The 1,153,433-nt window shown below is 47.1% G+C and overlaps 1 protein-coding gene across 2 annotated transcripts; it reads right to left on the reverse strand.

The window, feature by feature from the left end:
* Positions 1-400,727: 400,727 nt before the first annotated feature.
* On the reverse strand, positions 400,728-869,740 carry ERCC4 (ERCC excision repair 4, endonuclease catalytic subunit). Of its 2 annotated transcripts, none has more exons than XM_069647829.1 (11): positions 869,520-869,740; positions 803,517-803,697; positions 772,867-773,062; positions 711,567-711,774; positions 711,128-711,308; positions 679,277-679,405; positions 642,708-642,818; positions 614,963-615,518; positions 567,571-567,663; positions 477,940-478,052; positions 400,728-406,644 (listed from the first exon to the last, which is right to left on the reverse strand). In XM_069647829.1, the coding sequence occupies exons 1-11, from the start codon at positions 869,691-869,693 to the stop codon at positions 405,911-405,913; spliced, it is 2,676 nt and encodes an 891-aa protein (XP_069503930.1). In that variant the 5' UTR covers positions 869,694-869,740; the 3' UTR covers positions 400,728-405,910. The 2 variants fall into 2 exon arrangements, with proteins under 2 accessions (XP_069503930.1, XP_069503931.1); XM_069647830.1 differs by having other exon boundaries at positions 869,389-869,663.
* Between the last annotated feature and the right edge of the window lie 283,693 nt (positions 869,741-1,153,433).

A 1,153,433-nucleotide genomic window follows, 5' to 3' on the forward strand; every position in this document is an offset into this window, starting at 1 on the left:
AGTGCAGGTCTGGTGTCATGTGAAACCATCTCCACGTAACGGCTCTCCAAACTGATCCACGATTTCAGCGTCCACATTCACCCACACCAGTACCCAGCACCACCAACTGCACTTACCAGTATTTTTTTTTCCTTCCAACACTCCACCAACTCCAAAGATACAATACTTCAAAGTGCAGTACGGTATTTAGTAATCTATGCAATGCACACTACTCAAGCACATACACTATACAGTTCAACCATATGCACTACTACACACACACTTTCTCAACACAACACTGAGTGGACACACTGCATAACTGTACACTCCATAAGCTCCTGCCATGAACTGCTAAATGTACCATGTGTGAACAATGAGCACACCCATGGAATCAACAATGCATGCACAACTCACAAACCGCACACAAAAGGCAACATATTGAGGAGTACTCACAGGCAACCCACATACGTCTTTGTGCAAGGCTTCCAGCCATGCATCCAAGATGCTTTGCCATCACCACACAAAGAGCACCCTAGTACACCTTACGTTGTACTCCTCATGTCATGTTTAATGCATTCCCCATCAGCAAATGCGCCTGCCACCTTTCACCCTGGGCACATCTTTGCATGCATCCCACCATAACGTTCCGTTGGCTCTGCTAAGCGGTGTGTCAGTAGCTCTGTACATGGTCCATAATGCAACTTTGTGATGCTAATCACTTCCTTTTATAGTGCAATATGTTAAAACACTTCCTCAATCAATGGTCATGTAAAGGGAATCCCATATCAAAAGCACATGCTGACATAGGCCTCCCTAAAATGCAACACGTGCAATTACCTGCACCATGTGCTTGTAAACACATAGCACCTCACTTCGGGTGCTCCACCAAGTGTCAAATGCTCTCCGCACACATTATTTAAAGGTCACCATCCTCCGAGAGATACCAAGGCAACTCAGCAGGGCTGTATTATGGTGTGCTAGCTGCCATCAAGGGATACGCTCTTGGGTGCATGGCTAACGGCCTATGGCCTTTGCCCATGTACCCAATAGTCTATTCCTTACCCACACCCAGAACAACATAATTCTCTCATGAAGGGGAACATTTGCTACATACCACAATCCACAAACGTAACATACAATGGGTGCTTCAAAAGGCAACTCATGACAAACTCAAATAGTGCCATGTGGCTCCCTAATGTCAACAGTTCTGCAATAATGTATACCATATTTAAAAGTTGGTAAGGCAGGTGCTCTGTTGCCAGTCAAGTTTAGCTTCTCCTCCAAACGCACGTTTTCATGACTCCATCAATCTTCAGGGAGGCTGTGTTACTTTGCTTTTTCAGGCGTGTCTTCATTTCCTTTTCAGGTGTAGCAGGTTAATTGACTCTAAGGATTCTGGTACTTGTATTTTTCGCTCTTTATTTTTCTTGCAGGTGACTGGAAACAACTCCCTCCATAGCACAAATCTTCCCCTTGATGGGGGGAGGGGAAAAGCCATGGTTGTGGCTCTCCATTGTAAGGCATGATGGCCCAGCTGCTGCTGTCTTTTGAGCCCGGGCTCCTGGAACAATGTTTAAAAGTTGATAAGGCAGGCGCTCTATTGCCAGTCAAGTTTAGCTTCTCCTCCAAACGCACGTTTTCATGAATCCATCAATCTTCAGGGAGGCTGTGTTACTTTGCTTTTTCAGGCGTGTCTTCATTTCCTTTTCAGGTGTGGCAGGTTAATTGACTCTAAGGATTCTGGTACTTGTATTTTTTGCTCTTTATTTTTCTTGCAGGTGACTGGAAACAACCCCCTCCATAGCACAAATCTTCCCCTTGATGGGGAGGGGAAAAGCCATGGTTGTGGCTCTCCATTGTAAGGCATGATGGCCCTGCTGCTGCTGCCTTTTGAGCCCGAGCTCCTGGAACAATGTTTAAAAGTTGGTAAGGCAGGCGCTCCGTTGCCAGTCAAGTTTAGCTTCTCCTACAAACGCACATTTTCATGACTCCATCAATCTTCAGGGAGGCTGTGTTACTTTGCATTTGAGGTCACTTGTGCTGTTCTACCACGTCTACAAGCTCCTGCACAACCATTTATTGAACGTCACCACCATTGGACACATGCATAGTTAAAACTGGAATGTATGCATTATGGTGGCGTACTATAGTGCATGCCTAGCCTCTTTGCGTCCTCACCTACACCCTGTGGCCTTTTGCCATACACCTAACGGTATACACCTGGGCCACACCCAACACTACATAACAGAGTCATGCTAGTGAATAAGTGGCCAGGTACATGCAGGTCACCCCTAGCCACTTCTAATCATCCAGTACTTAACCACTGCACACACAGGACACACTACATGAGTTGTCACTCCATGAGGTCCAGGCATCCAGTATAGAGTGTACAAATTGCAACCAATCCCCATACCCATGAATCCAACATGTTATGCAATAATCACAAACCGCCCATCGAAGGCAACAATGTCAAACCTAATTCACCCCAGGGCAAGTATTTTGCGGTGCATGGTGCCCACCCATTCATCAAAGCGGCTACGGGCGTAGCACACGCAACACACTGTACTATAGTGTAAGTTTCAATGTTCATGTCGTCTTCATTGTACTCCCCTTCTACCATTGCTGTACCGGCACTGACCGCTTGGCCCTCACCACACACAGCACACTCTAGTACAACCCATCTTCTACTCCTCATGTCATGTGTAATGCACTCCCCATCTCCAATTGCGCATGCCAACTTCCACCCTGTCCACATCTTTACATGCATGCCTCCATGACATTGTGTTGCCTGTGCTGAACGGTATGTAAGTAGCTGTATACATTATCCATATTGCACATTTGTGATCCTGAATCCTTCCTTCCACAGCACAATTTGTTAAAACACTTCCTCAAGCAATGGTCGTACTAGGGCCTAACCAAAGCAAACTCAAAAGGTGACATGTGCCTCCCTGCTGTGCAACAGGGCCACTAATAAACACCATATGCTAATGTACGCATAGCAGCTCACTTCTGCTGTTCTATCAAGTGTACAATATCCTCCACAACTATTGTGTGCTACTCACCAACTTCAAACGCATGCAGAGTGAGAATTGCATCGCTGCATTATGTTGTGGTGCCTGTCATGAAAGTGTACCCTGTTGGGTGTATGGCCTACAGCCTACGGCCTTCGGCTATGCACGCAACAATGCAGGCCTAGGCCACACCAAGCACAACATCACAGAGCCACTCAGGTGAACACGTACATATAGCATACATCAAAAAGGCAGCATACGCACCAGCACTTCCACCCAACCGCCACACCACAAAGCAGGGAGGCAAGCACATGTGTTCCACTTACCGAAATGCAGAAACATATCGCTCTGCTTGGCATCGCTACCAACATCCTATCACAAAGCATTATAAGCATACCAACCAAAGAATGCAATCTTCACACCATTGGGCCTGCACCCAACACTATACTGCGTGCACAACATAACAGAGCCATGCAGGCTAACATGTAGGCACACATCACACATCAAAAAAGGCAACATACGCACCAGCACTTCCACCCAACCGCCACACTATAAACCAGGGAGGCAGGCACATGTGTTGCACTTACCGTAATGCAGAAACATGTCACTGTGTTTGCCACCGCTACCCACTTCCTATCACAAAGCATTATAAGCCTACCAACCAAAGAATACAATCTTCACAACATTGGGCCTACTCCCAACACTCTACTACGTGCATACCATAACAGAGCCATGCAGGCTAACACGTAGGCATATACCGGACATCAGAAAGGCAACATACGCACGATCACTTCCACCCAACCGCCACACCATAAACCAGGGAGGCAGGCACACGTGTTGCACTTACCGTAATGCAGAAGCATATCACTGTGTTTGCCATAGATACCCACTTCCTATGACAAAGCATTATAAGCCTGCAGAGTGACAACTGCAGCACTCCATTATTTTGTGGTGGCTGTGATGCAGGCCTAGCCTGTTTGGAGCATGGTCTACGGCCTACGGCCTTCTGCCATGTACCCAACAGTGTAGGCCTAGGCCACACCCACCACAACCTAACAGAGCCATACAGGTGACAATGTAGGCATATACCAGACATCAGAAAGGCAACATACGCACCAGCACTTCCATCCAACCGCCACACCATAAAGCAGGGACGCAGGCACACATGTTCCACTTACCTAAATGCGGACACATATTGCTGTGTTTGGTACCGTGTCGCACTTCCTATCACAAAGCATTATAAGCATACCAACCAAAGGATACAATCTTCACAACATTGGGCCTACTCCCAACAATCTACTACGTGCAAAAGATAACAGAGCCATGCAGGCGAACACGTAGGCCTATACCAGACATCAGAAAGGCAACATACGCACCAGCACTTCCACCCAACCACCACACCATAAATCAGGGAGGCATGCACACGTGTTGCACTTACCGTAATGCAGCAACATATCACTCTGTTTGACACTGAGACCCACTTCCTATCACAGCGCATTATAGCATACCAACCAAACAATACACTCTTCACAACATTTAGCCTGCTCCCAACCCTCTACTAGGTGCATACAACCAATGCTGTGTAGGGCACTGCAACACTCACTACTCTCTGCAATACACACGGCACAAGCACATTCAAGAACCAGGTGCACCGTCACCTCATACGGCTCAAAACCGTTGTGTTGCCTGTGCTGAATGGTATGTTAGTGGCTGTGTAGATTGTCCATATAGCTAATTTCTGATGCTGAAGACTTCCTTGCATGGTGCAATGTGTTACAACACTTCCCAGAGAAAGGGTCTTACAAGGGCCTAACCAAAGGAAACACAAATGGTCACATTTCCCACCTATTGTGCAACAGGGCCCATGATTAACACCAAACGCTAAAGTGCACATACCAACTAACTTCTACTGTTCTATCAATTGTACAATGTCCTCCACACCCGTTGTGTGATACTCACCAACTTGAAGCGCATGCAGAGTAACAACTACATCACTGCATCATTTTCTGGTGGCTGTCAAAAAAGGCCTAGCCTATTGGGTGCATGGCCCACACCTACCACAATGTAACAGAGCCATGCAGTTGAACATGTAGTCATATACCAGACATCACAAAGGCAACATACGCACCAGCACTTCCACCCACGCCGCACCATAAAACAGGGAGGCAGGCACACGTGTTCCACTTACCGTAATGCCAAAACATATCACTGAGTTTGGCACTGCTACTCACTTCCTATCACAAAGCACTATAAGCATACCAACCAAAGTATACAATCTTCACAACATTTCACAACACTCTATTACGTGCTTATAACCGATGGTATGTAGTGCACTGCTACACTTACTAATCTCGGCAGTACCCACTAGGCGAGCAAATATAAGAACCAGGTGCATCGCAACCTCTTCCATATGTACAGTATTCCGTTAGTGCAGCCATGCAACACACTGCACGACTCGTCACTGCTGCATGTCCACCCATACACCGACAACTGTGCACTGCTCTACCAATCACCACACCCATGTTACCAACATTGTGTGCACTGCAGCCAAAGCACACACACATAGGCACAATGTGGCACTTACTTTCAATCAGTGGACACACTTTTCTGTGCTAGGGCTGCAGCCATGCATCAAAAGGGCTACAGACTAACCTCACACGCCACACCATACTACGTGCTATTTTACATCCTCAAGTATCCCGCAATGCATACCCCTTCTGCAAATGTGCCTGCCACCACCCATCTCAGAAAGACATTTACGCCGCAACTGCCATGCCATTACGAACGTTGCCTGCAATGACCACGCAAAAGTGTTGTCTGTTCACGTAACCGCACATTGGCAGAGTATGCACGAATACCGCTGGCAAAGCACCGTCTTCTTCTAATAAGATTTATCATATGAAGCATTTCTCAATCCCGTACCTTTTCCATCCCTTCTTCCCACCACCAAATAACGTACATTATGTTTCTCAGTCCCTTTCTCCGTTGCATTGTCCTCCCATAGAACATGCCGCCGTCATTGAACACTTTTAACACACATTTCATCAGTGCACACTACAGTGCACTCAAACTTTTCACTGTGCAGCAAACAGGGACAAGGGATGCCGAAGCAGAGCCTCATAAGACCACTTTGAGTGCGCCCACTAATACTTACAACACTCTCAGCCATGCACACAATGCCTTACAGCTTTGCCACACAACCCACAACACTATCCTCCGATACACCATGGCGGCGCTTCCAAAAAACATTGACGCACAGCACGCTTCCCTCCAGCCAACCAACGGCCGCATCCAATTTTCGCCGACATCACGGCGTGCCGCAGGCCAATGAGACTTCGGTCTGCAGAGCGAACAGGGAAATGGGTCAACGCAGCAAACCCAGATATCACAAATTTTTTGGGACGTACATTTCAGTCACGCTTTCTGGCCCAAGCCCCCGATCCTGCAGCAAATTTGGTAAGAATCCGTCCAGCCGTTTGGGCTGTGGGCGTGCGCAAAGTGTTTCCCCATTCAGTCTATAGGAAAAAATATTTTTGGGACCCCCCCTATAACTTTGCCCCCCCCATTTCCCCCCTGCACAAAATACAGAGCCAGCCATATACTCTTTTTGCAAAGTTTGGTGAGGATTCCTCCAGGGGGAGCGAAGTTATAAGCCGCCAAAAAAGGGCTCTTCCTATGAGTTTAGCAACTTAACCAAACTACACAGCTGCTACCGGGGGCCGTGTAATATATATATAGCAGACGCTTGGGAACACATTGATGAGATACTGAGAGAGGAGACAGGAGGTAACCAAAGCACTGTGAATGATTTAACCAAATAGTACTTGACTGGCACACAACGTAGGCTCTATGATTTTGGCAATAAATCCAGAAACATGTTGGCCTGACTGGCCAAAAAGGATGGGCAAGCAATTTGGGGTGAATGTGATTGTAGAGACTCATTAAACTGATCCAACCAGTGTGGTGGGCATCTCTGGAGTGTCCATAGGCTGTACGAGCAACTGTACCAGAATGAGGGGGTGGCTGAAGGGCAGGGAAAGAAAGGCTTCACAGTGAAGTGCTTGCAAAGCACAGTTGGTGTTTTACACATGAGGAGAGAGGCAGCATTTTGCCAGTGTATTTCTGCTTTGGACATTTACTGGAGGTGATTGGCTCGATTTGAATGTGGGGCGGATCCATCAAAACCTCCAGCAATGCAAGCGCCAGTGAAGCGCTTGCAAAGTTGGAGGTTCAGTTGGGTGTCAGGAGGCGGATGGAGTGTAGTGGCACAGAACCCTTGAGCTTGTGAGTACTTTAGTGTTGTTTTAGCACCTCTGAAATGCATCCATCTGAGCTACCTTTATAGTGTTTGGCAACATCATAACTATTGGGATGTCCCGTGTGGCCAAGGTGAAACCACTGAAGCTCCTGCTTCCTGGTTCCTATGCTCTCAGTAGCCGCTCATCATTGTGACCCGCTCGGGCCTTACTGTTTGTTAAACACGGACGCCCCCATGTTAAAGTCAGCCAAAAAAGAATGGTTACTCAAGTTGTCTCAGAGACGGCGGGAAAAGTTTAAAATCACAGGTTTTCTTCTTGTGTCTACTGTGGCTACTACATCTGGTACGGGGAAAATATGTATATTCCCAGCTGCAAGTTCACCTTCCATCGCTGCAAGGTTGGACAATGATAATTCACTTTTAAACCTCTGTCTAAACTTACAGTGAGAGTCGCAGGGGGATACTGAGCTTGTACCCAGCTCTCTAAGTTACCCTGTTCAATGAAAGCACAGGTCACCCTGCATTCCTCTCTTGCTCTCAGTGCTCTCTCCACCCTATTTTCTCTCTTCACTGCAAGTTCAAAGGGGCAAATGGGGGGCGAAAGAGTGCAGTAGTAATCATCTCCTCAACTCTTAAATACCAAAGGCCTGGATGGGAGTGATAGGCAATTGTTTTTTTCTTCCAAATAATTGAAAACCAGAGGTAATCAGGATTATACTTTTTATCAAGCTAACTATATCCTTTCTGGCAAAGACCAGTAGGTGTTGACTTTATTTTTTTTAAAAGACAGTCATGCAATTCAATTTATAAAAATGTAAGTAGTTATATAATTATATTACTGCTAATGTAAAATACTGCATTATCTCAATACTTTACAGTAAAGTTCAGGTTTGTGTATCTAAATCTAATAACTATATTTCATTTTGTTCGGGAAGATGCATCAAATTGACGAGTGAACACCTTTGAAAATGTACATGATCACACAGCCAAATGCTTTTGATGGCAAGCATAGGTCTGTGACCTGCTGGTTGAATCCATCTGTGCGACTGGTTCTCAACCCATGAGCGGATCCCATACTCCTTGATATTCTATCTAATCACCCTGTTGCTTTATTCCAGCTACCAAAAAGTGAAATGACAGCAAACTACAATATTGCAACTAGTTAACCCAGTACTCTGCCTGCACCGCCATCCACTCTTATTCTCTTACTTTCTATCCTATTACATAGTGAATATACAAAGCTAACTAGTGTTTATGCAAAGTAGTAATCAATTGTTCCATCCAGTCTGTACATCTACTGTGCTACTGCAATACTACACACTGTAGTTAGCTTCCAGAGCTTGCTTTGCTCTAAGATTATGATTGCATTATATGTTAGCACCTGCGGGAGAGAGCAGACCAGACTGTTTTCAGAACCTTTTGATCATATTTATTTTTTAGTGTCCTTTAATGTGGCTAACCTTTTACATTTTACAGACACTTATCCAGGGCTCGTGAAGTCTACCTGCCCACTCGCATAGTCAAGTAGATTTAATGAAGGGCGAGTAGGATTTGCAGAAGATGTTTGAAACTTTTATGTAACATTAATTTTGCAGTAAATGTCAAATAAAGATTTCACTGTTCATAGGTGGCCTCTGGGTGGCAGCAGTGTGCCAAACACAAAGTGCGTTTTGGCGACATGCACCATTTTACACAAAGAAGCTTTACAAATTGTTGTCATCCATTTTTTTGTGTCAAGTGCATTTCTTTTTGGTAGAGAAGGTAAACTAAGTTTCTTGACCAGCAGATTTAGCAGAATGTTAAAGAATTTGTAAGGACTGACTCTTCTCACTAATGTTTTACTTCCACGGTACACAAAAATGCTGTATTGATGCTCATTTTATGTCTTAGGTACAAATAGCTTGTGGTGAAATTAAAAATATTAGTATAATATTGCTGATCAAATGGGTTTGTTTGCTAATCAAGACCATTTTAATTGGCAAACTCTGCTAATCAATTTCTGTAGACTAATTTATGCCTTGCTCTATGAGGGCAAGTGCAAGGGGGATGGGGTTCCAGAAAGTGGGTGCAAGGACAGAGAAACAGGCACCTCCTAATCTGGAGAACTTGAAAGGAGGGACTACCAGGAGGTGTGCAGAGCCTGATCTGAGGATTCTGGTGGGGCGGTAGCGAGTGAGCTTGTATTGGAGGAAGTCCATGCCTTTCTTGTGCATAGCACAGTAGGTAATGCAAAAACTGTATGGGGGTAGAAGAGATAAGGAAAGATCTGCTTGCGGTTGCAGAGGGTGAAGGTGCACAAATCTGGAGACTGCATTGTTGTGGTAGGAGAGGTTTAGGTCTGAGCTAAAAGTGCATCCTAGGTTTTTGACTGAGGGGGATGCAGTGAGCGTGGGTCCTAATGAATGCAGCCAAGTGATAGGTTGGGGAAGGAGAGCTGTTTGGCTGCAGATTAGGAGTTCATTTTTCTGGGGTTGAGGAGCAGGTGATTGTTCATCATACAGAGGTCAATGTCTGAGAGGCAGGATGCAAGGTCTGGGTGGGGTGAAGAGGGGGAGGTGGAAATGTTGAGAATTATCTTGGTGTCGTCAGCATAATTGTAACAGGTGAAATTGTGGGAACAGGTGAGCTTAGGGAGGGGAGAAAGGTAGTGGTTGAAGAGAAGGGGGGAGAGGGAGGCACCCTGTGGATCTCCGTGGAGGACTGGGTGGGGGGCTGTGAGAATGTTGGATGTTGCTAGGGTTACATCTTCGTGTATGATTCCAGAATGTTGACGGAATCATACACGAAGATGTGGCTGTGTTGAAAGGGCCCACTCGGGGGCTCCTCCAAACGTTTATACTTAATTAAAAGTAATATCACTTAAATCTAAATCGTATCACATATATTTTACTACAATTGGCGACGAGGACGCGGATAGGTGGAGGGAGCCCCCGGACGCTACTAATGAGGATGGTAGTGTTGTGCAAGGTTGGATTTGTCGACGAAGAGCCGCTGGTTCACGGGAGAGTACGGTGAGCGGCATGACATTTTGAGCGTTGGTGTACAAGGAAATAATAAGGAAAGGAAGAGATATATTTAATAACCGACTACAGCTGCAGTGGGATGCGCGCGTGGAGAGATTGTGCTTCAACCGTCGGTCTGTTTAGAGGAAAGGACGTTCGTACGTGAGAAACGTGCCGCCATCTTTGGGAAGAGTTACAAGCTTAGTTCGTACGACGATCAGCTGTTTTTTTTTTTTTTTTCCCGGCAACGAAGCATTTAAAAAAAAAATTAACAAAGAAGCGCAAGAGCCACGTGGAGGAACTGATGGTGTGATTTTTGAGTGATTTTACTGGATTCATAAAGTTGAGAGACATTGAAAGAATATTTTAAAAAAAATAAAAAAAATAAAAAAATTTTGTTTGAAAAGTGCAAATAATTACTATACAAGAAGCGTACAGTAATCCCACTGGGACATACCCCATATGAGCAGAGCATTACATACAAATCATCATCATTCTTTAGCCATGCAGAACACGACTGCCCCAATAAAATTTTTACCGGCTCCTGGGAATCCGACATGTGGCAAGATAATTTTCAAGTATACTTGAGAGCGATTGGAGGGGCAAAATTTAATGATGATCAGAAAGAAGCAACTCTGTTGCACTGTATTGGTACAGAAGCATTGAGGATTTTCAGGTCATTGCCTGAATTGGAGCAGGATGAAGAAACTTGGGGAGAAGCTTCAAGTGGGTCAAGGAAGTATGATATAGCGGTAGCTAAATTGAATAAACATTTTGGTAATAAATCCAACGTTGTATTGGAAAGATATAGGTTTTTCACAAGGAAACAGGGCAAAGAGGAAAGTATTGATTCTTATTTGGCTGCTTTGAGAGGATTAATGGCCACATGTGCATTTACAGGAGTTTCAGATGAATATCTGCGTGATCAGATAGTATTGCATGTGGCTGACCCGCGTATTCAGCAACGATTATGGCAGGCAAAGAACCCTACGTTGGAAAAAACTGTGGAGATAGCCAGGTCAATTGAATTGGGTGAAAAATGTATGAGAGAGATTCAAAGTAAACCGGAGTATTCTGGAATTAAGTCAGTTCAAGAGATAAGTGGTGATCAGCAAAACGACCAAGAGGAGAAAATAATTGCCTTGGTCAAGAGAATGGTCAAGTCAGATGCGTCTGGTGTTTACAGACAAGATGGAGGAGGTGCGTTCAAGCAGAGTAATAGATGCACAGGTTGTGGATGGAATAAACATGAAAGCATGGAAAAAGAGTGTCCAGCATTCTCGGCTGAGTGTTTTAGGTGTGGACATATAGGACATTTTGGAAAGATGTGTCGCAGCAACAGAGGAAGAGGAAGGTATAATGGCAGGTTTGGTAGGAATACTGGATGATTTTATAGAACCAGAGGTGCCAATACTATGGGTGTGAGAGCTGTGGAGGAAATTGCTGGTCCAAGTAATTTGGTGGCGATAACAGATATGGAAGAAGATAGAGTTCAGATACTTACTGTCACACCAAGAAATGATGGAGTAGGATCTTGGGTTCCCATGGATATTGATGGTGTAATCTTACAAGTGATGGTGGATACAGGTTCCCCATATACTATGGTTGATGTGCAGACATATGTCAATGTCTTAAAGAAGAAGATGGAAGATTTACAGGTGACCAACACCAGAGCAACAGGATATGGAAAAACACCCATTAATATCATAGGGTGTGTCTGGGTGAAACTTAAATTTGAAGGACGCAAGACTTACTGCAGATTGTATGTGGCGGAGAATGGTTTTTCAATAGTAGGATGGTGGGAACAAGCTGCATTGAAGATCAAGATTCATCCTGGAGAGAGTGTACCCATTCTGTGCATTGCTGAAAATGTGTGTGACAATGCAGAGAGTTTAGCAAAATCTTTTCCAAACGTTTTCAATGACAAGATTGGTTTGCTTAAAGGATTCGAACATCGCATCATCCTAAAAAGAGGCGTAACACCAGTTGTACATAAAGTGAGAAATATACCCATTGGCACCAAGGATGCATTGGAAGCGGAATTAAAAAAACTGTGCAAACAAGATGTGATTGAACCAATTGAGAGTTCGGAGTGGTTATCGCCTATTGTATTGGTTAAAAAAACTGATGGATCTATTAGGATGTGTGTTGATTTAAGAGATTTAAATGCCAACATATGGATAGATCGACATCCGTTACCGAACATTGGAGAAATGTTGTCCACCATGTGCCCGGCGAAATATTTCACGACTTTAGATTTGTCATCAGCCTACCACCAAGTGATTCTTGAGGAAGGATCGAGACATTTGACATCATTTGTGACGCCGTTGGGAGCTTTTAGGTACAAGAGAATGCCGTTTGGATTAGCTTCGGCTGCGGCAGTGTTCCAGAGATTAATGCATCATCTATTTGATGGTCTACAAGGAGTGTATTACTTCCAAGACGATATTCTGGTGTCAGGGATGTCTCAAGAGGAGCATGATGCAAAATTGCTAGCTGTTCTACAAGTGTTACAGCAGAAAGGAATGACACTCAAAATGGAAAAATGTAAGATAAAGAAAAATGAAGTCACATATTTAGGACATCGAATAAATGACAAAGGCATCATGCCTAAAGAGTCTTTGGTAGACACCATTCTTAAAATTCCAGAACCAAATAACAAAGACCAGTTGAGAAGTTTTTTAGGTCTAACAGAATACTATTCCAAATTTATAGATCATTACTCGGATAATACCGAAAATATGAGGAATTTGATGTGTAAAGGAATGAGATATGATTGGTCAAAAGAATGCAAAAAGGAATTTGAGCAGATAAAGACTATGATTAACAGAGCACCAGCTTTGAAAATGTTTGATTCAAGGTCCAAAACAAGGATAGCAGTTGATGCTAGCAATGTGGGCTTAGGGGGTGTGTTAGAACAAGTGCAAAATGGTGAAGTTGTTACCATAGCGTTTGCATCAAGGACATTAAGAGGAGCTGAGCGAAGTTATTCGACCATAGAAAAAGAAGCTCTGGGAGTGAAGTGGATTTTAGAACATTTCAAGAGTCTTATCTGGGGTATTCCTGTAGATGTCAGGACGGACCATAAGCCTCTTGTTCATGTTTTGAATGCGAAAAATTCGCACATGATGTCTCCACGCATAAGTAGATGGATTCTGATTATTATGCAATTTAATGTTACCATAAAGTACACTCCGGGAAGAAACAATGTGGTTGCGGATTGTTTCTCCAGATTGCCCTGTGAAGTAGTTGCAAACGACTGTGGTGATGAACAATTGTTCAGAGAGGAACAGCACATGGATTGTATTATAGCTCAAGTGCATCCCAGTTTCTCACAAAAAGAATGGATAGATGCGAAGGACAGTGACATCGAACAAGAAATGTTGAGAAAGGCTATTGAAACTGGTTGGAGAGATACCGATGACAAGTTAAGACACTGGGAAAGATTTAAGGATGAAATGTCCAGTGATGAAATATGTGTTTACAGAGGAGATCGGATAATACCACCAACAGTTTTAAGAAAGAGGATTATGGATATTGCACATGAAGGCCATGTGGGTAGAATGTTAACTAAAAGAAGAGTAAGAGAAAGTTACTGGTGGCCCAACATGTGGAGTGATATGGAGACTTTAGTAAGGGATTGTACAGCATGTGCAGTAAGTGATAAGAGCAAATCCATACGAACGACTCCATTACAACCTGTGGACATTCCTGGTACTGTTTGGACTAAATTGGCTATTGATATAGCTGGCCCATACGAATCTTTGGAGTCTCAGAAGATTTATCTGATTGTTTTGGTTGATTATACCTCAAAATGGGTGGAATGTGGTATAGTAGAAGAATCAGTTTCGGCTATCAAGGTTGTGAAGTTCCTGGATGAAATATTCAGTAGAGAGGGAGAACCGCAAGAAATTGTGTCAGATAATGGAGCCCAGTTCATGTCATCAGAGGTTCAAGGATTTTTAAAGGATAGATCTATTAAGCACAGCACTACTGCGTTGTACCATCCAATGGGTAACGGGCTTGTAGAAAGAATGAATCGTTTCATTAAAGGGATTATACAGTTGGCTTGTGTTAATGGGTTACCATGGAAGGAGACACTTAAAGAAGCTCTCACTACTTATAAAGTGACGCCACATTCCATAACGGAAGAAGTACCATTTACGTTGATGAGAGGAAGACTGTGTAACAATAGATTGAGACCTGCTTGGTTGATGAGTAATGAAAAAAAAAAAATCAACATGGATGACATTGTGGTCAGAGTAAAAAGGAAACAAGAGAAGTATAAAAGTTATTATGACCAGCAGAAGAATGTTCAAGAGAGTAAAATAAAAGTAGGTGATATGGTGAGAGTAAAAGAACCAAAACGTGTGATGAAAGGTGAATCCAAGTTTCGCTCTCCTCAGAGAGTAAAAGAATGTTCTAGGAAGTCTGTGGTACTTGAAGACGGCAAAAAATGGTCATGTGATGATGTTGTGTTGGCAAAGGAGAAAGAAGTGATGAAATATAGAGGAAATGGATTGAAGGAAGTTGAAAATTCCAAGAATGGATGTGATGAACTCAGAGAATTGGTCAACGAGAGATCACAAGGAAGGAATGTACAGGAATATTCAAGGGAAGGAAGAAATGACAATATTCAGTCAGGATCTAAATGTAGGAAAAGAGTATGGAATCACAAGCAGGACTATGTGTATTATTGAAGAGTTCAACACAGTTATACGTTCCAAGACTGGCTGTTGATTGCACGACACATGGAGAAAGATGTATCCTTTATTGGTTGTAAAATACAGCGTTATGTCATTTCATAGATTAAGTGTTATTAGTTAAGTTTAAAAAAAAAAAAGGTTTTTTTTTGTGTGTTTGAATATACAAATTGTATTTTATTGTTAAGGTGGGGAGATGTGAGAATGTTGGATGTTGCTAGGGTTACATCTTCGTGTATGATTCCAGAATGTTGACGGAATCATACACGAAGATGTGGCTGTGTTGAAAGGGCCCACTCGGGGGCTCCTCCAAACGTTTATACTTAATTAAAAGTAATATCACTTAAATCTAAATTGTATCACATATATTTTACTATAACCCTTCATGTTAGTTTTTCGTTCTCGAGTCCCAGACCCCGTCACATTGGTTTTCCATTCTCGGGTCCCAGACCACTTCACATTGGCTTTTCATGCTCAGGTCCCAGACCAATTCACATTTGCTTGCCGTGCCCCCTTGAGGTTCCCGCGCCACCCCTGTACCTTTCCGTATGGGCTCCCGTTCACTCACCTCGACCTTGGGCTTCTATGTGTCTTCAGAGTTGGTTCCTGTTTGTGCACTGCCATACGCATTTCATCAGCACTTTGTGGGAGCCAGGCTCTGTGTACCTCCTGCATCGCTTCCTGCGGTTCTTTTCTATGCTGAGGGTCAGAGCCTCTTCCAGTTTCGGTTCCGCTCCCTCCTCAATAGCAGGTAGGGCTGCCATAACCTCTCCAGCAACATCCCGATCAGCAGCTGCAAGATCAAATGCACTGTCTGTGGTATTTGAAATTCGCTCGCGGTGGTTCCAGGGAGGGATTGACCATTTGGTTAGTCTCTCTTCCATTTTTAAGTTTCTTTCCATAAAAGAACTACACTGTTCTTTCAAGTTGTATTGAGGGTTCATCTGGGCTCCAAGCCTCTTCCTCGTCGCAGTATATCAAGATGACAGGTCAGGGGAGTCAATCTTACTCTTCTTCGTCCCAGTACTTTGTTTACTATTGGCCTGGCATAAGTACGTAGGGAAGTCAGTAGGAGCAGAGGGAGACAAGGAAAGAGGTTTGGCTGAAGATAAAACTAAAATACATCATTATGTACAAAGAAAATGATCTATCTCTTTAAGGAGAAATGTTCATATTGCTACGCCATAAAGACCACATATGGAAACTAAGGCACAATAACCATATATCCAAGTGACACGTCAGACACGAGGTTCGTTTTCCAAACAAGTCTAGTTTATTTCAAGTCGGCCGACTGGGTCTCAATGCCTCACGACGTGTGTTCCCAGACCTCGTGAGATGAGATGCTAGAGAGAATGAGAGAAACACTCAAGTAGTAATATATATGTATATTACATGTAATCTTTATGAAAGCTATTTGATCCGCCCACAAACATGTCATTCATGCTAGGGTTCGGTGATTGACAATCATGACAATTATGACACGTTATGACAAGTCTTCATTCTGTCTAAACATAGCAATTCTAGCAAAGGCAGCAGAGAAAACTTTCTGTTATGGGGAACATGGAGCGTCTGGTTCAGCAAGGATGTCGTGTTCTCAGCAGGGAAAACATTCCTTATTATGTTATGTGTATGACTTGGGTCATGAGCTAAAAGGTCAGATATTTCTGAAGCAGAATACCACTCTCGGCGAAGGAGCACAGCTAAAAGAATATAATTCATGTTTTAACTGCCTTTTACTACAGCGTTTGCAAGACAGGACGGCACCTGGACTACTGATTAGATGCGGCTTCTGCTCGGTTTCAAGGACTTAGTGAGAGAGAAAAACAATGTATTTCTGCATAGTTTGACATTCCTGTCTGTGTTAGTATTTCAGCATTCAGGCCGTGGCCTCGCACTGTATGCGAGTTCGAAGCATAGAATACATTTGCAAAGCATTTTGACAGAAAGGAAAAAAGCAAATGGCCGACATTTCACAAAATGGACGCCCTATGGTTACATTGACGATTCTCTGACCACGATGTTTGTCACATGATGTGATTGGTTTCAGGCCAACATACTATACATACTATAGGGTAGTTTCTGGTCTAACAATATAACTGAGGCGAGTAGACGGAGAGCATGCTGGGAAGAGGCGGAGCATAGAGAGAGAGAGAGAGAGAGGGAGAGAGAGAGAGAGAGAGAGAGAGAGAGAGAATAAAGCGTAAGCAGGGGAAGCTCCTAAAGAGCGTAGCACCTAGAGGAGGCAGAGTCAAGGAGAGCGCAAACCTGTAACTCAGAGAAGTCCTAAACACCAGAGGGAAATGTTGGAGACCCCTGTTTTTGGACAGAGATAGGCAGAGGAGAAGGGAGTCCTAATCCAGGTGGTGGCATGACCACAATGACTTTGTGGTAGGCCATGTGCCCGAACAGCACAGTAACCACCAAGCTGAGGCTTCAATGAGACACCCTGCTACCCACACAAATAGTAGGCCACAACGAGAGAGCAGACCGAGGGCGGGACACCGACAACATTGAGAAGCACGAGATTCAAAGTGGAGGAAGAGTACCCGAGCTAGCACCAAGCTCGATAGTGTTCCTCTGCAAATACAGCGGTAACGGGGTAAATGGGAGAATCGGGAGGCCACCAGGGATTCGCTATGGAATGGGAGAAACTTGTCCCAATGAAATTAACGAGAGACTGAATATAAAGCCATTTAAATGAAACTGTGTTAAGGTGAGAAAGAGAATCACAAATAAGCCTGAAAGAGAAGTCAGAGAACTGGGCACAAGTATCCTGGTAAGAGGGGAAGTACCCCATGGTTTACGAAGTAAAGAGTGTAGCAAACCAAAGAGAGAATTATATAAATATGAATGTGAAGTGAAATTAAGTGTACTAGATAAGAGGAGAGATAGTGCCGCTGAGCAACCCCTTGTTAAGCTCACCTGGTCTCTGCAGAGGCGTTGGGGCACGGTTGCAGCCCTCCCTGAACTTGAACCACCGCTTTCAGGCCTCTCCCGCAGTAGAAAAGCTGTGAGCGGTGGTACGTGGTGATACTGCTGCTGTGAATTATGGACGATAAGCTCTCTGTCCTGCTACTTCAGGCAGGGGCGCGTCGAATGGGATCTAGTTCCTTTACTGATCCCTGATAAGGATTAGTCAAGTCCAGCTGTGACTATGCTTCTCCTTATGATTGGTAAATCTTTCTTGAGCTCCTGTGATGCTGTTCGTTCTGTTTAATGTCTTTATATGTTGCTCCCATTTATGCCCGCAATAATGTCTCTCTTCTGTTTTCTTCCCTTATATGGAAATGCGGCCTCAATGCAGCTGTGAGATGCGAGACGCGACCGAATGGAAGATGGATGCTACTGCAATGTTCGACAGCAGGTAAGTAATAGTTTAAGGAAATGTGCGAAGCATGGCGAAGCGCAACCTTAAACTGACAGTTTTTCGATGTCTAACTGTAACGCTCACCTGACTCCCACGGAGGCGCTGGCCTGGTTCGCGCTGCTGTGACCTCTTCTAAGGTGATGCGCAGGGTTCGGAAGACGGACTGGACCGGGCCCCCAAATCTGGCTTGTCTGGCTCGCAGAAGTATCCTTCTGTAGGCGAAAATAGGGGATTAACTGTCTGCGGGGTAATGCAATCAGCCTCCCACTTTCCCCTCTCACCCTCCTCGAAACCCTTCTGTGATTCCTTGTAGCGTCTCACCTTAGGGTCTGGAAGGACGAGCTCTCCATCCTGCTTCTGATGCAGGGGCGCGTTGGTATCCAGTTACTTCACTGGATTTTTGGATTGGTGAGAACCAAACTTGCTTGGCTTCCAGGTAAGTTTTTTGATAAGAGGTTCCCCTTGTGTCCATGCATTAATGTACTAATGCTAGTGTCTTTTTCCCCATAGGGGCCGGGGTACGGAATGCCGGGGAACAGGCACCGACCCGAGATGAGAGGTGAAATCCTTGTAGAAATCAGGTAAGTCTTTAATGAGCGTTTTTTTGGTAATGTCTTTTCATTCGCTCATTAACGCTGATGTCTCTTTTTCCCCTTAGGGGCCGGGGTCCGGAAATGCCAGGATGCGGCGCGGACCCGAAATGAAGAGGGAATTAATCAACAGGTAAGTCTTAACATGGAGATTTAGCTTTCCTTATTCCCTTCTCTCTCTCACGTTTGTTCTGGTCTTTTTCTCCCTAGGCGCTGGGGCGTGACTGCGAATCCGGATGATCGCTGCTGAACATGGAGGCGCCCTGTAAAGGTGAGTGGAATGCGGCGCTGCAGCGATCGACGCGATGAGCTTTTAAATAAAAGTCTTCCTTTTCAGGATTGTCGGCGAGATGTCTCCGGGATGCGGATTTAGCAGGTAAGGACTTTTCCTTCTTCTGTTCTCTTCTTCTCTTCCTTTGCAGGTGATCCAGGATGCTGGCAGGCGTGGCAGAAGTCAGGATGCAGGAGCAGACACAGTGAGCGTCCAGCTGCTAGATGCAGAACAACGCGAAGCACGTGTGGCTGTTCGGGTGGGGTTTAAATAGCCTTGGAAGAAGTTCCAGGTATGTATCCTTCCCCGACCACGCCCGGATGGTAAATTAGTCCCACAGGTAAAGTAGTTCCTTTCAGGCCTCAAGGAGGCCGGGATCCTGCAGCATGGTCTGCATCAGGTAAGTGCACCCAAGCACTTCCATAATGAGCCTGGCGCCTATGGCGCCAGGACTGATGTCTTTTATGAGTCTGGCGCCATAGGCACCAGGACACTGTCCAAAGGGCCCCTATATGGGGTTGCTGGGTCCTTCCTTGGGGACTGGATGTCCGCTTTCGGGGACGCAGGGCTTGAACCGGCTCCCCGGGAGCGGGCATCATGACACTAACCTTGTCTTCTGTTTTTCCTTGTAGGGGCTGCTGTCGACGATGGAGCGTGTCATGCTGCGGTGCCAAGATGAAGATTTCGACGTTCCGGAAAGTGTAAAGATGAATACTTGGTTCGCCGAAGAGATGTACAGGTAAGAACAGCTTCCCCCAGTTGGTACGTATGCTAGTAGAAAGCAGGATGTCCAGGAAGCAGGATCTTCAAAGGTAAGTCTGACCTCTGGCGACGGTGAGCGTAACGCTGCTTGCAAGTGCAGAATAACACAAAGCGTCTATCTTGAGGATCGGGACAGCTTATATAGCTGAGATCGTGGGCACGCCCATTAGGGCCGGTTTACCAGCCACACCCTGCCACTCCTAGAGCGTGAGCATGTGCAAAGGCAATCCATTAGCAGCCACACCCAAGAATGCACTTGGGGCTGCTTAATGGATGGAATGTTCACGGTTAATGCATCTGAAGTGCTATGTCTAATAATAAAAGCTTTTTGGTGTTAAATGGATGTTCTTGTTTACTTTTGTTCATGGGCTTGGAGCCAAAGGTGCCAAGACAGTGTCCACCCAGGTCTCCTGTGCATGCGACCCCTGCATGGCTGTGCCCCTGACTTCATGACCATGACAGCACTCCCCCTCAAGGCCCCTCTCAAGGGTGGTTCTCCTTCCAGTCCTGGTTTGGTGGGATTATTGCAATGGAACTGTCTGATTAAACGCAGAGCATGGACGTGTTCACTGGGTTCCCAAGTTCGGTCTTGAGGTCCGTATCCTTTCCAGTCAACTAGGTAAAACAGTTTTGATCAAACCACCTTGAGTCAAGGATGGATTTGACTTCATATTCTAGTTCTCCATCTATTACTTCGGGCTCTGGCGGAGAACTAAGCCGTGTATTGGATTTCATTGGTTTGAGGAGAGAGACATGAAATACGGGGTGAATTTTCATGTGAGATGGTAACTCCAATTTCATGGCAACAGGATTGATTATGGACTTTATAGTATAGGGGCCAGGTAGCTTGGGCAGAAAGCTCTTGGCCCCTTCAGGGGAATATATTTGGATGCTAACCACACCTTTTCTCCAATCTGGTAGGCAGGAGCTCCCTTCCGATGTCGATCAGCAAACAGTTTTTGTCTTTCCTTAGCCTTGGTCAGATGCCCTGTCGCCTCCTTAAGAACCTGAGTGATGCTTTTATGCAAGTTTTTTTTATGGCTGGCATTTCCAGGGTATCGGGTGGATCAAATACTGATGTCCTCGGATGTATTCCGTGCACAGTGTAGAATGGAGTTTGCCCTGTGCTTGTGTGAACTGAGTTGTTGTATGCATACTCAACTATCCAGAGTATATTTTTTCAAGAATCCTCAGACTGTTGCAACATACACCTGAGATATTGCTTTAAAGTTTGGTTGGTTTGTTCAGTTTGCCCATCAGTTTGAGGGTGATGGCTTGTGGAAAACCGGAGATTGATTTTGGCAATCGTACAACACTTTCTCTAAAAGGCAGAAAAAAATTGAGTTCCGCGATCAGATACTAATATTGATGGAAATCCATGCAATTGAACTATTTGCTCTGGGAAGACAGAAGCGAGAGTTGACGCAGTTGGGAGTCCCTTCAGAGGGATGAAATGGGCCATTTTGGAGAATAAATCCACAACGACTAATATGGTGTTGTATGCATTGCAGGGTGGAAGATCTGTGATGAAATCCACCGACAGGGTATGCCAAGGCGCTGGCGGTACTGTTAGGGGATGTAGTAAGCCAGAAGGGTTCTGTTTCTGAGACTTGTGTTGTGCACAGACACCACAGGTTTCAATAAATTGGGTGATGTCTTTTTGCCAGGTTGGCCACCGGTAGTTTGTTTTACCTTAGCCTGAGTTTTGGCTATTCCTGGCAGTCCTTACACTAATGAATTGTGGTAATTTGTGATGATTTGCTTTTGCAGTTCTTGGTCTTGGACATATAATCGTCCTTGGAAATACAGTAGATTGTCTTTTATGGTGTACTGGTCACCTTTTAACATCCATTCCTGTAGTGCTGATTGATCCATCGGGAATTGCAAACTGGTTCTTTGGTCAGCCACACACGTGGTGGCAGCTATTCTGGTTTGAATCCTTTCCTCAGGAATTATGGCCACGGGGTTGGATGCTGTAAAAGCCTCTTTTTCTTCACTCATGCGTGATAGAGCGTCTGCTTTCCCATTGCGTACTCCAGGTCTGTAAGTGATAATAAAATCGTATTCTGTGAAAAACAGAGCCCAACAAAGTTGGCGCGAAGATTATGCTTTGTCGGTTTTCAAGTATTGCAAGTTACGGTGGTCCATGATGACTGTGACCGTATGTCTCACCCCCAGAAGGTAATGTCTCCAGGCCTTGAATTCTGCTTTAATCGGCAGTAATTCCTTATCTGTGATTGCGTAGTTCAACTCGGGGGCTGAAAATTTGTAGGACCAGAATGCGACGGGTGCAGTTGTCGTGTTTCGGGGTCTCATTGTGACAATACTGCTCCCATGGCTATTTTTGAAGCATCTGTCTCAACTATGTAAGGTAGGTCTGGTCGTGGGTGTCGAAGGACTGGTGCTGTAGTGAATACTAGTTTCAACTTCTGGAAGGCTTCTTCAGCTTCTGTCGACCAATGGAACTTTTGATTTTTCTTTAACAAGGAGGTAATTGGATGTTCAATTTGTGAAAACCCAGGCATAAACCGACGGTTAAAGTTGGCAAATCCAAGCACGCTTTGCATTCCTTTCGTGGATGTTGGTCAGGGCCATTGGAGGATTGCATCCACCTTTTGTGTACCCATACGTACGCCTTGTGGTGTGAGCATGAAACTGAGAAACTCGACCTCGGTTACATGGAAAAAACGTTTTTCCAACTTGGCATACAATTGGCGTTGTTGAAGCTTCTCTAAGACTGCCCGGACATGGCCTACATGTTCTTCCATTGAATTTGAGTAGATAAGAATGTCGTCAATGTAAACAAGAGCGCAAACAGTTCACGGAGTACATCATTCATAAAGAATTGGAACGCTGCGGGGGCATTGCATAGCCTGAAGGGCATGACGTGGTATTCAAAGAGGCCGTACTTCGTGCAGAAGGCCTTTTTCCACTTGTCTCCCTCTTTTACTCTTACAAGATGGTATGCTCCTCTTAAATCCAGTTTTGTGTAGATTTGAGCATGTTTCACTTGGTCAGGGAACTCTGGTATAAGTGGTAAAGGATATCGATTTTTTACTGTGATCTGATTGATGGCTCTATAGTCAATGCAAGTTCTTAGGTCCCCCTCCTTTTTAAGCACGAAGAATAAGGAAAAGGAGGCAGGTGACATGGACGGGCGAATGAAACCGTTCGCCAGGTACTGATCCAGGTAAGTTCTAAAATGCTGATTTTCCTGTTCTGTCAGAGCGTAAATTTGGCTGAAAGAGATCTGGGCTCCGGGTGCAAGATCTATTTGACAATCATAGGGTCTGTGCGGGGGCAGAACGTTGGCTTGCTCTTTTTTGAAGACATCCTGGTAATCTTGATATTCAAGCGGTAAGAAGCTGATGAGGCCCAACACAATTCCTTTCTTCGGTTTCAGATTGGTGTCATCTTTTTTGTAACATGTGTCGGCACAATCATGAGGAAATGTCAGAACTCATTTTCGCCAGTCGATCCTAGGATTGTGGGTCTCCAGCCAGGGCATTCCCAATATCATCTGCAACTGAGCAGCACCGATGAGATCGAAAGTAATGTCCTCTTGATGCCCATCCTGACACATAAGCTTGACTTTCTCGGTGTATTGTGTCACCAGACCCGATTAAACTGAGAACCATCCACAGCTGTGATGTTTTCCGATTTCTGCTTCTTTCGGAGAGGAAAGCCTATTCGGAGAGCCAAAGCTTGGTCAATGTAGTTACCCACAGCTCCACAATCAATATATGCCAAAAGCACTGGAAGGACTAGATGTGAGGTCTGTACGGATTCCTTTTTCATGCTCGACAAGCCGACCCCTACACTTGCAGAGCATTGACGTTTCCCGAGTTCTGTTCTTCGTCTTCATCAGTTTTGTCTGTTGCCCCAACCGTTTTCTAGGGTGGTTTTACCAGGCAGTCACGGAGGAAGCGACCTGCTTGTCCACAATATAAGCAAAGCTGTTGTTGTCTTCTTTTTTCTCTTTCTGCTTTGGTAAGGGGACTTCGTAATCCACCAATTTGCATTGGCTCAGACTGTTCATGTGGTTTAGTCTGATTCTCACGAGGTTGTACGTAAACTGACCATCCCTCTAATCTAGCTCAATCCATTTTCCAATTCTAAAACCTATGATCGAGTTGCACCGTCAGGTCTATGTAGTCTGGATTCACCACTTGCGCCAACACATCCTTAAGTTCTCCACGTAACCCTCGGTAGAAGAATGTAGTCCTCTTCTCTTCTGGCCAGTTGGTCTGGGCTATGAGACAATTGAAGTTTGCAATATAGGTTAATAGATCTTGACTCCCTTGTCTGAGTGACAACAACTCGCTGTCCAGAGCTTGTCCTTGAGTATGACGGGCAAACAATTTCTCCGTCTCATGTTGGAAATTCCCAAAGTCCCGGAGTAAAGGGTCATCTTGATTTACCAAAGGTATAGACCAGTCTGCCGCACTACCTCCTAAATACGAGAGTACAAACGCCACTTTGGCTTGGTCATTAGGAAAGGCTCCTGGTCTGCACAAGAAATGAAGGCGACATTGGTTGATGAATACAGCGAACATGTTTGGGTCGCCGATGAAGCGTTCGGGAGGGGTTAGAGGCACTGCTGATGGAAGACCCACCTGAACCGGTATTGATTGTTGTGGTGTGAAAAAATGAGAAGAGTCGGTCACTCCAGGCAGTGGAACCTGTCCTGCTTGTGCTTGTAGCATTTGTCTGGCCATTCGTCAGTTCTTTCCTCGAATTACAATAAGATCCCTCTGTAATGCATTGCTTTTGTGTCTTAAAGCATGTACTTCAGCCCGTAATTCCCCTAGTAAGAGGGCTAACTGATCTGTTTCTGAAGTTTCCATAATGCCCAGGCAGAGATTATTAGAGGCTTTGCGTTCTGTTAAGCTCACCTGGTCTTTGCAGAGGTGTTGGGGCACAGTTGCAGCCCTCCCTGAACTTGAATCACCCCCTTCAGGCCTCTTCCTCAGTAGAAAAGCTGTGAACGATGCTACGTGGTGATACTGCTACTGTGAATTATGGAAGATAAGCTCTCCGTCCTGCTACTTCAGGCAGGAGCGCGTCAAATGGATCTAGTTCCTTCACTGATCCCTGATAAGGATTAGTCCAGTCCAGCTGCGACTATGCTTCTCCGTATGATTGGTAAGTCTTTCTTGAGCTCTTGTGATGCTCTTCGTTCCATTTAATGTCTTTATATGTTGCTCCTATTTATGCCCGCAATAATGTCTCTCTTCTGTTTTCTTCCCTTAGATGGTGTTAGGCGATCCTCAGCACATCAGGCCTCTCCACATCAGAACACTGCTCACATTCCCCAAACACCTCCACCCCAGCTTCGAGGCTCAAGGGATTCGGTGAACCCACAGAACCGAAAACACCGTTCCTTCTTTGGTGTACGGGCTCGCTTACAACCTTTCCTGCATTGGCAACTGCCTTGGAGGATGTATCGCAGAAGGGACGGCGATACGTCATCACGTCGGTCACGTGATACAGTGTGGCGTTCCTCACGTGATCTTGGTAGACGTCACATGACCCAGGGACACACAGTATAAAGAACTGAGAGGCAGGACGTTCATTGCTTCTCAGCTGGCTTCGGACCCTGTTTGGCGTTTATACTTGCTCCTTGCTACCTCGACCACGGAACTCTATCTTGGACTCTCTTGGACACCCCTTTGTACCTTTGCTCGGAACTGTTTACCTGTTGCCGGATTTTTTGGACTGCATATCGACTTGTCTTTGGATCATCCCTGAATTTCTTGCTGTACTTCTACGCCCAAGTCAAGCCCTATCTTACAGGTGGCCTACCTGTATCCACGCTTACCTGCGGTTCTACCACTCCAGGGACCGCTGTATCTTTTTGAGCCTCGAACCTCCCTACTAGGTTACCTGGGTCTTCCTTACACCAGATAGGTAAGACACTTTAGATTCTTTTGTTTACCTGCCTGTATTGTGATTGCCTGGTGCTTAACCTCATTCCTTCTTGACAGCAGCATCGGTGTTCCAGAGGCTCCGTGGATCTGGGAAGACATCTCTCACCTGTGGCCTCAAGGGTCGCACAGCGGGTTTCTATTTTGTTCCCCTGTGCGTCACTTGGGGACGGAGGTCTCATCGGTCTACACGACACTCAAGTCAGAACAGATGGAAATGCAGCCTCAATGCAGCTGCGAGATGCGAGGCGCGGCCCGATGGAAGATGGCTGCTACCGCAATGTTCGACAGCAAGTAAGTTATGGTTTAAGGAAAATCATGAAGTATTGCGAAGCGCAACCTTAAACTGACTGTTTTTTCGATGTCTAACCTTGTTTTCTGTTTTTCCTTGCAGGCGCTGCTGTCGACGATGGAGCGTGTCGTGCTGCGGTGCCAAGATGAAGATTTCAGCGTTCCGGAAAGTGTAAAGATGAATACTTGGTTCGCCGAAGAGATGTACAGGTAAGAACAGCTTCCCTCAGTTGGTAAGTATGCCAGCAGGAAGCAGGATGTCCAGGAAGCAGGATATTCAAAGGTAAACCTGACCTCAGGTGACGGTGAGCGTTACGCTGCTTGCAAGGGCAGAATAACACGAAGCGTCCGTCTTGAGGATCGGGACAGCTTATATAGCTGAGATCGTGGGCCCGCCCATTAGGGCTGGCTTACCAGCCACACCCTGCCAATCCTAGAGAGTGAGCACGTGCGAAGGCAATTCATTAGCAGCCACACACAAGAATGCCCTTGGGGCTGCTTAATGGATGGAATGTTCAAGGTTAATGCACCCTGCTTAATGGATGGAATGTTCAAGGTTAATGCATCTGAAGTGCTATGTCCATAATAAAAGCTTTTTGGTGTTAAATAGATGTTCTTGTTTACTTTTGTTCATGAGCCTGGCGCTAAAGGCCACCCAGGCCTCCTGTGCATGCGACCCCTGCATGCCTGTGCCCCTGACTTCATGACCATGACACCCCTGAGGAGAAGGAAGGTCAAATCACAAGAAAATATACCCAACTCAAGAAAGCTGGGTCAAAATAGTCAGAAAGGCATATATGCGTAGATCAAAGTATAACAAAGAGTGCTAAAAAGGAGCGAAAAAAAACTGTCCCTGAAGAGGGGACAAAACCTAAGTGTATTGTGAAAGAGTTACATGAACTTATCAAGAAGGTGGTAACAGACTATTTAAATATATCATACTAAAGAGAACTTTGGTGTAAAGAAGAGACATTGCCATAAGCGACAACCAGAAGAAGGAACATATTCTGCTGGTCTAATTACGTTAGTGAAGATATTGGTAGGGTCAGTTAGAGCTAGTTTTGGACCGTGAACATATTCCTTTAGGAATTCCTAACTACTGACGAGCACCCTTAGTTATTTACATTGGGAGGGATACCCCTTTAGCAATAGGGAAGGGTAGGCCTTATCCTTATTTTAATAAACACTAGTAAAAATGAGTCCTCAAGTGTCCGCCTCCTTCTTCAGACCTGCCACAATAGACACAAACAAACCTAGGGCTCCCAACAACCCAAGATCAGTAAATGCAACGTCAACATGTCTAAGTGTGCAGCTTGCACCCCAGTATATATCAGAGGTAGACTAAACTGTGCCCATCACCAGCACCCCAAAATATAAGGAACTTCACTTTGAAGGGTGAATAATTGCACATTAAAAGAGATTATCCATTGAGCAAGAGCTATGAAAAGAAACTGGAGTCATCTCAAACCTGGAAATTCACAAAGAGTTGGCAGTGGTGAGATCATACCCCCCAGCCAGAGGAGGAGCCGGAAACAGGGTCAGCAGTATCTTTCCTTGTCAGAAGGCAGCTGCGTTCTTGTTGATGACAACGGTAAGGGAAAGCACTTCTAGTGATCTCTCCTCTCCCCCCCCCTATATTGCCCTGCTCTGGGTGTCCGCTTGGCAGGGGGGCAAAGTCCACATCCACACAGTGATGAGTGTGGTGTCCCAGGCTACAGTGGCTGCCCATGAGCCTTCTCCATCATTGACACATAATAGGGCACAGCCTGAGAAGGGCAAAGGGAAAAGAAGAAATATCTGTATATCAGCTGCTCTTCCACCTGTATCGACATCTAAGCAGAACTTTGCGGTTTGTGTGGACGCGCCCCTTGTTGAAGTTAACTGTGATCCTTTGGACAATCGACACGCTCTCACTACATCCACTGGCTACTACTCAAGTCCTACTCGTGGTACATTGGACAAATGACTGCAGGTACCCGAGAATGCCTTGGATGATAGTCAGCTTCTCACTGCTCCTCCACCATGGCCAGACCATCGGAGTGATCAGTGTAGGCAACTGCCAGCGGCTACTAAATGTTGTGCTGGAACATAGTGTGATATAATTCCTTGCCTCCCGCTAACAACTCTACAATTTCTGGCTCGGCTACGAATGGACCTGCTGCTCCAGCTTGAGTTCTAGTTCGTGCTCATATGCGGCATCTCACCCGACGGATTGTGTTGGCAAGCCTGGGGGTTCTATGAGCAAGCGACTTAAGATAACAGAGTGCAGCCCACAGATGCCAGCCCCTTCCTTAATTGTGGAAATGTGTTTGTGATTACACTACTGATGGTCATCCACAAGCTCACTCACCCAGGCAAATGTGAGTGCATGCCATAGGCTTAAAATGAGCTGGCTGCTTATGATCAGAATCGGCTAACACGCTGGGAGGGCTATCTTTGGTACACCCTCTGGAAGTCTATAAAGGCTTTGCCACCAAGCACTTGGGAGGATAGTTCAGGGGCAACGTGCTCGCCTTGGAAGCAAGACGACACAGAGCACCACAGGTTCGATCCCCGGGCCCTCGCTTAGAAACCTCTTGGTATGAAGCACATTATAAATAACCTATCATATCATATCATGCAGTAGGGTTCAACAGACCAGGTGACTTAGAAAAAGGACACTGGTTCAGATATCCAGGTGCAGCATATGCTACTGTATGACAAAATGATTGCCCGGATCATAGTGAAGAGTCACACATCATGGGAATGTCTACTATGAATGGAAGCCCATCAAGTGTGACTGCTATCAACATTCATTTTTTGGCAAGGCTATTGAAGCATTATATGAATGGATTAGGATGGATCACATATGCCGGGGCCTTCACTGCAAAGTAGAGTTTAGAAGACCACGTGTCCTTATATGCTGATGTGCTAATTTAGTTAAGGAATCTGCAGTTTTGAGGTATTGAGAACAGGATATGAATGTATAGCTCCTATTAAAGATATGATACGTCCCAAGTGCAGCAAATAGGTTACACACTGGAATGATTCACTGATCAATATGTTAGTGTTAGACTCACCAAAGGTACACATGTAGTACGGAATTAAATATATAAGAAGCCATCAAAAATATTTCAGAAACGATAACCGCAGATGCTGAATTCGATTTGAAATAACAAGCAACCGACAATAGCAATACAGACACAATATGAATTGCTCGATGAGGAAGCGATGGGACCACCAAATGTTCTAAAGTACTACCGTGGCATACAGATTGCAGTGATAAATTAATGGTTCTTCGATGGCATTGAAAATTATTCAGCAAGAAAAGTCAGGAGTACAAGCAGAATAAAGAGGTAGGGTGGAAGAATGACTCTATGGGACTACGCTAGTAAGCAATATCAATTAGAACAAATGGGAACTCTGTTTGAATATTCATTGCACCCTTCTTGTAATAGAAAACCCATTCCAATCTATCTTTTCAAATTTCAACAGTAAAAGAAAAAAATCATTAAGTATGATATTGTTTAACCTATTCAAAAAACATTGTTAAAAAATATGTGATCACCCCCATTCCTATAACGGATATTTATTACAAATGTTAGAACACATAATATCAGGCAAAACATTATTTCACTATTTAGAACAAAAAGAAAATAATAACAAAACGATGCTTATACAATCAAAACATTCTTTATCAGTTTCTTGTTCCTTGCCAGTCTGAACTTGGCAGTGACCATCTCTATTCTTGAAACACCTTTACTCAAAATGTTTCGGGTTACTGTGCACCTTTACTCAAAATGTTTCGGGTTACTGTGCACTTCATCGGGATATTTCCTAACCTGTCTTACTAGAAATGTATAAAGCATTCAATACAAGTTTACACAGCAAATTTAACCATATAGCTCAATACATATTCAAACGCTCATTACAGTATCTACAAGAATACGATCAACCTTACTGAATTCTACTTAATAACACAGGTACCAACTCATATTTTATCTAATATTAAGAATTATTCTTGTTATTCAATTAAAAATTATATAGGAGCTTACCTAATATAAGTGATCATTCAAATTGCCACCAACTCAAATGACGGTATTTAGAGAGAAGGAATGATATTTCCCAATGTGCATTCAGAAAAATCCCCAATACAGTTTTTAAGATTGTATAGAAACAAATGAGTGATAATGTTTGTGATATTAGCATGTTTTATATGTAAAGACATTCTTAGTCGTTCTAAGAAATACACAGCATCCTTCTGCTTGTATCATGTATTTGTGCAACAGTCAATCAAAGGTACCCCCTTCGATAAATAACTGTTTTACAGTACAGAAAATGTGTTTGTGCCTCTATGAACTTATTATAGTATTTGGAATACTGTTGGGCGCAGGAACAGCATAACATGGGAAAAGACATCAAAAGTAAATACCTTAATGATGTCAGACAAATATTTGCTCCGACACAGTTTTTCCACTAAGTTTGTCAAAAAACTAATGCCATCGTGTAGATGTATTCATATTAACCTACTCATATATGTAAAGGTATATAAACTCATTAAACAAACTTTAACAAAAGAGGAATAATGACCTGCTTTAGAAATGATGTGCAGATAGCATTCATCTTTTAAATACAGAATTAAAAATATCCATTATATTATTTTGATCGTATTTCTCCAGGACCGAAATCTCTGCACTGGCTCCCAGTGGCTGTGAGGATTAAGTTCAAACCCCTCTGCATTTTCCACAAAGCCTTCTGGGGTCTGGGGACTCAATACCTTCAACTCTCTCTTCCTAAATATCTTCCTTCTCGAGCTCTTCGCTCATCCGCCTCCAACTCCCTCAGGCTTAGTCGCTTCTCCAAGCAGTGAGTTGGTGGTAGATCTCTTTCTTCTGCTGGGGCCTCCCTGCCACTCTGAAACTTGAGGAGAACCATCTCCGGTTCCGGAAGCACCTCAAGGCCTTCCTCTTTGCCTCTGCCTTTGCTCCTCCTCTCCCTTGCTGATCTCCTGGCTGAATCTGAAACTGCACTGGTTACCTGGCCACCCTCTGATCTCAGGCCCAGGTCCCCTCCCCGTCAGTTGCACACCCGCACTGCCCCCGTGGCAACCCTTGCACTCAAGGACTTTGTATCCCTATAGCCCCTACTAGCACTTGACAGCTGATGTCTGCACTTACCTATGCACTTGCCACCAGCTGGCCTCACTTTTATTTATTATTTATTGTCTCTATTTATTTAACTGTTATCCTATGTTCTGCACTGCCCCGTCCTCCTTTCCCCCACACGTCCCTCCTCCCCCTCCCCTGCACTTGCACAATCTCAATGTCACCTGGCCTAGTAAGATCGTTGTCTCGTCTTCCTTCTTTTTCCCCTCCCTTGCCTCGTCGCGCCTTGAAACACTTGTTTATAGGCGCGTTATAAATGTCCTATCATATCATATCATAAAACTTCAATCTTGAACATCCCATTATGATTTTCACAAAAGTTAGTTGAGATGCTATTAAGCATTATAGGTTCAGATAATTCATCATTGTATAGCCCCACAGTCTTATAGAATACAAGTCAAATACGACTCGACACTAATGCCCTTTATTTAAGGGAATCGCGTCTCTTACACCAAAATATGTCTCTTCTGGTCAGTATCTGATTTAAAATTCCACCTCTAGTTGGCACTTTTACTCTCTCCAAAATTACAAATTGAATATATTCTTTCCCCGAACAAAGCCAGTAGAATGAGATGCGTCATGAGCCGTGCATAGCAGTGACCAAGAATGGTGCCGTTAAGAGGGCATTCACTGAGTCATGGTGCCTTTAGGAACCATAAATGTTGTATTTGTGGCAAGTTATTCGTTTGTGCTGCAAACCATTTCATTTTTTTTAACGTTGAGAGAGAGAGAGAGATAGAGAGGGGGCGGGTGTGTGTGTGTGCCCGCGCGCGCGTGCCCCCACTAGCATAAGCTCACCCCGCTTTCAACTAGCCTCTGCTGTCTCCGTTTTTTTTCTTGAAGACAGTGTTTTTTCTTCTTCCGCCCTGTGCACTGCACCAGTCTCCCCGTCCCTAGAGATCTGCAGATAGTGCCCTGCAAGATTCACTCTTTCAAATCTTCCCTGCCCCCATGTTCCTCTCTACTCACCGCCCCCTTCCCTTGCTCCTTGCTTTATAAGCGCGTCAACCTGCTGCTAATTTGGGGGATCACACGAAGCACTCTGTGGCATTGTAAACATGCATGAATGTAAACTATGACAGCATGAAATACACACACAATGCAGCCGGCAGGTTGGGGAATGGTAAAATGTGTTTCGTCTTCTGGCATAGTGGGGTAAAATATTTCGCTTTATAAAAAAAAATAAGATTTAAAACTGATTTATAATGTGACTGTCTTCATAGGTTGTAGTCAAGATACTGCCAGGTGAAAAGCAAACAGCAGAATATCTGCTAAAAGCGCATTTGTGTGGCTCGCAACTTGACTAAAAAGTATTTATATCTTTGGAAGTTGTATATAGCACGTTACAGGGGCATTTTAGACTGTAACTGGCATAATAATTGTAAATGACAGTATTATTATTATATTTATACATGTGGAGTTACTGCATGCATACACTCATACATTAGGGGTTTGGAGAATGAAGAATGAAAGGAAGGACTGAGTGTTGGAGACAGAGGATAGGGAGGGGGATAAAGCAAAAATAAAGACAGGGAACCTTTACAGCTGACACTTTAGTTGTCTCCATATTATAACCCAAGAAGGACACGATTTATCAGTGAGGAACAATCAAGTTTGAGGGTTCTTGATTTCAGCGATGGACGGCCTCAATCGTTTTTTCATTGCCTACCTGAATTTGAGATTATACTGTTTGAATCTGGGAACTTTGGGAAACCTGTTCCACAATTCTGGGCCTCTAATGGATAGCACCTTATCCCAAAATAGTTTCTTATGGTATCTGGGTTGGCTGACTCCGCTTGTAGGTGAGCAGAGTGGTCCTGATGAGTCATAACAACCAAATCAGGTCAATTGTATGATGCATATGATATCATGGCTTATATACCCATAGATATCAACGAGGGGTATCAAAGGGTGCCAGCTGCTACTCCTGGCAATCTCCTTGGTACCTGTGGCACTGCCTCTAGGACCCCTCCAATACAGGCCTTCACACTTAGATGTCAGAGGGGTGCATTTTCTAAGACCGCATACATTGCACAGAGAGGGGGTTCACCCACGCTCGCACGTATGCGCTAACTGGTCCCCTCCAAGCAATTTTTGTCGTTTGCATTATGGAAGTGCAAAGGCAAGGTGTAAAAAGCAGGTACAATCTCTATGAATCCTTATTTGTGAACTCTGTAGTGGAAATGGAATACATGTGGCCCCCTAGTTACTCAAGGCAGGCAAAATGTACAACAGATTTCTATGGAATCTGTCTACTTTAAGCTGGTGCAAAAAAGCAGGTGTATTTCACAGGAATCCAGTGCATTTGCGCCAGTATGAAAATGTCATGCTGATGTAAATGCATGCAGATTTGTATGGTAGCGTGGAGGGGCATAACAGAAGTGGCAATACCTTTCCGGGCCCCAGCTCTGCCAAACAAATCCACGAAACCAGAGTAGATTAAAAGGATGCATGCATTTGTACCTAGGCCCTTTAAGCATGTGATTAAAGCACATTGAGGCCTCATAACTGCTGAACCCATATGCATGCATTAGTAATGGCCGAACCCCTCACCCTCACCCATAATGATAGGCTCACAACTTGTTTCAAGTGTTGGCAATAAAAAGGCCGTTGGATTTTATTGTACAGATATGGGTTATGACAATAACAATATCACATATCATGATGGTATCATACTTTTGGGCACCGGGTCCTGAGGTTACCCCCTCGGACCCGTGCTGCCACACACGGGCAGGTTCCTGGCTGACCGTGTTCTCCCAAGAGTATGCCCTAGAGACAGCCCCTGTGTGCAAGCGTTGTATTGATTTCCCGAAAGAAATGCTCCATGCCCTGGCTAGACAGATGGGTGCCGTCATGGAAGCAAAGGTCTGGGTTGCCTAGTGTAATGGCTGGGTGTTTTATGAAACCCAGTCCTCTTGTCATATAAAATCTCTCTATCATCCTGTTCAGTTTTCTTCTAGATATGTCTATAGATTTGTAGCAGTTGGCCCCTAGCCATTTCTTTCTTGGTAAGATGGCTGAGCAGTATATTTCTGTCCCCCTCCAATTGTGTGAAATGCCTGCTGGGGAGGAGCAGATTTCTTCGCATAGGATGCGTCTAGCTGTGTTAACTAGATCGTTGCCCCCTAGATAGATGATCAGGAATTCTGGGGGATCCCTGTATGCCACCAGTTCTGCTAGTGTTTCGTGGACGTCAGCCTAGCGTAGGCCTCTGTATCCCCACCATGAAGTAATGGTGTTTCTGAACGGTGGCCCTTCTTTGGTCTCTTCAGCCCATCTGCCTGTCCTGAAAACGAATGAGTGGCCAACGATCCATGCTGATCATAGTGTGGTCCTCGATTCACCTGTTGTTTCTGTGGTGGTGGGAGGTGGGGAAAAGAAAGAAAATTTTAGGGCGGAGGCTATATCAATTTTGGTCTGATATATTTTTTTTTAACAGTCTGACTTCCATCCCCCTATGTTTTTTAGTAGTTGCGGTGCTAAACCTCCTTGCCATGCTGCGGTGGCGGCACCTATCCTGAAGGAGTGAGTGCCGAATTGTTTGGGATCCCACCCTGCTCTGCTGATTGCTTTTATCAGCACTCCTTTAAATTGGTAGCGGCTTAGGGCCGATGGATCCTTGTGGATTAAAAAACTCCCCCCTACTTTGGGTCGTTGCACATAATAGATGTTGGTGATGCAAACTGGGCAGTTTATTGCCTCATCGATGCAACAAATATTGATGGTTCTTTTTGCACCCGTTTTCAACTGTTGCATTTCTATGTTAACACTCTCTTGCCTCACCCTGATTTCCATGACGCCCAGGCCGTTTGTGGCCTTGGTGCTGGAAGCGATGAGTTCTCCCACCCGAAAAGCCCCGAAGTAGGCTAGGAAAAAAGCTGTTTTAAATAACGTTATCTCGTATGGGTGCCAGCATATGGCTTCCAAATGGCTTGCTATCTGCACCAGTTTGCTGAAATTAAGGGGTCGGCGGGTGTCCACTTGTGGACCCTCTATTCTGCCCCATCCCTTCATTGCGTACGAGATGAGGGTGTTCTGGGTGGGTTCTGAATCGGCCCGAACTTTTGTAAAGTATGAAATTGCCACCAGGTGTCTTTTTGCCCAATCCCTTTTAAAACCTTGTTCCCGGGCCCATTTTAAAAATACCTCTATATCTTTAATCGTTATAAGTTCTATGTGGTTTACACCTGTGGCCTTAAATACTGTTTGCAAACACTTACTGTACTGCGTTGCAGTGGTGCTTGTCACCGCCCTCTCTGCCATCTCTGTTAGGAAGCCTGTGAGGTTGTTGGCACCCGTTGTTGATGTGCCTGATTCTCGTTGGGCATCCCGGCCTGGGCTCTCTGGCGCTGGCGTTGATGCCAATGTGTTGCTGGAACCCTTCTTAGAGGTGCCTGCTTTGTATTGGTCCTCCCGGCCTGCACTCTCTGGTGCTGGCGTTGATGCCAATGTGTTGTTGGCACCCGTTTTAGTGGTGCCTGGTTTTCGTTGGGCATCCCGGCCTGTGCTCTCTGGCGTTGGCGTTGATGCTGTTATTCTTGTCTTCCCATTATTGTCCAGCATTCTGCTGATATTGGCGTCATCTGTTCTTGGGCGTGCGGCGCTAGCTCTCGGAATCTTGTCCACTGGAAACGAGATAAGGCATCAGCAATGTTATTGTCTGCCCCTGAAATGTGCTTCGCTTTGAGTACAACGTTTACTTGTAGTGTGACTGTTGTAATAGCTCGTAATACTTTTAGTACTAGAGGGCATTTCGTAGACCTTCTATTTATGGAGCCCACTACAGCCATGTTATCGCACCAAATCAAAAGTTCCGTATTCGCTAGTCGCCTGCCCCAGATGTGTAATGTTAGCCAGATGGGGAATATTTCTAGTAGGGTGATGTTTCTTGTCCACCCTGCTGTTTGCCATGAATTGGGCCAGTGTCCTGCCACCCATTTGGAGACTAGTATGGCTCCAAACCCCTTGCTCCCAGCTGCGTCGGTGTATAGGACCCTGTTTGACCGGGTATTTAAAGGCGTTCCCCAAAGTAAAACCCCGTTGAAATCTCTGAGGAATTTTCCCCATGTTTCCAGGTCTTGTTTCACCTCTCTGCCTAGCCGGATATGCAAGTGTGGTTTGGTGAGTGATTTGATTTTGAACTCCAGGCTTCTGGCAAATATCCTTCCTTGAGGTATTATTTTGGATGCGAAATTGAGGCTGCCTGCCAAGGATTGTATTTCCTTTACGGTCCCCTTTTCTCTCATTATCAGGTTTTGTATTTTTGCCAGGAGTTCTGCTATTTTCATTTTGGGGATTCTGCATAGTCCCTTTGCTGAGTCTATTTCGATGCCCAGAAAAATTATATTTGTGTCTGGTTTGGTGGTTTTTCCCTTCGCTAGGGGAACTCCCCACTGTGCTGCCATGTGCTCGAGATTTGCTAAAGCCTGGCCGGCTTCCTCGGTGTTTGGTGGTCCTATGACCATGAAATCATCTAGGTAGTGCACTATTTTTGTCCCTGGTCTCTGTTTTAGGAAAGCCCATTGGAAAAAGGAACTGAATTGTTCAAATAGTGCACAGGATACTGCGCACCCCATGGGGAGGCATCTATCTACGTAGAATTTGTTGTTAAAAGTGAAACCTAGCCACTGCTGTGACTCTGGGTGGACTAGCAAGAGTCTGAAAGCAGATTCGATGTCCATCAAAGCATTTCTGCCGCACTCTTGTATGAGCCTTACCGCCTCTTGAAAATGCATGTAAGATACCGCGGATTCTGTGTGTGGGATGCCGTCGTTTAAGGACTGGCCTTTAGGGTAGGAGAGGTGATGAATTAGTCTCATTTTTCCGGGTTCTTTTTTGGGGACCAGGCCTAGTGGAGATATTAAATAGTCTTTTAAAGGCATGAAGTCCCAGGGACCTGCTACCCTTCCCAGTTGCAGTTCTTTCTTGATTTTGGTTTCTACTATCTGGGGGTTGTCCCTGGATGACTTTAGGTTCATCGGGATGTGTTGTGACCCGGTGCCCTTAAATGGGATGAAAAACCCTTTGGTGAAACCTTGCGATATTATCCTGCTGGTTTCCTTGTCAGGGTAGCTGTTTAGGGCGTCCCTAAAATTGCCCGGGTTGATGGGGGTTAGTCCTGGTTTTAAAACTGGGATATCATTCTTTCTTGGCTGGTAGTCTGGTGCAGTTGGTTGCCGCATGGTCGCCGTTGCAGTTTGTGCAGGCGTGTTTGTACCAGCATTCTTTGCCCCATGTACACTGGTTTTTCCCAAAATTTCTGCATGGGATGTTGGATTTGACAGCCTGCTGTTTGTTCTGTCTGTGGGCATTATTTTTAGCCGCCCAAGGCTGGTTCCTCCGAAAGGGCTGCTCCCCTTTTTTGGATTTATCATTGTCATGGGATTTGCTTACTTGTGGATTTTTGCTATTTTTGGAAGAAGACTGCGTGGTATCTTCTTCCTGGGGAGGTTCGGCGTTGAGGGTGTATAAATCGTTCTGGACTTCATCCCACTCAATGGCCGGCCTTTCAGACATGCTCCTCTTAAATCTAATGTCGTATACAAGCCATGTCTTCCCCCTCTGTGTTACTTTTACTTCCCTTATTTTATCAACGTATGCCCAGATCTTCCTGCCATCCAAAGGGAATTTTTCTTCGTATATTGTTGCTAAAATGGCAAAGGCCTGTAACCACTTGTCCCAGTTTTGTTCGACCTGGGCGTTTCTGGCAATTGCTTTTTCTTCTATTTTTTTGAGGTCTCTGAAAGCGTCTTTCCCTTTGCGCTGGGCTTCTATTAAGGAAAAGATTTCTATAAATTATTTTGCCCATATGGCTTCTTTGATTGTGGTATCAATGTTCCATGCCAGGCATCTTTTGTATCTATTTAATATCTCTGTTTGGAAGGATTTCATTTTCTGGTCTAATTGTGCATTACAGATTGTTACAATGTCAGTTGTATTGCTGCCGGGTGTCCCTGACGCGCCCGTGTTGTCTGTGCCTGGGGTTGTCCATGCTTTTAGGGCACCTGTTGGATCAGTTGCTGGAGTTGTGGAGGCTGTTGTATTTATAACTGTGGGGACTATTCGCAACTGCTGTGCTTGTTGTGGCGGGATTGCTATAGGTGGTGTTACGAGTGGGTTGACAACCGTTATTGTAGGTTCTATTGCGATGGTGGGGTTTGAGGCCCCAGGTTCCCTTGTGGGCGGTGTCTGTTTCCCCCTTATTTCTACCATTAGATGCTGTAATTCCGCTACATTCTCGCATAGTTCTGACAATTTTTTGGTACCTTTTCTGGCGCCTTTGGATATTTTTCTCCTTTTTAATGGTGCAGAAACCTCCTCCTGGCTGGGTGGGCTGGTAATTCCTTCCCTGGGTAGGCCGTACATGTTTTCTCTAACCCATGCCCATCCGTAGTGCTCTGCCGCTTCAATGGCTGCTAGCAATTGTGGTGATTTGGGCTTCAGCGCCGGTGTTGGGGGTGCCCGTGTTTTTCGTTTGGGCCCCATGCTTTTCTATGCCTGCTATAGGAAAAAGAAAAAGGGGTTTTATCAAGGAGTTAAACCGTTGTTATCGCTGAGTTCTTTGCACCTGTTCTATTTGTTGCCCGTGCTGGATAACTGTTGACTGGTGCCTTCTTGCCCAGGTTCAGGAAATTGGGCAGCCCCCAGTTTGGTTTACTGGATTTACATTGGTTTCGCTGTGAGGTTGCCCTGCAATATTACAGAAATTATTTTAAATCTGCAGTCTTTGGGCCCGCCGCGCTTGGAACTGTGTTCGCTAGCTCTGCGTGGTTGAAAAGCAAAGACGAGCTCCCAAGCTGGCTTGTGAGTCTGCCCGAGTTTAAAACTGCCTTGTGTTATCTTGCCCCGTGCCTTATAAACGCGGGGGTTCCGGTCCACTGTAATCAAAAACTTCCAGACATAAATGTCTATTTATCCTCCCTCATAGCCCCAGCGCGGTGGCTCACCTTAAAAGTGTTGAATCGAAAGCCGTGCTTGTTCGTGTGAAGTTTCTCCCTCGTTCGCACTGGTTTTGGGGATGATTCCGCGGCACGCGTCTTTGTTTGTTTTGTTTTTGACACGCTCGCCGCTCGCTTTTCGTTCTATGCCGAAAATGTTGAAGTTGACCACATCCGCACTGGCCGTTCGGTTGCGGCTTCTTCCTTCGTTAAAGCTGTATTGCAAATGCTTTGAACAGTACAATGTTCGGGAAGGAAAAAGACACTGCGATGTACAGTGAGCTTCAAGAATTGCTAAAGAAGCAAGAAGATTTGGAAGACACTGAGTAAACAGTGAACCTCCTGTTTGCTTGGGTCCCCGTTCAGGGTCCACAAACAAATTGTGTTTACTCTGAGCATGCTGCTCTCATTTATAGGACCCAGGGAGGCCCTGGTCTTTGTTGTGTATGCGGTGGGGGCCGCTGTTGTCCCAGCCCCCGGCCGGATAGCCGACTGTCTGACCCCCTGGTGGGGGCAGATCTTTGAACCTGGGCCCTGCCTGATGGTTGTTTCCTTGTGGCGCTTTAGCACCTTGCTGTTTGGAGGAAGGGTGTGATGACTGTTCGCACCTTACCCTTCTGTGGCTTTCGTGCTGCCGAGACTGCGTGTCTCCGTAGCTGGGGGGAGAGGAGAAGAGCAGGCGCGGGGGGTTGGGGCTGACCCTCTCCCAGCTGCCAATGGTAACAGCAGTTACCCTGCCTCGCTTGTGGGATGCCCATGCAGCATTGTCCACAAGTGGGAAAAGAGCGCTATATAAATAACCCAATACAATACAATACTATAGGCCATGATGAACGTGAACCCCAAAGTGACTTATTCAGGGAAAGAGCAATGATGTCCTCAAATAAATCAGGTTGGTTTTTGGCTCTCTAAGTGTGTTCAGTCCCATTGACCCGTCACCGACTGAAGTCATTCCTAGTTGAAGGTCATATGTTTCCCTTCCTGGGATGTCATCGGCTATCACTACCCCCCTGGCATTTTGGTGAAATAGCATGCCTGGTTAGACCGCTGCATATGGCTGCTATGCCATGCACGTGATGGTATTATTTGGCATCTGGGGCTGAACTTTACATATTATTACGGCATTTTGGATGTTATGATTAGTTTTATGTTCTGCTTCTCTTACAATTAAAACATATTTGTTACCACGCTCTTGAACCTCCCTTTGTGGGCCAGGCTTATCACTCAGTTGAACCAGAGGTCGAAGTGGGCGGGAACCAACATTGTTCCCTTACTTTTTGCTGTGGCTGAGAACCATTCCAGGCTGTCAGGTAAAGGGCACATTTGCTTTTTCCTTTTCCCTACTGGAGATTAGCACCTGGGCCCTGCTGGATTAGCTCTAATGTCACATCCCGCTGAGCTATCTTGCAGCCAATAGCTTGCTGTTATTTCAATAGCCTGCAAGGACATAAACCCATTCACAAGCCCACTCAGAGCCCTGCTCCCACAGTATTCAGTGTTTTTCTTATGCATTTAAGCAAGCAACCAATGAATGTGAAATTGCTGCAGGCACAGCTGTGTGAGGAGGTAAACAGTGAAATTATATATATGATTGGTTATTTATAACTCGCTTAACACCCAGAGGTTTCTAAGTGCGGACCGGGGAGCGGACCTGTGTTGCTCCTCGTCGTCTTGCATCCTAGGCGTGCAGGTGGGAGGGGTCACCATGCAGTCTTGGGCATGCCTCCCTTAAGAGGTGTGAATGCTGGGTGATTAGAAAGGGGAGGCTGTATGATGCTGTGTGCTGTGGGGGACAATGACTGAAAGTAATGGTGGTCGTTTACTGTGCATTATCTTTAACTGTGTTTCTTTCAGTCTTTGTAGTACAGATGTAAAACCCGGTGATGGAGTGGAGGAAAGGCAGGATCCAGGTATGGTGTTTGTATTGGGGGGAGTGGTCGAGGACGGATATGGGGCACTGGCATAGTGGTGCAGGGGGCCCCGATGCCACATGTCCTCGGAGGGGGCCCCCTGAGATTTTAAAAAGAAATAGTTTCTTTTTGAAGTCACTCTGCCTTTATAAAGAAATTACTTCTGTAACGGAAATAATTAAACTCTTTCGATTAATGGAAATAATTTCTTTATGAAGGCAGAGTGACTACAAAAGGAAACTCTTTCTTTTAGAAGTGGTAGGGGTGCCACACCACATGAGATGGAGGCCTCCAGATCCTCTGCAAATGACGGGAACAAGCGTTCCTGGCTGCTGCAGGGAGCTGGAGGCCTAGTTCCCTGGACCAATGGATTCAAAAAGGTAAGAAAATGTATTTTGTTTAAATGTGCGTGTGTGCGTGCATATAAGTGTGTGTGTGTGTGTGTGTGTGTGTGTGTGCGTGCATGTAAGTGTGTGTGTGTGTGTGTGCGTGTGTGTGGGTGGGTGGGTGTGTGTGCGTGTATATATGATGTAATGTGTGTCAATGCATGATGTATGGGTGACTGCCTGAGTGTGCGCGTGAGTGTATGGTGAAAGGGTGCACATGTAAATGTGTAGATGGCTGTGTGTGTGTATGAGTGTATGGTGAATGGTGTGTATGCTTGTGTTTAATGCCTGGTTTACTTGTTGTTCATCTTCATTACTCCTAGCCCTACTCTTCCTCGTGCCAGTACTTGTGTATGAGGCAGTTTGGCACAAGGTGGAGGGAAATGGAGGTAATGGCTGGTTTAGTTACCTGTAATCTTCATTGCTCCTAGTGCCACTCTTCCTCGTTCCAGTACTTACCTATGAGGCAAGGTGCCTCATACGCAATCACTAGGAAGAGGGATATGGAGGTAATTCTGGGCATGGTAGTTTAGGTCGGCCCCAAGTGTGGCGTGACCCTTGATTTGTTGCTGAGCTTGGGGGTGGGGAACCCTCGGCATGGCTCGCAGGGGGGCTTCCAAATTCTGTGCTACGCCACTGGCATGGGGTCGGTGCGGAGCGGCCGAAGGAGGAAGGGGGCAGCAGGGAACGTAGTTCAACCACTTTTTGACCCTGATCTGAACACCATTGGTTCTAGCATATTACACCATCAGCACATAGCTTGGCAGACAAGCGTGATGTTCCTCTGAGTAAAGAATTCGTAAAAAAAAGTATTTTATTTTGCCCAAAGTTGCGGACTCAATAGACTAGGTGATTTAATTCGCCATGGTTTGGCGCTTTGCTTTGTCTCGTGAGACTATCCCTGGTGCAGCTGCGCTTCGCCTGTGCAGTAATCGGTTAGATTCCCATTGGCTCGCTCTGACTTCTTCCTGGAATGTGCACCCAGTCTCTGCCGTGTGGTTTTCTTTCCTGTAAAGAGACGATGGTAATCCAAAAGCTCAAACAACCCCCACAACTTGAAAATGCTAAAAAGTGGGTTTGTATGTCAATGGCACGTGGTCACACTGCAACCTCCCGGCCTTTTTTTCTACTTTTAAGATAACATTGAAGTTCTGTGGTCTGCGCTGAAAAAAGAAGTGATTTCCAGTCAGATGTGAACAAATAAAGAACAACTCTCACACGCAGCAAAAATGTGTGATCTGGCAAACAGATTACCAGAATGTGCTCATATCAAGAGCCTCTAACACATCAATCACACTGATGGGGCACAACAGGGCAAACTCCGACTGCGATTGTTGGACAGCATTGAGGGGGGAAGGTGTCTTGAGCTGACAAAATCACATTTAAAAATCTGCCGGTAGGTTTTCATAAAGAGGGAACGTGTGGTGGCACAGTGAGAATCAGCCATTCTCCTGCCGTGAGTGCTGGTGCAAAGTGGAGGCATGCAGGCAAAGGACCTAAACAGAGCGGGTTAAAAGACGATATTTCAGTGATAAGGAGGGGCTAAGAGCAGTGTGCAAAGCTCTGGGTTGCCAGTGATGACCCTGGCATCTGGTGATGTTCTAGTTGTTCCTTTATTGAAGTTCCAGTACATCTTTTAAGTTTATCTTGTCAAGTTTATCTGAGCTCAAGGCAACATACACCGTATCCTCTCAGGTAGGCTACATAACTCCAACTGACTCACTCAGAACTCTCAACCATACAACAACATTCTCACAGGCAGCATTCCATGTCACTCATCCAACATTCCACTCATACTTACAAAAGCAGCAAGGAAACCAAATCACTACATATCTCCTTCCTTAAGGAACACAAACTACACCTACCAAAACCAGGTCACACTCACAACACACACACTCCATACCCTGCGTGTGCATCACAACCAAAAACTACAATCACCACACTTGTACACCCTGAAGACGTCACCATCACAAATGGTGCCAAAGCACATATCAACAGTAACCTTCCCATTTTCTACACAGTGGAGAAAGGACACCAACCACTGACAATTGCACCACTACAAATCCCCACGACCTCAAGCATCTCACTACTCTCCACTTCAACACAGCTTGCACTGCCTAGCCAATTAATCATACATTACTCTCCTCACAGCCACACCCCACACACAACTCCGAGCTGTGCACCCACACAAATCCAAAGAACCAGGCTGGAAGTTCCAAACACAAGAGTGAAACGACACAAAACAACATGACACCTAAAGTGCAATAGCCGCCACCCCCATCCGTCACCTGTGTCCTCATGAACCAAAATACAGGCCAACCACTGCTATTAGGAAGCATCAGCACACACCACATCACCAAACGCTTTACATTCACCAGAAACCACTGCACACTACTTGCACAACACATACACTGCTCTCCTCACAGCCTCAGTAAACACACAACACCATGCTGTGCACCCAACCTTACACAGAACCAGGCTGGACGTTCTAAACGCCTGAGTGAAACAACACACAACAACAAAAACACCCAAGGTGCAGTGTTGCCACCCCCTTTCCGTCACCTGTGTTCTCTAAGACCACACTAGCTAACTCACTTGCTGTGAAGAAACATCACCATATAACACACCACTCATCAAAAGCCTCTAGCACACAGGCAAACATCACACATCAAATCCACACTTTGCAATAACATAACTACAGCAAAATACTTAACATTTCTAGAACACTCCAAAAATACGAACAAAAGTCCCACCTGCAAAGAAAATCATTATTGTGGCAAAGATCAAATGCACATGCATGTCTGACTCCTTTTAGTACAACCTTGAACAGTCCACCATATTAATTGCTTTTGTTTAAAAAAAAAGTCCATCTGAGGGAAAAAAACTTGTTAGACACCAGAACAAAACATGTATGCAACTAATGAACTACCATCATTATGCCTATAATCATGTGCTAAACTCACAAAGGCCACGTCATCCATACTCATTCAGAGCACACCCTTCCAGTAACAACCTCACACAATGTCCCATACAGCAGGCCTCACATGACAATAACTACTGAAAATACCATTGCTCTAACACCATGTGCAAAATCACAACTATGTTGTCTAACAGAATCTTGGTACACAAAACACTGTACCCAGAAAAAGACAAATCATCTTCTTTTTCTGCTTCACCTGGCATCTCAATTTAGACTCAAAAAGTACCTTTGGGGACACGGCCCCTCTCCCCTGCTCGCTTGGATATCTTCGGGGGCACGGCCCCTCTTACCCTGCTCGCTTTGACCTTCCAACTTTCATTTTTTTTTCCGGACCTCCCCTTAGAAAGATCGCATATTTTCCTTCCTGAGCAGAGTACATGTAACAAGTCCATCCTCGTGTGACTCCTGACGCTTCCTCTAATGGCAGCCCCCTTCGAGCGCTTCTTCTTCGGCAGCCCCTTTCGACGCAACGCAGTTCCTTTGAAGGAGCTTCCGTAACGTTGTCTTGTTCCTATTAACCTTGTGACGCTCACTTCCTGGCCCTCAAATCCACGTAACAGGGTGCTTTCTTCTAGCTCTGCAACTAAGAACACGCTGTGTCTTCTGAGTTGCTCCCGAACACACTGACAGTGACGACATCAACAACGAGCTCTACAGCTGACGCCTTACTTCGCAGGGACAATCGCTAACTCCCCTGGCGTTCTGAACAACGTCACCATTAGCCACAAGCCGTCGGGGAGGAAAGAGCTCTGCATTCAAACGGTCACAGACTCCTCTGACACCGGATCTCCTGGGCTGAGCCCGTACCTGCAACGGAGCCCCCGTGCCTGCACCGGAACCCACATCTTCCTCTTGCCTCGCCTCAACACTGCCTGTGCCTCCTGCAATCACCGCTCAGCAACTGAAGGCCGCCCGGCACCCAGTCTCATAAATCAGCACCAAAGCTGCTCCATCCACAGAACACCAGCTGCCTCTACAGACAGGTAATTCTCACTATAGACTCTTCTGCAACTTTGCTCCAAAATATGTGATGAGCCACTTTCTCCGCAGCCAGCAAGAAAGTGCTTTATATGCTTTATAGCATACACAGGCCCACAGTCACTACACTGCTTCCACACATAAAGGACTCCAAGCCTCTCCATAGCTCATTTGATGGGCCCCAAGCGCCTCAGCAGCACAGCCTGGCTCAAAAGTCTCTAAGGCGCAGCTCAGGCTCCAAGCCTCTTCAAATGCTGCTGCCATGGGCTACAAACCCCTCCATGTTTCACTCAATGGCTCCAAGTCCCCAGCTGCACAGCATGGCTTCAAAGTTTCTGAGGCGCAGCTTAGACTCCAAGCCTCTTCAAATGCTGCTGCCATGGGCTCCCAGCCCCTCCATGCGGCAGCTTTGGGTTCCCAGACCCCTTCAAAACAGTCAATGGGCCCTCAGCCCTGCCGCTGCTCACTATCTCCTGCGCATGTGCCCTTTGCGCTGGGCCCTTCTGCGCCTACTACAAAAAGTGCTTGCGCTACCTGAGAGGATCTTCTTTGGTTGGGGGGCGGTGCATGTGCCCCCCTTAGTGCTGTCCCCCCAGCACAGCCAGCATCCTCGTCGCCATTGTAAAGCTCTGAGTTCCCAGTGACGACTCTGAGATCTGGTGATGTTCTAGTTGTTCCTTTATTGAAGTTCCAGTACATCTTTTAAGTTTATCGTCTCAAGTTCATCTGAGCTCCAGGCAACATAGACTGGCATCCTCTCAGGTAGGCTACATAACTCCAACTGACTCACTCAGAACTCTCAACCATGCAACAACATTCTCACAGGCAGCATTCCATGTCACTCATCCAACATTCCACTCATACTTCCAAAAGCAACAAGGAAACCAAATCACAACACATTGCATGACAGTCTATTCGCTCCTGACAGACCCAAGATGACCAATGAGGCACTGGTTATTTATAAAAAATAGATGGGATGCAATAGACATTTCTCTGTCGGTGCTCTCACATCCGGTATGGGATAGCCCCTCTTAGCTATGACATCAGAAATAGGACAAAGTGTCAGCAAGGATCAGGGAGCAGAAGAGGGAAGGCAATGCACATTTACAGGTAATGAGAACGTCATTTCATTTTGTTCCTGTAAGAAAGAAAAATGCAACAATTCAAAATAGACAAATATATGGCACAGGCAGGTGTAGCGTTGCGTGCCACAGGTGTCAAGTGATGCCAGCATGGTTGGCAGAGATGGTCATGTGACCAGAGTGGGCGAAACAGGGACATTTATAAAATAAATGCAGAGCATGTTAATGACCACACGAGTGTGGACGTCTCTCGTTTAGAGGTCTGAGTGCGGCCTTTAAGCCAAAACCCGACATTGGCGATGGAGGCGGATGCCAGACACTCACACGTTGTCCTCTCCTTCTGCTGCCGTCCAACGTAAAGCGCCCGCTACAGGGATCTGCAGCCACAAAGACACTACAAGATGGTGTGCACCCGAGAGGCACTCCAGCACCAGACGTCCCACTAACGGGACCACCAAATACAGGTGGCGAACCTGGAGGCGAACGCCCCTTGAGGCCACAGGCTGTTGATCAGCAACCGACATGGCAGAACACTGCGTCGTGTTCCTGACAGACACACCTGGCCTGGGAGAAGCCGCACCAGCTGCACACATACACCAGCATGACCCCACCCGCCGCAGAGGAACCCACCAGCTAATCCAACACGCTGCCGCTCTAGGAAGGTAGACTCCGAATAAGAAGGTGAGGAGCATGCAGATACATGGGAAAACTTGCATTTCCAGTTCACAGGGTAGCAGGATAAGAAAAAGATAAAGAAAGGAGAAAATAAATGAGGAAGCAAACATATGAGAACAATTTCATACTTGCATTGGAATCAGATATAAGAACGCATACAAGACTGAACCAATACATCTACACAGCGACAAGGTCCCAAAGAGACCAATCAGGCACTACCAAAACCTCACACCCTAGACAACTGCTACACAGTGCACATAGTGCAGAAGATGGGCGACCAAGCACCTGAACCAGCCCCTGTTGCACTGACACAAGAAGTGAGGGACTCCTTCCCCATACCCACGTTACTCCCTTTCGATATGACAGACACCACCAATCTGGCCCCAGATGGTCCAGATGGGTCAAATATTTCGATATATACCTGAATGCCCTTGGTCCGCAAGAACCCAAGCGCATAATGGCACTACTGACGCTGACAGTAGGCCCAGAAGTAAGATACATCATTTTCGAGCTGCCAGATGACATCGACTATACTTACCTAGACCTAAAAACGCATACTAAACAGACACTTTGCTATCCATAAAAACATGGACTATGAATGTTACGTCTTACACACCACAATGCATCTTCCAGGTGAAACCATGGACACATTTTTAACACGTCTCAGTGAAGCACTGTGAGTTCCACCTGTACACAAACGAGAAGGCTATAAAGTGACAATCCATTGCAGACTGTGTGTCGAGAGAGCTCAAAAAGAGGCTGCTGCCGAAGCCCCACACCCTGGCTGAAATCGTACTCTTAGGAAGTACAACTACTGCGGGAGAGCTCTGAGTCTCCACCATGAGCAACCTCCACATTACACCGGGAGTCAAAGTCAAAGAAGAGTCCCTGCATAAAGTCGTGACTTAGTCAACCATGATAAAAGATGATAAAACAGAAACAACGACAATGCTTCTGTTGCAGCTACGAGTTCTCGCATGAGGGCACGTGCCCAGCAATAAGCCAAGAAGAATCGGTGAGTGGTGGTGAAGACCATTTCAGGTCAATGTGTCGCACTTCCAAAGCTCCCCGGCCGAACCAGACAGAATTCAGGACTCACAAATACAAGGTACCCCCTCACCAATCCAGAGGAGAAACATTGTCAATCCGAGAGAAGATACTACACTCATAAGAGACGCAGCACCAGAGCAAAGCGTTCAGCATACCCAGATCCACGCTGAAAAGGGAGGAGGCACGTACACTATCTACGCACAGCCACACAATCCACAGGTGAGTCGGAGACCCCATCAAGCTCAGAGAGAAGAAGAGGGTATCTGTACGCCCTACATAACCTGACAGCCACAGCGCGCAGCCCAACGCTGCCACTTACCTTTCAAGGGAAAGAATCAATGTTCTAATAGACTCAGGGGCGACAGTGAACGTGATGCCAGAATGCGAATACAGGAAGCTGGCACAAGCCCCGTGCCTGAAAAGAGCCCTGGTGGACATATATGCATATGGCACCAAACAACGACTTTCCTGCATACGGGGCTTCACCACCACCTGCAGACATAAAGACAAATCAGGCTACATAACCAGCCACGTCAATGATGCAGAGGCTTCCTGTAGGTGCATACTAAGCTTCCAATCTGCGATCCAAATGGGGCTCATACTCATTCTTTACCACATCATGGCTGACAAATACATCACGCATGCCATGAAGATCTAAGCGTCATTCCCCTTCCTGTTCAAAGGGATAGTAAAATTAAAAGGATGAAAAAGTCAGTCAAACCAATGGCACGGCACTACATAGGGATGCCATTTAATATCCAACATCAGGTTGAAAACGAACTGCCAGCCCTCATCGGGGCCAGTGTGATCGAACTTGCTACCAGCCCCACCCCATGGGTCTCGCCGGGGGTCCCTGTGCCCAAGAAAGGCCTGGAAGGCGAAATACGACTTTGGGTTGACATGCGCGGCTCTAACCAAGCCATACTGAGGGAACTCCACCAATCCCCATGCATCACCGGCATGATGCGTCTATTGAACAGCACCAAGGTCTTTTCTAGAGTAGACCTGAACAAAGGGTACCACCAGGTCAAACTAAGTGAAGAATCGCGATATATCACAACATTTATCACACACCTAGGGCTGTTCCGCTGCAAGAGATTGAACTTCGCGATCTCTTTGGTGGCAGACATTTTCCAGGAGGAAATCAGGAAGGTCATATGCCATGTACCACACTAGATCAACTTCAGCGACAACATCCTCATCTTTGCAAAATCACAGGAGCCCCACGATGCCACTCTCCTGAGAGTGTGCAAAGCTCATTGTGATGCCAACCTGATGCTCAATAAAGTAAATGTGCATTTAACAAATCCACGCTACAGTTCTTCGGCCACATATTCGAGGAAAAGGGCATAGAGCCAGACGCGACAAGATCAAGGCCCTAACCGAAACCCCTCATCCATCAAACGAACGTTGCAAAGGTGAGATCATTCCTAGGTCTAGCAAGCTATTGTAGATGCTACACCCAGACTTTGCCTCCAACAGCGCCCCTGTGCAAACACTGACAAAGAAGGACCGTAAGTTCCCATTGGAGTCGGCGCAGCAAGAAGCCTTAAACAAAATTAGGAGAGACATTGCAGCGGCAGTATGCATGTCATACTTAGATCCCAACCTGCACACGAAATGACCGTAGCCGCAAACCAGGTAGGATTTGGTGCCATCCTGGCACAGCATTCTGGAAGCGAGCATGCCCCAAGAAGGATCGTGTCATATGCCAGTGTTGGCATGGGCGTCCAGTTTCCATGCTCTCCCAAACGTGGAAATAACAAATATGGTGTTTTGTAGCAGCTATGGAAACATAGTTAGGTCCCGGTATAGGGCACGAGTGATATCGAAGTACAGTAGTTGAAATATAGTCTACAAGGATGTAAACGTATGCCCTGGTTCTCGATTCGAGAAATACTGAAGTACTGCCATATTTGAAGTGAGGCCTAGTATGTTGCAGGCCCTGTTGAAAGTAGCAGCATAGTGTGGTAACAAGTTTTCGAATCACCTGCCCATCCCAAGCCCCAGCAGTGAAACCGACCACAGAGGCCTTCAAACGTGTAATTGTATCAAGCAAGGGCCTGCAAAACCAGAAAGGAATGTGAATGGCCAAGCACAGGCAGAGCTGTGCCCATCCCGAAGGACAAACTCATAGAAGCCGGGTTAAAGGTCTTGAGTTGGGGGATGAACATTGTATACTAGGTGCGTCATTTGTGACGATGTCTCCCCTTATAATGCCATGTTTGCTTTGAACTAACTGAGAGCTCTGTGGCAGTTGGGTTCTATGGGACTCTCTGTCACCTTTTTCCCTTTTGTATACAAAATAAAACTTGTTTTCCTTGCAAAGATGTGCACTGAGCTTTTTTCCATAGATGAGTTTTTTTTCCTTTGACTGGAGGTCTGCCTTACACTAGTAAGAGCATAACCAAAGCCAAACATCGATACTCACAGGCTGAAAAGGAAAGCCTCGCTGTCATATGGGCATGCAAGCACTTCCACCTATTCCTGTACGGCAAACTGTTTACCATCATTACAGACCATCAGGACCTTGTCACAATATATGGCAAACCAACAGCCCAAATGCCACCCTGCACTGCCCGGTGGGGCCTTCGCTTACAAGAATACTGGTTTAACATCCTACACAAACCTGAGAAGGAAGCAAACCCAGAAAACGTTTTATCCCGCCACGCCCACAATCATCCAGCGGTAGTGCCGAAGGGTATGTTAACTACATGGTACACCACACCAAACCACATGCCATTCTGATAGAAGACCTGTCACGGTGTACGCCGGAAGACGCAACTCTGGAACTGGTGGAATCCTGCATCCAGAGCAGGAGGTGGCGATCAACTGAACACTCAGCACTGCTTAACCCAGCAATTAACGTCAAACTTTAAGATGCTTGCATGTGTAAAAGAAGAGCTGTCTATCTCACCATCCAATTTGATCCTTGAGGGTGACAGAATTGTGTTACCGACTCCCCTGTATCAACAAGTGGTGGAAATAACACATGAAGGCCACAGAGGGATGGTTTTGACCAAAAGGCAACATAGGAGGAAAGTGTTGTTCCCTGGAATGGACTATACCATCGAGAGCACTCTCTGTGCATCACACATATGTCTCAGTCTACCGCCACACTCTCCCCCTGAGCCCATGTAGATGACTCCACTCTCTGACCAGATTTGGGAGGAGGTAGCCATTGACTTCTTTGGCCCCCTTAGATCCAGCAACTATATACTTGTGGTCCTAGATGAGTACTCCAGGTACCCCAAGATTGAGATTCTGCAATCCACTGCAGCCACGGCAGTAATACCAGCACTAGGCCCAAATCTTCTCATCCTGCAGCATCCCAAATGCGGTAAAGTCAGACAACGATCCTCCATTCACAAGCTACAACTTTTGAGATTTCGCACTACATGGGCTTCCACCACATGATGGTCACCCCACGGTGGCCTCAGGCGAATGGGACATTCAAATGTTTTATGGACAACATCAAAAGGGGTGTAAGAATATCCAACATAACACACCGACCCTTAGAACAGACAATGTACCAGCACCTGTGGCACTACCGGAACACACCACATGACTCCATGGGGGCATGCCCCGCACAGCAAATGTTTTGCTGCTCCTTGCGCAAATGAATGCCCCACGATCGACATAGAGGGTAGTTGATCAGGAGGGACAGTGAGATTAGGAGGAGAGATGAAGAGGCGAAAGGTAAAATTAAAGACTACACTGATCGCAAGAGCAAAACACGAGGGCACACCTTTAGCTGGGCGACCGAGTCCTCGTGAAACAAACCATCTCCCACAAAGGAGTGCCACCATTTGACCCCCAGACGAAGGTTGTGATAGACAAGAAGGGCTCTGTAGTACCTGCCACAAGGTATGACACACGTGTGACTCGCAATGCCTCGTTCTTTAAGAAAGGAAGACAGAGAATGGAGCAAACATGAAAGGCAGGAGGAGTCTGGTTACACCAGAGACTTAGAGGAGTAGGAGGTTGAGAGGATTGTTGACCAAGGGAGTGAACAGAGAGAAGAACATCAGTGTCGGAGAATGAACGGACAACCTCATTGGATCATAAAACGGCAGAGCAGGCGGATAGAAGGAACGGACATTGTTATTTTAGGGGGAGATGTAGCATCGCGTGTTACAGGTGTCATGCAATGCCATCTCAGGCGGCAGAGACTGTCATGTGACATGAGCGGGCGAAACAGGGAAATGTATAAAGTAAAGGCAGAGCATGTTAATGACCCCACGAGTGTGGCCGTCTCTCTTTGTGTGGATGCTTGAGTGTGGCCTTGAAGCCAAAACCTGACCGCAGGCATGCCCCACATACTCGTACAGAAACATGGCAACGAGATGTCCGGAAGAGTACAAGAACACGCATCCTACGACTGTGCCATTCACACCTGTGACCCCTCTTAACACATTGAGGTATTAAGTAAAGCTGTACTGTCCATGAGTTCCTTCTTTCAATACTTAATGCCAGTGTAATGTGTGAGGTGTCTGAGTGATAGGGTGGTTCTTGAATGCCCTTTGTATTGTGTGGGTCACTGCATTCGTGGGGTTGCTCTTGTTTTGCTGAAGAAACTTAACAAAGGCTGTGAGGCAACGGGGAGACTTGTGCGGTGCCATTCACAAATTCAATCACATCAAAGCACTTTCAGGCTAAGAACAGCAGTGTTCATTCTATTCCTTGGTACTCCCACTTTTAGTAAATAGAGGACAAGGGTTACAAGAGAGAAAAGTAACTAGCCCAACATAACACCGTTGTAAGGCAAAGGGGAAGCTAGGATTCGAACCTACGACTCGTAGTGGCAGAATTGGCGATATATGAGTACCAGATCATATCTTCACCCTATTTGTAAAGCTCTCTTTAAGCAGCTATTTTGTTACAGTAAGTAGGGATTTAAATGTATTATCTCTGCACAAAAACTCTCGTGTATTTCTATTTAGCTTACTTTTATGCACACTTCTTTGAGCCCTACCTAGACTCCATTCTCTGTTTACCTTTTTGGCTTAGAGGCAGTGCTTTAAGTAGGATGTGAAATCGAGAGGTGCCCTCCAAGAAGGTGTGTGGCCTAGGGGTTCAGTTATAGACAGTACAGCATGAGGCCCAGCAAACATGTATTTTGGGCCACTTTTTTGGTTTGTAAATAAATCACTGTCTATAAACAGTTAATTCAGCAAGTAAATCACCCATATTCAGTCAATAAGTCACCAATGAGAATAGGAAGGGGCCAAATGGGCCAATGTGGGTTCCTGGCTGCTTTGTAAAAAAAATCTAAGAGCATTTTGGGAACATAATAATGATGATAGATTTTAATGTTTACTAAATATTCTGGGGCAGAATAGGGATCGGGAGGCCGGCCATACCGGCACCCGCGAATGGGCAATTACCGGCCCATTCATCTCGTAATAGGCCAGTAATGGCCCATTTGCGGGTGCCAGGGCGGTAGCGAGTTTGGCGGTAGCCGTGCCCTTAATAAGGGCAGGGCTACCGCCAAACTCGTAATGAGGCCCATTGTCTTGGAGGTAAATTACTGGTGTCATAGCTCTCTGAGCTATCTTGCTGACACAGCCATTCTTCCATTCATTTCAATATCCTGCTTGAGAGGTCCTGTAAATCCCATCCCTGAGCCGTAGTGACCAGGTGTTCCCAGGCTGGAAGACAAACTTCCCAGATGAGAAGAGCTCTGCTCCCGTTTCACAATTGGTAAGGATGTGCGACCGAGGGGGTGTTTGTGATCTTTTGCATGTCTCTTAAGAGATGATAATGGTGGGTGGTCAGAAAGGGGGAGGGGTGAATAAAACGCCATGCTCTGGGGTGCAAGATGCATTTTCTTTGGGTTTTGATAATACAGTTGTAAAAAGATAAATGTGATTCCTGACGACGACACTGGCTAGCTGTACCCAGAATGTGTGTACTAAAGTGCACCTGCAATCAGGGCTGGCGCTAAGCGTGTGCAGCATGTGCAGCTGCACTTGGCCACGCGCCTGCTAGGGCCCCGCTGCGAGGGTGCCCTTGACTCACTCTTTTTACAGGCTGCACCGTGGGCCATGGTCTCAGAGTAGCTAAGCGTGCTACAGTGTGCTCTGAGCACACTGGCGGGCGGTCCATGCTTCAGCATGCATGATGGGGAAGCTTGCCCGTGTTGTGGAATATCTTTTTCAAATGCGGCTGTTCTACCTCGAGGCTGAGCACCTTTATTGTTTGTCCTGTGAGGCAATGTGTCACATTTCAACTGCTGTGACTCTGGAGAGACAAATCCCCCCTCCCAGTGGCCCGATAGGCGCTGCTGGCCTTGTAAGGGTATCTAGTCAATTCATCTAAACCCATTCCATCTAATATCATTCCATCTAATTTTTTCCATCTAAAAATGTCCATCTAATGCATTTTGTTGGGGTGTAAAGGGTTAATTTTTGTTCAGGTGTATTTTAAAATGTAAAAAACAGGGGTTTGGGGGGAGGACCCCCCCCCTGAAAAAAAAGAAAAAGAAAAAGAAAGAAAAAGAAATGCATTAGATGGACATTTTTTAGATGGAACCATTTCGATGGAATGGCATTAGATGCAATGGTTTTAGATGAAATTACCATAAACCCTTGTAAGCACTGCTGATCACTGTTACCTAAAGCAGAACATTTAAAGGGGGTGATGGTCTGTTTAAGAGACCATTGTTTTGGACAACGCGTTCTTAACGTGTCTAAGAAGTGCAAAGGGGCATTTTTGTTTTGAAAGCACATGTAAAGTACCTGTTGGCTGCCTAAAATATATGCCCTCCTGCAGCATATGTTACATTCTGAGTTTTTTTTTATCGGATTGCGGACCAAATGCACAGAATGATTTAAGAACACCAAATGTCTACAAAATAGGGACTGTAATGTAGTTTTCATTGTTAGCACTTGCATTCATATGCATACATTTTAAGCAATTGAAATTGTGATATGGGGTTCATACTTGCATGTCAGGGAGTGATTGGAAGGGTAGCGGGGACAGGCGGCAGCTCATTCTCAGAGCAGTCCTTAAATGTGTGGTTTCAGATGTGAAGAAGAGTTAACTGCCTGTAACCTTGAAGCTTCACTAGAATATGATTGAATATAAATAGACTGTACCAGCACCCCAACTAGCCCCAGCACATGTTGGGATGATCATCGGCTCCAACCAACAGTGCAGGCCTGTCCCCCTTCCAACCCATTATTGACAATAGGTGATATATATATATAATATGCAGTTTTTCGCTGCTGCCTTCATACATAGTGGTCATTATGCTGTGATTTCACTTCCTGTGATGTCACTTCATGCAAATTAAGGGGCCCCACACTTTATGTACCGCACTTGGTCCCACAAATCATAGGGCCGGCCCTGTCTACCATACTGTGGTGTGCCTTGCCTTTTCCCATATCATGCAGTGGTTGCATGGGTGCTGGGGCCGGTGGGTCCCCTCTGTCCACCCATGTCTTTTTGGAACCTGGGGTTTTGACCTCATTTACACGGTAAACTGAAAAGATGACAAAAGGTAAGTTAATAAGCTCCTTTATTGAAGCCCACAGAGCCACAGCCTGTGCTGCCCACTCCAACACAACAACAGTCAACGTTTTAAAACCAAACGCTCTAAAGTGACCTAATGCACTCTATTGTGGGATGTGGTACAGGGAACACCGAATACTTAGGCATTCTATTGTGAGGCATGATTGCAGGATAGTCATAACAGAGTTACCAGAACATAGCATATCCTCCACTCCACAGAATCCTAATAATTTTATTTGTAACTTAAAGATTGGCTAGTGCATAATGATGAAACATCCTATGATACAGTATAGAAAATGTTAATATTTGAGAAGTTGTAAACAACATAAACACTTGTAGTTTTTCACCAAGCTGTACAAAACAGAGACAGTGAGATATTGAACGAAATATTTCAAGTCGTTCAGTATTTTTATTTCTCTACAACTCAACCTGGTTCCAACTGGAACTCTAACACCAGATCCTATCCTTGAGCATTATCAATGTCCAAGCATAGAGAATTATTATTATCAATTTCCAAGCCTGGAGTATTATTCATTTCCAAGCCTATCACTTCATTCCTTCCCCTCACTACTCCCTTCCACCTCCTTATACGGGGCCAGCCTGCCTTTGGACCATACTTTACCTCCCTCAACTATTACCACCCCTTCATTTACAGCAGAAACTTTCTTCGGCCCTAGAAATGTGCTCTCTAGACTTTCCGCTCCAATACGAGGATTTTTGATCCAAACCATGTCTCCAACTGACCATTTGTGATCTTTCACCCCATGCAAGTTATCAAACACTCTTTTATAATGTTCTTGTCCTCTTTGGATTACTTTCATTACCTCCTCACGATCCACCCACACAAGTGTTCCCACCACCCTTCCAACCAGGACACACTTTGGTCCCTGGCTCACGTCCTTTCAATGAAACAAACAGAGACATTTTCGTTACTGAAAGTGGTATGGTGCAATAACCCCAAATACATTGTCTCAGTACTACCTTCCATGGTAAAACTGCTCTCAATGCCAATTGAATCCCTCCTTTGATAAATCTATTCACCCTCTCGACTAAGCAATTTGCCCTGGGGTGATATAGAGCCGTCTTCACATGTTTGATACTGTACTGACACAAAAATGTCCTCATCATTTCAGATGTAAATTGCTCACCATTATCTGTCACTACCGTACTTGGGAACCCTTCCCTAAAGAATACATTTTCTTAGAATATGATTAGTTCACTTGTGGTGGCCTCTCTCACACCTGTCCACTCCACCCATTTGGAGTGGTAATCTACCATCATAAACAAAAATATATCTTCCCCAAAACCCTGAATGGGACCCATAAGTACTTCTACTGGGATTAAAGGGGTCTGTCACTTAAGGCACACTCTACACAGTCACTTAACTTCCCCTTCAATTAATCTGTGCATGGCTAGCCACCAATAACGCTGACATAACCTTCTTTATGTGTCATTTATTTCTAAATGACCTTCATGTACCAGTTCAATCAACCTTTTCCTTATATTTTCCGGAGGCACATATTTCACTCCCCTCCTTATTTTGGTTCCTACCAACGAAAGTTCATCTTTCACTTCGAAGAAGGCTTCAAACATCCTATCTAGCACCTTCCTGCCAGGCCATCCAACGGCCGTCCACTCCATAACGGATTTCAACACAATGTCATCTTCAGTTGCATTTTCCCATTCATCTTCACATATTGCGCCTTCTTCAATGCTCCCCACTACTGACTCATCCACATTATGACATTCTTCCTGCATCATTGACTCTACAGGCATTCTCGAGAGACAATCTGCTACTGAATTTCTCTTACCTGGGATATAACAGACACAGAAATCATACTCTTGCAGGTTGAACAACCATTTGGATATCCTTGGAGACCCTTTACTCCATCCCATGTTGGCCATCATCTGTGCTAATGGTTTGTGGTCAGACCTTATCACACGTTTTTGACCCCAAAGGAAAAATGTAAAGTGTAGTATTGCCCAGAATTCCTCTAGTTTTTCCCTCTCCACAACTGAGTAATTAGCTTCTGAACCTCTCAAAGGCCGAGAGGCAAATGCTATCACTCGTTCCTCCCCACTTCCATCCCTGTGGGTCAATGAGGCACATAATCCTAAAATGCCAGCATCAACATTCAGGAATGTTTTACATCTAGCTGAAAACTTTCCCAACGAAGGAGCATTAGATCTACTTTCTTTGATTTTTTCAAATGCTTCTCCAAACTCTTTAGGCCATGTGAACTTCACACCTTTTTTAAGTAAAAACCTGAGGGGCGTGGCCAAAATTGCAAAGTTTTCAACAAATGTGTGTTAGTACTCTGATAATCCCAAGAACAAACGCAATTGTTCCTTGTCCTTGGGTTCTGGAGCCGACCTGATCACCTCAACCAGACTGTGCTTGTGGATAATCCCTTCCGCCGAAATGTTATGTCCCAAATATTCCACAGTTTGCACTCCTATTTTGCATTTGCTTCTCTGAACAGTTATCCCTGCCTCTTTACGTTCATGTAGTACTTCTCTTACCCTCTTGTCATGTTCCTCCACTGACGGCGTGTATACCAAAATGTCATTCTGGAATATTATGATGTTCTTTACACCCTCAAGGACCTTTTCCATTACCCTCTAGAAGACAGTGGCTGCCGAAGCCAAACCAAAAGGCATCCTGCAGAACTTGAAAGTTCCTTCGGGTGTAATAAACGATGTAATACATATCTGGTGCACACACACACCCTACAACACTATCTCTCTCTACTGACCAGAACTACGGTTCCCGAGGGCGTTCAACCTACCAGCGCTTTGAGGTCATACCAATGATATATAGAGCGCTATATAAATGCCAAGTAACGTAACATAACATAACATTACGTAAGTTCTTGGCAAGATTGTGCTAATGGTACCTGGTGACATGCTGCAGAAAGATAAATCACTGTAAATTCCTTAGCATCTTTTAGAAGTGGAAAGGCTTCTGAAATCACTGGCAGGGGATGTCGATCCACTAGAATGTTTTTGTTCAAGTTCCTGAGATCTACTCAGAGTCTCAAATTCCCATTTTTCTTGGCTACTAGTACCACTGGGAACAACCACTCTGCCGCTTCTACTCTTTCAATAACGCTCTTTTGTAGTAGCATGTCCAATTCTTCTTTCAGTTTCTCTCACAAGTGTTTAGGTACAGGATGTACTTTGTGTGTTACTGGATTGGCGTCAGCCTTCAGTCTTATGTAGCGTTCAGAGTCTTTGAGTTCTCCCAACTCCTCCGAGAAAACTTCTGGGAACTTGCTTTCCCATTTGTCTTGAACTTCTGTGATTGCTATTTGTTCTTGTGAATTTGCTTGAATGCGAATACCCAGGGTCACTTCCTGGTCCCATCCTAACAGGGATGATCCTTTTTCTGCTACAAACACTTCTGCTGCGCAACTATGGCCTTTATATTCAATTTCAGCATTACATTTCCCCAACATTTCTATTTCAACTCCTCCATAACCACACGTCTTGTAGTCTTCTGCCAATGACATTCGTGAAGGTTTCAACAGAAATAATTGTGCAAGGTGAGGCACTGTCCACCTTCATAATTAAGATTTCCCATTGATGTGAAACTCATCTGAAGGACCCTTTTTTCCTCCACCCAGAGCTGATATTTCAAATACATATCGGACATTTGTGTTCTTATTTTCTCTGAAGGACAGTTGTGCCACTTCTTGTTCTGGCTTGGCTGGTGTCTGTTCAATAGTATTTACTGTTCCTTCCATGCATACGTTGGCTAAGTGCCCCTTGCGTTTACATTTTATGCAAGATGCATTCCTCGCTGGGCAGAATAGGCTTGTGTCCAGTGCAGTCACATTTGAAACAATATAATTCTTTCCTTCCTTCTTTGATTCTTCTGTTCCTCAGAGCACCAATCTCATTCCCTCCTTGCTCAACTTTCATATCTCTCATGTAGTGTGCGGTCTGTTTGATGCTGCGAGTAAGCTTCACTGCTTGCTCAAGTGATAGATCTTTTGCCAATAATTTTTCTTGAATTTTTATATTGTTTGTGCACCTCACTAGCTGATCTCTGAATAGAGAATGTGTCAATTATCCAAACTCACAAGTGTGACTAAGGGTGCGTAAGGCAGCCACATAACCCTTCACTAGCTGGTTCTGCAAACTCTTGTCGTCTCTGGAAAAATGTATACCTCTTGAATGTAATATTCAGTTTAGGCTCATAGTGCTTTTCTAACATCCTGACTGCTTTTGTGAAGTTGTCCAGATCACATGAACCTTCAGTTGTGGGTTCTGACAGGCCTTCAAATACACAGCGTCCTTCAATTTCCAAGTTGTGTAGTAGTAAAGCATGTTTCCTTGCACAGGCAAGTTTGTCCCCCCTATTGCAAACCGCTAAGTGTCAAACATTCTTTTCCTCCTTTCCCACCTTAATGGGGGATTTCCTGGTTCTGCTAGGAAAGGTGGTGGTGGGGGAATACTTGCTGTGGCCATGGCCGCTATATTTATTTATTGTACAGTACTGCAAAAAGGTGTTCCTTTTTTTGTGTGTGTGTGTGTTTACTTTAATATTTGTTTTCACTTTGAAGTGATTCAGTGGTATTCTGCTGCCTACTGATCACTGTGCTGCACCATTCTCATCTTTTGGCTTCCAGCTCTTGTGTGTGTCCATCCAGGACTCTCTGTTGCCTTTGCAACATTTTTTTGTTCTTTTTTCTTGCTTGCATGCACACACACGGCATGCGCTAAGGTCCTTTACTCTGTGCCAGTTGAGTCGCGTGCTCCATCTCCTTGCGCTTAACCAATTTCTGCTTTCTTGCAGTGCACGTCCCCTCTGAGGAAAGGCTCACTGGCGCTTGTTGCTTTGCCAGGAACCTCCCCCTTCCACTTACCTTGTTTTCATCTACGCCATCTTCTAACCATTTCTTTTGCTTTCTGTGCGACTGGCAGCTGCAGCCCCTGTGCTTCCTGGGCTTCAAGACCTCTGATCCTTGTGGCCATTGAAAAGATGACACTAGGTAAGTTAATAAGCTCCTTTATTGAAGCCCACAGAGCCACAGCATGTGCTGCCAACTCCAACACAACAACAGTCAATGTTTTAAAACCAAACACTCTAAAGTGACCTAACACACTCTATGTGGAATGTGGTACAGGGATCACAGAACACGGATGCATTCTATTGTGAGGTATGATTGCAGGGTACTCAGAACTCAGAACATAACATAAACATAAATGTGGCCTTTGTTGCTTATAGGCTTGTCTCCAATATGGTTTCGGATATGAAGTGTTCAGTCGTTAACATGTGTCCAGAAAAGTGCTCAACGATTTGGTGCGCCCAGGACACGGGGCACCCCACTACTCCAGTATTGCCATATTGGTGGAAGACCTGTGGTTGTCATGAATCTTATGGGGCACTGACCACATTTTGCAAAGGGCCTTCTACCCCCGTCATTTTGGTACATTCTATGTCAGTCCCATTTTCTACCTGGTTTCCGGTGGCAAAGGCTTGTTTTCCATCATGTTAGTGGGTGTAGGATTCCTTCTCGTTTCGGCAAACAATAGATTCTTTTATGAAGTTTGCATTTCAGGGGGCAAGATGTATGCAGAAATTGGTATCCTCCTGACTTGTTTAGGTGCCACAAACAGCTTTCCTGCCTCCCTGAAATTTGAGGAGAACCATCTCCGGTTCCGGAAGCACCTCAAAACCTTCCTCTTTGCTTATGCTTTCTCTGTCCCTCTCCCCTGCTAAATTCTTCATTGAAATTGCACTGAATCTGCAACTGGCCCACTCTCACCGACCTGGGTCCTGGGCCCAGCCACTCTCCACTTGCACTGCCTCCCTGGCAACCCCTGCACTGCGGGACTGTCTCTGTATCCCTACAGCCCCCCCCTTCCCAGCACTTGTCTGCACTTACCTTGCACTTGCCACCAGCTGGCCCTATTTATTTATTTATTTTATATTTTTTTTATTTTTTTATTCTACTTACTTGTACTGCACTTCCCCCCTCCCCCTCCCCTTCCCCTTGCACTTTTCCCTTCACCTACCCCTGCACTTGCGCGGTCTGAATGATACCTGGCCTAGTAGGATCGTTGTCTGTCTTCCCCTTGTTCCCCCCTCCCTGCCTCGTCGCGCCTTGAAACACCTGTGTATAGGTGCGTTACAAATGCCATATCATATCATATCATACCCTGCCACGCCCACCCGGTTTATGTTTAAACCAACCATAGCTGCGGCTTGTTCTTGCTTTGTATTTACAAACCTTGATTTGCAGACTATCACGAATGCCAATTCAAGTATTTTATGAAGCACGCATTCCTCTTTTTGGTACATATCCCCTGAATTCCTGGCACCAGGAGAGCACCTGGCCATTGGGACAATCTGTGCTTTTTTAATTGATCTTGGAAACCGTGAGCAGCAATTTCTTCATTACTTTGAACAGACAGCACCAGTCCTTTGAAGTCGGGATGCTGGCAGAATACAGTGAAGACATACTTTTGGCATCGGCCTGTGTGAAATCAGGACTTGATGTCGAAAATGGACGAGAACAATAAATATCTCTGTGTTGCAGCCACGGTTTAAAGTTACATCAGCTTTACGCTGTCACTTGGCGGTATAAATGCTTCCCCTGGCTTGTTGTTTTCAGCCATCTCAAGTGTACCCTCGACAAAAGCCATTGTGCGATCCTTAAGCTATAGGATCGGGCTGGAACAGAGAAGAGCATTGTTTAATGTGCAGTAAACTGCACACAACAATGCGCTATTATGGCTGTCAGATTCGAGGCACTGAACTTAGGAAACGATTCATACTTCGGAAAGCAGAGCTTGTTCTTTTGGAGAAATTAATACACTGTGCATAGTTAGAATGCAAGCACAGTAATCATTATTTGTTTGCATGACTTCTTTTTTTGCTTTTAATAAAGCACTATCTGCTACTCTGGCATCACAAAACAAGGTGCTATTCACTGGTTAGATACTCTGCTGGGCACCTGCTTGTGTGCTGAACCAAGGAGGCCCCATCAGTTACCTCCTGCGGTTTCCAAGCCTTCCTTAAAGTGCCAAAACCAATCCATACTTTCAGAATAACCACACAAAATACACCTGAACACTGTGAATCTAAATGGGTGTCATTTGCATGGCCAGGGGGTTGTTCTCAAAATCTGGTGTGGTTGCGGCTCTGGAGGACCCAGCTTGGGGTGGAGGATCACACAATCTTCCTCTCAATGCAAGAGCTAGGGAGACTCCAGCATCCTGGCTGCCAATATGCCTAAATTGGAAGGATATCATTATGCGGTATCACCTACCCTTAGAATAATTCAAACCAATATCCTAGAGAAGTATAAAGGCAAAACACCCACCCTCTGTTATTTCATTAAAGCTCTTGTTGATTGCCTCAAATGTTCAAAAGTCTGATTGGTTTAAAAATAAATCAGAAATTGGCTTAGAGGATGGGCAGCATATCAATTGGAGGCATGCCACGTTCATTTGCATCAGGGCACTATGGCCGATTTATTTAGCAACAATTGGCAAACGATCTTGGACCTTAACTTGCAGATGGTCGGTGGGGTGAGCTTGCAGGAGTGTAATGGTTGCACATTGTTGAAGAGAAGAAAGAGTCCTCTGATAGGGGCTTGTCAGAGGACAGTTACAGATACTAGAGAAAAGGTATAGCTGGGTAAAGCTGGAAAAGGAGGGGGAAGAGCTCAGTATCACCAGCAAATAGATGTAGGAGGCGCCCAGTGAGGTAGTGTAGAAAGTGAGGAATGGTGGGTCAATGACATACCTTTTGGAACTCCCTTTGCAAGGCGGCTGGTATCAGAGGGATGGGTGTGCCAGGAGATGCAGAAGGAGCAGTATCCAAGCAAGTGCAGTATCTTGGGTGCAGGGGTTATATATGGTAAGAATGAAAGGGGGGTCAGCAATGGTATCAAGAACTGCTGAGAGGTCCAGGCATATAAAGACGGAGGAGAGTTTTGAGTGATTGGCCATGGTAAGAAAGTTGGAGAGATGGGTCAGTGCAATATGAGTAGAGTGACAGCTATGGAAACCAGATTGTAGGGAGGTTCGAGAGATGGTAAGATTTGATGAAGGTGATTGTGCAGTTAACGACAACCCTTCAATGACCTTGGAGTAGTGAGGGAGAAGAGAGACTGGGCAATAGTTGTCTGGATTGTCTACGTTAGCAGAGTGTAGCCCCTGATTTACGGTGCTGGTCCGGGGCAAGGGCGTACACCTCCCTTACCCCAAATCGAGGGCAGTCACCATGGAAACCACCACCACCCACTGGGCCAGCTGGATAGGGAAGGGCACTGCACCTGTAAAATAAAATTGCTGTTAACATGAGATGGGCTATGCCCTGGGTTTTTGTCTTATGCATTCTTAGGACACAGGCACCACAATGGATTTTTCAGGGATCCCAATGGTGATCACTTTCAAATAAACCCTCCTAACCCCTAACACTTAATGATTTCCCCTGCATGAGCTTGTCCTAAAAAAGGAATCTGCTTCCCCAGCCCACCCTTCCTTCGGGGGGGTCACAGGAGACCCATAGGATGAGGCTGACAAAGCAGGCCCCATGGGTGTCACCTGGTACCATCCACCAGAGGATGGTCTCCTTGGGAAGTCTCACCTCCAGACGGCCTCAGACAGTTTGCCACTTTCCTCCTTACCTCACGCTAGGGTACACAACCCCTCTAAATCCTCATACATAACGCTATATTCTAATCCTCCCTACAATTCCCCATAATAGCATACATAATGCCCAATCCCAACAATAGACATGCATTACATATAAACACAAATATACAAATGACAAACAAAACATAGAAAACATATATTACGTGATGTCACAACAGGGGTGACTGCTGCAACCAGCCACTCCTTTACAGTGCTCTCATTGGACTGTCCATATGGTGGATTTCATGTCTCCTGATGATCTGGGAGATGAAATGAGGCCTGGCCCCACCCTTCTTTTCTTTCTTCTGAGTGGCCCTGTCCAGGAGTATTTTCCTTCCTTCTTTTTTCTCCTTCCTTTCTTTCTCTCCTTGTCTAACGGTCTTTTTCTTCTTTTTAACAATGTCTTTTTTTTTCTTCTACAATTCTCACCCGCCCATCCAACTCTTGAGGCAAGGGAGTGCTTTTTGTTTTCTTTCTTTATCCAAACATTCCATTCAGCCCCATGGTGGGCTGGATGGATTAGTCCAGGTAAGTAACCCCTACAAACACTATACAAACATTACATTTAATAAAGCATTATATCTAAACCGTGGTGCCTGTGTCTTTATTTCTAGGTTTCCATTAGCGGACAAGCATGTAGCCTATCTACCCGAGCCCTTTTTGGGCCACGGGCATCTTGAGGATGGGTAGTACCTTGAAAGTCGGAAATTAGGCTGTGAAGATCCCAAATTTGTGGAAGAGCTTGAAAGGGGCAAGTGGTAGAAGGAGATGGTGAGTGTCAGGGCCTTAATCGTTTGTGGAACAAAAGAGTCTAAGGGTGCCGAGGATAGAATATCTTTCAGGATAATACGTGGAAGGAGCTGAGGGAAGAGAACTTTCAGGTAGTGGTGAGTTGCAAAGGACGTGAGAGTTAGAGAAGGGAAATCAGGCTGACTCAAATCCTGGAGCTCTTGGATGAAAGGGGAGGATACAGTCTTTGGCAGAGAAAGAGGAGCAGATAGCGTGGAGTTTGGGGGTCATCATTGCCTGGAAGCTAGTAGAGAGTTTGGCGGGTGAGATTGGAGTGAGAAGGTAAGATTGGGGTAGCACTTGGATTTACCTGAATCCTAGACAGTGCAGAGAGTGCATCCGTAAGAAAATAGGTGTGATGGTGACTCATTTTGGTCATAAAACCTCAAACATCAGGGGAGTTCCAGGGCAGGGTATGGGGGCTACCAGAGATACCAATGTGGGAGTCCGGTAATAGTGTCCCAACTGTGAGATAAAGGTTGATGGATGTTGTGAAAGGCTTCATTGATAAAGGAAACCTGGGGTGGGGACACGGCGAGGAGAGAGAACTTGACATTCATGAGGTAGGGAGCCACGTTGTTAGGTTTGAACCTCTGTCTAGTTAAAAGGGATTTGGAGGTACAAGGGAAAACCACAACATTCAAATGTAAAAGTGAGTCATCAGAAGGAGAAGATGTTCATGTTTGGAAGTTTGACTGTAGTGAAACAATTGGATGAAGGTTAAAAGTTGGAACTAAGGAAGCACGAGGAGCAGATCAATAACAAATGGTACATTTAATCAAATCCAATTCACTGTGGGCATGTTTCAGTGCTGTCTATGAATTGACATTACATGCTTTTGTTTCCAGCATAAACAGTGCAATGGAAGTACATTTCAATACTGAAATCATGTTTAAGAGCACAACAAAAACTATCCTGAACAAGCTGATGGCCTGATGCCCAGATGTTAAGACAGTTTATTGTGCACTGACCAGATATGCTGGTGAAGCAACTGTGTGTCGCTAAGACTGACCCAGTGCACAGAATAGATGGAAATGGCCAAGTAGTTGAAAGTTATTTTTGTTTTAACTATTAATCATTTGAAAGGCTAGAATGCAAACACAATTGGCAAAACTTTCATCAATATAGTATTGATATTGATATTGATATTTAATTTGTATCGCGCTCATACACAAATGTTTCAGAGCGCAAAAACTGTGTCTTCCCAGAGCACTCTAAAGAGAAAATAATAATGGCACAAAGCTACAATGGCATTGGGGAACTACCTGGAGCATCTGGCGGTGTCGAGAAAAAAGGCTGGGATTTGTGCAAAAAGGTGAATTAGATCTATTGCAGTGGCCAACAACTATGTAAGACAATGCTGCATCAGAAATAACAGACATCTGTGGCGGGTCTATTGATTCTCCAGTGGAATTGATACTATTTCTGTTTCACATATGTGTATATGGTGTCTGTTGTCAAGTTATTAAGTTTGCTACTTCTAAATTGCATTCAGTGCCAATCTATTGAAAATTATGCTACTGTGTATTTCTTCTTGTATGGTCTATGTATATTGAAACAATAATTAGAGATTAAAAATAAATGTGCACCTGAGAGGGTGCTGAAGCCAATCAGTTTGCTCTGATTGTTGGATGATCCAATCGTAGCCAACGTTCTGAGCAAACTCGGAGCTGGGAGCACCCGCTGCACCATTTTCTCCCATCTTTTGCTCCTCCTCCCTTTCCATGGCGGCCATCTTAGCTGAGTATTTGTTTAAATGAAAGGAACACCGCAAGCACGTCCTGTTCATTCAAGCAAATAGATTTCTAACATCACCCCGGTTTTCAGATTAAAACCTGAGGTGCTAACGGCAATACCACCTGATCGGTGCCTTTTTTGGAAATTATGGTTGCCTAGATGGCCCGCCCCACTGAGTAGTATCTGGGCAACCTCTCTTAGAGATGATATAGCAGACTCCAATAGATTCCAGAAACGGTGTAATTTAGGTTTGGACATGCAATTTTGGGACAGATGAGTATACAGACATATATCAGAGCTTCAGGAACTTCAGACTATAGGACCTCTCCCAGTGTTTCCATACCTCCATTTCAAGCGTGCCTTCAACAACAGCAAATGGGGAGAGAATGTGAGAAGAAAACTCACCCCTTTTGAAAAGGGTGTTCTGACAGGCAATGAAAGTAAAGGGTTTTATTATGTCCTGTACAATACCTCACCACGAGTTTGGCAGCGGTAACGGTATTTACGCCACATTTACGGGCGGGCCACATCACGACTTGGGGCATAAAATGGCATTTTTACCTCCAGCTTTTTGCTAGAGGTAAAAATTTCAATTTTTGGGCCGTTTTCAGCTGTTTTCAGCATTATTACAGAGGATTTGACCCCCCACCCACGCAACTCATGAACCGCAAATTGCGCTGGACCAAATTGCGGTACAGCTATTAGCGTTGGGCGGTATTCCAGCAGTATTACCGCCAGCATACCGCCAAACTCGTGATGAGGCCCTGTGGGGATCCATAAACAATGGGAAAGGAACACAAAGAGTAATATAGGGGATGAGTTTGGTCTAAGCAAAGTAAATCGGTCTCACAAACTTGGACTGCCATGCAATATAAATGACATGCGCTGAAGATACTGCACTAATGGCACTACGCTCCCCTAAAGATGTTGCGGATGTACTCTAAAAATACTGCCCAATATTGGCGAGGCTGTGGCAATACAGGAACTTACTGGCATATGTGATGGTCTTGGCCATTGGTAAAAGCATACTGGTGGGAAGTCATTGAGTGAATACACGAGGTGAAAGGGCAGTAAAGGAAAATGTAACCCTTTTTACTACTTTTTTGGTATACAATAAAGGAACGAAAAATATGTGCTTCTCAGCCAATGTTACATGATTTACGATTAGCAGCCGAGTCAACCTGGTGAGAGTATGTTATGTTATGTTATGTTATGTTGATGGTACATATAGCACACCGTCACCAACAGAATTGGTCCTCAGGTGCTCTGGCGGATCTGTAAACTGGAAGGACGGGTAGGGTTAGTCGGTAGGAGGGGAGCAGGAGAGTGGGAGAAGTGATGTGCTGTTGGCAGCTTCAGCTCGGTATACACCGAGGGCTGGGCTTTGGTGCTAGTATCAGATCGGGCGAGACCTCAAGTGCTGTAGGTGATGTTTATGTGCTGTTGATGCGGTGTGGCAAAGTGCGTGTGGATTACTGGGAGAGAGATGGTTGTGTGGCTTTATGTGGTTTTGTGAGGTTTAAGTATGCAGAAGATTGAGGGTTGGGTTAGTGGGGTCTGTGTCCTGATTCAGGTACTTCTGATTATGTTAGAGTTGTATCCCTGTGGGTTGGGTTGATGCTAGTTCCTCATGGGCCAACTCGCTTTGTTGGTGCTTCGCTGATCCCGCTCTATCATAGTGAGTATTGTTTGGATTGATAGGTGCGTCTGAACCTTTTTTCGGGTGTGGGACTGGGTTGGTAATATCTGTATTCTCTTGTTATCTAGTGTGACACTGGTCAGTTGAGGTTTTGAATGGTTCAGGGTCAGAGTGGTGTTGATATGGCGTTCTAATTCTTCCATCTTGGTGAGCCTGTGTAGTCAGTCGTTCCTTTTTCTCCTGTCATGACTGTCTTTCCATTGGTTCTTTGGTTTCTGTGGGGTGAACATCCTTGGGGATGTTGTTTAGTTGTAGTTTTTGTGTGATAGGGCAACGTGCTTCCTGCTGTGTAGTAGGTGGACAGTGTGTAATCATGAAACATTCTGTTTCTCACCCACTGGATTGGGGCTCTTGGTGTAGTGCTTCCTTTCCCTCTCTGTCTGTTGGGAATGGCTATAGTTTAAGGTCATGGTCCTCTTGATGATTTGTCCTAGTGTTTTTGTCTTTGTCTTGCTATGTATACAGTCTTTGGTCGTATTGCGGCTTTCTCCCGGTTAGTCGTTTATTATGTCGTGGGATATTTTCCTGAGGGTTTTTCCCATTGATTGCTTGGTGTGGATCTGGGTCTCTCTCTACGTTCATAGATGTTTTAGTTGTGTGTGTGCCCCTGTGGCTGGTCTTTCTAGTTACGATGTGAAAAGCCAGGTTTTGAGTAGTTTCCTGAAAAGTAGTTGGTTTCTTGTGTTACGTATGTACTTTGGAAGGTCGTTCCAGGTATTCAGGGCGTGGTGAGAGAAGAAGGATCCTCCAAGTTTTCTTTTGTTGTAGGGTTTCGGTTCCAGGTGGATGTCAATGCTTGATCTGAGCGTTCTTGTTGGTTGATGTAGACGCAGTTTGTCTCTCAGGAATGCAGCGCAGCGCCTTCGTTGTGTACCGCTCTGTGCGTGATGCACATTGTTTTGAATTTTATTCATTGTTTTATTGGTAGCCAATGTAGTCTTTTCAGTGCTGGTGTGGTGTGTTCTCTTCGGGGTAGTTTCAGAAGCCGTCTGGCTCTGCGTTTTGAATACGTTGTAGTTTTTTTAAAAGTCGTTCCGGCATGCCTAAGTACAGGCTGTTGGCGTAGTCTACTCATGACATGACTAGGGCGATGATGGTGGTTGTTTTGTTGGCGAACGATAGGAATGGTAGGATCCTCTTTGCTGCTCGCAGGAGGAAGAAGCTTTTCTTGAGAAGGGCGTTTACTTGTGGCTCTAGCGTGAGGTTATTGTCCATTATGACCCCCAGGTTTTTTACAATCGGCGAGGGTGCTGGGGTTGTACCGAGTTCCCATAGCCAAGGAATGAAGTGGTTTTCTACTCCATTTTTTGTGACAATCATTATTTATGTTTTGCCTGGGTTGGTTTTGGGGCAGTTGGACTTCATTCAGAGGAATGCATCGCAGAGGCAGTTTTCTAGCGTTGAGTTTATTTCCGGGTTGTCTTGTATTTTGAAGATTATTTGTATATCGTTGGCGTAGTTGTAGCAGGTGAGGCCGTGGCTTTTGATGATTCTGATAAGTAGATACTGGTAGGTATTGAACAGTAGCAGGGAGAAGGAGGATCCTTGTGGTATTCCACAGGTGGAATCTCTCGGGCTAGATTTGAAGGGTTTCATCCATACAGTTTCCGTTCTGTTTGTTAGGAAAGATTTGATCCATACTAAGGCAGTGTCTGTTATTCCCAGTCCTTCTAATCTTGTTAGAACTGTGGTTAACTGTGTCGAATGCTGCTGATAGTTCTAGAAGTATCAAGGCAGTGATGTTGTCCGAGTCTGTGTTCATTTTTAGATCGTCCCATATTGAGAGTAGAGCTAATTCCGTTCCTCTCATTGGTCTGCAGCCAACTTGTGCTTGGTCTAGTAGGCCGTGCTCTTCTATGAAGTCTTGGGTCGTTTTATGTATGTAAGTTTCGAGCAGTTTGGCTGTGTAGGGGATGTTGGAGATGGGTCTGTAGTTGGAGAGGTCCTCTACGTTTCCCGCTGTATCTTTGAGTAGTGGCGTGATGTATGCAGTTTTGAAGGCTAGTGGCACTTTCCCAGTTGCGATTGAAAGGTTGAGGATGTTCCTGTGATATTCCAGGGGCGTTACTTGTTTAAGAATCGATTTGTATATATCTGGTGGGCATGGGTCTTCGGGAGACCATGAGTTATTGCTTTCATTCACCAGTTTGACGAATGTCTTTCTGGAAAGCCTTGTCGTTTGTTTGGGTGTTCCTCATGGGTGTAGGTGGGGGTCGTGGTCAGATCAGGCAGTCTGCTTTGTATGGTTTGTTGGATGCTGGTGATTTTGTTTTTGAAGTTGTCAGCAAGGTCATTGCATAGTTTTGCGGAAGGTGTTGGTGTGTTGTTACATCCTGGAGGGTTTTTGATTGCGTTTATGATTTTTAAGAGTTCTTTTTGGGTCTTTGGTGCTTCGAAAATTTGTTTGTCGTAGTGTTTCCTCTTTGTTTTTGGTACGTCCTTTTTGTATGCGTGGTTGTGTTGTAGGAATTTTAGTTTTTTCGCATCGTCGTTTTGTTTTCTCCAATCAAGTTCTAGTCTTCAGTTTTTCCTTTTCATTGTGCTAAGTAGTGGGGTGAACCATTTTGCCATTGCCCGTTTATGAGAAGGAGTGAAGGGTTTTTCTTTGGCGATGTTGTCTATAGTAGTTATAATCCAGGAATGCAGCAGGGCTACTTTTTTGTCCAGGTCATCTTCTTCCATTAATGTTTGGTGTGGTTTGCTAAGCTCCAGGAGTTCAATTAAGTTGGAGTTTTTGATGGTTCTCCATTTTCTTTTCATGGTGTTCGGTGTTTTGTCGGGTTGATTGTTTGTTGGGGTGATCATTTTGATTGCGAAGGGGATGATGAGATGGTCGTTCCAGGGTATTTGAATTGGGGGTGCTGTGGTGAAGAGTAGTTTGTTCGCAAAGATTGCGCCAATTGTGTGCCCTGACGAGTGGGTTGCTCCTTTGACTAGTTGTTGCAGATTCATTGCTACTAGTTGGCTGGTTAGCGATTTTTGTATGGTGTGGTTTCTTCTTCAAACCAGATGTTGGAAATTTCCGAAGACTATCAGGTGATTATGGAGAAGTGTAAACTCTAGTCAAAGCAGGAGTGGGTGAGATGATCATAAAATGATCATAAGATCGTAGTGTAAAAAAACGTACCTATATGGCCAATGAATCACTAAGGTGTTTTGAAGAAGAATGTTTCATTTGTATATAGAAATATTTGGGCATGGACTAATCAATTAATATCGGATAAAACGATGTTGCTTCCCGCACGAGAATCTAACGCAACCTTGGGATTTCTTAAATGGATTTCAGTTATTCTTTTGGTGGGTGAGGAGGAGGGAAAGCTGTTTTCCTCAAAAATGGTTTGTGTAGAGGGCGCAGCCAGCAGCGCCACCGACGTGGCTGCTCTGCGGATGGCCTCCATACGAAGCTCAACAGATTGTGAATAATTTTGCGATTCCCGTTGATGCTAGAGAACAACATGCCAGCGACGAGGTCCTGAAGGTGAGGGGCACACTTTGGTCGCATTGGTCGCACAAAGCGGCACAAAGAACGGAAAAAGGCTGGAATTCGTGGCAGCGTATTAACCGCTGTGCGCTCCCAAAATGGCGCTGTGGCACTCTTCTTGAACCTGGTGGCGGAGTTACAAGCCCTGGGAGGCAGTCCGTCTAGCGTCCGGAGGATGCTGACATAGGAGGGATGAGCACAGTTTAACCCTCCCACGCCTCACTGCACCGCGCTGCCCTGCTGCAACCTGAGCCCCCCGGGGCGAGGAACGAGTATTACCCGGTGAGGAATGCGACTGGCCCTGAGAGGGACAAAAGGTGCTGCAGAAACTCTGGAACTCCCTAGGGGCACGGAAACACTGGGAGGCAGCGCCAGCTCTTTTTCATCGGTCTCTCCACCAGCGGCAGGGGGGCTCAGGAACGCGCAAGCCCGCTCCTCCTGACCCCAGCGCAACGGACCTTTTTTACATGTGCCAGCAGCCCCGGTGCCCTGATCGTGAAGCATAGCACCCACCCATTCTTGGGGGAACGGCCTGCATTCTTGGAGCACGGGGGCGCGGGCCATAGGTTGCGGCCTCCCTTCTCATCTACTTCTCACCAGCGGAATCCCATTTGCCCACGTGCCTTCTCCTCCAACACTGTCGCTGCAGCAATACAGCACTCCAGCTTCTTCAGCCTTCCACATCCATAGGAAGGAGTTTGCAGCACCTCGTGGACCCCAGGTGGGAGGTGAATTGGCGCCCCTGAGTGGATCCCCCTCCCCTACAGATGAGAGTCAGGCAACATAAAAGGGGAGAGAGGGCTCCTGCAACGTGGGAAGGAGGAATAACAAGCCTGGTTAACCCGCTTCACCCCCCCATCAGCGGACCAGCACATAGGCCCTCTTCGGCCCATGGCAGTCTAACCTGCAGTACCACAACAACGCCGGGGAAGAGGCAGGGAGCCCCTCTGGAGCACTACAGCCCTTCCTGGAGCGACAAGCAGGGCATGGAAGACAGAAAGTGAAAGAGGCCCTTGCATCGAGGGACACAAATAAACATAATAACTGTAGCCTCAGAATCCCAGTTCCCTCTGGCGCTGGAGTCTCCCAGGGAGTCTTGACAAAGGACTTCCTTGAATCTTGCGGTATTCAGCAGATATCGCCTAGTGCGGTGTCTGACAGCCACTAAATTGGGGACTTGGCATTTCGGGGGGCCCTCTACCCCCTTTAACACCCTCTGAGAGGGAGCAAGCCACTGGGTGAACCCTGACAATTAGGAGACGAGAAGAATTATAACAAAAAATGGGCTAGTGCTCCCCAAGCCTTAGAAGAGCGCCATGTCGAAACACCCTAAACCACAGAAGAATGTGGACATCTCCACCATGCTACTCACAACGGAGAAGGGGAAAGAATCAGAGGCAATGAAGTCCCCCGCACCTCCCAGCCCCCATCTGGGCATACAGGGGAATTAGCCACCAAGGAGGACATTCAGTAATTTATGCTGGACATTAAAGCAGAATTTTGCAGCTGCATGATGGAACTGTCTACCACATTGGACCATACGGACCAAAAAGTGGTAGAACTGGAACAAAGACTGGAGGAAGTGGAGGAACAAACTTGAGATTCACACAGCCACCCTACTGGAGGTCCAGCAGAAGATCTGTACTCTGGCGGACAGGAATGAGATACTAGAGTATAAACAAGAGGAAATGGAGAATAGGGCCAGAAGAAATAATCTCCAGATCAGAGGGGTACCACCGTCTGTCCAAGATCGTAACTTAGCAGAGTATATAGGGGACCTATTCCAATCTCTCCTGCCACACATTAAAAAACACCAACTTCTCCCGGATCGCACTCATAGGTTACTTACTAGCAGGCGAATGGAGTCGGAATACCCCCCAGATGTGATCACTCAAGTGAACTTTTCGACAACAAAGCAGGAGATCCTGGCGGCGGGTCGCACTCAAGATGAATTGACATTCCAGTGCTCTCCTTTACAGATTTTCCAAGATCTGGCGTCGGCCACGATACAGAAGCATAGAGCGTTTGGCCCTTGATTCTCTTTTTGCGCAATCAGTAGATCAGATATCGCTGGCTGTTTCCCACCTCTGTACAGTTTACGTTCAAAGGGGTTTCCTGGTCGATCTCATGCCTGGAAGATGCAAAGGGAATCTTAAACTCTTCTCCAGCAGACAAAGGGGACAGCTCCCCATTGGGTTCGCTCAGGTGGGGGTGGAAAGCCTCCAGCCAAAATCCCAATGCTCTGCCTGGTCCAGGGTCCAGAGGGGCCGCAACTCAGATAAACAGGTCTCACACACCTGACTGGGAGAGAATTGCCTGCTGTAAAAATCCACTTGTCCTTTCCCGACACCCATAAGCTTGTCAACTGGCATCATGGGAATGCAGAATGCTATAAGGTTTAAGACAGGCTTCCTGCGGTCCAAGCCCGACCTCAAGGAGGATGTCACCTGTAAACCCATGGGGTGTTTTGCCAATGGTTTTTGGCAATCGGAAAGTTCACTGTTTTGGTTTTCTGTTTTGGGTTGGTTTTGGTTTCTTTAGTTGAAACTACAGTTGGAGCACAATATCAGAATTTTCCGCACTTCGGATGGCGGCTTCTACTCTTCTAACTGGTTTATAGACATAATTTCGAATACAAAAATCTCGAAAGTCAAAAAGTCGAAAAAAAAAGTCAAAAAAATAAATGTCGCATTTTTATTTTATGACTTTTTTTTCGAAATTGGGGGGTTCCCCCCAACCCCCCTTTTTTTTTTTTTACCTATTTTTTAATATAAACTAGAGCCAAAAAAAAATTTGCCGGGGTGAAGGAAGAAAACCTGACGATACCACACCAGAATCTGAATTTTGTCTCACTGAATGTAAAAGGTTTGAACTCTTTAGTGAAACCAAAATCAATTCTGAAGCGCCTAAAGGATTTGGAGGATTCATAACTTTCCGGCAAGAAACCCATCTTCTCCCAGAAGATTTCACCCACCTTTGGATCAGAGATTTCCCAAAGCAATTCATGGCCTCAGAGGGGTCCAAAAAGGGGGGAACAGCAATCCTGATGGCTAGAGGTATCCAGTTTGAAGAAGTGGACATCATTAAAGACCATGGTGGCCGATACATTGGAGTGAAAGATATGCTTTTGGGCCAGCTATATTCACTAATTTCAAATTACGCCACGAATGAAGGCCAGGAACTCTTTTTTAGAGGGCTGGAGGCATCCCTCCTCCCCTTTCTGGTGGGCCAGATCGTTATTGCAGGGGACTTCAATTGAGTTCCTGACCCTGATAAAGACAAATCGCACTCCCCCTCCTCTAAGGATATTAAGATCGCTTTAAGTATCCTTAATTTGTTCAGGTCTTTGGGTGTGGTGGACACCTGGAGAGTACTGCGTCCGGAAGACAAGGACTTCACCTTCTTTTCACAGGTTCACCGCTCCTCATCCCATATAGATTTAATCCTGGCCTCACCCCAGCTCATGCCATTTACAAGCAAAGTGATCATCACCCCAAAAGTTCTCTGTGACCATGCCCCAGTTCTGCTAAAAGTTAGGGCCTGGAACCCAGCCCTGCGAACTAGACCACAATGGCATCTATATGATCCAATTTTGAATGATATGTCCTTAAGAGATGGAGTAGCGAAAGCAATCAGGGACTATTTTCGGGATAACCCCACTGAACTAACGTCCCCTGCCACGACATAGGACGCCATGAAGGCAGTTATCAGGGATGTCTTAATAGCACACATGGTGGCCTATCATAAACGAAAAAATCAATCCCGACCCCTACTAGAGCAGGAAATCCTAGAAATTGAAAGCAAATATAAGAAGGGAGGGTCCCTGAAATTACACCTAGCCCTCTGCATCGCCCAAAATAATTTGGAATCCCTATACGCTGAAGAGACAGCTTAGACCCTGATGTCAGTTAAACAGGGATATTATGCAAAAGGCAAACCAACTCTTAGCGAGGAAGCTGGCTCAGCCCAGAAAGCACAATTTCATTATAGGTCTTAAAGATCGACAAGGGGTATCCCAAAATGGGGAACAGGATAAATTAAACTTAGCAAGGGCCCATCTATTGGAGACAATGTCAGCCCTGGTCAGATCACCCTTGGCCCAGAGAAGGTATATTGCGGAAGCTAACCTGTCCCGCTTAGCCCGGGAGGAGAGGGAGACACTGGAAGCCCCATTCTGACAGGAAGAGGTGGAGGTGGTAATAAGATCACTGAAACCTAGAGCCCCGGGCCCTGATGAATTCTCACCAAAATGTTATAAGCTCTCAGGACCCAAATTCTCTCTCCCCTAACAGCCCTCTTTAATTCCTTTCAAGAAGCGGGTAGTGTGACCCCCTCCATGCAAGCCTCCACTACAATACTATCACTGAAACCCGGTAAGGATCCAAAAGAATGTGCCTCTTATAGGCCGATTTCTCTCCTGAGTATCGATGCGTATATTTACTCAAAGGTATTAGCAAACCATTTAGCCCCATTTCTCCCTACACTGATTAATGCAGACCAAACGGGCTTTGTACAGGGTAGAAAGACAGGAGACAACATTAGGTTGGGCATTAAATCTAATAGAGACTACCACGAGGGATAAAGGGAAAATAGCCCTACTAGCCTTGGACACGTCCAGGGCGTTTGATAAGGTTGATTGGGCCTTTATGCATTTAACCCTAGATGCCTTCGGTTTTGGACCCCGATTCAGGACCATGATAGCCACGAATTATAGTTCCCTGAACACTTTACTCCAGATTAATCGGGAGCGCTCATCCCCAATTTCCCTCACCTGTGGCACACGACAGGGCTCCCCCAACTCCCCCCTTTTGTTTGCCCTCATTATGGAACTGCTGGTGCAACACATACGTAGGAATGTCTCCATTCAGGGAGTTGGGTCCCCAGAATCACCTCACAAGGTATCTTTGTATGCTGATCTTGTACTACTTTCCATTACTAACATTCAAACCTCCCTTCAAGCGGCTCTCCAGAAACTCCGAGCTTTCGACCAAGTAGCAGGGTTCAAGATAAATTATGGGTAAACAGTGGCATTAAGGGTGGGACTATCATCAAAGTCCATCACTTCCCTTCAGTCACTATGTCCAGTTCATTGGGATACCACATCTATTGAATACTTGGGGGTCCAGCTCACGACCTCTCCGATAGATCTCTTTACGACTAACTTTTCCCCCCTTATTAAATAACTGGAAAGGGACTTATAAAGATAGGCAGGCCAGGAGATTTCCTTAATAGGCGAGTCACAGCGGTGAAAATTAACGTACTCCCTTGCCTGCTTTACTTTTGTTTTTCTCTCCCGGTGGAAATTCCCAAAATAATATTGGACCGTCTGCAACGGAAACTTCTGGGATTTATATTGCGGGGGCAAGAAATCTAGGATCCCTAAGAGGGTGATGATGGGTGGTTCCCGGTATAAATATGCAGAGGCGGCACAGCTCTCGCATTTGTCCACATGGATGTCCACCTCTCCCCTGCCGAAATGGATGGAAATCCAGCAGTCCAAATCCACTCTTCTCTTACGATTCCTACCCTTTATCCCCCATACAATACGAAAACAATGGCAGAAGCTGCTTTTGTCAACGAAGGATACTATGAAGGCATGGGACGAAACGCTAAGAGGGAAAAAGATCCCCAGGGCTATAGGCCCACTGTCTCCAGTCTTCGGCAACCCAGCCTTCACGCCGGGCGTGCAGACAGGAGCCTTTGGGAACTGGAGGAAAGGGGGATTACAAATTTTAAGACAGCTATTTGAAGGGGGACGACCCCGCTCATTTGAGGAATGCAAAAACGAGTTCCATCTTTTGGAAACTGACAGGTTTCCATACACCCGGTTATGCCACTGGATCACACACCCAGAAGTTAGACGGGAGGATACTCGAATGCTGAGCCCTCTGGAACTGACAATTTGGGAAGGTTTGGGTACAGTGATGTCTCAAAATTGTATAAACGTCAGAGAGAGGACTTATTGATCTGCCGTCGTTCAAACTACATGGCCCGATGGGAAGCGGATTTAGGCCTCCAATTGGAAAACGAAAAATGGCTAGATATCTGGGCCAAGGGTCATTCCTCATCCAGATGCATAACCAACAATGAGTGCGCCCCTGAAACTCCTTTTGGGCTGGTACTATCCCCCAGCACAAATACATAATTTTCAGGCTCCGATTTCCCCCTCTTGCTGGCGGAACTGTGGAGCGTGAGGTTCTTATTTCCATATGTGGTGGGAGTGTCCCCTGATTCACTCCTTTTGGGAAACCATTGTGGCGACCATAGACGTTATTACGGGCAGCAAACTTCTGATGTGTCTAAAAACTCTGCTCTTGGGGGCTCCAATTGAAGAGGTATACCCTAAACCTGGGGTCCGGGCAAGGCTGCTGACACATCTGTTTCTTGCGGCCCGCATCTCTGTTGCTCATTGTTGGAAGTCCGTAGAGGGCCCAAACTTGGTCTCATTGTGGATTCAAGTTTGGGATGTGCTGGTGGCAGAGAAGGTTACGTCTGCAAAGGAGGGAAAGATCCACCAATTTCTGTTGATCTGGACTCCACTGTTGGACTACGACCTTAAATGCCCAGCCTTAACCTATAAACCCTGCCTGGCGCAACTCTATGTGGATCCAGGTGGGAGCAGGAGAATTCTGAAGTAAATAAACCTGAGGGACAATATGGGGCACGGAGGGGGGGGGCGGTGGGCTTTCTTTGGTGTATTTTCCATCCAATGAAGATTACTGTAACTCTTGTGTTATGGCCTTGATATTTGGCCAGTTGTGGTTTCGTTTTATGCTCAACCGTTTTACCAATAAAAATATATTTAAACAAACAAAAATGGTTTGTGTAATTGGGAGCAGGATTTCTCCTTTGTGATCGTTGATGAATGCTTCAGAGGCTATGTGGAACCGGAAACTTAACGTTGTGAAATATCTGAATAAAATTCAATTGGGAAAAACATGTTAGGAAGTTTGCTCATATTAAAGGGTGCCATGAGAAATGTCTGTAGAAAACGAAGTGCAGGGTTCTGCAACGTGCAGCTCTCCAGATGTTTTGGACTACAACTGCCATGGTCCCACGGTCCCTCACCACTGAATATGCTGGTATGGGCTGATGGGGTATGTAGTCCAAAACATCTGGAGAGGCAAAGGTTGCAGACCCCTGATGTAGTCCATGTGATAATCAATTTTGAACAAGTTTCTTGAGATACATTAGGTTTTTGTAGTTGTTATGGAATAATACCACTTGCAGAAAAATATGTATTCTTGTAACAAAGGTTTAGTTTTTTGGCAATATATCATCATTATGTCTTTGACCTGTGCAGCCCACTAATCTGCATCAATGCTGGCCATCGAATGTACATCAAAGAGGCAGAGACGGGTTAGAACTAGTGGCGGAGTGCAATGCAGCCATCTGGGGTCACTAGGATTTAAACAGGGAGAGAACTGAGCCGCATCTGGCCACTGAGAGTGGTATGGTGCAGGGGAAGCTTTATCGGGCAGGATTTGGGCAGGGAGAGAGTTGCATGACATGGGAGAAATACTGGAACAACATGTAGTGTGAAAACGTGTCTCACAGTGGGACACCCTGCATAACCAGCATGAACATGTGCAGCAAAATGCTCCTTTGCGCTGTTGGTGACCCGGTGGCATGTAGCTAAATTTGTGATGCGCTCCCGTAATTGTTCTCAATTGTGTGCAGTGAAAAGAGTAACTTAATCCGATTACTTTAAAATACTCTTGGGACCAACCCGGAGCCACCTGGCAGATTTAGGGCTCACCTACTAAATTGCCTAAGCGTGCCAATTTGGGGACCACATTTACGCCCTTTCACCAGCCACCACTGGCCAGAGTCCATGTTTTTCATGAACCTAAGTGCCTCGGGAGGTCATGCTGAGTTGCATTGTGCTGCCCATTAAAAGGTGTGAATCTGGTTAGTATTAGCAAATCATGAATCTGGTGTAGCCTCTGATATCAAAGCATATGAACATTTAGCTGACCACATCATTCCCACACTCTTTTCACAACCTGGATCAAGGATTGGCTGCAAACCTGTGAATCTAATATGGCAGATCTTCAAAATGTTTGCAGAGAACTCCAGCCAGACAGGTACAGAGGTTGGGATTTGAATTGTAAATCAACAAATCACAGGTACACATCTGCAGGTTTGCTTAGCTTTCTTTTGAAGGATATGAGAAATACATCATTTCAAATCGCATGCACTTGGTAGTAACCTCTGACAGCACACTGAAATTGGTAATGGTCATGACTTGTCTTGTAGGATGGCCTTGCCCAATCAGTGCCAATGGGAGGGCAAATTAGAAAAAAACTCTCATGAAAATCCTGTCTCATTCCATGGATGCTTCAACATTCTTAAATGATCAAACAATGTTTTGAATGTTTCTTGCAATTCAGGCTGTAGATGGGTAGCGAATGTAACAAAAGCTGGCCAGATAGCTCAGCAAGTGAAGAACCTGCTGCTAATATTCACCGGTACAGCTTTTCTTCAGGAGGCCGACGTGCTGGGTGCAATTAAATGAAAGAATAATATCTATATTGGAGTGCTTAGAGGCAGGACTAATGATTTTATTAAAATGTGATATTATAGCAAATCAAAAATGTGTATCGCTAAAAAAAAAGTCAAGCTTGAGCCTTAACTTGACTGCTGATATTTCGAACTCTTCATTGTCCAGGTATACTGAGGTATGTCTAAGTGCATCTACATAGTTATGTTTAAACGCATCATTAGGGGTAGATAGGTGTAATTCATAAAGGTTAACCATGTTTTATGGTCCTATAATGCCACATATGTTGTTCTCATAACATGATGATAACAAAAACGAAGCCGAAAGTGGCTCGGGTTTGTGAATGTCACCAAAACTGCAGATTTAAAAAGAAGCTAAGAAGCGTGCTGTTTCGGCTGCGGATTAATAACAGGATGTCGCCTGAATGGGTGGAAAGCTGCTGCTGAAAGGTCCAGATAACGATGTGAAGCAATGAAGCTAGTCGCATAGCGGGCTCTTGTGCATTCATGGTGTGTTTTGATTATTCAAAGAGTTAGATATTCCAAGTGAATATCAAGCCTTACTGGCCAGGCTTAGGGTCGAAGCCTGCCATTGGTTGGAATCCTTACATGATGGGAATGATCACAGGCAACTCACAGGCATGACATCTTTCCCGTGAATGATCAGTTTTGAAAAAAAAATGCTATTGGCGCAATAAACACAACCAAAGGTGTTGCTTATCTTATCGTCTTCATAATGTAACGGGGACACTTTCCAATTCTCCAGAGCACGCCCATTATGTCAGCAGTAAGGTAGGGGGGCATGGAAAGGGATACATTCTCGCTCCACCTGCCTAAACGGAATGGTTTTCTGGCAGGATGTAATGTTCATGCTGGGGGAAAACTAATGGATTTCTCAATAATACACTGTAAAGGCTCCATGTCATATTGTCCCCGAAAAAACGTCGCCATCCAACAACGGTGCCGTTTTTTTGCGGCAACATTATCAAATGGAACCTGCAGTGGGCACCCCTGCAACCCCCACATTTTTTTTAAAGGGAGCAGGGGACACCCCAGCACCCCCCCACACCCATTTACCCCATATATGACCCCATAAATAATATCACCATGTGGCCTATGCCGGTTCCCGGCGACTAAATGTATGGTGACATTATTTATGGGGACAATATTACCCGATACAACTGTAAATACCTTTCTGCCCAGCGTAAATGGCAGGAGGCATTTACACTGTTTTGCCCAAGAAAGGGCAAAAAATGCCTGTACAACCTGAATCCGCCAGGTTTACCACCCATATGGGCCTCCTTACGAGTTGGGCAGTGCAGGAAAAATGTGGCAGCAATACCATTACCGCCGCGTTACTGCACCACCCAACAACTATGAGTTTGGTGGAAAGTTGGGAGGATTCACCTCCAGCTTAGAGCTGGAGGTAAATTCGCCACCATTCCGTCAAATTGTGGCGAAATTACTGCTGTGGTGATTGTGCCAAAATCCTCCATGGAGTCCTATGGACTCCAATTAAATGGGGGCTAACACCACCGCCACCACTTGTAATCCGGCTGTAATACCGCCAGACCAAGTGGCGGTTACGGTATTACAGTTTGGTGGTATTTCAGCGGATTTACCACCGAGATACCACCAAACTCGTAATAAGCCCCAAGGAAATTGCCCCCTGAAAGTGTCAGATCGCAATTAAGGACCTATCAATAAACCAGTGCAGGGATTTCATTTTCGGCGCCGTTATCCACATAAGATGCTTTGTAATACGCCTTTGTGGTGTTTGTATAACACCGAGAGAGATCACCGTAGCAACTGCCAGTGAAAGCGGGTTCAGCTCAGGCGAAACGCAACTATCTGTCACGATCAAGGCACGGCTGGCGCGCTCGTGCACACCTCTTGCCTGTTTCCACATGTTCTTTTCTGAGCTCACGCAACACCTCATATATGTGTGCCATAAATATTGCAAGCTGGTCAGATGGTATATCAAAGAGCATCTGGCAGGACAGCTCTTTTCACTACTACGTTTGAACTTTCCCTGCAAGCGCGTGCGACAGAAAAGCACGTGACAGCCCCGGCGCTTTAAATGCCTTTTTTTACGTCCTGCAATACACCTTGAATTGTGCGCTGTCTTACAAGCTGTGCCAGGCGCCAACCTTTTAAAACACAACTAACCTGATGAATGGTCGCTCCGTCAAAACAAAAAGAGGCCCTTATGTGCTGGACAGTGTCTGACTGATTGCAGTCTTTGTTACAGGTACAGCCTCTAATTGTCAACTGTTGTTACCAGAGCCGGCTTTAGTGGGGCAGTGCCACAGTCAGGGGAAAAAAATGGGCACAAGCCTCAGTGCAATTGGAAAGCCCGACGCCAGCACAAGAGCAGGGCGCATTTAACTTCAATATGGCGCCTGCAGTGCCTTCCTCCGACGCCAGAGACCTTGAAAGACTCCCGCGAGCTTGGGGAACGGGGGGCTAATGGCGCCCTGGGCAGTTGCCAGGGCGACCCTGCCCTAAGGCCAGCCCCGATTCTTATGTACATGGTGGCAGACTCAGGGGATGTACGGAACCAAGTACTGCTACCCTGGGCTATTCTCTGTATATCCTTCTGCATCCAAAGTAGTGCGCCACAAAGAGATACACACACCACCGAGGCCTGTGCTGCGCATGCTCCAGGAGGAACTAGGGGAGCAGGGCCGACTCTGCTGTCCTCCGGAATGAAGTAAGAGAGGGACATGATATCCCTGCTCTGCATCTAGTAAAAGTGCATGGGCGTTTGATGGTCATTCCTGGCTGTGCTGCGAGTATATACACACGTGATGGCAATAACTGGTAGGCTTGTGATAGGATGTGATTACCAGAGCATATCATAGCAATACCTGGAAAATGAGGACACTACCTGGGCATATGATCGCAACATCTGGCAAATAGATCACATCTGGCAAATGCCTATACATATGCAAACGCTGAAACTATTGGCTATGCCAATGCTTCCTCTATTTGCTTCTGTCCTTGGTAGAGGGCATCTAAGTTGGGGGCACTTGCTCCTGGTGACACCAGAAGTGCCTAGCGACACAGTTAAGTGTGGCCTACCTCCAATGCACGATCAAGTATGGACGAACAGAAGGTAAAGTCATCAATAGCCAGTACTTCAGAGAGCTGGGTGTGTCAAGGCGACCTCATAGCTGTCCCCAACAGTGGGCACTGGCAATTTTAAAACAACGTGTTTCCTGCTAAGGAGCACATATATATATATATATATTTTCTTTTTTTTAATTCTGGAAGGGTGCTAGATGCATTGAGAATGTGCATTTTTGTTATGTTTTATTGTGGTCCGTTTCCATTTTAAATGTGTTGTTTTACTTCAGGGGGCTGGAAGGTGAGGGTTCAGCTTTAAAATGATTGCAAGTGTGTTTTTAAAGCGCTTACCACTGGTGCATTAACAACTTGAAAGTCTTTAACCTCTCTAAGTCAGTGCATTATATCTCAATTCAAAAGAACTTCCATTGTGTGGAGGATTTCCTCAGCCAGATGCAAGCTAAATCCAGCATTGGCAAAGCCAATAGTTTGGGTTTTTGTATTTTGAACATGTCCGTGTTTACTCAAACACACAGGAAGGTGTAGGTAGGAGATAATGAAGAAAGGGCAGCCCGAGAGGTGTAGGGAGCGGTGCAAGAGCAGATGGGCAATGACACTACAGCCCAGCACTGACAGGTGGAGGTAGGAGAGTGGGGATGACCACAGTTAAGGGGCATTTTGGCATAAAATGGGTACGTGGCGATTTCGGAACAGGCTAGTATTGTTAAAAGACTGAGCATGGCGGCAGATGCAATGCACGCCACGTACGCCGGGTTCAGCCATTTATCATTCTGAGGGGAGTAACATGAAAACAATTGAAGTGTGGGAAAATGTAATATTGCCTGCATGTATTTCAGAGATTCTTGTAGAGCTGGTGCAGAATAACATTTCTCGTGTGCTTACTCATCCTTTCATCCACCCTATGAAAATAAATCAGTTCAGATGAAATGGATAATAAAGTAAAGGTGGGGCTTCTTATCAGATTAGTACATTTAAAAGGCTCATAAGCGTGTGTCAATGTAAGACTAAGCCTTTCATTAGATCTTTCTCAAGAGTATCACAAGTACCACAAATGTGAAATTCCCACATCATACTGGAACCTAAAAAAGGACAATATGGATGTGACATGCATGACAGGTATGCTCGACACCACCACCCGTTCTCATGGTGGCCCTGAATCATGCTGTTCCCATCTTCATCTTGCATCCTGGCTTGCAACATTATGTGTTACTACTGACTTCTGCAATTATATTTGCTCTCCCCCGTTGCTTCTCCACTCTTTTTGACTGCTTACTATCTGTTCTCTCCTCCTCTCCCTTTCTCCCTTTTCCTATCTCCTCCCCTCCTCCCCTTACTTTCTTCTATGCACTTACTCTATCCGAATGGTCCCTGGACCTAGTATGATAGCAACCGTGTCTGTCTCCTTCACCCTCCTCCCCTCCCCCAGCAGCACTATCTGAAATGTCGTCAGGCCTAGTACGATAGTCGCTTGTTTTGTTAATGATAATGATGTGTTATTTATATAGAGCCTTAATCCAAAGCGCTTTACAGAGCACATATTTACATACAATATCACCCAACCGAAATTGGTACTCATTTATCGACCTCAAAAGGATGAAAGGCTGAGTTGGCCTTGCAGAGATTCGAACCTGCGACCTGCAGATCACGCTCAGATCGCAGCAGCGAGTGCTCAACCACCTCCCTTTCAGCACCCCTCTCCCTCACCTTTTGTTTTCTCCGGATCTACAAGAAATGTCGGCAGGCCTAGTACGGTAGTCGCCTGTCTGTTTCCATTTCCTTCCCCCTCTCCACCTTACCCCTTATCTATATCTTAGCTGTTGCTGAAATGTTATCAGGCCGAGCACAATAGTTAATTTCACATCCTTACTGTTCTTGGCCTGTAAGAATGTCATTGTATTTTCCCGTGTTCCCTCACTTGCCTGGAAGCACTTTCAACACATTATGTATATGTGCTATATAAATAAACGATCAAGAAACAACAAAGTGCGCAAACAAGACATTTCTACAACGCACACCTTTACATAGATGTTGTGTTTGAATTATTCAACAATTCAATATAAATCTTCAATACTACAGAATGAGATTGAAGGTGCATTGGAGAAAAAACCTGGCGCGTGGACTGTTCAAACACGTAGCAAAAAAGAGGAAGTTCCCAAAGAGTCGGGCACTCCCGTCCCCTGCACACTGTCATGGGCCAATCATTTCGCCAAAGTATTCCTATGTGTTTTTAAACATGGTATTCAAAGAGATGTTACAAATGTTTAAATAAGGTCAAATTACCTAGCTTTGTTTCCTGTTAAATTGCAGCAAACTTCGCAGTAAAGTTCCCCTGATGAAGAGAACACATATTCTCTTAAAGGCGTTGGGTTTCACATTAAATCATAAATCATAATCTGTGAAGACAAGAACGTGTTGGGAATCGTATTCAAGGACATCACTTGATTTAAACAGTCCTAAAAGTAACATTGAGTTGAATAACATTAGGTGGTGATGAAACTTTGAAATCTCCGAAGGGCCAGTTGTCTTGGTGAAGGGTCTGAGGCATAGCAGGTCTACCTGATTCAACCATGTAGCTTCCTCCAGGCAATTCAATGAGTACCAAGGAAATAGATAATATTAAAATAGGGATAGTTCTTATAAGGCAGTACTTCTAAAAAGCTGACCGAGCTGGAGTAGACTCAGCCAAATGAGAAGTGGGCCTGGGTCCTTGGCCATCCTCCTCAGGCAAGTAGCTTGAGCAGCACTGCGGGGGATGGGGGGGGGGCAATATTGCATTGTGAGCAGGAGTATGCTGAGCCAGCCCCCCCCCCCACCTAGACTCCTGTTGGTTGGGCAAAAGCACAATCAGTCACGTGTCAGGTGTCAGCTGTGTTTAACTCATCCTTTCGGCCTTTCGAGGGCAACATATGAGTACAGCTGTGTTAGATAGTTAGAAACAAAGCGCGTTCATGAAATCCCGTCACCCCTGGTATGCTTGCAATGCCGCGCAGAGTTGGTCGCCGGTGAATACTCCTGAAGAAAAGCACAGCATTATTAAAATGTGCATCCCGGCACCTCTGAAAGGCAGCAGAGCTGGGACCAGTATGCCTTCGGGCTGTTGCGCGCTTTATAAATGTTAATGAATAAATAAATAATATTTCAGGTGCACCACACTAAGCATTTTATCATCCGAGGGAGATAGAGGCAGAGGGTATGTTTTCATGGTAGGCTTTATGGAAAGCTACTACCTCGGTATAGTTGGGAAAGAGTCAGACACAATGTCGGGATGCCTTACTCAGCATTTCAACTTTCCATGACTGATAAAATGTAATTTGCGATACTCTCCCTTAGCTGTGTGCTTTTTTACTAAACTGCTTTAATTAATTAATCTTTTATAATGCGCTTAATACCAGAGACCAGTCTCTAAGCAGGAGACGAGGATTTGAACCTGGGTTGCTCTGTGTTGATGTGCTTCCAAGACAAACGTATTGCCCCTGAGCTATCCTCCCCACCTGGCTTTACACAAAGTTCGAAATGACCGAAAGGGTCAATACATAATGTCAGTCTTTTAGTTTGCTTTAAGTCCAATACACGTGAAGCCTCATTTTCAATGGGGTAGAGCGGAGAATGAAGACCTAAAGGTGTGGTGGAATGCATTTATGCCTCCATTTCCTGCTTTGTCCCATTTTCTTTCTGACACACAAAGCTGAGGAGATGCACAGAGAGGAGAAAAGAGTTCCGACATGATCACCTCCGCCGTCCTGTGTGAGCACTTCGTTTTACCCCAGCGTAGGATTTTCATGCAGGCGTAAAACAAATGGATTCTTATGAGATCTGCCTGGGTTTTACACCTGGTGAAAACGAGGTGGTTCCATAGGAGTCCATTAGTAAGCGCGTTTGCAGGTGGCGTGTACTTTTTCACTCGTTTTTACTCTTTCCTTGTCCGCTCGCCCTTGTGCGCTCGCCCTTGTGCGCCTTTAACATTTTATGCAGGAGACCCCATAGTAACGTTGGTGGGCCACTGCATGCAATAGTACTTCCTTTTGTAAAATGAGGCTGATATAAAGTACATCAGTCTCCCAACTTCTCCCTGTAGCTTTCTTCTAGTAAGACAGCTGCCTCTCTAATGTGTTAACATGCATCCTGCAGAGACCTATGTGTCACCTGCAGGTCACGGTTTGGTACCTCGGTAGGTGGATAGGCGTAGTAAACGTTCAGATTTCTAAAAGCAAGGGGTGTTACTAGTTCTGGAAAAGATCCGGGGCTACGCTAATGTCGTGACTGTCGGGACTCGGGTCTAGCTAGCATTTTGGTTGTAGCCCCTGAGCTTCTATCCGGGGCTATAACCAAAAGAACTGGGGATAAATCTCAGGATCGTAACCAAATACGGCGTCCTTACCTTGTCGGCAGCAGCAGGAGATTCCTGGGTAGCTTCGAACTCGTAGTCGGATGTTGCACTCTCTCCTGGTGGTGTTCCTGGTGAAGATTCCATTGACTTCTTCTTTCCAGGCTTCTACTTCTTCTTGGTAAAGGAACCTTCCTTGATGAGAAAGGGACGGTTCCTTCCCGAAGCCACTGTGTCTAGCTGGAATAACAAGAAGGGCACAGGGACCGCAGTAAGGTAGGTCATTGGACTGGGGAAAAAGACAAAGGCCAGAAAAAAAACAGGTTGCTTCACATGACTTCCATGGATGACTGAGTGGCACTGAATCCAGCAAAATGGAGCCCAAGGCTATCCAGACGGAAGGTGAGCACCATGCGCAAAGCGCAGAGACAGAGTAGCAACAATGAACTGGGAGAAAGGAAAGGAGCAGGGGAAGCAGTAACGGGTAAAAGAAAAAAGAGAAGGGGCCGAAGGCAAGGCAGGAAGAGGTGATAGAAGAAAACAGCATCTTACCCTAAAGGAAGCTAGAGGGTTGCAGCACCGGGAGCATTGAGAAGTTAATAGAGGAATACAATAGCGGCGGCCATCTAGCCAAAGCCTAGACTGCTACTCTCATTTTGGAAAATGCGTTATGGAACCTGAGTGTGCAGCCACTTCCAACACTACCAATGGGAAAAGGGTGGCGCTTTGACAGTATGCCTCTTCTTTCTCCGGACTGTAGGACCGGACTTCCATAGGTTCCTGAGATGGAATCGTTGAAGCAGTCTGGGAGCTGACAAGTGCGAAGAGGGTTCCCAGGAGCGTTCTGCAGAAGAGTAACCTTTCCAATGAATGAAATATTGAAATATTGAAGAGTACCATGATGTTATCTAGAGTCGTAGATTCTGAAGACTTCATATTCTTCAGGAGATTTAGGCTGAAGTTAAGTGTTGTCGTCGAGAATGTCTCTAGAAAGGATGAGAAATGTAGCGCTTGAGTAGAGATGTATGAAAAACAGGGTGTATCTGCTTCAAAGTGGTAGGCAACTTGAAGGCTACAGGATTAAGGATCTTCTCAATGATATATGGTCCGATGTAACAGGGGAAAGCTTGGAAGGGTAGTTCTACTTTGGTAGATATCTGGTGGATGACCCAAAATCATGAGGTATACTGAGAGTCTCTATCAGACACAATGGTCTCTGGAAGGCTGTGAAGCCGAAAGTTCTCAAACAGAAAACCGGTAGCCAACTTGGGTGAAGAAGGTACACCAGAGAGGGGAGTACAATGAGCCATCTTACTAAATGAGTCTACTGTTACCATTATCAGAGTTCAGTCATTAGAAGGTGGAATTCAACGATAAAGTCACTTGATATGTGTAACCAAGGAGCAAATGGAGTGGGCCCCCTTTGAAATAATCTCAGTGGTTTGCTGGTAACATACTTGCTTTGATTGCATACTGGACACGTGTATATGTAAATTCAAATTACCTTCTTTAACGTAGGCCAACAGAAGTTCTGTGAGATCAATTTGGTTGTAGCTGTGATGCCCTTGTGTCCAGCCATCTTGGTTTCATGGAGCCACAACATTATTTTTCATTGTAACAAACTCTCTGGAACAAATATCCTCCTGCCATAAAACATCAGACCATCAACTTCTCGAATAGTAACGTTGCAGTCTGTGAAGTCACTGGGTTGACAGCCTACAGAGTCCTTCTTAACATCTTGTAGGAAAGTGTTAAGATTTTACAGTAATAGCCAGAGGCGTAGCCAGGATTGGCTAACAAGTGGGTCTTGAAGCTTATGTAGTTGGGCCCACCACAGTGACATTAACATCTGTAAATGCCTACACAGTGCTGCTGAGTGGGCATATACAGATTTTGGGTGGGCCTTGCCTGCTCAGTCCCTACCCTGCCTACGCCTCTGGTAATAGCTTGTCCAAAAGAATCTTCTCAGCACTTCTTGGTTCTTCAGCACTTTCAGCCCAACTTCTTGAGAGGCAATCAGCAATCACATTTTGTTTGCCCGGTAGGTAAGTAAGAAAAAAGTCATACTGGGAAAAGAAATAAGCCCATCAGGCTTGTCTGCTGTTAAGACATTCCTTTTGTTGGAGAACCCTTAAGTTCTTGTGTTCAGTTCACACCTCAAAGGGTTCTTTGGCTCCTAACAAAACATGTCGCCATTCGGTACAGGCTTGACGGATGGCAAGGAGTTCCTTCTCTAATACATAGTAATTGATCTCACTGGCACTTAATGTTCTGGAATAGTAGGCAACCAGATGTTCTTGCTCATCTATACCCTAATATTTGAGAACCGCTCCAATGGCGTTATGAGCTGCATCTGTCTCCACAATGAAGGGTAACGATTAATTGGGTTGTATTACAATTGGAGATGAACAGAATCTGGATTTTAAGAGCTGAAAGGCTTGTTCTGTTTTAGAGTTTCAAAGATAAGGAGTATTTTTTTGGGACAATTGTGGTTAGAGGTAAGACCAATTCAGAAAATTGGGAATGAAATGCCGATAAAAATTGTCCAGACCCAGGAATCTTTGTACTTCCTTAACAGATGAAGGAGCAGACCATTTGTGAATAACAGTCGTCTTCCGTGAATCCATCTCAATTCCTTCAGCAGTGAGAACGAAACCTAAATATGCCACAGAAGTTGCCTCAAAAGTACACTTTTCTGGTTTAACCAATAAGTTGTTTATGCGTAACCTGTGCAACACTTCCCTAGATGAAGTTGATGCTCTTCCTTTGTTATGGAATAAACAAGTATATCATCAATGTATACTATCATGTTGTGGTAGATAAGGTCAGCAAATATGCGATCAATTAACCTTTGAAAGATTGCTGCAGCATTGACTAGATCGAAGGGCATATCTCTGTACTCATAGTGCCCAAAAGGGGTCCTAAACTCAGTCTTCCATTTGTCCCCTTTCCTGACCCTTAACTACTGATAGGCTTCCCTAAGACGTAGGATGGAAAAGATCTTGGCTCCTTGGACTGCTTCAAGTATGTCATTTATGAGAGGCATTGGGTACCTAACACAGATGGTAATCCTGTTAAGGCCTCAGAAGTCTATGCAAGGTCTGAGCTCCTTAGTATCCTCTTTAGGCACGAAAAAGAGGGACACCCCTGCAGGAGAATGGGATTTCGTAAACAGACCGTTCTCTAGATTTGTGTCATGATAAGTTCTTAAGGGCTCCTTTTCAGGCAGAGAAAGGACGTACATGTAACCAAATGGAACAACTTCATTGGGAACAAGGTCGATAGAGCAGTCCTCAGGACGGTGAGGAGGGAGTTGTCTGGGCATAGTGTCCTCAAATGCATTGTGGAATTCCTGATATGCAGGTGGAATACAGTTCACTTCTATGCATGTTATAGGTTCTTGCGTCAAAGTAGCCATACAAGGTTCCTTCTGAGCATTGTCAAGAAAATAAGTGGTACAATACTGAGACAGGAAACATACAGTATTAAAGACCAATCTATCTGAGTGTTATGTCTGCAGAGCCATGTAATTCCCAAAATAATGGGAAAATGAGCGGCTCGTATAACATCAAAAGATAGTGGGCCTCATTACACGGTAGGCGGTAAGGGTTTACCAGTAACGGTATTTTACTGGTACCGGTAAATCCTTACCGCCTTACTACGAGGTCCCTTTGCGGGTTGGGGAATTTAACGGCTGCTTTTTGCAGGCGTTAAAAACCAACCCGCAAAGGGACCCAGGGAGCTAATTACGGTACCGCAATTTGCGGTGCCGTAATTAGCGCCTTCCCCATTCCCATTATACCCTATGGGGCAAAAATGGGAATGGGGAAGGGCAATGGTGGAAGGGGGAATTACCGCCCCGCCAACCTTGGAATGGGGCGGTAATTCCCCCTTCCTCCAAGGCGGCGCCAGTATTTTACCGGCATGAACCATGGCGCTAATAGCGCCATGGTTCTCTGCCTACCTTGTAATGAGGCCCAGTGTCTCTATATGTTGTTTGTGGTCATCAACAGAGGAATAGATGGGTGATCTACAGGTCCTGAACATAAAGATCTCCCGTCAACCCCCTGAACGGGTTGGGACTCAGGTTTAGGAATGCGAGGTATTTTATGTTTCTCAGCCCAGATAGTGTGTCCATGAAATTGCCTGCTGTGCCACAATCTAATAAAGCCAGAACTTCAATGGAAAGGTTATTGCGAAGAGATAAGCAGACACAAAGAACCATCAATCTGGAGTCGAAGTCTTTGGAAGGAATCAGACAAACAACTGTGGGACTATGGATGGCACCCCGATTCCTTGTCCCCTGCATGGGGGGACCTACTACACAGGTTGTTCAAGGAAATTTCCATCAGCAGTGTGTTGCCCTTGTCCTAGCGTGATTATATTCCATGGACACAAAAAGGGACCAAGGCAGGACCCTAAAAGTGATTGATGTATAGAGATGATAGATGTGCCCTCTCCAATATTTCTAGGGTCTGTACTCAGGAACTTATTTCTTGAGCCACTACCAACCACATTATACCTACATTTTTAAACTGGTTTCTCATAGGGAGCAGGAACCTTGACCAACCAGTTGACGCTATTGAATGTTGTTCAATACTCTTGCAACATATGAAAAAGCTGTGTTTATGCTGTATATGTTGATTTTTCAGCAGTATTTGGCACAGTATCACAGGAATAATTACGGAACAAACTTAACACGTGGGGCATTCCTTCCAGACTATTAAAAATGCAGATTTTTCTATATTCTAATACCTCTTTTGGGTGAGATTATATAACAGAGGGAAACATTGAGCGATCATATTGAGACTTAAACAGGAGTGCGTGTTGGGTGATCTACCGTCCACCATAGCTAATTCCCAGTCTATCCTCCCAGGGATGAACGCAGTGAAAGTACCTTGGCTTGTACATGCAAACAAATTGATCTTGCTTGATTTAACCCCTTAGGGTCTCCAGGGGTCGTTTAATTGTGTAATACACTGATGTGTAAATTGCTTAATTATCAACCTGGCTAAGACCAAATCCATGCTATTTGGCCCAACAAAATAGAAATCAAGTTATCGCCTTATGCTTAAAAAGAAGTAGCTGTTGGTAGAGCAAGTTCAACAATATGAATACTTAGGGCTTATGTTTGATCAGTATATGACTTGAGATTTGCATATGGAACGTATACAAGGGAAGGGTAACTCTGCATTAACTGGTCCCAAGAGATTTGTGGAGAGGCATGTTGGCTACTCTCTGAATAGCCTGATTAGTCTCCATAAGGTCATGGTACTCCCACTATTACTGTACGGTGTGGAAATCTGGGGTTCTGAAATGTATTGGAAGGTTAAGTTACTTGATAGAACCAGTATTTGTTTGCTGCTTAAGTTACCCTCCCATGCCCAATTGAGTTGATTCTGCTGGAATTTAGACTAAATTCCTTGGACAGTGCTAGGAAGCTTTCTGGCATAAACCTTTTTCAAAACATTATAAACGCAGCAGCTGGATCCTTGCTTCATGATAATTGTTTGATTACCAAAAGTGCTATCCCAGATGCTGAGAGTGTCGAATTCTTCTGAAAGAAAATATAATTAACATAAAAGCATAGATTGTCGCAGTACCACTTGGCAACAAACACCAACCGATATTTATTAATTGCTAACATCCAAGGTGATACTGCTGACATGACGACATATAGCTTGAATAGGGATGAGAACACGAACGCCCTCTTCACACCAAGAGGTGACATATCCAACCCCTTCAGAAAAAGGGCTAGTGACAAAACACTAAGGGAAAAATTCATGAAATTAGAAAGACTTTCCCTTAAAGATGTGAACAATTATTATGAGAAAGCAACCATGCTGAAGTACTTAGATAAAGGACTAATTCCAAGAGGACTGAGGATCCTGACGTTTCCAAATGTCAACAACACAGAAGACACGGATCTAGCCGAGCATTGGGAAACGAATCTCAACATGAGTTCCAAGAAAATAACTCCTAGCGGAACATGCAAAAAGGGAACACAAGAGAGTGGAGCACGAGATTCGAGTAGTGGAACAAGAGATCCAAGACATTGAAGCCCCGGAGAGTACCAAACTTAAGAATTTCAAAACCATGGACCAAATTATCAGTAGACACCATGATGAGGTCAAACTCTGGAAAGCCTGGAAAGTATCACTGGATGCTAAAGACTATCGGCTAGACAGGCTATACACCTTCCAGCCAAAATATGTTGAAAAAATCCAATAACCAATCAAGGGAGAGCACGCCAGGAACCTCGCCTGCAAGCTCGGACGGTGAAAGTGACAGTGAGAGAAATCTAGGTACAGCATCAATAAGAAACGTGGGAACAGGAGCCGGTGGCAAGAGAGTTTTTTAGAACAGATAAGACGATACCGCAAAGGGAACTGACCATACGCAAAACAAGTACATTTCCAAGATCTGGTAGAAACAGATATGATAAACACCAAGAAACATCCCAGAGGCAAGAGAGGCAGGAGCAACAGCAATAGGAGAAGATCTAAGGACAGGGATGTCATCATACACGGTCCAAACTCTAAGGCTACTATTACTTACTGTGGCCCTCATTACGACCCTGGCGGAAAGTGACTGACCGGACCGCCACAGCGTAAATAGCGTTTCCGCCATTGCACGATGGAGCAAAGTGCGGCCCATTCCGACCCATCGGGCACGAGCACCACGGCATGGCGGAAGTGCAAAGTCCGCGATGGCGGAAATGACCCCAAAACGGCCCACACCGCCGCCGTACGGCGCCCTAGGTGCAATACCGCCACCCATCATAGCGGACACCGCAGTGAGCGCCAACCGGAAAGTACGGTGACCGTAAATATACGGAAACGGAAGTAAAAACATGGGCCCGGAACGGGAAACAACACGCCGTACACCTATAAAACCACAAAATACACACAACCACTAAAAACACCACCCTGAGACACATCCCAACCCGTCATCCACCCTAGTGAAACCAAGAAAAATGGGAAAAGTAGCGAAGAAAGCGTGCGACCGCAAGCGGCAGGTCCACTTCTCCCGTGAGGAACTCACCGTGCTTACAGAGACCCTCCAGGAGAATGCCGCCGCCGTCTTCTCCACGCAAATGACCAGGACGGCACTTGCGAACAAGAAGGCCATATGGGCCCTGGTGGCACAGCGGGTAAGTGCGGTGGGGACCGCACCCCGCAACCCACAGCAATGCAGGAAGCGGTGGGACGACCTGCGGATACGCGTCCGTAGCATACTTTCTGCCAACCGCAACATTGCCACAGCCACCGGGGGAGGATCGGAATCACCCATCAAGTTGACCCCCTGGGAAGAAATCTGTGCCTCCACCATTGGAATGGAGAGCATAGAGGGAGTCGGAGGGATGGAGAAAGGAGTGCAGACATCCGGAGAATCAGGTAGGTGGCCCAAATAAAACCATGCCAAATCCACAATGTCCAATCATGTGATTCACATGTGTCCACATAGCGCAACAGCAACACATGGCCAGGAGAACGTCCACACACATTGGCCTGATAGCGCACTTTAAAACTCACAATAAATACATAAATAAGTAAAAACCCCAAAAACACCCACTACACGTGCAGCAGGCACACCCTAACTGCAGGCTGCCAAACAACTGCACCCTCACTCCACACACAAATGAAAGCACCTCCAAGGCCCCGACCCAAATCACCCTCAGGTACCACCCCAATGCATGTGATACATTGCCATTCCAATTCCCACAGACCCATTAATAACGCTCGCCCTCCTTTACTCCACCAAAGGGTCCGATCCAAACGACGAGCTCCAGGACACCCCTACCAGCACACCTGCAAAGAGGGCCAAGACCGACGGCCAAAGACCCTCCACCTCAGCTGCACGCATCAAGACACGGCAGCAGCACATATCAAGTGGCAGCACACAGGAGGGAACATCAACAGGCACCCCAGCAGCCAGCATGCCCACAACAGCACCACCACAGGTCCCCCCAATGGATGCCACAGAAGGTACTGCCTCTGGTGGCAGCAGCACCATAGGTGACACCCCATTAATGGCAGCATGCTCCGACACAGAAGACGGGGATGTCGAAGTCAGATCCATCCATGACCTGTCCCAATCCCCCTGTCTGTTCCATCCCGTACACCATGAGGATACCACGCAGGGGCACCCACAAGACGACGACTGGCCATCCCCCACAAGCCCTGTGGCAGGGCAACATGAGGCGAACAGCCCCTCTGTGACACCACCGCAAATGGCCATGGCACAGCACAGGCAACAGTCCCTCGACCAGTTAATCGTGCAACAGCAGCAACTGGCCACGCTCCTCAAGGACCATGCCGATGGATGTGGGGGCACTAAGGCAGACATAGAAACATCAACTGAGACACTTAGGGCACAAATGGAGAGTAGCACCGAGAGCCTGAGAGTCCAAATGGAGAGTAGCACCGAGAGCCTGAGAGTCCAAATGGAGAGAAGCACCGAGAGCCTCAGGGGGAACTGCATGCGACGTCCAAAGACGTATGTGCCGAACTTGCCGCAGTGCGCCGTGTGCTCACTGAGCTCTCACAAACCCTTAGGGACATGCATGGACGTGAGCAGGCAGAGACATCATCCGTTGCAAGTTCCGTCCAGGGCAGCCCCCAACGTAGATCTGGGAGGAACCTGCGCTCCACAGGCAGGGGTGCCCCTGATACCCGCAGAGGGGGCTTGCAATAGCGACTGCCCACTGACAATGAGCATCTTTGGACACTGGCGTTCGGGGGGGAGGTAGGAGGGTGGAGGGGGTGTGTTGGGCTCACTTGGGTGGCGGGTCGATAGGGTGTTCAACATGATATCACATATGCCATAAACAATGCACGATCAACCAATGAGATGTGTGGACAATGATCTTTGTGTACTAGGCCATCATAGGCGTACAGTCCATATTGTGCATGTACCAGACACACACAGTGCCACGAGTCCCGTGTCCATGTATCAGCCACCAGGCGTGAGTGCTAGAAGCATGCATCTATGAGATGCTGACGAATTTCACGGCCCTCCTGTGCCTCGCAGACTCCTTGAGGTGCTGCCACATCCCCACCCTCATCATGACCATCTTCAGGTGCTTGCAGTCCTGCGTCAGGGGGCATGGGCACATTTCTACGTACGCACATGTTGCGTAGCATGACACATGCCATCACCATCTTTGCAACCTTCTCATGGCGGTACAGGAGTGCCCCGCCAGACCTGCTGAGGCACCGGAAACGGGTCTTCAGTAGGCCGAATGCCTGTTCAATGACTACACGGGTACGTGAGTGGGCATGGTTGTAGTCCTCCTCATGCTGGTCCCGTGGGTTCCGGACTGGTGTGAGGAGCCATCTCTTCAGTGGATATCCGGCATCACCTGTATGTGGACGATAAACGAATTATGTGGAATGCCATTGCTACGTACGCACCCCCCCCCCCTTCCTGCCAGGTCATTGCCGCATCACATACCCCACATCATCATGCATGAAATGAGACTCACCGAGTAGCCAGGATCTGTTCCCTGCGTGTCGCTCCATGTAGCGTGGCATTGTTGAGTTCCTCAAGACCATAGAATCATGGGTTGATCCAGGGAATCGGGCACAACAATGTGTAATGATCCTGTTGGAGTCACACACCATTTGTACATTCAGAGAATTAAATTGTTTTCGGTTGCGGTACTGGGCCTCCATGGCATGTGGGACGACCAATTCCACATGGGTGCAGTCGATGGCACCAAGGCAACCCGGTATGCCGCCAAGTGCATGGAATCCCACTTTTGTGTTGGTAATTTCCTGCTCCGAGCGTGGTAGAGAGATGTAGTCGTCTGCGTGCTGCAGGAGGGCATCGAGCACTTGCAATAGTGTCCGTGAGAACAGTGGCTGAGAAATGCCATGCAACTGTCCGACTGTGTGCTGGTAGGTGCCTGTGGCCAGGAAGCGGAGTGCAGACACCACCTTCAGTAGGGGTGGGATGGCGGTTGGGCTATCTATCATGCTGACAAGGTCAGCCTGTGTCATGTCCACAATGGCGGCTATGGTGTCCCGGTCCAAACGGTAGAGGGTGTGGATCTGCTCATCAGTGAGGTTGAACGGATGTGCTCGGAGGCGTGGGATTGCGGGCTGCCTGCGTGGTGGTAGTGGCTGTGCTGGCAGCCCTTGCTGGCCCTGCCTTGCCCTCCTCCTCCTCCTGCGTCTCCTCCGTGCAGCCGGTTGTAGTTGGTGTTCGTCTTCTTCTTGGAGTTGGAGTACTTGCAGTGCTATCAGGTCCCCCAGGGCCAACATCGCGAGTCCTGCCGGTAGCATTTCGGAGTGGGTGTGGGAGGAGACTGGGCGTGCAATTTATGTGTTTTCAGGCTGTATGGCCTCCACCTGTGGTGATTCATTCCACCTGTGCAAGCTGCTCTCCCCTTTGGGCGAGCACGTCCCGCACACAACGCTGCAATTCGAGGAATGGCATCTTGCTATTACAATAATGTATTAGTACCCGATGGCCGTGTAACATTGGTTGATATGTTCATTCGGCTATGGTCCCATTGTTTCACATGCATTCTTTGCAGTCGCGAACAGACTTGTGAAGGGTCAGTGGAACGTAGTACTCGAGTAACGGTGGACCCTCATGCATCACTGTACCGAGGTTCAACGACGGGCGGGGCGTCCCATTTGTGAGTGAAGGCAGTTGCCATTTTCACACACAGCCGCACTAGATGGATTAATTTGTGATTTCAAGCGGCCACAGATGCCTTTTCGACGTGATGTTGCAAATGAGGAATTCGAAGGGCGGCGCTTTCGGTCTTCAGCTAGCGGCGAGGAGATGCCCACAGGTCTGACTGCAAATATAACGTTCTATTGTTCAGTGTCCTTGGGACAGGGGCCATGGCGAGGATGCAATGATTGATATGAATAGTTTGGGATGCGCAATAGCGAAGTGGATGATGAGGCCGGACGTTCCCAAATACATGTTACTTCACAACACTGGAATTACGGGCTGGGGCACAGTGGATTTTGCAGGCTGCATAACGCACAGACTCAATGGAATTCTCACATGTTATGTGAGTATGGAAACAGGCGTTATCATTACGGGATGAGGGAATGATGAATGGATGCATGGACAGATGATTTGATACAGTGTTTGCCATGTACAGTGCTTCTTGGAATCTGTCCGCCTCCCCTGCGCTATGTGATGCAGGGCTGCCATAGTGGGACCATCGTCTATCTGGCCTTGTTGAGCCCTCCCTGTCTCGACGCGCCTTCAGACACTTGTGTCCATGCATGTTACCAATCCCATCTGATGGAGTCTGTTTTCACAGACGCATGCACAGGTACACTCGTTTGTGATGGTGTTTTCACCTCGATATGGATAGTTATGAGTCGCAAGTGGTTTTGGGGTGGTGATGATCCTTTGGAGTGGGCTAGCATGCATATGGCTTTGGATTTAGTGTGATCATTGAAGTGAGTTGTTCGAATGTAGTTCTGATGGCCATTCTATTCTTTTTCTTTTCTTTTGGTTGACAGGTATCTCCTCCCCTTTTGCCACTGCCATCTGTATGCCACTCCTGCAGATGGGTTTTACTCCCGACACCTGCTGCTTCGTGTTAATCAGTGGAGCAGCATTACGATCTTATGGGACGATCGCCAATGGGCCACATGCCCTTACGCAGTACTAGTGGCTCGGAGCAACATTTCGGCCTTTCAGCTGGACTAGTGCCTCCCTATTGGGACGGCCCTGCGGTTCTAGGCGCTTCCATGTTGCCTTTTCGTACGAGAATGTAGCCCCTGTGTACCATGAAGGAACAGGGCGTCACACAAGAAGTAGCTGGTCATTTATTGCGGATGCAGCCCACAATGGTGAAATGTGTTTTGGAGTTCATGGCCTAATGGCTGTATGGGCTTGGTGAATTTGTTGTGCATTAAATTTCTATTCTGATATGGGCCGTGTAGCGTTCTTCTTTGCAAGTGATGTGGCATATTCCTATTTGGGGAGCGATGTATTGTGAGGAGATCTGCATTGGGTTCCAGCTTCGGAGTATAGTTGCGTGGTACTGTGCTGGGCGCGTTTGCCTACGAAGCCCAGTGAGGTCAGGGGTGAGGGCTGCCAATATGACTGTTTGAATGATGTCATGCTCAGGGGCGGGGGATTAGGTTTTGTGTAACAGATGCCGGTCAGCCAGGTGGATTGGTGGAATGATGTGATTATCGGTATATTGCTGGTCACAGGTGCCTGTGTTTGCGTGCGTTTCTTGGTGGGAGACTGAGGTCATGTCCATTGGTATAGCTTCTGTATTCGTGCCATCTGTGCCCTGCAGCTCCCATTGGCCCCTCTTGTGATTCTTTTGTTCGTTGGCATGCATGGGTGACTTGTACATTTCACTGGTTGCATTGTGACTTCGTTGCACCTACGGGGAGTTGTACTATGTGGCCAGGGAGCGGTGTACAGGCACTCAGTGGGGCCGTTTACGGTTGATTCGCGATGCCGTACTTCTCACCATGGCGGAATGGTACTTTCCGCCGTGCTTGATGGCGTTAAGTACATGTCCGCTAGGGTCGGAATTCGCGTACCCTTGCGCCATGGTGGTAATTACGGTTTGGCATGGCGCGCGCGCGCGTACTTGGTGCAGTTAGCGTTGGCGTTCACTACGGTGTCGCTAATGGCATCATACTTTACGGTGACGGGTCATAATCGCACCGAGCGCTATTCGATGGCGGTATTGCATTTCCGCCATCGTTTTTCGATTTCCGCCAGGGTCGTAATGAGGGCCAGTGTCTTATCCATTTTCTTATATTAGACTGTACAATGTAAGCCTACCTTGAAGCACTACTGCTAGAAGACACCAGAAGCAGACGATTCGACAGACACGCATGGTTTTCTTCCACCCGAGGGTTTCCCTGGAATCTCTCTCCGTCTCCGGGGCTTTGCCACGGGGGAGGTGGGGGAGTTCAGTGGAATTCATATCAGCTTCATTTCACCTGAAATCCGGTCACAAGTGGGTCCAAGTACATGGCTCTGTTGGTGAGTACACTCTAAGGTTTCTTTCCTAGTCATTGCCACTGAAAAAAGAGTGTTTAAACACATTTAATATAGCATTGTTAACAGTGAACGTAACACCTTACAGAATAGAGAAGTATGACGACATCATAATAAAAGAGGCAGACAAGGGTGCCAATATAGTGATCTTGAACAAAACTTACTATATCACTATGGCAGACAAACATCCGACAACACCAGGATGCTATGAAAAAATCAACCCGAACTGTATCAACAACATCGGTAAGGCCGGACAGAACTAATTGCCAAATGGCATGAAACCACACTACTAACAGATAAGGAAATTAGATCTCTTAACACTGATCCCCCAAGCTTCCAACCATACACTTTCTACCTAAAGTACATAAACGGTTTGATGACTTACCAGAAGTTCGCCCTCTAGTCAGTGGAAAAGGCTGGCTCACAGAGAATATGTCTATATTTATAGACACAATATTCATACCTGCATACCATCCTATTAATTACTGTATGTTATAACAAAACTGTAACCAAACATAGGATAACACAACCAAATGTTATCTATTATCTTTGCAAATTGCCAGATATTGTCTAACTAGCCGAGAGTAAGCCATAGATAGGGCGAAACAAGAGGTATATGCACCAAGAGGTTATTGTTGGCTGTTGACCACTACATCTGAATGGAATGGCTGAATAAGATTGCACATGAATGCCCCCAAAATAAATGATGTAACCTTCACATAGTTATTCACCTAATTAAAGCACCAATAGTTAAAACCAACAGGGAATAGAACTATTATTTGAATGACTGATCGCAGGCATTGAGCGCTCAAGTGTGCAGAATTCAGAATGCAAAAAGTTGACGTTTTGTGCAAATTATTTCGAGGCCCATAAGTGGATAGCCAGCTATGGGAGTGAATTTGCTACAACATATTTGGGTAAACTGAGCGACTCTGGGAAAGAAATATCTCTTGCCTACTGATTTTGAACAATTATTGTTTGGTTTATTTACAAAGAATTCTGTAGCCGATTATGTTTCGCATCAGTTGCTATATACAGGAAGCAATAATTATCTGACTGCTTACCTTCATAATCACATCGTTGCAGCATATCTACACATTAAATTCAACCTGCGGAATACACTTTTTAACACTAAGGCCATTATCTCTGTCTGCAGTCTCTTTGGGGAGACGTATGATGATATTCTAAGACACTATTTGATTGTGAAGCGCTGGGCACGTTGTGAAATAGATTATGTATAGCTGCAGGAGTTAACCTGCAGAATGCCGACTCTTAACACCTTATGGCGAACTTATATGAATAGTGACAATGTCTGTCTCATTTATTATGTGACTACATTTTGGGGAATGGTTTCTGAGATTCTCAGTTTGCTGTAATAATTTTTCTACTAATAATTATGACTCATTTAATTATGTCTTAAAGATTGGGTATTTGGTAACTGTGAATTTTTCTTCTTCCAATAATTATTTTTATCTTAATTTATGTGGCATTCGGCTTCTTTTTAACTCTGTCATTGTTTTACTTTGATATTGTTTTAATTTGACTTGATGATTTGTATTGTGTTTTCATATGTATATAAAGCTTAACAGCTGTTTTATATGAAATAAAGTAGAGTAAAACAAAAGAATAATTTCTGTAATGAGGAGCCCACAATATATGTCAACATTAACTCTTGAGTCACTTTGATTATGTTGCACAAACAATACGTGCCAGAAATGCAATTTTAAATCACTACCATGGTGCTACACCCACAATATATGCCAGAATGCACTGCAAATCACTCATGAGGTGCTCACAATATGTGCCAGCACTACAACTGTAACTTGCTTTCATGAAGTTGCATCCATTATATATGCCAGCATTTTTACTGTAAATCACTTTTGTGATACTTTAACCACACTATATGCCAGCATTGATTCTATATGTCACTTTCATTGTGTTGTGCCAGAAATGTATGGCACCATTGCCACTGTAAATCACTTTCATAAAACTGCACTTGCAATACATGGCAGCATTGCCACTGTTAATCACTTGCATGATGATGTGCCCACAATGCATGCCTGCAATGTCACTGTAAATCACTTTCATGAAGCTGTGACCACTTTATATCACATTCAGCCAAGCAACGGCCCAGAGGGACTCAGACATGGGGGCCGACCCGAGACATGGATGAAGGCCCTGATGTTATAGGCATTCCCTTCTTTCCTATCCCACACCTTTATTTTACCATGGTTCTGATTGTACCGAGAAACGGATTATGCCTCTGCTTTTATTATGTAACTGTTCTAATTATATCAGTTTTATTTTCATATTAGGGCCCAGATTATGCCAGGATTACAATTACAGCTGATATTGACTTTACAAGTACATTATAACAAGGTTAATTTTCTGTAAGTACTCCATTCATACTAGCACTTCGATAGTGCCAAAGCCCTAATAACACCAGGAGTCTGATACAGCCATGGCTCTGGTTATGCAAAGATTCTGTTCACACATGATCTCTGTTGATTCAGGGGCTATGTTCATTCAGAGGCCAGGTTGATGCAGGGTTCCTGAATTTTACAGGGTCTAGATTATGAAGGCTTTGATTCTGTAGGCCATCTGATTGAACCATGGCTTGGAAGGCGCAGGGGCATGGAATAAGGGAGAGGTTTGACTGTGCATACACTCAGATTGTATGGGGATCTGATTATACTAGATGTTTTGTTTCTTGTCTTACTTTCAGAGAAAGGACTTTAATTTTTGGACATCTACAATTATTTGACAGAGAAACACTTTCACAGTAGAGCAGTGTCTTGTCTGTACATAATGTTACTGTTAATAAACTTCTAACCGTTGTAAAGCAGTCAAGCTGCCATGTTTAGATACAAGACACATGGGTTCCAGTACCAGTTTCTTCACTTGTCTACTCACTTGAAGTCTGATCCTGGACAAAGCGCTCATATTCCAGTGTGTCCATACCATATCTGTCAAAATGTCAAGCACTTAAAAACGGACCAGTCACAGGCATTGAACCCTTTATCAATAACTAGACATTTACATATTATGGAAAGATAAAGATTCCAGATCTTTTCAGTGATTTTAGGATTGTTAGACAATGTTCTTATTCAGTTTGTTTGTTTGTTTCTTTATTTGTAGCGCACGCCAGACCCGAAGGAATCAGGGCGCAGAGACAAGAATGCTTTAGGCTTACATGTTACAGAGTTACATAGACATCAAGTACAAATAAATGCAAATACAACAGGTAGTACATATGCATTACAAAATGGCGTTAGTATAGCATTCATGTAGTACAGGTGAGGAGTCACAATGGAAGGTGAGGGTCCAGTTAAATTGCTAGGCCAAATCGCTAGTGCAGCTAGGCTATGTCATTTTCTTTAAGCCAATTGATCCTATTTAATCTAAAGAGTGGGTATGATTGGTCAGTCCTCAGAGTAGGTGGGAGGGAGATCCACAGTTGGGCAGCTTTGATGGGGAAACTACTTCCACCGGTTGTCGTCATTTTGAAAGGGGGAACTGATAGGCAATTTGTATAGACTGCTCTAGTACGGCTAGAAGAGACTCTTCTTTTGAATCTCTCTGTTAGGTAGCTTGGTACAGCGTTATTAAGGCATTTGAATGTTAGAGAAGCAGTTTTAAGTTTAATTTTGTCAGCTGTGGAGAGCCAGCTGGATTGTCTTCTAACCGTTGTAATATGTTCTCTTTTGGAGATTCCTAGTGCCGCTCAAAGGGCATTGTTTTGCAGTATTTGAATTTTCTGCACGATATATTTATTGGATCCCAGGTAGAGAGCATTACAATAATCCAGTTTGGACAACACGAGTGCTCTTGCCAGTGTGGTGCAACTATTTGAAGAGAGGTATGGTCTAGCTGCTCTAATCAGCTTACAAGTGTAGGGTGTGGAGGAAGACATAGTGTTTACTTGTTTTGCCAGGTTGAGGCTAGAGTCGAGGTAAAAACCTAGTTCTGTTTCAGCATAATTTTCAATTCAAGCATAGACCATGACGTGCCATCCATGCCTGGATGATGTGGTATATCTTATTCACCAAGGCCAAATCCTGTTTGTAATCCCCCGAAAGTGGGATGAGAATCTGGGTGTCATCTGCGTAATTGGTGTAGGTGACACCTAGAGAATCCAGATCATCAAACAGGGGCTTAGTAAAAATTGTATACATGGTAGGGGAGACGCATGATCCCTGGGGTACACCACATGTAATAGGGGCAGGGTCTGCAGCTGCTGAAGTAGTGAAGACCCTCATGGTTCTCTCACTTAGAAAAGATTTGATCCATGCTATGGCTTGGGGCGAGAAGTGTGCTGCTGACTCTAGGTGGTTGCAAAGCACTTTGTGATCCACCAGGTCAAACGCTGCTGAAAAGTCCACTAGGAGACGCATGGCAGTTTTTCCTTGGTCTCTCAGCTTGTCGACCTGGGTCTTAAGATCAATGAGTGCTGTTTCAGTCCAGTGCTGTCGACTGAAACCTGATTGCCGCGAGCCTAGGAGTTGGTGCAGCTCCAGGAATATTTGTATCTGTAGATAGGCAACTCTATCTAAGATCTTTAGTAAGAATGGTACCGTGCTGATGGGCCTATAATTTGTGGGTATAGCCGTGTCTAGTGATTGCTTCTTTAGGAGGGGGAGGACCCAAGATTCTTTAAGATTACTCAGTATGGTACCTGAGGAGAATGAGGAGTTGATGAGTTTAGAGATGAATGGTGATAAATCTCTAGCAGCATCTTTTATTATTTGAGCTGGGCTGTTGTTGCCTCGGCAGTTTGATGGTTTAAGCGATAAGATTATTTTTTCAACCTCCAGTGTGGAGACTTTGGTGAAGTTAAATCTTTGTTTTGGTCCGGTAGTGGTACATGGTTTGTCAGTTTGGGTAGTTGTAGGAGGTAAGTTAAATTCTTTCTTATCAATTTTAATTTGGAAGGTGGCAGTTTTGTCGCTAAGGGCCTTCTGGATGTCAGAGCACCATGTCTTATTTTTGATACAGTTATCAGGTACCGGGATAGGGTTCTCCAGTTCTTTTAGTATTGTGAAGAGCTCATTGGTTCCTGATTTTGCTTGCATTATTGTAGTGTCATAGCTTTCTTTTTTTGCTCGCTTTATTTCAGTTATGTATTTTGTAGAGATGATAGTAAGGGTAGCTTTATTTGCCTCTGAAGGTGCTAGTCTCCACGAGGATTCACACTTAGGTTTTTCTTTCCTTAGTGCTTTTAGGTAGGGGGTAAACCAGGCATTTAGGTGTGCTATGGTTTTGCTGTTTCTCATTTTTAATGGGGCGATAGTATCAAAGGCATTGGTCATGACTGTGTTCAATTCGTTGACTAGTGAAGAGGGATCTAGTGTTTCAGGAACTGAGTTTAAAGTAGGTAAAATTTGCGGCGATAACGTGTCTGTGGTTATGTTTTTTATTATTCCTTGTTAGCATAGGGGGTGCTCGAGTATTATTTTGGGGTTGGAAGGTTTTAACGCCTATAGAGAAGGCTATAAGAGCGTGATCAGTCCATACTTGAGGACTGATAGAGGTAATAGTTGTGTTGCAATTGTGGTCCACCACCCAGTCTAGAGTTCGGCCTTTCTCGTGGGTAGGCTGTGTCACTCTTTGGGTGAAGCCGAGCTCTGAGAGGACATTAGCAATGTTTATGACTTGTGCGTCTTTGTGATCATTAAAGCCTAGGTTCAGGTCTCCTAGATGTCCTCTTCGAAGGAGCCAATGGGTTCTGGTGGCCTGTAGATAAGGTGTATGTTAATAGTTTGTGAGTTAGAAATTAGGAGCTTGACGGTTAAGGACTCAAAATGATTTGGTATGTAGTGGTGTTTCTATTCTTATTGACAAATTGGTTTTGGCAATGAGTGCTAAGCCTCCTCCACGGGAGTTGGTTCTGTCTTCTTTGAAGATGGTATAGTCAGTAGGCACAGCGAGCATCAAGCTTGGCCCAGGGCTTGAAGGTGCCCGGTATTCTGGTGTTGAAAAAGTACAGCTACACCTCCCCGCATTCCTGCTGGACCTGAACCAAGCGTTTACCTTCCCCCATGTCTCCAACGCCAGATGCCACCATAAAATCACTATGTGCCACCCTGGCCAGGCCAAGAAGAATTACAACCCACACAACCTCAAGTCCCACCACCTTTTGAGGTATTAGCTATGTGCCCCCTCCGACCCTACGGTATTTTAGTTCACCCTAAGTTTAATGGGCCAGAGAAACAGTTATTCACCCTTGTACTAACATACCGTAAAACTATCATTCACTACATCTAACAGAATAGAATGATGAAGATGGCCTAAACTTGTGCCCCCTGATAAAACACCTGGGCCCATGAGGTTGGATCCCTCATTAATGCCAACTTTATGATTTTGTATAAAGGAAGCCTCATATTGCATACTGTTTTCCTGTGTCCCCTCCCTGGTACTAGATTGATGTGTTGAGGGTTCTACATATTAAATTGATATAGACGGGTGTGATGAATGTGTATGAGTGGCCACAAGGGCAAGTTTTAGTACTGAAGTAGTGAATCTCCTTAGAAAGCCTGCGACCTGCCACCTCACCCCGATGAGCCCGACTGACCCAAGCACTCTGTGATGCCACCACGTGGATCCCCGAAATCATGGAGCACCGTGCCTGCAGCCATCATAATAGCTAGTCGTCCCCATACAATCCCAAAGACTATGTGGCCCCTATAGTTTAGTTCATGCATGACATATATTTGTAATATAAATGACTGGCTTTGCTATTGTCAGACAGAGGGCTCTCGGAGTTTGTAGAGTTCTTTGCATGCCCTATTCGATTTAGATAAAAAGACTTTTAATCCCAACCACGCTTAGTCTTGGTCTCATTCCCTCCAGGGGTGTGTCCATCATTGACTCTCATTGGGGAGTGTTATATGCCTTTTGGAGGATGCTTACCTTCAAGTGGTGACTCCTTAGATGTGATTCGTCTTTTTGTCCCCTTTTGGCACGAGACATCCCCGGCCACATCGGAGACGCATGGTGCGCCCCCTCAGAGAGCTGCCCGCCTACGGCAACTGGTACGCTTAGACGTGCGCACGCAGTAGGGCGAGAGGGTACGGGTCCCACTTCAAAAAACCCTTAGTACCACTCGCCGGGGGAGGCCATTGAGTGTGAGGCAGCGCCACCTGGACGGACCGAGTCCGGAGAGTCTCCGATCAAGACGGGCACGTGAGTATTAAGTGCGGGTGACATTAAAAGGAGTCGGATATTGATAGACGTGTACGAGGTTAGGATAAGCTAAAGGGGGTTCTCTTAGGGGTAAATTAACTGTTGATTTCATACTCTTTTCTTTCTGTTGCATATGGCCATTAGGATAAGTTAAAAGGATTACGAGGTAAAGGAAGACGGGAACTTAGCTCTGCAAGGGGGTAGAAGGCGGCACCGCATAGTGCTATCTTGACTAGTACTGGGAATAAGTGAAATAAGGGAAAATATAAGTAAGAGTCTTAGAAGAGTAAGACTCGGTGTAAAAATTAGAAAAACGCTTTTTTCTTTCTCATTCTTTCTAAACCTGCAAGGGGAAAAAGGGGTCCGACATTCCAGAGGGAAGAGGGTCTAACAGGTCAGCGGGAAAGAGATCGTTAGAATAACAAATAGGGGAGGAAGGAAAGGGGGTGCATGTTGTGTGTTGTAAGTAAACGTTTGTTAAAGTGACGTCATGTATTGAATATGTTATGGTCTCATCTTACTACAACGAAGGTGACAAAATGATAAATTGATTGTATCAGTAGTTGATGAAAAGTGGGCATGGTAAGTGTGACCTTTTGAAATTAAGTACCAGGGTGTGACAGAGATATAGAAGTATCTCGGAGCTGCTAGGAGTGCAAGTGTGCGCACCAGGTACCCCGATTAACGTAAGGTGACACAAGTGGGTGGAAGACAGGGGAACAACATGGGGGCCGAAACACCCCTGGCCCATATTTGTAAAAATGTACCAGGTTACGCAGAACCCATAACCAAGTACCATGACCAGTGGGTCACGGAACTAAAGGGGGAAGGGCTGCCCCAGGTATGGCCTCAAGGAGGGTCATTCGATAAAAGTGTACTGGATATGGTGGCCACATGTTTGTTTATAAAATACAAGGGAAAACAGTTCCACAACAGGAGAGAGATATTAGACCTTTGGAGACTGTTTGAAGAAGTGCCCCCAATGAAAAGGAAGGAATTGGCGCAGGAACAGGTCACCTCTCCCCTGGCAATAGAAGTGAAAGGGAAGGCAAAGGGAAGGAAGGGCCAATAGAGGTAACACAATTGTATCCCCTCCTGAATAAGCCAGTGCCCGCTGAAAGATACAGTGACCCCGTATATGTGTCCACACCTACTCCCGCAGTTGTCCACAAAGGGCACAAACACTTGGCAGGTCCTCTGAGGAAGGGAGGAAAAAGGGGGGAAATACTGTTCCAAATACAGGAAGAGCCAACTGGGATAATAGAATTGGAATCACACACGCCCGGAGGAAACATAGGGGAGAGGGGAACGGCCCCTGAAGGAGTGGAGGAGTTATGGTGTGACCTAGAGAAAGATGAGTTGGAAGCGGGAAGACTAGGGTAGCAACAGGGGGAATATCAGAAAGGTTGGATGAAACACCTCTGGGAAGGGCCATGGTAGAAGAGTGGACAGGGAGATTGAGGAATAGAATGGGAAGAATGGCAATGTTGGGGAGAAAAGGGCAAAAGGTGAGTAATGGAAAAGGAACAAAAAGTAGGTTACAGCTACCCCTAATACATAGAGGAGGTGGGAGGCCAAACTACATTCCCTGGGCTCAGATGGATAAAGCCAACTTATTGAAATCATTGCCCCCGCTGTCGAGGGGAGCAAGTAAATGGATATATGCATTACAGAAGAACACAGCGGGAGTCCCATTAGCTGTTGGTGATGTTAAAAGCTTGTTAGTGTCTGCAGTGGGTGAACAAGCCGACAGGGTTTGGGCAAAGGCCGGTTTCCCAGGGATAACATTAGACTGTGACCGCCATGATGGTGCATCTTTTAATACAGAACGCGCCAGGATCTGGGACGCATTGAGAGAGACGTTCCCAGATACACCAGATTTGCAATCAGTCATGCAATGTACAATGAATGACGGGGAAGATGCTATGGAATTCATCTTGAGGATGCAGGAGATGTGGAGAGCGGAAACGGGTACGGCCTGGGATCAGTCAACATCTTTGTTTTACTTCATAATAAAAAGAGGGCTCCCAAAAGAAGTTCAGAAAGCACTCGACAAAATAGCAGGGATTGAAGCAAAAGGCTGGCCTGAAATCCAAAGCATAATAGTACACCACTGCAAGAGAATAAAAGAAAGGGAAAAGGAGATAGCACAGAGGAGGTTGGCAGACGAGGCAAAATTAATACAAACGAAATTGGTGAAGGTCGCAGCAGCTGTAGCGGCACTCCCTTTAGATAGGGACGTGGAGGAGGAGGAGGGGGTGGTAGCAATACAAGGGAGAATGGCAGCAAACTAGGCAGGGAAAGGACAGCCACAGTGAAATGGACAGGAACAGTACGGAGGATAGCAGTGGCAAGTACGGAGCACCCGGGGAGGAAGAGGTGGGTACAGAGGGAACAGAGGGCGTGGCCCAGGATATGGAGGGAATGGCGGGTACGGAGGACCACAGGGGCCCCGGGGAGGACAAGGAAATTGCTGGAATTGTGCGAGGTGGGGGCATTTCTTACGCGAATGTAGAAGCAGGCCAATGTACAATTACCAAAACGATCAGCAGTATGGACACCCCCACCCGGGAAGCCCATACGGCCTACCGATGGGCAATGGAGGGGGACAAGAACAGCAAGATCAAAGGTACCCAGAAGAAAGTAGGGAGCAAACAGACAGTGTCTAGCAACACCCTCAAAGCCGCGAGCACATGCCATACACCCAGGGTAACCCCTTCACCACAGCCGCAAATGGTGCACCCGCACCCGTTGTGTGGTGGCCGTGGTATCAGGAAATGTTTTCAGCCAAGGGTGTACCACGAAGCACCCAGCATAGGACAGCCCACAGAGAGCACTTGCGTGTCCAGTACTATCGACGCCCACAATGCAGCAGAGGAACCATTGATAGGGGCGGAGATAGGGAACAAACAATTCATATTTATGGTAGATTCGCGAGCTGAAAAATCATGCCTACGTGAAGGAAGGTTTCCGTTATCTAATCGTAAATTGGAGACACAGGGGTTCTCTGGGCCGGTGGTCGAAGTTCCTTACACAGAAGATTTGGATGTATCAGTGGGGGGCAAAACAGTAAGAGCACCACTGTTGTATTATGAACAATCCCCAATCAACTTGCTGGGGAGGGACCTCCTCAGCAAACTCAACATGACCATTTCTTTTACAAAAAGGGGGACAGTGTGCTCGACCCCCGTGATCTGCCCATTACGAGTGATGTTAGTAGTACACACACGAGCAACAGCGCCAGAAGAACGCGGGATACCAGTGGATCCAGACATGTTCATCCAGGGGTTGAAAACACTGGCACGGGTGGTCCCAGAATTGAAGCGCCTAGAGTGGAGGGTGCCTGCAGAATTTGTTTTCCGCCTCATAGCACGCCCAGAGATAGTACCAGGAACAGTGATGTCATTAGACTTACATGCCGTACAGATCTCAGCACAAAGAATAGCGGTCATTGTAATGGACATACATGACAATGTTGTGCATCAATGCCGGCATTGCACTGCGAGATTTATCAGATGAAGACCTGTTCACAGACTCAGATAGTGATGGTGAAATAATAATGGAAATAGCAATCCCATGTGACATTATGATACAGACAACACAGGTACCAGTGCAGCTGATGGCAGTGGGAGGAGCACCACCTTCATTCTTTGACAATGACATACAATCAGTGCCGGGTAACCTGTGGACCACCGGCCCACATTATGTGGGACTGTTGCATGAGGTGACACCAGTAAAGATAAAACTCAAACATGAAGCATTATTACCCAGAGTAAAACAGTACCCCCTGTCTCGGGAAGCAGAAGAAGGGATAAAAGAAACAATCACTGCGTTGTTAGCACAGGGAATAATCGTGCCATCAAATTCAACATGCAATACCTGTATCTACCCCATTAAAAAAGCAAAAGGCGGGGCTTGGAGGATGATCCAAGATCTACGCCCACTTAATGACGTCATCCAAAAGGAGTTCCTATTGGTCCCCAATCCTGCATCAATTCTATGTAGCATCCCTAACGATGCGTCTCACTTCACAGTGGTCGATTTGAAGAGCGCATTCTTCTCAATACCACTCGCGGAAGAGTCTCGATATCTAACAGCATTTACACTGGGAGGAAAAAGGTACAAGCATTGTAGACTCCCCCAGGGATACTGTGAAAGCCCAAGTATATTCAACAGGATTCTACACGAAGATCTAGGAAATGTGGCCACAGACAGCACAATTATTCAGTACGTGGATGATTTGCTGATTTGCGGAAAAAATGAGGAAGCGTGCAGGAAAGATTGTATTACACTCTTGACATTGTTGGCCCACAAAGGTTATAAGGTGGACAAAGGAAAGTTACAATATTGTCAACAAGAAGTGTTGTACCTGCGACAACTAATCTCAAAAGACGGTAAGAGAATCATACCAGACAGAGTGGCTACCATTACAGCAATAAGCAGGCCAAAAACAGTGAAGGACATGCAGAAATTTCTCGACATGTGTAATTACTGCCGAGCATGGATATAAGATTATGCAGCATACCCAAGGCCATTACTGCAGGGACTCAAAGAAGCTCAAAGAGAAAACACAGAAATACAATGGTCAGTAGAACTAGATGATGCCTTTACATCACTTAAAGAGCTAATTGCGAGCGCGCCAGTACTCGCAAACCCAATTATGAGCGTGAGTTTTATCTGTTCTCTCATTGCAAAGGGGCACTTATGACAGCAGTACTGATACAAAAAACATCGTTGGGACACAAGCCACTGGCCTATTACAGTGGAACACTGGATGCAGTAATGCAAGGACAACTCACTTGCAAGCAATCTCTCGCAGCCGCGGCATTCGCTATTGAGAAAAGGGCAACAATAGTGATGGGATGTTCCGTGACACTGTTCATGGAACATTCCCTATTCGCTATATTGGAAAAGTCAAAAAGCACACTCACAACGCAGAGAGCCACAGCGTATGAAATATTTCTATCCAGTACAAACATACACATAGTGAGATGCAAAACAGTGAACCCTGCAAGAATCATCACACAACCATGCACAATGGAAGACATGCAAGTGCACGACTGTGCAACTTACAGAGGTGAAGAGGGAGACACACACATAGTAAGTGAAAACGCACTAGCTGAAGGTGAAATATATTTCATAGATGGATCAGCATCAATAAACTCAGAGACAGGAGAGAAATACGTGGGAATAGCTGTTGTAAGACTGTAGGAAGAGGAATATGAAGTGCTAGTACAGCAGTGACTACCAGCCCATTACTCAGCGCAGGCTGCTGAACTGGTAGCACTTATTGAAGCCTTACATGCTGCCAAAGGGTGTGCTGTCACAATCTACACAGACTCAGCATACAAGACTACCACAGTGCACGGGCGACTGGCTCGATGGGGGAGAAGGGGATTTCACATGGCAGATGGGTCACCAGTGCAACATGCGGAATTGCTCAAGGAGTTGATAGAAGCTTTAAAAGACCCCACAATTGTGGCCATCGTGAAATGCCAGGCCCACACAAACAACACCGATTTTATCTCTTTAGGGAACGCGACAGCGGATGCTGCCGCCAAGGAGGCATCTTACCTAACGAAAGAAAGAACAGGTGAGTACCTGATACAGAAAAACATAGAGGAAGATCTCCCAGACAGGTATAACACAATGCCCATCTCATAAATACTAGAACTCTAAGATGGGACAGCAAATGAGGAAAAGGTGGTGTGGGAGAAAAGAGGGTGTAGCCAGTCGCCCACAGACCTCCTATGGCATCAAAACAACACAGGAAAGGTGGCCATGCCCTGCAAGCTACTAGAAATAGCATTCCAACAACTCCACTTTCCAGCCCACAATGCAAAACAGCACATTGTGACAGTGGAGATACCAGAGAATTGGTTTGTCCCAGGTTTACAGGACCAAATTTCCAAACTTACAATGGAATGTACAACATGCCAAATATATAATTCAGGAATGACATTGAGGACACTGCGAGGGACATTACACAAACCATCAGGCCCCTTCAAAGAACTGCATATTGATTATGCAGACATGGGAGAGAGGTGAAATGGGTTGCGCTACATGATCATAGTGCTATGCCCATTTTCAAGGTGGATTGAAGCAGGACCGTATGCCCACCCGGATGCCAAGTGTGCTGCAAAGTTCTTAGTACGGGACATATTCCCATGCTGGGGAATTTGTGACACGATTTGCTCGGACAATGGCACACACTTTGTAAACAATCTCTTCAAGGAAGTAACGGCCCTGCTAGGTATAAAAGTTATGTTCTATTTATCACCCAGAAAGCAACGGCGTAGTTGAAAAGATCAGCGGCCTCCTAAAGGGAAGATTGTCCAAATTATGTTTTACTCTGAAACACAATTGGGTGCATTGTTTGCCCTTGGCTTTGTTTGAGCTGAGAAATCAGCCCAGCAAGGACCACCACCTGTCACCCCATGAAATCGTAACAGGAAGGCGCATGCACAGAGCAAATTCCCTGCTCTGTAGGCACTCAGACGCCCACAGAAGTGCTACAGTATTAGGTGAAGAATTCAATGACTGGCTGACAAAGCTCACAAAAACAGCCCATATGATAGCAAGGCAGCTTGCGCCCCCGTTCACAAGTAAAGAAGGAAATGAGACAACAAACCCTACCACAGAAAATTCTACAGGCCAGCTACTGCCAGGGGAGATGGTCTATGTAAGAAGTTTTGTACGTAGGTGGAATGCTCCATGGTTTCATGGCCCATATGAAGTAGTGTATTGCACACTGACAGCGGTTAAAGTGAAGGGCCTGAGGTATTGGACGCATTTAACAGACGTTCGAAAAGCCTATGATAATGTTACACAGGGACAAGATGAGGGAGTAGAGACGAATGAAAAATAGACATGATAAGTACAGAAAAGAGAGACACAACTCCCTCCTACCGGTACTGATTGATGTAATATAAAAGGGATTCAATGAGTGATTCTTATAATGTACATACGGTTAATAAAGCACTACAACATCTCTCTCTCTCTATTTCTCTCTCTCTCTCTCTCTTTCTCTCTCACTCTTTTGCTTACAGTTAGACAGTGGTGTAAACTTAAACGAAATATCTGAGTAAGATAATTGAGTAACTCCCTTTAAGTGCCAAGGACGAGTATACTCGTCCTTTTTACATAGACTTCAATAATAGCCTGGCACTTAAGTGTATATATTTTTAATACAATACATAGCTCTCTCTCTCTCTCTCAGACGAAAATGACAAATAATATATATTTTGTGGAGATACTTAATGCACTTTTATGTTTCAATGTATAGGAGAAACCATGGCAACGGACGGGCCGCCTGCAACGAATAGTATTAGGGCAGACAGGAATGGGAACATTAATTTTGATTTGCTGAGATATTCATTTGAGTGCGGTCTGTTTGTATGTGCTGTCATATTTTTTAAACTAATGTTTGGACTAGTTCTATAGTGGGCGGTCACATTCATATCTATCGATATGAATGAGGCGGGAGGGAATGGTACCAACATGGGGAATGGAACCAAGATGGTCAAAGAAGGAGACTATCTAATATGGGATGGTGTTCAGCTGATATGGGGATATGACACTCACCCTGATCATGAACAGCACCCAAATCACACCAGTAATAAGCTGACCCCACGTCCCACTTCTCCGTACAATGCCTCTGAATATAGTGTTTATGGTTTAGATGACCGTAATCCCTCTGTATTATCATGGTTATATGACCCCACCGCCACCCCTGTCACGCCAACAGCCCATCCGTTGGTAGAATATGTATCTCCCACAAGTATACAGGAAGAAAATGCAGAATTGAATGAAGGGTTCTTGGCCCTATATAATGAGTGGGAAAAGGGGGGGGCAGGTGAACAGAACACAACACCACAAGCAGCAAGGAATGCGAGAGGGTACCTCAAGAACAACAGATGGAAGAGGGAAGTAGGGAGGAGGAAGTATGATGGGTATTCCGGCCTGGGGCTGGACACAATAGAAGACCCTAGACACCCACATCAGTCAAATAAGTGGTATGCGGATATGAGCTCCACCGCCAAGCAAACAACAAACGAGAGCTGTTATGTGTGCTCTCTGATACCCCACGCCTCAGGCACACCTAAGGTACTATTGCCACAAGAATTGGCCCTTGCAGATGCCCAGGGTCTCCTTCATCTCACCCTATGTAGAATCAAGAACACCTTCCAGGCACACACAGTGGGCCTCATTCCGAGTTTGGAGGTAGCCATGGTGCTGTTAGCGCCATGGCTGACTCCGAAATCAGTCCGACTCCAGTTTGGTGAAAGGAGTAATTACCGGTCCAGTCCGAGGTTGGCAGGACCGGAAATTCCCCATTCACGAGAGCCATTCCCCATTCCATTTGAGCCCCCATTTGGCTCAATGGGAAGGCAGCAATAACGGTACCGCAAATTGCGGTACCGTTATTGACCCCGGTATCCCTTTGCGGGTCCCGTCCATAAAGCCTGGTAAAACCAGGCGTTAATGGAGGGACCCGCAAAGGGACCCCGGAATAGTGCGCAAAAGGAATAACCGGCACCGGTGTCATTACCGATGCCCGGTATACCTTTGCACCCAGGTCGTAATGAACCCCCGAATCTTTTGAAATGCTGCAGAACGAGAAGACATGCTATTCGAGATCCAAAGGAGTGATATGTTTAAAATACCTTTTTTTGTGATTAAAGGAACATTATTTTTGGAAAATAAGTGGAAAGAGGAAGTAATAACATGCAAAGCAGAAGCGCTACGAGGATTACCAGCAGAGAGATTACAATGGGTCAAGAAAATGTGCACGCCAGTATGGACTGACCACATCACAAAACTAACCTGGGTGACAGCCATAGAAAAACCCTTCAAATTGTAAAAAGAAATCACAAATGAACTATGCTTCCTGTGGGGAGGGAAAAAAACAACATGGGCACAAATAAGAACTGTAACAAAACGCTCATCATCCCCGACATGAAGAAAGGGACAGCTGCCCTTATGGACACCTACTGGGTCTGCGGTAAACAGGCATACCTGCACCTCCCACAATCCTGGAGGGGCACATGTTCTTTGGCAACCCTGCATTCCGCCCTGATGGTGGTCCCGGAGAGTCATATGGAAGGGGGAAATGGACTGCAAGCCATCCAAGTTCCAGAGCACATGCAACCAACGGAAGAAACTCCAATGTATGCCCTATCTGCGGATAACATGCAAAGCCTGATTTCAAGAAAGCGGAGATCATCCAACTACATATCCAAAGCTTCCACAGAACTGTTGGCACAAATCCCTGACAGGTTCCGGCTATTTAACTCTGCTGAAACATTCTTTGCCTCCCTCCTCCCTAGTATCCAAGCACGAGCCAATGCAAAATGGCTGCAAATAACACGCTGGGAGCTGATCCAACTGGCCAATGACACTGAAGAAGGATTCAACGTAATCAAGGTGCAGCTAAGGGCCCTCCGGCTAATGACAATGCAGAACAGGTACGTTCTAAACCTGTTAACGGCGATGGATGGAGGTGTAAAATTGGGAGCACGTGCTGCACATTCGTACCTTCTGCGGACGCAGACAATGGAACCCTGTGACACGTTATTGCGGCCGTGCACAATTTGGGGGAGCGGATGAAGAAAGAAGGTGGAGTTGACCCGAGCTCTTGGTTCGACAACATTTTTTTATGGGTGCCGTCCTGACTTGGAATGACTGTCAAAATGCTGATACCCATTATCGTGGTTTTGCTCCTGATTTTTTGTGTGTGCCAGCTAGGTCTTCGGTGCTGTGCAAACGCAGTTCCTAATGGTACAATGATGATGGTGACAATGGGCAACCCTAGAGGAGCCGAGCAAATTATGCAGGCGGCACAAGTACAAACAGGTGAGGACCCCGAACCCAAATATAGAATGGTGGCTTTATATTATGACAGGGACATAGTGGACAGGTTATACCACACAACAATAAAAGAACCCCTGGAAAGAGAATGGTATAAAGAAGTATGGGTAGGCTCGGAGGGGGATGGGGGATGTATATACATGACCTAACCCCGGATGAGTATGCTAGGGTGGGAGAGAGCCTCCGAGGGGTGTGTAGGGCATGGATGCCCTTTAAGGGGACACCAGCATGGGATGAAGCAGTAACAAATGAAAAAGAACACAAAAGGTTGGGTGAGATACAATATTCGTTACTTAAGTAACGAAAGGGGGGAAATGTATGGGAGGAAAGGCCTTTAGGATCCCCCTCCCCCACATTGCACCCTTACGTGAGGCTCATGACTCGTCAGAAGCCCCCATGCACCTGGGCCCGGGAGGCATGGTGGCTGCGGATCAACACGTTGAGCTGCACGGCTCACAGTGTAGCATAACATAGACTTAATTTTGTAATACACTTAGACTCCATTTTGAGCATACTGAACCCAGGCCTCTGTGGACCAAGCTGCCTGCAGAAGCTGCTGCTCACCCCCCACTTGTCCGCGCACAGCGAGCCCTGCACTTCTCACCAGCCTCCTCCCCATGGTAGATCCGTTGAAGGCCCGTTCTCACAAGCAACTAGATGCGAACAAGTAACAAAACAAACACTGTATCATTTACCTTCCACAGTAAATCATTGCCCTGGCGGTGAACTGACTTTTAGTTGGGGTCTGGGAAAGGACAGAGTCGTACCTATCAAGTATACCTCGACCCTGCGCAGACCCCCCACACCCTTGATATATGGTGCTCATGACCCCCAACCCTGTTCCCCCAGCCGAAGTGTGCTCATGACCCCCCAAACCCGTTCCCCCAGCTGAAGTGTCAAACACAAATGTCAAACCCCTGGATCTCCCAGCCTTATCCGATGCTGCTAAGTCTTTTGCTAAAAGGCTCAAAACCCATAGTGCCAGTTGCTCGCGTTAATATGGTACGACCCCTGCCTACCCCAGGACATTTCCATGTAAGAGTGGCAAGCGTGTGGACACTCGAATGCTCTTTTCATGGACCAATGTTTGCTGCTAGTGTAAAATAATTCATAGAGCAATATATAAAATGCTTGTGTATAGTATGATTGAGAGGGTTATGATATCTGTGAGTCATTTGAAGTTCCGGTGTGGTTGAAATGAAAAGATGAACTTGTTGTATCTCCGATCCTCGAGTCACAAATCCTAATCACGTTTAAAGTTGTGATATGTCACTGAGGCCCATACATCCACCAACCAGGTTCTACCCCACGTTTTGTGTACATTTTTCCCCCCGTGGGACCAAAGCAACAGAGTAATACATGTTATATGATGTGATATTAATGAAAACCTTTTCACAGTATTGATTCAGTAAGCACGAGTATATGTGAATTATAAATGTGCCCATTACATAATGCCCCCAGGCCCCCCCCAGCCACTCTGCCCTGTAAGAGCATTCATGCTGTTCCGTGAACAGAGACCCGCGAAAAGCTACAAGGCCATCTCCCCCTCCTTCGCGAGAGCTGCACATCTAACCCCCCCTCCTCCCCTCAAGGCTCGCTGGGGCTTGAAGGTCCCCGGTATTCTGGTGTTGAAACAGTACAGCTACACTTCCCCGCATTCCTGCTGGACCTGAACCAAGCGCTTACCTTCCCCCATGCCTCCGATGCCAGATGCCACCATAAAATCACTATGTGCCGCCCTGGCCAGGCCAAGAAGAATTACGACCCACACAACCTCAAATCCCACCACCTTTTGAGGTATTAGCTATGTGCCCCTCCGACCCTACAGTATTTTAGTTCACCCTAAGTTTAATGGGCCAGAGAAACAGTTATTCACCCTCGTACTAACATACCGTAAAACTATCATTCACTACATCTAAAAGAATAGAATGATGAAGATGGCCTAAACTCTTGCCCCCTGATAAAACGCCTGGGCCCATGAGGTTGGATCCCTAGTTAATGCCAACTTTATGATGATGTATAAAGGAAGCCTCGTATTGCATACTGTTTTCCTGTGTCCCCTCCCTGGTACTAGATTGATGTGTTGAGGATTCTACATATTAAATTGACATAGACGGGTGTGATGAATGTGTATGAGTGGCCACAAGGACAAGTTTTAGTACTGAAGTAGTGAATCTCCTTGGAAAGCCTGCACCCTGGCACCTCACCCCGATAAGCCCGGCTGACGAAAGCACTCCGTGATGCCACCACGTGGATCCCCGCCGATCATGGAGCACCGTACCTGCAGCCAACATAATAGCTAGTAGTCGCCACCTAATCCCAAAGACTATGTGGCCCCTATAACTTAGCTCATGCATGACGTGTATTTATATTATTAATGAATGTCTTTGCTATTGTCAGACAGAGCGCTTTCAGAGTTTGCAGAGTTCTTTGCATGCCCTATATCGATTTAGATAAAAAGACTTTTAATCCCAACCGCACTTGGTTTTGGTCTCATTCCCTCCAAGGGTGTGTCCATCATTGACTCTCTACCTTCATTCATTAGGACGTGCACCTGATTCCAGCTTAATGCACATGTGTATCATAGCAATTGACATTCAATGGGGATGTAGGCAATAGCTCATTAGGATGTGCACCTGTGTCCAGGTGTATGCACATATGTATCGTGGGCATTGACATTCAATGGGGACGTAGGCAATAGCTCAGTAGGGCATGCACCTGATTACAGCTCCATGCACAGGTGTATCATGTGCATTGACATTCAATTGGGACGTATGCAATAGCAGATTAGGGCATGCACCTGAGTCCAGCTCTATGCAAATGTGTATAATGTGCATTGACAGTCAATAGGGATGTAGGCAATAGCTCACTAGGACATGCACCTGAGTCCAGCTCTATGCACATGTGTATCATGCGCATTGTCATGCAAAGGGGACGTATTCAATAGCTCATTAGGACATGGACCTTAGTTCGACTCAATGCACATGTGTATCATGCACATTGACATTCAATGGGGACATAGGAAATAGCTCATTAGGGCATGCACCTGAGTCCAGCTCAAGGCACATGTGTATCATACGCATTGACATTGAATGGGGACGTAGGAAATAGCTCATAAGGACATGCACCAGAGTCTAGCTCTATGCACATGTCTGTCATGTGTGTTGACATTCAATGGGGACGTAAGCAATAGCTCATTAGGGCATGCACCTGAGTCCAGCTCAAGGCACATGTGTATCATACGCATTGACATTCAATGGGGACATAGGCAATAGCTCATTAGGGCATGCACCTGAGTCCAGCTCAATGCACATGTATATCATGTGCATTGCCATTCAATGGGGATATAGGCAATATCTCATTAGGGTATGCAAATACGTCCAGCTCAATGCACAATACCATGTGCATTGACATTCAATGGGGACGTAGGCAATAGCTCATTAGGGCATGCACCTGATTCCAGCTCAATGCACCTGTGTATCATGTGCATTGACATTCAATGGGGACGTAGGCAATTGCTCATTAGGACTTGCACCGGAGTCCAGCTCAATACACATGTTTATAGTGTGCATTGACATTCAATGGGGAAGTAGGCAATAGCTCAGTAGGGCATGCACCTGATTACTGCTCCATGCACAGGTGTATCATGTACATTGGCATTCAATTGGGATGTAGGCAATAGCAGATTAGGGCATGCATCTGAGTCCAGCTCTATGCACATGTGTATCATGCGCATTGACATTCAATAGGGATGTAGGCAATAGCTCAGTAGGGCATGCACCTGATTACTGCTCCATGCACAGGTGTATCATGTACATTGGCATTCAATTGGGATGTAGGCAATAGCAGATTAGGGCATGCATCTGAGTCCAGCTCTATGCACATGTGTATCATGCGCATTGTCATGCAAAGGGGATGTATTCAATAGCTCATTAGGCCATGCACCCGAGTCCAGCTCAATGCACATGTGAATCATGCACATTGACATTCAATGGGGACATAGGCAATTGCTCATTAGGGCATGCACCTGAGTCCAGCTCTATGCACATGTGTCTCATGCGCATTGTCATGCAAAGGGGACGTATTCAATAGCTCATTAGGACATGCACCTTAGTCCGACTCAATGCACATGTGTATCATGCACATTGACATTCAATGGGGACATAGGAAATAGCTCATTAGGGCATGCACCTGCGTCCAGCTCAACGCACATGTGTATCATACGCATTGACATTCAATGGGGACATAGGCAATAGCTCATTAGGGCATGCACCTGAGTCCAGCTCAATGCACATGTGTATCATGTGCATTGGCATTCAATGGGGATGTAGGCAATAGCTCCTTAGGGCATGCAAATGAGTCCAGCTCAATGAACAATACCATGAGCATTGACATTCAATTGGGACGTAGGAAATAGTTCATTAGGGCATGTACCTGATTACAGCTCAATGCACATGTCTGTCATGTGTGTTGACAGTCAATGGGGACGTAAGCAATAGCTCATTAGGGCATGCACCTGAGTCCAGCTCAAGGCACATGTGTATCATACGCATTGACATTCAATGGGGACATAGGCAATAGCTCATTAGGGCATGCACCTGAGTCCAGCTCAATGCACATGTATATCATGTGCATTGCCATTCAATGGGTATATAGGCAATAGCTCATTAGGGCATGCAAATGAGTCCAGCTCAATGCACAATACCATGTGCATTGACATTCAATGGGGACGTAGGCAATAGCTCATTAGGACGTGCACCGGAGTCCAGCTGTATGCACATATGTATCATGGGCATTGACATTCAATGGGGACAGAGGCAATAGCTCATTAGGGCATGCACCTTATTGCTGCTCCATGCACAGGTGTATCATGTGCATTGGCATTCAATTGGGACGTAGGCAATAGCAGATTGGGGCATGCACCTGAGTCCAGCTCTATGCACATGTGTATCATGCACATTGACATTCAATAGGGATGTAGGCAATAGCTCACTAGGGCATGCACCTGAGTCCAGCTCTATGCACATGTGTATCATGGGCATTGTCATGCAACAGGGACGTATTCAATAGCTCATTAGGCCATGCACCTGGGTCCAGCTCAATGCACATGTGTCATGCCTGCGCCATGGGCGCATATATTTACGATCAATATGGACTTTATTTTCCATTCGCGATACTTTGGTGCTTTTGTATTTTTCCCAACAAACTACACTTACCACAATGCACTTGGCTATAACCATCTATTCCTGGTCATTCCTATTCGTCATCTTCGGAACTGCAATCCCCAGAGGCCCTAGGGATCTGCTCTGCTTCCACCAACTCAGGAACAGAGAGGGAGGTGGCTGATTGTCTGCAGGTGTGCTGATCCAGGTGCGACCAATTAGCCTGCCTCTGTGCTGGGCAGGGCAGTATAAAAGCTGCTGCCTGCAGGGGCTCAGTCTCTTGCATTAAGAGTCCTTCCAGCACCTTTTTGCTTCGAGCTACGGAGCTTTGTATGCGGTTCCTCCTTACTCCTGCTTTGGATCCAGTGCCTTGCTGGGCTCTCTGCATTGCAGCCGATCACGCTCTGCTGCTTTCCACCCTCCGCCTTTGCCCTTCTGGGCTCCTTCCTTACAGCCGATCACGCTCCGCTGCTACCTTCCGCCCTTGTCTTCCAGGCTCCTGCCTTGCAGCCGAACACGCTCAGCTGCTACCTTCCGCCCTTGTCTTCCAGGCTCCTGCCTTGCAGCCGATCACGCTCCGCTGCCTTCAATCTACAGCCTTCGTCCGCTGGGCTTTCAGCCTAGCAGCCCTCTACAGTCCTCTGCAGCCTTCTACAGTCAGCAGCCCTGCTCCTCTGGGCTTACTCCTTGCTGCCCGGCTCTTCTGGCTCCTTGCCGTGCAACCTGCTTCACTCCGCTGTCAACAGCCCTTGTCCTCGGGACTTCCTGCCTTGCAGCCGATCACGGTCCGCTGCTTTCTACCTACAGCCTTGGTCCGCTGGGCTTCCAGCCTAGCAGCCCACTACAGTCCTCTGCAGCCTTCTACAGTCAGCGGCCCTGCTCCTCTAGGCTCACTCCTTGCTGCCCGGCCCTTCTTGGCTCCTTGCCGTGCAGCCTGCTTCACTCCGCTGCCCTAAGCCCTTTCCCTCTGGGCTCCCTTCCTTACAGCCCTGCTCCTTTGGGCTTGCTCATTACTTTCCTGCTCCTCTGAGCTCTCAACCTTGTACCCTACCGTCCTCTGCTATCCACAACAGTTTTCCTACATTATTTACTTTCAGTTATTGCAGTCCCCCTGTTCCTGACTGCTGCTCCCTTGCTTTCTGCCTTGTTTTCAACCCTCTGTTCTTTATCCATATCCAATCCTGTTATACGGCTTTCCCTTCATTTCCTTCTGCTAGTTTGCTCACCGACTTCCCTTTTCCTGGATTTGTCTGTTAGTGTCTTCTCTTGTACTGTTTGCAGACCCCTTGGTACAGAACTTGTCTGTTGGTTTCCGTCAGGCAACCTCTGCCCCTTCCCTTGTCTCGTTTCTGCGTTACAGACAACCATAGCTGTTGTTCCAAGCCATGAGCAAACAGCGTGGGCCTCTGTTATAGCAAACTGTGCAAAAGGCTAGAGTTTTTCCTAAGGTCCATGGAATACTCTTTTCCTATATCTGCATACACCCCAAGAGGGAATCCATTCTGTGGTACCTTATTTCCTTGCTACACTTGCCTACTCTTCGTTCTCTTACTTTCAGCTGTGTGTGTACTTATCTGTCCACCTTACTTCGGCACAACCACCTAAACCCTACCTGGGTGCCCTGTGCCACTCTTAACAGAGTGCCATCCATGACAACATGTGAATCATGCACATTGACATTCAATGGGGGCATAGGCAATAGCTCATTAGGGCATGCACCTGAGTCCAGCTCAATGCACATGTGCATCATGTGCATTGTCATTCAATGGGGATGTAGGCAATAGCTTCTTAGGACATGCAAATGAGTCCAGCTCAATGCACAATACCATGAGCGTTGACATTCAATGGGGCCGTAGGAAATAGCTCATTAGGGCATATAACTGATTACAGCTCAAGGCAAAAGTGTATCATGTGCACTGACATTGAATGGGGACGTAGGTAATAGCTCATTAGGACATGCACCGGAGTCCAGCTCCATGCACATGTCTATCGTGTGTGTTGACATTCAATGGGGACATAGGCAATAGCTCATTGGGGCATGCACCTGAGTCCAGCTCAAGGCACATGTGTATCATACGCATTGACATTCATTGGTGACATCGGCAATAGCTCATTAGGGCATGCACCTGAATCCAGCTCAATGCACAATACCATGTGCATTGAGTTTCAATGGGAACATAGGAAATAGCTCATTAGGGCATGCACCTGATTCAATCTCAATGCACCTGTGTATCATGTGCATTGAGATTCAATGGGGACGTAGGCAATAGCTCATTAGGACGTGCACCTGCACCTGATTCCAGCTCAATGCACATGTGTTTAATGGCAATTGACATTCAATGGGGATGTAGGCAATAGCTCATTAGGACGTGCACCTGAGTCCAGCTGTATGCACATATGTATCATGGGCATTGACATTCAATGGGGACGGAGGCAATAGCTCATTAGGACATGCACCTGATTCCAGCTCAATACACATGTTTATCGTGTGCATTGACATTCAATGGGGATGTAGGCAATAGCTCAGTAGGGCATGCACCTGATTATAGCTCCATGCACAGGTGTATCATGCACATTGACATTCAATGGGGACATAGGCAATAGCTCATTAGGGCATGCACCCGAGTCCAGCTCAATGCACATGTGTATCATGCACATTAACTTTCAATGGGGACGTAGGCAATAGCTCCTTAGGGCATGCACCGGATTCCAGCTCAATACGCATGTTTATAGTGTGCATTGACATTCAATGGGGAAGTAGGCAATAGCTCAGTAGGGCATGCACCTGATTACTGCTCCATGCACAGGTGTATCTAGTGCATTGGCATTCAATTGGGACGTAGGCAATAGCAGATTAGGGCATGCACCTGAGTCCAGCTCTATGCACATGTGTATCATGCGCTTTGACATTCAATAGGGATGTAGGCAATAGCTCACTAGGGCATGCACCTGATTCCAGCTCTATGCACATGTGTATCATGCGCATTGTCATGCAACAGGGACGTATTCAATAGCTCATTAGGCCATGCACCTGAGTCCAGCTCAATGCACATGTGAATCATGCACATTGACATTCAATGGGGACATAGGCAATTGCTCATTAGGGCATGCACCTGAGTCCAGCTCAATGCACATGTGTATCATGTGCATTTACATTCAATGGGGACAAAGGCAATAGTGCATTAAGGCATGCACCCGAGTCCAGCTCAATGCACATGTGTATCATACGCATTGACATTCAATGGCGACATAGGCAATAGCTCATTAGGGCATGCACCTGAGTCCAGCTCAATGCACATGTGTATCATGTGCATTGCCATTCAATGGGGATGTAGGCAATAGCTTCTTAGGGCATGCAAATGAGTCCAGCTCAATATCATGAGCGTTGACATTCAATGGGGACGTAGGAAATAGCTCATTAGGGCATATACCTGATTACAGCTCAAGGCAAAAGTGTATCATGTGCACTGACATTGAACGTAGGAAGTAGCTCATTAGGACATGCACTGGAATCTAGCTCTATGCACATGTCTATCGTGTGTGTTGACATTCAATGGGGATGTAGGCAATAGCTCATTGGGGCATGCACCTGAGTCCAGCTCAAGGCACATGTGTATCATACGCATTGACATTCAATGGGGACATAGGCAATAGCTCATTAGGACGTGCACCTGATTCCAGCTCAATGCACATGTGTTTAGTGGCAATTGACATTCAATGGGGATGTAGGCAATAGCTCATTAGGACGTGCACCTAAGTCCAGCTCAAGGCACATATGTATCATGGGCATTGACATTCAATGGGGACGGAGGCAATACCTCATTAAGAAATGCACCTGATTCCAACACAATACACATGTTTATCGTGTGCATTAACATTCAATGGGGATGTAGGCAATAGCTCAGTAGGGCATGCACCTGATTACAGCTCCATGCACAGGTGTATTGTGTGCATTGAGATTCAATTGGGGCGTAGGCAATAGCTCACTAGGGCATGCACCTGAGTCCAGCTCTATGCACATGTGTATCATGCGCATTGTCATGCAACACGGACGTATTCAATAGATCATTAGGACATGCACCTGAGTCCAGCTCAATGCACATGTGTATCATGCACATTGACATTCAATGGAGGCATAAGCAATAGCTCATTAGGGCATGCACCCGAGTTCAGCTCAATGCACATGTGTATCATGCGCATTAACATTCAATTGGGGACGCAGGCAATACCTCATTAGGGCATTCACCTGAGACCAGCTCTATGCACATGTGTATCATGTGCATTGACATTCAATGGGGACGTAGGCAATAGCTCATTAGGACATGCACCTTAGTTCAGGTCTATGCACATGTGATAATGTGCATTGACATTCAATGGATGTAGGCAATCGCTCATTAGGACATGCACCTGATGACCTCTGGCTCAGAGAGGTGGCCGAGCAGACACGTGTGTTACACTGAGCCTTGCTTGGTGCAGAGCCATGTCAGAGGTTAGCCCCTTATGCCAGATGCCAGCCACTGATGATGGCATCACCCCAGAGACCGGGGCACCTGACAGTTTCACCATCTGGAGCCAAATAATAAGGTTGGTTGATAATAAAGGTGTTCACACCGGTTGGTTATTTAAAAACAAGCATGAATGGGTTTTGTGACTGAAAAATGTTTGTGTTCACTTTTTATTCACAGAGTGTCCTATTCAGTCTTGCCCTGAAGGTGGCAGTTAGTAAATAACAGCAGTCTGACAAAGCTTTCCCAGGACCATCCATCATACCCATTAATACACCTGATTCCAGCTCAATGCACATGTCTGTCATGTGCATTGACATTCAATGGGGATAAAGGCAATAGCTCATTAGGGCATGCACCTGAGTCCAGCTCTATGCACATGTGTATCATGCACATTGACATTCAATGGGGACAGAGGCACTAGCTCATTAGGTCACATACCTGATTACAGATCAAAGCACATGTGTATCATGTGCACTGACATTGAATGGGGACGTAGGCAATAGCTTATTAGGAAATGCACCGGAGTCCAGCTCTACACACATTTCTATCATGTGCATTGACATTCAATGGGGACATAGGCAATAGCTCATTAGGGCATGCACCCAAGTAAAGCTCAATGCACATGTGTATCATGCGCATTAACATTCAATGGGGACGTAGGCCATTGCTCATTAGGGCAGGCACCTTAGTCCAGCTCAAGACATTCAATGGAGACGTAGGCAATAGCTCATTAGGACATGCACCCGAGACCAGCTCTATGCACATCTGTATCATGCGCATTGAAATTGAATGGTTTTATATTCAATAGCTCATTAAGACATGCACCTGAGTCCATCTCTATGCACATAGGCAATAGTTAATTAGGGCATGCACCTAAGTCCAGCTCTATCCACATGTATATCATGTGCATTGACATTCAATGGATGTAGGCAATAGCTCATTAGGACATGAACCTGATTCCAGCTCAATACACATGTGTATCATGCACATTAACATTCAATGAGGACGTAGGCAATAGCTCATTAAGACATGCACCTGAGTCCAGCTGTATGCACATGTGTATCATGTGTATTGATATTCAATGGGGACGTAAGCAATAGCTCAGTAGGACAGGCACATGATTCCAGCTCAATACACATGTGTATCATGTGTATTGACATTCAATTGGGACGAACACAATAGCTCATTAGGGCATGTACCTGATTCCAGCTCTATGCACATGTGTATCATGCACATTGACATTCAATAGGGACGTAGGCAATTGCTCACTAGGACATGCACCTGAGTCCAGCTCAATGCACATGTGTATCATGCAAATTGATATTCAATGAGGACATAGGAAATAGCTCATTAGGGCATGCACCCAAGTCCAGCTCTATGCACTTGTGTATCATGCGCATTGACATTCAATGGGGATGTAGGCAATAGCTCATTATGGCATGCACCTAAGTCCAGCTCAATGCACATGTGTATCATGCGCATTGACATTCAATGGGGATGTAGGCAATAGCTCATTAGGACATGCACCCAAGACCAGCTCTATGCACATGTGTATCATGCGGATTGACATTCAATAGGGATATATACGCAATAGCTCATTAAGTCATACACCTGAGTCCAGCTCTATGCACATGTGTATCATGCGCATTAACATTCAATGGATGTAGGGAATAGCTCATTAGGACATGCACCTGAGTCCAGCTCAATACACATGTGTATCATGCACATTGACATTCAATGGGGACATATGCAATAGCTCATTAGGACATGCACCTGAGACCAGCTCTATGCACATGTGTATCATGTGCATTGTCATGCAACGCGGACGTATTCAATAGCTCATTAGGACATGCACCTGAGTCCAGCTCAATGCACATGTGTATCATGCACATTGACATTCAATGGGGACATAGGCAATTGCTCATTAGGGCATGCACCCGAGTCCAGCTCAATGCACATGTGTATCATGCGCATTAACATTCAATGGGAACGTAGGCAATAGCTCATTAGGGCATGCACCTGATTCCAGCTCAATGCACCTGTGTATCATGTGCATTGACATTCAATGGGGACGTAGGCAATGGCTCATTTGGACGTGCACCGGAGTCCAGCTGTATGCACATATGTATCATACGCATTGACATTCAATGGGGACATAGGCAATAGCTCATTAGGGCATGTACCTGAGTCCAGCACAATGCACATGTGTATCATGCACATTGACATTCAATGGGGACATAGGCAATTGCTCATTAGGGCATGCACCCGAGTCCAGCTCAATGCACATGTGTATCATGCGCATTAACATTCAATGGGAACGTAGGCAATAGCTCATTAGGGCATGCACCTGTTTCCAGCTCAATGCACCTGTGTATCATGTGCATTGACATTCAATGGGGATGTAGGCAATAGCTCATTAGGACATGCACCCAAGACCAGCTCTAGGGACATGTGTATCATGCGGAATGACATTCAATGGGGATATATACGCAATAGCTCATTAAGTCATACACCTGAGTCCAGCTCTATGCACATGTGTATCATGCGCATTAACATTCAATGGATGTAGGGAATAGCTCATTAGGACATGCACCTGAGCCCAGCTCAATACACATGTGTATCATGCGCATTGACATTCAATGGGGACATATGCAATAGCTCATTAGGACATGCACCTGAGACCAGCTCTATGCACATGTGTATCATGTGCATTGTCATGCAACGTGGACGTATTCAATAGCTCATTAGGACATGCACCTGAGTCCAGCATAATGCACATGTGTATCATGCACATTGACATTCAATGGGGACATAGGCAATTGCTCATTAGGGCATGCACCCGAGTCCAGCTCAATGCACATGTGTATCATGCGCATTAACATTCAATGGGAACGTAGACAATAGCTCATTAGGGCATGCACCTGATTCCAGCTCAATGCACCTGTGTATCATGTGCATTGACATTCAATGGGACGTAGGCAATGGCTCATTTGGACGTGCACCGGAGTCCAGCTGTATGCACATATGTATCATACGCATTGACATTCAATGGGGACATAGGCAATAGCTCATTAGGGCATGTACCTGAGTCCAGCTCAATGCACATGTGTATCATGCACATTGACATTCAATGGGGACATAGGCAATTGCTCATTAGGGCATGCACCCGAGTCCAGCTCAATGCACATCTGTATCATGCGCATTGAAATTGAATGGGTTTATATTCAATAGCTCATTAAGACATGCACCTGAGTCCATCTCTATGCACATAGGCAATAGTTAATTAGGGCATGCACCTAAGTCCAGCTCTATCCACATGTATATCATGTGCATTGACATTCAATGGATGTAGGCAATAGCTCATTAGGACATGAACCTGATTCCAGCTCAATGCACATGTGTATCATGCACATTAACATTCAATGAGGACGTAGGCAATAGCTCATTAAGACATGCACCTGAGTCCAGCTGTATGCACATGTGTATCATGTGTATTGATATTCAATGGGGACGTAAGCAATAGCTCAGTAGGACAGGCACATGATTCCAGCTCAATACACATGTGTATCATGTGTATTGACATTCAATTGGGACGAACACAATAGCTCATTAGGGCATGTACCTGATTCCAGCTCTATGCACATGTGTATCATGCACATTGACATTCAATAGGGACGTAGGCAATTGCTCACTAGGACATGCACCTGAGTCCAGCTCAATGCACATGTGTATCATGCAAATTGATATTCAATGAGGACATAGGAAATAGCTCATTAGGGCATGCACCCAAGTCCAGCTCTATGCACTTGTGTATCATGCGCATTGACATTCAATGGGGATGTAGGCAATAGCTCATTATGGCATGCACCTAAGTCCAGCTCAATGCACATGTGTATCATGCGCATTGACATTCAATGGGGATGTAGGCAATAGCTCGTTAGGACATGCACCCAAGACCAGCTCTATGCACATGTGTATCATGCGGATTGACATTCAATGGGGATATATACGCAATAGCTCATTAAGTCATACACCTGAGTCCAGCTCTATGCACATGTGTATCATGCGCATTAACATTCAATGGATGTAGGGAATAGCTCATTAGGACATGCACCTGAGTCCAGCTCAATACACATGTGTATCATGCACATTGACATTCAATGGGGACATATGCAGTAGCTCATTAGGACATGCACCTGAGACCAGCTCTATGCACATGTGTATCATGTGCATTGTCATGCAACGCGGACGTATTCAATAGCTCATTAGGACATGCACCTGAGTCCAGCTCAATGCACATGTGTATCATGCACATTGACATTCAATGGGGACATAGGCAATTGCTCATTAGGGCATGCACCCGAGTCCAGCTCAATGCACATGTGTATCATGCGCATTAACATTCAATGGGAACGTAGGCAATAGCTCATTAGGGCATGCACCTGATTCCAGCTCAATGCACCTGTGTATCATGTGCATTGACATTCAATGGGGACATAGGCAATGGCTCATTTGGACGTGCACCGGAGTCCAGCTGTATGCACATATGTATCATACGCATTGACATTCAATGGGGACATAGGCAATAGCTCATTAGGGCATGTACCTGAGTCCAGCTCAATGCACATGTGTATCATGCACATTGACATTCAATGGGGACATAGGCAATTTCTCATTAGGGCATGCACCCGAGTCCAGCTCAATGCACATGTGTATCATGCGCATTAACATTCAATGGGAACGTAGGCAATAGCTCATTAGGGCATGCACCTGTTTCCAGCTCAATGCACCTGTGTATCATGTGCATTGACATTCAATGGGGATGTAGGCAATAGCTCATTAGGACATGCACCCAAGACCAGCTCTATGCACATGTGTATCATGCGGATTGACATTCAATGGGGATATATACGCAATAGCTCATTAAGTCATACACCTGAGTCCAGCTCTATGCACATGTGTATCATGCGCATTAACATTCAATGGATGTAGGGAATAGCTCATTAGGACATGCACCTGAGCCCAGCTCAATACACATGTGTATCATGCGCATTGACATTCAATGGGGACATATGCAATAGCTCATTAGGACATGCACCTGAGACCAGCTCTATGCACATGTGTATCATGTGCATTGTCATGCAACGCGGACGTATTCAATAGCTCATTAGGACATGCACCTGAGTCCAGCATAATGCACATGTGTATCATGCACATTGACATTCAATGGGGACATAGGCAATTGCTCATTAGGGCATGCACCCGAGTCCAGCTCAATGCACATGTGTATCATGCGCATTAACATTCAATGGGAACGTAGACAATAGCTCATTAGGGCATGCACCTGATTCCAGCTCAATGCACCTGTGTATCATGTGCATTGACATTCAATGGGACGTAGGCAATGGCTCATTTGGACGTGCACCGGAGTCCAGCTGTATGCACATATGTATCATACGCATTGACATTCAATGGGGACATAGGCAATAGCTCATTAGGGCATGTACCTGAGTCCAGCTCAATGCACATGTGTATCATGCACATTGACATTCAATGGGGACATAGGCAATTGCTCATTAGGGCATGCACCCGAGTCCAGCTCAATGCACATCTGTATCATGCGCATTGAAATTGAATGGGTTTATATTCAATAGCTCATTAAGACATGCACCTGAGTCCATCTCTATGCACATAGGCAATAGTTAATTAGGGCATGCACCTAAGTCCAGCTCTATCCACATGTATATCATGTGCATTGACATTCAATGGATGTAGGCAATAGCTCATTAGGACATGAACCTGATTCCAGCTCAATACACATGTGTATCATGCACATTAACATTCAATGAGGACGTAGGCAATAGCTCATTAAGACATGCACCTGAGTCCAGCTGTATGCACATGTGTATCATGTGTATTGATATTCAATGGGGACGTAAGCAATAGCTCAGTAGGACAGGCACATGATTCCAGCTCAATACACATGTGTATCATGTGTATTGACATTCAATTGGGACGAACACAATAGCTCATTAGGGCATGTACCTGATTCCAGCTCTATGCACATGTGTATCATGCACATTGACATTCAATAGGGACGTAGGCAATTGCTCACTAGGACATGCACCTGAGTCCAGCTCAATGCACATGTGTATCATGCAAATTGATATTCAATGAGGACATAGGAAATAGCTCATTAGGGCATGCACCCAAGTCCAGCTCTATGCACTTGTGTATCATGCGCATTGACATTCAATGGGGATGTAGGCAATAGCTCATTATGGCATGCACCTAAGTCCAGCTCAATACACATGTGTATCATGTGTATTGACATTCAATTGGGACGAACACAATAGCTCATTAGGGCATGTACCTGATTCCAGCTCTATGCACATGTGTATCATGCACATTGACATTCAATAGGGACGTAGGCAATTGCTCACTAGGACATGCACCTGAGTCCAGCTCAATGCACATGTGTATCATGCAAATTGATATTCAATGAGGACATAGGAAATAGCTCATTAGGGCATGCACCCAAGTCCAGCTCTATGCACTTGTGTATCATGCGCATTGACATTCAATAGGGACGTAGGCAATTGCTCACTAGGACATGCACCTGAGTCCAGCTCAATGCACATGTGTATCATGCAAATTGATATTCAATGAGGACATAGGAAATAGCTCATTAGGGCATGCACCCAAGTCCAGCTCTATGCACTTGTGTATCATGCGCATTGACATTCAATGGGGATGTAGGCAATAGCTCATTAGGACATGCACCCAAGACCAGCTCTATGCACATGTGTATCATGCGGATTGACATTCAATAGGGATATATACGCAATAGCTCATTAAGTCATACACCTGAGTCCAGCTCTATGCACATGTGTATCATGCGCATTAACATTCAATGGATGTAGGGAATAGCTCATTAGGACATGCACCTGAGTCCAGCTCAATACACATGTGTATCATGCACATTGACATTCAATGGGGACATATGCAATAGCTCATTAGGACATGCACCTGAGACCAGCTCTATGCACATGTGTATCATGTGCATTGTCATGCAACGCGGACGTATTCAATAGCTCATTAGGACATGCACCTGAGTCCAGCTCAATGCACATGTGTATCATGCACATTGACATTCAATGGGGACATAGGCAATTGCTCATTAGGGCATGCACCCGAGTCCAGCTCAATGCACATGTGTATCATGCGCATTAACATTCAATGGGAACGTAGGCAATAGCTCATTAGGGCATGCACCTGATTCCAGCTCAATGCACCTGTGTATCATGTGCATTGACATTCAATGGGGACGTAGGCAATGGCTCATTTGGACGTGCACCGGAGTCCAGCTGTATGCACATATGTATCATACGCATTGACATTCAATGGGGACATAGGCAATAGCTCATTAGGGCATGTACCTGAGTCCAGCACAATGCACATGTGTATCATGCACATTGACATTCAATGGGGACATAGGCAATTGCTCATTAGGGCATGCACCCGAGTCCAGCTCAATGCACATGTGTATCATGCGCATTAACATTCAATGGGAACGTAGGCAATAGCTCATTAGGGCATGCACCTGTTTCCAGCTCAATGCACCTGTGTATCATGTGCATTGACATTCAATGGGGATGTAGGCAATAGCTCATTAGGACATGCACCCAAGACCAGCTCTAGGGACATGTGTATCATGCGGAATGACATTCAATGGGGATATATACGCAATAGCTCATTAAGTCATACACCTGAGTCCAGCTCTATGCACATGTGTATCATGCGCATTAACATTCAATGGATGTAGGGAATAGCTCTTTAGGACATGCACCTGAGCCCAGCTCAATACACATGTGTATCATGCGCATTGACATTCAATGGGGACATATGCAATAGCTCATTAGGACATGCACCTGAGACCAGCTCTATGCACATGTGTATCATGTGCATTGTCATGCAACGTGGACGTATTCAATAGCTCATTAGGACATGCACCTGAGTCCAGCATAATGCACATGTGTATCATGCACATTGACATTCAATGGGGACATAGGCAATTGCTCATTAGGGCATGCACCCGAGTCCAGCTCAATGCACATGTGTATCATGCGCATTAACATTCAATGGGAACGTAGACAATAGCTCATTAGGGCATGCACCTGATTCCAGCTCAATGCACCTGTGTATCATGTGCATTGACATTCAATGGGACGTAGGCAATGGCTCATTTGGACGTGCACCGGAGTCCAGCTGTATGCACATATGTATCATACGAATTGACATTCAATGGGGACATAGGCAATAGCTCATTAGGGCATGTACCTGAGTCCAGCTCAATGCACATGTGTATCATGCACATTGACATTCAATGGGGACATAGGCAATTGCTCATTAGGGCATGCACCCGAGTCCAGCTCAATGCACATCTGTATCATGCGCATTGAAATTGAATGGGTTTATATTCAATAGCTCATTAAGACATGCACCTGAGTCCATCTCTATGCACATAGGCAATAGTTAATTAGGGCATGCACCTAAGTCCAGCTCTATCCACATGTATATCATGTGCATTGACATTCAATGGATGTAGGCAATAGCTCATTAGGACATGAACCTGATTCCAGCTCAATGCACATGTGTATCATGCACATTAACATTCAATGAGGACGTAGGCAATAGCTCATTAAGACATGCACCTGAGTCCAGCTGTATGCACATGTGTATCATGTGTATTGATATTCAATGGGGACGTAAGCAATAGCTCAGTAGGACAGGCACATGATTCCAGCTCAATACACATGTGTATCATGTGTATTGACATTCAATTGGGACGAACACAATAGCTCATTAGGGCATGTACCTGATTCCAGCTCTATGCACATGTGTATCATGCACATTGACATTCAATAGGGACGTAGGCAATTGCTCACTAGGACATGCACCTGAGTCCAGCTCAATGCACATGTGTATCATGCAAATTGATATTCAATGAGGACATAGGAAATAGCTCATTAGGGCATGCACCCAAGTCCAGCTCTATGCACTTGTGTATCATGCGCATTGACATTCAATGGGGATGTAGGCAATAGCTCATTATGGCATGCACCTAAGTCCAGCTCAATGCACATGTGTATCATGCGCATTGACATTCAATGGGGATGTAGGCAATAGCTCATTAGGACATGCACCCAAGACCAGCTCTATGCACATGTGTATCATGCGGATTGACATTCAATGGGGATATATACGCAATAGCTCATTAAGTCATACACCTGAGTCCAGCTCTATGCACATGTGTATCATGCGCATTAACATTCAATGGATGTAGGGAATAGCTCATTAGGACATGCACCTGAGTCCAGCTCAATACACATGTGTATCATGCACATTGACATTCAATGGGGACATATGCAATAGCTCATTAGGACATGCACCTGAGACCAGCTCTATGCACATGTGTATCATGTGCATTGTCATGCAACGCGGACGTATTCAATAGCTCATTAGGACATGCACCTGAGTCCAGCTCAATGCACATGTGTATCATGCACATTGACATTCAATGGGGACATAGGCAATTGCTCATTAGGGCATGCACCCGAGTCCAGCTCAATGCACATGTGTATCATGCGCATTAACATTCAATGGGAACGTAGGCAATAGCTCATTAGGGCATGCACCTGATTCCAGCTCAATGCACCTGTGTATCATGTGCATTGACATTCAATGGGGACATAGGCAATGGCTCATTTGGACGTGCACCGGAGTCCAGCTGTATGCACATATGTATCATACGCATTGACATTCAATGGGGACATAGGCAATAGCTCATTAGGGCATGTACCTGAGTCCAGCTCAATGCACATGTGTATCATGCACATTGACATTCAATGGGGACATAGGCAATTGCTCATTAGGGCATGCACCCGAGTCCAGCTCAATGCACATGTGTATCATGCGCATTAACATTCAATGGGAACGTAGGCAATAGCTCATTAGGGCATGCACCTGTTTCCAGCTCAATGCACCTGTGTATCATGTGCATTGACATTCAATGGGGATGTAGGCAATAGCTCATTAGGACATGCACCCAAGACCAGCTCTATGCACATGTGTATCATGCGGATTGACATTCAATGGATGTAGGGAATAGCTCATTAGGACATGCACCTGAGCCCAGCTCAATACACATGTGTATCATGCGCATTGACATTCAATGGGGACATATGCAATAGCTCATTAGGACATGCACCTGAGACCAGCTCTATGCACATGTGTATCATGTGCATTGTCATGCAACGCGGACGTATTCAATAGCTCATTAGGACATGCACCTGAGTCCAGCATAATGCACATGTGTATCATGCACATTGACATTCAATGGGGACATAGGCAATTGCTCATTAGGGCATGCACCCGAGTCCAGCTCAATGCACATGTGTATCATGCGCATTAACATTCAATGGGAACGTAGACAATAGCTCATTAGAGCATGCACCTGATTCCAGCTCAATGCACCTGTGTATCATGTGCATTGACATTCAATGGGACGTAGGCAATGGCTCATTTGGACGTGCACCGGAGTCCAGCTGTATGCACATATGTATCATACGCATTGACATTCAATGGGGACATAGGCAATAGCTCATTAGGGCATGTACCTGAGTCCAGCTCAATGCACATGTGTATCATGCACATTGACATTCAATGGGGACATAGGCAATTGCTCATTAGGGCATGCACCCGAGTCCAGCTCAATGCACATCTGTATCATGCGCATTGAAATTGAATGGGTTTATATTCAATAGCTCATTAAGACATGCACCTGAGTCCATCTCTATGCACATAGGCAATAGTTAATTAGGGCATGCACCTAAGTCCAGCTCTATCCACATGTATATCATGTGCATTGACATTCAATGGATGTAGGCAATAGCTAATTAGGACATGAACCTGATTCCAGCTCAATGCACATGTGTATCATGCACATTAACATTCAATGAGGACGTAGGCAATAGCTCATTAAGACATGCACCTGAGTCCAGCTGTATGCACATGTGTATCATGTGTATTGATATTCAATGGGGACGTAAGCAATAGCTCAGTAGGACAGGCACATGATTCCAGCTCAATACACATGTTTATCGTGGGCATTGCGATTCAATTGGGGCTTAGGCAATAGCTCATTAGGGCATGTACCTGATTCCAGCTCTATGCACATGTGTATCGTGCACATTGACATTCAATAGGGACGTAGGCAATTGCTCACTAGGACATGCACCTGAGTCCAGCTCAATGCACATGTGTATCATGCAAATTGATATTCAATGAGGACATAGGAAATAGCTCATTAGGGCATGCACCCAAGTCCAGCTCTATGCACTTGTGTATCATGCGCATTGACATTCAATGGGGATGTAGGCAATAGCTCATTATGGCATGCACCTAAGTCCAGCTCAATGCACATGTGTATCATGCGCATTGACATTCAATGGGGATGTAGGCAATAGCTCATTAGGACATGCACCCAAGACCAGCTCTATGCACATGTGTATCATGCGGATTGACATTCAATGGGGATATATACGCAATAGCTCATTAAGTCATACACCTGAGTCCAGCTCTATGCACATGTGTATCATGCGCATTAACATTCAATGGATGTAGGGAATAGCTCATTAGGACATGCACCTGAGTCCAGCTCAATACACATGTGTATCATGCACATTGACATTCAATGGGGACATATGCAATAGCTCATTAGGACATGCACCTGAGACCAGCTCTATGCACATGTGTATCATGTGCATTGTCATGCAACGCGGACGTATTCAATAGCTCATTAGGACATGCACCTGAGTCCAGCTCAATGCACATGTGTATCATGCACATTGACATTCAATGGGGACATAGGCAATTGCTCATTAGGGCATGCACCTGAGTCCAGCTCAATGCACATGTGTATCATGCGCATTAACATTCAATGGGAACGTAGGCAATAGCTCATTAGGGCATGCACCTGATTCCAGCTCAATGCACCTGTGTATCATGTGCATTGACATTCAATGGGGACATAGGCAATGGCTCATTTGGACGTGCACCGGAGTCCAGCTGTATGCACATATGTATCATACGCATTGACATTCAATGGGGACATAGGCAATAGCTCATTAGGGCATGTACCTGAGTCCAGCTCAATGCACATGTGTATCATGCACATTGACATTCAATGGGGACATAGGCAATTGCTCATTAGGGCATGCACCCGAGTCCAGCTCAATGCACATGTGTATCATGCGCATTAACATTCAATGGGAACGTAGGCAATAGCTCATTAGGGCATGCACCTGTTTCCAGCTCAATGCACCTGTGTATCATGTGCATTGACATTCAATGGGGATGTAGGCAATAGCTCATTAGGACATGCACCCAAGACCAGCTCTATGCACATGTGTATCATGCGGATTGACATTCAATGGGGATATATACGCAATAGCTCATTAAGTCATACACCTGAGTCCAGCTCTATGCACATGTGTATCATGCGCATTAACATTCAATGGATGTAGGGAATAGCTCATTAGGACATGCACCTGAGCCCAGCTCAATACACATGTGTATCATGCGCATTGACATTCAATGGGGACATATGCAATAGCTCATTAGGACATGCACCTGAGACCAGCTCTATGCACATGTGTATCATGTGCATTGTCATGCAACGCGGACGTATTCAATAGCTCATTAGGACATGCACCTGAGTCCAGCATAATGCACATGTGTATCATGCACATTGACATTCAATGGGGACATAGGCAATTGCTCATTAGGGCATGCACCCGAGTCCAGCTCAATGCACATGTGTATCATGCGCATTAACATTCAATGGGAACGTAGACAATAGCTCATTAGGGCATGCACCTGATTCCAGCTCAATGCACCTGTGTATCATGTGCATTGACATTCAATGGGGACGTAGGCAATGGCTCATTTGGACGTGCACCGGAGTCCAGCTGTATGCACATATGTATCATACGCATTGACATTCAATGGGGACATAGGCAATAGCTCATTAGGGCATGTACCTGAGTCCAGCTCAATGCACATGTGTATCATGCACATTGACATTCAATGGGGACATAGGCAATTGCTCATTAGGGCATGCACCCGAGTCCAGCTCAATGCACATGTGTATCATGCGCATTAACATTCAATGGGAACGTAGGCAATAGCTCATTAGGGCATGCACCTGATTCCAGCTCAATGCACATGTGTATCATGTGCATTGACATTCAATGGGGACGTAGGCAATAGCTCATTTGGACGTGCCCCGGTGTCCAGCTCTATGCACATGTCTATCGTGTGTGTTGACATTCAATGGGGATGTAGGCAATAGCTCATTGGGGCATGCACCTGAGTCCAGCTCAAGGCACATGTGTATCATACGCATTGACATTCAATGGGGACATAGGCAATAGCTCATTAGGACATGCACCTGAGTCCAGCTCTATGCACATGTGATTCATGTGCATTGTCATGCAACGCGGACGTATTCAATAGCTCATTAGGACATGGACCTGAGTCCAGCTCAAAGCACATGTGTATCATGTGCATTGACATTCAATGGGGATGTAGGTACTAGCTTCTTAGGGCATGCAAATGAGTCCAGCTCAATGCACAATACCATGAGCGTTGACATTCAATGGGGACGTAGGAAATAGCTCATTAGGGCACATACCTGATTACAACTCAAGGCAAAAGTGTATCATGTGCACTGACATTGAATGGGGACGTAGGAAATAGCTCATTAGGGCATGCACCGGTGTCCAGCTCTATGCACATGTGTATCATACGCATTGACATTCAATGGGGACATAGGCAATAGCTCATTAGGGCATGCACCTGATTCCAGCTGAATGCACATGTATATCATGTGCACTGACATTTAATGGGGAGATAGGCAATAGCTCATTAGGGCATGCAAATGAGTCCAGCTCAATGCACAATACCATGTGCATTGAGTTTCAATGGGGACGTAGGCAATAGCTCATTAGGGCATGCACCTGATTCCAGCTCAATGCACCTGTGTATCATGTGCATTGACATTCAATGGGGACGTAGGCAATAGCTCATTAGGACGTGCACCTGATTCCAGCTCAATGCACATGTGTTCAATGGCAATTGACATTCAATAGGGATGTAGGCAATAGCTCATTAGGACATGCAACTGATTCCAGCTCAATACACATGTTTATCGTGGGCATTGCGATTCAATTGGGGCTTAGGCAATAGCTCACTAGGGCATGCACCTGAGTCCAGCTCTATGCACATGTGTATCATGCACATTGACATTCAATGGGGACATAGGCAATAACTCATTAGGGCATGCACCCGAGTCCAGCTCAATGCAAATGTGTATCATGCACATTAACATTCAATGGGGACGTAGGAAATAGCTCCTTAGGGCATGCAAATGAGTCCCGCTCAATGCACAATGCCATGGGCATTGACATTCAATGGGGGCGGAGGAAATAGCTCATTAGGACATGCACCTGATTCCAGCTCAATGCAAATGTTTATTGTGTGCATTGACATTCAATTGGGACATAGGCAATTGCTCATTAGGGCATGCACCCGCGTCCAGCTCAATGCACATGTGTATCATGCGCATTAACATTCAATTGGAACGTAGGCAATAGCTCATTAGGGCATGCACCTGAGACCAGCTCCATGCACAGGTGTATCATGTGCATTGGCATTCAATTGGGACGTATGCAATAGCAGATTAGGGCATGCACCTGAGTCCAGCTCTATGCACATGTGTATCATGCGCTTTGACATTCAATAGGGATGTAGGCAATAGCTCACTAGGGCATGCACCTGAGTCCAGCTCTATGCACATGTGTATCATGCGCATTGTCATGCAACGGGGACGTATTCAATAGCTCATTAGGCATTCACCTGAGTCCAGCTCAATGCACATGTGAATCATCCACATTGACATTCAATGGGGACATAGGCAATTGCTCATTAGGGCATGCACCTGATTCCAGCTCAATGCACAATACCATGTGCATTGACATTCAATGGGGAGATAGGCAATAGCTCATTAGGGCATGCAAATGAGTCAGCTCAATGCACAATACCATGTGCATTGGCATTCAATGGGGAGGTAGGCAATAGCTCATTAGGACGTGCACCTGGTTCCAGCTCAATGCACATGTGTTAAATGGCAATTGACATTCAATGGGGATGTATGCAATAGCTCATTAGGACGTGCAAATGAGTCCAGCTCAATGCACAATGCCATGGGCACTGACATTCAATGGGGGCGGAGGCAATAGCTCATTAGGACATGCACCTGATTACAGCTCCATGCACAGGTTTATCGTGTGCATTGACATTCAATTGGGATGTAGGCAATAGCTCATTATGGCATGCACCTAAGTCCAGCTCAATGCACATGTGTATGATGTGCATTAACATTCAATGGGGACGTAGGCAATAGCTCATTAGGACATGCACCCGAGGCCAGCTCTATGCACATGTGTATCATGTGGATTAACATTTAATGGATGTAGGCAATAGCTCATTAGGACATGCACCTGATTCCAGCTCAATGCACATGTGTATCATGCGCATTGACATTCAATGGGGACATAGGCAATAGCTCATTAGGACATGCACCTGAGTCCAGATCTATGCACATGTGTATCATGGGCATTGTCATGCAACGCGGACGTATTCAATAGCTCATTAGGACATGCACCTGAGTCCAGCTCAATGCACATGTGTATCATGCACATTGAAATTCAATGGGGACATAGGCAATTGCTCATTAGGGCATGCACCCGAGTCCAGCTCAATGCACATGTGTATCATGTGCATTAACATTCAATTGGGGATGCAGGCAATAGCTCATTAGGGCATTCACCTGAGACCAGCTCTATGCACATGTGCATCATGTGCATTGACATTCAATGGGGACGTAGGCAATAGCTCATTAGGACATGCACCTTAGTTTAGGTCTATGCACATGTGTATAATGTGCATTGACATTCAATGGATGTAGGCAATAGCTCATTAGGACATGCACCTGATGACCTCTGGCTCAGAGAGGTGGCCGAGCAGACACGTGTGTTACACTGAGCGTGGCTTGGTGCAGAGCCATGTCAGAGGTTAGCCCCTTATGCCAGATGCCAGCCACTGATGATGGCATCACCCCAGAGACCAGGGCACCTGGCCGTTTCACCATCTGGAGCCAAATAATAAGGTTAGTTGATAATAAAGTTGTTCACACCGGTTGGTTATTTAAAATCAAGCATGAATTGGTTTTGTGACTGAAAAATGTTTGTGTTCACTTTTTATTCACAGAGTGTCCTATTCAGTCTTGCCCTGAATTTGGCAGTTAGTATATCACAGCAGTCTGACAAAGCTTTCCAGGGACCATCCATCATACCCGTTAATACACCTGATTCCAGCTCAATGCACATGTCTGTCATGTGCATTGACATTCAATGGGGATATAGGCAAAAGCTCATTAGGGCATGCACCTGAGTCCAGCTCTATGCACATGTGTATCATGCACATTGACATTCAATGGGGACAGAGGCAATAGCTCATTAGGACATATACCTGATTACAGCTCAATGCACATGTGTATCATGTGCACTGACATTGAATGGGGACGTAGGCAATAGCTCATTAGGAAATGCACCACAGTCCAGCTCTATGCACATGTCTATCATATGCATTGACATGCAATCGGGACATAGGCAATAGCTCATTAGGGCATGCACCCAAGTAAAGCTCAATGCACATGTGTATCATGCGCATTAACATTCAATGGGGGCGTAGGCCATTGCTCATTAGGGCATTCATCTTAGTCCAGCTCAAGACATTCAATGGGGACGTAGGCAATAGCTCATTAGGACATGCACCTGAGACCAGCTCTATGCACATCTGTATCATGCGCATTGACATTTAATGGGTTTATATTCAATAGCTCAGTAAGACATGCACCTGAGTCCATCTCTATGCACATAGGCAATAGTTCATTAGGGCATGCACCTGAGTCCAGCTCTATGCACATGTGTATAATGTGCATTGACATTAAATGGATGTGGGCAATAGTTCATTAGGGCATGCACCTGAGTCCAGCTCTATGCACATGTGTATCATGCACATTAACATTCAATGAGGACATAGGCAATAAAAACGTGCACCTGAGTCCAGCTATATGCACATGTGTATCATGTGTATTGATATTCAATGGGGACGTAAGCAATAGCTCAGTAGTACAGGCACCTGATTCCAGCTCAATGCACATGTGTATCATGTGCATTGACATTCAATTGGGACATGCACAATAGCTCATTAGGGCATGTACCTGATTCCAGCTCTATGCACGTGTGTATCATGCGCATTGACATTCAATAGGGATGTAGGGAATTCCTCACTAGGGCATGCACCTGAGTCCAGCTCAATGCACATGTGTATCATGCAAATTGATATTCAATGAGGACATAGGAAATAGCTCATTAGGGCATGCACCCAAGTCCAGCTCTATGCACTTGTGTATCATGGGCATTGACATTCAATGGGGATGTAGGCAATAGCTCATTACGGCATGCACCTAAGTCCAGCTCAATGCACATGTGTATCATGTGCATTGACATTCAATGGGGACATAGGCAATAGCTCATTAGGACATGCACCTGAGACAAGCTCTATCCACATGTATATCATGTGGATTGACATTCAATGGGGATATAGGCAATAGCTCATTAAGACATACACCTGAGTCCAGCTCTATGCACATGTGTATCATGCGCATTAACATTCAATGGATGTAGGCAATAGCTCATTAAGACATGCACCTGATTTCAGCTCAATGCACATTTTTATCATGCGCATTGACATTCAATGCGGACATAGGCAATAGCTCATTAGGTCATGCACCTGATTCCAGCTCAATGCACATGTGTATCATACGCATTGAAATTCAATAGGGACGTAGGCAATAGCTCATTAAGGCATGCACCTGAGTCCAGCTCTACGAACATGTGTATCATGCACATTGATATTCAATGGGGACATAGGCAATAGCTCATTAGGGCATGCACCCAAGTCCAGCTCAATGCACATGTTTATTTTGTGCATTGAAATTCAATGAGGACATAGGCAATATCTCATTAGGACTTGCACCTGATTCCAGCTCTATGCACATGTGTATCGTGTGCATTGACATTCAATAGGGACGTAGGCAATAGCTCACTAAGGCATGTACCTGAGTCCAGCTGTATGCACATGTGTATCAAGCGCATTGTCATGCAATGGGGACGTATTCAATAGCTCATTAGGACATGCACCTGAGTCCAGCTCAATTCACATGTGTATCATGTGCATTAACATTCAATGGGGACGTAGGCAATAGCTCATTAGGGCATGCACCTGAGACCAGCTCTATGCACATGTGTATCATGCACATTGACATTCAACAGGGACGTAGGCAATTGCGCACTAGGGCATGCACCTGAGTCCAGCTCAATGTACATGGGTATCATGCAAAGTGATATTCAATGAGGACATAGGTAATAGCTCATTAGGGCATGCACCCAAGTCCAGCTCAATGCACTTGTGTGTCATGCACATTGACATTCAATGGGGACGTAGGCAATAGCTCATTACAGCATGCACCCAAGTCCAGCTCAATGCACATGTGCATCATGTGCATTGACATTCAATGGGGACGTGCACAATAGCTCATTAGGGCATGTACCTGAGTCCAGCTCAATGCACATGTGTATCATGCAAATTGATATTCAATGAGGACATAGGAAATAGCTCATTAGGGCATGCACCCAAGTCCAGCTTTATGCACTTGTGTATCATGTGCATTAACATTCAATGGGGACATAGGCAATAGCTCATTAGGACATGCACCTGAGACCAGCTCTATCCACATGTGTATCATGTGGATTGACATTCAATGGGGATATAGGCAATAGCTCATTAAGACATGCACCTTAGTCCAGTTCAATGCACATGTGTATCATGCGCATTGACATTCATTGGATGTAGGCAATAGCGTATTAGATCATGCACCTGATTCCAGCTCAATGCACATGTGTATCATACGCATTGATATTCAATGGGGACATAGGCAATAGCTCATTAGGGCATGCACCCAAGTCCAGCTCAATGCACATGTTTATCTTGTGCATTGAAATTCAATGAGGACATAGGCAATATCTCATTAGGACTTGCACCTGATTCCAGCTCTATGCACATGTGTATCGTGTGCATTAACATTCAATAGGGACGTAGGCAATAGCTCACTAAGGCATGTACCTGAGTCCAGCTTTATGCACATGTGTAACAAGCGCATTGTCATGCAATGGGGACGTATTCAATAGCTCATTAGGACATGCACCTGAGACCAGCTCAATGAACATGTGTATCATGCGCATTAACATTCAATGGGGACGTAGGCAATAGCTCATTAGGGCATGCACCTGAGTCCAGCTCAATGTACATGTGTATCATGCAAAGTGATATTCAATGAGGACATAGATAATAGCTCATTAGGGCATGTACCCAAGTCCAGCTCAATGCACTTGTGTGTCATGCACATTGACATTCAATGGGGACGTAGGAAATAGCTCATTACAGCATGCACCCAAGTCCAGCTCAATGCACATGTGCATCATGTGCATTCACATTCAATGGGGACGTAGGCAATAGCTCATTAGGACATGCACCTGAGACCAACTCTGTGCACATGTGTATCATGCGGATTGACATTCAATGGGGATATAGGCAATAGCTCATTAGGGCATGCACCCAAGTCCAGCTCAATGCACTTGTGTGTCATGCACATTGACATTCAATGGGGACGTAGGCAATAGCTCATTACAGCATGCACCCAAGTCCAGCTCAATGCACATGTGCATCATGTGCATTGACATTCAAAGGGGACGTAGGCAATAGCTCATGAGGACATGCACCTGAGACCAGCTCTGTGCACATGTGTATCATGCGTTTTGACATTCAATGGGGATATCGGCAATAGCTCATTAAGACATGCACCTGAGTCCAGCTCTATGCACATGTGTATCATGCACAATTGACATTCAATGGGGACATAGGCAATAGCTCATTAGGGCATGCACCTGATTCCACACAATCCACATGTGTATCATGTGCATTGACATTCAATGGGTATGTAGGCAAGAGCTCATTAGGACGTGCCCAGGTGTCCAGCTCTATGCACATGTCTATCGTGTGTGTTGACATTCAATGGGGATGTAGGCAATAGCTCACTAGGGCATGCACCTTAGTCCATCTCTATGCACATGTGTATCATGTGCATTGACATTCAATAGATGTAGGCAATAGCTCATTAGGACATGCACCTGATTCCAGCTCAATGCACATGTGTATAATGTGGATTGACATTCAATGAGGACGTAGGCAATAGCTCATTAGGAAGTGCACCTGAGTCCAGCTGTTTGCACATGTGTATCATGAGCATTGACATTCAATTGGGACATAGGCAATAGTTCATTAGGGCATGCACCCGAGTCCAGCTCTGTGCACATGTGTAACATGTGCATTGTCATGCAATGGGGACATAGGCAATAGCTCATTAGGACATGCACCTGAGTCCAGCACTATGCACATTTGTATCATGGGCATTGTTATTCAATGGGGACATAGGCAATAGCTCATTAGGACATTCACCTGAGTCCAGCTCTGCGCACATGTGTATCATGCGCATTGACATTCAATGAGGATGTAGGCAATAGCCCATTAGCATATTCACCTGATTCCAGCTCTATGCACATGTGTATCATGTGCATTGACATTCAATGGGGATGTAGGCAATAGGTCACTAGGGCATGCACCTGAGTCCAGCTCTGAGTCCAGCTCTTTTTCTCGACCTGTGGTGTCCTCCAGGGGTCTAGCCATTCTCCCTGGCTGTTCAAGCAATACCTGGCACTCCTTGCCCACCGCATTGCCACTCGCTGCTCCAACTTTCAGTGCTATTCGGATGACACTCAGCTCATTTTCAGGCTACATTCGGCCACCTCTTCCCCATCCCTCATCTCCGACTGTCTGTCTGCTATCCAGGAGTGGTGTTCCGCCAATGACCTCTGCCTTAATGCCAGTAAGACTGAGATTCTCCTCATCGGCACACCCACTCCCTCTTTTCCTGTAGCTCTCTGGTCGGCCTCTCTTGGCCCTCTTCCTCTCCCACCTGCAAGGCAAAAACCCTGGGGTCATCTTCGACTCCACACTCTCTTTCTCACCTCACATCTCTGACATCTCTAAGACGTCACACTACCAGCTGCACCTCCTAAGAGGTATTCTTCCTTTCCTCTCCTTCCCCCAGAAGCTCACTGTCTCCAGAGCCCCGGTTCTCTCCAGGCTGGACTATTGCAACAGCCTCTTTCTAAATCTGCCTGCTTCTACTCTACGCCCTCTGCAACTCATCCAGAACAGAACTGAAATTTTTGTCCTTGGCCTCAAGCCTAGGGATCGTATCTCTCCAGGACTGAAATCTCTGCACTGGTTCCCAGTGGCTGCGCGGATTAAGTTCAAAACCCTCTGCATCGTCCACAAGGCCTTCTGGGCCCTGAGGCCACAATACCTTCAACTCTCGCTCCCTAAATATCTTCCCTCTCGAGCTCTTCGCTCATCTGCCTCCAACTCCCTCAGGGTCAGTCGCTTCTCCAAGCAACGAGTTGATGGTAGATCTCTCTCTTTGGCAGGGGACTCCCTCTGAAACTCGAGGAGGACCACCTTCAGTTCCGGAAGCTCCTAAAAACCTTTCTCTTTGCGTCTGCTTTCTCTCCTCCTCTCCCCTGCTCAAGTCCTGGCTGATAATGAAACTGCATGGGTTACCGGCCACCCATCTGATCTCGGGCCCAAGCCCGGCCAGTTGCACGCTTGCGCTACCTCCCTGGCAACCCCTACAGCTGGGGACTGTTTTCTGTATCCCTACAGTCCCCAAACCAGCACTTATGTCTGCACTCGCCCTGCACTTGCCACCAGCTGGCCGTTCTCATTTATTTTTATGTTATTATTTGATTATCCCATTTACTGCACTTTTCCCCCTTTCCCCCCGCACTTTTCTTTCCCCCTTCCCTTGCACTTCACGATCTGAATGACACCTAGCCTAGTAAGATCGTTGTCTGTCTTCCCTCTGGTCCCCCTCCCTTGCTTCGTCGCTCCTTGAAACACTTGTTTATAGGCGCGTTATAAATGTCATATCATATCATATCCTATGAGTCCAGCTCTATGCACATGTGTATCATGCACACTGACATTCAATGGGGGCGTAGGCAATAGCTCATTAGGACATGAACCTGAGTCCAGCTTTATGCACATGTGTATCATGCGCATTGACATTCAATGGGGACATAGGCAATAGCTCATTAGGACATGCACCGAGTCCAGCTCTATGCACATGTGTATCATGCGCATTGACATTCAATAGGGACGTAGGCAATAGGTCATTGGACATGCACCCGAGTCCAGGTCTATGCACATGTGTATCATGCGCATTGACATTCAATGGGCATGTAGGCAATAGCTCATTAGGGCATGCACCTGAGTCCAGCACTATGCACATGTGTATCATGTGCATTGACATTCAATGGGGGCCTAGTTAATAGCTCATTAGGGCATCAACGTGAGTCCAGCTCTATGCACATGTTTATCATGAGCAATGCCATTCAATGGGGACGTAGGCAATAGCTCATTAGGGCATGCACCCAAGTCCAGCTCTATGACCATGTGTATCATGTGCATTCACATTCAATGGGGATGTAGGTAATAGCTCATTAGGACATTCACCTGAGTCCAGCTCTATGCACATGTGTAGCATGCGCATTGACATTCAATGGGGGCGTAGGCAATAGCTCATTAGGGCACGCGCCTGAGTCCAGCTCAATGCACATGTGTATCATGTGCATTGGCATTCAATGGGGACGTATGCAATAGCTCATTAGGACATGCACCTGATTCCAGCCAGCTCTATGTACATGTATATCATGTGCATTGACATTCAATGGGGACATAGTCAATAGCAATTAGGAGGCTGGCATATTGGGTTCACTCCAATTGGTTAAGGTTCAGCCAGACTGCATGTGGTGTTCCATCCTCCTAAATGACCGAAATTGTCATGCTCTCAACAAAATCAATTACATCCACATTTTTTCTGCCTGCAGGGATAGTCCTGAAAATGTCACACAACCAACACCAACTGAACGGAATTACTGTCAGAATCTGCCACTCCAGTACCAGAAATTTCATGCAGCCCTAGACAAGATCCCACAGTTAATATGCTTCAGCAGAATTGTCTTGCTTACCAAAAACAAGCCTTTTGCTCAGCACATTTTGAAAAAAGAAAGAAACTAGACATTATCCTGGTTTAAACGTGTCTTACTGATGATATTTTGCCACTGTAGGTAAGTTTATGACCAGCGCTCTCCCAGTGCACCCATTGTCAACCTTTCTTTATTCAACATAAACTGATTAACCAGTGTGATAAAATGGAAATCATACAGTGCTTTTTTAGTACAGTGCTTCAGTAGAGACTGTGATAAATCTGGGGAATTCATACCTACGTCCAATGGGAGAGCCACCCCCTTTGAGGCTAGGGAGGTGATGCCGCTCAGCAAAACCCTCCCTGCGTGTTTGGGAAAGTGGGACCTCATTGGGAGTGACTCCCCTGTGGGGGACAAGGACTCCCATTCCTTACCCTCTCTGCCTATATGGCAATAGAAATGGTTGATGTTGTTTTAGTTAATCTGTATTCAAAACACATGAACGGTACTTCCCCAATGTTGGCTCAAGGTCATGCCGGACTCTTCACAAACTCAACAGCTGATGGAGAACAACACACCCCTTTTAAGTACAGCAGCGAGAATAAAGAGATGAGGAACCTTGAATGCTGAGAGAAGAATCCTTAACAGAGGTGCCTTTGAAATGAGAATGTCCTGGAGGGGCAGAGCCATGCTACACCGCCGAGCTAGCGGTGGTGTGGGGGAACCAAGAGACAAAAGAGAGATGCCGGAATGCCGGCACTGGAAAGGCATTGGAAAGGGCGATATTGCTGAGACCGTTTTACCTGGTGGCGTGAGCACGCTGCAGCCATGATGGACCTGAGGCCCGTGAACATACATTGAAACCAGCAGGCAACGATGGGACGAATCCTCCGCTCTCAGGGCAAGGACCGCTGAGTGTGTAACAATGGGCAGGATACTGGAAGCAAATGCTTACGAGATGGCAACGACAAAGAGCGGGGTGCTCAGCCATGTCCTCCCTGAGACGCCACTCCACTGGAGCACACCCGATGGCATTAAAGGTACCAGGGTTGCCCAGGGTGGAGGAAGACGAGCGGAACAAAACGAGTAGAGAGAGAATGACAAAGAGGATTACTGGAGACCTAGAATTCGGAATCATGAAGATTGGCACAGGCCAAAGATACAACCCAAAAAGTTAAACAAACCAGAGAGCCATAGGTGTCTGGAGAGCCCTAGAGAATTAAGTGACATTCATCCACCTGTGAGAAAAAGGGAACCTGCAGGGTGCAATCAGTCTGTCCACGACATAAAACTAGTGGAAAGGGAACAACCAAGTTAGGACTAAGGGAATTATCCCTCTATTTAAAGAACTTTGAGACATTTAATGTATATTTTAAAGTCGAGAAGAAATGAGCAAGGGATTGAATCCTGGTAACAATTAATTAACAATTCTAATTTTAGACCAAGCAAAAGTACCAGGAGAAGTAGGAAGAAAGATCATATAAGAAAAGGGAATCTATAAGCCTGCAGCATTTAGTACTACATTTTGTCAAAATTTGTATTGACTGACTCCCTCACAGTATGTTTTACAAAAGTGTTTATTTTCTTTCAAAGTATTCTAATACATTAATCCAAGAAGAGATTGACCTTTTCAAATTATATTGTAAAATTAATTTGAAAGTATTTTTTGATCAAATGGAGGATGATCAAGTTAGAAATAGAAGAACCAGAGTATAAGGCATGTTCCCCTAAAAGTACTTTTTAACCCTGAGATTCACAATTCGTATTTGACATTTTCCAGAATCACATTGAATGGCACATGTAACAACATATATAACATAGCCCCACCCATGGCAGTGATGAAGAAACTCCATGCACAATATACAACATTCAACATTGACGGCACCACGATCCGCAGTGAAGACACTGGGAGTGTACCTGGATGCCACACTCTCCTCGGCCTGACAAGTAAATGCCATTGCCTCCTCTGCCATCTATACCACAAACTAATTAATGCATGCAGACCTTTCCTGTCACAGGATAGCTGCCTGACAATTGCCTGTGCAACTATAGGATCAAGGCTGGACTAATGTAATGCACTGTTTGTGGGCACCTTGACCTCCAACATCCAAAAATTGAATGTGATCCAAACATAATGTCCTACGTGCAGCACTCAACATACCCAAAAGAGAACACTGTCCTGCGGGAGGGGCTGGGGGTGAGATGGGGGTGGTCAGGGAGGAACAATGGTATTATATTTAAAAACGTATTTTAAAGGTCTCACGAGAAAAAGACCTTTACAATGTTGTTTTTACAATCACAAGAAAATCGGGCATTGTAAATCAACTTTTTTCTCTTAAGACCTTTAAATTGAGGTCTTTTCACATAGATCCTAAATACGACGCTATCCTACTGAATTAATTTATGTTTCCCCCCCACCCAAAGTGGCAGGGCAAGATAGTAAATAGGATTTTTAGACTGGGGACTCATTTTGTTTTGACATACAACGAGGATCTCTCAGTTTAGTTTATTGCCAGGGAAATCCCTCTTAGTGATGGGGAAATATAGGCATTTTTCCATTTAATTTAAATTAACAAGATTGAAATGAAGTTGTCAGTCGGAATCCTTCAGACCCTTTGCAGAGGCAGAAGCAAGAACACTTTGGAGTGGCTGAATAGGTGAGAAAGTTTAGAGTTGCTACATCTCAAAATATAGGGGAGTGAGGATTCTGGGGAACAAAAATATTGAGGCTCTTTTTTTGTATACTACAGGAGATCCAGAAAGGAGATGTTCTTTGTGCAAGGCAAAGACAGGGGCTTCACACCCACTGCTATGGTGTACATTCCTCTATAGTGCAAATCCAGCACTGAGAGGGCAGTGGTTTCATCGCCAATAAATGGTATCCAGTGATAAAGTCGCCATCGGGCGGCATTTCCCGAAATGTGCACTCCTAAGGAAATCAAGCACTTTCCCCAAATATTGTAGGACTTGAGTTATAATATCCACATAAACAAGTTACTCAAGAACAGACTATCTACTACCAAATGAAGATGTGGCAAATATGGAAATTGGAGGCTCAAGTAGCTCCTTACACTATGTGCCCAACCCCCATTTGATCTATTTCTTTGCTTGATATCATCCCATGAACAAATAATTGGAAAACGAATCATCTGATGCTCAAAAATAAGGTTTGTGGAGAAACTCAAGAACGAAATTCATAAGTTCCTTGTCATCATCAGAGTGTGCATGCCCAAACCATCATTGTATGGGAGAGAATCAAAGACTTGTTGTAGGTCAGACCCAGGAGGCGGACAACTGGACATTCGTCAAAGGGTTTCACTTTTATTAAAGTAAAGAGAAAATACCTCACATAGCCGTACTTCTAAAGTAAAGGTCCGCAAGTCTAGAAAATAACAAAAAGGGAGCATGTCACAATGTCTTACAGAAATCAACCTTATCCTCTGCCCAAACCTGTGCTACCCTGCTGGTTGCCCCTACCACTAACAAAGTAAACAAAAAGACTAAGCCTAGAAAAGTGTTCTCCCTTTCCTGGCTTGTGCTGGCTGGTGCATGCCCCCACCCCCTAAATGTCTCTCTCGAATCTGTTTTCTTGGATTTTCAGACTCTTGCCTGTTCAGACAGTTCAAAAACCAAATTCAAATGTCTCTGTATTTCTAGCCTGGTTTTCATGCCTTGGCCTATTCATACAGTCAACAACAAAGCTACTTACTTTTCTTCAAATAAGGGACTCCTGACCCATCCTAGCAAAACCTTGTTAAAAAAAAAGTTTGTTCTTCAATTGTATCATTTGACTAAACAGACCCTTCAACTGAGGTTCTCCCCCTTTTGGATTTTCACGCATTCTCTGGTTTCTGGGCCCCGTTGCAAGTTATTGTATTCCAGTTCACACCCCTGGAGTGTCTCTCGTTCTGTGGAATCTGGTAACCCCTCGCGGGTTATTAACTCCAGGTTCACCCTCTCTGAGTGTTTCTCTTGCTTTCTCGTCTCTGATAACCCGTTGTGGTTTATTGAGTTCAGGTTCATGCTCTACAGGTGTTTTTCTTCTTGTCTGGGTTCTGACAACACCTCACAAGTTATTGGGTTTGGGCCCAACCCTTTGGGGTATTTCTCTTGCTCTTTGGTATCTGGTAACCCTCGAAGGTTATTGGGTTGTGGCACGCCCTCTCTGGGTAATTCTCCTACTCGCTGCTATTTGATAAGCCCTCGTGGGTTTTGGGTTCAGACTCACCCATTCTGGTTGTTTCTCGTGTTCATGGGTAGCTGTTAACCACTTTGGGGGTTTCTTCGCCTCTTTGGTGTTTTACACTCCCACAGGGGCACTTGGATACTTTATCCAATTCCTTGTTATTCGTACTCCTTTCTGGTGTACTTCGGGACCTCGGCCGACTCACCTCCTTCTGCATACCTGCTTGTCTGCAGTGCTATTCTGTGGGTGAGGTGGCAACCCCTGTAGCACCTCACCCACAACCTTGCGTCTTGGGTCATCGGTTCCCTGGTTTCATATCTTCATACCCGCACCATCGTTCAGGCACAATGGTATGCTGCGTTGGTGCTGGTTGGTCTCACAGTGTTGGAGAGGCCAGAGTCTGGGGCTCCCGGTTCTCCTGGGCTCTGTGGTGTTCATGGCCCCACCTCTAGGATGTGCTGGCTTGGCACCGTAGCATAGGCTCCAGCTAAGCGTGGCGTTCCCCCTTGGGGAGAATGGACAAACTACCTGGATTCATCACATACCTTATAAAGGTCCTAATATCCAAAACAAAAAATTGGACACATAAACATTGGGCAAACCGGACCCACCAACTGTATCCTCACTTCACGTTGACTAAACTGTGTTGAACATTAGCACTTTATGCTGATCATGTGACTATATTTACACAAAACCCTGCAATCTTGCTTCTAGAAATAAAAAATATAGATCAGGACTTTCACATGGTTTCTAGTGCATAAACTGAGCAAGCAGAAAGCAATTGTCATCCTGCGGGTTAGGCTCTTCTGGTGCTTGGAATTAGTTGCTCCGCAAGCATACCAATTGGGTGTTTAAAACCCCAAGCACGTGAATCGTATTCTATCATAAATATGGTCCATTACCATCAGAATGTATAAGTTATCTTTACTTGGGTAATGCCACTTACTCTATATTATTCCCTTATTATAGACTTTTAATCCCATTTCTCTACATATGCATCTCATGGCATTTTTAAAAAAATGTAATTTTCTGAGAAGGAGATAAGACGGTGCATGCGTAACACCTTCCCTTGTCAGCTCCGCCACTCTGTCACTGTGACAGTATTGCTTGAACTTGTTATCCATAAGCAGCTCAGGTGGATGACTCAAGCACACTCACAGGGGAGCATGGAGAATCAGCAGTTGTGCTTGAAGTTCCTGGTGGGCGACAGGAGGCGGAGCACTGCTTTGCCAATGGAGAAAAGTGCCAAGGCATGAGGACCGCCAGCCCTCACATCGGGTGTGACCCATGGTCCTGCACTGCAGACTACAATGGGGATTGAATGGTCTCCTCTTCTCTGCTGCCCACTCTGGCTGGAGGTCGTGTGCACTGGTGTCAGCACCAATTCTCAGCAGACACCCTCATTTTAGCGGGATCTGGCCCCAGACATGACAGATTGACTCGTGAGCTAGTTGGCATGGCCATTTGGCGTATTCCAGCTCCCTGGTGGCCATTTTACATTACGCCGCCTGCCAAGGGAAACGTGCAAGCTCACCTGTGGAAGTTCCCATAGCAGTGACCGTAGCATATATAAGAGAATGTCATACACTGGAATATAAGGAAAACAGAGCACAGCGGCAAACACAAACACCATCTGACAATCCAGCTACCATAACTTGTATCAAAATGGCAAATAAGAGGAAAACTGAAGTCAGAAGTTCGATGGACAGAAGGACTCAATCACAGAAAGCTTTGCAAAGGGGACTCAGATATTGCCTGATTCAGCCATGAACGAGCCAGACATTGGCAAAACGCACAGTTAATACTGGAGAGAAACAACAGGATTGAGGGCAAGATTGATACACTGGCGATCTCAGCATCACAAATAAGAAGAGATATGGAGAAATTCAGAAAGCATATAGGAGAAGTTGTACGTCGCCCCTCCTCACTGGAAGACATCATGTAAGGTTATTCCTGAGCCATAGCAATGCTATAATCTACCAAGAAGCAACATGATACCAAACTGGGAGACCTGGAGGACCGCTCGAGATGTAACAACATACTCATGTTGGAGCTCCCAGAAGAGACTGAGCAATTTCCTGGAGAGCTTTATACCTAAAATATTTCAAGATGCAGAGACCCTTTGCGTCATTAAACTAGGCACAGCACACAGAAATGCTTCACGGCGACAGATTCCTGGAGCAATGCCTAGAATTGTGATGATATGGTTATTGAGGTACCAGGACAAACTCAAGAACTTATCCACCGTCAGGAAACAAGGTCAGATCACTTACAATGATATCAGGATTCCCTTTTGCACAGATTTAGGGGTCAAGAATCAGAGACACAGAAAACATTTGACAAAGACAACAAACTTCTGAAAACAAATGGGATTCCATACTCCCTTTTACCCCTCTGCACAGCTCAGCATAGATTTCAAGGGCAAACAGCAATTCTTTGAAGATCCAATGGCCACGATTCATTACACTGAAGCAATGCCCTAGGCATGCGACATACACAGATAAACCTAACTGCAGAAGCAACACACAAACTCTTGACAATATAATGGCAGCGACACAGAACATAGTCACTTGAGAATATCTCACAAAAGCAGATGACAAAACAAGAAAAAGCAAAATATATATGGAAAATCATGGTGACAAGTAATATGTACTGTACTGTGCTGAAAAGGAGATGTTTTAGTAATTTTTAGTTCTTGTGACTCCAGACTTCTCCAGTCATTAAAGAGCTGAGTCAGAAGCTGCCAACCTTCTCGGATGCCCTCGTGGAGGTCTCTTGCTCCTTCTTTAATATCGAGTGCAATGCAGGAGCAGCTGCTGTGCAGACCTACTCAGGCTCATCAGGTGTCACTGAAGTACGGTGGGAGGAATTTTCTTTTTTGCTACTGTTTATTCCTTTGGTGTATACATGAAGGGGTAGGGTAATGTGGGGGATAACAGCTTGACAGTTAGGGCTGAGGCCCACAATATGTTGCAGTCAAAGTTGTGGGTTAGGCTACTGTATGGGTGGAGGGAGAGAATTTAACAGGATCCAATCCTACAAGTCCAGGAAACACACATTTATATGCTGCAAAAGACACATTTAACTGCCCCAGAGCATAACAAATTAGCACAGTAATGGAAAGGGCAACTCTACCACTCTTCTTTCACGTCCTCAGTGAGGGGGGTGTTTATATTGATTAGCCACAAATTTCCATTTCTAATTTACAGGATGTTCTCTGACAAAGTAGGCAGGTACATTGTGGTTGAAGGTATACTCTATGGTAAGCCGACATTGCTACTCTATGCATAACGCCTCCAATTTAGAGGATGGATCGTGTGTTGGAAATCTGACTACATTGTTAGGGGACTACTTACATCATGTCTGGATGTGGGCATGGGATTTCAACTGCATACTCGATAGTGAACTGGACAGGTCTAGCCGGGACCCAGACCATAGAGGCATCATCTAAGGCACTAAACAGTGTAATCAGGGAATTTGCTTTAATGGTGATATGGTGTCATTTTCACGAGAAGAAGAAGGGCTATTCCGTCTATCCTGCAACACACATCTCACACACTCACATAGACTTTGGGCCCCCTCACGAGTTGGGCTGTAGTCCTTAAATGCAGCGATAATGGTATTATCGCATCATTTAAGGGCTGGCCCTATCACAAGTTGGGCGCTAAATGGGCTGTTTTACCTCCAGCTTTTATCAGGTGATGAAAATCCCATTTAGCACCCAGTATTACGGCCGGCTGTATTAGCGTGCAGTATTAGCGCCGAAAATGCCCCATTGGATGCAATGGACCCAATGGGGATTTACTGTTAATTTTTTTTTTTTTTTTTTTTTTTATTGGTTTGTTACAAACCTTTAAAAAGTAAAAAAAGGGAAAAAGAAAAAGGAAAGTCTCAAAAAACATTAGAAGTATTCATTCTTGAAGAAAAGAGATTTACAGTAGGAGCTCCAATCGAAGTATAAGGGCAAAGATAGACAGATAGGCTGGAGGAAGGCAAAAGGGAGAGGCATAAGACTAAGTAAGGAGCGTTTGGAGTCCAAAGCACTCTTAGATTGCCAATGTTCGAGCAGAGATTACGGTGACTTTGATGTCGTTTTCATATTTTTCTAGCTTTTCGATCATCTTTTCAAGAAGGAAAGTCAGTTCGATTGTTAGACTGCGTTCCACGTCTTGATGCATCATATCCCACCAGTCCTCAGCAGACAGGGTTGGTCTTGCCACAATATATTTTCTCAAATGAATAGATCGTTCTTGTCGCAATTGTGTGCAATACAAAATAAGATGTTTCAGTGTTTCATTTTCCTCCCCGCATAAGCGACAGGTCAATATTGGAGCTCCATCTTTTTGACGAATTGCCAACATTTCTCTTGTTGGGAATTGGTTCAAGCGAAATTTCATGTAAAGAAGTCTACGGGCAGTGTCTGGGAACTTAAGCAAGTAGGATTGAGTGTCATTTAATTTTCTTGCTTCAGCTGGGCATATTTTCATGATTCTATGAGTTCCTCTTATGTCCCCTGTGTCAATCCAATCTTGCTGCCATAATAGTGATTTTACTTTGACAGGATTCGTATGGAGTAACTCTCTGTTGTTGCATAGATCACTGAGGATGGTGTCACAGCGTGTTATCCATTGGGACAGAATACAGTTTGTAGGTCCTGTGTCTGCACTTGTTAGAATCTGGTATTGAGGAGCAGTTGACTCAGAGGTTATTGTTCTAAATTCATTTAGAGTGGTCCACGTTACAATTGCATTGATTGACAAGAGACTTAGCTCGTATCTTATGCAAGCTGTTGGTACACCCATTGGAAGGCGCAAAACTTTGGACCAGAAGTGATGTTCAAGCGATGACCATCCCAGAGCGCTATTGGCTCCATGTGTAATTGCCGGAAAGAATTTCATTTTATAGAAGTCCATGACAGGTTTTAATGAATGTTTACCAAACTTCTTATTAAGTATACAGGCCTGTGCTGTTAGTTGTTTACATTTATCCTTTGTTTTCGCAACCCAAGGAAACTCATTGATGCTTGAGCTAATGCACATGCCAAGATACATAGTCTGGTCAACGCATTGTAAGACCTCCTTCCCAATTCTCCATTTAAATTTTTCAGGCCCTCTCTCTTTTTGTTTTTTTGAAGATCTTGCAGAGTTAGGATTACAGATTTTTTCGAGTTCACGACTAATCCGTTTTGCGTAACATATTGATCAAGAATCTGCAATTTCCGTTGCAGTCCTATTGGTGTTAAATCCAATAGGACTAGGTCGTCCGCATACAGGAGCCAATTTACTTCGTTTCCGTTTATTTTTGGTGCAAAGGCATTGATATTTGCAAAGGCAGCCCCCAGGTCTCAGATGAACAGATTGAATATTATGGCAGCAAGTGGGCAGCCCTGTTTAACTCCTCTATAGGTATTTATTGGCTCGGAGAGGAGTCCTTGTTGATTCAGTCTCACCCTTATCACTGTGTCGGTATGAAGTGCTTTAATAGCCAAGAGGAGGGGGGCGTGGCCAGCGCGCATGCCGTAAAGACAGACCTCCACGGAGCTCCGTCCGCGATCCTGAAACTATCGCACAACTTACGCTGAAACCGGGTCTACGAGACTTACTAAGGCCAGAATAGTGTGGGGGAACCGATCGCCAGCACCCGACAACAACTTTGGGTGGAATCGGAGACCGAACGGCGGAGAACGGGAAGCCCGAACTCGAGTCCCCCCGGGATTCCAAGATGGCGGCGCCCGCCGCAGAGTAGGAAAAGGCCAGCCTCGGCCCCCTGGGTCCCACCACGAACTGTTGCAGAAGGGGGCGGCAGCTGCGGAGGAGCCTGTCGCCGGCGGACATCTGAGAGCGGGAGGCCGGCGCCAGCGATTGCCAGTGTCGGCTGCGGAGGTGGATGAAATCGCGGCGCGGGCACGGCCGGGAGGAGGTCGCATTTGCCGCGGACGCTGGAGCGGGGAACACGGAGCAGTTCCGGCGGTGAGAAAACGCTTGAAGTGAGATTGGGTCCCCTTTACAACACTCCCCAGCGGGACCACCCGCAGTTTACCTCACGCAGTCCCAGCAGCCTGGGGGAGCGAGGCCTGGGGCCCAATACTGACTCCTGTGAAGAGGACTGGCCCGTTTGCTCTAGAGGCTGCCTGATACGCGGGTAAACCCGCGAGACGAAGACCCCAGCGGGCAGAACCCACTCACACCACGGGTGGCCAATAGCCTGACACCTACAGGCCGGTATCCCGTTGGAGAAACCGGCAGGAAGCCGAAAATACCGGACGCAACCTGTGGCCCTGGGCCTAACCACTCCCTGAGCAGGGCCCTCCATACTCTCTGAACCAAACGGCGGGAAACACCGGCAACCAGAAGCAACCGAGTACCCGAGGTAGGATCCTTTGGACCAAGTTCCCTAGTATCCCAACACAGGGATCGCCGACGGATCTTCACCCTGCCGGGGGCAGCACTTACAGATCATTAATCAGAGGATGTCTCCCCCCAGGTCCAAGCCGAAACTAGTCACGATGGATTCCTTCACGACAGTCAGGCCCCAACGACAGTCAACACAACAAGACCAAGAAACCCCTGAGGACCCGCCTCAACAAGAGGAAGACCTTAAACACACGCAAGTCCTCCAGGCGATAGCGGCCCTCCGCTCATCACTCGAGGGACGGCTTGAAGAAGTGAAATCTGACATGCAACTGATGCGGCAGGACGCCCGCAATCTAACGGAAAGAGTCACGGTGACTGAGACAGCCCTGCAGGAAAATGTTGAGAACACCCGAGATTTGGAGATGACGGTTAGAGACTTGGAACAGAAGGTAGCAAGGCTAGAAGCCCGCTCTGAGGACGCTGAAGGTCGGGCGCGCCGTAATAACATTCGTATACTGGGGGTCCCTGAAGATTTGGAAGGCCCGGACCCGACAACCTTCATCGAAACGCTCCTACAGCAGGAAATAGGGGCGGCAAAACTCTCCCAGGGGTTCTCCGTTGAAAGGGCTCACAGGTCTCTCCAGAGACGTCCCCCACCCGGATCACATCCACGCCCAATCATAGCTAAGATCCTAAACTTCAGAGACCGCGAAATCATACTCCGGTTCTCCAGAGAAGGCGGGGAGATTAAAAGAAATGGCTCCACAATAGTCATATACCCAGATTACACCCCTGCAGTACAGCGAGCCAGGAACTCTTACATTCCGATAAAAGCCCGGCTGAGAAAGCTCAACTTAAAATATATGCTCTTATACCCGTCACGACTCAAGGTTCTATATAAAGGAAAAGCAACGTTCCTGGAGACCCCAGCCGCAGCCAATATGTGGCTTGAGCATAACAACCTGGCGGACGACAAGGAAGACCCACCGAACTCAGATCGGGGATGACCACCCACCCCCGGATGAATGTGAGCGACGGCAATCCCTGCAGCAATTGAAAGGGAAGCAACACGAATCGTAGTTAAACGAACCATCAGGAAAGTTCTATCATTAAACCCGCTACATCGGACGCGAGACCCAAGGAGCACACAAGCGGCGGACAAACAACCCACCCCACCAACAAAGGTGTAAGCAGTTTGCTCACACACAACCTGATCCGGAAGGCCAGGAGTGGCCTGGAAGGCTCAGGAGCCCCTGAGCGCTGCAAGTTAAAAGCGGCTGCTAGGGTCAGTTTGGAAAGTTTAGTTTAGTTTTCCTCCCGTTCACCAAAATGGGATTTACACAAGTTAAAAAATCTCCAACCAGCGAAAGACCTGGGGCCGGAGCGAGAGGGCGGGCGAGGAGAAGACCAGGACGGTGTGGCAGGACATATGAAGGTAACAGGGGTCTGACAACTGTGAGTGTGACTCAATTACTCTGTAATGGCGGCTAAGATGAATATAAAGATATTGACCTGGAATGTGAGAGGTTTGGGATCATACCTACGCCGGAATAGGGTCAAGTCCTATTTAAATAGAAAGAAAGTACAGATAGCGTTACTCCAAGAGACACATTGCACGGCTGAATCCTTAGCGAAACTAAGTGAACACTGGGGAGGCCAGGGGGCCGGATCTTCGTACTCCAAGTATGCAAGAGGGGTATATACTTGGATTCACCCACAACTCCCTTTCCGGATAACTAAGACCGAGTCCGACCCAGAGGGAAGATTTGTAATAATCTGGGGCAGGCTAGAACAATCGGATATTTGCATAGTGAACTCTTATCTCCCCAATACTAACATCCCATCACACTTAAACTCCATGTACACTAAGATTGCACTAAACAGGCATGAAATCCTGTTTTGGGGGGGAGATTTTAACTGTGTCCATGATCCGATACTAGATAGGTCCCTCCCACACCCGAAAGGGCCCTCAGCAGCTACCACAGCCCTCTCCCTACTAGTCAATAGGTTACACTTGGCAGATACCTGGAGGGAGTGCCATCCCGACGCTCGGGAGTATTCATATTTCTCCACTCCACATGGCCTCCACACCAGACTGGACTATGTTTTTATAAGCGATGAGCACCTTCCACAGATAGAAGAAGCCCAATATCTGGGCAGAACCATTTCGGACCACTCACCCCTCCTGGTGGGCTGGAATCACACTGGCCCCAGACCTCCTATCCCAATGTGGAGAATGCCGATAGATGCCCTGGGAGACCCGGCATTTAGGGAGGACCTACACGAATTCATAGAAAACTTCATAGAAAGAAACACTGGGAGCGTAGACCGCCTAAGCACAATGTGGGACGCCCTGAAAGTAGTGACGAGAGGAGAAATAATAGCAAAAGCAGGGGGCATCAGGAGACAACTTAGGGGTGAACTGGCCCACTGGGAGCGGGAAATAGAACAACTGGAAGCAGCCCCGGTCGACACGGAACACAGGGAAGACAACCTCAGAGCACTTAGAACTAATTCCACCTCGGCATGGAATAGGCTCGCCAAATTTGATTATGCCACCAAAACCAATCGTATACACACGGAGGCTGACAAACCAGGCAGAATGCTTGCCTGGCTCTGCAAAAAAGAACACCCCAGGCACACTATTACAGGATTACACACCGAAGAGGGGGAGGTGGTACAAACACAACAAGCTATTAACGAAACGTTTAAGGGCTTCTATGAACACCTTTACTCACATGATGACCAGGTCCCCCTAGGAAAAATCACGGACACCCTTGAAGAGATAGGACTCCCCAGGATGCCCCCAGAGCAGTCAGAGGCCCTAGACACAGAAATCACAACTGAGGAAATCACGGACGCTATTAGATCACTAGCCACTTGCAAGACCCCTGGGAGCGATGGCCTACCCACAGAGTTTTACAAGACGTATGAGCCCACACTAACGCCCCTGCTACATGAGGTCTTTCTCGAAGCATATGAGACAGGGATACTACCCGATAGCATGAGAGAGACCCTCCTGATCCCGATTATCAAGCCTAATAAACCCCCCGATAGATGCGACTCTTATCGCCCGATAGCAATGCTTAATTACGACGCGAAAATTCTGACAACAGTATTAGCAAATAGACTGGCCAGAATTATAGGGGAATTAGTACATGAGGACCAATGCGGATTCATACCTGCCCGAAACACAACCATGAATTTGCGCCGAGTGCAACATGTCATCGCCCAAACTGGGGATGGCACAGAAGCGTTCGCATTGTTATCCCTAGACGCCATCAAGGCGTTCGATTCGATCTTTTGGGAATGGCTATTGGCGGTTCTGGAGGGGTTTGGTTTTGGCCCTAGGTTCATAAGGTGGATCAAGATACTCTACACGAAGCCTAGAGCCAGAGTAAAAACTGGGAAGCATGTATCGGAGGTCTGGAACATATGCAGAGGGACCAGACAGGGCTGCCCCCTTTCCCCCATGCTCTACGTACTGGGCCTGGAACCCATTGCAATCTATTTTCGAAAGCAATTTTTTGATGCTGGGATCCGACTGGGAGACACTGACCACATCATTTCTCTCTATGCGGATGATGTCCTATTATTTGTCAAGGACCCATATTATAATGTGCCCACGATGCTGGAGGTCCTAGATAATTTTGCGAAGGTCTCTGGAATAAAATTCAGCAGAGCCAAATCCTGCCTCTTCCCCCTGGCAAGTCTTAAGGGAAAAGAACCATCGGAGCTTCCTTTGGTGGGAATAAGGTGGGAACACACCTCGTTCAAATACTTGGGCATACACATAGTGCATTCCCCGGAACAAATGCATGAGCGCAACACTAAAGCTGCTCTCCCGGCCCTGAGGAAATCCATGGCCTTCTGGGCGAAACTCCCCCTATCCATGATGGGCAGGGCCTCCATAACTAAAATGATTGTCCTTCCCAGATTCCTGTACGGATTTCAAAACGTACACTTCTACATCAAAGCGCCCTTCTTTCGCCTATTGGAAACTATCCTGAGAGACTTCCTGTGGGGGAAGGGAAGACGAAAGATAGCGCTTGCCACGTTGTCACTACCGTACACTCAAGGGGGAATCCAACTTCCAAACTTCGAAAAGTACTTCCTAGCAGCGCAGCTTGGCTTTGTCACCAAGTGGCTAGCAGACGATGCCACATCGGAGACGCCACTCCTGCAGCCGCTGGTCTCCCCGTTATACTTGAAAGAACTTCCCTGGGCCCCCACCCATTTGATAAGAAATTCCCCCCTATTGGTCTCGCTTGGACGCAAAATCTGGCATAGGGCAGAATCCCTCGCACACGTCAGACACCAGTACTCCCCAAACATACCGCTTATCTCAGACCTATGCAATTCTCCTGCAGATCTGCAACACCTCAGGCACTGGGAACAGAAGGGGATTTACTCATGGGGGGACTTGTACATGGAGGGGGAATTCATGGAATTCGAAACACTTCAAGAACAAAATGATGTCCACACTGGCCAGTTTCTATGGTACCAGAAACTTAGATCCACGGCACGCGCCAGATGGTCGACATGGCCGGAGGAACCGGACACGAACCCCCTGATCACATTGCTATACGAACTAGGAGAGGGAGGGAGACCAGTGTCACAGATCTACAGCCACTTAAACGACACCCCCAATCCACGCAGTGCTGGGCTAAAATCCAAATGGGAAGCAGACATAGGTCGAGAGTTAACAGACTGTGAATGGGAAAGGGCCCTCATATTTCCTAAAACAGTATCCAGAAACCATAGATTTAGGCAAATACAATTGAACCTTCTACATCGTACATACCTAACCCCATTCAGGCTTGCCAAGCTCCATAATACTCAGAGCTCCAGATGCCCCTGGTGCGAAATGGACAATGCGGACCTGTTCCACATGTTCTGGCGGTGTGCCAAGACACACTCACTGTGGTCCTTCATACAGCAGACAAGCGAAACTCTGGGGCTGACCAGATATGAATGGACTCCTAAGGAGTGCCTACTCGGCACATACCCCAGACCAGCAAAACTAAAACACCTCATTAGATTAATGGACATTATGAGCATTCTGGCTAAGAGGACAATTGCAATGTCCTGGAAGAAACCATCGGGACCACAACCAAAAATCTGGCACAGAGAACTGAAACGATGGGTGCGAGCTGAAACGAAAGCTTGGGAAGAAAGTGTAGCCAGATCCACGGATGCATCGAGTATGACCCTAGATGCCTGGAGAGGGCTTACAGACCCCCTGTTTTACCCCTCTGATGATAAGCCCCCATGAATCACCACAAGCATGCAGTAGAAGGCCCCGAGGACAGGAGCAGAGTCCTCGAGAAAGTCCAGCCATACCTTCATGTGAACCCTCCTAAAGGAAGTCCCCTCACCTCCTGTAAATCCTGACCCTCCCTGAGCCCCACTTGGTACCGACCCCTCAAGAAGCAGACACCTGGAGATAGTTAAAGTTTCTATGTTAAGTTGTTAAGTTATAAATGTTAATAACCTGAGCCGCAATCTGATTTACTGCTTGATAACAGATTTGACAATTTTTCTGTGCTTGTAACAAATAACAAATGCCAATAAACAGATTTAAAAATAAATTAATAGCCAAGAGTAGACTGAGAGGACAGTTCCAGGTCGCCATTTTCTTCCATAATAATTCCCGGTCAATACTGTCAAATGCCTGGGATAAGTCCACGAATGCAAGATAGATTTTTTTGTTTGCTCTTATAGTTTCCATTTTCAAAATGTTCAACAGTAGCAGATTTAGGCCGCAGCCAACACCTCGGACAAAACCAGTTTGCCGGAGGTCTAGATGTTTTGTAGATTCAATCCATTTCATTAATTGATTTTGTAGTTGGGTAGCAAAGATTTTTCCTAGGACATCTAGTAATGCTATGGGCCTATAGTTTTTCGGATCTGCTCTGTTTCCATTCTTGAAAATGGGAACTATAATTGCTGATTTCCAGCTAGATGGTATAGTGGCTTCTTCCATGATCTGTGTGAACAATAGCATGAGGAACTCAGACCAATCCTCTGGGTTTTGTTTTATTAGATGGTTGGTAAGTCCATAGGGACCCGGTGCTCTTGAGGAGGAAGCTCGTAGGATGCTCTGTGCTATGCTCTCCTTGTCGAACCTTAGGTCCCACTTGGTGAGCTTCGGAAATTTAGGTTCAGTTGTTGAGCTGTTTTTTCTATAGACCGAATCGAAATGAGTAACCCATTCCACTTGTGGGACCATGTTTGTCTGAATTGCGCTTTGTTGACAGTTCATGTTGTTGTCAGGTTCCAAAAGTCGGCTGACTTCTTATTGCTAAGCACCGCTAACATGGCTTCGCTATCCTGTTGGTATTGGATGGTTTTGTGCGAGATTAGCCAGTTTTTGTATTTCTGCATTGAGGCTTTTTTTGCAAGCTGTCGCTGATCAGTATCAAGTTGTGCGTGATGTCTTAGCTCTTTTCTTAATTGCCTCTTTCTTACTGCAATTTCGTGATTGTAACAGTGTTTAGGAGCAAAGTCCGGTCTTTTTGAACCATTATGAATGGTCATAAACTGTTCTAATACAACAGTGTATTCAGGGTTGACGTCTGTTGAGTTTGTTATGAGGTTATAGTATAAATCTGAAATCCGCTTCACCTCAGATGGCTTTATTTTCAGGCGAATTCTGTTAGATTCTACTTCAACCTGGTTCCTCCAGATGTTTGGCTTCACTACTATCGGAGAAAGCAGAGTGAGTGCTAACTTACTGTGGTCACTGTTTGGATCTTCTAGTATCGTTAGTTCCACAGCTCGTTGGCTCAGATTGTCAGAAATAAAGAAATAGTCTGTAGTGGAGGTTTCCTTTTCACTTTTCCATGTTGTTTGTGCTGGAATGTCTCCACAAGTGTTCCCATTTGCCATTATTATGTTTCTTTCTTGTAGGGCCGAGCACCACTTTTCTGCCAACTTTTGCGTTGTGGTTGATGCTGCAGAATCTTGCACGTTCCTCAAGCATGATAGGTTGAAATCACCACAGCAAATTACGTTGGGTACTTGTTGCTCGCTATTAATCGCATCAATTAGATCCAATACTGTATTCATAAATTTGTATGTACCGGCTTCTTTATGATGCAAGTATAAATTAATTATGTTGAGCTGGATTTTTTTCCCGGGATTCATTGAAGTAGCCTCTGCAATTGTATGTTGGATGTAAGGAGTATAATTACAGACACTTTTTACTGTCCAACCCGAGTTTTTTTTCACCATTGTTATTAAACCAGCAGATGGACGACCTTTTTTTCTCACTATGGCTGGGTTCATAACTATTTCATACTCATCTGATAATGGGCACAGAGTCAGCCACGTTTCCTGCAGACAAATCACTGTTGGATTCAATGGATTTATTTTTGATTCATTAAATAAATGCATGAATCCTCGGGTGTTCCATGAGAGGACATTCATGTGGGGACTACAGTGTCCCTGGTGGCATTAGCTAGATTGCCCTCCCAGAACGCCAGCTAACCAATTCCAGTTTTTTGTCGTGTTATTATCATCCAAAATGTGTGATTCGATGTTTTGCTCGCTTACAACTGCAGAATTTGTTCCAAGAATTTTAATTTTGATGTTTTCTCCCAAGTTACAAAATTTTCCTTCTTGTGGGAGGCTGTTTAATTCTTTATTGATTTGTGGCTTATTGTTCGATGTCTTAATGGCAGCTTTAGTGGGAGGATTTAGATTAGCATTGTTTCCAAAGGTAACCTTGTGGGTTGAGGACGAATTGTTATCTAATGCTACCGTTGCCTTTGTGGAGCTAGAGTCTGAAGTATTATTTTGGAAGACCTCATGAATGTCAAAGCCTAAAGATAGCAGGAACGAGACTGCATTTAGGAGTGAATCACAGACAAGTCTGGAATTTATATGCAGTACAACTTTGTCATTCTGATGATCGTTGATAAAGGCCACTGTTTGAATGTCATTGGACTCAATTGACCGGAGTCCAGGAACATGATGTAAAAGTCTAAGGACATTGTTTCGGTTCAAAGTTAGACCATCTTTAGTGTCCAATATTCTTTCCAGTATTAGCATATACTTCGCAGTTTTTGCCAGTTTGTCTTTGTTTTCGAAAAGGTTTTGTTGCGAGCTTCGTTGGTTTTTATAAGCCACATTTGATGTTGTGGTTATTTTGGAATCCTGCAGGATGGCCTGAATTGTACTAAACATATCTGTCGTGTTAAGTTTTGGTTTGTCAAGTTCTTCAGCCTGCGTTTTGCTATGAACATTCCCGCAGGCTGAGCTATTTTCAGTTTCAGATTTTAGGGCTTCTTTCCGAGCTCCCAGGCGTCTTCTTTTTTCTGCCATAGTTTCTAATTTGTTGGAGTTTTCAGTGGGGGACAACACGATCACTTCTGTTGGCGGGAGTATTAGTTCGCAAACTCGCCCGTTGCTGGCTCGGGGAGCCCTATTCGAAGAATTTGACCAGTCAATTTTTGCCAAGGCCTCAGGACTTGTGGTTTTGTGTGCCGACTCCTCATCGTCTATTTCAGCATTTGTCACATCATCATAGACTGATAAGTTTAAGAGCTCTTGCTCAACAGTTTCGACACTTTCATCTATCACAATTGTCGGTTCAGAATCGTCCGCGCACTTTTGCTGGACCTCTATATTGGTCTTTTTAGATGATTCATTTGCTTTTTCTGTATTAACAAATACATTGACTGATTTTAGATTTCTTAGAAATTTCCTTGATCCCATGTTATTGCCTTTTCGTTTGCATTTTTGATTCTTTGTTTTTTTTTCCTGCAGTTTGCTTACATCGGCAATATGTGCTTTCTGGAATATTTCATAGGTTTTATCTTTTGTTTCAGAACAGCGATCTGCTTCATGTTCTGAAAGTCCAGTAATTCCTTCAGTATTAGCAGACGTAGATGGCACAGGGATACTTACATCCAAGAGGTTGTTTTCAGGTTGAGTAGATGGAATACCTGAGGGGGATTTCATTGGGGTTTCTGATTGCTCGATATGAGATGATATGATGTTTACATCTGGCAGACGAATAACAACATCTGCAACCCGAATAGTCCGTGGTAGCTTCTGTGACGAGTCTGAGTGAGACACATCCGAGAGATTGTCTCCCTCGCTCGTAGATCTTTCATCACCCAGGGGAACCCTCTGGGGAATACTCCCATTCAGCTGCATTATTTGAGGCCTAGAGGTATTTGGCTCCTCTCGTCCATTCATTGTTGAGAATGGAACAATTGTCCTCAATGACTGTCCTGGATCATTTTTGCGAAGGACACAGCCTTCCCGCTCAGTTGATAAGGTGTCTGCCATTAGTGGAGCCGTCTCAGACTCCCAAGAAGCTGGTTGGGACTCGTCGTAGATTCTCCTTGGTGGTTGGGCCTGTTTCAATAGGCTTAACGCTTCCAATGTTATTTCAGACATTAGGCGTTTCTCATCAACGTTTGAGCGTTTCTGATCCGCAAGATCCTTGGTTAAGGTTTCAAATCTTTGAATATAATCCTGTATTTTGGAATTTCCTCCATTATGCGATAATTCTGCTGTTGCCAGTTTAGAGTTTGTCAATGCTGCTAGCGTAGTTAGATCTTTGACATTGTCATTCAATTGTTCGTACAGTTTGAGCATTGGAGCCATAGCTATGGTCAGTGAGGATAAAACAAACGGTCTAAGATCATTTAAGGCTTCTTTCACCATGTTTTGCAGCTTGAGGTCTTTCAATGTTTGGGAGGCAGATTTTCTGTAGTTGGTTGATTTCCCTTTGGGAAGCTGATGTCTAACAGGAAAGGCATTCAGCGATTCGTCCAAAGATGAAAAGTCGGACAGCTCCTCATTACATGAAGATATAGGTAGCCTTGTAATGGTTTTTGTGTAACCTCTAGGTGTCGCTGGGGAGGTTTGAGACAGAGAAATTTGGTTCCGTTGGTTTCTATTTTGGGAGCATGGTATGGGGGAAGATGCACTGGAAGCCATTTGTCTTCTTTTTCTAGGACCCCTTGGCCATTCGCTACTTGATCGTACGTTAACCTCCAGCTCATTTGCCATGGAACGGGTTTCAATGGTGGTCAGTCCACTATTCGGATCACTATCATTTGATGCTGATTTGGCATTCAATGAGCTGTTCATTTTTGTCAGATCTAAGAGGAGTTTGTTCGCTATGGCCAAGGAATTGGTTTTTTAATCGTATTGAGATTTCGAGACATTATGGTTGATACAGTTAGAAGAGGGATAATTGCATTTAGCTTCTCTAACGCCTCGTTCCTCTACTTCTGTCATAATTTCAGCCAAGTTACTTGACGGTGCTTCATTGACGCGGACTCTTTTCTCCACATTGGAGGAAGTTTTATTGGAAGACGAGGGGCTGGTAGCGTCTGGCAGTGGTTGAGTGGCACAAGATTTGAGGGACAGTGAAGGACTCCCGGCATGGGAGGTCATGGTTATCGGGGAAGTGGTATCAGAAGTACATTCAAGCCATGATCCAGTAGCTTCCGAGGTTAGCCGTTGCGATTTGCGGTTCATTGAACCCCGCATATCAACAGCCAGTTCTACATCTCCCGGTAAGCATACAGTCCCTGCCCAGTCAACGGACCTTACGCATGGGAGTTGGACTCCATCAGAGCTGGGAACATCGTCCACACATGGGGACTCTCCCAGCGCTTGTGCACCACTCCCAGGAAGACAACCTGCACTCACATTCATGTCGCTCAGTGGGACACCATCACCCTCTCTCCACACTTCACCGTCACAGGGCCCCCCTTCAATCATTCTGCAAGCAGAACTAGCAGAAACATTTCCCGTTTTCCTCATGCTCAACAGGCTATCGGCGGAAAGGCTGCAGTCTGGCTCACTGCACGATCGATCCACACAAGAGACAACAGCATGCGTGGTTCGCATGTCACCAGCACAAACGCTCGTGTCCTCCATTGACACGCGCGGCAATGATATTGTGCGTGCGGCTGGAGAGGAATGGGATTTGGATTTCCTTACTTGATTGCACCCCGCTGTTGTAGTAGACACGGCAAAGCGGTTCCAAGACGCAGGTAAAGTTCCTTCCGATCCTTCTTCAGCACGCTTCAGCTGCATACGAGTAAGGGGGTGATGTACGATTCTTGTCGGCACTTTGGATATTTTTCCTCGATCCATGAGGGTTGTGCCCCTTGAGTCCCTTGAGCCTCGGGAGCCTCCAGAGACTCACGAGACTCTGCACCGACACCGCGCCGCTCCGCGGAGTATAGGGGGTTATAAGCACACCTCTATCAGTTGATAGAAATAGAAAGAGGACTGTAAAGTTCCAACAGCAGTCCAACAGTCCAGCAGGCAAAGCAGACTCACAAGACTCTTTTACTGTTAATGCCCAATCCGTGATCCGGTGGTAATACTGCTGGACCGGTGGGCGCTAACGCTATAACAGGTGGGCGGTATCACAGGCGGGATACCGCCCAACTCATGATGCGGCCCTTTATCTTTATCCATAGTAAAAATGTGGCCATGTTTACCTCACTATAATATTTGCCAGATCGCTATCGGATCATGCACCTCTCAGGGCTGGTCTAGGTTAAATGGGGAATGTTGGCATTAACAGAAGGTTATCCACTCACATATTATGAGACACCATGTTCATGCAATCCATTGCCCATGAAATCATGCATTACATTGCATTCAATGAACAAATCGCAAGCTCACGGACATTCCTCCAGGAAGCATTTAAGGTGACATTCTGGGGTAAATGCATGTCAATGTGATGTGGGGTGCTAAGACAACTGTTAGGGGAGGTATCAGACAGGGGAAAACAACTAGAGGAAATGGGTAAGAAGGAGATTGTTAACTCACTTAATTGTGCATTTCATCAAACAGGAGGAGGGAGTTCATGGAATTATACAGTAGATTAGAAAAATACAACTACAAGACATACATTGCTAGCAGCAAGATGAAGGGGACAAAGTTGGGCACACACTTGCATGGTTAGTGGACAAAGAGAAGGGGGAGAGTGTGATACACAGGAACAGAAAAACCAATGGGGGGATTAAATAGGGGCAGATGGAAATAAAGTATTCAAAGAATATGACCAAAACGTATATACCCAACGGCCCACCCAAACCCAATAATTCCGGAATTAATAAAAAAAAAGCTCAGATAACCACGCTGACACCAAAGGAAAGAGAGACGTTGGGTGCGCCTTTCAATGTGACAGTAATTAAATGGGCCATTGACAATCTGAAAACAGGGAAAACACCTGGGGGTGAAAGATTACCAGTAAAATGCTATATAAACAGTTAAAAGAGTTATTATCTCCCAGATTAATAGCCATGTACAACGAGGCAATTAGAACTATCATGCAACTGAATCCTTGCGAGACTGGGGCTCTTATAGACCACTGAATATGATCAATGTAGAAAACAAGATGCTTAGCCAAACAATTATTAACTGTCTTAACCAGGCTGGTCCATCAGGATCAAGCCGGATTCATGCCAGGCAGGAGCATGATGGCAAATTTACTGAAGCCTTTTTTTTTTTTTTACTGCTGGAACACCTAAACAAGGGAGAACAAAACTAAAACATATTCAGTCTGGGTGCCCACAAGCCCTCAATATAGCTGGTATTTTATGTGTGAGACTATGACCATATTTGGGTTAGGTCCAGAATGTATTAAATGGATCTCAATACGTCATACCCATCCCATGGCCAGGATCAAGACGAACAGGGCAAAATCAGGGACCCAAAAAATAGGGGGACAAGACAAGGCTGCCACTTTCATCACTAGTTTTTGTGTTGCTCCGAGAACCTCTGGCATGTGCAATGTGAATCAAACTCGCAGATAATGGGGTTACAGTGGCAGACCAGCGCCATGTGAGCTTGTTATGTGCTGACGACATACTGCTGTATGTGCACAGACCAAATGTTGTATTGAAGGGGATGCTCAATTTAGTGGAAGGATTCGGTGCAGTCTCTAGATCAAATTATCAAAATCAGTCATATATCCGCTACCTGTTGTGGACACTGAATGGTTAGCTGGTTCACCTTTATAAATCCAGAATGAGACCTTCAAATATCTTGGAATAAAAGTGAGAGGACATTCAAGTGAGAGGACATTCAAAGAGACTATGGCACAATTATTTCCCAACTTTCGAGAAATCCATTAATTTCTCTCTGAAGTTCTCAATGTCCCTCATGGGAGGGCAGCATGACCCAAAATTATTCTCCTCCGCAGAGCCCTATATTTATTGAACTGCATGGGAGTGCACATCTCCTACTCTGCTTTCACCAAACTGTATTCCTTATTGCTCAGACTTTATTGGGAGGGGAAATCGGACAAGATCGGGCTGAAAACTCTGCAACTTCACTATGATCAGGGGGGAATAAGAGCACCAAACATCTTGGCATACTACAGAGATGCCCAACTACAATAGTTAACCCCTTTATTTCAACAAGACTAAATCTACCAAATCACTGACCTCTCCAAAGCCCAAGTTGCCCCAATTCACTTACAAAACATTCCCGTTTTAGGACAAACTATTAAATTAACCGATTCCTTCAATTTACTGTGACTAACGTGGATCAACGTAGCACAGGCCCAGCAACATAGAGCCATGTATATCCCAAGTACTCTCATCTAAGGTAATATGATTATTCTTGGTTGGGTCTCTTTGACCTAAAACATTTGACCTAATCACATTTGATCAAATTTATTTGACCTTTTTTGGGTCTACAATGCGAGGGGAGATCAGGGGTGTCATTTCATCAAAATGCCAGGGGTAGAGGAAGTGACATCACAATGCCACGCCCACAATGGTAACATCACAGGAAGTGATGTCATTTGACCACGCCCCATGTGCCATCACAGGAAGTGGTGCCATTTTGCCATGCCACCACGTGACATCACAGGAAGTGGCCTCATGAAGCATTATCCCTCAGCACACTAAGAAAAATATGGTTATGATATCACTGTATTGTGACAATTCCAAGAATGGATCATCATATGTAGCAGTGTGTCAAGGCCCATGTTGCCGTGGGAAAGTGTATGAACCCAAATCCCCTGTTTATGTGGATCTGCCCTTTTATTTCAACAGGACTACAGAGCGAAATCACATTCTGTAGAGACAGGGCCGGATAGGCGGGTATGGGGATAGGGGAAAGCCAGGATGAAAGGGGAGAGGGAGATTATTTCATCATCATCTTCCTGTATCTCTTCAAAGTGCTTGCATAACTCAAGAGGAAAAAACTTTTCAAGTTCTTGTTTCTTTACATTACTACCATCACACTTTCAAAACAAGTATAATTTGTTTGTTTCAGGTACACGTCCTACCATACAAGGTCTGCAGAAGCTTGGTGTGTCACAAAACCCGATTACCAACATTGAAACCTGTTATTCCACTTAAACAATACTTCTGTGGGGAATTGCGAGCTGGCAATGGGACATACCTGCCTAACCTCTGGGTTTTCCCCAGAGACTCCAGGTTTTTAGCCTCTTTCTGGGTCTCCAGGGAATACCCTGAAGTCTCTGGGTTTTCGGGTCCCATACAATCCTCCATCCGATTGGCTACAAAACGCTGCTGCCGGTAGCCAAATCGGCTGGAGGTGTGGCTGGGACCCGGGCGGGACCAAGAAGAATGCAGACTGGAGCAAAATAAACGCAGTAGTACTGCTGGATTGAAAACAGTATTACCGCGTTTATTTTGCTTAAGCTTTCATTATTTTTGCCCAGTTTGACTTATGTTTTAGTCGCAACATAAGGCAAACTGGCCAAAAAGAATGAAAGCTTAAGCAAAACAAACGCAGTAATACTGCTTTCAATCCAGTGTCATTGCTTTCAATCTGGTGTCATTAATGACACCGGATTAAAGCAGTATTTAGCGTTTCTTATTTTTTCAGCTTTCATTCTTTTTGGACAGTTTGCATGGGCTTAAATCGAGGGTACGCACTGATGGACTGAGTCCACCGACTCCGCCTTCACCCCCCCCTTAAAGTGAGAAACACTGAAGGTCCGCTTTGAATTCATGAATTAAATCCTACCTAAGGGATTGAACCACGGCCTTCAGGTTTGCAGGCTGGTCACCTCACCACTGCACAATATAACCTAATGAAATATAACAAACACCTAAGGTGAAATGTTAAATTTCGGTACTGCAAGTTCCAGGGAAAACCTTTGTATTGGTTCTTGGAGTTTAAAACATGCACACAAACACTATTTGAAAAAAATATCCTCTCTTGGTTTTGTGTCTGTATTGATTTTATGGCAGGCGTATGCTATTAGTCCTATGCAACTTGGGTGCCTATGAATAGCCAATTTAATTAAATGTATTACATTCCACTGTAAAGTGCAAACTGCAAACGTGTTTCTAATTAGAGCTACAACAACAGAGTGTAGCTTTTTGGTGTGTTTGGTCGTAGCGGTGTGCATAAATCTCAGGGTTTTCTCTTTTTAAATGTAGACAGGTATGCACTGGGGTTGAAAATACAGCACAGACCTGGTATACTTGGAAAACTCCGGGCCTGATTCACGTTTTTCATTGGGACTGTGCCACAATGAAAGGCTTCTTTGAATCAGGCCCTCATACTTACGAAAAGGCAAACGATAGATACTGGTGGCCCTTAACTACCGCATATTTTCCATTGCTGCACGCTGAAGTTACACAAGTACGTGTTCTCTACTGCATTGTGTGCCTGCCTATCGCCTAGAAAACATTAATAGCGCTCTTTGTTTTGTTTTCTTTCATTCTGTCAAATGCTTTTGGAAAGTTTGATTTTCTCCACCGCTTTGGAAAGGATTCTTAAAAAAAGCTGAAGCCGATCTGCCTTTCTCGTAAAAAATGGCTGGACTGCCACCAGGGGAGAATGCGATCAGGGCGACCTGCTGGGATAAGAACAGGCAGGAGACGCTCAGGTGACGGTCTGAAGTGGTCCTGCTTGGAACTCACAGGCATGCATGCAATCAGCGCACCAAAGCACGACGACTACTGGGCAGATTGGACTTTTTTTGGTTATGTTGACTTGGCCTGTCCTACAGAGCTGTAACAGGACAGGACACGGGTGATAAACGGTGTCCATTCAGCACACAGGCGAAGTTCAGCAAACAGGCGAGTTCTGTTGTGTTTGAATCAGTGAGAGCCTTGAAAGCGAAGCACACACACACACCCAACCTCAGCCTGGACATGTGGCGGCGCTACGGCCATAGGCGTGGGCACCGTGACTGACCACACATGCTTCAGAAACCCACCCAGCAGCGCACACAAGCACCCCCCCACCTCAGAAGACACACAGCCACCCCAACTTACCTTGTTAAGAAGCGGTTGGCCTTTCACAGGACGCACGCAAGTCCTCCTTGCAAGAGAAGAGAAACATACACAACACGTGCAAAATGGAGGACCACAAGCATGTAACAGCACAGCTCCATAATAGCTGTGGCCACGCCCCCTGCTCTGATTGGACGATAACAGAGGTCGCAAGAGATTGACAGAGGTCGCTGGCCAATCACCAGCGGTCGCTCTTGCAACCTCTGGTGACCCCTAAATGACATCCCTGGGGGAGACCTCCCACTTCCCCTCAACCTAATCTATACCCTTACCTACCCCATATATATATATTTAACAAAATTTTACTGAAAAAAGATCAAATAAATTCGATCAAATGTCTGCGGTCAAATGTTTTTAGGTCAATTATGCTAATACCATTCTTCGTACCTGACCTAGATTTCTGAGAGCAGGACCTCGAACCGTTGAGTTGGCAGAAAACATTGGACAGCTACATGAAGATGGACGGTTTATAGGTTTTGTAGATTTGTGACAGAAATGCCACATCGAAAGTGGCCATTTTCTGGCATATGCCCAACATGCAGCCCGTTTTGGAACAATAAGGCCAAATTGTCCACAAAAACCAGAGGCACATGAAATTAACCGAACAATGGTTGAATTGGGTAACAGTGGGCAACATGTATACATATTAAATAAAATATTTGCAAAATGTAAAATAAAACATAACAATGGCAATAAAAACCAAATATTAGAGGGAATTGACAAAGGCCGAATGAGGTAGAGCATGTGGACACAAAGGAAGTATCCCAAAATGCTGAATTCCAACGTATACACGACAAATTACTTCAGAGGGCTTACTTGGCAGATGAAGGAGGGGAATGCCCCAGTTGCAGGTGAGCAATAGACCATTTAATACAAATGTGGTGGAGCTGCCCAATGTTAGGGAAATTCTGGATGGTGTGATAGAATTGGGCAAAGTATGTGAGGTGCTCTTGGAGAAACCGCTATAAGTTTACTGGGTGTGTTTTCACCCCTACGAAAAGATAAACATTTGTCAAAATTCATTCTGCTCAGATTGCTATTAGCCAAGAGGCTAAGAGACACACCGAGTTGTGTTTCTGCACCCCCGTCCCTGTATAAACTGGAAAGTTTGAAACGTGACTTCCGGAAATAGGGAGAAGCAGGGCGCGATCTCAGAGTACAAAAACATGAATATGACAGTGATCCATAGTACTGTATATGGGATACGTTCTTAAATATGACTGATTACCCTTTGGATTTGCATCCACCCTGAACCTTATCATGAAACGTCGAAACAGTGTCTACAACATTAAGAACTGGCAATGATTCAAGTGCATGACCTCCACCAAGGCAGAATATTATATGGCTGTTGGGAAGTTGACACAACTGCAATCATATAAGATGAATCCTTTGATGATAGAACACTTAGCATGCAATGTTTGCAGGTAGATAGGGCAGGTACCATGTGTCGAAACAGGTCCATTCAATGTCATGATGAAATATTTGCAAGATGGCGTTTAGTAGTTGTATTTGGTTTCTCTATTTGTTACTAGAACTAATTGATGAATAATTAACTTAAAAAAAAAAAACAAATGCATAAATATAATTTGTTATTGTTTTATGTCGGTATATAAAAAACTGCATAACAACTACTTTTCTACAAATCCCCCTGTCAGAGTTTGTCTGGGCAGTCCCAGATTTCAGATATTTTTTTTGACACACTTGGCCTTAAAATAATGCTAAATAAATAGTGAGGCTTTGGGTGCATCAACTTGTATCTCTTGTTTACAGGCTTATCAGGATTTGATGCAATTTAATCCTCCTCACAGAAACATGTAACATACCAAAACCCATTGCCCACAGGAACAGCCAGTTAACCCCAAACTCAAAACCCTATGTTCCTCCAAATGAGCAGCTTCATTGCCTCACTTATCAATACCTCATTCTCCACTGGCACTGTACTGTCCAACCTTAAGGACACGTGGGTCTTACTGCCACTCAAGAAGCCAACGCTCGGACCCTAGCATCCCCACCAACTATCGTACCATCACAACGGCCCCCTTCCTTCTTAAATTCCGAGACAGATCGGCATACCTACAGATCCAGAAGCACCAGGAAACACACAATCTTCTTGGCTTGCACCAATCGGGCTTCCATCCAGGAAACTGAACGGAAAATGCCCTCCTAGACCTAAAAGTACAAATGGATGAACTTAAAGACATTGGCAAACACGCCCTCCTCCTCCTACTGAATCTCTCTGAATCTCTCAGCCACCTTTGACCTGGTGGACCACAAAATCCTCCACCTTGCCTAAGCAGCCCACTTCTCTCCCATGGCAGTTACATGGATTGAATCCTTCCTGGCCAACAGAACAATGAGAGTCTTCTCGACGTCAGCATCAGCCTCCCCTGCCCTAGTCTCATGTGGGATACCCCAAGGTTCTTGCATCTCACCTACAGTCTACAATATCTTTACAAAACCCCTCTTCGACCTCCCCGACTCCCTAGCTATCGCTGACACTAACTATGCTGACGACACACAAGTCCTTCTTCCCATCTCGGGCAACTACGAAGCTGATTCCAGCTCTCTGAATTCAATTTACCAAAGCATCCAAGCATGGATGGCCCTCCATTCTCTCTGCCTTAACGATGATAAAACCTCCTGCTCTGGTCACAAAATCTTCTTAACAAACTTGACAAAGCCTGCAAAACATTTACCATTGACAGCAACATCGTCCCAGTCTCCAAAGAAATTAAAACCCTTGGGGTTTACCTTGATTCTTCCCTATCGCTCACCAGACAGGTCAACGCCATAGCCTCCTCCTCGGCATACAAATCCAAACTCATTAATGCTGGGAGACCTTTCCTCTCAACAGACAGTTGCATGACACTAGCCAGAGCCCTCATTGTGTCCAGGCTTGATTACTGTAATGCCCTGTTTGCAGGAACCATGACGAACAAAATCAGAGCTCTGGTTCTCACTAGGCTTGACTACTGCGATAGCCTCTTTCTAAATATGCCTGCTTCTACTCTCCGCCCTGTGCAACTCATCCAGAACAGGACTGTGAGACTTGTCCATGGCCTCAAGCCCAGGGATCGTATCTCTCCAGCACTGAAATCTCTTCATTGGCTCCCAGTGGCTGCGAGCATTAAGTTCAAGACCCTCAGCATTGTCCAAAGGCCTTTTGGGGCCTGGGTCCTCACTACCTCCAACTCTCTCTTCGTAAATACCTTCCCACTCGAGCTCTTTGCTCCTCCACCTCCAACTCCCTCAGGGTCAGTCACTTCTCCAAGCAACGAGTTGGTGGTAGATCTCTTTCTTTGGCTGGGGTTTCCCTCTGGAACAGCCTCCTTGCCTCTCTGAAACTTGAGGAGAACCATCTTCGGTTCCGGAAGCACCTCAAGACATTCCGCTTTGCTTCTGCCTTCTCTCTTCCTCTCCCCTGCTGATCTTTCTGTTTCTGCATTGGGTATCTGGCTACCCTCTGATTTCGGGCCCAGCTCCCTTGCCACACTGCAACTCACACGCACTGCCTCTGACAACCTCTGCACTTGGGTCTGGATCTGCAACCCTACAGTATGCTCACTTGCACTTATTGACACCGCTGTCTGCGATTAAGTCATGCACCGCTACCCTATGGCCGCACTACCTATTGATTTTTTGTTCCTGTGTTGTGCACTTCTCACTCCTCCCCTACCCCTCGCACATTCCCCTTCCCTCTCCCCTGCACTTGCACATCCTCAATGGGCCTAGTAAGAACGTTGTTTTTGTCTTCTCTTGTACCCCTCCCTTGCCTCGTCGTGCCCTGAAACACTTGTGCGGGCACGATATAAACAAAATATCATAACATATATCATATCAAAATAACTACAGTTAATACAAAACAATGTCCTAAGAGCAGCGTTAAATATATCCAAAAGGGACCACATCTCGGCAGTGAGAAGGTGTGCCATTGGCTCTCCGTTAGCGAGAGAATCCACTTCAAACGGCTAACCCTAACTTACAAATGTCTGGCACTCACCACCCCCAAATATCTATCTAATACATTCAAGAAATCTCAAACCAATAGACCAACTAGGGCCTCACATACCCACTTACTAGCCACACCCAGATTCAAACTGCACAAAGCAGGGGGGCATAGCTTCCCGATGGTGGCAGAAAAACATTGGAATGCCCTACCTTCTCACCTAAGATCAGAAACATCCATATGGTCCTTCCGCAAAGGCTTCACACAAAATGGATAAGCAATGCATGCCCAAATCCCTATCACTACGGAAACCTATGTAACTTAAACCTATGTAACCACATTTGGGTGCACCTTATGTCTGCATATCTAATCTAAACAGTTGACTGCTAACATGCCTTCTGTTTACCAGCGCCTTCTGTAACCAGTGCCTTCTGTAACTAGCACCTTGATGCCCACGTGTTTGGTGCGGTATACAAATGGGAAAATAAATAAATAAATAAATATGGAGTGCTTGTTGCAGGTTTGGCTGGAGATGCTGCAAATAACTTAAGTCCACTTTGGGACTTCACTGTGGGAAAATGATAATCTTCCCCCAATATCTCAGTATGCTGTATTCAGCATGTATGAATTGGAAGACATTTTAGTTTCTATATGTGCGGGATTTCCATCAAGATGTAATTATGTGGACTATTTATACATTTTCTAAAGAATATTAGAAGTATCAACAAAGTAAAGATTTTCTGTGCAACCGGAGCTCGGCTCAAGTGATGGATAAATTTAGCTGCCAAGCATTATTTAAAAATGTTTTGGATTAAGGCATTCGAGTTAGTATTAAGGAATGATATGAAAATATTCGAGAACACAAAACCATATTAACTGATCTGATGATTTATGGCAGTCAGAGTATACCCCAAGATCTATCAAAAGTTTGTTTTGGAATCAATCAGTTAATGGATTGTAATGTGAATGCCCTAATCAAACTTCAAGATTTAAACAGATTTTTATTTATATTGCACAACCAAAAAATTGGCTAAATAGGGACTATTTACTCCCCATCCTTCTGAGAGAAAGAGGTCGAGCCACAGGGGACGGGGTTGGTCCAGCCGCTACCCAATGTGCCTCCGAAAGGTTGGCTGTAGTGGTATTCCCTGGGCTCACCCTCCCATCAGAGGCGCTGTATTAACTTTATGCAAAGGATCCATCTTTGTCTAAAAAGATTATCCAGGACTACAAATTCCAGCACTCCTTGGAGGAGTCACACTTTAAGAATAGGGTGCATTGCAATTGTTAATGTTTTTCAAAGTTGAACCCAGAATATAGTAAGTGGGTATCGAGAAATGAAATGTGACTGTAGCAATTCTAACAAACTTGGATAACGAAGAAGGGGCAAACCGTGGGATTTTAAGGCAGACAAACTATTGAGAGTGGAATCCAAACACGCACTGTACCATCAGAGCAAGAGGCCGCGCACTGGCAGTCAACAGAAGTAGCAGGCTCTGGCCACAGCAAGGATGCTGGAAACTGCGGAACACCTCGGTGGCACCTAAGGGCCTAATTGCAAATCCAAAAGGGCGCTTAGAGCCTAACCCTTCTTTAAAGGCTTAGGAAGACCGTTAAACCATTTAGCTAACAATTAAGACCCAACCATTGTCAGAATCACAGTAATAAAAAAGTTTCAAATTCAAACGAAACATCATGAGGGAATTTACCAATCAGAGCACCAAAACAAACCACATCTTGGCGGATGCAATCCCGGACCAGTTTAGGAAATTAACCACTGGCCCAGCCCTATAAAAGAAAGTGAAGTCGTTGAAGCATGGAGATTGGGAGGAAGCAGACGTGCTATTATCTTCTCCCTGTATACACAGGGAGGCTGCTGCCTGGGAAGAGGTCATGCATTTATCAGGTGTGTCACAGTTGCCCTAGGGAGGTATACCAAAGGTGGTACAAGAAGAGCTGGTGCTGTATTGGACTGGACACCGGACAGATACCTGATGGTAGGGTGCTTCCCAAAAGAAGCATGAGAATAGGAACCCCCGGCAGGCCGGTGAGGCCGGGTCCAACTTCCACAAGTCAGTTCAATGACACACAGGAGTCAGATGGAGTCAGATGTTGAGTGTGGTAACTGGTGAGCGGGTAGCAACTCAATTTTTTTTTAGGGTCACCCCTGTGACCAAACACATGACGGCACGTGTCGCCTTCGGTGACGCACTGCTGTCACAACATCCCATGCCAAGTGTAACAACAAGATAATATTAGCATAACTTTACAACAACACATAAGCAGTGGGCTCCATTTTCCCCGCTTGCCTTATTCACTCGCATTCTTGCTCTGGCCCGGCCTTTTGCGCTTTCTTCTTCAGCCTCTTCCATGCTGCAGCCTCTGCACTGGTCACCAGTGGGCCTTGCACCTCCTCTGCCAGGAGGAACACATCTTCATCCTCGTACTCTGGCATGGCCGCTTGGTTGGCATTGTTACTGTACTCGCCTCCTCCAGCCTCTTCGAGCCAAGCAGCGTGTTCTGCAATGGTAGCTATGTGGGCAGCGACTTCCGCACGCCTGTTTTTCCATGGCTCGTCTGAGGGCGAGATTGACAGCCATGATGCCTTGCAGAAGTTGGCGTAATGTCCTGCCTTGTTGTACCGGCCACACTGCCGTCCCACCGGTGGGCATAGTCCGGCATGCGGCATATCGCCTCCACTGAACTCGCACATTCTTTGGGGCGCCTGCTCTTTTCTCCCATTAGGTGCAGCGCTGCTCTCTACCCCCTTAGTCTGAGAGATACTCTTGCTCTGTGATCGGGGTGCGTGTACTTCCCCCACTTGCATCCCCTTCATGGCTTTCTCCATATGGGTCGATCAGAGTCTGCAAGCTCGTGGACTCTCACTAGTTCTAAGATTCTCACAAAGGGAATTCCTGGCTTTTTCACCATCTGGTTGGGTAGTTTGCTCAATCAGCACTTTTGAATCAGTTGACTGTGCAGCACCTCCTCTTCATCGATGAATGCGCGGTATCACATAATATTATCCCCACCAAAAATATTGCCATATATATGGTCGTCAGGAACGGCCATAGGCAATATTTTTAGTGGGGATAATATTAGGGTTTTTGGGAGCGGGGGTTGCAGGGGTGCCCCCCGCTCCTTTTAAAATAATACAGGGGTTGCGAGGTGTCCCCCGCAGGTTCTATGCCTTACGATGGCCGCAAAAATGGCGATATTTTTGCGGGGATATTAACACATGCAGGGGTCAAGTCCTAAAAATTAAAGTGGGGTGTCTCATCAACAAACGTAATGGGATGTGACGTTGCTAGAAATTGGCATATCAAGGTGAAATATGAACATTTAATTAAATTGGCTTTGCATAACCACCCACATTGAACAGGACAAATGGCATTTGCCTTTCATAAAATCAAAAGAGGATATTTTCTTCTAATAGCGTTTTTGAAAACGTTAAATGGTATGCATGATTTAGGGGGTAATTCATAGAATTTGGCGCACAAGTGGCGCACGCGGCTTGTGCAAAGCAGCCGGGTGCGCCAAAATCCATTTCAGCGCACAGCGTATTCATGGATTTTAACATCCATAACCAGCCGTGGTGCAGAGTGGCGCAGCGACCCTGCAGCAGCGCCAGTTACGCCCCCAACCCTGCCCCGTGCGCCAAAAACATTGCACAAATCCAGTACATGGCGCAAAGGCCAGTGGACCAGCATACAGCCCCCCAACCACAATAACGCATGTAAAACTCCCCGCACACCCCTCAGAATACACATACACCTCTGCGTCTGGTAAAATGCATGGGAAAAGTCCCCCCTGTGGTGTGGGCTGCCTGTGGGGTATGCACTGGGGTGATAGGCTGCCTGTGGGGCATGGGGAGGGTGTATGGGCTGCATGTGTGTATTCTGAGGGGTGCGCGGGGAGTTTCACACCCCTTTTCGCTAGCACGAGAGGGGTACGTGTATTCTGAGGGGTGCGTGGGGAGCTTCACATGCGTTTTCAGTAGGGCGAGAGGGGTACGTGTATTCTGAGGGGTGCGCGGGGAGTTTTACACGCGTGTTTGCTAGCGCGAGAGGGGTACATGTATTCTGAGGGGTGCGCGGGGAGTTTCACACCCATTTTCGCTAGCGCGAGAGGGGTACGTGTATTCTGAGGGGTGCGTGGGGAGCTTCACATGCGTTTTCGGTAGGGCGAGAGGGGTACGTGTATTCTGAGGGGTGCGCGGGGAGTTTTACACACGTTTTTGCTAGTGCCAGAGGGGTGCGTGTATTCTGAGGGGTGCGTGGGGAGTTTTACACATGATTTGACAGTGTCAGCCCTCCCTGGTGTGTACCTACCCCCCTCCCCATGCCCCACAGGCAGCCACACCACAGGGAAGCACCCTACACCCCTGGGCATGCCCCCGGAGGCAGCCCATCACCCATGGGCATGCCACGCAGGCAGCCCGCATGGCACCATGCACCTGGGAGCCCTGACACGTGTCCCCCACCCCACCCCCAGTGACGGGCACATGCCAGCAGGCCCCGACTCATGTCCCCCCAACCCCAGTGACGGGCACCTGCCAGCAGGCCCCGACTCATGTCCCCCAACCCAACACGTCATCACGATCCAGACTCATGGCCCTTATGGCCACCCAAATCCCACTGCACGCCACCCCAGTCCAAACACCCAACCAAGCATTCCATCCTATCCACATTGAAATCCCCATGTCATGATAGATCCCAAATGACAAGTATGCCCATTAATACATGTCCGTCAGACACACACAATGGCGACACATGAATGAGAAAACCCACATCGTGACATGCATGAAACCAATGAGAGAAGACCGCACAAATGAAGTATGAAATAAAAATGTATCATATACAAAATTGAAGGAATGAAAGAAAATCACATAAGAAAAGAAATTATAAATAAAAGCCTGGATGCACCAAATAAAAAAAAATGTCAATGCTGATTTCAATAAAATGGCTCCAAAGTGTCCGTCCATTAAACCAAATCCAAAGTTCAAAATATAAGAAAACCATTTCTCCATGGAAAAAAAAAAAATGAAGTGAAATCCAGTCCAGAACTATATACAATTTAATAATCCAGGGTCCATTAGCCCAACAATCCAGAGGAAACCTACCAAAAAACCTACCTAATAAATAACTATATACAAAAAGGCGGGTAATAGTCCATGCGCCCCAACAGAAAGACAAATGGAAAACAAACTTACACCTATATAACTATTTACAAAGGCGGCGGGCCAGTCCCACGGCTCATTTAGTGATGCTCCGGGCCAGGGCATCATCGAACTCCACGTCGATGTTCCGGAGGCGGCCTGTTCCCTGGTCTCGAGGTCTCGCAGGGATGCAGCCATGGAATCCCTCAACTCCCTGCGAGTTTCCTCGAGGCCCTCCGCCCGCCTCAAAGCCCCGAGCATGGAGTTCTCCGCCCTGACCATCCTGAGCCGTGCACTCTCCGCCCGCCGCCTCTCTGCATCTATATCCCGGCCCAACCGCTGCCACGCGGAAGACACTTGCAGTCCGGGGTCCTCCTGCCCCTCGGCCAATGCCTGCCCCTGGGGTGTCGATGGCCCCGAGCCATGATGCCTCCCACGCTGAGCCTGTTGCTGCCTCAGACGCAACTGCCTCTGCCACCACGATGGCCTCCGGGCTGATGGAATCCCCCGCCGCCGTCGTTCACATGCCCTGCCCAATGATGCCGGCACATCCTCCATCTGCTGGGGTCCAGTTGGTGGGGTGGCCACCCCTGCTGGACCTCCGACTCCCGATTGTGGCAGGGATGGGATCTACACCAGGCTGGCTGCGTTGGTTGGGGCAGGTCCACAGGGGGCCCTGGTGGCATCTGGCCCAGAAGACGACATGGAGAACGACTGGCATATAGTCTGCACAGAGGAGGAGAGGGCCGCAAGACTGCCCGACACATAGAGGAAACCCCCGACCATGGCCCCTCCCAACTGGGCCACGTTAGCACGCAGCTCTTCGTGATGATGTGCATGGTCCCCTCAGGAAGCACGCACGTCATCACGAATGTCACGTGTGCGCAATGCAACACCAATCAGGACGGACTCCATCTGGTCACGGGTCCCCTCGTCCGGAGGTAGAGGAGTGCCAGATGATGTGGACCTCCCCCCTATCTGCGGACGGGCCTGGGACGGGGCATCCCTGCTTGTGCATGGTGATGCAGTCACAGTGTCAGGGACAGTGACATGCACAGGCCCCTCCGCGGTGACCTGTGCGGCCTCCTGCCCCTGGGCTGCACCACTTGCACCAGTGGTACCCCCCACACCAGGCCCCATGTGCGGCACAGTTGCAGCCGCCTCCTCCTCCTCTGTGCACACCACCGACCTGGATGGCTCCGCACCGTCTTCCGCTGTCGCAAGCCCCTGTGGGGGCTCACCCGCCCCTTCCGCTGCAGCCGTAGTGGCAGACACGGCACCAGTCCCCGCGCTCCCGGATGATGGTAATTCCTGGGAGGGTGACTGGGCCTTGCGTCGCCGGGGTTGCGTTGCATCCCCGCCGCTTTGCTCCACAGAGCTGTCTCCGCCCTCTTCTTCAGTCGCCGCTGTGTAAAGGGAGACATTGAACACAAGCATCAGGGTTCTGAACTATAGTCCCCTAGACACAAAGCAATAGCACATGAGTGGCACTGTCAAACGCCACTTCCATCATTTCCCTCCACAGCACATGGGTCAGTGCAGGCAACACACATGCAGAAACAGGCACAGCGCATGCAACACACATTTTCATCCATGTCCAAAGCACTGTATAAACTGACAATGGTGGGTTGAAACTCACATGCATCATGGGTCATACTGATCACATGCACACACATCACCGGAGGTTCATGCATCTGGCCTTGTATACCCCAGACACAGTGGATACAAGGATGACTGACCTGCATCAGTGAATGAACGCATCGTCATAAACATGTGTCACGCATCCATGGTGTTTACAAGTCACACACACGCTACTCAGACACACAGACATGTACACCATACATGTCCATGACAGCAGCAGCCATCTCTCACACCCCAAACATGTCCAAGAACAGAGACAGGCATGCATTCATGTGTGCATTCCGCATGCTGCTCCGCATGTTGCATTGTAACACATACACCATCCATGTGGTTCACGCCTGACTGGACTCACATGCAGCGCCATCATGTCCCTGCACACACACATCCATACATGACCCATGTCACACATGCAGCCAAGTAGCTAACTACCAGCACACTGCCATATGCCCTTTTTTTTAACCATGAATGCATGGCCACTTACCGCTCGACTCCAGACAGGCCTGCATTCTGAGGATCTGGTGGTGAAGCACTGCGCGAATGTGCTCCAGGACCCTCATCTGCTGGGTGGTAAGCTGGCCCCGGCACCCCACTGCATCCTCTGTTTCCAAGAGGCACCAGGCCTTCTTGAGAGTCCTGGACTTGTAGTCCTCCCAGCGCTTCTGGACGTGTTTGATGTCGCGGGGTGCCACCCCCTCTGTGTTGATGGCACCCACTATGTCCATCCAGATCCTCCTCCTTCCTTCCTTGTCGGCGCGCGATGGTGAGAAGAGGGCATCATAATGCCCCAGGACTTGCTCCACCAGGATGCCAACTTCATTGGCAGTGAAGCTGGCAGCCCTCTGCCTCTCTGCTGGGGGGTTGCCACTGGTGCCAGATGGTGTTGTGTCGGACATGGCAACCCCCGAGGCAGGTGTGGGTGGGCAACTGGGTCCTGGAGCTGGGCTGTGGAGCGATGGAATACCAGTCTGGAGTCTTCTGTTCCAGCAGGGGTGGTCATATGAACTGGACCCCTGCAGATGGCAGATGTGCAGGTACCAAATGGCAGGGCACGGTGGCAGCAGGCAGGCAGGAAGCAGCAAATGGCTTGTGGGAGGCTGCTCGGGGCTCTGAAGGGCAGGAAAATGGCCTTCTGGGCAGGAGCGTTGTCTTCCGTGTGTTGTCGTGTGGCCAGCTTGATACGGAGTGATTTGGCAGGTGAAAAATCTGCACGTCAGCATGTAATTTGAGGAAAGGTCTTTAGTGCGTAAGTGCGTATGTGACGTGATACACGTGGGCGTTTCCCTCAGCACGGCTGCATCCACACATGCAAAAAAATCACGTCTGCGTGTGAATGCGTGTAATTTGAGGAAAGGCCTAAGCGCGTTTACGCATGTGACGTTATGCGCGCGGGTGTTGCTCTCTGCATGGGTTAAAGGTGAGCGCGGGCCAGCAAAACACTGTACGTGCTGTTCGTGGAGACCGACGCGTGTGTTTACTCTGCTGGAATCACACGTGATTACTTCACAGCGTATGAAATCCGTACCTCTACTTTTGGTGGGGTGTTGTCTACGCGCACAAGCGCGTGTGTTTTTGTTTTTTTTGTTTTCTACGCAAGGCAGACGGTGACTCACATACGCTTTTTTCCCACTGTGGTTCCCCCTGTGCATGCGTACCGTTTAGAGGTCATAGTAGCCTGCGTGTTCCACACGTATGTGTTTTTGTGTTCCTGGGTGCCACACCATACTGCTGGAAGTAATATTCACGCACGTTGGGTACCGGGGTCGCGTGCACGTATTCTTCTTTTGTTTTTTTTTCCTATTTCATGTGCTTGAATGTTTTTTTTGTTTTTATTTTTTTTATTTTTTTATTTTCTTTTTGGGGGTGCCTGAGCGTTGCGTGACCCGTCATTTTTCCACAGGGGTCACAGACAGCCTTGCAGGGGCACTTGGGTACCTATAAAATCAAGTACCCTGCCCCCTTCTACTCAATTGCCCAGGACAATTGTTGAGTGAACCTCCCATAGCCCATTTTCCATCGGTGCCATGGTTGGGAGGCCACCAAAGGCTAAGGGCGGCAAAGCTGGGTGTTCTCCAAGGGCTGGACATGGTCGGGCACTTGGGCACGGAGACCAGGGAGGACGGGAGTCCAGGGTGGCCAGGGTGGCTACAGGTGCTGGTGCAGACATGCCGCCACCCCCTGTGGTTCCTGGTGATGCAGCCGTTGCATCACAACCTGGCGCCCATATCACCCAACAGCAGTTTAGATCTGCTGTCACAGGCCCACCGGTGGTGGTAGCTGCAGGTGCAACTGTGGACACCTCCACCCAGGCTCTGGGTCGGGCAGCGCATGTTTTGTTGTGTGAGGAGGACTCCCAGGACGATTTACATCGGTGTCCAGACATTTGGTCGACCTAAAACTGGTCGAATGACATTTGGTCGATGCAATTTGGTCGAAAACCAAATGGTCGAATTTTTTTTTTAATTATATATTTATTTTTCGGGTTTTCGTTTTTTACAAAAATGGGTTATTAGGAAAGAAAAGGGGGTTGGGGGGGGGACCCCCCAAAAAAAAAAAAAAAAAGGTGAAAATAAAAAAAAAAAAAAATTCGACCATTTGGTTTTCGACCAAATTGGTTCGACCATTTGTCTGGTCGACCAATTTTTTTCGACCAAATGTCTGGTAACCTTTACATCTTGTCCGGAAGGTGGACTCATGTGCGTCCACTGTGGCTGTGACACACATATCTGGGGCAGTTCTGACATCTGCTGCCCCAAGCAGCCGGGTGGTTTAACTGCATGTGCAGATGCAGCCAACACTACCCCGGCATTGACTCAGACCCAAGCAAGACCTTCTGTCCTCATACCAACACCCACTGCCTTAGTCCAATCCACCAGCGCCACTACCCCCACTGATCAGGGCCACATTGCCCCCTCAGGGTCAGTACCACCGTCCAAAAGGAGGACGCTCCTGCACAAGAGGCTGGGACCCCAGACACGGCTCTGGCCTCCGGCACGTCAAGGAAGAAGCCTTTCTGCAATCAGGAACTGGACTTCCTTGTGGACTACGTGTCGGAACACCAACGCGATATGCTTGTAGGCCCACAGTGCCATACAACGCATCACCAGCGTTGGGCCCACTGGCAGCATGTTGCGGATGGTGTGACATCCATGGGATTCCAGGTGCACACAGCTCAGGATCTGCTACAAGTGCTGGAATTACCTCAGACGAAGTGCTAAGCAAAAGCGTGCCTCCAATTACACCATGTCTCTGGTGACTGGTGGTGGGCCACCACCAGAGGAGGATGAACTCACGGAGCATGAGGAGATTGCTTCAGAGTTCATCCCGGAAGAACAAATCCGTGGAGTGGGAGAGGGGATGGATCATCTGGTTAGTATTGATGTGTGTAAATCAATGACATGTGTGTTTGGCATGTGTGACCCGCCCAGCTACAAGTAGGCTCTTTCCTATCTTCAATCTGCCTCACCACCTGTGTTGTTCACCAGGGGTCTGACCTCTCGGCCCCAATTCATGGAGAGCAAGTAGCAGCTCTTGTCTACTGCATTATCATTTTTTTTCAAGTTCCGGTGCTATGCTGATGGCAACCAACTCATTTCCTGGCTGACCCTGGCCACTTCTTATCCCTCCCTTATTTCCGATAGCCTCATGGCCATTTGCTTTTGGTGTACTACCAACGGTCTCTGTCTGAATGCCAGCAAGACTGGCATCCTCCTCATCGATGCACCTTTGCCATCTTTTGCCATCAATCTCTGGCCAGTCCCACTTGGCCCTCCTCCTGCCTCCACCTGCAAGGCCAAGAACCTCAGGGTCACCTTTGACTCAACACATCCCTTTTACACACAGGTGGGACGTATCTTGTAATGGATTAACTTCTTGCTCCGCCTCCTCAAGGGTACTGTGCCTTCCCTCACATTCGCCTACATGCTCACAGTCTGTCAAGCTCTGGTTCATTCAACTTTGGGGTACTGTGACAGTCTCTTTCAATGTTCGACCTGCCTTCACCCCACGCCACTAATCCAGTACAGGATTGCAAGACTTGTCCTTGGCCTCAAGCCCTGGGATCCTATCTTTCCAGCTCTGTGACCCCTTCATTGGCTACCAGTGGATGCAAGGATGTTACTGCAGACCCTCTGCATTGTGCAAAAGGTTTTTTGGGACTGGGTAGGAAGTACCTTCAATAATCCCTCTACCAATTCCACCCCTCTTGAGTCCTTTGCTCCTCTACCCCACACTCCCTCCAGCTCAGTCCTTACTTGAATAAATAAGGTAGGAGCAGATATGCGTGTACTGCTGGGAGCTCACTTTTGAACAGCCAACTGGCCACATTGAATCTTGAGGAGGAAGCACCCCAACGCCTTCCTACTTGCTCCTGCATTAGCCCCACTTCTACCCAGCTGAACAGTTTCCTATGTTGGCACTGTGCCCCTGCACACACTCTGTCCATTGAATCAGGTACCTGCTCACCCTGCCTCCTTGCTGCGCTGCCTACAAGCCTCCCACATCAATGGGCCCAGTGCATGTCCCCATACAGTCTTGCACTCTTTGTCTGCACTCATCAGATTCGCCATGTCCAAAACATCTTGCACTTGCCACTTGCTGGCTGCACTCCCACTTTTTGAATGGACATTCTCTCAATGGACTTCATTTTCCTTCTTTGGTCTCCTCTGTTTGGCATGTTTCCCTTCTCCTCCTTCCTGGGTCTTCAACCCTTTATCCCTTCGCCATGCACTAGCGTGTTCGGTATGTCTCTGTGCCCAGTATGATAGTTGTTTTGAATTCCTTTTCACCCTTGTTCCCCTCCCTTTGATTTTTTTAGCTCTAAGCCACTTTTGTATGAGTGCAATCTTGATGGTGCAGTGTGATGTTGACCTGACATGTATGTACCCTTGTCCCTCCCATCACAGTATGGAAATGCACTAGCCTAGGTGCCTCCTATGACACATGTATTGTGGATAGTTGATTGTAGTTGAGTGCTGCACATGAACATGCATGTTACATGTATCATGGTGTTTTCAGTCACATTTCTAGCTGTGTCCATTTGTGTGGTAACACATGCATATGCTAGGTGCTGACTATTTGTTACCATCTGTCATTTTGGCATTGGATGTATGCCATCTAGAGGTTGTGTGTGATGCAGGTGATGTGCAACATGCAATACATGTGTTGCATTCACATTTTGCACACATCCTTTACTGCTTTTGGGATGGCCCTGCATTGCAATACTACTGGGTGCATGCTGGGGTTTGATTTGCCTGTGACATGGCTATTTCATTATTTGTCTGTCAATGTTGTGAACTGTATGTGTGTGGTTTGTGCTATTGACATGTGTGTTCTTGTTTCTCTTTTTTATGTTGCAGGTGATGACGCACTGGCGGCAGAGGATGAAGATGTCATCCCAGACACGGTGGTCAGCCCACGAGAACCCACAGGTGCTCCAGGCCATCGTGTCCAGAGCTGATTCTGAGTCAGGCTCTGATGTATCCTCTGACCACTATGTTGACCCGGATCTGCATCATGACGTGTCGTCGCCAGTAGGGGATCCTGTGTCCGATGGTCTTCTGTCTGCAACACCTGCAGTAGGGGGCCAGGCAGGGTTGGAATGTCTGCCTGTGGTGGTTACGGGTGCACGGTCACACTCAACACCAGTTGGCCATGTTCCTGGGGCATCAGGTCGACGGAGGGATGCAGTCCTGCAGCCACGGGCGGCACCAACCCAGCAAGGACCACGCCTCCTTGGGCCCAGCAGGTGTGGTGTCCGGCAACACGGTGGCCGTGTGCCACCGGGGTCAACTGAGTGGGAGCGTTCCATGATTGCCATAGCACAGCAACAGGGGGGAGCAGTTGAGATGATTGTTAAAGGTATGGAAAGTGTGGCCCCTTCCATCCTCCCCTCTGTAAGGCAAATGGTGCTCCATCAGCGAACTACACAGTCCACGTGCCACTCACTCAGGCTGGGCATGACGGCGTATGACAGGGCACGCCGGGCTGAAATGGTGGCGCTGCGTGAAACAGTTAATGCTCAAGCAGAGGCACACCGTGAGGCCCTGAGGGTGGAACAACAAGCCCTCCGATCTACTCTAGCTGACCTCATGATGGATCAGAGTAGGCAGACAGAAGACAGGTTTGAACAGCTTGAAAGAACCATCTCGGCAGAATTCTGTGCAAGCCAGGAGTCACTCCGTTTGTCATGTGAGGCCATGCAAGCTGAACTCTGTCTCACCCGTCAGTCCCTGCAGGAGGAAGCACGTGTGACACGTGAGGTAATGCATGCTGACCGCAGTCTCATTGCCTGCCAGAACCTGACTTACCAGACCCCCATACTTGCTGCCATTAAGGGGCAAGGCGTGGCTAGGCATGGTGAGTCAACTGCACGACGTCCACCTTCTGATTCAGATCCATGGGGTGACGATGACAACCTATCTCCCACATAGGCTGGGCTGTGCAGGCGCTGAGCCCAGTGAGTTTTTTTTTGTTACGTCAACATCTACACATGTGGGTATAGAGGTGCACCCTGTACCTCCCCCCTCCTCTGTGTCCCCCCAACCCCCGGGTCATATAGGGCAATTTCTTTTTGCCTTTTCCTGCTAATTTTTTTTTTTTCCAGCAGTTTTAATTCTGATAATATTTTTGATTTTTCATCCAAATTGTATGGTTTTTGGTAAGTAAGTTATCTTTTTATTTTCATTTTTCATTTTATTTAATTTTTCCATTGTTTTGTTGTTCTTTTTCAATGATTTCACTTTGTTTTTTTATTTGTTATGTTTTTTTTTGGTTTTCTTCTATTTTATTGAATTTAATTTTGTTTCTTTCATTACCCTTTTCATTTTTTATTTCAATTGATTATTTGATTTAATTGATATTTTCTTTAGAATTCTTTTTTTTTTCAATTTTCTTTTGTCTATGTGCATACATGTGACAGTGTGGTGCTTTGTGGCATCGGAAGCCATCCACTGTGTGTTCCTGCTGGGCCCATTCAGGCTTGTCTTGTGTATGTGTTTTGCTTGGGGTCCTGACACATATCCTACTCCTGCTTCCCTTTTCCATGGGCTCGCAAGGATGGCTCGGTGTAACAGCATATCACACATGGGCATTGGGCTTCCGTCATATCTGTGGCCAGCCTGCAGTTCTACTTGTGTGTACACCCCTAGTGGGTATTCCAGATGGGTTCTCCAATGCATGTCTGCACTTAACTTTGGTGAGTATTAAGCTGATTGTGCATTTCATCATGTTGCTTGAGATGTTTGTTATGTATTGACTGTCTATGTTGATGCACTTCCTGCTGTAGCTGGTACCATGCACCCTTTGGCTGCATACAACACACTGATTGTGGGAGGGGTCCATGTGCTGAGAATGTTGAATTGGGATATTTTTCCCACAGTGATTTTGACATGCCACATGAAGGCTGCACGCTGAGTTACCCCTGTCACCACGCATTTCAACAAACACCCATTCCTTGCTAGCACCACTTTGGACATTTCCCAGCCCTGACTGGTGTTTGGATGTGACATCTGAGTTATGACTACATTGTTTGTCATTTAAATGTTCAGTTTGTGTCCTGGACCTGCTCCCCCCTCCCACTGTTTGCACTTGGCCCGTGTGACAATCCGGACAACCAGGATGCTTGAGCCTGCCACCACTATCAAAAGCCCACTAAGGTGGCCCTGTCTAGACCTGTCCACATGCCTTCTCAGTCACTTGAATACCCCCTGTCTCCCCTCCCCCTGTCAGTGTCCCTCTGCCCCCCCCATTCATCATCACATCCCCTACTCTCCTGCACTGTCAGGTTTCCCTCTGCCACCTGTGTGTGCTTTCTTTCACCATCTTCCTCATTGGTCATTTTGAGCTTGGCCCCCTCCTCCCTTCTCTCCTCCCTCTCCCTCTCCACCATCCTTTGGCCTCCTCCATTTACTCTGGCTGTCATTTTCATCCACTACCGCAATTGCCATTGACCATGGTGATACGTAGGCGCTTGTTCTTTGCAGACATTTGCCCTTCTGCCTCCGTCCTTCCACACCCCCTACCTTCACCTTTTTAAGTATTATTTTGACAGCTAATTTGATCATTAGTCCCTCCACCACTGATTACAGGTAATCTCTTCCCCCTTTCCCTTCTGTCTTTCTTCTCCGCCTCCCCAGCACTATGTTGATTCTTTGTAGCCCTACCACAGTTTGTCACTTGTTTTGTTACTCTCCTCACCTCTTCCCTCCTCTTCCATCACTCCCCTCCTTATGTGACTCCTGCACCGTGACTATTCCTGTCAGGCATAGGAATGTTGATGCTAGTTATTTCATCCTACGCTGCCTCCCTAGACTCTCCCTTATTGGTCCAGGCAATTGTAATATGTACTTTGCTTTTCCAGTTCATTATCACACTGTGGACTATTTGAAGGACATGTAGAAATCTACTGTTCTTCTCCCTTATTCACTCCCTCATTGATGGCATTTGATGAAGTTTATGTGTAGTTGATTTTATGGATTTCTAAGAATCAGTGATGGGTCACTGTCTGCCATTGCCGATGTGGTTTACTCTGTACATGATATGTTCTGCTGGTCAATGGCTGATACAATGTAGTGATTTCTTTTGAGGTGTCAGGGGATGGGTGTGGTTTGAGACACAGGGGGGTCCTTGGTGCTATGTTCATATGTGCTGTGTACGGGACACTGGTATTTACTTCATTTCACATGTATGTATTCTAGGCATGTCCATATGGACAAATACACTTAGGCAACACCCCCCCCAACTACATTGCACACAGATTGCCTTCTCATGCATGCTGTGTCACGACACTCCATGTTCACTTCCGAGTCATTTATCATGTACATGCATGACAGGGTAATACTTGGTTGTATGACATTTTGTTTAAATGATGCAGAAGGGTTTTCACCAATGCAATGCACACTCACTGTGCTGTGCAGTGTGCGGTGTTTGATATGGCAATTTGCTATTGTCCAATGTGCATGGCAAAAGGTATTCAGACTTTTTTTGCTTGAACCGCTGGTGGCATGCATTTGTGGCACCTTTTTCAGGGTGTGAGGTTTTGGTCACTCCTTTCTTCCAATTCCATGTGAGGTATAATTGTCTGGTGCCTATTTACATTTCTCACATGGCACTTCATGACTATTGTGTCATGTGTTGTGCATATGGTTGGATGTTTTGACGTTGCATGCCATAGTATGGTGTGGCAGTCAGGGTTGAAGAGTGTTGGGAGGTTTTGGGTGGCATACCAGTCCTTTCATGCCCTGTTTAGCAAGGGGGGGGGGGTGCCTTGAATGTGTTCCCTTTGGTCACATGGGATTGGTTGTGTTTAAGTAGCTAGGGATGCACACAATGTGGCACTTCCGTGGACACATTCTCAAGGTGGTAAGGTAGTGACAGTTGACTGTCCCTTTCTCATCATCGAATGTGACCTGGTATGTGCCAGGCCTGTGTGCACTCCGCAGGGGTTGGAATTTAGATGAAAAATGTGGCCACAAGCTGGGTACGGGCTTCCTCGCCACATGTCCTTTCCCCTCCCATGCACAGCGGTCATGCATGTGGTTGGGGATGTGGGGGCACCACCATGTCCACCGGTACGCCATGCTGTGTTGCAACGTTGTGCAGGCCACATGCTGCCACAATGATCCTGCACACTACTGGGGGTGCATATAGTAGCTGTCCACCAGAGCGGTCAAGGGAGCGAAAGCGTGACTTGAGCACTCCGAATGTGCGCTCCACTATGGCCCTGGTTGCAATATGAGCTGCATTGTATCTTACCTGGGGTGGTGTGGTGGGGTTCCGTATGGGCATCATCATGTAGGTGCTCAGAGGGTAGGCACTGTCCCCTGGAAATGGGATAATAGTTGTCATTAGTGGGGCTTGTGTATTTGTCTGTGTGTGACATGTATGCATGTGCACAGGCATTTGTACTCATCTAGGAGCCATGTGCCGCCATGCTTCCCAGCTTCCAGGGCCCGGCTCAGGGCGGACATTCTGAATATGAAACTATCATGGGTGGACCCAGGGAAGTTTGCATATGCAGAGGTGATGATTCCCTTGGCATTGCATACCACCTGCACATTGATGGAATGCCAGTGCTTGCGGTTTCGATAGATGTGCTCAGTGGCCCTAGGTGGACGTAGGGCCACATGAGTGCAATCTATGGCACTGAGTAATTTGGGGAAGTGTGCCACCCTGTAGAAGTCCAGGACCACGGCCTGCCTTTCTGCGGGTGTTCTGGGCATTTATATGTGCCTGCGGACTGAGTGGCGCGCAGTGATGATTGCGAACACCTGGTGTAGGCAGCGTGACTGCATGGCCTGTGAGATACCCCCCCACTATGGCAGTTGTCCGCTGAAATGACCCAGTGGCCAAAAAATGCAGTACATTGAGCACCTTCTCCAAGGGGCTCAATGCTTGGGAGCACAGGGTGAGCGATGTAAGTTCATCCTCCCACTCCCTGACCAGCTCTAGGATGATATGAGGTGGAAACCTATGCCTACCATAGACCTGGTCATCAGGCATCCCAAAAAGGCTGGTCCTGGGCAAAAAGATTCGGGGCCTGGCTATCCTCCTCCTCCTGTGGTGTCCCACGATCACTGCTGCGAGGAACGGGACATTCATCGTAGCTGTATATGCTTGTTTGTTGTTTGCGCGCACTTTTATGCTGCACAAGGGTGCTTCCGCCTGCTTTCGTGTGGCAGACGTAATTGTGCGTGTGCGTGTGTTTTGACGTGCGCGGATTTTCCCTATTCTATTGCATGAATACGTGTAGTTCGCGCGTGTGTGGGCGTTCCATGTACTTCCCAGCGCTACTTCCCCAGTTATGCCCTTGTTTTCACCCGTTGTTCCCCATTCCGTGTTTTCCGCCCCTTGTTCCGCCCCCTTTTTGATGTGTGCGCTGACGTTGTGCGCTTTCTGGCCTACAAACCTGGCCACTGAGGTTTGATCCCTTAGGTTGGCTTTAATTTATAAATTCAAAGTGGAAATTTAATGTTTCCCATTTTAGCAGGGGGGGACTGAGTCCACCATCTGAATAAAGTGGGTGGACTCCGTCCCCCCGCATGTGCCCTCGACTTGAGCCCTGAACACATGGAACCGAATGCACACATCGCTGCTATAGCTCAGCGGCAGCGTGCTCGACTTGGAAACAAGACGGCACGAAGCAACACAGGTTCGATCCCTGGGTCCGCGCTTAGAAACCTCTGGGTATTAAGCGCGTTATAAATAATCTATCATATCATAACTGGCACAGCCCTGTATAGAGTGCATTGATAGACTCATCAGGCCCATGAGCCGCCTGCCGGAGTTCAAACCTTTCATAATCAATGTCTACCATTAGTGCAAAATGGTCAGTGCCCTGCATGCATCTAGGTATGATCCATTTCCTGGGGGCAGTACCTTGTATAAGTTATGCACGTCACTCCCTGCATAAAATAGTAGGAGCATTTTCTTCTTTGCGTCATCTACCACTTCAGTGGCCTCAATACCCAATGATGTTGAAATCAAGCACTGGGCGACTATGAAATAGAGTACCCTGTGACAGTGCTGCACCTCCCAGCCCCAGGCTGGCTGCCTGAAAAGGATACGGCCCTGGAGTTTGCACCTCCCCCATATCCACAGAATCTGGGGTCCTTGTGCAGGATGTCTTCCAGCTACTGCTACTGTGGCATGGAGCACCTTTGCCCTAGAAAACTAGGAACACCCTGGTATCCTTGATGGCGTAGCCACACGAGCAACCTCTTGACTGAAGGTCGCGGAAGATGGGGCAAATGTGTTCAGGGCAGTTAGTCTTGTGGGCCGCACCTACTTGTGATGTCATGCCTTGCCCCTCTCCTTTCTTAATTTTTCTTGGCAGCTCAGAGCCGCCAGGCCCAACTTCCACATGCCAGTGCAATAATGGGCAATGCCGCAGGGCCACCCAAGGCGAGGCAGGGTAACTGCTGTTACCATCTGGCAGGCCATACACCAAACCCCACCTGCACATCCGGCTAAGGCAAAGAGGTGAAACAAGATCTGGAAATTTGGGGGAAATTCCTAAAAAATTTCAACGGGACCTCACTTTGGTGCACGCCATTGAATACATGGTCGAAAAGGGTCCTTTTCACTGATGCAGCCGGGAGCAGGGGTTTTGGAGCCACCCTAGACACAGAATGGGTGGCAGGGCACTGGCCCAAAGCATTGCAATCTGCAGGGTGGACAAAAAACATCACCCTCCTAGAAATATTCCCCATTTGGCTAACTGTACACATCTGGGGCAGACAGCTAGCTAACAGAGAACTCTTGGTCTGGTGCGATAACATGGCTGTGGTAGGCTCCATAAATAGAAGATCTACCAAATGCCATCTAGTGCTGAAAGTACTACGAGCCATTACAGCAGTCACACTACAAGAAAACATTGTGGTCAAGGCAAAACACATTGCGAGAGGGGACAATAATATTGCTGATGCTTTATCTCACTTTCAGTGGCCACGATTTCCGGGAGCATGCACCCCACGCATGCAAACAGATGACGGCAATACCAGCGGAATGCTGGTCAATAATGGGAAGCAAAGAATAACGGCATCAACGCCAGCACCAGAGAGCCCAGGCGGGATGCCCAGCATGAACCAGGCACCTCAAATACGGGTGCCAACAACACGCTGCCCACAGAGAGCACGAACCCTGGCTCGGGGTTCCTAACAGAGATGGCGGAAAAAGCACTGGCACGCACCACCGCAGCTCAGTAAAGTAAGTGCTTACAAACAGTATTTAAAGCCACAGGTTTAAACCATGTAGAATTAATAACGATCAGAGACATAGAAATATTTTTAAAATGGGCACATGTACAGGGTTTTAAGAGAGACTGGGCAAAAAGACACCTACTAGCAATTTCATATTTTTCAAAGATACGGGGAGACGCAGACCCCACCGAGAACGCCCTTATCTCCTATGCCATAAAAGGTTGGGGCAGAATAGAGGGACCTCAGGTAGACATCCGTCGCCCCTTAGACTTCAACAAGCTAGTAAAGTTAGCAGACCAGCTAGAGGTCATATGCTGGCATCCATATCATGCTATTTAAAACAGCATTTTTCCTGGTATATTTCGGGGCCTTCAGGATAGGAGAACTCATCGCCTCCAGCACCAAAGCCAGCAACGGACTAGGCATCATGGAGGCCAGGGTCAGACAGGACAGCGTCAGCATAGACAACCAACAATTCAAAACGGGGGCCAAAAGAACCATCAACATTTGCTGCATTGATGATGCGGCAAACTGCCCGGTGTGCATCACCAACCTTTACTACGCACAAAGACCCAGAGTAGGGGGGAGGTTTTTAATCCACAAGGATGCCTCGGCACTAAGCCGCGACCAATTTAAAGGGATATTGATGAAAGCAATCAGCAAAGCTGGATGGGATCCAAAGGAGATTGGCACCAACTCCTTCAGAATCGGGGCCGCCACCTCAGCATGGCAAGGATGCCTGGCACCTGAACAGCTTAAAAAACATAGGGGGATGGAAGTCAGACTGCTACAAAAGATACGTCGGACCACAGCTAATATAGTCCTCCCCCCCTTTTTCTTTTTTCTCCCCACCCCCCCAGAACCAACCGACGGGGAGAAGCCTGCATCCGATCAGCATGGATAGTCGGTCACTCATTCGTCTTCAGGACAGGTCGATGGGCAGAAGAAACCAAAGAGGGCCCACCCTTCAGGAATACCATAGCTTCCTGGTGGGGATACAGAGGCCTCCTCTGGGCCGACATCCACGATACACTAGCAGAGCTGGTCGCATACAGAGATCCCCCATAATTCCTGATAGTACACCTAGGGGGCAACGACCTGGTGACCACAGGAAGAAGGAACCTATTTGAAGAAATTTGCTCATCCTTAGCTGGCATTTCACACCTGGAGGGACACAGAAATCTACTTTTCGTCCATCCTGCCCAGAAAGAAATGGCAGGGGGCCAACTGTTACAAATCAATAGACATTTCCAGAAGGAAACTGAACACGGGGTTGGAAAAATTCTGTATAACAAGAGGCCTAGGTTTCATAAAACACCCAGCCATCACTTTGGGTGACCCAGATCTTTTCCTTAGGGACGGCACCCACCTATCAAACCAGGGCATGGAACCTTTCTTTCGAGAAATCACAGCAACTCTAGCCACCAGGGGTTGCCAATAAGAGATACTTTCGGAGGAACACGGTCAGCCGGCAACCTGCCCGTGTGTGGCGGCTCGGGCCAGAGGGGGTAACCTCAGGACCCGGTGCCCAAAAGTATGATATTATTATAATATGTGATTATTGTTATTCCATAACCATATCTGTGCAATAAAATCCTACGGCCTTTTGTTGCCAACACTTGACAAACGTTTGTGCCCTAATTTATTTACTGGTGAGGATAAGGGTTCAGCCAATACAAATTGCATGCATATGGGTTCAGCAGTTATGGGCAGTGATGCAGGGCCGCCCAAGGCGAGGCAGGGTAACTGCTGTTACCATCTGGCAGGCCAGGGAGAGGGGCTGCCCCCACACCCATGCCTGCCCCACCCCCATGCCTGCTCCACTCCCCGCACGGTCACGGAGACACGCAGTCTCTGACAAACAAAGCAAAGGAAGGGTGAAGTGTGAACAATCACCTCACCCTTCCACGAAGCAACAAGGTGCTAAGCACCAGGAGAAGTAACAGGCAGGGCGCAGGTTCAAAGGCCTGCCCCCCCCTCAGGGGGCCCAGACAGTCAGCTACACTGGCCAGGGGGCTGGTCTACAGCTCCCCCACTATGCACATCAAAGACCCAGGGCTCCCCTGGGTCCTATAAATGAGAGCAGCACGCTCCAGGAAAACACAATCTGTTTGTGGACCCTGAACTGGGACCCAAACAAACAGGAGGTTCGCTGTTCACTCAGCGTCCTCCAATCTTTGCTTCTTTTAGCACAAAACCCTCCCACCCTACAAAGAAGGAAGAAGAACAAAGAAAAAAAGAAGAAGGACACTGTGCGGTGACCACTACAAGTCGTGAGACAATAAGGCGGCTCGGGCCAGAGGGGGTAATCTCAGGACCCGGTGCCCAAAAGTATGATATTATTATGATATGTGATTATTGTTATTCCATAACCATATCTGTACAATAAAATCCTACGGCCTTTTATTGCCAACACTTGACAAGCGTTTGTGCCCTCATTTATTTACTGGTGAGGGTAAGGGTTCGGCCAATACAAATTGCATGCATATGGGTTCAGCAGTTACAAACATAGGTTGGTTGGCGTGTGTGGTAACTGGCGTGCAGGAAGCTGCTCGCCCCCTTTTATTAGGGCCAAAGCGTGACCTGAAACATGACGGCATGCACACCCTCGCTGCCGTCACAACAATAGTGTGTGCCTGAAACGGGCCATGGATGAGCGGGAGAGAAATACCCACTCTTGGGCGAAGCCTGAGCACACCATAGGTTGTGGAGAGATCTGAGGGAAAACTGAGAGAATCCAAGGTTGTGGTGAGCCCTGACGAAAGTGTGAGCAAATCCAAGTTTGTGCAAGAGAGCAGAGAAGGTTGATATATTAAAGAAGCCAAAGACTGTGGGAAGGTCTAATTATTTCTTTTTTTGGTGCTGATTATAGATCCTGCAGAAGGCAGAATTTTGAGTAACCCCCAGAGGAGACTGCCTAGGAAAGCTTCTGAAGTATGTTTGTTTTCTAGCGTAGGGGATGGACATAGATTACTTTATAGAAGGGCAAAGGGGGCGTGTTCCCCGGGCTCCCAACTGGACGGAGAGAGAGAGGGGCACACGGCTGACAGCTTCAAAAAAGTCAGTGCCATTATTTACAAAGCATGCCGTGATGTGTTATGGTGCTCTGCTAAAAGTCTAAAACTGCTGCCTGAATATTGTTCACAACTACCTTCTTTTCTGACCAATCAACCATTTAAAGCTTTCAAAATTCACTGCAGAAAACACGGTGGGCCAGATTTCTAAAAACATTGTTGGCGCAGGTGTTGAAATGCACTAACGCATCTCATCACTTGTACAAAAAAGTGCATCCAAATCCACATCTTAGATGCTCACATTCATACGCCCTTTTTCATTTCCTTTGCTCATATAAAGGGGCATTTTAACACATTTCGATGCGCATCCCGAAACCACAAATGTGATGTGCTTTCAAATGTGCAAAAATAAAAGCTCTTCCATTGCACCTGTTTGTACTACGCCCAGGGGAACGCCCAGTGCACAATCGGTTCCTTTTTTAACCTTTCATGCATTTTCTTTGAAGTGGGAGAGTAGCAGTATTAACCACTGCTTTACCACTTGTATTTCTATCAGTGACAGGAGGGACTGTCACTCTGAAATATGCTCCAAGCAACCAGGTGAATGCTGGGAACCTGTAAGACATTAGTGTCAGGAGCAAACTCCTGACACAAAAGCATTTAAGGAGCCAGGCAGCACATCTTTTCGCTACTGTTCAGCCTACCCCACACCCCCCAGCCTCAGCCTAATGTGGTCGGATGCTCTTTTTACCGCTTCCCGTGGTATTAAAGTTGTTGGCCCCATATGGGTTTCAGGCCCACTCAACCCAATCTGGTTGGTGGTTTCCATCACCTCTTCCTGGGGTATTTGGTTTGTTAGTGCCATGCAGGCTTTGGCATGCTCAGCCCTGTGTGGTCAGTCACTTGCTCCACCCCTTTCTGGGTTATGCAAATGTTTAGCCCCGTCTGGGCTCTGGGCCTGCTCAGCCCTGTTTGGTCGGTCGCTGCTTCCACCCGCTTCTGGGATATTCAGATCATTAGCCCTGTGTGGGATTCTGTGCAGTCACTCCACCCTTCAACTGCTCCTTGGATACTGCCGCAGACCTGTGTGACAGCGGTGCTGCTTTGAGCTGGAGGTGGTCGTTATGGCCCCAGAGGGTCAGTTTTCCTGCCCGTTCATACGATGCGGTCTGCTATCCTTCCGTACCGCTTCCGTTGCTGGGCTTTGGCGTTAGTGGAGGATGATGGCAGCGTGTCTTGTTTCTCTTGGTTTTCTTTGGTTCTGCCGTGGCTCCCTGCTTTTCAGGAGTCTCAGCTTCAGTGGAGCAGCAGTGCTCCATAGGCTGTTGTGGAGCTCTATCTGCCACATCCACTGCATGGATGTCAGCTTCTCTGACTCATAGCATCACCAGATTCTCTGTGTTGCTTGATGTTCCGCTTTATTTGTGTCCCTCCTGGAATGGAAGGGAGGACTCCACTGGCCCCTGTTTACGTAAAGAGGCTGAGACAAATACAGGGCAGAAACCAAGCCATCCACTTTAAAGGGCCCTGTATGTGTTTGCCCTGCTCAACTCCTATATAAGCAACAAGCATGGTTGATTTTGACATAAGGAAAGGTGGGGTAGTATCCCTGCTTGGGCATTCCTTGTCCCTCTTGTCCTGTCCTCTAGGGAAGGTATTGCGTAGCAGCCTAACCTCCTTAATCTCAAAGGGGCTGGATCCCCATAGGGGGAAGGGATGAGTTCCCTGGATTCATCACAAAACCAATACAGTTGCTTTGCAGTACAGAAAGAAGGGAGATGGGATGTGAGGAGGGATACACAGCCCATGTGTGTGGGTTTCCTTTTTGACCACCCTATGACTGCACTTGGCCATGCTAATGTCTATGACCATTCCCAACCTCTACTGGCCCCCTCCCCACCAAAAACACATCCTCCCAGGATCTCTTTGAGCTAGATTTGTCAAGTTCTAACATCAAACTTTAGCCTGCATGTGTTCTTTCTAAACACTCTTCTGAGAGTTCATTGCTTAATTTCAGCTGTAAATGTGTTACTGTTGCAATAAACACGTCTTTACAAAGTGTGCCGTCTGCCACTTGATTTAGACGCAGTACACGTGTGCTTGCGCTGAGGGCCTGTAAAAAACAAGCATTGGCAAAGGCAAATGTTTTGGCCTGTGTATAGTTAGGTATTTTTCCAGGAACAGCTGTCGTATGCCCAGATACTCACCCCATTACCATCTGGTGGTACCAAATGCAGCAGTGTGTGGAAAATGTTGGCCTTGAAATGCTACTGGTTTATTATTCTGTTCCCTGCAAGTCTGAAGAGGGTAAGGGCTCTGCAAGGTAGCACCCATGCATATTTTGATTGCTGCGGTGCAGCATATCAAGCTATAGGTTGTGATTACATTGGGGGTGGGGGGCGCAACCAGCGATTCGGGATATCTTCATTTTTTGGTTTGGGGGTACCCAATGGTGTCTGGACCCCAGGCGCCAACATTCCTTAAGATGGCCCTGGGAATGGACTTTAAACAGATAGGCTTAGGAATGCTTTTGTGGCCGGATTTGGTGAACTCTTGTTGAGTTTAGGATTAGCCGGGAGGCTTAAAGGGTACAAAGAAAACATATCAATTTTCTGTGCCTATTGTCTTTGAACTTGATAGTTAGAACGTAGCATTCCGGGAAGGTCAAACACTTCAAAGAATGGGTTCAAGACTTTTTATGTTAAACGACCTGATCACCCTCAGCAAGGAGCAGCTGGAGTAGATCACTTTGAGTTATGCCACCCATGGCACTGACTTATTAAAGAGATCCTTATTTTGTGTAGAATCCTTCTCAAACACCTAGAGGTGTTTTTTTTACCTAAGGCCTTACATTGTGAATCATAATAAAATATTGTTCAATGAAAATGATGCTGTACGTTGTGTCATTGCTTGAAACCCCAAAAGGGCAGATAGATCAGAAGGCTTGGCTGCAATGTCTGGAGGTGGAAGATGTCCACATGTGTGTGGACTACCTTACTCTAAATCAAAATGTATCTTTGTTTACAGCGCATAATATTCGCAATTACTATAAGGTTGGGCCTCACTAATGTTGCTGTAAGTCATTTAACGGTTGTGTTGATCTTTTTTTTGATTGCCAGGTTCATGACTGCAAAGTTTCGTCAGCCTCCCACCTCTATGCATTGAAGAGACTAAATGCTTGCTGTTCTCATGTAGTGGGAACAGCAGGCGTCGGTGTATTATGCAGATAGTTGGACCCCCAGCGGACTAGCTCTTCAGGAGTCTCTTCTCTGAAGGGGCCTAGGCTTGGGCTTTTTATTTTCCTATTTATGATCTTACTCTGGCCCCTTCTGTACTAGCTGGAGATGGCCCCTGACAACCAGGTGGCAAAGACCTTTTCAGACTCGGCTCTTCCTTCCTGAGATTCCATTCCACTGGCTCTCTCTCTCGGTCTAGGATCATCTATTCAATATATATGTGTTCCCGCCCTCTCTCTCTCTGCTCGTTTCTTGCCCTCTCTCTCTCTGCTCGTTTCTTGCCCTCTCTCTCTCTGCTCGTTTCTTGCCCTCTCTCTCTCTGCTCGTTTCTTGCCCTCTTATCTCTCTGCTCGTTTCTTGCCCTCTTATCTCTCTGCTTTCTCCTGGTGACGCACCTACTCCCCTTTCATCTATTTGTTTCACCGTTCATCTCTTTCTCCTTCACTTCCTCCCTCAATTCCGAGTTCTTCTTATGTTCTTTCTGCTCTACCTCTGTTCCCTTTTCTCAGTTGTCTAGTCTATGGTCTTTTCTTCTCTCTTGCTCCAAACTTACTCCCTCCCCTCTACTCCTCGCTCTCATTTCTTCTTCTCCTTCTCACTCTCTCTTTTTCCTCACCCCACTCTGTTCTTCTCCTCTCAGTATGGACGTCTCTGTTCTCCCCTCCTCCACACTTTCTCTTCTCAACCACTTCCTTGTGCTCTCTCTTCTCTCCACCTCCTCCTATCCCCTCTCTCTCTCCTCCCCAATCCCTTGCCAGTCCAGCACAGTCTACTCTGCAGTCAACTCTCCTGCTCCCCTCCACTCTGCGTTCTCACACTCATACTTAGGGCAATATCGGAAATGTGTATTGTGGGGCCGGCGGCGGCCACGCTCACGGCCTCACAGGTGCTGGGGTGCCCAGCACCATGTTGGTTTGCTGGGGTCACTCGAACTTACAGGTGGATGCAGGGCGGGACCCTGATAGGCCGTAATGACACAGGCCTTGGCACAAGGGCCACCATGGATCCTGGGAGAATCTAGATGGAGGGTGCCTGGGCAGGACCGTGATCACCCAGTGTGGGCCTGCAGTCCAGGGCTGCAGGGCCGTGATCACATGGTGTAGGCCTGCAGGCCCAAAGTGAGAGACACAGACAACAGGACTTCCATTTTTGGAGTGTGCAGCCGTTCTGTCGCACATGCATGCAGAGTCAAGAGAATGTCAGCCAGAGGCTCCTTTTATTAGCTCGGACCACGACACAGTCATGGCCCATCTTAAAAGGGCAACACACTGGGGAGGGTCACACAACACTGTGCAAGCATATTTGACAATTGAGTTTGCCCAGGCGACTTGTATTGCATACCCAACCGCCAAGCGTCTCCAATCGGTGAGGTTGAAAAGTTGCTATTTGCTATTTTGACAGCTGCCCTCAATTAGACAACTCTGTCAGAACACTAACAGACTCTCGCTTTGGGATTCATTCACAAAGGAATAGGCCCGGACTGAAGGCCTTCTCTGTGAGCAATGCCTACTGACAACTCCTTTTCTCCGGACCAACAGAATTCCCTCTTCCTTTTTCACAACTGGCAGACTCCTGCAGAGGTGACCTTGTGAGTCACTTCCTTTCTGCCCCCTCTATATTTACTTTCAGGCTCATGCATTTGATTTCCAAACAATATAGTGTTCCCAGAAGAGGGTTAGATGGGTAGAGGTTGTACCACAGAAAAACCATGAATGAGATGGGGCGCCTGGGCATCCCCCATATTCCACCATAATGGGCCTGCACCAGGTAACAGATGGTGGTCCCTGGCCTCCAGTGTCACCTCGCTCTCACCCCCTAGGCTCTCGCCCATGACATTGGCAATGGAAGTTCAAATTCCAAGACTATAGGAAGTAAACATGTTTTTCTGCAACGAACTGAGTTTCAGCCAAATACATACAAGCATAACCACCAAACTCACCTTTCTTTTCTGGCTATAAGGCACACTGGGTGGCCTGGGGGTTGGCCTTGTCGTGTCCCCGAGAAGCCTCTACTGTTTTAAGAGGGCGTGGTGGAGAAACTGAGAAGCCCATGCAGAGGGCTGGACTTTGGGGGGGGGGGGGATAGTAAAGGGAGTTGGGGCTTGGCAGTTAATAAAGAAGGTTGACCAACCGCAGCGTCTCGTCTCCTTTATTGTGCCTGTATTTACTAGCAGGCCGACTGTGAGCCGCAGCCGCTAGGGGGTTGCTGGGAGGGCCCCGCCCATCCTCTGAAATCCTGGGCCCCGCCTTGTGCCCCCATACCTCAGCTGGGCTACTTTCTCTGCACTGTCTGCAGTGCTGTGTCTGCCAGTACAGCACATATACAGGGCCGCAATCAATGCTGCACAGCAATGAAGATCTGTTGAGTTACCCTGCAGCCAAGAGCAACCCCTCCAATCAGAATGTAGCGCACGAAACCGCTAATGATGGGTCATTAGTGACTTAATGGTTTAGTGCCTATAAACCAAAAGGAGGGGAGGTGCACAAAAGCGGTGTGATTCTCTACAGGAGTGCTTCTGACATCACACATTGCCCTTTTATAGGTGCCCCCCTACTTTTGTCTGAGGCCCCCCTACTTTTGTCTGAGGCCCCCTCTGTGCCCCTCCTAAATTTGATTCCTGGCGACGCCACTGGTCACAGCCCCGATTGCCGGGTGCAGGATAGAACAGGCCTGTGTCTTTTGTGCCATCTCCTTGGCCACAGGAAGGCATTTCCCATTGTGAAAAAATGGGCTCATTCAAAGCAGCGCAGAGGGGGAGGGCAACTTCCATTCCAGTGTCCCACTCAAGACAATCCACACCTGCACTTTTTCTTTTCTCATAAAAAAAAGAGTGCAGCCAAAACATGTGTGTCAGCATCTCCAGCCATGATCATGGCGTGAGGGATGGACTGTCATTGGACTGCGCCTTCTGCTATTTCAGAAGTTATGTAATCTGTGGGAGTAAGGCATTCATTAGAAGAAGAAAAAAGTGCTGCTGCTTTGCTTCCAAAGAGACGACTTTAACCTAATGTGTTGGAAAGACAGGGTGCAATTGTTAGCCCCCACCAGTTTATATTAGGTTCATAAATTGCCTATTTAGATTTTGAAAAACAGCCATGTTCTCGAGACAGTATGCTACTATAGACATCCTGTTCATGTACATGTTGTTCTTGGTGTCAGTCACACCGCGACTAAACAAACATAAATACTGTTTATAGAGCAAAACAAAGCGCAACTTGCTTTATTTTTTTTTATTCATGAAAAGAGTTTTTTTCGGAAATTGTACAAGGGTTTTCTGAGCTGTGTATATGGAAAGATTTGATAGAACAGCTCTGCCCACACACATGCTACTAAGCTGATTTTCAAACTAGTTCAAGATGCGCAGTGTGGCATCCGGCACAGTAAGTCTTGCCATTCAGTGCCCGATTCGGGCACAGTGATTCCCAGGTGGTCTTGGGCATCAGCGCACAGCATGACTCTGTGGTGTCGCAAACCGCCTGTTTTTCTTAATTAACGGGTGGTTTGCAAGGTTTCGCCCGCACTTTGGTAGAAATGCATGCGATTCGCAATTTAATGAAAGTGCACCCGAAAACAGCACCTCTTGCTGGGAGTTTCACGGGCCAGATGAAAGGAGAAGAAAGGTGCAAGGGGCATGAAATGTCACAGAATTTTATTTTAAAAAGGGAAATTTATGAAAAACAAGGGTGAAAAGGAGCACCATTAGAAGGTGGAGGATTGCAAGGCGAAATAAAGAGGAGACATGTTGTGCAAAAGGAGAAAAAAAGGGGCAGTGTACTGTTTGAAACAGCAGTAAAACGCTGAAAGTGTTGAAGACTGGAAGTGTTAAAGTAATTGTCCAAAAGTGAAAGGACTGAGGAGTATGTAAGGTAGAGAGGAGGAGAAAGGGAAGAAAAGAGCAACGTTGGAGAAGATTTCCAAAGTTGAAAACGGAGTAAGGAGGAAGTCAGAGGCGTTAAAGGAGTAAGAAAGTGAAAAGGGAGGTCATCAGGAGTAGGAAGGAATACTGAGAACAGGAGCAAAGTGAGACATTTGACTGATTGGCGGAATGCAGAAGAGAAAAGGGAGAAAAGTGGAGGTAAGCATAGATTGAAGGTGTAAAAAAGTGAAAAAGATCTCAGACGTTGCAAGAGATTTAAAGGGAAATATATTTCGAGTGTGATGAAGGCCAAGTTCAGCTAAATGGCCCTGGGCATCCTTGTAGGAGAGGTCGTAGCCCATCTGGATTTCTTATTTGGCGATTAGGCTCACCTGACCCCTCTCTCCACCAACAATGATCTATGGGAGAAACTGCCCAAAGGGTGAATTCTGTATCCAACACCCGACGTACAGTTGAAGACTAAAAAAAACATTGGTATATCAGACGCAGGTTTTGAGAAATATTCCTACAAAGTAAGGAACCCAGCAAGGGTGCTGGCGGTGGAACACCATATGATCCCAGTTACTCAGCAACAGAGTTGAAAGTCCTGGCTACCATGGACTCAGCGAGCCTTGAAGGGTACAGAGGCATGGAAACGCTGCATGACGGTAATCGCTTAACCCACCACCACTCTTATTCCCTTAGAAGCTGGTAAAATAGCTCAGCCAGTTGAGCACTCGCTGCTGCAATCTGAGTGTGACCTTCAGGTCAGGGGGTTGAATCACGGCAAACCACTGAGCCTTTCATCCTTCGATAAATGAGTATCAACTTTGGTTGATAATTGTGTGTAAATATGTTGTCTGTACAGCACTTTGGTGAAAGTGCTATATGAATAGGACCTCATTATCATCCCTATATTTCTTTTTTAAACCCTCTTTGAGAATGCAAGTGTTTTGCATATGGTGGGGTGCAACAGGTGAGCAGAGGCAGTCTTGATCGTCTATTTTTTTTTGTAGGTGCCCGAATGTCAGGAGATGTCTCAATGGAGGCTGCAGCAGACAAGTAGAAAAACATCCCTCAACAGAACACCAGTCTGTAGTCCACAGACGTAAATATGGAGGATGCTGTACGCGTATGTTGAAGATGGAAACACCTACATTAGCATGGACGATGTACTGGGGCACCCACCATAATCAAGTCTACACTCACCAAGGAAGAGTTGCTCTACACCAACAACCGCTGGTCTTGAATGACCCCAGTAGCACCACATCTGTGCAGTCAACCGATGATGACTGTTCACTGTGCGTAGCAAACACACAAACCTTTGTCCTAAAACAAATAAGGGGGCATGGAAAAGGGCAAGTGGCTGTTGCAAAGAAGGGGAACTCTTTGAGGGATGCTGACATGAGTGTAGTGGGGGGGGCTTCAGTGCCATCTAGACAGACATGGACACACTTCACATGTCTGTTGATCACCTGACCACTGCTGCTACCAAGAGCACAGAACTACAAGTAGAAATACACAAGGAAAATGTTAAGACATGCCAGGGATTAAAGGGTGCTACGTAAATGACCTCGGCTGCTCTGCAGGCCAATTTCTTGCCCCTGAAAGCTCTTACCGAGTTACTGCAAAAAGCATACACATAATTTACTGCCAGTATGGCAGTGCCTGCTGACATGGTCACCCATGAAGAAAGTTCTGCAGTACTTGCCAACATTGCTCCAAGTACCTCTGTTGAAACTGAGGCCCCAGAGCAACTGACAGCAGTGCGGAGACCTCAGCGAGGCTGTAGGAAAGAGCAGGGACTAAGTAAGCTCACTGTGTGAAAGGAACGAATGCTAGCTGTGTTTTTTCGGTGGCTTAACTGTTGGTTCTTTCAAGGAGCTACATAAGCAGTTGGTCTTTATTGTTTGGTTTGGGAGGTTAGGGGTAATCTGCGTGTTGTGAATATATTTCCATACCAGCCCTATATTGGGCTCCGTGTGCTAGAAATCCCATCCCATTCTTGACCTCTTCTTTTGCCCCAACGTACTCTTTGGGCCTCATTCCGAGATTGGAGGTAGCCAAAGCGCTAATAGCGCCATAGCTGCCTCCAATAACGGTACCGAGTCCGCCCTCATTCAATGGGGACTTACCGGTCTATTCTGACCTTTGCGGGACCGGTAAGTCCCCATTGAAAATACCATTCCCCATTCCCATTTGAGCCCCCGTAGGGCTCAATGGGAATGGGGAAGGTGCAAATAGCGGTACCGCAATTTGCGGTACCGTTATTTGCTCCTGGACCCGCAAAAGGACCTCGGAATAGGGCACAAAGGGATTATCGGCACCAGTGTCCTTACTGGTGCCCATAATCCCTTTGCGCCAGCCTCGGAATGAGGCCCTTTCTTTGTCTCACGGAGACCTGGATCACCCCTGACAATACACTTTCTTTCTCCCCTCCGCTCCACTGGTCGCAGGGGCGATACTGGAATTCCCTTTCACGCTTCTTGGACTCGTACACCCCCTCCTTCTGGTCTACCTTTCCTCTCGTCTTTGGATTACTACTTCCCATCCTCTCCAAGCATTTTACTATATCTTTTATTACCATTTATAGGCCCCCAGACCCTGCCGCTGATTTACTCGATCAATGTAATTCTTTGCTATGTTTCCTTCCCCACCCCCGTTCTTTCTCCCTGGTGATTTTAACCGTCCACTTCTCCCCATCCATCTCTTATTGATTCCCATCACGTAAACCTTCTTCCTTCGCCCCCTTCTCACCAGTTAGGCTCCTGCTTTGACCTTACCCTCTCTTCCCTCCCCTCTGCTGGGACCATCATTGCCTATCCTGTTCATTCCTCAGGTCATTTGATCCTTTCCCTTCCTTCGTCCTCTCCCACCTCTCTCAACTTCCTCTTTCTACCGTCTATCAGATCGTTCAACCCTTCCTCTTTACTTTCCTCCCTTTATTCCTCTGTCCCACCAATTTGATCATTTTCTCTCCTCTCTCCAGACGACTCTTCAAATTCCCTTGAGTCTTCTCTTTTGGCTACCCTTGACAGCATCAACCCCTTCCATTTCCTTTATCCCCTTCTGAAGGCCCGCCAACCGTGGCTCACTTCTGCCCTTTCTAAGCACCACTCTACTCTTCGGAATTCTGAACGCCGCTGGAAAAAGTCCCAGTCCCGCTCTGACCTATCCTCAATACATTCTTTTTATGATCTAGCTTTACTCTCTTCTAAAAACACTAATCTCACATTATCTACTACCATCCCCATGTTGACTCTTTCAGTTTCTGCACACAATTCTCCTTATCCTTCTCTTCTTTCAACTCTCTCTTCCTCCGACTAGGCTAATTACTTCGCATCTAAAGTCGCAAAATCTTCACTCCTCCTTTCCTCTTGCCACTACCCTTTCCATATTCCCGCCACTGACTCTGCCCCCCTATTGTCGCTCTTCTTTTTTTCCTCTTTCTAACTTCAACACCTCTTCTTACTCATGCACATCCCACCTCCTCTCCTGCGGACACACTCCCTTCTTCCCTCATTCCTCAAAGCTACCATCACCGTATTCCTGATCTCACTTCTCTTATTAACTCTTCTCTTACCCACTCTTGTTTTCCTTCTTCTTTCAAACATGCACATGCTCTCCCTATCCTGAAAAAGTTCTCTCTTGATCCTTCTGTCCCTGCTAACCTTCGTCCTATATCACTCCTGCCTTTTCTCTTGAAGCTCTTGGAGCGTACTGTCTTCTCCCCGGTTTTTCCCCATCTTCATTCTCTTCTTCCTCCTCTTCAATCTGGTTTCCGTCACTCTCATTCCATTGAGACTGCCCTTCTGCATGTCTCCAATTCTGTTCTCATACGTCTTGATCTTTTCGCTGCTTTCGACACGTTTGACCACTCAGTGATGCTTTCTACCCTTACCTACGAAAAAAAAGGTATATCACACCATATGTGATGAATGGTTAGTACATCAGTTCATACATTTAGAGCCAAAAATTAGCTCTTCCTGTGTTCATATATAGACAGGGTGTGGGGGAGAACAGCTGACTCTGGTATCAGAAGTCAGTAGCATATATGTAAAACAAACAATGTGTCCATCTTTCATGGACACTCCAGTCCCCTGCACACCTATGGGGACTGAAAGAAATATTAAAGTCAGAATTTCAAAAGTACTTTCAATCTGATAATTCAAATATTTTTACTAGCTAAGTAATTAACCAATTTCATACATCTTTAGATTACCTCCATTGGTAATTTATTCAAAACATAACAAAGTATAGCTTTTTTCAATCACATAAATCATATCAATTCATCAACTAAATGTCAAAAATAACATTACTAATTTTTCCAATCATTCTATTCAAGATTGTATGATATAAGGTTAAAACATACATTTGTATCAAAGGAAACAAAGCTCTACGCGTTTTGAGAGAATACTCTCTTCTTCAGGAGCAAAATAAATTTGAGGTTCTGAATCTTTGGTAGTCACATCAGATTCACATATCTCTTGTGTTTATTACAATAGTTCATTGATTGTCTCAGTCACTCTGTGTCTATTCAGTTGGCTAATGCTACAGATCTCTGTTAATCGGTGCTGCTTTTTGAGGTCTTATATCCATTGCATCGCTGGTATAATATCACAATGTCAAGATTCACCTATGGGATATATATTAATCTTGTGTTAATGATCTTAGATATGCTCTGGCGTTTTGTTAAGTAGCAAAAATATTCAATGCTAATCACCCCGTTACCTGGCAATAATGTGGGTATGTTTTGTATATCTTGTGTAGACCTCCATACTATAGAAGTGTTCACAATCCTTCTTGGATTAGTTGTAAGTGCATGTGATAGCCTAAAGTGCAAATATTCTGGTTTAGGCAACATTATTTGCTATTTCAATGATAGTCATTAGAAAAGTAAAGAAGCTAGTTATCATACTCACCAATGTGAGAAATAGTAAGCGTGTGAGGCATATAGATCAGTTAACAATGTTGGCTGGATCTCTCTAGTGTGAGTGAACACCAAACCTGTAGGTAGAGTGCATGGATTGTGAATGTTTAGTGTGTATTCTAATCAATCTCAACATTACATGTCAAGTTTTTAACATTCTTATACTTTGCGGTGTGAGAGTACTCACCCTCTGCGTTATCACTGCAATCATGCTGCTGTCATACTAACAGTTTGGCTTCTCAGGATACTGCCGGTCTGCCAGTGCCACGTGGGTATCTGGAGGCAAGTATCAGTTTTAATGTCAAATTAACTGTCAGTGCATAATTTGGTCTAAATGCAACAGTTTTTTCTAAATTATCTAAATGATCTATTATCTGCAAGTAGAATAACATCTATGGGTAATAAGGTATTCATGGATGTATGTTTAAATATATAGATGAGGTAAGTGACATTGTAAGGGTAAGATGAGTGTTTTTCGAAAATACACCATGAGGGGGTATCTGAGATTTCAGGATCTGCAAACCAGTGGCAGGATTGTTTTAGGAGAAATGCAGAGTGGTATAGCTTGAAGTCTGGATATCTTACCACGCCCATTTCATAAGGTGCTTTTAGTTTAGATAAGGCAATTCTCTTGCTTTTTCTTATGCCCAATAGAACGTTTAGTAAAATATAATATATAGATTTGAAAAAGGAAAGAGCTAGAGGAACAGAAAGAAGCTGTAGGTAGTATAGTACAATAGGGGAAATCATCATTTTAATTGCATCTAGACACCCCCACCAAGAGAGGTAGAGGGGGGACCATTTGGATGTTAGATCATTAAGGGTGTGTAATAAGATCTTACTGTTAAGTTTGATAGTATCTTGGATTGTAGGGGCAAATTGAATACCTAAGTATTTAATAGAGCTACTACACCATTTAAGACCAAAGGTGTCAATACCATGTTTATAGCAATAGGAGTTTAGGGGCATCATTTCTGATTTCTCTCTATTTAATTTGTATCCTGATACTTGACCAAATTGAGATACAGTCTCAAGTAGATTGGGTAGGTGAAGTTTAGGATTCTTGATTAGAATAAGGATATCATCAGCATACGCCGCTATTTTAGTACATGATGCACCTGCAGGAATGCCTGTTTTTTTTGCTGGATCATATTAGTTCCAGTAATGGTTCAAGTGACAGAATATATAATATAGGTGAAAAGGGGCATCCCTGCCGAGTGCCTCTTAGTAGAGGAAAGAAGGAGGATGTTTGGCCATTTAAATAGATAGAGGATTTGGGGTATGAGTATAGAAGTTTGACCAGGGAGATGAAATTGTCGCCACATCCATGCCAGTGTAGGGCTTGAAACATAAAGTTCCAATCAACATGGTCAAACGCTTTTTCCGCATCTTATGCTATGGCTGCGTAGCCTTGTTTATCTTTTTTGTCCTTAGCCGCTAAGTTGATGGCATTAAGTAATAGCCTAGCATTTGAGGATATGTTACGTCCTTTCACATAGCCAGTTTGGCCTGATTTAACGAGAGCATGAAGTGAGGATTCAATCCTATTAGCTAGTATCTTTGCAAAAATGTTACTTTCAATGTTAAGAGGGAAATGGGTCGATAATTACTAGGAATTGTAGGGTCTTTATTTGGATTGGGGAACATAACGAGTAGTGCTTCCGAAAATGAACCAGATGATGACTTTTGCGATATAAAATATGAGAATAGTGTTTTAAGTTTTGGGGCTAAAAATGTAGATAAGTTAAAATAGAATTCAGTAGATAATCCATCAGGAGCTGGTGCTTTCCCTTTGCCCAAGCCGTTAATAGCTTTAATAATCTCTGTAGATTTAATGTCATTATCAAGGTGGTAAAGGTCTGTTTGAGGGTATGAAGTTCGGCTGATATTATTAAGAAAGGATTTGATATTTTCACTAGGAATAGGACCTTCGGGGGTGTATAAATCACCATGAAACTTCCTAAAGCAATTCAGTATGTCCTTTGAACTGTGAAGAGAAATGCCATGGGTATCCTTGATGTGGGAAATGTAGAACGTTTCCTTTTTAGTTTTTCAACAAGAGGCAAGCATTTTGCCAGCTTTATTTGGTGTTTGATATATTTTAGTTTCATATTTAAGTATTGTCCCAGCAGCAAGATCTGTAATTTCTTTATTGATTTCGAAGTGCAACACTATGACCTGCTGAAGGTTGGCCGAGCTAGAGTCTAGATAGTAACATTGGTCAGCTTGGGTAAATTGGGAATATAGGTCTTCTAAATGAATGTTTCTTAGTTTCTTTTTTTGCCTGAAAAGGCCTTAATATTACCTCTTAAAGCTGCTTTAAACGCATCCCAATTATTTACAACTGAAGTGTCACAGTCTTGATTGTTAATGAAATATTGTTGGATAAATGATTGAATGGATTGAGTGAACTGTGGGTCCTGTAGAAGGAAATTATTAAGTTTCCATCTACTAGAGGTTTTGTTCACATCAGAAAGACAGAAGGCTGTAATTACAGGAGCGTGGTCTGAGATAATGATATTAGAGATTTTAGAATCTACAATGGAGCCAGAAAGGGTATTAATTGCACATATATTTAATCCAGGCGTGATATTGGATTGTGTGGGGGTGAATGGAAGGTATAATCTAATTGTGTGGGATGGGATAGTCTCCAAGTGTCAATTAATCCTGTTTCGGTTAGACAATTAACAAAGGATTTATGGGTTTTGTTTGTTTTAAATGTACAGCTGGATTTTCGATCCAGAAATGGATCAAGGACCTGATTAACATCCCCACACATAATCAAATTAGTAAAGTTGTTTTTGAGTATCATTTGTTTGATAGATGTGCAGAAGGTGGGATCTGGCAGATAGAAACTTGTAATGTATCAATTAAATGTTTTACCCAAACCCATCTTCCATTGGTGTCAGCATCTTGGTCTAGAATTTTAAAGGGTCGTTTTTTAGTTATTAATATGGCAACTCCATTTTTGTAGGATACTGCTGGACTGGAGATAATCTCCTTAACCCATAGGGACTTAAGCTTCATTGTCTCTCTATTTGATAAATGAGTTTCTTGTATACATGCAACCGATTGCTTACATTTATTTAGGTGAGCTTTAATTTTACATCTCTTAATGGGATTCTTACATCCTTTAATATTCCATGTAATACACGTAAAGATCATTTAAACATATAGGTAATGGTAAGCATGCATTTTATATTTGTAGCACATTATTAGAATCTTAGTTATAGTAATGTGATTTGAAACATATATACCCAAACATTGATACAAAAGGATACTACATTGGGGTTCAGGGAAGGCAGTATGGGGTTTGATCATAGACAGAGAGAATACGAGCAAGAACACAAGAATGACCTCAGAGAACAAAAAGGACATGTGAGAAAGAATAGGGAATAAGGATGTAGCAGGGGTAGGTAACACCAACTGGGTCATCAAAAAGGAAAAAGAACAACCACAGTGGAAGAAGGACGCTGCCAGAGCACCCATCTCAATTTATTATAGTAATTGAGTACTGATTGCACTAAGTAATTAGTAAAGAGGAAAAGATAAAAATAAACCTGAGTATGGTATGAAGTCAAGTTCTCAAGTGGTAGACGAGGATGAGGCGCTTGTAGGTGAGGAAATGTCCATGCCATCACTTTTAATGGATTGAATGAAGGACATAAGGTCTGCTGGATCATCAAACACGGCTGTACGACCTTCATGTGTTACTTTAAAAAAACATGGGTGACATAATCTGTATCGGATGTTTAGCTGCTTCAGGGCAGGACGAAAGGATAGGAAAATATTCCTGCTTTGGGCTGTACTTCTGGCCACATCTTGGGAAATTAATAGATTGTGCCAAATGAGGGATTTGCGTTCCTTGGCTGTAGATATGATGAGTTGAAGCTGAGAGTATTCGAAGAGGTAAAATATGAGTGTTCTGGGTAGGGGGAGAGAGTTGGTTGAGACTGTATGTTGACCAATTCTATGGGCTCACTATATGTTACAGACTGTTTCCGAGGGCAGATGTAGAATGGCTGGTAGGAATTTTTGTGGAAAAGCAATGGGGTCAGTGCATTCAGAACCTTCTTGCAGGCCTGAGGTACATAGATGGTTGCGCCTGCTGCAATTTTCTAAGTCTTCATTGTGTCTTTGGAGCTCTTTAATGGATTTTTCTAATTGTACAACTCTAGGGGATAAATCTTCTACAACCCCAACTCTCCTTTCCACTTCCTCTATTCTGTTGTCTACTGCCAACCATCTGTCATGTAACTGCTGTAGTTTGATATTTGAAGTCTCAATAAAAGGTTCAAGTGCTCTAATTTCAGCAAGAATGGTTTTAATGGCAGGGTCAGAAATTCCAAGTGGAGGTGGTGAGTCACTTTTAGGTCTCTTAAGATTTGTTGAAGAGGAGGTGGATTCTTTTGTAGTTGATGCATTTTTTTTATTTGCTTTATTAGCGGCCATTTTGACACTTATTATAAGAGCTTTTAAGTGCAGAGCAGTTTTCTGAGGCCGATGCATGGAATTAGGTATAGATCAATACAATATTCGACTTGCAGACCGTCGCATGGGCACTTTTTTGTAATAGAATAGAGTGATTTTTCAACTTGAAGAGGTTTGGTTGTACCTTTTTTTATGTTCTATAACATCCCATAGTATGCAATTATTACATCCATATTATGGATACTATCTTACTCTTGCAATAAGAGTTCAAATGAACAGACAGAAAATATTAAGGCGCATACTATAGATAGTAAAGAGTATAGTTAAATCACCAAATCAAGTGTCGTATTGTAGAACCATTCTTGTGCGCTCCAGCTGCAAACCAAGGTTTAGTCGAGGACCTAGCAGGTATTGATAAGAGGTGTATGGAATCCAGATGTTATCTGCCAATGCTGTATATTATAAGGAAAGGTGAAAGCAGATAAAGCAATGAAGCTGTGGCACTGAGATAAAAGCCACTAATATTATCTGTGATGAGGTGAAGAGGTGAGGAGCAAATGTTCAAGGCTGTATAAATTGTGCATGTGCACAATAACAGAGAGTAAATCAGTGGATATATTGGGGTTATTTAAGTAGCAAACAGCTATAATTCTTGGCGGAAAGAAGTATTAAGCTCAGAGTCCTTTGATTGCTTTGAGAAATGCTGAAAGGAGGTGATATTTATGCAGCTTCATTGTGTTAGTATTTATGAGTATGTCCCAACTTTATCACATATTCTTACTTGTCTTCTTGTAACTATCTTCTCCTTCCCTCTCCTCTGCCAATTCTCCTTGTAATTCTCTCCTATTTCTGTTTCCACTTCCTTTCCCCCCTTTATTTATTTTTAATGTATTTATTTTTTTAAAAAATTTCCTTTTTCTCCTTTGCTTTACTCCCCCTCCTCCTCTCACCTTGTTCTCTGTATTTCACATCAATCCTCTTTGCTCTTCTTTTCCCCTTTCATGTATGTCCTTTGCTAAATGCTTCTTTCTTCTTTCTGCAGTTGGCTTGTTACGCCACAGGTGGCGTTTTATGATAGAAGACGTCTGTGATGCTAGGCCCAAAGCCGGCGCGTCACTTGAAGCACGACGCCGCCCCTCTCCACATGAGGGGTGGTACGCTTCAGAGCAGATGTCGGAGCTCCGAGTCGGAACGCGACGCGGCTCCCAGCAATACTATAAAGCCTCAAAGCCACCGCAATACTGCGCGGACCAGCAATGCGGCAAGAAATGTTGATTAAAAGGTAAGTAATATGCAAAAAATAAAGGCTCAATGCATATTTATATTTTCATGAGGTGGAGCGACCACTTTAAGCGGCCATCTTCTCCGGCGTCCAAGCCACGCCCCTTGTGAACACTTCTACGGTATGGAGGTCTACACAAAACATCCCCACATCATTGCCAGGAAACGGGGTGATTAGCATTGAGTATTTTTGCTACTTAACAAAATGCCAGAGTATATCTAATATCATTAACATGAAGATTAATATATATACCCTAGGTGAATCTTGACATTGTGATATTATACCAGCGATGCAATTGATATAAGACCTCAAGAAGAAGCACCCATTAACTTACATCGGTAGCAGCAGCCACGTGAATAGACACAGAGGGGGTAATTCGTAGATTTCAGCGCAGAGGCAGCGCATGCGAGCAGCACAGAGAGGGAGCGTGCCCCAGCATGCGCCATCCGTGTGTGCTAAACAGCATTCTGGCGCACCGCATATTCATGGAATTTGCAAGCCATTTTGAGCGCTAGCGCAGAGAACATCCCGCAGTGCCAGTTACACCTCCAAGAATGCCCCTTGCGCAAGGAAAAGGCATTGAAATCCCCAATGCAGCGCAAAGGGCCGTGCTAACCCTGCACCAGTTTACAGGGCTGGCACACTGTAATTGCGTGAAAATACAACGCGTACCCCGCTCAAGGCAGCCAAAAGTGTGAAAATGTAGTGGCACACCCCTCGGAATACGCGTACCCCGCTCGCGCCAGGTAAATTGCATAGAAAAAGCACCCCCCTCTGGCGTGGGCTGCCTGTGGGGCATGCCCAGGGTGGATGGCCTGCCTGTGGGGCATGGGGAGGGTAAATGGGCTGCATGTGGGGCATGCCCAGGGTGGATGGGGTGCCAGCGTGTAATTCAGGGGAGCGCGGGAAGTTTCACACGCAATAGGCCTTGGCCGAGCGGGGAACGTGTATTTTGGGGATTTGCGGGAAGTTTAACACGCGATAGGCCTCGGCCGAGCGGGGTACGTGTATTTGGGGGGTGCGCGGGAAGTTTCACATGCGATACTCCAGGCAACAGTGGGGTACGTGTATTGCGGGGGTGCGTGGCAAGTTTCACACGCGATACGCCAGGCGAGAGCGGGGTATGTGTATTTTGGGGGTGCGCGGGAAGTTTAACACGCGATAGGCCTCGGGCGAGCGGGGTATGTGTATTTCGGGGGTGCATGGGAAGTTTAACACGCGATAGGCCTCGGGCGAGTGGGTTATGTGTATTTCGGGGGTGCGCAGGAAGTTATACACATGATAGGCCTTGGGCGAGCGGGGTATGTGTATTTCGGGGGTGCGCGGTAAGTTTCACACGCGATACTCCAGGTGACAGTGGGGTACATGTATTTGGGGGGTACACAGGGAGTGTCACACACAATAGACCTTGTGCGAGCGGGGTGCGTGTATTTTGAGGGGTGCACGGGAAGTTTCACACGCGATACTCCAGGCGAGAGCGGGGTACGTGTATTTCGAGGGGTGTGCGGGAAGTATTAAATGTGATTTGGCATTGTGGGCCCTCCTGGGTGTGCCGTTTCCCCCCTCTCTATGCCCTGCAGGCAGCCCACACCACAGGGGACTACCCTACAACCCTCACCATGCCCTGCAGGCAGGACACATGGCACCATGCCCTTGGGAGCGCACTTGGGAGCCCCCACTCATGTCCCCCCGCCCACCCACCCAGCAGTGACGGGCACCTGCCAGCAGGCCCCGACTCATGTCCCCCTGCACCCCCACCCACCCAGCAGTGACGGGTACCTGCCAGCAGGCCCCGACTCATGTCCACCTGACCCCCACCCACCCAGCAGTGACCGGTACCTGCCAGCAGGCCCCGACTCATGTCCCCCTGCGCCCCCACCCACCCAGCAGTGACGGGCACCTGCCAGCAGGCCACGACTCATGTCCCCCTGCACCCCCACCCACCCAGCAGTGACGGGCACCTGCCAGCAGGCCCCGACACATGTCCCCCTGCACCCCCACCCACCCAGCAGTGATGGGCACCTGCCAGCAGGCCCCGACTCATGTCCCCCCACCCGACACGTCATCACACTCCAGACCCATGGGCCTAATGGCCACCCAAATCCCACCCCAGGCCACCCCAGTCCAAATACCCCTCATTGAATTCCCAATGTCATGATAGAAAATACATAACCAGCATGTCCATGAATACATGTCCCTCAGACCCACACAATGGTGACACATGACTGTGAAAAATCAACATTGTGACATGCACAAAACAAATGATAAAAGACCACACAAGTAAAGTATAGAAAAAAAGTGTATTGAAGAATCAATGAAATGAATAAAACAAAATCACACAATAATGAAAAGAAAGAATCCAAGTCCGGAACTCCAGAAATGAAAAAATAAATAAATGCTGCAACCAATAAAATCCAAAGTAAAATGGCTCCTATGGGTCTGTCCATAAAAAAAAACTCAGAGTAAAAAAAAAGCAAAGTATTCCACCATGGGTCCAAGAAAATGAAATCCACATCGAAAACTATTTACAAAAGAACATCCAAGGGTCCATGAGCCCAACAATCCAAAGGAAACCTACAAAAAACACCTACCTAATAAATAACTTTATACAAAAAGGTGGGGCATAGTTCATGCGCCCCAAATGAAAAAAAATAGAAAGGAAACGTACACTAATTAACTATATACAATGGCGGCAGGCAAGTCCAACGGCTCACTTGTTGATGTCCCGGGCCAGGGCATCATCGAACTCCACTTCAACGTCCAGGAGGCGGGCCTCTTCCCTGGCTCCGAGGTCTCGCAGGGATAAAGCCATGTCCACCTCCAACTCCCTGCGAATTTCCTCGAGCCACTCAGTCCGCCTCAACGCCCTGCGCATGGAGTTCTCCGCACTGACCATAGTGAGCTGTGCCTCTTCCGCCCGCCGCCGCTCTGCATCTATTTGCTGGCCCAACCGCTGCCACATGGAAGACAGTCCCAATCCAGGGTCCTCCTGCCCTCTGGCCGATGCCTGCCCCTCTGATGTTGATGGCCCCGAGCCATCATCGCTCCCACCTTGAGCCTGCTGCTGCCGTGCATGTGCCCTGCCTGATGATGCCTGCACGTCCTCCTCCTGCTGGGGTCCAGTTGTTGTGGTGGCCACCCCTGCTGAACCTCCAACTCCCAACTGTGGCAGGGATGTGTCCTCCATCAGCCTGGCCGCTGGGTCAGAGGCCGCTCCACACGGTACCCAGGTGATACTTGGGCAGGAAGATTGCACGGAGGACGACTGGCGCATAGGGGGTTCAGTTGAGGAGGGGGTCAGTAGAAGGTCCAGCACACAGAGGAACCCAGCACTGGTGACCCGTCCTAGTAGGTCAACGCGGTCAATGAGGCATCCAAAATAATGTGCAGAGTCCTCACGAGAACCCTGCACGTCATCCCGGATGCCACGTTGACGCAACACCACCCCAGCCAGGACAGGCTCAACACGGTCCCGGATTGCCATGTCCGCAGGGAGAGGAAAGCCAGTTGTTGTTTGCGCATCCCCTCTCTGAAAACGGGTGTGGACGAAGGCATCCCTGCTGGTGCAAGATGATGCAGTCACAGGATCAGGGACAGGATTACACACAGGCACCTCCGCGGCCGCCTGTGCTGCCTCCTGTCCCTGCCCCTGGACTTCACCACTAGCACCAGTGGAATCCCCCCTCCAGACCCCGTGTGTGGCCCTTCCACGGCCTCCTCCTCAACCAAACCCTCCTCCAACCTGGATGACTCGGTGTCACCTTCCTCCATAGGCCCCTGTGGGGTCTCAGCTGCCCCTTCTGCTGCCAAGGAGTCCACCTCCGACCTCCGCCTCTTGGACCTTCCCTCAGCAGCTGCGGCCGCGGATGAGGCACCAGACCCCTCACTCCCGACGAGATGACAACATGGGAGGGAAGCTGGGCCTTGCATCTCCGGCTGGCGGTGGGATCCCTGCCGCTGTGCTCCACAGCACCGTCTCCACCCTCTTCATCAGTTGACGCTGCAGACAGGGAGAGACAGAACACATGCATCAGGGCACTGTACAATGGTCTGATACACACATGACAGTTGCACATGAGTGGCAGTGTCAAACTTCACACATGGCATCACAATCCCCAACACACCTATCATTTGAACCCACACACATGCACAAATTAACAGGAATGTTGCAGCAGGCAGCCCCATCCATACACATACAACATCATGAGCATCCAAAGGTTAGCCTGACGTCACATGCAACACGGGGAGTGCCAAACATATGCGCACACGCCACCAGACATACCTGCATCTGTACATCTCCACCACCTGTCGCAGTGAAATCAACGGCATTCATGTCACATCTGCCAAGTAGCCTCCTACATGTCAGTGTCACATGCATCCATGGTGTATCACAGTGGCACACATGTCAAATACACACACACGCACAGTTACATTGTGCACATACATGAAGGTGGAACCAGCATCCATGTGTCACACCACAACCATGCCACAGTACATACACATAATTTCAAACATGTGTGTACTGACACATGCATTTGGGCACCATGCATTCAAACACATACACCATTGATGTGCCTGACTCATGACTGGACTCACATGCGGCAGGCTCATGTCCCTGTACATAAACATCCATACATGGCCCTTCCAAGACATATGTGCAACCTGCACACTCCTGCCACACCTCGACATGCACAGCGTCCAATCAGTACGCATGGTCACTTACCGCTCAACCCCGGACGGGTCTGCCTCTGAAGCATCTGGAGGTGGAGCGCTGGGTTTATGTGTTCCAGGACGCTCAATTGGATGTTGGTAAGGCAGACCCGGCACCCCTCTGAATGCTTTGCCTTCAAGAGGCACTCGGCCTTGCTGAGGGTCCTGGACCTGAAGTCCTCCCAGCGCTTCCGGACGTGTTGCATGTCACAGGCTGCCACCCCCTCCATGTCGATGGCAGCCACGATGTCCTCCAATATCCTCTTCCGTCCTTCATTATCGTCATGTGAACTTTCAAAGAGGGCATCATAATGCCCCAGGACTTGATCCACCAGCATGCCAACTTCATTGGCACTGAAGCTAGCAGCCCTCTGCCTCTCTGCTGGGGGGTTGGCACTGGTGCCAGATGGTGTTGTGTCAGACATGGCAACCCCCAAGGCGGGTGTGGGTGGGCAACTGGGTCCTGGGGCTGGGCTGTGGAGCGATGGAATACTAGTCGGGAGTCTTCTGTTCCAGCAGCGGTGGTCACAGCAACTGGACCCCTGCAGATGGCTGACGTGCAGGCACCAAATAGCAGGGCACGTGACCAGCAGGCAGGCAGGCAACAGCAGATGGCAGGTCGGAGCGTGCTCGGGGGACTGGGGGACAGGAAAATGGCCTTCTGGGCAGGAGCGTGGTCTTCCGGGTGTTGTTGCATGGCCAGCTTGATACGGAGTGATTTGGTACGTGGAAAACCCCGAAGCGTGTAACTGCGTGTAATTGGAGGAAAGGCCCTTAGCGCATACATGCGTAAGTGACGTTGCATGTGTGGACTGGGTTAAAAGGTACGCGTAGGATGCCATTTTCTTGTACGTGCTTTTTGTGGAGAGTGAGCAGGTGATTCTTGTAATTCTTGTCGGTTCACACGCGATTACTTCACAACGGTTCCAGTTCGTACTCCTTGTATACTCAGACAGCGTTCAATTCTTCTTTTGGCGGGGATGTTGCCAGCGCGCACACGCACGTCTTTTTCACATTCTTTTTCCAGGCAGACGGTGAGTCGCGCATTTATTTTTCAACTGTGGTTGCCCCGTGTGTCGCGTACCCATTCAGAGGTCATTGTAGCCTGCGTGTACCACGGGTACGCTTATTTTAGTGTTTCCGGGTTCTTTATTCCATGCACATGGGCTACGAGGGGTCGCATGCACGTAACATTTTGTTTTCGGGGTGCCTGAGCATTGCGTGACCCGTCATCTTCCCCCAGGGGTCACAGACAGCCTTGCTAGAGCACTAGGGTACGTATTCCACCTAGTACCCTGCCCCTTTCACCCCAATTACCCAGGACAATTGTTTACTGCACCTCCCATTCTCACAAGAACATCAGTGCCATGGTTGGGAGGCGACCAAGCGGTAAGGGAGGCAAAGGTGGCCGACCTCCAAGAGGTGGGTGCGGTAGGGGACGTGGCCAGGATGTGCAGGGTGGCCCAAGAGGCCAGTATGTGGAGGACCAATCATGGACACCTATGCCCCCCTTAATGGGTCGGGGAGGTGCAGCTGACACCATCCCAGCTCAGGCCTTGTTAACCCAGCCCATATTGTCAACCGAACCGGCACAGGATGACTCCCAGGCTGACTTCCGTGTCACCAAGTCAAAGCCACGTGTGGCGGTGAAAGTTGCTGTCATAAGGCCACGTGGATCTGGGGCAGCAATGTCATCTGCTGCCCCAAGTAGCCAGGGTGAGGAGGCTGCAGGGGCAGCTGCAGCTCTATCCACCCCAGCTCAGAGTCTCCCAGCTGGGACAGTGTTGGTCCAAGTCCATCACACCGAGGTTGGTCTTGCCAACATCACCCAGCAGCCAATGCCTGCAGTGAGACCTTTGGTCATCGTGCCTTTGGCTACTTCCAGTGCCAAGTCCACCTGCACTTCAGCCCTTACCAACCAGAGCGGCATAAGCCACTCAGGGTCCGCACCACCTCCCAAGAGGAAGAAGGGTGCTCTTGCGGTACAGGCTGGGACCCCAGACAGGGCTCCACCCTCCGGCACATCAAGGAAGCGTAGTTTCAATGATGTGGAACTAGACGCACTTTTGGGTTACGTGTCGACACATGGCCGCGAAATGCTGGTGACTGCAGGGTGCAAGACTACGACTGCTCAATGTAGGGCCCACTGGCAGTGCATCGCGGACCAGATTAGTGCCCTTGGATTTGTCAGGCGCACAGCTGATGATTGCTCTAAGCGGTGGAATGACCTCAAACACAGAGCAAAGAACAAGATGGCTTCCAATCATGCCTCTACTTTGGTGACTGGCAGTGGGTCTCCACCAGAGGAGGAAGTACTCACAGAACATGAGTCTATCTCTGGAGGCTTCATCACAAAGGATCAGATCGAAGGCGTGGGAGACCTACCAGATCTTGAGGCAATGTCCGGTGAGCGGCCATGTATGTGTGTGCAAACTATGTGTATGTTGCTTGGGTGATGTGTTCTGATTGCGTGCCAGGTGAGGCTGTGTAGTCATGACTGCTATGGGTCACCCATGTGGTGCCTCCAAATCATACCCCGGCCTTGGGTTTGGGTTTTCAAGTATCCCCTCTGACCGCAGTTCACAATTTGCACCTGATTACTGCACTTGCCCTTCAACTGCCATCTTGCCACAACATTGTTCATACTGTTTTCCTGTTCATTCTGCCTGATTGATGAAATACTTTGCATGTTTACCAAACATTTTTGTGCCGTTCTGCCCCAAATGTAACATATTTCAGACATAGATTACATCCCACAATGGCCCACATATGTTTACTTATTATGGGAATGATTTCATCAATCAGGCTGATTGAGTAATGTGCACCTACACATGGCCTGCACACAATCACTTCGGGGCCCTGTCTGAATGTTCAACATGACAATTGTCTTCTGTCATGTCGAAGTGACCAACCATTGATGTATCCATGTGCCTGCCATCACTGCATTAGTGAACACTGGCTTTGTTGCAGCGTGTGGCACATGCGTGTTTTGTCACACTATTTTGCATGTTCTATTTCATGATGTCCATCTCACATGGATGGGTGACAGTACTGATTTGCTACCATCTGGGTCAAATCTGCCATGGCTATGCTACGTGCCATCTGTGTGCTGGCATGTGTCATGTATGTGGATTGTCAATGCCACTCACAGGCTAATGTGTGATGCCAGTGCTATCCAGCATGCAGCACATGTGTTGCTTTCCCATCTTGGAGTCCTCAGTGGGTGCTTGTAGGATCCCCTTCCACTTCATTGCCAGTGAATGCATGCCAGAGCTATTGTCATGTGTGACATGTGGAATTTATGTATTCGATGTGTACCTCGTGATGCCTATGTGTGTGGGCTATGCTGCTCATGCCTGTCTTCATTAGTTTTCTTTTATGTTTTTGCAGGTAATGAGGCACTAGATGCTGTTGAGGAGGAGGAGATGGCGCAGAGGCAGGACTACTCACAGACACAACCAGGCACCAGTGGAGGACGTGGGGTGGTGGTGGGTGAAAATCCATTACTCCTACAGACCATCCTGTCCACGGGTGTCACTGGGCATACCTCCGCAGACCTCTGCAGCTCAGGTCCGGAATCTGACATTGAGACAAATGCCCCGTCGCAGGTGAGTGTTTCTGGCAGGGATGCTGTTCTGTCCAACCCACCTGCACTGGGGGTAGACCCCGCTATGGGCCATTCAGTGTTGGAAAATCCGCCTGTGGTGGTTACGGATGCAGGGTCCCACTCCACTATATTTGTTCCTGTTCCTGGGCAAGCAGATCAAAGGAGGAATGCAGTCCTGCAGCCTCAGGCAGTGCCAGCACAGCAAGGTGCACATCACCTTGGCCCAAACAGGTGTGGTGCCCGCCAACGCGGTGGCCGTGCGCCACCAGGCAATACTGTGTGGGAGAACTCCACATATACTATTGCAGCACAACAGGGGGCATCATGTGAGATGATGGCTCAGGCCATGGATAGGGTGGCCACTTCCATTCTCCCCCCTGAAAGGCAGGTGGACCTCCAGCAGCAGGCAACAGAGTCCATGTGCCGCTCACACAGGGAGGACATGTTGGCATCCAACAGGGACCGACGGGCTGGACTGGAGACTCTGCGCATAGCCATAACCCAATAATTCATAGAAGAGCATTGCCTACTAGACCAGGCACAAGTTGGTTTCAGACCTATGAGAGGAACAGAATCAGCTCTCCTCTCAATATGGGACGACCTAAAAACAAACACAGACTCAGACAACAGTACCGCCCTGATCCTTCTTGATCTATCTGCAGCTTTCGACACTGTCAACCACGACATCCTCATAAAGAGATTAGAAGGACTAGGGATAACAGACACTGCCCTACTATGGATCAAATCCTTCTTAACAAACAGAACAGAAACAGTATGGATGAAACTTTTTAACTCCAAACGCAGAGACTCCACCTGCGGAGTACCACAAGGTTCATCCTTCTCCCCACTTCTATTCAACATCTACATGTACCTACTAATCAAACTCATCAAAAAACACGGCCTCACATGCTACAACTACGCCGACGATACTCAAATAATCTTCAACATACAAGATATCCGAGAAGAAAACACCACACTAGAGAATTGCCTTCGTGACATATTCAACTGGATGAACCTCAACCATCTCAAAATCAACCCAGGCAAAACAGAGATAATGATTGTTTCAAAAAAGGGAGGAGACATCAACTAGATCGCCTGCCCAAGAGAGCTCGGCAACACACCAGAACCATCATCAACTGTAAAAAACCTAGGGGTTCTGATGGATAACAACCTTACTCTAGAGCCACAAGTAAACTCGGTAATCAAGAAATGTTTCTTCCTCCTGCGAGCAGCAAAAAGGATCTTACCGTTCCTGTCGTTCGCCAACAAAACACTTATCATCATCGCTCTGATCATGTCCAGAGTAGTCTATGTCCATAGCCTATGCCTGGGCATGCCCGAACGACTTCTAAAAAAACTACAACGCATACAAAATGCAGCAGCCAGACTCCTCCTCAAGCTACCCCGAAGAGAACACATCACACCTGCGCTAAAAATACTACACTGGCTACCACTAAAACAGCGAATAAAGTTCAAGTCCATGTGCATCACGCACAGAGCAATGCACAAACAAGGCGCATAATTCCTGCGACAAACTACGCCTACATCAACCGACAAGAACACTAAGATCAAGCACCGACATACGCATGGAACCAAAACCCTACAACAGGAAAAAACTCAGAGGATCCTCTTTCTCCCACCAGGCACCCAAAACCTGGAATGACCTACCTAAGAATATACGGAACACAACAAACCACCTAGCATTCAGGAAACTCCTCAAATCATGGCTCTTCACAGGGTAACCACAACGGAGACGCATTAGAATGCGCAGACATTAAAACAACGATGAAAATAACTCCAATCCCGGCCACTCCCAATTTGGACAAACACTCAAACCAAAGAACTAACCACTCGACAGAGCATAATATATCATGGAAACAGCCACAAAAGGAAGTCTCCAGAGACTGATCACATACTTAGACCCAGACGAAAGCCCTCAAGTGACTCACGCACTCGTACGTACCGGACGGACCATATCCAGACCGGCAGACACATTTAGATAGAAATGTGAATATTAGCATGGCCACACTTGGATGGAACTGTGGACATTGGCCTGTGTCGCATCTAGAGGGGACTTTGAATGCCAGCATGCACGCCCTTAGATAGAATTGTGAATATTAGCATGTCTACACTTAGATAGAATTGAGAGTACTAGCCTGCATCGCATCTAGATAGGACCATGAATGTTAGTATGCCCGCACTTAGGTCAAACCTGAATGCCAACATGCCCACACCTAGATAGATTTGTGAATATTAGCCTGCGTCGCATCTAGATAGGACTTTGAATGTTAGCATGCCCGCACCTATGTGGAACCTGAAGATAGCACAAGCCACACTTAGAATTGTGGACATTGGCCTGCATCGCATCTAGATGGGATTAATTGAAGGATAGCATTCCCGCGCCTAGATGGAAATTGAATGTTGGCATGTGCCACACTTGGAATTGTGAACACCGGCCTGCGTAGCATCCGGATGGGGTTTTGAATGATGGCATGCCCACACCTGGACAGATTTCTAGACGCTGGCCTGCACCGCATCTGGATGGGACTGTGGATGTTGGTTTGCCCACACCCAGATAGAGTTCTGAGCATTGGCCTGCGCCACGTCCGGATGGAGTTGTGGGGGACGGCAGGTGCCACACTTGGACTGAACTGTGAATGTTAGCATTCTAAAGGTCAGGTAACCCACTAACCAATATAAGCTCAAACTCTGCATATTTATCTCACTCAAAAAAACTCACACAACAAGCCACACGCACTTCACAACACTGCAACAACACATAAGCCGGACCAACAGCACACGCGGCCTGACACCGATCCAATACCCGCACCAAAGCTCAGCATCTGGTGTATACCGAGTTGAAGCTGCCAACAGGACACCACTCCTCTCACTGTCCTACTCCCTCTTCACCTTACTAACCCATCCCACCTTATCATTTACAGATCAGCCAGAGCGCCTGGGGACCAATTCCGTTGGTGACGGTGCGCGGTACAAATACCTTTAACATTTAACATTTAACATATCTGCAGAGTCACAGGCCCACAGGGATGCCCTGAGGTTAGAACACACGTCCCTCAGAGATACTCTGGGTGCACTTGAGGTGTCCCAGAGTACAATGTCAGAACAGCAGCTGGAGCAGCTGACACGCACACTCTCAGCTGAGCTCCAGGAAACCTGTGAGGAGATCTGGGCATCACGCGAGGCCTTGCAGGCAGAAATGCGCGCTACCCGTGAGGTGCTGCATGGGGATCTACGTACCATGATCCTGCAGAACCAAACCTTTCAGAGCCGCATACTTGCTGCCATGGAGGAGCATGCCAGGGCTTTGCGTAGTCTGCCTCCCATACCACGCATACCTTCTAATGTACCACAGGAGGGTGATGACAGCAATGGCAGTTCTCCCACTGTAGGGTAGCCGTGCAGGCTATGAGTCCATGGAGTTTTTTTTTTCTCAACATCCACGCATGTGGGTGTTGGGGTGCACCCTGTACCTCCTCCCTCCTTGGTGCCCCACCCCCCCCGGTCGACACATGGCCATTTTTGTTTTTTTTTTACTTTTTTTTCTTTTGCTTTTTTCAAATTTCATTAAAAATTGCAAAATAAAATTACTATTTAAATCATTTATTATGTTTTTTTCATCTTCTTTTTTCTGTTTATTATTTTCATTTTATTTTCTTTTGTAATTTATTTTAATTTTCAGGATTTTTTTTTGTTAAATTGTATTCTGATTTTTAGTTTATTATTTTATTTATTTGGTTTACTTTACATTTACTTTTTCTTTTCCTTTATTTAATTTGCTTTCACTTTTTTGTTCATAACCATTTTATTTCAGATTGTGAATTAATGTTACACTGTGTTGCTTTGTGTGGCTCCCGTAGGCATCCACTGTGTGTTCCAGCTAGGCACATGCAGGCTAGTCCTGTCTTTCGGTTAGAAACTTGGGTTCCTGACACACACGCCCCTCCTGCTTCCCCTTTCCATGGGCTTGCAAAGGGTGTGACCAAGTGACAGGAACCTACACAGAGGCATTGGGCTCCCATAAATTGTGTGGGCAGTCTGTAGTCCAAACAATTTATCCCTAGTGGGGATTGGTGTTAATTTCTCCACTGCATGGTGGATTTGTATATGGTTTTACATACAGGACTTTTTGCATATATACATGTGACTTCTTCATATCTTAACAAGCCTGTCTCTATTGCAGATGCAGTTCATGTTGTATGCAGTACACTGCCACATTTGGCTACCAGTAACACACTGCAGTTGGAAGGGGTCGATGTGTTGCCTTTGTCAGGTTGTGATACTTGCACTACTTTCATTTTTTACTGTCATATGTTGGCACTGTTGGATCCTGTACTGATGTTTTCTCTTGCTGGTAACTATTTGTTCATATGTGTTTTTTTTTTCATTAGTGAGAGGAAATTGTCTCTGGCCTGTTTCCATTTGGGACGGTGCACTTTGTGACACTTGTGTCATGTGTTGTGCATTCATTTGGTTGCTTTCACATTGCATGCCATGGTGTGTTGGGTAGCTGAGATGGTGTTAAGGAGGGGTTGGGTGACATGCCACTATTTGGATGTAGTATTTTGCAAGGGGGTAGTCCTTCATGCTGCATTAATGTGTGCCTTTCACTGACACAGCATTGGGTGTCTTTAAGTAGCTAGGGATACACACAATGTAGCACTTCCGGGTGAACAATCTCAGGGTGGTATGGTTTTGACAGTTGACTGTCCCTTTTGTCATCATCATTAATTGTCAGCTGGTATGTGCCAGGCCTGTGTGCACTCCGCAGGGGTGGGATTTTAGGTGAAGAAATTTGCCACAAGCTGGTTACGGGCTGCCTCACCACGTGCCCTTTCACCTCCCATTTGCAGTGGCCGTGCATGTGGTTGAGGATGTGGGGGCACCACCATGTCCACCGGCACACCCAGCCGGGTTGCAACGTTGTGCAGGACACATGCTGCCACTATGATCCTGCACACTACTGGGGACGCATATAGCAGCTGCCCACCAGAGCAGTTAAGGGAGCGAAAGAGTGACTTGAGCACTCCGAATGTGCGCTCCACTATGCCCCGGGTTGCAATATGGGCTGTGTTGTATCTTACCTCGGGTGGTGTGGTGGGGTTCAGTATTGGCGTCATCATGTAGGTACTCAGAGGGTAGGCACTGTCCCCTGAGGAGGTGATAATGGTTGTCATTAGTTGGGTTTTCCCATTTCTCAGTGTCTGACATGCATGCATGTGCAGAAGCATTTGCACGCACCAATTAGCCATGTGTCGCCATGCCTCCCAGCTTCCAGGTCCCGGTTTAGGGGTGACATTCGGAATATGAAACTATCATGGCTGGACCCCGGATAGTTGGCATATACTGAGGTAATGATTCCCTTGGCATCACATACAACCTGCACGTTGATGGAATGCCAGTGCTTGCAGTTTCGATAGATGTGCTCAGTGGTCTTGGGAGGACGTAGAGCCACATGGGTGCAATCAATGGCACCTAGCACTTTGGGGAAGTGTGCCACCCCGTAAAAGTCCTGGACGACAGCCTGCCTTTCTGCAGGTGTTCTGGGCATGCATATGTGCCTGCGGACTGAGGGGTGTGCAGTCATGATCGCCAACACCTGGTGTAGGCAGCGTGACTGCGTGGCCTGTGAGACAACCCATATGTCACTTGTCCTCTGAAATTACCCAGTAGCCAAGAAGTGAAGTACATTGAGCACCTTTTCCAAGGAGCTCAGTGCTTGGGAGCACAGGGTGGGTGATGTGAGGTCATCCTCCCACTCCCTGACCAGTTGTAGGATTATTAGTGGTGGAAACCTGTACCTCCCATACACCTGGTCATCAGGCATCCCAAAAAGGCTGGTCCTGGGTGAAAAAATGCGGGGCCTGGCTATCCTCCTCCTCCTATCCTGAGCTTGTTTGTTGTTTGCGCGCACTTTTATGTTGCACGGGGCCGCTTACGCCTGCTTCCTGCTGGCGTATGTGTTTCCAGATTAGCGCGTCTTTTTTGGCGTACAGGTTTCCCCTGTTCGATTCCATGAATACGTGTTGTTAGCACGCGTGTGGGCGTTGCGAGCATTTACTTCCCGTACTTCCCCTGTAACGCCCACATTTTCAAGCATTGTTCCCCATTCTGCTCGTTACGCCCCGTGTTCCGTCAACTTTTCTTGTGTGCGCTACAAGTTGTGCACTTTCCCTGTGCGTGTCACATACGGCGTTTGGGGACGTGTGCGCCCGCGTGCGCCACCCACAGATTTGGCGCACATCCCAGGGTTTACACGCACAGTGTATTCCATGAATCAACGAATGGCTGCGTGCGTGCCTTTAGCAGGCGTGCGCTGCGATTTTCACGCTTGCGCTCCCCTTTTCGGCGCACATTTATTCCATGAATTACCCTGAGAGTGATTGAGACAATCAATGAACTATTGTAATAAACGCAAGAGATATGTGAATCTGATGTGACTACCAAAGATTCAGAACCTCACGTTTTTTTGCTCCTGAATAAGAGAGTATTCTCTTGAAACGCCTACAGCTTTGTTTCCTTTGATACAAATGTATGTTTTAACCTTCTATCATACAATCTTGAATAGAATGATTGGGAAAATTAGTAATGTTATTTTTGACGTTTACTTGATGAATTGATATTATTTATTATTTATTTATGTGATTGAAAAAAGTTACACTTTGTTATGTTTTGAATAAATTACCAATGGAGGAAATTTAAAGATTTATGAAATTACTTCATTACTTAGCTAGTAAAAATTCTGACTGAAATATTTCTTTCAGTACCCATAGGTGTGCAGGGGACGGGAGTGTCCATGAAAGATTGACACTTTGTTTTCCACCCTCACCTCCCTTGGGTTCTCTGGCTCCGTTCCTAAGTGGTTCCACTCCTACCTATCAAATCGCTCCTACTCTGTCACTTGGGCTGGAAAAACCTTTTCTCCCTGCTCTCTTCACTACGGGGATCCCCCCCAAGGGTCAGTATTGGGTCCCTTCCTTCTCTCACTCTACACCCTACCACTCTCTGCACTTATTTCTTCCTTTAACCTCTCAATCCACTTGTATGCCGACGAGACCCACATTTTCTTCACCTTATCCTCCTTTTCGGACTCTTTACACTCTATTGTCTCTAGCTATCTCTCAACCATTCAACTATGGATATCTTCCAACTTCGTTCACCTTAACCCCTCTAAGAATGAGGTCCTTTTCTTTCCTGCTACTACTATCCTTTGCCCCCTTTTCCCTCCTTCCCTTCTTTGCTTCTCCCCTTTTCTTCATCAGCTTGTGATCTCTGTGTCATCTTCGACCCCTCTCTTTCCTTCTCCTTGCATATTTCTCACACTGCCCGCTCCTGTCACTTTACTTTATTCAACATACGGTGTGCCTGTGCCGATCTTTCCTTTCATGCCACTAAGCTCCTCATCTTTTCTTTGCTCTTTTCTCGCATCAACCACTGCTCTGCCCTCCTCTGTGGTCTGAATTCCTTCCACCTTGCCCCTCTCTGCTCTATTTTCAATTCTCCTGTCTGTCTCCTCTTTTCTTTCCCCTTGCTCCTCTTTTACCTTTGCTCTTCTTTTACCTTTTCTCTGTTATCTATGTCTCTTCTTCGCTTTGAGGCCTGCCTTCTCTTTAAAATCATGTCTATTGTCTAAGTGTATCCATGGTCTTGCCCCTCTCTAGCTCTATTTTATGGTCTTACTCTACTCCCCCTCATGGGTACTTGGCTTCCAGAATCAGTTCTTGCTTTCAGTCACCAAACCCCCTTGTGCGTCCTCCTGTTGCTGCTCTTTCGCACTACTCCCCGCCAAGCACAGGAATTGCCTCACTCTCTCTACCCATTCTTCGGCCTCCTTACACATTTTTCAAACCAACCTCAAAACTCATCTCCTATTTGCTCTTTCTAAAAATGATTTCTCCCCTTTACACTGCTTATTTGTTACTTGGATTGTTTAACCATTTTGAATGTACCACCCATTTTGGCTCCCGTTAAGCACTTTGGCGAAATCGCTCTATAAATGAAATAAATACAAATGTTGCGCTTAAAAGTTTACATCTTCTCAACCAACGTTGCTTGCAATGTTGAACCATGTTTACATTTCCTGCTGTCAAATAACTGCTTTTGACCTATGTGACAGTGTAAGTAATAAAAGTGGCGTGTACACTATTGCCATCCCTGAGAAAAAGAAATAATGTACAAATTAGACAACTTGACTTTCTTGATTCGTCTTGCAATCATGTGCCATTCACAATAAACAATGTTTAATAACTACAACATTGTTTACACAGTTTTTTTAACAGTGCCCATACATGGGTAATGTCAATACAAATATCCTGCTGGTATCGTATACTCTCATACTACACCACCAACATCCTGTCCTCGGGAAAGTTCATTAAAAATAAATGTGTGGATTTATAATCACGTATTGTCCATCCTTCCTGCAGTTCCACCTCATTTTGAATGCGGTCATGCACCTCCTCAAATAAACCATCCCCAGGTTCTGGTAGTCTCCGACAAATGGCTAAATTGTGTATTATACAGCCCAACACTATAATATTGCATACTTTATCTGGAGAAGACATAAGGTGCCCGCCCGTACACATGTAGAAAGAGACTTTTCAACAGTCCAGAGTAAGTTGTACATTGTATTTCTGTTCTGCCACAGTGAGTGGATTCCGGAATGGTACAAGAAGCCATGATTTCAGTAGTTATGCCCCATCTCCAAGCAGCCAACTTCTGTCTTGTACTATGCTACCTATCACCACTGGTATGTTGCTGCTACAAATGAAGGATGCAACATGTGCAGAACCATGGAAATTTGCATAACAATGTGTGATTTGCAAATCTGCACTGCAAGTCACCTAGATGTTAAGTGAGTAGTGCATTTTATGATTTCTGAACATTTGAGAACATTTGCCAAATTGCCCTGGGTAGTATGATACATGCATAGTACAGTCATTAGCACCTACAACATTCAGGAAACCGGCTATTCCAAAGAACCCAGTCTTCACAGTGGCCTAATAGCCAGCATTATGCAGGAGCATGATGAATTTGGGCATGTGTTTGAGCATTGTTGGCAGCACCACATTCATCATCTTGCAAAATGCTGGCTGCTACAGTCATGCTGTCATGATTACCGTACCCTGGTATTATCCAGTAGCACAAAAATGTACTGCTAGCACCTTCACCAAAGATGGAATGGCTGTTGAGTTATTAGTATCTAGCTCCAAGTCCTCTTGGATCAGCCCTACCAAGTATAGAATGGAGTCAGCATCCACTAGGTATAGCAAAGACTGTACTGGTGACATGTTAAACAAATTCACCCTACTACAGTAAATGCATTCCTTGATTGGGCATCTTCTTGTGTGTATGGTCTTTAGCATTTGCACTTGTGAATTGATTGCAGGTGATGTTGACATTCATTGTTAGCATGCTTACGCTGACTCAATATACATGCTGCACCTAGAGTAGACTTCAGTACTGTGCAAGCACTCCTTATTTAAACCTGTAGATAGTTCTCACAGAGACTGGTGTCTCTTCTTTTCTTGAGGGTGTGTTATCTTCCATCTAGAGCCTAGAGAGTGGGACATAAAGCAAATGACTAGGACCAGCAATCGCAATGACTGCTGGTCAACAAAACCACATATCTATGCCTTTTTGTCATATCAGGATTCTAGAATTGGATAACCCTCAAATATGGGTGTCTGTCCACGTGAAAAATAGTGCTACTATGTTGTAAGTCCTGTAGAAAAACAAGCTGCATACCACTTTCAAAGAATGAATAATGGAAGGTGCAATTATAATACGCCTATGGAGATCCTCTTTAAGCCTTTGAAATATGGTTTTAAAAATGGGAATCCCAGTACACGTTCTGCATTTACGGAAAAGCGAGCATTACATGGAGAAGAATATTAAAGAGACACTTTTCCTCACCCTTGCTAGGCCTGGGCACAATAGTGATACTAAAGGAGTAGAGTGCTCTTGAAAGGCATGTCTCTTGGTTTTTTAATTAGTAGCTTAATTCAATTTTAATGACCACAGTTTTGACAGAATAAGTAATTCACAAAGAAGTAAAGTGGGACTGTGAAGTTAAAGCGAGAAATTTAGTGAAGTGGACGCAAGTCAGATTGAAGAAGATATTAGACATTTAAAAATAGTGTCAAGAGGAAGTAGGATAGTTTGAAAAAGCAAAATAAATATCAAATGAGTAAAGTTGATGGAAGAAGTAATGAGTAAAAGCTGAACAACAAGTGAAGGTGCCTTACAATGCATTCCATATGATGTTCGAGAGTGAAAAATGAAGAAAAAAGTGGAAAATATTAAGAGATAGCAACCGGAATAAAGCAGAAGATGTTTAAGGTAGCGAAAACAGAGTTACGTTGGAGTAAGAAGTATGATGAAAACGACATAAAAGATGTAAGACAGATACAAAAATATATACAAAAAGGTTAGAGAGGAAGTGGAACATATCAGTAAAAAGGGAACAATGGATTAAAGCTGGGTAAACAAGCAAAAAGTAAAAATTGCAAACACGTTAAAGAGGAATTATGACAAATTAAAGGGGTAAAAATTAAGTAAAATGTAAAATCAAATAAAGGAGTCAGATTGAGTAAGGTGTGAGAAAGTTAAAAAAAAGGAATAGTGTAGAAGTAGGAAATGTAACTTAAAAACAATAAAAAAGGAGATGCACATTTTTAAGCAATAAATATTTGGAGAACGAGAAAAGCATGCATAATAAGTATGAAGAAAACGTAGTAACGCAAGGTGGATGCAAGTCTGATAGAAGAAGTTGTAAGAATTTTCAAAACAAGGGTGAAGAGGAAGTAGGACACATTTAAGAAGCAAATGGATGAAAAAGAAGTAAAACGGTGGAAAGAATTAACGAGCTAAAGAAAAAAAATAAGTGAATGAGATATAATTTACTTGAAGAAGGTGCTGGATACTTGAATAGGAATAAGAAATATTAGGTAATTGGAAAAAAGTAAAGGAGAAGAGATGCTGTGTGAAAACGGAGTGAAAAGTGAAGTAAACAAGGGAAAACTAGGGGGTTGCCAAAATAACTTCTAGGATAAGATGTGGAAGGTTGTGGCTATTAAAGGAGGTGGGTGACCTTACCTCTGTTCTCCAGACACACTTCTTCACAATAACAAAAGTGCAATAGGCGGGCCGCCACCTGAGGAGGTATTACGTATTTGTCTGACAATTTAGCAATGTCGCTCATGTGGAGGAGTGACACCAGAATCCACATGCATACTACCAGTTTGCAGAATTGGTGTTTGACAGGTTGGTTTTCTTCCAATGCTGGAAACAGGAGCACAGATTATGATTCTGGCACATTGTGTGCTCCCTCAGAAAAATCCGAGAGCATCAGAATAGGTGTTAATTACCGGAATTTCGGTTAATCTTAACCGACTTTTTCACTAGTTAACACTTGCCCGCGAATCGGGCACTCAGTGCTTTATCGATGGTCCGAATAAATTCAACATCATTTAAAAAGGATGAAATTATCTACCTACAAAATGAAATCACTTTTGTATTATATTCTCGGTCGGGTGCAAGTCAATTGCAAGAACACACTTTTATACCTATGAATTTATAGAAAGAAGAACAACCTCATTAAAGGAAACTCTGTGAATCCCTGAAGGAGCTAGAGATGGAAGCAAGCAGCAAAAACTAGATATCTATTGCTGTAGACACAGTAATTGGTCAATCAAGTCTGAAATGTATACATTTTACTCCCAAAAGGCAGAATGGCTTGTCTACATACCTGACATCAATAATGAAGAGTAGCCAGGCTTACAGCGCAGCGTCTTGATTATATTAAAGACACAGAGGAGAGCATACTGCTTCAACATCTTTATTGCTACTCTTGAGCAGCCTTTAAACCTCTGTTCTTTTTCTTAAACAAACTTAACAAACATAACTGAAACATCAGAAGAGATTGAACTATGAGTTCCCACAAGTCAATTCTGTTGAGTAGTTTCTTGCATATTTTATGTCCACCAATCAGGGCTCTTCCACTTTCTTATGCCACATCTTGCCTAAGCCCTTTCCCTCTTCTTTTGTTGGTCTGCCAAACTGGGAGCTCTCCTGTCCATCTGAACTTTTCTGAAGCAACGAATAACATCCACAATAAAGTAGAACCAACGATAACCGAAACCATCTGCAAATCGCCACTCCGCAGCAGTAGATTGATGAATTCCGAGGGTGTCGAGGAGAGACCGAACGGGAAGCTCTTCAACTGCCAGTGCAGCCCTTACAAAGGAACTGCAAGTAGTGACGATTTACGCAAGCTATGGAATTATAAGGTACGCGTCTTTAAAGTCGATCCTCATGAGCCAATCCCCTTTTATTAGGAGTTTTCTGAGGAGGTGTATGCCTTCCGTCTTGAAGTGCCTGTACCGTAACCAGCCGTTGAGCTCTGTCAAATTGGGCTTCTCTATGGCTCTCTATGACTTCCTTGATTTTTAATTGTTGCAACTCTACTTCTCGTCGTCCTCAGACAACATTATGCATGTCGTCCCTCTACTTTGTATCAGAGCGCTTGAGAATTCAAGTATAATTCCTAAAATGGTTTGCAACACCCAAGCATCACTTGATACTTCTCACCAATTTGCCATAAACAATGCCATCCTGCCCCCTATTGGTGTGTAGCTCACCTTTTGTGCACTTACCTGTTGGAGCGTTCTGGTGTCTGAAGTATCCTCTACCCTTACGACCTCAGTTGCTTCTTCTGTGGACTGGGAAGAGTGCATACGTTGCCTGCTTTCCCAGCACTGTGCCCTGGTATTCGGAGGCTTCCTCTGTGCACCATATCGGCTGACTGAACGACCTCTGCTTTGGCCGGTCCCTGCAAAAACCCTACAGGGGAAGATCTTCTGTATGGATGATTGGGCTTTTTTCCAGAATGGTGTATGTACCTACAAATGTGTTCATTACTTTCCTGAATACTTCGCTCAACAGAAGACTGTGTGCCGCTTCTCCTGCCTCATAAGAGTCCAAATCGCCCAGTTTGCTGTCGATCTCCAGTAACAGGCTTTTCCTCCTCTTTGAGGACAGCACACAATTCTCATTGCCTAACAGGCATGCTGCTCTTTTCACCCAGTTGGCAAAGGTTGGTGTAGCTACTGGCTCATCCCGTGTCCTATGCCCTCTCATCCAAATCCATGATCTTCATTATAGGACAGGCTAGGTTTAGGAGCTTGTACTAACAGCCTCTCCAGGCTCTGTCCATTACCATCTTTACCTCCCTAGATGACTTTGTAACTAATGTAATCATCCAGGGGTTTAGTTCTTGCGTGTCGCCACGTTCTCGGGTAGCTCGTCCCTTGGAAATTCTGATCTCATCCGAACTCTCGCCTCCCTCTCCAGTGGTTTGTGCAATCTTTGAGCCATATAGAGCGTCACTCTAGGTGATGGTAGCAAATATGCAGGTCTTTTATCCCCAGATTCTCTATTTTCTGGCTCTCATCATTATCATCACACAAGTTATCTGTATCCCCTAAATTCTTCACCATTGTGGTGGGTAAGAGGCTGGGCACTACCAAGCTCAGCAAAAAAGCCTTCTTAAGCTTATCAGAGGCATTGGCTACCTCGAGGACTGTTGTCCCGCTCGTGTCTATCTCTTTTAGTGCCCCTGCCCTGCTCTTTATTGCCCATCAGGGCTGCCAGCGCCTCTAATCTTTCCTGTAAGGGTCTCATGCCCTGAGAGACTGCGTCTGTGAGAGTCACCCAGTACTCGTTTAAAGCTCAGGGTAAGGTCCCTGTCTTCCTCAGCCACATATGCATCTTGGCTGCCTTTGCAGTCGCTGTCCTGTTTCATATCTGTTTCCTGTATCATTCCCAGACTATCGTGAATTGCCCGTGGCCTGACTCTAGCAGGCTGATTAAGGTATTCTTTCCACCAAGAGAGAGGTCAACTTTATGAAACGAAAAGGACATCTGCATGCTCGATTTACTCTTTTAATGTAGGCTCTCGCTTACTACTGGCACCTCGACTGCTTCTTCAGATGTTATGGGGCTTCCGCCAATGCATACGGAGCCACCTTGCTGCACCTGCGATGATTGTAACGTGTCATTGAGGCCAGCGCGTAGCACAAACAAATGCAAATGCCTTGTGAAAATCATTGCAGGAGCCCGTGACCCAAGGTGAGGGGATATTGCCCATAGACCTGACTTGCGCGTGCTCTAATATTCCTACCGCTCGCTGTGTCGGCATCTCGCGGCTGACACACCCGCTCTAGGCAAGGTATGGGCAATGCTGCATGGGCATCCCACAAGCGAGGCAGGGTAATTGCTGTTACCATCAGCAGCTGGGAGAGGGGCAGACCTAACCCCCCGCGCCTGCTCCTCTCCTTCCCCCCAGTTACGGCGACACGCAGTCTCGGCAGCAGAAAAGCCACGGAAGGGTAAGGTGTGAACAGTCTTCGCACCCTTCCTCCAAGCAGCAAGGCGCTAAGCGCCATAAGAGAAACAACCATCAGGCTGGGCCCAGGTTCAAAGATCTGCCCCCATCAGGGGGTCAGACAGTCGGCTATCCGGCCGGGGGCTGCGACAACAGCAGCCCCCACCACATACACAACAAAGACCCAGGGCCTCCCTGGGTCCTATAAATGAGAGCAGCATGCTCAGAGTAATCACAATCTGTTTGTGGACCCTGAACGGGGACCCAAGCAAACAGGAGGTTAACTGTTTACTCAGTGTCTTCCAAATCTTCTTGCTTCTTTAGCAATTCTTGAAGTTTGCTGTACATCGCAGTGTCTTTTTCCTTCCTGAATATTGTACTGTTCAAAGCATTTGCAATGCAGCTTTAACGAAGGAAGAAGCGGCAACCGAACGGCCAGCGCGGACGCTGTCAACTTCAACATTTTCAGCATAGAACGAAAAGCGAGCGGCGAGCGTGTCCAAAACACAACAAAGACGCGTGCTGCGGAACCATCCCCAAAACCAGTGTGAACGAAGGAGAAGCGGCACTCGAACAGCACGGCGCGGACGGTTTCCGATTCAACACTTTACAGGTGACCCACCGCACTCACTGGGGCTACGAGGGAGGAAAAATAGACATTTATGTCCAGAAGAGATACATTTTATTACAGTGGACCGAAACCCCTGCGTTATAAGGCAGACGGGGCAGGATAACACAAGCCAATTTTAATCTGGGCAATGTCCCAAACCAGCTTGGGAGCGCGTCTTTGCCTGACAGCTACGCAGATCTGGCGAACACAGTTCCAAGCTCGCCGGGCCAAAAGAATGCAGATTTAAAGTAGTTTCTGTAATATTGCAGGGCGACCTCACAGCGAAACCAATTTTTTAAATCCAGTAAATCAAGCCAGGGGGCTGCCCAAAAATCACGCCTGGGGGCTGCCCAATTTTCTGAAACCAGGGCAAAAAGGCACCAGTTAACAGTTGCCCAGCACGGGCAACAAATACAACAGGCGCAAAGAACTCGCCGATAACAAACGGTCTAACCCCGTGACAAAACCCCCTTTTTCTTTTTCATATAACAGGCATAGAAAAACATGGGGCCCAAACAGAAAACACGGGCACCCCCAACACCGGCGCAGAAGCCCAAAACACCACAATCGCTAGCAGCCATTGAAGCGGCACAGCACTACGGATGGGCATGGGTTAGAGGAAATATGTACGGCCTACCCAGGGAAGGAATTACCAGCCCACCCAGCCAGGAGGAGGTTTCTGCACCATTAAAAAGGAGAAAAATATCCGAAGACGCCAGAAAAGGTACCAAAAAATTGTCAAAAATATGCGAGAATATAGTGGAATTGCAGCAACTAATGGTAGAAATAAGGGGGAAACAGACGCTGCCCACAAGGGAACCTGGGGCCTCAAACACCTCCATCGCAATAGAACCCACTATAACGGTTGTCAACCCACCAGTAACACTACCGATAGCAATCCCGCCACAACAAGTACAGCAGTTGCCAATAGCGTCCACAGCTATAAATACAACAGCTTCCACAACTCCGGCAACTGATCCAACGGGTGCCCTAAAAGCATGGATAACGCCAGGCACAGGCAACACGGGCACGACAGGGGCACCCGGCAGCAATACAACTGACATTGTAACAATCTGTAATGCACAATTAGAACAAAAAATGAAATCTTTCCAAAAAGAGATATTAAATAGATACGAAAGATGCCTGGCATGGAACATTGATACCACAATCAAAGAAGCCATATGGGCCAAAGCATTTATAGAAATCTTTTCCCTTACAGAAGCACAGCGCAAAAGGAAAGACGCTTTCAGAGACCCCAAAAAAATAGAAGGAAAAGCTATTGCCAGAAACGCCCAGGTCGAACAAAACTGGGACAACTGGTTACAGGCTTTTGCCATGTTAGCAACAATATATGAAGAAAAATTCCCCATGGATGGTAGGAAGATCTGGGCATGCGTTGATAAAATAAAGGAAGTAAAAGTAACACAGAGGAGGAAGACATGGCTTGCATATGACATCAGATTTAGGAGGAGCATGTCAAAAAGGCCGGCAATTGAGTGGATGAAGTCCAGAACGATTTATACACCCTCAACGCTGAACCCCCCCAGGAAGAAGATACCATGCATTCTTCTTCCAAAAATAGCAAAAATTCGCAAGTAAGCAAATCCCATGACAATAATAAACCCAAAAAAGGGGAGCAGCCCTTTCGGAGGAACCAGCCCTGGGCGGCGAAAAATAATGCCCACAGACACAACAAACAGCAGGCTGTCAAATCCAACATCCCATGCAGAAATTTTGGGAAAAACCAGTGTACATGGGGCAAATAATGCTGGTACAAACACGCCTGCACAAACTGCAACAGCGACCACGCACCAAGCAACTGCACCAGACTACCAGCCAAGAAAGAATGATATCCCAGTTGTAGAACCAGGACTAACGCCCATCTCCCGGGCAAGTTTAGGGACGCCCTAAACAGCTAGCCCAACAAGAAAACCAGCAGGATAATATCGCAAGTTTTCATCAAAGGGTTTTTCATCCCATTTAAGGGCACTGGGTCACAACACATCCCGATGAACCTAAAGTCAGCCAGGGACAACCCCCAGATAGTAGAAACCAAAATCAAGAGAGAACTGCAACTGGGCAGGGTAGCAGGTCCCCGGGACACCATGCCCCTAAAGGACTATTTAATATCTCCACTAGGCCTGGTCCCCAAAAAAGAACCCGGGAAAATGAGACTAATCCACCACCTATCCTACCCAAAAGGCCAGTCTTTAAACGACGGTGTCCCACACACAGAATCCGCTGTACCTTACACGCATTTCCAAGAAGCGGTAAGGCTAATACAAGAGTGCGGCAGAAACGCATTGATGGCTAAGCTAGACATCGAATCTGCTCTCAGACTCTTGCCAGTCCACCCGAGTCCCAGCAGTGGCCAGGTTTCACTTTTAACAATCAATTCTACGTAGATAGATGCCTTCCCATGGGGTGCGCAGTATCCTGTGCACTATTTGAGCAATTCAGTTCCTTTTTTGCAAGGGGTTTTCCTAAAGCAGAGACCAGGGACAAAAATAGTGCATTACCTAGACGATTTCATGGTCATAGGGCCACCAAACTCCAAAGAATGCGGCCAGGCTTTAACAAAACTGGAGCACATGGCCGCTCAATGGGGAATTCCACTAGCGGGGGAAAAACCCACCAAACCAGACACAAACATAATCTTTCTGGGCATCGAAATAGACTCGGCAAAGGCGCTCTGCAGAATCCCCAGAACAAAAATATCAGAACTCCTGGCTAAAATACAAAACCTGATAATGAGAGAAAAGGGGACTGTAAAGGAAATACAATCCTTAGCAGGCAGCCTCAATTTCGCATCCAAAATAATACCTCAAGGGAGGATATTTTCCAGAAGCCTGGAGTTCATAAATCAAATCACTCACCAAACCACACTTGCATATCCGGCTAGGCAGAGAGGTGAAACAGGACCTGAAAACATGGGGAAAATTCCTCAGAGATTTCAACGGGTCTTTACTTTGGCTAACACCTTTGAATACCCGGTCAAACAGGGTCCTATACACCGACGCAGCTGGGCGTAAGGGGTTTGAAGCTATACTAGAGTCCGAATGGGTGGCAGGACACTGGCCCAATTCACGGCAAACAGCAGGGTGGACAAGAAACATCACCTTACTAGAAATATTCCCCATCTGGCTAACATTACACATCTGGGGCAGGCAACTAGGGAATACGGAACTTTTGATTTGGTGCGACAACATGGCTGTAGTGGGCTCCATAAACAGAAGGTCTACGAAATGCCCTTTAGTACTAAAAATATTATGAGCCATTACAACAGTCACACTACAAGTAAACATTGTACTCAAAGCGAAGCACATTCCAGGGGCAGATAATAACATTGCCGATGCCTTATCTCGCTTCCAGTGGACAAGATTCCGAGAGCTAGCGCCGCATGCCCAAGAACAGATGACGCCAATACCAGCAGAATTCTGGGCAATAATGGGAAGACAAGAATAACAGCATCAACGCCAACGCCAGAGAGCACAGGCCGGGATGCCCAACGAAAACCAGGCACCTCTAAAATGGGTGCCAACAACACATCGGCATCAACGCCAGCACCAGAGAGTGCAGGCCGGGATGACCAATACAAAGCAGGCACCTCTAAAAGGGGTGCCAGCAACACATTGGCGTCAACGCCAGCGCCAGAGAGCCCAGGCCGGGATGCCCAACAAGAATCAGGCACAACAACGGGTGCCAACAACCCCACAGGCTTCCTAACAGAGATGGCAGAGAGGGCGGTGGCAAGCACCACAGCAACACAGTACAGTAAGTGTTTGCAAACAGTATTCAAAGCCACAGGTGTAAACCACGTAGAACTAATAACGATTAAAGATATAGAAGTATTTTAAAATGGGCCCGGGAACAAGGTTTCAAAAGGGATTGGGCCAAAAGACACCTGGTGGCAATCTCATACTTTACGAAAATACGGGGCGATTCAGACCCCACCCAGAACTCCCTCATTTCTTATGCAATGAAGGGATGGGGCAGATTAGAGGGGCCGCAAGTGGACACCCGCCGACCCTTGATTTCACCAAACTGGTACAGATAGCAATCCATTTGGAAGCCACATGTTGGCACCCTTACGAGATACTGTTATTTAAAACAGCCTTTTTCCTAGCCACTTCGGGGCTTTCCGGGTAGGAGAACACATCGCTTCCAGCAACAAGGCCACAAACGGCCTGGGCGCCATGGAAATCAGGGTGAGACAGGAGAGTGTTAATATAGAAATGCAAGACCATAGACTGCGCATGCGCGCGCGACGCATGCGGGACTAAACTTAACGGCTCCCGGCGGCCGCTACCATTATCCTGTTTTTTCTCCACTCCACGAGCACCGATCGCGCCTCAGCCGCCCACCAACGGCGGCGGACCAGCTGGAGCTGCTGTCGGCGCACTCCGAAGGGAAATCGGAGCGGGAGACGCCGGAACCAGCCCGCGGGCCGCCGGCGGTTGAATCGCGGCCATCGCGGCGCGGGCGGGAGTAGAGGATCGCCCCTCCCCCCCGGAGACGCTGAGTTTGCTGCGGCTCCCAGGTGGGGCCGACGCTCGGATTAAGGCCCCGCCGACTGCCCACACACCCCCCGATCCACTTGTGACGCCGCATCGCCAACCTTCCCAGTGGGGCCCCCTCATCGGCAGGACTACAATACCCGGGGTCGAGCGGCAGCACGAGCCCAAAGCTGCGCTCCCCCGTTGAAGGAGGACAGGCAGCAACCAGAGGCACCCGCGGCAAGGTACACGGGTGTGGGGGGTGGATGTTTGTTTTGCTCTCCCCCCCCCCACAACCCCCTTTTGGCAACCAGCCTGCTACAGGAGGACACAGAGCACAGCTGCACCACAGTCCCACGAGCCACAAACGCAGCCACACTGAGAGGGTGGGGGACCTCTCCCCCGGTCCATGGTGGACCCCAAGACCTGCCCTACCCCCCTCTTGGGACCGCCCCGAGTGGCTTAAACCAACGCCCGAAACGCAGCGCTCACGGAGGGCCACCCTACACAGTGGAAACAGGCCCATAACGACGATAGAAAAGGGGTACAGTCCTCCCCACGTCATCCCTACTATACACCGAGCAACTAAGCGAGGCTGAGCGACGACACTGCGGCCATACCCAAAAAATAGCTTTGGCGGCGGCTCGTAGTGCGCACCGAAGGAGGGCAGCCAGATCCCAACGACATAGAGCCCGTCCGAAGCATGGGAAAGGAGAAAACCAAGAGGCAAACACTACAGAGCAAGATGGACCTCTTCACCGTAGGGGCCCCGCCCCCGCGCGAACCTCAACCCCCAGAAGAAGAGAGTAACCCTGGAGTACTCAGAGACCCTTCCATCTCTTTGTCAGATCTTATGAAAGCGATTGGGGACTCGAGGACGTCCTTGGAACAAAAAATAGGTGGCCTATCCTCTGAGGTGTCCCTTATACGCCAGGACCTCCGCAACTTGTCGACCAGGGTGGGGGAAGCGGAACAGAGGGTGTCTAACACTGAAGATGCAGTCCATCGCATGGAACAACAGCTCACCGCGATTACCCAAAAAGTGACCCAACTGGAAAACCGCGCCGAAGACAGTGAGGGGAGAGCGCGACGCAATAACCTCAGGATCCTTGGTATACCAGAGAAAGAGGAAGGCCCCAGCGCAGAACTCTTCCTAGAAGATTGGCTCACTCATATCTTTGCCCCGAAGAAGCTATCTAAATTCTTTTCGGTGGAAAGGGCACACAGGGTCCCCACCGGCAGACCAACACCGGGTGCCTCGCCCAGAACAATGATTGCACGCCTACTGAATTATCGCGACCGCGATGCGATCCTACAAATGGCAAGGGCCATGGGCCCGATCACGTACAACGGCTACAAGGTCGGCTTCTATCCTGACTACACGAAAGAAGTCCAAAAAGCCCGCCAGTCCTTTGACTCCATCAAGAGGAAGCTCCAGTCACTATCCATCAAATATGCCCTCTTCTTCCCGGCATTGCTAAAAGTCCAGTATGAGGGCGCCACTCACTTATTTTACAACCCCAAAGATGCATGGGACTGGCTTGAAACTCATGTCCTCACGGACCCCAGTGGGAGACGCGTGCTACCGGGCCCACCCGCGCAGCGACCCCGACCTGGGAGACCTTCGCCTCCTCACCCCCCGTCCGATGCGGAAGACGACGCGTCAAGAACTCCTACGGGAAAAGGCTGAGTACCCGGTACTGAAGGGACCAAACTGCAGATTGGTAGAATGGAAATGAGCACCTAGCGGCCGCCGCCCCCTAAGGCTGAGCGCGCGTTATCACAGCCGGGTTATCCCGAAGAAGTTTATAAAGTTATAAGTTCAATGTTTGGGCGACAGGTGCTCCCAGTTGGGGGGGAAGTACAGGGTGGGGGGGAATTCAAGGACTGTAAAGAAACCGAATCAAGAAATATGAAGGCGAGTCATATCGTAGCACTGGCAAGGGAATCGAACTCAATCTGTGGACAGGATCACAGACATAATCATCATCCGGGCAGCAGATATACCAACCTGAGACGACCCCTGGCCGTCTCCCCCGGAAACACAACGCCATACATCTCTCGAGCGCACAAGACTACCACTGATCCTCGATGCCCAGATATGCGCCCCACGCAGATAGAATGGACTCCAACAAGATAACTGTGCTCTCCTGGAACGTTAACGGCCTTGGCTCCAGCATAAAGCGAAGACTAGTGCTCCAGTATCTTAATCGCCACTCGCCCGATATAGCCCTCTTAAACGAAACACATCTGCTCGGTACGAGCACACACTTCTTCAAAAGATCCAACTACTCCCACGCCTACCAGGCTGGATTCACAACGGGAGCCAGGGGCACGATGATCCTGGTTCACAAGCGAGTCCCCCTGCAGGTCAAGAAGGTCAAGACCGACCCCCGGGGCCGCTATGTCATGATACTGGCCGATATCTGGGGCGAGAAATGGGGCCTCGCTGCAATCTACGCACCTCCCTCACAAACGAAAGAATTACTCTCCGAGCTACAGAGCCGATTACTAGAAGATGAGGCCGATGTATGGGTGATTGGCGGAGACTTTAATGAAGTAATGAACATTGCAATCGATAGGTCTCACAGGAGGTCAGGCACCTGCCCCACCCCCACACCACTCGCCACGTTCGCCGAAACCCTGGGTATGACGGACGCATGGCGCTCGCTCCACAACAACGAGGCTGGGTTCTCCTTCTTCTCAGGCGTCCATAAGTCATTTTCCAGAATCGATTATGCCTTCATCCCCCGCAATATACAGCACAGGCTCCTCGATGCGGAATTCCTCGCAAGAGGTATCTCTGACCACTCTCCGCTCCTATTGTCCATGAAGAACTCCGGCCGTGGTCCGGATCGTAATTGGCGCCTGAACACGTATCACCTACGTCTCCCCGAAATTGCGGAGGAACTGGAAAAGAGGACAACAGAATATTTTGAAAACAACGAAGGATCAGTGGACTGCCCGATCTCACTCTGGGGGGCATATAAGACTGTCCTCCGCGGGGAGGCTATCTCGGAAGTTTCGGCCTACCGAAGACGACAAACCCAAAAGATCAAAGAGGCAGAAGCACGTGTCCTGGAGTGCGAACGGCAAACCCTAAAACACGGCACCCAAGAAGCGAAGGAGGAGCTGATCACAACACAAGAGGCCCTTCGCAACCTGGCTCTAGACAATGCACGAATAGCCCATCAGTTAGTCCGGAGCCAAATCTACGATCGAGGCGACAAGGCGAATAAGACACTGGCCTGGTTGGAAAGGCGCGAACAGGCCAGGGGACATGTGCGGGCAATAACATCTCCAGACGGAACGCTCCTCACAGACGACGCGGACATTGTTGCGGCATTCGCCGCCTACTATGAGAAACTCTACACTCCATCGGCCGAGAGACAGTCTTCCGAACCCGCATGTTACCTTGACCAGATCGAGATCCCGAAGCTCTCCCAGCGCCAAACAGACCTCCTGAATGCCGAAATCACTGTCACCGAGGTACAAGAGGCGCTCTCGCACAGCTCCAACCTGGGAAGACCCCGGGTCCTAATGGGTTCCCTACAGAAACCTGGAAATGCCTTGGCGGGTCATTGCCCTCCCACATGCACCGCATGTTTCTACGCAGCAGAGAGCTGGGGGCACTCCCCCCGGACCTTAGGAAGGCATGCATAATAGTCATACATAAGCCCGGGAAACCCCCCGAGGAATGTGCCTCCTATCGCCCAATATCCTTGATCAACGGCGAAGCCAAGGTCCTCGCCAAAATACTAGCCAACAGAATGCTGCAAGTTATAGAGGCCCTGGTCCACCCCGACCAATGCGGTTTCATGCCCAACAAATCCACCCGCATGAACCTGCGCAGAGTCCAGTTGGCGCTGAGCAGAGCTAAGGAAATACCAGCCCCATTGGCCCTCCTGGCAGTGGACTTCGAAAAAGCATTTGACTCTGTAGATTGGGAGGCCTTGTGGGCAATCATGGCTCGGATGAACTTGGGGCAGACGTTTATATCGTGGGTTAAACTCCTGTATGCACAACCGGAGACCACGGTAAGGGTGAACGGCAGATATTCCCGATCATTTCCCCTAGGCCGTGGTACGAGACAGGGATGCCCCCTCTCCCCGCTGCTTTTTCTCTTGGCCATAGAACCCCTCGCAATTGAGCTTAGGAATAACACTAATTGGTCAGGGTTCGCCTGGCCGGGAGGGGGGGGAAGACCGACTTTCCCTGTACGCGGACGACCTCCTCATATACCTCAGCAACCCACGCACATCCTGCCCGATTGTCTCCCGCATCCTTAGTGAATATCAGCGCTTTGCAGGTCTTAAGGTTAACGAAACCAAAACCATTTACTTCCCGGTCAAGGGAAACGAGTCTGCGATCCCTGAATCCTGCCCATATCACGTCTCCATTAGAGAACTCAAATACCTGGGCATAAGACTCGACCCGACACTGGGTGGGTTCCTGCAACTCAACTTACAACCAATAATTGACCGGTTCAATAGGGACACCTCCCACTGGCAATCACTCCCACTATCACTAATGGGCAGAGCGGCGCTATTCAAAATGTTGACCCTCCCCAGACTGCTGTATGTACTCCAAAACGTCCCCCTTCCCATCCCCCGAGACACCTTCGCACTCATAGACAGACGCCTTCGCACCCTGCTGTGGGGAGGGAAACAACCCAGGATCGCCCTTGAAACGCTTCAGCGATCAGTGTGGGAGGGAGGCATCGGTCTGCCATGCATACGCACGTATTACCTTGCAGCCCAGATTGGGGTGGTAAACGACTGGATACACGCAGAGCCCACACTCCCCCACATCCGTCTTGAAATAGAAAGCATGACCCCACTAACCCCATTACAGATTCTGTACGCCACCCACGACCAACCTCCGTTGTTGCCCAAAATGACACGCCACATTAGCCGGGCCTGGCGGGACGCGCATAAACTAATAGGCTGGAAAGGTAAACCGACACTATCCCAACCCCTATGGCACAACGCACTCCTCCCGGAAATTGTTAAGATGGGCCCCTTCGGCCACTGGTGCGCGAAAGGGATACATACACTAGCGCATGTGATACAGGACGGCCACTTCCTTGACTTTGAGACCATGCAGGAGCGATTCGACCTTGCTCCCATGGACCGGTTTCGACATGCGCAACTGGCCCACGCTATCCGCACACAATTCCCTGATACGACAACTATACCCCCCTATACTCCCATTGAGACCAACATCCTTTCGCAACACATTGTCACCAAGGTCACTTCCACGCTCTATCAAGCTCTCAACTCCTTTGGGGCGACGCAGCTGGATGGGCTCAAAGAAAAATGGGAAAAAGACATAGGTCTAATGGAACCAGAAGACTGGGTAGAGGCATTGATGTCCCCTAGAGAAATAGGCATAGACTCCAAGCTCAGGCTTATACAACTGAGGATCCTCCACCGCACATACTATTCACGCACTGACATGGCCAAATGGGGGGGACTGGAAGACGGGACATGCCTCAGGTGCAAAACAGAACCTGCCACATTTTACCACATGTTATGGGACTGCCGAGTATTACAGGTCTTCTGGGAGAGCTGTATCAACAAGATCGCAGACACCCTGGCGACAACAATCCCCAGGGACCCCAAAATGATACTGCTGGGAATCCGAGGTGAGGTGGACCTGTCGAAATATGAGAAAATATTTCTGACACTGGCATTGGGGGCAAGCAAAAGACTGATCGCGGCTAGCTGGGGCTCTGCCGACCCGCTATCCGTGAACCGCTGGAGCAATGAGCTGGACAGATGCGCGGCCGTGGAGCGCCGGATTTATAATGCACGAGGCTGCCCCCGCAAATTCGGGAAAATATGGGATAAGTGGTTGGACGCTAACTGAAATCTATCACTGAAAACAGACATGTACAGATGTTAACATTGGTTACCTGACCTATCCCACACATGCCTGCTGGTTCCTGACCCGACTGGGTTCCTTTTGCCTTTTGAAAACTGCCTTGCTACCACGATCTGGTGTATACCATTGATTCATGTTTGTCTTGTTGTTTATGTTCCTAAAACGTAATAAACAGAATTATTAAAAAAAAAATATAGAAATGCAACAGTCAAAAATGGGTGCAAAAAGAACCATCAATATTTGTTGCATCGATGAGGCAACAAACTGCCCGGTGTGCATCACCAACCTCTATTACGCACAACGACCCAAAGTGGGGGGGAGTTTTTTTAATCCACAAGGATGCATCGGCCCTAAACTGCTACCAATTTAAAGGAGTGCTGATGAAGCAATCAGCAGAGCAGGGTGGGATCCCAAACATTTCGGCACTCATTCCTTCATGACGGGTGCCGCCACCGCAGCATGGCAAGAGGTTTTAGCACTGCAACTACTAAAAAACATAGGGGGATGGATGTCAGACTGTTATAGAAGATATATCAGACCGCAATCGATATAGCCATCCGCCCTAATAATTCGTCTTGCTTTTCCCTCCCTCCCACCACCACAGAAACAACAGGCGAATTGAGGACCACACTCCGATCAGCATGGAGAGTTGGCCACTCATTCGTTTTCAGGACAGGCAGATGGGCAGAAGAGACTAAAGAAGGGCCACCTTTCAGAAACACCATTACTTCATGGTGGGGATACAGAGGCCTACGTTGGGCGGACGTCCACGAAACATTAGCGGAACTGGTGGCATACAGGGACCCACCTGAATTCCTGATCATACATCTAGGGGGCAACGACCTAGTCAACACAGCTAGACGCACCATATGCGAAGAAATGTGCTCCTCCCTAGCAAGCATTTCGCACAACTGGAGGGGTACCGAAATATATTTCTCAGCCATCTTACCGAGAAAGAAATGGCTAGGGGTCAACTGCTACAAATCTATAGACATATCCAGAAGAAAACTGGACAGGACTATAGAGAGATTCTGTATGATTAGAGGACTGGGTTTCATAAAACACCCAGCCATTACACTAGGCAACCCAGACCTTTTTCTCGACGACTGCACCCATCTGTCTAGCCAGGGCATGGAGCATTTCTTTCGGGAAATCAATACAACACTTGCTCACAGGGGCTGTCTCTAGGGCATACTCTTGGGGGAACACGGTCAGCCAGCAACCTGCCCGTGTGTGGCGGCACGGGTCCGAGGGGGTAACCTCAGGACCCAGTGCCCAAAAGTAGGATACCATCATGATATGTGATATAGTTATTGTCATAACCCATATCTGTACAATAAAATCCTACGGCCTTTTTATTGCCAACACTTGAAACAAGTTGTGAGCCTATCATTATGGGCGAGGGTTGGGGTTCGGCCATTACTAATGCATGCATATGGGTTCAGCAGTTATGGGCAATGCTGCATGGGCATCCCACAAGCGAGGCAGGGTAACTGCTGTTACCATCAGCAGCTGGGAGAGGGGCAGACCCAACCCCCTGCACCTGCTCCTCTCCTTCGCCCCAGCTACAGAGACACGCAGTCTCAGCAGCACAAAAGCCACAGAAGGGTAAGGTGCAAACAGTCCTCGCACCCTTCCTCCAAACAGCAAGGCGCTAAGCGCCATAAGGGAAACAACCATCAGGCTGGGCCCAGGTTCAAAGATCTGCCCCCACCAGGGGGTCAGACAGTCGGCTATCCGGCCGGGGCCTGCGACAACAGCAGCCCCCACCACATACACAACAAAGACCCAGGGCCTCCCTGGGTCCTATAAATGAGAGGAACATGCTCAGAGTAATCACAATCTGTTTGTGGACCCTGAACGGGGACCCAAGCAAACAGGAGGTTCACTGTTTACTCAGTGTCGTCCAAATCTTCTTGCTTCTTTACCACAGAACCCACCCACCCTACAAAAAGGAGAGAAGAGCAAAAAGAAGTACAAGGCACTGTACGGTGCCCACAACAAGTCGTGGGACACAAGAAGGCGGCACGGGTCCGAGGGGGTAACCTCAGGACCCGGTGCCCAAAAGTATGATACCATCCTGATATGTGATATTGTTATTGTCATAACCCATATCTGTACAATAAAATCCTACGGCCTTTTTATTGCCAACACTTGAAACAAGTTGTGAGCCTATCATTGTGGGTGAGGGTTGGGGTTCGGCCATTACTAATGCATGCATATGGGTTCAGCAGTTATGTTTGGCGGCGCTTGCTCTCCCGAATGTCACCCTAGTGCCCTCACGGAAACAGTCTCCCCCTGTTCTGTAAGTCATAACTGCACTACGGTATAATTGTACACTTCTCTGGGCTCTGATACTCATATTATAATGCATTTCTAAACGCACATCTTTCACACACTACTTATCTGCTTAAAGAGCAGCAAAATAAGAGGAAAGGGCTTATGTGACATAGAGTGGAAGCCCTTATTGGTGGACATGAAAAATGAAAGAAACTACTCAAGAGAATTGACATGTGGGAATCAGTAGTCTCTTGTGACGTTGAAGCATAATGCTTGCCTCCGGTCTAGCCATAGAATGTGAAGTTAATGGTATGCTGAACAAAGTTAAGACTTCATTTCCTAATGGAAGGGAATGCGAGCGGGTTCACGTCAAGATTCTTAGAAGAATATTCCACAGTGTTGCTGACCAGATGTAAACCAGCCTTCCACCAACACTTTTCAATGTGTAGGCATAGTTGGATAGAAGAATGGCCTAGGAGGCCTGAAGACTCCGGTACCCTCCTGACCCCTCGGCCCAGGGACTGTGTCAAGCGCAACAGCGTTCTTCTATGTAAGGCCACTGAAGGTATTTTTTAGTTTACAAAAATCTTCAAGGCCCAACCAGTAAAACACGTGTGGAGAGCCTATAAAGCTAAGGTTACATCTTTGGCCCTCGGGGTATGGTCAAGATGGTTCCATGAGTGGTCTCATAGGGCGAGAGCTTCAGACCCTGATCTCCGACCAGCAGTGAGCATATAGAGCGGAGACTGAGACCAGTTCAAGCAGTGCGGGGGCTAGATTAAGCAAGAGTCATGAATTTAGGCGGCATAGGGGTTATTAAAATACACAGAAAGAGTACCCTGCCAGGAAAGACTTAAAAAAACAGACACATTCTTATTGTTTTTGGGGTTTGGTGGAGGCTGGTGCATTTAATGCACCCTGCTGTGGGATACCCCAAACAGTGTAGGGGGTAGACTGACTCCAAAATGTAACTGATTTGTTCACAAAATAGTATACAACTCACAAATATGCCTGCTTTTTTATAGAAAGCCTGTAATTAATCAGGTATCGTATTTTATTTTACAAAAGGTAAAAACTCATCTTATCACTAATTCAATAATCAGCAGACATATCAATGCAAAAAAGTTAATACATGCATTCAATATAACATCAAATATATACATTCGCTCATGATTGGTTCTTTGTACTTGATTCAAAAAGAAGGAAAGAGAAAGAAAAATTAAATACTGAGGGCAAAAAAGTTTAGATAGACTCAATTGCTGCCAAGTTTACAAATTGGGTCTTGGTATCATAGTCCTTATTCTCTGACCAGTTTCAAATGAAACCTAAAGTTTATTCTTGTAACACCTAATCATGAACCAGAAGTTATTGACACATTGTAGTGGAGTACAGACATGCAGTTCTAAAGTTGTGCATCTCGGCTCTCCATACATGGCGGTCACAACAGTGGTCTGAGAAAGCAATAGCTAACAAACCGCAAAGAGCAACCGCAGAGAAGAGCTCAAGAAACATTTAGTGGGGAACCTTAGCCAGGAAATGGGCATCACGTGAGAAAAGAGGTCTGAAAGCAACAACCGAGGCAAAGCATTTTCAGACACTTGTGTGCGGCCCGACCGTCATGGCCAAGCCCTGTGTGATCGAGTGACAGGTTGGAGGTTTGAGCAGTGAGTCGGGGTAGAGCAGCCTGGTAGTGAGTATGGGAGGGAAGCAGCCTTGCATTCTGAAATCACCTTCAAAGCAACCATGGAGGGGGTTTTCAACCTCTGAGCTAACTTTAAAAAAGGGTGGCAATGAAAATAAGAAAATGGACGAATTGTATGAGTGACTCTAATGGATGCAGCATGTGGAAAATATCAGAGTATCTGCATCAAATACTGTTGGCAGAACGGTGTGACTTAGTGACTGCTGGCTTACTGCTGGAAGACCAAAGAGGGCTTGCCCCAATTCAGCCCCTATATTAACTTGGGTAGCTGCAGAGGGGGCATCCCTGTGCGAGGCTGATAAAAGGCAGACAGAATCAGTAGAAGCCACTGATCTGTAGTAATGGGGGGGGGGGGGTCTAAGGCAATAGGCTTGCATAGGAAAGCAGCGATTGGGAAGAGCTGCCTCTCCCACTGAAAAGTGGGAAAGGGACTACATTGTTAGAGCACTCAATGGTAGGCGCACAGAAAATCTAGGTAGGAGAGCTCAACAAGAAAACATTTAAAAATAATTTCTCGATACACCAAATCAATATCTGAAACTCCAAGTCAGCTGCACCAGAGGAAGAATTCATTCACAATGGAGGAGACTGGTTCTGTCATACCACTGACTAAAGAAGTGCTGGTGCGAACCTTACAATCTTTGAAGAAAGTACAGGTGATGACTCTGAAGTCTGAATTATCGACAACACAAATAGAGTTAATAGTGGCAATAGGCAATACCAAGAAGGTTGTTACTCAATTAGGAGAAAAGTTGGATTTGAATGAATTCTCCCTAAGCTTATGGCAACGGAAGGTTCAGTGAATTGCTCAAGAACTGAAGGAATTGTAAAACTGCAAAAAGGCACCTTCTAACACAATGTAAAAACTTGGCAATGCACATGTGACCTTTGAACCCTCCTTGTGCCACTGAAGAGTAGGCACTGGCTGCACTTGTCAGAGAATGGTGCAGCTAAGGCACATGTATGCACTATGCTTTTGACCTGGAGCTTAATGAAAGGAGGATCTGATTAGCAGACTCCCCTTTCAGAAACAGAATGACATGCATCATTCTATATTAATACAAATTAAAATACGAGGGCTTTCACACCCTTGCCAGATGGCATTCTGTTGTGGGTACACATGGTGTGCCATATAAAACTCCCATCTCCCCATATCCTCGCTATTCCTTCCCCAACCACAGCTTCCCTATTAGCCCTATGCCAAGTGACATCTGAAGGGCACCCCACCATCAAAGCCCTGAAGCACTCCAGGTCAACCAGGCTCCCAGAAGGCCACATCTAAACACACACAACAAATATCACAATGAATTTCAGGAAAGGAACACCACATGCCATACATTTACAAGCAAATACATCTTTTTCCTGAGATTGCCAGTACCACAAAAAATGTGACATTCAGCAGCTCTACATGCTCTTTTATGGGCACTGTGCGATTTGCTACTTCAGTGAATATGTTGCTGTTTACATTGGCCGCATTTTGCTAGGGACTCAACCAACTAATGTGGGGGACACTGCACTAAAAGGTGGAGAGAGCAATGTGTATATACACACAACTATCTAACCCTAGAGCAACTGATTGTAGTTGAATGCTCTGCAGGAAAAGGACTTACATGCACATGACATTTTTCCCAGATATGACCAGCACCTGAAAACAACCAGCAATTCCACGTTTCAGGTGTGTTGCACCACACGGCCCACCAAGATAATAAACACAAGGTCGGTCCAAATTTGGCCAAACCAACCAACATGGGGATGCAATACCTTAGGTGCACATTTGGTAAAAGTACAAATTAAACAGGTACTTTATTGTGTTGCATGCAGACTTCACAGACAGAAGTTTGGCCACAAAGGTGCAGGAAAAACTATCTGTCAAACATAGAGCATATGTCAAACTGTGCCACTGCGCACACGTTTGGCTGACCACGGCATCGTAACGACAGGGTGAGAAGGAAGTGCATGACCGCAGCTCGACCAAACACGAAAAAAGCAGACTATGCATTGAAGAAGATGGACACATGAGGTTGAAGGCCTTGCAATAGTTTACATTAGGCTCACATGTAAGTGATTGTTTAATCTAGAGAAAAAGAATTCAAGGAAGCAACAGTCTGGACACTTGGCACGGAATAAAACAATTTTAGTAGTCAAAAGAAAAGCTCGCCTGAACTTTTCTTTAAACTACTTTTTGCATGTGTATTTAAATTAGAGAGAACAGCAATCATGGCTTACGGTCAATAAGAAAGGATTCCTTACACAATTCATAGCGGACAGTAGCATCAAGAGAGAGCATTAGCCTTTCAGGATCACATTCACAAGACAAACTGGGGAAGACACCAGTGTAGTAGTATGAACGCGATATTGTCAATGTACCAGCAAACTATGCAAACTGGAATCAGCAATATTACCTAGTATTTAAAGTAGGACCATTTTCATTGGTTGCATGTATTTCCCCAGCAGCAGCGGGTCTTTTGTTAGCTGGTCCATAATATCGGAACCCAAAAAAAAGGAAAATCGAACAATGAAGATCAGGTTTATGGGATGAGCTAGTACCCCCTTAAAAAGGATTACCCCCGTAAATATGATCTTTACAGGGCGTAACCGCAGGAGCCATCCAAGCGGCTTACTTTTCTGATCTTCTCAGGCTGTACCTTGAACTTGCACAGAGCAAAGCTTCTGTTCATACTGGTTCCAGGTTGGGAAATCTGATCAGCAACTTCATTCCCACCACTTCTTCTGTCGTCGTCTTGCATTTTGCCATACATATCTTTATCCCGCACAGTGATGCTACTCTGATTATCAAGCCTCTGGTGATTACCTTCACACCGTCAGCTAGCCAGGAGGGCATCCATGACCAGAGGTAAGAGAAGCAACTCTGATTCTTCTTCCATTTTAGAGTGCATCTGGGCCAATTGTGCTACTGCTTCTGACAGTGTCCCGTTGTCCTCATCGTTGGCTGGAGTGAACGTGCAGCAGGTACTTCCTATCTTTGCGTACACTCCTCCTTCCATCGCAGTGAGGAGGTCTAGAACGTATCTGTTCTGTAGGGCCACTAATCTTATTGCTCTTTTTTCTTCTTTTATTGCGTTAAATCCATTAACCGTGGAATTTGTCATCATGAGCTCCCATCGAGTAATCTGGAGCCATTTTGCATTTTCACATGTCTGTAATCCCGGATGCAGTAGTGATGTAAAGAACATTTGTGTCCTGCTAAATAGTCTGTGTGATGCCGGTACTCCATCCAGCGTGACTTCTGATCGTCCCCATAAGTAGTTCCCTTCTCTCTTCACCCTTTTCAGTCCCTCTTTCTTGTCAGTGTTGTTGTGTCGAGGGCATGTTGTCGGCTGCAGTGACCTCTTCTTTCTCTTATTTCTTTCTTCCATTTTGGGGAACTCGTCAATCTTCACATCTTTTCTCGGTACGACCAATGAGGGTAAATTGACGTGCGCTAGGGAGCATATACCTCTCCAGTTCAGCAGGAGATTGTCATATGCCTTTGATCCACAGGCCCAATAGTGGTCCATGAGCACTGCAGTTCCTGTTTTCATTTCAGAGATCTTCTCTATTCGTCTGCAGCCTTCATTTTCTCCTACTTCGTCATCGCCGTCATGTTGGTAGCACAAGGCCAGTATTGTTAGGGGAATGATGAGTGGTCCTTCTTCCTTATCCACCCCAGTTAATAGACTTTCACTTTTGTCCCATTCCTTAAGGCACTTATTGTTCTCTTCTTGCACCTTGTTCACTGCCGCTTTCGATAAAGTCAGTGATTTACTTCCCACTACTCCATCCTCCCATCCATCCTTCATATACACCTTTCCATATATGAATATCTGTGGCCGTTCCCAGCAACCGGGTTCTCCTCCTGTCTCCTTCACTCTCCAATTATATGGCAAGTAGTCTAACGTGATACTCTTCGTTTCTCCCTTTTCTGGACCCTCAGTAATGTATTGTAGAGCTTCTGTGTGCTGCCAGTAGTTGTTCATCATCAGTAATATTTTAATGTAATCATCTTCATAAGGGAAGGTTGCCCTAGACATCCATCTTAATGTCACCTTCCTCATGTCTGGAACATCGTGAGGTACAGGAGGCATTGTGCTGTTGCTACTGGCATTTCCGTTGCTACAAATGTTCTGGAGGTACTCATGGCATAGGGGATCAGCGAGCAGACATAGCAGCTCTCCCCTGTAGTGTCCCTACCAATTTTAGACATATGCTTATACCACATGTTGTTTGTTACGTGTGCAGTATCAGTGAGGTATGTGTCAATGCCCTTAATGTCCGTGCCAACAATGCACTTACCTCTGCTTACCTTGTCAGCAGTGTCTTCTGTACCACCTGACACAGTAGTTCTTGCAGCTTGGGTGGGGGACGTGTTAGTATTGTATACAGCGGAAACATGCAAAGAGAGGTATAACTGCCAGAGGGCAGTAGCTAAGAGGCCAGTAGATAGCAGTAACCACACAGTTGTTGCAAGACATTTTATTAACAATGCCATTCTTATTGTACTTACGCTGCCTGTTGAGCAGCAGATGAGATGATAAAGTTGCCTGCCTCAAAATCACGATAAGAGAGCGTTATTGTGTTAGTATTTGTAAGTACTCTTAAGCTCCGCGTACTAAATAATCACTTAATGCCCATGCAAATATCTCTTCCTAAATCGTCTTTATAGAGGAATTTCAGAGTGTGGGCAGAACAGAATATGCACTTTGCTCAAGTTGTGTGTACGTTTGGGCCAAATACTCTATGAATACTTGGTAGTATATCTCGGGTGATCGTTTTCTAAAATGTCTGGGTCTCCTGATGGCATGGACAAATTGGTTGGAAAATACTTTGCGATGGTGAACAGGGGGCAACATTGAGCACCTTAAGCAACTTCAGGCAATGACAAATATCCCTGACTATTTATATAACAGTCGCGGGAACCCTGCATGTGTGAATAAGAAGAATGTTAAGACAGTGTTAACAGTGTAGTGAAGAATAAGAACTGTGCATGCAGAGTGGTCAAGTCAACTCAGAGTGCTACAACATATTTACGATACTTTGTTGTGAGGCAGTGGAAGAGATGTTGGACAGAATGATATATTGCTTTTTAGGTATTGACCGTTGTGGGGGTGGGTGCCTCGTTCCTTTACGGGTTAAGTTGCGCCAGTATTGCAGTGGGAATACCAGGGACTTGGGAGTGTCTGACCATTGGGTGGCCAGTAGTCTCTTGTTCATTTGTACTTGGGATATTATCAAGTTCAGGAATGATTGGGGCACTAGCACTTTCTTGTACGTTACTTGTTGCTGTAGCGTTGGCCCTGTCAATTTCTGTAGTGGCGCATTGGGGTGAGCCCAATGCTTTGTAGGGCTTGATGTCTTGGGAGTGGTACCAAACGGGCTTCCCTTGTAGTTTGACTGCTCTCTCTGTGACCGCCTCAACAGTGTGGGGACCTGTGAAGCGAGGCACGTTCCAGCGTCTCGTAAAGCTTTTTAGGAGAACTTGGTCCCCTATTGTAATGGGCGGTTCCTTATGTATCTCTGGGATATTGTCGTCTACTTGTATGCTGTCTTCCGACCTCCCCTGTGTCCGTTGTATCTGGCGAGAGATAAAAGAAGCGCTAGAAACAAATGAATTCACATTTTCATGCATTTAATTTCCAAAAACATCAGATACCAATTCACAATCTTTGATGGCCCTTGTGTGTGGAGCCAAAGGGAGATGCATACGGCATACTGTTACCACCTCGTAGGGCGTTAAATGGTGGATGGACCCCGGTTTGTTTCATAATTCGAATAGGGCCAAGGGCAGGCAGTAGAGCCAATTATTTTTGGTGGTCTGCTGAGTTTTGGCTATGCTTTCTTTCAGGAGGCCGTTGGTGTTTGCACACCCCGTTGGCTTGTGGGTGATATGCACAGGAAAATTTGTGTTTTATTCCTAACAGGGCTTTTATGTGTTGGAACAGTTCATTGGCGAAGTGAGGACCGTTGTCAGACCGCAGGACCTCGCATACTCCCCATCTTGGAAATACTTCTCGGACCAGGAATTTAGCAGCTCTAAGGGCATCGGCATGGGAACATTGTCCCACCTCTACCCATCTTGAAAAGGGGCAGACCACCACAATCATGCATCAGTAACCTTGACATACGTTGATCATATCTACGTTGTCAATGTGTAGATGTAAAAACGGGCCTTCGGGTCAGGGTATTGCTCCTCTTATTACTCTTAGTGTGTGTCCAGCAGTGAACTGTTGGCACATTAGGCAATTGCTGATGAAGTTAGCAACATGTGCATTTAGGTCGAGACAGAACCATGATTCTTCAATGCGTGTTGCAATGAGCTCTTTCCCTGTGTGCGTGGCATGATGCAGTTGTGTTAGTGCTGTTTTCAATAGTGCGGGTGGATTCACTACCTTCCCTGTTTTATTTTGTCACAATAAGGCATCAGTAGGAGACATTGAACATCTTCTTTTTACCCAGAGTTCTTTTTCATCCATTGGTGCAGCTGCCTGTAATTCCATTATCTGAGTTTCTGGTAAATGATTGTATCCCTCTTTCATCAACATTTGTTTCAGCTCTCCCCTTTCTTTTTGTTTTTCTTTTAAAGCCCACATTTCTCCAAAATATGAGGCACACTTCGCGTGATAGTTTGCTGCTTCATTCCCCTTTGAGATCGGGTCCTCCCCATTAGTATGTGCTTGGCACTTGACTAATGCTAATTCCATTGGATATGTTACAACCTGTATTAGTTTTCCTAACAGTAATGCATGCTGTACCAGTGTCCCATCTGCTCTCCTGAACCCTCTTCTCAGCCATCTTGCTAGTCTTAAATGTACTGCTGACGTCACGTAGGCGCTGTCTGTTCCCTTCACACTCCCATAGGGCTAGTATTAGTGTCACTAATTCTGCTGCCTGTGCTGAATACTGTGGAGGTAATCGGACTCTCTTCACTACTTCACTTGTCCAGTCCTCCTTCAATTTGACCACCACTGCCCCTGTTCTCCTGATGCCATCACCTTGATCAGTTGTTGAAGACCCATCAATATACAGCACCTCCCCCCCTCAAACATGTGTTCATCTACCTTCCGTGTTTCAGTGTGGAACACTATGCTTTCATTGCAGTCGTGAGCCCATTCTCCAGGTTGGTGGATATCTGCCAAAAAATGTGCTGGATTTAAATTTTTGCACCTTACTATCTTTAATTCTTGATAGGATGATTTCATATCCAGTTGCTCTTTGTGTTGTCAGTGTGCTTTTAGGCTTGTGCAGGATAGCAAAGAGGGCATGTTCAACATAAAGGGTGGTTGTGCACCCCATAGTTATTGATGAAGCCTTCTCTACAGCGAACGCTGCTGCAGTCAGGTATTGTCCGCACGGGAAGTGTCCTTTCATTACTGGATCTAATTGCCCACTGTAATAGGCAATTGGCTTGTGGCCCATGCTCGTTTTTTGTGTCAGTACTGCTTTCATGACCACATCGTCGGAGTGTGAAAACAGGAAGAATTCCTTTTTATAGTCTGGGGTCCCTAGAACTGGGGCTGTAGATATCGCTTCCTTCAGCTCGTTGAATACTTCTGTCATTTCCCTATTCCAAACTAGTGGCTTTCTTTCTCTCTGTGCTTCCTTCAGTGCTGTAAAAAGAGGACATGTGTAGGTGCTGTAGTCAAAGACTCATGCTCTGCAATAATTGCATAACCCTAGGAACCGCTGTAACTCCCTTACTGTTTTAGTTTGTGGCATGTTAAGTGTAGTCTGTGCTCTTTTTGGTGCTATGTGTCTGTCATTTTGGGATATCAACTGTCCAATGTACAGTACTTCCTTTTGGCAGTACTGTAGTTTGGTCTTGTCTACCTTGTACCCTTTTTCTGTTAGCACAGTGAGCATGTGTACCAAGTCTTTCCTGCATTCTTCCTCAGTGGTGTTGCGGATTGAGGATATCATCTACATACTGTAAAACTGTGCTTTCTGTCTGGACATTACCCAAGTCCATCTATATTACTCTGCTAAAAATGCATGGTGATTCGCAGTACCTTTGTGGGAGTCTAGTGTGTTTCCATTTCATGTTGCGATACATGAAACTTGTCAAATCTTGCGAATCTGGGTACAAGGGAATTGAGAAGAATGCGTTCTTGAGATCAATAACAGTGAAATTTGTTGCTTCAGCTGGGATGCCACATAGGATCGTGGCGGTGTTTGCTACAACGAGGTACTCTGCTTCTACTATGGGATTAAGGGGGTGTAAATCTTGAATGAAACGCCACGACCCCTCGTTCACCTTGCGGACAGGGTACACTGCATTGTTGCATGGTGACTCTGATGGTACTAGGATGCCTCTGTTACTTCTTTTAACCTGCATCTCTCTGCCACTGCAATGACCGCTCTCCATGCCTTGCCATTGTCATTAATTGAGTGGACAGCAACCCAATCCTCTCTTGCCACAGTTCCCTCTATGTCTATCGACACGTGTTCCCCCTCCTTCTCATCTGCTGGTGTCTATGGTCGGAATAAGTACTCACCTGGCCTCCACCATACCTTTCCTGCGATGCCGGGCAGCCATGAAAGGGCCATGTCTCTCCTGTACTGGAACATTTCTGGGTCAACTGGCTCCCCCCTCTGTACTGTTTTCCCACAATATACCTGAAGAATTTGTCTAGCAGTGAGCATGTGTATTCCTGGTGTGGAACATATTATGCCTTTGTCTTTGAATGAGATTGTCCCGTTTAGTCTGCTCATTATGTCGCGTCCCAATATGTTTACAGGTGCTTGTTTGGAGTAAAGTAGAGGTAAGTATAAGTCGTGATCTCCTATAGATAAGGAGATGTTATCAGTAAAGGGAACCACTTCTTGAGCCCCAGAGAATCCTTGAGTGTTCATGGCATCGCTTGACAACGCAAATGTCCCCTCCCATATGCATTACCTAGTTGCCCCAGTGTCATCAAGAAAGGAAATCGTTTTGTCACCTATCGCCACCCTCATGCGAGGTTCCACCGCAGGATTGGGTGTGACTGACAGGATGGGACACAACAAGTTTGTTTGTGGGCTGTCCTATTGTGGGTACAGTGACTGTCCATTCCCTGTGTATGGGTTGTGCCCCACTATGGTTACCGCTCCCATCCTTGTTACAGGTACTGTTGCCATCATGTCCATGGGTTCTGGTGAATGGTCCTGTATCTGAGTTAGCTGTTGTGCTGCTTGCAACTGCTGTGGTAGTGGTGCTGCCATCTGTGGCGTAATTTGCTGGGGTATTGTCATTTGTGTGCGCTGAGGTTGTATCTGTGCCGGTGCCGCCATTTGCTGTTATATGCTCTGTGTCTGTCCTTGCTGCTGCATATCTTGGGGATAGTACCATTGATGCCCTTGCTCCTCCCATCCTTGTTGCATCCCCCTTTGTCTGCATGTACGAGAAACGTGACCTAGCTGCCTGCAGGTCCAGCACTGATGTGGCTCCCTTGCTTGCCATGGGTAACCTCCTCTTCCCTCACCTGGGCCCTGTGGCATTTGCTGCACGTATCCCCCAAATCCCCCATGGGTTGATGTGATTGTGGTCAAAAACCCTGTCCTCGTTGGAACCCTCCTCTGCCACGATAGTTCTGTTGGTATCCGCCCCTTCCCATGTATCCTCCTGCCTTGGACGGTGCATATTGTTGCATGGTGCTGTACTGTGGTTGCTGTTGAACCTGAGGCTAGGGAGATCACTTTGCGTTTGTGGGCCGGGGCTCATCAGCAATGCTCCTTCTAGTGCATATTTTGACAATTTCCTTCGGACCAGTTTTGCCTCATATGCCTTCCTTTCTTCTGCCTTTTGCTTTACCTTTTCTTGCCATAGCCTACAATGGTGCACTATGGTGAGCTGTATTTCTGGCCACGCCTTTGCCTCCATCCCCACCTATTTTTTTCTAATTTTTCTATACTGGTTCTGGTAGTCCTTGCATCAAGATATGATAAAAGTTTGCTATGTTTTATACCACGGCTCTCGAGTTTCAAGGTGCCAAAGCTCTGGAATCTCTTGAATATAATTAACGGGATACTTATCATCACGCATCTTATATGACGTAATTGCCCCTATATTGGATGTGTTGGGGTACTGTGTCTCAAGTGCCTACCATACTGCTGCCCTATAGTTCGCAAATGGTGACACGTCATGTTCAGTGTTTTGGGTAGTCACTCCTGGGAACCTCACCCTCTTCCAGATGTCGTCTGCTGCGTCACCCAATATTGACACCAGTAATCCCTTTACATCGCCAACCTGTGTCCTGACGTAATTTTTTCCATTTCATAAATCCATTTCCCAGCTACTCCACTTAATGAGGGTAGCCTGCACTTAATGCTTTACTTATCTGTGTGCTTCCACGGTACGTACTGTGGTCATGCCCCCCCTCGCTCTAGTAGCGGCATCTGCGAGTATGCAGCCCATTCTTCAGGTGTCCATCTGTACTGTCTTATCTGAATGGGGCCCCTCTCGTCCCCAAGTTCCGTAGCTATGTCTATAGGTTCTATTGCGTGTGTCTGCTATGGTACGTATTGTGCCCTTGTCAGCCCCACCCACTGTGGGCACGAGAGTCCTCTGTTTTGTACGATCGTGGCCCAGTCTCTCCTGCACCCTGGGAGGTCCCTAAGCCTGTTGTTGTATGGCGTCTGTGGGGCTACCCCTTCTATTATGTTTTGAGTTTGTTTGCCTGTGTCCTTTCCTCCACCCCTCTGTCCTTGGGACCTGCACTCCCACAATGTCCCTTCCCTTGCTAGTGTTAGATAGAGTTTACTGGGCCCCTCCCTCTCTCTGTCACTATTGCTATCGTCCTCGTCCAACTCCCCATCCATATTGCTACAGAATCCATTAGAAAAACTCAATTTGCGTGTAGTTGTGTAGCATACTGTGACTGTGTTAAGGTCAATGTCCATTAATTTACACGTATTTTCCTCCTCCCATACTGCCATGTGTGCAATGCCACTTCTTGCTGTACTTACCTTAAGTGTATTCGCACTTCCCTTAGACGTGTTTGCATGGTCTTGTACTCCCCGTTCTTCTTCATCTCTCCTTTTCCTTTCTAACTCTGGTTTTATTGCTTCAGTAGCCCTTTTAATTGCCCGCTCATCCTTGTTTTCCTCCTACCATCCTTGCCAACCTTAACTCCTTCAGCCTCTTCTCCTCATTCTCTCATACCTACGTATTGCTTGTAATAGTATATTCTTTTTCCATAACGCCATCTCCCTCTCCCTCTCTTCTTCTCCCATGCTCTCTATTGCCTCGCTCTCCTTCTCCATCTCTCTCCTTTGCCTCGACTCCCTCGTGTTTCCCTCCATTAAGTCTCTCACCTCCCTCTCCAGCAGTTTCACCCACTCCTTTCGACCCTTGTCCTGTAATTCCAATTTGTCCGCTATCTCTCTCCTCCACTCCCGTTCTTAAGCCTCTAGTTTTTCTTCCTCATCTCCATGTAATTGCTCCTCCTCTTCTACATGTGTTGCCCTTCCTCTGCAACCATGTGCCAGCTCCAGTCCTTCTATTGCCCTTGTTGCGCCTTCCGCCTCCCCTGCGGTGACCCCTTTTAACTTCAAGAGTATCTGTGCCACTACCCACTCTTCTGGGCCTATTCCTGCAAATTCTGTCTTTGCGCGCCTCAGCCCTGCCTCATCGAGGTCGGGGCTGTCGGCCACCTGATTTGTGCCTCGCTGTCGCTCGCTTTGGGCATATGGGGTGGTTTATATGTCGGGTTTGAGTATCCTTCTGCTGCTTTTAATTCTCTTAGCGGATATATACCCTGCTCCTCCTCTGTGTCATCTGATGTTATGCCAGGCAGTGCGGGAGGCGGAGCGGGAGTGTCCGTTCCCTCCTCCTTCACCATCTGTAAACTCATCATACATGGCCTCTCCTCCTGGAACATACGCCACAGTTCGAATATCTCCATATGGTTAGATAATTTCTTTCCTTTGTATGTGCTCTGTAAGTGGGTCAGTAGTGATTGCAGCACGTCCTTGGACAAACTGCCGTTAGGCGGCCATGATCTTGCTACTTTCCCTTCCATGCTTTTGGACCACTGTATACTATATTTAACTATCTTGTGTTTATAAGGAGGCAGTGTCTTGCAAAGGTGCTGGATGGGAGTCACCGCCCCAATATACATGACCCCCACACCTCTGTGTGAAGACATAACAATGTCGTGTTTTACCTGACCTCTAATTGAGGATTTCGATGCTCAGCTGTTAAGGGGGAAATAATGCGATTACAGTTGAATATTTCAGTGCATTTCTGTGCAATATTTAATGCTTTTCTCTACTTTCGAGCCTCTGCACCTTACGCTGCGTACTCTGTGTACAGCCCCGCCTTCACCAGAGCTGTCATTGTCCGGCACACCACAAATCCAAATGCCGTACTGCTAATCCTTCACCATTTGCACCACACCATCCTATGCACCAACCTGTAACGCTCACCTGGTTCCCACGGGGGCGCTGGTCTAGTCTGGATTGCTGTGGCCTCTTCTAGCGTGATGCGCAGGACCCGGAACACCGATTGGACAGGACCTCCAATTCGTGCTTGCCTGGCCCATAGGAATATCCTTCTGCAGATGAGAAAGGGGATTAACAGTCTGCAGAATAGTGTGCTAGCTCCCCCCTTTCCCCCTTCGTTCCTCTCTAACTTCCTCTAAACCCCGGTTTAAGCTCACCTTATGGTTTGGAAGGATGAACTCTCCATCCTGCTTCTGGTGCAGGGGCGCGCGTTCGTCCAGTTACTTCTCTGGTTTTCAGAATGGCGCTGGCAAAATCCACTTGACTTTCCTGAGCGATGCGCCGTAAGTATGAAAGTTCAAAGTTCAAGTGAGGCCCCCTTTATGTTGTCTTTCTAACCTGTGATCTGTCCTTTATTTCAGGTGCAGAATGAAGGCGATACGTCGAGGGGTTAAACTGCCGAGGTGAGTAGTGATGAGGGCGATCCCTCTAAATGTCCTTATCATTCCCCAGAAATGTCTCTTGTCCTTTCCCCATAGGGGCCGGGGTACGGTACCTGCCAACGGGGCGGCGCCGACCCGAAATGTGGAAGAAAAGCCAGTAAGTATTATGGCTGTTAATCAGGCTTTCCTTCTGTGTTCCTTCTGCTCACTTTTTGTTTCTTCCTCTCTCCCCTAGGTGCAGAGATGTGGCGTCCGATGCTGACAGCCGCGATGGAGCCGGGAGATGTCTCGAGGACAGGTGAGTGAAGCGTGGCGCTGCAGCGAGCAACGCAATGCTTTTAAATGGAAGTCTTTCTTCAGGGATGCTGGCGAGAAGATTCCGGATGCAGGTAAGAAGTTTGAAATAGTCCTTGGTTTTCACCTTTCTCTTCTCTTCCTTCCTTGCAGGTCTTCCAGGTTCGAGGCGGGCGTGGCTGGAGTCCAGGAGCAGACACGGTGAGCGTTAAGCTGCAGGAAGCAGAACAACGCGAAGCATGAGCTGCTGTCTGGGCGTGGCTTAAATAGCCTCCAAAGAAGTCCCAGGTATGTATCCTTCCCCAACTAGGTATGTATCCTTCCCTGGCCACGCCCGAGTGAAAAAATAGTCCCTATGAAAAAATAGTCCCTTTCAGGTCTCAGGGAGGCCTGAAGCGTGCAGCATGGTCTGCATCAGGTAAGTGCACAAAACACCTCCCTTTATGAGCCTGGCGCCTATGGCGCCAGGATTGATGTCCAACATGAGCCTGGCGCCAAGGGCGCCAGGACTGAGTCCAAAGAGCCCCTATAAGGGGCCGCTGGGCTTTTACCCGAGGGCATGATGCCTGCTTCCGGGGGTGCTGGGCCTGGCCTGGTGCTCCGGGGGTAGGCATCATGACACAACCTATGGGTGACGTCACCAAGCTAAAATTCTACACATGAGAGACACTTTGCACGCACAGAACAATGACCCGTTGCTTCAACCCCACTTCAATAACCCACAAAGACCTCAAAACCCCACAGTGGCTTCCCACCTACCAGGAGTGGAGTATGCTCGTCAACTCTATTGTGATGAAACTGAACCCGTCGCATCGCCTGACGTGCGATACGTCGCTCACCAGGGAGACTTAACCAGTTAATGCACCTTCCGCAATCTAGGATAACTCCAGCTAACCCTCACAGGGATACGTCATCGATACACCTAAAAAGTCGAACTCATAGGAATACCACACCCCTACATATACATTCACTGTCCGCATCTATCAAGTGAACTATCTCTACTTAACACAGGAACCTGTTGCCTTACAACCCGAATGCTCAAGAAACATAGAAAAGGGACTTCTACCTCCGCTCTGGTCTCTAACCCATGCACGTGCTACCAGAATTTCAATACCAACAGTTATCATAGTTTACATCCCTCTCATCCTATGTACACAACCCCCCCACCCAAGCAAAAATGCGTTGCTGATTGTGTTGTACACAGCGTTGGTTCAGCGTCTGCTGGAGCCGCTCAGCCGCTGGCTCCCTGTTATCCACTCGTCTCGCCCCCTCTGGACTGCGTGGATACTTCGCCGACTGTGGGCGGGATCATTTTGAAGTTGGCTCCCGACAACCAATCTCTCGTTGCGCTGTCTGGTTGTCTCACAATTCCCACGAGGGGCCTTCAGTCCTCCCAGGTCCTACGGCTAAGGAGGCAGCACCTGGCCGGGCTGATGTCACAAACAATCTGAGCAGTGCCTCTAACTTGTTAGGGGGACCCCCAGGCAGGCAGAGCTGTGCTTGGAGTCCACGGACACCCAGCTCAGGGAAGGCCTTAACTCCTTCCATGGTCCCAAAGTCGTCGAGATCCACACAACTAGCAAAATGTCACTGCAGTTTTATTACAGACAACAAAACACACAGGGGTCATATGCATGGAGTGAAGTCTGGCACATCTCGCTGCATTCAGCCTCGCTGGCCAGTTTTCTTACATTGTGACATCACAATTGGCATCACTAGTTGGGTGCATCCCTAAAATCTATTGCCACTCAGGATAGGTCGCTGAGTGATAGTCCCCGTATGGGACCCTATACAGAAGTGATGTGAGTGAATGAGGCTGTGTCAGGTGTTACGCTTGGATCATCCCTAAAAACGGTTACATGGAATTAGTTACAGTAAGCGAACCCTGTGATTGGTCAGTGACCCCCGCCATCTGCCCCTAGACCCAAGGGTTCTGATTGGCCAGGTGAGACACCTGTTTGGAATACATGTATACTATGTGTCAACAAGGTACAACTATGTGTCAGCATTTACAATAAGGTGTATAAGACTAATGCCATGAGAGCGTTCCATTCCCATTGTACAAGAGTATCTGGAGAGTTGCAAGTTTGTTGCAACCCGCTGTCTGGTCGTGGGGAGGTTGCTCTTTCCCAGCCTCCGAGTCCTTGCCCAGTATCAGCTCGGCCAGGTCACGTGTTTGGAGACCACTCTTGCGAGCTCATTTGCTTCGAATTAGTCTGTATTTTGCACAGAATATTCCTTGCTGCAGCCGGTGTCACCTTTGCTCTCCGTGTGGAATTTCATTCGCAACATTGTGGCCTTGGTAGTGCCGTTGCTCCTGCCGTGGCTGTTCTGCTTGCACAGCATCTTGCAAGGCTTGAGATTTCTCCGAGACTATCATGGCCTGCTGGATTTCCTAAGGCCTAGTCTGGCTTCTAATACGTGTTATCCATAGTGTCCATAGGTTAGCGCATCATGGTTGCCAGGTCCCAGATCCCTTGAGTGCTTGTGTCACGCCACAGAGTTAGTTGCATGTAAGCATCTGCAAGCGTGTACACAAGCTCTTCTGGCGTCTTGCGTTGCTGCTATAAGCCTAAGTGGCAAAATAATAAACGTGCAGACACTATGTATATGTTACTGTCCTCTACCTCATAGAACTGTACATGTGTGTTCTTCGTGTAGGTTGGGTGTGTGAGTGTCCCGAATGTACGGATTGCACGTGTCCTTCCTGTCTAACGTGGCTGTGCCGTTGTGATGTCTCTAACGACTTGAGGCATGGCTTCTTGGTGCTTTTAGTCAAATCTGTCCACGTAGCCATTCCCAGCTCTGTCTTGTGTGTCCTCGTCACTCTGGGTAGAAGTCGTATTGCTGCAGGGTTGTAAGGTCTGCTGACAGGGTATCTTTCGTGGTAGTTGTCCATCGTGGGACCAGTGGGAATTGCTGTGAGCTCGTATGATCAACGGTCCTGTTGTCATTGGTGCTTCTTCCGGTTGGGGTGTCTTTTGGGACTGAAGGCATACTCTGATTTTCCCTCTTCAACTAGGTTATAAGGCCTTAAATGAGTAGACTAAGTAATGGTACATCTGAAAAAATGGCCTCTCAAAAAATGTGCAAGACAAAAGCTGAATTTGTAATATATGCAAACGGAGAATCACCTCCTCTAGGTTGAGCCAAATAAAAACATATTTACCCACCTTTCATAACATTACCTCTGATAGATACTAGTCCCTCTGAACTGTTCCATCTTGCAAAATGCAAATTGCAAACAAATGATGACACTGATGTCTAGGAGTGCACAGTGGCACTGAAGAATGTTATTGGAAAGGCCAGCATCTAGGGCAGGGGGTTGCAACATGCGGCTCTCCAGATGTTTCAGACTACGACTCCCATGATCTCCACCATTGACTACGCTGCCTAGGGCTAATGGTAATTGTAGGGCTGATGGTAATTGTAGGGCTAATGGTAATTGTAGTCCAAAACATTTGGAGAGCCAAAGGTTGAAGACACCTGATATAGGTGGTGCTGTTTGGGCATAGGGCATCAGTTTGTGAAAACTATTTCACGAGACAGACTACTTGAGGTAACTCAGAATGCTGGGTCTTAGTATGAAAAATCTGCAATAAAGTGGCCATGTATTTGCCTGAGTAAATAATACCAGATATTTTAAAAACACCACTCCCAGAAATTTTTCGGCTCTGCTTGTGACCAGGCTACAGTCTATTGACCACTTTCTTAGCTCGTCTATCTTGGTGACCCATTTTACGGCTTCGATACAACTTATTGAAACCCTTGCTCCCCTGAAAACCAAAAGGATTAAAACTGAGTCTCTCAGGAACTCGTGGTACAATGATAGTATTATTACACTCAGACATACTAAAAGATCCTTGGAAAGAAGCTGGCGTAAGAATCCATCTCCTCTCTCTCTCAGCCAATATAAACAGGCAGTGAAAGATTTTCAAACCGCTATCATCGAAGCCAAATCTGTCTACTTTAACACAAGAATCGCTGATGCTCATTCTCGGTCTAGCAAACTATTTAAAATCCTGACTGAATTTGAGGACCAACCAAGTGTCAATCAGGCTCTTACTAAAGACTCTTCATGGTGCCAGGCCATTCACAATGCCTTTACTGCCAAAATCCTTGGACGTAGGCAGAGCATTTGAGACCTTCAGAGCTGCTCCATTGGGAACCAAATGCCTCCTCCTCCTTCTCAGGAGGTGCCCAGCTTTCACACTTCCAATTTTGCGCCCTGCTCTGAAGCCGAAATCCATAACATTATTCTTGACTTGAAATCCTCTGCCTGGAATATAGCTGTCCTGTCAACATTCTCAGAGACGCTCTTGAGTTACTCGTTCCCTGGATAACCAAACTGATCAACCTTTCTTTTAGCAAAGGCACAGTTCCTTTTTCTCTTAAAGATGCTTGGATTACGCCTTGCTTAAGAAAAATAATCTAGACCCAGCACTGGCCAAAAATGTTCGACCCATCACAAATGTGCTATTCTTCCTTAAAATAATGTACAAAGTAGCATACCTACAATTTCAGGGCCACACTGAAGAACATGGCTTCCTTGAGGATCGACAGTCAAGCTTTAGAGTTAAGCATTGGACTGAAACTGCTATGCCGGATCTTAAATCCACCTTGGCCTGCATAGTTGACAGAGGACATCTTGCCCTGCTGATGCTTTTGGATCTCTCAGTGGCCTTTGATCTGGTCTATCACTCTCTGTTGGTGACCATATTAAAAGGACCAGGTACAGTGCTCCAATCTGGTGGCCCAGTGGCTCTCATCTTTTTTGGGCCTGAGCACTGATAGAGTGGCTGTTGGTGGAACTAGCTCTGTTCCCATCACACAAACGTGTGGCATCCCACAGGGATCATGCATTGCCCCTACTCTCTTCAATGTTTATATCAGGCCTCTTCTCAGTCTCTTGGACCACCTGGGTGTGCAGTACACCAACTACGCTGATGACACACAGGTCCTCCTCGAGTTTATGATATGATAGGTTATTTATAACGTGCTTAATACCCAGGTATTTCTAAGCGCAGACCCGGGGATCGATCCAGTGTTGCTCTGTGTCGTCTTGCTTCCAAGGGAAGCACGTTGCCCCTGAGCTATCCTCCCGAGACTATACCAGTGACTATGCTCAGGACTCAGTAGTTATCAAGGGGTGTATGGTGCAATTCATAGGTGGATGGCCGATAACTCCCTGGCCCTTAATAGGGACAAAACAGAGCTTCTGGCCTGTGCCGTAAGAAGCTCGATCCAGTTTACGCAGCTTCAGCATTGCAGGCAACTCTATCATTGTGTCGAAGAAAGTTAAGAGTCTTGTTTTCCTAGATGCCCAATTTACCATGAAACCCATGTCTCTCACACCCGTTCCTCATGCTCGACATAAAACTTCTTAGCCATATATGGCATTTCATTTCAGCCAGTAACTGCTCTTTACTAGCCTCTGGCTTATAAACTCTAGGCTGGATTATTGCAATAGTCTTTTGGCTGGCACCTCGGAAGCTAATCTTCATTCTCTCCAGGTCTCCCAAAATGGAGCAGTTTGCGCCACCCTTGGTCTTTCGAGACAGAACCTTGTATTAGATGCCAGAAGGGATCTTCATTGGCTCCCCATAGGACACCAAATCAGTCACAAGATCTTAACTCTGTCATATAAATGCTGGACTGATTCCAGTCCCAAATACTTGAAGGATTGGTTAAAGGTGAACAAACCTGGTCACCTTCTGCGCTCCCAGGACAATTTCAAACTGTTCCAACCCAGATACAAGCTGGTTAGGTTTGGTGGGACTACCTTTGATGTCCAGGCTGTTCTGTCATGGAATTCTCTAGCATTCTCAATTAGATCAGCAAGCACAATCAATCTCTTTTAAAAGAGTGAAACACCATCTCTATAATCTTAACCTGGTTGAACCAACGTCCTTTTCTCTTGCTGCCTTTGGTTATGAATGTATGTTGCACTATTATTCCAGAGAGCTCCACCCTAAATAATCTAAATTGTAACCTTCACTAATAAGACGTTTGCGTCTTCCTTGCTACGTGCTGCTTAAAGGAGAGAGGTCTGTTGATGTGGAACTCAAGGGACTTGGCACAGGTGGTCACCTGGGGTGTGAAGTCCTCAAGGTTCATAGTGGAAAGCCATGTCTCAGCAATAGAAATTCAGGCTTGAAGGTGATCAGCTTCAGGTAAGCATTGGACATCCAGTACCACACCAATATGAGGCACGCTTTGAGCCTGTGGATGCCTTTGATGGAAGAGCTCTTTAGGTAGAGATGAGTGTCATCTATGTATTGGTGGGTGTTGATATTGTGTGGAGGAAAGAGGGTTCCCTAACGGATCCATGTAAAGGTTTACGATGGTTGGGAAGAGGATGGGTCCTTGTGTGACTCCACATGTGAAGTGTAGAGTTGGTGATTTGGAGGAATCGAAAATTGGTTGTGGTTATCGAATGTAGAATTTGAACCAGTTGATGATGGTCTCAGTGATCCCCCATACAGCAATGTAGCATGTCGTAAGTGTCTGGTGGCCTACTATGCTGTACACAGCGGCAAGGAGGGTCATTGTCGAGGATTTTAGGGCATAGTTGATCACCTTGATGGCAACCTTTTCTGTGCCGCATCTGTGTCTGAAGCCAGATTGGTAGGACTGAAGTTGGTTGTAGGCTTTGATGCATTGGAGGAGTTGAATTGCTACTAGATTCTCAAGGATCTTACATACAAAGGGAAGATGGGTGGTGGGGCAGTAGTTGTGAAGGTGGTCCAGGTCCAATGTTGGTTTCTTGAGAAGCAGGGTCCTGAGGGTCAGGTGAAGGTGCCTTTTTTAGAGAGCCGTTGATGATTGCCAGTTAAGGAAGGAGTGCTTTAGTTAGGAGTGTCTTGAGTATGGAGGGATGGAGGATGTCGTCTGCCTATGAGGTGGCTTTGAGGGGTGCTATGGTGGGTGACTTGAAAGTTGCCCCAGAAGTGGTGGTTTTGCAAGATGGTGTGTGGTGTTTGCTGTTGTGGTGTTGGTGTTTTTGTGCTGGCGGATCATGCTGATCTTACTTTTGAAGAAAGAGTTAACGAGAAAGGATTTTCTGATGGAGTGCATTACGGGTGGGTCGGGGGGAGGGTTGATGCAATCCTTGATGGCTTTGAAGAGGAATCCCCTCTCATTGTTGGCCTTGGCTATGAAGTTCTGGTAGTTGGCCTTGGCAGTGGTAATCAGTCTTCTGCATGTAGCATGGAGTTCGTTGATCATTGCAAGGTTGGATGCGCTCGGATGGGATTGCCGCCAAGTCTTTTTTTGTTTTCTGATGGTTCTTTTGTTCGGGTTGAGTTTTTGAATCTACCAGGGTGAGGACGTTTTAGGCTTGAGGGTGCATTTTCACTGGGGCTTGGTGGTTGATGTTGGTTGCAACGGTGGTGTTGAGTTCTTGGAGAAGTTAGTAGCATTCCCGGTTCATTTGAGATGGATCGGTCCATGTGTGCCAGGGTTTAGCGAGGTCTTCCATAAGAGCTTTGACTGGGAAGTTCTTGAATGATCTAAAGGCCTGTTTCCAATGGGTGTGCTTGACTAGGGTAGTGTGACTATTAATTTCATCTTCATGGTTCTCTTACATCCTAAATACAGCAATAAAGCTATCTTGCATTACCCCAGTTTCTCCACTAACCTAAGCACTTCCCATTAAGATACACCAAAAAGCCTGCAGACTATGCACATAACCGTGGTGCACAGTAGAAATTCCCAGTAACATAACATCAACTCCTGCCTATACAGAGGGCCATAGCACCGAGATGGGGCGATTAACCTTTCCATAATCAAATGCATGTATTCCTGAATAAACAACAAACAATCCAAAATGTATAGAAAAACAGGTTCTCTTTTAACAGGTTCTCAGCATGGTAGACTTGGCAGATATCTAACTTCTTACAGAAATTTAGGTAGGACTGCCATGGTAATGAATCAAAGGCTTGTGGGCCAAGCTACAGCCTGTAGAAGGGTAACTCCAAAATCCAATATGAAAAAAAACAGTTCCAAAGGAGAGTGAATGCACTCTGTCAGAAAAGCATGTTTAATTACATGCAAGACGGCCAGAAGGGGTTAGTCAGCTTTGTGAATCTGAAAACGAATGAATCCTTGCTAGACTCAAAAGACATACAGCTTTTATACACTGAATTACATGATTTACATAATTACACATGCTAGTTACGTCATCTCATGATCTCCATTGGCTAACCCTATACATTAAAACAAATTATCCCTTACATTATCTAATCCCATTGAATACATGTTGTTAAGCATACTTCACTTTTCATGTGGTCTCTGACATCCTAAAACGTAATACATTTATTAACTCGGAACAGTTTCAGCTGAGCGCCGGTAAGTGAATATCCTTATTATTTGCATCCGTGTGCCCTTTGTGAGCACTTGCCCCGTGTGTCCTGCAGCCCCAGGCCCCTTTCCCAGTCGGTCTCCCCTGCCTCCCCTCCCCGCTCCCAAGTCCTGATTCCCATCCCTCCCGCCTCCCAGCCCGCCCACCACCCCCGTGATTGGCTGACCCTCCAACTCACTGCAGGCCTAGTGAGCCGCTTCACCGTCTGCTCGCTTCTTTGCAGCTGAGCGCCGGTGAGTGAATATCCTTACTATTTGCATCCGTGTGCCCTTTGTGAGCACTTGCCCCGTGTGTCCTGCAGCCCCAGACCCCTTTCCCAGTCGGTCTCCCCTGCCTCCCCTCCCCGCTCCCATGTCCTGATTCCCAGCCCTCCCACCTTCAGCCCGCCCACCACCCCCATGATTGGCTGATCCTCCAACTCGCTGCAGGCCGTGCCCTGATTGGCTAGCAGGCCCTGAGTCACCAGCCATTACAGACCTTCCCAGGGAAGCCCTCTGCCCGGCAGCCCCCTGCGACTAAGGACCCTGGGACAAAGAACAGCTCATACACAGACAGCTCCTGACCGTATCTGCAGGTATCCGCAGGAGAAGCAAGAAGCCATCAATAAGTAAGTGTGGGAAGGGCAGGGCCTGAGGCAATAACTTCACACCATTCTACCCACCCACGCATCTAACAAAGCATCACCACTGTAAACTAGTCATAGCTGTAGCATATTTGGACTTGGAAACTCTAATCTATGTAGACTAGATCTAAATGTGTGCCCAATACCCTCACTGTGAAAGTTGCGTTTAAAAGTGTGCCCAATAGCTATCATTGAAAGTGCATTTAGAAGTGAGTGCTGTGTGTTTTATGGAACCTCCAGGCCTCTATACTGCCTAATTTCATGGCGACCGATGGTGGCCAAGGCCCGCTCGAGCACGTACAGTCCCTCGCCCTCAGCCCGCCTCCCTTCCGTGTTTCCACCCCCTCCCACCTCCCTCACTCCCGATTGGTGGGATCCGCTTCACTGCACCGGCCCTGATTGGTGCTTGCATCTAAGTCATAAGCGACCCCCCCAGGGCAGCCCTCTGCCCGGCAGCCCCACGGTTAAGGACCACAAGACAAAGGGCGGCTCCAACAGTGGCAGCTCCAAGAAGTGTCAGCAGGTGTCCGCAGAGGGACGCAAAGGAAGCCAACAGACACCAACAAAACTGTGAGTGTGGCATGGGTGGGATGTAGAGCAATTACTCTACTACAGAAAGCCCTCGCTACTCTCCCTTACCTCTCAATAACACAGACTGCCATATATATTTACAACACGCATACTCAGAGAGATTTCTGACCATCAGCCTAAATCCATTCTTGGTTGGACTGTAAATGTAATTGTTACATTGCATGACGCACTAACATACTAGCCTATGTTAACATCTACCACACTTAGTTGGAATTCCCACCCTTAGCCTGCATCGTATCTAGATGTGAATGTTAGCATGTGCCGCACTTAGATGGAATTCTTAACTTGGCTTGCGTCGGATTATAATTGTTAACATGTGCCACATGGAGGGTACTCTTTAGCCTAGCACGCGAAACATCTAGAGGGAATTGTGAATGTTAGCATGTGCCACACTTAGATGGAATACTTAACTTGGCTTGCATCAGATTATAAATGTTAGCATGTGCACATGACTTTAGAAGCCTTGCCTGATTTTAGAAGTGCGCCAAATAACGCGCCCCGGTAGACTTTAGAAGTGTGCCTTTTTACGTGACCTGGTTGACTTTGGAAGCCTTGCCTGATTTTAGTAGTGTGCCTAATATCCTCCCTGTGCAAAGTTGAATTTATAAATGTACATATTAACATGCCCTGTGCAAAGTTGAATCTAGAAGTGTGCCTAATATCCTCTCTATGCAAAGTTAAATTTAGAAGTATGCATATTAACATGCCCTGTGCAAAGTTGAATTTAGAAGTGTGTATATTAACATGCCCTGTGCAAAGTTGAATCTAGAAGTGTGCCTATTAGCGTGCCTTGGTTGAATTTAGAAGTGCGCCTAATTTCCTCTCTGTGCAAAGTTGAATTTAGAAGTGTGCATATTAACATGCCCTGGTTGACTTTAGAAGTGTACCTATTAAAGTGCCCTCGTCAACTTTAGATGCCTTGCCTGATTTTAGAAGTGCGCCAAATAACGCGCCCGGTTGTCTTTAGAAGTGTGCCTATTAACGTGCCCTGGTTGACTCTAGAAGCCTTGCCTGATTTTAGTAGTGTGCCTAATACCCTCTCTGTGCAAAGTTGAATTTAGAAGTGTGCATATTAACACGCCCTGGTTGACTTTAGAAGTGTGCCTATTAACGTGCCCTGGTTGACTTTAGAAGCCTTGCCTGATTTTAGAAGTGTGCCTAATATCCTCCCTGTGCAAAGTTGAATCGAGAAGTGCGCCCAATATCCTCTCTGTGCAAAGTTGAATTTAGAAATGTGCATATTAACATGCCCTGGTTGACTTTAGAAGCCTTGCCTGATGTTAGTAGTGTGCCTAATATCCTCCCTGTGCAAAGTCGAATTTAGGAATGTGCCTATTAGCGTGCCTTGATTGAATTTAGAAGGTATGCATAATAGCCTCTCTGTACAAAGTTGAATTTAGAAGTGTGCCTAATAATGTGCCTTGACTGATTTTGAAGTGTGCCAAATAACACGCCCCGGTTGACTTTGAAAGTTGAAAGTAGAAGTGCATTTGAAGCCGAATTTAAAGTGTGCCCAATAGCCTCTCTGTGAAAGTTGAATTCAGAAGTGTGCCCAATAGCCTCTCTGTGAAAGTTGAATTAAGAAGTGCATTTATAAGTTGAATTTAGAAGTGTGCCCAATAGCCTCTCTGTGAAAAGTGCATTTAGAAGTGCGCCCAATAGCCTCTCTGTGAAAGTTGAATTTAGAAGTGCATTTAGAAGTTGAATTTAGAAGTGTACCCAATAGCCTCTCTATGAAAAGTGCATTCAGAAATGTGTCCAATAGCATCTCTGTAAAAAGTGCATTTAGAAGTGTGCCCAGTAGCTTCTCTATGTGGAGGGGACGAGTGCGTGGAGGGGGTGAGCGCATGGAGGGGGTGAGTGCGTGGAGGGGGTGAGTGCGTGGAGGGGGTGAGTGCATAGAGGGGGTGAGTGCGTAGAGAGGGTGAGTGCGTAGAGGGGGTGAGGGACCAGAGGGGGTGAATGCATAGTGCGTGTGAGGACATAAAACGGACGAGTGCGTAGAGCGGGTGAGTGAGCAAAACAGATGAATGCATGGTGCGTGACGTACATAGTATGGTTTGGAATGCAGAGAACGTTTGAAAGAGCAAATAACCCATCATATCTCACCACCACGCTTACTCTCTTCTTTACACCACCACTGAACTAGAACACAGAGATACTATGACACCATTCGGTATAACTGTTCTCATACCAACTTCCGCCGCTCATTCCACATCATTCTAAGTAAACACTGCTGGTTACACACCCCCCAGCCAGGCGTTCTCCTCAGGCATAAGGCAGCCACATTCGGTCTGGATAAATCCTGCCAGAACGAACACATACTACTGATCTCTCAACCACCACACCTACCGCTAAAAAGCAGCTACTACACGAATACCGCACCAGCTGCACACATACCCGGTGTTCACATGCACCTTGACTCTCTCTACTGACCTGAACTTCGGTTCCCAAGGGCGTTCAACCTACCAGCGCCTTCAGACCATACCAATGGTATATAAGGCGCTATATAAATGCAAAATAACAATAACAATAACAATGACTTAACACATTACAATACAATTGTTGTGTTTAATATGTAGCCAACACGTGTTTCAACCTGTAAACCTCATGTCTTCTTCAGGGCTAACAGATTAAAATTATAATAAAAACATCATACAATGACACAATTCCATTACACACAAAAAATAAAGTCAATACATTACACACATTTTAAATGTTCGCATATCGCATATGTGTTACCACCGAGCTGGCTGGGGCGTTGGTTAGAAGACCTTGAGTCAAACGAATGGGACATAGTGAGATGACACCCCTGGATCACCACTCGCCAGCCAGAATTCACAAAGAACTCAGGCCTCCACAACTAGAGGGAACTCTTCTTTATGATACACTCCTTTGCTGTTTTAGCGTTAGACAGACAGAGGTGTTGATCACACAAAAGAGCGGGGAACACACACTGCCAAACCATTGCTGTAAGAACATACAAGAAACAGGTAGAGCAGGTAGAGCAGTACAGAGAGTGCAGAGAATGCCTTGAATGTATCCTGAAATACCTGGAACAGTTGGCGTCTAAGGCGTGTGGGGTCTGACCCTATAGAAAACCAAGAAGCACTATTAACCCACTTAAACCTGGGAGCTAGCTTCAAGAAGAGCACAAGATATGGCGTAAAGAGACAAGCTTACCACCATGGGGAATGAACTGGGTTTGAATAGATGTCTCTACTCCAGAAAAGAACGATGGGAGAAAATAACAAAAAGGTATGTTAGTACAGGATGTCTTCCCGGGCGTCACGTGGGACACGCTAGTTACGGGCTGGTGCACTAATCCGCAAAGCGTTCGTGAGTGCACATGATGGAATCCTGAAGAGCTTGTTATGAGTGTCTCTTTGTGCAATGTTATTTGGAGAGAAGGAACAATGATTGTTCAGACTGATACAAAAGAGCGTATGAATGTAGTCAATAGTAAGTGAACCCTTGAACGGTAAACACGTTATGATGTGGTTAATTCTGTCTAATGTATTGAAGCGTAACACCCAAACAGACAGAAGCGATAACAAAGTTTACTGAGCGTTTATGCAGCAGTTGCGAGTAGCGGGATACTGACAGGAAGTAAAATGAAGAAAGAAATCCGAATTGCAGGCTAGGGTAGGCAGCAGCTGGTCAGATCGAGGCAAAACGTGAGACAAAAAGAAGTCTGGGAGGCGTTCCAAGTTGTCAACAGATGGTCCGTAGTTATCCAAAGGAATAGGTGGGTGGATGTTCGTTTAACGTAGCCGTAGTAAGGAGCCAAAGCAAGGTTCAAAAAAAGACAGAGTAATGCTACAAACAGAAGTACTGCAGCACCGCTGAACACCACTTTTAAACAGAAGAAAGAAGGGGCAGTATGCGAGGCGAGGCGAGAGCAGTTGATGTGTCACGTGAAGAGGGTTACGCGTCTTCTCCATAGACACCGGAGTGTACGTCTCCAAGGTGTTAAGATGGATTTCTGAACTCTGACCTGGTGGGCAGAGGTTCAGAAGGCCAGCCTAGTTTCTTGGAACAGGGTAACCTTAGGGACAAGCCAGACCAATCAAGGTAGCTATGGCGGCGGCCCGGTCACGTGTTTGGAGACCACTCTTGCGAGCTCATTTGCTTCGAATTAGTCTGTATTTTGCAGGGAAAATTCCTTGCTGCAGCCGGTGTCACCTTTGCTCTGCGTGTGGAATTTCATTCGCAACATTGTGGCCTTGGCAGTGCTGTCGCTCCTGCCGTGGCTGTTCTGCTTGCACAGCATCTTGCGAGGCTTGAGATTTCTCTGAGACTATCATGGCCTGCTGGATTTCCTAAGGCCTAGTCTGGCTTCTAATACGTGTTATCCATAGTGTCCATAGGTTAGCACATCATGGTTGCCAGGTCCCAGATCCCTTGGATGCTTGTGTCACGCCACAGGGTTAGTTCACGAGACAGACTACTCGAGGTAACTCAGAATGCTGGGTCTTAGTATGAAAAATCTGCAATAAAGTAGCCATGTATTTGCCTGAGTACATAATACCAGATATTTTAAAAACACCACTCCCAGCAGTTTTTCGGCTCTCCTTGTGACCAGGCTACAGTCTATTGACCACTTTCTTAGCTCGTCTAACTTGGTGACCCATCTTACGGCTTCGATACAACTTATTGAAACCCTTGCTCCCCTGAAAACCAAAAGGATTAAAACTGAGACTCGCAGGAACTCCTGGTACAATGATAGTATTATTACACTCAGACATACTAAAAGATCCTTGGAAAGAAGTTAGCGTAAGACTCCATCTCCTCTCTCTCTCAGCCAATATAAACAGGCAGTGAAAGATTTTCAAACCGCTATCATCGAAGCCAAATCTGCCTACTTTAACACAAGAATCGCTAATGCTCGTTCTAGCTCTAGCAAAGTATTTAAAATCCTAACTGAATTTGAGGACCAACCAAGTGTCAATCAGGCTCTTACTAAAGACTCTTCATGGTGCCAGGCCATTCACAATGCCTTTACTGCCAAAATCCTTGGATGTAGGCAGAGCATTTGAGACCTTCAGAGCTGCTCCATTGGGAACCAAATGCCTCCTCCTGCTTCTCAGGAGGTGCCCAGCTTTCACACTCCCAATTTTGCACCCTGCTCTGAAGCCGAAATCCATAACATTATTCTTGACTTGAAATCCTCTGCCTGGAATATAGCTGTCCTGTCAAGATTCTCATAGACTCTCTTGAGTTACTCGTTCCCTGGATAACCAAACTGAACAACCTTTCTTTTAGCAACGGCACAGGTCCTTTTTCTCTTAAAGAGGCTTGGATTACGCCTTGCTTAAAAAAAATAATCTAGACCCAGCACTGGCCAAAAATGTTCGACCCATCACAAATGTGCTATTCTTCCTTAAAATAATGGACAAAGTAGCGTACCTACAATTTCAGGGCCACATTGAAGAACATGGCTTCCTTGAGGATCGACAGTCAGGCTTTAGAGCTAAGCATTGGACTGAAACTGCTATGCCGGATCTTAAATCCACCTTGGACAGCATAGTTGACAGGGGACATCTTGCCCTGCTGATGCTTTTGGATCTCTCAGTGGCCTTTGATCTGGTCTATCACTCTCTGTTGGTGACCATATTAAAGGAGCAGGTACAGTGCCCCAATCTGGTGGTCCAGTTGATCTCATCTTTTTTGGGCCTGAGCACCGCTAGAGTGGCTGTTGGTGGAACTAGCTCTGTTCCCATCACACAAACGTGTGGCATCCCACAGGGATCATGCATTGCCCCTACTCTCGTCAATGTTTATATCAGGCCTCTTCTCAGTCTCTTGGACCACCTGGGTGTGCAGTACACCAACTACGCTGACGACACACAGGTCCTCCTCGAGCTTATGATATGATAGGTTATTTATAACGTGCTTAATACCCAGGTATTTCTAAGCGCAGACCCTGGGATCGATCCAGTGTTGCTCTGTGTCGTCTTGCTTCCAAGGGAAGCACGTTGCCCCTGAGCTATCCTCCCGAGACTATACCAGTGACTATGCTCAGGACTCAGTAGTTATCAAGGGGTGTATGGTGCAATTCATAGGTGGATGGCCGATAACTCCCTGTCCCTTAATAGGGACAAAACAGAGCTTCTGGCCCATGCCCTAAGACGCTCGATCCAGTTTACGGCAGCTTCAGCATTGCAGGCAACTCTATCATTGGCCCTCATTACGACCCTGGCGGAAAGTGACTGACCGGACCGCCACAGCGTAAATAGCGTTTCCGCCATTGCACGAAGGAGCAAAGTGCGGCCCATTCCGACCCATCGGGCACGAGCACCACGCCATGGCGGAAGTGCAAAGTCCGCGATGGCGGAAATGACCCCAAAACGGCCCACACCGCCGCCGTACGGCGCCCTAGGTGCAATACCGCCACCCCTCTTAGCGGTCACCGCAGTGTGCGCCTACCGGAAAGTACGGTGACCGGAAATATACGGAAACGGAAGTTAAAACATGGCCCCGGAACGGGAAACATCCCGCCGTACACCTATAAAACCACTAAAACCACACAACCACTAAAATCACTACCCTGAAACACACCCCAACCCGTCATCCACCCTAGCGAAACCAAGAAAAATGGGAAAAGTAGCGAAGAAAGCGTGCGACCGCAAGCGGCAGGTCCACTTCTCCCGTGAGGAACTCACCGTGCTAACAGAGACCCTCCAGGAGAATGCTGCCGTCGTCTTCTCCACGCAAATGACCAGAACGGCACTTGCAAACAAGAAGGCCATATGGGCTCTGGTGGCACAGCGGGTAAGTGCGGTGGGGACCGCACCCCGCACCCCACAGCAATGCCGCAAGCGATGGGACGACCTGCGGATACGCGTCCGCAGCATACTCTCTGCCAACCGCAACATTGCCACAGCCACCGGGGGAGGTCCAGAATCACCCATCAAGTTGACCCCCTGGGAAGAAATCTGTGCGTCCACCATCGGAATGGAGAGCATAGAGGGAGTCGGAGGGATGGAGAAAGGAGTGCAGACATCCGAAGATTCAGGTAGGGGGGCCAAATAAAAAAATGCCAAATCCACACAGTCCATCCATGTGAAGTACCATGCGTCCACATAGTGCTACAGAAACACATGTCCAGGAGAACGTCCACACACATAGGCCTGATAGCGCACGTTAAAACCCACAATAAATACATAAATAATTAAAAACCCCTAAAACACGCACTACACGTGCAGCAGGCACACCCTAACTGCAGGCTGCCAAACAACTGCACCCTCACTCCACACACAAATGAAAGCACCTCCAAGGCCCCGACCCAAATCACCCTCAGGTACCACTCCAATGCATGTGATACAATGCCATTCCAATTCCCACAGACCCATCAATAACCCTCGCCCTCCTTTACTCCACCACAGGGTCCGATCCAAACGACGAGCTTCAGGACACCCCTACCAGCACACCTGCAAAGAGGGCCAAGACCAACGGCCAGAGACCCTCCACCTCAGCTGCACGCATCAAGACACGGCAGCAGCACAAATCAGGTGGCAGCACAGAGGAGGGAACATCAACAGGCACCCCAGCAGCCAGCATGGGCACACCACCACCACCACAGGTCCCCCCAATGGATGCCACAGAAGGCACTGCCTCTGGTGGCAGCAGCACCATAGGTGACACCCCATTGATGCCAGCATGCTCTGACACCGAAGACGGGGATGTCGAAGTCAGATCCATCCATGACCTGTCCCAATCCCCCTGTCTGTCCCATCCCGTACAACATGAGGATACCACGCAGGGGCACCCACAAGACGACGACTGGCCATCCCCCACAAGCCCTGTGGCAAGGCAACATGAGGACAACAGCCCCTCTGTGACACCCCCGCAAATGGCCATGGCCCAGCAGAGGCAACAGTCCCTCGACCAGTTAATCGTGCAACAGCAGCAAATGGCCACGCTCCTCAAGGACCATGCCGATGAATGTGGGGGCACTAAGGCAGACATAGAAACATCAACTGAGACACTTAGGGCAGAAATGGAGAGAGGTACAGAGACGCTAAGGGCACAAATGGAGAGAAGCACCGAGAGCCTGAGGGGGGAACTGCATGCGACGTCCAAAGACGTATGTGCCGAACTTGCCGCAGTGCGCCGTGTGCTCACTGAGCTCTCGCAAACCCTTAGGGACATGCATGGACGTGAGCAGGCAGAGACATCATCCGTTGCAAGTTCCGTCCAGGGCAGCCCCCAACGTAGATCTGGGAGGAACCTGCGCTCCACAGGCAGGGGTGCCCCTGATACCCGCAGAGGGGGCTTGCAATAGCGACAGCCCACTGACAATGAGCATCTTTGGACACTGGTGTTCGGGGGGGAGGTAGGAGGGTGGAGGGGGTGTGTTGGGCTCACTTGGGTGGCGGGTCGATAGGGTGTTCAACATGATATCACATATGCCATAAACAGTGCACGATCAACCAATGAGATGTGTGGACATTGATCTTTGTGTACTAGGCCATCATAGGCGTACAGTCCATATTGTGCATGTCCCAGACACACACAGTGCCACGAGTCCCATGTCCATGTATCAGCCACCAGGCGTGAGTGCTAGAAGCATGCATCAATGAGATGCTGACGAATGTCACGGGCCTCCGGTGCCTCGCAGACTCCATGAGGTGCTGCCACATCCCCACCCTCATCATGACCATCATCAGGTGCTTGCAGTTCTGCGTCAGGGGGCATGGGCACATTTCTACGTACACACATGTTGTGGAGCATGACACATGCCATCACCATCTTTGCAACCTTCTCATGGCGGTACAGGAGTGCCCCGCCAGACCTGCTGAGGCAGCGGAAACGAGTCTTCAGTAGGCCGAATGCCTGTTCAATGACTACACGGGTACGTGAGTGGGCATGGTTGTAGTCCTCCTCATGCTGGTCCCGTGGGTTCCGGACTGGTGTGAGGAGCCATCTCTTCAGTGGATACCCAGCATCACCTGTATGTGGACGAGAAACGCATGATGTGGAATGCCATTGCTACGTACGCACACCCCCCCCCCCTTCCTGCCAGGTCATTGCCAAATCACATACCACACATATTCATGCATGTAATGAGACTGACCGAGTAGCCAGGATCTGTTCCCTGCGTGTCGCTCCATGTAGCGTGGTATTGTAGAGTTGCTCAAGACCATAGAATCATGGGTTGATCCAGGGAATCGGGCACAACAATGTGTAATGATCCTGTTGGAGTCACACACCATTTGTACATTCAGGGAATGAAATTGTTTTCGGTTGCGGTACTGGGCCTCCATGGCATGTGGGACGACCAATTCAACATGGGTGCAGTCGATGGCACCAATGCAACCCGGTATGCCGGCAAGTGCATGGAATCCCACTTTTGTGTTGGTAATTTCCTGCTCCGAGCGTGGTAGAGAGATGTAGTCGTCTGCGTGCTGCAGGAGGGCATCGAGCACTTGCAATAGTGTCCGTGAGAACAGTGGCTGAGAAATGCCATGCAACTGTCCGACTGTGTGCTGGTAGGTGCCTGTGGCCAGGAAGTGTAGTACAGACACCACCTTCAGTAGGGGTGGGATGGCGGTTGGGCTATCTATCATGCTGACAAGGTCAGCCTGTGTCATGTCCACAATGGCGGCTATGGTGTCCCGGTCCAGACGGTAGAGGGTGTGGATCTGCTCATCAGTGAGGTTGAACGGATGTGCTCGGAGGCGTGGGATTGCGGGCTGCCTGCGTGGTGGTAGTGGCTGTGCTGGCGGCCCTTGCTGGCCCTGCCTTGCCCTCCTCCTCCTTCTGCGTCTCCTCCGTGCGGCCGGTTGTAGTTGGTGTTCGTCTTCTTCTTGGAGTTGGAGTACTTGCAGTGCTATCAGGTCCCCCAGGGCCAACATCGCGAGTCCTGTCGGTAGCATTTCGGTGTGGTTGTGGGAGGAGACTGGCTGTGCAATTTATGTGTTTTCAGGCTGTATGGCCTCCACCTGTGGTGATTAATTCCACCTGTGCAAACTGCTCTCCCCTTTGGCCGGGCACGTCCCGCGCACAACGCTGCAATTCGGGGAATGGCATCTTGCTATTGCAATCATGTATTTGTACCCGATGGCCGTGTAAGATTGGTTGATATGTTCATTCTGCTGTGGTCCCATTGTTTCACATACTATCTGTGCAGTCGCGAACAGACTTGTGAAGGGTCAGTGGAACGTAGTACTCGAGTAACGGTGGGCCCTCATGCATCACTGTACCGAGTTGCAACGACGGGCGGGGCGTCCCATTTGTGGGTGAAGGCAGTTGCCATTTTCACACACAGCCGCACTCGATGGAATAATTAGTGATTTCAAACGGCCACAGATGCCTTTTCGACGTGATGTTGCAAATGAGGAATTCGAAGGGCGGCGCTTTCGGTTTCCAGCTAGCGGCGAGGAGATGCCCACAGGTCTGAGTGCAAATATAACGTTCTATTGTTCAATGTCCTTGAGACAGGGGCCATGGCGAGGAAGCAATGATTGATATGAATAGTTTGGGATGCGCAATAGCTACGTGGCCGATGAGGCCGGCCGTTCCCAAATACATGTTACTTCACGACACTGGAATTACGGGCTGGGGCACTGTGGATTTTGCAGGCTGCATAACGCACAGACTCAATGGATGTTTCTAATGTCATGTGAGTAATTATTCAGGCGTTTTGATCCCGGGATGAGGGAATGATGGATGGATGCATGGGCAGGTGATTTGATACAGAGTTTGCCATGTACAGGGCTTCTTGGGATCTATCCGCCTCCCCTACGCTATGTGATGCAGGGCTGCCATAGTGGGACCATCGTCTATCTGGCCTTATTGAGCCCTCCCTGTCTCGACGCGCCCTCAGACACTTGTGTCCATGCACGTTAAGATTCCCATCTGATGGATTCTGTTTTGACAGACGCATGCACAGGTACACTCGTTTGTGATGGTGTTTGCACCTCGATATAGATGGTTATGAGTCGCAAGTGGTTTTGGGGTGGTGATGATCCTTTGGAGTGGGCTAGCATGCATATGGCTGTGGATTTAGTGTGATCATTGAAGTGAGTTGTTGGAATGTAGTTCTGATGGCCATTCTGTTCTTTTTCTTTTCTTTTGGTTGACAGGTATCTCCTCCCCTTTTGCCACTGCCATCTGTATGCCACTCCTGCAGATGGGTTTTACTCCCGACACCTGCTGCTTCGTGTTAATCAGTGGAGCAGCATTACGATCTTATGGGACGATCGCCAATGGCCCACATGCCCTTACGCAGTACTGGTGGCTCGGAGCAACATTTCGGCCTTTCAGCTGGACTAGTGCCTCCCCATTGGGACGGCCCTGCGGTTGTGTGCGCTTCCATGTTGCCTTTTCGTACGTGAATGTGGCTCTGTGTACCATGAGGGAATAGGGCAACACACAAGTAGTGGCTGGTCATTTCTTGCGGATGCAGCACACAATGGTGAAAAGTGTTTTGGAGTTCATGGCCTGATGGCTGTATGGGCTTGGTGATTTTGATGTGCATTAAATTTCAATTCTGATTTGGCCCGTGTAGCGTTTTTCTTTGCAAGTGATGTGGCATATGCCTATTTGGGGGGCGATGTATTGTGGGGAGATCTGCATTGGGTTCCAGCTTCGGAGTTTAGTTGCGTGGTACTGTACTGGGCGCGTTTGCCTACGAAGCCCGTGAGGTCAGGGATGGGGGCTGCCAATATGACAGTTTGAATGTTGTCATGCTCAGGGGCGGGGGATTGGGTTTTGTGTAACAGATGCCGGTCAGCCAGGTGGACTGGTGGAATGATGTGATTCTCGGAATATTGCTGGTCACAGGTGCCTGTGTTTGCGTGCGTTTCTTGGTGGGGGACTGTGGTCATGTCCATTGGGATGGCTTCTGTATTCGTGCCATCTGTGCCCTGCAGCTCCCATTGGCCCCTGTTGTGTTTCTTTTGTTCGTTGGCATGCATGGGTGACTTGTACATTTCAATGGTTGCATTGTGACTTCATTGCACCTACGGGGAGTTGTACTTTGTGGGCAGGGAGCGGTGTACAGGCACTCAGTGGGGCCGTTTACGGTTGATTCGCGATGCCGTACTTCTCACCATGGCGGAATGGTACATTCCGCCATGCTTCATGGCGTTAGGTACATGTCCGCTAGGGTCGGAATTGGCGTACCCTTGCGCCATGGTGGTGTTTGCGGTTTGGCATGGCGCGCGCGCGCGTGCTTGGTGCAGTTAGCGTTGGCGTTCACTACGGTGTCGCTAATGGCTTCGTACTTTGCGGTGACGGGTCATAGTCGCACCGAGCGCTATTCGATGGCGGTATTGCATTTCCGCCATCGTTTTCCGAATTCCGCCAGGGTCGTAATGAGGGCCATTGTGTCGAAGAAAGTTAAGAGTCTTGTTTTCCTAGACGCCCAATTTACCATGAAAACGCATGTCTCTCACACCCGTTCCTCATGCGCCGAAATAAAACTTCTCAGCCATATATGGCATTTCATTTCAGCCAGTAACTGCTCTTTACTAGCCACTTGCTTATCAACTCTAGGCTGGATTATTGCAATAGTCTTTTGGCTGGCACCTCGGAAGCTAATCTTCATTCTCTCCAGGTCTCCCAAAATGGAGCAGTTTGCGCCACCCTTGGTCTTTCGAGACCGAACCATGTATCAGATGCCAGAAGGGATCTTCATTGGCTCCCCATAGGACACCAAATCAGTCACAAGATCTTAACTCTGTCATATAAATGCTGGACTGATTCCAGTCCCAAATACCTGAAGGATTGGTTAAAGGTGAACAAACCATGTCACCTTCTGCGCTCCCAGGACAATTTCAAACTGTTCCAACCCAGATACAAGCTGGTTAGGTTTGGTGGGACTACCTGTGATGTCCAGGCTGCTCTGGCATGGAATTCTCTAGCATTCTCAATTAGATCAGCAAGCACAATCAATCTCTTTTAAAAGAGTGAAAAACCATCTCTATAATCTTAACCTGGTTGAACCAACGTCCTTTTCTCTTGCTGCCTTTGGTTATGAATGTATGTTGCACTATTAATCCAGAGAGCTACACCGTAAATAATCTAAATTGTAACCTTCACTAATAACAATGACTTAAAACATTACAATACAATTGTTGTGTTTAATATGTAGCCAACACGTGTTTCAACCTGTAAACCTCATGTCTTCTTCAGGGCTAACAGATTAAAATTGTAATCAAAACATCATACAATGACACAATTCCATTACACACAAAACATAAAGTCAATACATTACACACATTTTAAATGTTCGCATATCGCATATGTGTTACCACCGAGATGGCTGGGGCGTTGTTTAGAAGACCTTGAGTCAAACGAATGGAACAGTGAGATGACACCCCTGGATCACCATTCGTCAGCCGGAATTCACCAAGAACTCAGGCCTCCACAACTAGAGGGAACTCTTCTTTATGATACACTCCTTTGCTGTTTTAGCGTTAGACAGACAGAGGTGTTGATCACACAAAAGGGCGGGGAACACACACTGCCAAACCAATGCTGTAAGAAAAAACAAGAAACAGGTAGAGCAGGTAGAGCAGTAGAGACAGTGCAGACAATGACCTGAATGTATCCTGAAATACCTGGAACAGTTGGCGTCTAAGGCGTTTGGGGTCTGACCCTATGGAAAACCAAGAAGCACTATTAACCCACTTAAACCTGGGAGCTAGCGTCAAGAAGAGCACAAGATATGGCATAAAGAGAGAAGTTTACCACCATGGGGAATGAACTGGGTTTGAATAGATGTCTCCAGTCCAGAAAAGAACGATGGGAGAAAATAATAAAAAGGTATGTTAGTACAGGATGTCTTCCCGGGCGTCACGTGGGACACGCTTGTTACGGGCTGGTGCACTAATCAGCAAAGCGTTTGTGAGTGCACATGATGGAATCCTGAAGAGCTTGTTATGAGTGTCTCTTTGTGCAATGTTATTTGGAGAGAAGGAACAATGATTGTTCAGACTGATACAAAAGAGCGTATGAATGTAGTCAATAGTAAGTGAACCCTTGAACGGTAAGCACGTTATGATGTGGTTAATTCTGTCTAATGTATTGAAGCGTAACACCCAAACAGACAGAAGCGATAACAAAGTTTACCAAGCGTTTATGCAGCAGTTGCGAGTAGCGGGATACTGATAGGAAGTAAAATGAAGAAAGAAATCCGAATTGCAGGCTAGGGTAGGCAGTAGCTGGTCAGATCGAGGCAAAACGCGAGACAAAAAGAAGTCTGGGAGGCGTTTCAAGTTGTCAACAGATGGTCCGTAGTTATCCAAAGGAATAGGTGGGTGGATGTTCGTTTAACGTAGCCGTAGTAAGGAGCCAAAGCAAGGTTCGAAAAAGACAGAGTAATGCTACAAACAGAAGTACTGCAGCACCGCTGAACACCACTTTTAAACAGAAGAAAGAAGGGGCAGTCTGCGAGGCGAGAGCAGTTGATGTGTCACGTGAAGAGGGTTACGCGTCTTCTCCATAGACACCGGAGTGTATGTCTCCAAGGTGTTAAGATGGATTTCTGAACTCTGACCTGGTGGGCAGAGGTTCAGAAGTCCAGCCTAGTTTCTTGGAACAGGGTAACCTTATGGACAAGCCAGACCAATCAAGGTAGCTATGGCGGCGGTCAAGACTAGGTCTCAGGAGGGGTGAGGTTGACTGAAAAACCTCAATGATCACACAGAGCAAAGGACACTTACAAATCACTCCCAGTCAGGTGTAGATATAGTAAAAATACAAATACATTTATTACAAGGCCTATGACTTTCAACACACAAATCAATCACAGTAATCCTTTTAAGCCAACACAATCCTATCTGAATACATATATACAAGACCAATGGGGTCTAAAGGGTTAATGCAAGAAATGGGTCCACAACCTAAAAGGGGTAGGAAACAGGCAGTGCAAATAGTCTTTAGTCCCTTCTGCATCCAACACACTCCTAACTAAGAGGCAGTCCAATCCCTAAGAAAAGTGCAGCCTATTGCTCAAATGTACTTGCACTGCTGGCGCACACGGTAGTTCAAATGGGCAAAATGGAGTCTCTTCAAGGCTCTGTAGCAGCTCAGGAAGGTGGGTGAGGTGATGACGAATAGGTTCCCACTATTTGAGGAGGGCCTCCACTTGAGGGCAGATTCGATTCCAAGAGTTGTGAATAGTTTGCTAGTTTGCACTAGCAGTGGAAAGGAGAGGGACCCTCAGGGGCCACTCATGCTTAAAAATTGATGGATGCGCTAGGGGCCGCTGGTTAGAGTTGCGATTACTCACCGAGCCCTAGCACACTCCTGACCAAACTTCGGCAGTCTAGTCTACTTCGGTTGCAGGTTCAAAGGCAGCAATCTCACAGCTCTATGGCTTTCAGCGACGGAGTTACAGCGTTGATTCCCCTACGGGACAGTGACACTTTCTCCACTCCTGGTGGATGGATCAGGCCAGTTCTGCTGCAGCAGGCTTCAGGGCACAGAGGACCACAGCTGCAATGAAATTGCAAAGTTCGTCACCACGGCTGGGCAACACAGCAACCATGTAAAATCCGATTCGGGCGCACTCACTTTACTCCAGACCTGGGAATGCCAAGTGTACGAAATTCATTGGGAAAGTGCTGTGAACACATAGCTTGCGATGTGGCAAGTTTCAAGGGCTTCCTCAAAATGGAGGCGGCATCAGAGCGCAACATCTGCGCAAGCTGGTCAGTCCACTGGATGGCCCAGGGACACTTCCGAAAAGGCTTACTTGCAGGTTAAGATGAAGGTGCTGAGAATAGTTGGTTCCACTAGTCCAATGGGTTGAAGCACCTTCGCAGACCTTCTAGGACGATCAGATGCAGAGGGGACGACAGCAGGCTCAGGGTGCCAAACCTTCCAGCAGTTCCTCGACTCGGCTTCTTAGTTTCAGGATACTTGGATCCTATCCTTCGTTCAGTGAGAACTCCAGAGATCGACATGGTATGGGTGTTCGGGGCCTTCTCTTATCCAGAATCTCCTTCGCGCCAAAATGAAGAGGACCCAATGGGAGATCTGCTCACATAGAGGCATACCATACGAGGACCAATCATGGACCATGGTGGTCCCAGGCATTCACAGCACTCCAGACTCTCTGGCACTCAGGATGTGTATTGGAACCAGACGTTCCAGCCCACATCCTGGAGGCACACACACAAGGCATGCAGAAGCCCGCGAAAGCTTGGCGCGTCGCGGGAAAATGCATGCCCGAATAAGGACTGACCCGGGTCGGCTCAACCTGGGGAAGGTGAAGGGGCAAGATGGCAAAGGACAGGACAAAAAACCTTGTGGCATGGCCATTTTGAAGCCAGGCCACCTAACCGTGCCAAACACAGTAATCACAGATTTCCTGGCAAGAAAGGGTTAAAAATATGCTAAATGATAAGCCGCCACCAGCCCTGTCCAAGGCACATCTGCACTTCTCCAAAAAAATCCTTCGAGAGTATCTCGGGCCTTGGGAAATGGCTAGACGCAAGTGTACTGTACTGTAAGGTACTTTGCACACTTGGTACATGTTGCAGAAAAGTTGCAACAAGGACTAAGGGAAACAAAGTCTCCTTTAAGGGCATGTCAGTTTCCCCATAAAAAGTGAGCGAAAAGCCCAGGGGAGTGCAGCAGAAGGCTTTGCTCCTCTGGTAAAGTCAGGCTATTTAATTTATTTATTTTATTTATTTGCATTTATCAAGCGCGCTTGCAGCCCATAAGGCATCGAGGCGCTGTTACAGATGATAAGCAGACTTGAGTTACAGGCGGGTGCCCAATGGGCTCATGGTTACACGGTAGCGAACAAATAAGCAGACTTGAGTTACAGGCGGGTGCCCAATGGGCTCATGGTTACACGGTAGAGAACAAATATGCAGGGAATTGTTCAAACCAACTCGTGATAGATATTCTGTTTAGACAAAGAGTCTAGTTTTAATAGCCTTGCGGAAGGCTAGGTGTGATTCAATCAGTCTTAGGTGAGGTGGCAGTGCGTTCCAGTGCGTGGCTGCTTGGGTGGGGAAGCTGGAGCCTCCAGCGCACACCTTTCGTGAAGTGGGTGTGACAATCGTGTTGGCATAGCGTGATTTTAGGGGTCTGGTGGCTGTGTGCCTGATGATTCTGTCGGTCAGGTAAGGCGGGGCGAGCTCGTGGAGGCATTTGTGGGTGAGGACAAGCGTTTTAAAGACAATTCTCTCTTTGACAGGGAGCCAGTGGGCTTGCCTTCTGATTTCAGAGATGTGGTCTCTTCTGGCTGTACCTGTGGCTGCCCTGAGCGCATTGTTTTGAGCTAGCTGCAATTTGGCCACGTTTTTGCTGGAGGTCCCAGCGAGGAGGGCATTGCATTAGTCTAGCCTTGACCCGATAATTGCCCTGGCAATGGTGATGCAATTGTGGCGGGCCAGGAAGGGCCTAGCAGCGTTGAGGATTTTAGAGTAATAGGCTGAAGAGGTGGCGATAGCATTGACCTGTCTGTCCATGGAGAGGTCGGAGTCAAGGTAGACTCTGAGGGTCTTAACATGGTTTGAGACCTTGATAGGAATGTTATCGATGGCGAAGGAAGAGTACTGGTCTCCAAGGTTGCCCAATGTGAACGGTGATCCTATCAGGAGGAGTTCCGTTTTTTCACTATTGAGGCAGAGCCAGTTTTCTGCCATCCAGGATTGGATGGTGGAGTAGATAGTGGTGAGGGTGTTAGTGTCTGCTTGGTAGTCGCCCGAGAGTGGGATGAGTACCTATGTGTCATCCGCGTAATTGGTGTAGGATATGCCAAGGGAATCCAAGATGCTGAACAGGGGCCTTGTGAAAAGGTTGTAGAGCGTAGGTGCTATACAGGACCCCTGGGGAACACCGCAGGTGAGCAGGCTCGGGATGGCGGATGCAGACTCTGAGAAGACTTTCATGGCCCTTTCTTGGAGGAAGGAGGTGATCCATTGACAGGCTTTCGAGGAGAAGTTGGCTTGGGTGGCTAGATGGCGGCACAAGGTGTTGTGGTCCACGAGATCAAAGGCTGCGGATAGATCAAGGAGCAGTAGGAGAGCAGGTTTGCCTGCATCTCTAAGATCGTCCATTTGATTCTTAAGGTCTAGGAGGGCCGTCTCGGTGCCGTGCCCTGGGCGGAATCCAGATTGCCGCAGGCCTAGGAGCCGGTTATCCTCTAAGAACTTCTGGACTTGCAGGTAAGCTGCTTTGTCCAAGATTCTGAGCAGGAAGGGTACAGTGGTAATAGGTCTGCAATTACCAGGGACTGTGGGGTCAAGTGAGGGTTTTTTAAGGAGTGGGCGCACCCAAGCTTCCTTGAGTCCAGACGGGACATGGCCTGACTGGAAGGAGGAGTTGATAAAAGCTGTAAGGAAGGGGGCTAGGATAGGTTGTTGGTGTTCAGACATCAGCAAAAAGTTGGGGGCTATACAACTGGAGGGAAAATGACACATAAATGGGAATCTTTCCTAACACTCGCCCCTCCCAGACCAAGGACAGGGGGAATTAATCCACCCCTGGATGAGTCTCATGCTCAGGTTGGTTAAACATTCTGGACAACACATCAGCATTGCTATGTTGGACACCTGGCCTATGCTCAATAGGGAAGTGAAAGCCTTGCAGACTTATGGACCACCTGAGCAACTTTGAATTCTCTCCCTTCATGTTCATTAGCCACTTTAAGGGCATATGGTCATTTTGCACAGTGAAGTGGGTCCCATAGGGGTAGGGCCTCAGCTTCCCTAGGGCCCACACAACAGAGAAACATTCTTTTTCTACTGTGGACCATCTGAGCTCTCTGTCCTTAAGGTGGCGACTAATGAAGCCAATAGGGTGTTCCTTACCCTTCTCATCTACTTGTGATAGTACAGCTCCTATCCCAGTGTCAGAGGCATCTGTCTGCACAATAAAAGGTCTTTGGTAATCAGGGGCCCTGAGAACAGGGGCCTGGCACAAGGAGTCTTTTAAGCCATTGAAGGCCTTCCCATACTCTTCAGACCAAGTTACCTTCTTGGGATTCTTAGGAGTTTCGAGAGCAGTCAGAGGGGCAGATATGGTGCCATTGTCTGCCATGAAATTTCTGTAGTACCCAGTGAGTCCTGAAAAGGCCCTTACTTGGATCTGAGTAGTGGGGGTAGGCCAGTCTTGTACTGCTTGTACTTTACTGGGTAGAGGCTGCATCCTCCCTCCACCTACTTCATGTCCAAGGTAGACCACTGATCCTTATCCAATCTGGCACTTACCTGCCTTTATGGTCAAGTGGGCCTTCTGAAGAGCCTGCAGCACAATCTTGAGGTGCTTCACATGATCCCCCCAGGTGGCACTGAAGACTGCTATATCATCCAGATATGCTAGACAGAATTCATCCAACCCATTAAGGACATGATTCACAAGCCTCTGGAAGGTGGAAGGGGCATTCTTGAACCCAAAAGGCATTACCCTGAACTGGTAAAGGCCCTCTGGTATTGAGAAAGCTGTCTTCTCCTTGGCATGTTCTGCAAGGGCTATTTGCCAATAGCCTGCAGTGAGGTCGAATGTGCTGAGGTATTTGGAGGCACCCAAAGTATCCACCAGCTCATCTGTTCGAGGCAAGGGGTGTGCATCTGTCCTGGTGACAGCATTCAGAGCCCTGTAATCCACACAGAACCTCAGTTCAGAGGTGTCTGCCTTTGGAACCAAAACCACAGGGCTGGACCAAGGACTACTAGAGGGTTCAATCACCCCAAGATCCAACATTTTGTTGACCTCAGTCTTAATGTAAGGCCTTACTTTGTCTTACATACTGTATCCCCTACTTTTGGTAGGTACACTGCCTCCTTTGTCAATGTCATGTTTGCACCAAGGTGTCAAACCAGGAGACTGTGAGAACAAGGGGGAAAATTGCCTCAGCAAACATGTTACCTCTGTGCTTGTTGATTAGCAGCCAGGTGAGGGGCCCCTTGGACACCCTCAATGGAGCTGTCTGAAGGACTGCCCTGGAACAGGTCAGGGAGAGGTTCTGATGACTCTTCCTCAACATGTTAAGCCAGCACCAGTGCAGAGATTTCAACTCTTGGGATGAAAGCCTTCAGTCTATTTACATGGAACACTTTTGGAGCCTGTCCAGCCCTTCCAAGGTCAACTAAATAGTTGAGCTCACCCAGTGACTCCACCACTGTGTAAGGGCCTGCACATCTGTCCTGTAAAGCTCTAGTCCTTATATTATTCATGATCAGGACTTGATGACCTGGTGTGAAATTGATGAGGGAAGCCTTCTGGTCATACCAATGTTTCACCAGTGCTTGCCCTGCCTTCAGTTTCTCACTAGCCAGACCCATCAGGAGTGCCAATCCCTTTCTGAGCCCTAGCACATAGTCTACTATGTTGGTAGTAATGGGGGGAGTGGGCATCTCCCATCCCTCCTTGACTATGGCTAAGGGTCCCCTCACTGCGTGACCATACAGAAGCTCAAAGGGGCTGAAGCCAACACCCTCCTGAGGTACCTCTCTGTTGGCAAACAGTAAGCATGGTAATAGAAGATCCCATTTTCTTCTTTGGGGTTCTTCCAGAGCCCCAATCATGCTTTTGAAGGTTCTGTTAAACCTTTCAACTAGACCATTGGTTTGTGAGTGATATGCGGATAAGCACTCATAGGCGACACCACATTCCTTCCACATGGCCTGCATATACTTTGACATAAAGTTGCTGCCCCTATCAGAAACAACTTCTTTAGGGAATCCAACCCTAGTAAATATGCCAAGTAAAGCTTTTGCAACTAACTTGGCAGTCACAGTCTTCAATGGGATGGCCTCAGGATACCTGGTTGCATGGTCGACTAGCACCAGGATAAACCTATTGCCTGAGGATGTTTAGGGGTCAAGGGGACCAACAATGTCGATCCCTACCCTCTGAAATGGTACCCCAATAACTGGGAGTGGTACCAGTGGTGCTTGGATTGTTTTGCCACTCTTACCAGATAACTGGCAGGTGGCACAACTCCTGCAGTGACTTTCTACTTGCACCCCCATCTTGGGCCAGTAGGAATGCATGGATAACCTTTGCTTGGTTCTCTTAATACCAAGGTGAACGGCAAGGGGCACTTCATGCACCAGCTGCAGGAGCAAGGGTTTTACAGCAAGGGGAACCACCAACCTCATACAGTCTCCTTCTGTAGACTCTGTAGGCTCACTGTAGAGGAGCCCACCTTCCCAATAAATCTTATGCTTCCCAGGAGGCTCACCCTCAAGATGGGAGCAGGCCTGTCTCCTTAGGCCTTCCAGAGATGGGAACTCACGCTGGCCCCTACTGAATTCATCCCCATCAGGACCACCTTCTACTAACAAGTCTTTTAGTTCAGGATAGTCATTTGGATCAAATACTTCAGGTAACACCTCTACCTCGTCAGTTCCAAGTGTTTGACCAACTACCTCCACCTCAGTGGTAGGTGAGTTAGGGGGAATGTTCTCTTTCCCTCTTTTGTCTTTTTTGACTCCTTTAGCCTTGGGTTTCCCCTTTGGCCTGGGCATGGCAGTGGTCTTGGCCAGAGCTGCCCTTGTTTGTGACCTTCTGCAGGGTCTTTCTGCTGTATCTCCCACAAGCCCTAATGCTCTGAGATCATTTCACAGCAAGACCTTTCTTGGGACATGTTATGACCAGCCCTTGGTCATAGGGTTCACTCCAAAGGACACTCAGGATACTCAGGCCAGGTACTCTTAGTGGTTACTTTATTAGCTTCTTAGTTACAGGATCAGATGTCATCAGATAATTGAGAGATCAAGAGGATCAGGGATAATGAGCTCACTGGCTCCCACCACCCAGACTCACATATTGTAACTGCCTGGGTTAGAACCCATTCAACTCTAAACATTCTAACCTCACACTCACAGCCTACATTCTGATGATGACATCAATCCTGGCACAGCATACATTCAAACACAGGAGCCAACTCTAACACCTCCTTTCCTACAACAAACAAACTAGTCAAACTCACCAGAAGGAAGCTAACCCTAACATCCTCCTGTTGCAGAAAGGAAAATCTGCTACGACACACTGAACATGACTTCCTCACTCCAACCATGTTCCACTTACCACCGGGAGATTGAGCCAGCATGCTTAACTAACATCCCACGACAGAGCCAGCCGCCATAACTAACACTCCTAACCAATCAAAGTAACACAATTCACCTTCTGTTCCCACCTGCCACGAGGAACCTTGAACTGCCACTTTCGAGCACTAACCGGCCACCTTGGCAACTACAACAAACACTACCAAAGCCAACCAAACACAAAACTCCTTCCGTTCCTCCCTGCCACAAAGAAACCTCGAGCTGCCACTTCTGAGCACTAACTCCCAAAACCGGGAAAGACCAGGTACTGTCGTAACAACACGAGACACTTACTAACAACCCAACAATGTACCCGGGTCAACAGAGAACTTCACTTACAACTCATTCCGCTGTTAGACCCATTCAGAAATTCAAGTAAACACAGCCACACCAAATCGTCACTCACTCACCCAATCACACCATAATTAAAGGCAACTAGCTGTCACTAAAACAAACACAACAAGACCCAGCTGCAAATGTTGGCCTGACATTTGAGCCCTTCTGAACAATTCAAAACACCCCCATAGTGAACAGAGCCGAAGATGAATCGTTGCCAAGGTTCTGAGATTGACAAGAGGAACTCAATAGCAATCCCAGAAACCACCTAAAAATTCATAACGAAAAAACACCAGATACAATATCACCTGCATCTTCAGAATTTCAAGCAAAATCCCTGGACCCTAACAACGCCATAAGGTCACCAAAACAACATATAAGCTTCACATAGCTTCAGGCACTAATCCCCTGCTAGGTGCCTCTGGGCTCCGCAGAACCACACCCAAAACACATTAAAGCTACACTAAGCTTCAAATGAACTCTGCAGAGCCACAATTTACCAAAACATCAAAGCTCCGCAAAGCTTCTGGTACTAGTCTCCTACTAGATACCTCTGAACTCCGCAGAGTCACTAACCAATTCACCCATCAGAACTCCAACAAGTTCCTTGACCACTTCTTGGTCATGCATTTATAAATAAAATCTCTTACAAACACCGCAGGGTTCCTTGACCAACTACAGGTCATGTACCACACTCCCACTCAAGTCAAAACATACACCACGACATCAAATACAGTCAAACCCGTACATAGAATGTAAAACTACTAGTAAGCGCTGCAGTCGCTCTAGCAGAAATCTTGGGTTGAACATCAATAACACAACACACATAACAATATATACCACTGCAATGCCTCAAAATTGTTATACTACGCATTGCATTGACAAATACTTTCACATTGTAAATTGCAGGTCGCATTGGAGATAACATTTCCTAAAAGTCCATGTTGCCAAAGCACAGGCAACTCTAATGCTGAAATGCCTCAAAACGTTATGCTAAAACCAAAATAAATGTCATCACTCTGATCATGCACCCAGAACACATACATGTTCATGCAAACCACTAACCACGACACTTCCTGACATGCCAATGTGGCTATCAACTTTAGCCCAAACCTAAAAGTCCATGTTGCCTATATGTTAACTTATTGCCGAAATGCCTCCAAATTTGTTATGCTGAGCATGAACTGGATAACATCACTGTATAACATCATTCTGATTATGTACTACATCTCTCACACCAGTCATTCAAGCAAAATCCAATAAGTTACAACTAAACATACGACAGTATGGATGATATTCCCTTTAAATATGCTACCAGCTAAAAGTATTAATCCTTGTCACCAAACCAAAAGATGTACATTCTTACATTTCAAACCCTCCATGTTATATACAAAAAAGATCAGCATGTAGTGCCAACACCTTGTTGCAACTCCTGCAACTACATGTCCCAATTTGCAATGATTAGGCATAACATGTGACAAGCTCGCTGCCAATAATAACAGTGGCATTCTAAATTGCCCCCATGCGCCACGCTCTGCTCTTACTTAATGGGTAGACCGACTGCCTCACCCAAGCACTGCACTCAATTACTCTCCACTTGGCAGGCTTGCTCCATCAGCCCCCATGAAACAACTGAAAGCGCCTCCGGTCCACTTAGGTTGTTCCGTTTGAAAACGTTGAACACGCTGAGCAGACTTCCTCCCCATGTCGTCACGTTGCTTTTTCCAAGGCAGATTAACATGCAGAGCACTTCCTCTATACAAATGCGAACCTCACTTCCTGGTCACGCTGCACGTTCTGATAGGTGCTTTACTCAGAGATCGGATAATGTCCAGATCGACTTCGTTCTCGTTGCTGCGCGTCCCGAACATCAGCAGCTCCAACAGCTGACGCAGCTGCATTCGAAACTATCACCATCACCCACTGACACTCGAGTGACGTCATCAGTCGCCCTCGATCCAGGGAGCCCATCGGAGCTCTGCAACACCAACGGCCAAACGGTACCATACCGTCTGCCAAGCGGAGCATACAGGAATCCACCTCCTCTCACTCCAGCCCAATCCGCCAGACGATCACCGCCCGAGAAAGATGACCAGACACAAACCCGCAGGTACATGCGACTGATACAGCATGCCGGTAGGAACATTTCTTTTAATGGAAAGTGTCTGTCTTCCCTCCAATGACGGATACACGCTCACTTTGCTGCTTAGTTGACAGCAACACAGCCTGTTTTAATCAACTTTTGGGAACCCTGCCTGGGCGCTCATGCCCCCTCATGCGCCAGGGTGACTTTCCTGTCAGCCGCTCCTGATCCCGCCTGGCACTGGCAGGAAACTCACGTCCCAGCGAACCCTTGGGACAAGCTGGCTTATTCAGCCCTGGGTGGCTGCCTCAAACAGCCCTGGGTACTTCCATTCTCCTGTATATTGGGCAGCCTCTAATGACTCCTGGGCTCCAGCAGGTCACTCTCCCCTCTCCCCAGGGGTCTCCTCGGACAGGCTGTCCCTTCCAGCCCTGGGTGGTGGGCGCTAAACAGTCCATGGAGGCAGTGGGCTCGCCCTCTCTCCTTGCATTCACTTGTCCTCTTGCCTGCACCCCCCGCAGCAGAGTCTCTTCTCCTCTCTCACATGACATCACACAGGTACCTGCTTCTCTTTTGCTTCACTTGATGTCCACTCCAAGGTCAAGGTCCTCCCTCACATACCTTGGACATCCTCGTCGCCAATTGTTATGACCAGCCCTTGGTCATAGGGTTCACTCCAAAGGACACTCAGGATACTCAGGCCAGGTACTCTTAGTGGTTACTTTATTAGCTTCTTAGTTACAAGATCAGATGTCATCAGATAATAGAGAGATCAAGAGGATCAGGGATAATGAGCCCACTGGCTCCCACCACCCAGGCTCACATATTGTAACTGCCTGGGTTAGAACCAATTCAACTCTAAACATTCTAACCTCACACTCACAGCCTACATTCTGATGATGACATAAATCCTGGCACAGCATACATTCAAACACAGGAGCCAACCCTAACAGGACATCTCTCCGAATGCTCACTGGAATCCTGACCACTGAACCATTTATAGTAAGATTTACAGGTATAACTGGGAACTTGAGAGGTGATACATCAGCCAACTTAGTGAGTAACAGAGGAGCTCTGGCAAGTACCTCTGGGTCTAGCAAGGTAGAATCCACTATAGTTCTGCTGCACCTACGATCCCTAAGGGCAGGAGTATCTACTCCATTTATCAGCACACTGTCCTTAAAGTAGTGCTTGGTATTATCAGGAATCCTAGCATAGGCCTCTGAGACTTTAGGCTCCCAGGAACCCAGGGAAACTAAAACTACCTCAGAATCTATCCCACTGGGGAAGGAGTCTGAGGAGACAGGATGCCCCTGTAATCTCTTCTTCCTCATAGTAGGAGAAGGCCAGATTAGCAGAGTGGACCCCTAAGCAGGGCTATAGATAAGGAGAGTACCAGGCCTTTTTACGCATGAAAATCTTGTAAATACGCCAGCTTTATTATTTTCCTGGGTACATTTACACACAGGTTTAAAGCAGAGGGCAGTGCAAAGGTCAGGTTACTTGTCAGAAACCAGAAGGCTTCTTGTGATTTTTATTGCAAGCCACCTCTGAAACAGAATGTATTTCTCTGAAGCCTTTCAAAAAAATAAACTGCACACTGATAAAAGGAATGGTTTCTTTCCATTCAGCTTCAGAAGCACTGTGCATGTTTTCCTAGAATTTTAGGATTGTAGAATTAATAAGATGGAAAACTAAGTTGCAATTGAGAATATTTATGCTTTTTTTCCAGTGAAAGCAAACCAGTATTGCACAATTATATTTTTCAGAGTTCCGGTGCTGTGTGCATAATCATGCAGTGGCAGATAATTTTTACACTTCTAATTTAATTTACAGTCTAATTATAAAAACAGTAAAATGATGACTAGGCACAGTCTAGTTTACATTCATTCAACCTTGAAGTCAATGGGGTACATTACTATAAATGGTCAGTGGCAGCAGAGTCTTTGCTCAAGAGTAATTGTCATTACACTGATCATTACACTGATCACAGGTGGTCTAGCCTCTCAAATCTTCAAGACTACAAATAAAACATCCAAAACCTGACTCTAAAGAAAGTGCAAGCGCTGTTCAAAAACAAACAAATGAAAGTTACATTGGTAATTGAAATAGAAACTCAGCAAAACCTGTCCCTGTGATAATCCAGAAAGGTATTTAACTTTATGTAGCGCTTCATAAATGGTTCGTCATACATCTAGGTACTGTGATCATTATACCTCAGTCGATACTCAGTTAACCAACCTCTGAAGGATGCTAGCCAATATGATAGCTCAGCCGGTTGAGCACTCGTTGCTGCAATTTCTGTGTGATCTGTGGATTGCGGGTTCGAATCCCGGCAAGTCCAACTCAGCCTTTCATCCTTTCAAGGTCGATAAAGGAGTACCGACTTTGGTTTGGTGGTAATTGTGATAAATATGTTCTATGTACAGCGCTTTGTCAAAAGAGTTATATAAATAACCATTTGACCACTAGATTAGATATAGGGCCTCATTCCGAGTCATGCCGGTAAGTAACTGTATTTTCCGGCATGGCGTAAAGTACGACACCGTGCTGGTTGAAGTCCGAAAATTACGGCCCATTCCGAGCTCACGGACATGCGCTTTCCGCCATGCCGGAAAAGGACCGCGCGGCCTGCCGCAAAATCCCCCGAAAAACCCCTACCGGCATGCAACCGACACGTAAAGTACTACACCGCCCTGTAAGCATTAGCGACAGTGCATAACGGTGACCGTAAATTACGGTGACCGTAATTTACAGAAACCGTAAATTACGGTCTCCGCAGAAAAACGGATCCGGAAATTACGACATCGCACAGGAACGGGAAGGAGAGCGGCGGCCATCTTTAAAAACACAATCCATTGCCATCCGCAGCTGCCAGCAGCCCTGTGAGGAAAGTAAAGTCGTGAACCAGACCAGGCACCGCAGGACATGCCGAAAGCACCAAAAAGGGCGGCAGATCGCGTCCGCAAGGTGAAATTCTCCACCGATGAACTGCAGGTCATGGTAGACCACCTTGCAGAGCATGCTGATGTAGTTTTCAGCTGCGACATGCGCAGGGAATCAACCCTCCGCAAGAAGACCATCTGGGCGGAACTGGCACAGAGGGTGAGCGCTGTTGGAAGCACCCCCCGCACCGCAAGGGACTGCCGCAAGCGGTGGGACGACCTGCGGGTGCGGGTGCGGGGCCTCCTCTCCACCAACCGCAGCCAGGCCCTGCAGACGGGAGGTGGGCCAAGTACACAGGTCCAACTAGAGCCGTGGGAGGAGACCTGCGCGCAGCTTATTGGCACGGAATCCATAGAGGGCGTGGGGACCATGGAGTGCGGCGGAACGACTTCTGCAGAAGGAGGTGAGTGTTGACAGTGCACACTGGCAATGTCCATTGCATCATGTAAACTGACCCAGGGCCCATCGAAGGCACCCTCTCGTGTTGCCCTCACCCCATCTAACGCATCCCCCCATCCAACAAATGCTGAGGCAAGTGCCGCCTAATGCTGGCCCAAGTGCGAGTACATAACGCACATCAACCATACTGGACTGACTTGCACAGCCCATCATGCACCCCGTCCAGCGTGGTAGGCATAGTACCTGCCGAAATGTACACGAACAGGGCACAACGAATCACTCCCAAACATGTGTATATGTCTTCACCATGCACATGTACCACTGCCATAGCTACCCCCCAAACTGAACAACCCGTGAATGACTGAAATGTCCATGCAACCATGTATGCAAATAGGACATAGCACATACACTAATGTTGTCCCTCTCTCCTACCCCCACAGGCACAGACCATGGCAGCACAGAGCCCCAAGGAAGCCGGCCAAGCACCTCCGCGGGTACTGGCAGGGCCAGGCCAAAGCCAGCAGCCAAGAAAACCACCCCTCAGCCTACGGAAAGGCCACTTGAAGCTGGCAGACCAGCAAGCCACACAACATCCGTGGCAGCAGCCGAGCAGACCCCTACCTCAGCATAATCTAGCATTTCAGGGGAGGCTGCCGCTACCGCACCAGATGAGTGGGAGCCCAGCCCGCCACCCATCCAGGGGCCCATGTCGGAGGACGACCAGGAGAGCATGCAAATGCTGGAACCATGCCCCCTTGACACTGGCGTCATGCAGCGACTCCGGGGATGCACCATCACCAGTGCACAGCCTTGAACTTGACCCGCTGGGGTGTGACGTCGTTCCCCCCAGTCCACCCATACAACCCCCTGCACAGCATGCTGGTGCAAGTAGATCATCCGATGGCCCCCCTTCACCTGACCAGTTCAGAGTCCAGCAATTGAGCGATCTCATAGGGAACTACATTGAGGATAATCGCCAGACCAGGGCTGGACTGCATGAGGAACTCGATCAAATGCGCCAGTCCCTCAACGACTGCACCACCAGATTGTGCGACTCCCTGACGGACAATACAACCCGGCTATGCCATGTCCTGAACCGCATTGCTAATGCCCTTGAGGCAGGGAGTCAAAATACGGAGCCGCAGCAGGAGGGCACGTCCGAGACAAGTGAGGCCACGCAAGGCAGCCCGTAGAGATGCCTCTGGCGTTCCTTGCGCAAACGGGATTTGCCTCCCCCAGACAAGGGCTCCAAGGGACATTAGCCATTCCTGCCACATGTGGTCCCAAGATCCTACATGGGACGACTGCTCGGGAGTTGGGGGGAGGCGGGAGGGGGGTGGCGTTGTGTTCTGGAGTTTGGGGGAGGGGGGTGATGTGTTCTGGGGTTGGGGGAGGGGGGTGGCGTTGTGTTCTGGAGTTGGGGGGAGGGGGCATGGGCATTTGCTGAAGTAAGCACTTTTTTTTCATTTCTTGTTATCACAATACACAATTGGTGTTGCAAAGTTGAACCATTGTGGACATTCTTCATTGCACTTTATGTCCATCTGCACATATGGCATGGGCCCATTCGACACCAGATATCAGTGGAGGGGTCAGCCACCAGTCCTGGTTCGCGGGCAAATATGTGCATCACGCAAACCTGGTGACTGCTGCATCTACACGCATGCACGGGTATGGCCATGGTCTGGTTGCCCCATGGGTCTGTTCAGGGGGTTCATGACAGGGGTCATGTGGCTTGCTGTTAGGGTACATCCACCAACAGCTGCATGTGTCGCAAAATGAGGTGGGTGTGTGGACTGTCATGGTGGTGAACAGCACTTGGCTGTCCTGGCAGGCTTTCAATGATGGCCATATGTACATGTACATAGATATATTCGGCACGATCAGGGACACAAATATGTGTCCGATGCAATGTAATGCTGTGGGGCGTCGTGTCTACATGATGGTCCGTGAACAGTGGTGTGGACATCTTGGGGTACATGTTCCTTTGTCGCATGCTGCCGTTCTGATGTCGGATCATTCTGCTGCTGTGTACTGTGTACATTCTCATTTGGCTGTGGATCATGTCCATCATCCAGCTCTGATCCATTCTATGGTGATTCCCAACACTCCTATGGGGGTGCCATGCCGGTGACGTGATATCGTACCCCTACTGTCCTCCGTGAATTCCACTTCCAGGTGTGGGTCTCCAATGTGGTGCCAGGCTGGGGGATGCCGCAATGTGAATGTGCAGTGTGCCCTCTGACATGCACTTGCGGTTGTGGTGTCCGCCAATGAGTGGTGCTGGTGTAGTGTGCCTATCCCTTGTCAGTAGGTGTGGATGTAGTGTGATGTGGGTGCCTTATTCTGGCAAAGTGAAAATATGTTCATATGTGCCGTTGCCCTGGTTCTTTGGCAGGTTTGTTGTCAGGGTGAACAACGTACAATGGCTCCATCTTTTCTACGCAGTTGGTTCATGCAGGCACCCACCCTGTGGCACCAGTGCACTTGCATGACACAGTCAGACGACTCAACAGCCAGCCAGATAGGTCATCCTGCATGTTGGGCCATGTGGCGCAGTAGCGTGCTGACCTCTTTCCTTTTCAATCGACCCTCCCAGGTCCAACTTGGGGCCCTCCTCTCTGACATCTTTTCCTCCACCTGTGGTGTTCCCCTGGGATCTAATCTCCCTCCCTGGCTGTCCAAACAGTATTTGGCCCTCCTTGGCCACCGCATCGCCACCCTCTGCCCAAACTTTCAGCGCTATGCGGACGATACCCGGCAAATTTTCGGCCTACCCTCGGCATCCTCCTCTCCTTCCCTCATCTCTGACTGTCTGTCTGATATCCAGGAATGGTGTGCAGCCAATGAACACTGCCTTAATGCTAGTAAGACTGAGATTCTCCTCATCAGCACACCCACTCCCTCCTTCCCTTAAGTTCAAAACACTATGCATTGTCCACAAGGCCTTCTGGGGCCTGGGGCATGAATACCTTCTACTCTCTCTTCCTGAATGTCTTCCTTCCCAAGACCTTTGCTCATCCGTCTCCGACTCACTCAGGGTCAGCCGCTTCTCAGAGCAACGAGCTGGGGGTAGATCTCTCTCCGCGGCAGGGGCCTCCCTCTGGAACAGCCTTCCTGCATCCCTGATATTTGAGGAGAACCATCTCTGGTTCCGGAAGCACCTCATGACCTTCCTCTTTGCTTCTGCTTTCTCTCTCCCTCTCCCCTGCTGCATTCTTCGCTGAAACTGCACAGGATCTGGATCTGGGCCACTCTCGCCGACCTCGGTCCTGGGCCCAGCCACTTTCCACTTGCACTGCCTCCCTGGCAACCCCTGCACTGCGGGTCTGTCTCTCTATCCCTGCAGCCCCCCCTTCCCAGCACTTGTCTGCACTTACCTTGCACTTGCCACCAGCTGGCCCTATTAATTTATTTTTGGATATTCGACTTACTTTGTACTGCACTTCCCCCGTCCCCTTGCACTTTTTCCATTCTCACTACCCCTGCACTTGCGCGGTCTGTGTGACACCTGGCCTGGTGGGATCGTTGTCTGTCTTCCCCTTGTTCCCCCCTCCCTGCCTCGTCGCGCCTTGAGACACTTGTGTATGGGCACGTTCCAAATATCATTTCATATCATATCATGTCATTTCAGCAGGCCCTTTGAGTCATGTGTAGTTGTTTGGTGTCGGGCCCACCCATGTGTGCGGTTCTTGGTAGTGTTGCATTCCATCTGCACGTAGGGGGAGTGGTATTGTTTGCAGTTGATGTCCGCAACGTGCATGCCAAGCTGGTCCACATACGACCGGTGGGTGCTGTCAGGGGCAACATTGTCATTTGCCATGCCTCCATTTGCTTTTGGTCCAGCTTTACTGTTGTGTGTCTCATGGGTGATCCATGTTGGGGATCGGTGGACCCTTGTGTGTTTGGGGATGTGTTTGGGGGGGTGTAAGGGCACTTGGATATGTGGCCGCATAATGGACGGTTGTGACATGCCACTGTGTGCTGGTGGGTGCCTTTGGCATGGGTGTGGGGCACAGGCAACACCATCACTTGTGCCGGGTTGGCACTGTACATTTGTATGGTGCTCGCTTGTCTTGTGTCTGTGCCGCAATATGGTGGTGACGGTGTCACAGTCTAGGTGGTCAGGGGTGTCTGTCTGGTAGGCCTTCTCCTAGAGCGCCAAGTCATGCTACGTGTGCATGGGGGCTGCAGGGGTGGTAACGGAGGATGCACTGGTGCTGCATGCAGGGCCTGTCTCCCCCCTCCTTCTACCCCTGTGTCTCCTCAGTGGGGGGTGCCTGGTGTTGTTGCAGGGGTTTGTGTGGTTGTGGACTTGATTGTTCAATTGGTGTCATCTTGGTGTGGGAGGGTGGTGGTGTGTGGGTGTGTTCCTTTTCTACTATGCCAGACTCCTGGCCTCCGTCTGTGTTGCATGTGTGCACCTGTGGCTCTGGGTCCCACTGCTCAGGGTTCTTTACTCCTTCTCTGAGATGCCTGTATGTACTCCATGCCGGTAAGGTACTTTACGGCCTTGAGGAGGACGTAATTTACGTGTGGTCCTTACTTGGAATCAGCTCCGGTTTACGCCATGGCGTTAATTTCGCCATGGTGGTGCGCGCGCGCGACCCAAGACCGTAAATTACGGCATTGTAGTTTACGGTGCCGTAATTTACGGTCTGAGGGCTCGGAATGGCATGGAGCGGAAAACCATGCTGGTAAATCAATACCGGCATGGTTTGTACCTTACCTCCATACTCGGAATGACCCCCATAGAATTTAACATGGAGTCCTTGCCTCTCTGCACTGTTGTATCATAGCATTGGCATACCATCAGGTAGTAATAGCTCCAGGAAATTAGGACTTTTATTAAACATCAAAAGACAATCCTGCTATCGAATCTCAAAACACACAATACAAATTCATGTATGCTTTACTATATAATTGGCTAGGTTCCTGTGATTTCAACATTTAAATATATATATATACAGGAGAGATTAAAGGGCCAGAAATAATGAAAGGTGTATTCTGTCACAATGCAGAAAGCTGCCGCATAATAATGATTTCCATACAGTTTTTTCACACGTCAGCTGGATGTCCCATACATATTACTCTTGCGAAGGAGAAAAGTCATTTTCACTCTCTAAAAATCACATTTACTCTCAAAGTTTAAAAATAGAGAGTAAAATACTCCCACCTCAAAATATTATCTGGAGCACAGCCCCCAAGGGTTTGACCTTACATCTGGGGTCCCCCTTCACATGGTCAATCGCTCCACAAGCCACACAAGATCCACTGGCTCTTGTGACATAGGAAGGCTTATTGTAACCAGAGTTCTGTTTTTGAGGATAACCTCCACTACCCTGTGCGTTCTCTTGTGACTTACTCTTATTTTTCTTTTTGTGGCTCTTTTGGGAGGAAGTTTTATCAGATCCCCCACCCTCTTTATCTTTGGACTTTTTCCCATCCTCCTGCTTACTAGGATGAGTCTTGTCCTTATGGGACACTCTATGTGACACCCACAAATCTGCTGCAATGGCCAGCTTCTTAGGATCTAACTCTTTTGAATCTGCCAAATGCTGCTTGAGGCTCAGGGGAACAAGATGCAAAAATCTTTTCAAGCATGAAGACATATCATGCCCTCAAAGGTGGAGACCTTATATCCTTCAACCCAACCAGTCAAGTTTTTTTAAAGAATCAGTCACATATTACACCCACGTACTTCCTTCTTTCCTTTTGTACTCTCTACACCTCTTCAAGTATTGGGCAGGAGTCTCCCCAAACTTTAAGATGAGAGTTTGCTTCAACATTGCAAAATCTACTCTTTCAGCTTTTGACATTTCCATAATAGCACTGCAGCAAAAATGGGGTAGTCTGCTGAGCAACCATTCAATCTTATCAGCATTTACAACCTCTTGAACTTCACATGCATACTCAAATGCATTCAACCAGTCCATAATGTAATTCTTCTCATCATACACACTGAGCAGATCTTTAGGAAATCTTGGATGAGAGGAGGACCAAGACCCATGTCCAGATCCATTGGAAACTTGAAGTTTGGCCAGTTCCAACTGGTGATCCCGATCTTTCTGCCTGCTCTATCTTCAGCTTAGCCATGTGAAATGCAGGCTCCTTCTGCCTAAACAGCAGCTCTTGCTTCTTGAATTCCAGCATGGCCTCAGCATCAGAGCTTGCAGAGGAAACATTAGACATTACATCATCCACAACCTCATGGGTACCATGAATGAGGGCAGCGACAGAACTGTCAGTTTTGTCAGTGGGAGCAGCCCCACCTCCATCTGCACCTTCATCAGAAGCTATGGCACTGAGTTGCAACTCTTGCCATTCAATGATTCTCTGGATCATTTCCAATTTTGTACCTTGAGCAGGTAAACCCCTCTCAGTACAAATCTTTCAATGTTTCTGATCTAGAAGCATTTAAGGTCATAAAGGTACTTGCTTCCATTATATTAGATATGGCCTTTACAGTTATCACTACAAAGTCACTATGAGTTCTGGGTAGGAATAACTTGAAATGCCTTCACTAGTGTGCAACACTGGATACCTTCAGTCCTATCCCACCGCTGCCACCAATTTGTTAAGATGGATTTCTGAACTCTGACCTGGTGGGCAGAGTTTCAGAAGGCCAGCCTAGTTTCTTGGAACAGGGTAACTTTCTGGACAAGCCAGACCTATCAAGGTAGCTATGGCGGCAGTCGAGACTAGGTCTCAGGAGGGGTGAGGGTGACTGAAAGACCTCAATGAGCACACAGAGCAAAGGACACTTATAAATCACTCCCAGTCCGGTGTAGATATATTAAAAATACAAATACATTTATTTCAAGGCCTTTGAGTTTCAACACACAGATCAATCACAGTAATACTTTTAAGCCAATACAATCCTATCTGAATACATATATACAAGACCAATGGGGTCTAAAGGGTTAATGTACGAAATGGGTCCATAACCTAAAAAGGGAAGGAAACAGGCAGTGCAAATAGTCTTTAGTCCCTTCTGAATCCAACACACTCCGAACTAAGGGTCAGTCCAATCCCTAAGAAGAGTGCAGCCTATTGCTCAAATGTACTTGCACTGCTGGCGCACGCGGTAGTTCAAATGGGCAAAACAGGGTCTCTTCAAGGGTCTGTAGCAGCTCAGGAAGCTGGGTGAGGTGATGAAGAATAGGTTCCCACTATTCGAGGAGGGCCTCCACTTGAGGGCAGAGTCGATTCCAAGAGTTGGGAATAGTTCTCTAGTTCGCACTAGCAGTGGAAAAGAGAGGGGCCCTCAGGGGCCACTCATGCGTAAAAATGGTTAGATGCGCTAGGGCCCACTGGTTAGGGTTGTGATTACTCACCAAGCCCCGGGGCACTCTGGACCAAACTTCGGCAGTCGAGTCCACTTCGGTTGCAGGTTCAAATGCAGCAATCTCGCAGCTCTGTGGCTTTCAACAACAAAGTTACAGCGTTGATTCCCCTATGGGACAGTGGCGATTTCTCTGCTCCTGGTGGATGGATAAGGCCAGTTCCACTGCAGCTGGCTTCAGGGCACAGAGGACCACAGCTGCAATGAACTTGCAAAGTTCGTCACCATGGCTGGGCGACACAGCAACCGTGTAAACTCCAGTTCGGGCCCACTCACTTTACTCCAGACCTGGGAACGCCAAGTGTACGACATTCAGTGAGCGAGTGTCGTGAACACATAGCTTATGATGTGCCAAGTTTCAAGGGCCTCCTCAAAACGCCGACGGTATCAGAGCCCAACGTCTGCGGAAGCTGGTCAGTCCACTGGATGGCCCAGGGACACTTCCGAAAAGGCTTACTTGCAGGTTAAGATGAAGCTGCCGAGAATAGTTGGTCACACTATTACAATGGGTCAAAGCGCCTTTGCAGACCTTCTAGGACGATCAGATGCAGAGGGGTACAGTGGGACGACAGCAGGCTCAGGGTGCCAAACCTTCCAACGGGCCACCAGCAGTTCCTCGACTCGGCTTCTTAGTTTCAGGATTCTTGGATCCTATCCTTTGTTCAGTGAGTACTCCAGAGATCGACATGGTATGGATGTTTGGGGCCCTCTCTTATCTAGAATCTCCTTTGCGCCAAAACAGAGAAGACCCAATGGGAGATCTGCTCACATACAGGCATACAATACATGGAGCAATCATGGACCACGGTGGTCCCAGGCATTCACAGCACTCCAGACTCTCTGGCACCCAGGATGTGTATTGGAACCAGACGTTCCAGCCTACATCCTGGAGGCACACACACAAGGCATGAAGAAGCCTGCAAAAGCTTGGCGCTTCACGGGAAAATGCATGCCCAAATAAGGACTGACCCAGGTCGGCTCGACCTGGGGAAGGTGAAGGGGAAAGATGGTCAAATGACAGGACAAAGAACATCGTGGCCTAGCCATTTTAGAGCCAGGCCACCTAACCATGCCAAACACGGTAATCGCGGTTTACCTGGCAAGAAAGGGTTAAAAATATGTGAAATGATAAGCTGCCACCCGCCCTGTCCAAGGCACTTCTGCCCTTCTCCTAAAAAAATCCTTCGAGAGTATCTAGGGTCTTTGGAAATGACTAGACCCAAGTATCAGACCTTTCAGGATTTTGTGGCATGAAATGGCAAATTTTGTGGCACAAACCTTTATTTATTGCAGCATTTTTGCGGAACATTTTGTATTATCTGGACGGTGTTAGATTGCCACATTGTAGGAAAGAGGCAGAATGCAAGGCTAAGAGAGTCAGGGGGTCATTATTATGTATCTTTTGCATTAATTTAATAGGAACAATCCCGGATGTCTCTGGCTTGGCAGAACAGTTTTACAATTTTGCCGCAAATATTTTCACTTTAGCCAAACAACCCAAAATGTACCTTTCACCACCAACCCACCCCCTCCCCTAGTTAACTGCTTGGTCGCTGCCGATTCCCCTGAACCCTGCGGTGTCAGATCAGTCCCTCTAACACAGGACGGATCCGACGCTGCAGGGGCCCTTTTTAGTTTTTTGTTTGTTTTTGTTTTCAGTCCCCCACCTCCAATTTTGAGAAAGCGGGGGACACCCCGGCAACCCCAAAGGCCGAAATACTGAACATAAGGAGCGGGCAGGGCTTTAAGTGGGCCGGGCCCGGCAGTCTCCAAAAAGTGGGACTGAGCCGGGGCCCTGCCGGGGCCCCCGTCCCACTGCACGCAACATTGGCGGGATGCATTATCCCGTCGCGGCGGCAGCCGCGACGGGAGATGCGCCTGCCATGAAGTCAGGCGATCTGACAGAAGTGGCAGCCAACCACAGTGATGCTGTGCCTGGCTGCCACTTCTGTAAGTCATAATAACTGCATCTGGTGACCTCTCGCGCAAGGGGTCACCAGAGGCAGTTACTGTCCCTTTGTTTCCCCAGGTCGCCGAGGCGTCTTTAACCCTCGGCGAACCTGGGGATTCTTGACATTTTTCGAGGTTTATGAAAGATGGCTTGAAAAGTACACAATTCAAGCCATCTTTTATAAAGCTTTGCCGACGGACAATTTTGTCCGTAGTCAAAGCTTTATAAAAGATGGCTTGAATTGTGTACTTTCAAAGCCATCTTTTATAAAACCGAAATGTTTAAAAAAAAAAAAATGGCCTGAAAACTAGGCAAACCGTAAGGTATGCACACACACATATATATGCATGTTATATATCTGTGTGCGTACCTTACTATGGTTTGTGTACTTTGCAAGCCATCTTTTCTAAACATAGAAATACATATTTCTATGTTTATAAAAGATAGCTTGCAAAGTACACAAACCATAGTAAGGTACGCACACAGATATATAACATACATATATATATGTGTGCATACCTTACGATTTGCGTATGTTTTAGGCCACGCCCCCCACAAGCCACGCCCCCAAATGAGGGCCCCCCTCGATTTCTTACCCCACTTAAAGCCCTGGAAGCGGGTGACACCCCCGCTCCACATGTTCGGTATTTATAAAAATCGATCGAATGATACTAGCAAAATAGGTCAAATTGTACCATTAAATCGATTTTTGGCCGTCAAAATGGGTAGTACCTTGAATAGAAGCACTCTCCCAGCGTGTCCACTGTAAAATGTGACCCAAAAAACGCATTTCTGTCCTGTTTGAGAGTCAGAAATGCAAGCGACATAGCAGATGTTCATATACCTTAAAAAAATGCATGACCGGGTCAAGAAAGACCCTGGGGGTCATTATGAGGTTGCCAGTCCGGAAACAACGGTACCGGTAAACTTGCTGCTACCGTTGTTTCTGGACCGGAAAACTACGAGTTCTGCGAGCGGGTGCCTTTCAGCCCGCCAGGTCTGGCCTGGCGGGCGGAACGGCACCCGCTCGCAGACCTTGATGGATGCACCAGCACTGTTGCCGGTGCATCCGTCCTCCCCATTCCCATTGAGTCCAATGGGACTCGATGGGAATGGGATTTTCTTTTTTCCAGCATCTGGCCGGAGGGACTGCCAGAAAAAAAATTACTCCGGCGCCAGCCGTGCTGTTTTTACCAGCACGGCTACCACAAGACTTGTAATGAGGGCCCCTGTCATGCAGTGGCACCTCAAGCTCCCTAGCGCGTAGGGTTGCCCACAATTAATGCACATTTAAAAGTGCATCTTGCATGGAAATTTAGGATGCACTTTTAAATTGGCAGAAACGCCCCCTGATTTACTCAGAGGTGAAAAAGGCGATCTGAATGGGCACGCATATAAAATGCACAAGGGACACCTGGATGGGCACATTTTAATAAAACGTGCCCATTCAAGTGTCCCTTGTGGATTGGGCTGCTCTTTTTTTGAGCGCAAGTGATTTGAGAATCTGGAGTTCTGAGGATTTTTTTGTTTTTATTGTAGTTTTTGCAGGTTTTTTTGCAAAAACTGCTGTTTTTGCGCAAAACGGGCATTTTCGCAGCATTTTGTGGGATTGCAAAATCGCTATAAGCTGGAGGGTCTGAAGTGTACTGTACTGTAAGGTACTTTGCACACTTGTTACATGTTGCAGAAAGGTTGCAACATGGACAAGGACTAAGGGAAACAAAGTCCCCCAGTACTGACTGTCTTTAAGGGCATGTCAGTTTCCCCATAAAAAGTGAGTGAAAAGCCCAGGGGAGTGCAGCAGAAGGATGTGCTCCTCTGGTAAAGTCAGACTATGGTGTTCAGACATCAGCAAAAAGGTGGGGGGTACACAACTGGAGGAAAAAGTACACATAAATGGGAATCTTTCCTAACACAAGGCAACTTCCAGCATTGCCAAACATGAGCAGTGACACAACGGGCCAAATGAAACACATGCCTGCCGGCGCACGGAGCTCGCTACTTCTTAGGTGTAACAATATGATAATAAATCCAAATTTGAGTGAAATAGCAACCAAACCCAGTAGTCAAGGCGAGTTGGGAGGTTGGAGAAAGAGAAAGGATGCGATGGATAATACAAATACGTATTCATTAGTTATCCACATGACAATACTTCGTTCAAAGGTTAGATAACACTGTCCATACCAGTGACCCTCACCCAATCCTAATGATCTATATGTTACTCTCAAGATTCATTTGTGAATATGGGTGCAACCACACTGCAGATAAACACCAATCAGTGTACCTAGACCCAACAGTTTAATATACCTGCTAGTGCTCTAGAAAACACCATAATAAAATGCACGCCCAAATAGCATGCACCAATTACTTTCATCAAATATTTGATATGGGGCCACTATCCAATCCACAGATCCTGTTCAGCTCCTCAAAATGCTGCTAGAATGATATATATAAATATATATATATATATATATATATATCTCAATGAAAAAACATTGTTAAGGGGACGCTATGGTTACAAGTAAAACCAAAAAACCTGAGAAATTCATCAGTTATGGTAAGCTAAGCAACCATAACTCGCGCCACTACCGTGCACTGCTAAGACTAACACCCAGGACATCAAAGATGACATCACAAATGTCATTGATGGGATAAAGGCCATTAGCACCCCTGGTTCCCAAAGTGAGAACCTAGGGTGCTAAAAAATAGATTTTTATTCCTATTACATATTACCGCAAGCAGATTTGTTTTCCCTTTCAAACATATCCTACATTCAAATAACTTAACCACATAACCGGTCCCAGGTGGACATGGCGCCTTTAACACCATTTTCCGTCCCTCGCAGTCATAGCCAGTAGCCAGATTGTCCGGGTCATGACCTTATACCATGGCCCGGACAATCTGGCCACTGCCCATGGCCACAGGCTATACCTCAGTCACCAAAGGTATATCACTATTTTTTGACACTTGTGAAAAAATAAAACACAGGCACATTTGCAAAACCATGCTTTAAGCTCCTTGCCAATGCTCCTTACACGAGTTTCCTTGAAATCCATCCCGGTTTTATTTTTTCAAAAGTGTCAAAATGTATGTACATACAATAGTCATATAATTTAGCCCCCAACTTGACAAAATCCATTGTCTTTACACAAACATTGAAGGTTGGGTCTATAATCTTTCAGAAAACTTTTGTCCACATTCGTCAAATGGCAACAAAGTTATAAGCCATCTAAAATTGTTGAGACCCCCCTCTAATTTAGCCCCCTCTTGAGAAAATCCCACCAAACTTTACAAAAACATTTATATCCAGATTTAAAATTGTTTCCAAACTTTTGTGCAGATTTGTCAAATGGCACCACATTTATAAGCCTTCACAATATTTTGGGACCCCCCCCTCTAAATGTGTTCCATCTTGAGATAACAGCTCCACACTTTCCAAAACCATTCAGAATCAAATCTAGAATAGAATTCCAAAATGTCATGCAGTTTCATTGAGTGGCGCCAAAGTTATAAGCCATCCAAGAACTGCTTTTCACCAACCATGTAATGCAGAAATAGGCATAGATGTCCCCGAACATCTGACGTGTTCGCGAACGTAACAGGACTGTCCCCGAAACATCCGGACTGTTTGCAGACTTCGGGGATGAAAAACACCCATTTTTGGCTGCTTATGGCCATATCTCATCCCATCCTCATCACCCCTCACCTCCCCAGATATTGTATGATAAGTTTGGCAAGTGCAATGTTGTGTTTTTAATATGTTTTTACTGCGATGTCCGTGGACACTGGCCGCTGGCCGCGAATCCAACATGATGAGCGTTTCCATGGACATCACGTTACCCTCTAGGCCAATCGACTGCCCATCCGCGGACTGAACAGGGAAGGGGGTCTGCGGACCGGATCAAGATATCACTAATGTTTTTTAACCTACTTTTTGGTCGTTTTAAAATAAACTACTGGATGGATACACACCAAATTTACAAAAGCACGCTTTCAGGACCAAGGTGCCGCTCCTGCCGCTCCTACCGCAAATTTGGTGAACAACCGTCCAGCGGTTTGGTCTGTAGGTGTGAGCAAAATCTTTTTCCATTGGGTCTATGGAAAAAAAAGACATTTTGGGACTCCCCCTATAACTTTGCCCCCCTTTGACTAAACCTCACCAAACTTACCAAAAGAATTCAGAGCGGGTCATATACTTTTTTTGCAAAGTTTGGTAAGGATTCGTCAAGGGGTAGCAAAGTTATAAGCCACCCAAAAAGTGCTCTTACTATGAATTGAGTAACTTAACCATAACTACACGGACGCTATGGCAGGCTGAGTAATATATATATATTTAAGGAAAAAAACTTTACTTGCAAGGACGTTAAGGCGAGAACTTAATGCAACAAAACCCTGGAAATCCAGCTAAAGCCACCCTAACTTCGCGCCCCCGGTTGCACAGCCTATGACCACAGTGATGACATCACAGATCACATCACTGATGACATCACTAATTACATGTTATATGAGAACAATGATGATATTACAAATCACATCACTGATGCCATCACTGGTGACAAATTGCATTGTATATAACGGATTACAACAATAATGGAATTAGACATAACATCATTTATAAGTTCTCATGAAAACTTTGATTACCTTAATTATAATTTAGGCCGTGGACTTGGCCATGACAAAGACTGGGGTCACTGGCCAGTACCAAAGGCCACAGCTAGTGGGCGATTAGTGTTAAAAAACACCAATGTGCATGGTTAAAAGCCATGCCTAGTAGGCCATCACTGTTTTAAAATATACAGTGGGTAACGTTGAAAGCTGTAGTCAGTGGCCATGGCTAAAGGCCATAACTAGTGCCCATTAATATGTCAGAATCTACAGTCAGCAAAGCCAAAGGAGCTGGCCACTGGCTAGTATTGTAGTGAAGACCATGGCCAGTGGTTGGTTAGTGTATATAATATACAGTGGGCATAGCTGAAGGTCATCGCTTATTGCATTTTATTATTTTAAAATATACAGTGGACATGGCCAAAAGATATACAAACTGCTTGAGGTCAAAGGCCATGGCTAATGGCCTATTTACATGTTAGAATATATAGTGGACACAGCCAAAGATTGTGGCCAGTATTGTGCTAAAGTCCATGGCTAGTGCCTAATCCGGCTCAAAGCTGTATCCACTGGTAAAGGCCAAAATCTATGGTTGGTAGCCTGTTAATGCACGTGGTTGAAGGTTGTGACCACTGTCCATAGCTTTAGGCCATGACAGGTACCCATTCATGTGTTCAAATATATTTGTCCATGCACACTGACCATGTCTGAAGGCCATGCTTAATGCCAGTTACTGTTGTAATGTAATTAGTGAAGTCATCAGTGTGTGATCTGTGATGTCATCACTGTGGTCATCGGCTGAGAAACAGGGGGTGCGAAGTTAAGGTGGTTTTAGCTGAATTTACAGGGTTTTGTTGCATTAAGTTCTCACCTAAACGTCCTTGCAACTAAAGTTTTTTCCTTGAATTTCAAGGGTCTTGTTACAATGAACTGCTCACCTTAACGTCCCTGCAACTAAAGTTTTTTCCTTGAATTTCAAGGGTTTTGTTATTCCATACATAATTAACATTAATAATACAGACAATTCGGCTAAACAAAACAATGTATTATGTCTAGAAAGTAAAATAAAAAGCAATTGTGCAACCACATTCCCCCCAAATAAACCTGTTGTTACAAAAAATGTGTTTGCATATGTACTTAACTTTTTAAAAGTATTTACATGTATATGTACTGTTCATGAACAGTTATTAAAGTGTTACAATAACTGTGTAGAAATACTAAACTCAATATATTTTAAAATAAATATGTAAAAGACTACTGCCCATATATATGTATATATATATATATATATATATATTTAAAAAAAATGTTTTATAGCTGCGTCTACTAAGGATGCATGCGCAGCTACATGCAACAAAGACTGCCCCCCCTCTACTCCTCATAGCCACTCCACCCACAATTTCAGATAGCCGCGGCTTCCACACGTCCACAAACGTAAAATGTGTAATTTGCCCGAATATAGCTGCGGCTGCAGGGAGTGGGTGGGGGCGTTGGTATGTACCTACGAATAGCAATGCCGCACGCGGTTGCTGTATAGCTGTGAATAATATCAACAGCACCATCAACCAATGAGAAACTACAACACACACACATCATACATACCCTTCTCATACAAACTACTAGAAAATCCAAATAGGAATAATTTTCCTGGAAACAGAGAAATACTACAGATATAATGGCTGGTTTGAAAATTGTGTGGCTGATTGGAGACAGTTGGCTGTTTTGGTTACTGGCTTTTTGTAAGAAACTAAATGTTAACATGGACCTACGTTTGAGAGACTTTACAATTAAATGGTTTGGATTGCGGGGAATGTGTTGGTTCCAAGTCTTTCCAAAATTGTTAAGTCTAAGAAGTAGAGGGCACGCAGACGTCAGTCATATTAATTCATTGTGGAGGCAATGATTTGGGGAATGTATGAGTGGTGTCCCTTACTTTAATGATAAAACAAGACATGGGAAAACTAATGGAACTATTTCCTCACACCATCTTTATCTTTTCCAATCTCACTCAAAGGCAAAAATGGAGATGGACCACCAGATTTATGGGTAAAATTGAGAAATCCCAGAGAAATGTTAATAAAGCAGATTCAGCATGTAGACCACAACCAATTAAGGATTTCAAACAACATCATACAGTTCAACACGGCCAATTTCTATAGACATTACTGAGTACACCTAACCGATGAAGGAAATGCAGTGTTCCTTCATAACGTCAAAACAGTACTCCTGATGTGCTAAAGTTCTACACTCCGTGTACCCCAAAACAGTACTCTTAAGGACTACTCATCATATATAAATACACAAATACAATACATAATAACAAAAAAACATTGTTTATAATACCTGCGGCTACAGTTCATTGACTTTTACCATAACCGCGGCTACAAAATGTCAGTTAAAAGGGGGACTGACTTCAAGTTTTATACTACAATCCAACTTAAATGATCAATACAGTATGTCACTACTCATGTACTTATGTAAAGTAACTGAATAATAAGACAGCATAGAAAAATACATAACAATAAACTAGACAGGCAAACATTTCACAGTCACACAACATAATACCATAAGTGACAATACACAACCTAAAATACATTGTATAGCACATCTAAACTAGACTACAATTGCTACTTTTTATATTCATTTTGTTTAACTATTTTCTTCTATTTTCCACCAAAGTCTCACCTGCTCAAAAGTCTGAAAACACACATCCAAAATAAAAAAAAAGACTCTCTAAAACCTACCAGGTCACTAGTGATTTTTTACCCAACGACGTCACTATAACTATACAAATAACTTTTGAAAATAAATTAAACACAGACATTCCCAAAAATATAGCCGTGCCTACAGAACTACTCGTCATTTGTAGCCTCATATATAGCGGCGAATATCAGCAAACCGACTGAAAAAAACAATGCTTCCCTGCCCCCCAGGCCATCACCATTTGCCCCCTCATCTGTGCCAGCTCGCCCCACTCTCCAGATGGTCTCCTTGCCTCCCCTGCCCTCTCCCTTTCACCCCAGAACACACGCTGCTTCTGTAACGCAGTTTGCTTTCAGATGTCGGCTATTTGCAGCTATAGCTGAGGCTACAGAAAGCTTTGTGTTGCAAACTCTGTCCCTGGATCCCCTCCAACTCCAAAGTTTCACTCAGTGCCCTCTAGCCATCCCCCACCTCTACCCTGATGGCATTTGAATATTTTTTGACCTGCTTGTAGCATTTTCCTGCATTTCATTTTCCCATAATCTCGGTTATAGCCGCGAATATCTCTTGCAAAGAGAGAAAAACAAGATGGCGGATGTTACATAACATACTAGACCACCCCACCAAGGCCTTAACTCACGAATAACCTAGAGCGAGAATGCCACCACAACTACTACTACTCTTAAGCTTCATCACCACACTTAAGTCAGTGGACTACCCTACCATTGCCATCCTTGCCAACATGGCTAGCCCATATCATTATAATACACCATTCATTAAGCTAAGAATGACAACTAACCTACCACCCTCAACAGACATCCCTCCAACTATGTTCCTTAAACCGTGCATTGACACAGCATCCCAAGCCCTTTCTATTCACCCTCGACTAAATACCTACAGCAAATATCGCAATACTGCCCATCAGACAACATCATTTCATTTGACTCACCTCAGCGCAGACATTACCAACGTTAACCACATAACACTGAATTGCCCGACCTCGAAGATAACCACTAGGCATACACCTCCAAGGAACTGGAGAATAGGATCTAGAACCTCACGGCACTCCTCACCTAAAATCCATGCTTCCAACAAAATAGGCCTTGTGCACAATGATATATTAGATCTACCCACAGTTAAAACGATGAATACAAGTAATACATCTACCTTAACTAACAACAACCTCCCTAATATTATCAAAATAGGACTTATAAATGCTAGGTCTATCCAAGCCCATCCCTTGGACCTATTTGACACTCTAACTGACAATGACCTTGATATTACGGCTGTAACTGAAACCTGGCTGAACCCCACATCTGGGCCAGCCTTAGCTCTAACTCTACCAGCCAACTACTCTATTCTTCGAGCTAATAGAGACTCAAACTCAAATCAAACCAAAGGAGGCGGCGTAGCTGTCATCTTTAAAACTATGCTAGAATTGAGAATAACCAATAAAGACCACGTTCCTTCAGCAGAACTATTTACTGTTAAATTATCCACCTCTACCATCACTACTATCACCATGCACTTGATCTATTGACCACCAGGAGGCATTTGCTCCTTTGAAAATGATATATCACAATTGCTATCCGTTAACACCAAATGCAAATCTCAAGTCATAATCTTAGGTGATTTCAACCTTGGGCTCGACGATCCCAAAGACAGCAAAGCCTCATCCCTCAAAGATACAATGTCAGAATTAGGATTTACACCTCGTATAAACAGTCCTACACATAACAAGGGTCGTACCCTAGACTGGCTAGCAGATCTCAACTGCTCCATCAAGATGTTAGGGAATACCCCCTGTGCATGGACAGACCATCACCTAATTACTTTCGCCATTGATAAATCAGTAACTCGTTCCATTCCCACTATGGCACCAGCGTCAATTAAGAGAAGCAAACGGAACCTTACCTTAGAGAACTTAATCCCATTACTACAGCCTTTAATCCAGACTAATACTAAACAATCTGACCCTTCGGATCTAGTGAATCTGTATAACGAGACCATGACTAAAGCTATCAATACGTTAGCCCCACTAAAACTACAGAAGTCTAAGCCACTTGCCCATTTAAACAAATGGTACACACCTAACCTAAAGATCCTTAGGAAAGAGAAACGAGCAGCAGAGACTAACTGGAAAAAATACCCAACCGCACAGAATAAAGAGATATTCAGTGCAGTGTCATTCAACTATAAAACAGCCATTATCCAAGCTAAGAAAGATAACTACAATGACCGTATAGTTAAAGCTAACTCTAACACGAAGGAATTGTTCAATATACTAAAAGAACCTGAATCACCTCCTCCCATACCTGACCCATGTATCAAAGACACTCAATGGTGTACGAATATTCAAAATGCACTCCAAGATAAAATCACAATGCTACTTAAAATCAACGCAAAAAAAAACATCATAAACAATAACATACCACTAAACCTTCCAACGCCTCCTCTGGCAGAACTGCCTCAATTCAACTTTCAAGCTTTATCCACTAAATAAGTTGAACAGATCATACTTAAACTCAAACCATCCAATTGTAAAGGTGATATCTGTCCTGCTACACTAATTAAAGAAGCGGCCCCCATCCTAGCGCCGTTCATTACTAAGTTTATCAATGCCTCGTTTACCACAAGCTCAGTACCCACTAGCCTTAAGGATGCATGGGTACTCCCATTGCTAAAAAAAACTACGCTCGACCCCACTATCCCTTCCAACTACCGACCAATCACCACGGTCCCCTTCCTGTGGAAAATATTAGACCGGCAGCTTATCTCCAAATCCAACAATACTTGGAACGAAACAGCTTACTAAGCATAAGACAATCCGGAATCAGACCCAGACATGGGACAGAGACAGCACTTGTTGATCTAAAGAACCAGATTCAGACTTTAAAAGACAAAGGCAAATCTGCCTTGCTACTACTATTAGATTTATCTGCGGCATTCGTTCTAGTGAACCATGACATATTATGCAAGCATCTGTCAACTGCTGCACATTTCTCAGACCAAGCAACATGTGGATTAAATGATTCCTTAATAATAGATCCATGCAAGTCTTTGCCCCATCCGCCTCTGCCTTACCATCACCGGTACCTTGTGGAGTCCCTCAAGGATCCTGTGTATCACCAACACTCTATAATGTTTTCACCAAACCTTTATTTGATATTCTTGACCATCTGGGTGTCACATACACCAATTGTGCTGATGACACCCAGATCCTCATACCTATTACTGGTGACTACACTGTAGACAGTAAGACACTGAACGATATCTACAGTATTATACAAATCTGGATGGCGAACCACGGTTTATGTCTAAACGATAACAAAATCGAACTTCTCTTACTTGGGTCCCCAACTAAACTGAACAAATTAAATACTGCCTTCAAATCTTTCAACATCGATGGAAATACCATCAGTGTAGCACACAATGTGAAAACATTTGGCATCCATATCGATGCTTCACTCTCCTTAAATAAACAAACGAATGTACTGGCATCTGCCACAGCTTACACGTGTAAGCTTATCACAGCCTGTCGACCCTACCTTTCCACAAACAACTGCATAGCAGTAGCAAGAGCACTAGTGCTATCTAAACTTGACTACTGCAATGCACTCTACTTAGGCACCTTACAACAAAACTTAAATAAAATGCAAGTAATGCAGAACAATGCAGTTAGATCAGCATGCACAATCCCAAGGAAACAACACATTTCCACAATTAGGCAAAATCTCAACTGGCTAAATATCAACCAAAGAATGGACCTTAAAGTACTATCCTTAGCACATAAATCTTTACACAACCAGGCCCCATCCTACCTCTGCAATACATTTACACGGCATACCTCAGTAAAACCAACCAGAACAGCCCGAACTCACTGTAAAAAATGGAATGCACTCCCCCTATCCACAAGAACTGAGACCTCATTTACGATCTTTAGAAATAAGGTCAAATCAGGTCTCTGGAACCAAAACCGCATCTAAGTTATCCTACCGTTTGTACCATACTATTGTATATTTGACCGTGTATATATATGTAACTGTGATCTGCTGAATCGTCCGATGTACAATGTGAACCTATACTATGTAAGATATGCGCACAGCTTCCTCAGGGCTACACTCGCAATACAAATAAATAAAATACAAATACAAATGTTTGCTGCTGTGCCAATGTTCCGTATGAAACCCGTTTGAAAGGGATCAAACCAGCCGCTGATGGTAATCCAGCTGGTTAGTTTGGCGAGTAGGAAGGATACAAAAATGTTGCCTATGACGTCCAGTAACGCAATTGGGCAGAAATGTTGAGGTTCGTCTTTTTTCCCCTTTTTGAAGATGGGCACGATCGTGGCTGTCTTCCATGAACAGGGGATTTGCTGTGTTCTGCAGATTTTGTCAAAGACGACTTTTATAAAAATCGCCCAGTCTTCCAAGTTTTCTTTTAACATTGCGTTACTTAGACCGTCGGGCCCTGGTGCTCTTGATGTAGTGAGCTTTTTGATTTTCAGTTGGATCTCTTCTAGGCTTATGCCCAGATACCAATGTTCAGAACTAGATGCTGTCACAGCAGTTAAAGGTGTTCCTCCGTCTTTAAATAGAGTCAGGACGTGTTATTCCCACTGAGACTCACTAACGTAATTCTGTTGAGTGTCGTGGGTGGTTGAGTGATCTTCTTTTATTAGCTGCCAAAAGTCTCTTGAATTTTTCTTGGTCAAAGCTTTGAGCATATTCTCTGCGTGGTTCTGGCGAACGATTCTCTTACGTCCGGCTAGCCAGTTTTTATATTCTTGGGTTGCGTTCTTAGCTTCCGTTTTTGGTCTACTTGAGATGGACCTAGCTTCAGCTTTTTTGAGACGTCTCACGATTTTACATTTTTTTCTACTAGCATCTCGTCATAGCAGTGCCACGACACTTGATCCGAGATTTTCCCATTTGATTTTTTGAGTTTAAAGTGGTCGAGTAAGGCCACAAAATCCACCTGGTTCATGCCTTTAGTAGCATTCCCTCTGCTTGGTGGTGTAACATATTTCCCGTAGAGAAAACAGAAAATTCAGTAGAGACAAACACGTGGTTAATGTCGGCTGCTTGATCTCCTCGCAGGGTTTTGTCACTGGACAGTTCGACTCTGTAGAGACTAAACTCCTTGGTCTCATAGCTGCTGACCAGAGTTTCCATCTTTGTTCTCGAAGTGGATTTGATTTGTATGTAGTTGTAGTAGGGTTGGTCAGACCGCAGGCAGCGTTTAAGTCTCCAGATATTAAAAAATTGTGGGATGTTGTATTTTAGTAGAGCCATGTCAATTGTTGAATTTATCAGTTCCATGAAGTCTCCATTTGAGGTCAGCGTAGGGTTCCAATAACAGTTGAAGATAATCAGCAAAAACAGTAGTTGGCAGACGCCCTTCCCATTAGCGGGCTTAATGCCGCAAGGGCAAGTCTGTGTTGCTTTTGGCTCAGCTTCCTGAAATGGGCGGAGTCTAATCCTTAAGGGTACAGGATGCAGGAGTGGAGCCAACAAGGGGGTCCTCACGGTGTGCGGCGTGGCTCGTAGCTCGCAGCAGATAACCAACAGCAAAAACAGTATTTGGCAGACGCCCTTCACACGCAGCAGGCTTAACCGAAATTATATCAAGCAAGTTTCTATTAAAATCCTTGAAAAAACAGCTCAAATCATGGAACAACTGAGTACACTTTCACCCCAATAGCATAAGGTAAAATGCCTGTCATTACAAACTTTGCATGAACTTGCATTAAACGCTCAGAGACATCCTGTAGTGCAATTGCTGCCTGTCTATGTTTCTCCTACCATCATGCCATTCAAAAGACCGACTATTCATGATTTCTCACACTCCCCAAAGGTTTTAGAGCGCTTACAACCCAACAAACTCAGTGCGCATGAAGCAACCTGCAAATGACACCTAACCTCACCTTCATGCTGTCGTTGCATGGGAGGTTTGAAAGCGCTCCTACGTTATGATAGCTCCATAGCCTAGTAATCCTGGGTCCATAAACAGCAGTGTTGGTAACCCCATTTTACAATTAATCTAAATCTGAGTGAACCTGCCATGTGCAGTATATGATATATGGGAATACATTGTATCAATCAAGGCTGTTTGTAAAATGTGATAGGCAGCTCCCATTGTGTAAAATATCACATATCCAATGTTACGAGAATATTTTTCAAACACTCATTATTTTTGCAAGGCAAACCCATATAGATGTCTCATACCAATTATGCATGTTGAGGAAATATGTTTCTATCACTTGTTACTTTTAGAGGGCAAACTCAAATACATGTCAGTGACAAGCCTAAACAACCCCCAAACGGGTCTCCCCTAGTGTCCCATTTCATGTTCTGAATTCAAACCCTTATTGACAGTCGCGTATTTGCAAATGGCTTTAGCTCTCTGCCCCCCCCCCCTGCCCCCTGGGGTCCTTCTCTACAGTTTTGAGACCAAAGAACCAGATCTGTGCCTTATTATCCATTTGATGACATTCCTGCCAATGGATAGAGCGAGGCAGTCTGGGATCTTCTTTATTGAAGGCACTTAAATGTTCCCTAATTTGAATTTGCAACTCCCATATTGTGCTGCCAAAATAACACAAGCCACATACACACACTATAGTATACACAACATATTTAGTTCTACAGTTAACAAACTTTGTTATTATCAACTCGTCATTGATATTTATTCGAGCAGTCTTGCATTCTAAGGTGTATTTGCACATATTGCACGTGCCCCACCTGTGGAATCCATTAAGGTTTTGATGTAACCAGGTCTTGGGTGATTTCTGTGGTTCGAAGTATGAGGGACTCAACTTATTTCTAAGTGTTGGAGCATTAGTATATACAAAAATAGGTATCTCCTTGATATACAGTTTCAGGTCAGGATCCAACATAAGTATGTGCCTATGTTTCCGAAATATTTTATATAGTTTACTTTTCTCAGCTGAACATTGTGTAACCATTCTCACATTCTGTAACGCTGTCGTTTTCTTGGGTTTGGATTGCAGAAGATGAGTCCTATTGAGTCCCATACATTTTTAGCTTGTGTGAGTATCTCCTGGGGATATCCACGTTGTCTAAATCGATCATTCAAGATCTTACATTCTTTCTCAAATTGAGCATTCTCATTACAATTCCTTTTGGCCCTGATATATTCTCCTAGTGGAATGTTCTTGATCACACTTGGTTTGTGGCAGCTACTCGCCAACAGTAACAAGTTTACCTCTGTGGGCTTCCTATATGTAGTAGACACATATCTTATCATCTTTAACATAAAAGGTATATATCCAAGAAATCAATTTCAGTAGAGCGCACCATAATTTTAATTTGTATACCAAAATCATTATCATTTAAATGTCCTACAAATTCCATCAGATTGGTTAATTCCCTTGCCAGATAAGGAAAACATCAATGCACCTGACCCAAATCTTTATACACATTGAGAAAGTGTGTTCAGCATATACATAAGTGTCTTCAAAGTAACCCATAAAGAGATCCGCCAATGATGGCACATAATCGGCACCCATGGCCACCTCTCTTGTTTGTCTATACATATATTTATTAAATGAAAAACATTATTGCATAATGTGAATTCCACGAGGTCTTTCAACATAATATGAAGAAAATATGATGCTGAACTTTCAGCAAATATATGATCAATTGTCTAGTGTGCTAATTTGTAATCGATCGATGTGTATAGCACCTTAACAACAAGTGTAACAATACAAAAATCATCAGCCCATACAAATTGTTCCAACAATTGTAAAAGGTGCATTGTATCTCTTAAATAAGCTTGCAATTTCTCAACCTCTTTGTTGATTATAGCATCAATATATTTAGAATATTTTTCAGTGAGCAGCCCATGCCATTGACTATGGGTCAGCCCTCTGGTATATTCTCAAAATATTGATGAATCTTAGGAAGAAAATAAATAGAAGGTAATTTGTGATGGCTATTGTCAAGAACTGCTTGTCCTCATCAGTCAAAAGTCCTGTCCCAAACCATTTGTCAAGAAGTTTGATAATCACCATGCACACCTATATTTTGAGTGTATATAGTAATGATTCAAAGTAGTTAAATCAGGAATAATAAGTAATTTGAGGTGCAGGGGAGAGGTGCTCAGCCTTGGTATCTAGGCTGGAATACATACATGGAACAATAGTTTCCTATTTAAGGAAACCCGCGTCCCCTGCACACTATCAACAAGAGGCTAAAAGCCTGTATAGAAGTTTTAATAGGTACAGTCAGTAGCCTAGTAGTTTTGACAGTTTTTAAATAAATTTCATTGCTTTGTTTAGCTCACAAAGTTATTCTTAAATCATCCAATTATTTCTTAACAACTTTTCTGTTTATCCAACAAACAGTAGTTTATTCATTTTATAACAACAAATCATAAATCACAATTTAATGTGGCCCAACGCGTTTCGAGTATCAATTTTCACTCTTCATCAGGGGCAATGTGTTCTGTATTCTTAACATTCAATACAATTTCTGTAGAAAAAAGTAATAAATTAATTATCTAATGATATGTATTCATGTTTATACTTTTGAACCAAAACAAGGTACTTCATTAGTTAGATAGGAGTACAAAAAATGGCATCATCGCATGTTTTCAACCAATAACATTAGTTTAAGAGATTTAGTCTTGTAACAAAGGATGAACTTATTCACCAAATGCTTGGGAGCCTATTGAGTTTGTAGACAATACCATCAATAGAATCGGAGTGTGATTGGTAACCTATTAAGAAAAAAAGTGGGGAATGGTGTAACAAGATCCTGTTCCTGTGCTATTTAGACATGTAAGAACTACAATGGTGACAAATGCCAAGTACCCGTGGTGATTTATGAAGTGTAGAATAAAACCTAGACTCACTTCACGATGTCATGTAGGACACCCCCAGTAGTCTTTTAAAGGCATCAGTGTGAACTGGTTGTAGTATTCTAAAAAAGAGAAATAGCATGGCTATATTATAAAGAAAAGGTCAAGCCGCCTAAGAAAAGGTAGCCTTAAAGGATACTTACAGTACAAGAAGGTGACTGCTGGTAAGAGGTAGAGTATGGGCATTCTCCATCCGCACCCGAATGCCGGATAAGAGTGGTATGTATATTTATAGTCGCGAGTGACGTCCCCCGCGCATGCGCGTGATGACGTCACGTTGCGAGCTCCAATTCTGATTGGATTTAAGTGTAAACATGGTCGCGAGTGACGTCACCCGCGCGTGTTGCGTGATGACGTCGACGCGACCAACCTCACACGAAATAATCGTGTGGAGGGAATCATGGGAATTGAAGTTTGTTTTCCCATCGTACTGTATGTCAGACGGCAGCATCTGCTAGAACATCTGCTAGAACGCAGAATATGTTTTCCTACTGTACATATTCCATGAGAATTAAAATAAATAAATAAATATGGTCAGATGGCTTTGAGTTCCTACACACTCCTTCCTCTGATGGTGGCCACTGAGTGCAAAGACCAAAAAGATACAAAGGTGGGCAGTTGAGAAATTCAATTTTGCTTGCATTGTAATTAGGCTTTCTGGTTTTCAGTTCAATCCGATAAACCTGGAAAAACACCACTAGGAGGAAAAAGTGCCTCCTTGGTTTAAACCTAAAAACACTCCCTACTGGGAGGAGGTGGGGGGGGGGTGAAGTGGCTGCAGAGGGATCTTGCCATACCACAGTAGAGGAACCCAACTCCACCCCCTGATTTTGCATGTATGCTTTCTCCCATTGCTTCCTCTCCTTTCACCTTTCATCAAAAACACTGCACATTCGATGTTACATTGTTATTTTTACCAAACAAAAGGGATGTAACAGATTTGATTGATTTATTTTACAACTAAAATACTGGTCAGTGGACAGGGATTGTTTTGAACAATTGTAGCCAACCTTTAGCCATTTTTGCGACCACGCATTCATTTGGCCCCAAAAATAAAAATCGCCCTGACATTTGCCACACTTTCTGTAAACATCCCAGGCCACTGACAATACTTTGTCGCCCTTACACAAGCACTGCTTTGTAAGTGCTACCGGCTTTTATCTATGGTTACCAAGACTTTGCCGCGCTCGCTTCGAGGAACCAGCAGCAATCCGCAGCTCTCTGCTTCGGTCCTCTGCTAACCTGCCTGCCGCTCTGAAGCTACGAGGCCCACACCTGACAATAATTAGCCCGGACACGCATGGAGTGTGCGGGCAAGTGCGGGGCTAAGTGCAGTCAGCACTAGGAGCCAACCTCACCCTTGTACACGGAATGTTTTGAAGCACTACTGACATTTTATCTACAGTTACCAAGACTTTGCTGTGCTAGTTTCGAGGAACCAGCAGCAATGCGCAGCACCCTGCTTCTGTCTTCTGTTAACCGGCCTCCCACTATGAAACTACAAGGCCCACACCTGACTATGATTAGCCCTGACACGCAAAGAGCGCACAGGCAAGTGTGGGGTTAAGTGCTGTCTGCAGTCAGCTGTTTTGGGCAGTTTTGTGCAGACCTTGTACTTTGCACTTAACTTAGCCTGACATTTGACTAACATTTGGATTTATTCATGACACATGTCACTTGCTTGGCAAAACAACACAAGCCCAGATTCGTAGCATAAGGGCATGTCATGTTCGGCAAAACATTGTGAGTCTGGCAAAATGGCTTTGCGCCAAACCACCAGGCTAAAGGCGCGAAAGTCTGTATCTGTAAATTCTGGCGAACCGGTGGCTGCTGCTAAACCGGCTGGAAAGATTACTTCTTTTTTCCCAGTGAGTGGAACTGAAGAGTGCAGTGTAGTGGCTTCTGTAGTCTTTAATCCACTTAGTCATACCAAGGAGACCGCAGTTCAAACTGAAGGCTCACTGAATTTTGACAACAATAGTATAGATCTGCCCCATTAGGTAACAATAATTCAATGTTAAATCTCTGCTATAGTCTTCAGAAGGAAAGTTCAGAAAAACCTGTGGATGCGGCATAGAAGTCTGGGTTAGTTTTCTCCCTAATCCCGCCTGGCGAAAGAATGTCACAGTAACCGGATCTCGATAGATTGGCCCCGGCCAGCCTTCCTGTCTTTTTAGATTCAACTATGTGCCTGGACTTGGTGACCAGAATGAGACACGAGATTAAAGACTCCCTAGCCGCATTAAACACACTTGTGAACATGCTGTTGGTGCTATGTACGGATATCATGAAGGAACAGAAAAATTGTCAATCTAGATTAACCTTCATTGAAATTGCTACAGCCTTGCCTACCACTCCTCAATCTACTCTGCTTGATTGTCATCTATTGGAGTCCATCCTGACATGTGATAAGTCTTTGTCTGCTCATGAAGAAGAGTCTAATGCAGATAATGAGATATTGAGTCTGCTTTGATCGCTCCCCTTAGCAATGTATCTTTGTGCTATACTTCGGCTGTGCATGACGTGGAGACCACTACTCCTCTAACCACAGAGGGGAACATGCCAGGAAGCCTAGAATTAGAAAGAGGCTATGGAAACGGAAGAACTCATCAGTACTGGCTCAAAAAAGAGGTGTGGAAAAAACCCACAAATTCCATTTAACGATAAACCAGCCTCTACCGCTGGGCCAGCCTTGGTAACGTTCAGACCTGTTGTTTTGACATATGCAGTGAAGGAGGTGCACTGCTCCCCTCATATGGGGAAAAAGGAAGTCGCTTAAGCAGGACTCACGTCAAGTGAATGCCCCAGAAAAGCCGGCTTTCTTCCTGGTGTCAAAAGAAATCTGACTAGAGGCTTTAAAAGCTCTGGGGGTATTGATAAAGGGACATTTGATACCTGGCTGGAGAAGACTAGCTCAGCTAAGGCTAGCACTAAACAGACTATTCAATTTGGTGACGTACAACACACACCTTTCAGTGCTTCAGACTGCACAAGACAGAACTTGGACAACTCTGTCAAGCTATTAGAGGATAATAGCATGTCTTTGAAAGAGCAGAGCTCTGTAGATATTGACGAGCAACCTCTCACTTGTAACCAGCTGCGCCAGTGAGATTGCCAAGATTTAAACAAAAATCTCCCTAAGGGGAAGATAATTGTCAACAGAGAGTTACACGCAACTGCCATGAGCCCGTTTTTTAATCGATATGACTGCCGGAACCTCTTTCACAAGGTTCTTTCACTGAGAGTTTTGTTATCAACTGGCATAATAAGAGTTGCCTTATCTGAATCCAAAAAAGGACTGGAACTGGCCCCGCTTACATTTCAGTGGTCCTCAAATTGTGGACTTGATTACGTTACATGCTCCCGAGCTATTGAAGCTGGGTTTTTCTGTTAAAAAAGGTAGACCTTTGGAGGAGCACAAGCCTATGCTTGAGGGTATTGGAAGAATTGGTTGGAAAAGGAGAATGATGCAGGACACAGGGCCATTACAACAGAAGGCCAATGCACCATCCATTCCACCTGATGTTTTGACAGGAGGTATTTGGGCTTGGATTCCTCAAAGCACCAGGCTTACACACCAATAAGGGCCAACTTTCCAACAAAAATCACTTATTATGCTCTGTTGGAACACACATGGATTTAAGCATTCGTTGCAGGGAGGAGCTGGCAAAAACGATCTGAAGTCTGTAGATGTGTTTGTGTTACAGGAAACTCGAATAACCTCCCAGTTCTATGTTGATGGCTATAAGATCTTGTGTAGAGTTTCTGGCAGGGGTCTTAGGGGACGCCCTTATGGTGTCCTAGTTATTGGGGTCAAAGGTCACATGGCTGTGAAAGGTTTCCAATTCAGGGTTAAGGATCCTAACGTATTATGTGCCCATCTCACTCTGAAGCCTCCTAATCATCTAGACCACTTGCTAATCATTAACATTTAGGACCCTCCTGGAGAAACCATGACTAGCTGGATTATTTTTCTGAATACTCGGTATCCGGGGGGACAATTAATACTGGTGGGTGATTCGAATGAGAGTTGTGCTAGGGCTAAAGACGCTCTGGGTAGCGGTATAGGCCTGGCCAAGAACAATTACTCTGTAAAGCAGGGCATGCTTTGGCATGCCTTTCTGCAGGCATTTGGATCTGATCCAGCCACTTGGTCTAATGGACAGGCTAGTAGTAGGAATGACTACATGTATACTCGTAAACATGCAAGGTGGGATAATGTAGTCTTAGAAATGATACCGACTAAGAGCAGTGACCACAAGATCCTCATTACCCACTTAACTATGTGGAATATTCCGCTTCCTAATGTATTACCTGGTCATTATGTCCCTTCTGTCCAGGGCAACAGAATTTGCTGGTCGACACATCAGATTAATATGATAAACAAGTTTGTATGTTCTGACCCAGTCTTTCTGGTTGCACTGTGGGATGGGGATGCAGAGGAACTAACTATTGTGGTCACTTTTGGCGCCCTTAAGATTGGCCAAAATAGAAAGAAAATTGTCCTTCAACTGACTGCCTAAATAACAATCTCTACGAGGATCCTCAGATACCAGGGAAGAGGAAAGTATTGCAAAGAAACATTTGTTCTGTCCGTACTCAGATCAAGAGAGGGGACACAGATGTAAATAGTGGGCAACAGGCAACCTCGTCTTTCCATTCTGCATATAAGAATTGGTTGCATGTGTATAAGAGCTCATGGAACACGGCCAGATGGTTGGCTTTATATAAATCGTTTGGCATGCATAAAGGGAGTTCATGGGTGCGCGCAATAATAATGATATCAGCATCATCAGTGAGGATGACTGGATTGGTTATGTTAAGTCCCTATTAGGTTCTCCTACTACTTGCTGTACTTCCCTTACTTCCTTTGACCAACCTGTTTCTAATGACAACCCGGCTTTCTCCTTCTCCCCTGAAGAAATCCTAACGAACATTAAAAGGCTCAAGCCTTCCCGAGCCCCTGGCCGGACTGCTTGTCCAATGTAATACTCAAAAGTGACCCCAAACTGTGTGCAGAGATCCTTGCCAGTTGGTTCTGCCAAGTATTTAAGGAAGGGCAAGTTCCTTCCTCCTGGAAAAAAATTGATGATACCAGTTCACACAGGATTCCAGGAGCGAACCTTCTAACTACCGATTGCTTGCCATGCTGGACGCTTCTGAAAAATTATTTATATTATATATCTAGAGGCTGACGTCAGTCAGACTCTAGGGGGCGCTGCACCAGCTGTCCACAGTGCCAGAATACACGTGTAACACGTTAGTTTCCTAACATTATAAAAACGAATGTGCCTGTTCATTTTTACAATGTTAGGAAACGAACGTGTTACACGTGTATTCTACCACTGGCACTGCTGCAGGTTGTGGCCTCGGCCAGCGCAGTTTCTAGTCCATTTAGTGCCCAAGGCGAAACATTAGGAAGGCGTCCCCCGCACCCTATCACATGCGCCACTCCCACTGCACCCCACGCTCCACTCCCACCACACCCCGCGCACCACTCCCACCGCACCCCGCGCACCATTCCCAAACTACACAGTTGAGGAACTCCTACCCAGAGTCAAACAGTCCGTCACACAAGGAATGAATTGCCATTTGCAACGGTGGGCCACTTTTTCACTGGTGCCCAAGACAATTTTATGCCCCAGTCCCACTTAGACTGCAGATAATGGGGACTGGGCACACCAAGAGACCATGGTTATGGCATAGGATGCAGTTTATACAACCAACAAAGAACACAAAATGCTGAAGGGGGGTTGGAGGCAACCTAAGCCAAAAGGGCAATGACAAGGAGACACCTGAACCCAATAAACAATCACTTTAACATGCTTTGAATGGGAATCAAGTGTATGCTTTGATACAGTAAAGTCTTGACTGTTGTAAGGATACATGGAGACGGATAATTTATTTATTCATGCAATGTCGTCGGGTACCTGCATATTTATTTATTTATGCAATGTGTGTCGGATACAGGTATCCGACAAACATTGCATAAATAAATAAATTATCCGTCTCCATGTATCCGGCAAACATTGCATAAATAAATAAACCGGTTCGTGGCTTAAAGAATATTTACTCAGAAACACTGGTCAAAACTATTATCCGCATAGTGAAGTAACTCATCACCATTGCCATGGAAGTGGTTTAAAGCGTAATTGATATATAGTTTGGAAAAGAAGCGGCATGAAAGAAATAGCGCTGCTTTAAACTATTATTTCGACCATTTTCTGGGCTTGCAGGGACGCACCATGGGCCCAAACGGGTCTCCGTTAATACCGTGTCGGGGCCCACGGTGCGTCCCTGCAAGGCACACCCACTCCCAACAGCCCACTGCACCTCCCCTCCCATCTCAATGCCAGCACAAAACCATTTAGTGACTAATGGGCCACCATTAGCAGTTTCCTGCCGGCATTATGATGGAAGGGGCTGGTCTTAGCTGCAGGGGGACCTAAAGTGTTTTTTTGGTGTGCTTATGCCCCCCACCCCAAGTGGCGCGAAAGTGGTCAGAGGGAGACTCTGACTTCTGTAATGTCACGTAGTATGTCTGTACTACGTGACATTACAGTCGGAAGGGGCAGCGCCAGCACCTGACCTGCAGAACTTTCCCCACGTCAATGTGCCGCCCCACAAACTGGGGAATTCCATCCCCTCCAGAGGCTCCAGGGACCAGGGCAATTGCACCCCCCGGGGCTATTGCGCCCCGGGCAGTTGCCCGCCTCGCCTGGGCCAAGAAACAGGCCTGGCCTCGCCCCTCAGGCAGGGCAGGGCAATTGGTAAATAAATTAGCAACATTTGTTGCTTTATTACCTTCCCTCGGCTCCGGGTGGCGCCGGCACCACTGGCGCCAGCCAGGCCCATGGGCACACGTGCGGTGTGCCCTCCTCCAGGCTATGGGCGCGCACTGACACTGAAGTGTGGATGGATTGGGGCTGGCTGGTGTTGTCGGCCCCGGCCATTACAGAAAAGAGGAGCGATTGGGTCACTAAATCCTGAAGTTGTTCCCATCACAAGCACACACTGCCAAGCAGTAGCAGAATCTGCAAATACAAACAGTTGCCGCATCCTGCCCTCGCTGATTGGGAAATCCAGCAGTAACTACAGTCTGCCGAGGCAAGCACACTTCTTTCCTCCTGCTCCCGTCCTCGCAGGTGAGGCCTATTGCTGCATAGGTGTTTTATTTATTTTAAAATGGTATTGCAGAGATGACTGGGCCAACCAAGAACAGTCTCTGGAGGCCACAAAGCTAGACACTTTTGTCAAGGCTCAAGTAGTCATGAAAAAGGAAGCGAGCACTGGTGGTGGACTCTCCTCAGGAGATCAAAAGGCTGGTTCTCGGAAGACTTGGGCAGAGTGTCACCGTTGCAAGTTCCAGCGCGGTTGGATTGGTCCGTCCGTCGGCCATTCGGCCCGTGGCCATGCCAAAATCACTTTGAGGGCAAGGCCCTGGGGGCCGGTACCACGCTTGGGTCGGTTTGGGGATTACTACGCCCCCATAGTTCCTGCTCCCGAGCATATTGTTCATCGTTCCCTCTTTCCTGGGCATGCACTGCTGACTTTATTTTAGTTCAAGAGTTTCATACATTTCACTGTTCGCTGAGACTTGTCTTATACTCTTCTTTGTCGCTGTGCTTCTTTTGTTTGGAGTAGCAATCACGCTAGTCTAACGAGATAAACAAACACCTACACGAACACGCCTTGTGAATGATGGTGTGAAGGATGGATGCAGGCGCTGCACCAAAAGCTGTGCGAAGTCTGCACAGCAGCTGGCTTGGGAAAGCGACTCAGCAACTATAGTAGAAACCGTCTCCGTGGACGGTTGGCCCGTCTTCCGTATATAATGCAAATACCCAGACTTGCAGGATGCATGGTTCACTTTCTTTGGTCCATTGGGGGTGACATGCTGTAGCATCAATTAATGGCCTTTAAAATACCCCGCACGGTGCAGCTTCCGATCTCCTTTAACACAAACGCTGGGAAATGGCCATGACTAGCTAATGCCACATTAATCAAAGCCAGGTATCTAAATAATGGTTCAAGTGTTGGGGAATCACCTGCTCACACTTTCTGTCGTGTGACCAACCAGTGTGCAAAAGGTGTTTCAGAGCGTGGGGCTCTTGATGCCACCCATTTCTGCATTTGATACACCAGCAGCTAAACACACCGCGGGGAGGCAGCTCCTTCTGCATAGTCCATTTCTCTCCCAAGCTCGGGACAATGTTCTTTACCATAATGGAGAATGTGAAAAAGCACAGGGCTGCAAGGCTTGGGTGTGAGGGTGGAGGGCAAAGCGCACTACGCTTGGGGTACACTGGAGATGCTTCCCTTGATACCCGCAGTATTCCAAGTCCCTTGAAATGAAATTCGTCTATATACTGCACAACGTGCACAGGCCGCCGTTATTCAAGCAGCACGCGATTAGTAATTTGCAAAAAGTAAACTTAACGAGTCCCAAGAAAAGGTTGCCTTCCACCCTTTAAGAATTTGATTGTTTTCGTTTTTATGTTGGGATGGTAGACATCGTTTTTCTTTACGATCTTACAGTTTCATGGTGCTGTCGGGAGCTAAAATGAGTGATCACAAAGGAAAAATGTAAGAATTTTGAGAGTTCACGAGCATGAGCGAAACAAACCCCAATACTCAAACTGCCATTTCTCTGCCACGGTAATGCACTGCAGTGTGTTTCAATGTAAAGTCCACATTGTAATGTCATAATTTTAGAACGCCGCCTCTCCAACATTAACGTTGGGAGCTATGTTGAATTGTACATGCATGTCAACTCTCTGCATATGTTTAAAGTAGACTTTACCACTCACATGGAGCAGTGCTATTGTTTACGTGTCCCTCCTAAATAATATATTTAACTTCCCGTGAAATATTTGATGCAATACATATTGCATAAATACATGTATTTTAATGCTGAGATAGACGGGCTTGTTATCGTTGGGTATGTTGCTGGTGCTTGTTCTTGGAGGTTCGAGTAACACTGTTCAAGACCAGTTCATCACCTTTTAAGAGTGGCTAAATGTTTGAGGTCATACTAATGACATTAGTGTAGATCTGACATTGTCGATTCTCTGACCTGAGTCACAGCAGCAAACTGGTCATTGTTACTAAAAATGAAGAGCAAAAGCAGACTAACATAACCAGCCCTGTTCGGGTTTGACCTTCTTATTGCTGTTTTCTGAGGTTCATGAAATTCAGCTGATGCCAGCATTGACAATTTTGTTAACTCATAGTCCCCACTCCCGCTGCTCTGCCCATGACACATGCATGAGATCACAGGTCGGGTGAGGGGGGGCGCCAACGATGCTTCCCGCCTGGGGTGCAATCTTTTGTAAAACCAGCCCTGACTACTTGAGTAGAAAGCCATCATTTACTGAATACTTTATACAAGCCTTTCTTATTCTTAAACCGGCAGATTACTACTCTAATGATCAGGGTTTAAGACGTTTTATTATGATTTCGCATTTTAACCTACTGCCTACTTTTATGCCGCTGGGAGCAAGAAAGTGCATCCCTAGGGATGAGTGCAGATACCACTGCTGTCATAATTCTCTGGAGATGAGATATTTACTGACACAATGTTACTGCTTGTGTGACTTATACAAGACCCATTATTCTAATTTTAAAACTCATATTGAGGACATCAGATTGTACCAGTTTTGGTCCACCATTCTGGGAGCTCATTCAAGAGTTATGACAAACGTGGCCTTCTTGGTCTGGAAAGAGATACTAACGAAATTGGAATTGTGTTACTGACTGTATGGCTCGTTATTACTTGAAGGCCTGTCTACTTTACTGTATTAGTTCTGTTTTTAATGTATGTATTTGCATTTGTATTTGTTTATGTATATGTAAAAGGCTCCTTCTGAATTGATCCTTGTGTCATGTCCTGTCCACTGAAGTGAACTGGTGTTGATGTGCGCCCTCATGCCCACTGGTTTTGCAGTGCAACAAATACTTAATATAAATAAATAAATGTAGTGTAAACGTTTAAAATATAAACAAATACACTCAATATAAAATAAAACAGAAAATACTTTTTTTTCATTTACAAAGAAAAACAATGTAACCTTGTATTTGCAGTACATTGTTGCACAGAATGGTCACACTTTTAAGGCCCTTCCTACTCGAGCACATTATAGCCTTGGCAACCCTCCCTATTCTCCACCTGAATGCCTGTGAAAAACTACGACGAAACCAGGTGACCTCATCAACATATTTGTGTAGTAGTCTTGAAAGTACATTTACAAAACTCAAAAGTCATTATTTAGTCTCATGCTGCTCTGCATTCTGATACATTCAGGCTTCAGTTCAAGAGGGGGAAACGGATCTACAATGATCCTTTTTTTGCTTAATATAGTCCTACCAGGCTGTGTATGTTTGTCTAAGTGGTTTATTACGATTTGTGTATAGAGTGTTGTTGAAAGACAAAAACGCATCTTTCAACCAACTAGATCATGGAAGATATATGTGGTCAAAATTCTAAGTTTCAGACAGGGCCCAAATCCCTGTATCAGCGCTTCACTGAAGTGTGTGATTTTAGGAAAATCATTTTATCTTACTGTGACATCTGTGAAAAGAAGAAGTCCTTAGAACTGACTGCTATCATGGTACTCTAGAAACAAAATGCTCCACTCCTCCTATTCCAGGTGTTCGAAATTGAGGGTATCTGGGAGCTATTTAGCCTAGGAGAGCCCGGTTAGCGTGTAAGTAACATCTACCAGGAGCTACTTTTGGCTCCCCAGGCAACTGGTGCATTACAAACATGAGTGGCATTAACTTTGAGCATTTAAGAAAGCTAATAAAGAAGACTTGGATATATCTAGTACACATTTAAACATAGCAAATCATACATAATGGGGAAAACGTTAGTGTGCATCACATGTGAAAGTTACATTTGCGGTGCGCTGGGTACTTGCTACTGATGCCTGACACCCAGGAGCTGATTTTAGCTCCTGCTAATCGGATCTTCACTTCAAACCCTGGAATTTCTCCATAAATAATAACCGTGGCCATTCCTCGAGTGCCTGGGGGTGATACAAATGGCAGTAGTGCGCAGTATAAATCAACATAACATATATTGCACATCACACATATATTTTGTTTTCGATTACTCTTGACAATTTCTTGCAATGTTGCTTTCCACGATACGATCAAGTATCAAAGCCTCATGTCACTTCCTGTAATATAATTTTCTGTGATTTCACACTGATGTCAATGAACAATATCACACAGGCTCTCACACATCATAAAACCTGCTCTGCATATTGATAAAGCACATCATTCTTTTCACAAAATTGCCTAGAACGTTTCCAGGAGCAGCATCTCACTGACATCGGTTACCAGCGTTCTCAGCAGAAGCGTGCTGGCTCCCCTTTTGAGAGACGGTTGCCTCAATACTCTGTCCATTGAGAACGCTAGATATCCCATGATATTTCTATTCCCAGAAATAGGTATGTTAATAAATGCATGTTTTTCATATAAATTGCAAAAACACTGTTGTGCTCAATTATTTCTTGCAAAAAATGTACAAACACTGATATACACAGATTTTTTAATTTTGGGAAAACACTGGAAAAAAATCACTGAAAGTGACAAAACAAACACTGAAAAACAGAAACCCTAACCGCAATATAGCCGTATAAACCGAGGGAGGGGTCATCATCGTGGGAGAATGACCCACCATAATTTCAGGAACGGACATTATTCCAAGTGCCAAGTGCTAATGACCCCTCCCAAGTTCTATGAGGCTACCTGCACATTATAGTGGTAGCAATACATGTTTTGGAGAATTGGCGGTGAAGAAAAATGATTAACTTTAATACTGGGTAAACCGAGTTAGTAAATTAAATGTTGTTTTATTTTGTAATATTAAAATTGTTGTCCTCATAAATGAAGCACTTTCATTACAAACTTGGTTGAACTGAAACTGGTTTAACATGAGCATGCATTCAGTGTAATGTACAATGCAACGGATTCTCTATAAGAAAGAGAAAGTGTTTTCCCCTGTGTTATCTTTCTCTTTCATGTGTTAAATATGATATTGCAGCAACAACATAAAAAAAGGATCTCACTGAGAGGAAGTGTCTTGTTGAAAGAACTCTTGCCTGGAAATTGCATTGTTGTTTCCCAGTCTGCTTCAGAAGACAGAATGTTCAGAGCGCAGTCATTACCAGTAGTTTTTGACTGCGCTCTAAAGATTCTGATTGGCAGAGAGGAGGTCAATAATGATCTCCATGTGTTAACACACCCTCATCAGTTTACTTATGTACATATTCCTTTACTGCAAATGTCAGCAAATAGTCCAAGAAACACAGAAAATTACCTTTAACTCAATTGGTTACAAGATATAAGCATTGAAGAGTAGGAGTGGAATGCAATCCTGAGAAAGCGCCTTAGCTTCTGAGCAACAGAACAAGAGCCTGCACACAGCATACATTCTTAAATATATTTGACACATAGCAACGTTGGCAATGGCATGCCACCAAGGCGCACGTACTCCACAGTTCAAACGTATGCGCTTCCTCGAACGTTTCTCGCACATTACACGGCGGAATGCAGGTCCTAGTGTGCTCACAAACGCAAGGGAAACGTGTCTTAAAATAGAAAGCTTGACAAAACGCAGCACTATTGATGTAGTGCACAGTACACTTGACATCCAAGGCCCCCAAAAATCTATTTGGGAGCAAAATTCCAAAGCTGCAACTAACCACCTGTATTTTCAAACAATCTATTCCTTGGCAGACTGTTTTGATGCAGAGCAAAATATTTGAAAGAGGAGGGTGTTTTCTCCGTCGGTCAATATGTATGCAAGTCACCAAGCATAGGACTGTGGCCAATGTTAAGTCCTAACACCCCCATCCATTTTCCCACCTGCTCACCCCAACAATGCACAAGGGTTGCACAGCACAACCCCTTATGAGGACTCCAGAAAGAATTACCATGGACCCTGCGTTAAGTCGTTTGATTTGTAGATACAGCACCAATGTCTGGGCATCTATGCCCTCCTCCCCCGCTCTGTGGGCAACATGCACTACACTCCGTGGGCAGGTTGAACTTTTCACATCTGTTTGGTACTGTCCTGGTCACTTGCCCCCGAGGGCTGGATCGAGGCTGGGGTGCCCAGGGCTGAGCCAACGTCCAAACACAGAAGTTGTATCACTACAGAAAGGCTCAGACGTGTCCGGCCTTTCTCATTGTACCCACAACACACACTGCACTGCCCCGAGGCTAATTGATCGGCAGGAGCACAGAAGAAGATTGAGCAACAGACACTCCTGATCCCACACAACAGAACTAAGCAGGGAGCATGAGCGAAAGACCAACATGGGCATCAGTGCCACTCTCGCTACCACAGGAGGCAGTGAGTATGATGTCCTACACATGCTTTTCTTTTTTGGTTGCCATGACTTCAGTGCATAGGTTGGGATAGCTAGACTTGCTACACTCCATGTCACCCTATCTAAAGGTTTGTACCTCTTCAAGCCAAAGACCATAACTGATTATCATTTACATGAGGATCTAGTCCTCCTGATCCTCAAAGAGAGCAATGAAGATCTGGAGGCTTCCATCCCCACCCACTAGTTGGTACTAGGGCCCTTAGAAGCTAGCCTGACAATGTCTCATGAATTGTAAGCTGTCACTGCTAGGCCATTCTGTTGTTCGGCAGTTCTGTCATGCAATAATGAGTGAGACTGCCAGAAATCTGATCTTTGATAGCACTGCATTAGGTTTCCATGTATTTTTTATTTCTACTTCAATATCCTTGCAACTTCTTTTCATGTCCTCATTGTGCCAGGATTGGGATGAGGAGGTAATCTATTACTTATCAGCAGATTCCTACTCTTCATTGTAGCAATTTGACTTCCTCTGCCTCCCACTGCCCCTCACCCCCAGTATATATTGTGAATGAAATACTGCTGGGATTTGGACAGTTATATTGAGGATGTATTGTCTTCTTATGCTGTCCCCTGAACAGAGGGGGATCAAGGGTCACACCAAAAATAGGCAGTGTCTGCCTCTCTAAGGAGGTGGGACACCTCAATGTGCAAGCTCTAGCCAGGTCGAGGAGGAGTAGGACTCCAGAGTAATAGGATTACCACTAACCTCCTCATTAGGCATTGACATCACTGCATGAATGAAGGATTTTACCATGCAAAGTCATGTCAGTGTACATAAAGCATTCCACTTTATGTCAAAAATATAAATCTATTGATAAATAGCTGGTTTGGAAATACAGAAACTTGGTTAATGCGATGGATGGAATTTTAGGAATAATTCCAAGTTGTTAAATGAATGCAAAATTATACAGGTTTCTTACAAATTGTGCGAGTTTGTGTTTTGTATTTCAACATTGATATTCAGTGTCATGGACAGCCGATGTTTTTTCAAGCTTACTGGGTCCTGTTTGAGAACTCCTCGTCTTGGCTTAGTGAGCACAACAGGACGTGAATGCAATTGTGTTATGCACGGTGTGGGGACACACATTCTGGGTGGAGCACGCAGCGGATTTCATCAAGCATGAGTCTTCTTGACATGCCATTTCCAGCGCTTCTAAAAGTGCGAATTGTGTTTAAGAATTAGCATTGTGACATTGAACAAACCAGGGCCTGGTGTATTGTTCACAAGATAAGGCGGCTGTCCAAGGACTACATTCCATGCACACACTGCATTCCATTTTCTCTTGTAACCAGTGGAGTTCAAATGGAGCTCCCTTTTCATGAGTAGCAAGTGTCTGCAATGCTCCTTTGGTGATCACCTGCAACTAGCATCCAATGAAGTCTGTGGGTCATTGAAGGCAAATGCGCTTTAACTTCTCAGCATATTTTCAGTTAGTCCAATGCAATGCATAAACATTTGAAATGTTTGGTCTTCGAAGAGTGACGGATTGGCTCCCTCAAAACATAGAGGGGGGAGACTATATGGATCTGAGAACATCATATCTAAAAATGTGATGCTACACAGAAAACCAGGAATGGCCTCCACTCTAGTATTGGAGTAGACACAGCTGTGGCTAGTAAGCTATAAGGAGCAGACTTTAATAGGTCTTGCACAGTAAACACGCCCACCCCCAACTAAGCACAAGTAACAATTCTGCACCGACTAGTGTGGCCAAGCAGGCTCGACGGAGGTGGCCCATTTGGTTATTTTCATACAAAGCATGGCTCGAAGTAACTTTGGGTAGACTCTATTATTTTTTTTTAGCAATGTAAAAATAAAAGGTGATACAACACAGTAATGGAAGTATCATGGCTTGAGATAATGTCACATTCAGATCCCTTTGGGTAGGTGTACAAGGCAGTAGAAGTAATTCCTGCACCCTTTGAGGCACATCGACCCCCTAAGAATGGTCTATCAGAGATAACTCGCCTTTAAGACCCATCAAAAGGCAAGAGGCAGTCAAGGAAAGAAGCATTTGCCAAGGCCGCCCCTTTCATTAACAACAATGAGCAAAACAGATGATCCTTCTGTGCCTAGTACACATACAGGTAACCTGGGAAGACGCTCACACTGAAACACTTCCAACAAGAAAACATGGCCCATCTCCCCCTCGCAGGGCTGGGCCCATTCTTTCATGCATGTTTTCACTAGTAGTAAAGTGTGCCATGATGGCAATCGGTTTAGGGAAAGGTAATAGATCAATGTGTCTGCACAATCATGAAGATCTTCTCTTGTTGAAGTTACACATAGTCAGTGTCGCAGTCAGAAAAAAGTGCACTCTTCACCAAAGGCGGGACTGGGGAACCAGGGAGACTACCTGTTCCTCCCTAAGAAAAACAATTTGCTAGCCATTTGAGATCAATTAGCACTTCTGTTTGATAACATGGCCCTTATCGTGTGCACCTCAATCCTGAAAGGCTGCCCCACTAAGGAATGATTCCCTCAATCTCAACACTAAAAACCGTGGGAAAGATGTGGGAACAATGAAAGGAGGTCGTTCACACTGTTGAAGCCCTGCAACTGGATCCATTCAATGGAGCAAGTCTAGATCGGACAACAATGAAGATAAGGTGCAAGTGTGATGGAGACAATAGTGCATAAAGCGGATTCTCGGGCAGAATGGATGTGCAAATCTGTAAAATGTTCAGGACTATGGGAACATTAGTTGCAGGAAGCAAAAAGGCAGGATATTCAAATATTAATATACAGAACAAGACTATGAACAACATGTCATGTCTATAATATTGCGTTCACAGTCCTGAGTCAAAGAAATCCATAAATCAGATGCCATCTATATGCATGATCCTACACCAGGAGGGTGAGAATGGAAGACAATAAGCCTGGAATCTGCAGCTCAAAGACATGTACATTGGGCCTTATTATGAGTTTGGCAGAGCGATAAAAAGTGGAAGTAAAAGATCTACCCTGCCACCGAATTCCAACTGTGCAGGTAAAGGAATGGAGAAAACCTCTGGCATTTGCGGGGTCGGGGGAGGAGGTTCTTCCACTTTACCAAACAAATAAAGGGAGGATTTATCCACAGGTGAAATTAGTGGCCATGATAAATGCTCCATATAACCAATGGAGTGCCACACACTGCATGAATAGGGATTAACTCCATCAATCTGCTACTTTCAATCTGGTGGATTTAACACCCGAGCGATCTGCCGTAACAGTAGGGAAGTAATTCTGTGGCAAATACAGTCAAACTTGCAATGAGGCCCAACATACTGAAGGATGGGAAAATACATTAAAATGTGCTACTGGATGGCAGAAATGACGGCTTCAGCTGCAGAAAGGCTGTTAAAGACACGTTTGAGACATTTAGTTGATGGGTATCTGCAGTCCTTTTGGGTTATCCAAAGTATGAGAAAGACAGACCCCTCCGCTCTCAGCTCAGCAACCAGAGATAAGGGAAGGAAAAGGAAATGTATGGGACAGCACAGACTCCTCTTCTTCAGCTCTCAGGGTACAGCCATAATGTTTATCACATGTCTACCACCAATAGGCCCTAACTGTATGCATGCCCTTATCCAACTGAAGGGAGGCCTGAGTAATAAGGAAAAAGAAAGAAAAAAGTGGCCACAGCCTGCCTTTTGCCACAATCCCATAGCAGAGCAACAGAGCAGGGAGCTAGCCCCCCCTCAACTGTTCCACCATACATAGGGAAGGAAGAGATGGCACCACCGACAGAAATACCTCACTAAGGTAGAGATCACCAGCAGGAAGCAGTCATAGGCCCACTGGCCACCACAACCATCAACCACAGAAGCATCCCCCCACACAAACAACCTTGTCCCAACCCATCTAGCTTCTTTGCGACTGCCATATCCAAGGCCCAGGAATAAATCTACTCTATCTCAGCCCTGGACTCACCCAAGTTACAGAAAGAAAAGGGCCCTGCATTCACCAAGTCCTCTCAGGGCCTACCTCTAGGAGTAAACCAGTCTCTGACAGTGACAGTGGGATAAAAAGCTTCTCACAGGAAACTGTTCCATCTCTTGTTCTCTTACCTGCCACAGCTACCCAGGCCTTCAGCCACATGCAAGGACGAAGATTCACCAGAGGAATCTGTCCTAGTCAACAGCTTGTCAAAGCACTCAGTGGGCCTCTTTAAGGCCAGGACCCTGGACGTAGGCATTGCAAAGTACATATAAGCCAATTTAGACTCTTTCATTTTTGGGCAGCCCTAGTGTTTGTTTTTTCATGTGCTTTCATTTTTATCTATGACAGGCAACAGTTGCTTTTAGCCCGATGCACTTCATGAATAGTGTTGTGTATACTATGGCAAGGGGCAAACTGCACTTTGTTTTCTAAGACAAGTGGCATGCAAAGTAAAACATTGAACAGCTGCAACATAAGGCACTGAACATTTCTTGATTCTCTGGAAGGAGATCAATAGGAACAGACCAAACATATTGTTGGGGGATTGTCCAATTTGACCTACTCCCATTTGACAGCATCTTTTTGACCTAATTCGGTATGTCAAATTATACACTTCAATAAAAAAATAGTTGTGGGGTAAGGGACTAGGTTCAGGTGCAGGGAAGTCCGTGGTATAGGGGTCCCCCCCCCGCATTAGCAGGAGGTTGCGGGGGGTGTCCCTCTGCAGTAGGTCAAAAAATATTAGGTCAAATGGGCAGTAGGTCAAGGTTTTTAGGTCAAACAACCCATATCCATATTGTATGCAACACCCTAGTTTTAATTACATTTTGTATTGCATATATTGCCTGCTAGGGAATCTAGTCAAGGTTATGTGTTGGTTCAGGCCTATTTAAATTTGCATGTACTGTATTTATTATTTCATATTACACAAACTGATGTATACAATTGAGAAGGATTTTACATAGGAGCAGAGCCTTTATATTATACTGTTTTGTGTTAGAGAAACAAAGGAATTGTGGGTTGTTGTCTTACCCACTGCCCTGTTTGCAAAAACTAAAAAAACACAAGTCTACCTTCTAAGGGATTTTGAGTCACAACAATTATAGTGGTTTCATTGCTAAAATTGACATTTTTATTAATCTTTATGATTGCATGGCATAAAATAAGTAGTGTCACATAGCAATTTGTTATGCAATGTATGTTTGCTAATCAAATGAACACTTGTATAGCAAACCTAGATATTTAAGTTGCCCTTTTCGATGAAAGCACAGCTCACCCTGAATTCGTCTCTTGTCCTCAGTTCTCCCTTTGCCCTCTTTTCTCGGTTCACTTCAAGTACTCGTGGAGGAAAAGTGCAGCAGTAATCATCTCCTCCACTCTTAAGTGACATATGCATGTGTAGGAGTGCTAAGCAAGAATTTATTTTTCAAATAATTGCAAACCAGAAGTAATTGGGATGATACCTTTAATAAGCTTTCAATAGTATGTGGCAACGTTATGTATTTTAAAAAGACAGTCATGAAATTCCGTTCCTAAAATGTAAGTTGTTACATCATGCATAATTACAGTATTGATACTGTGAAACAATGCATCATCTCCATGCTTTACAGTAAAGTTTAGCTTAGTGTATCTGAATTTCATGGTGTCAACTATATTTCATTTTGTTTGGTAAAATGCATCATGTTGACTAGTGAACTTTTGAAAATGTACATGATCACGATTGAATGCTTTTGATGGCAAACCAGTTCTGGAATTTGCAGGTTGCATGCATCTTGCAATTGGTGCTCAACCCATGACCGAGACCTACTCCTTGACATTCTATATTATCACCCTGTTGCTTTATACCAGGTATCCTGAAAGTGAGATGACCACAAACATACAATATTCCACCTAGTTTTGCCAGTTCTCTGCCTGCTACTCAATCCACTCTGCTTAGTCTTTCTTTCCTCTTGCATAATGAATACACAAAGGGAACGAAATGCTTATGCAAAGTAGTGATCAATAGTTCTATCCAGTATGTACATCTACAGATCTACAGCAATACCAAACACTGTGGTTAGCCTTTAGAGCTCGCTTTGCTTCATGATTGTATTATATATTACTACCTGCAGGAGACAGCTGGCCAAACTGTTTTCAGAGCCTTTTTATCATATCTATTTATTTGTGTCCATTCATTCAGCAAACTTTTTACATTTTACAGACACTTGTCTATGGCTCGCAAAGTCTTTCGCACTGTCCAGTAGATTTTATGAAGCGGTGTGTAGCATTTACAAGAGATGTTTGAAACCTTTAACATTTACTTTGTTTGCAGTAAATGTCAAATAAAAGTATCACTGTGCAAGGCTTGCCTCTGGATGACAGCAGTGTGTCAAACATAAAGCCTGTTTGCAGCAACATGCACCATTTTACAGAAATAACATATTTAATTTGTTGTCGCCCATTGCTATGGGCCAAGTGCATTTCTCTTAGGTTGAATAGGTAAACTAAGTTAACTGACATGCAGGTCTATCTGAAGTTTAAAGAATTTACAAGGCCCGACTCCTCTCACTAATGTCTTATTTCAGCGATAATCAAAACTGCTGTATTGTTGGTCATTTCATGTCTTTGTTACAAATAACCTCTGGTGACATTAACAATATTAGTACAAAATTGCTAATCAAATGGGTCTGTTTGCTAATAAAAACATTTTCATTAGCAAACTCTGCTAATCAATTTTTGAAAACGAATGTATGCCTTGTATTGTAGTCTGGTTTGTTAGGGGTCAACAGCATAGCTGTTGTACGTAATGTTATGATCTTCACTCTTTGCATCCTGTGGATGTGGCAAACCTCCTTTGTATTTGATACAATGGTAAAATCACAGATACCCTTGAAATCAAAGGCCGAAGGGATTTCAATTCATTAAAGTGGCAAATACTGACATTTTGGGGCAAAGCCATCACACGCAAGGTCTTACAGTGGTACATGCTAGCATTTTTGTGTAGCCATGAGAGGTGTGGTCTTATAGGTGTAAATACTGGCATGCAGAGTCAAATCCATCACATGTGTTTTACAAGCGTAAATACTGGTATATTGGGGAATCCCATCAAAGGGATGTTCATACACTGGCAAATAGGGGCACTGATGGGGCAAAGCCATCACTTGTGTGTTCTTATAGGGGCAATGCTGGCATTTTTTTTGTTCCTACCGTCCCTACAGTAGGTCTACAAAGCATTGCAACTAACAGCAGGCATCTTTTTGTTCTTCTGGAAAACACTGGCCCAATCAATGCCCCGATATAATAAATTACAAATGTTACTAATCAAGTAATAGTCTTTTGGTTCTTGTATCTATTCAGTCACATCTTCTGCATATTTATGATCCATGGAATGGTTTGGAGTATTACAGCTGTTTTCTTCTAAACAAAAAATGGGTCTCAACAGGAACATAACTGCCATAAATAGGGTGTTGTCTTCTCTGGTTAAAACTTGACTTTGTAATTTATTGAAAATCCTAGGGCATGGAGTAATAAAACTGCCCCATGTGTGTGTGTCGATAAGCACTGTTTGGTTTTCTTCACCACCATGAAGTGGCGCGGGAGGATAGCTCAGGGGCAACGCACTTGCCTTGGAAACAAGATGACGTTGAGCAACACAGGACCGCGCTTAGAAACCTCTGGGTATTAAGCGTGTTATAAATAACCAATTCTCATTATATAATTAGAATATGAGCCAGCCATCTAAACAGAGCAATGGATGAACACCCAGCCTTTGCAAGTGGTCGCTCAATACAATCAGAATCTTGGTGAATACACATAGTGCAGGAAAGGCAAGTACTTTGCACTGGCAGCATTTCTCTCCTACTTTCAACCAAAGATATTTTCTGTGTCCCTGGAATACAGAAAAATGAAAGTATACCTCGTTCATGCCCAGGGTTGTCATGTCATCTTTGTTTGGTAGAAGAATAACGTCCTGCAGAGTTGTATTTCTAAGATTCAGAGCCTTGACATAGTGATTTGTTTGTCTTTGGTCTGGGAGTGGCCACATCTTGAGTCCTTTTTGGAGACCAGAAAATGAGTCTAGTAAATTCATTGGTTTCAGTTTCCCATGACACTTCTATTGCTCTCTTTTTTAACAGAGTCTTTATCTCTACTGGTTACACTTTTTGAGTCCTGATTTTCTTGGTGAAAATTGTCTTTTTTTGCAACGTGAACTCTTATGCATTATTCCCTTTTCACGGTTTGTAGGACTTGTATAGTCACCCATCCGATGATCCCTGCAGGAAAGGAATCAAACGACTTGCAGAAAAAGCAAAATGATATGCTGCAAAGTCCAGAACTCCTAGACCACCACTTCCACAAGGAAGTTGCAGCTTCCACAATTTACTTCATGGTTGTTTATGGTCCGACTAAAAGGACTGCATCAGACTGCCAATTTCCCTCAGAATACCATTTCTAGCTGGTAGCGGAATCCACCCTAAATTATAGTTGATGCGGATGTAATTTTTTTAATTGCATTCACCTTTCCCCAAAGTGACTTGAATTCAGACCATCTATACAAGTTCATCTTCAAGTTCATAGACAGATATTTCAGATTTTCACCCATCATTTGATCTACATCCTTTATCAGCCAGATTCCCAAATTTTGTATTCTCTCCTCACACCATCGAAATCCATATTTGCTTGCATGTTTAATGTCGCATGTATTCGAAGTGGGCATTGCCTCGGACTTCGTCCAATTTATTTTGTTCCTGGAAAAAGCATTGAAAGTCTCAATTTGTGCAATAATTGCCAGGATCGAAGCATCTGGATTCTGCACCAACAACAACATATCATCGGCATAAAGCCATAATTTTTGAAATGTTTCTCCATATTTAACTCCCTGTATCCTCTGAACACACCATATCCTTTTTGCTAGTGGTTCCATCGCAAACACAATACACAATGGTGAAAGAGGGCTACCCTGCCTTGTGTCCCTCCTCAGTTTGAAATTCTCACAGGACGGATCATTTGTGTTCCCAGAAGTTAATGGCATGGAGTACAACAACTTTATCCACTTCATAAATGCATCAGCCAAGCCCAATCCTTTCAAGGCTGTCAAACTCTGTTCGGTCAAATGTTTTTTGTGCATCTAAGAATAAGACTGCCACCTCCGAATTCAACTTCGGACTCTCAAAGTCAAAATCAAACTCTGCATGTTTACAGAGGCATGTCTCCCTTTAACAAAACCAGATTGATTGGGGTTCACAATCTGCAGCAGAATGTTCTCTAGACGTGGTGCCAAAGCTTTTGCAAATATCTTGTTGTCTGTGTTGATCAAACATATTGGTCTGTAGCTGCCCAAGACATATTGGGATCTGCCTTTAAGAGAAAGAGATATTGATGCATGTTTGGTGGTGGGTGGAAGTGCACCCTTGTCTCCTGAATTTGTATTTTATTTGTGTTTGTATTTGAATGATGTAGCCTTGCAAGTATTAGTTTGAATACAATATCTGGCATACTTTTGTAAAACAAAGCAGGTAGATGATCCGGGCCAAGGCATTTCCCACCATTCAACCGAAAGGCTGCTGTTTTCAATTCATCCACACTCAGATCCAATCCTAAGGCCTACATTTCTGATTCTGAGATTTTCTGCAGGTTATATGCCTCCATATAACTCTTTAGGTGAACACACCTCGCCTTCTGTAAAGTATAACCGGATGTTCCTTATTGATCTTCAATGGTTAATATGTTAAACCTCAAGTGGTGTTGGTAATCGCACAGAAAGATCTCTCGTTCTCCAGAACCCTCAAGCAGTTTGCTAGCATCCAGACACTCTTCTTCCCACCTTCATAGTACTTACATCTAGTCCTGAATAGAAGTGCCTCTGCCTTCTCTGAAAGGAATGTAATGAATAGGTACTTATTACGCATCAGCTAATCTTTTAACTCTATCATTTGGTTTGACATATATGCTCTCTCCAGTGTTTGCACATCTTCTGTCAATGTTTTCACCCTCTCCTCCCACATTTGGTTTCTTTTTCCAGAAAGACCTATTAATAACCCTCTCATGTAACACTTAAACGCTTTCCAAGTGGCCTCTACAGACACTTCACCTGTCCAGTTTGCATCAATAAAAACTCAGCCTCCTTCACAATTGTATCTGTTTCCACATCGTCCAGTAGTGTGGTATTAATTTTCCCAAAATTAGACTTTGGTATTGGGAAAGACGATGACACCTTGATATAGGGCATAGTCGGAATCAAGATGGACCCTATATCCCCCTCAAGAAAATCATGTGTACACTGACTAGTAGTTAGAAGAAGGTTAATGCAGGAATATACATCATGACGACCAGAGTGCAGAATGTATTTTCTTTCTTGCGGGTGAGTAAGTCTCCAAACATCTACAAATTGAAATTCATCCACAGGAGCGGTCAAAGATCTGTGGTTCCTACTTCTGATATTACATGCAGATGCAACACTTCTAACAGTGGGTCCAACACTTCTAAGTTCCCACCCATAAATATATTGCTCTGCCCAGTGTTAAAAAGAGCCATCCCCCAGTCGGAGCATAAGCATTGCAAAACAAACACAGAATGCTGAACTTTAACAGTCGCACATCATATCCTTCCTTCCCTATCTTTGTTACAAGAGACCAAGGATATTGTTAAGTTCTTTAATATTAAGGAATAAGACCCCGCCTTGAACTGTAGGTCAATGGCGAGCAAAATAAAACATTCCCACCCATCTTTTCTTTAGTCTACATCAGGTTCCACTGTATGAGTCTCCTGCAAAAGTGCCACATCACCCCCCCAAATCATCAAGACGGTCCAAAATCTGTCTCCTTTTGTTGGGGCAATTAGCTCCGTTGACATTCCAGAAAATCACCCAAAGTTCCTTTTGGAGAAATCCAACATGTTCTAAACATCTATGACCCAGGCCTTGCTTTGTCATATGTGAAGCCTGGTCTCTGGATAAGGTTCTTCTGTGTCCGAGAATTAGTCCCCACCTTGGTTGTACAGATGTTAAGCCTGACTTGACATCAAAGCGCTTGATATCAGTGCTTGTGTTAGCAAGTAGGATTGCCTTGCCCTTAATAAACAGCATTTCAATGGTCTGTGTCACAGTCAGTATTTCTTTTACACCTACTGTTGATTTGTGTTTCAGGAAAGTTATTTATATTGATGTCGTTGACTTGCGCTTTTTCTCTCCAAAGGCCTTTGCTGTGGTCAACCTTTGTGCACCTACCTACCTCTCTCCGAATTAATAGTTCAGCACCAGGTTTGTGTGTTTCTGCAATGCAAATATGGTGGCCATGGCATGGTGCTTTACGGCAAACAACATTTTCTGTTTTGGGCAGCTAACTTCAGCAGTGCCTTTTTTATTGGCTTAGTTTCCATTTCTTTGGAAAGGCTATGTTGTCGTCACTCTCTTGGGTGTTGAATGTCTTTGAGGGTTATTTCCCTCAGCCTTTTAGCCAACATGTGGAGGCTTCATGGTGACCTTTTCGGGGTGCCTTGTGGAGAGGTCAGAGTGGGCTGTTTTGCAGCCTTGGAGACTTCCTTTATGATATTTTATTTGTATCTCACTCGTACACAAGTGTTTCAGAGCACGACCAGGCAAAGGGAGGGGAACAAGGGAGAAACAAAAACAACAATCTTACTAGGCCCAGTGACATTGAGAACACGCAAGTGCATGGAAAAGGGAAGAAGGGGGAAGTGCATGGAAAGGGGGGAGAAGTGGAAAGTGCAGAACAGAGGAGATAAACATAATAAATAAAATAAAGGCGATGAAAAGTGGAAGTGGCAAGTGCTAGATTAGTCAGATAGGGTATATCTGATACGTGCAGAAGAAGAGTGGGATGGGGACTGTATGGGTACAGATACAGGCCCCAGTGCAGGGGTGGCCCGGAGGCAGTGCAAGGAGGCGGCAGAGTGAGAGGTTAATTGGCCCCGAAGGTCAGAGGGTGACCAGGTGCACAGTGCCGAGAGAGAAGACAGATCAGCAGGGGAGGGGTAAAAGCGGAAGCGAAGAGGAAGGTCTTGAGGTGCTTCTGGAACCAGAGATGGTTCTCCTCAAGTTTCAAGGTGGCCAGGAGGCTGTTCCAAAGGGAGGCACCCCCCGAAGACAGAGATCTACCTCCAGCTCGTTTCTTTGAAAAACGACTGACCCTGAGGGAGTTAGAAGTAGAGGAGCACAGGGATCAAGAGGGGAGGTATTTACAGAGGGATAGTTGAAGGTAATTTGGACCCAGACCACAGAAAGCCTTGTGGACTATGCAGAGGGTTTTAATTTTGACATCCTTGCATCCACAGGGAGCCAGTGAAGAGATTTAAGAGCCAGAGAGATACGATCCCAGGGCTTGAGGCCGAGGATCAGTCTTGCAGTCCTGGTCTGGATTAGTTGTGAAGGGCAGAGAGTGGAGGCAGGTAGATTTAGAAAGAGGCTGTTAAAGTAGTCCAACCTAGAGAGAACCAGAGCTTGGGAGACAGTGAGCTTCTGAAGGAAGGAGAGGAAAGGCAGGGTACCTCTAAGGAGATGCAGTAAGAAGTTTGACTTTTTAGAGACGTCGGAGATGTGTGCGGAGAAGGAAAGTGTGGAGTCAAAGATGACCCTGAGGTTCTTAGCCTCACAGGTAGGGGTGGGAGGAGGGACAAGGGAGGCTGGCCAGAGACTGAGGGGAAAGGATGGAGAAGGTGTACCAATGAGGAGGATCTCGGTCGTATTGGCATTTAGACAGAGATCGTTGGCAGCACACCAATTCTGAATGGCGGTTAGGCAATCAGAGATGAGGGAAGGAGAGGAGGTGGCTGAAGGAAGCCTGAAAATGAGTTGGGTGTCATCAGCATAGCACTGGAAGTGTGAGCAGAAAATGGAAATGCAGTAGGCAAGAGTTGCCAGGTATTAGTTGAAAAGCCAGGGTGAGAGGTTAGACCCCTGAGGTACACCACAGGTAGAGAGGGAGATTGAAGATAGGAAGGACCCAAGTTGTACCTGGGAGGGTCGATCAGAAAGAAAAGAGGTCAGCCAGGCCAGAGCCTGATCCGTGATATCCAGGTTGTCACAGAGACGATTGAACAGGGTGGTGTGGTTGACGGTGTCGAAAGCAGAGGAGAGATCAAGCAGGATGAGGACAGAGGGAATGTTAAGAGGCAAGGTTGGAGAGCAAGAGGAACAGGGATGGACCTGTTTTGATGAGGCCTTCATAGATCGGACTTGTCTAGCGACCTCATCAGGGGAGAAAAGGAGGAGAAAGAGGGCAGGGGTAGCTGAGAGAAGGGGGGGGGGTCAGCATGCCAAGAAGGAAAGGGAAGAGGGGGGGGAGCGGAGGAGAGGGGGGACAGGATGTCCTGAGTTTTAGAAATAAAGTTAGAGGCAAGGGCACTGCAAAGAGCCTGGGAGGTCAGAGGAGGGATGGAGACTGCAGCAGGGTTGGCCAGCTCCTTGCAGACTTTAGAGTTTGGCCGAGTAGTTAGATGCCACAGAGATTCAGGCTTGAATGTGGACCCTCTTCTTGTTGGGGATAACGAGTCGGTATTGTCTTTGGAGCAGGTGGCAGGCCAGTTTGTCAGAGGATGAACAAGAAGACCTCCATTTCCTCTCAGCTGCCCAACACCTACGTGTAAGTGTAGCAACCAAGAGTTGCACTTGGCTTTGGACTTCAAGCGTATCCTCATGACAGGGGCAAGAGCATCAAGAGTAGCAGAAATAGAGGAGTAGAGAAGTGTCAGGGTGTGGGTCAGCCTGAGGAGGGGGGGGAGAAGGTGGCAGCGAAATCCTCGACTGACACACGCTTAATGGGCCGGATGTCCGAGAAGGTGGGTGGCAATCTTGGGGTAGGCATGGCTTGAGGTGAAGAGACGGAAAGAGGAGAGGAGGCAGTGTTCACTCCAGGAGAGAGGAATGGTTTGGGGAGTAGGGAGGGGGAGGCCAGAGGGGATCAAGACATCAAGTGAGTGACCATCAGAGTGAGTCGGGCCAGATCGGAGGATAGAGAGGGATAGGGAGTCGCAGAGGTTGCAAAAGCAAGCAGATGAGGAACAGGTTGATACAAGATGGATATTGAGGTCACCGAGGAGAAGTTGAGTGGTAGAGGCCAGGAGGGAGGAGGAGAGGTGTGCCCACTGAGAGAGAAAAGAGGTGATTTGACCAGGGGGGCGGTAGAGAGTAGCAACAGTAAGAGAGTGGCTAAGAGAGAGAGCCTGCAGACAAGGCATTCACTATGATGCCTTCAATGGCTCCATCTCCTTGTGTTTGGAGTCTGACTCCTCTCTCTCCCTCCCCGCGCACCTCAACATCGAGATCCTAGAGTTGTTATCTTGGCTCTTCTCAACCTGCATGGCATGGGTCGTCCACCTCTATTGCCTCAGTATTTAGTTTCAACTTCTTGCCACCTGTGCACTTCTCACTGTGGTCTTTTGGGCATCAGTGGTTACACACTGAGTGGGTGTCTGCCCACGCAAACTTTGTATTGTATTTGGGGCAAAATATAAATGGAGTTTTCTCCATGGAGGCTCCAGGCAACAGGGGGGCTGTGTGGATATAATTAAAGTGTACATGCATTCCCAGTGAACTATTCATTCTTTGTCCCTACCAACAACCAAAGACACTTAGGTAGTCACTCCAATGCCCAGTCTTGACTGACTTCCGCAACAATGTCGGTTAGTGATTTTCTTCCTTCTGGTGATGCCGAAAGTCGCAAAACTACAGCACCATACTCCTGCGACCATCCATTCAATCTGAAGGCATAGTCACACTTGGATATCGTGGGTACTGTGGCTCTTCAGGTATTGTAGGGAATTATTAGTAGCTAAGAAACAGATCTTGAAATGCTAAAAGAGTGAAGATAAGCCATCATTTGTATCACTTCTTTTCTCTTTTAACTTTTTCTTTTCTCTTCTCCAATTCCTTCCTTCTCCTTGTCTCTGCTCACTTTCTCTCTTTCTGCTCTTTAGCTTTTCTGCCTTTTAATATTTTTGTTAAAACTGTATAAATATATACAGTTATGTTGTCTAAATGATTTTTTTGGCATGTTATAAAAGTTCAATAAAGAAAGTTCAACAAAAAAAAGAAAAGAAAATGCCTATCTTTCCCTGTACTACAATGGTTTCCTTACCCAACCTAACTATAACTGGGGCAGTCAGGATGTCCGTCAAGTCCACTTAAACAGTCCTGGTCAAAACCTTCCTACTTTCCCAATCACTACGATGAAATCAACTAAATGTACTAGCTCTATCCGAGCCCAGGATAATTACACCCTTCTCCTGCTAACTAAAAGTTCCTTTGTGTCAAGAAACAGTTCACCAAAGTTCCAGTAGTGCTAGGAGACGGCCTGCCTTCTAAGCGTATTCCTTATGGATGAAACAAAGTCATTTTGAAGTTCAAAACAGTTAAAGGAAAATAAATGTCCGTTGGTCTCCATTGGGACGAAGAAGACCACCAATGGTATACTTCTAGTATTCAAGGCAAACCCCATCGGTAAGGCTGGGGTGTCGTCTTTCTCCTGACAGCATGTGCACTGCTGGAGCTTTACAAAACAGAGACAGGGTTCCCTATGGCAATCCACAGGGTTGGTTGATGGCACCTTATTGGTTTTGTTTGCCCTTTGATTGGCTGAACCCTGGGGTCTCTTGACTTTCTACCTCAAGTCCTCTTGGAGTGTCTGTATGTTTGGATACAGAAGGAGACAATAGTCAGGTCGCACCCCGCAGTTTCTCCACCTTTTTTGGTCTGTTTACACTCTAAGATGATAACTCCACTTTTGACTTAAAAAAAGAGGGGCTACTGGATTTGTTTGTTGCCGGCTTCAAATATGGACAGGTACGTGTTACTTTTCTATGCCGTATCCTGTCTTGTCTCCCAGGTTCGGGTCCCTGGTTGACCCAACCCAGACTTGCTAGTTTCTTTCCCCCTTTTTACCTGTATGTGGCCTGTGGATGCTTTCCCTAGTTATGTTGGGAAATCGAACCACTGGTCGGCCGAACAACAGCTTGGTTGGGACCTTCGATATTCATCTTCCAGGCCCCCTACGATTTCCTTACCGTTCTTCAGCTACAGGACAGGGAACCCTGGTATTCAATGTCTGGTTTGTCTCCAGTCTCGTAGAAAAGAGAGTGTCTGCCTTAGTGTGGAGTATATCAGGCGAGTAACTGGATATTTGTGAATTATTTCTTGGTTGTCCTTAATTTTGTTGGTGCTGCCTACATGGGTGTTTGATTGGTCTCAAGGCTGAAGAGAGCTTTAGCAAAACTTCAATGAAAAAAGGTTCAAACACTGTTTGACAGGCGCTCCAAAAAAAGATATTTATTGGATTTCAATTATTAGAAAGTCTGTTCTTTTCACAGATGAAATTCAACAAATAAGTAATTGTCAATGTTTAGACCCTCGACACGTGTTTCCCCACTTTTAATGCAGTGGTTCTTCAGGAGGTAAGCTGTGATTGAAACAATATTATCTGCAAAGAAATATATAAATATACATAGCATTGTGAACAAAATTGAAAAAATAATGAATATAGTTTTCAAAACATGATTATGGTTGGTTTTTGATCAACAACATAGTTTAGGTATGCAAATCTATGCTTCAAATGATCAAATTTGTGTTTCAGTCAAATGTGTAACCAATCTATTAATTGTCATGTGCATTCTTCTAAATATAACCAACAAAAGTATGAAAAATTCAAAATTAAGGAAAAGGTGGTTCTTACTGGTCAATTCTTGTTGGTTGTTTCTGCAAATAGATCAACTTGGTTTCTGTGCAAATGGATTTCTGATCTTTTTGAAGAGTATCCTTCATATATGTATAGTACTGACCAGTCCCTGTTGGTAGCAAGAGAGAACCTGCAGTTTACAATGGATTTCTGGCTGTTAGTGGTCAGAAATTTGACTAATGTTGCCAGGGCTCTTTGTTAGTTGTAACTTAGAGTCCTAGCATCATTGTAACTAGAAAAATAAAGGTTCTAGGGGTTAGATTGTGAGATCTAATGTTACAAAAGTTGCAAATGCAATTACCTGGATTTCTCCTTTCGTCAGATGGCACTGAATTCTAGTTTAGAAGGCTGGAACTGCTCAATTAGTGAGCTAAAATGGTGCTATTTATTTGCTTGCCGCTGCATGATGACGTCATCCGCACGTTTGCGTAATGAACGTCTCCACGCAGCGGACGCCATTTTGAAATTTTCGATCCGTGCAATATAATAAAATGCGCATTGTACCTGCCCCACTTATCTTTTATAAAAGACTACATTGAGGACGATTTCCTGATGATACTAGTAGAGGGATTACCCCGGATAAATGAAAATATCATTGGATTTAATTGGGCAATTAATTAATGCGTGCCGTATCGTGATGACATCATCCGCAAAGTTGCGTGATGAACGTCATTCCGCTACTGGCACCATTTTGGATGTTTGATTTTATCTGATATGTTTAGACTGACTGGAGAGGTTAATTGATCTTTAAACTAATATCTAAAAAACTTTTTTTTTCCTTTATGCAGTTTGGTTATCCTGTGTCTTCCCTAAAGGTATTTAGAGCTTTAATTTCACTGAATTGTAGCTGGTTGACAAATGTCTATACTTAGCTGGTTGCATGTCAAAAATGAAGCCAATTTTAAAGAATTTAAAAAAGGAAATAAGTGATTAGATCTATAAAGTTTATAACCATTTTTTGAGAGCAGGTTAACATTCTGACATATTAAATCTAGATATTGAATGACAGGATAGTCACATGGGGTGACTTATGTTTAATGTATGCCAACTTTGGATTCATGCAAAAACAGAGAGACTAATAACGCATTGATTGTATAGCAATGCGGATCATAAAAAGTGACAAAGTTCATGGTCTGCATTTAGACCTGTATTTGTGCTGTCCATGCAAAATATCCAATTTGCTTCTACTTTGCGAAGTTGCTTTTCTCTGTTGCCTCCTCGGTTTGAGATGGTTACTTGTTAAATGCCAAAAAATCTGATTTGGGTGATGTCCTCATTTCTGTGATTTTGTCATGATTCCTGCCCCTCATGTCCCCAGCCCTCCAAGATGTCAGGCTGGAGCCAGGGCACAATCACCTACATGGCCCTCAAGGCCTCTCCAACCCTCCAAAGACCCACTTGGAGTCAGACTTGGCGCTTGTGGCACCAGACTCACTCACTCCCATAGGATAACATTGGGGATTGGACTTGTAATGCATTGATGGGGACAAGATGGATGCCCCCACATATTTCGGTTCCCAGAACTGCATGTGCAGTCTAGTCTTTTGGATGTGGTTCAGCCCAGAGACACCTGAGATACCCAGAGACTATTTAAGACACGCCCAGGCTGAGAAACATGCTTTGTGTTTTCTGCACCTGCAGCGTGACACTCACCGTGTTCGGATCGGTCTCCAGTAGGCCTGCATCTTTCTTCTGCGCTCAGCTCCTGCAATAACAAGAACACCGTTAGGAACAGCCTTACCTTTTCACTTTCTCAATCACCGTCCAGCGGAGATCCTTAGGGAGGTGATTGTGTCGAGAGAAATGTTCCACCATAGGAGCCTTTTCACGCCTAGTACGTAAGCATGACATATGCTCCTGGATGCGTTTCTTAATTGGGCGGGCGGTCATACCAATATACTTCTTTTCGCATTGGCACGTAATCAGACAGATGACGTTAGAGTTGCAATTGGTAAAAGAATTTTGTCTCCACGGGGTGTGAAGACCAAGGTCAAGAGTTTTTGTTCTTTTAGTCAAAGGACAGACATTGCATTGTCCACATGGGGTATGTCCAAGGGGCTGGGTAGTATCCCAGAGGGTTGATTGGTCTCGGACTTCTGGGGCAGGTGCATATGAATGCACTAGAGTGTCTCGGACATTCCTCCTCCTTTTCATGGCAAAGCGCGGGACAGGTAAGCTTACGGGGCCAACATTAAGTATAGGCCACAGTTTCACAATTTCCTTCTTAATCTGGTTGATTTTATTAGAATATCTAAAAACTGCTGTAATGGTTTGTACACCTGTCGGATGCACCTTTTGTTGCAAAGTGATTTCGTGAGGGATATTCCTCGCACGCTTCCTAGCATTTTTGATAAGTCTCTTAGGATACCCTCGGTCCGAGAGGCGAGCAGTAAGCACCCTAGCCTGTGTGTCATATTCCTGAGTGCTAGAGCAGTTACGTCTGCAGCGCAGGAATTGGCCGAAGGGCAGGTTTTCTCGGAGGCTCCTGGGGTGGAAGCTAGAGAAGTCTAACAGTGAGTTGTGGTCCGTGGGTTTCCTGAACATGGTGGTGGCAAGCTTCCCTTCACTTGCAGATATCTCAACATCCAGAAAATGAATGATATCTTTTGATATGGAGTGAGTGAACTTATGATACCGGTTTCTTGTATTTAAGCAAGTCATAAAATCCAGAAACTCTGGTGCTGTGCCTGTGAATATGGCCAGCACATCATCGATGTACCTGCTCCATAGAGAAACCTTAGATCGAAAAGGGTTCTCGGTCACGTAAACGTGTGTCTCTTCAAAGTCAGCCACGTACAGGTTGGCCAACGACAGAGTAAATGTAGCCCCCATGGCGGTACCAGAGCATTGTTGGTAGAATGTTTCATTGACCAAAAAGAAATATTTAGTTAATGCCAATTCTGCCAGTTGGACAATGAAATCTACAGGGATCTCAGATGGAGGAGTCAGGTTACATATATGGGCATCTGCTCACAACCTGTAATAGGATGGTGATGAACTATGTGTCCCTTCTTCCTAAATGGATAGTAATACTAGTACTAGCAGTGTTGCTTAGTTGGATGACAACTAATCGTGTTTCATTCACATTCAATTGAATTGATATTAGCTCTGAGGTGAATATGGCTACATACTTCCTTTTTTTTCCCATAGGTTCCCTCTCCATGGGATCCAGCCGCACGGCACTTATAACTTGGGGGTAAAGTATTGACAATACCTATATGTTGAACCCTTCCTCCCTCAATATGGTCAGTCTTTTAATTACCCATACCAGACTGTACCAATTAAATGTGCAGAAGACTGTCCCGATAATAGTGGCTTTATCCGCACACATGCCACAGAAACCGGACAGTGGTTGCTACTTACAAGAGGCACAAATCACGCCTACCTTGTAGTTCGAGCATTCCTTTTTACCAACTACCCATGACCCGTCATATCTCCATCACTTCACGACGGACTATGGGACTTGGTGTCTTCTTCGTCGTTTGTTATGTGGAACATTGTATGTCAATGTATCTGTGTCGTATTTAGACCCGAGTCCACCATGGCCAGAAAGACAATCTAGTGGCTAATAAACTGACAGATACCCCACTAGATGCCTCTCCAATTGACCATATATGTACCCTTTTAAGTGACCATTTAGCACTTCTCTTCCTTTTTCCACTTACACATAGTGGAAGAGAGTGGCATAGGTCCAACAAGGCTGACAGCATTACTTACCCAGAAGTGTTTAGTTTGTCTCTTTTTCTATCCACAGTTTGTAAGCGGTACAGCACCGTTACCTAGAGGAGGTTTTGTACTTGGGCAGGAATAGTTAGATATTCACTCTATCCCTTTCTGTCCTTCCTTCACAGCCTTGTTTGTACATGTACCCTCTCTTTGGGTGCTAGTACATTGGTCCTGGTCCACATAGGCCTCTGGATTTCCTGATGAGCTATAACCCATTTTTCCATACAGTGGTTTTAGCCCTATGTTTGTGTTCAAACTATTTTAGAGTAAGGGCCATACCCAGTTTACTCTCCCTTCCACCCTCACGGTTTTTTAACCCATATTGGTACCCACTTGCAGGCCATTGTGGGCTAAAGAAAGCAAAAAAGATAACCAAAAGAATGGAACATTGGAAAGGATCCATATTCTGTACCCTGCACCAGTCACAGAACTTTCTCCAACGGCAACGTTACAGGGATTTCGTTGCGGGCCTTCTAGCAGAAAGCAACACCTCCATTACGTCTTCAGGGAGGTCCCAATCCTTATACCTCAACCTTTCAGATACCAAGCATGAAGGCTGAGAGACTTGACCTCTGGATGGAGAACCCGACCACCCTCCCGTGAGAGATCGTCTCGGTAGGGGAAGATGGCGTGGAGGGCAGATGGACATGTCTAGAAGGTCCTGGTACCATGCTCTCCTGGCCCATGCCGGAGCAATGAGGATAATTCGGGAACCGAACCTCCGCAACACTTGCAGAATGACGGGGACTGGAGGAAACGCATACAGCAGTGGGAAGGACCACTCCACTATGAATGCGTCCCTTAAGGCTCCTCTTGGGGGAAATTCCCACGAGCAGAATCTCTCACACTTCCGGTTGACACTGGTGATGAAGAGATCCACTTGTGGGGTCCCCCAAAGGGCGCAGATCTCCAAAAGAACTTCCTGAGCCAGCTCCCACTCATGAGGGACTGTCCTCTGCCTGCACAGAGCATCCACCGCCGCGTTTTCGTCTCCGGCCAGATGAACCGCTGAGATTGAAATTTCCTGCTGGATGGCCCAGAACCAGAGCTGCATCGCCTCCCTGGACAACAGAAGTGACCGTGACCGTGCCCCCCCTTTTTTGTTGAGGTAGAGTATGGCCACTGTATTGTCCGTCTTAATCAGGACATTCTTCCCCCGCACAGATGGCAGAAAAGCCTTCAGGGCTAGCCTGATGGCCCTCAGCTCTAACAGATTGGTGTGGAGTCTGGATTCCGACAGAGACCAAAGTCTGCTAGCTGTCAACTCGTTGGCATGAGCGCCCCAACCTGTGAGGGATGCGTCCATCACGATAGTCACCTCTGGCCATGGTTGCCAGAATGGTCCTCCCTTCATCAGATTGCCTTTGTCGGCCACCATAGAAGATCCTTGGCGTCCGAGGTCAGAATCTGAATGGGATCCGACATCTCATCTGCAGCCTGGCCTCTGGCACCAGGAAAATGCAGGATGCCATGAGGCCGAGCAACCTCAAGAATTAAAACGCCGGGAGACTCTGGGCATGTTGAAATTTGTCCACCATCTGCAGAATGTGATGAGCCCTCACCTGGGGAGGTGAACACTGCCCCAGGGATGTGTCGGGCACTGCTCCGATGTATTGGAGCCGCTGGGAAGGTGTCAAATGTGACTTCTTTAAATTGAGGGAGAAGTCCATCTTGTGAAGGGAGTGGCAGGTGACAGACAGATGATCCAAGGCTTGCTCGAGAGAGCGCGTCCTGATCAACTAATCGTCCAGGTAGGGATAGATGTGAATCCCCCCCTTTACTGAGCTATGCTGCCACCACCACCATTATCTTGGTGTAGACCCTCGGGGCGGAGGTCAATCTGAACGGCAGGACCCAAAACTGAAAATGCGAGTCGCCAACCGCGAACCTCAGGTACTTCCTGTGCTTGCCATGAATCGGCACATGAAAGTAAGCATCTTTGAGGTCTAGAGACACCAACCAATCCTGAAGTTGAAGGGCCTGGAGGACTTCAGAAAGAGTTACCATCTTGAACTTGTCCTTCCTGAGGAGCTTGTTCAACCAACTCAAGTCCATGATGGTTCTCAATCCCCCGTCTTTTTTCAGGATAAAAAAATAAGGGGAATACCATTCCTTGTTCCTCTCTGCTACAGTCACCAGTTCTATGGCACCTTTCTCCAGCAGGGATAGGATTTCCTGCGCAAGGAACGGATCCAGCCGCTTCAAAGAGAGCTTCCCCGGTGCATTGTCGTGAGGCCTCTGCCGGAAGGGAAGACAGTAGTCGTGGGCTATGATCTCCAGAACCCACACATCTGAAGTAATGGCCCACCATTCTCCAAGATGCTGCGCAAGTCTGCCCCCAACCGGCGAATCATGGGACATGGCCTCATGACTGAGCAGATGCGGATGCGGCAGTGCCTGAGGGCAAAGAGGCAAATAACCGAGTGGCTTTGGCACCCTGAGTATATTGCTTTCCACCCTGGGTACTCCTACGGTGGCCCCTTTGACTGGCAGCTCCTCTCGATCTACCAAAGGAAGAGTAGTACCGAAATGAACCTCCCCTCCATTGCTGTCCCCTAGGACAAAAAGGCAGATGTTGACGTACTGCAGCGTTCAAAGACTTTGCTGCAGCTTTGGAGGTCTGGAACCTCTCAAGGCTCTTGTTAGCCTTGCTGCCAAACAGATGAACACCATCAAAGGGCATGTTCAGAAGACGGGATTGCACATCAGGAGCAAACCACGACTTCCGCAACCACGAAAACCTGCGTATCACGATGCTCGCAGCCATGGACCGGCTGACACAGTCTGCCGTGTCCAAACCCAACTGAAGGGATTCGCACATGGCATCCTTGCCGTCTTGCACGAGGGCTAGAAAACCATCCCTGTCTTCCCCTTTGGGAATATGCTCAGCCGCCAAAGACGCTCAGTTCCACAGAGTGTGTGTAAATCTCGGTAAGGCACAGGTGGAGTTGGCCGACTCCAATGCCATACACCCAGCCGAAAATACCTTCGCCCAACCATCAAAGCGCTTATCGTCCCTATAAGGAGGGATGGTAGGGTACGCAGCCTGCTTCGAGGTGGCCGTAGTAGCCTGCACCACCAAACTCTCCGGAGTAGGGTGCATCGATTAGTAGCAGGGGGTCACTATGGGTGGGTGGTATTTCTTCGGAAGCGACTTATTAACTGCCGGTAGACTCTACGGAGCAGTCCAAGCCACTGCCACCCTTCTTTGCAAAACCATGTGAAACGGCAACACTGGGTTAGTGGGCAGACCTTGATCCAGGATGTCTGTCAAATCATCCTGAGCAAACCCAACAGGTGGGGCAGACCACCCCAAGTATTCTGTCACCCTTGACATGAGACGCCGATAGGAGGAATCTGCATGCGCCCCAGGCTCAGGACGTCCAAACTCCACCTCTGGAGAGGTGTCAAGGCCACCACTAGCGTCATGCAATGACTGACTGAGTTCTTCCATCTGACTATGCCCAGACAAAAGGTCATCAGGGACATCAGGAGGCACAGGCAATGCCATCTCCTCATCAGACAGTTCCTCAACCTCTGAAATATCCTGTAAAGGTTGGAAAAGCTCCAATCTAGGAGAAGGAACAGAATAGGGCTCAAAAACAGGCCTCATAGACTTACTGGTAGCCTTCTTCGGAGGTTCCACAGCCCTCAGGGGCACCTCTGTCAAATCCTCCACAAACGGCCTCGAGGGTGCCAAAGGAATCGGCGTCGACTGAGGCGCTGACGGCATCGAAGACTTCTTCGAGGACGGAGCCCCGAGAGTGTCCGTCGACGGACACCGCGCCGATGGCGTCGACGACTTCTTCGAGGCCGGAGCCTCGAGAGAGCCCCTCGACGGACACGGCGCTGATGGCGTTGACGCTTTCTTGGAAAGCTTCACAGGTTTCCGACGGTCTCGATGGTGTCGAGGACCGGGACCTGGATCTGGCACAGCTATGGCGATCTTCCTTGTCGGAGCCGGACCTCGACGGCTCCCGATGATCGCGGCGACCGCCCGAGCCGAAAGCGTGCGAGTGGTGGACCGAGCCCGTTCCCTGCCAGCTCATTTCGAAGGCACGGCTGGAACTGTGCCTTGCGACTCGAAAATCGCTATCATCTGCTGGCCGAATGCATCCCATTCGGCCAGCGACAAAGACTTGGTCGGACAAGTCAACTGTCTGGCAGAGACCTCCTCTGACGAGGACAGGGAAGGCGACGAGTGACAGCGCTGCCTAGAATGCCTCAACGAGGCAGAGGAATGGCAGGAACCTCTCCTAGACCGAGACCCCCTGGATTTTCACCGACATAGAGAGTCATCGGTCGAAAGCCCAGCGGACTTCGATTTACAGGGCTTAGACATCCTAACTACCTTCAACTTCCCCTTACATGCCCACAAGGCCTTAGACGTCAGGGACTGGCAATCCTCGCAGTCGTCAGTGGCGTGGCTTTTGCCGAGGCACCAGAGGCTGATGTCTTGCGGGCCCATGATGGACATCTTCGAACCACAGTCCCGACATTTTTTAAAGCCCAACTTCGGGGTAGTAGAAGAAGATGTAGACATCGTACGCGAAGAAAGAATCGAGCGCGCTGAGATTCTGAAGCAAACACGTTTGCGGAAAAAACAGAACTGAGGCTACGGGCACCATGCATCCTATATAACATCCGGTGACGTCGACCCTCGACGGAATCCCTCGACGGACAACGGATCAACGTCATCGACGCAGGATGCCCTCTGCCGAAAATGTTCCGAAGCAGCACAGCTGTGGACATTACCGTCATAGATGTGGAATACGTCGGAAGACACAATCCCCTCGAACACAGTCTTACTAGGCCTTGTATCATTCAGATCGTGCAAGGGGGAAGGGAAGAGGACAAGTGCCAGGGGTGAGGGGAACAGAACAGTGGCAAAATGCAGTAAGTGCTACCAGCATGGTGGCTCAAGTAAGTGCAGGGAGGCAGGGGACTGTAGGGTTGCCGATATAGTCCCTATGTGGATGTGGGGTCTCAGAGGCAGTGCAGGGGTCTACTGGTTGTGTAGGAGCCTGGTGCACAGGAGGTTCAGTGGGTGGACAAGAAACCAGTTAGTGCAGCAGATAGGAGCATCATCAGGAGAGAGAGAGACAGCAGAAGCAAAGAGGAAGATCTTGAGTTGCTTCCGAAACCTTAGGTTGCCCTGCTCAAGTTTGAGAGAGGCAGGGAGGTTGTTGCAGAGGGAGGTCCCAGCCGAGGATAGAGATCTACCCCCCTCACTCTACCTGGAGGAGCGTTTGACCCTCAGAGTTAGAGGTGGCTGAGCAGAGAGCTTGTGAAGTAAGATGCTTAGGAAGAGAGAATTGGATGTAGTGTGGTCCCGGTCCCAGAAAGCCTTGTGGATGATGCAGAGGGTCTTCAACCTGATCCTTGCAGCCACCGGGAGCCAGTGGAGAGATTTCAGGGCTCAGAGATACGATCTCTGGGCTTGACGCCAAGGACAAGTCTTGCAGGCTTGTTCTGGATTAGTTGCGAAGAGTAGAGACAGGCAGATTTAGAAAGAGGCTGTTGCAGTAGTCCAGCCTAGAGAGAACCAGGGCTCTGGAGACAGTGAGCTTCTGGGGGAAAGTGAGAAAAGGAAGAATACCTCAGAGGAGATGCAGCTGGTAGTGTGACTTCTTAGAGATGTCAGAGATGTGAGGAGAGGGTGGAGTCCAAGACGCCCCCAGCGATCTTTGCAAAACAGGAATGTGAGGGTAGAGGGCCCAGTGTGGGCAGCCAGAGTGAAAGAGGGAAAGCGGGAGCAAGGGTGCCAATGAGAAGGGTCTCAGTCTTACTGGCATTAAGGCAGAGAGCGCAGGAAGCACACCATTCCTAAATCACAGAGACAGTCTGGTATGAGCGAGAGAGCAGAGGCGGCTGAGAGGAGCCTTAAGGAGAGCCAAGTGCCATCTGCATAACACTGAAGGTTAGAACAGAAGATAGTGATGAGGTCGGCCAGAGATGCCAAGGAAGAGCCAGGGTGAGAGCTTAGAATCTCTCGAAGAGGGGTGTACAAAGGAGTGCTTGGGGGGGGGGGGGGGGGGGTTTCCAGGGCAAAAGAGTGATTGCCAAAATCGGCAAAGGCTGGACCGAGGGTGTCGATATGGTCCTTAATGGTTCTGGAGGAGCAGGGGAGCACTTGCTTTGATGAGACTTTCATAGATTGGACTTGTCTAAAAACATTGTCAGGAGTGAACACTGGGAAGGAGGGGGAAGGAGTAGGGGAGATGAAGGGTAGGGGCCGTAGTGGTAGAGGGAGAGGAGATTGTGGACAGGATGTCCTGAGTTTTAGTGGTGAAGTGAGAAGTCAGTGCAATGGAAAGGGTCTGGGAGGGGACAGGAGAGGTGGAGACTGCAGCAGAATTGGCCAGCTCCTTGCAGATTTTGAAAAGTTTGGGCAAGTTGTTAGATGCCATAGAGACGTGGGCTTGGATGTAAGCTCTCTTCTTGGACAGGACAGAAAGTCTATATTGCCTTTGGAGCAGGCGGCAGGCCAGTTTGTCGGAGGATGAGCTTGATGCTCTCCACTTCCTCTCAGCCACACAACACTTGTGTTTAAGGGTGGCAAGGTCCGTATCATACCAATAGTTGCACTTGGATGTGGGCTTCAGACAGATCCTCATGACAGTGGCAAGGACATCAATAGTGTTTGAGATTGAGAAATGCAGGTTGGAGCGGGCTGTGTCAGAGTGTGAGTCACCCTCAGGAGTAGGAGAGAAAGTAGCAGCAAAAGCCTCCACTGACGCACACTTCTTGAGTTGGATGACCGAGAAGGTGGGTAGCAGTGCTGGAGTCGGCTTAACCTGGAATGGGAAGGAAAAGACAGGAAAAGGATCCAAGGAGCGTGGATAAGTGGAGCCTAAATTACAGGGTGGGGGGGAAGTGCATGTGGAGCCGGGTAGAGAGGGGAAGGACACTCAGGGCCAGGATAAGCAGAGCCTAAATTGCAGGGAGGAAGTGCATGTGGAGCAGGTAGAGAGGGGAAGGATGCGCAAGGTCGGGGAGTTGCGTGGAGTGTAGCAGCACTACTCTCCCTCCCCGAACTTTCTTACCTTACGGACGCTGATAGACAGAGATATCCTCTCTCATAATCAACGCCGCTACCCCTTCGCCGCCAAACACCTGCGTCACACAACACAGCGGCCTTCTCCTGTAGGGCTTTACTGCAGAGGGTCTGATCCTTGTAAGCGTTGAAGTTGCGCTGCGTGCTACGTGTCATGGGGGAACAAGTAAGGGGAGGGGGAGGAGACAGACAAGGTCGCCATCATCCTAGGTCCAGGGAGAATTCTGATAGAGTAAGTGCATAGAACAAAAGTAGGAGGAGGGGAGGAGATAAGAAAAGGGAGAAGAGGAGAGAACAGAGAGTAAGCCGTCAAAAAGAGTGAACAAGCAAGAGGGGAGAGCGAAGACAATTGCAGAAGTCAGTAGTAACACATAACGTTGCAAGCCAGGATACAAGTTGAAGATGGGAACAGCATGATTCAGGGCCACCATAAGATGCAAAGGAAGTCCAGCATGAGAGTTGAGAAAGGGTGACGCACCGTGAAACAATGAAGTCCATAAAAGTCAAGTCCAGCATTGGCCACAAGACGGTGATGGTCAAACCAGAATGCATCAGGACAGACTCCTGCAGAAGTAGGATGCGGGGGAGGGATGGGGAGCAGGGTAGAAGAATCAAGAAAAACAGGCAACCCCTGTGTGCGAGAAGGGTGGGGGGCACACAGGAACATCATGGAGGAGCCAGAGGGGGTGGGGATGGCCTGTGGGCACAGAGGGGGTAAACACATGTTGGTGCATGCTGACCTGCTGTCTGAGCAGGGATTCAGGCCCTGGGTCCTTCTGGTCCAAACAGGTCCAACACAGGTCCACCACAGGAATTGTCCCTTTCTTCATCTGCCCTCCACTTCGGACGCCCTTGATCTAAGAGTTAAAAGCAGGAAGGAAGAGGCAGGGCTAAGAAGGTGGGTGGTGCTTAGGCCAGGTGACCTAGATCCACTTGCACCTGCTCCCCATCTGCAAAGGAAAAGAGGTTGGAGGGCTCCTTAAGTAGGGAAAAAGAGCGGCAACCAGGAACGCACCAGGTGGGCGGGGCTTGCTAAGTGGGGAAAGAGAGCAGCAACCTTGAAGGCACAAGGTGGGCGGGGCTTAGGCCAGGTGACCTAAATCCACTTGCAGCTGCTCCCCATCTGCAAAGGAAGAGAGGTTGGAGGGCTCTTAAGTAGGGGAAAAAAGTGGCAACCTAGTTGAAAGGCTGTTGGGTGTTCCACTCTTCTGTTTCAGCTGGTTCTCTTTTCTGAGCCATTCTTCTGCTGGCTCGTGTCTCTTCTTCTCTATGCCGATCGCCGTCTGGACCGTCTTCATCTACTCTTAGTGGTGGGTTGCTGATTCGAGCCAGTCACCTCTTGTGGGCTCATGCTTTGCCTCGTCGTCGGCATTGAATGGATTTGATCACCTCGACTACAGCCTTCTGTTCCACTCCACACTTCGCATTGTGTCTCTACTGCTCCATGTACTCCGACCTCTATTCTCTTTTCCGGTCTCTCACTGCATCTTCTTTGTCTGGTCGATTTTTATACTAAGCCCCACCCTAGCATAGGGTCACACACCTGGTTTGCAAATGATGGCACACGTTCTTTAGGGAATAGCCACCCTGTCCAATTCTTCTGGTTTCGAACGTGATCGAGTTATCAGGAAAATCACAAATTTACGTGGTTGCACCACCTCCAGGGGGATTCTTGGTTGTGGCTGCACTGCCCTGGCCCCACGGGAAGGTTAGTTCCCACCTGAAGCAGTGAACTCATACATAGGATCATCAAAGTACATGTATGAGAGGGATAGTGTGACAGGAACACCCCTATCCACAAATGTAATACTCCAGACGAAGCAGCTAGATTGTTGAATATAAATACCATGTAAATTCATCACATGTCCCAGAAAATTAAGGTATGCATAGTAACTGACTTACTCTTCTCCTACCCTTAAAAGGAGAACTAACTGGGGAGTATGAGTTAAAACAAATAACTCCTTTACAAATCAAATTAATGATTGCAAGTTTGTTGGGACTGCATGAGACATAATACTGACAATGTGAAACAAAAACCATTCTTAGAAATATGTGGCGTCTTATACTTAGGATAGATGTATTTCCCCACTTCTCTTAAAGGTCTTCACCAGAGCTGCCCAGAAAGTACACCTTACAGAGCCATAACACCAGGTACCCACCTAGCACTACACACTGGATTACCAATACTAGAGTTTAGCTCCTGATAGATTAACATAGCGAGGTATCTGATAGAATCTCCACACATATTGGTTATCAATAATTATAATCAACCTAATGGAATATATGATCAAATAAACATAGCCACAGTGTCAAAAATATTGCATCAATATCGTAATGAAATCCCCATAATTGTGGTAGGAGATTTTAATGCTAAAATTGTGCTCCCGGATAACCCATTTACGATAGGAAATTGATCTGGACCTATTGAATATGGCTTCTCCAATCGCAGTGGTAGAATATGGGCTACTATGCTTTTAAAACAACATATGAGGATGCTAAATGGAAACACTATATGTGATACTGCGAGAGATGTTACTCGGGTGGGACAAGGTAGTGTTTCAACTATCGACTACATGTTTGTGAATGAGCAAGCCAGCAATCTGGTAATAGATATGGCTGGAGGTATAAGAGAAGAAACCGACCATCTTCCACTTTATTTACTGACAAAATTCCCAAAAATTGAAAAGGAGTACCAACTGAATGGTAATATACAAATTAATGCAGCAGCAAATAGAATAATCTGGAATCCTACAAAATTGACCAAGGCAGATGAGATTGCTCAAATTGAGTTACAAATGTTCATAGAGCAACAAATAGTAGAAGCTAAAAAGTACCATCAAGAAACAATTAGAGACTTTGAGCAAATTGTGAACAAAATTAAAACAGTCACTGCAAATAAACGGAAATACGTCAGTATCGGAGAAAGATGGAACCTTTCACATAAGAATAATAAGAAATTTGACTGTGAAATACACAAGGCAAAACAAAAACTATGGCACACCATAAAAGAAATAATACATTCTGGACCGAGTGAAACTGCTAAGGTAATAAAGCATTTGAAAAAAGAATGTGGGATATGGCTTCGAACATACCGTAAATATAAAGAACATGAAATATGGCGATCTATTGCTGTAAGTGCACAGTCGAATACCCATTGTGGAATGTTGGCAGCAATGAACGATGCTAAGAGGAGATGCCTACCAATAAATAGTGTACCTGAAAATAAATGGGTTCAGCATGCACAATCAACCTTGGGGTTGACCAGAAGAGATGGAAAAGCAAATGAAGCCATAAAAATTGAATGGAAAGGTACATATACAATAAATAGCCTACAGAAAATAATTGAACTACATACCTCCAGGGCAACAGGGCCCGACGGTACATGCAATGCCCTTTTGAAGTTATCACCTGAGCTATGGGCTAAGGTACTCTTCTGTTTATATCGTTACATAGGAAAATCTGGCGTCATCCCCAATACTTGGCATGAAAGCATCATCCTTCCTATATATAAAAAAGGTTTGTGGAGTGATCCAAAAAATTACAGAATGCTAGCCATGTTAGATATCTCTGCGAAAATATTTGCGAAGGTTTTGCTCACAGAACTAAATGAGTGGATTATACTGAACAACATACTTCCAAAAAACCAAGCTGGCTTTAGGGCAAAATCATCGACCATACATAATATTATTAATTTAGTATCCGCATTTGAATACTCCTGGGAAGTGAGGAAACTACCGGTATATGCAGTTTTTATAGATTTTACTGCGGCCTTTGATACCATTATAAGAGAAAAACTGTGGAGTAAGCTTAAGAAATGGGGGATACCGGGTGGCTTGTTATTTATGATACAACAGCTCTATCAAGATACATCGGTATGTATAAGACTTGATGCCGAGGTAAGACTATCAGAATCCATACTAACGCATCGTGGAGTTAAACAGGGATGCACACTTGCGGTGACGCCGTTTAATTTATATCTGGCAGACTCTTTAAATGAAATAAGTGAAGAGCAGACAGATATGATAAAAATTGCTATACTACAGTTGTGCTGGCTGGGATACGCAGACGATTTAGTCTTATTAGACTACACCCCTATGGTCTACAAAATAGGCTCAATAGCCTGGTTAAGTTTGCGAAAGAAAATGGGTTAGAGATAAGTGTAAGTAAAACTAAGGTGATGGCCTTCCTAGATAAAAGAAAACAAACCAAATCCACTAGATATAAATAGTATATTGAAAATACACAAATTGAATATGTAAATTACTATAAATACTTAGGAGTGATTATTGATGACAAATTAAGTTGGAAACATCACTGGCAAGATACCAAAATGAAATGCTTAAAAACAACCAGAGCCATTAGTGATTTTATAGGCAGAGAAGGTGGTCTATCCGTCAATACAGTTTTATTACTATATTCTTCTAAAATGATCTCAAGTCTACTGTACGGTGCAGAGATATGGGGTAAAAAGTTCAGCAAAGAAATATGTATGCTTGAAAGGAAAATTTCAAGATGGCTTTTTAGAATCCCTAAAACTGTTTCATGTGAATTCATTTTTCTTGAAGGTGATTTTAAATATGCTAGTGATATTTTAGAGTATAAGGGAGCTATTTTATATGTGAAATTATGCACTTTAAATAATAACACCTATGTAGTAGCCTTGATGAAGATGTTTAACGAAGGGAACAATCAGAAAAGTTTTAAAAGTATCTACTTCCTATACATGATGTACTTGAAATGGGCGAAACAAAATGTAAATAGTTGGTTACTCTATTCTCATGCAAAAGTCAAACACCTATTGAAATAGTCTATATACACTGTGGCAAAAGAAAGAGATACAAGTCTAGCAGCGAAAGCAAAATAGCTACATGTTTTTTGAATACTGGACTATGAATACTAGAAAACCTAAATATTTCTATGCATACCCCTGTGCTGATCGTAAAATCCTACATGTTAATTAAATATAACAAATGCAAAACTATGGAAATCATAGGCGCCAGACTGAGCATAGTAAGAACCTCAAGACTGTGCAGACTCTGTGGGTGTGAAATTGTAGAAAGTGCAAAACATTTAATATGTGACTGCGAAAGTCTAGAGAAGTTGAGACACATATACCTGAAATGTTATAATAATGCCTGTGCAATAGCAGAAATAGGAAAAATCGGCAAGGTCTTCTTCAAGGTGATGACTCCAATTTGATATATCACATGATGAAAGTTTTTTGTCTAGTTTTAATGTTTCTAAAAAATCTGTTTTAGGAAATTTTATATGGTTGATTGTTTTAACTTTCTCTTTTAAGCAGTTTTTAAATGATTATTGGATGTATTGATGTATGTATTGTATGTAATATGTAAAGCCAAATGTGCTAAATGCGTATTTAAATAAATAAATAGCGAGGTATCCTTGACAGTTAACACCTTAGGTGTACTGTATTGGGCATGAAAGCCTCATCACTAGAAGAGCGGATGTTGCCTTTAGATGAGCCAGGAGTCCAGCTGGCAAACCGCACTTCATCTTCATACTTGTGGGAAAAGTTAGGGGATTTGTACCATTCTGGGGGACAAAGAAAATCTGCAAAGGAAACAATGCCCTATGCATTGGGTGTTGAGCCTAGCTCCTGAGACAAAAATGTGGCAACAAGGAGCACCATCACAAAATGAGGGTCTGGCATCCAATCACTAATGAAAGAAGAAAAAAACCCTCCACTCAAAGTGATTTTCACTGGCAACGCCAAATATTGAGAAATACGTGTTGTAAAACACTGAATTCAAGAAGCGACTTCAGGAACAGGAGAGATGCAAATTAGCATGGTGGGAGTCCAATGGGAGGTTGCAATGAGGCAGACCGAGTCATCATTCCAGTCTTTTTGCGGTTCTGTCCAAGCAGATGCAAAGAATCTTGGGCCACAGCAAAGGAGTTTTCATATTCTTTTTTTTTTTTAATAAGGCATTAACATCAGAAACATTAAGAGTCAGACGAAACAGCAGAACACAGGGGTGATGTTCCTTTCCTTTTTTATGGCCATGCAATTTGGAAGAATAGGGGCCAATTTGTTTAGATTACTTTCTTTAGTCTGCAGCACCCGAGTAGGACTCTGGAGAGGGGATTCCCACAGGATGAATTAGGAAAACCCCTCCTACCTACCCCTTTCACCCTCCGACATTTTGAGGACTGTGCATGGCACAAGAGGTAGGCCATTCTCACATGCTCAATGCCAAGGCATTATATGTTGTTGTGGGGAGAAAAAACACATTTTAGTAAGACCTTTCGGGATATTCTCAAGGTAGCCTTATCAGCAACATTGGGAAAGCCAATAGATTGTAGCTATGCCATGTAAAGCGTAGCTATGAATGGCTAAAAAATGTCATTCAATGTCGAAACAAATTACTAGTTAGTCACCGCAGAGACTAACGTCCTCTTAGTCCATAGTCCCCTTTCCTCCATACTGCATGGGCGTCCCTCACTACGAACGGGAGATGGAACCTTTTTCACCAGAAAAACATTCTTCCCCTTTAAATTTAGAGGCACGCGGTGGTGCGGTCCTGGGAGCATGGGCTCGCCTGACTCCGCCCACCGGCGCCACTCCTCATTCCCCATTGACGCGTCAATATTTAACATTGCCCAACGACACTAGTATTATTAGGTGGCAAAATGGTGGGATGTATGGAGGAAATGTGACTATGGACTAAGAGTACGTTAGTCACTACGGTGAGTAACTAGTAATTAATCTTACATCCCATCCCCTTTCCTCCATTCTGCATGGGCAATTACAACTGAATGTAGTCCCAGGGTGGAGAGGAAACCCTCCTTAAGCAAATAGGTTCCTTAGAGCAGCCTGTCCGAAGGCTACGTCTGATTTAGAGCAGGCGTCCAAACAGTAATGCTTACAGAAAACTAAAGGGGTGGCCCAGGTGGCCGGCCTGCTGATGAACTGCCACAGAACCTGGCATTGGAATGCAATGGCTGTGGCATTGGCTCTCACAGCGTGGGCATGTATGTTAGCTGGCAGCAGCTTGTGCTGCCCCTCGTAGGCCCCCTTGATGGCTGCAACCATCCACCATGCAATAGAGGCGTTGGATGCTTGATACACGGGCCTAGATCCCCCAAAAGGTGACAAACAGTGCGTCCGACTTGCGGAAGCCCTTGGTCCTGTCCAGATAGAATGTCAGAGCGTGCCCAACATCCAGACAGTGCAAGACTCTGAGTCTCGTCCTTCGGGTCAGCAAAAAACATAGGTAAAACTATTTCCCTGTTTATATGTAAAGCAGAGGGTACCGTAGATAGGAACGCGGGTGAGTCCGCAGGACCACCTTAACCCGGTGGAAAGTGGTATAGGGTTCCGAGGCCACCAGAGCCTGGATCTTACTGACTCTGCAAGCAGAGGTGAAGCCCACTAACAAAGCTGTTTTAATGGTGACCATCCTGATGTCTGCGGATGTCATTGGCTCAAAGGGTTTGTTAGGTCCCACACGGGGTGTGGCTTCTTGATGGGAGGGTAGAGCCTTGACAGGCCCGCCAAATGTTTCTCGAATATCGGATTGGAAGAGGAGAAGACCCCCTCCTCCGAATTTCTGTAGGCTCGTATGGCTGCCAGATAGGTGTGACTTGATTCCACTTGTACGCCTGAGTGCGCAAGGTGTGCCGAGAAGGAGAGCACATCAACCAGCGTGCACGTAAAGGGGTCGATCTCCTTAGAGTCTGCCCAATGACAGAACCTAGTCCATTTACTCTTGTATTGCCTCCTGGTAGCCTTGATCCTGGCACCCTGAATGATCTCCAGGTTAGCCTGTGATAGGCTCAGGTGCTTGAGGGTGAACAGCTCAGGAACCATGCTGCAAGGGCTAACTTCTGTGGGGCGGGGTGGAAGTCCCTGCCCCCCCTGCTAGGACAGGAGATGGGTTGGCCCCATCGGTAAGTGAATGGGTGGTCTGTCCATGAGGCTGAGCAGTTCAGAGAACCATGGTATCGCCAGCCACCATGGAGCTATCAGAATGATAATGAGGTGACAAGATTCCTTTATCTTGCGGATTATCGTGTGGCCCAGGGGTGTGGGAGGAAAGACATAGGCTGTCATGCCACCCCATCATATCTGTAATGTATCCCCAAGGGAGCCAGGGCCCTGCCAGGACACAAACTGATGGCACTTCCTGTTCTTCCAAGAGGCATACAGATCCACCTGAGGATGCCCCCATCTGCTGAAGACGTCCAGCAGCACCTGGTTGTTCATTGCCATCCGTAATTGTCTTCTCCTAGTCTGCTGAGCCTGTCCTCTTCCAAGTTGGCCTCCCCCGGGAGGTGGATGGTTGTGAGGTAGGTGGTGTTCTCCAGGGCCCATTCCCACATGCTGACAGCTAGGCTGCACAGCAGAATGGACCTGGTATCCCCCCTGCTTGTTGACATAGTACATGCTGGTGGAGTTGTCTGTCTGGATAAGGACGGTCTTGCCCCCAATGAGCGGAATGAAAGCTTTGAGAGCTAGCCAGATGGCCCTGAGCTCCAGCCAGTTGATATGTGCCTCCTGCTGGGTCCAAACTCCATGGATGCTGTGGATGTCCAGAGTGACACCCCCTCCCCGCAAGCCTTCCAGGGAGGAGTCCGTAGTGATGGTGACCTGCGGGGCCGGCTGCCCAAGGGCTTGCCCGTCCACTGGTTGCAGTCCTTGGACCACCATGTGTGGACCGAGTGGAGAGAAGGAGGTATGCTGACCAGCTCCGCTCGGGAGCCCTTCTCCTGATTCCATGAGGCTGCAAAGTACAGCTGTAACCTCCTTATCCTGAGTCTTGTGTGTGGCACGGTCAGTAGGACCTCTGCCATGATCCCCAATAAGTGTTGGTACCACCAGGCCAAGGTCACTGCTCTGGTAAGGAAGTGAGTAGTGGCACTCTTGATGTCCGTAATCTTGTCCGAGGGAAAGACCCTCTCGGAGCTCGTATCCCAGATGAGGCCCAGGAAGGTGAGGCTCTGTGTGGGCTGCAGCTGAGGCTTCTTGAGGTTGATAGTAAAACCCAGGTCGTGGAGTGTGTTCATAAGTGCGGAGGAAGTGTGGCTAACTCCCTCTGGAGATCTCACCCTGACAAGCCAGTCGTCCAGGTACGGATAGACGTGGTGACCTTGGGCCCTGAGGAGAGCTGCCACTGCATTCATGAGTCTGGTAAATACCCTGGGGCTGAGTTGAAGCCAAAGGGTAGCACCATGTATTGGAAATGGCAGCCCATAATCCTGAAGCGCAGGAAGTGTCGATGTGGCTGCCAAATCGGGACGTGTAGGTAAGTGTCCTTCAGATCCAAGGAGCACATCCAGTCTCCCTGGTCTAGTGTCTCCACAATGAGTGCTGGCGTATCCATCTTGAATTTCTTAAGAGGGAGAGGTTGATTGTGGAGAGGTCCAACAACTCTCAGGCCCGCCTGTTTCTTCTTTTGTATGCGAAAATCCTGGAATAGAAGTCCAATCCTCTCTGGGAGGCTGGGACTTCTTCCACTGCCTGGCTCTCGACGAGTGACCAATTCTCTGCCAGAGTTGCCATCCCAATCTGTGGGATTGGAGGGGAGGAAGGAGTAGAGGGACGGACCGATAAGCGGTACCCCAAGGATACTACAGAGAGGATCAAGGGGTCCGAAAGGTTCTGGTGCCGAAATTGCACGTGAAAGGTAAGCCTGCCCCCCACCAGAGACACGTGGACCCGAAGGAATGTGTCATGCTTTCTTTCCTTCTGAGGCTGCTGCTGAGTATAGATGCGATGGGCGTACGCATTGGGTGTGGCCTTCGTTAGGATAAAGACTTTGCGAACTGTTCTTTTTATCTAACTCATTGTCGGTGGTAGAGTGAAAGAGGTCACTGCCCTTGAACGGAAAGTCCAATATGCGTTCCTGGATATCAGGGTTAAACTTAGTAGCCCAAAGTCAGGCAGTCCTTCTCATGTCTGTGGTAATGTATATGGCCAGGCCAAAGGTATTGATATGGGCCACGGTGGACTGCGCTATCAGCTTGGCTTCTCCTAGACCTGCCTTAAAGTGTGCTTGGCTCCATGCCGGAAGTTCTGGAAGGAAGTCTGCTATTTCCCGCCAAAGCCTCTGGTTAACGGCTGCCAGTATGGCATCCATGTTGGATTGACACAGGTGCAGTGAGGCATTGGAGTACAGCTTCTTCCCATACACCTCCAAGATCTTCTCCTCCTTGCCTAACAGCGCTGAGGACGAGGTGGCTGATTACGATCGCAGCTTAGAGTAGAGTGACGCTGCAGCGATCACCGCAGGGTGCAGTTAGGGTGCACCGACAGCAAGAATGGATCCCCCTTCATCTGTCTATACTTTGCATCAAGGCGCTTATTTACAGGTTGGGCCGAGCGTGGCTTGAGGCACCCCTTCTTGGCCAAGGCAGCAATGTCCTTCTGCATCAGGATACCAGTTTTGGTAGGGGGGTTGTAGGGTGAGGACTTCTGCCAAGACCCCCCCTCCTCTGGCTGTTCGACCTCAGGTTGAGGAGGGCCCAAATATTCAGCCAAACCTGCAAGCCGGTCGTGGAAGACCTTTGCTGACAACGGCGCGTCAGGGTCCTCCTCCTCCTCGTCTGTGTCCACCAGAGTGTCCAGCTGGTCCGGGGTGGGTGGAGGAGTGCTGGGCGCTGTGGGCTGCGGTGTGAAGACCGGAGCCCGAGGCTGGTGTAGAACCGCCTGTAACGTGGAAGGCAGGGGAGCCAGAATCCAAGGAGCCGGCAGAGGCAGCAGGGGCTGTGCTGGGGCCTGTTGTGCCGGAGCCATGGGAGGAATGACTATGGGTGCCGGTAGTGTGACCAAAGGCAGCAAGTCCCTGACTGCATCCCGCAGGATGTCCCCATCTGGGGTGTTCGCATCAGCGCCAGGAACCTTTCGAAGAACCTGTCTTTGCAGGCTTAAAAGGTGGGAGGTGATGCTGACGAAGTGGCTGGGGGTTTGGGGCCGGAGCGCACTCTGTCTAGGTTGCACCACCAATATGGGCGACAGTATCCTGCGCCGTGCTTCCATACTGAACTGCATGCATATTTTCTCAGGGAATACTTGAAGGTAAATATAATCCCAAGTGGTCTCATAGTAAGGAATGCACCGTGCCTCTTACTTGAGGACAAAGAATACTCCACTAACTTTGGTTATATAGCGACTAAATGTAGTCTCAGATAATCAGATTCCAAGTGAACTCACATTTGAAAAAATCATCTACAGGATCTTGACAAATTAAAAACCAAGAAAACAAAAATCCAACATAACCTAACTCTAGCTGAGAAACAAGCCCTCACATCATTACAAAATAAGAAAATAGAAATCAAACCTTCCGACAAAAGGTGTGGTGTAGTGATAATGTCAGTCGCACAATACAAAGACATGGTACTGACGTTGTTAGACGTAAAGACCCCACCAAAGAACTTTGTCAAGAAATCTCAGAATCAGTTTATTATGCATTGCAACACGATTGGATTTCCAAAAAAGTTGTTCTTGAGTAGACCTCTCGGTAGAACACCGTGCTTTTACGCGTTACCAAAGATCCATAAGGATCCCTGCAACCCACCAGGAAGACCTATTGTGTCAGGTTGCGCGCCTATCCTTGAACCACTTTGCAAGTTTGTGGACATTTACTTCCAACTGATCAGTACAAAAACACTGATTTACCTACAGGACACAATTCATACAATCAGGATCATTGAGGGGATGGAATTCAATCCAGCAGAACAGGTACTGGTAACTATGGACATCAAGTCCTTATATATCAGTATACCTCAGGAAGCTGTAATTGAATGTGTCCGAGAATGGCTCAAAATGGACCCACTACAGCACAGGGTCCCTACGAACTTCATCTTGGAACTTATGACATTAGCAAGAATTTCTTCACAATCTAACACATCTACAGACAAAGGGCACCGCTTAGGGGGGCAGCCTTCGCCCCTAGTTTGGCAATACTGTACATGGCCAAATATGAAAATGAGTATGTCTTCTTCCAGCTAAACATATGGAAGGCACAGGTGGGTCAATGGTACAGATACATTGATGATGTCATCTTCATTTGGACTGGCTCCTTAGAACAATTGGAACAATTCTGGACATGGCTAAACTCTTGCAATCCAAATGAACAAGTTACTTACCAACTGGTAACGTTCTTTCGACTGGATGTTCCTCCAACATATTCCACATCTTTGACATGGAATGTCCACAGTTGTGCACTTAGGAAACTTTTTCGGCAGAGGGCGTCCTGCGTCAATGACATTGGGTCGATGTCCCTCAAAGGCCTCCATCGAGGGCGATGTCACCGGATGTTAGAAATAGGACGCACGACACCCGTAGCCTCAGTTTAAGTTTTTTCCCTCAGAACGTGCGGCACCAGTCTCATGCCTGCTTGACTGCACTTAGCCTTGCGGAAACGGAAGCTGCAATCGCAGAGGAAATTCTCCAGAGGGGCAGGCTGGCAGGGCGATGTGGAATACGTTGGAGGAACATCCAGTCGAAAGAACGTTACCAGTTGGTAAGTAACTTGTTCTTCGAATGGATTGTGTCCTCCAACATATTCCACATCTTTGACAGACTCCCAAAGCAGTACCAGTAAATGGAGGAGGGAAAATAATTTAGAGTACCCAATTAAATTGCGGAATAAAGAACCGCCTTCCCAAAGGCCATATCCTGACCATGGATTGTATCCAGGGAATAACGTTTAACAAATGTGTGGATTGAAGCCCATGTAGCGGCATCACAAATATTCCCAATAGGAACACCCTGCTGGAGAGCGGTGGAAGTAGCCACGCCCCTAGTGGAATGAGCTCTCAGCCCTTCTGGAGGGTCTTTACCCGCCAATCGGTAACACTCCGTAATGGCAAGGATAATCCACCTGGACAATGTCTGTTTTGTAACAGCCTGGCCCAATCGGTGTCTTGCATATCCTACAAAGAGTATATCGTCCACTCTGACCCTGGACATCCTAGAAACGTAAAAGCTCAGAGCTCTCCTAGGATCCAACCGATGGAGTCACTCCTCTGCCTTACCAGGATGAGGAGGAGGGTAGAAAGATGGAAGAACCACCTTTTGACTCGAATGATATTCAGATACTACTTTAGGTAGAAAAGAGGGACGTACTCGCAGTACAACCCTGTCCTTGTGAAACACAGTAAAGGGTGGCTTAGATGAAAGTGCATGCAATTCACTCACTCTGCAAACGGAAGTAATCGCAACAAAGAACACCGTAATCTCAAAGGACAAGAGTGCAAAGGTTCAAACAGAGTACCCATGAGAAATTTCAAAACCAAATTCAAATTCCAAACCGGCACCTGGAAAGGAGATGGTGGGAATACATTAGTCAGTCCTTTAAGAAACTGGGAAATCAAAAGGAATCTAAAAGTAAGAACATTCTTCCAACAAATTCAGACCTTAATGATACCCACTTGAAGGCCCCTTTGGGCCAAAGAAAGTAAGAAAGACAAAACCATAGGAATGGAGCACTGAAAAGAACCAACATTGTGATCTCTGCACCAGTCGCAGAACGTACGCCAACGGTACAGGGATTTTGTTGCAGGCCGCCTGGCCGAAAGCAACACCTCCATCACGTCATCCGGGAGGTCCCAATCCATATACATCAACCTTTCAGATACCAAGCGTGAAGGTTGAGATTCTTGACCTCTGGATGGAGAACCTGACCACCCTGCCCCCTCAAAGTCCCCCACCCAACTAGCGTGCGCAAGAGCAGATCCTCTCGGTAGGGAAGACGGCAAGGAGGGCAGATGCACATTTCACTCTCCTGGTCCAATCCGGAGCAATGAGGATCATGTGGGAACCAAACCTCCGTAACCTCCGCAACACTTGAGGAATGACAGTGACTGGAGGAAACGCGTACAGCAGTGGGAATGACCAATCCACCACGAACGCGTCTCCTAAGGCTCCTCTTGGAAGAAATTCCCTTGAGCAGAATATCTCACACTTCTCGTTGACACTGGTGGCAAAGAGATCCACTTGCGTGGATCCCCAAAGGGTGAAGATCTCCTGAAGGACTTCCTGAGCCAACTCCCACTCATGAGATATCTAACTCTGCCTGCTCAGAGCATCCGCCGCTGCATTTTCGTCTCCGCCAGATGAACTGCCGAGATCGAAATTTCCTGCTGGATGGCCCAGAGCTGCATTGCCTCTCTGCACAACGGACGTGACTTTTTTTGTTGAGGTAATCCATGGCCACTGTGTTGTCAGTCATGATCAGGACACTCTTTCCCCATACAGAGGGCAGAAATGGCTTCAGGGCCAGCCTGATGGCCCTCAGCTCTAACAGACTGATGTGGAGTCTGGACTCCGACAGAGACCAACAACCACTGGCAGTCAAGTCATTGGCATGAGCTCCCCATCCTGTGAGGGAAGCATCCGTCACTACCGTCGCCTCCGGCCACGGTTGCCAAAACGGTTCCTCCCCCTCATCAGGTTCCCTTCGTTGGCCCACCATAGAAGATCCTGGGAGACCGAGAGTGGAATCCGTACAGGATCCGACATCTTACCGAAGAACTGTGACCACTGCATCTTGAGGACCCACTGCAGGGATCCGATCCGCAGCCTGGCCTCTGGTACCATAAAAATGATGCAGGATGACATGAGGCCAAGCAACCTTAAGAATTTGAAAGCCGGGAGACTCTGGGCATGTTGAAACTTGTCCACCATCTGCACAATGTGATGAGCCCTTACCTTGGGAGGCAAATACTTTCAAGGATGTGTGTAACACAGCCCTGATGTACTGGAGCTGTTGGGAAGGTGTCAGATGCAACTTCTTGAAATTCAGGGAGAAGCCCAGCCTGTGGAAGGTACGGCAGGTGAGACAGATGATCCAGCGCTTGCTCGGGAGAGCTTGCCCATGTCATCCAGGTAGGGGTAGACGTGAATCCCCCCTCGCCTGAGGTACGCTGCCACCACCATTAGCTTGGTGAAGACCCTCGGGGCAGAGGTCCATCCAAACGGCAGGACCCAAAACAAAGTGCGAGTCGCCAGCCACAAACCTCAGGTACTTTCTGTGCACGGGATGAATCGGCACATGAAAGTAAGCATCCTTGAGGTCCAGAGACACCAACCAATCCTGAAGTTGAAGGGCCTGGAGGATTTAAGAGTGACGATCTTGAACTTGTCCTTCCTGAGAAGTTTGTTCAACCAATGCAAGTCCATGATGGGTCTCAATCCCCAGTCTTTCTTTGGGATAAAAAAATAAGGGTAATACCATCCCTTGTTGCTCTCCGCTACAGGCATCAGTTCTACAGCGCCTTTCTACAGCAGGCTCAAAATTTCCTGCGCAAGGAGCGGATCCGGAAGCTTCAAAGAGTTTCCCTGGTGGATTGTCGTGAGGCCGCTGAAGGAAGGGAAGGCAGTAGCCGTGGGCTATGGTATCCAAAAGCCACGCACATCTGAAGTAATGGCACGCCATTCTTCGAGATGCTGAGACAGTCTGCCCCCAACCAGCGAACCATGGGACAAGGCCTCATGACTGTTTGGAAGCGGCTGCGGCAGTGCCTGAAGGCAAAGAGGCAGCTGCCTGAGCAGCTTTGGCACCTCAATTTTTCCCAACCACGTTGGGTACTTTTTGACTGGCAGCCCCACTTGTTCTACCAAAGGAGCATTAGTAACAAAAAGAACCTCCCCTCCACTGCTGTCCCCTAGGACGAAAAGGCGTTGGTTGACGCACCGCAGCGCTTAAAGATTTCGCCACAGCTTTTGAGGTCTGCAACCTCTCAAGGCTCTCGTCAGCATTGCTGCCAAACAAAGGTGTGCCATCAAAGGGCATGTTGAGAAGATGGGCCTGCACATCCAGAGCAAAACCAGACTTCCGTAACCTCGCAAATCTGCGTAGAACGGTGCTCGCAGCCATGGATCGGCTAACACAGTCGGCCGTGTCCAAACCCGATTGAAGGGATTCGCACATGGCATCCTTGCCGTCCTGCACGAGAGCAAGGAACCCATCCCTTTCTTCCCCCTCAGGAATATGCTCAGCCGCTAAAGAAACCGTTCCACAGAGTGTGCGAAAACCTTGCCAAGGCACAAGTGGAGTTGGCCGATTTCAATGCCATGCTCCCAGCAGAAAATACCTTCAGGGCCCAACTGTCTAAGCGATTGTCGTCCCTATCCGCAGGGATGGTAGGTTACGCCGCCTGCCTCGAGGTGGCCATAGCCGCCTGAACCACCAAACTCTCAGGAGTGGGGTGAGTAGAAAAATAGCTGGGGTCACTAACGGAAGGGCAGTATTTCTTTGTCAAAGACTTATTAACAGCTGGAAGAGATTCTGGGAACTGCCAAGCAGCTGCCACCTTTTTCTCTAAGGTAAGATTAAATGGCAAAACCGGGTCAAAGATGTCCGTTAGAATATTCCTGCACAAAGTCTTCAGGAGGACTGGACCAGCCCAGATACTCCAAGACCCGCGCCATGACCCTCCTGTATGAAGACTCAGGACGAGCGCCAGGCTCAGGCCTACCAAATTCCACTTCTGGGGAAGTGTCCAACCCACTGGCATCATGGAGGGTCTGCCTCAACTCCTCCAACTGACTGTCTCCAGAAAAAATGGAGCTTCATCAAGTTCAACAGGGTCCTCAAACTCAGACCTTTCCTCCTCTTCATAAATGTCAGCCAGAGGGAGTTGAAACCCAGGTCTGGTGACAGAAGAGGGCCTGGTGTCCAAAACTGGCCTCTCAGACTTCGCTGTAACCTTCCTTGGAGGATCCACGATATCGGGTACTCCAAAGACAAATTTAGAGACTAAAATCCCGGAAGGCTTAGATGCCGAGAGCTTCGACAACCTCGACATTGTGAGCGCCGAAGGCTTTGCCGTCGACAAAGGTGCCAATGGCGCTGTGAGATGGTACGATGGTAAAGAGTCGACGTCTGAGTCGGACGGACACGGCGCCGAGTCGATGCCAGCATCGAGCCCTCAGTAGGTAGCTGCGGTCTCACTGGGGACGAGACTCGAGACCTAGAGACCCGTCTCTTGCGACTCTTCGAATCCTTGTCCGTACGGCACCTCGAAGGCTCCCGATGCGAGTCGCGTCATGGACCCGAGCCCGAAGGCCACAGTGCGAGACCGATCCTGGCTGGCTTCGTGAGAAGGCACGACCGGACCCGTGCTTTGCGATTGAAAAAAATCGCTAACATTTGTTCTTTAAACGCAGCCCATTCCTCTGGAGTCGAGGACTTCGTCAAGCATGCAACCTTCCTCAAGGCACCATCCGCCGAGGACGACGGGGAAGGTGACCGGTGAAATCGTTTCCTAGAGTGCTGGGACAAGGAAGAAGAATGACGGGAACCACTCCGGGATTGAGATCCCTGGGACTCCTTCAGATGCGGACAGTCGCCCCTCGAGTCGTCGGTGGAAACCCCGTTGGACTTAGATTTTCAGGACGTAGCAGGCTTAGAGCCCCTGCCTACCTGGAGCTTCCCCTTCCACTCCCGCAAGACCTTGGCAGTCAGCGACTGGCATTTTGAGCAGTCGTCGGTGTGGTGCGATTCCCCCAGGCACCACAAACAAATGTGGTGGGGGTCAGTGAGCAACATTTTCGACTTGCAGTCACGGCAGGTCTTGAAGCCAGACAGCGGAGTCGGAGGGGTCGAATAGAAAGACATTGTAACGATGAACACACGAGGTGCGCCGAGTTCTACGAAGCAAAACGTTTGCGGAAAAAACAGAACTGAGGCTACAGGCGTCGTGCGTCCTATTTATAACATCCAGTGACGTCGCCCTCGGCGGAGGCTTTCGAGGGGCATCGACCCAGGACGCCTTCTGCCGAAAAGCTGTGGACATTACATGTCAAAGATGTGGAATACATTGGAGGACACAATCCATTCGAAATACAATTTACCATGGAACATAGCAACTCAGAAGTCAAATTCTTAGACCTCATTATCCGACAGAAAGATGGTAAACTTGTATGTGATCTTCACCGTAAACCTACGGATAGAAACACGTTGTTACATCATGCGAGTAACCACTCTGCCCACACAAAAAGACAATCTTCCATATGGCGAATTTCTTCGAATACAGAGAAATTGTACCTCCATGAGGACTTCAAGAGACATTCTGAAGCCCGGTCTATCCGACTAAGAACAAGAGGGAACCCAAAAAAATAATTGGACCAAGCCAAAAAAAAGAGCCTGCAACACCAACAGCGACTCTTTGCTGCAAATGCTAAATGAATGTTCAGAGACCAGTGAAGATCGCCTCACATGTGCAGTCACCCCTGGTATCCACACATCCCACATAAAAAAAATGTATTCACAAACACTGCCACATAGCTCAATTGAACTTATCTGAAGAATCCCCTCTTAGGTTCGCATATAAACAAGCTAAGAATATCAGGGAATATCTGGTACACTCTCTTTATCAACCAGACACACTCAAGAGTGGTTTACAAACTTTACGTGCTTTACAAGGCCACCACCCCTGCGGTAATTGCGTTGCTTGCCAATTCACGAAGAAGATGAAAACCTTCACAATCAGAAGGCGGGAATGGACCCTTATAGATCTCACAAATTGCAAAAGCAACAACGTTATTTACTGCATCCAATGCCCATGTGGCTTACGGTACATCGGACAAACTACTTGAACTGTGGACACCAGAATATCAGAACACTGATCAAAAATCAGGTGTAAAAACCTGACAGCAACCTTAATTGAAAACTTTTTAGCCACCAACCACACACCAAATTATATTTTCTGGTGGGTGGTGGAAAAAATTAAGGGAGGACCAGATCTTCAACGCAGCCTCCTACAAAAGGAATCCAGGTGGATCCATCATCTAGACACATACCACCATGGCCTGAATGAGATTTTTCAGCCCATAATTTACTGAAGAGCTGGGTGTCGCCATCTTCCATATACTCAGCTATGAGTCAGGGCACCAACCTGTGTGACATACAACAGTGCCACATATTAATATAGGCACCATTGAATTCCTTTGTGCTTCAGGAACTGCCCCTCTAACAGGACATGGTTCGCTGTATCTGGCGCTACACAGCCCCACAGATACCGCACCCGCACACTCCTCCTTATTGACACCATGCTGGCACAACTGGGCACTGATAGAAATTGCGTAGGCAGATAGAGCTACCTGTCTAAGGCCCCATGTGCCACTTTGTCAGACTCAGGATGAGATTATCACAATTAGTCCCGGCTCCTCCCCCAAACAGTTAACACAATCAATCGTTAAACAGACCCATAGGGGACCAGGCACCCTCTCTAAACAACAAATATAGGACACGGTGGCCGCCCCTTATACAACATGACAGCAGTGCTGATGCATGCGCGCGATTACCATGGCAACACCAACAACACTTTGCTAAGGTTTCTAATTCAGGCGTAAATTTATTACATTAGCGCTGCCAAAAAGCTTACTCAATATTGTGCAACAGTATCACTAGGGATCCCTCGACAACACTAGGCTCTCTTCATGTTCCCGATACGCTATATGTTTTCGTATCCACCCACAGCACAATGCTCATGCCATTACGGGAGTACCAAGCTGCACGCGGAATCACCATGGCAACACAATAACAAGAGCGTGCCAGGTCGCACGCGTCTGACTCTACCTACCAACGCAGACAAATTGCCGTTCAACTCGTTTGCTGCAGACGGTAAAACGAAGAGGTAAGGCTCTGAACAGTATAGCACTTTCCTCGAGTCATATTACCCCACGGCCAGTTTACAACCAGCACACTTCGCCACACACACGGCCCGTAAGGTAGAGTCTCTATTCAGCACCAGCGTTTCCTCCATGCAGCACGCAGGTGCTCCCTACAGAACAGGGAATTTGACACTTATCTAGTGCTGGCCGTGAGGGCTGCCCCTAGGGCAGCCTCCGCACATAACCCACACCTAGGGCTAGTCCAGGGTGTTTTCTCCTCATATGGCGCATCACATTTGACACCATGCAACAAGGCTCCAACATGCACAGATTACATCGTAACAGACGGAGCACCCCATTAATCATGGCTCGTGACCTCTGCTTTCGTTTACAGGAGCGCCACGATGGGAACTGTCCTTTTTTCCACCACACCGGAGCACGCCCAGACCCGGAAATAACCCACTACAAAAACTTCAGGTCATTTGAGACACCATATGACCATTAACAAGATAAAGCACTTTGACAACCCGCTCAAATGCAAAACAAAAATGTGTCCACAGGACATCACGTATGCCTGACCTGCCCTCTCAAACTGCACATACAGGCCAGCTCCCCATACCCCAACAGGCGTTCACATTGCACCACTATTCTTGTGACCACCACAGACGTCTGTACTGTTCTGCACTGTTGATCAAGCTCAGACAGTTGGGATTGTAGTCCCGGCAGGTAAGCAAATGACCGGCACCGTGAGAATTAATCAATTAGTACCTGTGTCTAGTAATTGCAGGCACCCTTAGAAACATTCCACTCACACCCCACTTCTGTACCTCCCCCACAGGGTCCTCAACTCGGAGCCCTGATGGGCAAAGATATCTTTTTGACCCTGGAATATTTTTCTGTTTTTTTCTAAAATATCCTGTACTTCAAGGGTAACTCTGAAACCTCTTGTCCCATCGTGTATTTGACTCATTGACTATTAGCCTGCACCTGGACTATAAGAATTTCAGAAGAAGAAAATAGTCTTCTTTTGCTTACATCAAATTTTCAATTTGTTTCAAAATTCTTCAATTCAGCATTTTATTATGTTTTATTGTTGATCTAATGTTAACACACGTATTACTTATGAATTAGCAATTGACACTGTATATATATGTTTATATATGTTGTTCTACTTTGTTTTTTCTGTTATGTTGTCACACTCTGAAACAGCTGACAGATTTCATGTCCAGAGGGCAAAATAAAATAAATATATGTTTGTTTGTACTGAGTAAAGCAGCATCATTGACTACTGCTGACTTATATTTTTCCCTTTTTCATGTCGTTTTGACACTTACAATTGACTTTATACTGGCATTGTGGGTGGACATTCTAAGATTCATACTCAAGGATCTCTAACTAAGGAGACCTAAAAATATATAATCAGGACAGATCAAATAACAGATTTGTTCCACCAAACTCATTGTTTCCTTGTGCAGCGAAGCGAATGTAGAGGTACACTTATTTTGTGGATAGGTTGCAGGGGGATCCTGCCCTCCGCTGCTGATGGATAAACTGTAGGCCACGTACCTGGTTGACACCAGCCCCACCTTGAAACTAGTTATCCCGTCTGCTCCGTTCCTAGGAGTGGCATCGGACGAGTGGCCATGTTGTCTGGCATGGCGGCCACTTTGTCGAGCTGCGTGCCACGTGCCAAAGTCGTGGTGCTTGGCTCCCTGGGCCCGGCCTCCTCCAAGACTCTTGGTGGTGGAGCATGAGACCTACCCTGCACCTCAGGCCAGGGCCTGGAAGGCGTATTGCCCTTGGCAGTGTCGTCGGAAGTGCTGCGTGCAGGCAACCCCTCGGATATTAGGCCGGTACTAGGGTGTTGGCCCTCGGTGTACATCTGGTAAAAAAAAACTTGCAGTCCCTCAGCACTGCTTCCAGAACGATCTGATGACCCCCCCCCCCTCAGCCGTGAGGCCGGTAGTTGGACTAGCCTCGGTATGTGTGCTGGTGCGAGAACCTGAGAGGTTCCTCCCGCTCAGGCGTTTCCTTGGGAAGGAGTCGCCCTTACAGGGTGCGATAGAATAGCAGTGCTCCCTTGGGCCTCAATCTCTGTCTGGCAAAGTCCTTCAAGTAATCTGGAGGCAACATTTCGAAGAGCTCCCTCCACCTAGCTAGCCTGTTCTTCAGTGCGCATGAAGTCAATGTTTTGCACATGGTACAACATTCCAGCCGTGGTCAGGGCCAAGGCAGCAGAGGCAAAGAGCATGGGGGGTCAGACGTAGGGAAGAGCCCCTTGCTGGACATCTGCTGAAGCCTGCTGAAGTCGACATGCGCCGGGGAGGAACGTGACACCAGAGGACCAAGTACCTGAATGACAAAAAGAAGACAAAAAGATATAAGTAGTATCCGGGGAAGAGCACGCGCTATTACATGGCTGAAGCAAAACCCAGGAGCGCTGGTGAAATCGGTCCATTTCCGTTGATGTGGAAAACGGGACTGGGGAGTGGCACCGGTGAGCGGAGTCAGGCGAGCACATGCTCCCAGAGCCGCGCCCCCATGCGCCTCTAAATTTAAAGGGGAAGAAGGTTGTTCTGGTGAAAAAGGTTCCATCTCCCGTCCCTAGCAAGGGACGCCCATGCAGTATGGAGGAAAGGGGACGGGACGTTAGAGTATAGCAATACAGTTCTAACCATTACAAGTGTGAACAATCACTACGGTATCTTACAAAAAAGTACACAATTCAAACCACAAAAGTAGAGCAAAATAAACACAAGGTTCTCATGCTTCAGACATCTGGGACTCTTTCTAAAGAAGGGACAGCCGAGGCAACCGATCGAAACTAAAGCGCACACACAGAATCGCTGCCTTTCAGAAGATCAGAATGCCAGAAACTTAAATAAGGTGGGACCTATGACATCACTAAGGTGACTGTGTATTAATAAACAATTGCCATTTCCAGCAGGCTATCCACACAAGCAGTTTTTGCTGCACTATGGGTCACTAACCTACCCCCTGCCCCCTTTCCCACCGAGCCAAAACCACAGTATATTGCTGCTCAACCACACTGCCCTATTTCCAAAGTTGCGTTTCCCCCAATGACTGAAATCTGCAGTCAGGGATTTCAAAAGGGATAATGAATCCAATGAAAAAAGTGCTTGCTTGAAACTCTGAGAAAACAATGTGATAAGCATCCAAGAGCATTAAGCAAACCTTGCGAATGGCACCCATCGCTGCTAGGTTGATTATTTGAAGTAAGCACACAAAAAAACAAAGGAAACCACAGATATATACAGGGACGCAATAAACTGCACTATTTGATCCAAATTATGAATATAGTGCTAACCCGCATTACCATGTTCTCCAGTGGTGTTAACTTGCCCAGGGAAATATTATTCAGAATGTTAGAAAAATGCACTGGGTGCGAGTGCCACCTGTCTGCAAGGGTGTTCATACTAAAAGAAACAAATGAAGTTGATGCACGCTCACAAGAATAAACTTTTAAAAAGCAACCACGATGTGCAATATTGGTCTTTGTATTTTAGCGCTGCTGAGCAAAATAGCACAAAAAATGAAGTTAAAGCAGCCTTCTAATTTGCACCATCTAGAGTGGTATATGTAATCCAGACCACCCCCAGAAGTGTGAGGGATGCGCAAACTCCTGCCCTGCTTTGTTCAGCTAAAGAAAACAATTTGTTTGGTTACTGTGTACATATGCCACTAATAAGTGGGGGTCATCTTTGACCAGAAGCTCAGGATGAATGCCCACGTAGGTAGTCTTGTCTCTGCTGCAGCCTTCTAAATCAAACTCTTAGCCCACCTTAGGCCCTTTATTACTCTGGTTTATGAGACTATTGCTCGAGCTATCACCGGAGTAAAAAGTAGACTATTGTTGTAGCCTATTGGTGGACATGAGCAAAACAGAGGGGAATAGACTCCAGGTTATACAAAATGGTGCTGTTAGAGTTGTGATGGTGCTCTAATGCCGCGACCATGTGTCGGATGCAAGAAGAGGCCTGCACTGGCTTCCGGTGGAGGCACGAGTGCGTTACCGACTTCTAGTGATCACTTTTAAGTACTTACAAGGCATTATGGCCAGCTACTCGAAATAATTCATAGTGGAAAAACACAAAGTCGATCACTACGATCTAGTAACCAGAAACTCCTTATGCTCCGCAGAAGTAGAACTATAAGGGCTGAAAATTGACCTTTTTACCTCTCGGCGTCTACTGCCTGGAACAATCTACCACTAGACCTCAGAGACAAGCCTAATTTAGAATCCTTCTAAAGAAAACTGAAAAGGTGACTGTTCGTTTAATCGTTCCATCCTCGCTTCGGGCTTTTTCTCTCAGGCACCTTCCTGTGAGCATCTTTGCTTTGTGTACTTGTAAGCGCCCTAGTGCCCATGGGTCCAAGGTCTTGCGCTTTATAAGTGGTTTAAAGTAAAGTGGATGTCACGGAATATAGCAAACCAAAGATTAACTTGAGCACTTTAAAGAAAATTCACTCTTTTAGCCTATATCAAAATAGGAAATGGTAATATTTATTGACATTCTGTAAAAATAGAAAAAAGGTTTATTTTACATTGTTAAAACACAAAATGAATATGCTAACTTCGACAGTGCAATAAGAGGACATCACAAAAAACATTTTTACGGTGAACTCTGACATCTTTGTTAAATAAATATTTGTGCCCACTTGCTTCTGGTAGATTTGTAAACATTTGGTTTGAAAAGGATTAGGAAATTGCACTGCCAGGCACCATCTCAGAAAACAGAACAGTCGCACAATGATGACATCATTTTCTTTTTCAGCACTCGGTTCAAACTATATGAAACAAAGCAAGTATGTGGCCCTCATGCCAACAAAATGTCATGGGATTGTGGCTCGATTGTGAAATCTATGATATCAAAGTGTATCCGAGTTTTAGATTTCACATGAAGGTCACCAGCATACAAATGAATGCCATTGTACTATTCCAAATATAGGACTATGAAATACAGTAAGAATGTTCATAAGCAACACAATATTGGATGACCTTTTTCTAAAAAAGAATACATTCCTGTCTTAATCCTGCCTATTAAGACTTCCTGATTGCACATGCCAAGGTCGAACAATTCATTATTATTGCTAAGAATGTTATCTGCAGTATCTTCATGGGGTAAAGGTTGAGGCAGCCTTGTTGGAATGTGAGCCTGGTTTGCACAGATGTGCAGGCTTACATGTAGGACAATAGGGCCATTCTACCAACAGCCGTGTGGAGATACATCATGTACTGATCCTTGTGGTGCGTTCTGTTAAAGTTCCTCTCTGCTTCCCGCCCCCACACGCACTAGGGTCCTGCATGCGGAGGCCAGGCCATGATGCGGCACACCCCCTTGCTGGCAGTCAAACCTTAACACAAGCTAGGTAGCGTGCTGAAATTCTATGTCCTAATCAGCTTTACCATTTGCTGATGAAAAAGGAATTTGAAACGCTGGTGTCAGCCACTGTTGATAGATTTGTCCAAGGGCTCTACCGAATAACCTGACATGTAACTCGCATGACATTTCAGGTACGTTGCACCAGCAGCTGAGTAGATCAGTTCACATTCATGTGCACCACACCAGCATCCCACACTCCCCCTAAAGTGTAAATCAAGAATTTTCAAAGTGCTGGGGCAATGGGGCGAAAATGAACAAATGGGGGTATGTGTTGATCCCAGCCCTGTATGGGAGCACAATTTTATTTCCCCTCGCAGGATCATTGTAAAACAAGACTACTCAATTAAATTGAGACGTGTTATACACAAAATGGCAATTCTGTGCATCATGTAACTAAATATTGAAATTTTTACAACACAAGTTTGAATGTGCTGACTCCATTCTTAACATGTAAACACAAGGTGACAGGGTGGGAAAATGGGTAAGGTTAGAGACCTATTCCTAAAGGTAAAAAGAGTACCAAGAAATGTTCACCAAAAAGAGTTCTTCTAAAACTACAGCATAACACTGATGTGGTGCGGAGACGAGAAGCGCGGCTGTTGCATGGAGAAAAAAAAAGTCAAGGTAAATGTAGTGAATGCATGGAATCAACCAGCAAAGAGGAAAACAATCCAAGAAGCCCAGGCCTGTCAAACAGTAGTGCTGAGAAGTCAAGGGTAAAGCTGAAGACCACATCAGTGTGAAGTCATTGCAGAAATATCTGGATGAGCTAAGAGGTCCTTGACTCCCATCGCATTTTATGATCACTAATTTGATGTTAACAAGTCACTTTTGGTTAAGACAAACAATTTATGCTGAAATTCTGTTAAACATGTATTGGGTGCCTTGGACCCATGATAAAGTATTGACAAGTGAATTAAGGTTCCAAGCTACACTTTGCAAAAAACGCAAACTGACACGAGATGCGAACATTCCTTACATTTGTACATTAAGGGAATTAAGGCACAGGGTAATACATCTGGCAAGGATCAAACAGTTTTGGTAAGGTCAGGAGTCTACATTAGAACTCGGGTCTGCTGGTCCTACAATTAGTTAATTACCCACAGGCACAGATTATCCAGTTACATAATCAGCAAGGGTAACTTAGACCAACTAAAGGCGGCACTACGGTAAATTACTTAAACAATTAGCAGGCTGCTTGACATCTTGGTAGTTCCAAGCGTATGGGTGGTTAATACCTGGGCAACCAGAGCAGAATCAAAATGGGTTCTGCTCAAATGGGTGCTTCAACTATTCACTGCATCAAAATGTATAGGCAGTCCAACATGGCTTTGTTTAGGATTCGTAAATAAACATGTTAAGCTCTAAACAGGAATGTCAAAGAATGCTGCCCAAAAGCATTTGTCGATTATACTGACATACTCCTTACAATCCCACAGCAATTCTATGAAAACCAAGATGAGACTATAGTTAAATGCCTTGACCTAAAAGAAAGTTGGCAGACGAGAGTAAGTCAAGGTAATGCATAGGAAAGAAATGACTGACAACTTCACATGGCCCTCTGCACAAAATTCTCCTCTTGCTGCAGGGATATTTTCAAGCTCAGCTCGACTAAGGGATACTGGAGGGCTGTATGTATGTATTTTGCATTTATAGAGCGCATATCCATAAAGGAACAGAGCAAAAAAACAAATTGCACCTGGACACAGGTGGAATAACATTACAGAACCAGTGCAAAATGAATCCAGTTTTGAATGACCTGAAATCAAGGCTTCAGCTCTGAACTATAACTGCAATGTCAGTGATTGCAGATAGAGTAGCCAATGTCATGCATTTATATGAGCCACAATCCGGGATATGCTGAAGGAAAGACATTTAGTGGACCCTCAATTCCAGCAGAGCAAACTCTGTTGTCCTTAAAGTGACTTAACTAGTAGCCTAGACTAATGAAGCCACAGTCCAATGTAAAATAATTGTTCTGGCCACAACATATTAGCAAAGAAACGGGCATATTAAAACATTTATAGCATCTCGACTGCATAGCTTCCTAATTCCAAACGGAGAATGTTAATTGCTAATGGCGACTGAATTTTGTTTTAGCAGTGATGCTGGACATGGATCATAATTCAAAGGGGAGGTAAACACCTGCTGCTTGAGTGGGTAAGTGGGTTCACACACTAGCCTGTGAACACGGAGCTTATCCGAATCAAAACTTATGAGTAGTGATATTACTTTCTCCACAATCTGGATCAAGTGACAGTGTGCAGAAAGTACAGGAATGTCATGGGTTTTCTGAAGAGCATTAATTGCGCAAAGTGGAGGAAACGGTACCCTAGAAAGTTTGAAGGGAACAAACCTGAAATGCCCAAACTCGGAATATTTGAAGATATTTGGCAGAAAGGGGAAGTACCACTTGAGGTACAATGGAACGTGGACGCCTTGAGATTTGCAAAGTAGATCAGGACAGAAATGGTGTGTGGCACTTGTTGGAAGACAAAAAAAGACACATGCCAAAAACCAGAAATGGTGCTGAGTAGGGTCTTCCTGGTCGGGATAGCAAATATCTTGCAGTTAGACATTAGTGATAAAGGTTGTCCAGGAACATTTCAGAACTTCCAGCGATGCACTCGATTGATGATTACGGATGAAAATAAAGCAGATCAAGACGCTTACTATGCAGACATTAGTACTTAGTACCAGGGAAAAGTTGATAGCAACGAAGGAATTTGAATTAACAGGACTGATGTTTCCATTGGAGGTCACAGGAACTCAATCCAATTCTCCATGCCTCAGGATCAGTGGCCATAGACCCAGCATATCTATCCCAGATAGGTAGCCGATGTTAGCATACCCTGCACTTACCACTCGTCAGCTTGCTGCCTATTTGCAGACACCTAAACCTAGTTAGCGATGCACCGCAACACGTTCTACAGGACCTAAATCAACCACCGTGCACAAGACACCGATTGCAACGTGGGGTCCCAGCAACAGAATCTTGCAATGGGCAGCATTAGATCTGTCTCTGAACCCTTTTTGCAAGAAAATACGTTCTATCAAACCGGCCCTGAAGAAAGATTATTTGATAACAAATGCCAAACATTTTAAAATACATGTGTGTTCTACAAATTAAAATGTATATTAAAAATGTTGGATAGGTATGAAGTAAGCACTAAACACATATCCCCCTCTGTGTGTGTGCGCAAAATATATATATATACATACACACACACACACACACACATATATATATTTTATGTTAACCTACTTTCATTCGAGCATTTCCTGAGCCATCAGCTCGCTTTATTACTGTGGTGAATCGTAAATGAAAATGACCAGAAGTGGGAGAAGAATAACACCTCATAAATTAAAATAAATAATCGAATCTATAATAAAGGGACACAACCGAAGAGCAGAAAACAGTGCAGAATAAACATTTTAGGACGTACACTTCAGTGCTTATTTTACATGGGTTGTTAAAAGCTTTTCATTTTTAAAAAACGAATTCATTTCAAAATGTACACCTCAGCATCAACGTAGACCTGCGGTCATATTCACCAACACCCTCGTAGAGGAAATCATTAGGTACAATAAAAACAAGATTCCAAAAGGCTCTACCCAATTTAGATGTAAATATTATATGCAGGTAAAATGCATTGATTCAAAAAATAAGGAGTCCAAGTCACTCAAAGGACTATGGCTCGCCTAATTACTCACAATTCCTGGAAATGTCCCCAATTTGCAATGCCACTTCTATTTTACTTAGGTGTAAATGGCATGTCATGTTTAGAGTGGCTCTGTGGGAGAAAGGTAGTCTTTCCTGAATAAGCCCCCTGTACAGAAGTTCGAAACACCTTTCAGCTATGATCCGAGCAGCCTAGAGCCAATCCTGAGTACTTACATTGCTGCCAATACACAGCATAAACACCCAACATTTACTGATAAAAACGGCCAAGAGCTACTTGCAGGTTTTTAACGTTAGCTGTAAATACGTATTTCCCTTCTTTGGATTGCATTACAAGACAAGAATGAAAAACCATCGTTTCAGCAAATCGTTTCAGCAAAGCATCAAACCACTCAAATTCATATCGGGCATTTCTGTTTTTTCGCTGGGTAATGCATATTTTTTAGCAACCACAAGTGGGTACTTCAACTATTTCTGACATTACATTCAAAACGACTGCAGATGCACCTACTTGAAAGAAGTACCCTTTTCTGGCATTTTTTACAATCATACAAGACGATTAAAGGCACATGCATGCACTCGGAACAGCCACACACCCATCACTTTTTCATTTTTCCAAGTGAAACAGCTTCAGTATAGGTCATGTGAATAAAATCATACAGCTGCTTCGCATTGCTGGCATTTCCCAGCATTCCTGTCAGTTTTTCCTCAGACAGGGTGCTTAGTTCGGCAATTGTCGCGACCTGGTTCATGAGTGCCCGGCAGTTTTTGGCGTTGATGCCAGGCATTTTCAATAACAAGTCTTGGGGCCCGGGATTGTATTTTTCAGATTCCGGAATAATATCTGAATCTGCTGTGATCGCCATTGCTGTTGCTGCATCGGGCTGAGGTCGGTTCTGCTTCAACTCCTCAAACAACTCTGCAGTGGCGTGGGGAGAAGGGCACCAAAGAATGCGCAGCTTTGGGAAGTGAAGCGTAAGCAGTGTAACCTTCGACGTGATGTCGTTGACGGAGATTTCTTGGTGAATGAAGCTCCGGGAAGTCAGCGAGAAGGACTTGTTGGGGTCAAACTCTATCAGAAGAATTGGTCGCTTATAATAACGGGACATGGAAATGCATTGAGTGTAGAGACGACCGTTGTTTAGCGAGCCAATCAAATCGCTCACGCTCTTTCGCTCTACACAGATGTCTGGAGTCAGAATGTAATCTCCCACTTCCAGAGTTACAGGCTCAATGTCGATGCCGCGCCGGTGAAGTAAGGATGGGAGCTCACTGCGAAATTCTCGCATGTCAACTATTATATTGTGTTGTACTTGCTTCTGTTCCTGGCCACCTGTATTAAAACAAAACACATTTAAAAAAAAATTCACAGGAGCCACATCACAAAGTTTCACAACGTAAACATACAATAAAACGTGCTCGAAAACGGAAATAAGCGGAGTGTGGGGCTCAACTACACTTGTTGGGGGGGGAGGGGGGGGGAGTAGAGGGGGGTCGATTTACATTATGAGCGTACATTTGCAAGCACCATAACTGGAGTTGAAGGTAAGCAAGATCTTGGGGTCAGATAAATATGGAAGGCCCTGCGCATCAAGGAGGTAAGATTGCTGGGCAAACCTCCACTGGTGTTTATAAAGCCACTGGAAATTGAACAAGGGGTACGAGTATGGGGTACTGCAATATTTTGGTGGTGATGGCAGAACCGTATGAAAATGCAGCACCTCATGCCAACATTTGCAGGGTTAAGCCTTTTCCGTTTAATGTAAACAGTCCATCACTATGGGCCTTCGGGACTGTCAATGAAAGTTATGACCCTCACATGACATAGGCCTGAGCCTCAGAAAAGACACCCTCTGGCAGGGTAATGCCAAAAAACTGCATGTCAATCATTCATATTTCTACATGTCTCCTGCCCCAATCATACATAATATAAATGTTCCTTTCCAATTTCAGGCCCTCAGACCTGTGTGCAGCTTGAGAGTCAAGAGGATTGTGAATTGTCCAGAAGGGTGAAGGATCATTCATGATTGCCTACCACCTGTTCCCAAATGCACACATGTGAACACAACCAGTCCAGAGAGCTAAAAGACCACTTCCCAAAAGGCCAACACTATCAGAGAGCCTTCCCAGCTCCTAAGCCAGACCCAAATATCGTGGGAAATGAAACTTCTCCCTTTAAGGGAACAACATTGTAACCGTTTAAAGTCATTGATGAGCAAAGAAATACATTCTTTCCTTCAGCACCAAAGGCATATGAAACTTGTATTGTGGTTCACCGTCATGCAGGTTGCAGAACTACCGTGGAGTGTAATACATTTTTTTTTTAAAACTGAAACTTCACAGAATTGGCTTGCACAGATCATTCTGAGGAGCCCGGAATGAAACTCGGACACGAGTCATGATTCTGATTGAAGACTTATTAAAAATAAAAGGTGTTGGGAAAATGCCTCTCTGCCCCTGCACTATGAGGTGTTTCCCCATCTAAACCAAAAACTAAGGATCTGTCTGTGTCAGAATGTCCAAAACAAAACAGTCCCGCGTTCAAAGTTCTATTCTGACCCTCACAGTATAAACTAAATTCTAAGGTGAAGATGGTAACGTCTTTAGCCATGAGTAGAAAAGTGTTCAAATGAGAAAAATAAATAACTCTAACACAAAGGTTGTTCAAGGATAAAGATCCCTGCTCCAGAGGGTGTCTCACTTCCCCTGGATTCCTCTTTACTTTCTGATATGTTCACAAGTAACAGTTCCTTGTGCCTTTCTTGACCAGCAACAGCACCGGCACACAAAACTGTCTCGTTTTCTACTTTGTTTCTCTTTCAGGATACCTGGTATTCTCTCGTGCCAGGGTTGTGCCCCTTCTCTTCTGGTTAATACAAACATGTTCCTAGTCCTGATATTTCTTCTCGGGACCTCTTTACTCCTGGTTAACACAATCCCTTTTCTAGTCCTGATATTTCTTCTCAGGACCATCTTTAACTTTTGTGCATTTCTTGTAATTGCCTGGTATATTCTCCTGCCAGGGCTTCTGTTCATGCAGGCTCTCGACCCTCTCCCAGACTTGCACATTTACTTTGTTTAATAATGTATCTGCTTGATAATTATCCTGTCCCAGTTTCCCATATACTTGCTATACATTTACATACTTGTAAGGTTTTAATTTGCTGTTCATTTCCCCTTTTGAAAATAAGCTCTATCGTTCTTTCTCTCTTGGCTTCGTTATTTATAATTATTTGCATTCGGCGTGGCCACCAATACGCCTCAGTGTCTCTGGGTGGACTCATCGGTTCTTGTTGGCGTTACTGGTTTCTGCCACAGCAAATCAGTGACGGCCTTTTGGTTCTTGACGTCTCGCGACCACTTCCTCACGGCTTTCCAGTATCTCGCGGCTTCCGCTGGACTCGTCTGCTTCGTTCCAAGCTCCGGTGAGATAGAATCTGCTTTCTAACACCTGCGAATACCCAGGAGTCCATCGTCGGCTCCTGGCGTTCCTGCAGCGTGTCCTCTTCGCTCAGCAGGATCTTTCTTCTTGGCTCTCGAACTAGGCGGCTCCACCATACTGGTCTCAGCCTTTCAGTATCTCGATCCGCACAGAGAGGCGCAGTTCTCTCACGTCCACAGCACACCTCGACTTTCTGCTTATTCTGGGAAAGAAGTCCACTCTTGAAAATGTGCACAATAAACTTGGGTAAATATTTTTAATGGTTTTCAAGGGCAAGTCAGCCCTGGATTATGTGACAATAGGCCGTGAGGGTACTAGGTACGGGAGGGTTATCCTCAAGGATAAATGGGGGATACCATGTCTCATTGGATGAAGCCATGATATCTCCCCGTAGGCGATCTCTTCCATGTGATTCTCCCTCATATAGCCACCCCCAGGTTCAGGATCAGGTAGCAGCTGGTGTCCCCTGTACACATGGGAGGAGATCACCGCCGGGAAAATAGTGATGACTCCATCAGATACATTACACCATGTGGCGAAGAAAACAAAAGAGCAATATTCTCCAGGCCTCACTAGCATTGCAGCGATTCCAAAATTGTAAATTCTGTGACGAAAAAATTGCTAATGTTAACAACAGATGCCCAGGCATGCTGGAGATTTCGTAACTCCAGATTCACGCACTCAGGGAACAGAGGGATCAAGGCTAAGGCAGACAGTGGCAGCAGGGTTTCAAGAGGAAGCGAGAGAACCTAACAATGGCCTTTCTAAAATCTAAGATGGTGGCAGGAATTCATGAAACCTAAGACTAATCTCCATCCAAACCACATGATCACCAACACATGGACCAATCACAAAGCAGGCCGGTCTACAGTACACAGGCGTTTTTCCTATCGTTGAGTCTCACTCAAGGGGAGGAAAGGCCCTACTATAAAAAGCTGCCTGTTCAGTATAGCAGTGGGGGGGGAGTCCCAATAGGAGATGGAGCAAGGAGCTTGGCCGACAGGGTTTAAAGAGGAGTGCTTAGAAGAGTGATATGATATGATAGTTTATTTATATAGCGCCTATACACAATGTGTTTCAAAGCGCTTCAAAGCAAGGGAGGGAACAAGGGAAAATACAATGACATTCTTACAGGCCATGAACAGTAAGGATGTGAAACTAACCATCATACTCGGCCTGACAAGATTTCAGATAGTGCTGGAGGGGGGTGAGAACAAGTAACGGGAGGGGGGAGGAGACCGACATGGTTGCTATCATACTAGGTCCAGGTACAATTCTGATAGAGTAAGTGCATAGACGAAAGTAAGCGGAGGAGGGGAGGAGATAGGAAAAGGGAGAAAGGGAGAGTAGGAGAGAACAGAGAATAAGCAGTCAAAAAGAGTGGAGCAGCAAGAGGGGAGAGCGAATACAATTGCAGAAGTTAGTAGTAATATAATGTTGCAAGCCTGGAAACAAGATGAAGATGGGAACAGCATGATTCAGGGCCACCATGTGTACAAGATGCAAAGAAAGTCCAGTAAGAGTGGATAAAGGGTGACGCACTGTGAAACAATGAAGTCCATATAAGTCAAGTCCAGCATTGGCCACAAGACAGTGATAGTAAAACCAGAATGTATCAGGACAGACTCCTGCAGAAGTAGGCTGGAGGGGGAAGGAGCGGGGGCAGGGTGGAAGAATCAAGCAAAACAGGCAATACCTGTGTGCGAGAAGGGTGGGGGCACAGGGAACATCACGGGGGGACCAGAGGAGTTGGGGATGGCCTGTGAGGACAGAGGGAGTAAACACATGTTGGTGCATGCTTACCTTTTGACTGAACAGGGGTTTGGGCCCTGGGTCCTCCTGGTCCGAACAGGTCCAAACAGGAATTGCCCTTTTCTTCATCTGCCCTCCACTTAGGACAACCTGGCGAGAGACGCCCTTGATCTAAGAGCAGGAAGGAAGAGGCAGGGCTAAGAAGGTGGGTGGGGCTTAGGTCAGGTGACCTAGATCCACTTGCACCTGCTCCCCATCTGCCATGGGGAGCAGGAGGAGAGAGGTAGAGGTGGTGGACGTGAGGGGGGATCTGGAGGAGGTTGAACAAAGAGGAAGTGTCATCTGGGAGAGAGAACCGTTGGAGGAAGCAAAACAAGCAATTTGGAAAAAGAAGCTTAAATGGACGAGAAGGAACACTGTCATTGGGAGGAGAAGAGTTGTTGGGCAGGGGAGGAGTTTGACCATAAGATAAAGAGGGAGAATTGAGGCGGTAAGAGGAAAACGGTTTACCATCTGGGGGAGAGACTTGAAACCTGAAGGGGGTGAAGAGTCCGGAGAGTTTTGGAACCATCTGTAAAGACTGAACAGGAAGAGTAAAGGAAAGGAATCAACAGAAAAATAGGAGACCAGGAAGGAGGAGAGTAAATATAGTGCAATCTGTGGGAAAGGAGAAGAGCTAGGGAGGAGCTACAGCTACCATACATGACGCAGCAAGAGAATAGGTACAGCCAACTAGAGAATACATCCAGAGAGTTTGTAGCACACCAGGAAGGGTCCTTGGCAGAATGTAGTGGCAGTGGGAGAAGGTAAGGGAGCTCACAACTAGAATGATCAGAACAGTGGTATTATGGGGACCTGGACCGCAGAGCACTGAGTCGACCAGATGATGTGTAACACAGAGCCTGGGAGCATTAGAGGTCCAACCATTGCCTTAACCTCTGGGAGGAGGGGGCGCTGTTGAGCGGTGTGCCAAGATGGCGGATCGTGTATGAGCTCTGCAATGAGTGGGGATATTGAGTTGAAATAGCCCGGCGATAGCAGATCAAATGCTACTTTAACCTGCAGGATTGGAAGGCTGGCAGCCTGGGAACCCACCGACAGTCACGTCCAAAATCGGAGCCGGCCAGCATAGACCCGAGGCGCCGTCACCAGAGGTCGAGCAGACACGGGGAGTCATGTATGCTAAGCGGCGTGGCACACCCCACTGGGCACCCATGGAAGACAATGGCAAGTTCTGGGCCCGGGCGAGCTAAACCGTGGGCTCGGGGCGAGACAGCTCCACTCGCCGGTGTGGATATCGGGCAGCAAGACTGCGACAGGGCGGCATCGGCACGCAGATAAAGTGGCTCCTCTGGGCATCGGATTAGAACAACCTGGATCAAAGATCGAGCAAACCGCGCTTGAACTTCCTGCACATCGCAGAGTTGCCAGACACAGCCGAGATATGCAATATATGTCAGAGGCAGCGGCGGTGAATGCTCGTCAACACCGCTTGCATTAACTGTCAGGGGAACAGAGCCACGGCGCAGGCTGGCCTAAGGCTACACATCAACCGAAACTGCGAGGATTGAACAACCGGACAGCCATTTTTGTGCAGGCATTGAGCGCTGGGTGGATGTGCTCACACTGATCCGGGAAGCTACCGACTCCTCTGTGATCTGTGCCCCACTGGACCCCCAAGTGGCCCCCCATTGCCACGGCTGGTGTGCCTCTGGTGGGATGCTACCACAGCAATCGGCAGAAGGTGAGAGGGACCCAGCCTCCTCACCAAGAACGTGGAGCCCGATATAATCCCATAGAAGCAGATTTTTGATAGATCCCAAAACGGCGATAGGCGGACTACACAGCCCCCCTGGTCTAAAAGCCATGTGACAATATGCCAAAGGGATCGGGTGGTAAGAAGGGGGCACAATTGACCGCTTTATCAAGCCTACCCGAAGATCCCACATGGAGGCTGCCAATGCACCCGATGATCCTGCAACTGCAAATGAGCACCAGACCCTGAACCCCATTGATATTAAAAACATGGACTGTGCAACACAGGTTTGCATCAGTCAACAATAAATTGGACGACATCACAGCAGGCGTCACCTCGATACGCACTCAGTTGGAGAAAGAAACCCAACACATCACTGAGGCAGAGAACCGTATAAGCAGTACAGAGGACACAGTGTCAAACCTCGGCGAAACGGTATCTACAACAACTAAGGCTATGGAACAAGTGAAAGCGAAGTGCAAAGACTTCGAGTCAAGAAGAAACAATGTTCATACTATCGGTGTCCCAGAGGGCGGGCTGAGGGCCAACAGGGAGAAGGCAGTTGAGGATATGTTGCGAGACCTGATCGGCTTGTGAGAAAAAAGGAGATTAAAGTCGGCTCCAACACTACACGCATCTTCCCAGACTTCACGGTGGCAACACACAAGAGAGGAGGACCTTTGCTGGGCTAAAAAAGTTACTTCAGGACCGCAACATTGCATACTCCATGCTGTTTCCTGCATGCCTCCGTATTCAACACAAGAGCAAATACTACTTTTTTACATGGCCAGAAGAAGCGGTCTCCTTCGTCAAGACTCAGATCCAGGTACCGCCAGGACAGGAGGGAAACACCACTTGAAACCCATTTGAAGCTGCCAGCACCAAAAAATGGATCCAACAACATTGAGCAAATGGTAACCATTGACTGTTTTTTGTTCAACACCGTGGCATATATAGACCTGTTGTGCGACTATAATGGCCACACAAACCAAGCCCCACTCGAAGCGGTAACTGTTGCCCTTCATGCAAGTGCACATGTTGAGGTTATTGGTTGTTTGGGATAGGGCCAGGAGAGGGGTACACATAGCCAACGTTCAGGGAGCTATGAGGGAGTGGGTATGCGAAGGGTGGTTTGGTTGAAAATGTTAAAAAAAAGTGCTTTGTGGTCATTCAGTTAAGCATGGAAGCGATTTCAGAATATCAATTGGAAGATGATGGCACAGGCAGACAACAGTAGTCAGACCGTTAGGTTAAGCTGGAATGTCATGTCAGAGGCCTCGGAAGTGTATTTAAGGCACGTAAAATCTGTGCATATGTGAACAGAATGGGGGCAAATATATTGTTTTTACAAGAAACATATGTTGGGTTATCAAGCAGCACAATTTGCTCCTGGGTGGGGTGTTTGCAGGTGTTACACGTCATTCTCATCTAGATCATGTGGTGTTATGATATTGATGCATTACTCTCTCCCCTTCGTGCAGTTGGCTTCCAGGGTAGACAAGTCGGGCCGATACGTGATAGTCTGCGGTCGACTGGGCAGGCGGGAGGTGGTACTGATTAACATTTATGGCCCCAACACAGACAAACCTGCTTTTTATGACGACGTATTTCATAAATGAGCACAATTCCCCCACTGCTTCCATAATATGCAGTCCGACTAACACTATACTTGATACACTACTGGACCGTACATAAACGATACAGACCCTAACGAACGTGGCACACACTTTTCTGCTAAATATGGATGATTTGTGGCTACAGAATGTATGGCGGGCTCTGAGCACTATCCAAAAGGGGCTACACATTCTGGTCATCGGTACACGACATGCACCCCTGAATAGATATGTGGCTGGTTACGGGGACTATACTGAACAGTGTTACTAACTGTTTAATACTCCCTCGCACCATCTCGGACCACTCACTGATACTATTAACCATACACATGACTGGACAGACCACAGGGAGAGAACACTGGGGGTTCAAACTGACCGCACTAGAGGATTCCGGATTTAAGACAAACATAAGGGTCCACATTAAGCAGTATTTTGACCTGAACGAGGGCTCAGTCCCAAGTAGCGTGATACTATGGCAGGCATTCGAGGCTTATATTAGAGGAGTTACCATATCAACTGAATTCAGAGTTCTAAAGGCCATCAGGGGCGAATTGAAGAGGAGGGAGTCTGAACTGGCAGGTTTAAAACAACAATACACCACTGCCAGGATATAAAGAAGGCCCTAGACACATACTGTGACGCAGCTGATAGGATATTACGTTTCTTTGATAGGCCGGCTGCAGCGCGTAGGTACGGTGAAGCAGATAGGCCGGGTAAGCTACTGGCCCAGGTGGATAAAACGGAGAAGGGAAACTCACATATCCCAGGTGTGTTGCAGAGCGATGGTTCCGCGGCCCATACAGATGAAGATATTAATAAGGTATTCTATGAGTTTTACTCCGATCTTCACACTCAAAAGGGGTAACTACAATAAAAGAAATGGATAAATACCAGGTAGGGATACCAACGACATTATTGTCCGACGAGGCACGGATGTCCCTAGACAAACCGATAAATATTGAAAAGATTAACAATGCCATCAAGGAACTACATAATGGGAAGGCCCTGGGCTCTGATGGACTTAGCGCCAAATTTTACAAGGAGTTCCTTACGGAACTCGCTCGGCGACTGCTTAAGATCTGGTCACAGGACCTGTTACTAGGCTATTTACCGGACACGCTAGATGAGGCAATAATTATACTATTGCTTAAGCCAGACAATGTGGCCAATGAGTGTGGGTCATACAGACCACTGTCGCTGATCAACATAGACGCTAACCGATTTGCCACGGTTCTAGAAACACACTTAACCCCACTGATGCGATATATGGTCCACGAGGACCAGGCAGTGCTTTATACCTGGCCGGTCGGCAGTGCTGAACCTGCGCAGATTCTATAAAATACTAGCGCAAGTCGCGCAAGTCCCGCAAGAGCAGGGTGTAGTGGCAGTGGCCTTAGATATGCAGAAGGCATTCGACGTCTCCTGGCCACTCTTATTCCGGTCCTGAACTATGGGTTTCGGCACTAACTTATAAAGTGGATGGAGTTACTGTACACAAAGCCATATGCACGAGTACATGCTAATGGTGTGTTATTCCCGGTGCTACAGCTGAGGGGGGGAGGGGGGGGCACCAGACAAGGTTTATTGTTCGCCTTGGTCATAGAACCATTGGCTGACATGACCCGTACCAAGTTTAGCAGAGCAGGAATCTGGATAGGCCAACCCGAGATAATTTCCTTATATGCAAATGACATCTGAGAATACACAAGTGACCCAGACACACACCCTCGGCGTGTAATGTCCGCAGTGGTTGAATTTGGTAGACACTTAGGCCTATGTATTAACAACAATAAATCAGAGATATCCCCCCTGACAGACACCACACAGAAACCCGGCATCACATGCAGGCTGAGGTGGGCTCCTAACAATGTCAAATACTTGGGGATACAGATCGCGCGATCCAGTAAGTTGACAATGGACTTGAATTAAAGGCGCTATACAGAGATGTTGAAGACCAAGCTAAAGAGATGGTCATGTCTCCCGGTGTCATTAGCAGATCGCCTTGCATTGGTAAAGATGATAATCGTGCCCAAGCTTCTTCATTATTTTCACAACATTCCAATGTGGCCGGGTAAACTTTTCTTTAATGAGTTGGCAGGGGACTGCTTCTCGTTTGTCTGGAATGGATGCACATCTGCGTGCTGAAAAAACAAGTGTCACTGAATACCAGATATCCACTGATTCATTTTAAAATACTTAACAGAACCCACTACACACCGCCATTTCTCTCGACAATCTACCCAGCTGCTAAACGTGATTGCCCTAGATGTGGTAGTGAGAGTGCGCATTTAGTACATATTTTGTGGGACTGCCCTACACTTTCTGAATTTTGGAGGAAGGTTTGTGGTACACTGGAGGAGATTTACGGACAACCACTAACATTAACAGAGGCTGACTGTATATTGGGATATACAGTTCTCCATGGAATGGGAATTTACTGCTTTGCTGGCACCCGTAATATCCTGGGAATACTTTGGATATTGTGCAATGGTAAGGGAAGTCTGTCAGTAACACGCCGGCAGCACCAGTGGGTTACCGGCATACTCTTAATGAGGGCCATTGATACAAAGAGGCTATCACAAGGACTGCTATCAGGAGAATCAAGTCAATCTCCTGACGTTGTTTAGGTTTCGATTCTTAGTTGTAGGGCTAGGATAGAACTAGGTTTGGACGGAAGACTTGTCTTTCCGTGGGAATTCATGATGATGCGTTAGTTCCTTTAGATAGGTAGGAAAACCCCTTCAAAATAGGGAAAGCTGGGCCATTTTCTTATTTAATAAAAGTAATTTAGAAATATCCTCAAAGAATCCGAAACCACCATCCCACCAACAACGACTACAAATACTTCACCCCTCTGATAGAAGCATGCATTTCCTAAATTAAGCAGACTACACTCCAAGAGAACTAAACTTTTTTCTGTGGAAAAAAAGGAATCTGCATTTATGTTCTAAAAACATGCAACCATGGATGCATAAATAAACTGAAGTACAGAAACAAATTCTAAGCAAGTTAATACATGATACTAGTATAGATTTATCAAAAATAAAATTGCAAAAATCACAAATGTATCCTCTCCAAAGAACTTTGGCAATTTTGTTTAATAAAGAAGCAAACACAAAAAAGGACTGGCAGAGACGAGAAAAAACATCCACAGGCCTACAAATAATTAAAAACACCCAGCCCTCCTGGGGCCTTCGGTAGTACATTCATTTCTTAAAACTTGAGTGACCAGGTCCTGCAACCAGACCTCTTCACTCAACGTCCCCCGTCCTCAAGACTTTTGGATTTTATTTTGCTGCTGTAGTCAAAGCTATGTATATATGTAGAAGTTGATAGTCATTTAACTCAGTCGGCCATCAAGACATTGATGGGCGGTGGAATTCCAATCAAGCGGATGCCTGTATTGGTTTGAAATACTATCTTGCCGAATTGAGATACCCTATCCTAGTCTCACAGCATGTCTCAACGCCCACCTAGTGTGATCACATCATTAACTCAAATCATCTATCAACCAAAACGTGGCAATCTTGACTGCAGTCCAAAAGTGCATGAAAGCACCCTCTACTTAGTGATTCTCAAAATGAACTATTCAGCTGCAGTATACTGAACAATGTTTTACATCTTTTTTTCAACATTAATTTGTGTATCCAGTTCCAGGCCCTATGACATCCTTCTATTATCCCTCTCCTCATTTAATTCATCAGTATCCTAAAGCTTTAATATAGTTGAAATAGAAAGTAAATTGCTCTTTTCGCAAACATTTTATTCAATGTAGGTTCAGCAAAAAAAAAATTATAACAAATTAGCATATGTATATTCTTACCAAGAAGACATTTCAGTGCATCATATATTTGTTCCCCATGCAACTAGATTATGTATGCAGCTATTAATTTACGTTATCTTACCATACCGCTCATTCTTCTATTTTTTGTAACCAAATCCTGATGTACTGAAAAAATGTAAAATTTGTGTCCCGACTGTAATCACTTATTTCCATTTGGAAACCACATTCCTGAAATTCTTTATAACATTCTTTTTGTACGGAATGCTTTCTTCATTTAAAAATGAATTGTTCATTCCCACCAAAAGGAGAGGATTTTGCATTGGCGTGTTAATCAGAAGGGGAGGTGATTTCCTCTGCTGCCCTGAGCAAGAAACAATGGGTTCCTTGAACTGAATAAAAAATTCTCATTCTGTGTGACTGACAGCAACAACTGCTCTGGCCGGAAGACAAGCCATGTGACTCTCTGACTCAGCCCATCTTTGGAGGCGGGCCAGACTGAAGATGTGGATTGAAGTTGAACTAAATGTATGTTTTAGAAAAATGCTTATAGCAAATTGTACTGGACTGACAAAAATATGAAACTTATAGGTTGTTAAAAGGAAAAATGTGCTCACAGTTTAAAACTAATATGGAATCAGTGCTATGTTCTGAGACTGAATCCCGGAAATTATTCATATTCCAGCCATTGTGTTCATGTTAGGAACATGAAAAATTACAGGAATATGTCCAGATGGGATTTGTACGCATGTATAAAAATTGGTGCGGAACTAACATTGAGAAACCCACCAAAAGTGTGAAAAAGTTGTCATTTATGAACTAAAGCTCGCAGGAAGATGAGTTAGACAGCAATGTACCTTAAGCAATCTGTCACGTAATTATGTATTATTAACAAGTTGTGCATCTTGGAAATATGTTTTTTGGGGAAAATAGATTTCCTAAGTAAAAGCAAAGAGGAGGGATTTCTTTTGGCCCATAAACACAATGTCACTCTGACACATATGACACACTGATCCTGTCTCAAATCAGGAGAGGGGAAATTCTCTGACCTATCAGATCCTTAGAGGGTTGGGCATAGATAATCAGCCTCCCCACCCACTTTGAAAATGGATAAATAGGGACTGTTGAGGACCCAGAAACACACACTTTCCACTCATCAACTGATTCCTTGGCGAAGCACCCTGCAGGAAGATCCAGAATCCAGACGTAGATCCAGAATCCAGACTCTAGAACTTTGAAGCAGAAAGGCCCAACCCAAAAGCTGAACTCTTCTCAGCTGGCCTTCAGAATCTTAAGCAACCTGATTTTAACACCTAAACGTCCAAGGGGCACCAAAAAATCCAACAGCCTGGCTGAGCTGTTTTGCTATTCTAGCTAAGAACCCCGTGTTAGAACCAAGATCCAGACCCATAGAGCAGAGCTGTAACCCAGAACCTGTCAGATCCAGTCCAAGAGGCTGCGCAGACCAGAGTGCCGTGCTGAGAGCAGAACCCAGTGCCTCAATCCTATCCGGTGGCGAGAGAATCCCAGCCAAATCCTTGACCAGATCTTTGACGGGTCCATTCCATTCCAAAGCCATAGGAGTAAGTATTGAGTCTAGAACTGTCCATAGTCATCTCTTAGTTTCAAGTAATCCTATTCAATCCATTTCAACCTATCCAGAACTGCATTATAGAATCTTGTGTCCATCCTGAATTCTTCTCATTATATAGTCTGTGATAATTGTAACGATAATCACCTGTGCGCTGATATTTTCTGAAGAAAGTCAAGTGTCCTGGCGCACAACAATCAGGTTGGAAGGCGCCCTGTTCTGGTGGTTGTCCCGTTGGGTATCTTGTACTTTCATAGCCCCTTAGTATAAGTCCATATTGGTTCCTAATCTTTAAAGTGCAATCTTTCATTTTGAATCTTGACTTTGTTTCTGAAAAATCCACCTTCACTAAAACCTCCGTAACTTTTGAACCGTATGTCCTAGGAATGAATGTCATTTTGAAGCCAACATCCTTAGCTTTTAAACGAACCCAAAACGGCATTCCAATTCCTTATAGTTTTTCCGTAATCGCGTTTCCCACACGCGGAAAAGTTGCCACGATTTCGCATTTGGCTAAATTTCGCTACATAGAAAAACAGCTATTTCTTGCTTTCAACTTCTGAATTTCGTTTTCCATCCACTACTCATTCTATAATCATTGCTAGTGTTGACCCAGAACCTATCCCAAGCCACTCTCACTAGTTCTGAATCTCCTTTAGCGAATTAAAGTCAATTTTGCATTTTTCCCATTCAATTCAAACCTCATTTAAAAGCGATTGACCCGTTTTAAAATCATACCTGTCCTCTCTAAGATTACTGGGGTAACTGGGATTGAACTGCATTGTTGATTGATATTCCTGAAACCTGTGTGCTCTCTTCCACCTCTTCATATTTCATACTGGGGGAGTGAGTAGTAACAGGGGAAAGAGTGATTAAATTGTCTTTGGTTGAATTCATATCAAGTTTATTTCTGTGTTGCATTCTTTCCTATCATTGCATTTCCTTGAACCACACAAAGTTATTCTCTGCTACATTATTCTTCCTATTCCTACTCCTAATTGATTTAAGGGATTGTTGATATTGTAATATTACCCATTGCTGATCATTGTGTCATATTCATAAGTGTGATATTCAGATATTATTCATATTCATTAAAGTGTAATCTATATATTTTTCAATTCTTCAAATAAATCTTTTAATTTGCAAAAAAAACCTATTTCTTGGTTCAGTGAGACCAGGGGAATTCAAAGAGAGGGGTGTTATATAAGGGTACATCATCCAGAATTAAAAGAAATTTTGACATAAAAATATATAAATAAGGGTTTCCATTGGGCATCCGATACTAGGCATTGACTTAGTTGGAGTGCTGGATTGAAATCACTTACAATATGATCTATCAATTATAGATTATTTGCCTTATATGGAGGCCTTAATTTGGAGAAGAGTCCTTCGCAACTCCAGCACACTGCCGCACTGAGTAATTCGCTATGATCTCAGCATAATCTCTCTAAAAGCTAGAGCCTTTTGGAGATATTTATCACTCTACTAGAAGATTTTGGCCCCTCCAGCAAATTCTCGATTTTTGGATTTTGGGGAAGGCTGTGAGCTGGGAGGCCTCTGCGCCTTATCTGAATTGAAAGGGCTTTTTGTGTTGTTTCTGGCTGAGATTGGATGTACCTCTCTGGAACTCATTGAAAACCCAGATAAGGTAAAGAGGGACCTCTACACTACAGACTGGGCCAATACGGTGGCGGAACTACACTGTTATTCCTCTTTGAGATATTTGAAATAAGCTCACAAAAAGCGAGGCACTTTAGCCCCTTATATTTGGATTAATCCTAGCCTAGTAAGACTGTCCACTCCACTTTTGTGAGATTTCGTTTGAACTTGTGTTACACCAAGGAGATTTCGTTGAAATACAGCCTTGTAACAGAGGAGGTCTCATTCTGTAGATTTTGCAAGGATAAGAATCGGAGAGAAACGACTAGACATTTGCTTTTAAATGTGAGTCTTTGAATCAATTGAGAGCAATAGCTTTCCATAGGTTTATACAAGATTCCCATGCATTTTCAGCAGATTTTATGTGGAATTATTGTTTGTCGGGATCAACAACTTGTAATTGCAGTGCCAACCTTTTTTAGTTCTTTATCTTAAGAGAAGGAAGTCTAAAAACAATGTTTTTCTCTCCTCTTTTTTTCTGCTTGTAGTGTAGTGGTAAATTATGCATTCTATTTTTTCTTATTTTTCATTGACGTGTTAAAGGTTGAATTGATTTTTAACCAATACAACCAAAAATAAAAAGGGATACTTTTCTGCTTCTTCAATCCTCTACCTTTTTTCATCAACAATGGCACAGCTTTTTTGTTTTTCCACAACATATGACACCTTATCACCTCTTCTCAAACCACTCACAACTCCAATGATTTGTGTATGAATCCTCTTGAACCACACTAATAACGTGCAGTCATATGGCAGATCAGCATCACAACACAGTTCCAATTTCATTATCCAGAAAAACAGTACTGGTCTCTTTTTCCAAACTGTTTCATTATTATTTTTTTTCACTCAAATGAATCTTCTTTTAAGAATTACAGATAGATTGGGTCAGTTTTGTAATTCTGTTTTACTACAAACTACACTGAACATCTCACATTCAAGCCAAGAGGAAATCAAATGGCAGAAGATGTTCAGACTAGACCACTTTGCTTATTTCTCTAATTAATTTAGGATTTAAACAAGCACTAGAGTTTTATATTTGTTTTTTTTTTACAGACTCATTCTGGCCTTGAAAAAGCTCACGACAAAAAGCAAAACATTTGTCGGCCATTCATTTTCAATCTATAGAACCACCACAAAAAAGGAATTAAAAAGTATATGTAACAAAGCCAATCAATTAATAAATAATCAATCAACGAAAATATATTTGGAAATTTAGCTGGTGATTCAACACCATTCAAATCATTTTATCACTGTTGTACGGTGCAGGTCTAGATGCTTTTACTCATTGAGTTGTTGGACACAGTTTCAATGTAATATGGACAGTTGCAGAACGTCCTTATCCTTTGAACGCGGTCCCAGAAGCACATGGAAATTAGATATTTTTTGTTGTTGTTAGTTTGTAAACAAACTTATCAGACAGCAAGTGCAACATGGCTCTTTCTGCACATCCTTTTCGAAATTTAGGGAAAAACCTTGAGAAACAGGAGTTTGTGAGAGCAAATAAAGGAACATTTAAAAGGGGTATTTTCTGCAGTTTTCATTTTCATAATGCTATATCAAGCACTTTTTCATGTTATGAAAACAGATACATTCACACTGCGCACGTGTGTAAATGTTCTATGCGTGATCGCATATAATTCTTGAACTGGAGAACAGCATAACAAGAGTTTCAAGCCTCTGCTCTTCTTTTAAGGCTGAATTAGTGCATCACAGATAATTTACCAAAGACATCAATGCATTTGCATGAAATAACAGCACAAACAAGTTGCAAAAAAGGGCAGTTGTACAACAGCCAATTATCCCATTCAAAAACATATATATATGTACAGAAAATAGATGTCACTTTTTAATGTTGGTACATAATTCAGTATGCAGGTATTTAGGCATTTTAACATAACTAGGCACATTTGAGAATGCTACTTATTAAAATGCAAAAATCCGTACATGCATACATATTGCTATTTGTAAACATTTCAGGCATCTAGTTCACTCTTCAAAAAGAGCTTCTAATTATTCATCATCCTACATGCCACAATATATCAAAAACAGGTATTTAGATGCATGTGATAATTGTTCACATTGTTATTCAAACAGTCGTCAAAAGGTCTAGTATGCAACCTTAACTTTAAATTATAGTTGTGCTGCTAGAACCCTTCCAGACTGAATCCTCACTTTGATGAAGTACAGACAACGGTTTTCCATTTCAAAGTGATCATGGAGAAATGGAATCCTGTATCCTTGAATATATTACGTCTTTTTTTGGCATTTAGCACCCGGACGGGAAGCGCAGCCAATCAGGTTGCTCAGATCGTGAGGTGAATCCCATGATACATGCCCGTTTTCTGAGCAATTTGGAGGCTGCTCACACCTGCCCTGCCATTTTCCCACACCTCCCGCTCCTTCTCCCTCCCTCCTTGCTCATTCCCTTCTTCCCCACCCCTCCCCAGCCCACTTACCTTATTTCACTGCCAGCGGGATGGAGCCCCCACCTTCCAGCTCCAAAGCAGCCATCTCAGGCAAAGTATTAATTGAATGAACAAGACACTGCGAGCAAGGTTTGAGAGAGGCAATTGTTTTAGGAGGTCTGGGGGAGGGGGAGAATTGAAAATTCAGCCCGCAGGCGCCACATGTGTGTTGGAGCTGAGGGGGAGGGCTAATGCTGTTGGAGGTCAATTAGATGATCCGTTGAATTATGTCTATTTTGTCAACTAAGTAGTTGATTCCGCAGCATTTTTCCTGATTTGCTTTCACATCTCAGGGATTGGGGGAGGGATTGTTACTATGTTTTCCTACTTCAAAGAGGGCTTTGCTCCTGTTAGAGGCTGCCACAATGGTGATGGCGTAGTAAGCATCTTTGGCCTCTAATCAGAATCCTATGTTTAGCGCAGAGAGATTTGAGGTTGGTGAGACCTCTAGGGTTATGGTTTTTGTGCCACTGTTTCTCTAGGGCTTTGATTGAGAGTTTGTTCGAGGCAAGCTCTGAGGCATACTAAGGGGTGGATTGTTTGGTCTTAGCTGGGTGGTTTTTATGGGGGAATGAGTGTCCACCAGATTCATATCAGAGCAGTTGAATTCTAGGAGGGCTGAGGAATTCCGTCCTGCAGTGGGGAAAGTGTGAAATTTGCTTTTAGGTCCTTGCCTGGGAGGGTTTTGAAGAGGGCGCATTTAGCCTGACCTTTGTGGGCCCTGGGTGATAAGACGGTGAGATGGTGGTGTGGTCAGAGCAGTCGAGTGGGACAGGGTCTGCGCAGGTGATGGTGGGGGCAATATGTAAAGACTAAAGGGGGAGGATGATGTAAAGACTAAGGGCCTCATTACGAGTTTGGAAATATTTCAGGGGTAAATCCTCAGAGATACCACCAAACAGATTTATAGTCACACCACTTGGTTGTGTGGATTTACCACACGATTACAAGTGGTGGTGGGCAGTGTAAATCCACATTTTCTGGAGTCCATACAATACACATTTTGGCTGAATTACCATCGGTGGAATTACGAGTGGTAATTCTGCTGATTATTTGGAGGAAAAGTGGAGGATTCACGTCCAGCATCATGCTGGAATTCCATCCTCCACTTTTCCTTCAAAAACCGGCGGAATTACCACTTGTAATTCCACCGATGGTAATTCAGCCAAAATGTGTAATTTGGCAGTGAGGGAAAATTTGAGGTAACCTCCACTTTTTCCTGCAACGCCAAACTTGTAATGAGGCCCTAAGTCTAGGGGAGTTGCCTTTGTTGTGTGTGGCGGAGAGCACAATTTACTTAAGGTCCATGGATCCATAAGAGCAAAAAGTGTGATCCGAGTGTGGTTGTCGCCGAGAGACTGAGGGGCGTTAAAATCTCAGAGGAAGAAAGTATTAGTGTGTACTACTTTGGCAGAGGAGAGCAAGTTGGAGATGTCAGCAGTGAAGGAGTCGCTCCTGTGAGGTGGTCTGTAGCTAAGGTAAAAGGTGATACATTTCTTGAGACAAAGGGAACCTCGAGGCAAGTGATTCGAACAAGCTTGTTCTGGGAGAGGGGGATGATGGAGCATGGCCAAATCACTCCTTGGGATGATTGCCGCTCCGCCTACTGCCCTTTCTGGCAGGTCGGCATATTGGATACAGTAGCCGGTGGGGAGAAGGCCATTGAAAACATGAGTGGAGGATGGGGTAAACCATATATCGGTGACGAAGAGGGCATAAATGTTGTTGTATGAGAGGAGGTTGGTGATCTCTGCGGCGCGAGTGACTATTGAGCGAGCACTGATCGACATGAGGTGGTGTGTGTGGGTTTTGGATGGGGGCAAGGGTAATATTTATGAGGTTCACTAGGGTAGCTTGCCGGGGCTGCAGAGGGCACCTGGCCATTCAAACCCTAGCAAGGGTGGGGACAAGCTCTGGAGGAGGAGACACATGGTGATGTCTTTTGGAGAGTAGTAGCAGTAGCGACTACTTTGTATGTGGAATACAGGATAGATGGTCTCGCCCCAACAGGCACAAACAGGTGAGGCACTTGTCTTTATCAGGCTTTTGCTGAGGACGCGGTGATGAGGATGCCTAAAGGAGGACTGAATTAATAGGTGCTGGGCAGAGCAACTGAGTGGCAGGGCCTGTTCACATGTCCAGCTGCCTCCTCAATGCAGTCTGGATGGAGCATCCCCTGATCAGTCCCACTTAGCCCACATCCCAGGATAAAGGACAGTCACACTGCCACCACAGACACTCTTGCCCCTTCAAAGGAATCGAGGAACGGAAGTCCTGCAGAACCAGCAGTGCCAGCACGCTCTGTTCCTCTCACCTGGGTGCAGGAATCCTGCATAAATCTACAGAGGGAAAAAGGGTCCTGAATTAGAATGGCAAACTTGACAGTCATACACCAACTCGTCCGTCCACCCATCCATCCATCCATCCATCCGTCAGACAGGGCTGCCACTCCCCTCAAGTTAATAACACATAGGGTAAGGAGTCCACCGTAAGAGCTGCATCATGGCATGACAAGCAGAGCAAGAAGCACACATGACGAGGAACTACCAAGTCCCAAGTCCCCCACCAGAACTAGAAACCACCCTCCGGGAGCGGCCCTCCAGCCAATCACTACACCAGCTGCCCGAAGAGAGGGGCTAGAGTTTGCTAACCCCAAAGATAGGCTGGAAGGTAGGGCAAGATGTGGAAGGCCGAAAGAGGACTGCCCAAGGAGAGGGACAAGCTATTCACAGGTCCCAGACCAGGGTAGTAAGCCATTTTCAGTGGTGGAGTACAACAGCCAATCCCCATCGGAGCTAATGCACCAGGGACCCCTTTCACTAGAGAGAGGATGGAAGGCCAAAGATCTATTGAAGCCCACATGACTAGTCTAGTAATATAGGTGTTGGAGATCGAAGGGTGAAGACAGGCGTTTGTTTGGAGAAGGTTGGAGTAGATCCAGGGTTTTGGAGGAGAGATCCCGGAGACTGGGCACTACTGGAACCCAGGAGCTGTAGAAGAGACCAAGGAATAAAGAGGGCTGGTCAGGAGTGGGAGAGTGGTCACAAGAAGTGTGAGATTACTGAGAAAGAAGGTGATGCCCATAGGAGTAGAGAAACAGATCTAGAAACCAAAGCCATTGAAAGTAGAGGGCAAGAGTGGTGCCCAAAGGGGCATGGGAGGTGCCAAGAGGAGTGAAGAATCTGGGAGAGACTTAGAAAATGGTGTTAGGGTTTGTAGGTGAGAAAGGACAGCGCTCAGAAGAGTGAAGAAGAAACCCAGAACGGGAAAGGTGAAAGAGGTATAAAGGTTAAGACGAAGAATACACAAGTGAATGAGTGGTGCTCAAGGTAGTGAAGAAAATAACCAAAATGGTGAAAAAGGTGGGAGAGAGAGAAGAGACGTCAAGAGTGGCGACAGTACAGAGAAGATTGAGGGTCATGAGGAGGTTGGGGACAGTACAGCGGCGGTAGGTAATAGTGAACAGGAGGTTGGTAGAGGCAGTGAGGAAGTGAATGCAAAGGATCAGTAGGTTGGTGGATATCAGAAGGTTAGTGTATATGAGAAGGGGTAGATGGGAGACCATCAGGAATTTGGAGAGGTTTAGTAATTGTTAAGTCGAAGATTGTGAATGTTACACACATTGGTTGGAGAGAAGAAATGAAGATGGTGGTGGTAGGTGAAATAAGGAGGAGATGGAAGAATACTATGGTTTGGCTGCAGAAAGAAAATAGGAGTTAAGAAAATATCCAGAGGGGATCGGAAGGACAATGCAGATGTCAGAAGACAACAGGAGCAGGTGGAGGAACCGAGAAATGGGTAGCCCAGGAACGTTTTGGCAGTCTCAGTTGTTTTGTATTGTTCCTCCAATCCCAACTGTGGAGGGTATTTGGCACTATGGCCCACAGGCCACAAATGAGGGGGAATTAAACCAGAAATATTTTAAAAACCTATTAAAAAAGCAAGGAAATAGTTGAAAATAATTGAATTCTAAACCTAAGATGTGATTTAAATAATTTTCTAAACATGTAAAGATCACTAATGCATCGTAGATTAGTAGTAAGGGAATGCCCTTATCTAGCTGCCACTACAGGGTACGAGCGACCCAGCAATGAAAGCGGTCAATGTTCATTGTGCTCGGAGTAAGGGCTCTTTGGGCATGCCATTTCAAACATTGTTTAATATGTGAGACATACATCCATTTAATACTTTATGCACAATAGTTACAAGTGTAAAGGAGACATTTGATTTTACAGAGAGCCAATACAATATTTTCGAAACGGAGAAATAGCAGCGGGTTTAGGAGTATTGCAGCGATACTATTTAGCACCTACTATTGCTCTAGCAAGACTAGTGCAATGTTCAGTTGATAAAAAAAAATGTGACCAATTTGCCTGAAGATCATTAATTGATAATTAGCAGAACATCAAATCTTGTTGACATGCAAAGACAGAGCAATCAAGATTAATACCTAGAATTTGAACAGATAATTGGGGCTTAGTGGTGTGACCCAAGATAGAAAACTCTGGGTATGTCTCAATTGCTTGTCCCCAACGACACGGCCAGTCATCAAGGCCCATAAAACATCTTCAATCAGTCCGGGAGAAAAGCGCCAGCAGAGGTTGAAAGGGAAGACGAAACAACTAGGAAGGTCCTGAGGAATTCAGAAGGCGATGAGCTATGAATGTGAATAGAACACAACTGCCAAATACACATCAGAACAAACACTTTGCAATGACCTTGGAAATGTGTCCACTGATATCAACTAATCCACTTTCAACTGCTACACTACCAGCCACAAATTAATTTTCCACAGAACTACCTACTGATCCAGTGTGACGCAGACAGGGTTCCAGTCCCACAGGGGTGGAAACAGGAGGAAGAGGAGAAAAAAGCACAATCACTATTAAAGTACTTTATCTCCAGAGGAAAGACGAGCATAGATGACATACAAATAGATTTGGGCTAGAACAGATTCCTAAAAAGAACACATAAAAGACCTCCATTAGGAACAGGAAAGAGAGACGATACGTTCTTGCACTAAGAGAGAACCCTCCAACAAAGTAAGCTGAAGATCGAGCTTTGAAAACCATGGATAGAGGGTGTTTGCACAACAGTCTAGAGAGGGGTATGACAAGATCTATCCATGAGAGGATGAGCAAAGGTGTCAAACAATTTAGACCAAAACACACAATGGGCTACATAGTAGAACGGTCAGGCTTCACTCTTAGCAGGGTATGGGCTGGTACCCAAGTACATTTAGTGCCAAACACAAACAATAAAATACACCACACAATATATTGTAAACACAAGTATTCATTTATTTAGTATTGCATCACATTAAAAAGACTGCCCAAAAATATGTTAAAATATACCAGCAAAGGCAAAAGGAGCAAAACCACAGTAAAGGAAAAACAGATTCCACTTCGCTCCAAAAGACAATATGAAGGACTAACCTAAAAAGGTTAGAGCATCATAGGATACCGACCCCAAGGGCCAACAAAGCAGACAGTAACATTTGCTGAGCAGTATTGGGCCTGTATGCCTCTCAGCTGACCCCTAAAAATGGATACATATAACCACAAGTGGTATGATGAACCTAATGGAGTCACCACGGATTTGCCCGGTGATGAACACGTCCCATGTGGCAGGGGACAGCAGCCGCTGCCTGAGCCTGACACTGGGGGCGGCTATACGAGAGAGGATCCCATGGGAGGAGACAGCCACTTGGGGGTGGGGAGGGTCTTGGCTTCATTGAATGAGGCGCGGTACCCCCCCCCCCAATTTTCCCCATGAGGGAGACCCCTTATTACCCACTACCCTAATGTTCCATTGCCATATATCAGTTACCCTCCGAGGCCCCATAGGGAAAATAAGAATACCTTTTCCCAACACCCTTTTGGCCAAACTCCCATCCGTAACCTGAAGAGAACAAGCTACAAGAAAACCCTTTTCAGTTCCAGTTTTCTTTCATGTAGAACTGATCCTCCATATAAAATCATTGAGAAAGATTCTCCAAGTATTATGCATCAGAAACCATCTGGCCCAACTCACTCTGCAGGGCACACTCTGGATGTTCTGATCTCTTCAGACCTTCCCCTCTCTGTCCCTCTCACCACTCCTCTCTCCTGGAGTGATCACTTTCTCCTCTCCTCCCACCTCACCCTCCCTACCCCTCAGGCCAAGCCACTTCCATCACTGCCACCCACCTTCTCGGTCATCCGACCCATGAAGCGCGTGTCAACTGAGGCTTTCGCCGCCACCTTCTCACCCCACCCTCCCCCTCGGGCTGACTCTCATCCTGACACAGCCCTCTCCACTCTGCTATATCTGATACTCTTCTTGATATCCTTGCCCCTGTCATGAGCATCTGCTTGAAGCCCAAAGCCAAGTGCAACTCCTGGTTCGACTCAGACCTCGTCACCCTTAAACGCAAGTGTAGGGTGGGCGAGAGGAAATGGCGTGCTTCATTTACATCCACCGACAAGCTGGCCTGCCGCAAAGGCAATACCGGCACTCTGTCCCAATAAAAAAGAGAGCGCTTATCCAAGCCTGCGTCTCCGTGGCATCTAACAACTCGGCTGAACTCTTTAAAATCTGCAAGGAACTGGCAAATCCTGCTGCAGTCTCTACCTCTCTTGTCCCCTCCCAGGCCCTCTGTACGGCAATGGCTTCTCACTTCATCTCTAAAACTCAGGACATACTGTCCTCTCTCCTTCTATCCCCTCCCTCTCCCACCCCCTGCTCTTCCTCTGGCCTTTCTGCAGCCTCGTCCCCTCCCTCTTTCTCTGCCTTTCCCCTGTTCTCCGCTGACGAGGTTTCCAGACAATTCCGATCTATGAAAGTCTTGTCAAAACAGGTTCACCCCTGTTCCTCCAAAACCATAAAGGACCACATTGACACCCTGGCTCCTGCCTGGCTGATTTCTGCAATCACTCCTTCACCACTGGAGTCTTCCCATCCGCCCTGAAGCACTCCCTTGTGCACCCCCTTAAAGGGATGGTCTAGTAAAAAATTTTATTTAAAAAATAGATAGGCAACATAAAAAAAAATACTAGCATTCTCCGTTTTAAAACTTACTATGTAAAATTTTGAGCTATTCAAGCTCAAAATTTGCAAAAGCAAGCACATGGGCGCAGCCATTTTGTGAAATGGAGGCCCTCCTGTGCTGGCTTTTGCGGCACTAATGAAGGAAAAGCCAGCCAGCTGTAGTAAACAAAGGCTACCGCTGGGTGGCTTTCCCTTCATTAGTGCTGTAGACGGAGGACGGGGACCGGAGACCAGAGCAGGAAAGCTGCAGCTGAATCTCGGTAAGTGCTATTTATTTTTTTTACAAAAAATAAGCACTAGCTGCAGTTTTTTTTCTAAGTTTTCCGGGCTGGAGGAGCCCGGAAAACTTAGAAATAAAACCGCAGCTTTAAAAACGTTGTATTTATGTTTGCGGTCGCTTTTGAAGTGACCGCAAACATAAATACAACGTTATTGTGTTGGAAAACGCTGCGGTTTTTCTTTCCAAGTTTCTCAGGCTCCTCGGGCTCGGAGGAGCCTGAGAAACTTGGAAAGAAAAACCGCAGCGTTTTCCAACACAACCGCGTGTGTTTCTGCCAGCTGTGGCTATCACTTTGGGTCTCCGGTGCTCCCAGGGGCTCCTCCGAGCTGGAGGAGCCTGAGAAACTTGGAAAGAAAAACCGCAGCGTTTTCCAACACAATAACGTTGTATTTATGTTTGCGGTCGCTTCAAAAGCGACCGCAAACATAAATACAACGTTTTAAAAGCTGCGGTTTTATTTCTAAGTTTTCCGGGCTCCTCCAGCCCGGAAAACTTAGAAAAAAAACGCAGCTAGTGCTTATTTTTTGTACAAAAAATAAATAGCACTTACCGAGATTCAGCTGCAGCTTTCCTGCTCTGGTCTCCGGTCCCCGTCCTCCGCCTACAGCACTAATGAAGGGAAAGCCACCCAGCGGTAGCCTTTGTTTACTACAGCTGGCTGGCTTTTCCTTCATTAGTGCCGCAAAAGCAAAAGCAAGCACAGGAGGGCCTCCATTTCACAAAATGCCTGCGCCCATGTGCTTGCTTTTGCGAATTTTGAGCTTGAATAGCTCAAAATCTTACATAGGAAGTTTTAAAACGGAGAATGCTAGTATTTTTTTTTTATGTTGCCCATCTATTTTTTAAATACAATTTTTTACTAGACCATCCCTTTAAGAAACCCTCTGCCGACCCCTCCTGTCCGGCTAACTATCGCCCCATCTCCATTACTCCCTTCCTGTGCAAATTCCTGGAGAAACTGGCTATTTCCCAGCTTAATCTCCACGCTGAATCTGTTGGTTGTGTTCATGACCATCAGTCTGGCTTCAGAGCTGCCAGAAGCATGGAAACTGCTCTCCTGAACATCTGAAGAACCTTGACTATAATACCCCTTGCGTTCTCAACCTGCTTGATCTCTCTTCTGCCTTTGATACTGTCAACCATCCCATCCTGCTCAACCGTCTCCGTGATAACCTGGGTATCACTGGTCAGGCTCTGGCGTGGCTGACTTCTTTCCTCTCCGACCGACCCTCCAAGGTTCAACTTGGGTCCTTCCTCTCTGCTATCTTTTTCTCTACCTATGGTGTCCCCCAGGGGTCTAACCTCGCTCCCTGGCTGTTCAACCAATACCTGCCACTCCTGGCCCACTGCATAGCTGCTTTCTGCCCCAACTTTCAGTGCTACGCAGATGACACTCGGCTCATCTTCAGGCTACCCTCAGCCTCCTCCTCTACTTCCCTCATCTCTGACTGTCTGCTATCCAGGAGTGGTGTGCCACCAATGACCTTTCCCTTAATGCCAGTAAGACAGATTCTCCTCATCAGCACACCCGCTCTATAACTCTCTGGCCGGCCTCTCTTGGACCCCCCCTTCCTGCTCCCACCAGCAAGGCTAAAAATCGCAGGGTCATCTTCGACTCTACACTCTCCTGCTCTCCTCACATCTTTGACGTCTCAAGAAGTCCCACTACCAGCTGCCCCTCCTCAGAGGTGTTCTTCCTTTCCTCTCCTTCCCCCAGAAGCTCACCTTCTCCAGAGCTCTGGATCTCTCCAGGCTAGACTACTGCAACAGCTTCTTTCTAAATCTGCCTGCTTTTACTCTCCACCCTCTGCAACTTATCCAGAACAGGACTGCGAGACTTGTCCTTGGCCTAAAGCCCAGGGATTGTATCTCTCCAGGACTGAAATCTCTGCACTGGCTCCCAGTGGCTGTGAGGATTAAATTCAAAACCCTCTGCATCATCCACAAGGCCTTCCGGGGCCTGGAGCCTCAATACCTTCAACTCGCTCTTCCTAAATACCTTTGTTCGCGAGCTCTTTGCTCATCTGCCTCCAATTCCCTCAGGATTAGTCACTTCTCCAAGCAACAAGTTGGTGGCAGATCTCTTTCTTCGGCTGGGGCCTCCCTCTGGAACTGCCTCCCTGAAACTTGGAGAATCATCTTCCGTTCCGTAAGCACCTCAAAAACCTCTCTCTTTGCGTCTGCTTTTTCTCCTCCTCTCCCTTGCTGATTTCCTGGCTGACACTGAAACTGCACTGGTTACCTGGCCACCCTCCAATCTCGGGCCCAGGTCCACTCCCCCGCCAGTCGCACTGCCTTCCTGGCAACCCCTGCACTTGGTGACTGTTTTCTGTATCCCTAGTGTCCCACTTCGAGCACGACACCAGACCTCTGCACTTACCCTTTCACTTGCCACCTGCTGGCCGTACGTTTACTTATTATTTATTGTCTTATCACATGTACTGCACTGTCCTCTCCCCTCTCCCCCGCACTTCTCCTTCCCCTTCCCATGCACTTGCGTGATCTGAATGACACCTGGCCTGGTAGGATTGTTGCCCGTCTTCCCTCTGTTCCCCCTTCCTTGCCTCGTTGCGCCTTGAAACACTTGTGTATAGGCACGTTATAAATGCCATATCATATCAATGGACTTCAATGTTCGCGCCTTGAAACTCGTGTATAGGTGCATTATAAATGCCATACATCAATTCCCACAACCACCTAAGTACTGAGGCAAGGAGGATGAAGGAGTTAATGCAAAGCAGCAGGAGCGTGTTAGTGTCTGCACACGCACACACACTCATCATTCATAGCTTCAAGCTACAGACTGCCAGAGGCTCGAGCTTCCCAGTCCTGGCAGTGAAGCTTTGGAACTCATTACCCAATGATCTCAGGAATGTCCCCTCCCTCCAATCCTTCAAATACAGAGCAAATCAATGGCTCTATGAGCAAGACGAAGCTTCGGCCACCCTTTGGTAAACACCTATCGCATGATTTGCAACCTCGATTACCGCTGTATATACTGAGACGACTAACTACCTTTGTATATATTTGTATATGTCCTTATTCTATGTATGTATATATATATTATGTAATTTGTAACTGCCTTCTGTAACCCTCTTTAACCTTTCCAAACATGCGCCCTGATGCCCGTGGGCAGGCTGCACAATATAAATAAATAAAATACAAATACAAAGTTGTTGGATGGCAACACCTGTGGACGTGACCTTTAAAAATGGTCATTGAACTGCGAGAAGCGCAGGAGAAAACGTTGCATCACCACTGAAGGCGGACAGAAGCTGGAGGCATGAACCGCTGCGCAGAAGCTGGAGGCGAGAGCTGGTTTGGCGGGGCAAATAAGCTTGGCAGTCAAGAAGGTAAGTAATGTGGTGTGAGCGAGGCATGCCGTGGAGACACCAGGAACTGCAAGAGGATTCCTGGGCGTCCGGCAGCAGAGAAGTAGCATTGTCCTTACCAGGATCTGAGAAGAAACCAGCAAACAGGTGCAAAGCTGCGAGAGGACCTGGAGAGATGTCAGAGCCACCTAAAGTGGAAAGCAAGTGACAAATGCACGCCACATAAGTGTGAGCAAGCCCGAAAACGCTACATAGAACCAGTGAGTCTGCTAGAGCAAGTGGGGACCCTTGGGCGTTTAGGTTACCGCGCCAAAGAGAATTTGAACATTGCTAAATCACAGAAAGTGAATTAATAAGAAAAATGGTTGTGAACTAAAAGGGCAGAGTGCTAATTTGAACCCCAATAAGTGAATGCAAATGTGGGGAAAAGCACACAAGAACTGTGAAAGCAAGTAGATATAACAAGCCAAGAAAGATATATGCTACATGAAAGTAAAGAGGAACTATTGTATACAAGTCGTCCTGGGAAGCATATACCTGGCAGTCAAAGTAGAAGACAAGTCCTGGCAGGAGAGAATATGCAAACAACAAGGGGGGGGTGTCCTGGGAGGCCCTCTGCCAGATATTAGCCCTGGTTACGAGAGCCTTACCCAGAGTCTTTAGCTCACTATCTTTCATAGAGGAGAAATATCCCAAACATATCAGCCTTTGTCCTCCCCTGGGGCAGTCCAGCACCGAAATGCTAGGCAATTCTCCTCTGAACAAGGGTACCAACAGCAACCTCAGACACGGTTTTCGGTCAGGTTGGACACCATCAGTAGGGTGGAGCTGTGCCTCTCTAAGAATAGTGAGCAAGGGGTCCACATCTGGATTCCCCTAGTAACATTTTGGTGCTGGATTGCCCTTGGGCAGGACAAAGACTGATATGTAGTGGAAATTTCTGTTCTGTGAAATGATGGTGAGCTAAAGACTCTGGTTGAGACTCTAACCTGGGATATAGACCTGTAGTAAAGAAACTCCAAGAACTCCCCCCCCCCCTTTTTTTTGCATAGGAGAGTATATCAGGCAGTTGTGAGTGCAAGCAAAGTCCTGGCAGGGGCGTATACTAGGAAAATTGCAAACCTATAAGGAGTGTCAAGCAGAAACAGGGTTTGTCAAACAAAGCAGGAACTTGTGTTTAAAGAAGGAACTTTTTAGAAGAAGAACTTACAAGGCTGAACAGTTGTTTGTCTAACAGGAATGTTGAGGGCCACGAAAAGACACCAAGAACAGTTAGACCGAGAATCATTTGTGATACTAGTAAAGAATCCAGGGAAAGCGAATCACACTCTGGAACCAAGGACTTTTTCAATTTTTGGAGGACATTTACGTGGGATTTTTTCTCCTTTTATTAAAAGAACACTTTTTGCAAATACCAGGTTAAAGAAATTTCCCTCGTCTATTTTTTTTTTTAGCATGAGGGCCAGGATAGAACATTTTGATACAAGGATGGCTTTTGATTTATGACATCCTGACAAACACAGATCCTTAGTTTTTGGCTCTTAGGTCGGTAAACTCCTCCTTAGAATAGAGTCAGAGATATTTTCCCAACTCATTTAAGTTAAATAAAAGTCTATAGCCAAAAACATGACAACTGTGCGTGCAACTTTCATTTCTGACTCCTCACAGTGGTTAATGTGACATGATTATGTTCTATAGTACAGAGAGAACAGCAGTGATTTATTATACTACAATCTATGATAAATCACTGGTACCTTATAAAATGACAATGTGTTCTAGAAATGGCCCTTTGGGTGGTTGGGGGGGGGGGTGACTACTGCCCGAGTTCAGGTAAGTACCTATACAAGTCACTTTAAAGAGGTTTGCATTTCCAAAAGTTCTACCACACAAATCAAAAGGGACAAATCCCATATGTCTGCTGAGGTTTTAGGGAAAAGTCAGGTAAGTTCTCTTCTTACCCTCTCAACTGCAGGAAGAGAGGCAACAAGCCAGGAGGGAAGCACAAGGGACACCGAAAGAAGAGTTCCAGCCCAGAGTTTGGGAACAATTAGGCCAAGAATAGTTGGCTGCAGAGGGAGCACAAGGTCCACTCCGGACAGTGAAGATCAACAGTAGAGGGGGGGTGGGTGGTGGGCTTCGAAGCACCACTTCTGCCGGGACCAGGGGAGAATAACCCCTGGGGCAACATGGAGCTCTTGCAGCCAGCAAAACAAAAGAGGTGATGGTTGGAAGGTTTTGAATTAATCTGAACCTCTGGCATTGCTCTGGGCAACCCTCCAGGCCATCGGTCTTCGCCTGCCAAGCCATTACAAAAGGGGAAAGACCATGTGCAAATCAGGCATAGTCCCACCCCAAAAGGGGCAGTGCAGCCCGAACTGCTTTGTCACATCCCTTCTGCACGAGACCTCAAGCATTTGCAAAAGTTCTACCACACAAATCAAAGGGACAAATCCCATTAGTCTGCTGAGGTTATACGGATAAGTCAGGTAATTTACCCTCTCAACTGCAGGAGAGGCAACAAGCCAGGGGGGGGGGGGGGGGGGGAGCCCATGGCACACCAAAAGAAGAGTTCCAGTCCAGGGTTCGGGAACAATTAGGCCAAGAAGAGTTGGTTGCAGAGGGAGCACAAGGTCCACTCCAGACAGTGAATATCAATAGTAGAGTGGGGGTGGTTGGTGGGCTTCAAAGCACCACTTCTGACAGGACCAGGGAAGAATCACCCCTGGAGCAACATGGTGCTCTTGCAGCCAGAAAACCAATTGGAATGATAGGAGGACTTCGGTAGAAACATCTAAAAATTATGAGGGCAGCAAAAAGTGTAGGTGACCTAGAAGGTTTGGGAGCAAGAACCCCAAAAATAGAATTCTGCTCCAACAACCATCTTGACTCATTCCGCAGGGAGGAGACACAAAGCTGTAAAAGCAACAATCCATAGCAGTAAAGCAACCTTATACACATAACCCCCCCAGCATTGAGCTCCCTGTCAAATTCCCCAATGAAAATACTTGAAGTGCATATTTGCGTCTACCCAATCAAATCAATGAGATAAAGTTGCCATTAATAAATCCAAGAAAACCACTAATTTCACAAATTCAAAACCTGTTTGTGGTCAACTGGGAGAACAAAACATAGAGGCACTAACAACCCAAGAGAGGCCAGATGCAACTGAAATCGCAGATGCCAAACGCATATTACTATATCAAATGTTCCCAAACACAACAGGAAATTCAACAGCAGGGCCCTGTGGAGTACATATCTAGCTTGGCTTTGCTAAAAAGCAAATTGGGTGTGCGGCTTGCAACCATCAAAGACTTAAAACTAGTCCATCTAAGAATGTGTTGCAAGAGCAACTGGTCATAGGAGGCTGTGGAAGAGGGGATATACTGGATCACTCAGGAACAGCACAGAGCTTTTTAATTGCCCAGGTCATCTTGCACGTGGATGGTGGACCGCGCATCATGTTCAAGTCTGTCTGCATTCTGCATTACCTAAAAAACAAGAACAACCAAAACACCACTCTACTTGGCTGAGAAACTCTGGAGGCCAGCACACCATCAGAAGAAACACCACGAGGCTGGCAACAATGAACTCCAAGAAAAACAAATGGAAAAGGCCTTTTCCTGCTATGCATTCTGTCTCTGGAACAAGTTACCAACAAAGATAATACTGGCCCGCCATCATATGCTTGAGGAAGGACCTGAAGACCCTACTCTTCAAAGATCTCACAAATTGCTGATCGCTCCACTTAACCCTTATCCCTCTCCTCCTCCCTCCTACCCATCTCAGCTCATCTGCCACCCTTATACCCCATTTGTAATGGCTGGGAGTGTCCCCCCTTTTCACACCACTCCATTGCTTCCCAGCTAGCTACACTTCTAAAACCATCATACATACTGTGAGGAACCAGAGCGCATCCTCACTTCTTTTCCCCCTGGATCCTCCTCTCAGGTGGCAATCACTTTTGGATCCGGACCCTGGGGGTGGATATGTGAGGGAGGATCACCTGGGTGGAGAGAACTTGGAGAGTGGGGAAGAGGACGTCCTTAGGTGAGACATGGTATCCCCATTCCCATTTCAGAATGAAACTTCAATCCCTCAAGCATTTGTAGGCTGTCACCCCTTTCTTTTTTCTTCCCTACAAAATGTCCCCCAAAAACACCACAACACTGGGACGAGGAAGACACCAACTAGGAGGACACATCCTCATTAGGGTGAGATAAACACATGTCAGCCTTATATTGTTAATACAGACATATTCGTCAAGTGCCGAGACAAGGAAGAATCAACCCAGAGTTATGCACACTTCCTTGAACTCAGATATCCCCAAACACTACTCTGGTACTGAGACGAAGAAGAGGGCTATGGAGTTGTACTGATGAAACAGCCAGGCATGTCAAGCTAAAGAGTTTCACTATGGTCAGGCAATTGAACTTAATGACCCACACCTGTGGTCATTTTACAGTTCCAATGAGTACACAAAGACTTGCCCCACAGCAAGAAGGGGAACACAGAAGGAGAAAAAGGAATGGGAGACACAGGAGCCAGGAGCTGTGTTGAGCAGGAGAGTGGGACGCTGTGGCAGAGGCTGGTCGTGAGAGGGTCCGGAAGCCCTCCTTGCCGGCTGCACGCAGCGGGAGCTGTGTGGCACCGAAGCACTCCAGTTTCCGTCTGTGATGCTGGAAATGCATCGTAGGGACAGGGCCTCCGTATCCTTGTCCTTTACTACTTTTTATTGTGTGTTCTGTCGTGTTTTCCGCACAGGAGTTCATGTGGGACTCTTGGCAGTGCAGCTCTCTTTCTTTTGGTTTGGTGAATGGACCCGTGGGATACCCTTATGGCACCCATGGGCGGGGGTACAACCCTGTGCCCCTAGTGTATGTTTTTGGGCACCTGTGGGTGGCCCACAGAGCAGGGTATGGGCTGGTGGCAGCTCCATGCTGAATTTGACAGGTGCGCGGTGTATCCTCCATTTTGGGATACCCCGGCCCTGCCATTGGGATCAGTTGAATCCTGATGCAAAACAAGATGTCCCCGGTGGCCTCTTGCTTTCTATTACCCATTACCTTGTTTTCCCAAAGTCCTGGGAAGCCCGGACTCTGTCCCTTCCCCCTGACTGACTGTTGGGTGGAAATGCCATATATGGTGTTGTTGTGAAGGCCTGGCCAGACTAGCTGGAGTCTTCCCGGTGATGTATGTTGTGGGTACCTCCTGTGGGTGGGACCTGGGTGAATAGAGTGTATGACGAATATGCATTCTGTGTTGTGGGTGTCTAGTATCTGGTGGTTGACACAATGACTGAGACAACCCTGCCCGAAACCGGTATGAATGCAGCTTGGAGAGTTGAATGGCTCGGTACTTGTCCCAATACACATAACTTGTTGCGAGTGTCTGGAGAGAAGTGAATGGCCTGAATACCTTGTGTGCCTGATTGGCTGCCTGCCTGCATGAATGGCCGTAGTCGTGATTGGATTCTTGTGTGTGACCCAGCGGAATGAATGGGAGATCAACAGTATATCTGGGGACCTCTCACTGCTAGGAATCGTGTTCAGAAGCTGAAGTCCACTACGACGAGTAACTGGAGTAACTGGAGTAACTGACGCTTGACCTTGAAACCTCCGCTGGATGCGGAGTGCTGTGGCTCTCCCTCGCAATCTGAAGGCTTCTGTGTTTCCAAGGACTGACCCAGAGAGGACCTGGTAAGGCGCCCTCTTCCCGAGCTACGAGGGACCATCGTGCACAGCTGATCTTTGCCAACGCTCCCTGGTAGACAGACCTTCGACAGGCTGCCGACCCGATACGGGGACTGCTGCGGAACTCCAAGGAGAAGCACCCGGACTATTGTCCGCCACTGTCGACGACCGCCGTCGCCGACCGGAGCCGCCGTGCTCCCGTTTGCCTAAGAACTTTAATTGATCATCGGACGCTCTAGTCTGCATCGTCATCCGCTTGTCTCCCGCTGGAAAAGGCCTGACCGTCGACGCGCCGAGGAGCATCCACCGGTGCGTTTCCCGCCACCTAAAGACCGCAGAGACGCCGACGACTCAACGCCCTTGTTGGGCCAAAGTTCTTCATTATCTCTTTGCGGTCCAGAACTATCGTCACCGAGGTGCCCCGCACGCCTCTTCCTTGCAGGACGCCAACACTCTGTCGTCGACGAGCACCGCTAGGAACGAAGCTGCCACTTCCCTGCCGTAGTTCAACTTGTTCACCGTCGGACGTTCGACGACCCGTAACTCCCGCCTTAAAGGGAGGGCACTCAAGAAGGGCCGTCGATTCCCTGACACCGAACGCCAAGTTCCCCGACACCTCTCGACGATCCGTGGCTCCCGCCTGAAAGGGAGGCACTCAAGAAGGATCAGTCGGCGCATCGCTGGAGAACTCTACTCCACCAGGTACATTGGGGGGATAAAACCTTAATAGGAAGAAGTGAGACTATTGAACATATGGACTGGGCTTGTGCGATATATCTTTATTTTACAGGTTGCCAGGGTGGGGGGGGATCTCCACACAGAACTGTGCCTAGTGGTAGGGGTCAGCATTCTGCCTATTGTTTCAACCATCTTACGTTCCTGCCTATCTCTATTGCTGGTTTCCTCGTTATTAATCTGTGTGACATTTTAACCGTACAGTTGATGCACTTTAATGAGATTCGATAATAATAATGGTACCACTTTAGAATTGAATAGATTTATCATTATTGACTTCCGAGTACAAAGTGCGTTATTGTGATCGTGTACATACCTTTGAATATTAATTATATAAAGACTGTTTTCAGTAATACAGTGTGTGGACATTCCTTTGTGGGGGTTCGGGGACTACACTGTACTTAAGAACCAGCCTGCATCACCTGATGAGAAGCTAGGCCTTGATTGCTCGTCCATTGCTACCTTATAGAGAATCTTGGCTGGGGTCTCCTGTGCCTCCCCTCTACCATATAGAGAGCAGAAGTACAGACACCCCCTACCAGTCTTTACACCGTCAGAGTGAGGAGAGCGAGCAGTGCTCTTGATTGCCTCTCCGAAGAGAGAGCGTAACAAAGGGAAGCTGGAAAGCAGTGCACAGAGCAGATGAAAGCCAAAGGTACCTGCCGTATGGAGCCAGTGAGTGAAAACAGGGAAACACTCCAACAGGGCACTCCAGGGGACGGAAACATGCACTCTTGAATATCAAATGAACGGAAAATAGTTAAAAGCACTTTTGAATGCAGAAACAAGTGCTTTAGAAAATCGAACCAACGGAAAGTTATTAGCAGTTTTGAAGTATTAAACCGATACTTTTGAATACCGAACAAATTGAAAGACAAACACTTTTGAATGCCACTCAGAACAAAAGCAAGTAATGAGTACGTGTGAATAGAACGAAAGCAAGGTGGTACAAGTAGCAGATACTACGGAATGATTGGTTTGAAAAACAAGTGTTGGAAAAGCCAAGAGAGCATCAAGAAGGGTATAAAAGAAGAAACCAAATACTGACCAAAGCAAAAACAGTTCAAAGAACAAGTTACTTCTTACCTGGTAACGTTCTTTCGATGGGATGTTCCTCCGACATATTCGTTAGCTTTGATAATTCGTCTCCAGCTTGCTGGCCTCGGAAAACATTTTCAGCAGAGGGCGCTGCGCATCGGCGTCCGTCGAGTTGGTGTCCCTCGACAGCCACCGTATCGGCGCTGACGTCACCATTTCCATAAAGCGCCACGCGCAGTGTCCGTTGCTCAGTTCCGTTTTGTAGCATAAGATAAGTAATGCCTGAATTGGTTATTGACCTTGAAGGAGCGTAAGCTGCAACCACAAGGGAAGTATTACTGCGGGGATGGATGGGAGGGGCGATAAGGAATACGTCGGAGGAACATCCCATCGAAAGAACGTTACCAGGTAAGAAGTAACTTGTTCTTCGAAGGGATTGTGTCCTCAGACGTATTCCTTATCTTTGATAGACTCCCATAGCAGTGTTGTGTAATTGGAGGTGGGAGTAAAAACGCCATGTTTCCTTTTAGGAATGACGACCATGTGGCAGCCGCACATATATCTCGAACCGGAACCCCTCTTTGGAGGGCCGAAGAGGCTGCGATACCCCTGGTTCAATGAGGCCTAAGATTTTGAGGAGGCTCTTTCCCTGCTAGTTTGTAACATTCCAGAATGGCCAAAATAATCCCTCTGGAAATGGTATGTATTGTTATCGGTAGTCCCAATTTGTGCCCTGAGTAACCTACGAACAGTTGGTCTGCTTGCCTAATCCTAGCAAGTCTGCTGATGTAAAAGCTTAAAGCCCGCCTTGGGTCCAGCCTGTGTAGCCTTTCTTCCTCTTTCCACGGATGGGGAGGAGGATAGAATGAAGGTAATGTAATTTTCTGAGTGATGTGGAATTCAGAAACCACCTTTGAGAGGAAATTAGGCTTCACCTGTAGGACAACTTTGTCTTTATGAAAAACTGTTTGAGGGGGTTTACAAGATAGAGCTTGGAATTCGCTCACCCTTCTAGCAGATGTTAGTGCCACTAATAAGACAGTTTTAAGGGTGAGAAATCTTAGCAAACAAGAGTGGAGTGGTTCGAAAGGAGTACCCATCAGGAAATTTAAGACTAAATTTAAGTCCCATAAGGGAACTTGGAATGGTCTTGGAGGATAGACATTAGTTAATCCCTTTAGAAATTGTATTACTAAGGGTAATTTGAAATACAATGGCTCCTCTGCACTGCGCTTGAAGATCGATAGCGCTGCGAGATAGCCCTTGATAGTGCCAACTTGAAGGCCTGAATTTGCCAAATAGAGTAGAAAGGATAACACCGTTGGTGTACCACATGAAAAGGGGTTGATATTCTCATCTCTACACCAGCTGCAAAATTTGTTCCAACGGCAGCGGTATCAAGACTTTGTTGCTGGCCTTCTGGCCGAAAGCAACACCGCCATAACATCATCAGGGAGGTCCCAATCCTTGTATCTCAACCTTTCAGAAGCCAAGCGTGAAGATTGAGGGTTCTGATGTCTGGATGGAGAATCTGACCTCCCTTCTGTGAGAGAAGATTCTCCTTGAGTGGAAGGCGAATTGGAGGTCAGATGGACATGTCCAGAAGGTCCGGGTACCACGTTCTCCTGGCCCAGTCTGGGGCAATTAGGATCATGGTCCTCCGGAATCTTCTCAACCTCCTGATCATTTGAGGAATGACAGGGACTGGTGGAAACGCGTACAGGAGTGGAAACTCCCAGTCCACTACGAACGCGTCCCCTATAGCTCCTCTCGGGGGAAGGAACAAGTTACTTACCTGTAACTGTTGTTCTCCAGCATGGGTCTGGCATGGATTCACATGCTCATGAATATTCCCCGTCGTCAGGCCGGGAATCCTCGGTATAGAAAAAAATCAGTATCAGTTTCATTTCTGATCTGTCTTTCTTAGTAGTAACCAATCACTGGTCTCTGGGTCATACTGCCCCCAGCCAATGACTGCCCCCTCCCCAAGCCCCGCCTCCGGCAGCCATCCTCAGATTTGGTAGCACGTAAAGTGGCAGTATGACCAAGTGAAGAGCCGCAGAGGGGTAGGCGGGAGGGTTCGCATGTGAATCCATGCCAGACCCATGCTGGAGAACAACAGTTACAGGTAAGTAACTTGTTCCTTCTCCAGCATGGGGTCTGGCATGGATTCACATGCTCATGAATAAGAGAATACATGGCAGTACACACATGCACAACCACGGGAGGTGGCAACAGGCTCAACATTAAGCAATACAACAACTCAACATTAAGCAACTCTTACCTCTACACCAGGCTCACCTTAGGCGAACAGGTTGCGCAGCACTGCTTGGCCGACCCTGGACTCCTCCCTGGAGTCCCGATCAACGCAGTAGAATCTTGTGAAGGTGTGCGTCGACCTCCACGTCGCAGCCCTGCAGATGTCCAGCAGGGGCACACCAGACAGGAACGCAGTGGAAGCAGCAATCGCTCTGGTCGAATGGGCTCTCGGACGGCCGGGCAGCTGTCGGTTTGCCAACCGGTGACAGTGCATTATGCAGCCGGAGAGCCATCTGGAAAAGGAAGAGAGCCTTCCCTTGATTCACAGTCCCAAAGTTCACAAACAGTTGTGCCGTCTTCCGAAAACTCTTTGTGCGGTCCACGTAGAACTTCAGCGCTCTAGCTACATCCAGCGAGTGCAAAGTCCTCTCAGCCGGCGACAAAGGCGACGGGAAGAAAACTGGCAACACCAAGGGCTCGTTGAGGTGGAAGTCCGACAGCACCTTGGGCATAAAGGATGAGTGTGTCCTCAGCACCACCCTCGTGTCATGAAAAGTCAAGTAAGTATGGAGGCTTGCAAGATCAAGATAGGGCCTGGATCTCTCCCACTCGTCGCGCGGAGGTGATGGCCACGAGGAAAGCTGTCTTCCACGACAGGAACTTCAAAGGCGCCGAATGCATAGGCTCGAATGGGGCCCCCATGAGCTTGGTCAGCACCACATTAAGCTCCCACGCCGGGGCAGGAGCCTTCACCGGCGGGAATGATCGAAATAGTCCCTTCATGAATTCTTTCACCAGGCGATGAGACCACAAGGACACCCGTCCCCTCGTCCTGATATATTGGGAGATTGCAGGCAGATGTATTTTGATGCAGGCGTGAGCCAGTCCAGCTTTGCCCAGCGACAGTAGGTACGGCAGTACTTGAGGGGCTGTAATCCGCAGAGGGTTAATCTTCTGTGTACGGCACCAGAAAGAGAACCTCTTCCATTTATGTCCGTAGCACTTGAGAGTTGAGGACGCCCTGGCCTTTGCAAGAACCTCTCTGCAGTCGGCCGGGATGTCGTACCCTGCAAACTCTAGTGCTGCAGGAGCCAGGCCTGCAAGTTCAGCGACTCCGGGTTGTGGTGAAGAATGGCGCCTCCTTCTCTGGAGAGAAGGTCTGCGTCCGTCGGCAGCTTGACTAGTGGGGACGTTGACAAGTCCAGAAGGTCCGGGAACCAGATCTGCCTCGGCCACGCCGGTGCGACGAGGATCATCCTGCACCGGGACCTCTTGAGCTGGTTGATGAGCCGGAGCAGCAACGACAGCGGAGGGAACGCATGAAAAATAGGCCGTCCCAGGGGAACGAGAAAGCATCGCCCATGCTCCTCGGCTGGGGGAACCTGCTGGCGAACCTCCGGCACTTGGAATTCGTCGCCGTCGTGAAGAGATCGATTTGGAGTTTGCCCCATCGTCGGAAGAGTCGATCCACTTGATCCTGGCGTAGTTCCCACTCGTGGCATGAGCGGAGCTCCCTGCTGAGTGAGTCGGCGATTGTGTTTTTTATTCCTGCCAGATGAAGAGGCACCAGAAACATCCCTTGGGCGACGGCCCAATGCCACAGATCCTGGGCTTCCTTGGATAGGGCCGGGGACCTGGTTCCGCCCTGCTTCCGGATGTAGAACATCGTGGTGGTGTTGTCGGTGAAGATCCTCACCACCTTACCCTTGAGGGACGGAAGAAAGGACCTGAGGGCCCAGAACACCGTGCGAAGTTCCAAGATGTTGATGTGGAGAGACTTCTCCTCCGGGAGCCAAAAGCCTCTCGCATGAAGATCTCCGGAGTGTGCTCCCCAACCTTTCAGGGAGGCGTCCGTCGTCACCGTCACCTAGTGAGCTGGGGTCTGAAAGTCCGTGCCAGCCGACAGATGGGAGCGGGTACTCCACCACCGGATAACCTGACGGAACGTCTCGTTGAGAGGGATCCTGTCCTCGAAGCTGCCCGTCGACTGGATCCAGCGGGCGTCGAGGAACTCCTGTAAGGGTCTCATCCGAAGCCTGCAAAGGTGCACCAGATAAGTGCAGGAGGACATCATCCCGAGGAGGGACTTGATAGATCTTACCCTGGCCAAGTACGTGGCCAGCAGACACTGCATCTTGCCCAGAATGGTCCTGGTCCTTTCCTCCGACGGCGAGGCCAGCCGCCCAACTGTGTCGAGCTTGGCTCCCAGAAACAGGGCGACTTGCGACGGAACCAGGTGGGATTTTGGAAAGTTGATGGAGAATCCCAGGTCTGTGAGCAGCTGGAAGGTCTTCGCAGTGTGCTCCACGGCGAGCTCCTTTGTCCTTGCCCGGAGGAGCCAGTCGTCCAGGTAGGGGTAGACGTGGATCCCCTGTAGGCGCAGCCGCGCCGCCACCGGTGCGAGGCACTTGGTGAACACCCTGGGTGCCGACTTCAATCCAAACGGGAGGGCCTTGAACTGGTAGTGCCGCCCTTGGACCACGAACCTGAGGAACTTTCGGTGTCTTTTTAGAATGGGGATGTGGAAGTACGCATCCTCCAAGTCCAACGACGACAGGAAATCGCCCTCCTCCAGCTGTCCCAGCACATGCTGGAGGGTGACCATACGGAACTTCTGTGCCTTGATGTACTTGTTCAGTCGTCGTAGGTCCAGGATGGGGTGCCATCCTCCCGTCTTCTTTTTTACGAGGAAGTACCTTGATTAAACTCCGGAGCCCCGAAGCCTCTTTGGGACGAGCTCGATGGCACCCTTCTTGAGCATCGCCCTTACTTCCAACAGTAGTTGAGGGACGTGATTTTCCTTCCTGGCCACGGGTGGAACGTGAGGGCACTTCTTCTGAAACTCGTGGGCGTGCCCTTGGGCCAGGGCATCCAGCAACCAACGGTCGGTGGAGATGGACTCCCACACGCTGACGAACCTCGCCAGCCGGCCTCCCACCGGGGTGCTTCGGCGGGGGCCCGACCCCACGGTCGGTTCAATCTTGTTTGGAGGCCGCCTTGCCTCCTTGACCTTGTCGACGGGCACCACCTGACTTGCCGCGTCCCCTGTAGGCTTCCTGGGACGAAGATCTCGACGCTTGGTGGTAAGTGGAGGAGGCACTGCCGGATCCCTTGGAGGCACCTTGTCTGCCTCTGGAGCTCCGAAAGGACGGCCGTCGTTGTTGGAGCACTCCCAGTGCCCGGGCAGTCTCTGTGTCTGTCTTGATGGCCTGAAGGGACTCATCAACCGCCTTCCCAAACAGGTTGTTCCCGTCGAAGGGCATGTCCAAAACCTTGGTTTGTACGTCCTGGCGGAAATCCGTGGCCTTGAGCCATCCTCGTCGTCTCAAGCAAACGCCATTGCCCAACTGACGGAAACCGGTGTCGGCGATGTCCGTTGCCACCGTGATGGCGTGGTCCGAAGCAATCTCCCATTCTTGTAGGATTTCAAGGGCCTCAGCCCTTTTGGCGTCCGGAAGGAAGTCTAACAGAGGGGCGATTTTGAACCGCAGCTCCCTGTCGTAGTGGGCTACGATAGCCAGGGCGTTGGCCGCCTTGATAGTCGTCGCTGCGGATGAGATGATCCGTCGTCCCATCGTGTCCAACTTCCTGCCCTCGCCGTCGGGCGGGGAAGTTGATGTCGAGGCCGATGCCCCCCCCAGCTTTCTTCTTTGCCGCCGCCGAGACGACCGAATCCGGGGTAGGTTGTGCCCGAAGGCACAAGGGGGCAGCGTCGGGGATCCGGTACTTCTTCTCGTACCGGACCCTCTTTGCCGGCGCCGTGGCAGGGTTCTTGAGGAGGGCGAGCCCCTCATCCCAGCCGTGGCAGGGTTCTTGAGGAGGGCGAGCCCCTCATCCCAGATGTCATCAAGAAGCGGTACGGCGAGGACCGTCTTCCTTTTAGCCTTGCGCCGTTGGTAAAGGAACCCTTCTTTCTTCTTTTCTTCTGGGCAGAGCTGGAAAAGCTTGGATGCCCTGGAAATCATGGCATGAAAGGATCCAATCTCGTCGGGCGAGGACGCCCGAGCAGGGGGCGACGGGGGACACGTCCCGTCGTCGCCTCCGTCGTCATCTGTACCTGTCGTAGCCGTGTCCGTGCCTGTATCTTCCCCGTGGGTAGTAGACCGGGGGGAAGGCAGAGCAGGCCGCAGAGGTGGGAGAGGTGGCGTAGGATGCGTCGTCCTCCTCTTATGCGGTGGACTCTCCGAAGGTCCTGGCTCCGGTTCCCCCGTCGGGTCTGGCTCAGGTACCTCTGTCAGGGGAAGGGGCAACCTTGTCCTTATCTCCGAGCATAAGGACTGAATCGCCGACAAAATGGCTGCCGAGGTGTCCTGCGGCGCCGGAAACGACGGGCGCGAGGGCTCTTGAAGAGCCTTGTCGGCGACACCGTCGCTCTTGTCGTCGCCCTCGTCGGGATCCCTCCCGATGGGCTGGGCCTCTTCCACGACTTCGATGAGCTCTTCTTCAGAGGTTGTGTCCGTATCCACGATGGCCACCAGCCCCCTCCCCCACCTTTTCCAACGAGGACTTCGTGGGGGTCTTCTCAATGGGCCTGAAAGACGACTCCCTCCGCGGTGGTAGGGAGACTCTGGGTCCTGAGGGCACCTCCACTGGTGTAGCCTCCACAGGCTGAGCCAGGGCCGCAGCAACATCCTCAATCGAGGTCTTAGCAGGGTAAATTAAGGCCATCGTCACCTTCTGGAAGCCTGAGGCCTTCACCTTGGGGGGAGGGTCCGAGCCTCGCTCCCCCTCTGCCGGAATCTTCGAGATCGACCGGGGCCTCTCCAGAAGCTTCGCCGGGTTCTCGGACTTCCTCTTACCCGAGCCAGAGCATTGGCTCGTGGTCGATAGCGCCGGGGAGGATGCGCCCTGCCTGGCAGCCAAGGAGCCTGACCGTTCGGCGCTCCCGGTGCTCGCGGACTCGCGGTTCTTAGCCTTTTGTTGGGCCCCCGTCGCCAGGGCACCCTCACAGGACTTAGAAGACCGCTCGGACTTCTTTTTCTTCTTCTCGCCTGATGGGCTCTTCCCTTCCAGCCAGTTGCCGAGACGGGAGGTGGTGATCCTTCATGGTCCGCTCCGACATGTTGCCACAAAACGCACAGTCCTTCTCCTTGTGCGTCTTGTCCTCATGGAGGCAGTAGAGGCATAACGAATGCTCGTCCTCCTTGAAAACATTCTGAAGCTGGCATCCAGGGCAGGTCCTGAACAGCTTCCCAGGCGTCGAGCTTCCTTTCTCCTGGGCCATGTCCGGGGTAGGCCTCGGAACTTCTGGAATCCTCCAAAAGCGTAACTTGACGAAATCTTCACTCTTGAGGGGCATAGAAAACTCTGAAACTGGTCCCCGTTGATCGGATGTAGAAACGGTGGAGCTTGGGGGCTCTATTTAACCGAAAAATTAGAGAAATCACCTGAAAAAGCGCGAAAACGCAGCAAAAGCTCGAGAGCTACAGCACGAGGACTCCCAACACTTGAACGTGCGTTAAAAATCTGAGGATGGCTGCCGGAGGCGGGGCTTAGGGAGAGGGCAGCCATTGGCTGGGGGCAGTATGACCCAGAGACCAGAGATTGGTTACTACTAAGAAAGACAGATCAGAAACAAAACTGATACTGATTTTTTTCTATACCAAGGATTCCCGGCCTGACGACAGGGAATATTCATGAGCATGTGAATCCATGCCAGACACATGCTGGAGAACAACAGTTACAGGTAAGTAACTTGTTCCACGCACAGGTCAGTTGATTCGACGCTGAGAAAGGACAAATCCACGGCCACCTCACAGCCAGTGACCATACCCAGAGCCTCGATCACGAGAATGTTGTCGACAACTTCGAGTAGAATTCCGATACTCTCGAGTTCCTCGAGGCCTCTACCAACCTTCTTGACGCCTTTTTCGATAGCCTCGAAGCCTTTAACGTCCGCGTCGATGTTTTCTCAGCCAATTATGACGAATTTGGCCCCTTCTGCTCTGGAAATGGGATTTATACCATTTCCAAGATCTGATCATTCCAGAGCCTTAGCATTTATTTATGAGAACCTTGATGGCAAGGATAATAGAGTTTATGGGGTGGTCTACACCTTCACCTGCTTTTCAGCAAGACGACCTCACAATAGCACGAGGATCCCAACACTTGAACGTGCGGTAAAAATCTGAAGATGGCTGCCAGAGGCGGGGCTTAGGGAGAGGGCAGTCATTGGCTGTGGTCAGTATGACGCAGAGATCAGAGATTGGTTACTACTACGAAAGACAGATCAGAAACGAAACTGATACTGATTTTTCTTTACCGAGGATTCCCAGCCTGACGGGGAATATTCATGAGCATGTGAATCCATGCCAGACCCCATGCTGGAGAACGAAGGGATCTTCAACGACAGCGTTGAAGACGCGACCTTGCCTTTACTCGAGGGTTAGTGACGCTCTCGAGTAGCTTCTTTCGCCGGGTGCTGCGACTCGCTGCGTTTTGATTTTTCGGGTCTTTCACCCAGGGTATCACCCTCAGCAGTCTTCGAGGGGGTCGAGGCCGCTTTCTCGAAGACGCTAAGCATCTTTTTCCTGAATTCCTCCCACTCAGCCTGAGAGCTATGTTTTGTGGGGCAGGAGACCCTTTTCGGGGAAACGGAAGAAGACGACGAGGAAGGGGATCTTCAACGTCTCTTTTTTGAATGCTTAGAACTCCTAGAGTGATGGGAACTGCTTCGAGATCTAGAACGAGAATGTCTTTTGTGATGGCGAAGAGATGAATGTCTCGACTCCGCTGAGGAAACTTTTGAAGAGGTTTTAACTGCCTTACCTCTCTCGAGCTTCCCCTTACGCTCCTTCAAGCCTTTCGCCGTCATGGACATGCAGTCCTCGCACTCCGAACAATGGTGCTCGACTCCCAGGCACCACAAACAGATCCTGTGAGGATCCGTCAATGACATTTTCTTTCCACAGTCTTGACATTTTTTGAAGCCGGACCGTGGAGTCGTCGGTTCGGATGAGGAAGCCATCGAGTACGAGTCGGTATTCACGAGGAATAATGAAGTATATTTGACTGAAGAACTGAGCAACGATATTCCGAGGCCCCATGAAGCGTGGAAAAACGGAACTGAGCAACGGACGTTGCGCGTGGCTATTTATGGGAATGGTGACGTCGGCGCCGATACGGTGGCTGTCGAGGGACACCAACTCGATTGACGTCGATGCGCAGCGCCCTCTGCTGAAATTTTTTTCCGAGGCCAGCAAGCTGGAGACGAATTATCAAAGATAAGGAATACATCGGAGGACACAATCCCTTTGAACTGCAGGTTAAGGGAAAACCTGTATTGGCAAGAAGAATACAGAAGGTGTAACAAAGTGCATGGTGTCCAACTAAGCCACAGTAAAGTGTTGGAGGTGTGTGACACTGATGAAAGAGACAAGTTTCACTGACAAAGGAAAACAGTGGACAATTGTTGATGAAAAGCAGATGAGAAGGGGTATCAGTTGCGTGACCTGTAATGCATGGACCATGTGGTCCGACAACTGCGCCTAGACCGAGTGCCCCCGCCCCCTTATGGAAAAGGCCCATCAAAGTATCCATAAAGAAACATATGTTTTGCAACAGCCAATTGTGTGATTTTGAGGTCAATAAACAGACTTATCTTTGTGAACCAGGGAAAGGTACTGATGACAAGAGAGCTGGGACGTGTCCCAAGGAATGGTATTGTTTAGAAAAGCTGGAAGATTTGAACTCTTGTGGAAGGGAATCCCGATATATTGTGAATTGTTTAGAACTTGGGGAAGTTGATTACAAACCAAGAGCTGGAAGAAGCTCAGAACTTTATTTCTAACACTATTTCTTTCGATGCTGACATCCTTACACATTGTATACAGTTAGTTGTGAGGGCAATTATAGGATTTCGACAAAGACTGTTATTTGATTTGGACATTCGGACACAGACCATCCTTAGTTTTCTTTAGGTAGGGAAATCCCACCTTTGCATATAGCAAGTTAGGCCTTACTCCATCCTGCATTTTAAATGAAATGCAACTTTTACAAATTTGAATCCGTTGTCAGTGTCTACTTCATGATGCCTTCACAATACACACAAACATATCATAGTTGCTGCTGTGAACCTCAACGCTGGGGGAAACGAACAGTGCTAACCAGAATGCAACTCTGTCCATGAACTCTGCTCATAGTACCCCCACTGCTATATTAAAATTGAATCTCACAAAAATGGCACACAAATATACCCGAGAAGTGCTTCAATGTTCCCCACAAATGACAGTGAAGCAGTGCTCCCCAAATAAGGCCCGCAGACTAACTGGGAAAACTGCAAGGGGTCATAGGAAGAGAGCAAAAAAAAAAACACAGATAACCGAACATATTCTGAATGGAACTGAAATTAAGCGAGCCTTTTTTCACCAAACTTCCTACGTCCCGTCCCCCCAGCTCCTCAGCTTTTCCTAGATGCCCCTGAGCTTCCTAAACCATCATTAGACAACTCATGGTTGCTTTTGATGAAATGTTCTTGTGAAATGTGCTTTAATTTAAAATCGGGTATGCAAAGGAAAGGCTTTCAAAAATCGATTCGAACATGCATCAATACTGCAACAAGAACTTCCAGAGCATATACAAGGTAAAGCAAGACCGAATCTGTGCTTCGCAACATTTTACAAGTTCCCGATTACAAGCATGCTCATCTTGTCTTGTCTTTTCTTTTTCGTTGTTCTCAAGGCTCCTTTCTGGTGTCTGCTCTTTATTGCCCTGACCAGTTCCCCTTGATATTCTGCTAAGCTGGAATGCTACAGATACTTCTGCAACTGCATGCTCTGCTTTTCTGCTTCCCCATCCTGGTTTTGTCCTCTATTAACAACCCCTTTCGATACCTGTCTGTGTCCACAAGTTCGTGATCACATCATAGCTGCAGATAAGGGTCAGCCTCCCCTGCACACCACAAAGAAAACAAGGCACACATTAAACAAGTTGCTTTGCAATGTCCTTTTTGGATGACCCACTGCCTCTCCACAGGACAGAGGCAAGGGTAGCTGGTTTTGCAAACAAGCTAAAGCCCCTGGTGCATCCCGATGAGAGATGAAAAGATTGCAGCCTGCCTTGGCCAGGATTTGGGTATTTATTTATTATTTATTCAGATTTGTAGAGCGCACATCAGCCCGGGGGCATCGTGGCGCTTGTTACAGACAATATCTTAGTTACATAGGATACAGTAATACATACAAGTACAGTATTTACAGTGGACATGAATACATTAGCAATGCAGTATATTTACATGGATTCCTGAGAGTTTCTTATTTATTATACTAGGAAGGAGGCTTTTAGTTTCCTGCGAAAAATAGGGAGTGAGTTTTCCGCTGTAATGTCAGCAGGAAGAGCGTTCCAGGTATTGGCTGCAATGTAGGGGAAGCTTAGGCCTCCGGCTTTGGCTTTTTTGATGCGTGGGATGCAGATTAGATTGGAGTAATGCGATCTAGTGGGACGGGAGGAGGATGGTTTGAAGATGGTTTCTGATAGATAGGACGGGGCAGAGAGAGACAGGCATTTGTGAGTGAGGTTGAGGATTTTGAGAGTGATCCGCTCTTTGACCGGGAGCCATTGGGCTGAGACCCTGGCCTGGGTGATATGCTCTCTTCTTGGGATACTAAGAGCGGCCCGGAGAGCATTGTTCTGAGTGACTTGAAGTCTGTTTAGGTTTTTGGCTGATGTGCCTGCTAGGAGTGCGTTGCAATAGTCCAGTTTGGCTCCAATGGTTGCCCTCGCTATAGAGAGGCAATTGGGTTTAGAGAGGTAGGGCTTGATGGCGTTTATGAGTTTGGTGGTATGTGCAGATGCGGAAGTGATTGCGCTGACTTGTCTGGTCATCGATAGTGACGAGTCAAGGTATACTCCCAGGGTCTTTACAGCTGTGGATACGGGGATGATGGAGTTGTCAATGGCGAAGTTAGCGTACAGTTTGTCAAGTTTGTCTAGGATGTTCTGTTGACCTAATATCATGATTTCCGTCTTGTCTCCATTGAGGCAGAGGCCATTAACTGCCATCCATGCCTTGATGACGGAGTAGATTGTGTGGAGTGCCTTGGCGTCTTCGTTGTATGATCCTGAAAGGGGTAGAAGTACTTGTGTGTCGTCCGCGTAGTTTGTGTATGTGATACCGTATGAGTCAAGTTTGTCAAAGAGGGGCTTGGTGAACAGGTTATAGAGTGTGGGTGCAGTGCATGATCCTTGAGGGACCCCGCAGTGGATTGTCGTGGGAGTGGCGTTGGCGATGTCCGAGAAGACTTTCATGGCTCTTCCCTCTAGGAAGGAGGTGATCCAGAGGGCTGCTTCTTTAGAGAAGTTGGCTGAGCGTGTGAGGTGTGCGGTGAGAGTCTGGTGTTCAACCAGATCAAAAGCGGCTGAGAGATCTAAAAGGAGCAAAAGAGCGGGCTTGCCTTTGTCCATGATTTGAGTGATCTGATTCTTGAGATCTACCAGAGCTGTTTCAGTGCCATGTCCTTTCCGGAAGCCCGATTGCCTAGTCCCGAGGATGGAGTGTGTTTCCAGAAAGTGTTGGATTTGGCAGTGTGCAGCTTTGTCCAGTAATTTCAGCAGAAATGGCACCGTGGTTATAGGTCTGTAGTTGTTTGGTTGTAAGGGGTCGAGAGTAGGTTTTTTAAGGAGAGGCCGGACCCAGGCCTCTTTGAGGTTAGCTGGGATGATGCCTGTCTTAAAGGACGCATTGATGAAAGCTGTGAAGAGCGGCGCAAAGCAGTCTGCGCAGTCTTTGACTAGTTTTGGTGGGCAAATATCGTCTTTACAGGGGGAGGGTTTGAGATTTTTTAGTAGGTTGATAACTTCTGATTCAGTGACGTTTCTGAAAGAGAAGTCAGGTATGGTGGGCTTGGACGAGGTGGGTGGGGTGTTGGTAGGTTTAGTTCCTGTCTGATGAGGAAGGGTTTTGCAGTGGTCTTTGATTTTCTTTTGGAGAAGGTCAATTTTGTGTAGCATGGCAACTTGAATGCTGGTACACCAAGCTTCATCTTTGATAATTTCGTCCGGTGTATTGGGGGGGGAAGATGAGCTCATTAAAAATGGCAAAGATCTCTTTGGAGTGTGATTTGGCATTGGAGATGCGAGTGTTGAAAGCGTTGGCTTTGGCATCGTTGATAGCTGTCTTGTATTGGTGGGGGGGTCAGATTGCCAGTTTTTTAGTGCTGCTCCTTTGTGGGATCGCATGGAGTGCAGTGCCTCAGTAAACCATGAGTTGGTGTGTAGGGATTTCTTCTCTTTTTCCATTCGAGTGGTGCTATTTCATTGATAGCTTTGGTGATGACGTCTTTGTAGATGTCTGCTAGGATATTTGGGTCATTAGCGAATGGGGGAGCTAACTCGGGGGTATTGAGGTATGGGCGCAGGTTCTCCTCTGAGTTTTTTTAGAGCTTCTGACTTGTGCAGTGCTAGCAGGGGTCAGAGTTTTGTGGTGTTTGGTTGTAGGAATGAAGAACTCAATGCAGTTGTGGTCAGTCCAGGGCAGTGAGAAGTTCGAGGTGATAGTGGAAAGGCAATTATGGTCTACAATCCAGTCAAGAATGCAGCCTTTGGTGTGAGTAGGGCTTACTACTTTTTGGGTGAAGCTCAAGTCATTGAGTTCCTTGGTGAGAGTGGCTGCATGTTTGTCCTTAGTGTCGTTGAACCCGAGATTGAGGTCTCCTAATAGAAGGGTTTTGGTGGAGCTTTTGATATTATTGCTGAGGATGTGAATGATGTTATCCTGGGAGTCTGGGGTATTGCCTGGGGGGCGGTATAGTAGTTGAATGTTGATGGTGCAGTTGGGTGACACTGCGAGTTTGGCTGATAAAAGGTCAGAGCTGTTGGTCGAGGGGTGACTGACAATTCGGAGCTGGAGTTTCTCCTTGTAGATGAGGGCTACTCCGCCTCCTATTCGATCTGGCCTATCTTGTCTGAGTATGGTGAAGCCGGGTGGTAGTGCCAATGCAACAGCGGGGCCTGATGCTTCATGTAACCATGTTTCAGTGATGGCTAGTAGGTCAATGTTATTGTTGGTTATGAGGTCATGAATATCAGGTGCATGAGCTGGGAGAGATCGGACATTGAGGAGGGCACATTTGATGTGAGGTGTGTTTGGTTTGTTTGTGGACGTGCGCGTCGTGGTCGTATCTGATATGTTATGTGATGTGGTATTGTGGGATGAGGCGAGGTGAGTGGGTGGTGGGCTGTGGGAGAGTGGGTGTTCCATGCGGAGGCAGCGTTTGGAGGTGGTACGGGAACTCAGTCGATAGTTTCTGTGTTCTGTGAGGAGGGGTTGTGTGCTAAGTTCTGTGATCTGTGTGCGAGCTCTAAGTCTTTCTAGTCTATGCCTAATTACGACACAGGGTGTGCGATGTGGCATGGTTAGTGTGGTGTCCGGGGTAGCGAGAAGTTTGTGGAAGGGAAGTGGTGTGGGTATGAGGGGATGGATGGGAGTATAGAGTTTGAGAGCAGTGAGTGTTGCGAGGAGAAAGAGCAGCGTGGTGGTGGCAGCGGTAGGCTTGCAGGACGCTGTGGGCATGATTGTATGCTGGGCGGGGCTGTGTGTGGAGGAGGATACAGTCAGGTAGGCTGGACCTGGCTTAAGGTGGCAGGAGTGGATAGGTTCAGAGTGGGTTGAAAGGCTTCCTGGGGTACTGGGGGTATCAGTGTGGCTACGCTCTTTAAGAGGTACTGGTCGGATTGCAGATGAGCGACTATAAGGCACAACACAATTCGAGTATGGTCTGTGAGCGACCAAAGGGCACAACACAGTTCAAATGTGGTCTGAAGGCGACCATAAGGCACAACACAGTTCAAATGTGGTCTGAAGGCGACCATAAGGCACAACACAGTTCAAATGTGGTCTGAAAGCGACCATAGGGCACAACACAGTTCAAATGTAGTCTGAAGGCGACCATGAGGCACAACACAGTTCAAATGTGGTCTGAAGGCGACCATAAGGCACAATACAGTTCAAATGTGGTCTGCTGGCGACCATAGGGCACAACATAGTTCAAAAGTGAGGCAGCATTGACCAAAATCCAATGCAAGTACATAGGTCAGGGTGACATTGTGAGGTAGTGATGATGAAATGTGAGGTCAATGGCATGCACAGTGATATGCCTAAGGTGTTGATGCTCGTACATGCAGCAATGTGCTATCATGATGAGTTAAAATACTGGGATGGTTGTGCAGACGCATAGGGTCATTGGTCACTTACTGGTGAGTCATAGGGTGCAGCATGTCATGTGGAACTGGGCAGTGTGCCCAAATGGACAGAGGCTGTAGAAGCATAGTAGCATGGCCGGGTTATCTATGCACATGTCTTTAACAGGTTGCGCAATGTTAAGGCAGGATAGCTTACCTAATAGTTAATAGTTCTAGGCGTTCACGTGGCAACACGTTTAGCATGAAGACCTCGCAGGCGCCTCCATGCGCAAACAGGGGCAAACAGGATGGCCTTATTCGGCCTTCGTCGGCCGCTGGCTTTCCGCCTGCCGGCGGAAGTAGGTTGTAAATATTATGGCGCGTTGCTTAGCAACAGCGAGGCCTCCAAGCCTCGCTCTGATGCCGAGCAGCGCCCGGCATTTTGTTTCTGTATCTGGATATGCAGACCAGCTGATCTCGGTGCTAGGTGCTGCAGAGTCCAGACAGATGCAGGTACGGCCTGTAATAAGGTAAAATTGATGCAGTGGTTGTAGTGATGGCCCACACGGTCAGCAGAGATGGCGATGGCTGGAATCAGCTGTTCTCAGCCTTGGTGAAGCGAACGGAGTATGCTGCAGTCTGCAGCCTCGTGGTCCTGCCAGAGGTTGGTGGGGGCTCCTGCCCCTAACATAACATATCTTCTTATTGACATTGTATTCTTAAAATCCTGAAAAATGGATGTTACGTTTGGAGGATACCTAGAGCTGACCTTGTCCAATGGGTATACAGTGATTATCACAAAATATAAATAACGAAACACTTTAATAACGAAAACTAAATCATGAAAAAATGTCACATTGTTTGTTAAAAGATATATATGGGGGGGTGGGGTAAAAGATAGAAAAAAGGGTGGGGGATTTGGGGTGGGGTGAGGTAAAGCTAGGTAAAGGTGAGGTAAAGGTGAGGTAAAGCTAGGGAAACAGGGGGCTGGGAGGGGTGAACCTGTAAGTGATTTCAATCCAGCACTCCAACTAAGTCAATGCCTAGTATGCGATGCCCAATGGAAACCCTTATTTATATATTTTTATGTAAAAGTTCTTTTCATTCTGGGTGATGTACCCTTATATAACGCCCCTCTCTTTGAATCCCCCCGGTCTCACTGAACCAAGAAATAGGTTTGTTTTGCAAATTAAAAGATGTATTTGAAGAATTGAACAATATATAGATTACACTTTTATGAATATGAATAATATCTGAATATCACACTTATGGATATAAAAAATGATCAGCAATGGGTAATATTACAATATCAACAACCTCTTTAATCAATTAGGAGTAGGAATAGGAAGATTAATGTAGCAGAGAATAACTGTGTGGGTTGAATGAAATGCAGTGATATGAAAGAATGCAACACAGAAATAAACTTGATATGAATTCAACCAAAGACAATGTAATCACTCTTTCCCTCTGTCACTACTCACTCCCCCCAATATGCAATATGAAGAGATGGAATGAGGTATCAGGAATAACAATCAGCAATTTCAGTTCCAATCTCGATTCCCCCCCACCCCCAGCAAGCTTACAGAAAACAGTAATGATTTTAAACAGGTCAATTGCTTTTAAATGTGGTTGAATTGAATGGGAAAAATGTTAAAATGATATTAATTCACTACATTGAATTCAGAACTAGTCAGAGTGGCTTTGGATTGGTTCAGGTAGACACTAACAATGATTGTAGAATGATTAGCAGATGGAAAACGAAATTCAGAAGTTGAAAGCAAGAAATAGCTGTTTTTTTACATGGGGAGAAATTCAGCCAAATGCAAATTTGCAGCAACTTTTCCGCATGTGAGAAACGCGATTATGGAAAAACTAAGGAATTGGAATGTCGTTTTGGGTTCGTTTGAAAGCTGAGGATGTTAGCTTCAAAATGGCATTTAAATTTCCTAGCACGTACGGTTCAGAAGACAGAGGTTTTAGTAAAGGTAGATTTTTCTCAAAAGGAGTGAAGATTTCAAATGAAATTGCGCTTTGAATTGCAAACAGGTTGGCTTACACTAACAATTATCACAGGATTAGATGGATGAGACAAGGATTCAGAATGGACAAAAGAGATTCTACAATGCAGTCTGGATATGCTGGAATGGGTTGGATGGATTACTTTAAACTAAGAGATGACTTTGGGCAGTTCTATACTAAATACTTACAACTATGGCTTTGGAATGGAATGGGCCTGTCAAAGATCTGGTCAAGGGTTTGGCTGGGATTCACTAGCTACCAGACAGGTCTCAGGTTCTTGGTTTTGCTCTCAGCAAGGCACTCTGGTCTGCACGGCCTCTTGGACTGGATCTGACGGGTTCTGGGTTACAGCTCTGCTGGACTGATCTGGATCTTGGGTTCTAGCAAAGGTTGCTGGCCAGAAGCAGCAAACAGCTCAGACAGGCTGTTGAATGGGTTAGGCCTCGTGGAGGTTTAGGGGTTAAATCAGGTTGCCAGATTTTAAAGGCCTGCTGAAAAGGGTTCAGCTTTTGGGTTAGGCCTCTGCTTCAGCGTTCTGAAGTCTGGTTCTAGAGAAGAGTTCTAGAGATGGGTTCTTCCTGCAGAGCGCTTCGCCAGTGGATCAGTGATGAGTGAAGGCCGCGAGTGCGCGTTGCAAACGAAGGCGCGAGCGCTGGGTGCCGTAGTAGAAGAAAACGGCGTCCATGGCAACCGCGCGTGCGCGGGGCCCGAAGCTCCGTGACGCTGGTCAATCCCCTGCAACACGGAAGCAGTGTCGGGCAGGGGTGGAGGCGCGTGTTCCCGTTTGTTGTTATGGTGGTAACTATGGGAACTGGCGACGGCGCGTGGCTGCTGTCGCTGCACTCAACCCTCAGGGCTGAATCAGGTAAAAGGGGGGGGGGGGAATATGATTTGTGGATAGTGTGTCCCAGCACAAAGAGGAGTGGGGCTAAAGGACAGACTTGGTGGTCACATGGCACGTGGGCCGGAGACCTCATGTGCGATGTGCCAATGCCCCCAAGCGTGTTGTGTGAGTAATACTCACATACAAGTCCACGGGCGCTGAAGGGGCCTGTGGGGGGCAAAGATGCGCATATAGTGCTGCGAATTATCCATGGATGTATGAGGGTGGTGTATTGTGATGCCAGGCAAGGTACATAGTGAGGTGGCATACAACAGGTTACTCATGAATATTTTCACTTAAATGCAGGGCTGGAAAATCTCATTCAGACCGTGGTGATATGTGTCCAGGCGGTGGATCCATCTGGATTCTTTTTTAAGAAGACTATATTGGATGTCCGCTCCGCCTTTCACTTTTTCCACCACCCACCACAGAATATCGTTGGGGGTGTGATTCATTGTCAGGTAGTGCTCCACTTACTTTTTTGTACACCATGAATCAAACGCAACAAGCGTCTGCTGGTAGTCATTATTTGTGCACGTGACAGCAATATTATCCCGCACCGTGCTATAATGTCTTAAACTTGGACAGCGCATGAAGCATACACACCAAATATTCATTTATTAGTTAGCCTTGGTTCCCCACCTCACTCTGGGCTGGTCTTCTCTTTCTCTGTCCCGGGTTTTCCCTAGGACTAATTCCAGTAATCACGCCAGATGCTGATGAAGAATTTCAACGCTTCCATCCCAGCTCATCAACCACCCAGTGAACTTTCACTTGCCACCCTACAGGTACCTATTTCATGTATCTGTTCTACCCTGCATTGGTGTTTACCCGCAAGCCACTGTAGCCCATAGCGAGGTCCATATAACACCCCTCAGTATATTTTTACAACCTTCATTTTTGTCCCCTGCGCAGAATTACGCTGTACACTACGACTACTGCCTTGGGCCCGCTTACTTTTCAGCAGGACCCATTTCAGTACCTTCATTTCCCAGCCCTTTGCCCTTTGGTGATTGAAGACAGAGTCTTGGGGATCACAGCACCGGCAGGTAAGCTGCTGCTTCGGTGCTTGAGAGAACATACATATTGTCATCTATGCCAAATGATTATTGGCATTCTTTTAAATTACTCACTGCAGCTCTCTACACATTGCAGGGTCGCCCCTACGGAGCCCTGATGAAGGCGGATGCTACCTTACTGCATTTCCGCCGAAACGTGTCAATCCGGGAATAGCCACATGCAATTGTTCCCATTTGAATCAGACCCTGTTCACTCAGTCTCTGCCACGTTGGCTATCAAGATATCTTATTCTCCATAGGACCCTGGAAACACATATTGTTGTAAAGTATTATCTGACTAAGAAACTTTCCATTAATAAGGACACCCTTATGAAATTGGGCGATGATATAGCCTTCCTCGCCTTTTACTTTTTGACCTTGGGATTTATTCACAAAGGACCTGTGTGTCCCCATGAACTGGTACACTACGATGTAAGAATGAAAATAACCTTTGTCCAAGATTGATCTGTATATTGTTAATACAGCATTTTTTGTTCACTTTGTTGTAAATACTGCACTTCTCTCCTTTTTTTGAGTTATATTGATGGTATCATACGTTGTCTTTACCTTTTGTTTATGTATGTTGCATTTTTTCAACACTTTGTTTCAAGTTTTATGTACTGAATATCTGCCTGTATGATTAGCAAATAAAACTCTTGTTTGCTATTCTCTGGTTTGTTTTAGCTCAGTGAGAGGTTAATATACCTTTGACCTCAGGTTTGGATCTACCACTTTACGGACCAACCTACACACTAATTTATGGACAGGACCATAATCCTGTACCAGTAAAGCACCATAGCCTTGAGCTTTGTCCACTAGGAAGGGTACAAACTTTTTTGTTTACATGTTATGCCTGTGGCTCAGTATGCTTTCTGAATCGAGCCCAACCCTATCTCCCCTCGGGGCCTTTTATGTTACCAACTTTTAAACATGACAGGTTTTAGATATCGCCAGCTTCTGACAGAGGTGAGTAACGGTATTGCACCCATTTTCAACATAATTTTCCAACAAGCAATCTTCAATGTGGATTTTCTTCTGATAAGTGTACTTCTGTGGACATTGTATTTATGCGGATTCTTGAAGTAGAATGATGTTTAACACCCAACAAGGAGGTTGGGTCTTTTGGGTGGTTTGTGAGCCATGATTTTTGCAAATTTGACAACCAAGAAAAACGGTTTTTCACACAGCTCTGTTTCTTTTGCAATCAGCCGTGCTTTGTGGGCAGCCAAATGATGGGTTTTGGCAGTGGTCTCCTGTGTTACCACTGAGATAGGCAAAAGTGGATGGCGGCCTATTTTTTGGATTTTTACTGCGCACTTTTGGGTGATTTTTAGCGAGCAGCATGCTTTCTGGCGGCCATTCTGATGTTCCTGATGCAAGCAGCACACAGGAATGTTGTAGGGCCTGGACTAGTGGGGAAAAACATCCCACAACCCCCCCCCCCAAATAGAAAAGGGAAACAAATTCGACATTTTTACATTCTTTTTATTTGATCTAGGAGTTTAAGGGAGGCCATGGTATGACTAGGTAGAGAAGGTTCTGCACAAAGAATTATTCCTTATATAGTGAAAAAGTATACCATTCCTTGTATTACAATATCAGGTCCTTTCTTTCATTGGGCTTCACATCTCATAATGGTCATCTAAATAATTTAGGACAGGACCCTAAATGCTATCTGGTTGTTACGGTAAAGGTAAAAAGAAAGCCTAAATTGTTTTAATTAGCTACATCATCTGAGGTCAACCTACGACTAGAACATTACAGCATTTGTAGCACAGCTCACCTTGCTTGGGGTAGGCCATCTGTTATATATTCATGCACCACTTGCTGATAAAAGGTTTTGGATAAAACACTGTCAAGAAGCCAATTAATCTGTACTGTCCTGCTAATTTTGGTTATTGGTGCATGCACAGTTTGTTGGGATTTACTGCTTCTCTTAGCAAGTATGGAGGTATTGATCGCCGGAGTGCAGAGGAAGGGGAACAGAGGATGTTCAAATAGGTTTTGAATCAGATGTCATCTGGTAGTAGCACTATCAATGTTACTGTTAATACTCGGAACAGGACAGGATGAAGTTTTAGCATGGCTGCTAACTTCTACAATGTTTCTATCAGGGCAAAAAGTATTATCGTAGGTAAGGACAGCCAATAATAATAACTTTCAATGTCTACACTCTCCAAAACACAACGGTTAAAACCCAGATGTTTGTTGGCCAACTGTCCATGAAAATGGCCAACTGTCCATGGAAATGGCTGCTCCGGCTTGACCCTCTCACTCCCCTCTGAATCCCTCCCGAAATATGAGCGTGTGCGAGGAGCATCTGCCTAATTAAAGTGCTGGAAATTATGGTAGAGTAACGGCGGCACGGAATGGAGAGGCCTCAAGCAATGCTGGAGAGCGGGGACTATATCAACTGCCAGTGACCCACTCCCAACTGACCAAAAGGAAGTATGGAGAAAATGGCAGATGGCTATTAGGTAGATCCTACCTGCAGTCTGGAGAGGCTGAGGCGTGGATTCTGGCAGTCATGAGCGGAGGAGCAGACCCCGGCTCCAGGGACACCCAGCAAACAGCAGGAAGCTGCGGCTGCAGAGCAGCAGCTGTGCGAGTCGGGAGAGAGCAGTGCGGCATCAGAGTGTTGAGGGAGAGCGGACAGAGCAGGACAAGTGAGAGACGCACGGTCATCAGTGGTTCAATAAGCCCAGCACACTTCCGTGTGGCCAGCAAGAGGCTCGAGCGCTGGATTGGCAGCACAAGTTAAGGCAGCATGACGACTGGAGGCAGGGTCAATGCACACCGAGCAACAATGGAAAAGGAAAGGGGACTGCCTGACGCTTGGCAAATGTCATTCCTGCACCTGAAATCTCTAACAAAAACGTGTGTGGCCCTTAATGTTCAAAAGTGATTCTGCATTGGCGCAAGAAGAAAATGTTTCCTCTCCACTACTGTTACCTATTACCAGGATGCAGCTGCACATGGAAAGTTCACCTTAGCCATAATAAATGCGATGAGGCAGAGGGAATTTTTCAGCGGTGAGGGTTTGACAAGGTCACAGCCTAATGAAGTTGAACTTTTTGTGCTCTCAACGCTGGACACATTCAAGGAGGATTGGCATACAGTTTTTGAGTCAAAGTCAGGCGCAGAGGGGATCTCTTCCATTAATTCACAGGACAGGAAGGAGCGGTAGGACGGAAGGAGGGGAAAGGAGACACTAAGAATGCAACAGTGACATCAAGAGTAAAGGAACTCGGGCACTGAGTTAATCACTTAAGCACAATGGCAAACCAATCAATGGAAGAGACAGGTGGGTCGTCGGAGGCTCTGAAACTGGACCTTATACTGCAGCAGTTTGCGAAATTCAACGAGACGGTGGCAAATATGGATGCAAGAACAAAGGAGACACATTGAGAGGTCCTCAGTTTTAAGGCAGAAATTAACGAGTTCACAGACAGGCTGGTAGAAGTGGAGGAGAGAGTGGGGAGAGTGGAGGTGGTGGCGGACAGTCTTCCTCCTATAGGCTCAAATGGGTATGTTGCGCACCACCAACAATGAGTTGGAAGACAGAAGATGACAATGCAACATCTGCTTCTTTGGGTTTCCAGAAAAAGTGGAAAGAACAGACCCAATTGTGTTTTTGGAGAAGTGGATACCAGCAAATCTAAAAATGGAATTCGAGAGAACCATAGAAGAACAAGTTACTTACTCCTGGTAACGTTCTTTCTTTTGGATGTTCCTCCCGCATATTCCTCATCTTACGATAATTATCCTTCCAGCTTAGCTCCTTTGGAAAAACTTTCGACAGGGGGCGCTGTCTGCCATCTCGTCGAGTCGATGTCCCTCGAGGGCCTCTGTTCGACTGTTGACGTCATCAGTATAAATAACGTATGCAGCACCCGTTGGCTTCAGTTCTGTTTTCCCCCTCCTGTAGAAGAATTATCAGGCGTACCAGAGACCGTAGGCTCCAAGAAAGCGTAAAGTGTAAAGACAAGTAATTTCTACGGCGGGGTTGGCTGGGAGGGGCGATGAAGTGAGAGGAACAGCCAATCAAAAGAACGGTAGCAGGGGGTAAATAACTGGTTCTTAGAATGCATTGTGTCCACTCAAGTATTCCTCATCTTATGATAGACTCGCAAAGCAGTAATAATTTGGTGGTGGGAGTACACATTATATTTTGTCTCAACTGTTATCATGGATTGAATGAACGACCGATTTTCCAAATTGTCCTTCTTGACTGGAAGATGAATCCAGGCAGTAAAGTTTCACATATGTGTGAAAAGATGACCAAGTGGCCGCTGCACAAATGTCTGACTGGAACACCTCTCTGAAGAGCAGCAGAGGTTGCCATGCCCCTTGTGGAATGTGCTCTCAAGCCTTCCGGGGGCTCTTTGCCCACTAACCTGAAACATTCCCCAATAGCCAGGATGATCCATCTGGCTAGGGTCTGTTTTGTCACAGCTAAACCCAATTTAGGGCCTGTATAGCCAATGAATAATTGGTCAATTTTGACACAATTTTGCCATTATCGATATATAAAAGCCGAGCGCCCTTTTTGGGTGCAGCCTATGTAATATTTCCTCCTCCTTTTCACAATGAGAAGGTGGGTAGAAAGATGGCAAAATGATCTTTTGCGACAAGTGAAAGTCGCAGACTACCTTCGGTAGAAAAGAAGGTTTTACCCTGAGAATAACCTTGTCTTTATAGAAAAAAAGTATGTGGAGGTTTACAGGAAAAAGTGACTGCAACTCGCTTACCCTACGGGCTAACGTCATTGCTATTAGCAAAACTGTTTTCAAAGTTAACAGTCTTAATGGGCATGAAATGTACTGGCTCAAAGGGGATGTGTGTTAGAAATGTTAACACCCGGTTAAGAACCCATATAGGGGCTTGGAAAGGAACTGGTAGGAATACGTTAGTAAGACCCTTTAGGAATTGAACAATCAGAGGGATTTTAAAATATGAATCCGCTTCTGGAGAGTGCTTGAAAATAGACAGCACCGCCAGGAAACCTTTAATTGTTCCAATCTAGAGCCTCAGATTTGCCAGATGTAATAAAAAAGGAAGCACCATAGGTGTGTCACAAAGAAAAAGGGTCCACATTCTTATCATTGCACCAACTGATGAACTTGTTCCAACGGCAGCGGTACAAAGATTTTGTTGCTGGCCTTCTGGCCAAAAGCAAGATCTCCATTACGTCACCCGGGATTTCCCAATCCCTGCATCTCAACCTCTCAGAAACCATGCATGAAGGTTGAGAGTCTTGACCTGTGGATGGAGAACTTGGCCCTCCTCTCACGAGAGAAGAACAAGTTACTCTCTTACCTGGTAACGTTCTTTCAATGGGATGGTCCGACGACGTATTCCATATCTTTGACAGTAATCACCACAGCCGTGCTGCTTCGGAAAATTTTTCAGCGTCTGTGTCGATGACGTTGATGCGGTGTCCAGTCAACTGGTCGACTGCAATTTGGTTGACTGCAATTTGGTCCACACCATTTGGTCGAATGCCAAATGGTCGATTTTTTTTTTTTATATATATATATATGTGTTTTGTGGGTTTTCGTGTGGGGAAAAAAAAGAAAAAAGAAAAAAAGGGGGTTGGGGGGGGGGGGGTGAGCCCCCCAAAAAAAACCAAAAAATGGGTAAAAAAAAAAAAAAAAAATTCGACCATTTGGCATTCGACCAAATGGTGTCGACCAAATTGTCTGTCGACCAAATGTTTTCGACCATTTGACTGGTAACCGCATCAACGGGTACGCCGCCCTCGAGGACCTCCTCCGATGGCCAACGTCACCAGATGTTATAAGTAGGACGCACGACGCCCGTAGCCTCAGTTGTAGTTTTTTCCCCCAGAACGTGTGACACCAGTCTTCTGCCAGTCAGACACACAAGACCTTGTGGAAACGTAAGCTGCAATCGCATAAGAAATTCTGCAGCGGGGAAGGTAGGGAGGGAGCGATATGGAATGCGTCGTTGGACCATCCCATCGAAAGACCGTTACCAGGTAAGAGTAACTTGTTCTTCGAGGGGATTGGGTCCTCCGACCTATTCCATATCTTTGACAGACTCCCAAAGCAGTACCAAAGCAAAGAGTTGGGAAAAGAATTTAGAAACCAAATTTAGCATGCCCAATCAAATTGTGGAATAAAGGACTGCCTTGCCAAAGGCCAGATCCTGTCCTCGGATGGAATCGAGGGAATAGTGACGTACAAAAGTATGTACTGAAGCCCAGGTGTGGCTGCATCACAGAAATTACGAATAGGAACACTCCTCTGTAGGGCAGTAGATGCAGCCATACCCCTGGTAGAATGGGCCCGCAAGCCAGCCGGTGGGTCCTTACCCGCCAAGCGGTAACACTCGGAGATAGCCAAAATAATCCGAGACAAAGTCGGTTTCCTCACAGCTTGTCCCAAAAGCTTTCCAGCGTAACCAATGAAGAGCCGATTGTCCACTCTGACCCGGGACATATGTGAAATATAAAAGCTCAACGCTCTCCTAGGATCAAGCCTATGGAGCCTCTCCTCTTCCTTACCAGGATGCGGAGGAGGATAGAATGCCGAAAGAACAACCTTCTGGCCCAAATGAAATTCCGAAACCACCTTCGGAAGAAAGGAAGGACGACCTCGAAGGACAACCTTGTCCTTATGAAACACAGTGAAGGGTGGCTTAACTGAAAGTGCCTGTAACTCACTCACTCTGCGAGCGGAAGTAACCGCAACCAAAAACACAGTTTTAAGAGTTAACAGTCTCAAAGGGCAAGAATGCAAAGGCTCAAACGGAGCACCCATATGAAACTTAACAATGTTCAAATCCCAACCGGGCACCAGAAAAGGTGACGGAGGGAACACATTAGTGAGCCCTTTCAAAAACTGAGAAATTAAAGGAATCTTAAAATAGGAACATTCTTCAGACGAGTGCTTAAATATGGACAGCGCCGCCAGGTAACCTTTAATGGTACCCACTTGCAAGCCCCTGTGGGCCAAGGAAAGCAAAAAAGACAGAACCATGGGAATTTCACACTCAAAAGGATCCACATTCTTAACTCTGCACCAGTCGCAGAATTTACGCCAACAGCAACGATACAGAGACTTGGTTGCCGGCCGCCTGGCCGCCTGGCCGAGAGCAACACCTCCAACACGTCTTCAGGGAGGTCCCAATCCTTATACCTCAACCTTTCAGAAGCCAAGCGTGAAGGTTGAGGGATCTGACCTCTGGATGGAGAACCTGACCCCCCGCCCCCGTGAGAGCAGATTGTCTCGGTAGGGAAGACGACGTGGAGGGCAGATGGACAAGTCGAGAAGGTCCGGGTACCACGTCCTCCGGACCCACGCCGGAGCAATGAGGATCATTCGGGAACCGAACCTCCGTAGTACTTGCGGGATGACGGGGACTGGAGGAAACGCGTACAGCAGTGTGAATGACCACTCCACCACGAACGCGTATCCTAAGGCTCCTTTTGGAGGAAATTCCCGCGAGCAGAACCTTTCGCAATTACGGTTGACACTAGAGGCGAAGAGATCCACTTGAGGGGTCCCCCAAAGGGCGAAGATCTCCAGGAGAATCTCCTGAGCCAGCTCCCACTCGTGAGAGATCGTGCTCTGCCTGCTCAGAGCATCCACCATCTCGTTGTCGTCTCTGGCCAGGTGAACAGCCGAGATCGAAACTTCCTGCTGGATGGCCCAAAACTCGAGCTGCATCGCCTCCCTGCACAGAGGAAGTGACCCTGCCCCCCCCCTTTTTGTTGAGGTAGTGCATGGCCACCGTGTTGTCCGTTAGGATCAGGACACTCTTTCCTTGCACAGTCGGCAGAAAAGCCTTCAGGGCTAGCCTGACAGCCCTCAGCTCCTACAGAAATAACGACCGCTGACTGTCAACTCGTTGGCATGAGCTCCCCATCCCGTGAGGGATGCGTCCGTCACGATCGTCAACTCCGACCAGGGAAGACAAAACGGCGACCCCTTCATTAGATTGGGGTTGACGGCCCACCACAGAAGGTCCTGGGCGACCGAAGGCGGCACCTGAACAGGGTCCGACATCCTGCCGGAAGATTGCAACCACTGCATCTTGATTGCCCACTGCAAAGATCTCATCCGCAGACGAGCCTCTGGCACCAGAAGAATACAGGATGCCATGACACCGAGCAACCTCAAGAACTCGAACGCCGGGAGCGTCTGGGCAAGTTGAAACTTGTTCACCATCTGCTGAATGTGAAGAGCCCTCACCTGAGGAGGAAAACAGCCCCAGGGACGTGTCGAGCACTGCTCCGATGTACTGGAGCCGCTGTGTTGGCATCAAATGGGACTTCTTTAAATTGAGGGAGAAGCCCAGCTTGTGAAGGGAGTGGCAGGTGACGGACAGATGATCCAGGACTTGCTCGGGAGAGCACCCCCTGATTAACCAATCGTCCAGGTAGGGGTAGACGTGAATCCCCCCTTTCCTGAGATGCGCTGCCACCACCACCATGAGCTTGGTGAAAACCCTTGCGGCGGAGGTCAATCCGAACGGCAGGACCCGAAACTGAAAGTGCGAGTCGCCAACCGCGAACCTCAGGTGGTACTTGTGCTTGGGATGAATCGGCACATGGAAGTAAGCGTCCTTGAGGTCAAGAGACACCAACCAGTCCTGAAGTTGAAGGGCCTGGAGGACTTGAGAGAGAGTAACTATCTTGAACTTGTCCTTCCTGAGGAGTTTGTTCAAACCGTGCAAGTCCACGATGGGTCTCAATCCCCAGTCTTTCTTCAAAATCAAAAAATAAGGGGAATACCATCCCTTGTTCCTCTCCGCTACAGGCACCAGTTCTATGGCACCCTTCTCCAGGAGGGGTTGAATTTCCTGCGCAAGGAGCGGATCCGGACTCTTCAAAGAGAAGTTCCCAGGTGGATTGTCATGAGGCCACTGCTGAAAAGGAAGACAGTAGCCGTGGGTTATGATCTCCAGAACCCACACATCTGAAGTAATGGCACGCCACTCTACAAGATGCTGCGCCAGCCTTCCCCCAACCACCGAACCATGGGACATGGCCTCATGACTGAGTGGTAGTGGCTGCGGCGTTGCCTGAGGGCAAAGAGGCAACTGCCCGAGCGGCCTTGGCACTTCGAGTACCCTGTTTTCCACCTCTGGCACTCCTACGGTGGCCTCTTTGACTGACAGCTCGTCTCGCTTTACTGAAGGACGAGTAATAGCGAAAGGAACCTGCCCTCCATTGTTGTCCCCTAGGACGAAAAGGCGGAGGTTGTCGAACTGCAGCGCCCAACGACTTGGCTGCAGCTTTTGAGGTCTGCAACCTCTCAAGGCTCTCATCAGCCTTGCTGCCAAAAAGATGTTCACCGTCAAAGGGCTTGTTGAGGAGCCGGGACTGCACATCAGGAGCGAACCCCGACTTCCGCAACCACGCAAACCTGCGTATTATGGTGCTCGCCACCATGGACCGGCTGACACAATCTGCCATGTCCAAACCCGACTGAACGGCCTCACACATGGCATCCTTGCCATCCTGAACCATAGCAAGGAAACCATCCCGTTCGTCCCCTTCAGGAATATGTTCAGTCGCTAATGCAACAGTTCCACAGAGTGTGTGTGAAACGAGACAAGGCACATACAGAGTTGGCCACCTGAAGTGCCATACCCCCTGAAGAAAACACTTTCTTCACCCAGCCATCAAAACGTTTGTCGTCCCTATCCGGAGGGATGGTAGGATACGACGCCTGCTTTGCCGGGGCCGTAGCCGCCTGCACCACCAAACTCTCTGGAGTGGGGTGCCTTGACAAGTAGCAGGGGTTGCTACTCGCTGGACGGTATTTTCGCGACAAAGACTTGCCCACTGCCGGGAGACTCTCCGGAACAGTCCAAGCCGCCGCCACCCTTCTCTGCAGAGCCATATGAAACGGCAGTACCAGGTCAGTGGGGGGACCAAGATCGAGGATGTCCGTGAGATCATCCTGAACAAACTCCCCTGGGGGAGCCGACCATCCCAAGTACTCAGTGACCCGAGACATAAGGCGCCGGTACGAAGAATCCGCATAAGTGCCAGGCTCAGGCCTACAAAACTCCACGTCCGGAGAGGTGTCCAGTCCACTGACATCATGCAGTGACTGCCTCAGGTCATCAAATTGGCTATGGCCCGAGAGAAGCTCATCTGGCACCATAATCGGAACCAAGCCCTCATCAGAGCCCACATCACCCTCTGAAATGTACTCCAGGCGGTGAGAGGAAGACACCTGGGGACCAAAGCTATGCCTGACCTTAGCCAGAGATTTTCTAGGGGCTACCCCCGTGGCGCGGGGCCCCTCTGACACCACCGCCTCGAAAGGCGTGGAGGGCGCCGAACGAGTCGGCGTCGAGTGAATCGGCATTAGCCGCAGCATCGGCGGCGTCGACACAGGCCTCGAAGCCAGAGCTCAGAGCGTGTCCTTCGACGACCTAGGTGCCGACAGCGTCGACGACCCCCTCAGAGGCAGAGCCTCGAGAGAGAGGTCGTCGACTACCTCGGTACCACAGACGTCTACGTCTTCCTCGAAGATGGCACAGGGTCACGCGGTCTTCAGCGCGTCGATGACCGGGACCTGGAACGGACATGGCGAGAATGGTTACCCTTATCCGAGCGGGACCTCTCCCGCGAACCGTGCCGACCACCCGAGCCCGAAGGCGTGCGAGCGGTGTCTCTCGACCGGTCACGACCGACCCCACTCGAAGGCGCGGACGGACCGATGCCCTGCGATTCGAGAATCGCTAACTTCTTCCCGAAGGAAGCCCATTCCTCCCGTGTCGCTTGCATGGTGGGATAAGTGACCCGCCGACGGGCAGAGTCCTCGGAAGAGGACGGGGAAGGCGACCGATGCCGGTGCTTCTGGGAATGCCTCGAAGAAGCAGAGGAGTGGCGAGACCGACTCCTGGAAGGAGACCCACTGGACCTCTGACGATGACGCGGAGAGTCCCCTCTCGAATCATCCGTCGAAAGCCCCACAGACCTTGACTTCCAGGGCTTAGACACCCTACCGACAACTTCTTCTTACGCTCCCGCAAGGCCTTGGCCATGAGCGACTGGCAGTCGACACAGTCGTCCGTGTCGTGGGCCTCCCTGAGGCACCAGAGGCAGGCGTTGTGCGAGTCCGTTACCGACATCTTGGACCCACAGTCCCCGCATTTCTTGAAGCCCGGACGCGGGGTTGAAGACGGGGTAGACATTGTCACGAGCAGGCTTTTTCACAAAAACCGAACAGGTTCAAAGAACCGAGACGAATACAACAGAAACTCCAAAGAGTCGAGGCGTTCCGAGATTCACGAAGCGAACACGTTCGCGGAAAAAACTGAACTGAGGCTACGGGCGTCGTGCGTCCTACTTATCACATCGGGTGATGTCGGCCGTCGGAGGAGGTCCTCGGGGATGGCGCATCGATGCAGGACGCAGAAAAATTTTCCGAAGCAGCACAGCTGTGGTGATTACTGTTAAAGATATGTAATACGACGGAGGACCCAATCCCCTCGAATGTCTTCTTTGTGTAAGACGTATTGGAGGGCAGATGGACATGTCCAGAAGGTCTGAGTACCACATCCTCCTGGCCCAATCCGCAGCAACTAGGATCATGGATTTACCGAAACTTCTCAACATCCTGATAGCTTGAAGAATGACGGTGACTGGAGGAAGCGCGTACAGGAGTAGAAACTCCCAGTCCATTACGCACGCGACCCCTAAAGCTCCTCTTGAAGGAAATTCCCTGGAGCAAAACAGTTTGCCCTTCCGGTTGACACCGGTCACAAACAGATCCACTTGAGGGGTTCTACAAAGGGTGAAGATCTCTTGAAGGACTTTCTGAGCTGGTTCCCACACATGGGACACTGTGCTTTGCCTGCTCAGAGCGTCCCTTGCTGTGTTCTCCTCTCCGGCTAGGTGAACTGTTGATAGAGATTTCTTCTTGAATTGCCCCAAACCACAACGGCATTGCTTCTCTGCACAGTGGTAGTGACCCTATACCTCTCTTGTTTAGGAAGTACATGGCCACTGTTTTGTCCATCATTATTAGGACATTCCTTCCCCATAGAGAGGGCAGAAAGGCCTTCAGCGATAGTCTAATTGCCCTTAGCTCCAAAAGGGTTGATGTGTAGTTTGGACTCCGATGGAGACCAACGACCGCAGATTGTCAGATCATTTGAGTGGGCTTGCCAACCCGCGAGTGAGGCATCCGTCACTATTGTTATTTCTGGCCATGGCTACCAAAAAGATTCTTCCTTCAGAATATTGCCCTTGCAAGCCCACCACAGCAGGTCCTGTGCTACTCTGCTCGGAACTTGAAGGTGGACTGACATTCTGGCTGAGAATTGGGACCATTGAGCCCATTGGAGGGATCTTCTTCTCAGGCGAGCCTCTGGCACCAGGAAAATGCAGGATGGTGAGAGACCGAGCAACCTTAAAAACCAAAGGCCAGAAGACGCTGGGCTGGAGACCATCTGCAGAATGTGTTGAGCCCTCACCTCGGGTGGTGAGGCTTTCCCTGAGGAAGCATCCAGGACTGCTCCAATAAATTGGAGTCTTTGAGATGGTATCATGTGGGACTTCTTGTAATTGAGGGAGAAGCACAGACTGTGAGTGGCAGGTTACACTGAAATGTTACCAGTCTTGCTCGGGTGAACGTGCCCTGATCAGCGAATCATCCAGGTAGGGGTAGACGTGAATCCCCCTCTCTTTAGACTCGCTGCCACCACCTCCATTAACTTGGTGAAATCCCTTGGGCGGAGGTCAGCTTGAATGACAGAACTCTGAACTGATAATGAGAACCGCCAGCAGCGAACCTCAGGTACTTTCTGTGCTTGCGATGGATAGGCACATGAAAGTAAGCATCCTGAAGGTACAATAACACCATCCAGTCTTGGAGTTGGAGAGCCTGAAGGATTTGAGAAAGGGTAACTAACCATCTTGAACTACTCCGTCCTGAGGAACTTGTTCAAGTTACTTAAGTTCAAGATGGGTCTAAATCATATGTCCTTTTTGAATCCAAGACTAAACAGAAGGTCTACAGTCTTCTAGGTGTTGAGAAAGCATGTGTCGTAAGAGTCCCCTGATACGAGCCAGTCATCTAGGTAAGGGTAAGGGTAAACCGGGACGGATAGTCTGCGCAGGTGTGCTGCCACTACTGCCAGGACCTTTCTAAACACCCTTGGCGCCGAGGCAATGCCGAAGGGGAGCACCTTGAATTGGTAGTGTCTGTCCTCTATCATGAACCTTAGATATTTCCTGTGCACTGGCAACATTGAAATATGAAAGTATGCATCTTTCATGTCCAGTGTTGCCATGTGGTCCCCCCGTTTCAACAGTGGGATCACTTCCTGTAGCGTTATATGAAACTTTCGAGGTTTTATAAATTTGTTCGCTGGGTGCAAGTCTAGAACAGGGCGCATGGTGAGGTCCTTTTTGTGTAAAAGAAAGTACACTGAATAAATACCCTTGTTTACCTGAAGAATAGGGACGGCTTCTATGGCGTCCTTTCCCAGAAGCGCTTCCACCTCTTGATTCAGGATCTGCAGATGGTAAGGCGAGAGGCGTCGTGAACGTGGCGGTCTGGACTGTGGTGGTCGGGCGATTTCCACGCAGTACCCATGGGCGACCGTCTTTATGATCCACTGATTTGAAGTTATCCCCTCCCATGCTGTAAGGAAAGATAAGCGCCCCCAACCGGGGTGACATGTGAGGGGACCTGGATCCGTTGGTCATTTCTGACCAGAGGCTGCGCTCCTCTGGGGTCGGGGCCTCTGCCTTTGCTGCATCGTTGTCCCCTAGGTGGGTAGTTGGCGGGGCTTCCGGATGCTTGTCCAGAGTTCGTTTCCCGTATTGTAGTTATTTTGACCTGAATGGGATTGGCTTCGAAAGGACTGACGAGAACCGCCTCCCCTCTCGGGGGGGAAGGTTTTTGTGTTATTTGTTGTAAGGACTGAAGAGTCTTTTGCTCTTTTTGGCCGTCTCCACAGCTTCATCGGCCGCTTTACCGAAGAGATTGGTCTCTTCTATGGGTTTGTTAATAAGGGCAGCCTGTGTTTCAGGCTTGAACCCCGAGTTGAAGAGCCAAGCGTGCCGCTAGTGTTCCCTGGGCCAGGGACCTGCCTGCCATCTCTGCAGTGTCCCGAGTGTTTTTAATTATATTATGATTTACTTGCCTGCCCTCAGCCACAATGGTGAGTAGTCTGGACCTAGCGGGTTCAGGAACCTCCTGGAGACCTTTTTGTACAAGGTTCCATTGTGCGTCTGCATAACTGGCAAGCAACGTTGTGTTATTTGCTATGCGTGTGGTGAATGCAGCTGCCAAGGTAACACGTTTACCTAAGGCGTACAATCTTTTAGATTCCTTATCCGGAGGTGCTTCCCCTGTAGCAAGGGGTACCACTGCCCGTTTCCAGGTGGTAGTGACTACCAAGGAGTTGGGGATGGCGTGGCCTTTAATATACTGAGGGTCAGTATGAGATGGCCGAAATAGTTTTTCCACTCTTGGATTCACTGCCCGGGGTCTGTGCTGGTGTGACCAGGGAGGGGGCCAACCTTCTTTTAACAGGGTTTCTCTTTGAGAATGTCCTCCACATAATCTTGTTCGGGTACCGCCTCCTGGGTGGTGATCTTAAAGTGCTGTGCTGCCTTTCTTAAGATGGCATTGAAAGCCATTTGACTGTCCACAGGCGAGGCTGGCGGGCCAGAGTGGAAGGAGGGGAATCCAGGCATAGGACATCAGTGTCCTGATCTTGCGTAGGGAGTGCAGATGGCTCTGTCTCCACTTGCTGGGTCTCCTCCACGCTGCCCATGGCATCCTCCTGATAATCAGGGTAGTCTTGTAGGAAGAAAAGGTCTTCTTCCTCGTCATAGATATCTTGGTAAGTGTCCATCTGGACCATATCTTCATGGGGGACAGAAGCCGAAGTGTCTTGAGAGTCAAGATGTTCAGGGAAACGTGAAGCTGACACAAAAGAGGGTCTTCACAAGCTCTCTTAGGGGATGGATGCTCTGAACGCGAGGCAATCCTTTCTAGGCGGTCCATGCACCCTTCAAACTTTTCCCTGGTCCACTTAGACGAACCAGCAGGGGCAAAAGAAGGAAAAACGTTGCCTTCCTCTCGTTGGCGTCCAAATTTGTCCCCAAGGGCGTTGGACAGAGGCTCCTGGATGTCCCCGTAGGTTTTGCGAGTACTGGGGTGCCATGGCGTGTCTTTAGAACTGTCTGCGGCACGCACCATGTGTTTCAACCGTTTTATAGACGTCAGCCCAATCGCCGAAGTAATCCTCGCAAGACTTTCCTCAATCTCCACTGAATCAGCGTGAGCCAACGGGTCAGCAGAAGATTTATCACCTACCGTGGCGCCAGAGGGCCTAGCAGTAGATTTCTTGGCTGTGGAACGGCTAGGAGGCCTAGGAGTAGGTTTCGGGCCTACCAGGGCCTTAGGGGGTGCCGGAGCGTCGGATGATCGCGCTTCGGCGTCCAAACCCGATTTAGAGGCAAGATGCTGCTGCGGATGCAGGGAAGGCTGCTGATCTACCAGATCAAAGGATTCCGTCTAAATTATCGGCGGTCCTGTTGGTGCTTTCACCTTTTTCGAAATCGGTGATGGGGTTGTGTGCTTACTGTGTGGTTTCTGTACGCCCTTGTCGCCGGGTGCTGTCCCCAAAGCGAGACTTACGTCAGGCCTAGAAGGGTTTGGAACGGGCGTGGCAGACCTAGTAGAGTCCGCCTTAAAGTCGATGACATCCGACACGGATGTCTGGTCATCATCAGTGCCTCCGCCACTTCGGCGGGTGTGGCGGTGGGGGAAGAGGGTTCAGCCCGCAACATACCGTACGCCGCCCACCGCTTTACACGGCGCTCATTAAGGGTCTTAGGCCTAAGGCGCTTACAGACCGCACACTGCTTCTTGTTGTGATCTAGGGGTAGACAAGATTTACACGTACTGTGCTAGTCTTTCGTCTTTCCACGGTTACCTGACCCTACACTTAAGGCAGAACCTAAATGGTGTCCTTTCCATAGCGAAAGGTATTGACAAAGATGACCAGATCTAGAGGGCAAAGAGGGGGAAAGAGGAGAGACATAACGAAAGATCTGGCCACCCCGACTCCACTCTCCCTACTGTGTAGGCTGGCCAGAGGGCCCGGCCACATGGATGGCTCAACCACCGGAGATCGTAGGTGCCGAAATCCACCGCCGTAGAAACTTCCCGCAGTCTTTGCCGAAGTTGCATGATTCGCCATTGAAGTGACTTATGGGGAAATAACTGTCAAAGTCGTTATAAACATAAATAATGGGCTTCATTACGAGTTCGGCGGCAACCAGCTGGTTTTTCCGGCTCGGTTACTCCCTGACTCGTATTACCATTCCGCCTCCGTGACTCCCGTAATTACCAGGGCATTACGACCCTGGTGTCCCGGGAATCCCGGAGGCGGAATTCGGTAAATCCCTATTCCCATTGGGAACGGGGAAGTGGAAACACCGGCACCTTCTCGTGATGGTGCTGGTGTTTCCACGTCTGCCTGCAGGCGGGCGGTGTTAAACCCACCAGGTCAGACCTCCCGCCTGCAGGACTAGGGATTGGGCGATCCGGAATTAACAGTGGTGGCGGGTTTACCGCCACTGTTCTTTCCGGACCGCCCGACCCGTAATGAGGTCAAATGTCTTATGAAGAGCTCCGCTATAGGGCGACCAGTTATCTGGGCGGAAAAAAAAACAATCCGAGGGACCTCCGCGCGTGAGGGATTTTGGGTACACTATATGTCACAATAGCGACAGTGTTACAGACACGCCTATGCCGACATCCCCTTTCTGGCCTCGAATGACAAGATGCAATACTACACGGTTACCACTGGATGTCGGACCATATGCACAGCATGCGATTCTAAGCAGATTAACAAGCATCAGAAAAGTAAATATCTATTTAAAATATAATGAAAGCCTACTAAATATTTTTGAGATTGCATTAGGTCAATTATGAGATTTCACAAAGCAGTGGGCGTGTTTTTAAGAGAGAGAACCGCAGATCACAAAACTACTGAACACACTGACCTGTGAAACCTTCTGTCAGAAAAGGAATAATATACACAACCATGCAACAATACTTTAGTTAACTCTTAATTTGGTTCCTGTGAAATAAAAAATTAACGGGCAGCACTCACCTGCTTTTCTTGTGTCAGCCGTTACATTTGCTGAAGAAGGCTCTCTCCTCAGGTCTAGGTTAGTATCGTCTCTGCCTTCACGCTCTTCAGGGATAACCATGCTGGCCTTCTCTCTGAAAGATTATTACAGTTACACAATATAAAAACATCAAAAGGTGTTTCTAATTGTGCATTTGTTATCCAGGGGTGCCAAACACTAATCCTCTTTGCTTTAAAGGGGTGACGAGAATCAACTATGCAATGGAAAATAATTAAAGACATTCAGTTCATCAGCCTAGGGAGGATGAAGAACTAGGCTGATCTGTTGGTAGCAATACAAACCTATGAATTGCTGTTTGTATAAAGATCACAGCAACAAGCCCTTTACTGAGCAACAAACTAACAGAATAGAAACTCCCCACAGTCCAGCGATTCCAAGAATATACAGCAACATAGGTATTAATTCCACCTTTGTTTGTAATATTTTAAAAAGCACAAACTCTCCTTAGTATTAACACCTAAAAAAAAAATGTTCAGAGCATCAGAAAATTCCATTGAACACAGTAAGGCATAAACGGTAGAACCTCCAAACATCACAATGAAGAAAAAGGGGGAACCCAAGAACATAAACCGTACATCTGAAAAAAGTGGCACAATCTACAGCCAGAAGACTATGGGCCTGATTCATGGAATGGGGTGCAGAAATGGCGCAACGTCCGTGCCCCGAGACAGACCCTGCGCAGGCCGTGGCACAGAAAAAAATATTGCACGCCACGCGTATTCATGGATTTAAAGATGCATTACTAGCCGTCACGCGAGTAAAAACAAGCTGCGCGAGGAATGCCCACAAAACGCCCCCAAGCACACCAAAAAGCAAGCAAAAGGACAAACACAGCACAAGCCTCCACGCCACCCCTGGCCCACCATCCAGTACTCCTGTGAGAAGGCACGCCTCACCTCGCAAGCCCAGGCTGCACACCAGCAAAATCGCATGTCTCACCTCGCAAGCCCAGGCTGCACACCAGCGAAAACGCGGGCCCTCCCTCACAATGCCAGGCCGCACCCCAGCGATAAGACAGGCACCCCCTCGTAAGTGGAGGTTATACCCCTGAGTGCACCCCATACAACCTTGCCACCCATTCGCACTGCATAACCCCATACTGCACATCAAACACTCGAGCCCAGACACCACTCCCCAGCCCCCTTCACCTGTCACACGACCCCAGGCAGCCCCCTCCAGACTGGACACCACCTCCCAAGCCCCCCTCACCTGTGACACCCCCCAGGCAGCCCCATCCAGCCTGCACACCACCCCCAGCGCCCTCACATGTGACCCCTCCTCAGGCAACCCCCTCCAGACTGGACGACACCCCCAGCCTCCCTCATTTGTGACACCCCACCAGACAGCCCCCTCCAGACTGGACAACACCTCCAAACCCCCCCCTCACCTGTGACAAGCCACAAGGCAGCACCATCCAGACTGGACAACACCCATCAGCCGCCCTCACCTGTGACAACCTCTCCCCCCAGGCCACCCCCTCCAGACTGGACAACACCCACCAGCCGCCCTCACCCCTTACACCCCCCCCCCCCCCAAGGCAGCCCCCTCCAGACTGGACACCACCCCCAGCCTCCCTCATTTGTGACACCCCACCAGACAGCCCCCTCCAGACTGGACAACACCTCCAAACCCCCCCTCACCTGTCACACGCCACAAGGCAGCACCATCCAGACTGGACAACAACCACCAGCCGCCCTCACCTGTGACAACCCCTCCCCCCAGGCCACCCCCTCCAGACTGGACAATACCCCCCAACCCCTCTCACCTGTGACACCCCCCAGGCAGCCCCCTCCACACTGAACACCACCCACCAGCCTACCTCACCTGTGACACCCCCTAGGCAGCCCCCTGACAGTCTCCCAAAATACCAGTGCAATGCATGTCTGCAGCTCACCTGAACTTCGTGGTTTGACAGCACCATACAGTGCGACACCAACATGTACACCGCAAATACGACCAACTGGAAGCACGTGAGGTCCATCCATGAGTGGAGCATCTGCTCACACACCCTTCAAGGCCTTAATCAGCCACCCATACACATGCGACAAGTGAATACAAATCCATGTGCATGTTGACCATGGCCCATTGCCAAGGCATCAAAGCAAAGTAATTGAATCTGTGCCCACGACAGAAGCAGACTTACCAAAACATATTGCAAGACCCACAAACAATGACCAGGCGTGTCACAGCCTAAGCATCAATGCCCTGGGTGGAATGGGTGGCAAAATACCTGTCCGGGAACAATCACATGACAGGGCCATGCATGGAGATTGGTGCTGCCACTCCGGAAGAGCAAACATGGCCCACTACTGCATTCCAGTGGTAGAGGTTGAGCAACACATGAGAGAAGGCAATGTGTGACTGCACATGCTGGTGAACATGTCTACACGACATGGGTTTTACACAGCAATGACAAAGTAATGTGCTATGAACGCGACCATAGAGCAATCCCACAGTGAGCCCACCTCCCTCCACCCCAACCACACGGATGCCAAACACAGTGATTCTGCAAGGTAAATGCAAATGAAAACATACAGTGCAGACCCAGTCGCCTGATGGACCCACCCCCACATGTCAGGCACACGTGCATCATTACATCGCAACCATCCCAGCAACAACAACACACATGCATGCATGCATGCATGCCACAAGACACATGACTTGCAATGGAGAGATGCACTGGCTGAAAATAAAACTATCAAAAGAGGCAGACACACAAATGAACTGCGTGGAATATAAGAAAAAGAACAATGTATTGGACATAAACATGTACAGAAATAAACAGGGAATCGAGCTCAAAGTAGTCCTGGGGAAATATGCAATAAAACTAATATCCTATGCCTAAACTATATACAATAAAAACGGGGAAGGAAAGTCTTGGGAAAATTAATTATAAAAAGGAAACCTACACCTAAATATCTATGTACAAAGGCAGTGGGCTAGTCCTCCTCTCCAATCTCACCGAGCCTCTCCCCAAGGGCTGAGTCCAGCGCCACATCCTCAACCCATAGTCGGCCTATGTTGTTGCCTGGACTGCTTGCAGGTTCTCCCGCATTTGTGTTTCTATCAATTGGCCGACCCTGCAAGTGGCCTCCCACCTCCTTGCCTGACTAAGCGCAATCTCAGCCCTGGCCATCACTACCCTTCGCTTGCCGAGCCGCTGCCTGTCTGCCCCGATCTGCTCGTCATATACTCGAACATGGTAGACATCCTGTGCCTCAGGTCCACGTGTGCCTCCTGCCTCACACTTTGCACCTGCCTCCTTTCGGTGGTCTGCACTGAAAATTGCCTCCTCCTTGTTGCCACCTGCTGCCACAGTGCCCAGTTGTTACGCTCACCTTAGCTCTGCAGAAGCACCAGGAACTGTGCCTGGGCCTTTCGGGACTTTGGTGGATTCACTGGGTTCTTGGAGACTGCCTCTGTTAGAAAACACCAGACTAGGGTTAGGGAACAGTGCAATAGGTCTCAGCCACCACCGTGCACCCTCTGAGGAACCCAAGATCCCGAGGGACTGCGCTCACCTTCTTTATATGAAAGCAGAACTCTCCATCCTGGCAATTCTCCAAGCAGGGGCACAATCCGTATAGGGGCATAACCAGTTACATCACTGATTCGCAGCTCCAAGCCCAGACCTGCTGTGAGCGACACTAGCCCTTGTGTTGCCGGTATTGTCCTTTTCTGGTGCTTACGCACCGCTTGCAGTTGTCTTCTGCCTTTTATGCTTTTCCTTTCAGCACTATGTTTCTCGTGCTGATTGCCTCTTACTTTGCGCTTCCTCTTGCTTCTGTGCGCTTTCTCTCGCTTACTCTGCCTTTTCTTGATTCTGTGCGCATTCTCTTGCTTACTGTGTCTTTTCCTATTCCCAGACGCTTTCTCTTATTTTGTACGCTTTCTCTTGCTTGTTATTCTGCCTCTATGTGCTTTGCCTTTTCTTGTTTCTATGCGCTCTTACTTTGTATGCTCTCTCTTGATTGTTATTCTTCCTGAGCTTTCCCCAGCTTAATGTGCTGATGCACGCGTTAATTGCAGTTGCTTACTCTCTTTGTTTTTTCTTCGTTTTGCAGGAGTCAGCTGGAGCCACGGTAACTGGATCGGAAGGGTTTTGCAGCTGCTGACTGACCAGGAACGGCCAAAGCCGCGATGACGAGGAGCCAAAGGGTCACAGCTGACTGACAGTCTATTTGCAGTGGAGTGCTGGCGCGGAGCAGATGGATGGATTGCGACGTCTCTGGAACGCCTCAAGTATTCCCCTTATAAGTATCCTGATGCACTCAGGAGCTGTGCCGGTGAACGTCACGCTGCTTTGGCAGTGTAACGTGAAACGAGGGCTGCTAGTCTGGGTGTGGCTTATATAGCCAGCCACACCCAGCCATGCCCCAAAAACTAGTCTGCAGCACATCAGTGTTGCTTGGTGCAGTCCTCCCCCATGTTGGGGGAAACAAAGTGGATAGTTCTTCAGCCTTCAACCATTGGGCAATGGGTGCGGTGCCAGGTGCGCCAAGATTGCATCCAACTGAACTGCCGAGTGCCTATACATGAATAGGCACGAACTCCCGGACAACTTCTTTGGGTTCCGTTTCCAAATGGGGTTTTTCGAGGTGTGAGCATATTGACAGGAATTTTGATAGGTGCCTACTATAGAGCCAATGGTCGTGATACCAGTGCCTGCTATGTAGGTACGCCCTCCGAGCCGATGATGATACCCAGGGCCGTAAGCCACCGGCATTGCTTCTGGGTGCCTGCTGTCCCTTCATTGCCGGTGGCCCTGTCGGTGACTGGAAAGGCACGGTGACCACCTCAGCTGATGTACCTTGGTAGCCCAACTCAGGAAGGGATGTTAGATCCACCAGACGGGGCATTGTGGGTGGCACTGGTGCACAGGGGGCCCTGCTGGTATTGATTGATTTGTTTATTTATAGAGCGCCTTACACCAAGGCACTGTACAATGGAACAACTCATACAATGAACAATAAACATTGGGAGCAAAACTACATAATGAATCATTCGATAACAAAACAGTGCAAAAAGCAATTAACTGAGGGGGAGGGGAAGTGAAGAGGGAGTAGGATTGGTGAGGGGGAACAGAGAAGGATAGAACAAGTGAAAAATAGAAGGGTGGGAGAATGAAAAGGGAGTGGGGAGAGAGGAGTTAGAAGATGGAGAGAGGGGGGAGGAAGAGAGAACAGGGGAGGTCTTCAAGGAGGAGAGTGGAGGAGAAGGGATTTAAGGGAAGTGCGAAATGAGTGAAGGGTCGTGGAAGAGCTGATTGAGAGAGGGAGTGAGTTTCAGTGAAGAGGAGAAAGGAGTTGGAAGGAGCGGAACCGGAAGGAAGCACAAGGGGAAGGAGGTACAGTGAGGAGGAAATGGTCAGCAGAACGAAGAGAGCGAGAGGGGGAGTAAAAGGTGAGAAGGGAGGAGAGATAGGGAGGAGCAAGACCATGTAAGGATTTGAAAACAAGGCAGAGAAAGCAGAATTTTAACTGTAAGTGGAAATGTAGCCAGCAAAGATGAGAGAGCGAGGAGGAGATGGAATCACGGGAGGTAAGGAGACAGAGTGGTAAATGGATTTAAGGGGGGCAAGCTGGGATGCAGGAAATCCAAAGAATAAGGGGGAACAGTAGAATAGTCGAGAAAAGATGAGAGAGGAGATAAGGAGTTTGGTCGCATGGAATGTGAGGGAGGGACGGATTTTGCAAATGTTGTATAGGTGGTAACGGCAGGAGCGAGAGGTAAGTGAAATGTGCTGTGAAAAGGAGAGAGAGGAGTCAAATAACGTCTAGATTACGAGCATGGAAGGAGATAGGGAGGTTGGAGGGAGGAAAGTGGATGAACGGGGAGGAGGAAGTGAGTTAGAAGGGAAGAAAATGACTTCAGTTTTATCAGTATTAATAGAGAGTAAGCGGGAGGACATCCAGTTCTTGATAGCTGAGAGACAGGAGGAGAGTTTGAGATGGAGGTCAGGTGAGAAGGAGGAGAAGGAGAGAAAGAGTTGAGTATCATCAGCGCAAAAGTGATGGGAGATATCAAAGGAGGAGATAACGGGGGCGATAAGTGAGGTGTAAAGAGAGAAGAGGAAAGGACCAAGTACAGAGCCTTGTGGAACACCGTATATTAGAGGGTATCTGGGCCGGAAGGCACCCTGGCCTGAAGGATGACTGGCGCATAGAAAAGGAAGATGAGGAGGTGGTTCCAGCAGTGAACATCCCATGGAGGACAACACGGAAACAGGCATGCTGCAAGACAGCTGACGAGGCCGTACAGCTCACTGATGATAGGCAAGCAGACTACGAGTAGCCTGCATATCATCACAAACGTCAATCCGGCCAGCAGGGGTAGCACATAATCCCGGATGTACACATCACATGGTAAGGGGGTGTTGGTCTGGGCTGACACATCAGCCGACACCAGGAGGTGGGTCTGGGTAGAGGCATCCCAGCAGGTGCACACTGCTGCATTCGATGGCGCAGGGACAGGATTTTGCACAGGCACCTCAACAGTGGCCCGCACAGCCTCATGCCCCTGGGACAGGACTGCAGAAGGCACGCCCACCTCAACACCCCCACCTGACCCCATGGGCTGGGCTGCAACAGCCACCTCCTCAAGTCCCCCTCCGTCAACCTGGATGACTCTGGGGCGTCTTCAGCCATGGATGGCCCCTGTGTGGCATCACCTGGCCCCACCGCGGATGAGGATTCCACTCCCACTTTCACCTTCTTGGACTTACCCGCAGCAGCCATGCCCGATGCTTCCCCAGCCACATCACTCCCCGTAGAGGAGCTGTCACAGGTGCGTGGCTTTTGCCTGCACCTCTGCCTGGTGGAATCATCCCTGCTCCAAAGCAATGATTCCACCCTCTTCATCCGATGCAACTGTGGAAAAACAGGGCCAAGGAAGAGAATACTCATCCTTACTCAGCACCAAAAGGAAGATAGCTAAGTGAGACGCCACCAGGAATATCTTTGGAATAGATGTCGGGCGCACAACCATCGCCTTAAGTAAGTCCAGAGATATCAGTATGAAAAACATAGCGGGAGACACCGTGAAGATTTTCCGATTGCGATGATGCTAAACAATAAGAAAATACTTATTGATTGTTACAGGTCTGGCCAAGTTGGGAGTATTGCTACCTGTTTTGAAAAGTGGATATATTCCCACGTCTGACCCACCCCCACCGAATACATAGTGGAAGTGAGACATATTATGACTATTTATGAGCTAGTGCATATACATTAATTGTACAAGAAAAAGTCAGAGAGATAAGAGCGCTAGAGTGACTTTTTAAAATTGTTTTTACTGGTGCCGTGGCTTACCCTACCTATTGAGACAGGGCATGGAGAGGTCTCTGTCTCTCCCGTCCTGAAGAAGGTTGCTGTACTAAGGGACTGAAATAACATGTCCATAGACAAATGAAACACGTGTAGACAATCAAAGTCTGTGAGATAAGCACTACACAGAAGACGATCAAGTAGTAGAGCTGAGGAATCAGAAATTGTGTAATTAGGAAAAGGGTTATCTAACGTAAATCATTAGAAAAAGAATCAACACATTAGTATGGATGTGACGTTGGAGTGAGTAAGAATGAATGGTAGAAGATTTGTATGGCGAGTTGGGGTATTTGTATCCAGTCCTATAATTTGTATAGTGATCTGGATTTTATTTATTTGCTTAATCATTTTGGTCAACATTTATTGTCATTTTTAAATGTTTGTGTTTTAATTAAAATTGAATTAACTAAGTATTGATCAAAACTGTTTGTCAGTATTTGCAAAAAAGACAAATTGCATAGTGGTTGCTATTATCTCTCTCTTCCGCTGGTCCACTACGAACTGTTTGTGAATCCTGGGGGATGCATGCAGACATCCGTCTCAGAAGCATACGTGCTGCAAGCCTAAGGGGGTCACTGTCAACATGCTGGCACATGCACAACACACATGCACCGTACAGCAGTGCACCAGATGGCTACTCACCAGTCGACTCCAGACGTTGCTGTAATTCGCAGACCTGGGTGTGCAGCGCCAGGTAAAACCTCCTCAGGACCCGCATGTTATTCCCCGACATCCGCGCACACAGTGCCCTTCCGCGGTAGCACCGGCCTGGATGAAGCGCATGGCCTTGCCGTGGGTGTCCTGGATTTTAAGATCCTCCCAGCACTTGTGCGCTGTCTTGAAGGAGCGGACTGCCACCCCCTCTCCGCATTGATGGCACCCGTGATCTTGTACCAGATCTGCTGACGTCCATCCTTGCTGCGTTTGTATTGCAGGGTTAAAGAGGGCATCAGAATGCTCCAGGACCTTCACCACCAGGATGTCAACTTCCCTGGCGCTGAAGTTGACAGCCCTCTGACTCGCTGCCGTGGGGTTGCCGCTGTGGTCTGATGATGATGGTGCAGACATGGCAACTCCGAGGCAGGTGTGGGCTGGCAAGGTCCTGCAGCTGGGCTGTGGAGCGGTGGTGGTGGTGGAATGGCATGGTGGGAGTTCAATGAAGCAGCTAAGGTGGTCACAGGGCCAAAGACATGCCACAGGCAATGGCTGGACAGCAGGCACTCCAAACGCAGTGCAGGTGGGCAGCAGGCACACATACTGTACAGGCAGCAGCAGATGGCTAAGTTGGAGGCAGCACGGGCAGTAGGAGGCATGTAAAATGGTACAGAGCCAGGAGCGTGCGTCTTCCCAGTCCCTTTATGATGGCAGCCGGAAACAGAATGAAGGGACTTTGCGCGTAAAAAGTGAGAAAAACGTGGACACGTGAAATAAGAGGAAAGGCTCTCAGCGCATAACCTACATGCAGGCGTTGAGCACGTCATATTTGTGGATACATAAGTATGTGTAGAAGTAACTCCGAAAGTGCGTGCAAAGGGGAGGAGACAGGCGAGTGGAGTACTGCATATTTTGGGGGTGCCACGCAATCCGTTCACTTCAGCGACCGTACAAACTTCTTATTTTGGTAGGGGATTTGCCTCCGTGCATAGGCGCATCTACTTTTGATTTTTGCGAGGCTAACGGTGAGTTGCGTATATGCATTTTTTTCAACTCTGGGTTCCCCTGTGTATCGCGTACCACTTTTCTTAACTTTCTTGTAGCTTTCCGGGGTTCGCGTACGCATTGTGTGTGTTGCTGGGTGCCACTTTGTATCGTGTACCACTGTTTTCCTATTTCGGAAGCTATCCTGGTATCACGTACGCATTTAATTTTGTTTTGGGATGCCTGTGCATTACGCATACCTTATTTCTAACACCTGGGGTACATTTGAGCCTTGTTGGACCTCCGAACTAAGTCTTCCATCACGTAGACTGCCCCCTCACTCAAATTGCCCAGGACAATTACTTGGTGTGCCTTCCATTTTTCCCTTACACCTGGAACATGAGTGAAAAGGCCCCAAGAGGGAAAGGGGTCAGACGTGGCTGGGGTCAGGGACGTCCTGCGGAAGCAACTGTCCCAGCACCAAGGGTTCAGGGACGTGCTGCAGAAGCAGCTGCCCCAGCCCAAAAGGGTAAGGGACACCGGAGGAGGAGGAGCTGACCAAGCATGAAGAGGCTATGAGCCAATTCATTCTACTGGCGTGGGAGGCCTGGAAAATTACGAGGATACGTCCGGTGAGTGACCAACATTGTGCATCCTGAGTATGTGAAGAGAAGCTTCACTAAGAATTATACAAAGCAAAGGATGGCTTTTTTGTTCCACTGTTTTTGCTCGGCGACCTTCCAACTGTGAAGATGATCTGTTTGTCAGGTCTTTTAAGAGTATGACGGTTAAAAAGCCTAAGACTGCTTATTCCAGTAATGTTCACAATACTCTATTAAAGACAAGCACCAAAGATATTTGTCATCATCACTGTTTTATTCTACATATAATGGTGCCCTTTAGATGACACATGTTTTGGTCAAAAGACCTTTTTCAAATCAGGGCATGTTCATTTGTCCTGTAAATATTCATCCATTTACACACATACAATTGTTGAACAGTAAGCAAGATAAGTTGGATCCAATATTGAAAAGCATGCATAGTACAAAAAAGTGTATAATCAATACATTGATAAGGCATTACCATATGGATTAGTGAAATTGGAGTTAGTTCGGGGAAAGGGGTAGAAGTAGATTCAAAGAGACAAGAAAAAATAAATAATTAGAGAAATAAAGAGACAAGAAATAAGAAACAACAATTTATTTTCAGATTCTCTTGTACAATTCAAAGCATATTTATACCATCTGTTCAGTCACAAAGTATAATGTATAGTGTGTTTACTGCATTCAAAATCAAGGTTACACTCAGTTCCTATTGTCTTTGTTCATACGTGTACATTTAAATGAAGAAGTGCTTTTGCTGTGTTTGAATACATTGTTAGATCTAGTTCCTGCTTCTTAATATTGTGGGTCAAGCCTAAATGTGTTTGAATACATGGTTACATCTAGTTCCTGCTTCTTCATATTGAAGGTCAAGTCGGTGAGGGCGATTTCTTGTCCCTTAGTATTATTGCATTTCCTTTGTATTCATATCCGAACAGTCTCGCCCAGTGATTGATAAAAATAAGTTGACGTTGCTTACCATTAGTCCCTTTTGGTTTGATTCACTCTATCATGATATTGGGTTAAATCCTTGCAATAAAAACATATTTACTTTGGAAACTCATCTCTCGATGTTTGGTTTCATCTCTAAGAGTAGTGATCCTGTATGTAACAGTGTAGGCTCCATTACCCTTGCTAATCTGTTTGTAGCCATTTTATTCTTACGTCTAATTCCTGTTAAACTAATTCTTATAGCATCTTGTTATCATACAGCAAACCTATTACCTGATATTCATTATTACACCTTCTAATGTTTCAAAAGATGATCGATATGCGCTCCCAATCAGTGCATGCATGCTCGTTACAAGTACGTCCGTGCTTAAGTACATTACTTTGCTCGTAAATGCTAATGTTCGCGTATGCGTTTCTCACGTGTGCCCATTCGGGACTTTAAACTTTGTCTTATTTTGTCTGTTAGACCACAGACTCGATAAGAGTCTCCTTGGGAGGTCCTAGTAGCTGGTATTGATTAGTAATGGTTCTTTGATGCATCTATACGCTGCGATCACTCTTACAAGTGAATTTCGGAGTGCTATGTCCTTCGCATCGGCTCCATTTGGATTACGCGAGACGCCGGCACCATTCTCAATTAGTTGATTAGTTGTGGTGTGCTACCATGACAACAGCTGGACCGCTCGACATCTATTTCCAATGCTAAGCTTCAGGCACCATATTATGGATCAAATGCCTGTCCATATATAAATATCACTGTAAATTGCCCATGCTCTTAGTTTAGCTTATGAGCTGGTATTTATCATGCATTCAGCTGCATAATTTTAACCTGTGATTTTGAATTTTGGGGTGAAACTTTTTTTGATTGTAAATAAATGAAAAAATGACCGGAGTCACTACTTATTGTATCATATTACTAGCCACATTTTAAACAATATTTTAATTTATGGGATTGCTGCTATAACCATATCATGTAATATATATCCGTTGTTTAAGTCTTGTATTCCTACATACAGATTTTATTTCCTTCATCTTCGTCTCAGAGTTGGTTGATACACGTTACTTGTTTTGTATCAAAGATTAATAATTTGATAATCACCAATTTGTGTTTTCACAGTCTGTTATTAGATTGGATACACTCCGCTGGACTGTGTATATATTGTTACAGTATTAATATTTAATTCAACTACTCAATAATAGTAGCAATATCATTAAATGATCTTGTCTCAGCTCTTGATGTAATTATAATGACCGCATTTTGGTTTGTTTACATTTTGATACTCATTCACAGCATATATGGTTCACCACCGTTCTTGATTTGTCGAGTAGATGTATAAGTCCATTATAAGAAGGAGACCATCTCATGGTCTGTGTTCAGACCTATTGCAGTAGTATTACATTTTCCTACCAGTCTTGCTTTCGCCTGTCTCAGGCTTTTTTCTCTGTCACTGCCCCTCCTTCCAAGTGTTATTTTCTGTAGACCTGTCGTTTGCCAATGTTAAGCTATTGGAAATTGTGGATCTTGACTGCCTATATTCGATAAATGTTCTCTGATCCTAGTTCGCATAAACCTAATTGTACTTCCGATGTATAATTTATTACATTTGCAAATGATACCGTAAACTACATACTTGGTCCAACAATTTATGTCATTTTGAATTTTATGTTCTTTGCCATTCATGTCCAAGAAGATGCTTGTTTTCTCATGCGCATATTTACACATAGTGCAGGGTGCACACTTCCTAAATCCAATACTCTCAGACTGCAGTCAAGTCCTGGCTGTTGTGCAAGCTTCTTTAGGCAACAGTGAAGGGCTCAATTTATTTTTGATTGTGTTGGCCCGCCTGTAAATAATCCAAGGCTTTTCTTCTACATATCCTCGTATGTGTTCATCCAGACCAAGTAGATACCAGTTTTTTTCTTCAATACTTTACTGATTAAATAGAAGTCACTGCTGTATTTAGTCACAAACCCAATCTTTGCCTGAGGGCCATCTGATTTTTTTTATTTAGTTTCTTTTCCATGAGTGTCTGATCTTCTGAGAGTTCACTTACTTTCTGATATGCCTTATCAATGCATTTCTCCGTATATACTCTTTGCTGCAATCTCGCATATAAAAAGTTTACATTCTTGATTAAATGTATTCTGGCTCTGACAGTTTCTGCATACTCTGATGAATTCACTGGTCGGTATATTGCGTATCATTGGTTCATAGTGGCAGCTTGATGCGTGCAAAGTTGAGTTCACCTCGGTTTCTTTTCTAAATGTCCATGTTTCCAGTTGATCCCCAAGTACGTGTATAGTTAGATCTAGGAAGTTGATTTCAAGTTTGTTACGTGTATCTGTAAATTGGATTCCAAATGCATTGTTTATTCTCTTAGTGAATTTGTCAAATTCCTCCTTTGATCCTTTCCATATTAGGAACACCATCATTATAACGAGTCCAATGGATCACTTTCTCTGAGTAGTCTTTGCCTGTGTATATGATCTTATCCTCAAATAAACCCATAAATAGGTTGGCTAGGGCAGGTGCATATTTTGTGCCCATGGCCATGCCCTTCGTCTGTTTGAAATATGTGTCATCAGACATGAATATATTGAAATCAAATGTGACTTGAAGCATCTCCTGTACTGATCACCAGGTCGTGTTTAATAGATGTGTACAGATCCTTGACATCCAAGGTGGCCATAAAAGATAATCGTTTCTCCATTAGAAAGTTTTAAGTTTCTTGACCACATCTGTTGTGTCTTTAAGATAAGATTGAAGTTTACTTGCTCTAGGTTGTAAGATGTTATCTAAGTATTCAGAAATTCCTTCGGTTGCCCATCCTATTCCACTTAGGATGGGACAGCCTTGCAGTATTCTTTCAAGGAGTTTATGGACCTTAGGGAGGAAGTACATCGTAGGGATGGTTGTTTTTTTTAATCATCATGTAGTTCCTCTCTTCATCCGAAATCAATACTTTTATGTGCCATCCCACAATGTATTCCTCTGATTTTCTAATGATGGTGTTTGTGGGGTTCTCTGCTAGAATTCTATAGCAGTCTGATATTTTTAAATGGTTATTAGCCATTTGCACGTAATCCTGTCTGTCCATTACAACTGTATTCCCTCCCTTATCGGCCTCTAATTACTACTGTTGTGTCGCATGCTACATTTTTGAGTGCCTCAGATTCGTCAGGTGTCAAATTACTCATGTCCCAATGTTGTCTTTTCTTTAAGTGTTTCTGCTCTTCGATTGAGATCCTCCATAACAGCCTTATAAAATGTATCAATGATGTTGTCCGGTGGCAATTGAGGGACAGATTTCGATCTCACACTTTTCATTTCCATAATGTCTGGTGCAACATGAAGTTCATGTAAAACATCTGATGTCGAATGATTCAGTTTCTCCTAAAGATCCAATTGTGTAGATTATCTTCTATGTCCTGGATTGTTAATTGACAACGGTTCACTTCAACTCCTCTTGTATATGTTCTCTGAGCTTGTGTAGTAAAAATGTAAGTTTTAGTTTGAGTGAACTTAAATAAGTCAATCTGGACTTCTACATTGTCGTATCTAGATGTTGGTGCAAAAGAGTCACTTGTTAATAACACTCACCAAGATTGCAGTGCACATCTGGCTGCATTTGAATGACTGCCCCGGGTGAACCATGTCATGTGGTGTACTGACTCCTGCCCAGTGTACACAAGAGTGGATACAAACCATGTGGTGTTCATCAGTTGAACAGGTCCATGTGACAGTACTCATCCCCCTACTAGCATACCCCCACAACATCTGCAACATGATACCACAACGTGCACTCTTGTTAGCTGCATCCTTGATGTCAGTGACTCTGCTCTGCTAGGTATGTGCTTGTGTCCGAAATAGGTGTTACACTTTATGCCCTGCAAGGTACAGAATCTCTTTTCACACGTGTATGTAGGTGCTTCCATGCTACAGTCTAGACTGTGCACATCCTTGCTGCCCCAATGGCAATGACTCCTGAGACAAATTGTTGCGACGCCTGATCCCCGTTACCTTCCCACACTCAGCACACACTCCATAGGTCCATGCCCCTCTGCCTCTTGTGGGTTACTGTACCTTGTTCCTATCTACAACTCCATTGACTCACTCTCTCCACTTCACGGACCTTGCCTAGGTGGTACTCTTACAGCCATACATCAACTGGGACTGTTACCTTTTTCCCCAGACTGACGGCATGTTCCCATTGTGTACAGTCCCTGTACCAGGACAATACTGGTGTGGCATGTGATGGATGTGTGTCTGCCTGTTGCCATGTGATGTTAATTGCACGTCACAGAGCCACATGTCCACGTCCATTTCACTGGTATTAGTCAACAGTTTGCAGTGTCATGGGTGATAATGTGCTTCTTAACGACCCTGTTGCTTGGCAATGTGTCCACTGGCAGCATGACCCTGAGCAGGGAATGTTGTTGCTAGTCTGCATATGCCATGCTCAGATGGCTTGTTGTCCATAGTTTGTGGATGCTATATTTCTTATGGTGACATGCCCTGCATTTAGTTGCATGATAGCAATGTGATACACGTTTACTGCAGACATGTTGCACATGACTCCACATGTCTTTCTGTCCATGTGCAGGTGAGGAGGCACCAGATGCAGAGGAAGAAGAGTCTGTGCTGCTTCAGACCACCAGGGGAGGATGTGGAGTGACAGGCCGTAAAAACACACTGATGCTACAGACCATCCTGAGCTGTGCTGCTGGACTGTTTAGACTCAACTGGCTCTGATGCTGAACCAGATGTGCAGTACTCAATGCTGGCGGAGATGAGTGCACCGATGGGTGGAGCAGTTGGGGCCTGTGAGTCTGCAGGGGGTCAGGTAGCTTCACGAGGCCCGCCCGTCTGTGGTGGCTACGGCTGCAAGGCCACGCTCCCATGTATTGGTTTCTGGTCCTGGGGCAGATGCCCAAGGGAGTGTTGCAGTCCTGCAGCCTGGGACACGGGCATCACAGCCAGGGCCATGCTCCCTCAGGTCAGGCATGCGTGGGCCCCGCATATGTGGGTGACGTATGCAAGCTGGGCAGACAGTGTGGGAGCAGCAGATGTTATGTTCTGCACACCGACAGGGTGCTGCCTGTGGGAGTTTGGCTGAGGGAATGGATAGGGTGGCCACTTCCATGATTCCCCCCCCCCAGCAACACAAGTGGAGCAACAGCTGCAGGTCATGCGATCCACCTGCCGCTCCCACAGCTGCGCATGGAGGCCAACATCAGGGGGAGACGGGCAGATCTGCAGTGTCTGCAGGCAGCCCTGCTTGCAGAGGGTAAGGCACACAGGGAAGCACTGAGGCGTGAGTTGTGGGCCCACAGAGCTGTCATTCGTGCGGAAGAGGCAGCCAGCAGAAGACTGTTCCGCCAGGAGATGTTATCATTGAGGCAGACAATCTCAGAGGAACTCTGTGCGACCCGTGAGGTTGTGCATAGAGACCTCCAAGCCTTCAGTCTGCTGGTGCATTTATCAGTGTCACGCATGGCGGCTGCCATTGAGGACCATGCCAGGGCACTGCATGGTGAGCCTCCAGCCCCACTTCCACCATCAGATTTAACGCAGGATGGGGGTGCCAGCACAGACATGGCTCCCGGTCCACCGTAGCTGTACAGTCCGTGAGCTCATGGAGGGGAAATGTTTTTTTAAATTTAAATATTTTTTTATGTCCCCCCGGTGCATGATGGACATTTTTTATTTTCTTTGGACATTTTCTGATACTTTTGATGACCCCAGGCCCAGATGTGATTTTTGAGTTGCCCTTCCCAGGTTTTATTTTAATTCTATTTTTACCTTGAGTTGTGCAGTTGACCTCTCAAGGCCATGTATGCATACATAGTGAGGTCAACTTGCATGTTTGCATGGTATTTCGCAGGATGGCATGTGCAGGTAACTATGGGTTCAGTGTATCCTCGCAAATGTGTGCTGTGTGGATGGTACTTCACTATGCCTGTTGTAATGTCTTCTTTCAGTAATCTGTGATCTGGCGGTGACTGCTGTCCCAGGGAGACACCCTGCACCCTTTGACGTCCATGCTCTCCATGCCCTCCAACAGGCACTGGCCCTCCTGTCACCAATTTGGAGACAGTTTCTGGTGAAGGTGATGCGGGATTCACACCATGCTGGAGCAGTCAGCGGGTAAGCATGAGCACCGTCTTGCATGTTGAGCACGAGTCATTGTTCCCCATGTTTCCTGCAAGTGCTTTGCATGCTACTATGCCAGGATGTTTTATTTTAGTGCCATCTGCCCTTGGGTCAAAAAGGTTAGACCCATCAAGGGGTATGTCCAGTAGCCTTGAATGGACATCCGGGGCAAACCCAGATTTGCATAACCATGGGAGACCATGCAAATCTTCTGATTATCGCACTGGGGGCCATAAACCAACCAACGCAGTCTAATACATCAAGCCCTGATTGGAGAGACTGGCAGGAAGCCTCATTGGCATCATTGATGGCATTATTAAAACCATCCCTCATCTGACTCCCTGGAATGTTCTCTGCTGCCTGGGAAACTACATTCCAAAGAGTTTATGTATAATTTGTCAGTGCACAAGATGCATTAATGGCTTTCAGTGCCATGCTTCCCGGAGAAAATACTCTTGGCTAGTGCATCAAAATCAGTTGATCAGCCAAAATCAACCGCTATCAGCCAAAAATAAAACCTCGAAATGAAACATTACGAAAAAAGAATTCAGAAGATCTGCATTCTCCCACCTAATAGCAAATCTCTGGAACTCAATCCCAAAGGAAATAAGAATAGAAGATCACCTTACCTTCAGAAAACGACAAAGTCTGGCTATTCAACTCACAATGATCAGGAGGAAAATAAGCACCTCCCCACTCCATTCAACACAGACCCAAGACAATCAAGGAACAGTACGGATCCTGGGGAAAAAAAAGAAGAAAAAAAAAAGATACTTCACACAACCTACAGGCCAGCCTTACCACACAGAACACTCCATCCACACATCCCCCCCCCATAAGAACAAACTGCTGCAAAAAACCAAGACACTACCCCTCTGGACACACACAGTGCGCACAACCCAATAACGCTCACAAAGTCAACAAGCACAGATGCCAGTTTCTCCTGGTTCTGCAAGCACAGAAGAGCATGTCCTCTATCCTTGTCCCTCTTCCCTCACTAACCTACCCTACTCACTTTCTTACAGAGCCACGTGAGTGCCTGGAGACCATGCTAATGGGAACAGTGCATGGTATAGTTCAACGTAACATAACATATCATATTTCGTATCGTCCCTATCTGGTGGGATGATCCGATAAGCTGCACCTCTTGAGGTGGAAGTAGCCACCTGCGCCACCAAACTCTCTGGAGTAGAGTGTCTGGAAAGAAAGTCGGGGTGACCAGATAAAGGCCTGTACTTTTTCACCAACTCTTTGTTCACAGCAGGAGTGGTATCAGGTTTTTGTAAATTTCCTAAAATTGGGTTTTTAGAGCTCTGTGGAAAGGTAGCACAGGCTCCTTAGGAGGGGCTCTATCCATGATATGGTACGACAGTCATCTTCTTTGTCTTCCTCAAAGATAGAACCAAAGGTCTTGAAACATTACTTTTTAGATTGTGGTTTCAAACCAGCAATTGGATCTCGACAACTTGGAATGTTTGGAGCGCTTCTTGTGCATTACTGGAGACTTGTCTTCGATAGAACGCCTACCTCCGGAAGATTTTCTCTTTGAAGGAGTGGAGGATGGAGACTTCGACACTGACCGACCTAGAGTGAGTTTGAAACTTCTCTTTTTTAAGGCCTTGCTGGTCATTGTTGGGACTTACCATACTCCCTCTATCAGCAAGGTCCCACTCCAGTCACGGACTGGCGTCCTCCATGGCACCCTGTGCAACAGGAATACCAGGCCCTGCATCGCCTGTTTGCCCGTGTCTTCCTTCCTCCAGTGGCCTGCATTCAAGCCATCGATTTGCATTGCACCAGCGCCTTCTCTTCCTCGCACCCTAACAACACTCTATCACCCAGGAGGCCATGCTATTAGTCATGTGATAAGGACGTTCCCATGGCTTGCAGCGTCATCCAGAAGTGTTCACATTTAAGGAATCAGCATTTGTGAGACCATGGCACTCAACTGTGTTCTTCCAGCGTTTTGACTTCTTTGATCTGCTCTTTCCACAGGTTCATACGACGTCGGCTCAGTTCATACTGGATTGATTTGGCTTTCCCTACTGGCTTTTTACTTGGCATTCTTGACTTCCTTATGGATACCTTTATTGTTTTGTGGATTGCATCGTGGATCCCCCGGTTTGTTGTGTCACTTTGGATCTTGTGCGCTCTGTTTGATTTCCTGTTGCTGCTTCCTTGTTTGTGGCTCCATCCCCATTGTCCCTCGCCTCCTCTCCCCATTGGACAACTGCTTTTCAGCCCGAACAAGGACCTTGTCCTGCGTTCGTCTCCTCGCTGTCGCCACTTTACATTCACCGGCACTGAGGTGAGGCTACTTTTACATTGTGTGGCTGAAATTTGTGTTTTCTTTGTTGGGAATCCTCTGGTGCATTTTGTGAGCACTGGCCGCTCTGATTTCCCGTTGCTGCTTCCTTGTGTGTGTGGCTCCCTCCCCGTTGTCCTGCCTCCCCTCCACTGATTGGGTACCTTGGCCTACTTAATTGTTTCCCTCAGGGCTGCCCCACTGCCGAGGCAAGGGACAGCTCCCACAGAAGTAGCTCCAGCTGGTGTCTGCCGGGGAAGCATGAAGCCTGCACCAATCAACTTGTGTGGACAGGGGGGGGACAGAAATCACTGCACCCCACTAAACTGACCCACCCCTCCATTTACTCCTTTTCCTCTCATTACACCACCTTGAAACAGCTCAGTCAACTATAATGTTTAACCATCTTTAACATCTCTCCAGGAAAGTCACATTCTTGCATTACTGTTGTATTTAAACAAGGCCTTTTACCCGCCTTTTTGGGAAAGTCGAATCTGAGTGTTTTTTGCAGTGCGCCGTCATCCCCCCGTCTTCGGTCCTTACTGCTCCAGCGTTCTGATGTGGTGTGTTGCCCGTTTGTTGCCTCCTGTGTGCCTCCTTCTGTGTGCCTCCTTCTGTGTTAACCCTCCCCCTTGGTGCTCACTGTGCTGCGTGGCTGTGGGCTGTGCGCTTCCTGTCCTCCCTCACGCTGCCCTCTTGCCTCCTCGCACCCCCTATGGTGCTCTGAATCTCATCTTCTCAAACTGCTACTCTATCTCCTATCCCTCTCACTAAGTCTGGAAGCAAAAGGTTCAAGAGGCATATCCTGGTCTCCAACCCAGGCCTCCCTATTCCTTATACCAACATCAGTGCTTCCCCTAGACAGACTCTCACCGACACCCTCTTTGTCGTTCCCTCTCCAGACCTATGGACCCCACCATATGGTCTTTTTTCTCTCTCTCCTTTCACCTATTAATGGTGGCACCCGGTGGGAGGTCCTTGTGGCCCCCTTCAAAACTTCAAGACCATCATCAATGTCTATCTAAATGGTACCGTCATGGTCCAGGGCTCTCAGTGCAATCTGCTCCTCCTTGATAGGCGTCGCCCACGTCTCATCAATTTCCTCCCTTCTCCTGTCACTCCTTGCAACACCTCTCTGGCTCCTCTACCATCTCCCTCCTCCTCCGCCGCCTCTCTGGCACCCACCTCTTCCTCCTCTCTGGCCCCTATGCCACATCAGTCTACTGCCTCTGCCCACTCTCGGGCCAGTCTACCGCCTCTGCTGGGTGTACTTTAGCCCTGCACCCCACCCCGGAAGGCTTTCAAATGTGGCAACCTGCTCCATGTAGCTACTCTCAACTCTCGCTCTCTGCCAAACATTCCACCAACATTTCCACCTCCTCGAAAACCTTGATCTGGATGTCCTCACTCTCGTCAAAGACATGGTTCACGGACAACTCTGTCACAAGTTCTGACACTCTCCTCCCTGAGGACTAAAAGGTCCTCTCAGAGTCCAGAAACAACCAGCCCAGAGGTGGAGCAGTCCCTGATCTTTCCGGAGGGGGTCCTTACTTCTGTCATTCCTATGCAGGCCTACTCAACCTTTGAATGCCTAGTCTGCAGGCTCTCCATCTCTTCTGGCCTCTCTCTGACTGTGGCCACAATCTACAGGCCACCTGGTCAGGTCACCCTCTTCCTCTCAGAATGAGCTGACCTCTCTCCCTCCTAGTCTCAACCTCTCAACGTCTCCTTGGAGAACTCAACATCCACTTGGATGTTTCTAATCCCTTCTCTGGGATCTTCCGCAACCTATGCAACTCTCTCCCCCTTTCCATTCTACCCTCTGGTCCGACATACTCTGCTGGACACACCCTGAATGTTCTCATCTCCTCAGACAACCCTCTCTCTAACCCTCTAACCACTCCTCTCTCTTGGACTGACCGCTTTCTGCTCTCCTCTCACCTGAAACTTCTTGCCCCTCAAGCAAGGCCTACCCCAGCACGGCCACCTTCCTTATCGGTTATTCAGCTCATGAAGCGAGCGTCCGTGTACGCCTTTGCCTCTACTTTCTCTGCACCTCCTACCCCTGCGGCTGACTCAGACACTGACACAGCCCTCTAGAACCTGCATCTTTCTTCTCGAACACTCTGAACACCCTTGCCCCTGTCATGAGAATCTGTCTGAAGCCTACCAAGTACAACTCTTGGTACGACTCCAACCTTGCTGCCCTGAAACGCAAGTGCAGGGTGGCTGAGAGGAAGTGGAGGGCTTTGGGTGCATCCTCTGACAAACTGGCCTGCCACCTGCTCCAAAGGCAATACAGACTCACTGTCCTCTCCAAGAGGAGAGTCCATATCCAAGCCTGTCTCTCTGTGGCCTCTAACAACATAGCCAAACTCTAAAATCTGCAAGGAGCTGTCCAATCCCACCGCAGTCTCCACCTCTCCTTTTCCCTCCCACACCCTCTGCATGGCTCTAGCCTCTCATTTCACCACTAAGACATCATGTCCTTGCTCTCCTCTTCCTCTTCCCCCTTGCCCCGTCTCTCAGGCTCCCTTTGACCGCTTCTCCCTCTAATCTTCCTTTTTCCTCCATCACTCTGACAACACCTGATGGCTTCTCTAGACAAGTCCGATCTATGAAAGTGTCATCCAAACAGGTGCTCCCCTGCTCCTCCAGAAGCATCAAAGACCACATTGCCACACTCGCTCCAGCCTTGGCCGATTTCTGCAATCACTCTTTCGCTGCTGGATCTTTCCCCTCTCTCCTCAAGAACTCCCTTGTGCACCCTCTCCTAAAAAGGCCTTCATCTGACCCTACATGCCCAGGAAACAAACTATCCCCCGATTTCTAGCACTCCTTTCTTGGGTAAACTCCTGGTAAAGCTGCCCATCTCCCAGCTTACCTTTCATACTGAATCTGTTGGCTGTCTCCATGACCATCAGTCTGGCTTCAGAGCAGCCAGAGACACGGACTGCTCTCCTGAACACCTGTGACGATCTGCTCTGTAACCTCGACTCCAGCTCCCCCCCCTGTTCTCATCCTCCTTGACCGTTCCTCTGCTTTCAACACGTTCAACCACGCCACCCTGATCAACCATCTCTGTGTGAACCTGGGCATCAGGGATCAGGCCCTGGTGTGGCTGACCTCCTTCCGCCACCTCTCTCTGCACATGCGTTGTCCGCCAGGGCCCCATCGTCTCACTCTGGCTTTTTAATGTCTATCTGGCCCCTTTGGCCTACCGGATCTCCACCTTCTCGTCGAACATTCACTGTTATGCGGATGACACCCATCTCTCTTTCAGGCTTCCCTCAGTGTCCTCTCGTCCCTCGCGCATTCCAGACTGTCTATCCACAATTACAGATTGGTGAGCCTCCAACAATATTTGCCTTAATGCCAGTAAGACTTAGGTCCTTCTCATTGGGACCCCTGCTCCCGCTTTGCCTCTCTCACTCTGGCCGCCCTCTTTGGGCCCTCTACCCTTGCCTTCCTGTGAGGCAAGAAACCTTAGCATCATCTTTGACTCAACTCTATCCTTCTCTCCTCACATCACGGACATTGCCAAAAATGACCACTTATAGTTACACCTCCTCAGAGGTATTATATACCTTTTCTCACTTTCTCCCAGAAGCTAACCGTCTCCAGAGCCTTGGTTCTCTCCACTCTGCAACAGCCTCTTTCTCAACCTGCCTACCTCTACTCTTCGCACACTGCAACTATTCCAGAACAGGACTGCAAGACTTATCCTTGGACTCAAGCTCAGGGACTATATCTCTTCAGCCCTGAAATCTCTTCACTGGCTCCCGGCGGCTGCTAGGACCAAGTTCAAGACCCTCTGCATCGGCCACAGAGCTTTCTAGGGCCAGGGCCCGCACTACATCATACTCTCTTTTGAAATCCCTTCCGTCTAGAGCCCTTCGAGCTCAGCTACCTCCAATTTTACGAGGGTCAGATGTTTCTCCAGGCAGAGAGTGGGGGCGGGGGAGGTACATCTCTCTCCTCTGAAGATGCCTCCCTGCTCCTCTCAGACTTGAGCCGGACCAAATGAGGTTACAGAAGCAGTTTAAGACCCTCATTTTCTTCTCTGTCGCTCCCGTGCTAACTTAACCGTCTGCTGCACTGACTGGTTGCTTGGTTCCCTCAGAGTCTCAATGAGTACCAGGCACCTCCATGACCAGTCTTCATTTGCACTACCTCCTGGCCTACCTCGCACTCAGGGGCTGTAACTGTAATCCCTATACCCCCCCCCACCTCCTTGCACTTACCCAGAGACGCACAGCCCTGGCTGCACTTACTCTGAGCCATGCTGCCCTGGTAGCACTTCGCCCTCCTCTCCCCTGCACTTCCTCCCCATCCCCATTCCCATTGAACTTCTACTGTCGCACTTGCACGATCCGAATGACAAGCACTAGTAGGATTGTTTGTCCTGTCCTCGCTATGTCTTCCCTCCCAACTCTTGTGGCGCCTAGAAACACTTGTGTACAGGCGCATTATAAATGCCATATCATATATCATGTCTGAATCCTAACCTTGTTTTCTTTTTTGTCTTAGTTGTTCTTCTGGATTGCTCATGGACTTTGTGGAACTGTGCCATTTTTTGCTAACTGGTTGACTTTGGCGCCTTTGGACCTCTGGAGTATATTTCCTTGTTTCTTGGATTTTATTTCCTATCCCTTAGCTGACGTCCTTGTCAGGTCCCTGTGTTTTTAACTGTGGACTCGAACGCCCGTGGGCATCTACTTCGAGCAGGCATCTAAGACCTATGGACTACGACAGCTGGTAGGAATATGAATAGGTGCATCAGCTTTTTTACACCCAGAATCAGATAGGAGTACTACAAGGGGGCAGGTGGAAGATTTCGACTACCCTCAGGGGCTGCGTTTCCTATCTACCATAACAATAGTCCCCTCCTTTTCCTTCCATGTACCGACTGCTGGGTCCTGACGTATTCCTGCCTTTTCACCAGAGGCCATGGCCTCAGAATTACTTGTATCCTTGCAGGCGACATTCACAGGAGTAAAGTCTCCCCATATTGGGGACTATTGCCGTTCATATACTTGTATGAAAGGTCAGTGGAGGTACTACCGATTGTGACAGATTGAGGAGCCCATTTTTACATCCCCCACTGTTGTCATGCAAGTGAACCCTGATCCTAGGGCTGCATTATTGCAGGCATTCTCAGACCTATGCACTGACATGGCAGCAGCTCCTCTATTGCTGCATCAGCGCGGTGATCAGGTCCAGAGTTTAGTCCACCCGTTGCCCCCTAACGAAGAGTTCGGAGACAGTGCCGCTGCAGTTCCGGTACCGGTTACTCCGGCTCCTAGTGTTCCGTGTTTGGTGCTACTGGGCCCATTTCCCCTAGCCCCACCTGAGTGTTTTCATGGCATTCCGAAAACATACATGACTTTTATCAACCAGTGTAAATTGCATTTACCTTGGCAATTCCAGATGATACTACTAAAGCTGCGTTTGTCCTTTCTCATTTAGGGGGCACTGTGGCTGCTTGGGCTAATCCTCTTTTGGAGGCCAACGACCCCACTCTGTATGACTTTGCTAAGTTACTGCAGGCTATGAATGTGGTTTTCTATGCAAGGTATAAAGCGCAGTCCTCGGATCTTGACTTCCTGGCACAAACACAGGGTAGAGCCCCCCCTGTTGACTTATTTCTCCCGTTTCAATCAACTGGCAGCCAAAGTCACTTGGCTTGAGCAGAAAAAGATGGCCATCTTCTATCAGAGCCAGTCAGAAAAGTTGTAAGACACCCTTTTCGTAGTTCCCTCTCTTCTTTCATCCTTTCCAGACTTAATGTACTTTGTCCTACAGGTCGATGCACGCATGTTACAGACGCGTGGTGAGAGGAAGACACCGGAGATGTGCCCGTAGAAAACTGATGTTACTCCTGTTGTGTCAGTGGAACCAAAACCTATGCAGATAGGCGCTACACAGGGGCCTCTTACCAGGAAGGAGAGAAATACGCATGTTACTCAATTTGTGTCTTCATTGCGGTCAGACAGGACATTTTATCTACGTTTGCCCAAAAAGAGACACTAAACGTCTGGGAAACGAGCCATGAGGAGAGCCATGTGGACTAGTGCTGTTGATTTTGGCTCGGTCGATTCCCCTTCATGTTTGCATATCTATGTTCCTATGTCCTTCGCTTTCTATGATGCCCGAGAAAAAGATTGTTCCTGTAATGATCAGCTCAGGAGCTACTGGAAATTATCTGGACGTCCAGTTTGCTAAAGCCAATGGGTTGCCTATTCAGGCCAAAACCACTCCCGAAACCGTGAGGGCAGTGGATGGATCTCCGACATCCAGTCAAGTAACTGAACAAACCAGTCTGGTACAGCGGTCCTACTTTCAGGGAAATAAAGAACAGTTGTCTTTTGAACTCATCACAGCACCGCAATTTGCCATTATATTAGGGTTGCCACTTCATAACCCCATTATCGATGGGCTGGTCAGACTGTCACCTTTTCCTCACACTATTGCACTGGTCACTGTCTTGACACAAGCCTTCCTGCCACATTTTATTTATTATTTATTTACTTACATGTTCACCCTGTTTGGCCTTGTGGTCTGCTCTTCCTAGTATCAATGTAGTGCCCAGACATCCTGGTTCTGCGGTGTTGGAGGTGTATCATGAATACCTAGAGGTATTCGGAAAAAAAATAAACAATCAGAACAATTACCACCACATAGGCCCTATGATTGTGTTGTAGACATAAAGCCCGGGGCCAACATACCACATGGCTGTATTTACTCCCCCATGGCCAAAGGGAAGGAGATATTGAAAGAATATATCGAAAAGTCACTACAACTGGGTCATATTCGGCCATCCCGATCCGCTGCTGCTTTCTCCTATCTTTTTTGTGCCGAAAAAGGATGGAGAACTAAGACCACTTATACTCTACCTCTGATATCTGAGCTCTTGGACCAGTTGCAGTCCTCAGTCATTTATACAAAACTGGATGTGATGGGGGCATATAACCTGGTCCAAACATGTCACAGTGACGAATGGAAAACCTAAAAATAGGATGGGGTAGATTAACAAAAAAGTGGGAATACCTCATCTCACCATCGGCTTCCTCATCCCCACTCCCCAAAGACCCCTCACCCAGGTGATCCTCCCGCACTGGTCCACCACCAAGGTCTGTACCCAAAGGCGATGGCTGTGCCCTGGCCACCTGAGCGAGAGATCCCCGGGGACTAGTGGGTAAGACACCCTCTAGTTTCTCACAGTATCCATTGATCCCATTATGTCTTTGGCGTCACTTTGTGCGCCGTAGCTGCCCTGTTCTTCCTCAGACTCCTCCACGCCGGTGGGTCTGTCTGATAAAGCCTCAGCTTGCATAGCCATAACCCACAATGTTTTAGGATGAAAGAGCTTGCATGGCGAGCAGCACTTTTCGGAGTGATCCCTGGAAAGACCGTGGTTGCACATGCTTTGTGTGTCCTTCCACAGATATTTCCTATTACAGGAAGGGTGAAATTTAAAAGGTGTATTTTCCATATCTGGAAAAAAAGGGCAGCTAGACAAACTGTAAAAGGGGAATATGAATATAGACATTCTCTAATTGCAGTGGAAGATGTCAATTCCCCCTCACTCGCCCTACTGTACAGGCCGCAGCCTGGTGTAAGCCGAAGCCAACAAGTAGTTGGAACTCGTCAAAGATGGTTGTCGAGCTGCTTCGGTTTTCTATGGTAATATCGACTGTAATAACGCAGTGTGTCACCTGATCCGGCGAGTGTCAAACGATGCTGAAGAAGGAGAGAGCATAATAAATGTATATTAAGTAATTATTCAGTAAAGGCTAGTAAACCAGGAACTCTGCATAGAGCGAAGAACCACGATGGCAGAAAAAAATCTCAGGACCTCTGCGCGTGAAGGACCATGGATACAGTGCATGTCCCATTAGGGTAGTATCACAAGCCTTTTTGAATTTTGAAAACAAGGACTCTGTACGAACCTCTAGATGTTGGCCTATGCAACGCATGCGATTCCAAGCAGATCCACAAGCCTCAGAAATATATACATAGTCAGAATTATAGCTCTGCCTTCGCTCCCGGGAGGGGAGCATGGCTGGGCGGATGCGACTAAACGGACACAAGCCATAGAAACACGATTACTGGGTACGTAATGTTTGTCTTCTGAGGCTTGTGTATCTGCTTAGATTCACATGCTTTACATAAACTAGCAAGCAGTAGCTGATGAAGGGGGTAGGTGAACTGAAGGGACAGTTGTGAATACATATTTGAAAACGGCTAGTCCCACTTGTGAGTCTGTTCTTGCTCGAGTGTCTACACAATGGTGCTGTGTGAGTGATATATGATAGTTTATATGTATAGCGCCTATACACAAAGTGTTTCAAAGCGCTTCAAGGCAAGTGAGGGAACACAGGAAAAATACAAACAGTGAACATTCTTACAAAGCCTTGAACAATAAGAATGGGAAATGTACTATTGTACGCAGCCTAGCGATATTCCAGATAGTACAAGAGGTAAGACACAGAAAGGTGAGGGAGGAGGTGAGTGGGAAGGGAAAAGGAACAGACAGGCATCAAACGTACTAGGCTTGACGACATTTCTGATAGAGCCGGAGGATTACAAGAGGAGCGGGTGGGGGGGGGGGGGGGGAGATGGAAGGAGAGGAACAAAACAAGCGACTATCATACTAGGCCTGATGACATTTCAGAGAGTGCTGGAGAGGAAGGGGGATGAAGAGAAACGAGAGGGGGAGGGAGACAACAATGTAACTATCATACTATGTCCGAGGACCATTCTGATAGAGTAAGTGCATGGAGTAAAGAAGGGAGAGGAGAGGGAAAATGGAGAAGAGTAGAGAACAGAGTGAGCAGTGAGAGAGTGGAGAGGTAAGTGGGGAGAGACTAATGCAGTTGCAGAGTCGGTGATAACACATATTGCAGGGAACAGCAAATGCAAGACATGATTCAGAATGAAAATGGCACAGCATGATAAGAGTCCACAAAGTCAAAAACAGGTAGTTTCAACAAAACAGTGACGGGAGAGCAATAGTGTATCAAGACAAAACTCCTGCAGTGGTATGATGTAGGGGGGCGTGGAGGGGCAGAGGGAGAGGGCTAAGAGGGATGGGAAGGCAGGATAGACGGGAGTAAGCCAAGGCAGGAGACACAAGCAAACAAGAAGGGGGGTGGGTACATGGGAACGGCACACAACATAACAGCATGCTTACCTGCTGTCTGAGCAGGGCTTTGGGCCCTGGGTCCTCCTGGTCCAAAAAGGAATAAATCTAAGAGTTAAGAGAAGGAAGAGGCAGGGCTAAGAAGGTGGGTGGTGCTTAGGCAAGGTGACCTAGACCCACTTGCACCTGTTCGCCATCTGCAAAGGAAGAGAGGCTGGAGGGTTCCTTAAGTAGGGAATAAGAGCGGCAACCAGGAAGGAACCAGATGGGCGGAGCTTGCTAAGTGGGTAAAAAGACCGGCATCCAGGAAGGCACCAGGTGGGCAGGGCTTAGGCCACGTGACCTAGACCCACTTGCACCTGCTCCCCATCTGCAAAGGAAGATAACCTGGAGGGCTCCTTAAGCACGGAAAAGGAGTGTTTGTGCACTGAGCTCCATGTAGCGGCTTTACAATTTGCTTCTAGTGGTACATTAGCAATGAAAGAGCTGCTCCCATACTGTGTGCAAGTGCACTTAAGAGGTAAAAGGAAGAGTCTTGTTCGATAGTGTGTAACATTGTTGAACACCGAACGATCAATCTGGCAATGGATGACTGACTAGATCTCCCCCCCTCTCCCTGTTGCCATTAAAACAAAGAACTTCGTCAGTCTTTCTAAGATCTTTAGTTCTACTGAAGTAATATATAGGACTGCCATACGGACGTCAAGTGTATGTAGTGCTGGTATCTAGACTTTTCATCCAATTTAAATCCATCTAATACATTTTCATCTTATTTTATTCAACAAAAATCATTTCCATCGAAATGCATTGTCATTGAATAAAATTTGATGGATATTCGATGCATTTTTTAAAATATAAAATTAGGGTTAAGGCGAGGGTTAGGGCAAGGGGTAGGGCAAGGGTAAGATTTAGGGTAAGGAATAGGGCAAGGGTTAGAATTAGGAGTACGGTTGGTATAAGGGGTAGGGTAAGGGTTAGGGGTAGGGCAAGGGTTAGGGCAAGGGTTAGGCTTAGAGTTGGGTTAGGGGTCTTGGGAGTATAAAAAAAACAATGAAACGTTACATGAAGCTGGCCAGTGCCAAAATCCTTTGAAGATGTCAGCAATGGACAGCTCCATGTAACGTTTTAACATCACAAAAAAATGCATCCAAATGCTATTTTTTACATTTAAAAGTCCATATCCATCAAAACTTGTCCATTTCTATATTCAATGGACAGGTTTCGAAATGTATATGCACTTTTACATGTAAAAGATAGCATTTCGATGGATTGGCATTTGATGCATTTCCATCGATTGAAAGACCATAAACCTGTAGTGCCCTCTCACCCCTGTTTTTAAAGAAAGCTGGTAGTTTGATAGGACTGCTTGGCATGACATTTTGTGGTCTATTTTGGAGGGAATATAGGGTGTGTTCTTAAAACCACCTTGTGCTGCTTATGGATAGAGACAAATGGTTCCGACACAGAAAATGTATGTAGCTCACATAGAGTTGTGACGGAAACGACTGCAATGAAGAACAACTTTGTAGGCAAGCTCAATAGACGAGCTATGTGCATTGGCTCAAATGGAGGACCCATATGTTTACATGGCACAGTATTCGAATCCCAACCTAGTGGTGGGTGTGCCAATGGTGTTTATGGGAGTTTTACCCCTTCCATGAAATCTTTGTTAAGTGGCACCTTCAACCAAGATATTTTGTGTTGTGGGTTTGCTGATAATGCTGCCAAATGCACATTGAGTGAATTGTATAGCAGATCTGAGTCAAGCAAATGAAGCAGGAAAGTAACTGTTTGTTGGTGAGTAGAAAATGGGACTTTATCTGGCTAATGGAACTGATCGGTTTTTTGTGTATGCCAGATTACAAATCGCTTCCATAATTTGAATTACTACCCGGCGAGAGTCAAGCATAATGCAACACGCATTCAGATTGTCTCTCGCCAGGTCCTTACCTGGCCGAGAATCCTTCGATTCTCGGCCAGGATTCCAGCCGCCTTGTCCTCGGCGGGGGGTGTGGCAGCCCCTCAGCCAATGAGGAGGCTGGAAGCGGGGCCATCCCCCCTCCGATCCTCCCCGTGGCTGAGAGGCTGACTTTGCCCCCCCGTCTGGGACTCGGGTAAGGCTTATTTGTTTTTTATTCCCTTTCCTCCTCCCTCCACCCCCACTTACCTTCTTACTCCTGCGTCCCCGGCGGGGGACGATGGCAGCCTCCAGCCGTGTGGAGACTCGGAGCGGGCCATCCCCGCTCCGCACCTCCACACGGCTGGAGGCTTCCCTCGTCCCTCGCCAAGGACGCAGGTATGTATTTTTTTGGTTTAACTTCTTTTTCCCGTCCCCCTCCAAACCCCACTTACCTTCTTGTTGATCTTTTTTCGGGAGCGGGCGCGCTGGGAACACTTGGGTTCCCAGCGCATTGTCTCCCGATGGCGCCATGGTATGCGAAAATGGACTCTGTTTTCCCTTTCCCGGCGGCCATTTTCTTGGTCGTTTCTTTTTGTTTGTCCCGAAACGCTGCAGCTTTTAGTGCCTCTGTCACGCAGATATTGCGGGCCGGGGTACTAATAGCAATATGACCCTCGCGGCGGGGCCATTACCGACTCAGGTAAAGCCCCAGGGCTTTCGTTAAGGCCCTTGCTTCGCTCGGGCCTATAACTATAGGCCCCGGTGCATTACCTGAGTCGGTAATGCCCCCGCCGCTCGGGCCACATTGCTTAAGTAACAATGTCTGGTGATAAACTTTCTAGCCGCCTTAATGTTTCAGTGCATTTTGTATAAAGTCTCAAATGGGTAGACTGCTGGTTGTCCCCACTGTACTAATGCAGACTTCCCACCCATTCATGTTTCTAAACCAGGACTCTGCTTAAGCTGTCCTGAAGACAATTGTGTTCCGCAGGAACATGCTGTGCTTGAAAGTGAATACACCACTGCTAAATGTTTTGAACGAACTAGGGCAAAACTACTGAGTGTGTTCCGCCCGGGTTGTTGATATAAAAAAAAGGGCTGTTGTGTTGTCTGTGTTGATGAGAATGCTTTTACCCCATCATGAAGTTTTGAAATTGGCAAGTCACCATCTTGACAGCTTGTACCTCCAACACATGTTTGTGCTGTTTTGTCTTGCTGTACTGACCACTCCCAGTGAGTTGTTGACAATGCCCCCCTCAGCCGGCCATGGTTGCATCTGTTGTGATGGTTGCCTATATTGGTAGGTTAACATGTCCTCTTCTGTCCATCATTTGAAAACTACTACAAGCTTTTGCAAGACCACCACTAGCTTGTCCCACTCGCAGGTTCCCAGAGACCACTGCTCTGCTAACCACTGCTGTATAGGATGCATGTTGAGGCTTGCCTGTGGAACTATGAAGATGCAGGATGTCATCATGCCAAGGCACTGCATAACTTAAGTGACAAGGGATTTGAAAAATGAGTGCTTGCCCCGTCTAATGAGAAGGGTAGTCCTTTGCCATTCACATATCTAGCTAGCATGGCCCCCAGGAACCGTTACTTTTTGGTTAGGAGAATACTCAACTTATTTTCTACTGTGTAGATGTACTGTTTCCTGCGTGTGCAGGAGGCACTGTTGTGTGCTCTCCCCTTGTTAAGTGCCAGCCGTTGAGATAAGGGTACACTGGGATTCCCTTGCAGCGCAGGTCAGGTGCCACCTTTGTGAGCATGTTGGTATACACAAGGTGCCCAGGCAATCCCAAAACGAAGTGCCTTGATTGAAAATGTCTTGTGTCTATTTTCAAACTGAGATTTTTGCGATGTCCTTGGAACATTGAAATATGGAAGTATGTATCTTTCATATTCAGTTTTGCCATATAATCTCCCTTTTTTAGTAGGGGACTGACCTCCTGGAGGGTTTTTATCTCAATTTTTGTGGTTTGAACGATTTGGTTTATAGGTCTTGGATCGTGTCTTGTGTCTTTTTTGGAGGACAGGAAGTGCAGTGAATACATTCCTTTGTTTACCTAATTGAGAGGAACATCCTCGATGGCTTCCTTTTGTATCGGAGCGTATATGTCCTTAAATACAAGATAATCTGGCGGTAGCATCTTGGAGGCAGATTGCCCATTTTATGTAAACACATGATGCAGTAAACCTCCTTGACCATGTTTAGCATTCACATGTCTGTTATTCCCTCCCATGCATGCATGCATGCATGCATGCAAGTGAGATGTTTTTCACCTCCCCACTGGGGTAACATAAGACTGGGATCTGCAATGCAGAGTCATTATTTCATGGTAGAGGCTGCCCTTCTGGGAGTTTGGCCTCTAGTGTGACCTCTGCCAGGAGGTCTGGTTTGAAGCTCCTGAGAGTTTGCTGTGCACCCTGGCTGGAAAACCATGTATTGGTACCGATCTGGTATGTGTACTGTGGGCGAAGAATAAGGTTGGGTTGGAAAAGTCTGCCGACTGGAAGAGAAACCTCCCTGCTTAAAAGGTCTACTTGTTATTTGTCCAAGACTTCTGACATCTGACTTTTGGCTGAGTCTAGTGTTCTTTCTTTCCCTTTTCAAATGTTTTGTCCAATGATGTCCCGAACAGACATATCTACTACACAAGCATGTGTTGTCCAACAGGAATGGCTATGTTTTGGGTCCGAAACCTGAACTGCGGAGCCACCCATGTTCTTTAATGACTGTGATCCTGCAACCAGTCGCCTTCTGTTTCTTCTGAATCCAACACATTTTACTGACTGCACTTGCAGATTGCTTCCCCTCAAGCATCACCTTATTTATGGCGTATATTAGGAGGTTCATGGGCTTTCTTCATGAGATCATCCATTGGATAGCATTGTGCCCTGTTGCACCTTGCCATTACTATAGTTGCATTAGCAATGCATACCTCGTATGCAGAAGTGGATACTTTTCTACTGAGGGCATACATCTTTTTGCTCAGCTTATCTGGGGGATACTCCTTGGTAGACAACGATGTTCCACACCTCTTACGAGATGTAATCACAACTAGAGTGCCTGGGGTTAGTTGTCGTTTAATGTATGTTGGATTGCTGGGTGCAGGCTTATATTCCTTTTCAACCGAGTAGACCAGAGAAGGGATAACCCTCTTAATTGAGCTAAAGAATGAACTGAGCTACATGTTTTTTCTTATAAAATGTCCTTGATGAGCATCATCATCTGATTCATGGTATCTATGCAGAATCTACCCGCTACACTTAAGTATGCCACTGTATAGTGTGTCGAATCGCGGGATTCTGTCACTTCTCCTTGTTTATTTATTTTATTTATTTGAATTTGTAAAGCGTGGTACAGCCCAAGGGCATCGAGGCACTGTTTCAGGTATATGACATGCATTACTCACCGTAATAGCATTTCTGATGATTGTTTCTGCTTAGATTCACATGCTGTGCATATGGTCCGACATCCAGTGGTAACCGCAGAGTATTGCATCTTGTCTTTCAGGGACTGGAAGGGGACGTCAGCATGGGTCTTTCTTTAACACTATCCCTATTGCGACATGTAGTGTACCCAAAATCCCTCATGCGCGGAGGCCCCTCCGATTGTATTTTTTCTGCCATGAGGGAGCCCAAGGCTATTGTGAGCGAGTACATAAAGAGAGAAAGTAGTAAGACGTCTATGTTCCTTCCATCCTAGCGGGGAGGAAGGGTGGGCGCATGTGAATCTAAGCAGTTACAATCATCAGAAATGCTATTACGGTGAGTAATGCATGTATTCTGATGCTTGTTAATCTGCGTAGAATCACATGCTGTGCATAGACTAGCGAGCAGTACCCGGATATGGAGGTGGGTTGTGAGAAAGAAACAGTAGTGAAAATATGTCTTAATACTGGTTGTCCCACCTGAGAATCAGATCTAGAATGAGTGTCTAGGCAATAGTGTTTTGTAAAGGTGTGTACAGAACTCCAGGTTGCTGCTTTGCAAATGGACTCCAGGGGAACATTTGCAATGAATGCTATGGAAGCCCCAGTGCCCCGAGTAGAGTGTGCTCTAGGCTTGAAGGGCAGTTCTCTCTTAGCAAGAGAGAAACACAGTGTGATGCATTTGACAATCCACCTTGAAATAGAGAAGGGGACCCTGTCTCTAAATCAGCCATCAGCTGCCACTGAAATGAAAACAGGTTAGTCTTTCTTAGTGGTTTCGTTCTTTCCATGTAAAACATGACTGCCCTGTGCACATCTAGTGTGTGTAGGCTTCTTTCGGCCATGCTAGTGGGATTCTGGAAGAAAGTGGGTAGTTCGATTGGTTCACATGGAACTTCGATATGTATTTAGGCGCAAATCTGGGATGAGTGCGCAGAACCACCTTATCCCTGTGGACTGTAACAAAGGGTCTAGAACTGAAAGGGCCTGTAGTTTGCTAACCCCTCTAATAGAAGTAATAGCCACTAGGAAGGCTGTCTTATAAGTAAGGTCTTTTAGACTTGCTTTATACATTGGTTCAAAGGGAGACCCCATGAGTCTAGTCAAAACCACATTAAGATCCCATCCGGGAGCTGGGTTAGAAATGGGGGCGTGGGGGTGAATTCTCTTAACCCCTTCCATAAAAACCTTAATAACGGGTATTTTCCACCACAACACTTTCTGTTGTGACGTAGTGTAGGCTGATAGAGCAGCTAGATGAACCTTTAGGGAAATAAAAACCAAACCTGAGTCAACCAAATGAGTTAGGTACAACACAATGTGTGCAGGCGAGAAGTCAATGGGATTGACGCCCTTGGTTTTACACCAGACGACAAAGCATTTCCACTTACTGGAATAGCAATAACGCGTGTTAGGTTTTCTAGCCTCCCTGAGTATGTCCATGCATCTCTGAGGGAGTTGAAGGTGTCCAAACTCTATGACCTCAGGAGCCAGGCCGCTAAGTTCAGAGTTTGCGGGCATGGGTGTAGTGTCTCTCCTCCGTCCTGAGACAACATGTTGCACGGGCAGGGTAGTCTCAGGGGGGGGGGGGGGGGAGTCGGGGGAGGGACATTTCCATTAGATGAGCAAACCAGGGTTGGCGGACCCACACGGGGGCCACCGGAACCTTGGTAACTGGTTCCTGGTTCATCTTGTCGAGTAGGGGAGTCGGTGGTGTGGGGGAGTGTAGACAAATTTCCCAGACCATGTTATCCAGTGTCCGTTCCCCTTGGAGCAGGTTTGGGGGTACATGGAGGCGTAGTCTTGGCATTGGACGTTCTCCTGAATTGTGAACATGTCGATTTCTGGGAAGCCCCATTCTGCGAAGACGTTGGCGACGATGTCTTCATGTAGACACCATTCGTATTCTACGGTCAGTGGGAAATCTCTGCTGATCACGTTTGCTAGACGATTGAGTTCTCCTGGAACGTGTTGGGACAGTAGGAACATCTTGTGTTTGAGAGCCCACATCCAAATGTTGTGGGACAGCCCTGGAGAGTGTGTGGCCCCCTGTTTGTTTAGGTAATACATGGCTGTGGTGCTGTCTGTCAGGACCAAGACTGTCTTCCCTTGTAGCTGTGTTTGACAGGCTTTCAGTGCTTTGAACACCGCTAGCAGCTCTAACAGATTTATATGGTTGGATGCTACTTGTGGGGACCACACTCCATGCACTGTACCACACTCCATGCGCTGTCTGCTGAAGCAGGTGAGCCACCCACCCATGAGAGATGAGTCTGTCGTGAGAGTGGCTTCTACTGCGGGGTGGTGAAGGTCTTCACCTTCAAGAGGTTTTCTCTCGACCACCACTGCAGAGAGAGAACGAGGGCTGGCAAGACAACTACCAGATCTTCCCATTGTCCGCTGGCCTGGCACCACTGGCTGTTGAGCCACTATTGCATGGGACGCATGCACAGCCGCACGTGGGGAACAAAGTAAATGCATGACGCCATCATACCTACCAAGCGCATGGCCTTGCGTACCGTCAATTCCCAGCTTGCTACATATTGACGGATCTGAGAAAGCATGTTCTGAACCCTCTCGTTGGAGGGGAAGACGAGACCGTCTTTTGTCCGGATTAGAGCCCCTAGAAATTGCTCGACTTGACTGGGGGTCTAAGCTTGATTTCTTCTCGTTGATGGAGAATCCCAGATTGAACCAGAGGTCTATTGTCTTCTGAGTATTCAATAGGCATGTTTCATACGAGTACCCTGTTATGAGCCAGTCGTCGAGGTAAGGGTAAACCGGGACGGATAGCCTGCGCAGGTGTGCTGCTGCTACTGCCAGTACCTTTGTAAACAGCCTCAGCGCCGAAGCAATGCCGAAGGGGAGGACTTTGAATTGATAGTGCTTGTCCTCCATCACGAACCTTTGATATTTTCTGTGCGCTGGCAACATTGAAATATGAAAGTATGCCTCTCATCTTTCATGTCCAGTGTTGCCATGTAATCCCCCTGCTTTAACAGTGGGATTACTTCCTGCAGAGTTATCATACGAAACTTTTGAGGTTTGACAAATTTGTTTGCTGGGCGCAAGTCTAGTACAAGGCGCATGGTGAGGTCCTTTTTGGGTACAAGGAAGTACAATGAATAAATACCCTTGTTTACCTGGAGAATAGGGACAGCTTCTATGGCGTCCTTTTCCAGCAGTGCTTCCACCTCTTGTTTCAGGATTTGCAGATAGTCTGGCGTCGGGCGTCTTGGGCGGTCTGAATTGTGGGGGTGGGGCGAATTCCACACAGTACCCGTGGGCGACCGTCTTTAAAACCCACTGGTCTGATGCAACTCCCTCCCACCCCGAAAGGAAAGATGTGAAGCGCCCCCCGACCGGGTGGGAGGCATGGGAGGGGACCTGAATCTGTAGGTCATTTGACCAGAGGCTGTGGCTCCCCTGGAGTTGGGGCCTCTACCCTTCCCGCGCCGCTGACCACTAGGTGGATAGTTGGCGGGGGTGCTGGATTCCTGCCCTGAGTTCCAGTTGTTTCTTGTGTTGGATATGTTCTGTGAGGAACGGGATTGACCTCGAAAGGACCGACAGGAACCGCTTCCCCTCTGGGGAGAGGGCTTCTGAGTGATTTGTTGAAGAGACTTAAGAGTCTCGTGCTTTTTATTGGCAGTCTCTAGAGCCTCGTTGACTGCTTTACCAAAGAGGTTTGATTTCTCGATATGTTTATTTATAAGGGCTGCTTGAGTCTCCAGCTTGAAGCCTGAGTTTCAGAGCCAAGCGTGCCGTTTGAGCAGGGTGTCCTGAGCTAGAGACCTTCCTGCCGTCTCTGCAGTATCCAGGGTGTTTACTACATTTGTGTTGACCTGTCTGCGAGTAATTTAGTTCTTGCATGTTCAGGCACTTCCTGGAGACCTTCTTGTATGAGGTTGCATTGCGCATTGGCATAACTGGCAAGCAACGTGGTGTTTGCTAGGAGCGTGGTAGAGGCAGCTGCTGGGGTAATACGTTTACCCAAGACAATCTTTTTGATGCCTTATTGGGAGGTGCTTCTCCCGTAGCAAGGGATACTCCCGTCCGGTTCAGGGTTGTGGTAACCACTAAGGAATCTGGAGTGGTGTGGCTTTTAATATATTGAGGGTCAGTTGGCGATGGCCGAAATAATTTCTCCACCCTTTGATTTACTGCCCTGGGTCTGGGCTGGTGTGACAAGAGAAGGAGCCAATCTCCTTTTAATAAAGTTTAGGAGAGGAATGGCTTGACTGGAGGAGGGTTTTTCTTTAAGAATGTCCTCCACAAAATCTTGCTCACGTATGACTTCTTCGGTGGGGATCTGAAAGTAATCGGCTGCCTTCCTTAAGATGGCATTAAAGGCCATATCCTCTATTGGTAAAGTCTGGCGGGCCGGGGTGGAAGGAGGGGAGTCCACACACAGGACATCTGTGTCCTGATTGTGAGTAGAGAGTGCCCATGGCTCCGTCTCAATTTGATGAGTGTCTTCCCAGTTGCCCGTGGCATCCGCCTGGTCATCTGCAGTGTAATCCTTTAGGAAGGTAGTATTTTCTTCCTCATCATAAATGTCTTGATATGTGTCCATTTGAATTTCATCTTCAGGGTGGCTAGAAGTGAAATGGTCCAGAGAAGATTCTAAATTTCCCAGAAACCGTAAGGTTGACACAAAAAGAGGATACTCATGAGGTCTCTTGGGTGTAGGGTGCTCTGAAAGCGACAATCCTTTCCAAGCGGTCCATGCACCCTTCACATTTGAAATTTTAAGCGGTCCTGTTGGTGCTGTCACCCATTTCGACAAAACCGTTGAAACCTAGGAAGGGGTTGTGTGTTTAGTGTGTGTCTTTTGAACGCCCATATCGCCGGGTTTTGTCCCCTTAGCATGACTTGTGTCAGGCATGGAGGGGTCGGGGACAGGCTGTGATGCCGGAAATGCATCTGAGGGACAGGGCCTCTGAATCCTTGTCCTTTTTCTGTTTTTACCGTGTGTTCTGTCATGTTTTCTGCCCAGGAGTCCATGAGGGACTCCTGGCAGTGCAGCTCTCTTTTGGTTTGGTGAACAGACCCATGGGATACCCTTATGGCACCCATGGGTAGGGGTACAACCCTGTGCCCCTAGTGTATGTTTTTGGGCACCTGTGGGTGGCCCACAGAGCAGGGTATGGGCTGGTGGCAGCTCCATGCTGAATTTGACAGGTGCTCTGGGTGTCCTCCATTTTGGGATACCCAGGCCCTGCCATTGGAATCAGTTGATTCCTGATAGGAAACAAGATGGCCCCTGTGGCCTCTTGCTTTCTATTGCCTGTTATCTTGTTTTTCCCAAAGTCCTGGGAAGCCCTGACTCTGTCCCTTCCCCCTGACTGGCTGTTGGGTGGAAGTTCCATATATGGTGTTGTTGTAAAGGCCCAGCTAGACTGACTGGAGCCTTCCCAGTGACTGTATGTTATGGGTACCTCCTGTGGGTGGGACCTGGGTGAATGGAGTGTGTGACCAATATACACTCCTTGTTGTGGTTGTCTGGTTTCTGGCATGAGAGACAAAGACTGAGACAGCCCTGCCCGAAACTGGCCTGAATGCAGTGTGTAGTGTTGAATGGCTGGGTACTTGTCCCAATCCACATTCCTTGTTGTGAGTGTCTGAAAGGGAGGAGTGTGGCCTGAATGCACGGTGTGCCTGATTGGCTGACTGACTGCATGAATGCCCTTCTGTGTGATTGGCTGCTGTGTGTGTGCCAGCAGTGTGGATGAGAGACAGAATAGTATATCTGGGGACCTCTCACCACTGGAAATTGTTCAGAAGCATTCAGAAGCTGAGTCTCCACTCAAGAGTAACTGGATTTGCTGATCCTCGACGTCCAGCTGGAAGAAGAAGACTTGCTGTGGCATTTGCTTCGACGGAACTGAAGGTTGTCGAAATCGTCGAGGACTGACCCGAGAGAGGACCTGGTAAGGCGCCCTCTTCCCGTGCTCCGAGGGACCATCGAGCACCGCTGAATCTTCGCCGAAGCGCCCTGGAAGTCAGACCCTCGAAAGGCTGCCGACCCGAGACGGGACCGCCGAGGAGATCGAAGTGAAGCACCCGGACCTCGACGCTGTCGAAGTCCATTGCCGTCGACCAGGGTTCGCAGGTCTGTGTAACCGCTGGAGGCCCGTCGAAGTTGTGTTGCCCAGCCGTGGGAACCACTTGACGCCGTGCCGCCGACGACCGGAGCCGTCCGCTCCTTGCCTAAGAACATTTGACTCGAAGGACTCCCTCGTCCGCACCGTCGACCGCTTTTGTCCTGCCGGAGAAAGTCGAGGACGACCAACGCGCCGAGGAGAATCCGCCGGTGGGTTTCCCGCCACCTCACGACCCCAAAGACTCGAGCGACTCGACGCCCTTGCTGGGCTCCCGTCTCTACAATCTTTGCGGTCCAGAACTATTGTCATCGAGGTGCCCCGCACACCTCCGCCTTGCAGGACGCCGACGCCACGACGCCGACGAGCACCGCTCGGACGAAGCTGCCGCCTCTTCGACATCGTTCTACCTCGTTCGTCGACGGACGTTCGACGCCCCGTGCCTCCCGCTTGAAAGGGAAGGCATTCAAGAAGGGCCGTCGATTCCCCGTCGCCGAACCCCGAGGTCTTCGACGTTTCTCGACGCCTCTCGACGATCCGTGACTCCTGCTTTAAAGGGGGTCATTCAAGAAGGATCTGTCGACGCCTCTTCGAAGAACTCGACTCCACCAGGTACATTGGGGGGGGTAAAAACATTGTAGGAGAGAATAAGACTGTTGAACAATATATGGACTGGGCTTGTGTTATATCTCTTTATTTTACAGGTTGCCCAGGTGGGGGGATCTCCACACAGAACTGTGTCCAGTAGCAAGGGCCAGTCTTCTGCCTATTGTTTCAACCCTCTGGTATCTCTCCTCTCTCTATTGCTGGTTTCCTTCTTATTGATCCGCGTGCCATTGCTACAGTATTGTGAATGCACTGTTATGAGGTCTAATATTAGTGGTACCACTTTAGAATTGTAGATATTTATCATTATTGGTTTTCCTGAGCACAAAGTGCGTTGTTGTGATAAGTGTACATAACCCTTGAATATTAATTATATAAAGACTGTGTTTTCAGTAATACAGTGTGTGGACATTCCTTTGTGGGGGCTTGGGGATACACTGTACTTAAGAACCAGCCTGCATCACCTCCTGAGAAGCTAGGCCTTGATTGCTCGTCCATTGCTACCACAATTGAGAATCTTGGCTGGGGTCCTCTGTGCCTCTCCTCTACCATATAGAGAGCGGAAGTACAGACCCCCCACCGGTCTTGACAAGCTGGTGGCAGCGGTGGGATGCTTATGGTTTTAAGACTCAGTGTATAACCGTGCCACTTACAAAATATCCGCACTTTATTAGATTAAGGTTTGGGTGTGTACCAAATAACTGCATTACAGGCAATGGAGCCCATTGCAAATGGTAAATTGACTCGGATGAGCTTAGAGGCTCTCCAGAGTGCTTGTGAAGCCAGGGAGTTGGACTTTGTGGATAAGTCTAGGGCTGAGCTGATAGCTGCCCTGGTGGACTACCAGACTGATGGTGAAACCCTTGATGAAGGGGGGGATGCAACCAGTGAGGACTCTGCCCCTGGGGTTGTCGCTGAATCTGTTTCTGGGAATGCCACCATTCCTGCTGCCTCTGTTCCAAACCCCAGCAATTCCATGGAACTTGAGTTATTAAGGATGAAATTGGCCTTTGAATATCGCAAGTTGGAAATAGAAGCTGAGCTTAAGAAAGAGGAGCTGGCACAGCAAGTGGAACTCAAGAATAGGGATCTTGCGCTCAAAGACAAGGACACTGAATGTCAGAGAATCCAGCTAGAGAGAGCTAGAGTGGAGACTTCAGCTAGACCAATTGAGAGTGGCAGGTCCCCAGCCACCAAGTTTATGAAAGATTTGGTTGGTGTGTTTGTGGAGGGTTCAGATATCCTCCAATGGATTGAAGCGTTTGAAATGGCTTGTGCAATTCATGATGTAGATAAAAGAGATTGGGCTAAGTGTTTGTTAAGCAGAGTGCCTCAAACTGGATATGACTGTATTCTGAAGCTGAGTGTGGAAGAAAGGGGTCAGTATGAGTGTATGAAGTCTGCTTTGATTGCCAAGTTTGGCAAGACACCTGCCCAATACCTTAAAAGGTTCAGGGAATTTAAGAAAAGAGAGAATGTGTCTTGGGTTGACTGGGTGAGTACTGCGCACATGAACATGATGGGGTGGATTGATGGATACAAGGTGAAAACTTTTGTTGAGTTGTCCCACCTCTTGTTTTTTGAGCATTTTTCTGAAGCCTGTTCACCAGAGCTGCGTCAGTATGTGGCTGACCAGAACATTTTGGACCCCTTTAAGCTGGCTAGGTTGGCTGACAAGTGGGTCTCCCACCGGGTGTCCCCTAAGGACTCCAGTGGGAAGGACAAGGACAAAGAAAAGGGGGCCTCTCAGAAAGCTGAGGAGTCCCAAAAGCAGTCACAGTCGGGTAAACCAAAACCTTCCTCTCCTAAGACCCAAAAATCTAGTGGGGATAAGTCCTCTGTGGGTGGGAATAAGAGTAGTGGTCCACCTGCTGCAAAGCAGGCTCCCAGTGGTTCCAGTACCGTACCCCGCACTCCTGGCACTTGTTGGGATTGTGGGGCTCTGGATCACAAAAGGGGTGACCCCAAGTGTAAAGGTAAGGCACTTGGAGTACAGGCTGTCAGCCTGACCTACCCTTACCCCGTGTCTGAGGTGGAGGCCACTGTCCTCCCCTCCTCTACAGGAATCACATTTGGTGCTCCAGTAGAGATTTCCTTAGTGTCCCTTGGGGCCTGGGACCAGTACGCAGAAGTACTGGCGACTATCCCACAGAACACCCGTAGATTTTTGAGAAGTGTCCTCTTGAATGGCCAGCCTTCTACTGGTTTGAGAGACACTGGGGCAAGCATGACAGTGGTGGACAGGACCCTGCTCAAGCCAGAGGACTATGAAGGTGCTCCTCTGCAAACCACCAGGTTAGCTGGTGGGCCTCCCAAATTATCGCCTGTAGCCCTAGTCACACTCATGATTGGAGACAAGACAGCAAAGCTTCCTGTCCTGGTTCAGGACAATGTCCCTGCTAACATTCTGTTAGGAAATGATCTAGTAGAGTTGGGGTTGATCTCGGATGGTCTTCCCATGACTGCTGCTGCAGTCACTAGGTCACAGGTGACACCGGGTCTGGCTGTGAGTCAGGTATCCGAGCCAAAGGCGAGGCCTAAGGCAAGAAGAAGGAAGACCAAGAAGGCCACCTCTGTGGAGGGAACACCTTCTCTTCCTGCTGTTCCGACAGCACCCAATGGGATCCATGCTCCGGACGGGCTGGGTCCAGCGGAAAACCCAAACTCAACTCCTGTGGGAGAAGAGACAGAAGACTCTCCTGTGGGAGAGGTTCTCAACCCGGAGGATCATCCCGACCTTCAATGCTTGTTAGCTGAAGGGGGACCCTCCCGGGCAGACTTCTGTAAGGGACAGAGAGAGTGCCACTCTCTCGAGGGCCTGAGGAAACAGGCCCTGTCCCAGGCACAAGGTGAAGTGCCTAGGACATTCAAGATTTATTGGGAGGGTGAGCTCCTTGTTAGTGAGCCCACTAAGCCCGAACCTGGTGCCCGCAAGAGGTTGGTGGTACCCCAGGTTTACAGGCCCTTCCTACTGCAGTTGGCGCATGAGGTGCCCTTGGCTGGTCATCTTGGGACCAAGAAGACTAAGCAGAGGCTCTCTGCCCATTTCTACTGGCCACGGATGGGAGTAGAGGTGGAGTCCCACTGCAGGACCTGCCCAACTTGTCAGTTGTCTGGCAAGACTGGAGGCAGGGTCATTGCCCCACTGCAGCCATTACCAGTGGTTGGCACACCATTTGAGAGGGTGGGCATCGACATCGTCGGTCCCCTTGACCCTCCCACTTCAGGTGGACATCGGTTCATCCTGGTCTTGGTAGATCATGCCACCAGGTACCCTGAGGCAATACCCCTTCGGACTGTTACTGCCAAGGTGGTTGCCAGGGCTCTCCTGGGCATTTTCACCCGTGTTGGATTCCCCAAGGAGGTTGTCTCTGACCGAGGATCCAACTTCATGTCTAGTTACATGAAAACCATGTGGAAAGAGTGCGGGGTAACCTACAAGTTCTCCACCTCTTACCACCCCCAGACCAATGGTCTGGTTGAGAGATTTAACAAAACTCTCAAGGGCATGCTAGGTGCTTTGGAAGAGCCCCTAAGGAGGAAATGGGATCTCCTCCTGCCATGCCTGCTGTTTGCTTACAGAGAGGTACCTCAAGAGGGTGTTGGTTTCAGCCCCTTTGAGTTACTCTTTGGACATCCCGTGAGGGGGCCCCTCGCCTTGATCCGAGAAGGCTTGGAAGCCACCCCTCCAGGTCCCGCCAAGCAAGTGGGGGACTATGTGTTAGGCCTCAGGCGGAGGATGACACAAATGATGGGTCAGGCAACAGCAAATCTCAAGGCCAGCCAGGAATTGAAAAAGTACTGGCATGACCTGAAAGCTTCGCAAGTGGATTGGACTCCGGGACAGGAAATCCTTGTGATGGAGCCTACCAAGCCTAGAGCTTTGGCAGACAAGTGGACTGGACCCTTCAGGATCATCTCCAAGATGGGCGAAGTCAATTATCTGGTGGACATGGGAGCCTCTGGGGTAGCCCCCCAGGTATTCCATGTCAACAGGCTCAAGCCTTTCCACAGGCGAGCAGAGGTCTCATGTCTCTTGCTAGCTTCAGGGCAAGAAGAGGATGAGAGTGAGCCCCTTCCTGATTTGCTGCATAGCAACCCTCAGGATGGCTCAGTGGAGGGAGTACAACTCTCTCCCGATTTGACAACAGAGCAGCAGAGGGCCTGCCGGGCTTTGCTCCAGCAGTATGCCCCTCTGTTTTCACTGACACCGGGCCTTACACCGTGGTGTAAGCACGAAATTGACACTGGTGACAGTGTGCCTGTCAAAAGCAGGAGCTATCGTATGTCAGATACCGTCAAAAACCACATCCAGGCTGAGGTCGCCAAGATGTTGGATCTGGGTGTTATTGAACCCTCCACCAGTCCCTGGTCCAGTCCAGTGGTCCTTGTCCCCAAGGCAAGTTCCCCGGCGGGTACCAAGGATTGGAGGTTCTGTGTGGACTACCGAGGAGTCAATGCCGTCACCAAAACTGACGCGCACCCATTGCCCAGGGCTGATGAGCTCGTGGACACTATAGGTGCTGCCAAATTTGTGAGCACCTTTGACCTTACCTCAGGCTATTGGCAAATAGCTCTGACGGACCATGCCAAGGAAAAGACGGCATTCTCCACACCTGAGGGACTCTACCAGTTTAGGGTCATGCCCTTTGGGTTGAAGAATGCCCCTGCCACCTTCCAGAGATTGGTCAACCATGCGCTCAGTGGGCTGGAAGCCTTTTGTGTGGCTTACTTAGACGACATTGCCGTCTACAGTTCCACCTGGGAAGAGCATTTGACACATCTGGATAAGGTGTTGCAGGCCTTGAAAAGGGCTAACCTCACTATCAAGGCCACCAAGTGCCAGATAGCTCAGGGGAAAGTTACCTATCTTGGTCATGAGGTAGGAGGGGGTCAAATCCAACCTCTCTCCAGTAAAGTACAGGACGTACAGAACTGGGAGACTCCCACTACTCAAACCCAGGTGAGAGCCTTTTTGGGCCTCACTGGGTACTATCGCAATTTCATGGCAGACTATGGAACCATAGCTGCACCCCTGACAGCTCTAACTTCACCCAAACAGCCTAGGAAGGTTAATTGGACTGAAGACTGTCAGAGGGCCTTTGATGGCTTGAAAGAAAGTCTGTGTAGGGCACCTGTGTTGAGTGCGCCTGACTACAGCCGACCCTTTATCGTCCAGACGGATGCCTGCGACACCGGAATTGGAGCTGTCTTGTCCCAGTTAGATGACAAAGGGAGAGAACATCCTATCATATTCATCAGTAGACAACTCAAGGGTAGAGAACTTAGGTGGGCTACTGTTGAAAAGGAATGTTTTAGTATAGTTTGGAGCCTTAGGCGTTTTAGGCCCTACCTTACGGGGTCCACCTTCAAGGTCCAAACAGATCATAAGCCCCTGAAGTGGCTTATGCAGATGAAGGGTGAGAATCCGAAATTGCTCAGGTGGTCGATTAGCCTACAAGGGCTAGACTTCACCATAGAGCACAGACCAGGGAAGAGTCACGATAATGCAGATGGCCTTTCCAGAAGGTATGTTGACCGTCTGGATGAGGGTGTCTATCCCGTGGGAGATTAGGCACCCTCCACCTCAGTCTGGGGGGGGCGACTGTGATGCCGGAAATGCATCTGAGGGACAGGGCCTCTGAATCCTTGTCCTTTTTCTGTTTTTACCGTGTGTTCTGTCATGTTTTCTGCCCAGGAGTCCATGAGGGACTCCTGGCAGTGCAGCTCTCTTTTGGTTTGGTGAACAGACCCATGGGATACCCTTATGGCACCCATGGGTAGGGGTACAACCCTGTGCCCCTAGTGTATGTTTTTGGGCACCTGTGGGTGGCCCACAGAGCAGGGTATGGGCTGGTGGCAGCTCCATGCTGAATTTGACAGGTGCTCTGGGTGTCCTCCATTTTGGGATACCCAGGCCCTGCCATTGGAATCAGTTGATTCCTGATAGGAAACAAGATGGCCCCTGTGGCCTCTTGCTTTCTATTGCCTGTTATCTTGTTTTTCCCAAAGTCCTGGGAAGCCCTGACTCTGTCCCTTCCCCCTGACTGGCTGTTGGGTGGAAGTTCCATATATGGTGTTGTTGTAAAGGCCCAGCTAGACTGACTGGAGCCTTCCCAGTGACTGTATGTTATGGGTACCTCCTGTGGGTGGGACCTGGGTGAATGGAGTGTGTGACCAATATACACTCCTTGTTGTGGTTGTCTGGTTTCTGGCATGAGAGACAAAGACTGAGACAGCCCTGCCCGAAACTGGCCTGAATGCAGTGTGTAGTGTTGAATGGCTGGGTACTTGTCCCAATCCACATTCCTTGTTGTGAGTGTCTGAAAGGGAGGAGTGTGGCCTGAATGCACGGTGTGCCTGATTGGCTGACTGACTGCATGAATGCCCTTCTGTGTGATTGGCTGCTGTGTGTGTGCCAGCAGTGTGGATGAGAGACAGAATAGTATATCTGGGGACCTCTCACCACTGGAAATTGTTCAGAAGCATTCAGAAGCTGAGTCTCCACTCAAGAGTAACTGGATTTGCTGATCCTCGACGTCCAGCTGGAAGAAGAAGACTTGCTGTGGCATTTGCTTCGACGGAACTGAAGGTTGTCGAAATCGTCGAGGACTGACCCGAGAGAGGACCTGGTAAGGCGCCCTCTTCCCGTGCTCCGAGGGACCATCGAGCACCGCTGAATCTTCGCCGAAGCGCCCTGGAAGTCAGACCCTCGAAAGGCTGCCGACCCGAGACGGGACCGCCGAGGAGATCGAAGTGAAGCACCCGGACCTCGACGCTGTCGAAGTCCATTGCCGTCGACCAGGGTTCGCAGGTCTGTGTAACCGCTGGAGGCCCGTCGAAGTTGTGTTGCCCAGCCGTGGGAACCACTTGACGCCGTGCCGCCGACGACCGGAGCCGTCCGCTCCTTGCCTAAGAACATTTGACTCGAAGGACTCCCTCGTCCGCACCGTCGACCGCTTTTGTCCTGCCGGAGAAAGTCGAGGACGACCAACGCGCCGAGGAGAATCCGCCGGTGGGTTTCCCGCCACCTCACGACCCCAAAGACTCGAGCGACTCGACGCCCTTGCTGGGCTCCCGTCTCTACAATCTTTGCGGTCCAGAACTATTGTCATCGAGGTGCCCCGCACACCTCCGCCTTGCAGGACGCCGACGCCACGACGCCGACGAGCACCGCTCGGACGAAGCTGCCGCCTCTTCGACATCGTTCTACCTCGTTCGTCGACGGACGTTCGACGCCCCGTGCCTCCCGCTTGAAAGGGAAGGCATTCAAGAAGGGCCGTCGATTCCCCGTCGCCGAACCCCGAGGTCTTCGACGTTTCTCGACGCCTCTCGACGATCCGTGACTCCTGCTTTAAAGGGGGTCATTCAAGAAGGATCTGTCGACGCCTCTTCGAAGAACTCGACTCCACCAGGTACATTGGGGGGGGTAAAAACATTGTAGGAGAGAATAAGACTGTTGAACAATATATGGACTGGGCTTGTGTTATATCTCTTTATTTTACAGGTTGCCCAGGTGGGGGGATCTCCACACAGAACTGTGTCCAGTAGCAAGGGCCAGTCTTCTGCCTATTGTTTCAACCCTCTGGTATCTCTCCTCTCTCTATTGCTGGTTTCCTTCTTATTGATCCGCGTGCCATTGCTACAGTATTGTGAATGCACTGTTATGAGGTCTAATATTAGTGGTACCACTTTAGAATTGTAGATATTTATCATTATTGGTTTTCCTGAGCACAAAGTGCGTTGTTGTGATAAGTGTACATAACCCTTGAATATTAATTATATAAAGACTGTGTTTTCAGTAATACAGTGTGTGGACATTCCTTTGTGGGGGCTTGGGGATACACTGTACTTAAGAACCAGCCTGCATCACCTCCTGAGAAGCTAGGCCTTGATTGCTCGTCCATTGCTACCACAATTGAGAATCTTGGCTGGGGTCCTCTGTGCCTCTCCTCTACCATATAGAGAGCGGAAGTACAGACCCCCCACCGGTCTTGACACAGGCGTGGCGGACTTAGAAGGGTCAGTCGTGGTCGATGGCATCCGATACGGATGCTTGGTCATCACTAGTGCCCCCGTCACTTCCGGCAGGTGTGGTGGTGGGGGAAGAAGATCCAGCACGCGACATGCCGTAGGCAGCCTACCGCTTAATGCGGTGATCCTTAAGTGTTTTATGTCGAAGGAGTCTACAAGCCGCGCACTACGCTTCGTCGGGGTCAAGGGGCAAACAATTATTGCACTTACTACGCTCGTCCTTCCACGGGTATCTGACCCTGTAAGAGGGGCAAAACCTAAATGGTATCCTTTCCATAGCGAAAGGTAATGAAAATGATGACCAGACCTACAGGGTAAAGAGGGGGAAAGAGGAGAGACATAGCAAAAGTTATGACCACCCGACCCCACTCTCCCTACGGTGTAGGGCCGGCCAGAGGGCCCGCCACATGGATGGCTGCCACCGGACCTTAGGCGTCGAGGTCCTCCGCCGTCGAAAGTTCCTGCAGTCTTCGTCGTAGTATTTGAAGCACTGTCGAAGTGACATTAGGGGAAATCACTGACAGTCGGTAAACAAGGATAAACAATGTGTCTTATAAAGAGCTCCGCATTGGGGCAACCAGTTATCTGGGCAGAAAAAAACAATCTGAGGGACCTCGGCGCGTGAGGGATTTTGGGTACACTACACGTCACTATAGGGATAGTGTTACAGACACGCCTATGCTGACGTCCCCTTTCGGTCCCCGAAAGACTAGATGCAATACTCCACGGTTACCACTGAATGTCGGACCATATGCACAGCATGTGATTCTAAGCAGATTAACAAGCATCAGAAGTTTTAGGTACAGATATTAGGCTTAGCTTGTGATTACAGTGAGTGGAGGCCTTCTACAGTCACGTATATACAGGACATGTATTACAGAAAATGGTCAGAGTTGCAGTTTAAACAATACAGTTTTGGCAGATTTCTTAAAAGCTGTGTACGAGTCAATATTTCCTACATGCGGAGGAAGGGAGTTCCAGTTGAATGCCGCAATGACCAAAAAGCTGGCTCCTCCTGCCCGTACCCTGAGGGTCTTGGGGGTGGTGATCCTATTTAAGTAGGCCATTCTGGTAGGTCTATCTGAGGAGGGTTTGGCAATTCTTTGTGAGAGGTAAAGGGGAGCTTTGTCATGCAGACATTTGTGGGTGAGTGCGAAGGGTTTTGAACATGATGCGTACCCTGATGGGGAGCCAGTGGACAGGTTTTCTGATTGCTGAAATGTGGTCACGTTTGGAAATGCCGGTGGCTGCTCTAAGTGCGTTGTTTTGGACCATCTGAAGTGTTCTGATATTTTTGGAGGAAGTGCCAGCCAGAAGAGCATTGCAATAGTCCAGCCAGGACCAGATTATTGCTCTGGTTATGATAAGGCAGCTCTGTTTTGTAGGGCCTGCTGTGATCAGTTTAGAATGGTAGGCCACGGCAGAGCGTGAGAGACCATGATGGGAGTGTTATCTACTGAGAATGAGTTGCACTTTAAGTCAAGTTTCTTAAGCGTACCTGGTGAGCCTATAAGTAAGATCTCTGTTTTATTGCTGTTGAGGCACAACCAATTTTCCGCCATCCAGGTTTGAATCTCTAAGTAGATGGAATTGAGAGTTTTGCTGTCAGCTTCGTAGTCGCCTGAAAGGGGGATGAGGATCTGCGCGTCATAAGCATAGTTAGTATATGTGATGCCAAGCGCGTCCAGGAAGTTAAAGAGAGGCCTCATGAGTAAGTGGTACAGGGTAGGTGAGATGCATGATCCTTGAGGGACCCCACACTTAATGAAATTAGGATCAGCACATGCTTGATTCGAGAAAACGTTCATCACTCTTTCTTGGAGAAATTATGTGACTGTAGCTGTAGGTGGGAAAATTGCAGCAGATGAGAAGTGGTAGCAAAGAGTATCGTGGTTAACCAGGTCAAATGCTGCGGATAGGTTGAGTAGCAGGAGGAGAGCCGGTTTACCTGCGTCCCTGAGGTAATCAATCTGTTTTTTTTTTTTTTTTTTTTTTTAAGTCCAGTTGTGTGGTTTCTGTCCCAGGGGCAGGCCTGAAGCCTGACTGCCTGAGACCCAGTAAGTTGTTGGACTCTAGGAATTTATGTACCTGCAGGTAAGCTGCTTTGTCTAAGATTTTGAGTAAAAAGGGGTGAGGCTAAGGCGGGTGAGCCCATTACGCAATACTCTCCCTAGGGCCAGAGGCAAACTGGACCTCACCAGGAGAGACTCCCCATCTGGGGACAAGGACTAACGAATAACTCCCTAACCGACATGTCATCAACCCATCTTCTGAAACATCTAATGGAAGAAAATGTGATGAACAAACTAGAATCTGTTATTGCTAGCCAACCTCTCTGGTTATACCTACAGAGAAAAATGTATCTGGTACTGAGACGAAGAAGATTATTGGAGGAGTATAGTGTCTAACTCAAACACAAAAGAAAGACTGACACTATGCTGGCCAAGTCCCAATGCAGCACCATAAATCTAGGAGTTGGAGACCTAAGAGGAGAGAGAGAGCCCGGGAAGTTTGGATCAGCTGGAAGTAGCAAGATGAGAGGAACTTGGAGGCTCGGTATCTGAAAGGAGAGAGAAGCCAGAGTGCAGTCTCCGACATGTGGCAATGGAGGGAAGAGGGGACGCGGAAGACTTAAGTGGGTGCAGGGCAACCCAAATTCGAGAGACGATTAAGTGATGGTGTGACCGCATCGCAGTGTACTGGGAGGTCCCTGAACTGCACAGATATCATTTCTTCCAAGGGATTACTGAGTGTGAAGACTGACGGGGAGACAAAGAAACCAGTAACCACTGACACAAGGAAAAATTAGAGTCGCAGCATATTGGCGAGCCTGGTGATTTTATCCCTGCGTAAGACCGGTAACTAGGAGCATGGGAGACCCAGGAGGGGGGCCGAAGATAACAGGCATACTCCTACTCATCCCAGTAAAGATAAAGTTGCATGAATATACAAAGAGTGAGAAATATTACTGGAACACACATACTCGTCCCAGTAAAAAAAAAGTGTCAATAATAGAGTAGAACAAGTTACTTTCTTACCTGGTAACGTTCTTTCGATGGGATGGTCCGATGACGTATTCCATATCTATGACATGTAATCACCACAGCTGTGCTGCTTCGGAAACTTTTCCGGCGTCTGCGTCCTGCGTCGATGACGTCGATGCGCCGACGTCGAGGACCTCCTCCGACGTCTGACGTCATCCGATGTGATAAGTAGGACGCACGACGCCCGTAGCCTCAGTTGTAGTTTTTTCCCCCCAGAACGTGTGACATAAGTCAACTGCCAGTCAGACACAAAGCCTTGCTGAACGTAAGCTGCAATCGCAAAAGAAATTCTGCGGCGGGGAAGGCAGGGCGGGAGCGATATGGAATACGTCGTCGGACCATCCCATCGAAAGAACGTTACCAGGTAAGAAAGTAACTTGTTCTTCGAGGGGATTGGGTCCTCCGACGTATTCCATATCTATGACAGACTCCCAAAGCAGTACCAAAACAAGGAGGAGGGAAAGAATTTAGAAGCAAAATTTTAGAATAGCCAATCAAATAGCCGAGCAAAGGACCGCCTTGCCAAAGGCCAGATCCTGCCCTCTGATGGAATCGAGGGAATAATGCCGTACAAATGTATGTACTGAAGCCCAGGTGGCTGCATCACAGATGTTGCGAATAGGAACACCCCTCTGCAGGGCAGTAGATGCAGCCACACCCCTGGTAGAATGGGCCCGCAAGCCAGCCGGTGGGTCCTTACCCGCCAAGCGGTAACACTCCGAGATGGCCAAAATAAACCAGCGGGACAAAGTCTGTTTCGTCACAGCTTGCCCCCAAACGCTTTCCAGCGTAACCAATAAAGAGTTGATCGTCCACTCTGACCCGGGACATGCGTGAAACATAAAAGCTTAAAGCTCTCCTAGGATCAAGCCTATGGAGCCTCTCCTCTTCCTTACCAGGATGCGGAGGAGGATAGAATGCCGGAAGAACAACCTTCTGGGCTAAATGAAATTCCGTCACTACCTTCGGAAGAAAAGAAGGACGAACTCGAAGGACAACCCTGTCCTTGTGAAAAACAGTGAAGGGTGGCTTAACTGAAAGTGCCTGTAACTCACTCACTCTGCGAGCAGAAGTAACCGCAACTAAAAACACAGTTTTCAGAGTTAACAGCCTCAAAGGGCAAGAATGTAAAGGCTCAAACGGAGCACCCATAAGAAACCTAAGAACAAGGTTTAAATCCCAACCGGGCACCAGGAAAGGTGACGGAGGAAACACATTAGTGAGCCCTTTCAGAAACTGTGAAATTAAAGGGATTAAAAGTAAGAACACTCTTCAGACGAGCGCTTAAAGATGGACAGCGCCGCCAGGTAACCTTTAATGGTACCCACTTGCAAGCCCCTGTGGGCCAGAGAAAGCAAAAAGGACAGAACCATGGGGATGTCACATGCAAAAGGATCCACATTCCGAACTCTGCACCAGTCGCAGAACTTACGCCAACGGCAACGGTACAGAGACTTCGTTGCTGGCCTACGGGCCGAAAGCAACACCTCCATCACGTCTTCAGGGAGGTCCCAATCCATATACCTCAACCTTTCAGAAGCCAAGCGTGAAGGTTGAGGGATCCGACCTCTGGATGGAGAACCTGACCCCCCTCCCGTGAGAGCAGATCGTCTCGGTAGGGAAGACGACGTGGAGGGCAGATGGACAAGTCGAGAAGGTCCGGGTACCACGTCCTCCGAGCCCACGCCGGAGCAATGAGGATCATCCGGGAACCGAACTTCCGTAACCTCCGCAGCACTTGCGGGATGACGGGGACTGGAGGAAACGCGTACAGCAGCGGGAATGACCACTCCACCACAAACGCGTCTCCCAAGGCTCCTTTCGGAGGAAATTCCCGCGAGCAAAACCTTTCGCACTTCCGGTTGACACTGGAGGCGAAGAGATCCACTTGAGGGGTCCCCCAAAGGGCGAAGATCTCCAAGAGAATCTCCTGAGCCAACTCCCACTCGTGAGAGATCGCGCTCTGCCTGCTCAGAGCGTCCGTCGTCACGTTTTCGTCTCCGGCCAGATGAACTGCCGAGATCGAAACTTCCTGCTGGATGGCCCAGAACCCGAGCTGCATCGCCTCCCTGCACAGAGGAAGTGACCCTGCCCCCCCCTTTTTGTTGAGGTAGTGCATGGCCACTGTGTTGTCCGTCAGGATCAGGACATTCTTTCCTCTCACAGTCGGCAGAAAAGCCTTCAGGGCTAGCCTGACGGCCCTCAGCTCCAACAGATTGATATGGAGTCTGGACTCCGACGGAGACCAACGACCGCTGACTGTCAGCCCGTTGGCATGAGCTCCCCATCCCGTGAGGGATGCATCCGTCACGATTGTCACCTCCGGCCAGGGAAGCCAAAATGGAGCCCCCTTCATCAAGTTGCCTTCGACGGCCCACCACAGAAGGTCCTGGGCGACCGAGGGCGGCACCTGAACCGGGTCCGACATCCTGCCGGAGGACTGCGACCATTGCGTCTTGAGTGCCCACTGCAAAGATCTCATTCGCAGGCGAGCCTCGGGCACCAGAAGAATGCAGGATGCCATGAGGCCGAGCAACCTCAAGAACTCGAACGCTGGGAGCGTCTGGGCCTGCTGAAACTTGTACACCATCTGCTGAATGTGAAGAGCCCTCACCTGGGGAGGAAAACACTGCCCCAGGGAAGTGTCGAGCACTGCTCCGATGTACTGGAGCCTCTGTGTTGGCGTCAAATGGGACTTCTTTAAATTGAGGGAGAAGCCCAGCCTGTGAAGGGAGTGGCAGGTGACGGACAGATGATCCAGGACTTGCTCGGGAGAGCTCCCCCTGATCAACCAATCGTCCAGGTAGGGGTAGACGTGAATCCCCCCTTGCCTGAGATGCGCTGCCACCACCACCATGAGCTTGGTGAAAACCCTCGGGGCGGAGGTCAATCCGAACGGCAGGACCCGAGTCGCCAACCGCGAACCTCAGGTACTTCTTGTGCTTGGGATGGATCGGCACATGGAAGTAAGCATCCTTGAGGTTGAGTGACACCAACCAGTCCTGAAGCTGAAGGGCCTGGAGGACTTGAGAGAGAGTAACCATCTTGAACTTGTCCTTCCTGAGGAGTTTGTTCAAACCGCGCAAGTCCATGATGGGTCTCAATCCCCCGTCTTTCTTGGAAATCAAAAAATAAGGGGAATACCATCCCTTGTTCCTCTCCGCTACAGGCACCAGTTCTATAGCGCCCTTCTCCAGCAGGGCTTGAATTTCCTGCGCAAGGAGCGGATCCGGACACTTCAAAGAGAGGTTCCCCGGTGGATTGTCGCGAGGCCTGTGCCGAAAGGGAAGACAGTAGCCGTGGGTTATGATCTCCAGAACCCACACATCCGAAGTAATGGCTTGCCACTCTACAAGATGCTGCGCCAGCCTTCCCCCAACCGGCGAACCATGGGACCTGGCCTCATGACTGAGTAGGAGCGGCTGCGGCGTTACCTGAGGGCAAAGAGGCAACTGCCCGAGCGGCCTTGGCACCACGGGTACCCTGTCGTCCACCTCTGGTACCCCTGCGATGGCCTCTTTGACTGCCAGCTCCCCTCGCTTTACTGAAGGACGAGTAATAGCGAAAGGAACCACCCCTCCACTGCTGTCCCCTAGGACGAAAAAGCGGAGGTTGGCGAACTGCAGCGCCCAACGACTTCGCTGCAGCTTTTGAGGTCTGCAACCTCTCAAGGCTCTCGTCAGCCTTGCTGCCAAAAAGGTGTTCACCGTCAAAGGGCATGTTGAGGAGCCGGGACTGCACATCAGGAGCAAACCCCGACTTCCGCAACCACGCAAACCTGCGTATCACGGTGCTCGCCGCCATGGACCTACTGACGCATTCAGCCAAGTCCAGACCCGACTGAACGGACTCACACATGGCATCCTTACCATCCTGGACCATAGCAAGGAAACCATCCCGTTCATCCCCTTCGGGAATATGTTCAGCCGCTAACGCAACACAGTTCCACAGAGTGTGCGTGAAACGTGACAAGGCACAAATGGAGTTGGCCGCCTGAAGCGCCATACCACCAGAAGAAAACACTTTCTTCGCCCAGCCATCAAAACGTTTGTCGTCCCTATCAGGAGGGATGGTAGGGTATGACGCCTGCTTTGCCGGGGCCGTGGCCGCCTGCACCACCAAACTTTCCGGAGTGGGGTGCCTGGACAAGTAGCAGGGGTCGCTACTGGCTGGACGGTATTTACGCGACAAGGATCTGCCCACCGCCGGGAGACTCTCCGGAGCAGTCCAAGCCACCGCCACCCTTCTCTGTAAAGCCATATGGAACGGCAGTACCGGGTCAGTTGGGGGACCAACATCAAGGATGTCCGTCAGATCATCCTGCACAAACTCCCCTGGGGGAGCAGACCATCCCAGATACTCAGACACCCTAGCCATAAGGCGCCGGTACGAGGAATCGGCATGGGAGCCAGGCTCAGGCCTACAAAATTCCACCTCCGGAGAGGTGTCCAGTCCACTGGCATCATGCAGTGACTGCCTCAAATCGTCAAACTGACTATGGCCCGAGACAATTTCATCTGGCACCTGACTAGGAACCAGGCCATCAGAATCCTCATCCGCCTCTGAAATATATTCCAGGTGGCGAAAAGGCACCCGAGAGTGCTTGCTCTTAACCAGAGCCTTCCTAGGGGGTACACCCGTGACACGGGGCACCTCTGACACGAAAGGCGTCGATGGCGTCGAGCGAATCGGCGCCGACGTCGAGAAAACCGGCAACGGCGCCGAGAGGATCGGCGTCGACGTCGAGGAAATCGGCGTCGACGTCAGATGCAGCGCCTCCAGTATCGGCGGCGTCGACACAGCCCTCGAAGCCGGAGCCCCGAGAAAGCCTGTCGACGCCCTCGACGCCTCAGACGTCGATGTCTTCCTCGAAGACTTCACAGGAGCACACGGTCTCGAACGCGTCGAGGAGCGGGACCTGGAACGGGTACGGCGAGAACGAGCCTCCTTGTCCGAACGGGACCGCTCCCGTGACTCGTGCCGACCACTCTTGCGAGCGGTGTCTCTCGACCTCTCACGGCCGACCCCACTCGGGGGCGCGGACGGCTGAGTACCCTGCGACTCAAGAATCGCCAAAATTTTCTTCCCGAAGGAAGCCCATTCCTCCGGCGTCGCACGGCTGGTGGGGTAACCGACGTGCCGTGCAGAATCCTCGGAAGAGGACCTGGAAGGCGATCGGTGACGGCGCTTCCGAGAATGCCTCGAAGAGGCTGAGGAGTGGCGAGACCCACTCCTAGAAGAAGACCGACGAGACTTCCGACGATGACGCGGAGAGTCACCCCTCGAATCATCCGTCGAAAGCCCCGCCGACTTCGACTTCCGGGGCTTGGACACCCGACCCACCGACAACTTCTTCTTACGTTCGCGTAAGGCTTTGGACGTGAGCGACTGGCAGTCGATACAGTCATCCGTGTTGTGGGCCTCCCCGAGGCACCAGAGGCAGACGTCGTGCGAGTCAGTCACCGACATCTTGGACCCACACTCCCCGCACTTCTTAAAGCCCGGACGCGGGGTTGAAGACTAAGTGGAAGACATCGCCGAAGGAAATTCACAAACGAACAGGTTCGAAGAACCAGAAAGAACAGAACTCCAAAGAGTCGAGGCTTAGAACCGAGAAACACGAAGCAACACGTTCGCGGAAAAAACGGAACTGAGGCTACGGGCGTCGTGCGTCCTACTTATCACATCGGATGACGTCAGACGTCGCAGGAGGTCCTCGACGTCGGCGCATCGACGTCATCGACGCAGGACGCAGACGCCGGAAAAGTTTCCGAAGCAGCACAGCTGTGGTGATTACATGTCATAGATATGGAATACGTCGGAGGACCCAATCCCCTCGAAAGAATGATTACAGGAAGGTTCATACTCATCCCAGTAAAGACAATGTATCAACCATATACGAAGTGTGTGGGAATCATTACAAGAATGCTCACACTCATCCCAGTTAAGACAAACTGCCAAAAAAATATAAAGAAAGTGAGAATCATTCATGGGAACCTTATACTCGTCCCAGTAGAGGCTTCGGTCAAGAATATATATAGAGCCAGAATCATTACCGGACCACTCATTCTCACCCAAGTAAAAAAAAAACTGTCTAGAAGACAATGGAAGATGCAAAGTGTCAAGGATACATGTGAAGACTAAAACCTACTGCTGAAGGGCTCATATTAGTCCCGATCCAGAAACTTAGCTGACAGTGAATCAAAGCTTTCTATGTGATTTCATTGAGGGGATTTGGTGGAATCCAAATCCTTCTCATTTATTTTTTCATGTACTACATTTGGTTGCAATATATACAGAGAGAGACCCCAGAGCGCCCACCCCTCGCCCTCTATCTTAATTATTACCTAGAGCGGCTGTCCTCTATTGTGTGCTGTAGTGAATGGCATTGCTGAGATCCCCACAAGAGACTTACCCAAGACTGCCTGACTGTGGTGCTACACCACGGCAGAAGTGGCGGAGATCACAGCATGTGGAGGAACAAAAGGGCATCCACACCTTAGCATGTCTGTTCTGGAGCACCAGGAGCTGGGACTAAAGCGTACTACGATCGGAGGGATGAACGTGGATAAGAGACGCTAGCAGATAGGCACAGCAGGACCTCAGAAGAAAGGACCTAGCCCTAGCCTTGTCCTTCGACAGCCCCAGGTGTTTGGACCAACACAGAGTCTATGGGAGGACCAGCATTCAAATCCCCACAGAAGAACCTGGGGTAATGTAAAAGCTACTTAAATCAATCAAATAAATACCTGAGCACCAAGGATCTGACGAATATCATTTAAAAGGGGCCCAGGATAAAACAAGCATAAAGGAAATAAAGAAGGTGACATCATGATTAAAACAGCACAAGTCCAACTGGCCAATCAGGAGAGAGGGTGGAAACACCCTGCTGGCCAATCCTGTAAGCAGGGGATATCCCCAATGAGCAACCAACAGAAGGAGGAGGAGTCTGGCTATGAAAGCAGAGCCGGGTCACTCCGGACTGGTCTCAGTCAGGGACAGGTTACCTGTACTTCTCTCCAGATGCCGCTGCATGAAGGGGAGCTGTCTTCCGAAGGAGGAGTTGCTGCCTGGGTGAAGAAGCCTGGACTACCCTGGAACACTGCCTGCCTGGAAGCTACCTGGAGGAAAGTAGCAGACCCAGGGGGAATAAGGAGAGTACACCTGCAGCTCACTTAGGCCAAAAGAGTGGAAGAGATGACCTGCCCGAGAAGCCTAAGAAGAGGCTAAGGAATCTAGCTGACTCAGGGGGAAGGAGGAGAGTACCCCCTACAGCCAGAAAGGTGAAAGAGCCGACCCACCTGAGAAGCATGGGAAGTGGCTAAGGCAAAACCTTGCTAAGAACCTGGTAGAGAGAGACAAGGACAGCATGAGCCTGAGGAGAAGAGGGCCAAAAGAAAAGATCCCTTGAAGAGGAGAGGGGTAACAATCCAGGTCCCCTGAGGATGTGAGGGGCAAAAGAAGAGAGAAGGAAGGTAAAGAAGATAGAATCCTGAAGGAAAGAGGAGTCACGCAGAGAGAAAGTGATGAATTACTCAAAGGATGGAGATAAGAGAACCAAAGCGCAGGACTCGGCTGACCCCTGCCTAAGAGACCCTGAACCAAGAAGGCAACTACAGGTCCCAGTTTGATTGCTGTGCGTAAACGGCCCTGTTTGTCTATCTGAGGAAACTGAACACTTGTTATTTAGGGAAGGCCTTAATTAGAATTTCTATCCTTAATACTAAGTTTATTTTGTTTATAAATGTTCATTGCACCATTTGATGTAGCTATTCTGACAACTCACTTTCAAGGAACTTTTGATTCAGAAAACGTTTAGTTTAAGTTAAAGGATTAGTAGTGATAGGCAAGTTTGCTTTAGGGGTTTCATTCCTATGGGGAACCTTCTTACTTCATATGTGAAGTGCACACCTTCAGTTGTCGTTATTCACACATGGATGGACTTCTAAATCATTTACGTTTGAACACTCACTTTTCTTACTCTTACGTCCTGTCCCCTTTCCTGCATACTGTATGGGTGTCCCTTGCTAGGGACGGGAGAAGGAAACTTTTTCACCAGAAAAAAAAAAAACCTTCCCCTTTAAATTCAGAGGCGTGCTGGGGTGCAACCCTGGGAGCATGGACTTTCCTGACTCCACCCACCGGCGCCACTCCTCCGTCCTCTTTTCCGCATCAACGGGAACAGACCACTTTCACCAGTGCTCCTGGGTTAGGCCTCCGGCCTTGTAATTCCACGTGCTCTTCCCCGGAGAAGTGTTTTCTTTTTGTGTTCTTGTTGTCTTCTTGTTGTCTTTATTCAGATACCTCACTCCTCCCTGGCACAGGTCTATGTCGGCGGGGTCCAGCAGGTGTACAGCCTGCGAGGGGCTGTTCCCTACATCTGACCCCTACATTCTCTGCCTCCGCGGCCTTGGCCCCGACCACGGCTGGGAGTCCTGTACCGGGTGAGACGCGCTTTCAGCGTGCACTCTGAAGATAGCCCGGTGGAGGGAGCTCTTCGGATGTTTGCCTCCAGAGGGCTCGAAGGAATCAGTCAGGACAAGTCCTGGCCCAAGGTAGGGGCACTGGTTTCATCCACACCTAGAGCGGGAAGGACCTTTCAGGTTCTTGTACCAGTGCAGGTACCAAGGCTTCTACAGCTACCGGCCGCCATGCCGAGGGGTCCCTAGATCCTACCGGTGACCGTGCTGAAGGGCCACAAGGCTCTATTACCGGGTCTACGCCCTAGTACCGGACAGAGGTCTGAGGGGGCACTGTACGCACCACGTAGCCCGTGAGGGCAACTCCTCCCCCAGGAGCCGCGTGAGGGACCTTTCAGGACCTAGTACCAGTGCAGGTCCGAGGATGTTACAGCTACCGGCCGTTAGGCCAAGTGGTCACCACAGCGCTGAGGAGCCGCAAGGTTCTATTACCGGGCCTATGTCTGAGGGGCTACACCTTAGTACCGGACATATGTCCGAGGGGGCACCTGTACGCATCCCATACCCCACAAAAGCGACTACTCCCCCAAGAAGCGTAGGAGCGGGAGGGACCTTTCAGGTCCTGGTACCAGTGCAGGTACCGAAGCTGCTACAGCTACTGGCTGTCAGGCTGAGGGGGTCGCCAGATCCTAACAAACACTATGCCGAGGGGCCACAAGGCTCTATTACCGGGGCTACGCCCTAGTACTGGACAGATGCCTGAGGGGGCGCCTGTACGCACCACGTACCGTGCAAAAGCAACTCCTTCACCAGGAAGCATAGGAGCGGGAGGGACCTTGTGAAGGTGTGCGTCGACCTCCACGTAGCAGCCCTGCAGATGTCCAGCACACCAGACAGGAACGCTGTGGTAGCAGCGATCGCTCTGGTCGAATGGGCTCTCGAACGGCCGGGCAGCGGTCGATTTGCCAACCGGTGACAATGCATGATGCAGCCGGAGAGCCATCTGGAAATGGAAGTCTTCGAGAGAGCCTTCCCTTGATTCACAGACCCAAAGTTCACAAACAGTTGTGACGTCTTCCGAAAACTCTTTGTGCGGTCCACATAGAACTTCAGCACTCTAGCTACATCCAGCGAGTGCAAAGTCCTCTCGGCCGGCGTCAAAGGCGACAGAAAGAAAACTGGTAACACCAAGGGCTCGTTGAGGTGGAAGTCAGACGGCACCTTGGGCATGAAGGAGGGGTGCGTCCTCAGCACCACCCTCGTGTCATGAAAAGTCAAGTATGGAGGCTTGCAAGATAGGGCCTGAATCTCTCCCACTCGTCGTGTAGAGGTGGTGGCCACGAGGAATGCTGTCTTCCATGACAGGAACTTCAAAGGCGCCAAATGCATAGGCTCGAATGGGGCCCCCCCATGAGCCTGGTCAGCACCACATTAAGCTCCCATGCCGGGGCAGGAGCCTTCACCAGCGGGAATGATTGGAATAGTCCCTTCATAAATTTTTTCACCAGGCGATGAGACCACAAGGACGCCCGTCCCGTCGTCCTGGTTAATCGGGAGATGGCAGCCAGATGTATTTTTATGGAGGCGTGAGCCAGTCCAGCCTTGGCCAGCGACAACAGGTACGGCAGCACTTGAGGGGCCGTAATTCGCAGAGGGTTAATCTTCTGTGCACGGCACCAGACAGAGAACCTCTTCCATTTAAGACTGTAACACTTGAGAGTTGAGGATGCCCTGGCCTTTGCAAGAACCTCTCTGCAATCAGCCGGGATATCGTACCCTCCAAACTCTAGTGCTGCAGGAGCCAGGCCTGCAAGTTCAGCGACTGTGGGTCGTGGTGGAGAATGGCGCCTCCTTCTCTGGAGAGAAGATCCACGTCCGCCGGCAGCCTGACTGGCGGGGACGTTGACAAGTCCAGAAGGTCCGGACACCAGACCTGCCTCGGCCATGCCAGTGCGACGAGGATCATCCTGCACCAGGACTTCTTGAGCTGGTTGATGAGGCGGAGCAGCAACAGCAATGGAGAGAACGCGTATAGAAACAGGTTGTCCCAAGGGAACGAGAAAGCATTGCCCATGCTCCTCGGCTGTGGGAACCTGCTGGCGAACCTCTGGCACTTGGAGTTCGTCGCCGTCGCGAACAGGTCGATCTGGGGTTTGCCCCATCGTTGGAAGAGTCGATCCACTTGATCCTGGCGCAGTTCCCACTCGTGGCACGAGCGCAGCTCCCTGCTGAGTGAGTCGGCAATGGTGTTTTTTATTCCTGCCAGGTGGAAGGGAACCAGAAACATCCCCTGGGCGACGGCCCAGTGCCACAGATCCTGGGCCTCCTTGGATAGGGCTGGGGATCTGGTGCCCCCCTGCTTCCGTATGTAGAACATCGTGGTGGTGTTGTCTGTGAAGATCCTCACCACTTTGTCCTTGAGGGATGGGAGGAACGACTTGAGCGCCCAGAACACTGCTCGGAGCTCCAAGATGTTGATGTGAAGAGACCTCTCCTCCGGGAGCCAAAGGCCTCTCCCGCGGTGAGATCTCCGGTGTGGGCCCCCCAACCCTCCAGAGAGGCGTCCGTAGTCACCGTCTCTTGAAACGCCGGGGTTTGAAAGTCCATGCCCGTCGTGAGGTGAACCTGGGTGCCCCACCATAGGATCGCCCGACGGAATTCCTCGTCGAGGGGGATCCTGTCCACGAAGCAGCCCCTCGCCTGAAACAAGCGGGCGTCGAGGAACTCCTGTAGTGGACGCATCCGAAGTCTGCACAGGGGCACAAGGTAGATGCATGAGGACATCATCCCGAGAAGGGACTTGATGGACCTCACCCTGGCCAAGTCCGTGGCTAACATGCGCTGCACCTTGCCCAGGATGGTCTTGGTCCTCTCCTCTGAAGGGGAGGCCAATTGCTCCACTGTATCGAGTGCTACTTGCGATGGAACCAGGTGGGATTTGGGGTAGTTGATGGCAAACCCTAGCTCCGTGAGCAACCGGACGGTCCTCGCCGTATGATCGACAGCGAGTTCCCTTGACCTTGCCCGGATTAGCCAGTCGTCCAGGTAGGGGTAGACGTGGATTCCCTGCAGGCGCACGGTAGGGCTCTGAATTGGTAGTCGCGTCCCTGAACCACGAACCTGAGGAACTTCCTGTGCCTTTTTAGAATGGGGATGGGGAAGTGAGCATCCTCCAGGTCCAACGACGATGGGAAGTCGCCTTCCTCCAGCTGTCCCAGCACGTGCTGGAGGGTGACCATCCTGAATTTCTGCGCCTTGATGTATTTGTTTAACCGACGCAGGTCCAGGATGGGGCGCCAACTGCCTGTCTTCTTTCTGACAAGGAAGTACCTTGTATACACTCCGGAGCCCCGGAGCCTCCTGGGGACGAGCTCGATGGCACCTTTCTTGAGCATCGCCTTTACTTCCAACAGCAGTTGAGGGACGTGATTCTCCTTCCTGGCCACAGGAGGAATGCGAGGGCACTTTTTGGAATTCCAGCGAGTGCCCGTTGGCCAGGGTGTCCAGCACCCAACGGTCAGTGGAGATGGACTCCCACACGCTGATGAACTTCGTCAGCCGGCCTCCCACCGGGGTGCTTCGGTGGGGACCCGACGGCACAGCCGGGTCAGTCTTGTTTGGAGGAGGCCTTGCCGCCTTGACCTCCTTGACGAAGACGGCGGGATCCCCCTTGCTTGCCGCGACCTCTGTAGGCCTCCTTGGAATAGGAGCGGGCCGCCTGGCGGTAAGCAGAGAAGCCACCGCTGGATCCTTTGGAGGCACCCTGTCTGCCTCCGGGGCTCCGACAGGGCCGTTGCTGCTGAAGCACCCGAAGGGCCCGGGCCCTCTCTGAGTCGGTCTTGATGGCCTGTAGAGACTCATCCACCGCCTTACCAAAGAGGTTGTTGCCGTCGAACGGCATGTCCAACACTATGGGCTGGACGTCCTGGCGAAAGTCTGTCCCCTTGAGCCATCCCCGTCGTCTGAGGCAAACTGTTGCCCAGTTGGCGAAATCCGGTATCGGCGATGTCCGTCGCCACCGTTATGGCGTGATCCGACGCCACCTTGCTCTCCTGCAGAATTTCTAGGGCCTCTGCCCTTTTGTCATCAGGCAGGAAGTCTAGCAGGGGAGCTATCTTGAACCAGAGCTCCCTGTCGTAGCGGGCCACGATCGCTAAGGCATTGGCCGCCTTACTCGTCGTCGCCGCCGACGAGATGACTCGTCGTCCCATAGAGTCCAACTTCTTGCCCTCGCTGTCCGGCGGGGAAGTGGAAGTTGAAGCCGCCGTGCCCACTGCCGCCTTCTTAGCCGCTGCCGAGACGACCGAGTCCGGCGTGGGCTGGGCCCTGAGGCACAAGGGGGAGGCATCGGGGACTCAGTACTTCTTCTCGTACCCGTCTCTCTTGGTGGGTGTCGTGGCAGGGTTCTTGAGGACAGCAAGCCCCTCGTCCCAGATGTCGTCGAGTAAAGGCACCGCGAGGACCGTCTTCCTCTTAGCCTCTCGTCGTTGGTACAGAAAGCCCTCCTTTTTCTGTTCTTCGACGGGATGTCTGCTGTGTCATCGCCGCCGTCACCGTCGCCGTATCCGTTGCCGTATCCTCTCCCGGCGAGGGGGATGAGGGGTCCACCGGTCTCGCAGGCATGAAGGGCAGAGCGGGGTGGACTCTCCTCCGCTTTTTCGGAGGGCTTCCCGACGGGCCTGGTTCTGGCTCCTCCGTCGGGGTGCGTGCTAATCTCGTCCTTATCTCGGTACAGAAGGATTGGATTGCCAACAAAATGGCCGCCGAGCTATCCTGGGGCTCGGGCAATGGCTGCGACGGACGGGATGGCCGCTCCATTGGGCCCTGTTCGTCGTCGCTATCTTCGATCACGTCAGCAGGGACCGTCCCCTGGGATCGAACCTTCTCGAACCTCTCGTTGAGGTTTCTGAACCTCTTGTTGAGGCCTATGGACCTTTCGTTGAGGCCCTTCTCGGTCTCCACCAGTTCCTCCTCAGAGGCTGATTCCGAGTCTGTAATGGCCACCGGCTCCCCTCCCTCTTTTGCAGCCAGGGGCTTTACGGGGGTCTTGGCAATGGGCTGGAAAGAGAATTCCCTTCACGGCAGCAGGGATACTCTGGGCCCAGAGGCCGTTTCCATTGGCGTAGTCCCAGCCGGCTCCGCCAGGGTCGCAGCGACCACTTCGGTAGAGGCCTTAGCTGGGTGGATCAGAGCCCTCACCACCTTAAGTGCATCCTGGGCCTTCGCCTTGGGGGGAGGGTCAGCGCCTCGCTTCCCCTTCGAGATTGACCGGGTCCGCTCCAGCGGCCTACCCGGGTTCTCGGACTTCCTCTTCCCCGAACCAGATCGCTGGCTCGTGGTCGAACGTGCCGGGGAAGTAGCGCCCTGCTTGGCAACCGAAGAGCCCGACCTTTCAGCGCTCTCGGAGCCCGCGGACTCACGGTGCTTGGCCTTCTGTTGGGCCCCCGTCGCCGGGGCGCCCGCAAAGGACTTAGAAGCCCGCTCAGACTTCTTCTTTGCCTTCTCACTTGCTGTGCCCTTCTCCAGCCAGGTGGCGAGGCGGGAACGACGATCTTGTTTGGTCCGTTCCGAAAGGTTCTTGCAGAACGCACAGTCCTTCTCCACGTGCGTCTTGTCCCCATGGAGGCAGTAGAGGCATTGCAAATGCTCGTCCTCCTTGAAAACGTTATATAATCCGCATCTAGGGCAGTTCCTGAACAGCTTGGATCCGGGCGTCGAGTTCCCCTTGTCCTGGGCCATGTCCGTTGAGGTAGGCCGCAGATCTTCCGGAATCCTCCAAGAAGTGTAAACTCGACGAAAACTTCACCCTTGAGGGGCGTAGAAGAATTCCAAAACGGGTCCCCGTTATCGGAAGTAGAAACGGTGGAGCTTGAGGCTCGATTAAACCGAAAAAAATTAGAAATTCTCCTGAAAAAGTGTGAAAACGCAGTAAAAAACTGGAGAGCTAAACACGAGGACTCCCAACACTTGAGCGTGCGGTAAAAATCTGAGGATGGCTGCCAGAGGCGGGGTTTAGGGAGAGGGCAGTCATTGGCTGTGGGCAGTATGACCCAGAGATCAGTGATTGGTTACTACTAAGAAAGACAGATCAGAAACGAAACTGATACTGATTTTTTCTTTACCGAGGATTCCCAGCCTGACGACGGGGAATATTCATGAGCATGTGAATCCATGCCAGACCCCATGCTGGAGAACGAGCTTCCAGGTGGGACTGGTCTTCACTAAGTACGGGGCCCATGGTATACCCTTCAATGTTGCAGGGCTGATACACCCCGCAGACAGAAGGCAGAGTGAGTTCAGGCCTCAGTACCCTCAAGGACCCGCGCCTCCGGCGCTGCACCGGCCTCTGGAGAGGGATTTTCTGGAAAAGCCATGACCATCAGGAAGTCGCTGATGATGGGTATCAAGGAGGTGATGAGGGTAATACGCCCTCTGATTCTGCCGCTAGCACCCACAGCCAGTCCGCCCTTGGTTCCAGCGCCTCCGGCTCCTGTGCAGCCTCAGCTGCCCATGCCAGTACCCACAACACCGGCTCCCATGCCTCCAACGGTCTTGGCAGACCCACTGTTACACTCACCTGGCTCCCACAGGGGCGTCGATCTGAACTGGACAGCTGCCGTCTCCACCAATGTGACGCGTAGTGCCGAGATGACGGACTGGACTGGCTTAGTTTGCTTGGCCCGTAGGAATATTCTTCTGCAAATGGAGAAAGGGAATTAACCACCCGTGGAGTTGAGCGTTAACCCCCCACTCCCGCTGTTCTCCCCACTGATCACCTTTGATGTCCCCCCTTATATTCTCACCTGATGGTTTGGAAAGATGAGCTCTCCATTCTGCATTGAGTGCAGGGGCGCGTAGATAACCAGTTGCTTCACTGGCTCGAAGGAATTGGTGAGTTCCAGAATAATATTGACTCAGTGATTCCCGGCAAGACGCCGCAAGTATGCAGGTCGTAAGAGTTCAAATGTCTGACTTTCACTCTTGTCCGATTCCTTGCAGGTTGCAGCTTGACCCTAGCAATGAGTTCCTCCTGGCAACCGGTAATGTTCAGGTAAGGATTTGTATTATCCAACAAAGATAAAATAATGTCAATATGTAACCTGTTGCTTTCTCCCTTATTCAGGCGCTGAGAGAAAGTATGAAGTCTCGGGGAATAATGCCTCCGGCGGTAAAATTAGGTAAGTCTATTGTGGTGAGGAGGTTTCCCCTCGTTTGTCCCTTTGTTTCACCTTGCTGTCCTTTTGCTTCCCCTTAGGGGCCGGGGTTCGGCGAAGAGGATCAGTACCCCGGTGGTAAAATCAGGTAAGTCTATGGGGGGGTAACTAATATTGCCTCTGTGTATTCCCTTGGCTCACCTTGTTGTTCTCGTCTTCCCCTTAGGTGCCGGAGTGCGGCGGGAACATGCAGGAGGAAGCAGTGGAATGTGAAGATGCTGCGAAGGCCGGTGAGTTCAGCGCGGCGCTGCAGCAGGCGAGGCGACGCGCATAAAATAACTTCTTTCTTCCAGCTCCAAGTCGCGATGGATCGGGAATTCAGGTAAGGATCAAAGGTATTGCTCTTGTTCTAACCTTTTGTCCTTCTTTCTCCCTTTTTCTAGGAGCTCCAGACTCCAGGCGGGCGTGGCAGAAGACCGGATGCAGACTTGCAGGCACGGTGAGCGTTACGCTGCTGGATGCAGAATAATGCGAAGCGTGTGCTGCTCTTCGGGCGTGGTTTAAATAGCCTCCAAAGTAGTCCCAGGTGAGTATTCCTCCCCAGCCCCACCCGAGTAAAAAATAGTCCCTAGGTAAAGTAGTCCCTTCCAAGCCTCTTTTGGCTTGGAGCTCTTGCAGCATGGTCTGCATCAGGTAAGTTTTAATCTATGAGCCTGGCGCCTATGGCGCCAGGACTGACTCTCCATATGAGCCTGGCGCCATAGATGCCAGGACTGCACCCAAATATCCCATAGCACGGGTTGTTGGGCTTGCTTGGGATAGCTTGATGCCCGTTTCCGGGGTTGCTGGACTTGGTCTGGGTCCGCGGGGGTAGGCATCATAACACCCACAGCCTCCTCCTCAGCAGCCGCTTCGGGTCAGCACGTCACAGCTCTGCGGTTGGACATTCGCTCACACAAAGAGGCAGGCAGTGAAAGTTCCAGCCTCTCAGCGTGTTCTGGGCTCCTAGTCACTGATTCTCACAAATACATTGGTTACCACAGCGCGTATTGCGGAGAGATTGTGCACGGGAAACTGGATGTGCTCCCTGGATCTGAAGGATGCTTACCTTCACGTACCAATATGAAGCCCCTCTGTCCTTACGTAAGGTCAGGATCATGAGCTTCTATTTCCTATGCAAGTTTCTACCCTTTGGCCTCCATTCGGACCCCAGGGTCTGTACAGGTTGGACGAACGCGAGGCAGCCCTACTAGGGGCCCCAAGTCACCATGCCTATCCATGCCTAGACTGGCTCATCAGGACAAGGTCTCAGGAAGCAATCCCCCACACCGCCTCTGCCCTTATGCTTCCACTACACGAGTTGGGATTTCCCATCAATCTCAAGAAGTCACAGTTGGCGCCCAGGCAGACTAACGTTCCTGGGCCTCATCTGGGATACGAGCTCCGAGAGAAGAACAAGTTACTCTCTTACCTGGTGACGTTCTTTCGATGGGATGGTCCGACGATGTAATCCATATCTATGACAGTAATCACCACAGCTGTGCCGCTTCGGAAAATCTTTCGGCGTCTGCGTCCTGTGTCGATGACGTCGATACGCTGTACTCTAGGGCCTCCGTCGAGCCGATGTCACCGCATGTTATAAGTCGGACGCACAATGCCTGTAGCCTCAGTTGTTGTTTTTTTCCCCAGAACGTGTGGCACCAATCTACTGCCATTAGGACCACAGAAAGCCTTACGGAAACGTAAGATGCAAACGCATAAGAAATTCTGTAGCGGGGAAGACAGCGAGGGAGCGATATGGAATACGTCGTCGGACCATCCCATCGAAAGAACGTTACCAGGTAAGAGTAACTTGTTCTTCGAGGGGATTGGGTCCTCCGACGTATTCCATATCTATGACAGACTCCCAAAGCAGTACCAGCCTAAGGAGGTGGGAAAAGAATTTAGAATACACAAATTTAGAATGCCCAATCAAATTGCAGAGTAAAGGACCGCCTTGCCAAAGGCCAGATCCTGCCCATGGATAGAATCTAGTGAGTAGTGATGTACAAAAGTATGGACCGAAGCCCAAGTGACTGCATCACAGATGTTACGAATAGGAAGACCCTTCTGCAGGGCAGTAGAGGCAGCCATACCCCGAGTCGAATGGGCCTGTAAGCCTACTGGAGGGTCCTTACCCGCCAGGCGGTAACATTCAGAAATTGCCAATATAATCCATCTAGACAAAGTCTGCTTAGTCACAGCTTGTCCCAAACGCCTTCCAGCATAATCAATAAAGAGCTGATCGTCCACTCTGACCCAGGACATGTGTGAAATGTAGAAATTTAAAGCTCTCCTCAGATCTAACCGATGGAGCCTCTCCTCGTCCTTACCAGGATGCGAAGGAGGATAAAATGCCGGAAGAACAACCTTCAGGCTCAAATTAAATTCGGACACCACCTTCGGAAGAAAGGAAGGACGAACTCTAAGGACAACCCTGTCCTTATGAAACACAGTGAAGGGTGGCTTAACTGAAAGTGCCTGTAACTCACTCACTCTGCGAGCGGAAGTGACCGCAACTAAAAATACAGTTTTAAGGCTTAACAGTCTCAAAGGACAAGAATGTAAAGGCTCAAATGGAGCACCCATTAGTAACTTGAGAACGAGGTTCAAATCCCAACCGGGCACCTGGAAAGGTGACAAGGGAACACATTAGTGAGCCCTTTCAGAAACAGAGAAATTAAAGGAATTTTAAAATAAGAACACTCCTCAGACGAGCGCTTAAATATGGACAGCGCCGCCAGGTAACCTTTAATGGTACCCACTTGCAAGCCCCTGTGGGCTAAAGAAGGCAAAAAAGAGAACTACAGGAATGTCACATGAAAAAGGACCCACATTCTGAACCCTGCACCAGTCGCAGAACTTTCTCCAACGGCAACGGTACAGAGACTTTCTTGCCGGCCGTCTGGCCAAAAGCAACACCTCCATCACGTCTTCAGGGAGATCCCAATCCTTATACCGCAACCTTTCAGAAGCCAAGCGTGAAGGTTGAGGGATCTGACCTCTGGATGGAGAACCTGACCCCCCCCTCCCGGGAGAGCAGATCGTCTCGATAGGGAAGACGACGTGGAGGGTAGATGGACAAGTCGAGAAGGTCCGGGTACCACGTCCTCCTGGCCCACGCCGGAGCAATGAGGATCATCCAGGAACCGAACCTCTGTAACCTCCGCAGCACTTGCGGGATGACGGGGACTGGAGGAAACGCGTACAGCAGTGGAAATGACCACTCAACCACGAACGCGTCTCCTAAGGCTCCTCTTGGAGGAAATTCCCACGAGCAGAACCTTTCGCACTTCCGGTTGACACTGGAGGCGAAGAGATCCACTTGAGGGGTCCCCCAAAGGGCGAAGATCTCCAGGAGAATCTCCTGAGCCAACTCCCACTCGTGAGAGATCGCGGTCTGCCTGCTCAGAGCGTCTGCCGTCTCGTTTTCGTCTCCGGCCAGATGAACTGCCGAGATCGAAATTTCCTGCTGGATTGCCCAGAACCAGAGCTGCATCACCTCCCTGCCACCCCCCCCTTTTTGTTGAGGTAGTGCATGGCCACTGTGTTGTCTGTCAGAATCAGGACATTCTTTCCTCGCACAGTCGACAGAAAAGCCTTCAGGGCAAGCCTGACGGCCCTCAGCTCCAACAGATTTATATGGAGTCTGGACTCCGACGGAGACCAACGACCGCTGACCGTCAGCTCGTTGGCATGAGCTCCCCATCCCGTGAGAGATGCGTCCGTCACGATTGTTACCTCCGGCCAGGGTAGCCAAAACGGAGCCCCCTTCATCAGATTGCCTTCGACGGCCCACCACAGGTCCTGGGCGACCGAGGGCGGCACCTGAACGGGGTCCGACATCCTGTCTGAGGACTGCGACCACTGGAGCTTGAGCGCCCATTGCAAAGATCTCATCCGCAACCTGGCCTCGGGTACCAGAAGAATGCAGGATCCCATGAGGCCGAGCAACCTCAAGAACTCGAATGCAGGGAGACTCTGGGCATGTTGAAACTTGTACACCATCTGCTGAATGTGATGAGCCCTCACCTGGGGAGGAAAACACTGCCCCAGGGACGTGTCGAGCACTGCTTCGATGTACTGGAGCCTCCGAGTTGGTGTCAAGTGGGACTTCTTTAAGTTGAGGGAGAAGCCCAGCTTGTGAAGGGAGTGGCAGATGACGGACAGATGATCCAGGACCTGCACGAGAGAGCGCGCCCTGATCAACCAATCGTCCAGGTAGGGGTAGACGTGAATCCTCCCTTTCCTGAGACACGCTGCCACCACCAGCATGAGCTTGGTGAAGACCCTCGGGGCAGAGGTCAATCCGAACGGCAGGACCCGAAAATGAACGTGCGAGTCGCCAACCGCGTACCTCAGGTACTTCTTGTGCTTGGGATGGATCGGCACATGAAAATAAGCATCCTTGAGGTCGAGGGACACCAACCAGTCCTGAAGTTGAAGGGCCTGGAGGACTTGAGAAGGAGTAACCATCTTGAACTTGTCCTTCCTGAGGAGTTTGTTAAAACCGTGCAAGTCCATGATGGGTCTCAATCCCACGTCTTTCTTCAAAATCAAAAAATAAGGGGAATACCATCCCTTGTTACTCTCCGCCACAGGCACCGGTTCTATGGCGCCTTTCTCCAGCAGGCATTGAATTTCCTGCGCAAGGAGCGGATCCGGACTCTTCAGAGAGATTCCCTGGTGGATTGTCGTGAGGCCTCTGCCGGAAAGGAAGACAGTAGCCGTGGGCTATGGTCTCCTGAACCAACACATCTGAAGTAATGGCACGCCACTCTACAAGATGCTGCGCCAGCCTTCCCCCAACCGGCAAAGCATGGGCCTCATGACTGAGCTGAAGCAGCTGCGGCAGTGCCTGAGGGCAAAGAGGCAACTGCTTGCGTGGTCTTGGCACCTCGAGTACCTTGTTTTTCACCCCTGGCACTCCTACGGTTGCCCCTTTGACTAGCAGCTCCTCTCGATTTACTAAAGGACGAGTAATATTGAAAAGGAACTTCCCCTCCATTGCTGTCCCCTAGGACAAAAAGGCGGAGGTTGGCAGACTGCAGCGCCCAACGACTTCGCTGCAGGTTTTGAGGTCTGCAACCTCTCAAGACTCTCGTCAGCCTTACTGCCAAAAAGATGTTCACCGTCAAAGGGCATGTTGAGGAGCCGTGCCTGCACATCAGGAGCAAAACCCGACTTCCTCAACCATGAAAAGCTGCGCATTACGGTGCTCGTTGCCATGGACCGGCTAACGCAATCAACCATGTCCAGCCCCGACTGAACGGATTCACACATGGCGTCCTTGCCATCCTGCACGATAGCAAGGAAACCATCCCATATCCCCGAAGGGGAGGAATGATCAGACGCTAAGGAAATGCAGTTCCACAGAGTGTAACGCTCACCTGATTCCCGTAGAGGCGCCGGTCTTGACTGGGCGTATACCGTATCTTCAAAGGTGATGTGTAACACACGGCTGGCTCTTTGGGCTGGACCTCTGTGCACTGTATGTCTGCCTCGAAGGGTAAGATGTCTGCAGATAGAAAATATGGGATTAAGGAACTGGGTTATTGAATGTCTCTCTCTTCTACCCTTTCTCTTCTCCTGTAGAACCCCAAAGGTTAACGCTCTCACCTTAGGTAAGTGAACGCCGTGCTCTCCATCTGCCTCGGGGCAGGGTGCTGTAACCAGTTTCTTCACTGGATAAGAGGAGCAGGCCTCTTGACTTCAGAGGACTGCTGTCCGTCGTTTACTGCACGAACGGTAAGTTTCGAGTAATTCTAATGTCTTTAAAGTCTTTAGTAATGATGTTTCTTGTTTTGCAGGGTTCCGGCGATGGCGGATGAAAGGGCTGAAGTGAGTTGAAGATGGAGCCTGTGTGATGAATAGAAGCGCCTGGAAGCACTAAGTAAGCGCTTGTTGCCTGCTTCACGATGCGCTCTAACTGTCTTTTTATTTTGCAGGTACAAGTTCAGAGCGGCTGCAGGGTGCCGGAATACCCACTGGGTTAGATGTGGAAAGGAGTAATGGCACGTGAGTATTAAAGTTCCCCAATGTCTTTAAACGCACCTTGTTTTGTCTTTCAGATGCGGGATGCAGCGCCGAAGGCCTCCGGAGCGTGCAAAGAGTTGGTAAGCTTTTGTCTTTCAGATGCCGGAATGCAGTGTGAAGACCTCCGGAGCGCACGAAGAGTAGGTAAGCCTTTGTCTTTCAGATGCCGGAATGCAGCGCGAGGCGTTGGTGACAGCCGATGGACCAGGTAAGTGAAGATCTGTCACTGAAGACCGTAATGCTAACCTGTTCTTTCTTGTCTTTATAGGTGTTGCTGAAGACTGGATTCAGGATGGTAAGCCTTTTTCCTTAGGCCCAGGATCAGATGCAGAAGACACGATGAGCGTTCTGCTGCAGAGGATGCAGAATAACGCAAAGCAAGATTCATCCATCGGGTGTGGTTTAAATAGCCTCCTGTAGTGCTTAGGTGTCTCCTTCCACAGCCACGCCTAGGTAAGAAAAGAGTTCCTGCTTTCCAGAAGAGTTCCAGTGTTCTGAATCTAGGGAGTGGCTCCACCCAACAGGAAAAGTAGTTCCAAACAGAAGAGGATCAGAGGCTCAACTGGCAGGCAAGTAAGCAGCATGGTCTGCTGCAGGTAAGTCCACCCAAGCATTATGAGCCCGGCGCTTCCAGCGCTGGGACTGGGCATATTTATGAGCCTGGTGCCACTGGCGCCAGGACTGGGTCCATAAGGTCCCAATTGGGACTGGTTGGCACTCGGAACCTGGGTTATGCATCTGCTTCCAAGGGAGTTGGGAAAACCCTGACCTTTTGGAAGCAGAGATCATGACACAGAGTGTGCGTGAAATGAGACAAGGCACACACAGAGATGGCAGCCTGAACCCCAGAAGAAAACACCTTAGCCCAGCCGTCAAAACGTTTTTTTTCGTCCCTATCTGGAGGGATGGTAGGATACAACGCCTGCTTTGCGGGGGCCGTAGCCACCTGCTCCACCAAACTCTCCGGAGTGGGGTGCGTGGTCAAGTAGCAGGGGTCACCACTGGCTGGGCGATATTTCTTCGGCAAGGACTTGCTCACTGCCGGGAGACTCTCCGGAGAAGTCCAAGCTGCAGCCACCCTTCTCTGCAAGGCCATATGGAATGGCAGCACCAGGTCAGTGGAGGACCTTGGTCCAAGATATCAGTCAGGTCATCCTGCTGAAAATCCCCAGGCGGAGCAGACCAACCCAGGTACTCTGACCCTCGACATGAGGCACCGGTATGAGGATTCGGCATGCGTGCCAGGCTCCGGTCTACCAAACTTCGCCTCCAGAGAGGTGTCAAGACCACTGGCGTCGTGCAGCGACTGACGCAGGCCCTCAAGTTGACTGTGACCAGAAACAATATCAGGAACCACTGCAGGAACCTCACCTTCCTCAGACCCCTCATCCACCTCAGAAATATAATCCATAGGCTGGAAAGAGGGTACAGAAAAAGGCACAAAGACATGTTTAGCCTTGGCCAGCGGCTTTGTGGGGGGTGCCACCGTGTACATCTGACAAGGCCGCCTCGAAAGGCGTCGACGGAATCGGCGTTGAGCGCGGCGCCGACAGCTTCACCGGCGTCGACACAGGCCTCGAGGGCGGAGCCCTGAGCGTGTCTCTCAACAGCCTGGGCGCCGCCGGCGTTGATGTCTTCCTCGAAGACTTCACAGAATCTAGCTGTCTCAATGGCGTCCAGGACCGGGACCTGGAACGGGCATGCCTAGAGCGACCATCCTTGTACGACCGGGACCTCGAAGGCGCCAGGTGGTCGTGACAACTGCTCGAGCCCGAAGGCAGACGAGTGGTGTCTCTTGAACAGCCACGACCGGCGTCCTCAGACGGCGCGGCCGGACCGGAGCCCTGCGATTGAAAAATCGACAACATCTCCTTTCGGAAGGAATCCCATTCCTCCGGAGTAGAATGCTTGGTGGGACAAGCAACCCGCTGACGGGCGGAGTCCTCGGAAGAGGACGGGGAAGGCGACCTGTGCCGGCGCTTCCTGGAGTGCCTCGACGAGGCAGAGGAATGGCGGGACCGACTCCCAGACCGAGAACCCCCGGACTCACGACGACGATGATGCGGAGAGTCGCCCCTCGAATTGTCCGTCGAAAGACCAGTGGAACGCGACGTCCGGGGCTTGGCCACCTTACCGACCGACAGCTTCTTCTTACGCTCCCGCAAGGCCTTCGAAGTGAGCGATTGGCAGTCGCCAGTCATCTGTATCATGGTCCTCCCCAAGGCACCAGAGGCAAGCGTCGTGCGTATCCGTCAGCGACATCTTGGACCCGCACACCCGACGCTTCTTAAACTCGGACCGCATGGTGGAAGAAGCCGAAGACATCATACCGATGTAGCAATGAAGAAACAGGTTCGAAGAACCGAAAGAACAGGATTCAGTAGAATCGAGGCGAGCCGAGATCTCTGAAGCGAACATGTTCGCGGAAAAAACGGAACTGAGGCTATGGGCATCGTGCGTCCTACTTATAACATCCGGTGACGTCAGTTCGACGGAGGCCCTCGAGGACAGCGTATCGACGTCATTGAAGCAGGACGCCGAAAGATTTTCCGAAGCAGCACAGCTGTGGTGATTACTGTCATAGATATGTAACACATCGGAGGACCCAATCCCCTCGAATTTTCCCCTCAAAGGACATGATCACAGCCATCAGAGGCCCTTGGAGCATTTTCTCAGCAGAGCAGTGACCTCGGCATGGTGGTACCAACACCTAAATTGTAGTTGCACTGCACAGCCTCCTGGAGTCAGAAGAAGGGTTCTCAGGTCGAACCAGTTAGCATTCCACTGCATCTCCGTCACAACCTGGTCTGGTAGAGCACGGACAGCAACTTACGGATAGGCAGGCCCTTACGTCAGCTAGCTCTGCAGGTTACCATCACCACAGACTCATCCCTAGAAGGATGAGACGCTACCTTGGAAAGCCAGTGTCCACGGAGAGGGTTCTGTCAGGAGCAGGTGGCCCACATCAACTGGCTCGAGTTGATGGCCATCTGGCTCTCCCTCAAAGCCTATCTGGTGGTCATCTGAGCCTACCAGAACTCAGAGAACGACGTTTTTTCTCATTCGCCAATCTGGTGGTAAAAGGACATTTAGCGGGCCTCACCAAGCTCTACCCGCCCATCAAGAAGCCACACCTCGTGTGGGACCCCAACATAGTGTTGGGCGCCTTGGCGCATAAACCCTTTGGACCAATGGCGTCCGCAGACATCAGGCTAGTAACTATTAGGACAGCCCTCTTGGTGGGTCTTAAGTCTGCATGCTGTGTACGCGAAATCCAAGCTTGGAAGGCATCTGAGCCATACACTACCTTTCACAGGGACAGGGTGGTACTCGGGACGCTCCCGCATACTTACCGGAGGTAGTCTCTGCGTTCCATCTAAATGAGGAGATAGTACTTCCTACTTTCTTTGCAGACCCTAAGGACCATGCTCAGAGGGTTCTGCACAGTCTTCAGTTTAGACTAGTGCCAAAGTTCTATCTGGACAGGACCAAGAGCTTCCGCAGGTCTGGGGCTCTATCACCTTCGGCGTGTCAGGGCCAGGATATCAGGCTTCCAAGGCCTCCATAGCACGGTGGATGGTGGCCTCCTCAAGGAGGCCTAGGAGGGGCAACACAAACCGCTTCTGGCAAACATGTATGCCCTCGCAGTCTGAGTCATGGCCACTACGGTCACCTTCCAGGGACACGTAGCGTGGCGGGTCATCAGCAGGGCGGCCATTTAGGCCACTCCCTCAGCTTTCTGCAAGCACTACTTTTGGGATGCCGGCTCCAGGTCAGATGCAGAATTCTGGCAGGCAGTATTAAGGAACTTGTTTTCTTAAGGAGGGTCACCTCTCCACCCTAGGGTTGCATTCAGTTGTAATCGCCCATACAGTATGGAGGAAAAGGGATGGGACGTAGGAGTAATTAAACATTGCTCACCGTAGTGACTAACGTACTCTTAGTCCATAGTCCCCTTTCCTCCATACGTCCCACCATCCTCCCCCTAATAAAACTGGAGTCACTTGGGCAACTGTAATATTGTCAATGCCTCAATGGGGACTGATGAGTGGCTCCCAGGGCCGCACCCCCGCGCGCCTCTAAATTTAGGGGAAGAAGGGTTTTTTTTCTGGTGAAAAGGGTTCTGTCTCCCATCCCTAGCGAGGGACGACCATACAGTATGGAGGAAAGGGGACTAAGAGTATGTTAGTCACTACGGTGAGTAACTTGTAATTTATTCTTTAAAACCTGTTTTGGTTACACCTGCTTAACAATGTATTTTCTTTAAGAAGACCCAAAGTCTGAGACCCTTCTGTTTGTTATGTCACAGTGCCTTGGCATAGACGCTGAATGGATTATGCTCACCTTTGAGCGACTGTCATCCATTTCGAATCGCACCACAAGCATCAAGGCTTTGGTGTTAGAACTCGTCTGAACTGTGTCCTTTTTTGTTTTGTTCTTAATCTTTTGGATGCCAGATGAGTTCTACATAGCATGACTTGACGCTATGTAACTGGAGGTTGACTGAGGAAACTGATGTTTCCTGCATTAACAATGACTCTGTTTCACTTTCAAAGCTGATGCTCGTCTCCTGGACCTCAAGGCATTCCCTGGGACCGGTTGAATCACCCAGAGATTCCTACGCCTTCATAGCATATGTGGCCCAGAGCTTTGTTATGTACTCCTTTAGGGTCTTAGGTTTGAGGAACTAACAGGTTTGGCACTTTTCCTCTTTATGATCCAGCGAATGACAACTGTTGCACACAGGGTGCGTGGCCTTCCAGGGGAATGTAGAATAATGAAAGGGAGAGTATTTAAATGGTGCAACAGATTCCACGCAAATCACTCTGAAACTCTGACTGTTTAAATATGATTTTATTTTTGGGAGCCCTGGGGCCATACCTCTACCCCCTACCCCCCGCTAGTCCGTTGGGGTCAACTCCTTAACCCAGGTGTCCATGACCCCAGGTTAGTTCTACTGAATGGTAACCCCTACTGTCTCATTTATTACCTTAGGCTATATAGGTCTCCCTGAAATGATGGCTCTCTAAACTCCTTCAGGGAACAATCTAACTTTCCCAACTCTTGCCTAATTAGTTATTCTAAATGGAGTGTGATGTGCCTTTCAGACACTCAGGGCTGTTGCTCAGGCAATCATTCCCCTCTTCTCTTCCCTCTGATGGGGTCTCCTCCCTACTCCCCCTGCTCACTCCTCCCTCCCTTATCATCCTTCTCTTTCCCTCGGATGTCACTCGTACCTTGCCTCCACCTTTTGATCTCACCACTACTACTTCTCACCTTTACTATTACTCCACCAGACTACTACTATTCGTCATCCACACTAATAATGCTCCACTGCCACACTACTACTCTTTCCCAATACTACTCCCCGACTCTACTTCTACTCATCCTACAACACTGCTGCCCCATCCTACTCGACAACTCTTCCTTCTACACCACTGATCCCCTCCTACTGCACTACTCCTCCTCCCATAACACAACTACCCCTACCACTCCACCCACTCTGTACAACACCACTATCACTCAAACACCACAACTTCCCAAACACTCCTTACACTAAATACACTAACCTCACTTGGTTCACATTCACTCATACTGCAGTACCCTTCCACTCACTAAACCAATACCTCATTTGATACAATATCCTCCACACTCCACCGCTTCCTCATTCCTCTTGCTGGTCTCTTGGTCTCCTTCTCCGCCTACACCCGGACAACTCACACCTCTGTTTCACGTCCTATTCCTTACACTTCCACACTTTTTCTGAGATTACCCAACTCTCCCTGACCAATCCTGCTGCGCCATCCCGGCCCGGGAGGTGTTCCAGACTAAACAAGGCATAAAACCCATGGTAAGCCCCACCCACTTCTCCCGTGTGGGCATGCAGCAGTAGTCGATAGACAGTTTGTGAAGTTCAATTATCAAGTTTCTCTTTGGCGTGCACTGCTGGCCTCCCCTAAGGTAAGTGCCCCCAGGGGAGGGTCTGGGTCCCTTGGGATAGTCTCTGGTGGTCCAGTGGGCTCTATGTAGCCCAGGCCAGCTACTCATTACAGCATGGGGGCGGAGCGCGATACGCTTTACTGCCATGTAGCCGCAGCTGTGGATCTCTACCTCTCGCTTGTCATGCCCTTCACTGCTCCTAAGAGAGCATAGAGGATTGTCCTATGAAAAATGGGTCTTTGGTTTGCGTTGAGAGCTGGCTGCTCTTTCTGGCTCTGCTGGTCTGCCAATTGTTGAATTTGTAGGAAAAAAACAAACATTCTGGGGAGCATGGTGTTTTTGGGGCATGGTGTGAGATGAAGGATTACTGTAGAACATCATGCTGGCGCAATGGTAAGAGTAATCGGTTGGGTCCCCCCAGCGGTCTTCCCCCTCTGGGCCAAGACTGGCTCTGGATTGTTTTATGGTACGCATCCCCATCACCATCACCGTCCCTGTCAAGGACAGGATACTGGCCTTGTCACAAAGGGTTATTCTCCATGGGCACCAAGAAGAACATGGGAGCAAATATATTTGGAAACATGGGGCTGTGGGGGCATTCTACAAACTGCCTGGGTGTATGTGATATCTTTTCCCCACTCACCCTACTATGAGCCTTTCAGTGTGGAGTTGTCGAGAGCCGCAGTCTAGTCGCTCTGGTTGGTCTGCTTCGAAGTCGATGTTTAATCGTATTCAGTCTCAAATTTGAGCAAATGCTGCAAACTAATAGCGGTTTTGATCACTATATTAAAGCTCTGCGTGTAAGCGGCCAATCTTATGACGGGGGAAAAAAACAATCTGAGGACGACGCCAGAGGGATCATAGTTACTTGTACACAAAGTAGGGATAGCGTGACAGAACACCAGTGTTGACGTCTGTGAGGAACCTGAGGGCGTCCTCACTTCCTTCTCACCAACATCTTCTGCTCAGGTGGCCAGGGAAGGGCCCCTGCTCTTGGATCCCGACCCTGGGGGTGGAGATGCAAGGGAGGATCACCTCAGTAGGGGAGACTTGGTGAATGGTAGCGGGATGTCCTTGAGTGAGAGACGGTATCCCCCATTTCCATTCCATGATGAACCCTCATTCCCAGCCGCATTTATGGGATATTGTTAGCCTTTTCCCATTGTCCAGGATAACACCAGAAGAGGAGGTCCACAGGCGAGACAGGGTATCCCCTTTTCCTTGTAAAAATCAACCTCATCCTCCCCCTGCCTTGATAGGCTAATGTCAGTCACTTCCCCTCATTTCCCTTCATTCATACAACTATAGTACTTGGACGAGAAAGAGGCGACTAAGAATTGTACACACTAACATGTCATTTCACCACTCTGGTACTGAGACGAGGAAGAGAGGCCTGCAGACAGTGCAGGGTCAGGCATGTACAGAGAACTCTATGGTCAGGCAATTGGGTTTGAGGACGTATAGAAACGGGAGAGAGCAGCACGAGAGAGACCAGCAGGAGGAGAGAGACCAGCAGGAGAGAAGCCTGATGTTGCGAGTCTCAGGGGAAAGGAATCCTGTGGAGAAGGAGGCTGCAGAGGAGGGTCTGGTCGGGAAGCCAGGATGACGGCAAGTTCCCCGAAGAGACTGTGGTGTCGAAGACTGGGCGGGCTGTGAGAGGGCGATAGTGGTGGGAGCCTCCCTGGTCGGGTGCCCACAGAACGAGCTGCGGGGCATGGATGAAATCCAATTGCTGCAAGTTACTGGCAGCAGCGCGGGAAGCAAGTCGAGCTGCCGGCAAGCCACAGAAAGAAGACTGGAGTGCAAGCGGGGCTCACAATACAACGGGGATGTATGTGCAGAACAGAAAAGCAAAGCAGCCACCCATAGGAGCCGCTAGGGACCGATGGGTAAAAATAAGGGAAAACTTGAACCTGCGAGCTCCTGACGGCTGTTAGAGTGCAAAAGTAATTGCTGCATGAACTAATGGAGATGTGCAAGATGCTGTGAACCCAAGGTGAAGGGTTGGGACGAACAATACGAATACCAGGAACAGGAAGAGGGAGTCAAAGGCTGGTCCAGGACATGAGAACCGCAGGCGGACTAAGACTCTAGGTGACCCAGTGACCCGGGAAGTACGAGATATGAGACCATGCTGTCGCGGAAGGAAAGAGGACCACGTAGCCGCCACAGAGCAGGAGAAGCTCCAGGATGGTACCAGAGGCCCGCGTACGAGCCCAGCTGCCTCAAGGCAGCAGACAACCAAGCAAACCGCTCCACAAAGTACACAGGTAGCCAGGAAGGTGCCGAAGGAGGTGGTGGCACGAGTCAGTAGACTGGGAAAGGAGGATTTAGGACCCTAAAGCAGAGGAAGAGAAAGAAAAAGAAAAAAGTACATGGAATTGTACCAAGGCCTGGCAGGAGAGTGAACCAAGCCCACGGACAGGAAAACTAAGATTGGAACGGAGAGTCTCAAACCCGCACCCAAATAAAGAGAACTGGAACTTGGACAGTTCATAAAGTGCTTGACAGGTATTACCCAAACTGTTCGTTTACAATTGTTCCAATGAACAATTTACCGAATTTAAAGGGTCACATATATATATATATATATATATATACATATATATATATACATATATATATATATATATATATATATATATATACATATACAGGTTTTGGGGGGTCTGCCGTTGGGTGGGGGGTTCCCCCCGCATATATGTTACAATTGACCTTCACAATTCAGTCAATTGTGAAAAGGTCATTTGTAATTCGAAAAGTTGTAAAACGAACAATTCGTATACAACCGCTTGACAGGTTAGTGAACCAAACCTGTATGACCCACTGCAGCCTGGGGAGTACATCCAGGCTACTCTTCTTCATCGCAGTACTTGTTGAAAGGGAACCAGGCCTGCCCACCAGTGTCAAGGACCCACTACAGCTTGGGAAGCATCCATGCTACTCTTCTTCGTCAACGCGGTACTTGGTGAGAGGAAACCAGGTCTGTCCACCAGAGTCAGGGACCCACTACAGCTTGGGGAGTGCATTCAGGTTGTTCTTCATTGCAGTATACGGCGAGAGGAGGCAAAAGCTACCACCCAGGGTCTCAGACAGCAAGAAACTGCATTGTAAGCCTGAGAAAGTCTAGGGGAAGGGAGACATCTTCCCCACCCCCCACAGCAGCCAAGGAGTGGCTGAAACCACTTTCTGAAAGTCTCAAGACGAACTGCCTTTTGTCTAGGGGAAGGGAGTCATTCCTCTGGACCAAGACAACCTCTCCTTTGACTTAGTTAGCTTAGTGTGTAAGGGACAGAGTTAGGATTTTAACACTGAAAATTGGGACTTTTGCTTTGGACATTCGGATACTAGTTATTTCAGTTGAGGCAGGGAAACCCCTCTTATTAGGCTTTTCTTTTCCTTTTTAGCTTTGAATAAAAGTTTATATCAAACACTATCACCCCCTACGTGTCAGTGTTTACTTCTGCAACCTTACACTTCCCAACACACACACACAATGTGCACTTGTAACAGTAAAGTGGCAAGAGAAGAGAATAAGAAGCTATATATTACAGCATGCCTTATAATTTTAAATGTAGGAACCTGACTTGAGCTGATTTTCCCTAACAGATCCGTAAGGTATTCAAAGTCTCAAAAGAGTACATGTTCAGATAAGCATCTGATTGGGGTTAGCAAGTCCAAAGTTAACATGTACAAGTTTTGCCAAAGCCAACATGTGAGTAACACGTCTTAAAAACACCTGAAGACATTAGGAAAGTAAGGAACAAGTTACTTACCTGTAACTGTTGTTCTCCAGTATGGGTCTGGCATGGATTCACATGCTCATGAAAATTCCCCGTCGTCAGGCCGGGAATCCTCGGTATAGAAAAAAATCAGTATCAGTTTAGTTTCTGATCTGTCTTTCTTAGTAGTAACCAATCACTGGTCTCTGGGTCATACTGCCCCCAGCCAATGACTGCCCTCTCCCTAAGCCCCGCCTCTGGCAGTCATCCTCAGATTTGGTAGCACGTAAAGTGGCAGTATGACCAAGTGAAGAGCCGCAGAGGGGTAGGCAGGAGGGTTCGCATGTGAATCCATGCCAGACCCATGCTGGAGCACAACAGTTACAGCTAAGTAACTTGTTCCTTCTCCAGCATGGGGTCTGGCATGGATTCACATGCTCATGAATAAGAGAATACATAGCAGTATACACATGCACAACCACGGAAGGTGGCACAAGGCTCAATATCAAGCAATACAACAACTCAACATTAAGCAACTCTTACCTCCTCACCAGGCTCACCTTAGGCGAACAGGTTGCGCAGCACTGCTTGGCCGACCATAGACTCCTCCCTGGAGTCCCGATCGACGCAGTAGAATCTTGTGAAGGTGTGCGTCGACCTCCACATCGCAGCCCTGCAGATGTCCAGCAGGGGCACACCAGACAGGAACACTGTGGTAGCAGGGATCGCTCTAGTCGAATGGGCTCTCGGACGGCCGGGCAGCGGTCGGTTTGCCAACCGGTGACAGTGCATGATGCAGCCAGAGAGCCATCTGGAAATGGAAGTCTTCGAGAGAGCCTTCCCTTGATTCACAGTCCCAAAGTTCACAAACAGCTGTGACGTCTTCCGAAAACTCTTCGTGCGGTCCACGTAGAACTTCAGCGCTCTAGCTACATCCAGCGAGTGCAAAGTCCTCTCGGCCAGCGACAAAGGCGACGGGAAGAAAACTGGCAACACCAATGGCTCGTTGAGGTGGAAGTCTGACGGCGCCTTGGGCATAAAGGAGGGGTGCGTCCTCAGCACCACCCTCGTGTCATGAAAAGTCAAGTATGGAGGCTTGCAGGATAGGGCCTGGATCTCTCCCACTCATCGTGCGGAGCTGATGGCCACGAGGAAAGCTGTCTTCCATGACAGGAACTTCAAAGGCGCCGAATGCATAGGCTCGAATGGGGGCCCCCCCCATGAGCCTGGTCAGAACCACATTAAGCTCCCACGCCGGGGCAGGAGCCTTCACCGGCGGGAATGATCGGAATAGTCCCTTCATGAATTCTTTCACCAGGCGATGAGACCACAAGGACGCCCGTCCCGTAGTCCTGGTATATCGGGAGATTGCAGCCAGATGTATTTTGATGGAGGCGTGAGCCAGTCCAGCTTTGGCCAGCGACAGTAGGTACGGCAGTACTTGAGGGGCCGTAATCCGCAGAGGGTTAATCTTCTGTGCACTGCACCAGACAGAGAACCTCTTCCAATTATGTCCGTAGCACTTGAGTTGAGGACGCCCTGGCCTTTGCAAGAACCTCTCTGCAGTCGGCCGGGATGTCGTACCCTCCAAACTCTAGTGCTGCAGGAGCCAGGCCTGCAAGTTCATCGACTCCAGGTTGTGGTGAAGAATGGCACCTCCTTCTCTGGAGAGAAGGTCTGCGTCTGTCAGCAGCTTGACTGGTGTGGATGTTGACAAGTCCAGAAGGTCTGGGAACCAGATCGGTCTCGGCCACGCCGGTGCGACGAGGATCATCCTGCACCGGGACCTCTTGAGCTGGTTGATAAGCCGGAGCAGCAACGACAGCGGAGGGAACGCATGAAGAAATAGGCCGTCCCAGGGGAACGAGAAAGCATCGCCCATGCTCCTCGGCTGGGGGAACCTGCTGGCGAACCTCTGGCACTTGGAATTAGTCGCCGTCGCGAAGAGATCGATTTGGGGTTCGCCCCATCGTCGGAAGAGTCGATCCACTTGATCCTGGCGTAGTTCCCACTCGTGGCACGAGCGCAGCTCCCTGCTGAGTGAGTCGGCGATCGTGTTTTTTATTCCTGCCAGATGAAGAGGCACCAGAAACATCTGTTGGGCGACGGCCCAATGCCACAGATCCTGGGCTTCGTTGGATAGGGCCGGGGACCTGGTTCCAGCCTGCTTCCAGATGTAGAACATCGTGGTGGTGTTGTCGGTGAAGATCCTCAACACCTGGCCCTTGAGGGACGGAAGAAAGGACCTGAGGGCCCAGAACACTGCGCAGAGCTCCAAGATGTTGATGTGGAGTGACTTCTACTCCGGGAGCCAAAGGCCTCTCGAGTGAAGATCTCCGGAGTGCGCTCCCCAACCTTCCGTCAACTGGTGAGCTGGGGTCTGAAAGTCTGTGCCCGCCGACAGATGGGAGCGGGTACCCCACAACCGGATCGCCTGACGGAATGTCTCGTTGAGAGGGATCCTGTCCTTGAAGCTGCCCGTCGACTGGATCCAGCGGGCGTCGAGCAACTTTTGTAAGGGGCACATCCGAAGCCTGCAAAGGCGCACCAGATAAATGCAGGAGGACATCATCCCGAGGAGGGACTTGATAGATCTTACCCTGGCCATGTCCGTGGCCAGCAGACGCTGCACCTTGCCCAGAATGGTCCTGGTCCTTTCCTCCGACGGCGAGGCCAGCCGCGCCACTGTGTCGAGCTTGGCTCCCAGAAACCGGGCGACTTGCGACGGAACCAGGTGGGATTTTGGAAAGTTGATGGAGAATCCTAGGTCCGTGAGCAGCTGGACGGTCTTCGCAGTGTGCTCCACGCCGAGCTCCCTTGTCCTTGCCCGGATGAGCCAGTTGTCCAGGTAGGGGTAGACGTGGATCCCCTGTAGGCGCAGCCGCGCCGCCACTGGTGCGAGGCACTTGGTGAACACCCTGGGTGCCGACTTCAATCCGAACGGGAGGACCTTGAACTGGTAGTGCCGCCCTTGGACCACGAACCTGAGGAACTTTCGGTGTCTTTTTAGAATGGGGATGTGGAAGTACGCATCCTCCAAGTCCACCGACGACAGGAAATCGCCCTCCTCCAGCTGTCCCAGCACGTGCTGGAGGGTGACCATACGGAACTTCTGTGCCTTGATGTACTTGTTCAGTCGTCGCAGGTCCAGGATGGGGCGCCATCCTCCTGTCTTCTTTTTTACGAGGAAGTACCTTGAGTAAACTCCAGAGCCCCAAAGTCTCTTTGGGACGAGCTCGATGGCACCCTTCTTGAGCATCGCCCTTACTTCCAACAGTAGTTGAGGGACGTGATTTTCCTTCCTGGCCACGGGAGGAACGCGAGGGCACTTCTTCTGAAACTCGATGGCGTGCCCTTGGGCCAGGGCTTCCAGCACCCAACGGTCGGTGGAGATGGACTCCCACACGCTGACGAACCTCGCCAGCTGGCCTCCCACCGGGGTGCTTCGGCGGGGGCCCGACCCCACGGTCGGATCAATCTTGTTTGGAGGCCGCCTTGCCTCCTTGACCTCCCTGTCGGCGACGACGGGCACCACCTGACTTGCCGCACCCCCTGTAGGCTTCCTGGGACGAAGATCTTGCCGCTTGGAGGTACGTGGAGGAGTCACTGCCGGATCCCTTGGAGGCACCTTGTCTGCCTCCGGAGCTCCAAAAGGACGGCCGTCGTTGTTGGAGCACTCCCAGTGCCCGGGCAGTCTCTGTGTCTGTCTTGATGGCCTGAAGGGACTCATCAACCGCCTTCCCAAACAGGTTGTTCCCGTCGAAGGGCATGTCCAAAACCTTGGTTTGTACGTCCTGGCGGAAATCCGTGGCCTTGAGCCATCCTCGTCGTCTCAAGCAAACGCTGTTGCCCAACTGACGGAAACCGGTGTCGGCGATGTCCGTTGCCACCGTGATGGCGTGGTCCGAAGCAATCTCACCTTCCTGTAGGATTTAAAGAACCTCAGCCCTTTTGGCGTCCGGAAGGAAGTCCAACAGAGGGGCGATTTTGAACCACAACTCCCTGTCGTAGCGGGCTACCATAGCCAGGGCGTTGGCCGCCTTGATAGTCGTCGCTGCAGATGAGATGATCCGTCCCATCGTGTCCAGCTTCCTGCCCTCGCCGTCAGGCGGGGAAGTTGATGTTGAGGCCGATGCCCCCCCAGCTTTCTTCTTTGCCGCCGCCGAGACGACCGAATCCGGGGTAGGTTGCGCCCGAAGGCACAAGGGGGCAGCGTCGGGGACCCGGTACTTCTTCTCATACCGGTTCCTCTTTGTCGGCGCCGTGGCAGGGTTCTTGAGGAGGGCAAGCCCCTCATCCCAGATGTCATCAAGAAGCGGTACAGCGAGGACCGTCTTCCTTTTAGCCTTGCTTCGTTGGTAAAGGAACCCTTCCTTCTTCTCTTCTGGGCAGAGCTGGAAGAGCTCGGATGCCCTGGAAATCATGGCATGAAAGGATCCAATCTCGTCGGGCAGGGACGCCCGAGCAGGGGGCGACGGGGGACATGTCCCGTCGTCGCCTGAAAAAGCACGAAAACGCAGCAAAAGCACGAGGACTCCCAACACTTGAACGTGCGGTAAAAATCTGAGGATGACTGCCAGAGGCGGGGCTTAGGGAGAGGGCAGTCATTGGCTGGGGGCAGTATGACCCAGAGACCAGTGATTGGTTACTACTAAGAAAGACAGATCAGAAACTAAACTGATACTGATTTTTTTCTATACCGAGGATTCCAAGCCTGATGACGGGGAATATTCATAAGCATGTGAATCCATGCCAGACCCCATGCTGGAGAAGCAGAATTAAGGGTACACTCCAAATTCCACCGCACCAGGGGTTTCCCATGGAGGCATCATAGGCTAGAACCCAGCAGATCATAGCCAGGTAAGGGTAGTACAAGAAGGGACTTTGCGCTCATTCAATCCCTAAGGGCAAGGAGGCACAAATAAGGGTAGGCGCACACACACCTCACTCTGATTTTCTAGTTGACCATCCCTAGGGCACACAGAATTGCTGGTGACACTTTCTTCAGTCAATGATTCTGCCGATGGGAGTCCAGGAATCAGAAGTGCAGTGGCTGAAATTGTTGTGTAGACTGGTATGGCTATGAGGCAGTTTCGATCTCTGGTTCTGGGACACCTCAAGCTCAGACAGACTTGGAGCTGGGCAGGCTAGACGCCGCAGCAGAGCAGCCACCATGACTCACTCAATGAGGATTGACTACCAGGCCACAGTGGTGAAAGAATGTGGCGAGGAAACCCGCTCAGGGATCAATAGACTTTACTTGTGGCGGTGGAAAGAAACATGATTCAGGAAGCCCCCTTTTTACAGTTGAGAGCAACAGCAGCAATTTTCCTGCCCATCAAGTTGATGATCTGCAAAGTCACCCGGCTTCAGTTGAGGACGGCAACCAAAGCAGCAGAGAGGTCTGGTCAATGAACGGTCACACTGCAGGATGATCCAAGGACCCTTCCGAAGTCCATGGATGGCAGGGTACTAATGGAGGATCAGTTGTTCCCAATGGCCCAAGGGAGAAAGGAGGCACCATTGAGTGTCTTCCCTTGTCAGAGGACAGGCAACAGAATACACTAGTGGATGGCTTGGACAATGTTGGTTCGCTTCCATAGCAGTCCTCCTGGTCTTCCTCAGCAGGCTTCTCATCTTCATACTCAGTTATTGTGGGTGAACTACAGATTATCTGTAGGGCTCCCCTTCTTATGCAAAATCTAGAGTGGTCGGTTACCCCAGCCTACCAATGGCAAGAATCTACAACATCCAAACAGGTGAGGGATGTCCAAACATTGCCACCCAAAAACACCACATCTACCAAGTGGTCGAAGTGTACGAAAAGAGGTAGTGGAGGATAGCTCAGCGGCAGTCCCGGAGGATAGCTCAGCGGCAACGTGATCGCCTTGGAAACAAGACGACACAAAGCAACACCGGTCCGATCCCCAGGTCCACGCTTAGAAACCTCTGGTTAATAAGCGCATTATAAATACGCAACTAAGATAAAAATAAATTCCTGTAACAGTGCCTTGATGCCCCCGGGCTGTGTGAGCGCTTTAAAAATGCAAATAAATAAGTTCCCTACTGGCCTGCACCGCTCCCCACAAACCCCATCGCCACACCCCCTCCCACGCACAATACAAAGCCCAAAACACATGTTCCTGCTGTTTAAGGGAACGTCCAGTGCAGTGCACTGAAAGTGCAAGTTTCAATTTCTTCCTACACTTTTATTTTAAAACAAAACCATTCCGGAACCATTTCTTTTTAAAATAAAAGTATAGGCACAGTGAAACTTAATTAAAATAAGTAGATGAGCACAGCTCCCAACTGATTCCACCCACTTCGACCACTGCATCTACCCAGCAAGCGCCACTTCCCGGGAAGGATGTGTATTGGGGAGAGAGACCCTAACCAGTTTAGTCACGCAAAGGTACTTACCCAGGAGTTCAGGCTGGACCGCGTAAAAGTTCATGACCTTATATAGTTTCCCAACTTCGCCAGAAGATGACCAATAAAGAAAGATGGCCAAAGGACGGGGCTTAAACCACATCAAGTAACCATTTTGAAAGCACAGTGCTTGAAATATAATCATGGTGTACTCTAAAACATAATGCTTTGTTAGTGCTAGAGGAAGCAGCTAAGTGTCAACTCTTATTTTCTCTGTCCAACAGTATGTTTTATACAGAGCCCTACATTAACCATATTTGGGGGAGTTAGTTTGATGGCTGCAATAAGATTAGATGTGGACAGCCGACATGAATTATTATACCAATGCTTTTTTCTTGGTACGAACACCTTCCTTCTTTCTCGACTCAAAGGATGATCCACGTGATGGTAGTAAATGCTTGTATCCTGACATAAAGGTCAATATCTTTGATGTTGCTTAAACAAAATGAATGAAATCCATAGCAACCAGGAAATCATCAGTTTCTTTCAGGAGACAATGAACCCACGTGATATTTACAGAAATGTTAACATCTTGGCCTCACTTGTATTTGTAAATTTGCTCCCATCTGATATTTATTGTAGTAAATATTTTAACGGCATGCATATTACCGAATCAGCTTTTCAAATGCTTCTTTTTCCTTCCTCAAAGCAGTTAGATACCTCTGCTCTTCCGTTGAACCTCCGTAAACTAGGAAATACACCCTACACAAACAAAAAAGAGATGGGTTAAGAAAATGTGAGAAAACTACAAACAAGTCTGACCATAAACTAGACCAGCACCACTTGAGATCAGTAAAACAGTGGAATAATGAAGATGTTTTTAGAAGAGCGTTTCTAAATTAATTGCGCTTCTATTTACACTGTTTATATTCTCCTGGTTATAGCCCTTAAAAGAGTCAATACAAATGGAGAAGTTTGTACAGATCCCGACTCCAAACACATGCAAGGGATGTGAGCTTTAACAGGTGGGGTCAGATGAGAAGTAACATCTGCCAAGAATGGTACGTTTAGGGAGAAGTGCAAAGGCTTGCGTTTTGAAGAAGCAGAAATACGCCCATTGGCAGTGTCAGTAAGCATTCTAACAAATATGCAAAGCACTTATTGTTACAGGTCTTAAAGCCAGTTACTGAAGTGAGAGAAATTGTGTGTGCAGCGAAAAAGACCCAGGGCAACACACTTGGTAAATAGCCCTGAAGAGATGACAAATGTTATAAAAGTGTGTCTTTTTGCCATTTTTCTCCATTAACTTCAATGGTCCCAAAGCATATCGGCCTTCTGTCTGATTTCTGACTGATTTTTGCGTATGAGAGGCATAGTTTTGTCTCACTCACCTGCTTCTCTCATTTCATTTGGAATGTACTGGCTCCCATGTGTCTTTGATTTCCACCTGTATTACTGCAGTGCAATACAAGCCACCTTTATTGATACATAGTGCCCCTTTCAGTTTCTTTAAGCAACATCCCGTTTACATATATAGTGTGTACTGAACAGGATGATGGCAGTGACTTTTTTCATCTTTTTCCCAGTGCACACTACTTTTTTAACCACAATAATCTAACAACTTGGCAGCGATGCGCAAGATCCTCAGATTGACCCCATGATGGTTTCCTTAAAGTCCTATGTTCACCTTTAACAATAACTTCTACATAATGTAGGGATCACTCATTTAAAACATTGTGTTGATCTATCGATCAGTACACAGGCTTTGGACCCCCAACTAGCCATGATATCTCCAGACAAAGCAAGGGTGTGAGTTTTGGGGGTGGGGGACAGGGGGGCTTACTAGCAAATGGAATGGGAATAACTGCACTAAATGTACAGCAGCAATCAAATATTTAAATGAACGGATTGATATCGACTGTCCTTATGACATTTTCCTGGTCTGAAATTTCAATAAAACCGTACATGCCTGCCACATGCCTGCCTAAAGAAAATGATGGGGAAAGCTTATCCTTCTAATCCTAAAATAGCTAGGCACTATTAGTATTTGAGTTGCTGCAGCAAAGCGAGAGAAACACCGGCTATTAAGGGAGCGCTCTCGAAATTGTATTAACAATCCCAGGATTATTATACATAAACGTAAGATTCTACAAAGATGTAAGAAGTATTTTAAAAGAATAAAATACCAATTGTATAACGAAGATAACCAGGTAGTGTTGGAGACCTTAAAAACAGCCAATTCTTCAAAGTTCTGGGAACTGACTAATAAAATGTCAGGAAAGATTGGCCCAGAAATATCGAGTTGCATTAGGGGATCAACATGGGTAGATTTTTATGAGGATAAATATGCAAAACTCGGTACTGAATCTGCAATAATTATTTCTAGACTAGCTTATATGGCAGTTGTTGATTCAGATTGGTCACAGGAAGACATTCTTTTGGCTATTAGAAAAGCTAAACCGTCTAGGGGCCCTGGACAACATTATCTCGACCTGCCATTAAGAAAGATCCTGTATTCTGGTCGGGAATCTTATTTCAATTTATTAGGGAAATTACGCAACCATTAATTATTCAAAATTCATGGCATATATCAACAATTATACCCATTTTCAAAAAGGTGGCCCCTTCCAACCCAGCCAATTATAGGCCAATAGCATCCTAGACTCGTCAAGTAAGATTGTTGCATCTATAGTTCTTGGGGTATTTAAATCAATGAGTTGTGCGTTTAGGGATCCTCTCACGTTTTCAAGTGGGGTTTAGGAGGTACCTTGGTTCATACGCTAAATGGTACTATAATGTTCCACATTTTAGCGGGGGTAAAATAAAGGTACAATAGGTGCAGTCTATATAGCTTCCCTTGATACAAATAATGCTTTAGACCTGGTTGATACAACGAAACTCTGGAATAAACTCCTGTCTTGGAACATACCTGCTCCTCTGGTCGAAGATGTTTCTCTCTTGCACCACAATACTTCTGTAAAAATTAGGCTCACTAAAGAAGGTTCATTGAGCAGAGCTATAAATACACGTTGGTCGCAAGCACGGTTGTGTTCTGGCCCCAGCACTTTTGTATTTATATATATCAGATGTTGAGAAACTGTGGTCCTTAGGAAAAACGTAACCGGTTAAGCTAGGTCGAACTGAACTTGGTTGGCTTTTGCAGACAACCTCATTCTCTTTCATCTGACGCCCATAGAGCTGCAAAAAAAACGGAACTTGTTTTCATGCTATGCTTTGGAGAATAACTTGCTAGTCAACGGCATTAAATCGAAAAATTGTTATCTATACCACTAAACAAAATCCTAAAACTATGATGTGGAAAGTAGGGGACCCACAGGTTGGAAAGGGTCCCTGCCAGAGATATCTGAGCTATAAGATATCGAATTATTGGATATCAAAGACAGACAGAGCTGGGACACAATTGCTAGCACAGTTTAAGAGGATTTACTCCAAAATGTGTAATTTTTATTATTATGGTATTTATTGAACACAGACCTAGCTTCGAGAAGCAACGGATCACTTTACAGTAGGTATACAACAGTACAGATGCATAACACGAGCGCTTTTCACAGGTAACAACTATAAGGGAGGCATGGTATCACAAGTATGACACTAACATTTAGAAATACAATTTCAAAACCTTTATTCAATTTTCGGGGTTTGTAAAAACTCCTGCTTTGCCCTATAGCTATGATGGGAGTAGTCTCGATCATCAAATAATAAAGAAAACACAGTCCTAGTCAGAAAGTGTGTAAAGGGGAATAGGTATGCAAAGAAAAGTCAGCATTTAAAAAAAGAATCAAGATGACTGAGTCAGCTCTCCTTCCCACATTGGACGGCACGGAATAAGTCAGCCCCCCATAGGCAGGCAGGCTCAGGTTATCAATAAACATTTAAAAACGTGGGTCAATGCAAATAAACAAAGCCTGCGTGTCCTTCCTCGTTAAAGTCACTGGTAGTCCAGTTCACCAAAGTTCTTTCACAGTTCAATAAAAAGTTCACGTATGTCTCCCTCTACTTAGACCTCCCAAAGCAAAAAGTACACGATTCAACATAGATCTCACTAAGCCAGGTTCGGACCTCGCAATCACAGCACTTGCAGGGGTTCCCTTCCCCAAGCTTTGTTCACATTTGTTAGGGGGTTCCCTTCCCCTAAATTATTTCACATTCCAGGTCTCCCTCAGTCAGGCCCGGACCTTTCACTGATGTCGACGAGTTTTGAATGTCACTTCCACTCTCCTATTGTGTTATTTGTCCCAGTGTCTCTTGGTCTTGGTAGTTCTGTACAATAAGAAAAAAGTTCAAATAAATCTTTCTCTACAAGCATTCATCTTTTTGACTTCCCCATTTTGCCGGGATTTATCTTTACATTATGCATTTCAGAGTTCATTCACTTTGCGGCTTTAATTCAGGAGTCGAGGTTAATACCACAGGCTTGGCCTCACCTCCCAAACTCTTTCGTTTATCCAGGAGTGTCGCAGGCATCCCTAAAACACAATGCAGTCTTCCTATCTGGGATTTGCGCCTCTCCCGGTTTTTCCGAGGCAACGACCTCCAGCAGGAAACTTCAGGGTTTCCCAACCCTTTGCTCTGGTCCCTCAATCAGTCGTTCTGCTCCAGTGGGTTTGTCTTTGCCCCAGAAGAACAAGTTACTTACCAACTGTAACGTTCTTTCGATTGGATGTTCCTCCCACGTATTCCTCATCTTACGATGTTCGTATCCCGGCTCTGCCGCTTCAGAATTATATTTTCACCAGAGGGTGATGTATTCGAGGCTGCGGAGTCGAAGTCCCTCGAAAGCCACCGTCGGGCGTCAACGTCATCAGTCGTATAAAGGGCTCGAGCAGCACCTGTTACCTCAGTTCTGTTTTACAGTGTTCATGGTCGCATCAGCTGATCAGGTTTTAAGTCCTCAGGCTCTTAAGGAAGTTAGAGTGCAACTGGCGTAAACTGTACAGAGGGGTAGGTTGGGAGGGTCGATGAGGAATACGTGGGAGGAACATCCAATCAAAAGAAGATTACAGTTGGTAAGTAACTTCTTCTTCAAATGGATTGTGTCCTCCCACGTATTCCTCATCTTATGATAGACTCCCATAGCAGAGGTAATTTTGGAGGTGGAGTACTAGACATTTTTATTATGGACTGAGTGAAGGACAGCTTTTGCAAATAGTCCTCCTTGATATGAAGTAGAGTCCAAACAGTAATGCTTTACAAAGGTGTGCATTGATGGCCAGGTAGCCACAGCACAAATATCCTGCACCGGGACACCCCTCTGAAGAACCGTGGAAGTTGCCATGCCTCTGGTTGAATGAGCCCTTAATCCATCTGGAGGCTCTTTCCCAGCTAATTTATAGCATTCAGAGATTGCCAGAATTATCCATCTGGATAGGGTTTGTTTAGACACTGCAAGGCCCAATTTGTGTCCAGTATACCCAACAAATAGTTGGTCACCTTGTCTAAGATTTGGCAATCTGGAAATGTAGAAACAGAGCCCTTTTTGGGTCCAGCCTATGTAATCTTTCTTCTTCCTTACTTGCATGAGGCGGAGGATAAAAGGAAGGCGAGACAATTTTTTTTGTGACAGATGAAAATCAGAAACTATTTTAGGCAAGAAAGATTGTTTGACTTTTAGAATAACCTTGTCCCTATGGAAAATGGAGTGAGGAGGCTTACAAGACAGTGCCTGCAACTCACTTACCCTGCGGGCTGAAGTTATAGCCACTAACAGAATTGTCTTAAGAGTGAGAAGTCTTAATGGGCAAGAATGTAAAGGTTCGAAAGGGGCACACATGAGAAATTTTAAGACTAGATTTAAATCCCAGATGGACACCTGAAAAGGTGTTGGAGAGTATATATTTGTCAGCTCTTTCAAGAATTAAATGACTAAAGGCATTTTAAAATAGGATGCCTCTTCCGAGGGTTGCTTAAAAATAGATAGCGCTGCCAAATATCCTTTGATAGTACCAACTTGGATCCCCAAATTGGCTAAATGTAAGAGAAAAGAAAGTACTGTTGGAGTATTACAAAGAAATGGATCCACATTCTTATCCCTGCACCAGTTACTGAACTTGTTCCAACAACATTGATACAGGGATTTTGGTGCTGGCCTTCTGGCTGAAAGCAAAATCTCCATTACGTCATCCGGGAGGTCCCAATCCTTATATCTTAGCCTCTCAGAAACCATGCATGAAGGCCGAATGTTTTGACCTCTGGATGGAGAACCCGGCCTTCCTCTCGCGAGAGAAGATCCTCTCTTTGTGGAAAACATCTTGGAGGGCAGATGGACATGTCCAGAAGGTCCGGGTACCACGTCCTCCTGGCCCAATCCGGGACAATTAGGATCATTGCTTTTTTGAACTTTCTCAACCTCCTGATTACTTGAGAAAATATGCAGTCCGCTATGAACATGTCCCCTTGAGCTCCTCTTGGGGGAAATTCCTTTGAGCAGTACAGTTCACACTTCCGGTTGGCACCGGTCACAAATAGATCCACTTGAGGGGTTCCCCAAAGGGCGAAGATCTCTTGAAGGACTTCCTGAGCTAGTTCCCATTCGTGGGAGACTGTGCTCTGCCAGCTCAGAGAGTCCGCCGTCATGTTCAGGTCTCCGGCTAGGTGAACTGCCGATAGAGAGATTCCTTCTTGCATTGCTCAGACCCAGAGCTGCATTGCCTCTCTGCACAGTGGAAGTGAATCTATGCCTCCCTCTTTTGTTGAGGTAGTACATGGCCACTGTGTTGTCCATCATTATCAGGATATTCTTTCCCTGTACAGAGTGCAGAAAAGCCTTCAGCGCTAGTCTGATTGCCCTCAGCTCCAAAAGGTTGATGTGTAGTTTGGACTCCGATGGAGACCAACGACCGCCGATTGTCAGATCGTTGGTGTGGGCTTCCCACCCCGTGAGTGATGAGTCCGTCACTACCGTTATCTCCGGCCATGGTTGCCAAAAAGGTTCTCCCTTGAGGATATTCTCCTTGCAAGCCCACCATAGGGGATCTTGAGCCACTTTGGTCGAGACTAGCATAAGATCTGACATCTCCCCCGAAAATTGGGACCATTGAGTCCTGAGGGCCCATTGAAGGGATCTCATCCTCAATCTAGCCTCTGGCACCAGTGCAGGATGCCCTGAGGCCTAGCAACCTTAAAATGTCGAATGCCGGTAGATGTTGGGCATTTTGAAACTTCATTACCATCTGCAGAATGTGGTGAGCTCTCTCCTTGGGAGGCGAGGCTTTCCCTGAAGAAGTGTCCAGGATTGCTCCGATGAATTGGAGTTTTTGGCTTGGAAACATTTGTGACTTCTTGTAATTGAGGGAGAAGCCCAGACTGTGTAAGAAGTGGCAGGTCAAGGCCAGATGTTCCTGGGCTTGTTCGGGTGAACTCGTCCTGATTAGCCAATCGTCCAGATAAAGGTAGACTTGAATCCCCCCTTTTCTGATACTCGCTGCCACAACCGCCATCAGTTTGGTGAAAACCCTTGGGGTGGTGGTCAGCCCAAATGGTAGAACCTAAAACTGATAATGAGAACCACCAATTGCGAACCTCAGGTACTTTCTATGCTTGAGATGGATTGGCACATGAAAGTAAGCATCCTCATCACCATCTTGAACTTGTCCTTCCTGAGGAACTTGTTCAAGTTTCTTAAGTCCAAGACGGGTCTCAATCCTTCGTCCTTCTTGAGGATGAGAAAATAGGGGGAGTACCAACCCTTGTTCCTCTCCGCCACAGGTACATGTTCTATTGAACCTTTCTCTAGCAGGGTTAAAATCTCCTGCACAAGGAGCGGGTCTGGAATTTTTACAGAGTTGGCTCCCGGTGGATGACCGTGAGGTCTTTGATGAAAAGGAAGGCAGTAACCATGGGTCACTATCTCCAGTGCCTAGGCATCTGACGTAATGCCCCGCCATTCGTCCAGATACCGAGTGATTCTGCCTCCCACCGGTGTCTTGTGGGTGAAGTCCTCAAAGTGGCTTTGCAGTAGCTACAGCAGTGGCTGAGGAGGTATTAGCCGCTGCTGAGGCTGATCTAGCACCACTCCCTTTTGTACCACGAAAGGGTTTTCTTTGTTGGCCTCTCTAACAGGCCTGCCCCCTCCCTTTTCCAAAAGAGGAATAGAAGCGAAAAGGGCGACTCTTCCAGGAAGATGAGCCTGTGTAAGTGTTGTTGAGGTTGCCTTATAGCGGCACTAAGTGATTTTGATGCCGCTTTTGAGGTCTGCAGCTTCTCCAAGCTTTCGTCCGCCTAGCTGCCAAACAACCGCAAGCTGTCAAAGGGCATATTAAGTAATCTAGATTGAACATCAGGTGTAAAGCCAGATTTCCTTAGCCATGCAAATCTGGGTAGGACCGTGCTAGATGCCATGGACCTGCTTACACTATCCGCAGTGTCCAGTCCTAACTGAAGGCATTCCTCCATAGCCTCTTTACCATCTTTTACTATAGCCAGGAAACCATCCTGTTCCTCACCTTCCAGAATGCGTTCAGCCGCTGATGACAGGCAGTCCCACAGGGTATATGTAAATCTTGCTAATGTGCAAGTGACATTAGTCGATTAAAGGGCCATGCTGCCCGAAGAAAAAAACTTTCCGGGCCCAGGCATTTTTATCATCCCTGTCTGGTGGTATTGATGGGTAAGCTGATTGCCTAGTGGAGGTTGCAGCTTGAACCACCAGACTTTCAGGGGAGGGATGTTTAGATAAATATTCTGGATCTGATAGAGACAGCCTATATTTTGGTACAAGTTTCTTATTCACTGCTGAAATTGAATCAGGAGTATTCCAATTTACCATCACCCTTTTTTGCAGTGCTTTATGGAATGGCAAAACAGGATCTTTTTAAAAGGACCTTCACTCAGGATGTCAGTCATGTCATCCTGGTCAAAATCTGGGGAAGCGGCCTTCCAACCCATAAAACCAATGACCCTTCCCATAAGATTCCTATAACTAGGATCAGCATGATCTGTGGGGTCTGCTCTTTCAAATTCCACTTCAGGTGAAGTATCTAGGTCACTGGCATTTTGGAGACAGTCAAAGATCTGTTATTTTAGAATGTGGGTCCACTAGCTCTTCAGGGACCTCTCTAGTTCCAAACCTAACTCCAGCTGAAGTGACAGAGGAGTGTTCTTCATATTTAGATGACATGGACCTGAACAATTCCTGTCTAGGTTGAGGATGGAAGGTTTTTTTCAGGTAAAGGTGGAATTGACCTAGGTATGGACAATGGCATCGACTTGGGTCATGGAATTAAAGAAGGCCTCGATAAAGGTGTCGAAGGCGTCGATAGAGAAGACGCTGGCTTTGACGGTGTTGAAGGAGGCTTTGATGCTGTCGAAGAAGGCTTTGATACAGCCAAATGTGTCGACTTCATTTTCGTCAGCGGTTTCGACGCTATGGTGGTCGACTGCGTTGAGTCGAGTTTTGGCTTCAATGTCGATTCCGCTAACCCCGATTTATGCACCAGAGGCTTTGACTTAGTACGAGGCGTCAGGGAACTTTCCCTTGAAGACACTCAACTCTTTTTCAACTCTCGCACGTTTAAATCTTGATTTTCCTCTGTCAATTTTAGAGTGGGTAGAGGCATGATCACCACGCAGCAACTTCGAGGGGGTCTGGGCCGCTTTCTCGAATATTTTAAGCATCAAAGCCCTGAAGGCCTCACATTTTTCTGGGGAATCGTGCTTTGATGGATAAATTACTCTCCTCTCAGAGGAGGGCGAGGAGGAAGAAGACCTGTGAAGTCGCTTCTTTGACTTTTTTGTCGAAGATGAGGAAGATTTCCCAAGCGACTCTTCGATCAAGACCTCCTCGACTCATGACGAGATTTGCGACTGGATTCATCTGAATCCTTTTGTCTTTTAGAATACTTATACTTCTCCTCCCCCACAGCCAGCTTACCTCTACGTTCCCCAAGAGCCTTGTTGGACATGGCCTGACAGGACCGGCACTTATCAAACCGATGATCTGGGCTGAGGCACCAGAGGGAATTCCGATGGGGGGGTCGGTTATCGACATTTTCCTACCACTCTTCAGACATTTTTTTATCCCCGTCTTGGGTGTGGTGCGAGTAGATGATGAGGACATCGTCGAGGAAAAATCTGATGCGCCGTTCGTAACACGAAGCAGTTGCGTCAAAAAACGGAACTGAGGTAATGGGCGCTGCTCAAGCCCTTTATACAACGGATGACGACAACGCCAGCTTTCGAGGGACTTCGAGTCCGCAGCTTCAAACACAGCGCCCTCTGGTGACAAAAGTTCCAAAGCAGCAGAGCTGGGATACAAATATCAAAATGAGGAATACGTGGGAGGACACAATCCATTCGAAGTTCTGTTCCTTCTTGTGTTCCACTTTGCTCCAGTTCTCATGGGTTCCCTCAGTCGGGCTCGGACCCCTCCTTTAGCTTCTCACACGGGTCTCACTCAGTCGGGATCGGACCCTCTCGCTTTGAACAAAAGGTCAATGCAAAAAAAAAAAGTCTCTGGACTTCAGGTATCACAATGCAGCTTTCTTATTTTTCTCCCGCTTCGCCAGCTTCCCTTATTGGCATCCAGATGGTTTTGGGAGCTGAAGAGGGTCTTAATAGGATGTCTCCGAGGTCAGGGTCACACCACCTGCCCCTCAGAGGCCTCGGCCTCTGTATCTGACCCAGGGGAGGAGCTCTGGCTTGGGTGCTGCCAGGTAGTCCCAGTTGCCCCTGGTTTGGCCTCCTGGAGTCGCAGTTCCAATGCCACACTGTAGCCTCCCCTGTACTCACAGGCTCAGTGTTCAGGCAGTCTTTCTCCTTCCAAGCCCTCCAGGTTTTCTTCTGCTGCTGTTCCTTCCTCCCGGAATCTGTGCACCATCCAGCCTCCCCAGCTCACTCAAAGTCTGCCTGTGTGCTCTGCCTTTTATACAGACTGGGAGGCTTAACATGTTTCAGGTGGGAATGATTGTGGAATGATTATGTTTTGCTATGTGTTTCTACCTGTTTTTGTGATTGTGGACTCTGAAGTACACCACTTTAGAAGCCCTCTTCTTTTTGTGTGTCACACAGCACCTTCAGTGCCGTGGCACAGGGTTGTCTTTGAGACTTCCCTCAACTCCATTTCTGAGGCGACTACCGTCCCCCAGAAAAGGGTAAAGTTACCATTAACTTTACATAGTCAATCTACCACAGATCCAGTACACCCCAGCTTCCATGGAGTACTGGAAAGGGTTAATTCGTATCACTTTTTATCTGTACCTCCTAGAGCATTTTTTCACTCTTTTAGCATTTTAGACTTGGCTGGTGGCAGTGGGATCTACCCTAACATTTCTACCGCGATTATATTAGATAAACGTGGTACTGTTCTTGGCTATTAGATTAGCCTCGAACATAAACCCGCTTGACCAAATAGTCTTTCTTTTGGCTCTGGTTGGGTTTTTGTCATTTCTTTTTGTTAAAGTCCTTCTTGTGTTTTACTTTGCGCGGCAAACTAGGTTTGCCTTCTTCGTTCACTGTCTTTTGGAGGGCTTCTGCTCAGAAGCCCTCCTCAAGGCGCCTGGGTGTCTAGGTGGGCTGAATGTGAGGGAAGGGTGTAGTCACCCCCTGCACAGGGTTTCCTAGGAAACCCAAGTCGCACTTTGTCATGATTGGCCAGGGTAGTTGTCTGGGCTGGACAACCCCCCTGCTGGGTGATTGACAGCCAGGCTGTCTGAATGGGGGTTTTTCGCATTAAAGGCAGGTCTCCTTCGCTAGAAGTCAGAGTCACCACTGGAACTACAAGGAACCAAAGAGAAGCTGAGAGAACGACGGCTGCTGAAACTACCCCGTCCTGGTGAAGCCCTGCTGCAGTCCTGAGCTATCTTCCCTTCAACGACTCAGAGAAGATCCAGTCCTGAGTCTTCTTCCCTTGAGCTTGGTGGGGATAACCAGCTCATCTTCCACAGTCAGAGGATCCTCTTCCTTGGTCGAAATCGCTGCACGCTGCTGTAGTGGTCCGGATAGCCACCTGAAGAGCCTCTCCTGTTTTTAAGGAGCGCATCTTTTATTCCTCGTCGCTGCTGCCGGCTTCATCCCTGTGTGGTGCAGACCCCCCTTCAGACGTCCTTCTTCACAACGAAGCTCCAGGAATCGTGGGTCTGCGGGAAACCAACAGGAACAACTGCCAGGGCACCCGCTGCACCATTGGAACAAGGTACTGTGTTCTACTTGAGAAAACTGGGTGAATCCCTTTCTTCATTTCCAAGGCTTGCCCTCGTCTTCCCTCCTCCTTATAACTTTTGCTTCCGAACATTGACAATATCGAAGTACTTTTGGCTACGTTGAATCGTGAACTGTGCCTGTGTGATCTTCGGCAACAGGCCCCGGTGTCTTTCGACCCTGGCTCCGGCCCTTTGACTTTTGAACTCCTGTCTGAGTTTTTCTGGATTCTGCCTGCCTAACAAAAATATTGCCTGCGATTTTTTGCCTCCAACTCCCTCTGGGTATCTCAGGTGCTAAGTGTGTTTTTGCCCCGGTAGCATTTCGTGTCACGGATACGCGTTTATTTAGTAGACCGAACTGTCAAAAAGTGATCGCAATCGTATTCGCAGTAACGCGTTTTGTTCGTAACACCAGTTCATTCAACACAGGGTACTTACTTTGAGACTTACTGTACAAAGTGAACTGGTTAGTTGTAGTATATTTAACGTGTGGTTTTTATTTGAGTTTAATAGAAGTGTTGTGTTTATAACGAATGGTTTAAAAATAAATGTACTTATATATTTTTTTACCTGAAACCTTGAGTCAATGTTTGCTTGAGTCACAGTAATTGTGGTCCCTTTTGTAATCTCTGCTACTGCTCATATACTCTTGTGGTAAGCCTGGCTGCTCCGCCAATGCTACCACTCTGACATAGTAGTACGGGCTTGTACCAAAGGTAAAACTTGTATTGCCACTTGTACTCTTAATTGTGTGTAGTGGTCCCTAAGGGCACTGCACAGGATTCTGCCTAACACTCCCAGCCTCTGTGCACCATCCAGCCTCCCCAGCTCACTCAGTGTGCCTGTGTGCTCTGCCTTTTATACGGACTGGGAGGCTTAACATGTTTCAGGTGGGAATGATTGTGGAGGGAGGCCTAACCTTGCCTGGCCTCATTATCAGGACAAAATAGTGACTGCCCCTAGGAATCCTTTGTGCATTAGATCCTATGGGTAATCTTCATAGCTCCCTGTTTCCTATTCTTCTTAGTACTGTTCAAAAATAGGGGGTGGGGAGGGACACATGTAATGGCACTGCACATATTTCCGAAAGGCAGAGTGGCCGTGATGGTGACTGAGCGCCTGACCCTGCTTGGTCTCATTAGTGGGACAGTGCCGTTGCATATCAGAGGCAATCTTCCTAGTCTCGGTCTTTGAGTTTTTATAGGGAAAAAGGGGATTGTGGGAGTAGTAGTTTTTCTTAGGGATCATGGAAAAACCATGCGAGTTTTTGTTAGGGTGAAGGGGGCAAATGCATTGTTGTGGGTGAATGGGTTTTGGGTGATAATATCCCATGATGACTGAGGAGATGTCGGGTAGGGATGTATTGGAACTGGGGGGAGGAATATCGTGCCTCGCCCAAGGGCGTTGCTCCCACAGTCTCCTAGGGTCCCTTTCCCAGATCTTCCCTCGCTTGTCCGCCCCCAGGGTTGGGATCCAAGAGCAATGGCCCTCCCCTGGCCACCGGAGTCAGGGATCCCCCGAAACCTACTTCTGACACAAACACTAATAACCTAAATCAAATGTGCAAGGGTGTTTTCTTCCCAAGTAAAGTGGTAAGGACAGTTCTTGCCAACAGAAAAGTTCCCAATGTCTCGGGTGATCAAAACAACAAAAGAAATGTTCCACAATGTATAACTCCAAGGATTAGGGCTTAGTTCCCTTTCCCCTGGATTCTTCTGGTTCTACATTTTCTTTATCTCATTGGGTCACAGACTATTTTCCTGGATGAACTTCACTGTACTTTTATATTTTCATATCAGGCGATTCCCAGACTTGCAGTTCTGCATTATACCAATTTAGTGTACTCTCTTGCCAAGCATAGGTTTCCTTCTGATCTGTCTCTTTTGCTTTCAGCGTCCAAGACCCCCTTATTCTCTTGCTCTCATATGGGTGCGGGTCCCAGACCCTCTTATCTCGTGTTGTCCAGTTGTTCCCAGATTCCTCCCAGTCCTCCAGAACCTCTCATTCTGCCTGCATACCTGTGTCTGTGGTTCGCGTCTTCCAAGCAGCGGTGCATCCCTCTGAGGCTCCAGCACTGTTCAGGCATTCTCTGCATTTGGCGGTGTACCTGCGGGTCAATTTGCTTTCAGGTTTCTCTTCTCTGTGGCATTGCTCTGCCTGACACTTCTCCCTTCTCGTGGTGGGACTTTGTTTTCTGAATTTTGGTGCACCAGGAGGTTTGCTCGGGTAGCGTGCAAAGTAGCTTTTTCTCCTTGGACTACCTTCTTGCTGCCGGTCACCTCCGTGCACAGCGTCTCCTGCTGCGGTCCCCTGTGCGCTGGGTCGGCGTACCCAGGTTTCCTTGTCGGAGGATGTCTCTCTCCAAGTTTGCTTCCCTCTACTGTTTTGTATTTCTCTTGACAAATCAAATGCAGTGAGAGACTAGACCATTCACTCCGGTTTCTCTGGAGTGATCTTCATACTCCTGGTCATCATCTTCACAGTACTTGTATTGGAGTAACATGGCAAACAGTTGGTTCTTTCAGAGCAGCTAGTCAGGTCTAACATACCAGGTTGGTTGACCTCACAAGAGAAGACATTGGCACTGATTGGAAACTGGGAAGGAGAGTCTGGCTTGCGGAAGGAGGGTGGGAGGGTTTAATACAGCGGAGGAATACTTCTCTGGGGATGGTCGTCCCTAATCCCATAAGAGGCTTCCACTTCCATGTGATCCTCCCCCAGTGCACCACCCCCAGGAGGACTACTGTTGTGGACGCACCGCTACTGGCCCCATGGGAAAGGTCTGCATTTAGGGGAGAAGGGACATCCACAGATTCGTCACAAGCCTTTGAAATAAAGAGACACATTTTATCCAAGTACATTTATTTATTTCTAGGCATTTATGTACGATACACTTATATGCACTTCAAGCTAGATCAACTGTCCATGTGTGAATGTTTTGAGTCCCAGGAATTGGCATGAGCACAGCATGTAGACTGTCATGCTGAAGGAAGACCAAACACATTAACCCCTTAAGTGCCAAGGACGAGGTATCTCGTCCTTGGGATTACCTCCCTGTTGCCAAGGACGAGATACCTCGTCCTTTTTGGCACTTCGTTTTGTGTGATCCAATCCCCGGGCTATGTGAGGGGGAGGGTCCCCCCTCACTGCCAGGGGGTTGGATTACCTTCAATTTCATGTTGGCGTGCGTAATGTACACCGACATGAACGTGAAAGCATTTTCACTGCGGCAGCCATTTTCAGCTGCTGCAGTGAAAACACAAGGTGAGTCTCCACCTTGCTCTGCCGCGATCTCCGGCTGTATTTCAAGCCGGAGATTGAAGCAGGTGTCATTGCAAAGGGGAGATTCTCCCCTTTCCAACAACACCTTGTGTGACAGCATTGCTGGTCACAGATTGGGCGCAGAGTGCCCGATCCGTGGCCACCAATGCCACTAGACCACCAGGGATTCGTTTTCAATGCGGGGGTAGGGCAAGCTGCTTATTAGGTAAGCGGGCCCCCTCTCCCTCCCCCCTCCCCCCGAGGCCCCAAAGCATGGGGCCACAGTTATGGAGACCCTTGGGGGCCGATAGGTGATCATCTGCCCCCAGTGGTGGGGATATTTGAAAAAGAAAAAAAAATCATTCCAAAGAAATAGGGAGGGGGAAGGGGGTTGAGGACCACTAGCCACCACAGAATTTTTTAGGACATGAAAGGGTGGTGGCCCTCTCCCTCCCACCCCAAGTGGAAAGGGGGCACCCCTTGCAGCCCTCCTTGTAGCAGTACATGAGGTGGCCCCCATCCAATTGGGGGGGAAGAGGGCCACCAGGAAAGGATGGGGCCTGCAGTTAGGACCCCCCTGGGGCAGATGGGGGCCCATCTGCCCCTAGGGAATGGGCACAAAGAAAGAAAAAAGAAAAAAAGATCTTAGTTGGTTTTGGGGGGTGGGGGAGTGCCCCCACCCACTAGACCACCAGGGATTTTTTTTATGGAAAGGGTTTGTCCCTCACACCCCCCCACTCAAAATGGACTTGGGGTCATGTCATGCAGCCCTCCTTGGAGTTAGATTCCCCTTCCTGGAAGCAGATATCTGCCCCCAGGGAGGGCTGCATGAGATCCCCCCCCTCTTATCCACCCTCAGGGAGGGTTGAATGAGATGCCCCCCCTTGCATTTGGTGTTGGCGGGGGCACCCCCCTTTACATTTCCCTGGCAGTTTAGGGTGCCTCTCAGCCCCTCCAAAGTGCAGCCTGCCATTTTCAATTATTTTTTTGTTTACTAAACTTGCCTTGGCGCAGATGGGCACAGTGGTGTGCCAATCTGCCCACAAGGTGCCCAAACCTTACTGACCCACCCACTGGGGGCCCGTCCCTCATTTTTTGGTTGCCCTCTCCCCCACCCCAAATGGAGGGAGGGGTGTACCTCACGCAGCTGTACGTAGGAGGCCCAGGGAGGCCTGCATGAGGTGCCCTCCCACCCATTTGGGGTGGGGGTGGGGAGGGCCACCACAAAATGCTGGGACAGCCCCCCTATGGGTGGGGCAGTAGGTTTTGGGTATCCTGAGGGCAGAATGGCACACTATTGTGCCCATCTGCGCCAAGGGGAGTTGGGTAAACAAACGCACAAAAGTGAAAATGGTAGACAGCATTTTAGGGGGGCTGTGGTGCACCCCAAACCGCGGGGAATTTTGTAATGGGAAGGGGTGGCGGCCCTCTGCCCCCACACCCAAAATGGAGTGGGGGCCATGTTGTGCAGCCCTCCCTGGGGGCAGATATCTGCTCCTAGGAACGGACACCTGACCCCAGGGAGGAGTGCATGCCAGGCCCCACCCCATTATCTGCCCCCCCAGGATCGCTACATGAGATGGTCTGCCCCTCCATTTGGAGTGGGGATGGAGAGGTGCACCCCCGTTTATATTTCAAAATTCCCTGGTGGTTTAGGGTGCCCCTCAGCCCCCAAACTCCCATTAAGTGCAGCCTACCATTTTCAATGTTTTTCTTTGTTTACCAAACTTCCCTTGGTGCAGATTGGCACATTGGTGTGCCAATCTGTCGCCAAGGTGACCAAACCCTACTGCCCCATCCATTGGGGGGGGGGCTGTCCGACGTTTTGGGGTGGGCCTCTCCCCATAGCCCAAATGGAGTGTGGGGGGGCATCTCATGCAGCCCTCCCTCGTGGCAGATTTCTGCCCCTACGAAGGGGCAAATGTATTTTCACTGGGGGGTGAGGTTCCGTATACCACCAGGGATGGCTTGCACGGGCAGCATGAGTGGAAAGTATGAGTGTAGATTTGTTTTTGCTGGAGTGACCGTAGGTAACAAATGTTTTTTGTTTTGTTTACAGCTTTTTCCTATGAGAGCAGCTGCAACGTTATGCGAGTACTGTTTTTTATTATTCTACGGTTAGGGCCCACAGTCAGTGGGGTGGGCGAGACTGGGGCTGGATTGTTGATGGTCTGGGTGGGAATGGGCCATCTGGGGAGATATTTTGGTGGGCTGGGACGCAATTGTAGGGGCAGGCCACAAATTGCCCCCCATGCCAGCAGAACATTGGTGTTTCCCTGGGAGCGGATGTCTCCCATGTGGGTTGACTGTCTGGAAGACCATACTGCACCTCTGTCTGTGCTACGTTACAAATGTCACCTCCGGGGAGTAATGGCGATCCTGCTGGGGCTCCCTGGAGCTAGCACTGTGCTTAGGGGACGGTACACCCACATGGTAAATGGATGTGCAAGGCCGGGGACATCACCTCCAACCATCCTGGAGTTGTGGTTGGGCTGCATTACAGCTTTTCCCTTTGGGGAGGTATTGGCAGACTGCCGGACTCCATGGTGGAGAGAAGCTGTAACACAGGTCAGCCAGAGCTCCAGCAAAGTCGGCGGTATTGTCCCTGGCCTTCTCCCATGTGGGTCTTTGGTGGGGCTTGTGGGTAATACATTCTGGGGATATGTGCACAAGTCGACATCTTTGGATTCCCACGGGTGTCTTCTTTTCAGAAATGCATGGGTTTCCCTATTTTCCTTGGTGGCTTCGACACCCCTGGCCCAAATCTGTATGTTGCCAACATGAACAAAATGTGCTGTGCCGAAAGGCTTGGGGTTACCAGTGGGTTAGCCTTGTCCCTTTGCGCCCAGGTAGGTGCACCGACACATGTGAGGTACTGTTTTCATCGAGACACCTGTGGGAACGTGGGAAGGTATGCCATCTGTGGTTGGCAATGTATTTCGGTGGGTGGACAGAGGGAAATGTCTCTGAAATTTGCTGGAAATAAACAATTCCCGCACATTTCACTCTGGGCACCCACCGAAACACGCCACCAACAACACAAGGCCTACCGTCCCGTGTTCGCACAGTTGTCCCAACGAAAACGGTACCTCACATGTGTGGGTGCACCTACCTGGGCGCAAAAGGAAAAAGACTAAACCACTTGTAATCCCCAAAGGGTTTGGGGAGACAACCTACAGATTTGGGCCTAGGGTGTGCAAGCCACCAAGGAAAACTGGGAACCCCATGCATTTCTGAAAATAAGACATCCGTGGGAATCCAAACCGGTCTGACATGCGCAAATCCACCCAGAATTTATTACCCAGCACCCCGGGCAAAGTCCAAATTTGGGGGGGAAAAAAACCACAATTTACGCACATTTCACTCTAGTCACCCACCAAAACACACCGCTAGCAACACAGGGCCTACCTTCTCGCGTTCCAACAGGTGTCACAACGAAAACGGTACCTCACCTGGGTGCAATGGGGAAAGCCTAAAACACGGCCAACCCCAAGTCTTTTCGGACAGCAGAATTTGATTAATTTCGCTGAAGCGCACACCATACAGATTTGGGCCTAGGGTGCCCAAGCCACCAAGGAAAACTGGGAACTACATCTGCCTGTGGTCTTTCAAAAAATGTATGCTTGCCCTTCCTCGCCACTTTGGTTTTCCTGATTTAGACATGCTAAGTACGTCTGTTAAGGCCGTAAGCATAAAACTCCTGCATACCATGGCTCCGTTTTTGGCTTGTGGTATTGCTTGTTTTGTGAAACATTACAAAAATGTGTTATTTCCTAACTGCAAGAGTTGGGTGAATGTAGCGGAGCATTGTTTTTCTCAAAATTCGTAGAAGCCATTGCCATACCAGGCCAACCATGTCCACCACATACCTTTTTTTTCGGTCATTTTCCCACTTCCCCCCCCCCCCCAAACTATGGAATTTTCCCCAACCTGGTTGTTGCCTGACCTGCGCAAATCAACCCTTACTAAACTTGGAATTTTGTCTACTTTTCAGAACTGTATGCCTTTCTGTCCTCCAATTCAGCTTTCCTACCCTTTTCTTTCATTCCGTCTACGCATGTCCAATTGGCAAAAATGTCCAAAATCGCCTACCTCTCACACAACTTTTTGTGTTTCCACGCAACCTGTTCTTGGAAGCCAGGAAATAGGGGAATTCAGCAAAGCAAACCATTTGTTCCTAGCTCTTACAAGGAAAAAACGACAGGCTTCTTTGTACATTTTATTGCCATTTTTTGAAAAAACCCAAAATGTTCGCCTTTTTTGTTTATTTTCTCTCAACCCCCTACAGTAACCTAGGATTCCAGGGTGGCGTTACGACCGCCTACATGTGGGGAAATATGTAACAAAAAAGTTACAAGGCATTGAATGGTGACATACCGAAATCGCCAAAAAAGGCCTTGGCACGGGGGGGGGGGGGCATGGCAGTTAAAGCATTTAGTTATTTACTGTACTGCTGCTTATACCCTTAGGACTTCTTTTTTAGCCCATTCGGTTATGTCCACTATGACTTGGCTGGAGAATCACTGTGGTCTGCCATGATTTAAGGCAATAGTTTGTAGATATTAGACTAAACGCTTTGAGCTATTAAATGTAGAAATATAATAAGGTTTTAATATTGTAACACTAGTCATAGAACAATGCTATCAACTCATCTTAATGAACATTTTTGGGGACGAACAAAGCACTGCACTTTACTTGTTTGGAAAAATGTTGCAAGTAGGTTGCCAACCACAATGTATTATTTTTATTTGTTTTATGTCATAATTGGTGTAATCTTCGAAAGGTTTTAATAAACCACTAAACAATAAATAAAAATGGCTAATTCCTTGGGCAAGACCATTTATTTGTGCCATCCTTATGCTGGCCATCTGCCTACGGTCAGACATTGTAAACTTGGGGCACGCACCTCTGTAGCAATCCAGCTCTGGACTGCTGGTCAGTGATTTGTATATTTGAACTCATAAAAAGCAGTGTGTGGCATTGTGTGTTTTGTGCCACTTTCTATTGCAAAGGAGGAGCGGCTTTCTACATAATCTCCACACCGGGGCGGAGTGGAGCATGGTGTGAAGCATTGTGTGTTTTGTGGCTGGTGTATGCGTGTGAAGAAACGATTACAGCAGCTCCTGATAAGAATTTCACTGCAGTCTTTCTGAGCAAAGGAGTACGTTTGGAACAATCTCCCCTTTCGAGGATATAAATCCCGAACTTTAAAAATCAGTAATTACAGTGCAAACAAAATAGCCTAAGCAACGGCGCAGGCTGTGAACTTCCCTTTTCAAACATTTCCAAATGAAGCCCGTAGTAGTAGTGCATTTTTACTCAGGACCTCGCCGAATACTGATTAAACTAATTTTGCATAGGTCTGGTCCTGCATGAAAGTGACTGCGGGACTTGTCCTTTGAGCTCTCGGCAGGTGAACACTGTGAAGGGTAGTACATGGATCATTTCACACCTGTACGAGCTGCAGGATTTCATCCTTTGGGCTCTCTGCAGGTGAATCTCCAAATGGAAATAACTCGGCAGGGTGCTGTTTGACGTAGTGTTCAGATTTAGAAATCCAGCATGCTTGGCGATGCCTATTGTTCCTACAGGCACAAGCCAATATGTCCAATAATTTCTTTGAAGAAAAGATAGTGGACAACAAAGAAAATATTGCTAAAGTGAGGGCCTGTGAAAAATGGGAGGAACCCATAGAAGAGAAGGACAGAGGAAATTGAAGAGAAAGATAGCTTTCACTTCCAGCATGTGGATACTCCAATTAAAGCCAACCAATGATCGAGCCTTTCCGATACCGGCTTGTACAGCGAAACGTTTGGCAGCGAACATTACTCCCTTCATAACAGTTTGTTAACAAATCACTAAGGGAGGGCCAGGTTCCCAGGGCCCAAAAGAAGGCACTGTTGAAACTTTTATTAAAAAAATCTAACCTGGATCCATCAGTTTTAAAAAACTACCATCCCGTAGCTAATCTGTGCTGGCCCACTAAAATGTTAGAAAAAGTGGTATGTGGCCAATTTCAGGTCTTTGTAGACAGCAAGGGATTACTGGACTAACTCCAGTCTGGTTTTCAACCCAAATATGAGACGGAGAACGCACTGCTGGCTGTCCAGGACGACCTGTTGGAGGCAGCAGATAGAGGGAAATCTACAGCACTACTGATGCTGGACCACCAGATTATGCTTCAACGTATAGGAAAAGTTGGGAAATCATCTAAACTGGTGGTCAAATGGTTGAGTTCCTTCTTGAAGGACAGGACCCAACAGGTCACCCTGGAAGGCTTTCTCTCCGAGATACTGTGGTTAAAGTGTGGAGTTCCACAGGGCTCATCACTCTCTCCATAGATGTTTAAACTATATATTCGCCCAACATATTAAAGGAGATTTGGTGTGAGGTTCCATTCCTACGCCAACGATACACAGATCTACATTGAGGTAGAGAATATGGAAGATGCATTCGAGAAGATTAATCAATGTATGGAAGAAATCAAAAAATGGATGGCAGGCAACTAGCTACAGTTGAAAGCAATGAAAACAGAGTTAATATTGTTTGGACCAGAGGGAAAAGTGGCTGGGGAAAGAAAACTGCCACCCCTCCCCCCTCCTCGTTACTAGTGGAGGAACTTGACTATGCGAAGAAAGTTAAAAACCTTGGTTGTCTTTGGCATGAAAACCTGGGCAGTGATGCCCAGGTGGGTGCCAAGGTGAAGGCAGTACATTAATCACTGCTCATGCTGAAGAACGTGCTTCCATTTGTTCCTAAGGAAGAACAGGCAGCAGTGATATGGACAATGACAAACTCACACCTCGACTACTGTAATAGTCTGCTAGCGGGGATTCCAGCAAACCAGATCAGCAGATTACAGCGATTAGGCTGACTGGTCATCTAGCGAAGAGGGACCATGTTTCGGCACTAAGCAGATCTCTTCATTGGTCAAAAGTGGGAGACCGAATCAGGTTTAAAGTGGCCTGTTTAATGTATAGCTGCATCAATAAACATGCACCAGAGTACCTTACTGCCAGTGTGTGCTGTTATCATCCAACAAGAGATCTACGCTCAGCAGGGAAATTGTTGATGTGCATATCTCGGGCTAAACGGGTCTCCAGGGGGGGGGGGGGGGACAGGAGATTTGTGATATTTGGCCCCAAACTGTGGAATCAGCTACCTCTAGAAATTCGAGCATGCCAGACTATGTAAGCGTTCAGAAAGAGGCTAAAAACCTTTTTATTTAAATAATCTAGTCAAGTCACAGATCACATTCAAGACCTATACACTCAATTTTTGATGGATAGTCATCTGCGCCCAAAGGCAGTTAAGTCTGTTCGGTGCGCATCAGAAATGTTCAAAATCAAAATCGGATTCTGGAGCACGTCATTTGAGAGCGACTACGGGTTTCTTTTCTCTTTTTGTAGAGATCCCTGAAGCCTAAAGCTCGAGGAAAACATTTTTTTTGTGTACGTTTATTTTTTTATCACTTTGCATTGCAGAGAAGGTTAAAAAATAACTTAGGAATTGACTTATTATGACTAGGTGCTGCTTGAATCCTTTTTTATACATTTTGAAAGAGGTTGATTGGATGGAAAAGCCGCTGATAATATATTTAATGATTTTTTTTATTAACGCCACTAACGAAAATAAGCAACTGACTAACTGTTTTTAGTACTGGCTGATATTGGATTAATTGCAAACCATTTTATAGTTTAAACCCCATGAACATACATAATAAACTGTGAAGGAAAACTGCTCAAAAAGATACCAATTACAAAGGGGCAAACAAAACAGGTCAAGTTAATAAACGGTAATCTACTACTGCCAAACAATCGAATAAAAGAAACGACACCAAACAGAAAATAAGGTGGAGTTTGTGGCCCTGATTGGCACCCTCTATGAAAGATCCTCGACGTCTATGTCAAGACAAGGGAAAATAACCATACTTTTAAAAACTTGAAAAACTAACATGGAATCTGATGAACAAACAAAATCTGTCCATGAACTGTCTACTCAGGAAAATACATCACATGCGAATACATCCGACCTTCCACCTATCGATAATTCCTTACTCAATTTGGTTTAAGTCTACAGAATGAGGCTAATGCGGAGAACAAAATCCAACAAGGTACACAAGCCAATGAAGCAGGAATAAAGCAAATAGATTCTCTACCTAGTACTTCCACTAATTTATCTAAATCTACGGATTTACCACATACAGCGGCTAAACTATATGACCACCTTATTATCAACCATAATGATTCTAACTCATCTACTGATAGTTCGGAAGAGGGGCTTAGAGATACACAACAGCTGATCATACTAAAAGCCCTCTACATGATCTGCTCTAAATTAGCAAAAGATCAGCAGACAATAAAAGAAGGCTTATTGAAATTGGTTGATATAGTGCTATTCTCACCTCCTCACGTGGTACCTCGTGAGAATACAGACTTTATACTGGCTGATCCAAGATCATCATCAATCATTAGCATTAAAGATACCCCCATAAGAGAAGTAATAGTGAGTTCTTGCAGTGATTTGAAAATTGAAGCTGAGAGCAAAAAACAAACAGACTAAGAAGCAAACTCAAACAAATATATCCCAATCTTTGGCACTATCAACTAGTGACAACATAGCTTGTATTGAGAACAAGCAGGGGTATGAGTTAATTACAACAAGACACCCTAAAGTTTCAGGGAAAGATAGGGAAAACCAACTTCTTCCTGGCACTTTAGATAAGTGGATTTCGATGCAGGGCAGGAAACCTATTACTGAAGACAGACATATGTCTTGAGACAAATGCCTCTGAAGGTAATAACTATATCTACTCTAATAATGGCAAAGGATTAGCACCCTCCACATCACCACCCTATACATATAGGGTTAAGACGGCCATGTCCGACAAACTCAAACCTAATATGGTGGATTTTTTGGAACAGATAGAAATTAGCAAAAACAAGGTAGGACAGATAGAAATTGTGGACACACATGCCACCTCCAACAGCCCATATCTTAAGCGCTACAATGCGTTGGAAATTATCAATCACCTCCCTCAACTAAGATTGATTACTACCAGTGATCGTTCCCTGGTGAAAATATCAAAAACTATCACTGAAGCAAATTGGCCATGGCTCCATATTCCTTCTCCAATTATACGAAAGGCCGGTAGGAAAGGAAATGAATTCAACCTTACGGACTTGGAAACTGAAAAGACAGCTAAGGAAAGTAGTGGGAGCTTTTGGCTTCAGCGCTCCAAACGACACCCAAAGCTACAATCAATGGGAGGAGGATTTAGAGGAAGAGGATTGACTTCTCCCCCAGTTAAATATTCAAATACTGTCATGCAAAACCAGGGGCTTCAAGTCATTTATGTCCAAGAAGGAGGGTCTGAAACACCTATTATAAGCAAATATGATTGCCCTACATGAAACATGGCTCACAAGAGAAATAAACACTTATGGCTATCATATTATCCACAGACTTGCAAGACGTATTTTAACAGGGAGACCATTTGGTGGTCTATTAATAGGTGCAAGAAACGACTTAAGTTAAAAGACTATCCTACCAGCTACAATCCCCCAAATATTGGTGAGGGTTGTCACAATAGAAATGTCCCACGAGACTGTACGTATTGTATTAATATCTACAATCCCCCGGGTCAAGGGAGTGCTATTGACCTTACAAAAACCACTGAAGGTTTGATCAATGGTTGGCTTATTCAGCATAAATAAGGGCAATATAATGTAATGGGCGATTTAAATTACACCGCTCCATGGACACTGATGACAAAATGGTCAATACATTTGGCGTGAAAGCTATTGATCCGAATGGTTCTTCTATTTCTTTTATCTCCTTGTGTGGAATTTATGGAAACTCAAGGTCTTTACCAACTGACTATGTGCCATATAGAACCTGGTATACCAGCATGTACTTGGACCAATAGATGTGTGAACACTTGGATAAATTACTTTTTATTATCAGGGGCGGTTTTCGCAAAAACTAGCGATTTTAGATTGATTCCAAACAAACTTAGCGATCATGTTATCTGTACATTTACCTTACAATAACAAATGAAGAGATTTGACAGGATTAGGGGAGAATTAAAAGTCAAAGGGCGGGTAATAGGATCTGCTGGGATTACTTGAACATAGGTATTTTCAACCAGCAATTTAACAATGGCTTAACAAAGATGGATAGGCTGAGAAAAGTTGATGAAAGATTTGTTGGAACAGCTATAAAGGATGCTTATGCATATATGTTAACTTAGGGGAAAAAAGATCAGTCCCAACAGGAAGTGGATTGAACAAGCCTTTTGATACAGTTAGTAGGGCAATAAAGACTTTATATAATAAAGAGAGAAACCCGATTAAGAAAATTAGGTTGGATGGTGTGTTGGAGAGGAAAATGCTAACCAAGGTGAAAACTAAATATAAAAATGGCGTAAGAGAGCAGAAAGCAAGTTTATTTACTACAATGTCAAAATGTTTTTAGAGCTTTACAAGAGCCCGATTCTCGCAGATTCTGGTCCTTGAAATCACTAAAAGCAAGAAATAACAATCCCATTGATGTTACAACTTAGATTATGCATATACAACACTCTGTATAAATCAATTGAAAAGTAAACCTCCCAATTGCACTAATCAAATAGAAGCCCTATGTAGAGATTGTATGTACCACAGACGACATAAAAAGAATAGTGAAGCTAAAGCCATCTAAGGCTTCAGTCCCAATGGTATTCCCCACATTATCTAAAAGTGGACCCTAATTTATGGGTGGTTGTATTACAAATTCTTTTTGATAATGTATTATTCACTGGAGTTGTCCCACAAAGTTGGAAATAATCTATTGTCATCCCTATCCATGAGAAGGAAGACAGGCTAGATTCTTATAACTATCGGCTTTTAGCTATGGTCGACGCCAGTTCCAAACTTTTTGCGCAGGTTATTATGGAACATATAAACCAATGGATTAAAACTCACAACATTTAAAAAAAATCAGCAAGTGGGCTTTAGAAAAGGCTTTAGCACTTTTACCTATAGACACTTTCTTATTTGATAAAAGTGGCAAAACGTGACAAAGAGCAAGCTTTGTATGTCTGCTTTGTAGACTACAAACCTGCCTTTGAAGCGGTAAACAGATCACGCCTATGGGAAAAATGGTAAAACTGGGGCCTCAATCCGGACTTGTTGCATTTTGTAAGCGAAATGTACTCTAACACCACAATGAGAGTCTGAATTAATCAAGACAGATTCCTTAGTGACAATAGCTCTACTAACCACAGACTTAAACATGGATGTGCTTTGGCACCGTTTCTTTATAATCTTTATGTCGCTAACTTGCAAGAAGAATTTTCATCGTACGCAGATGACACTCATCTTGGAACAAACCCCTGTGGGATTACAATGAACATTAATGGCTCTACAGAATTATTCAGTAGAAAATGGACTTGAAATAAAAAGAAAACAAAAATAATGTCGTTCCATAAAAGGAATGGAAAAATAAAAGCTTATAATTGGACAATTAGAAAATAACCTATTGAAAGAGTAGATATATGGGTATTCCTTTCGTTGAAAGGGACAATGGTGACACATTAGGTAATTGCATTATCATCAAAACTTTTAAAACGTTCAATGCTATAAAACCTTATATAAAATATAAAGGGGGTCATTTGGTTGCTGGTCTCCTGAAAGTGTACAAGGCAAGCATTGTAGTGAGCTTTCTATATGGCTTAGATATATTTACAGACAAAGAGACTTTGTGGTTGGACCTGCTGGAAGGGAGACTATGGCAACGCTCCCAGGGCTTGCCAAATTGTAAACCTGTAGAAGCCATTCGTTGCGAATTGGGCTTAACAGCACTCAGTACTTCAAAGAAAATTAATAGTGCTGTGCTATTTGTAAAAATCCAGGCAGCAGGGAATCCTTTTAACACTATGTACTATACTTTTAAACATTTTATGCATGAGTCCTGCCCTAAAAGACTAGTTAAAGGATGTTTTTAGAATGGATTTATATATTTTACTTTTTTTAACATTTATTTCAGCGCACAAAGCCCTCAGGCATCTAGGCGGTAGCTACATAAAGTGCATGATATATAAGTATTTCGTTACAGACATACAGTGGTATGATTAGACAAACTGGCAAAGCCTCGCCTCATGTTACGGGGGGCTACATCAGGCAGCATGGGAGTCAAGGTATGTATGATTACACGGACTGGAAAAGCCTCACCTCATGTTTCAGGGGGCTAAGACAGGTTGGGTGGGTGGAGGGTCTCAACCCCCTGAATGGCACATATGGGTATTCTAAGCAAAAGGAAAAAGCTTGTAAAGATCACAGAATGCCAGGATTCGGTTTTCATTCATGGGGCACTGTAAGCAGATGACTGAGGGGGAGAAAGCATGCAACAGTAAAGTCAACAGAGAAAGCGTATAGTCAAAGATGATGGAACCTGGTGCAATAGTATTGGTTACCAGTGAAGAAGAAGCATCAAGTGGAGTCATGAGTTTAGGATGTCGCGTAAAGTTTTTGGGAGGAGCTCCTGCATGCCCAGATTGTCTTTGACATAAGATCCATTGACAATATCCGACAATTTCAGCATAGCAATCAATGAAATTAAAGAAAAAGCTGACATATGGGATAAAGATGATTTCAGATAGCTATCAGATGGAACCCTCTATAAGAGATATGCATTTCAGTCTTTCCCGATAAACCCTACTTTTAAATATTTGCAGACTATTAGAGATGAAAAAACAGACGCTTCATACTACTTTTACGCTTGGGTCTATTACCCACACTACTTGGAGTGGGAGCTTGGATGAATATCCCCCAGGCTGACTATATTTTGGAAATCGAGGCAGACACTTATTAACACAATGTACAGCGACTACCCACATAACAGATAAGGGAGATTGACTTACAGGATTCTGCTTAGATAATTTGCACACTGTCCAAACTTGGGCCTTTAAATACTCTGGTACTAACCTGGTTTTGAATTATACTCTGCACTATATCTGGCTGGACATTGAAAAATTGTTCAACAGTAATTAAGAAAATGAACTTCATTTTATATTAATCCTTTTTTACATAGTACCTAATTTTAAATTGATTATTGTTGTAATGAACTTTGAATATGAAATTGGTTTTCAGTATTACAGTTTTATATTAGTGCAATATATATTTTACATAAGTATATGGTTTTATGATTTATGAGCGTGTAAAGTTCTTATCAATAGTGTTAAGGTTTTATGTTAGTAAACACTTTAATTAAAAAAAATTTAAAAAGGTGGTATTTGATACTGGCTGGTCCAAATCCACATTTCAGCCAGGGTATGATTGGGCAGCCCCCACCTTTTCCAATGTTACAGGTCTTTTCCAGAGGTGGGATGGCAGAAGAGGACCTGGAGCCAATTCTTGATTGTCAAAAACAAGATCCAAGTATCTGAAGCCCAAGGATCATCTGTCTGCATTTGGACTACACTAGACTAGAACTGGATTGTACCATAGGCCCCTTCCCGACTTGTTTTTGGAAACTTTGCTGGCCTCCTGAGCGCTCTGCTGGGGCCTTGCTAACTTGTTGCGGCCATCTCTCACCATGAGGAAGGGTCTGCAGGAAGCCCATGTCTAACCGCAATCCCTCTACCCCTCTAACCCACTTGCACTTTCACCTTGTCATGCACTTGCACGGTAGGATTGTCAAAAGGCCAATATAACCGTTTTTGTTGTTCTACTTTTTGATTCCCATGTCCCACAGCCCCCCCCCCCACCCCCACCCAGCCCAACCTCCCAATCTTGTCTTGTGGTGCCTGGAAAAACACCCATGTATAGGTGCCATACAAATGTCCAATAAATAAATCCAGAATTATCAGATTAGGCTCCAACCTGGTTCTCTCTCAGTAGTTTACCGGGCCTTTGGTCCAGGGAAAGCATTCAAATCTTATTCACCAGTAAGTACCCCTCTTTGTTAAGGCTTTTAATCAATGATCCTAGGGGTAGATATCAGGGGTCAAGTCCTAAAAGAAAGTGGGGGGGACTCTAACATACCAATTGAATGTGGCATCACCAAAAATTAGCATATCAAGGTGCCCTCTAAAAAAAAGTGGGGGACTCTGTCCACCCACGTGCACCCTCGACTTGAGCCCTGGTAGGTATATTTTTAAAGGATTTCTGATGGGGTCCCCCATAACTTTAGCTTTAGTATATCCCGGCTAACCCTGGGTGAGAGGAATTCCTTTTTTAGATTAAGAGCTTTCTAATGTGAGGAGACTATCATTGCGTGGGCTTGAATATCGTGTTATCAGCAACTTGGGATCATTCAAAAGGCAAAGAGGAGAGGTCCTGTGTGGCCACTACAGTACTTCTTGATTAACTTGCAGACTTCGACCTGCAAGCCACATGTTTTCAAAATCCTAAAATCAAAAAATACACCTTTTTATCGCACACACACAATTTGTAAAGAGAACTGATCATCTCTTATTATGCTCTACCCTCTTCACATGAACTGGCAAGTCTATTCTCCCTCATAGGATGTCAGATTTTAGTTGAGTGAGCTTGGTATGTGGTAATATGCAGGTAAAACCAGAGAGCACTATTGGTTCCCCCACAATACACGTTGGGGGATAAAACAGTAGTGAAAGATATTGCATCTCAAAAAGAGAACTACTTTTCCTACAATTGCACTGATCAGTCTACATGCAACAATAATTATACCACCTTACATCAACGGTAAAAGGCCACCTATTGGTAGCCACAGCTAATTCAGCTTATATATGTAAACATACCACAGACTCATAAGTGAAGTGGTGCATTTGGAGGAACAATATAGGCAGGTCAGATCTAGGAACCTAAGGGGACTGCAGGCAACAACTATCAGCTACTAAAATCAATGGGGCACGGTGTGGGGGGGTGCTTAAATCTTAAAAATCGTATTATTATTATTAAGAGGACATATCATAAAAATAGTAATAAAACAAGAAGCCTTTTGGCTACCTTTTAAAGGCTGGAGAGAATGCTCGTTTATTCCAGCTTCATAGATGTGCAATGCACGAATATTTAAAGGGAGACAAATCAAAGCTTTAATCAAATTCTACCAAACTTTGTATTTGCATGGGCACTACTAAACAACTCAGCAATGATAACCTTCCCAAAATACCCAAGAATAAAAATACTTTGTGGATTCACCCACAACTACAGAGGAAGCACTGAGGGCAATAACTAAGCTCAAATTGGATAAGGCCCCCAGACCAGGTGGCTTTCTAAGACTTCTTTATAAAGCATTTGCTCTGGACCGGTGTCCCCAATAACTAATTTAGCTAATTTAAGCTACAGATACCATGAAAGAAGAATTTGTAAGGCTTCTTCCAAACCCGGAAAAACTCTGAGCACTTTGTAGTTCTTCTAGGTCCATCACCCGCTTATATACTGATTAAGATATTCACTTAAGTGCTAGACTTTCGTCTTGAAAAATTTCTCCAGCAAATTGTGCATACTTATCAGTTGAGTTTTGTTAGCAAGCATAAGGTGTTTGACAATGTAAGACAGATGTTGCACCTAGTGGACAAGGTATTAAGATGGATTTCTAGAATCCAGCCTAGTGGACAGATTTTAGGAGGCGACCCTAGTTATCGTGAACAGGGAACTCTGAGAAGTTAGCCAAAACACAATCAAGGTAACCTTACCTAGTGGCCAGAGAGATTGCAAATTTGAGATCGCAGTGTAATTGCATTTCCATCCTATTCCCCCCCCCCTCCAGTCATTGCCAGCATGCTTCTTTTCACATTCCTGCAGCAGCCACTACCCCAGTAAGGCCAAAGGGTGGTGTAACCAACATTGTGGGGCACTTTATAAAAACCACACTCCACCTTCTATCTTTTCAGTTCCTCATTTCCTCAAGAAGAACTACCAAGACCGTTGAAGCATCACTCTGAAAACATAATTCTGGTGCTGCCCCAACACCTAGGGAATTGTGGACGTTGACAAGAGGGAAATTCCATTTTGGGCTGTGGCTGCGTGCACAGTGATATGTTTTTAAGACTTGTGGGGGATAAGCAGATGGGTAGACCTCAGAGAAACAAGTAGTGATTCAGGCCCCTACCTGATCACCTAATAAACACCCTGTGCTGGGCCAGATGACTGGTGACCTAAAAATCCCAGCACCCGAGAATGTTAGCCCTCCATCCAATATGTTAAGCAAGGTGAAAGACACCGGTGGTCCACACATTTCAAGCAGACCTATCCTAGAACCAAAAGTTCTTATGCGCCCCATAAACCTCAGCATGTAGCTGAACGATAATGAGTGCAGTTTCCATCCAGTGCCCTCTTGCCAAATCACAGATCCTTCTTTTGATGCACATGAGGTACTATATGTATTTGAGAGCGAGCGAGAGAGAGCGAGCGAGAGCGAGCGCGAGAGCGAGCGCGAGAGAGAGCGCGAGAGAGAGCGCGAGAGAGAGCGCGAGAGAGAGCGCGAGAGAGAGAGAGAAAGCGCGAGAGAGAGAGCGCGAGAGAGAGAGCGCGAGAGAGAGAGCGCGAGAGAGAGAGAGCGCGAGAGAGAGAGAGCGCGAGAGAGAGCGGGAATTTGTAGCTCTGTTCATTTCTCGCAACATTAGATAATAAAAATACATTTCAAATCAACAAGTTAAGACTGAGATAAAAGCATCCCCGGGGCAACAAATAGTCCTGCATATATTTAAACGGTATAGCAGAAGCCACCCTTAGCAACCTTAACATTTAAACACTGTTTGGGTTGTATAGGTTCTTTTATTTAGAGCCTTTACCATCAATCTTAGCAAATGATACAAAAACGGGGGCTTGGCACAATTAAGCACTAAGGGCATAACTTCCTTACAAGATCTGATGTTATATTCCAAAAAGTGTGGTTTTAACAAAGCAATCCTCCCTGGATGATAGAATGGGCAGATCTAAAGGGAAGTAGTCCAGATCATCAAACGCAATGTCACACAAGCATTTTGATGAGACCCTGGCCCAACTTGCTCTTTTAAAGAGCAGAAGCAGATTTAGTCGAGCCATAATTAATAACCTCCTACCTGTGGGCGATGTGATACCACCAATAGGCCCAAAGGATTTGAGATTCCCGTTTGCCTCGTATGCGGCCAGGGAAGGCAAGGATTTAACTCTGTCTACATCTACAACCAAAGCCCTCTCTCTAGAACAAGCTTTAATGGCCGATTTAACTTGTACCATATTAGTCTCATGTATATCTACCCCACTTTCAACTACAAATTTGTCCCAGAGATTGCTTCCTTCCTTATGCCAAGCATATCTGTGCCTACACGCGGAGGCCTCATCTCCAGAAAGCCAGTCGGGGCATCTGGGTTGTCCGAAAACCCCCGTTTTAGCTCAAAGAAACACATTAGGTATCTGGACTGTGCTAGTGGTGCAATAGTCTGGAGCCATAGCTCAGTTCTTAGCACGATGTATGGGCAAACCAGGGGGAAAGCCCAGAACTTGACTGAAGAATTTTGACTGAACCATTTCCAGTAGCTTGCAATTACCATGTACCGACATTTTGCAAGCATACAGCATCAACTACTACACCTTTATCTTGAAAACGTCCATGCACTTATCTAGCCTAGAGAGACAGAGACAAAGAGGGCAAAAAGGGGGAGGGAAGGGAGCAAAAGGGGGAGACGGGGCAAAAGGGGCAGACGGGGCAAAAGGGGCAGACGGGGCAAAAGGGGCAGACGGGGCAAAAGGGGCAGACGGGGCAAAAGGGGCAGACGGGGCAAAAGGGGCAGACGGGGCAAAAGGGGCAGACGGGGGCATTGGGCAAAAGGGGGAGACAAAGAGGGCCAAAGGGGAAGACGAAGAGGGCAAAAGGGGAAGACAAAGAGGGCCAATGGGAGTGGAAGAGGCCACTGGGGGGAGAGCAGGAAGAGGGGGACTAGAGGGGGAAAGAGCGGGAGAAGAGGGGTGAGGGAGGGGGAGCAAAAGGGGGACAAGCAAAAGGCAGCAAAAGAGAAAGGGGAAGGAGCGCGAAGGGGACAGAGCAAAAGAGAAAGGGGAAGAGCGAAAGAGAGGGGGAGGTAAGAGCGAGAAAGAGGCAATTTGATATAGTGAAATGGGACCTAGCTTCGGGAAGCAGGTGGTAAGAGTGCAGTGTTGCAAGTTGTCATGCCTTGTAATGCGAGACCTACTCTTCCTGGAGGAAACACGTACAGCAGTGGAAACTCCCAGTCCACTACGAACGCGTCTCCTAGAGCTCCTCTCAGGGGAAATTTCCTGGAGCAGAACAGTTTGCACTTCCGGTTGACACTGGTCACGAACAGATCCACTTGAGGGGTTCCCCAAAGGGTGAAGATCACTTGAAGGACTTCCAGAGCTAGTTCCCACTTGTAGGAGACTGCCCTGCCTGCTCAGAGCATCTGCCACCATATACTCCTCTCCGACTAGGTGAACTGCCGACAGGGAGCCTCCTCCTTGAATTGCCCAGAACCAGAGCTGCATTGCCTCTCTGCACAGTGGTAGTGACCCTACACCACCTCTCTTGTTGAGGTAGTACATGGCCACTGTGTTGTCCATCATTATCAGGACATCCTTTCCCCGTACAAAGGGCAGAAAAGCATTCAGTGCTAGTCGGATTGCCCTCAGCTCCAAAATGTTGATGAGTAGTTTGGACTCCGATGGAGACCATAGATCACTCACTGATTGTTGCGTGGGCTCCCCACCCCGTGAATGAGGTGTCCGTTACTACTGTTATCTCTGGCCATGGTTGCCAAAAAGGTTCTCCCTTCAGAATGTTGTCCTTGTACACCCACCACATGAGATCCTGTGCGACCTTGCTCGGAACCTGTAGTAGGTCTGCCACCCTGCCAGAGAATTGAGACCACCATGTCCTGAGAGCCCATTCGAGGGATCTCATTCTCAGGCAAGCCACTGGCACCAGGAAAATGCAGGATACCATGAGGCCAAGCAACCTTAAAAAAAAAAAAAAGAAAGAAAATCGAAGGCCAGAAGACGCTGGGAATGTGTTGAGCCATCACATCGGGTGGCGAGGCTTTTCCCAAGGAAGCATCCAGGACTGCTCTGATGAATTGGAGTCTTTTAGATGGTATCATGTGAGACTTCTTGTAACTGCGGGAGAAGCCCAGCCTAATGGAGAGAGTGGCAGGTGATAATGAGATGTTCCATGCCCTGATCAATCGTCCAGGTAGGGGTAGCCGTGAATCCCCCCCTCTCCCGAGACTCGCCATCACCACTGCCATCAGCTTGGTGAAAAACCCTCGGGAGAAGGTCAGCCCAAATAGCAGAACTCAAAACTGATCATGAGAACCGCCAACGACGAACCTCTGGTACTACCTATGCTGGTGATGGATAGGCACATGAAAGTAAGCATCCTGAAAGGTCCAATGACACCATCCAATCCTGCAGCTGGAAGACCTGAAGGATCTGAAAAAGTGTGACCATCTTGAACTTGTTCTTCCTGAGGAACTTGTTCCAAGATGGGTCTCAATCCTCTGTCCTTCTTGGGGGTTAGGAAATAAGGAGAGTACCACCCCTTGTTCCTCTCCGTTACAGGTGCTGGTCCTATAGCACCTTTCTCTAGCAGGCTCAACATTTCCTGCACAAGGCACGGATCCGGAATTTTGAACGAGTGGATTCACCGGTGGATGGTCCTGTGGCCTTTTTAGAAAGGGGAGGCAGTAACCCTGGGCTAATGGTTCCAAAGCCCACGCAGCTGCAGTAATACCCTGCATTCTTGCAGATGCTGTGAGAGTCTGCCTCCCACCATGGTCTTGCAGGTTAAGGCCTCAGAAAGCTTTTGAGGAGGCCGATGGTAAAGTAGCTGTTGCTTGGGCGGACTTTGCATTTCTCCCTCGTCTGCCACAAGGGAATCCTTCTTTGGCCCCTTTGATTAGCCAGTCCTCTCGCTCTTCCCACTGAGGAGTAGAAGCGAAAGGACTTACCACCTCCAAGATGATCTACTGGGGTGAGGTGGTTGTGGCTGTCTGATGGCGGCACGAAGGGATTTGGCTGCCGCATTTGAGGTGTGCAGCTTCTCTAGGCTTTCGTCAGCCTTGCTGCCCAACAGCTAAGTGCCATCAAAGGGCATGTTAAGGAGTCTGGATTGCACGTCCGGTGCCAAACCGGACTTCCCCAACCACGCAAACCCGCATATTACTGTGCTGGTCACCATGACTCTGCTAATCAGCCAAGTCCAGTCCCGGTTGTAAAGACTCACACACAGCCTCCTTACCGTCACTCTTACAATATTCAGGAAGGCATCTCGCTCTTCCCCTTCGGGAATATAGTCAGCCGCCAGACCTACACAATCCCACAGGGTGAATGTACATTTTGACAAAGCGCAAGTGGCGTTTGCAGACTTAAGAGCCATGCTCCCGGCAGAAAATACTTTCCTAGCCCAAGCGCTGAAACGCTCATCCCTGTCTGGTGGGATGGTTGGATAAGCAGCCTGTTTGGAAGTAGCCATTGCTGCCTGAACTACTAGGCTCCCTGGTGTAGGGTGCTTTGATAGGTTGGGTTGCTACTTGAGGGCCTGTATTTCTTGGTGAGATTTTTATTCACCACTGCGCTTGATTCAGGAACATCCCAATTTGCCATAACCTTTTTTTAAAGTGCGATATGAAATGGGAGGATTGGACCTTTATCAAGAATATCCGTCAGATCGTCCTGATCAAATGGTGGTGCAGGTCTGCCTAATCCCAGAAAATCTATAGCTCTGGTCATAAACTGCCTGTAAGAGGCATCTGCATCGTCTGCCAGGTCTGGCTTGCCAAAATCAAGTTCCGGTGATGTGTCCACACCACTAGCGAAATGGAGATTGTCATACAAATTTGGACTCCTCTGAAATGAGGCATTCTGGTGCGTTAGGTGTGCCAAACTCCAAACCAAATGGCGGAGTGGATTGTATTCCTCATAAATGGAGGATAAAGATGTGAAAAAATCCTTTTTTAGCAAAGGCTTGTAGGATTTTTAAACTTGTTTTGAGCTTGTTTAAGGTTAAGTGGGTAAAGGCGTTGATAGCTTCGACCCGATGGCACTGAAGACTTTGACACTAACGACGTAGACTGCCTACATTTTGGCTTCGATGGAGCCCTCGTAGGGCTTGACCCTCGACTCAATGGAGTCTTCGGCAATTTCTCATTGTGTCGAAACGTTAGGGGTTCGAGGGTTCTCCGGCCTACGTCCCGCGCTCGAAGGCATGCAGAATTTAGCCTCAGCCCTTTCCTTGTTGGCTTTCAATGGCTTCTTTCCTTCTCTCTCGCAAGGGGGTCAGGGCCTCCTTCTCGAACATTTTTAAGGTTTTATGCCCAAATTCTTCCCACTGGGCTGGAGGATTTAGTCGGGCATGTTGTTCTCTCCAGAGAGGAATCTGATGAAGACGAAGAAGGCGACCTATTCTTCGCCTTTTTCTAAGAGGACGAAGAATGATGTGATCTGCTCCTGAACAATTTTTCAATCTCCTCCTTTGAGGAGAGTCACCTCTCGACTCGGACAATCTTTTCTTTGACAGAGTCATCAATATCGATTTAGTAGTTGGCCTACCCGCCACTAATTTCCCTTTATGCTCCTTCAGAGCCTTACCAGTCATGGACTGACATGACTCACAGTCCGCCATCCTATGGTTTATGCCAAGGCACCACAGACGCACACAATGAGGATCCATTAAGGACATCTTCGCGCTGCAGTCATGATATGTTTTTAACCCAGTCGTCGAGGTTGATGGTGTCGAAAACAAGGCCATCATACTCTGGTATCGACGTTTCTCTTCACAGACAACTGAAGCGCATTGTATTTCTCGAAGCGTTAGCTATCGCGGAAAAACGGAACTAAAGCTAGCGGGCGCTTAGTGTGCTATATATACAGACAACGTTGACTCCAAGATAGAAACCATCGAGGGACATTGAGTCGACTGCATCGACTCACACCGCCCTCTGCCAAACATTTTTTCCAAAACAGCTGACGCTGGAGGGGAAGATACCAAAAGATGAGGAATACATAAGAGGACACAATCCATTCGAAGATGTCCTTACTTAGCATGGTGTCTAAAGTCTCCCATGAGCATGTTAGGTCAGCAACATACCCTTAAAATTAAACCTCAACATAGATGGCATAGCTTTAGACAACTATGTCCCAGTTGCCAAAACACAAATTCTCCAGCAATATAAAAAGAGTAGCATTATAGGATACAATCTCTAGGTACTTACACTATAAAATGCGCTATGGCATTGAGCGATTTCTACTTGCAATCAAATACAGAAGCAAGAACTCTGTACCTAAAATCCAGAATCGAACACCTATGTCTGGCCACCTTTACAGAGAAATAAATGGGCTGTAGGAAACACAGAACTGTAAAAACTGTCAGTTAGAGAAGACGTTCTCCACTTTTTAATCTTGTGCCCACTCTAGCAGCAGATGAGAAGAACATTCTTACTTCGGTGTATGGGAATTTGAACATCAGACAAGTAAGCCAGGCTGTTCACTGTTTTACCATGATCAGGATGACTCAACTATCTGGCAACAAATTACAATCTTTAAGTGGCAGATATGCCTCTAGCGCTGGAACAGTGCAGAAATATCCTACTGTGATTAATCCGATGGTGCCATCACTCCTTCCCCAGCATTAACATCTTCCCATGTGGCAGGGGCGGCAAGCGCCACCTGATCCTGACCCTGGGGGCGGTTACATGAGGGAGGATCACATGGGAGGAGGTGACCTTCAAGGGGGTGATGCATACTGGATGGAACATGGTATCCCCTTTCCCTTCTAGGGAGACCCCTTCTGTTCCCCATGCCACAATGGCTTATTGCAATAACCACCCAGAGAAGCCAATGTGGATATCCTTCCTTTGTGTTGTGCATAGGTTTCCTAAAACTCACTACCATTCCTATGAAAATAGAAGTACTGCATTGAGAAATCTGCTTGGAGCAATGGAAATCAGCAACAGTCAGACGCACAGAACGCAGTCTAGTTGTGGAGAAACGCGGATAGGTGCCGAGACATTTGAAAGGTATATCCACGGCGCACCAGCGAAACAGATACGCTAAGGAAGGGACGGGTGCTAGATGTCAGGGAAAGAGAAAGTGAGCCAAAGAACATGTAATGGATATTGGCAAAGAGGGGAATCGCTCTCTCTCGCTCTCTCTCCTTGGCTGTCCCCAGAGTCTCACTGGGTACCAAGCTCCTCCATGATTTAGCCCAACTGTAACTTCTACAGCCCCCTCCCTCCTTGCACTTAGCCAGAGCCACGCTGACCTTGCTGCACTCACTCAAAGCAATGCTACCCTGATTGCACTTCCCCTTCCCTCTCCCTGGCACTTCTCCCCTCACCCTTTCCCCTGTACTTCTTGCACTGTAGCACTTGCATGATCTAAATGACACAAGGCCTAGTCAGATCGTTTGAGCGTTCTCACTCTGTCTTCTCCCCCTTGGCTTGTCGCGTCTAGAAACACTTTGCTGTGTGCATTATAAATTACATATCAAAATAGGCGGACATTAAGTGTGAAGCCTGCCACCAAATATTAGTGTGGACCAAGTTTCCAAGTGCCTCAAGAGAGACATATAGAAAAGCCCTGGCAAGAGAGTATGCCAGGCACAGTGACGTATACAAGTACAGTAAGTGTAGCACAAGAGAAAAGCACTGGCAGAGCAGTATACCGGGCAAAGCTAAGTTTGCAAGCATTGTTAAATGAAATTTAAGAGAAAAGACCTGGCAGGAGAGTATACCAGGTGAAGCCGAGTTACTTAATAGACAAGTCATTTTTGTTGTTGTACAAAGACATTTAAGGAAGAATCATACCCTTAAGAACTGTTGTGTTGGTGAAGAGAAGACCTAGGAATGGAACACTCCTCTAGAATTGTGGATTGTATTCATTGGAATTGTATTAAATTTACGCCTTTGCTTTTGAACCATTTGTGAACTACCAATGCTAAAGACATTAACCTTTTTCACCTTAGAGTTATGTTTAATGTGTGAGGGCCAGAATAGTATTTCGGGCACAGGACATTTTGATTTGGAACTTTGACAGCGGGCAGACCCTTCATTTTTGTTGAGGTAGGGAAAACACCTACCATGGGGATAGTAAGGCCTTTCCCAAACCCTTATTTGTTAAATAAAAGTGTCTAGCCAAAACTATGAGCTCTCTGTGTGTCCACGTCTCATTCCTGGCTCTTCACACACCCTAAAATTGGTTTGCACCCTTTTTTCTGGATGGGCTATGCAGATGACAGTCCTACTATATCGCACCCCTACTGGATTTGTAAGGGTGCAGAAGTATGAGAGTGACACAGAGGTGGCATATTTGTTGGCAAAGACTTATTAAAAGTAAAGAAAAGGAAAACCTGTCTGGCCCCATTTGTAAGAGGGGTTTCCCTACCTCAAAAGACTAAGGATTCTGTCAGGATGTCCTTAAACGTAAAATGTTCACTGTCCTGTGTCCAAACCTATGTCCATCCCTTACACGTCAAATCAACCAAGGAAAACTGGGGTCTTCTTGATCCAGAAGGAGACTTCTCTTGTTCTGGATTCCTACTTAAATGTTCACTTCTTGGCAAGCAAACACAGCCAGTGTTTCTGTAACTTATAAGTTCCTAGTGTTGGATGCTCTTTCAACTGTATGCAAAACCATAACAATATTAGCAGGGGATTGACTGCCCTCCTCTTTCCTCTCTCTCCATCTCTTTGGTCTTGCTTTCAAAAACACAGCTCCCGAGATTACAAGACGCTGGCAGCACCTTAGAGGACGTGCATGCGAGTGCTCCGTCGCAGTAATTTGATTAAAGGCAGCACTCCTCTCTCTCTCCCCCCACCCCCAATGACTACACCGAAGAGCAGTGCCGCCTCAGGGAAACTCCAGACACTCAAGAACTGAGGCAGATGATCTTTAAATTCGCAGCAGCGCACTGTGGGTTTCGCGGAAAAGAACCTCACGGTACGGTGTGGCCGGCAAGTTAGCACTCAAGCCCGTGAAGGTATTCCACACAGAGTCTCCCTGATCAGGGAGACCTTATAGCACAGCAATTCCCTACTGGAGCGCAGCCCAAGGGACAGGGTGCAGGCTCACTGATAAAGCAACAGGGCGTTGCCCACCCACCATGAGCAGTGGACCTCAACATCAGCATCCAGCTCAGCAAACAGCAATATACCTGTGCCAACCTGAGGAATCCTTTTGGAAGCTGCGCATAGAGGCGGGGCTGCATTACAACAAAGGTAGCCTTTTGCATCAGTGTTATCAAAGTGAGGGACAACTTAAGGACATGGGCTCATAAAAATAAAGCATTTGCAACGACTCCGGAACAATTCTTGGTACAAATCAACGGTGGAGAATCCGTAGGCATCCCTCTGTTGTCAAGCCAATTTACAGCGGAACTTCTCTTATTGGGTGCAGGCAGCCAATTTCCACAGAAGAGAAATAGTACAACTAGGGGGGAAAAAAACTTCAAAACAAAACAGTACCATATTCAATACATGCCGAGGGGTAGGGATAAAATCAAGATCACTCAAGCGGGGCCTGCCCAAGTTACTCAAACTGCAACAAACCCAATACACAAACTGTGGGCAACAGGCCAGGGGACGCCCTCAGCCGGAAACAAACTAGCAGTTAACCCAAGTGAAGAGGCTGGTGGGTCTAGCAGCCTCATTCCAGAAATGGCTGCTTCTAAAGAGGATTTTTCAACAAGTTTCCAGGAATTTCAAGAGTTTCACACTTCATTTCAGCACCAGTTCACCTCCTTCACAGCTGAAATCAGACAGTCATTATCTGATTTTAGCAAAGACATTTCTTCCCTGGCGGAGCGCGTTGACACCAACGAGTGTGCAATCCAGGAAGTGAAGCAAGAAAATAAACAATCGGATATTGCCCTAGAAAAACTAGCAAGGCTTACACATAACCTAGAAATACAATGTGAAGACCTCGAGAATAGATCTCAACGTTCCAATATACAGATTCTAAACTTGCCAGAAACGATCCTAAATGCAGAGCTAAAAGACACAGTAATTCACATCTTTTCAGACTTAATTTCAGGTGAAGAGGCAGCTACCGTGCTGCTTGACAGAGTACATAGAACACACCCGAAAAGAAATGATCCCAGTGCTCGCCCACGCAATGTCTTGGAAGCCTGCACATCATTTCCACAAAAGGAGCAGATTCTCAGGGACGCGAGTGCATCTTCTCCAATCACACACAATGGCAGCAAGATCCACCTATATCAAGATCTGTCGTAGACAACTTTGCAGAAACCCTGTGAGATGCAGCCAGTGGTGGAAACAGTCGTGAGAGATTAAATATAGGTGGACTTTCCCGTTTGGAATGGTTTTATCTCTGGAAGGGAGACAACATAGGATCACCTCTCGAGAAGCGGGAATGTCCTTGCTGCAAATTGAAGAGGATACCATGGAGGGAATGTCGGAGATTGCAGTTGGTTGACTTAACTCGACGTGGGAGAAGAGACAAAGTTAAAAAATCAAGAGGACTGGAAGGCACGACTCGGGCCCTATTATAAAACACCAGGATAATGAAGTGCAGAAGCAGGCACACAAGAGCAAGGATTAAGATTAGATGGCTTTTTACTTCAACCAGACAGAGCACACCACCTTGGAATTATCTGTTCTGGTAACAGATGGGGCTACTAGGATACCCCCCGCACGTCGCTCTGGGATTGTGGATCCACAGCTGGGATTTTACACCCCGGGATATGATAGGTACCGTGGCTCACACCAGGGGGAAATGTTTGAGGAGATCATTGTGTCAGTTAGGGTTAGGCTGGTGGAAGCAGAATGGGGCTGGGCAAATACATCGGGGGAGGGGTCCGCGAAGCATGGTCATTGAGGAAGATGTCAAAGAAAGTTGTTATTTGTATGATGCAAGATCCTCATGATATGTTTTGTCATTAAGATAATTCAAGTGTTTAACGTTAAACATTAGGGGTCTTAATGCACCCAGGAAGCGTAGGAAGTTGGAATCTCTCCTAGAGCGTTACCAACCGGATTTGGTGGCGCTCCAAGAGACACATATGTCTAGCTGTTAGATCCAAATTCAAATTGCAATGATACCTGGTGGTACTACAAGCTAATGCAGTGGGGACAGGCCTGCACATTAAAGTGCTTCGAACAAAAATCCATAAAGAAGGCTGTTACATCTTCGCAACTGTACAGATTGGCACAAAGAAGTTAAGTGGCCTCGATATATGCTCCGAACACTGGCCAGAAGGGCTTTTTAAAAACTCTTACATTGTTGGAATCTTTTAGCGTGGGGGTGATTATTCTTCTAGGAGGCTTCAATGTGGCCTGGGAGCCTGCTCAGGACCGGAGCACTGTCAGCCATTTAATGCAACCACCGCCATCCAAACTGCTTAGGCAGAAATGTGCATTGTTGACATTGGTAGATGTTTGGCAAGCACTTAAGGGGTCAGAGAAAGGATATACTTTCTATTCACATGTCCACCGGTCCTTCTCACGAATTGACTATGCTTGTGTCTCAATGTCCCTCTTATGTAAAGTCACCTAAATTACTTGTCAGCCAATTACACTCTTGGACCAAGCACCTCTTACTATAGACCTGGATATTGAGGTGGGGACACAGATTATGGGCTTGGCGTTTCCCATCCGAAATCATATCATAGCAGACTTATTACTTAGGGAGAAAATTGAAGGGTAGATCGGGGAGTTCTTTGAATTTAATCCAATGCAAGGGACTCTAGCAAATGTGACATGGGACGCATTCAAAGCAACTCTTCGCAGAGTATTAATACCGGAAATAGCTCTTAGACAAACAAAAAACTCCACTAGAGATAGAGCTGGAGGACGAGTTGTGCCGGGTAATGGGGAGGATGGAGACACATTTGGGCCCAACTGTCCAAAAAGCATACAGAACAGTAGTGTGTCAGCAAAATTTACTTCAGGCAAAAAAAGCAGAAAAGTCCTCACTTTACATCAAGCAAAAATACTATGTAAAAGCAAATAGGGCAGACCGTTTATTAGCCAGACAATTACGCCAAATAACTGCATCACAATTTATCCAGGGATTCAATTACCCTTAGGTGCAAAGGTCACAGAAACTTGCAAATTGTTCCACAGTTCCATATATTCCATTCAGATCTTTACCGAGCCAAATCTCCTAACCCTGGTGCCCAGGTTGCGTATTTGGAGGCGGTTAATCTCCCCTGTATAGCCCCGGAGGATGGGAACCGTCTTGAATTAGATATCAGCCCAAAAGAAGTACTTAGGGTTATAAATGCTCTTCCCCCTGAACAAATCACCAGGGCGAGAAGGATTTCCAGCCTTAGTCTATAAGGTCTATTGAAAGGTATTAACTCCTAAACTCCCCTACCTATATAATTCATTTCAACAATCAGGTCGCATATCCGCTACTATGGAAGAGGCCAAGATCGTCCTATTTCCAAAGCCAGGAAAAGATCCTATTAGATGTGGATCATACCACCCAAAAGCTCAAATTTGGATGCTAAAATGTATACTAAAATAATTGTCAATAGGATGAAGGATCTGCTCCCCACAGTCATCCATCCAGACCAATCAGGCTTTATAAAACACTGTCAAACATGATATTATTAGGCGTACCTGCCACGTCTTCGAGAAGGTAAGAAAGAAAAGGCACCATAGCGGCCTTGCTCTCTCTCGATGCAGAGAAGGCCTTTGACCGGGTCGAGTGGACTTTCCTCTTTCTGGCTCTGGCGAAACTGGTCGTTAGCCTGAACTTCATAGAGAAAATCAGGGCAAACGGACAAATGTGCGTGAAATTGCTGATCAATGGCCAACTCTTGCCCTCTAGCTCTCTTCAGCACGGGAACAAACAGGGCTGCCCTTTGTCACATTTCTTATACGCGATTTGTCTTTAACCATTCCTCTCCAGGGTCACAGACAGACAGAGGTCATTCAAGGGTTCAATTGTGGAGGGGTACCACACAAAATTATGACGTATGCAGATGACAGGTTACTTTTTGCATCTGATCCGATAAACACGGTCTCCTTTAAAAAAAGCTAATTACATGGAGCAGTATCTGCTTTTGTTTGGAACAACAAGCCTCTGAGCGTGGCTCTGGAAGTCCTAATGACATCTACAAATTGGAGAGGCATGGGGTTGCTGAATTTCTGAAAATGTTACCAAGCAGCACAAATTCGTATAGTAAAAGATTAGTGGGGAACGGATACCTGAAAACGGTGGGTCCAGATGGAACATGCAATAGAAGGCCCACAACTTGGGAACACTGAGTCCCAAAGCGTGATCACTCTCCCAACATTCATAACAGCATGATTACAAGTGGAAGACGTTAGGGCCACAGCGGTTAAGCAATACCAATTCACAACGTTTCCTTCACATTTCACGCCCTTGTTTGGTAACCCGCAGCTTACTCCTGGCCTTGACCCATGAGTGATCAGTAAATGGAAGCAGGGAGGCTGCACAAAACTACGAAATCTCTCAAGGTAAATATCCTAAATCTTTCACCAAATCTAAACACGAATTAGGGCTAAATGAATCAGCACGCTTCCAATATTTTCAAGTTCGGCACTGAAGGGGTTTGTCCTCTACAAACAAGTTCCACAGTCCGCAGCTGGAACAGAGCTTGAAAAGGGAGCTTCCCTCCTTCTCTTCCGACATGGTCCGGAGTGCAGAGTAGGCCTGGTGGCCTTCTGGAACTTTTGACGAAACCTCTGCGATCCTTGCCCTTGAGGGGCACCGAAATTGACCGACAAATGGATACCCGCTTGTCGGCAGATGGAGAGAAAGAGCACACAGGCTCAGTTTGACAAATCAGACTTTTTCCTCGAAAAAGTGCGAAAAAACACACGGAGCAAAACCTGAAGACTCCCAACACTTGAACGTGCAGTAAAAATCTAAAGATGGCTGCAGAGGAGGTGCTTGGGAGAGGGCAGTCATTGGCTGGGGGCATTATGACCCAGAGTGTAGTGATTGGCTGGGGGCATTATGACCCAGAGTGTAGTGATTGGCTGGGGGCATTATGACCCCGAGTGCAGTGATTGGTTTAGAAAAGAAAGACAGTTTGTAAGTGAAAGTGAAACTTTTTTCTTTTACTGAGGATTCCCATCCTGACGACGGGGAATATTCATGAACATGTGAATCCATGCCAGACCCCATGCTGGAGAATGACAGATTACCAAGTTTTGTTTGCTTAAGGATCTATATTTCTTCCTCAACGTTTCCATGCCAAAGAGGTTCTTGCGTACATAAACAGCCTCACAAGCTTATGGGGATTATTGCCACTTTTTGAACCTTCTATGTTATTGAAACTTTTTTTTATAGGAGGCCCATTCAGTTATAGCGAAACTGGTGTCAATCACAGAAACAAGCATCATATCATGACAGTAAATAATGGTCATCTGGTAGCAATCATCTAGATTTTTTAACTGAGTGGATGTTTTCAGAAGAACTCTTCAAGAACGTTCTCCTTTAGGTCCTCCTCCTGAACGGCATGGTTCTGGGGCTTCTTGTGCTCTTCTCTGTTTCAAGGAATTTCCACATGATATTTTATATGGTTGGGATTATTAGATGAGAGTGTGAGCCAATCCTCTGTTACTTTGTGTGGATATTTAAAACCTGTACATATACTTTTCCTATTCTGAGGATTATGTTTTTGTCCAATCAGATATCAGTAAACGGGAAATGTGAAGTGTTGTGTCTCTGCATGAGAAAGAAGTGCATATTTTGAAATGTTTGTGTCTGGCAAAGTGATCTGTAAGCTTCCTGATATGCTCCTGGTCCAGAGCTGCCGCAGACTGGAACGGACATCGATGCAATTAATATATTGAAGCAGTACAGATCTTTCGAGTGAGCAGGATGTCAGCAGTTTGAAGAAACATTAAAATCTGAATCAAACTATATCTGTTCTTACTTTCCAACTGCTAAAAACACTAGAAAGCTTAAATAGAATCTTGGACTGCCACCTCGTGTCTGTCAAATGACTGCATTAATCAAGTTTGACTTCTCAATGTATTTTCACTTATTTATACCAGCTCCTTTGTACCCAATGACTTACATCAGGATGCAGAAATTCAAGTTGCAAGTTACTATCCTGCCATAAAAAGTCACTCTGCACCTCAATACTAGACATAAGCACTTACTCACCAAGAGTCAGATTTCACTAGCCAATGACTAGTGCAAATTGTGCACCCGACTTGCATTACAATTTCAGATTATCCACCAAAAAAGGGCACACGCAATCAACATCCTAGGTTCTGCACATACTATCAAACGGGATAACGGAGTCTCCTCGCCAGTAAAAATCTGTGTTCATGAAAAATCTGCAGACATCTGATGGCTGGAGACGAGTATCATGATCTTGAGGACTGAGGCAACGGTAGTGCAAGTCCAAGGAGACCAATGGCTGTTTTGAGGGAACAGCGTAGCATAGTACAACATGGCACTGAATTGAACCTGCAAAGCGCAGTTTGGCTTCTCTGCATGCAGGGAAACCCACGTATGCTGCTCCTGTGCAGATGCGCAATTGATTAAAACCAAATGTGCATACTTGGGCAGAAAACAAACCTGCAAACTGGGCAGGACGAAAGGTCTATTTATGATAACAAAAAAAGCCCATCACACTGCCTTGAAGAATATGGAATTCCAAGCCAAAAGAGTTGTGATGAGAATGAGTGCAAACTTGTCGTGTAAACACATGGAAATATATCCTTCTTGCTTAATGGCATACTTGTTTTTGGTTAGCAGAGACAGCCAGGCCTATGCAAATGAGCCTGACCCCAATCAAATGGTCTATTCTGAACAACTAGACCACATGCGTGCTCCATGGAACAAGTAACTCCAGAAACATGTCTACCTCTTATTATCATTGGTGAAGCACTAGTGCCTAGGCACATGGGTCTCATTGAGGTCTATAGCTGGATGATTCATACCACTACACGGAAATGTGTTTTTGAATGTGTGCAAGGTAATGGAAATGTGTTTCAAACAATTAGTTGGAATGCAGTGTAGTGTAGTAATGTCACAATCAGATATTTCGACCAATTTCCCCATCTCTCCGCAGACCCTGTAATCCGTTCTGAACCAGAGGGCATGCTCTCATTATACTGTGGCTTATGTTTGAGATGCTTCAGCTACAAAAATCCTCTGTAAAGCGACTTGTGAATCTTTACAGCCATCATTGCACTAAACATCTAAAAAAACAATAGCAGCTACAATAAAAATTAAAACACTTGCTTGTAGTGTTCCAGGCGCAAAACAAAACAGTACATTTATCCAGGGGAGGGAATGGGCAGCTATTTAATTTACAAATAGCGTCCACTCCAAAACCAGGAAGGACACTGAAGAGCAAAGTAAAGTTGAAACAGTGCAACTGCCATGAGTACACCCACAACCCTAGTAACAACCAAAGCCATTACCTGCTCTCGTTGGCTCCATGGTTGGCTCCATGTAATAAAGTCGCAGCGAAAATGGGCATTTAAAAGGAAATTGCTGCAAAAAGGCCGTGGTGTGGTCCCCGCAATCCATGTAATGGATGCAGGGGACAGCCCTACAACCCCCGGACCCATTATACCGCACAAGGGGGGCAGGGGACACCCCCGTTCACCTTGTGCAGTATAATGGAAACACTTTCACCGGGTCACACCACAGCCTTTTTGCCGCTTTGTTTTGTAAAAACTGCAATTTTTCGGGGACCATATTACTAGATACCCCTCTTGTTTGCATACTTGCCTCAAGGGTTTTCCGGGCCTGCTCGCTCTGTAGATTTCCAGCTGACGTACAAAGCTTAATTCTGTATCATAAAGTACGACGTATCGTGGTTCCACTTCGTGAAGCACTCGTGTGAGGGCATACGGGTCAGTACATCCCAGCAAGGGGTGAATGATAGTGAGGGGCTCCTCTAAAATGCTGTAATACGCTGTATCTGAAGGCAGGTTTATCAGGAGGTTTTCTGGCTTACTTTCCTCATTGCTACTTTCTTGACTGGCACTAAGCATCTCATCATCTGCCTCCTCGGGCACATCATTAGACCCAGCCTTTCCCATCATTTGGGTTAAAGTCAACTCTTGCTTCTTATTTTTATTTTGTTTTGTCCGAGGCTTAGTCTTTTTGAGTCTTGCCTTGGAACCTGCAGCTTTTCTCCCGGTTATCCAAACTTCCTCGGCTTTGGCGTCCTTTCCAAATGTTTTGTTATACAGTCTCATCAGTAGGGCCTCTGCTCCTCCAGTGATGTACTCCTTGAGCTGTGCGCATGTTCGGTCATCATTGGCACAGATCAGAACTCTGCCTGAAAAGCCAAAGTGCAATAGGGTGTCAGTAGTAATTTGTATCACTGCCATACAACACAGCACAGAGAAAAGGTTTTGTCCTATGCACTATTCACACAAAAAAAAATTAGAACTAGAGAGAATAGTTCGAGGTATGCTCGCGCCGTGCTCTTATGAGAACTGCTATTGATATTCACATTTATGTGGCTCTTGTAGAACATTTTCAGTTTTTTTATTTGCATGAAAAGGCAAAAGTGCATCCAGAGATGAAGTGTCACTATTGTTTTATGCAAATGCATTTCGGATCGAGTCCGTCTTCAGGGCTAGGACGCCGAGTTAATTAACAGTCAATGATAGCAGTATGTGCATCAATCAAACCGTGAAACTGAAAAAAATATATTTACATACCATGCTGGGATCGAAGAAAAATAATAAAAAAATAAAACACAATAGGGCAAAAGATGAGTGCATGCGCGTTGGAAATCAATCATGATGCGAGTGCATACTTACAGGGCATGCCCCTGATTGGCGTTTAGATTACTGGCATTGTAAAGAGTGACGTGTCAATGTGAGAGCTATAAGTTGGGATGTTACCAGAGATCGGTGTATTCGCCCTAAAAGGGTTATTCACTGAAAGTGAAACATAGGCTACTAACGCTTACATTGAAAAGATAACATTGGTGGAGTTCGTAAGGCCAAGGGCGTTGGGGTAAGCGGACTTGCTCTGGCTGGATGCAGTGGCGTAACCAGTGCCTTAAGTGGCACTACAAATCGAGCCGGGGCTCATTGAAGGGGCGTGGCCTAATAGCGGGGTCTTGATGGCCCGTTAGGCCACGCCCCCTTAACGAGCTCGGGCTCAATGGGCTACTGCCACCCCTGCCAGGCAGCCTTTCGTAGAGATTAGCACCCTCTCCCCTATGGGGAGAGGGTGCTGATCTCTGCATTTATTTTGTGTAGGCTTGCCTGGCAGGGGACAGCGCCTGCCTATTCAGCCTTAATGGTGGTGCTGCCCCTCGCCAGCTGGGGAGGGGCAGCACCACCATAACCTGGGCATTTGTCCAATAGTTATGCCGTTTGTTTCCAACATTACTCATTTTGTCAGCCCCTTTCCTTTTCCCTCCAGTAAGGTGCTGCATGAGACATTTCCTTTGTTTGGCATAACAAGGCCGCAGATTTATTTTTTACATATACAAAAACCACTGCAAACAGGTATTAAACTTTCGTTCCAATAGGTGTGGCGACTGCTCCTCGTCCTGCTTCCCCCTTTACCTCCATACTGATTGCAGGCATAACTCCCCCAAGGCCTTAGAGTCTGAGAAACCGCCTGCCCCTGCAGGTCTTTGCGGACTGGGAGAGCGCCGTTTGTTGGGGGGAAGTTGAGCCCCAATTGCTACCGCCAGACACCCCCGCCGTTTAGGCTCCCAGGAGGCGCTGTCTAGAATGGGCGAAGCCCCTTCCGGTTTAGCAATGGCTCATTCGGAGTCTTAGTCTTATCCTAGGTTGCCACAACCCGCCTGTCCATCCTGCGACAACGACGTCCAGGCTCTGCCATAGCTGTAGGGTGGGAAACGAAGTCCTCCTCTCTTGGCGGGCGCCCGGCTGCTGGAAGAGCTGCAAGTGCTCCCAAGCCGGGCGCCCGCTGTACTTATGCGCCAAGCCCCGCCCTCTTCCTTTGTTGCCCTTCGCGGGCTTTCCGGGGCTCTTGGCGCCCTTTCCTCTGCTCTTTCGCCCTCCTCTCTCCTCCCCTAATGGGGGGGGAGGGGCAAGAGCGCGAAAAGGAGGAAGGCCCCTGCCCCGGTTATCGGGGTGCCTCCTCCACTCGCTGCGCTCCCCTTCGTCACCTTCATAACCTGGGCATTTGTCCAATAGTTATGCCGTTTGTTTCCAACATTACTCATTTTGTCAGCCCCTTTCCTTTTCCCTCCAGTAAGGTGCTGCATGAGACATTTCCTTTGTTTGGCATAACAAGGCCGCAGATTTATTTTTTACATATACAAAAACCACTGCAAACAGGTATTAAACTTTCGTTCCAATGGGTGTGGCGACTGCTCCTCGTCCTGCTTCCCCCTTTACCTCCATACTGATTGCAGGCATAACTCCCCCAAGGCCTTCGAGTCTGAGAAACCGCCTGCCCCTGCAGGTCTTTGCGGACTGGGAGAGCGCCGTTTGTTGGGGGGAAGTTGAGCCCCAATTGCTACCGCCAGACACCCCCGCCGTTTAGGCTCCCAGGAGGCGCTGTCTAGAATGGGCGAAGCCCCTTCCGGTTTAGCAATGGCTCATTCGGAGTCTTAGTCTTATCCTAGGTTGCCACAACCCGCCACGCCAAAGGTGGGTTATCGCCCACCGTGGCTCCCCCCTTTCCTGGCTTATAACTCCAGTAGTTTTGTGCAGATGTTCCAGAAAAACAGATCCATTCCCTGCTCCGACAAATGCACACCATCCTTCAAGTAGTACTCCGTGTTTTTTAGATTGATCAGACCATGTCTGATGTGTTGGAGGCCTCTCCCTTTGCAGAATTTAGCCATGGCCCAGTTCAACTTCCTCCTTGAGTTTTCCACGGCTGCCTGACTCTCGGCGCCCCTCCATTCGTGTCTCGAGATGATTTCAGACCATACAATTTCCGTGTCCCCCAATTCAGCCGCTAGTTCCTGCAATGACGACATCATTTCCCTGAGCAAGATCCCCCTCCCCAACTCGGCCAAATCATTGCCACCGAGGTGTACCACCAATACGTCAGGCCTCCGATGGCTCCTCAGGAGACTGCGTATGTGCCCTCGCAGCTGTGCCCATTTCATGCCCGGCACTCCGTGCCACTGCACCCGGTACTCCCCGGCGGTCAACACCTCCTGTTTGGCTGACCAGCTTCCCTTGGCCCTTGACACAAACGAATGGCCCACCACCCAGGCGGACCGCCGCCTTCCCCGCCTTGGTACTACTGCGGGAAAACAGGAGGGAGGAGCTGTTAGTCTTGCAATTTCTCAGGCCTGACATACCGCTTAAAACAACCTGACTTCCAGCCCCCAATCTGTTTGATTGTCTCTGCCCCCAGGCCCATCCCAGCCGCAGTTGTGGTGGCCCCAATCCTAAATGAATGTGTCCCAAAAACCCCACTTGAGAACCCCGCCTCCCCCAGTGTCCTGTCCAACACCCTTTTGAACTGAAACAGGCTTAGCGCTGTTCCGTCGTTGTGCACCAGAAAAGGGGCCTCGTCACCTGTGTGGCTCCTGTGGCTCAGATACCTGCTCACGCATCCTACTGGGCAGACCGGACTGACTTGCACCCTCCCCAATGTGATCATTCTGCCTTTCCCCGTCTGATCGGTCTTGGACCTCCTCAGATATATGCATAACTGCTCCCCCTGTACCCTTAAATCACAACTCCTCAAGAAACTCAAACCTTTACCCTTCTTGTTGGCAGGCACCAGCTCGCTTACCCTTAACGCCCCAAAAAATGCGAGAGAGAAGGCTGCTGTGAACAATCTTTTTTCGTACTCGTCCCTGCACACCACCCCCAGGCTCCTGATCAATTTGTGCAACTTTCCCACATCTATGGGCCGTCTCTCGTCGGGCTTCGCCAACACCTGTTTGGCCCAACCTTTCATTGCCATGACAATGTAATGCTCCCTCGTGGGATCAGGCATGCCCCTTAATTTGTAGAATTGAGCAATCGCCGCCAGGTGATACGCCACCCACGCCCTGGACCGTCCTTGGCTCCAGGACCATCCCACAAAGGCGCGCACAGGCCAGCCCTTTTCGCTCTCGGGCAGTATATTGCTCTGAAAGGCCCTGAATCGTTCCCAGCATGCCTTGTATCTCCGCATAGTGCCTGGTGCGAGAGCCGTGTCGATCAGTGCGCTCAGATCTCCCCAACCAATCCCCACCACTGTGACTGGAAGGGTGTCATCCTTGCGCTCGCCTCTGGATGGTTTTCCCGGAACCTTCCCCACTGCAAACGAGAAAGAGAATCAGCGGCCACATTCTTAACCCCGGGTATATGACGTACCCTGACTTCTGCATTCAGTTGCAGCAAGCACTTAGTCAATTCCCTGAGCAGCCCCAGTGCCCTACCATTCTTGCTCGTTCCCTGGTTGATAATCTGAACCACCGCTAGGTTGTCCGACCAAACTAGCACCTTCTTGTCTTGCATCTGCCCTGGCCAGAGCTTGAATGCCACCACTATCGGGAACAACTCCAGTACCGTGATGTCCCTGGAGATCCCCCTGGACCGCCATTCAGCCGGCCAAGCCTGCCCGCACCACCTTGAGCCCAGGATGGCCCCAAAACCTAGGGCCCCTGACGAATCGGTAATCAGGTTCGGTCCATCTCCCTTCCCCAGGGGTTCCTTCCACACCAATACCCCGTTGAAATGGACCAGAAAGGTATTCCACATTTCTAGATCTTTCTTAACCTCTTTCCCTAGGCGCACGTGTTGGCCCGCGTGCTTCAAGCCCACTGTTTTCAACTCTATGCTTCTAGCGAATGCTTTACCTGGGGGGATCACTTTGCCTGCAAAATTTAAGCTGCCCGCTAAGGACTGGAGTTCTTTCAAAGTGGCCTTCTCTTTGCCCAACAATCCCGTAATTACTTCCTTCAACTTCAGTACCTTGTCTCCCGGAAGCCTGCACACCCCTGCTACAGAATCAATTTCAATCCCCAAAAACACCAGTGATGTTACCGGACCCATCGTTTTTTCCCCAGCCAGAGGTACACCAAATTCTTCCATTAACCCCTGAAATACCGCCATGAGGTTCTTGCAATCGTGTGTCCCTTGGCCCCCAACAAACATGAAATCATCAAGGTAATGCACCATCCCCCCAACCTTGCTTCTTTGCCTTACTGCAAATTCGAGGAATCTGCTAAACCTTTCAAAATACGCACATGAAATTGCACACCCCATCGGTAAACATTTGTCGTAGAAGTAATCCTGTAACACCTTGAACCCCAGCAAATGATGGCTGTCCTTGTGAATCGGTAGCAACCGAAAAGCTGATTCAATGTCCGCCTTCCCCATGAGGGCCCCCACACCCGCTGCCTTTACTAAGTCCACTGCATCTTCAAATGTTGCATAGTGCACCCTGCATTCTTCCCCCGAAATGCCATCGTTCACTGACTCCCCTTCGGGGAAGGACAAGTGCTGTATCAGTCTGTACTGCCCCTTATCCTTTTTAGGTACCAAGCCCAATGGTGAAACCACCAGGTTTTCCAGTGGAGGAGTGCGGAAGGGGCCAGCCACCCTCCCCAACTGTACCTCTTTCCCCACTTTTTGCGCCAATATTTCGGGCATTGCTAGCGCCGATTTCAAATTGCATGCCTCCTTAGATCCTAACTGCCCCTGGAAGGGAATCTTAAAACCCCACCTGAAACCCTCCCATAACAGTTTTGCATCACCCTTCTCGCTGTATGCATTCAGGAAAGGCATCATGGCCTGTAAACGTATTGGCGTGGGCAGTTGTGTTTCAATCATGTTTGCTTTTCTCCTTGCCTTTTGCGCTGCCCCTTGACTTGCCCTCTCGGCTGCTGGTGCTGCGTCTCCCTGCGCTTGCTGTTTTTGTGTGTTTGAACCTGCACGCATTACCATAAGTGCACCTCCCTTCGGCGAACAACCAACATTCTGGCAACTCCCCTTGGTAACTGGGCCGGCTGGTCCAAGAGGAGTTCCCACGAAAGGACCCCCTCCCTTTTGAGTAGGACCCCCTGCCCCTGCCCTGTGTTGTTCTTTCGCTTGTCACGCTCTCATCTACCGGCCTGGCTGGGACCGCTTTCGTATCTATGCGACCCCCCACGTCTACTTCATCCCATGTCATTGCCGGCCATACCTGCATTTTGAGTCTAAAACCTTTATCGTAGTTGCTCCATGTATCCCCCCCATGCTTCAAGTATTGCTCGTGAATATACTGCTCGTACGCCATCAATGCCACGCCATCTTGTGGGAATTTTTCTAACATAATAGTGGCATAAACCCTGAACGCCCTCAACCAGGTATGTATGTTGAGCTCTAACTTTGGCCTCTCCCTCTCCTTCTCCCTTTCCCTCTCAGTGGGTTCGCTGAAGCCTTGACCCGCGGGGACCATCCCCAACAATTCCATAATATCCATGAACTCCTTCCTCCATACCCGCTCTTTGTATGCCAGCGGGATATGCCATGCCAATGCATTGATCGCCACTCTGGCCGGTGCAAACCCCGGCATGGGCCTCCCGTATATTGTGTTATTACTGGCCAGCTCCTGCCCATGTACCTGTGAAGGAGCCTGTGCCCCCCACCAAGGTGTCCCCCCAATTTGTGGCGTGTAGATGGTGTTTGCCCCCTGTGTCGCCATCTGCACCGGGTTCCCTCCCATTACTGGCTGTCCTGCGCCTGCCACTGGCTGACTCGCCCCCGAGCCAAGTTGCTCCGTGATCCCACTATCCCCTTGCATTCCTTTACCCACCATGTTCAAAGCATTCTTATTAACAGACAACTGACAATTTGCACCCGTCACCCAAGCTTCCATGCATTCCCTGAACATACCTTTCACCATCTCCAAGGTGGTCGGCACCTCCGCTGCTACCGCCGGTGTGGCTACAGGTGTGCTGCGAGGACCTCCCACTGGTCTTGGAGCCTCAGCAGGGACAGGTGCCGGAATGGCCTCAACCTCCTGCGCCCTCCCCTTCCCCTTGGGGTTGGTTTTTCGTTTCTGTGCTGCCGCCGCTTGCTGCTGGCTGTCCCTCGCTTTCTTGGTCATCACTCTTTTCCTTTTGGTGACCGGCTCCTCCTCCTCCTCGAGCTCCTCGATGTCCAAATCTTTCTCTTCCTGCGAGTGCACTTCCACCCATGCCTCCTCGATGGGTGTAGGTGGGAACAAGAGTGGTGACTCCGCCCTCTGATTGCGCCCCGCAACCTCAGCTCCCACCTGTGCTGCCATTAACTGCATCCAGTTGGTGCCGTATTTGTCCCCTGCCCTTCTTGCCATCATCAAAAATGCCTCCAGGTCTTCTTTCTGCTGGTCCTCTTGGCTTTTTCCTTGCCTCTGCATCATTTTCTTTAAGCACCGTCCTTGCAAACAATGTCCGCTTTCCTTCACAGCCCTTGTAGCCCAGCGAAAATTCTGTTTAACTTGGTGTCCTTTCTCTTGCTGTTGCCTTGCAATAGCTCGTTACTCCCAAATCAAGAATGACACACCTATTGTGGGATTAGAACTCAGGTCGCCTGTCTTGCAAGGCCAAGCACTTATCACTTGTGCCACGGACTCTCAGCACGTGACTGCTTAAAATTGTTCCCCACCGAAAGCCGTACTACCGGAATGTCTCCCTACTGTGGGATTAGAACTCCGGTCGCCTGCCTTGGGAGTGCAAGCTCCTAACACTTGCACCACGGGTTCTCCGCGCACGAAACGGGCTGCTATGTCCGCTTTCCGCTTCTGCTTCCGCCTCCACGAGCCGCTCAGCTGCCTGGCTCCTCTTTTCCCCACAACGTCCCTCGCCTCCTGCCGGCTGCGAGCGTGTAGCTCCCTGCTGCCTCTCCGCTCGCTGGATGGCCCCGCCTGCTTCCGGACCTTCTTTCACCGCCGACAGCGCCTCTGGATGTCGACCGCTCCCACCTTCGTCCGCGTCGCTGCTTCCTCGCCAAGAGTTGCAGTCCCGGTAGAAACCTGCCTCGGGACCTTCGGTCTCCGTCGCAGCCGCCTCCGGATGCCGTCCGCTCGATGCACACCGCTCTGCCTCAACGATGAACGCCGCACAACGAAACGCCGTCCAAACGAAGTCGATTCCACGAAATCCAATGCAGTCGAAACGAAGTCCCAAACGAAGTCCTCCTCTCTTGGCGGGCGCCCGGCTGCTGGAAGAGCTGCAAGTGCTCCCAAGCCGGGCGCCCGCTGTAGTTATGCGCCAAGCCCCGCCCTCTTCCTTTGTTGCCCTTCGCGGGCTTTCCGGGGCTCTTGGCGCCCTTTCCTCTGCTCTTTCGCCCTCCTCTCTCCTCCCCTAATGGGGGGGGGAGGGGCAAGAGCGCGAAAAGGAGTAAGGCCCCTGCCCCGGTTATCGGGGTGCCTCCTCCACTCGCTGCGCTCCCCTTCGTCACCTTCATTAAGGCTGAAAGGGTGAGGCCACTGGAAGCAGAATTTTTTCCCGAATGCGCGGCAGCTCCAGTATTTAGAAAGCAAGGCCTCTGCTTTCAGCGGCCTCACGTTTTTTCCATAATAGTGGCGCAGGCCGACGGGAATATCTTGATTAAAGGGATGCCTCGCAGGTGCGGCGCCACCATTATGGCTGAAAGGCATTTTTTTCTGTAGCCTGAAGCTCTCGCAAACGAGCGAGCGCTTCAGGCTGTAGACAAAAATGCCTTTTCGTGTAGTGGCCGGGGCTGCCAGGGGAGATTACTGGGCCCCGGCAGGGCCCCGCCTCAAAACGAAATTTCAGAGCCTGCCGGGGCCCAGCCCCGGCAGGCCCCGGCCCACTTAAAGCCCTGGGCGTAACACAAAATGTGGGGGCACCCTGCGAGCCATGCTGAGGCCCCCGCCCCCCCCAACTCGGCAACAAATCACTGGTCGCGCCTCGCTCTGGGCCGGCATAGATTATCATGCTTGCGCAATACGCGCAAACGTGCTGCTGAAGGGATATGCTGCACACTGCACTAGGAGAAAGATATAAATATGTGTTTTATTGCGATATACAGCACACTCTGAGAACAATTGGCTAAAAAGCCAGAGTGTTTGCAAATGTTTTGTAGGGTAACACCAATCCGATAGATGCAAGTCACCAACAGTGCACAGGAACATTAATGCTTTGCTATTAAAAATGCCATGCCACAATGAAAACATGTCCAACTGGCTGCACAATGTAGACCAGTGTAGACATGTAATAACGTTACAGTAAAGCATGCCATGCCACATTTAGACATACCTAGACTGGTTGCACCAAAATGCCAATCGAAGCAATTACACTCATCAAGAGGAGAACACACATTCAGGCCCATGGCCTCTAACAACACTGCCAAACTTTAAAATCTTCAAGGAACTGGTCAATCCTGTTGCAGTCTTTACCTCTCCTGTTCCCTCCCAGGCTCTCTGTATGGCTCTGTCGTCTCACTTCTCCGCTTAAACTCAGGACATCCTGTCCTCCATCTCCTCTTCCTCTCTCGGAACCCCATAGGCCATCTCTACCTCTCTTCCTCCCTGAACACCTGACAAGGTTTCTAGACAAGTCTGATCTATGAAAGTGTCATCCAAACAGGTGCTCCCCTGCTCCTCCAGAACCATCAAGGACCATATTGCCACCCTTGCTCCAGTCTTGGCCGATTTCTGTAATCACTCTTTCGCCACTGAAACGTTCCCCTATCCCCTTAAGCACTCCCTTATGCACTCACTCCTCAAGAAGCTGTCTGCTGATCCTGCCTGCCAGGCAAACTATCGCCCAATCTCCATCACCCCTTTCCTGGACAAACTGTTGGAAAAGCTGGCCATCTCCCAGCTTACTCTCCACACGGAATCTGTTGGTTGTCTCCATGACCTTCAGTCTGGCTTCAGAGCTGACAGTCACGGAAACTGCTCTCCTGAACACCTGTGAAGATCTGCTCTCTAACCTTGATTCCAGCATTCCTTCTGTCCTCATCCTCCTTGATCTTTCCTCTGCTTTCGACAGTCAACCACGCCATCATGATCCATCCTGATCAATCGACTCCATGAGAACCTAGGCATCACGGATCAGTCCCTTGAGTGGCTGAGCTCCTTCCACTTGGACAGCCCCTCCCAGGTCCAATTTGGTCCCTTTCTCTCCGCTCCATCCTCTCACCCTGGTTTTTCAACCTCTACTTGGCCCCTTTGTCCCACCTGATCTCTACCTTCTTCTCTAACTTTCAGTGTTATGCAGATGACACTCCTCTTTCCTTCAGGCTCCCCTCAGACTCCTCTCCTCTCTTGCTCATTCCTGACTCTCTATCCGCGATTCAGGATTGTTGTGCCTCCAACAATCTCTGCCTTAATGTCACTAAGATTGAGATCCTTCTCATTTGGACTCCTGCACCTGCTTTCCCTCTCACTCTGGCTGCCCGCATTAGGCCCTCTTCCTTCGCCTTCCTGTGAGGCAAACAACCTTGGTGTCATCTTTGACTCCACTCTCTCTTTCTCTCCTCACATCTCGGACGTCGCCAAGAAGTCCCACTATCAGCTGCACCTCCTAAATGGGACTCTTCCCTTTCTCACTTTCCCCCTGAAGCTCACTGTCGCCAGAGCCTGGTTCTCTCTAGGCTGGACTACAGCAACAGCCACCAATTGGCCTTCCTCTACTGTCCACCCTCTGTAACTAATCCAGAACAGGACTGCGAGACGCCTCAAGCCCAGGGATCGTATCTCCCCAGCCCTGAAGTCTCTCCACTGGCTCCCACTTGCTGCAAGGATCAAGCTCAAGACCCTTTACATTGTCCACAAGGCTTCCTGGGCCTGGGGCCCGCACTACATTCAACTCTCTTTTCCAAAATATCTTCCTTCTCGAGCCCTTCGCTCAGCTACCTACAACTCTCTAAGATTTAGATGCTTCTCCAGGCAGAGGGTGGGGGATAGATCTCTCTCCTCTGCAGGTGCCTCCATCTGGAATAGCCTCCCTGCCCCTCTCAAACTTGAGCCGGAGCACCTGATGGTTCGGAAGCAGCTCAAAACTTTCTTCTTCTCTGCTTTCTCTCCCTCCCTCCCCTGCTGGCCGACCTGACCTACCCGTTTGCTGTACCGACTGGTTGCTTGGCTACCCTCAGAGTCTCACTGAGTCCAGACTCTTTCTTGATCAGTCACCCTTGCACTGCCTCTGGGCCTACCACGCACTTACGGGCTGTAACTGTAACCCTACAGTCCCTTGTTCTCCTTGAACTATCCAGAGCCCCGCTGCCCTGGCTGCACTTACTCAGAGCATTGCTGCCCTGTTTTCCCCCCCCCCTCTCCCTTGCACTTCCCCCCTCCCTTTCCCCTTGCACTTCTTGTTCTCGCACTTGCACAATCTGAATGACACAAGGCCTAGTAAGATCGTTTGTCTTGTCCTCCCTCTATCTTACCTCACTTGTCTTGTCGTGCCTAGAAACACCTGTGTACAGGTGCGTTATAAATGACTTATATCATATAATTTGATCACAGATGCCCAGAAAAATATACAATGCTGCAGTAAGAAATGGCTAGACTGGCAGCACACAAATGGCAGTCTAGCCAGGTAATTCACTTAGCAGGACTGCTTTATCAGAAATGCCCCGTTAAAAAAAGTAATACCAAACTGAGGAATGACTAGACTGGCTGTACAAAACTGCCTCTCTAGCCACTAATACCACATATCATGCCTGCTTAGTCTGGACATGGATAGCCATTATGATTTGTTGCACAATCCTGCCCCCCCCCACAAATCCCCTCTCGATCCCAACCCTACCCCAACCTCCAAAATCAGCTCCTGGGCCCAGAATTACCTTCACGTCCCTCTTCCTTGTCCCAGAGCTTACGTATGAGGCTCTTTGCCTCATAGGTAAGTACTGGGATGAGGAAGAGTGGGACTAGGAGTAATGAAGATTACAGGTAGCTAAGTCAGGCATTACCTCCATGTACCTCTACCTCACCCATGTACTTGTGTATGAGGCAGCGTGCCCTATACACAAGTACTGTCTCATACACACTGGGACGAGGAAGAATAGGGCTAGGAGTAATGAGTAATCAAGGCATTAAACTCAAGTATGAGTGCAACACCATTGAGTTGACTGTGATTCAGCACTTCCCCCCCCCTGAAATTTTGGGCTACGTTGACTCGACCTGACTGACCTTCAGAGCAGTTGCCAGACAGAACAGGTCACAGATGTTAAATGGCACCTGGGTATCGCTGTTAACAAGAGCCCAGCAATTACTAACATAAAGCATTTCACTATTAGTACCTGCATTCAAATGCCACATTTTTTAGGCAATCGAAATCGTGATATGGGTTTAATACTTGCATGCCAGGGGAGTGATTGGAAGGGTAGAGGGGAAACAGGAGACCACTCATTCTCACAGAAGTCCATAAGTGGGTGCTTTCAACCTTAAAGGAGAGAGTTAACTGCTTGTAACAATGAAGCTGCACAAGAATAGTCTCATTAAAATGCATAAAGAAATGAGATGCCCCCAAACAAATAAGTTTTCCCCTCCCCCACGCAAATGACGTTAGCGCCTGTCCCAACATCTGAAGGGTTAGCCCCCGAAATTTAGGTTTTGTTGCGCCCCTGAACGCAAGCACACACACCATTCACCATATACACACACGCACACCCAGCCATCCATACATTTAAGTGTGCACCCTTTCACCATACAGGCACACCCAGGTAGCCACCCATACATTTAAGTGTGCACCCTTTCACCATACAGGCACACACACCCAGGCACCCACCCGTACATTTAAGTGTGCACCCTTTCACTATACACTCACACAGTAACCACCCAAACATTTAAGTGTGCACCCTTTCACCACACACTCACACATGCACATGTCATGGGGTTGAGGGGAGCCCTAATACTTCAAAAAGAAATTGGGCCTCATTACAACTATGCCGGTCTGGAAACTATGCTGTTTCCGGACCAGCATAATTCAGCTCTGCGGGCGGTTGCTGTCCCGCCCGGCAGGCCAGACCTGCCGGGTGGAACGGCACCCACCCGCAGAGTTTTCACAGAAGTACCAGCACCGTTATTAACGTGCTGGTGCTTCTGTGGTCCCTATTCCCATAGAGCCCGTTGGAAATGGGGACTTACCATCTGCCGGCGCCTGACCACCGGGGTTGTAATTACCTGGTGTTACCGGGAAGTCGGGCACCAGTAAATTATTACGGGTCTGGCGCCAACCTGCCGGTAGCACCGGCACGGTTACCGCCAAACCCGTAATGAGGCCCATTGTTTCTTTTTGAAGTCACTCTGACTTCATAAAGACTTTATTTCCGTTAAGGAGTGAACCATAACGGAAATAATTTCTTTGGGAAGGCAGAAAGACTTCACAAATAAACTATTTCTTTTTGAAGTCATAAGGCTCCCTTCACCCCATGACATGGAGACCTCCAGCCTAGGGTCTTCCATGCCATGGGGAGGGCTGTGCCCTCAGACTTCAAAAAGAAAGTTTCTTTTTGTAGTTTCTCTGCCTTCATAAAGAAGTGATTTCTGTTACAGAAATAATTTCTTTATGAATGCAGAGTAAATTCAAAAAGAAAAATTTTGGGGGGAAAAAATATATATATTTTTTCCTCCAGTGGGGCCCCCTCCCAGGACATGTGCTGGCGGGGCCCCCTGCACCGCAGGGCCTGCGGGGGCCCCTGTTACGCCAGTGGCTGGATGGTATCCAGCGTGCAAATCTGCCGAAGAGTTATCGTGTTCTGTGGTCGCTGTTGCTAGGCGACATGACGCCATGCATCAGGAAACGCAATGATGTAGAGTGCGCCTCGCGTCCCGCCGGCCCCATCTCCAGGGGAAACGGGAAGGTGGCCCTGCATTGCTATGCAAAAACGGATGCGTTCTTACAGTAGGTTACGTGCTGGGTTAGTGTGAATAAAAACAGTTGTGCTTTCTAGCGTGTGCATGGACGCGAAAGGTGGATAATCAGTACACATGATATAAGTAGTAAGGCGACGCAATGTGTTGCAATTAATGGACAAATCATCTGAATGATGTCTCAGCGCACAGCATATCGATCCGCAGGTGGTAAACAGACAAATAGGTGCACATATTACGAATAATGCAAATAGTGCAATTATTGCACAAGCGGATTTAATACATGGAAATTCTGTATGTCCTCTTGAGGTTAGTTGGTTATGTTCAGCACCTCTATGATTGGTCACGTGAATATTACAAGTGTATGTATAGAACTGGGTTGGATACTCCACATCCACGTGGTATGGAAGTACATTCCAACTTCATTGTGGTATTGGTTCTTGTTAAAAGGTCTTGTGCGCGTATGTGGCAGTAGTTCGTGAAAAATTCAGTAGATGTTATAAATAGCACATATAGTTTATTTTATTGTTGATTCCACCTGGGGCCAGGGAATCGAGACGGTCTATCCATTAGGTTTCCCTTTGGTCTAGACGTATGGTTAGGTTTTCATGTGTGCTGCGTTTCGTGACCACATCCACTATTTGGAACCGTATTTGGCTATTGTGTTTTTTGTTCCAGTGGTGTGCTACCGCCGAATTAACATCGTTGGTCATAATGCATGACCTATGCTCATTCCACCTTACTTTTCCTTGGCGTTTGGATTGTCCAACGTAGTATATGCTGCACAGGCATTTAATAGTATAGATGTTAGACATGTGGCGAAATTGTTGATTTTAATTTCTTCACCTGTACGTGGATGATTAATTGTATCTCCTTTGGTCACAAAGCCACAGTTGCTCCAGTGAAGACAAAGCAATGTGCCTTTTCCTGATGTTTGTGGTGGTCCATTGGTTGGTCTGGCTTTGACTAGGCGATCCCTAAAGTTGGCGCTCCTTTTGTAGGCAAATATTGGCAGTTCTGAGAATAAATGTTCAACCCTTGTATCACTGGTTGAAGTTCCCCAATTCTTCCTAATGGCTGACTTAACGTGATTACTCTGAATTGATTAGCAGGATACATAAACCAAAAGGTGTGCTGGTCTTATCTTTAGTCCCTGGGGGTTTGATGCCTGTATGTGGTGGATCCCTCAGTCGATCCGTTGCAGCTTTTATCATTGTTCTTATATCCTGTGCCAGAAATTAATTTCTTTCTCATACTCTGCAGATCATTCACAATTCTCTTCACTCAACATCTGGTTGAAAGTAAGTTTCTAATCAGACTTGGTTGATGAAAGCTTAATCTGTTTCTTTGCAAAGAATGTTGTAAGGTATGTGTTGTCTGTAGCTTTATTGATATGTCTAGAAAATGTATCAGTTCCATGGATGATTCGTTGGTGAACTGGATTTTAGGATCAATGGTATTCAGACATTCAAAGAATCCTTGGAGATTTTCTTGAGTTCCTATCCAAACTCCAAAAATATCACTGATGTAGCAAACCCATAAGGAGATCTAGTTGCGCCATACTCCATGTTCCAGAATGTGTTCCTTCTCGAATTTATACATAAAACAGTTAGCATAGGTTGGAGCCATGGTTGCCCCCATGGAAGTGACCAAACTTTTTGCAAATAGAAATTGTTCCTGTATTGAAAATATACGTCAGATATGAACTGCAGTAGAACTAGAATGAGTTCCTTGGGCGCACTGATTTCGCCTTCGTTAAGAAGTATTCATTCAATTGCATCCAAACCTAGGTCATTCGGGATGGAGGTATAAAGGCTTTTCATATCAATGGTGAAAATGATCGAGCCCTTGACGTATTGGGTGCGGTTCAGTCGTTCCAGAAAATGTGTTGTGTCTTTGATGTATATACTGGTTTTCAGTACAATTGGTTGAAGAAAGAAGTCAATATACTTGCTTAGAGGTTGGAGTACACTGCCCATGCCAGATACAATTGGTCTTCATGGTGGTGATGTAGGGTGTTTATGTATTTTGGGTAGTATGCAATAAAAAAAACAGAAAATGTTCTATAATTCTTGTTTTGATATTTGAAGCACAAGAGCCAAATAAATGTGAATATCAATAGCACCTTCTCATAAGAGCACGGCGTGAGCATACCTCGGACTAGATTTCTCTCTAGTTACATTTCTACTGTGGATTTATGCAACCTTGTGCCAAGGCCCTAAGGTATGCTCAGATTAATTTAACCACATATACGAGAATACTACATCTGATCAAAAGCAGAGCCCCCCAAATCTTCCCCTGATTCTTTCTCCTTGTGGCACACACAGAGTGTGGAGGCACGCGTTAAGAATGTCATTCGACGATATTGAAACCTTGACCAATATTACAGCAGAAAGCCTGGGTTTCTCGACTGAAGAGACAGAAGCCATTCTAGGACAAATTAGTGACTCAAAATGGAACACAGCAACACCCAACACCTCTGATCCATCTAAACGCATCAAACAGCTGGAATATCTGATTCGCAAAGAACAAGTTACTTACCCATGGTAACGTTCTTTCGACTGGAGATGTTCCTCCCACGTATTCCTCATTTTATATTTCCATATCCAGCTTCTTCGGAATTTATTTTTTACAGCAGAGGGTGGTGCGCGTTGATGTTAGTCGACTCAATGTCCCTTGGAGACCTCCATCTCAATGTCGACATTATCAATGGTATAAAGCTACAGTTCCGGTTTTAAAAAAACATGTATAGGGTAACCCACACACAACAGGTACTTCTCCTGAAAGAGCAAAGACTGCAATTACATGGAAAATTGTACTGCAGGACAAGCTGGGAGGGACGATGAGGAATACGTGGGAGGAACATCCAGTTGAAAGAACGTTACGATGGGTAAGTAACTTATTCTTCGAATGGATTGTGTCCTCCCCCGTATTCCTCATCTTATGGTAAGCTACCAAAGCAGTGTAAGTATTCCTAGTGGAGGGAGTCATCATTTTCAGGCTCATAATAATTTAGGAGCTCCTTCATAGGTCAGTGTGCACAGAATGTAGCACTGCCTTTTAAAATAAAGCTTCTCGGCTTGAGGAAGAGTGCAGATTATAATGTTTGGTAAAGGTGTGTATGGACGACCATGTGGCAGCTGCACAAATATCCCGAAGTGATATTCAATGCAATGCAGAGGTGGTGGCTGTGCCACTAGTTGAATGTGCTCCAAGACCCTTCGGAGGATCTTTTCCTGCTCGTCTGTAGCATCCAGTTATTCCCAAAATAATCCATCTCGACAAGGTCACCCTGCCTGCCCTTAACATTAAGTGGCAGAGTCCCTCGGGGGGAGGCCCAGTAGCCCCAGTAGCATCTGGAGAGGGTCAAGAGGGAGGACTTTCCCTATGATTTCAGACATCCACCCCAGTAGATCCCTCCCGTACAATTGGATCCGTGAACAGTGCCACCACATGTGCTCTATCAAGCACACTGTTAGGCAAAGTTTGTATGCAGTACTCTTTGGGACTACTACAAACAACTAGGACTACAGGTGTAAGCAAAACCAAGGTATAAGTCTGTACTACACAGTTTTTGGTAGCGGAGCTGAGCAGCCAGGCTTATCTCAAGAGGGAATGTGAGCTGTAATGATGTTACACAGAGGTCTACAATCACAAGTGTTCAGATATACACTCAAGGTTTCTTTGATAAATACTTATTAATTTATTTTTCTGTCAGTTATAAAACATTCATAAGGAGGTAATTATATATCACACAAAAATATACACTTCAATACTATTTCAGAAATACTTTTCAAGAGGAGTAAAAGGCAAAGATTAGTTATTCTTAGACAGTGCAAATATTTAGAGTTCACCAGAAGAGTCAATTCAATTCAATAGGCTAAGCCAAAGTCAATGGGCTAAAGTCTTGGATAGGATAAAGCAGTTCTGGTAGATAAACAGAAAAGTCTCTGCAAACGTTCTTAGGAATAATTTGTAGCAAGAAGAATCATATGTAGGGTCACAAGCTGATTAGGCCTGTGAGTTGGGAAAGTTTTAAGCACGTTCACTGCAAGAGGTAAGTACTCAGTCTGGTTTTGCAGTACCTTTACAATTGAAGATGCAGCCGAATACCTCTGTTCCTAGCAGTTCCTGCAGATCTCGCTGTTCCTGGGCCTCAGTCGTGGGGACAAGAGGGAGGACGTCGGGGGACTCCTGCACTGCAATGGGACTGGTCAAAAGGCTGGCAACTGGCAAATCTTCCATTCAGGTAGTTGTAGTCAAGCACACAAGTTGGTGTCCCTCGCCCTGGTTATTCGGTTTTCAGCAGCACTCTGAGGAAAATACAACCAGCTCTGAGATTTGTATCCAGGTGGCTTAGTGCGAGTAGATTGGTCCCACCAAGTCAAAGGAAGAAGTCGTCCTTGTAGCGTCTTCTCTGTCGCGATTAACTTGGCGATTCGGTCCTGCAGCAGGGCTTCAACGGGCAAACCAGCAGTCCAGGAGTTGCAGCATCCGTCCTCTTCAAGCTGGTCTTTGGTTCTTTCGTTCAAGTGGTCGACTCTGCCTTTCAAGCCAAGAGACTCCTTTTATTCCGTTCTCTCTCATTCATTCCAGCCTAGCTGCCACTCACCCAGCAGGGTGGCTGTCCTTGCCGGGCAGTCAGCCAGCCAATCACCACAGAGTGCATTTGGGTCTCCTAGGAGACTAAGCACCAGGAGTTTCAGACACCTCCCTTCCTGCCCACCCCAGACACTCGGTGCCAGAGGTGGTCTTCAGTCCTGAAGCCTGCCAAAGGCAAATGAACAAAGGAACCAAACTAGGTTTTGCGCGCAGAGCAAAACTCTACAAGGACCTTTCCACAAAGAAATGGAGAAAAAAAGACGACCGGGACCTGTTTCTACTGAGGGGGCTCAGACGCCATCTTGAAAAACATGGCTCTCGCGAATTTACTGCTACCGGTGTTCGCAGTGGGGAAAAATCATGGTAGTTCGTTGTAAAACCACTGCCACCAGCCATTTCGAGAGGAAAGGGTAGCATTTGACTACTGCTACATGAGTATCTAGACACAGGGGATACTAAGTAACCCCTCCCGCACTCTATTGTAAGATAGTGTGTGCTGGGTCTAGTAATTAAAAAAAAAGACTAGTAAAGTAAATTTTGCTTTACTGACTGTGGGAAACAGTAGGTTATCCCAGAGAAGGTATTTAAACCTTGGGACAGCCTGAAAGGCTTCCCTGTGCCACTGCACTGAAGGTGCTGTGTGACACATGAAAACATGATGCCTATGGGGTGGTCTAAAACTCCATAACCAAAGAAAACACAAGAGTAAAACAAATTCCAAAACACATGAGAGAGTGGGGAAAAAGGGTCACACTCTCCAGGTAAAAAATCAAGTCCTCAAAATCCAGCAAAGTTGCTGGGGGTCTCTAAGGTGAAGGGAATTAGCACATTTATGAGAATTCTCCCCAACACCCACCAAGCCACACCCCCTTGGGCACAACAGTGACGATGACGCAAACATTAGGGAAATCCTCAGGGAGTCTCTGTGCCACCCTTGTATTACTTTGAAATATGTTCCATGGCTGCTGTAAAGAAGTTCCTGTGAAACACTATTGTATATATCTCACCCCCCACCCCAAGCCTCCTCTGATTTCCTCACCAGCTAGCTCATTCCAGTATTTTTTTTAAACCCTGCCTACTCGTCTTTTCACTTATGTTCAAACCCTTGTAAAGTTTAGACATAATCCCTCTCCTTGTTTGAGAGGTGTCAAGTACTTTATCAAATGGTGTGAGCGGGCGTTTCAATGTTTCACCAATGGGTCAGTCAGGATTCCATTCAGTCTTCGGTATTCGAATATAGTAATCTTGTCGCCCCCCCAGTACCTCTGCCACCGCTCCAGTCTAGGAACTCCCCATCTCTGAACAACTGCCCCACCCTCTCCAGACCTCCCTCAGACCATGCTTGTGCATTGCGGAAACCCTTATCCCCAATCCTATATCCGGACCCAGACTGAGGACATCAGGGAAGGCCATGTGGACAGGTTGTATGTGCGTTCCCCCACCCCCTCCAAAGGGACCACAGTACTCCCATGCAAGGGTGATCCTTTTGCCTACTAGGTATATTCCTATAGGGGGCCAGAGTAAATCCCTCACTTTGGCCGGGTGTGTGTCCATGTCTTCCAGGTATGTCCAATACATCCCCCAGGTCGTCCCGCCTATGTTCCAAGATCCCTCCGTTGAGCCACCTTGTGGTAAAGAACATAGTCTGGGAGGTCGAAGCCTCCCTCTTCCCTGAGCAGGGAGAGGGTGTATCGTTTGATCCTCGTGGTCTTGTTCTGCCAGACAAACTTCTGCACGCTGCGGTGGGAAGGGTCGTAAAAAAGGTATAGAAGTCGTGGGAGAACATTCATTCTTATCGCGGTCGTGTGTCCATACAAGAATAGTATCATAGTGCCCCACAGGTTCAAGTCGATTTTATGGTCACCAGAAGCGGCTCAAAGTTAACTGCTGCAAGTGTTGATGGGTCTCTGGCGAGTTGTACCCCAGGTTGTACCCCCAGGTATGTGATGGCACATTTTTCCACTCTTAACCCTAATATTAGGATCCTTTGGGCTAGGCTTGGGTCGACTGAGTGGGGTGGCATCAGTACCGATTTAGACTTATTAATACGGAGGCCCGAGGAGGCCCCAAAGGTGTCGATATGAGAGAATAGGACTGGGAGCGAGGAGAGAGCATCCACAAGGTATCCCAGTATGTCATCTGCAAATAGAGAAAGCTTAAACTCAACTTCCCCTCTCTGAATTCCCTTTATTCTCTGGAGATTCCTTATTACTATTGCCAGGGGTACCATCGTGATTGCATAAAATAAGGGGACAAAGGGGACCCCTGTTTTATACCTCTCGTGAGCTGGAAAGGAGCCGTCAGTTCCCCATTAACCTGGACCTGTGCGCTTGGAGCTCTGTATAGGTCATGCACCCATTTCCGGATGTTTTCCCCTATTCCCATTTTTTCTAGGAGGATGGTCATGTACCTCCACTCCACCATATGTAAGGCCTTCTCCGAGTCGAGCGAGAGGAGGCTCGCATCAAGGTCGGTCTCTCACATAGTGCATCAAATTGATTGTCTTCCGGATGTTGTCTGATCCTTGGCACCCTCCAATGAAGCCAACCTGGTCACCGTGGACCAGGGATGGCATGGCCCCCTCCAGCCCCTTACCCAGTACTTTTGCCAGGATTTTCACATCTGTATTAAGTAGGCAGATTGGTCGGTATGATGAGCACTGTCGGGTATTTACCCTCTTTTGGGAGTACCACTATAATGGCCCCCATCATTGTCTCAGGGAGGATTCCTCCTTCCAGAAGCGCTTTGAAAACTCTTACCAAGTGTGGGGCCAGGGTGGATCGGCACATCTTAAAGAATTTCACCAAGAACCAGTCTTCCTCTGGCGTCATACCCCCTTCATTGCCCTGATTGCCTGGATGACCTCCTCCTCAGTCACTGGGGCTTCCAGCTCAGAAGCGGTATCACCGTCTAGTCCCGGTATGGGAGGTTGTGCCAGGAAATCCTCTAAGGGATTCATCTCCGTCAAATTCTGATTTGTATAACTGTTTTTAGTGTCATTTAAAGGCCATCCCAATACTCTCAGTATCATAGTTCATTGTCCCTCCGTCGGTCTTCACAGCTCTGACCATCTTACTTTTCTGGGATTCCCTCAGTTTCCAAGCCAATAATGTATCCACCTTGTCACCCTTTTCATAATATTTTTGTTTTAGAAACAATACATTCTTTTCAGTCTTGCTCAGCAACAGGTCTTTTAGCTGGGATGTAGAATTCTCTAGTGTATTGGTCTGGTCTAGGGAGATGGAACCTCCCGGGACTCGTCCAGGATGGAGCTTGGCGATTTTACCCCTCAGGAAGTCTTCCCGTTTCTTCCCCTCCCTCATCTTTTGGGACCCTATCCGTATTAAAACACCACAGATTGTGGCCTCAAATGCATCCCATAAGGTGTGGGGCCTACCTCCCCGTTGTCCTTTAGTTCGAAATATTCTAGTATGTTGGTGAGCACCGTTTGGGCTATCCCCTTATATTTCAGGAGGTAGTCATTACACTTCCATTTGCCCCTTTGCCAAAATCCCCTGCCTCCTCCCAGTGTTACAAGCACGAGATCGTGATCTGACCACGGGACCAGGTCCCCTCAGGACTCCCCCATGTAGCCAGTTAAGGAGCTGCCAACTAGGCTGTAATCGATGCTCGAGAAGGATTTGTGAGCTTTTGAGTAGTACGTGAGGGGGGCTTCCCATGGGGTGATGGGCAGGGGGGGGGAGGGTCAGGGAGGGACAGGGAATCCACCAAGCCCAAATCTGAGTTGATCCTATAAGAATGTCGTGATGTGACTTAATCTAATGGAGGGCGGGGGGGGGGTCTCTGCGCAGCCACCCTATTCCTATCTTTGGAGGTGTCCAAAACCATATTGAAACCCTCCCACTATGAGAGTGCCTCCCACAAAAAGTTGCAGCTTATCCCTGGCTTTCTCCCAGAAGTGTATTAGACCTTCGTTCGGGGGGTAGATCACTACTAACATAAGTGGGGTTCCCTGTAGATCACCTCTAATGAACAGGTAGCAGCCCTACGGGTCCCTTATTATTGCATCTGTCTGAAACCCCAGGGTGTTGGACTTGACGATGACCACCCCTCTCTTTTTGGAAATGAACGAGGACACCCAATGTGTTTCCCGAAGGAAGAGCAGGTCTAGGTTAGCATGAGAGAATTCTCGAGCCAGGAGAGATCTTTTTGTCGGTGAGTTGGCTCGCCTGGCGTTCATGCAGCCTATCCCCAAGGATGGTAACATATCAACCATTAGGTTGTTGGAAACTATCTCTTTCCACAGGCACCTTAAAAATCCTTCAGTTGTTCCAGAGACTATCCATTACTATTTGAGGCCCCGAATGTGGACCGTTCCATGTGCTAGAAACCACTAAAACCATAACCTCCATCAGCCCCCCAATTCCTGTAAACCCTCCCCCCCGCAGGGAGCGAAACCCCAACCTCTCCCAAATTCCTCGCTAAGATCTCCCCAAGTTCCTTTCCCCCACCTCTTCATTATTTTACACCCTCCCAGGGAATCTGACTTTTCCTGGTACCTGACAGGACCACCAACCCGCCCGGTCCCCCCGGGCCATCCATTCCTCACCAATGCTCCATGGGTTGAGCCCCCCCCCCCCCGAGCCATCTTGATAATCATTAAACCTCCCCTTCACCTTGCCCTCCCGTCGTCCCCTTCACAGACCCACGGGTCACTCCGCTCCGGTCCCTGGTCCAGAGCTCAGCTTGTCCCCACAGGTTGTCGCAAGTAAGGGTGAACGCCCCCGCCTCTGTCACTGATTGGACTGAGCCTTGACAGGACAAAAGTGACATCCTCCCCTTGATTATATCAGGGGCCACCCTTGTGCAGTGGTGTGTTCAGTTTCTTGAATTTTCTTGAGCCCAGGACCAGTCTCCTGTCCCTCGGCGGCCCCCTCCCATTTTTCCCCTTCAGCAGCTTCTCCAGAGGGCCGTCTGTCCGTCTGGGGTTTCCACAGATTCACGGATTGCTCCTTTTCTATCCTCTTCAGAGACCAGTCTGGACTGCTGACCCATGTATTCAAATGTGAGTGAAAAATGGAAGCCCCATCGATATCGTATCCCCCCTTTTCACGTAAGCACTACGTCAGTGGGGCACACATCCATAGTGAACGAGGGGAGGTCCTGAAAGATCGTGATTGCCACATTGTTTTAGGTAATGGTGGTAGATTTTCAAGCTTCCTCCAAGATCTTTACTTTTTTGGCATAGTAATGGAAGCGGACCAGGACAGAGCGTCGCCCCCAGCCGTATGTGCCCTATCTATAGTGGGTTCATTTGTCGCTTCATCGCCTAACAGAAGGCTGAGTGCATCTTTAACAACCCGGAAGATGTCTCTTTCCCTCTCCCCATCTACCTCTGGAAGGACGAAGAACCTGAGGTTGTTTCTCCAATCTCTGTTCTCAAAATCGTCCATTTGTACAGTCTTTTCCTCATCCTTTTGTCCAGGGCGGACAATCTGGTGTCAATCTGTGCCTCTAATATTTCCACCGAGGATTGGTTGGTTTCCAGACTGTGTATTCTGTCCTCCATCTTGTGTACTCTTTGGTCCATCTTTTACAGTCTGTGACCAATGTCGGCCCGCATTTCCCTGATTTCTTGCATCAGCGCTGCAATGTCCTTCTCTGAGGACATGGTGTCATCTGCTTGATCTGCCTTTTTGTGGGGGGGTGAGGTGGGGGTCGCGCCTCCCGGTCTCTCCAGGGTTTCCTGTAAGTGAAATACCTGCAGGGCCTCCTTCCAGCTCATTCAGGTGGGTCAGGGGGGTTGTGGGTGCTATCACTCGTGGGGAGCCCGAGTGCCACCCCTCCTAATTTTCAGGGTTGTTCATAGTCTTATTTCCCAGGTCTGGGCAATGCTCCGATGTTGCTTGTCAAGTTTGGCCCCTCTCCGCTAGTCTGTCTAGGATGGAGGACGATGGTCAGGTGGGGTGAGGTCCTGTCACTCCGACCTAGCGAGGTCCATGAAGCCCTGGGACGGTCCAAACCACTTCCTCTCAGTCCTGGGTGGGTCTCGGTGCGCATATCCTCCAGGCCGCACAGGGGCCCCCCTGTGGCTCACCCCCGGGCCTCCTGATGTTTCATGGGCCAATGGGCTCTCTGTGGGGTGTTTCAGCTCTTCTTCTGGTCTCTGTGTCCCCTGGTGGGCTTATCCCGTCTGATTCTCATGGGTCAGGTGAGGGTCCGCCCTTGGGAACTGGTGCCTCCCTGCCGGTGTGTGCTGGAGGGCCCGTTGGTGCCTGGGGTGGTCCCCCAAGACTGTCTTCATAGCCCGCTCAGAGACCGCGGGTGGGGGTGGGAAATCTAGGTGGCAGTGTTCGCCTGAAGCCTGCAGCCTCGCTATGCCCAGCAAGGGGCTAGCGGGTTGCAGTCAGGCTGAGGGAGGGTGTTTTCAGGGTGCAGTCCCCCACCACAGCTGTCATGGGTGTGATCCAGGGGCGGTCCCCAGCAGGCTGCCACCCTCTGGAGGCTCCTCCATGCGCCCCCAGGTCCGGCTCACTTGGCACGCCACGGGCTAGCGTGGGCTCCAGCTGAAGCTGGGGGATGGCTTGGCCACACCGCCGTCGCTGGGTCTCCTCCTGTCGCACTGTATCTTCGGTGTTCCTGGGACTTGCGGGCTCAGTTTTCGCCCAGGTGTGCCTCGGTGCTATGGAGCACGGTGGGGGCACCATGTCTGCCAAGTGGGGGCTAGTATGGTGGGGGGGGGTTCAGGTCCCTTTCTCTCGGTGCCGACGGAGCGACACAAAATCGAACACATCTCTGCGCCCCTGGTGGCCGATCCTAGCACTATTTTAACCGCTGACAGCACCCGCCCACGTACCCACCCTCCGAGTTGCTTACTGGGGCCTAGCCAGCCCTCCTAAATCCTAGCCCGGCAGTATGCACACACGCATCTAAAAATATACTCTTAAAATGTTCCCATACCTGCACTTCGGCCCCAAAGGGCGTTCCAACCACAAAAGCGCATTGAGGCCATACAAATGGGGAAATGGCGCTATATAAATGACTACAATTTAATACAATTTAGATTCTCTCATGTCTACACATGCTCAGTACTATTCAGATCTGTATGACAAGAGCGGCCACACTGAGTAAACCTATTAGCACATATATTGGCGTACGATATGCTTGTGCCCACTCTTTAACCTCTACCTGGTAGACCTTGAAGAGATTTGGACTTTAAACACTACCAACTGCGTTAGATTGGACGCTACCAGAATCAACTGGCCCGCCTTTGCTGATGACTTGCTATTCTTCAATCAAACCTCACTGGGTCTTCAGAAAAAAAACATTTGATTGCAGAATATGCGATTAAGAACAATTTAGTGATGAATGAGGCTAAATCAAAGATAGTAATTTACTCTAATAAGTTTAAGCCCAAGTCCATGCATTGGACGGTGGGTGACACTAGGCTAGAAAGGGCATCTTCTATTCCTTATCTGAGTTTTAGCCTTTCAAACGTGGCTTCCAAAACTGAGATCCAAAATACCACCTTCATTAGCACAAATGAAGAGTTTTATTCGAGATTGTCCCGTTTTCACTTCTTCCAACTTTACACTTTTATCTTGTTAAGTTTGAACCAAGTCTAACCTACAGTCTGGAGCTCTCACACCTGGACTTGGGTGATTTCCATAACACAATACAAGGTGTATTATGGAAGCTGTTACTTAATCTACCGCTTTCTATTCTGAACCCAATCATTAGTCATGAGTTTGGGTTGATTTCCCGGAGTACCAACGTTATTTTGAAAAAAAACTATGCTTATAGTCGAAAATCTTATCTCCTCCTCCTAACTAATTGTACGTAGATATGTTAATCACTGAATTTGGTGATTCTATAACTAAGATCCAGCAAAATATTGACTCTGGATGAGAGGAATTGGTTAATATTACAATGAAAACTAAGAAGAGTGCATATGACTAGGACTGGAGGATCACCATCAAATGCCTCGGCTCTTATACGGCATATAAAGAATATGCAGTCCTGATTAGATCTAGAGATCAGTTTCCCAGATATGTATGTCTTGCATTCAACGTCAGACCTGTGCATATCGGGTTTAAAATTAACCAACTTACTACCGTTGAATGTAAAGGACCAGGACTACCACTTACAAAACGGACCTGTAGGTTGTGTTCCAAAACAGAACACAGAGTCTTTGACACATCTAATGCTGTCCTGTCCTAAGACTTATTTTTACGACAGCAATATTTTGCTTCATTCATATACACTGATTTTATACACATCTTTTCGGACCAGGCCGATGGGAGGCAACAGTTTCCCTGCTTTTAGCCTTATATAGGTTTTTGCTTGATGTGTTTGGATTGCTCCATGAACACATTTTAATAATTATTACGTTCTGAATGGTTATACTTTGCGGTTCATTTATGTACTACGTTTTTATATATTGCATATTCTGTAAATTGTTTTTAATGTGAATAGGATTTTATGTTAGTTTTGAGTATTGCTCTCCTATTGTATTATTGAATGTTATTTTGTGAAAGGTGCATTTATAAACCAAACAACAAAAAAGAAATAAAAAAAACCTACTGCACTACTTTCTACAACACTATGTACTACAAGCTATACGGTAGTCACCATCAATCTCCCTACTCCGGCGCCCTCACAAATAGTTAGAAAACGTGTCAGCATCAATTCAACATATCTCACAAATGAGCAATGAGCTCCAAGGGTGGGAAAAGCCTGGAACACAATTTCTCTAGCTGAAAAGTGCATATAGAGAGTTATCATTTTAATTTTTTCCACATGTCTCTACTTCACAAAGACAGACTTGTCAAATATTTGGAGCTGCCATGAATGGGGACTTTGTTCGCACCCAGATATGCCCAATGAACAAGGTGTACTTTATGAAAGCAGAGTACAATGCAGATGTTTGAGGGGGCAGAATACCAGAAGAGAACATTGAAAAACACACTTGTGTGTGTTTTTCGGTGTCTATGCCTTCTTTGTGTAAAGATTCTTTTCTCCGAGCATCATTTACTGTGTTGTAGTAACCAAACTGCGTTTCAAGCAAGAGCCACCTTGTACAAAGAAAGAGGAACAGTGTGCTTTATCACAGCACACATACATACAGGTATTTTCAAAATGTAACATTCTTCCTTCCTTTACGACCAGAAAAACACCTGCAACTAAATAGTGACCATATGCTCACCTGGTCCCCCGAGAGCTTCACTGTTTTTGTTCTCACTTTCAATTTCTTTCAGAACTTCCGTCAGAGCTTCCCATTTAGGGTTACTTTCCAGTACCAATTCTTTTCTGCCATCTGGAAATAAGATGCAGATGTATATCTGTATGATCAGGAGTAAAAAACAAGCACAACCATCTATACAAAACCATATTGGGCCTTTAAGCATCTAAATATTGAAAACATTTCTAGATACCCTTTATGTGCTTAATTGCTTAATTTATACTGATCGTTTTACCCACGCATCCTACTACCAATTGTGATAAACATAGAAATATACATGGAAGCCAAACGACCACTTCAAAACCTATAATGTGCAGAATTCATGATCTCATCTAAGTTTTGTTTATTGAAACCACAGTGCGTCATCAATCCTGATTTATTTTGTAGTTTAAAAATAGTAAAGTCTCCATAAAAGAAAACATGTAAAAACAATTAAGTGAATGAATATTGTTTGTCTAATCAATTATGCAGATCTATGAATACAGCTGTACAAAAACATGAAAACAAGGGGTCTTCTATGGCCTTATAAACCGAAGGAGGAGTCATTATTTTAGGTTACCAATCCGCCCACAGATTAGCACCCAATGATTTGCCTCAGGCCATATGTTGGGGAAGGGTCATTATTCAAATTGATAATGACGCCTCCTGAGGTCTACAAGGCTATTAGCAGATATTGCTAATAGCAATGTACGTTTTGGAGCTGTGGTTCTGAAGTAGAAAACGGTAAATAGCAAAATACATACTCAAACCGTGTTCGTAAACTAAAAGTACTTTTATTTTGTAATATATAAGAAACAAAAAGGTTGTTTTAAGAAGTTCAGCATTTTAATTGCAAACTTGGTTGAGCTGGAAAGTGAGTATGCATTAGGTCTAATGCAAAAGTAAACAGTTTCTTCATAAGAAAGTAAAAGCATTTGCACATGTTTTAGCTTTCTCTTTGGTGCTAAACTGGATGCTGCAGTGAAAAAAAGAAATTTGCAGAGTGGAAGTGTCTTGTTAAACAACATCTTGCCTGCAAATTGCAAAGTTGTTTCACTGCCTTTGAAGTTCGAATATTCAGAAAGCAGTCAAAATAGTAGTTATTGATTGCACTCAGAGGTCAAAAATGGCTTCTATGTGCAAATATAGATTAGGAAAGTACGTCTGGACCTGCCGCCATTAAAAAACCAACACGGCAAGGTGGAAAACTGCACCGACTACTAGTGCAAGATGTGACGCTGGCATTCTCGTAAGGGAAAACAAAGCACATCTGTTATTTTCTAGATGGTATGCCAACTTAACGATGCAAGGAGGAGGAATTGTAAAAAAATCATCAAGAAGCCATGAAATGTGTATTATCGCTGGAGAACTATGCAGATTTATATAAATTAGCGACTTTCCGTTGTTTAGCCTTAAAAACAAGATCTCAAATGGTGCCTTCTTTGGCTGTATAGGCGAGTGCTAGGTTATCAAAGAGTACTAGCTGCGTGCCATTGTGACCACATCTTTTTGGGTCGTGGGGTACAATGTGTTAACAGTAACGCTTCCTTGCATAGTGGAAGCTTCTATGCACTTTATATTATCATGTATTCAATACCTTCACGAGGAACAAAATAATTGCAGGTTATTTCCTGGCGTAATATTTTTGGCTTTTAACATTTTCTTTTGTGAGAACAGTGTCCAAATGTGATTTAGTTCAACAGCCTATGAGTGGCTTACTGCTAATATTAGACTTTTTAGCAAATTAATAATGGTGGGGAAACTACTTATGCAATTTTTACAAGAATGTAATTTTATGTATTTTTATAACTTCATGTTTTTAAAGTATTGTATGTTTTATGTGCACATGAGTTTTATGGCTGTAGCCAAAATAAAATACAATTTTGAGGAGGAGGATTAATGAATGTTAATTGCCCAATCAGTTATGCGTTTAAAACAACGCAGCAGAATAAAAAAGTACAACAACCTGAAACCATTAGTAAATAAAAAGAAATAAACATATTCATGGATCACACGTTGTTAAACATGTATCTTCTACTATTAAAAAGAAAGCAGAGAGTCCTACAATTTCCCCGTACTGGACGCCTTTTGAAATATATTACAAGTGTAGATCCATTGCAGCCAGAGCAGTGGGTGTAAATTGCACATGTCATACAGATACAACGATCTCTCATTCAGATAAAATAAGGATGGTAGAACGAAATGTATTTACTTAATTGATCAGTGGTTTGCAAACTGTTGTTCTAACCTGACAAATGGAAAACGAAGTACATTCGTGTTTGAATAGATCCAAAATCAGATACACATACTACCCTACTCCAGGTGGTGTTTCGTAGCAGGATAATAATATTGCAAGCATGTTAAGAAGATGCGGAAGGAAGAGCTGGAAATTAAGCTATTTGAAAAGGCCATGCTCCCATCTTGAACGGCAAACAGGCCTTTGCTTGACTCTGGTAGCTCTTGAAACTAGTACACCAAACTTTGTATTCGTTTCTAATGAAATAAATATCCGTTCAGGCCACATTTCTTAGGACTGTATACCACTTGTGGAAACAAAAGGGATATTAATTCAGCTTTTAGGCAGGACAAGCACTGGAAGTGAGCAAAAGTAACACCAATTAATTACAGGCACATCCCTACATAAACCAACATTTAAAATGTAAAAGACCACTGTTAGACGAATCCATGGCTGTTAGACGAATCCATGGCTCCCTGGTATATTTTACTTAGAAATTACAGCCATGACGTCAGCTATTTTAACAAGTCTCTTGCAGAGGAAAAAGGATTCCCGGATGGAAAGTATTACTTTTTATTTCTTATCTGGTTTAGGGTGATTTTTTTTGTACTTCAGAAATTCTGTATTTTGTCATACAAGATTCTCATATCTAAATCAATCAGTAAATGTCAACTGAAATGCTAACATATACTAGCGGATCTGAATAACGAATGGAAGGAAGCAGCGGCTAGGAAAGAAATGCAGGCTCCAACTAGTCATTAAAAAGATATTTTTAACGGAGCCCAGAAAAAACGCACATAGAAATTCTTTAACTCTATTCAATACATACAACTCTTCAGATAATTTCATGAGAAAGGCCATAAATGATGCTTCTACAAAAGCGGTGTCCAGTTAAAGTTTAGAAAACAAAAAGGGTCGAATGCAAAAGGGTAGATAGAGTCAATTTGACTGAAAACAAAAGGGTCGAATTTTTGGGGGGGGGTTTATATATTTTTTTGGGGTTTCCGTTGTAAAAAAAAATAAAAAATAAAAAAAAAGGTTTTTTTTACCACAAAAAGGGGGTTTGGGGAGGACCCCCAAAAAAACAAAGAAAACATTAAAAAAAAAAATCGACCCTTTTGTCATTCGACCCTTTTTTTCTATCCTTTGACCTACAACCTACAAAAGCCAAAACTATAGGCTTTGATGGTGCTCGTTTTTTAAAAATTGTGAGTAGAAGAAAAAGCAGGCTTGCCTTTCAAGTTCAGATATAAGATCTAAAACCTGAAGCCCCTAATGAAGCAGCAATCCCTCTCCTCGGACTCCACTAAACTGCCCCTGTGGAACTGATCTGATTACTTGTGTTGGAATTACCATGGTTGAGGGTTCACATAAACTTACCAGGAGTACTGTTTCTACGGCCAGAAATCTGCCTCAAGACCACAGCATATTCAACCTTAGCTCGCAGGTCTAATCTGTCAATTACAATTAAGAGCTGATACAACTAATTACTGTTCGTTCTATAAATAGAGGCTACTGCTTAGTAATTAATATACTTGCAATATTAAGGAACTTGTCATGTTAGTTCTGATTTTATTGTTGAGATATCTAATGATCCCGCCACATTGGCTCAGACTCCAATTCGAACATTTTATTTGTATACACGTTTGTCACGGAGTCCTTGACTGGAAATATTGTGAATGATTTGTTAAAAAATGAAAAAATTATTAAGAAAACAAACATTAAAAAGAAAAAAAACACTATTCTGCCTGCTCCCATTCATTTCCTCATTGAAAATTTCCCAGCTGCCCACAGCATAAACCGCTGGACGGAATTTGACCAGGTACGAAAAAACTTGGGCATGAAGCGCGATGACCTAATTTCTGGGAGGGGTCTGTGGTTATTCCGTTAAGTAGTTGTTAAAACGCTGCACGCTCCCGTTGCAAAATCCATGAGCACATACATATTTATAGGAGAAGGGATTTACAATGGCATACCAAAAAATGACATTATGGCGGACATCAACGGGAACGCACAGAGTTAAAATAGTCATGACTTCCCACATCTGCTGAATTTGAAGGGTTTTGCTGCGCTAAATCTGCACAACTTAACAGCACCTAAGGATTTTTCGGTGAATATAAATATATATTATCATTATTTAAATTCTTATAACGCGCTACATGCCCAGGGGCCTCAGCGCGCACATAAAACATGGGAGGGGGGGCGGTCAGCAGTGGGGAGTCAAGGGAGGAAAGGGCATTTAGTCTGCTGAATTGAAGAGGAGGGTTTTAATGGCTTTCTTAAATACAGCCAGTGAGGGGGATGGTCTGATGAAGGAAGGGCGTTCCATTCCCATGGAGCATGCGTTTCAAAGCTTGTTTTGCCAAATGTTTTCAGTTGATAACGTGGTTGGGTCAATGTGTGCGTTAGGCAGAATTGCATGCAGTACCCTCTGTGACCACCACATACAATTAGGGCTACAGGTGTAAGCAAAACCAACCTTTGGTATAAGTCTGTAGTACACAGTTTTGTGGTAGCGAGCTGAGCAGCCAGGCTTATCTCAAGAGGGAATGTGAGCAGTACAAGATGTTACAAAGAGGTCTTAAAATCACAGTGGTTCAAGTAGACTTACACTCAAGGTTTCTTGGTAAAACACTTATTAATTTATTACACAATCATTTAGAAAACATTCACTAGAAGGAAGCAAATTATACACAAACACTTCAATATTAAACCAATAAGTTTCTGAACAAATTAGGCTCCCCTGAAATAGGAGCAAAATGGCATTTCGGTTACTTTTAATGGGAGTAAAAAGGACAAATTAGCAGAATAGATCACAAATACTTTCTTAGGCAGTGCAAATAGTTTTAGTTCACTAGAGGACTCGATTCAGTTCAATAGGCATAGGCCACAGACAACGGGCTAGTGTCTTGGATAGAAAAGCGCAGTTCTTGAAGTAAACGGTAAAGTCTTTGCCAAAGTTCTCAGAAGTAGTTTGTACGAAAAAGAATCATATGCTGGGTCACAAGCTGATTAGGCCTGCAAGTTGGGAAAGTTCCACGAACTTTCACTGCAAGAGAGGCATTCTCTCAATCGGGTTGGCACAGTACCTTAATATGAAGCAAACGATGCAGCTGAAGACGTTGGTTCCTGGCAGTTCCTGCAGATCTCATTGTTCCTGAGCCTCAGTCATGGGGACAAGAGGGAGGACATCAGGGGACTCCTGCACTGCACAGATCATCGGAAAACGCGGACAAAATGGAGTCACTTCAGTTCAAGGAGCTGTTCATCAAGCACACAAGCTGGTGTCCTTCCCCCTGGTTAATCCTAACTAGCTCCGAGAATGATATCCAGGTGGCTTACAAGTTGATTGGTTCCACCAACTCAAAGGAAGAAGTCGTCTTTGAAGGGGCTTCTCTGTCGAGATGAACTTGGAAATTCGGTCCTGCACCAGGGCTTCACCGGGCAAACCAACGGTCCAGGAGTTGCAGCAGTCATCCTCTTCCAGCTCGTCTTCGGTTCTTTTGTTCCAGTGGGCGACTGCTTTCCAGTCCAGGAGACTCGCTTCTTAAACAGTTTTCTCCCATTCATTCCAGCTTAGCTGCCACACACCCAGCAGGGTGGCTGTCTTTGCCAGACAGTCAGCCAGCCAATCACACTAGAGTGCATTTGGGTCTCCTAGGAGACTAAGCACAGGGAGTTATAGGGAACCGCCCTAACTTCCTGCCCACCCCAGACACTCGGGCGCCAGAGGCAGTCTTCAGTCCGGAAGCCCGCTAAAAAGGCATAGAAACAAAGGAACCAAACCTGGTTTGGCGTGCAGAGACAAACACTAGAAAGAACTTTTCAAAAAGAAATGGCGAAAAAAGAAGACCAGGACCTGTTTAAACAAAGGGGCTTACGGCGCCATCTTGAAAAACATGGCTCCCGCGATGTTTAGCTACTGGTGTTCGCGGCCAGGAAAAAAATCAAGGTAGTTTGTTGTAAAACCACTGCCACCAGCCATTTCGATAGAAACGGGTAGCATTTGACTGCTACATGAGTTTCTAGACACAGGGGATACTAGGTAACCCCTCCAGCACTCTATAGGAAGATAGTGTGTGCTGGGTCTAGGAATTTAAAAAGACTAGTAAAGTCAATTTAACCTTACATTCTCTGGGAAACAGTAGTTCATCCCAGAGAAAGTATTAAAACCTTTGGGAAGTCTAAAAATACATCCCTGTGTCACTGCACCGAGGGTGCTGTGTAACACACATGAAAAGATGCCTATGGAGTCATCTTAAAAATCCATTATCAAAGAACACAAGAGTAAAACACACATCAAAATACATGAGTGGGAAAAAAAGGCTCCCACTTTTTCCAGGTAAAAAATATCAAGTCCTCAAAATCCAGAGAAGTTGCTGGGGGTCTCTAAGGTGAAGGGAATTAGCACATTTTTGAGAATTCTCCCTAACAATGTGGTTATCATTGGAGCGTAGCACCTGTGAGGGTTGCTTAACGGCCAGCCTACTGATCAGATACTTGGTGGGGGCAGGGGGTGGCACCGTATTCAGACATTTGTAGGTGAGGGATAAGCTGTTATGCCGGATTCTTCTTTTGATTGATAACCAGTGTAGAGTCTTTCTGTATGAGGTGACATGGTCACGCCTGGATAGTCTCTAGATTACCCCAATAGCTCTGTTTTGGGATGTCTGCAGGCAGTGCAAATTTGCTTGTGACGTACCAGTACGCAGGCTGTTACAGTAGTCCAGCTGCGAGTTTACTAAGGCAGTGGCCAATAGGGATCTGTTTTTTGTAGTTAGGTAGGGTCTGATTTGGTGTAGTAATTTAATCACATAGCCACAAGATGAGCGTATGTGCGAGACTTGTTTCCCAGATGATTCAGAATCCAGGAAAACACCCAGTGTTTTCACACTTTTGGGGACTGGAATCTTATTTCCTGAGATTGAGAAGTGGGAGTACAGAGTGTTGAGTTTCTTTAAACGAGGGCTAGATGCAATGATAAGGAGCTCTGTCTTCTCATTGTTAACAGCCAGGGAATTGAGTGCCATCCAGGCTTTGATTTCTGTGTACAACCTATTCAGTGCCCTAGTGTTAACGGCATGTGTACCCATCAACTCCAATAATACCTGGGTGTCATTTGCATAATTTGTGTTTTGGACACCCAGTCTATCGAGGACAGAGAGTAGTGGCCTGATGTAGATATTAAATAGGGTGAGGGAAAGGCATGATCCCTGTGGCACTCCACATGTGGGGGTGATGGAGGAAGCCTGGGCATTTTCAACCGCTACTCTGGATGTTCTAGGGCCCAAAAAAGACACAATGCATTGGGTAGCTTTGTCCGAGCAGTTAGTGATACTTTTTTCAGCCTCTCTTGAAGGAGGTTATGATTGTTAAAAATGAATGCCGCAGAGAGGTTTAACAGCATCATTAGTGCTGGGTGATTTTTTTTCCACAATGCTTATGATGTTTGATTTGAGGTCTAGGAGTACCGTCTCTGTCCCGTGTTGTGCTCTAAATCCAATTTGCTAAATGCCTAGGAATTTATTGTGCTCTAGGAACTTCTGTAGCTGCAAGTATGCCACTCTATCGATGATTTTAAGGAGATATGGCATGTTGGTAATAGGCCGGTAGTTTTTGGCCCGTGCTGGTTCCAACATTTTCTTTTTTAGTAGACGGGTTATCCATGGCTCCTCCAATGATGAAGGCACGATGGCATCCCTGAAGGACATGTTAGTCATCCCAGTGATCCATGACATAACGACATCTAGGGAGTCTTCAAAGAGGTTAGTGGGGCAGGAGTCCACTAGGCATGAGTTGAGTTTAAGGTTCGTAACTATGTCATGGATTTTGCAGGCACAAAATTCAAATCTAGGTAGCAAGGAATTGGTGTGAGCCGAGGTGGGAATATTCAAACTTGTATGGCTTTTTTTATGTATTAGGCAGGACTGTTGGTTGGCAATGGTCTGCTTGTGACCAGTGGTTTTGTTCGTAAACTCATTTTGTATTGTTTGGCACCCAGCAGAGTCTTTGGTGATCGGTGGAATTGGGGAGGTATGACTTTCGAATCCTTTGAGGATCTTAAATAGTTCATTAGAGCTGGACATTTGCGTTGTGGACCTGCAGATTATAGTTTTGGCTTCCATGATGGTGTTTTTAAAAAAGGTACGCATGGATCGATTGTATTTACTTAGTGTGAGAGGGCCTGGGTTCTTACGCCACTCTCTTTCTAATGCTCTTTTCATTTTCCTAGCTTGTAAGATGCAGTCCTTAAACCACGAATTTTTGGTGCCTTCAGTCTTGAATTTTAGTTTTTTCCAGGGCCAGAGTGTCGATGGTGGCAGTAATAACATGGGAGAGATGTGACACCAGATGTGGCATTATCAAATGCTAATATGGGATCCAGTTTGGAAGTTAGTAATGTAGAGAAGTTAACAGTTTCTAGAATTTTTCTCTGTTCTCATTTTGCGATCTAATCTAGGTGGTGCTGAAAGTAGTTTTATTGTCGTATTGACCTTGAGATGATCAGACCAGGGAAATGCCTGTGTAGTCGTGAATGTGGAGAGTAAATTGGCAAGGGGCACAAATCTTAAGACATCCAATTCCTTTTCCACTGTCCCAAAAAAAGCTAATCGAATAACGAAACCCAATTTTAACCAGCTACAATTTTGAGGTTCTTGATAAGCAGAGTTCACTCTTGCTCACACTCCTAGCCCTAGGTTTTGGTTCTCCGAGTTTGCCTACATAAATGGAGGAAAAAGAGAAAGAACGGCAACTGGAAAGAATAAAAAAAGAAAGACAAATACACAGTCATATTTATTTGCCCCACAGAGCAGGCAGACAAGCCAGGAATGATCCCGAGCCTCCTCACCATCAAAAGACCCTGTGTTGGCAACATAAGGCCACATTGAAAAGTCAATGGGCCTCATTACGAGTTGGGCAGTAAATTGGCCGGAATACCACCCATCTGAATTACAGTTACCGTCACTTGGTCTGGCGGAATTACCGTCAGATTACAAGTGACGGTGGCAGTGTAAATTCCCATTATTTTTGAGTCGACTGGACTCAAAGGGGCTTTTTTGGTGGGTAATTCCGCTGATTTTTCAGTTGCGAGTGGCATAATTTACCTCCAGGATCCTCCACTCCAGGCCTGACCTTATAAATTTACCACTTACCGCCATATTCATAATGAGGCCCAACGTCTTGTCTAAAAAAATACATTTAACGAATTCACTGAGAAAGTGGTGCGGCTGGAAACGAGAATTGGACCAACAATGTTCCCAACTCATCCCAGTAATTAAGCACATGGGAAGAACATTGGAAACAACCATCAAGGGGTATAGGGGCCTTTGAGAACAGGTTGAAATATGCTGAAAATGTGGTGGGAGCAAAACAGATTAGGATTATCTGCCTCCTTCCAGATTCGAAAGAGACAATCCTATTACCTTTACCACCAATTGGGTGCGGGAGATGTTTGATCTGGAAGTGGTATTTTGTTAACAGGTGTTACAGAAATAAGAGGGCCACACTCAGCAAGTTGTATAAAATAGTTTAAAAAAAGATATTGCTGTCTGGCTCAACGCTTATTGTCAAATTTGCAAATGCTCGAGCCAGTGAGAATCCTAAAAGTGGCACCCTCATAAGGGGATCTAGAGTTTCAGGAACAAAAGATTTTCTTTCCAGATTTGGCACCGTAACAGAGGAAAAGGAGAAACTGAACATGCTCAAGAAATCTTTTCTCAGACCAGGAGCAAAGGCAGAAACGCTTGTGTACAGGCGTGCTATAAATGCCACATCATATCATATCATATCATCCTAACACCCGCCAAATTAAGAATAACCTGGAAAGATCATAAGTATGTCTTCTGGGAACCAGAGAAAGCAGAATAACTATTGAAAACAATCCTGTAAAAGGGATCAACCGATGGAAATCTGGTTGGAGACAATATGAATTTTCCAAGTGGAATGTCTTATGTTTGAGTGGAGGCACGTCCTAATGATGAAACGGGACATGATTGTGCGGTCTGAAAAAAGCTATAAACCAGTTGTTCCATTAAAGTAAATCTCGAAGCAATATGTTGTTCAGCACAACCACCGAATGAACATTATGTGGACAAATCAATTAGATGATAGAACATTTGCTTTTATGATCTAATATGGACATTTGAAGATTCTTAAAAAAAGATGTGCAATCAGGAATGGAATGGGTGGGTTTTATAAGTGGAGAATGTCAATGGACATTTGATTTTACTGGGGTTTGAGATTCGCCCCGAGTTGCGAGGGCACAGAGAAACCTACACTGCTTGATTTCAAATGTTTTGTGTCTTATCCCGCCTATGATCACGAGGACTACAAGAATTGCCAAGATATTTTGTTACAGTTGCATGGTTTGAGAAATATAAGAGTGGTGGTGACTTTTCATGTTAAGAGTGGCACTAGGTTTTATGTGGAAAAATGCTATTAAAAATAAATGTAAATGAAATACCAGACCTATAGGATATCAGAACACTCCTAGAAATGGGTGGATAGACCATAACGAAATAAGATACAATTAATTACCCAATATATTCCAAAGGATAGGAGTGCAGTGAAGTGATATAGTACCTCAAAGGTACCAATAAATCACAGGAACCAGCTAAAAATCTAGTGCTCGAAGTAAATCTCTAGGACACCAAAGAGGGGCAGAAAATAATTTCCAAGTCCAGGTAAATACCCTTTTTTGTCACTTTCTTTAGGAGAAGTTTAAAAGGTTATAAATGTTTTTCCATTACAATAAAATGGACAATAGCATGGCTCAAACCAAGTAAGTACTTGAGGTATCCCACAGGTGCTGCCAAAGATGCAGCCAAACCCAAGGAACACCAGACGAGAACCCCTTGAAGACCTCTGGTTTCAGTCTCCAGCCAAAGATGCCAAGCAGGATTCGGGCTAGTGGAAGTCAGTGGCGGTAGAGGGACCTGCAAAACCCCACAACTCCCATACCCAGGGAACCCCTGAAGACTATGCCAAGGAATATGTTCGTATTAGGGAGAATGTTCAGTTCTTGTGCCAATTCTCCTCAACCCGAGAGTCTCCCAGCACATTTGCTGGACTTCTAGGATTGTTTGATCTGTTCCCGAGTGAGTGGGACTTTTCCTCACTCACTCATTTTTTTTCTGCTCTTACTCGGGGAATCTTACTTTACTACTACTACTACTATAATAATTCTGTTTACTTTAATGGAGTCAGGCTTTGCTCCATGTATTTGATTACAAGCACCGGTAAGGGTTCTACGTGATTTCGCCGACCTATTTTTGGTCGTGGTACTTTTCATCGCCGGATTTTACATCGTCAGAAACCCTTTTTGTTTTTTTTTTTTATTATGGGGGGGTCCCCCCCAGAACTCCCTCTTACTATTATAATAATACCCCAACCCCAACAAAACACCCCCCAAAATAAAAAATACAAAAAACGGGGTTTCTGGCGATGTAAATTCCGGCGATGAAAAGTACCACGACCAAAAATAGGTCGGCGAAATGCGTGTATACCCCAGTGAGTGATTGCAGCACACAGCATGTGTGCAGTGTTGCTTGGTAGTCCCTTGAGCTTCCCTTTTTTACCATCTTATGTGGAGTGCTGGGGGTTTACTTAGTAGCCCCTTTGTCTACTTTCTCATGTAACATTTTTATGTTACCCTCACTACAATTAATGGCTGGTGGCAGTCGTTTAATTTTCCTACCATTGTGAATCCTCAGCTGCAGTATTGCACCCATGGGTGACAATTTTGTCAAAATGGCCCTGGTCGTCTTTTTTTCGCCATTTCTTGCTTGTGAGGTCCTTACTCTGCATGCCAAACCAGATTTGTTACCTTTGTTCGTTTTGTCTTTGGCAGGGTTCACTGGTGAAGCCTGCCTCTGGCTCCAGCGTGTCTGGCAGGGCAGGAAGCGAGGGAGGTTCCCAAAAGTGATTGGCTGGATGGCTGTCCTTGGAGGACAGTCACCCTGCTGACAGCTAGGCTAAGAATGAAATGGGAGAAACCTGCATAAAAGGCGAGGTCTCTTGGACAGAAGGCAGAGTCAACCACTGGACATAGGAACCGAAGAAGAAACTGGAAGAAAAGCTTGCTGCACCCTTCTGGACCATTGGTTTGCCAGGTGAATCCCTGCTGCAGTGCTGAAGCTCCAAATTTCGAATCGACTAGAGAAGCCCGAAAGGACGACTTCTGCCTTGGGTTGGTGGGACCAATCAACCTCAAGACGAACTTGCCTGGAACCCCTCTCCCTGGCTGGCTGTACATCATGCTGCTGCTGGAACTGAGTGCCAGGGGTCAGAAACTCCAGAATCGAGTGCATCGTCTTAAAGCGGACCCAAGCTCCAGGAAGATCCCAAGGACCCTCACGTAGCAGGACTACCCAAGCCTGAGGCACCTCAGAGTGCTGCACTCCAGAAGCGAGGGAAGCCCATCAAGTGTCCGAGATCAAGTGCTGCTGAACAGAAGAGACCTTTGCTGCTGCCGGCCTTTGAACCGCAGTGCAGGAGTCCCCAGACATCCTCCTTCTTGTCCCCACGATTGAGGCCCAGGAACACCGGATCTGCAGGACTGCAACAGGAACAGAAGCCAGCTGAAATCTCTTAATCTCACTGAACACCAGCAGACATTTGGCAGAATGTAGTCTTTTGTGCATACAAAATCTGGAAAGATGAAGAGCCTAAAATAATGTTCATAACACAACTGGCTGAGCGGTGGATGTCAGCAGCTTAAGTGAAATTGGACTTAAAACCACTAAAATCGAAATGTTTAAAATAAATGAGTGACCTACTTTTTGAGTGTCGCATAGGTTGCAACTGTTTAAATGTCATAGTTTTGAACTTAGAATCAGCGTTCTAGCTGCATGTGTAAAAATTGTAAGTTTGATTTGAATGAAGAAAACTGGAACAAAAGTGACATTTAGCTGAAGCCTGGCTTGAAGAGATTGAATTCTGCCTGACAACTACCCCCGACAGGAGTGGAAACTTGCCCAGCAACTGTATTCCCAGGCCTGGCCTCCCTTCTGCTGCACCACCAAAAGGAGATCACACCTCTCTGATTGAATTAGGGGTGGGGTACCTGGGGCTGCAGGAAACAGAACAATGAGCTTTACTTGGCTCAGGCAAATGTTAAATTGGGGGGGGGTCGTAAATGGCTTCCTCTTGGAAGAAACTGGGAGGAGCAGTGCTTCTGGGAGCCACCTGAGCTGGAGGCGGGGACAGACAGAAATCCCCCCATGTGCTTTGGAACCTAAACCACACCCATCTGGGCCAGAGCATAATTTTTAAAAAGATGGATAATGCATAGTACAAAATTGTCAAAATTATATAATATCATTTATTTTGTGATTTTTCTGTGCACATTTTAAGAGGTGTTAGGACTCGGTGGTATGTTCTGGGGGGTAGTAGCAGAAAATGGGTATTACTCCAAATGTCTATGTTAAAAATCGGACACTTTATCATCTGATGCCCATACTCCTTGCACATGTGTGTGTAAATTCTGGAAAGGTTTAGAGGTTGTGTTCTTGATGAAAAGGGCAGAATTCTGTCAGAAGTGGACACGACATCTCACAAAGACAGGGATCGGATGATTTGTTGCTACAGAAAATATGTTAACTGGACATATAATATTAGAAAAATTGTACATAGATAAATACGTATTTGGATCAAAAATAGGGGAGGATTCTCTGACCCATAAATTTACCTCATCACGATGACACTCCATTTCCTTCCCAAGGGAGAGAGGAGAGCTTGGCCAATGATACATTGTGAGGGGCAGGCTTAGTTATGCCCACGCACACACCCATTTTCTAAAGACATAAAAGGAGCCACTGGGACCCAGGTAGGGACATTCACTTTCCACTTCAAACTGATTTCTTGCGAAGCATTTTGTCGGACCAGACAATATCCAGAAGACTCCAGAACCAGAACTTAGAATCCAGAACTTTTAGTAGAGGGGCCTGAACCACCAGCTGAATTCTTTTTCAGCAGGCCTCAAAATCTTTTGCTACCTAACTCCACTCTTCAACAGCCGGGCTGTGCTGTTTGATTCTGGCTAGAACCCTGTGCCAGTACCCAGAAAGCAGTGCTGTTTCCAGAATCCACTTGATCCAGACCACCGTGCAGTGACGAGTGCCAGACCAGCAGAGCTGACCCAGACTGCTGTATTCAGAACCAGTACCAGAGACCGTCCGTGGCGAGTGAAGCCCAAATCTGACCAGACCCTGACGGCCTATTCAAATTTATAGTGTGAGTACTCAGCCAGAACTGTGCCAGAACCAATCTCTAAGTCTAAAATAATCTGATGCAAACCATTTTAACCTGTCCAGAACTGCATCATAGAAATCGTGTGTCCATTCTCTGATTAAACCTGTAAAAGTGTCATTTTGCCATTCTGAACTTTAAAATTTCATTTCTGAAAATCTACCTCCACTAAATTGTCTGTATGTTTGGAACAAGATTTAACTTTCATTTGAAAGCTAAGATCCTCAGCTTTCCAACAAGTCCTAAACCGACTTTCTACTCCTTATAGTTTTTCCGTAATCGCGCTCGACGCATTCGGAAAAAGTGCCGCGAATTGCAATTTGACTCATTTCTACACCTGTAAAAATATAGCTGCTCTTCCTTGCATTGCTGAAATTCGTTTTCAACCTAATAATCCCTCATGAATCATTGCTAGTGTTGACCTGAACTAATTCAAGTAGCTGTCACCTACCCTGAATCTCCTATAGGGATTAAAAATTATTTTAGCATAGTTTTCACTTCTTTGCAAATCCCATGTTTTCTGCATGTTTTCAAAGCATACCGGTTGCTCCAAGCTTGCTAGGGGAGAACTGAAATTTGTATTGCATTGTGTTTGTATTCCTGAAAATTGTGTGCTCTCCTTCCATCTCCTTATATTGCATAGGGGGGAGTGAATTGTCAAAAGAAAAAGTGATCATATTATCTCTTGTTGAAACCATCTCAGTTATTTCTGTGCTGCATTCTTTTCCACCATTGCATTTCCTTGAATCCATAAAAGCATTCTCAGCTACCTTATCCTCTCTATACCAACTCCTAAGTAATTAAATAAGCGTACAATTTTAATATTATCCATTGTGGATCACTGTCATATTAAGTGTGATATCAAATATTAAATTTTTATAAAAGTGTGATATATATATCTTGTTTAATTTTTCAATAAATCTGTTAATTTGCAAAACAAACCTACTTCTTGGCTCAGTGAGGTCAGGGGGATTCAAAGAGGGGTGTTATATAAGGGTTTATCATCCAGATTATAACTTGTCATAAAAATATATAAATAAGGGCTTCCCTTGGGCATCCCAGACCAGGCATTGACTTAGTTGGATTGCTGAATGGAAGTCCCTTAACAGGGTGCTTACCTTTTTGGTTTGTAGCTTGTTTGTTCTCACTGGAGACTTACAGTAGCTGCTTTTTCTGCAGAGTTGCTTGCAGCTTTGCTTTCACAAGTCTTACAGCTTGTGGCCCAGCAGTGATTCTTTTCTACAAACTCTTTATAACATTGTGCAAGACTATCTTCCAGAAGTGCCTCAGCTCCCCTAGACTTTGCTCAAGTGACATTGGCAGTTCTGGCTCCCTGCAGACTGTTCGGACCCTTTGACTTTGTGTTTATCTGTCCCTCCAAAAAGTCATACATACGTTACTTGTATTGCTGAGAAAGGGTTAACCTATATTTCATTGGGGGATTGTGAAAGTGCTTACCTGTTTCCTTCCCTAACCTTTTCCTTTTTCAATAACCCTAGTATTGCATTAAGTATCAAAGTGATATATCAACGTCCACAGTGTCCTAGCTATTGAAGTCACCCGAGGGTGTAGTAAGTGTCTGTGTCATCCCAAAGGGGTATCTACTTACATAAATGAAAGTGAAGGAGTGCATTTTTGTGAAGTGTATTTTATTGTTGCATCCTGCCCTTTCTAAAGAAAGCTTACTTAAAAAACGGACTGTTAACTTAATAAATAATTTTAATAAGAAACCTTGAGTACAAGTGTTGTTTGAATACTTGTCACTGTGAGTCTCTATGTTGCATCCCCATAGCTCACATTGGCCCCTCTTGAGATAAGCCTGGCTACTCAGTCCCTCTACCAACTTGTGTAGCACAGGCCAATAGCAAATGTTGGGTTCCCTATTGCAAAGAGGACAAGGCTGGTGTGGTCTCCCACAGGGTTACTACATATTATCTTGCCTAACAGCAGTGGATGCATTGTTCAACCATGTGTGTGTAGGTTACTCGCAAGGCTGTTTCCACAGCTGCAGTACAGCACCCATGGGTGACCATTTTCCCAGAATGGGCACAGTCTTTTATCCTCTGAGTTTTGCCTTTGGCAGGATTCCTTTGTGAAGCCTGCCAAGGCTCCAGTATGTCTGCTGAGGCAGGAAGTGAGGGAGGAGTCAAACATTTGCATGCCTTTGTTTAAGAGTATGCCTGGCTAGAACTGGTTTAAACTGGGTGGCTGGCTGTCCTTCAAGGACAGTCACCCCCAGGTGATAGACAGTAGGACTGGATGAATGGATTCCTGCATAAAAGGCGAGGTCCTTGAGGCACAAGGCTAAGTCGACCACAGGAACTGAAGCTTCAAAGATGACAACCAGAGACCCCTGCAGCACCTTCAGTAACTTCAGAAGTACTGCTGCTCTCTTGACCCTGTTTTTGAATCGAAAGGGAAGCTCCACCAAGGATGACTTCCTCCTTTGGACTGGTGGGAATAACCAGCATGAAGACACTCTTCAATTTGAGCCGTCCCCTGATGTTCTGTGACCTTCCAGGGCTGCAAACCCCAATACTCTGGGTACCTCGACCACCTTGAAGTGCATTGCCTTGTTGTTGACAAATCTCACTGGAACTTCTGTGGCATCCGTGTGGACCTCCAGAAGCACAAATCCTCTCCTCAGAGTCCCCTAACCAGAGTGCAGGACCGAGAAAAGAAGATTCCAACCGGTGATAGTTGGCTCCTGGTGCTGAGAAGGCGGCGCCAAAACCACAAACCGACACAGGAGTAAGAAGAATTCTTTGCTGGCGAGCCCCGATCTCCACTACTGCTGCAGAAGCCCATCCAGGGTCCCCCTCTGGTCACCGCAATCAAGGACTAGGAGACCGCGTTTGCAGTCGTGCATCCAGCAGGCGCCCAACTGCATCATCTTCAGGCTCCAGGTACTGTGGGGCTCGGGATAAAATTACCTTGATCTATTTGTGTCACTCCTTTGCTTTTGGAGTACTGTTTTTGCTGTTTGAGTGTTCACCCAACTTCCGTCGCCCAGCCCTAACAGCTTGTGAAGGCTTCCCCAAAGCTTCTGTAACTTTTTAAAGAACTACTAACATGTTACCTACCTGTGCTAAGAAGATATGCATCAGAACTGTCGCATTCCTATTGACTTTGGCATTGCTGTTTTCCCTACATTAAATCTCTCCTTCTTACAGGTTTTGGCATTGCTCGTTTCCCTCCAAAACCTAAACTGAAGAACGTTTCTAGTTAGGAAAACACTGCCTTTATCATACAAAGAATAGCTAGAGGATTGCTTACCTGTTATTGTTGCAGATTTCCACTTTTTAAACCTACTTATAACACAATAATGCAGCGTTGATCTAAACAAGTGCTTTTACTGTCCTAATTCACTCTGTTTGTGGATAGAAAAGTACATCATAATGTTTTCCGCTGCTTTATTTTTCCTTATTATTCTAATGTGCGTTTGATGTTATTAGTTGATGGTGTTTCTTTGAGTACTTGCCTTGTGTATATATAAAATAAATATATAATTTTAATATAACAAAGTGTGTGTTTCTTTGGATCTGTGCATGTTCCGATTTCTGTGTACTAATTTACAGCACTCATTCCTCTTAAAATAAGCCTGGCTGCGATGCCATTCTACCAACCATCGGTTGTACAGGCTTATATTAGAAGTTGGGGCCCTGAAACCAAGGGATAAGTCTTGTAGAGTTCAACCATAAACAGACTTTAGAAAAACATACCAACAGTCCGAACCCGCCAGGACCCTGAGTCAAGTACTTAAAGTGCCATTCAGGGAGGATTTGATTCAGGAGCAGCGGGAGAACATAGTAAGTACAGCACTTCTTTTACAGGGATCAGAAAAAGACTTAAACCCGGGCCGAATGATGATCCAGGCGGATGAAAATAAAGATAGTCTGTGCTCCCAGGAGAGCGCCCACTATCCTGAATCAGCTGCAGATACATGGATGGAACTAGGAAGATGGAAGAACCCAACCAAGAGGATCAAGGCAGTGTAAAGTGCAAGATGGAGTGGCCAGATGGAGGTGACCCAAAATGGAGCTAACATGGTAAACTGGTGGGCCACCACTCTTCTGGACCAGAGAGTCTCCCTGCCTCAAGACGCTTTGTTCAGGAGGATTTTATAATGAGGCAGCACTGCAACTGCCTAGAATAGGGCCCAGCAGATGACAGCCAATCCAGCCAGCAAGGAAGATCAGGAAAAAGTACAAAGGAGTCCGGGTCCAGTCAGTATGGTCAAACCAGGTCTTCAAATGATGCAGGAGCCCATCTTTGTGGTAATACTCCAGCAATTCGGGTAAGAATCCAAGGAATATACAGAGCCTCCAATAGAGAAATACATTTATTCACTCAGGAGCTAGCCTAAGCCAGTCGACCAATAGTCAGCCAATCAAGTTGGCCCTACAAACTACCGAACAGTCAGATCCACTCACACAGGATGTATGTTGGGCTTGTAGGGGGCAGAAACCAGAACAAACCAGTTGAAAACCACACTATATGGTGCGATGCTGGACTCAAACACAGGCAACATAAGCCATTTTAGGGCAGCCTTCTGGTCCACACAAACACAACAAAATGGCTGAGAGTAGGGTTTAAAAAATAATGTAGTGCCCCAATGGCCGCCACACTGGTACACTGGGCTACTAATGAAGTAAACCTTATTGAACCCCTGTCGTAGCCAAAACTAAGTCACAGCTGCCATCAGCCCACTCCACAACACTTGTAGGATTACAGAATTAACATAGAACAAAAATGGGGTGCCCTTAATAAGTCCTTCTGCCCCAGGGGCCAATGGGCTACCATAGCACAGCACAAAATGCTTGCAGTGGCAGGGGCACTTGAGCAGGTTTCCCTCTGTTCACAAAAGCAAAGTCAAAGAATCAGGAAAACCAGCAGGGGAAAAAGCAAAACGTTTAGGGGTCCCATACAGAGGGACATGGGAACCACCACAGAAATGGAATTCTTCCCTGATAGTAGTCATCCTTATTCTTCTTGGGACTTAAGTTTGTATAACTTCAAGATGGAAAGTGCAGGGCTTGTACAAGCTTGCCTTTTTCTGCAGCTAGAGGCATGGGCTCTGGGCACACAGCACCATGTGTTTGAACTTATAACGTTGAAAAGCAAAGCACAGAACATGGCAGCGGTAGATATACAATCCACAATTGCAGGAGGCCTAAATCCAGGGCTTTAGCGAGAGAGGCAGAGCTTTAAACTAGGGGGAATGGGTGTTATTCACAGGCAAGATGGCAAGAAGAAAGTCAAATTAATGGTAAGATCTAAGGGGAGAGCTGGGTGAACTGTGTGACCGTCCTTGAGACTACTGCATGTGAGTGTACAGGACTTGCAGGATTGCTGATCATCTACACGTCAGCACTTCGAATGTAAACAATGAAAAACACATAGGCCTTCATTATGAGTTTGCCAGAAAAATGACAGTAATTGAGTGGAAGCCGGTAGCGCCGCTACCAGCAGGCCGACCCCCGAAATTACTGGATTATTTCAGATCCGCGAGTGTGCACTTTCCCCACTGCTAGAAGAACAAGTTACTCTCTTACCTGGCAACGTTCTTTCGATGGGATGGTCTGACGACGTATTCCATATCTATGACAGTAATCACCACAGCTCTGCTGCTTCGGAAAATCTTTCGGCGTCTGCGTCCTGCGTCGATACGCCGTCCTCGAGGACCTCCTCCGACGGCCGACATCACCAGATGTTATAAGTAGGACGCACGATGCCCGTAGCCTAAGTTGTAGTTTTTTCCCCAGAACGTGTGGTACCAGTTTTCTGCCAGTCTGACACACAAAGCTTTGCAGAAACGTAAGCTGCAATCGCATAAGAAATTCTGTAGCGGGGGAAGGCAGGGAGGGAGTGATATGGAATACGTCGTCGGACCATCCCATCGAAAGAACGTTACCAGGTAGGAGAGTAACTTGTTCTTCGAGCGGATTGGGTCCTCCGACGTATTCCATATCTACAACAGACTCCCAAAGCAGTACCAATGCAAGGAGGTGGGAAAAGAATTTAGAAAACAGAAATTTAGAATGCCCAATCAAATTGCGGAGTAAAGGACCGCCTTGCCAAAGTCCAGATCCTGCCCACAGATGGAATCGAGGGCGTAGTAACGTACAAAAGTATGTACCGAAGCCCAGGTGGCTGCATCACAGATGTTCTGAATAGGAACACCCCTCTGTAGGGCAGTAGAGGCAGCCCTAGAGGCAGCCATACACCTGGTAGAATGGGCCCGCAAGCCGACCGGTGGGTCCTTACCCGCCAAGCGGTAACACTCAGATAGCCAAAATAATCCAGCGAGACAATTTCGTCACAGCTTGTCCCAAACGCTTCCCAGCGTAACCAATGAGAGTTGATCGTCCACTCTGACCCGGGACATGCGTGAAATATAAAAGCTTAATGCTCTCCTAGGATGAAGCCTATGGAGCCTCTCCTTTTCCTTACCAGGATGTGGAGGAGGATAAAACGCTGGAAGAACAAACTTCTGGCATAAATGAAATTCCGACACCCCCTTCGGAAGAAAGGAAGCACGAATTCTAAGGACAACCCTGTCCTTATGAAACAGTGAAGGGTGGCTTAACTGAAAGTGCCTGTAACTCACTCACTCTGCGAGCGGAAGTGACCGCAACCAAAAATACAGTTTTAAGAGTCAACAGTCTCAAAGGGCATGAATGCAAAGGCTCAAACGGAGCACCCATCAGAAACTTGAGAACAAGGTTCACATCCCAACCGGGCACCTGGAAAGGTGACAGAGGGAACACAGTGAGCCCTTTCAGAAACTGAGAAATTAAAGGAATTTTAAAATAGGAACACTCTTCAGATGAGCGCTTAAATATTGACAGCGCCGCCAGGTAACCTTCAGCGGTACCCACTTGCAAGCCCCTGTGGGCCAAAGAAAGCAAAAAAGACAGAACCATGGGAATGTCACATGCAAAAGGATCCACAATCTTAACCCTGCACCAGTTGCAGAACTTACGCCAACGGCAACGGTACAGGGACTTTGTTGCCAGCCGTCTGGCCGAGAGCAACCCCTCCATCACGTCTTCAGGGAGGTCCCAATCCTTATACCTCAACCTTTCAGAAGCCAAGCGTGAAGGTTGAGGCATCTGACCTCTGGATGGAGAACCTAACCCCCCCCCTCCCGTGAGAGCAGATCATCTCAGTAGGGAAGACGACGTGGAGGGTAGATGGACAAGTTGAGAAGGTCCGAGTACCACGTCCTCCGGGCCCATGCCGGAGCAATGAGGATCTTCCGGGAACCGAACCTCCGTAACCTCTGCAGTACTTGCGGGATGACGGGGACTGGAGGAAACACGTACAGCAGTGGGAATGACCACTCCGCCACAAACGCGTCTCCTAAGGCTCCTTTTGGGAGGAAATTCCCGTGAGCAGAACCTCTCGCACTTCCGGTTGGCAATGGAGGCGAAGAGATCCACTTGAGAGGTCCCCCAAAGGGCGAAGATCTCCAGGAGAATCTCCTAAGCCAACATCCACTCGTGAGAGATCGCGCTCTGCCTCCTCAGAGCGTCTGCCGTCTCGTTTTCATCTCCGGCCAGATGAACTGCCGAGATCGAAACTTGCTGCTGGATTGCCCAGAACCAGAGCTGCATCGCCTCCCTTTCACAGAGGAAGTGTCCCAGCCCCCCCCCCCTTTTTGTTGAGGTAGTGCATGGCCACAGTGTTGTCCATCAGGATCAGGACATTCTTTCCTCGCACAGTCGGCAGAAAAGCCTTCAGGGCTAGCCTGACGGCCCTCAGCTCCAACAGATTGATATGGAGTCTGGACTCCGACGGAGACCAACGACCGCTGTCAACTCTTTGGCATGAGCTCCCCATCCCGTGAGGGATGCGTCCGTCACGATCATCACCTCCGGCCAGGGTAGCCAAAATGGAGCCCCCCCCTCATCCGATTGCCTTCGTCAGCCCACCACAGAAGGTCCTGGGCGACCGAGGACGGCACCTGAACAGGGTCCGACATCCTGCCGGAGGACTGAGACCACTGGAGCTTGAGTGCCCATTGCAAAGATCTCATCCGCAACCTGGCCTCTGGCACCAGAAGAATGCAGAATGCCATGAGGCCGAGCAATCTCAAGAACTCGAACGCTGGGAGACTCTGGACAAGATGAAACTTGTGCAACATCTGCTGAATGTGATGAGCCCTCACCTGGGGAGGAAAACACTGCACCAGGGACGTGTCGAGCACTGCTCCGATGTACTGGAGCCTCTGAGTTGGTGTCATATGGGACTTCTTTAAGTTGAGGGAGAAGCCCAGCTTATGGAGGGAGTGGCAGGTGACGGACAGATGATCCAGGACTTGCTCGGGAGAGAGCGCCCTAATCAACCAATCGTCCAGGTAGGAGTAGACGTGAATCCCCCCTTTCCTGAGATGCGCTGCCACTACTACCATGAGCTTGGTGAAGACCCTCGGGGCGGAGGTTCAATCCGAACGGCAGGACCCGAAACTGAAAGTGCGAGTCTCCAACCGCAAACCTCAGGTACTTCTTGTGCTTTGGATGGATCGGCACATGAAAATAAGCGTCCTTGAGGTCGAGAGACACCAACCAGTCCTGAAGTTGAAGGGCCTGGAGGACTTGAGAGAGAGTAACCATCTTGAACTTGTCCTTCCTGAGGAGTTTGTTCAAACCGTGCAAATCCATGATGGGTCTGAATCCCGGGTCTTTCTTGGAAATCAAAAAATAAGGGGAATACCATCCCTTGTTCCTCTTGGCTGCAGGCACCAGTTCTATGGTGCCTTTCTCCAGCAGGGATTGAATTTCCTGCACAAGGAGCGGATCCAGACTCTTCAAAGAGATTCGCCGGTGCATTGTCATGAGGTCTCTCCCGGAAAAGGAAGACAGTAGCCGTGGGCTATGATCTCCAGAACCCACACATCTGAAGTAATGGCACGCCACTCTACAAGATGCTGCGCCAGCCTTCCCCCAACGGTCGAACCATGGGACATGGCCTCATGACTGAGCTGAAGCGGCTGCGGCGTTGCCTGAGGGCAAAGAGGCAACTGCCCGATCAGCCTTGTGTAACGCTCACCTGATTCCCACTGAGGCGCCGATCTGTTCTGGACTGCTATGACCTCTTCTAAGGTGATGCGCAGGACTCGGAAGACGGACTGGACCGGACCCCCAAACCTCGCCCGTCTGGCCCGTAGAAGAATCCTTATGTAGATGGAAAAGGGATTAACTGTCTGCTGGATAATGTGTCGGATTCCCTCCTTCCCCCTCTCACACTCCTCGAACCCCCTCCGCGATTCCCCGTAGAGTCTCACCTTAGAGTCTGAAAGGACGAGCTCTCCATCCTGCTTCCGATGCAGGGGCGCGTTGATTTCCAGTTACTTCACTGGATCTCGGGTTTGGTGAGTATTCAACTCCGCTTGACTTTTCCGATATGAGGTCGTAAGTATTCAGTTGCAAAAGTTCAAGCCTTAATTGTCCGTTGTCCTTTTCTCTATTTCAGATGTAGGATGAAGAATCCGCGTAGAGGAATGGATTCGCTGAAGGTAACTCTGGCGAGTCTTTTTGAAGGATGGCTCCCTTAGTGATCTTGCTTTCACCCACTAATGAGTGTGTCTTTTTCCCCTTAGGGGCCGGGGTACGGAAGTGCCGCCGACCCGAGGTGAGGAAAGATTGTCCCAACAATAATCAGGTAAGTCTTAAGGTGGAAGAATCAGGCCTTCCTCGATCTGTTCCTTCGCTCACCTTTGTTTTGTCTCTTTTTCTCCTTAGGCGCTGAAAATCGACGGATGGTGCCAATGGTGGCTTAAGAGCCCGAGGGAGCCTCGTGAAGGTGAGTGGAACGCGGCGCTGCAGCGAGCGATGCGATGCGCTTCTAAAAATAATGTCTTTTCTCAGGATCGTCGGAGTGATGGTTCCGGACTCCGGATGGAGGTAGGTAAAGTTCAATTATTCACCTTTCTCTCCTTTCCTTCCTTTTCAGGTGTTCCAGGTTGCAGGCGGGCGTGGCTGGAGCCAGGATGCAGGAGCAGACACGGTGAGCGTCCAGCTGCTAGATGCAGAACAACGCGAAGCGTGAGCTGCTGTCTGGGCGTGGTTTAAATAGCCCCCAAAGTAGTTCCAGGTAAGTATTCTTCCTCAGCCACACCCGAGTGGTAAAATAGTCCCATAGGTAAAATAGTCCCTTTCAGACCTCAAGGAGGTCTGGATCCAGCAGCATGGTCTGCATCAGGTAAGGCCATCCAAGCACTCCCATAATGAGCCTGGCGCCTATGGTGCCAGGACTGATGCCTTCTATGAGCCTGGCGCCAAAGGCGTCAGGACAATGTCCAAAGAGCCCCTATAAGGGGTTGCTGGGTCCCTCCCTGGGGACATGATGTCTGCTTTCGGGGACGCTGGCCCTGAACTGGATTCCCGGGAGTAGGCATCATGACACCTTGGCATCCCCAGGAACCTTGTTTTCCCCTCTGGCACTCCTACTGTGGCCCCTTTGACTGGCAGCTCCTCTCGCTTTACCAAAGGATGAGTAATAACGAAAGGAACCTCCCCTCCATTGCTGTCCCCTAGGACGAAAAGACGGAGGTTGTCGAACTGCAGCGCCCAATGACTTCGCTGCAGCTTTGGAGGTCTGCAACCTCTCAAGGCTCTCTTCAGCCTTGCTGCCAAAAAGATGTTCCCCGTCAAAGGGCATGTTGAGGAGCCGTGCCTGCACATCAGGAGCAAACCCCGACTTCCGCAACCACGCAAACCTGCGTATCGCGGTGCTCGCCGCCATGGACCGGCTGACGCAATCTGCCATGTCCAAACCCGACTGAACGGCCTCACACATGGCATCCTTGCCATCCTGAACCATCCGTTCGTCCCCTTCGGGAATATGCTCAGCCGCTAAGGAAACAGTTCCACAGAGTGTGCGTGAAACGTGACAAGGCACATACGGAGTTGGCCGCCTGAAGCACCATACCCCCTGACGAAAACACTTTCTTCGCCTTCGCCCAGCCGTCAACACGCTTCTCGTCCCTATCAGGAGGGATGGTAGGATACAACGCCTGCTTTGCCGGGGCCGTAGCCGCCTGCAACACCAAACTCTCCGGAGTGGGGTGCTTGGACAAGTAGCAGAGGTCGCTACTGGCTGGGTGGTATTTTCGCGGAAGAGACTTGCCCACTGCTGGGAGACTCTCCGGACCAGTCCAAGCCGCCGCCACCCTCCTCTGTAGAGCCATATGCAACGGCAGTGCCGGGTCAGTTGGTGGACCAAGGTCGAGGATATCCGTAAGGTCATCCTGAAGAAACTCCCCTGGGGGAGCAGACCATCCCAAGTACTCTGTGACCCTAGACATAAGGCGCCGGTACGAGGAGTCGGCATGAGTGCCAGGCTCAGGCCTACAAAACTCCACCTCAGGTCCTCAAATTGGCTATGGCTCGAGAGAATCTCGTCTGGCACCGTATTAGGAACCATGCCATCATCAGAGCCCTCATCCACCTCTGAAATAAACTCAAGATGGCGGTAAGAAGGCACAGAATGTGAACCAAAGCCATGCTTGACCTTGACCAGAGCCTTTCTAGGGGGTTCCACCGAGCCCCGGGGTACCCCCGTCGACACAGCCTCGAAAGGCGTCGAGGGCATCGACACAGGCCTCAAGGCCGGAGCCCCGAGTGTGTCCCTCGACAGCCTGGGCGCCACCGGCGTCGACGTCTTCCTCGAAGACACCACAGGTTCACACGATCTCAAACGCTTCAAGGACCGGGACCTGGACAAGGCATGACGAGAACGATTCCCCTTGTCCGAGCGTGACCTCTCCCGCGAATCGTGCCGACCGAAGGCGTGCGAGCGGCGTCTCTCGACCGATCACGACCGACCCCACTCAGGGGCGCGGACGGACTGGTGCGCTAACATTTTCTTCCCGAAGGAAGCCCATTCCTCCGGCGTCGCATGCATGGTGGGATAAGCGACCCGCCGACGGGCGGAGTCCTCGAAAGAGGACGGGGAAGGCGACCGATGACGGTGCTTCCGGGAGTGCCTCGAAGAGGCAGAGGAGTTGCGGGACCCACTCCGGGACCGAGACCCACTGGACTTCGACGACGATGCAGAGAGTCGCCTCTCGAATCGTACGTCGAAAGCCCTGCAGACCTCGACTTCCCAGGCTTGGACACCTTACCTACCGACAACTTCTTCTTGCGCTCCCGCAAGGCTTTGGAGGTGAGCACCAGAGGCAGGCTTCGTGCGAGTCCGTCACCGACATCTTGGACCCACAGTCCCAAACACTTCTTAAAGCCCGGACGAAGGGTGGAAGACGAGGTAGACATCCTTCACGAAGAAGAAACTTCACAAAATGAACAGGTTCGAAGAACCGAGAAACAAACTCCAAAGAGTCGAGGTGCGCCGAGATTCCCGAAGCGAACACGTTTGCGGAAAAAACGGAACTGAGGCTAAGGGCGTCGTGCGTCCTACTTATAACATCTGGTGACGTCGGCCGTCGGAGGAGGACCCCGAGGACGTCGATACGCCGTCATCGACGCACACGCCGAAAGATTTTCCGAAGCAGCCCAGCTGTGGTGATTACTGTCATTGATATGGAATAAGTCGGAGGACCCAATCCCCTCGAAATGTTATTTCCATCTTGCCATAATCACTGGCAAAATTGACAGCGTTTCCGGCAGAAATGAGTCGGAAACAATGATACCAGCACCCAGACTACCGGAATCACTTGTGCTGGTAATTCTGAAGCCAGAATTTCCGGCGTCGGAATTACCGGCATCAGAAATAGCATTGTCGCAGGAATGGGGATGCTCTCCGGCTGCCATTTTTAAGAACAAAATCCACTTAAAATTAGCAACTGTGATGAATCTCTGGGGGCATCCTCCCATCTCCCCCCCTTGGATCTTCCTCTGAGGTTGCCAGGGAAAGGTTATCGATTTTGGATCCTGAGCCTGGGGGTAGCTATGAGGGGGAGGATCACCTGTATGGAGGGACCTCGGGGAGTGGGGAGAGATGTCTTCAGGTGAGACATGGTATCCCCCTTTCCCGTATGAGAATGAGTCGTACCCTCCCCTGCCTTCGTCCGGTATTGGAAGTCTTATTCCCTTCCACACACAGCCACTGTCCCACAATCATATGCCTTTAAGACTGGGACAAGGAAGAGGCAACTAGGATTAATGCACACCATTAGTCAATTTGACCACTATGTTACTAAGATGAAGAAGATGCCTATGGAGGGTCAGGCATGTCCAGTTAACTGTTACAATTGTGGTCAGGCAAAGTACTTGCACCTGCAACCCACAGAAAGGCTACAGGTGCTTAAAAGGAAGGCCCAGTAGACTGGAAGGGGGATCCTCCCTGGAGACAAGGTGGCAGCTGCTAGGTGAGGAGCAGGCTGGAGCAGGAACGGCAGAGGGGACGCCGGGTGTGGCCAGGGGGTGCGAGAGTGGCCCCAATCCGAGCAGGCCATGCAAGGACCAGAGCCCCAGCAATTACCTGAGCCACATGTTCACAGCTGGAGCTGGGGACCAAGGAAACCTCCCAACCGTCGTGGGATGCTGCAAGAAGGTTTGCCCGAAGGGGAGCGCTGCTTGCTGGAGCTCCCAACGCATACCTACCCGGGAGTGAAGAGGAAGGCGGAGAACCGAAGCAAGGAGCCCGGAGGAGCAGACCAGCCCCAGTGAGTGTGCGACAGGGAACACTCGTACTGGGGCACACCAGGGGCAGGAACTGGACATTTAAAGTTAACTATCGAACAAAAGCTTATAAGAATGGGGTTTGGAACCCGAATGAACAGTGAATCATGAACAAGTTGCAAAGTGTTTTGGGAAATACAATGGCATATATTGAATACTGAACTGAAGAGAAGAGAAGATATGGAAATAATGTGAAATTACAGCACAAGAGGAAAGCGTATGATGTGCTATTGTGAAAGTAGTGAAACCTGCTAAGAAACATTGATGAACAAAGTGCAAGCCTGTAATGAATACTTATGAGCCAAGTGAAAAGCAAGTGTGAAAGTCAAGTTGCTGAACTTGAATGAGGAAGGTGAAATCAAGTTGGCGTTAGAGGATATACACCAGAGAATAAAGTTAATACAAGTTGTGACAAGGCCACAAGATTGCCAATATACAAGTTGTAGAAAAATCCAAGAGACTGCCAAAGAGAATAATACCGCAAGCATTGATTACCAACAGTTTCAAAGAGAGGGAGCCTATGCAGGAGAAAGCCTTGACAAAGGATCTAAAATACAAATTATATCAAGGCCAAACAAGGAGAATGATAAAGCAAAGTGGTATCAAGTGGTAACACATGATAAAGGTGGTAAGATCACCAAGTATCATGGGTCATGGTTGAGTGAACTGTAATGGGTGAAGCGTGTGGTTCAACAACTGTGCCTAGACCGAGTGACTTGCTCTCATATGTTGGAACAAACAAAAGAAAACCAAGAGCATAACAAAGTGCAAAGGGTTATTTGCATGACCTGTAATGGGTGGACCGTATGGTCTCACAATTGCGCCTAGACCAAGTAGCCCGAACTGGGCCCGAGCCAAGACAAGCTAAAAGACAAAAAGCTGTGTGGCATATGTGCTGAAGTGAAGGACAGCATCTATGCTATGTGAAGGCATTTTGTAGTAAGAGACAGAACATATTCTGAATTTGAAACAAATCTTTATTAACTTAAAAGTCAGGATGGAAAAATGCCTATCTTGCCCTATCCTATGGTGAGATTTCCCTACCGAAATAAAAATAAGGAAAGTCAGAGTCAAAGAGTTCAACTTGGGAATCTGTGTCCAAAACCTATGCTTGCCCTCATAATTTATCTATATTATTTGTAGGGATGTTGGCAACCAACAAAATAGTGTTCAACACAAAGTTCAAAGCTCAGTCTAGTTCCCAGAACCTTTTCAGCTCGCCCCACCCCCCAAGAATAAACAGTTCAAACAATAAGTCTCAGGATTGTCTTAAATTCAGTTTGATAAGACTTTCAACCATGACTCTGGGTTCCCCTCCCAGGACTCACTTTCAATGTTGCAATAGTATTAGACACTAAGCTTCTCCGAACAGATCCAGGACACTATATCTGGACCTTCCTTCTTTGACATAGCAGACAACAATCCCCCACTAAACTCTAACAACACAGGTCTTACGCCTGAAAAAGTGAACATTCCGTACTGAACTACATGCTCATTTTCTGCGTGAATATTTAAAGGCCAGCATCATACCCACTGGATTGGTTGTAAGAAATACTCCTTGCCTATTCCTAGACGACAAAGAGTATCTAACGAATTTCAGTTGCATTGCCACAAAATGCAGCCGGGACCTGATGGTTTTGACCATTACCACAGCACAACGGAAGAGCAATTTAATGCAACTAGAATTGGACACAGAAAGAAAAAATTCTGAGAGGACACCACAGTAGCAGAGACAAAAAATATACCAATTGACCTCCAGAAACAGTTTGAGGATTTCAAAATCGCAACTCTAAATAGGAAAACAAAGAAACGCCAGAAGGACATCAAGGACTTCCAACTAGAAGTTGTGTATCCCTACATCGCCGAGACCTACGTCCCCACCAACTCGGGAGGATCCCCAGGCTCCTCAACGGGTTCAACATCAGCAAGACCCAAGAGGAATCGATGCAGAGGGGTAAACTTTTCGGGCCTCCCAAGACGAGACCTCGACCACTTCCATATTCAATCTGGCCAATATAGAACTCACTACAGAACAGAAAAGCATTCTGAACAAAGGGCTCACATTCGTACCGGTCAAACAAACAGACTGGTACGACTTGGAGATGGAAATCAGAACATTCCTACAAAAAGTGCGACTCCGAACCTTTTTCAGACAACATGAGCTGAACATACAGGAAGAAGTGGGGAACCAGTTGATGCCCTCACCAATGTAAGGAGGGCAATTGATAATCTGTACAATGGGAAAGGGGACAATTTTTTCTTTGTTGGCAATAGTATTTTCAGTCTTCATAGAGTTCTGCAAAACACGTACGCCCTCTTCATAGGATTGGTCTTTGTACAAAAGTATCTTGAGTGATAGTTGCAGTTCATTCAGCTTTCAGGGTATATTTTATTATTTACAATTTCTCCCACTTTGTTGTTTGATTTGGCTCTTTGAATCATTGTAAAAGTTCAACTCCAAAGAGGTTGGTGGGTCACAGAGTCAAATGCTGAGCCGTCCTTGTGATACCATTGTGGTGTTTCTGCTGTTCTCTGCTGTAGGGAGTCTGTCCTGGCAGGGCGGGTGCTGCAGGTTGCCCACACTACAATTGACGCCTCCAACGCCACGGCTCTTCAATTGAACGCCATGTTTCCTTTGTCCTTCAGCCGGTTGCGATTTCGCAGAGGGAGTCCTTAACAGTCCCGTTCTTCTGCACAGTTTGCTGCCGATTAACATGTCCCGTTAGCCCTCAGCAGCTGTTTCATCATCCTTGGGCTAAGAGACCCGTGTTGTCTGCCTCATTTTAAACTAAGGTGCTCCTCCACCAGCAGCCCTACACCATGCCTGGCTAGGTAAGAACTTTGTAACTTATTCTATTTCAGAGATGAACAAGTTACTTACCCAAACAGGTAACGTTCTTTCGATGGGATGTTTCTCCGACGTATTCCACATCTATGACATGTAATGTCCACAGCTGTGCACTTAGAAAACTTTTCAGTAGAGGGCGTCTTGCGTCAATGGCGTTGATACAATGTCCCTCGAGGGCCTCCATCGAGGGTCGACATCACCGGATGTTATAAATAGGACGCACAGCACCAGTTGCCTCAGTTTAGTTTTTTCTCCCAGAACGTGCGACACCAGTCTCGTGCCAGTATAACTGCCTACAGCCTTGCGGAAACGGAAGCTGCAATCACAGAGGAAATTCTCAAGCGGGGCAGGCTGGGAGGCCGATGTGGAATAAGTCGGAGGAACATCCCATCGAAAGAACGTTACCAGTTTGGCAAGTAACTTGTTTTTCAAAGGGATTGTGTCCTCCGACGTATTCCACATCTATGACAGACTCCCAAAGCAGTACCAAACTATGGAGGACGGAAAGAATTTAGAATACCCAATCAAATGGGCAAAGACGGCCGCCTTACCAAAGGCCAAATCCTGCCCATGGATGGAATCCAGGGAATAGTATTTAACGAAAGTATGGACAGAAGCCCATGTGGCTGCTTCACAAATATTCCGAATAGCAACACCCCCTTGTAAAGCAGTGGAGGCAGCCACACCCGTAGGGGAGTGAGCCCGTAAACCAACCGGAGGGTCCTTCCCCGCCAAACGGTAGCACTCAGTGATAGCTAGGATAATCCATCTGGACAAGGTCTGTTTGGAAACAGCCTGCCCCAAGCGGTGTCCAGCATAACCAACAAAGAGCTGATCAGCCACTCTGACCCGGGACATGCGTGAAAAATAAAAGCTCAAAGCTCTCCTAGGATCCAACCTATGGAGCCTCTCCTCTTCCTTACTAGGATGCGGAGGAGGATAAAATGCTGGAAGAATCACCATCTGGCTCAAATGAAATTCGGATACAACCTTCGTAAGAAAAGAAGGTCACACCCGCAGGACAACCCTGTCCTTATGGAAAACAGTAAAGGGTGGCTTGGCAGAAAGTGCCTGCAATTCACTCACTCTGCGAGCGGCAGTAACCGCAACTAAAAACACAGTTTTAAAAGACAACAGTCTCAGCGGACAAGAGTGTAAGGGCTCAAATGGAGCTCCCATCAGAAACTTTAAAACCAAATTCAAATCCCAGCACGCCACCTGGAAAGGGGACGGTGGAAACACATTAGACAGTCCTTTCAGAAACTGTGAAATCAAAGGAATCTAAAGTAAGAACACTCCTCAGACGAGTGCTTAAATATGGACAGCGCCGCCAAGTAACCCTTAATGGTAACCACTTGAAGGCCCTTGTGGGCTAAAGAAAGCAGAAAGGACAACACCATCGGAATGGAACATTGGAAAGGATCCACATTCTGTCCCCTGCACTAGTCGCAGAACTTCCGCCAACAACAACGGTACAGGGATTTTGTTGTGGGCTGCCTGGCCAAAAGCAACACCTCCATCATGTCATCCGGGAGGTCCCAATCCTTGTATCTCAACCTTTCAGATACCAAACATGAAGGTGGAGAGACCCGACCTCTGGATGGAGAACTTGACTCCCCCTTACCCCTCCCGTAAGAGCAGATCGTCTCGGTAGGGAAGACGGTGTGGAGGGCAGATGGACATGTCGAGAAGGTCCGGGTACCACGCTCTCCAGACCCAATCCGGAGCAATGAGGATCATTCGGGAACCGAACCTCCGTAACCTCTGCAACAGGTGAGGAATGACAGGGTAACGCGTACAGCAGTGGGAATGACCACTCCATTATGAATGCGTCCCCCAAGGCTCCTCTTGGGGGAAATTCCCGCAAGCAGAACCTCTCGCACTTCTGGTTGACACTGGTGGCGAAGAGATCTACCTGAGGGGTTCCCCAAAGGGCGAAGATTTCCAAAAGGACTTCCTGAGCCAACTCCCACTCATGAGAGACCGTGCTCTGCCTGCTCAGAGCGACCGCCGCCACGTTTGTCTCCGGCCAGGTGAACTGCCGAGATCGAGATTTCCTGTTGGATGGCCCAGAACCAGAGCTGAATCGCCTCCCTGCACAATGGGAGTGACCCTGCCACGCCCCTTTTTGTTGAGGTAATCAGGACAGTCTTCCCCTGCACAGACTACAGAAAAGCCTTCAGGGCCAGCCTGATGGCTCTCAGCTCTAACAGATTGATGTGGAGTCTGGACTCCGACAGAGACCAACAACCGTCAACTCGTTGGCATGAGCGGCCCATCCTGTGAGGGAGGTATCCGTCACGATCGTCACCTCCGGCCATGGTTGCCAAAACGGTTCCCCCTTCATCAGATTTCCTTCATCGGCTCACCATAGAAGATCCCGGGCGACCGAGAGCGGAACATGAATGAGATTCGACATCTTGCCGGCGAACTGCGTCCACTGCATCTTGAGAGCCCACTGCAGAGATCTCATCTGCAGTCTGGCCTCTGGCACCAGAAGAATGGAGGACGCCATGAGACCGAGCAACCTTAAGAATTCGAAAGCCGGGAGACTCTGGGCACGTTGAAACTTGTCCACCCATCTGCAGAATGTGATGAGCCCTCTTCTGGGGAGGTGACCTGGACGCATGTCTCTTGCGACTGCTCTTGTCCACACGGGACCTCGAGGGCTCCCTGTGCGAGTCGCGGCACGAGCCTGAGCCTGAAGGCGTGCGAGCTGCGGTTCGAGAGCGTCCACTGCCGGCTTCGTGAGAAGGCACGACAGGAACCGTGCCTTGCAACTGGAAAATCGCCATCATTTGCTCTTTAAAAACCGCCCACTCCTACGGAGTCGTGGACTTTGTGGGACAGGCTACCACGCACAGCGCCATCCTCCGAGGACAACGGGGAAGGCGACCGGTGCCGGCGCTTCCTAGAGTGCCGCAAGGACCAGGTATGGCGGGAACCACTCCAGGACCAAGAACCTCGAGCCTCCTCCCAACGCGGAGAGTCGCCCCTCGAGTCGTCGGTGGAAACCCTAGACTTTGATCCAGACTTACGGGACTTCGAGGGCCCCCTACCTACTTTGAGCTTCCACTTCCTTTCATGCAAGGCTTTGGCGGTTAGAGACTGGCGTTTTGAGCAGTCATCAGTGTCGTGCGACTCACCCAGACACCATACACAAATAGGGTGCGGATCGGTCAACGACATCTTGACTTGGAGTCCCGGCAAGTCTTGAACCCGGACCTTGGAGTCCGAGGGGTCGAAGAGATAGCTGCATCAGCTTCTCGGGTTTTGTCGCTCTGACTGTGGAGCAGCAACGTTTTTTTTACTATTATCAGAGCTAGGTTTGAGTGGTAAGGATTACCTTTTGAAACTGGTGATTAAAACAGTTGAATGGCTTGTTGTCTTTAATTGGGACTCTGATGACCTACATCTGATTATTATTGATCGATTGTTGGCTAGGGAGATTCCTTTCTGCTATCCCTTTTAGATAGGCGGTGCACAATCCGTCTCCTAGGGGGAGATCCATTGGGATAGGGACAAGGTGATCTTCATTTTCGGGACAGTCTGCCTGTGTGTTGTTTATGTAACTTGCAAGATGACTGTTTTTTTCTTTCCTGGAACTGTGTTCTCCAATACCGTTCTTTACAGAGTAACCCCCCAGCACTCCACATACGGTGGGGTGCACTGGACTTGCAATATAAAATGTAGAGAGAATAACATTATCTCTCTCTACCCTTGAGAACATGCGTTCTGCAAGGTAAGTAACTAACAGAAAAGTTACAGCAACAGTGATACATGGGATACTATGCATCTTCTCAGCACATAAGATGTGGTGCGCTGATCTCACTATAGGGATTGTAGAAAGGATAAAAACGTATACTTCTACCCTTGGGAACAGTAGTTCACACAAGGAACCAAAAGGAAAATAAAAGGGGAGCCCAAGGAGCACCCCAGCAACACTGCACAGAAAGTGTGTTCTGCAATAAGAAAATGCAGATGCCCAAAAAGTTATAGGAAAGTATAATTCCAAAAGTAAAGTATGGAGATTCATAAAAAGGACACCCATTAAAAAAAAATATATTTTTTAAAAAAGGAGCAAAAGAAAGGGTGAGTGGGGGAAAAAGATTCCCACTCACTCAGGAGCATAAACAAATAATCCACAAGTCCAGCAAAAAGTGTTGGAGGGTCTCACAGGTGAGGGTGATTCGGCATAAAAATGAAAATCTAACCTAACAGTCAGGAAGGCGACTTATACCACAATCTGGCGACCAGCAATGGTCCGGCTGCAAACGCGTAACTGGGAGCGAGGTATGGTATGCTATTTATTTATAAAGCGCCTATACACAGGCAAGTGTATCAAGGCGCTCAAGGAGGGTGGGAACACAGGGAAAAAACAACAGTCGCTCAGAGCCCTTGAATTTCTGAAGCAATAACGGTCTGCACAGGTAGATTAAGTGAATATGGTACATTTAACAGTTAAGATACAACAAATAGGCCGACAGTGATTCTGTTGTTTTTTCAAGTGCACATTAAGGGGTGAGACAAGGAAGGACAGAACGATCTACAGGCAGAGCTGCAGTGCAGGCAGGACAAAGGAGGGGCAGGGGACCAAGTGCACCCAGTCGGTCGAGTCTGGGGAAGTGCAGAGAGAGAAGCTCTCAGGATTTATTGCAAGTGCAGTGAGTGGGTGGGTGGTTGGATGGGGTGTAGGGCCCTGAGGCAAGTGTAGGAGGACTGGCAGGGGTGCCTGGTACCTGTGAGTCTCTGGGGTACACAAGGCGGCCAGTCAGTGAGCTGTATGGAAAGGAGGGGGAGAGGGAATAGCAGAGAGCTAGGTTAGCAGGGGGAGAGAGACGGACAGGAGAAGAGGAAGGTATTGAGGAGTTTCCGGAACTTAAGACTATCAGGCTCAAGACAGAGGGTGGCAGGGAGGCTGTTCCAGGGGGAGGCGCCAGCAAAGTTCACAATTTATGACACTTTACATGGTTCACACAGCATTGCAGGTCTGCACCCACAAATCTCTCACTCCACTGCCTTCCAGCCTTGCACACCTTCCAGACAGATTTGGCCATTCACTAATACACCACTTGCCATCTGTTCGGTTGAGATATTAAAATGTTTGGGTGATGCTCCTTCCACTTACGGTGGAAAGTGTGGGAAACTCGCCTCTTGTGATCTGCCTTGGACCAAAAGGAACACAAACCTCTGAACCCCATTCCTCACCAGGCACATCAGGATGGAGTAACACCAAGGATAAGCCCTAATCATACATTTAGCACATTGATACAGGACTAGTTATGACCCTCGCCTCTTCAATTCTTTACCATCAAAAACATAAGGAGGAGCGATCAGACAGAAGATTTTGATATGCTCCACTAGATACATACAAATACCGATCTTCATTTACACCTTTGGGTCATCCTGTTAAAACATGCAGCAGTAGCTAATAGAGAAATCCACACTTGAAATCCAAAAAACAAATGAACCTAGAATACTCAAAAATATGCTACCAACAATTCCAATATCCAAGACTAGGAAAACAAATCTGACACCATGGCATTGGAAAGGTGCACATTGGCAACCAGCATACCTTGTTTATCCTTGGCTTCTTCCTTTAGAACTGCATTTGCTGTTTTATTCTTACTTGCATCAGGAATGTGGTAAACTCTGGCTCGAGCGTGGACAAACATTGAAGTGCTTGAGTCGAGAAAAAGCCAACCTGCAAGTTAAGACACATATATAAAACATTGCTACTGCAAGCTACATTGATCCTAAAATCCTCTTGGGACACCTGACAGTACTGAGACAAGAACGAGGCAGCTGAGAGTAATGAACACCATTCACTTTCACCACTTAGGTACTGGGACAAAGAAGATACCTGCAAAGTATGAAGGTCAGACATATCCTCTTAATCAGAGTCAGGCAGAATTGAAGGTTTAAGTTACTTACCTGTAACTATTGTTCTCCAGCATGAGTCTGGGAGTCCTCAGTAAAAGAAAAAACTGTTTCACTTTCACTTAAAAACTGTATTTCTCCTCTAAACCAATCACTGTCCTCTGGGTCATATTACCCCCATCCAATGACAGTCCTCTCCATAAGCCCCTCCTCTGGCAGTCATCTTCAGATTTGGTAAGCACGTAAAGTGGCAGTATGACCAAGAAGAGACACAGAGGGGACAGAGGGAGGGTTTGCATGTGAATTCATGCCAAACCCATGCTGGAGAACAATAGTTACAGATAAGTAACTTAAACCTTCTCCAGCATAGCGTCTGGCATGAATTCACATGCTCATGAATAACGAATAAATAGCAGTACAACATTACACAACGACCGGATGTTGCAAGGCTCAACAGAAGCAATTAATACTTACTTCCAGAACAGTCTCACCTCAAGCGAACAGGTTGCGTAGCACTGCTTGGCCAACTCGGACTACTCCGTGGAATATCTGTCGACGCAGTAGAACTTCATGAAGGTGTGCATGGACCTCCACGTCGCAGCACTGCAGATGTCCAGCAGGGGCACACCAGACAAGTATGCTGTCGTCGCAGCAATCACTCTGGTGGAGTGGGCTCCGGAATGGCCGGGTTCGCCAACAGTGTGTGATGCAGCCGGAGAACCACCTTGAAATGGAAGCCTTGGACAGGGCTTTCCCATGGTTCACAGGACCAAAGTTCACAACAGTTGAGAAATCTTCCGCAAATCTTTCTGCGTGTCATGTAGAACTTCAGGGCACGAGCAACGTCCAACGAAGGCAAGGTCCTTTCTGCTGGTGACAAAGGTTTCGGGAAAAAACAGGTAACACTAAAGGCTCGTTGAGGTGGAATTCCGACTGAACCTTCGGAATGAAAGAGGGGCGCGTACGCAGAACCACCCTCGATTCGTGGAAAATCGGGCATGGTTTGCTTGCAGGGTAGGGCCAGGATCTCACCTACCCTTCTGGCAGAGGTGATGGCCACAAGGAAAGATGTTTTCCTTGAGAGGGGCATGATGTATAGGCTTGAAAGGGGCCCCCCCATGAAACTCGTCAGAACCACATTAAGTTCCCACGCCAGGAAAAGTCCCTTTAGAAATTCCTTGACGAGTCGTTGGGACCAAAGTGAAGATCTTCCTGGAGACCTTGTGTAGCGGCATATCGCCGACAGATTTACCTTGATAGAGGCGTGTGCCAGTCCGGCCTTGGCCAAGGATAGCAAGTATGGGAGGATCTGCCGGGCCATGACCCTCAGAGGGGTAATCTTCCGAGGCCAGCACCACATAGCGAAACGCTTCCACTTGTGACTGTAGCACTTCAAAGTCGACGACGCCCTGGCCTTGGCGAGGACCTCCCTGCAGTCTGCAGGCAAACCATATCCTCCGAACCCTAGGGCTGCAGGAGTCAAGCCCTTAGGTTCAATGACCCTGGGCTGTGATGAAGGATTGTGCCTCCTTCTCTGGTGAGAAGATCCAGAACCACTGGCAGCTTGACTGGAGGCGACGCCGACAGGCTGAGAAGGTCCGGATACCATATCTGCCTCAGCCATGCCAGGACGAGGAGTATAATTTTGCATGGACACTGTCCAGAGTGTGTTGATGACTCGTAGCAGGAGAGGGAACGCATACAGGAACAGCCCTTCCGATGGGAAGGAGAGCATCCCCCGGGCTCCTCGGCTGGTGGAATCTGCTGGAAAACGTCTGGCACTTGGAGTTTGGGGCCTACCCCATTTGACGAATAGGCAGTCCACCTGATCCTGACAAAGCTCCCACTCGTGTCAGGAGCTCCGTTCCCTGCTGAGGGAGTCTGTAATGGTGTTCTTGACTCCCACCAGGTGGAGAGGGAGGAGGAAAATCCCCTGTCCAACGGCCCAGCGCCACAAGTCCTGCGCTTCCTTGGAGAGTGCCAGAGATAGAGTGAGCCCCTGCTTCCGGATGTAGAACATGGTGTGGTGTTGTCCATTAAGGTCCTCACCACCTTGCCTTTCAGAGACGGTAGGAACAACTTGAGGGACCAGAACACTGTCCGTAGCTCCAGGATGTTGATATGAAGATCCTTCTCCTCCGGTAGCCACAGGCCTCTGGTGTGCAGACATCCAGTGTGCGCTCCCCCACCCTCTAGGGAGGCGTCTGTGGTGACCGTCCCCTCGTATGGCTGGCTTTGAAATCCTGTGCCCTGTGCGATGTTGGAGCAGATGCCCCACCATCCTATCGCCCTACGGAACTCGTCATTGAGAGATCTTGTCCGTGAAGCTTCCGAACACCTGTATCCAGTGGGCATCCAGGAAATCCTGAAGGGGTCGCATTTGCAACCTGCAGGCTTGGACGAGGTAGATGCAAGACGAAATCATGCCAAGCAGTGACTTGATGGGCCGCATTGTGGCAGTCTCCGTTAACGACAGCCGTTGCACCTTCCCTTGAATGGCTGCTATCCTCTCCTCCGAGTGCGAAGCCAGCCAAGACACCATATTGAGTCTGGCGCCTAGGAAGAACGCATTCTGTGATGGCGTTAAGCAGGACTTTGGATAGTTGATGGAGAATCCCAGATCCGTTAGCAGCTGGACGGTTGACTGTGTGTGTCCGTCGGCCAGTTCCCGCGAGTGGGCGCAAATTTGCCAGTCATCCAGGTATGGGTACACATGTATGCCCTGTAGACGTAGATGGGCTGTCACTGGTGCCAGGCATTTCGTGAACACTCTGGGGGCCGACTTCAAACCAAAAACGTAGAGCCTTGAACTGGTAGTGCTGTCCCTGCACCACAAAACTTAAAATCCTCTGGTATTTCTTGTGAATGGGGACGTGGAAGTAGGCGTGCTCCAGGTCCAACAACACTAAGAAGTCTCCTTTTTCAAGTTGGCCGAGCACGTGTTGCAACGTGGCCATCCTCAAGTTTTGGGACTTTAGGTATTTGTTCAGACGTTGTAGGTCTAGGATGGGCCTTCAGCCCCCTGTCGTCTTTCTGACCAGAAAGTATCTGGAATAGACTCCGGGGCCCCCGTAGCCATTGGAGAACTCGCTCTATCACCACTTTTCTCAGCATGGCCTGTACCTCTTCCAGGAGCTGAGGGATGTGCTGCTCCCAACGGGCAACCAGAGGGACCCGGGGACACCTGTGTTGAAACTCCAGGGTGTCTCCTTGGGCGAGAGCGCCCAGCACCCATCTGTCGGTGGTGGTCTTTCTCCACTCGCTGACAAACTTAGTCAGCCGGCCTCCCACCAGGGTGTCCCGTCGGTTCAGGCTTGCTTCGGCACCGGCGTCCTGTCCTGCGGGCGATGATGACGCGGTCCTCCGCTACCGTAGGCCTGGGAACGGCCTCTGTAGGCTTCCTGCATTGTGGATCTGAAAGGCTGTTGGTATGAAGTAGAGAAACTTTTGGAAGACTTGCTCGACTTTGCCCTGGAAGAGCAAAAAGAAGAGCGGTACAGCTCGAAAGTGCCCAAGAACGGGCCGTCTCTGTATCCGCTTTGATGGCCTGGAGGGACTCGTCAATGACTTTCCCAAACAGATCCTCTCCATCGAAGGTCATGTCCATCATCTTCACCTGGGCCTCCTGGAAGAAATTCAGGGCTTTCATCCAACCTTGGCGACGAAGGCAGACACGGTTCCCCATTTGTCAGAACCCTGTGTCGGCGTTGTCCAATGCCACTGTGATGGTGTGATCAGACGCCACTTCCCCTTCCTGGAAGAGAGCGATTGCCTCCATCTTATCGTCAGGGAGGAACTCCAGAATCAGCCCCAGCTTGTACCACAACTCCCTGTCATAGCAGGCCAGGATCGCCAGTGTGATGTCCGCCTTAATAGTGTACGCCACAGTGTAAATCACCTTCTTTCCCATGGTGCCCATCCTTTTCCCATTGTTGTCCGGAGAGACCGAAGAAGACAAGGATGGGTTGGCCGACCGTTTCCTCACGGCCGCCAATATCACAGAATCCAGCGATGGCTGTGACCTCAGGCACTTGGGTGCAGAGTCCAGCTCCCTATATTTCTTATGCAGCCTATCCTGTTTGGCTGGAGCCGTGCAAGCGTTCTTCACGAGGTCCAGGCCCTCATCCCAAATATCATCCAGAAGGGGAACTGCCATGATAGTCGTCCTCTTGGCTTCACGCCTCTGGTGCAAGAAGCCCTTCTGGGTTTTCTTGGGCACCAGCTGGAATAGCTCGGAGGCTCTGGAGATCATGGAGTGGAACGGTCCCACCTCATCCGGTGGGGACACCCTATGTGGAGCATCCAAATGTGGACAGTCATTGTCCGGTGCGACGATATCCTCGTCATCCGTCGTCATGGCCTTATCCATCCCGGTCCCCGTGCCAGGGTCCGCTGGGGAGAAGAGACCCGACGTGGTAGCAGAGGTTGAATTGGGAGTGTCAGATGACACTTCCTCTTCATCGTTGGAGATTGATCAGGGCCCTGGGCACCACAAGTACCGGAGTCTGAGGCATCCTCATCTGGATCTGTGACATCAAGGTGTGTAGAGTCGCCAGAATATCCAAGGAAATGTCCCTCGGCTGAGAAGGCAGAACAGGAAAACTAGGCCCTGCGCGGTTGTCCTCTTTAACGTCCTCATGGACTGTATGTAGGGAATCCTGGTCTTCATCGTCTGTGGACGATATCTCCATAGTTTGAGCGACGGCCTGGGAGGGCTGTTTCGGGTGCTCCTCGGCCCCCTTCCGCGACCCAACACCCCCCGCCCCGAGGGTCTTGAACCGGGGCCCGAGCCCTTTATTACCCCTTCTGGCGTGCCTACAGACTTTGCCAAAGTCACTGCAGCGTTGTCGCGCCTTGGGGGTAGAGACACCTTCTGAGCCGTGGGAGCTACACTTGCAGGATCAGCGCCCTTAGCTGTCATGGCAGTAGCAGTCATCGACGGACTCACGCCGAGGTAGGTCTTAAGTCTGTGCTGATTGAGCCTGCCTAGACTGTTCACAGCCTTCTCCTCCGTCCACGGCTTTTCAGATTTCTCACGTAGTTTAGCCAGGGTAGATGACTTCCTCTTCAAAGAGGAGCTCGATTGCGGAGGAGGAGGTTGATTGCGCCCTATCCACTTTGGGACCCACTTCCGCAGCGAACCCGGTGGACTCGGACTTGTGGCTCTTGGCTTGATCTTGGGCCCCCACTGATGAGGCGCCCTCAAAGGACTTAGAACACCACTCCTCGGACTGGCCGGCCCTGGGTGAGGCATGATCCTGCTCGGAGCAAGGGTCAGAGGCCTTGGCGTTAAGCCCTGCCACCAGCCTACTCAGCCTGTCCCTCGACTTCTTGACGAAACTGAGGCATATCTCACACTCTACCTCCTTGTGGTCCGGGTGCCGACAGGCATTGCAGGTGCTTATCCTCCACAGCCATGTTCTGTAGCACGCATTTGGTGCAGGGCCTGAAGCGGGACCTTCCCTCCTCCTCCTCCTCCTCCCTCATGGTCGGAGGGCGGAAAGTAGGCCCAAAGGCCTTGTAGAAACTTCGACGATCTTTGCCCTTGAGGGGCACGGAACTTCACAGACAACGGGTCCCTGCTGTCGGCAAATGAAGAAAAGAACACAAAGGCTTCTTTGAAACAAAAATGTAACTCTTTCCTATCAAAAGCACAGACATACAAATAGCTTGGAGAGCAAACTCAAGGACTCCTAACACTGAAGCGTGCAATAAAAATCTAAAGACAGCTGCCAGAGGAGGGGCTTAGGGAGAGGACAGTCATTGGATGGGGGCAGTATGACCCAGAGGACAGTGATTGGTTTAGAGGAGAAATACAGTTTTTAAGTGAAAGTGAAACTTTTTTCTTTTACCGAGGATTCCCAGTCTGGCAACAGGGAATATTCATGAGCATGTGAATCTATGCCAGACCCCATGCTGGAGAATAATGGAATACACCTGTAGCCTATTGAAGTACCACAGGTGTATAAAAAGGTGAAGCCATAAAGTGGTGAAGGAGAGACACCTGGGGAACTTGGACAGATCAACATAAAACCCTGTGAATCTGGAGGCAGCCATGGTGGGACAAGACGGGATGCCAGCAGACATCCCCAAACCAAAGGAAGCCTCTGATGTGTAAAGGGAAGCCTCTGATGTGAAGTGGGAGCCAAAGGAGCTGCGGCGTGGCACGAGCAAAGAGGACGCCTCACAGAGCTATTGAAGCTGCCTACGCCAGCCAAGCCCCTTGTCCCCACGTGAGCGGGGCTCGCGGAATCCAAAGCTGCAGCCAGAGGCCAGGAGGAAAGCAGCAAGGACCGCCGAAGGAAGACTCCTACAAACGGGGAGTCCTATGGAAGTTACTCTGCTTCGGGTGGGCTGCGAAAGTAGTAAACAGCGCTGAGGGAATACATAGGTTACAAATGGAAATATGAAGTTATATGAATGAATGGCAAGTGGCGTGAAAAGCAGCAAATTTGCCAATATGGAACAACAAACTGAACACAAATATCAAACCTGCTAATGTTGAATCATGCTATCACGAAAATAGAAAGCTTAATCGAATGAAGGACTTGGACTGCAGAGTAGAAGTCAAATCTCAGAAACTTTGTTTTTGGAGATGCCGTTGAGAAACAATTCGTTTGCTGAATATCGAACTGCTAAAAGGAGAATTAAAAAAAGGTTCCTGGTTGCGCAATCTTTGATTGGTGGATTGTGTGGTCTGACAACTGCGCTAAGATCAGAGAACCCATATATGTTGACAAGGAAACCTACTATTGTGTCAAAAGGAAAACTACTATTGGTGCACATAAAGCTTGGGGAACAGAACCCTGAGCTGTGCAGAATTGTTGGAACTTAGCTTAAAAACGAAGCTTCAAGATACTTCTGTTTATGATAACTTTGATATTGAACTTGGGGAAGGGAACCCTGAGAGTTGCTGCCATGAAACTGTATTGAACTGGGGACGGGAATCCCGACATTTAAAAAAGTGTGGAACTATATTACCTTAAATCCAAGAGAAGGTAACCTGAACATTGTGAACTTGTTGATATTTAAATAGCTCAGAACTTTACTTTTGGAATACTGTTTAATTTATGGTTGACATCCCTACACATTGTTTTGATGTTAGTTGTGAGGGCAAGTATAGGTTTTGGACACAGACCGACTTTAAAATTTAACTTAACTTACTGACGCAGACTATCCTTATTTTCTTTAGATAGGGAAATCTCACCTTAGCATAGGGCAAGTTAGGCCTTACACCATCCTGACATTTAAATTAATAAAAGCATTTCTGTTACATTGAATCTCTCGTCTGTGTCTCCTTACATGATGCCAACCTCACAAGTGAGATAATTGTCCCACTATCTTTTCTACATCCGATATAGAGCAAGCCCTAAACTCTGATCAGTGAGTAATCTCTGATTTAAGGTGCCCACATTTTCCTCCTTCCACATAACCCTGGATGTTTAATTCATAATACCCTTCCAATTGTTTACTAGTAGCAATCCCTATGTCAACTTCTAGCTGGAGTATTTTGTGATCAAGTACAGCGGAAGACATACAAAAATCCTGCACCTGGAGTGACTAACAACTAGCCACGAATATATAGTCCACTTGGCTAGCAGAAGTGCCATTTGACCAAGTATAATGTTCGTCCTCATTCTTGCCTCCAACAGGGTTAAGGTAGTTTAGGTCATATGCTTTCAAGAAACTATTCCACCTTAAACCCTATTTTTATTACAACATATGACCAACTGGAACTAGAAGCTGAGAGGCCTAAGGCACTGCCTACCCTACAGACATTGGCTTACAATACGTATTCAAATCCCCACCTATGATCACTTCCCCCATGGTAATTCTAATACCATTCAGTAAGTACCCCAAACAGAAAGGTCACAATAGCTCCTGCACTGACTCCCCCAGGGGGATCATAGATGTTAATCAACAACACTTGGTCAGTATCCGTGGGGCCTCTGCCTAGAAGGTGGGCCGCTAGAACATTCTGAGAGTCACCAATATGATATTCAGACATATGCAAAGAGTTTCTCACTCCAATGATCAAGCCCCACGTGGTCTACCCAAAGGACCCTTGATTGCTTCCCTAGATATGCACACGTAGCCATCTAGAACACATCTAGTAACCAACAACGTTTACTGCAAGAAAGAAATATCACAGGCAAATATATTGGCTAAACCCTTAGCATTTTTCACAAAATGGGAGTGCCCCTTTGTATTCCAGCATATTATAGAAAGATCACCTTCATCACAGGTCCTAGGTATTGAACATTTACTTAAATTACTGGTTGTAAGTGGTCTCCAAAGAGACACATTGTGTAGGGCCAGTGAGACCAACATGATTCTCCAAGGTTCTGTTCCCACCCTCATCTATCTAAACTTTGGTTAAGGGCCATCCCTCCAAATGTGTGGCGTATGGAGGACCACATTCAAAAAGGTATCCCATCTTCAGAAAATGTGCAGCCAAGAACAAACTCTGCAGACATTTTCTTGTAAAAGTGGAGGCTCAACCAATTGGGGTTCTAGTTGAAGTCAGTTAGAACCACCCTAGCCATGTCCTTAGTAGTTACCACCCCCAGTTGTGGAAACATGTGCAATAGTCTAAGGATTTCCTGTGAGTAATGTACGGACTGAACGCAGTAGCAAACAGCTCCGCGATCATGATAATATTGTCACTCGCAACAGAGCCGCTTCCGGCGGTTTATCACCAGTTACAACCCCATCCTGCTTCAAACTCAAGGCATTGGAGAGAGCCCAGGTAGCAGCATTCCCCAAATTGTCCTCACCATGGATGCAACACTCATTACTGTATCGCTTGTGTCAATATCTACAATATCCATGTTCGATTTAGACCCTGAAGGAACCAATGACTTAGTTGGTAATATGCTGATCCAATTATTGTCTAGTGTCCCCATAATGGATACATTGCCTTGTTTACAATGTTTCTTTTCACCTTTCGCGGTGCTCCGCTCTTTCTCGACCAATTTGTAATTATTTTCAGCATCTTTGAGGCAAACCTGGCCTAAAGTAAAGTGCAGTAGACCGGGCCACAAGGCCAGTGTGGTGGAGCAGACATAGAAGAGACTGCAGAAGGGTAGGCATGCTCAGCCAACTAGCATACAAGCTGGAGCAGGTCCATAGCCTGAGACATGTGCAACCACCTGGCTTGAATGCGGGCAGGCATTAGCCATTTTGAAAAGCAGACATTTTAAGTTGGATTTGCATCTGCCTGTGGATCTCAGAATTGCTGAAAGTGGATCATTGAACATCAACTTTAGATATTTATATAGCAAGTGAAATCAAACCCTATCTCATGGCACAATATGAACAGTTGTGAAGAGTGATACCTAACTATTCGCTGTTGTGATTGAGATACTGTAACGGGGAAATGGAAACTAGCTTAAATTAATGGACAGAATCTGGTATATCAGAGCTCTTCTTTCCACATGAATATAATACGGCTGGTATGCATACAGCATTTCCCCCCTCCACCCCCAACTTAATTTAAAATCTGCTACACGTGCAGATTCTAAATGATGAAATCCATAGAACATACACATTCAGTTAACTTCAGTATTACAATCCTCCCTCTTTCTCCCCGATCTGCAGTCTCACCCCCACCCCCTCTTTCTGCGTTAACCCCTCTTCCTTGCTGCTGCAGATATTTAAAAAAAACATTTGCATTATCCTTGGCCAATATACAACTGCAAATATATAAATAACATTTAGCAGGATATAGCAACATTTGTACAAGATTGGGCGTGGCAAATGAGCAATAAATGGGAGGGAGACTATGAGGCATGCTTATACATTTAGAACTCCGTACTTGGCCCCTTCAACAAGCCCAGGAGCACTTGCAGGACTATATGATCCAAAGTTGGATTGCCATCAACACAAGACTTGAAAACTAATTTGAGAGTTGTGACCGACTTCATGACAGAACAGAAGCACTGCAGAAGGGATTGGCTGGTCTGGAGGCGAGACTCAGGATACACAAGATGTTTGCAGGTGGATGTGAAAGAGTGCTTCGAAAAGACAAAAATATACTGACTGGGAAAGTAGAAAAACCTGCTAAGAGCGTATTTGTATTTATACTGAGCTTTACACCAAAGCGCCAGACAAATTAAAAGCAGTACAACAGATATGAGCAATGAGGCAAATACGAAATAAACCAGTTAAATGGAGACAACAAGTTACTTACCCCTGGTAACGTTCTTTCGAATAGATGTTCCTCCCATGTAGTCCTCATTTTATGATAATATATCTCTCCAGCTTCGCTGCTTCAGAACTCTTTTTTCGATAGAGGGCGCTGTATGCAGTGTCGCCGCATCAATGTCCCTCGATGGCCTCCGTCAATGTCATCACCAGCATAAATAGCGCATGCAGCGCCCGTTGGCTTCAGTCCTGTTTTCTTTTCCCCTTTTGCAGAGGAATTACCAGGCGTACCAGAGTACCGTAAGCTCTCAGAAAGCATATAGTGTGATAACACGTAAATTGTAGGGTGGGGTAGGCTGGGAGGGCCGATGAGGAATACGTGGGAGGAACATCCAATCGAAAGAACGTTATCAGGGGTAAGTAACTTGTTCTTCAAATGTATCGTGTCCTCCAACTTATTAATCAACTTATGATAGATTCCCAAAGTAGTAACAATTTGGAGGTGGGAGTACTAATTAACTTAGATTGAATCATGGACCGAATGGAGGACGGCTTTTGCAAAGAGTCCTCCCTGACTGGAGGAAGAATCCGGGCAGTAATGTTTAACAAATATATGGATAGAAGACCAAGTGGCCACTGGACATATATCATTTATTGGGACACCCCTTTGAAGAGCCGCAGAGGTTTCCATGCCCCTTGTAAAATGAGCCCTTAGGCCTTCCGGCAGGTCCTTAATCGCTAGTCTATAGCATTCAACAATAGCCAAGATAATCCATCTGGATATTGTTTCTTTGGGGACCGCAAGGCCTTATTAGGAACCAGTATATCCAATAAAAAGTTGATCAATCTGGCGAAATCTAGCCATTCTGAAATATAGAAACTTCGAGCCCTTTTTGGGTCTAGTCTATGTAGTCTCTCCTCTTCTTTACCTGAATGAGGAGGTGGATAGAATGTTGGCAAGGTGATTCTTTGTGACAAATGGAAGTCGGAGACTACCTTCGGTAAAAAAGAAGGTTTTACCCTAAGAATGACTATCTTTATAGAAAGTGGTATGAGGAGGCTTGCAAGAAAGAGCCTGCAACTCGCTTACCCTGCGGGCTGATGTTATTGTGATAAGCAAAACAGTCTTTAATGTCAAGAGCCTTAAGGGCATGAATGTAAACGCTCAAATTGGATACATGTCAAAAACTTTAATACAAGATTTAGGTCCCAAACAGGTACATTGAATGGAACTGGAGGGCATACATTAGTTAGTCCCTTCAAAAATTTTACAATCAAAAGGGATCGTAAAATATGCATTCTCTTCTGAGGAGCGCTTGAAAATGAAAAGCGCAGCTAGGTAGCGTTTAATGGTTACAATCTGGGTCTCCAGATTGGCTAAGTGTAACAGACAAGAGAGCACCATGGGTGTGCCACATTGAAACGGATCTACATTCTTATCCTTGCACAAGTTGCTGAACTTATTCTAACGGCAACGGTACAAAGATTTAGTTGCTGGCCTTCTGGCTGAAAGCAAAATCTCCATTACGTCATCTGGGAGGTCCCAATACTTGTATATCAGCCTTTCAGAAACCATGCGTGAAGGCTGAGTGTCTTGACCTCTGGATGGAGAACTCAACCTTCCTCTTGCGAGAGAAGATCCTCTCTTTGTGGAAGATGTATTGGAGGGCAGATGGACATGTCCAGAAGGTCTGGGTACCACGTCCTCCTGGCCCAATCTGGGGCAATTAGGATCATGTGTTTCCCGAATTTTCTCAACCTTCTGATCACATGAGGAATGACAGGGACAGGAGGAAACGCATACAGGAGTGGAAATTCCCAGTCCACCACGAACGCATCTCGTAAAGCTCCCCTTGGGGGAAATTCCCTGTAGCAGTACTGTTCGCCTTTTCGGTTGAGACCGTTCGGGAACAGATCCACTGGAGGGGTTCCTCAAAGGGTGAAGATTTCTTGATGGATTTCCTGAGCTATTTCCCACTTATGGGAGACTGTGCTCTGCCTGATTAGAGCGTCTGCCGGTGTGTTCTGCTCTCCGGCTAGGTGTACTGCCGACAGAGATTCTTTCTTGTATTGGCCAGAACCAGAGCTGCATTGACTATGCACAGCGGTAGTGACCCTACACATCCTCTCTTGTTGAGGTAGTACATGGCCACTGTATTGTTCATCATTATCAGAACCTTCTTTCCCCGTACAGAGGGCAGAAAGGCCTTCAGTGCTAGTCTGATTGGCCTCAGCTCCAAAAGGTTGATGTGCAGTTTGGACTCTGATGGAGCCCAACGACCGCTGATTGTCAGATCATTGGTGTGGGCTCCCCACCCCGCGAGTGAGGCATTCGTCATGACCGTTATCTCCGGCCATGGCTGCCAAAAAGATTCTTCCTTGAGAAAATTGTCTTTGCAAGCCCACCACAGAAGGTCCTGAGCAACTGTGCGCGGAACTTGCAGTTGGTCCGACATATTGCCTGATAATTGGGACTACTGTGTCCTGAGAGCCCATTGAAGGGATCTCATTCTCAAGCGGGCCTCTGGCAGCAGGAAAATGCAGGATGCCATGAAACTAACCAACGTCCGAAAATCGAAGGCAGCAAGATACTGAGCATTTTGGAATTTTGTTACCATCTGCACAATGCGTTGAGCTCTCGCCTCGGGAAGCGAGGCTTTCCCTGAGGAAGTGTCCAGGACTGCTGCAATGAATTGGAGTCTTTGAAATGGCCTCATATGGGACTTCTTCTGATTGAGGGAGAAGTCCAGTTTGTGAAGAGAGTGGCAGGTTATCCGGAGATGTTCCAGGGCCTGTTTGGGAGAACATGCCCTGATCAGCCAATCGTCCAGGTGAGCCTCGCTGCCACTACCGCCATCAACTTGGTAAAAACCCTTGGGCGCAGGTCAGCCCGAATGGCAGAATTTGGACCTGATAATGAGAACCGCCAACCGTGAACCTCAGGCACTTTCTGTTCTTGAGATGGATTGGCACATGATAGTAAGCACCCTGAAGGTCCAGTGATACCAACCAGTCCTGGAGTTGGAGAGCCTGAAGGATCTGAGAAAGGGTAACCATCTTGTACTTGTCCTTCATGAGGAACGTGTGCAAGATGGGTCTCAATCCTCCGTCCTTCGAAATCAGAAAACAAGGGGTAATACCAACCTCTGTTCCTTTCCGCTACAGGTACATGTTTACACCTTTCTCTAGCTGGGAGAGACCACCAGGGGGGTGCAGATGATATGGCTGACTGAGCCTCGTCGTCCTTGGAACCTGCGAAGGGAATGGCGGCGAACAACAGCTAAACCTGCTCACCAGAACCACACAGGACAGAAAGCAAAGAAGAAGCAGTTGCCGAGCTGGAGGTCGAATCCCAAGTTGAAACAGGAAGGAGAAACCATCGAACATCGCCGGGATCCACGTCCCCCCCGGAAGGCCTCAGATCTGTGGTAAGAGCAAGCCCATCTAAGACCATGCCCCCAGGAGACATGGGTTACAAAGCACCCCGTGGATACAGCAATAGGGGGAGTGGGGTAGTACAGCAAGGCACCCAGGCAACCGTGCGGTACGGCACCCGCCACCATACATTCCACAAAGAGGGACGAGCAGAACATGACCCGACATCCGAACCCTGTAATATATGTGGATAGCCAGACCGAGGAGGCGCCCCAGAGTGTGCACTCACTGGGACAGGGCCTCCAACAACGCACAGCCCCATCCGCGCCTCTGGGGGTGAGCTCACGACTCTGTGCCTCTGCTGCATGGCAAGTGCGCAACGGGCCACAGACACCGCCACATGCAGCACCCGGGCCGAGAGGCGCAACAGATGACAAAGAGCACCATGGGGCAGCACAACAACAGTGGGCTCAAGAGAGCTCCACTACATGCTGCATCCCTCTAAACAGCGCAACAGCCCAGACCACAGGGCCAAAACAGTGCGCAAGATCTGATGGACAGCTCCTCTATAGCAGGCAAGAACTGAGAGAAGGAAACAGCCCTCACTGACCTGCACCTGGAGCAGGGATAAAAGCTACTAATCGTCTAAGCAGTAGGGTCAACACCCCACCACCGGTCAGTGCGCCAGAATGATCCTCCTGCAAAAAGGCAAAAACAACGCATGCCCAAGGAAACCAAGCAAGGCCAGTCCTCTGGGCAAACCGTGGGGCAACCGAGGCCCACTCTACAATACCAGAAGCCCAGGCCAGCAGGGTGCTTTCGAGCCAACAGCGATCCGTGGCTAAAGGAGGGAGATGCCAGTAAGAAGTGCTGCGGAAGGTGGATCTGCCGCGCCACATCCAGCACCCAAAGCAATCAACTGGGGGCAGAGTCAAAGGCCTCACAGCAGTACAGCCTTGCAATTGCCCCTCCCAACTGCGCACAAGAGCAAAGAGAACTGAGCTCCAGTACAAATCAAGATCCACCAAGCGCTGTGCCTGGATGCCAACCGACCTAGACCCTGCAGTCGTACTCAAACTGCAGGAGTTCTGTCGCTCCAGCCCGGAAATGGAAGCCCCTCCACCCCCAGACTCGCCAACCATCCCAGGGGGAGATCAAGACGCAGCCAAAAAAGCAGATATTCGCCTGCTCCTGGAGGAGATCCAATGCATTAAAAGCAGTGTGGCGACAACAGTAATGGCCCTGCAAATCAGAGTTGACAAAGAAGGGCAAAATGGAGGCTCCGGAGAACTATCGGCAATCCACTGACCTGCTGGAGATGAGCAGAAGGGCGCTTTCAGGACCTGGAGCACAGAAACCTGGACCTAGCCGCTAAAGTGGACAACCATGAAAACTGCAAGAGGAGGTCCAACATTCACATCCAAGGCCTCAAAGAGATGCCAAACGAAACACTGCTAAGCTTAGAGAGAGAGGTGAAATAACTAATGGGCTCTCTGTTCTACTCCCCCCTAACACCGGAATTGAGGTTTGACAGGGTGCATCGAGCTGGAGGGCCCCCAGGTAGCCCCAGATCAGTCCTGGCGAAGTGTCACCACTACAGATACAAAATGTTGTGCAACGGGCGAGAGAGAGAGAGAGACCACATAGACTTTGAGGGCTCACAAGTAAAAATCTTCCAAGACCTATCGGCGGCCACACTGGCCAAAAGGAGAGCTTGACGCCCGCTATCCACCTGTCTGCAAGAGCAAAGAATTTGTTACAGATGGGGGTTCCCCTTCACACTGTCATTCGAACACTGCAACAAAGAATATTGGGTCGTCACCGCCGAGGAGGCCAACAGCGTGCTGCAAGGCCCGACTGCTGGGACAAAATGCAGGAATGGAGGAATTCCCATCCTCCTCCGAAACTATGAAACCAGAAGGCCCCTGATCCAGAAGAGGCCGCGCCAAGGGGACCAGAAAATCCAAGCGACTAAACACGCCTTGACCAAAAGAGACTGGAGCGTCGGCTGCGGCAAGCAAACTAGCAAGCCCGGCCTGGATGATCGTCACATAACCTTTGCTCCTCAGCACTCAAAGCCACCTCAGTATTTCGCCTCTCAGAATGGACCGGGCATGCCCCGCCTGCAGAAGGCATCACGCCCACACTTACCGACCGGAGCACTTAACGGCGGACTGAGTTATATTTGCCAGCAAAGAGTTTGTTATTTAGTAGTTAACCCTGTTGCAGGTTCCAAGGAGTTCCCCGTTGTGTGGCCCTATGTTTTACTTTAGGGCGTCTCCCACCACAAGGGAATCCCTGAGGTTCCCCTTTTTTCGGGGGGAGGGAAATCAAGGGGGAAAACTAGCAAAGGGCGAGAGAGAATAGGTGAAACACAGGGCACCTTACCAGGACACACATTTGGGCACGGTGAGATGGGTTTCTCTAGAAAAGTTCACAAAAAGCATGTGGGCAGCGGACAATCAGTTAGCGACCCTAGAGGTTGGAAAGCAGGTTTGGAGGTTTGGGGTGCGGATTGGTAAAAGCACATTAAAGGGTCAAAATAATGGTAACCGAATGTCCGGTTTGGGACATGTGAAGGGCTTGAACTCTTCCCCAGAAGCGATCCATGCTAGCCAGGGGGTTTAACCCATCAGGCCTTGACATGATGTTCATACAAGAGACAAAATACTGCAAAGGAGAGGAATTCAACATTGAAAGGAAAGCAGTTGGTGGTGAACAGCGTGGGCATCAGGACCGGCAAAGAAAGGGGGAATGGGTATACTATATGAGCCTCACTAGGCCTACAAATTGTACAGGCCCATAGGAAAGTTGGTGGGGAAGTACTTAGCAGATAATAGGATCATCAGATCCAAAAGCGGTCACGTTATGCTCTGTCTACGCTCAGCCACCAGATCCCCTTCTGTAAAGAACTCTTAGCCTTCCTGAACAGATGGAAAACGGGGATTTTAATCTGTGGTGGGGACTTTAACAAAGTGTTTGATCCCACGTTGGATTGGATGGGTTATAGAATGGGAGCCACACCGCCGCCAGGAAAGGAGTCGCTCAAAACCCTCATACAGGAACACTATTTAAAAAGACACCTGGAGAACACAACATCCACATTTTATTCCACCCCACACCGCACATTCACCTGGATCGATTATTTGTAGATGGGACGCAAGAGCACAACATAATCACCACAGGTATTGACTTAGTGGGATGGTCAGATCACGACAACGGAACATCAGATTTGGACCTAGGTCCAGGCGCAGCAACAGACCACAGATGGATTTGTAATGACACCCTATACAAAGACCAAGTCTTCAGAAACGCACTCGACACTGAGATTAGGAATTTCTTTCAAAGACATGACACGGGCAAGCTCCCTAGGACAACAGTTTGGGAGGTATCGAAAGCCACAATCAGGGGGATACTGATATTGCGAGGAACATTCATGAAAAGGATGCAAATGCAGCGAGAGGTAGCCCTAAAAAATGAGATCAGAGTAAAGGAGGCAGACTTAACCAAAGGCGAGGGGGGTCGCATGGGAGATTTAGAGGCCATAGGAGAGTTGGGGAAAGAGTTAAAAGACCTATGGAAGGGGAAAGAACGGACTCAGCTCAGATATACGAAACAAAAGTTTTATGAAAAGGGAGACAAAGCACACACATTATTAGCAGTGATATTGAGAGGGCAGAGAGCAGAAAAGGCAGTCTATACAATTTGAAACTCAAATGGGAAGTTACTCAATGACCCCAGTGAAATCAATGCACAGTTCGCACAGTTTAATGAACAGCTATATACCTCAGATAGTGAAGCAGACAGTGAAGACTAAAAAGAATATTTGAGTGGCATAACGCTGAAGAAGCTGAACAGCCATGACATGGACCACCTAAATGCCCCTATAAGACTCAAGCAAGTTAACGCAGCCATTTGAAAACTGAAACCTGGCTCAGCACTAGGACAAGACTGCTTCACCCCGGCCTTCTACAAGGCTTATAGTGGGGCCGTCTCACCCTTCTTGACCCTTCTCTTTCACCATATAATGGAAACAGGGTCAGCTCCAGACTCCTTTACGGAGGCACGCATAATAGTTCTGCCGAAGGAAGGGAGAGACAGACAGGAATGTAGCTCCTATAGGCCGATCTCCCTGATCAATGTCGATGCAAAAATCTATGTAAGCGTTCTGGTTGATAGGTTAAGCATGCCTCTGCCAAAACTCATACACAGCGACCACGTGAGTTCCGTCAAAGGGCTACAAGGGTCAGATAATATTCGCAAAACATTAGATCTGATGGCGTCGCTGACCGTTCAGGATGACTACTCTACCCTGGTCTCAATTGATGCTGAAAAGGCATTTGACAGGGTCGAGTGGCCGTTCATGATGGCAGTGCTACAGAAGGCAGACCTAGGGGTGCACTGGATAAAAGGCGCACAGGCATTATACCAAAACGCAAAAGCAAAGGTAATAGTCCATGGCATAGCAAAAATCCCCCCTTTGCCCTAAACTGAGGGACCAGGCAAGGTTGCCCACTCTCTCCCTTGATATTTGCATTGGTCATGGAATCGCTCAAAAGATACAGGAGACTAGTGCAATCGGTTGTCTTACCAGGTTCGGAAAAGAATCCAAATTAGCGTTATTCGCAGATGACACTTACCTGGCTCGCCAAACCCAGTCCATCCCAGCCATGGCAACACTCACCGAATACGGAGCCCATTTGTGTTTTCGTATTAATCTAAGCAAGATGGTGGCCCTCCCTCTATTAGACGAAGCACCTCCTCCCGCTAGCTCACTCAAAACCTATGGCATAATGCTTAAACACAACTACATTCGATACCTGGGGGTGACCATCATGAAAAAATTAGGGGGTCTAATCCACGCGAACTTCACCCCACTGTGGGCCGCAGTGAAAATAGATATTCAGAAATAGGCAAAAAGGACACTTTCCTGGGCGGGTGGGCGGTTTACCATGATAAAAATGAATATTCTCCCAAACTTTCTCTTCTTATTTCAATCACAATCAGTAGCTCTCCCAGAATCGTTCCTGGTCGAAATTAAGCACTCCCTTTCGATCTTTTTTTATGGGAAGAAGACCTGCATTGCATCCAAAATGTTGATCTTCCTGAAAGAGAGAAGGTGTGGGTTTCCCAGAGATCTACAAATACTACAAAGTGGCACAATTGAGGTTGTTATTAGATCATCTCGGAGTCCTGTGAAAAGCAATGGGTCCATCTAGAGAATGGACACTTTGCGGCAGTAACATTAGGGGAATGGCTGTGGTTCCCCATAAATTACTACCGAAAAAAATATGTGAGCACTCCATCCTTGCGGTTTTGTGGTCCCTCTGGAAAAACAACCCGGATATGACTGTCACCACATGGCCATCTCCCCATAACTGCATTTGGGCACCCCCTATTAGGGATCTTATAGTTGATCCCATTCGGTCTCAGCCACAATATGAGCATGGACTGGTGAGGTTAGGGCAACAGTGGAAAGACGGGGTGTTCCTTACTAAGGCCGAACTGGAGTCGGCACAACAAGGCCTGGCAATTCACCAGTTGCTGTACTTACAGCTGAAGAGTGCATTGACAGATCCAAGATGGAAGAAGCAACCCCAGCAGCAACTAACCCCACTTGAAAATGTTTTAAATACCCACCAGGCATCAAGATAGCAAGACTATACAGCGCTCTGCTAGCAAGGGGTCCCTTGCAAGCACCGCGCACACAGGCTTGGTGGGAGAAAATCCTGGTTTGGGCAGACAATTCAGAAGGATAGGTAGCCGTTTACAGAGTGGTCTGGAGCTCAACCATCGCATTCCAGTACAAAATGCACAACTGTAAACTGCTCATGCAATTTTCATATGTTACTGCAGTTTTAAATGTCAAATGGCAGCAATTTAGTTTTTTCCTTACGTCACACAGATTAGCCAAGATGTACACAGGGATTAGGCAGGATTGTGCAGCAGTGGGTACCTACTGGCACCAATGGTGGGAATGTCCCAAAGTCCAAACTTATTGGAAGGAAATCCTGGGCTGGATCCACGACAGACGGCATTCAGCGAGACATGACCCTACACCTGGTCTTATTTGGTGTTGAGTTGATTGACGACCAGCACACGTTGCTGGCACATATGCCCAGGAATTTGCTCTTCGCAGCTCGGGCATGCATCACCATACAATGGAAGGGGAACTCACTACCAACCAAAAAGAATTGGCTCTGTAAAGCTAAAGAAATAGACAAAATGGGAAGCCTTACAGCAGCCCTCTTGGAATCCCACTCCCATATAGACGCAATGTGGCTTCCTTTCCAGGAATCTTATGACAAACATGTAGTGCCCGTTCAACCTCTCCAGCCGAGACACACATTCCAACACACATTTTCCCAGACATGAAATAACCAGCCAGGCTGCCCCAAAGCAAGAGACCCACACGATGTGAACTGAATATCGGATTAACTTTAACCTGGTGGCAAAATCTCCCACCCTACCTATGGTGGTTATTTGCCAAAGGGGGTGTGGGGAGAAGAAATGGCAAAGACAGGTCAACATCATAGAGAACAAGGACAGAATCTTCACTGCAGGGGGTTTGATACGACGATTGAGGTGAAATACAAGGTGCCCTGTTACTTTATCCAGAATGTTGTTTTTGACATGTTTTTCACTGTTCTCTCTGAACCAGTAACCACGTACCTTTTCTTTGCTTCATTAAGATACTATTTTCAAACACATAAAATAATCTCCTGCACAAGGAGCAGATCCGGAGTTGACAGAGTTGTATCCCGGTGGATGAGCCTGAGGCCTTTTTAGAAAAGGAAGGCAGTAACCTTGAGCTACCGTTTCCAGTGCCTAGGCATCTGAAGGGTATCTGGTCTTTTCATCGAGTGCAAATCCATCAAAGTCAGTTCCATCTAATTCTATTCCAACGAAAAACATTTCCATCAAAATGCTTTTTCTTTGAATAAAATTCAAAGGATTTCGATGGATTTTAGGGTCAGGGCAAGTGTTAGAATTAGGGCAAGGGTTAGAATTAGGGTTGGAGTTAAGGCAAGGATTAGAATAAGGTGTAGGGTTATCTGGGTATCGCCTACACTAACTATGCAGACGATACCCAGATCCTCCTCCCGCTTTCAGTTTACGCCAGGGACCTGGCTCTAGCGAATAGAATCTATAGCATCGTTCAGGCCTGGATGGCCACCCACTGCCTATGCCTGAACGATGATAAAACTGAGCTTATCATCCTAGGCACCCCAACCTATATTTCCAAACTTAGCCTGGACTATGCCAACTTCACTATTGATGGAAACAACATAAAAGTAGCTAAAGAAGTGAAAACTCTAGGATTCTACCTAGACGCCACCATGAACTTTGCCAAACAAGTTAACTCTCTAGCCTCTGCTACGGCATATACATGCAAACTTAGAGCTAGTAAGCAATTCCTTTCCACAGACAGCTGCATCACACTGGCAAGAGCCCTTATACTATCCAAATTAGATTATTGTAACAGACTATACATTGGGGCAAAAACAAACCATTCACAAAATACAAGTCCTCCAAAACAATGCCCTGAGAGCAGCGCTCAAGATTAACAGAAAGGAGCATATATCCTCTGTAAGAAGAGAAGGCAAATGGCTATCCACCTTTGATAAAATTCAACTCAGGAATGCCTCGCTCACACACAAGTGCCTCAACAATAAAGCACCACCCTACCTCATGGACAGACTATGTAAAAGAACCTCATCCAGACGAACAAGAACAGCCAACGCAAACTGCCTCCATGTCCCGCGCTTCAAACTCTCCACTATAAGAGGTCATGGCTTCCCAGTCAAGGCTGCGCAGCTATGGAACTCTCTCCCCCAAGGCATCAGAGAACCTCAGCCCTTCGCTAACTTCAGACAGACCCTGAGCGGGTGGATGAGAGCTAATGACATCTAACTACTACAACTGCCATAACCCCTAGATGCACTACCCCTGACACAACTGTATATCATAACCCCATGACTATCCAGGACAAAAGGTACCCGGTTACTTCACTGTTCCTTGACCTGATCCTGTGTACATGTGTATATATCTGATTATTACAACATTGATGATGTCTGTACTTTCCTACTTATTATGTACTTGTAACTAAGTTGAGCATTTTCTTGTCTGTTGCGCCCTGATGCCCCAGGGTATGGTACGCTCTATAAATAATAAACTAAACTAGGGTTGGGGTTAGTGCAAGGGTTAGAATTAGGGCAAGGGTTAGGGTTGGATAAGGGCAAGGGTTAGAATTCGGGTTAGGGTGTGGGGGGGAATCCCGCCCCACCCCACTACACAAAAAAACGTTGTTACAAGGGGCTGGTCAGTGCTGAAATGTCAGTACTGGACAGCTCCATGTAACATTTTAAGGTAGAAAATGAAAGTATCGAAATGGTATCTTTTACATTTAAAAGTACATATCCATCTGATGCAAAAGTTTAGACGGATATGTACTTTTAGAATTTCGATGCATTTATTCTCAATGCATATTTTTCAATGCATTGTCTTTTTGAAGCATCTTTTCGATGGATTGACCATAAACACATCTGAAGTAATGCCCCACCATTCCTTCAGATACTGGAGAATTCTGCCTCACACCAGCGTCTTGTGGGTCAAGAGCTCAGAGTGGCTTAGTGGCGGCTGCATTAGTGGCTGAAGGTAAGGTTGCCGCTGCTCGAGCCGATTTAGCACCCCTTCCTCGTCCACCACAAGGGAATCTTCTCTTGCCCCTTTTGTCCTGCTCGTCCTCTTCCTCTTTCAATTGAGTAATCGAAACGAAAGGACTTACCCCTCCAGGAAGATGAGCCTGAATAGGGTTGTTGAGGTTGTCGAATGGCGGCGCTAAGGGATTTAGCCGCCGCCGTCGAGGTCTGCAGCTTCTACAAACTCATCCGCCTTGCTGCCAAACAACCTTGAGCCGTCAAAGGGCTTGTTGAGCAGTCTTCCCTGCAAGTCTGGTGCAAATCCTCAACCATGCAAATCTGCGTAATACTGTGCTAACAGCCATGGATCTGCTGATGCCGTAAGCAGTATCCAAACCTGACTGGAGACTTTCATTCATTGCCTCTTTACCATCTTTAATGATCGCCAGGAAGCAGTCTCTTTCTTCGCCTTCCGGGATGTGTTCAGCCACCATAGCAAAACAGTCCCACAGGGTAAACGTGAATCTGGATGAGTGCAAGTCACATTAGTAGATTTTAATGCCATACTGCCTGCAGTAAAAACTTTACGTTCCCAGGCATCTACCATCTTGTCATTCCCGTCAGGGGGGAATGGAAGGATAAGCTGATTGTCTGGTTGACGTAGCTGCCTGAACTACCAAGCTTTCAGGTGTGGGATGCTTGGTGAGGTATTCCGGGTCACTGCTGGAAGGCCTGTACTTCCTTGCAAAGTTTTTGTGAACTGCAGCAGCAGCTTCCAGGGCCTCCCAATTAGCAGAGACATTCTTCTGCAGGGCCATTTGGAATGGTAAAATCGGCTTTGAGGACCCTGGTCCAGAATGTCTGTCATGTCATCTTGTTCGTATGTTGGAGTGGGCCTACTCCATCCCATGAACTCAATGTCCTTTTCCATCAGCTTTCTGTAGGATGAGTCTGTATGTTCAGAGGCGTTAGGCCTACCAAGTTCCAATTCTGGCGAGGTATCCAAGCCAGTAGCCGACTGGAGATTGTCATACAAATCCCTCAGTCTTGATTCTTCTGAAATCAGTTCTTCTGGCACATTGGGGGGTGCCAAATTGCAGAACCCTCATCCAATGGATGCTTTAGCGCCACCATGCTTCCAGGCTGTTTTTGTGCGCTTAACAAATAAAAATAAATAAAGGTTTGGTCCTCCTCATAAATTGCAGACATAGACTTACAGTAGCATTTTTTTTTAGGAACAGGCCTATAAACCTTTTCCTGAACCAATGGCTTCAAACATGGTCGAAGTAGGCTTCGAAAAAGGCGCCGGTTTACTCAGCGTTGACTTTGACGTCGACAGCTCTGACTACAACGGAGTCGGCAAAGTCGTTGAGGTCTTCAACGATTCAAGCTTTTTTGTCGGAACCAAAATAGGACTAGTCGACACTCTCAATTACTTCTTGTCGGACCGAGAACTTCGACACGGCTTCGAAGTTGTAGCCTTCAACTTCCCTTTGTCGTACTTCGGAGCACCCGGGGCATAGCATTTTTGTGTTTCTTTCAAGGGGGTCGAGGCCGCATTCTCGTAAATTTGCAACATCTCTGAACGAAATGCATACCACTTTGGCTGGGAATCGGAGGAATCACTTGAGGTTGATGAGACCTATGGCGTTTCTTCTTCGCCTTCTTAGAGAAAGAAGACTAAGATTGCATCGATCGACTCCTCGGCCGGGACCTCTGATTTTTGCACCGAGAAGAATCTCTGGACTCACCAGACTTTCTCCATCTTAGAAGACTTTGAAGCGAACCTCCCCACTGCCAGTTTACCTCGACGCTCCCTGTGAGCTTTCTCTATCATGGCCTAACAGGACCCACAGTCGTCGGTACGGTACCCAGAGCCCAGACACCACAGGCAGACACGTTGAGGATCCGTAATGGACATTTTCGATCCGCAGTCGTGGCATTTTTTAAAACTCAACTTTAAGGTGTAGATGACGAAGAAATTTGTCTCGCGATAAACTGAAGCGCACCGTAATTACTCGAAGTGTAAGGAACAAATTACTTGCCTGTAACTATTGTTCTCAAACATGGGTCCGGCATGGATTCACATGCTCATGAATATTCTGCGTCAGGCTGGGAATCCTCGGTAAAGAAAAAAAATCAGTTTTATTTCTGAACTGTCTTTCTCCTAACAACCAATCACTGAGCTCTGGGTCATACTGCCCCAGCCAATGACTGCCCTCTACTTAAGCCCCTCCTCTGGCAGCCATCTTCAGATTTTCACTGCACGTCCAAGTGTTGGGAGTTTAGCTCTTGAGCTTTTACTGCGTTTTTTGCTTTTTGGAAGAGTTCGACTCTATTTTTCAGTCAGTGAAGCCTTGTGCTCCATCGATCATCCTTCCCATTAATGAGGACCCATTTTTCTGATTCTTCAGCGCCCCTCAAGGGCGGATTACGTCAACTTTCTTCATGGAGACTTCCAGAAGACTCTTCAAGCCTACACCGCGTGGATCATGTCAGACAAGAAAAAGGATTCCACCTCTCTTTTCAAGCTTTGCACCGACACTGGTTTGCGGAATGTTTTCATGGACAACAAACATTCCCAGTGCCTTTACTGCCTGTACTCAACGACAAGGAAGAAGATTGTGCATTTTGCCGTGAACTCTCGACACGCATGTTGAAGGGTTGGCGTAAACGACTGAGTGATTGGCTGAAGACCAAGGCCTCTGCACTGGGTGGGTCCCATTGGGCATGTCTCTCCCGGATCCAGGAAAGCTGAGCATGCTTCTATGTCCTGAGGGCGCCTATCCCGCGGGGGTCCAACAAAAGGCCAGGCACTGCCAGTCTGCTACCGCTGGGAGCGCCGTATAGATGGAAAACCACGTTGCAGCATCACCAATGTTCTTAACAGGCACACCCTTCTGCAGGGCTGTCGACGTAGCTATGTCCCTGGTGGAATGAGCCCGTAAACCCTCAGAAGGGTCCTTGCCAGTTAATCGGTAGCATTCCGAAATAGTGAGGATGATCCACCTAAACAAAGGTCTGTTTCGAAACAGCCTGGCCCAATCTGTGTCCAGTACACCTCACAAAGAGCTGTTCGTCCACTCTGACCCTGGACATTCTGGAAAGATAAAAGCTTAATGCTCTCCTAAGGTCCAACCTATGGAGTCGCTCCTCTTCCTTACTAGGATGTGGAGGAGGACAGAAGGCAGTTAGCACCACCTTCTGGCTCAAATGAAATTCTGAAACAACTTTGGGTGGGTAGGAAGGAAGGACGTACTCGCAATACAACACTGTCCTTGTGGAACAGAGTAAAGGGTGGCTTAGAAGAAAGTGCCTGCAACTTGCTCACTCTGCGAGCAGATGTAACTGCAACAAAAAAAACGGCCTTAAATGTTAACAGTCTCAACGGACAAGAGTGCAAAGGTTCAAACGGAGCACCCATCAGAAATTTTAAGACCAAATTAAGGTCTCAGACCGACACCTGAAAACGCGAAGGCGTGAACACATTTTTAGAAACGGAGTGATCAGTGGAAACTTAAAATAAGAGCATTTGTCAGACGAGCGCATAAAGATAGAAAGCGCTTCCAGGTAACCTTTATTAGTTTCCACTTGAAGACCCCTGTGGGCCAAAGAAAGTAAAACCTCAGGAATAGAGCACTGAAAAGGATCAACCTTCTTTCCTCTGCACCAGTCGCAAAACTTACGCCAACGGCACAGGGACTTAGTTGCAGGCCGCCCGGCCGAGAGCAACACCTCCATTACGTTATCTGGGAGGTCCCAATCCTTATATCTCAACCTTTTAGAAACCATACGTGAAGTTTGAATGTCTTGACCTCTGGATGCAGGACCCCAACCATCCTCTCGCGAGAGAAGATCCTCTTTGGGAAAGACGCATTGGAGGTCAGATGGACACTTCTAGAAGGGCCAGGTACCACGCTCTCCTGGCCCAGTCCGGAGCAATGATTATCATGTGCATCCAGAACCTCCGTAGCCTCCTTAGGACTTCAGGAATTACAGGGATCGGAGGACCAATCCACGACAAACTCGTCCCTTAGAGCTCCTCTTGGAGGAAATTCCCTTGAGCAGTACCTCTCGCACTTACGGTTGGCACCGGTCGCAAACAGATCCACTTGCGGGGTTCCCCAAAGGACAAAGATCTCCTGAAGGACTTCCTGAGCTATCTCCCACTTGTGGGAGACCCCGCTCTGCTTGCTCAAAGCGTCCGCAGCTGCGTTCTCCTCGCCGGCTAGATGCACCGCCGGCAGGAAGATTCCCTCTTGGATTGCCCAGAACCAGAGCTGCATGGCCTCTCTGCACAGTGGAAGCGACCCTACACCTCCCACTCTTGATGAGGTAATGCATGGCCACCGTGTTGTCTGTCATTAGCAGGACATTCTTCACCCGTACAGATGGCAGAAAAGCCTTCAGTGCTAGCCTGATTGCCATCAGCTTCAAAAGATTGATGTGTAGCTTGGACTCCGATGGAGACCAACAACCGCTGATGGGTAGATCGTTGGCGTGCACCCCCCACACTGTGAGGGATGCGTCCGTCACTGCCGTCACCTCCGGCCACGGTTGCCAAAAAGGATCTCCTTTCATGAGATTTCCTTTGCAGGCCCACCACAGAAGATCCTGTGAAACCCAGAGTGGAATCCGAAGGAGATCCGACATCTTGCCGGTGAATTGGGACCAATCTGTCCTGAGAGCCCATTGAAGGGATCTCATCCGCAATCGGGCCTCTGGCACCAGAAAAATGCAGGATGCCATGAGGCCGAGCAACCTTAAGAATTCAACAGCCGGAAGACTCTGGGCATGTTGAAATTTGTGGACCATCTGGAAAATGTGTTGAGCCCTCACCTTGGGAGGTGAGCACATCCCCAGGAACATGTCCAACAAAGCCCCGACGTACTGGAGCTGTTGGGAAGGTGTTGTATGTGACTTCTTGAAATTGAGGGAGAAGACCAGTTTGTGAAGAGTGGCAGGTGACGTTGAGAGGATCCAAGGCTTGTTTGGGAGAAGGAGCCCCGATCAGCCAATCATCCAGATAGGGTTAGACATGAATCCGCCCTCTCCTGAAATGCGCTGCCCCCACCACTATTAGCTTGGCAGGACCCAAAACTGATAGTGCGAGCAGCTAACTGCGAACCTCAGGTATTTCATGTGCTCGAGATGGATCAGCACATGAAAGTAAGCATCCTGAAGGTCCAATGACACCAATCAATCCTGAAGCTGGAGGGCCTGAAGGATCTAAGAAAGAGTGACCATCTTGAACTTGTCCTTCATGAGGAATTTGTTCAAGTATCTTAAGTCCAAGATGGGTCTCAGTCCTCCGTCCTTCTTGGAAATCAAAAAGTACATGGAATACCAACCCTTGTTCCGCTCCGCCACAGGCACTGGTTCTATAGCTACTTTCTCCAACAGGGTCATTATCTTCTGCACAAGGAGCGGATCTGGAATCTTCAAAGAGTGCTCCCCCAGTGGTTTGTCACAAGGTTGTCGCAGAAAAGGAAGGCAGTAGCCGTGGGCTATTGTATCCAGAGCCCACTGGCTCGCCACTCTTCTAGATGCTGAGATAGCCTGCCCCCTACCAGTGAACGATGACGCAAGGACTGAGAGCTGTTTTGAAGCAGCTGCGGCGGTGCCTGATGGCAAAGAGGCTGCTGCTTGAGCAGCATTGGCACCTCTACCTCGTCGTCCACCACCATGAGGAAACTTACGTTGTCCCCTTGGCTGGCCATCCCTCTCTTCCTTCCAAATGAGGAGTAGTAGTGAAAGGAACCACCCGTCTGAGGTTGACGAACAGCTGCGCCCAAAGATTTGGCAGCTGCTTCCGAGCTCTGCAACTTCTCAAGGCTCTCGTCAGCCTTGCTGCCAAACAGATGAGACCCATCAAAGGGCATGTTGAGAAGACGAGCCTGCACATCTGGTGCAAACCCCGACTTCCGCAACCACGCAAACCTGCGCATCACGGTGCTCGTAACCATGGACCTGCTGACACTATCCGCAGTGTCCAACCCAGACTGAAGGGATTCACACATGGCATCCTTCACAATAGCTAGAAAGCCATCCCTCTCTTTCCCTTCGGGAATATGCTCAGCTGCTAAAGAGATGCAATTCCACAGAGTGTGTGAACATTTTGCTAAGGCACAGGTGGAGTTGGCTGATTTTAACGCCATACTCCCAGCAGAAAGTACCTTGCGTGCCCATCCATCCATCCATCCATTCATGCATGCATGCATGCGCTTATCGTCCGTATCATGAGGGATGGTAGGGTACACCGCCTGCTTCGAGGTGGCCACGGCTGCCTGAACCACCAAACTCTCCGGAGTGGGGTGTGTGGATAAGTAGCCGGGGTCGCTACTGGATGGGCAATATTTCTTCGTCAATGACTTGTTCACCGCCGGAATAGTCTCCGGGGCGTTCCAAGTAGCAGCCACCCACTTTTGCAACGCCACATGAAATGGCAACACCGGGTCCGTTGACGGACCCTGATCCAAAATATCTGTAAAATCATCTTGATGAAACTGTACCGGAGGCCTGGACCAGCCCAGGTATTCCACAACCCTCAACATAAATCTCCGATAAGAGGAGTCGGCATGCTCCCACGGATCCGGTTTGCCAAACTCCATCACAGGGGAAGTGTCAAGGCCACTGGCATCTTGCAAAGACGGACACAAATCCTCCATCCGACTCTTCAGAAATGAGACAGTCCAGAATATTAGGAGTCCCATACGGAAGACCAAAAGGGCCAACATACTCATCGGACCTTTCGTCGTCCTCATAAATGTTCTTGAGGGACTGAAATAAGTCCTTCCTTGAAAGAGGAGTAAACCTCTTGTCAGCTAAAGGGCTTCACAGATTTAGAAGGAGCCTTCCTCGGAAGGTCCCCAACTTCAAGGACCCCCACCGGTAAATTGGGCTTAGACAGCATCAAAGGCGTCGACAGATCCAACAGTGTCGACATCGACAATGGTGCAGGCAGCTTTGAGGGCTTGACAGTGGACGAAGACGCGACAGGTGCACCCGACTGGCATGGCGCAAATGACGTCAACGCCTTCAAGGGCTTTGAGGATTTCACAGGCTTTGACAACTTCGCCGGAGACAAAGACTGCAACCTGGACCTAGCACATCACTGGTGATCACACAAAGCCTTGTCCGAACGGGGCCTCGAAGGCTCCCGATGTTATGACGCCTAACACCCGGGTCCAAAGCATACGAGTATCCGGCCGAGACCGTTCTGTTAAGGATTTCAATCAGGCAACACACACCTTGGTCTCGGCCTAGTATGCAGCGCACAACGGAAATGCATATCTGTTTATATTGATTCAATATTGAGATGGTACACCACTCATATCACACCCCCTTTTCAAATACCCCGGGTCACAATGGACCATGAACCAGGCTGGTTGGTAAAATACAATATTTATTTAAAGACAGCACCCAAGTGAGAATCTCCCCCTGCAATGTTCCCTCAACCCACAAATAAGCAATTTTGAGTGGATAAACAGAAGCAGCAGGTAATCAGGAATGGGAAATAGGAAACAGAATCCAAATCGGACCTTCCCTCCCAAAATAAAGAGATTTTAAACCCCTTGCAATGTTATGAAATGACACTCGGAAATGGACGAATAAATAATGAATGTGTGTTAAAAACCTTGAAGCAAATATAATTCCTCACTAAAGCAACAATGCAAAAATGCTAACAAGCACAAAGAATGGATTAACAAAAGCATACAGTTCGAAAGTGAGTGGAAAGTTTAAAACCGATTTCAGCAAAATGACACGTTGGACACTTGCATTTTTCAATTCCCGCCTGAAATTACCCAAATGGTTTTTAATATGAACGGGTGAAATACAATGATTTGGAGTGCGCTTATTTTGTTGGGGGATAGAGGTATATCACAGGTACAAATGGAAGTGAAAGTAAGTCTCTAGCTGGTAAATTGAAGGAGTTTTGCAAGAAATAAAAAGGTGCGCTTTGAGTAGAATGAAGCTGTGAAAAGGGAAAGGAAATCACTTGTGACAAGAACTTTACACTAGAGTATTTAGGCTAGGCCACCAAAGAGGGACACAGTAAGCTCCATGTTTGATTTGCAAGTTCAACCCTCTCACCCCAGCGCCTAACCCTGGTGGAACCAGTCCAATCACTCGAAATAGGACTAATGGTTTAGGATTACACAAGGCAAAATGACTAAAGAGATGGTGCTAGCACTAGGAATCCAGGGTAAGGTTGCAGGGATGATTCTGACAGCTTTAACACGTTATGAGAATAGGATGACAGAGTGGGATAAAGGCAAGACAAGTAGACTATGGATTTCTATGGGGTAGGGATGATACTTACAGTCCACTTTAGTTTGGGATTTTTGAATGTCAAGGGTTCTTGTCACTACACGGCAGCACGCCTGGCAAACAGCTGGGCAGTTCTGGTCACCGGATGGCACTGGACTGGAATGGAAATTCTGGTCACTGGATACTAAAGATCAGCTGGATGGCAGGTTTGCAGCAGCATGCAATTAGGGCAGCAAGGCAGGCTGGTTCAGGATGCGCCCCAAAAGAATACCACAGCTTTCCCCTTTTTAATGGGAGATTAGTGGGTTTTCAGAATTGAGGCCTTGCTGGGAATAGGATCAGCACTGCTTGGGTTTTTCAGTGGGCCCTGGAGTAGGGTCAGCAATGTAGTTGGGATCTGGAATCTGGATGGATGGAACAGGAACAGGACACCGGCGCAGGAAAATCAGGAAGAGTGTCTCTAGAGTCTTGTCAGGGACACTTATTTATAATGCATAGTGACATAATCAAAGCATATGACTGGGGCAGGCTTAACTAAACACGACTCCAACAACGGGATTGTTGGACAAGGGTGATAGTGTCCGCCTCGCTCTCAGCTGGTTGGATTTCAGGAAAATGATGTCAGATTTACAGGAATCGCAAATCTTTACAGGCATGAATTTGGTGAACGTTTAATCAATTAAATCAGATTTAAAATCAGCATAATTCATTCGATTGATAGATTTCCTTGAGGTCAATAAATACTTCTTAACTGCACAAAATACTTCCATTGCTAATTTCCTAGGAAGTCTCTTTCAATAGTTAAGTCACACACGCGTGGCCTACAATTCGCAATCAGAATGCTATAGGTCAGACCTGGTCCTCTACTTATTGTTTTATAAAAAAGACAACAAGCAAGAAACAATGTTCCTGCATCCCATACAGTTACCACACAAACATAAAACTAACTTTTTGTTCAAAGAGTAAATATAAATAGTTTTTCCCCATTCAAATGCAATTGTTAGTGAATTTGGAGTGCATTTACAATCCCTCACAGAACTCTTAAGGGTGTTTCACATTGAAAACCGCTACATAAAAAATAAAAAACATTCTAGAAAGAATCAATGAAATACCTGAATTTTGTCCAAATGCTTTCTCGCTTGCTCTAAGAGATTCCAGAAGGTTGAGAAAAGTAACGGCATCATACTGAGAGAGGTACTGTAACAGAGTGCGCAGAACTTTCAGATCCTGCACCAACGACTTTGTCTTCGCTCCGAGCTGATGCCACAGGGGATCTAAATAGTGACGAATTGTCTGAAAGTTGCAAGAAGAAAATCAGAGGCACTTGTAAAAGTAAATAATAGTTTCTCATAACACAAAATTGTAGGGAAAGGGCCATCCTTGCAGTTCCATACAGAAACTAAATTGGATCAAAAGTGAATATTGTTTTGCTGCATTCATACACCAGCTAACATCTAAGATCATTGTTTAATATTGCTTGTTTTATTCTTAATACATTGCTATCAGTTTTTGCTGTGCACTCACAATTATAAAACAATTATGAAGATATACCTTGTCAAACGACCTTCCAATTGCATTCTCCAAAGAGAGATCCTCCACCTCAAGGGCTGGGTTGTAGCGCTTCAGTTCCCTCAAACATGCATTCATGATGTCCAGTATTGAGGCTTGGATGGCAAGCATGGCCGGAGTCATGGATATGTGCAGCTCTACCACCTCAGGCTTGTGCTTCTCTAAGCAAGAGTTTATTGCTGCATGAAATCTAGATAAAGAAAGGACAGAAGTAATCATTTTCAAACATTTGTAAAAGATTACGTAGTGATACATACCTGCAAATGCCAGAAAATCCCCACACTAACAGCTTAAACAGCACAAAGCAATAATTAGCTAACATGAAAACATACTGTCACTTTCTATAGATCACTCATTTAAATTGGCGGAGACCCAAAAATAACGTATCAGTAACTAGAAACTATGCAACACTTGCAAATTCCTGCCTCAAAAAATGTTCTCCATAATTATGGGGATAAATCTGGTGCCTTATTGGCTCATTTAGTTAGAAATAAGAAGTTAATGACTGTCCAAGAAGCTATTATGTTTTTAAGAGGTTTTTTCCTCATTTATATCACAGTTAGCAGATAAAGAGCAGATGTTAGAGGCCATTGGGGTGCATTTGCTGCCCCAGTTAACTAATAGACTCCAAGATCACAGTGCAGGAAATTAAAACTTCCATTAAATCAATGCAAAAAGGCAGAGCGCAGGACCTCAATGAGCTTCCATTTAAATTGTATTCCACTTTCAAAAGACATACTCGTCCCCAAATAGAAGGAAATACTAGACAATGCACTTCGGTCTCGGTCAAGGCTTGAATACATTAGAGAAAATGTAAAAACGGTGTAACTTAAACCAAGAAAGAACCTGCTTCTTTGTTCATCTTATAAACCGTTATTAATGTAGAGTCTGAGATCTTGAGTAAGGTTCTTGGCGCAAGACTACAATCATATCCACAACGGGTTTCTGGTGGCCCAATCGTGCTTTGCGGTAGAACTGAGTACCTTATCAAATCATAGGCATTTGGTACATGTGTCCGGTGAAGCAGTGGAAGAGGTACCCACTGCTTCACTCAACGCAAAGAAAGCCTTTGATTTGGTGGAGTGGGAGTTTCAAGTTTTCAGTTTTTAGTGTTAAAAATCTCTCCATTTTGCGGTTAGCTTCTTGAGTACAGTTAGCCTATTACACGCTGAACGGTGAGCTTGAATTCACACTGGTAAAGTGATCTCCGAGAGCTGGAGGGTGGAAAGAAGAACATGACAGGGCAGTTCCCTCTACTCCCTATATTTGGATTATTGATAGAACCACTGGCGATTGCGCAGCAATTACATTTTGAGGATTGAGGGGTGGTGGTTTCCAGAATTCAATATACAACCGTGATGTATGCCGACGGCATGCTATTATTCATGAAATGAGCTCCGGTTTGAGAATTAATAAAAATAAGTTAGGCCTGCTCCATTTAGGTGTATTGGCCAAAGTAGACGCAAGGGAGATGGCGATTCTTACCCTCTTGCTTCAAGCTTCCAGGGTCCTTCAAATATCTGAGAATAAATATGCATTGTGAACAACAAGCACTTTTTGATGGACAATGTATCTAGAGCTACAAGTTACTACTGCAATTTGGCTAGGCAGCATTAAGTAAGAGGCCAATTCTCCCACGGATTTTACATATTGTCAGAGGCACATCTGTTCATGTCCGTCCTAGGATCTTCAAAGGCATGGACAAAAAGTTTGTGAAAGTTTACAAGGGCCATGGTGGACGCAGTGTCTCTTCTTACTCTTAGAAGAATCACTGATAATGGAGGACTGGGGTACAAAACCTCGAACCAGATGTCTAGCTTCACAACTACAGAACTTATCACAATGGTTTTCTGAGAGTGATAATGGTGAAAAGCGTTAATCGAATTACTAAACTATACCATCAGATCTTGGCTGATTTTTTCAGAACATTGGTTGCTGGTACTGTCCAATACATATCCTCCTTGAAACACACATGCCCAGGCCTTGGTAATCAGTTAATTTTATATGGTAAGCTACTAGTGCACACACCTGCATTATATAGTGTATTATCGTAAACCACACAGTAGTATTGAAGGACCCAACTGAGGAATAGTCACTTTCGGATAGGTTTATTTTTAAGTTTGTTCTACATAGACTGTGAGCATGATCCTCGAATACCACACAATGTAATTTGTAGTATGATTTGAGCCTTTACGTGCATATTTTCAGGTGTTACTGTTACGCAGGTCCTTATTCACCATCAACACAGATTTTCTTTAAAATATTTTACGTATCGTAAGACTATTATGATTTAGAAAACAAAATACAGTAGTTTAAAGAAAATGATGCTTTCAATATGGTGGTCGGATAGTCAGGAACTACAGTTTGTTCCCTTATTTTTCTTCTGTTTCAGCTTCAGACGCATGGACAATACAAATGAGATTGGAGTCTCATTCCCATTTTTGTTATGTCTCACGAGGTCTTCGAAATTCTGCATGCAAACTCCAGAATTCATTGCTTCTCAGTAAAATCTTACATTACACTTGGAACTTAGTCTTCAAGTTCCAGACGTCTGCCCTTCTCAGTTCACCCGTGTTGCACGTTAGGCAAGATTGCTTGCAGTACCCTTTGGGTGCACTACAGCAACCTTGTCCTCCTGGCAATAGCAACCCAACTTTTGGTATAAGTCTGTACTACACAGGTTGGCAGTGTGGCTGAGCAGCCAGGCTTATCGCAAGAGGGGTCAATGTGAGTAGTAGGGCTTTTACACAGACAATTATTCAAGTAAACGCTTACACTCAAAATTTCTTGAATAAACAATTATAAAGTTATTTAACAGTCAGTTATTTAAGCCTTTTTCAGAGGGGAGCAAACCATGTAACACTTCAAATCACACTCTTAGTTTCTCTAATCAGATGATACCCATTGGGGATGGCACACAGACACTTCCTACACCCTCAGGTGACTTAAATAGCTAGGACACTGTAGACATTGGATTTATCACTGGCTGTAACGCTCACCTGATTCCCGCAGAGGCGCCGGTCTTGACTGGGTGAATGCCGTATCTTCAAAGGTGATGTGTAACACACGGTTGGCTCTTTGGGCTGGACCTCTGTGCACTGTATGTCTGACTCGAAGAGTAAGATGTCTGCAGATAGAAAATATGGGATTAATGAACTGGGGTTATTGGGTGCCTCTCTCCTCTTCCCTTTCTCTTCTCCTGTAGAACCCCAAAGGTTAACGCCCTCACCTTAGGTAAGTGAACGCCGAGCTCTCCATCTGCCTCGGGGCAGGGTGCCGTAACCAGTTTCTTCACTGGATAAGGGTGCAGGCCTCTTGACCTCAGAGGACTGCTGTCCGTCGTTAACTGCACGAACGGTAAGTTCTGGGCACTTCAAATGTCTTAAAAGTCTTTTGTAATGATATCTCTTGTTTTGCAGGGTTCTGGCGATGGCGGATGGCGGGCTGTTGAGAGTTGAGGATCGAACCCGCGTGAGGAATAGAAGCGCCTGGAAGCACGTAAGTAAGCGCTTGTAGCCTGCTTCACGATGCGCACTAACTGTCCCTTTTATCTTGCAGGTACAAGTTCGGAGCTTTAGAGAAGCTGAAGGGTGCTGGAATACCCACTGGATTCGGCGTGGGAAGGAGTAATGGCACGTGAGTAATAAAGTTGCCCAATGTCTTTAAACGCACCTTCTTTTGTCTTTCAGATGCGGGATGCAGTGCGAAGACCTCCGGAGCATGCGAAGAGTAGGTAAGCCTTTGTCTTTCAGATGCCGGAATGCAGCGCGAGGCGTTGGTGACAGCCGATGGACCAGGTAAGAGATGCGCTGCCACTGAAGACCGTAGTGCTAACCTGTTCTTTCTTTGTCTTTACAGGTGCTGCTGAAGACTGGATTTCAGGAGGGTAAGCCTTTGTTCCCTTAGGCCCAGGATCAGAAGCAGAAGACACGATGAGCGTTCTGCTGCAGAGAATGCAGAATAACACAAAGCAAGATTCATCCATTGGGTGTGGTTTAAATAGCCTCCTGTAGTGCTTAGTCGTGGCTGTGGAAGGAGACACCTAGGTAAGAAAAGAGTTCCTGCTTTCCAGAAGAGTTCCAGTGTTCTGAACCTAGGGAGTGGCTCCTGCCCCACCCAACAGGAAAAGTAGTCCCAAACAGAAGAGGATCAGGGGTTCAACTGGCAGGTAAGTAAGCAGCATGGTCTGCTGCAGGTAAGTCCACCCAAGCATTATGAGCCCGGCGCTTCCAGCGCTGGGACTGGGCATCTTTATGAGCCTGGTGCCACTGGCGCCAGGACAGGGTCCAAAAGGTCCCAATTGGGACTGGCTGGCACTCGGAACCGGGGTTATGGGTCTGCTTCCAAGGGAGTCGGGCAAGTGCTGATCTTTTGGAAGCAGAGATCATGACAGCACCCCCCCTCAAGGCCCCTCCCAAACCGGGCTTCTCCGGGGGTTTGGGCTCGTTAGGAAATGTTCGATGAAATCTTTTGATTAGATGAGGCGCGTGGACATATTCTGCAGGTTCCCAGGATCTTTCTTGGGGACCGTAGCCTTTCCAGTCAATCAGGTAAAATAGTTTAGATTTGGAGATCTTGGAATCCAGGATGCTTTTGACTTCAAACTCGAGTTCTCCATCAACTAGAATAGGTTTTGGAGATGTAGTTAGTCAGGTTTGAGGTTGCACGGGTTTTAATAGAGAGACGTGGAAGACCGGATGTATCTTCATGTGAGGGGGCAAGTCCAACTTGACCGCTACTGGATTTACTATGGTAGTGATGGAATAGGGACCAAGGTATCTTGGGTTGAATGTGCGTGGTCCTTTTAGAGGTAGATATTTGGTGGATAACCAGACTTGATCTCCTACTTGATATTGGGGGGCTTCCTTCCGATGTTGGTCTGCTCCTTTCTTGTATTGTTCTTTAGCCCTTTGAAGGTGAGAAAAACGGCTTCCTTAAAGGCTTGGGTGATTGTAGAATGCAGGTGGTCTACTGCTAGTGTTCCAAGATCTTGGAGTGGATCCAACTCCGAGGTTCGAGGGTGACTACCGTATAAAAGAAAAAACGGGGTCTTCCCAGTTCCCGAGTGGACAGAGTTATTGTAGGCATATTCGGCTATCCAAAGGATATCTTTCCAAGTTTTTTCAGTTTGTTGTAGCATGCAGCGCAAATACTGTTCCACAGTTTAATTGGTCCTCTCGGTTTGTCCGTCGGTTTGAGGGTGGTGGCTGGTCGAAAGTCTCACATCAATTTGAGCCGACCGACAGCAACTTCGCCAAAAATGAGAAATAAATTGACTACCTCGATCCGAAATTAGAACTGAAGAAAAACCGTGCAGTCGGACGATGTTTTCGAGAAATTCTCGGGCCAGAGTTGCTGCTGTTGGTAAGCCTTTGAGTGGAATGAAATGCGCCATCTTGGAGAATAGGTCCACGATTACTAGGATCGTATTGTATCCGGAGCACGGAGGTAGATCGGTGATGAAGTCCATAGAAAGCGTATGCCAAGGGCGAGGCGGGATGTCAATAGGGCATAAGAGGCCGGCTGGTTTTTCCGTTTGACTCTTGTTTTGGGCGCATACTCCACAGGACATTATAAAGTCTCTGATATCTTTTTTCCAAGACGGCCACCAGAAGTAGCGCTTGATCTTTTCCGAGGTCTTGGTCATACCGGGATGTCCTTCCATTAAAGAATCGTGATAACAAGAGATTACCTTTTTCTGTAAATCTGTGCTGGGCAGGTATAACCGTTCTTGGAAATATAATAGGTTGTCCTTCACTGTAAAGTCCTTTCCCTGCAGATGCCAATTCTTTATGTCTGCTGGAGTTACCAGTAGCCTGGCTTTATCCTTAACTTCCTCTATGGATTGTGTGGCGATTACACCTAGAATTCTTTGTTCGGGAATGATAGGTACAGGTTTAGGATTGATCAAATGTTCTTCCACTCCCATCCGAGAAAGGGCATCAGCTTTACCGTTTTTTGTACCAGGTCGATAGGTAATTATGAAGTCAAACTCGGCAAAGAATAGTGCCCAACGGAGTTGCCTAGAGGATTGAGCTTTTGCGGTTTTCAAACATTGCAGGTTTCGGTGATCTGTAATCACAGTAACAGTGTGTCGGGCCCCCAGAAGATAATGCCGCCAAGCCTTAAAGGCGGACTTGATAGCTAGAAGTTCCTTATCAGTAATAGTGTAATTGATTTCAGGAGGCGAGAATTTGCAGGACCAAAATGCCACGGGTTGCAACTGATTGGTTACTGGGTCCTTTTGTGATAGAACTGCCCCCATGGCAAGGCTCGAAGCATCAGTTTCAACGATGTAGGGGAGTTCTGGGCGAGGATGTTTTAAGATCGGTGCAGAGATAAATCTAGTCTTCAAATTCTGGAAAGCTTGTTCCGCCTCGGTAGACCATTCAAAACGTTTGTTTTTCTTTAACAAGGCGGTGATGGGCTGGACTATTCGAGAGAATTCGGGGATAAACCTGCGGTAAAAGTTAGCGAAGCCTAACATGCTTTGAACACCTTTTACGGAGGATGGCGATGGCCATTTGAGAATTGCATCGACCTTCTTTGAATCCATACGCACTCCGCTAGGTGATAACATGAATCCCAAGAATTCAACTTCAGTCACGTTGAAAACACATTTTTCCAACTTAGCGAAAAGTTTGTGTTGACGCAATCTCTCGAGGACCATTTTCACGTGTTTCCGATGTTCAGTTTCCGATGAAGAATAAACGAGGATGTCGTCAATGTAAACAACAACACACACATCTATGAGCTCTCTGAGGACATCGTTCATAAAATATTGAAAGGCGGCCAGGGCATTGCAAAGTCCGAAGGGCATGACCTGATATTCAAATAGCCCATACTTGGTGCGGAAGGCCGTCTTCCATTCATCGCCCTCTTTTACTCGTACCAAGTGGTAGGCTCCTCTACGATCCAGCTTTGTATATATGCATGCTTTTCTGACTTGGTCCAGGAGTTCAGGGATCAAAGGTAACGGATATCTATTCTTAACGGTGATCTGGTTCAGGGCGCGATAATCTATACAAGTTCTAAGGTCCCCTTCTTTTTTTGGAATGAAGAACAAAGCTGAGGAAGCAGGGGACTTGGAAGGACGAATAAACCCATTCGCTAGGTATTGATCCAGGTAGAGGGCGCTAGAGAGCCATCCAAGATGGCCGCCTCCTAGAGAGCTCCGTGTGGCTCTCCATTAATCCTGCGACATCCTCGCCTCTGCGGCATCCAATTCACCCAAATCTGCTACCAGGTGCGCTAGGAAGGCGCCTCTGATCACCCCGAGACCTTTTTCCTCCCCAACGGCGAAGCACCGGCCGAGATCCTGCTCGAGCGCCAAGGCCCGCGGACCACACCAGCAACAGGCCAAGAGGGGAGGAGCAACCCGGGCCCGAAAGCGCTGAAATAGCGGCGAGCCACCCGGCGCCCAGAACTGGCAGCGACCCGCTGGGTCAGAGACCGAGGGCACACCAGAGAACGGGTTGACGTGCGCACGACAGCGCCCAGAGACACACGGTCTCCGTCCCCGCAGCGACCAGGCAGAAAATCCAGCGGAGATCGCCAGACACGAAGGTAGGATCCCCATCCAGCGCGAAAGGTCGGCTTTCCCGACCCACCAGGCTGCTCAAACCCCTTTCGCCAGACACCGTGTAAACTCAGGAGGCGCAACGACAAGCCCCACACAGACTGCCTGCCTTGGCGCCCACCCGAATAACGGCCACAGAACATTCCCGCTGCCCCTTCATCCCGACGCCGCACAAGCCCCATTACCCGGCAACGACTCCCCACTCCAAGGCCTGACCAAGTCCCAACAGACGGCAACCGGAGCGCCCGCCAAAAGCGACGAAGATTACCCCCGCTGCCAGGCGCCACGAATCCCCCCTTCAAAATCGGGTGCTCCAAGCACGCACATCACCTGCCCCATAATCCGAGCGAACCAGGCCCCACACTCAGCTGCTTCCAGCTCGACAAAGGTGGACATTGTTGGCCTCTCTCACAAAACAGCGCAATACCCGCCAAGACCGGAAGACACCCTAAATCTCTCTCACTCAGCGGAGAGCACGAACGCGCTCCGGCACGGTGAACACTCGCCATCCTCACCAGGTCGAAAGCATCGGACTCGCTATAAACACCAGTGGGGGGTGGTCAAGCATTCAACGCAGAAACAAGAGCGTAATGGGGAAAACAGACAAAACCCAAAAGAAATTGAACTTCGACGCAAGCCATACCAGCAAACCCCCCAACGAAGGGTGCAGAACAGCGTCCCCAACACCCGCTACTTCCATGTCGGACGAGCAGATACCAAGCTTCGACATTAGGGAAATCCTGATGGACCTCAAGGCGGGGATTGGTGACCTAGGCAGCAAACTAGACAATCTCTCGTCTAAAGTAGACCAACTCCAACACAGGCTCGACAAGCACGCCGATAGGCTCGACACGGTGGAACAACGGGTCTCCGACCTAGACGACGGCACGTCGGCACTGACCACGCGGATCTCCACCCTTGAAACCCAAATGAAGGCAGTCTGTGCCAAAAATGAAGACTTAGAAGGGCGCTCAAGAAGAAACAACATCAGAATATTAGGAATCAGGGAAAAACAACTTCAAGGCAAAATGGAAGACCATGTTGAACAGATCTGCACAGCGCTCTTCGGGAATGAACTTTCCCAGCTATTCGTAGTCGAGCGCGCCCACAGAATTCCAAATTCAAGACCAATCCCAGGCGCAAACCCACGGCCAATTATTGCAAAACTGTTAAATTACAAAGATCGCGATGCGATACTCAAAGCAGCCAGGGAAAAAGGGAACCTCCAGTACGATGGAGATCCAATTCAGTTCTTCCCAGACTTCTCCCCCAGCGTACAGACTCAGAGACGCTCCTTCACCACCGTAAAGAGGAGACTGCAAGACAACCAAATACTCTACTCAATGCTATACCCGGCAAAGCTTCGCGTTCAACATGATGGGAAAGCGTTCTTCTTCCACACACCTGATGAAGCCAACGACTACCTGGACCGAGCTGGCTGCAGGCCTGCCCCAAACAACCCCAGGCCGCAGCGCGAAAACCAAAGGCGCAGAGAACCACCATAATAATCGTCCCGGGCAGCCGAGGGAGACGACCTCCTGCCTCCAGCGCATCCACGCAAACCCATGCCGCAGAAAGTGACACTTCTAGTTCGTAGGAGAGCCACCCTTGACTCCCGGGAGGCACCTAGTGCCCCACGCACAGCAACCCTTACTGTTTGTTGATGAAAAGGGAACATCGCGGGTCTGTTGGGGTTTGCCCGCGCGTGGGAGGGAAGTTAAGTGTACCACACCACCTCCAGTTGAGGTGGGTATCCTCACAATGGTTCAACAGTGAGGAGCATCCAGGTTCCGCGCCATCTCCCCCACACCCCCCCGCTTCACTAACGCAAACACAAAGCCCAACCTCCGAACCCCCCGACTCCATTCTATCCGCCAGATCACTCCCAACTACAATACCAACAATCTTGAGAAACAGACGACGAATCAACATAGACCCTAATTTACTCCATTCAAAGTCATAACCTGGAACATAAGAGGAGGCAATGTCCCATCGAAAACCAGGAAAATCCTCCAATACCTAAGGAGACATGAAGTGGACATAGCCATGATTCAAGAAACACACTTGCTCCCAGGGAAGGACCATCAGTGGGCCAAGAGTTGGGGATGCCACAGGTACTTCTCCTCTTACTCGTCATATTCTAGAGGAGTAGCGATCCTTATACATAAGAGGATTGGCTTCCGCCTTGTCCACACATCCAAAGACATCGAAGGGAGGACAGTCCTCGTAAGTGGCATCATAGATGGCCAAAAAATCACCCTTGTCAACTCCTACGCACCAAACGTAGACGGCCCTGACAACTTCAGCTGGGTGCTATCCCATCTCTCGTCTCGAGACCCCGCAACCATAATCTGGGGTGGGGACATGAACACAGTGCTGAACCCGGTGAAAGACAGATCCCACGCTACCCCACACCCTCCGTCCAGAGCCTGCCTCCAAATAAAAGAAATATGCAAAGCATTCGACCTGAAAGACTCATGGAGAGCATCAAACGGAGAGCGGCGAGAATACACATTCCACTCCGCACCACACAACTCTAGCTCTAGAATCGACTACCTTCTGACCTCAAGGAACGGCCCATGGACCAGCGGCTCATGCGACATCCAACCAAGAACTCTCTCAGACCACTCCCCAGTAACTCTCGTCCTCATCCCGGCTAATCCCAAACCTCCCCTAACGAGGTGGCGCTTCAAAACAGGCTCCATGCGAGACGAGGTCTTCGCGACGGAACTGAAGAAGGAGATCTCGATGTTCCTTGAAGCCAACACAGGGTCAGTTTCCTCAGCCAGCACGCTCTGGGAAACTCTGAAGTGCTACATCAGAGGGGTCTGCCACGCCAAAGAAAATGGCATCCTGAAACTCATAAGGCGGGAGCTGGCAACCAGCGAAGAGAAGCTAAAACAGCTAGAACTTCAAGGCACCGACACAAACAACCCAACAAGATCAGTCGCCCTGAGAGAAGAGCTACAAAGATTCAGGAACGCCGCCGATCGCGAAGTGAAATTCCTAAACCGCGACAGATTGGTCAGGCAATACGGCGAGGGGCAAAAACCGGGCGCTCTTCTGGCAAACTTGGTCAGAGCCGACAATAAACTGCCCCCGATAGAAGGGATCAGGAACAAACAGGGACAAATGGCCCACACCGACGAAGACATGGCAGAAGAATTCAGGCTGTTTTATCAAGAACTCTACAGTACTAGACACAACGGAGACCCAACCGCCGCAAGGGAGTACCTAGAGGATACTGAACTGTACTGGGTCGAACAACCCCTGCGAGAACCGCTGAATGAGCTAATCACTCAAGAGGAGATTATTGATGCCATAAAATCCCTCCCGAACTCCAAAGCTCCCGGCCCAGACGGCTTAACCGGGGAGTTTTACAAAGCCTTCGCACACACCATCGCTCCCCTTCTGACGGCAGTTTATGAGGAGTCGTTGGAGAAGGGATCCCTCCCCCACTCTACCCGAGAAGCCAACATCATCCTTCTGCACAAACCAGGCAAACCATCGGAGGACTGTGCATCATACAGACCCATCTCCCTCCTCAATCTCGACAACAAGATACTCGCGAAGGTACTTACCAACAGACTACTACCACTGATGCCCACCTTGGTACTAGCAGATCAGGCAGGCTTCATACCGGGCCGCAATACAACCTTTGGCATCAGGAGGCTGTTCAGCGTCATCGAAGCTCTCGATCCCTCAGCTCAAGCAATCGCAGTCCTCCTCGACGCCGAGAAGGCATTCGATTCAGTGGAATGGCCGTTCATGTTCTCCGTACTCACCAGAATGGGGCTGGGTGCGCGCTTCATCAAACTTGTTTCTCTATTGTACAACAAGCCACGCTCCAACATCATCGTAGGCACGGCAAAATCCGCTCCCATAGAGCTCCAACGGGGCACCAGACAGGGCTGCCCGCTCTCAGCACTCATCTTCGCCCTGATAATGGAACCGTTGGCCTCCAACCTAAGAGAGCATAGACAACAAAGAGGGCTCGTAATCGGACCGCACAAGCTCATTACGTCCCTCTACGCAGACGATGTGGCATTGCTCATTCGGGATCCCGAAGAAAATCTAAACCCGGTCATGAGGGAGGTAATCAAGTTTGGAACAGCCTCCGGCCTGAAGGTCAATCCAGCGAAGTCCATCATATTCCCGCTGACCCCTACTACCAAACCATTCGCGGATGACTTCCAGTTCACATGGAAAACGTCCAAAGTCCGGTACCTGGGGGTCCATATGTCCCTGAGTTACCACGAGGTGTTCCGCGACAACTACGAAGAGGTAGTCAAGTCCCTCCAGGAAAAAGTGACGCGGTGGAAGTCCTTACCGCTAACGCTCTGGGGGAGAGCTTCCCTGGTCAAGATGGTGATTCTTCCAAAACTGTTGTACCTATTCACCAATATCCCTATACTGCTACCCCAAACCTTCCTGAAAAGACTAAAGAGTATGGTCCTTGAGCTGCTCTGGGCAGGCAAACCAGCCAGAGTGGCGCACGCAACGTTGACACTCCCGGTGATGAGCGGGGGCCTCGCCCTCCCAGACCTGGAGAAGTACTTCTGGGCAGCCCAGGCGCAATTCCTCAGCCATTGGTACGCCACCCATACAATCAGACCTCACGTGCAGGTGGAGCGAGCCCTGGCTACCCCAAACTTGTTAACAGCAGTCGTCTTCAGCCAAATTCCCGTCCCCAACTGCACCATGAACGCAATGCTTTCAACGTACAAGGTCTGGAAGAGACTGGCTCAAATATACGGGGTACAACCTCGATACTCTCCGTTATTGCCTGTAAAGTTCATCCCAGGAGTTCCACTGACATCTGAGAAAGTATTTCACCAGTGGGTTGACAAATTACAAATAAAGACCCTGGGAGACTTCTTCACGGAGGACGGCTTTATAACACCACAACAAGCAAAATCGAAAGGCGGCAACACCGCACTTGACACATTCCTATATTTCAGGACCAGGTACACTCTACAAGCTCTCTTGCCAGACTTCCCCCAACAACCCCCAACCTGGCAACTACTCCACAATGCCATACAGGCGCAAGGCGAGGGCAAGCTGGTGTCGCAAATCTACAAATCCATCATCACAGACACGACACCCAAACTAACTCAGGCAAAGACCAGATGGGAGAGGTCCCTACACATGACCATTCCAGAGGAAGATTGGACCTACATCCTGAAACAGACACAAAAAATAGCTCTCAACTCTCGCCTTAAACTAATTCATTTCAACTTCCTCCACCAGACCTATTACACACCAGCAAAAGCTAACAGACACCACCCGGAGGCGGATGCGAACTGCGAGAGATGTGGGATGCAACCAGCAGACTTCGTCCACCTCGCATGGGAGTGCCCTGAAATAACACCCTTCTGGAGCCGAGTCTTGGAGACGACAGCAGCAATAGTGGGTGAGGAGATACAACCGAGCCAAACGGCAGCCTTACTCGGCATGACAAAATCACTTTCCGCCCCGTCAAGGACATTGGCAGGACTCCTGTTGACACTTGCCCGCAGGAGAGTGGCTATGGCCTGGGGTCGAGGCCCCCCTCCAACAATCCCTGCCTGGCGCAGGGACATTCTTTACTGTCAGGATGTGGAAACGGACTTTATTAAGTCACTACCCTTACATGCCCGCCCACCTGACATCTGGGGCCCGTTAGTACAATTCCTGTTAAACGAAGCTGAGGAGACACCTGACATTCGGCCAGGCACCCCTGGCACAGGAACAAGCCAGCTGTGATGACACAGAGCTAACAACACCGGCCACATGTCTCAAGTAACCGGAAAAAGACTGCACACCCATAGGAGTCACAGGACTGAGCGGGGGGGCAGGGGGGAGGAGAGGGCGGGAGGGAGGTAGGACATGGCGCAGAGTTAAAACCACCCTAATGTGGGTGCGTAGTTGTTTAATGTTTTAAAAATCAAAAATAAAGGTTTTAAAAAAAGGTATTGATCCAGGTATTGTCGGAGGTGAAGATTCTCAGGCTCGTGAGGGCATAAATTCTACTACAAGGAGGAGTAGATCCAGGTATCAGGTCTATCTGGCAGTCATAAGACCTATGAGGAGGTAGAGAGTTAGCCTGATCCTTCCGGAAAACATCTTGGAATTCCAGGTATTCAGGAGGTAACTGGGGAGCCTCCGAGGAAATTGCTGCCAGTGCAACACCAGGTCGAGGGTGACAAGTAGAGACACATTCTGGAAACTGAACCGTTCTTGCTCGCCAATCGATCTGAGGATTGTGCTTCTCTAACCAAGGAATTCCTAGAATAATCTGGAACTGAGGGGCCTTGATCACATCGAACACGATCTTCTCATGGTGTCCATCTTGACTTACTAGCGTCACTTCTTGGGTGGTATGCGTTACTGGTCCGGAGGCCATCTCCGTACCATCCACCGTAGTAATGACGTCCTTTACAGCCTTTGGACAAAGAGTCAGAGTCATCCTCAAAACCATTTCATGATCCACATAATTGCCGATGGCACCGCTGTCGACGTAAGCTTCAATCGCATGTAATCGATCCGGATGTTCAGGGCTAATGAGGACCATAGGTATCACGAAATGCGAGGTCACTGAACTGGTTTTAACGCTCGGCAAGAGGACCTCTATTCTTGTCGGGCGAGGTCGTTTCCCTGCTCAGAGTTTGTGACCCTGGTAACTGCAGCTCCTACTGCCTTCTTGGCTGGTTTCACCAGACAGTCTCGAAGAAAGTGCCCCGAGTTTCCGCAATAGAGGCATAATTGCAGCTGTTTTCTCCTTTCCCGCTCCTTTTGTGTTAGTGGTCCTTTCAGGCCCCTATTTGCATGGGTTCCCCGGAGTCTAGTCCTTTGGTAGGAGTTGGTGGTTTGGAAAATACTCGAGCATCAAACTTGGAACGATCGGCCTTCCTGTTCTGCAGTCTGTGGTCAATTTGAACGACTAAGTCAATATAGTCCGAACAATCTTGTGGGGGATTCACTACTTGGGCTAACACATCTTTGAGCTCTCCACGTAGACCTCTATAAAACAGCGTAATCCTTTTGTCCTCAGGCCATCGAGTTTCCACTATCAGTCTGTTGAAAGACGCAATATAAGCCAAAAGGTCTTGATTACCCTGTCGCAATGAAAGGAGCTCATTGTCCAAGGCCTGCCCCTGTGAATGTCTTGCAAACAGTTTTTCCATACTGAGCTGAAAAGCTTGAAAATCATGGAGAACCGGATCATCTTGATTAACTAGATGGATCGACCAGTCTGCCGCATTGCCACTAAGGTACGAAAGCACGAAAGCTACCTTAGCTTGATCAGTTGGAAAGGCTGCTGGCCGGCATAAGAAGTGCAACCGGCACTGATTAATAAATACTGCAAACCTCTTTGGGTCACCAGAAAATCGTTCGGGCGGAGCCAGAGGTACATTCCCAGGTAGGTTGATCTGCACTGGGTTCGTAGAGGATGTTGAAGGAAGATTTGCCCCTGATGCGGGTAACGGAGTTTGTCCGGCTTGTGACTGTAGCAATTGTCTAGCGAGATCGTCTGTTCGCTCCTTGGAAATAATCAGTTCCCTTCTTAGAGCATTCGTTTCCTGACGGGCTGCATGCACTTCTGCTCTTAGTTCCCCAAGTAACTGGGCTAGCTGGTCGGTATCTGAGGTTTCCATAGCGCCTGGGTGGGAGTTTTGCGGTAGGCTTTGTGTTCTGTAACGCTCACCTGATTCCCGCAGAGGCGCCGGTCTTGACTGGGTGAATGCCGTATCTTCAAAGGTGATGTGTAACACACGTGTTGGCTCTTTGGGCTGGACCTCTGTGCACTGTATGTCTGACTCGAAGAGTAAGATGTCTGCAGATAGAAAATATGGGATTAATGAACTGGGGTTATTGGGTGCCTCTCTCCTCTTCCCTTTCTCTTCTCCTGTAGAACCCCAAAGGTTAACGCCCTCACCTTAGGTAAGTGAACGCCGAGCTCTCCATCTGCCTCGGGGCAGGGTGCCGTAACCAGTTTCTTCACTGGATAAGGGTGCAGGCCTCTTGACCTCAGAGGACTGCTGTCCGTCGTTAATTGCACGAACGGTAAGTTCTGGGCACTTCAAATGTCTTAAAAGTCTTTTGTAATGATATCTCTTGTTTTGCAGGGTTCTGGCGATGGCGGATGGCGGGCTGATGAGAGTTGAGGATCGAACCCGCGTGAGGAATAGAAGCGCCTGGAAGCACGTAAGTAAGCGCTTGTAGCCTGCTTCACGATGCGCACTAACTGTCCCTTTTATCTTGCAGGTACAAGTTCGGAGCTTTAGAGAAGCTGAAGGGTGCTGGAATACCCACTGGATTCGGCGTGGGAAGGAGTAATGGCACGTGAGTAATAAAGTTGCCCAATGTCTTTAAACGCACCTTCTTTTGTCTTTCAGATGCGGGATGCAGCGCCGAAGGCCTCCGGAGCGTGCAAAGAGCTGGTAAGCTTTTGTCTTTCAGATGCCGGAATGCAGTGCGAAGACCTCCGGAGCATGCGAAGAGTAGGTAAGCCTTTGTCTTTCAGATGCCGGAATGCAGCGCGAGGCGTTGGTGACAGCCGATGGACCAGGTAAGAGATGCGCTGCCACTGAAGACCGTAGTGCTAACCTGTTCTTTCTTTGTCTTTACAGGTGCTGCTGAAGACTGGATTCCAGGATGGTAAGCCTTTGTTCCCTTAGGCCCAGGATCAGAAGCAGAAGACACGATGAGCGTTCTGCTGCAGAGAATGCAGAATAACACAAAGCAAGATTCATCCATCGGGTGTGGTTTAAATAGCCTCCTGTAGTGCTTAGGTGTCTCCTTCCACAGCCACGCCTAGGTAAGAAAAGAGTTCCTGCTTTCCAGAAGAGTTCCAGTGTTCTGAACCTAGGGAGTGGCTCCTGCCCCACCCAACAGGAAAAGTAGTCCCAACAGAAGAGGATCAGGGGTTCAACTGGCAGGTAAGTAAGCAGCATGGTCTGCTGCAGGTAAGTCCACCCAAGCATTATGAGCCCGGCGCTTCCAGCGCTGGGACTGGGCATCTTTATGAGCCTGGTGCCACTGGCGCCAGGACAGGGTCCAAAAGGTCCCAATTGGGACTGGCTGGCACTCGGAACCGGGGTTATGGGTCTGCTTCCAAGGGAGTCGGGCAAGTCCTGATCTTTTGGAAGCAGAGATCATGACACTGGCACATTTAGAGCAATACTGAGTTTGGTGCAAAGGTTAGATATGGGAATGAAACAGGTTAACAAATCATTCATAAACTGGTAAGTACTTTTTAAACCCTCCAATGCAAAGTAAATTAACCCTTTCCTGGAGAAAAGGTAAAGCACAAAGTCAGAGGTAGAAGAGTCTCTCAGGAAACAAGAACAGCCAATGTTAGTTGAAGTCTAGGGGAGCTGAAGAACTTCTTTGCAGTTAAGTAAAAGTCTTGCACAATGTTTTCAGAAACGTTTGTAGAAAGAAGAACATTTGAAGGGCCACAAGCTGGGAGGCTTGTGAGGCGCAAAGCTGCACACAACTCTGCAAGGTTAACCAAGACAAGTCTCAACTGAAAACAAGTAAGGCTACACCACAGGCGGTAAGTCCTCTTAACTTTACAGAGCATTTGGTTAGAAGAAATGGTTCTAGCTGACTTCTGTTCCTGTGTAACTCTGCAGATCCTTTTGTTGCTGGGCCTCAGTCATGGGGACAAGAGAGAGGACGCCTGGGGACTCCTTCACTACAATTCGAAGGTCAGCAGCAGCAATGGGCAAACTTCAATTCAGCGGCACTTTGCGGTTTCAGCTCCTCACGTCTTTAGCAAATAGCATCACTGGGGTCTCACGGATACCACTCTGGACTTTCCTCGATTCTGGAGTCCAGCAGTCTGTTGAGGTTGCTCAGGCTTGGTCAGTCCTGCTTCAAAAGGAGTCTGAGGGATCTTCCTTCAGCACGGGTCCATCTTAAAAGCGATGCACTCGGTTAGGTGTTCATCTACCTGGCACTTCGGTTCCAGCAGCGGCAGTAGAGCCAGCTCCGAGAGGATGTCCAAACGAGTTGGAGTTGATTGGTCCCACCAACTCAAGGGGAGAAATCTTCCTTGCAGGGCTTCTCTAGTCGAGACAAATTCGCAACTTCAGCACAGCAGCGGGGCTTCACCGGGCAAACCAACGGTCCAAGAGTTGCAGCAGGCATCTCTTCCAAGTTGTTTTTTGGATTCCTTCATTCCAGTGGTCGACCCTGCCTTCCAAGCCAAAAGCCTTGCCTTTTCTGCAGGTTTCTCCCATTCATTCCAGCCTAGCTGTCAGTCACACAGCAGGGTGGCTGTCCTCCAAGGACATTCAGCTGGCCAATCACCTCAGAGTGCATTTCAGTCTCCTAAGAGATTAAGCACAGGGAGGTTCGGGCACCTCCCTCACTTCCTGTCCCTGCCAGACACACTGGCGTCAGAGGCGGGATTCAGCAGAGAACCCTGCCAAAGACAAAATGAATAAAGGGACCAAGCCTGGTTTGGCGCAAAGAGAGGATCTCAAGAAGGACCTTTCCAACAGAAAATGGTGAAACAAGAAGACTGGGAGCATTTTGACAAAACGGGCACCCATGGGTGCTTTACCAAGACTGCAATTGCAGCCTGTGGTAAAAACACACAATGGTAGTAAAAAGTAAACCACTGCCACCAGCCATTAATTGTAGAAAGGGTAACAAAATTGTTAGATGACAAACTAGACAAAAGGCATACTAAGTAACCTCTCCAGCTCCCTATTGTAAGATAGTGTGGGCTGGGTCTAGAAAGTTACAAAACGGAAGTTAAGTTATTTTCACTTCACAGCTCTTGGTAACTGTAGTTAAACCAAGAGAAGGTATTTAAACCTTTGGGAAATCTAAGAGACTTCCCTGTACAACTGTACTGAAGATGCTGGGTGTTACAATGTAAAGATGATGCCGATAGAGTTTGTCAGACTCCAAAGTCAAAAGAAACGCAGTCTAAATCACAGAAAAATACATGAGAGGGAGGGGAAAAAAGGTCACTGTGTTCAGGACTTTTCATTTCTTACCTGAAGTCCAGCAAAAAGAGCCGGGGGTCTCCAAGGTAGAGGGAATAGCACATTTGTGAGAATTCTCCCTAACATTGCACTAGCAACTTTGCAGAATGTATTGCTTCTCACTTAAAGATCAGGTTACACTAGCAACTTTTTCTCCCAGTCAGAAAGGTCTGCACCTACCAGTTCCCCTTTGATTTGCTTCAAAAGTGGATGAAAAATATTTTACAGCCCCACCACACAAAATGAAGAAACCTTAAACACTGAAGGGCAATTATATACACAAACACTCACCTAAACTTACGGCCAGTTATTCACAAAAAGCATACATGAATTAATAACGGCAGTAAAAATAAAAAATGAATGTTTAATTACTACACATACAAGGAATGTAAAAAGTTTAAAAATACTTCACAGTTGAAGCAACTGCAAACGAAATCCTCATCTTGCCAGGAATGCACTGAAAAGCTCCTTGTATCAGCCGGCATGGAAGCAGTGAATCCACTCTTACCAGAGAAGAGTTCTGCCGGACTGCTAAGGTGCCCCTAACCTCTGCAAATGCGTGATGGCATTTTCCGGAACTTTCTGTTTTTCAAACTCTCTACCTGTTGACAGTTCTCATGGGACCCCGGCTGCAGTGACCCATGGCAAATCCAAGAGTCAAACACTTCACTTTCTCATGAAAGCGTGAAAACAGCTACATAACTTTTCCTCAGCTTTGGAAGATTTCTTTGCAACGTTATCCAGTACCAGCTGGCACCTTCTTCAAAACAGTCCTTTAAGCAATGCAGAAGCAAGAAAACATGTTTGCCAGTGGAATGATACAAACCACGTTACAAATTCACATCAAATGCAGCTTTCACTGAGGCCTGAAGAATAGGTCCATTATGGCTCTGGAGGCACCCAAAATGCACTGCACACAGACGTCAAAAAGCATTACACTCTTCCCTTTACACTAGGAACTTTGCCTCAAAGTCCCAGAATTCAATGCTTGGAATTGGAGTCTCACTTTGTACCCAGAACTTAATCTCAAAATTTCAGAAATCTGTGCTTCTCTTCTCAGTTTCTTCCAACGGCCCCATTGTGCTTTTGATTCATCTCACTGGCTTAGACATGCTCTCCTCACTAGACAGGCCTGTCTCTTTTCCTCACCGGCTATCAGGACTGGAAACTATGTCCATGTTGTTGGTACACGAAGGGGGTGCAGTCCCGATATCCGGGTTGCTCTGCCTCAAACATGGCAGTTGTGAACTGCTTGGTGGAGGCAAGCTTCTGATGTGGGAGGTTCCTGCAATTGTACGGTTTGTGTGTGTTTTTTTAAATGCCCCATCTGGCAGCCAAGTAGCACGACCTGATGATTTAGAAACCATTCAAACAGTTTTCTATTTGTCTTTTTAAAGTCACACACTGTTGTATAAACTCTACCTCTAGATCTACTTTTGGTCTATGTATTTAAACTATTCATTTAAGCTCCTCGATCCAGAGGCCTGTCTGGAAGGCTGACGTACAAAAGGCTGGAGCAGAGGTTGTTGATCACAGGTACCGATCAGCCTGAAAAGTCTGAATCAGAACAGTAACTGACATAGGCTATCTGATCAAATAGAATGGGTACCATAATTAATTTTTGCCAACTTCCATCAGAATATTTGGAATCATTTCTAGCAAAAAAATATCATCCCTTCTCCTTCAAAGCCTTAGTCTCTCGAAAGATGATAGCGCTCACACAGTAAGATCAACACCATTTAACAATGTGAAGTAAAAATGACTTGTTTCTATCAGGTTACATTTTCGATCACTTGTTGTGGACTTGTTCAGACAGAATCGACGCTTAATCGATGCCTAGTAAAACCATTGTCCTCCCTTTTCTTGCCTCATACGGTCACGAGATGGAAGTGAATTTCGTGTCCTCTTGTCATTCTCTTCTGCCTTCCTCCGTTTGCTTGTTGGCTGTCGGAGTTCATCAGCTGTGACTTGGTTCCTGGTCAGTAATTAAGGTTATTCAAATGTATTAACTTGCGAGAGGAGGACAAGCAAGCATCATTTCAGCTGGGATAATCAAACAGCAAATTCATATGCCTGGCACAAATGGTGACCAGGATAAAAAATAAAATACAAAAATAAGAAACACAGATAAAAAAATGTCTACTTGAACTTAAACCTTTTATTTGAAATCTCAGACAGGATGGAAAAACAGCAAAAACAATTAAGGAAAAATGGGCCTAATCTTAAATTAACGTCACACAAAGGACGAACACTTCCTATTTCCCTTAGTCTGTGATATTAAGCGTTTCGTGTTTCTGTATTCCTTCATTAATACCTTTGGCTGTTCACAAATCTGAGGTTCACCTTCTCCCTACTTGCTTTCAGTATCTTTTTCTGGTTTTTCCCCACCCCCCTTGTTAGGGGAGTTTTCCTAAAGCCCTACTGGCAGTAAGACTTTAGTAAGCTATCCCAGTTGTTTGGAGATCCCCAACACTTAGTATCAGTCTGTACTAGCACAGGACCTTGGTAGTGTGGCAGAGCAGTCAGGCTTATCTTAAGAGGAAGATGCGAGCAGTAGGTAAGTACACTGAATCTTAGCTAGACAGGCACAACAAAGAAGCACTTACACATATATTTATATTTACACCAGAATCACTTTAAATACTCCAGAAGTTTACGATAGATCACTTAGGAATACTAGATAAAACACTTCAAAGGGCACTTTCAGTTTTGTGTTTGTTCGCAGTGACATTTGTAACAACATTAGAAAGGGAAAAGACAATATTATCGTATTATCGGTTATTGCGCACTCATACAGTTTTCAACAGGTTATATGGTAATGCATTTACTCTGTAAACACGTATAAAAAAGTCACTTAAAGGGAGGAAAATAAGTGGTTAGTGCAACATGAGCTTAGTTCAAGGTTCTAGAGACGGTTTCTTCACCTGGCAAGTCTTTTAATCCAAAACCAAAACCCTAGCTAGAGGCAGTTCAGAGAAGGTTTGAAGTCTTGACAAACATCAAATTATGGCGAGTTCCTGCGGATTACTTCCAGTGTATTGAAGCAGCAAGTTAGCAACTAAACAAGGAGACCTAAAAACGGGCTCGAGAAGGGGACACAAGCAGCGGCTTGGGTCAGAGATAAGAGGGGGTTGCCCTGGACATCTCTACATGCATTCCAATGCTCCGGAGTGACTTCTTGGAATCAGGTAAGCAAAATCTTTCCCCGCACAGTACCTTTGGTTTGAAGAAAGTGTTTGTTTTGGCTTCTCTGCGATGTGGCAGCTCTGGACCCGACCTCCAGATTCCTTGGTCTGATGACGAAAGGCACGACAATGGACGGTGTCTCACAGTAGCACAACTTTCAGCAACTACTTGGTTCACTCTGCGATTTTGGCACCTTTTCAGCAGCACCAACAAAGGACACGGATCGCCCGTCAATCTCCTTCGCTTCCTGCAGTCCCACACTTTTGAAGGGGTCTGGGTGAGTTGGATCGGATCTCTGAGTATCCTCACGGGTTCAGCTACGCTTTGGACTGATTCGGCCTTTCCACGACGATGCACTCGAAATGAGCATCAGGTCTCCTGGCATTGGGGTTCTGCAGCTCTGGAAGCTCATAGGACCTCAGGAGATGGCTCATCTCAAAGTTAGTCTTGGGACTGGTTGTTCCCACCAGCCAAAAGGAAGGAGGAGTCCTTTTTGAAGCTCCTCTGTTGCATAGAAAACAGGGTCAGAACAGCAGTGGTCACTTCACGATCTTGCAAAGGGTCTCCAGGCGTCTCTGGTTGTCGTCTTCTTCGGTTACCTCGGTTTCCTGTAGTCCACTTGCTTTACACTTCAGAAGCCTCACCTTTTACACAGTTCCAGTACACACTCTGCAATCTCCCTCAGCATTTTACAGAAATCAGGACAGCCATACCCCCTGTGGGAGCTGCACCTATTCAGCACTCTGGCAGACAAAGGACAGAGGGGTGGAAGACTCCTCCCCCACTTCCTGCCTACCCAGACACTCTGGAACCTAGGCGGGGATACCTACCGGTTTCCAATAAAGGCAAAACACACACACACAGACTTCCCTCTCCCAGAATGGTAGAAGAAGGGCTAACAAAGAACAACCACTCTAGTAATGGCAATAAAAGATGGAAGGCCCCAAGTTTGTACTTGGGTGCCCCTAGTGTACACTACTGAGGCTATGGACATATCCTGCGGTATAAAAAAGACAATATTTGGTAGAACACGTCCACTGCCACCAGCCAAAACTAGCTGATTGTATATGTGACTAAAAAGTCATGGGATCAGATTGTTACGTTCACTTGGTCTCTACGGGGGCGTTGGGGCACGGTTGGAGCCCTCCCTCAACTTGGCTCCCCTGGATAGACTCTCTCCCCCAGCTGCTCCTGAGCCTGCTGTTCTGGTTGCTGGTATTGCCCTGAGAGAAGATGAGAGGCAATGAGAATGGCGTGGTGGTGTCGTGAATTCCCTCGACCTTCTCGTGCCAAAATGAAGTGTGCAAGCGTTTTCCCATGCAAGCTCACCTGTGGTTTTGTAATGTTGAGCTCTCCGTCCTGCTTCTTGTAGCAGGGGCGCGTAGAGTGGACCTAGTTGCTTCACTAGTCCGTGGTAGTGGTGATCCAGACCGGCTGCGCCCAATCCACTTAGAAGGTAAGTCTTTTGGTTATGATTGTTAGTTATATTAAAATGTCTTTTGCCTTGATTATTAATAGTAATTCTTGCAATGTCTTATCTCTTCCCAATAGGTGTGAAGATGGTAGATCGGAGTCGTGGAGCAAGTCCGGGGATTCCCTGAGGATGATGGAGCTCCTGAATTAGCTGGTAAGTTGGCCTTTATAATGGAACTCTAGACTCCGGTATGGCGAGGCCAAGCGCTCGTTATTTATATGGCTTGTAACCAGTTGTGTTCTTTTTCCCCTTGCAGGAGAAGACTGGTGGCGTAGAGCAGAGTCTGGATGCTCGGGAGCAGCTCCGCGGCTGCAGGATGAAGGTACCACGAAGGTGAAGAAAAGAAGTGGAGCTCCCGCGTTGCTGGATAGCAATGGGATGCAGGTAAGATGCACGCACAGCGATGGAGCGGCTGGAATCAGGTAAGGTGCCCCATCAGCGATGGAGTAGCTGGATTCAGTTAAGAGGCGCCTTCCGCAGTGAAGTAGCGGGATCCAGGTAAGATGGTCTTCAGCTGGAATCAAGTGGATGCACGACGAGATGAAAAACTGGTAAGGACAGCGGTAAGCGTTACGCTACTGAAAGAAGAATAACGCGAAGCAGAGGCATGTGGGTGGGTTGACTTTCAATAGGCTGGCCCTGGCCCCTCCCTTTGGTCCCGCCTTGTGGCTCCACCTTGCCCCTCCCAGGGACTCTTACACATGCCTTCCAATGATGTTCTATGGCCACGCCCGGCCCTGATGCACGTGCCCTAGGCACAGGGTGTACAAAGCACATTTTTCCATGAGCCTGGCACGAGAGGCGCCAGAACTGGGTCCATTTGGACCTTGGGGGTGAGGAAGGCCTGGACCCTTGTCCAATGGCCATGACAGAAGGGTGATACGAAGTATCCCTTTGGCACTCCACTGAAGGTGGTGTGTGCCATTCTCTCAGGCTATAGTTTTGGGAGAGATACTATGCATCTCTCTAGCCTTAAGAACTGTAATTACTTGAGGATATAGAAAAAGAATCTTAAAGGAGGACCCTAAGGGTCCCCAGCAACACTTCCCATAAGAAGCAATGTGCTGCAGTAGTAAAACACAGATGCCTTTAATGGCTATGGAGCAGACAGACTCGATAGTACAGGTAGAATACAAAGAATAGAGTGCCAAAAGACAGCCCGCAAAAAGTGGGAAATGGCTCCACTCTTAAGAACAAGTTCCAGAAGTCCAGCAAAAAGTGCTGGGGGTCTCACTAGGAGAGGGGATGAAGCATAAACATGATAAATCTCCCTAACATCCCTACAGACCCGTTGTTCCCCATTTCCTCATGAGTTGAGCTTTCCTGCTCAGCTTCTCATTTCGCTGTTCACCAATGTTGACCCCAGACCTCTCTTATTCAAACTTCCAACATCGGGGTTAGCCAATTTTCCATGTGAACCCCCAGCCCTGCTAATTCCGCCTGATGTTGCAGCTTCTCCACCTGTTAGGGGAGTTTTCCTAAAGTCCATGTGAGATAAGACTTCATAAAACTATCCCAATGGTATACAGGTCCCCAACTCTTAGTATCAGTCTGTAATACTCATGGAACCTTGGTAGAGTGGCAGAGCAGCCATGCTCATCATTAGAGGAAGACGCGCGCTGTAAGTACACTGAACTAAGTTAGTAAAGCAGGTCAAAGAAACACTGATATAAAATATAGATTATATTTACACAAGAGGTATTTTAAAAAAAAAAAGTATTGCCCAATTTGACCCAATGTCAAATTGACCTACTCCAAATTGACCGCATTTTTTGGTCAAATTTTGTAGGTCAATTGGTACATTTTAATTAAAAGAAATAGATCATTTGGGTGTGGGGGGGGGTCTTCCCCTGCACTATGGGGGCGACAGGGGGTCTCCCCCTGCAGTAGCTATGAAAAACATTTGACCAAAAAAAAAAATAATAATAAGTCAATTCGGCAGTAGCTAATTTATTTTGTGTCAAACAACCCATATCCGTTTTAAAAAAACGGAAATCATTACACCAAAACACACAAGATTACCTGTAGATACTTTGTAAAGGCCACCGCTTTGTTTGTAGTTGTATTTAGTTAGAAAAACCACTTATGATAATGTCTTTTTGGAAGGAAAACAGTTAGTCAAACAGCAGCAGAGCTTAAGTTTCTGGAGGCAGTTTTAGCACAAAACACTTTTAAAGTTGGATCCCTAACTATATGGAAAAGTCAGTTTGGAGAGGGCTCAAAGTCTCACGAAGCAACATAACAGCAAATGTTCCTGTGTATACTTTCAGTCTCTATTTCAAGATGCTAGAAGAACTGACAAAACATTGGAGACCCGGTTACAGGACTCGCAACCGGGACTGAAGCTGTCGGCTTGTGTCCCCGAGTGGACACCTATGAGCACGCCAATGCTCTGGAGCGACTTCTCGGTTTAAGGTAAGCAATATCTTTTCACCCCACAGTACCTTAGGATAGAAGAAATGTTTGTGTCTGGATTCTCCTCGATGTAGCAGCACTGGACCCGACCTCCGGATTCCTTGGTCTGGCGATGAAAGGCAGGACAATGGACAGGATCGCTCAGCAGCAGTCTCGAGGGAGGACCTCTGGCACAGATTTCTTCAGCTTCTCTGGTCAGTCTGCGGTTTTGGCCTTTTCTGCTGCACCAACTAAGGACATGAATTGCCCGTCAATCTTCTTCGATTCCTGCACTCTGGTGAGGGGACTTGGATGAGTCTGATTGTGTCTCTGGAGGTTCACCTGGAACTCACAAAAGACTTGGACGGATTCAGCCTTTCAAAGACTATGCACTGCAATGGGGTCAGAGGTCTCCTGGTACTTGTGGTCTGCAGCTCTGGAGAGGCACAGCAACGCAGGAGATAGCTCAGATTGTAGTTTTTTTCAGGACTGGTTGGTCCCCACCAGTCAAATGGAAGAAGTGGTTGCTTTACGGTGTTGCAAAGGGGCGTACAGGCGTCTCTGGTCGTCTTCGGTTACTTCAGTCTCCAGTGGTGGACTTGTCTTTCACCTCAAGAACCCCACCTTATATTCAGTTTCAGCACACACTCCTCTGCAATCTCTCAGCAGTTTACAGAAAGGAGCGGGGTGGCTGTCCAACTACAAAAGCCAGACCCCCAGTGGGAGCTGGTTCCACTCAGCCACTCAGGCAGACAGAGCAGGGGAGTGAACAATGTCTCCCCCCACTTCCTGCCTGCCCAGACACACTGGAGCCTAGGCGGGACACCCAACGGTACAGACAGACACACACACCTACCTCCCCCTGCTACAATGGAAGGCCTAAAAAAAAAAAAAAATTAAAAAAAAAAAAAGATAACCACGCTAGATATGGTGAAAAAAGAAAGGAGCCACCAAGTTATTTGATTTATTTATTTGCATTTTTAAAGTGCTCACACAGCCTGTGGCCATCGAGGCGCTGTTACAGGAATTGTTTGTTTTTTTGTTTGTTGCGTAATTGTGTTTTTTTGTCTTAGTTGCATATTTATAATGTGCTTAAATACCCAGAGGTTTCTAAGCGCAGACCCCGGGAATCAAACCTGTGTTGCTTTGTAGCGTCTTGCTTCCAAGGCGAGCACGTTGCCACTGAGCTATCCTCCCCGGACAAATTACTACTTCGGAGACCCTATTGTGCACAACCAAGACTGTGACTACAGTCTGCAGTAACAAATAGCACAATAGTTTGTAGAACATGTCCACTGGCACCAGCCACAACAAGAGGGTTGGCTATGAGACTAAAAAGTCACAGGAGCAGAGAGAAGGGGGATTCAAGGTATCCCCCCTGGGCACTCCACATAAGGTGGTGTGTGCCAATCTCTCATAGTATAAAGTTTTAGGAGGGATACCCTATCTTTAAGAACTATAGTTACTCAAAGATAAAGAAAGACTCTCAAAGGAGAACGCAACGGGTTCCCAGCAACACTGCGTGCTGCAAAAGTAAAACACAGATGCCTTAAAAAAAATTATCTCCAATATCCAGCTTCAGCAGCTTCAGAAATTCTTTTAGGCAGAGGGCGCTGTTCATCGATGCGGTCGACTCGATGTCCCGAGGACTTCTCTCTCGAGGATGATGTCACTGAAGGTATATATAGCATGCGAAGCACCCGTTGGCTTCAGTTATGTTTTGACGTGTCATTCTTACGATAGAACTACCAGCATTAAACTGGTTTGGACCATACTAGACCCTGAAGGAGCGTAAAACTGCAATGACATGGACATTCTACTGTAGGATAGGCTGGGTGGGGCGATGAGGAATACGTGGGAGGAACATCAAATCGAAAGAGCGTTACCAGGTAAGTAACTTGTTCTTCGAATGGATTTATTTATTTTATTTATTACATTTGTTACACGCCCAGACCCTGGGGTATCACAGCGTAGTTACAGACATCTTAAGCATTGGTTTGGACATATTCACATACATACAGTGTTACAGAATTAATCATTAAGACAAAAACCTATTAACATCCATAGGCTGAAACAATAGAGGAATCATGATTATTTACAATATTCAGCTCAGGCCTTCAATAGGTATACGACTTTCTGATCTTAGAGCAGCTGACAAGACCTATGGCGGCTGACTGAAGTAGGCTTTTGTGTACGTGAACTAAATTGGTTAAATAACCAGGTTAACGCTTTTTTGAATCTAGTGAAGGAATTCTCGTGTTTGATGTTTAGAGGGAGGGAGTTCCAATGTTTGGGGGTCAAAACTTGGAAGCTACTTCCTCCTGCTCTGGTAATTTTGTAACGAGGAACCACGAGGAGCGCATTGTTGTTGGATCCAAGCGTTCTACTGGGTGTTTTTTTCTTAATGGCGTTATTCATATAGATGGGGCTTTATTGGCGAGACATTTATGGGTGACACAATGTTTTGAAAATGATTCTGGCCTTAATGGGGAGCCAGTGAGCCTCCCTCCTGATATTGGAAATATGGTCAGATTTTTTATTCCGAGGGCTGCCCGTAATGCTTTATTCTGCATTAGTTGTAGTTTGCTAAGGTTGGTGTTGGACGTTCCTAGTAATAGAGCATTACAATAGTCCAACTTCGATAGAATCAGAGCTCTACCCACAGTAATACAGTTTGTGGGTGTGAGGAACTGGCGGCTTAATGCAATTAATTTAGATGTGGAAGATGTGGAAGACAAGTCTAAAGAAACTTGGCCCTACCTACAACTCTTTCTTGATCGATGGCAACATTAAGGTTGGACAAGAGGTCAAAACTCTGGGCTTTTACCTGGACTCTAACTTCTCCTTCAGAAGACAGGTGAGCTCCTTGGCCTCCTCCACGGCATATACGTGTAAATTAATCCGCACAGCAAAACCATTTGTCTGATACTAGCTGCCTTACCCTCGCTAGAGCCCTTATTCTGTCCCGCCTAGACTGCTGTAATGCCCTTTATCTGGGATCATCCAAGGTTACCACTAGCAAACTACAAACTCTCCAGAATAATGCCCTCAGAGCGGCATTGGACATCTCCAGAAGAGAGCACATCTCAGGATTTAGCGAACAGAACAACTGGCTATCCATCAACGACAAAATTCTCTTAAAAACTGCATCACTCACCCACAAATCCCTTAATAACGCTGCCCCTACATACCTTATAAACAGATTCCACAGAACCTTCCCTGAGACCCACCAGAACTGCTTACAAAGACTGCCTTACAGTCCCCAACTTCAAACGAGCCACCATAGGGGGCAATAGCTTCCCAGTGAAAGCAGCCAAACTGTGGAACTCTTTGCCGCCAAATCTCATAGCGGACTTACCCTACCAGAATTTCCGATCTAAGGTTCTTGGCTGAAAACGTAGGCTGTCAAAGATACTCAAGCAACCCGCACAGAGTGTAACCACGTGCGCACACTGGTCTATATGTATATATTATCTACGTAATTCTTTGTTGACTTGTATATAATTTTGGTGTACCTTCCTGCCTTTCTGTATATTTTATGACTATTGTAACTAAGCTTCGCATATTCTTGAAAATGCTGCGCCCCGATACCCTCGGGTACGCTTGCGCATTACAAATAATAAAACGAACAAACAAGAGTGCCGAGATTGGCATCCAAGTACACTCCTAGCGCTTTTACCTGTTTAAGTACTGGGATCAGCATGCCATCAATGTTGATTGAGGATTAGTCAGAGTGGAGGGTACCTATTTTAGTTTGGGATCCCACAATGACAATCTCTGTCTTCTCATCGTTAAGGCGGAGACTGTTCAAGGCCATCCAGTTTTGGATAATAGCATACATTGTGTTAATGATCAATGTATCCTGGTCATAATTACCAGAGATTGGTATGAGCATCTGGGTGTCATCTGCAAAATTAGTGTAGATGACACAAATGTCATCTAATGCCGAGAAGAGGAGCTTTGTGTATGCATTATATAGAGTTGGTGAGGTATCCAGGCATAAACATAGTTTTGGATTTAGTTATGATTTTAATTAAGAATGGAACTGTGGTTATGGGATGGTAATTCATGCATATAACAGTAATTCGTGGGCACAGAGGGGTCAAGGGTGTTTTTTTTTCTCCAGAAGTGGGGTGACCCAGGCTTCTTTGATACTGGTTGGGACCATATTTGTTTTGAAGGAAGCGTTGACAACATTTGTAATAATAGGGGTGAGGGTGGATGCACATGATTTAACTAAGTGGGCTGGGAAGTTATCCCCTTTGCAATTCGAAGCTTTAAGTTTGACGATAGTATTATTCACTAGCTCCTACTTGATGGGGTGAAGTGAAATAGGGGGGTAACGTTATCATTGGAGTTTGTAGGGGTGTTATGAGGACTATTTTTTTCTGCTAGTATTTTACTTTTAGTGACTTTTCTTTTGCAGCAGATCAATTTTGGATGCTAAAGCATCTTGAATAGTGGTGCACCTTTCTTTACTAGTGTTGGCTGGGGTAGTCACTGGAGTACGGTTTTCCAGCTCTCTGAGAATGGAGAATAGCTCTTGAGTCTGAGGAGGCATTGCTAAGACGCGTGTTATAAGCATTTGCTTCATGAGTAAAAACTGGTGATTTGCACATTTTATTTGCAGTATTGAACGCATTAGCAGAATCTGCAGTGTGGTTTTTTTTGTTTATGTGTTCGAGCGAGCGTTTAGTTTGCCTAATCGATACCAACTCATCATTGAACCAGAAGGATGTTCTTTTATCAGCATGTCGCGTTTTAGTTGCAAGAGGTGCTAATGAATCAATAGCAGCGGTGAGGCACTTGTGATCGGTATCTGCCAGGAGACATGGTTTACCACAAGTTAGTTGCTAAGGCTTTGCTAAGGATGGGGTTTAAATTGTCCGCTGTGAGCTTACAAATGTTTCTTGTTTCACAAGTATCCATTATTTTGGTCTTATGATGGCATATTTTGTTGCATGTAAGGGTGAAATTTACACTACGGTGGTCTGTCCAGTCCAGGGGTAGGATTGTCTCAATAGATTGTGTCCTCCCACAAATTCCTTATCTTTGATAAACTCCCAAAGCAGTATTCGTTTTGGCGGAAGGAGTATGAATTTTGTCATCAAGGGTTGTTGTGAAGCAAATGAAGGACGGCTTTCCCAATCAAGGCAGTAATGCTTTGTAAAAGTGTGAATGGTAGACCAAGTGGCTGCCCCACAAATATTTTTTATTGGAACACCTCTTTGCAGAGCAGACGTAGCCATGCACCTAGTGGAATGGGCTCTCAAGCCTTGTGGGGGATCTTTCCCGGACAGCCAATAGCATTCAGTAATGGCTAAAATAATCCATCTGGACAAGGTTTGTTTAGTTACAGCCTGACCCAGTGTATGATCAGTGTATCCTATAAAAAGTTTGTCATCTAAACCAAACTTTGACATCCTTGAAAAGTAGAAACTCAGAGCTCTTCGTGGGCCAAGTCTGTGTAGCCCCTCCTCTTCCTTGCCAGGATGAGGTGGAGGGTAAAAAGTAGGTAGGAATGAAGGTTTGACCTGGAGGACGACCTTGTCCTTATGAAAGACAGAGGTGGTTTAGAAGATAGTGCCTGCAACTCACTCACCCTACGGGCTGATGTTAACACTACCAACAGGATGGTTTTGAATGTTAGTAGTCTTGAACCACTCCATTCATGTCCCTTAAATGGTGCACACATGAGACACTTTAAAAACAAGATTAAGGTCCCAAACGGGAACATAAAAAGGAGATGGAGGGGACACATTAGTGAGTCCCTTTAGAAATTGTATCACCAAAGGAATTTCAAAATATGACGTTTCCTCAAATGAGCGCTTGAAGATGGAAAGCGCTGTTAAATAACCTTTAATGGTTCCAACCTGGAGCCCCCGATTGGCCAAATACAGAAGAAAAGATTGGCTTTTGCATAGAAACGGGTCCACATTCTTATCCCTGCACCAGCAGTAGAATGTATTCTAACAGCAGTGGTACAAAGACTTTGTTGCTGACGTTCTGGCCGAAAGCAACATCTCCATTAAGTCATCCGGGAGGTCCCAATCCTTATACCTCAGCCTCACAGAAACCATGCATGAAGTCCGAGTGTCTTGACCTCTGGATGGAGAACCCAACCCTTCTCTTGCGAGAGAATGTCCTTTCTTTGTGCAAGACTTATTGAAGGGCAGATGGACACGTCCAGAAGTTTTGGGTAACATCCTCCTGGCCCAATCCGGGGCTATTACGATCATGGATTTTCCGAACTTTCTCAACCTCCCGATCACGTGAGGAATGACGGGGACTAGAGGAAACACATACAGAAGTGGAAACACCCAGTCCACCACGAACGCGTCCCCTAGAGCTCCTATTGGGGGAAATTCCATGGAGCAGAGCAGTTTGCACTTCTGGTTGGCACTGGTCACGAACAAATCCACTTGAGGGGTTCCCCAAAGGGTGAAGATCTCTTGAAGGACTTCCTGAGGTAGTTCCCACTCATGGGAGACTGTACTCTGCCTGCTCAGAGCATCCGCCGCAGTGTTCGCCTCTCCAGCTAGGTGAAGTACTGATAAGGAGATTCCTTCTTGAATTGCCCAGAACCAGAGCTGCATTGTCTCTCTGCACAGTGGTAGTGCCCTACACCTCTTTTTGAGGTAGTACATGGCCATTGTGTTGTCTGTCATTATCAGGACATTCTTTGCCCATACAGAGGGCTGAAACGCCTTCAGCACAAGTCTAATTGCTCTCAGCTCCAAAAGATTGATGCGTAGTTTGGACTCCGATGGAGACCAACGACCGCTGATTGTTGGCGCTGGCTCCCCACCCTGTGAGTGAGGCATCCGTAACTACTGTCATCTCCGGCCATGGTTGCCAAAACAGTTCTCCCTTCAGAATGTTGTCCTCACGGGCCCACCACAGAAGATCTGGTTTGGAACCTGAAGTAGGTCTGGCATGTTGCCCGAGACTCGAGACCAATGTGTCTCGAGAGCCCATTGAAGGGATCTCATTCTCAGACAAGCCTCTGGCAGCAGGACCAGGAAAATGCAGGATGCTATGAGGCCGAGCAACCTCAAGAAGTCGAAGGCCGGGAGACTATGGGCACTTTGATATTTGGTGACCATCTGCTAAATGTATTGAGCCCTCACCTCAGGTGGTGAGGAATTTCCCCAAGGATGTATCCAATAGAGCCCCAACGAACTGGAGCTTTTGGGATGGTATCATGTGGTACTTCTTGTAATTGATGGAGAAGTCCAGTCTGTGGAGACAGTGGCAGGTCACGCTGAGATGAGCCAGGACTTGTTCAGGAGAACATGCCCTGATCAGCCAACCATCCAGGAAGGGGTAGACGTGAATCCCCCCCCTCTCATGAGACTCACTGCCACCACCGCCATCAGTTTGTGAAAACCTTTGGGCAGAGCTCAGCCCAAACAGCAGAACTCGAAACTGACAATGAAAACCGCCAACGGCGAACCTCAAATACTTTCTGTGCTTGATGTGGATTGGCACATGAAAATAAGCATCCTGAAGGTCCAATCACACCATCCAATCCTGGAGTTGGAGGGCCTGAAGGATCTTTGAAAGTGTGACCATCTTGACCCGGTCCTTCATAAGGAACGTGCTCAAGTATCTCAATTCCAAGATGGGTCTCCGTCCTCCATCCATCTTGGGTTCAGGAAATATGGAAAATACCACCCTTTGTTCCTCTCCGTTGCAGGTACTGGCTCTATAGCACCTTTCTCTAGCAGGGTCAATGTTTCCTGCACAAGGAACTGATCTGTAACCTTTAATGAATGGCTTCCCGGTGGATGATTGTGTAGTCCCTCATGAAGGGGCGGCAGTAACCTTGGGCTATGGTTTCTAATGCCCAAGCATCTGAAGTAATACCCTGCCATTCGTTCAGATGCTAAAACAGTCTGCCTCCTACCGGGGTGTTGTGAGTCAAAGACGTCAGAGAGGTTTTGAGGTGACTGAAGCAGTGGCTGATGGTAAAAATGCTGCTGCTTGGGCGTGCTTTGCACCTCTCCCTCGTCCACCATGAGGGAATCTTCTTTGGCCTTCTTGACCAGCCATTCCTCTCGCTCTTCCAAAGGGGAATAGTAGCGAAAGGATCTACTCCTCCAACACTGACCACTGGGGTGAAAGGGCTGAGGCTGCCTAGAGACTTGGCTGACGCCTTGGAGGTCTGCAGCTTCTCAAGGCTTTAGTCAGCCTTACTGCCAAAAAGAGGCAGCCAGTCAAAAGGCACACTAAGGAGTCTAGAATGCACGTCCAGTGCAAATCCAGACTTCCTTGACCACGCAAACCTGTACTTGCCGCCATGGGTTTGATGATCCCATCAGCAAAATCCAAATCCGACTGAAGAGACTCACACATGGCCCCTTTGCCATGTTTTACAATGGCCAAGAAGCTGTCCCTTTCTTCCCCTTCGGGAATATGTTCAGCCGCCATGGATGCACAGTCCCATAGGGTGTAGGTGAATTCCGCAAGGGCACAAGTAGAGTTGGCTGATTTCAGAGCAATGCTCCCAGCAGAAAAGACTTTCCTTGACCAGGTATCTATACGCTCATCATCCCGATCTGGTGGGATGGTCGGATAGGCAGCCTGCTTGGAGGTAGCCGTTGCTGCTTGCACCACCAGGCTTTCAGGGATAGTACGTTTAGACATGTAGCTTGGGGGTCACTGCTTGACGGCCTATATTTGTCAAATTTGTATTGACTGCCGGACTTGATTCCAGTGCTTCCCAATTTGCACTTACTCTCTTTTGTAGAGCGACATGAAAGGATCCCTTTGAGGACTTTTGTCCAGGATATCCGTGAGATCATCTTGTTCGAACGGGAGGGCAGGCCTGCTCCATCCCATAAAACCATTGACAGTGGTCATTAACTCTCTGTAAGATGCATCTGCGTGATCATCTGGTTCTCTCTTAACAAAATCCAACTCTGGTGAAGTGTCCACCCCACTGGCTGACTGTAAATTTCCATGCAGGTCCTGCAACCTAGATTCCTGCGATATATAGCCATCAGGGACATTGGGAGTGCCATATTGCAATCCAAAAGGTGGATCATTGTCATTTGAAGGCTCATTGGCTTCATAAATGGAAGGGAGTGATTTAAAAAAGAAATCCTTTCTAGGCAAAGGTGTGAAGGTTTTTTGAATTACTGGTTAAGGCGTCGAGGGCTTCGAACCAGATGCCGATGGAGTCTATGTCTTCGACGAAGACGTCTTGGACGTCAACGGCATCAACGGTGCCAATGGCATCCATGGCGTTAAGGACTTGGACGTCGACTTGTCCGTGGGGTTTGTCTGTGACAGACTTGGATGGCTCGAAGGATTCTTTGATTTTTCATCCTGTTGAGGCCTCGACGGCTCTCAATGAGAATCTGGCCTTCATTCAGGGCTCGAGGGCATGCAGGATTTGGCTCGAGCCTTTCCTTACTGGCTTCAGAAGGCACAGTAGCAGCATGGCCTAATTGCTTTGAGGGTTTCTGGCTCTCGAAAATGTTTAGCATTTCCTGCCTGAATGATTCCCATTAAGCCGGAGTAGAGGCCTTAGTGGGTCAAGATATAGTCCTATGGGGAGGAGTCAGACGAGGAAAGCGAAGTAGGTGATTTATGATGCCTGTCTTCGATTTCCTCGACGAGTGGTGGGAGCCACTCCGTGACCTGGACCTTTAAGTGTTCGTCCGTCGAGGAGTCTCGTCTCTTGCTTCGTCAGAAGAATGCTTTTGACGGGAAGTCGAAGGGGATTTTTTGGGGGATTCTACCTACCGCCAATTTCCCTTTACGCTCCTTCAGAGCTTTTCTGATCATGGACTGACATGTCTGACAAGTCGAGGCCTTGTGGTCCACACCGAGACACCACAAGCACACCTGATGTGGGTCCATCAGCAACATTTTTTGCGTCGCAGTCTTGGAATTTTCTTAACTCATCTTCTGGGTGGTCGCAGCCGAAGACGAACACATTATTGACAATTTTCGAAGCAATATATGAAGCGCGCCGTAGTTCACGAAGCGAAAGCTAACTCGGAAAGTCAGAACTGAAGCCGACGGGTGCTGCGCATGCTTTAAATACCTTTGGTGACATCATCCTGTCCCGGGAGGAAAGCTCAGCGGCAACGTGTTCGCCTTGGAAGAGAGATGACACGAAGCAACACAAGTTTGATTCCTGGGTCCGCGCTTAGAAACCTCTGGGTATTTAAGCACGTTATAAATACGCAACTGAGACAAAAAACAATTACGCAACTGAAAAACAAACAATTCCTGTAACAGCGACTCAATGCCCGCGGGCTGTGCGAGTGCTTTAAAAAAGGCAAATAAATAAATCCTCGAGACAGAGGCCCTCGAGGGACATCGAGTCGACTGCATCAGCGCCCTCTGACGATTTCTTTTCTCCAAAGCAGCTGAAGCTGGATATTGGAGATATCAAAGATGAGGAATATGAGGGAGGACACAATCCATTCGAAATGGAGGAAAGTAGACTCCATAGTAAAGGTAAAACACAGAACAGAGTTACAAAAGACAGAGTCCATAAGAATAAATGAGTGGAAAAAGGCCCCACTCATTCAGGATAGAAACAGGTCCAGAGGTCCAGCAAACAAGTGCTAGGGGGTCTCACTAGGAGATGGGATAAAGCATAAAAATTATAAAATATCCCTAACACCACCTTAAACCTCTTTCCACCTATTTATGATGCAGCCACGTCTCCGCCTTATGCCCTCCTTCGACCTCTTTCAGATGTTACCATTTCTCCTGTTTATTGCCTACTCTCCCCTCCACCCCTTTTCTTCCAACCTCCTTCCTCTCATCTCACTTTCCAGGGTCCTACCTCCCGCCAACCATCGCCAAAAGCTCCCTCAAAGCTCCCACCATGACGGGGCTTGGGGATTATGTATTCTGGGGATCCCACTACATTAGCTGGGATCTGGGAGAGGGTCTGTACCTGTGTTTGAACATTAGAGGCCTGTGATCAATCATCTTCCTCTAAATGCATCATCTGGGCTTACTCAAGGGGCCTGCAGGCAGACCAAGCATTTAAAGGACTGGGTTTGCCATTTTAGATGGGAATTGTGTAATGTGTGTATCCTCCAAGAAGTTGTGCTGGGGCTGGTATCATGTTTTAACATTGGCAGATACCCTGTGGGGTTGGCAAGTGTAACTGGGATGAATCGCATTCACCCGCAGACACGTGATAATCCTGATTGTGGTCCATGACCCCTCTTAGCTTTTCCAGTTAAGGACACGTACACATCCTTGCTTAGCGATTCAAACAGGAACTTTTAAAGTGCTGTGTGGCCACAGCAGATTTTTACAAAGAGGGTCTTTCCATTGAATGAAAAGGATCCCAATACCCAAACGTGTTCTGGCAGGGAATTATACTTCCTCCAATGGTACGCTGATTCTGCTGTGAACAAAGAATTCCCTTATGTTGTCTTATGAGCTAAAAAAAAAAAAGGCCAATCTATTTGACTTCTTGGGCACTGTAATTAGAGACTGGATACTACTGGGACACATGGGTGGTTGTTCATTATGGTCATGATGATTTTGGGAGGTCCTTGATAGCTTTTAAAAGGAAGTGTTGCATCCGCAACATGCCTCAGTTATGGAGCCAAGTGGGGCTGCCCTGGGGGTTCTCCCCAGGCTACCCCTACCATCCTCTGGCATGGGTAAATTCCCAACACACTTGATCACCCCATTAGAAGTCCCCATAATAAGCAGAGTCAAAAGGGCCTCGAGTCAAAGCAATGCCCCTTTGACGCAATATGGTCTTGCAAATGTTCTATACCAATCCAAGGTAACATGCGATTCACCACTATACATTCGTAAATGTAGCTACTCTATGTTTCTGGATAAACGCAGGGATCAGATGGGCAAACTCTGCTGTACTTCCATAGGGATTTGTGTGTTTTTGCTCCCATGATCCTTTGAGATGTGTGAGCGTAATTTGAGCCCATCGTCACATGAGATGAATACACAACTACCGACACCGGAATAGCATTAAAGTAAAACTATTGCATGGAAATTGGATCAAGATGTGTGTAACATCAAGGTTCTTGTGAAATACTTGAACTCGGGATTATATATGAAGGATAGAAAACAAAAGGCATACAGAAAGTTGCAGACAAGAAAGTCCCCTGCTTAGTTTGCTCTAGGCACAAGGCCTCACTGCCTCCCTTTGGAATTTGGGGCTTCCTCTCCCACTTCAAGTATCCCAATAGTCCTCTTCACTAGGGCTCTACTTTTGTCTGTTACTTCCCCGGTTCCAGAACCAAGGGATTGCCGCCTCTATTACACATCCCCTCTTCCAGGGAACAAAGTCTCTCTCTCTCTCTCTCTCTCTCTCTCTCTCTCTCTTCATTGTAGCACATCCCTCATCTGGGCTCATGGGGCTTTCCTCGCCCTCACTGGAACACACCTCTCCTCTTCTGTTATACCCCACTCTTCAGGGGATCAAAGTCACTCTTCCTCTTATTACATTTCACTCCCTCCCCTCTCCCCCGACTCATGGGTCACTGGGAGTAGCTCTTCCTGCTGGTCTCAAGGGTCCCCCCCCCTAAGTGTAGCACACCCACCCCCACTGGCTGAAGCAAACGTTCAAATTGATTGGATAATTGGTTTCCTAGTCCAAGCCATGGAAAGGAAGTCCGTAAAAGGCTTGCCATCATTTTGAAATTCTTTCATTCTGTCTTCAGTACACAAGCTAGTGTTGGTCTGCAGATCGGCTTTTCCATTCCTTGCCTACTAGCTGTTCCCCTGCCAGAAAATTACTTTGTGGGTTTGAGGTGTTTAAAATGCCACTACCAGGGAGAGGAAAACCTCTTGTAAGTTTCCCACCAGTGAAGAATGGGTTTTCGTTTGGAAAGGATGAAGGATACATTACTCTGCTTAAATACTGCAGATGCAAGGGAGAAGCAAATGCCTTCTCTTTTACAAGCACTACTGCTGTGAAGGAAGAGAGTTAGGCATTCCCCTCACCTTGGATGTCATCTTTGCAGCGTTACACTCGGACTAGCATTATTCTACAGGCCAACGTCCAACCTTTGGATATAAAGGATCCTAGAGAATGTATGTTATCTACTTGATCAAACCATCACTGGAACTTGTCCATGTACTTTTTTTTTATCAATGGATATTTTGGATAGCTGCACAATTAATTGGCATCATAAGAGAATTTGAGCACTCTGTTCAACTAAAGGAAATGCAGACTAAGAGTATCATTTTAAACTCCACAGTTGGTGGATTTTTAATCAAAGTGTCCCAGAATTTGACCCAGATGCATATAATTGCTACAACATTCACATGCGCGTGGACTTATTGTACTTAATTATTCATTGCAGCACAAACTGAAAATGGCATTTGAGATATGAACATGGTTTTTGATATAAATTGTGCAACAAGTATGTGCACAGAGCTCTAAGCACAGTACATAACTAGGGAGCAGATATGCAACAATGTGCACATGTTGAATTCTGCCTCACCGGTTGTCTAAGGTTTCTCTCCGAATGTGCCAGTAGTTCTCCATAGCATGTCTTCCTCTGAATCCCTGGTAGACCGTTGAGATTCCATTCCAGGCTTCGGAGCCCTAAACATGATGCATCCTGGGAAATGCAATCCACAATATCCAATTTCTTTGGGGCCTGACCTGGTAGTTACCAACTAGTTGTTGCCCGAGAGGATTCAGGAATAGTTATGGGATGAGCCGCCCAACATCTAGGGTCGATGTAGTGAGGTCTTTGGGGAGAATTCTGTGGGGTTAATCAAGGGCTTCCCGTCCTCTTTGGCACGAATCCTTCTCCTTGCGCTGTTTAACACCTAGGATTTTTCAAGGGTCGGGTTGGAGTGAATGTCAGGGTTCCATCATTCTTTCTCTCAGGTAGGCAGGATATGAAGCCCTGTAACTTTGGCACAGCATATGTTTATAAAAATTATTAGGATACCCAGACAAATACATCTATTAAACTAACTCAATAAATTAAGGATCCCATATAAGGATCCACAAACTATTTGAACCCGAGTACATTAGTCACTTACACACCTCATGTGATACAAATTAAAGAGGCTTATAAGAGGAATATCCCAGCGTGGTTGTGAAGCAAGATGGGTAAGGGGGATAAGAATCAACGCACCCCTGCCAATGCCTTGGAGGAGCCACCTACCCTGTCCGGAAGGCCCAAAGAGGCGGTGGAGTCACTGGAGGATGCAGACCTGGACATGAGGCAAATCCTGCTGCATCTGAAAGGAAGGAAGGAAGGAGTAGGGAAACTGGACGCCTTTGTTACTAAGGTGGACCTCATGCAATTGAGGCTAGACAAACATGGTGCCAGACTTGATGAGGCCGAGAACAGAATTTCCGGGCTTGGAGATGATGCTGCGACAGTCCAGACCAGGTTAGCGGCCCTGAAAATGGCAGTTAAGTCAATCACTGCTAAAATTGAAGATTTGGAGGGCCGAGCGTGGCGTAATAATATACACCTGGTTGAGGTCCGAGAACAACAGAGGCTGGGTCGCATGGAGGACTTTGCTGAAAAAATATGCATAACTGTCTTCGGCAAGGATGAGATGATAGGATAAGTCATTTATAACGCATCTGAACAAGTGTTTCTAGGCGCGAAAGGATGAACTTCACCAATGTTAATCGTGGAAAGGGCCAATAGGGTCCCAGCTTCGTGCCCCGTCCTGGGGGCCCACCACATCCCATAATTGCAAGAGTCCTTAATTACAGGGATCGGGACACGATTCTCCGGCTGGCTGTCTAGGGAAAAAGGGAATCTCTTCTTCGATGGGGACCAGCTGCAGATATTCCCGAATTTTTCAGTGTTGGTGCAGTCGGCGAGAACATTCACTGGGGTGAAGCGCAGACTCCAGGATCTTGATTTTTATTTTTAATTATTTGCATTTATAAAGCGCACAACAGCCCTCGGGCATCGAGGCGCTGTTAAAGAAGGCTTAGTTACGCAAATGCTTGAAATACATACATACATGTTGCCTAACCCCATGTTGCAGGGTGGCAGCAGCATACGAATGCAAGGTCAAATTAGGTAGCACAAACATGATGCCCAACCCCCATGCTGCAGGACGGCAGCAGCATACAAATGCAAAGTAAGTCAATATAGGTGGCACAAACATGTGGCCCACCCCACAACATGACAGGTGACCATGGGGAGGGTGGAGGATACACACAACATCACAGGATCTACAGGTATAATTTCTACAATCTTCACATGCACATTGACTTATTTTACTTAATTATTCATTGCAACACAAGATGAAAATGGGATTTGAGATAACATTGGTTTTGATAGGAATGGGGCATAAAATGTGTACAGAACTCAGTTAGCAGGTAACATTACTAGAGTAGATATGCAACAAAGTACACATACTAAATTCTGCAGCATATGGACAACGGAGTAAGAGGTGGTGGTTTAGTAAGTATGCATATGGCTATATAGGTTTGACATAATCGATGTTTCAGGTGGCTTAGATTGACCCGTGACCAACTATCTTCAATTACTTGGTAAGCAGGGTGAGCTTCTTCAAAGCTGTGTGAGGGAAAAAGATAGAGAAATAAGGGTGCCGCCGTGATGGTGTAGGTAGTCAAGAGCAATTAGCAGGGTGGTGGGCCATACCTTAAGCGTTGCGTAATTTTTCCTTTCTGAAGTCATTCTCACGGCAGAGGCACAGAATCCATAATGTTGACCCACATTGAAATGTTGTATCTAGAGGGGTAATATACAGGCCGGCCGTAAGAGGACGATATCAGGCATCTGGTTGGTTGATGGGTGAGCAGCAAGTTTACAAGGTACCCTTGTGAGAAATCATGAAGTGCCATTTGCAACAGACACATGTATTTACATTCAATTCCCTGCTGGACAGCAACCTCAGTACTGGCATATTATCCAAGCTTTTCTGGGTACGTATGGCAGTAGCAAAGCTGTTTTGAGATCTTTTCAGCTAGCTCAAAACATGGTCAATGAGACCACCTTATACTCTATCGTCGTCGTAGTAGTAGGTTTGGTATTTATACAGTGCCTTTATCCCATTATTATGGCCTCAAAACGCTTGTGGTGGGAACACCCTCGAGGGACCCAAGTCAAAGGTATGGTAACATTTTCAGAAGGATTAGAATGCCTGTGTGCATTTGGCTAAGATATGCAGTTAGGTGGGCTGGTCAAGCTCCAGTAAGCTGCCATAAAGGTCAGGAATGTGGATGTGTGTTGAGGTGGTAAGGAGATTGCAAGAAACTCATATGTCCAGGTAGGCCGAACTTTGTCATAGGTCGTCGCTGCATTCTGATGGCAGAGGTGTTGTGCTTTGCATTTTAGTTTGGTGTATGGAGGCGAATCATTATGTGTCCAGCTAGACTGAATTTGTTGTCGTAGGTCATCGCTGCATACTAATGCATATGGGTGTGTTGCTGTGACTGCGTCAAATGTCCACCGAAGTGGTGCATAAATACAACTTTGAAGGTCAGAAGAGCTTTGTGTTTGATGTAGCAATGTGATCGAATTGTACAAATCATAGGCGGAGAAGACATTTTTGTACTGCAAAACCGGTTAAGCCAGCAATCACAATAGTAGAGAACGCAATAGAAAAGAGCACGGAGAAAGTGAATAAAACTTGGTGGGATGCCCAAGAACAGGAGTCATTAGCTCAGAGTAATACTAATCCAGTCCTGGAGCGGCTCTCTTCACCTCAATGGTAACATTCATTTCCCATAGCCCCTTCTACACCAGCTTTGCCAATCCCTTTTCCTCTTCCCCCACCGCATCCAAGAATACACTGGGGCTGTGCCTACCCAATCCTCTCCCTCAGCACCGCTTTCCCACGCCCCCGTCCATGCGGCCTTCAATCAAAATTGCTGATGTCCTTAAAGTCGCTGCTAATCCTCTATCCCTTCATTAGCCTCCCTCCTGCCCCCCATCCAAAGATACACTGGTGCTGTCCTTACACCTAGCCCGCCCTCCTCAGCACTGCACTCCTTCCATTTCCCAGCCCCCTACCCTGCACCATCCAAAACTTTACTGAGGCTGTCCTTACGCCTTTCCCCACACCATCATCTACTTTGCAAACTGGACCCAATTTCCTGCTGCCAATTGCCCGACTCTGCCCAATTTGACCCTTAGAGCCAGACCAGGTGCCTTGGCTTGGCCCTCCCCTTTGGTTTGCTGGCTCTCTCAGCTCTACATGCCAAGGAAGCAAGGGTGCATATCTTGTTCGAGTTTGCTCTTCGTTTCATTCTGAAAGAATGCTACCCCTATGATCTGTGAATTTCTTGATCACTTGTGAGTTCATTACAGAAAGAGTTGAATAGTACCCCCAAATTGGATTATTACTATATAGACCTTTTAGAAACGGCTGTTGAATTTTTTGTGTTACTCACATTTGGGCACACACAGATGAAAAACAAGCACAGATACAAGTAACCTTCAGGTATTCGTTATTAGTAGACGACAAACTAGAAGGCCCTTCAGAGTTGGATGGATTTGTACCACTGGAGAAAGTCATCACCTTTGCTGGTGGTATTTTTGAAAATCTGTCCAATTCATAGTTTACCACCAGCAGACTAGATATTCTTGGAATACTGCCAGAGGTGTTTTAGAAATGCCACCTCCACCAGTGGTAAAGCAAAAAGGTGTTTGTTAAAAATGTTTCTGATATTTCCACCTTCAATGTGAAGGAAATGGAGTAGGTACAGTAGTGGCTTATGCCACTACTGTACTTTATGCACAAAACGGTACATTCTGACCCTTGTATACACAACATGAGTAGGGTGGTAATCATGGCCCTTTATAAAAGCTTTTTTCAAATGTACTGAAGGTAGCGCCTGCACTACCCACCTGTAAAGTAAAACAAAGTTTCATGCACAAAACGGTACATTCTGACCCTTGTATACACAACATGAGTAGGGTGGTAATCATGGCCCTTTATAAAAGCTTTTTTCAAATGTACTGAAGGTAGCGCCTGCACTTCCCACCTGTAAAGTAAAACAAAGTTTCAAAATAAATATGGGGCCAAATTGTTGTTTTATCTCCACCTTTTAGATGGAGGTAAAAATTCAGCATTGTATTGTATTGCATTGCATTTATGTAGTGCACCAAGCCCAAAGGCATCTGGGCACATTTCTTACAGAAGCATATAATAAATCATTCACAGTAGCATACAGAAGTATTTACAAATGCATAACAGGTAATCACATAAAGTATGTACAGAATAGGAATCTGAATGCGTTGACAAAGTGTATAGCACTCAAAGTACAGGTTCACTCAGTTTGAGCCAGGTTATTACATGATTTCTAAAGATACAGTAGGAGGGTTCGGCTCTGAGGGTAGCTGGCAAGGAGTTCCACATTTTGGCTGCAAGGACTGGGAAACTGCTGCCTCACGCTTTTTGGAGCTTGAACCTGGGAATGGCCAGACAGCATTAAGTCAAATAAAAACACAGCCGCTGGTATTGCCATGGAATACTGCCGGTGGTATTTGATCAAATCCCGAATTGGACGGACTGGATAAATCGGCAGTATTCACCAAAAATTCCTGATTTTATCATTACCACTCTACTCTGAATTACCCCCTAAGGTTTTCACTTTTTTTGTCTTGTCTAAAATACTATATGTGAGGAGCCAGGAATGAGAGACTGTAAGGGAGGCATGTTATAACACAAAAGGTACAATTTGTAAAACCTTTATTGAATTGTCAGGGTTTGGAAAAACTCCTAATTTGCCCTATAGCTAAGATGGGAGTAGATCATAAAGAAAGAAAACACATTACTAGTCAGTGTCAAATATAAATGGCCTACACTACAAAACCTAATGCCTGCCCTACCTCTTATACAAAAAGCGTGCAAAGGGGAAGATGTATGCAAAGAAAATCAGTGGAAAAATACAAAGAATCAAACTGGCCGAGTCAGCTCTCCTCCCCCACGTTGGACCGCATGGAGGACGGCGGTGCCCGTAGACAGAATGACACACTCTGGCTCAGGTTCTCAAAACAAAACAGTTCAAAACGTGGATTGAGTCCCGCCTGGTCTTCCACGTTAAAGTGGCTCTTCCAGCTTTAACAAAAGTTCTTTCAGAGTTAAAAAAAAAAAAAACAATTTAAAAAAAAGTTTACAGTTCAGTCAAAAGCTCAAGTAGGTCTCCCTCATCGGGCTCGGACCTATCCCTTACAGTACTTGACGGGTTGGGGGCGTTCCCTTCCCCAAACTTTAGTCACCTTTGTTAGGGTTACCTTCCTCTAACTCAGTGGTCTTCAAACTTTTTTGGCCTGGGCCCCCCTGAGCAAAGTTTGGGCAGGCCGGGCCCCCCCAAAAGTGCCAGATGGACAGTATGTAGAAATCGCTATGAACTTTTGCACGCCGTCACCGCATCCTATTCCCACTACAGACCCTGGGCTGTCCCCACCCTACTCCCACCACTATCCCAGTGCTGCCGCCCGCCCATCCTGCTCCCACCACAGTCCCATTACACAAGCATAAACACTACCATACACATTTAAAAAAAAAAAAAAAAAAAATCACCATAAACGTACCTTCTGCAGTGGCCTGTGCGTGGTTGCTAAAATGCCCCGCTCCAGGTTGCTCTGCCCGTATGTGCGAGGAGGTGCAGGAGCCCCCCCTCGCACATACATACATACATACATACATACATACATACATACATACATACATACATGCAGTGCCCCAGACAGCATTTCCAATATGCTATGCAAGGCTGGCGAAGCAAAACACCCCCAGCGTTGCATAGCTCAGTGATCATGTGCGGCTGGGGAAATGAACTGTCAAAGGCAAACAGTGTTTCCCTTTGACAGTTCAGTCAGCCCAGGAGCACTCCCTCAGCTGGAAAAAGCAGCTGAGGGTTGTGCTCAGTATTTTACTGGGCTTGTTCCTCGGCTCCTCCATAATGGGTGAGGTGGCCAGTGGGTGGACGCCCCCTCACCCATTATGGATGAGCCGGCAGGCTTGGACTGGCCTATAGGGCAATAGGGCGATGACCGTACCAAAAATGCAAAATGCTAGTGTAGGCCAGTCAAAATGTGCCACTTTTTTGGCTAATGTGGACCAGTTTGAGGAGTTACTTCACTATGCAGCTAGTAGTTTTGACCATTGTTGATGAATAAATATTCTTTAAACATCACAATTTGTTTACATTTGAACAAAAAACAACCCCTTGGGTACTATTCAAACAGTCTGTGAATGAAGGACTGAATATCCATTTGCAACTGCTGGCCATTTTTTCATTGGTGCCTAAGACCGTTTTATGGTCCAGTCTGACCATGTGAGCTGCCCCTTCCCATTTCCTCCAATCTTAAAAAAAAAAAAAAAAACTTTTTGGGATGCGGCCGCGCCCCACAGTTTGAAGACCTCTGCTCTAACTTATTACACTTCACCTCTGGTCTCCCTCAGTCGGGCTCAGACCTTTTCCTGATGTCAAAGACTTTCCAATGTGCAAGGCTTTTACAATAGACCTCCGCAAGACCACTCCGACTTTCCCTTCAACTCGCACTTGTGTTATTTGCCCCAGTGTTTCTTGGTCTATGGAGTTTATTTATTGTTTGCTTGTTAGGCGCTTATCTCATAATAGTTCGATCACATAAGCACAAGAGTTCAATATTCCGACTCTACTTCCCCCTTTTGTCAGTGTCAAACTTCATCATCACGTTCTTTCAAGTTCATTTACTTCGTTCCTTATTAAGGACACATTTCACCTTTTGGAGAGACTTTCGAGTGGGCTACCGGACCACTCCGCTACTCTGTATAACTGGCTTTTACAGTTATCTGTAATTTAAAGTTCACCACAGGTCTGCCTTTCTTCACGTTCCATCCACACACGTGCAGCCTTCAATTATGCAATATACCTTTGCAACTTCAATCTTCTCTTAACACACACCGGTCTTTCATGTCGCTCGCCAATTCACCGGCTGTGTGCATTCCTCTCTTGTCTTTGCCTATAGATTCACAAATCAAGGTTAATACCACAAGCTTGGCCTCGCCTTCTGTCGTTCACCCGAGAGGGTCGCAGGCGCCTTTGAAACACAATAGTCTCCCCTTGTCTGGAATTTGTCCTTCTCCACGTATCTCTTACGATTCGTTGGAGGCAACGACTTCGTGCAGGGAACTCCTGGCTCTCATCCCTCGATCCGTTGCTCTGCTCCAGTAGGTTCGTCTTCGCCCCAGAAGTTCTGCTGCTTCTCGTGTTCCACGTTTCCCTGAGTGTGTCTCTATGTTCGGCCTTTTATCCATGTGAGGAGAGCTAATGGGTATCAGATGTTGTGATTAAAGTCAAGTGCCTGACTTTGCCTAACCCGATTAGTGGGACATGATGCGTTATGGTTAGCCTTCTTACTCTCAGTCGCCCTCTTCCTCGGCCCAGTGTTTGTGTGGAAAAGGGGTGGGAGTTGGGACATCGGAAAATCCTATCAAATAGGAGGAGTCATGGGTACAGGAAAGGGGGGGGGGATACCGTGTCTCGCCATCAGTCGCCTCACACCCACTCCCTGAGGACACTTCACCCAGGTGATCCACCCGCACTTATCCACCCCCAGGAACTGGATCCAAAAGTGATGGCCATGTCCTGGCCACTTGAATGACAAGTCCCAGAGGACTAGCAAATGAGACATCCTTTGGTTTGCCACAGGACACTGTGTGCTCATAGTTTGGGCTATAAACACATTTATTCAAAATAAAGGGGGTTGAAAAAGCCCTCACTATCCCTACTTTAGGAGGTATTTCCCTACCTTAACCAAAACTAAAGGTCTGGCCAGTGTCAAGATTTCCAAAGCAAAATGTCCTGTGTCTGAAATCCTATCCTTGCCCTCACATTCTACAAAACAACTCTAATATGTGAATGGTAATGTCTTTGACCTTGTAAGTGCCCAAACCTTCAGGTTCAAAATATATGAGAATGCATTACTTACCGTAAAAGCATTTCTGATGGTTGTATCTGCTTAGATTCACATGCTGTGCATAGGTCCGACATCCAGTGGTCACTGCGGAGTATTGCATTTTGTTTTTCGTAGTCGAAAAGGGGACGTCGACAAGGCGTGTCTGAAACACTATCCCTATAGTGACGTGCGTTGTACCCACAATCCCTCACGCGTCGAGGTCCCTCTGTTTGTATTTTTCTGCCCTGAGGGAGCCTTCTAGACGTGAGTGAGTACAGAAAAGAGAGAGATATATAAAGGAAGTCTATGTTCCTTCCATCCGAGCGGGTGGGCGCATGTGAATCTAAGCAGATACAACCATCAGAAATGCTTTTACGGTAAGTAATGCATTCTCTTCTGATGTTTGTTAATCTGCTTAGAATCACATGCTGTGCATAGACTAGCGAGCAGTACCCGGAGTTGGCGGTGGGTTATGAGAAGGAACAGTCGAGAAAAGGTGTCGTAATACTGCCTGTCCCACCTGGGAGTCAGATCTAGAGTGTGTATCTAGACAGTAGTGTTTTGTAAAGGTGTGCACAGAACTCCAGGTAGCCGCTTTGCAGATGGACTCAAGGGGAACATTTGCAATGAATGCTATGGATGCCCCCGTGCCTCGAGTAGAGTGTGCTCTTGGCCTAAAGGGCAGTTCTCTCTTAGCAAGAGTATAGCAGAGAGTGATGCATTGAACAATCCATCTAGAAATAGTGGATTTTGAAACCGCATCTCCTTCTCTTCCTGCTGCCACCGAGACGAAGAACTGATTAGTCTTCCTCAGTGGTCTGGTTCTTTCCATGTAGAACATGACCGCTCTGCGTACATCTAGTGTGTGCAGAGTCCTTTCTCCCAAATTGGAAGGATTTTGAAAGAACGTTGGTAGTTCTATAGATTGGTTTACGTGGAATTTAGAAATAAATTTCGGAGCAAACCTAGGGTGAGTGCGTAGAACCACTTTATCTTTGTGAACTGTAACGAAGGGGTCTAGAATAGAAAGAGCCTGAAGTTCACTTACTCTCCTGATGGAGGTGATCGCTATTAAAAAAGCAGTCTTAAGCGTGAGGTGTTTAAGAGATGCTTTGTGCATGGGTTCGAATGGAGAGCCCATGAGTCTGGTAAGTACCACATTAAGGTCCCATCCGGGAGTTGGGTCAGCTATCGGGGGGTGTATTCTCTTTACTCCCTCCATGAAGGCCTTTATAACAGGGATCCTCCACCACGACACTGAGTTGGGAAGTGGTGTATGCAGAAAGTGCCGCTAGGTGTACTTTAATGGAGTTAAACACTAGACCTGAATCCAATAGGTGGGTCAGGTATAGGACTACATGTGTGGGAGAGCAGTCAATAGGGTTGATGCTTTTACTCCTGCACCAGATGACAAATCTTTTCCACTTGCTAGAATAGCAGTGGCGAGTGTTCGGTTTTCTGGCTTCCCTGAGGATGTCCATGCATCTTTGCGGGAGTTGTAGATGTCCGAACTCTATGATTTCAGGAGCCAAGCTGCTAAGTTCATGTTCTGGGGGCATGGATGTAGAGTCCTGCCCTTGTCCTGAGACAGCATGTTGTACGGGCAGGGGAGTTTTACTGGGGGGGGATAGAGACATCTCCATCAAGTGAGCGAACCATGGTTGTCGTGCCCACATTGGGGCCACTAGTATCATGGTCACTTGTTCCTGGTGCATCTTGTGCACCACTCTGTTGAGAAGGGGAGTCGGGGGGGAAAAGCGTAAACAAATTTCCCCGACCATTGCATCGATAGACCATTCCCCTTGGATTGGTTCTGGGGGTACCTGGAGGCGTAACTTAGGCATTGTGAGTTTTCCAGGGTTGCGAACAGGTCTATTTCTGGGAATCCCCATTGTGTGAAGACGTCGAAGACGATGTCTTCGTGCAGGCGCCATTCATACTCTTCGGGCAGGGGGAAATCTCTGCCGAGACTGTCTGCCAGCAGATTGAGTTCCCCGGGTACATGTAGTGATAGTAGGAACATGTCCTGTTTGAGAGCCCACTTCCATATATTCTGGGCCAGCTTGGACAGGCCTGGAGAGTGGGTGCCCCCTTGCTTGTTGATGTAGTACATGGCTGTGGTGCTGTCTGTAAGGACCATTACTGTTTTGCCTTGTAGGTGTTTCTGGAAGGCTCTTAGCGCCTTGAACACAGCTAGTAGCTCCAGAAGATTTATGTGTTTGGATGCTACGTTCGGAGTCCACACTCCGTGAGCAGTCTGATGGGATAGGTGCGCCCCCCATCCTGTGAGGGATGCGTCTGTGGTTAGAGTGGCTTCCGCCGCGGGTGTGGCAAAGGGTTTCCCTTTCTCCATGTTTTCCTTTGTCCACCACCGTAGCGAGAGAACCAAGGCTTGCGAGACCACAACTAGATCCTCCCATAGTCCGCTGGCCTGACACCACTGGCTGTTGAGCCACTCTTGCATTGGGCGCATGCCCAGGCGCGCGTGAGGTACCAAATAAATACACGACGCCATCATTCCTAGCAGGCGCATTGCTTTGCGTACCGTCACCTCTCGACCGGTCACATATTGAGGGATTTGAAACAGCATGTTTTGGACCCTCTCTTTGGAGGGGAAGACGAGGCCGTCCTTTGTTTGAATTAGAGCCCCTAGGAATTGCTTGATTTGACTGGGGTCTAAACTGGACTTCTTTTCGTTGATGGAGAAGCCCAACTTGAACAAAAGGTCTACCGTCTTTTGGGTATTGGAGAAGCATTTTTCGTAAGAATCCCCTGTTATGAGCCAGTCATCGAGGTAAGGGTAAACTGGGATGGACAACCTGTGCAGGTGGGCCGCTGCCACTGCCAGCACCTTCGTGAATACCCTTGGTGCTGATGCTATGCCGAAGGGTAGCACTTTGAACTGGTAGTGTTTGCCCTCTATCATGAACCTGAGGTATTTTCTGTGCGCTGGCAACATTAAAATATGAAAGTATGCATCTTTCATGTCCAATGTTGTCATGTTATCTCCCTGAGAAAGCAGTGGGATCACTTCCTGTAAGGTTACCATACGAAACTTTTGGGGTTTGATAAACCTGTTCGCTGGGCGCAGATCTAATACAGGGCGCATGGTTAGATCCTTTTTGGGTACAAGGAAGTACACTGAATAAATACCTTCCGTTACCTGAGATAGAGACACGACCTCTATGGCTCCTTTTTCCAGCAGTTGTTGTACTTCTTGGAGAAGGATGGCAAGATGTTCCGGTGTCATGCGACATCCCCTCGGGGGTCTGTAGGATGGGGAACTGTTGAATTCGATACAGTATCCGTGGGCTACGGTGGAAAGTACCCAATGGTCTGACGTTATCTCCTCCCATGCCGGAAGAAAGGATGTTATCCGGCCCCCGACCGGTGTTGCATGGGAGGGGACGCGAATCTTCGCGTCACTTGGAGTTGTTGGGGGCTTGGGAGCCTCTGGGGGTGGATCCCCGACCTCTCCCTTTACCCCGGCGTTGGCCTCTTTGGCTGTACTGCCCACTATTGGTCTGGTAATTGGTGGCAGGGTATTGTTGATGTTGACTTTGTTGTTGTTGTTGGCGTTGGCCACGAAAAAAGCGTTTGTTGCCATAGCCGCGTCTGGTAGTGGGCTTAGAGATTTGGTCAAGAGTCTTGAACTCTTTTTTAGCCATCTCTAGAGCTTCATCCACCGCTTTCCCGAAGAGGTTCGAGTCTTCCACAGGTTTATTTATTAAAGACGCCTGTGTCTCCGGTTTAAACCCTGAGTTGCGCAGCCATACATGGCGTTTTAGGAGTATTCCCTGCACCAGGGGACGTCCCGCTGTTTCTGCCGCGTCCAGAGAGTTTTTTACAATGCTCTGGTTCACCTGGGTTCCTTCGCCAATAGTTGAAAGTAGGCGTGTACGTAAAGGCTCCGGTGCTTCCTCGGCGTCCTTGCGCAGTTTGGCCCACTGCGCGTCTGCATAGCTAGAAAGCAAAGAATTGTTGTTCGCAATTCTTGCTGAGAAGGCAGCCGAGGAAGTTACTCTTTTTGCAAGGGCATATAGCCTTTTGCCCTCCTTGTCAGGAGGTGCCTCACTGGTGGAAAGTGGTACCCCTGCCCTCTTTCTAGTATTAGATACTGCTAGGGAATCCGGGATGGAATGTCCCCTAATGTAGAGCGGGTCTGAGGGAGAAGGAGTGAAAAGTTTTTCAATTCTCGGATTGACCCCTCTGATCAATGCGGGAGTGGCCAGCGAAGGGATGATTCTTCTCTTCACTGAAGCTAGGAGGGGAATGGTCTGGCTGACCGGGGGTTTCTCTTTAATTACTTTTTCCACAAAGTCTAATTCTGGAGAGAGCTCACCAGTGTCCAGTTCAAAATGTGCTGCTGCTCTGCGCAACAGTGCATTGAAAGTGGGCTGATCGTCAATTGGAGACGTGTTTCTAACCGGTGAATTGTCAGGAGGATTTAGGTTTAGGACATCAGTGTCGGAATATACTGATGGGGATTGCCAGGGGTGCGAAGGTCCTTCTTCAGTGTCTTCTCTGAAGCCTTCTTCTATAATGCCTGGCCTGTCTTCCAGACATTCCTCCTGGTTCTGTCCTTCTTCATCGTCCATGAAATCATCCTCCTCCTCCAAGTATTGTTCCTCCCCAGTGAGGTCGTATATGTTATGGAAGTCTGAGGCTGTGTCCACCTGGGGATCGACTAGCCTCTGATTTTTTTTTGGCCCTGGGGTCCTCCTGAGGCCCTTCTCTAGTCCTCTTGGGAGTTTGAGAGGTCTGGTTATTCATAAACCTTTCCATCCTCTCCATACAGAGGTGGAGTCTTTCCATGGTTTCATGGGGTACCCCAGAGCGGTCTGGCGGGGGAAAAATAGAGTCATCTAGCTGGAAACGGCTCGACCTCTCCCAAAGCGTCGAGGAAAGTGTCCCGTCGCCCTCCGAAAAACCTTCAGGTGTGCTGGGTGACCCCCCCGACTGAAGGGGGTAGTCCCTGCCTTTCTTCGGGCTTTTTCGGCGTGTCTTTCGACTTATGCGTAGCGCTCGACGTGTTCTTCGGCGTACGCTTCTGGGCGTCGGCTACAGCGATCCTCGCCAAGCTTTCGGCGACTCGTTTGTCGGCGACTCGTTTGTCGGCGGAAGCTTGCGTTTGACGCTATGGGTGTCGAACGCTCTACGGAGGTATGCGCCTTCTGTTGATGCGCGCCGGCCGATGGTTTGGGGGCGGCGCCCTTATTTGCCGAAAGCCCAGTCGCTGGTCGCGGCTGCGGTTGCGAGAGGGGCTTCGAACCCGAACGGTCCGAGGAGGCCGCCGGTGGAACCTGCGTCTCCTTGGGCGCCGAAGCTCTTTTCGTCTTAGACGAAGAAGAGCCGTGGGTTGTGTGCTTATGTGAGTCTTTGTGTGCGTCAGTGTGCCGGGGTGTTCATCCCCATAAGCAGGGCGTGAGCCGAGCCCGTCGGGGCCGGGGACAGACGACGAAGCGCGCAAGCGCTCCTTAGAGGGGGTTTCGACTTCCGTAGCGGAGGTCGTGTTATCGCGTTCCTCGTCACTGTCGGTGGTAGCAGCGGCGGGTGAACCTTCGGCCTTCGACATCGCATAGGCCGCCCACCTTTTAACCCTACGGTCTTTTAGAGTTTTAGGCTTAAGAAGCCGACAAGCCGCGCAACCTTCCTCCTTGTGATCGAGGGGCAAGCAGCGGTTACACCGTGAATGCTTGTCCTTCCAAGTAAATTTGCCTTTGCAAAGCGGGCAAAACCTAAATGGTGTCCTCTCCATAGCCGAGGCAATAAATGGCGATAAGCACCCCAAGGGAAAGGAAGGGGAAAGGGAAAGGAATTCTCAGAAAAGACCCAGAGATGTCCCACGACCCACATCTCCCTACTGTATATGGCCTGCGAGGCCAGGCCACGTGTTCGGCAGCGCCGAAGAATTTCCTCCGCTCGACCCTCCGTCGAAGATCTTGCTCGGCGGAGAACAGCTTACAACTGCGTCGAGGGAGGGATTATTAATATTATGAGAAAAAACGACCAAAGGTCGAGGAGTTGCAATGTCTCTCGAGGAGCTCTGCGTGAAGGCGACCAGAAGCTGGGCGGAAAAAAACAATCTGAGGGACCTCGACGCGTGAGGGATTGTGGGTACAACGCACGTCACTATAGGGATAGTGTTTCAGACACGCCTTGTCGACGTCCCATTTTTTGACTACGAAAAACAAAATGCAATACTCCGCAGTGACCACTGGATGTCGGACCTATGCACAGCATGTGATTCTAAGCAGATTAAACATCAGAAATAGAACTACAACACCAAATGTTCCCAATAGATAAAGGTCACAGATGCAAGGGACAACTCCCTACCCTAGGTGTCTCTTAAGGATAAAGTTCACTGTTCTGGGTAACAACTCCGTTTGCCCAGGTTTCTCTTCAAGGCACCTCAAATTCCTAAGGGCATGACTCTTCCTTAGGGGTCCTTGTTCAACAAAATACTTGTATACAAAAACCAACTAGGATACAAGTCCCAACCTCGTAGGATACCTGATGTACTCTCTCCGGTCAGGTTCTGTTTAACTTTGCTTTCAGACTTGGCTTTGCCTGGTGTATTCCCCTGCCAGGACTTGGTGTGATTTAATTTACTTGCTTTCGTCTGGTTTACTCTCCTGCCAGGGCTTTTCATCTGATTTTACTTCATACAATTGTATGACTTATTTTTCTCTCACATTCATCTGCAAAACCTTTTTGGACAATATTGGATTTTTATATTCCTTCTCATTTGCTTCCTACACTTTGGTCTTTCTTGGGCAACATGGCCGAAGTGCCCCGGTTTTCCATTCTCTCTCTCTCTCTCTAGGACTCACCAGTTTCTTGTGGCATCCTTCGGTTCCCTCGCGGTAGACGGGAGGCAGCACTCCAATTTCCCGGCTCCACCTTGCGGGTTCCCCGGCGTCTCTGAACAGCTTCAACGTCCTATGTGGCCCACGCTTTCCTTTGGGCTCTTGCATCGTATCTGGGTTGCAGTGAGGCTGCTTCCAGGTTCCCGTGGCCGCTATATTTCTTCTTCCTTCACTTTTGCGTTAGCCGCACGGTGAACCAGCCTCTGCAGTCCTCCGGAGCATGCCTTCCTCCGGAGCCTGCAACGGTCAAATAGACGTCCTCACAGGCACTCTGTCAACACGAGAGGGCTTGTTTAGGTAGCATTCTACCACTTCATGCTGGATAACGCTCCCCCCCCCCCCAACAATATATTTGTTTGGTATTTTATAACAGATGTCGGGTCAGATCAAAGTACAGGCGCAATTAGGCTTAATAATGTGAGACAGCATAAATACCATAGGGCTGTACATTTGTTGGGCTTAGTACATTACAATTCCATGATCAGGTGGTCGATCAGGAGATGCATAGGGGCTCAATTCTTCGTACAGCATCGGGTGGTTGTCTCAGTATCCCAGGGAATTGTTCTGCATAGTCAAAAAGAGGGGACCAAGTGTGATAAAATCTCCCCATGACGCCCAGTCGAGAGACCGGTATTTTCTCTGCCACTGCGGTCCCAGCATTTTGGCCACCACATAGTGATTGCCAGGCCTACAGGTTGCTTCCATTGATGGGCGATAGTAATTTTATCTGCAGTGAGAAGGTGGGTAATCAAGTCCGCCAAGTGTCCCGTAAGTGCGAACGTCCCACCGCCTGTGTCCCCCAGTAGCACAATACCCAGGTCCCCTGGTATTGTCAATCCCGTGATTAATCTAACCTGGTACAACAAATCCCGCCAGAATTGCATTGACTTTGGGCAAGACCATAAAAGATGGAATAGTGATCCCACCACTGTGCATCCCCTCAACAAAGTGGTGACTGCCCCGGATTACAATTGTTCAAGATTTCTGGGGCGACATACCACCTATAACATACTTTCACAGCCCCATCTTTATTCGTAACACATTAATAGGTTTTGTGCATATGGGACCAGATCCACCCCCCATTCCTCCAACTCCTCCAACTCCAGTTCTCTCCCTAGGTCCCTTTCCCACTTAAGCATATAGTTCTCCTTCTTGCTGAGGTCACCTTTCTCTAGGAGCTTGTATAGGATCCAGGTTTTCACCCCCTCAGGGCCACTGACGTTAATATGTGTTCCAGCAGGTTAACATCTCTGCTCCCTTGCGTTCTTATGTTGTGCTGCGACATCCAGTGCCGGAGTTGGGCATATCGGAATCTTTCAGTTTCTGGGATTTGGAATTTCATTTTTCATTCTTCGAAGGAGAGTAGTGCCCCATTGGTATAGAAGTCCTTAATTTGCCTCAATCGCCCCTCACGCCAGTTACTGAACCCTGCTAGCTTGAACCCGAGTGTGAAGTCAGGGTTATTCCATACTCGGGTGAGGTGTCCAAATGATCCCCTATGGACGCAGTGGCTTGTCGCCCTCTTCCAGTACTGAACTGTGTTTTTAGTGGCCAATCGCGGCCCGGGGCAATGCGAGATGTTGCGAGGTGTGGTAGGGTGGATAGAGGGGTCGCACACAAATACTCCATTTGTTTCCACAGGGGCTGGTTGGTATTAGCCTGCCATGTGAATACGTGTGATAATTGTGCCGCCAAACTATATCTCTAGACATCTGGGACCCCAAGGCCTCCCATAGCCGCCCCCTTGAGCTTCACTCTTAGCAATTCTTGGTTTTTTCCTGCCCCATACACAACATACCCTTTCCTAACTTTTGGAGCTCTCCTGAGTGTATGGTTACCGGTAACGCTAGGCACTGGTAGAGCAATCTCTGAACCAAGTTCATTTTCAGTGCTGCGATTCTCCCCAGCCATGATACCTCTCGTTTGTGCCAATGCTCCAGGTCGCTCAATAGGTTTCGGAGCAGTTGTGGGAAGTTGGCCCGGTACACAATCTCAGTTCCGTTTGGTATGTTGACCCCCCCCCCCCCCCCCCAAGTAGGCGATTAGTGATTTGGCCCAAGGGATGTGACTGATGTTTGTTAGCGCTTCTCTGCACTTCTGGGTAATCTCTATTCCCAAGACCCTCAACATTTCCTAATTAACCCTGAAGCCCAAAGCCTCCGGGTAAAGTTTTTTAAACATCAGGGCACCTATAAGCTCAGAACCACTAGAGCGTATCTGGTGCCTCTCGTCCCTGGTGATCTGCATCACTCCATTCTATGCATTACTCCATTCAGCCCTTCGTCCCAGTATTTCTAGATGCATGGGAGTTGTAGGCAGTTCCTAGAGTTTTATGTGTGTGTAGAGTATTGCAAGGTGTTACCAGTAGGTCTTGTGGATGATTGATGGTAATCAGCACAATAGGCCATCAAGGCTTGCAGAATGGAGGGGTAAACCACGTCTTTTCCTAAAAGGGAAAGGGGGACACCACATCTCATCCGATGACGTATCACCCCTCTGAGGGTCGCGCCTCCTCCCATGTGGTCCTCCCTTATGTCACCGCCCCCAGGGTCAGGATCAGGTAGCGGCTGCTGTCCCCTGGCCACATGGGAGAGGCTACCACCGGGAAAGGAGTGATATGATCATATTCATCACATATATGACCAGCAAATGACACATACAAATCAACAAAATTCACATAGATACATGGCTACATCCTTCCACATACCCTTTACCCAGTCACAAATACACCCAACACATCACCGCAGTCACATACAGACAGACTCCACCTTCCTTGAAAACACAAATAAATATGATTGGTCACTCTTATTGCCTCTCCATCACCAGATACCAGGTGGAGTCCCCCTCACAGTTACCCCTGCTTCCATACACAGAATTATGCAGCCTACCTTCCAGGAAAGTACATCTGTGCACTGTAAGGAACTCATGGTGGCAACAGTAAAAACAGACACAAGCGATAATAGTTCAAGGGTGTTTATTGAACAATAAATGCAGGGTGGAAAACGCCTAACTTAAATCTAAGATGGGAGCAAGCGTCGACCATCAAATGAAAAATAAGGCAGTCCTAGTGGCTTTGTGTCAAATATAAAGGCCTATACTAAAACAAATATTTAAAAAAAAAGTTTTAAAAACTATTGCCAAATCCTTACAACCAATTATAGAAAGAGTGCGGGATAGGGTTTTCAAAAGAAAGAAGTGTTCACAAATAATATGTCAGGATGCGATTGCCAGGGGTCTCCCTTCCCCACATTTTCAGCATGGGACAAGGTGGAGCTCTTCAGCACAGCACATGCTTGAGCTTTCCCCAGCATGAACCGACAGTTCAGTATCAGCCATCAGGTTCTTCGACGGTCAAGTCTCTTTCACTAAAAGTCTCTTGCCTTTGAGGGACCGATTTACTCAAGTTCAGTTCCACATATTCACTGGGTGATGGCTTCGCCCTCCCCTGCCCCCCCCCCCCCCCACGAGTCCCTCCTCTTCCGTGCAAAGACCCTTCTCGAATCACAGCCTCCCTCCGCTGGGTTCACTATGGCTTTCCTCTATTTCTCAAAATCTTAATGTCTTTTTAAACAGCATACCTCTGCCAGGTTCACCTTTGTCAACACACTGTTACTTAGGACTTTAGACTTCGCCCCTTTTATCGGCATCCGTCCTCCAGGTTCACTCTCGACACTTTTCACCTTAGTGGGATTCACTACCCTTTACGTTCTCAAAAGGTTTCCTCTTTTGATGCAGGGTTCACGTCCTTGCTTTAACAGTTTGCCGGTCAAAGGCTTTCGATTGTACAGGGATTTTGCTAGACCTCCTATATGACCACTTTGACCTATCTTGGCGGCTCTCCAATGGACTTCTGGTATCAGTAGTTTTCCAACACAGCAGCAACCAGAGTTTCTCGAGTTAGCATCCACTTGGTGCCGGTCCCCTCTGCAGCTGGTTTTCCCTTTACTATTCACAGTTCTTTGAACTCTTCTCAATCTACTACTGTGCGGGTTTCATTCAACAAAGTTCGGTTTCTTATAGTTTTCCCCTTCGACTCACCGGCTGTGATGAACCGCTTGGCTTTCCTGGTCTCTGGAGTCAAGGCTGGTACCACGGTAGCAGGAGTCGCCCTCGCTCCGGCTTATCGGCGTAGGCACGCTCCGGGTACCGTTGACATCTGTTGGACCACACAGACTATTGTTTGCACCCTTATTTTTCCTCTTGCGTAGGCTTCGCGGGTCTGGGACAGAAAGGGCAAGGTTGCTTCACTTCTGGTCACCCTCTCGGTTCCCACCACCTTTCTCCTTCTCTTAAACTGCCAGATCTGGATAGCTGTCTCCTTGTGCGGTCTGCCTTGCTCTTTGTGTGCTTTCGAGCTCCACCTTTTATCCATGTGGGGAAGGGAAAGGGGCATCAGGTGCGTGCGATTCTGGTCAATTGCCTGACCCTTGTATTGGGACATGTCAGGTAAACAGCTCTGCTGTTAGTCCGTTGTCTTTCGTGTTATGCAAAAGTGTCCGTGTCGGAAAAGGGGAGGGACAATGTTTTCAAATGTCCTACGTGGTAGGATGGGGAAAAAGGTATTGGTAGAAGGGGGATACTGCGTCTCACCCGTCGATGTCCCACTCCCCCATCCAGGTGATCCTCCCTCACTTGTCCTCCCCCAGGAACTGGATCCAATAGCGATGGCGGTGTCCTGTCCACCTGGATGACAGATCTCTGGGGACTAGCCAGGGAGACACCTTCAGGTTTCATCTTTCGTTCTGCATTGTCCAAGTGCAGAAACCATACCCACAACTTCCAGCAAGACGCGGACCTTGTCTGGCAGAAGCTAATTAGCAAGGTGGTCTACCATCAACATGTGAGCCTAGGTAATGGTTGGGGGTTGAGTGACAAGGAGTTGGGGACTGAGCAGTATGACAAAGCGAAGGGGTTGTGTGCGAGGTAACGGATGGGGATGGAGTTAAGGTTTAGAGCAAAAGGGGAACATCAGTCTGACATTTCCATTTAAGGAAGGGGGTGAAAGAGGAAAAATACTGCAGGGTGATCGGTTAGGAAAATAGGGCAATTGAGAGGTGCAAATGTGGACAGGTAGGTCAGTAGGTTGAGTGATTCTGCCGAGATCTCTGCCTGTCCTGCATGCTACTGTGCCCAACTGGGGGACAGGATCGGCCCCTCTATTTTCTAACAAAGTGATGCATACTTGCTTTATGAAAATATGTTTAAATTAAGACTATTATATTTTGTCATGTTGCTTTATCATGTGATTTGATGTTTTAAAAGCCAGATTTATTGAACAGTGTACACATTTATCCTGTGAATAACAACTTTCAAGAAAGCATTTTGTTGATTCCAATATTGAAGATGAGAAGAGGAAGTCTCCCCTGCTGTCTAGATATGAAACTGTGGAACCAGGAAGTTGTTGTTCAAATTGCCACCTTACACAATTGGCACATTATGCAAATCAATTTTAAAAATCACTGTCTTGTTTTCCTTAACTGTCTATAGGGAAAATCTCACCCATTTGGATTTATAATCTATAGTGTTACTCCATAAATAAATATTAACCATTTATACAATATGTACTGGTGGGGAGTCAGGATGCCAAGTGAGGTTCTCACGTCGATAGGATGAGGTAGACTGGGGGAGTGCCAGGTATGGGTTTTGTGATGAGAGGCAGGAAGGCAAGTTTGGGTCTTTTGCTGGGCCAGTGTGCGTTTAGCTCTTTGAGCTAAGGCAGACCCCCCGCCACCCCCTGACTCGGCTCTACCAATGAACTCTAGCATTTACGCCACCTTTTTACATTGGTCTAAAACTAAAGATGGGATGGAATGAGATGGGAGGATAAGTAGCCTGTTGTCAAATAAACTGGTAAACGAGGAAACCTGTGCTTAAATCCCGGCTTTCCCATTATACCAAATGATATTGTCGTGGAAAAATAATTTTAATACGTTTGGTATGCAGGGGTGGCCCCTGAACTCTGGTCTCTAAGAAACAAGAAACATAACGGAAAGATGGTGCATGAAAGGAAAGTGGTGGCAATAACGTCTACTACATATACTTGAGAATGTGTGGGTGGGTGAGAAGTTGGTATTGAGTTTGGTTGTTCTTGAAGTTCGCTGCATTGTGGGCTTGGGTCACTGCAACATGGGCCACACAATGTTACTTGCCCCCAGGCCAAATGTTGCCAGTTCTTCCCTGGTTCTGCATTAGTAGCAGTGGTTGTTGCTACACTTACACTGTACAGAGCTTCCTGGGTGCCATTGGAAGCAATAGGGAAGCTTCCAGGAAATCCCATAGAAAGGACACATGACTATTGGAAGATGCCACGTTCAACGGTTTTGTGATGATCTCCTCAATTATTGCAAAGTGAACTGGGGCATGGCCCAGTCAGGTTAGGGATTGGTTCTAGGATGAGCATCCAGAAAAAGATCAATGCTTAATCCTCCCCCTTTTAAGGCACTGCTACCACATCCACTTGTGGACCTTCCCTTGTGTCCTCACCATCCATCTGCATAGTTCTCCAAGCCTGCTAGTAGAAGCATGCATACTTTAACAAATATATCAATCAATAAAGGCCCTCAATTAGTCCTCTTTAGTTTTAATCAGGTGGAATAAAAAATGCCTGCTGGATTGTTTTGGGGCATTATTTCGATCCACCAATTTCACCTTTGGGTTTGGCAACATAAGGCAAGCAGATTAAGGATAGCTATGATGTACTTTTAAGTTGACATATCGGATACACTACTCTGGGCTGCAAATCATATAAACCACGGCATCAGAGATGAAATGGCACCTGGAGCCTCCATGACAATGCACAGCAGGGTTCCACATGCAAGTGGCATAAACAGAGATTTTAAAAAAACTACAACAGCAAGGGAGATCACACAATTTTCAGTAATCCGCTGAGCACTTACCCAAGCAATTGCGATTGAACAATTGAAAGAGTAACTTACCTTGGCCACAAATAGAGTTTTCTGATAAAAAGGTTTCTCATCACTCGCTCCACTTGGCAGAAACCAGCACTGAAAGCCAAAGCATGGTCTGTGAAGGCCTTAATGAAGCCCTGCTTGTTCTTTTGACGGTAGAGGCGCAGGATAAAGGACTCCTGACAGGACTCTATGATCTTGTGTGCATTGTAGACTAAAATGCCTAACGCAAACAAAAAAAAAAGTGTATGTAGTCTTCTACTGTGTTGGTCAAAAAAGCAATGGTAGCCAGACACAGTTTTTCATGACAGAGGACATCAAACAGCAAATAAAGACAAACACAATTGTGTCAATTCACTGAACAGGTTTTGCATGTGAGAAAAATCATAAAGACTGAGAAAAGTGAAACTTCCTCTCCAAATTGGTTTGACACATTTTCCCAGTTTTCAGAATTTGTGCAAATGGCATGAAATGACTACCGTATGCCAGAGTGCATGTTTAATTCATGAAGGATATGTCTGGGAAGGGCCAATGTATGTCTCCATTTCCCCAGTGGCAGGTCTTCCCGGTCACAGGTCAGGCTCGGGGAAATGCACTATGCAGACACATGCCGCTACAAGCCTCTGCCTTAAGTTCAAAGTTCCTGGAACGATCATGTAAATCGGGAGGATTTCTATCATTCTATTAACACTTGAAATAGCTGTAAAAAGGGATCGAAATGGCGTGTGTAGTGACAGGTTCTGCGTGGCCCATCACTGCAAACACTCTCAATGCACCCAAATGGGCGAGAGGCTGAACCCAGCATGTGAACAGTGGTGACAAATGTATGAAAGGGGCTGGAATTGTCTCTACACTCACAACTACCTGGTTCCATAAGCCACCAGCCACACTTTGCATGCCGTTTCCACTCGCTAATTGGGGGATTTACATGCGAGGCGCATGCACTTGCAGAACGCAAACTACGCCCTTTGACGTCTGTGGCATAACCTCTTTGGTTCAACTTTATGAATTTTCCATTTGTTGCATCATACGCCATTCGAATGATGTATTAATGATAACCATTGTGTATGCATGCTACACCGGAAGTCAAGCAGTGCTGAGAAAAGTATATACAAACCTTAGGAGCACGTTAAGCATGCACAAAGTCTGACAGGCAGACACACCATTTAAAAACACTACTACGTCTCCCTGTGTTCCAGTAGATTTGTAAAGTTTGTATTATGTTGAACAATAAGACAAATAGCCCGGGCCATTTTAGGCATTTTTGGGGCCTGGTGCACGGACACCTTTGGGGCCTCCAGCCACTGAATCAAATGAAATTAAGGGATCCAGAATATCTGGTCGCACCCCGCTGTCACAACCCGTACCTTGATATGCTGCTTGTAATCAGAATGATAAACAAGTAGCATTTCAAGGGCAACATTTGCAGTCCACAACAAGGGTGCTTGTGTTAGGTACAGGACACTTTTCATCAATAGCAGCTATGTAGAAGATGCACCAGTCCACAGTATAAATGCAGTACACATATCGTATGAAAAAGGCGCACATAACGCAAACTAGACAGACGACTCACATTAACTGCCTCACAGAATGCAAAAGTGCTCAAACATGAATAGGGGAGACCAACTGAAAGCAAGAAGAAAACTTAACATACCATAGAATAGATCGTGAATGAAGATTATAAACTACCAGGAATGTGTCCATATACAGGCGAACTGAGTTTAGAAGAGGGTCATGGTTTTCATATAGAGTTGCCATTGGAGAGCAAAGCAACAAGTGGCTATGGTGTGCAATATATGGATGCTCACTATTATTATAGTGAAAGCAACACCATAGCCAGTGAAACCGTGAATTAAGATTTTATGCAGATCACACCGCAAGAACAAAATCACTCTGAGGGGCTGACAATTGTGAAAGGTTAAGGGACCGGCAATTTTGACAAGTTAGGCAGCATGAGATTAAATGAGATACCCAGGATCACACACTGGTTAAGAGGTGACACTATGATGTGCAGCCACTCTGCAATTTCTACACTTCACTGCTTTTCTTTTTCTCCAGTTCTTAGCAAGAACTAAAATAATCCTATTTTATAGAAAGGACTTGAAAAGTACACAAATAACATAACCCAACGTGGACATTTTTAAAAACAAAACGCTTTTATCTACATATCTCTTTTGTATTTTAAAGCTTTAAATATGCCCAAAACACAGGCCTGTGAAATTGTTATTTATAAATGTGCAGAAAAAATCTTGAATTGTACAAAAAAGCAACAGTTTTGTGTGTCAAATGCCCAGACCTTAAAATATGCTTGAAAGGGTTGGACCCCCGTAATGCTTGAGCTGATCAGGAAGATGACATTTTTCTAGTGTTGAATATACAGGATTTAATTAGCTATTTAAGTAGGTCAGTTGAGTGTTTTGCGGAGAGCCACAGGTATCTGTGGCTTGGCGATCCTATAGAAGCTGGCCCCCATGGGCTGCTGTGCCTTTCTGCTGCTGTTCTCCTTGGTTGGTCTCTGGAGAGTGACTGCCGCAAAACAATGAGCCAAGGAACCAGCTCCACTATGCCAAACTGATTGTTCAACCAGCAAGCCCATCAACCATGGGCAGCCAAGAATCAATTTAGCCTTGAGAAAGACCCTAATGGGACAATGTCGGCTGACTTACTTAAATCACTAATTAAATCCTGTATAAAAACGTAATCTTTCTTATTATGTGCAAGAATTAAGGGGTCCAACCCTTTCATGCTAATACAAGAGGTGTGGCCAACACCGCTCCCTTCCATGAACTTGCTGCTAATTAAAATATCAAAACCTAAAACAAACCATACAGCTAAAGACTCAGTGCTGCGCATGTTGATTCAGCCTCTGGGACCCACTTTTGCTTAAAATATGCTTGCAAGAGGACTGCAATATCCAATCTGCCTTTGTCTGTCTACAAGCCCTTTAATTCTAATGTCTTGCATATAACGAAAGATCAGGTAATGTGCTAAATAATGGCACCAGCAGGTGAGAAGGCAAACATTTTCACAGAAAACAGCACAGTAATAACATAGTAGTGAGAGGAGGATGTGTCCAGGATTACTGTAAGTCTACTGACAAAGCCAGGATACAAGCATTAACGCATTGATTCCACAGTCTCGAAATGTGGATACCTAATCACCTCTACAGACCAACACTTTATGCTCGTCATTAGAGGTGGCTGCCCAGGTTTTACAACTCCTCATTTGAACAAACCAATTTCTACACCTTCACCACACTGATGCTATGTTTGTTGTTTTATAGCAACTGTTATCTGGTGTAGGTACATTGATGATAATAGCACCTGTTGTGCTACAAGACAAAGTACATATACATGCAGGTGTATCCACTTCAGACATAGGAAAGGCTGACTTGGCCTTGCTGGAATTTGGTATTGTACGCTTGCATATGAACACAGATCTCTGCAGAGAGTGCTTAACAACTACCTTCTGAACCATTCCGGCACTCAAATGTATCAATATCTACATACATATATCAAAGGCTTAGTTATGTTTCTGTACTCAGCTGATGCAATTTTTCAGTGTTAGGTTACCCTCTTCTGTCCAAATGGCCCACTTCAACAACAGCTATAATTTCAACAAACAGAACGAGCATGGTTTTACGCGGTCACCTTCAAGTTCCACTATTGCAAACATTAAGAATAATTTCAAGTTACTTCTTTCCACCCCCACTTACCTTCACACAGGACACAGTGGTTCCAATGTCAATGAACAGTTAATTACTAGCTCAACATTTCAGTCTCTAAAGAACGATATGCTATAAGACGAATGCCTCCTCACAAGCTAAAACTGAAAGTAGGTGCTGTAATTATGCTACTATGCAATCTTATGCCATCATAGGCACTCTGCAATGGAACAATGTTGACAATTGCTGTTAGGCAAAGTTTGTATGCAATACCCTTTGGGACCACTACACACAACTAAGACTACAAGTGTAAGCAAAACCAACCTTTGGTATAAGTCTGTACCACACAGTTTTTGGTAGCAAGCTGAGCAGCCAGGCTCATCTCAAGAGGGAATGTGAGCTTGTAAGGGTGTTACACAGAGGTCTACAATCACAAGTATTCAAATAGACACTTATACTCAAGGTTTCTTGGTAAACACTTAATTATATAGTTAGTTAGAAAACATTCACTTAAGGAGGCAATCAATATCACACAAAAATATACTACAATGCTTCACACTAACCGTTCTGAAACATTTACACTACTTTGAAGGAGGAGCAAAATGGCATTCAGAGCATTTGAAGTAGGAGCAAAAAGGCATAAGTTAATAAAACGAATATTACAGTTGCTCTAAAACAGTGCAAATAGTTTGAGTTCACCAGAGGAGTCGATTCAATGCAATAGGTAGGCGAAAGTCAATGGACTAGTGTCTTGTATAGGTAAAAACGGTTCTGGTATTTAAAACGGAAAAGTCTTTGCCACGGTTCTCGGAAGTAGTTCATGGAAGAGGTTCATATGTCGGGTTACAAGCTGACGACTGCCTGCAAGTTGCCAACGTTCCACAAACATTTGCGGTGAGAGTTAAGTTCTCTCGGTCAGGTTTTCAGAGTACCTCATATTGAAGAAAAAGATGCAGCTGAAGACTTCTGTTCCTGGTTCTTGCAGATCTCGCTGTTCCTGAGCCTCAGTCATGGGGACAAGAGGGAGGACGTCGGGGGGGGGGGGCTCCTGCACTGCACGGGGACTGGTCACAAAGCTGGCAAACTGGCAATTCTTCGATTCTGGTAGCTGTCTTCAAGCACACAAGCTGGTGTCCTTCTCCCTGGCTATTCGGTTTCCTGCAGCACTCAGAGGAAAATACACCCAGCTCCGAGAATGGTGTCCAGGTGACTTACAAGCAGATTGGTCCTACCAACTCAAAGGAAGAAGTCGTCCTTGAAGGGCTTCTCTGTCGAGATGAACTTGGCGATTAGGACCTGCAGCAGGGCTCCACCGGGCAAACCAACCGTCCAGGAGTTGCAGCAGCCATCCTCTTCCAGCTCGTCTTCGGTTCTTTCGTTCCAGTGGTCGACTCTGCCTTCCAAGCCAAGAAACTTGCCTTCTAAACAGTTTGCTCCCATTCATTCCAGCCTAGCTGCCACTCAACCAGCAGGATGGCTGTCCTTGCCGGACAGTCAGCCAGCCAATCACGACAGTTCATTTGGGTCTCCTAGAAGACTAAGCACAGGGAGTTTCAGGCACCTCGTTCACTTCCTGTCCACCCCAGACACTCGGGTGCCAGAGGCAGTCTTCAGTCCTGAAGCCCGTCAAAAGGCATAGAAACAAAAGGGACCAAACCTGGTTTGGCGCGCAGAGACAAACTCTAGAAGGACCTTTCCAAAAAGAAATGGTGAAAAAAGAAGACCGGGACCTGTTTAAACAAAGGAGGCTTAGGTGCCATCTTGAAAAACATGGCTCCCGCGATTTTTTACTACCGGTGTTCGCGGTCGGGAAATAGCATGGTAGTTCATTGTAAAACCACTACCACCAGCCATTTCGATAGAAAAGGGTAGCATTTGACTGCTACATGAGTTTCAAGACATAGGGGATATTAGGTAACCCCTCCAGCACGCTATTGTAAGATAGTGTGTGCTGGGTCTAGGAATTTGAAAAGACTAGTAAAGTCACTTTAACTTTACATTCTCTGGGAAACAGTAGTTTATCCCAGAGAAGGTATTTAAACCTTGGGACAGCCTAAAAAGCTTCCCTGTGTCACTGCACTGAGGGTGCTGTGTGACACACATGAAAAGATGATGCCTATGGAGTTATCTAAAACCCCATAATCAAAGAACACAAGAGTAAAACACACATCAAAATAAATGAGAGAGTGGGGGAAAAGGCTCACACTCTCTCCAGATAAAGAAAATCAAGTCCTCAAAATCCAGCAAAGTTGCTGGGGGTCTCTAAGGTGAGGGGAATTAGCAGATTTTTGAGAATTCTCCCTAACAATTACGCATCTACAAAGACACATCCTAGAGGCCTGTGTGATCGATGGAACTTAGATACTGTTCATTCCACCGGATACGTTATGAATTCCGACCGATATTGAACGTCAAGATCTGCTAGAACCGCGTACGTTACGCTGGGAACAGCTAGTGCATTACAAATTTGGCTATTGCACATGATCATTGTAACCCCCACAGAAGGGTGAGTATGCTACAGGAGTTGTGCTGTAGTGAACACACAAACTATCTATACCATAGTGAACATAGAAAGCAAGCAATAAAAGGATGAATGGATGAGCGAAGAGTGAGGGTGTTCGTTTTTTGTCACCCCATACAAAAACATGCAGAATATCCAGGAGGGCAAAGTGAAAGTCCTGCCCCCCAGCGCTCCATGACTCAAGGAGTACAGGCGCAACTGCTCCCCATGTACTCGGCCTAGGAACATACATATTTTAAGAGTGTGTAGTAGTTTGGTGTTGCTAGGTGAAATACCGTAGCACCCAGGTTCTGTGTTGTCAGTGTGCAAGCTTGGGTATGTGTGGAGGGTAGGTGTTCCAATAGTGACAGGTGGAAGGGGAGATGGGCTGGCAGGATGTGGATGGCCAGTGGTCGGATTCTCTGTCTTGGTATTTGTCATAACCTACCTGTTTCACTTCTGTATCAGGAGTACCGGTGAACCAATAATGTCTACCTGTATAGTGGGGCATGGATCCAGTATCCATTTGTACTATATAGACACGCTGCAACACAGTGCAGGCAAAATGGTGTTATCTCCCCCCCCCCCCCACCCTCCGCTCCTCCCCCGCCCAACCCCAAAGTCAATCTTTCTTTCCCCTTCAGATGGCACACATCATGTCTGTGAATTAGAAACGATATAGAAAGGGACATGAGCAACTCGTTTTACTTTACGTTATACTGACATCTATTGGCAGACGTATACAACTGGACAATCAAATTGAAGCATCCTAGCCACATTTAATTTCTGAAATATTGACTGACATTAATGAAAGCTCTGAAAGGTGCTAGATCAATGCATCATAATAATTAGAATGCCAATTTGTAACGTTACCACTGCTTTACGCCATCAGCCAGTTTACAAAGCTTATGAAATGCAGCATATCAAATTCTTAAAAATGTATAACATTTCACAACGACCAACTCAAAGCACAGAAACTTGCTAGGTGGTCTTAGCGGGAAGGAGGTCAGAATAAAAACGTGCGTTGATGGGCGTGCACAAGAAAACGCAGCCTAAACTATATTAACCCCAGGTCCTCTGTTCCTCGTGCCCGTCTACACTTTTGAAGGCCTTTGGCTTTCCACTCAGTGTTTTGCAATAGATTCCCTTTCCCGTTCTAGCACCCTAGGTCCCCAATCTCTCCAACAGGTGGGGGATAAACGAGGGTGCCTTCATGAATCAAAGTGACAGGGCTAGTTAGAGATGAAACGCCTAGAACAATTCCCTGAATTTGGGCAGGTCCTTTGGGACAAGCTGCGATTCCTTCAGTCTTACCCAATGCCCTGGCGAGACGGTAGGCTACTTGGCTGCACGCTTAGCATGGTGATAAGGTATTGTACTCCAAACGACCCCCACCATTGTCCGCTACCATCTCGCTGGGCACACCACCCCTGTCGAACACACCAGTGAGTAATTTGCCAACACAAGAGATGGTTACTGCCCCTCCACTGCCTTACACTTTAACAAGTAGTCCCTAAGAACGATGATGTGGAGCATGTTGGGCCTCGGGCACCCAAAGGGTCCAATGATGTCCATGGGCACGTTTGTAAGTCCCTCCAAGGGATGCAATGGCTGATGCTGGACAGGCTTTGGCTTGTTGCTTAGTTCACATAGTGTGCAGCCACCAACCATAGATTCCATGTCTGCGTATATTCCCGACCACCAGTACTTCTTCCTCACTCGTCGTTCAGTGAGCTCTTGTCATAGAAACACTTGTGTACGAGCGCGATAGAAATAAAATATCAATCAATAGAAGCGCTTTGTGTGCCGTCCCCTTGTACAAAATTACTGGTGGCACCAATCTCTCTCCCTGCATGATCCTCCCTTCAAGAGCTCATCCACTATTGGCCTAAAGCAGGCAACTTCCGGCTCTTTGTCTTTGTCAAAAGACACCTTTCCTTCAAGCAGCACATAGCAAGTAGGATACAAGCAGGTTGGTATCAACTTTCTCTCGTGCAGAAAATCAAGCCCTTCATCCCAGAAATCATCTTCAGATCTGTTATTTGAGCCATGGTGCTCTCCCACCAGGATGCCGGCAATGCCCTTCAGAAATGCCTTCTGACAACTATCCTGGCACCTCTGGGATGTGTGCTACAGGCTACAGTATGACTCAAAGGAGTCTGCAGGTTTAACCACATCACCATGACCCTCATCGAACTGCACTGGCTCCTACTGCAAGTATATATCTTCAAATAGTGCTGCATCATCTACAAGGCTGTTGCCATGAAGTACCCAAGCTACCTCACTTAGAAACTCAGCATCTACAGAGGCCTACGATCCACCAGAAGGAAGGACATGTGCAGACAAACTCCAGGGGCACAGGAAGGAAGAAAGGACTCAAAAGACAGGTCATGAGACTGGAACCTCCTCCCTGTCAACACCAGACTTGCCCTCTTCCTTCTACATTTCAGGAAGGAGCTCAAGACCATACACTTCAAGAAATGGCCCCTCCCCAACACCTAGGTCCCCACACCATCCACTCCCACATATAACCCAAGACTGGGTGCTCTGCTCACCCCTGTTTCCTCCCCTCCTTTACTTGTAGATACCTTGCTAGCAAATTGACCTCACCAATTTCCCCCTCCTTTATATCTCTGCTTCCCTCACCGGATCCTATCCCCTATGAATTGTAAAGCGCTCTGTAGCTTCCTTAAGCTAGGTCCACGTGGAAATAGTGCAAAGCCAATAATGACGTAATAACGGGTAGACCTAGGGGCAGAAACAAGCATTCCCCACCTCATCCTCTATCCCTCGTCCTGGTTTTCAGGCGATTCTTCCTCCCTGAACTTCTCAAATTCTGAAAGCAAGGAGCACAAGAAAAAATACTTCGACAAAGAGGCTCCTCAGTCATGCAACAAAGCAGTTGGAATTTGGAATTTGAAACGGTCACTCCAAACACGAATGTCAAGCCTATGGTTTGCAAATTCAGAAAAATTGTCAAAAAGCGGCTCCTTATTCTGAATTAAGGATAAGATTTGTAGAGAATGGAAGAGCACTACTAGTCCCCATGTTATGAACAAGCTTTACCCCCTCAGTGGGGAGGAACAGTCAATGACAGCCTCTGTCATGGCGGACTCCTTTCTGCTAAACCCGATTGGTCGCCCTTCTGTATACCCTGCTTCTATGAAGCAGCAGTTTGGAAAACCAGTAAACAAAAAAAGTGGATGGAGCCTTAATGAAGAACAATGTGGGTGCACACCTCTCCCTTTGAGCTTCAACTTACACTTCTTATACAATCCAGCCTCTCTTGGGCAATTTTAGCGAACCTTTTACCCAAATGGAGCAGGAGGCATTTGAAAGAAAACAATAACAGCTTTTATCAATCATGGCCTTTGAGTGGGTAAGGGCAGCGCAGCACTTACTATCGGCACCTTTATTCTCGCATGGTGCCACCTCCATGCCCTATACTGTCAGATTCATACCTCACAAAAGGCAGTGGTGCCCATCTCCCTTTGCAAGGGGCCATGCTTTCTGGAGACATACTCAAGGAGAAGGTTCACAGAGTACATCTGGAGAACACTTCAAGCAAAAGGTGAACTAAGTACATAAAGAAACGCACTCTGGCACCCTTCACCAGAAAGAGGCGTTGAGTCAGGTGAAGACATTCCTACTCCAACCCTCATGGAAGTCCGGTAGCATACATGACAAAGGGAAAATCTAGGATCCCCGACCCAGAGAAGAAAGGCTTCTACCCTACTGAAACCTGCTCGCTCTTCACTGGAACACCACAACTCCAGCAAGCCGGGGGGGGGGGAGGGGCAGTTTCACCACCACTGGTGCTTTTCCACTTCAGACCCCTGGATCCGGGAGATATCCAGGAGGGGTTACATCATAGAATTTGATGCCAGTCTCGGCGCAAGTTACATTCCTTGGTCTCGGAAACAAGAAAAAAACTCAGTGTGTTTAGCAAGAGATCCAAAGCATCATTACAAAAAAGGTCCATCTGCCCTGTATCATTGAATATCTAAGGCTACAGCTGCTTCTACATTTTGGTTCTAAAGGCAACAGGGGGCTGCAGACTGTACTCCATCTCAAAGGAGTGAACTCATCATGTCTCCATGACCACATTCAAGATGGAAACACTGCAGAGGACCACTCCCTTGCTAAAACCTGGGGAATGGCTCACATCACTGGAGTTGGACATTTACTTGTACATTCCAATCCATCCTGCTTTTCCCAGGTTTCTGAGATTCACCATTGGGGAAGCAGCATTTTCCATTTATCGTCCTCCCATTAACCCTCAAATCAGCCCCAAGGGTCTTCACAAAGAGTCTTGCTCCTTTGGTAGAAAAGATCCACTAGGGGGAATGCTGGAAGGATAATCCCTTGACCCAGAGCCCCTCTCGATCCAGCATGGAGTCTGGCAAAAACATACAATTGCTTAACTGCTCATGTCTTTCAGCTGAATCTCAGGTAATCTCCTTCCATCCCAACTCAAGATCTCCAATTCATCAGTGCCAGTTCCATGTGGCCATTGGACGAATTCTCCTACCCAAAGACAGTTTCCCAAATGTGTCGCTCGGAGACCGTGAGAGCCAGGACATGGTTATGTTTTTAGGGGAGGATGGCAGCTGCAGGCTTTGCGATAGCCTGGGCTCGACTACATCGCCATCCCCTTTTTTCCACCCTGGCTGTAGAGAACAACATATTGTGAGAAACTGGTCCAAATTTTCCCTGAGATCTGGAGGGTGGCTGGCTGGCTCCTTCAGTGGTGGCTGGCTCCTTCAAACCTCAACAGGGTTTCCCCCAAACCCTCCCACACAGGCCACTGTAACAATGGTCTACAGTTCACTGGGCTGGGGAGCTTTCCTGGAGTCCTGACAGCACAGAAGGCTGGTCTCCATTGGATTCTCTCCAGTCCTCGAACGGGAGGGCACTGGAAACAATCTCTTTGGTTCTTCTCCTGGTGGATTAGGGTCAAAGCAGTTAAGATCCATATGGGAAACCAGAGAGCAGTTTCTTTTGTCAATCACCAGGGGGAAATGGGCACTCACCCCTTTGCTCGGATCACCTCCTTTTTAGGGTTACATGCAGAGAGGTACTTGCGGTCTCTGGGCGCTTCCCACATTAAGGGGTGAAGAACTTGCTATGGGAACATCAGATAGCTCAGGGGCCACATGCTTGCCTTGGAAGCAAGACGACACAGAGCAACACAGGTTCGATCTCCAGGTCTGTGCTTAGAAACCTCTGGGTATTAAGCGCGTTATAAATAACCAATTACAATTACATGGTGTTACCATACTCTCAGGACCTCATGCACACCACAGAAGCTTTCCAGGTTATCACAACTCATCAACAGTGAATTCCAAGCTCCGCCTGTTTTGTTCAAGAATACCTGTGTCTGAGGTTTGGGGTGGGCAGATGTTCTATCAGGACAGTGGCTGACCAGGCTCCAGTACCATTTTCCTCCCATTCCTTTACTGCCCAGGATCTGGTCTCAGATCAGGCACTTGGGACCTGCAGATTGCTCCATATTGGACAGTGCAATCCTGGCTCACAATCCTGCTCCAATTACTGCCAGCCCACTCCTCTTCCCAGGCTTCCTTCCTCCGTCCGACTACCAAGGAATTCAGAGATGGCTCTAGGCAGCATAGTGTGAGAGGCTTCAAATTCTCTCCTGGAGATTGCACAGTCTTCGCTCCGGTCCAAACAGGCAGCTTTCTGGCAACCTTGGATGAAGGGTAATTCTAAGAACAATACAATTTCCAGGTTTCTACACAGTTTCACTCTATCCTGCCCCTGAGTGATGTCTCTCGCCCCCACATGGGATCAGCCACTTGTCCTTAGGGCAGTGCAGACAAGCACCCCCCCGCCCCCAAAACAAACTTCAAACCTCTGTCTGTCACGGATTGCTCGCTTTGCAAATCACAGTCAGACAAACAAATGATCAATTTGTATTGGTATATAGACCACTTGGCCGCAAACTGAATTTCTTTGACAAATTCTGTCATACCTTGATTGATCTATTCATGAAACATGCTTTAGTCGTATTGGAGGATTTCAATATTTGGATCGAAATAAAATTGACAAAAATGTTGCAACTATTCAAGACTCCACAAGATTTCAGCTCATCAGCCCTCGTCGAACGCCATATGGACTGACCTTGGCTCCGCCCTTGGTCTTTGTCGGACCGCTGGAGATGCACTCCTTCCTACCACACCAACGTGCTATGCGTTTCCACCACTTCCGCCACAACCAAGATGGTTGTGGCATCTTGCACGTCACGGTACACTCCCGAAGGAGCAGCCTTTCCTTTCCACAACAAATACCAAAAGGAACAGGTAAGCTGCATGTCGTAACTTCCTTAGTTGTACCGGCGCCCTCTTGTATCTCCTTTCTCTCCTGCTCCAATTCCTGTGATCCCGTTACTCTCTTCCTCCCCACTGTAATCCTCTTCTTACCTTTTGCTGGTTAAGCAATTATTTGTGCTTGTGTGTTTACCTGCTGGTATCCTGTGTGGGATCCCACTTATGCCATTCAAACTGCTGCTCACTACAAGGTTATTTCCCTCTGTGCAAGGGTTTTTACTTCGACCTGGCCTTTCTGGCAGCCTTGGTGCTCTGTACACCCAGGGAGCCCTGGCTGCTAGAGAGGATAGGCCCTATCTCTTCGACTCCCAGACGTCCCACAAGTCACAGGTGAGGCTGTGCGGTGAAAGATAGTGACGCCCGCAAAAACCAGTTTCAGATATGGCCCAGGTGCAGGAGTTAATGGCAGTAGTCCAGAACCTCACTGCAGAGATAGACATTAAGGAATGACCACCTGCATCTAAGGCAGACACTACAGGCACACAATGCTTTACCTTTAGGGTCGTCAGGCTCAGCTATGGCTACAAAAAAATATAATATTCACATAATCCCAAAGAATTGCAAGAGTTCCTGGACACATGTTCTGTCCAATTTTGATTTAGGGAGGTGTCGTTTCAGACAGACCGCTCTAAGGTGGGGTATCTCATAACTCATATGACCGGGCCTGCGGTAGCCTGGGCCACTAATTTAGTCTTTTCAGCGGACCCCTTGTTGAATTCGTACCCAGGATTTGTAACCGCTTTCAAGAAGATTTTTGACCGGCCAGACCTCACCTACACAAGACCCATTAGATTTTCAGCAAGGTCAACAAGACTTACTTACGTACACTACTAGGTTTAAACATATGGCTATGCAAGCAGCATGGTCTGAGGAGGCCCGTTTCATCTTATACCTGCAAGGTTTATCAGAGGAACTAAAAGATGAACTGTCACGCGTTCCGTTACTGGCCTCTTTGGATCTTCTTATACTGTAGCTTCTTCAGATAGACTTAAGATTACAAGAATTCTGTTTGGAGAAGAGAGAACAACGCCCTCCAAATTCTCGTGGATTTCAGCAAACAGCTCCTTCCCTTGAAGGAAACAAAGCATCATCCGAACATATGCAAATAGGAAAGGCCAGGGGGCCGTTACCGCCTGAGAAAAGAAATGGACGTCGGATAAACGGTTTATGTATGTTCTGCAGATCTGCATCACATTTGTTGAGAAATTGGGCTTTGGTTTCTAAGAGGAAGGAAAACACCAACTCGCGTTCCAAAAAGGGACACAGGATCGGGAGCAATTCCATTTCACAGGAGAATAGTATTATTCAATCCGCTTTGACCGAGACCCCTCTCCTCCTAGTTTCGACAGTAGAAATAAGTCTTACCAACTCTCAAACTGTCAAAGTACCAGCGTTGGTGGATTCCAGTGCCGCTGGTTTATGTATGGATGCAGCATTGGCCAAAAAGATGGATATCTCCTTATGCAATAAGAACATTCTTATCCCAGTTGAAGGAGTAGATGGAAGAATACTGGAAAGTGGACCCATTACCACATGAACTCCTCTCCTTCAGATGCGCATTCTTCAGCACATAGAGTCTATTGAGTTTGACATCATTCAAGCAGCTCATTTCCCGATTATATTAGGCATTCCTTGGCTAACTTTACACAACCCATACATCAACTGGAGAGCACATACCCTGTTCCTGGGTTATGAACACTGTTTAGAGTCTTGCATTCAGGAGAGAACCCCGGTTTCTGTGTTAGCAAGACTTGATACCGATCACAGGATATCAACTTCTGCTATGTGCAATACCCTTCCGTGTAAATACTTACCTTACAGGTCTGTTTTCAATAAAGAGATTGTAAAAACCTTGCCACCTCATAGACCCGAGGATTGTGCAAGAAGTCTGCTTCTTCCCAACACAATGATACCGTTCAACAGGAAGTTTCAACGGTCTCCCAGTAAAAAGAAAGCGTTACAAGACTACCTTCAAGAAAATTGCCTCATTAGAGAGTCACTATCCCCTGCGGGAGCATCCCTTTTTTTATTCCAAATAAAGATACCACATATCTAAGACCTTGTCTGGACTATCGAGGACAGAACTCACGATACCATCAAGGATAAATATCCACTCTTGCTTATTCCGGACATCCTGGATGCCGTCCAAGGGGCGTGTATTTTCACAAAGCTCAACCTACGTGGTGCCCACCACTTGATCAGGATAAAGAAAGGTGACGAGTGGAAGGCTGCCTTTAGGACACCTTACGTGCACTACGAGTCCTTTTCACACAGCACTTTAGAGGAAGGTTATGGCCGCATGGGAAACCCCACAATCTGGACCAGTGGTGAAGAAAAATATTGCTAGGAAATGTACTTTCTTCCTCTGACCCTGACTATTTAACTAAGCATCCTTAGTTACATCCCAGTGTAATGCCGTTCAGATTGGCAAACGTCCATGCAGTGTTTCAAAGGTTCATGGAACATCTCTTCTCAGACCTCCTCTTCTACTCATTATTCTTATACCTTGATGATATTTTGGTATATTCAAAAACGTCCTGACAACTATTTCACCACGTGTCAGAAGTTCTCCAACGTTTACAGATATACCAACTAAAGGTCAAGCTAGAAAAGTGCAGTTTTGATGCCCCAACAATACCATGCATTGGATACATTTTGTCAAACAAAGGTGTTTCTATGGATCCCCGGAAGGTGAAGGCAATATTGGACTGGAAGAAACCTACCTCCGTGAAAGACATCCAAAGATATAGGTATGTCACATTTTTACCATAAGTGTATTCCAGCATTTTCCGACAGTATTGCCGTTTACCCATCTTCTAAAAAAGAATATTCCTTTTGAATGGGAACCTGAAGCAGAACAAGCCTTTTGCACCTTGAAGGAGAGTTTTACATCGGCTCCAGTGTTAATACAACATGATCCCTCCAGGTGTTTCATTCTTGAGACAGAAGCCTCTGATAGAGCAGTGGGGGCAGTTCTCAAATAGCCATCAAAAGACAACGAAGAGAATGTCATAGCTTTTTATTCACAAACCGTGTTAACTTCTGAAAAAAATTGCCCGGCCCTAAAGAAGTAACTTCTGGCAATGAAATTGGCATGCAAGGAGCAGAGACATTATCTGCTGGGAGCACAGCAAGAAACAAATACAAACAGACCATCAGAATTTTCTCCTCTTAAAATCTTTTGATTGTCGAAACAGCCGTCAAGATCAATGTGCATACTACTTTTCTCAATTTCAGTTATATTTGACATATATTCCTGGTACAGAGAATGTAGTCACAGACGTCCTCCTTAGAAATAATGAGTCCAAGAATGTTCCTGAACGCCCAATTCTTTATGGTTGTTTACTCCTTTCTACAAGCAGTGCGCAAAGCCACAAAGACAACAGACTTGAAAGCCTCTATTCCTTCGAAGTGCATTTGACTGCCAAGCAGGGGTTATGCTTTCAGGGCACTGCTCTATTTATCTTTACAGAACCATTAAAGAGGACCATCTTGAAAACATGCCATGATTCTCGGAATGGAGGCCCTAGAGGCAGATCATCTCCACTACATTTGCTACAAAGACATTTTTGGTGACCAAAGATGCATCAAGAGGTCATCTCCAATTGCAAAACATGTACAACTTGTGCACAAGCAAAAATAAACCTGCATGAGAACCTTCCAGGAAGCTGAAGCAACCAATCTTGCCTTCTCCACCCTGGCATACGATTGTCAGATTTTATTGTGGACCAACCACCATCAGAAGGAAAATAAGTCATTATGGTAACCATAGATGCCTTTTCCAACATGGCTAATTTCCTCCATTTTCTGCCATCCCCACGGCCATGGAAATGTGTCAATCATTCTTCAAGAACATTGTCAGACTTCACGGGTTACCTACCGCTATAATCTCAGACCAAGGATCCCAATATACCTCTAAGTTGGAGTGGAGACAATTTGGGAATAAGGGTGTCTTTCCTTTGGTTACATCCACAATCCAATGGACTTACAGAAAGAACTAATCAAACCCTCTAACAGTACCCAAGATGTTTTGTATCCACCACTCAAGATAATTGGGCTTCCTTATTACTATCTGCAGAATTCTCCAATAATACCACCATACACTCTTCTATTCACATGACTCCGTTCTACTGCAACTATGGATATAATCCCTCTTGGTTACCTTTTCTACCTACACATTTAAAAAATACCAGCAGCCCACACCAGTCTACAAGGTATGCAGAAGAACAAGTTACTTACGAACTGTAACGTTCTTTTGATTGGATGTTAGCCCCACATATTCCTCATTTTATATATTCGTATCCTCTGCTTTGCTGCTTCGGAAAAACATTTTCCACACCAGAGGGTGCTGTGCTCGATGTTGTGGCGTCGATGTCCCTTGAGGGCTGCCGTAGAGTGTCAACGTCATCTGCAGTATAAATGGCTCGAGCCGCGCCCATTGGCTTCAGTTCTGTTTTTTCGATCTCAACTGATGAGCTGATAAGGCGTGCCCTTATTCCGTAAACTCTCGGAATATTGAGTGTAAAATACATAAATTGTACGTTGAGGTAGGTTGGGAGGGTCGATGGGGAATACGTGGGAGGAACATCCAATCAAAAGAGCGTTACAGTTGGTAAGTAACTTGTTCTGCAAATGGATTGTGTCCCCCCACGTATTCCTCATCTTAGATAGACACCCAAAGGAGTGAAAATGTGGATGAGGGAGTACTAATTAATTTTACTCATGGACTGTATGTAGAACAGCCTTAGCAAATAAAAACCTTGGGCTGAGACGGAATCTAAACAATAGTGTTCCACAAAAGTGTGCATTGATGACCAGGTGGCCGTTGCACACATCTTGTACAGGGACACCCCTCTTAAGAGCTGTCAAAGTCCACATGCCCCTAGTAGAATGAGCCCTTATCCCTTCTGGAGGTTCTTTACCTGCCAGCTTGTGACAATCTCCAATTGCTAAAATTATCCATCTGGATAATGTCTGTTTCGTTAGTGACAGGACCAATTTATGGCCGGTGTATCCAATGAAAGGTTGGTCACTTTGCTGAAATGTTGCTAGTCCAGAAATATAAAATCTGAGAGCCCTTTTTTTGGGTCCAGCCTGTGGAGTATGTCTTCCTCCTTACTTGCATGAGGGGGAGGATAGAAAGATGGCAATGTGATCTTTTGAGACAAGTGAAAGTCAAACTATTTTTGGTAGAAATGAAGGTTTGACTTAGTATAATTTTGTCTTTGTGGAAGATGGTGTGAGGAGGCTTACAAGAGAGCCTGTAACTCACTCACCCTGTGGGCTGATGCAATAGCCACTATAAGGATTGTCTTCAAAGTGAGAAGCCTTAGCGGACAAGAATGGAAAGGCTCGAAAGGAATGCATGTAAGGAATTTTAAAACTAAATTTAGATCCCAAACGGGGTCTGGAGGGTACACGTTAGTGAGACTCTTTACGAATTGTACAATTAATGGAATTTTAAAGTAAGTTACCTCTTCCGAAGAGCGCTTAAAACTAGAAAGCGCAGCCAAGTATCCTTTTATTGAACCAATCTGAGGCCTCGATTGGCCAAATATAATAGGTAATAGAGTACCATAGGTGTACCAAATAGGAATGGATCCACAATCTTATCTTTGCACAAGTTACTGAACTTGTTCCAATGACACCGGTACAAAGATGTAGTTGCTGGCCTTCTGGCCGAAAGCAAAATCTCCATTACGTTGTCCAGGAGGTGCCAATCCTTATATCTCAGCCTCTCAGAAACCATGCCTGAAGACTGAGTGTCTGGACCTCTGGATGGAGAACCAGACATTCCTCTTGCGAGAGAAGATCCTCTCTTAGTGGAAGACGTATTGGAGGGCAGATGGACATGTCGATAAGGTCCAGGTACCAAACCCTCCTGGCCCAATCCGGGGCAATTAGGATTATGGTTTTCCTGAACTTTCTCAACCTTCCGATTACGCAAGGAATCATGCGGACATTGAGGAAACTCATATAGGAGTGGACATTCCCAGTCCACTACGAACACGTTCCCTAGAGCTCCTCTTGGAGCAAATTCCCTTGAGCAGTACAGTTTGCACTTCCTGTTGACACTGGTCGTGAACAGATCCACTTGTGAGGTTCCCCAAAGGGTGAAGAGCTCTAGAAGGACTTCCTGAGCTAGCGCCCACGTGTGGGACACTGTGCTCTGCCTGCTCAGAGCATCGCCACTGTGTTCTGCCGTGTTGTTCTCTCCAGCTAGGTGAACTACCGACAGAGAGTCGTCCTTGTATTGCCCAGAACCAGAGCTGCATTGCCTCTCTACACAGTGGTAGTGACCCTACGCCGCCTCTCTTGTTGAGATAGTACATGGCCACTGTGTTGTCAGTCATTATCAGGGCATTCTTTCCCCGTACAGAGGGCAGAAAGGCTTTCTCCGCTAGTCTGATTGCCCTCAGCTCCAAAAGGTTAATGTGTAGTTTGGACTCCGAGAGAGACCAACGACCGCTGATTGACAGATCGTTGGTGTGGGCTCCCACCCTGTGAGTGAGGCATCCGTCACTACTGTTATCTCCGGCCATGGTTGCCAAAAAGATTCTCCCTCGAGAAGATTGTCCTTGCAAGCAAACCATAAAAGAGCTTGAGCCACCCTGGCCGGAATATGCAAAAGATCTGGCATATTCCCCGAAAATTGGCACCATTGAGTCCTGAGGGCCCATTGTAGGGATCTCAATCTGGCCTCTTGGACCAGAAAAATGCAGGATGCCATGAGGCCAAACAATGTCAGAAAATCGAAGACCAGCAGATGCTGGGCATTCTGGAACTTTGTTACCATCTGCAGAATGTGATGCGTCCTCACCTCGGGAAGCGAGGCTTTGCCCGAGGAAGTATCCAGGACTGCTCAAATTAATTGGAGTCTTTGGAATGGTATCATATTTGACTTCTTATAATTGAGGGAGAAGCCCAGTCTGTGTAAGAAGTGTCAGGTCATGCTCAGATGTTCCTGGGCGTGTTCGGGTGAACGTGCCCTGATTAACCAATCGTCCAGATAAGGGTAGACATGAATCCCCCCCTCTCCTGAGACTTGCTGCCACTACCGCCATCAGCTTGGTGAACACCCTCGGGGCGGAAGTCAACACGAATGGCAGAACTCAAAACTGATATTGAGAATTGCTAATCGCGAACCTCAGGTACTTCCTGTGCTTGAGATGGATTGGCACATGAAAGTGAGCATCCTGAAGGTCCAATGAAACCAACCAGTCCTGGAGTTGGAGAGCCTGAAGGATCTGAGAAAGGGTTACCATCTTGAACTTGTCCTTCCTGAGGAACTTGTTCAAGTTTAAGTCCAAGATGGGTCTCAATCCTCCGTCCTTCTTTGGAATGAGGAAGTATGGGGAATACCAACCCTTGTTCCTCTCTGCTACAGGTACATGTTCTATTGCACCTTTCTCTAGCAGGGTTACAATTTCCTACAACAGGAGCGGATCTGGAATTTTGGCAAGTTGTATCCCGGGGGGGCCTTTTCTGAAAAGGAAGGCAATAACCTTGAGCCACTGTTTCCAGTGCCCAAGCATCTGAAGTAATGCCCCACCGTTCGTTCAGATGCTGAGAGATCCTGCCTCCCACCGGGGTCTTGTGGGTCAAGGCCTCAGAGTGGCTTTGTGGCGGCTGCAGCAGCGGCCGAGGGGACAGATGCCACTGCTGGGGCTGATCTAGCACCCTTTCCTCATCCACACAAGGACATTTTCTTTCTCCTCTGACTAGCCTGTCCTTTTCCTATTCCAAATGAGGAATAAAAACTAAAAGGACGACACCTCTAGGAAGATGAGTCTGAGTAGGAGTGTTGCTGAGGTTGACGTAAGGAGGCGCTAAGTGACTTAGCCGCCGCCTTAGAGGTCTGCAGCGTCTCCAAACTTTCATCCACCTTGCTGATAACCTTAAGCTGTCAAATGGCACATTGAGAAGTCTGGCCTGCACATCCGGTGCAAAGCCCGACTTTTTCAGCCACGCAAACCTGCATAGCACTGTGCTAGACACCATGGACCTGCTGATGCTGTCAGCAATGTCCAGTCCCGATTGAAGGAATTCCCCCATAGCCTCCTTTCCATCTTTCACAATCGTAAGGAAGCTGTCTCTTTCCTCGCGCTCAGGAATGTGTTCAGCCACCGCACTAATACAATCCCACAAGGTGTATGTGAATCTTGCAAAGGTGCAAGTCACATTTGTTGACTTTAAAACCATACTGCTCGAAGAAAAAATCTTGCCAGACCAGGCATTGATTCTCTATTCGTCCATATCTGGGGAATAGAAGGGTTCGCAGATTGTCTAGTGGATGTAGCTGCCTGGACTAATAAGCTTTCAGGTGTAGGATGCTTAGTTAAATAGTCCGGGTCAGAGGAAGAAAGTACATTTCCTAGCAATATTTTTCTTCACCACTGGTCCAGATTGTGGGGTTTCCCATGCGGCCATAACCTTCCTCTAAAGTGCTGTATGAAAAGGAAGAACAAGATCCTTTTGAGGACCTTGACTGAGAATGTCCGTCAGGTCATCATGTTCATATGTGGGTGAATGTCTTTTTACCCCATGAACTCCACCCTATTCATAATATTTAATTATGCTGAATCTGCATGTTCAGCTGGGTCAGGTTTGTCGAATTCCAATTCAGGTGACGTGTCTATACCACTGCCTGTTTGGAAACAGTCAGGAGGTCAGACATTTTGGACTGAGGGTCAATTAGTTCTTCAGGAACATCCCTTGTACCATATTGTACCCCAAAAGGGGAAATCTCCTCTTCGACGATTGTTCCTCCTCATAAATAGAGGCCATAGACTTGAAAAAGTCTCTTCTTGGCACAGGGTGAAACATTTTACCCGTGGTTTGTAAGGCCATTGACCTTGGTTTTGCCAAAGGCGTCAATACTGGTGCCAGAATCAATGTTGCCCTCAACGAAGGCGTCGATATTGTCAACGCTGGATTCGATATGGTCGAAGGAGCTTCAGATGTAAGCGCCGAAGAAGGTGTGGACGCTGCCTTCGACACTGGTGTTGAGCAAGTCTTCGACAGAGGCGTCGAGGAGACCTTCCAAGCAGGTTAGGTTCGATGACGGTTTGATTTTTCACCAGATTTAGAGCGTCTAGCCTCTGACCTTCCTCCGTCATCCTTCGAATGAGCCGGGGCATGGTCTTCACACGTTTTCTTTAAGGGTGGGGTTGCGCCGCATTCTCAAAGATTCACATCATTGAGGCTCTAAAACCCTCCCATTTTCTAGGCGAATCATGCTTTAATGGACAGGTGATAACCCCTGTATCAGAAGGCAAAGAAGGAGATTGGCGACACCTCTTCTTCGAAGATTTTCTGAACCGACTCCTCGACCCAGATTTCTTCGACTTGCGTCGGGACTTCTCCCTAGATTCCGGAGTCATTTTTCTTCGAAGAGGCCTTTGAAGATTCCTCCCCCACTGCCAATTTACCTTGTCGTTCCTTGAGAGCTTTATTCGTCATAGCTTGACAGGAACCACATTCATCAACTCAATGTCCTGGACCCAAGCACCAGAGGCAAACTCGATGGGGGTCAGTTATAGACATTTTCTTCCCGCAATTCTGGCACTTTTTAAACACCAGTTTTAGGGGTGGAAGGGTTAGATGAAGAACGCATCTCAAAAGACTGATGCGCCGTTTTCATACACACGAAGCAAAAGCTTTCAGAAAAACGGAACTGAAGCCAAGGGGCGCGGCTTGAGCCATTTATACTGCGGATGATGTCGACAATTTACGACAGCCCTCGAGGGACATCGACACCACGACATTGAGCGCAGCGCTCTCTGGTGTGGAATTTTTTTTCCAAAGCAGCAAAGCCGATATGAATATCTACGATGAGGAATACGTGAGATGACACAATCCATTCTATTGCCCCTTTTTTTAGGATGGCCCGTACTTCCTTCAAGAGCTGAGGGATGTGCTGCTCCTGCAAGGCCACCAGTGGTATCCACGGACACTTCTGCTGGAACTCTAGTGTGTGTCCGTGGACGAGAGCATCCAGCACCCATCGATTGGTGGAAATCTTTTCCCACTCGCTGACTAAGCCTGCCAGCTGGCCTTCCACCAAGGTGCATGGGTGGGGGCCCGATGTCCTGGCCCACTCAATCTTGCTTCGGGGCCTGCTTGGGACCAACAAGGGCGGCCACATCCACCGAAAGCCTTGGGGCGGCCCCTGAAGGCCTCCTAAATCGTGGACCTGAAGGGTTGATGGTACAAGGAGGACCCTCCGCTGAACCCCTTGGACGAACTGCCTGATTTTCCGCTGAAGGCACGAAAGGATGGACAATGCTGCTTAAGAGTGCCCAGGGCACAGGCCGTCTCGGTGTCCGTCTTAATGGCCTGCAACGATTCATTGACGGCTTTCCCAAAGAGGTTGTCCCCGTCGAAGGGCATGTCCAGCACCCTTGTCTGGCCATCTTGATGGAATTTGGTGGCCTTCAACCAGCCACGACAAATGACATGTTAGGGAGAATTCTCTCTTTAGGCTGAAATTCCTAACCTAGTGAGTCCCCCAGCAGCTTTGCTGGATTTCTGGAGTTTGTTTTTTTTCCTCCTGCCAAGAGTGAGCCTCTTTTCCTCCCACTCTTGGACATGATTAATGGTATTCCTTTGACTGGTAATGTGTTTTATGGGCTATGGGGTCCTTTACTCCATAGGGGCTCATGTGTTTTTCCTATGTGTGTTACACAGCACCCTCCGTGCAGTAACACAGGGGTGTCATAGTGACACCCCACCATAGACTCCATACCCTGGGACTGACTACTGTCTCCCAGGGCATGTAAAGTCACCATTGGCTTTACTAGTGTCATGATGCCTACCCCCGGAGCTCCAGGCCAGGCCCAGCACCCCCGGGAGCAGGCATCACGCCCCCGGGTAAAAGCCCAGCGGCCCTTTATAGGGGCTCTTTGGACTCTGTCCTGGCGCCGTTGGCGCCAGGCTCATGTTGGACATCAGTCCTGGTGCCATAAGCGCCAGGCTCATAAGGGGAAGTGTTTGGTGCACTTACCTGAAGCAGACCATGCTGCACACTCACCTGATGCAGACCATGCTGCATGAAGAACTAAGCCAAATGAGGCTTAGGAGGAACTATTTTTCTGATGGAACTATTTTGCTACTTGGGTGGGGCTGTGGAAGAATACTCACCTGGAACTTCCTCCAAAGCTATTTAAGCCACGCCCGGACAGCCACACGTGCTTCGCGTTGTTCTGCATCCCAGCAGCTGAACGCTCACCGTGTCTGCTCCTGCACCTGGACTCCAGCCACGCCCGCCTCGAACCTGGAACATCTGTAAGGGAATAAGAGAAGAGAAAGGTGAAAACCAAGAACTTATTCAACCTTCTTACCTGCATCCGGAATCTTCACACCAGCATTCCTGAAGGAAGACTTCCATTTAAAAGCACTGCGTTGCTCGCTGCAGCGCCGCGCTTCATTCACCTGTTCCCGAGACGCCGCCCGGCTCCATCGCGGCTCTCAGCACCAGTCGCCACATCTCTGCTCCTAGGGGAGAGAAGAACAGACAAAAGGTGAGCAGAGGAAAGCCGAATTTTCAGCCAGATTACTTACCGGCTTTTCTTGGTGAACCATTCCACATCTCGGGTCGGCGCCGCATCTTTGGCAGGTACCGCACCCCGGCCCCTAAGGGGAAAGGACATTTTCAGCCATATTACTTACCGGCTTTTCTTGGTGAATCATTCCACATCTCGGGTCGGCGCCGCATCTTTGGCAGGTACCGCACCCCAGCCCCTATGGGGAAAGGACAAAAGACATTATTGGGGAATTATAAAGACATTTAGAGGGGTCGCCCTCATCACTAACTCACCTGATTTTCCCACCGGCAATTTAACCCCTCAACGCATCGCCTTTGTTCTGCACCTGAAATAAAGGACAGAAAAGACAACATAAAAGGAGGCTCACACTTGAACTTTTGCATCTCCATACTTACGGCGTATTGCTCAGAAAAGTCAAGTGGATGTGCCAGCGCCATTCTGAAAACCAGTGAAGTAACTGGACGAACGCGCGCCCCTGCACCAGAAGCGGGATGGAGAGTTCATCCTTCCAAACAATAAGGTGAGCCTAAATCGGGGGTTTTGGAGGAATCAGAAGAACGAAGAGGGGAAGGGGGGAGCAAGCACACTATTCGGCAGACAGCTAATCCCCTTTCTCATCTGCAGAAGGATAATCCTACGGGCCCGACAAGCAAGATTTGGGGGTCCTGTTCAATCGGTGGTCCGAATTCTGCGCATCACGCTTGAAGAGGCCACAGCAACCCAGACCAGACCAGCGCCTCCGTGGGAGCCAGGTGAGCATTACAACTAGTCCCAAATTATTAACAGAAACCAGTACAAACCATCATATTGTGGACGTACTGGTCGGGGCAATTTGATTGCCCCGGGGTCTGTTAGTCGAGGGGGCACGTCTCCGTCCCCCCTGATCGAGTTTTGGCTGGTGGCAGTGGAAACTACTTTTTATATTCAACCGCGAATATTTTCCTATGGGATTTTCCCATTGTTCGAGGCTACCAACTTTAATTATTTAATTCTCATAGCCTCGAACATACCGCCGGTTTATTTAATTAATATTAATTCTCCGGTTGGTATTTTTTGCCAAGACTCGATTCTAAAATGGCGTTTGTCTTCTCTTCTGTGACTCCAACCCAAGTTGAGCCCTTTGTTCCACTTTTTTGGCGGGCTTCTCCACAGAAGCCTCCAAAAGTGGTGCCACTCTGTCTGGGTACCACAGGGGGTGTGGGAGGGGGTTTAGGCACCCTGGACCGAGTTACCTAGGTAACTCAGGTCGCACTCTTGTGTGATTGGCCCAAGTGGAGAATGTTTGAGTGACAGCTAGGCTGAGTGAATGGGGGTTTTCTGCATAAAAGCAGGGTTTTGGGGACTGGAACTTCAGAAGTCGCCACAGGACCTGAGAATTCGACGAGGGAGAAGCTGAGCCGACCTACCACGACGACACCAACGGTGGATCCCTGCAGAACCGGCTCACCACTTCCCGACGACAGAGAAGATCTCCGGCTGGAGAGGCTTCTTCCACTGACTGGTGGGCACAATCAGTTTTCCTTTCTTTCTTCGCATCCCAGCCCGGTTTGTGGTCGAACTGCCCGTGCCAAGCACCCCGGCAGCCGGATAGCCACTCAACACTGAACCGCGAATCACCGGACCGCTCCTTGTACCTGAGAAACTCTGCGGCTGGTTTCTTCCCTGGCAGTGCAACCGACTCCTGTCTTCCTCCACGACGAGATCCTCTCTTGCCCCGGACAAAGCACCGACTTGCACCCGCTGCCAGGAACAACTGTCCCTGCTGGAGCGTTCTCACCACTTTAAAAGGTACTGTGTCCGCCAGGCCTCCCCTTCTAAAGATTGCTACAAGGTAATAATAACTCCTTAACCTTCTGGACTGGGCTGGCCGCCTTGACCCTCTAACTGGTCCCTTTCTGTGGTCCAACTCCTTTTTGAACTTTTACAAGACCTTTGTGCACTACAACCGTGTGACCTTGGACACATTTCGTTTGGATCCTCTGAAAGTGGATCCGGCCTCTTGAACTCTAACTTCACGGTTTTACTTTGCCTTCCTCCCTTGTTATGTTCTTGAAAAAGTGTTGGGATCTGCTTCAATTTGTTCTCTGCTTTTCTCTCCCTTTTTAAAACGAACTATTAGAGTGCCATCTACGTTAAGCGCTCACCGCTGTCTGGAAATAAGTGGGGCTTTACTTAAGACTTGTCTAATATTCTTTTAAGGGAGTGTATATCTTTTAGTGACCGTGTTTTTGAATTGCTTATTATTAGTGCCTGTGTGTTTTTCTAGATGTGGTTTTAAATAAATAATTATATCTCTTTTACACCAAGCCCTGTCAGTGTTTACTTGTTCGATTGTGTGCTCTTGACCTATTGTGAATACTCTGTATACTGCCTAACTCTTCTTGAGGGTAGTCTGACTGCTCAGCCACAGCTACCAAGTGAATCTGTGTGGTACAGACTGCTACCAAGTGGGTTTACTGCCAAACACCTGTAGTCCTAAATCTTTTGCAGTGGTCCCAGAGGGAACTGCACAGGTTTCTGCCTAACAAGACACTGTTCCCCATCTGTTGGAACCCTGTGTCTGTGATGCCCAAGTCTACAGTGATGGCATGGTCCAATGCCACCTTGCCCTCCTGGAGGATCTCAAGCGCCGCGAGCCGCTTGTCAAGTAGAAATTCTAGCAGCAGGGCCATCTTATACCACAGCTCCCTGTCGTATCGGGCCAGGATCGCAAGTGCAGTAGCTACTTTGACTGTCGTCGCCGAGTAGATCACTTTCTTACCCCCTGCGTCCAACTTCTTCCCCTCGCTATACGGGGGAACGGAGGCTGAAGATGAGGGATTAGAAGACTTCTTCCTTGCTGCTGCCGAGACCACTGAGTGCGCTGAGGGCTGCGACTGTAGGCACTTGGGTGCAGACTCCGGCACTCAGTACTTCTTCTCCAGCCTACTCCTCTTCGTCAAGGCTGAGCCCGGGTATCAGCGCCAGGCCCCCATCCCAAATGTCATCCAGGTTACATCCAAGGTCCATTCCGTTCCTCACTGCTTGCAGTATCCTAATGTTAAGGAACAGGTCTTTCCATAAACATTGTGCTTCTCGCTTCTCCTTTCTGGCAACGTTGGAGGTTACCTAGGAAATGGAGGCGGGTGTTCAAGCGTCTTGTGAGTCATCAGCTGACCATGACGCGGACTTCCAAGCCAATGCGGACTTCAAACACACACCCCTTACCGTAATAAAAGAACCCAAAGCATTTGCAGCGGCGCTTCCAATTAGCATTACTTTGATCCTTTTCAACTTGCTGTCTATTTCCTTCGTGTTTTGACATCGGACTTCCAAACTGACCTGTCTTTGCCTCTCCCTCTGGTTTTGTCCTGAACTGCTGTTGCCGACCTGGAACGCTGAACTAATCCTCTATCCTACTGTTCTTTGGTACTGTGTACCCGATTACTGGCAGAGTTTAATACTGAGCTCATGTATTCCGTTACACGCCCTTCCCTTCAGCTACTCCTTTGCCTGCCGGTTGTCAACCGCACACAGAGCTTTTTCCCCGATTCAGCGGACCCGGCAGAGTTTCTCTCGCAAATAGCACCACTGCAGTTCTTGGCTGTTGAGCTAGGCTTTCCTTGGTTCTGGGGTCCAGCGCTCTTGAGGTGGCTCAGGCTCCGTCCGCCCTGCTTCCTAGGAGTCCGGAGGATATTCCGGGAGCCAACTTAAAGACACTCACTCAATTCTGGTGTTCCTCTCCTGTTCCTGCAGCAGCAATGGAAGTGCAGCCAGCTCCGAGAGGATGTCCAGATGAGCTCGTCTTGGGTTCGATTGGTCCCACCAACCCAAGGGGAGAAGTCGTCCTTTGCAGGGCTCCTCTAGTGGAGATGAAAATGGAGTTTCAGCACAGCAGCCGAGCTTCACCGGGCAAACCAACAGTCCAGGAGTTGCAGCAGGCTTCTCTTCAAGTTCTTCCTCAGATTTCCTTCGTTCCAGTGGTCGATTCTGCCTTCCAAGCCAAAAGCCTCCCCTTTTATGCAGGTTTCTCCCATTCATTCCAGCCTAGCCGTCAATTAAACAGCAGGGTGGCTGTCCTCCAAGGATAGCCAGCCGGCTAAACACCCAAGAGTGCATTCCTGTCCCATAGGAGATTAAGCACAGGGAGGTTCAGGCACCTTGCTCACTTCCTGCTCCTGCCAGACACACTGGCGTCAAAGGCAGGCTTCAACAGTGAACCCCGCCAAAGACAAAATGAACAAAGGGACCAAACCTGGTTTGGCGCGCACAGTAAATCTCAAGAAGGATCTTTACAAAAGGAAATAGTGAAAAAAGAAGACTGGGACCATGTTGACGGAATGAGCACCCGTGGGTGCTTTACCAAGGCTGCAATTGCAGCCCGCGGTAAAAACACACAATGGTAGTAAAAAGTAAACCACTGCCACCAGCCATTAGTCATAGAAAGGGTAACATAAAAATGTTACATGAGAAACTAGACAAAGGGATACCAAGTAACCCCTCCAGCACACTATGGTAAGATAGTGTCTGCTGGGTCTAGAAAGTTACAAACTGCAAATAAAGTCAATTTCACTTCACTGCTCTTGGTAACTATGGTTAAACCAAGAGAAGGTATTTAAACCTTTGGGAAATCTAAGAGACTGCCCTGTGCCACTGCACTGAAGGTGCTGTGTATCACAATGCAAAGATGATGCATACGGAGTTTGTCAGACCCCAAAGTCAAAAGAAACACAAAGAATATATCACAGAAAAATACACGAGAGAGTGGGAAAAAGGTCTCTCTCACTCTCTCGAGGTTAGAAATTAAAAGTCCTAAAGTCAAGCAAAAAGGGCTGGTCTCTAAGGTAGAAGGGAATTAGCACATTTCTGAGAATTCTCCCTAACACCAGCCGATGAAGAAGGGCGACGGATGGAGTCAGTCAAGGAGCATTGAGCGCCAGTCCCGCTGCTGCATTCTGAAGGACCTGCAGTCGCTGGATCTGGTACTTCGGTTGTCCCAAATAGATACCATTACAGTAATCCAAAGAGCCTGTTATAGAAGAGCCTGCGTCTTTAACTTCTGCCTGGCCCAATCACTTGGAACTCTTTTCATCAGGTTTTAAAAGTTTGTCAATGTCCTCCAACACACTGCACAACCTCTCTGCAGGTTCTGCATGCCAAATCTCAATTCCATAGGATTCTCTCTCTCTCCAGGAAAAAAGGTTTTCCTAATACAATTCCACCATTTCCAACTTGGTACAAAGTTCTTATTTTATACTTAAGGAGTGGAAGCATCCAGGTTCTCCCTCTCTCCAGCCCAGTGTGTTATAGTGTGTGGTTCTTGGACTTCCCAAAGTCCTCTGGCCTTCCGACAGACTTACTTTATCTCCATCTCTGTGGGGTGTCTGCCCGTTCAGGTTTACCACGCTAGACTTAAAAGAGGTGGCTGCCCTCTGGGGAGAAGGGACAAATAGTCCAGATTCGTCACACCTTCAACCTTTGACTTATCCCAGGAGATCGCAATCTCAGACCTTCCAGAGAACTTGTCTCGAGAGAAAGGGTAACTCCTGGCACCACAATGTCCAGTCCATCATCACTTAACCGGATAGGACATATGCATTTCGTTCCGCTAATAGCCTTATTTGCTACTTTTTTTTTCCCCATCAGGGCCAACAGAGGGCACAAGGCCTCTTCTGTTTCCTGGAGCCGGTGGATCACAGAGCCAATGTTCCTAGCTTACTCTTTACCAGACACTGGCACCCCCCAGGTACCAGGAATGGGCAGTCGACTAAGGGCATACCACCTCCTGGACTGAGGGGAGGTGGCCCTCTTTAGAGGTCAGCAGGGCAGCCACTTAGGTTCAGGGCACGATTTTGTATCTGCGGTCCTCCAAGCAGCTCCATCCCGAGTTGCCATTTTTTTGCTGTCTGGTTGTAGAATTCACTGGGTGTCGGCATCAGAGGGCCTCTCTCTTTTTTTGGACAAAGTAAATTAAAGGTCTTAAGTATACTTCAAAAATATTGACTGGTAAAGGAAGAGTAGACATGGGGAAAAGGCCCCGATTACTTAGCGTAATCTTAATTACACTTAGTCCTACTTTTCCTCTTCACCGTCCAGATACCCACCTCTCGCTCCCAGGGACTGCGCTAGACCAGACTCCCTGCTTTTCTTATCAGAAGGCGAGGTTGGCAGTGCACTCCTTTATGCCCCATGTGACGGGGGGGGGGCATGGACAGAAGGACGATATAAGGATCGAAGGCCAGCAGTTTTCAAAGGTTGTAGACTGTGAGGAGCGAAGAGTAGACTGGGTGGAATGAAGATTTCTGGTAATTACTCTGCACACTTGTTTTACTGTAGGCCATGTACCGTTTTACAGGGAGTTAAGTTTACAAATCCCAAAAATCAAGAACCATGAATAAAGTTAGACCTCTCAAGATATTAGATCCAACCTCCATTACTGAAAACGTGTAAGTCACTTTCACGGCACTACAACCCATGCACTTCGAATGTGGCATTGACGTTATTAATGCATGTACCGCAATATGTCAAGGCAAAACAATGTACGCAGCAGTATTAAATCTTAATCGTTCTGAGAATGCTTACATTACTGAATTGTTTTAGAATAGATTTGCTAATGTAAGTACTCCATGTTGTTTGCTTACCAGTAATGAGAGTGGCAGGTATTCGGTCTGTCAAAAAATCCACCACAAGAATACGGCTTGTGACGAACAAGACTCCACCTTTCATGTAAACATTGCAGCGCTCATTGCTGGAAATTTCATTTGTAATAATCCGAGGCAGATGCACTACACCTTCCGATCTCAGCTGTTCGATAAAATACTCCTAGGAAAGCAAACATATCATTAGAGGGCTTGAGTGCAAACAATCAGGCAGGCAAGGCAAAGGAAAGCAATTCACAGACAGAGAGGCACATAGCAGCAGCCTCATAGTAAGTAGTAACGGACTGCTACGTTCATCTGGGCTGTGGACTTGAAACATAAAAATGCAAAAGAGAAAGGAGCAGAATGCTCTGCAACAGTAGAGGACTCATTTTTGAATCTCTGTAAATTGCATGGAGAGGATTGCCAACTTGTACACTTCCCTGAAGTCTCCGTCATGCAATTTTGATTGTTTGCAAAATGAAGTGCAGAAAAATCTAGACGAGACACGTTTTCTGTGCATTGCGGGCACATACATAGCGCAAAGAATGGTTAATGCTTCCTACAATGGTTGTGCATGGAAAGCAGCATTTACTTGAATTCATATAGACCGACCCAGCTTTAGCACCAGCAAACAACTGGAAGAACCCACTGGAATCCGCAGTATCCCTGCCGGCATCAGAAAGCAGATGCTGATAGAGATGCTTGCGTGTTTGACAGGTACAGCAGATGCTGTTTTTTTGTGGGTAGGGTGCATGTATTTATTTATATTCTTTGGCATCCGCATCCCCACTGCGGCCATAAACGGGGCTGTTGTATCCAGTTTTATTTAATCACCGATCCCTGATGGGATATTAGATCAGTCGGTTTAAAGATTGCCGCTGCCTTGGCAAGGGCCGAAACATCGCAACCGCAGTAGTCGAGGTGTAGAACCACTAACATAACGTTCAGTGTTTAGTCCACCAGCATCCTCTCAAGGGTCTCAAGAAGCTGGCCTGTGAAAGGTCCAAACAATAGATCCATAAGGTCAATACCTACTGGTAAGATTAGAATTGACGTGATGTAGGGCTCTGGCATTCAGTTCGCTCCTTTATGGGCATATTGTATAGCAACTTCCAGCAAGCTGAGAGCTCCCGAGCTGTGAGCTGGGTGTTTCCATCTAGAATATGAAAGTTACATTCAAGACGCACCGTTCAGCTTCTGATTATAAAAAAAAAAAAAAAAAAAAAAAGGTTATGGAGACTAATACAGAGAGTTCTCGGTTGTGTTGCAGGCAGTGGGTGACAACTTCTTTTTGGAAAACAATCAAATGAAGGACTAGATCGCCATTTTGGAGTGAAGTGTGAGTATTGGTGCCAATTACACCACGAACAGTTCAGATGTACTTGATTGCTAGTAACCGATTTCTTTAATTTCTTAGAGTTGAATTAATTCTTCCTTGGGTGAGGAATGCCCCACTGTTTAGTTTAAATCTACACAATATTTATTATTTTTCATTTTCCAACGTGTAAAAAAACGTAGATACCTTTGCATTTTAATAAGGTCAGTATCAATTAAATGTTTCAAGTTAACCTGAAGATGTGGCCCCAGCTGATCGTGTATTCCTTCGAAACTAGTGGTGGATCAAGAGGTTCGAGGACAACATTGAATTTTTCTTTGGAATGTATTTATTTGCATTTGTTGAGCGCACAGCAGACCCAAGATATCGTGGCGCTAGTTACAGTGTTGCTTATACTTAGTTACATACACTTCATGTCCGTACGGTTACATTGGACGAAATATCTTTTTTTTTTAATTTTTTTTTTTTACAGATATGCAAGAGCAGCAGGAGCACATGAGCACGGGGTTAGTTGAATAGGGCAGTTTTGAGTTTTTTTCGGAAGGAGAAGGGAGATGCATCAGCTCTGAGGTCAGTAGGTAGGGAATTCCAGAGTTTAGGTGCGAGGAAGGGGAAGCCTATGCCTCCTGCTTTGGTTCTGTTGATGCAAGGTATTGCTAGTTGATTCGTGCATTGTGCTCTTCTCGGTCTCGTGGATTGATATCTACCTATCGTGCCAGATAAGTAAGAGGGAGCTGTGAGGTTGATGTATTTGACTGGGAGCCAGTGAGCTGCCTTTCTGGCTTGTGTGATGTGTTCTCTTTTTGGTATGCTGAGGGCCGCTCTGAGAGCGTTGTTTTGGGTTGTTTGGAGCCTAGATACGTTTTTTTTTTTAGGAGCGCATTACAATAGTCTAGTTTGTCTCCTATAGTTGCTCGGGCGATGGAGAGGCAGTTATCCTTGGTTACGAATGGTTTTATTGCGTTAATGAGTTTAGTACTGAGTGCTGAGGCCGAGAGTATGGCGCCGACTTATTTGTCCATAGATAGCGCGGCGTCTATGTGAACCCCCAGTGTTTTGACTGAGGATAGGACTGGGATGATGCAATTGTCTATGTTGAAATTGATGTACAGTGGGTTGAGGTTGGAGAGGGTGGATTTCTGTCCTAAAATGAGTATTTCGGTCTTGTCCCCGTTCAAGCAGAGGCCGTTAGTAGCCATCCATGCTTGTATGGTAGAGTAGATTTGCTGTAGGGTAGAGGCGTCTTGGTGAGAATTACCTGCGTGTCGTCGGCGTAATTTGTGTAGGTGATCCCCAGCGCGTCTAGTTTATCAAATAGTGGCTTGGTAAAAAGATTATAGAGCTTGGGGGCAGTACAGGAACCTTGCGGCACACCACAGTGGATGATGAATGGTGCTGCATGTGCTGTGTTAGAGAACACTTTCATAGCTCTACCCTCTAAGAATGATGTTACCCAGGATGCTGCGTCATTTGAGAACTGTGCAAAGTGTGTCAGGTGACTGGTAAGTGTAGTGCGGTCTACCACATCAAACACAGCTGAAAGGTCAAGGAGAAGGAGGAGAGCGGGCTTGCCTTCGTCTAGGATGTTGGTAATTTCGTTTTTTAAGTCTAGAAGGGCGGTTTCAGTTCTGTGTCCCTTGCGGAACCCAGATTGTCTTTTTCCTAGGATTGCGTTCGATTCAAGGTATAGTTGAATCTGTTTGTGGGCGGCCTTGTCAAGTATTTTCAGGAGGAATGGGACTGTGGTTATGGGTCGGTAGTTGTTAGGGTTAGCAGGGTCTAGCGTTTTTTTTAAGAGAGGGCGTACCCAGGCCTCTTTAAGGCTGTCTGGGACTATGCCCATTTTGAAGGATGCATTGATGAAGGCTGTGAGAAGAGGGGCAAGTGGTTCTGCGCATACTTTGATGATTTTAGGGGGGCATACATCACCCTTGCATTGTGAGGGTTCGAGGTGTCTGAGGATGTCAGTGACCTCGCCTTCGGAGATTTCGGTAAATACAAATGTGGGCAAGTTTCTTACTTTTACATTAGGTTTTATCTGTGCATGTGCACTTTGTTTTGGTAAGGTATTGAACTGGTGGGATATTTTGTTTTGGAGGAGGAGGTTTATTTTTGTAAGCATGGCTGATTGAATGCCTGTACACCATGCCTCGTCTTTGACGATCTCATCAGGGCATGTATGTGGTACGGTTAGTTCTTTGAATATATTGAAAAGTTCTTTAGAGTGGGAGTTGGCATTGGAGATGCGGTGGTTGTAGGCTTCAGATTTAGCAAGGAAGATTGCATCTTTGTATTTTTTTTGCTATGGAGTTGAAGTTAGCTTTTGTGGTATCGCAGGGGTTAAACTGCCAATTTTTGAGCACTAAGCGTTTGTCTTTGCGCAAAGTCTGGAGTTCCTCTGTGAACCAGGAATTGTAGTGGAAGGATTTTTTTTTGTTTTCCAATGAGGCAACGGTGTTGACAGCCATTGTGATGGTGTCTTTGAATATTTCTGCGAGGATGTTGGGGTCAGCAGAGAACGGGGGCGCTATGCATGGCAGATTGAGGAGTACACTGATATTATCAGCGGTGAGTTTTTTGGCACTTCTGGCTAAGGTCGCCGGTGCTTTGGTAGGCACTTTAGCGCTTAGTGAGACAGGGATATCAAATAGGAGAAGGTTGTGGTCTGTCCATGGGAGGCTAGTATTGGAGGTGATGGCTGTGTTACAGTTGTGGTCTATAATCCAATCTAGGATGCGTCCTTTAGCAGGAGTAGGCGAAGTGATCTTTTGAGGCCTAGGTCTTGGAGGTCTTTGGCTAGTGAGATAGCAGTTTTGTCCTTAGAGTCGTTGAATCCTAGGTTAAGGTCACCTATAAGTAGTGATTTTGTGGATTTTTTAAGGTCGTTTCCTAGGAGGTGATTGACTTGACCTATGAAATTGGTGGTTGGGCCGGGTGGACGGTATACGGTATGAATATTTATTGTGCTATTTGGAGAGAGTGCTAATTTGACTGATAGGATGTCAATATTTTCTTCCTCTTGGTGGGGTAAGGTTCTGATAGAGAGTGTTTCTTTGTGAATAATGGCTATGCCCCTCCTGTTCTGGCTATCCTATCTTGTCTAAGGATGGCATACCCTTGTGGTAGGGCTAGTGAGATGGCTGGGCCGGAAGCTTTGTTGAGCCAGGTCTCTGATCGCGAGTAAGTCTAGATTTTGGGTAGTTATTAGTTCATTTACTTCTAATGCGTGGGCATTGAGTGATCGTACATTGATTAAGGCGCATTTGTATAGCGTTGGGCACAAGATTGTTGTGGGTATGGTGTGGGTGTCTGCATTAGGTACAGCGTTACATTGAGAGTAGGAGTTACCGCTAGGTGTAGTAAGCGTGGGTTTGAACTTGTGGCATATAGAGGTATTATCACGATGGTGTGGTGTGTGCACTTTAGAGGTGCGTGAGCTAAGTCTGCAATTTCTGTGTGGTATGTGTGTAGGGGTGGCATGGTGGTGGATAGGGAGGGTGCAGGCTCTGAGTCTGTCTAATCTGAGGCTGAGGTTAGGTATCAGTGCTGTGTTATTTGGAGTGTGTGAGGGCTTGGGCAGGAGGTCCATCGTGTGTCCTTGATGACTTGAGGTGATTTGATAGTGGTGGAGGTGCTTTAATGTAGCGGGGTGAGGTGTAGTCATAAAGGTGAGTAGCGTGCTAACTATGCAGGTGATGACGGGCAGAGAGTACATATTGTGTGCAAGTTCATTTTGCTCCTATGCTCGGGGCATGTATTACTGTTGAGCGAGATAAAGATTACACAATATTGGCCTGGAGGGCAGAATGCACAATACACTATATTGGCCTGGAGGCTGGGATGTGGCCAACAATGGTTAGATTCGAATGGCAGAGTATCACAACAAAATGGCTAGATTCGAATGGCAGAGTATCACATCAAAATGGATAGATTCGAATGGCAGCGTATCACATCAAAATGGCTAGGTTCGAATTTATATGGGCACACTATGAAATGAAGGCTGATTTTCTTTTTTGAGATGGGGTAGGCATACAATTTTTTTAGTGGCATAGACTGGACAGAGCAAGGAGTGGCTAGCAAAGGTACAGATGCATGGAGTGCGTAGCTACTAGTATGACTATGGCATTTTGGGCGGCACATATGAAAATAACATGCATGTCTGGGGATAGTGCAAGGGTTAGATATAGCCCGCGGGCTTACCTTAAAGGACAAAGGTCAAAGGACAAGGGTGTCTCTGTGCTGCTCCTGCAGAGCAGGTTTCTGTGGGGGAGCTCCTGCTCCTGCTCCGACCCTGGTGCTTAACGGTCTGGTATAGCAGTGCGGAGCAATAGGGGTGGGAGTAGTCAGTGTCCGAGCAAATAGTTGTGGCTAGTAGAAGCTGGTCGATCATATGTGGAAGATTAGTCTAAGATCACACATGTCACAGTGTAACCTAGTAACTAGAGCCACATCAGTAGGGCATTTTAGAAGGAGAAGTACTAAGTGGAGAAGTAAAATCCAAAGGTGGAGGCGAGGACTAGTAGTGGAAAAGTGAGCAGAGGAAAGTGTGGACTAGCAGTGGAAAAGTGAACAGAGGAAAGGGTGGACTAGCAGTGGAAAAGTGAGAGAGGAAAGTGTGGAGAAGTGAGATCAGTAGTGGTACAGAGAAGGTAGAGCAGTAAGAGTGGAGAGAGCGAAAGTGGTAGGAAAAGAAGGTAGAGCATCGGAAGGTGGGGCAGGCAGTAGGTCAGAGTGAAACATTGTAGAGACAGAGAAGGAGAGGTGGGTGAAGTTGGTAGGCCAGAAGAAGAGTACAAGGGAGTAGGAGAGTAGTAAGGCAATAAAAGGCAGAAGGACGAAACAGCACCTGCATACAATACCCTCTTAGAACTAACCATTGGTAGTGTAGGGCCAGTAACAAAGTCCATGAGGGAGTTAGAAAGCCGGCTTTCTGGGAGTTATCATTAGAAAAGTCAGCGTCAGCCAGCAGGGGTTACAGGCGCCTGGGTTAGGTGGAAGGTTTTTTATTTTGTATACATTTTGAGCGAAATGTGTATTTCAATGGACCGTTGTTTTGCATGAGTTACAAGATTCTCTCTAACAGGACTCCCACCTTAAGAAATGCTACATGAAAAATAAAACAAGCATTGGCGAAGTTATTCGTTTTGGATTTGGTATATGGAATAGCAAAGAGGGTCTATGAGGAGTAAGACGAGGGAGCAAATGAAAAGAGGGTGAAGGAGAATGATTGGAAGAGGATAGAGGGGAAGTGGTTACCAAGGGAAAGAGGGGAGTCTTCAAGGCACTCTCTGCAGATACATGGTCTTGGAAAGGAAGGGTGGCACTGTGCACTGGGATGGTCAAAACTCATCAAAGCGGTGCAGGGAATTTACAAAACCCAACATCAGCAACTGGATCCAGCAGAAACTATTTGGAAACAGTAAATTTGAATTTCCAACAGGACAATGTCCCTTCAAGTAAAAAAAACCTGGAACAGTATTGCATGACAGCTTCAAGACTGGCCAGTGCCACTACAGATACTGCCATTGACCTACCATGGTAACAATACAGAGAAGAAGAACGTGATGCTTAAAATGACCGAGTACTTGAATACGCATAAAAGACTACATTCCTATTAGGCTTGTGAGCTACTTTTTCTGCCACTTTAAAACTGTCAATTAAAAAAACGTGACAGCAGAGGCAGATTACGGTTGGGGGTGATAAATCGAGTAGATCATGTTATAAAACTTCCAACTGACACTTAAACAATTGTTTCCACTGTATTCAGTTAAAGCATATGGATTTAATTTCATATGAAAAATAAAAGAAGCCATGGATATGATAGCAATTCAGTAGATGTACAGGCACCCACTGATAAGCAACTGGATTCATTGGAGATCAAGGTTTGCTGGAAAGTATACCAGTACATGAGAAACAATCCACTGTACACCCAGAGAGGGAAGACAACCAACTACCTCAATAGTCAAAATCAGAAATCGTGCTCATCAGCGCAGTGTCATCAAATGGCCATTGGGTGACCATCAAACGCTGGCCCAACTCCTGCACCAGAATTGTTGGTAAGAAACATGAATATCACCTCTGACATCAACCTACTGTTTGAGACTCAGGTCAGAGCATCCAACATCTGCATTCTATCACTCACGAAAACTGCAAGAACTCGTCCCCCTTCCATTCACAGTCTCCCCAGCCTGGCTGTCATCATCCTATCTGTAGTCAGGTGTCTAAATTACTGTAATGAGGTATATGCCAGGAACCCAGAAAAAGCACACATCTAATCCCACAACAACAAACTTAACTTACATGTCCATCTTACAGAGTCAGTGTTGAACTCAGTGCTGGACGACCTTGCGTGGTTGGTGGATCAGGGTCGTGTCAGAGCAGTCCTGTTGGATCTTTCGGCTTCCTTAGACACGGTCGATCATCCCGCCCTGGTCTCCCGTCTTTCCGCTGCTGGTCTGTCTGGCCAAGTTCTCGACTGGTTCACGCCCTTTCTGGCTGACCGCTCCCAAGTCAGTCTCCCTCCCTCCATTTAATTCTAACCAGCTTTCACTTTCTTGTGGTGTCCCACAGTGGTCAGCGCTGTCCCCCATTCGGTTTAACATCTACATTAGACCTCTTGTGTCTCATGGGTTTTGTTACTATTCTTATGCTGACGATACTCAAATCCTGGTCCACCTTGACCTCACTCAACCGGATACGGCTATCCGGTTGAGGAAGTGTCTTGAAGATCTGGGGGCCTGGATGTCAACAAATTGGCTGAAGTTAAACAGCAGCAAGACCAAGGTACTGGTTGTTGGGACTACCTCCCCTGGTCTGTTTTGGACTGCTGATTTCTGGCCTGCATCTCTTGGCCCTCTTCCTACACCGGTCTCGTCCGTTAGGAACCTAGGCCTTAAGATCTCTGCCTCCCTCTCCATGAACAAGCAGGTTGCAGCGATTTGCAAAACGGGCCATTTCAAGCTCTGCATTCTTCGAAAGGTCCTTCCCTTTATTCCTGTAGAGTGTCAGGCCCCGGTTGTGGCAGCACTGGTCCTGAGTGTGCTAGACTATTGTAATTCATTGCATCTGCTGCAGCCCCGCCATTTGATAAACAAGCTTCAGCTCCTTCAGTACGCGGCTGCGAGAGCTATTCTTCGTCCCCTGGTTGGAGCCCATAGGTCTCCACTATTAAGGCAGCTTCAATGTCTGCCCGTTGAAAAACAGATTTGGTTCAAGTCCTTATGTATGGTCCATCGTGCCTTCTATGGCCTAGGGGCAGAATATTTGCAGGCGAAAATTGTGCACTATGTGCCTGCTCGCCCCCTCCGCTCACAATCTGCTCTTCGGGTTGTTGTTCCTCGGATCAGACTGTCACAAACTGGTGGGGAAGCTTTTTCGGTGACGGCAGCAAAAGCCGGGAATGCTCTACCGTTTGCACTTTGCGGGTCCACTGACCACCTCACTTTCCGTCGGCTACTGAAAACTTCATTGTTCTAATTGCTCTAATATATTACTGGAATTTCTTTTCACGAAGCCCGCGCCATGATGCCTCTGGGCGTACGTGCACTTAATACATTCAATTAACATAACATCTTTGCCCAGAAACGGTCTAATCATCTGACAAGGGAACTGAAATCCCTGCATTGGCTTCCATAAAAGCAGATGAAAACCTTAAGCACATGGAGGTCCTTATTTAACTTTTCTCTCCCAATCAGAATGCTTGGATTGCAGTCAGCTTCAGGTATCAACTGCACTGCAAACCTTCCGACTTCAGAAGCAGGCAGGGAAACGGAAAGCATTTCTCTGCATTCTAGAAAGATTACCACAATTTCCTGGCAACAATTCTTTCAGCTAGACACTCTTGGAGAACCTATTTTTAACTACACCTGCAATATGACAGGCAACATCCAATTTAACACACCAATGTCGGCCAAAGCTAAAACAAACCTATTTTAAACAAACTTACACTTTTTAATAGAAAAACCATTCCCTTTTACATTACACCAGATGCATTTACATGCCAAAAGTATTTCACTGCAATCAAGTTTACAAATAAATGCTTATATAAAAAAAAGACAGCCTTTTTATATAATATAAATTGAATCCACATTTAAGTTACTAGCACATTTTGTGTATTTACATTATTCACCATTAAATTGTTTTCATTTACCACCACAATTCAACCCTATATTGCTATTACCACTATGTTCTAATAATAGTTTCATCCCATTTTTATGCTGCTTGACTGGTGCCCAGAATGCGACCCAATCATATCAGTGATAAAGATGGGCTATATTCTTCAAAAGCTCGACAGACCAGAACTCTAGAAGGCAGGAAATCAGCCAAAACATGTTCATCACTTTAAAATATGTAAGGTGTTGCTGATAAAGAGAAGGATGAGGAGCAGCACCAGTGCCTTGCCAGCAGTAGTCAGTGAAGTATCATTTACCTGAAACCCCAAATACATTTAAAAAATAATTGGGTTATATTTACTGCCTGTATCAACACCATTAGCAAAGAGAGTCCTTCAAGGCTTTGGGCTAGAATAGACAAGGGCGAAGGGTAGACAGACTGCATTGCCATTTCACTCTGCGCTTCAAGGAATACTATTTAGCAGAGGGGACATTGAGTGGTTCAGATTGTGCCAGATCACAAAGCAAGCTACTTGGTGGAGAGGCCACCTACAGTTGCAGAGGCCACTCATTTCCTCTACATAACGAATATAAATCTGCTGATGGCTAATGACATGCAGTGTTTTCCCCCTAGATCAACTCAAATTCAGGCCCTGGAGCAACGTTTAGCATGCCTAATCTAATTAGAATGTGTAGACAAACAATGTAATTTATGACACAGGTCAACAACACATTAAGGGTAGCAAGGTCGTGTTGCAGGACCTTCTTAGCACACGTTTGTGTTCAAATGAAAACCTTAATTTCAATTTTCCAGTCTTTTCAAGGAGCTTCTTTCTAAAGATTGAAAAATAACATGCCATATAAACTACCCTGTTTTTATATTGTCACATTACATTTCCATTTATGTTTGTATTGTACAGTTATTCATACTTTTACCGTATATCATTTTAAAATTAGCAGTGCAAGCAAACATTCACCGTCGATTCTACATGACATTATCTGCTCGACTAACATTTTTTGAAACATTCAATACCCATTAGATGTACCAGGCATATTATGTACAGATGGAGCTCTTGCTCTACGTCTCTGCCTTAATATGAGGCGAGTTAGAGTCTGATTGTGCGATGCTCATTTGTCAGAGCCGCTTCAGTTGTTGACAGCTGTGAGATAAGTAGAGGGGGGGGGGCCATCATACCTGAAGTGGGTTTGGGGGTTGTGTTTTTTGTAATGCTATCGATTACCAAACAGTGTAGTTGTACAATTATTGTAAACTAGCCCCTTTTTTAATTTAGACATAAATATGCAATTTAAATACACTAATGATCACTTCCATTATATATCGTAGTCATAACAACTCTACTTTGGCATACAGAGCAAAGCACGTACTCAAAACCTAGAATGAAATCATATAAATTAAGTTCAGAAAGTTTATCTTTCAAAGACGCTTTCGAAGACGGACAGTTTAGTAAAATTCTATTGTACTATTTCAAAATACAGCTATGCGAAAGGGGAAGGTGGCACTTAGCACCAGTGAGGGTCCTACCTTTCTTTGCATAAGATCAAACCGCTTTTGGGGAACATAAGTATGAGGATGCATCTTTATATTTCACAAACAGGTCAGGGATTCAAGCATAGAACCCTTTCATCACAAAGTACACAATGCACACTGGCCTTGGTGACATCTGAATTTTCACAACACTCGCCCTCACATTTAAAGGTTTGCAAAATTGAAGAGCAATGATTTGGACAGCCCCAATATTTGGATCCAAGGATAAAATGGCTACAACTTCAATCACTCCATTAGGGTCAATGGCTGGCCCACCCGCCCGGTGCAGGTGCACTCCCAATGCAGATAGAATTGTACATATAGGATGTACTCTTGCCCAATTTAGGTTTAACAACGAAATCCTTTAATTGTATGAAATGGCCCAGACAACAAACATTTCTTTTTTTTTTTAAAGCACGTTGAATTGAGATCTTGAAAATGACAGTTCGAGTCCTTTTGCAAGGGGGAGAGCATGCAAATAACAAAAGGCACAATGGTTTGAAATTCCGTTCCATTACAATGACACCGTCTTTGTTTATGCAGAATGCTTGTAAATAACGATCATCTACATAAGAAAACCCAAGCATACTTGTAGTCCATTATCTGCACCCCGCTTGGGAGCTGCAGCTCTATGAAGCTGTACATATTGAGAGTTTACATAGGGTGCAGAAACATGAATATTAGTAGTTTGAACTAGACCACCTTTTGCAGTTATTTCCGTAATTTTAAATGTCAATAGATGCATAACTACATTTATTGCCATATCTCCAGAAATATTGCAATAGATTTGAATATTCTATGTATCTTCTCTCTGTAGTCATATTCTGTTTTATTTTTAACTTCCATTAAGACCGCTTAAAGAGTGAACCGATTTTAAAAAGAATTCCCTTGCAAAGACCACGAAGAGGCCTTGTCATGTTGCAGATACAAACCCCAATTCTGTATTCAACGCTGTTTTTTTTTTTTTAATATCAGGGAAGAGACAAGGGTCTTTAAAAATACAATAGTTTGCTGTCGGGAAAGGATACATTTGATTTTACTAGCAAAAGCTATATTAGGCCCATATATGATAAATAGATTTACCAAGTTTCAAAAGCACACGCCTATGATTTAGATTAGGGCAATTGCTCAGACCCTCTTTCTAGAAAGAAATAATCCCTTCATGTTCCATTGGTAAGCATCAATTCTACTCCTGATCCCTTCTAGATCACCAACCTATGCGGGAGGCCCACAGTCCCCCACATCTTAACAGCGTGCACCTTCATCGTTCCCAGGTTGATAAATAGAATACAACTGACATGAATTAAAATAACACCCGTTAAAGATTTGGAAGAAGAAGGAACCGGCATGAAGAGTCTCAACGAACATGGGATAATGATTGCAATTTTTAAACTGCTCCATGCCTTGTCACATCACACAGGGCACAGAACTCACCAAGTGTGCTGTGACAAATCTGGAGGTTATGTCCCTTCTTCCCTGTGGGGAGCCACCCCCTGTGAGGCTAGGGAGATGAGCCCCATAGGCAAAACCCTCCTATGGGGTTTTGGAAAGTAGGACCTCACTGGGAGTGACTCCACTCAAGAGACCATGGATTGCTATTCCCGTGGGGAACTCTTTCGTTAGAGTATTTAAGCAATTAGAAACCGAAGTAATCTGTCATGATGCATTATATTAAAACTTGATATCATTATGGAACAGCATTTTGTAACACATATTTATAAATGTTACAATACCATCAATTCAAACAATGAATATATTCAATAATGCAACATCAGAATTTAAAGTCCTCTCTGAACTAATTAATGAATACACCAATGCATCTAATAATTCCTAACGTGTTAATTATATATTACAATGACTATGATATAACGCAATCCTCACCAATACGCGTTTGCCTAAGTTATAAAATCAACAGAATACACCAAACGATGGCACAACAGCAAAATAACATTTTTTAAAAAAAAGAAAAAACCACACAGACCATCCCCCTACCCAGGATTCCTTTTGCCAGCCTATGTCACACGCAATGGAACAAACTCTCACCCACCATATAAACCTATAAAAGGGTGTCCAAAGATCTAAAAAAATCGTCTTTATTTCGTTTCTGAAATAAAATCTTCTCAAAGTCGGACAATACCTGTACAGTCAACCAGCTCTCCACCTGCATATTTTTCCTTGTTTCCAGTGTTTCAAAATGTGTTTTGTCGCCATAACACTTTGTCAATCCATTGACTATACCGTTTAGCAATCCTACATCTTCCTCTACTAGCTAGTAAATGGGTTTGCAAAGGTATTCTAGGAAAATTCATTGATGGTATTGTGTCCATTCTGTCCAATACATTCCCCAAAACTTCCTTAGACCTAGAACAATCCCACAACATATGTATAAGAGTACTCCTTTCATTTCCACATCTCCGACAAACCTCACTATCCATCAAACCCAAACCATGCATACGCACCGGAGTCCAGTACAAGCGTCCCAAAACTCTAATGTGCAAGTCTCAAATTCAGATCCAATTTACACCTAAAACCTACCCGCCTTATCTGCTCCCACTCCCCATCCATAATTTCACATCCCAAATCCTCTTTGCACACACCCACCCCTCAATGTTTCCCAGGAATCAGTAATGAAAGAATCCTTAGGCATTAAGCTAGGATATGTGGATTCCATGCATGGCAATGAAGCAGATATAAAACATCCTGCCGGCTCAGTCTCTATTGCCACAGATAACAGGTCTAGTCTCTGTAATAAAAGTGCTTCAAGTTCCTGGAATCTACCTCTCTCCCTATTGTCCTCTCGCTCTATATATATAATTTAAACCATATAAACATTGTAGTTCCTAAAAAGGGATTTTATTTAATTTTTTTTATCAAACATATCCTGTAAAGTGAATCCCTGGCTGGAACATGAAGAGAGAAACTGGGTACAATGCTGGAACATACGAGAGGGGTGGCTCACTTATCTCTACTTGGTGGAATAATATTAATTTGTACGTGGCTAATAAATTGTCAGTACTGAGACAGTTAAAGAGTCTCTAAACCAATGATTGGCCTTGCCAGCTTTAAAATGCTGTGTAATTGAGCCATTTGTCTAGCAGCCTCAGAGCAACACTGGCATTACAAGGAATACATGAATCTTACCAATATATGTTAGTCATAAAGTATCAAGACCTTGGGTGTTGGTCGTCAACTCATTCACACACTGACACAAAATGGAAGTCAATGTAACATCACATGTCTTTAACTGGTCAGTGAGCAGAAGGTCATGACTAACGAGCAGTATATGTGTAACACCATACTTTGCAATGTGGATGACCATTGCCCTGGCGTTGTGTAAATGACAAAAGTGAAGCTCAACACCCCTCCCCCCTCTTCTAGCAAAAGCAGTTACTATAGAATTTTGAGATTTTACACGAAAGAAAGAAGGTTGCCCGCACAGTGATTTCTTTTTATCAACCATGGTGCAAAGGCAGTAACTAAATATAATGGGTCGTTTAATACCCCTCCTAAAAGGAGGGGTAATATTACAGCATGGTCCCATGTTTTTTAATAAATAATGGCATTATTATGATCCATATTGGTGTATTGAAGGTGATGCAGGTGGGGGGGGGGGGGGGAAATCAGACCTACAACCTGCGAGAGTGAGCGAGCAAGAGGGGAATAGGGACCCTAAAAGATGGGTGGGGGAAGACATGGGACAACCAGAATACAGTCATAGCATGGGAAGATACCATGTGCAGAATTGCGGGGCTGTCCTACATATATTAACAACCCAAGGACCCACTCATAGTTAGCACGCAATAGAGATAGCCTATCCTACATAGAACACATTTAACAGGGAAAATCCCCAAGTCTGGGATATACCGCTCCAAGCACATGATCAGCCTTCCACGGGCTAGGGAGGCGGGGGAGCAGAGCTCACACACATCACTGACAGACTGAGCCAGCTGTAACCCCACTGGGTGATGTCAACACAGGGCAGCAAGCCAATCCAGCAGGCACTCAGGGATGGATGGGGAAAGTGGACCCAAGCCAGCGATCCATTCACAGGGCTACAAATGCCGAATAGCAGGTGGTTACGTAAACAGAAGCTGAGCGAAGTGGCGTTACTAGAGGAACCAATCAAGTGGTATGTTTTGTGTCCCTGGGAGTTGGACAGCTTTCAGAGCATCAACTACAAACATTGTAAAGGCCCACATTCAGAAGGTACCGTGTGACTCTCTCCCTTCCCACCCAAAGCAGGGTGTCTAGTGTCTCATTTGCAAAGGTGCTGACCAATGGCAGAATAATAAAGCCCCAGTGTTCAGCACAAATGCTGTTACTAATTACAAATTGTTCCGGGGAGGGGTGAGAATCGGTGTGGCGCCACACGGAAGGGATGTCTTGGGATACTGTTGATCTGGCTCCTCCAATCATGTCTTATTAACATATGCACAGCACTAAGGATATGACATAACACAGCCAGTGACGGTCCTGGGAACAGTGGAAAGTATGTACATTCTAATCATAACAGTTTCAATGCTTGAACTATTGTACTCATCCTATAAAAATAATGTTCGTTGTACACCCTCTTGTCAGCTCTCATCAACCAGTGCCTGTCCACTGTCCCGTTTGATTTGTGCTTACCCAGCTGCAATAATAAACAGCGTTAATTCTTTCCCAGTGTGTGCTTCTTTTGACCACGATTTTTTATATGGTGTGATCAGAGGCCCCCTGTATACATTTTTGGAGGCCCCGGCGAAATCCTCAGTCCTCCGGGTTAGCCGAGGGTATCCAAGCTGCCCTCACTATGGGGCGCAGGTCAAGCGACCACAGACCAGATCAACACGCATCAACGAGGAGGTCCTGCAGATGTCGAGTTCACAAAGGTCTGCCAGGTCTCAAGAGCTGCCCGCGCTCAGCGGGAGGGAGAGCTCGTACTGGATGCTCAGTGCAGAGGGAACTCGAGGGTCTTCACAACGCTAGTATAACCACGCAATAATGTGCTGTATCGTGGTGGCAGGCCACGGTGGGGGAAGAGATACATTTTTTATGGTGTCTTGGACGCATCCTCAAGGAGGGAGGACAGTCGGCCAAAGTAGTAATTAGAAAATAGAGCATGCCAGCCAATAGGGGTTGGGCGAGGTGTGTGGATGCCTGCATTAGGCAGGGGCGATGCGTAGTGTGTGACGAAACCCGTTAGACAGGAGTTGCGTGTAGTACCGGCGATTGTATAGTTGCGTCATAAGGGTGAAAATTGTGTTATTGACTTTGTTGTATTTTATTAAGATAGAGAGGGACACGCATGTGGCCGTTAGTGTTTTAATAATACAAGGCTCATGGTGGCAGAGTCAGTATCAGAAGGTACCCAATTGTAAAATAGTGCGCTTGGCATTGTATCAGTGGTTGTGTACAGGTGGTACAGTGAAGGCACACAATCAATTTGTTCAAACAAAGCACAGTGAACCCGTGGAGAAGGCTGTCTGATACTAACACCGAGTGAGTATTTGGGTCTGTGGAGAAGGCCAGTGTCACATTAGGAGTGTCTGGTCGGGCCTGTGGAAAGGGCCGGAGCGAATTATAAGAAGAGGTGAGTGCGTGGGTAAACAGGGTAGCAGGGACAAACAAGGGAGGGAAAAATCAGGATAATGTCATATTTAGATAGCCTCCTGGACCATAAGTGTTGAAAATTGCCCCAGTATCGTGAATATAATTTTCAGTGGGCCCAGATTACTGCAGGTCAGTTTTCACGCGTGGCCCCGGGAAGGGTACTTTTGACAGCAAAACAATAGAAAATACGCAACAACAGGTGGACGTGTTATTCAGTGAGGCGGAGAGGGTGATAGAAGAGGAAGTATGGAGGAAAGGTAAGGGAGATGAGGGGGAATGGATTTCAGGAAGAAAAAAAATCCAAATTAGAGAACAAAGGGGAAGAAGGGAGAAGAGGAAGAAGGGGCGAGGATGACACAGCATCAGACGATGGACTGTTAAGGGACGAGTGGAGCGATGGGGATAGTGACGAATGGACACCCGACAAGGCAAGGAGGAAGGGGGGGGGGGTAAAGAGCCGAAACAACAGGACAGTGGCAGGAGTAGCTGGGACCGATCCACCTCCAGCAGGGTAGGGAAGGTTTCCCTCTGCTGGGATCAAACCTAACAACAGTTCAAATCATGCATCTCAGTTTCTTTCTTTTCCTGCCGCTTCTACGGCAACAGACGTTTCACAGAGACTTTAGATTGGGCCATCTTCTTATGCCGGACCATTCTGTTACTTTGTATCTTTAATTTACAGTTCTTTACAATGCTTTGCTTTCTCTCACATCTTATCGGCACACATGCAACCTTCATTCATCGGATACTGTTGCCGTCAAGTTTCATTTTACACAGACCAGACTTTCATTGCCTTCATCAACTCACCAGCTGTGTTAATTCATTTTCGTCTTTCGCGGCTTTGATCCTGAAGTCAAGGTGGATACCACAACTGCTGCTGGACCTCCCAAACTCTGATTGTTGAGGTCAGTCTTGCCACCTGCTCCTCAAAGGCTTGGGCTTTCCTGGTTCATCCAGGGGAGGAGCTCTGGTTTGGGCACTGCCAGGTAACCGCAGCTGTCCTTAGTTTAGCTCCCTGAAGTCAGAACTCCCTCGCCATACTGCATCCTCGCCTGTGCTCACAGACCAAGTAATTGGCAGTGCGCCTAGCTCCAGGCCTTCCACGGTCTCTCCAACTCCGGTTTCTTCCTCTTGGCCTCTGTGCTTCCTCCAGCATGCCTGTGTGCTCCACCTGTTGTACTGGCTGGGAGAATTAACAGGACTCCGGTGTGAGTGGTTGTCCAGCCCTGCCCGACTCTGCCTGACATGGTTAACGGGACATGATGGAGACCACTCATAGGAATACATGGTACTTTGGTTCCCCTGGGTAATGTTCTTAGCTTCAATTTGCCTCTTCTTCGTCCCACTTGTTTTGGGGGAAAACAGTGGGGAGGAATAATGGGAGTTGTGTTGCCAGGTGGTGGTAGGAAAATTATAAAACAAAAAGCTGTTAGAAGGGGAATAATCTTGGTGCTGTAAAACATGGGATGATACATGCGTTAGCCTTTTCCTGGTTCTCCTACGCCTCCCTTTTGTGTTGGTACCTGTTGGAATTGGGCAGGGGGCAATGGTATAGGATTATAAATGGTGTTTGGCAGAAGTGGGAATGTCGGGTAGGGAGGAGTTAAGGAAAGGGGGGACACCAGGTCTCACCTTGAGACGACTCCTCCCTCTGTGGTCCATTCTCCGGGTCCCGACTCAACATCAATAACCCCTCCCTAGCCACCCCCGAAGAGGATACCAAGGGGGTTGATAGAGAAAAGTCCTTGGGTTTTTCACAGTACCCACGGCGAGACGGGGGGGGGGGGATATAGAGGCTTAGAGTACAGGGTCCTCTGACCGTGCTATATATGTCAAAACATGGGGCACCTGCCGCGTACCTGCCCTTTAGTGCAATAGGCGCAGGTACGAGCCATTGAAGTAGCCCAGCAAAAGGGGTTTGGCACAACACCACCACAGTGGCAGCAGGCCCAGCTTCTTCACGACAAACACAACAAGTACAAATGCCCACACAGCAGGGTGGGCACAGGGGGGACAGACTACAGAAGGAGGAATAGCGGTCCCAACTATGACACAACCACCAGCCAAAGAGACGGTCAGCATTGCGACGGGGAGAAACCCTTTTCACCAGACAATTCGCAGCAATAGGTGGGGCCCACAGAAAGCCAGAGTGTGACCACTCCTAGTAGTAACTGACGACCCCAAAGAGGAACCCGAGGTGTAGCGGAAATAGGACCAAGAGAGTTCTCCTTTCTCACAGACACAGGAGCTACCAAATCATGCATCAGGGAGGGAGAATCGTCTAACAAATCCTGTGACTGAAAAGTGATTTTTTTTTTGTGTGCACTTTTCAACGCATTTATATGCGGGGGGGGGAATCCCCGCAATTATCCCATTCTCCCCTTACAATACATTATTAGTGGCAGGGGCGTGGCCAGCCGAGGACCCGTGTGGATGGCTCCGAGGTAGGCTCTGTGTCCCCTTCTCCGTTATGGCCCTTAACTACCCCCTAAATCGTCCGCATTTGGCTGCAAATTGAGATTTCGGTGGCTGAGCACCTGAGGCGTTGCTGGAGAAAAGGCGAAGCACCAGAATGCCGCCGTGTCCGAGATCGGAGCGATTGTCTCGGACGTTCTGATCCTCCAGCCAAGATGGTGGGTCGGCACTGAACGCTGCATTACGGCGGTTGAGGCATGGCGGCTGGTCTCGTCTTCCCCGCATGAGAGTATCACTGAACTCATCTGAAAAGGAGCACCCGGCCGCCCTCCCTGCACGAGGGCACCATCGCGCCTGAATGAGGTGGGGGACCTGGCGCCCTGACTGGGAGGAGTGAAGACGGGGTTGCAGCCTTGGAGCGGTGAGGTGCCCCGGAGACCCGCTCTGGACCCATAGCTTGGCGAGCCCTGGGCAAGCGAGTGCACCCGTCCACGGGGGACCCGGCGTGGCTACCTGGCGGTGCTCGCTGCGGAGTGGATTCGGCGGATCTCCTCCTCGCCCCGTTAAGTCTTGAGAGCAGGGGGACTCCTTGGGGGGAGTGGGAATATCCCCAAATTAATGCAATTCAGGGGAGGAGACGGGGCGTAGGAGGGAGAGACACGACATTGGAAGCCTTAATCAGCACATGTGGTGGAGTGTGTTAGGGGCAGCTCTCACATTCACTGGCGCATTGGCCTGCAGCATTGCAATTGGCGGGTCCTCCTGGCGAACGTGAGCAGCGACACAACTGAGGAATTGAGGACTGTGTGGATTGGTGGTGGGGGCACCCGACGGTGCGACCTAATACATCCAAAGAGGAATAGAAGAATCCAGGTCTTGGTGGGTCCCGCGTCCCCTTGCTGGCGGTACATAACGAAGAGCGGGGACTCCCCCTCCCATAGGCATTACAACAGACTTTGCATCGGGGGCGGGCCCAGCCTGACCCAGCCTGGGTGTGCTGGTCCTCCCCACACCGCTGACCCAACATGTCCAAACAAACCACTAAAGCCAAAGGGGGAGCACCGGGGAACATCAAGATGATGTTGCAGTCAGCAGAAACACAAAAGCGGAGTCAGATCCAAGCTACAGCTCAGGTGCATCTCTCCCCATCAGACGACCTGGCTGACACTTCGGACCCACCAATTCGGAAATCTGACCTTCTGGTGCTGCTTCAAGAATTGAAGAAGGATATTAAAGAAAGCACTGCAGACTTGGCTAAATCTATAGCTGATCTCAGCAAGGGGGTCATGGCAGCTGAGCGAAGGATAGATGAAGTCGAAACGGCGGTTGCCGTACAAAGTCATGAACAAGAGGAGCTAAGCAGAGGAGTGCAAGAGCTTGAACATCAGATGGAACAGGTCCAAAATAGGCAGGAAAATGCCGAAAACAGGTCCCGAAGGAATAACATTCGGATTCGGGCGGTTCCCAAATCGGTGACGGACCCGGACTTACACCAATACGTAACAGACCTGTTGCGACATATCCTAAGTGCCGGAGAGGAGAAAGAGATAGTCCTAGACCGTACGCATAGGGTCTATTCGACATTCCAAATTGATAAAAATCTTACTCCGGATGTCCTTACAAGGGTACATTTATACCAAGAAAAAGAAAACATTATGCGCTCTGCAAGGAAGAAAGAACCTATACAGTTTAGATCGGCAACCATCCAAATATACCAGTATCTTTCACAAGCAACCCTCCTCAAGAGGAAGAGGTTGAGGGTTGTGACGAACTGGCTGCGGGCTAAAGGGGTTTGTTACCGCTGGGCGTACCCTACTGGTCTTTGATTTGAATGGGAAGGACAACGTTGCACGGTCACCAAGGAGAAGAAATTGATAGATTTATGGTGGACAAAGACTGGGCGTGATGTTGGCGTGAATAGTTCGCCATCTAGGGATAGACAGAATATGGGCTCGCCCGAGAAGGAACAATGAAAACCGGCACGCCACCAACCAAAGGGCCGCAACAAGGATACCAACGCCGCAGATCCTAGGTGACGGCATACGCTTCAATTTCAGGTGTTATCCCTTTATCAGCGGAGGTGAGGTTGATGCACAAGGAACTTTGACAAATTCGGGCGTGAACAGGGTAAAGAAATATGAAGATGGTGCCTGTAAAACCTGTCAACACCGAGAACATATAGGCACCACAACCCTCCCCCTCCCTTCGCTCCGCTGACCATTTCCTTCTCACTGTTCCTCCTTCCCCTTGCTCTTCCTCACGTTTCCGCTCATTCCAACTCCTTGCACCCCTACATTGGAACTCGCTCCCTCTTACAATCCGCTCTACCACAACCTTCACCTCATTTCGCACTTCCCTTAAATCCCTCCTCCTCCATTCTCCTCCTTGAAAACTTCTCCTCTGCCCTCTTCACTTCCCCCCTCCCCCCTCTTCTTACCCTCATCTGATTCCTCTCTCCCCTACTCCTCTTTTTTCCTCTTCCATTCTCCCTCGCCCTGTCCATCTCCTACTCCCCCCACCTCTTCCCTCTCCCCCTTTCCACCCCCCCACCTAAGTTAATTGCTCTTTGCACTGTTTTGTTGAATGATTCATGATGTAAATTTTGCTCTCATTGTTAAATGTTGTTGTTATTTTGTATTTTGTTGTTCCACTGTACAGCGCCTTGGTATAAAGCGCTATATAAATAAATAAACAATCACTTACGTAAGATGGGGTGCGGGGGGAACCAGACCCCACTTTTTCCAGGAACGGTTATTCCCGGTACTTTCTGAGGTTCAATTCACTAAATGTTTCTAACAGTTTGGGAATTTACATGTTTTGGGGACAGTTTGGGTTTTGATATGACGGTGTTGCAACAGGTGCATGGAACTCTCCGGAAAAGGGAGAGACCCCTGGATCTTAACGGGAGCAGAAATGCAGGGCATGGCCATGGCTGATTTAACACTGGTTACTTTAAATGTCCAGGGGCTTAGCTCTCCAATTAAGCGCAAATCGATATTAGCCAGGCTGAGTGACATGCAGGCCTCAGTGGTTGGGTTGCAGGAGACACACCTACTCAAGGCCGATGAGCATAGATTGAGACATAAGGCGTTCCCCCACACAATTTTTCACCACTAGCAGTACCAAAAAGAGAGGGGTAGGCATCTTGATAGCGAAAGGGATTATCTTTGAAAAACAATTCTTGAAAAGGGACCCTGAAGGCCGCTATCTGCTGGTGGGGGGAAATTTAATGGGGCAACACGTGACATTGGTATCAATCTATGCTCCTAACGAAGGTCAAGACCACTTTCTGAGAGCGATCCTCCCGATCATGGCACAATGGGGTAGAGGACAGATATTAATGAGAGGAGATTTTAACGGGGTGGTGGACGCTGCGATGGACAAGACCCTACTGGCCACCTCTCATGACCATATGTTTAGGCAGGCTTTCGCTAAATTTATCAGGGAATTGCATCTGATTGAATCCTGGCGTTTCTTCAACCCTCAAGAAAAGGCTTACACCCACTATTCTGCGGTGCACAAAAGATACGCCCGGATCGACATGGTGCTGATTTCAGACTCTCTGATTCCACAAGTTACGGGATTGGAGTGAGGTACCCGTCAGATCATGCCCCAGTCCTCTTAAAATTGGAACCCATGAGCACACAATTTCGGCCTTGTAAACCATGGCGCTTAAACGAAATAGTTCTGAAAGATCTTGCCCTCACAGCAGACATTGAATGCTCCTTAAAAAATTATTTTCAAGAAAATCTCACTCCTGGGGTTCACTGGGATACTATTTGGGATGCAAGCAAGGCGGTCATAAGAGGGGTATTTATAGCACACACGACAAACTACATTAGGGGAAAGGAGAGGGTCAGAAGGGACATGGAAGCTCAATTGGCAGAGGCTGAAGCAGAATATAAAACCAATAGGTCGCAGAAAGCATTGAAGAAAACTAGAGCGGCTCTAGAGACCCACCTGGTGGATGAAGCTGCACTTCTCCTGGTGCGAAAAAAACAGTTTTACTATACAAAAGGGGATAAGGCGAACCGTTTCCTTGCTGCTAAATTGAAGCAGCGGAAGAATCGGAATCGCATAATCCAGCTCAGGAACGCAGAGGGGGATCTGGTATGGGGAGAGAAGGCAGTGGAGGAAGTGCTCTACTCATATCATACTAAGAATTCACAACGGGAAAACGTGGAGAGGGATAAACAAAGCGCTTTCCTCGACCAGATATCCCTACCACAAATTAGCGATTCAGACAAACAAAGTTTAGAAGCCCCTATAACGGAAGAAGAAGTGGGAGAAGCAATAAAAGCATTGACGAATAAAACCCCTGGTCCAGATGGGCTTAGCAACGCATATTATAAAACATTCAGAACCACCCTAATAGGCCCCCTAATGAAACCACCGTAATAACGCAGCCTGCTGCTCGTAGAAGGCCTCTTCTATGTTATTACAGCGGGTGCTGGATGTTAGAGAGCACCTCTAACACCCAGCACCCGCCGTAATAACGAAGCCTGCTGCTCGTAGAAGGCAGCAGGCTGCATACCTGCCAACATTCTGTGAGCAAAAAGATGTAGGATTTTTCAAGTTTCATTAATAATAATTCGCATAACAATTACATCACAGCGAAATACAAAACATACATTGGTGGCACCATTGAAGCATTCTACAATACACAACCCACCAGGCAGCACATGGAAAGATGATCAAATGTTAAAAATGTATAATTCTGAATGGTACGTTCACACCAAATTCAAATACTTAACTTCACAGAAGGTAATCACACAGAGCTGGTAGGTAACGTTTGCCACTGCTCTGTAGCAGCAGCCTGGGCAATACATATGTATTCCTGCAGTGCAAGATGAATAACTGAACAGCATGTAGACTTATACCCTCCTCAGTATGATATGCAAATGCTGTGTGATGGTGGTACGCTCTGCCACTTGCCTTCACTGGTGGTTCACCTAAGGGTTGTACCTGCAACAGTGCAGGGCGGAGTCATGTAGCTGTCAGGTCAGTGGATTGGTCTGAGCCCAATCAAAGTAATCACCTACCAGCCCACTGCATAGACATACTAATTAATGTGTTGCATGCTTTGTCCTGCAGCCTGCCTTAGAGTCACATAAATTACCTGCCACTGTAAAACGGAGTAAAGGCTAAAGGCCCCAACGCTGTTCCGGATTGCTGGGCTGGGCGTACTGTTAGCAAGTGGCTGCGCTAGCATTTATTTCTCCCACCCGTTTGGGTGGGAGAAATATTATTTTCACTCCATAGCGGTGCTGAGGGGCCGTGTTGATTCTCGAGTCCCCCACCCCCAGAGTGAGTGTGCATTGTTGTGGGTAATGAGTTGCTTTTTGCCTATTTTGTAGGAATTGGTCTGCAGTGTAGAGGAAGATTAGGTAGAGAGGCACAACCCACTGTGACTTGATAACAAAGGCCTGAGAGGTAAGCAAAGCCTAGCCCAACTTTTTATTCTAAAAATATCTTTTAAATTGTAGAGTATTCAAAGGCCTTCTGCAAGCAGGATGTGTTATTGGTGCAGGTGGCCGCGCTGTGTTCAGGGTGTTGCAAATACTCCCCCAAAGGTGGTTGCTTCGAGTGATTGGTGTTCTTTGCAGATAAACAACCATTTTGTAGTTCTTGAAACAAAACAAATATGTGTACTACTAATTAGAACTTGGAAGGTATGTTCAAGTTGCTTAAATTGCTGGCAAATTCTGGCTTCACTGCTTAACCAAACTGTGTGATCCTGGGCAAATCATTTGACCCAACCCAGCCACAACAGTGTGCTGGCAAGAACAGAAATGTGAATTATTTATCCTTCGGCAGTGTTGGTGGCCTGATGGGCATTACATTGCACAATTTGCTGCTAACTTGCCACTCAATACTTCCCACAATGCCATGTAGTCACAAAATGTGGTGCCTGTGTGCCATAGGTTTAGAGAAGAGATTTCCGACCTCTTGGGCACCCTGAGGATTTTTCTATTGGCTTTTAGGTGTTTGATGGCACTCCCTCTTCACATTATGTATTTTGATCTTTTAAATCATCTCACTTTTTGCTGACTTGAAATAAGCCAAACCATAAATGGATGATTACATGTTAACCTAATGGGCCCATTTTTCTCGCAGATGCATGAGACTTTACGACACTAGTAACTGGTAGGTGCTGCACCATGGCCTCACGGACCTGGGCAGACCAAGAGGCTGGCAACTGGACATTTGGTTCTGCAGAATAAGAGAACTAATGTCCCCAATGTGTCACAAACTCCTTGTAGCTGCTGTCTTCATATTGGGGAGTTACTTGTGACTGGTATATGCCACAACACTAGCTAAGTGAAACCTGATAATAAAATAAAAATGACACTCACAATTGCATCTGTATTGATGTCTTGTTGACAATTTGATGGACACTGCACTATGCTCCACTGACTGCTGCATGACCCAGCTGCACAGAGCCTTGAACTGAAAAAAAGTCAGAGCTTTTTTTTTTAAATCAGATCTATTTGTGGTCCATTCATGCAGTGAACCTTTACATTTTACATACATTCATTGTACTTGAGAGGTACATAGAAATGCTGTATTCTTGCTAATTGTTTGTCTTGGGGTAAAACTAACTTTGGGTGACATTTAAAATAGGAGTACAAAATTGCTAATCAAATACGTTTATTTGCTATCAAAAATATTTTAATTAGCAAATTCTGCTAATCAATTTTTGAAAACTAATTTATGCCTGGTCTGCTCTATGCCGGAACTGGCTTTTTTGCCTCCCTTTGCCCTTTTCACCCTACGCAACTCACCCAGTGCGGATCATCATCTGACTCTGCATGAAATTGTAACGGGTCGGAGGATGCATGCGCCAGTCCCTCCCACATGTTCAATTTCAGACACTAACCCTAGTTCAGAATTCCTTGGCGATGAAATTAAATGGTATATGACCAAAATGACTAAAGCGCTCAACTACATCTCGCGCCAGGTTGAGCGACCTACATGTCAGCCAGGCAACATTCAAAAACAGCAGAGTGCCCATCAGGGGAGGGACTTTCCAGAAGTACAGTCTCTCTATCCAAGTAAGGGAGTACTCATCCGCAATGTGGTTCAGAGGTGGAAGGAGCCAAGATTCTGCAACCCCTTCAAAGTGGTGTATGCAACACCAGTGAAGATCAAAGAGAAGCGGGCATGGATCCATTTGTCCGACGTACCCAAAGAAAACAGCAGCACAACGGAACAAACAAGAAGATGGGGAACAGAGTACTAGGGGGAAAGATGAGAATTACTGTAAATACAATCGGAATTGGAATACTGTGTGCATTTGCCTTTTGTCTTCTTCTTTCCTTCTGGTTCTTGATGCAAAAAGGTAGTGCGAGTACACTTGCTCATGGTGAAGGGGAGACACGCACTAAAAGGAGTATATCCAAAATAAAAGAATGATATAATGCAACTGTAGAAGGAGAGGACCTGGCCTCCGCAAACACCTGGTATAGGACGATGAAGAGGGTGGTGCGAGGGAGCATTAATGGTACCTGCTCCGTGTGCTCACTCATCCCACACCTACCAGGCACACCCAAAAAGGTTTGCCTCAAGAAGTGACTGTAAAGGTAGGGGGATGTCCGATGCATTTATCTCAAAGGGAGGGGGAAAAGGGGACGGGGCAAAGGGGAGGGGGGATACTGGGCCTCACAAGATACTAGAGAAGCGGCCCAAGATAACGAGGACCAGCAACTACATCCCAAAGTTTAAATGCTATCCCACCACATTTTAGACTTCAGCGAGGCATCTGTGTTCTTCACCTCCCTCCTGCTGCCCAGGGTGCAAACCGCCACTAATGAAAAATGGATCCAGTTTACCAGATAGGAGTTGCTTCTATAGGCTAATGCAACAGAAAAGTGGCTAAATGTAGTCCGAGAGGACATTCGAGCTTTGCGTCTAATGACCATCCAAAACAGATTCATACTGGACCCAATGACAGCAATGGAAGGGTGAAGGTGCAACAAGATTGGCAGCACCTGCTGCACCGCCATACCCGCAAATTAAACACTCACAGAGGCTGTCGAGGAAACACAAACAATACACAGAGAAATGACAAAGGAAGCACAGGATGTTACATTAGACACCTGGTTGGAGAGCCTATTTGCATGGGCACCAGACTGGTTGGCAGCGATGTTCCAAATACGTGTCCCCCTCCTCGTTGTGATACTCATCGCCATCGGCTGGTGGGCCATTGGCTGGTGCAATTGTCAGTAAATGAGGATTGGGTAAATAATGAATGTCATTAAAATATACGTGAACCAGGGCCATGAAGGGTTGATGTGGGTGCGGGGGCGGGGGGGTCGGACCTACAATCTGTGGGCGTGAGCAAGGGGGGGTGGGGAATAGGACACCCTAAGAGGCGTGGGGAAAACACAAGACAACCAGAATGCAGTCATAGCATGGGAAGAGAGCATATGGGGAATTGCAGGAGTGGGGAGGTCCTATGTATATTAACAGCCAAAAGGGCCCATGTATAGTTAACATTCGATAGAGACAGCCTATCCTAAATAGAACACATTTAACAGAGAAAATCCCCATGTCTGGGAAATCCCGCTCCAAGCAGATTATCAGCCTTACACAGGCTAGGGAGTCAGGGGAGCAGAGCTCACACATCGCATCACCGGCAGACTGAGTCAGCTGCAACTGGGTGATGTCAATACAGGGCAGAAAGCCAATTCAGCGGGCACTCGGGGATGGAGGGGGAAATGGACCTGAGCCAGCAATCCTTTCAGAGGACTATGAATGCCGAATGGCAGGTGGTTATGTGAACGGAAGGTGAGCAGAGCAGCGTTCCTTCCTGGAGGAACCACTCCAGCAGTACGTTTTGTGTCCATGGGAGGTGGCCAGCCTTTAGAGTATCAACTACAAGCACTGTAAAGGCCAACATTCAGAAGGTACTGTGTGACTGTCTCCCTTCCCACCAGAAGCATGGTGTCTCTTGTCTAATCCCAACAGTGCTGACCAATGGCAGAATAATAAAGCACCAGCAGTCAGCACAAATGTTGTATTACTAATTACAAATTGTTCCGGGGATGGGTGAGAATCAGTGTGGCGCAACACGGGAGGGATGTCTTGGGATACTGTTGATCTGGCTGCTCCAATCATGTCTTATTAACAAACACGCAGCAATAAGGATATGACATAACGCAGCCAATGACTATCCTGGGAATGATGGAATATATGTACATTCTAACCGTAACTGGTTCAAATGCTTGGGCTATTGTACTCATCCTATAAAATTAAAACGGATGTTTGTGGTGCGCCCTCTTGACAGCTCTCACCAACCAGTGACTGTCCATTACACTGTTTGATTTGTGCTTGCCCAGCTGTAATAAACTGTAATAAGCAGCGTTACTTTTTGCCGGAGTGTGCCCGCCCTTTAACAGGATTTTTTATATGATGTGATCAGAGGACCCCTTTATACAATGGTTTCGCTACGTAACTGGAGCTGGTCTGAATGTCAGAGATCTTTTTTTTTTACTGGTATAAGCATTCTTAATTCAATGTCAAACAAAGACTTTAACAAATGGTGAACCAGGTGTTGCTGTCGAGAGGTTGAATGCTCAGGCTACACTATAGAATGTGGATTGGTGGACAGCATAGCACATAAGATTTAATGTTAAACTCCTTGCTTGGAGGGGGCGCTGTTGCGCGTAACGAACATGGCTGCCTGAGAGGAGAGCTCTGGCTCAAACATAAATCCTGCTCCTAATACATCCTTTCAGTGCCGCTCCAAACGCTAAAAAGAGGAAGATTCATGAGGCGGAAGATCTCCTGAACAAGCCCCTGAAGAATCGAGCGAATATGTGCAGGAAAAGTCACAATATCCGGCTGGAAGCATTTTGGCGGACAGGAGGGGCTGACGCGGCCGCCCGCAAGCTCCACAGAACATCTACTGTGTGCCGGAGGTGCGCTGGGAAGAGCGGGCCGCAGTAGGGGAGGGGCGTAGCGGTGACTCTCCTACCGCGTCGCCCGAGAAGCGAAGAGCAGTGCAGCCGTCCCCAGCCTGGGACGGTGAGAAGCCGCCGGTGGAGAGTGCAGATAACTGAAGCTGGTTAAACACAAGGAGAGGAGGGCGGAAGGTCGGCAGAACAGCCGAAGGAGCGTTATACGGCTTGCGCGGCGCCACAGCCGCCGCCGGTAGGCTAGCCCCTTCTTCCCCCGAGTTGGCAAACGATGTAGCAACGCGGAGACACGCCGGGGGAGGGTCGTGTCACACCAAGTAAGCGAGGCGGAGAGGGCCCCTCCCCCCACAACGACAAACACCAGTGCCACGGCATAACCCACGGGGTGAGACCACAGGGAAGCTCCGTAACACACCCCATAAACTGTTGCCGCTACAGGAATTTAATGATTACAGTGCCCTGTATGCACAATGCACGAAACAGGGGGGCGGAGGGGATCACTGAGGGAGCCCCCCACCCCCCGAGTGGTCGCTGTGGTCTGGAGCTGTCACGACTGAGAGGGCGTGAGGGGCTGCGCCCCCTCCTAGCATTTGGTGGTGCTTGCCGATCAAGATAACAACACACCCTGACGTAGTGTGGCTACCAGTGCACTACAAACATCCCGGAATACAAGGGCAGAGCTAGGCGGCTCCCACCGAGCTGAACCCCATCAATCCCGGAAGAGGCACCCCACTGAGAACCACGTGGGGGCATTCTTTTTCATCAGACTTTCGGGGTCCACCCGGCAAAGATCCTTGCTCCATAGAAAGCACGAATAAATACAAAGACACCCTGAGGAAGGAGGGTGTGAAGAAGGCCAAACGCTTCCACACTATCCACCCTTTGTCTCTTCTCTGAACAATTGCACGGCTGTCTATAATACGTGGGAGAACACAGTCCACTCTAAGGCCGTACACCACAACACAAGGGACACACCGACAGGAAAGGCACAGTAGGGGAAAAAGAACAGCCAGATGGACTTCTCACCAGCTCCCAGCCACACAGGGCGGCCGATGGGGTGTCACAGGAACCCGACAAACAAGGGGAAGATCCCTTAGACCGCCTAGCAGCACTAGTCCAAAATGGATTCATGGCAGTCAATGTCAAACTGGATGACATAGTCGCAACGATTGGATCCCTGAAAGCACGAGTGGAGTAGGAGAGCACACGTATCACAGAGGCGGAGAGCAGGATAAGCACAAATAAAGACACAATCTCACAACATGGCTGCGACATAGCCCACCTCCAGACAGAGCTACGGAAAACTCAAAATAAGTGCGAGGATTTAGAATCAAGATCTCGAAGGAATAACATCTGGATTGTTGGAATTGCAGAAACCTTTGGCAAGGGCGACATGGAGAGACAAGTGGAAAACCTGTTAAGAGATATCCTGGCAGCAGAATCTTTCTGCGAACATTTCCTCGTGGAGAGGGCCCACCGCACTCTGGCACCAGTACCGAAACCTGGGGCACCTCCCCGCACCATAATAGCACGTCTCCTTAATTATAGGGACAGGGATGCGATACTCAGCCTGTCCAGAGAAAAAGGCACTCTACATTTTGAACACAACAGAATCCACATATATCCAGATTTCTCTGCTGATATACAGGCACAGAGGCGATCCTACGAAAAAACAACTGCTGATACGCAACGTACCATATGCCCTCATCTTCCCAGCGAAAATGAGAATCCAACATGGTGGAAGAGCTCACTTTTTCGAAAACCCCACAGAAGCCATGACATACGTAGAGGCCTCTATCCCGCTACATCCCAGAGCCTGGGTAATCGATCAGAACGCCAGACCACAACCTGGAGATGAGATACTAGACTCAGCTGACTGACCAGAGCAAACCATCTATTCCCGTCACCGGGGGCGGGGGGTGGGTGTGGGTCAATAGCCAGCTGCCTACCGCCCAAAGAAAGGAAAACTCTAATATGGACGGACTGAATGAAGACTTACGATTAACCGAGCCGTGAGCCTCCATCGGGGCAAGCCAAGTGACTGCAACGGACAACCCGCAGGAAAGCTCCAACAGTTTAAGGGAATGAAAACTACAGGGCAGCATCGTCAAGTTGGGGGAAGATGATGTGGGTGGGGGACCAAAGTATCACAGGATGTTCAGCTCCGTTGATCAATGCGGGGATGGGCGGGGGATGTTGAGGGTTTGGGACTCAGTTGGAGGAGTCCTACGCTACAAGTTAAAAATCGTGGTGGCATTGCAGCACATGGAACTCTCCTGAGTAACAGCAAGACAAGAGACGCGACGAGGGTATACAGATATGGCTAATCCTATTGTGACGGCCCGAGAGCTGGGACTAAAACTTCTCACATGGAACGTCCGTGGGCTGAACAACCGAGCCAAGTTGAACAAGGTGGGAGGTTATGTCATTCGACACCATCCCCAGATAATCATGTTGCAAGAAACTCATGCACTCCAGAAAGTCAACACTGAGCTCTTGAGAGGGTGGGGTCAGTATAGATACTATACTGAATACTCTTCACAGGCAAGAGGAGTACTTATCCTGATCCACCGCTCCGTTTTTCAATTTGGGAAAAGTAAAATAGACCCTTTGGGTTGCTATGTAATAGTGTGGGGCAGCATCGCTGGGGAAGAACTGATATTAATAAACACGGACGGTCCGAACGTGGACGACCCTGAATTTTACACAAATGTAATGCAAGAGATGGGCTTCTCTGGAAGCGAGCACATATTGTGGGAGGGTGGGGGGGATTATAACACCATCTTGGATACTACCCTAGACCGCTCCACCTCCAAACACAGAAATCCCAGAAAAAAAAAACTGCTGGTATTTTGCAACATATGTTACAACTAACACTAGTAGACGCCTGGAGAACACTACACCCCCAAAAAAGACAGTATTAATTTTACTCCTCGGTGCATGACACCGAATCTCGCATAGATTACTGGCTGGTGTCCTCATCTCTTATTAACCAAATCGACCATAGTGAAATACTTCCCCGTACCCTGTCGGATCACTCCCCTATCCTTTTAGACATGACACTAGGAAACCTAAAACCCCCGGTCAGAAGATGGAGAATGCCATCCGATATCCTTAAGAACTCATAGAGCTTCAGTCACCACACTGCACCATGGCAGACCATTTGCGATGGCCAACTGAACTGCCCCCTTCACAAACCTGTTCATCCGTTCAACTAATCCATTGGCCTCTGGATTGTACAAAGCCACTTTATGGTGACGAATTCCTAGTTTGGAGAAGAACTCTTGCATGGCGACTGATACAAATTGGGGACCATTATCGGAGACTATTCCAGCCGGAACCCCTTCCCTGTCAAACACTGCTGACAAGAAGTCAATCACCTTCTCAGTGGTGACCGAGGACAAGGCCGTGGCCTCCACCCACCTAGAGGTATAGTCCACTAACACCACAAAATATCTGAAACCTCCACCCAAAGTGTCCATGGGACCCATAATGTCTACTGCCACTTTTGACCACACGTCTTGCGGCACTTCCACAGGCTGTACGGGTTGGGGCGACGTTGTCTTACTTTTATCACTGACTGAACAAGCCATACACTCCTTAACTACCTTCTCAACCTCCTCATCCATCTTGGGCCACCAATACCCTTCTCTCAGCCTTCTTTTCGTCATAGATCTCCCGATATGCCCTTCATGAGCCAACTCCACCAACTTGGCCTTAAGAGATTCAGGTGGTATTAACCTGGTACCCCTGGCAATGCCCCACGGACCTTCAGACAACTCTGTCCATACTTGTCCGAACGACTTGTCCAATTCATCCTTGCCTGCACCTGTAGTAAGAGCAGTCTTGATTTTGTTCAACACAGGGTCCATCGCACATTCTCTACCCCATTCCTGCTCATTTACTGCCGGAAACACCTTGGCCACCAACACATATTCATCACTCATCACAGCCTGTTTTGAGTTTTCCGCACTTACATCATGCCGGGGAAAACGAGATAGACCGTCTGCAACCATATTTTTAGTGCCAGGTAAGTACTCCACCTTAAAATTATACTCACTCATGTCTGCCATCCAGCGCATCACTCTAGACGATGCCTGGAACAAACCCTTAGATGTCAAAACATGCACTAGGGGTTTATGATCGGTGCGTAATGTGTATTCTACTCCCCACAAGAATGTTCTAAAATGTTTGGATGCCCAGACAGCTGCCAAGGCCTCCCTCTCTATGACAGCATATCTACGTTCTGCTTCACTAAGAACCCTAGACGCAAAAGCAATGGGGCGGTACGATCCATCAAAACACTGTTCAAGAACTGCCCCTACCCCATACTCACTAGCATCCACTGTCAAAACCGTCTTCCTAGATGGAGAAAAGGAAGCTAACGATGGAGCCTGGTCCACTTGAGCCTTCAAGCCTTCAAATTCTAGTTGGCATGACCCTGACCACTCAAAACGTACGCCCTTTTTGAGCAACGCTCTCATGGCCACAGTTTTGTCGGAGTACGTGGGAATAAACCTACTATAATATTCGGCCAATCCCAAAAACGACCGTAATTGGTCCTTACTGGTGGGTGGAGATACTTCACATAACGCCTTCACCAACTCAGCCTTGGGATGTATCCCCATGGCATCCAGCGTGTGTCCTAAATAAGTCACACTCTCCACCCCTATCTTACACTTACTTAATTTGACCATCAAACCACTCTTCTCCAAAATGCCCAAAACTCGTAGAATCCTTTCATTGTGTTCCTCACGTGACCTGCCCCACACCAAGATATCGTCCTGGAAATATTCCACACCATCCACTCCGCAAAACAACTTTTGCATCACCCGCTGGATAACAGCGGAGGCGGATGCCAAACCAAATGGCATACGCCGGAAACGGAAAGCTCCAAATGGCGTAATGAACGATGTAAGAGGTCGTGATTCAATGTGCAAATCCACCTGGTGATAGGCAGATGACAAATCTAAGGTGGAGAAACAAGATGCCCCTCCCACAAGTGAAAGCATTTCCTGTATATTCGGTAAGGGATGCCTGTCTATCCAGATACTTGAATTTAAATCTCTTAGGTCAACACACATCCTCATACCACCATCGGATTTACGTGCCAATACAACCGGGGCTAACCACTCTGATGACTCTACCTCCTCTATTACACCAGTTTCCATCAGCTTTTTAAGTTCTGTCTGGAGACTTTCACGTGCCATGATGGGTACACGCCTAACTCTGTGCACAACGGGAACAGCATTCCTCTTGAGCACGATCTTGTGTGAGAAACCCCGCAACTTGCCCAGGACGGAAGAGAAAACTGACGGAAATTTCTTTTGGAGATTATCGGCTGTCAACACACTTCCTTCACTCAAACTACCTTCTCTTTCCTTGCTTACGCACAAAACCGGGACAGCTTTGCCAGGTCGAATCTCCATCTCCAGGGCAGCTTGCTCCTCCCACCCAATAACCGGATCGCCCTTACAAGCTACATACAGTTTTCCTCTGGTTTTTCTGCCATGAAATTCAATTTCAACCCACTCATATCCCAATACTTTAATTGGAACACGGCCATACGCACAAGGATTAATATCAGACGGGTTAAGACTAGACACCTCCTTATGGAACTTAGATTTATACATCTCAGGAGAAATCATAGTGTATGGAGAACCCGTGTCAACCAACACACTGAGGGGAACTCCATTCACATTAAGAGTAGCCCACGCACTTTTTCCCGACGGTCCCACACTCAACAGTGCACCTTCTTTTGGAAGCACATCCGCCCTAACAGAAGGACTAACATATCCTACAACCGTTACATTACTATCATCTTCTTCGGGGTCCACCATCCGCACCACTTCCTTCTGTGGTATAGCCTTACACATGCGGGCAAAATGTCCTCTTCCCTTGCACTTTCTGCACACAACGGCAGAAGCAGGACATTCCCTAGCACCAGCAACATGACCCCTCCAACCACATTTCTTGCAGAATTCTCTGCTATTCGGCGTGACTCTTTGATCCTTGTCCTTGGCTCGACTTTCTTCATTCTTGCGTGGCTGAACCATGTGTACAATGTCCGCCTTTTCCGTCACTTCTTTGACACTCTTCCGTGACTCCTCCAGGGCACGGGCTATTTCAATTACTTTCTCCAACGGAGGATCCTTCTCTGTCCATAACCTCTCCCTAACCTTCGAGTCACTAGTTCTCATCATGATCTGGTCACGAATGTATTCTTCTGCCATGCCCGTGAACTTACAAGTAGAAATGAGGGTGCGCAGTGCCGTCACATACGAATCAATGTTCTCGCCAGGACCTTGTGCCCTTGAAAAGAAATGATACCTCTCAAGCACAATGTTTGCTCTTTTGCCAAAACGTGTCTCAAGTTTTTTAAGAGCAGTCTCAAATGCCAAAATCACTGCCTGCCCCCCTTCCCCATCTCCTTCTCCTGAAGACAAAGCCAAAACATCCTGGCCCGGAAGGTGTCTGAACACCCTCAAACCCTCCGTACCAAGGCAATTGAGTAGGGTCGCTTCCTTGTCATCATCAGACATCCTGGAACCACCTGACGCTCTGAGGTATACCTTAAAAGTGTCCACCCAAAGCTCCCATGCAATGGGGGGCTCCCCCAGATTTGGAAGAAAGGCTGGGGGAGGACGGGCATTGCTGTGCTGCATGGTCACGGGCACCGACATAGCCAATGACAGGGGTCAATTGCTATGAAATTAGTGAAATTTTCTGCGCACTTCCGTGAACAATAAGGTGCTAAAACATACACCTTGTCCACTATTAAGATAGTACTCCACACCAAACCTTTTTACAGAAAACAGGTGGTATGGTTTGCAGAATAATGTTACACAGGCAAGCTCTAGTCACTTCCCTCCTCTTGAAAATATGGTATCAAAATTTGCAGTTCCTTTAAAGTCTGCACACAAGGAGTTAATCTCCTCCTTGCAGTTCAGGTTTTGCAGCCACACCCCTTTCAAACAGGAAGCCTTCCGCTCACTTTGTCTTATAGTGGGCGGAGTCGAACAGCAGGACCTCGAGTACTTTCGGCGCCTTCCGCGATGAAGAGCGCCGGACTGTGCCCCCTCCCAGGGTCCTCCTCTCACCTATACTGCTTCTCAGTCCCTTTATCCACGGCACGGCTCGACCTCACCCTCCTTCAAGCCGCGCTCGACCTCCTCCGGGAGCGCGGCTCGGCAAGATCTTCTTCGTCGTGACAGCAGCCGCTCAGCCTCAAGCACGGCTGCACTCCGTGCCATGCGCCGCGCTCGACCTCCTCCGGGAGCGCGGCTCGGCCGGCACTGAAAGCAAGTTAGCGCTGGGCAGCTGACACGTTTCACGTCGGAGGCCGCGCTCGACCACGTCCGGGAGCGCAGCCCCGAAAACCAGCTGAAGCTCCTGATGATGTACGGCTGGCAAGGCGCGTGGGTCGGGTTTGAATATCCTCGTCGCCAGTGTAATAACGAGACCTCCACAGGTAAGTTATTTACGTATTTATTACTCAAACCCGAACTCCGTACATCATCTCTTCCCTGCTCCTTTCTCTCTCTCACAACCAACCGCCACCCCCCGAACATTAACACATCAACATTCTACTTCTAGAACCTTAGACAAGAGCTCGCGGAAGCACGAGCAACTACTACACACTCCCCTATCCTTTTAGACATGACACTAGGAAACCTAAAACCCCCGGTCAGAAGATGGAGAATGCCATCCGATATCCTTAAGAATCCTACAGTGGCAGAGGCACTACATACAGAGGTAGAATTCTTCCCTGAAACTAATAAAAACTCAGTCAATAGCTCTGCAACTCTATGGGAGACATTTAAGGTATGGGTAAGGGGTTCTCCAAATCCACGGGGTTGTTGAAGGCAGTCAGGGTTGAACTGGCGGAAATAGAGAAATGGTTGGGCGAGTTAAAAAAGCGATATACAGCCGCACATGAAGACAACATCCTGGCGGACATCAATAGTAACCTACAAGAATTCAATAGACTATCTACCAGGGAACTGCTATATATGGCGACTCCAGTCAGAGCACGCCGGTATGGCGAGGGGGAACATGGCGGGTCGCACTCCAGCCAACCTGCTGAAGGCCGAGAGACTCCATACAACGATCTCCAGCATAGTAGCGGGGGACGGCACGGTAACCACAAGTGAGGAGGGCATAAACAGAGAATTCTCCCATTTCTACACAGAACTGTATGCCAATCATGACCTGAAAACTCCCAAAGACATTAGAGACTACTTAGACAACATCACGCTCCCCGACGTTGCCAACAGAACATAGACTGTTGCTTGACCAGCCCCTAACAGTCGATGAAATAAAGGAAGCGATAAAATCGCTAGCCAACGAAAAGGCACCCGGCTCATACGGACGGGGGACTGAGTTATATAAGGAGCTCCATGAGGAGCTGGCCCCGATACTACTGTCCGTGTGGGAGGAGGCCATGGAGTTAGGGACGCTTCCAACGTCCATGAGAGAGTACATAGTAACGGTGCTCCTCAAGCCAAGGCACCTGCCGAATGAGATGTCCTTGTACCGAACCCTATCCCTTATAAACTATGACGCCAAGGTATTTGCAAAGATTCTGGCCATGAGACTCCTGCCCAACATGCCTGTGTTGGTGCATCCGGACCAATGCGGACTTATCCCAACCAGATAGACGGCACTGAATCTACGTAGGTTGGTTGGCATCATAGCCCAGATTAAGCCAGAAGCCCAGGCGGTGGCTGTATCTCTAGATGCCGAAAAGGCGTTTGATTCAGTGTCATGGACATACTTGTTCATGGTGCTTGAGAAATTTGGACTAGGCCCATACTTCCTAAACTGCGTCAAGGTATTATACACTAACCCGTGAGCCAGGGTATTGACTAATCGCACCATGTCAGAATGGTTTGAGCTGGGAAGGGGTACGAGACAGGGTTGCCCGTTCTCCCCTATACTGTTCGCCTTTACTATGGAACCAGTCGCAGCAGCAATTAGGGAACACCAGGGACAGAGGGGTATATGGATGTCGGGCCTGACCAATCAATATCACTATATGCAGATGACGCCCTGTTATACATCAGAGAGCCAGACACACACCTGGGGCCAGCAATGGAGACCGTGCATGAATTTGCAGAATACTCAGGATACAAAACCAACCGCTCCAAATCTGAAATCTTTCCCCTAACCCCTGCCACTAGACGCCCAAACACACACGGCCTACAATGGTCCCCTGTTAAGATAAGATACCTGGGTGTTATTGTGTCGGGAGACAGAGCATCCCTACGCTCCAACAACCATGACTCTCTGTTGAACACGATTTCTACTAAACTCTGCTTCTGGGCCAAACTTCCCATTTCACTTATCGGCCGGGTCGCTATATTGAAAATGGTCATTCTCCCCAAGCTGCTATATATATTTACTAATATCCCGATATGGCCTGGTAGGCTGTTCTTTAGATCCATGGCTGTAGAGTTTGTCGGGGGGGGGGGGGCCAGAATGAGGTGGGAAAAAATGGTGGAACCCTATAACAAAGGTGGCATAGCAGCTCCAAACTTTGAACTATATTACCTAGTGGCACAGGCTCAGTTTGTTAAACAATGGTAGGATGAGCAGGATAGCTCACCCCACATTTGTTTAGAAAAACACGCTGCACGCCCAACCGACTTAAGGTCAGTCATCTTTGAAGGAAAACACAGAGATGAATGTCCATTCGATCCACTCAGTACAACAGTGCATGCATGGTCCAACATTTAGCGTAGGCTCGGGTTGGAGACACCATACTACTGAGGCCCCATTCTGGAACTTCCCCGGTATAGAACCCACATATGATCCAGATGTGCAAAAGACATGGGACCCGGAGGGAGAATTTAAAATCAAAGACATATTCCCTAACGGCAAATTTATAACACTGAAAGAGTTCAAAACAGGGATGGGAAGGGACCAATTGATGATATTACAATACCACAGAATGAGAATGGCATTTAAGGCTAGGTGGCCACTGTTCCCAGATGAGCCCCCCACCACACCCGTGCCTGGTGGCTGTGTCAACCCGGTCGGGCACCAGTGTCTCGGGGCTTTACACGGCTGTGCAGGCCAACACTCCAACGGTAAACATGATGAAGACCTCCTGGGAAACGGATCTGGGTGCTACCATAACTGACAGATCCTGGGAGAGATACTGTGAACTGACCGAGAGGGTGTCCATGAACGCGGGCCTCCGGCTGATCCAATTTAAGTTGTTGAATAAGTTGCACTATACTCCCCAAAAAATTTCGCAATTCACAAAAAACGGTCCCGGCAGGTGTCAGAAATGTGGGGCGGACCAGGCCGACTCGATACACATGTACTGGAGCTGCCCACACATATGTGTATTCTGGGGGAGGTGGCGAAAATCCTGGAAGAAGTCACGCAGATACCGGCAGACCTCACACCACAAAAATATTTGTTTGGGGATATAGGAAAACGTTCAGAGGTAATCAGAAGGCTCTTTAATATTGCATGCGCGGTGGCAAAAAAGTGCATTCTGCAAAAGTGGAAGAGTGCACGAGCACCACAAGTGAGCCATTTTCTTAAGGAACTAAAGTATGTTAATCAATGTGAGGAACACTATGTAATGTCACTCCCGAACTCATGTAAACCAAAGGACATCTGGGCCCCGTTCAGACTATATCTATGTGAAGTGGACTCAGTAATACCGCACATTATGTTATATAACTGAACTGAACGTCTCCGATATGGATATGTATGCAATGTCGTGTTGTTGCAATGTTATGTACCTAAAAAACCTCCTTGCTTGAAAGGAAATCCCACAGCCTTCCACACGGGTGTAATTGTCATTTCTAGGCCTAATGTTCTCAAAGAGTTGCAGCTCTTCAGTTATGGGGAGCGAGTGGGGTGTCACCCTTGTTGTCCTGGACACCTTTCCCATTCGGCACCTTAATTGAGGGTGTCGAACGGTAGAGGTGTCCCTCTGCAAACACAACGTCCTGCAGAGCTCCGGGCAGCTGAGCGGCTGTCAGAGGTCCTGACACACGGCGCTGATTCAGCAGAGCACTACAAAGGGTGCCACTAAGCACTGATGGGAGGGAAACGGGTAACTATTAGCAGGGACTTTTGCCCTTAAGATATGTGAATGATCAGAAGTGAGAAGGGTGCATAATGCTGCATGTTTTATGAAATAATGACTATGGCTTTAAAACCGAAGGGGATTTGTTAGGCTACATTAACTTGCACGATGCTATTGTGACTCTGCATGCAGTATGGGGAGGATAAAACTAAAGCCATTACTCTTTTTGTTCAACATATTTCTATGATGTATATAGTGTAAAATCAGGCTAGTTTATTATGTAATGTGGTTTGCTTCCAAAGCATTGCAATAAATAAAGTATTATTTAAGAACATGAAATGTAAAGCGAAACCTTAATAAATATCTTTATCAACTAAACCTGGGAAGATGTGTTCAGTTTCTTAAATAGTCCACACCCTTGTTTCACCATTTAACCAAAGTGTATGATCCTGGGCAAATAATTTACTCGAACTGTGTCTCATCTGCAGCTCTGCAAGTGATTCACTTCATAGCTTATGTTAACATATCATCATGCTATCATAAGAAAGCCTAATCACTAAAGAGGTGCTCAATATATAATAGTGAAATGTAGGTATTTGCCACTTGGCTTAATTATTGCAACTTGTTCTAAAGTCCATTTCATGGTGCCTCCCAGTATCAAGGACTGACGATGCTCCTTGCGACGTCCTTTTCTGTAAAGTCACTTCTGTTGGTGCAAAGGATATGCAAATTAGGAGTTTTGCATATACTTTTGCGACCCAGAGCTCTAATCGATGGTTTTCTTGCATCTGTAATGGTCCTTTCATAATATTGCTTGTGTGTGTGTGTATGTGTTAAAATGCCATCTGCCACTAACGTTTACCAAAAAGTTGATTGGGCAGGTGCGAATTATACCCTATGCAATCGCATGCACAACATTGGGGGAGCAGGGCTGGGGTGGGGTGGGGTGTGTGGGGGTAAAAGGACTTTGTGGCTCGCCCCCCACTCTTGGAATACTGGATACTCCCCTGGGTGGAACCCTTCTCTGTGCTTGTTGAAACACTTCACCCTATTAAAGGTGAAGTGAAGAAACACGTGTACGGGCGCGTTATAAATGCCATATATCACGACTCCCAAAAAGCTGAATACATGGTAGAGTTGTTTCTCGTGGTCATTACTTGCCATATCAGAGCTGGACTGTCCGTGTGTATGGGACTAAACTAATATTCGAATACTATTTCTCATTGGTTATGGCACAAACGGTAAAAACTTGATTTTAGACATTCCTGAGTGAGTCCTATCACAGAGAGCAGGTTATTTGGCCTTATTTGTGCTCATTAGAGACTCTCACACTTATGGAAAATGCCTGGATTACTTCCCGGTAATCTTCATTACTTCCTCATCCCAGTACTCAAGAATGGGGTGACCCACCTCCCACAGGAACCCCTTTTCTATTTCCGATAGCCACGCCACCTCCTCCGCCCCCCTCTGGGCATAACAGCCCGGCTGCGCTGAGCCACAACAGTAACTAACACTGCCCGAAAGGACCATTCAACAACAGGGGAGGGTGAGGCAGAAATACTCATATTGGGACGGGGAAGAGTAGGACTAATGTAGTAGAAGTAATGAAGATTACCAGTAATTAATCCAGGCATTACCTCCACGTCCACTCTTCCTCACCCCAGTATTCAAGAATGAGGCATACCAACTCCAGAAAGAATGGGCCGAGATCACAAACACCACAGACCAAAAACTGGGCTATACAACCCAACCAACAGCAATTTATTGCAGAATACAGTCCAAAACAGTAGCAACATTATTATTATTAACAAAGCAAATCACAGGAGTGCCACATTCAAGACTCCAGTTCCAAAAGCTACAGCTTCCTTATGTTGGAGGTTGAAACGGTAGTGACGAAGAAACATGTCAGGGTCAGACCAGGTGGCAGCACAACAAAATGTCTACAATAGGAGCCCCAAGCACCTCCGCCCAAGAGGAACACATCCCCTGCATGGACCGACCCTGTAACCCAGACACTAGGGGATATCCCTCAGAAGAATAAGCCAGGGAGATGGCATTCCGCAGCCGCCTAGTGACCGTGGGAACAGAGGCCCTCTTCCCAGGGGCAGCACCACCAAATGTGACAAACAGGCTGGAGGAGGAACGAAAGGCCCTACTGCATTCCAAAAAAGCCAAAACAGCCCTCCTGACATCCAGAGTAGACCAGCAGAAACGTCCGGGGAAGAGGTAGAGGGGGAAAAAGGAAGGAAGGACAATTTCCTGTGAGACGTGAAATTTGGAAACCACCTTAGGATGAAAAGTGGGATGACATTTAAGGAACAAGGGTCAGGGGATCCCACCAGATAGGGTGCCTCGCAGGAGAGGGTGTCAATCTCACCCAACCGCTGCGCCGAGGTGACAGTCACCAGGATGACAGTCTTAAGGGTCAGAACCTTAATCACCACATCCAATGGCTCAAAAGAAGAGGACTGCAGGGCCCGCAAAACCAGGCGGGAGATCCCAGGAGGGCAACCCAGAAGCAGAGATAGGCCTGGCCAAATTGAAACGCTTGAGAAGCCTCCCCACCAAAGAGTGACCATCCACATCAGGACCCCCAAAGGAGCGCATGTCAGCCCACTGAGCACGCAGGGTGGAGACCGAGAGACCCAAGCTGAAGCCCTCCTGGAGAACTGTAGGACCGGAGCCCCACAACTCAAGACAGAGGAACAGCCCTGAGCCAGGCGCCAGGACATAAAGTGCCCCCAATGGTGCTCGTAGGCCTTTAAGGTGGAAGGATGCCAGTCCTGCTGAATGAAGGACACCACCTCTGCAGAGAGACCCACAGAAACTAGGCGAGCCCTCTCAGTTTCCAAGCCCCCAGACCAGGTTCCATGGACCCACCACCCCTGTTGGGCAGCATACTGGATTCAGACCCCCCCCTGCGACCCTTCCTTAGCCCCCCCTCCCCTAGAGCAGAAACATGGGAGGGAAATGCTCTGTGGTAACGATCGGAGGGGCAGACAGAGGAAACCCCCCCTCAGATTGGGCAGATGGAGGCACCCCTGGAGCATGTCCCGGAGGGAGGGAACCACAGGAATCGGGGCGTTTAAGTCCAGAGAGGATTCCTTCTAGAACCAGTGGATGTGGAGCAGCAAGGGATGAAGATGAAGCCTGGCCAGGGGACAAGAAACACACAGGCCGCCATGTATCCCAGAGCCTGAAGGAAGTCCCTGGCCAAAGCCACTACACAAGAAAGAACCACCACCAGGCAGTCCCGCAGCCGCCGAGATGTCACGAGCGGAAGCAGCACACTACCCCTTGCTGTCCAGAACCTGGCACAGATAAACTGACGGTCCGGAGACAGTTGCAGGTGAGGCTTGGTCCAGTTGATGAGGAAGCCCAAGAAGTGCAGGAGGGCACATGTAGTGTTCACATGGCAAAGCAGAAGGACTTCCGACTGGGCTTTCAGGAGCCAGTTTAGTTATGGAAAAACTTGAATCCCCTGAAGCTGAAGAGCATGGACGACAGGCCCCAGAACCGTGGTAAAGATTCCAGGCCGAAAGGCAAAGCTCAGAACTGGAAATGATCCCTGCCCACGGCAAACCTGAAAAACTCTGAGAGGGCCAGATGGGAACATGAAAGTAAGCATCCTGGAGAACCAAGGATGCCAGGAAATCCAAGTCTCATAAGCGGACTAACACGCTGAAGACACTACATCTTGAAATGTTGAGTCAGAATGTGACAATTCAGGAACTTGAGGTTTATGAGGAGACGGTATGACCCAGAGGGCTTTGGTACCAGGAAAACTACAGAGTATATGCCCAGAACCTGCTTGTTCCGTGGAACCCGTCAAAAGACCCTCTTGGAGGTCCTGCAGGGCCTGATGCATGGCCAACATCTTGACGGGGTGTCTGGGGGAGGGACGTCCAAAAAACGTGCCAGATGGAAGAGGGGAGGAGACCAACTCCAACTTGGACCCCCAGCCGATAGACACAGGCATCTCCAGAAAGACTGGTCCAAAAAAAGATGACCAACAACCTGCATGGCGAGAGGTCTTCAGCCAACATCGAGGTTAGACCCGACTGGAGTGCCATTTCCGTCCTGTCACAGGACGACCCTGCACCCTAGGCAACCCCTAGAACATTGCGGCTGCCTGGTAGGAACAGGACCCAACTTCCTTCGCAACTGCCCCACATGTTTTAGATTTAAAAACCCTGTGCACCTTGTTTCAAGGATATCCCCAAACAACATGCGGCCCTCAAAGGGAATCTTCTTTACCGTAGACTTCTGCCTAGACTCTGTCCTCCAATCCCTGGTGTGAAGGTGCTTGTGACCCGCGATGACGTAACCCATAGACATGGTAAACAAAAGGGAAAGCCCTATAGACTGGGAAGGTCAAAAAAGGGCATCAAACACTAGTACACAAAGGGAGAGCTGACCTACCCACATCGGTTATTTTTCACACTACTAATTTCCGTGTGATTATTTTCTGCAAGTGAGGTTCATATAGAGTTTACCTCCAAAGGCAGTAAATGTAGAACCCAACCAATGCTCTGGATATATCAATAAGTCTATATCTCCGGCTGACCCATTTGTAGGCAATGGCACCAATCTGGAGCGGGCGAACAATAACACTGGTTGACTACTGGTTTGACTTAGTAGCCATTTTTAATTGACATATTTTTTGACAAAATAAACATTTCTTTAAAAAAAAAAAAAAAAAAAAAACAGTTTCAATTTCAGGTGGTCACCAATAGATGGTGTGCATATTGAATTGCAGACTTTTACCAACAGATGGTGTGCATACATATAAATTCATACGTGCATTAAATGAGAAAAACCAAGTGTCACAGATAATGCTACATACATACTGAACAGAGATATTTGCGGAAAAAAGTTCATTCCAAATGCACATATCTAAATATGCAAAGTGACCACACACCTAGAATATTAACATTAGTTCTGTGAACATGGCAATTGAGGCAGACTAGTTCTGCCATGGTCGCGTGTGGTGAAAGAAGACAAATGAATTGACCACCCAAAGGAGTCTAGCCACTTGAGAGCTGGTATAGAAGACAAGTACTTAGTCTTAAAGCCTCAGAATAAGCTGTTTCTAGTATTGAACCAGTTCCAAAGGAGATTAAATAATTTCCTGGTAGACTCAGGGGTCAGTTAATAAATGCTGTGGGTGTGTAGAGACCAGTCCTAGCCATGTCATACCAGTCCTAGACATGGCAGCAGACTTTACACCATCATACGCAAGGTCCAACACAAATTCCACCTGAGCCTTAAAATCGACTGCAGAAGCGAAGTCGACTCAGGGCCATCCTCTGCAGTCTTGTTGGCAGACTTCGAGCCCCGAGCGCAGCCTCTGCTGTGTAGGAGGAATACATGGCAGAACACATGGTTAGATGCCCCCCCCAGAAGTCTTCTTCAAGCCAAACTCCACCTTCATATCAGTAGGGTCCCTGATGGCACCCTCAGCAGACATAGAAGACCTCCCCACCAGGCAAGGTATGTCATCGACCTGGACGACCTGCGGAATGACATCCTCTGCCCCCTCCAAGGGATACGGGATACAGTTTAGCCAAAAAGCAGGGGACCGCAGTCCTATACGGTTCAGTCCATTCCCGGCGGACTTCAGTCAAGAGAGGAAGACCTCTCTACAACCTGTGCTTGAATTGGGGTGGAGGGGGCTCAGTACCCCCCGACACAGACAGCAGAAGGGGGTCAGAGTCCGGAAACCCCATAAAGTGGAACACCTGCAGCAGAACATCAGCCATCGCCTCCTTGTCCAAGTATTTACCCTTAAACTCTGCAGGCCTGGAGGAGGGAGTGTCCCCCTCCAGAAGCTGGCAGAGGAGGAAGAAGGGGATACCCCCACCCCTACTGCTGTGCCTTTGGACACCCTCCTCCTGCAGGTCCTTCCTGAAAATCATCAGAAGCTTGTCCTCAGGAATCCAGCTTCCACTTCTCTTCCTGTGAGGGGGAGAGGAAGAAGAGGAGGAGGAGGAGGATGGCAAAGGGGAGTGCGGCTCCACATGCCTCAACTTGGCAGAGTGCTTCCGCATGACAGGCTCAACACAGAAAAACACTGAAAGAGGCACTTTCAGCCAACCAAAACAATGTAAAGTGCCAGAAATCGAGAAAACAGTGTTGGGCAACCACCGCCCATGCAGTCGCCTCCAAACCCTATGAGCATCCAGAGCCCAACTCCTTACCTTTACCCGGCGAGTGAGCACCCGGGCCAGCAGCTGCAGGAAGCAGATTCACCCTGCAGCCAGCAACAGTGGGAGGTTCCAGGCACCCTGCTCACCTCAGAGGGCCCCTGGGCAGCAGGGACCCCCCGGAGTAAACGTCTGTGATGAGCGGTGCCCAGCCCCACAGGGGCCAGTCGAGGCACAAGCATTAGGAACGCCCCCGCGCCCCAGGCTATGTCACCAGAGTGGGACAAAAACGAACAGGAGTCCTGCTGGAGGCAGGGACAAAAAGAGCTGCTGTGGCTCGGGGAGGCAGGCTGTTATGCCCGGAGCGTGGTTATGGGAGATAGAAATAGAAAAGAGTTCCTGTGGGAGGTGGACCACGTCATTCTTGAGTGCTGGGAGGAGAAAGAGTGGATGTGAAGGTAATGTCACTTAGCAAATGCCTGGCTTACTCCGTTGGGAAGGTACAGGCTCCATTTCCCCTTTTGTGAGGGCTTGGCAGGCAAAGAACTATGGTCTGGAGGGTTACCCAGATTAATACCAGCAGTTAAGATTAATTCTAAACCGTCCAGCCATCACCTCTTTTGTTTTGCTCCATTCAAAGAAACTCCAACTTTTCAAAGTTATAGAAATTATAAAAGTGGTAGCTTTCTGAAAGAGTACTTCCTAGTTTTGTGAGTCTACGTGATCATTCATAACATAAGATTATAGACTAGAGCGAAAAAGATCTGAATAAGATAAACATTCTGAACTGCATTACCTGCTGATTTTCATTCCTAGAGTTCAAATTTGCTTCCATGCCAGTGGCAATTCTTCGGCTGGCATGTGAAGGTGTCGGCGGAATAGGGATCACTGCCTAGGGCTGCCCAAAACTGTGTACAGGCCCCGAGTGGTCACTTTAATAATAATAAAAATTTAGCTTTTATATAGCGCTACGAACCCCAAGGCATCCCAGCGCCGATTATTACTACCCACGGTGTGTGGTGCTCATTCGGAAGGATGAAAGGCTGCGTTTGGCCCTGCCGGGATTCAAACCTGCGTCAGCAGGCTCTGCACAGATGTCAAAGCGAGCGCTCAACTCGCTGTGCCATCGGACCAACTTTCATTGCAGTACCTGAGTCATGTGCACATGCACCCTCTGCTGCTTACATGGTGATCGAGCACGAAGACACAGCGATGCAGTCAAGAACCGGAGAGGGGGGAAAAAATAATCATTTTATTGTGATTTAGTCCAAATTAGGACTTTACACATAAAACGTATAAAACATAATACATGTAGCATAAGTCATAAAATACAAAGTACAATGCAATACAAGGAATAACATATGGTACAATACTTTCTTAATTTCATATTTCCCAGTGGGATTTAGTGTAACTGGAAATGTTGTTTACATATATGTGGAGCCAAAACCATCCATGGAGGGCCTCTAATTTCCCGGGTTAACGACCTTTCAGTCTGATTTGTGTCGAGGGTCATAAGATCCTAGGATACAGAATACATAGTGTTCAGGTAATCATATAAATTCAATTCGATTCCGAACTCAACAGGCAGATCATCAGATAAATGTAAATGATAAAACACAGGATAGGTACAAATAGAGATGGAGGGAAATGTACCCATAGAATCACGAACTCCTAGCTGCTATCAGATGCGAAAGGCATGTTATTTAGGACAGGGCAAAGGACCAAAGATTCAAAGGACGTTGGAAACTCAAGGGGAGAAAACCGCAATGACCCTAATCAGGTAGAAGGATTTTAACGTGCAACCATACCCTAAATAAAGCAAGTTGCATAGTGATGGTGTCGGAGTTTAGACAGTAATCCCAAAAAGAATCTGCGACAATTGCCTTGTAATTGTGGGTAAATCTACCTAGCATGCACATATAAAGGGGACCCAAGCTAGCATATTGTGACATGTCTAACCGATTCCATTTGTCCAACTATACCACAGACACGGCAGTCTCTACCTCCTAAGCAAGGGCCGAGGACAGCCGTTACCGGTAGTTGATTTGTACGCAGTCTTAAGAGGAGCTGTCTTACATCAGGTGCGGGGTACAGCAATAGGTAAGGCTGGATTTTCCAGTATCGGTGCACAACATGCGACACTGCCTCATAACCTTTTAGCTTCGTCAAGTGTTGATAATTCCTGCACGAGTCCCATCTGTTAAGTTTGCGTGCAAAAGATTTTTTCAAATGCACATACAGTCTATCCCTCTTGTTAGCCAGGGACCAATCAATCTCTGCGAAAAGAGTTTTGTTCAATGTTTTTAATTAGTGCCTCATGGGACCTTCTCAGAGTCATAATTGCGTCCTACCAAGGCAAGCAGTTTGCAAGCTAGGTCGGCACAAGACTTTCAGTAAAAGCACCCCCTAGCCCGCAGGACCATGCCCCTTAATGATATTAGGCATAGCTCTAGACGGAGGAATTCCATTGGGCAAGAAGGTCCCATTCGCAACACTGTTCGCGAGTAATGACCCTCAAGTTCGTTCATCCAGGCTAGATAGTGAATGGCCAATGCCTCCAAGCCATAAAGGACAGCAGGAACAAAGTACTACTGGTAGAGCTTAACAATACCAGAAATGCTAGATCCCATGCATGTCCTCTGACAAACTTAGATGCTTGTAAGGTAAGCAGTTTGGCTCGCCTCTTTTTATGAGTAATTATCGACTCATAATTGGTCCGGGTGTCAAACTGCAGGCCTAAATAAGGGTAGGAAAGGCAATAATCTATATTGCCAATTGAGGTGTCAATCCTGATCCTACTAACCTTTTTATTAGCAATCAGGATTATGTTGGTTTTTTCCAGATTGTCACACCCAAATGGGAAGCATAGATAGCTAGCTCATTGATCATATTCTTTACCCCCTGAAACAAATCGTCAGCGTATAACATTCCTATGATAGGAGATCCTATTTTAGGAGGACAATTAAATTTTACGCCCATGCGGGGGAGAAGGTCAGCAACACATACATTGTACAATACAGGGACCGCCACACACCCTTGCTTAACGCCCACATTTATGTGGATGGAATCAGATGTTTCCCCCTCATTGTTCAATCTAATGCTGGCTAAATTGTTACTATGCAACAGGATTAGGATTTGTAATATCCAGTTTGGGCAATTTAAGGCTCTGAGCTTTGCCCACAAGATCTCCCGGTTTACCATGTCGAAATCACTACTAATGTCAATGAAGGCAATGTAATGAGTAACCTCCTTTCTACTATGCGAGATGTTAATCAGTTGGTCTAAAACTCTGATATTGTCCCTGAACCAGGTCTAAAGCCTGTCTGGGCAAAGCTTAGGATCCCATTGGACGTAACCAAGGATTCTAATTGCCCCAAGGACTAATGACATAAAAATGTTGCCTGTAACATCTAACATGGACAATAGTCAGTAATTTGCCGCTTTAGTCCGGTCCCCCTTTTCGTGTACCGGAATAAGAACCGACCGTTGTCATGTAGACAGTACAAAACAGGATGTACAGCCTCAGGAATACAGTGTAAGCAATACTTGGGTCTAGTTGTCCGGGTCCTTTTGGAACACTGTTTGCCAAGCCGTTTGGGCCTGGGGCAAAAAATAGTAGTGTGACCAGATTTTAAAAAGTAAAAAACCGGGACTGGGCAACTAACATAAAAGTAGGACTGACTCTTGAAAGTGGCTGTCAAGGCACTACACTTCAGTAGAGGTTGGAGGAGAAGGGGGTTTAAGCTTATCTTAAGTTGTAAAATGCAGCATTTCTTCTGTGTGAGATTGTACATTCCTGCCCTTCAGCTATAAAGACTGACTACCAAAAACCAGGACCACTGCAGTTTCCAAAGGAAACATAATTTTGAGAAAAGGGGGGTGGGGGGGGACAGAGCATCAAAAACCGAGACAGTCCCGGCAAAACAGGGACGTCTGGTCACCCTGAAAAATAGGGAATGCATAGATGGGAAAGAGGGTCACATACCCCATGTAACACGCAAAGCATGGTTACAACAAAGAAGGAAAGCGGAGTTGTTGGGATCTCAAACATGGAGGGGGGAAAAAATATAGTTTATTTGGAACTTTATGGCGCGCTACTTTTCATGCACTACATTGCAGTTAAGACTAGCACTACATATATCGAACTTCAGTGCTTTAAGAATACCAACCGCGTGCGTGTGCGTGTGTGTGTTTTAGTTTCTTTGAGGTCAGCAATTTTGAGCTCATTTGTAATTGAACCAAACACAACAAGGCAGTGCTTGCCAGGGCCGACACAATGATTGCACGGCCCTGGGTGGTAAAAGATCTGTGGGCCCCCTAATTAGCATAAATAGTGACATCAGTGATATCATAGATTGAGTCTTTAGCATGCAAAGGTATGATGGGAATGTAAATTAGAAACATTTTGCCATGAGTAAGGTAGTAGACAAATACACTGACGTCCAGTACATGAATAGTCAATATCAATATTTACCTATGCAGCAAGATCAGGTCAAGGAATTTTTTGAAAGTAGCAGACAGCTGCTACAGATAAGGATTGATTATTTTGACTGTCAAAAAACAAATTAATGCAAATAATGCAATCAAGTGCTGCTCACTACAAAATAAGAAGGGAGCCTCATTAATGTACCCGCTGAGCTTTGATTGGAGAGGACGAGGAGGACAAAACTGATTGCTGGTGTAGAATAGCAGGGGATCATATAGCAGAAAGTTGAAAAGACAACCAAGCGTTTTAGTAGACCGTTAGTGAGATGTTATACGTTTAGACCTTTCTGTAAATCATATGTCTTCTTTCCTATCCCTGTGGCAATATGTGGTGTTTTGACATGGGGATGAGTATGGCTACCTCACATCACAGAGTGTGGGAACTTTTGCCCCATAGCGAAAATCAAAAGCTGGCACCCAAGAATATACACGCACAGTAAGTGAGCATATCTAAAAGTGAAAGATACAAATGTAGTTCAATGGATCTTTCCCATTAGAAGAAAGTGCACTAGACAAAAGAGCATTGGCCTTTCAAAAAAAGTAATCAATAGAAAAATAACGGAAATGTTCCAAAAGTATAAAAGGTGCTCAACTTTTAAACCCAGCAATATGTATTGAAATATTCCATGGAAAACAAAATCCCAATACGAGCATGTGCTTTTATGATAATTGTATGCATCTGCACTAGAAACATGACAACCTGGGTGAAATCCTGGCAACCAAATGCTTCAGCAAGCTTGCCGACCTCAAAAACCCCCAAGGGGGGGGGGGGTCATGTCCGTCCTCTAATGTTACACTGTCTACCCACATATGTCCTTTTCTTGTGCCCCCTAGCAACGCATGGTCACAATCAGGGAAAAAATAACTGCACCAGTCTCCAGGATTGCAACCTCTCTTGCCACAACCTGGGCAAATATTCAGGACTCAATTGCCCTCATCATTTACCCTCCTCAACCCGATGTCTGGATTTCAACAATACTCTGCTTTATGAACATGACTTGAAAAGTACACATACCACATTAAGGTACCAACTCAAATATATAAATCCTGCCAGAAATATGTTAAGCAAAAAGTGTAGAATTGTGGCGCAATTCCCCCTTCTGGACTGGTAGACTACAAATACCAGAATACAATTCAGCAAAAGGCAAAAAATGTGCCTTTTTATTTTCAGGATGTAGAACATGTAATGTGTGAAAAGGTTTCCTGTTTGTGTTCCAAGTGTTTGATAAATGCATGGTTGAAATATGATGTAAAACCAAAAAAGAAAATCATTCTACCAAAAATAAACACTTTTTGGTGTGTTAAATATGAACTTCTGAAACTAATGTAGCTAATTGAAACTGTTGTGTGACATATTGTAATTAACCTGGAGGAGAGCATAGATTTAGGCAGCTACCTGGTGCTTTGTGTGTGCTTTCAGAATGTAAATGCCCATTTGCATTTCTTAACAGAGAAAAGTTACCAATATCTCCTCCAAAACAATGCCCTCTAAAATGGGCTATCACTTGTAAATCGCCCCCACCTTTTAAATGCTCTGCTTGAAGAAAGGAAGTGATAAGTAGTCATTAAGGGGACTGCAGCATCCGATGGGCCGCTGGGAGTGGATGTTGGTCTGAAGAGAGCCACAGGAGGTTGGGAAGGGAACTGTGGCCTCATGTGAGCTTAGTACATGGAAGCCGCACAGCCACGCTAGAAACAATATTCTTGGTATGGTTGAGGCGGCACTGGTGCGTGCGGGGCCCCTTGGACAGCCTCCGACAGCGGGGCACTGGGCCACTGCACAGATTGCCCATTCGTCGGGCCGGCTCTGGTGCTAGCCCGTTCACGCTTCTTTTGCAATAAGCAGGTCTCAAAAATAGGTCACAAATAAAGTAGTCTTGTAAAGCGCTGTTATGCCATTTTGTTTGCTTTGCTTCACATAGATCTGCGAAAATAAAGATGGGTCATATTGTTAATGGCAAAGCGGGAGAGGCAGAAGCAAAACCTGTGGCATTGATGGATGCGGGTTGAAGTACCCGGTTGATGCGAGCTTTCTATGTAGTAGTTGGCGTATTTGCTTGGGAGTATGTTATCCTGAGAGGCGATAGTGAAGACTGAAAGCATAGAGAATTCTTTAAGTAAGGGCAGTGTTGCCCACTAATGAGGGGGAAGTGATGTAGAGCTGAAACGGATTGTTGTTCGCGGTTTGGTGATCTTCATATCACTAGGCTTGTGATTGCCACACCTTAGTGTGGTGGAAGGGTGAGATTTAGAGTCAGCTGTTTAGCCCGTTTCCAGGGGTAGTTGTTAATTTCCATTACGGTTACCTTATGTCCGATCCTTGAATGTCCCTTAGTCGGTGAGGGAAGGCTACCATTATTTTCTGAAGTTTTGAAGTCGAGTAATGCGGACAGAGCAGGAGGCTATTGGTTCTAATGGACAGGCCGTTCCGGGCGGTGGTCTTGTGAGCTGATCAGTTGAACAATTTTCTTTTGCTGCTCTTTGAAGGTTAGGTACTCCTTTGTATGGAAGTTCTCCGGTATCAAATTCAAGAGAGATTGGTTGATAAGAAGGAGAACGTGGTGCCATTCCGGTTAATATTAGGTATTGTTATACATCCATGAAGATGTGCAGTGCAAGAATTTCCGTCTGGTGAATTATGGGCCTTTGTTGTAGTACGAGCAGATGGCAATACAAAAGGGTTTTGAAGTGGATGCTCTTTTTGATTGGGAAACGGTGCTGGGTGCGGGTGGCTGGGGAGAAGTATTTGCTTCTTTTCAGGCGACGAAGTAATCTCACTGCTGAATTTTGGATTCTTTGGAGTCTGTTAAATAAATGGTTTGAGAATCCAAGGTAGAAGCTGTCTGCACAATCAAGTCCTGACATTACCTAGGAGAAGAGAGCATTGTTCCGTGTGTGAAGGTAACATAGGGCAATGTGCTGTAAAATGCAGAGTTGAATGAAACAGCTCCTTATCTGTGGTTGTAGCACGAGGATGTGGACCATTGCATTTCCTAAATCACTCACAATATTTGAAAGAAGTGGGCAAGATCCATTGATATGCAACCAGATAATTGGTGTGGAGTTTGTAGTTGCAGTGCCGCTGACCAGGAGTTCTGTTTTAGATGGGATGAGGGTATGTCTGCTGACTGTCATCCAGGAGCTCGTGTGAGACAAACATTGGGGCCCATTGTTCCATCATACTCGAGTTTGTTGACAGATTGGATGTCATCTGCATGGCTGAAGCCCATGTCACTGATGAGCTTCAATGGGGGTGGTCAGGTTTATGTTAAATAGAAGGGGCATCAGTCTTCAGCCTTGGGGTACACCACGTCAGGTTCCAAGTAAAGAATGTGAATGGGGTCATGAGTGATGCTTCTACTCTCCCCGTCAGCAAGGATGTGATCCTGTAAGGGGCGATTCTCTTAATTCTAATGTCATTTAATCTCTTTAGTAGGATCTCATGATTGAGGATATCAAATACTGCTGAGATATCCAGTAGGATGAGTTGTGTCAAGGTCTGTGTTGTTCTCTAGCATGTCCCAGATCAAGCAGAGCATGGATTCCGTTCTTGTCATTAGGCTGAATCCACGTTGGGAGTTGTTGCTCCGAATTTAAACAAAGCTGTAGACAGATACATACATATTGCCGATCGAAGGGATGTTGAAAATCAGGCAGCAGTTGGCTGGATCACTTGGGTTTGCTCAAGGAGGGGTTTAACGAGGCAGTTTTGCAGGCAAGAGGGGTCGTTACTTGAGTAATGGATGTGTACAACGAAAGTTGGAACCAGAACTTGGTCTTTGATTATCATTTTATAGATGGTGGGGGTATGGGAGTTTTGGGGAGACGAAGTTGATTGTGGAAAGCAGTTTTTCCATGCTGAAAAAGCAAAAAGCTGTTAGACTGCATTGATGGTGCTGAAAGTTACTTTCATAAGTGTGCTGGGAAACGGTGGTCTTTTCTGGCCAGGTGTTATTAGATTTGTTGTAAATGTGTGATTTGATAGAAACTGGGATCTTGTCTGGTTATGGGAGTCACGTTGCACGATATGGGGTGGGGGGTCGTAAATTCATGGGTGATTTTAAATACTTCCTTCTGGCCGTGGTGGGCAGAGTTGATGCGATGTACACAATGGGCCTCATTCCGACCCGGGCACAAAGGGATACTGGGCACCGGTAAGGACACCGGTGCCGGTAATCCCTTTGCGCCCTATTCCGAGGTGCCCAAACATACCCCATTAGGGGACCAGGGTGCAAATAAGGCCTTGGCATGCGCCGGGCTGTTATTTGCGCCCTCCCCATTCCCATTGAGCCCTATGGGGGCTCAAATGGGAATGGGAAATGGGGACTTACCGGTCCCTCCAAGGTCGAAATGGACCGGTAAGTCCCCATCTCACCAAACCGGAGTCGGACCCGGTTTTGGAGGCAGCCATGGCATAGATAGCGCCATGGCTACCTCCAAACTCAGAATGAGGCCCACTGTCTCCCCCCCCACCCTTTCATTATTTCGGTCCTGTAATGTTGCAGTTGCTGGTGGTAGGCTAGTTTGTGTGTTGGGTCGTTGCTGCTTCACAATTGAGTTTTTATGTTTAATTTGTCAAGATTCAACATGGGGTGACCATTTGGAGGATTGCTTGTTTGTGGGGTATTGAACGTTTTTGGGAAATACAGCAACTAGGGTTCTGTTTATCCAGTTGTGAATGTCATTGAGCAAGTCATCTGGTGTAGCAGTCAGAGGTTCAGTTGGAATTTGAGATGTAGTGGCTTCAAGTTTTTCCATTAGGAAGTACTTGGATTTTCTTCCAAGGACTAGTTAACATTGGGTTTGATCATATTGGGGCTTTTGTGATAATGAATGGCATAGATAGGGGGGCTGCCCCCATGGTAGTTGGGCTGGGGCAGAGAATGATGGTGTTCTTAATGCAGAAAAAGCAGCTCATGGGAATGTCCGACCCGAGGAGTTGGTCCTTTGGCCAATTGTTTGAAATGAAGAGCACAGAGGTTTGTAGAGACAGGTTTTGAAGCTACATGTTGAAATCTCCCAGTAGGTTGAGATGGTACCCAGTCATTTTATGGAAAACAAACACAAAGTTAAGTTTCACCAAAAACCATAATGCCGAAAGAATACTGAAAATTGTAAAATATATATATATATATATATATATATATATATATATATATATATATATATATATATATATATATATATATATGGGAAGTGGGGTAAGGGCTTCAAATGGATGGGGTTACAAGGATAGAAAAAGGGGGCTTACAGGGGGGCCCAAATAAAAAATAAAAATTCTGCATTTTATCGGCATTATATTTTTGTTGAAACTTACCTCTGAAATGGTCTTCGGTAAAAATCACATATAACCGACTGAGAGGTGCGTGGTCTATCGAGAGGTTAGAGGCTATATCCTTCACGTTGAAGGATAGGTTGTAGCACTGAGGTCTGCAAAAAGAGTAGAAACATTAGGGTGAATGCATTTCAGATTAAACAGGTTAAAAGTAGAGATTCACATTCAGAGATGCGAGTATGATTTGTAGTTGTGACTTTGATGCAATCTCTGTGGATACGTGTAATTCTTCTCCCTATTCCAATTATCCTGTTGAAGAACTTTATCCACTGGAATATGCTTCCACCAACACCGTCACATTTTCATGATGGAAGCACAGTGCGAAAAAAAACGAACAAAAAAATCACAACAAAGGCGGCTTATTTGAAGAATATTTTCAGACGCTGCTGCCCTTTCATGCTGCTAATGACTAAAGCAAATCTTGCAGTCTGTGCCATAAATAAAAGTCCACACTGCATGTGCCAAAATTAAATCATAAAGTCTGTGCCAACAGTATATGTCTGAATGGACCCCAGTTCTGCAGCATGATACTCTCCGAGCCCATAGACTGCATATTTGCCCTCTCACCTCTGCCCCTCACACACACACCTTTTAAAACATACCCGTTTTCTGCCGGTCCCTCTGCTCCACTCTTCTCCAGTACAATTCATCCCACAATGAAGCCTCCGCTAGGAGATCCCCTAGAAGTCTTGGACATGGAACCCGAGTACGAGATCTTCTGTGCATGCTGAGTTTCCAACAAAGACACTGTTGTGGCCAGCTGGGGGCCGAGACACCCATGTATCATCTCGTTCCTGAAGGAACAGAAGTCCACAGGGGCCCCAATGTGGGATACCTCCCAGGCTCAAGTTTTGTCGTGCGTGGGCATCTGCCCCTACAGGCATAAGGGGCATGTTAAGCAAAGCGCTCCCCCAGACAGCAGCGGCCTGTTCATAATTGGGGGAAGCCACTCCAGGGGCAATTCTGCACAGGATAGAATTGGGGTGGAGGCTACCTGGTGCAAGGAGTAAACTTAACTGCATCACAGTGATTGCCACTAGCTTCATGGCATTGTAGGTTATCCGACTAAATGGTACTCATTTTATGGACTGCCTAAGAATGAAAGGTAGAAATGATACTAAAAGATTTCTAACATGTACAATACACGTTTATGTGGCTTTGTAGATGTTGCTATCGTTTTTAGTTTTGGCTATTAGCTTGCTCTGAAAGCGCTGCCTATAAAACAAACACTATTATCATGGGAAACTAAGACAGGAGAGAGACGCGAGAAGGGACACAGCCTGTGGGTGTTCTGTTATTTAGCCATTCATTGAGTGCACATGGTAATGCTAGAACCTATGTTCATTCCCACCTAGTAGCTGCCCCTCCCTAACCAAGAACCCCCCCTGTGGGTTCTTAAGAGTTCACCCCTGTCTTTTGTTTTCTGAGCAGCCTTCTGAAAGGTTATGGCTTAACTGTAGTTCTAAACCAGCTCAAAGTTAAATAGAACTGCCTTAACCGAATGTGCCTTCATCCACTTGATTTCTAAGCAGTATGTATGGCTATGCTTCAGTTCCTAGCACTGAATAACTGTTAAAACCAACCTTGGCAAAATAACAGCTTTGGCTCGTATATAGACATTAGCCAGGCACTGCCATAAAAAGCCCAGATACTAGGACCATTTGGGAGCTTATGCCATCTTATGGCCAGGTAGTACCATTATGGCAGTGCCTGGAAAAGGGAATTCTACGATTACGAAAACCCCAAAAATGTTGGTTTTGGCAAAGCATCTTATATGGGACACGGAGATAAACCTCCTCAGCATGTGCACCAAATGTGTGTCCTGCAGCACCTCCCACTGCAGCCAGAGATCTACCATTGCATGACCCCCGACAATCATGTGTCAACTTGTACTTTGTAGGATTTCCACTGTGCTTGTTTGAGAACCCCGGACCTTCCACCAAAAACACATACTAACCGTCATGTTACTTTAAGTTCCATTCCTTCTCATTTGAACTCCCAACCTTACCCTTTTCGCACGATCGTCTTTACTTCCACCGGCACTCATACACTGTCCTCCACTCGCCACATGTTTATCCTCATCCTTATCCACTTTTTTTCCCCTCTTTAGTTTTTCCAAACACTGCAACGTTACTGAAAGGAAACATGTTGGCTCTGTACTGCAAACGATCTGTAAAGCTAAAAATACATTCTCAAGCATCTCTCCATGGCACGTTAATCCATCATTGTAACCACATGCAGCTTTCGTAATGCACCTCAACCTCGCCGTCCAGTAACTACTGCCAATGCACCACGAAGACAACCGGCACTGCACATGGACCTCCTCCTGCAAATTAACACAGTATAGTATACCGAGATAATGGGCAGCTCTCACAATGCACTTCAATTCAAAGTAGTAACAATGTTAATACATTACTGAAACAGCAAACCACATTAACGATGCGCATCAATGCCATTCTGCACTACCCCCTGATGGCTCACTATTGACAACCCGCAGCTCTCACAAAACACCACCAGCTACCCTTTCCGACTTGTCAGCACTGTTAATGCTCTAATTACGTCCTGGTAATCTTCATTACTCCTAGTCCTACTCTTCCTCGTCGCCGTACGTCAAGAGGCCCTCACCTTCGACACAGGACCTTCTTTTATTTCTTTAAATCCCTTTAGCTCCTCCCCCATAAGCACATCACTTAGTTTTCATATTACCAAGCCGGAGCATGGGACCTTCCCCGCAGGGAGGGTGATGAGGGTTGTCAGTACTGTGATGAGGAAGAGTAGGACTAGGAGTAATGAAGACTACCGGTAAGTAATCAGAGCATTACATCCATGTCCACTCTTCCTTGTCCCAGTACTTACTTCATGAGGCATACCATAGCAGCAACAGGGAAAAAAGGTCCCAATGAGACAAGAAGCCAAAACAGTGCAGAAACACACACCTTTAATGACTCCAAAAACCCCAACCCCGAAGGAACCCTCCTCCAAGTGGGAGACATTCAACCGATAGTGGTTGTTCTGATCAGCCCAGGTGGCAGCCCTACAAATCTCCTGCAGAGAAAACTCCCTGTTCAACAGCCCAAGACAAGAAGCCGCCAAACCCCTGGTGGACCATCCCTGAATATGCGCACACACAGGGAGCCCCGCTGCCACATAGGCCATCAAGACAACAACCCTGATCCAACGGCTAATGGAGACCACTGAGGCCTTGCGACCTGCACCAGCAGGGCCAAACATAACTAGGAGGCTATCAGATTTGCAAAAGAGGGCAGTCCGCGCCAAATACTCCAAGAACGCCCACCAAACATCAGTGGCATGCCACGCCACCTCCTCTGGTATTTTTGGATTCTGAAAAAATGCCGGGAGAACCAGATCCTGAGAGGCTTGAAAACGAGAGACAACCTTAGGAAGGAACTTCGAGTCACACCGAATCCGGCAGCACCCTCAGAAAAGGGGGATGACACAATAGAGCCCCAATTTCCCCCAGCCTATGGGCAGAAGTGATAGCAATAAGAAAGGCAGTCTTCAGCGCAAGAGGTTTAATGTCAATCTCAGAAATGGGCTCAAAAGGAGTCCCTTGAAGGAATCGCAAGACAAGAGGGAGGTCCCAAGGCGGAAGCCCCTTATAAGCACAGGGCCGGGAAGAAGAAAAACCCCAGAACAACTTCACCACTAAACACCTCCCCAACCAGCCATCACCAACTTAGCCATCAACCACGAACACCTAATCATCCTGGGGGACTTCAAATCTGGTTTGAAGACAATCACGCCAACTCCCAAAACTCACTGATTGAACAACTCACCACCATGAAACTACAACAACTAGTCAGTCAAAGGGGCAACTCACTCGGCAGGACACACCCTCAACGCAATTTTCGCCAACGAACAACTCATCACCACGGCACCGCCAATGCAAATACTGTGGAGCTACCATCTCCTCATCCCATTCATGATCACTCTGCCTACTCAAGTCTGCACCCAACCCCCGAAACTCACATCCACCACAAAAAGAAACTGGTAAAACGTCAAAGAAAGCAACTTATTCGAACAACTGGAATTAACCAAACCCTCAACTACAGAACTAGAGCTGGCTGACCTAGACGGGAAAGCGGAGATACTACACAAATGGATTGCAGATACAATAGACAAGATCGCCCCAGAAAAAACGTTCACCCTATCAAAAAAAAGAGCAATGGCAAAATGGTTCACCCCGCTATTAAAGGCCATGAAAAAGGAAAACAAAAAAATGGAACTCAAATAGAGGAAGGAATACAACCCAGAAAAAAAAAAAAACACTGTTCCAGAAACAAATCCGCGCATACAAGAAGGAAATTCAAAAGGCGAAGAGAAGACATTGCAATGACAGACTCACCAATGCCACCAACACACAAAAAGAAATGTTTAGCATCATTAAAGAAATGAGAAACCCACCTGGATGCGATAACACCCCAAACCCCTCAGAAAAACTATGCAACGACCTGGCAGACCACTTAAAAAAAAATATATATATATCAATGACAGCCGACAAACCATACAAAAGAGACGCACCAACCACAACATACAACCCAACGAACCTAACACGGAACCACAGCACAACCTCAAAATTTTCCTGAAATATCAGCAGAGGCATTCGCAATGCTGGTAAAACAAAGCAAGAAAGCTGGATCACCCATGGACCCATGTCCCCCAGACATCTACAAGTCAATCCTCGCGCAAGGAACGCCAGCAAAACACAATAGAAATGTTCTAAATCTATCACTAGCAACAGGGACTGTACCGAGGATCTTCAAATCAGCATACATCAAGCCACTCCTGAAAAACACAAGTGGTGACGTAGAAGACCTCTCCAACTACAGGCCGATCTCTAACATCCCCTACCCGGCAAAACTTCTAGAAACGTACATATATAAAATAACCCAAGAACACGAAGAAAAACACCACCTGCTAGACCAAGCTCAAGTCGGTTTCAGACCAGCAAGAGGAAGGGAAACAGCACTATTATCCATCTGGGACGACCTTAAAACTAACGCAGACCCAAACACTACCTCAGCCCTTATTCTACTCGACCTCTCTGCAGCATTTGACACAGTTAGCCACGACACCCTGACCAAAAGACTAGAAGACATAGGCATAACAGACACTGCACTACTCTGGACCAAATCATTCCTAGCAGACAGAACTGAAACCGTATGGATTAAACCATTCAAATCCACTCCACGAGTTAACGACTGTGGAGTGCCACAAGGATCCTCGCTATCTCCACTATATTTCAACATTTACCAGACTCCGGTCATCAGATCCTTCAAAAAATACAATATTACATGTTACAACTACGCAGATGATACTCAAATCATCTACAAAATCAAAGACACCGATGCTGATCATTCAACCGTAATCGATTGTCTAAAAAGTCTTCAACTGGATGAATGCCAACAACCTGAAAATCAACCCAGGAAAGACAGAAATCTTGATCATATCCAAAGACCAAGAGAACAAAACCACCATCCTGTGGCCTACGGAAAAAGGAAACGCACCAACACCATCGAAGGTATGGGAGTCCTAACGGACAACACCCTAACCTTAGAGCCACAAATAAATGCAACAGTGAAGAAATGTTTCTTCCTCCTCCATACACCAAGAAGAATGCTACCTTTCCTCTCCTTCACGCACAAAACACTCACTATCGTCGCCCTAATCATGTCAAGAATCAACTATGCTAACAGCCTCTACCTCAGAATACCAGAATACCTCCTGAAGAAAATGCAACAGATCCAAAATGCAGCAGCAAGACTACTCCTCAAACTATCCAGAAGAGACCACATCACTCCAGCCCTAAAAACACTACACTGGCTCCCAGTGAAACATCGCATCACCTTCAAAACAATGGGCATAACGCACAGGGCAATCAGCAGACAAGGAGCAGAATCCCTACAAAAGAAAATAAATCTACAAAACAAAGAGAACCCTCTGATCAAGCAACGAAGTCCGCCTGGAACTCAAACCATACCTTACGAAAAACCTTGGAGGCACCTCCTTCTACCATCTAGCCGCAAAAACCTGGAACAACATCCCAAAAGAAATAAGAAACACCGAAGATCACCTAAAATTTAGGAAATCACTAAAAACCTGGCTCTTCAACACCTCCGACTCAAACGGAAAACAAAAAAAGAGAAAAAGGATTACTAAACTGAAAAGGACACAGACAGTCCCAGAAATAACAAGGAAGCTCCCACGGCTCCTGGACGGGCGACACCGGATAGACTGGAACACATGCGACACGCACGGAGACAGAGTCAACTACCCCTGCCAATCCCACCTAAATCTCCACCCGCCCCTTAGTTACCACCAGATACCACAGTGTTGTGGAATTGTCGAGATAGTGGCAATCCACCACACTACCTGACTTTTGGACATTGACAGGTGCACTGGCCACAGGAGTATGAAGGGAGGACAGGGGGCTATGAGAGAGCCAGACAGAGGTGGGGGCCAGAGGAGTAAGGAACCTTGGAATGTCAGATGGACCCAGATCAGGACAGAGCCGAATCAGGGGAGACTACACAAGCCCAGCGCCTCAATTCAGGATAGAGATGCTAACTAACCAACTCCACTAACAATTTCCCCTCTGCATACACCTCTCAAACTCCAAACCAAACCTACAGCACAACAAACCCCACAAACTTCACTACACTACAACAACAAAACAAAAAGGCACAGACTCCCACAACAGTACACGACAACTACCGGCCGCAAACACCCCAGACCCAGCCAACGGACCCACCGGTCTGAGGCCGCCAACAGCACATCACTGCTCTCTTGCTCTTTTTCTGCTTCCTCCCACTAACTCAACCTCCCCTCCTCTTTCAGAGCCGCCAGAGCGCCAGGGGACCACTCCGGTGGTGATAATGTTAAAGGACATTTGTACCGTGCACTAACAGGTGAACATCAGAGTTCCCCAAGAGGAATTTAATGGAAGCGCATTGAGAACACAGAGTGGAGACAGCTAAAACCTTGTCAAAACCTTTGCGGAGGAATTTGAGGATAGCAGGAAGACCAGCACTCGGGGGAGGGATCCCGGACCGCCCACACCAGTCCTGGAAATGGCCCCAATGCCTGCCGTACGCCTTCAGAGTGGAGGGTCTAAGAGCATTCATTATAGACTCGACTACGGAACCTGAGAACCCCTCAGATATCAACCTAGATCGTGCAATAGCCACACTGCCCATTCATCCGGCAGGCTTCTGACCGCAGATCCCCTTGAAGGGGACAATGCCCCTTCGGAACCAGCCAAGGTTCCCGGGACTGAAGCTCCAACAGAGAGGGGAACCAACTCTGGCAGGGCCAGAACAGAGCTATCAACAACACAGTCACCCTGGACACTTTGATACGCTGAACCACCTGGGGGAGAAGGGGAATAGGTGTAAAGGCATAAAGGAGACCCAGAGGCCACTGCATCGAGAGGGCATCCACCCGCCAGTCCCCCTTGGCCTCAAACCGAGAGCAGAAGAGGGGAACCTTTGCCGAGGCCGGGGACGCAAACAGATCTAGAACAGGGGTCCAGAATCTGACACAGGTCTCCACAAAGACCTGGGTCGACAGGACCAGTTCCGCAGAGGAGGGAAACCGGCAGCTGAGAAGATCCGCTCGAACATTGTCCACCCCGATGATATGTGAGGCCACCCGGGAAACCATGTTTTAGTAAACAAAATAGATAGACCCAAAATCCACAACAATCAGAAGGGCAAAGGGGTCATGCATTTCAACGAAATCATTTTTTGATAAGTACCCAACATAACATTTGGTAAAACAAATCGAGAATTGGTCAATAGTACCACATATGTAAAAAAACAATATGCATTTTTCATCGGAGAATTATCAATTTGTGAAAAATTGAATATATGAAAACAGAAGAATTATAACGTTTACAAATACCACACGTAGCAGGACATGACAAAACAAAAAAGAAAAAGATGAGAAAAATATAATTGGATTAGATAGTGATTGAAAACGCTTGTGTGTGTTCAAAAACTGTATGAGAGCCCCATGTATTTTAACAATAGAGGGCAGAATTTGCCTGAAAAGAATTAACTGTTACCTTCTGGAGGCTTGGTTGTAAATTATTTGCTAGGAGAGAAAGGGGAACTTTCAGTATTGTTTGATTCAAAAAAGGGGGGGAAAGAGTTTTTGAAAATCCATGTATATAGCGATGGAAATCATTGATATAACAAAATAGAGACCTTACCAGTTAATTATAGAAAATATATGCCGAACCACGCAGCCCATCAAAAGCCAGATCCAAAAGCTCAACCTGTCTCTGCATGTCCGATAGCAAAGGGGCACAATCAGAACCTCTGTCAACAGTCTTTTTCAATTTTCTGAAACCATTTAGCACTGTTTCAGCCGTGTAGGAACCATAGACATTCACCCTAAGGGCCAGATGTGCCCCCGCATGAACCTTCTTAAGGCTGGAATTAAACCGGCAGTCCACTGGGTCCCAGATAGCCACCTCCTCGGCCAACAGAGGAGCGACCCACCAGGCTGGCGAGGATATCGTCAACTTCAACTGGATCAGAGAGCAAAGTCCCGTCCCCTTTTAATGGGTAAAGTTTGGACATGAAGCGGGGCATTGCAATCTTCTCAGGGTCATGCCAATCCCGAAGGATTTTATCCCGGATATCAGAAACCAATGACAAAACCATCCTAGGGTTATGCCTATACTGGCGAATAGAAGGGTCAGCCCCCTCCACCGGTACCAGGGGCTGCGAAAACCCCATGCAATCCCCAACTTGAGCAAGCACCTCCTCCACTCTCTCTCTGTCCAGATACTTCCCTTCTCCATCAGCCGATGAGGAACATGAAGAGGCCGAGGACTCATTGCCAGAAGAAGAGGAAGACAAGACGCCTGAGCTTGTGTCAATGTGCATGGGCGTGAATCCCTCCATGATGCTTAAGTAGCTTCTTTAACTCCTTTCTGGTCAGGGAAATACGCTTAGCCTTCTTCTTTCTCTTTCTGTATAGCTCAGGTGAAGAGGAAGCTGAAGAAGACAATAGGACCAGATGCCTTCTCTTTGCAGAATGTTTACCCATGTCGAGTATTTCCAAAACAGTGACCAAAGGATGCCTGCTTCACCACTACAGTCCTCCGTACACTGACCCAAGGCTCCACATGCAACCAATTTCCAACTTACTGCTCCCACATTCAAACAGAGGCCAGAAAGAACAACCACCAATAGGAATAAACAACAATTAATTCCCATGGAAACACTGCTCGCCGTGCCAGAGGCGGAACCCACCGGCCTCCGGATCAACATGGAGAGAGATAAAAAAAAAAACACAAAGGAGCCGACAAGCCGCCCGTGAAAGAACAGCCACACCGGCAGGAGAAACATGCCCCCAACTCCTTACCTCCACCTGGGCCCGTTTCTCCCATGGAACCCGGCCGCGATGCGCTGCGCCGGCCACTGCCCTGCAGAAACCAGGCAAGACAACCCAACTCAACCGGGCACAGAACACTGCAGGGAGCCCAGGAGCATTGCCCCACCCGAGGGAGCCGAAGGCCCCGCCACACAGCACCACCAGGGGGCAAGCAATCGTCGTTCCCCAGCACCCCACAGTCTTGTAAATGCCTATCACACGCCTACATAAAAGCCAGAACTGTTTCCTTTGCCAATGCTTGTTTAAAGAAGCATTTAACTTCCAATAAAATAAACGACGTTTCCTGGCAGTTGCACTAAAATTTGGTTTCAATTCGTTTGAGAAAAAGCACAAAAATAACAATTGTGGCTTGTGGTACTGTGGGCAAACCAAACACTCACAGTATTATTTAAATCTACTAGCAAAAATAATTCTTATCTGAAAAGAGGTAAAAGAATCAATGTACATCCCTCGCCACCCCAATGCCTCTAACCCCGACAACAAACACGTCTTTTAGTAGCAATATCAGCTTACTGCAGATAAGCAGTGATCTCAGTTCACAGCTCCAAGTTAACATATCTCTCCAGCAGATCTAAAATGTCAGAGCAGAGACCCATGACAGCACAGCATTGGTTTCACAGCCCTTGTGTCACTGGTCAATTCACCTCCTCGGCTGTATGTGTATTCAGCACCAGCACTAAGTTCCCAGGGTCGCAGTACAACTTCAAGAAACTAAGGAGGATCCTGTCGATACCTAGACCCCGTGCGGTGATCACCAGCCCATCCTCATGGAACTGTTCCAAAAAAATCTGGTTTTCATGCTCTAGTAGAGGAGCCATCTTCTGTGTGCACCAGCCAGACCTTTCGCCCAGAAGTACAGCGAAAATGACAACAAATGAACGACCACAGAGTACTTCCGGAGTAAGAACTACGATGGCATGGGCAGAATCGGTCGCAGCCATTTTAACAGAGGAAAATGTTCTTTGCAGTGAAGCCTACAAGAGTAAGTGTGACACATTTGCAAGGTAAAGTGCACAGATCTAACGCGTTGGTAATACGATCGAAGTTTACTGTCGCGTTGGTAATACGATCGAAGTTTACTGTATTGCATATTTCTCAGCGATGCTATACATTTTTTTTACTTCGTTATATAATGGTGTTTCTTTAGTGTTATACAATATCATTTAATTTGATTAATGTTCCGTACCAATCTGTGGAAATTTTCATTTCTGTGTTGTGTTATCATTCGAGCTCTGTTTAAATAAATGGGATACTCATCCGTGCCGAGATGGCCACATATTTTACACCGGTATGGGTTCGCTCATTTGGTCCGTCTTCTGTTTTAACGAATTTCAGAATGATTGACACAGGCTGTTGTAACATTCTCTATATCACGACTTCTGACAAGTCATCTGTGTAGTGGTATGTACGGACTTTGTTGAACCCAAATTAGAATATTATTTTGAGACATTTTAACACAATAGGTCCATTTTTTATACACTAACATAAGATTATGCTTCAAAAGTCACGATACAGAAAAGGCACCCAAGCAGTTAGAAACATTAATTATAGGAGGCGTGTATAATTAAAGAAAATACGACTTTGAAGTAGGTGCTTCAAAAAACACAGACGTCAGTCACTCTATTGCATGGTTCAAAAATACTTTATTGAACTTACAATGTGTCCTGTACAGGAGTGTCAGGGAGTAAATGCTCTAATTACTTAGCGGTAATCTGTGTAGTGTACCTGGTAGGAGATACACTAATTCAGGGTTTCCAGGCTAGGTACAGTAAAGTCATAATTCTATTTAAGACATGGAGGCAAAGTATTATAATTGCTCTCTTTACCACTGGAGCAGCAAAACCAACACGTTTTAGAACATAAACAGTAAAACACTTCCTGCAAAAGAACAGTCTACACATTCAAAACTCGAGTGTTCCATTTCTCACACGTGATCTCGCCCTCCAATCGACCATGCCATCCCACATAAATGTCCGCGCCTGTCCATTTTCTTCCTCTTTCTGCTGCTGCCTCGAGCTCTGTGACCGAAGCTTGGCAAGTCCAAACGAGATGAATTGATGATGCCCAACGTAGCACAACTTTTTCAACTTGTTTCGGCTCCGATCTGAATCCCGCTTGTCTCTTCAAGATCAGCTTGGTGTCCGTCCCTAGAAAAATACACGTTATGGACACTGGTATCTCAGTAAGTGACTCTCTACCATCTAAATCAGTGGTCTTCAAACAGGGGGTTTGGCCCCCCTCGATGGACCCGAAGGATATTGCAGGGGTGAGAGTGAGGGGATCGGCGGGGGTTGGACTCTTAAAAAATAATTAAGGTGACTGTTTTTTTAATAGAAAATATATGCAGCAGAAAATGTTCTGATATTTTAAAGAGCCTGGGGCTCCCCTTGGACATCCTTTGGACCCACTAGGTGGGCCAACCCATGGGTGGGGGGCGGCAGAAACAATATCTTTACTCAAGTACTCAAGGTAGGACTGAGAAAGTTTGACAACTTCTGAATAGATTGCACTCGATCTCACACAGAGAGAGATAACAAATATTATATGGTTTGAATGGCTTGCCAGAGGAAATTGACTATATAAAATGTGTAGGGCTTGCCTCAGAGAAAGTTCTGTCAGTAACAGAAATCCATAGTTTGCCTAACTGCTGCTAACTATATGCTGAAAACTTCTGTAGCACCAGGTGAGGGAAGGTCTGCTTACTGTGGTGGCAATGATGGAAACGAGCGTGCTATGATGGGCACAGCTTGCAGAGTAACGTGTGCAATCACTGCACATCAAAGGTTCAGATCACATGTTTCTGCCTCAGACTTTCGTCGTCGCCAGCTGGATAAAATGAGTACCACTGCTTTTGGTAATAGTCAAAACAGCTTTTCATCCGTTCATGGCCATTAACTTGAGAACCAAGGCTGCTGGTCAATATTACTCGGGTTGTCAAATGATGGTAAAGCGCACAGACATCTGAAAGTGCCATTGTCAGCTATGTAAGTACAGCCATTCGTAAAAGCATTCACGGCATCCCTGAAAACAGCCTGCAGAACTTGTTACTGAGATCAAAGGTCGTAAGCCCCACATGTTCTCACACTTACCTTCCGGGCCACAGTCTTCCAACCTGCTGCTCCCAAAATGCATTTGGAGGGACTGCGCCAGCCAAACCGCAGACAAACATCTGAGCACCACTACTCTGTTCTCTAATGGGTAAAGCTGCAGCGGCCATGACTACCTCTAAATTAGGGTGACCAGATGTCCCGGTTTTGCCGGGACTGTCCTGGAATTTGGTACTCTGTCCCCCTTTTCCAAGACTATGATTCCATTTGAAACTGCAGTGGGTCCAGTTTTTAGTAGTAGGTCTTCATAACTGGCAGCAGGAATTAACATTGTCGCACAGAAGAAATGTTCCATTTTACAACTTAAGATAGTGTTAATTTGTGATAAATGAATTATATTTGTTCATTTGAACAGTAAGACTTAAACCCCCTTCTCTTCCAAACGGTACTTGAGTATAGTGCCCTGACTGTCTCTTTCAAGAGTTAGTCCTACCTTTATGCTAGGTGCCCTTTCCCGGTTTTTATTTTTTAGATATGGTCACCCTACTCTAAATACCTACTGGGGCTTTCTCTTTGGCGACACTGCGCAACTTCTTTTGTCAGATTAGAATCCCTTCCACTCCCCTTGCTGACTTCAAGCCTCTGTCCGTGGACGCCGAAGACGATGCAGGGCAGAGGAAAGCAACAGTGCGTTTCCGAGGGTTCAGCCTGGTGGTCCCCCAGGGTGGAGTGCCGCAAGGACCCCCCAAACGCGAGGCCTGGGGCAGTTTGCCCCTCCTGTCCCCCCTCGTGACGGCCCTGTTTGTGCACACAAACTACCCACACCCCACTGCACTTCCCCTCCCATCAGAATGCAGGCACAAAACCATTCAGTGACTAATGACCCATCATTAGCCGTTTCGTTCACTGCATTCTGATGAGAGGGGCTGCAAGCTGCTCGATCTTTCCTTTGAGAAAAAAGTATTGCCGTGTGATCTGCAGACATTTGCCTCAGTGAGTGTCACACATAACACCATGAACAGAGAACATGGTCACTGCTCGCCTTAGGTGGGGAGGCACAAGGGGGGGCACAGGATTTCAGAGGGGGCGCACTGGCCCCCCCAGTCCTCCCCCTAGCGACGCCACTGCCGTGGAGGAGGCTTCGAGGACACGCCCGCCAGGATGGGCAGAAGAGGTTTGTGGTCTGTAACGATGGTAACTGGCTTTCCGAGGATGTATAACCGGAAGTGCTTCCATCCCCACAGGATCGCCAGTGCCTCCCTGTCAATCTGCGAGTAGCATCTCTCAGTCTCCGTGAGGGCCTTACTCCCATACGCGATGGGTAGCATGTCACCTCTAGCGTCCGCCTGCATGAGAACCGCCCCTAGGCCCACGGGGCTGGCATCCACGACGATCTCTGACTCCGCAGTTGGATCAAAATATGCCATTGTGTCCTGGTCGGAGAGTGCTCTCTTGATTGCAACAAACGCCTCCTGTTCACGCTTGTCCCAGACCCAAACAGCCTCATTCTTTGTTAGGGCCCACAGGGGTTCAGAGAGCGAAGCCAACCCTTTGACGAATCTGCCGCAATAATTAACCATTACCAGAAAACTGCGTACCTCAGTAGGCGACTGGGGCGCCGCAGCCTCACGGATGTCCTTGATCTTTTCCCGGGTCTGGAGTCACCCCGCTCGCGTGGAATACGAACCCAAAGAACCCAATACGGTCCTTGAAGAACTCGCATTTTTCCCGATGCAGGGTGAGGCCTAGATCTTTCAGTCTCGGTAGGATTGCCTCCAACCTCTTCATGTGCTCGGCATGGGATGTGGCGAAAACGAGAATGTCATCACTCATATTTATTACCCGTTTGAGTCCCGCCAGAGCACCCCTGATGGTATTTTGGAAAACCTCTGCGGCAGAGTATACACCAAAGCTGAGGCGCTTGAACTGGTACAGTGTAACGCTCACCTGATTCCCACGGAGGCGCGGGTCTTGGCAGGAAGCTGTCTGTGACTCGAAAAGTGATGTGCAGGACTCGATTGGCTTCTGGGGTCGAACCTCTTCGCACTGTGTGTCGGACTCGAAGAGTGAGGTTTCTGCAGGTGAAAGAATATGGGGGTTAATGGTCTGGGTAGTTGAATGTCCCTCTCTCCCTCTCTCTTCCCAGCTTTTTCGTAGAGCCCCCAGGTCAACGTGCTCACCTTATATAGGTGAATGCTGGGCTCTCCATCTGCGTCTGGTGCAGGGTGCCGTTGCCAGTTCCTTCACTGGTGAAACATAGGCCTCTTGAATTCAGAGGATGGTTACCGTCGTTGTCTGCACGAGCGGTGAGTTTCTGGACACCTTTTGTCTTTATAGCCTTTAAATGCGTGGCACGTTTATATGCAGACTCTATATAATGCTTTTCCCTTATGTATTGCAGGGCTCTTGAGATGGAAGATGAAGTAAAGCGCCTGGAAGTTTGTAAGTATGGCAAGCGCTCTAATTGTCTCTTTCCTTGCAGCTTAGTTCGTGTTAAAGAGACGCCGGAGTATTTGCGGGCGTTTTATTGCGACGAGCGGGATGGACGTAAGTAAATACCTGCTTAATGTCTTTTCTTTTGCCTTTCAGATGTTGGTTTGCAGCGCCGGAGTCCGCGGAATGCCAGTAAGTTGTTAACGATGCTTTGTCTTTACAGGCGGCGATGCAGAACGAAGAAATCCGGAATCCACAGCGTGCCGGTAAGTATGGCAATGCTTTTGCCTTTGCAGGTGGAGATGCGGCGTGACGAAGCGGCCGCAGCCGATGGATCAGGTGAGTAAGTACTGCGTGTAAAGTTCGCCTTGCTAACCTGTTGTTTCTGTCCTTTGCAGGTGCTGATGATGTCTGGATACTGAAATGGTAAGCATGATTCTTGCAGGTCCAGGATCAGAAGAAGAAAAGCCGGAGCAGACTCGGTGAGCGTTCTGCTGCAGATGCAGAATAACGCGAAGCACGCTTCATCTATCGGGTGTGGTTTAAATAGCCTTGGAGTGATGAGGCGTCTTCTTCCACGGCCCCGCCTAGGTAAGAAAAGAGTTCCAGTTTCCAGAAGAGTTCCAGTGCTGTATCCAGGGAGTGAAGCTGCCCCACCCAGGTAAGAAAGTATTTCCGGTTCTTAGATAGCTTCTAAGTGGCTGGTAAGTAAGCAGCATGGTCTGCTGCAGGTAAGTCCACCCAAGCATCCTCACACCTATTATGAGCCCGGCGCTTCCAGTGCCGGGACCAATGGTTTTGATGAGCCTGGTGCCACCGGCGCCAGGACATGGTCCAAAAGGTCCCAGTGGGGACCGGCTGGTGCCTAGGATTAGGGTTAGGGGCCCGCTTCCAAGGACGTTGGGCTGGTCCTGGCTCCTTGGAAGCAGTGATCATGACAGTACCCCCCCTCAAGGCCCCTCCTAAGCGTGTCTTCTCCGGGGGTTTCGGCTTGTCGGGGTGATTCAGATGGAATTTTTTGACCAGACGAGGTGCGTGGACGTATTCTGAAGGTTCCCAAGACCTTTCCTGGGGGCCGTAACCTTTCCAATCAACCAGATAATATAACTTAGATTTGGAGATTTTGGAGTCTAGGATGTTCTTTACTTCGAATTCAAGTTCTCCATCTACTAAAACCGGTTCTGGGACTTCAGTCAATCGGGTTTCTGGTTGCACAGGTTTTAATAAGGAGACATGGAATACTGGGTGTATTTTCATATGCGTAGGTAACTCCAATTTGACAGCCACCGGATTAATTATGGCAGATATGAGATAGGGTCCAAGGTATCTCGGGATGAAGGTGCGGGGTCCCTTTAGAGGCAGGTGCTTAGTGGATAGCCAGACTTGATCTCCTACAGCGTAATGAGGAGCCTCTTTACGGTGTCGATCTGCTCCTCTTTTGAATTGAGCTTTAGCTCTTTGCAGATGGGCCGAGGCTTCCTTAAAAGCACGGGTGATCTCCGAGTGCAAGTGATCCACAGCAGGTGCTTCGAATTCTTGGGGAGGATCCAGGTTAGAGGTTCTAGGATGGTGTCCGTATAGTAAGAAGAAGGGAGTCTTCCCTGTTCCAGAATGAATCAAATTATTGTAAGCGTATTCAGCGATCCAAAGAATATCCTTCCAGGGGTTTTCAGTTTGTTGGAGCATGCAACGTAGATATTGCTCTAGAGTTTGATTTGTCCTTTCAGTTTGTCCGTCAGTTTGGGGATGGTGACTAGTTGAAAGTCTTACATCAATTTGGGCTAGACGACAGCAACTGCGCCAGAAGTGAGAGATGAATTGACTTCCCCTATCGGAGACTAAAACCGAGGGAAAACCGTGTAGCCGAACAATGTTTTCTAAGAATTCTCGGGCCAATACTGAGGCTGATGGTAGACCCCTTAGGGGAATGAAGTGAGCCATCTTGGAGAATAGATCCACGACTACTAAAATGGTAGTATACCCCGAGCATGGAGGTAAGTCCGTGATGAAATCCATGGACAGGGTATGCCATGGACAGGGAGGGATGTCTAGTGGCTGTAGTAGGCCGGCTGGTTTTTCCTTCTGACTTTTATTCTGGGCACACACACCGCAGGAGATTACAAAGTCTCTAATATCCTTTTTCCATGACGGCCACCAGAAATGTCTTTTAATCTTTTCCATGGTTTTGGTAATGCCAGGGTGACCCTCCATTAGAGAGTCGTGATAACAGGAGATTACTTGTTTTTGTATTTTCTCACAGGGTAAATGCAATCGTCCTCGGAAATATGGTAGGTCTTGATCCACTGAAAATTCTTTCCCCTTTAATTGCCAATCTTGTAAATCGCCCGGAGTTAGGAGTGATTTAACCATGGTCTTGATGTCTTCAAAAGATTGAGCGCTGACCAAACCCAAAATTCTTTGTTCTGGAATTATGGGTATTGGTTCTGGATTGGTCAAATGTTCATCTACCCCCATCCGGGAGAGGGCATCTGCTTTTCCATTCTTACTGCCTGGTCGATAAGTAATTATAAAGTCAAATTCGGCTAGAAACAGAGCCCAGCGAAGCTGTCTGGAAGATTGAGCTTTGGCTGTCTTTAGATATTGTAAATTGCGGTGGTCAGTCATTACGGTGACTGTGTGTCTGGCTCCTAGAAGATAATGCCGCCAGGCTTTAAAGGCCGATCTGATGGCCAAAAGTTCCTTGTCTGTAATTGAATAGTTGATCTCGGGAGGCGAAAACTTGCGGGACCAAAAGGCAACAGGATGTAGTTGGTGTGTGACCGGATCTCTTTGTGATAACACTGCCCCCATAGCAAGACTAGAAGCATCCGTTTCCACGATGTAAGGAAGTTCTGGGCGAGGATGTTTTAAAACAGGTGCAGAAATGAATTTAGCTTTTAAGTCCTGAAAAGCTTGTTCTGCTTCAGAAGACCACTCAAAACGTTTGTTCTTTTTCAACAGAGCGGTGATGGGCTGGACTATCCGAGAAAACTCAGGAATGAATCTGCAGTAAAAGTTAGCGAATCCTAACATGCTTTGAACTCCTTTTACAGAGGTTGGTGATGGCCACTTGATAATTGCATCAACTTTCTTTGAATCCATATCGACTCCGTTAGGCGACAATATGAATCCCAGGAACTCGACTTCCGTTACGTTGAAAACGCATTTCTCAAGCTTAGCAAAAAGATTATGTTGACGCAATCTCTCGATAACCTTTTTAACGTGTCTCTGATGTTCTTCTTCAGATGATGAATAGACGAGGATGTCGTCAATGTAGACAACAACACACACGTCTATGAGTTCTCTAAGGACATCGTTCATAAAATATTGGAAAGCAGCAGGAGCATTACACAGTCCAAAGGGCATCACTTGATATTCGAATAGCCTGTACTTGGTGCGGAAGGCCGTTTTCCATTCATCGCCCTCTTTTATCCGTACCAAGTGGTAGGCTCCTCTGAGATCCAGCTTTGTGTATATACATGCATCTTTGACTTGGTCCAGGAGTTCAGGGATCAAAGGTAACGGGTATCTGTTTTTAACGGTGATCTGATTCAGGGCGCGGTAATCTATGCAAGTCCTAAGGTCTCCTTCCTTTTTCGGAACGAAGAACAAAGCCGATGAAGCTGGAGATTTTGAAGGACGGATAAACCCGTTAGCTAGGTATTGGTCCAGGTACTGTCTGAGGTGAAGGTTCTCTGGCTCGGTGAGGGCATAAATCCTGCTGCAAGGAGGAGTTGTTCCAGGTATCAGATCTATTTGACAGTCGTAAGACCTATGAGGAGGCAGGGTGTTAGCTTGATCCTTCTGGAAGACGTCTTGGAATTCCTGATATTCGGGAGGTAATTTGGGAACCTCCTCAGAAGAGATTGCCGCCAGTGAAACATCAGACCGAGGATAACAAGTGGTAAAACACTCTGGAAACTGAACCGTCTTTGCTCGCCAATCGATCTGAGGATTGTGCTTCTCTAACCAAGGGATTCCCAGAATGATCTGGAACTGAGGGGCCTTGATTACATCGAACACGATTCTCTCCCGGTGTCCATCTTGACTCACTAGCGTCACTTCTTGGGTGGCATGCGTTACTGGTCCGGAGGCTATCTCCGTGCCATCCACAGTAGTGATGACGTCTTTTACTGCCTTAGGGACAAGGGGTAGATTCATCCTTGATACCATTTCACGGTCCACATAGTTACCGATTGCTCCGCTGTCAATGTAAGCTTCAATTGCATGCAAACGATCTGGACGTTCAGGACTAATGAGGACCATGGGTATCACGAAATGCGAGGTCACGGGACAGATCTTAACGCTCGGCAAGAGGACCTCTACTCTTATCGGGCGAGGTCGTTTCCCTGCTCTGACTTTGTGGTACAGGTATCCGCGTCTCCTACAGTCTTCTTAGCTGGTTTCACTGGACAGTCCCGAAGAAAGTGTCCTGAGTTTCCGCAATAGAGGCATAATTGCAGCTGCCTTCTTCTTTCCCGTTCTTTCTGGGTTAAAGGTCCTTTCATGCCCCCTATTTGCATGGGTTCCACAGTGTCAGCTCCCTTATTCGAGGTCTGTGGTTTAGAAAACACTCGGGTATCAAATCTGGAACGATCTGCCTTCCTGTTCTGTAGTCTATGGTCCAATTGGACAACTAAGTCAATATAATCAGAACATTCTTGTGGAGGATTCACAACTTGCGCTAACACATCCTTGAGCTCTCCATGCAGGCCTCTGTAGAAAAGCGTTATTCTCTTGTCCTCGGGCCATTGTGTTTCCACTAAGAGTCTATTGAAGGAGGCTATATAAGTCAAGAGGTCTTGATTACCCTGTCGTAATGAGAGAAGTTCATTGTCCAAGGCCTGCCCTTGTGCATGTCTTGCGAACAGTTTCTCCATGCTGGACTGGAAGGCCTGAAAATCATGTAAAACCGGATCATCCTGGGTGACTAACGGGATCGACCAATCTGCAGCGCTGCCACTGAGATAAGAAAGCACGAAAGCCACCTTGGTCTGGTCGACATAAGAAGTGTAGGCGGCACTGGTTGATGAACACTGCGAATTTCTTTGGATCACCAGAAAAGCGTTCGGGCGGAGCCAAGGGCACATTACCGGGCAGATTGATTTGCACTGGATTTGAAGCTGATGCAGAAGGATAAGTCCCTCCTGGAACGGGCAAAGGTGTCTGTCCTGCCTGCGTTTGTAAAAACTGCCTAGCAAGGTCCTCTGTTCGCTCCTTGGAAATTATCAGTTCTCTTCTTAGAGAGTTTGTTTCCTGACGAGCTGCATGTACTTCTGCTCTTAATTCCCCGAGCAACTGGGCTAGTCGATCAGTGTCTGAGGTTTCCATTGCGCCTGGGTAGGAGTTTTGTGGTGGGCTTCGCGTTCTGTAACGCTCACCTGATTCCCACGGAGGCGCGTGTCTTGGCAGGAAGCTGTCTGTGACTCGAAAAGTGATGTGCAGGACTCGATTGGCTTCTGGGGTCGAACCTCTTTGCACTGTGTGTCGGACTCGAAGAGTGAGGTTTCTGCAGGTGAAAGAATATGGGGGTTAATGGTCTGGGTAGTTGAATGTCCCTCTCTCTTCCCAGCTTTTTCGTAGAGCCCCCAGGTCAACGTGCTCACCTTATATAGGTGAATGCTGGGCTCTCCATCTGCGTCTGGTGCAGGGTGCCATTGCCAGTTCCTTCACTGGTGAAACATAGGCCTCTTGAATTCAGAGGATGGTTACCGTCGTTGTCTGCACGAGCGGTGAGTTTCTGGACACCTTTTGTCTTTATAGTCTTTAAATGCGTGGCACGTTTATATGCAGACTCTATATAATGCTTTTTTCTTATGTATTGCAGGGCTCTTGAGATGGAAGATGAAGTAAAGCGCCTGGAAGTTTGTAAGTATGGCAAGCGCTCTAATTGTCTCTTTCCTTGCAGCTTAGTTCGTGTTAAAGAGACGCCGGAGTATTTGCGGGCGTTTTATTGCGACGAGCGGGATGGACGTAAGTAAATACCTGCTTAATGTCTTTTCTTTTGCCTTTCAGATGTTGGTTTGCAGCGCCGGAGTCCGCGGAATGCCAGTAAGTTGTTAACGATGCTTTGTCTTTACAGGCGGCGATGCAGAACGAAGAAATCCGGAATCCACAGCGTGCCGGTAAGTATGGCAATGCTTTTGCCTTTGCAGGTGGAGATGCGGCGTGACGAAGCGGCCGCAGCCGATGGATCAGGTGAGTAAGTACTGCGTGTAAGGTTCGCCTTGCTAACCAGTTGTTTCTGTCCTTTGCAGGTGCTGATGATGTCTGGATACTGAAATGGTAAGTATGATTCTTGCAGGTCCAGGATCAGAAGAAGAAAAGCCGGAGCAGACTCGGTGAGCGTTCTGCTGCAAATGCAGAATAACGCGAAGCACGCTTCATCTATCGGGTGTGGTTTAAATAGCCTTGGAGTGATGAGGCGTCTTCTTCCACGGCCCCGCCTAGGTAAGAAAAGAGTTCCAGTTTCCAGAAGAGTTCCAGTGCTGTATCCAGGGAGTGGAGCTGCCCCACCCAGGTAAGAAAGTAGTTCCGGTTCTTAGATAGCTTCTAAGTGGCTGGTAAGTAAGCAGCATGGTCTGCTGCAGGTAAGTCCACCCAAGCATCCTCACACCTATTTTGAGCCCGGCGCTTCCAGTGCCGGGACCAATGGTTTTGATGAGCCTGGTGCCACCGGCGCCAGGACATGGTCCAAAAGGTCCCAGTGGGGACCGGCTGGTGCCTAGGATTAGGGTTAGGGGCCCCCTTCCAAGGACGTTGGGCTGGTCCTGGCTCCTTGGAAGCAGTGATCATGACATACAGACCCTTGTGCTTGGTGAAGGTGGTAATGTACCTCGAGTCTGTATGCAGTTCGAGCTGGTGGTAGCTCTCAGATCCAAGATAGAGAATATCTTGGCCCCCTGCAGTTCACCAATTATATCAACTAGCCTGGGAGTTATGTGGCGTTCACGCTTAATGGCCACGTTTGGAAGCCGCATGTCTACGCAGATGCGTACTGCGGCAGGTTGTTTGGGCTTTGGCGCCACGACAATCGGCGAAACCCATGGAGTCGGCCCTTCGACCCTCTCAATGATGTCCATTCTGATGAGTGATTTAAGTTCTTCTTCAACCTGTGATCGGAAGTGGAACGGGATGCGACGGTGTTTCAGTGCCGTAGGCCGGATGGTCTCATCAATGTGTAGTCGCACTGGTTCTGCCTTCAGCTTGCCTATCCCCTGAAAGGTACTAGTGAATTTCTCCAGAAGTGAGTCAATGTCTCCTTGGTAGACCTCCAGTGCAAAGTGTACAAGGTCCAAAGCCTCCGAGGCGGCACAGCTTAACAGGGAATGTGGGCTGACGTCAGTGACGAAAAACCTGGCTTTAATGACTTTGGCTCCACGGGCCACGGGAGCCACGAACACCCCCCTGATAGGCAACGGGGTGTCACCTCCAAACCTGAAGATTCTGGCTCTCGACTTGTCCAGGGGAGGCGGGCCCAGGATGGCTTCATAGTGTTCTGTGGCTAGCACACACATCGACGCCCCTGTGTCTGTTAGCACTTGTGTGGGGGTCCCTTGAATGTCTAGAACGCACATCGGTTGTCTGCGTTTCTTTGTCCCCATAGCCAAATTCGAAATGAAAAAGACTTCTTCGTCTTCCTCCTCCTCCTTGTCAATGTTGAGCCTTTGGGTGTCCTGTTCCAGTGCAGACACTGCGTTGTCTCCTGAAACCACCACCTGCTCTGGCTGGCCCTCTCTGTGTGGTAACCGGGGCAGCGTCCCGACACATTCTGGCATAGTGTCCCGGCGTGTTGCATCTCCCGCAGACTCTGGTTTTTGCTGGACAATCTTCTGTGTGTTGCTGGTCATATCCACAATACTGGCATATGGCAGAGGCACCCTGTGGGGTTGTCGCTTCCTGTCGCTTTTGAGTCCAGCGTGGTTTCGGCTGAGCTTGTCTTCCCACTGCAAAGGCCTCCTCACATTTGCTCGGGCGTACTGCGGCGTCCATTTTCGCCCCTCTACTTTCAGCGAGCTCGTACACCCTTCCATTGTCCAATATTTGCTTCAGAGTCATGTCCGGCTCTCTCAGAATCTGTCTCCGCAGCTTGCTTGAGCTGCAGCCTTGGATCAGTTGATTGCGAACCATTACATCTGCGTCTGCCCACCTGCAGTTACTTGCCAGCTGTCTTAGGTGTGCGCAAAACTTGTCTAATGACTCGTCGTCATGCTGCTTCTCTCCGCACATGACAAACCTGTCAAAGTCAACGTTCGACAAAGGAATTCAGTGATCGTGAAGTGCTGTCTTGACGGCTGTATAGGTCGCTGCTGGTAAGTTGAGAGATTTGTAAATACGCATTACTTCTGTACCTGCTGAGTATAGCAGTGTCGCCACCTTCGCATCATCATCGGATTCTCCGGTCGCAGCGAAGAACATATCAAGTTTTTTGATCCATAGGAGCCATCTTGGGCCCAATTTCGAAGGTGGGCCTGATGTGTGGAATTCTTGCATGTATTGTAAGGATCCATGCTGCCTTCTCACCACTCTTGCCGCTGGAGGGGCTTCTCCATCGCTGTCTGCCATCTTCACAGGTCGCACAGGCAACTCAGTCGGTAGTAGAGGCCGCAAACCTGGCTGAAACTGGCTCTGATGGACTTGGACCCTTGGGCTGTGGCACTGTGGTGATATCCTCTGGGAGCTGATCACCTAAAACCTGTATATTCAGGTCTGAAATGCAGTCCTCCCAACTGGAGGGCTGCAGAGTGTCCAAAAATTGAGATATTGTTCTCCTCAGTATGTGGGCAGCGCACGAGCGCCCTCATGGGCCGCTACTTATTCTCATACCGAAAACAAAATGGCCGCCATCACTCGTGTCGAGTTCGTAACACACGCGAAGAAAAATGCCCATAAACGACACGTTTACACGCGCCGAGCGCTTCTCTCTCCGTTTCCCGCCTCGTCGCCAATGTGATGGGCGCACCCGTGCCTCGGGCTGCCCTGTTCTGATACAAGCACGCATGCACACACTGACACAATGAGCCACACATCTGTACGTTCCAGGGTCCCGGCGGCAACTGCCGCATGGATCGTCTTTATTCCAAACGCGCATGCGCGGCCAGAACGAGGCTCGCGCATGCGTACTGTTAAGACGTAACATGGTGGACACGGTTGGCCTGGTATGGCAATGGCTTGTATGAATGAAAAAACAATGCTCCGCTACATTCCCCCCACTCTTGCAGTTAGGAAATCACACATTCTTTGTAATGTTTCACAAAACAAGCAAAACCTACCACAAGCCAAAAAGGGATCCATGGTACACATGAGTTTTATGCTTTATGCTTACGGCCTCAACAGACGTACGTGTGTAAATAAGGAAATCAAATGTGGTGAGGAAGGGCAAGCATACAATTTTTGAAAGCGCACCGGCAGACCTTTTGAAGGGTAGGTGATTTGTGCAGGTTACAAAAGTGTAATGGGCCTAACTCAGCGACTAAATGTAGGGCACATTTGGCAAATAAAGGGGTTGTGTGACAAAGGGCAGCAGCAAATGGGTCGAAACATTATGAAAACCACGCAAACACAACAAATGTCTTACCTTCCCACGTTCCCACAGGGGTCCCGACAAAAATGGTACCTCACATGTGTGGGTGCACCTACCTGGGCGCAAAGGGGAAAGCCTAAAACACGGCTAACCCAAAGTCTTTCGGCACACCATAATTTCAGGAATTCTGCTCACGCACAGACCCTACAGATTTGGGCCTAGGGTGTCCAAGCCACCAAGGAAAACAGGGAACCCCATTCATTTCCGAAAAGAGGACACCCGTGGGAATCCCCAGAGGTCTGACTTGCGCAAATCGGCCCAGAATGTATTACCCAGAAACCCTGGCAAAGTCTGAAATGTGGCGAAAAAAAACATAATATCTGCACATTTCACCCTGGTCACCCAGCGAAATACGCCGCCAACAACACATGGCCTACTGTCCTGGGTTCCCACAGGTGTCCCGACGAAAACGGTACCTCACATGTGTGGGTGCACCTACCTCGGCACAAAGGGGAAAGCCTACAACACAGCTAACCCCAAGTCTTTTGGCACACCATAATTTCCCAAATTCTGCTCATGCGCCCACCCTACAGATTTGAGCTTAGGGTGTAGAAGCCACCAAGGAAAATAGGGTACCCCATGCATTTCCGAAAAGAGGACACCCGTGGGAATCCGCAGTGGTCTGACTTGGGCAAATCGGCCAAGAATGTATTACCCAGAACCCCCAGCAAAGTCCAAATTCGGGGGGAAAAAAACCACAATTTCCGCACATTTAACTTGGCTCACCCACCGAAACACGCCGCCAACAACACATGGCCTACAGTCCCGCATTCCCACAGGTGTCCCGACGAAAATGGTACCTCACATGTGAGGGTGCACCTGCCTGGGCACAAAGGGACAAGCCGAAAACACAGGTAACCCCAAGTCTTTTCGGACAGCAGAATTTGTGGAATTTTGCTCAAGCGCACACCATACAGATATGGGCCTAGGGTGTCCAAGCCACCAAGGAAAACAGGGAACCCCATGCATTTCCGAAAAGAGGACATGTGTGGGAATCCGCAGAGGTCTGACTTGCGTAAATTGGCCTAGAATCTTTTAACCAGAACCCCCGGCAATGTCCGAAATGTGGTGGAAAAAACACAATTTCCGCACATTTCACTCGGCTCACCCACCGAAACACGCCGCCAACAACATATGGCTTACCTTCCCACATTCCGACAGGTTTCCGGAAGATAACAGTACCTCACATGTGTGGGTGCACCTACCTGGGCGCAAAGGGAGAAGCCGAAAACATGGGTTACCCCAAGTCTTTTCGCACAGCAGAATTGCAGGATTTTGACTCATGTGCCCACCATACAGATTTGGGCCTAGGGTGTCCAAGCCACCACAGAAAACTGGGAACCACATGTATTTCTGAAAAGAGGACAGCCGTGGGTATCCACAGAGGTCTGACTTGCGCAAATCGGCCCAGAATGTATTAGCCAGAATCCCTGGTAAAGTCCAAATTTAGAGGGAAAAACACAATTTCTGTACATTTCACTCGGCTCACCCACCGGAGCACACCACCAACAACACATGCCCTACGGTCCCGCGTTCCCACAGGTGTCCCGACAAAAACGGTACCTCTCATGTGTGGGTGCACCTACCTGGCGCAAAGGTAGAAGCCGAAAACACGGGTAACCCCAAGTCTTTTCGCACAGCAGAATTGCAGGATTTTGAATCATGTGCACACAGATTTGGGCCTAGGGTGTCCAAGCCACCAAGGAAAACTAGGAACCCCATGCATTTCTGAAAAGAGGACACCTGTGGGAATCCACAGAGGTCTGATATGCGTGAAGCAGCCCAGAATTTATTACCCAGAACCCCCGACAAAGTCCAAATTTGGGGGGGAAAAAAACAAAATTTCTGCACATTTCACTCTGCTCACCCACCGAAATATGCTGCCAACAACACATGGCCTACCATCCCGCGTTCCCACAGGTGTCCCGATGAACGCTTTACCTGACATGTGTGGGTGCACCTACCTGGGCGCAAAGGGGAAAGCCTAAAACATGGCTAAGCCCAAGTCTTTCGGCACAGCATAATTTCAGGAATTCTGCTCATGCGCACACCGTACAGATTTGGGCCTAGGGTATCCAAGGCACCAAGGAAAACAGAGAACCCCATACATTTCCAAAAAGAGGACACCCGTGGGGATCCGCAGAGGTCTGCCTTGCGCAAATTTCCCTAATTTTTCTTACCCACAAAGTTTGATATTTGGTGGGAAAAAACACAATTTTCATTTCATTGGGGGTTCTGGGTAATACATTCTGGGCTGCTTCACTTCAAATAACTGCCCCCAGGGAGGGTTGCATGACATGACATGGCCCCCAGTTCATATTCGGTGGGGGTAAGGGACACCCCCTTTCCATAAAATGAATTCCCGGGTGATCTAGTGGGGGGGCACTCCCCCCAAAACCATCCATGAATTATTATAATTTTTTTTCCTTTGGCCTCATCCCCTAGGGGCAGATGGGCACCCATCTGCCCCAGGGGGCCCCTAATCTGCAGGCCCCATCCTTTTGGGGGGTCTGCCCACACTTTCCTGGTGGCCCTCCCCCTCCAATTGGATGGAGGGCCACCTCATGTACTCCTGCCTGGGGGCAGAAATCTGCCCCCAGGGAGGGCTACAAGGGGTGCCCGCCTTTCCACTTGGGGTGGGAAGGAGAGGGCCACCACCCCTTCATGTAGAAAAAAAATCCCTGGTGCCTTGTGGCCTCCCACCCCCGTTTCATTTTCCCCCTTCCATGGTTCTCCATATATGTGCCCCCATGCTTTGAGGGCTAGGGGAGGAGAGGGCTGCTTACTGTAAGCAGCCCCTCCTCCCCCCGCATTGAAAACAAATCCCTGGTGGTCTAGTGAGCATTGCTGGGCGGAGATCGAGCGCTCTGCGTCCGATCCGCGCCCAGCAATGCTACAAAAAAGGTGTTGTTAGAAAGGGGAGAATCTCCCCTTTCCAACGACACCTGCCTCGATCTCCGGCTTGAAATGTAGCCGGAGATCGAGGGAGAAGGGAGCTTACCTTCTCTTTTCACAGCGGCAGCCCAAAATGGCTGCTGCAGTGAAAATTACTTTCAGTTTGATGTCGGCATGCTTTACGCCAATGTGAACCTGAAGGTATTCCAGCAACCGGGCAGTGAGGAGGGACCTCCTCGTCACATAGCACGGGGGTTCGATTACAGTTTTGTTTGATCCCTGCTTTCAGGGATCACACAAAACTAAGTGCCAAAAAGGATGAGGTATCTCGTCCTTGGCAACAGGGAGGTAATCCCAAGGACGAGATACCTCATCCTTGGCACTTGAGGGGTTAACAAATGAAAGTTCTTTTACAAAAATCTATAAGTGATGGGTTCACCCCTGGGTCCCCCCCCCCTCTTCTGGGCACTGACCCTTCTGAATAGACTGAGGAATATAAAACGATAGTAACAAATTAAAGAGATTGGTGAAAAATGTGGACCAAAAGATTGACGTCAATCAGGAAGGGAAAAAGGAAAGTAATATATAAATAAAGAAGAGACTCTTAAAATACTAAGGGCCTCATCATGAGTTGGGCCTCAGCCCTTAAATGCGTTGGTAACGCTATTACCGCTGCATTTAAGGGTTGGCCCAGTCTCGAGTTGGGCAATAAGTTGGAGTTTTACCTCCAGCAAAAAACATACCGCCCGTTTTTGGCCATTTTTGGCACTATTACTGCTGGCGCAATTACCGTCGCCGATAATAGCGGTCCCCAACCCTTTTGGGTTCTATGGGCCGAATGGGGTATGGGGATTTACTGCCCACCCGCAAATCGGGATCCAGCACAAATTGCGCCGAACTGAGTTGCAGTAACACAAATAGCGTTGGGCGGCATTCCCGGTGCAATTAGCACTGGAATACCACCCAACTCCTGAGAGTGCCCTAATGATTAAAGAATGATGTAATAAAATTTGATAGATAGTGTACACAAAGGAGGAAACAGAATATTATCGCATAGATTCCTAAAATAGAAAAGTGAGCAGTTAACGTATATCCTGATTGGGATCGAAAACGGTGATTGATGGTGCCTGCCAATTGACCGGCGTTGATAAAATAAAGAATCAAATAAAACAACGGGTAAGTATTAACAATCAAAACCGATCTGTCATCATGGGGGATACACCTCTTTTACATTTATGTAGAACATTACCAAGAAACACAGCGAAGATAAGATAAGAAAATATCATTCGGAATGGGTTTGAGGCATCACTAATAAGATACTCATGCCGTGGCCTCAGGATGGTTCGCTGTCAAAAGATTTATTGCAGCATATGATGACATACTTGCATGCCACATATAAGGGAAAAAGCGGGAGAAAAGGCTGGCTATTTTAGAGTTTTGGCAAATGTACCAGAGTGAGAAAGAAGATCCACCCTATAGGGAGTAGATGCTCAATCAGGATAAAGGAGAGGATAAACTGAGTTTTGCTCCCCTCTGCCCTCCTGAAGAGAAGAGTGCAGATACAGAAGAGAAGGGATTTGACCCCTTTAAGGAATTAAAGGCAGCGGCAGGGTATGTTAATCCAACGTATGGTCCCCCGATTATAGCAGCAAGGATAATGCGGAAGAGAGCAAGAGCAGAGAACGCAAAGATATATTAGCATGCAATGAAAGTAAACAACGTGATGAGAGAAATGACATGCAAGACAGACGAATGGAGATAGAGGAAGAAGCAGGGAAACAGAAAGAAATAAAGGTTAAAGCTAAGGGAATACAATAGTACAGAATGAATGGATGGGAGGACAAATATTGCTTAAACTAGATGATAAGGGCATTGATGGGGTTCTAGAAAGAGAAGAGAGAGAAGAGCAAGAAGAAGAAAGAGCATACAAAGAAAAGAGGAATAAAGAATGCAAGCAAACGTAAGAACGAAGACGATATGAGGCAAGGAAAGAAAGGGAGAGATTAGAAGAGAAGAAACGAGAAAAGGTATGAACAAGAATGAAAGTACGTAAGTTGCAGTGAAGGCGAGAGGCAGATGAATTGGGGGAGATGAAAAGAGAAGAAGAAATGAACAAAAGTAGGGGATTAAAAGACGATGAAATAGAATATTTATGCCATAGGAGCATAGTGTCGATTGATGCACGAAAACGACTGGAGGAAGAGAGAGGGTCACAACAGTGCCGTAGTGAGCTGCAAGGAATGCCGAGATCAGCATGGGCTGGTGGGCAGGATATAGAAGACATAGAGCAAAGGCTTGAGAAACTATATAGGCAAATGAGGGACACAGGTAGGTATAAAACCCAGGAGAATGTAGAAGATTCCCTATAAAAGGGAACTGAAAGTGGGTTAGATGATGTCATAACAGACAAATACAGAACATTGTCTTTAAACAGATTAGATCTCGACGATGCGGAGAAGGACAACAGTCACACGCGCTGGGGCATACTGATGTCAGATGAAGAAAGGGAGGAGAATGAGAGGGCGCAAAGAGAGGGCACATGCAGGTTTTCAAAAGAATCAAGTATAGAGAAAGGGGTGAAATGGTCAGATTTGGAGGACCCTAAAGAATTAACATCCTATACTGAGCCACTACAAGCGCAATTGCATATTTTTTTGTGTAGGGGATATATCTCTGCCATATGTAAGCAGGTTAAGATCATTACCAGGAAGGAAACACATGGGTAAGGCTAGCTCTGCCTTGAAGACCAGGATTGTAGGTAAATATGATTATGAACCAGGATTTCCACAATTCCCATTATTGGGGAAAGGGGGAGGATGACCACAATATATACCTGTCATGATGCATACCCCCGGGCATCCAGACCACGTCCATCAGCCCCGGGATCAGGCATCATGTTGCCTTGAGAAAAGCCAGCAACCCCTGCTAGGGACTGTCTGGGTTCAGTCCTGGCACCTATGGCGCCAGGCTCATAGGTGCACACTTACCTGATGCAGACCATGCTGCAAGAAGATCCAAGCCCATGTGAGGCCTGGAAGGGACTACTTTACCTTAGGGACTATTTTGTTACTCGGGTGTGGTCGGGGAGGAATACCTACCTGGGACTACTTTGGAGGCTATTTAAACCACGCCCGAAGAGTAGCACACGCTTCGCGTTATTCTGCATCCAGCAGCGTAACGTTCACCATGCCAGCAGCAGCATCCAGCCTTCTGCCATGCCCGCCTCGAACCTGGAGCACCTAGAAAGAAGGAAAGAAGCAAAGGTTAGAACAAGAGTATTACCTGATTTCTTACCTGATTCCGGATTCATTGCATCTTCAAACCAGAGGAAAGACTTTGTTTTAAACGCGTCGCATCGCCAGCAGCAGTGCCGCGCCATACTCACCGTTCCACGCAGAATCTCTTCGATCCGGCGCTGTCTCCATCTTTGCATCGCCGAATCCCAGCACCTAAGGGGGACAAGAAACAACAAGGTGAGCAGAGAGAGCAGACAGAGACAATCTCTTTAGCCGCCATATGCTTACCTGATTTTACCGCCGGAGGTATTATTCATCAGCACACCACATCTTCTTATGCCGCACCTGTAAGATAAGCAGAAAGCAGCAAGTTTAACCCTTGGCATTATTTACCGGACAGTGTTGGGTAACACAGACTTTACCGGAGCGCTTTCAGCTGTCAATCTTCTTATTGGGTCAAAGCTGCAAGATAAAAAGAGGAGTTGGACAGGAGTGAATTCTAGACATTTTGAACTCTTACGAACTATATACTTATGGCTCTTCGCCAGGACCTTTTGGAGTCAGGATTCGTCTACAACTCTTCCAATATCTTCAGGCCAGTGAAGTAACTGGCCATCAATGCACCCCTGCGTGCTTCGCACGATGGAGGGCTCATCCTTAAAGAATATAAGGTGAGATTGCTGAGAGGGCACTTCAGAGGTGATTAGTGGGGAGGACAGTGAGGGTGCTATCACTTGAATCCACAAGTGGCTAAATCCATCTCTCCACTTGTAGGAGAATATTTCTATGGGTCAAGCAGACAAGATTAGGAGGGCAGATCCAGTCAGTCATTGCTGCACTACGCATCACGTGGGGGAGGCCGCAGCAGTCCGGGTCCGACCGACGCCCCTGTGGGAGCCAGGTGAGCGTAACAATACCATGGCCTCAGATGGATAAAGACAATTTAAGATGTAAATTGCAGAGTTTAAATTCAGGTGCAGGAAAATGGATTGATGAATTAGAGAGGATGACATCAGGAATTACGTTAGCTATAAGTGACATAAAAGGGCTGCTAGCGGCTATCCTAGGGGAGAGAGTTGATGACATTTGGAAGCAAGCGGGATACACAGGTGTGACTGTGCAAAACACGACACATGATGGAGCACCATCTAATAATTGCAAAGCAGACGTATGGCGAGTGCCCAGAGTGCAATACCCAGATACATCAGACATGGGTGCGATTATGACAAGGAAAATGGGAGAGGCTGAAGATCCTGTTGCTTATGTTCAAGATATTCAAGACAGATGGCGGCAGGAGACTCATGAACCGTGGGATAAAATGGTAGCATTATTTTACCATATTTTGTGTCAGCGGCTCCCTGAGCGAGTGCAGCAGCAATTGAAAAAACAGGTGGTAATGGAAGCGAAGCCATGGCCAGAAATACAATTGACAAACATGCATCACTGCCTAATAATGCAGGAGAAGAATAATAAAAAAGCTGAGAACAGAAAGCAGGAGGAAACAAAGTTAGTTCAGAAGAAGTTGTCCAAAATAGCCATTGAGGGAGCAGTATTGACAAGTAATGAAGAAGGGGTGACACAGGAGATACAGCCAGGGCAGCAAAACAATTCAGGATATTCCACTGACCAGAGTGGGTACAATTATTGGCCAAGAGGAAGAAGGAATGGGCCTAGCAGAGTAGGCCGAGGTGGATTTCAAAACTCCCAGGGAAGAGGAGGATTTAATGGTGGACAGCCACAACAATGTTGGAATTGTGGAAGAATGGGACAAATAGCTAGGACATGCAGAAGCAGAGGAGGCATGCAACAGAATTGGCAAGCTTGAGAGGGGGGATGGGTTATGCCCAAGATCGCACAAATGCTCAGACATATGTACCATTATCCCAACAAATACAACCAGCACTACCTCAAATGCAATCGCTGCAAGGGCAAACACAAACGCAGCAAGCACAGATACAGCAGTCTATGGTACCACAATGGAACATGGCCCCAGGAGCTCAACAGGCACCTGCACCCAAATTGGGGGGTGTGACTGTGATAGGACGAAATCCTTTCGCAGGTACGGGGATGAATTTATATAAACAATAGGACAGCTGTGAGAAACCTGACAGTGTCTCCCTTGGTAGTCCCTGGGATCTGTCATCCAAGTGGCCAGGACACAGCCATTGCTATTGGATCCAGTTCCTGGGGGTGGATCAGTGTGGGAGGATCACCTGAATGAGTGGTCTTTGGGGAGTGGAAGTGGGATGCAGAAGGGTGAGATGCGGTACCCCCTTCCTCATGACACCCTTTCCCCATCCTACTCAGTAGGATATCTAGAAACTCAACCCCCCCCCCCCTTTATTGACACAAACACTTTTGCACAGACAGATTACTTTGAAAGACAACGGACTAACACCAGCGCTGTATACCTGACATGTCCCAACACAAGGGTCAGACAGAGTCAGTCAATTGCCGATAACTAGACACACCTGACTTCCCTTTCACTGCCCCAGAGGGATAAAAAAAGGAGCAGAACAGCACACGAAGAGCAAGGCCAAACGCATGAGGAAGCAGCTATTCCAGGATGGCAGTTCGAATGGAGGAGAAAGGCGGCGAGACCTGAAAGGACGACAAGGAGGGAATTGCCCTTGCCCTTTTCAACCCAGATCCGCAGAGCCTCTGAGAAGGGAAACATAAAACCAGGAATCAAAGCTGGAAAATGGTGCAAAGGATGTCAGCGGTACATGGGACCCTCCGGCACTGAGCAAGGACAGGGAGAAGTGGTTGCAATGGTTGTACCGTCCTTGACTCCAGAGGCAAGAGATGCCAACAGAGTTCGGCACAGCTGGTGAGTCAGAAAGAACAGATAATAGACTGGACTGTGTTGGGCTCAAGGTTGAGAAGAGCAACATTATATGAAGAAAGCAGACCTAAGCACAAAGGTCTTTTGTGAGCAAACTTTCTATCAGAGTTAGAGTGGTCTGGCACCATATGGGTGCTCCTGAACAAGGAGTATGTGTTGAAGTGGGAATTCGAAGTGGTCCTGCAGCGGGTTATGTTGAATCCTGTGCATAGTCGAAAGTCTACGGTTGTTGTAGAAATTACAAGTACCAATATGCCTTAGGGGAGGCCAGCGTGAGGTGTCAAAGTGGTCCTACAAGGGTCAAGCCAAACCCCTTGTACAGTCGAAAGTCTTTGGCACGTTGTGGAGGCAAATGTGAACCCGACTGAGGGATGCCAGCGAATTAGGGTGAGCAGTATTACACCTGTGAACATTGGGACGCCAAGTGTGAACCTGGCTGAGGGATGTCCACAGTGAGTGGTTAGTCTGTGGCCGACTGAGGGAGACTAACATTGAGAGAAAGATTGGAGCTCGGCTCAGGGGGATCCAAGGGTGAAGAGTAATTGCCTGACGTGAAGATAATAAAAGGAACTTTTGTTTTGTTTGCGGCATATCAGGGCCTCTGAAGCAAGAGACTGCGAGAAAGGGACTTGGGCACAGAAGGCTCTGATATTGATGAAAGAAACTGGAACCTCTTGCAGGCAAAGCCCAGGAGTGTGCTCTGCTCAAGTGTCCTGCCTTGTCCCGTGCCAAAAATGTGGGGAAGAGAGACCTCGGCCATAACAACCTGACTTATTCTTTTGTGAACACTTCTTTCTTTTCTTGTGAACATTATCCCCACACTATTTTGTAGCATAGCTGTAAGAATTGGAAATAGTTTTTAGTATAGGCCCTTTTTTATTTGTCTAGACTCCACTGGGACTGTATTATTATTATTTGATGGTTGTAGCTTTCTCCCATCTGAGATTTAGGTTTAGATTAGGCGTTTATCTCACCCATTTTACAGTTTAATAAACACCCTTGAACTGTGATCACTTGTGTCTATCTTACTTTGATACCATGCCTTCCTTACATATGGTGTCAGTGTCAGGAGTAGAATCTGACTCAATTGAAAATAATTGGGGAACCCTACGATTTCAAAAACATAGACATAGAGCCTCCAGCCCCTCTGTTGCCACGAAAGAATCGATAGGTTTCGACATCTGGAGCAGTAGGGAAGCTATTTATCCTCCCTTGGAAAAAAGGAATGACTCCTACAGATTTGGTTTTGATATCCCCTGCGGGGTGTTACATAAGGTTGGCCTCAAAATCTGGCCTAGTGTGGAAGCTCGGTGTACATGTTTTAACAGGCATCATCGATCCAGACTTCCAGGGAGACATAACGGTTCTCTGACAGAATCATGGTGAAATCCCATTTGAAGTACAACGTGGGGATCAAATTGCTTAAGGAAAGGGGCCTATTTCCTCAGTTTAAAGAAAGTGAACTAGACAAAACAGAAAGAGGTATAGTAGGCTTTTGGGAAGCTGATAAACCTTTTAACAACAAAGAAAGGAAGGGTGAAGAGCCTACCATCTGTCCCGACCTAGCCTTCGCCCAGCGAAATGATACGGCTCTCGCTGAAGCTTTTCTACAAGCTATTCCGGAAAGAGAAGGTATAGAGAAGGGGAACCCCTTTTTCTTCTTAAAGCAGGGTTTGCTATATAGAAAAGGAACATCCCCAGAGGGCTTAGTAAAGACGAAGTTAGGAATCCCCCAGACTAATCTAAAGGTTGTACTGGAGATTGCGCATTCCCATCTTACCGGGGGGCACTTAGGACAATCCAAAACCCAGGCACATATCAGTGGGAAGTTTTACTGGGCAGGTATCCATGCTGATATAAAGACTTTTATTCAGACATGTGAAATATGTCAGAAAACCAAAACCTGTTACTGCCCCACTGAATCCTTTACCAATCATAGAAGTCCCTTTTTCCAGAATCAGGATGGACATCATTGGACCTCTAGAAACATCCAGAATAGGCAACAAATATGCCCTTGCAATTGTTGACTATGCCACTATATACCCTGAAGCATTCCCAATGCGAAATAACACCACACAGCAAATCCTTAAACATCTCCTACCGTATTTTTCCAGGTGTTAGGGAGAATTCTCATTTCATGGCTAATTTCCCTTACCTAGTGTCACGGTTCGACTCTGTCTTCCCCAACTCCTCCTCACCTGTCTTCTCCTGGATCTCTTCCGTCTTTATTCCAGCCTTCTTCTTCTTAACCTTTTCTCCTTCGGCGGGGTTCTTCTCCTTTTTCTTTTGTCGAAGGTATGGACGCGCTCCCTCGGCAGCCTCCGTGATCCGGCTGATAACAGACCAAGGGGATACCTGAGGAGCACGCCCTTAAGAATGGGGAAAAAGCCTCCTGGCAAAAAACCCCGATCAGTATTCAGGTGTCCGTGGAACACTGATGTCTGGTTATTACGTGGAGATCTTGATTCTTATAGCCGCCGAGCTCCGGACATGTAGCATGAATGTCCACTCCTAGCTCGATGATTATATCGGCTGAGTTGTCGATTGGAAGGAGGTCTCGGTTCGCCGGAACACTAAGAAAGCGTTACGAACGGAACCACAGAAGACAAGAGGAAATAAAGAGGTAAGAAAAGGACAGAATAGTAAGATCAGTCGAAAATGCCCACAGCGAAATACTAACGCTGAAGCGCCGGCTGAGTGAAAAATACAGAAAACATACTTACATGGAAAACGCTGGGTAGAGTGCGTTGTGCAAGAAAGGACAGAAGATAAGACCCTAATCACCTTACCTGAAAACCTGAAATCACCTCCCGTGTAGGGAAAGAATAGGTGGATAAGTAAAGGATTAGAACGCAAGGCACTACTGATAAGCAAGGCGCTGAGAACGACCTGCTAGGCACGTAACGGGAACGATACAACGCGCAGAGCGTTGCTATGGGCCGCTGGTTATAGACTATGTCGGCCATGTTGGAAAATGACTAGACCGATAGAATGGAGCAGGCCGCCATAGATAGAACGGAACCGACCGCCATCTTAGTAGTATTTCCATCGACTAGCTATTCTCCAGGGCTGGTGCATGACAGTATGCCCCCTTCGATACCCGCCTCCTCCAGGTCTTCCTAGGTACAACCTATGGAATCGCTGTACAAGTTTGGGAGCGTGCATATGGGATCTTGGTTCCCAAGATCTTTCGGCCACAGGAAATCCCTTCCAATGGACCAAATATTGAAGGGTTCCTCCCCTGTAGCGGGAATCTACAATTCTGGCCACCTCGTATTCCTCAGGTTCTTCGGGCAGAGTGAACACTGTCCTTCTCAGAGGTCTCTTGTACAGATCTCTTTGATGAGTCTTGAGTAGAGAGGAGTGAAAGACCGGATGTACTCTCTGCAGAGAGTGAGGTAACTTCAGTTTGAAAGCTACCGGATTGATCTGGGCCAGGATTGGGTAGGGACCTATGTATCGTGCCGTGAATTTCCCCTTATGAGCCCAGCGAGGTAGATATCGCGTAGATAACCAAACCAGATCTCCTGTCTTCCAAAGAGGATCCGGATTACGTTTGGTGTCCGCATAGGTCTTATATCTCTTGCGGCTTTCCTTCAAGGTTTGTAGGGCTTCCTTGTGAGTACGTTTGAGATCCTTCAGCATCCTCTCCAAGGCGGGAGTTGTGGTCTGGCTGCTGAAAGATAAGGTTCCTAGATGATGTGGGTCATAACCATAGGTACACCTGAAAGGACTCATCTTAATCGCCGTATGAAAAGTGTTGTTATAAGCGAACTCTGCCATTGGTAACAGAACAGCCCAGTCGTCCTGTTCCCTGTTACAGAAACAGCGAAGGTATTGTTCTAAACTAGCGTTCAGTCTTTCGGTCTGTCCATTGGACTGGGGATGATATCCCGAGGATAACGCCTTCTGTATAGCCAACTGGTTACATAGCGCGTTCCAAAATTTAGAAGTAAATTGCGTTCCTCTGTCCGAAATGATGGACCGTGGTAGACCGTGTAACCTTACTATCTCGCGAAGGAAGACTGTAGCGGTCTCTGAGGCTGAAGGAACTCCTACGAGAGCTACGAAATGAGCTAGCTTGGTGAAAGAATCAATCGTGACTAGGATCACCCTCTTCTCCTGGGAAACCGGGAGTTCTACTATGAAGTCCAATGAGAGGTCCTCCCAGGGGCGTGTGGGTGTTTTAGCTTGATGTAGGAGTCCGAGTGGTCTGTGGCGAGGGGTCTTATTGATGGCACAGACGGGACACGTCGATACATAAGAGATGATGTCTCTTCGCATCGACGGCCACCAGAAACTCCTGGACGCCAACTCTAATGTTGCCTTCTCCCCCTTATGTCCAGCTAAGGGCAGATCGTGACAAAAGCTGATGGCCTGTCTGCGAAGATCGGAGGTGGGTAAGAACAAGGCGGAATGATGAAACCACAACCCTTCGCGTTCCTGCAATTGGTATGACTGTTTCTCTTCCTGAGCATAATCCTTGAGTTCACCTTGAACCTTCTCAAGGAATAGGTTAGCAATTGTACGAAAGTGGTTCTCACACAGAATCTTCTCCTTCTTAACCTCCGATAGATCTTCCTCCAACCAGCTTCGTGATAACGCGTCTGCCACACTATTCTGGGATCCTGGTATGTAGGTGATCCGGAAATCAAAGCTTGAAAAATAATAGGCCCAACGGGCATGTCTGGAATTCCGGCATTCCATCTGTTGGAGAACCTTGAGGTTCCTATGGTCAGTACGAATCACAAATTGGTGAGAGGCTCCCTGTAACAGATGTCTCCATTCCTGACAGACGGCCCGCATTGCTAATAACTCTCTTTCCAGAACTGAGTAGTTTCTTTCGCTTCCGGTTAGGGTGCGAGAGTAATAGGCGATAGGGTGTTCTTCTCCCTTGCTTCTTTCCTGTAACAAGACTGCCCCTAACGCACCTCCCGAGGCATCGGTCTCCAAGATAAATGGTTTATCCTGCTCGGGCTGAACCAAAACCGGGGCAGTGACGAATAGTCCCTTTAGTGTTTTGAAAGCTGCTTGAGCCGCCGAACCCCACTGGAATACTATACCCTTTTTGAGAAGTGTTGTGATGGGTAATACCAGATCAGAGAAGTTGGGTATAAACCGGCGGTAAAAGTTTGCCAGACCTAGGAAACGTTGAATCTCCTTGACAGACGAGGGCTCTGGCCATCTGTCTATGGCCAACACCTTCTTGGGGTCCATGCGGATACCTTTCTCTGATAAAATGAATCCCAGGTAGGGTACTTCTGTGGTCTCAAAGAGACACTTCTCGGGCTTGGCGAAAAGTTGATTTTCCATTAACCTACGAAGTACTTCGCACACATGTAGCCGATGATCCTCCAAGGATGGAGAGAAGATCAGAATGTCATCAAGGTATATGACTACCGATATGTATAACATGTCGGCAAAGATCTTGTCTACGAATCTCTGAAATACCGCTGGGGCGTTTACCAGTCCGAATGGCATTACACAGTACTCAAACAACCCCAGCGGTGTCCTGAAAGCGGTCTTCCACTCGTCTCCTTTCTTTATTCTTAACAGATGATACGCACCACGGAGATCGAGCTTGGTGAATATCTTTGAATCCCTGACGGCTTCCAGTATGTCTCTGATAAGCGGCATTGGGTATCTGTCTCGGATGGTAATGCTGTTCAAGCCCCTGTAATCAATACAGGGGCGTAATTCTTTGGAGTCCTTCTTTGATATGAAGAATAAAGATGCCCCTCCTGAGGACTTTGATGATCGAATAAGCCCATTCTTTAAGTTGGAGTTGAGGTACTCCTTCAATGCTTCCTTTTCAGATAAGGATAGTGGATACATTCGGCCGAAGGGTAAGGAGGTATCTTCCTTTAGATCTATACTACAGTCCTCGTGGCGGTGAGGTGGGAGGAGTCTGGGATTGATATCTTCAAACACTCTAGCGAAAGTCATGTACTGCCTAGGTATTGAGGATATCGAGAGATTGCATTGAGTAGTAGGGAGACCGGAATGTATCTCCTTCTGGAATTCCATAGTATTCATGCAGTGTTCCCGGCAATATTCTGAGTCGAAGCTTAACTTGTTGTTAGTCCAGTCAATCTTGGGATTGTGTCTTCTTAACCATGAAATACCTAATATCAACGGAAAATGAGCGGCTCTGATAGCATCGAATGTGAGGGTTTCGACATGATGATCCATTCTTACTGTTATAGGTTCTGTTTCCATGGTAATGAGTCCAGATGAGAGTGGACGACCATCCACTCCCTCGACCGGTATTGGTCTGTCCTTCTTCCTTAGTGGAATTTGATTTTCCTGAGCCCAAGTTGCGTCTATGAAGTTTCCTGCTGCTCCGCAGTCAAGCATTGTCAAAACCGGTAGGTTCTGCCTCAGACTGTAGGAAACGGACAGCTGGAATACCATCAGACGGTTGTCCTCTATTCCTTCTTTAATGGGTCTTGTGAGGTTGCAAGGGTTTGTATGGTGGTCCCCATGGCTTCCCTTGCAAAGCCCTGGGGTCTGGCGTTTCCCTGTCTCTTAGAGGGGATCTCTGTACAATCCTTAAGCATGTGATTAGATGAACCACAATACATACAAAGATTGAGCTCCTGTCTTCTTCTTCTTTCAGTCTTGGTTAGCGGTCCCCTGGTTGCCCCTATTTGCATAGGTTCTTCCGACATAGGTCTTTCCCTCTTCCCTGAAGGCGGGCTGTAGCGTGGCGCTGATCCTCTTCCTCTTCTCTTCTCTGCTCGTCTTTCTTGCAGACGATAGTCAATCTGTAGGACTAGCGTAACCAGCTCTTGAAAGGTGTTGGGACGTACTGCTCTAGCCAGTTCGTCCTTCAGTTCCTCATTTAGCCCTCTCCGGAATATTGTTTGTTGTGCAGTATCCGGCCATCCCGCTGATACCGCCAGTGTTTGGAATTGTGCAACGTAACCCTGTAAATCTTGATTTCCTTGTCTGACATCAAGATAGGCATCATATTTAGAATACTGCACTTCAGAACGCTCAAACCGGTTCTTGAAACCCTGTATAAACTGGGCATAATCGTTAACCAAAGGGTCTTGATTGGTTACCAAAGGGGTCGCCCATGCTAGGGCGCTTCCTGTCAGGTTGGCTATGAGGAACCCAACTCTGGCCCTTCCAGACTCGAAAGCTCGAAGTCGGAAGGAAAAATATACTGTACAAGCATCGAGGAATTCTTTGATATACCTAGGGTTTCCATCGTACTTTCCAAATGTGAATGGCATTGGCGGTAAATCATCTCTACTGACTTCCCTAGTGGCTGCTTGTTGTCGTAGAAGAAGGTTCTCCGCGTGCAGTGATTGCAAATCGACTCGGAGGTTCTGTATGGCGTTACACATATCTTGAATCTGTTCTGGTGATGCCATTGTGTCTTCTTGGCGTTGTATACTGTCACGGTTCGACTCTGTCTTCCCCAACTCCTCCTCACCTGTCTTCTCCTGGACCTCTTCCGTCTTTATTCCAGCCTTCTTCTTCTTAACCTTTTCTCCTTCGGCGGGGTTCTTCTCCTTTTTCTTTTGTCGAAGGTATGGACGCGCTCCCTCGGCAGCCTACGTGATCCGGCTGATAACAGACCAAGGGGATACCTGAGGAGCACGCCCTTAAGAATGGGGAAAAAGCCTCCTGGCAAAAAACCCCGATCAGTATTCAGGTGTCCGTGGAACACTGATGTCTGGCTATTACGTGGAGATCTTGATTCTTATAGCCGCCGAGCTCCGGACATGTAGCATGAATGTCCACTCCTAGCTCGATGATTATATCGGCTGAGTTGTCGATTGGAAGGAGGTCTCGGTTCGCCGGAACACTAAGAAAGCGTTACGAACGGAACCACAGAAGACAAGAGGAAATAAAGAGGTAAGAAAAGGACAGAATAGTAAGATCAGTCGAAAATGCCCACAGCGAAATACTAACGCTGAAGCGCCGGCTGAGTGAAAAATACAGAAAACATACTTACATGGAAAACGCTGGGTAGAGTGCGCTGTGCAAGAAAGGACAGAAGATAAGACCCTAATCACCTTACCTGAAAACCTGAAATCACCTCCCGTGTAGGGAAAGAATAGGTGGATAAGTAAAGGATTAGAACGCAAGGCACTACTGATAAGCAAGGCGCTGAGAACGACCTGCTAGGCACGTAACGGGAACGATACAACGCACAGAGCGTTGCTATGGGCCGCTGGTTATAGACTATGTCGGCCATGTTGGAAAATGACTAGACCGATAGAATGGAGCAGGCCGCCATAGATAGAACGGAACCGACCGCCATCTTAGTAGTATTTCCATCGACTAGCTATTCTCCAGGGCTGGTGCATGACACCTAGTGAGTCCCTCAACAGCTTTGCTGTATCTCTGGAGTTCTTTCTTTCCACTTGGTAAGAGTGTGAGTTTTCCCCCACTCTTACTTGTATTTTGCTGTGTGTTTTGACCTGTTTTTGTGATTGTGGGCTCTGGAGTACACCACTTCAGTAGCCCCCCTCTTTGTGTGTGTCACACAGCACCTTCTGTGCAGTGGCACAGGGTTGCCATTCAGACTCCCCCCGACTCCATTTCTGAGGCGACTACCGTCTCCCAGAAAAGGGTAAAGTTACCATTAACTTTACTTAGTCAAATTTAACCACAGATCCAGTACACACCATCTTACACGGAGTGCTGGAAAAGTTAACTCTTAACTCTTTTTATCCGTACCTCCTAGAGCATTGTTTCGCTCTCTTAACATTTATACATGGCTGGTAGCAGTGGTATCTACCCTAAATTTCTACCTCGGTTATCTTATATAACCGTGGTAATATTGTAGGCTATTGTGTTAGCCTCAGACTTGAACCCGCTTGACCAAATCCTTTTTCGTTTGGCTCCAGTGCGGTTTATTCGTCATTTCTTTTTGTTAAACTCCTTATTGTGTTTTATTTTGCGTGGCAAACCAGGTTTGCCTTCTTTGTTCACTGTCTTTTGTCGGGCTTCTACCTAGAAGCCCTCCTCAGGGCACCTGGGTTTCTAGGTGGGCTGAATGTGAGGGAGGGGTGTAGTCACCCCCTGCACAGGGTATCCTAGCAAACCCAAGTCGCACTTTAACATGATTGGACAAGTTGGTTGTCCGGGCCGGACAACCCGCCTGCTGGGTGATTGACAGCCATGCTGTGTGAATGGGGGTTTTGCGCATAAAAGGCCGGTCTCTTGGGCTGGAAGACAGAGAGCCGCCACTGGAACTACAAGGAACCGACGAGAAGTGGAGGAGAGGTTGACTGCTGCAAGTACCCCGTACCAGTGAAGCCCTGCTGCAGTCCTGAGCTATCTACCCTTCAACGACTAAGAGGAGATCCAGTCTGGAGTCTTCTTCCCTTGAGCCTGGTCGGGATAACCAGCTCATCTTCTTCAGCCAGAGGTCGCCTTTGTGGTCGAAATCGCTGCACACTGCTGTAGTGGTCCGGATAGCCACCTGAAGAACCTCTCCTGTTTTTAAGGAGCGCACCTTTTATTCATTGTTGCTGCTGCCGGCCTCATCCCTGTGTGGTGCGGACACCCCTCATAGTCCTTCTTCGTGCTGAAGCTGCAGGAAAGCGTGGGTCTGCGGGAAACCAACAGGAACCAGCTTCGTTCTTTGAGAAAGGTACTGTGTCCTGTTAGAGGAATTTTGGGTGAAATCCCTATTTCTCTACTTTAAGCCTTGTCCTTACTTTTCCCTCCTTCTTATAACTTTTGCTCCGAACATTGACAATATCAAAGTATTCTTGGCAACGTTGAATCTCGAACTGTCCTACTGTGTGATCTCGACAACAGGCACGCGGTGTCACTTGACTTTGGCTCTGGCCCCTTTACTCTTGAATTCCTGTCTATGTGTGTTCTTCGATTCTGTCTGCCTAACCAACATATTGCCTGTGATTTTTGCCCCCAACTCTCTCTGGGTATTTCGAGTGCTAAGTGTGTTTTTACCCCGGTAGCATTTCTTGCCGCGGATACGCGTTTATCTGGTAGACCGAACTGTCAAAAAGTGATCGCAATTGTATTCACAGTAACGTATTCTGTTTCATAACACCGGTCCATTCAAACACATGGTACTTACCTCGAAAAATACTGTACAAAGTGAATTGGTTAGTTGTAGTATATTTTACGTGTGGTTTTTGAATTAATAGAAGTGTTGTGTTAATAACAAATGGTTTAAAAATAAATGTACTTATATTTTTTACCTGAAACCTTGAGTCAGTGTTTGCTTGAGTCACACTAATTGTGGTCCCTTTGTGTAATCTCTGCTACTGCTCATATACTCTTGAGATAAGGCTTGCTGCTCCGCTACTGCTACCACTATAACCTAGTAGTACGGGCTTGTACCAAAGGTAAAACTTGTATTGCCACCTGTAGTCTTAATTGTGTGCAGTGGCCCCTAAGGGGAATGCACGGAATTCTGCCTAACACTGGTGTACAGCGGTGAGGATTTGAAAGTAGAGTGATTACACTTAGAGTGCTGTTATTGCTTGGGTTCAACTAACCACAAGGTTAACATAGGATTGAGTACGGAAGGTAAAATCAGTGCGCAGATCCCAAAGTTCTTATTGTGGAATCCATGAAACGAAATGCAAAATAGGCTTCAAATCCAATTTATTGTTCACTAAACAGCCGACACGTGTTTCGACCTTTCAGGTCGTTCTCAAGGCTGTGAATTAGTCCACAAAAATAAAATAATCATGTATAAAGATAATCAAACCATAAATATTAAATTCAGACATGGTAACACAAATAGCAAAAGAAAATCACATACCAATGTATGGATGTAGCCAATGAAAACAAAAGAATGCCCCTAGGTAAAACAAAAGAGAAATAAGAATTAGGGTATGCTAATTTAGCGTGAGGAAAAACTTATTCCATTTTAGTAAACAATATGTATGTGGGAAGTTGCAACATTCCGTGATTCCAATGAAATAATGGACAGGGTAGTGTGTTGAGCAACACAAATGCTACCTAAAGTAATGACAAAGTAACCATTTAGAATGAAATCACTGATGTCGGTAGAATAGTAAAGAGAAAATGTCCAGTTTAGGCAAAGATGCTTTTATGAAAAAGGAGTAAAGATAACTTACCCTCCAATGGGTATATATCTCAGTACAAAAACGATGTGTCTACAAGGTAAACAGATTACAGATAAAATCTCTGCTAAGCGTATAAATGCAATGTGTGGCGGCCCAGTAACCAAAGAAAAACAAATAAACTGTACCTGATGCCGATAGCTCAATGTTGTAACGGGGTCAAATCCCCTTCTCCAAATCACTATATTAAATGTATTAACACTGGCGCCGTGCGGCAAGCTCAGTGTAAAATGGCAATACGAAGTGAAAATGAGGCTGCACGCGTGACGTCACGCGCACGTTTTGCCAGTGACGTAACGCACCCCAGTGACGTCAGTCGGCGTCATTGGTGCAGCTCGAATCAGTCGTCCGCAGCAAAATCTAGTGAAATGCTAGCTTGAGTATGGGAAACTGTTGCCCACATCATGCGGCTCATTGTACTAGTGGTATGATGCTATGACAGGAATGTATGAGTGGATAAACCTTACCAGTGAAAACACAATACTCGCAGATTCAATATGTTGTGGGAACTTGCACATTCATCTTGTAGAACGCCTTCATTTACCTTCACTACTATTGATTGCTCATTTATGCATTTTTGATTTAATAATATACCATCAGTACAATGAGTCGCATGATGCCAACAATAGTTTCCCATACTTATGCTAGTATTTTATTTGCCAACACATAGATGAGCTATTTGATGCGAGTATTGTGTTTTCACTCATAAGGTTTATCTACTCATACATTCCTGTCATAGCAACATACCACCAGTACAATGAGCCGCATGATGTGGACAACAGTTTCCCATACTCAAGCTAGCATTTCACTAGATTTTGCTGCGGACAACTGATTCGAGCCGCACCAATGACGCCAAATGACGTCACTGCGGTGCGTGCGCGCGTGACGTCACTCGCAAAACATGCACGTGACGTCACGCGCACAGCCTCATTTTCACTTCGTATTGCCATTTTACACTGAGCTTGCCGCACGGCGCCAGTGTTAATACATTTAATATATTGATTTGGAGAAGGGGATTTGACCTCGTTACAACATTGAGCTATCGGCATCAGGTACAGTTTATTTATTTTTCTTTGGTTACTGGGCCGCCACACATTGCATTTATACGCTTAGCAGAGATTTTATCTGTAATCTGTTTACCTTGTAGACACATCGTTTTTGTACTGAGATATATACCCATTGGAGGGTAAGTTCTCTTTACTCCTTTTTCATAAAAGCATCTTTGCCTAAACTGGACATTTTCTCTTTACTATTCTACTGACATCAGTGATTTCATTCTAAATGGTTACTTTATTATTACTTTAGGTAGCATTTGTGTTGCTCAACACACTACCCTGTCCATTATTTCATTGGAATCATGGTATGTTGCAACTTCCCACATACATATTGTTTACTAAAATGGAATATGTTTTTCCTCACACTAAATTAGCATACCCTAATTCTTATTTCTCTTTTGTTTTACCTTGGGGCATTCTTTTGTTTTCATTGGCTACATCCATACATTGAAACACTGGTATGTGATTTTTTTTTTTGTTTGCTATTTGTGTTACCATGTCTGAATTTAATATTTATGGTTTGATTATCTTTATACATGATTATTTTATTTTTGTGGACTAATTCACAGCCTTGAGAACGACCTGATAGGTCGAAACACGTGTCGGCTGTTTAGTGAACAATAAATTGGATTTGAAGTCTATTTTGCATTTCGTTTCATGGACTCCACAATAAGAACTTTGGGATCTGCGCACTGATTTTACCTTCCGTACTCAATCCTATGTTTACTTGTACTGGTGTTTACTAGGGGACATCATTGGAAGGATATCCGAGCAGCAGGCCATCTCACTTGCTTTAATTTTGGTATTAACCAGCACACTGGCTATGTACGACCCCCAGTCTATCTTATTTCTCTAACCACAAGGTTAACACCACTAATTCTATTTAAATAAGAAATCATGTCAAATATGGAAAGCTACACTGAAGAGGGTCTTTTGAACTACACTGCTGAGGTTTTGAGAACCATGTGCAGGGAGAGGAGTCTCTCTGGTAAAGGAAAGAAATCTGAATTTATTGCAAAGTTAATAGGAAAACAAAGTCTGGAGAGTGGGTCAGAAGGGCCTACCCCTCCAGCAAATGTGGATAATGATGTTTCTGATTCTGAGAGTGTTGATTTGGAAGATGTAGATGAGTCCTTGTTAGGTAATCCTACAACTCCTTTTCCTGCTCAGAAAGCACAACCTGTGTCCACTGGGACCCCCACAGGTCCTACACTTAATCCTGAATTTATTGCACTTGAGAAAATGAGGCTTGAATTGGAAGTGAAACGTATTGATGCACAAACTGCCATGAAACATCAAGAGTTAAGGCTCAGAGAAATGGAGCTGAATCATGAACTAGAGATGAAGAAACTGTCTGTAAAAAATGCTTCTCTCCCAGAGTCTTCTAGGTCTGCCAGCCCTAAGAGACCCCGTATGCCAAAGGAAATGATTGGTATGTATGAGACTAAACATGATGTTTTGGATTGGTTAGCAATGTTTGAGTACAATCATGGGATTCAAGGCATCTCAGGGAATCAGCTGATTCCCTCGCTTTTCTCTAGGCTCCCCCCTGTTGCAAGTGATGCTGTAATGGAGTTGGGGGAGGAGGATAAACAGGATTATGAGTGTGTGAAGCTAGCATTAATAGCTGGATTTGGGACGACCCCTTCCCAGTATCTTAAGAGGTTTAGAACCCTCAAAAACCATGATGGTACCCCTTGGGCTACCTGGGTGTGTGGATGTTTGAAAAACGTAGATGGTTGGGTTAAGGGTTACAAAGTGAACACTTATGAAGTTTTGAGGAATTGTAACGCTCACCTGGCTCCCATGGAGGCGCTGGTCTTGTCTGGGTTGCTGTGGCCTCTTCAAGCGTGATGCGCAGAATTCGGACCACCGATTGAACAGGACCCCCAAATCTTGCTTGTCTGGCCCGTAGGAATATCCTTCTGCAGATGAGAAAGGGGATTAACTGTCTGCTGAATAGTGTGCTTGCTCGAGCCCTTTCACCCTTCGTTCTTCTCTGACTTCCTCCAAAACCCCCGGTTTAAGCTCACCTTATGGTTTCGAAGGATGAACTCTCCATCCTGCTTCTGGTGCAGGGGCGCGCGTTCGTCCAGTTACTTCACTGGTTTTCAGAATGGCGCCTGCAAATCCACTTGACTTTTCTGAGCGATACGCCATAAGTATGAAGATGCAAAAGTTCAGGTGTGAGCCTTCTTTTATGTTGTTTTTTCTGTACTTTATTTCAGGTGCAGAACGAAGGCGATGCGTTGAGGGGTTAAATTGCCGGTGGTAAAATCAGGTGAGTTAGTGATGAGGGCGACCCCTCTAAATGTCTTTATAATTCCCCAGTAATGTCTTTTGTCCTTTCCCCATAGGGGCCGGGGTGCGGTACCTGCCAAAGATGCGGCGCCAACCCGAGATGTGGAATGGTTCACCAAGAAAAGCTGGTAAGTAATATGGCTGAAAATTCGGCTTTCCTCTTGTGTTCCCTTGCTCACCTTTTGTCTCTTCTTCTCTCCCCTAGGTGCAGAGATGTGGCAACCGGTGCTGAGAGCCGCGATGGAGCCGGGCGGCGTCTCGGGAACAGGTGAGTGAAGCGCGGCGCTGCAGCGAGCAACGCGGTGCTTTTAAATGGAAGTCTTCCTTCAGGAATTCTGGCGTGAAGATTCCGGATGCAGGTAAGAAGGTTGAATAAGTTCTTGGTTTTCACCTTTCTCTTCTCTTATTCCCTTACAGGTGTTCCAGGTTCGAGGCGGGCGTGGCTGGAGTCCAGGTGCAGGAGCAGACACAGTGAGCGTTCAGCTGCTGGGATGCAGAACAACGCGAAGCACGTGTGGCTGTCCGGGCGTGGCTTAAATAGCCTTGGAAGAAGTTCCAGGTGAGTATTCTTCCACAGCCCCACCCAAGTAACAAAATAGTTCCTTCAGAAAAGTGGTCCCTCCTAAGCCTCATTTGGCTTGGTTCTTCATGCAGCATGGTCTGCATCAGGTGAGTGTGTAGCATGGTCTGCTTCAGGTAAGTGCACCAAACACTTCCCCTTATGAGCCTGGCGGCTATGGCGCCAGGACTGATGTCCAACATGAGCCTGGCGCCAACGGCGCCAGGACAGAGTCCAAAGAGCTCCTATAAAGGGCCACTGGGCTTTTACCCGGGGGCGTGATGCCTGCTCCCGGGGGTGCTGGGCCTGGCCTGGTGCTCCGGGGGTAGGCATCATGACAGCACTCCCCCCCAAGGCCCCTCCCAAGGTCGTTTCCCCAGGAGGTTTCGGTTTGTTCGGGAAATTCCGATGGAACCTTTTTACTAGCCGAGGTGCATGTACGTGGTCGCTGGGTTCCCAAGATCTTTCCTGAGGCCCGTACCCCTTCCAATCAATTAGATAGAAAAGTTTTGATTTTGAGATCTTAGAGTCCAAAATGTTCTTCACCTCGAATTCAGGCTCCCCATCTATCTGGATTGGTTCTGGTGGCTTTATTAATCTGGTCCCTGGTTGCACTGGTTTCAAAAGCGACACATGAAAAACGGGGTGAATCCGCATGTTAGCTGGTAGATCTAGCTTGACTGCCACTGGGTTAATTATAGCTTTGATCGAGTAAGGGCCTAAATACCTTGGATTAAAAGTCTGAGGTCCCTTGAGCGATAAGTGTTTGGTAGCCAACCATACTTGAACCCCTATTTGGTATGGAGGCGCCTCCTTTCGATGCAGATCCGCATTCTTTTTGTATTTCCCTTTCGCATGTTGTAAGTGTGCAGTAGCATCCTTGAAGGCTTGAGTAATCGTAGAATGCAAATGGTCCACTGCGGGCATTTCGAGGCTCAAAGGTGAGTCCAAGTCTGAAGTATCAGGGTGATGTCCATATAGGGTATAAAAGGGGCTCTGACCAGTTCCAGAGTGTATCGAGTTATTGTATGCATATTCAGCCACCCATAAAATATCCTTCCAATTACCCTCCGATTGGTGCAACATACATCGTAGATATTGTTCAAGGGTCTGGTTCGTTCTCTCCGTCTGACCATCGGTCTGTGGGTGGTGGCTGGTTGAGAGTCTAACATCGATTTGTGCCAGTTGACAACACTTTTTCCAAAAATGAGAAATAAACTGGCTTCCCCGATCGGAGATTAGTATGGACGGGAATCCATGCAGAGGGATGATATTTTCGAATAATTCCTTGGCAAGAACAAAAGCTGAAGGTAATCCTTTCAACAGAATAAAATGGGCCATCTTGGAAAATAAATCCACCACAACCAGAATGGTATTGTATCCATTACAAGAGGGCAGGTCCGTGATAAAATCTAGTGACAAGGTGTGCCAAGGTGCTGGTGGAATGTCTAAGGGTTGAAGAAGACCGACGGGTTTTGTATTTTGACCTTTGTTTTGGGCGCAAACTCCACAGGACATCACGAAAGATTGAATATCCTTTCGCCAGGACGGCCACCAGAATTGTTGTTTAATTTTTTCCTCTGTTTTGGCAATGCCAGGATGTCCTTCCATCAGAGTATCGTGATGACGGGAAATAACCAGTTCTTGCAATTCCTTTTCTGGCAAAAATAAACGTCCTTGGAAGTAAGGTAAGCCATCGTTGATTGAAAAGGCAGACCCCCTTTTGATCCAATCCTGCAAGGCTGAAGAGTCCAGGAATAGTTTTACCCGTGATTGAAGGTCTTCAAGGGTTTGTAAAGTGGTTATCCCCAAGATTCTTTGTTCGGGAATTATCGGCACAGGTTCTGAGTTTGTGTCCATTTCTCCCATTCCAATTCGAGATAGCGCGTCCGCTTTGCCATTCTTATAGCCGGGACGGTAGGTGATTACAAAATCGAACTCAGCAAAAAATAAAGCCCATCTGTCAGAGCCTTCAGTCTTCTTCTTCTGGCGCAGAGGCAGCACAAACGCCTCCCTTCCCGTTAGGTCTTGGGACCTGGAGATACACCATCGCAGGCTTCCGCGACCCTTCGGGGAAAGAGGGTTAGGGTCCGTGGATTGGATAGGCTGAGGGTTTTAGGATCACCGGAAAGAGGTAGAGGAAGGAGTTGTGGATAGGGAAGGGGGAATTAGGATAACATGCTCCTTGGCTCCTGCTTCCTTTCAGTGGAGTTGTGACTTGTCACTCCAATGCTCTTTACCTCTTCTGGTAAACTCGGGAGCCTTTGTGCTGGAGTTCCAACCAGTTTGGCCAACTGCTTCTGCAGAGCCTGTGTGATTGCCTATGTTATTCACAAACACCAACTAAACATATCCCAGGTTACTGCATGCAAAATCCCCACATTACATCATGTAGAAATAAGCATTCCCACATTACTTCATGTAGAAATAAGCATTCCCCACATTGCTTCATGTGAGGGGCAATTCTGTGCTAAACCCACTCCGTCATTAAAAGCTACAAGAAACATAAACTCAGACTTAGCTTCGTTTTCTGATGATCTGCGGCGACTGCCGTCTTTCCTGTCTCGTAGTATGTTCAAATAGGTATAAACAGTCCCTATAATAACATCCTACTCTACTGACAGGGATATCAATATATATAATACAATAAAGAGTAAGATAACACGTCTTGTTTTACTTACATCCAACCCCCTTTACACAGGAACTCTATAAGGTTTTCCGGCATCACTAGTCCTGACAAAATGGACCGTCTGCTATGATTGATTAAAAAATGTGTATAACAAATTTTTATTCAAATAATTCGAACTGAATTTAAACATAAAACACTACCCTCACCTAACACAGTGTACTAAACACTAAAAAACAGTTACTAAAACATGAAATACAAAATTCACTTATTTGCATGACACAAAAGATATCACATAACATAACACAAAAAAATCTCAATGTGTCTCTAAAACAACAACCATCCCAACATGTTTCTGTTCTTCACTGCCCAGTTCGGGCGAACATTCTTCAGGGGAAATTTTTTAAAAAAAAGCATCCACTAATCTCTTCAACACCGTGCTGAAAGGGTAGATTCAAACTTCTATACAGGCAAAGGAAGGAAAGAACCTCCGAGCCTGTAAGAGTAAAAGAAAAAACTAATGAGTTCCAAAAAGAGGGAAAGGAAGTACTACAAAATGTAGAAAAAGAACATGGCATAGAGGTTATGCCACACTCACACGGGTCCCAACAGGGCACCCACAAATTTACCTTTAAATGGTGAAACTTCAAAGCGCGTCACAGGATGACAAATTCGCTGGTTTCTCGCCAAATGAGAGACCACTACTTCACAAAAGCGTCATAGTCCGCTAAAGTATCGCCACACCTAAATGAGACAGAACCAATACACAGAGACCACATGCTCTGTTATATCCAGAAAGGGGCTTCAAAATGCAATTACACATGAAAACAGGGCTCCAAATATCATAAAATAAATTACCTTCACAGATGTAGGGATCAAGACTGTAACAAGCAAAGCAGCAATCAACGTGTTTGCAAAGGAGAAATCCACACAGTCAAGCCGTAAAGTATCAATCTGGAAAACAATGGATGCATGGCAATGAACACCATATGTCTGGCATCACCCTTCAACATGTACCGATGGGAGTGCTTTTATTTCACCCTCGTGATTAAGACTAAGTGCTCGTACAATATATAGAATGCAGAAAAAACTTCCATGCTGTCCATCCTACACAACGTGGGAAACCCATGGCAAAAGATAACCAAACTACCCCACGCGTACAGGAAGGGAATGTACCGGCAGTGGGAAAATGATCACACACAGAACCACAATGCTAATGACTCACCTGTACACTCAGAGGGATTAAATCACTCTAATGGCAGCTTCCAAAAGCACACAGCCAACACTGAATTCAGTGAAACCAAAAACTGCTGCACACTAACAGTACGTCTATGGTCGTGCGGCAACACAAAGGAAGGACTACACTACTCAGTGTAGGAAGAAAAGTCCATCAAAAGGAAGGGCCATGTTGGAACGGACCCGGCAACATAGAAAAAGGACTACACTACTCAGTGTTGGAAAAAAGTCCATCAAAGGGAAGGGCCATATTGGAACGGACCTGAAGCCTACTGGTGTAGAACAGATTAGTGGACACCACGAGCACTAAACAGGTGTTTTTTTAAAACAATGATATGCTGGCACCAACAACATATGGTATATGCATCTCACACTGTCAAAAATCATACTTGGCTGACCAAATGCCAATCAATGCTTTCGTTGAGACCTAGCACATTACTCTGTAATTTAAAAATAATTTTTTGCTCTACATTCAATAATTTTCGATCCGTTTCAATTTTGGTATGTCCATGCACCTTTTTCAAAATCAGCCATGTGAAATCATTAAAACCATGTTTCTTTTCAATAAAGTGTTTGACAAGGGGAGCAGTAATCACCTGGTTTTTGAGACAGCTGCGATGTTCCACCATTCGAACTTTACATTGCCTATTCGTTTTTCCCACATAATGTAGGCCACACGGGCAAGTGATTAAATATACAACATTGGCTGTGTTACAATTTGTCATTTCACTGAAGACCCACTTTACATCAGGTAGAATTTGCAATACTCTAGTTTCTTTTGTTTGTCCACACATGCTGCAATTCCCACATGGAAAATGTCCTTTCACTTCAGGCATACCCCACAGTCTAGTTTGTCTAACCTGTGGAGTTCGCATTTCTGTCACATCATTTCTGATTAGAATATTCCGTAGATTCTGACTTTTTCTAAACGCCACTAAAGGAGGCAACACTTCTTTACCACAATAGACTTTCTTCCAAGTTTTCATCACAATGGTTTTGATTTTATAGGACAAATTCGAAAAAGTGTTAACAAAAACAGTGCCAATCTTTTTAGTAGTCTTGTTATTTTTCTCCAGCAATGCCTCGCGATTGTTATTGTAGGCTCTTTTTGAAGCATTTCTTATTACTCTAGACGGATAACCCTTGGCCAACAGTTTGTTGGTCAATACATCCGCACTTTGAGCAAAATCATCTTTTAGACTACTGTTACGCTTCAGCCTCAAAAATTGTCCGAATGGCAAATTATTCTTTAAATGTTTGGCATGATGGCTGTTGAAGTGTAATAAAGAGTTCCTATCAGTGGTCTTATTGTAGGGCTTCACTTTCAAAAAACCATTGTGATGAAAAATGGTAATGTCTAAAAAATGGGTCTCCAAATCACATATAGACCCAGTAAATTTCAAAAACCGGTTTTGTTGGTTGAGCCATGTCACAAAACTATCAGCCTCTTCTCTTGAGCCATCCCATACAATCAGTATATCATCTATATACCTCAGCCACTTCCTCAAATGATGGATAAAGGGGTTGGTGGCTGGGTATATCACTGCTTTTTCAAAATATTCGACGTAGAGATTAGCTAAATTAGGAGCCATGGCAGCACCCATAGCAGTACCCTCAATCTGTTGAAAAAAAGTACCTTGAAATTGAAAAAAGTTTTGGGTCAAGGCAAACTCCGTACACCACAAAATAAATGCATTGCTCACAGGATGACCATCCTCTCTATTCATCAACACTTCTTCAACCACCTCTAGTGTGGCTCTTTGGGGTATCACAGTGTACAAAGATTGAATATCCAAGCCTATCAGTAGAGAATGGCCCGGAATAAACTCTATGCTTTCTATTTTGTTAATAGCATCAGTGGTGTCTCTCAAATAACTTTTCATTTTCAAAACAGATGGTCTTAGATAAAAGTCTGCAAATTTGGACAAGGGTTCCAAAATTGAATTAACACCAGATACTATGGGTCTGCCAGGGGGATCAACAAGTCTCTTATGTACTTTGGGCAAGATGTAAAAAACAGGTACCCTTCCGTGATCCCTAATTAGAAATTCACATTCCTGCTTACTGATCATTTCAGCGTCAAACGCTGAAGTCACCTTTTCTTTGATAATATTCATAAGTTTAGCAGAGGGGTCATTAGCAAGTCTCAAATAGCTCACATTATCTGATAGTAGTCTTTCACATTCTCTTACATAATCACTACGATTCATCAACACAATAGCTCCTCCCTTATCCGCTTGTCTGATAATCAAGTTATTATCTTTTGCTAACTTTAGTGCCGATGCTTTTTGTAGCCTACTAAAGTTAGAGTTGCGAGACTTTTCACTGGATTCTAACTTGAGAACCTCTGCCAAAACCTGTCTTTCAAAGACAATGGATTCGGCGGTATGGGAATGACTAGGAGCACAGAACGTAGATGCATTACGCAACCCACTGAAATTGTTGCTGACATATCCTTCATGTTCACTGAAGTATTCGTTCAGACGTACTTTGCGCATAAACGCAAAAAACTCCGTTCTAAATTCAAAAGGATCATGTGATTTAGTAATGACAAAGCTCAGACCCTTATTAAGGGTACTTTCCTCTTCCGAGGAGAGGACATGAGAAGACAAATTTATCACCATTGATTCCTTGTACGACTCCTTGTCCTGACCTGGTTGTCCCAGTCTCCCCGATTCGGGCCTTGTCCTAAAAAAGGCATCCTTTGTCTTTGTCTATTGCCCCCTCTGGGACCCTTTCGTCTTCCTCTACTCACACTTGCCTGTGCTCCAGGATCATTATCTCCTGTCATGCTTTCTTCACTCGAACTGTAGGAAGTATCTCGAAAGTGTACCCGTCTATTATTTCTCGGAGTTTGAGATGTATTGCCAAATTTGTAACCCTCTGTAACAAATGGAAAAGATTTCTCGTGAGAGAAATTGGTAAGATCTTTCTTCAATCTTTTTACCCTTTCTAAAGTGGTATCATTTTTAAAGTCAACTAGTCCTTTTAAATGTTGTTCAAGTTTTACTTTGAAAGAGTCTAAATCAAGCTCTTTTTTAATTTCTTCTTCAAGTTTAGTAATGTCTATTTCTATTTGTTTAGAAACCTCTGTCGCAGTATCAATAATAAGAACTAGCCAATCTCTCCCACACTTATTAGATATATAACTCCATTTCAATTTAAACTCCTTGTTGTCTAAAAATAGACGTGGCTCATTTCTTACTATGAGGCCTTGAGGAAGGGCCTGGTTCTTCAAGTACTCAAGCATAATAGCTCCATGTAATTGAGTACGTATTAAGCGTTTCCTTAATTGGACTGATTCGTCCCATTGGTCGTTGTTATTAACATTAATCTCATTTTCACCTGTCCCTGCTAGAACAGAAAGTGAGTCTAGCAGTTTCTTAATGTGATCCTCACTGTACGCCAAACACTTGTCTGTGGCCGTCGCCATAATGTGGTTCTGGATACTGTACTGAATTGTCTCAGTGTCGTACAATACTTTTATATTAACAACCTACAAGACCACCAGGAGCCTCTATATGTAGTATGTTCAAATAGGTATAAACAGTCCCTATAATAACATCCTACTCTACTGACAGGGATATCAATATATATAATACAATAAAGAGTAAGATAACACGTCTTGTTTTACTTACATCCAACCCCCTTTACACAGGAACTCTATAAGGTTTTCCGGCATCACTAGTCCTGACAAAATGGACCGTCTGCTATGATTGATTAAAAAATGTGTATAACAAATTTTTATTCAAATAATTCGAACTGAATTTAAACATAAAACACTACCCTCACCTAACACAGTGTACTAAACACTAAAAAACAGTTACTGAAACATGAAATACAAAATTCACTTATTTGCATGACACAAAAGATATCACATAACATAACACAAAAAAATCTCAATGTGTCTCTAAAACAACAACCATCCCAACATGTTTCTGTTCTTCACTGCCCAGTTCGGGCGAACATTCTTCAGGGGAAATTTTTTTAAAAAAAGCATCCACTAATCTCTTCAACACCGTGCTGAAAGGGTAGATTCAAACTTCTATACAGGCAAAGGAAGGAACGAACCTCCGAGCCTGTAAGAGTAAAAGAAAAAACTAATGAGTTCCAAAAAGAGGGAAAGGAAGTACTACAAAATGTAGAAAAAGAACATGGCATAGAGGTTATGCCACACTCACACGGGTCCCAACAGGGCACCCACAAATTTACCTTTAAATGGTGAAACTTCAAAGCGCGTCACAGGATGACAAATTCGCTGGTTTCTCGCCAAATGAGAGACCACTACTTCACAAAAGCGTCATAGTCCGCTAAAGTATCGCCACACCTAAATGAGACAGAACCAATACACAGAGACCACATGCTCTGTTATATCCAGAAAGGGGCTTCAAAATGCAATTACACATGAAAACAGGGCTCCAAATATCATAAAATAAATTACCTTCACAGATGTAGGGATCAAGACTGTAACAAGCAAAGCAGCAATCAACGTGTTTGCAAAGGAGAAATCCACACAGTCAAGCCGTAAAGTATCAATCTGGAAAACAATGGATGCATGGCAATGAACACCATATGTCTGGCATCACCCTTCAACATGTACCGATGGGAGAACTTTTATTTCACCCTCGTGATTAAGACTAAGTGCCCGTACAATATATAGAATGCAGAAAAAACTTCCATGCTGTCCATCCTACACAACGTGGGAAACCCATGGCAAAAGATAACCAAACTACCCCACGCGTACAGGAAGGGAATGTACCGGCAGTGGGAAAATTATCACACACAGAACCACAATGCTAATGACTCACCTGTACACTCAGAGGGATTAAATCACTCTAATGGCAGCTTCCAAAAGCACACAGCCAACACTGAATTCAGTGAAACCAAAAACTGCTGCACACTAACAGTACGTCTATGGTCGTGCGGCAACACAAAGGAAGGACTACACTACTCAGTGTAGGAAGAAAAGTCCATCAAAAGGAAGGGCCATGTTGGAACGGACCCGGCAACATAGAAAAAGGACTACACTACTCAGTGTTGGAAAAAAGTCCATCAAAGGGAAGGGCCATATTGGAACGGACCTGAAGCCTACTGGTGTAGAACAGATTAGTGGACACCACGAGCACTAAACAGGTGTTTTTTTAAAACAATGATATGCTGGCACCAACACAATATGATATATGCATCTCACACTGTCAAAAATCATACTTGGCTGACCAAATGCCAATCAATGCTTTCGTTGAGACCTAGCACATTACTCTGTAATTTAAAAATAATTTTTTGCTCTACATTCAATAATTTTCGATCCGTTTCAATTTTGGTATGTCCATGCACCTTTTTCAAAATCAGCCATGTGAAATCATTAAAACCATGTTTCTTTTCAATAAAGTGTTTGACAAGGGGAGCAGTAATCATCTGGTTTTTGAGACAGCTGCGATGTTCCACCATTCGAACTTTACATTGCCTATTCGTTTTTCCCACATAATGTAGGCCACACGGGCAAGTGATTAAATATACAACATTGGCTGTGTTACAATTTGTCATTTCACTGAAGACCCACTTTACATCAGGTAGAATTTGCAATACTCTAGTTTCTTTTGTTTGTCCACACATGCTGCAATTCCCACATGGAAAATGTCCTTTCACTTCAGGCATACCCCACAGTCTAGTTTGTCTAACCTGTGGAGTTCGCATTTCTGTCACATCATTTCTGATTAGAATATTCCGTAGATTCTGACTTTTTCTAAACGCCACTAAAGGAGGCAACACTTCTTTACCACAATAGACTTTCTTCCAAGTTTTCATCACAATGGTTTTGATTTTATAGGACAAATTCGAAAAAGTGTTAACAAAAACAGTGCCAATCTTTTTAGTAGTCTTGTTATTTTTCTCCAGCAATGCCTCGCGATTGTTATTGTAGGCTCTTTTTGAAGCATTTCTTATTACTCTAGACGGATAACCCTTGGCCAACAGTTTGTTGGTCAATACATCTGCACTTTGAGCAAAATCATCTTTTAGACTACTGTTACGCTTCAGCCTCAAAAATTGTCCGAATGGCAAATTATTCTTTAAATGTTTGGCATGATGGCTGTTGAAGTGTAATAAAGAGTTCCTATCAGTGGTCTTATTGTAGGGCTTCACTTTCAAAAAACCATTGTGATGAAAAATGGTAATGTCTAAAAAATGGGTCTCCAAATCACATATAGACCCAGTAAATTTCAAAAACCGGTTTTGTTGGTTGAGCCATGTCACAAAACTATCAGCCTCTTCTCTTGAGCCATCCCATACAATCAGTATATCATCTATATACCTCAGCCACTTCCTCAAATGATGGATAAAGGGGTTGGTGGCTGGGTATATCACTGCTTTTTCAAAATATTCGACGTAGAGATTAGCTAAATTAGGAGCCATGGCAGCACCCATAGCAGTACCCTCAATCTGTTGAAAAAAAGTACCTTGAAATTGAAAAAAGTTTTGGGTCAAGGCAAACTCCGTACACCACAAAATAAATGCATTGCTCACAGGATGACCATCCTCTCTATTCATCAACACTTCTTCAACCACCTCTAGTGTGGCTCTTTGGGGTATCACAGTGTACAAAGATTGAATATCCAAGCCTATCAGTAGAGAATGGCCCGGAATAAACTCTATGCTTTCTATTTTGTTAATAGCATCAGTGGTGTCTCTCAAATAACTTTTCATTTTCAAAACAGATGGTCTTAGATAAAAGTCTGCAAATTTGGACAAGGGTTCCAAAATTGAATTAACACCAGATACTATGGGTCTGCCAGGGGGATCAACAAGTCTCTTATGTACTTTGGGCAAGATGTAAAAAACAGGTACCCTTCCGTGATCCCTAATTAGAAATTCACATTCCTGCTTACTGATCATTTCAGCGTCAAACGCTGAAGTCACCTTTTCTTTGATAATATTCATAAGTTTAGCAGAGGGGTCATTAGCAAGTCTCAAATAGCTCACATTATCTGATAGTAGTCTTTCACATTCTCTTACATAATCACTACGATTCATCAACACAATAGCTCCTCCCTTATCTGCTTGTCTGATAATCAAGTTATTATCTTTTGCTAACTTTAGTGCCGATGCTTTTTGTAGCCTACTAAAGTTAGAGTTGCGAGACTTTTCACTGGATTCTAACTTGAGAACCTCTGCCAAAACCTGTCTTTCAAAGACAATGGATTCGGCGGTATGGGAATGACTAGGAGCACAGAACGTAGATGCATTACGCAACCCACTGAAATTGTTGCTGACATATCCTTCATGTTCACTGAAGTATTCGTTCAGACGTACTTAGCGCATAAACGCAAAAAACTCCGTTCTAAATTCAAAAGGATCATGTGATTTAGTAATGACAAAGCTCAGACCCTTTATTGTATTATATATATTGATATCCCTGTCAGTAGAGTAGGATGGTATTATAGGGACTGTTTATACCTATTTGAACATACTACATATAGAGGCTCCTGGTGGTCTCGTAGGTTGTTAATATAAAAGTATTGTACGACACTGAGACAATTCAGTACAGTATCCAGAACCACATTATGGCGACGGCCACAGACAAGTGTTTGGCGTACAGTGAGGATCACATTAAGAAACTGCTAGACTCACTTTCTGTTCTAGCAGGGACAGGTGAAAATGAGATTAATGTTAATAACAACGACCAATGGGACGAATCAGTCCAATTAAGGAAACGCCTTATACGTACTCAATTACATGGAGCTATTATGCTTGAGTACTTGAAGAACCAGGCCCTTCCTCAAGGCCTCATAGTAAGAAATGAGCCACGTCTATTTTTAGACAACAAGGAGTTTAAATTGAAATGGAGTTATATATCTAATAAGTGTGGGAGAGATTGGCTAGTTCTTATTATTGATACTGCGACAGAGGTTTCTAAACAAATAGAAATAGACATTACTAAACTTGAAGAAGAAATTAAAAAAGAGCTTGATTTAGACTCTCAAAGTAAAACTTGAACAACATTTAAAAGGACTAGTTGACTTTAAAAATGATACCACTTTAGAAAGGGTAAAAAGATTGAAGAAAGATCTTACCAATTTCTCTCACGAGAAATCTTTTCCATTTGTTCAGAGGGTTACAAATTTGGCAATACATCTCAAACTCCGAGAAATAATAGACGGGTACACTTTCGAGATACTTCCTACAGTTCGAGTGAAGAAAGCATGACAGGAGATAATGATCCTGGAGCACAGGCAAGTGTGAGTAGAGGAAGAGGAAAGGGTCCCAGAGGGGGCAATAGACAAAGACAAAGGATGCCTTTTTTAGGACAAGGCCCGAATCGGGGAGACTGGGACAACCAGGTCAGGACAAGGAGTCGTACAAGGAATCAATGGTGATAAATTTGTCTTCTCATGTCCTCTCCTCGGAAGAGGAAAGTACCCTTCATAAGGGTCTGAGCTTTGTCATTACTAAATCACATGATCCTTTTGAATTTAGAACAGAGTTTTTTGCGTTTATGCGCAAAGTACGTCTGAACGAATACTTCAGTGAACATGAAGGATATGTCAGCAACAATTTCAGTGGGTTGCGTAATGCATCTACGTTCTGTGCTCCTAGTCATTCCCATACCGCCGAATCCATTGTCTTTGAAAGACAGGTTTTGGCAGAGGTTCTCAAGTTAGAATCCAGTGAAAAGTCTCGCAACTCTAACTTTAGTAGGCTACAAAAAGCATTGGCACTAAAGTTAGCAAAAGATAATAACTTGATTATCAGACAAGCGGATAAGGGAGGAGCTATTGTGTTGATGAATCGTAGTGATTATGTAAGAGAATGTGAAAGACTACTATCAGATAATGTGAGCTATTTGAGACTTGCTAATGACCCCTCTGCTAAACTTATGAATATTATCAAAGAAAAGGTGACTTCAGCGTTTGACGCTGAAATGATCAGTAAGCAGGAATGTGAATTTCTAATTAGGGAGCACGGAAGGGTACCTGTTTTTTACATCTTGCCCAAAGTACATAAGAGACTTGTTGATCCCCCTGGCAGACCCATAGTATCTGGTGTTAATTCAATTTTGGAACCCTTGTCCAAATTTGCAGACTTTTATCTAAGACCATCTGTTTTGAAAATGAAAAGTTATTTGAGAGACACCACTGATGCTATTAACAAAATAGAAAGCATAGAGTTTATTCCGGGCCATTCTCTACTGATAGGCTTGGATATTCAATCTTTGTACACTGTGATACCCCAAAGAGCCACACTAGAGGTGGTTGAAGAAGTGTTGATGAATAGAGAGGATGGTCATCCTGTGAGCAATGCATTTATTTTGTGGTGTACGGAGTTTGCCTTGACCCAAAACTTTTTTCAATTTCAAGGTACTTTTTTTCAACAGATTGAGGGTACTGCTATGGGTGCTGCCATGGCTCCTAATTTAGCTAATCTCTACGTCGAATATTTTGAAAAAGCAGTGATATACCCAGCCACCAACCCCTTTATCCATCATTTGAGGAAGTGGCTGAGGTATATAGATGATATACTGATTGTATGGGATGGCTCAAGAGAAGAGGCTGATAGTTTTGTGACATGGCTCAACCAACAAAACCGGTTTTTGAAATTTACTGGGTCTATATGTGATTTGGAGACCCATTTTTTAGACATTACCATTTTTCATCACAATGGTTTTTTGAAAGTGAAGCCCTACAATAAGACCACTGATAGGAACTCTTTATTACACTTCAACAGCCATCATGCCAAACATTTAAAGAATAATTTGCCATTCGGACAATTTTTGAGGCTGAAGCGTAACAGTAGTCTAAAAGATGATTTTGCTCAAAGTGCGGATGTATTGACCAACAAACTGTTGGCCAAGGGTTATCCGTCTAGAGTTATAAGAAATGCTTCAAAAAGAGCCTACAATAACAATCGCGAGGCATTGCTGGAGAAAAATAACAAGACTACTAAAAAGATTGGCACTGTTTTTGTTAACACTTTTTCGAATTTGTCCTATAAAATCAAAACCATTGTGATGAAAACTTGGAAGAAAGTCTATTGTGGTAAAGAAGTGTTGCCTCCTTTAGTGGCGTTTAGAAAAAGTCAGAATCTACGGAATATTCTAATCAGAAATGATGTGACAGAAATGCGAACTCCACAGGTTAGACAAACTAGACTGTGGGGTATGCCTGAAGTGAAAGGACATTTTCCATGTGGGAATTGCAGCATGTGTGGACAAACAAAAAAAACTAGAGTATTGCAAATTCTACCTGATGTAAAGTGGGTCTTCAGTGAAATGACAAATTGTAACACAGCCAATGTTGTATATTTAATCACTTGCCCGTGTGGCCTACATTATGTGGGAAAAACGAATAGGCAATGTAAAGTTCGAATGGTGGAACATCGCAGCTGTCTCAAAAACCAGGTGATTACTGCTCCCCTTGTCAAACACTTTATTGAAAAGAAACATGGTTTTAATGATTTCACATGGCTGATTTTGAAAAAGGTGCATGGACATACCAAAATTGAAACGGATCGAAAATTATTGAATGTAGAGCAAAAAATTATTTTTAAATTACAGAGTAATGTGCTAGGTCTCAACGAAAGCATTGATTGGCATTTGGTCAGCCAAGTATGATTTTTGACAGTGTGAGATGCATATACCATATTGTGTTGGTGCCAGCATATCATTGTTTTAAAAAAACACCTGTTTAGTGCTCGTGGTGTCCACTAATCTGTTCTACACCAGTAGGCTTCAGGTCCGTTCCAATATGGCCCTTCCCTTTGATGGACTTTTTTCCAACACTGAGTAGTGTAGTCCTTTTTCTATGTTGCCGGGTCCGTTCCAACATGGCCCTTCCTTTTGATGGACTTTTCTTCCTACACTGAGTAGTGTAGTCCTTCCTTTGTGTTGCCGCACGACCATAGACGTACTGTTAGTGTGCAGCAGTTTTTGGTTTCACTGAATTCAGTGTTGGCTGTGTGCTTTTGGAAGCTGCCATTAGAGTGATTTAATCCCTCTGAGTGTACAGGTGAGTCATTAGCATTGTGGTTCTGTGTGTGATCATTTTCCCACTGCCGGTACATTCCCTTCCTGTACGCGTGGGGTAGTTTGGTTATCTTTTGCCATGGGTTTCCCACGTTGTGTAGGATGGACAGCATGGAAGTTTTTTCTGCATTCTATATATTGTACGGGCACTTAGTCTTAATCACGAGGGTGAAATAAAAGCACTCCCATCGGTACATGTTGAAGGGTGATGCCAGACATATGGTGTTCATTGCCATGCATCCATTGTTTTCCAGATTGATACTTTACGGCTTGACTGTGTGGATTTCTCCTTTGCAAACACGTTGATTGCTGCTTTGCTTGTTACAGTCTTGATCCCTACATCTGTGAAGGTAATTTATTTTATGATATTTGGAGCCCTGTTTTCATGTGTAATTGCATTTTGAAGCCCCTTTCTGGATATAACAGAGCATGTGGTCTCTGTGTATTGGTTCTGTCTCATTTAGGTGTGGCGATACTTTAGCGGACTATGACGCTTTTGTGAAGTAGTGGTCTCTCATTTGGCGAGAAACCAGCGAATTTGTCATCCTGTGACGCGCTTTGAAGTTTCACCATTTAAAGGTAAATTTGTGGGTGCCCTGTTGGGACCCGTGTGAGTGTGGCATAACCTCTATGCCATGTTCTTTTTCTACATTTTGTAGTACTTCCTTTCCCCCTTTTTGGAACTCATTAGTTTTTTCTTTTACTCTTACAGGCTCGGAGGTTCTTTCCTTCCTTTGCCTGTATAGAAGTTTGAATCTACCCTTTCAGCACGGTGTTGAAGAGATTAGTGGATGCTTTTTTAAAAAAAATTTCCCCTGAAGAATGTTCACCCGAACTGGGCAGTGAAGAACAGAAACATGTTGGGATGGTTGTTGTTTTAGAGACACATTGAGATTTTTTTGTGTTATGTTATGTGATATCTTTTGTGTCATGCAAATAAGTGAATTTTGTATTTCATGTTTTAGTAACTGTTTTTTAGTGTTTAGTAGACTGTGTTAGGTGAGGGTAGTGTTTTATGTTTAAATTCAGTTCGAATTATTTGAATAAAAATTTGTTATACACATTTTTTAATCAATCATAGCAGACGGTCCATTTTGTCAGGACTAGTGATGCCGGAAAACCTTATAGAGTTCCTGTGTAAAGGGGGTTGGATGTAAGTAAAACAAGACGTGTTATCTTACTCTTTATTGTATTATATAGTCTTTCCTGTCTCAGCACCGTTCCGCGGAGTCGTCTTTCTCTAAAAGCAAACAAGGAAAGTCAGAACGGATGTGTGCGCTTGTTCTACCCTTAATGGGTTAATTGTTCTGAGATCGAGCGGCCCGTGTCTTTCGTTTTCCCCATACGGGTCTTAGTAGTCTGGACCATGCAATGCCCCCCACGGTGCATGCAGTAGTTATGCAAGCACTACCCATGCAGGGTTAATAGTTTGTGCCCCAAGAGTTAGTTTCGTTTTGCACTTGGTTTTCGTGGTTTTCTTATTAGTTTTATAAGAAATCTCTTCCATGCAATGTAGCCGCTGCGCGTGGAACCTTGCGCTACTTATCTTAAGTGTGACGCGGGGCCTGGGGTATGCTTTCAGGCGGGCTGGTGCCCCGCAGATGCTTGCCGACCGGAGCTCGTCGGATGCACGTCAGCTCAGGTTGCCGGGCAGGATTGCGAGCAGTGCTCGTGGGGCACGGCTCGCGCATGCGCCCTCGCGTGTGCGCGGTTCTCATGTGTCCTGCCGCTGGGGCCGCTGGGAAATGTAGTCTCTTGGCTGTTCTCCACCCCTGGCCACAGGACCTGCTAAAGGGGTGGAGAACACGTCTTGAGAAGCCCGTTCGGCGCTGCAAAGGCCCCCTCCTCCCTCCATAACCCAACATAGGGGCTCTTTTCCCTGCCACCACCCCAACACTTGCCAGGGTTCTGACACCATCGGAGCTGTCGTGAAGACTGAGCCTTGGCAGTTTTTAAATATTGTAAATTTCGGTGATCAGTGATCACGGTGATGGTATGCCTGGCGCCAAGAAGATAATGCCGCCAAGCCTTAAAGGCGGACTTAATGGCTAATAATTCCTTATCGGTGATTGCATAATTTATCTCCGGCGGCGAGAACTTTCTGGACCAAAATGCTACGGGGTGCAGTTGGTTGGTTTCGGGGTTTCTCTGAGACAGGACAGCTCCCATGGCTAAGCTGGATGCGTCGGTTTCGACTATATATGGGAGATCAGGACGCAGGTGTTTCAAAATAGGTGCAGACGTAAATTTAGCTTTTAATTCCTGAAAGGCCTGTTCAGCTTCCTCGGTCCATTCAAAACGTTTATTCTTCCGCAAGAGTGCAGTGATGGGTTGCACCACCCGTGAAAATTCCGGGATAAACCTGCAATAAAAATTGGCAAAACCAAGCATGCTTTGGACACCTTTCACCGAACTAGGTGATGGCCATTTGAGGATGGCATCCACTTTCCGTGAGTCCATTCGGACCCCTTTAGGTGTCAGGATGAATCCAAGAAACTCAACCTCGGTGGTATGGAAAACGCATTTTTCCAGCTTTGCAAACAGTTTGTGCTGGTGCAATTTCTCAAGGACGGCCCTGACATGTTTTCTTTGATCAGATTCCGAAGAGGAGTACACCAGAATGTCATCGATATACACGACAACACAGACATCGATGAGTTCCCGAAGGACATCGTTCATGAAGAATTGGAATGCAGCAGGCGCGTTGCACAACCCGAAAGGCATCACCTGGTATTCGAATAGTCCATTTTTTGTACGGAAGGCCGTTTTCCATTCGTCGCCTTCTTTTACTCGTACCAGATGATAAGCCCCCCGGAGATCTAACTTGGTGTATATGCAAGCGTCCTTCACCTGGTCAAGGAGTTCAGGGATCAAAGGCAAAGGGTAACGATTTTTAACAGTTATCTGGTTCAATGTGTGGTAATCGATACAAGTTCTAAGGTCGCCTTCTTTTTTTGACCAGAAGAACAAAGCCGAGGATGCCGGAGACTTTGACGGGCGAATGAAACCATTGGCTAGGTATTGATCTAAATATTGTCTCAAATGCAGATTCTCCGGCTCAGTAAGGGCATAAATCCTGCTACAAGGGGGTTGTGCACCGGGCACCAGATCGATTTGGCAATCGTACGATCTGTGAGGTGGTAACGTGTTGGCCTGTTCCTTTTGGAAGACGTCCTGAAAGTCTTGGTATTCCGGAGGTAGTTGCATGGAGACAGAGGTTACTGATGCTAGACTGATCTTCAGATTTTCTGGGTAGCAGGTTCGAGCACACTCCGGAAAGGTTATTCTCTTTGTTCGCCAATCAATTCGAGGATTATGTGTCTCTAACCAAGGGATTCCGAGAATAACCTGAAACTGTGGAGCCTTCATTACATCAAACACAACTGCCTCCCGATGGCCGTCCGGACCTACAAGTGTCACCTCAGCTGTGGAATGTGTTACCGGTCCCGAGGCATTTTCGGTTCCATCAACTGTGGTGATGACATCTTTGCTGGTTTTAGGACGCAGGGGAAGGTTAATCCTGGAGACCAATTCATGATCCACGTAGTTTCCTATAGCCCCACTATGGATGTATGCCTTTATTGCATGCAACCGCTTAGGCTGTTCCGGATCTACGAGGACCATTGGCACAGTGAAATGCGAGGTCTGAGAGTTCGTTTTCAAGCTCGGCAAGCGGACCCCTACGCTTGTCGGGCGGGGTCGTTTCCCGATACAGAGGTTTCATGGATTTTATCAGCGGCACCTACCACCTTCCTGGGTGGCCTTGCCGGGCAATCTCGTAGAAAGTGTCCAGAGGATCCACAATAAAGACATAAGTGCATCTGCCGTCTTCTTTCACGTTCCTTTTGTGTTAAAGGTCCTTTAACTCCTCCGATTTGCATTGGCTCAGAGGCTTCAGCCCCCTTGAGGTTAGCGTGGGTCTTGACTAACACCCGGGTCTCAAACTTGGACTGATCTGCTTTTCTGTTTCGCAGTCTGTGATCCAATTGGACCACTAAGTCTATATATTCTGAGCATTCTTGGGGCAGATTTACAACTTGGGCCAGGACATCTTTAAGTTCTCTGTGTAGACCTCGATAAAATAACGTGATTCTTTTATCCTCTGGCCACCCAGTTTCCACAATTAGTCTATTAAAGGTTGCAATGTAGGAAAGGAGGTCTTGATTGCCCTGTCGCAGAGATAGAAGTTCGTCATCTAGAGCCTGCCCCTGGGAGTGACGAGCAAATAACCTTTCCATGCTTGCTTGAAATCCTTGAAAATCACGAAGAATCGGGTCATCTTGAGTTACCAGTGGAACTGACCAATCGGCAGCACTGCCGCTGAGATATGGCAATACAAAGGCTACCTTGGTCTGGTCATTAGGGAAGGCCCCAGGTCTGCACAGGAAATGCAAATGACACTGATTCCTGAATACGGCGAATCGTTTGGGGTCCCCAGCAAAGCGTTCAGGTGGGGCCAGCGGCATGTTTCCAGGTAGATTAATCTGCACCGGGTTACTAGAAGGCACAGGAGCGGGGTTCCCTCCGGAACCGGGTAAAGGAGTTTGTCCAGCTTGACCTTGCAAAAGCTGTCTAGCCAGGTCATCAGCTCTTTCCTTTGTTACAATCACTTCCCCCCTGAGAGCATTAGTCTCTTGACGAGCATCGTGTACTTCGGCCCGTAATTCCCCCAGTAGTTGGGCCAACTGGTCAGTCTCGGAAGTGTCCATAGCGGCTGGGTGGGAATTTGTTGGAAGGTTTCGCGTTCTGTAACGCTCACCTGGCTCCCACGGAGGCGCTGGTCTGGTCTGGGTTGCTGTGGCCTCTTCAAGCGTGATGCGCAGAATTCGGACCACCGATTGAACAGGACCCCCAAATCTTGCTTGTCTGGCCCGTAGGAATATCCTTCTGCAGATGAGAAAGGGGTTTAACTGTCTGCTGAATAGTGTGCTTGCTCCCCCCTTTCCCCCTTCGTTCTTCTCTGACTTCCTCCAAAACCTCCGGTTAAGCTCACCTTATGGTTTTGAAGGATGAACTCTCCATCCTGCTTCTGGTGCAGGGGCGCGCGTTCGTCCAGTTACTTCACTGGTTTTCAGAATGGCGCTGGCAAATCCACTTGACTTTTCTGAGCGATACGCCGTAAGTATGAAGATGCAAAAGTTCAAGTGTGAGCCTCCTTTTATGTTGTTTTTTCTGTCCTTTATTTCAGGTGCAGAACGAAGGCGATGCGTTGAGGGGTTAAATTGCCGGTGGTAAAATCAGGTGAGTTAGTGATGAGGGCGACCCCTCTAAATGTCTTTATAATTCCCCAGTAATGTCTTTTGTCCTTTCCCCATAGGGGCCGGGGTGCGGTACCTGCCAAAGATGCGGCGCCGACCCGCGATGTGGAATGGTTCACCAAGAAAAGCTGGTAAGTAATATGGCTGAAAATTCGGCTTTCCTCTTGTGTTCCCTTGCTCACCTTTTGTCTCTTCTTCTCTCCCCTAGGTGCAGAGATGTGGCGACCGGTGCTGAGAGCCGCGATGGAGCCGGGCGGCGTCTCGGGAACAGGTGAGTGAAGCGCGGCGCTGCAGCGAGCAACGCGGTGCTTTTAAATGGAAGTCTTCCTTCAGGAATGCTGGCGTGAAGATTCCGGATACAGGTAAGAAGGTTGAATAAGTTCTTGGTTTTCACCTTTCTCTTCTCTTATTCCCTTACAGGTGTTCCAGGTTCGAGGCGGGCGTGGCTGGAGTCCAGGTGCAGGAGCAGACACGGTGAGCGTTCAGCTGCTGGGATGCAGAACAACGCGAAGCACATGTGGCTGTCCGGGCGTGGCTTAAATAGCCTTGGAAGAAGTTCCAGGTGAGTATTCTTCCACAGCCCCACCCAAGTAACAAAATAGTTCCTTCAGAAAAGTAGTCCCTCCTAAGCCTCATTTGGCTTGGTTCTCCATGCAGCATGGTCTGCATCAGGTGAGTGTGCAGCGTGGTCTGCTTCAGGTAAGTGCACCAAACACTTCCCCTTATGAGCCTGGCGCCTATGGCGCCAGGACTGATGTCCAACATGAGCCTGGCGCCAACGGTGCTAGGACAGAGTCCAAAGAGCCCCTATAAAGGGCCGCTGGGCTTTTACCCGGGGGCGTGATGCCTGCTCCCGGGGGTACTGGGCCTGGCCTGGTGCTCTGGGGGTAGGCATCATGACAGGAATCTTGTAATGTTGGAGTCTATTTTTGATGTCTGTTCCCCTGAGCGTAGACAGCACTTGGCTTATACAAAGGAGATAGATCCTAAGAAACTAGCTAAGGCTGCTGACTTGTGGTTTGCCAACAGGGCCACTCACAAGGATTCTGGGGCAACTCAGAAAAAGGATGAGGGAAAGCAGCCAAGAAAAGATGACAAGGAGAATTCCAATACCTCCCATCCAGAAGAGGTCCCCACACATAACCTGGGTAAGCCACAAGGAAAACCAAATAGGGCTAGTGTACCTCCTGGTGCCAAACCAGAGGTAGGTCAGGACAGACCCCCATTCCAGAGAGCATTTGGTAAATGCTTTCGTTGTGGGTCAACTGACCATATGAGAGGAGATCCCAGATGCAAGGGTAACCCTGCAGGGGTCAGCACTACCTCCTTAGCCTTCTCCCCAGAGGGAGAAGTACAGATTGCTAGTGCCCTCTTTCACTTGTTTGCTGAAGAACCTTTGGCTCTTCAAGCAACTGTATCCTTAAAGTCCAAGGGTCTGGGTAAGAAACCACATAGTGATGTGTATGACTCAATTCCTGAAAACTCTAGGGAGTATTATGTGGACAGTGTTCTTGTCAATGGTCAGGACACGCCTGCCATGAGGGACACTGGGGCCAGCAGAACAGTTGTGGATGAAAGATTTTTCAGGCCTGAGGATGTTGCTAAGGTACCCACAGGCCCCACCAAACATGCTGGAGGCCCTGTCCAAATGGTTCCTATTCTACCAGCTCTCATTCAGTATAACAACATGACAGTGAAGATCCCTGTCAGTATTCAGAGTGAGATGCCTGGGAGAGTCCTGTTGGGGAATGATCTAAAAACTCTAGGAGTAGTATCCAGTACCCCCAGGCCTACCAGGATGGAGAAGCAGAACCAAACCAAATTGGCTAGAGAGGCCACCTTAAGGGACCACTCTAAGCCTGTGGGAACCTCTACAGAGAACCCCACTATAAGCCCTGATGTTAGTAAGTTGACCTCTAACCCAGGCAAATTTCAGGTTAGTATTTTAGGGAAATGGGAGCCCAAACCAAGCTCCATCATTGTTCCCCCAGTTTTAAAGTCTCTGACTCCCCCTGCTTCTGAGGAAGAGGTGGATAGACCAACTGGACCCCTCTCTAGGCCTAAGAGAACTGGTAATTCTCAGTACTGGTGGAAAACCAGAAAATAAAAGTCTAAGGCCAAAAACCTTCAGACCGTTGGACCTTCTACAGAAGACCCCAACTCAAATCGTAATGTTAGAAGAGAAACTCCTAAAATAGGTAAAGCTAGATCTAAGAGGAAGGGGAAGTGTCAGATCCTCACTCCTCTTGACAGGCGCAGAAGCAGCACAAACGCCTCCCTTCCCATTGGGTTTTGGCACCTGGGAAATAGACACCACAGGCCTCCGCAACCCTCTGGGGAAAGAGGGTTAGGGTCCGTGGAGTGGATAGGTAGAGGGAGTTCAGGATGACCGGAAAGAGGTTTAGGAACCAACAGTGGATGGGTTTGGGGGAAATAGGGGTAACGTACTCCTCGACTCCTGTGCCGATCTTGCAGGTATTCAGTTGAGATACACCACCCTCTCATACGTGTACATCTAGCACCACATATTCAACTCAGAGATTATTTCTTGGAAGGCTTTTGTATTGGAGCCTCTAACCAATATTCAGCTTGTGCTCTGGTGTCACTTTGTAATGCTTGCCCAAGATAGCATAACCGATGTGCAATCACAAGTACCCCACATTTACCCCATGTGTAGACAACAAACAATAACATGCAAACAAGTACTAAACACTTAGCTCTGGCTTCTGCGTGAGTTCGAGGTCCTTGGGCCTTTCTGTGTTGATGGGCTGTGAAACTTCCCACCAGATCCGATTCAACTACGGACTGTGAACAGTAAAACAAAGTCAATGCACGTGCATGCGAAAAGTCGTTCCTTTAGAACGTTCCCTGCGGGATTTCAAGATTGTTAATCAGTGCGGTTACTTCACCGCCTAGCCCACTCCAACTTAGGGTTAGTATTCATGCTCTGCATGCAACTAGTTATCAAGTTTCCTGTGCTTCGATTCAGCCTAGGAACTTAGATCCAGCCGCGCGTAGCGCGTCCCACTCCGACAGAAGTTAAACGTGTACTTAGCTTTTCTTGTACGCGGGGCCGGGGATGTGGCAGGCGGGCGGTGCCCCGCGTAGGCGTGCCTCCTGGAGCTCGGGAAGAACACGTCCTCTCTTGCCGGTGACCAGGATTGCGAGCGGAGCTCCTTGGGCGCGGCTCGCGCATGCGCAGTAGTGCGCGGGGGATCCGATTGCTCCCAGCAGGTCTGTGAAGCACACGGCCTGCTGGGAGATGTAGTTTCCGGGCGGTTCTCCATCCTTGGGCCTTCTTTCTGAAAAAAGGATGGAGAACTCGCCTGGACAAGCTGCTGGCACAACCCCAAGCCTCCTTAACTCCTCCCAGGCCCCCCACAATTCTACCAATGACTCCAGCCCTGACAGTACTCCCCCTCCCTCCAGCAGGCCCTGGTTTAGCGGGATTCAACAGATGAAACTGGCGGAGGAGTCGAGGAGCATGAATGTTACCTGCGGGCTCCCAAGAGCGATCTTCTGGGCCGTACCCTTTCCAGTCCACCAAATACCAAAGGGACCCCTGTCTCCGGCGTGAATCCAGGATATTGTGCACTTCGTATTCTGGGACGCCATCTATTAGAATAGGTGAGGGTCTTTTGGACCTTATGGAGGCTGGAGCTGGTTTTATCAAAGAGATGTGAAACACGGGGTGTATCTTCATGGATGAGGGTAGGATTAGTTTCACTGCCACAGGACCCACCAAAGCCTCAATTGGGAATGGACCAATGTAACGTGGGCAGAACTTGCGAGACCCCCGTAAATGCAAATTGCGCGTAGAAAGCCACACCCGGTCCCCCACCTGATATTGTGGACCTGGTCTTCTTTTCTTGTCTGCATGACGTTTATAAGTCGCTTTGGCGAGATTCAGGTTGTGTTGTGCGATTCGCCAAACGTTCTCCAACTGTTTCTGCCTCTCACAGACTGCTGGTACTTCGGGTATTGATTCCAGAGGCACAGGTTGAAATCGGGGATGATAGCCGTAGGCACAATAAAACGGGGTAACCTTGGTTGATGCGTGTACTGCGTTGTTGTAAGCTAATTCGGCCAGCCAAATCACTTCTGCCCATTCGTTCTCTTTTCCCTGTGTTAAGCACCGCAAATACTGTTCCAGAGTTTGATTTAATCTCTCGGTTTGACCATCGGTTTCAGGGTGGTAGCTGGTGGATAATCGAATCTCGATTCCTACAGTTTTGCAAAACGCTTGCCAGAATCGTGAAGTGAACTGAGGTCCCCGATCTGAAACTATCCCATAAGGTAGGCCGTGGAGTCGCACCACATGTTGTAGAAATAAGTTCGCTATTGAGCTGGCAGTTGGAGTGCCCTTACATGGTATAAAATGAGCCATCTTGGTTAAATAGTCCACCACGACCAGGATAGCTGTACATCCTTGACTGGGTGGCAGATCAACAATTAAATCCAAAGACACTGTATGCCACAGTGCTGGAGGAGTAGGAAGGGGTTGCAATGTACCCCCAGATTTTCTGTGTTCGGTCTTATTTCTCAAACAAATTTCACATCCTGATATGTATTGGAGCACGTCCTTTTGTAAACTAGGCCACCAGAAATGGCGTTTGAGTAGCTCCTTGGTTTTCAATGTTCCAGGATGACCCACAAAAGGGAAGTCATGGCACCACTTAATAGCTTGTTGTCGGAGCGGTTTAGTAGGTAAGTACAGTGCAGACTTGTAAAATGGTAATCCCTCTTTTATGGTCTGTTCTTGACCTCCACTAGCCCATCGTACCAGATCCTGTGCAGACATTGCCTTCCGAATCTTTTCAAATATGATGTCCACCACCACACTTCCCACTACACGGATTGGGTCCACAATCGGTTTGGGTTCGTCCAAGTCTTTTGGCAGAAGCGAATTTGACTCTGGATACCGAGATAGTATATCTGCCTTCCGGTTTTCCACTCCAGGTCGATATGTGACGATGAAGTCATATTCTGAGAACTGCGTAGCCCATCTAAGTTGTCTCGGACTAAGGGCTCTAGCGGATTTCAAGAATTGTAAATTTCGATGATCTGTATAGATGGTGATTGGGTGGCGAGCTCCCATGAGGTAATGACGCCACTCGTCAAAGGCTACCTTTATGGCTAACAACTCTTTATCTGCTATCACATAATTTTGTTCTGCTGGTAGTAAGGTTCTTGAATAATAAGCAACTGGATGTAATTGTCCATTATTGTCTCGCTGCGACAGGATAGCACCCACCGCATAACTGGATGCGTCAGTTTCTATGATGTAAGGTTTAGCGGGGTCTGGATGTTGCAAGACAGGTGCTGTCACAAATGCTTCTTTCAAGGCTTGGAAACTTGCTTCAGCCTTTTCGTTGCATTGGAAAGGAACACCTTTTCGCAACAACTGAGTGATGGGTCGTACCTTTTTAGCGAACCCTTCGATAAACCGGCGATAGAAATTGGCAAATCCCAATACTGTTTGCACTTCTTTCACGAAACTTGGGGAGGGCCAGTTTGCAATGGCCTGTACTTTCTTTCGATCCATTGTAACTCCTTGAGGTGATAAGATGAATCCTAAAAACTCAACTGTGGTTTGGTGAAATTGGCATTTCTCAAGTTTCGCATACAGCTTATGTTCACGCAACCTCTGTAGGACAGCCTTCACATGACCCTGATGTTCCTCTGCGTTGCGAGAATAAATTAAGATGTTGTCGATGTATACGATGGCAAAAACATCTGAATAACCCTGTAACACCTCATCTAAGAAGTGTTGAAAAGCTGCAGGGGCATTACAGAGCCCAAAGGGCATGACCTGATATTCGTACAGGCCGAACTTGGTCCTGAACGCCGTTTTCCATTCATCGCCCTCTCTGACGCGCACTAAATGATACGCGCCCCGCAAATCCAACTTCGTGTATATAGTGGATCCCCGTACCTGGTCTAATAACACGGGAATCAAAGGCAGCGGGTAACGGTTCTTGATGGTAATGCGATTGATCGCCCTGTAATCAATACAAGTCCTTAGGTCTCCGGTTTTTTTTGGTATGAAGAACAAAGGAGAGGATACTGGGGATGTTGAATGCCGTATGAAACCGTTTGCCAGGTTGGTCTCGATGTACTCCCTCAGGTGCTCGTTCTCGGCTTCAGTGAGTGCATAAATCCTACTACAAGGTAGTACCGCTCCCGCTTCCAAGTCTATGCGACAATCAAAAGGCCTGTGTTGTGGTAGGGTCTCCGCGGCCACCTTACTGAAGACGTCCCGATACTCCTCATATTCCTCTGGTAGAACTACATCAATACTGCCTCCTACAAAATGGGGACAACGTTCCTCCACACTACAACTAGTCTGGCAATACTTCGAGGTAAACTGTAAAGTTCCTGTGACCCAATCCACGACTGGGTTATGTAGTCGTAACCATGCTAAGCCCAAAATGAACGCAAATTGAGGTGCTGTGATGACATCGAAATCGATGATCTCTCGATGTCTTTTCCCACACTCGAGCTCCATGGATTGCGTGTGTTGGGTAATGGGGCCCGAAACCAATGGCGATCCGTCCACTGACTTTACTGGTTCTGGTCGTTTCTTAGTTCTCAATGGAAGTCCTAATCTTCTCGCTACTTGGTCGTCCACGAAGTTACCCGTGGCCCCGGAGTCGACCATCAGTGACACTGGTATACGTTTTCCCTGCACATTTAGATGACCAGCCAGCATTATGTGAACAGACGGAGTATGGTGTACGTTTGCTAACATCTTTGGGGTGTCTTCAGATTTTCTCGCCCTCACCCCCTTCATGGACGAGCTGCCGCGTTTCCCGACGAGATTCCTTTACCGGGTGGTTTAGTTGTACATTCTCGGACAAAGTGGCCCGATTTACCACAATAGAGACATAATTTGTCTCTTCTTCTTCTCTCCTTCTCCTCTTTAGTCAAAGGGCCTCGAACAGTTCCAATCTGCATTGGTTCTTCAGTTCCTTTTTCCGACGCCTTGCTGGTCTTTTGTTGATCTAGCCGGACCATAGGTTTGTTGTCCCATTTACGACGGTCCTGGCGACGTTCGCTTTGTCTCTGGTCTAACCGTAGTGCCAAATCTATCATAGTAGAACAGTCTTCAGGCTGGGGGTCGACTTGGGCCACTAAATCCTTCAGCTCCTCTCTTAGACCCTGATAAAACAGGGCCATCCTTTTCTCCTGAGGCCAGTCGGTCTCTACTGCCAACCGATTGAAAGCTGTCACATACGTCACCAAATCCTTGCTTCCTTGTCGTCGCTGCAGCAACTCCCGATCCTTAAGTAAGGTCGCTGCCCTACGGTTGAATATTTTACCAAATTCTTCTAAGAATGTGTCCCAACTGTACAACAAGGCATCGTCCTTGCGCACCAAAGGTGTCGCCCATGAAGCTGCATCTCCCGTCAGGTAGGAAATCACAAATGCAGTACGAGATTGAGCTGTTCTGAACACTACGGGTTTGGTCAAAAAATGCAATTGGCATTGCATAATGAACTGGTCAAAGTTCTGTGGGTCCCCATGATACCGCTCAGGAGCAGCAAGTGGCAAGGTTGGCTCCGTGGCTACCTGTACTTGTACCGGAGTTGGTGGGGGTTGTCTAGGCAAAGGCGTTGCTTGGGCCTGGGTCTGGATAGTCAAGGTCTGAACTTGGCCTGCTAGATTCTGGTAATCCTGCCTGGTTGCCGCCAATTCGGCTTTCAAATCCTGGAGAAGGGCTACAACGTCTGCCATGATTGTGCTGCCTGGGCGCCAAAAGATACGTGGGCTCGCAATTCTGTCAAATCCTCACTCCTCTTGACAGGCGCAGAAGCAGCACAAACGCCTCCCTTCCCATTGGGTTTTGGCACCTGGGAAATAGACACCACAGGCCTCCGCAACCCTCTGGGGAAAGAGGGTTAGGGTCTGTGGAGTGGATAGGTAGAGGGAGTTCAGGATGACCGGAAAGAGGTTTAGGAACCAACAGTGGATGGGTTGGGGGGAAATAGGGGTAACGTACTCCTCGACTCCTGTGCCGATCTTGCAGGTATTCAGTTGAGATACACCACCCTCTCATACGTGCACATCTAGCACCACATATTCAACTCAGAGATTATTTCTTGGAAGGCTTTTGTATTGGAGCCTCTAACCAATATTCAGCTTGTGCTCTGGTGTCACTTTGTAATGCTTGCCCAAGATAGCATAACCGATGTGCAATCACAAGTACCCCACATTTACCCCATGTGTAGGCAACAAACAATAACATGCAAACAAGTACTAAACACTTAGCTCTGGCTTCTGCGTGAGTTTGAGGTCCTTGGGCCTTTCTGTGTTGATGGGCTGTGAAACTTCCCACCAGATCCGATTCAACTACGGGCTGTGAACAGTAAAACAAAGTCAATGCACGTGCGCGCGAAAAGTCGTTCCTTTAGAACGTTCCCTGCGGGATTTCAAGATTGTTAATCAGTGCGGTTACTTCACCGCCTAGCCCACTCCAACTTAGGGTTAGTATTCATCCTCTGCATGCAACTAGTAATCAAGTTTCCTGTGCTTCGATTCAGCCTAGGAACTTAGATCCAGCCACTCCGACAGAAGTTAAACGTGTACTTAGCTTTTCTTGTACGCGGGGCCGGGGATGTGGCAGGCGGGCGGTGCCCCGCGTAGGCGTGCCTCCTGGAGCTCGGGAAGAACACGTCCTCTCTTGCCGGTGACCAGGATTGCGAGCGGAGCTCCTTGGGCGCGACTCGCGCATGCGCAGTAGTGTGCGTGGGATCCGATTGCTCCCAGCAGGTCTGTGAAGCACACGGCCTGCTAGGAGATGTAGTTTCCGGGCGGTTCTCCATCCTTGGGCCTTCTTTCTGAAAAAAGGATGGAGAACTTGCTGGCACAACCCCAAGCCTCCTTAACTCCTCCCAGGCCCCCCACAATTCTACCAATGACTCTAGCCCTGACAGGAAGCATGTACCTTGCTTATCCCCAGCCCCTCCAACCAAGATACCGGAGACCCAACCTGCTCCCAAAAGAGAGGTGGTGAGGAATCCTGGAGGCCCGACTAGATCTAAGGGAATCCTTTATAAGGACCCCTTGAAAAAGCTTATCACAGTTTCATGAGTTGTAACAACCTCTGAGGGACTGGTCAACCAGATCCCCTATAGTTTCAAAAAGAAAGATGTCTCTCAAAGGGCATGTAGGTCATATAGCTTACAAAGGAAAACCTTTGATTGTAACATTAAGCACAGAGCAGGAAGTCACCACCAAAATGCTGATGGTCTCTCTAGGATGTTTGTAACCGACTAGAGGTATGAGAACCATTATGGAGTGGATTAAATCCTCCTGTCCATTAGTCTGGGGGGGGGAGGGCGAGTGTTAGGGAGAATTCTCATTTCATGGCTAATTTCCCTTACCTAGTGAGTCCCTCAGCAGCTTTGCTGGATCTCTGGAGTTGTTTCTTTCCACTTGGTAAGAGTGTGAGCTTTCCCCCCACTCTTACTTGTATTTTGATATGTGTTTTAACCTGTTTTTGTGATTGTGGGGTCTAGAGTACACCACTTCAATAGCCCCCCTCTTTGTGTGTGTCACACAGCACCTTCTGTGCAGTGGCACAGGGTTGTCGTTCAGACTCCCCCGACTCCATTTCTGAGGCGACTACCGTCCCCCAGAAAAGGGTAAAGTTACCATTAACTTTACTTAGTAAAATTTTACCACAGATCCAGTATACACCATCTTACATGGAGTGCTGGAAGGGTTAACTCTTAACTCTTTTTATCTGTACCTCCTAGAGCATTGTTTCACTCTTTTAACATTTAGACATGGCTGGTGGCAGTGGTACCTACCCTAAATTTCTACCGCGGTTATCTTATATAATAACCGTATGCTATTTTGTTAGCCTCAAACTTAAACTTGCTTGACCAAATCCTTTTTCGTTTGGCTCCGGTGTGGTTTATTTGCCATTTCTTTTTGTTAAACTCTTTCTTGTGTTTTACTTTGCACGGCAAACCAGGTTTGCCTTCTTTGTTCAGTGTCTTTTGGTGGGCTTCTACCTAGAAGCCCTCCTCAGGGCGCCTGGGTGTCTAGGTGGGCTGAATGTGAGGGAGGGGTGTAGTCACCCCCTGCCTCACATTCACCCCTGCACAGGGTATCCTAGGAAACCCAAGTCGTACTTTGACATGATTGGACAAGGTGGTTATCCGGGCTGGACAACCCCCCCCTGCTGGGTGATTGACAGCCAGACTGTGTCAATGGGGGTTTTGCATATAAAAGGCCGGTCTCTTGGGCTGGAAGTCAGAGAGTCGCCACTGGAACTACAAGGAACCGACGAGAAGTGGAGGAGAGGTCGACTGCTGCAACTACCATGTACCAGTGAAGCCTTGCTGCAGACCTGAGCTATCTACCCTTCAACGACTAAGAGGAGATCCAGTCCGGAGTCTTCTTCCCTTGAGCCTGGTGGGCATAACCAGCTCATCTTCTTCAGCCAGAGGTCGCCTTCGTGGTCGAAATCGCTGCACACTGCTCTAGTGGTCTGGATAGCCACCTGAAGAACCTCTCCTGTTTTTCAGGAGCGCACCTTTTATTCATTGTCGCTGCATCTGGCCTCATCCCTGTGTGGTGCGGACCCCCGCACCGTCCTCCTTCGTGCTGAAGCTGCAGGAAAGCGTGGGTCTGCGGGAAACCAACAGGAACAACTGCTGTGGCACCAGCTTCGTTCTTTGAGAAAGGTACTGTGTCCTGTTTGAGGAATTTTGGGTGAAATCCCTATTTCTCTACTTTAAGGCTTGTCCTTACTTCTCCCTCCTTCTTATAACTTTTGCTTCCGAACATTGACAATATCAAAATATTCTTAGCAACGTTGAATCTCGAACTGTCCGACTGTGTGATCCTCGACAACAGGCACCCGGTGTCACTTGACTTTGGCTCCGGCCCCTTGACTCTTGAATTCCTGTCTATGTGTGTTCTTCGATTCTGTCTGCCTAACCAACATATTGCCTGTGATTTTTGCCCCCAACTCTCTCTGGGTATTTCGGTGCTAAGTGTGTTTTTGCCCCGGTAGCATTTCTTGCCGCGGATACGCGTTTATCTAGTAGACCGAACTGTCAAAAAGTGATCGCAATTGTATTCACGGTAACGTGTTCTGTTTCATAACACTGGTCCATTCAAACACAGGGTACTTACCTCGAAAAATACTGTACAAAGTGAATTGGTTAGTTGTAGTATATTTTACGTGTGGTTTTTGAATTAATAGAAGTGTCATGTTAATAGCAAATGGTTTAAAAATAAATGTACTTATATTTTTTACCTGAAACCTTGAGTCAGTGTTTACTTGAGTCACAGTAATTGTGGTCCCTTTGTGTAATCTCTGCTACTGCTCATATACTCTTGAAATAAGCCTGGCTGCTCCGCTACTGCTACCACTATAACCTAGTAGTACAGGCTTGTACCAAAGGTAAAACTTGTATTGCCACCTGTAGTGTTAAAATTGTGTATAGTGGTCCCTAAGGGCACTGCACGGAATTCTCCCTAACACCAGTGTCGGTTTCCCCAAGGAAATGCTAACTGATCAAGGTTCAAATTTTATGAGCAAGGTTATGGCAGAAGTCAAAGAGCTACTTCCACCCTATGAACTTCTGTGTACCATCCCCAAACCGATGGCTTGGTAGAAAGATTCAATGAAACTCAAAAAGTAATCCTATGAAAATTGGTAGATAAGGACGGGGAAGACTGGGACCGAATGATCCATTGGGCACTATTTGCAGTAAGGAAACCCCTTCAGGGCTCTACAGGATTCTCTCCTTTTGAACTGCTTTATAGCAGAGAGCCTAGAGATATCCTGAACATGCTCTGGGAAACCTGGGAAGAACAAGAAGAGGCTCCCATTCCCATCTCGCAAACCGTTACTAGAATTCAAGAGCATATGAGCCTTGTCTGAGATCTAGTCTGCACCCATATGTAAAAAGCCCAGAGCCAACAAATATCCAGTTAAGACAGGAAGGTGAGCTTAAGATCGTTCTCCATAGGACAGAAAGTACTGGTCCCCTTACACACCTCAGAAAACAACCTTGTCTCTTAAGTGGCATGAGCCCTATGAAATATTAAAACAAATGGGAACCTGTACTTATAATGTAGCCCAACCGGACAGGAAACAGAAGGTCCATTTATATCACGTAAATCTCTTAAAAGAGTGGAATCTATTGGTTTTGGGCGCTGCACACGGTAGCGAACTGGCCTGCGCATAGAACACCACTCCAGGGTATATATGGGGGCAGGGAAGGTTCGGGAGCAGGTGACAGTTGGAGACATAGCATTTGTCTCCACCCTCCCGCCCTCTTTTTGTAATTTTTGCAGGCCTGATTTTTGTTTTGTTCCCCCTATTTTAATTTTAGGGTTTGAGAAAGGTGAGGGGTCGTTTTAGAGGGGGATGGTGGTTTGGTGTGACAGACTGAAGCAGTAGAATGGACAACATTATGTTTCTCATATGGCAGATCAGCCTGGCTGCAGGTCATAGAATAGGTTTGAGGAGATTGGTGTTGAGGGGAGTTTGGTGGAGGAAAAGGGGGTTACGGAAGTGCCGTAGACATGGCCCTTTGGAGGAGGGTTGGGGGAAGCACAATGGGGTACTAGCAGGGTAAAGAAGGGGAATGGTGTTGTTTGTACGAACGGGCTACCGCAGAGGTACAAAGAGGGGGAAGAGGTATTGAAAAAAGGAGGGGTGTGGCCTTGTGGAGAAGATGGGAGAAAGCAGAAATAAAGGTTGAGAGGAATTGAAGTGGAAGAGAGAATTGGTTATTTATTGATTTTTGTTTGTTTTGACAATTGTTAAAATTGATCTGTTAGTCTGTAAGCCGGGGAGCCAGGTTAGCATGTTTTTGTGAGCTTTTGCCTGTCACATTAAAGCAAACTTTTCCAGGATTCTAGAACTGTCAGCTCCAGAGATGGCAACTTGAAAACTGTACTCCTCTGCCCAAGACTGACTCCCTTCATCTTAGGATGTCAGCACCTGATATGCCTTATGTGACCCAACCAGCCAAAAGGCAAAAGGGGGTAGGAAAAGGTGATAGAAATGAGAACAGAGATGAAAGACTGTTGGAGCTGCTGACTAAAGTAACCCTGGACATTGCTGAAATCAAAACCAGAGGAAAAATGTGTGGAGCTGTCATTGAGGGTTGATTCAGCAGAAACACATCTAAATACAGTGGATGATAAGCCCCGAATGCTGACTCATCAAGTAAGGGATCTGATGATACTAAATGAGAAGCTCACTCTAAAGATCTCTGAACAGGAGAATTGTTCAAGGATAAACAACCTCCAGATAGCTGGATTTCCTGAAAACGCTGAGAAAGGTAACACAATTGATTTCTTACAGAAGAGTCTGATTAAAATACTTGAGTTAGACCACAAATGCCATTGGAAATTAAAAGAGCTCATTTATCTCTGGGCCCTTTACCACCCATGGGACAAAGACCTAGACATTTTATTGTAAAATTCCTGAGATTCCCAACTTAAGAGCTTATATTGAAAAAAGTACGGGAACTGAGAGATCTGGCATGGGGAGGGCACAAAATAAGGATCTTTGTTGATGTGAGCAGATATATTTTGGAAAAGAGACGTGCCTTTGACAAAGCAAAAGAGAAAGCAAGACATTAACACATGAAATAATATATGGTACACCCTGCCATATTCAGAATAGTACTGGATGGTCAATTATACTCCTTTACTTTTCTGTCAGATTTAGACTCTGATCCAATGGAAGGCACTCAACTGAGCAGGATTATGCCAAAACATCAAAGAAAAAAAGATAAAATGGTAGTTTCATATTTTTCATGTAACTTTTTATTGGCATTTAAGTCAAACATAACGCAATATGACACCTTATGAGTACAACTAATCCCACCTCTCCTTCCCCCCCCCGGTCCTGTTCCAGCCGGTTCCTTACTCTGTTGAGGTTGTTGAGCCTTAACGTCTACTATTATAGAAGGTCTCCTGGGGCCACAGGCTTTACACTTGCGTATCCGAGACAGGACTTGAGATGGTCTGGCTTCTCATATCAGGACCAATATCTGCACCCTCTTTGGCCACCACAGTCTCTTGGTGTCCTACATGAGGAATTTCATCACAAGGTCCCAGTTCATCCGTAATTTCTGGTGTTCGCCCAAGAGTGAGTAGGATACCCATCCCATAGTCACAAAGTCACAAACTTTGTATATCCATTTGTGGTCCGTGGTTATGGCCTTGGACTTCCACTTCTGGGCTATTAATAGGGCCCCAGCCAATACCACGGTCACGTACACGTTACACTGGAACGTTGTGGGTAGTGTGTCCAGGTCTCCCCCCAGCCGAAGGAGAAACAGGCCCCAGCTAGTCCCCTGATTCACTCCCAGTATGTCTGCGAGAGCGCCCTGTACTGTATCCCAGAACCGGTTGATCTTCGGGCATTGCCACCACACGTGCCTCCAGCTCCCTTCCTCCCACATTGCCTCCAACACAGCATCAAATTAGTGCGAGAGAATGCTGCCATCCTAACCGGGGTGATATGCCACTAGTACATCAATTTCAACCAGATTTCCTGTATTTGTAGTGATTTAGCCAGTTTGGGGATGTTGGCCCAAAGCTGCCTCCATTGGGCTACTTCTATGGCCTGTTCCCCTTCCCTTTCCCAGTTAGCCATGAACCATCTCATTCCTACCTCTTCCCCATCTTTGATGAGCCCATAGAGTACACCACCAGGTGGCTATCCCCAATATTGGATGTAATACATTTCTCAACGTGGGTTAGCTCCCAGATCGCTGCTTCCCGTACCATGGGGTGTAATGGCCAGTGTCGTAGCTGAACGTATTGATACTATAAACAATTTACAAATGCAGTTTGGGTTCACCCTGTCTGGAAGAATAAAAGGAAGGCAGATTAAGATTGCAACGGAGAGAGGGGCGTGGCTTGGAGCGCCACCGATGCGGTCACTCCATTAAAGCCTCCTGTGGATGACCCGCCGCCGCCGCGAATATCATGCGGTTCCGCCCTAGTTCCGTGTTCGCCAGTACCATCTGAGGTGACCGGAACCACTCGAGCACAACGAGGTCCAGGCTGACTGACTAACGCACGTGCGTTATGCCTGAATTTGATTCCCAAACCCTGCACCCGGTGCCTGCTGCGAAATCCAAGATGGCGGACGCCCGCAAAGCCCAGCGAAGAGGACAGCCCGAGTTGGGAGAAGCTGCCAGAGAGCCAAGAGGTTGGGCACACTGACTCCCGAGAACGCGAGCAGCCACGGATCCGCTTACACTGACCTGCCTGGGACCAGGAGAAGGCTGAGCCGCCCGCGAGTGAGTGTCGCGGCGGCATTTATAGCTGCACAGCCTTCGGGGGCCTTCCCTCGCCCGGAGTCCTGACGAGGGCGGACGGCGGAAGAGGAGCTCCTCCTGCCCTCCCCCCTGCTCCTGCCACGCTGCCCGGGCCCCGAAGACGGGAGCGCCACAAGCCTAGCCCGGCCAGGGCTTAGGTGAGAGAGCCCACACTGCGGGGGTGCAGCGGTTGTATCCCGCTTCTAGAGATCACTCGGGCGCCACCCCTGAGCCCCGGCCAGCTCATATATCCAGGCACAGGCCCGCGGGGGCTGGGACCTCAGAGGGGAACCCCCCTCCCGCACGCGCATCCAGCGCCACAGACCTCCTGGGTCATTGTCTAACCAGCCCTTCCGGGAGCTACCAACTACACCTAAAGAACTCAGCCCCCCTGTCACAAACCTTCGGCCTCCTCCCGAGACCCTCCCCAACAGTGAGGGCTGTCTTCCACGGGCCTGGACTGCAATTACCAACTACAGGGGGTCACTCCCCTCAAGCGGCGCTGGGGCACAGCCCAGAAACACCGGAACATAGCCCCCTACGAAGAGCGCTGACCCCCCTGCCGATGAGAGGTGCCAGCGCTTAATAGAGCGGGCCCCGGAGCCGCACACCAAGGACTACAGCGCACCCGAGTGGGGTCTCCTCCCCCCCTCCTAAGGCACGGAGCACATCGACACCAGCCCGGCTTTCTCCAACGCGCAGCACGCTAGAGCGCCCCGAGCTAAGCCCTAACTGGATACAAACTCCTACCCCCACAACCTTCCTGGGGTGCCCCGGCCCATGCTTTTGCCCAGCTCACTGACCCAGCCCGTAACAAGGCTACGGACCGCTGGCTCCCCCCGGCACAAAACGCCTCACGACAGCCACTACTGGATACACGCAGTCATTCAGTCAGTCAACACACAAGCATTCGCAGGACCTGATCTTTGGAGGTGCCCACCAAGAGGGTTCCCTGATAAGGCCTCCTTCACGCTCTTGGGCCCCCCAGGCAGCCACCAGGACCTTCTCGACGCAACCCCCCCTATAGAGCTACCATGTCCAGGCAAACGAAGGCCAGCAAAGCCACAAACATTCCCACTATGTTTGCAGGGGCGGACAAAGGCAAGAAACAGGACCCTCCCAAAATGACCCCACAGAAACAGGCAGAGGAAAAAGACGCCCTTGCTACCAGAGGGGACCTGGTGTCCTTCATGCCGGACATTAAGTCTGAATTTCGCTCCTGCCTAGCCGAACTCACATCCAAAGTAGAGCAGACTGACCAGAGGGTAACGGAGGTTGAGCAGAGGCTGGGGGAGATCCAGGACCGCTCATAAGCCCACACTGCCTCCCTCGGAGAAATCCAGCAATCCATCAACGTCCTACAAGACAAATATGAGATCCTAGAGTTTAAACAAGAGGACCTCGAAAATAGTGCGCGTCGCAATAATCTTCGGATCCGAGGGGTCCCATCCTCGGTCCCCGACAACAAGCTAGCGGAATACGTGGGGGACTTCTTTCAAGCCCTGCTCCCGGATTTAGACAAATCGCAACTGTTGCTAGATCGAACCCACCGACTGCGCCCACGCCGGGGAGTGGACTCTGACCCTCCCCCAGATGTGATCACGAGGGTTCACTTCTTTACAACTAAGGAGGCTATCTCAGCGATTAGCCGTACGTGGGATGACCTCTCGTTCCAAGGCAACTCCCTTCAGATCTACCACGATCTTTCATTGCTCACCCTACAGAAACGGAGGGCGCTCCGCCCCTTGGCACTCTTTTTCCAAGACCAAAAGGTACAGTACAGATGGTTATTCCCAACAGCGCTACAGTTCTCTTACCAAAGCACTGTTCGACGAATCAGTTATTTGGAAGACGCAAATAGAATCATGCACCCAACCTCACCCAGGGACACCCCCTCACCGAATCGTGAAAAAGCCGGGGACTTTGAACCTCCCCCCTCCCCAAAGCCCAGGCGGTCTTCTTGGTCAAAGATCCAGCGAAACGTCAGGAGGAGATAACTGGGGACGGGGCACATTGACCTCAACCTGATCACCTTCACCCATTTTGGATCCACCAGCTCATTTTCGAATAAATAGCCAAACGATAATTGGAGGTTAACCCTTAACGCCTGAGTTGTAATGAGGCATATAGTCTTTGGGAGTTATCAGTCCCTTTTTGGGATTTGGGGTTGTTTTACCACGGCTGAAATGTCTGCGACGGAAAAGACCGCATGAGAAATGTACGTTATACTTAAATGTTTGTATGTTTCTCATGCGGACATCTGTGTTAAAACAACCCGAAATCCATACCAGCACTAACCCCTGCCCACACCCGCGGCCACACCCCCAACATACTCCCACTCCCCTACTTGCCTTTCATGGTGACGCGCTGTGTCCCTGCAACGCTGGTTCCCTTTCACTTTCGTGATCGGGAACCGGCGCCGCATGGTCCTTTTTTTCTTTTGAGCGGGTCAGCTGTATGGGTGTCCCCGCAACCCCGCTCACTATACTGTAATATGTTTAGTGAGCAGGGTGTTGCGGAAGACAGCCCTGTAGCCCCCGCAGCCTTTTTTTTGGTTAGGTCAACCGCAGGAATATCCCCACAAACCCTGCTCACTATACTGTATAGCATAGTGAGCGGGGTGTTGCGGGGGACACCCCTGCAGCATCTGCAGCCTTTGTTTTTCTTTTTTTACCTACCCCACCAAAAGACCTACATACCACAAAAAGTTAGAACTTTTGGTAGTTCAAACTTTTTGTGGTATGTATATTAGGGCCCTCATTACGAGTTTGGAGGTAAGGTACAGGCTTTACCGGCATGGAGCAAATACCATGTCCGTGTTGCCACAAGGCCGCTATTAGAGGGCGATTAGGAGTACGCAGGCACAACCTTTCTGCCATGCCGTAAAAAGGGTGAAAAATCGCCTTTACCGGCATTGTGCGAAACGCAGATAGCTCCACCGCCATCCAAGCCATCGGCGTTAGCGGTGACCGCTATTAGTGGTCCAGAAGCATCCAGAAGCAGCAGGAGGAGTTAACAGGGCTGTTGACACAGCACATTACGGAATGTGGCCGGGCAAGGGATGAGATGAGGGAATGTGCCTCATCCCTCAAATCTGCAATTGAGACCTCCTCAAAAGACATCTGCAGTGAATTGGCAGCAGTGCGGCAGGTCCTCTCCCAAATGGTGGCAGCAATGGTGGCCATGCGTCTGGCACAGGTGGCAGACCAACCTGGGACATCCTCCAATGCCAGCTCCACTAAGTCCAGCCCCCTGCGTAGGTCTGGCCGGAACCTGCGCAGGTCGGACAGGGGTTCGGAAAAAGAGAAGGGCTGTAGGTTCAGCCAGGCTGTCATGATTCCTGCCCCTCATGTCCCCAGCCCTCCAAGATGTCAGGCTGGAGCCAGGCCACGATCACCTACATGGCCCTCAAGGGCCTCTCCATCCCTCCAAAGACCCACTTGGAGTCAGACTTGGCGCTTGTGGCACCAGACTCACTCACTCCCATACGATAACATTGGGGATTGGACTTGTAGTGCATTGATGGGGACAAGATGGATGCGCCAATATATTCTGGTTCCCAGAATTGCATGTGCGGTCTAGTCTTTTGGGTGTGGTTCAGCCCAGAGGCACCTGGGATACCCAGAGACTATTTAAGCCCCACCCAGATGAGAAACATGCTTTGCGTTTTCTGCACCTGTTCGGATCGGTCTCCAGTAGGCCTGCATCTTTCTTCTGCGCTCAGCTCCTGCAAGAACAAGAACACCGTTAGGAACAGCCTTACCTTGCGGCGCTTCTGCCCATCAGTCATCGCTCCTTCTGTTCTGCGGGCATCTTCGGCGGTGTCATTCCCATCCCGGCACGCCGCTTCCTAAGGAAAAGGGAAAAGAACACAAAAAAGGGATTAGTAAGCATTCTGCAAATCTTTGCTTATTTTTAAATACTGTACGAGCTTCAAACGCTTACCTGAATCCCAGCCGCTCTGGGGGAACTCTGTCTCCGGAACTTCTCATCCATCTCCAAGAGGGAAAAGAGACTCCAGGTTAGCGTGGAAACATCTAGAGGCGCTGCATACCGCGCTTACCCACCGCATTTGTTCTTCATAACCGGCATCCACGCTGAAAACGTTGCGCCACCTAAAACACACAGAAAAAGAAGTCAGTTAAATGCAAATACGAAAGGGGTGCATCGCGCATTTCGCGCTCTCCCTCACCTTCAGCGCTACTCATCTCAGCAGCACGCCGCCATCCCCGGAGGCCAGCCATCATTTAAGGAAGGAAAGGAACAAAGTTAGAGAACTGTTCAAAAGACTCATTATACTTACCTGTCGGACTCTTGCCAGTGAAGTAACTAGGCAGCAACAAGCCCGCATCAATCAACGCACCCCTGCGCTGAAGGCAGGACGAAGAGCACACTATCCAAGAAAACAAGGTGGGTTCAAGCACACAGAGACAATAGGGAGTTAAACCCTACCAATCCTGTGTTTCAGGCCCAGTCTCCAGTCGAATAGCCTCCAGGGAAGGGTTTGAGGTCGTAAGAGGTCAGAACAGGCTGAGTGACGTCCCCCTGAATACCAGGTGAGCGTTACACAGGCATTCTGGTCACATGTGGACTTATGGTGCATGCCAGTGCACAACATGTGTGGGGAGGTTGAGGTGGGAGGGCGAGGGGGGAAAGGGTGTGTGGGGAAGTTGAGGGGGGAGGCGGAGGGGGGAGAGGGTGTGTGGGGAAGTTGAGGGGGGAGGGGGGAGAGGGTGTGTGGGGAAGTTGAGGGGGAGGGGGGAGTGGGTGTGTTTGGTGGAGGGCTTGTGCACCTGTTAGTTACATATTCTGAATACACCTGTTATGAAATCTGAATTCACATGTGAGGACATTGCTTATTGTGTACGTGTGTTTTATTGGTGAACAGTCTACAGTGTCCATGTCCCTGACACACCCATTGCCCTGAGTTCCACCTCCATGTCACACTCCCCATCCATGTGTGCTGGAAACATTGGTCAATCAGAGTCTGATGCATGGCACGTCCCTCCTGTGCTTCTTTGCCTCCCTGAAGTGCAGCCCCATCTCCACCCTCCTCATCCTCATCGTCAGGTGGTTGCAGTTCAGCGTCAGGGGGCAGGGGCACATTCCATCTGATGCACATATTGTGTAGGAGTGCCCCACCAGACCTGCTGAGGCAGCGAAACCGTGCCTTCAAGAGGCCAAAGGTCTGCTCAATCACCACACGGGTACGTGTATGCGCACAATTGTAGTCCTCCTCGTGCCTGTTCTGCGGGTTCCGGACTGGGGTAAAGAGCCACCTCTTCAAGGGATAGCCTGCATCACCTGCATGTGGACAACAATGATTATGCATACGTTCTCACATCACATGGGACCTGTATCAATGACACCATAGCATGCATTCATTTCCTGTATGCACCCACAGATCCATGCATGAATAGAGACACATGATGTGACTACTATGTGTGTATTCCTCATATAGGCAGGTGTGCGTGCCATCGTCAGCCAGCTGAAGTATGCATCTCTCCCCCCAATCACCTACCCACATCGCATTTCCATGAGCCTGACATGCAACTCACTGAGAAGCCAGGATCTCTGCCCTGCATGTCGCTCCATGTAGCGTGGTATCGTGGAGTTCCGCAAGGCCATTGAATCATGGGTTGATCCGGGGAATCGGGCACAACAATGTGTGATGATCTTGTTTGAGTCACATACTGTCACACAATCTGTCACGCACACACACAACACACAGAACACTGCTAACATACCCACAGCACGACCCTCATTGTTACACCATAGCTACACGGTCCGAGACTCACGTGTGCGGCTTGGTCTTCAGGATCGAGCACGGCGTGCCAGGTGCAAAATGCAGACTCGCCTGCATCCGTTTCTGCATTGGAAGTTGCCTTGGCGCTCGCATGCTAGGAGGATCGGGCTGATGCTTCCGCGTTGCGTGACCGTTCGGCCCCACTCACATGACTCCTTGCATCAATCACGTGTTGCCGGCACGCGCCACGTGACCTGGATGCACTCGGTATTTAAAGTCTGATTCGCGAAGCAATCTTCTCTTCACAGCTGTTTTCTACATACTGTTTGGCGTTTTGTTCTTCCACGGATTTGTTCGACCATGGATTTCGTTACCTGGACTTCTTTGGATTGCCCCCTTGTTTTGTTGCTTGGAACTGCTACACTGTTGCCAAACTTGGATCGTTATTTACGCTGCTTTTGGACTCTTGTTCGGGTACGTAAGAAACTCAAGTTCTCTGGAAACAACTCTACGCAACCAAGACATCAACTCAGGTGGTCTTGCCTGCAGTAATCGTGAGCTGGTCTTGGCAAGTCAGGGACCGTCGCTCACCTGAGTCTCGGAACCACTCCCTATTCCGTAGGTTCCCTGTGTCCCGTTTAACATCAATAGGTAAGCCTCTCCAGATTCTTTGTACATCCTGTGACTGTTATTGCCTGGTACTTGTATTTAATAATCTTTCCTTTACAGCGGCTTTGGGGTCTTTGGAGGTTCCGTGGATCCAGGCTTCGACATCTTCCACCTGTGGCCTCAAGGGTTGCACAGGGAGTGCCTTTGACTTTCCCTGTGCGACACTTGTGGACGGAGGTATCTCCGGTCTACACGACACTCAAGTCACAACAGACTGTGAAGCCACTTGTCGTGTTAGACATGAAGGGATCCGCGGACGACCCCATGGCCGCATTAGTCCAGGCCATCACAGTATTGCGGGCTGATATGGCCGCTGCTAACACGGTCATTCATCAAAGACTCGATTCCATACAAAGTGTCCAGCATCCACTCCCCGCAGATCCTGAGTTTGGGGATGCTGCACCCCCACCCACACAACCTCCAGTCCCCAGAGCCCAACTACCGGTTCCTGTGGTTCTTCCTTCACCCTTTCCATTAGCAGCCCCTGAACGATATCATGGTGACCTTAGAAAGTTTAGGACCTTCATTAATCAATGTAAACTACATTTCCTGTGCAGACCTCAGGCTTTCCCCGATTCAACCACCAAGGCGGCCTTTACCCTGTCACATTTGGTGGGCACTGCCGCTGCCTGGGCCAATCCATTGTTAGAGAATGACAGCCCTACACTCTATGACTTCGACCTCCTTGTGAATGAGATGTCACAAGTTTTTGACACTAGACACAAGGTCCAGTCCCAGGATCTGGAACTACTGGACTTGACCAAGAGTAGGGGTTCCCTGATAGACTACATCACGCGGTTTAATCAATTGGCCGCAGAGACCTCGTGGCCAGAGAGTAAAAAGGTGGTAGTCTTTTACAGGGGGTTGAACAATACAATGAAGGACGCCCTCTCTGTAGTTCCCTCCTTGCCCACGCAGTTTCAGGATTTGGTTGATTTGACCATTCAGGTGGATGCTCGCCAACCCGAGCGTAAGGCTGAGATTGGGTTTTCACAGGCAGTATCAGTCTCTTCCTCCGCTTCTACCTCAGATGAACCCATGCAAGTAGCGGGAATACGGAGCCCTACCACCTCAATAGAAAGGGAACGTAGGAGGACAGATAATGCATGCTTCTGCTGTGGACTAACCGGGCATTACATTAAAGAGTGCCCTTGCCGTCCAAAAAAGAACCAGGTTTTTCAGACGGCTCGATCTTAGAACCGGGGGCTAGATCGAGCACTCATTTACCCACCTCGGATGCACCACCCGCTTTTGGCCGTATAAGACCAGTCTTTGTGCAGGCTCTGCTTCAACCCACACCAGGTCTCTCTCACCCAGTCACCATTGTCATAGATTCCGGAGCCACGGGAAACTATGTTGATATCACATTAGCCCATTCTTTGAATTTGCCTTTAGTGGTTAAAACCCGCCCTGAACCAGTACAAGCCGTGGATGTTACTGCCCTGATCTCCGGTCCTATTAAGCCCCAAACGGCCCCTCTCTTGTTAACCATACAGAACATACATAAGGAAACAATCAGCTTTGACTTGATATCCATGCCACAATTTGGTCTTATCCTAGGAATTCCCTGGTTGCAGGAGCACAACCCACTCATAGACTGGAAACTGGGTACTGTACATTTTCGAGTCAGAGATTTGTCAAAACTTTTGCCTCCCCACAAATCAGGAGCTCGAGACACCATCACAGGCTCTAGGGGCTATTGCTCAGCTCACGCTAGAAGACTCTGGGTCCTCCTCCACTGACTCACACACTATAGGGGTGGTGGCCAATGGGGTTCCGCTGGAGTACCAGGACTACGAAGAGGTGTTTGATCGTGGTTCCTCAGAAGTATCCCCCCAAACCGCTCTTACGACTGCCCTATAGATCTAGTCACTGACTCTACCTTACCCACAGGTCATATTTACTCCCTGTCTGCCTCAGAGGAACAAGCCCTAAAGGACTACATACAGAAGTCTTTACGCTTAGGACACATACGTCCCTCTACCTCGCCAGCAGCAAGTCCCATTTTCTTCGTTCCTAAGAAGGAGGGCGATCTGCGTCCCTGCGTAGATTATCGGCACCTCAATGCCATCACCAAGAAGGACCAATACCCGATACCTCTGATTACACCACTCTTAGATCATCTAACCCACGCATCTATTTTAACCAAGCTGGACCTACGGGGTGCGTATAATTTGGTCAGCGTCCGTGAGGGGGATGAGTGGAAAACCGCTTTCTGTACCTGCTATGGCTTGTGCGAGTATTTAGTCATGCCTTTTGGTCTATGCAACGCCCCTGCCACGTTCCAGCGGTTCATGAATGACATCTTTAGTGACATCCTGGACGTGTTCATGGTCGTGTATCTGGAAGATATTCTTATCTTTTCACGAAATATGGAGGAGCACGTTCACCATGTCCGAGAGGTACTATCCAGGCTGAGAAAACATTCACTTTTTGCAAAACCAGAAAAATGCCAATTCCATGAAAGGTCTGTTGAGTTCTTGGGTTTTCATATCGCTCTTGGGGGGTTAGCTATGAACCAGTCTAAGGTTCGGGCAGTCTTGGAATGGCCAGTACCTCTGACACTCAAGTCCCTGCAGGCTTTCTTGGGTTTCGCTAACTTTTATAGGCGTTTCATATTGTCTTTCTCTGATATTGTAGCACCTCTCACGTCCTTGACCAGCCCCCAGGTACCCTATAATTGTCGGAAGAAACAGCAGGACGCCTTTGACGCCCTGAAAACCGCATTCACTACGGCCCCGGTACTCCAGCACCCCAATTCGGAACTCCCGTATATAGTCGAGGCAGACGCCTCATCTTTTGCCTTAGGAGCTGTGTTGTCACAAGCTTGTCCTACCTCAGGCAAGTTGCATCCCATAGCATTCCACTCTCGCAAATTCACCGGAGCAGAATCACACTACACTGTTACGGAGAAGGAGCTACTGGCCACAATGGATGCCTTCCGTGTCTGGCGGCATCATCTCCTTGGTGCCAAGCATCGCATCACTGTGTATCCCGATCATCAGAATTTGCAAGACTTGGCCTCCCTCAAGTGTGTCAACAGCAGACAAGTCAGATGGTACCTGTTCTTTGCTGCTTTTGATTTTCGCATCATGCACCGCCCAGGTGCTGCTCATGGCAAAGCGGATGCCTTGTCCTGTTCCCAAGGGGGGGGGTTTCACTACCGCTCTATCCGGACACTCTTCTAGACAAAAGTCACGTAGTATGTCTTTGCACCCCGCCTCCATCATTGCTAAACTCAGTGCGTGAATGGACCACACGTCACCCCGAACAACTGGTGGAGTGGGATCCAGTATATCGGGATGGATTGCCCTTCGTTCGCGATCGATTTCTTCTCCCCACCACTGATACCCGTAATCTTGCTCTCGAATGGTCTCACGACGCCCCCATTAACGGTCATCCCGGCCAGAAACGCACCATGGACCTCTTGAATCGTTGGTGTTGGTGGCCTTCCATGAAGCGTGACGTGGACTGTTACGTGAACACCTGTGCACAGTGCAAACACTGTAGGGAACGCCCGGTAGGCCTCTTGCAACCACTACCTGTACCCCTGAAACTATGGCACACACTGACCATGGACTTCGTAAACGATCTCCCCAAAGTCCGTGGATTCGATTCAATATGGGTGGTGATGGACTCGTTCACAAAAATGGCCCGTTTTATCCCTTGTAAAGGGATCCCGTCTGCCCCAGCCCTGGCGGAACTGTTTTTTGATTCTGTGTTCTGTTTGTTTGGGTTGCCCTCCGTTCTTGTCTCTGACCGAGGCTCTCAGTTCACATCTCGTTTCTGGCGTGCACTGACCCGGTTACTTGGCATAGATACACGGTACTCTTCGGCCTATCACCCCGAGACGGATGGGCAGACCGAGAGGACCAATCAGACCATGGAGCAGTACCTACGCTGCCTGACGATGCAGCAGCAGTCAACCTGGCTTAGTGTGCTACGCCTTGCTGAATTCGCATATAACAACGCGATACATTCGTCCACGGGGTCTCCCCTTTCTATGCATTGTATTGTCAACACCCCAGGGTCCTTCCTGTCCCTGATCCTTCCTTATCCGCGAATCCTGCTGCTGCGGCTTGTGTCAGGGATCTGTCTTCTGTTCATGCCCAGACCCTCATCCATCTCCGTGAGGCTCAGGCCTCCATGAAGTCCCAGGCTTATCTGAAACGAGCTGCGGCCCCGGCATTCACGGTGGGTTCCCGGGTGTGGTTGTCTTCCTGGCATCTACGTTTGGTGGGTTGTCGCAAGCTCTTGCCCTGCTTTTTTGGTCCGTATGTTATCTCTCATGTGATCAACCCGGTGGCTTTTCGCCTGGTGCTCCCGAGTTCTTGGCGTATACATCCCGTTTTCCATGACTCTCTGCTTAAACCGTGCCCTGACTCTTCTCGTCTCCGTGCCCCGGTTGCTCCTGTTTCCCTGGATTCCCCTGATGTCTTTCAGGTGTCTGCCATTTTGGGATCCCGTGTCTGTAGGGGTTGCGTGCAATATCTGGTGGACTGGGCGAGTTACAGTCCCGAGGAGCGTTCCTGGGTCTCTGCTGTAGATGTCCATGCCCCCCGTCTTGTGGCCCGTTTTCATAGGGATCATCCGTCCTGCCCACGAGGTCGTGGGCCTTTGGGGGGGCTCTGTTACGCAATCTGTCACGCACACACACAACACACAGAACACTGCTAACATACCCACAGCTCATTGTTACACCATAGCTACATGGTCCGAGACTCACGTGTGCGGCTTGGTCTTCAGGATTGAGCACGGCGTACCAGGTGCAACATGCAGACTCGCCTGCATCCGTTTCTGCATTGGCAGTTGTCTTGGTGCTCGCATGCTAGGAGGATTGGGCTGACTCTTCCGTGTCGCGTGACCGTTCGGCCCCGCTCACGTGACTCCTTGCATCAATCACGTGTTGCCGGTACACGCCACGTGGCCCGAATGCGCTCGGTATTTAAAGTCTGATTCGCGAAGCAATCTTCGCTTCACATCTGTTTTCTACATACTGTTTGGCGTTTTGTTCTTCTTCCACAGATTCTTTTGACCACGGATTTCGTTACCTGGACTTCTTTGGATTGCTTGGAACTGTTGTCGAACTTGGATCGTTATTTACGCTGCTTTTGGACTCTTGTTCTGGTACTTAAGAAACTCACGTTCTCTGGAAACAACTCTACGCAAACAAGACATCAACTCAGGCGGTCTTGCCTGCAGTAATCGTGAGCTGGTCTTGGCAAGTCAGGGACCGCCGCTCACCTGAGTCTTGGAACCACTCCCCATTTCATAGGTTCCCCGTGTCCCGTTTAACATCAATAGGTAAGCCTCTCCAGATTCTTTGTACATCCTGTGACTGTCATTGCCTGGTACTTGTATTTAATAATCTTTCCTTTACAGTGGCTTCAGAGTCTTTGGAGGTTCCGTGGATCCAGACTTCGACACCTGTGGCCTCAAGGGTTGCACAGGGAGTGCCTTTTACTTTCCCTGTGCGACACTTGTGGACAGAGGTATCTCCGATCTACACGACACTCAAATCACAACACATACCATTTGCACATTGATGGAGTGGTATAATTTACGGTTGCGGTACACTACCTCCATGGCATGTGGGACCACCGATTCGGCAGTCGATGGCGCCAATGCAACCAGGGATGCCGGCCAGTGAATGGAAACCAACTTTGGTGTTGGAGATCTCCTGGGCTGTCCGTGGTAGGAAAATGTGGTCGCCTGTTTGATTCAGGAGGGCATCAAGCCAAGTGTTCAGCGTACGTGAGAATAATGGTTGGGATATGCCATGCATGTGCCCCACTGTGTGCTGGTAGGTGCCTGTGGCCAGGAAGTGGAGCACTGACACTACCTTCAGTAGAGGTGGGATTGCGGTGCGTATTTCAATCAGGCTGACGATGTCGTTATGTATCATGTCCACAATGGTGGTGATGGTGTCCCGGTCCAGACGGTACAGGGTGTGGGTCTGCTCAGGGGTTAGGTTGAATGGACTGGCTCGGATGCGAGGGATTGGGGGATGCCTGCGTGGTACCACTGGCTGCACTGGTGGGGCATGCTGGCCCTGCCTCACCCTCCTTCTCCTCCTGCGTCTCCTCTGTGCTGCCTGTTGTTGTTGTTGTTGTTGTTGCAGCAGTTCTACTGCAATCATGTCCTCCAGCCCCAGCATTGCTAGTAGTATTGGAATCATTTTGGTGTGTGCCTGGGTGTGGGAAGGGTTGGGGTGTGCTCCTTTTGTGCTCGCCCAGTCTATATTGCCTCCACCTGTGCTGATTGTGTGCATCTGTGGCAGTTGGGAACACTGCACATGGCCGTTTACGGGTAGTCAGCGATGTCTGTATTTACTCCATGCTGGTAAGGTACTTTTCGGGCTTCAGTAGGCCGTTATTTGCATGTCCGCCTGACTTGTGATGGACTCCTGTTTACGCCATGGCGGTATTTCCGGCATGAAGCGTCGCGTGCCCTCGCTCATGCTGCTATTTGAGGCAGCGTTAGTTACGGTGGCGCTAATAGCGGGTTGGTGACTCGTAATGGCCCGGAGTGGTAAACGATGCCGGTAATCCTTTACCGGCATCGTTTATCCCTTACCGCCCAACTCGTAATGACCCCCTAGGTCTTTTGGTGGGGTAGGTAAATTGGATTTGGTCATTTTGGCCGAATCCCCTTTGCGGGACAGATTTTTCCCATGGTAACTCGGTAGACGTGTTCCCTGCCAGAAATAGAGGAGCCCGCTTCACGTGGCTTGAATGTATCCAATTACGATGTCCTTCACACCTTACAGCAGTTTGAGTGGGCAATACAACTTTTACAGGGCCTTTCCACCTTGGCTGTAGGCTGGATGATCGCTGGAAGCTGCTCACCATTGTCACCATTGCTCACCATTGTCACCGTTGACACCATTGTCACTCCAGATTGTATGGGGCAGTCCGTATCTTGGAAAATACTCTTTCACCAAAGTCTTTGCAGTACTCAAAGCAGTATTATCGACCATAGGGAATGCTTCTGTCCATTTGCTAAACATACATACTACAACTAAAACATATCTGAATCTCTGACATTTTGGCATTTCTGGAGGACTCCCTGATACATAGGTTAAAGTGGCAGGTGCTTGGGCAGTTAATTTGGCTGTTCTATCAGCAAAGGTATTACCTATTCTCACTTATTTGTCACTTTCTTGTGGGCGCTACATTTTATGATAGCTAGCTGTCTTGGCGCTACTAGCAAATTCAATAACCTGGTGATCAGCATTCCATGATGGATTTTAGTACCGTGAGAAGTAAGGAAACCTCTCTCAGCCCAGAGTCTTCCAAAATTATGCACCACAACAAATGCGTACTGGCTATCAGTATAAATATTCACTCTCAAATCAAGGCTGAGCTCACATGCTCGAGTTAATGCAATGATCTCTGCGGCCTGGGCAGAGTGCTGTGGTATTTTACAACTTAAAACCACCATTTTCACTGTGGTTATAGCATAGGCAGCTGTGGAGATACTGCATGGCAGTTTAAAACACAATCCATCCACATACAGAGTTCCATCACGATCAACCAAAGGTACATCAGTCAAGTCTATCCATCCCTTTGTTTCCTCATCTGTTAAGATACAGTCATGCAATACAGTGAGGTCATCAGAAGGGAGGGGTAGCAACATGGCAGGGTTCAGTGAATTACATCATTTTGTCGTTAAATGTAGTGCAAGTAAAATGTATTCATAGCTACTCAATCTGGCATTTGTCATATGCTGTGTTTGGGCCATCACAAACAGTGAATGTCCTTGAACTATACTTTCAGATTGTTTGACAGAAGGGCAGCTGCTGCTACCGCCCTGAGACATCTTGGTAACCCTTTAGCCACTGTATCTAAGGTGGAGGAAAAATAGGCACAAGGCCTGTTTTTATCTCCTTGCACTTGTGTTAATACAGACAAAGCACAATCCGATTTTTCATGGACAAACAAGGAAAAGCAATTAGCATAATTGGGAGTGCCTAAAGCAGATGAATTGCACAAAGCTTGTTGTTAGGCAGAAACCTGTGCAGTTCCCTTAGGGACCACTGCAAAAGACTTAAGACCACAGGTGTTTGGCAGTAAACCCACTTGGTAGCAGTCTGTACCACGCAGATTCACTTGGTAGCTGTGGCTGAGCAGTCAGACTTCCCTCAAGAAGAGTTAGGCAGTATATATAGTATACACAATAGGTGCAGGGATACAGTAGCACAAGCAAACACTGACCAGAGCTTTGGTGTAAAAGTATATAGTTATTTATTTAAAGACACACTTGTAGATTACACTAGCACAAAGAGAAAAGTAAATTCAGCACACAGTCACTATTATATATTTACAACCCTAATTACTTATTAGACAAGTCTTAATGAGAAACACCACTTATTTTCAGACAGAGGTGAGCGCTTAACATAAGATGGCACTCTAATAAGTTATTAAAAAGGGAGGGAAAAAGGCAGAGTTATGGGAGCACACGAACTTCAATACTTTTTAAAAGAACCACAGTAAGGCAGGATAGGCAGAGTTCTACTGGAGAGCAAGGAAGTCAATTGCAAGGCCCACTCTTGGAGAGAGCAAGCAGAAGGGGTCCAGGTTCACATAGTGGGGTTATGCCCAAAGAGTCTTGTAGATAGTTCGCACACAAAGAATGAAATTAAAGTCAGGAAAAGTTAGCTAGGTTGTCCCAGGCCAGCCAGGTTAGAAAGTCAAGGCTTTACTGTCACCCCAAACGATCTGTCACAAGGGAAGCCAGGCGGGACACAGTACCTTAAGTGTGAAGGAAGCTCCAGCGGGGGCAGTTGTTCCTGGCAGCGGGTGCAAGTCGGTGTTTCGTCCAGAGGAAGAGGAGGTCTCGCCGTGGAGGAAAGATGAAGGTCGTTGCACTGCCAGGGAAGAAACCAGCCGCAGAGTTCTTCGGTTAAAAGGTACTACCCTTCTCTTCGCGGTAGTGGTAAGCTGTGGTATTCCGGTTGCCGGGGTGCTTGGCACGGGCAAGGTGGCCACAAGATGCTCCAGGAAGGCGAAAAGAAGGCAAAACTGGTTATCCCCACCAGTCAAAGGAAGAAGACTCTCCGGACTGGACATCTCCTCTGTCGTCGGAAAAAGTGGTGAGACGGTTCAGCAGGGCTCAACCGGTGTGTCGTCGTTGCAGGTCGGCTCAGCTTTTCCCTCTTCGGATTCTTAGGTCCTGTGGCGACTTCTGAAGTTCCAGTCCCCAAAGCCCTGCTTTTATGCAGCAAACCCCCATTCATTCAGCATAGCTGTCAATCAAACATGCTAAGCCGGCCGGCTCACCACTTGGGCCAATCACACAAGAGTGCGACTTGAGTTGCCAAGGCAACTCAGTCCAGGGTGCCTAAACCCCCCCCCCCCACAACCCCTGTGGTACCCAGACAGAGTGGCACCACTTTTGGAGGCTTCTGTGGAGAAGCCCGCCAAAAAGTGGAACAAAGGGCTCGACTCGGGTTGGAGTCACAGAAGAGAACACAAACGCCATTTTAGAATCGAGTTCTGGCAAAAAATACCAACTGGTGAATTAATATTAAATAAATAAACCGGCGGTATGTTTCGAGGCTATAGGAATTCAATAATTAAAGTTGGTAGCCTCGAACAATGGGCAAATCCCATAGAGATATATTCGCGGTGGAATATAAAAAGTAGTATCCACTGCCACCAGCCAAAACTCGATCAGGGGGGACGGAGACGTGCCCCCTCGAACAACAGACCCCGGGGCAATTGAATTGCCCCGACCAGTACGTCCACAATATGATGGTTTGTACTGGTTTCTGTTCATAATTTGGGACTAGTAAAGTCAATGGTGACTTTACATGCCCTGGGAGACAGTAGTCAGTCCCAGGGTATGGAGTCTATGTTTTGGGGTCGCTACGACTCCCCTGGGTTACGGCACGGAGGGTGCTGTGTAACCCACATCAAAAACACATGAAACCCTATGGAGTAAAAGACCCCATAGCCCATAAAGCACATGGAAAGACAAAGGAACACCTCAAATCATGTCTAAGAGTGAGAGTAAAAGAGTCTCACTCTTAGCAGGAGAAAAAAATAAACCCCATAAATCCAGCAAAGCTGCTGGGGGACTCACTAGGTTTGGGAAATTAGCCTTTACAGAGAATTCTCCCTAACACTTGTTTCAGCATATCAAAGCTTGCTTGGCGTTCTGGTAACCATGGTATTGGCGTTGCTGTGTCTTTAGTAGTAAATTGGAGTAAGGGTTTTGCTAAAATTGAAATATTGGGGATCCACTGCCGGCAAAAAGAAGTCATACACAGGAAACCTCTCACTTCCTGCTGAGTGTTTGGAGCTACTGTACTAAGTACAGCTTGTATTCTCTGGGTGTAATCTTCTTTCACCCTTTGTTAGGAGATGGCCTAAATAGATAACTTGCTGTTGGCAAACTGTAGCTTATTCTGCGAAGCCTTGTGACCCAAGGGTGCTAAGAAATTCAATAGTTGGACGGTACAGTTTATGCATTGCTCTTTAGTGTCCGCAGCTATTAGTAAATAATCTACATATTGTAAAAGGGCTGTACCATTAGGAAGTTGAAAGCAATCTAGCTGTGCTTTTAAAGCTTGACTGTAAATACTTGGGCTCTCTGTGTAACCTTGTGGAGGTCTACAGAATGTATAAGACCTTCCTTCACTATTAAAAGCAAACAGATACTGACTATCCTCATGGATTGGAACACTAAAGAAAGCATCCTTATGGTCAATAACTGTAAAATACTGGGCAGTAGGTGGGAGCATGGTAAAAAGAGAAACCATATCTGGTACTACTGGAAATTGAGGCAGCACTATCTTGCTAATAGCACGCAGATCAATTGTTGGTCTCAATTCAGGTGGCGCATTCTCGCTAACCTTCTTCCGGATAGGAAGTATCGGGCTGTTACAGCGGCTGCCTGCTATCTGTTTGGTAATGCCCTTAGTTAAGAAATCCTGTATCACTTTGCGGATTCCTTCTAGCGCCTGTTGTGTCATTTTGTACTGAGGTGTTCTAGGGTGGATAGCATGATCTCTTAATGTAATGCGAACAGGTACTACCTGGAGACATCCTACATAATTTTTACCTTTGGCCCACACTCTTTCATCGGTGTCCAGTCATTTGGTCGACTGAAAACTGGTCGAATGACATTTGGTCGACGCAATTTGGTCGAAAACCAAATGGTCGAATTTTTTTTTTATTTATATATTTATTTTTCGGGTTTTCGTTTTTGAAAAAAAGGGCTTTTTAGAGAAAAAAAGGAGGTTGGGGGGGGGGGACCCCCCCCAAAAAAATTAAAAAAAGGGGTGAAAATAAAAAAAAAAAAAAATTCGACCATTTGGTTTTCGACCAAATTGGTTCGACCATTTGTCTGGTCGACCAATTTTTTTCGACCAAATGTCTGGTAACCTCTTTCATCCACAGTCAGTAATTCATTTGGAAGTACACCAGTGGTAGTAGTAGTGGCAGCATATGCACAGCCTTTTTGTAAGTAATCAGACATGCAAGTGAGGTAGACACCATCAGGCGTACAATAAATAGTAGCATGCAATTTCTTAAGCAGATCCATTGCCAATACATTCAAAGCACATTGGTCAGTAAGCAAATAAGGAGCGAGACATTAAATAGGTCCTAATTGTATTGGCTCTGAAATAGGGCTATGAACAGGCATATTGGAAAAACCTACTGATGTGTTTACCTTCCCAGAGAGGGGCACAGTAGGTACCAATTTATGGGAGATAGATGAATGGGTAGCCCCGGTATCAAGTAAGAACTTCATTTTTCCTGGTGGTGTATCTTTAAGTGATAGCTCGACATATGTTCCTTCGGGGTCTACTGGAATCTGCACTCTCCCTTTTCCATCTTTTGGGCATCCCTATTCTACAAAATCATCTGAATATGTAATCCCTTGCTGAATATTGTTGGCCTTGTCTAAAATCAAAATAATGTTGCTTCTCTTGGGTAGTTTTAACTTCTTCACCATTACTTTGTCTCATCTGTCCTCTTGCCAAAACTCGCACCACTGACCTTCCTCTTCCTCTAGGCCTCACCGGGCAGTCACAGATCCAGTGGTCCGGGCTTTTGCAATAATGGCAACCTTCATCTGAACCACTCCTTCCATTGAAAGGTAGTGCACTTACACCTCGTCCTCTTCCTCTATACATACCTCTCTCCCTCTGCATACTTGTTCCTCGTCCTCTCTCTGGAAATGCTTTTTGCATCAAAGCTCTAGTTTTTAAACTATTCAGCTTTCTTTCTTTCTCAGTCATCCCCATTCCCATTGAGCCCTATAGGGCTATATGGGAATGGGGACATACCGGCACCGGCACCTGCAAAAGGGCAATTACCGGGTCCGGCAGGGCCGGAATATCCTGGTAATTGCCCATTCGCGGGTGCCGGATTTTCATGCCGGTTTGGAGGTCGCCTTGGCGGTTTTATCGGTTAGGCTACCTCCAACCTTATAATGAGGCCCACTGTCTTAGTTTCTAAGGCAGTCCATTTAATGGATGGTTCTTCACTATCCTGCTTTCTGCACTATCTCCAGATGTCTGGAGGTAATATACATGAGAATAACTGGTCAATATCACTCAGTGTTAGAGGTCCAGTCTTTAGCACATGGTTAGTTTAGCTACACCATTGCTCTGGATTCTGCCTAATATCTGGAAAGTCCTTGGTAAAGGATAATATTCCATAAGGTTCCAGGGCACATGCACATGATGTGTGGGGTTATTAATGTCAAAGCCTGGCACTTCTCTCATAGGGTTCTGATTAGATACTAGAATGGCAAGGGAAGTTTAACAAGCCACCTTAGTACTGCCACTATGATATCTGAGCAGTCATCTGTACAAATAATCCCTTCTTGGCTATCCTTATCAATTTCCTTGTAGTGGTCTGGAAGATCATATTCTTCCTTTCCCCCTTCTTGTTTATCATTGACCTCTTTATAGGCTATCCAAACTTTGCTACATAAGTGTTTTACAATTTCATTTGCCACAGGCTGTTCTACTTGAGACGCACTATTGCTGGCTATCTTAATCCCTTCTTCCCCCTGAGCTATCCAAGCATTCGCAAAGCGCTTAGCTTCATCCCTTTGGGATACAGTTATGCTGCAAGCTAATATTTAGGGATATTTGGTGGAGGAGAGGGCTCCTTTGGCTTGTCATGAAAATCTGGGTGAGGGTAAGAAGGCGGGGAGGTCTCTTAGTGGAGAGAAGGCATTCTAATAAAGGATCAGTTTCTTCATCTGTGTGTATCACGGGTGCTGTAGTATCAGTACATGGCTTAGATACATATGCTCATACTGCTTGTATCATACACTGTCTATTATCCTGTTCTCATAATTCTTTCAGTTTCTGGAGCTCACATACTCTAGCTTTATCTTTTTCTGACTGCAGCTTTTTATTCTTTAGCCATGCTTCCCTCATTGATTTCTGCCTGTCATAATCTTCCCTTTGCTTATAGGTCCCCTATTTCATAATATAAATATAAATATTTCATAATTTCAAAATATTTAATAATATTTTCATAAGGTTTCAAAAAACCTCTTTATCTCCTTTGGCTGACAACGTTTCTCTAAGATACGCTATTTTGTCCAAATCAAAAGTACCATAAACAGGAAAGCAAAGGGTACGGTCACTGGCACTGGATGTATACTTATGTCACTCACGCAAACAGAGGACTACACCTAGTGCCTTCTTAATCATTAATTCCCAGCCTGATGTATCTTCTGGGGGTGTAGGCACAACGCTTTCTGGAACAACATTTCAAATCACAACATTTCACCTTGGTACATGCACTTCCCATAATGACTCTCAATTACCTGTCTTGTCTTGTGATCACAAGATTATAACCTCTTAGGATGTACTTAAAAGCAGTACCTTTCCCATGGTGTTATAATAACAAATGCATTTTCAACCAATTAATCAATAATCCGAATCAGTCTCATCGGATTTTGCAGATGTCTCTCAGCAGCACACACTCAGTCTTTGTTGGAGCCTCTCAGTCAGCGAACGTCGCGCTAATCTCAGACAGGGAACTTCGGTCACAGCGAGTCAATGTGTTAAGAAGTATGGCGGTTGTGGTCTGAGGTCTCGTGGCTGCTGGAAAACCTCGGGCTTCCTACCCGAGTTTCTATTTTGAGCAGTGGCCTCCATGGTCGTCAGCCGTCTGCTGCTCTTTATCAACCGTGGTTCAAGCCCATCTAGAACCGTCTGCGATGAAGTAGTCCCAACACCAAGAGTCGCCAAATGTGTAAACAATTTACAAATGCAGTTTGTGTTCACCCTGTCTGGAAGAATAAAAGGAAAGCAGATTGAGATTCCAATACAGAGGTTTTAAAAGTTTGCATTGTAGCAAAACCACATTTATTACACTTAAGTGGGAAAAGACACAATAGCAGAGCTATCGCTGTCTCTCTCAAATGACAATACAAAATGGTGACACATATATATATATATATATATTTATTTTTAAAAATTATTTTATCAACAAAAACTCCAAACATTACAAACTTTGAGGACCTCCACATTTGTGTTTCACATCATTATATTATAAATTAAACATTTCGGTCCTCCCCCCTCACGTCCCCTTAACTCGAGCCCCTGCTTACATGTCCCTGTTTTACTCATCTCCAGGCGTGACTACTTCGGTTATCTCTTCTGCATCATCCTCACTGGGAGGGCCCTATCATCGAGGCCACCAGTTGTCTCCATGCCATCAGGGGTCCCACCTCCTCCCCCCCCCTGCTGATTGCCTCATACCAAGCAGCTGTTTCTGCTCTGTCCATTTCATGAGGTCCACCCACCACATCTCAATTCTAGGCCGTTGGGCCGCCTTCCAGCCCATTGCAATTCTCTGTTTGGCCAGAATGTAGGCCAGGTCTTTCATCTTACTGATGTGCCTCAAGTTACGTGGTCTGGTGAAACTCCCCAGCATGCATGCCCAAGCTGACTCCACCTCCAAAGTAATTCCTTTTTCCGCAAGGCGTGTCTTCAGCTCTATCCAAAACCTCCCCACCTCTGGGCAAGCCCAAAACATGTGCAGCATCCCCGCTTCCTCCTCCCCACACCGTGGGCATTTCTGTGCTGTCGGGCCTCTAAACTTAGCAATTTTACTGGGGGTCATGTATGCCCTATGAGTGACATACAATTGAATCTGCTGAAGCCTCGCATTTCGGGACACCTTCTTATGATACCTTTGGGCTCTGTCCCATTGCCCATCCGACATGTGTTCTCCCACTTCCTCCTCCCAGTCTCGCCTCAGTTGGAGCGGCTCTTTCCCCATCCTAGTCCCCAGTAGCTCGTATAGACGGGATATTTCATGTCCACCCTCAGAGATGTCATACATCGTCTCTATGGTTGCATCAGGTTTTTCCGTGAGCACTGTCTCAGGCCAACATTCTCGCACCCTTCTAATAATTCTGGTATAAGTAATGTGTTGGCTTTTGTGTACCCCAGTGTCCTCTACTAGCCTCTGAAAGTCCAGTGCCACCCCCTCCTGCCATACATCCCCAAGGGTTGCCAGGCCCACCGGTTCCCAGTATCTGCGGATCCCTTTTATCATTTGGGGGTCCTCCCCGCATAGCGCCACTAGCGGCACCTGCACAGAGAATGGGGTTGGGTTTCCCACCCTTTGCCATGCCCTGCGCCACATTTCCCAGCCTAGCACCATCACCCTCGCCATTCCTAGCATCTTTGGTTTTGGCAGCTACACTGTCTCTCTAAGGAAGAAGGGGTGGGGTCCCTACACAATAGCCTGGCCTCGGCCGTTTCCTCTTCAGACAACCACCTGGCCACATATAGCAGCTGTCCCGCCAAATAATATAGCTCAAAGTTCAGCAAGTTTATACCCCCCCGTCACACGAGTTTTGTAGTTTCCACAGGGCCACCCTGTTTCTGGAGTTGTGCCATAAGAAACCCCTGCACAAGCTGTGGAGTTGAACAAAAAAGCATTTGGAGATCGCATACGGAATATTTACAAAACAATGTAACAGTCTGTGCAGGACTACCATCTTAATCAGAGCCGCTCTACCCATCATGGCCAAGGGCAGTCTGGACCAAAACTCCATACTATTCTTAATACCGTCCACTGCCTTTACTGTGTTGTGTTTGTGTTCCTGCTCATTCGAGTGGTATATATTGATTCCTAAATACCGGAACGTCTCGGTCTGCCAGGGTATTGGCAAGACAGGTAGGTTCCTAGGCAGGGTGTGTCTGTACCTCCCAAACGGGAAAATGCTAGATTTTTGGAGGTTCACTGCTATGCCCGAGAGGGTGGCATAACGTTCCATCACCTCCAGGACATATTGTAGATTTTCCTCTGGGAAGCGAAGATATAAGAGGATATCATCGGTGTACAATGATATGAGATGCAAACCCCCCACAGTATGGATCCCTATCTCCCCGTATTGTTGTCTGAGATAGATTGCCAGTGTCTCCAACGCAAGGATATACAGCATGAGCGACCAGTGGCAGCCCTGTCTGGTGCCCCTGCTGAGTTGCCATTTATCTGAGATTGTATCGGCCGTTTTGATCTTGGCAATTGGGGAGCTGTATAGCATTTTAACCCACCTCAGGTATCCCGGCCCCATTCCGTATGCTCTCCGTCGCCAGCATCCAGGGCCATCTCACTGAGTCGAAAGCCTTCACTGCATCCAGCGAGACTATTACCAGTTCGCCTGGGTCCTCCTCAGTTTGGTCAATAATGTGGTGGAGTCTCCTATGATTGTCGGTTATGTTCCTGCAAGGAAAGTAGCCTGTTTGATCGGGGTGTATCAATTTGCTAATGACTCGCTTAAGCCTGTTCGCTAGCGCTGCTGTGAGGATTTTGCTGTCCTGATTAAGCATCGATAGGGGTCTGTATGACCCGCAGTCTGTGTTTGGCTTACCCGGTTTTAAGAGCGGGATGACCACCGCCACCCATAGGGTCTCGGCAACCTGCCATGCTCAAACACCTCGTTAAGCATGTCCAACAGCAGGGGGAGCACCTCTTGTTTGTAAGTGTTATAGAATTTGCTGGGGAGCCCGTCCGACCCCGGGGTTTTACTCGTGGGCAGCTGCTGAACCACTATCTCCAATTCTTCTAACGTGATTGGGGCGTCCAGGTCCTCTCGTTCTTGATCATCTAATTTGGGCAGACCTATGTCCTCTAGTGTTTCCTGAATCTCTTGAGCCGTCCCCTCCCCTACGTCTTCATAAATACATTTATAATATCTAAGGAACCCCTCATTTACCCCCTCTTGGGTGTCCCAGCACTGGCCTTCCTCCCCTCTAATCTCCCTGATCGCTGGCCATGGTGTTTCATTTTTATATAACCAGGCCAACAGCCTACCCGGCTTGTCTCCACTCGCTTGTTGCTTTTCAACATATTTCTTGTAACTCAGCTTGCATAGTCTATCCCAGTGCTCACTGCTGGCCTGGTGTAACAGCTTCATCCTTTCCACATCCTCCTGTGAGGTGCCCCCCTTACGCATTATGTCTTCCAGCTCCCTCTCTGTTTCTTGCAACTCCCGTTCTATGCCCCCGTGGAGCCCTCTAGATTTTGATATGGCTACACCCTGTATTACTACTTTGAATGCCTCCCACTAGGTTCCCACCGATTGAACACTACCTGTGTTGGTGTCAAAATACTCAGTGATTGCCTCCCTCAAGTCCTCTCGGAATCCCGAGTCCTGCAAGGCCTCAGCTCTGAGCTTCCATGTTGGGATTCTCGCTCTAGGGGGCTGGTGTTGCCACTCCAGAACCAAGGGGGAGTAGTCCGAGAGCACTCTGGCCTTGTATTCCGCGCCCGTCATCTCACCTACCAGCTCCGAAGCGGCAAAAATGTAATCCAGCCTCGTATGCAGGTTATGTGGGGCCGCATAATGTGAGTACTGCCTATCTGCTGGGTGTAACTGTCTCCAGACATCTTCGAGTCCCAAGTCTCTCAGTAGGGCCTGTAATGCCTTTGCAGCCAGAGTGGGTCTATCTGGTTTACCATCTGATCTGTCCATTTTAGGGTTTAATGTACAGTTAAAGTCCCCCCCCCATAAAATCGCACCACCCAGTAGGGGGCCAATTTTGCCATACAGTGTCCTAAAGAAGGCCGCTATATCTTGGTTAAGGGCGTACAAATTTATAATGCTCACTTCCCTGTTTTCCAGCATCCCCCTCACCACCATCATTCTAACTTCCGGGTCTGTCGTGGTCTGAAGCAGTTGAAATGGTACATGCGGTGCCACCCACGTGATGACCCTCCCTTGCATATGCTGAGTATGTGGATCCCGTGGTACACCCTCCCCACTTTCTTTGGACCACCTCCAGCTTCTCCCTAATGAGGTGGGTTTCCTGTAATAGTGCTAAATCAATCTTCAGCCGTCTTAGGTACATCATTACTTTATTCTGCTTCAAATAGCTGTTGAGGCCCCTCAAGTTCCAGGTCACCACCCTAAGGCTACCCAACGCCATCTGAGGGTTGTCCCGCCTCCCCTCCCAGTTTCCCCCTCCCGCCTGATTTGGCACAAAATTGGGCTTGTTCCCCTCCCGCTCCCAACAAAAACTCCCCAACTAACCCCCCTTATGCCCTGCCCAACTACCAACACTGCACACAACCCCTTCCCTCCCTCCACCCTACCCAACCCCAACAAGTGCCCAGCTCTATCCCTGGATCTCAAGCTCCCTCGCATTTGGTCCAGCTTCGGAATGGCTCAACTAATCTATTCGATGTGGGGGTATGAGGACTGGTTCCGTTAGGCTCCTACACCATTAGCTAGGTTCCCCGTGCTCGAGGATCATGTGAATATGTATTGCCCTAATCACATACCTCCGTCAGGCTATATCCCTTACTATATTCAAGTCCCAATGTCTTATACTGCGACACTCTAGGTGCCATAGTCACATTTTACTTATCTGCGCCATCTTCCTTCTGGATACCCGATTCTTGGGCGCAGCTTTGCATGTCTAGCCATTCCATGACATCTTCCAGGGTTTCAAAAAACAATGTTCTGCCCTTGTGGATCACTTTCAGTTTCGCCGGGTAGAGCAGCATATATTTGTGACCTGCTTCACGCAGCCTTCTTTTCACGGCCCCAAAGTTCATGCGTTGACGTTGCACCTGCAGGGTGTAGTCCGGGTATGCAGTTATGCTTGCCGATGCCCTTTGTATCATTCCGCCCTTCCGGAAATGCTCAAGGATTCTCTCCCAGTCACGGTAGTTCAGGATCTTAGCTATCACCGGTCTGGGGGGCGGGTTCCCGGGGGTGGCTTCCTCATCAGGGCCCTGTGCGCCCTTTCCACGGCAAACCCCTAGGTCAGCACTCCCCCGGTTATCTCCTGCAGCAGCATTGATTTGATATATTCCGTAGGGTTAGGTCCTTCAGCTCCTTCAGGCAGTCCAACAATGCGTATATTATTTCTTCGTGCACGTCCCTCCGCCTATTCCGTCCTACTTTCCAGGTTGCCCACTCGTTGTACTGGAGCATGAAGTTTGGATTTGTGGGCTGCGCATGCCGCTGTGTTCAGGGCCACCTCTTTTTCTAGGTCAGCTGTGCGTTCAGCCAGCGCTCTGACATCTTGCTGGAGGAGGTTCACCTCCTCTTGTACTGACCCGACTTTAAGCTCTAGTGCCGCCTTCAGCTCGTTCATGGCCAGTCCCAGTTTGGTTTCCCAGGCCACTTTTAGGTCAGCGATCGCAGCAAGGATCTCCTGGTCTCTGCCCATAGAGTCCATGCTCCTGGAGGGGGCTTTGTCTTTGCTCCTGGCCCCTTCTGCCCCTGGTGATGTTCTAGCATATTCATCCAGCGTGGGCTGCTTGCCCTTCGCTCTGGGCAGTTTGGTGGTCATCTCGGTGTATCAGGGCTGTGCATACAAGCCCGGCAACGTGTGGTCTCTGGCTTCCACTAGGCTAGACTGCTTCTGGTTCCAGGGCCCTGGCAAGCGGTATTAAAAGATCCCTTATACAGCCCAATCTGCTCCTGGAGTGGGCTGTGTCCTCCCACGTAATTGTTCTTGGGCAAGTCAGTCCGCTTTGGCTACCGGTCCAGGCCACCGCTGGTCCAGACCCGTGGGCACACACCCCAGTGCCTATGGGTCTATTTGAGTGTGAGCACTGGCCCAGCGTGTGTGGGCGCTTCACTGTGCTCCCCTGTTCGCCTACTGCTTAGGCTAGGGGGTGTCTCCTTCTCCCCTACCTATATAACAGCTGTGCGCTATTCGTACTCACGAGGGGCTGTCAGCAGTGTTCAACTATTTACTGTGGGCGCCTCACTTGCACCCGAGTGCTCCAGCACTGCTCCAGCTTGCCCATAGAGCTGGACTCCTCTCTGTTCGTGTGTAGCAGTTCCACATCTTGATCAGGTCTCATAGACCTACACGCTCCCAGCTGCATCCAGGCGAAATTCCAAGCTGTGGTGCTCTGTTCCTCACGCCGCAAAGGAATGGCCTGGATACATATGTAGCGGCCGCTCCTCGTTTCTCTTGGCGGCCACCCCTCCTGGCGTGCGTCTCTTGCAGTGCGCTCGCCGGAGCCTGTAATGACAGAGACAATGTTGCACTCCGAGCAGGCCCAGCTTCTTCAGTCCACACAGAGCGCTCCTCACCGCAGGCGGACCTCGTACAGCTCTCGCAGGCGCTCGCTGGCTTCCCCGGCACAGGATTATCACGCCGCACTGCAGGACCAGCTGATGGGCCCCCGTTCCGGTAGCCCGGCTCTCCCTGTGCTCCCCCGGCACAGTCCACACACGGGCCAGTTCATCCTTTGCTCGTCGGCGAGTCAGGCGGCGGCCATTTTCCCCTTTGTGTATCGCAGACACCCGCGTTACGAAGCAGGCTCCGGTTGCCTTCTCCACGCCGGTGGTCTGCGTATAATCTTCGCAGAATATGCTCTGCTACTTCCCCTGCACGGGCATATGTTTTGTGGGCTGAATGATGCAGATGTAGCACGAATTGCAAAGGATATTGTTCGGATCAGCCGGAGCCCTGGTCGGACACGTCCTCCTACATGGCTTCTTAGCCACGCCCCAAAATGGTGACATATATATACCTAAATTCCAGACATTAAGTGCAAAGCAGACATTGCGTGGTCACATCATCATGCTAACTCTGAACAATTATTCTACGTGTCAAGATTTTATATAAGGAAATGGGCATTGTATGTTCGCAGACATATCACAAGATGTATGATTCATTTATTACAGCAGCTGGATCAAAATAGCATGTGCTTATAAGTGCTTGTGTGTGAAAGTTCAGCTTCTAAACCACGAGCAGCTTTCCTTTGCGAAAAAGGGAAGTTTGTGTCAGGCCCTTTATTTATGCGTTACGATTAGCCTTTGCAATCTTGCACTTACTTAAGGAAACACCTTGATCAGTCAGAGTCAGCAAAACCAAATCACATCTGTGATGACCTAATGTACCAACTAACCCGTACAAAGTTGATGCCATTGACCTACTCATTTAGCTAAGCAAGCGAGTTTTGTACATCGTGCACACAGTATTCATTGCAAAGTAAGGCCTGGTCATTTTCAGTTAGAAAAGCTTTCATAAAAGGCTGTTAGCAGTTTACATTGTAAGAACTAATGGTCATACAAAATCAATTTTCCACAATACCTATCCCCTTCTCCCACCCCAAAGTCCCCTTTACATTGGGAAAAGGATTTGATCTCCCCTCCCTAGAACATGTTGCGAATTTGGTGACAATCCCCCTCTAGCCATTTACGGTAGCCATGACCTGGGAGTCCCGGGTGAATTGTGGATTTTCCTAAAATCGGAGTGATTGGTGTGGAAAAGGATGTTTCCCAGGCTTTCCTCGACCACCGCTCTTTCCATATCACTTCATTTCTTACCTCTATCGTCCCTGAACCAATGCCTAATTACTTTGATCTGTGCTGCATAGTAATACGCATTGAGGTCAGGTTCTCCCATTCCTCCCTTCTGCCTCGGAAGCCTCATAATAGCTTTGGCAATATGGACATTTTCAAAACATTGATAATTCTGATCCATGTAATCGACAGTGGGCCCCAGGAAGTTAGTGAGTCCTTGATGGTAGCCAATAGAGGGGGGTGGGGGGGTGTTGGCTGCGAAGAATTGGTCTATTCTTCTGGTGATTCTCACTCCCAGATATTTAATGCTATTAGATGCCCGGGTGTACGGGAATGCCCCCATCAGAGCTTTTGCTCTGTCCTATGGGATTGAGAGATTCAGGATCTCTCATTTGCTCCTGTTTATTTTTAGGCCTGCTACCTCTCCGAAGAGGGCCAGTGTCTCATCTATGGCTCTAAGGGACTTTGCTGGGTTTGTTACCGATAGCAACATGTCATCGGCGAATGCTGCAACTTTGTGCTCCTTCTTGCCGAACGGGATGCCTTCTATGTCCTTCGTGTCTCTTATTTTGCTTAATAACGGTTCTAGGTGGAGTGCGTAGATTAGCGTGGACAGGGGGTAACTTTGTTTGGTTCCCCTAGAAACCTTTATCGGGCCCGAGAGTTTCCCATTGACTAAGAGGCACAAGGAGGGGTTACAGTAGTTAGTGAAGATTTTTGCCAAAAAGACCATCCCGAGGGCCATTTTTTCCATAGTGTGTAGTAGAAATCGCCACTCTACCCTATCGAACTCACAGAGCGGGAATGCAGGATTTTCTTATTTTTTCAATCAGGTGGGCTATTCTACAGGTGTTGTCATGAGTCTGCCTTTGATAAACCCTGACTGGTCAGGGTCCACCAGCTGCGTTAGTGCGTGCTCCATTCTATTTGCCAAAGGCTTTGTATACATTTTCGCGTCAGTGTCAATTAGAGCTATAGGTCTATAAGAACCGCACAGGGTGGATGTCTTTTCCGTAGGACAACCACTTTCACCTCTTTCATAGTGGGGGATATCCCTTCCCCATCTCCAAAGTGGTTTAAAAGGGCCATTAAGTGGGAGCTAGTTGGTCTTTAGGATTTTGTAAAAGTAATTTGTGAAACCGTCAGAGCCTGGGGCCTTATTGACTGGTAATGAGGCGAAAGTCTTCTTTACCTCGTCGAGTGTGATGGGTTTCTCCAGGTCCGCCCTTTCCTGAGAGGTCAGTCTGGGTAGTTTACAGCCCTTCAGATACTCCATTTCAGTCCTAGAAGGGGGGTCGTTGGACTTGTATAGGGCAGAGTAGAATACTGCAAGTTCCCTCGTAATTTCCAGTGTATCAGAGCAGTCACCCTCTCCCGCCTTCTTTAGTTTTAGGATAGTCCTCTCCCTTTCCTCCTTTCTTAGCATTCTACCCATTAGCTTGTTGGCTTTGTTCGCTTTCACAAAGTACCTTTGTCTGAGGTGGGCGAGTGACCCTCCGCACCTCTGGTCTGCAGAGTTTCTAGTTGGCCCCTAATTGTCCTATACTCCCTTCTAATTTCACCACTTGCCCCGAGGCCATTTTTAACAATACCATTTTTTGTTTAGACTCTAACTCCTCTTCTATGCGTCTCCACTCCCTGTCTCTCTTGGCCTTGATCGCTATTATTTTCCCTCGCACTGTTGCTTTGAACACGTCCCAGACCGTGCGGGGGTTGATGTCAGGTGTTCCATTATTTTGGAAGAATTCCTCTATTTCCTCCCCTAGCTCCTGCCTCAACTTCTCATCCCTGGAGATGTATGCTGGAAATTACCACCTCCATAGCCCTGCAATGCCTTCCTTCTGATCCTCAATGTAATGGGGGTGTGATCTGACAGTGTTATTGCCCCTACCTCAATGTCTGCTAATTGACCTGCTAGAATGCGTGAGACCCACATGTAGTCTATTCTTGAGGCAGTTTTGTGCACGTGAGAATAAAATGTATATCCCCTCATGTCCCCCTTTTTCTCTCTCTAAGAGTACACAAGAGACAGGCCCTCAATTTTCACTTTAAGCTCCTTCCAGGGTTATTTGTGAGAGCATGAGACTCTCGCGCTCCTGTCCCTGTCAGGGTCCCAGACTAGGTTGAAGTCGCCCATTAGGATTATCTTCCCTTTTGCGAAACCCTCCAGTTTCTGTAGAGTGGATTGTATAAACCAGTCCTGGCCCATGTTCGGGGTGTAGAGGGTGGCCAGTGTGAATATTTCCTCTCTTTGCTGGAGGTTCAGTGCTAAGAATTTCCCCCTATTATCCTTAGCGTGGTCTATCACTGTGATGTCCAGATCGTTTTTTATTGCAATAAGGACTCCCCCTTTTTTGGCGGCCTTGTTGGATTGTTCCATTTTACTGAACCCCAGAGTCTCAACTTAACCTTGTCCCTACTGTGTATGTGCGTCTCCTGAAGGGTGACCATATCCAGGTTTTCTTTCTTAAGAAATTGGTCTAGCTTCTTTCTTTTTAATGGGAAGTTAAGGCCCCTGATATTCAGCGTTAGAACGCTTAGTGTATTTAGCATGGCCATCTAACTGGGGGCAGGCATATTCTCAGTGTCATGTTACGCGGCGCTTGTTCCCTTTTGGACCAGGTTTCCCCCTCTTCCCCCCTATGCCCACCTCCCCTCAGTCCCTCTCCCCTTCTCCCCTCCCTCTTCCACTCCCCCTCTCCCCTTCCCCCATCGCTGGTGTAACCCAAGAGGCCTCTGGGCCCCGATATTCCTCTTCGGGCATTGGGTTCACTCCCCCTCCCAGCACGTCCCCGTGACCCATAACCCCCCCACAGGTTAGTGCTGTTTTTACCTCTCTCCGTGAAACTTTGATGCCCTGGATTATTCTTAATTTCATTTTTTAAGAATTAACATGGCAAAGATGGCTGCCGCAAAATTAGTGTTATTTTTGCTTCAGTTTGGAATTTTGAACACATCTTGTGTTTTTGTTCGATAAGGCAGTGCCCGTGCAGCCGAAGAAGGAACCCAGTAACTTTGGTTGATCTGCAACATGCGGTCAGGTTTCAGCCTGAGGAGCGCAGCAAGTGAGATGTCAGACTTGCCTTGATGACCTAGATGGCTGGTGGAGACAACATTCCAAGGGGCAGTAGGCATGGAGCGCATAGGCAGAGTCTGGAGGGAGGGGGTTGGAACATGTGGAACAGTAACTTGAGTATTCGGACAGCATGCAATATAATAGGTGATACGAACAGTGTTGTGTGGGCGCTTGAGATGTATTGACGTGGACTCTGAACGCCTGTCCTTGAATGCGTGACGCTAATACGGGATGGAATGTTGCTGAAGTGCTTGTGCCGACTCCTTGGCTTAGTCTTGAGCATAGGGCTGGTGACTTGGTTTGGCAATCGCTCAGTGGATTGGTCCATACCCTGCCTCCCTGTGACACAAAGAGCGTTCTTCTTGAGATCAGGCCGCGTCCCTATGACACAAAGTGCTTTCTTCTTGAGGTCAGGCCGCTAATCGCCCCATTATTATGTGGAAGTCACATGTCTGTCAAATAAATCTGAGGATCTCAGGATAGATTATGTAGGTGTGTGGATCAGAACCTTGTCTGCCAGGAAGGGGCTATTAGAAGACAGAGCAGCTCATTTATCTCCGAATTCATCTGCATTTAAGTGTATCGGAGGGAAGGCAAACACTTTTAAACGTGTCCATGACATGTTCAACGCATTACCAAATGAATGGATTCTAGTCTTTCTATGTCACAAGGAAAGCCAACTGTAGAAAACCCTAGCCCTGGAAAAGGGGTAGTGTGACTGCCAGAAACAACTCTTACTAGTACATCAAATGGTGAAAATTACTGAGTCGCTCAATGACAGAATCACTTCCAAAATGATTCCATGTTTAGAGCTCCTTGACATAAGGCTGAGCTGTGGGGACTATGCTCCCAATGGTTTTTCTCACATAGAACATTGAGGCATGATTACCATGAAGATCAACACTTGTTTGTTTCCTACCTGAGAGAGAGAGAGATGCTTTTGGGTCTAGAAAAAAATAGACGTGGGCTCGGTTATCCCCCCTGCAGTGTCCTGGATACAACAACAATACAAAAAGTGTGAGCGCCTTGCTCTTCTATTTTAAAACTCAGACAGTGTGCCCTGTTGCGTCAATATGGAATCAGGAGCTTTCCCAAAGCGACAGGGGCTATACATGAAACAAATATATGTTTTTGGGGGAAGCATTTTGAAAGCTTACGTGAGAAGCATTACGTCTCAAACATATTTAAATGCATGACAATAACGTGAGATAAAATGTTGGAAAGATGGTGGTATGATTAACTCCTGCATGTTATGTGCAATTAGAGTTGCAATATTCATTCAATTGCATAGGTATTTTCATGGGAATCGTACCAAAATGTCGCCCTCACGATTATGACGGCCGAAATTGGTGACTTTTTTTTTTGGACCCCCCATTACACCACATATATATGTGGGGGGGTATAGAATATAATATTAATAGAGAAGTGTGGGGGTCTCCCCCACATATATATGTGGTGTAAAGGGGTTTAAAAAAGTCTGCATTTTCGGCCGTCGCAATTGTGAGGGTCGCAATAAGCACAGAGATCCATTTTCATGAAATAGTTAATGTTGCCCAAGCCACAGGTCAGATTCTAATGAGATGGTACTCTGTAATACCAGTTGTAAATGAGTTAATTAACAACAGCAGATTTATAATTGTATGCTAGAAACCGACCGGGTGGTAGCGCATTACTACATTTGAGTTATAGCCTCTGCTGAGTCTCAGGAATGTATACATATAGGGCATACAACCAATGTGAAGATGCCCCTCTTCGAAGCTACCTGATATCCATTGTATGTGCTGGGCTCCATTCATTGCCATTAGAGCCTTACTGAACATTGACTACCAATTGGGTCAGTCTCAGTCATTGACAAGCTGCATAGATACCAAAAACTATGCATAAGCTGATGCAGGCAAAACCCTGCAGTCTTGCTCATCTCTTCATAACTGAAATAGCATAAATCATGTTCAATATTATATAAAACAAGCACTGCATGTAACCTATACATGTACATGGCGCTGTATATCTCGAAATGCTTACTATTCTTTATGTATTGAAATAGCTAATGAAATGCACACCATAGGTGATGGTGGCTGACTGCTCTGATGGCAATGATTGGATAAAACTGATGTAACTACCAATACAAATGTTAAAAACACTTCTGCAAGCCAACACTTTTTCTCATATAGTATGTTTTTTATGCTGCATGACATGGCCATCTGTGTGTTCTCTATGGGCAAAGATATATATAATACAATGGAATGTCTACTGCGATGTAAATGAAATCGTAACACTTAAGTAACTCATTGGTTCCACCTCATAATCATATTATATTTTGTTGCATGGGTCCTGCTCCCTGGGATTGTCCTCTGCTAGATTGAGCTAATTTTCATTCTCTGATGAACTGTAATGAAATAATTTTGTGAGAGCGCCTTTTTTGTTGAAAGTCATTATAATATAAGAATTTGTTTGTTAGCTGGTTAGATTTAGGCATGAGATACCCTACCTTTGAGAACATATAGTTTTATATTTTAGATAGTGGCTATACTAAAGTGATCGTGGCAGGTTATAGAACCAAGTTGTTTGAAAATCAGAAAAATGTGTTTCTTGTTGAGAAAATAGGGAAATGAAATCCTCAATGGGGTAGAATGGCATTTTTTCATTCAGGTATGAACAACCAATTACCATATGAGAATAACCCCTTGACACATACACTGATTGAATGTAATTGATCAAAGCAGAGTTGACAAACCCAGAAGTCAACAAAACGAAGGAGGCAAAGTCGATAGCAGTGATTATGAATATTTACTGGAATCCATCTTCAATCGACTCCAGTCACTTTCTTGGGATGATTGAACAAGCAATCGATGAAGCAACAGCAGTACATCTGGCCTCACACCTATTGATTTGTGGAGACATCAACGCCTCTTGCCAACAGGAAAAACCCAAAGAGTATGAACGTCATAACATCCCGGCATCAGATATAAGAGGAAAAGCTTGGGCAAAACTGATGACCTCACGCAAGTTGCATAACATGAGCGAGGTGTTACCTAATGAAAACACCTTGGCAACATGGGAAAGAGGATCATCTAAAGCAACTATCGACTACATCTACGCTTCAGCCCACTTAGCACATAAAGTCATGGCATTTGAGGTGATACAAACCACCGCGAGTGACTTGCTGTACGTTACCTGGCCAACAAAACATGATCACAAAGTCAATCGCACATTTGGAGACAAACTCCCAAGGTTCAAGGCTAAAAATGTCGGAGACAGCAATTAAAGAACTAAAGCTTAAATACCTAGCTCAAGACCACCTCTCAACCGCGAGCCAGATCGACTACCTACCATTGCTTGAGATCCATAAAAAGAAAAGGGGCCCAAAAAAACAGCGTTGGGCCCAGAAAGCACGTGTTCGACAAAATTCTGGTTGAAAAAAGAAAAGAGCTAAGAAAAGTGAAGAGGTCAGCTAAACTGCTGGGCCCAATAAAGACAAACCAGTCGGTGATCGAGGCCCCTCGGTCATACACATCATCGGTTGAAACTATACCAGCAAGATGCAGAGTCAATTCAAACAGCCATACAGGGAAACAAAAGCCGTGAATTTGGGTCTCTCTTAAAATCAACCAGCCCAAAAGAAGAACTATCCATACTTAACAACATAGGGGAACCGTCATGGGTAAACCTTTTCAAAACTCTCTTCTCATCGCCCTAAAACAAACCTGACTGCGAAGAAGAGCACAGACTCAGCAGACTGTGAAGAAATAACTCGTCAGATCAAGTCTCTTAAGAACTCTAGAGCGCCCGGGCCTGACGGCATCACGAATATGGACCTCAGGGCCCACATCCTGAAGAGTGGGCAGCGCTCTTGAGTGAAATATATCGAAGATGTGCTGAATTAAAATCAGTCTCGCCATCGTGGAAGTCAGCTACGGTGGTGCCAATTTACAAAAAAGGAAAAAAGAGCGATCTGGCAAACTACCGCCTATCGCTCTGTTGGACTGTATTGGAAAGGTGTTTGGGTCACTTCTTTTAAACGAATTTAAAGCTTGGGCAAAGACGGCGCCATGTGAGGATTTTCTGCAAACGGGGTTTAAGAAAAACTTTGGAACATCAGCTAACATCTTGACAATGAACATCTTGAAGCATAAAGTTCTAGAGGGGGGACCCCGGATATTCATCGTTTTTGTGGACATCACCCAAGCGTTTGATCGCGTGGACAGGTCATTACTCTGGGAGGAAACTATCGGCCTGGAACTGTCCTGCCTCCCTTTTGGCGCCTATTAAAGCTTTGTACTCGGGTACTAACATGAGAGTGCGTCTAGACCAACAAGGCCTTCTCTCTGCTCCAATACAGACGCAAAGGGGAGTCAAACAGGGATGCCCACTGGCCCCGGCTCTGTTCCTTGCATTCCTAGGCGACATCAAAAATTCTGAAGTGGATGTTCGAAGCTTCCCACCTAAAATAGGAAAAACTCAAGTAAGCAGACTTGTGTACGCAGATGATGTGATACTACACGCCAATAGGGCTGCAACGTCAGCTCAGTAATCTTTAGGCATACATGGAAAGAAACAACTTGGAGATCAACGAAAACAAAACTAAACTCATGACTGTGTCCAAAGATTCAAAAAACAAGGAAAAAATAAAACTAGTTTTTGAACGGAAGTCGGATAAACAACGTCGTGGAGTTTAGATATCTGGGAGTGATCCTGGACAACTCCAAGAATGAGACAGGCATGCAAACATTTCTGAAAGAAAAAACAAGAAAACTAACGGCTCAAGGCTGCGCAATCGACAGGAAATTTGGCCGATTTTCCTTGATTCCTGTGATAAATTTTAATAAAATGAAGGTGGTGCCAACATTAACCTATGGCGCAGACGCAATGGCTAGCATTCCAACATCTTTATGGCCTACTTTGGAGCCAAGCTTTTGGCGAAAAATCTTAGGACTTCCAAACTGTGTCTCAATAGCCTGCATTAGAAAATAACTAAGTTTACTCTTCCTCACGGCCTCAGTCAGATGTAACAAATGTCAACTTGAGGATTAACCTTCAGTTTATAACTTGATTTTACAAGAAACGAAAGACTTAAGCTGCAAGATGCTAAACAGGTGGTCACAATGGAACCCAGAAACCTTACATGAGGTCGCTTCAGATGTAGAGTCATTTAAAACCAACCCAGTGAAGGTCTTGAATAAAGTAAAAGAGCTAGACTGGATTAAGACTGGAGAAAAAGCTGCCTCCAACAAATTGACGAGTCACTTGCCCGTGAATCCTAGAAAATGAGCTACAACCATTTCCATCAAAGCAAGCTAGGAACCTGTTATTGAGAGCAAGACTGAACCTGTTACATACTAACGAAATTCTCTCTATATGGGGACTCGCCATAACTAACGGCTGCAGATATTGTGGCCTTCCTGAAGTAGTGGAGTCGTTCCGACACTTACTTCTCTCCTGTCCACGTACTTTGAGGATCAGATCACTCTATTTGAGGCATGTATTTTCGGACTTTGTGCTACATGACGAAAATCTCTGCTGGGCAAGGATGATGGCAGGGGAAAAGACCCTGTGGATGCTGGCGCCATATAACATCTTACAATACATCCAAAAATCCTTCCAGGCACCAACAGAACAGGTGGTCAACTGCATTACGACAATGGTCGCTTTATAACAGAGTGCCTTGTGTTGAAAGCTCTACGGCTTAGTCAGCCCTTCAATTTTTGCTTCTTTTAAAGATTTGAGGCGACTCTCTCTACAATTCTTTTCTTTTTACTTCTGCTACTTTTTTGTAAAAACCTAAAGGATTAAAATACAAATAAAAAAAAATGAATGTAATTGAATATGCAATATAGTAGTGTGTGGGAGTTACTATAGATGTAGAACAGAGGGGGATGGGGGGAGAAATGTTGACAATAAACTTCATTATATTGGGCATAGGCCTTACTGGTAAGTATAGTTCGAGATAAAACATCTAATGTATATGAATTTACTCATAATGTGTCTGATGAGGTTCAGTCACTACTACTAGGTCTTCCACTTCTGTCTTATTTTCAGTTTTTGTTAATTTTCTTTATGCTACATCACTCTTCAATTTATAATGGAGAAAATTTCATATTATGCTTTAAATGCTTCACTAAAAAAAAATAGAAAAGTGAATTATTATTAGAACATGAAACCATTGACTTTCGTTTCATGGAATGTAAAGGGTCTACATTCTATACACAAAAGAAGGAAAGTGATAGCAAGGATTTGGAGAAGTAAAGGAGGTATTGTGCTTATTCAGGAAGCCTACCTAATTGAGCAATCTGAGAAGTTTTTAATCAACCAGAGGTATACACCTGCACTATTCAGTTGCTACGATCAAAATCAAGGGGGTATGTCATTTAGAAGAGGACTATCTGTTCAGATAGAGAAGGTAGTAAAGGATGATGAGGGCCATATTTTCTCAACCGACATATTATATGATGCAAAGAAAATGATGATGGGAGTGGTCTATGCTCAATGTTCACCGAGTATTCTCTTCTATAATGGGCTGAGTAAATTCCTGAATGAAATGCATGGTGACAATATTATTTTAGGCAGAGATTTTCAATGGTTTACTTGAAAGTAATTAGATAGGACCACACAATGTAGATTCACGGGCAAAGGAATAAGCAGAGAATTCTGTAACTTCATTTAAAAAACACAACCTAGTTGATATATGGTGAGAGATGCACCCAATGGGAAGGGAATATACATTTTACTCACAAGTACACAATTCACCCTCAAGAATAGATTATTTATTCATCAGTGATAGGTTGGTTAACCAAGTTATGTGCACTGAGATAAGGGAAAGAACAATCTCTGACCATGCAACTATAGAATGCAGCTGACAATTACAGGTTTAGGGGCTAAAACAATAAGGTGGAGATTACGTGCAGGGATACTTAATGATTCAACAATAACCACAGTGCTGAAGACCTTTAGTAATGGATACTTTAATGAAAACAAAGAGAGGCTGATATGGAGATAGTCTGGGACTGTTTTAAAGCAGTAATGAGGGGAGAATTCATTAGTAGATCTGCACATGCTATGATTTTTTTTTTAGAGAATTTGACAACATTAGAAGATAAAGTAAAAGAACTGCAACAAACATTTGCTAGGTCGAGTACAGAAACAAACAAACTTGAATTAAAAAAGATGAAAGAGTCTTTGATGAGTCAGATAGACATAATGGCAGATTTTTTATACAAAACAAAAATTCAGGGAAACCGGAGATAAGAGTGGCAAATTATTAGCTAACAAATTAAAGGTTATAGTAGATGATACTTGCATTAAGTGCATAGAAACTCAAGATGGGAAAACGTTGCTGAGAAATTAATTCAGAGATTTGTGATTACTTTAGGGATTTTTATTCAAAACTATATACAGAAGATATATTTCTGAATACATTTTTTTAGTAAGGTTGAACTCCCAACTCTGTCATTGGAAGGCAAGACTAGGATTGAAGCAAATATTGAGATCAGTGAGGTACTTGGATGCAATCAAACAACTCAATACTGGGAAATCTCCTGGGCCTGATGGATTAATAACTGAATTTTATAAACTTTTTGCAACTCAACTGTCACCAAATCTATGCGAACTGTTCAACCATTACTTCTTTTTAAAAAAACATTTTAAATTCTTTTTTTAAAACTCTTTCAGATTTCATAGACAAAGAGCCATGGCTCACTTGAGGAGACTTCAAGGAAGACTTCTTCTTGGAAGGCAACTTGGTCTTCTTCTTTGCTGTGCGGGTCTCAAGAAGAAAGGGGAAAGCTTCCTCTGATGCCAACCTGCTTAGTGCTCAATAGCCCAAGCAGGCTGACACCAGGAACACTGCCCAATATAATAAAACTCCAAAAGGGGAGAAAAACCTGTAGATGATGTTGGTGAATGCAGCACGCAGCAAAGGGTAAGGCATACAAAAACAAGGTAAGGACCAGGATCAGAGAAAACAATATCCAGAAGAAGGAACCAGGAGAGAAATCAGGAGAACAGGGACTCCAACGGACAGCAGGCAGCCAGAAGGGAGGAGGAAGGTAAAGCAGAGGGAGGAAGGAGGGAGAGCAGGGAACCAAGGACTAAAGGTGCGCTGAGCCAGGAATGCACAAACCAGACGGCAAGAGCAACCGAGCATTGAGACGCGAAGCCGCGGGCTCCTCCGGCGCATAAATAACTGCAGCTGGTGTAGCCGCAGCAACAAGTGGCTCTGCATTCTGCACAGGCTCGTGCCGGCCATCTTGGGCAGACAAATCGCCGCCACAATGACGCAATGGTCCCTCCAAGCAACCCAGAAGGGCCAGGCATAACTCTTTATTGTTTTTTATACAACACTTGACCAACATACAACAAATAACTTGACATTCCATACTACACACTATGCCGGGAGTGTTCTACATCTTCAATGTCTTGGCGCACGTTTCTGGACCTATGTGCTCAAATCAGTCTGTTCCCATGGCTATTCAGGTATCTTCTCCTTCTAGGCGAGGTGTCTGAGTTCTGATTATTCGTTGCCTTCTAGCCATGACACTGCTTAGCGTTGCTCTCGGGCCTCTCCTGTATTCGTGCCTGCGTTCTCTTGTTCACCGGAGCTCTCCGAGTTGTTTTGGGCTGTAGGTGCAAACAGTTCTTGTACCATTGAGTTCCATGCTAGTAGACTGTCGCTGCTCTCACATGCCCCTCTTTGCAGTGCCATGGTCCATACCGTTGACTCCGCCAGCGACCACCGCTTCAAGTCTGCCCACCATGCTTCGATTGTCGGGCCCATGTTGGATTTCCAGACGATCGCTATTCGACGTTTCGCCAAAATACTCATTAGGTCCTTCATTTTGGCCAGATGTGCTCTTGGCCTGCCTCCTCTCGGGAATAGTCCCAGCAGATAAGATTCTGGTGACCGTGCCTGCATTTGGATCCTGCCTTCTGCTGCCCTTATTTTGATGCAGTCCCAGAATTTCATTATTACTGGGCAGGTCCAAAACATATGTAGCATGTCTGCATCTGCCGTGGCGCATCTAGGGCAGGTCTGGGTTGCTTTGCTCCCCATTCTGGATATTCTACTGCGGGTAAGGTATGCCCTCTGCGTGACATAGAGTTGTGTTTGCCTAAATCTTGTATTTCTGGAGTCCTTCTTTGTGTACTTTAAGGCCCTTGCCCATTCTTCATCTGTGAAGGTTTTTTGGAGTTCCGCTTCCCACTACTCTTGTGCCGGCAATTCATTGGTGTTGTGGTTCCTTAGGAACAATTCATACAGTCTGGACACTGTGTCTCCTCCCTCAGCCACATAATACCATGCATCTAGTGTTTCTCCTTTTCCAGTTTCCTCAGATAGGTCTGGCAAACTCTTTATCATTGCCGTTACCATGCTGCTGTGTAGCATGAATTGACCTTTATGTATGTTGTATTCTTCTATTAAGGTCTGAAACTCCACCCATCGACCCTCCGTCCATATGTTTCCGACTTGGGCAATCCCTTTAGCCTCCCAGTGTCTTCTGTATGCCATAAGCGCATCAGGTCGAGTGTTTGCCAGTCCTGCTATTGGGATCTGCGCGGAGCAAGGGTCCGGGTCTCCCTGGATTTTCCATGCTTTCCTCCATTGGGTCAGGCCCTGTGTCGCAAGGGTGCGGCGAGTGTCCGGCTCAGGGGCTTTTCCATCCATATTATCCTTCTCAGAGAGCAGTGCTGTATTGCTGGCTGCAATAGCAGTGTGTCTATGGAAGCCTCATCCCCAGCCAGTCTGCCACAAACTGCAGCTGCCCCGCCAGATAGTATAGCTCAAAGTTTGGCAATTTGATCCCTACCGACTCATAGTCTCTTTGCAGTGTGCTTAGCACCAGTCTGTTTCTGCCTCCCCCCATAGGAATTCCCTTGCTGTTGTGTTCAGTTGCCTGAAGAATTTTCCCAGGTATATTGTAGGGTATATTCGTAAAGTAGTACAAGAGCCGCAGGAGTGCTATCATCTTTAGCGAGGCTGCCCTCCCCACCATCCCCAGTGGCAGCTTCTTCCAGAATGTTACAGACTTAATGTAATGTTTTCAAGTGCTACTTGTGGGTTTCCGTCGGGTCATGGTGTATATCTTTTCCCAGGTAGCGGAAGGTAGTCGGCGCCCATTTCAGACCCAGGTCGAGCAAGTGGTCTATGTTGATCCGTCTAAGTGCTAGCGGGTACAGGGAGGATTTCTCTTTGTTGATAGATATGCCTGACAACATAGCAAATGCTTCCACTACGTCTAACAGGTGTGGCAGATTGTCTCGTGGATTATTACCATAAAAGAGCATGTCATCAGCGTATAGTGAGACTAGATGGATGGCATTGTCGATTCTTATTCACGCCCCACCATACTCCCCCTGAGGAAGACTGCTAGCGGTTCTAGAGCTAGTATGCAGAGCATTGGCGACAGCAGGCAACCCTGTTTCATACCTCTGTGTATTCTCCATGCCGCTGATATGTGCCTGCCTGGCTTGACCCATGCCCTGGGGTCCATGTATAACTGCTTCATCCATCTCAGGAAGCCCGCTCCTATCCCGAAGTGTTCAAGCGCCTGCAGTAGCCAGTCCCAATTCACAGAGTCGAAGGCCTTGACTGCATCCAGAGAAGCCACTGCGCCCTCCTCCTGTCTGTGGTTGGTCTGGTCAATGACGTGGTGCAACCTTTCCAAGTTCCACGTAGTGTTTCGCCCCAGGACGTATCCCGTCTGGTCCAAGTGCACCAGGGTGTGTATAACCTGTGTGTATAACCTGCTTAAGCCTGTTGGCTAGCATCACCGTAAGGATCTTGCAATCCTGGTTGATCATGGAGAGTGGTCTGTATGAACCACAGTCTAGGGGTGATTTCCCTGTTTTCAGGATGGGTATTATAAGTGACTCTGTCATACTATCCGGTAACTGGCCCTGCGTGTATGCCTCTTGATATACTTCCAGCAGTTTAGGTGCTATCGTCTACTTGAATTTCTTGTAGAACTCCCCGGGCAGCCCGTCAGGCATTGGGGTCTTGGCCGCTAGGAGGTTGTCAATTACGGCTTCAAGTTCTTCTACTGTTAGCGGGGCTTCTAATGACTCTACCTGTTCATCTGTCAGTTTGGGTAGTTCTATTTGGGTCAGTGCTTCTCTTATTTCCCAGGAGTCTGCCTTTTGGTTTGGAGAGTATAGGTCTTTGTAAAATTGCGAGAATACCGGGTTGATACCCACTTGGGCACGCACTTCTTCTTTGTTTTTAATTGCATTTTTCGGGTCTCTTTGTGTTTCCTGTTTAGTTATGAAACAGTGGTTGTGCCAGATGGAAATAGGGAAAAAACAGGAAGGTAGAGACTACAGCTGCAGCTAGATAAACATTATTGTATTTTCATTTTTTTTAAAAAAGGTTATTTTGAGATATGAAAATACAAATCTAATTTGATAAAAGATCATTTCTAATACATTAATTCATAATTCATAATCCATACATACCATACAATTTCAATATTCTAAACCAATTAATTTATCTGAAAAAGTAGAATTTTGCATATGAACTTTCTGTTCCAATACGTATGATTGCAAATTCAAAGTTCTCTGAGACTGGCAAACCGCAGCGTGATGCCTTTGAACTGGCATTGCAAACTTTTGACTTTACGTGGGGTCTTTTGACGTGGCGACCATTGGGCCAGCCATGTGGTCGCGTTTCCTCTGTCTCCTACTTATTCCATCTGGTCTTCAGTTTCATGCGTGGTGTCTTCTACATTCCTTCAGGTTTCTCCAGGCACATCCGCCAGTGCATTACGCGGATGCATTCCCATCATTTTGTGCATTTCTACCATTCAGTTCCGGTATGCCCTGTTGGTCCAGCCACGCGTGGGCCTCTTTGATAGTTTCAAAAAAATTGGTTCTGCCGTTTTGTACACTTTTAGTTTGGCAGGGTATGAAGGGGCCCCTGAGGGACCCTCATTTGTGGAAACAAGGCACAATCACCACACACAAATTGATACGCCAGACACAAGGTTGTATTCCCAAAATCTAGGGTTTATTGCAAAGCAAATAGTATCAGTTGGCCAACTGGTCCCACGCCCTGCGACGTGTGTCTACCAGACCTCGGGGGACGCAAGAGAGCGAAATTCGTACAATAGTTACATATATACAAAACAAGCATCTAGTAATCAGTAGTGTCACAACCTATACCGCCCCTATTGCATTTCCTTTGAACTGGGCACGATGATTGACAATGGTGACAAGGTTGACACCTTCAAACATTCATTGTGTAACAGTTTGCAATTTTGTAAGCCCACAGACATGAAGTCTGTGTTTTAAAGAGCACAATACTTCTGTTTCTACAAGCAAGCTGTGCGTAGGGAGAGACACATTCCAGGCCTTGCTATCTCCTCGTTTCTATTCGTGTACCGGGGGGTCAACTTGCTCTCCAGGGCTGTACCGGGCTCAAGGAAGGGGGGCCGCAAAGAAGAGCATAATTCAAGTAATTTCATGTTCGCTCTAGAGTTTCTACCATGCTTACCCAAACTAGCTGGCACCTGCTGTTCTGATTAAAATGCCTCACTGCTCATCCTTCAAGGATATACGCGGGAGGGACCGGGCATTTCTGTCTGGTTTACTGCGTTATGTTTCAACATGTCGCTCGCGGCCTTGCATTGTGCACCAGTGAAGCAGAATCATATTTCAGCAAAGCAGTTTTACATGAGGCAAAAAGGCAACGTTAGAGAAGACAGAAAGAAAACAAAATGGCGATTTCGGTCACCTTTAAAATGGCCGCACTATGGTTGAGCTTTTCCTACACCTTCTTGTTACTAAACACATGAGGCGGTTGGTCTACGGCCAACAAAGTATATTGCCCTCCGGGGCGTGGCTACGAGAGCCATGTAGGAGGACGCGTTCCAGCGGAGCTCCCGAGATCCTGAACAGATCCGGGCAAATCAGTGCAGTACGACCGCGTATTGAATACCGACGATATGCATGCCAGCGTGTGAAGGTGCTACCGAAGTACTGTGAACTTTTGGAGGTCATAGCAGCTACGACGGCTAAGATCGGAGAAGAAAAGTCGAGAGACGCTGAGAACAAAGGGCGACTCAAAATGGCCGACATAGGCCCGAGACGGGATTGAAAAGAGTTGCGGGAAGACCTAACCAGATCAGCGTGCAGCGCGCCCACTCATCATTCGGTAGACCTGCACGTCCTCAGAACCATGTCCAGTAAGGCAGTGCGACCTAAGGCGAAACAGCCCACGCTGGATGACTTCACCAAAACGTCCCCGGGCCCGGACGCCACCAAGAATAAGGATGCACCGGCCGTGGGTAGCGCGACGACTTCGAGCTCTAACCAAGAAATCCTGGCAGCGATTGCGGACCTGAGAGCGGCCTGGGAGTCGAAATTGGAACTAGCTGTCTCTGAATTGAAAACGGCATTGGACCTCAAAGTTGGGGAGGTCCAGGAGGACGTCAATCTACTGAGACAAGACGTTAGGGTTCTGGCGGAGCGCACAGAGTCCCTGGAAAAAGAAGTCGGCCCGAATACGGCGGACTGCGCCACCCACAAGGCGAAACTGCACGCCCTAATCCAAAGGGTGGGCAACTTGGAAAGTAGAGTGGAGGAGGCGGAAGGACGGGCCCGTCGCAACAATATCCGCATTGTGGGCCTACCGGAGGGGACGGAGGGCCGTGACCCTACTGACTTTGTTGAGACTATGTTGCTGCAAGAGATATCCGGAGGGGCCTTGTCCCAAGGCTTCGCAGTAGAGAGAGCACATAGAGCCCTAACGAGGAGGCCGCCTCCCGGAAACCCGCCCAGACCCATCATTGCTAAAATTCTTAATTATCGTGATCGGGAAAGAATATTAGAACATTTTCGAAAAGGAGGCACGATCAAGAGAGGAGCAGCAAACATCACGGCATATCCGGATTACACCCTAGCTGTGCAGCGGAGCCGCATGAACTTTGGGACTGTGAAACGGAGGCTGAGAGAGGCAGGTTACAAATATATGTTGCTTTACCCTGCGAGGCTGAAGGTCATACAGGCGCATAAAACTTTATTTTTCGAGACCCCAGAGGACGCCATGGAGTGGCTCGACGCACAGGGGTGCCCTCAAGAATCGGCGGACCGGCCCCAGAAGGACTCGGAGGAGCTGCGGAAGACGTAAAATGGCGCAAGATGGCGCGACTCATGGACCCTGAGACTTGATTATAGTCGGTTCGGAACCTTCGGTATGGAAGGTCAGTTGGTTGTACTGTTTGTCACAAACATTGAGATTATCATTGAACGGGAGCCCCATGGAGCGATACTCTCTCCCCACAATAGTTTAGGTTAGGTGGCCATTAGGGCGACCTCACCCTACTGGGCTCCGTGCACGGACCGGTGTTTGCGGAACCAGATGTGGGGGTGCCTGAGCTCTTTTGTTGAAGCTGGGCAACAGTTGGGGTGTGTGGTGTTGGGGGGAGGGTGGGAGAGAGAGGGGAAAGGGAGTTGGAGTTTGGTTGTGTGTGTGGTTAGTTTGGGAATGAGCTTATTCGCGGAGTGGCTGCAGTGGGACGCCTTCTGTGTCATGAGAACCGCTGGAGGTTCCCGTAGATGGGGTGGGAAGACACATAGCTGCCATGGGTGACCTCAAGATTGCCACCTGGAACGTCCGAGGCCTCAATAATTACCTGAAAAGAAATAAAGTCATGTTGTATCTTAAACGACAGAAGATCGACATTGCCCTACTACAAGAAACGCACCTGGCCCAACATAAACTAGACCTTGTAAAGAAAAAATGGGGTGGTACAGTAGTGGGCTCCCCGTACTCGGCCTATGCCAGAGGTGTGCTGATCTGGGTGGCCCCGCATGTCCCACTCAGAATTGTACGAGAGGAGGTAGACACGGAGGGTAGGCTGGTAATACTGAGGGTACTGATTGAGAACAGAGCACTGAGTATTATTAATACATATGCCCCCAATCAGAATACTGCTGTATACTTCAGGACTCTATGTACACGCCTGGGCCCGTGCGCAGGGGAACCGATCATCTGGGGGGGGGACTTTAACTGTGTTCTTGACCCCAGGATAGATAGGTCCGACAGTAAAGTAGACAGGCCCACCCCAGCGGCCAGGGCTCTACGGGTACTATTAGACGACTATGGACTAGAAGATGTCTGGAGATTGAAACACCCCACGGCCTTGCAGTACTCTCATTATTCGGCCCCTCAACAGTTGCACACGAGACTAGATTACTTCTTTGCTACGCCAGAAGTGGCGATAACAACTACACAGGTTGAATACAGAGCGAGGGTCCTGTCGGACCATTCGCCCTTGGTGATGGCCTGGCAATATGGCCGCCCCAGAGGGCGGATTCCAACATGGCGCCTTCGGGCAGAGGCGCTCAGAGACCCGGTCTTTAGAGAGGATATTAGAGAGACGATTACAAGGTATTTTGAGGAGAACACGGGCAGTGTGGATTCGGCTGGGACACTTTGGGAGGCCTTCAAGGTGGTAGTGAGGGGCGACGCTATTTCTAAATCAAAGGGCCTTCAAGGGGGGGTTTTAGCTGAGCTGGAGAAAGTGGAGAAAGAATTGGAGCGTGAATGTACCAGAGGGGGAGAGGACACAGACCTAGTACTCGAATTACAACAACGATGCTCAGAGCTTTGGGAGCGGCTTTGTGACCTCAATTACAGGAAATACGTGGAGAGGCAACATGCAGGAGGTGACAAAACTGGTCGCCTACTGGCATGGCTTTATAAGAGGGAAACCCCTAGGGCCCCGGTCATGATGATAGAAAGAGAAGACGGAGAGGAGGCTCACACTCAGGAGGAGGTTAACGCTGCTTTCTTAGATTATTATAAAGCGCTGTATGAGGACAACGGGGAAGACAATCTGGATAAAATCAGGGACACACTGGAAGATATAGAACTGCCCAGGATTAGTGCAGAGGAAAGGGAGGAGTTAGATGGCCCCATTACGCTAGATGAACTGGAAGAAGTGGTGAAAAGGCTGCCTACTTGCAAGACCCCGGGCACTGACGGACTCCCGAGTGAGTTCTACAAAACGTATAGCGCAGAGATACTCCCCCCTATGCTGGAGATGTATAACGAATCATTCGAGGGAGGCCGATTGCCAGACACGCTCAGAGAAGCGCTGATCGTACCACTACCCAAGCCTAACAAGCCGAGACAACACTGTGGATCGTACAGACCGCTGTCGATGTTGAACCAAGACAGTAAGATCCTGACAGCGGTCTTGGCGGACAGGCTGCGCAAGGTCATCGGCAGACTGATACACTCGGATCAGACAGGATATGTCCCTGGCAGGAATATAACTCATAATCACAGGCGGCTCCACCGAGTGATAGAAGAAGGGAACAGAAGAGATGAGGAAATGGCAGTGATCTCCCTAGACGCAGTTAAGGCGTTTGATTCGGTGAGGTGGCCGTGGCTGTTTGCGGTCCTGAGGGAATATGGGTTTGGGCCAGGCTATATCAGATGGGCGAGACTACTGTATAGCCAGCCAACGGCTAGGGTGCGTACGGGATCAGTGATATCCGATAAGTGGCACCTAAGTAGGGGTACTAGGCAGGGATGTCCTTGGTCCCCGATGTTATACATATTGGCCTTGGAACCTTTAGCGGTATATCTTAGACAGCAATATGACCTGGTAGGCATCGAGGTGGGAGGAAAGAGCCATTTGATATCCTTATATGCCGATGACTTGCTGCTGTACTTAAAGTATCCGGAAGAGAACCTCCAGTATGTTTTAGAGGTCATGCGGAGGTATGCCGAATTGTCCGGCATAGCGGTTAATCCCGGCAAGTCGAGCATGTTCCCCCTAGGGTACTATTCGAGGGTCCCCACGGAACGCTTGCCGGTGTTGCCCGTACCTTGGGCAGCCGAGTCCTTCCGATACCTCGGAATAGACATATATCACACTGTGGGAAACGAACATCTGCATAACACCTGTCTTGATATTGGGCAAAATCTTCCTCGGGGCCAGCCCTTTGAGAGCAAAAATACCCAATTCAGCCCAAAATACAGGTTCTATTGTGCTGAGCAGTGATCTCATGCAAGTGACAAATGACACCCTCAAAGTGTTATTAGCATATTTATTCTAAGCAGTGAATTTCATATACATTTGGTATTAATGTTAGAGAATATTACAAAGCATAAACCAAAGAGCAATGCAAAATATAGTGAAACATGGAACTTAGATAAACATAGAGAAACATAGAGAAATATAGAGAAACATAGAGAAACACAGTCTTACGTCCCTTAATCAGCCCTGGGAGACCTGGGTTTCTCATAAGCTAGCTGTAAAACAAGCCCCGCTCATAGAAAAACAAGGCTGGAGGACACCGTGAGAGCCAATTCCGGGCACCTGACTGTACACGAATCAAGTCCACAGGCGATCTCCCCCTGATCCCATGTGTGCATGGATACTTTATACTCTCTTGCTGTCAGTCACCATGACGCATAGTTCCAGAACTTTCTCTGTGAGGCTGGTTCATGGAAAAAACCCAGCTCTCTCTGAGATGCTCCCTGCTCGCTCCTACCCCCTCCCTTGTTCCCATCTGCGCTGGCTGAGGAATGTCTTATCAGTACCTTCCCAGAGAAAAGGAAGATTAGCTTGGAGCCAGGGCTAACGTTAGTGAGGCTGAATATTCTAAGGGAAGCAGGGATGTATTAACCCCATCTGCAAGCTCTAAAAGGCAGGCACTCATAGCTTAGTGTTTATAGCGCTTAAGACTGGCTATCTAAGCGCTATATAGGTGCCATGATGTTCCAAACACTCCAAAAACCTATTAGCTACATGGCTAGGGGCCCTCCCTGCCTGTCTATCAACAATGTTTAATTTGACCTATCTCATACTAGGCCTGCATATTCCTTGTAGCTCACTACTGCATAATGGAAGTGCTACAACAGACTACTGTCAGCATTTTTAGCACATACTTTGAATACACTATTGGCTTTCAGCGGCTAATGCTGTCATCTAAAGCCCTGATTGGCAAGGTTGCAATTTCGTGTATCACTACATTCCACCCCTATTCAACGTTTGTGCGACAAATGCTGACTAATACCTATCAATATAGTATTTAGTGCAGTGATAAAGACCTTGGGGCTTTGCAAGAGGTTTAAGCAAACTATCTTATAGCGGTTAGTTAGCGTGGCATGCAAGGTAAAGCACTACCTAAACAAAAATGTACACAAAGTGAACAGTGACATATACCCTTGCCAAAACCTGGCCTACACAAAAATACCTAAATCAATTTTGTATAACTGATTGTCAGTTAAAAAGCAGCATGCAGTTAAAATGTCAAGGCAATCCAGTGTAGTCTAATCTACAATGCACTATTGCATTTATGTATGGTTACCAATTCTAAAACCTGGCAGCCTTTCACCCTAAGGGCCTACCCTCCCCCTGATCCCAGGGCATTCAAGCGTGACTATGGGCTGTGTGACTAGACACTTCCCCCAGGTAGGTGGAACCCAACCAGAAACCATCTAATTTCGTGAACAAGGTGAACCCATGGGCACCAGGTTGTCTAAATAAAAACAATTCTACTAATTTACATCAAAGCATGGCATGTGTTATTCATGCAATCAAAAGCAAGCAATTCAATCCATATGTATGCTGGTAACTGTAGCTCTGCGTGCCAGTGTGTGGAGGATGGTCGCCCCCACCCAGTAAAAAGCCAACACCTGCTGATTTAACAATGTTTGCCATACAATGCATTGTGTGTATTTAGCAGTCTTGTTGACCTGCCCTATGGCAGACAAAAATGTCTTCATGTCTAAAATACTGTTATCTTCAATTGGCTGTCAATACTTGTAGCAGTGCTGGGCATATCAATGGGCCCCACTAGGCCAGAAGTTCTATAGCAGAGCTGGCATCAGAACCCATAGTGGCTAGCTTATAGTGCACAGTTTCTATGTCACAAGCATATAAAGCTCCTGCAATTAATGAATCTAGCTCCCTAGCTACGCGCACTCTAGTGATGGGCCATAGAAATGGACTCCATTTGTAGCAGCTTGGTAGTACTAAGGAAACATTGCCTCATGATAAATCTATGTCTAAGTGTAGCACTGTAATAATGAAGGTGTGCATTACCAGTCTACAATTTACATGTTGTCTTACTACTGGAAAATCTAACAGGTTCACAGTGTCTACCTTCTGTGACTTGGAGAATACCCTTCTTCAAGTGGGATATCTACCATATACAATAATAACTTTAGCCACAAACACCATACTACTATCCGGCAGTGGCTGTTTCATCACACCATGGAAAAAATTCATTTAGTCAAGTTATAGTTCATTAAATCTTGGCGAGAACACTCGCTGCAGTTCTTGGTCAGAAAAACATCACATTAGACAAATTAAACAAATGGTATCCATTCAGTGACAAAAGATGCCTGACAATGTGCCAGGCCAGTACTCTAGCAATTCCATGTGGATACTCATTTGCAGCGCTTTTCCAAAGAATTATTCCAAATGTTTACAATCAAAAGGTGACTCTTTGCATTAGTGTGCTGGAGACAGCTGTCCCCACAAAAACATGAAACTGGTTGGTTTAACAAAAAACCGTGTCACACTCTGTGTCATAGAATCAAACATCAAGTCAGTCATGGTTTCATTTACCTGCCTTAAGCTGGCTGTAAAAGTATCCAGTGTTTCAAAGATTACCATTTCAAATTATAGCTCATACACTTGGCAGCATTACTTCAATTAAGAATCTTAACCTACGCACAGGTGACTTTGATGTGCGCACTCATCTTATCTCAAAATTAATTACACTCCTGCTTGCATAATTCTGCTGCCCCAACAGTTCATAAATCATTCTCCTGCCTACGTGCAATGTAGAATATTTTTTTTTTCAAAAAACAAAACATCTCTGGTTAAAGCCATTCAGTTGGAAGAGTAAAACCATTTGGTTTTTTCAGATTCATCTCAACAGTGCATTTAAAAACCATTTTTCAATGTGTTAGCATTCAATTGCTGTGTCACACAGCTGTATGTGGTGCCTGATGTTACAGTCCACAATTCATTGTCCATAGTCCTTTAAACAAGAAAGGGCAAAACATGTCATTTAAATGTGTAGCATCAAATACTTGATAATTAGCCAAGTCTGCACCGTGCCAGTTCAGCAAAAGTTATTACTCTGTTGGACACTATTCGCAGGTTACAGCATTGAGTGCGGTGCAGGGCACGTTAAAGTTGAAATAGCATGTCGCAGTGGCTCGCTTTCTCTGAGAATGCGTCTGACCCTTCTTTGATCAGTGTCACCCACAAACTGCACATTATCTTCCTATATTATGAAATGTCTTGTCGTGCTTTGCCTAGGCAAAATACAAACAGAAATGTTAGGATGTCATCAAAACTTCAATATCAGCGTTATCCACCCCTTCCCATAATACCACCCCCATCTTCGAAAAGTCTCATCAGGTAACTACACACTTTGTCATAGCTACTGCAATTATTTATCACCTTTCTGCATGTTTCTGGGGGCTTATTTACACTCAACCATACGGGGTGTAACTGCCTAATCACAAACTCATTTGTGCAATGCAATCATAGCTGGTCAATGGTACCTCAGACTGATCTGTGCTTTTACAAAGCCATATAGTAAGTACCCAGGTCGCACAATGCTTTTCTTTTTCACCAAAGCGATCACCAATGCCAGGCGCCAACTTGCTTCCAGTGTCCCATGATCTTGGTTTAGGTTGCCCTGCTGGCATCACTCCATTTTTCAAAGGTAAAGTCTTTCAGTATTTATCTTTCTTTTCTTAGCAGTGTCTTTTCAAGCCTCTGGTTCTCTTCACTTGTCATTTTTTTTTCAAAGGGCGTTTGCTGTTTTTTGAACCACTCCTTTGAGTGCGATAGTCTGAGTCAGTTTCTTTGTTGCTTCAACAAATCATTCATTCTTGCACTAAGCCGTGTGGCTTCTGGATCATGGCTAATGTGCAGTGTTCATGTTGTACTTCAAAGCCCCGCTCTGCATGTTGTCTCTTGCAAAACGGCTAAGCACTTTTGTCAGTTTTGCTTCCATCTGGAAGGCCATAATGTCTTTGTCAGTTACTCCATCCCCTGGCAATGTAGCTTGCAGTTTGCCAGATGTGTATTTTCTCTTCTCAAAGCGCCTAGAGGTTTCTTCTCCAGTGCACAGCGCTTTACTTCAGTTCACATCACATGGAGCATTGGAATGCAGCTTGCACAGCAATAGCGCTTTACTTCACTTCACATCACATCACATGGGAATGCGGTTTGCACAGTAATGTCTGTTGGAATGGGCAGCTGTCTTTTCTTGGCCCATTCACAGATGCATAGGTAAATGTTCAGATGTGGTGTGCCCGTCTGCCATCCTGCATGAAGCCTTTGCTCCGTACCACAGTTTACTGGGCAAATTCTTTACTTTTTGAACAGCTCTCTGTTTTTGCTCCCCCTTCCTCAGGAATGCAGGCATGTTTATCTTTCGTGTGCACCTGGCAGCGCCATTAGCACGCAGCTTATCTCTTTTGCCTATAACTCTTATACTGTGGCGGCTTCACTCGTTTCAGACAGTTCATCCAAATTAACTCTTTCTTGTACTGTTTCTGCTTTTGTTTGCCTTCACGCACCTCGCCCAAGACAGCTTCAAGGCACAAGCTCTGCACATACAGCAAGACTCTTGTTTTTCAAAAGCGGCACTTTTCTTGTCATTTTTCTACTCCATGTAATTTTGCAAAATGTCAAAGCGTCTTTTTTTCTTGTAATGTGCGATCTTTCAAGAGAACTCACAACCCATTAAATCTTTGTGCTATCTTATCACACACAGATGTTTCATTCTGTTGTACCATTGCCAAACTATAACCACTCAGTTCAGTGCATTTAAAAAATAAAAATGCCATATTTAGTGCAGCTCCCTGCACGTTTTTTTTTTCTGCAAGAACAACCCACACTCTATTGCTTGTGGGCTGTTTAATGTGTCAACAACATTTTTCCCCATGTATCACAGTCAACAGGTCACTATTTTCAAAGCATACATCACTTATAAGGCAACAGCACAAATCCATGGCATAGCATGGGGACAGTCAAAAATACTCCAGGGGCAATTTAGAAAAATATAAATTGTTTTTCCCCCCAACCATTGCAAGCTGGTTCTGCAATTTCAAATCAGTACACAAAAATCGAAAATCCAAATAACATTCACTCACTTTCCTTTTAAGTGAGTCTCTCACCCAATATAAGCATGGCACAGCCTAAAATGCAATATAACCATTTTAGTGTGTTTCCTTTAAACAGAATTTGCCACCATTAGCACATGGAATTTTACAGTTGCCAAAAGAAAGAAAAAACTCTTTAGGCTCTCAGCACAGATGTTACTCATTCTCCTAAGCATGGCTCATTCCCCTTCCTCATTATTCAGGAATGCCAACCCTTCAAAAGCATATATCAAAAAAGACGAACCTTCGCCTCCGAACATTACAGCCCCCACTCGCTAGCACACTGGGGCTGAGTCAATGGTTAAATCACTATTCACAATTTGCATGTCAAATCCCTGCAATTATTTTTTTTTTTTCTGCCCTCATGACAGAATAGAGATGAGAACTCCGTCTCATTATGCATTCCAAATTACAACTTTAAACTTGGGAAACCACATGATAAAATTCTTTTTCTAATTGAGCATACATCTTTCTTAACCATTCATCGGAGTGCTTTAAACAAAGCCATTTCCCGCTCGTTTATTGCCTTGTACTCCCTGGCACCAATCCCATGAAGGGAGTCTTAACCACACAAGCTATCGGCCACGGCAAGCCGACACAACATTGCTGCCTTTTGAAGTCTCAGAGCTGCAGTGAGACCATCAAGGAAATGCGACAGCCTGCTCCCCACTCTACACTGTGTTCTCTCACACCATTTGTCATGTCAGCATGGCACTGCTCTTCACAATCCCACAAAGCTGCCACCAAATGTCTTGATATTGGGCAAAATCTTCCTCGGGGCCAGCCCTTTGAGAGCAAAAATACCCAATTCAGCCCAAAATACAGGTTCTATTGTGCTGAGCAGTGATCTCATGCAAGTGACAAATGACACCCTCAAAGTGTTATTAGCATATTTATTCTAAGCAGTGAATTTCATATACATTTGGTATTAATGTTAGAGAATATTACAAAGCATAAACCAAAGAGCAATGCAAAATATAGTGAAACATGGAACTTAGATAAACATAGAGAAACATAGAGAAATATAGAGAAACATAGAGAAACACAGTCTTACGTCCCTTAATCAGCCCTGGGAGACCTGGGTTTCTCATAAGCTAGCTGTAAAACAAGCCCCGCTCATAGAAAAACAAGGCTGGAGGACACCGTGAGAGCCAATTCCGGGCACCTGACTGTACACGAATCAAGTCCACAGGCGATCTCCCCCTGATCCCATGTGTGCATGGATACTTTATACTCTCTTGCTGTCAGTCACCATGACGCATAGTTCCAGAACTTTCTCTGTGAGGCTGGTTCATGGAAAAAACCCAGCTCTCTCTGAGATGCTCCCTGCTCGCTCCTACCCCCTCCCTTGTTCCCATCTGCGCTGGCTGAGGAATGTCTTATCAGTACCTTCCCAGAGAAAAGGAAGATTAGCTTGGAGCCAGGGCTAACGTTAGTGAGGCTGAATATTCTGAGGGAAGCAGGGATGTATTAACCCCATCTGCAAGCTCTAAAAGGCAGGCACTCATAGCTTAGTGTTTATAGCGCTTAAGACTGGCTATCTAAGCGCTATATAGGTGCCATGATGTTCCAAACACTCCAAAAACCTATTAGCTACATGGCTAGGGGCCCTCCCTGCCTGTCTATCAACAATGTTTAATTTGACCTATCTCATACTAGGCCTGCATATTCCTTGTAGCTCACTACTGCATAATGGAAGTGCTACAACAGACTACTGTCAGCATTTTTAGCACATACTTTGAATACACTATTGGCTTTCAGCGGCTAATGCTGTCATCTAAAGCCCTGATTGGCAAGGTTGCAATTTCGTGTATCACTACAACACCGAGGTTGCTGTGGATAAAATCCGTGCAGCTATGCGATTTTGGGAAAAGCTGCCGCTAGCGATGATAGGGCGAGGGGCGTTGCTTAAAATGGTTGTCTTGCCTAGACTGCTGCATTTCTTCAACAACATACCATACTTAATAGCTAGGAAGTTCTTTACCAAACTCGACAGTATGTGCAGGGACTTCCTATGGCACGGCACTCGCAACCGAGTGGCACTGTGGAAGCTACGAAACTTCTACGATAAAGGAGGGATTAAATTACCACATTTTGAGGCCTATTATGTAGCGAGCCAATTGCAATATGTTACACAGTGGCTCTCTGATGAGGAATCTCCCGAGTCCAGGTTGGTTGGGACAGATTGCACCCCGTTTTATTTGAAGGAGATCATCTGGGTCCCTAGACAAGACTTAAATCTTCGCCCTGGTATGCTGTTACTTGGGTGGAAAATGTGGCGTAGAGCATGCCGGCTACTGGAAAGCCCGGATCCGTGTTCGCCGCAGGTGCCACTGGTTGCCTTAACTGCGGGGGATGGTCAACTTAGAAAAACGATCAGAATGTACTGGGAACCGGTTGGGTTGGCCACGTTAGGAGATATATGGCAAGATGGGGCCATCAAGGATTTTGCAGACCTAGAAAAAGAAGCTGGGTTACATGGGGGCCAATACGTTACATACCTCAGGTTGGTACGGATTATCCGAAAATCTTGGCCTGAGACGGTGTTAGCGGAGGATCCGGACACCCTGATTGATACAATATATGACATATCGGAGGGCGGACACGAGATCTCCAGATTGTATGAGGTGGTGATGTCCCGAGTGGGAAAGGACTTGACAGACTTGAGACTAGAATGGGAAATGGAGGTGGGGGTTCAGATGACTGATGGGATGTGGGAACGGGCTCTGGGATATCATAAAAAAGTGTCCAGAAATGCTAGATTACAGCAAATCCAACTATATATCACACACAGAGCGTATATGACCCCCAAGAGAATAGCTAAGTTTGCGAACTCGGGCAGGCAGGCATGCCCGAAATGTAACGAGGAGGACGCGGACATGACGCATATGTTCTGGTCCTGCCCAGTAAACGAAGTCTTCTGGAGAGAAGTGTCACAGAAGTTGGCTGACAAAGGGGTCCCGATAAGCATTGACACGACCTGGGCTTGCCTTCTAGGGGGGTTCCCCAGACCGAAGAACACCAGACATCTGGGGAAACTGAGAGACCTAGCGTATATACTCGCTAAGAGGAGGATAGCCATGAACTGGAAGCAATGCTACAAACCTAGGATAGAGATGTGGTGGAGGGATCTCCAAAAATGGGCGGAAGCCGAAACCATGGTCTGGCAAGAGGCATGCAGTAAATGCGGGGAGGAGGATGTGGGCAACCTAGTAGCCTGGAGGTCATTAGTCACTGGTCTGTTTGGGGTTCGAGGAGAACCTACTGCCTCGGAGGAGGAAGTCACCCGGCCACACCAGGCCGATACGGAACTACCCTGTGAATGAGCTCTTGGGGGGCAGGGGGGGAGTGTAGTGTTGTGTTCTGTTAAGTGTTTATTGTTTGATTGTATATAATGTTACAAGTTTGTTTATACTGTTTTCACTTAAAACAAAATAAAAATATATTTAAAAAAAAAAAGTATATTGCCCTCCGATCAAGAATTTCTGGACTGACAGGTATAGCAGCATATAACACAGGTTCGCCTTCCTGAGTTGCGCTTTTGTCAGTCCAAATCGTGCTCTTTGTTTTTGCACCAGTGCAGTGTAGTCTGTGTAGATTGCTATGAGTTTCTGGTGATCGTGCCTCCTTCCCTCGAGAATGTTAGTATCTTCTCTCGGTCCTTGAAGTTCATAATTCTGGCTATCTTTTGTCTCAGGGGGGCACCAGGAGGGGATTTTCTAGTCTGCGTACTGTGGGCACTTTCTACTGCAAAGCCCTGTGATAGTATCTCCGCTCCCACTTCTTGCAATAGTAGGTTTTCTACGTAATTCGTATGGTGCCTGCCTTCTTCTCCCTTCGGCAGGTCGGCAATCCGTATGATGTTTCGTCGACCCTGTGCTCAAGCATTTGTATCCGTCCGAGCATGTCTGTGATTTGGGATTGGGTGCTTGTGATGTTGCTGGTGTTATTCTGAACTTGCTGTTCCGCAGTGCTCACTCGATCTGCCAGGGCCCGAATGTCTTGACTTAGTAGACCCACATCCACAATCACTGCATCTAATTTGTGTCTTCTTGACGCCCTGTTTGTTTCTCCGATCCTGCCGTGCTCGTGTTGGCGTTTGCCGAGGTGTGTTGAGTAGTGTCATTCTTGCTGGCGTAGGTTTCCATGCTGGTCTGCTTGCCTTTGCTTCCACGATGTTTGTCCGGCATGTGCCTGGCCTCTCAGTTGCTGTGGTGCTGTGTTTGTTGTTGCCTCACCTTGACCGGCATAGCTGCGTGGTGTGGCTTCGGTGTCTTGTGTGCTGCAAGGTGTTGCACCTGCTTCTGGGCCTTCACGATTCATTTACTGGTTGGGGCATCTGCCGAGTGACGGAATTCATGGGATCTATCCCAAATTGACATAAGGGCAATATACTGACTCTATGTGATAATGAGCAGTGCAAGTATGGATTGACATCACACTATTACGCACATTTAATCCACCTGGATTATACCATTATATTTTCTGAGGCTTGAATGATCACCATAAGAGAGGAATTTGTGAGTTGAATAATCTTTTGCCTTGAAGACTACCAGAAGGTCGAAACATGTGTCGGCTGTCCATCACTTTCAATTAAATCATGTTTTTTTAAATATCAGAGCAGATGCTAGTATTATCTTTGTTAAAATGTTGCTTTCAGTAAACAATTGAGGGTTGTGCACAAGTTGCCATTCCAAACCCCTAATTCTACTATCAGTAAATTGTTTACACTGGCAAATATCAGCAAAAGTACAAGTTAATGGTCTAATATCAAACTCATTTCAATTATCAAAATGTACAAGGCAAGGATGCCCGTTATCCCCATTTTTATTTAAGCTCACCCTACAACCGCTGGCAGCTTACATTAGACAGTGTGGAAGAATACATGGAATTCGAATAGGAGATAATGAATTGAAAATATTGGTGTATGCAGATGATATGACAAAACTTCTTTCGAACCCATTAGAGTGTGGCCCAATTCAGAAATCAATGTTTGAAGTATTTGGGAAACTGTAATAATACTGTTCTTGCATTATAATTTCCAGGAATAATAATGGTTCCCTATAAACATGCACCCACTGACCTGATCCAGTAGCTCGAATGTGTGGAATATGAGAAGCCCCCCGGGGGAATCTCTTCCTATCCCGTGATTGATTGCACTAGGAAGGAATGAACTCCCCAGGGAAACCCTCTGGGGAAGAAAACCCTGACCGCTTCAGCTGTTGTACGTCTTCTCTGTTAAGCAGGTTGGGACGAGTCTCTGACACAGTTCCAGGTGAAATACCAAAAAACTAAATAATGAAAGTGAAGATTAGAGAATGGTAAGTTTGCACTGAAGGACAGAGTGAAAGCAGAATATCAGTTGCCAAATAGTTACCCTTTAGACAGGAGATTGTGCCCTATAATGTCTCAGGATTGCATGTGTACGAATTCCTTCTGGGAGACACAGAGAGTGTGAACTCGTGGATATCGTGATGTAACTTCGGGAATCTAACATGATATGTAAGGGAAACAAGAAAAACCTGAAGTTAGAACAGGCTGACCTTTCTGAAATGCCGTAGGAAAAAATGAGAAGGAGAAAAGGGTACCTGACAGCAGATTCGAATCGTGATGCAAGAGAAAAAGCCTTCTGAATGACACTGTCGGGAAATGAGTGAAGAGGCTGAATCGAATCAATGTATGCGAAGTGTTCAGACCGATACGATTGGAAGCGTTTACAGGTGGAAGGAAAAGGATCTGTTCTGAGCCGTTCTGGCGCTCGAAAACAGAGGTTAGGAGGCGGAGTCTCTGCCCTTGGAGTACGACAAGAAAGCTTCTAAAAGACAGAAACAGTGGAAGGTATTAGCAAAGTACAATGAGAAATTAAGTAAGTGTATAAGCCTAGAGGCGAACTTACGAAGCGCTGACTGGGGAGAGTAGCAACGCACTCGAGCGTTGTGCCTGCCGCAAGATAACCGGATCTTTGCTGATGGGGTGGAGCCATAGTTGCCAACATCCCTTGCAAGACTGGAATACTGCAATCGGATGACGCCGCCATCTTGGGAGAAACAATGGCCGCCACCCGTGATTGGGACCAACGGTGCCACAATGACCATCTCCTTCTGTGAGATATGACAGTATGCCCCCTCCAAAGGGCAGACGTACCCGGTTTGCCAGGATGAGAACGATGAAACCGGCGAACCAGCTGCGGAGCATGAACGGCAGAAGCCGGTTCCCAGGACCGTTCAGCCGGCGAATATCCACGCCAATCCACCAAGTACTGAAGACGGCCCCGATGGTAATGGGAATCGCAAATTCCGGCTACCTCAAACTCCGGCCCTGAAGGAGTCGAAACAGGAGGAGGACAAGCAACCAGATGACGGGAAAAGCGATCTGCCACATCCTGCTTAAGTTGAGAAACATGAAAAACTGGGTGAATCCTGGACCAAGAAGGAGGAAGTTGTAGACGATAGGCCACCTCGCCCAAACGTTTAAGCACAGGGAATGGACCAAAGTACTTAGGAGAAAGCTTGGAGGGCACCAGGTGCCGAGGAAGAAACCGGGAGGCCAACCATACCCTGTCCCCGGATGCAAAAACTGGAGCAGGAGAACGTTGGCGATCAGCAAAGCGCTTAATCCGTTCCTGAGCCTTCTGAAGAGAAGTCAGAGCCTTCCAATGACCCTGTTGAATATCCTTCAGCAGACTGACGACATCCGGAAAAGAAGATGCAGACGACAAACCCACAGGGAAGCAGGTAGGATGGAACCCATAGGAACAGTGAAACTGACTGGATCCCAGCGAAGCGTGATGTGCATTATTATAGGCAAATTCTGCCAAAGACAACAACTCTGTCCAATTGTCCTGAGATGCCGAAACATAGCACCTGAGATAATCCTCAAGGGTCTGATTTAACCGTTCCATCTGTCCATTCGTTTGAGGATGGAATCCCGAGCTCAAAGCACGGGTAACACCAAGCATCCTGCACAGTTGCTGCCAATATCTAGAAGTGTACTGGGGACCCCTATCAGAAACAATCATATCCGGTAAGCCATGAACAGAAAAAATATGCGTGATAAAGATCCTTGCCATCTGCGCCGAGGTAGGTACCTTAGGCAAAGCCACGAAGTGGGCCATCTTTGTGAAGTAGTCAATAGTGACCATAATGGTCGTACATCCCGCTGATTTAGGAAGATCCACTACAAAGTCCGTGGAAATTATCTGCCATGGACGAACCGGCACAGGCATTCTCGTGAGCAGACCCAAGGGGGGACATTGAGGTGCCTTCGATTGTAAACATATGGTACAGGCAGCCACATATTGCTTCACATCCTCCACTAAACTAGGCCACAAGAAGTTACGGCGGTCCAGCTCCGTAGTATTGTTGACTCCTCGATGACCAGCCATAAGCGAATCGTGACACATATTAAGAATAGTCTTTTGGAGTTCAGGCGAAGGCAAAAACAGTTTCCGATGCCGGTAACCACAACCCTGAGAGATAGTGAACCCCAGTGCCCGAAAAACGTCAGGGTTCTCCTGTTGAAAAACCAACGTGGCGTTGGCTACGGACTGAAGAAAACTAGAAATCACATGTACAAAACGAGCATTGGGAAATAAAGGTTCAGCCCGGAAATGAGCCCACTCAGTGGATTCCTTCCTAGATAAAGCGTCAGCCTTTGAATTACTCTTGCCAGGAATGAAGGTAAACACAATCTCATATGGAGAAAAAAAATGAGCCCAACGGGCTTGTCTGCTATTCCGAGTTTGTGCATTCTGAAGGGCTCGAAGATTGTGATGGTCTGTCTGAACCTCAACTGCAAACTGGGCTCCTAGTAGCAAATGTCGCCATTCCTCAAAAGCCCGTTTGATGGCAAGCAACTCCTTCTCAAGGACTGTATAGTGCAGTTCCGAAGGAGAAAGGGTCTTAGACATATATGCAATGGGACACTCCACCCCTTGTTCATTTTCCTGAAGAAGAATAACTCCAAGGGCGAAGTGGGAGGCATCCGACTCTACAATAAATTTCTTTCCTTGATCAGGAGAGAGCAGAATAGGCCCCGTCATGAAACAGTCCTTCAGGGAGGTGAAGGCTTCTTCTGCTTGCACGGACCAACAAAACGGAACCCCTTTCTTGAGGAGAGCCGTCAATGGCACAATGATTTCAGAGAATCTAGGAATAAATCGCTGATAAAAGTTGGCAAAACCCAAGAAGCGCTGGATATCCTTAACACAATTTGGAGAAGTCCAGTCTCGGATAGCAGAAACCTTCCGGGGATCCATAGAGACCCCCTGAGCGGATAGAATGAATCCCAAATATGCCACACTGTCTTGATGAAATTCACATTTGTCCAGCTTACAGAATAAATGATTGTCTAGAAGGCGCTGCAGCACATCTGTAACATGAGCAATGTGTTCAGCGGGTGTAGCAGAAAAAAACAAAATATCATCAAGATATACAATAACTGAATGTAGGAGAATGTCAGAGAAAAGATGGTCCATAAAGCGCTGGAAGACAGCAGGTGCATTAGACAATCCAAATGGCATGACGCGATACTCCTAATGTTCAAATGGCGTCCTAAAAGCCGTCTTGGGAGAAACAATGGCCGCCACCCGTGATTGGGACCAACGGTGCCACAATGACCATCTCCTTCTGTGAGATATGACAGTATGCCCCCTCCAAAGGGCAGACGTACCCGGTTTGCCGGGATGAGAACGATGAAACCGGCGAACCAGCTGCGGTGCATGAACGGCAGACGCCGGTTCCCAGGACCGTTCAGCCGGCGAATATCCACGCCAATCCACCAAGTACTGAAGACGGCCCCGATGGTAACGGGAATCGCAAATTCCGGCTACCTCAAACTCCGGCCCCGAAGGAGTCGAAACAGGAGGAGGACGAGCAACCAGATGACGGGAAAAGCGATCTGCCACATCCTGCTTAAGTTGAGAAACATGAAAAACTGGGTGAATCCTGGACCAAGAAGGAGGAAGTTGTAGACGATAGGCCGCCTCGCCCAAACGTTTAAGCACAGGGAATGGACCAAAGTACTTAGGAGAAAGCTTGGAGGGCACCAGGTGCAGAGGAAGAAACCGGGAAGCCAACCATACCCTGTCCCCGGATGCAAAAACTGGAGCAGTAGAACGTTGGCGATCAGCAAAGCGCTTAATCCGTTCCTGAGCATTCTGAAGAGAAGTCAGAGCCTTCCGATGACCCTGTTGAATATCCTGCAGCAGACTGAAGACATCCGGAAAAGAAGATGCAGACGACAAACCCACAGGGAAGCAGGTAGGATGGAACCCATAGGAACAGTGAAACGGACTGGATCCCAGCGAAGCGTGATGTGCATTATTATAGGCAAATTCTGCCAAAGACAACAACTCCGTCCAATTGTCCTGAGACGCCGAAACATAGCACCTGAGATAACCCTCAAGGGTCTGATTTAACCGTTCCGTCTGTCCATTCGTTTGAGGATGGAATCCCGAGCTCAAAGCACGGGTAACACCAAGCATCCTGCACAGTTGCTGCCAATATCTAGAAGTGTACTGGGGACCCCTATCAGAAACAATCGTATCCGGTAAGCCATGAACAGAAAAAATATGCGTGATAAAGATCCTTGCCATCTGCGCCGAGGTAGGTACCTTAGGCAAAGCCACGAAGTGGGCCATCTTTGTGAAGTAGTCAATAGTGACCATAATGGTCGTACATCTCGCTGACTTAGGATGATCCACTACAAAGTCTGTGGAAATGATCTGCCATGGACGAACCGGCAAGGGCATTCTCGTGAGCAGACCCAAGGGGGGACACCATTGTAAACATATGGTACAGGCAGCCACATATTGCTTCACATCCTCCACTAAACTAGGCCACAAGAAGTTACGGCGGACCAGCTCCGTAGTATTGTTGACTCCTCGATGACCAGCCATAAGCGAATCGTGACACATATTAAGAATAGTCTTTTGGAGTTCAGCCGAAGGCAAAAACAGTTTTCGATGCCGGTAACCACAACCCTGAGAGATAGTGAGCCCCAGTGACCGAAAAACATCAGGGTTCTCCTGTTGAAAAACCAACGTGGCGTTGGCTACGGACTGAAGAAAACTAGAAATCACATGTACAAAACGAGCATTGGGAAATAAAGGTTCGGCCCGGAAATGAGCCCACTCAGTAGATTCCTTCCTAGATAAAGCGTCAGCCTTTGAATTACTCTTGCCAGGAATGAAGGTAAACACAATCTCATATGGAGAAAAAAAATGAGCCCAACGGGCTTGTCTGCTATTCCGAGCTTGTGCATTCTGAAGGGCTCGAAGATTGTGATGGTCTCTCCGAACCTCAACCGCAAACTGGGCTCCTAGTAGCAAATGTCGCCATTCCTCAAAAGCCCGTTTGATGGCAAGCAACTCCTTCTCAAGGACTGTATAGTGCAGTTCCGAAGGAGAAAGGGTCTTAGACATATATGCAATGGGACACTCCACCCCTTGTTCATTTTCCTGAAGAAGAATAACTCCAAGGGCGAAGTGGAAGGCATCCGACTCTACAATAAATTTCTTTCCTTGATCAGGAGAGAGCAGAATAGGCCCCATCATGAAACAGTCCTTCAGGGAGGTGAAGGCTTCTTCTGCTTACACGGACCAACGAAACGGAACCCCTTTCTTGAGGAGAGCCGTCAATGGCAAAATGATTTCAGAGAAATCGCTGATAAAAGTTGGCAAAACCCAGGAGGCACTGGATATCCTTAACACAATTTGGAGAAGTCCAGTCTCGGATAGCAGAAACCTTCCGGGGATCCATAGAGACCCCCTGAGCAGATAGAATGAATCCCAAATATGCCACACTGTCTTGATGAAATTCACATTTGTCCAGCTTACAGAATAAATGATTGTCTAGAAAGCGCTGCAGCACATCTGTAACATGAGCAATGTGTTCAGCGGGTGTAGCAGAAAAAAAACAAAATATCATCAAGATATACAATAACTGAATGTAGGAGAATGTCAGAGAAAAGATGCTCCATAAAGCGCTGGAAGACAGCAGGTGCATTAGACAATCCAAATGGCATGACGCGATACTCGTAATGTTCAAATGGCGTCCTAAAAGCCGTCTTGGGAGAAACAATGGCTGCCACCCGTGATTGGGACCAACGGTGCCACAATGACCATCTCCTTCTGTGAGATATGACAGTATGCCCCCTCCAAAGGGCAGACGTACCCGGTTTGCCGGGATGAGAACGATGAAACCGGCGAACCAGCTGCGGAGCATGAATGGCAGAAGCCGGTTCCCAGGACCGTTAAGCCGGCGAATATCCACGCCAATCCACCAAGTACTGAAGACGGCCCCGATGGTAACGGGAATCGCAAATTCCGGCTACCTCAAACTCCGGCCCCGAAGGAGTCGAAACAGGAGGAGGACGAGCAACCAGATGAAGGGAAAAGCGATCTGCCACATCCTGCTTAAGTTGAGAAACATGAAAAACTGGGTGAATCCTGGACCAAGAAGGAGGAAGTTGTAGACGATAGGCCGCCTCGCCCAAACGTTTAAGCACAGGGAATGGACCAAAGTACTTAGGAGAAAGCTTGGAGCGCACCAGGTGCCGAGGAAGAAACCGGGATGCCAACCATACCCTGTCCCCGGATGCAAAAACTGGAGCAGGAGAACGTTGGCGATCAGCAAAGCGCTTAATCCGTTCCTGAGCATTCTGAAGAGAAGTCAGAGCCTTCCGATGACCCTGTTGAATATCCTACAGCAGACTGACAACATCCGGAAAAGAAGATGCAGACGACAAACCCACAGGGAAGCAGGTAGGATGGAACCCATAGGAACAGTGAAACGGACTGGATCCCAGCGAAGCGTGATGTGCATTATTATAGGCAAATTCTGCCAAAGACAACAACTCCGTCCAATTGTCCTGAGACGCCGAAACATAGCACCTGAGATAACCCTCAAGGGTCTGATTTAACCGTTCCGTCTGTCCATTCGTTTGAGGATGGAATCCCGAGCTCAAAGCACGGGTAACACCAAGCATCCTGCACAGTTGCTGCCAATATCTAGAAGTGTACTGGGGACCCCTATCAGAAACAATCGTATCCGTTAAGCCATGAACAGAAAAAATATGCGTGATAAAGATCCTTGCCATCTGCGCCGAGGTAGGTACCTTAGGCAAAGCCACGAAGTGGGCCATCTTTGTGAAGTAGTCAATAGTGACCATAATGGTCGTACATCCCGCTGACTTAGGAAGATCCACTACAAAGTCCGTGGAAATGATCTGCCATGGACGAACCGGCACGGGCATTCTCGTGAGCAGACCCAAGGGGGACATCGAGGTGCCTTCGATTGTAAACATATGGTGCAGGCAGCCACATATTGCTTCACATCCTCCACTAAACTAGGCCACAAGAAGTTACGGCGGACCAGCTCCATAGTATTGTTGACTCCTCGATGACCAGCCATAAGCGAATCGTGACACATATTAAGAATAGTCTTTTGGAGTTCAGCCGAAGGCAAAAACAGTTTCGATGCCGGAACCACAACCCTGAGAGATAGTGAGCCCCAGTGCTCGAAAAACGTCAGGGTTCTCCTGTTGAAAAACCAACGTGGCATTGGCAACGGACTGAAGAAAACTAGAAGTCACATGTACAAAACGAGCATCGGGAAATAAAGGTTCGGCCCGGAAATGAGCCCACTCAGTAGATTCCTTCCTAGATAAAGCGTCAGCCTTTGAATTACTCTTGCCAGGAATGAAGGTAAACACAATCTCATATGGAGAAAAAAATGAGCCCAACGGGCTTGTCTGCTATTCCGAGTTTGTGCATTCTGAAGGGCTCGAAGATTGCGATGGTCTGTCCGAACCTCAACCGCAAACTGGGCTCCTAGTAGCAAATGTCGCCATTCCTCAAAAGCCCGTTTGATGGCAAGCAACTCCTTCTTAAGGACTGTATAGTGCAGTTCCGAAGGAGAAAGGGTCTTAGACATATATGCAACGGGACACTCCACCCCTTGTTCATTTTCCTGAAGAAGAATAACTCCAAGGGCGAAGTGGGAGGCATCCGACTCTACAATAAATTTCTTTCCTTGATCAGGAGAGAGCAGAATAGGCCCCGTCATGAAACAGTCCTTCAGGGAGGTGAAGGCTTCTTCTGCTTGCACGGACCAACGAAACGGAACCCCTTTCTTGAGGAGAGCCGTCAATGGCAAAATGATTTCAGAGAATCTAGGAATAAATTGCCGATAAAAGTTGGAAAAACCCAGGAAGCGCTGGATATCCTTAACACAATTTGGAGAAGTCCAGTCTCGGATAGCAGAAACCTTCCGGGGATCCATAGAGACCCCCTGAGTGGATAGAATGAATCCCAAATATGCCACACTGTCTTGATGAAATTCACATTTGTCCAGTTTACAGAATAAATGATTGTCTAGAAGGCACTGTAGCACATCTGTAACATGAGCAATGTGTTCAGCGGGTGTAGCAGAGAAAACCAAAATATCATCAAGATATACAATAACTGAATGTAGGAGAATGTCAGAGAAAAGATGGTCCATAAAGCGCTGGAAGACAGCAGGTGCATTAGACAATCCAAATGGCATGACGCGATACTCATAATGTCCAAATGGCGTCCTAAAAGCCGTCTTCCATTCATCCCCAGATTTGATGCGGATGAGATGGTAGGCTCCCCGCAAGTCCAACTTGGTGAAAATTTTGGCACCCTTAATGGCTTCAAGGATGTCCGCGATCAGGGGCATAGGATAACGATCAGGGACCGTAATCTTATTCAATCCGCGAAAGTCAACACAAGGTCGAAGTTCAGCAGAGTCTTTCTTGGGAATAAAAAATAAGGAAGCCCCTGCAGGGGAGGTGGATTCAGCAATGAGACCATTGTGCAAATTCTTGTGAAGATACTCCTTAAGAACCTCCTTTTCTCTTGCGGATAGCACATACAAGCGACCAAATGGGATAGGGTGGTCCGGAAGTAATTCGATGGCACAGTCATCCCTACGATGAGGTGGCAGTTCAGCATATTCAGTTTTGGAAAAAACCTTATGGAAAGATTGATAAGGCTCAGGAATCTCCTGAATCTGATTCAGCACAGTAGTTCTCGATCCCTCACCCCCGTGAGACGAGGCAGAAAGAAGTTCACCAGTACCGCAATGAAAACAGTGGGCTTGACAATGAACAGAACCCATAAAAAAGGTTCCAGCTAACCAATTAATGTAAGGGTTGTGCACCCGAAGCCAAGGTAATCCCAATATCATGGGGTAATGGGCAGTCCGGATAATGTCTAATGTAATGACTTCCCTATGAGTAGCAATGGAGGAACCGTCTGTTCCCTAATGGGACCCGAGACCAAAGGACTCCCATCCACTGACTCAACGGGAATAGCGATAGATTTGGAAGAACGAGGAATTCTAAATTTGGCCGCCCAAATATCATCAATGAAATTACCTGCTGCCCCACTATCCACCAATGCTGGAACCTCAATGAAACCCAAGGAATCACAAGAAAAGGTGACCTTTAGAACCAACATAGGGGTATCAGGGACATCTGTAATGTGGGATGAAATGGAGGAAGAAGGGGAACCGCTCACTGATTCCCTAACCGCGGCTCCCCTGACGGTCGGGTTCGAGCGTTTCCCTGCTTCCGAGAGAGAATGATCGGACAATTTTGTAAATAATGCTCCTTGGAACCACAGTACATGCATAACCCTAAGGTGCGATGTCGAAGTCGCTCCTCAGCGGACAAAGGAACACGGCAGCACCTATCTGCATTGGTTCATCAGAGATGTTTCCCTTGGGGGAGACAATTAAATTGTCAGGCAGAGACCGAAAATTCTTTTGCCGTCTCTCTTCCTGACGTCTTTCCAAAATTCGGTAGTCCATCTGCATAACCATCGATATTAATTCGGCCAAATTAGGCGGGCGAGGAACTCTAGAGACCTCATCCTTTAGTTCTTCATTTAAACCTCATCTAAAAAGCATAATCAAGGCGTCATCCGCCCAGGACGTTCCTGCTGCCAATTGTTTGAAACGAGTAATATAGGCCAAGAGATCCAAAGAACCCTGACGGAAATCCAATAGTTGTTCCTGAGAAGACACTGTGACCTCCTGCCTCCCGAACATGGTCTTGAGACTATTAACAAAGGCAGGATACGAATCCAGAATTGGATTGTTTGAAGTAACTAAAGGGGTAGCCCAGGCTAAAGCGGGACCGGTAAGGTGAGCAATCATGTGTCCCACCTTATCCCTATCAGAGCGAAAAAATGCAGTCTTAAACGCAAACCCACTGTGCAAGATTCTAAAAACTCTCTCAACTTATGCGGGTCTCCATCAAAACGTCCCCCTGGTAAAGGTCCAGGAGGAAGTTCAGAACAACTAGGGGACCTCCCCATGTGTTGCCGTAATACAGCATTCTCTTGTTTAAGTGCTTGGACTTCGGCCGTTAGTGACTGAACTGCCGCAAATAATTGCTGTTGTTGAGCCAGATCCATTTCAGTGAGCGCGTAAGGGGAAAATAATTATTCCTGGAAACCGAATGTAAATCTAGAAAAGAACTAAGGTAATTCCTTATTAAATCTTTCTTTGGCGTTGTTAACTGTAATACTACTGTTCTTGCATTATAATTTCCAGGAATAATAATGGTTCCCTATAAACATGCACCCACTGACCTGATCCAGTAGCTCGAATGTGTGGAATATAAGAAGCCCCCCCCGGGGGAATCTCTTCTTCCTATCCCGTGATTGATTGCACTAGGAAGGAATGAACTCCCCAGGGAAACCCTCTGGGGAAGAAAACCCTGACCGCTTCAGCTGTTGTACGTCTTCTCTGTTAAGCAGGTTGGGACGAGTCTCTGACACAGTTCCAGGTGACTGGATGCAAATACCAAAAAACTAAATAATGAAAGTGAAGATTAGAGAATGGTAAGTTTGCACTGAAGGACAGAGTGAAAGCAGAATATCAGTTGCCAAATAGTTACCCTTTAGACAGGAGATTGTGCCCTATAATGTCTCAGGATTGCATGTGTACGAATTCCTTCTGGGGGACACAGAGAGTGTGAACTCGTGGATATCGTGATGTAACTTCGGGAATCTAGCATGATATGTAAGGGAAACAAGAAAGACCTGAAGTTAGAACAGGCTGACCGTTCTGAAATGCCGTAGGAAAAAATGAGAAGGAGAAAAGGGTACCTGACAGCAGATTCGAATCGTAATGCAAGAGAAAAAGCCTTCTGAATGACACTGTCGTGAAATGAGTGTAGAGGCTGAATCGAATCAATGTATGCGAAGTGTTCAGACCGATACGATTTGAAGCGGTTACAGGTGGAAGGAAAAGGATCTGTTCCGAGCCGTTCTGGTGCTCGAAAACAGAGGTTAGGAGGCGGAGTCTCTCCCCTTGGAGTACGACAAGAAAGCTTCTAAAAGACAGAAACAGTGGAAGGTATTAGCAAAGTACAATGAGAAATTGAGTAAGTGTATAAGCCTAGAGGCGAATTTACGAAGCGCTGACTGGGGAGAGTAGCAACGCACTCGAGCGTTGTGCCTGCCACAAGATAACCGGATCTTTGCTGATGGGGTGGAGCCATAGTTGCCAACATCCCTTGTAAGGCTGGAATACTGCAATCGGATGACGCCGCCATCATGGGAGAAACAATGGCCGCCACCCGTGATTGGGACCAACGGTGCCACAATGACCATCTCCTTCTGTGAGATATGACAGAAACTGTCAGGGCATAAAATTAATTGGGGTAAAACATAAATGTTCCCTCTTTCATCTGCATGTGATCAGGGTGTATTGGCATAGTGGAATTGTAGATGGTCTCTAACTGGAGGGAAGTACTTAGGGATACATATTGTTAGGGATCTTTAAAAAAATGTTTAATTAAATGCAGATAGAATAATAGAGAAACTTTAAAATGGGAAAGTTTAACTTTGAATGTTTCTGCAAAGATAAATGCAATACAAATCCTATTGCCAAAAGCGGTATATATAATACAATCACTCCCTCTGCCAATCCCAAAGAAAGTTTTGGAGAAAATAGATAAAGTCTTCCAGAACTTTCTATGGGGGACTGGTAAACGCCCACGAATCCCTAGATATATTTTATTACGTAAAGTCAAGGGGAGTGAGGGAAGGGTCTGGATGCCCAGACCTTTTCAAATATTAAAGAGGATTCCTTCTGAAGAAAGCATCACCTTATTTTAAAAATGAAGGTACAATAAGTCCAATAGGGTTAAAACTGGAAAGGGATGGTTGTAAACCTTATGCTTTGAACAATGTGTATACAATGGAAAAGCTATCAGGGAAAAATATAAGACTACAAACAATAGTGGCAACTAAGAAAGCGTTGGTAACATGGTTCAAAGAGAATGATCAAATTGTGTGGCTAAATTATGATGCTTCAATTTGGCATAATCCGGCTCTTCAAATATAAAATAGAAGTCTACATTGGCATAGTTGGATAAAAAGAAGTATTCTACGAGTGAGCGATATTCTAGAGGAAAATAGAGTACTAGACTTTGAAGAATTGCAAAATAGATTTAGTGTGGGTAGAAGATAATTCTATGACAAGACCGGAGGCGAGTATTATGCTTAACCTCTTTAATTACTGCTAACCACAACTTTTTAAATCTTTCTTTTGTTTCAATGTATTTTCTTTTTTATAACTCGTATAAACAACTGAAAAAATGAAACATCTTATCCTTAACTCGGCTAAACTACATCCCCCATGAGGCTCTTCAATATGGTAGTCCAATAGCCTCTCTCTCACTGTCCAATCAGGCAATCCCTTCTACTATAAGTCACTGCCTCTCTGGGTCCCTTCCTCTTCTTTTTTGCTGCACCACAGATAAGTGACATCAATTCTAACAGTACCTTGCTATGCTGTGTTTTTATGATACTTGATTGTCGATACGTTAAGTTTATATATTTGTAAAGCGCGCGCATACCATTAGCGCGAACGTATTAGTATTCGAGTTCGAAACGCACGCGTTCATTTCGCGGACAAGTTAGACTTTCAGGACGGCTGACTGCCGAGCCCGCGAGTGATCTCACTCGCTCTAGGGCTCGGCCAGTCAGCCGCGAACAAACTTACATGGAAATAAAGAGTATCGCGGGCAACGCGTAGTACGCGGTAAACCCCACTCCCCTTAGAAACAAGGGAAGCGCGCGCATGCGCATTACTGTATTCCTCTCACAGAGTTTTGTTCTCGCACGGAGAAAGCCAACGGCAATTCTACGCTCCTGTTCTTCGCTCCCGAACGCGCGAAACTCGTTATTTTGTTAACGGGTCACCTAGCCACATCAGAGGCATTCAAAGCAAGAGAAAATTAAAAAAAAAAAAAAAAAAGAAAACTAAAATATATTTTTTCTTGCCAGCAACGAAAGAGGAGCTACAGTTCTCATCCTGATAGCCATCCTCTGTGAGGCACACACACTACCATGGCGTACAGCATGGATAACGAGGCTTGGAGTGAAGGGAGTGACAGAGAACCAGAGCAAGAGGTGGAATACATAGGAGAAGATATACTCTCCTACAGCTTCAAGAGAGTGCTAGGCGACTCATTGGTTCAAGCCGTAGCACTAGGAGTCAAGCCTCTACAAGACAGGTTATTGGTCCTGGAAGAAATACTGGGCAAAAAAGCTGGCACGCTCGACGACCCCGGTGAGGGAACCTCCACACAAGAGCCTCCGAGACAAGTTGAGAAGGGGAAGAAAGTGGTCCGGAAGAGGAAACACTCTTCTACTCCCCCAGGCACAGATACAGGGAAGGATAAGTCCCTAGAGGTGGCTGATGCTTTCAATAGGCTGAAAAGCGCCTTTCTTACTAAGACAGCCGTGCCCAACCTCGTACCCCCTACCGCAGGGGCGACAAATATAGGGGATACCTCATCATCCTCAGAGCATTCGGACCAGGAAAGGGGAGAGGATGATGATCAGAGCATAAGCAAAGTGAGCGTAGTCTCGCAGAAAACTACAAGCGAGCCTAAAGCCAGCGGTGTGGAGGCCCCTCTGGACGAAGAAGACATGTCAGACATGTTTGAACCCGACAAAATAAGGCACCCCAGATCAACGGACTGGACCTCATTGCCAAGAGTAGCCCTGTATAGTCCCAGAAAATAAGAAAACCTATGGAGAAAGACATTAGATTCAGACTTAAAGCCGAGTGTCCGAGACCAGAGCTGACAGGGAAAGTAGCAGAGACTCCCGAACTCGACGCAAAAATGCTAACATTCATAACGAAGGCAGGAAAGGACACCAGAAAAGGCATGGATAGGGCATGGAAGACATGTCAGGATAAACTGTTAGACCTAGCCGGCCCCATAGCGAAGATAATGGATTTAGCCGAGAGAGCTAAAGACACTGGGGAGCCAGTCGACCCTCTAATATTGGCAGGATGGGCGCAAAGAGCAGGCTGCATGCTGGGCAACGCAAACTGCGCAATATCTTCAGAGCGACGTAGATCGGCTTTACTGAAGATTGATAACAAACTAGGAGACCTGGCATCTTACGAAGCCGGGGAAAGCGCCCAAGGGCTCCTGTTCGGTGACACTTTTGTGAAAGAAATGAACAGATTCGTCGGAACATACACATCGCTGGAGAAAGCGCAATCCTTCATTAGGAAGGTATTCCCGGGGAGAGTTTTTTCAGGGGCCGGTCGATATAGAGGCCGCTCGACCGGCCGATTCAATAACAGAAGAGCACAAGGCCCCAGAGCCCAGTATTGGGAGACCCGGCAACAAGACGCCTTTTTCCCGAACAGAGGACGAGGTTCTCGGGGACGTCGGGGACGCGGATATTACCGACACCAGAACAATAACTCAGGTGAGAGAACGCGCAGTGACCTACCCCCCTGTGGGATGCAGGACATTGCTTTATTTGCACAACTGGCGCGATCTATCGTCAGATTCATGGGTTATTCAGACCGTACAAGGCTTCATTCTAGAATTCCTAGGTCATCCGGTGCAAGATCGCCCCCCTCACAGAATTCAAATGGCACAGGCCGAAGAAGATTTACTAGACGCAGAGATCCAGGATCTTGCGTGGAAAAACGCGATAGAGAGGGCTACAGGGAGCGGCCAATGTTTCCTAAGCAATATGTTCCTAGACTGTCGCAAGGACAAAGTTCGTCCAGTAATCAATCTGAAAGAACTCAACAGCTGGTTAGTGTACAAGCACTTCAAGATGGAGGGAATCCATCTGCTAGGGGACTTACTCAGAAAGAGGGACTGGCTTGCGCGCCTAGATCTGAAAGACGCTTACCTCACAGTTCCGATAGCTCCCCACTGTCGACCCTTTCTAAGATTCAGGTGGAGAGACGAACTCTGGCAGTTCAGATGCCTACCGTTCGGTCTAGCGTCAGCACCATGGGCGTTCACCAAGCTTATGAGGCCCATCGCGGCAGCACTTCGGGAACAAGGGTGTCGGATGATTGTCTACCTGGACGACATCCTATTTATGGCCGAAAACAAAGACCGCTTACAGAAGCAGATTCATTGGGCGATAGAGCTAATTTCCAGCCTAGGATTCCTAGTGAACAAAGACAAATCAGAGCTTACGCCGACCAAGCGGCTAGAGTTCTTGGGTTTCACTATAGATACAAAGAAAGCTACCTTAGAGTTACCAACTCACAAAATGAGAGCTATCAAGAAAGATCTGAGGACAGCACTCAAGAAACCGCTGATCTCTCTTCGTTATCTAGCCAGGATAGTAGGTCTTTTAGCAGCATCCATACAAGCAATATTTCCCGGCCCGTTACATTATCGAGCTCTTCAGAGGCTGAAGATCAAGTACCTAAGGAAAGGCTGGAGATACCATCGACTAGTTCCCCTAGACGAAGAAAGCAGATCAGAACTCACCTGGTGCCTCCACAATATGGAAGCCTGGAACGGCCGCGCCATCTTCGGAGACATACCAGGGTTAGTTATAGAGTCAGACGCCAGCAGGTCCGGCTGGGGAGCGCGATGCGGCGACATAGAAACAGGCGGGAAATGGTCAAAAGAAGAATTGGAACTACATATCAATTGCCTAGAATTACTAGCGGGGTCTTTCGCAGTAAAAGCGTTTACCAGAGACAAAGCGCACTGTAGCATCCTCCTCAAGATGGACAATATATCTGCAGTAAGGTATATAAACAAGCTGGGAGGTACCAGGTCCAGGATGTTAGCGGAATTGGCAAAGGATTTCTGGCACGACTGCCTACAGAAGAAAATTACAGTCAAGGCAGAGTATCTCCCAGGGGCCCTGAACTCAGTGGCTGACTGGAACTCCCGACATCTAGTAGATTACAGCGACTGGAAACTGCACAGAGACATATTCAAGAAATTAGAAGCAAGATGGGGGCCATTGCACATGGACCTGTTTGCCTCGAGGCTAAACACACAGCTTCAGGATTACTTCAGCTGGAAGCTGGACCCGGAAGCCCAGGGAACGGATGCATTCATGCATCATTGGGGATCGCAGAGACACTATGCCTTTCCCCCCTTTGCGATGCTGGCGAGGGTACTAGCAAAAATGCGCAGAGACGAAGCTCAGATGGTCATAGTGACGCCAGAGTGGAAGTCGCAAGTCTGGTTTCCAGTTCTGATGGAACTTTCTACGGATTTTCCACAGAAGATTGCATACAGACAAGACCTGCTGACCGATCCAGCAGGAGCCCCTCACCCTCTGATAGTGGACCAATCCTTAACACTGATAGCGTGCAAAATTTCAGGCATAGATGGCGCTTGCCAGGCCTTTCAGAAGACATACAAGACTTATCAATCTATCATGGGCTCCATCTACGATCAGGAGCTATAATTCCGCGTGGCAAGCCTGGAACTTATGGTGCAGGGGGAGGAGTATATCTCCCGTTTCAGCACCTGTAGTCCAAGTAGTGAATTTCCTAGCCAGCCTCCCGTCTACAGGGAGGGCGTTCAGAACTGTAGGAGTATATAGGTCAGCGATCTCTGCTGGACACAAGCTAGTGGACGGAGTACCAGTAGGGGAACACCCAGCGGTGTCCCGATTGCTAAAGGGTGTAAAGATGAGCAAACCTCCTACGCCCAAGTACTCATCGTTATGGGATGTCCAAAAAGTCATACATCTGTTCGAGCAGTGGCCGAGTAACAACTTTCTGTCAGATAGACAGCTTTCATGCAAGCTAGCTACACTCCTTTGCTTAGTGTCCTGTAGAAGAGTTTCAGACGTTAAAGCCCTAGAGATAGACAGGAAGATGTACTACCCGGAAGGGATAGCCTTTACCATAGCGCAGCGTACAAAGACCAATTCTAAAGTGATATCATACCAATACTGGCCGAATAACGAGAAATTGTGTGTGGCGAATTGTATAAAGTGTTATGAAGCAGTGACAGCAGCGGTTAGACCGAAAGGGGTTACCCAGTTGCTTATAGCGCGTATTAAACCATACAAAGCAGTTACGTCAGCCACTATTGCTAGATGGGTGAAGGAAGTGATGGAGTTAGCAGGTATAGACACCTCTAAATTTGGAGTGCACTCTACCAGGGGTGCCATGGCTTCACAAGCTTTTGCAGTCGGCGTTCCGCTGCAAGAGATCATGAAAGCAGCAGACTGGTCGAGCGATTCAGTATTTAAAACATTTTACTTCAAACCAGTATCTAATATAGCAGCTGCTGTTGTTGAAAGCTTTGAACAAGCATAATGCTCGCCTCCGGTCTTGTCATAGAATAAAGATTGTCCATGCGACTAGCACAGGAAGTCTTGATTCTATTAAAGACACAGAGGCGAGCATTATCCCACCCTAAGGGAATACAGCTGTAAGGGGCATGCTATGAACTGTAAGACATATTGCAGCAAATCTATGTAAATGCTTGATTATAACATGTGATAAATCGCATTCCCCTCCCTAACATTTCTCTTTTTGCATAGGAGAGGAGCAAAAGAATCACCAAGATTAGAGTGTACGAAAGCAGCAGAGCTGCGGAGTTAGAATACGGAGATCCTACCAAGAGTTGAAAGGACAGACTCAGTTGGATTGTACGAGGGGCAGTTGGATTTTAGACAATTGTTCAGTAAAAGCGAGCTGCAAAAAAAGAGGAAGGGACCCAGAGAGGCAGTGACTTATAGTAGAAGGGATTGCCTGATTGGACAGTGAGAGAGACTACCATATTGAAGAGCCTCATGGGGGATGTAGTTTAGCCGAGTTAAGGCTAAGATGTTTCATTTTTTCTGTTGTTTATACGAGTTATATAAAAAAAAAATACATTGAAACAAAAGAAAGATTTAAAAAGCTGTGGTTAGCAGTAATCAAAGAAGTTAAGCATAATGCTCGCCTCCGTGTCTTTAATATAATCAAGACTTCCTGTGCTAGTCGCATGGGCAATCTTTATTGAGCTGGTATATAGAGCTACGGTCTCTGTTAAACCAGATAATTCCTATGCTTGATAAAGCATTGGAACATAGGCAAGACATTTGTAAATTATTTGATAGGTTGGAACATGGAGTGTCTACCTATATAAATTTTATGCTTATGGCATCGATTGGAATCCTGGAAAATTGAAAGAAGCCTAGTCAAATGACATACATTTGGAAATAACTGAGGAAGAATGGGAAGAATTACTCAGAGTTGGCCGAAAAGGCAAAAATTGATACATGTTTGAGATTAATAAAACAACAAATTGTTGGGTGACTTTATTGGTCTCCGATGAGAATGTTTAAACTTAAATTGATAGATAATATTGTGTGATGGGCTGTGGGAATAGGACAGGAACATTGTTACACTTACTTTGGAGTTGTTCACGTGTGCATACTTTTTGCAAGGAGGTTTTGGATAGAATAGACATGGTTTTAAATATTACTCTTCCTATGTCTGTTGCGCATATGGTCCTATTGATACGTAGTAGGAGATGCTCAATTACAAAATAATATGGTGGATGTATTGATTTTCTTTTTAAACGGATTTTATTGGCATTTATATAAGTGCATAATAACCATCAAACGGTAACATAACAAACGAACAACAACTAATTAACTACCACAGTCTTCGTAGCTCAACGTATTGTTCTTAATTGTGATGAGGGGGAGGGGGGCCGGTGGTCGGTGTACGCAGGGTCACGGGGGTTGAGTTTCCGTGTTGTCCATTCTTGGGGGTGAACCCCAGGCAAGTCTCTGGTAGGGGTGAGAGCTCAGGGGGGTTTGTGATCCGAAGCATATTGGATGTCGCGCAACAGGGCCCTCCATGATTCTAGGGTGTCATTGGAGTTATCATCGCTTGAGTTGATTCCATCCTGCCAGGCTCTGGCCTCTGCCTCTGTCCACTTTTCCAGGTCCTTAAGCCAACGTCCATGCCTCGGGCCCCCTGGTGATTTCCATTCCATAGCCATGGACCTTTTTGCGAGGATGCAGGCTAGGTCCATTAGTTTGACCAGGTGTTTGCATTTGCTGAGTCTGGGATGGGCTCCCAGTAAGCATTCCTTTGGGTTCCATTCATATCTTGTGAGTCCCGCTTTGGTGCAGGTGCTTTCTACCATGGACCAGAATTTCGCCGTTTTGGTGCAGGTCCAGAACATGTGGATCATGTCCGCTTTGTCATTTCCGCATCAGGGGCAGTTCGGGGATGCTTGTTTGTTAAAGGTAGCAACTCTTAGTGGGGTCATGTATGTTCTGTATAGCACATTCAGTTGAACTTGTTTGAATCTAATGTTCCTCGACACCTCTGGGGTATAGTAATATTCGCTCCCATTCACTGTCAGATAGTGTGATCCCCAATTCGGTTTCCCATTTTTGTCTCAGGGATGCGCTTTTTGGATTGGATCTATCATTCAGTTTGATGTATAAGCGGGAGACCAGCTTCCAACCATCTGCTAGGTCGTACATTTCCTGGAGGAGGGGGTCCTGTGGGGGTTCCTCTGGCCAGACAGGCCATTGTGCCCTAGCTGTCCTCTTGAGGCGGTGGTACCACAGGAATTGGGTGTTCGAGATGCCTTCATTAGCTTGTAGCGATTCAAGTTCTCTGAACACGCCGTCCTCAAACAGGTCTCCCCATGTGTAGATTCCGGCTCTCTCCCATTTCCTGGCTGTCGCTAGGTCAGCCTGAGTTTTGCATACATCCGCCAGAATGGGGGTGTTGGGATTGTAGGGATGTTTTAATTGTCGAAGGAAGCCAGTTCTGGCACATATCTGCCTGCCCAGGGTAACAATCATGGGAACTTCAGATGTTTGTTTCGTCGGGTTCCAAAGCATTTCTTTGGGGACTAGCTTGGAGGTTGCATGTCGCAGGAGCCCCACTTCAGCTGACAGGTCATCAGAGAGCCATTTCGTCATGTGGCTGAGCTGTGCAGCTAGATAGTACCTTTGCAGATCGGGTAGTTGTATCCCTCCTTCCTTGTACGGGAGCGTAAGTGTAGGTAAAGAGAGCTTGTGTCTGGATGACCCCCATATGAAGTCCTTGATGAGAGAGTCCAGTTTTTTGAAAAAGGGAGGTCTGATGTAGAAGCAGACGTTCATGAAGTGATATAAAAAACGGGGGAGAACCATCATCTTGACTATTGCCGCTCTGCCCATCACTGCCAGTGGTGGCTTCGACCAAAAGTTCATGGATTTGCGCAGGGCACCCACTGCTTTTTCAGTGTTGTGTTCATGCGTGAGTGCAGGGGTATGACACAGATCGACTCCTAGGTACTTAAACTTCTCTAATTGCCATTGTATCCTGACGTCTGGTAGATCGGATTTATCCAGACCCCTGAGTCTGGCCAGTGGAAACGCACACGATTTTAGCTTGCTAAATGTTATCCCAGAGTATCGGGCATAGTTGTCTAGGATGTCCAACGCGGCTTGTGCATTGAGGTGAGGGTTATTTAAATACAGGAGGACGTCGTCCGCGTACATGGATATTATGGAATGGTCACTGCCCAGCTCAATGCCCGCGTCAAAGTGTTGTTCCTGAAATAGGCGGCCACTGGCTCCAGGCCCAGTATGTATAACATCGGGGACAGCGGGCATCCTTGCCTCGTGCCCCGCTGTATCGCCCAGGCTTTGGACACCGTCCCTCCAGTCTTCACTCTCGCTGCTGGTGAATTATACAGTACCTCGACCCATTTTACAAAGCCCTCGCCAAAGCCGAATTCCCTTAGTACTTCGATCAACCACTCTCAGTAGATGGAATCAAAGGCTTTTATGGCGTCTAGCAATAGCACCGCTAGGTCTTCATCTCGATCACAGGTCTCTGCCATGATGTGCTGGAGCCTCCTCAGGTTTGCGGTAGTATTGCGTCCTGGAACAAAACCATTCTGGTCCTCGTGAATCAGGGTTCCTACCACCCTCGCCAGCCTCTTAGCCAGTATTGTGGTCAGGATCTTGCAGTCATAGTTTAGCATGGCGATTGAGCGGTATGATTCACAGTTGTCGACAGGTTTGTTGGGTTTAAGTATAGGAATGATGATTGTTTCTTTCATGGAGTTGGGTAGGATTCCGTTTTCGTCTGCCTCCATATACACCTTGTGGAGTATCAGGGTGAGGGTTGCTTCATACGCTTTATAGAATTCTGGCGGAAGCCCATCACTCCCGGGGGTCTTGCAGGTGGCTAGCGATCTAATCGCCTCCGTCACGTCTTCTGGAGTGATTTCCGCGTCTAGTAGCTCACTTTGGGCCTCCGTCAGTCTTGGGAGTTCAATCTCTGCCAGTGTAGCTCTTATGTCCTCCACTGGTATTTTGGTGTCATGGGCATACAGTTTGGAGTAGAAGGCCGCAAACGCAGAGTTAATATCTTGTTGCGTCCTGTGGGTTGTCCCCCTTTCATCAGTTATTTCGGTTGGGAGGTGTCTTGGGAACTCACGTTTACACAGCCAGGCCAACATTCTACCAGGTTTATCTGCTTCTTTGTGCGCCCTGGCTATGTAGGTCCTGTAGTCGAATTTAGACAGTCTATTCCAGGCCAAAAGGCATTCCTCCCGGGTGCCCTTCAGTTCTGTTTCAGCGTCCGGCGTGATGTCGATTTCGGATTCCAGGTGTGTAATCTTATTCTCCAGATCCTCCAGTTCCGACTTCAGGTGCTTGCGGATGCCACCAGCTCCGGATATGACTTCTCCGCGTGTCACAACCTTCATGGCCTCCCATAGTGTGCTCCAACTTGGCACTGAGCCTGTGTTAATGTCTAGGTATTCCTCGAGTTAAGCACCAAGTTTCTCCTTAAATGTGTGGTCTGTGAGTGCTGCCGGTGGCATTCTCCATAGCGGGATTGGCGGTCTGGGTCCTCTGGGAGCCCATTGCATAATCAGCGGAGAGTGATCAGATATGGTTCTGCCTAGATACATTGTGGAGTCTACTTGTTGAGCCAGCTCACGATCTATGAACAAATAGTCTATCCTCGTATGGACCTTGTGCGGGGCCGAGTAATAAGAATAGCTCCTCTCGGTGCGATGTTGTTCCCTCCAGATGTCCACTAGGTTGAGTTGCTCTATTGTGGTGTTTAGCATGTTAGATGCAGAGCTATTTAAAAGACGGGGGGCTCCGATCTGTCCATAGCTCTGTTCCTGATGCAATTGAAGTCTCCACCCCATATGAACGCACTCTCTCTGCGAAGAATCATTTTAGCACTAAGCATTTCGAGGTGTGAGGGTATTCCGTGTTGTGGTAAGTATGAGTTCACCAGGCACACTGGCGTGGATTCGATAGTTCCCCATAGTATCAGATATCTGCCCTCTTTGTCGGCTTCATAGTCCAGTAGCTGGAAGGGCACTGTCGGGTTCACCCATGTGAACACTCCTCTAGCAAATTTGGAGTATGGCGCCCTTCTTCCGATCCCACCCCATCTTTCGGATAATTTGGCTGTGGATTCTTCCGTGAGATGGGTCTCTTGAAGCATCACTATCGATACCTTTTTCCTGCGCAGGTAAGAGTGGATCCAATTCCTTCTCAGATACGTTCCCATACCCCTCACATTCCACGTCATCACCTTAAGTTGGAGTGCCATTGAGTTGGTGTCTTGGTTTCATCTTTCTGGTCGTCCCAGATTTCACGGAGCGGCCCCTTCTCCGGGTGATGAGGCTCTCCTCCTGGGTTCTGGTGTTTTCTCATCCTCGGCCCCCAAGGTCCTCCGGTCCCGTGCTTCCCCTTTCTTAATATTTCGAGGACTGTGGTGTGAACAAAATGATTAACCAAACTGGAACTGGTGCGCCCAGCAACGACAAGTTCCTGCTGGTGCTCAGGTGCTTTCATACCGTTAGGACCCATCCGGGTGTCAGACATGAGGGAGGTCGGTCAGGCCGCTGGCCTGTCCTGAACTGTTCGTGGGGGTAGGGCTCTGTGCCTGGCGTGGGCCGAGCGAGGGCCGCAACTATGTAGCTGACTGTTGGGTGATTTTACTTTCTCTGTGGTCATTTGCCTTGCGTCTGAGTTAGCTTTATGAGTCATGGATCCGTCCATGTCTCAAGCGCAGGGGATTCTTCAGTTTTCTGTGGGTTGAGGATCCTTATCTGCAGCTAGGTTGTTGTCTTCCAGCCACATGTTGGCAGCTGCTGGGGATTCCAGGAAAATCGCCCTCCCCTTGTGGATCACTTTCAGTCTGAAGGGGTATAATAGCATGTACTTCAGGTTCAGTTGCCTGAGCCGGGCTTTAATCGGCACAAATGAGTTCCTCTCTCGTTGGACCTTCGGGGTGTAATCGGGGTAGATCGTTATCCTGGAGCTCCCACGTTCAATGGGGCCCTCTTCTCTGGAGTGCCGGAGGATGGTCTCTCTATCCTGGAAGTTGAGTACTTTAGCGATTATAGGGCGAGGATGCGAGCCCGGCGGGGGTCTCTTCTGAAGTGATCTATGCGTCCTTTCGATCGAGAATCCTTGCGTTAGTCTTCCAGCACCCACCTCCTGTTGTATCAGGGATTCTATATAGGCTGTCGGATTCGAGCCCTCGCTTCCCTCCGGGACCCCAAGTATTCTGATGTTGGCACGTCTGGCCCGGCCCTCAGCCTCCTCAGCTCTGGCCTCAAGTGTGAACACCTTTCGTTCCAGGTCCAGCACCTTAGCTTTCAGCTCCGCTGTGTCGTCTGACGTTTCTTTTATGGTTGTTTCGGCAGTGGTCACTCTTTCTGTTAAGTTGCGGGCATCCTGGCGCATGAGTTGTAGCTCGGATTTGAACTCCCCAATTCTGGAATCTATAAATATGCGCAGTGATGCAATTGCCTCCAGTACCTGGGCTTGATTCTCGGGGGAGTCTGCCGGTTTTGCTTGGGGAGGTTCGGGGGTAGAAGTGCGTGGCTGCAGAGGAGTTTTCGCTTTAGCAGATACATACGTGTCCATGGTGCTTGTTTTCGTCCTATTCCTGGCCGCCATGATGAGGGACGTTCAGAGACGCCACTCGGTTATGTGTGGGTAGATGATAGTGGACGTCGCCTCCTCAGCAATGCTCCCACCAGCCTGGTGATTTTAGCGTGCGGGCCGGGGGAGGTTATGGTTCCGGGGGTGGGGTGGTCAGCTTGCAGCGTGTGGGGACTGTTTTTCGCGGGTCTCCAGGGATCAACAGGGAGGCAGCGGGTGGGGCCCCTCTGTAAAGGCCGCATCGGCCTGTTGGGATCAGTGTTCAAGTTCTCGGCGGGGCATACAACAGCACGCCGATGGTGCGGCGCTGTGGTCCCCTATGCTGGGGGTGTTCGATTGGTTTATGCCCTCACCCAGTGCTCTCCTCACCTCCACCTTCTTTTGCTGTCGATGGCAGGGTTCCCTGCACCAAGGGGTCAGCGTGTCCACTCACAGTGTCTCTCCGGTTCTCACTCCCCGGCCGCTACGGATGCCGGAGCCCAGGGCCCAGGCCCAGTCTCCCCGATCCGCTGGAGCAACAGCAGATCGGACCCGGGTGGAGGGGCGGGCTCCTCCTTCTTTTTTCGGTCGTGGCAGCAGCTTGTGGATCGGCTTCGCTGCGCAGGCGGTTAGCGTTTTCCTCCGGCGCCAGCTTCAGGAGATGGCCGCCATCTTGGGTCCAGCCAGCAGTGGGGGGGGACCTTTGCAGGGGAAAATCCGTGGGTCTGGAGGTCCAAACCCAGGAGAAAACCACAGGATCGTGTCCGGGGCCGGTTCTCCTTCCCTCGGAACCGGTTCTTTCTGTCTCAGATGTAATTTCAGGCAGGCAAAAGGATCGAGATACGGCGTCTCGGCCGGAGCACGGCGACTCAGCTTCCACTCGCCATGAGCTCCAGGCCACGCCCCCGGTGGATGTATTGATAAGGCTTTGGTGGTTGTTGTGAAGTTAATTCTGAGTGTTTGGAAAACTTGGAAAACGCCTACTACAGAACACTGGATAGTGGAGATACAGATATTACCAAAATATGAAGAAGTACTACTATTAAATAAAGATCGTGAAGACTTATATCTCTCATTATGGAACCCTTTCAATAATTTATATGAGTGATTTTATGGGGATTTATTTTGTGTGTGTTTGTAATTTTGTAATAGATTTGTCTTGTTGGTATTGTGTGTGTCAATTGATTACATTCTCAAAGGATATAACATGTAACTGCCACTAATACGATAGGAATATGTTTGCTTAAGGTTGTTATGATTTATGGTAGTTTCTATTACTTAATATATTAATATTGTGTATTTTAATGTTTTAAGTCTTGACGTTATGTTATTGATATCCATAAGTATTGGAAGCATATGTTTTTTATAAATAAAACATTTTAATTATAAAAAAGAAGGAAAAAATAGTGGAAAAAGAACCCATTAGCCACCCTTGCCAAAGTACTATCCTATTTGGTTGCAGTAGAAATAGAAAGCTGTGAATTAATTCTTCCAGAGCTATCTATTCAACAACAAGAAGATCTAAAAGATGTAGTTACATAATTTCCTGATGTATTTTCAGAAAAACCAGGAACAATAGAAGGCATATACAACTATATCAGAACACCTAAGGGAAAAGTGGTTAATCTAAAACCATATAGACTCCCGGAAGCCCATAAACAGACAGTAGTTGAGGAAGTAAATAAAATGTTGAAAGCCAATATTATCAAGCCTTCTTCAAGGCCATGGTCCTCCCCTATCGTATTGGTCACTAAACCTGACCATTCCTGGAGAGTCTGCATAGATTGCCATCAAGTTAATGCAATTTCCGACTTCAATGCCTATCCCATGGGCCGCATTGATGACCTAATTGATAAACTCAGTACCACCACCTTTCTATCCACCCTAGACTTAATAAAAGGGTACTGCCAAGTCCCAGTATATGGGCCTGATAAGGAAAACACAGCTTCTTCAACGCCTCTAGTACTGTTTCAATTCAAAGTCCTCCCTTTTGGCATACATGGCGCGCCAGCCACTTTCCAATGCTTTATGGACAACGACTTGCGACCCTATTCCGATTTCTCTGGAGCTTATATTGACAATATCGTCACTTATAGTAAAAACTCAGAGGATCATCTTTTCCATCTTTATACTATAATGAAAGTCCTCAGAAAGGCCGGCCTAACTGCTAATCCATCCAAATGCAGACTGGCCCAATCAGCCGTGAAATACCTTGGCTTCTTTGTAGGAAATGGGAATGTACAGCCCCAACATGAGAAAGTGACTGCCATCCTAGATACAACTACACTTAAAACTAAAAGAGATCTCAGAGCCTTTCTAGGGTTAATAGGATATTACTGTAGGTTTATCCCAAATATTTCAGACAAAACAGCTAGACTGACAGATAAACTCAAGAATGCTGAACCCCAGAAACTCCATTGGACTGACGAGGATGATATATGTTATAACACCTTAAAACAAACCTTGTGCCAGAACCCTATCCTAAAGGTAGTAGATTCCTTTAAAGATTTCATATTGCAAACGGACGCCTCCGTTACAGGAGCAGTCCTATCACAAGTTTGCGATGCACTTGAACACCCCATCTTATTTACAAGTCGCAAACTTTTCCCACGTGAAAAAAAATTACTCAGTGCGAGAATTAGAGGCCCTGGCCCTCCAGTGGGCCATTATCCACCTTAGATACTACCTCTTAGGAAGGAAGTTCACACTCGTCACAGACCATTCTCCCCTAGTTTTGATTAGCCAACGTAAGGACTCCAACCCTCATGTCCTGCGATTCCTAGACCTTCAACCCTACTGTTTCACTGTGTGACACTGAAAGGGTAAAGACCAGGGGAATGTAGATTTCCTTTCCCAGTTCATCTGTGAAACAGATGCAGCTACATCGCATGGAGGAAGGGTATGTGAGAAACCTGACAGTGTCTCCCTTGCTAGTCCCCAGTGATCTGTCATCCAGGTGGCCAAAACACGGCCATCGCTATTGGATCCAGTTCCTTGGGGTGGACCAGTGCGGGAGGATCACCTGGATGACGGGTCTTCGGGAAGTGGAAGTGGGACACCGAAGGGTGAGATGTGGTACCCCCTTCCTCATGACACCTTTTCCCAATCCTACCCAGCAGGATAGCTAGAAACTCAACCTCCCCTTTCTTGACACACACACTTTTGCACAGACAGATTACTGTGAAAGACAACAGACTAACACCAGAGCCGTATACCTGACATGTCCCAACACAAGGGTCAGGCAGAGTCAGGCAATTACTGATAACTACACACACCTGACTTCCTTTTCGTTGCCCAATAGGGATAAAAGGCAGAGCACAAGGGCAAACGCAGAGCAAAGCCAAACGCACAAGGAAGCAGCTATTCCAGGATGGCAATTCAAATGGAGGAGAAAGGCGACGAGACCTGAAAGGACAACAAGGAGGGAATTGCCCTTGCCCTTTTCAATCCAGATCCATGGAACCTCTGAGAAGGGAAACGTAAGACCGGGAATCGCAGCTGGCGAATGGTGCGAAGGATGTCAGCGGTACATGGGACCCTCCCATACTGACAGCCATGGCGGGGAGAAGCAGTTGCCATCGTGGTACCGTCCTTGACTCCAGAGGCTAGAGACGCCAACAGAGTTAGGCACAGCCGGTGAATCAGAAAGAACTGATAATAGACTGCACTGTGTTGGGCTCAAGGTTGCAAAGAGCAACATTATATGAAAAAAGGCAGACTTAAGCACAAATGTCTTTTGTGAGCAAACTTGGTATCAGAGTTAGAGTAGTCTGGCACCACGTGGGTGCTCATGCAAAGGACTCTAACTGATGCCGCACTCCTGAACAAGGAGTATGTGTTGAACTGGGAAATCAAAGTGGTCCTGCAGCGGGTTATGTTGGATCCTGTGCATAGTCGAAAGTCTTCGATTGTTGTAGAAACTACAAGTACCAAGAGGCCTTAGGGGAGGCGAGCGTTAGATGTCAAAGTGGTCATACAAGGGTCAAGCCAAACTCCTTGTACAGTTGAAAGTCTTTGGCACGTTGTGGAGGCAAATGTGAATTCGACTGAGGGATGCCTGCGAATTAGGGTGAGTAGGAATACACCTGTGAACATTGTGACGACAAGTGTGAACCCGACTGAGGGATGTCCACAGTGAATGGTTGGTCTGCGTCCGACTGAGGGAGGCTAACTCCGAGAGAAGGATCGGAGCCCGGCTGAGGGGGCTCCAAGGGTGAAGAGTAATCGCCTGACGTGAAGATAAATAGAAGGAACTTTTGTTTTGTTGTTTGCGGCATATCAGGTCCTCTGAAGCAAGAGACTTTGCATGAAAGAGACTTGGGCACAGAAGGCCCTGATATTGATGAAAGGAACTGGAACCTTGTGCCAGCGAAGCACATGAGTGTGCGCTGCTCGAGTATCCTTGTCCCATGCTAAAAACGTGGGGAAGGGAGACCCCGGCTATAACATGCTGACTTATTCTTTTGTGAACACTTTTCTCTTTTCTTGTGAACATTATCCCACACTATTTTGTAGCATAGCGATAAGGATTTGCAATAGGTTTTTAGTATATGCCCTTTTTTATTTGACTAGACTCCACTAGGACTGTATTATTATTATTTGATGGTCACAGCTTGCTCCTTTCTTAGATTTAGGTTTAGATTAGGCATTTATCTCACCCATTTTACAGTTTAATAAACACCCTTGAACTGTGATCACTTGTGTCTGTTTTACTTTGATACTATGCCTTCCTTACACAGCCCACAGAGCGACTTGACGTGTTCAGTACTATCAGTGACACCAGACTCCCAAGAGGAACCAAGGATGAAGGTGACGATAGGAGGCAAGACATTTTCATTTCTACAAGACACTGTAGCTACTCGTTCTTGTGTCCGCGAGGGAAACTACCCAATGTCAGGTACTGCCATGAATGCTCAAGCATTCTTTGGGGTGATGAATTTAGTTCATTTTACAGACGAATTACCAATCTCTATAGGAGAACATGATATGTCAATGCCATTACTATATTCTAGGCAGACGCCAGTCAGTATATTGGGACGTAACTTAATGACAAAATGACAAAGCTTAACATGATGATATCAGTATGCAGTCTTTATATCAAATATTTTATATAGAATTGAACATATATCGAATATTTTATAACACTTTTCTTTATAGAGAATGCATTTATGAATGCATTTAGTGTTTGGGTAAATGGTTAAATATTTTTGGGAAACGGTTGGGGTGGGTTTTAGGGGTAGGAAACAGGGATTTGGGGGGAACCCCCCCATAAAAAAAAAGAAGAAGAAAGGGCATTCTCTAGAAAAAAATTTGTTATAAAATGTTCAATATAGGTTCATTCTTTATAAAAAATACTTTGGTATAAAGACATGTAACCAACTATATCTTTTACTGACAAAGGAATAGTGTGCTCTTCTCCAGGGATACACTATATAAATGTGGGAGAGTTTATATTAGCCTTTTCAGGCCAGAAAGCATTATGAGGAGTGCCTTTAGATCCAGAAGTATTTTTGTATGGAGTCATGGTTACCCAGGTTGGTAGGTAAAATATTGAGAATACCAGAAATCCCCATGGCCGATGAGGAAGGGCAGATCATTCCCTTAGAATTAGAAGCAGTGGTCAGAGAAGAAAGGGTGATGCTTCATGGGACAGATGATGAAGGAAGGGCATGCAGAACAGTGATAGCCCTCAGTGAAGGATACAGGTTGACAGATTTGACAAAGAACTATTAAGAGATGACAACTCTAATGATGAACTAGTGTTATTTATAAGTATCACTTATTGGATTAAAGTAAATAATATAGAAATACCACAGAGAATGGCATTGGTAAAAAGAAGACTGCCATTCTTTCAGGAAGACTTAGAAAAAGTGCCAGAGATTTTATGGAGTACGAGCACATATGATGTGGGATTTTTAAAAGGGATAGGTGCAGTTAAAATTAAATTAAAACTAGGAGCTCTTTTACCACAAGCAAGGCAATACCCCATGTTCAGAGAGGCACATTAAGGTATTTTTGAGACCATTTTCACTTTACTGAAGCAAGGAATATTGGTGCCATCATATTCCTCATGTAATATGGCTGTGTACACTGTGAGGAAATCAAAGGGGGGGTTGTGGAGATTTATTCAGGACCTTTACCCTCTAAACAATATAGTCGAAGCTGAGGTTCCTTTAGTTTCAAATCCTGGGACGATACTGTGTAACATCCCATCCATCCACAGCCAAATATTTCACAGTTGTCAATCTGAAGAATGCATTCTTTTTCGATTCCCCTTCATGAAGAATCACAAGATTTGACTTCCTTTTCGTACAGAAATACGCGCCTAAAACATACCTGCTTGCCCCAGGGGTACTGTGAGTCCCCTTCAATCTTTAACAGGGTCCTTCTGATGGATTTGGGTAATGTCCAACTTGAAGGTGCAATAATTCAGTATGTGGATGACATTTTGGTGTGTGGTGAGACAAAAGAAAGATGCAGAGAAGCTTCAGGTAAACTCATGACTATACTTTCAGAGAAAGGATATGAAATAGACAAGGAGAAATTACAATATTGTCAAGAAGAAGTCATTTGATCTCTCACGAAGGGAGAAAAGTGACACCTGAAAGAGCAGAAGTAATTATGAAAACTGTAGCACTCAATACAGTGAGGGAAATGCAACGGTTTCTAGGTTTATGCAATTATTGCAGGCCCTGGATTTTAATTTACAGTACATACATTCAACCACTTTTAAAAGGACTCAAAGAAGCACAGGTAGATAAGAGCACAATAACATGGACAGATGAGATGACCAAAGGGTTTGAGGAACTGAAAAAGGCAATCAGTACAGCCCCTGTGTTGGGGATCCCAGATTACAATGACGAATTGTATTTATTCTCCCATTCAAAGGGTCTTTTCCAGCTCCCCTGTACATTCTCTGTGGAATGGATCTATTGCTCATCCCATCGCAGGGAGACATCCCCTTGTCTTTCCTCTGAGGACAGAGGAAAGAAGCCATTGGATGACACATACAGACTCCATTTTATGCTATCCCAAACTCCACCTTGGTACTAGGACGCACAATGATTTCAAAAAGCCACACTGTCCAGTGCCGCGCACAGCCAGTTCACCCACCCCCACCACCTCCCCCCTTGTCTGCGCCGCACAGGTTCTTTTCTCACGGAAGTGCAGCCATGTATTGTTGCAAATCGCCTGTATCTTTCTCTTCCTGTGAGCTCATTGCCCTGTGTGTGACCGGGGCGAATCTTGACTTGTTTACTCATCGATTTCCACAAACCCGCATGTGCCCTCTCAACCCCCACCTTCGTACCCACCACTCATGAAACCCAGACCCCTCTGTCCCTTTGATGCTGATACACATCTAACCCCCTGCAGTGACCAGAGCAAGCACCTACCTCAGTCCTAAGCCCCCCTGTACCATATGTCCAATGAAGAAACAACACTTATCAATCTGTATCATGAGGCACCAAGTAGATCAAACCCCTTCAAGGTGGGCGGCGGGATTCAGACACTATGTTTTATGGATCCTTGGGGGCAAAGTATAAGCTGGAAATATAGTTGTTATCTGAACTTTATAGCCCCTCCACTAAATGTCAGAGTTTAATGTTGATTAGTTGTTTCTAGCCTTTTTTCTATTTTATCAGAATAAAGGGATTAGTTAGCTGATCTGTGCCCAGTGCCTCTGACCTTCACCCCTCCCAGATGAGCTTAGCTGACCCACGTGCTGCAAGAAATAACAGCCCAGCACCAGCCAATCAAGCTGCAACAACCCAGTATAGTCTATAATGTAACTTTATAGTGAACCAATAACCATGTAGTATCATCACCAGTCACTGATGATGAAATCTGTTCTTATAATGTGATGTTTTTGTACTGTTTGGCAGAGGGCTCTCAGAGCAGCAGAGTTCTCTGCGTGCATCTTTTACCCGATATAAACTTTGTTCAACTTGCAATCTATCTCCTGGTCTCATTCCCTACTGGGGGGTGTCCATTTATTCCGAGTTTGGAATCTGTGTATTGGGAATGGGCCCCTTCACTTGGTGACCCCTTTGACATGATTGCTCCGGGACGTCCCACGTACTCTGCGGCGACATCTGGGGCATCCCCATCAAGACCACCGCCACCTATGGCTGACCAGTATCTAAAACGCGTACGCTCCTGAGAAGGCTCCGCGGGTCCCAGCTTTGCGAATACCCAACTGCTCACCGGAGCCGGCCACGGCTTGGTTGGGGGAGGCACCCCAATTGTGGATAGACCGCGAACGGAGGCTCTTGGAACGCCACGGAGACGTGAGTATTGATTGCAAGAAGAATTAAAGGAGGGAAAATTGATAAGGGATGAATTAGATTAAATAATAGAGAATAGGCTATGGATTGGGTGTGAGTGAGAAGATTGAGTGATTGTTGACTGAGGTGTTTTTTATTTTTCTTATGACTATTTAGGTTTTTATATAAGGTGGTGAAATAAGAGGAGATACGGGCACCTAGCTCCGAAAGGGGGTGGAAGTACTGTCTCGACCAGTGCAGGAATATAAGTGAGGAAAAAGGAATACGTTGGAGTTTTATATATTGAATAAACTCGGAAAATAACAGCAGTTCTTTCTTTAGTAGTGATAAACATCTTTTAGAGGTTGGCCCAGAAGGGGCCAGGGTGAGGCGAATATGAGGCGTGAATAAAGGGGAAATAGAACACTTTTTATAAAGGGGTATCCTAGATACATGTTTTTTGTTGTCGGTAAAGTGCGTCAGTTTGTCAGGTGAACCTGTTAATTGGCTTATGTCTTTGTTTTTTTGTTCTTCCTAAGAACAGATCAAAGCAATATCAGCCACAATGTTTTGAAATGCAATTTGAAAGATTGGTGTTAGGGATACAAGATAATTGAAGCATTGACAGTGTTGGCTGCCACACCTATACACATAGAGACAGTGGGAGGGAGCTGAAAGAAACTATGGGGGCAGACACACCACTCCTGCACATCTGTCAAAAACACTTCCCCTTGTATAGTGAAAACATAAAAAAAGTACCATGGGCAATGGCTAACAGAGATTAAGGGGCAGGGATCATCTCAAATATGGCCAGAAGAAGGGTCATTCGATAAGACAGTGTTGCACCTTGTGGCGACATACTTAATGGCCAAATATAAGGGGAAGCAGCTCCAAAATAGGAGGGAAGTGCTAGATCTCTGGAGGATGTTTGAAGAAACACCCCCACAAATAATAAGGAAAAAGAGCCACTATATGTAGTGGTCACAAAACGGGAGGACGAAGGGGGGAAGTAAAGGAGGAGAGGAACCGAAAAAGTTGTACCCACTGCTCACCAAACCTGCTGAGAGATATTGTGATCCGTTATTTCTACCCCAACCAAGTGCACCCACTACACGGGCAGTACCTCCCTCCCCCTTATGACCCTAAGGGTTTGTATGGTCCAACAAGCACACCCCCAGCACACATAGGACGCATCATCCAATATTTAGAGGCCCAAATGACCAGTACCCAAGCAGAGTTGTCTCGACTAAGAACCCTGTGTGAAAATACACTGCCGCTGCCGGGGGGAGGGCAGACATTGCTGCCACAGCCATTGAAAAACTCCTCCATTATAGCAGAGGGTGAATGGAAGTCCGGGGACTTCCTCTTCCGTATCGATAGTGCTCTAGTCAAAATAGTACGAGTAGAGCAGGAAAGTGACCCGTTAAGTGTAGGGCAAGGTAGCGTGACACCTGACAGGAAAGAAGAATGTTGGAGTGATATTGACGAGTACGAGGAGGAAGCAACAGGATGGGGTCTGCAAGTACAGTGACAAACACCAAAGGTGGAGGGGAAATAGGAAGGGTGGCAAGGAACGCTCAGGGACAGGATAGGAAGAATGGCACTGGCAAACAAGAAAGGAACAAAGGTAAGTAAAGGCAGGGGGAGAACAAATCTACTGTCATGATGCCTACCTCCAAGGAGCCAGGTCCGACCCAGCAACCCCAGAGGCAGGCATCATTTCCCCCAGGGGAGTGCCAGCGGGCCCAGGCTGGGGCCCTTTGGACGCAGTCCTGGCGCCTTAGGTGCCAGGCTCATGTTGGACCTCTGTCCTGGCGCCTTAGGCGCCAGACATGTGTTCAAGTGTTTTAATGTGCACTTACCTGATGCAGACCATGCTGCCACATCCAGGCCCTCTTGAGGCCTGAATAGGAACTATTTTACCTGTGGGACTACTTTCCACCCGGGTGTGGTCGGGGAAGGATACATACCTGATCGGAGGAAGGATACACACTTGGAACTTCTTCCAAAGCTATTTAAACCACACCCGATCAGCAACTCACGCTTTGCGTTGTTCTGCTCCTCGCAGCTGGACGCTCACCGTGTCAGCTCCTGCATCTGGACTCCAGCCACGCCTGTCAGCATCCTGGGTCACCTGCAAAGGGAGACAAGAGACCTACCAGCTAATCTGCACCACGGAGACATCACCGACGATCCTGAAAGGGAAGACATCATTTTTAAAAGCATTTCGTTACGATCGCTGCAGCGCTGCATTTCACTCACCTTTCCTGGGTTCCTCCATCTTCAGCAGCGATCATCCGGATACACAGCCACTTCCCAGAGCCTAGAGAGAAAGACAAAAATAATAGGTGAGAGAAGGAAGGGAATAGGAAAAGCCCAGTTTCCTTCTAAGACTTACCTGTTGGGTCATTCCCATTTCATTTCGGGTCTTGCTGCTTCCAAGCAGGACCCTGGCCCCTATGGGGAAAAAAGAGAAAGACATTAGATGAGCGAATGCAAAAACATCACCTGAGCGCTCATCTAGGACTTACCAGATCTTTACTGGAACTGCACGTTTCACTTCGGGTCGGCGCCATATTTCTGGCATTCCGAACCCCGTCCCCTATGGGGAAAAGACATCAACATCAGCGCTTTGTTGCAAGAAGTCTCCAAAGGAATCTTCATTCATCACCTGAAAAAAGACAATGAACATTATTATTTAAAGCTTGAAATTTTGAACTTGCAACAGAACTTTTACAGCGCCTTACCAGTATAATCAAGCTTACCTGAACTCCCATCCAACCTCAATCCAGTGAAGTAACTGGGTTCAACGCGCCCCTGCGTCAGAAGCAGGATGGAGAGCTCGTCCTTTCAGACCCTAAGGTGAGACTTCACGGGGAATCGTGGAAGGGTATCGTGGAGGGTTGGAAGAAAGTGGGAGGCTTGAGCATAACTCAGTCAGTAGGTAATACTCCCTTTTCACGCACAGGGGAATATTCCTGCGAGCCGGAGAAGCCAGAGTAGAGGGCCCTTCCTGTCCATCTTCAGAGTCCTGCGCTTCACCATTGAAGAAGCATCAGCACTCGAAGCCAGACCTGCGCCTCCGTGGGAATCAGGTGAGCGTTACATCTACAGATGCCCCTCATTCATAAGGGGGCAGGAAGACCTCACTATGTGCCTTGGGTGCTGATGGATAAAACCAACTTGTTGAAAGCACTACCCCCACTTTCTGGGGGTGCAGGGAAATGGATATATGCCTTTGAGAAAAACAAAGTAGGGGTCTCATTAGCCATAGGAGATATCTAGAACCTGCTAGTATCTGCAGTGGGTGATCAAGCAGATGGGGTGTGGGTGAAGGCAGGGTTCCCGGGAGTAACAATGGGCTGTGATCGGCATGATGGAGCGTCATTTAACAATGTGAGAGCACAGGTGTGGGATGCACTGCGGAAAATCTTCCCCGAGACCCCCGATTTACACTCTGTGATGCAATGCACAATGGGGGATGAGGAAGATGCTGCACAGTTCATTCTTCGAGTGCAGGATATGTGGAGGGCGGAGATGGGCACAGCTTGGGACCAGTCAACCTCCCTCTTTTACTTCATTATCAAGAAAGGCCTCCCGAAGGAGGTGCAGAAGGCCCTTGATAAAATTGCTGGGATAGAAGCCAAAGGGTGGCCAGAAATACAAAGCATCCTACATCTTTGTAGGAGGATCAAAGAAAGGGAGAAAGAAATCACACAGAAAAGATTGTCAGACAGAGCAAAACTTGTGCAAAATAAGTTGGTGAAGGTTGCGGCAGTAACAGCTGCACTACCCCCAGAAAGGCAGGTAGAAGAGGAGGAGGGGCCGATAGCACTGCAGTCTAGGATGGCAACCACATGGGCAGCAAAAGGTCTGGGGCAATGGGCTGGAGAAGAGCAGTATGGAGGGCCCCAGTGGCAAGGAAGGCCCGGAAGAGGAAGAGGTGGGGTACTGGGGACAATCAGGGGGTACGGAGGACAAGTGCCCAGAGGAGGAGGACAAGGAGCATGTTGGTCATGTGGGAGGTGGGGCCATTTTGCAAGGGAATGTTGCGTTCATCCCATAGCACATTTTCAAAACACATGATATAATAATGAACAGCGATATGGCCATCCCCACCCAGGCAGTCCCTATGGATTGCCCATGGGAGGTTACGGGCAAGAGGAACAGTCTGACACCCGATTCATAGAAGGGCCCAGAGCGCCACCACAGGGAATGCAAACACGACTAACACGTCAAAGCCAAATGGGGAACACGTACAATAACCCTTTCGCCACCACTGCAAACGGTGCACCAGCGCCATTTTGGGGAACAGCTATGGTTGGGGAAAATGTATTTTATTTTCCGGGGACAAACACACAAACAGATTAGGACACCTCACAGAGAGCACTTGCGTGTCCAGTCCTATCAACTACCCTACATCCAGGCAAGGAACCACTGGTGGGGGCAGATATAGGAGACAGACAGTTCATCTTCATGGTAGACTGAGTGGAAAAATGATGCCTAATGGAAAACGGATTTCCGCTGTCGGGCAAAAATTTGGAAACGCAGGGATTCTCTGGGGCTGTGGTCACGGTTCCTTACACTAAAGATTTGGATGTAAAGATAGGGGGAAAGACAGTGCGAGCACCCCTATTGTATCACGAAAATTCACCGGTAAATTTACTGGGAAGAGACCTCCTTAGTAAGCTTAATATGACAATTTCCTTTACTGAAAGAGATATAGTGTGCTCCATCCCAGGAATATACCCCCTACGGGCAATGCTGTTGATTAACAAAATAGCAAATGAAATAGCTGTCCGAGGGGTGCCCACTAATGCAGACATGTTTGTGTATGAGATACACGTTCTGGCAAGAGTGGCGCCTGAAATAACACGAAAGGAATGGAGAGTAACTTCTGACTTTGTTTTCTGCCCTGTAGCTGCCCCTAAAATATCAGCTGCACGTATTGTGGAGGCATTGTGGCAATAGGTCTGGACACGCACGGATGCGGGTGGCGAACAGTACTGGGCATAGACCCAAACATAGCGCAGCACGATCTGACAGACGAGGAGTTGTTCACTGACAAGGACAATGACACGGAGATAATAATGGAAATATGCATGCCATGCGATATAATGAAACAAAACAGACAAATAACTAACCCCCTCATGGCCGTTGTCAGTGCACAACCATCAATGTTGTGATGAGGACATGCAGTAGGTACCCACAAACCTATGGACAACTGACCCCCAAGACGTGGGGCTTTTGCAAGAGGTAACCCCAGTCAAAATCAAACTCAAACCCAGTGCAGTGCTACCCCGGGAGAGACAATATCCCCTGTCACGAGAAGCAGAGGAGGGAATAAAAGAAACCATACATGCGCTGCTACAGCAAGGTATCATCGTGCCCTCAAACTCCCCTTGTAATGCTTCAATTTATCCGATTAAAAAAGCAAAGGGAGTGGCTTGGAGGATGGTGCAGGATTTACGCCCACTCAATGATGTCATACAGACGGAGTTTCCCCTTGTCCCAAATCCTGCATCCATTTTGTGCAGCATCCCAAAGAAGGCCACCTGCTTCACAGTGGTAGACTTGAAAAATGCCTTTTTCTCAGTCCCACTTGATCCAATTTCACAATACCTGATTACATTCACCCTTGGAGGGAAAAGATATGAGCATTGCAGATTACCCCAGGGATACTGTGAAAGCCCAAGCATCTTTAACAGAATATTGCACGAGTATCTCAGCAATATTGATGTTAAAAGCACAGTGATACAATACATAGATGACCTCTTAATTTGTAGTGAGAGTGAGGAACAATGCAGAGAAGATTCAATAATATTACTGAAATTGTTGGCACACAAGGGGCACAAGGTGGACAAAGGAAAGTTGCAGTACTGCGTAGCAGAGATACTGTATCTGGGACAATAAATATCTAAAGATGGCAAGAGAATAATTCCAGACAGAGCAGCAGTTGTACATGCAGCAGCTAGGCCCCACACAGTGAAGCACATGCAAAAGTTTCTTGGCATATGTAACTATTGCTGAGCATGGATACTTGACTATGCAGCATATACACGGCCCCTACTACAAGCACTGAAGGAAGCAGGACAGCACAACAATCACCTGGACACCAGACATGCACACAGCATGTACAACACTAAAAGAGCTGATATCTACGGCTCCCGTTCTAGCAACCCCTGACTATGAACAGGAATTCTTCTTGTTCTCACACTGCAATGGGACACTCATGAATGCAGTATTAACACAAAACACATCTTTAGTGCACAAACCCTTAGCCTATTACACCGGCACCCTTGATTCAGTAATGCAAGGACATTTTGCATGCAAACAGGCTCTCATAGCCGCTGCCTTTGCAATTGAAAAAAGCGCAACAATTGTAATGGGGTGCTCGGTTACACTGTTGAGCACTTCTTGTTTGCCATTCTCGAACAATCAAAATCCACACTTACCACACAGAGAGCAACATCTTACGAAATAATACTTTCCAGCCCAAACATCCACATAGTACGTTGCAAGATTGTAAATCCAGCCACATTCCTCACCGAGCCATGCACTGTAGAAGACATGCAAAATCATGATTGTGCCACATATGAGGGGGACGGAGACAACATTCCCAAAGCAAGCGAGAACGCCTTAGAGGAAGGTGAAGTGTACTTTGTAGATGGGTCCGCGCCCATAAGCCCAGAGACAGGAGAAAAACATGTGAGTACAGCAGTAGTGAGATTAGACGGGGAAAACAAGATCATAGTACAAAAATGATTGCCAGTGCATTACTCAGCACAAGAAGCAGAGCTAGTAACACTAATTGAAGCATTGCATGCAACGAAAGGATGTGCAGTAACCATTTATTCAGATTCGGCATATGTAACCACAATGGTACATGCTGGTTTGTCCAGGTGGAGGAGGAATTTCAGAAGGGCAGGCGGGTCCCCAGTACAACATGCTGAGCTTTTCAATGAGCTGATAGAGGCTCTCGCAGAACCATCAGTAGTGGCTTTGGTAAAATGCCAAGCCCATACAAACAACAGTGATGTAATATCACTGGGAAACGCGGCAGCAGACGCCGCTGAAAAGCAGGCAGTGTACCTCCAAAATCCACAAACAGCAGAGTATTTGCTAAAGGGTAACACAAACGAGGAAAAAGAAGGCGGCTATAATTCACTTGGTTAAGAATTAGTAGCAAGGCGTGCACTCTGTTGCCAGTCAAGTTTTCCTGCATTGGCTTCTCCTCCAAATGCACGTTTTCATGACTCCATCAATCTTCAGGGAGGCTATATTTCTTTACCTAGGCGTGTCTTCATTTCCTTTTCAGGTGTTGCAGGTTAATTGAAAACATTTCTCTAAGGATTCTGATACTTGCATTTTTCGCACTTTGTTTCTCTTGCAGGTGACTGGAAACAACTCCCTCCATAGCACAAATCTTTCCCTTGATAGGGGAAGGGGGAAAGCCATGTTTGTGGCTCTCCATTGTAAGGGATGGTGGCCCTGGTGCTGCAGCCTTTTGAGCCCGGGACTCCTGGAACATATGGTTAAGAATTAGTAGCAAGGCGCGCACTCTGTTGCCAGTCAAGTTTTCCTGCATTGGCTTCTCCTCCAAACGCACGTTTTCATGACTCCATCAATCTTCAGGGAGCCTATGGGGGTCATTCTGAGGTTGGAGGTAAGGGATAAACGATGCCGGTAAAGGATTACCGGCATCGCTTACCGCTACGGGCTATTCCGACCAGCCAAACCGCTATTAGCGGCATCGTAAATTACGGTGCCTCTAATAGCGGCATGGGCACGCGGCCATCATACCAGCAATAGCGGCATGCCGTAAACTGGAGGAGATCACAAGTGAAGCGGACATGCAAATACCACCATCATGAAGGCGTTAAAAGTGGTTTCCGGCATGCCGTAAATACCGGCATCTCTGACCAACCGTTAAATGCCATGTGCAGTGTTCCCAACTGCCACAAGTGCACAACATCAGCACAGGTAGAGGCAATGGAGTCTGTGCCTGACCAAAGGGAGCACACCCACACACCACACCCCTTTCCACACCAAGATCAATCCAACAGTAGCATCAACACTTCAGTTGGAGGACATGCATGCATTGCAACAACACCAACACCAACAGCAGGCACCACAGAGGAGACGCAGCAGGAGAAGGAGGGTGAGACAGGGCCAGCATGCCCCACAAGTGCAGCCAGTGTAACCACACATGCAGCCCCCAATCCCGAACATCCGAGCCAGTCCCTCCAACCCAACCCCACAGCACAACCACACCCTGTACTGTCTGGACCGGGACACCATCAACACCATTGTGCACATGATACACGATTGTCAGCCTCATTGAAACACGCACCGCCATCCCCCCTCTACTGAAGGTAGGGTCGGTGCTCCACTTCCTTTCCACAGCCGCCTACCAGCACAGTGTAGTACATGCATGGCATATCACCACCTTCCTTCACTTGCATCCTTAAGCAAGTGCTGGATACCCTCCTCAAGCACACAACGGAATACATATCCCTACCACGGACTCCCCAGGAGATTCTTGAAACAAAGGGTGGCCTCCATGCCATGGAGGTTGTTTACCGCAATCGCAAACTATACCACTACAAACAGGTACAGATGGAAGGCGACGCAAGCAAGATCATCACACATTGTTGTGCCTGATATCCCGGATCAACCACAGGAATGCTGCATGTCACCATGGGAAAAATCAGCGCAGAATGCCTAACATAGCAGACCCTACTGCCAACGCTCCCCATCAGAAAGTCCTACAGAACACAACACTTAATTTAGACAAACACAGCTGTATGCGTACACAATGCATGAGCTACAATACGGCAGAGCACACCGTGTATCATCTTGGAGATGCAACCCACACCATTATCCCATGGCACAGGACTCATTGAGGGCCTAAAAATGGCATGCATACAACCAGGGACATGTGCATGTGACCAACGATAATCTGCCAACATGTGTGACTAGTACAACTGTCCATCATCATCAATCGACTGACATATAGGTTTTAATGCCTCCCATGCAGGTGACAATGGCTATCCCTTGATGCCGTGGCTCATCACCCCTGTCCGAAACACACAGAACAGGCATGAGGAGGACTACAATTGATCCCACACCCTTACCCATGTGGTCATTGACCAGACCTTTGGCATATTGAAGGCATGGTTTTTCTGCCTTAGGCCGTCAGGTGGGGCACTCCTCTACAGGCATGAGAAGGTGGCCAAGGCCATCAGGGCATGTATTATGCTGCACAACATGTTATTCCGACGCAACATGCCCCTGACCCCTGACATTGAACTGCTACCACCTGGTGATGATGAAGGGGATGAAGAAGAAGTGGCTGCACATCATTGCGGTGCCGATGCACAGGAGGGACGTGCTGTGCGTCAGTCAGTGATTGCACAATATTACTGACAGACATGGCTGCAGAGGGTGACATGATATGCTGACAGAGGCCACTGGGTGTGTGGGTACATGCACACTATGCACTGTATATGAATAAATGACACATGCGCAATGATGAATGCCCCCTCAGGTCTTGCTTTTGATACAACGGGTGTATTAAATATAACAATGATAACGAAAGTGCAAAAACCCTCCACCATCCTCACTCCCTCCCCCACACACCTTCATCCCCCTCCTCCACAACTCCCCCACACACCCTCATCTCCCTCCACCTCCCCCCACAACTCCCCCATACATGACCCATCAAGTCTCCAATGCCTACACGAGGCTGTCCTGACTATCAATTCGCACTCACTGATCCAGGTGGCGGCATGTCTTGCCAGCGCAGGGTACGTGCTGACCTGCGGAGCGGGCTCGTCTGGGTCGAGCTAGATGATGACGGTGTGGCCGCCTGCTCGGATTGGGTAGCCGGATGCCCTGCCTCCATGGCATCGGCTTTGTGGCCTAGTACTTGGCGGAAGGTGGAGACCTCCTCGCAGAGGAGGCTGGTGTTATCAGCAAATATTTTGGCCATGGAGGCGATGTTCTCCAAGATGGACCTGCCTAGAGAGGTGTTGTTCTCCTGCCACTCTTGCCTAGCCAGTGTGTTGTCCTCAACAAACTGCTGCACAAGGGCAGTCAGCTGTTCTGACCGCTGCGGCCCAGTGGGTGCACCTGTGGAGGTGGATGGTCCCTGGGTGTCCTGCTCAGCCTGCTCAGCCTCAATACTCGGCAATATGGGACTGAAGTGTCTTTCCATTTGCTCCTGCCCAGACTGCTCCAGGGTGGTGGCGTGGTCAGTTTCGAGGGATGATATTTGGGGGGATGCCGGTGGACTGGGCGTGCGGAGCACTTCTGATGCATCGTCCTCAACGGGCACCCATATGTCATCCTGTGGGTCCTCCACAGCCTGGGGTGCTGTGGCTGCCACTTCCCCAGCCAAACTGGACCTCTCAGAGTGTGGTGCCTCGCCTGATTCCTCAGGATGGCCAATGGGCGGTGGTGCTTCGGCCTCTACGGCCCTTGGCGGCACCGGTGTACTGGCAACCTGGGGTGTCTTGCCTGGTGGTGCACAGCGGCTCCTGGGTTGTCCCTTCGAGGTCAAAGGGCGGTTGGCATAATCCCGGGACCTCTTCCGGGGTGTGGTCTTTGCGGGGGTTGCGTCCTGTCCATCGCTTTCATGGTCAGAGCCTGTGGGGGTCGAAGAGAGGGACGGCATGAGTGATGTTTTGATAGGCATCATACATACATTTGGACAATTGTTCATCCACACAATTGAGGGTAATAGGCATTTGAGTTTGGATGAGCACGTTGTTTGATACATGGGTGCGTTATGCAGGCATACGTCGGCGTCACTCATGTTGGCCAAGAGCTATGCTATCTGACATGCATATTTGTTGGGGCCTGCATGCTGTGTGCCTCATGGCATTTACATCTTTGTGTGGTATTTGTCAGGTACGGCATTGCCTTGCTGCAGGCATCTGCATGTGTCTGTGATGCGTCATCCTACTTTGCTGGGAGTGTGTGTGTGTTGGACCATGGCTTGACTCTTTGGACTGACATATTGGTTGACTTTCATCAGACACGGCATTACAGTGTTTTCTTAGGACACTCACCTCCATCGGCACCACACTCCATCTCGCCAACACCTTCTATCCCCTCCATTCCGATCATGCTGGCGCAGATATCCTCCCATGGGATCAGCTTGATGGGTGAGCTGGGTCCTCCTCCTGTTGCCATTGCCTGGCTCCTGTTGACTGAGAGTATATTTCTCACTCTGAGTCACAAGTCGTCCCAGCGCTTACAGCAGTCTTTGGTGGTTCGTGGGGTGTTTCCGACAGCACTAACTTTCTGTGCCACAAGTGCCCAGATTTCCTTTTTTTTTTAATATGGCCTCCCTCTTCGTGCTGTTTGCAAAGACAATCCCAGCATGCTCCTGCAGTGTCCCGGCCAGCATCTCCAACTCATCCTCGTTGAATTTCTCCTTGCGCTGGCGGGCAGCTCCCTTCTTAAGGGCCTTCAGCATAGTGGTGTGTTTGGAGAATGTTTTCTGAAAAACAGCAGAGTCCCACAAGTCCTGTGTGCTGAGGATGGCAATGGATTGTGTTTTTAAAGATGGCCGCCGTGCTCCTTCCCGTTCCTGTGCGATGACGCTACTTCTGGTTCCGCTTATTAGCGGTGACCGTTATTATCGGTGACTGCTAATAACGGTCACCGATAATGCCGCATTGGGCCATGCCGGTAATGCTATCTGCGCTATGCATGATGCCGCTAAGGGCATTTTTCGTGCCTTTAACAGCATGGCGGTATATGGACCGTATATGAGGTCAGACTTCAGCCGGGCATTAGAGACCAACTATCAACATCTCCTCCATTTACATTTCTTTTCCTGTGTTTCCTATACCCAATCACATGGGATATACATATTTTGTTACAAGCAAAATCCATTGTTAAAATGTGCATATGGATGTTTAACAACGTATGTCATCTGTAAAAATGTTACACTGAATTGTCAATAGAACCATTTGTTGGTTCATTACAATGGTTACCTCGCACTGTTATGTATGTATAAAAACTTAAAATATTTTGCAAAAAAAGAAAAAAAGCATCAGCTAAAACTAATAAATGCTGACATTCTCTTTCTAATTCGAGATATGTGTTTTTCAGTAGCAAACATGTGTTTACTTCAAATCATGGTTGCCCCAATCACATGGGCACTCATAAGAGTTTAAAAATCAGTGTGCACTTGATGTATTGTGCACACCCTTTTCTGACTCATAGAGGGTAGGACAAACCCCCTTGTTATAGTATTTCCAGCCCTCCAGGCCTCCCCGTCTTTTTGGGCAGCCTCTTTTTGTGTTACTCTTCCAATCTTCTGGCACAAATACCGGACCAGTATAAGTTGTTTAACTCGGCAGAGACTTTTTTTGCATCACTCATACCAATCATCCAAGCAACAGCAAATGCCAATTGGTTGCAGATTGTGAGGTGGGAGCTAATCCAACTAGCAAATGACACTGAAGAAGGGCTCAACGTCATCAAGGTAGAACTCAGAGCCCTGTGGTTAATGACAATGGCCCTCATTACGACCCTTGCGGAAAGGGGTTTACGCCGGCGTAAACCATGGCGCACCTTTCCGCCTGACTACGAGTTCCCGTAGCGCCATGGTGATTTTTACGCCTGCTTTTTGCAGGCGGAAAAATCCATGGCGCTACGGGACTTGTTGTTAATTACGCCACCGTAATTTACGGTGGCGTAATTAACGCCTTCCCCACTCCCATTATACCCTATGGGGCAAAAATGGGAATGGGGAAGGGTAAATGGGGATTGGGGACTTACCGCCCCGCCAAGGTCGGAATGGGGCGGTAAGTCCGCCAACCACCATGGCGGAGTTGGCAGCTTAGCGCCATGGACCATGGTGCAAATTGCACCATGGATCTCCGCCAGGGTCGTAATGAGGGCCAATGCAAAACTGCTACATCTTGGACCTCCTCACAGCAATGGAAGGCAGTGTTTGCCGAAAAAGGGATAGAGTGGACAATTTATGGCACGCAACCATCAAAGAACCCCATGAATTAGAGTGGTATAAGGAGGTGTGGGTTGACCTAGCTGGGGAGGGTGGATGCATATGCATGACATGCACTCCTGAGGAATATCCCAGAAGGGGGCAAAGTCTAAGATCTGTGTGTAGGGCCTGGATGCCAATAAATCGGACTCCAGCCTGGGATGAAGCAGTGATGGAGGCAGAAGAACGTAGACACACTAATGGCCAAGGGTATTCGTTACTTTAGGATTAAAGAAAGGGGGGAATGTAAGGGAGGAAGGGGCTTTTCACCCTCTCCTGTACATTCTGTGTGGATTGAATCTATTGCTCATCCCATCGCAGGGAGATGTCCCCTTGTCTTTCCTCTGATGACAGAGGAAAGAAGCCATTGGATGACACATACAGACTCCATTTTATGCCACCCCAAACTCCATCTTGGTACTAGGCTGCACAATGATTTCAAAAAGCCATCTCTCCCACTGTCCAGTGCCGCACACAGGCAGTCCAGCCACCCCCACCACCTGATCCCTTGTCTGCACCGCACAGGCTCTTTTCTCAGGGAAGTGCAGCCATGTATTGTTGCAAATTTCCTGTATCTTTCTCTACCTCTGAGCTCATTGCCCTGTGGGTGACAGGGGCGAATCTTGACATGTGTACTCATCCATCTCCACAAACCTGCATGTGCCCTCTCAACCCCCACCCCTTCATACCCACCACTCACAAAACCCAGACCCCTCTCTCCATTTGATGCTGATACACATCTAACCCCCTGCAGTGACCAGAGCAAGCACCCACCTAGTCCTAGGTCCCCCTGTACCATATATCCAATGAAGAAACAACACCTATCAATCTGTATCATGAGGCACCAAGTAGATCAAACCGCTTCAAGGTGGGCGGCAGGATTCAGACACTATGTTTTATGGATCCTTGGGGGCAAAGTATAAACTGGATATATAGTTGTTAGCTGAACTTTACAGCCCCTCCACTAAATGTCAGAGTTTAATGTTGATTAGTTGTTACTAGCCTTTTTTCTATGTTGTCAGAATAAAGAGATTAGTTTGCTGATCCGTGCCCGGTGCCTCTGACCTTCATCCCTCCCAGATGACCCCAGATGACCCCAGCTGACCCACGTACTGCAAGGAGTAACAGCCCAGCACCAGCCAATCAAGTTGCATCAACCCAGTATAATCTATAATGTAACTTTATAGTGAACCAATAACCATGTAGTATTCATCACCTATACTGTTAGTCACTGATGACGTAATCTGTTCTTATAATGTGATGTTTTTGTACTGTTTGGCAGAGCGCTCTCAGAGCAGCAGACTTCTCTCCGTGCATCTTTGTTATGAAATGCTCCGATCACAGAGGAGCTCCTGTTCGTTCCTGTGATACTCACTGTAGCACTAAGAGGCGTACCGAATCCGCAGTAGGGAACTCCCGATCACGTGTCTTTGTGACGGGGTGTTCTCAACTGTTGGAGGTTGCTATGGAGATTGGCTTCCTCGTTACGGTTATGCAATGCTTCCCGATCACGTGACACCGTGGGCCAATAAGGAAGCTCCTTGTCTTAGCCCGGTGCTTCTGATTGAGATGCTACGCAGGTTTTGTTTGTTCTTGCTGTTTCTTCCTTGTCTTGCCTGTTGCCAACCTTGCTTGTACTACGGACTGCTTTCTTGTATTGCCCTTTGATCTGCTGATTTTCACGTTGCTGACCCTGTTTGTTCCAGGACTGCCCTGGTTTTGTGATTTTGCTGCTGCCTGCTCGGAACCTGTTTTTGACCCGGATTTTCTCACGGACCTTCCTTGGATTTTATTTTGGTACTTTGCCTGCCTTTGCTCTTCTGGAATTGTGCCCCGCATTGCTTTTGGATTGTGTTCTGGTTTTGGATTTGGTTCTGCTCGCCTGATTGTTGGTAGTCCTTCATATTACACACATAGTGACTAGAGACTGCCAATAGTGTGTGGCTTCTGTTAGGCGTTCTCATGCCGTTGGGTCTGGTGATCCCTTCTGGGACCTGTGACTGGATCACCCTAGCATCAGGCGTCCTCGTGCCGTCGGGATAGGGGTTTTGACTGCTACCAACAGCTAGCCTATATTGGGAATTCTCCTATTCTGTGGAACACTGGTAGGTCTTGTTTACTGCTCATTACATCTGAGTTTATTTATTCTATGCCTGTTCAAAGAAGGGAGGGGGGCAGGATACTAATACTAAACCTTGGTGTTGAGTTCTAGAAAGTGTATGCTATCAGTTCTTTTGTTTTTTGAATTCTTTGGCATACCATTCATTGAGGTTATATCATTGTCTGCTCCCTGTTGCAGTGGACCTCTTGGGGCTCAGCATCTGGACAACATTCTGCAGAGCGTATTGGTGTGACATCTAAGAAGTTTTTCCGGCCTTCGTCTGGTGTTCCTTTCTTCCTGCTAATTGACTCCTCTGTGTGTTCTATCACTCAGAGGGGTACATTGGTCAGAAGAACTCTTTGTCCAGGCTACGTGAGCAAGAGTCTTGAGTGGAAGAGTTCTGACAATCTTTTACCTGATATAAACTTTGTTCAACTTGTAATACATCTCCTGGTCTCATTCCCTACTGGGGAATTTCGTGTCGATTTATTCAGAGTTTGGATCTGTGTTTTGGTAATGGGCCCCTTCAAGGAATTGAAAAAGGCAATCAGTACAGCCCTTGTGTGTCGATTTATTCAGAGTTTGGATCTGTGTTCTGGGAATGGGCCCCTTCAAGGAATTGAAAAAGGCAATCAGTACAGCCCTTGTATTGGGGATCCCAGATTACAATGAAGAATTGTATTTATTCTAATTCAAATGGAGAAGTCATGACAGCAGTTCTTACACAGAAGACAACATTAGGACATGGGCAAGAACCATTGGCATATTACAGTAGAATTTTATATCCAGTAATGGCACTATCCCTGTGAACAATCTTTAGCTGCTGCTGCATTCGCAATTGAAAAAGCTCCAAGTATAATAATGGGGTGCACAATAACATTATTTGTAGAGCATGCATTATTTACAATCTTAGAGAATCCCAAAAGTACATTGATCACAAAAAGAGGATCGGGGTACAAGTTGATTATTGCCAACCCCACGATTAAAATAGTTAGATGTGAGACAGTAAATCCAGCAACATTTATTGCAGAACCAGTAAGAGAGGATTATGTACATGATTGCACAAAGTTCACTGACTGTTATAATGATATTCCCCAAGCTAGAAAAAACACTGTCGGGAGGGGGAACGTTTTTTTATGGTTCTTCAAAAATGTATCAAGCAACTGGTGAAAGGCATACTGGAGCAGCGGTAGTGACACTGAAAAGAGAATGTGAATTCGAAGGTAGTAACAAGCATGAGGTTGACTTCGACTTATTCTGCACAGGCTGCAGGATTAGTGGCACTCATCGTAGCATTGCAGTGCTTTGCGGATGAGGAAGTGACGATGTACTCAGACTCCACCAATGTGACGTCTACTGTACATGCAGGTTTGTCACACTGGAAAAGGAGGAGCTTCCACCGTGCAGACGGCACTCAGTGCAACATGCAGCCCTAATGGATAGGCTTATAGAAGCATTGAGTCTCCCATTGACCCCAGCAGTCGTAAAATGCTCAGCATATTCTCAACAAACAGACTTAATTTCCCACAGAAAGGAAGCCGCAGACGTAGAGGTCACAAAAGCGGCCTATTATCCACCCACATCTAGTTTGGAAAGAGAAGATGTTAAACAAATGACAGTACGATGCATGTTAGCAAAGGAGGGCTTTAACATGTTGTCTATTGCACAGTTAATTGAAATACAAGGTCAAGCTCTGCAAAAAGAACAGGATTCATGGATAAAGTGGGGGTGTTCTTTATCCCCCACTGAGGCAATTTGGAGGCAGGAAAGCACTGGAAAGCCAGTTATGCCTCTAGCATTATTGAGAATAGTGCTGGAGCAGCTTCACTACCCAGCAAAGACAACTCGAGAGAGGTTCTCAGCCAATCTATTTAAACCTGTGGCACAGTTCATTATGAATTATGAATGGTATAATGTGCCATAAATGTACCGCAGGGCACACTTTGCGAACAGTTAGAGTAGCAATCCCTAGACCCAATGGCCCATTTCAGCATCTACATATAGATTATGTAGATATGCTACAGATATGCAATGGCTACAGATAGCTGGTCGTAGCATGTCCTTTTTCTAGATGCATAGAGGCAGGTCCATGCAAACACCTGATGCCCTGTGCTTTGCCAAGTTCCTTGTGCGTGAGGTGTTCCCCGGGGGAGGGGGGGTGCAAGGTTTTGCAGTCCGACAATGGACTGCACTTTATAAACTAATTGTTCGAACAGATAGTTCTTCTGTTAGGTACACAACATATGTTTTCTTCCACGTATCTCCCACAGGAGAATGGCATCTGTGAGAGATTAAACAGATTATTAAAGGAGCGCATGGCCAAGTTAAAATCACTTTGAAAAAGGGATGGGTACATTGCCTGCGCATTGCCTTGTATGCCCTCAGAAGTCAGCCTGGTTCAGATCACCATCTAACTCTTCATGAGTTGGTGACTGGATGATGCATGGGAACCCCACTTGCTCCTCCAATTATAGTAAGAACTGATGCCCACAGTGTAGTGAAGGCATTAGGTGACGAGATGCACTACTTCCTAGCAACAATGATTGCAAATGTTTCTTTCATGTCTCAACAGTTCAAGAACAGAAGGGAGGGGTCAAAAAGAAGTGGCAAAGACAATCAATCTCGTGAAACAGAAGATTTGCTGAAACCTCGAAGGTTGTATCCAGGCGACCAGATTCTAGTACACAAATGTATACGCACCTGGAGTACGCCCCACTTTGAAGGGCCACATGAGGTAAAAGAAGCTAGGCCCATTGCTGTCAAACTGAGTGTGGCTACATCTACATGACGTCAAACCTTATAAAGGTGAAATATTGACCCCTCCTGAAGATATCCGAAGTGAAGCAAGAGAAGTAGTTCTCCATGTGCAGACCTATCCAAACAAGCAAGAGAAGACATTCCACGCATGCAGACTTACCTGATGGCTAGAAACGAGACTAAGGAAAATGAAGTGCACACAAGCACTATAGATTAGGGTCCAGCGTTTCTTAAAAATCAACTAAAGACCAACGTTTCTCAGAATTTGACAAGAAGATAGACTTACAGCTACCTTGTAAGTCTTTTTAGACAGGCTTCAAGGAACAATGTGAGAAGAGTCCATAATTTGAAGAAGAAAGAAGAGTATTGACCATCGTTTATGATACATATTAAACTGGTATGCACTCTTTTTTGTTATTTGTTCCTACATATTTCAGATTTATACAGCCCTAATACGAATTGGAATACATAATCACGTTTCTGGAAGACCCCAAGAATAACTGTACTGTTTGGAGAGTGATAATTGCAATAATACTCCAGTTTCTGATATGAATGTGGTTATAAATGAATAAACACATTTGTATATTAATGTAAATAGGAAATGGAGAGGCTTCAGAATTTCAGATATTAATTGCCATCCAGAAAGTTGATTTTCATGGAATATTGATGATGATATCAGTTGGCATTATTATTATGTGTTTTTCTCATTATTATGGCAATTTGTGTGGCGAATGATAGTATAGATATGGAGGGTATTAACCCCTTTAGTTAGTGCTAAGGATGAGATTGTTCGTCCTAGATGCATGGGAATGGCCATCATGAATCTTTTCCATAGCAGTTAATGAAACATCTATTATTGTCCCTCCTAAAGGTATAGACAGCGGGTTTTACACCATCACTAGGAGGTTATTTCGATTTTAAAGGGATGTTGAGGACCATGAAGATATAAATACATATCTTGATAATTCGGCTCATTTAAAAAATAACCTATGGTATCAGCACATGAAAGAATTAGGAGAGAAAACATCAGATGTAAGCTGCCATGTCTGTTCCTTAATACTGTATGACATGAATGCAACAAGGACATTTATTGCCAGAGAGATGTCTGCACATGATGTTCCAGCATTAGTGATTGCTCAAAGTGATCTCAATATCGATGAGTTTCCAAAAATGGATGAGAACATGAGAAAGAAGAGGTCGCTCAACCTCTATTGCCACAAAAGAAGTAATTATCTCTCTGCAAAATCAATAGAGGCCTATGACAATATTCCAGATGAGCATAAACTGTTCAGTAAGACGGCAATGATAATGAAATGACATCTATATTCCTGCCAGGACTCCAGACTGCAGCAAATGCTAAGTGGCTGCAGATTACCATATGGGAGCTGATACAGACGATTAATACAACAATAAAAGGATTCAATGCAATCAGGGTTGAATTGATGGCTGATGAATCTCCAGAACAGGTATGTCCAGGGCTTAATTACAGCAATGGATGGAGGCATGTGTGCCAAGGTTGGGCCTTCGTGCTGTACAGTCATACCATCCCATGGTGAAGAGAATGGAACCCCGACAGAAACAATAACTATGCAGGTGATTCTGCATACAAAGATGGAAGATGAAGCTGAGGAGACAGCAGGAGATGACTGGTTTTCATTCCTATTGTTATGGATTCCAATCTGGCTGGCCAATGCTTTCAAAATACTTGGAGCAATACTTACGTTGATATTGCTAGGATTGTGTCTTATAAGGATCAGCTTAGGACAGTGCCAGAAGATAGCCAAGAAAGCTATTGAGATGAAGACAATGATTGACATTGATGCTGGAATGGGTGAGCAGATGCAAAATGAAGCCAGTACCCATGAGAATATACAGTAAGATGCCTTTGCACCTCCAGGAATGCCAGTTCCATCATCCCCAGGATCGGAAAAAATATGTAGGACGATGGATATTCTGTTCACCATCTGGAGAGTGCTGCTGCATGACCTGGAGTGTGGATGAATGCATAAAAAATGCAGATCACCTGAGGGGGGTGACAAAGATTTGAATCCCAAAGAAGCAGGATGAAGAGCAAATGCTGACAAATGATGAAGAGGAGATAAAGACCATGGAAGAAGACAATATGGTCGACCAGAGGGGGGAATGTAGAGGAGCAGGTAGATGCTATCATGCCAGTTTCTGCCCCCCCACTGTCGTCATACTGGAACAGTCGGAGAAGAACAACAAATGTGACCCTGTGCATTGTTCCCATACTGCATCAAGTGTATGAGAGATGTTATGCACTAAGACAGCCATACAGAATGTAACCTCGTACTGAAAGTGTCGAAGGATGTCACATGGCAGAATGTTACATGGAAGGATGTTACCTGCCAAGATGTCAGAATGCATCAATGAATATTATGGACGGACGTTAAAGTGAAATCTGATGAGGACAAAGTGAAGTCATAAAGCAGATATATGAACCTAACCTGAAACAATATGAAAATATTTAGAAGTGACGATGTAAATGAAGGACAAAGAGTAACATGTACCTAAAGCTAAAGTAATCATGGATAAAGTAACTTACTGACCAATGACTGTAAATACACAGTAACGCAAGGTAGAAAGAAAATGTATAGAAGCTTGCTATAGAGGAATATATAACATGGCAAGGGAGGCCATAATAGGAAAATGGACGCTGTCTCATGTTGAACTTAACCAAGCTACCTCAGAGACAGGCCGAGGATGTAGAATCAGGAGACGCAGAAAAACAGTTCAGCGTGCGGAGCCGACGATAAGTCAAGGTTGGCCCAGAGTTAAGGATGCCATTTTTAAAGGATAAGCACAGAGCACAAAGGGAGTACATGGATGAGCTCTGAATGTGGGACTTTTTTCATAGATGTAAGAAGAAGAAAACATCTGTGAGAGCCAGACTGCTTGTCAATTAAAAGCATACAAAGTTCATGTGAGATAGAGTGAGCAAGTTTCTAGAGGCTAAGGGGAACAACGAGACCCTGCATACATGAAATCAAATAGCAGTAAATAGAAGGCTGAAATTGACAAATTCGTGGTCTCGACACATGTGACTCAGAAGTCAAAAACAAAGGCTATTCATTAGAGCCTTAAGCTAAGATAGTGTTGTGCTCACACTCCTTTGAAGGTTCCAGGACAGTGAGCAGGCAACAAGATCAAGTACAAACAGAAGACTTTGGCTCATGGCCTACAGATGAGAGGTGATGGACTAATTGGAAACATGGCGAATAGTCAGATGGGATTCAAACACCTAAGTTATGTTTCATGTACCTGCTGCTGAGGAGTCAAACGTCCAAGGTTGGGAAACTATGCCAACCAATCAGTGGGGTTGAGGGACAACCTAACATGCAATTTAGCATGGACCAATCCACTGTTGTTTTGTCCGATAACAATCATCACTATACGTATTTAGAGGTAGTTCAAGGCATGCCCTACAGATAAGGGGTAGCCGATGATGCACTAATCCTTATATGTTATATAAGTAGTTATGTAAACTTAACCAATCCCTTCTCCTGACAGGTTTTGTATTTTGCCACGTAGAATGACATCATAGATGATGCATATTGGGGTATAAGACCTCAATGTAATCAAACATCTATGCGAGTGTACATGCATCAGTCCCATGTCTGCGAGTTCACCCTACTTTATTAAATTGACAATAAAGTAGTACTTTGCCATATTCCTTCAGTCTGACCGATTAGTTGGTCAGAGATCATTATTTGTAATTCCATCTAGCACAAAAGACACTTCAAGGTGCTAGAGCACATTTTTCTTGTACGGAACCAGGACATTTGGCTAGAAATTGCCCCCAGAATAGAAATGAGGAACTCATGGAGATCGGGTGTATGGTGGGAAAAGATGGGACTATCTAGAAAATACTAAGGAGATAGAAGTCCAAAGTAATTTCTTTTGTGGCACATCTCAAACCACCTATAAACTGGCAATGGTTAATAGAGTCTCAGTACATGCCCTAGTGGATTCTGTTAACAAACAGACCGCAGTTAGGGCTGAAAAGCTGAAAGTGGCTTCCCTGGTAAAGATAATGTGTACATAGGGATCAATACATCTACCCCAAAACAGCTAACCCTATTCAAATGAAAGGAATTGCAACCAAATTCCCTTCTGCCATCATCCCCGGGTTCCTGGAAGAGACCATTATCAGAATTTTCCATTATTACTACACAAAGTCAGTCCCCTCCAAACCTCCTTATTGCCATCTAACACCTGGCAAGAAAACCCATTTGAAACAAAAAATGCTATGTCGGATTGGACCTGGATCCCAAAACGGTAACAGTGCAAACCACCTCCTGACAACCCAACCACAACAGCCCCTAGTGCAGGAAGCCGTTCTTATAGGGGAAGGGTATGTGAGAAACCTGAGGACATCCTCACATCTACTCCACTTGGATCCTCTTCTCAGGTGGCCAGGGAAAGGCCATTGCTTTTGTATTCTGACCCTGGGGGTGGAGAAGCGAGGGAGGATCACCTGGATAGAGGGTCTGCTGGGATTGGGGCTGAGATGTCCTCAGGAAGGACGCATTTCCCTTTCATGAAGAGCCCTCTAACCCAGAGGCAGTCATGGGATATTGTTATTCATGTCCCATTGACAAAGAAAATGACAGGAGATATTTGTCATGATGCCCGCTCCCGGGGAGCCGGTTCAAGCCCTGCGTCCCCGAAAGCGGACATCCAGTCCCCAAGGAAGGACCCAGCAACCCCATATAGGGGCCCTTTGGCTCATAAAAGACATCAGTCCTGGTGCCATAGGCGCCAGGCTCATTATGGATGTGCTTGGGTGCACTTACCTGATGCAGACCATGCTGCAGGATCCCGGCCTCCTTGAGGCCTGAAAGGAACTACTTTACCTGTGGGGCTAATTTACCATCCGGGCGTGGTCGGGGAAGGATACATACCTGATTGGAGGAAGGATACATACCTGGAACTTCTTCCAAGGCTATTTAAACCCCACCGAACAGCCACACGTGCTTCGCGTTGTTCTGCATCTAGCAGCTGGACGCTCACCGTGTCTGCTCTTGCATCCTGACTTCTGCCACGCCTGCCAGCATCCTGGATCACCTGCAAAGGAAGAGAAGAAGAGAACAGAAGAAGGAAAAGTCCTTACCTGCTAAAACCGCATCCCGGAGACATCTCGCCGACAATCCTGAAAAGGAAGACTTTTATTTAAAAGCTCATCGCGTCGATCGCTGCAGCGCCGCATTCCACTCACCTTTACTGGGCGCATCCATGTTCAGCAGCGATCATCCGGATTCGCAGTCACGCCCCAGTGTCTAGGGAGAAAAAGACCAGAACAAAAGGTGAGAGAGAGAAGGGAATAAGGAAAGCTAAATCTCCATGTTAAGACTTACCTGTTGATTCATTCCCTCTTCATTTCGGGTCCGCGCCGCATCCTGGCATTTCCGGACCCCGGCCCCTAAGGGGAAAAAGAGACATCAGCGTTAATGAGCGAATGAAAAGACATTACCAAAAAACGCTCATTAAAGACTTACCTGATTTCTACAAGGATTTCACCTCTCATCTCGGGTCGGTGCCTGTTCCCCGGCATTCCGTACCCCGGCCCCTATGGGGAAAAAGACACTAGCATTAGTACATTAATGCATGGACACAAGGGGAACCTCTTATCAAAAAACTTACCTGGAAGCCAAGCAAGTTTGGTTCTCACCAATCCGAAAATCCAGTGAAGTAACTGGATACCAACGCGCCCCTGCATCAGAAGCAGGATGGAGAGCTCGTCCTTCCAGACCCTAAGGTGAGACGCTACGAGGAATCACAGAAGGGTTTCGAGGAGGGTGAGAGGGGAAAGTGGGAGGCTGATTGCATTACCCCGCAGACAGTTAATCCCCTATTTTCGCCTACAGAAGGATACTTCTGCGAGCCAGACAAGCCAGATTTGGGGGCCCGGTCCAGTCCGTCTTCCGAATCCTGCGCATCACCTTAGAAGAGGTCACAGCAGCGCAAACCAGGCCAGCGCCTCCGTGGGAGTCAGGTGAGCGTTACAATATTCCCAGCCCAGAGACATTGAAAGAGGGTGAAAAGGAGAGAGGTTAAGTAAGAGGTAAGCAAGACATGATATCCCCCTTTCCCTATGTTAGGACACTTACCTGGCCTTCTCGCCGCATCCGTTCCCGGACGTGGCGGTTCTACCCCTGTTACCAGCTTGGGAAGCGTGGCTGTGGGCAGCGGGTCGGCGCTCGCTTGCGTACGCAAGCCCCGCGGGTAACCAGGAACGGGCAGGCAAGCTTGTGTTCCAAGCCTCGTTCCGGTGCCCGCTCGGCCATCGCGCATGCGCTGTCCCGCTAGCGGTCCACGCCTCGCTTTCGTGCTGGACGCTGTAAATAGCGTCCAGCCCTCTACTGTTCGCGTCTTAACGCGGTTTGTCCCCACTTACCGTTGCTTGGTGCCCGCATTCAGTTCCCTGCTCCTTGGTTCCTGTTTCCTTTTCCCGGCTACGGGCTGCCTTACTCCTGTTACCCGCCAGTTCCTCTCCCTTCCCTGGGTCCAATTCCTTTGGGATTAGCTCCCTTGGCTCCGTGGCTCTTAGGAGGTTGGGGGGGATTCCCATCTTGGCCTTCTCCCTCTCTTTGGGTCTCCCTGTTCCTGGGTCCATTCTCTCTTCCTGACCTCCTTGTTTGCCTTGAACCTTTTGTCACTGTGGCTCTGGGTGCCAGCCCTCCGGATTATCAACTGCCTTGGTGGATCGTGCTGAAGACCTCTCGTCCTCCAGTTGTGGCTTTCTACCGGACCGCTCCAGCTCAACCTAGTCACCTCCCTGTCAGTGCTTGCACTGTCCCGACGTCACTGTAATCCACAGGGAGGTGAGCCAGTGGCGTTGGGAGGTGATTCCAATCCATCCCTGTTCCATTAGGGTTGGGTCGGGGTCGCTTCCTAGCGTTGCGATATCTACATTCGGTTTGGAGACTACCAGCCTGGCGTCACCAGTGAGACCAGCAACCGAAACCCCAGGTACGCAGCGCCCCAGAGACGCACAGCTTAACAGATTAAGACGCCTAGCAACCAGCTCTGGTTCTGTAATGGAAGACTCCGAAGAATTGAGGAATGAGATCAGGGCCCTACGCGCCGAGATGACCGTACTGCATCAGGAAAATGTGGCCTTACGTCAGCTGGTAGCTCAAGGGACTCACTGCGCAGAGACTGTGATGGCTCAGACCACCCCGATAAAGTTCGACGGAGACCCCAGACGGGTAGCTGAATTCTGCAATCATTGTAGGATACATTTTTTGTGCCGTCCTACACATTTCAACCAAGATAAGGCTAAGATTGGGTACGTTTTGGGAAATCTCACCGGAAACGCTTTGGCCTGGGCCACTCCTTTGGTGGCTGCCGAGAGTCCAGTCCTGGAAGACTTTGTGGCCTTTGAGAAGGCTTTTCTGGAAGTATTCCGGTCTCCCAACCTTGCCGCTGCTGCGCAAAATCAGCTCATGGACCTGAAGCAAGGATCCAGTGATATAATCGCCTACATCAGCCGTTTTCGTCAGCTGGCCACCGATTCACTATGGCCTGAGATTACTCAAAAGACCCTTTTCCGTAGGGGGTTGAGAGACGAATATAAGGATGAACTCCTCCATATACCAGAACCCGAAACCCTGCAAGCATTACAAGAACAAGTGATGCGGATTGATCACAGGTTATCGGAGAGAAGGGGTGAGAGGCGCCGTTCAGAAAGGACGGTCTCAAGATTCGTCCCAGTACCAACCAAAGCATCTACCTCGTCTGAACCAAACCCCGAACCAATGCAACAAGGAGCGGTTAGAGGCCCCCTATCTGATGCCGAGAAGAAACGTAGGCGTGACCTACGGTTGTGCCTGTACTGTGGGGCCTCTGGTCATTATCTCAGTGCTTGCCCATCAAGGCCGCTCCGAAGGTCGGAAAACTGAATGGCCTGTCGTCCAGGGGTAAGGCGACGATGGGCCCCTCTCCTTCTACAGTCCTTCCCGATACGGTACTGGTTCGGCAACCCATGCAATCAGTCGTGCTTATGGTCTTAACGCTCCGGGTCTCTTGGTCAGCAAGAGAACCCCTAGGGGTGCTTGGATTATTGGATTGCGGAGCCTCTGGAAATTATATGGACGCAGATTTTGCCATCAGGAATGGTATCACTTTGATTGAAAAGAACTACGCTTCAGTGGTGGAAGTTATTGACGGTACCCCGTTGTCTTCGGGTCCGGTCCATCAACATTCCGAGTCACTGGGATTATGGATTGAAGAACATCATGAACAGATCGCTTTGGATATCATCAAGACTCCCTCTTATCCGATCATCTTAGGGCTGCCGTGGTTGTTACATCATAACCCCAACATCAACTGGCAGACTCGGACCTTGGTTTTCAGCTCTGAGCGTTGTGTGCAGGACTGTTGCCATGTCGGTTCTTCTCCAACGCAATCATCAGTCGCCACCCAGACTGAAGGGGTTGGTGTGCCACGCTTACTCTCTGTTTCTTCTGTTCCTTCTGTATATGCTGGCTTTCATGAGGTTTTCTCTGATCCTAAGGACATACCCTTACCACCTCATAGACCTTTCGATTGTGCCATCGACCTGTTGCCAGACGCTGTGATTCCACACGGCAAGGTGTACTCCTTGACCGCTCAAGAAAAGGAGGTCTTGCAGGAGTATCTCGATGAATGTCTTCAGAAAGGGTATATTGCCCCTTCTAATTCCCCGGCAGGATTTCCGCTGTTCTTCGTAAAGAAAAAGGAGGGCACCCTGCGCCCGTGTGTTGATTATCGCCAATTAAACGACATTACACGAAAGGGCAGATACCCGCTTCCCTTGATTCGATCCATCCTGGAATCTTTACGTGAGTCAAGGATGTTTTCCAAGTTTGACCTCCGTGGAGCCTACCATTTGGTACGAATAAAGGCCGGGGACGAGTGGAAGACGGCCTTCAAGACCCCAAACGGGCACTACGAATACAGAGTTATGCCTTTCGGGCTATGTAATGCCCCTGCTGTCTTCCAGCGTTTAATGGATCACATATTCTCCGACTTAATCGGGACCTCAGTCTGGGTATACCTGGATGACATACTAGTGTTTTCAAGAAATCTCGAAGAGCACATTGTCCAAGTAAAGGAGGTACTCCGGCGGCTACAAGTGAATAACCTTTACGCTAAGCTTGAGAAATGCCATTTTCATCAGGACCATATCGAATTTCTTGGGTATGTGATCAGTGCGTCGGGTATACACATGGATCCAGCCAAGGTTCGTGCTATCCTAGGATGGAAGGTTCCCAGCGACAGGAATTCTCTTCAACGATTTCTTGGTTTCATTAATTTCTATCGGAGATTCATTCCGTCTTTCTCACTGCTGTCTGCACCTTTAACCTGTTTGACCAGCAGTAGGAAAACCTTTGTTTGGGGGCACGATGCTGCCGCCTCTTTTGAGCAACTAAGGAAGGCCTTTAGCTCCGCGCCTATCTTACACCATCCCCAAGAAGACCAGCCGTTCATCGTGGAAGCCGACTCTTCGGATTTTGCTGTGGGAGCCGTTCTGCTTCAGATGGATCCGAGCGTTGGAATGGAGTTTCCTGTGGCCTACTATTCCAGAAAACTCACGGCTAGTGAACGGAACTACCCCATTATCGAAAAGGAACTACTGGCCATCAAAACCGCCTTCGAGGAATGGCGCCATCACCTTCTTGGAGGACGTTTCCCAGTTGAGGTACGCACTGATCATCGAAACCTGCAATTTCTACGTTCCTTACAGTGTCAGACCTCCCGCCAAGCACGATGGGCCTTTTTCTTCTCACAGTATGATTTCCGTATCACCTATGTACCCAGTAACTGTAACGTGAAGGCGGATGCTCTTTCCCGTTCTTTGGCTGCTGATGTGCAACATGAGGGACGGGACCTGCCTGTAATCGCACCTAAGCATTTTCTACTGGCCGTGCCGTCGTTCCTGCAGAGGGTGGTACAAGCCACTTCGTCGGACTCTTCTCGGGATACATTGGTAAGACGTCGCCAGCTTAGGGAGAAGGACGGATTGCTCTTTTTCCAGAACAAGTTGTACCTACCCACGGATGAGCTACGCAAGACAATCCTACAGAGCTTTCACGATTCCAAGATCGGGGGTCACCGTGGTATACGGTCTACACAGGAGCTTGTTTCCCGGCATTTTTGGTGGCCTAAATGGACCCTGCAAGTCAGACGATATGTGGAATGCTGTCCCATCTGTGCCCAGGTCAAGGTTCCGCGCCTGAGGGCTGTGGGTCTTTTACATCCTGTGGAAACACCACCTTTTCCTTGGCATACAATTGCCACTGATTTCATTGTCGACCTTCCGCCCTCCGAAGGACATACCTGCATTATGGTCGTCATTGACTGTTTCACCAAGATGGCCCACTTCATACCCTTTCCTGGACTTCCCACGGCTGCCCTAGTGGCGCGTGCCTTTTTACACTGTGTATATCGCCTGCACGGATTGCCTGTTAAGATTATCTCCGACCGTGGTTCCCAGTTCGTCTCTTCCTTTTGGGGTCGATTGTGCCAGCATCTGGGCATCCGGAGGGCTCTCAGTTCTGGATACCATCCCCAGACCAACGGACTGACAGAAAGGACGAACCAAACGTTGGAGCAGTACCTCCGTTGTTTTGCCAATGCCTCCCAGACCAATTGGATGTCGCATCTCGACATGGCCGAAGTTGCGTACAACAATGCGGTTCATTCTGCAACTGGACTAAGTCCCTTTCTTTGTACTTTTGGCCTTCATCCCAGACTGCTACCTTTCACTCCGGTGCTACCAAGTAATGTTCCTTCGGCGGATCACCTTGTTACCGAGATCCAGGATCTACAGCGTCGAGCGGCTGGTACCCTGGCCAAGGCACGTGAGGCCATGAAGAGACAGGCCGATAAACGCCGGAGCCCTGAGCCACCGTTCCGGGTGGGTGACCTAGTGTGGTTATCCTCCAGACATTTGCCCGCACGTAACATACCCTTGAAACTAGCCCCCAAGTATTTGGGTCCCTTTCCGATTGTCAGGAGGATTTCTTCGGTGGCTTTTGAACTCAAGTTGCCTGAATCCTGGAGGGTCCATCCTGTTTTTCATGTGTCTCTTTTGAAAGCTTGTCTTCCTGATCCCTTCCATCATGCCTGCCCCCGGCCCGCTGCTATTGATGTGGGTGGTCTCCCTGAATTTGAGGTGCAGGAGATTTGCGATTCCCGTCTCTTCAGGGGTAAATTGCAGTATTTGATTGACTGGAAGGGCTATCCTGCCAGTGATCGCACTTGGGAGCCTGTTGGGAGCGTTCACGCCCCTCGTTTGGTTAGGGAGTTCTATGCCCGTTTTCCTTGGAAGCCAGGTTCTTCCGGCCTTTCCGGAGGGGGGTATGGTGTTAGGACACTTACCTGGCCTTCTCGCCGCATCCGTTCCCGGACGTGGCGGTTCTACCCCTGTTACCAGCTTGGGAAGCGTGGCTGGGGGCAGCGGGTCGGCGCTCGCTTGCGTACGCAAGCCCCGCGGGTAACCAGGAACGGGCAGGCAAGCTTGTGTTCCAAGCCTCGTTCCGGTGCCCGCTCGGCCATCGCGCATGCGCTGTCCCGCTAGCGGTCCACGCCTCGCTTTCGTGGTGGACGCTGTAAATAGCGTCCAGCCCTCTACTGTTCGCGTCTTAACGCGGTTTGTCCCCACTTACCGTTGCTTGGTGCCCGCATTCAGTTCCCTGCTCCTTGGTTCCTGTTTCCTTTTCCCGGCTACGGGCTGCCTTACTCCTGTTACCCGCCAGTTCCTCTCCCTTCCCTGGGTCCAATTCCTTTGGGATTAGCTCCCTTGGCTCCGTGGCTCTTAGGAGGTTGGGGGGGATTCCCATCTTGGCCTTCTCCCTCTCTTTGGGTCTCCCTGTTCCTGGGTCCATTCTCTCTTCCTGACCTCCTTGTTTGCCTTGAACCTTTTGTCACTGTGGCTCTCGGTGCCAGCCCTCCGGATTATCAACTGCCTTGGTGGATCGTGCTGAAGACCTCTCGTCCTCCAGTTGTGGCTTTCTACCGGACCGCTCCAGCTCAACCTAGTCACCTCCCTGTCAGTGCTTGCACTGTCCCGACGTCACTGTAATCCACAGGGAGGTGAGCCAGTGGCGTTGGGAGGTGATTCCAATCCATCCCTGTTCCATTAGGGTTGGGTCGGGGTCGCTTCCTAGCGTTGCGATATCTACATTCGGTTTGGAGACTACCAGCCTGGCGTCACCAGTGAGACCAGCAACCGAAACCCCAGGTACGCAGCGCCCCAGAGACGCACAGCTTAACACCCTATTGATGACCAATCTAACCTTTCCTGCCCTTTATGGGCTACTGCAAGACCTCACCTCTCCCCTCGTTTCACCACATTTGACATCTGACAGTACTGGGACGAGGAACAGGCGACTAAGAGTAATGAACACTAAAACTTAATTTCACCACTTTGGTACTGGGACGAAGAAGATGCCTGCAGAGGGCTTTGAAAGTCATGCATGTCCCTTTAACTATGGTCTGGCAAGCCCAATTGGAAATCCATACCTACAACCTGTCAAGTGTTTGCAGGGGTATAAAGGGAGAACCATGGAACAGGAGAGAGAGCAACAAGGAGGCCTGTGTGGGAGAGACCAGCAGAGGATCCGTATCGTGAGGAGGCAGCGGTGGTGGGACCCGAGAGGAAGCCAGGACGGCAGCTGACTTCCCAGACAACCTGTGTAGCCCAAGGCAAGTTGAGCTGTTAGGCTGCCACAGGTTTGGAAGTCTCTGTTGTCCACAGAAAGCAGCTGGGGCTGCAGAGGATGCTGTCTGCGTTTGTGGAGGAGACCTGAGCTGCTGGCGTGCGCTCTGGAGCACTCAGAATGTGAGTGTGGCTTGTGGAGACCGGCCCGCTTGCCGGTGAAGCCGAATAGATGCCAGAAGCACCCAGAGAGCAAGCAGGGCTCGCAGAGACAGGCACGCTCACCTGTGAAGCAGACTTGATATGATATGATATGGCATTTGTAACGCGCCTATACACAAGTGTTTCAAGGCGCGACGAGGCGGGGGGGAAACAAGGGGAAGACAGACAACGATCCTACTAGGCCAGGTATCATTCAGACCGCGCAAGTGCAGGGGTAGGGGAAGGGGAAAAGTGCAAGGGGAAGTGCAGTACAAGTAAGTAGAATAAAAATAAATAAATAAATAAATAGGGCCAGCTGGTGGCAAGTGCAAGGTAGGTGCAGGCAAGTGCTGGGAAGGGGGGGCTGTAGGGATACAGAGACAGTCCCGCAGTGCAGGGGATGCGATGCCAGGGAGGCAGTGCAGGTGGAGAGTGGCTGGGCCCAGGACCGAGGTCGGTGAGAGTGGCCCAGTTGCAGATTCAGTGCAATTTCAGTGTAGAATTTAGCAGGGGAGAGGGACAGAGAAGGCAGAGGCAAAGAGGAAGGTTTTGAGGTGCTTCCGGAACCGGAGATGGTTCTCCTCAAGTTTCAGGGAGGCAGGAAGGCTGTTCCAGAGGGAGGCCCCTGCCGCGGAGAGAGATCTACCCCCAGCTCGTTGCTTTGAGAAGCGGCTGACCCTGAGGGAGTTGGAGACGGATGAGCGAAGGGCTCGGGAAGGAAGATATTTAGGGAGAGAGAGTTGAAGGTATTTTGGCCCCAGGCCCCAGAAGGCTTTGTGGATAGCCCTGCAGCTGCCGACTGAGGAACGCTGTGGCTTGTGAGTGTAAAGAGATGTTGCTGAAAGCCGGGGGCACTCCTAGGGGCTGCACATGAGCAACAAATTGCTGTATAACATATATTGAATTCTGAACTGAATGAAAACTTGCAGTTATGTTAAATTATGCATCTTGAATTTCGAACTGAATGAAAACTCGAAACAAAGCAAAACTATACACATTGAAGATTTCATTGCTTAAAATGTTATGGGCAAATCTAATCAGTGGATGAAAACTAAAAGAGAAAGTGATTTATAAATTAAAAGTATGACAGAGTTCGACAAAAAGATGCAGAATACATTGGACCCCCTCCAAGAGAAGTTTTATGAATGATTACAGTGCAGTAAGCCCAAAGACTGGCAGGAGGTGTGTGACACATAATGGTCAAGCCAAGAGGCTAACCAGGAGAAGCCAGGAGAGTGTGAACGGGCACATAAAGCCAAGAGGCAGACAAAGAGAAACAAAGTGAAGGTGAATTTGGACACAGGGGCAAATACAGAAGAACCTGTGTGGGCTGAAGAGCCTAGGGTTCCTGGTTGCGCAACCAGTGATGGGTGGACTGTGTGGTCTGACAACTGCGCTTAGATCAGAGAGCCCTGAATTATGAAAGCCAAAGACATTGTGAAATATACCAAGAAGGAGCACTGTAGGTGAGCTGGTGATGTAAACCAGAAGGAGTGTCAAGATGGCCTGGAGTTGTGCTGAACAATGAAAAACTAAGCCTCAAGACCCCTCTACTTTTGAACTGTGTTGCTTGGAACTTGGGGAAGGGAAACCCTGAGGATTATATGGAAATGTGTTACCTTGAACTTGGGGAACGGAACCCCAAAGATTTGTGGAACTGGTTTAAACTTGAGAAAGGTAGTCTTGAGACATTTATGGAACTTTCTTGAACTTGGGAAAGGGAGCTAAAATGGAGGCTAAGAGCTGGAAGAAGCTTGGCACTTTATGTTGATCACTGTTTATTTGATTATTGACATCCCTACACATTGTTTAGCTTTACTTGTGAGTGCAAGGATAGGTTTTGGACACAAACAGACTTTTAAGTTGAACTCGTGGACTCAGACTTTCCTTCGTTTTGTTCAGATAGTGAAATCCCGCATTAGCATAGGGCACGTTAGGCCTTCTACCATCCTGACATTTACTTTAATAAATCAGTTTGTTTTGACCTTTGAATCTGTTGCCTGTGTCTTGCTTCATGATGCCTTCACAAGTAATATGTTGCACATGCCAGAAATACTTGTATAAATAAACAGCCACACCATTATCTCTTAGTGAACACTTCTACAAAGCTACGCAGGTTCATATTAATGTAGAGACTTAACCTCTTGTTCACGCTGTCAGTGACGGGAATTAGAATGTGAATTGTCAGGGAGAACAGGATATGTCAATATTGTTCAGTGAATTCATGCATTGAAACCAATAGGCTTGTGTTAACAGGTTTCCCAGTTATGAGTGAAGTTTATATGACATTCCTTAAGTGATTTGTGAATAGTATTGAATGGATTGGAGAAAACACTTTTTTCGGAAAGGTGCATTAGTGGGAACTCAATATCCTTAAATATTGCGCTTTATAAGATACGTCAAAGAGCAGATATCAAGCTTAAGGAGATGAATGCTAGAGGGCTCCAAATAAATTATGCATGTTCTTAAAAAATTAAGTGTTGGAAATGAATTATAAATGCATCAATTATATGAGAATGGATTTAATCGGTTATTATAGTTCTTTAAGAGTATAAGGGTACTTATTTTTATATGAAGGGCCTGTAGGAGGCTTTGGTTGTAATTTGGTAGATTTTAATAGGATGAATGGAGGTATAATGAGTTTAGTTATTGATTTTAAATGTGTTTAGCCATTGGTTTTATGTGTATAAATCATATACATTGATATATTGTTTATGTATTTAAATTCTTTATATTATATGCTGACGTTCAGTTTGAACTATATACAATTAAATAAATTAAATAAATAATAGGTGAAGCAAGGGAACCCCCTCGTGTAACCTACATGACCAAAAGAGGCAAACCACAATGTGAGAAAAAGAATCTGATATTCATTATCAACAACGGTAGTAATTCATTTAATACAGGAGCAAACATGAATATAGACAAACATACCAAATATACCAAGCTAAACTGACACCGAAAATGTAAGACACAACACTCCCACCATTTGAATCAAAGACAAAACATATATACAAATATCAAAGCATATGAAAAATTGTTTGATGCAGTGGGTGTAAATCCAAAGAATACATAAGATTGTATCTAAGGGGACGTTTCACAGACAACTAAATAGAACAAAATAAATTAAGACCTAAAGGTTTACTCAAAAGAGGTTCTTAAGACATAACTGATTTGTTATTGAGGAAGTTGTCAACTCAGTTGAAGTAGCCCACCTTTCATCAGGACAAAATAACAACTCATAGTTTATGCTATCTGAAAAGATCGGCATATCCCTCCTGCAAAAAGGTCAAGAGTATTTGCAATCACTACAGTCTAATGCATACGTAACTTTGGAAAATGTTATTTACATTGTTTCTGGGGAAAGTTCCAAAAAGGAGACTGTAACTAATGTCAAAATTCAAATTGTTTGTCGTTACAGAAGCATTAGGCGATCATGGAATTGGGGTTATTAAAAGAAAAATTGAAATTGAAAATGAAAACTATGTTGGAAAGTGAGGTAGAACAAAAGTGCTTACCCAAATGTATTCTTGAGTACCAGATTAAAGGGATACATTTGAACAGCAAAATGTTAGGACTTCAGAGCCAACAACTTGATAAACAAGACACCTGGATGTCAGACCAGACAGGAGTTGCTGAAGAATTCTTCCTACAATTGTAACTTTCTGCTGAATAGGTACCAGACAGAAAGATCAAATAGTTGGAAGAGGGGACACACCCGCGGAAACGCCAACTAGAAAAAACACAAGGGAAGTAATCAGTACCAATGATTTGTGTGCAATGAACAAAACTAAAATACGGAATGGGAGCACCAACCTGCAGAAAAAGGAACCCCAGAGATAGGAATGCAGAGCTGGTAGGGTGGGATGACAACTCCTCAGGGTATTTGGGAGAAATTGAGTACCTATAAAAAAGGAGATATAAAAATATGACCTACTATAAGGTAACTCCTAGACCAGAGGGTGTGAATATTATTAGGTAACCAGGGAGAAGTCTTACCAGAATTAGACAGTGTTGTACTCCGGAGCGTGTTGGTATGTTCCAGGCACTGGTCCGATGGTATCAAAGGCTAAGAATCCGTGAGGAAATCCCTAGGTCCAAACAACCTATCCCGATGGCACGAGGATGACTATGCAGAAGAAAACAGCAAGCGTCTCTAGTCTCTGCAATAAACCAAAGGATATGTGGAACAAACATGCAGTTGGTAGTTGTTCTCTGGTAGCCAGTTGATGGTGTGTAAGGGCACAACAAAGTTGTGCAGGAGTCCATTATACAAGAACATGATTTGGCAACGTGCAAGCAATTGAAGTACAGTAAGGAACAGGCAGGAGGCAATCCGATGAACAGAAGGTTAGGTTTGTCAACTTGCAGAGAGATGAAGGAGCCGCACACACAAGGCACACAGCGCTTCAGGATGAAGGAACTGCGCGCACAAGGCACACATCGCTGCAGGATTCAGGAGCCGCGTGCACCAGACACACAGCGCGGCAGGATGAAAGAGCTGCAGGCACAAGTCACACAGCGCTGCAGGGTGAAGGAGCAGCGCGCACAAGGCACACAGTGCTGCAGGCTGCAGACAAAAAACAAAATGAAACCAGGACAAAAAACAGCAGTCTAAATCCGAAATACAGGTTGCTAGAACCAGGAAGCAAGAACGAGTCCATAACTTCCATCAGAAGCAGTGAGCCATGGGTTGGGGGTGGACTTTAGTTTTCTAACGCTACGTGTTCAGGTGTCACGTGATTGAATGCAGGCGGCCGTGCGGCGGGGAGTTTGTTTACTCCATTGCCATGTCAACCTGTATTGTGTTAGAAACGGCACTCTCCGTTGCAGGGCATGAGAGCATACGTATCTAGGTGTCGTGGTTTGCCATGCTGTGTGTATTTTACGAGCAACCCTACGTGGTTGAGACAATTTCTGGACGTGATTCCTAACAGTATCCTCCCCGAAGGTACAACCCCCCTAGAAGCATGAAAGCGAGCGAGGAGGTGAGGGGCATGAATGTTCTCTAAGGGTTCCCAGGTCCGGTCCTCCGGGCACAGCCTTTCCAGTCAATCAGATAAGTTTGAAAGCCCCTTCGAATACGCATATCTAAAATAGCTTTGACCTCATATTCTTCGGAGCCATGTACAGTGACAGAAGAAGGACAGTGTTACGCTCACCTGTTCCCACAGGGGCGTCGATCGGACCCGGGCAGCTGCGGTCTCCACCAACGTGATGTGTAGTGCCGAGATGACTGTCTGGACTGGCCCGCCTAATCTCGTCTGCTTGATCCGTAGAAGTATTCTCCTGCAAGTGGAGAAAGGGATTTAGCCATCCGTGGATTTTAGTGATGGCCCCCTCCCACTGTTCTCGTTCTCCCCTCTTGTCACCTCCGATATCCCCTTTTAGTAACCTCACCTTATGTTTTTAAATGATGAGCTCTCCATCTTGCATGGCATGTAGTGGCGTGTAGATACCAGTTACTTCACTGGTTTGAAGGTGCTGGAGGAGTTCCGAAGGAATATTGACTCCGGGGTTTATAAAGTTCAAAGAGTTCAATATGTCAGATGATCACTCTTATTCCATTCCCTTGTTGAATTGCAACTGGTTCAAAAGAATATTGCCTGGAGGCAGCTGATGGCGTTCAGGTAAGAGTCTGTATTACCCAACACTGTCCGGTAAAAGTTGCACGAGTTTAACTTGTTGTTTTCTCCTTTTATAGGTGCAGCATATTAAAGGGTAATGCCTTTGGTGGTAAATCAGGTAAGCCTATGGTGGTAAGAGATTGTATTTGTCGGCTCTCTTGGCTCACCTTGTTGTATCTTTTGTTTTGGCCCAGGTGCTGGAGTACAGCAAAGAAAATGATGGAGGCAGCGCCGGATCGAAAAATGCTGTGAGGACTGGTGAGTATGGCGCGGCGCTGCAGCTGGCGATGCGACGCGTGCAGAAATAATGTCCTTTTCAAGTTCGAAGACGTGATGGATCCAGAATCAGGTAAGGATTGAAATAATGTCGGTGTTCTAACCTTTCCTTCTTCTTTCCTCTTTTGCTAGGAGCTCTGGATTCGAGACGGGCGTGGCTGAAGACTGGATGCTGACTGCAGGCACAGTGAGCGTTACGCTGCTGGATGCAGAATAACGCAAAGCGTGTGTTGCTGATCGGGCGTGGTTTAAATAGCCTCCAAAGTAGTTCCAGGTAAGAAGTTCCCCAGAACCACACCCGAGTAAAAAATAGTCCCTGTAACAAAATAGTCCCTCTAACAAAATAGTCCCATCCAAGCCTCTGTTGCAGCATGGTCTGCATGAGGTAAGTAATGTCTATGAGCCTGGCGCCTATGGCGCCAGGACTGATTTCTATTATGAGCCTGGTGCCTAAGGAGCCATGACTGAACCCAGACAGCCCCTAGCTGGAGCTGCTGGGGTTTTAATAAATATCTGGATGCCTGCTCCGGGGGCTGATGTGCTTGGTCCGGATGCCCGGGGGTAGGCATCATGACAGCACTCCCCCAAGGCCCCTCCTAAAGGTGTTCTTCCCCTCGGTCCTGGTTTGTCTGGGAAGTTCCAATGGACTTTTTTCACCAACCGAGGTGCATGCACGTGGTCAATAGGCTCCCATGACCTTTCCTGTGGTCCGTAACCCTTCCAGTCGATAAAATAAAAAAGTCTTGATTTAACCATTTTAGAGTCCAGGATATTTTTAACTTCGAATTCGGGTTCCCCATCTATTAGGATGGGGTTGGGTGGTTTGGCTAGTCTTGTCCCGGGTTGAACTGGTTTCAGGAGTGAAACATGAAAGACAGGATGGATCCGCATATTAGAGGGTAGTTCCAATTTGACGGCCACCAGGTTGATAATGGCCTTAATAGTGTAAGGTCCCAAATATCTAGCATTAAAAGTCCGAGTCCCTTTTAGAGGTATGTGTTTTGTAGCCAGCCAAACTTGATCTCCAATCTGGTATTGTGGAGCATCACTTCTGTTACGCTCACCTGGCTCCCACAGAGGCGTCGATCTGAACTGGACAGCTGCAGTCTCCACCAAGGTGACGCGTAGGGCCGAGATGACTGACCGGACTGGCCCACTTAGCTTTGGTTGTTTGGCCCGTAGGAATATTCTTCTGCAAATGGAGAAAGGGAATTAACCACCCGTGGAGATCCCCCCACCCCCGCTCTTCTCCCCACTGATCACCTTTGATGTCCCCTCTTATAGTCTCACCTGATGGTTTGGAAAGATGAGCTCTCTATCCTGCATTGAGCGCAGGGGCGCGTAGATAACCAGTTGCTTCACTGGCTCGAAGGAATTGGTGAGTTCCAGAACAATATTGACTCCGAGATTCCCAGCAAGACGCCGTAAGTATGTAGTTCGTAAGAGTTCAAATGCCTGACTTTCACTTTTGTCTGATTCCTTGCAGGTTGAAGCTTGACCCTAGAGAAGAGTTCCTCGTGGCAACCGGTAATATTCTGGTAAGGACTTGTATTATCCAACAGTTCGATAAAATAATGTCAATATGTCACCTGTTGCTTTCTCCCTGATTCAGGCGCTGAGAGAAAGTATGAAGTCTCGGGAATAATTCCTCCGGCAGTAAAATCAGGTAAGTCTTGGTGAGGAGGGTTCCCCTCGTTTGTCCCCTTGTTTCACCTTGCTGTCCTTTTGTTTCCCCTTAGGGGCCGGGGTTCGGCGAAGGTGCAGTGGAAGCTGCGCCAACCCGTGAAGAGGAATAGTACCCCCGGTGGTAAAATCAGGTAAGTCTATGAGAGGGTATCTAATATTCCTCTGTGTATTCCCTTGGCTCACCTTGCTGTTCTTGTCTTCTCTTTAGGTGCCAGAGTGCGGCGGGAACATGCAGGAGGATGCGGTGGAATGTGAAGATGCTGCGAAGGCCGGTGGGTTCAGCGCTGCGCTGCAGCAGGCGAGGCTCTGTGCATAAAATAACTTCTTTCTTCCAGCTCGAAGGCGCGATGGATCGAGAATTCAGGTAAGGATCAAGGTATTGCTCTTGTTCTAACCTTTTCTCCTTCTTTCTCCCTTTTTCTAGGAGCTCCAAACTCGAGGCGGGCGTGGCAGAAGACTGGATGCAGAATAACGCGAAGCGTTTGCTGCTCTTCGGGCGTGGTTTAAATAGCCTCCAAATTAGTCCCAGGTAAGTATTCCTCCGCAGCCCCACCCGAGTAAAAAAATAGTCCCTAGGTAAAGTAGTCCCTTCCAAGCCTCTTTGGCTTGGAGCTCTTGCAGCATGGTCTGCATCAGGTAAGTTTGCAGCATGGTCTGCATCAGGTAGGTTTTAATCTATGAGCCTGGCGCCATAGACGCCAGGACTGCACCCAAATAGCCCCTAGGAGGGGTTGTTGGGCTTGCTTGGGAAAACTTGATGCCTGCTTCCGGGGTCGCTGGACTTGGTCTGGGTCCCCGGGGGTAGGCATCATGACAGCACTCCCTCCCAAGGCCCCTCCTAAAGTCGTTCTTCCCTGTGGTTTCGGTTTGTCTGGGAAATTTCGGTGGCATTTTTTCACCAATCGAGGTGCATGAACATGGTCACTAGGTTCCCATGACCTTTCCTGTGGTTCGTAACCTTTCCAGTCGATTAAATAAAGTTTTGACTTTATCAGCTTGGAGTCCAGGATCTTCTTAACTTCAAATTCGGGTTCTCCGTCTACAAGGATGGGGTCTGGTGGCCTGGTTAATCTTGTCCCTGGTTGCACTGGCTTCAAAAGTGACACATGAAAGACGGGGTGAATTTGCATATTAGCAGGAAGTCCAACTTGACAGCCACCGGGTTGATAATGGCCTTAATAGAGTAAGTTCCCAAATATCTGGGTTAAAGGTCTGTGTTCCCTTTAGAGGTATATGTTTTGTGGCTAACCATACTTGGTCCCCTATCTGGTATTGTGGAGCATCACTTCTATGCCGATCAGCATCTTTCTCGTATTTTTCTTTTGCCTGTTTTAAATGTGTAGTTGCTTCCTTAAAGGCTTGTGTAATCGTAGCGTGCAGATGGTCCACTGCGGGCATTTCTAAGTGTTGGGGAGAGTCAAGGTCTGAGGTTCGAGGGTGGTGCCCATATAAGGTATAAAAGGGGCTTTGTCCAGTTCCAGAGTGTACTGAATTATTGTACGCATATTCGGCGATCCAAAGAATGTCTTTCCAATTACTCTCAGTCTGATGTAGCATAAAACGCAGGTATTGTTCGAGAGTCTGGTTGGTCCTCTCCGTTTGACCATCGGTCTGGGGGTGGAGACTGGTCGATAACCTCACATCGATTTGCGCCAATTGACACCATTTTTTCCAAAAATGTGAAATGAATTGACTGCTTCGGTCAGAGACCAATATGGACGGAAATCCGTGTATGCAATGTTTTCGAGGAACTCCTTGGCCAGGATTGAAGCTGAAGGTAATCCCTTCAAAGGAATAAAGTGGGCCATCTTGGAAAAAAGATCCACAATAACTAGAATAGTGTTAAATCCGTTGCATGGGGGTAGATCAGTAATAAAGTCTAACGATAAGGTGTGCCATGGTGTATGCGGAATGTGTAAAGGTTGTAAGAGTCCAGCTGGTTTTTTCTTTTGACTTTTGTTTTGGGCGCAAATGCCACAAGACATCACAAATGATTTAATATCCTTTCGCCAGGTGGGCCACTAGAATTGTCTTTTCATTTTAGCTTCAGTTTTTGTAATACCTGGGTGCCCCTCCATTAGGGTATCATGATAACGGGAAATGACTAGCTCTTGTAGTTCCTTGTGTGGCAGAAATAACCGCCCTTGGTAATAAGGCAGATCATTGGTGACAGAGTAGTCCGGGTCTTCCTTTACCCAGTCCTGCAGGGCTGTAGGATCAAAGAGTTGCTGGATCTTTACCTGAATGTCCTCTAGTGTCTGTAGAGTAGTCATGCCAAGAATCCTTTGTTCTGAAATTATAGGTACTGGTCCTGGGTTCACTTCTGCCTCTCCCATCCCTATTCGAGATAAGGCGTCTGCTTTACCATTCTTACAACCTGGTCGATAAGTTATCACGAAATCGAACTCGGCAAAGAACAATGCCCATCGGAGTTGACATGACGATTGGGCCTTGGCTGTCTTTAAATACTGTAAGTTCCGGTGATCAGTGATGGTATGCCTGGCACCGAGAAGATAGTGCCGCCAAGCCTTGAAGGTGGATTTAATGGCTAATAACTCCTTGTCGGTAACCGCATAGTTTAACTCGGGTGCCAAGAACTTTCTGGACCAAAATGCTACTGGGTGAAGCTGGCCAGTTTCAGGGTCCTTTTGAGACAGGACAGCTCCCATGGCTAGACTGGATGCATCAGTTTCCACTATGTATGGAAGTTCAGGGCGCGGGCGCTTTAATACAGGTGCAGACGTGAATTTCGCTTTCAGCTCTTGGAAGGCATTTTCAGCCTCTTCAGTCCACATAAAGCGTTTATTTTTTCGCAAGAGTGCTGTGATGGGATGTACGACATGTGAAAAATCTGGGATGAATCTGCGGTAAAAATTGGCAAAGCTGAGCATGCTTTGTACTCCTTTAACTGAACTTGGTGATGGCCACTTAAGGATTGCGTCCACCTTTCGTGAGTCCATTCGGACTCCTTTTGGGGTCAGGATAAACCCAAGGAATTCAACTTCTGTGGCATGAAAAACGCATTTTTCCAGTTTTGCATATAGTTTGTGCTGGCGCAATTTCTCAAGGACTGCTCGGACGTGCTTCACATGGTCAGATTCTGAAGAGGAGTATACTAGAATATCATCGATATATACGACAACACAAACGTCAATGAGTTCACAAAGGACATCGTTCATGAAGTATTGGAAGGCTGCTGGTGCATTGCACAACCCGAAAGGCATCATCTGGTATTCGAATAACCCATACTTAGTGCAGAAAGCAGTCTTCCATTCGTCGCCCTCTTTTACACGTACAAGATGATATGCCCCCCGGAGATCTAATTTAGTGTATATGCAGGCATCCTTCACTTGGTCTAGTAGTTCAGGGATCAAATGCAATGGGTATTGGTTCTTAACAGTTATCTGGTTCAATGCGCGGTAGTCTATGCACGTTCTGAGGTCACCTTCCTTTTTTGGCACGAAGAACAAAGTTGAAGATGCAGGGCATTTGGATGAGCGAATAAAGCCATTGGCAAGGTACTGGTCTAGGGATTGTCGTAGGTGAAGGTTCTCAGGTTCCGTAAGGGCATAGATCCTGCTACAAGGGGGTTGTGCACCGGGTATGAGATCGATTTGACAATCACACGATCTGTGAGGAGGTAAGGTGTTTGCCTGTTCTTTTTGGAAGACATCCTGGAATTCTTGGTATTCTGGAGGTAGTTGCATGACTGATGTGGTTACTGTGGCCAGGCCTGTGTTCAGATTTTTCTTTGGGTAACAGATTTGTGCACAATCCAGGAAGGTTATTCTCTTCTCTCACCAATCAATAGAAGGATTATGTGTTTCCAACCAAGGTATCCCCAGTATTATTTGGAACTGTGGGGCTTTGATTAGATCAAACACAATAGTCTCTCGATGCCCATCCTGACCCAATAGTGTCATCTCTGCGGTGGAATCAGTTACATGCCCAGAGGCGATTTCAGTTCCATCGACTGTGGTGATGACATCTGAGGTGGTTTTTCGGCAGAGAGGTAGATTCATCCTGGAAGCCAATTCGTAGTCCACATAGTTTCCTATGGCCCCGCTATCAATGTATGCCCTTACTGCGTGCATACGCGATGGCTGCCCTGGATCTATGAGAACCATTGGTATGATGAAATGCGAGGTCTGAGTATCCTTCTTCAAGCTCGGCCAGCTGACCTCTACGCTTGTCGGGCGTGGTCGTTTCCCGAGTCTGACTCCATATGGCTTTTATCAGCAGCTCCTACCACCTTCTTAGGTGGTTTCACAGGACAATCCCGTAGAAAATGCCCAGAAGTTCCACAATATAGACACAATTGCATTTGCCGTCTCCTTTCTCTTTCCTTCTGGGTTAAAGGTCCTTTAATCCCTCCGATTTGCATGGCTTCTGAAGCACCTTCTCCTTTGGGTTTAGCGTGGGTTTTAACCAACACCCGATTCTCAAACTTGGCTCGATCAGCCTTTCTGTTCTAAAGTCTGTGATCTAACTGGACCACTAAGTCTATATATTCAGCGCAGTCTTGAGGTGGGTTCACGACTTGAGCCAAGACATCCTTGAGTTCTCCTCGAAGCCCTCGATGAAATAACGTGATACGTTGTACCTCAGGCCACCCAGTTTCCACTATCAACCTATTAAAGGTCGCGATGTAGGATAGAAGGTCCTGGTTACCCTGTCGTAGGGACAAAAGTTCGTTATCCAGGGCCTGTCCTTGGGAGTGCCTGGCAAATAGTCTTTCCATGCTCGTTTGAAAGCCCTGAAAATCTCGAAGAATTGGGTCATCCTGAGTAACTAGTGGAATTGACCAATCATCTGCACTGCTGCTGAGATATGACAATACAAAGGCTACCTTGGCTTGATCGTTTGGGAAGGCTCCAGGTCTGCATAAAAAGTGCAAGCGGCATTGGTTCACAAGCACGGCAAACCTTTTGGGATCTCCGGCAAAGCGTTCGGGTGGAGCTAATGGAATATTTCCTGGTAGGTTTATTTGCACAGGGTTACTCGATAACACAGGAGCTGGATTTCCCCCGGAACCAGTTAGGGGTGCTTGTCCAGCGCTGCTTTGCAATAGTTGCCAGTCATCAGTTAGCTCCTTTGACAAAATCAGTTCTCTCCTAAGAGCATTGGTTTCTTGACGGGCGGAATGCACTTCAGCCCTCAGTTCCCCTAGTAATTGGGCCAATTGGTCAGTTTCTGAGGTATCCATAACGGCTGGGTGGGAATTTGTGGGTAGTCTTCGCGTTCTGTTACGCTCACCTGGCTCCCACAGAGGCGTCGTTCTGAACTGGACAGCTGCAGTCTCCACCAAGGTGACGCGTAGGGCCGAGATGACGGACTGGACTGGCCCACTTAGCTTCGTTTGTTTGGCCCGTAGGAATATTCTTCTGCAAATGGAGAAAGGGAATTAACCACCCGTGGAGTTGAGCGTAAATCCCCCCACCCCTGCTGTTCTCCCCACTGATCACCTTTGATGTACACTCCTATAGTCTCACCTGATGGTTCGGAAAGATGAGCTCTCCATCCTGCATTGAGTGCAGGGGCGCGTAGATAACCAGTTGCTTCACTGGCTTGAAGGAATTGGTGAGTTCCAGAACAATATTGACTCTGAGATTCCCGGCAAGACGCCGTAAGTATGTAGTTCGGAAGAGTTCAAATGCCTGACTTTCACTCTTGTCCGATTCCTTGCAGGTTGCAGCTTGACCCTAGAGAAGAGTTCCTCGTGGCAACTGGTAATATTCTGGTAAGGACTTGTATTATCCAACAGTTTGATAAAATAATGTCAATATGCCACCTGTTGCTTTCTCCCTGATTCAGGCGCTGAGAGAAAGTATGAAGTCTCGGGAATAATGCCTCTGGCGGTAAAATCAGGTAAGTCTTGGTGAGGAGGGTTCCCCTCGTTTGTCCCCTTGTTTCACCTTGCCTTCCTTTTGTTTCCCCTTAGAGGCCGGGGTTCGGCGAAGGTGCAATGGAAGCTGCGCCGACCCGTGAAGAGGAATATTACCCCCGGTGGTAAAATCAGGTAAGTCTATGAGGGGGTATCTAATATTCCTCTGCGTATTCCCTTGGCTCACATTGCTGTTCTTGTCTTCTCCTTAGGTGCCGGAGTGCGGCGGGAACATGCAGGAGGATGCGGTGGAATGTGAAGATGCTGCGAAGGCCGATGGGTTGAGCGCGGCGCTGCAGCAGGCGAGGCGCAGCGCATAAAATAACTTCTTTCTTCCAGCTCGAAGGCGCGATGGATCAGGAATTCAGGTAAGGATCAAAGGTATTGCTCTTGTTCCAACCTTTTCTCCTTCTTTCTCCCTTTTTCTAGGAGCTCCAAACTCGAGGCGGGCGTGGCAGAAGACTGGATGCAGACTTGCAGGCACGGTGAGCGTTACGCTGCTGGATGCAGAATAACGCGAAGCGTGTGCTGCTCTTCGGGCATGCCTCCAAAGTAGTCCCAGGTAAGTATTCCTCCCCAGCCCCACCCGAGCAAAAAAAATAGTCCCTAAGTAAAGTAGTCTCTTCCAAGCCTCTTTGGCTTGGAGCTCTTGCAGCATGGTCTGCATCAGGTAAGTTTGCAGCATGATTTGCATCAGGTAGGTTTTAATCTATGAGCCTGGCTCCTATGACGCCAGGACTGACTCTCCATATGAGCCTGGCACCATAGACGCCAGGACTGCACCCAAATAGCCCCTAGCAGGGGTTGTAGGGCTTGCTTGGGAAAACTTGATGCCTGCTTCCGGGGTCGCTGGACTTGGTCTGGGTCCCCGGGGGTAGGCTTCATGACAACTTTTATGTTGATCAGCATTTTTCTTGTATTTCTCTTTCGCTTGTTTCAAATGTTCTGTAGCTTCCTTAAAGGCTTGTGTAATAGTAGAGTGCAGATGATTCACTGCGGGCATTTCTAAGTGTTGAGGCGAATCGAGTTCTGATGTTCGAGGATGATGTCCATATATGGTATAAAAGGGGCTTTGTCCGGTTCCAGAATGTACAGAGTTATTGTATGCGTATTCGGAAATCCATAAAATATCCTTCCAATTGCTTTCGGTTTGGTGTAGCATGCAACATAGGTACTGTTCAAGAGTCTGGTTGGTCCTCTCCTTCTGACCATCGGTCTGGGGGTGGTGACTGGTTGATAACCTCACGTCGACTTGCGCTAATTGACAACATCTTTTCCAAAATTGAGAAATGAATTGGCTACCTCGGTCAGAGACCAATACAGAAGGAAATCCATGTATTCGAACAATGTTTTCGAGAAATTCCTTGGCCAAAATTGAAGCGGGAGGTAATCCCTTTAAAGGAATAAAGTGGGCCATCTTGGAAAAAAGATCCACTATAACTAGAATGGTGTTAAATCCATTACATGGAGGTAGATCAGTAATAAAGTCTAATGACAAAGTATGCCAAGGTGTAGGAGGAATATCCAAAGGTTGTAAAAGACTAGCTGGTTTTTTCTTTTGACTTTTGTTTTGGGCGCAGATACCACAAGATAGCACAAATGACTTTTTGTCTTTTCGCCAGGTGGGCCACCAGAATTGTCTTTTAATTTTAGCTTCAGTTTTTGCGATACCTGGATGTCCTTCCATCAGAGCATCATGATAATTGGAGATAACTAGTTCTTGTAGTTCCTTGTGTGGTAGAAATAGACGCCCTTGATAGTAAGGTAGATCATTGCTGACTGAATAATCTTTGCCTTTCTTTACCCAGTACTGCAGGGCTGCAGGATCGAAAAGTTGTTGGATATTTAAATGAATATCTTCTAAAGTCTGTAAAGTAGTTATGCCAAGAATTCTTTGTTCTGAAATTATAGGCACCGGTTCCGGGTTCGATTATGCTTCTCCCATCCCTTTTCGGGATAAGGCATCTGCCTTGCCGTTTTTACAACCTGGTCGATAAGTGATCACGAAATCGAATTCGGCAAAGAATAATGCCCATCGAAGTTGACGCCATGATTGGGCCTTGGCTGTTTTCAAATACTGCAGATTTCTGTGATCGGTGACTACAGTGTTGGTATGCCTAGCACCGAGAAGATAATGCCGCCAAGCCTTGAAGGCGGACTTGATGGCTAATAACTCCTTATCAGTAACCGCATAGTTTAACTCGGGTGCAGAGAATTTTCTTGACCAGAAAGCTACTGGATGAAGTTGACCAGTTTCAGGATCCTTCTGGGACAGGACAGCTCCCATGGCTAAACTGGATGCATCGGTTTCAACTATGTATGGAAGCTCAGGGCGTGGATGCTTTAAAACAGGTGCAGACGTGAATTTCGATTTTAGCTCTTGGAAGGCTCTTTCAGCCTCTTCAGTCCACAAAAAACGTTTGTTTTTTCGCAAAAGTGCTGTGATGGGGTGTACAATATGTGTGAACTCAGGAATAAATCTGCGATAGAAATTTGCAAATCCAAGCATGCTTTGTACCCCTTTAACTGAACTGGGTGATGGCCACTTGAGGATTGCGTCCACCTTTCGAGAGTCCATTCGAACTCCTTTTGGAGTCAGGATAAATCCAAGGAATTCAACTTCTGTAGAATGAAAAACACATTTCTCCAATTTTGCGTATAACTTGTGCTGGCGTAGTTTCTCAAGGACTGCACAAACGTGCTTCACATGGTCTGATTCTGAGGAGGAGGTCACTAGAATATCGTCTATGTATACGACAACACAGACGTCAATGAGTTCACGAAGGACATTGTTCATAAAATACTGGAAGGCTGCTGGTGCATTGCACAACCTGGTATTCGAATAACCCGTACTTGGTGCAAAAGGCAGTCTTCCATTCGTCACCTTTCTTTACACGTACTAGATGATATGCCCCTCAGAGATCTAATTTAGTGTAGATGCAAGCGTCCTTTACTTGGTCTAGTAATTCGGGGATCAGAGGCAATGGGTATCGGTTCTTAACCATGATCTGATTTAATGCGCGGTAGTCTATGCACGTTCTGAGGTCACCTTCCTTTTTAGGCAAGAAGAACAAAGCTGAGGATGCAGGGGACTTGGATGGACGAATGAAGCCATTAGCAAAGTATTGGTCCAAGTATTGTCGTAGGTGAAGGTTTTCGGGTTCCGTAAGGGTGTAGATCCTACTACATGGAGGTTGTGCACCGGGTCTGAGGTCGATTTGACAATCGTATGATCTGTGAGGTGGTAAGGTGTTTGCCTGTTCTTTTTGGAAAACATCCTGGAATTCTTGATATTCCTGAGGTAACTGCACGACTGGAGTAGCAACTGTGGCCAGGCCTTTGTTCAAGGGTTTTTTCGGGTAACACGTGTGTGCACAATCCGGGAAGGTTATTCTCTTCTCTCGCCAATCAATACAAGGATTATGTGTTTCCAACCAAGGTATCCCCAGTATTATTTGGAACTGAGGGGCTTTGATTAAATCAAACACAGTAGTCTCTCGATGCCCATCCTGACCCAACAGTGTCATCTCTGCGGTGGAATGAGTTACAGGCCCAGAGGCAATTTCAGTTCCATCGACTGTGGTGATGACATCTGAAGTGGTCTTTTTGAAGAGAGGTAGATTCATCCTAGAAGCCGATTCGTGGTCCATATAGTTTCCTACGGCCCCGCTATCAATGTATGCCCTTACTGCGCGCATACGTGATGGCTGCCTTGGATCAATAAGGACCATAGGTATGATGAGGTGCGAGGTTTGAGTATCCTTCTTCAAGCTCGGCAAGTGGACCTCTACGCTTGTCGGGCGTGGTCGTTTCCCGAATCAGGCTCTGTTTGATTTCTATCAGCAACTCCGACTACTTTCTTGGATGGTTTTATAGGGCAATCCCGTAGAAAATGTCCTGAGGCCCCACAGTACAGACACAATTGCATCTGCCATCTCCTTTCTCTTTCCTTTTGAGTCAAGGGTCCCTTAACCCCCCCCAATCTGCATCGGTTCTGATGCATCTGTTCCTTTGGGGGTAACATTGGGTTTAACCAATACCCGATTCTCGAATTTAGCTTGATCAGCCTTTCTATTCTGAAGTCGGTGGTCTAACTGGACCACTAAGTCTATATATTCTGCGCAATCCTGAGGTGGATTCACAACTTGGGCCAAAACATCTTTGAGTTCACCCCGAAGTCCACGATGAAATAATGTAATTTGTTTTACCTCTGGCCATCCGGTTTCCACCACCAACCTATTGAAGGTTGCGATATAGGTTAGTAGATCCTGGTTACCTTGTCGTAAGGATAAAAGTTTGTTATCCAGGGCCTTTCCCTGTGAATGTCTGGCAAATAGTCTTTCCATGCTCAATTGAAAACCTTGAAAATCTCGAAGAAAAGGGTCATCCTGGTTGACTAGTGGAATTGACCAATCCGCTGCGCTGCCACTAAGGTATGATAGTACAAAGGCTACTTTGGCTTGGTCGTTTGGAAAAGCTCCAGGTCTGCATAAAAAGTGCAAGCGGCATTGGTTACTAAACACAGCAAACTTTTTCGGGTCCCCAGCAAAACGTTCGGGTGGCCCTAAAGGAATGCTCCCTGGTAGAACCACTTGCACATGATTGCTCGATGAAACAGGAGTTGGATTCCCCCCGAGTCCAGGTAATGGTGTTTGCCCAGCTTGGTTTTGCAGCAATTGTCTAGCAAGATCATCATTGCGCTCCTTTGACACAATCAGTTCTCTCCTGAGGGCATTAGTTTCTTGGCGCGCGAAGTGCACTTCTACCCTAAGTTCCCCTAACAATAGGGCTAGTTGGTCGGTTTCTGAGGTTTCCATTACACCCAGGTGGGGATTTGTAGATAGGCTTCGCGTTCTGTTACGCTCACCTGGTTCCCACAGGGGCGTCGATCGGACCCGGACAGCTGCAGTCTCCACCAACGTGATGCGTAGTGCCGAGATGGCTGTCTGGACTGGCCCGCCTAATCTCGTCTGCTTGATCCTTAGAAGTATTCTCCTACAAGTGGAGAAAGGGATTTAGCCACCCGTGGATTTTAGTGATAGCCCCCTCCCACTGTTCTCGTTCTCCCCACTTGTCGCCTCCGATATCCCCTTTTAGTAACCTCACCTTATGTTTTTAAATGTTGAGCTCTCCATCCTGCATGGCATGCAGGGGCACGTAGATACCAGTTACTTCACTGGTTTCAAGGTGCTGCAGGAGTTCCGGAGGAATATTGACTCCGGGGTTTATAAAGTTCAAAGAGTTCAATATGTCCGATGATCACTCTTATTCCATTCCCTTGTTGAATTGCAACTGGTTCAAAAGAATATTGCCTGGAGGCAGCTGATGGCGTTCAGGTAAGAGTCTGTATTACCCAACACTGTCCGGTAAAAGTTGCATGAGTTTAACTTGTTGTTTTCTCCCTTTATAGGTGCGGGAAATGAAGATGAGGCGTATTAAAGGGTAATGCCTCCGGTGGTAAATCAGGTAAGCCTATGGTGGTAACAGATTGTATTTGTTGGCTCTCTTGGCTCACCTTGTTGTATCTTTAGTTTTCCCCCAGGTGCTGGAGTTCGGCGAAGAAAATGATGGAGGCAGCGCCAGATGAAAAAATGCTGTGAGGACTGTTGAGTATGGCGCGGCGCTGCAGCTGGCGATGCAACGCGTGCAGAAATAATGTCCTTTTCAAGTTCGAAGACGTGATGGATCCGGAATCAGGTAAGGATTGAAATAATGTTGGTGTTCTAACCTTTCCTTCTTCTTTCCTCTTTTGCTAGGAGCTCTGGATTCGAGACGGGCGTGGCTGATGACTGGATGCTGACTGCAGGCACGGTGAGCGTTACGCTGCTGGATGCAGAATAACGCGAAGCGTGTGTTGCTGATCGGGCATGGTTTAAATAGCTTCCAAAGTAGTTCCAGGTAAGAAGTTCCCCAGAACCACACCCGAGTAAAAAATAGTCCCTTTAACAAAATAGTCCCATCCAAGCCTCACGTTGGCTTGGATTCAGTTGCAGCATGGTCTGCATGAGGTAAGTAATGTCTATGAGCCTGGCGCCTATCGCGCCAGGACTGATTTCTATTATGAGCCTGGTGCCTAAGGCGCCAGGACTGAACCCAGACAGCCCCTGGCCGGGGCTGCTGGGGTTTTAACATGAACCCGACTGAAACAGTTTCACAAGTGATGCATGAAAAACGGGGTGAACCCGCCATGATATAGGTAATGCCAACTTGACGACTAAAGTGTTGATCACCTGAAGGATGTCGTAAGGACCTATAAAACGAGGCAACAAGGTTTTGCGACCCGATATCCGCAGATGTTTGGTGGATAACCAGACCTTCATACCCAGTTGATATGTCGGTGCAAGTGAATGATGTGTGTCAGCATAGGTCTTGGCACTCGTTTTAGCTTCATGAAGGCGTCGCTCAACATTTCTATGAACAGTTGTCAACTGCCTCACACAATTGGAAGCAGCAGGGTTGTTTGGTGACAATCACGGTTCGATTGGCAAAGCCCTCGGATGCTGGCCGCAAAGAGCAAAGAATGGCGATGACCCTGTAGAAGTGTGTAAGGAATTGTTGTATGCAAATTCGGCCACAATTAGTACTGATAACCAAGATTCTTGATGTTGGAGGATTAAACAACGCAAATATTGTTCTAACGTTGCATTCAATCTTTCCGTTTGTCCATCAGTTTGTGGATGATATGCACTTGAAAACCAATCCTCAATACCACAAGAAGCTGTAAGAGAATGCCAGAAATGGGACGTGAACTGTGAACCTCGATCAGAAACGATTACAGAAGGAAGACCAAAATAGCGAAACACATGTTTCAGAAAGAAGTCCGCTAGGACGGGTGCTGATGGTAACCCACGACAGGGTACGAAGACATCCATCTTAGTGAAATAATCCACTATAACCCATATGGTGTTGTATTCCTGTATCAAGGGTAGTTCCACTATATAGTCCATGGATAGCATGGTCCAGGGACGTTGTGGGATAGGAAGGGGTTGGAGCAAACCCATAGGCTTAGCTGGAGTGGTCTTGCATTGTGCACACACTGCACAGGACTTGATATATTCTTGAGACTCTTGTCGCATAGCTAGCCACCAACACCACCGTTGCAACAGATCCAACGTTTTCCACCTACCAACATGGGCTGAAAAATTGGAATCATGACACCATTGCAGAGCGATTTGTCGGGTTGTAACATTGGCCAGAAACAGGCGTTCCTGGATATAAGGCAAATGCTGTATGACATCCCGATTGTAATTAGCGATCTCGACAGGTCGAGATGCAACCCACTCCGTGAGAGAGGACCGCAAGGATGGTTGAGGAGTACAATTACACACCACCTGATTGGGCAGAAGCAGTTGTCTGTCAGTCACTCTCTCTGGGCCGGAACCATGCATATGTGAAAGTGCATCCGCCTTGGAATGGAGATGTCCAGGCAGGTAGGTGATTTGGAAGTCAAACATTGAGAAAAATTCATGCCACCTAGCATGGCGGGAGGTAAAACATCGAACAGATTTCATAGCCAGAAGATTCCTATGGTCAGTGTACACTTGTACTGGGAGAGAAGCACCTAACAAGTAATGTCTCGATTCCTTGAAAGCGTCACGTATTGCAAGGAGATCCCGTTCCGTTGTGGTGTAATTGCATTCATAGGGGGTGAGTTTGCGAGAGAAAAAAGCAACGGGACAAAATGGCCCCTATGGCAATCCCTGACGCACCTGCTTCTACGTAAAAAGGTAGAGAGAAATTAGGGTGTTGTAGCACCAGGGTTGTGGTAAAGGCCTCTTTTAATCCATCGAAGGCCTGTTGATGTTCAGAAGACCAAACATATGAGCGTTTGCTACTGGTAAGAGCTGTAAGAGGGGCTACCAACCCCGAAAATGACCTGACAAAACGCTGATAAAAGTTTGCAAATCCCAGGAAGGATTGCAAAGCCTTCAGATTTGTAGGAAAAGGCCATTGTAAAACAGCTTTGACCTTAGTCAAGTTCATCCGTACACCTTTACTAGTCAGGTCATATCCTAGAAACTCCACCTCAGTTGCATGGAAAACACATTTCTGCTTTGGCGTAGAGATGATTTTCACGCAGACGTTGGAGTACAGAGGACACATGTTTGATGTGTTGTTGTAACGAGGTGGAATAAATCAAGATGTCATCGACATAAACCATTACATAATGGTCAATCATGTCTCTAAAGATGTCATTCATAAAATTCTGGAACGTGGCTGGGACATTGCACAACCCAAAAGGCATAACACATTATTCAAACAAACCATACCGCGTTTTAAAAGCCGTCTTCCACTCACAGCCTTTGTGAATCCGAACCAGATTGTACACCCCCCACAAGTCGAGTTTTGTGAACAGTACCGAAGTCCCCAACTGGTCTAAGAGCGTGGATATCAAGGGCAAGGGGTATTGGTTCCTAATGGTTATGGAATTCAGAGCCCGGTAATCAATACAGGGCCTCAGGTCCCCTTCTTTCTTTGAGCCAAAGAATAAAGGAGACGCGGCAGGCGACCGAGAAGGTTGTATGAAGCCAGTACGTAAAGCATTGTCAATTTATTCTTTGAGGATGCCATTCTCCTTCTGCGAAAGAGAATATATACGCCCGTTAGGAATAGCTGCTATGGAAACCAAATCAATCGAGCAGTCGTATGGTCTATACAGGGGCAATAGTTCAGCACCAGCTTTATCGAAAACGTCTGCGTAGGACATATACTCAATGGGTATGGTATGACTGCTGACGGAACCTATAACCCGGGCAGTATCTGTGAGTTGACGACAAGGACTTCGAGATTGGTGTTTCTCTCCTTCAAAACAATGGCAATCACAATAATCAGACGAAAAACACACCTCATGGCTTTGCCAGTCTATGCATGGATTGTGCAACAAAAGCCAGGGGAGGCCCAAGATCACCTTGTATTGAGGTGCGCCGATCAAGTCAAACGAGATGACTTCTCCATGTCCTTCTTTGGTGACCATATGTAGATCGACAGTGCTTTCCGTCACTAACCCAGATACCAGGGAAGTACCGTCAACTGCATTGACAATCTCAGGTTTTTTCTTCGAAACAACAGGAATCCCGGTATCCCTGGCATACTGTATGTCCATATAATTACCGGTGGCACCTGAGTCGAGGACTACTGAAACAGTCCATGAGATCACTTAGTTATAAGAGAAAGACATCAGAATCATAAAGGGAGATGTAATCGTGAGAGGAGTGAGGTCCACACCAAAATGACCCGGCAGAGTGACCTCATCTACTGCCAAGTCTTGGCGTTTCCCACTTTTTTAGCTGGTTTTTTAGGACATGAGCAGATGTAATGCTCTGAAGAACCACAATAAAAACAGAGATTGTTCAATCGTCTGCTCTCTCTTTCAGCTGAAGTGAGTGGACCCCTTACCACCCCTATCTGCATGGGTTCTGGTCCTGTTTCACTTGACGGCTGTGCACGCGGCAGAGTAGCTGTTAGAGGTCAATTTTCGCCTTTGCGTTCTGCACGACGAGCATCCATTTGCAGGACCAAATCAAGGAGCTCGGGGAACTCAGCTGGTACTACAGGAACAGTGGCCAGAGTGTCCTTCAGAGATTCGGACATACCTTTGTAGAATACAGCAGTCTTTTTGTCATCAGGCCAACTGGTTTCGGCCACTAACTGATTGAACCGGGCCAAATCACCTTGACGTAAATTCAAGAGCTCCAGATCAGTTGCCTAGGTCTTGTATCGTGTGTCAAAGACTCGAGCCATAGCATTGATCAGAGAGTCACAGTCGTATAGCATGTGACTGTTTTCTTCCAGGAGAGGATTTGCCCAGGCAGCTGCAGTCCCGCCTAGATAGGACAGGACAAACGCGGCTTTGGTGGTGGAGTCTGGGAAGGAAGCCGGCCGACACAGGAAATTCATGATTGATAAATGTACGGTAATGCTTAGGGTCACCATGAAACCTCTCCGGGGGCGCCAAAGGAAATTGAGTTGACATAAGTACTGGGATCGGATCCGGTTGTGGCACAGGGAACTCAGAGCCAGAAGCCACCTGAGGGGCATGTGCCCCAGCCCCATTAGGCTGAGCCGCCTGTTGTAATGCATCAATGCGTTGATGCGTAGCATCGTGTACAGCTGTCATGTCCGCTCGTAATTCTGATACAAGGTGAACCAGATTCTCAAGTGTGTCGGTGGTCTCCATAAGTAGGGCTTCTGATTCTGTTAGGACTTCAGAGCCAACAACTTGATAAACAAGACACCTGGGTGTCTGACCAGACAGGAGTCGCTGAAGAATTCTTCCTACAATTGTAACATTCTGCTGAATAGGTACCAGACAGAAAGATCAAATAGCTGGAAGAGGAGACACACCCTCGGAAACGCCAACTAGAGAAAACACAAGGGAAGTAATCAGTACCAATGATTTGTATGCAATTAACAAAACAAAAATACGGAATGGGCACACCAACCTGCAGAAAAGGGAACCCCAGAGATAGGAATGCAGAGCTGGTAGGGTGAGATGACAACTCCTCAGGGTATTTGGGAGAAATTGAGTACCTAAAAAAGGAGATATAAAAATATGACCTACTATAAGGTAACTGCTAGACTAGAGGGTCTGAATATTATTAGGTAACCAGGGAGAAGTCTTACTAGAATTAGACAGTGTTGTACTCCGGTGCGTGTTGGTATGTTCCAGGTACTGGTCCGATGGTATCAAAGGCTAAGAATCTGTGAGGCAATCCCTAAATCCAAACAACCTATCCCGACGGCATGAGGACGCCTATGCAGAAGAAAACAGCAAGCGTCCCTAGTCTCTGCAATAAACCAAAGGATATGTGGAACAAAGATGCAGTTGGTAGTTGTTCTCTGGTAGCCAGTTGGTGGTGTGTAGGGGCACAACAAAGTTGTGCAGGAGTCCATTATACAAGAAAATGATTTGGCAACATGCAAGCAATTGAAGTACAGTAGGAAACAGGCAGGAGGCAATTCATTGAACAGAAGGTTGGGTTTGTCAACTTGCTGGTGATGGTGGTACAGTAGGGGACTGGCAGGCAATCCATTGGACATAAGATAGGGTTTTGGCAATGTGCGAGCAATTGTAGTACAGTAAGGAACAGGCAGGAGGCAATCCAATGAACAGAAGGTTGAGTTTGTCAACTTGCAGAAAGATGAAGGAGCCACGCGCACAAGGCACACGGCGCTGCCGGATGAAGGAGCCGCGCGCACAAGGTACACAGCGCTGCAGGATTCAAGACCTGCACGCACCAGGCACACAACGCAGCGGTATGAAGGAGCCGCAAGCACAAGGCACACAGCACTGCAGGGTGAAGGAGCCACGCACACAAGGCACACAGCGCTGCAGGCTGCAGACAAAAAACAAAACTAAACCAGGACCAAAAACAGAAGTCTAAATCCGAAATACAGGGTGCTAGAACCAGGAAGCAAGAACAAGTCCGTAACTTCAATCAGAAGCAGTGAGCCATGGGTTGGTGGTGGACTTTAGTTTGCTGACGCTATGTGTTCGGGTGTCACGTGATTGAATGCAGGCGGCCGTGCAGCGTGGAGTTTGTTTACTCCATTGCCATGTCAACTTGTATTGTGCTAGAAACAGCGCTCTCCGTTGCAGGACATGAGAGCGTACGTATCTAGGTGTCGTGGTTTGCCGTGCTGCGTGTGTTTTACGAGCAACCCTATGTGGTTGAGACAATTTCTGGCCGTGATTCCTAACACAAAATAATCAATGGAACATATTCACAAACGACTTGAGATTTACACCAAGGTCCGCAATCACACTGCAGTATTTCAAATGCAAAACTAAATTAAACACCAAAAGAAGCAGCACATGCCTTTAATGGAAAGTGGGGGTCATTACGAGGTTGGAGGTAAGGGATAAACGATGCCGGTAAAGGATTACCAGCATCGTTTACCGCTCCGGGCCATTACAACCCACCAACCCGCTATTAGCGGCACCGTAATTAACTGTGCCTCTAATTATCACGACCCTCAGCCCTGATCCCCACTGGCAAGCCCATTGGCCAGGTGGAATCAGGGATCAGATCACTAATAAGGCCTGGCATCCACTTCTCAGGCCCTCTTGGGGCCAGTCCTGGCGCCTTTGGAGCCAGGCTCATCAGTAAGGAAAGACATCTGCTTGAGGAACTACTTTATTTAGGCTTTCAGCCAACATGGAGGCATCCATATAGCTTGATTCCTAGAACCAAGCTCTGCGGTCTGGTGTTTTGGGTGTGGTGGCCTAGGGACTACTTTACCTGGACTACTTTACAGTGGCTATTTAGACCACACACGAACAAGACAACACGCTTCGCGTTACTTTGCTTCTAGCAACGTGACGCTCACCGTGTTCAGCTTTCTCACGAACCTGGTGAATTCCGGACCTGCAGAAAAAAACCAAGAACATCGTTAGCAGCAGAATCTTACCTACATTCATCATCCTTCACTGCTCGCAGCTCCTGGGCAGCTCTGTTGGTGGAGTTCACCGCCCGGATCGAAGGACCTGAGAAAAGGAGAAAGACATCATTAAAGGAGGTAGTGGACACATTACAACCACAAAGCGCTTAAAGACTTACCTGGTTGGTTGCTTTTCGGCCGGCATAGCTCCGGAACTCCATCTGCGCTGGGAACTCACCGCGACCTACAAAAAGAGAAAAGCACAGGTCAGTGAGGACAAGACATTGCTGCGCTACGCAAAGTGCCTCCTTACCGCATCATAGCGCTATAGCGCGCCATCATCTCCCGGAGAGAACCAGCATATCCTGTTCTCCGAACGGAGACTCCGCGCTCCTAGGGAGATAAAAAAGAGACATTTAGAACAGAGAAAAGGCATGCAAGAATTACGACGCCATCAATCCCAATAAGACCTACCTGAAAGACACTATAAAGGCAGCAGTCAGTGAAGTAACTGGACCGCCCGCGCCCACAAAAGACAACGCGCCCCTGCCCAGAGAGCAGGACGGAGAGCCCACTGATTCCGACAACCAGGTGAGAAGAGAACCTGGAGGGGCTGGAAACACAAGGGAGGTGGGGGAAAACTTACCTTGGTAGCCCAGTCCTAATATAGTCTTCATTTCCAGGCGGAATCCCATCGACACCGAGACCACACCAGGGAATCATTGGGAAGGGCACCAACTGGCTGGGTGGCGTCCCCATGGATACCAGGTGAGCGTAACAGAACGCAAAGCCTCACATAAATAATCCACCTGGGCACCCTGGAAACATCAGAAATCGACCAATTGGCCCAATTGTTGGGGGACCTTCGTGCTGAGGTTCATTCAGCCCGACAAGAGACTAATGCACTCCGGAGAGACCTAATAGTAACCAAGGAGCGCACCGACGAAATCAGCAGACAATTCTTGCAATGGCAGGCAGGGCAGACTCCTCTGCCTGCAGGAAATCCACTGATGCAAAATCCTATCTCACCATCTTATACCTCCACACCAGTACAGATCACGCTACCTGGAACAATTCCTCTGGCACCACCAGAAAGGTTTTCGGACGACCCACGGAAGTATGCAGCATTCATAAATCAGTGTCGCCTTCACTTCCTTTGTCGCCCTGGGGCATTTCCAAATGACTAAGCTCGGGTAGCTTTCATCCTATCATACTTGAGTGGAAGTGCAGCGGATTGGTCAGTGCCGTTGGTGACCCATAATGATCCCTTGCTACAGGACTACAGGGGGTTCCAGAGAGAAATGGAAAAACTGTTTGCTTGCCATACCTAGGAACAAGCAGTGGATAACAAACTTTTATCCCTCCGGCAGGGGAACCAAGACTTGTTAACATACATTGCGACTTTCAATAGACTGGTTGCTGAAGCCAGGTGGCCAGAAAACAAAAGAACCACGTTATTCCATTGAGGCCTATGAGGCGAATTAAAGGACGTCTTGGCCCAGGTAGTTGATCCCCCCAGAGACTGTACGGAATTCATAAATCTGGTTGTGCAGCTAGACCATCGGTTGCAGGACCGAAAAGCAGACCGGTCCAAAGCAGACTCTCGAGTAGTTTATTTTCGGCCTAAAGACAATGCGCCACGGGGGCCAGACAACGCCGTAGAACCCATGCAGATCGGAGGTATACAACCTCCATTAACAAAACAAGAGCGGGATAAAAGAAGACAACAGCAACCTTGTTTGTATTGTGGAAAACCAGGACATTTTCTGAAAGACTGCCCAGTGAAACCCCCAAGGAGGACAGTCAGGGCCACAGAAAAGGATGAAGTTAAGGAATCAGAAAACTACCAAGCTCGGCAACCGTAGAGGTCAGTTTGTCGAGTGATGAGAAAGAGCCACTGACCTCACACTTTGCGATACCCGTGATCTTAATAAATCACCAACAATCGTCAAAGATGCATGCCGTAGAAGCATACATCGACAGTGGAGCAGTTGGGAACTATATAGATCAAGAGTTGGCAGCAGAGATGGGGCTCCCTTTGTGTTTTAAGTCTACCAGGGACAAGGTGACTACCGTGGATGGGACAGAAATTGTCTCCGGACCAGTAACCCAGTGCACAGCAGTAGTAACCTTGCTGTGCCAGGATGGACATTGGGAGTGTATTTCGTTAGATCTTATAAAGGCACCTCAGTTCCGGTTGATAGTAGGGATGCCATGGTTGGTTTCTCACAACCCTTTGATAGACTGGCGGGCACGGAAATTAACCTTCTCTAGCAACTGCTCCCTAACTTGCTACTCTCCTGACCCGGAACCCGACTCCTGTGTCTCCAAGACTTCAATACTAGAGCCTCTACTCTGGGAGTAACTAATACTTTGCCAGATGAATATCGTGACTTTCAGGACGTATTCCAAAAAGACCAGGCTAACACATTGCCGCCGCATAGGCCTTGTGATTGTCAAATTGACTTTATTCCTGGGGCACAAATCCCTTGCGGCAGGATCTACGCTCTTACTGAACAGAAAACCTTCACCTGAAATCCTATTTGGACCAGTACCTTGCAAACAGATTTATCCGCCCATCTAAGTCCCCAGCAGCCAGTCCTTTGTTCTTCGTACCAAAAAAGGAAGGGGACTTAAGAACCTGTATTGATTCCCGCGCAATAAACCAGATAACCGTGAAGAACCGCTACCCCTTGCCTCTTATCCTGGAAATACTAGACCAAGTCAAAGATGCCCAGTACTATACCAAATTGGACCTTCGGGGACCATACCACCAGGTCCGGGTCAGAAGCGCAGATGAGTGGAAAACCGCTTTCCGTACCAAATATGGCTTGTTTGAATATCAAGTCATGCTTTTTGTCTTATGTAACGCTCCTGCAGCGTTTTAATATTTCATGAATGATGTCTTGAGAGAACTGATTGACGTTTGCGCCTTAATGTACATTGATGATATCTTGGTCTACTCAGCCTCAAAACAAGATCATATCAGGCATGTTCGTTCAGTCCTCACCAAGCTCCCCCAACATCATTTGTATTCAAAGCTGGAGAAATGTTTTTTTCACGTCACCCAAGTAGAATTCCTTGGTTTTATCCTTTCGCCAAAAGGCATCATAATGGACGTACATAAGGTTGACGCTATTCTAAAATGGCCATCACCAACATCTCTGAAGGGGATACAGAGAATGCTAGGCTTTGCAAACTTTTACTGCCTTTTTATCCCAGACTTCTCTCAGGTTGTGCACCCGATCACAGTACTGCTACGAAAAAGCAAGAAAAAGTTTGCTTGTACTGAGGAAGCAGAAAGAGCCTTTCAGGAACTGAAACAAAGGTTCACCTCTGCTCCAATCCTGTGGCACCTGCGTCCAGACCTCCCTTATGTCGTAGAAACTGATGCTTCCAGTATAGCAATGGAAGCGGTCCTTTCACAGAGGGACCCAGTGTCATGATGCCTACCCCCGGAGCACCAGGCCAGGCCCAGCACCCCCGGGAGCAGGCATCATGCCCCCGGGTAAAAGCCCAGCGGCCCCTTATAGGGGCTCTTTGGACTCTGTCCTGGCGCCGTTGACGCCAGGCTCATGTTGGACATCATAGGCGCCAGGCTCATAAAGGAAGGTGTTTTGTGCACTTACCTGATGCAGACCATGCTGCAAGATTCAGGCCTCCCTGAGACCTGAAAGGGACTATTTTTTCATTGGGACTAATTTGCCACTCGGGCGTGGCCAGGGAAGGATACTTACCTGGAACTACTTTGGGGGCTATTTAAGCCACGCCCAGACAGTAGCTCACGCTTCGCGTTGTTCTGCATCCAAGCAGCTGAACGCTCACCGTGTCTGCTCCTGCAGCTGGTCTCCAGCCACCCCCGCCTCGATCCTGGAACACCTGTAAGGAAAGAAGAGAAAGGTGAAAACCAAGAATTTCATCAAACCTCTTACCTGCATCCGGAACCTTCACGCCAGCGTTCTTGAGAAAAGACTTTCATTTAAAAGCACCGCGTTGCTCGCTGCAGCGCCGTGCTTCACTCACCTGTCCTCGGGAGTTCTTCTGGCTCCACCGCGACTGCCTGCACCGGTCGCCACATCTCTGCGCCTAGGGGAGAGAAGAAGAGACAAAAGGTGAGCAGAAGGAACATATGAGGAAAGCCTAATTTTCCGTCATAACACTTACCGGTCTTCTGTTGGTGGACCATTCCTCATTTCAGGTCGGCGCCGCTTCGTTGGCAGGTACCGCACCCCGGCCCCTATGGGGAAAGGACAAAAGACATTACTAGAGGAATATAAAGACATTAAGAGGGGTCGCCCCCATCGCTAACTCACCTGAGTTTACCATCGGCAATTCAATCCCTCAACGCATCGCCTTCATTCTGCACCTGAAATAAAGGACAGATCACAGGTTAGGGAGGCAACAGAAAAGGAGGCTCAACACTTGAACTTTTGTAATCTTCATACTTACGGCGTTCCGCTCGGAAAAGTCAAGTGGATTTTGCCAGCGCCATTCTGAAAACCAGTGAAGTAACTGGACAAACACGCACCCCTGCACCGGAAGCAGGATGGAGAGTTCATCCTTTCAAACCATAAGGTGAGCTTCAACCGGGGATTTCGGAGGAAGTTAGAGATGAACGAAGGGGGGAAGGGGGGAGCAAGCACACTATTCTGCAGGCTGTTAATCCCCTTTCTCATCTGCAGAAGGATATTCCTACGGGCCAGACAAGCAAGATTTGAGGGTCCTGTTCAGTCGGTGTTCCGAGTTCTGCGCATCACGCTCGAAGAGGCCACAGCAACCCAGACTAGACCAGCGCCTCCATGGGAGTCAGGTGAGCGTTACACCCAGAAACTGGCCAGCTGCATCCTGTGGCCTTCTGGTCAAAAAAATTCTCACCCCCGGAAATTAATTACGCTATCACGGACAAAGAACTCATAGCCATCAAGTCCGCTTTCAAGGCGTGGCGACACTATCTTCTGGGAGCTAGACACACCATTACAGTGATCACAGACCACCGGAACCTGCAATATCTCAAATCAGCCAAAGCCCAGTCTTCACGCCAGTTACGGTGGGCCCTCTTCTTCACCGAATATGACTACGTGATCACCTTTCGACCAGGGGTCAAGAATGGGAAAGCTGAGGCCTTATCTCGAATGGGCATCGATGAAACGGTGTATACAACTCCGGACCCGGTACCCATCATACCAGAAGATAAACTCTTGGGTATCAAAACAGCACTATCACAAGCCGAATTACGAAACAAAATTCGACAGTCAATGAACCCGGATGCTTTCCCGCATGGCAAACTCAAGGAGAACAATATTGCATCAAGGATCAGTTACCTTATTTTGGGGACTGGCTATATGTACCCGAGAAGGAGTTACAACAGTATCATTTCAGGTTATCATGACTGTCTGATCGAAGAACACCCTGGAATCGCTAAAACTTTAGCCAAGGTAAAAAAGAACTTTTGGTGGCCTCCCTGGCGTAAGGACATTATCCAGTATGTTCAGTCCTGCGGCGTCTGTGCACAAAATAAATCACAGAAACAGAAACCATTGTGTCTCCTACAACCACTGTACATCCCTCCCGCTCCATGGCACACTCTTTCCCTCGACTTTATCACTGATCTGCCACCGAGTCAAGGCTTTAACCATTCTTGTAATCGTGGATTTGTTCTCAAAGATGGCACATTTTATTCCTCACAAGGGCCTCCCGGACGCATCCACCCTAGCAGAAGTATTTCTGGAAAACATTGTCAAGCTGCATGGCTTTCCATCAGATCTGGTCTCCGATCGAGGCAGCCAATTTGTATCCAATTTTTGGAGAAAATGTTGCGCAATGGCACAGATTGACGTCTGGCTATCCACCAGTCATCACCCCCAGACAGACGGCTAAACCGAGAGGACCAACCAGACCCTCGAGCAGTATTTACGGTGCATGCTGCACCATGAATTGAGAGATTGGAAGGACTTACTGTGGATAGCCGAGTACGCATATAACAACTCTGTACATTCTAGCAGGGGCCAAACACCTTTTTACACCTTGTATGGCAGACATCCACGTATATCAGAACTTGACCTTCCTGCCAGCTTGGAAATGCCTGCAGTAAAGACTCTTCATACAACCATCACTCAGGCGTTCAGAAAGGCGAAGGAACATCTTATTCATGCTAAAGAAAAACAAAAGCACTTCGCCGACCAGCATCGGAAAAAGGCCTCAGACTATCAAGTAGGAGATCAGGTTTGGTTAGCCGCCAAATACGTACCCATCAAAGGGACCGGGACCTTCCATCCTCGATATTTGGGACCCTATACCATCAAGGCAATTATCAACCCAGCAGCCGTCAAATTGTATTTACCACCTAATCTACGAATCCATCCGGTATTCCATGTGTCCCTCTTAAAATCTATGCAACCCGGTACACGAATCAAGACACCACCTCAACCTGTACTAATAGATGGAGAACCAGAATTCGAAGTCAAGAGCACCCTGGACTCTAAGTACTCTAGAGCCAAGTTGTACTATCTCGTCGACTGGAAGGGGTTTGGGCCTCAAGATAGATCCTGGGAACCCAGTGAGAACATCCATGCACCACGTCTGATCAAGAAGTTTCATCAGAACTTCCCAACTAAACCTGGACCAGGTAGGAGACACACCTTGGGAGGGGCCTTGGGGGGGAGTGCTGTCATGACCCTCAGCCCTGATCCCCACTGGCAAGCCCATTGGCCAGGTGGAATCAGGGCTCGGATCACTAATAAGGCCTGGCATGCACTTCTCAGGCTCTCTTGGGGCCAGTTCTGGCACCTATGGCGCCAGGCTCATCAGTAAGGAAAGACATCTGCTTGAGGAACTACTTTATTTAGGCTTTCAGCCAACATGGAGGCATCTACATAGCTTGATTCCTAGAACCAAGCTATGCGGTCTAGTGTTTTGGGTGTGGTGGCCTAGGGACTACTTTACCTGGACTACTTTACAGTGGCTATTTAAACCACACCCGAACAAGACAACACGCTTCACGTTACTTTTCTTCTAGCAACGTGACGCTCACTGTGTCCAGCTTTCTCACGAGCCTGGTGAATTCCGGACCTGCAGAAAAAAACCAAGAACATCGTTAGCAGCAGAATCTTACCTACATTCATCATCCTTCACTGCTCGCAGCTCCTGGGCATCTCTGTTGGTGGAGTTCACCGCCCGGATCGAAGGACCTGAGAAAAGGAGAAAGACATCATTAAAGGAGGTAGTGGAGACATTACAACCACAAAGCGCTTAAAGACTTACCTGGTTGGTTGCTTTTCGGCCAGCATAGCTCCGGAACGCCATCTGCGCTGGGAACTCACTGCGACCTACGAAAAGAGAAAAGCACAGGTCAGTGAGGACAAGACATTGCTGCGCTATGCAAAGCGCCTCCTTACCGCATCATAGCGCTATAGCGCGCCATCATCTCCCGGAGAGAACCAGCATATCCAGTTCTCCAAGTGGACACTCCGCGCTCCTAGGGAGATAAAAAAGAGACATTTAGAACAGAGAAACGGCATGCAAGAATTACGACGCCATCAATCCCAATAAGACCTACCTGAAAGACACTATAAGGGCAGCAGTCAGTGAAGTAACTGGACCACCCGCGCCCACAAAAGACAACGCGCCCCTGCCCAGAGAGCAGGACGGAGAGCCCACTGATTCCGACAACCAGGTGAGAAGAGAACCTGGAGGGGCTGGAAACACAAGGGAGGTGGGGGAAAACCTACCTTGGTAGCCCAGTCCTAATATAGTCTTCATTTCCAGGCGGAATCCCATCGACACCGAGACCACACCAGGGAATCATTGGGAACGGCACCAACGACCAACTGGCTGGGTGGGGTCCCCGTGGATACCAGGTGAGCGTAACACTAATAGCGGCATAGGCGTGGGCACGCAACCCTTCATGCCGGCAATACCCGCCATGGTGTAAACGGGAGGACATCACAAGTCAGGCGGACATGCAAATAACGGCCTACTGAAGCCCGAAAAGTACCTTACCAGCATGGAGTAAATACCGGCATCGCGGACCACCCATAAACGGCCATGTGCAGTGTTCCCAACTGCCACAGGTGCACACAATCAGCACAGGTGGAGGCAATATAGACTGGGCCAGCACAAAAGGAGCTCACCCCACCCCTTCCCACACCCAGTCACCCACCAGAATGGTTCCAATGCTACTAGCAATGTTGGGGCTGGACATGATTGCAGTGGAACTGCTGCAACAACAACAACAACACCAACAACAACAACAGGCAGCACAGAGGAGACGCAGGAGGAGAAGGAGGGTGAGGCAGGCCCAGCATGCCCCACCAGTGCAGCCAGTGGTACCACACAGGCAGCCCCCAATCCCTCGCATCTGAGCGAGCCCATTCAACCTAACCCCTGAGCAGATCCACACCCTGTACCGTCTGGACCGGGACACTATCACCACCATTGTGGACATGATAAATGACGACATCGTCAGCCTGATTGAAATACACACCGCCATCTCACCTCTAATGAAGGTAGTGTTTGTGCTCCACTTCCTGGCCACAGGCACCTACCAGCACACAGTGGGGCACATGCATGGCATATCAAAACCATTATTCTCACGTACTCTGAACCAAGTGCTCGATGCCCTCCTAAAGCACACAGGCGACCACATTTTCCTACCACGGACAGCCCAGGAGATCTCCAACACCAAAGTTGGTTTCCATTCACTGGCCGGCATCCCTGGTTGCAACTGCACCCATGTTGAATTGGTGGTCCCACATGCCATAGAGGCAGTGTACCGCAACCGTAAGTTATACCACTCCATCAACGTGCAAATGGTATGTGACCCAAACAAGATCATCACACATTTTTGTCCCCGATTTACAGGATCAACCCATGATTCAATGATCACGCAGAACTCCAAGATACCACGCTACATGGACACAGGGCACAGATCCTGGCTACTCGGTGAGTTGCATGTCAGGCTCATGGCAATGCAATGTGGGTAGGTGATTGGGGGGTGAGATGCATACTTCACCTGGCTGAGATGGGGGGGAGAGATGCATACTTCACCTGGCTGAGATGGGGCGGGGGAGGGTTTGCATACTTCACCTGGCTGAGATGGGGGGGGAGATGCATACTTCACCTGGCTGAGATAGGGGGGGGAGAGATGCATACTTCACCTGGCTGAGATGGGGGGGTGCATACTTCACCTGGCTTAGATGGGGGGGAGATGCATACTTCACCTGGCTGAGATGGGGGGATGCATACTTCACCTGGCTGAGATGGGGGGAGAGATGCATACTTCACCTGGCTGAGATGGGGGGCAGAGATGCATACTTCACCTGGCTGAGATGGGGGGAGAGATGCATACTTCACCTGGCTGAGATGGGGGGGAGATGCATACTTCACCTCACTGAGATAGGGGGGGGGGAGAGATGCATACTTCACCTGGCTGCGAGTACCTGAGAGGATGGACCATGCTCATACCCCAAAGCAGGCCAGACTTGACCCGACACCTGACCACAAAATGCAAGACGTAAGCTGCCCTACCACGATAATGATGCAGTGCAACAACCATTCCATAGCCATCAACATGTACACTGCACATAATCAGACCGTAGCCCCCACAACACAATGCAGCGACAAGCAATTAGGATGGCCAATGCACAGCACCAAATACCATCATCAAAAAGGACAGGTCTCCATTACTGCGTACAAAGGAGCCACATGAGGGCAAAATACATGAACACACCCCTACACCAACACAGAGGTCCACCAAAACAGCATGTCACCATTTGTCGTGCATAGTGAGATCATCATGAGGCTGCCATCAACGTTGACAGGATGAAAGCATACAAATCACTGCACATCACCCAGATCATGGGAACAACCAACGTGGACTACCACAGTGCATGAGCACTCACAAGGAATTGGCCCCCCTTGAGCCCACTAGACGATGGCACGCACACCTGTCTATAAGAGGGATACACACATAGCAGTCACATCATGTGTCTCTATTCATGCATGGATCTGTGGGTGCAAACAGGAAATAAATGCATGCTATGGTGTCATTGATACAGGTCCCATATGATGTGAGGACTTACACATAATCATTGTTGCCCACATGCAGGTGATGCAGGCTATCCCTTGAAGAGGTGGCTCCTTACCCCAGTCCGGAACCTGCAGAACAGGCACGAGGAGGACTACAATTGTACGCATACACGTACCCGTGTGGTGATTGACCAGACATTTGGCCTCTTGAAGGCACGGTTTCGCTGCCTCAGCAGGTCTGGTGGGGCACTCCTGTACGGCCATGAGAAGGTGGGCAAGGTCGTCATGGCATGTGTCATGCTACACAATATGTGCATCAGACGGAATGTGCCTCTGCCCCCTGACACTGAACTGCAACCACCTGACGATGAGGAGGGTGGAGAGGGGGCTGCACTTCAGGGAGGCAGCGATGCACAGGAGGGACGTGCCATGCGTTAGAATCTGATTAAACAATGTTTCTAGCACACATGGATCGGGAGTGTGACATACAGGTGGGACTCAGGGCACTGGGTGTGTCAGGGACATGGACACTGTAGACTGTTCACCATAAAGCACACGTACACAATAAGCAATGTCCGCACATGTAAATTCAGATTTCACAACAGGTGTATTCAGAATATATAACATATCAAGTGCACAAGCCCTCCACCCCACACACCCTCTCCCCCTCCGGCTCCCCCCTCAACTTCCCCACACACCCTCTCCTCCCTTCCCCTCCCCCCTCAACTTCCCCACATACCCTCTCCCCTCTCCACCTCCCCCCTCAACTTCCCCACACAAGGTGTGCACTGGCATGCACCATAAGTCTACATGAGACCAGAATGCCTGGCTGAACCTACAGCCCTTCTCCTCTTCCGGCATCAGGTGGACCCCTGTCCGACCTGCGCAGGTTCCGCCCAGACCTACGCAGGGGGCTGGACTTGGAGCTGGTATTTGAGGATGTGCCAGGTTGTTCTACCACCTGTGCCAGACGCATGGCCTCCATTGCTGCCACCATTTGGTTGAGGACCTGTCTCACAGCTGCCAATTCACTGCATATGTATTTTGAGGTGGTCTCAATTGCAGATTTGAGGGATGAAGCACATTCCCTTATTTCATCCCTTGCCCGGCCACATTCCGTGATGTGCTGTGTCAACAGCCCTGTCAGCTCCTCCTGCCGCTTTTGGATTGCCCTGATCCCCTCTTGGCTGTTCCGGACACTGGTGGATGTATGAGGTGCTACCAACATGGTTGGTTCCTCATGCACGCTTGGCGTGGGGCTGAAACTACCGGGCCATGACTCCACAGGAGACAGCTCATGGCTGTTGCTGTTGTGTATGCTGGATGGGGAGAGGTGTGGTGAATGCGGGGGGCCTGTAGCGGTAGTTGTGCCATGTGGCAGAAAATCTGCCTTGTCATCGGACACGGTTACTGTGGCAACTGTCTCCCCGACAGTACTGCTGGCACCCGATACAGTGCCTTCAGCCACTGGCTCCTGTGTGTTGGTGGCTGGTGTGGGTGCTGTGGTGGGTGCCGTAGTGCACATTGGTGCTGTGGGTTCTTGGGTTGTCTTGCCCTTCCGCGGTAGTCCAGGTTGCACTCTTCCCCTTGATGTTGAGGGGCGGTTTTCTCCCTCCATGCCCCTGGCCTTCTTGTGTGGTGTTGCAGCATCCTCCCTGGGGTCCTGGTCATCGCTGTCTGATTGCGTGCCTGTGGGGGACCAAGAGAGGGAGAGGATTAGTGATGGGTCTACATGCATCAGGCATGCATTGGGGTAGCTGCATTTATATGGAATGGCAGTTGATTGGCATTGGGGTAGTGACATACGGGTTGCTTGGCTTTTGGGTGGGTGATGCAGGGATGCGTCTGGGATGAAACATATATGGGTGCATTATGCATGTGGACAAGATGGTGCTGTGCACTGCCAGTAGGCAGTCTTGCAAATATGTGTCTGGTGGACCCTGCTTTCCATCATTGCACTGTCAGTTCAGGGGGACATCATCATGTTGGTCTTTGCAGTGTTTCATTTGAGACACCTACCTGCATCAGCCGATTACGGGGCTCCTCGCTCCATGTCCCCCACTCCCTCAATAACCTCCATCCCAATGGTGCTTGCACAGATCTCCTCCCAGGGTTGCATCTTTATGGGGGAGTCCGCACCTCCACCTGTTGCCATCCCCTGCTTGCGTTTGGCTGAGAGGATGTTCCGCACGCGTAAGCACAGGTTGTCCCAGCGCTTCCGGACATCTTTAGAGGTGCGGGGGTGGTGCCAATGGCACACACTTTCTGAGCCTCCTCCGCCCATATCTCCTTATTCCGCTGCACTGCAGGTCGAGACATGTTGGTGGAGAAGACGACATCCGCATGTTCTTGCAGCGTCTCGGCCATCATGTTCAACTCCTCTTGTGAGAAGCGCTCCTTGAGCAAGCGCGCTCCACTTTTTTTGAGTGCTTTGGGCATTGTGATATGCTGCAGGTAGAGGGAGAGGTGTGGTAGAGGTGTGGTGGTGATATGGGTCCTGGTTACAGAGGATGGCAATGGATTGTGTTTTTAAAGATGGCCACCAAATTCAGCGAAAAAAATCGTTCTGCGAAAATGGAAATGTGAAGAGAGGCCGACCTGTTCAGAATGGGTGGAGGACTTGAGGCAGGTTGCAAGGATTGAGAAGGTCATCCTTCGCAGAAACAAAAAAATGAAATTGTTTGATCAAATGTGGGGTAGATTTTTAGAAGGCATGCATTACTAAGTTGGTCTGTTTTACATTTTTAATCCTGTGAAGGTTGGGGATGGTAGTGGGAGTATAGATTATTTGTGATGAATTCTACTGTTTCAATGCTGATAAGATTGATGTTCTGTATGTTTTTTGTAAACTTCAATAAAATTAATTTTTAAAAAAAAGATTTAAAAAAAAAAAAAGATGGCCGCCGTGCTCTTTCCCGTTCCTGTGCGATGACGCTACTTCCGGTTCCGCTTATTAGCGGTGACCGCAAATTGCGGTCACCGCTAATTGCGGTCACCGCTAATGCTGATGGCTTGGATGGCAGTGGAGCTATCTGCGCTTCGTGCAATGCTGGTAAGGGCGATTTTTTGCCCTTTTACTGCAGGGCGGTAAGATCATTACCAGCATGGGGCAAAGCTTGTGCCCGCGTATTCGTAATTGCCCTCTAATTGCGGCCTTGTGGCAACATGGACACATTATTTGCTCCATGCCGGTAAGGGCCGTACCTTACCTCCAAACTCGTAATGAGGGCCAGTGTCTGGTGTTAGGCTCTGTCGCAGAAACCAGTACTCCATCAGACTCTTGAGGCACAGACCAGTGGATTATTGAATTAAACTGCCCACTTAGACAACAGGTTGAAGCTAGACCGAGATGTAGGGTTGACAGATGGCCAACATGGGGACCATCTTGAAGGAAAGTACATAGCCTCCCGCCATAGCAAAGATTGGAAGCACTGTAGGTTTCATAGGTTTTTGGTTGTGCAATGACTCATGCATATAATGTTTCTGTCTTTAATTGTGTTGGAGTAAGAAAGACCAATGCAAACAATCATTGAGGCTATGGACTAGCATATTGAGTCTATGGATCCATTGTTGTTCTAGTTTGTAAAGTCAGTTTGTGACCAAATAGTTTATTGTCTGGGAAAAGGCATTCAATGATAAAACACTGAAGGTAGTTTTTAATATTTGAGTGGTCTTCATAATGATTTGTTAAAGGTGTGGAAGTTGCAGATCTTTGAACAGTGTTCAAATCTATGTGTCGAGCAGCCTGGAAAATGGCTGCCTAGCTGATTGGCTCTGCTCCAAGCCGCACCAAGACTGGGTGAGGGGTCGGTTCCAGTAATCCTTTCAACTCAAATATCACTGCTACTGTGTCCTGAGAGTGGGGAGCATTGTCTGCTTGTGTCCCGAGAGGATTGGACACTCCTGTGCAGGGATCTGGCCCCGCGACCTGTGAGACGGCGTGCAGCTGGCCCTGGGCCCGTGCACCTGCAGCGGCGCTATCCAAACTTTCTGGGGACTGCTGGAGCCCGTCGGAATTGGGCTGTGCTGGGGCGGTCCACCCACCCATATTGCAGTGTGCCGGGCCCGGGCCCGAAGAATATTTCCCCGCCGGCGCTCTCCCCCTTCCAGGTTACCGAAGAGCGGAGGGCTGCTGAGGGCTATGAGGCGACAATTGGACCAGCCCGCTACACAGTGAGCGGCTCCACTCCCTCGTCACCATCGGAACACCAGGCTTTTCTGCCGGCTGGTACTGGCGCCACATCGGGCGGCACATCTCCTCCCCCTCCAGCCTACTCCTTACCAGTGCTGGGGATCTACACTGCAGCCTGCCGGCGCCTCAGCTTGCCGCCATCTTTACCTGGCCATGAGAGAAGCTGGCCACATCTATTTCTCTCACCCCTGATCCTACTCGTTCCTCCTGCCGGGGGACCCGAGTGCAACTAGGGGCGTGATAACGTCCCCCTCCCTGGCTGAGCTATTGGAGAGGGAGAAGAGCTCTGGTGCTGGAGCGCGCGCCGGGCCTCGGTGCTCGGGCGTTTGACCACCTGCGAGCTCTCGTGGTCCCAGGGGGACATAGACAAGGTCTGAGCTGCGGGCTATTACACAGCTCATGTGGCATGATCTGCGCCGGTGACTGCTATCCCTGAACCACCACGTGAGTCGATCAATATTGCCACAAGACTCCCTCTTCTCAACGGGTGTACTCCTACCTCAATCAATATCAACACAGCGACCTCATCATTGATCCTGTGCCAGCACCCTGTTTTGCCCAATCCAAGTAAGTGCTAGGATGTGTGGGGTCCCAGACCAGAGGCATACACGAGCCTGACCTGGGTGGAGCCAGTAGCACTGTATCTCACGACCCTGTGCCTCCCCTGTACTACTAACTAGCTGGACTGTGCCTCTCCCCTATATCTGCGGAGACCCCATCTACCCTTGGCACACTAGGCGAATACCAAGTACCAGGAGGGGACCCATACTTAGTTAATTGCCACCCTGGCCACTCCACCATAGTCCCATTGCTGACAGGCATGCTGAGGGGCGCAACAACAACTTCAGGAGCATCAACAAGGTTGCCACCGCCCTGATGACCCCTCTACACCTCGCTACCCTCCGGGCCTGGACTGGGGATTCACTCCGCTGCTCAGCCGCAGCCCGCATTGGTGCTCTGCTAACCCTCGCCCCAGCCACGGCACGCCTCGAGTCCCTTGACACTTCCACAGCACTCAAACTGCCCCAGGAGCCTCTCAACTAGCCTGGAGTTCTCAACCCTCACAGTGCCCCACCTGGTACACCTCTCTGCTCCAGTACCGGACAATAACCACCAACTCTGATAGGGAAGCCAGTGCCAGGCCCTAAACAGGTAGACAAGATCATGACCAGAGGCGCCTGAGGGGGAAGGAAAACCGGTGCCATGGACAAATTTGCAAAGTCAACGCCTAGGCCTGAACAGAGGCAATCAGCACTGAGTAAAGGTGACACCTCTATGCCTGTCTCTGCACCTACCCCCGACTTTACCAGCATAATGGAGGCAATGGCCAAAAACTTTGCGGCCATACATGAACAATTGGATGATATCAATGCAAATGTGGCATCACTTAGATCCCAGCTGGCTCACGAGGGCGCCAGAATCACTGAGGCTGAGACTAGGATCGGAGCCAACGAGGATGGGCTACATGTGCTCCAAAACACGTGGCTACCCTCACCGGAGATATGAAATTCATTCAAACCAAGTGTGACGATCTCGAGTCTCGGTTACGTAGAAATAACATATGGATAGTCGGGGTGCCCCAGGACACACTTAGGGGGAAAATGGAGCTGGCTACCAAAAACTTACTTAAAGACCTCTCGGGGAACCCCGATCTCTACCCTTTCTTTGCTATTGAACGTGCCCACCGAGCACTGGCACCGCGCTCCAAGCCTGGGGACTTCCCCAGGCCCATTATTGCAAAGATTCTCAGCTTCCATGACAGGGATCACCTACTTCGGCTTGCCCGGGAAAAAAAAGAATTGAGGCTGGGCTCCCAACCCATCAGGATCTTCCCCGACTTTTCCACTGGAGTACAGCATGAGCGATGCCAATTCCTCGATGTAAAAAAGATGCTCTGAGAAAGGAACATCCAAAATGCCATGCTATTTCCGGCACGCCTCAAACTGAAAATTAGGGGTAAACTTTACTTCTCCACCGTCCCGAATGAGGCGGTGAAATTCATCGAAGCACAAATACCACTGAACAACCCTGTCGATGACCAAATGGAAGATAACCAAGCTGACTAAGATACCCAATTCACACTACTCCGCTTGAGGTTTCTATCCTTCTTATTGTCATGGGCCGATAGTGGCACACGAAAAAACTCCAGCCGCCTCCCACATGATACAGAGATGGGTGCATCACCCTAGATCCTATATTGGTGGTTGTGCGGCAGCATCGTACCCCCTTGCAGTTGTAATGGTTGTTTCAAAGGTTCAGTTGTTCTCAGGTCCCTGTTCGACCTTCCGAGAAGGTGGGCCAAGTTGGGGTGGTCTGACCGAAGGTAGAACCAGGAGGTGGGGCGTATACACTGCTTGGTTGTGGAGAGCAGTGAGGGAAGGGGGAATCCAAGTTGGGGCGAGCTAAAACAAAACTGGCAGGAGCAACATGGCAGAACACATTTTGGGTGATGAACGTATCAATGTAACAGACGCACTATCTGGCGAACAAAGGCACAAAATCTGGGATGTCCCTTGATATGTGACATGGCAACTAAATTAATGTCATGGAATATCAGAGGAGTAGATAATTTCACTAAGGCGCACAGAATCCCTGCATATGCATAGAGACATGGAGTAAAGATACTCCTCCTGCAGGAAACCCACGCTACAAGACACATAGCGGCTGGCTCAGCACCATCCTGGGGACCGTATCGATTCTACACTACCTTCTCAACACATGCAAGGGGGGTACTGACGCTAATTCATAAATCAGTCAAATTCACAGTGAAAAAGAATTACATAGACCGTGAAGGCAGATATGTAATCCTGCACTGCATTATTGCAGGCGGGGAGTTTTCATTGGTAAACACGTACTGCCCTAATGTTGACACCCCGGAATTCTTCGATAAAGTGGTCTCCATCCTAATGGGATACGTGGGGATCCAGATCATTTGGGGGGGACATATGAATCTAATACTGGAGGCTAGCCTGGACAGAACAAGGTCAGCCCCTAGAACCCTATCATAGGAGGCCTGCAGACTAATCTCACATATGACATCACTGGGCCTACAGGATGCCTGGAGGGTATTGCATGCTCAGGAAAAACAATTCTTGTATTACTCATCGGTGCATGACAGCTCATCAGGAATTGACATGTTTTTAACATTGGGTACCTTGATAGGCAAGGTTGAGAACACTAACATACTCGCCCGCACGTTGTCGGACCACTCCCCGGTGACACTGTCTATAGTTCTGGGATCGACGCCACCCACACACACCACCTGGCGCTTTATATCAGAAGCTCTGTCGGATATCGTATTCAAGGCAGAGATCCGATCTGACATCGAGAGATTTTTCGAGTGCAACACTCAACACAACACGACCGCCGGGGTGAGATGGGAGGCCTTCAAGGTATATATACGAGGCATGTCTATATCCAGGGAAGCAGGCATATTGAAAGTGATTAGAAATTATCTTAGTCGCTCAGAAGCCAAACTCAAGGGATTGGAGCAGGAATGTGCAACTGCGACAAGCCCTGTTAAACTGGCAGAGATACGAGCCGAGTTGGAGATCTTTGAATCACACGCCCTCAGGGAAATACACTATTTCTCATGCCCACAGGCAGCAAACAATATGGGGAAGGAGAGAGACCGGGTAGGACACTGGCTAAGCTGACTAGAATGGAGGGAGGCCGAACCCAAGTAGAATGTATTACTGAAGAACATGGTGTCCTGCAATAGGCAGATCATCACATTTTTGATGTTTTCTCCAAATTTTACAGAATCCTGTACACATCAAGGCAACCACACGATGTACACACTATTCGTGCCCTACTTGACCAGATCCCCATGACCTTCATTAGCCCTCAAACTAGAGATAACCTTGAAAGCCTGATCACCTTAGATAAAAAAGTGGAGGCTATAAATGTGCTCCCGAAAGATAAGGCCCCGGGGCCAGACGGCCTCACTCCAGAATTCTACCAAGAACATGTAGCGCTTCTCGCCATGCGGCTACTAGAGGTCTGGACTGAATCACTCTGTGAGTCCATTCTCCCCCCTTCCTTGCGCGAAGCAACCATTACTATCCTCTTGAAGTCTCGCAAACCAGGTACTGAATGTGGATCGTATAGGCCCCTATCACTTATGAATATAGATACTAAAATCTTTGCAAAAACCTTAGCAAATAGGTTTCTACCACTCATGCCGCACCTAATACACAAAGACCAAGGAGGATTCGTCCCCGGAAGGTCAACGTCCCTAAACATCAGAAGACTCTTTAATGTAATGTCCAGAATCGACCAAAAGGCGGCAGCAGTGGCTGTCACACTTGATGCTCAAAAGGCCTTTGAAATGGTCTCATGGCAATACATGTGGGAGGTCTTGGAAAAAATTGATATCGGGGCAGAAGTGATTAGGTACATTACATTATTATACACATGTCCTACAGAGAGTGTATCTGTCAACTCCCAAAGATCTGCCCCCTTCACGCTGAGCAGAGGCACCCGACAGGGCTGTCCATTCTCCCCCATCCTTTTTGCATTGGTCATAGAACCAATGGCAGGTTATGTTAGAGCATGACATGCCCAAAGGGGAATACGATTGAAGAACAACCCTGAAATAATATTGTTAAATGCAGCCAAAGTACTTTTATACATTAGAGACCCGTCCACAAATTTGGATCCAGTACTTAGAGATATGATACGCATGGGCACATTCTCTGGATTTATAAGTAATAAAAGTAAATCTGAAATAGTCCCACTCACCATGGCGACCCAGCATCCCACATGCAAGTACCCTCTCCGCTGGTCACCAGATGGAATCTGGTATCTAGGGGTCCAAATATCCAGAACTTGGCCAGCACTGCTGGCTGACAACTATATTACTGCAGAACAATATGTCGAAACTAAAATTACTAGATGGCTTTCCCTCCCAATCACTATGGCGGGTAGATTGTCACTAGTGAAAATGATCCTCATCCCGAAACTCCTATATGTCTTTGCAAATGTCCCTACCTGGCCTGGAAAACAATACTTTGATAGGCTACAGAGCACCTGCGCACAATTTCTTTGGCATGCCGGGAGGTACGCAAAAAGTGGACACATATGACCCTACCCTATGAGACAGGCGGCTTCACCGCCCCCAACCTTAAACTATATTGGACAGCAGTACATGCCCAATATGCCTCGCACTGGTATGCTGACTCTGGGAACCCACCTCATGTTAAATTGGAACGGTTGGCGGCAAGCGAAATAAACCTTACAACATTAATTCTGCATCAGAACTACAAAGACGACTTCCTGCTGGACCCCACAGCTACCACGCTGTTAGCATGGGGCCGAGTGGGACAGCCATTGACTGAATCGCGCCCCTACTATAAATTGGAAGGGTTATCCTGCTTGTGACCGCACTTGGGAACCGCGCTCCTTCGTGCATGCACCGCGCCTGGTTCGGGACTTCTATCTCCGCTTTCCTTGGAAACCCGGTGCTCTGGGGTTGTCCGGGAGGGGGTATGGTGTCACGCCGCGCGCTCGCTCGCGGGCGCCACTTACCTGTCCTGGGGTCCCTGGTCCACGGCCGCAGCGGTCTCCTCCTTCATGGAGGCTGTACCCGCGGTGGCGTCTCTCCTCACGCCGACCCGTGGTTCGGATGGGCGCCGTGGACGCCGCCATCTTGCGAGGATCTGCGCATGCGCGGATCATCAGTATTCGACGTCCCGCGCATGCGCAGTGTCGGAACATGCGTTCCAAGCCTCGCTTTGACCCCGAGCCATAAAAGGGCACCGCATACACAGGGACAACGCGTCTCAACGCGGTTGTTACTGTGTATGCGCTGCTGGAGTCCTGGCGCTCGTTTTCCAGCCCTCCTGTTCCCTGTTCTACCTTTTCCTGCCTAGCCCTGCCTCATTTCCTTATTTCCTTCTTGCTTCCAGGCCCTCCTACCCTTTCTTCCCTATTTTGCAGATCCCTTGCCTGTTCCTAGTTTAGGGATCCCTTGCCTGTTCCTGGTTCAGGGTAGGGGAGGTCCTGTCTGGGTTCCTAGTTGTTGTGAGGAATCCCCTGTCAGTACTGCTTTTCCTTGCAGTCTGTTCTCCTTTGCCTGTCTTGTGCCCTGCCGGTACCTGTGCCTTACTGCCTTCTTGGAAGTTCCTGTTCAGCCCTGTTAGTTATCTTCGGTGACTTCATCAAGCCTTCTCAGCCAGTGGAAACACTGTCCCGACGCCACGCAAATTCTGAGAAGTGCCACCCATGGCGTTGGGAGTTGGTTCAGTGCCGTCCTGTCTTATATCGTCAGGAGGGGATTGTGCTAATTTCTCGCGCTACCCATTCATCGGCCATCATACATCGACATACTGGCAACCACAACTCCACGGTCTACAGGAAAAAGAGGTAACCCATGATCTCGTGAAGATTCGTTTAACAGATTGAGACGCCTCACCCCCAGTCCCGACATGGACGACATGCAGGAACTACGTGAAGAAATGCGTGCCATGCGTCTTGAAATGACCACTCTCCGCCAGGAGAACAACACCCTCAGACAAGCGTTGGATCGGTGTTTGGCTACTCCCGCACAACCTGCCACACCGCCTGAGAACTCCATGGCTTACACTACTCCGATGAAGTATGATGGTGATCCGCGTCGAGTGGCAGAGTTCTGTACCCACTGTCGGATCCATTTCCAATTCAGGTCTACTCATTTCGCTCAAGACAAGGCTAAGATCGGGTATATCCTTGGAAATTTAACCGGCAATGCACTCGCTTGGGCCGCACCTTTAGTCTCTACTAACAGTCCTCTGTTGGGTGATTTCGCTGCCTTCGAGAAAGCCTTTTTGGACGTCTTTAAACTGCCCAATTTGGCAGCCATGGCTCAGAACCAATTAATGGAGATCAAGCAAGGGTCAGGTGACATAATCCACTACATCAGTCGGTTTCGACAATTAGCAACCGATTCACAATGGCCCGAAATTACTCAAAAAACCTTGTTTCATCGGGGACTACGAGAAGAGTACAAAGACGAACTGCTGCACATTCCGGAGCCAGAAACGTTGCCAGCATTGGTGGAACAAGTCTTACGCATTGACCACAGGTTAACCGAACGACGGAGTGAACGTCGCAGATCTGACAGATATCAATCATTTCTTCCAGCACAGAACCCCGGACCGGCTGTTTCTACCGATGTGGTTCCAGAACCCATGCAGTTGGGTGCCATCCGAGGTCCGTTGTCCGAGACTGAAAAGAAAAGAAGTATCTACTCGTTTATGTGCCACTCAATCGGTTCCTCATGAATATGCTGGATACCACAAGGCGTTCTCCAAGCCTGAGGACATACCACTACCACCCCATCGGCACTTTGATTGTTCCATTGACGTCCTGCCTGGTGCGATTATTCCCCACGGCAAGATCTATTCGTTGACTCAACTCGAGAAAGGCGTCCTACAGGAGTACATTACGGATTGCCTCAACAAGGGCTACATAGTGCCGTCCAAATCCCCTGCAGGATTCCCGTTATTCTTCGTCAAGAAGAAAGAGGGCACTTTGCGCCCTTGTATCGACTATCGTCAACTAAACGAGATCACGAGGAAAGACAGGTACCCGTTACCACTCATCCGGGACATCATCGAATCCCTGAAATCCGCACAAATCTTCACCAAGCTGGATCTAAGAGGGGCCTATCACCTGGTGCGGATTAAGAAAGGAGATGAGTGGAAGACGGCCTTCAAAACACCTATTGGTCACTTCGAGTACAGGGTAATGCCGTTTGGACTCTGCAACGGCCCGGCCGTCTTCCAGCGGTTCATGGACGATGTCTTTTCGGACCTTATTGGAATATCTGTCTGGGTATACCTTGATGACATTCTGTTTTTTTCTGACACTCGTACTGCACACGTGGTGCATGTTCAGGAAGTCCTCCGTAGACTAATAGACAACGGCCTGTATGCCAAAATTGAAAAATGCCAATTTCATAAGGAAAGCATGGAATTTCTGGGTTATGTGATCAGCAACAGAGGAGTACAGATGGATCCCGCAAAACTGCAAGCTATACGAGAATGGAAACCACCACATGGTGTGAAGTCGCTTAAAAGGTTCTTGGGCTTCGCCAACTTTTATCGACGCTTCATTCCACGTTTTTCTCAACTAGCCAACAGTCTAACCCGCCTGACTAGAACCAAGGTGCCGTTTCTCTGGGACACGCAGGCCGAGGAGGCATTCCTGGAATTGAAAAGATCTTTCATGTCGGCTCCTGTTCTTAGACATCCAGATGATGAAAAGCCATTTGTGGTTGAAACAGACGCATCGGACTACGCAATTGGTGCGGTCTTACTACAGCAAGATGCAATCATGGGAATAGAGCACCCGGTGGCATACTACTCAAGGAAATTGTCAGTGAGCGAGAGAAACTATGCAGTGATAGAAAAAGAATTATTAGCGATAAAAGCTGCTTTCGAGGAGTGGTGACATCACTTACTGGGTGGGAGGTACCCGGTGGTGGTTCGCACGGATCACCGCAATCTACAGTTCCTGCGCTCTTTGCAATGCAGAACCTCCCGTCATGCTCGTTGGGCCTTTTTCTTTTCACAGTTTGATTTCACCGTCACGTATATCCCTTGTTCCCAGAACACTAAGGCTGATGCCCTGTCTCGGTCTTTGGAAAACAACGTTGAAGGTGTCAAGGAACCGGAACCTCTGATAGCGCCCAAACATTTTCTATCGATGGTGACACCCCAGCTCCAACAGTTGATTGAGGCCAGATGAACGGATCCCTCAAGATCTCAGATACTACAACGTGCTGACATCAGAGAACGTGACGGCTTGTTGTTCATCAAGGATCGTCTGTACGTGCCCACCTTGGAACTCCAGAAAATCGTTCTACAAAATTGTCATGATTCCGTCGTTTGCAGTCACTTTGGAGTCCGCACAACAAAAGAACTGGTTGCACGGCAGTACTGGTGGCCTGGATGGGCTACACTGGTAAAGCACTATGTGGACGCCTGCCCTGTATGTGCCCAGACCAAGATTCCTCGCAAAAGGCCCATTGGTCTTCTGAAACCCACGCCTACGCCTCCGTACCCTTGGCATACCATCGCCACGGATTTCATCGTTGACCTACCCCTGTCTGGTGGTTTCACGTGTATAATGGTGGTGGTGGATTGTTTCACCAAGACTGCCCATTTCTTGCCCTTTCCTAAACTGCCCACTGCATCCCAGATGGCACGATGTTTTCTACACGAGGTGTATCGTCTTCATGGCCTTCCGGAGAAGATCCTGTCAGATCGGGGGTCTCAATACATCTCTGCCTTTTGGAGCCAACTGTGTCGGCATTTGGACATTCAGCGAGCCCTGAGTTCCGGCTATCATCCGCAGACTAATGGACAGACGGAACGTACCAATCAGACCCTTGAGCAATACCTACGTTGTTATGCCAATGCTACCCAAGACAACTGGTCGGAATGGTTGGACACCGCGGAAGCAGCTTACAACAACGCTGTTCATTCCGCTACCGGACTCAGCCCTTTTTTTTGCTCTACTGGTCTTCATCCCAGACTGCTGCCTGTTCATCCTACATCTTCCAGTGCCGTTCCATCTGCAGATGCCCTGGTGTCTCTGATCCGCGATCAACATCGTCTGGCGGCCGGTACCTTGGCAGCGGCACAAGCACATATGAAGGAGCGGGCTGACAAGAGACGGAGCCCTGAGCCTGTCCTTCATGTTGGGGACATGGTTTGGCTGTCCTCCAAGAATCTACCGGTACGCAACTTGCCTGTGAAACTAGCCCCCCGCTTTTTTGGTCCTTTTCGCATCATGGAGCGTATTTCGTCTGTTGCCTTTCGTTTGTCTTTGCCTCGCTCTTGGAGGGTCCATCCTGTCTTTCATGTTTCCCTTTTGAAGCCCTATGTGCCCGATGTTATGGGTCGTACCTGTTCCCGTCCTGCCCCGGTTTTGGTTCGGGGGGTCCCTGAATTTGAGGTGCAGGAGATATGTGATTCACGGATTTGGCGGGGTGCTCTGCAGCTCCTGGTCAGTTGGAAGGGTTATCCTGCTTGTGACCGCACTTGGGAACCGCGCTCCTTCGTGCATGCACCGCGCCTGGTTCGGGACTTCTATCTCCGCTTTCCTTGGAAACCCGGTGCTCCGGGGTTGTCCGGGAGGGGGTATGGTGTCACGCTGCGCGCTCGCTCGCGGGCGCCACTTACCTGTCCTGGGGTCCCTGGTCCACGGCCGCAGCGGTCTCCTCCTTCATGGAGGCTGTACCCGCGGTGGCGTCTCTCCTCACGCCGACCCGCGGTTCGGATGGGCGCCGTGGACGCCGCCATCTTGCGAGGATCTGCGCATGCGCGGATCGTCAGTATTCGACGTCCCGCGCATGCGCAGTGTCGGAACATGCGTTCCAAGCCTCGCTTTGACCCCGAGCCATAAAAGGGCACCGCATACACAGGGACAACGCGTCTCAACGCGGTTGTTACTGTGTATGCGCTGCTGGAGTCCTGGCGCTCGTTTTCCAGTCCTCCTGTTCCCTGTTCTACCTTTTCCTGCCTAGCCCTGCCTCATTTCCTTATTTCCTTCTTGCTTCCAGGCCCTCCTACCCTTTCTTCCCTATTTTGCAGATCCCTTGCCTGTTCCTAGTTTAGGGATCCCTTGCCTGTTCCTGGTTCAGGGTAGGGGAGGTCCTGTCTGGGTTCCTAGTTGTTGTGAGGAATCCCCTGTCAGTACTGCTTTTCCTTGCAGTCTGTTCTCCTTGTCTGTCTCCTGTCCTGTCTTGTGCCCTGCCGTTACCTGTGCCTTACTGCCTTCTTGAAAGTTCCTGTTCAGCCCTGTTATCTTCGGTGACTTCATCAAGCCTTCTCAGCCAGTGGAAACACTGTCCCGACGCCACGCAAATTCTGAGAAGTGCCACCCGTGGCGTTGGGAGTTGGTTCAGTGCCGTCCTGTCTTATATCGTCAGGAGGGGATTGGGCTAATTTCTCGCGCTACCCATTCATCGGCCATCATACATCGACATACTGGCAACCTCAACTCCACGGTCTACAGGAAAAAGAGGTAACCCACGATCTCGTGAAGATTCGTTTAACACCTGGGCTCGAACCAACACATGACGCAGCGCTGACTCAGCACTGACAAGGACTTGGATACTGAGCGCTGACTGACTTATTCCCAGAGGGACGATTCATCACACTCCAAACGTGGCAGGCCGGACATACAGGGTCGGCACTAGAAATGCTACAATATTATAGTCTCCGGGCCTCTTTCCGCGCCATGTGGCCTTGCTACCCGGATGAGCCCCCCGACAGGCGTGAAATACACTATATTGCCAACTCCAACGGAGCTCGTGGAGTAGTCTCCTCCTTATACAAGATGCTACTAGAGAAAATCCCAAACCAGCCATCCAAAGTGCGTGACATGTGGGAAAATTAACTAGACCTCGAAATCTCAGACACCATCTGGAAAAATATGTGCTCCCACACACGCAAGGTCTCCCTCAATTTCCAGTTCTGCTGCATGCAGTACAAACTTTTGAATAGATTATATTACACCCCTCACAGACTCAATAGGTTCACCCGACACTCACTTCACACATTTCCCCGAGGTGCCATGCTGAAAAGGCCAACCATACACATATGTTTCGGACATGTACCAAACTCCACAACTTTTGGAAAAAAGATCCTGCAAGCACTCTCTGAGATTGTACTACTATCGGTCCAGATCCAGCCGGTGTCCTGTTTGGGATGTGGGGAGATATCAGGAGTAAGAAAATGCTAACCTTTTTGAATGTAAGCTGTATGTTATGTTATGTTACTTGGCATTTATATAGCGTCTTACGTATCATTGGTATGATCTCAAAGCACTGGTAGGTTGAACGTCCTCGGGAACCGTAGTTCAAGTCAGTAGAGAGAGAAGGAGTCATATGGTGCCTGTGTGCACCGGATATGTGTGCAGCCGGTGTGGTAGTTGTATGATAGCTGCTTCTTAGCGGTACATGTAGAGGTTGGTATATTTGTTCATTCTGGAGGGATGATGCCCAGACTGATTTGTGGCTGCGTTAGGCCTGAGGAGACGCTTAAGCTAGCCGTGTGCTTAGCTGACATTTAATTAGGATGATAAGGAGTATGTGGCGGGTGTTATGAGAGGTATGAGAACAGCTATACTGAATGTGTCATAGTATCGCTGTGTTATAGTTGCATGTTGGTGTATATGAGAGAGTAAGCGTGGTAGTGTAATGTGGTGGTTATCAGTTCCATCCACTCCATCTGTTCCGTCCACTCCATCCGTTCCATCCACTCCATCCGTTCCATCCACTCCATCCACTCCATCTGTTCCACCCACTCTGCCTGATCCATCCACTCTGCCTGATCCATCCACTCTGCTTGTTCCATCCACTCTATTTGTTCCATCCACTCCTTCGGTTCAGTCTACTGTGTCTTTTTCATCTGCTGCATCTGTTCCATCCACTCAATCCACCTGTTCCATTCTGTAAAACTACTCATACTTTTCACTCGTTTATTCTACTTGTTCGTCATATCCGTTCCATCGACTCCATCCGTTCCACCAACTCCATCCGTTCCACCAAGTCCATCCGTTCCATGCGTTCCGTCCACTCCATCCACTCCTTCCGTTCCATCCACTCCTTCCGTTCCCATCTGCTCCTTCCGTTCCCATTCGCTCCTTCCGTTCCTTCCCTTCTCACCTGCTCCTTCCCTTCTCATCCGCTCCTTCAATTCCATCAGCTCTTTCCGTTCCATCCACTCTTTCCGTTCCATCCACTTCATCCGTTCCGTCTGCTTCATATGTTCCGTCCGCTTCATCCGTTCCGTCCACTTCATCCGTTCCGTCCGCTTCAACCGCTCCATCCTCTTCATTCGTTCCATCCGCTTCATCCGAACATCCGCTTCATCCGATCATCCGCTTCATCCGTTCATTCACTTCATCCGTTCATCTCTTCCATCCACTTCATCCGTTCCATCGACTTCATCCGTTTCATCAACTTCATCCGTTTCATCTACTTCATGCGTTCTACTAGGTTTCTTCATTTTAATTACATTGGCATTTTAGTTTTGTTTGTTCAATCTGTCTCTATGCTGGATTGTTATTTTTGATTCAACAACCTTGGTTTCTGTTTATTGTGATTGTTTGTTCTGTTTGTGCTAAGAGTCGATTTTAAGGGAACAGCCATGTTTTCAGTAATTTGCGGAAAGACATGAGGTCTTCGGTGAGTCGGATGTGGGGTGGAAGTGAGTTCCGCAGAGTGGGGGCTAAGGCTGAGAATGATGATCCACCTAACTTGACTGAGTTGGTGTTTGGTATCACTAGGAGGCGGGCAGAGCTTGATCTTAGAGTGCGCAATGGATGGTAGGGTTTTAGTTTGTCCTGAAGGTATTGAGGTCCGGTTTTCTGCATTGCTTGGTGCGAGATGCATAAGGTTTTGAAGGTCACCCTTCATCCAACCGGGAGCCATTGGAGAGTTTTAAGAGCTGGGGAGGTGTGGTCTCTTGGGCAAAGTGCTAGTAGTAGTTTGGCTGCAGCATTTTGTGCTCTTTGTAGTTTAGTCATGTGGTATGCTTGGATTCTGAGGTAGAGTGAGTTAGCATAGTCCAGTCTTGACATTACAATTGATTGGACTGTGGCAAGTCTGTTGGGAAAGGAGAGGTATGGAAAAAATGTGCTTAAGAATTTTGAGGTGGTAATGGCAGGACTTAGAGACGTTGTTGACTTGGTGCGAGAGGGTTAGGTCAGAGTCGAGCGTGCATCCAAGATTTTCTTACTGAAGTTGAGGTTGTCGGGGGATAGCCCATGGATGATGGCCAGGGTAGAGGGTGAGGAAGAATTTCGGTGTTGCCACACACCATGATTTCAGTTTTGGTGAGGTTTAAAAGGAGGTGGTTTGTAGTCATCCAGTGATCAATGTCAAGTAGGCAGGCAGCGAGGTCGGGTTGGCAGTTGGGTTTTGAGTTAATGAGTTTTAGGATTAGTTGTGTGTCGTCTGCGTAGTTGTAGCACAGGATATTGTGCGAGCAGATTATTCGGGGGAGGGTGGACCTGTAGATGTTGAACAGGAGGGCTGATAGGCACGCTCCTTGTGGAACTCCAGTATTGACTGGTCGGGCGGTGGAGACAAAGGAGGAGAGGAGGGTTATTTGTTTCCTATTGTTAAGGGAGGATGCTATCCACTTGAGAGCGTTTCGATGGATTCCCAGGGAGTGGAGGCGGTCGAGGAGGAGTGAGTGGTTGATTGTGTCAAAGGTGGCGGATAGGTCAAGAAGGATTAGTGCAGCGCATCCCGCAGAGTCAGCAGTGTTTTTAAGGTCGTCCCAGGTTGAGGTCAGGGTGGTTTCGGTTCCGTGTTGGGGTCTGAACCCTGATTGAGTGGGGTCTAGGAGATGGTGTTTAAAATGGGGCTGTAGGTTTTGGGGTTGAGAGGGTCGAAAAATGTTTTTTTTAGGCAGGGTTTGACGTGAGCAGTTTTGAACGCGTCGGGAAAAATTCCTGAGGAGAGGGATTTGTTTATGATGGTTCTGGCGTATTCTCCTGCACAGGTGGATGCAAATATTTCTTTGCGGGTTGAGGCTGGGCAGGGGTCTAGCGGGGAGTCGGATGGTTTCCGGGCAGAGAGAAGTTTGGTAAATTGGTCAGTTGATATCGGTGTGAACGAATTGAAAGTCGGGTGGGTTGTAGTTGCAGGCGGAGAGTTGGCAGGTGGGGTGGGTGGATTGTGCGGTGGGTGCAGGAGGGCTAGTTTGTTGATTAGCGAGTTTGTTCGGTTTTGTATGGTGGCCACAAAATGTATTCTCCAACAATGGAAGCATCCCCCACCCCCCAACTTTTGCAATGTGGTTGAATGCACTTACTTAGACTCAAACATGTGAGGAAGAATATATAAACCCATTGCCTTAACACTCTCACCCTAAAAATGAATGGACCGAATTCCACAATTACCTGCTCAACCAATCTGATAGCAATCCTTGCTCACCTTATTTATTTATTTATTTATTTATTTATTTATTCACATTTGTTAAGCGCACATCAGACCGAAGGCATTGTGGCGCTGGTTACAGTGTTTCTTAGACTTAGTTACATACAGTTGTGCCCTTGGTTACATTGGGCAATGGTTATGGTTAAGGTACATGTAAATAGAGAGCAAGAGGGTGGGCAGGTGCGCATGTTAGCTGGTGCATAGTTGGAACGCTGGCCTAACACACGTTATATACAAAGGTAGCAACCTTGTGAAGTTGTAACACATCCGACTGTCATCAAAGGAACATGTGTAACCTGTATATATGCATTGTAAGACATACCTGAACGTGTGTGCTGTAAGCTTTTGCCAATAAATAAAAGTTTAAAAAATAATAATCTATCGATACAGGGTTTGTTGTCACCCCAATGTACCACAGCTTCCATGGACATATAATGGCATATATGTCACTTTTGTTTTAACAAGTAATTAAATATTTTAGGTGCCAAGTAAAGTTATGAGTAAAATCAGTCAACGTTGTGCTAAACTTGCACAATGAGCAATGTCCACAGGGCAAGTGCCCTACTGGTGAAGGTGTTTGACAAACCAAAGCTTGCTCAATAGTGTGACGAGGAGAAGATGTCTTGTGGGATGCATGAACGTTGTCTTTTCATGAACGAGTTTATCTTTGATATTGGAACATCTTTTGAGGGCAAAAATCAGTTTGACACCAGTAATACTTGACAGTGACAGTGTGCTCCAATGTATCTAAATTAGTTGCTTGAGCTTTGATGTAAATCTAGAAAATGACACAAAGTATGTGCTGATATTGTATGTCAGTGGGACTTATTGGAAGTTATTAAAGAGTCTGTGACTGTATGTAAGACGCTTTTGTCTGAGCAAATGTATTGAAGGAACATTTAAGTTCACTTGATTTGTATAATCAGACTTCAGGGTAAGATTGTCGCTAGCCTCAAAAAGTGGATACAGGGAAGGTTGTCTCGCAAGTTTTTCAGAGGTTGACTGAATAGTGCAGTAATGTATTCCTGCCGGTTGACTTCTTATATAAAAGGTGCATAATGTCTATCAGCAATATGTTTAACATTGAATTACAAAAAAGCAATCTCCGTGGAGCTGCACTGCATGGTACATTGTAAATTGGAATTACGTCTATTGAGTTGAGATTAAAAAAAATATCTCTAATTACTTATTGTATATAATTGTATTGCTATTGTTGCTCTTATTGTAAAACTAATAAAGACATTCTAAAACAAAAACGAAAAGCAACAATCACTGAGCACTTCAATACTGCCATTCCAGATCATGAAAATATCATCAAATGATGTTGGATGCAAACTGTTGACTGGAAGAAAACATTTGTCAAGTCAATAAACTTCTGCATTAGTGAACCAGCTCTGTCTTGAGAGCCTCTATTGAGTAAACTTGTGGCTCTTCATTAATTTTGTTCTGTTTTGTTATCTGTGAAATATTCCCTTAAAAATGAACATGAATTGTTTGGATTTTTATATCCACAGCACGAAATATTTTCTAATGTGCTTTGATATTTGTACATATGTTTTGTCTTTGATTCGAATGGTGTGAGTGTGCTGCCTTTAATTTCTTGTGTCATTAAAGCTTGTTATATTTTTTCTAAATCTATGTTTGTTCCTGTAGTGAGTGAATTACTATCATTGCAATATAATGAACATCCGATAATTGTTCTCACAATATGGTAGGCCTCTTTTTGTCATTTGTTAGTTACAAGTGGAAGTTCCTTTGCTTCACATTTTCTACACTCTCCGTCTGTTGTGGTTTATTGTAAGAGAGTTTGTCTTCCTTTGCTTATTCTTTATTTGACATCCACAATAATGGATACTTTGGCCCTCATTCCAAGGTTGCCGGTAGGCTGCCAGAGGCTGCCGGTAGTACGATATTACGGGTGGCAGTGGAACTGTAAGATCCCATTCCCATGGAGTCCAACAGGACTCCATGGGAATGGGAACACTCAAGCACCGTTGTTAACAGTGTCGGTGCTTCAATGATTTATCTGCCGGTAGGGACCTGAACTACAGGCAGGTCATGCCTGCTGGTTGTTCACAGCTCCTACCGGCAGATTTGGAGTGAGCCGGTCCAGAAAATGTGCCAGTAACGTTATTACCGGCACCTTGATTCCAGACCGGCCCACTCGTAATGAGGCCTTGTCTTCTTTCTCTGGGAAGTCTGAAAAAAGGGGTCAATCTTTGAAGAAAAGGGCCATGGTAATTCTTGATGTGGAGGAGCAATACTGGTTGGCTGAAGATTCCAGACCAGGAGATTCACAAAGAAAGACACCAGTTCAGTCTCATAGTGACAAGGCAGTTGCAGCACATAAGTCCTTGTATGGTGTGAAAGGGAATAAAGTTGTGTGTGTACCTCAGATTAAGAAAGTACACGTTTTGAAAGCTGCCTCTCGCTCTTTTAGGAACTTTAGTCAGGTTTGCAAGTGTCACAAGCGGAAGAGGGATGTAGCTTAGTCCTCGTCCTCCTCGTGGAGTGGGGCAGATTGTGATCCTGATTCCACAGACCTGGTTTTCCTTTTGGAGTATGAAGACCAGCGTCCATATGTCTCTGCACCCCATTTAGGTAAAGGTTTTGTTTCCCCTGGACAAGAAGCATCTGAGGCCCCCAAGTGCACTATAGACAGATACATTCCTTATCTGAGCACGCAGATCCATGGAATGGACCCCATAGATCATGTGGCTACCTGTTTGGACAAAGCTTTCCTCGAACTCCTTGAAAAGGAGGACTAGAGCAAGTTTAGGGTAAATTGCCTCAGACTATTTACTTTGGGTAAGGTCACGGTCACTCCTGAAAAGAGCTGCAGCTTGTAACATTTATTTGCCAAGTCTAGGAAGAATCCAAACAAGGGGCTTGACACAGCACTGTGGTTATGTCAAGGCAAGGTCCTTGATTTTTAGGGGCATGTGTCAAAAATATTTGTCCCTTTTTAGGACAATTGTTCAAAAACAATTGAACAAATCCGTTATTTCACTGAATACCACTTAGAGAGAAGGTTCAGTGGACAAAATGCTTTTTGGCCAATGCAAATACTGTACTGGCTGCAGAGCAGAGGAAAGGTGTGCTTTTAGCTTTGCATGTTAAATTGTCTGACCTTTCGACTAGTGAACAGGGTGCAGATGTTGGCTCCATGCTCTTTGGAGACCGGTTTATTAAGGATTACTTTAAATATGTGGGGCTGTACACATTCTTAGACAAAACTCAAAAGGGTATTTGGCGGAGGTGTTTTTGGACGAGCTGAGAAAGGCAGGGTTGTTTCCCCAGTGTAGTATTTCAGGGGCCCCAACGACAGAATAAATTCCAGTCCCAGGTGACGGAGACACTGCACACCAGCACCTACTTTCCTCAGCACACCCAATGTCACACATTCTTGGAAGACCTAAACACATCAGGATTTCGTTGACCGGTTTTCCAGGGTAGTAAGTGTTCTCTCATTGCAGGCTTCTTCCAAGGACACATTAGGGGCAGGCGGCCAGGTTTTTCCCCTTCCAGGTTAAGCATAATCCAGGATCCATGAGTCCTTCAAACTGTCTATAGGCTCTGCATTTGCTCATACGCGAACCCCTTCCAGTTAGCAGCCCCTCGCCCCATTGTGTTTTCATAGGAAGGTACAGAGTTGGTTCTTCAGCAGGTTCTGGAGTCATGGTAAAAAGGTGCTATTGTCCAAATCCCCATGGATACCCCGGGTTTTGTATGCAAAATCTTTTCGGTTAGAAAGAAACTATAGGGGATCAGGGCAGCTGTCATCCTCAACGGTTTTGTGGAACATAACCATTTCAAAATGGACGGTATTCATCTCATGAGGGACACAATGCTGGTCATCGAGTCAGATGACTGGATGATCAGACTGGTGGTAGAAGGGCTCTTTACAGTATCTTATTGACTGGAAAGGCTATGAACCCTCTGATCATTCCTGGGAGCCTGCCTCATCGGTACATGCATCCAGCTTAGTGCGCAAGTACCACCGCACGCATCCCTGGAAGCCTGGACCAACTACCCCACGTGGAGGGCATATGTTTAGAAGACCCCAAAGGTCTCTTTGGATCCAATGCAAGAAACACCATCCCGGCTATTTTTGGCAGAAACCAAGATGGCGTCTATTTGGTTCTGTTTCCTCGAAACGGGTTTGTAGGTCTAGTCGTCCCCAAGATGGCGAGGATCACCTTCCCGATCCTATATTGGAGTTACAGAGGAACGGGTAGGTGCATCGCTACTTTGCTCCGCTATATGCTTTCTTGCTACGTTATTTCTTAGCCTCAGAAAGTATCTCTTGCCTTTTCCTTCTTTCAGACTTCGGTCCATCCATTCAGTTATCCTCCGTTACATCCCTCTTTTCTATTTTTTCCTTCCTTGCGGTCATTCCACTCGGCAGTCATTCTTTCCGTGCTGCCATTCTTTGCTTACCCCTGCACTCCCCCCCTTGGTCCTTGTGATGGCCCATCCTTTCTTACATTCAGCCACGGAACTTCTATACCGCTAGCTTTGCTCACCCCTTTGGCACCTTGCATCTGCTCTGCTATTATTCTACTCTCTTTTGCGGAGTCCTACACCACTATTATTGAAGACCTTCAACTTCAGTACTTTGAATCCTCTGCTAACAGATTACACATACAGACTACAACTGCAGCATACCAGTCTTCCGGCTTTTATTCCTCAGAGGATTCCTGAGGATGCCGCCCGCGGGCTTCTTGGAGCCCATATATTGGTCTCTTAGCACCTTGTGGGAGACACACCATTTTCTTCGATCAGCTCCAACTACTACAGAACCATCAAACTTAACCTCATTTACGCTGCTACGTGAGTACCCTCTACAGTTATCTGGTGATTGTGATAGATAGCGACGCCCATAATGGAACAACAAGTGCAACAACTGATTACTGCTGTCCAGATGCTCAACACCGAAGATCAGACGTTGAAAAATGAAAATCAAGTACTGCGTCAGATGGTTACTTCATGAGCTGAACTGCCCCCAGGGGCCTTACCAATGGGAAAATTTGACGGTAACCCTAAAAAAAGTAAATAATACCTAGACTCTTGTACCATTCAATTCACCCTAAAGCCCACCTATTTTCCAATGGACAGGGCCAAAGTCAGTTACATGATATCTAATATGTCTGGCAATGCGCTAGCTTGGGCTACTTCCCTTGTCACAACTAACAACCAACTAATGGACTCTGCAGTTGGGTTTATTAACTGTGTACAAGCCATGTTTGGCAGACGGGAGCTGGTGGTCACAGCTCAGGAACACATCTTGGATCTACGGCAAGGCACTACCGATATTCTATCCTTTATTATCCAGTTCAAATAACTGGCCGTCGAAACCTGCCTGGTCAGATGATGCACTAATTACTATTTTCAGGAGGAATCTATGTGAGGAACTTAAAGATGAGATATCCAGAGTTCCACGGTCTCAGAATCTGGCGGAAATTATATCAATGGTCCTACAAATGGATAATAGGATACAGGAAAGGAACCACGAGACACGTAAAAATCAAAACTGGATACCACCTCCTGTGACTTGCCCTGAAAGACCGCATAGAAACCAGGAAGAAAGCAAACCCATGCAACTGGGAACCACCAGAGGTCCTTTAACCCCAGAAGAAAGACTTAGGCGTAAGACATTAGGACTCTGTATGTACTGTGGTTCAGACAAACATGTCCTACAAGATTGTACCCTTGTCCCCTCAAGATGTTCGAGAAACGCCTCCGCCCGTCTATGACGGGAACCATGAACGGGTACTTTGCCAAGATTCCCTAGACTGCCTTCCAACCTCACAAAACATGGTAGTACTTCCTGTCACCTTGCAATTTCAAGATAACACTCTTACAGGGGTCCTGGCTCTTATTGATTGTGGAGCTGCTGGTGTCTTAATGGATTCTGAATGGGCTACACAAAACAAGCTTCAAAGGCTAACTAAGTCTGTCGCTGTGCCTGTAGAAGAAGTTGATGGTACACCGCTCCTCTCCGGACCTATCAAAGAAAACACTATGGAAATCACCGTGAAGATAGTAACACATCAAGAAAAGATTGTTTTTTATTTAATCAAGGCTGCCCATTATCCCTTGATACTGGGCTTACCTTGGTTGGTGAAACATAACCCTTAGATAAATTGGACTGCAGATACCCTATTTTTGGGATCGGTAAACTGCTTGTCAAATTGCCTCTCGGAAGGAGCTGTGGATTTGTTCGCTACTCCTCGACAAGAAGAATTGACTTCCAATCCAAAAATCATCTTCAATCTTAGGGCCTCATTACACGGTAGGCGGTAAGGGTTTACCGGTACCAGTATTTTACCGGTATCGGTAAATCCTTACCACCTTACTACGAGGTCCCTTTGCGGGTTGGGGAATTTAACGCCTGCTTTTTGCAGGTGTTAAAAACCAACCCGCAAAGGGACCCAGGGAGCTAATTACGGTACCGCAATTTGCGGTGCCGTAATTAGCACCTTCCCCTTTCCCATTATGCCCTATGGGGCAAAAATGGGAATGGGGAAGGGCAATGGTGGAAGGGCGAATTACCGCCCTGCCAACCTTGGAATGGGGCGGTAATTCCCCTTTCCACCAAGGCGGTGCCGGTATTTTACCGGCATGAACCATGGCGCTAATTGCGCCATGGTTATCCGCCTACCGTGTAATGAGGCCCTTAATCTTTTACCAGAGTACTACCTGGAATATAAAAAAGTCTTTTTCAATGAGGAATTTAAGGAACTACTGCCTCACCGCAGCAACGGCTGCTCCATAGACTTATGACCCGAAGCACATGTGCCTTTTGGCAGAATGTACACGCTGTCGGGATCCGAAAAAGAAGCTTTAAGGGAATACCTTCAGACTAACCTACACCATGGGTTAATCATGGAATCAAAGAGCCCAGCAGGGGCATCCCTGTTTTTCATCCCTTAAAAAGACTACAAAGAATTAAGACCTTGTATAGATTACAGGGGTCTGAGCAAGGTGACTCGCAAAGATAGATACCCTTTGCTACTTATTCAAGACATTCTGGAGGCAGCCCAGAGTTCTATTATCGTTACAAAACTGGACTTAAGAGGAGCATACCACTTGATCAGAATAAAGCAAGGGGACGAATAGAAAGCCGCATTTCGTACACCCTTTGGACATTATGAGTACTGCTTAATGCCCTTTGGGCTGGCAAATGCTCCTTCAGTCTTTCAACGCTTTCTTGACCACATATTCTCTAATTTACCCCTGGATTCTCTTATCGTTTATTTGGACGATATTCTTATATTTTCCAAGACCCAACAAGAACATGTCAAACACGTGGCAGAAGTGTTGAGTAGGCTTCAAAAATACCATCTATACGCCAAACTCGAAAAAATTTCCTTCCACCAGTCCAGCATACCTTATCTCGGATACATTCTTTCACCTGAAGCAGAAGCGATGGACCCCAGAAAAGTCAAGGCAATATCGCACTGGAAACCACCACATAATGTCAAAGAAATACAAAGGTTTTTGGGGGTTTCAAACTTCTTTCGCAAATATATCCCAAACTTTTCCTCTGTCATCAAGCCCATGACCACTCTCCTACAAAAAGGAAAACATTTTTGTTGGAATCAGGAAACACAGCAGTCATTTGCATCTCTCAAAACCGCCGTTTCCTCTGCTCCAATTCTAAGACTGCCAGACCAATCCCAATCTTTTATCTTGGAAACTGATGCTTCCTATTCAGCCATAGGAGGGGTACTCAAGCAAGCCTCATCTACAGGTACCGAACACCCTATAGCCTACACGTCAAAGACATTCACTCCATCTGAGTGTAACTACACTGTTCTGGAGAAGGAATTGCTAGCCATAAAAAGGGCCTGCCAGGAATGGAGGCATTTACTTCTTGGAGCTCAACACCCTATCTTGATTCGAACGGACCATATAAACTTAAAATCTCTTCAGAACTTTGAATGCCAGAACAGTCGACAGACACGGTGGGCGTATTTCTTCTCTTCCTACGACATGATCATTACATACATTTCAGGAACCAACAATCAAATTGCAGACGCCTTGTCGCGCAGTTCCTACGAAGACAGAACCCCCCCCACGCAGGAAAGGATGTTGCCTCAAGCCACCTTCATCTACTTTGTATCCTCATTGCTAAACAAAGTAAATTCATCACCCAGCAAGAAATACAACAATACCGACTAACTCAGGAAAAGGAATTGTGTTACCACTCCGAACAACTGTATATCCCTTCTGTCTTTCTGAGGAAACAAATCCTTTGCCTCTGCCATGACGATAGGACCGCAGGACATAGAGGGAACTCCACTACTTATAAGCAAATCCACTGCCATTTCTGGTGGCCACATATGAAAGAAGATATCAAAGGCTACATTGCTTCTTGCACCACCTGCCTTCAATCCAAAAACCCTATGATGCTGCCGATGGGAAAACTTGTTCAACCCACATTACCCTCACTACCCTGAGAAAAGATTTCTATGGATTTCATTGTTGAGCTTCCTCCTTCCTCCCATTATACTGCTATAATGGTAACGATTGACTCCCTGACCAAATTGGCCCATTTCATTCCTCTGGCTAAATTGCCCTCTGCCGCTCAAAGGGCTACTTGCTTCCTGCAAACTATTTTTCGATTGCACGGACTTCCCAGGAGTATCCTTTCGGATCGAGGACCTCAATACATAGCTTCCTTCTGGAAACATCTATGCCAGTCATTAGTAATACAACGTGACCTTACTTCTGGTTACCTCCCTCCATCGAACGGACAGACTGAGAGTCTTTAGAGCAATACCTCCATTGCTTTGTCTCAGCTTCACAAGACGACTGGAGTTCCTTGTTACCCTATATGGAATTCTCGTGCAATAACGCTCTGCATTCTGCCATACAAATGTCTCCGTTCTATTGTTCCTATGGTTTCCATCCTTCGGTATTTCCTACTACCACTCCTTCTCCGACCAAGATTCCGTCAGTGGATGCCCTTGTTGCGGAAATACAAAGCGGCCGCGCTAAGGCCCTTACTACCCTTAATGAGACCAGAGCCAAACAACAAGCTGACAAAAGACACACCCAAGAAACTGACTTCAATACAGGGGATCTCGTATGGCTTTCTTCTAAATACCTACCTAAATATCTGATACCTTCAAAACTATCACCAAGATATTTTGGGCCCTTTTCTGTCATCAAAGCTGTTGGAAAAGTAGCTTATTTCCTACAATTGCCTAGAACCTGGCACCGAAGACACAGCGTGTTTCATGTCTCCCAACTGAAAGAACATGTCGCTGACAGATTCCAGAGGAGACAAACTGCCATTCCTCCACCGGTCGTCACTCCAGGAGGACCAGAATATGAAGTAGCAGCCATATGTGACACAAGGTACCATAGGGGCTCTTTATAGTATCTTATTGACTGGAAGGGCTATGAACCCTCCGATCATTCCTGGGAGCCTGCCTCATCGGTACATGCATCCAGCTTAGTGTGCAAGTACCACTGCACGCATCCCTGGAATCCTGGACCAACTACCCCACGTGGTGGGCATACTGTTAGAAGACCCCAAAGGTCTCTTTGGATCCAATGGAAGAAACATCATCCCGGCTATTTTCAGCAGAAACCAAGATGGCGTCTATTTGGTTCAGTTTCCTCGAAACTGGTGTGTAGGTCTAGTCCTCCCCAAGATGGAGATGATCACCTTCCCGATCCTATATTGGAGTTACAGTGGAACAGGTAGGTGCGTCGCTACTTTTCTCCACTATATGCTTTCTTGCTACGCTACTTCTTAGCCTCAGAAAGTATCTCTTGCCTTTTCCTTCTTTCGGACTTCGGTCCATCTATTCAGTTATCCTCCGTTACATCCCTCTTTTCTCTTTTTTCCTGACTTGCGGTCACTCCGCTCGGCAGTCATACTTTCCGTGCTGCCATTCTTTGCTTACCCCTGCACTCCTGCCCTTCATCCTTGTGACGCCCCATCCTTTCTTACATTCAGCTGTGGAACTTCCATACCGCCAGCTCTGCTCTCCTCTTTGGCACCTCGCAGTTGCTCTGCTATTATTCTACTCTCTTTCGCAGAGTCCTACACCACTATTATTGAAGACCTTCAACTTCAGTACTTTGAATCCTCTGCTAACGGATTACACATACAGACTACAACTGCAGCATACTAGTCTTCCAAGTTTTATTCCCCAGAGGGTTTCCCGAGGGTGCCGCCCGCAGAGTGCTTGGAGCCCATATATTGGTCTCTTAGCACCGTGTGGGAGACACGCCATTTTCTTCAATCAGCTCCAACTACTACAGAACCATCGGACTAAACCTCATTTATGCTGCTATGTGAGTAGCCTCTACAGTTATCTGGTGATTGTGATAACTGGATCTAAAGGATGCCTATCTGACCATTTCTATTCATGGCGCTCCTATCAGAACTTCCTCCAGTTTGTGTGGGGCAACAAGAAGTGGATGTTTGTGTGTCTGCCGTTCGGTCAGTCGTATGCCCTGTGATGCTTCACCAATGTGATTAAACTGGTGATCGCAGCTCTCAGGGTGTGGGGCATTCACTTGATAATATGCCTGGACAACATTTTGTTGATGTCCCAGTCCAAATTGACCATGGGCCGTCATCTCTGCATCACAGTGACTCATTTACAATGTTTGGGGTTTGTGATGAATAGGAAAGAGTCTTATCTCACACCTTATCACGATGTAGGGCTTTTGGGTTTCCACATAGATAGAGTTCAGCCCTCCTTGCAGCTAACTGTAGCCATGGTATCAGGAAGGAAATTAGGGCGGTTCTTCCCAAACTCTGGGGACTTAGGAGTGAAATGTTGGTCTCCTTTTGCATCGATTCAGGAGATTTTTCTGGGTCTTCTTCATTACCAGGCTTTGCAGAGTTGAAAATCCTTCACCTCAGAATAGGGTTGATAGGGTCACCCTAGAAGGCTTGTTCCGCCATATAAAACCTGCCAGATCTCTTTGAAGTTTCTCCAGTGTGCACCTCAGCATCTCCACAGGGAGTGCCAGGAACAAGTACACTAACCTTGGTAGACCGTTCATATTTATGGAAGAGATCTTCACCAAAAGAGAAAATGACTGCGCTCCCCATTTCCTAAGGTTGGCTGTTATCGATTATAACAGAACTGGGTAGCTGGCCTCAAACAAGTCAGAAAAACACAGCGTTAACTGAACCCCTAAATACTCTGTCGGGGGATCTTCTGTCTTGTCAGGCGCAGAGGCAGCACGAACACCTGCCTCCCCGTAAGGTCTTGGCACCTGGACCCGATGGGAAACACAGGATACCGCAACCTGTCGGGGAAAGAGGGTTGGGGTCCGCTGAGCGGATGGGTACGGGGTAGTAGGATCACCGGGAAAAGGATCAGGGAGAGGTTATGGATGGGAATGGGGAGATTAGGGAAAGATGCTCCTCAGCTCCTGCTGCACCATCCACTGGTTATTCTGGTGGTGAGTTCTCCGCCCACTCATGCTACACACATCCACACTGTTGACCAGTAACTGGGGGCCTTTGTTGTGGAGCCTGGAACCACTACTAGAGCTTTTGCTTGGAGCTCTCAACCACGCTATATTCCCCCCAAACCACTGCAATAGTATGAGCCTTTGCCGTCACTGCATTAGCTGCATGCAGTTTAAAGACTCGTGCTAACGTGCACTGTTACACGACATCCTTGTCATTACATTGCACCTTGTGACATTACAGAGTACAACAGGAAAGGATCAGAAATGTACTTAGCTGCGGATCGTAGTCTTGTTCTCCTTCTCAACACACGGATGTCCCAAGTGACCCATAGGAGGCTCTGCTGAAAATACCAAAAAACACAATAAACGTGTGCTGGGTCTACTATACGTTTTCACACTATGTTTGTGCCCCCAAACGATGGGCCAACATGACCTGCTTGTGTGCTTGAGTCGGGTTGTCTTCACCCGAGGCTCCGCACACGCGCCTCCTGCCCTGCCCCGCTGGATCACCAGAAGTATACGTCCCAGGTTGCCTCACCCAGAATGTACTTGAGCTACACTCAGTCTCCCCCTGCTGAGGGGCCTGTGATGAGTTCAGGCGGGCGGAATGCCCCGCGAAGACTGGCCCTGAGCGGAGCGCTGGGAAACACGTCCGATCTCCTCAGAAGCCGGAATAGCAAGCGAAGAAACGTGGGCGCGGCCCGCGCATGCGCAGTTTGTTGGGCGCGGCTCACGTGTGGTTCTTCTTCTCCTGGCAGGCTTGTGAAGCACACGGCCTGCTGGGAAAAGTAGTCTCTTTAGGATTCTGAGTCCCTGCATACTTTGCCTGCAACATGGATGGAAAATCTTGCTTATATACTGCATATAAGGTTTCTTCAAATGATTCACAGGGTTTTGGTGATTAGGGAACATAGGTTTACTACAAGTAGTGCTGCTAACCTGCCCAGCCCTGACAGTACTCCCCCTCCCTCTTGCAGGCCAGGGTTTAGTAGGGTTCTTACGATGAAACTGACGGAGGAGCCGAGGAGCATGCAGGTTAGAAGCCGGTTCCCAGGATTGTTCTTCCGGGCCATACCCTTTCCAATCTATTAGGTACCAAAGCTTTTTGTGCTTAACAAGTGAGTCCAAAATAGCTTTGACTTCAAACTCGGGATTGTCATTGACAATAAGGGGTGGGGGTTTTTTGGGTTTCAGCGACGGGGGTGCTGCTTTTAGAAGGGATACGTGAAAGACTGGATGTATACGCATATGCTTTGGTAGTGTCAACCGTACTGCCACTGGACTTATCACCTTTTCTATCGGATATGGGCCAATGAATCTTGGTTGGAGTTTCTTGGACCTTGGAGGTGTAAATTCCAAGTGGATAGCCAGACTATGTCCCCGATGTGGTAAGGTGGGCTTGGTCTGCGCTTCTTGTCAGCGTATTTTTTATCGCTTTGTTTTGCTGAGGACAGGTTGTTTTGCATGACTTGCCAAGCGCCGACAAATTGTTTCTTGCGTTCTTCCACAGCTGGAGCCATAGGCGCGAGGTCGGGTACTGGTTGAAACCTCGGGTGAAAACCGTATGTGCCAAAAAAAGGAGTCACTTTAGTGGATGTGTGGACAGCATTATTATAGACAAATTGAGCGAGCCAAATTACCTCCGCCCAAGATTTTCCTTGACTGTGAATCATACATATTAAGTACTGTTCTAATGTTTGATTCAGGCGTTCGGTCTGACCGTCCGTCTCGGGATGATAACTTGTAGACAGACGCATCTCAATACCTATTGCTTTACAGAAGGCACTCCAGAAATGGGAGGTGAATTGTGGGCCTCTGTCTGAAACAATTCCCTGAGGTATACCATGAAATCATACTATGTTCTTCAAAAACAACTCGCCGAGGTCGCTAGCAGAGGGCGTCCCAGTACATGGTATAAAGCATCCCATTTTAGTTAAGTAGTCTGTAACCACCAAAATAGATGTGAAGCCCAAACTTTTAGGTAGTTCAACAATGAGGTCCATTGAAATCGTATGCCAAGGCCTTGGTGGTGTTGGTAAAGGTTGGAGCAAGCCTGCGGGTCGTTGCTGATCAGCCTTATTACGTAGACAATTTTCACACTGATTCAAATATATTCGAGCATCTCGGATCATGTGAGGCCACCAGAAATGTCTGCGGAGTAGTTTGAGTGTTTTAGTCGCCCCTGGATGACCCACGAATGGCGAATCGTGACACCACTGAAGAGCCTTATTTTTATAGTTGGTTTGTGGGTAGATACAGGCAGCCTTTGTAGAATGGTATTCCTTCTTTTACAGTTCGGTCTGCATCCTGTATTGTCCATTGTGCTAGTTCTTGAGCGGTCATCGCCCTTCTGATATCTTGGAACATATCATCCACAGTAATGCTCCCGATTACCCGTACTGGATGTACTATGGGTTTTGTTTCAATTGGATTTTCTGCCAAGACCGATGAGGAGTCTGGATATCTGGACATGATGTCGGCCTTTTTATTTTCTGCGCCAGGCCGATACGTGACTACGAAGTCGAATTCAGCAAAGTACATCGCCCATCTTAATTGTCTTGGACTTAATGCTTTCGCTGACTTTAGGAATTGCAAATTCCGGTGATCAGTATAAATTGTGATGGTATGCCTGGCTCCCATTAAATAGTGTTGCCATTCACTGAACGCAGCCTTGATGGCCAATAGTTCCCGGTCAGCTATTACGTAGTTTTGCTCAGCTGGTAGCAAGGTTCTGGAATAATACGCTACGGGATGTAATTGTCCATGATCATCGCGCTGCGACAAAACAGCCCCGATAGCATAACTTGATGCGCTGGTTTCTACGACAAAGGGTTTAGCAGGATCTGGGTGCAAAAGCACCGGAGCTGTGGTGAAAGCCTTCTTCAGTGCCTGGAAACTTTCCTCGGCTGCTGAATCCCAACGGAACATCACTCCCTTCTTGAGCAGACGGGTGATTGGAAGCACTTTTTGAGAAAATCCATCTATAAAACGCCTATAAAAGTTGGCGAATCCTAATATGGTTTGGACTTCCTTTACAGAGCTAGGGGATGGCCAATCTACTATGGCTTGTACCTTCCTCTTGTCCATGGTGACTCCTTGAGGTGATAGGATAAACCCTAGGAATTCTACAGTTGACCGATGGAATTCGCATTTCTCAAGCTTTGCATATAGTTGATGCTCCCTTAACCTTTGCAAAACAGCTCGTACATGCTTTCGATGTTCCTCCATATTTTGCGAATATATTAATATATCGTCAATATATACAACTGCAAAAACATCTAGGTAACCCCGTAGGACTTCATCCAGAAAGTGTTGGAACACTGCTGGGGCATTGCAGAGTCCAAACGGCATTACTTGATATTCGTATAGACCGAATTTGGTCCTAAATGCCGTCTTCCACTCGTCTCCTTCTCTTACGCGGACTAGATGGTATGCTCTGCGTAAGTCCAATTTTGTATATACCGTGGATCCTCTCACTTGATCTAACAACACCGGTATCAGCGGTAACGGGTAACGGTTTTTAATAGTTATCCGATTTATTGCTCTATAGTCTATGCAAGTGCGTAGATCTCCTGTCTTTTTTGGGACGAAGAATAAAGGAGAAGAGACTGGTGATGTTGAATGTCTGATGAACCCGTTTGCTAGGTTGGTCTCTATATAAGCCTTGAGGTGTTCGTTTTCTGCCTCCATGAGTGCGTAAATTCTGCTGCATGGCAGCGCGGCTCCTGCTTCCAAATCAATGCGGCAGTCGAATGGTCTATGGGGTGGTAGAGTTTCTGCCGCGGCCTTACTGAAGACATCCCTATACTCAGCATATTCTTCGGGTAGCTCCATGTTCATACTTCATACGATCTGTGTGTTACGTGGTTCCAAACAGTGTTCTTCACAATAGCTTGACGAGAACTGGACTGAACTTACCTTACAGTTTATTCCGGGATTATGTATTCGTAACCAAGGTAAACCTAGAATGAATCCAAAATGTGGAGCTGCTATGACGTCGAACCGTAACTGTTCTTGGTGATGATCCCCGCATGTCAATTGCAGATCTTGTGTTTGGTGCGTAATGAGTCCTGAGGACAACGGAGATCCATCCACTGCCTTCACTTCTTCGTCCAGTCTTTTCTTGACTAGAGGAAGTCCAAGTTTCTGCGCTAATTGCGCATCAACAAAATTGCCCGTAGCACCTGAATCGACCATGAGTATTATTCAGACCTGATTGTCTTGCCAACACAACTGCCCTTTCAGCAGCACATGGGTTCCCTGGCTGTGATAAGTGTTAGCCAAGCTCTTCGGGGTGTCTTCTACTAAGCTCGCCTGGGCCACCCTCACTGGCGAGCGGTGGCGTTTCCCGATGAATTACCTTTCGGTTTTGTGGGACACTCTGTCACAAAATGCCCTGCTTTTCCGCAGTATAAACAAAGCTTGTCTCGCCTTCTCTTGTGCTTCTCCTCTTTGGACAAAGGTCCCCGGACCGTCCCGATTTGCATAGGCTCCTCTGTGCCTGTACCTTTTTCAGAGGGTTTACTGGGTCTTTGTTGATCTAAACGTACCATTGTCTTTGCATCCCACTTCCTTCTGTCTTCGCGCCGGTCGCTTTGGCGTTGATCTAGACGTAATGCTAGGTCAATCATCCCTGAGCAGGTAGTTGGCTGCGGATCTACTTGCGCAATCAGGTCTTTGAGGTCTTCTCGAATGCCTTGATAGAAAAGCACCATTCTTTTCTCTTGGGGCCAGTCCGTTTCTACGGCTAATCTATTGAAAGAGGTTACATAGGTGACCAGTTCCTTGCTTCCTTGGCGTAGGGTCAACAACTCTCTGTCTTTTTGCAGGGCGGCTGAACGTCGATCGAAAATCTGACTAAATTCCTCTAGGAAGTCTTCCCACGAATACAAAAGGGCATCATCCTTTTGAACCAATGGTGTCGCCCATGAAGCCGCATCCCCGCTCAAGTACGATATCACAAAGGCAGTGCGAGCCTGTTCTGTCCGAAAAACTGTGGGTTTCGTTAGAAAATGTAATTGGCATTGCATGATGAATTGATTGTACCTTTGAGGGTCACCTTGGTATCGTTCTGGGTTGGCCAAAGGAAGCAGGGGTTCGCTTGACACCTGTACTTGGACGGGGGTCGGGGGTTCGCGGGGTAATGGAGTTGCCTGGGCTTAACCTTGAACTGTTAGGGCATGAACCTGCCCTGCTAGAGTCTGGTACTCTTGCCTGGTTGCTGCGAGCTCCTGTAATAAGACTACCATCTCAGCCATGGTTGATCGTGCTGCCCGGGCGCCTAAATATACGTGGGCTTGCTATTCTGTCGGGGATCTTCTGTCTTGTCAGGCGCAGAGGCAGCACGAACACCTGCCTCCCGTAAGGTCTTGGCACCTGGACCCGATGGGAAACACAGGATACCGCAACCCGTCGGGGAAAAAGGGTTAGGGTCCGTTAAGTGGATGGGTACGGGGTAGTAGGATCACCGGGAAAAGGATCAGGGAGAGGTTATGGATGGGAATGGGGAGAATAGGGAAAGATGCTCCTCAGCTCCTGCCGCCCCATCCACTGGTTATTCTGGTGGTGAGTTCTCCGCCCACTCATGCTACACACATCCACACTGTTGACCAGTAACTGGGGGCCTTTGTTGTGGAGCCTGGAACCACTACTAGAGCTTTTGCTTGGAGCTCTCAACCACGCTATATTCCCCCCAAACCACTGCGTTAGTATGAGCCTTTGCCGTCACTGCATTAGCTGCATGCAGTTTAAAGACTCGTGCTAACGTGCACTGTTACACAACATCCTTGTCATTACATTGCACCTTGTGACATTACAGAGTACATTAGCAAAGGATCAGAAATGTACTTAGCTGCGGATCGTAGTCTTGTTCTCCTTCTCAACACACGGATGTCCCAAGTGACCCATAGGAGGCTCCGCTGAAAATACCAAAAAACACAATAAACGTGTGCTGGGTCTACTATACGTTTTCACACTATGTTTGTGCCCCCAAACAATGGGCCAACATGACCCGCTTGTGTGCTTGAGTCGGGTTGTCTTCACCCGAGGCTCCACACCCGCGCCTCCTGCCCTGCCCCGCTGGATCACCAGAAGTATACGTTCCAGGTTGCCTCACCCGGAATGTACTTGAGCTACACTCAGTCTCCCCTATGCACTCTGCATGCGGGTTAATGTTCGATCATGCGTTGCGGACTGAGCCGCCAAGTATGTCTGCCAGGTCTGCGTCCTCGATCGCTTCGTTAGTCTTTCTTTCCACACACAGTATTATTCAAAAGCACTTATCTGTATGCTGGTGCGGGGCCTGTGATGAGTTCAGGCGGGCGGAATGCCCCGCGAAGACTGGCCCTGAGCGGAGCGCTGGGAAACACGTCCGATCAACTCAGAAGCCGGAATAGCAAGCGAAGAAACGTGGGCGCGGCTCGCGCATGCGCAGTTTGTTGGGCGCTGCTCGCGTGTGGTTCTTCTTCTCCCGGCAGGCTTGTGAAGCACATGGCCTGCTGGGAAATGTAGTCTCTTTAGGATTCTGAGTCCCTGCATACTTTGCCTGCAACATGGATGGAAAATCCTGCTTATATACTGCATATAAGGTTTCTTCAAATGATTCACATGGTTTTGGTGATTAGGGAACATATGTTTACTACAAGTAGTGCTGCTAACCTGCCCAGCCCTGACATACTCAATGCTATTTGCCGCCCAATGGAATCCCTTAATAACTGAATCCCTTAACCCTCTCAAAACCTCTCCAAATCTTCTGCATAACATTCAGATCCTGCCCTGAGGTAGGTCCACTCGGCCCGATTAAAAGCCTTTTCGGCATCCAAGGCTAACAGTATGGCTTGCTCCTTTCTCCTACGTGTAATATTTATAAGATCAATTATCCTCCACGCATTATCCGAGGCCTGCCTGCCTGCCCGCCACAAAGCCGGACTGGCAACCCCCCACACGATAAGGGACATCAGGGAGGAACAGTTCCAAGTTGTTCACCAAAACCTTTTCATAGAGTTTTAAGTCTGTGTTAAGAACTGCAACGGGTGGGTACAAAGCACATACCTTGGGGTCCCTGTGGATTACCAAGATCCATGGTGGCTGACATACACCCCCGACACCACATATGATTGAAAAAAATATGAAGTGGGTTTAATAATTTCCCAGAGAAGGTCCTGTAAAAGCTTGGCGTAAGTCTTGCCTTTGCTAACCTGTGTTTTCCTTCCTTGTAGGTCGCAGTGTTCTTCAGCGCGAGTGGAATGTCCGGAGTGGTGCCAGCCGAGAGGTGACCAGCCAGGTAAGCCTTTTGAGCAGTTCGTAATTTGTAAATGTCTCTACAGCTTTCTTTAATGTTGCCTCTATCTTCCTCTTTCAGGTCGTTCTGTCCGGGAGGCGTGCAGATTCGAGGAAGCTGTTCTCAGTAGCTGCGAGTGTTTAAAGATGAAGACTGCAGGTAAGATGCTGCTGCTAATGATGTTCCTTTTGTCTCCTTGCAGGTTCTGCTTCTCTGAAGTTCGAGGGAATAGCTGGACACGGTGAGCGTCACATTGCAAGCTGCAAAGTAACACGAAGCATGTTCTGCAGTCAGGGTGTGGTTTATATAGCCCAGGTAAAGTAGTACCAGGGAAAGTAGTTCCAGGCCTGCCACACCCAAAACACTAGACCGCATAGCTTGGTTCTTAGGAACCAAGCTATGTGGATGCCTCCATGTTGGCTGACAATGCAATAAAGTAGTTCCCAAGCACATTGTTGTTCATGGTGTATGAGCATGGCGCCATAGGCGCCAGGACTGGCCCCGTGAGGGCTTTTAAAGAGGATGCCAGGCTCTAGAGGCCCGAGTCCTGACTCCACCTGGCCAATAGGTTTGCCAGAGGGTGTTTTGGGCGAGGGTCGTGACAATTCTTGAGTATAGATTCTATGCACATGAGAATAAAAAGTAAAGTCCTTAACCACCGGGTGTGCATGCTGCCAGGAGTCTGTCAGCCCTACCTCGGTCATTCCGTAACAGAAATTCAGAGACAGTTGAGTTGTCCCTGTATATGAACCCTCTGAGACATCGCAATTGGGGGTCAACGGCCAAATCTAGCCCCCTCCTCCCACCAGCAGGTGGCCCGTACAGAAGGCGACAAACTCCTTCAATACTGAAAAGCAAAACTAATTCTGGCCCAAAGTGGGGCAGTATATAAAAGCTAACATGAGCTGTACCACATTAAACCTCCCATCCAGGAACATGTACCTCCCCTCTTATCAATTTAAAGTTTGCAGAGGCTGAATTGAACATCTCTCCCAATTAGAATCCCTGGCCCCTTGTTCTTTTTCTTAGCAGACAAGAAGAACCGATGGGGTAAATGCTTGAAACGCAGCCTGGCAGTATCCACCCTCATCAAATGCACTCTCTTGGATGCATGCAATGCCCACTTGTTGTCATCCGAGTTCAGTGAGTAGCTTCAGTCTCTTTTGAGGGGAATAGAGTCTCCTCATATTATATATAAGGACCTTGAACTGTTGTGGTTAAGACAAAATAAAGCCTCTAGGCAGTGGATTTAGCAACCGGTGAAACACGCCACAGGCAACAACCCAGTGCATGTATTCAAAATTCATCCTGGGGACCTTGGGAGGTCTAGCGAGCACATGCATATGGGAAGTGTAAGGAACTCATGGTGGCAACAGTAAAGACAGACACAAGTGATCACAGTTCAATGGTGTTTATTAAACTGTAAAGGTAGGTTGGAAAACTAATCTAAACCTAAATCTAAGATGGGAGCAAGCTTCGACCATCAAATAATAATAAGGCAGTCCTTGTGGTGGTGTGTCAAATAAAAGGGCCTATACTAAGAAACCTATTGCAAATCCCTACTCTAAATACAAAAGAAGTGAAGAAGTGTGGGATAGTGTTCATAAGAAAGAAGGAAGTGTTCACAAAGAATATGTCAGGATGCAGTAGTTAGAATCTCCCTTCCCCACGTTTTGAGCAAGGGAGAAGGTAGGATTCTGGAGCACAGCACACCCTCCAGCTTTCCCAGCACAAGTCGACAATTGCGCTCTCAGCGATCAGGGCCTTCGGTGGTTAAGTCTCTTTCCTAAAAAAAGTCTCTTGCATCTGAGAACCTGATGTGTTTCAAAATAATAAACAAAAGTTCAAAGTTCCTTTCTGCTTGCACGTTTTGGTGATATCTATTCCAACCCTGGATCCCCCTCAATCGGACTCAGACCCTTCTGATATTCACAAATCTTCAGGTGATGACTGTTCACCCCTTAAATCTCCCTCATGCGGGCTCAGACCCCTTTGGCATTCACATATCTTAATGTCTTTTTGAACAGTTCACTGTGGATATCCCTCTGCCGGGTTTACTCTTGTCAACTTTCTCAATTGCACATCTTCTCTTTCAACTTTTACGATGTGGAATTCACTTCCCCTAGCTTCACAATCATCTGTTGATCAAAGACTTTCGACTGTACCGAGGATTTTACAAGACCCTTGTATGACCACTTTGACCCCCTTCTCGCCTTACCCAAGGCCTTCTGGTTTTCGTAGTTTCAACAATTGGGTTATCTCCCAGCGTTTCTTAAATGAGCACCAACGTAGTGCCGGACTCCTCTGCTGCTGGTTTTCCCCTTCTTAGTATCAATAGTTCTTTGTATTTTACCAGTTCAATTAGCCATTTGCTACTTTCGTTAAACACAGTTAGGTTTCTTATCGGTTCTCCCCTCGACTCACTGACTGATGAACCGCTTGGCTTTTCTTCTCTGTGGAGTCAAGGTTGGTACCACAGAGAACAGCGTCTCTCCCCGGCTTCCTTATCAGCGGAGGAGGGCCTTGTGTACCGTTGACACCTTTTTTGCCTTCGCTCTCCTTGTAGCCTTACCGGTCCAGCCCGGTACCATTCTTCCCTATATTTCTTCGTTTCATTTTTCCGTTGCTGTAACGGCTCGACGTTCCGGCGTCCTCCGTTACTACCGTAGTTCTCCTACCTTGCTCTCCGTTTCTTCCTGCTTGTCTTCCACTCGCTTCGGCTTCTCCGAGACTCCTTCTTTTGCTTACCTGTCCGGTTCTTCGACCTACCTTTGGGTCTTCCTCCTCTTTCCTTTTTCTCTCCTTACTACTTTGTTTCTTCCTTTTCTTCTGCCTTCCCGGCACCTGTTGCCGCTCAGCCTTTGTTTTGGGGTTCTGCTTTTCTTCAGCACCCCGATCGTGCAGTGTCCTTTTCCGCCGCATCTAGTGCCTTCCCACGTGATCCAGTGGTCACGTGTTTCTTCACTTACCTGGAGCCACTCGATTCTGAAATCAACAGTTTACCTGGTATTAACACTTGTCTGGAAACCTGCTAACCTGCAACAAGAATCTATCACTCAAAGAGAGGTTTTTTTAAGCATCCGCTTGTTTCCTCTCTTTGCGGCTTCTTCGGACGGGGGCCCCTTGCACCCCTGTTCTATCAGGGGGACAGGGTGGCTTCTAACCGGAGAAGACCATTCCTCTTCACAAAAAGGAAAACATCAAGGAGAAAGGGGCTAAGACACGAACTGTCTACAGAAGAATCAGGTGAGGAGGAGTGGGTTCAGGAAAAAGACAGTTCTGGTTCTGAGGATTCACAAGATATAGCTGACAACCTTGCAACACCAAAACAAACCCACGATGGATACGGCGGAACAAGTTCAGGAACTTCTCACTGCAGTACATAATCTCACACAGGAACTTCAGACCGTCAAGGCTGAGAACGTGGTACTTAAACAACGGATTGACAACCAGGAAAGAGCTTGTGTGTAATTACCCCCCTATCTCCTTGGCATCAGATAAATACGACGGCTCACCACACAACGACGAAAGGGTCGAACTATCCCCACATCCTCTGAGCCCTGTACACCCACTTCCTCCTCTGTTCATCAAACCAAGGAAGCACCCATGCAGATCGGAATCACCTGGGGGCCCCTTACTCCTGATGAAAAGAAAAGAAGGAAGGACAATAATCTATGAGGTACCTCCACGGCGGTCAGGAAACGCCAGACCTCGGAACTAGTAGGGACAAGTTACCGAGGGGAATTGCCTGGTCCCTATGTCTCAATGTCAGTCGCTGTCATGATGCCTACTCCCGGGAAGCCAGTTCAGGCCCAGCGTCCCCGAAAGCAGACATCATGTCCCCAGGGAGGGACCCAGCAACCCCTTATAGGGGCTCTTTGGACATTGTCCTGGCGCCTTTGGTGCCAGGCTCATAGAAGGCATCAGTCCTGGCACCATAGGCGCCAGGCTCATTATGGGAGTGCTTGGATGGACTTACCTGATGCAGACCATGCTGCCGGATCCAGACCTCCTTGAGGTCTGAAAGGGACTATTTTACCTATGGGACTATTTTACCACTCGGGCGTGGCTGAGGAAGAATACTTACCTGGAACTACTTTGGGGGCTATTTAAACCACGCCCAGACAGCAGCTCACGCTTCGCGTTGTTCTGCATCTAGCAGCTGGACGCTCACCGTGTCTGCTCCTGCATCCTGGCTCCAGCCACGCCCACCTGCAACCTGGAACACCTGAAAAGGAAGGAAAGGAGAGAAAGGTGAATAATTGAACTTTACCTACCTCCATCCAGAGTCCGGAACCATCACTCCGACGATCCTGAGAAAAGACATTATTTTTAGAAGCGCATCGCATCGCTCGCTGCAGCGCCGTGTTCCACTCACCTTCACGAGGCGCCCTCGGGCTCTTCAGCGACCATTGGCACCATCCACGCCTTTCAGCGCCTAAGGAGAAAAAGAGACAAAACAAAGGTGAGCGAAGGAACAGATTGAGGAAGGCCTGATTCTTCCACCTTAAGACTTACCTGATTATTGTTGGGACAATCTTTCCTCACATCGGGTCGACGCTGCTTCTTTGGCACTTCCGTACCCCGGCCCCTAAGGGGAAAAAGACACACGCGTTAGTGGGTGAAAGCAAGATCACTAAGGGAACCATCCATCAAAAAGACTCACCAGAGTTTACCTTCGGCGAATCCATTCCTCTACGCGGATTCTTCATCCTGCATCTGAAATAGATAAAAGGACAACGGGCAATTAAGGCTTGAACTTTTGCAACTGAATACTTACGGCCTCATATTGGAAAAGTCAAGCGGAGTTGAATACTCACCAAACCCGAGATCCAGTGAAGTAACTGGAAATCAACGCGGCACTGCATCGGAAGCAGGATGGAGAGCTCGTCCTTTCAGACTCTAAGGTGAGACTCTACGTGGAATCGCGGAGGGGGTTCGAGGAGTGTGAGAGGGGGAAGGGGGGGAATCCGACACATTATCCAGCAGACAGTTAATCCCCTTTTCCATCTACAGAAGGATTCTTCTACGGGCCAGACAGGCGAGGTTTGGGGGTCCGGTCCAGTCCGTCTTCCGAGTCCTGCGCATCACCTTAGAAGAGGTCATAGCAGTCCAGAACAGGTCGGCGCCTCCGTGGGAATCAAGTGAGCGTTACAGAATGCGAAGCCTACCTACAATTTCCCACTCGGGCGCTATGGAGACTCCCGAGACAGACCAGCTGGCCCAGCTATTGGGGGAATTACGGGCTGAAGTTCATTCCGCTCGCCAGGAGACGAATGACCTCAGGAGAGAGTTAATTGTTTCTAAAGAACGAACTGATGATCTTGCCAGACAGCTATTACAAGGTCAGGCTGGTCAAACTCCTTTACCAGGTTCTGTGGGTAATTCCGCCCCAGTGGTTTCAAATAACCCCGTGCAAATTAATCTACCTGGAAATATGCCACTGGCCCCACCGGAACGTTTTGCCGGGGACCCCAAAAGGTTTGCCGTATTCATGAATCAATGCCGATTGCACTTCCTCTGCAGACCTGGGGCCTTCCATAACGACCAAACCAAGGTCGCTTTTGTACTATCATATCTCAGCGGCAGTGCTGCGGATTGGTCAGTTCCACTGGTTACTCAAGATGACCCAATTCTTCGGAACTTTCAAGCCTTCCAGACAAGCATGGAAAGACTTTTTGCGCGGCATTCTCAGGGACAGGCCCTGGACAACGAGCTTCTATCCCTACGACAGGGTAACCTGGACCTCTTAGCCTATATCGCGACCTTCAATAGGTTAATTGTGGAGACTGGATGGCCGGAGGATAAAAGAATCACGTTATTCCATCGGGGTCTACGTGGAGAACTTAAGGATGTCCTGGCCCAGGTCGTAAATCCACCCCAAGACTGCTCTGAATATATAGACTTGGTGGTCCAATTAGATCACAGACTTCAAAACAGAAAGGCAGATCGGTCCAAGTTTGAGACCCGGGTTTTGGTCAAAACCCATGTTAACCCCAAGGGTGCCGATGTTACTGAACCTATGCAAATTGGAGGGGTTAAAGGACCTTTAACTCAAAAAGAGCATGAACGAAGACGGCAAATGCAATTATGCCTTTATTGTGGGGCTTCTGGACACTTTTTACGAGATTGCCCTATAAAACCGTCTAAGAAGGCAGTAGGAGTCGCTGATAAGAACCTGATGGAATCTGAGTCGGGAAACGACCCCGCCCGACAAGTGTAGGGGTCCGCTTGCCGAGCTTAAAAACTAACTCTCTGACCTCGCATTTCATCATGCCAATGGTCCTCGTAAATCCGAAGCAGCCTGGGCTGTTACATGCCATTAAGGCATACATCGATAGTGGGGCTATAGGAAACTATGTGGATCGTGAATTGGCTTCCAGGATCAACCTCCCTCTTTGCCCTAAAACCAGTAAGGATGTCATCACCACAGTGGATGGAACCAAAATCGCCTCTGGGCCGGTAACACACTCCACTACTGAAGTGACATTGTTGGGTCAAGACGGACATCGGGAGGCAATTGTGTTTGATGTAATCAAGGCTCCGCAATTTCAAGTAATTCTAGGAATCCCTTGGTTGGAAACACATAATCCTCGAATTGACTGGCGAGCAAAGAGGATAACCTTTCCAGATTGTGCACAAACCTGTTATGCAAGAAATCCAAATATTGGCCTAGCTACAGTAACCCCTGTCATTTTGCAAATACCGCCAGAATACCAAGAATTTCAAGACGTCTTCCAAAAGGAAAAGGCCAACACTCTACCGCCTCACAGGTCGTACGATTGCCAGATTGATCTATTGCCCGGTGCACAATCCCCTTGCAGCAGGATCTATGCCCTTACCGAACCCGAGAATCTTCATTTACGACAATATCTAGATCAGTACCTAGCCAATGGTTTTATTCGCCCGTCTAAGTCTCCTGCATCCTCGGCTTTATTCTTCGTGCCTAAAAAAGAAGGTGACCTCAGAACTTGTATTGACTACCGCGCATTGAACCAGATAACTGTTAAAAACCGATACCCTTTGCCCCTGATCCCTGAACTCCTTGACCAGGTGAAGGATGCCTGCATATACACCAAGTTAGATCTCCGGGGGGCCTACCATCTGGTGCGAATAAGGGAAGGCGATGAATGGAAAACTGCCTTCCGCACCAAATATGGGCTATTCGAGTACCAGGTGATGCCTTTCGGATTGTGCAATGCACCGGCTGCCTTCCAATACTTCATGAACGATGTCTTTCGGGAACTCATCGACGTTTGTGTTGTCGTATATATCGATGACATTCTTGTGTACTCCTCTTCGGAATCTGATCATAGAAAACATGTCAGGGCAGGTCTCGAGAAATTGCGCCAACACAAACTATTTGCTAAACTTGAAAAATGTGTTTTCCATGCCACAGAAGTCGAGTTTCTTGGTTTCATCCTGACACCTAAAGGAGTCCGCATGGACTCACGAAAAGTGGATGCTATCCTCAAATGGCCATCGCCTAGCTCCGTAAAAGGTGTTCAAAGCATGCTTGGCTTTGCCAATTTTTATCGCAGGTTTATCCCGGAATTTTCTCGTGTGGTTCAACCCATCACTGCGCTCTTAAGGAAAAATAAACGTTTCGAATGGTCTGAAGAAGCTGAGCAGGCCTTTCAGGAATTAAAAGCTAAATTTACCTCCGCACCTGTATTGAAGCACCCGCGCCCAGATCTCCCTTATGTCGTCGAAAATGACGCATCCAGCCTAGCTATGGGAGCTGTCCTGTCTCAAAGAGATCCCGAAACTAACCAACTGCATCCCGTTGTATTTTGGTCCAGAAAATTCTCGGCACCCGAGGTTAACTACGCAATCACTGACAAAGAACTGTTAGCCATTAAATCCACCTTTAAAGCCTGGCGGCATTATCTACTTGGTGCTAGACATACCATCACGGTGATCACTGACCACCGGAACTTACATTATTTAAAGACCGCCAAGGCTCAGTCATCTCGACAGCTCCGTTGGGCTTTGTTTTTTGCGGAATTCGATTTTGTAATCACCTACCGTCCTGGCTGTAAGAATGGCAAAGCGGACGCTCTATCCCGAATAGGAATGGGAGAAACTGATACTAACTCAGAACCTGTACCGATAATTCCCAAACAGAGAATTTTGGGCATGACTTCTTTACAAACGCTTGAAGACATTCAAGCTAGAGTTAAACAACTCCTGGACCCTACAGACGTACAGGATTGGGTACAAAAGGGATCTGACTTTACTATAAATAATGATTTACCTTATTTCCAAGGGCGCTTATTTCTGCCACACAAGGAATTACAAGAGCTCGTTATTTCTCGTTATCATGATACACTAATAGAGGGGCACCCGGGTATTGCCAAGACGGAAGAAAAGGTGAAACGACAATTCTGGTGGCCTTCTTGGCGAAAAGATGTTAAATCATTTGTGATGTCCTGTGGTGTTTGCGCCCAAAATAAAGGCCAAAAGAAAAGACCAGCCGGTCTCCTTCAACCTTTAGACATTCCGCCAGCACCTTGGCAAACCCTGTCATTGGATTTTATTACGGACTTACCTCCTTGTTCAGGATATAACACTATTCTTGTTATTGTGGATTTATTTTCCAAAATGGCCCACTTCATTCCATTGAAAGGTTTACCTTCAGCTTAAGTTCTAGCCAAAGAATTCCTTGAAAATATTGTTCGTTTACATGGATTCCCGTCTGTACTAATCTTAGACCGGGGAAGCCAATTCATTTCCCACTTTTGGCGTAGATGTTGTCAATTGGCACAAATCGATGTAAGATTATCGACTAGTCACCACCCTCAGACCGATGGACAAACAGAGAGGACGAATCAGACCCTTGAGCAATATTTACGGTGTATGTTGCAGCAATCTGAAAGTAACTGGAAAGACATTCTTTGGATAGCCGAATATGCATATAATAATTCGGTACACTCTGGAACTGGGCAAAGTCCTTTTTATACTTTATATAGGCATCACCCTCGAACCTCAGACCTCGACTCGCCTCAAGGCCTCGGAATGCCCGCAGTGGACCATCTGCATTCTACAATTACCCAAGCCTTCAAAGAAGCAACTACACATTTAGAACAAGCCAAGAGAAAATACAAGAAGAATGCTGACCTGCATCGGAGTGAAGCACCTCAGTACCAGATTGGGGACCAATTATGGCTGGCTACCAGGCACTTATCGCTCAAGGGACCTCAAACTTTTAATCCAAAATATCTGGGGCCTTACTCCATTACGGCCATAATCAATCCAGCGGCCGTTAAACTTGATTTACCAGCTAACATGCGAATTCACCCTGTTTTTCATGTGTCACTTTTGAAACCAGTGCAACCTGGAACCAGACTAATCAAGCCTCCAGAACCCATTCAAATAGATGGAGAACCTGAATTCGAGGTGAAGAACATTTTAGATTGTTAGGTCAAAACTTTTCTATCTAATCTATTGGAAGGGATACGGGCCTCAGGAGAGGTCATGGGAACCCAGTGACCATGTACATGCACCTCGATTAATTAAGAAATTCCACCGGATCTTCCCAAACAAACCAAAACACCCGGAGGGAACAATCTTGGGAGGGGCCTTGGGGGAGAGTGCTGTCATGATGCCTACTCCCGGGAAGCCAGTTCAGACCCAGCGTCCCCAGGGAGGGACCCAGCAACCCCTTATAGGAGCTCTTTGGACATTGTCCTGGCACCTTTGGCACCAGGCTCATAGAAGGCATCAGTCCTGGCAGCATAGGCGCCAGGCTCATTATGGGAGTGCTTGGATGGACTTACCTGATGCAGACCATGCTGCCGGATCCAGACCTCATTGAGGTCTGAAAGGGACTATTTTACCTTTGGGACTATTTTACCGCTCGGGCGTGGCTGAGGAAGAATACTTACCTGGAACTACTTTGGGGGCTATTTAAACCACGCCCAGACAGCAGCTCACGCTTCGCGTTGTTCTGCATCTAGCAGCTGGACGCTCACCGTGTCTGCTCCTGCATCCTGGCTCCAGCCACGCCCGCCTGCAACCTGGAACACCTGAAAAGGAAGGAAAGGAGAGAAAGGTGAATAATTGAACTTTACCTACCTCCACCCGGAGTCCGGAACCATCACTCCGACGATCCTGAGAAAAAACATTATTTTTAGAAGCGCATCGCATCGCTCGCTGCAACGCCGCGTTCCACTCACCTTCACGAGGCGCCCTCGGGCTCTTCAGCGACCATTGGCACCATCTGCCGCCTTTCAGCGCCTAAGGAGAAAAAGAGACAAAACAAAGGTGCGCGAAGGAACAGATTGAGGAAGGCCTGATTCTTCCACCTTAAGACTTACCTGATTATTGTTGGGACAATCTTTCCTCACCTCGGGTCGGCGCCGCTTCTTTGGCACTACAGTACCCTGGCCCCTAAGGGGAAAAAGACACACGCATTAGTGGGTGAAAGCAAGATCACTAAGGGAACCATCCATCAAAAAGACTCACCAGAGTTTACCTTCGGCGAATCCATTCCTCTACGCGGATTCTTCATCCTGCATCTGAAATAGATAAAAGGACAACGGACAATTAAGGCTTGAACTTTTGCAACTGAATACTTACGGCCTCATATCGGAAAAGTCAAGCGGAGTTGAATACTCACCAAACCCGAGATCCAGTGAAGTAACTGGAAATCAACGTGCCCCTGCATCGGAAGCAGGATGGAGAGCTCGTCCTTTCAGACTCTAAGGTGAGACTCTACGGGAATCGCGGAGGGAGTTCGAGGAGTGTGAGAGGGGGAATGGGGGGGAATCCGACACATTATCCAGCAGACAGTTAATCCCCTTTTCCATCTACAGAAGGATTCTTCTACGGGCCAGACAGGCGAGGTTTGGGGGTCTGGTCCAGTCCGTCTTCCGAGTCCTGCGCATCACCTTAGAAGAGGTCATAGCAGTCCAGAACAGGTCGGCGCCTCCGTGGGAATCAGGTGAGCGTTACAGTCACATCCATTTCACCCACCGAGGATACTCATTTTATGGTCCTAGACGTGCAAATGATCCTTCACCAGAAGACCTATGATGTCTTGGCATTACTGGATTGCGGAGCAGCAGGGTGTTTCATGGACATCATGTGGGCCAATAAGAACGGTATCGGACGCCTTGAGAAGGATGAAGACCAGAAGGTGGAAGGGGTCGATGGCAAGCCCTTAAGTTCTGGCTTGATCACCCATACTACGCCTCCCATGACCATGAAATTGATGCAACATACAGAGACAATCCAGTTTGACCTCATTAGAGCTGCTCATTTCCCAGTTATTCTCGGAGTTTCCTGGTTGCGCAAACACAACCCTACCATAAACTGGAAAACCAATCAAATGTCCTTCTCATCGGATTTTTGTCTAAAGACATGCCTACCGGAGACCAATTATGCCACCATTCAGGCTATAACTGATTCTTCTACAGCTTCCGATGCCTTGGGTATCCACACCATTCCCATTGACCTCGCCCAGTATAGTGAAGTCTTCCAAGACCGAGAACCCCAAGAATTACCACCTCACAGACCGGAGGACTGTGCCATAGATTTGGTTCCGGAAGCCCTAGGGCCGTTTGGGCGCATGTTCTCACTTTCTCTCAAGGAAAAAGAGGTTCTAAAGAAATACCTGGATTCCAACTAAAATGGGCTGATCCAACCCTCACGCTCTCCAGCTGGAGCATCTTTGTTCTTTGTTCCTAAAAAAGACACCACAGAGCTTCGACCTTGCATTGATTATCGAGGTTTGAACCGCATCACCATCAGAGACCGGTACCCGATGCCATTGATCAAGGATGTACTTGAGGCCGTACAAGGGGCCAGCATTTTTTCTAAGATCGACTTACGTAGGGCCTACGAATTACTACGTATTCGATCTGGGGACGAATGGAAGACCGCGTTCCGTACCCCCTTTGGTCATTACAGGTATGGGGTGATGCCATTCGGCCTGGTAAACGCTCCATCAGTGTTCCAGCGGTTTATGGACCATACCTTTTCTGACCTGTTGTATCAATGTGCCATCGTCTACTTGGACGATATCCTGGTGTTCTCCAGCTCTCCCAAACTTCATTCACAACACCTTCGCCAGGTGTCCGGAGACTTAAAGATGCTAACTTAAAGGCTAACCTGGACAAGTGCATGTTCCAGGTAACCACTGCTCCATACCTTGGATTTATTTTGTCTGCCGACAGCGTCCATATGGACCCCCACAAGGTAGAAGCCATCTTACAGTGGCCAAGCCCGAATTCAGTAAAGGAAGTTCAGAGATTTTTAGGACTAGCAAATTTCTATCGCAAGTTCATATCTGAATTTTCCAAGAAGGTGCTACCTATCCCCAGTTTACTGAAGAAATCCTCGTCCCCCTTTATATGGTCCGAAGGAGCGGAAGCGGCATTCCAACAACTTAAAAAGGCCTTCTGTTCTGCTCCAGTGCTGCACCAGCCAGATCAAGGTCTTTCATTTATTGTGGAGACTGATGCGTCTCCTGCAGCGTTGGGAGCCGCGTTGTTACAAGAACATGAAGGGGTGGAATATCCAGTGGCCTATGTATCAAAAACTTTGATGCCCAGTCAAACCCACTACTCAGTCATTGAAAAAGAACTTCTAGCCATGAAGGTGGTGTGTGAAGAGTGGCGGCATCTCTTGCAGGGGGCTGTTTTTCCCTTTGAGTTAAGAACCGACCACAAGAACCTGAAAGTCATACAGAATATGGAATGCATCAACTCCCAGCAGGCCCGATGGGCACATTTCTTTTCCCAGTATGAGTTTGTGCTTACCTACTTGCCTGGTTCTAAAAACCTTCTTGCTGACGCTCTCTCTAGAAGACCCTCCTCAGAATATCAATCCGATTAACAGCCTAATCTTATGTTACCCCAGAAGAAGGTAATTTGTACCGTAAACTCTTTCCTGGAAGAAGTACGCAAGGCCACAGCCAAACTTCACAACCCTCTTTCCATAAAACCTTCAGAAGATCTTATTTACCAGGACGGCTTGTACATCTTCAAACAACATTTGTTTCTACCAGATGCTGTCTCCCAACAAAGGGTCCTAAAATGGTGTCATGATGACCCAGTGGCAGGACATAGAGGGACTAAGAATACTCTCGACCTACTCTGACGTCATTTTTGGTGGTCTGGAATGGAGAAAGAAACTAACGATTATGTTCTCTCCTGTCCGGTGTGCTGTAAATCAAAATACAATACTCAGAAACCAGTAGGATCCCTTCAACACGAAGATCCACCTAGGAGACCATGGAAGGTGATATTAACCGATTTTATCGTTGACCTACCCCCTTCGGATGGTTGTTCCTGCATCATGGTTACGGTTGACAGCTTTACCAAAATGGCGCATTTTACTCTGTTGGTCGGCTTTCCCACAGCTGCAGAAATGGCCTCTGTATTTGCCAAGGAGGTCTTCCGGTTGCATGGCATTCCAGACTAGATCATCTCAGACAGAGGTTCACAGTATGCCTCCTGCTTTTGGAAAGAACTCTGTGAGAGATTAGGGATAGAAAGAGCTATGTCCTCAGGTTTCCATCCTCAGACGAATGGTCAAACGGAACGGATCAACGCCTCCCTAGAACAGTATCTCCATTGTTCCGTCAACTCTCAACAAGACAACTGGGTGGCGTTACTGCCAACGGCAGAATTTGCCTACAATAACTCTACTCATAGCGCCACCAAACTCAGCCCTTTCTTTTGCTCTTATGGTTTTCATCCTCGTTTTTTGCCCATCACCACTTTCCCTCCAGCTAACACCCCCTCAGTCGATGTCTTGCTGTCCAACATTTCAGAAACTCACAAGATTGATTATGAAAGCCTCCTAGCCAGCAAAGTACGGTACAGTACTTCCAGCAATCTTCGGCATCTTCCATCTCCCCAATGGCAGAAGGGGACTAAAGTTTGGCTTTCCACAAAGTACCTTCCTCGCTACATCCCTCTAAACTTACCCCACACTATTTGGGTCCGTACACCATCTTGGACAGGATTAACCCTGTGGCCTACCGACTTCATCTACCCGATTACATGAAGCGCATTCATCCGGTATTTCATACCTCCCTATTAAAAGAATACCGGGAAGACGCCTACAAAAGAGGGATTCCAAGAGATCAGAAGCCCCAGAATTTGCCTCCTGATGAGTATGAGGTTGATGCCATTCGGGACTCTCGCTACAAAGGAGGCAGACTGGAGTACCTCATTCACTGGAAAGGTTATTCACGATCGGATGATTCTTGGGAACCTGTATCACACGTACATTCACCCCGTCTGGTGCAAAGGTTCACCTGGGGAAGCCAGGTGGTGTGCCCCTCAGGAGGGGGCATACTGTCATGCCGTTTACAAGGAGATCTCCCTGGCGGCTAGGGAATCAATGGCAACTACACCGCCATTGAAGTGTTCCATTGTGCATTCCTACTTCCTGTTTCACCGCTCTAGTCTTTTTCCCTTTCTACTTCCTTGTTTCTGTACTTAACCACGCCTCCTTGGTTAGTTCGGTGCGTTGCAACTTCTTGCATGTACGCTCCGTATACCGCTCTGTGCCTTTTTTGCCTTCGCTCTCCTTGTAGCCATACTGGTCCAGCCTGGTACCATTCTTCCCGATCTTTCTTCGTTTCATTTTTCCGCTGCTGTAACGGCTCGATGTTCCGGCGTCCTCCGTTACTACCTTAGTTCTCCTACCTTGCTCTCCGTTTCTTCCAGCTTATCTTCCACTCGCTTCGGC

The sequence above is a fragment of the Ambystoma mexicanum genome, chromosome 2q (assembly GCF_040938575.1).
Source record: "Ambystoma mexicanum isolate Mex_15411 chromosome 2q, UKY_AmexF1_1, whole genome shotgun sequence".
Classification (NCBI taxonomy): Eukaryota; Metazoa; Chordata; class Amphibia; order Caudata; family Ambystomatidae; genus Ambystoma; species Ambystoma mexicanum.

Bases quoted from the DNA above. Each gene is read 5' to 3' on its own strand.
- ERCC4 (XM_069647829.1), bottom strand. From the start codon at position 869,693: ATGGCTCCTCTACTAGAGCATGAAAACCAGATTTTTTTGGAACAGTTC. The intron at 773,063-803,516 runs GTAAGCAAACAA...TGTTTGCGTTAG, and splicing joins ACCTGCCACTCTCATTACTG to GCATTTTAGTCTACAATGCA. The intron at 679,406-711,127 runs GTATTTCATTGA...CTTAACTTGCAG, and splicing joins AGCATTTGGACAAAATTCAG to GTTGGCTTTTTCTCGACTCA.